The sequence below is a fragment of the Equus przewalskii genome, chromosome 23, assembly GCF_037783145.1.
Source record: "Equus przewalskii isolate Varuska chromosome 23, EquPr2, whole genome shotgun sequence".
Lineage (NCBI taxonomy): Eukaryota > Metazoa > Chordata > Mammalia > Perissodactyla > Equidae > Equus > Equus przewalskii.
The window spans coordinates 23,242,653-24,303,967 of NC_091853.1; the positions used below are offsets into that span (position 1 = coordinate 23,242,653).

Sequence of the window (1,061,315 nt, forward strand, 5' to 3'; positions counted from 1 at the left end):
GCACCCTGAATAGCCACTTCAGGTTTTAGCCCAGGAATGGTGCTCAAATTCACTGTTGTCAGAGGTATAAACCCACTTCTGACAGGCAGCGGGGCACGCCTGAGATGGCAGCTTATTCACCCATCCATCCATCCATCCATCCATTCATCCATCCATCCGTCGTCTATCCATCCATCCATCTGTTCATTCATCTAGTCAGTCAATCATTCACCAAACCCATATTTGAACAGGACCCTGTGGGAGTACGATGATGAGTTAGGGTCTTGCACCGGATGCTCCTTGCACACGTCTCACCTTGTACCAGGGTGGGGTCCTACACCTGTGACACCTTCTCCATCAGTCTGTGTGTCTGAAGCCCACACTCACCCCAAGCCTGCTCTCACCCACAAAGCCTTCTGTGAGCCTTTCATCACCTAGAGTCCCTCCATTTCTCCCCCATCCATACTGACTCTGTGCCTCACCAGTCACCTTTACTTTTTTCTACCACTGTTGTGGTGTTTACTCACGTCCTGTCTCTGCTGGGGAGCAGGGTCCCTTAGGTTCTTTCCCAATTGTGCTCTTCCACAGATGTGTACACAGTGCTTGACTCCTACTTATGAATAAGTGAATGAATGATGGATGAATGAATGGTGGGTAAGTTATATCTTTTGCCAGATAATGTCAACCCCATACAAGTCTAAGCTTCCTCCAGCAACAGGCTGGGGCATTTAGGAACTCAGGGTGTTTTCCTATTAGGCTGACACGGGTTGTATCACCTGTTTCCAATGTGTGCGTGTGTATTTTTTTCTCTTTAACTCCTAGCAATAAGTTTGTGCTCAGCCGTATACAGTCTTTTTCTTGCTTTGTTTGGGGTTAGCAGACATTCAGGAGGCAGTTTCTCTGGGCTCAGTCATCCGGATGCTTTAGGGATCTTTATAACCATGAGAGAATCTTACTTTTATGTGGTGTTCAGAGTGTCCCAAGTTTATTCACAACTGCTTCTCACAACAGCTCTATCTTGTCTTACAGAATTAGAAATGATTGCTCAGAGAGGTTAAGCAACTCACTTGAGGCCACCCAGCTGTGAGGGTGAAGCAGATCTTCCCACTTGGGTCCCAGCTCTCCTCCCTCCCGCTTACTCACCCCACCCTAACTGACAGAGGGGCCCAAGGAAGACACACTCCTGCCCCGTCTCAGCAGGGCCTGGGGGGCAATGTCCCTCATCCCATGGCTCCGATGGAATGAGGCCCCCCCACGGCTGTCGTCCCGGAGCCCGGCGGAGATGGTGCTGGAGACCCTCATGATGGAGCTGGCGGGGCAGATGCGGGAGGCTGAGCGGCAGCAGCGGGAGCGCAGCAATGCGGTCAGAAAGATCTGCACCGGGGTGGACTACAGCTGGCTGGCCAGTGCGCCCCGGCCCGCCTACGACCTCAGCCCTGGGGAGCGGCTGCAGCTAGAGGGTGTCTGCGCCAAGATCCACCCATCCTACTGTGGGCCGGCCATCCTCAGGTACTGGCACGGGGACCAACTGTTGGGCTGCAGGCTCCAGGGAGGGTGGCTGCAATGGCAGGGGCCTGAGGCCACCAGGACTGGAGCCAGGAGGCTGGATGACCCAGTTATCTGTTAGAAGGAGCAAGGCAGGAGCAGGAATCTGAAAGAAGTTGTGGAACACCAGGCGGGCTGGGGGTTCAAAGGGAGGCAGGGGGCGGCTCCTGGAGGCACATGAGTTTCTATAGGAGGGAAGCCAAGGCCTTTGAGCTCCCTGCCTGGGTTGCTGTTCTCCTGGATTTTAACATAGCTGGCTCCTCCTCCATCAGTTCATTTTCCATGTTACCTTCTTAGAGAGGTTTTCCCAGATCACGTCTCCAAAACTGGCTTCTCAATTATTCTATTTCACACTATCTTTCATACTAGCTTGCCTGAGGAGTGTGAGTGTGTGTGTTGTGTGTGTGTGTGTGAGAGAAGAGTTCAGAGCCCTGAGCACTGAACATTTAGAGATTTAGAGCTTGGGTACAACTATGTCCCTGAATATAAATGTAACCTTAATAAAGCTGTGACCCACATGGTCCCGTCTCAGTTGGATTCATGTTTGAAATCAAAGAAGCATAATCCAACATCTGAAAATAATTTCAAAAGTATCTCAAGTTCTTTAACCGTATTTCTCAAACACTAGCAGTGGAATATAAATCCACCAAAAAAGACTTTAAAATCCCCCCTTAGTTTCCCCACATCTTCCCTCACCCATCTCTTTAACCAATGGATGTCACCACTGTTACACATTTTTCTTCGAAATTCCCCTTAAGAACTCCTTCTTCTCCAGTCCTATCTACACTCCTTTAGATTTTGTAGTCTTTTTAACCCGGTTTCCCCTTCTTCCTCCAGGCTGAGAATCTTACCCTCCCCCCATTTTGCTCATTCTATACCATGGAAGGCCCCTATCTAGTTCTAGAAGCATCCTGGGGACAGGGGTGGGGTGAGTCATGGGGGGTGGTGCTGATAAGCGACTCTAAGCTGGCAAACCAAACCTCATAAATGAGGGGGAGGCTGGGAACACACATATGGTAATGATTGTCCTGTCACATTTCCTGTCTCATGTCACTGCTGGAAAGTTTGAGAAATACTGACACTAATATATATGGTGGAGGAAACCAGGTATTAAATGGCCTTGCTAACTGTCGTTCGTTCTTGAGCTCTAAGCAAAGGCATTTTAACGGCAGAGGAAATGGCTTAGGACACACACAGGGACCCAGGAGAACCTGGGCTGTGGGGGACCACATGTGATTCTTCCTGGCTGGAGCGCAGCCTGATGGGGGGGTGGGGCGAGTGGCATGGGACCTGGAGTGCATGGCCATACAGCTCACCCTCACTCAGGAGGTGGTGCAGAGCTACAGTAGGAGTATCACAGGGCGGTGACATAATCAGATCCACATTTCAGAGCGCTCCCTCTGGCCAGTGGGCAGAGGAGTGGGAGAGGGTGAGTCAGAAAGCCTCACGTCTGTAAGGCGGGCGTAGCAGGGGGCTCCCCTTACTACTCTGGCATCATAACCTGAAGCGAACGCCAGGATCTTTACGTTATGTGAGCTCATTAAACCTCACAAAGAGGAAGCTATGACCCCAGTTTACAGATGAGGAAGCGGAGGCTCACGGAGGCCAGAAGCGGCAGAGCTGAGATTTGAACTGAAGATGGGCTGGAGCAATAGGGAGGTGGGGTGGTTCCTGATTCACTTGGGGAGAAGTGGGGAAGTGGAGGAAATGGGAATTGACCACGGGATGCACCGGCCACGTGCCACGTCCGGGTGACTCGCCCCATGGGGCCTCTCCCTCTCTGCGCCCAGGTTCCGGCAACTGATGGCGGAGCTCGAGCCCGAGGTGCAGGAGGTGGCCCGGCTCTTCCGCTCGGTGCTGCAGGAAGTCCTGGAGAGGATGAAGCAGGAGGAGGAGGCCCACAAGTTGACGCGGCAGTGGAGCCTGCGGCCCCGCGGCAGCCTGGGCACCTTCAAGACGCGCGCGCGCATCTCCCCTTTCGCCAGTGACATCCGGACCATCTCGGAGGACGTGGAGCGGGACACGCCGCCGCCGCCCCGGGCCTGGAGCATGCCCGAGTTCCGGGCGCCCAAAGAGGACTGAGCCACCCTCCCCTGCCCAGGAGCCGAGCCACCTGTGGGAGGGCATGATAGGCCGGTGACTGGTCCCCGGTCCTGGAACCTCCCCCCTCGACCCTGATGAGGAGACCACAGAGGCGGCCCCCTCCCACGCCACTTCTGTAAGATGGAGCAACCCCTCTCCACCCACCCTCTCCCACTTGCCACCAGGCCCAGAGTCCGGGCTTGGAGATGCAGTGGGGTCCCCTCCCTCCCCTGCACAGATGGCTGGAGCAGCCCCTTCCCTGCCTCACGGAGATCCAGGGTCTTGGCACACAGACCACAGCCCCATCCCGTCTTCTGCTTCTGTCTGGAAGGGAAAGAGCTGCTCTGCCTCTTTGCCAAGACCTGGGCTCTCATCCCAACTTCCGGGATGTCCCATTCACCCGCTCTCCCTGAGGAATGATGAGGGACCTGTTGAGTAGTGTCCATTCTCTGCAGGTGACTGGCTGTCCCACCCCTGCAGGTGAGTCACAGCTTCATGGGTGGTGGAGCTGTAAGCACCACAGAGATCACTAGGTCCACTATCCTCCACTAGTGAATGAGGAAATTGAGGCTCAGAGAGGGCCAGGCTTCTTCCACCTTAAAATGCAGCCAGATCCCCGTGGGCAGTGAGGCTGTTCCTGTATGCATAGTCTCTGCCCCTGAGTCCTTGAGCCCTGGGCTATGAAGGGACAGGTCCAAGGGCTATGTCTCCAACTGCCTGTAGTCTGACCCACCTCTTGGCATCGGCATGGGGGTCTAAGGTAGCTGGGGGTGGAGGTAGACTGCTCTTAGTGTCCTCACGTGGGAGGTGGTCAGTCCCTAGTAGCTCATTCCAGAGACTAAACTTCAAGGTCTTCTGACTTGCTGCTCTGGAGAGCCCAGCTTTCTGATTTCAGGGTCTCTTCTGCTTCTGATCATGACTGCTGTTTGGTTTTCCACAGAGAAAGGGATGCCCAAATCTCTAACTGACTTCAAGGCACCTGAGTGAAATGTTCGAGAAGAGTCTCCCTACAGTGTTCACTCTCCTTCCATCTCTAACACAGTTCGACCTTGGTGATGGGCATGTGGATTCTCCAATGTGTGCATCACCCATGGCCAATCTGGAAGGCCAGGTGGCCTCCCCACACACTGGGCTGAAGCAGGGTGTGGGGAGGGTAGCATGGGGATAGTGCCCCCAACTATCAATGCAGGCTCAGAAAATACAAGTGGATCTCAATATTAGTCTATATAAGATGCCAGGAGGAGATAAGTCAGCAGGGGGAGAATCATGTATTCTCTGACCAAGTTTGGTGGAAAAAAAAATTTTTTTTAATGATCTCGTTTTGGATTATTTTCACTCAGATCTAGACAGAGAATCATGGAATGGTGGAAAACCTCTTATCCAACACTGTCAAGATAAAGGAGTTGATTGACTCATTAACATAATCGATAAAAGTTGAGAATCACTTAAATAAAAATATACACCTTAAACATCTTATGTACTTTAAGACATAAAAAAGTTCATTTGATTGCCAAACTTTTAATGTAGGTCCAAGCTGTGTTCCCTTTTTCATGACATGTGTGGGTTGTCTGATGGGAGTTCTACACTTAGGTTTGTGTAGAACTCGTGTGTACTTTAATCATAACAGTGAGAACAACCATCCTAAACAAGGTCTGAAACAAACAGAAGCGAGCCTTGGTAAGCAGACAACTCAGTTGGTAGGGGCAAAAGTGTTGGGGAGAGCTAGAAACGATCGACTCTCTGTGAGCTTTCTGGGCACCCTGGGTGTGGTCAGCATGTTTTCTGAGGGAATGGAGTGTCAAGGTCATCCTGGGGGCGTTCAGAGGAGTTCGGTTGAGAGAATGTCTACTGTTTTCCTCCTTCCGCACCACCCTGCATGTACCTATTCTCCCCCAAGAGAAGACCTGAGGCTTTCAACATCATGTTCTTTTTTAAGAACCTGGCCGCCCATGAAAACCTTCGCTGTCCACCTCCGTCAAGGCAGACAGAAGCTGCCAGCCTCAGATGCCGGATGCCCTTTGGCAGCAAATACCAATTGGTGGTGCTAAAACTTTCGAAGGGCCAAGAGTTGCTCCTTTGAATTTCGGTCGTTAAAGAGAGTAATGATGTCCGCCTCAATTTCTAGTTTTAAAAACCCAATAGCAACAAATAAAAGAACAAAAGAGTTTAAGAGCCTCCTGTGAGTGTGTGATAGTGCTGGTGGCAGTTGGAGGGGGCGGATTGGGCACGCTCAAGACTCGCCTGGGCTTCTATTTGCATGCAGCTGGACACCATTAGCCACTAGAGGGAGCCAGTGGGCGTTGGACAACAGGTCACATTTTATTTCACTTTGTGGATTTTTGGGGTTTTTTTTTACTTGTTATGAAAATTTTCAAACACACAGAAAAGTAGAGGGAAAAGTGTAGGGAATCCCCATATGCCCATCCCCAGTGCTTAATAGTTATAACATTTTGCCATATTTGCTTTATTTATTTTTGTGTGAAGTATTTTAAAATAAATCCCAGACATCATGACCTATCACCCCGAATACTTCAGTATGCACTGCAAAGGAATAAGGAAATTTTCCTATGTAACTACAGTACAGTAATATCACTCCCAACAAAATAGCAGTAATTTTTTTTTTTAATACTTGAGGAAGATAAAATATCACCAATTTTTTTTAATGCTTTTTGGTGAGAAAGATTGTCCTCGAGCCAACATCTGTTGCCAATCTTCCCAGTTTTTTTTCTCCCCAAAGCCCCAGCACATAGTTGCATATCCTAGTAGCAGGTCGGACTAGCTCTTCTATGTGGGATGCTGCCACAGCATGGCTTGATGAGCAGTGTGTAGGTCCACGCCCAGGATCCAAACCAGCAAACCCCAGGTCGCCAAAGCAGAGTGTGTGAACTTAACCACTGGGCCACACGGCCAGCCCTCTTAGCAGTAATTTCTTAATATCAGCTAATACCCAGTCCACATTTAAATTTCCCTATTTCCAACAAATGATTTTTGCAGTTTATTTCTTTGAGGATTGAATCAAGCCCCACACATTGACAAGAAAGTTGTAATTTTTTTTGGTACTGGGTCATAGTGTGTTTATTTAATTCCACAATGAAGTATTTGTCAGCCTACAAAAAGAGAAACCAGTTTAAGAGGCGAAGCATTTATCTGGTCAAAGAATTGCAATTCAAGGAGCCCAGAGTCAGGTAGAAACCCAAATAGTGTCCTGCTAGGGGGTAAAAGTCAGTGGCTTTTAAAGGCAAAGAAGGGAAATTGTATTACAAAGAATTTTAACTGGAGTTGGAGGCAGAGAGCTAGTCTTGGCTAAACATTGATTGGCTATTGATTCTCTCTTCAGAAAGTCCGCTATCCCCAGTCTTTGTGATCAGGATGTCGGTTCTCCTGCCGACTTCTCAAACACTTGCTTGTAAAACAATTGTCACTTTGGGCCAGTCCAAGTTTCAAGACAGCAAGGCGGTTTCTCTGGAAAGGTGGCTCCAACTCCATTTTAAAATGGCTCCACTATAGTCGATATTGACGTTTTGTTTAAACTTAGAGTGCTTGTGGAAGGTTAGTGTCAGTACGCAGTAAGTTATGGCTGCACATAAATGATAATAATTCTGCAAATTAGCCTAAAGATGCTCTTTACTCAGATCCTTGTTATGTTTGATTAAAATTCTTCCACAGCCACTAAGATTCTCTAATCCCTTGAAAAGTAACGTTAAAAATCAATAGTGACAATATATCTAATTTGACTTTTCATTTGATGAAAATACTGTCCATGTCTATGTGTTTTATTTTCTGAGATATGCTTGCTAAGAGCAACCTAAAACCTTCTCCTCTTTTCTTGCCATTTAGAAACAAAACATTAAAGTTTGTCAAAATAACTCAGGGGGAATCTCCAGAATTCCGTTAGTAGGTAATGAAAATGTTTATGTCTGTTTTTGATGCCATCGTTCAACATGTAGTGAAATTCAGTCTGTCTTCATATGCATTTGGCTCCCCAACAAAACACAGTATGTTATCTCAAAACGTATTCATTGACAAGACACTTTTAGACAGTTATGTTAAATTAATTTAACACGTGGCATCATTTGTTAAATGGGGAAATGGGCATCTGTTTGTTTTCATATTGTTACATATCGTATTAGATTAGTATTATTTTATTTAGTAGTGCTAATCTAAAAATCAGAACATTTACCAAAAATCATGACTTTATCATATTCAAGTCAAAAGCAGCACAATGATTTTTTGAGGTTTCTAAAGATCTTCAAGAGTTTTTACGTTACTGAGAAGGGAATTCACGAGACGATGGAGGCTGGAGTGTTTTCTAGCACATTTGATTGTTTTTGGTTTGATTCCAGTTACAGTTCCTTTGCTGGAACAGATGCAACGTTCCCACAGCCCCGCAGTCCGGCTTTGAAGTTCTCCAGCCGGGTCTCCCCTCCCAGCTGGGATCTGCTGCGGGGAGAATTCCATTCCAGGAACAAGCCGTTCCTCTCCGTGTCAGCTGAGTGCTGAGGCTAACAGCTTAGAAGCCGCTTCTGGCCCCTGCTGCAGGCTGGGGCCTCTGCTAGGCTCCTCTAAAGGTCTAGGCCCCGGAACCCAGGACAGAGGGCATACAGTGAGGTCAGCCTCTCCGTACTAGAAAAGAAATCAAGCCATGAGGCAGAGAAGCTGCTCCAAAGAGCAAAAGGGACGGGAGAAATACATCTTTCATCCAAATAAGCCAGTCCAACTATGTTGCCGTGGACAGAAATGGCTTTCTCATCAAGAAAATTCCTGTATTAATGGTACTTTACAATTTGACTCCTTAACATTTGTTTGAATGGTACTTTACAATTTACAAAGTGCTTTCACCCACCTTGTTTCATTTGATCTTGACCCTGACGGGAGGTGCATTGTCTTGTCTCAGGTTACAGGCAATGGCCTGCCTCGGAAGCCTGGGCTCCTTCCACCTGCTACACTGCATCTCGGCATTGTAGATCCTTATGCGCCCTCAGAAGAGCCCGAAAAATCCACATCCTGTGCTTACCACACAGTGATGTAAATATACGTGGTTATCTGTTCATTCCCGCCCCCTCCCCACTGTTCACTGCCGCCAGTAGTTTGTGAAATCCTTAAGAGCTTAAGCACGTCTTTCGTCTCTGCATCTCTTTCTTCTGGGCACACAATAGGTACTTTACATTGTGCTTAAGGGATGGGTGCCTGTGGACATCAACTTGGCGCTTACCCCAGCCGGGCAGGGTGCAGCTGTGATTGAACATCGAGACATTCGTGATGTATCTATATCATTCATCAGACTGTAAGCTCTGTGAGACCAGGGTCCATGTCTGGTTTCAGTTTGTATCTCCCAAGATGTGCCTGGCACATGGTGAATGGTCAACACACTCCTTAAGAATTCATTCATTCATTCATTCGTTCATTCATCAAATATTTGCTGAGCACCTGTACGTGTAGTAATCACAGAGGAGATGGGGCAGGGGTGTGGTCACCTGTAAGTGATCCAGCCGGATAAGACAACACTGAGCTTTTGGCTCTTCTCTGAATTACTCTGGAAGGCTTCCTGGAGGCGGTGGGATTTCCCAAGGGCACTTTTGGTAAAAATGACCCTGGTGTGTGTGGTCTCCAAATGAATCCAGATTGCTAGAATCCCTTATTTTGCTGGTGCCTTTCTTTGTTCAATGTGAGCCTTGAGAGAAACACTTCTGATTAGCATTTTGACCTCCCTAGAAACAGCTTCTCTGTGGAGAGAGAGGTGGAACGACTCCAGGGAATACTGTCCTTTCCCTGTGCTCGGGCCTAGACCAACTCCGGTCAGGGCAGATAGTCATAAATGCTTAAATTCACTCTTCCTGGGCCTCAGAACCCAATGACGGGGAACATTTCCCTAAGGGAAGCCCCAGAGGGCCACCTCACCCAATGACTCCATCAGGGTCCATAAATGGGGTGCATGTGTGAGTCACCCTCTTTGGTGAAACCTTGATTTTGTCTGGAGGCGAGGGCTGGGCAGTGTGCAGAGGTCCTGGGGCAGGGCTGGACCCTTGGCGACTGCTGTTAGAGCAGGTGTTTATTGGGGGGACTGAGAACAGGGGGTTAGGTGACAGCTTGCATGTCCCTCACTTTAAGCAAACGGATTTTGGAGAATGTGTACTTTTGAAAGGAACTTTTCTTGACCTGGCAAAATGATTCCCCACAAAGTTCTTCAATGGGTAAGCACTGAAAATAGGATTTAGTTTACAAAACACTAAAGTATACACAAATTCTAGGGGGACATATCTTTTGCCAAAAGACATGTACATCTTGCAGCAAATTCATAGAATCCTAGAACCAGGACAAACCTCCAGAGCTCAGCCTGGCCCTGACTCCTGCCTCCAGGCAAGACCGACTTAATCGACACTTATTGACATCCACTGTATACAGAGCTCCATGCCAGGACTCATAAGCACACTGCAGATTTATTATAATTTCCAAAATCGGAGGGTTTATAATCTCTTTGGCACAGAGTCCAGGGCAATGCTGTTGTATGAATCAGGAGTTTTTAGTTGCTGCTGAGAGAAACTCAGATTGAACTGGCAGAAGCACCAAAGGGCCTTTGTGACCCCCAGGGCCAGCTTCATAAGTGTGATAAATAAATGACAAGCAATAGGATATATTGGATTATATGAGGAAGCCATTTGGTTTAAAACTAATTTGGCCTGAACTTGTTTTTCCAAAAGGGCCTGGTGGGGCCTGTTGAGCATGTACTGTATATCTGCTTTAAACATGTACAATGTCCCAAAGCCAAGAATGATGCCCTTAAAGATAAGGATGTGGCTTCCCCCCATGTTGGAATTTCCTGAAGGATAAGCATCTCTTCCTAGAAACCTAGGATTAATTACTGACGTGCTGTTCTCACCTCTTGACAACCGACCTGCTGGGTCACTAAGGATCTTGTGACAGTAGTAAAAGAGACATTCTTATGTGACATACGCTCTTTGTTCCAAGACAGTATATAACCACTCTGTACACCCCACTTCTTGGGTGTGCTTCCTTCCCCCAGGAAGGAAGCCCCCCCAGGCTATACTCCTCAGAATTTGCTCATAATAAACGCACCCAAATTCTGATTTATAGATTGATTGTGGATTATTTGCATCGACAGGTGTGTGACCTGTGCAGTCACACGGGGCCCCAAGCTCAGAAAGGCCCCAGACTTGGTTTAATGCTTTACTGTTACCATCTTGAAATTTTTAATAACTTTTTAACAAAGGGCTCCAAATTTAATTTTGCACTTTTGTAGCTGCAAATTACGTAGCTGGCTCTGACGGCACCCATAACTGGCAAGTCCAGGGTCATTGCTGACCAAGGACTTCATCCAGTGGAATATGCTCTTTCTCCTCCCCCTCCGCCTCCTCCCCCTCCTTTTTCTCCTTTCCTCCTCCTCCTGTTCCTCTTTTTCCTCTCTCTCTCCTTCTCTCTCCATTTCCTAGCTCTGCTCCCTCTGTGTGGTGGTTTACTTTTCTTCTAGGGTGGTCACAGTCCCCCTTTGCAGCCAGGAAAGATGGCTGCTGGTGCCCCAGGCTGTCAGGACCCCCGTTTAGCACTCCCAACATCCATATACCAATTCCAGAGAAAGGCCTTGGGGCAGAGCCTGGCTAGTTGGTCACCAAACCTGCTTCTTCCTTCTGCATCAGCTGGCATTTCAGCCTCCCTGCCTCGGGAGCGGCCACGTGAGTGAGTTTGGCCGACAGAATCTGAGCAGATGTGAAAGGCTCCCCTTCGGGCTTGGCCCATACAAACCTCCCAAAAGTGACTCTCTCTCCTCTTGCTCCGTTTGCTGGCTTCATAGAGAAGACTCTGAAGTCCAAAAAGAGAGTGGAGCCACAAGATGGAGGGAGCCTGGGCCCCTGAATGACCATATGGAAGGGCACCTTGGACTTATGTGGATAACAAATACACATCTATTTGTTAAACCACAGAGATTTGGGGGGTGACCTTTGCAGATGCTGGGGTTGCAGATCTGTAACCAACATACACCATGAGTGGCCCTGCTTGAAATGCGTGCCACCCCGGACCAGTTATTGCTGGGGGATCGTGAGCCCATCTGAGGGCCCGGGGCACCAGATTGCAGCCCCATTAGGACCACAGGAAGTGAAGGGCAAGGGTGCAGATGCTAAAAGACAGTGGATGGGAAAATACATGTTGGCCCCACAAAATATCAGCTTCCTATTTACTGTAGCTCTGAATAAGAGAGCAACCTAAAATATTCACAGGTCCAAAAGATTTACTCTTTGAAAATCTGTATAGCTTAATATTAAAATGGTTTTCCTTATTACCGACTATCGTACTATCATCTTAGTTCTTTCAAAGAACTTAATATTACCTTCAATCTCATATCAAGGTAATTCACAGAGGCTCCCCCCAACGCCACTTTACTTAACTTCACAGGCCACATATAAGGCTCCAGCTGACAGTCTCATGGATAAGAAAGCTAGAAAGTTCCCTCGTCTGTCTAACCCTCTGTTGCCATATCAACCTCCTGCTCAGGTGTAGACACACATACAAAAATATAAAACAGCTGCTCGTTCTCCCTAGTAGGAAGCTGGCTCACCATTATCTGCTATCTGAAGAACTTTTCATTTTGGTTGGTTTTCTCTCTGCCACTCCACCTTCTCTTAAAGGGTTTCCTATCCTTTACCCATGAACAGATTTTGCTGTGCTTCAGTGGGGAGAAAAGAGTTTAGCAGTGCCGATAAAATTGTTTGGGCTTTTGGGCTGCTGAAAATTCTGGGATATGATTCTCACAAAATGGTTCTCCCACTTATATCTTTCCAAATCATTCAGCTCTCTGAGCTCCTTTTCCTCCTCTATCAAATAAGCATAGCTGTGCTGCCTGCCTCCCAGGCTTGTGGCGAGGTAAAAATAAGATCAAATGCTTTGCAAACCATAAAGGAACTTTCAAATTTAAGATCTGACCGTTGTCTGTGACAGTCTTCCGCTCAATTAGTACAGATAACAGAAAGTCGATGGAACACACAGAAGAGCATTCGTCACCTTCCTCGTCTGGAATATCCAGACCCAGATCTTTAATCATTGCTCTTGAGCCTGATCTTTTAGATCTGTGGTTCTCAAGCTTGGCTGCACACTGGATCATCGGGGAAGCTTTTAAATATTCTGGCGCCCAGCTGCACTCCAGACTCAATAAATCAGAAATGCAGCATGGGATCTAGGCATCAGTTTTTCTAAAAGTCTCCAGGGGATTCCATCGTGCAGCCAAGCCTGAGAACCACTGTTCTGGGTTACTCTTTCTGGGGGACTCGGGAATTCTCTGCTGTCGCATTTGAAACTGTCTGAATCTAATGCATGCCTGTAGGACTTCATCTCAACAGGAGGCAAAGGCACCGTGGAGCTATTGCATTGGCCTAATGTTGTCTCATGTTAGAGACAGATGGTTGTAAGGTGGTTTATCATGTAGATGTTTCCCATCTCTGCTTAGCAGCATTCAGGAGATGCTTGGAGATGAGAGGAAATGTATCTTATAAAGAACGCTGCAAATACCATTTTATAGCAACTGGAAAGATGGAAAAGATGATGGAATCTGAGCTGTTTCTTGTAAACCTGGAAGAATACAATTGTGTAGGATGACAATTATCTGGTGTTTATTGTAGAAACTATTCATGAGGCTGTGTGTGTGTGTATGTGTGTGTGTGAGAGAGAGGGAAAGAGAGAGAGAGGGGCCGGACCCGTGGTGCAGCCGTTAAGTGTGCACATTCCCCTTCTCGGCGGCTGGGGGTTCGCCAGTTCGGATCCTGGGTGTGGACACGGCACCGCTTGGCAAAAGCCATGTTGTGGTAGGCATCCCACGTATAAAGTAGAGGAAGATGGGCATGGATGTTAGCTCAGGGCCAGTGTTCCTCAGCAAAGAAGAGGGAGATTGGCAGCAGATGTTAGCACAGGGCTAATCTTCCTCAAAAAAAAAAAAAAAAAAAAAGAGAGGGAGAGAGTTGGAACACAGTAGGTGAAAGTGACTGTCTGGGAAGGGGCTCTACTGACCCTTTCTTCCCTTCTTAAGACCATGAGGGAGCTGGCAAAGGTGAGTGGGAGGGTGGGGATGCTGTCACTGGGACACACTCTGATCCACAAGGCTTCAAGATGTCTTCAGACACAAGCCAGTCTCGGGAACTGAGCTCCTTCTCATTGGCAGAAGGCGGGTTGAAGACCCCCTGGTGGTCATAGGAGGCTCAGCCAGAGAGTCCATCCTGCTGGCTGTGGGATGAACAGTGCAATGTTCCTCCCCAGGCGGAGGCAGCCAGGCGCCCCCTCAGCAAGTTCACCCAGCAAGCTGAGAGGCCTGGGCAGCAGCTGCTGCAGCACTGCATACTCTCCCAGCTGCAGAAGTGGGACCCCTATGTCACCTATGGGCTGTGTGACCTCGGCCCAGATATTTAACCTTGCTGAGTCTCAGTTTCCTCATTTGAGTAATAATATTTACATGCTGCTGTTGTGGGGGTGAACAGATGAGCCAACCCTGGGAGGTAGGCTAGGCAGTGGCATCATTTCCAGTGTGCCTGGGAGCTAAGTGGCTTGCCCAACTTCTAACAGCAAATCGCTGGCCAGAGCAGCAAGAAACGACCTACCATCACGGGACACCTACTACGTACGTGTGCAGACACATACTGAGCACAGGGCACGCATTACCTCCTTCTATCCTCACAAACAACACGGAGAGCCAGGTATTTTTATCCCCACTTGACAGGTAAGGAGGCAGAGGTTTAGGCAGTTTGTGATTTGCCCAAGGTCGTAAAGAGAGTCACTAGTATACTAGACCCCTCCTCCCCGGCTGCAGAGTCCTCCCTGCCTCTCCGGCAGTGACTTGAACCTAGTTCTCTTGATTCCTGGAAAACTGCTTCTTTCCCAGCACCATCCTACCCACTAGAACAGCTCAGCAAACTCACAGTGGCCAGGAGCACCGTGCCAGGCGTTTCATAACACCTTCTCTGGGCCTGGAGACATTTCCGCTTAGGATAACTTATTGCTGAAGAACCCAGAATTTGTACCTCTCATGACTCACTCCTTTGATGGCCAGAATCGCTTAATCCCCAGAAGAATATCAACCCCAGCCTGTCCGTATAGCAGCACCCCAAGGAAGGAGAACCATAAATTCATCCTTCCTTCCTCTTTCCTGTTCACTGAGGGGTAAGTAGTACTTAGCCCTGGAAATCTGTATTTTTAAAAGCTTTTCAAGTGGTTCTAATGATCACCCAGGATTTTCAGACTTCGGGTCCTGACCTGTGGTTGAGTGGTTTATGAAATCAATGTACTGGACTGCGACTAGGAATTTTTAAAAGAAATGCAATAGAGTAGAAACTAGTGTGTACTACACATAAGAATAAGTATTATTTGTGGAACTTTTGCCTTGGTTATATATGCATAAATGTATATATATATATATATATATATATACGTACACTGGATCACAATGTAAAATGTATTTCTGTGAGTCACAGAAAGCATTTGGAAAATCCCAGCTGTTTGGTGTTTATAAATGGTTTTCCACTAGGATTTATTACATTAACTGTTCTCATATTTTTGGTCTTAGGACACTTTACACTCTTAAAACTTATTAAAGAGCCCCAAGAGCTGTTGTTTATATGGGCTATATCTATCAATATTTACTATATTAGAAACTAAAGTTGAAAAATATAATTCTTTACCAATTCATTTAAAATTGTGGTGGGACACCTACTATGTGTGCAGAAACCCATTACATATTAGCATGAATAACACGCTTTAAATTATATATATTTTTACACAGTGAGAAAAGTGGCATTGTTTTACATTTTGGCACATCTCTTTAATGTCTGGAGTGATGCACACGCCCTAAGGGGACCTCTAAGGAGTTGAGGGAGGGAAGGAGAACACGTGACTTGCTTGTAGCTAAAAGAATCCGGCGAAGCTGACTATATAGTCACTCCCGCGATTGCATTGTGTTATACAGGACTCCATCATAGCAGACTGGAGTGAGATTTTCTTGCTGGCTTTGGAGAAGTAGGCCGCAATGTTGTGACAGCCAAGGACCCACGTTGTCATGTGGCGAGGACTGGTGGCTGGCTTCTGGTCGCTGAAAGCAGTCCTGGCCAACAGGTAGCCAGAAAGTAGGGACTTTGATGCTACAACTCCAAGGCACTGAATTCTGCCAGTGACCATCCAAGCAGTGTGCTTGGATGAGGACCTCTGAGCCTCAGATGAAATTGCTCCCCTGGCTGATATCTTGACTTGAGCCTTGTGAGACCTGAGCAAAGACCCTGGAAAGGCCCTCTGGACCCAGACTCCTGACCGGTGGAAAGTGATGATAAATGGCTATTGTTTTAAGCTGCTATGGTTGCGAGGATTCGTTACACAGTAATAGGAAACTAATATGGATGACTTCTTACATCAGCTTCTGCATTCCATCTATTGTGATAAGTTGTCCTAATTGAAGTATCTGAAGAAAATCCAGCCTCACACAGATGTGTAGTTAGAAAAGAGAAAAGTGTTTTAAAAGATTTTTCAGATCCTTGGGGGAGAGGGGAATGGGGAGTTTTGTTTAATGGACACAGAGTTTCAGCCTGAGACGATGAAAAAGTTCTGGAGATGGATAGTGGTGATGGTTGCACAACAATGTGAATAGACTTAGTCACTCAACTGTACACTTGAAAATGACCAAAATGGTAAATTTCCTGTTACGTATATCTTACCACAATTTAAAAAAATAAACTGTCTATTAAATTAAAAAAAAAACAATGCAAAAAATAAAAAAAAAAAACATAAATTGTCTACAATTCAGAGACCAAAAAAGAGTTGCAGTGTGGAATCTGAAATCATATCAATGATTTTCATGCTCCATTACACTAAAATCCATTAGTTTATCCTGCACTTTAAATGACTCTTTCACCCATGAATGATTTTGTAACATCATGCATTGGTTATCTGAAAAATATTGCTCTATGAATTATGCAGATTTTCCAAAAGTTAACTCGTTTAACGATACGATAAAAAGAATTCCTATTCATTAATATCACTACTAATCTCATCAGAAAAGTCGTTAAGTTTGGGGAAACTATTAAACTCATGATGTAAGAAAAAGAAGGAAAATGACTAGTGGATACAAGTTTTCCAAAATTTGGATTTTTCCTTGAGAGATCGAATTTTATCATGGACAACAAATACAGTCAGATGATTTCCTTGGAGTGACAAGCTCACTTCATTCATTTTAGAGAAAACATGTGCCAAATACTCAAGTCTGGATCCTCACATTTGTCAGTCCCTCCTCCAAGTAAAAATGGTGTTCCGTGAAAAAAAGCAGCTATCTGAGCTTGCAGCTCAAACATGGTGCTTTTCTTTGAGAAAACTGTACTTCGGCACACAAGAGTGCTTTATGTGCATTTTCTGTTTTGTCACACAGAATGTTAAAAAGATGTATATACAAGGATCAAGATTTAATAAGATTAGTATTTTTTACTGCCTCATCAAGAGCATTCTTCTTGAAACTGCTTTTGTTTCCTTTTCTGTTTCTTTGTTTCTTTGTTTCGTTTTACCGCACGTGCGCGGCAGGGGATAATAAAATGACGGTTAGTACAGTCTGATGTCCCTGCCTTGATTCACGCTAGGGTATCAGTAGAAAATTGCTGGTGAGTAAAAACTCACCATTGCTTTCATACCATCAGTGCAAATATTAACACGGTGAAAAAGGAAAATAGCATCTTAGTATTGTTATGAAAATAACTTTGATCTCTCAGACCCCCTGGAAGGGTTTCAGACCCCAGAAGTCCACAGACCACTTTGAGCTTTTCTCCATGAGCCTCCACTGCTCCTCCACTCCAGCACCACTGCCCACCCCGAGAGAAAATCCTCACACCAGCCCACACCTTGTGTTCCTCAGATTGACGTCTGATGTGGCTCTGGCAGCAAGTATTCTGTTTCTATCTCTTACAATCAGTAATCTTTCTAAAACATAGACGTCATTCCTTGCTTCAAAACCTCCAAACAGATCCAAACATAAATAAAATTTAGTATAAGATTAAGAAGACATCTTAAATCAATGGGGAAAGGATAGATTATTAAATAAATAGTGTCAGGACAATTGGGTAAACATTTGGGAAAAATTTTTTGTTATCTTTCAGTATGTATCAAAATAAGTCCAAATGGATTACTGATGTAAACATTACAAATTAAACCATAAAGTAAGTTATGAATAAAGGTAATATGTATTTGAGCACAGAATGGGAAAAGCTTTTCTACTTAAACATACAAAAGCAGAGTCCAACGGGAACACCTGGCTGGCTGTAGGTCTTCCAAAGGCCATGACCAAGGTCCATTAAGAGGAGGGCGAGGAAATAGAAGGGGCAGAGAGGTGCTTTACGTCCTGAAACTCATCCCAAGTCCGTTGGGGCTAAGAGAATTGGGCTGAGGGGGGTACCTCAACCTGACCACGGGCTTCCTTTGATGCCATAGACCCTGGTCCTCAAACACCCTGCTTTGTGGCCTTGGCAGGGTTCAGGCCATTTTTCCCAGTGGTGCTGCCACCGTATGACAGATCAGTCATTGGCTCTCAGCTAAAGTAAAAAAGACCCAGTTCTTCACTGGTTTAGGGCTGTATAATGTCTGAAATGGTGGCTTGTGGTAAAGTTATATTCTAAGCTGTCAACAGTGATTCCCTAGACAGTGGGGTGGCTTTTATTTCCTATGCATTTTTAAGTTTGTTAACCCATAGCACATTTACCCTAATGGGGCAAAGCACTCTGCTGGGTGCACTGTCCCTGCGCCTGTTACAGCACCTGAGATGCTATTAATTCGTTGATGATTCATTCAACGTAAACATATTTGAGTAGTCGTAGGCATCTTGAGTGCTTACTATTTGCTATGTACTCTCAGAGATTTAAAAAATAAAGCAGGAAAAGGGCAGCGGAAGCAGCAGGGCGGAGAGTGGAAATTTTTTGCTAGGGCTCTATGACAGATTGTATTGTCCAAAGGTGCTCACAACCCCATCACCCATCCTGCACGCTCTTTTACAATGTGACCTTGTCACAACCCATCAAGAAATGGAGTCTAATTTCCCTCCCCTTGGAAGTAGGCAACAGGACAAAGCAAAAGTGACATCCTCAAACTTCCAAAGGGAGGTCATGATATCGACCCTGGTATCAGTTTCCCCACATTAAACCCAGCATATATGGGTTAAAACCAAAACACTCATTCCCTGCTTACTCTCTGGCTTCCTGGCTCCAGAATCCACTATCCTCCATGGAGACAGACACCATCAAGGACAAGCACCTGGACTATCTCCTCCCGCAAAGAGATATGGGCTAGTGGGAAAGCTGCTGACCAGCAAGGTCATGAGCTCCCTCCTCTCTGCTAGTGTCTCAAGGCCAAAGACAGGCTGGTGGGAAAGCTCCGACCAGCAAGGCCGTATGCTCCCCCTCCCCTACCTAAAAGCCCAAATAAAAACCCTTCCTTTTAGCTTTTTGGGGAGTTTGGGATTTCAGCGTTAGCTGCCCTCTCTCCTTGCTCAGCGCTGTGCAAAAATAAAGTTCCTACTTTCTTCCACCACCCCCGGTGTCAGAGATTGGCTTGCTGCGCAACGGGTGAGCGAACTCACTTCAGGTTCGGTAACAGTCATGACCAGGCTGGTAGCTTCTCCCTGGAATGCTTGCTCTGGCAACTCTCCCTCCCTCCCTCCCTCTCTCTCTCTCTCTCTCTCTCTCTCTCTCTCTCTCTCTCTCTCTCTCTCTCTCTCTCTCGGAACTCAGCCACCATACTGTGAAAAGCTCAAGTCTCATGGAGAGGGTGCATGTTGGTTGTCAGCCCCAGATGAACTCCCAGCTGACAGCCAGCCACATCTGCCAGGCCTATTAGGGAGCACTCGTGCCTTCAGATGACTACAGCCCCAATCAATATCTGACAGCAGCCACAGGAAAGACCCCAGGTGAGAACTACCCAACCGAGTCCAGTCAACCCACAGAAGTATGGGAGATAAGAAATATCTGCTGCCAATCCTCCTCTTTTTTGCTGAGGAAGACTGGCCCTAAGCTAACATCGGTGCCCATCTTCCTCCACTTTAATGTGGGATGCCTGCCACAGCATGGCATGCCAAGAGGTGCATAGATCCATACCTGGGATCCAAACCGGCGAACCCAGGCTGCTGAAGCAGAATGTGCGAACTTAACCGCTGTGCCACTGGGCCAGCCCCTTGGGTTGGTCTTTTGCACAGCAATAACTAACTAGAACAGTGGCTTGGAAAGGCCTTGTCAAGAAGGTGACATTTGCAGTCTTCCAGCTTGGTTGTTCCATATTTGACATCTTTCCTTCCTGTATTAGTTTCTGTGGCTGCTGTTACAAAGTATCAGAACTTTCTGGAGCCCAGAAGTTCAAAATCAAGGTGTTGGCAGGGCTGTGCTCCTTCTGAAATCTCTAGGGGAGAATACTTCCTTGCCTCCTCCCAGCTCTGGTGATTGACAGCAACCTTTGGCATTCCTTGGCTTGTAGATGACTTGGCTTGTAGATGAGTCACTCCAATCTTGTTTCTATCTTCACGTTGCCTTCTCCTCTGAGTCTCTGTGTGTCCTCTCCTCTTCTTATAAGGACACGGCCATTGGATTTAGGGGCCACCCTAATCTAGTATGATCTCATCTCCATCCTGAGCTAATTATGTCTGCAAAGACACTATTTCTAAATAAGGTCACATTCTGAGGTTTCAAGCAGACATGAATTCGGAAGGATACTATTTAATCCGCTAAACTTCCCTTAGAGGATTTCCTCTCCTCTACTTTGATATAAACTTGCTTTTTTAAACTTCAAAGAGCTAGGCAAATGGAAGGAGCTATTTTTACCCAGCGTGCCTTCAGTGCTTGGGTGTTCCACTTGTACTTGAGATTTGTCTCCATGACACATCACTTTCTGGCTATTTTCTTCTTGTATCTCTGGGGCTGACTTTACAGGAAGATGGAAGAATGAACACCTTACAGAGGTCCTTCTGCTCCATTGTGTAGTTCGATTTTGTGCTATTAATGTACATACATCAAATGCAAATGGCTGGGGCAGGCTGGGAGGCATTCACCTCCACAGAGTAAATCAGATGAAAGGGAGCCTGGAAGGACTGTGACAAAGGTCACTTTGGTCCTTGGGGAATCATGGGGGAGGAGTGCCTGAGCATGAGGGGCACTGAGTGTGAGGGGAGGTGTCAGAGCTCAAAGACAAGGAGCTCCTCTGCTCTGTCCCAGGCGAATTGTTCCTACTGTGCCTCCCTGGAAAGCAGTCGAGTTCCTGGCCCTTTGGTGCTCTCGTTCTTGGCACTAGCACAGAGTTCACCATACAATTTGTCCTTCAATTCTCCTTCTCCTTCTCCCCTCTACCCTCACCCCTTCTCCTTGCCCTGTGTCATTAATCCTCACAGTACCTTCATGAGAGGCAAAGGGCTGGGGTGGGGGTGGGACAGGTAGAAAGAGAAGGAAACTGAAGAATAGAAAGGTCAAGAGTAATGGCCAAAGTCACATAACTCAGGTTTCCCAAGTCCAGAAGGTGGGCCGGGTTGCAGATCATACTCAGCTACGGAGAAGTATGTGCTCTTTCTTAGATGTTGTGGCTGTGCAGGGTAAACAGGCTTGAAACATCTTAAGAAGCAGCCGGGCCACATATATCATCCATCCTCAGGCTTCTTGGACTACTTGGAATTTGTTGGTGGTGATTTTTGTTCATCTCAATGGGTCCATAAAACCCAAAAATTAAACCCAACAGAGTAAGTTGGTTTTAACAGGTTGGAGTGGGGCACTGGTATCTCTGTTTATTCCAAGTTTCCCTGGTGGTTTGATGACTTGGGAATCATTGCTGTAGTCTAGATTCTTGCTACTCGAAGTGCAATCGTCAGATGACTATCAAGGACATCATCTGAGAGCTTGCTAGAAATACAGAATCTTGAGCCCCATCCAAAGACCTACTAAATAAGAGTCTGCATTTAACAAGCTCCCTAGATGAATAATATTTAAAGTTTGAGAAGCACTGACCTAGAGCAAGTTGTTCTCAACTTTGGCTGCACATTGAAATCACCTGAGAGCTCTCAAATATACTGACACCTGGGTCCTGCTGCAGACATTCTGGTTTAATTGGTTTCAGGTATGGCCTGTTGGGGAGGATTTTTTTTTTTTTTAAGTTTCCCAGATGATTCTAATGTTCAGTCAGCACTGGCCAATAAATAGGACCCTAAAAACGCTAGTCCCCTCAAAGCCCAGTGGGGCTGGACTGTTGTAGGAGCCATTGTGATCCAGGAACTGCTGCCTTCAAAGCCCAGATCACAAAACCAGAGAAAGAGAGAGAGAGAGAGAGAGAGAGAGTAAGTGTAAGAGACTCCACCTGGTCCACCCTCCTCCTCTTACAGGTTTCACTCTCTCCATCTATTAGAAACTTGTGAATTCCGTTTAAGAAGAGAGAGGAGCGCCAGATAGTAGTAAAGGTGCTCTGGGTTTTCATTTCCAATATTGCTAGTTCTGATGCCTCACGCAGCCTGAACTCATAACCATTATGAATTCGTTTCTTCAGTTATAAAATGGAGATGATGATATCAACAAATCTTATCAGTGACAAGAATAGTGCTCTTCTAATTTCCTACAAAGCATTTTAAAATCTAATCTATGGGATGGCTTTTTTTTTTATTGGCACCTGGGCTAACAACTGTTGCCAATCTTTTTTTTTTTTTTTCTGCTTTATCTCCCCAAACCCCCCATGTACATAGTTGTATATCTTAGTTGCAGGTCCTTCTAGTTGTGGGATGTGAGATGCCGCCTCAACGTGGCCTGACAAGTGGTGCCATGTCAGCACCCAGGATCTGAACCCTGGGCCGCCACAGCAGAGTGGGCGAACTTAACCACTCGGCCACGGAGCCGACCCCTATGGGATGGCTTTTTAAAATGACCACCTCCATAATGTATTTATAGCACTCTCAATTTAGAAAATGAGAAAGAAAATCTAAAATCCTCAATTTATGGAATATGCCAGTTGCCCAGTTCATGGCATAAATGTAAACATTCTGGGATTCAGAGGGGTTGAGAGTATAAGTGGCTCCCCGTCCATGTATCTCCACAACCCCAAACGCATTTTACACCCACGTTCCAGACAGTCTCTCTCCCCTCCCTATGTTGGTTTCCACTTTCCTGGTTAGCAATTGCCAAAAAAGAAAAATGAGAAAAGCCCAGGACAACAGAACTGTCCAGAGCTTTCTTTGTTCATACAAGAATATTGTGCCCCATTAGTTGGGAAATATAATAGTTTAATTTTGTATTTTAATCAATGTCACCATCAAACTTGTACCTGTGCTAACAAGGAAATATTATCAACTTGAGTTTTATCTCTTTACTTTAAAGCCAGGCATTTGCACCCAGGAACATTAGAAATTCTACTCGGATATTTTAGATCTCAGGGAGAAGTTTCAAATATTACTTTTCAGATGAAGAAACTAAAGCTTAAAGGAGTAAAACAGCTAGTTTGGAGGGCTAAAATGACTTTCACATGTGAAAGGACAGGGTTTTCTCCCTCATTGTCCCCCTCTTTGGAGAAGGTCTTTGGTGAGGCATAGAAAAGACACTGTCAGCATAACAACCCCGTGGAGTTACCACAGCAGAAAGACAAAATTAAGAGAAAAGTTTGCTGGTTTTACAGATATTTCACCCAAACGTGATAGGACTGTCTGTATTAATGATGATTTCAGGAATTAAATCATTTTCATGACTTCCCATTCCATTTTAATTCCTGGGTATAACTTAATCCCTCCACTGTTCAATGAAGAGGGGCAGAGCTAGGTTTTGTGGGGCCTAAAGCTTATACAATTTGGAGGTCCCACTAAGAAAATGAATACAAAAGTAGGTACTACATGTGTGAATATTTGTTTAGAATGATAACAGAAATCACAAATTACAAATTTTATAACTTGGCAAATAGCACAAATATTAAAAAATCCAGAAACATAACGTTCTATTTTTATTAACTGCTTGACATATCTCTATATTATTTTTTGTACTTTTGTGGGGGGGAGGCTGCAATTCTTTTTCACTTCATTGTATAATGATTTTGTAATATATTTTTTTGTACATAGAGAATTGAAAGACAATTCAGTCTTTCCTCTATCATGGTTGATCAAAATTTGTTTTTTTAAATGATAGGATGCAAAATAAACAAATTTGTCTTCACACACAGATACACGAGCTCTAGCACTGCTATAAGTTCTTGCCCTACAAAAAAAGGGATTCTGATAAATTCTATTTTGTATGATTCCCATAAACAAGCAAGTATGGAGCATTTTGTACATGGTGCATTTTCAACTCTATCAAGTTTGTGGAGAGAATCTTTATTTTGATAGCTATTGATGAAAACAGAATCCTCTGCTAATAATTTTGCATATCTGATTATTTGACATTTTCCACAGACTATTCTCTGGCTCCATACATTTTTTTTTTTTTTAAGATTGGCACCTGAGCTAACAACTGTTGCCAATCTTCTTTTTTTTCTTCTTCTTCTCCCCAAAGCCCCCCAGTACATGGTTGTATATTCTAGTTGTGAGTGCCTCTGGTTGTGCTATGTGGGACGCTGCCTGAGCGTGACCTGATGAGCGGTCCCATGTCTGCACCCAGGATCTGAACTGGCGAAATCCCGGGCCACTGAAGCGGAGCATGCCAACTTAACCAGTTGGCCATGGGCCAGCCCCTGGCTCCATATATTTCAAACCTTGTTTCTTCTCTAATACTCACTTAACTTCCAGTGCCAGGCACCCTGGGACACGTTTATATTGTAGTAAGACCTCTGTCCCTGTACCTTAGTGCAACGAAAGCATAAAACCATGTAAGCATAGTGCTAGGGACCCTCCTCAGGCCTTGGCAGGGCCTTGAGGCTTAAGCATCATCAGCTTCCTGGTACATCAGCCTCTGCTGATGAGGAAAACAGCTTCGTGGGGACAAATCAGCATGAGGACTCAGGTCTCCTGATTGCAGTCCACAGTTTTTTCTACTAGAACATATTTAAAAGTCTCTTTTATATTCTCTCCATTAAAGCTATCTCTTGCCTTTCTCAAATTTTTTACATGATTCTTTCGGTAAATTTAATTTTTATCCTGTAAAGCGTTATAGTTCTCAAAAGTGAGGTTTTAAACAATAATGTGGCCCATTATAAACACTATGCATCTGGGTAAAGAGGCTTGAAGTTAGGAAGGAAAGCAGAGAAGGGCTGCACTGCTTCAGACCTCCATCTAGTCCTGCCACTGCTCTTATGCTCTCCTCCAGAGAGCATGCTCACTGTTTTAGTTAATCCGCAAATTAAAACAAAGTTTTGGAATAACTTTAATGTCTAATGCCTATATTTTATTTTGTCCTCTTGAAGAGACCATGGTTATCCCATAATTGTGAATTTTAGTTTTCCTGGAAAAAAGAAAACAGTCCATTTGCAAACTAAAATGCCTTTATTTCTTCAGTAAATCAAAAATGAAAAAAAAAAATACCAAAAAGCAAAAAACCTATGTCCTCTGCTGGTATGTTTTAAAAATGTTATCATTCAAATATAAGGAAATGCTTTCTTGATACACAAATACTAGGAGTCCAACACAATATAGGAGGAAAAATAATGTACAGTTGTGCTAAATCTCTTTATAATCAAAGATAAAGATGCTTAATTTAATTTAACTACAATCCTATTATAATTTTACTTTGAAGGGAAAAAACCCTTCAAGGAATGGCATTCAGTAACACCACCACATTACGGTGATATGAATAACATCTTAAACTCTAACTTCAGCACAAAACAGCATTCAAGATTATTCATTTATTTTTTAATTTTAATTTACTTTTTGGTGAGGAAGATTGTCTCTGAGCTAACATCTGTGCTGATCTTCCTCTATTTTGTACGTGGGTCACCACCACAGCACGGCTGCTGACAAGTGGTGTAGGTCTGCACCCAGGAGCTGAATCTGGGCCACAGAAGAAGAGAGCGCCAAACTTAACCACCGGGCCGTGGGGCCGGCCCCTATTCAAGATTAATTTCAATCTTTTAGTTTTGCCTGAATAACAAAATAATAGTACCTCAACTTCCAGTTCAAAACAATAAACCTAGCCCTGTCGCCATCATTCACTTCTAGCAGGAGCTTCTTTTAAAGGCAACTATCAAGGACATGGTTAGATTGGACACACATTCCCTCACAAACCCAAGCGAGCAAAAGGCCCAACGATGCGTAAAACCGTTAGAGGCAACAGCAAGGGCTGACTGGGGAACTGCTTTCTCCTTTCTTGTTTTATAAACAAAGTGATCATCTTTAGAGATGAAAGCTTTTGGTTGGAAACTTATCATCAGTGTACCTGGAGTAACAAGAGTAAAAAAACATTACATCAGGCTCCAGAACAAACACTGAGATTAAGAAAACTGATAACACTTGTTGAAAGAAGGGGACATTAGTAAAAAACAGAAACATGAAACTTGGGAAGGCTTTAGCTTTTTCATGCCATCTGTAAGTCTTCTGCTTTGTGTAGGACTTTGGTGTAAGTATTTTAGTTGCAATTATTAGGCATACATTTAAGAGAAGTAGGCTCAATCTCCTCCTTCCCTACAGAATATTTGCAAACAGGGTAAGCATCCTAAAATGGCCACAACTGGCTTGTCGTCAGGCTCTCCGGTGTTGGACGTGGATCTTCATAAACACAATGTGATTTCCCAACTTTTTATTGTGTGGTTACAGGGGACGTGAAGATTGGTGTCAGGACGTGGTGTGAAAGACGTGCCGTCCCCAAGCTCCTCCACTGTAGCTTTCACCGTGCTGGGCTCTGCATTCTCGTTTGGCCACCTTACACCAAAGGACTGAGTTTCAGAAATCAACGAGTTTAGCCTGGTTTCAGCCCCTCTGCAGACAAAAATTAAAATTGATTAGAATAAATTCGCTACTTGCTGTATTGTATATACTTATGCTTTTCTTGATGATTCAAGTGAAAACAGAAACTTTAGACATCATTTTGTTAAGAAGAGAGCACATTAAACCTTGAAAAATAAGTCAAACTAACACTGGAGCTTTACTTCAAACTCACAATATATAGTTATTAAAATTTTAATAATACTGTTAATCATCAAATTTTATCATCATATTAAACAAATGTCTTATATACACTAGCGTTATTTCAGCAACTCCATTTCCTGTGGCTTGAAAAATGGGAGAAAAACAAAGTGCAACTATGCAAATCTAAATTTTAAATGATAAGAGTTAGGTTACTCTATCTATGGAAAAAAATCCCACAAATAAGGATTTATAAAGAATGAAATGAATGGCAATGGAAATAACTGATAGTAAATTTCCTGGATTTGCAAATTTTGGATACTTATTTTGAATGTTAGAATGTTCATTAACTTGCAAGCTGAAATTATTTCAGATCAATCAAACATTTAATAATAGTTTTGCATAAATTTTGTGAGGGGTGAAACTTATTAGTGAGTTTCTAATCCCACAAAATTAAAATCCAATGCCAACTACCAGGTGAAATTTTAGAGTTATCTTTTTTTAAATTCTTTTATTTGTTTAACCATATATTGTCTATTTTTTAATTTTTATTGAGATGTATTTGACAGAAGTATCCTGGATTACACAATTGACCACACATTTTAATGAAGAACAATAGTTTATAATGGGATATAATACTTTGGACATATTAAGTGATAATTGCTATTGTCTTTTTATCCTTCCTACTCCTTTTTAGAATTTTAATTTTATTTACTCTTACTGTATTACAGGTCTTTTTTTCAGGAACCGAGAAAACATTACAGTGTGATATTTACTATACAAGCATATTTATTCTTCAGCATAGCTAACATTACCCAGTAGTATTTGTTGCCACCTTGCTGTTAACTCTGCTGCCTGGACTGCCAGACCCAACCTCAGCTGGGCAGGGGGTGAGAGGATGCTTTGCCCTGGTACGCGGTGAGCCTGGTCTTGTGCAACAGGAAAGGGGACGAGATCCTGCCCCTGCAGACTGCCCAGACTAAAGCTGGGGATGGGCAGAAGCTGAGTAAAGTTCAGAGTAAACCCTGAGCAAAGTTCAGAATGTTCACTAATCCAGTCATTAAGAAGAACATTCAAAACTTGGAAACAAAGTTAGTAAGATGACGACTGCGCGACCTTTTAATGTCACACTACAGCACTGTTTAAGAAGGCTGCCTAGCAGTTGTCTAACTCTCTAGGAACTATGACTTTGTTTGATACAGTATTTACTACGGATTAGAGCTTACACATCTACATAACCTATTACTCTATACAGCTAGAAGCTACCTTAAAGAAAATGGATGAAGTGCGATGATTTTCTTTTCCGTCCAGTAGAAAGGATAACCTTGAAGACCATCATTTTATTGCCCTATAGGACTTTAACCAGTTTTATATCTAACTTAGCAATCTTATCTCAGCATTCCTTTTTTCCACCCCACCTCACAATCACTATAAAAAAAACCCAAGTCTTTAATATTATCTTTTAAACCAGCTTTGTCATCCTGCTGGTTCCCTCATTAATGAGCTAAATAAAACTTTGGCGTATGCCCCCAATCTATTTTACAAGAATTATGTTTTTAACATTATAAGCATTTTAGAGATTTTTGCCTTCATACCACTGGCCAAAATCATGCCAAATGGCCATTCCTGGCTGCAAAGGAGGCTGGAAATCAGAAGATTGGCATTTTAGTCTTTAGACTAAGAAGGAAGGAAGGTCTTTCAAGAGAGCAAACCTATAGTAACTGTCACTAATTGAATGTGTGTGGGGCGGTAATGGTAAGGGAGTGGGGAGAGAGAAAGAAGAATCCAGAATGACCTCTAGATCATGCTTGGGTTGTAAATTTACAGAAATGAGGAAGACTGGAGGAGAGGCAGGTTTTCATTTTATCGCTACTAAGCACTGAGAGATTAAAAGCTTTATTTTTTATTTTCTGAGATGACATCCACTGCTTTATCCCTGACATTCTGTGAGATTGTTAGGTGCTGGAGATTTTAAAGGAAGACAAGTCATTTGTAATTATCCAAGTCTTTGTAATAGTTGGTCAACTGGGTAGCAAATTTCAGCCTGTCAACTATATCATGGAGTGCCCCATCCTAATGAAAAAATTTATGACAGAATGCTTGCATTAGACATTAGATTGTGGCCTCTAAGAAAATTTTTCGCCAAATGCTCCACCATGAACCTGATGTTCACAAAATGTTTCTTTTCTAGAAGTTTCTGCCTTCTTGAAGCTGTAGGGGTTCCATAGAAAAGTGTGAACAAATACAAAAAGAAATGTAGGGGAACCAGCCTCGTGGCCGAGGGGTTAAGTCTGTGAGCCCCGCTTTGGTGGCCTGGAGTTTCACTGGTTCAGATCCTGGGTGCAGACATGGCACTGCTCATCAAGCCATGCTGAGGTGGCATCCCACATAGCACAACAGAAGGATCTACAACTAGAATGTACAACTATGTTCTGGGGAGTTTTGGGGAGAAGAAGAAGAAGGAAAAAAAAGATTGGCAACAGTTGTCAGCTCAGGGCCAATCTTAAAAAAAAAAGGAAAAGAAAAGTAGGCACAAATACAGATACGAAGTATTCAAGTTTGGACATCATGTTTAGCACATTAAAATAATTTCTGAATGTATTGTAAGCACCTGATTTGGAAGAGTAACTAGTGTATTAACTATTCCATACAAGATAGAAGACAAGAGGAAAACCAGTTTCGTCATTTTGATCATATTTACTTTGAGAATCATAGGACATTTTTTACTTTCAAGAGATTCCTTTTCTAAGGACTCAAAATCTTGTATGTTAATTATACTAAATGACTCTAATAATATTATATAAAACTATGTTACCATGTATTTTTAAAAAATAAAATTTGAGGGGCTGGCCCCGTGGCCGAGTGGTTAAGTTCGCGCGCTCCGCTGCAGGCGGCCCAGTGTTTCGTTGGTTCGAATCCTGGGCGCGGACATGGCACTGCTCATCAAACCACGGTGAGGCGGCGTCCCACATGCCACAACTAGAAGGACCCACAACGAAGAATATACAGCTATGTACTGGGGGGCTTTGGGGAGAAAAAGGAAAAAAATAAAATCTTTAAAAAAAAATAAAATAAAATAAAATTTGAAAGCAGGCAACTGTGTGCTGAATGTCATCTCTCTCAGGGTACAGAGGTAAAAAGAATCCAATTGGCATTTTTTGATGTTTTGAAGTAGGTGGGTCTGTTCTACTAATCTTGATAGAGATATTTAAGAGAAGATAACATAAATCTAAATTTTAAAGTTATATGTACCTCGTATTTAACCAACAAGCAAAATTATATACACAATTTTTTCCTTAACATATTAGACACTGTAACTGTGACCTTGACAAGCCAACGAAAATGTAAACCAACTACTACAAGGACCATAAAATAAACTCTTTAAACTGAAGTACACAGCACCTTGGAAAGGTGATAGCATGTGGCCATTCCCTCCTTTTTTTCTTCTCTTTCTTTTTCTTGATGTTTCATCTTTTGTCCTAAAAACAAAACAAGACAAAAAACATGTTAATAATTGCTTCAACAAAATAGAGATACATAGACTTTCTGTATTTAAATTTATTTATTTTTCAGTAGTGATTATATTCACAGGGTTCAAAATTTAAAAGGTAAAAAGTCTCCTTTCCACTCCTGTCAACCACCTAATTTTTCCCTAAGGCAATAACAAATCTTACAAATTTCTTGGGTATCTTCACAAACATATTTGTATGCATTTACAGGCTAATAAGTACATACATTCTTCTGTCCACCACCACTATTTCCATAAATGGTAACATATTCCACACACCATTCTTTGTGTATATAACTTGAGGGCCATTCCTAATCAGTGAGCAAAGAACTCCTTAATATTTTTTATGACTGCAATGTATTTCATTGTAAAGATATTCCAGGGTTCCCAAGACCACTTTCACTTCTGACATCAACTGCAAATTGGGGGGTCCCAGGACAGATGATGTGTGACAATATGCATAGAGTATTGCTATCCAGGGAAGCTCATCCAAGCCTTGGTACCCAGAGTTTTTATTAGGGCTGTGTCACATGGGCATGACTGACTACATACATGGCTGATCTCAATCTCTAGCCCCCCTGGGGGTTCAGCTGATACTGAGTGACCCAAAACCCCCACCCTAAATCACATTGTTAGACTATCTCGTGGGGCCAGCCTCACCCTAGATAACATGATCCAAGGCCCCCAAGCAAACAAAGACGCTATCAGGTATGACATTCCAAGGGCTTTGAGATTACCTTGGGAAGTCAAGAGCAAGGGCTCTCTCTCTCTTTGGTCAAGGTTAAATTCTTTACTACACACCTATACTATAATTTATTTATCTGTTCTATTGTTGATTGATACGGGGGCTCTTTCCATTTTTGACTATTATGACCAACACTGCCATGAACATTCCTGCACAGGTATACTGGAGTAAAAGCACATGAGTTTCTCCAGAGAATATATGTAGGAGTAGGACTGCTAGGTCTTTGGGCTCATGCTACGTATGTATTTGATATAATTTATTAATTTTTATTTCATGGCTTTGGGTTTTTAAAAAACGCCTTCTCCTCCCTCTATGATTAAAATTTTAAAAATCTCCCAATGATTTCTTGCAATACTTGTATGGCTTCATTTCTTTGCACTTAAATATTTGATCCATTTGGAATCTATCCTAATATAAGATTGAAGTATGGATCCAGTTTTTTTTTTCCCCCAGATAGCTAGTTATATATATATAACATTGATATAGTTGTATCAATGCTATTTCTTTCTTTCTTTCTTTTTTTTTTTTGGAGGAAGATTAGCCCAGAGCTAACATCTGCTGCCAATCCTCCTCTTTTTGCTGAGGAAGACTGGCCCTGAGCTAACAACATCCGTGCCCATCTTCCTCTACTTTATATGTGGGACGCCTACCACAGTGTGGCTTGCCAAGCGGTGCCATGTCTGCACCTGGGATCCGAACCAGCAAACCCCTGGCCACTGAGGTGGAACGTGTGAACTTAACCACTGTGCCACCAGGCTGGCCCCAATGATATTTCTTAAATAAGCCAATTTTCCCTTACTGATTTGAAGTCACTCCTTTATCATAAATCAAACCCATATGCAATTTTTTCCTGTGCTATTTCACTGATCCGGCCATCTAGCCATATGCCAATATTTTTCTTCAGCATAATAGAGGTATGTAATTGACAAAATCATAAAATATTTAAAGTGTACAACATGATGATTTGATATATCCATGCCTTGTGAAAAGATTCCCAACATAGAGTTAATGAACATTTCCATCATCTCTCAGATTTACCTTTTCATTTTTTTGGTGAGAGCATTTAAGTTATACTCTCTTAGCAAACTTCAATTACAGAATACTGTATCACCAACTATAGTTACATTAGCTGCTTAGACCTTATTCATATTACAACTGAAAGTTTGTATCCTTTTACCAACCTCTCCCTATTTCCCCCTCCTCCCAGTCCCTGGCAACTACTTTTCTACTTTCTGTTTCTATGAGTCTGATTTTTTTTTTTAGATTCCACATATAAATGATAGCATGCAGTCTATGTGTTTCTCTGTCTGGCTTACTTTATTTCACCTAAAGCCCTCCAGGTTCATCCATACTGTCACAAAAGGAAAGATTTCCTTCTTTTTAAAGGCTGAATAGTATTCCATTGTGTGTGTGTGTGTATATCTGTAATTTCTTGAGGAACTTCCATACTGTTTTGCATAGTGGCTGTAGTGGCTCAGTAGTCACATGATCTTCTTCCCTGTTCGTTTCTGTGTGCCCTCTCCTCTTCTTAGAACACCATAGGTCATTGGATTTAAGTATCCCCTGCCACTCCCCCCATTCCAGTATGATAGTATCTTAGCTAATTACATCCACAAAGACTCTATTTCCAAATAAGGTCACATTCTGAGATTCTGGGTTGACATGAATTTTGGGAAGGACGCTATTCAACTCACTACAGTGTGAATACATTTATAGTTGTTATATCTTCCTGATATATTGACCCTTTTATTGTAATGAAATGCCCCTCTTTGTCTCTAGCAATATTTCTCAAAATCTAATTTGTGTTTTATTAGCTTCACAAAATCAACTAAAAGGCCTACTATATCCTCTCACATTCTGAAAGAGAAAACCTTAAAGGAACTAAGTAGAAAATCGACCTAGCAATTTATCTATTTATTAAGGTATACTCTTTGGTGAGGAAGATTAGCCCTGAGCTAACATCTGTTACCAATCTTCCTCTTTTTTTTTTCTTCTCCCCAAAGCCCCAATACATAGTGGCATATCCTAGTTGCAAGTCATTCTAACTTTTCTATATTGGATGCCGTCACAGCATGGCTTCATGAGTGGTGCATAGGTCCATGCCTAGGATCCAAACCAGCGAACCCTGGACCACCAAAGCAGAGAATGCAAACTTAACCACTTGGCCACGGGGCTGGCCCCTCTAGCAATTTATTTTTGGATAATATTTGTAACTTCTTCCACTAAGAGTAGTGTATTTAAACTTTTTATTTTTTTTTTAAGTTTTTTTGAGTCAATCTTGGCAATTTGGAGGTAATATAGTATAGTGTCGGGTTTCTCTATAGTTCTATTTACATTTTGGATGGGCCTGTTCTTTATTGTTCAAAACTATCCCTCACACTATAAGACATTTAACATTTTGGGGCCCTGTCCACTAAATGCCAGTAACTCTCCCTATTCTCGATGAAAACCAGATCCACATCCCCTGTGCAGTTCCAATGTCCTTTGTGAGGGACGTTGGAGAACCCATTACATAGTAGTTAAGAAGGTGGACAACAGAGCCAGCATTCTTGGGTTTGAATACAAGCTCTGCCACTACTGAACAAAACTTAATTAAATTACTTGACCCCTTTGTATCTCAGTTTCCTTATCTGTAAAATCAGAATAGTAATGGTACCTATTTAATTATCATTGTGATGATTAGATTAGTTGATACATGTAAAGTTCTTAGAACAATGTCTGGTACAGAATAAGTGTTTGATAAATATTAGCAAATAATATTCCACAAATTTGTCATCTCGACAAGTTTTTATGTGACAGGATAATATTTTTGAAATGCTAACTTTTTTTCTCCTATTAGTTCATCTTTTCCTTATTCCTCTTTCCATACTCCTTTTAAGCAGCTAGGCAGCTATGAGCTCATTGTTTTGGGGAAGGGATAATCCAGAGTACTAAACACAAAAAAAGAAGTCTTTCTGAACCTGATTTCTGAAAATGTAAGCCATTAGGAAATAGAGAAGGTTCCGTATAGAGAGAAAATATTTGGGAGAACTATAACTGGAAAGAACTGGGCTGAGTCTCTCCCCACAACCTCACCCCAAGCTGCAAGAAGACTAGAAAGAAGTTTCCCAAGACTATGGAAGAAGAGGATATTGTGTGGAGGTAATAAAAGTATAGACATTGATAAATCCCAAAAAGATGGGCCCTGTAACCTGATTCATAGAGCACCAGGGAAGCAGTAACAATCCATACAAATATGAGGATCCTAAAGTGGAGGAAAAGGGAGGCGGTACACTGAGCCTTGGGGAAGTAATATGGTACCAGAAAAGAAATGACTGGGAGGGCAGATTATGCTGACAAGGCTTTAAATAGCCTTGCATTTAGTACCCCAGCACTGCAGTGAGGAAGCAGAAGTAGGCCCTTGCCCCTACATATGATGTGGAATTAATAGAGAGAGAACCACCATACTGAAAGGACTAGGCAGGAGTGAAGACATCTCAGTGGCAAATGGTGTGGATTGATGACTGAGGACCAGGCAGAATGATGTACGTCATGAACAGATAATGTTGAGGACTAGGTGAATATCTCCCCCCACACCCACTCATGCCTTAGAAACACAAAGATCGCCCTCACCTCTTCACCTCCCCACCCACACCCCCCTCCCTGAAATGAGACTCAAAAAGGAAACTCCAGACTGGCTGAGATCAGGTTTCCATCTCTCTCCAATGAGGATGGACTTAAAAAAAAAAAACGAGATGAATTACAGAAAAATAAAATTGGATTTCTTGTATAACTGTGTTGTGGCCAGATTCATACTCACACATTAGCAGAGAGTTGTTCATATTACTCTCTTTGAATTTTTAGAGATATGTATCTGTTGATATATCCTTTTTACTTTTTTTTGTATTTTCTTTTTTTAGTAGGCTTGTCAAAGTTTTGACCAATTTGGGGAGATTTTTTCAAAAATTCAACTCTTGGATTAATCTACAGTCTATTTTTCCTGTCTCTTAAAAGTTTTTATCTTTATATTTCCTTCCTCCTACATTCTTTTAGTCGTATTTTAGTTGTTCTTTTTCTGATTTCTTGATTTGAAAGTTCATTTCATTTCTTTCGTAATATTTCCTCTGTCTCCTCATTTTGTTTGACTTTCTGAGTTTGTGTCTATGAATTAGGCAAAACAGTTACCTCTCCAAGTCTTGAAGGAGTGGCCTTGTGTAGGAGCATCCCTTGTGTAGACTGCACGGGCCAGGCAGCTTTGGCAGGCCAGATGGACCTGTAGCAGGTGCCGGTTAGGGGTGAGGAGGTCCCACAGTGCCATGCCAGGGCCATCTGATGGAACAGTCGGAACTGGACTAGGTGCAGGCCAGAGGGTCCTGGGCACTCAGTGCTGCACCTTCCACCCCCAAGCAAGACCCCTGGAGCTAGAGTGGGTATGGGCCAGGTGATTCCTGTGGTGAAACGTGCCAGGGCCACCTTGGGGTCATGGCTGCATCGGGGGCAAGTGGAAGTCTTGGGAGCATCAAGCTGGGGCTGTCTTGGCAGGACGGCTGGAGCTGGGGCGTGCACAGGTGGGAGGGCTGTGTTGCACCATACTGGGGCCGCCTTGGGGGGAAGGCTGGAGCTGGCATGGGCCAGGGGCCTAAGGCACACTGGGTTGGCCTTCACAGGCCAGCTAGAGCACCTGGACCATACTCCTGCCTGCACTGTTAAGGTGGAGGGAGAATGCAAAAAATGGTGCTTGCAGGTGCCTCCAACCCCAGAGAGAATCCCAGCAGTTCCCCGATCCTTTGGCAAATGCCCTAGGTTTAGTAAATGGATTTCCTTCACACATAGTGTAGTTGTCTTTTAAACTGCTGTTTTTCCCCTGTGCCCCAGGGCAAGCGAGTCTGCACACAGCCCCTCAGTGACACTCTGCCCTACTGCAGGCTGCCTTGTAGAGGGTGGGGTTCCATGGATACAGCGTCTCCCTCTCTCCTACTGGTCTCTGTGTGGTCCCTCTATCATTTGTTGTGCAGAAGCTATTCATTCAGCCCTCAGTTCTTCAGGAGAAATTGCTCTATATGTAGGTATAGATTCAGTGTGTCCATGGGAGGAGGTGAGTTCAGTGTCTTGCTTTGCTGCTATCTTGCCCCGCTCCTTATCAGTATAACTTTTGTATATATTAAAAATATTCTTTTGTATGCATAAACTATTATATTAACTAAATTTAGAGAGGCATGTTGGTGATCTATTTTTATAACATAAAACTATATACATTTATACATACATATCAATTTCATTTATTTCCTCGTGCATAAATAAAGAATCTAAGGATACTTTCCAAATATTTGGGAAGGATAATCCCAGGAAATTGGGATAAAGAGAAAGAGTGTGGCCATTCACCTTTTATTTAATTTATGTACTATTTGCATTTTTTCAAAGTACATATGCTATTTTTTTATATACATATGCATAGGTATATGGACCCTAGTGGTCCATCCTTGAAAAAATGCTGGTCCAAAGATCTATGTCTCAATTGTAATCAACTGGAAAAGAGATTGTCCTTAAAAGCTCTAGGCAAATTCCTCACCATCACCTTAAATGCGCCATATGGGCCCCTCCCAGAGCTGATGAAACTCTGAGGGATTTTTCGTAAACTGCTACGTTATTTCCTTAAACAGCCATGGGGAAATTAAAAACAAAACTAATGAGGTTATTTCATCTGTAAGAAATGTTTACTGTTTGTCCTGGCTGAAACCTGACAAGCTATTTGAAAGGATTTCATAATTTTGTGAACAGAAATTTGGCCAGATTGGAAGGTGATATTCAGACCCTGACAGGAAATTTTTTAGGCTTCCTCCCCTAAGTTAAAATGAAACTAGGCACACAGAAAGAAAGAAACATTCCAAGAATAAGTGGGTGGATATGTCAATTTGCCAATCCCCAAAACTCCCCTGTTATATTGTAAAAGATGAGAACACTAGATATAGAATTGTCCTGTACTAAGAAAAAAAGAGGGAAAGTTTATGAGATCTCTGCATCTGCCTATATGTTGTGTGTGTGTCTACATATTATGTTATAAATTTGTGATGTTTTGCTACTTCCAGACGGTATTGACAAAATTAATTTGTAAAAGAGCTCTATTTAGTTGTTTTGAAGGTTAAGCACTTGTAAGGATGGGCATTCTAAAGTCCTTCGAAACTATAACAGAAATTAACCCAAATGCTTTTCCAGTTCATGTGATCTGGAATAATCTTTGGTAAATAGAAGCTAGTTTAAGTTTATTGGTTTAATTAAAACAGACATGTCTTTAGTGTTATCAGCATTAAATATAATATTTTTATTCTATGTAGGCTTACAAATTTTTCAGCGAGAAAAATAACTTGGTATGATCAAATTTTCCTAAGTAATCTAAACATAATTGTTAAGAACAAGTAAATTAAATAAATGTAAGTAGAATAAAAGGGGCTTTTTTAAGGTGAAACTTTCAAATTAGTTTCCCAAATCTTTCCAGAAATCTGAAACTTTACAGGTTTGCTAAGTTAAGTTAAATGATAAAAGCTTATTGAATATCTAGATTATTTACTAGTAAGATAAAATATCAAATATTAATTACTAATCTGGGTTTATCTACTTTTGGCTTCCTATTGCAGAGAAACTAAAGATAAAATTAGGTCTATTAGTAAAGATGTCTTGTGTCACACTGAGAAGTTTTCTATGAAAAAGCACATTTCTAGAAATTATAAAAAAGTATTTATAAGTCTGCCAATCCATAGAATGCTAATGTAAAAGACAGTTTATAATTGCTTACTTCTTGGTTTCCACTGGAAATTAAAGGTTTTTAAAGACTAAAAATTCTAACATATGTTATTAAAGCTACTGGAAATAAAAAGGGAAAGGAATTTTATATGTGGTCAGGACTGGCTAAGATTGGAATAAATTTAAGTAAATGAATTTTAATACCAAAAGTAAGCTGGTGCATAATTAGAATTTGTTTTTCTCTCTGTTAAAAGAACACAAAGTTTTCCTGGACTGTTGGTCTGCTCCTGATAAGAGATTATGCGATGCTTTATTGAGTCTTTGATTTCTTAAGTAAATCTGCTAAAAGAGCTAAGTTCTGCTCATGATTTGTATTTGCTTTTGAAATCTTTTATTGTCACTTTGGTTAAACAGATAATTAAGTATTGTTCCATATTGATTTGTGATCCTATTTAGTCAAGTGTCCAAATTTTTTGATATCTTTGACAAATTTCCCAAAATCAAATTCTCTTGACCACAAAATAACTGAGATTTTCCAGAGGGCCCCTGAAGCATTTCAAAGAATCTGTTTTCTCTCCTTATAAAATGGAAATATTGAAATTAATTAGGCTTACCTGGTATGTTAAATTACTTGGAAAGCATTGTCAAATAAAAGTAATATTAAGCCTTCTTTATGCTGTGTCTGCACAGGCATATAAGTGTTCTAGAAATTGTGTGAAATTCCTAAAATTCTACTAAGTCTTGCTATAATGTTATCAGTCATAATTCTAGTTATTATCTTAAAATGTTATATGTCACAGAAATAACCAAATTTCTGTGTCAATTGCATTATAATGAACCATTTTTAAAGTGTTTTATCATTTATAGTTACTCTGATGTTTTGGCAAAAAGGCCTCATCTTCAAGAAGATTCATAGAAAGGAAAGTCATAAAACTGAACTGGGTCTCTGTCATCAAAACTGAGGCTCACATTAAAAACACTGAATCTGAATGTCATAGAAATGCCCTAGCTGACTTTCTGGCAAAGGCATCAGCAACAGAATCTATAAGGATTGTGGCACATGTGGATGGAGTCTATTCTGCTCCTGAAAAAAAAAATTGAAAATGATCCCTTTTTGCCAGACTTTTGCCATCTTGATGGCAACAGTCTGCTCCTGAGTCAGAGAACAAAATGGCTGTATATTAAATGAACAGTTCAGGCTATGGGTAACCCAAGACACCTGCTTGGTTCTTCCTGGTTCCCCAGCAAACCTCATTTTTTGTTTTTTGCATTCCTTCAACCACTATAGTGCATTTAAGATGACTCGATTATGAATCAACATTGGTGGAGAGACTTCTACAAAATTTCAAAAACAGTCCACCAGCAATATGTGACCTTCCAGGTCCATAATCCTGGAAAAACTATTTTTGTCCCCAGAGGCCTCAGACCTCCTCTCTCTCTGGACCCTTTGGACACCTGCAGCTGGACTTCATTCAACTGCCATTTAGCATGGGTTATCAATATGTTCTTGTTATTGTATGTATGTTCCCCAGATGGGTTAAAGCCTTCCCCTGTTGTAAGGCTGATGTCCTCACTGTGGCAAAGGAAGTGTTAGAGAATATATCTCCCACTTGGCTTATACCTTCTGAAGTCTTCAGTGATTGAGGCACCTGTTTCACTGGGCAAATTATATGAGCCTTAACAAAAGCCTTGCAAACTTCTTAAAATTATCACTGCCCCTATCAGGTACTGTTGACTAACCCTCTTTTGCTGCCAGACTCTAGGGAGTGGACTTTTGGATTCATGTGTCACACCTAAAGAAAGCACCAAATCCCAACTGGACCTGCACCCCATCTGGTGACCTGAAATTAAAGATTTACAGGAACTGAAGCAGATGGCATCTGAAGGAGACAGCTTTCTCAAGATGACTGGACCATGCTTGTACACCCTTTTCTCACTGTTGCTTCTTCATTTTCTCCCTCTCTTTTTTGGAAGTACAATGCCCTTGTCTGCATTTCCCAATCTATTGCAAAAGGGAGAAACCTCTCTGATTTTTGGATTTGTCACCAGAAACCTCAATCTGTCCAAGACAACAATGACCCCTTAGTTCACCCTGTAAGTATAAGAAACACCTGAGAGTTCTCCATACTACCTTTCCTTGTTATTCAAATGTGGCCTCAAGCAATTTCTGGTCCATGCAATTTCCCTCCAATTTGGGACATGACACCCAGTAAAGGTCCTTCCTGCACCAAGGGACGAAGGCTACTGAATTTGGAAAACCTGATTCTTGATCAGCAATGCTTGCAGAGAAAGATTCTGATCAAAAGGGAAGAACTGTGAAAATTAATAAAGGAAACCTTATGTAAAATTGGAGTTAGGAGGACCTGTAAAAGGAGTTCTCATGCCCTATCACTTGTCATCAAATACCCCAAACAGGAAGACATTAATTACAGACCCCCAACAGTAAGAGATGTACCTTGTATTCCCAAACAGGAAGTGCAACTACTTTACTAATCCAGAAGGAGGAAAGAAGATTTTCTTCTTGCCCAGCAACAAGCCCAGTCAATGGAAATGCCACAGCTCAGCCAATGAGAAGCCATTGTCACCTGAACTCTTACTTTCCTCTAATGAACTATCATTTTTCTCTTGCTCATGACTTCTTGTTCTACCCTCCTTTATATTAAAGCCTTTCATTTTGTATAACACCTCAGAGTATCTCTCTTCTTGCCACAAGAGATACTGCCTGATTCATGAATCATTTAATAAAGCCAATTAGACCTTCAAATTTACTCACTTGAGTATAGAATTGCAAATGTAAGGTTTACCTGTCTGTATAGTTTTCTGAGTATTTGAAAAGAAGGAAAAGGATCCTATTAAGTTAGCTCAGTATTAACTACCATGTTAAACCACTCCTTCCCTTTATATCTCTTCAAATTCCCTGTAGATTTTGTTTTCCTTAATTAATAAGAAAGTGCAGAATACTCTAATTGCTAAATTTTATTCTTATATTATTCACAATTACCTACCTCTCTTTCTTTTTTTTCCATTTACCCCTTTTCTCTTCTCTCTTTCTTTTAATTTTTCCCTGGGGAGCACCTAAAAGTTTTTAAAAGAATTGGAAGTTTAACCTCTATCAGTAAAAGTCATTTTATTGACTAAAGAATTTGAAGAATTAGAATAATTAAGATTGATATTTTCATTAACTTTATTATGCTGGTTGGAAAAATCTTGCAAGACACAAATAACAGACAAAATGAGTTATTTAATTATAACTGTATCCCAATATTATAAATATGTGGCACTTAGGAACTCATCTAGAGGAAAACACACCTAAGAGTCCACTAGAATCCAAGCTCTAGTTAATCTAGAAAACATAAGGTATTATGCTTATTAGCAGGAACTACATAAGTGCAACTGTTAAACACTTTATTGAGCAAATAAAAAATGAATTATTTTAATAAGAAAGTGGAGAAGGAGACTATAACCTGCCACCATATTAACCACTCAATGCTGTAAGAGGCAACCATATTCCTGACTAGAAGTGAAAGTTCTTCACGTGATTTTTTTGTATTATCTAGCTTGTGGTTTTCAAAGTTTCTTGAATCTGTAGTTGATGTTTTTCATGCATTTTGGAAAGTTTTGGCCATTATTCTCTCCAAATATTGTTTCTTCCTCAGTCTCTCTTCCCTCCTTCTTAGATTCCTATTCCATGTTTGACCTCTTCACTGTGTCTCACATGTTTCTGATGCTCTCTTCTGTATCTTCCACTCTTTTTTCTTTCCCCTAACTTAACTTCCAGTTTGCTAATTCTGTCTTTTTGTTGCATTTAATCTGCTGATAAACCTATCTGAATTGTTAATTTTAGATAACGCACATTTTATTCCAAAATTTCCACTTGATTATTTTTAGTTTACAAATCTCTATTTTATTGAACACATTAATCACAACTGTAAAATTCAGTGCCAGTTAACTCCAATATCTGGATTACCTGTAGGGCTGTTATTTATATAATTTTTAAATCTTGTTTTTAGGTCATGTCAGACTGTTTAGCCATTTTTTTATTAAAAGCTAGGTATTTTGTATTACAAAATTCTAGAGGGTGTAGATGATGTTATCTTCCTCCTAAGATGATTCACCCTTCTTCCACTAGGCAAATAAAATGATGGATGATCATATAAACCCAATCAGGGCCTGTGCTGAGAGGAGATTAAAGTCTTGGTAAGGCTCAGTTTACCTCCGATTCATCCATGCCCCTCCTGGATTTTCAACAGAGGGCCTCTTGTATTCTCCAACCCATGGTGAGTCCCAAACACTCATCTTTGTATCATTTCACTTCTCTATAGTTCTTTCCTCTCTAGAATCTTAATCCCTCCAGTCCTCATTGTCTTAACAGCTCTCCACTTCCTTTAAACAATAATTTCTGCTTTTTATCTAGTTGTTTATAGTAGAAGCACTGGTTTCCTGCTAACTACTTATCTCACTGGAAACAGAAGTCAATAAAGGAAATTTATTTACTGGCATAAACCCACAACTACAAACAGAATAGGAATTAACTGTCCCTCTTTTTCCTGAAAGTTACTAGAAGGAGTGCTCCAATAAAATAAGAGAAAAACAAAGAAGGAGGAAAGCATAGAATCCAGAAAACAGGTGATCAAACCCAAAAGAGAGGTAAAGGAAATTCCAGAATGAAGATGAAAAGAGATTCTAATATCACAGCTGTTTAACAAGCCTAGAAAGGAGTAATTCCAGATGGAGCACGGTAACAGGATCCAGGAGAGGATCCCCAAAATGAAATTAACAAAGTACTGATGTATTTGAATATTTCGAAAGGAAATTTAGATTACTATTATATAACACAAACACAGACAATGAAACAAATTTTTTAAAAGATAATTATTAGGTGAAAAGAAAACAAAAAGTTGTGCTAGAAGCAAACCATTATAAGGTTCAGCTGTAAATATGTTTGTAAAGTCATAATAATGAAATTTTTGAATAGTGAAATTATCCAAGTTACAATAATGAAATCCTATTTAGAAAGATGACAGGAAGAAATGAATGTCGGGGGGAAATGGTGATTTTTTTAAAAGGTGGCTAAATTCTTATCTTCTATAGAGACTAACTGAAAAGTGAAAAAATGAACAGGTTATTTTAAGGTTATTTAAAGATTCAGAGACAGATATCAAAACATACTGCTAAAAGAGATTGACGTGACTGCCTCTGGAAACTGAAATTAGGGGAAATCGTTTTGAAACTATCCATCAGTGTGAGAGCAGAATAATGATATTTTGAGATATGCAAAGACTCAGAAAGTTTACCTCCCAAACATATGTTTTGAAAAAGGTATTTGACTGCGTATTCTAACAGTCGAGGCAGAAAACCAAGAGAGAAGAAGACATGGATCTAGTAAACAACAGATCCAACCAACAAGAGCAGTGAGAGGAAATTCTAAGATGACAACTATCTGTCAGGCCTTGAGGGTATAAAGTGGTCTAGTTTACAAGAGTCAGGTAAGAACATCTCCGGGAAAAATAAATGAACTCCATGCGACAGTATGATGAAAAGGATGGAAAATCTTTTTATTATGGTGAAGTTACATTATCTTTCTGTCAATAATTAAAAAAACCAGCAGAACTAGAAACTCTACGAAAAACAAGAACTGTACAAGAAAGTCATGGTTCAAATATGAAGTAATACCAAGACGTGGCATAGTTTTAAGCAACTGATGGAATATGAATGCACTTGATGTTTGTGACTAGAAACATTCTAGAAACATTCTCTTTTGAAAGTCTCAGAAAAAAGGGAAATGTAATCCTAGCGCATGACTTGGCACTGCAATAGCAATATTTATATAGTGATTTAAATGCTGATTATTGGTTTTGAAGCTTTAAAGTGAATCTTTGGACAAAAAAAAATGAAAGAGTTATTTTTCATTGTAGATAAGACTATAAATGTCAACTATTGAAAATGTTAAAAAAAAGACATTAGGAATAAAAGATGCAGGAAAGGATAGAGGTATTTATATAAAAGAGAGTAAAATAATTGACTAAAGTTAATGGAACAAAAAGTATAATTACAAGTAAAATGTTATTGATACCATATTAAAGAATAGAAAAATTAATTACAAGACAACTAACAAACACTGAGAGGATAAAGGTAGGTGAGACAAAGGAGTAATCTGAACTGAGCTAATCAATAGATATTGTCTAGAGTTGAATGGGGAGAATATTTGTTATATTTTGATTGCCCAGGATCTGATTCTCATTCCTATGTTTGGTGACTATTCCTCTGCATGCCTCCCGCCATCAATGCTGAAAAGGCCAATAATTGCTTTCCCAGTTTTCTCTGCAGCTAGGACATGGGCATGTGATTTAGGCTCAGTCGATCGCTGCCCAGGAGACAGCGACACAAAGAAGCAGAGATAGTGAAGAATCCATTGTGCAGGGGTGGCAGCAATACCCAGTGTCTAGTGACAGCAATGGCGGTGATGACAGTGGTGGCATTTAGTGACCATGGCAATGCAAGTTGAGGCATCCAGGTTCAGTGGTGGCAGTGGTGGCAGTGTGCCCTTACCAGACTGGGCCCTGTGGCAGGACTTCCTATGGTTCTAGCTGCCAAATTTCACTTTGTTCCTATTCATATTCAGAGATTAGTTCTCTAGGGTTTTTGGCAATTCCGTGAGTTACTGTGTCCTTTCAATAAATTCTTTTCCCATTTAAATCAGCCAGAGTCAGCTTCCTTTGATTACAATCAAGAACTCTGATTAGTCCACTGATAAATCAAGAAATAGAAGTGTAAGCATATCACTTGGGAAAGAATCAGAAACCCAAATGTCATCAGTAGCTAGTAGGAGTTTTAATGAATTTTCTTTCTAAATCATCTAACTTATAAATGAAAAAACCTTAACAGGGTAATAAACATGCCTTCACTACTTGAATCGGTCTGACTTCCTGAAGATGATGACGAAAAAGAAGGAAACACATTGTCATCTGAAGAATGAGATGCTGATGATCTATGTCGGGATTGGTGGTGTTTTTGGTTTCGCTCTTCTTTTTTCTTTGGTCTATGTTTACCTTAGATTGATATAAAATGCAACACAATTATTCTCTCAAATATTAGCAACAAATGAGAGAGAAACAAATAAAATAATTTATCAAACGTACTTGAATTTACTCAAAAGGTCTTAAAGCAAGTAAGATTCATACCTCCATTTCTGCCGGTCCCGGCATCTTCAGGACTTCTGTGTATGGACTTCTTATCCATGTCTATAAAACTTGCCTGCCATGTCTGTAAAACCAAAATATTGACAACTTATTAGAGAATTTAAAAAAAAAAATGATGCTTTTTGAGGACATGGAAACCATGTTTTAAATTCTGAATGGAAAGAGGGTCGGGTGTTAGTTATTCAGAAAATGGTTCTGTATTTCCACTAAATGGTAACCTTTCATACACTAATTTGAGTGTCTGTCATCAAAACAAAAATCAAATATGTATTTCCATAACCTCGGTAAAAATCTCATTCAGATTCTATCAAAATAAGCACCCTGTTTTAGTTGAACTTTGAGTTATAGCCTAAAAGAACAAGAATTTAGAATTGATGTGGTGATACTCTTGGATCATATGATCAAGCTGGTTGTTGTTAAAGGGAAATACCAATAGACTGAATTGCATCCCTCCAAAATTCATTTATTGAAGTTCTAACCCCCAATGTGACTGTATTTATAAATAGTGTCTTTAGGAAGTAATTAAAGTAAAATGCAATCATAAGGGTGGACCCATAATCTGACAGGACTAGTGACCTTATAAGAAGAAAGAGAGAGAGGAATCTCTCTCTGTCTCCCCATGCACCACAAAGAAAATGCCACGTGGGGGTGCAGCAACAAGGAGGCCATCTGCAAGCCAGGAAGAAAGTTCTCACCAGAAGCCAAACACTGTTAGAATCTTAATCTTGAACTCTGCAGTTTCCAGAACTCTGAGAATATAAATTCCTCTTGTTTAAGCCACACAGTCTGTGGTATTTTGTTATGGCAGCCTGAGTAGACTAATAGACCAGTCAAGGATAGCTGTGATTGTCGCTCCCCTTCATAGCTGAGATGTTCTCCCTGGCACCTGCAGCACATCATGCCTTATCTCATTCTTGGGCTCCATGTTTTCCTCCCACTCTTAAAGAGAGGCCATCTTAGGGCTCAGTCCTGAATCTTTTGATTGTTCCTCTCTATACACTATTCCATTAGCTCCTGAACTTTAGTGCACATAAGAAACACCAAGGAATTTGTTAAAAGGCAGATTCCTGTGCTCCACACCCAGAGATCTTCATTTAGAAGATCTGGAGGGATATCTTAGTGATTCAAGAAGCCTTGAGACTACACTTTAAGAAATGCTGCTTTCTTAGAAATCTCATGTAGTCAAATGATTTCAATGAATATATTCCTCCTCCAGCCCTTTTATTTGTCCAGATCTCCAACTCCTCATCTCTGTTTAATAAACATTTTCCTTGGATCATCTACTATCACCTTGCATTTTAATGTAAAACCAAGCTTTTCCAGAAACTTAGCCATTTCTGTAGGTAAAATCATTTTTCTTCTAGTTCATGCACTCATACAGCAAATTTATGGAGTGACATCAGCAACACGGTGGAATGAGCTGCTCCCATTGTCTCTCCTCCTCTGAACTACAACTAAATGGACATTCATTGACCAACGAAGGATACCCACACAGAACAACAGGACCCTTGAGAGACCCACACAGTTATACATCTGAAGGTGAATGGACTGGATCCCCAGCAAGCAGTGGAGATGGGTGAGTGTACCCCTCCCACTCCACAGCAGCAGCAAGCCAAGTTGTGGGTCCTCACACAGTGGCTGGCATGACACAAGGAGGAGGTGGAGACAGCCCAGCCCAGGCGCGAACACTATCCTGGCCTACAGGAGCACCCACCGTGCTGTGGAGGCCCTGCTAGGGGGAACACTCCCCACCGAGTGGCTGCAGCTTGGCCCCTGCGAAGGAGCCCTGCATGCCAGCACAACAGCTGGCATGACTGTATGAAGAAGCAAGGGCAGGCCAGCCTGCAGGAGTGCCCACTGTGCTCCAGTGGCCCCACCAGTGGGACTCTTCCCATCGAGTAGCCAGGGCTCAGCCCCCATGAAGGTGCCCCACTCATGAAGCATGGTGGCTTAACTAAACCACCAGAAGCACAGCGCCAGCCCACACCTGCACAACCCGTGTGCTAAGCAGAGAGGCACAGTGGCCCTGTCTCCACAAGAGTGAGCCACTGAGTGGCTGTGGCTAGCCTGCACAAACACAGAGCAGCCATACCCACACAACTTCCAGCAGATGAGGTGGGATCAGACACACAGCTCTTGCTTCCCCTAGTGGTGGCAGGTGGACTCTGAGACCTAATACTACCACAAATGCACTAGCAAAAGATCAGTTCATCAAACACCATGAAAAACTACAGCAACACTTCAGAGCAGAAAGAAAATGACAAGTCTCCAGAAACCAACCCTGAACTCACAGAAATCTACAATCTAAATGACAGAGAATTCAAAATAGTTGTCATTTAAAAACTCAATGAGTTACAAGAAAACTCAGAAAAACAGTTCAATGAGTTCAGCAATAAAATTAATGAGCAGAAGGAATACTTCACTAAAGAGACTGAAACTCTACAAAAAAAAAAAAACCAGAAATCCGGGATATGAAGAACACAATTAATAAGATAAAAAATAATCTAGAATCCTTAAAAAATAGAGCTGGCATTATGGAGGACAGAATTAGTGCTTAGAGGATAGAAATATAGAAATGCTTCAAGTGGAGAAGAAGAGAGAACTAAGATATTTTAAAAATGAAGAAACTCTTCAAGAAATATCTGACTCAATTAGGAAAAGCAACATAAGGCTTACAGGTATTCAAGAGGGAGAAGTGAGGGGGAAAGGAGCAGAGAGCTTGTTCAAAGAAATAATAGCTGAGAAGCTCCCAAACCCGGGGAAAGAACTGGACTTACAAGTACATGAAGCCAACAGAACTCCTAATTACATCAATGCAAAAAGACCTTCTCCAAGGCATATAACATTAAAACTGGCAAAAGTCAATGACAAACAAAAAATATTAACGGCAGCAAGGCAGAAGAGAATAATCTACAAAGGAAACCCTAGCAGGCTTTCAGTGGATTTCTCAGCAGAAATCTTACAGGCCAGGAGAGAATGTAACAATATATTCAGAATACAGAAAGACAAAAACTTCCAGAAAAGAATATTCTACTCAGCAAAACTATGCTTCAGATATGATGGAGAAATAAAGCTTTTCCAGATTAAACAAAAGCTGATGGAGTTCATCACCACTAGACCTTCCTTACACAAAATGATGAAGGAAGCCCTCATACCTGAAACAAAAAGGCAAAAGTTTACAAAGCTTTGAGTGAGGAGATAGACAGACAAAATCAGCAAATTGCAGCTCTCTATCAGAACAGCTTAGCAAACAATTATAACATAAAAGATAAAGGGAAGGAAAGCATCAAAAATAACTATAAACACTTCAATTTAGTCACAAAGTCACAACACAAAATAGAATAATTTGTGACAACAATAAATCAGAGGGGGAAGAGGAAAGGGATGGAACCTGCTTAGTCTAATGGAGATAAGAGGTTATCAGAAAATGGACTATGTCATCTGTAAGATCTTTTATACAAACCTCATGGTAACCACTAAACAAAAAATCAGAGCAGAGCTACAATTCATAAATAAAGAGAAAACTGAGAAAACCATCATAGAAAACTACCAAAGTGAAATGGCAGTCAGAGATAGGAGGGAAGAGAAACAATGGATAAACACGACAATTGGAAAACAAGAAATAAAATGGCAGTATTAAGCCCTTATATATTAATCACTCTAAATGTAAATGGATTGACTTCTCCACCAAAAGACACAGAGTAGCGGGATGAATTAAGAAACAAGACACAAAAATATGCTGCTTCAAGGAAATGCATCTCAGCTCTAAAGGCAAACATAAGCTCAGAGTGAAAGGATGGAAGATGATACTCTAAAGCAAATGGCAAATGAAATAAAGCAGTTGTTGTCACACTTAGACAAAGTAGACCTCAAGATGAAAAAGACAATGAGAGACAAAGAGGGACAGTATATACTGATAAAAGGGACATTCCATCAAGAGGACATAATACTTATGAATATATATGCACCTAACATAGGAGCACCAAAGTATATAAAGCAACTATTAACAAAGCTAAATGGAGAAATTAACAGCAACACAATAATAATAGGGAACCTCAACACCCCCCTTACATCAATGGATAGATCATCCAGACAGAAATTCAACAAGGAAATATTGGATTTAAAGGAAACACTAGATCAGACGGACTTAATAGATATGTAGAGAACATTCCACCCAGGAACAGCAGAACACACATTCTTCTCAAGTGCACATGGAACAGTCTCAAAGATAGATCAAATGTTGGGAAACAAGGCAAACCTCAGTATAGTTAAGAACACGGAAATAATATCAAGCACCTTTTCCAACCACAATGCTATGAAACTAGAAATCAACTACAAGAAAAAAGCTGGGAAAGTTACAAATATGTGGAGACTAAGCAACATGCTACTGAACAATCACTGGATTAATGAAGAAATCAAAGAAGAAATTAAAAAATACCTGGAGACCAATGAAAATGAAAATACAACATACCAACTCTTATGGGATACAGCAAAAGTGGTTCTAAGAGGGAAATTTAAGCAATACAGGCCCAACTCAACAAAGAAGAAAAATCTCAAATAAGTAATCTTTTTTTATTTTTTGAAGAAGATTAGCTCTGAGCTAACTGCTGCCAATCCTCCTCTTTTTGATGAGGAAGACTGGCCCTGAGCTAACATCCATGCTCATCTTCCTCCACTTTATATGTGGGACGCCTACCACAGCATGGCTTTTGCAAAGCGGTGCCATGTCCACACCCGGGATCCGAACCAGCAAACCCCAGGCCACTGAGAAACGGAACGTGCGCACTTAACCACTGCACCACTGGGCCAGCCCCTCAAATAAGTAATCTTAAACTATACATAAGTGAACTAGAAAAAGAAGAACAAACAAAGCCCAAAGTCAGCAGAAGGAGGGAAATAATAAAAATTGGAGCAGAAATAAATGAAATAGAGACTAAAAAAACAGTAGAAAGGATTAATGAAACTAAGAGCTGATTCTTTGAGAAGATAAACAAAATTGACAAACCCTTAGGCAGACTCACTAAGAAAAAAAGAGAGAAGGCTCAAGTAAATAAAATTAGAAATGAAAGAGGAGAAATTATAAGAGATACCACAGAAATACAAAGGATGATAAGAGAATACTATGAAAAACTGTATGCCAACAAAATGGATAACCCAGAAGAAATGGATAAATTGTTAGACTCATACAACCTCCCAAAACTGAATCAAGAAGAAATAGAGAGGGCTGGCCCTGTGGCTCAGTGGTTAAGTGGCACATTCTGCTTCGGCAGCCTGGGGTTCACTGGTTCAGATCCTGGGTGTGGACATGGCACTGCTTGGTAAGCCATGCTGTGGCAGGCATCCCACATATAAAGTGGAGGAAGATGGGCAAGGATGTTAGTTCAGGGCCAGTCTTTCTCAGCAAAAAAGAGGAGGATTGGCAGTAGATGTTAGCTCAGGGATAATCTTCCTCAAAAAAAAATAAGAAGAAATAAAGAATCTGAATAGGCCAATCACAAGTAAAGAGATTGAAACAGTAATCAAAAACCTCCCAAAAAGCAAATGTCCAAGACCAGATGGCTTCTCTGGAGAATTTTACCAAACACTCAAAGAAGATTTAATTCCTATCTTTCTCAAACTATTCAAAAAAGTTGAAGAAGACAGAATGCTTCCTAACTCATTCCATGAGGGCAACATTACCCTGATACCAAAACCAGACAAGGACAAGAAAAAGAAGGAAAATTATAGGCCAATATCTCTAATGAACATAGATGCAAAAATCCTCAACAAAATATTGGCAAACTGAATACAGCAATACATTAAAGGATCATACACCATGATGATGTGAGATTTACTCCAGGGACACAGGGATGGTTCAACATCTACAAATCAATCAATGCGATACAGCACATTAACAAAATGAGGAACAAAAATCACATGATCATCTCAATAGATGCAGAGAAAGCATTTGACTAGATCCAACATCCATTTATAATAAAAACTCTCAATAAAATGGGTATAGAATGAAAGTACCTCAACATAATAAAGGCCATATATGACAAACCCACAGCCAACATCATACTTGATGGAGAAAAATAGAAAGCCATCCCTCTGAGAACAGGAACAAGACAAGGGTGCCCACTCTCAGCACTCCTATTCAACATTGTACTGGAGGTTTTGGCCAAAGCAATTAGGCAAGAAAAAGAAATAAAAGGTATTCAAATTGGAAAGGAAGAAGTGAAAGTCTCACTGTTTGTGGAAAACACGATCATATATAGAGAATATTTACTAAGCCCCTGATCCAGTACTGAAAAGATAGTGGTGAATAAACAGACAAGATTTCTACATTCACAGAGCTTACATTCTAGTTTTTGGAAATTAAAAAAACAAAACAATTTCTAATGATGTGTTAAGAAGAAAATAACCAAGTGATATAATTGATAATACCCTGGAAGGAAGCATCTGCCTTCAATGAGGTGACATTTGACCTAAGATTTGAAAGATGAGAAATCAGCCATTCATGTGAAAACTTGTAAGAGAGAACTTTTAAGCAGATGGAACATAAGTTCAAAGGCCCTGACGCAGGAACAAGTGTAGCATTTTTGATGTGCAGAAAGATGGTAGGTAAATTTCAAATACAGTAGTCAAAGGGGGAGTGGTATGTAATGAGGTGATAAATAAGTAAGGACCAGACAGTGTAGAAGTATAAAACCACCTTTATGTTAAGGAATCTGGATTTCATCCTTAGTGGAAAGCAAGTGGAGGGTTTTAAGCAGGGGAGTGTCAAGATGAATTTGTGGTGTTTTTTTTTAAGATTTTATTTTTTTCCTTTTTCTCCCCAAAGCCCCCTGGTACATAGTTGTATGTTCTTCGTTATGGGTCCTTCTAGTTGTGGCATGTGGGATGCTGCCTCAGCGTGGTTCGATGAGCAGTGCCATGTCCACGCCCAGGACTCAAACCAACGAAACACTGGGCCGCCTGCAGTGGAGCGTGCAAACTTAACCACTTGGCCATGGGTTCAGCCCCTGAATTTGTGTTTTCAAAGTATCATATGGCTGTGCTTCATGGGGAAGAGGTTGTATGAGGGTAAAAGTAAAAGAAGGAAATCCAGTTAGATGGTTATTACAGTATTTCAAGTAAGAGATTTTGGTGGTTTAGACTAGGGCAGAGTTTCTCAACCTTGTCACTATTATCATTTAGGGCTGGATTATTCTTTGTTGTGAACGGCTTCCCCGTGCACTGTAGGATATTTAGCTATATCCCTGGCCTCTACCCACTAGATTCCAAGCAGAAACCAAGTTGTGAGAAGGTTTCAAGTTGTAAGAACCAAAAATGGCTCCAGCCATTAAAAAAAAAAAAAAAAATAGGCCAATGAAACAGAATAGAGAGACCAGAAATAAATGCACGCATATGTTGTCAACTAATCTTTGACAAGAATGTCCAGGACACACAATGGGGAAAGTATAGTCTCTTCAATAAACGGCATTGGGAAAACTGGACAGCAACATACAAAAAAAAAATGAAACTGGGCCACTATCAAAAGTCAGCTCAAAATGGATTACAGACTTAAGTGTAAGACACGAAACCACAAAATTTCTATAATAAAACATACAGGGCAACCTCCTTCCTGTTGGTCTTGGCAATGATATTTTGGATTTGACACCAAAAGCAAAAGCAAAAATAAACAAATGGGACAACATCAAACTAAAAAGCTCTGCACAACAAAGGAAGCCATCAACAAAATGAAAAGGCAACCTATGCAATGTAAAAGAATATTTTCAAATCATATATCTGATAAGAGACAAACATTCAATACGTATAAGGAACTCATACAACTCAATAGAAAAAAAACCCAAATAACTCAGTTAAAAAGTGGGCAAAGGACCTGAAGAGACATTTCTCCTAAGAAGACATACAAATGGCCAACAGGTGCATGAAAAGGTGCTCATCACTAGTCATCAGGGAAATGCAAATCAAAACCACAGTGAGATATCACTTCACATCTTTTAGGATGTCTAGTACCAAAAAGACAAGAGATAATAAGTGTTGGTGAGGATGTGAAGAAAATGGAACCCTTGTACATGGTTGGTAGGAATGCAAACCAGTACAGCCACTATGGAAAACAGTATGGAAGTTCCTCAAGAAATTACAGATAGAACTACCATATGATCCAGCAATCCCACTTCTGGGTCTTTATCCTAAGGAAACAAAAGCAGTATCTCAAAGGCATATCTATATTCCCATGTTCATTACAGCATTATTCACAATTGCCAAGATATAGAAACAATCTAAGTGTCCAATAATGGACGAATAATAAAGAAAATGTAGGGTATGTATATATATAATTATGGCATATATATTATATCACATTACATAATTATATAATAATGTCCCATATTAATGGAACTATATATATTTTTATATATATGAAGGACTACTACTTAGCCTTAAAAAAGGAGGAAATCCTGTCATTTGTGACAACATGGATGAAACTAGAGGGCATTATGCTAAGTGAAATAAACCACACAAAGACAAATACTGCATGGTATCACTTATATGTGAAATCTTAAAAATAAATAAATAAATAAAGAGTTGAACTTATCGAAACAGGGAGTAGAAAAGTGGTAGCCAGGGACTGAGGAGGAAGGGAAATAGGGAGAGGGTGGTAAAAGGGTATAAATTTCCAGTTATATGATGAATAAGATCTGAGGATCTAATGTAAAACATGGTGACTATGGCTGATAACACTGTATTGTTGAAATTAGCTAATAGAGTAGAACTTAAATGTTCCCACAAAAAAAAAAAAATAGGTGAGGTGATTGATATTTTCATTAACTTGATGAAGGGAATCATTTTACTATGTATATGTTTATCAAATCATCATATGTACACTTTAAATGTCTTGCAATTTTAGTTGTCAATTATACCCCAATTAAGCTGAAAAAATAAAAATATAGATATACTAACAAAAAGGGCTAAAAGAATTGAAGGGAGCTGCCTGTAGAGAGTTGGATGGAGTATTGTAGCACTATTTTGATTTTTTAAATGTCCAGTAAATATTATTTTGATAAAAATTTAAAATTAAGTAAATCTCCCCCTTCAAAACATACAAAGAGTGAATGAGGCTTCTCATACAAGATGGCCACATTCCTTCATGAAGTCATATTAAAATGATAGTTAAGCAATAAAAATTTATAAATTCAAAACAGGAAAAATAAAAGAGTACCCAAAAGGGAATCATGTGGTTCAACAAATGTCTGAAAACCAGAAAGCAGATGCGAATGTGTCGACATGAGAAACTAAGAGTGGTATAGCCTGGGATACTTGAGAAAGACATTACAGTAGAAGGAGTGATCTGCCTAGCAGAACCTAGAAGACGCACTAAGCGAGAGAGACTACGAGGATGAGAATAAGAAGCAGTGCTGAAAACGGGAGATTGTAGATGATCTGTTTATACCATGATACAACCCAGTGATTACTCTCAAGCAAAAATTCAAAAGGAGCGGTTAAGAAAATGAATGAAACATGGGGAGCTCCAGGGTAGCAAGTACAACTTCTGATGCCTCAGAGTAACACCTTCCCGAGTCTCGTTTTTGGTTGAGTCTCTAATGAAATAGCTAGCTTCCTGCCAGACTACCTTATTTAATAATATTTAACATTAAATAAGTGTTTGCTATATCCCAGGCCCTGTTCTAAGCACTGTACATGCATTACTTCATTTAACACAGCAAAACAATAAAGAACATATCATTATCTCACTTTTTTTCACATGAGACAGAGTGGTTAAGTACTTGCCCAAGGTCCCATAGCTAGTAAATGGCAGAGCCTTAAAAGTGAGGCCTGCAGTTAACAATCTTCATGCATGTACAAAAAATTATGTCATCCTTCTTATTCCCTCATTCTTTGCTATGAATGGACAACCAAAGAGCACCAGATATCTAAAGGAAATCTACAGCATAAAAAAATCTAAGATAAAGTAAAACTAAGATGAAACAAAAGAGAACTGAAAAAAAATATGATCTGTTCCTTCAGAGAGGTTTAGAAGATATTGCACCCATATAAAAGAAAAAAGCAGGGGGCTAAAAAAGAAGTATTCACAGAAAATTAGAGCAGCCTTTGTAGTTAAAAATATTATGCAGAAATAAAAACTTTAAAAAGGGCATAAAACATAAAATCAGTTTAGAAAAATGAGAGAAAAGATAAGAATCGCAGAGTATAAAATTGAAGAGGCCTAACAGAAAAACAATGAGAATTTCAGAAAGAAAGGAGAGAAAATTAAAAATTGGATGATTTCTCAGAGCTAAACAGAAAAAGAACTGTTCAAATGGAAAGACCCATATTAACTGCTAAAGAAAATGAAAGAAAAACACTATACCTAGATACCCCATGGTGAAATTTTCAAGAGACATTCCCAAATGCTTCCAAAGGGAAAAGGTCACAAAAGGGAAAGATTCAGACTAGCATCAGTCTTTTCATCAATGAATGGTAGGACATACTGAAAAACGCTCTTTACAGTTCTGGAGGAAAATTATTTTAAACCTAGAACTCTATATTCAGCTAAGCTATCAAAAAGTAGGCAGGCAAAATCAAGTCATACAAAGATTTGGAAAATTTATCACCCATGTACCCTTTCTGAAAAGTTACTTGAGTATGTGTTCCAGCCAAATAAGAATGAAAACAAAGAAAGCAGAAGGTGAGGGTTACAAAAGCATGGAAAATCCTGGAAGTTCAAAGAAAAGTAAAATCTCAGGAAAAAAGCTGTTCAAAAGACTAAAAAGCAATTGGTCCAATTTAGAACAAAATTGCAATAGGTTCTAATAAAAATTGTTAAGAATTAATTAATGCTAGCAACATTTTTCTAGAAATATGACCGTGGACCTTAAGAGAAATATAATCCAAGCACATTACTAGGACTTGCAGTGAGCAATATTTGCAAAGTCACAATAATATAAATGTTCTTTTTATTGGCTTTCAACTTTTAAATTCAACTTATAGAAGTTACAGAAGACAATGTGGACATTTTAACTAGTTATAGAATAGAAAGTAATTTATCCAATTACAATGCTATAAATGTGAAGTTACAGCTGACAGAATATAAAAGGTAAAGGGAGAGAAAAGATGGAGGGAAAGGTGGGAATATCATCCTACACAGTCAAGAGATACTGACAAAACTTGTTGGAACAAGAAACGTGATTAAATGTCTTGTTTAAGATTAAAAGGGTAAACAAGGCAGGAAATAGTCTTAAAACTGTCAAATCCAGGAAGAAGGCAGCCGGTGAAGTGAAGGATAATATAAGTGAGATAGCTCCTCACCTAACACAGCAGAAAGTCAGGGGATAACATCTAAATTTGATTAATTGAGAAAGAACAGTATAAACATATTATTTAGAGATGTAGCTATAATCACCAAAGAAACTAAACATAGAAAACATTTAAAATGTCTGTCTCTGGGGAGCTTGATGTAGAATGAGAAGAAAGCAAGTAAGATGGAGACTGTTGCTTTTCATTATAAACCCTTCCATATTCCTTGATCTTTTAATCATGTGCATGCATCATGTTGCTGAATGTTTTCAAATAAATTAATTTTTAAAAGAGTGAAAGGTTTGCAAGGAAATAAAGACAATAAACATAAACTATATTTTACCATGACAGCAGAAAAATGGCATAGTGGTTGCAGGGATGGTTAAGGTCAAGTGTAGGATTTTACAGAGATTCTAGGCTAACTAGAGTGCTTTTTTTCTTTTTAACCTAAAAAATTACTTAAAAACTTACATACAGTAAAAATTTGTGTGTTTACACAGTACTATGTGTTTTAAGACATGTATAGGTTCTTGTAACAACCATTAACAGTATACAGAAGAATTCCAATATTCCAAGAATGCCCTCATACTACCCCTTTGCTGTCAGGCCCTCTCCCTACCCTTACCCCTTAGCAATCACTGATGTGTTTTCTGTCCCTTTAGTTTTGTCTCTTCAGACTATCATATAAATGGAATCATACAGTATGCAACCAATTGATACTGGCTTTCTTTGCTTAATATAACACATTTGAGATTCATCCAAGTTATTGAATATATCAATAGCTCATTCTTTTTTATTTCTGAATACTATTCCATTGTATGGATGAACCAGTGTGTTTATCCATTCACTCACTGAAGGACATTTAGTTCATGCAGTTTTTCTACTTTAGTCTGTTAATATGGTGGATTACACTGATTGATTTTCAAATGTTGAACTAGCTTTGATTTGGGACATTTTGGACAATTATGAATAACGATGCTATAAACATTTACGTACAGATTTTTGTGTTAACATGAGTTTTCATTTCTTTGGGATAAACAAGTAGAAGTGGAATTGCTGCGTTATATGGTAAATGTACACTTAACTTATAAGAAATTGCACAATTGTTCTCCAGAGTGGCATTTTGCATTCCCACAGCAATGTATGAATGTTCCAGTTTCTCCACATGCTTGCCAGCATTTGGTATTGTTATTTTTTTTATTTTATCCATTCTAATAGGTGTGTAATGTTTCTTGTGGTTTTAAATGCATTTCCCTAATGATTAATGATGTTGAACATCTTTTCAAGTGCTTATTTGCCATCTGTATATCTTTCTTAGTGAAGTGTCTGTTCAATTTTTGCCCTTTTTTTATTGAATTGTTTTCTTGTTAGGTTTTGAAAATTTTTTATATATTCTGGATACAAGTCCTTTGTTAAGGATGTGATTTGAAAATATTTTCTCCCAATATGTCTTGTCTTTCATCCTCTTTGTAGTGTCCTTCATGTAGCAAAATATTTTAATTTTGATAAGGTCCAACTTACCATTTTTAAAGATAGCGCTTTTGGGGTTCTATCTAAGAACACTTTCCCAATCCAAGGTCACAAAGATTTTCTCCTCTGTTTTCTTCAAGAGCTGTATGTTTTTAGCTCTTAGTTTTATGCCTATCATCCATTTTGTGTTATTTTTTATATATGGTGTGAGATGTAGGTCGAGGTTTACTTCTCACATATGGATATTCAGCCTTCCCAGCACCATCAACTGAAAGGGCTGTCCTTTCTCCATTGAATTGTATTTGCACCTCTGTCAAAAATCAATTGGCCATATTCTGTGAGTCTATTTCTGGACTCTGTTCTGTTCCATTGGTCTATGTATCTATCCTTTCACCATACCACACTGTCTTGATTACTGTAGGTTTATAGTTGTCTTAAAATGAGGTTGTGTGAACTTCAACTTTACTCTTCATTTGCAAAATTGTTTTTGCTATTGTAGTTCCTTTACCTTCCCTTACAACTTCAGAATCAACTAATCTCTATCTACAAAAATCCTGCTAGTATTTTTAGTGCAATTGCATTAAATTCACAGAGCAATTTAGGGAGAAGTGACATTTTAACTATACTAAATCTTTTAACCTATGAACACAGTACGGGTGTTCTTTGATTTCTTTCAAGAGTGCTTTGTGGTCTTCAGCATAAAGATCCTACACATATTTTTGTTAAATTTATACCTAAGTATTTCACCTGCCGGGGAGGGGAGTGGGTCACTCTCCAACTGTTTGTAGCTAGTATAGAAATATGACTGATGTTTGTACATTAACCTTTTATCCCACACCTTGCTAAATTCACTTATTAGTACTAAGAGCTTATTCTTTTCTTTTTTAAAGATTTTATTTTTCCTTCTTTTCCCCAAAGCCCCCTAGTACATAGTTGTATGTTTCTAGTTGTGGGTCCTAGTTGTGGCATGTGGGACGGCAGCTCAGCATGGCTTGATGAGCGGTGCTAGGTCTGCGCCCAGGATCTGAACTGGCCAAACCCTGGGCCGCTAAAGCAGAGTGCACAAACCCAACCACTCGTCCACGGGGCCAGCCCCTATTAAGAGCTTCTTTGCATATTTCTTGAGATTTACTACATAGACATGCTATCTGAAGATAGGGATAATTTTATTTCTTCCTTTCCAAGCTTTTATTTCATGCCTTTTATTTCCTTTTCTTCCTTAAGGCAACTGCCAGGACTTCTAGTAAAATATTGAATAGGAGTAGTGAAAATAAACATCCCTATCTGTTTCCCAATCTTGTGGGTAGTGGACATTCAATCTTTCACCATTAAGAATGATGATGTTAGCTCTAGGTTTTGTAGACATCTTTTATCAGATTTGTTTACATCCCTAGTTCACTGAGTTGTCTTTTTGTTTGTTTTGAACACTAATATGAAGACAGTTACATATTTTCTGAAGCTTATGTACATGTTCTATTTGTTTACTGTCTGTAAAAATGCAAAATTTTTAAAATAGAAAGAAAAACATAGAGAAGTAGTGAATGCCCTCTCTTAGAGAGACTACCAAGACCATGTCAAATGCTACCACCCCTCCTCACTCTTCACCATGTCTCTGCTATTTCGGCAATGTAGCCCCTTTGATGGGGTGGAGGTAGGGGTGCTAATTGCAGGAGCAAGCAGTTTTGCTCGGGAAGCCCAAGTCAGGTCAGGCAAAGCTCGGCTGGTCAGGAGCTCCAGCCACTGTGTCCTCTTGTGAAGCAAGACACACCAGCCAGCCCTCTGGATTACAGATGGTGGTCATTCCTACAGCTATTAAAGAACCAATGACCTCTAGATGGATTAGATTCTGTTTGGGGCTCAAAACAAGATATTTTTCCTCATCTTAGTTGAACTGAATTCTTTTTCTTTACACAGATGAACCTGCCGGGTTCATGGTGCTGAGTTTTTCAAATTATGGATGTTGAATTTTGTCAAGTGCTTTTTTTTTTGCATCTATTGATAGGGTCATGTTGGTTTTCTTCTTTAGTCTGTTAATATGGTGGGTTACACTAATTGACTTTCAAATGTTGAACCAGCTTTGAATTCCTGGGATGTCAAATGACACTCAGTGACAAAGTATTTTTCTCTTTACATGTTGCTGGATTCAACTGCTAATATTTTTTTTGGTATTTTTGCATCTTTATTCATTAGGATAGTTTTCTTTTTTGTATGGCTTTTATCTGGTTTTGGTATCGGGTAATGTTGGCTTCATAAAATGAGTGGGAAAGTTTTCCTTCCTCTTCTGTCTTCTGAAAGAATGGTTATCTTCCATCTTCTTTGTAGAATGGCTTTTATTTTGTCCTTAAATGTTTGATAAGATTCACCAGTGAAACTATATGGGCCTGGAATTTTCCTTTTTTTTAGGTTTTTAAATACAAATTCAATTTCTTTAATAGTTATAGAACTATTCAGCTTATCTGTTTCTTCTTAGGTGAGTTTTGGTAGTTTTGATGGTGGTTCATTTAATCTGAGTTATTGAATTTATAAGTATAGAGTTGTTTGTAAAATTCCCTTATTACGCTTTTTAATGTCCATCATCAATAGTGATCTCTCCTCTTAGAGCACGTATGTTACAGGAATGACCTAGCACCAGAAAAAACCCTGAAGACAAAGCAAAGAAAGGACATTACTGCAGCTATACAGACCTCAAACCTTGTTATTTGCAGTCTCAAAACTTTCAATTCCGTATCCAGTCAGACATCAAGTCCTTTTGATTTGTCCTTACCAACATTTCTTGCAATTTCCCCCCATTCCCAATATTGCTTGGTACAACCCTTTAATGTCTCCTCAACTGTGTACCTAAATTACTCCACCTGCAGCCTAACTCATCTCACTGCCTTTCCCCACTTAAATTCATCCTTCACACTGATGCCAGACTTATCTTCTTCAACCTCCAACGGTTCCACACTCCCTGCCTACAAGATAAAGGCCCTCCACATCTGGCTTAGCCTTGCCTTTTGAATTGCAGTTAATTTTATTTCCCTAAATCAGGGGTTAACATGCATGCTTTAGAGGAGAGGGGTGGATCATCAATCTCCTAAAAATTGAATATAAAATGTTGTATGAACATGAGTTCTATTTCCAGAGCAAGGTCCACAGCCATTATCAGACGTTGAAAGCCCTAAGAGAAGCACTCAACCTGATCCTGGCCTCTATACTCTATCAAGAACACACTATAAAGCCCTTCCAACAGTTCCCACCTCAGTACAGTGATCGCTCTTCTCTGAACTTAAACTGACAAAATTTTAAAGATCTCGCCTCACCCTAACACTTACAGATGAGGAAACAAGACTAGCACTTAACTGTTTTGTCCAAAGTTGCTCCTATAGAATGTACTTTCTGTGCAACTGAGTCAGTGTTTAGCTGCTATATTCTTGGTCTTTTTATGAATAAATGTCACATTTCTCCCTGAGGTCAGAAACTAAACCTCAGAGTTCCTCGAAACTGCAATTATCTTTATTGTCTTACACAAACTACCCACTCAAATGTCTGCTGAGAACAGTGATAATAAGAATGATGGTCAAACTGAGGCAGGGGAGGAGGGCTGATTAATGAGCACTGAGTTGGGAGTATATTTTTAAGGAGACATGAGCGCATTTTGGGGATGAAAAAATATTACTAAGCTCAGCGCTTAGCCATCGATAAAATGGAACACTCAAAGGTATGTGTGAAGCGAGCTCTGAGAAAGTTCGTAGTCAGAGGCCAAATTTCCAGAACCAGGGTCGTTCTGGACAGCATTCAGAAAAAATTCCTCCGGAGAAGCAACTAAAAGGGGGGGGGGGGGGGGGGAGAGGGGTGCCCGGTATCGGGGAAAGAGAAAGGGGTGTGAGTTTTGGAGTGAGTCTTACAATGCATTCAAATTTCAGCTCCATCACATCCAAGCTACATTATAATCTCGGGCAAATCATTTAACTTTTTTGTGCCTCGGTTTTCTGATTTGTATCTATCTAAGGATTGTGGCGACGACTGAACAAAATAATGCGTGCAGAACGCTTAGGTCAGCGTCTTCCTCCTAAGGCATCCTTTCGTTAAGCGTTGCTGTTATTTAAGGAGAGAAGGGTGTTTTCAGGAGGAGAGGAGGGGCGCTGCGCTGAGAGCGGTGATACTTGGTACGGACTTTCAGAAGAGGGAAGATCTGAGGCCGACAGAATGGGCGGCCTCCCAAAGGCAGCCGGGGGAAGCAGCGGGGTGGGAGCTTTTCCACGGGGTGCATCTGCGGGGCCCTCCACGGTAGGAAGAGGAAGAGCTGAGCCGGATGTCAGACCCAGAACGCACCCTCCAGAGCATCTATGAGAAGTCGGCGACCGTTCAACGTGAAGGAAGCGCTTACGAGAAAGGGCACATCTTCTGGGAAGCCCTGAGCGCTGGCAGCGGCCCGATACGGAAGTGGCGGTCCACCGTCCAGGAGTGACCGAGAGCCCGGGCAGAGACTCAAGGGGGGCTGGGGGGAAGGGTGAGGTCGAAGAAGATGCCGGCGCGGCCTCTTTCTAGACACAGATCCGAATGAGACCCTCACTTACTGGAAACTGCAGGAGAAACGACCTTTTTGGGCGGGCTCCCCAGCCCTGTCCCGAAGGTCCCGAAGAACCGAGCTGGCGACCGCCCCACAGCTTGATGCCCGACCACACGATATCGCGGGAGGCGGGAAGGGGGCGGGGCCTCCCGGCGCGTGCGCGTCAGCCGGTTGGAAACGCCCCGCCCACGACACAAAGGTGGGCGGAGCCGACGTGGCTCTTCCGGCCGCGGGGCCATCCAGCGGGGTTGCAGGCGCGTAGTTTTGTTTCGCAACGTGTTGCCGCGCACGTCGGGAACCTCAAAGTGAAGCGCCAGATTCTGTAACAGATTGTCACCAGGTGACAACGCTTCCCCGGGATTTGTTTTTTGGTAGATTAATTTGCCCAGATTTGATACGAGGACGCTGTTGCGACTTCCCATCCAGCGATGTGGTTATTTCTCTAGGAATTCAAGTCTTCCCTTATTCGGGGGAAGTCTTCCAGTTGTCTTGGTGTTTGGCACATTTCTTTTTAGGTTTTCCCCTGGCAGTTTTTATTGCTGTTTTAGTTTGCTTGCTCTTCCTGTTGGACTATTATTGCGCCCTAGGATAGTTTGGTTTTTGGGATGGTGATCTATGTGGTCACTTCGCTAAAGGTCTGTATTCTAATAATTCTCCTGGATTTTGTACGTAAGAATTCATTTGTAAATAACAATTTTGGCTTTTCCCGAGAATCGAGTACTACACTGTATAGTAGCCTCAGGGGTACTTCTTTCCAGAAGTTATTTTAATTGCATCTTACCTTCCGTTCATGATGTTTTCTGAAGATTGCTAGTAGGTAACCTTTTTTAAAAATTAAAGGCACTTCGTTCTTTTCCTAGCTTGCCAAGTCGTTTTATTGTTTCTTAAATTCAGAAATGGGTATTGAGTATTACCAAATACTTTCAGAGATTATCATATAGCTTTTTCTCCGTTACTGTACAATCATTGAGCTACAATGATAGATTTTCTAATGTTGAGTCATCCTTACAGTCCTGGTCTGTATTCTTCCAATACATTGCTGGATGCAATTTGCTGTGTATTTAATTTAGGATTGCTGTGTCTATGTTCATAAGTGAGATTGGCTTATGGTGTTCTTTAGTTGTCCTTGTCTAGTTTTGCTATAAGTTTATGCTAGGTTTCAAAATGAATCAGGCAGATTAACTTCTTTTTATATGACTCAGAACAGACATAGCATGTGAATGATCCGTTGAAGTTTTGAAGAGCTCATCTTTAAAGCTGTCTGGATGTGGTGCCTTCTTAAAGGCTAAATATTTTTTCCTAGAAACGTATCCATTTCATCTACATTTTCAAATTTATTAGTATAAAATTGTCCATGGTGTGAACATTTTTTTATCTCATATTGTTCTTATTCATTGTTATATACTATTGCAGTCTTTTTTTCTTTTTCTTGATCAGATTTATTGAACCAGCTTTTGATTTTATTGATAACCTCTGTCTTAGTTTTTTCTCATTCATTAATGTATGCCTTCATTAACTTCTTCCTTTTTATTTCTTTGGGTTTATTTTGTTCTTTTTGTAGAATCTTGAGTTAAAAGCTCATTTTCTTTAAAATGTTTAATATGAAATATTACAAACATGTATAAAGTTACAGAGAATAACATATTGAATACCTATATACCAACCATTTAACTTTATCACATTTTAGCATTTTTCCATATTTGCTTCAGATTTTCATATTACCTATTCAGTTAAAGCCCCGTGTGACCTCTTCTGCAATCTCACTCTCCCTCTCCTTCTCTGAAGTTAACTCTTCCCCTGGATGTGGTATCTATCATTCCCATGAGAGCTTTTAAACATGCTACATATATTTAGCTATATAAGTAACATACAGTATTGTTTTGTATGCTTTTAAACCTAACATAAGTGATACTATTGGGTAACTTGCTTTAGGTACCTAAAATTATGTTTGTGAATGTTATCCATGTTGATTGATGGAGTTCTAATTTTTTCATCTTAACTGCTGAATAGTATTCCATTGTATGACTATAAAGCAGTTTCTCCATTGTCCTGCTGGTAGTAATGATTCCTGATTTTTGCCATTGCAACAGGAGTTAACGGGCATTCTTATACACATCTGATGGAGCACATGGCAAGAATTTTCGGGTATGTGTCTAGAAATGGAATTGTAAGATGAAAGGGTTTGCACAATTCATCTTTATTTGATATTGCCAAATTGTTCTCCACTGCTTGTACCAGTTTAGCCTTCCACCAGCAGTGTAGGAGTTTCTCTTACTCCACTTCCATGCTATCCCTTGTTTGTTTATTTTTCCCCCAGTTTTTTTGCTAGTATAAACAATGCTGGTAGTAAACTCTCTTGTCTCTCCTGGTATATATGTGCAAGAGTATCTCTGAATATATACCCAGTAATGGAGTTGTTAGCTCTGTTTCCTTTTAGATATGTATTTAAAAAGTATATATGTGTGCCCTCCCCCCCATATTTGAGGCTTGTCCTCTTTTAATACTAAAATGTAACTCGTTCGTATTTATGTGTTTGGATTTAATTCTAACTTGTTTTTTCTATGTATCATCCTTCCTGTTTTTTTCTCTTTTCTAACTTTGGTTTGATAAAGTTTCTTTTTCCAGATTGTTTTTCTCTAGTGGTTTGGAAATTATGCATTCAATTTTTGTTCTAGTGGTTACTCTTATATTTTAACTCATTTAAATTTATATTTTTCTATAAACAAGTAGAGTCAATCAGTACCCATATGAGGCAGTCTTGCACAGTGGTTAAGAGTGGAGCCTCTGAAGCCACACTGCCTGGCCTCAAATCCTGGCTTTACCACTTGTTAGCTGTGTAGCCTAGAGATTATTACATAACTTTGCTGTGCCTCGGTTGCCTCATCTGTAAAATGGGGATAAAATAGCATATATCTCATAAGATTGTTGTGAGAATTAGTGTGTTAATATATAATTAGTCTGTGAAATTCTTAGGACAATGCCTAGCCCATACCACATAGATCTCTCTAATCATCAGTGTTTTCATCTATGAAATGGGCATAATATACCTGCTTAGCAGATTTTCTATAAAGATTCAATGCATTATTCTATAATTGCAGTTCAGTTTAACACACTGAGCACTTTCTATGTGCTTGACTTAGACATGGTTTTTGGCTTCAAAGAGTTTATGATCTAGTAAAGGCTCAGACATGTAAAAACAATTGCAGTATGATGTAACCTTAATACTATTCCCATGGCCTCTCTTGTCCCCTTCTTATCTGTGCTCCACACAGAGCAGTTTTTTAGAACACAATCAGATCGTGCATTCCCCTGTCAAAATCCTGTCAACTTTCATTAAACTTTGCAGAAATCACAAACTCCTCGCCATGACTTCAGCACTAGATTCTGGGCCACACGTCCTTTTCTGACTCAAATTCTGCTCTCCCCTCTTTTGATGGACTCCCACCACACTGGCCTCTTCTCATCTCCTTAAACCAACTTTTATTCCTCAGTGCCTTCTGCCCAGAAGTCTCATCCCACCTGCTCTTCCCATGGCTGACTCATCTTTCAGTCTCAGCTTGATTCAGTCTGGTTCTTAGTTACAAACAGAATCTGCTCTGGCTGAGAAAGGGACTTTATTAATATTATGTAGCCCACAGAATCTCCAGGAAGACCAGAGGCCGGATGTGGGTGCCACACAGCCAGGTACCAGTACAGTAGAGGCTCTAGTGAAAATCCACTGCTGCTGCCACCACTTGACACCAAGACCACAACTTCTACAAACAGAATCTACAAAAATAAGGACTGAGGTGCCAGGAGCTCTGCCTTGGTGCCCTCATCACCCTCACCACTGGGTAGCCAGAGTTTGGCACATTTCTTTCTTGATCTTGCAAATCTTTCTTGCAAAAAAAAAAGTTGATCTTTCCAAGTTCATCTTTCAAGTTGAAGTTTTGCATAACTCTGCCTGATTGGTGGGGCCTGGGTCACATGCCTGTGTTGCAGAGGGGGTCACCGGAGGCAAGTTTTCTCACAGGAAATTCCTCAGATATTACAAAGCTGTTCAGAAGTGCTGGGCATTCTGAAAACATGTCACCTGAGCACTAAATATCATGTTACCTCAGCATGAAGGCCTTCCTTGACAACCCTAAGTGTATACATATTCTCCCCACCCCGGCCACATTATACTTTCACAGTACTCTGTCATTTTCTTCAAGGCATTTATCACAACTTACACTGTTATATATTTATTTGTTCAAATGCTTTATAAATCCTGGAGCCAGAGTCCAGTTTCCATGTGGAGTTTCATTCAAACAAGTGTAACTCAAATAGCCAAAAATAATTTTAAAATGTATTTTAGCCTTTAATTTGGGTCTCTTGGAAGAAAAAGCATCAAAGGGGCTCCAAGTCTCAATTCCTAACAGTCCCACAAGTTCATAACCCCTTTTCTCTTGTCTTTAATTTTCCCCCAATCCTATGTGGATTGGTTTAGCTTTTCTTCATAAATTTTGCCCCTAGTGCTCTCCCTTCAAATGTTTTCTGCCTATTCTCTTATTTTGCATCACCAACATTCAGAACTGGTCTGAGAGAGACATTTTTCTCAGGCCACCGGGGAAAGGAGTCGAGAAGCAAAGCCTTTATCAGACAGAGGTGGCTGGAACATTCACACATTGATCATTTTGGCTCACCACTTGTGGCTGACCTCCAGATTATAAGTTTTATGAGGGCAGGGACATATCTGTTCTATTTGTACCTAACACAAAATCTGACAAACCTATAGTCAATTAACAGTGGCTTTCCGGAAAAAAAGACAAGTCCAGCAATTGAGATGTAGACAAGGAAGTATACAGCCCAGAGCAGGGACTCAGCCTGGTGAAGGATGGGGGTGAGGTATGCAGCGAGTAAGGGCTAGTTTGGGAAGGCATCCTGGAGGAGGTGAGGCCAAAGCAGAATCTTAAAGGGCAAGAGTTCACCAGGCCAAGAGGCAGACCAGGGTAGAGAAGAATATTCCAGGTAGAAGCGTAGCACAAGCACAGACAAATATCAGCGCTTGGTATGCTATTGCTAAATGCAAAGTAGGAGAACTGTCAGGAGGTGAGGCTGGAGGGGCAGAGGCAGGCATGGGGGGCCTTGTATGCCATGCCAGGGAGGCTGGCCTTTGTCCTGTGGGTGACAGAGCCTCAGTGGGTTGGGTGGGCAGTCATTCTAACATATTCATTTTAGAGAGATTACTGGGTGGCAGTGTGCGGTTGGATTTGAAAGAAACAAAAGAAAAAAGAGAACAGTTGTGTAGCAAAAAATGTAGGCTTGCAATAGGGTGGTAGTAGGCAGTAGAGATAAGTAGCAGGAATTGTTTAAAAAAATTATTTGGAGGTCAGATTGGCAGGTCTGGGTAGGTGATTGGATGGGGAAGGTGAGGGAGGAATCTAGAATAGTATCCAGACTTCTGGCTTGGATGATGATGTCATTAACTGGGGTGGAATAAACAGGAGGAGTTAGCCTGGCAGTGCTCAGGAGTGGGGAGATTTCCAGGTGTTATGGTGAAGTGGACTTTAAGGTGCCTGTGGGGCTTCTAAGTTAAGATGATCAGCAGGTACTTGGATATATGAGTGCAGCTTAAGGCAAAGGTGGGGGGCAGAGATACAGCCTGAGGAGGGTGCCACATGGGGTGATGATGAGTTCAAGAGTCAGCTGTGGGGTACCCCGGGAGTGACTGCTGTTCTCAGGGTGGCCTTTGGCCCTGCTGACATTCTTTTCCCTTCCCAATTCCCCTGGTACTTTTCTTTTCTTTTTTTAAAAATATATATATATTTTTAGGAAGATTAGCCCTGAGCTAACTGTTGCCAATCCTCCTCTTATTGCTGAGGAAGATTGGCCCTGAGCTCACATCCGTGCCCATCTTCCTCTACTTTCTATGTGGGATGCCTACCACAGCGTGGCTTTTGCCAAGCGGTGCCATGTCCGCACCCGGGATCCGAACTGGTGAACCCCGGGCCGCTGAGAAGTGGAATGTGTGGACTTAACCGCTGCGCCACTGGGCCGGCCCCCACCTTGTACTTTTCTTCCCTCTTACCATTCCTTCTCCAAATGCAGGCTTCTCTCCCGCCTCCCCTAAAATGTGGGGCTCTCAGGTGATTTCACCACCTGGCACCTACTGTGCATCCATCAAAGCTTTGTCTCCAGCCCAGAATTCTTATGTAAGATTAAGGACCATGACTCCAACCACTTTCTAAGAGAAAAGAGGTAATTGGCAGTGTGGATTGATTGTCCAAGGCACCACACCAAGGGTTTGTGGCTCTCAGTCCCATTTAAGTGCCTTCAAGACTGGCACTGTGAACCGAACCTGGCATGACTATTTCCTGTTTCTCTGAAAACATCCAATTTGGAGATCAGGGGTCAGAATTCAGATCTGTTAGTATGCATTAATATGTACCCTACCTCCCCACCCTACTTTATTCCTGCACATACCTTGCTCAAGGTTAACTCCCCTTTGATGCCTAGTGTACTGTTTTCTTTTCATCACGAATCAAAATCAGACCAAAATGGAAATAAAAATTTAAATCCTACTGAAATAGAATAAAAAAAACTGTTCAGATCATAAAAGAGGAAAACTCATTTACATAGATCCACTTGTTTAAAACAAAAATCACAACTCTTCTTTTGTGCGAAAGGAGTGCTTTTTATTCTAGAATACCTTGTTCTGTGATCACTGTTTCAAGACAAAGGGACTCAACTTGTAATCAAACCATGCCATGACATACTTTTTTTTTTTTTGAGGGCGATTAGCCCTGAGCTAACATGTGCCACCAATCCTCCTCTTTTTTGCTGAGGAAGACTGGCCCTGAGCTAACATCCGTGCCCATCTTCCTCTACTTTATATGTGGGATGCCTACCACAACATGGCTTGACAAGCAGTGCGTAGGTGCACACCCAGGATCTGAACCGGCGAACCCTGGGCCACCAAAGTGGAACGTGTGCACTTAACTGCTGAGCCACTGGGCCAGCCCCATGACATACTTTTTATGTAGAGAAGCTGGTTAAAACACAAAACCAGTATTTTGATAAATTCACTTTAAAATGTTTTTCACATCAACTACTTAAAACTAGTTACAACAATATGATGTTCCACTCCCAAGTACAAAGGATGACCTTGGATTTGATTAGAAACACTGAAACAGAGAAGCACCGGGGTCTGGCTGTGTGGTCTAGAGAAATGCTTCCTGAGTTTGTGTGAGGTGATGTGTTACCCATCAACTGTACCAGTTCACCAGCAGCTACAGTGTCGTTCTTTAGTATACTTCTATTGTGAACTTCTTTCTCTGAATTTAACCCTTTGGGATGGTTTCTGCAATATGAGTCTTTAGCATCTTGAAAAGTTCACAGAAGAGATTAAGAAAGTTCCAATTATTCCAGAAACCACTGGTACAAATCATGCTGCTTCTATCAGGTTAACTGTTCAAAAGTTGTCAGGTGCATGCATGGTGATCACCCAAGTGAGCTGCAGTAAGTGGCCCTCAGCCCATGGCACTTGTCCTTGCACACTCAAGGGAGCCAGTCTGAGTGGAGTAATGCTCAGTTGCATAACAACAAATTAGGCTCAGGAAGACTGGATATTTTTTTGTTAAGCTCAGGCTTATCAAGAGTCAGAAGGGCTCATCTCAACTTATATATACACCCTAAGACCCTTACAGATAGAGGCACAAGAACATAATGATTTCTCTTCTTCACAAAGTACTCAGGACTTCGACAAGAAAAGTCACATGTTTATATAAATGCCCATTTCTTAGCAATTTATGAATTCAAAAGTTCTCTCAAAAAGAATAGGAGATACTGTTTTTGGCAATCAGTTTTGGATGGGAGTATTTCTGACACTCATAGGAAATTGTAATAATTCTCCCTAGGTTTTAAATTCTTCTTATCCATTTATAACAGTTTCTCCTTCATATACTAAATCTTGCCCATCCTCACATTAATTTACTATTACTACCAAAATACCTTTAAACTATCTGTATACATATACATATATATACACACTTATGTGTTGCTTAATGACAGGGACACATTCTGACAAGTGTGTCACTAGGCAATCTCGTTCCTATGTGAACATCATAGAGTGTACTCACACAAACCGAGATGGTGTAGCCTACTACACACCTAGGCTATATGATACCAATCTTATGGGATCACCATGGTGTATGTGGCCTGTTGATGACTGAAATGTCATTATGCAGTGCATGACTATATTTATTAAATTGAACCTTATGAAACTGCTAATATTTGACCATTTTTGACCTATGAAAACAGTTTTTTCACATAGTAAAATCTGAACTTTAGTTGGCTGGCTATATCTCCTTATCTACATCCTATGCAGTAGTTTCTGCTTTACTGCAGCAGGGAGAATGAAAATGCCTACTCCATTCACCAGTTCCTATGCAGCCTTGCAAAACTGTGCTTGCTGACTACTGGGTAAATTTCATGAAACTATTTAGAGATATAATAATTTCCACAAAATTTAGTACTTGACCAAAACAAGTCTGATCCAAACTGAGCATATTAATCTTTTTAAGTATACTACCCATCTACTTAACTGGAACAGCCTACCCTAAATAGTGGCGTTTGCAGGCTTATGGTAAGGTCTAGAATCAGCAGACCAAATAATAAAATACCAAAGCATTTTCATTGGGAATTCTATCTCTGTGTCCTTAATAACATTTAACATTAGAGAATGCCTACCTGGAGACCCCATGCTAAGCACCAGTAAAAAAGAGAGACACCCCAGACTTTGCTTTCAAGAAATTTAACATCTTTTAAGAGATATAAAAATATAAATAACACGAGGATATTCTAAATGTTTTAAGTTTCAAACTGGGACAGAGTAAAATGTAAAAACAAGACGGCACTTGGGAAGTTTTAACTGACTTCAAATATTGAGGGCAAAAAGCCAAATACAAATGTGCACTGAGTCTAAATTCAGTCAATATGATAATAAAAGGTGTCTCCTCCATGGTTCTGGACCCAAGAAGTCCTTTTGTCACCCTAGAAACAGTGGCTAGAGATCCTCCAGGTCAGTTAAATCCACAGCCACTTTCAGGAAGAGGGTGTCATCTTTAATGTAGGTATTCTTGGCATTCTCCAAAGTGGAATGAGCCACAAAGCGGGGACAGCCAGAGGCAATGTTCATCTCCCCATCAGGTCTTTTAAAGCTGCTGCTATTGGGGTCAGCCTTGAAGGTCTCCATAATATGGTTCTTTTTGCCACTCTGGTCCAAAAGCATCAGGGTCACCCTCTGCCTGAATGGCCACTGCAACAGTGAGTCAAACTCCCCTCGCATCACCACAAAGTACAGCGACAGGTGCGTCCCCTTCCCAGACCCGTCCCCATTCAGGTATGCTCTAGCACAGAGCCGGTAGCCACACCGGCTGGTGTAGAAAGGCTGGCTGAAGATGGATACCGTGTGCCCTTCCAGCGCCTCCCTCTTTTTCATCTTGTAGTCTGTCACCTTCCAGATGAGCTTTCCATTATAGCAGGCACCTTCTAGCAGTTTAAATCGTTCTTCATTTTTATTCAGCTGTGCTTTATGAATATTAATGTGGACATCATGTTTGTTAGTCTCTCCTTCCAAAACAACTGCAAAGAAAAAGAAAGTTTCCGTAGGCCTTAAAGTTGTTTTTAGAATTTGCCCAGAGTGGAATTTTTTCTCTGAAGACAACCAATGAAATTCTGACATCCTAAAGATGAACTAAATGCAGTGTCCACCAGTGGACCATTTGTATGAATAATGTCAACTCAGTGAATCTCATATCTCGGCAAGCGTGGCACCCAGAACACCTGAATGCGTCCTCTTGAACTGAAGCCCCCCAAAGTGTAGACAAGACACACTTAGCATTCAACTAGCGTGTATTAGCATGTGAGCCCCACCTCTTTCTAACTAGAATGCTTTTAAACAGCCAAACCCTTTTATATTTTTCTATACTTAAAACAATCTTGCCACGACTTTTCTCCCTTAGTTTTCTCCTTATTTCCCACTCTCCTTAAAAACCATCACTTCCTATTCTTGGAATGTCCTGCCCCATTTCCACCCCTTGCCTGTTCCAGCCCCTGCTTATGGCCCCCTGTCATTTTTGCCTGCATGGCCAGAATCTCATGCTGTTCTGTTTCACAAATACTAGATTCAACCATTGTTTATCCTGGACAGATGTGACTCTCCATTTGGCCAGGAGTTTGCTTGTTTCACGAACACATGCAGACAAACGAGTCACCGAAAGAGAATAATATTCTCTTTTGAGTATATTATTATAAGAGTAAAATATTAGACATACCTATTCTTTGATCATGGGTTTCTAGCAGGGTAATTTTCTGTTTCACTGTGTCAATTGCTTCCATCAAAGCCCTCAGGTCAAATTTAGTTTCTTGCTGGTTAGCCATTTGTAGTAACTGGCGCACTTGAGCTTCTAGCCAAGCGGACTTGTCAAGGTGACTCGCAAGAAGCTTTCAGTACAAAATGGATCGTCATGTCAAAAAAAACTTAGTTAATATTTTAGTAATTCATCGAGACTTAATTTTTTCAACTCAAACATTTCACACTTAATTAACCAATTAATGACATGAAAAATGCAGTCCCGAAGAGAAAACTCAGTGAGGATCATAGAGAGATGAGCCGCCTAATGTCCCGCTCCTCCTGCCTATCCCAGCTCCTGTTCCAAATCTTTGACCCGTTCTTCATCTCATTTTCACTCCTCCCTCAATTTCTCTCCACTTGGTTCTCTAACCTATCTTTATATCTCTATCCTCATGTTGTCTGTCCTCTTGCCTTATCATTTCCTTCTCCTCTTAGCTCTTCTGATTCACTCCTGCTCTGCTAGAAGGCAGAGAATCAGCTGGAAGTAGGCCCACCTGTTCTGGCCTGAGCACCACAGGTGGTACAGAAATATCCTGAGTTGAGGTCTCAACTTCTGATTGTTCTCTTTAGATGGAAAAGATTAAATAAAACAACTACATTTCTCCTCCACTCTTGCCCTCAGTACCTTCACTCTGATTGGTTTTCGTGTTAAAAAAAGGTCAGCCTTGAGATTGTAACATATGATGGATTTCCTTTTTTCTACGCACACACAAACACATAGTTTACGCTGACAAAGTATGGCAATTATATGGCCCGCGTGTTCTGGGATAATCCAAATTTCAAAAATAGTGCCCATACCACATGTCTCAAAGTCTTTTCTGCTATAAATTTTATAATCACAATAAAGAGATTATTCATTAGGAATTTGTTTATGGTTATTTATTCATGATCTACAAAGTAATGTTTGCTGTATTTTAGTGATATTTAAAGCATTTTCTTCCCAAGGGAATGAATAGTTTCACTTTGTTGACTACAAAATGCAGAAATATAGATGCTGTCAATGAATCTGAAATCAAGTGACTAATATCAGTCTAACATTAATTAAAACCTTAATCGCCAAAAATTCTATAAAAGTACAGTACAAACGTTAAATTCACTGACATTGCTAAATGTACTTGGGTTATATAACAGAAGATCTTTAACGAAATACATACTGAAGTATGTAGGGGTAAAGGGCCATGATATATGCAGCTTACTCTCAAATGGTTCAGCAAGAACACACACATACAGAGAGCGAGACAGAGAGAGAAAGAATGAATGATGAAGCAAATGGAACAAAATATTGACAGTGGGTGAATCTGGATGGAGAATATACAGGTGTTTTTTGCACTTATTCTGCAGCTTTTCTGTACATTTGAAATTCTTTCCATTTAAAAAGTTATAAGAAAAACCCTCAGTGCCAGTTGAAGACTAAACCTTGGCTATGAATAGAATGGCCATTTCTCACCTGGATGTTTGAGAGGAAGCTTCCATTTTTGCCAAACAGCTGTGCAAACTGCTTGAACTCCTTTTCGAATTTATTTACCGTTTCCGTTAGCTGCTGAATTTTACTTTCTTTCCGTTCTAGGCTCCTATGTAAGTCAGAAATCTAATAACAGGAATGTGAAAATGCGTGCAGACAAGTTAAAATAATTTAAGCATAGTTCTAGGAAAATATTGCAGGTAAAGTGTTTCTAGGAAAAATATATAAATATATATTTTTCTAGGAAAATATTTACAGGTAGATTCCTATATAATTCTAGGAAAATATGTGCAAATGCTTCCAAAAAATCAGATTCACAGATTTCTCATCAGCCTTTTCTATGCCTAACCCGCTATGATGGTTTATCTAATGATAGTGATATCACTTGACTGAATTTACTGAACTGGTTCTCTTCATTCAGTATGTACTTATTAACTAACGACAGAGTACTGATCACCGTTCCACATTAGATGTTACATGCACCGTATCAATAGCAATAGCTGAAATTTGCTGAATGTCTATCATACCCTTATATTCATTAGTTCTTTTAATCCTTAAAGAACGCTATGAGTTGGGTATGAATATTGGTCCCATTTTACAGATGAGGAAACAGAGGCAGAGAGTTTAAGTAATCTGCCCAGCATACGGCTAGCAAGTGGTAGGCAAAACATGCACCCCTCTCAGAATGTGTAATCTATTTGAGAGAAATAATCACAAACCTAAGAGTGATCCTAGACAACTCTTCTCTCATCCCCACATGCATTCAATCAATAATATTTGCAACTTTAACTCCTAAGACACAACAAAACAAACAAAACAACTCTTACATCTATTTCTCATTTCATCTCATCTCGTTTTAGCCTTCATTATTTCTCACCTGGACTGCTACAACAGTCCTAAACTATCCCTCACACACACACTAGAAGGGAAGCTCGACGGGAGCCAGGACTGGTGCAGATCCCATGAGCCCCTGTCACCCCAGCAGCTGGCCTGGTACCAGGCAGTACCAGGTTAAGTGATAAATATTCGTTAAATGAATGAAGAAATGAATGTTCTCCCTGTCTTTAATCTTGTTTTCCTCCAATTCATACTCCATACTGTGACCAGAATAACATGAAGAGACAGATCTGGTCTTGTCACCCCCCGCCCCGCCACACACACACACCATACCATCTCTAGTGGCCTTCTTTTACACGCTATACAGGGGCCTACAGGATCTACCCCTGGCTACCTTTGCAGCCTCATGCCCATTCGTGTCCCACATATGCCCTGCCCAGCAAGACTACACAACTTCTATTTCCCATCAGGCCTTGCTCTCTCAGACACTTCCCCCTTCATCTAGAAACTACCGCTTTTTAAGACTCCACTCAAGGGCATATCTTCTCAGAAATATTTCCTTACTACTACCACCCACCCAGGTCACCTCTCAAGCTCCAAGATACCCTGACCATACTCTAGGCTGTAACTTTACCCTCATTACTCATTGCTTTTTGGGGGGTTACTTTGGTCGTCTTCCTCCACTAAATTGCTGAGGCTCCATCTCACTTATTTCTTTATCCCCAAAGTCTAGCACAGTGCCTGGCACACGGAGGGCATTTGATCCATGTTTTATGAATGAATGCACAAATGGCTGCAACAACCATGTCTCTCTGGCCCCAGAATCCTCTATTAAGACCCTGAGAGCTGACTTCCACCTATGCACCAGACATATCTTCCGGCCCAAAAGCAAACTCAGTGGTTCCTCTCCCCACCCTCACCTCTAACGCGCTCCTGTTCATGTAGTGCCCGTCTCAGTTAATCGCATTACCACATTCCCTGCCTTCTAAGCTTACAGCATGCCATTGCGCCCTCCCAGCGCCTCCCACTGCCCTCTTTCCATCCCATTGACACAGCCTTGGTTGAACCTTCACCATCAGCATCATCACCACCACCTCCAGCATCCTGCCTCCACCTAATATTGAAATGCTTATTATGTGCCAGGCACTGCACTAAGAACCTAAATATATTATCTCATTTAACCCTCTTCACAAACCCACTTTACAAATGAGGAAATTGGGGAAGAGAGAGATTAAATAGCTTGCCCAAATTCATATGAATAGTGTGGAGCCAGTCCTCGAACCCAGGGATTCTGGCTCCAGAGCCCTCACTCATCAATTGCCAGGCTCTAATGCTACATTGTCTAGTTTATTGCAACATCCTTCTGCCTGGTCTCTCTGTCCTCATTCTCTTCTCTCCATCTATCCATCTTCCATGCTACTACCAGCTGTTTTACTTTTTAAAACCAAGCAAACGATTAGTTGGCCAAGTATTTTCCAATTTAAAAGCCTCCATTAGCTCCCTATTAGTGACAAACATTAATTCAAACTTTGGAGCCTTAAATCCTTTCTGAAACAAGGCAGAATACGAATGAATAAAAAGAATAATTGAATGCACAATGTTCAAAACTTCTTAGCTTACGTGGAAGGCCATTGCAATCGGGATCCAACAGACTGGTCTCCAGTCATCCCGTCTCATGCTTGGATGTCTCTCCATCCCCAAACCCCATTTTCTTGAATCATCAGCCCCTCTCATGCCTCCCTGCCTTGGCACAAACTTTCCCCTCCTGGGATCTCATTTCCACATTTCACCAACAGAACTTCTTTTCCTTCAAGAAGCAACATGGATGTCCTACCTTGAAAAAATTTCCCCAACTCCTCTAGAATAAACCCTACAGCCTCTGTACCCCACGCATGCGGTACCCTCATAGTACGTTCTGGCAGGCACAGAAACTTACTCATTTACATTTTTGTGAATTCTTCAAGGGTAGAGGCTGTGTCTTCCTCAATTCAATGTCCTTAGCAACTAACATTGTACCTGACATACAGCCAGTGTTTGTTGAATGAATGGATGGATGAATGAAGCAACTGATACAGAAAGAACTAGGGAATGGTTACTAGGCAGCGTGCCTTCTATCCAAGTTACAGTGTAATCAGTCTTTCTAATTTTCTCCAGGATCTGACCCAGCATCTCTATAATTTGGAATCAGATCTAACAAAATAATCTGCAGTAGTAAAATTCAGCTCCCTCTGTGCAGATGGATGGTTTTCTTCCCTACATGGGCTTGAAAAGTCTGCTCCTCTGAGAAGTTCTAACAAAATAATTAACTCGTATAATAATTACTCCATAGAATCGGCATTTATTGAGGTCCCCTATGAATATTCCAGGGACGATGGTAGGCATTTGCACACAATTTCACTTGATATTCACAACTCAGTGAAATAAATATGTATGTATGCATTTATCAGGTTGCAAAGCTTCTAAAAGGTAGAAGTTAAGACTTACTACAAAATATAGAAAACCCATAATGCCTAGAACAGATAGTCATGGTAATACTGATTTAATTTAAAAACTTCAAACACCTATTAGGCTCCTGCTAGGTGCCAGGTATTAACCAAAAGGTGTGTGGATAGGCTGCAGAGAGGCAGTACGGTGTACCATGGGGAACACTGGACTGAGAATCAGGGGACATGGGTTTGAGATTGAATTCTGCCACTTACAAGTTACAAACACATCAGCATTTCTTTGAGCTTAGTTACTGCATCTGTTGAATGAGGGGGTTGGACCCAAAGATCTCAATGGCACCTTCTAGTTCTAATGTTCTATAATCCTACGAGTCTTTCTAGGCACTTAGTTGAAAAACTTCTACCTGCGGTCAACTTACACGGATACAGAGGGGACTAGAAAAATACCAATAATGGCAAATCCCAGGAATTCTGCTGCCTCCCATTATAGTTGAACCCTTGAATATTTACCTGTTTTTCTAATTGGAGATTCTTTTCTAAAACCAGGAGCATGTGGTCCCGTAAGGCTGAATGCTCATGCTCCTGAAGGTTCCCCCGCTTATCCTTCAATATGAAGAGAAAAATAAGTTAGGTTGTTGAAGGGCTCCAAAAACGAGGGTGGTGGTGGGATATTCTGCTAACGCGGAACTTTGACATTTTGCTTTCTTGTCTCAAGGTGGGTTGCAGGAAAAATGACCCCCTCCCAGTCTCAGCTTTAGGATTCTACAGTACGCATGAGATAATTTGAAACTTGCAGAGACAGAGAATCAGGTCGCTATCAAAATTCTCAATGCTGATACGCTTTCTCGCCCTGGGAATATATGACTGTGGGTTAAGTGTAGTGATCATCATCTCTCAACTATTCCCATATAAAACCTTTCTCCTTGGTGAGTTAGCTCCAGATCAGTTTGAAGCCTGGGTTAGTTCTCCCTCCTACCAACCGCATTTCTATGCTGCCTTCCACAACTGTCCTGCTATCACAGGCCAAAGTATGCAACCTAGTTTCAGCCCCTGCAAATTTGTTGCCCTCAAAAGCAAATAATATGTTTGCAGGAAGAAAGGGTTACTTCTTCCCTGATCATTAAAATATCAGATTGCAAACTGCCGATATTACTAGTGCAATGTTAGATGTTCTGGGTGATCTGTGGACTCTAAGCAAACATTTATCATTAATTTCCCTTCAGTTTAGGGTTGGCCCCTCTTCCACAGGACAACTCCCATCCCCAGCTCTGGTACTGAGGTAAGTTCTAGAATATAACCCAACTGGACTTTGGGCCTAAGTGTAAAGAAGATTTCTTTCAGAGCCCTCGTCTCTCCATCAGCACACCCAGTTCCCTAGTCTCACTCACCAGAGTCAGTGAAGATATACACACATTTTTAATACAATGAGAACATACTATATTTAATTCTTTAAAATAGAGACCTCATTCTTTTTGTCAGATGCATAGTATTCCAAAATATGAATATATAATTATATAGTTGGCACTTGAGTGATGGACTTATAGGTTATTAGTTTTTTGGGTTTTTTTGCTATCTAAACATCTTTGTGTGTGTATGTGTTTGTATATGTGTGCAATCATTGCATACTTATGGAAAGATATTTAGGAGTGAAACTGAGTGTCTTTCCTTACATCTATTAGCCAACTGAATTTTCTTCTGGAACTGCCCATATATTTCTTTGCTGATTTTTCTATTAAGTTAAATAAGCTATTTACATGTAAGAATTGTTTGTATATTTTGGAAAATAGCCCTTTTTTTCGTCTGGTCATATTTTGTAGATATTTACCTCCCACTTTGTAGTCTGCCAATTGACTTTATTTATGGTATTTTTAAAAACATATAGTTTTTTTTAACTTTTTTTTTTCTTTTACTTGAGGAAGATTAGCCCTCAGCTAACATCTGCTGCCAATCCTCCTCTTTTTGATGAGGAAGACTGGCCCTAACCTAACATCCATGCCCATCTTCCTCCACTTTATATGTGGGACGCCTGCCACAGCATGGCTTAATAAGCAGTACATAGGTCTGCACCCAGGACCCGAACTGGTGAACCCCGGGCCACTGAAGGGGAACATATGAACTTAATTGTTACACCACCAGGCTGGCCCCAAAAACATAGATGTTTTAAACATTTGTGATTAAACTTATCAAAATTACATTTTCCAGTTTTGTGTTAGTCATCTAAGAAAGGCCTTCTTTATTTCATGAACAAGAAGAAAACTCACTCTTTTTTTTTTTCCAGTATTTTTATAATTTTTATAAACTTTTTATTTTGGAGCAATTTTAGATTTACAGAAAATGTGGAACAATGCAGAGCATGATATATTTTAATGCCTAAAACTTTGATCCATCTGGAATCTGTTAAAAAGACTGAGGTGGGGATCAAACTTAATTTACTTTTATTTTTAATTTATTTTACACAATACATCAAATAATACTTTTAAAGGTATTTAAAAAGGTAACAAATACATTTTAAAACATGATTTCAAATCAATTTTGTTTCAAAATACTTGGTGGTAGGGAAGCACCATCAAACCCAGGTTTGTAATCATTGGAAGAGTGACTCCCAACGCTTCCAAAACCTAGTCGAGGCAGCGGGGTCAGAATTAGAAATAATTACTGTGATGGTTAATTTTATGTATCAGCTTGGCTAGGCTATGGTACCCAGTTGTTTGGTCAAAACTAGTGTAGATTTCTCTGCGAAGGTATTTTGTAGATTAACATTTACAGTCAGTTGACTTTAAGTAACCCAGATCACCCTCCATCATGTGGGAGGGCCTCACCCAACCAGCTGACAGCCTTAAGAGCAAAGACTAAGGTTTCCTGAAGAAGCAGCTCCTCTCCTCAAGACTACAGCATAGAAACCCCAGCCTCAGTTTCTAGACTGCCTGCCGGCCCTGCAAATTTCAGACTTGCCAGCTCCCACAGTCGCACAAACTAATTCCTTAAAATCAATCAATCAATCAATCTCTCTCTCTATATATACATCCTATTGGTTCTGTTTCTCTGGATGAACCCTGACTAATTCAACTGCCAGTCTTAAAGTTCTCAGGAGTGAATGTCCTTCTGCCTCCTGAATGGAATCAAAGAGTAAAATGAACTCGCCGTACACAAGAGAACGTAGAGGCAGAAACACAAAGGCATTCCATACCTTGACAGGACAGCCATACTGCTTAAAAGGGCAGTCTTGTTCAGCTTCAGGACACACAGCAAGGTGCTCATCCACCTACGAAAGGGACAGCCTCACGCTATAGAGATTCGTCACCAATCCTCCAACTGCCTGGAATAACTGCAGCAGGAGGGGATGGAGGGGACGGAGGGGACGGAGGGGAAGCAAGGGTGGCTGGGAGGGAGGGAAGGAATAGAAGGAAAAACGCCACGCTAAGGCCTGGCAGAGGGAGAGCTATGGTGGAAACTGAGAAGAACTCTCAGGGAAAAGGGAAAGGGAGACAGAGGCATGGTTATCCTGGGTGTAATTTAAACCTCGGGCCTCTGTCTATGGGACTTTATCAAATACACACCACAATGACTACTAAAACTTTACCTTACATAAAATCTACTGAGAGAATTATTTTCAGTTACCTCAGTTCTTGGAATAATCTGCAAACACTTGTTGGGACAAGATACTGGGTACTCGGGACACATGTTTTCCTCGTGATTCTGAAACAGAGAAAGTGGATGAAACAAAGCCAAACCCTGCTTCCAAGGGTCCCCTTTTGTGGCCTCAGAGTGTTTATACATCTGTCTCTTTGGGGGGGGGGTCTATGTTCCATGGCTTACCCTGTACAGGAACGTATAGCCTAGTTCCAAAAAGGATTAGAGATGGCTGTTTTCTTGGTATAAATCAGTTCAGTTCAATTCAATTTTCTAATTATTCCAAAAGAAGGTCAGAGGGCACGGGACTCACAGAGGGCAGACTGTGGGAGTCATCAGTATGGCTCCTTTGGCACATGTGAAAGGTACCCTACGCTCTCTTTTTATCCCTATATCCTGCCTCTCCCGTTAGACCTCAGCATCCTCAGGACTGACAGTCTCATCACCTTGTGTCCTGGCATCTAGCATCGCTTCTTGCACACTCATACTCAGAGATGCTCAAACAATATTTTTCCCAATGATGAATGGAGTCCTACCAACAAGGTTTTTAGCTTTTTATAGAACTCTCAGATAAAGTTATTCTTTAGACCTGTTTCTGTACAAAAATAAATCTACAAGTATGCTCCTGGGATCCCATCTGATTCACTGTGACCACTCAGGCACAACTGACTCCCATAAAGATGACTGATTTTTTTTTTTACCTGTAGATTGATTACTACCACGTCCTTTTTGCAATAAAGGCATTTTTCCTCTCGAAACTGGCAGTATGCACTCAAATGCTCTTTCAGATTTTTCCGAAGGACTGATTCCTGACAGTGCTCGTTAGAACACTGCACAGCTTGAAATAGGCACTGCTGAAGGTGGTCCTGCAACAGAGAACAACAGGGCGGTGGGACCCACTGACTGGGACACGCGGGAGGGGGAGCCAGCTGGGAGCCCCAGTGAGGGAGGAAGGACAGTGAGGAGAGCTGGGCAGACAGGACTGCAGGACAGGGCGGGTGGGCAGCCTCTGCCTACAGGCTCCCAGTGGAGGCCACCCCTGCCTCTGCTGAGGAGAGGACACGGAGAGGGCCGCTTGGACCGAGGCTGTGAAATCCAGCCTTGCTTGGTGGGAGTTAGGAGGACAGGGGAAGATGTGTGAAGACGGGAGCACGCCGAGTTTATTTGAGATTATGTAGTAACGTGCTCACGTTCTCAGGTTAGTTCTTAAATATTTTCCTGAGGCTTGCCAATTAATTTACCAGTTCTTCAAGGATATCTTTTATTTTTTTTTGTGCACCCTCCAGCCCCACCCCTAGCACAGGTACTCATTGCTGCACAGCAGATGGTAGAAGCCAGGACAGAGGGAAAAGAAGGAAGAAGAGAAGGGCATATCCTAAGTACAGGAAGGAGGGGAAAGGATTAAGGAAGAAGAGGAAGGGAAAGGAAGCTGTTCCCAAAGTGATAAAGATAAGGAGATAGAGGAAAACAGGATGGCTGGCCCAAGAGAAGCTGGGAATGGTCAATCTTGTAAAGTCAGGAAATGTTTTTAACCAAAATATCAGTGAATGATGACATGGACAGTGTTCATTCTCTGGTTCCTCATGTTATAGATTGTTAAAAGCAGGAATGTCTCAATAAAACGTTTGGATCACTGCAAGTTATTGTGATGCTTGAAACAGGGTTGGCAAACTACGGCCCTTACTTGTTTTTGGAAATAAAGTTTTACTGGAGAACAGCCACACCCATTTGTTCACATATTGCCTCTGGCTGCCTTCCCTCGGAAACAGTGGAGTCGAATAGCTGTGACAGACACTGTATCGCCTGCAAAGCCTAAAAAATTTACTGTCTGGCTCCTGACAGAAACAGTTTGCCGACCCCTTCTCTGAAGGAGAAAAGAGCCAACGGTTTTTCTACAGGAGATTAACAAATATTATAGCTATCCTCCTTTGCCTCTAGTAATAAAAAACAAATAGTGACAACTGAAATTCACAATTTCTCCAAAATTCATCAATGCTATCCCTCAACTTTCACCAAAAGAGTCGACATTCATCAAGACGGCTACCTGTGAGATTCTCCACCTTACCACGCAAGGGGGAGTCGGGGAGAGAACAGGGAATGGGGAGAAATACAAAAGAGACCAGCCACTGTTTTCTAGGAACTGAGGATCTGGTCACCAAAGCTGATCAATGGTCCCTTTGAGCCTCATTTCCTTTTCAGGCTTAGTGACAGCAAAGTTGGAGAAGAAGCCCTGCTCTGTCTACCTGACTATCAAAACAAGTGGCCAGGGACTGTCGGAGGAAAACACAAAAAAGCTCTGTGAACCTCCAAAGAAATCCCTGGGTTAACCAGGAAGTCATTTACACATTTATCAACTCAGTGCCTGGGGCCTTTGGAGGCATGATGGAGAAAAAACTGCATCCGCTGCCTTACATTCCAAAATGTGTGGGTGGAAGGGGAAAATTTCAGCATGGCAGGGCCACATTTCCAGCTCCGCATTTAACAACCCACCCCCCAGGTGGATGGAAGAGCAAAGTGGGACAGTTTCACTTGAAAGGAATTTGACTCCCCTTCACTTCCCCTACACCTCATTTGTTTCCATCTCATACCAACACTTCACCTTTAAACTACAGCCTAGCTGGGTTCTGGTCTGTGTTATCTACCTTAGATCAAAAACTCAAGAGGCCAGGGCCCACAGCTGCTGGGAAACACCCACCCCAGCACTGCAAGTGCTTTTGGGCAGGGACCCTTACAATTGTGTCGTTCTGCAGTCATGCCCTGGTTCCCACCCTACGGACTCCAAATCCTTCACAGTTCCCCCCAAATGATATGTCCTTGCCTGATCATTCCTTTGGCCCAGCATGTCCCACATCTACTCTTTTGGATTAATGATCCCTAACCCACAATTTAAGGTCTAGCACATACAGCATGTCCTCCATGCGTTCCGTACAAAACAAACCTTGTCACTCATACCTTAGCCCTTGGTGTGCTGCATTGTAGCCTACTGTACTGCTAGACAGAAATTGTCTGAGGGCAACCCCAGGAGTCCCCCACCATGCTTAGCCTAGTAACTGTCACATCAAGGTGTTCACTACATGTCACTGGAAAAACGGCCAAGGAAAATACTGTTCATGAGTAATACCAACCTGGTATCGTCCCAGAATAATCTTGGCATTACATCCAGGAGCATTTTTGCAATATACATACAAATTGAGGACTTCCCTTTTGCAGCAATTGTCTTTAAACACCTAAAAGATAAACATAATAGGTCTCATACATTCCAAAGCTTTACAGCAACGTGAATGAAGCTATTATTAATTTGGTCTTTAAGGACATCTCAACAATCAGGTGGAAACTTCCAGACAGTGGTTGGGATGGAAATATCAGATTCACCACCATAAAAGAAGAGATTGTCATAGATACATACAGGCCACCAAACCTACAAGACCAGTGCAGTAGGCTGCAGCTGGGAGAATCTCACGGTTAACTGGATCCCACACACTCAAAGGTCAGGAGGTAGAGCTGTGGCTGAAGGTGATGCTTTCAGGTTCCTGTCGCAGCGTCAACATTTGTATTAGTCATCAGGAGATGTCACTGAAACTGTGCTGACCTGCTACTTCAGCACAAACCAGGGGTTGGCAGACTTTCTCCGTAAAAGGTCAGATAGTAAATATTTTTGGCTTTGCAGGCCACATTGCAATGTTCTCTGGAACAACGATTCAACTCTGTAGAACACAATACTTAAATGAATGGGCGTGACTGTCTTCCAATATTTATGGACACTGAAATGCGAATTTCGCATAATTTTCACGTGTTCACAACACATTATTCTTCTTTTCATTTTTACAATAAATTTTCATTTTGAAATAAAGACTCACAAGAGGTTGCAAAAATAGTAGAGTTCCTGTGTATCCTTCTTTTAAAAAAAAAATGGGCACCTAAGCTAATATCTCTTGCCAATCTTCTTCTTCTTTTTTTTTTTTCTTCTTCTCCCCAAATCGCCCCAGTACATAGTTGTATATTCTAGTTGTAGGTCCTTCTGGTTGTGCTATGTGGGACGTTGGCCTGATGAGCAGTACCATGTCCATGCCCAGGATCCGAACCGGCAAATCCCTGGGCTGCTGAAGTGGAGCGTGCAAACACAACCACTCAGCCATGGGGCCAGCCTCCTGTGTACCCTTCTTTTGATTTTTTTCCATGATTTAAAAATATAAAAAACAGCAGGCTGGCTTGGTGGCAGAGTGGTTAAGTTGGCACGCTCTGCTCTGGCAGCCCAGGTTCCGTGGGTTCGGATCCTGGGTATGGACCTACACACTGCTCATCAAGCCATGCTGTGGTGGTGTCCCACACACAAAATAGAGGAAGATTGGCACAGATGTTAGCTTAGGGCCAATATTCCTCACCAAAAAAAAAAAAAATATATATATATATATAAACCATTCTCAGTTCACAGGCTGTACAACAACAGGTATCAGGCTAGATTTGTCCCAACAAACCCCATGTTGCAGCCTGCCAACCCCTGGCCTAGTGGGTGATACAGACACAAGTACACCACTGTCCCCTGCTAGGCATTTGCAAAATGATTCATAAGAGCATAGAGAAGGAGCGTGTACAACAGACTAAGTGCTCAGGGTGCTTCCTGGAGGAGGTGAGAATTGAATGTCCTGTGATGGAATTCTAAAGGAAGAAAACTTAGCTTAAAAAGAAGTTTTAAGGGAGAAAATCTTCATGACCATGGGTCAGGTAGGTAATGGCTTCTTAGATACAATACTAAAAGAACAAGTGACCAAAAGAAACAAACAAAAGATAAATAAGACTTCATCAAAACGAAAAACTTTTCTGCTTCAAAGGATATCATCAAGAAAGTGAAAAAACAATCCATAAAATGGGAGAAAAATATTTGCAAATCACATATCTGATAAGAGACTTGTATCCAAAATATATAAAGACCTCTTAGAATTCAACAATAAAAGACAAATAATCCACTTTAAAAATTGGCAAAGGAATTGAGTAGGCATTTCTACAAAGAAGATGCACAAATGGCCAAGCACATGAAAAGATGCTCATCATTAATCATTAGAGAAATGCAAATCAAAACCACGAGATTCCTTTTCATATCCACCAGGAAGGCAATACTCAAACAGACGGACAATAACAAATTTTGGCGAGGATCCAGAGAAATTAGAACACTCATATCTTGCTGGTTGGAATGTAAAATAGTACAGTGGCTTCGGAACATAGTCTGGCAGTTCCTCAGAAAGTTAAACATAGAAGAATGTTACCACGTTAACACAGTTACCAAATGACCCAGTAATTCCACTCCTAGGTATATACCCAAGAAACATGTACACTTTAAAGGTAAATGCCATGGCATATGAATTATGTCTCAATAAAGCTATTGTTAGACATAATAATAATAAAAAGAAGTTTTAGAGATTAGCCAGATGAGAAAGCGAATTCCAGGAAACAGGATGTTTCATTTCTCCAGGTGCCTCAATGTAACGGGAGCTAATATAGGAAGCGGCTAAGGAGGAAGCAAGAGAAGAAACTTGGGGGGGTTTCAATAAAGACCCAATGAAGCCTCTCTCAAACCGGCGCAGGCAGAGGAATATGGACCCTAAGGAAGGTCCCCCTCTCCCACTCTCCTGCTCCAACCTCTATGTGCAATTCAACCCAGGACACTGGCTTCTCCATCACCCAGAGAGCCGCTAAACCACAACAGTGATTTTCTTACCTCCTGAGATTTGATAACCTCCTTATCTACAGGGCAGAGTGGGACTGCATTTAATTCTCTGGAGAGAAAAACAAAAACAGAGCCAGAATTAAGAGTTGACCTCGACAGCTCTTCCAAGAGTAGCCCCAGCACTCCAGCTGTGCTTGACCCCTTGAGCAGGCCAGGCCCTGTCCTTGCTCATGCTCTTCCCTCCTCCCAGAAGGGCCCCTGGCATCCCAATTTCAGCATCTGCTTAGTCTGCCTGAAAAACTCCCATTCATGCTGCAGGGTGTAAGTCAAATAGCGAGTGCCCCAGAGTTAAATGCCCTCTGCCAGAGCTCCCACGGGAGTCCTTTGCTTATCACACTGTCCCACAACCTGTCTCCATCAGTAGACTGGAACATTCTAGAGGGCAGAGACTGGGTCCTCTGCTACACTGGATCCCTGCACACCAGAGCTTAGTTTAGCAAGCTGCCTGGAGCACACAGGTGCGAATGAACAAACCCAAGAATAAATGAGAATGTGCTGTCATAACCCCCTTTCCACGTTTGATAGCATACAACTTCCTTATTGTCCTAGATAAGCCCCCAAAATCTGCTTCCACGTCTCTCTGGGTCCCCTCCCTCAAAGTGGCATGACCCAGGTTTTACAGCTGCCCAGGCATGGACAGCATCCGTGGCAGTGAGGTCCCCTCTGGATGTGAGACCACCTCTGCCTTAAGGCAGGGAAAGGTCAGGGTGACTACAACACAGACCCCCGTGACATACAGGCCCTCCCACCACAGACTGTGCATCTAGCTTTGCCCTCACATGCAAAGCAGGTGTGGTCTGAATTTTAAGAAAAGGTAAATATCAATACGTGAGTGGCAAAAACATGAAGATTATTTCTCAGGCTCTCAGAGACTGGCCCCAGGAGAGCCTCTCCTCATATTCGTGGTTCTGTGGGCAACCACAGCAATTCCAAAAACCACGATTACAGTCGAGTGGCCACAGAAGACATTTCGATCCCAGGAACAGCCGCGTCTGGTTCTGGCCGGAGCTGCAGGCCCTGCCCACTCACCTCAGGGACAGGATGCAGTGCTGGCAGAAGCGGTGCCCACAGCCCGTCTGGTGGGGGTTGTGAAGCACAGAGTGGCAGAAGGCACATTTGTAGCGCTCTTCTAACTGCTCTACGAACCGATACTCTGTGTTGGGCTCAAAGTCCAAGGAAACGGAGTTGCTGGAATTCTGACGGATGAAACCACAGGGGACACCTCCTTGCTCCTCAGAATAAGCCATTCTGAGGGGTCAAGAGAAGAGAAAGAAAATTAAGTGTGCAAATACCAAAACAACGACAGCCATCAGATGTTTTAACTATTTGTTTCCTAATTAGTGAACATCACCCACACGGTCATTCAGTTATGACTTTGTGACAACAATGACAACCTCCTGCCACTGGAGGGCCCCCACAGAGGGGAGATGGGGTACTCAGGTGGGAGGCTGGACCAAGTGACTTCCAGCACGATTCTATCAGACTTTAGCCCTTTGTCCATTTACCTTTTACAGGATGCTAACTTATCCTGTCAGTTTGCCATATCCTTGAACAAAATATAGACAGATGTTAACTACATTCTATGTAAGCTATTGTTATGGATTTTTCTTCCATTCAGTTGAGAAAATTGAGAAAAATGCTTTGTTAACATTTTTGAGAAGAACATCGCACACCAGTACATTTCTTGCAACATATAGATAGACAGATATATCACCACCACCAAGCCACATCATTTCTCACCTGAACTAAATAAGAGCCCACTAATTGATTCCCCCTCCAACCCATTCTCCATAGTATAGCCAGGGTGATATTTTCAAAATGCAAGTATAATTGAAGGTTATCTCCCCTCATCATTCACTGACTTGCCAGGGCTTAGACGGAAAAGTCCATAACGTGAAGCAGGCTACAAGACTGCATCCTCACCACCCAGCAGCATCCTGGACCTCTCCTCCTCTTGCTTTCTGCACTCTAGCCACACAGGCTTTCTTTTAGTTCTTCTACTATATCATGCTGGCTTCTGCCACAGGGCCTTTGCACAAGCCATTGCCTCTGTCTAGACTGCTTCCACTATCCCCTTCCAGTCCTCTTCACTTAGTTAACTCACATTCATGCTTCAAAATTTCATTTCAAGCATTATATCCTCAGGTAAGATTTCTCTTCTCCCCTAGTCTAATGGCAGGAGGCCCACTCACCAGTCTGTAAAACATGCATGGCTCCAGGGAGTGGCTAGGGGATAAGGAAGGGGGGAGATATTTCACTATATAATCCTTTTGAATTTTTGAACATGAATATATCACCTATTCAAAAATAAATAAATATATAAAAACAAAAACTGAACATCCACTGTCATATATGTCATAGAACCAGGTTCCTTTCCTTCAGAGCAATACTTGATTTAAAATTAGACATACATATACGTGATTATTGAATTTATATCTGGCCCCCCAATGACACACAGATCGCATCTGGTCATGCTCATGGTTGTGTCCCCAGCCCTTAGCACTGAGTCAGGCATGGAGACCAACTCAGCTATTTGTTGAATTAATGCTATTGAATGGACTTTTTGAAAAACCTTGGCCTCTAACATAGAGATTCTTAACCTTTTTTGAGCAAGGACTTCCCCTTGCCTTTGAAGATTTGATGAAAACTCTAGGCCTTCTCCCTATAAAATAGCACACACACTTGACATCTGGAGCTTTAGGGGCCCTCTGAGCCCACTGGTGGTCCCCACGTTAACAACAGCCCTGCCTCCCCAGCAGGAATATTGTTACTTTTGGCACAGTACAAGGAGCAGTGCTTTCAGAGTGTCTGGCAAATGGCTAAAGGATGGGAGGCCATCAAGGGTGGTCCCTTCCACATGGGGGTGATGTCCTTCCACATGGTTAGGGTACAGGAAGCCTTGGCTTTCAGGCTCGCTTGCTTTGGCTTGCTCTTGGGATCCCTCAGGATTCTCCGGCAGCTGATAAGGTCAACTGGACCTGGGAGCAGCTGTGCAGCCTACCATGTAGGCGAGAGACAGGTGGCCCCACGCAACACTCAGCTTTGCTCAAGTCAGCTGCTGGCCTCTCTCACTGCTGGTGTGGTCTGAGACTGGGGCGGGGCCCGGGTGAACAGAGTAGAGTAAGCAACTGGCCTCCTTCAGCAAACACAGCTTTCTCTCTGGAGGAGCCTAGCAGACCAGGGGATTTTTTCTTTTAATCCTGGGGTTAGAGACCAGAGCTCCACATTTTCCTCTCTGAATGTGTTTCCCGCAGGACTCCAAGAGTGGGAGGTAAGCAGTACAAGATGTGACTTTTCCCCTTTTACTCTTGAGATTTAACAAGAGTTTTACTTAGGAAGATAAAGAGGCACAGAACTTGATTTACATGCACAACCCTAATAACCAAGACTCACCCATCTCTCCAAGAAGTGAAAGAACTAATTCCAAACTGCCCTACTCTGCCCTGTGTTCTCTAGTCCCAAGGGAGGTCAACAGTTCACGTCCCACGCCCCTCTAGGGTTCTCTCCTGAAACCAGGCTCATGTCTGTGTCACTCGGCATCTAAATTTGGACTCACAGAGATTTACCCTAAAGCAACAGGCTTGCTCAGCCCCCAGAACGAGGCAGCAGGATGTACAAAACTCAGTTCAGGTTCCCCTCCATTACATTCTACCCTCTTTCCTAGCACAAAAATTTAATGCACTCATCTGTGTGTGTCTGTTTATCTTTCCCTACAACAGTAGTTCTCAAACTTTTTGGTTTCAGGACCCCCTTTTAGAGTCTTAAAAATTGAAGACCCAAAGACTCAGAATAGTCAACACAATATTGAAGGAGTAGAACAAAATGGGAAAATTGACACTATCAGACTTCAAAACTTACTGTAAAGCTATAATATTCAGACAGTGTGGTATTGCTGAAAGAGTAGACAAACAGATCAATAGAACAGAATAGAGAGCCCAGAAATAGACCCACTTAAACATAGTCAACTGATCTTTGACAAAGGAGCAAAGGCAATACAAAGGAATAAAGATAGTCTTTTCACAAATCGTATTGGAACAACTAGACATCCACACGCAAAAAAAATGAATCTAGACACAGACTTTACACCCTTCACACAAATTAACTCAAAATGGATCATGGACCCAAATGTAAAATGCAAAATTATTAAACTCCCAGAAGATAACACAGGAGAAAATCTAGATAACCTCAGGTCTGGCAATGACTTTTTAGATCTAACACCAAAGTCATAACCTGTAAAAGAAAGATAGATAAGCAGGACTTCGTTAAAATCAAAAATTTCTGCTCTGTGAAAGACATTGTCAAGAGAAGGAGAAGACAAGCCACAAACTGAGAGAAAATATTTGCAAAAGGCACATCTGATAAAGGACTGTTATCCAAAACACATCTCAGCACAGAAGATATACAGACGGCAAAGAAGCACATGCAAAGGTGCTCTCCATCATGTGTCATCAGGGAAATGCAAATTAAAACAACAAGGAGATACCACTACACACCTATCAGAATGGCCACAATCCAGAACACTGAGAACATCAAACACTGGTGAGGATGTGGAGCAACAGGTACTCTCATACATTGCTGGCAGTAATGTAACACTTTGGAAGACAATTTGGCAGTTTCCTACAAAACTAAACATACTTTCACCATCTGATCCAGCAATTACGCTCCTTGGTATTTACTCAAGGCAGCTGGAAACTTATGTCCACATAAAACCCTGTACATGGATGCTTATTGGGGCTTTATTCATAATTGCCAACACTTAGAAGCAATCAAGATGTCCTCCAGTAGGTGAACGGATAAACCCTGGTACATCCAGACAATGGAATATTATTCAGTGCTAAAAAGAAACGAGCTATTGAGTCATGAAAAGACGTGGAAGAAGCTTAAATGCATATTACTAAGTGAAAGAAGCCAATGGAAAAGGCTATTTACTATATGATTCAACTATTTGACATTCTGGAAAAGGCAGAATTATGGAGGCAGTAAAAAGATCATTGGTTGCCAGAGATTAGGGTGAAGGGAGAGATGAATAGGTGGATTACAGAGGATTTTTAGGGCAGTGAAAATACTCTGTATGAACTAGAAGGGTGAATACATGTCATTACACATTTGTCCAAATGCATAGAATGCAAGACTGAACCCTAACGTACACTATGGACTTCAGACGATAACGATGTCTTGACTGAAGGGCAGCAGAACATGCCACCCCAAGATATGCTGCTTTGGTATACTGATTATTTTGAGCTGTAGACGCTTGAAAAGCAGCAAATGCAGGGAGAGGCTTTCTCTGAACACCTTCTCTGCCTAAAGACACATCCTCCAAAAGGAACTCAATTGCCATAAATCTCCTCTCAGGGAGTTTCATCAACCAGGGAAGACAGACTCACGTCACCAGGAGAAGAAACTAGAAGTTGACACCCAGACAAACGTTGTCACAAACTATCATATCTCCCACTTATTCTTCTAAGGGCCCATTCACTTTTCCTAAAAATCATTTACTCTCCCCTAAGAGGCCTACATCCCCCTCCTTTTCCCTCTCAAGATGGTATTCAAGCCTGAATTCTAAGCCATCTCAGAGAGTTACTATTTTTCCCTGGGTATCTCCCATATACACATGAGGTATATATGTTAATAAACTTCAGTTTGTTTTTCTCCTGTTAATCTGGCTTTTATTACAAACGTCTCAGCTAAGAGCTCAGAAGGGTAAAGGGAGAATCACTCCCCTACACAATGTGGGTTCATGAACTGTAACAAATGACTCATTCTGGTGGGGGATGTTGCTAATGCAGGAGGCTCTGCGTGTGTGGGGGCAAGGGGTATATGGGAAATCTCTGTACCTTCCACTTACCTTCCACTTTGCTGTGAACTTAAAACCACTCTAAAAAATAAAGTCTCTTAAAAAAAACATTGAACACCCCAAAGAGTTTTTATGTGGGTTACATCTATCGATAGTTACCATATTTGAGATGAAAATTGAGGAATTTTAAAAAATATTTCTTTATTAATTCACTTTAAGATAATAAGCCAATTACGTGTTAACATAACATTTTAATGAAAAATAACCATTTTCCAAAACAAAAAATTTAGTGAGACGAGTAGCACGGTTTGCGTTTTTGCACATCTCTGCGCTTAATAGAAGATAAGTGGATTCTCATATCCACTCCCACATTCAGTCTTTACAGTTTCACATGTCATGCAGCTCCTGGAAAATATCACTGTACACTCATGAAAGAAGGAGAGTAAAAATGGCAAACGATAAGTTAGAATTATTACAAAGATAGTTTTGCCCCTGCAGATCGCCTGAAAGGGTCTCAGGGAGCCCCAGGCAGTGGTGTGGTGATAAATGTTTAACAATCTGCTCTTCTAGGGGAAAAGCTCCAATCTGGAGAATTTTCCAGCTTCTGTGCCTGAACATACCTGAACCAAGTAGGAGCCCATACGCTGCTTTCCCGGGAAGAGCGGCTCCAGCACCCCTGGGACCCCTGAAGCCCACTTTGGGGGCCGCTGCTCTATCAGGCTGCTGGGTGGGCCTGTGTCTTGTCAGTCTTTGTACCACAGGGCCCAGCACATGTGTGACCCTCACCGACAATCTCCTTGTTCCTACTGAATGGCCAGCAGAGACCTGAGGACCAGATGCCCCGTCTTCCCTCTCCCTCTCACTGTGTCTTGCCCAGCCCTAGTGAGCATGCCTTGGGCATCTGCTGACCTTGTTCACTCTCTAATTGGTTGTCTTGTTAGTATTTGTTTTTACAAAATTGAGTTTTTATCTCATGAGACACTTAACACGCACTTTTGTTCTGCTATACAATATAGAGTTTAGATGTTTCAGGGCGGTGTTCTTGCATATAAACCAAGCTGTGATGTCTCCCAGGGCAGGGTCTGTCTCCTTCCTCTGAAGCTTCTTCAGGCCCATGATCTGGCTTCAAAAATGGAATCAGTCCACTGTGCTCACTGACCTGAGAGAGCCCTAATAAGAGAACTAGCAAGACTGACATTTCTTTGTCTAACAAATATATTTCTCTAATTAATTCAGCATTTCCAGCTGGTACTCTGTCATTCCCAGGCACTTATTTAATGAATAAGAGTTCCATTTTATGAAAATCTTTCCCGTTTGAGTATAAGGGCTTATGTAACAGGAACAGCAAAACAGTTCTTGCAAATAAGAAAATAAAGTCATCAAAATTATTATTAGAGCTTGTGTATCTCCTTACTGCAGTTAACAGTTCCATCGACGGGGCATACAGTGTGGTCCCCCTGCTGAAGTTATTAACTCAAACCAATAAGATAAGAGAAAAATCATGTCCCATCCTTTCCCTAAGAACTCTCAGTGAGTTTCTTTTTTTTTTTTTTTAAAGATTTTATTTTTTCCTTTTTCTCCCCAAAGCCCCCCGGTACATAGTTGTGTATTCTTCGTTGTGGGTTCTTCTAGTTGTGGCATGTGGGATGCTGCCTCAGTGTGGTCTGATGAGCAGTGCCATGTCCGTGCCCAGGATTCGAACCAACGAAACACTGGGCCGCCTGCAGCGGAGCGCGCGAACTTAACCACTCGGCCACGGTGCCAGCCCCTCAGTGAGTTTCTTTTAAACACCCTTTTTTAGCTTCATAAATTGATGCATCTCTTCCCTGAGAATTTCCTAGGAATTCCAAAGGAAAGCTGTGCATGTCACGATTTAAATTCTTTACTTACTCATTTCTTCTGATTCATTTCTGGGGAACACTTAATAAATAGTCTAACATTCTGAAACAGCGTGAGTTTAGCTTTTAGTTACAATAAAAAGGACACATATCCAGCAGAATTCAGTCTTACGTTGAACAAAGAAAGGTAAGTCCTTGTCTGTCTGTCCACACTACTTCCACAGCCTCCCAATATCTTGTTTGGATTAATGAAGGTCTGGAAAATTGGGAACATTTTTATAAATTACATTATACTTTGTAAGATATAAGGCCAGGAACTATGTCTCCAGAGTTTTCAAGTTCTGATTTTTTGGAGTTACTGGCTACTACAATCAAATTCCAGAGTAAAAGGGGACAGGGTCAGAGACCTGGGCCCGATGCCCACTCTGCCACTCACCTGCTATGAAACTTTGGGCAAGACACCCCCACAGCTCTGTCACTTGTACATCCCTGCATGGATGCAGCATGTACATGTCCTGGATTGGGTCTCAAGAATGCAGAGACCTGTGATACCATGTCTGTCCTTGAAGCTCTCCAGGTTGAACAGAGGAAATCAAACACAGGAATGACACATTACAATACCCCAGTGGCCAGTACCACAAAGACCGATTTAAACAGAACAGCTAGAGCCCAGATGAGGGGTAGCTGACACTCTCTGAGCTGTCTATGCTGATTTCCACAGAGAAGAAAACATCTCAGCTGGTCCTGAAGAAGGGGGAGGCATTTTCTAGATGAAGGAGGTAAGAGAATTTCCCAGAAGGTATCATAAAACTTCTGAGACAGTTAATAATTAACTGTAGCTGAATGGGAATGAAGGGAACAAGCCAGTCGTTTGCCTCTTTGCTCTCAGATCCACTCTCTGCTCTTCTGCCCTCGTTCTGCATCATGAGGTGGGGTGAGGGTTGACCCCCTACAAACTCTGCTTCCCAGGCTCCTTGGCGTCTGTCTAGGTCCAGCCAATCAGAGGCACTGTCAGGAGACCGAAGGGTAGGAGGAAGGGAGAAGCTAGAGTATTTCTCCCCCACCCCCTGGTGTTGGGCAGTGTCTCAGTAGTGATTGGGTCTCCTCCATGGCTTTAATCACCACCAGATGGCCCCTCTCTCTGTGGTCTAGTTCCCGCCAGGCAGGCCCCGTGTGACCCCCAGCTCCTCAGCTCTGGAAATACCATTTCTTCCTTTGTCCCGTCAGCTCTCCAGGGAGTGGGCAGTTTCTGCTTGGCCTCACTCCCAGTCTCCTGTTTGGTTTCCCAGCTTTGCCATCACCTTTGTAGCTGATTCCTGTGTAACTACATTCCCTGTTGGAAACACCTAAAAAGGTCCCTGTGAGACATAAGGGTGGAGAGAGAGGGGAGGAGCATATCGTGAAGAGCGCTGAATGTATGCCAGTCAGGGATTCCGAATTTTACCCCATGGTTTTGATCTTTTCATGGATGATAAACACAGAGGACAGGCCCACACAGGGATTTAGGGGAAGAGGCTGTGACAACAGACCAAAGGAGGATGACAATGGCCTGATGGAAGGCAGGGCAAAAGGAAGCCGTGTTTGTGAGGCCTTTCTGAGATAAAATGCATTGATTTAGAAATGGGATCAATGGTAGGGCTGAGGGAGTGGACAGTGGAGGCTGATGCCCAGGTTCCAGTTTGGAAGATGGGTGAACGATGGCACCAATGGGAGAGGATGAAGGTGAGAAGCCAAGGATGCGGGCAGGAGGCATATCCAGGCTGGGGTGCCTTATGGACAGTCTTAGGGGAATGAGGGTAAGTCAGACCAGCTGACATCTAACAGATCTTCCAGAATAAACTATGATTTCTAGGAATGGCCACATTCCCTTTGTGGTATCAATAATTGTTTTAAAACTGCCTAGGGCATTAAAATTTTTTTCACTTTCTAAACAATTTGGTTGTCATTTTAGTGATGGCATTTAATATAATAGGTTTAGATCTATGTCAGGAAAATAAGATCTGGAGAGATAGGACATCCCAGAGAGATAGCAATGAGAAAACTCCTTGAAGCTAGTACTGAAGTCCGCTCTCGGGTCCTCCCCATTCACACCCAGTGCTTATGTTACTCCCTATTTGAGATTTAATCGGTGCTGCTTCCCCCAAAGTGACCCCCATCCAGTGACCCTCCACCCCTTACTAGATCTGAGATCCCTACTGCTAATGACCACATTAGACAAGAACTCAAAGGGTCCAGGGACTGCTGTTAAACGTGCCTGGGAGGAGCGTGAGGACTGTGGGCGAGGGCTACAGCCTCTCACCGAGGCCCCTCTGTAAGGAAGGCTACTAAGGGCTGCACAACCAGGAGACCCTGCTGTCTCTGGGAGGTAAACTTACAGGGCCTGACTGATAAGGTGGGACACAAAGCTGGCCAGTGCCCTGGATGGTCCTTGAGCCATGGGCAACTCAAGGGCAGCACCACACTGGCCAGTCATAAGATTGATACCGGGTCAGCACAAGGTTGACATAAGGGAAGCCATACTGTAGAAAAGAACCCATATTGTAACTTTGAATGACCTCCAATTAACTAACCCAGCTGTGATAAGTCAATAACTTTGTTCTTTTGAGTTCCTTAGGAATGTGATGACCCCTGGGGCAGAGAGTCTATGCTGATAGCCATCAATGAGAACTGAAAGATCAAGGTATAAGGCTCTGGTCTCTGATGTATATCCAGTAAAACAAAAGATTTTCAGGACTAGGACCAGATGTCTGCCCCACCAGGAGACCAGATGCCTCCCCAACCTGGAGACCAGCCCCCTGTATAACTGGCCTGTAGTCTTTGTTCTGTAAGATGGTTCTTTGGGACATTAGTCAGCCATCTGCCTCCTTGCTAGCAGGCTATAATAAAGTCCTTTCTCTCCTACCATCTTGCCTCCTGACTACTGGCATGTCTTGAGGCGGACAGATGACCCCCACCTTAGGCGGTAACAGGATGGGCGGCTTAAAGGCAAACTACCTACTTGTCAGCTCTGCTTGGGCCCCGCCAGAAGCACAAGGAGCCAATTCCCTGACGCTGACATTCAGCAATAGGGGGCGGGTGCAAATATGTTACTCCTCAAACCCACCGGAGACCCAACGAAGGGTCCTGGGCTTAAATGAAAGGAGGAGAGGTTGTGGTTAGTGACAAAGAAAAGCTAATAAAATGTCAAATCCCAACACGCAGTGACCCAAGGAGACTGTGGCATCTGTGCCCTGCACAATGTTCTAAAAGAGAAAAGCCCTGGCTCAGAGAGCCAGATGCTCCCCTACTAGAAGGATAGGCAGTTCCCTCTCTCAGAGTCACCTCTGGCCCTTGAATTTGGAGATTCTGCTCTTGCAGGAAGCACAGTTACTACCAGAAAAGTGAAAAAAAAAAAAAAAAGAAGAAGAAAAAGAGGAGGAGGAGGCAGAAGAGGAAGAAGGAAAGCACTTAGCATGTTATCCTTATGGCACAAGGAGAACTGAGATGAGCTCAAAGTTGTTACCACAGCCTCTGGCTGCAAGGGCCCAGAAAGATCTTTCCTCTGAAGATGAAACCCCTCAAGACAACCACTCCCACCCTGGACCTTCTCTTCCTCTCCACTCTTCCCATAGCTTAACAACAACACACTGTGCGACTTCTGGGAGAAACTGGTTTTTATTTTCATTAAGCTTTAACCATGCAAGTTAGACAAAGAGGAAGGAAGGGCCTTGGAGAAACGCAGAAAGAATGTGGCCGTTTTCCATCAGGCCTAATGTGGCACAGAGACCACGCAGAGACCGGGTGACACCACAATGGCCAGAAGATATGCCCACCGACCCAGTGTCTATCCAAGGGTTTGGTGTTTCAGAGGAAGAGGTAGAGTGTGTTTTCTTTTCTTTTCTTTTCCTTACACTTTCACAGAAGAAGGTTTTCTTGGACACAGGATGAAGGATGTGGGTGTGATTTTAATTCTTTAGAAGAGAAGTGTGATTTCTCCCAAGTTGTCAGGAAACCTCTGGTTCCTCATTTTCCTGGGAGTGCAGCAGAGCACTGCTATGGAAGAGACGGAGGTTCAACAGCTGAAAGGGCATCGCGGCCCCCTCCTGGGTGCAGCAGCTGCTGCTGCCTTAACAGGAGTCTCACGCATAGGGAAGCCCGGAACGGAACTCACTCTCTTTCTTGTGCTCAGAACCATCCAGAGTCCACGTGGCTCCAAGTGATGCTGCAGAAAACCCTTCAGATTTGCTCTCAGAACTTAGACCAAGAGAAAAAAAAACAAAAAACACTACTGATCTTCCCACACAAAAGCTTCCTCTTTAGGAAGCTCTGACTCCAAGACTCTCAGCTCCAACTCTATCACAGTCCCCACAGCTGTTGAGGTCAGCTCAGGGTGTTCTTGGAGGGAGGGGCTGTCCTCAGGAGTCTCCAGATCTCAGAGCCAGCCCTGTGCCTGGCACAGAGTACTCAATCAATGTTTGGTAAATAAGAAGGGAAATTGAAGAGGAATGTGAGGCCTCAGTGGAAAAGGGTTGTTAGAAGCACAGCCATGAAGATGGACAAATCTGAATGAAGCAAGGGGATGGGGATGATAGGAAAAGATGTGAACGGAACCTAAGGGCTGGAATTGGATATGGGTCAGGATTACACTTAGTGAGGCTGTGCCCATGCTCAGAGCCAGCAGATTTACCTGAATTGTCTCATTTTAATCCTGAGAGCAAACCCATGATGTGTACATTATTATTATCATCCCATCCCCAGTTTTCAAATGAGGAAACTTGGATGGGGCCGGCCCGGTGGTACAGCGGTTAAGTTCGCACGTTCCGCTTCTCGGTGACCCGGAGTTCGCTGGTTCGGATCCCAGGTGTGGATGTGGCACCTCTTGGCATGCCATGCTGTGGTAGGTGTCCCACATATAATGTAGAGGAAGATGGGCACGGATGTTAGCTCAGGGTCAGCTTTCCTCAGCAAAAAGAGGAGGACTGGCAGTAGTTAGCTGAGGGCTAATCTTCCTCAAAAAAAAAAAACAAACAACCAAACAAACAAAAAAACAAATGAGGAAACTTGGAGAGGTCGTATGTACAGGAAGCAACGAAGGCCCTCAGGGGATAAAGAGGAGATGGGGTTCCTCCCTGCTTCTCCAAGGTCCACCAAGAGACAGTGCCATGGACTCTGGAGTGGACCTGCCTGGCTCAAATCCGGGATCTGTCCCTGAATAGCCATGTGACCTCAAGCAAGTTACTTAGTCTCTATGCTTCTCAGTTTCTTCACCTGTAAAATGGTGATAATGACAATAGATATCACCTCATAGAATTTCTGAAGATCAAATAAGTTAGTACTGTACATTAGGGGGGAGCTGGCCCATCACTTGTTTTTGTAAGTAAAGTTTTATTAGGACACAGTCACACTCATTCGTTTACATATTGTCTATGGTTGTTTTTGTGCTACCACGGCAGAGCAGAGGAGTTGTGCCACAGATCAGATGGCCCAAAACCTAAAATATTTATTCTCTGGTTCTTTACAGAAAAAGTCTGCTGACACGCCTATGCATGAAGAGCTTATAACGGTGGTATACAGTAAGCGCTATAAGGGCTATTATCATCATCATCATTGTTACTATTAAGCATTTGCCCCAGAGCCCCTCCATCAATGTCCCCCACTCTGATGATAACCTGACTGCCTGCCACGCCAGGCACTGCATGAGGCTCTGGGGGCCAGAGAGGGACAAGACAGAGATGGTCCAAGCCTGCTCCTGCGGGGTTTACAAGCTAACGGAGGAGACAAGGGAATAACAAACAAAGGAGGTAATTACAGTCTGCAGTGAGTTCTTTGAAAAACATAACCAGGATGTTGAGATAGAGAAACAGGGGTGGCCACTCTAGGCTGGAAGCCCTCATGGAGGAGGTGATCCTTGAATAACAACCGGAAGGATAAGAATCAAGTGGGAGGAGTGGCAGGAAGGACATTTCAGGCAGAGGGGACAGCAAGGGTAACAATCGGTTCTGGGAAAGGGCTTGCCACGTGTGAGAAACAGAAAGGAGGCCAGTGTTGCATAAGTGTCAGGGACAAGAGGAAGAGCAGTAGGAGATGGGGCAGAAGCCAGATCACGGTTACACTGGACTATCTCCCACCAAATGTCAGTCAGTCATTTTCTGTCAATCATTCCTGTGCTGAGAACCTCCTACCGCAGACACTGACGGGAAACAGAAAGGCAGCACAGAGGGCCCGGATTCCTCACACCATCCCCACCACCCCCACCCAGCAGTGGGCCTCGGTCCACTCACCTGCCTCAGCCTAGCAACACCCCCACCAGCCACTCTCTCCCCCTCCCCTCCCTTCCATTCCTGGCTCCAGACCAGTGCTTGCACTCCTGTGTCCCTCCTCAGATGCCATCGGCACCTCCCTGCAGCGTTCCCCCTTCCCAAGTTCACCTGCCCTTGAACAAGCTGTGGGCTTGAATCCTCTGGGTTTTGGGGGGGTGGGGGGGGAGTGAGGCTCTACATAGTTCAGAAAAGCATATTAGATTAGTCCAATGGTCTAAACCATAATCACATAGTCAGGCTTGCCAATTAGTCTCTCCTAAGTTGTTGCCTCCTGCCCTTTATGTGGCATTTGGCACTTCCTTCTTGAAACCCCCTGATCCCTTGGTCTTGGCGACACTGTACTTTTGGTTCTCCTCCCACCCGTGACCACAGCCCTAGGAGGCTCCTGCAGGGCTCCCCTGAGTCTGGGTCAGTCCTCTGCCCTTGGTTCTTGCCACAAGTCCCACCTTTCCTCGTTTGAAAGGCTCCCTCATCTCCAGCCGGACTGTAGGGTGAGGGATGCAAATGAGGGTGGGGATCCCTACTTCATTGTGTCATGGGGCTATCATCTCAGAGTCACAGTTCCCTGCTCCTGCTCCCTTCCTGACCATCCTATTTTCTCACATAGACAGGCAGATGGAGTACACACTCTTGGACAGTGATGGAGATTCCAGTGGCCCCGCAAGCAGAGTGACGGGGGAGCCTGGATACACGGAGTTAGCTTAGAATTCAGGCTCTGAGAGGGGAGTGGGCCCAGCCTTGCCCAGGCCCCACCCCCCATGGCCTAAGGGTGCTCTGAGGAAAGGGGAGAGATGTGGAGACCATCCTAGATAGGCATCCTGGATAGACAGAACAGATATCCAAGGAGGATTCAGAAACCTTGGCTTGACCTTTGGGTGACTTTTAGCTACCAAAGGTCGACATCATTCTAGCTGGGCCTCCTCTTCCCACAAATGCTCACGTACAGCTGCCTTTGTTTCAGGTTCATATCTCCAAAGCTGACCACAGACATGTGACGTACTGTCGACTGCCCACTGCCCCAGGGCTGGGAGAGTCTGTGGCTGGGGCACAGTCGATGTTGTGTGAGAGGCAGGTGGGGCAATCCCTTCCTGACCAGTGGTGGGCGAGCTCTGGCCCACGCCCAGGGAGAGAGCAGACGGGACCAGAGGTGGCCCTTTCACCCCAGCCCTGAGCAGAGAACTTCCTGAGGTCCACCATCCCAGCACACCCCAGATGCCCATCCCACACATTGGCGGGCATTCTAGAGTTCAGCTCACAGAACACTGTGGCCCCTTGGTACAATGCTGGACATTGGGCTCTCGGGTCTGATGGGCTTGATCAGAACAACAGAAGAGGGAGAGCTGGGGGAGCCCAGAGAGGGGGCCCAAGAGAAGGAGAAAGAATTTGAAAGAGTGGCCTTTTCCCCCACAATTGAGCCAGTCAGTTGTGGAACACTTAAGGGATCAGCCAGCCAAATATTGCAGTTTTTTAAAAACAGTGAAACTCATCAAACCAAATCTCACGCAGGAACATCAGTAAATAAACGAGTGTACAGAGGAACTGTTCTAGCTGAAGCAAGGTCTATGATCAACACCCCTCTGGCCGCTCTTTTAGGTAATCCTAGGGGCTCCACAGTTTGATTTTCAAGATAATAATAATAATAATAATAATAATACCACCTTACACATACTAGTACTTTGCAGTTGGTATTTTATAAACATCATCACATCCAGTCATCACACTAACCCTAAGCAATATTACCATCATCATATCTCCAACAAAGTGCCCGAGGCCCTGAGTTGCCCTAAATCCCACAGCTAGCACATGGTGGGGCAGGAATTCGATTCTAGGCTTTCTGACTCCAAGTCTAGAGCTCTCTGCTCTGTGTCATAGCTAGAAGAAAATGTACAGCATCCTAACTGGAACCAAAAGGAAGGTCTTAATGAGAGGCTGGACAGCCTAGAGACCAGCTCTGGAACCAGACCTCAGGGTCCAATCCCTTCTGCTGTTCAGTCACCTGTGTCATCTTTTCCTCATCTAGAAAATGAGACAACAATAATACCCGCCTCTAAGGCTTGGAGTTAAGATTAAATGTGTTAGCCCATGAAAATGACTGGCACATGGTGCCTGATGGATGCATAAACAAATACTTAATATCCACGCATGTCCATCCTTCACACCTAGCCAGCATTTATTCAGTGCCTGCTGCACGCAGAGGCCTGCGCTTCATTCTCTTGTGGGAGGGGGTGGAGTGGGACAGGATCCCAAGTTCCCAGACAGCTCCCATTCCCAAGGGGTTTTCAGTCCAGGTGGGGAGCATGCCTATGCACAAAGGACAGCAACAGTTCCCAGAGTGGTCGGATCCTAACAATGTGCCCTGGAACATGATAAAAATGCTGGCTCAGAGAACTTAACCAGAGAAACAGATGTCTGTTTTGGGAGCGTATTTGTTACAACAGTCTAGCCTACCCTAATTCATATATTTCAGAATCAGGATCTCTCAGCAGCAGGTACAAGTCTGCTTTTTTTGTTGTTTTTAAAGATTGGTACCTGAGCTACCATCTGTTGCCATTCTTTTTTCTTTTTTCTTCTTCTTCTTCTCCTTAAAGCCCCCCAGTACACAGTTGTATACTTTTAGTTGTGGGTCCTCAGCATGGCTTGATGCACGGTGCTAGGTCCGCGCCCCGGATCCGAACCGGAGAAACCATGGGCCGCCAAAGTGGAGGGCACAGAATTAACCACTTGGCAATGGGGCTGGCCCCTAGAAGTCTGCTTTTTAGACAAGTCCCGGGGCTAGGTTAACCCGTTACATGGTTACAGCCGTTAACCATGTGAGAAGCACTGTGCTAGGGCACGGTGCCAGCTTCTAGGTCACCTTCTCCGCCTTACTGGCCACTCCTCATCTCCCCACCTCTTGGAGCACCCAGGCTGGGACTGGACCTCTTCTCTCGTCTGTCTACACTCGTTCTCTTGGTGAGCTCATCTGGGCTCCTGCATTAAATGCCATCTAAGGCTGACAAGGCCCTTATTTTTATCTGCCTTCTGGACCTCTCCTCATTCCAACTGCCTACTCCATCCCTCCACGTTTGTCTACTAGACATCTCAATGTGACACATCCAATCCCACCCAGCCTGCTCCTCCCACAGCCTTCCTCCCCTGCAGTAAAGAGCACCACCAATCACCCTGTCGCTGGACCAAAAACTCGGGAGTCATCCTTGGCTCCTCTCTCTCTATCCCACAACACCAAATCCTATCGGCTCTTCCTCCAAACACCTCGAACTACTGCTCACCACTTCCAGCAGAACCACCCTGGTCTAAGCCGCCATCACCTCCCCACTGGTTACAGCACTAGCCTCCCAGCTGGTCTCCTGCCTCTGTCCCACCCTTACAGTCTAGTCACAACCCAGCGGCCAGTGCAATCCTTCTCATCACCCCTCTGCTGCTATGGCCCCATCTCACTCAGGGTCAAAGCCGGTGTCCTCAGGGTTCCCAGCGACCTGGCCCTCCGGTCTCCCTGTCCTCGTTTCCCAGTGCTTTCCTCCTGTTCACATACTCCAGACGCACCAGCCTCGCTTTTCCTTGACCAAAAGAGCATTCTGCTTGCTGTCCTCCTACTGGGATGCTCTTCTTTCTCCCTGACACCTGAATGGCTTGTTCCCTCACTTCAGGTGTCTGCTCACGTGCTACCTCACAGGTGAGGCCTTCACCGACCACCCACATGGAAATGTGACATCCCCGGCAGCCCCGTCCCCTGCCACACTTTTCTCCAAAGCACTTATTGCTGTCTAGCATGTGACATGTTTGCTTCTATACTGTCTGTCTTCCTTGCTCTCCATAAGCTCCATGATGGCAGGGATGTACCTTTTGTTTACTGAGGCACCAGCACTTACAAGAGTGCACACGATAGGCGCTCAAGAAATACTTATAGCAAGACTGAACTTCTGGTGTTCTGAAAGCAGGACAGCCTCTCTCCCACTGCGCCTGCTTCCAGGGCCTAAAACTTATCTCAACTATTTCTAAGTCCTACATTCTACCCGTTATGGCGAGAGAAGGCAAAGCTGGCTAATGATGGCTGACCTGAGGAGGGGTGGTCCCTGTAAGGAGGGGAGGATCTAGCCCTATGGGGATGGAAGAGTGCGCTTCGAGCAGGGGTCCTTACTCCTACTAAGGTGAACTAGCTCCTGGTGAGGTGCCACGGCGGGAGCCAGGTACCTGGGAAGAAGGGGAAAATGCTGAGAAGGATTTTCACAGGTTGACAGGCCAACAATTCAATTCAATAAACATGTACGGGGCCCTCAGCCAGCTGACTCACTAGGTGCTAGAGATCTAAAGTCACATTTGCTGGGGTCCTTTTCCAGAGACTTCGTCATGTGAATGGGTACCAGAGCGCAGGGCCAGGTTTTCCCTTTCAGCTCACTCTCTTGTTTTCAATATCAATTTCAAACCTTTCTCTTCTCCACAAACCTTGACCACTCCCCCCAGTCTTATCAGGAAACGTCACTTCCTACTGCACAGAAAAAAACAGAAGTCTTCAGACCAGAACTACCTTCACTTCCTGCCACCAGACCTGTGCATCTCCCTGTATGGGGCCCCTGCTCTGCTCTTTCCCTCCCAGGGCCGGGGCAGAGGTGACCTCTGAATTACGCCAGTCTCTCCAGCTGTCCTGGGCTCCTGCCTCCACAGGGGTCTTTGATGTCGATGATCACTCACCCACCACCACCGCTTCATCGTCAGCCTCTCTTTCATGTGGGCCTTCCATCAGCGCTCAAACAATCACGAGACTCGCTTAAGATTAAAGTAACACAAAAAAATTCTCACTCTCATCTATCTCTAAAATTCAAGCTTTCCTTCCTCTCTCAGCCAAGCTTCCCGACTTAGCCTCACCCTCACACAGTGGAGTCTGTTCAGTCCAACCCTCAGCCCACTCTGGCCTGGCTTACACCCCCGCCAAGACACCTCAACTGCTCTCACCATGGTGACTTTTGGGTCACTAAGGCCAATGGTCCCTTTTCAGTCTTCATCTTACCTGGCCTCTCAGCAGCATCTGACATTATTGACCACCCCCTGCCCCTCAAAAACACACACTTCAAAATACTCTTTCCCTTTAGCTTCCCTGAAACCACACTGTCCAGGCATCAAAGACCATGTGTAAGCTAACAACTCCCAACTCTCTCTCTCCTCTGCGTCTAGACCCACACTGCCTGCCCAGTGTCCCCTTTTGAATGTCTCGAGAGCACTCCAAAGCCAGCACAACCAAAACTGAACCGATTCCCCTCTCCTAACTTGCTCTCTCTCCAGAGCTCCCTCTTGGTGAAGACCCATTATTTATTTTGCTGCTGTCGCCAGACAATTGTCATGGTTCCTGGCAACGCCTTCTCTCTCCCCACCCCACATCCAGTTGGTCAAGTGAGGCCCCCTGAGTGGACCTCATAGACACATCCCACCTACTTGTCCACCCCCACACCCAAACCCCCGATTCAAGCCACCGTCCCCTCTCACCTGGGCCACTGCACAGCCGCCCATAACTGGTCTTCCCTCCTATAGCTGGTCCCCCCTCATTTCCCCGCCTATAACCGGTCTCTCCGCCAAAGCATTGAGTATTTGGGAAAAGCCAAGCTGCTGTCACTCACACAATCTTTTCACAGCCTCTCATTATGCTTACAGTTCCAAATCCCTAAGACAAGCTACAATGGTCCCGCCCACATCTCCAGGGCGTTACCTGGGGCTCCCTCCCTCCCCACACTTTATTCTTCAGCCTCTCTGGTTTTTCTGCCATTCTTCATTTGAGTGGAAAACCTTTCCTCCTTACAGCCTTCGCCCCAAGGCTGGTCTCCCTTTGCTCAAGCTGTTGTGTCTGCTGGAAATATCCTCTCCTCCCTCTCCCCACTTCTCACTGAGCTAAACTCACCCAAGCCCAGCTTAGGCATCACATATCCAGCTAAGCCTTCATATGCCTCCTCCGCCAGCTTACCTTCCGTTTTCCTTAGTATATGCCCTTTTGTCACCCTGTACTTCTCCTCCATAGCACTTATCATGACTAGAATTCATTTTTTATGTAATTATCTGTTCAATATTAGTCTGCACCAGCAAATAGAAAGCAGGGCTGGGACTGTGTCTATCATTTTCAAGGTCCTGGCACAGAGCAAGCACTCAAATATCTGAGTGAATTAACAGGGGCCACTTTGGGTGCCTACAATGTGCTAGACAGTGTTCTAGGAGATTTACATGGGTTGTCCCACTTATTCCACACGGCAACCCAAAGAGGTGTGGGTACTAGTTTTAGTATTCATGTTCACATTTTACAGGTGGGGTCCTGACATCCAGGAGGATTATACAGCGTGTTCAAGGTAACATGGCTGGTAAATGCCAGGTAAGGACTCAATCTCAGGCTTGTTCCCTGCCAAAGTCACTGCACCACCCTTCCTCGGTGCTCCCTATAGTTCTCGCTCACCGCCTTAGACACAGTAGGTGCTCAACAAAGAGGGATGGAGGGGATGACCCACTATGTCATCACAGTCATCCTTGAGGTCTACACACAAGAATTACAATTTCTTTTTTCCAAACGAGGGAGGAAAATGGAGTTTGAGGGGTTCAAAGTGTCCCCCAGCAGCAGGTGGCCATGCTGGGCTGGAACCCAGGTCTTCTGGCTCCCTGTCTAGGGTAATAACTTTCTCTACAGCACAAGCACAGTTAGGCACTGACAGGCGGGACTATGCAGGGAAGCTGTGCAGGCCTCAGACTGCCATCCTTAGACAGGTCTGCTTACAAGGACGGCCCCGGCTGATGTCTGGGAAGGTGGATTTGGGGCAGGTTCCCCTAACTGATTAGGGTGGCTCACTGTGCCTAAGCTGTTCTGCAAACAATGTGGTTTATGCTGAGCACCTGTTTTCCTTCTGGAAGCCTGGAATTTTGTTATATGCTAGGCAGAGGGTGCCTACATGACCAGTCCTCAATAAAAACCCTGGGCACTGCGTCTCTCCTGAGCTTCCCTGGGCGACAACATTTCACACACGTTGTCCCAACTCAGTGTTGGCGAAATTAAGCATGTCCTATGTGATGTCACTGGGGGGAACTCTTGGAAGCTCCTCTTGGATTCCTCAGGACTTTGCCCTGGGTAGCTTTCCCTTTGCTGGTTTTGCTTTGTAAGCTTTCACTGTAATAAATCATAGCCGCAGGACTACACGCTGAGTCCTCTGAGTCCTCCTAGCAAATCACGGAACCTGGGCACGGTCTTAGGGATCCCCAACACAGAAGCCTTCCTAACAAGAGAGGAATTTTGAATTTTCTTTGAAAAGGGTGAGAGGGGCATGAATTAGTCGATTAAAACAGGAGGCATTCTAGGCATTCTAGGCACATCTAGAAATGATGTGAGGAAAGTTAAATATGAGAAATAGATCAGTCACGTGTGGAAGGCCCCAGAGCTGTTGAACGTGGCCTAAACAGAGTCAGTGCTGAGAAAATCCAGCACCACAGTTATGAGGTGGAAGAGGTGGGGACTAGAAGTCACACTTGTCAGAAATATCCAGTGTCAGCAAGATGAACGACCTGAAGTCATACATATGGAATTTTAGTATCAAGCAAGGAGTGAAAGAATTTAGTGTCTGGCTGTCCGCCGCTAGCATGTGGCATAGGACATTCTGAGCAAGGTCCGTGGGAACGCTACTGAGAGGTTGAAGCAACAGTCCAAATTACTGGTTTTTCAGATAAACCACCTCAATATAAGGAAATCAGTCTGCTCCAGAATAATCTACTTCCCATCCATTAAGGGCACCTATTCACTCCTTTCTTTAGCCCCTTGAAATGCCTTTGTCCACAGTCCACTGTGCCCTTCCATCCCTCCTGTCCACCCCTCCTCACTCCTCAGGAGGGCTTCCTGGAATAATCCCACCCAACTGTTTAATCACTTCTTTTATTCTGCATCTACTTAGCACTTAAGCCTTCGTTTTACGTTAAATAATTTTGCCTTTAACCCAGCGAATCATGGTAAATTTTCCTAGGTTGTATCATAAGTTTCTGGCCAGCCTATTCCTCAGCATCCTAATGTCATGAAGGCAGAAGAAGGACCTTCACGACCCGTTTAGCTTCATCCCACTCAGCTGCCTCCATCCTCGAGCATCAAGGGGCCCTCTAAGAGAAGGGTCAGAACACAGCTGGCTGTTCCAAGCCATCCCCCTTAGTAAAGGAACACAGAAAGGGCTCTGGCTGGCAGCTTTGCAGGGAGTCATCCTCACTCATCCTGCTCTGACTCTGTAGATGATCCCACTAAACTAACTGCTCTGCTCCTGGTGATCAGGCCAGTGCCTGTATTTTGCTTCCCAAATCAATTTTATTTCTTCTGCTGGGCCCCTGTGTTACCTCCCTGCCCAGCACTATTATTCTGCCTAGGCTGCACCTGCTCTGTCCACAAGTCCTTCTAAAGACTGGAGTCTTGCCCTGAAACCCATCCCCTGGGGCTGGGCCTCCATTATCTGATGCTGCCTGCCCCCTGCCTGCCGAGGGCTGGTCCCAGCCTATCCCCACCAGGCCCTGCCCCATCCCAGCTCACCTACTCTCGCCCCCAAGGTCTGCCTGGTCTACAGATTGCAAAGTGGCAGCAACAGGCTAGTTTAAATGATGGTCTACCCTGGCACGTGGTAGTTATTTTGCTTGTCTGTTTTTAATTTAAATTTGAATGCTTTAGGCTAAACACACATTTTCCACCACCCCGGAGATCCCACAACTCTCTACTGCTGACAAACACATGGAAGAAGAAAACCAGCCACTGAGTATCCACCAGATGCTGTGCTCTGTGTATACACTGGCTCACTTAATCCTTCCAGCAACCCCAAGTGGGTGACATTACTATCTCGGTTTACCAGAGAAGCTCATGGAATTTGAGCAACTTGCCCAGATCACACAACTACAACTAGCAAGTCACAAACTCAGATTCAAACGCAGGCCTGGTAGATTCTGAAGTCCACACTACTTCCACTATGCCCCTAGTGAAAGTGGTAAGTCTTGATTAGGCTATGGATTAAGAAGGCCCCTCTGCAGCAGTGCGGAAGAGAAAACAGAAGTGCGGGAAAGCAAGTGAATGCACAATTAGGGTAGCACAGGAAAGAGGTCAGGCGGATGCGAACTCAAGTAGCAGTCTTAGGAATAGACAGCACATCAGGACCAGCTGGGGGGACACAGGACAGAGGTGACCAAGGGCAAGCAGTGATCTCTGCAAGAGTTCAGGAGAACGGAGAGGAAGAGGCAGCCTGGGAAGAGTAAAACGTCACGGTGAAGATTTTGTGTGTCACAAATCAAACTGGCCAAGAAGAGAGCTGGGTGAGACACAGAGACTTGATCATCCTTTCCTTAAGAGTGTTGGTTAAGCCTTGGGTGCAGAGAAGAGCTCTAGGGAGAGTAGCATAGAGAACAGTAATGGAGAAGGCCAGCCTGAGGACACAGCCTTGGCCCCCCACTGGCACTTGCAGGGCGGGAAGAGGAGGAGAAGCTCGAGGTCGGGGAAGGGAATGTCAGTGGGGATGGTGTGGCTCCCTCCAAAGAGATGGGCAACAGCTGCAGGGCAGGCTGACGACTGAGGATTACCAGACCCTGGAAGCCTTCAAAGGGCAATCTGAGCAGCACGGCAGGTGCATGGCGCTGAGCGCGCAGAGTGCAAATGTTGGCTTCTCTTTCCAGAAGCTTGTCCGTGAAAGGGAGAGGAGAGGGGCTGGGGAAACAGAGACGGAGCATGTGGGGGAGGGAAGGAGTCAGTGGCCAGGGAGTAATGGAGGGCACTGTTTCCAAGATGGGAGAGAGCTGAATCAGGCATGCAGGTGGAGAAGGCGCTCCCCCATTGGTCAAGAGAGTACCTCTTCCTTGAGAAAAAAGCTGTGGGGGAAATTCCAGGGATGTTCTGAATTGGTGAGGAGGGAAGTTGGTGGAGCTGTGACAAGAAATGAGGCATGGGGATCTGCTGAAAGTAAGTGAGATGGGTCCCCACTCCCTGCTCACAACCCAGGGAGAGGCACTCACTGGCTCTGTCACTTAACGCCAGGGCCACAGAACCTGCAAGGACATTCAGATGGACACCACATTGCTACATTGTGATCTAAGCTGCACCACCGTCTGCCTCCAGATAACAATGTGCAGAATGGGCTCATCGCTTTCACTGCAAATGGACTTGGAGTTTTTCTGTCTAGACTGATGAGTATTTTCACTTTTATTTCCTCCCTGGTCCTCCACCCTACTTCCTCACAAGACAGGGCTTGCCAGGACATATGGGTCCACAGACTGCTGTTTGACCCTCCAAATAAAGCTTTCCTCTGGGCAAAGGAACAAACTCACACGGGCCCCATGCTGGTCTCAGCAGCGGCAGGAGCTCACCAGCCCTGGGGATCGCTTCTGCCCCACAACATGGTCTCCTCTACCCCCAACACACACAGATTCCCACCCGCTACACTCTGCTGGAGTGGGAGCCCCGGTCCCATAGGGACCTCAGAAAAAGCCACCATCTGGGCAGGAAAAGCTCTTCAGAGACTGGGCCTGCCACTGCTCCCCCTTCCCCTGGCCTCTTAGCTCTTAAAGACCCCTGACCAGTGAAAAAGGCGTCAGGCAGCCTTTGAGGAATGCCGTTCTGGTTCCCTCACCCTCCTCCTGCCCAGAACCCTGGCTTCCTCTAGGTGAAATACTATGAGAAGAACACACAAATTGGAGTCTGAAGACTTGGGCTGTGGTTCTGGCTGGTCCCTACGTGCCGTGAGATCTTTCAAGTCCCTTCTGAGCCCCAGCTTGCAACCAGGTAACAGGGAAGGAACAGCACCTGCCTCTCCCTTCTCTCTGGAGGCAGGGACAAGTCCATCAGGTGAGACAGGCTGTTTGTAAACTGCACAGCGCTATTCTGATTTCTGGGATTGGAGCCAAGTCCTGCTGGCAGCTCAACCTCTCTCCAGAGCCCGGCCCAGCACACGTTCCCCGCCCATCGGTCCCTGGCAGCTCAGAGCTCAAGGGTGACACATCTCAAATGAACTCAACGCAAGGTTTTTGTAGGCCTACTCTGTGCCAGATTCCCAGATACAAACAAGAACAGACACAGGTTTTGCCCTGAGTTCGTGCAGCTGGGGAAAGCTAAGAGAGCGGGCGTCTGTTCATGCAGTGGCCAGGAGAACTTCCTCCATGTTGTTGGGAACAGACCATCCAGGCACGATCAGAGCCTGAGTTTCCTTGCTAACCCCTCAGATTCAGCGTTCTGAGAAACCATGGTGAGGGGCCTACAGCAGAGGAACCAGAGACCCAGGCCTGGCCCAGCCATGGAGCCTCAAGGGCTATCATACGCTCAGTGCTTCACCTCATCGAGAAGAATCCTGCTTTGGCCTGACTCACAAGGGCACCACAGAGGACCAAACGAGAACGAAATGACAAGAGCAATAAGAAGACGCTTTGAAAAGGAAAGAGCTTTAGCAACAAGGAATTATTATTTTTTCCGTGGGGTCCTCCCAGGTAAAGCTGAGATAATTACAGAAGGGCTGTTGGTCGAATTGCTGACAAGCCTTTCCCATGGCTAGCCTAGCAGCACTGACTCAGAGGCATCCGGTTCCCTCTCCCTGCAAATCATCTCCATTGAAATGTCCCAATCGCTACAGTTAGTACTTCCAGGGGACGGGGCCTCATCTTCTTTCCACCACCCTGCTGCCCACAGCCAGTGGACACTCAGGTGATGCTTGCTGACAGACAGACACACGGCCCATCCTACCCCCACTGCCACACACCTCGGCCCAGAGGACCTGAGAAAGTCACCTCTCCTCTGGCAGGACTGCTCAGAGTCCTTCAGACAGAAGCCAGCTCAGACAGCTGACTTCCTCCTGCCTATGTCCAGGACCCAGGGACAGAGATTCCAGGATCTGAGAGCCAATCCATTCCACAGAGTTCAAAACAAAACAACAACAACCCTTTATAGAAGCTAGATATTTTCAGCTTCCCTCTCACATCCGTCTTTTCTGCAGCAATTTCTCTCTCTCTCTCTCTCTCTCATTCAAATTAAGAGTAGAGTTGGGGGTGGGAGTGTTCAGATGATAAGGTTTTCACCCTAACCATCAATTGTGCTAAGACCTCGTCTTCGGCTGTGCGTGTATAAGGCAGAGCAGGTAGCTGCCCTCTGGATCTGAGAAGTCCTAGCCCAGCCTTTCTCTGTCTAAAATTCTCTCTCACACACCCAGAACTGTTCTATTCCCAGAAGTACTTCAAGCGATGTCTTTGCATTTTATGTCTTCCAGAGCCCGTGTGAAATGCAAATACCTCTGAAGGAAGGAACCATATTCCACTGGCCCTAGCCCAGTTCTCACGCAGCACCTGTGCCCAATAAATATTTACTGAATTCAACTGGGTACCAGACGCCTGTCCTCACACGACACGGGTCAGCGCCCAGGGCTGTGAAGGGCGGGGTGTGCAGGGGGCAGCCTGGCCGGGGAGCCACGCCTCATTTCACCAACCTCACTGGGTCGGTGGCCTAGAGCAGCCCTGCCAGCCACAGCGAGGTAACTGAGTTCTGATGAAAGTAAATCTGAAATAGCCAAATATGGAAACTCTGCAGGAGGGGGCAGAACCAGCCAGAAAGTCAGCGTAACCGCCCAGCGGGGTTAGCAGCAAGAGTGTGGCCCCTGTATTCACTGAAAATTCTCAGAACTGCGAAAACCCTGACGAGCAGTAAGTAACAAGGAGGAGACAATCTGGTGTGGAGCGCCCAGATTCCACTAATTCACCGGGCGTCCCTGGGCGACTCACTTCGCCTCTCTGAGCCCTGGTCTCCTCCAAGATCCCTTGGAGCTCACCTGGCGGGGGAGGGGGAGGGTTGTGTTTCTCAATGAGCGCGCTCAATTGAACGTTTCTTGGAGGTTTCCATTCATTCCAATGTTGAAGTTGCGTTCTAGAGGGCTCTGGCGGGAAAGTCTTGCACAAGTGCACGGGTGCCTAAGGGTACGGAGCGGGAGCCAGAGGTTTGCAGTGCGGGATTGCGGGGCACCCCATTCTGAACCTGGCCGCTCCAGTCCACCAGCGCGCTCAGGAGCAGCTCCCCGCTCGGGGCCCCCAGCCGCCGCCGCCCTCGCCGCACCTCTCCCCTGCTAAGGCAACGCGCCCCAGGCCCGGAGCCCAGCTGCCCCCACAGCGCGCTCGCTCGCCCGCATCGGCGGCCACCTGTGCCGCCGGCCTCCTGCGGCCCCGGCCCCGCCCGGCCGCCGCCTCGCGCCCTTCCCGCGCCGGGGGGACTCGCCAGACGCGAGGGGCACGGGCGGCCCGGCAGGGTCCCTGCAGGCCGGCGCGGGGCGCGGGGAGGCGGCTTCGGGGCTCGTGCCGCCGCGGCGCTTTCGGTTTCAAAGTCAACGGGACAAGCCGACCTGCGCTCCTGGTCACCTAGCTCCAGCCCGACAGCCGCAGGGCGCCCTCCCCCCTCCCTCCGGGACTCACATGTGGCTCCGCGCGGGACTCCGCTGGCGCGCGGCTACTCCGGGGCAGGGGCCAGCGGCGGCGAGCAGGGGCCGAGGCTCTCGGCCCCGGAGCCCGGAGCGTGCAGCCCGGCCCGGGAGGAAGCAGGGCGGGCCCGGCCGGGAGGGGAGGGGGGGGGGAGGAAGGGAGGGGTGGGGCGGGGCCCCGCGGAGCCGCTGGGGCGAGGGGCGCGGGCACGGGAAGGGCGGACTCGCAGGAGGGAGTGGGGCAGGAGGCTGCGCGACGGTAACCTGAGCAGTTAGAAGTCCAACCACCGTCACTAGAATCCTTGGTACCTACAAGTAGAAGTCGTCTCTGATTTCCCTCAAGTACCTTTAAACTGTGCACAACTTACCCTTCACCCAGGAATAACCAGGCTGGGCCAATCCTGTCATGTTTAGACCTGTTAGCCAAGGCCTGAGGTCTGGCTCAAATCAGTCCTTCCCGACGTTCCTGCAAATCCGCCAGCCCTCCGTCTTGCGGCTGGCCTACCAATCCCTCAGAGGTGTAGAGCTTGCCATGGTACCAAGGGCTTCCCAAGCATCTCTTTCAATCTTCAGATGAACCTTGCGAAGTAGGCCTGGTCATCCCCATTTTAGAGATGAGCTATCTGAAGTCCAGAGAAGTGACAAGAAGTGATGTGCCCAGAGCTTGACACTCAGCAAGTACTATAGCTACAAATTGAAGCCAGGTCTCGCAGGGCTCTTTCTTACAGTACTTCTCTCCATGAGCATATGATGTTCTGAATGATATTTGTATTCTGTATAAATCTCCTCTATGAGGATTGATGGAGCATAAAGAGCGCGAACTTGGAAGGAAATGGACCAGAATTCCAATGCTAGCTCCTTCTCTTTCAGTTAGGCAACCGTGGGAAAGTGACTTAACTGCCCAGAGCTTCAATTACTCATCACTACAAGAGAAGAAGAATAATATGCACAACTCAAATGTGCAGAGGAGCCTGGCAGGAAACACACAGGAGGGAGGCAGAGCTTGCAATCATGGGGGGAGGCGGGGGAAACACTGCTGCACCAAGGAGCATGTGTGGGGTCTAGAGAAGCAGCCAGGCTCGGTGTCAGCCTGGCCTTACCTGTCTCTCATTTTTCAACAAGAGCCAGAAACCAAGATTCAATCCTTTTGGTTGGTGAGAGTCAGATTAACCAATCCATGGGGAGATGGAGCCTGTGGGCATTGCTTTGGGACTCGAGATCCACCTCACAATCTCGTGAGAATTAAATGAGATGACATTCCTGTACTCCTGACACGGAGTGGGTGCTCTGTGAACCTTAGTTTCTCTCCCTGTTCCCTCCTACAATACATCTCTCATGGTTGCCTACTTCCTGCCTCCTTTCTCATTACCCACCCACCATCCCCCCACCCCGCCCATCCTTCTACAAATCAATATGTTTTGTAAAGGTATATCTCCCTTCTCTGGCTAGAAACTCAAATGTCTAGTATGTATATATGCAGGTGTGCTCGGGCCCCTGATACTGTCATTGACTGTGATTCAGTTGTCTCTCCCCACCCTTCTTCCCCAATTTCCCAAAAGCAGCCAATTTGCCCCAAGAATGATATCCAAGCTTTAAATATGATGGACTCAGATGCTGGGTAGATCGTGAGTCCTTTTCTTTTGAGGAAGATTAGCCCTGAGCTAACATCTGTGCCCATCCTCCTCTATTTCATGTGGGACGGTTGCCACAGCATGGCTTGACAAGTGGTGCGTGGGTCCTCACCGGGGATCCGAACTGACAAACCCCAGCCATGGAAGCAGAACGTGTGAACTTAACCCCTGCGCCACCGGGCTGCCCCAATGGTGAGTCTGAAGTGGTGGGAAGTGGGGGCTTCGTGACTCCAGACCTGGGACTCTAAGTGAGGAGGCAGAGGAATTTTAGATGGATGTTAATTGGAACTCAAGGACATGTTTGCAGTTCCCCTTGTTGATCACAGAATCCTGGGCAGGGTGTCTGGGAGAATAGAGAAGGCAGACCCTGGGACCTAGCCCAGTTTGTTGGAGGAGATGTGATCCTTTTCTTCAAGTCCCTTTGAGGATGGATGGGCAGGACAGGACATAAAGGTACATATTAAAAAGCCGTTAAGTATCTGCAGGTGATAGCTAACATTGTCTTATTATACACCAGATACTGTGTTCAGTGCTTCATCCATATTAACTGTCACCCCTGTTAATCATCACCTCTATTTTACAGATGAGAAAACTCCTCTCTTGAACAATTTGCGGAAAATGCAAAATTCTCAGTTCAGGAGTGGTCAAATCTGAACCTGGGAAGTCTGGTTCTGGTGCTCTTAGCCACGACACCACCCTTCCCCTCAAAGAAGTAGCTGATGTGAATTCAAACAGGACAACTTTAATAAGGAGACAAATTTAGCAGTTTTAGTGTCCTGAAAATATTTGCAATGTTAGAATCCAGTCTTCAAACTAAATTCATCTACAAATATAAGGACAGGATTGGACTACACACTAAATTTTTACACAGAAGAAAAGGGCTAAACTTTTTATCTGTTTCTTCGAAACACCCTAAGACTACCCCTAGCCTTCAGAGAGGCATGGCTTTCAGCTGTTTAATTTGCTGGGTAAGTTGACAGGGTAAGAGATTGCAGCCCTGGTCGTCAGTGGAAAGATGATGCTGATGGAGAGGGGAGGGTGCCACCTACTGGAATAGTAGATGGATGCATTGTCTTCCCCAGGCTGCCTTTCTGTGACAAGACTGATGGATATACAGTAGTGGATTAGTTAGAGCAGGGTAAAAGGTCATCCCTTCCATCACCTAGAGATCAATGATAGCAGATGAGGAGGAAAAATCCCCTCCTTGGGCCTTAGATTGCACCTTTAACTTCCATTACAAGTTACAATGGAAAGTCTCTGCCGGTAATGGAACCACACGTGGAAAGTGTGATATAGCAGCAAACCTCCCATGCAAAAAGCAAAACCTCAGGGTCCTGTACACACAGAATGCTCACTTGCTCACTAAGTAGGTCTTGCATTGAGGCAATAAATGAATGAATGTCTGTGGGTTTTCTGTTTTTAATTTCTTGACCGAGTGATATGTGGTCTCTGTTTCAATCAGATAACCTTTACCCCAGCTCTGCCTGTCAGTGTGCTGACCACCACAAGAAGAGAGGCTGGGAGTGCTGTGGGTGGGGGGCTTCTCCCAGGACTGATGTAGTTTAAAAAAAAAGACTCTTTTTCCAAAGGTACATCCATTGTCTGGGTATGTCCATTCACCTACCGAAGGACATCTTAGTTGCTTCCAAGTTTTGGCAATTATGAATAAAGCCACTATAAACATTCATGTGCAGGTTTTGGTGTGGTTGTATGTCTCCTGTGTAAGTGCATCCGGCAGCTGTGCTTTTATCTTAGGAGCTCCAGAAAGACCCATGTTTCTTTTGTTCTACTTGCTTCACTCTATTCTTACCTATTCTGTGTGTAGGGTCAGCTCCACGTTGAAGAAAGCAGACTGATGCTGTACCTGTGGCCATACATTCTGTGTTTGTTCCAGGGGGACCCCTCACTCAACACACACACTCACCCCTCCCCTTCTCTGTTCATAGTTTGATTGCCCGATAGTTAAGCCTTTTTGTTGGAGACATGAGGTTTTTATTGTTTTAAAATTAGACCCTGCTGTCTTCATTGGATGCTTGGCGAAATGTGCATTCTGTCCATTTTGACAGTTCCTTTAATAAGATTCACACATGCAATTCCCATCAATGCTTGGAAAAACATTTTATCATATTAATTCTGCATAGTCACTGTAAGGCATTAAAATATGGATTTTAAGGTTATTATTTAGCCTTAGGAGCTATGAAGTAAGATCATGGGTTTGATTGGCACAGTTTGGTTTTGTTAGACTTTGCAATAGGCTGGTAACAAGGCAGACCACTGATTTGGTGTTTCTTCTTTTTGAGAATGGTGCCCACTCTATATGGAGAAATTTTAAACAATACTCTTGAACTCTAGTTAGCTACATCCTCTATTTCACAGAAAACAGGACAGAAGCATTAAGAAGGAAAGGCGTAAGCTCAGGAAGGGCTTATCCTGGGAAAAACTGACACTGTTCAAATGCCTTTGACTCCAACGACACCTCTGTATTCCACGACCTTGCCCCTCACTTGGAGAAAACACATGCAATCTTCTGTAGGCACAATGAGGGCCTCTCATTATAGTACACCATCTGGGCTGCTGCATCCATTGCACACAATTTTGTTTCATACTTTCTTTTTCCTTTTTAAAACAACTTTACTATTATGCTTTCAATACCACAAAATTCACTCATCGAATAATTTTAGTACAGTCACACCTTGCTTAACAACAGGGATATGTTCTGAGAAATGCATTGTTACGATATTTTCATCGTTGTGCGAACATCATAGAGTGTACTTATACAAACCAGGATGGTATATAGCCTACTACACATCTAGGCTACATGGTATAGCCTATGGTTCCTAAGCTACAAACCTGTACAGTAGGTTACTATACTGAATACCATAGGCAGTTGTAACACAGTGGTATTTGTGTATCTAAACATATCTAGGCATAGAATAGTACAGTAAAAACATGGTATAAAAGATAAAAAATGGTACACGTATATAGGGTACTTGCCACAAGTGGAGCTTACAGGACTGGAAGTTGCTCTGGGTGAGTCACTGAGTGAGTGGTGAGTGAATGCAAAGGCCTAGGACACTGCTGTACACTTCTTTAGACTTTATAAACACTGTACACTTAGGCTACACTAAACGTATAAAAATATCTTTCTTTAATAATAAATTAACCTCAGCTTACTGTAACTTTTCTACTTTATAAACTTAATTTTTTAAGCTTTTTGACTCCTTTATAGTAACATTTAGCTTAAAATACAAACACATTGTACAGCCATGCAAAAATATTTTCTTTCTTTATATGCTTATTCTATAAACTTTTTTATATTAAAAATTTTTTTAATACTTTTTAAAATTTTGTTAAAAACTAAGACACAAACACACACATTAGCCTAGGTCTACACAGGGTCGGGATCATCAATATCACCGTCTTCCACCTCCACATCTTGTCCCACTGGAAGGTCTTCAGGGGTAATAATATGCATGAAGCTGTCATCTCCTATGATAGCAATGCCTCCTCCTAGAAAACCTCCTGAAGGACCTGCCTGAGGCTCTTCTTGACGAGGTGTCACTTTTCAGAAATGTGTCCATGGTGGTTTGCTTGGTTTGTTTCTTTTTTTCGCCATAGATTTGCTTGTAAGCAGATAATGCACCATGAACATTCCTCTCTGTTAATGAAAACCTTTCAGTGTTGGGGTCCTTGTTGTCAAACTTTTTAAGGAGCTTGTTGAGGTCTGCAAAAGCTTCTGCTAAACCCATTATTGTGAATCTTCTTGGGAGTTTTCTTCTTCTTTTCGTCTCCTGCAGTTTGCTTTTCTCTTCTTCAGTTTCCTTCCTCTTTCTTCAGTTGTGTGTTCCTGTACCAGTCCTAACAACTCCTCATTAGTTGGTTCCTCACGAACGACGTCTAGGAGTTTGCCGTCCTCATACACACCCAGGTTAAACTTGTTTAACATATCAGCCACAGCCTTGTTGATTTTTGCAGCCTCTTCATCCTTCCAAATCTTTTGAAGTCACGGAGGAAGCTCTTGAGTGTCTTCTTCCAGAGTCGCTAGGTGACAGGAATTTTTTGGCTCCATTATAATCTTATGGGACTACCGTTGTATATGTGGTCTGTTGTTAACTGAAACGTTTTGCAGTGCATGACTGTAAATGTATACACTTATGCAACTATAACCACAATGAAATCTTAGAACAAATCCATCACCCTTTGTGCCCTTTTGCACTCAACTCTCACCTCCAGCCTTGGACCCAGCCAAGAATGGATCTACTTTCTGTTTCTATAGTTTTGCATTTTATGGAAAATTTATATAAATATATAAATATTTATATAAAAATTATTTTGTTTCAATTAGCAAAATGTTTTTGAAGTTCATCCATTTTGTTGCGTATATTAGTTTGTTCCTTTTTATTGTCGAGTAGTATGCCATTATATGTGTACACTGTATTTCGTTTACCCTTTCACCAAGTGATAGACATTTGGATTATTTCGAGTATTTGGCTATTAGGAATAATGCTGCTCTGAACGTTTGAATACAAGTTTTTGTGTGGACATACATTTTCAATTCTCTTTAGGTAGATCCCTAGGAGTAAAATTTCTGGGTCGTATTGTATGTGTACATTTAATGTTAGAAATTGCCAAACAGTTTTCCAAAGTAGCTATATCACTGTACATCTCTCCCAGCCATGAGAGCATTCCAGTTTCTCCACATCCCAGACAACAACAGTCAGTATTGTCAGTCTTTTTAATGGTAGTCATTCTAGTGGGTGTTATAGGTGTCTTCTTGTGGCTTTACTTTGCATTTCCCTTATGACTAATGATGTGACATCTTTCCAAGCACTCATTTGCTATTTGCATACCTTCTTTGGCAAACATCTATCCAAATCTTCTGCATGTTTTCATTGTTTTTGGGGGGCTTTTGTCCTCTTACTATTGACCAGTAGGAGTTGTTATTTTGATGAAACCCACTTTATCAATTTTTTCTTTTATGGATCATGCTTTTGGTGATATATTTTCTCTTATATTTTCTTCTAGAAGTTTATAGTTTTAGTTTTTACATCTAGGCCTATGATCCATTTCAAGTTAACTTTTGTACATGGTGTGAAGTAGAGATCAAGGTTCTTTTTTGTGTGTACAGATAACCTATTCTTTCTGCCATTGAATTACCTAGTACTTTTATTGAAAATCATATGACCATATAGCTGTGAGTGTATTTCTGGACTCTTTATTCTGTTCCATTGATCTATATGTCCATCCTTAACACCAATATCACACTGTCTTCATTACTGCAGCTTTCTAACAAGTATGGAAATCAGTTAGTGTAAGTCACCCAATTTTGTTCTTTTTCAAAGTTGTTGTGGTTAGTCTAAGTTTCAGGTTGGTGCTTGTTTCTGTAAATAAGGTTTATTGACATATAACCATACCTGTTCATTTATGTATTTTATGACTGTTTTTGAACTGCATTTGTAGAGATGAGTAGTTGCAATAGAGACTGTGTGGACTACAAGCCTAAAATATTTACTGTTTGGCCATTTATAGAAAAAGTTTGCTGGCACTGGTCTAGGTCCTTGGAATTACCATATAAATTTTGGAATTAGCTTGCCAATTTGTACAAAACAAGCCTGCTAAGATTTTGATACAGATTGGGTTGAATCTGTAAATTAGTTTGAGGAGAATTGCCATCTTAAGTCTTCCAATCCATGAAATGGTATATCACCCCATATATTTAGGACTTTGTCTCAGCAATATTTTACAGATTTCAGTGAACAAGTCCTTCACATTTTTGTAAAATTTATTCCTAAATATTTCATTCTGTTTGATACTATTGTGAATAAAATTTTCTTAATTCTATTTTCAGATCATTCATCGCTACTACATAAAAATACAATTGATCTTATATTGATCTTATATCCTGTGACCTTCTTAAACTTATTATTCTAGTGGGTTTTTGGAGTTTTATTAGTATTTTTTACATGCAAGATTATGTCATCTATAAATAAAGATAATTTTTGCTCTTCCTTTCCAACCTGTATGCTTTATTTTTCTGGCCTTATTGCATTGGCTAGAACCTCCAGCAAAATGTCGAATAGCTATGGTGACAGCAGACATCCTTAGCTTGGTTCCAATCCTAGTAGAAGGCATTCAGTAAAGTATGGCATTACTTATAGGCTTCTTGTGGATGCCCTTTATCAGGATGAGGAAGTTCCCTTATATTTCTAGTTTTCTGAGAATTTTTATCATGAATAGGTGTTGGATTTTGTCAAAGGTCTTTTCTGTGTCTATTGACATGATCCTATAACCTTTTCCTTTATTAATATGACATAACTGCAATGATTCTCAGCTGGGGGTGATTTGCTTACTTGGAGGCATTTGATAACGGCTGGGGACATTTTTGATTGTGAACCTGGGGATGGGGGAGAGGATGCTACTGGCTTCTGGGGAATAGAGGCTGAGGATTCTGCTATATACCCTACAATATACAACAAAGAATCATATAGTCCAAAATGTCAGTAGTGCCGAGGTTAAGAAACTCAGATGTATTCATTAATTGATTTTTGAAAGTTAAACCAAACTTGCATTTCTAGGATAAACACCACTGGGTTATGTTGTGCAACCTTTTTTGGATGTTGCTAGATTTTATTTGCTAATATTTTGTTAAGGATTTTTGCATATCTGTTCATTAGGGATATAAGTCTGAAGTTTTCTTTTCTTGTCTTCATTTGGCTTTGAATCAGAGTAATAACACTCTTAAAGATGAGTAAGGAAGTGTTCTTTCCTCCTGTATTTTCTGAAAGAGTTTGTGTAGGCTTGGTATTATTTCTTTAAGGGTTTGATAGAATTCACCAGTAAAGTTATCTGGATTGTGCGTGAAGATTTTAAGTTACAAATTCAATTTCTTTACTTGATTCAGATTTTTAATTTCTTTTTGAGACAGTTTTGGCAAGAGTTTATCCATTTCATAAACATTTCCAACTTTGTTGGCATAAAGTGTTTGTAATATTCCTCTACAAGTTATTTCAATTTCTGTAGGTTACATAACAATGACCTCTTCCAGTCTAGATTTTGATAATTTATGTACTTTTTTCCCTTGATCTAACAAATTTTCAATTTTCTTGATCTTTGTTTCAAGAAGAAATTACTGCTTTTCTTTTTTCTCTATTTTTCCGTTATCTGTTTTATTTATTTCAACTATGATCTTTATTTCTTCTCTTCTGTTTAAGTTGGATTTACTCTTTCTAGCTTTTAAAGAAGAAAGCATAGATTGATTTTACATCTTCTTCCTGTCTAATACAAATGTTTAAAGCTGTAAATTTCCTTCTAGGTGCAGCTTTCCTACATCCAATAGGTTTTTATATACTGTGCTTTCACATATACTCAGTCCAAGATGTTTTCTAATTTCTCTTGCAATTTATTTTCTGACATAGCTTATTTAGAAATAAGATATTTGGGAGCTTTTCAGATTTCTGTTGCTGATTTCTAATTCCATTCTACTCAGAGAACATACTCTAGATGATTTGAATCCTTTTTCATTTATTATAACTTGTTTACGGCACAGAATATGATCTTGGAAATATTTCATGCTTATTCTGCTATTGCTGGGTGGAATAATCTACAAATTTCAATTAGGTAAAGGTGGTTGATAGCGCTGTTCAAGTCTTTTGTATTCTTACTCATCTTTGGTTTTCATGTTCTATCAACTATTGAGAGATGGTTATTGAAATCATGGACTTTAATGGTGGATTTGCCTATTTCTTCTTGCAGTTCTATCAGGGATCCTCTTGATTAATTGGCACCTTCATAATTATTAAATGACCCCATCTTTATCTTTGATAATATCCTTGGCATTGAAATATTTGTCTGACATTAATATAGTCGCTCCAACTTTCTTTTGTCAAGATGGTATACATTTATCCATTGTATTAGTTTTCTATTGCTACATAACAAATTACCCTAAAATGTAGCATTTCTAGGGTAATTAATTCCCTTAAACAAGACACTCATTAATTCCCAGTTAGGAAATCTGGGCACAGTTGAGTTCTCTACTTCATGGTCTCTCATAGGCTGCAATCAAGGCATCAGCTGGGCTCTGGTTATCTTGAGGCCCAAGTGGGGAAGGATCCATTTCCAAGCATACACAGTTGTTCGCAGGATTCCGTTCCTGGCAGGTTGTTATTCTGAGGGCTTGAGTACTTTGCTGGCCTCAGGCCTTGCCACGTTGGCCTCTCCAATATGGTACCTCACTTCTTCAAAGCATGCAAGCAGACAAGGCAATAGAGAGCCTACTAACAAGATAGAAGTCACAATCTTTTAAAGTAACCACAGAGGCGACATCTCATCCCCTTTGCTGTGTTCTGTTGGTCAGAAGAGTCACTCGGTCCAGCCTACACACAAGTGCATGAGTACCAGGAATCACGAATCCTTGGGGGCTACTCTATACCTCCACCTCTAATCTGAGGTTATTATGGGATCCTTATGAGAACTGTTTTCCCGCTCTTTTGCCTTCATGGAGTCGGGAGGTTCCTTAATTCTGAGGTTTCATCATAAATCAGTCTCCTTCTGGTGGCACATCCCCTGACTTTCCAGCACTGCTAAGGATTATTTTGGCTTTGTATTTATCATTTAAGATTCTGGGAGGGAAGAAAAATAAGTAAACTGAGGCTCAGAGAGGTGAAGTAACTTGTTCAGTGGAGTTGGATAAGAGTCATCACGGCAGAGGGCGAACTCTTTTGTATATATAAGCCAAGTGGCAAGCCCTGCAACAATTCTGATTATTTTCATACTCTCTTTTGGAAAGGGCACAACATGTGAACAAAAATGGTCTTGAAGCCAAATCTTGCCAATCATGAAAGCTGTTCTGGGCATAAGCTAGGTACCTCTGGAGACCCCTTGTGTTGTGGTATTGTTCAGGATCTTCTTAGTTACTGTTAATTGTACGTTATGTTTAAGTAAGATTTAAGTATACAGAATAAAAATTTAACCTTTCTTAAAATAATCCAGAGAAAAAGACATTAAATAGGGCATTCTGCCATTTACATTATGAAGGCTGCACCTGGATCTCTCCACTTCACATTCCCAGCATCTTCTCCTTCCAGACTCTGCTCACCCAAATGCCAGCTTTAGGATTCTAAAGTTTAAGTTACCACATCGTAGTTACCATTCCCTCACCAACATACAACAGTCTACTTTAAATCTGGTAATGACAATTTGCAAATACCTCAATCCAACACTAATTTCTGGCCTTCACTGTTTTCCCCTTAAGTGTACAGGATCTCTGAGAGGAGAAAAAGGGCAGATAAAGCCACGTGGCCTTTTAGACACAAATCCACACATCCAGGAGCATTTCTTTTAATATTTTACTCCCTAACTCCATTGTTACTAAAATTTATTGCTGCCAAACATTCTTTCACTAAGGCAGTTATAGTTTTGATAAAGATTTAAATTGCAAGGAATTATAGATGATCTATATTTTCCTAAGAGAAAGCAGTTTATGTACTCCCATAAATGCTGTCAGAAAATGAGGTAGTTTCTTGCATTTTATAATATAGCATAGTTGCTCAACTTTTCTTTCTGTATTCACATATTCTATCTTACAAATGATGTATCTAGAATGAATGTCTAAGTTAAAAAACAAACACATTTTAGTTTCTTTTTCTTATGTTTCCTATAATCAGAATGTATTCATCATTTATTTGGGGGAAGTACAAAGAGAAAGATCCTGCTTTGAGCTGTCAGTCAGATGATTCTTCTTTTTGAGGAGACCCTGATAAAGTGTTAAGCGATGAGCAGTTGTTAATATTTATGGGTACTAAACATTCTTTTGATAGCAGGAAGAAATATTAAAATAATACAACATATTTAATAACTAAACTTGGTATTTTAACCAAAGTAGTTGCAACATTCTTAATATTTTGGAAAATCATGACTGTTACATTGATTGTTCCCTACATCTATTCCTAAAAAGAATGAAGGCTTATATTAAGACAAAATTTTACATTCTTGCATCTTTATTTTAAATTATATTTTACTCAATTGTAAGATTACTGATTAAGAAAAGGTTTTGGTCATAACTTACCTTTACCTCCATCCATATTACACTGGAATTAAATCATATAGAAAAAATATTTTTTCATTAATATTACCAGATGTATCAACAGTGTGATTTATTTTTAATTATGTAATGAAAAAAATACTTGGGTGTAGATTTTCCAAAAATGATAACCTTGAAATTAATGATCATTAAAAGATTTCTAGGTTTCGATTTTTTATAAAAATCAATTTTTAGAATCACAGTGAAGAAGTCCTAAATTCCTCATACAACATAAAATTATATAAAAATAGAAGACATAGACATCTTTAACTCTTTAATCCTTTGATTAAGCAGCAAGCATATCACTCTTCCAGGCCAAACACTGCTTAAACAAAAAAGAAAAATAATGACGTGCAAAATATTTACAAAATATGCAAAGCACACAATAAAGACATCTCACTATATACACGTGTCATATTACTAATGAAGCTAAGATTTTCCCACTGTGTGCTCTAGTGTACGTAAATGAAATTACAGCACATCCCTCAGATACAGCACCTTGGCCCATTGCTGGAATAGAACAGATTTTAAATGAATCACAATATGCTTAGCAGCTGGACAGATGCTGGTGCTGACCAACTTGATTGACATATCCCACATACTGTATACTGAAGGTCTACTGACAAGAGACAAGACAATAAAAGCTGTATAGTATGCACATATGCAAGACAACCCAAGTACTTAAAAATGCTTTAGATACTTTAAGATTTATAACTGTCCCCTGTGGCTTTTAAAGTAAAAATAAGTATAAATTCTTGAATATTGAGAATTTTAAATCAGATTTTATCTTGTTACAGTCCAGGGGCAGGAACTATTTAAGGTGAGCCAATGAGAAAAAACGGATACATCCTGGAAAAAGTTTATGCCAGAATTTAAGGACCTTATGCAAAGAAGTGGTCTAAAGTTCAAAATTAAAACTAATCAATGGATTTAAGTCTATTGCTCTTTAAGGCTTTAGAGCCAACGGTAGGGACTGCTATTCCAGTACTTTGGGAATATATGTCCTCTCAAAACTTATGTTAGGGCCTTAGCTGTTGACGATTTTGTGAAGTAGTTCTACATGTGATGAGAATGTGAATGTGCAAACATTTAGCCTTAAGTTCCACTAGTATAGCAATCTAAGTGATCTGGACCTTTGCACAAGTCATGATTCCAATATGAAATTATTGTATCAAAAATATTAGTAACACATTGTTGATATATACTATCACTCGTAAAATATTCTTTGTAGGCGGTTAATGATTATGTGTTGAATTAAGAAGACTTGAATTTTTTTTGTTTCTTTATAAAAAGGGGTCTCAGCATTTTAAGTTAACAGCACAATTGTGACAATATACTGATACATCTTTAGATAACACAGAACAAATTCTTAAATTTATTTTATGAAATCATGTTGATGATTTAACCCTAAACCAAACCCACGAGTACAGGTCGGCTGCAAGGAATACACAAATGTATCCAAAGAGTACAATAGAGATTTATCAAGAAAACATCCTTTATATTAAATGCAGACCATATTAATAAGTATGAGGGCAATTTTAAGTTCAGAACCTAAACACAAAAAGGGTATCGTAAATAAATGCTTCCATAACCACTATCTCCACATAACTGACAAAATATAATTCTCTTCTAAAGTCCCCAAATATAGGCAACTACTAGTTAAAAGCAGATAGCACTTAGAAACTTTAAAAAAAAATCGAAATTAACTCCATTTTCAAGGAACTTAAAGACATTATACTTCAACAAATTAAGTCCTCATTTGTATGTAAAATTATTATTCCGATCTTATTACTCAAAGATGATGGGTCAATGACCTTTAAGCAAGAAGTTTGCACTAGGACCCTAAACTGTATGTTAAAGGGTTAGTAGGTTCAGTACATTCTTTGTGGTTTCATATAATTGCTTTGCAATTGATTAAATTGCTTTCTTTTAAAGGAACATATTAAAATTCCTTTAGAAAAAAAAGCAAGATTTTTGAAAAAAGGGATATGCAGCTATAATTTCTTAAATATGCATTAAAAGAACATATGTCAAAATCTGAAATGCAGGCTATTTATTCTTGTACTCCTAACATAGGAAAATGTTGCTAAAAAATTAAATTACAGAAAAAAAAGTCAAACATCCTTAACTAAAGAAACTTAAGGAGTTTTCATAATTCCTAAGTCAATATTCCTGTACTAAAAGCCTTGACTATGAAGAGGCAGGAATATAAAGAATTTCAGTAAAATAAATACAGTGAAAACAAAACAAAAAAACCTTGGTATATAGAATACTTAATCTTCTTTTCATTTTATGAGATCATGTCGCTGAACGTACACTCTGGAAAGGAGGCTAACTGTAGGCTTTTTGTTGTATAACATTTCAGTTGCGTGAATTAAAAAATTTCTGAGACATCCACTTATGTTAGCCCACTGCCACAGAACTAGTTCGCAGCCTCAGTATCTAGGAAGGGTCACTCTTTCCTCTTTCGCCTCAGTCAGACGAGCATTGGTATAATGATGGGGTGAAAAGTTACTGCAGCTCTGTCCAATTTAATTTAAGTGCAGTGAGGACTGTGAATCTGTCTGAATTCCGATAAGTGACGGTGGCTGTTGACCACCAACCGTGGACAACACTGGTCTTGGGTTTAGACGGGGTGGCATAGAATTAGCAGGGCGAATGAGAGGTGGTGGAGGCTGATTTAAAGTTGGCCGGGGCTGGATGAACCGAGCCTGCTGCTGCAGCGGAGGAGGCTGCCGGTGAAGAGCAGGGGCAGCAGGCAGTGTTGGACGAAGAAGTGGTGGAGGCTGGTTCAGAGTGGCAATGGGGGCTGTTGGTGTTGGAGTGGATGATGGGGCAGGAGGTGATGGACCCAGAGTCCGAGGAGCCTGTGGGGTCTGTGCCTAGAGGTGAGGAAACAAAAATACACGTATGAGATGATAGTTCCTAATGAACTTAATACAATATAGTTTGGGCTGTCACAGGAAAAACAAAACAAATCAAAACAAAACAAAAACAACACAAGTGTTCTTTTGGAAGCACAAGCTTCTTTTATTTTAAACAAAACAAAACAAAAAACCAAAAACCGAAAAAGCAACGAAGCTACCCAACAGGCATCTTTATTAGTAAACAGCTTAACACTGGAAATAAAAATAAGACTTATGAAAGAGCAATACACTCTCCATTCTTCTAGGATCAGAACTTAGCATGTCATTATGACTTAAGAGTCACGAGAGATGCACCACTGAGTAAGTGTATTGTCAACCTTTCATGCTCATTCAGCTGTCCTCTGACAAATTAACCTTACAGAATACCACACAAAATGCTGATTCCTCAACTCATATTAGCTCAAATTCCATACACAAACACACCTCCTCTTCTTCATCAGTGCTCTTCCCTGATGGCACATTAGAAGCACTTTTTGTCTCCTCCCCTAAAGTAGAAGCATCACCATTAGAAGCCTGGGTTCCTTGTTCTGCTTCCCACTCCTGCAATACCTCCTCTAAGTTAAACCGACGCCTGTAGTTTACAAAGAAGTTCTTCACTTGGCCAACAGTCTTGTTGCCAATTACATCTGCAATAGCTTGAAAATCTTTACCATATTTGCGGACACCTGGAAGGCAAAGTAAATAATACACCTGTGAAGGATCAGTAAGGAGAGCTGTGTGTACTATACATCATGCACACACAAAAGATACCAGCAATGAAAATCCTTTCTGATAAACTCTGCTCATTTCTCAATTCTGAGATAGAGGCTAAGATATCAGGGTCACAGATGAAAACCATCAATTACGTCATTTCATCGAGCCAGCCACTTGCCTTCAACTGAACAATCAGAAACTTACCATTTTTTACATACTCAGTTATTTTCTCCAATCCTCCTTGAACTCTCAAATACAGTCCACTTATTGTAAAGCATTGAATTCTTTGTTCCATCCTCAATTCCACATTCATTTATTTCCCTAGTAGCCAGTCACCTAAATTTGAGCAACACCGTTTGTAAACAAAACTGGATGGGAATGAGCCATCTCTTTTATCCCCTCAATGGACTGAGTGAGTAGTCTTAGGGTTCCCCCATTAAGAAAAGCATTTCAATTTTGGTCTTAATACCAACTTCAGCATGATTACTTGCCTATCTCACCAGGGTACCAATGAACAGAAATGAGATAATAAATTAAATATAAAAGGCAGGAGAATTGTCATAATCTAATGGACAAAAAAAGGGAAGCTATTTTGCAGAGCTGGTTGGATTTTAACTCATCTCATCGTTCCAGAGACTGTATAAAGGAAGGATTCCTGGCTGTGCTCTGTGGCCCAGAGAAGGAGGTTACAGAGGTGACCACTCGGAGCTTGCCTGTACTCATCATCACTGCCTTAAATTTAAGGAGGATTGTACACTCACTTATCAGAGAACCTAACTTTTCATTATGGAAATTTTATTGAAACAAAGGATAACATTTGTTTATGAACTTGAGATAGTCAATTATGCTACAGAATTTTAAATGACTTTATATAATCAGATGGATAATCATTTGCTTTTAAGGAAATTCTAAAAGAAGTTCACTGACTCATTCTAGAAAGAGAAACTTAGCTCAAAATATAAAAGTTGTCAGAAATTTTGATTTTACAATTTGATAAACTGCTTTTTAAAATACCAGAAAACAGTAACATTAATTACAGAGGTGAGAAAGGAGAAAAAAATACTGATGCTTGTGATATGTCTGTAATTTGAGCTAAGCAACCAGAAACATGGAGATTTAAATAAACTTAACATGTCTACAATCACAAACGAGAGAATAATATAAGGATATGCTATTACCCCAGAAGAAATGATAGATATATTCTTACTGATACTTATTGGCACGATACACCCAATTACCTTAAAGCACCATCACGATATGACATAATGCCTGTTTTAAATTCTGCCCTTATTTTACATTGAGAACTTGGGAATAAGCGTCTCTTGCTACCTTCACCCAGCGAGGCTTGACTCTACGGGGAGCTCCTTTATCTTAGAGCATTTTAGGCAGCGGGTCTGATAGTATTACGCTATAACCATATCTACCTTAAATAGAGAGTTTTGGTTTGTAAACTATGCCCATTTGCTGTGTTTTCAAAGGGAAAAACAGGTATGACTATAAAGCAACAATAATACTTCAACATTGTTTACAATATTTTAGCAACATAAACAATTTTATATTCTCTTTAAATCCATGAGGTGATTTCCAGGTTGAACTTCAGAAGTGAGTATAAATTCTAATGGTGACTAGGTTCCAAGTGGGTTTATTTGGCAATAAAAATCCAAGGTTATTTCATATTAGGAACTATTACTATATATTCAAGTGCTTCTCTACTACTCATACTTTGGAAAACAGCAACCAATTTGAGATTGCTGCAATGAGTAATGACTACTAATTAGAAATCAGATACAGTGTTTATCAGAGTGCTAATTTTCATAAGAGATATTTAATTTACATTCTAGAAATGACCAAACCTACTGAATACATGAGTTTAGTAACAAAAACCTTAAATAAATCCAGGATTAGATCTTCTGTATTCCTAGCAAGAAGCCACGTCACACTAAGACTAAATCTGACTCTAAGTCTGAAGAAATTACAACTCTCAGAACACCTATTTGTTTGGCAAAATGTATTCCCAAACCTACTACTAAGTTGTCCCCATGTCTGATTCCATTACATAGCTGTCCCCTCTTCTTCTGACTCTATTCTTTTTGATCCTCCACTTTATTTTCTGTTGCTCAATGGACTTTATCTTGTCATCAATACTGCTGCATTTTCAGAATTACAGAGTCCAAAACCCAAACTACTTCTATAGGACCTTTAGTTTTTCCAGACACTTTGGATGTCAAGGACTTTTTCCAAGTCACCTAGGTTCTGAGTCACCTAGGCATGTTTATTATTAACTCATGTATGCCACTCTTATATCAATGACTTACAAAATCTCAAGGCTCAGACCACACTGCAGGCTTCCATAGTCTGGCTGAGGACCCCATACATATCCTGTGTATAAGTGGGCCCAGACAGTAAGGTCCTTAGCCTGCAGGATGGCTGGGCAGGGTCTGGAATAGCTAGCTCCTTGGCAGTTTCCACTGGACAACAGTAGCCTCCTCTGTTTGCCCCAGTGTGTTTTGACAAATTTCCTAATTTTCTGTGTGCCACGATGTGAAAAAGGTTGGGAAGTACTGTCCTATAGAAAACAAATCAGCACCAGCATTACTACAATGCTGAGTACACAAGAAGTACTCAGGAAATATGATTGATTTTTCTTTGCTATAAGGCTTCATTCTATTTTTCGTCCCCAAACCACAAGTCACATGTGGCCGACTTCTTTCAACAGCATATTTTGGTTAGAAGGTACAATTCTTAAGCTCTATACTGTGGCTGATAACCAGGCAAACTCTAGTCAAACACCAGCTGAAGACTTAATGGGACTGCTCCTTTAGAAGAATCCCCAGTTAGGCTTCTGGAGGACAAACCAGCCGGGGTAGCAATGCGGAGCAGCTAACTTGAACAACATAGGACATCTGAGCTACTTTAGTTCCAGTTTGTACCTGGAGGAGGGTGGTCCATTCTTTTTTCACAGTTTAGAGTAAACTAGGCCATCTGACTGCACTGTCAGCAAGGGAGTTAAACGTTAAAAGCAGTGATTAAATCTCTCTTCCTGAAGGTGCAAAAGGCATGGGTCCATCTGAACCATGGTTTTAAATTAACCTTCTCACCTTTAGGGCAAGAGGTCAGTTTTTAAAGATTAGTGGAATAATACTTTGGAGAATCCTGGAAAAGGTAAATTATAAATTTCCCAGGGAGAGAAAACTTGTTTTCAGTCAAATTTCTAAATTTCATTTGAAAGTTACAATGAAACAACTTGACTTCCTATGCTGGGAGATGATACTTTATAATCTTTAATACACACTTTTGAAGTTATATCTGGGTACTAACATAATATCATTAGGATATTGTTATCATTACATTTTATAAAAGCCCATTTTCCAACCAGTAGTCTATATTACCTAACAAAACAACACATATTCGTATTTTTTTAGCTTTGGCTAGCAACTTCAGGAGCATTTGTAATATGGTGTTTCCCAACTTTGGAAAGGGAATTATAGACTTTTTTTTCTTTTCTTTTTTTTGAGGAAGATCAGCCCTGAGCTAACTGCTGCCAATCTTCCTCATTTTGCTGAGGAAGACTGGCCCTGAGATAACATCTGTGCCCATCTTCCTCTATTTTATATGTGGGACGCCTACCACAGCATGGCGTGCCAAGCGGTGCCATTGTCCACACCCGGTATCCGAACCAGTGAACCCCAGGCCACCGAAGCGGAACGTGCACACTTAACCGCTGTGCCACCCAGCCAGCCCTGACTTTTTTTTCCTTAGACAGAAGTATATCATGAATTTGCTTCTGGTATGTTTAAAAAGTTATCTTTAAAATCTGATTTTGGATTACAAAAAAAAAAAGCCAAAACATTACAGTAGCAAGCTGCTGAAATTTTGGTAGTGAAATTTTGGGGGATATTTTTCCCTGCTTCTTATAGTAAAATTTCTTAAAGTGAACATGTATTTAGTATAATTGAAAAATATTAATTTTTCAAAAATCTATTTTTGAAATAGGAACATAGTGATGTCTAGAAACTCTAGGAATGTGGTTCTTTCCTATCAATAGAGATTAATTTTAAAGTCAAACTATTTGGGAACATGCACTTCTTTCCAACTCCTGTAAATCTCTTCAAGAATTCAAATTAAAGAAGGTAAAAAAGATGTCAACAGCAGTGGGACAGTGATTGGTGCACCTAAGCAAGGGCTAAAAGTCAAAATCATATATTCTCTTTCCAATGGCTGGCCTCTCTCTTCTGAGTCTTGCTTGTATTCCCATCTTCCTTGTTATAAGTTAAATTCTATCACAAAAATGTTGGGAATTTTGAATCATTTATTACCTGAAGCAAGTGCAGCAGAGGGCTGACAATTATACTTTTGGGCCTCCCTTCTTATGATCTCTGTTATCATAGAAGAAATTCTCTACATAAATGAGTACCTTTTAGACGGAAAGCATGAATCTTCTCTCTCCACTTCCTTTTGATCGTTTGTGTACGGGGTTACAATCTTTATTCTTAAACAACTGCCAAATCTCTTTTTTCCTCTACTTTAGGAATCATTCTAGCCTTTTTTTTTAAAAGTATGAGATAAAATTAGAAAGAAGACAATTTCTAGACTTACAACTTCATTCCTCCTAAAAAGGAATGCATGTATGAGCTAGAGGGAGAGACGGCAACATTTAACTGTAAGCAAAACCACTGGCACAGCTCTTCCACTCCTGTTTCATGCGAGAAGGCAGGCAATGCGGACAAAACCTTAAAAATTAAACTTGACATCTTGATAAAACTGAAGATTTTTGTTGTTGTTTATCCTAAAACAGCACAAATATTTTAGATGGAGCACATAGTGTTTTTTAGCACTCATGACTATGAAATGAATACATTTAAGAGACCCAAAATATTGTATACCACGCTTCTGCCCCGATACACTTTAAAGAGTAAATATTTTGCACTATCATTTAAAGGTACTGTTATTTTTTGAAAATAGCTAATAATTGTTCCATTTTACACGAAAAAAATTACACCTAGACTCTAATTCCTTTCTTGATTATTGCTAAATAAGGAACATTTATCATATGAACATCAAGACTGATTTTAGGATAATTTCTAAAAGTACTATAGATTAGAAAAAACGTTTATATATATGACACAAGCTACAAACAGGGGTATTTCATCATTTGTGCAAATATGTAAAGACTATAATTGGTCTCACTGTTAACTAATTTTTTATAATAGAAAATTTAGATACTGAAGGCTGGAACAGATTATAGAAATTGCAGAAATATCATTCTTGGCAAGTATTTTAAGAGGATTATATTATCAGCATTTATAATATCCCACTTGGGGACTCTTAAGAACGTTACTGAAAGTTACATCTAGAACTGAAGCTAACACAATCAAGTGAGAGATTACACGAGTATAAACAGACATTCCTATTTGGTCTGAGCATGACTTTCCCCTTTCCAAATAAGGGAGAAAGAAGAAAAATAGCTTATTAATTATTAGAATAACATCTATTTATTTAAGTACTTATTTTTTAAATGGTTATTTAGTTAATAACAATATGAGTAGATGGGAAATAAAGCAGGAAATATATATTTAAACCCTAGGAAATGATCTTAATATGTTTATTTGGTTTTAAAAGAGTTACAACAGAAAAGTTTATTTAATAGTAGAGTCATAAATCTCACTAGTGACATTAGAGCCAATAGTTCTCTTTCCAGGTCACTGTAATAGTCAACTCTGATTAAAATAAAATAAAGCATTTAATAAATCAGTGTCAAGTTGGAATATATGTAAAATGTCTCGAACATAAAGTACTATATAAATTAAAACATGTTAATATCAAAACATAAATGATTTATTATTACTTTGTAAAAGTGAAATGGCCATAAGAATACCATATAAAGGTTTATCACAAATAAAGATTAAAAAGAAGGGAAAAACCACAATTGCCTGCAAAGATAAGTACTTTTGGAGAGCAAACTACATAATATGTTAAAATAAAACTGCACTTATGTACCTTAACCACACAGACTCAGGTACAGGTGACATTATTATATGATTATACTGTTTATAAGAAACACTTTTGAGCATTATATAAACGTGTGGGCACATGAGGCAAAAATAGTACTTTTTAATTCTCCCTAAAATAACTATTTTGGACACAAATAGCTTTACATTATTTTACGTAACAACAACAACAAAAAGCCCCGAAAAACAAAAACAAAAAACTTAAAAAGCCAAAGGTGAAAACAAAAATTCCACACAGAGTTAAAATAAATAAATAAAAACAAAGACATTAACATATTAAGAAAGTCCTTTCAAAATCCTAAGGACGTGCATATTCCTGTACAAATGGTTGCATTTTATTTAGGGATTGCTTTTTAATCTGTGCATAAGAATATAATACAGAACATACCTCAGTAGAGAGGAAATGTTTGATTATATCTATAAATACTCTATTCTTTTAATATTTATAAATGGAGATAACGTCCACATATATAGCTCAAACTGTATCTGCGAATCTTGCCATTGTCCCTTCCCTCGAATGCAGCCTTGCATCATATCCAAACCAGCCATAAGACTCAATGGACTCTCCCACTTAACGGAGTGCTGTAGACCAGTATCAAATCCTGAGTGCCGTATAGAGAAACATTAGCCCAGATTTTCCTAGGTGCTTCTCTTCAGAAAATTCTTCCACTGGCATAATTCTTACACTAGAGTACAGGATTAATATACTAACCTTTAAGAAACTAACTACTGAAAAGCAGGGTTAAATTCTATAGGCTATATACTATGATGGAGGGAAACACAGGCTTTATATCAATAAGAGTAATGCCTACTCATATTACAATGTTAGAGCTATAAGTCATACTTCGAATATGAAGCAGCCACTGAAAATACTAATTTTTAATAAAAAATTTAAATTGTCAGTTTCTAATTTTAAAACAGCTATTATCGTACATTGTAAACTCATTAAACATCGTTCTGACTCATTCAGAAACTTAGTTTTACAATTATAGATGTGCTCAATGCACATACAGCAGCCTGCCTCCATAGGATCAAGTATTTTTATTTACGAAATGACTGTGTTTTGCTGCATAGGCCAAAGATGAAGCTGACATCATCCTGTCACCCTGCTGTGACATTTTCAAATCATACTGGCTGGGTAATTCTCACTCACTCAAACCCAAACTGCAGAGTCATCTATTAATCAATCTTTAATTTCATTATTCACATCTGAATGATACTTCCACTGCATTCTTGACTTAATTACGTCCTCTATGTTTGAATACCTGGAAACGTTTTTAAAGGTATCCTTATATGTGTCACTGGGGCCCAACTCTCTTATAGTAGCTAAGCTAGATAAAAAAGCTACTAGTACTCCATACAAAAAGGGCTCAGCCAGGAAGAAACAAATTGTAAATCAAACTTAAAATTACACAATCAGTCCTGCAGGTAGTTTATCTTGAAGGGGAAAAAAATCTAAACACCGAATAGAAATATACAATTTGCCCTTCTTTAAGTAATTTTAACCCAAGAAAATCCAAGTTTATAATGATTCCAATTTGCCCATGGATATTCATAATACAAAAAGTGTTCTGCCGTATAATTCAACAAGGCATTCTTAGAAATAGGGCATTTAAAATGCTACTTTACATATTTTTTGATATATCTCAAGTCTCTCTTTTGTAATATACATATATTTTAAAAGTCAGGTTTCTAAACATTCAGTGGCACATCTCTTAAGTAGGTTATAAATACACCAAAAGTTAAGCATAACATTAATATTTTCAGTACCTGATATTTACCAAATAGAGAAACACTATTATACAGAGTAATCAGAGAAACCTGAAACATAAGAGTTTCTTTGTGCTTTTAATGATGAGTTATCAATGACTGACATAGCAAGAATGAACCCAGTTGCAGAATACTGAAGCAGAGGCACAGAGAGACCATATGACTTATTCAAGCTTGTCATCACCATCATTTATTTAGTGCTGAGAATGCTTTACGTGCTGTTCAAGGACCCAAAATGCACACAGTCTCAGTATGTCACATCCACAAGTACAAAACAGAATTCCTGGTCACCAGGACTTCATGGTGAACACAGGCGCCCTTTCTTGATCCATTTCTAAAGGAAGGGAAGAACTATGGTAGTCATCTTTCATGACAAGTTAAATAATTATTAACAACAATAACTGCTTATCTTTAATATACCTTGCACTGCTAGAAGCTGCTCCTCTGTGGTCCAACGGGCATTAATTTTCTGATTTGACTACAAAATTAAAGAGAAGTTTCCTAATGAGGATATGAAGACAAGACATTTTTCCAAAGTGCTTACTTATTTTTTTTAAACTTTTCACCAAACACAGACATGAGATTACTAAAATCCTGATTTATTAAGATTCCATTTTTATAAGGATAAGGATTAAGAAATATACTGAGTTACCTTTTACCCACACAAGAAGATAATGAAAGGGAAATGTACCAATTTGGGAGAAGGAACAACATTCGCGTTTATACTCTAGTCAGAGATATTAAAACTGAGAAAATCTATTAGTCACCCATTTTCCAACTGCAATGTTCCTATCACACATTGCAAATGTTAATTTTAGCCTGTTTTAAACATTTAAGAGACTATTTTCTTTAGAGAGGATCTGTGACTCTAAAATTTCTTCTCCTCATATTTAGATTAATTCTATCCTCATCCCACCAACAACAGTGCTGTATAAATTAACACAGAACTGTAGATGAGGCCTAAGTCCTAAAATATTTCTTTAAATTTATGAAGCAGAAAGCGATCCACTGTAAGAATAGATTCCCCCCCTCCAAAGTCTCCTACATTTCTCCCATTATTTTTGTTTAAATAAAATTCTAAGTTTAGGATTTTTATTATGGCAATATTACAATATTAAACACTCAATCAAATTTCATTAGTGTACTCTCACTGGTTAGTGATTAAGGACCTTTGGCAGTTGATGGAAGGATAGAAATAAATACACTGTGAGCTTATGGAGGGTTGCAGTAGAAACTGCCCAGGTAAAACGCCCTGGAGTACCACATTGACACGCGGAGCAAAAAGAAAGAAAGGCTTCCTTTGAGAAGGGGCTCATTCTTGGTTTAGCAATAAGAGTTTCTGCAGTACACAAAGGTTCTGGGTAACACCAATTTTCTCACCATGTGTGAAGAGATATAAGTAAGCAGTCTGAAGAAAGAATAAAAACGAAAATCCAAAATTAAAAACAAATTCTTGAAGAAAGGAAAAAGTAAAAGGCTGAGTAAAGGAGGGAAAAACACAGACAGCACTAAATTCTAGACGATGAGATTAAAAAGGGATAGCAAGACAGGCCTATCGAAGACAGTGGATAAGCTTCAAGGTTAGGATACTGGTGATGAGGCAAAGGAGTAATAGTAAAAAAGTAGAGAAAGCGGGAGAACAGGACTCCTGAAGCAGTAATAAGAAAAGGGGGAACCAAGGATAAAAAAATGAAAAGGGAGATGATAGAAGAAAAAGTAGAAGTTTTCAACATACATTCCCCAAAAAGAGGAGTAACAAGAATGGAGTAGGAACTAATATTTGAGTTAATACCTGGCAATCTGATGCCACCTTGGCTGAGAAAGGTAGATAAAAGAGGTCCTTGGTACCCAAGGATAATTAGTATTGGAACCTATTTAAAACAAGTCCAAATATTTCAGAGTAAACGGTTAAAAAATAAAGGGCTGACTGCAACTTAATCTGAAATATGAAACTAAAACTTGTGAAAGAAAATTAGTTGATTTAAAAAACAGTGATTTTGCTTATATGCTTTCATTTTATTTTTTGGCATATCTTTTCTGACTAGACAATGGTATAACATTCCCCAGCTTTGAAATTTACAACATGAGCACAGACTGGGTCATTTTTGCTTTAAAGACTTCAACAATTTTCTCAAGGGCCTCTCTTAATTCTTTGTTGCTCAAATTATTCTTTTTTGAAGTGCTTGTCTATGAGTCATCATCCTCTTTTCTTCAGTTGTTAACTCTGCTGGCTACTGATCTGTCAACAACTCTGCAAACGATTAAAGCCATTCTCTTGTACTTTCATAAACTTCATGAAGTTCTGCATCTTTTGCAACGTTTACAATTTCATTTTGGTTTGTGCTATATTTGCATTGTACTAGCACCAGAGTAAGAGAGAAGATGTTGATATGATGGGCCAGACAACAGCTAGAGTTAATTAGGGAGAGTAGTGATAGAGCCTAATTTTTCAGGTGCTCAGTGCAGCAGTGCATATTTTCTTGTTTGACAACTTTTGCTTCTTTATGCATCCCTTGGATTAATGAGCATTTGCATAGTGAGGATCTCCTGTAATACTACACTGCAAGTTGTTCTGAGGATTAAATTTAGAATATATGTAATATATATAAGGATGTATTTAGAATATATGTAAAAAACATCTAGCACAGTGCCTGAGCAAACAGAAATTGAAGTTGATCATTCAATGTTAAACCTGAAAGGTAGAAACTGGAGGAAAAGGTATCACTAATGAAAGGGACCAAAAAAATAAAAGAGCAATAACGTGTACTACGAAAACCTATTTTCACCTTATAAACAAATCAGGAGATGGGATGAACACAAATTATTATTAAAATAAATAAGTACAGAATATACTGGGGATTCAAAGATGAGAGGAAAAAGTCACAATGACTGGAATATGGAAAAAGGAAAAGTTGAAAGGGCCGGAGACTGAGACGCATTTAAGAACAGGAGAAGGTTCTAGAAGACAAAGGTGAGAAGACATACCATGTATAGGGAACAACAGGATTTGTATCAGGAAGAAATGATAAATAAGCCTGGAAAGATGGTGATAGTTAACTAAAATACGGTGAGGACTGCTTCTGGCAGGGCAGTAAATATCAAGGTTGATGAGTTCACGCTAAATTTAATGAGCAATAGTTTTTGGGGGGAGGAAGTAGGGGGAGAAAGGGAGGATTCTAACCAGAATAAGCCTTTAAGCCTAGAAAGCTGGGAGAAGTGGTGATGCTGCTAACGACATAAGAAGCGAAGAAACGTTGATGTGGGAGATGTGGGAGGGCAAGGCTAAAATGATGAATTTAACTTGGGATACACCGAAAATGAGGTATTAGTCAGGACATTGGGGTAGAACTTGGGTTCCACCTGAGGCTAAAATAGATTCATCTATTCAAACACATTTTTTAAGGGTCTGGAAAATGTTTATGAAGGAAAACAATGGAGTCATAGCTTGCTCAGACATGAGGTTCTAAAATTAGCCTATGAATTTAAAAAAAAAGTGGGTTTTTTCCCAAAATTACTCTTGAAATATTCTCACGAAGGCAGCCATGGAGACAGGCACGCAATCTCTCAATAAGTCCACACAGCCACATATTCCTCCAGTATTGGAATGAATCATTAGTTTTTCAGTTAAATCCCAGATGAAGCCTTTGGCTCGAATATAGGGTAGTACTAAGTGAAAAATATAAATACATATTTAAATACTAGAATCTCACTCAGTTCAAGAAGATGCTCACACAGGAGGCATGTGGAAGCTAAAACTGACAAGGAATAGTGGATTCACAGTTCCCTGCTCACTGTGGGGCATGCAGTAGATAAATGGCATTCAGGCAGAACTGCCAGCACTACTACACTTGCTATTACTAAACTTATTTTTTATTTTGCTGAATATCTGTGGTTGAATCTGTGTCATTTAAATGTACATATGATGTGAATTTAATATAGTGAAGTGATGAGACTGTAAGATATTTCTAAAAAGAAGAGAGAGAAATGAGTTCTGAGGATAAAAACTTGGGAGAATGCCTACATTTACGTATAGAAAGGAAAATTATAACTGAGAAGGAACATAATAGTTATAAAAGAGAACACAACCTCTCAAAAGTTAAAGGAAGAAAGAGAGGTCATCATCTACATCCAGGGCTCAGAAAAAGGCAAGGGAAATGAGGCGTTAGAGCTGTGGAGTGTGGTCATTAGCACCACCGTTAACCTTTAAGCATAGGCTTCAATGGAAAAACGCGGTGGGGAGGGTGTTGAAACTGTATGGAATTAAACAGTTCTATGTGTGACAAAATGGAAGCAGTGGAAGAGGGAGAAGACTAAAGGACAAACAGGGCCAAAATTTTCTAAATACATAAGTTACTGATTTATATTCTCTTTTACACCCAAGAATCTGTGGTAGAGATTTGTTTAACTTACAGAAAGGACAACTAAAATATGCCTAGGCATCTAAAATTGCGTGGTAGTTGTGGTTAGCTGTGTAGAACCACTGAGAACATGCTTCTACAGCAAACCCCAGTCTGAAATACTGTTTTAAAAATACTAAAATATTAATAATATAAAACAATCCTATACGTAACAGCAATTATAATTTAAAAGGCCCCAAAGAGCCTTCTAGATCAACCTATGACATCCTTAGTGAATTCAGCATCTTTACGGCATCCTTTCCCTGCTAAATTAATTAGTCTTCACATTTGTCCCATTTTTGTCAGTAGTAGATTCATACTACCTCTGAGTGGGAAGAGTCAGAAAAGGTCACCAACTTAAACCTTCTACCTGATGCTGAAAATTCCATCCAACATCCATAATGAAAGGATGTCACCCATGTATTCATGAAAACATCCATCGAGGGAGAAATTTTTAGCTTCAAAAAGCACTCCTTTTTCAGTTTCTTGCTTCCTAGATTTATTAATCTCCTTGTCCTCACCTACCAACCTCCACCCAAAACAAATCAAAGCAGAAGCAAACATGCCGCCACTCCTCCCAACACTCTCATATACTTTCAAGGAGATACATTAATGACACACACTAATTCCTACTTGGCAATGTTCTTTGGATTTATCACTTGCTGTCCATTCCTACAACTAAGACCCGATCCTACCCAATACTCCTTTGCCATTTACTTTATCAGTCAAATGCATGGTATTTTAGTAGCTGTAAAGTTTCTAATTAATCCTATATAACAGTGCAGCATAACTTCCCTAATTAAAAATTTTCATTATATCCTTCCTTTCCATTTGACTTAATTTAAAAGGCAAACTTCTCTTCCTAGCTTTCACAAAGACTTTATACTCTGGCCCTTGCCTATTGATCTCCAGCACAAAAAAATCCCTGTTCAACTCAACCTTGTTAGTGTCTCTTTCACACACCATGTTCATTCGTCCTCTGCACACAAGTTTGCCTTCCTAAGTAAATAACATACTTCTTGAGAAAATATAGTTTTACACTTCCACTGAATTCTCAATAGTAATCAGCACAATAATGAGCCCATAATAAGTGCTCAGGGAATACCTATTGGGGGTTTTTAAGTGTTTTTATTTTTCCCCACTGGATTTATATTTTGAATGTACTGTCCAACACCAACCATTGTTCATATTATTCCCTCCTCCTGCCCTTTTTGAATGTGCAAAAATCCTACTCATCCTTCACACTTCAGCTGAAACATCCCTCTGCAGGAAGTCTTCCCTGATCATCCTAGTCAGAATGAATAATAACCACTTGTTTTCTTATATCACTTTACTTACAAATCTACCACATAACTTCAATCAGTTTGTCTTATAATAGCTAGACTGTAAGTTCTTTCTTTAAAAGCAGATGGAAAAATCCATCTTTCCTTCATTTTTGTGTCCACTCTTCCCCACATACACTTCCCACAGTGCCTTACATGAAACATATAATCAATACATACTTCTGGAAGTGTACAGACTTTCTTTACCAAATTTTTCCCTAAATGAAAATAAATATAACCAAATGAATAAGTAAAGCATCTTAATAAGTGTTTACTTCCAGGTGAGTTTCATCATACAGTAGCCTATGTATCCAAAGGTTACCGAGATTCTTTCATTAGGTATTAGGTAGAAATTCTTTAGGTTAGATATTACCTAAAGATAAGTGGATACATTACATTTTTCAAGGTCTTTACTATGACTGTTAATCGAGTATTTTGAAATATATCTATTCAGGTTGCTCTCCCCTGCAAAGCAACAGGAATAATATGATAAATATAAATATATCCTGGGCATTTTCTAGATGATAAAACACATATATATTTTTCAGGTCATATGAGTTCAATAAATCAACCTCAAAGTAACATTCAAACTTCAATGTATAGATGGTAGAGTGTTAAGATTCTGGTTCTTTCATTTTGATCATTATCCTTACAATAAGCCAAGGGATGTAATAAATGTTTGATAAATTCTAACCCAATAAGTGAATTTAAATGTGAGAATCTAATACAATTTTGCTATTATATGAAAACTTCCAAAAGTAAGAGGCAGGATGATGTTAATCTAGGATTCCAATCAGACTCTAAGAAGCTGAAATATAGTCAGAGTTTCACTATTTACCAGATGCTTCTTCGGATTTATGTGAGCATCAAATGAGGTAGCACAGAGAAAGGTTATAAATGCTATTGCACTTTCACATCTTACTTTATATAATGCTAGTGAGTAAGAGTGAAACTATCCTGCAATTTTCTGGAAAATCTGAGATTAGAATGATCATTTCTTTGAAAATTTGGTAGACTTTTTCTGTAAAACTATCTGGGCCTGGTACTTTCTTACGAGAAAAATGTTAACGGTTCCTTCATTTTATTTAATGATTATAAATTATTCAGGTTTTCTTTCTTTTTAAGACAATTTTGGTAAGACATATCTTTCTAAGAATTTCTAAGTTTTATTTAAATTTTCAAACTTATTGGCATAAAGTTCTTCATGGTATTCCCATGTTTTCAATATCTGCAGTATTTTTTAATTTAATTTTTAAATTATAGACATTTTAAGTTTTTGCTTTTATGCATCTTAATGCATAATTAAATATGAAATTAAAATAATTTCAATACAAAATTTGAAATAACTCTTTGTTGCAATAATATCACATAAAGTAAAGTAGTATTCTTTGACTTCCACTGTCCTTAAATAAACAAATGTCACTAGACTGTCAATTTACCTGTGGGTTTGGAATGAGATACTGGTCTATGTATATTTCATTCTTTTCCATTACCTAACCTTCTCAAAACAGATGCAGAACAAATCAACAAAAACAACTTCCTTCATAACAATTCCTCCTTTCTGAAAGATTCTAATGAGTGAGATGGCATGTGGTACATTACTTCTGAAGCATTACTCTTCTGCCTCCCCCAGCCCTTTCACACATACTTCATTTGTAGATATTTCAGTCAACCTGTGGTTTGGTGGGGGGCAAACATTCCATTAGGACCAAATGCGATTATCTGATTATTACACACACAGAAAGGCAAGTCCAGGATATGGAGCATAACATAGGAGTGTTAAAAAAGAGAAAAGAGAAAAGAGAAAAGATTTTATAATAAAAGCTTCTGTAAAAGACTTGATTGGACTTTATGGGCAGTGAAGTACTCCTATAACTATCAGAAATATAAAAAACATATTAGGTTTCAGCTGAAGTACAAGTAAGACTTGAGAAAATGGTTAGTATTAATAAGACATGTGACCACTGAACACTGGATAACTCAAAGAACAAGGTTTCACCATTCTCAGTCACATATATTCTTCAATAACATACCTCAGGAGGTTTGAATTCTTCAATTCCACCTTCCATTTTCTGTTTAAGTGCACTGTTTACTTGCTTAGCATTCTGAACCTTCAACAAAATAACCCAAAATATGAATCAGATCACATATTTACGTGAATTTTTTAACATTCAGTAAATGAAAAGGATATATACCAAAATCCTATAAATTTTATTTCAGGAGGATAGACACTTATCACACTTAGGGTGTGATACACCACTCATTCAACTAATATACACATCAACTAATATACAAATATAATAGACTAACAGATACAGTTCACAAATAATAGTATTTGACTATCTTTTAACAATGTCTCTTATAACCTAAGACAACTGGTATCTATAGGAATTAAATTCCATCAATATTTCTCATTACCATAATGTTTTGATCACAGAACAACTATTCCAATAAGAATAATAATGATGAGGGTGGATAATATTTATAAGGTCTTTTTTTTTTTTTTTTTTTGAGGAAGATTAGCCCCGAGCTAACATCTGGCGCCAATCCTCCTCTTTTTGCCGAGGAAGCCTGGCCCTGAGCTAACATCCGTGCCCATCTTCCTCCACTTTATACGTGGGATGCCTACCACAGCATGGCGTGCCAAGCGGTGCCATATCTGCACCCAGGATCCAAACTGGCGAACCCCAGGCTGCCGAAGCTGAATGTGCGCACTTAACCACTGCGCCACCGGGCCGGCCCCTATTAGGTCTTTATTATGATAAGTATCATTGTCGGTGCTTCATATAAAACACATCACTTAATTCTCACAACTACTCTGTGAAGTAAGAACAATCAGTTCTGCTATAACTTGACATATGCATTCTCAAAAGTCACTGTACTAGGCAAAACTGCACAATAAAAACCACAGGGCTTATGGGGAAAGGAGCTTGGGACATAATAATCAAAAACTTTATCAATGACATATAAAAGATAGGAAGCTAATAAAAACGATAGCACAGTTTTACACATTCTAAATGGTAAAGAAATTCACAAATGCTAGATATCACAAATAGAGATGGTACTTTAACATGAAAAAGACCTGAAGGTTGCTTAGGGAAGTGAGTGTCAAAAGAGTTGCAGCTTATGAGTTATTGGGAAGTGGTAGAAGGAGGGTTATTTGAAATTAGATGAAAAGTTTTAACAACAGATGTGGATATGTGTGGCTTCTACTCAGTGAACTAAGGTAGCTGGCACACATTTGAAGGGTCTGGGTATGTACTCAGCTAGATGAAGATTCACTGACAAAAATCACATATAAGCAAATAGAAAATTCACATTATGTTCCAATCGTTCCCAAGTATATCAATTGTGCTGGAACAAATTCATGTTTTCAAGACAAGCATTACCGCAGAGCTGACTCTAGCTTTTTGTGATCATGTTACAGGTGAGAGAGTTATAAGGCACAGAGAAATCAAGAAGCTTTCCCACTGCTACAGAGATAGGATAAAAGACAGAACCTGAACCTGAACCACGCCAAGTTTCCAAGTACCATTTCACTAGAAATATTAAGGGCTAAGATTTTTTTATTTATTGATTTACTTTTTCTTCTGTTTTGTTTTTCTCAGTATGGACAAATCAAATATTTATAAAGTGATTTGCAAAAATTTTTTCATCAGAGATCCTAAAAACACAGCTAAAATGCATAAATCTAGGCTGATTCAAATGTGGTGAGTTGGTCAGCTCCGTTAAATAGACAAACAGAGATAAAATGTAAAGTCTCAGTCTTCAAGGATTTCATAGACTAGCGGGGAGATAAATAAATATAAAAGTATGATAAATGCTAAAACACATAACCCAGACTCAGAGAGAGAGAGAGAACAAGAGAGTACGTGTACGTGTGTGTGTGTGTGTGTGTGTGTGTTTGTGTCTGTGCTAGTGAGTGTGGGTGGTGCGGAAGATTAGGGACCGTTTTCTAGAGGAGATGACATCTAAACTGAGTTTTAAAGGATTAACAAGAATTAAGCAGGTAGACAAGGGTGGGGGAGGAAATGCCTTCTGGGCAGAATAACATTTAGGAAGACAGGAAAGCCTTAAAGCATGAGCCGGCAGTTAGGCTGGGGACAAACCAAAGAATTTGAATTTTGCCTAAAGATGAAGGAAACATAAAGGATTTTTAAGCAAGGGAGCAATATAACCATATTTGCTTTTCAGAAAAATAATTCCAGTAGTAATTTGGAGAACAGAATGGAGTGAAGAAGATGGAAATTAATTTAACAGTCCAGCTGAGAAATACTGAGGACTTCACTTAAAACAGCAGGAATGAAGGAGTGGTAGTGGAGGTATACAGAGACCGTTAAAGAAATAACTTGAAAACAAAATCAAGACATCTTTGTAAACACTTGACTGTGGAGAATTCGGGAGGAGGAATCAAGGATAACCCTGTGGTCATTGGCTGAGTAATTGAGCGTTTGTGGTGCTATTCACTGAGATAAGGAATGCAAAAGGAGGAACTCATGGCTAAGGTGGGTATGGAAGTATTCAGTTTGGACATTGTATATGAGATGTCTGAGATATAAAAATTACAGAATGTGTAAACCCAAGGAAAAGAAGACAGAGAAAGGCCGGAGACCTGAGAACAACCATTAACGTCACACAGGAAGCAGACGCTGTAGCCAGGGTTAGAACTTAGGTTTGCTAACTCTAGATCCTGACTAGTACCCACTACCTGATTATGGCAATGAGACTATTACAATACTACTGCTACACTACTGGTGATGAAGATGATGATGAAGAGAGCTGTTATTCTGCATTGAGCATTCAAAATGTGCCAAACACTGCTAAATAATCTACATGGATCATCTCAAGTAATTCCCAACAAAGTGCAAGAGAAGTATGACTGTTATCCCCAATTTCACAGATGTGAAAGAGATTCTATTATTTCCCAAGATCACAGAGCTAACAGGTAGCAACACTGAGATTCAAACGTAGAATAGACAGAGGCATCTTATAATCTGGAAACAAGGTAAGTTTTAAAGAATGAAGCTTATGTAAATGAGTAGCTGAGAAAATCTGCAAAAAACTGAGTTTACTGAAGGAAAATCAGATAAGCAAAATGAACAGAATCACTACAAATACGATTTTTATAAAATACCTGACGTTTTAAAGAGATCAGCTCCATGTCCAGTTGCCTCAAGATGGTACTGGCTGCATTGGGACTACAGGACACAGCTACCACATCTTCCTGGGTTAAATACATGCCCTTTGGCGGGCGGCACTTAGAGCGCTGGGAGTGATGGCGGTGTTGTAAACTCTGATACTCCCTCCTTCCAAGTCCAATCTTGCTAGTTTGGACCGGTTGTTCAGTATTACCCTACAAGAATAAAGGGAGAATAACAGCTAATTTGGTTTTTACACATGTGTAAATTGAAAACAGTCTATTACTAGTCTATTAACAGTCTATTACTGTAGTAGAAGTTATCTGTTGTACTAAGTACACCTAAAAAATCTTTCTAACCAATTACCTTAGGTATGAGTCCAAACACACACACATACATAGCACTTATCAAGTGGGGGAAATAAGCATACAACATAACATATCCTTGATTAATCCACTCCATAAAATGTATGATTTCTACACCCAGAGGACTACAAACAAACAAAAAAATAAGTCGGACTCTATAAAGTATTCCTGTTTGTGTTGAGATGGGATATATCTTCCCTCAGCAATAAAGGGCAAAAAAAAAAAGAAGAAAAAAGCTATAACTTATTAAGTGCAAAGTTTTTTGGTTTTTTTTGTTGTTGTTGAGGAAAATTTGCCCTCAGCTAACACCTGTTGCCAATCTCCCTCTTCTTTGCTTGAGGAAGATTCACCCTGAACCACCATCTGCGCCAATCCTCCTCTACTTCACATGTGGGTCACCACCACAGTATGACTGATGAGTGGTGTAGGTCTGCACCCAGGATCTGAACCCATGAACCTGGGCCACCAAAGTGGAGTGTGCCAAACTTAACCACTATGCCATGGGGCCAGCCCCGTGCAAAATTTTTTAACAAAGTAACAAAGGGGAAAATTAGGAATTATGACAAGTGGCAGATTAGACCTCTAGTGAAAAAGAGATAACATTTCATCCTCATTTTAGAGTTGTTGAAAGAGAACTATGCCTCTTAAGGTTAAAAAGTACACAGAATTATCTTAATCCTGACAACATTTCTAAACTCTTGTCTATTCATCTTCACATGAATAAAATAAAATGTGAATTTGTGTTTATGATGAGGTAGGAAAGTTTTAATGATGACATGAACTCAAGTAGGATTTCATTATTACTTGCAATATTCTTAAAGTATGACATAAAAATACAATATTATTCTGTGTTTCTGAGACGGGAATCCATTAGAAACTGTGTCTATTACGTTGAAGGCTATTTCACTGAAGAGATTTAATAATCCAGTTCTTTAGAAAAGGAACTCTGACTAAAAGTCATAAAACAATTGTACAACGAAGCATAATCCACTTTCGTTGCTTAAAACCCAACCCAAAGCAACACATGGCACATTCGATGTTCAAGGAAACTCCTCCGAGGATAGAACTCCTAAAATTGCCAGATCAAGTACGTTTTACAAAATCTTTTAAAATTCATTTCTGAGCTAGCAGGGAGGTGAGGAAATTCCTCAGAGACCAGAAATGATGAGAAAGCAGGGCTCCAGACAGACAAGTGAGTATGCAGGAGCTGGCATTTGCCTAAAGCCCAGCTTCAATGGACAGCAGGTACAGGCAGGAGATAAGGCCAGAACTCTGGAAGGGGATGCCATCACTGTGCAAGGCAGAAAAAATGCCCCTGCCCTGCAGAGGGAGAGGATGATTAAAGGGAGTCATGCCTATCTCACCCATGGCTGAATGGAAAGGAAAGAAACCAAAGAAAGTCTCCCCTGAGAATTCCTAACCATAAGCCTACATTCAGGCAGGTTTGGGGACTAAATTTATGACCCGTCTGGCCTGCAAATCCCCAAATCAAAAATTTAGTTCGAAGTGTCTCAGGTTGGCAGAGCCTTCAGACACTTAGTGGAAGCAAATGCAAACTGTCTCTAGAAGAATGCACTTTAAACCGAGGTCTCAAGAATTTTCCACAAGTATGTTCCAAGGAAAATGAGCTCCCAACCACAAACTGCTAAACAATCTCCATAAGTGAGAGACAGCAGAAGCAAACAACAGAATTCTGTCTGCAAAGACTGCAGACACTAGAACTACTGGATAAACAGAATACAATAAATGTGCTATAGTGTATAAAGAAATAAAAGACAGCATTGAAAATAGGGAATATTCTTATAAGGAATCAGCCTATCAAAACTGACCAAGTAGATACGCAAAAGAACCAAAAAGAACATCCAGAAATAAAAAAAAATATTATCAACAAGATTAGAAACTCAATGGATGGGTCACTTAGCAGATTAGATAGAGCTCAAAAGAAATTAATGACTCAGAATGTACATATGAGAAAAATGCCCACAAGGCAGTATAGAAATATGGAAAGACAAAAAGAGGGAAAATATGAGTGCTTAAGAGACATGTGAAAGTCCATTATATTTCTAAAAGGATTCTCAAAGGAAAGGAAAGAAGAGAATGAGGGAGAATCAATATTCAAAGAGGCAACAAATGGAAATTTTACAGAACTTAAGACATACAATTCAGGAAGCAGAATGAATCCAAAGCAAGTTTAAAAAAAGAAATCCATACTCAGATCCATCGAAGTGAAACTATAGAACACTAAAGACAAAGAAGAGATCATAAAAGCAGACAGAGAAAAGGCAAATTACCTCCAAAGGATGACAATTAGCCTGACTGCAAGACTTCTCTACAGCAATGATAGAAATCAGAAGCAGGAGAATAATATCTTCAAATAATAACTACCAAACTAGGAGTCTAACGCCAGTAAAACTAAGGCATCAAGAACAAAGGAGAAACAGGCACTTGGACATACCAAGACTGACTGTGTAAGACTGACTGTGTTTATAACCAAAAGATTTCACTAATCTAATTTGTAAAGAACTTCAGGAAAAAGGAAAATTATTTTCAAAGAAAGGTCTAAGATTCAAGAAAGAATGGTGAGCACAGTAAATTTTAAACACGTGGGTAAATCTAAATAAACACTGAACGTATGTTTAATTTGAGAGATTTAAAAAACCAAGATCTAACTAAAACCAGACAAAAATAGCATTAAATCAGGAGTGTAGTGGTTGAACTCAAAGCATTCTAAGGGCTTTGTATTAACCAGAAAGTCATTAAAAACACCAATATTAGACCTTAAGTTAAATATGTAGGATAAAATTTCCAGAGTAGACAATAAGAATATAGAAAATAGAAACATCCCCAAACTAGTAGAAAGCAAAAAAATGGAATGAGAGATAGATTCTTAATCCAAAAAAAGAAAAAAGGCACAAAGGAGGGAAAAGATAACTAGAAAAATCAAGTCAAATAGAAGGTAAAAATAAGAAAGAACAAAAATACAAAGAGATCAGTGATCATGACCAACATAAAGGGGATAAACTCTCCAGACAAGACGTAAAAGCCCATCTATATGCTCCTTATAAGACACAGACTTAAAACGTGAGGACATAGAAATGTTGAAAATAAATAATAAAGATATACCAGGCAAATGCTTAACAAAAGAAAGGTGGTAAAGTTATATTAGACAAAATAATCTCTAAGGCAGAAGTGCTGTGCACTTCAGGAGAGCTGGCATCCCTTTTCCACTATATGCCAGTGGTGCCCTATAATCACTGTAACAACGAAAGACATCTCCATAATTTCTAAATGCCCCTATGGGGGCAATATTAAACCTAGCTAGAACCACTGTCCCAAAGGAACTCTTACATATGCATATTCAGGATGTGTTCTTATCCATATTGTTCATAACAACCAAAAATTGGAAATGATGTCCACTGATAAGAGAATGGATAAGTTGTGGCATATACATAAAACGGAATACTATAACAATGAAAATGAATTGCAAAAACATGTTGGACAATAAAAAAAATGCAGGTAGCTGAAGAATACATACAATATGATTCCATTTAAATAAAGTTTGAAATGGAAAAAACTAAATGAAAAGTTGCTTAGAGAGACATACATATGTGATAAAACTCTAATAAAGGGAAGTGAATAATGGCTAAATTTCAGAGTAGGGTTCCCTTTTCAAGACAGAAGTTCCCTCTGGTGAGAAGGGAGTGGGCTGCAGTGAAGGAAACATACACACAGGACTTCTGTTTCTTGAGCCCAGTGATGGACACACTGGTGTTTGTTTTATTATTATTATTTAAACTGCACATACTCTGTGGTGTGTATAGTTCACAATTTTTAAAAGTTAAAAAAAACCCTTCTATATAATGTGTCAGTAACATGCAGAGGCAGCTATAAAGATCTGTGTTAAAGGCAATAATACAGTATCATCCTCTGCTTGGTGTCCCTATCTGTTGTGAAGGAGCAGAGAAATGAAAGCTGCTGACAGACCGTGCCAGCCCTGGACCACACCTTGCAGTATCTTTTTAATACTTTTTAACTTATACTCCTCTCATGTTATTTGCCAATAGGACGAGATCACAGGCAAACAAAAGACCAATGCATTTGTATCATCTCAAATAGTTGGACAAAACAGTATTCCAGATACATACACTTTCTAGATAACTAAACTCAAATCTCTAATTTCTCCTATCTGTACAGTAATTAAGAGTTTATAATGCATATTCTCATTCATTATAACAAATCTGACTGAATGCCTGCTATGTACCAGGCCCTGTAGGTAAGACACAATAATGCCTGCTCTTAAAGAGCTTACTACCCAGGGAGAGGCAGGCGGGGGATGGGAGACGGTAAGTAAATAATTACCACTCAGCTCAATGAGTACTGCAATAGATTTAAAGAAAAATAAGGAGGCAGTCAATTCAAGATAAGGCACAGGAGATTTCACAGAAGCTACATCTTGTGGAGTTATGAGGAATTTCCTAGGCAGATTTGGGAAGAAAGGGAATTCCAGAAAAAAGGGACCAATATAACCATAAGACAAAAGCCAGGGAACTAAAAGTCTTATCTAAAACACTGTTAGTAATTTGAAATATGTAGGGAGGGGAGGAGAATGCCTAACTAGAGAGTTGTGTTTTATCCTACAGACAAAGCCATGGAAGGGTTGCAAGCACTAAATCTGGTTTTAAAATGATTGCTCCGTCAACAAAGTGAAGAATGGACTGGAAGGTGTGGTATGGAGAGTCTGCAGGCATGGAGATAAGATAGAAAATTTCAATAATTTAGAGAAGAGATGAGAACATAAAAATAAGCCAGTCACACAGAAGAACAAAGACAAAAAGCACAAAATTTACTGTTATTTAAGAGAGAATTAAAAACAGTAATGAAAAACTGAATAGAGTAATAGAGAAAGAGAAAAGTCAGTCACTAAATTGAGACACAATGGTTAAAAAGGAAGACAGGAATCAGAATGGTGTTACAAAAGTCAAAGAGAGATTTTCAGGAAAAGGGAGGGGCAATAACTTGAAATGATATAGAAAGCGCAAGTAGAAGACAATGAATAATCAATCACTGGCTGTGGTAATTAGGAGGTCACTGGTGACCTCTGCCAGCAGTGTCAGTGAAGTGAAGGGACAGAGGACTGGCCGAAGCAACTCAAGAGTGAAGCAGTGCTAAGGAGTGCAGTTTTTTCCAGGCTGGTTGAGAGAGAGTTATGCTTTTAAATGGAAGACCTGAGTATAGCTTGGGCTGCAATGAAAAGGCTGATAGGCATAGAGAAGGGATAACTGAGGGGAAAAGTCCTAAAGGTGATATGAAGAGATGGCTAGAATCAAACAAGCAGTGAAACTATACAGAACAGGGGAACAGACCTTTCTTATTGAGGCATTCAGCACAACCTGTTCATTCCGTAAACATTATTGAATATCATTTCATATTGCCACATTTGTTACACTTTAAAAGTCTGATCATATAAAGTATTGCAAGGAAGTGGACAATGAGTACTGCGTAAAGTGCAAGGGAATACAAGATGCACAATGTAACTCAGTTCCTGACTGCAAAGAATTTACAGCTTAGTGAGCAAAATACAGTAATTTGAATACAGTGTTCAAAGTGGAAATATACCCAAGTGAAAAGGGTAGGATGGTAGCACAGAGGTTAGGGGAAGGGCTGGAATTTAAGGGAGTTTCTGCTTGCTATCTTCTCTGTAAAGCAGAAGGTAAAGTTACCGGCCAAGTTTTTCGGGGAGTGGAGCAGTGGTAGGCAACGTGTAGAAAGGGATGAATAGTTCAACATAGCTGCTCAGATAAGAAAACAACTTTTATTTAAGATTTACTACATACTGGGTACAGTAATAAGTGCTTCTATACATATTACGTCTTTGATTCTCAAAACAATCCTATTATTTTCATTTTATCAGTGGGAAAACCTGAGGCTTAGACGTTAAAAACTGAAAGGCTCTAACGACTACACTGAGATCAGAAACTCTTTTTTCTAAGTAGCAACAGTTTACATGATTGTGCTATTTTCTCCTGCTGTGCCTCTCAGACCAAGAACAGCAACTGATCCAGCATTGCAGGTTTATGGGGTTAAGGAAAGTATAGCAGAAAGATAAGGGAAATGGCGAGTTAAAAACATCGGGAAAGGAGCAATTTAAGTAGTTGATCATTGGGTCTATGGCTCAAGGAAACGAGGCAGACTTGGAAAAAAATGAAGGAATCGAAGAGTCTGAGAACATTTAGCAGTAGTAAGAAAATTAGTAAAATATCAAGTTGAGATAAGAGTAGGATTTTAAAAATTTCATTGACAAGAGTTTAAGATGATGACAAGGACCAGACTGGGCCACGGCACTGAGTCCCTTAAGAGCAACAGGAGTCATTAAACTGGCTGAGGTCACATTCTGTCTCCAGTGTCAAGGTTATTTTCGCTACTCTATAGCTGCCTATACCTCACAAGCCTTTACCTGGAACTTCTGGTCTATTTTTTACAATTACATAATTCCTTGCATTAATAAATGAGCATGTATATCAATTTAGCCTTTCCTTAATGATTTTAAGTTATTATCATTACCATCATATTGAGGAATATGAGTGCCTTTCTAGTGGGGGATTCTTCCAGCTCTTCCTTTGAGGCAGCTTTCAATTTTCACTGCCGTCAGTATAACCTGTTACTAACTTCTAATTTCCTATAACATGTAACAAAGTATTTTCAAGAAAAATTGGGTAACAAACCCAGAAAGCATAATTTTACACCTAATACTATATAATCTGAGGGTGGTTTTATTTCTTTTCTACGGATTAAAAATTAGGTAGGGATTGTGGCAGAGCTTTTATACTTGTGTGGATGAGATAACCCAAAAATTACTTAAGCCACTGGCTAATCAGAGTTCTCGATAATACTGTTTTTCCAAAAACCTCTAATTAACATTGAAATTTACTGTCTCCTAAAGCATTATATAAAAACATTTTTCTTAATATGAAATATTATTCACTCTTGAGTGGATTTGTAGAACAATTACAAGCACTCTAATGATCATCATTACCTCTTTCTTCGCTTCTTTTTTGGGATCATAATCACTATCGTTTCCATCCATTGGATGTGTTTCTTCCACATCATCATCACTGAGAACAAACAAAGATAGTACACTTAATTCTCTTTTTATTCTAGTCTGGTGCTCTCATCAAACTGTAATATACCTTGCTAATAATTTTACTAAATATTCCCCAACAGAACAGGAGGCGTCCTTGGGAAGGTGAGCTTTTATAATTTAGATTTCTGTAGTGTTTAGAAACATTTATCCTTTGGGGCATATAGAATCATATTAGTAAACATTTCTAGCTGTAAAATAGAGACCCAGTAGGAAAGATATTTAGAAAGAAATATTTGGGAAAGAGAACAGATATATTAACTCGATATAATACTTACTATTTCAGTTCTCCAGTTGGAGGATCAAGGCAGACAAAAACCAGGAAGAAAAATGATTTTATACTACCAGGAATATACATCTACAATAATGCGGACTTCAGTTACTCAGGTAATTGTGGAAAGAGCATCTTCTAGAGAATGTATTTCTCAATATATTGCAAATGTATGTATTGAATATACCAATATTAAAAGGAAGCATTGATTGCAATGTTTGCTGGCTATGATTAACAGTTAAAGAGTTGAGGAGGTCTTACTATTAAGATTTCTGATCACTCAGCTCTTCCTGTCAGAGCAGAAACATGTATGTAAGGATAAGATGTATTTACAATGTGTTGCGATAATTTCTCCACCTTAGGGAATGCAAGCCACCCAATAACAGTGCCCCTAACAATGTAATCATAAAAGGCAGCCAACCCACCTGTCACCCTGATTATGCCTATTGGCTAGTTTACGAGCCTGGCGGTCCATCAAGCTTGTCCTAGATCGAGTTTTTTTCCAGGAATAGTAATATTTTACAAGGCTAGCAATTGTCTTATCTGGAAGCTTGAAAAAAAAGAATCATGTTAATATCAGTAAGTTTAACTCATAAACTCTGATTAACACAATGAACAATATTTCTGATATTATTCTTTGATACTTAGCAAAAGCATAGATGACAAATATTTTCACAGGTACCTTTATGAATTATGGAGCTAAAAACTGTTGGTAGCCCACCACACCTATGTCACTGACATTTCTGAATGAATATTCCTATTTGCTCTGAGGGGGCAGGGGATAGAAAAATGTTACAAACTCACATGGTGAGAATGGCCCCAGGAGTCCCCAGCACAGTCAATGTTACTATCCAATATCTGTTTTCATTAGAGTTATTCAATTCTTTTTTTTCCCTCTATAAATTGAAATTTTTTTATTGATACATAATTCACATACCATAAAATTCACCAGTTTAAAGCATACAATTCAGAAGTTTTTAGTATATTCACTAAGTTGTACAACCATCAGTATTTAATTGCAGATATTTTCATAACCTCAGAAAGAAACTCTATCCCATTAGCAGTCATTCCCTATTCCCCCCTTAACTCAGCCCCTGGCAACTAATCTACTTTCTGTCTCTATGGATTTGCCTATTCTGGATATTTCATATAAATGGAATCATACAATATGTGACCTTTTATGTCTAGCTTCTTTCACTTAGCACAATGTTTTCAAGAAAAGCTATTCAATTCTTAAAAATGAATTTGTGGAATCATTTTATTTTAAATCCAGGTTTTAAAATCATAAATAATGCAAACAGTCTTTAGCTACCAAATAGTTTCTGGGTATTAAAATGACTAATGACCACGCACCAACTTGTCATCCTGCCAAACAAGGATGCACACTCCCAATCAAAAATGTTCCCTTCAATTATGGAAGACACTTAGATATATTTGCAAAAATTATCTAATTTTCATCCATTCAGGTTAGAAGAGTTTAATGCAGCAACTTCTCAGGTTTATATTATTTCAACACAACATTAAAAATTTCAGAACTAGAAATAAAGAGCAGTTTTTCCCCTTAAAAAAAAAAGCAACAGCACCTGAAGAACAATGAATTAATACAGAATTGTCAAAAATTGGTTTTCACATCCAAAGGAATATGAATTAGAAAATAAAATCCTAATGTTAAAAAATGAAACATTTAAAAATAAAATTGAAATTATGACTTTTTTTCCTGGAACAACAAACATATTTAGTAACTCTATTACACATATATGTAAGTGATAATAAAAATTAATGTATTACAGTAAAATAGGACAACTGTCATGCAACAGAATAGTTGTCGAAAATAGGACTGTATGCAAATATACCTATTTCAAACTATTTTTAAAAATTAAAATTAGACTGGAAAACTTTTTTTGTATTTAATAATTAGGAAGTATTTAATAAGAGCATATGATATCATTCAGATATGAATCAGAGTAAGATCAAAATTACCATACCATTTGCTGAATCCTGTGAAAGCTCTTCCCATGAAAACTAAAGGCTTGTTCAAATAGGACTTTATCTTCCACTGTCCACTCATCCGGAAAGGGAGTGAAATTAGGGAGATCAGCAAGGGACTTCTCAATGTTATGTTTATGCCAGAACAACATGCCAAGTGCCTTTGAAGAGAAATCATTCCCCTTTGGTTTTAATGGATTTATGTTCCATCACACTTAAGAGAGTTAAACACAAATTTGGTTAAAATCTGAAGCCCATGACTTTCAACTGAAGATACACTCACAGTTTGGGGCTTTTAACCAGGGTGCCCAGGTAGCAGAGCTCACTTATCTATTTCTTTTAAATCAGGGCCTCAGAACAGTGAATGTTCTTACATACCATATTTGCTGCAGAATCTAGGAAAAACAGTGAGCTGAGGAGAGTGACTATAATTACTAACGCAGGTTTGTAGGCTCATATCAAGACTTTCACCCACATTTACTCATTTGTCAATGTGTTGAGAAAAATACGCTAAAATGAAAAATATCCAGTAAATCAATACTTAAAGGAAACTACCAAGTATAACACAACACTAGAAGTGCTCAGTCGAGACTTAGTAGAGAAATTTTTAAGTTTTAACCTTTTAGAAGTATACCATGTGCTAAATGCTCCCAAGAAATAAGAGAACCTCAAGTGAAACTTTAACAATATTTCACCACATATATTTTTTAAAGTTCTTTATTATCATGATGTACACAAGCAATTATTATAAGGCATATTAATAATTTCAATGACTTTATTACCAAAGCACAAGAAAGCCTGAAACGGACAATTTCCAACAACGCCACGACTTTCCCTTCTATTATAAATAAGCAGTAGGTATTTATCTTTACTATAAGGTACTGAGTATCATTTAGGGAATAAAGTTTTATTTTTTATTTTTCACTTATGAAGAAGATTGGCCCTGAACTAACACCTGTTGCCAATCTTCCTCGTTTTGCTCGAGGAAGACTGTCCCTGAGCTAGCAGCTATGCCAATCTTCCTCTATTTTTTGTATGTAGGATGCTACCACAGCATGGCTTGATGAGTGGTGTGTAGTTCTGCACCCAAGACATGAAACTGCGAACCCCAGGCCACAGAAGCAGAGCACATGAACTTAACCACTATGCCACCAGGACAGCACCAAGTTTTATTTTTTAAGAAGAGATATACCAACTTTTTAAATGATGAGTTTTAAACTTATTTTTTGTACTTCAGTAATACTTCTTTAAAATGAACATGAAAATGAATGTACGCGCAGTCACATTTTAAAAGATTAAGTTTCTCAAACAAATATTAAGTAGAAAGTCAAGGCTTGAAAACAAAATACATAAAGCCTTCAAAATCCACAAAAAAGTTAACTACATTTAAACATCTCAATTTCACAGAAATTATTTTTTATCCAAACAGGTCACTGACTATAAAGTTAGCTCTTAATCCAGGTTACAGATAATTCACTTATTTTACTAATACTTCTGATAAAGGTTGATCTAACACACTGAAATGAGATTTAAGAATTCGTATTTCATTTTCATTTTATGAACCATATGCCATATATATCTCCTTTTAAAGTTATCTAATTGAAAAAAAGTCCTTGGGGAATTATTTCATTCAAAATTTAGAAGTCTTAAAGATTTCTTTAGATAAAAAGTTTAACTGTTATATCTTTTAAATTAAAAAGTCAGAGAGAATTACTTGTACTCAAAAAATTTTTCCCTTTTTGGTAAGGATTTGCCAGAGTAATCCTAAAGGTTTTCAGATACTTTTAGAACTCAAAGCAGAATAAGAAACAGAGGTATTGAGAGACAAATGTTCATGCCCTCGAGATGAACGATGTTTAGAAAAGCAAAATCCCTCATGTTGAAAGGTCAGACTTTGCTAGGACTTTCATGGTATCTGTAAAGTTGGGTGAACTTAGGCACCTGCTTAGGATAGAAACTACCATGAGATGGTCTTTGTATTTGGTAAATACTGAGGCAAGCAGTATTATTAAAATGTTTCTCTACATACCTGTTCCACATTGTAGCCATGTTTCTCCTTTGCAATTGCAATATATTCATCCACTGTAATGAAACAATGTTATATAATTAATTATTCTCATTTACTTCATTTGGCCAGGTCTACCAATTTTTTTAAACAAAGCAAAATAAAAAAACTTATAGCCCAGGGGTAAAAACATAGCCAGTCATTTTCCATGAAATGTTACAAAAAAGACTTTTACTTCTATGAACAGGATCAGAAGGTCACTTGGTTGAAAATTTTGTTTGATATGACTTATCTCTATGACTATATACCATATGCTTATTAAATGCAATGACATTACTATAATTATTTTTGTGTACAAAAAAAATCTAATCTGTGGGCAGCCAAAAGAGCCTAATTACAGCGTAAAATACGAGATAATTTCTTGACTTTTCTGTTGTAGTCTTTATTTGAAGAGACTTAGCTGTTTAAGATTCCATCTCATATTTAGAGTTAGCCCAAAGCCTTTATCATCCTTTACCCTCCTTTCTGATTGCTGTAATAAAGGATGGTTTATCTAGTTTTGCCAGCTATACAGAATAACACCACATCTAAGTAAGCTACAGTATCCCTAAAATTTTCTTCAGCTCTTCCTACTAGCTATACAAAAGATGTCTGAATATTCTATTTGAATACTCCATTTTCATTCATCCTCTATATGCAATCAAGCCAATGGAATTACTAGATAAGCATAGCTTCAATGATGATATACTGGCTATTTTAAGGCCTCAGTGCTGAGAAGTCTACCACTTCACATTTAGCAGGACTCAGTTTTTGTGACGTCCATATAGTCACTCCCTCTTAATCTTTTCTCTTAATCTTTTATACCATATATATATATATATACACACACATATAAATTAATTCTTTAAGCACATTTTTGAGAAACAGTGGTTAAGAATTCTGATCTTAGAACAGCTAGTCTGCCTAGGCTTGATTCTCAGCCTTGTCACTAGTTTTTTGGCTTTGGGTAATTTACTTGACCTGTTTGTACCTTAGCTTGTTCACTCTATTGGTGACAAAAACAGTACTTTCCTCCTAGGATTAAATAAGCTAATATATGTGAAGTGCTTAGGATAGAATCTGCACGTTTTAAGTACTATATGAGAGTTTGCTATTATTATTAGTCAGTACAGTACAGTTTAATATATAAACGTGCTGTTATAACAATACAGTCATGCGCGCATAACGACGTTTCGGTCAACAACAGACTGCACTATATGACGGTGGGCCCATAAGGTTAGTGCCACACAGCCTAGGTGTGCAGCAGGCTGTACCATATGTTTGCGTAAGTGCACTCTATGATGTCCACACAGCGAAATCGCCTGACACACTTCTCAGAACGCATCCCCGTCGTTAAGTGATGCATGACTGTAATGCTGTAAGAGCAAGAACTATTTTTTATGGATGTTATTATGTCTCCCTAAGACTGTAAGCTTTTGATGCAGAAAATCCAAGTATTACATTTTGTTCAGAACCTACAGCATTTAAACATGATAGGTCTAAATATATGCTGATTAACAAAACTGTCTTATAGTCCTATAAATAGAAGGCTAAATTGACCTGTGGTTCTCAACCCTGGCTGTGCAGTAGAATCAGTGGGGGATTTTTTAAGGAGTAAGTCTAGACTCCACCCTTGAAGATTCTGATTTTACTGGTTTGAGACAGAGACCAGACATCAGTAGTGTTTTTTAAAAGTTCCCCCAAGTGATTGCAATGCACAGCCAGGGTTGAAAACCACTGCCCTAGACCTTTGATTGGATATTCCACATGGACACCATGCTACCAGGATACGTTGGCTTTCTGAATTTGTTTTCCACTTTGGTAAGAAATGCACCATTGTATAAAACAGCAAAAGCCAATGACACTCTGATGCTCAGTTTGTGAATGAAAATCTTTGCCTGTAATGAAGACTGAACCAGAGAAACCTGATAGTCTCTTTCAGGTTTCTCAGTATACAGTGCCAGGCCAAATGTACAATTTGTGTTTTCTGTTAAGAATGCCTCAAGGGCATATAATTCCTAGATTACCAGCTAGACCTATTGTTGGCATTCTAAAACTCTTAAATAGGAAGAATTATCAGGTATGCAGAATAATATTCAATTGTCAATTTCTAGTTTTCTCATTGCATCAATATGTATGATTAGACTTAACACTATGCATGTGATTATAGGACATCATTAATTTTCCTGGGACTAAATAAACAATCATGGGACATTTTTAAGATTTAGCAAATATCTGAAAAAGACAAGCTTATTTTACAGCTGCTAGAATAGCTGTTCAGTGATTTCCGTTTGTTTGTTTTAATAAATTCAATGATAACTGAATGGAGGGGCGGGGATCTCAGTTTTGTTACCTGCACGTTTCCTACATCTGATGTGCCGCAAAGGATCAGGTCCGCTACATCACATTGAAGTCTAAAGCCACACCATGATTCAAGAAGTGCATGGTCAATGATCCAGAAGGTCTCCGTCCAGAAATGGAGAGCACAAGATGACCTGATTGATGGCTGCTGAAGTCAGTTCCTTCCCCTTTCCTCTTTAAAATGGTAATGATAGTGGGCTCTCTGAAGTTTGAAGGCATGTCTTTACAGCTCCATATACTGAGGAAAAGCCTGTGCAGATGTCTACATAGTAACTCCCTCCCCTGCTTGAGGATTTAAGCAGCAATGCCATCAGATCCTAGGTTTTTTCAGTCTTCCTGGGCCTGACACAAATTGGAATGATCAACCCCCTATCTTTCAAAAGGAAAAACATTCTAATATAACAACCTCCATCAAAAAACAAAACAAAACAAAGACAAACTATTTTCTTATGAGAATCTAAGAGATTCAAAAACAAATACAAAGTTGCATTTTGAATTGGTTAATAGATCCCTACTGACACAAATATTCAATTTCAGAAAACTTACATTTGGCATCTGGGATACTGTGATATGGAGACCATACAAGCATTCCTCCATTGTCTTTATCTGTGTACTTTGTAGCACCTGAGGGAAAAATTAATTACTTTGAATATGATGGGTTTTATTTACATTTAAAATAAGTGTAAACAAAGTAAGCTTTATTTCTATTTTAGTACAGAAGAGGACAAGGAAACAAAGTACAGGAAAACAAAGAGAAGGAAAACAGACTTACATTAAATATAGTAAATATCCCATTTATGGAAATGAAGGAAATTTCACAAACACTGAAGTTCACCCCCTTTAAAAAGACTTTCTTAAGTACATTATATATCCCTACTTCTTGACAGGTAATAAATCTGATTTAACCTTCTAAATCAGTTAGGAGTCATTAAAAACTCTTGACTTTTAAAACCAGAGAGCACACCTCAGGTGGTAGGTTAACAGCGTTTTGCCCCGTATCTAAACAGGCTAAGATCACTGTAATTTTTAAACACTTGTATCTGCTTTTTATGATTTTTACTTAATCTTATTCCTTGCTAGAAGTCTGTCAGCTATTCCTTTTTAGACTTAATTCTATTTATTAACTTTCACATTTATAAAAGTATGTGCTCTGTGTAAGAGGAAAACAAAGTCAACAAGTGTAAAAGTTAATAATGCCATTTCTTCTTAATGTAATCAGTCTACTTCTAATCTAGAAGCATACTATTGCTTCTATTCTAATTTACTTATAATCTGTTATAAACTAAAAAGTCAGAGAAATCAAGCTCTATTGAAACTGCATGTAGAGAACAGACAGAATGAATGGCAGCCTGACGCAGCTATCCCAGAGCCAAGCAGATGCCCATGGGTTAAGTCTTTTAATTACTCCATGGTCTTCTTCTGGCTTCTTTCTAATTCTCAGGTGCATTCATGTTAATTAAACTATCAACAAATAAACCATTGTTGCCACCTATTTTAAGAAGCTTGTCTATGAATATGTCATAATTGACTTTTATGAGGTATTGATAGCTACCACCAACCAACGGCCAGAATTCCAAAACTATTCACATAAAACATTAACAGAATTCTGAGGTTAAACTGTCATCATTTATAAAGTTACAAAATATTTGGAATAAAGAACATTCATTTCCAGGAGTAAAGGAGCTACTACTATAAATCTCAATCTAGAAAAGTTATCTATCAAGCAATAATATATCATTCAGTAGCTTTTTTATTTTTGGCTAATCATCATACATCACAACTGTATATTCCATCAACAAATTTTATTTAGAGAATGATACAGTGTTAGTGAAAATGAATCTAAAATTATTTTAAAAATTCTATGTGTTTGCTATAGGGAAAAACTAAGAAAGGAGAAAAGAGAAACAAGTGAAGCTATCAAAGTTTCAGAAAAATCATAATTACAGAATAAATCTAAAAGCAAAACCTATTACACTTTCTTATTAGTATCTTTAATAAAAGAGAACAAAAACAGGAGCTGAGAATTTAAGAAAGTGCAAATCAGAAGTACACTATTTAATATTTATACTCAATGACAAGAAATTTTAAGCTGTCTTTTAAAAACTTTAATATTAAGATATATATCTAATTTTTAACCACATAAAACAAAAACACAAAAGCAAAATAGCCAAACCACTCAATGGAAATAAAACAGACATCCTAAGTTGGTCAGAAGCCTTATTAATAAATCTATTGCTATGTCTAGTGAGTACCCTAAATTTCAATCCTTTAACATGGGACTCATTCTTTTTCTCAATGGATTGTGGCAGTAAGATAATTTAAATCCTACTTAACAGAACATGGAATGCAACAAAGAAAGGTTTCCATCAAGTCTCACATCTTAATAGCATACTTAATATTTAAACATATTTCTTTGCATCTGAGTCTTTATTACAGAAAGTCTGAATTAAAATATCTTCATTAAAAGCTCTTCTTAAACAGATATAAACTATTTTTTAGTATTTTTCCCCATGAAGAATAACAGTTAAGTTTCAAAAAAATTCTTAGCACTGTAATTAAGGTCCTGATGTGACAGAAACTGGCATCCAAGCTGTGAGGACTAAGAGCTCTTCTAATACGGGAGTATGGGCTGTGCGTGTAGAGGAATCGCATCTGGTAGCAGAGAATGCCTAATTAGGCATTTGACAACGTTCTTTCCCTAACCCTTGAACTGGACTCCACCATTTTCGATCATGTATGTGTCCATGAGGCCCAAGAGATGACTGATGTTCCCAGGAAATGCGAGATTTTAGTATAACAGTTAAGAGAGTAACCATTACAGAGCCAGACTCCAAGTATGAATCCCAGTCCTGCCACGTCCTAGCTCTGTGACCTTGCGCAAATTTACTTCATCTGTCTGTGCCTCAGTTTAACTCATCTTCAAAAATAGGGATGATGAGAAAACCTACTTCACAGAGTTGTTCAAAAACTAAATGAATTAATATATGTAAAGTACCTGACATATGGTAAGCACTATGTAAGACATTATCATTACTAGTATATGCTTATCAAAGAGTTCTTTCTTAAGTTTCCTTCTTTCTCTACTCTGGAAAGGCTTCTTCTCACCCTATCAATGAAATAAAAATATAAATGAATAAAACCTCACGGGGCTCTAACTCAAATGGCTGATGTCCTCTCTCACCAACCCCTTGAATATGAGACTGAATAGCTGAAATGACCTTTTCGTGTTTCTATTTTCTCAGACCTGATTACTCTCCTATAAAATAACAGGAAAAAGTAACTGGTATTACTGAAAACAATTTACCCCTCAGGATGCTTTGAATCCAAAAAAGTTTTACCCTTTCCATTAAAAAAGTAGAAATGGACTAAAATATTTAAAGGACATAAACCCAATGTGGTTTTTTTTTGCTTCTATCTAATATTTAAAATTATACCTTAAAACTGTTTGATATTCAGAAATAATTCTTACTGAGAATCAAACTTGACTTACCAACAAAATAATAAAGGTTTAGAAATATCCTATCTTCTGAATGGATTAAAAAACCAACCAACCAACCAAAACCTAGATAGCAAGCTACCACAATTTTAGAAGACTATAGTAGCATGACGGTTCTAAAAATAAAATTGTAACAGTTTTTTAAAGTATTAAATGAAACGCTTAAAAGTTTAATCCCTTTGAAATCTTAGATCTCTTAACTGGAGTTGGTGAAGGACATTTATGATACCAATTGGGGAAAACCAACAACTAAACCACAAAAGTATAATTTCGATAAGCTAGGATTTCTACAATAGCAATAGCTGTAGAAATTTCAAAATAAGTACAAAATAAGTACAAAAATAAAAACCTATTACTTTTTAGATTTCCTTTAAGACATTTAAAATAAGGACTTTGATGGAAATCATGGAACAAATATTCTAAATAAGGAACTTAAATACAGAGAATCTTAAGACGCTCCAAATATTTTTTTAGAATTCTACTATTTATAAACTGGGCTCTGAATTACATACTTAATTCACCAACTTCAAACTCGGGTAAACAAAGACTTTCCAAGGGGTACATAAGCATGAATAAGTTCTATGGGAATCAATTTTCAGACCTTCAGTTTCCCCATATTCTCTTTCCCAAGATGATCTGCCTGAGAACTCACCTGCAGTCTAAGCTCTGTGCTCTCTCTACTTCTGACCTCCTTCTTCACAGATGACCTTCTCTTGCTTTAAAAAAAAAGGCAGGTCTCTCACCCACCCCAAATCTTACAAGAGTACGTTGCCCAAAATTTTAAAACCTCTATAGTGCCAAACAAAGGGTATCAGCAAAACCCTCCTTTCCTCAAGGCACCATGACTATTATCATTTTAATCAATTATGCATTAATTGTAATAACTCAAGCCAGAAAAGATTTAAACACTTAGAACACTTGTGTTTATAAGAATACATATTACAGTAGTAGAGAAATTGGAGAGATGATCAATAAAGCACTTCTACGCACAAAAATATATTATAGAATTCTGTGGGGAAAATGCATGCATGGAAATGATTTCAAAGACAAAAAGGAACAATGTAAACTTTCAGACTGTTAGGAGTCTGTTCACATATTTCATAAAATAAATACTATCACAATATTATAGTATTTATATTTAAATGGATGCATTTAAAATGAGAATATAATAGCTTTATTTCAAAGTGTCAATATTTCAAATACACTGGAGATTACATTTTTCAACTATTTAAACCCAGTGACAAATAGCAGATTTCAACTTAAAAATACGTGAAAGAATCTTTTTCAAAATTCTTTTATGGGAATGCAAGCAAAATATTTTGAAGACCACTGCTTTATATACATTAATTTTCACTTAATCTTGTGATAAAGTTAACATTATCTCCCATTTACAAATGAGAAAACTAAGGCCTGGATACGTCAGGTCACTATGCCTTATTAGCTAAAAGGCACATGATAAACGGTGAGATACTCAATCGCCACACAAAACTGTTCCTCCTGATGTAAGCATGGTCAATAGGCACTAAATAAAAGTTGGGAAGACCTTGTAAAGAATCAAGAGAAAAAAAGGCATCTAAAGGAATAATCAGAAATCCAGTTAGCATATTTTTATAAAGCCATTCTTAGCAACGATCCATTAATTAGCATAAACTGTTCCTAATCTCCTAACTTCAGTAATTCCAACTTAAATCTCAATTCTACTCACATTTTCTAAAATACTCATTTCGATAATTCATTCTTTATGTCCTTAATTTCTATCACTATCATCTCCAATAAAAATATCCTCCACAAAAAAATCCTCTCTCAATTTTCCTACACTCGGATCATAATAATCGTGGCACCTAAAATTTTTCTTTCAAATGACTTGGACGGCTATGGGTGAACAATCTCCATGAAGACAGATTGAAGATGGATAGATAGGTTTATGAGACTAACGATAATGGTATGAGAAAGAGAAAGAGAGAGAGGAGCTGACCATTTCTCAATTTCTATCGTTAAATAATAAATATCTCTTTTCCTCTTTTATTTTTTCCAAGGAAATATATTTACATTCTCATCCAGTTATAATGAATTAAGGTGACGTCACACAACAATACAATACTTAGAATAAAACAGAGCAGTGGTACTATGTTGAACGGCATAGAGGCTCAATATTTCCTTCTAAAAAGTGTCTAATGGGGCTGGCCCAGTGGTGCAGTTAAGTCTGCAGGTTCCACTTCGGCGGCCCAGGGTTCGCCGGTTCGGATCCCAGGTGTGGACCTACACACCAGCTGTCAAGCCATGCTGTGGCAGGCATCTCACATATAAAGTATTGGAAGATGGGCACAGCTGTTACCTCAGGGCCAGTCTTCCTCAGCAAAAAGAGGAGGACTGGTGACAGATGTTAGCTCAGGGCTAATCTTCCTCAAAAAAAAAAGTGTCTAACAATTGATAATCTACATTTGCTTGACAAGGTTTGTCTATAATAGCTATAGAAAAGCCCACCTAAGTTTAAATGGTAACTGGTTTTGGCTGTGTCCTTAGGTTCAGTATTCTTCTGCATACGATTATTAAGGAGAAAATAAACAGATGAATTTAAAGAATGTGACATTTATCTTTATTCTAATAAAGAGTATCAATTACAGTCTGAGTAAATTGAAAATATGACTTGAAAAAATAGTATTTCAGTGATTCTTTTTTCCCCACAAATATTCTACTTTGGTTCAAAATAAGCAAAATATGATGATTGAGAGCAAACTGGATAATCCAAATAGTGGCCATGTGAAACTACCTAAATAGTATTTTGCACTTTTAATGAATTATTTTTCAAAATTTGAAATTTGTTCCAGTATTTAGTCTATCATGAAACAAAAAATGCTTTCCAGTGATCAGGCCACGACACATGTAAATTTGTTCCAGCATGAAGACTGGCTCTTAAACACAAGACTCCTAATCAATCTGCTTATAGGCGTCTATGAAATACAAACCTCCCTAATGGCACAAAAAGATGGGTATGTTTATTCACTTATAAAATAATTGTGGCTGGAAGAGTTCTAATTTGGAAACAAGTTTATCAATTCCCAAAAAAGCAGAGCACCTATGAAAGCCCCAAATCAGGTATAAAGGTATGCAGAATCATTCTTCATAATTATGAACTTTAATCTTTACTGAATAACTGCCATATGCCCAGTCATGTAATCCTGGCAAGAATTCCATGAAATATTTTTCATTTCCATTTTACAGCAAGGGAAACCGAGGCTCAGGGAAGGCCAGTGACTTGCTCAGAGCAAAAAAATCAAAGAGCTGGGAACTGAATTCAGTCTATCTTAAGCCAATGTATGCTCTTTCCAAATGTCAAGCTAAAACCTGAGGCAGCACAGTAAACTCAACATGCCATTCCCCTACTAGCTACATCAATAAAGAACATCAGTTTCACAAAACATTTAAAATTACTTGAAGCCCAAGAGTACACACACTGATAGCTTTTGAATAAAATGGAGTAACAGCCTTGTCATTTGGAAGGCAACCCTGATCTAGTGAGCACTCTTGTATCGTTGCTTTACCTACTGAAAAACAGCCTGCACTGACAATCCTTTTAGCACTCCTTATTTTATCCTGTCCCTGGGGACAGGAGGAGATGCTACCTAAAACTCTTTAAATGGTTGGTAAATATCATTTTGCATTGCACTAATGGGCAAAGGAGGAATGAAAATACCCATCTATATACCCTATAATCAAATAAACATGCTATTTCTCCCAAGAAAATACAAGTAAGCCCTATTAATACCTAATACAGAATTCCAGAGTCCGACACAGACACAACGTTATCAGCGAGCAATGGGCAAAAAACTGACCAACTGTAAGAAAACAATAAAAAGCCCCTTCAAAGTCTGTCCAAAGCCTGAACTGAAGGTCTGGGGTGGGGTAAGGAGAAGGAAACACGCTCCACTCCAAGAGGCTCCAGCAAGGGCGCCTCCATATGCGTAACTCTCGCCCAATCCCCGTCCAGGCTGAAATCCCGTGACCGCCAGGGAGCCTGTTTGGAGAAAAGTAGACAGGGAGCCCGCAAGCTGGGTTGGCAGAGGACGCTGGAACCTGGCTGCTCGGGGAGAAAATGTCTCCTTGGCAGCTGCAACCACTGTCCTGTGGTCTGACTTCCTAGGGCTGGCTCGAGAGCGAGGTGTGCCTCTGGCTTCTCCCCACCCCCTTCTCCCATCCCTTTCTGCAGCTCCTACACCCCGCAGAGCTGTCGCGACCAAAGCTACACCACCTAGCCAAAAAGAAAGAAAAGAGAAAATCCCGTGTGCGCGCAGGTCGGGCAGGTCTCGCCCTCGGCTTTGGCCGGTGACAGCAGCCCGGGCATCCGCCGCCCTTGCGGAGCGCGGCCCTCCGCTCCCCGGGGCGGGCGGTGTGGCAACTGACATTTGCAGGGTTCTTCCACACACAGCCCGCACGCCCTCTCCTCCAGCCCTCGGCCCCGGACCCCCGAATCCGCCGAGAGCCATCTCCCTCTGCTCCCCCCGACCTCGCCTCGGGCTCAAGGGGCAGAAGGGCGATGCCACCAGCGGGCAAGTGGCCTCCGAAGGAACCATGTTAACCTTGCAATGCACACATCTGCCCACACGCCCTGTGTCACATCCCTGCCAAGCCTGACAGCCTCCCCGCCAGAGATGCCTGCCCATCCCTGCCCCGCATCCCCTCCCAACCGCACACCCGGACCCCTACCCCGCCTGCCCGCCCGCTCTCTACCCCTTCCACCCTAAACCAACCCCAGAAAAGGGGAGACAGGATTTTACTTAAGGGGAGACAGGATTTTACCTGGATCAAATTCAGGGATCCGAGCTTGGTATTCAGCTCCGACTCTCATCCCAACATCTGCAAAGCAATGCCAAAAAAAGGAAAGGAAAAAAGAAGAAAGAAAAGAAAAAGAAAAAGGAAGAGACACTTAATAAAAAATAAAAATTGCTGGGAGGAGGAAAGAAGCGGCGGGTGGATGGGAAGATATTAACTCCGGGCACTCCGGGAGATGGCAGCGGATGGGGGCGGGGAGCGGGGGGGGGGGCGAGGGCGGAGGATTGGTCGAGGGCGGAGGGACGGGGGTCGCGGGGGGTGCTGCTGCACTGCACCGGGAGTTCGAGGCTACCGCAGCGCCCGGGCTCCGAGGGGAGGGAGGGCGGGAGCGCGGCGAGGGGAGGGGGCTGGGGGAGGGGAGGGGAGGAGGGAGGGGGGCAGGCGGGCTGGCGGGGAGGAGTTCGAGGCTACCACCGTGCTCGTCGTCGCTGCTGCAGCCGCTCTCGGGCTCCGAGTAGTGCAGCCCGCCGTTGGTGGAAGAGGCGCCGCTGCCACCGCCGCCCGCCGGGCTCTTGGCGCTGCCGTTGGCCGATCGGTTCTTCCCCAGTAACTCGGGCCCTTTCTCCATCATGCCGGGCATGGTAGAAGAGGGGAGGGGGAAAGGTGAGGGGAAGAGGTAGGCGTCAGGGTGAAGGGGGAGATGGCTTACGAGTGCGGGCGGGAGGGAAGGGAGGAGGAGGAGGAGACGGCGGTGGCGGCGGAGGAGGAGGAGGGTGTTAATATGGAGCCGCCATAACCGCCCCGGTCCGGCAGTAGCGCAGTCGCCTCACAACAACCCGCCCCGGCCCCGCCTCTCTCCCCTCCTCCCGCCGCCCGCCCCGCGCAGTCCCGGGCGCCCCTCTCGGCCGCGCCGCGCTCTACGCCGCCGCCGGTATCACTCCGCCCCGCAGGGAGGTTCCGGCCGGCGGGCGGGCGGGGGAGGGCGAGGGGGGAGGGGGGAGGGGCGGGGAAGCCCGGCTCGCCGGCAGCTCGGGCAACCCCAACCGAGCGCTAATAAAATCGCCGCAGAGGCGCGGCCGCCTCTCGGGCTTCCTTCCTAGGGGGCGCTCTGGAACGCGGACGGAGGCGCTGGCGAGGGCGCGGGACTCTTTGCCCTCTCAGGGCGGAAGGAACGCAGCCAGCCTGAAAAAGGGCCGGCGCGACCCGAGCGCCCGAGTCCGCGGAGCGGCCCCCCTCTCTCCGAGGGGGTTGCGGGGCCGGGCGGTCCGGCCAGCTTCGGTCGGAGCGTTGTCGTGTCCGGACGCTGCGGCAGGCCGGCTGCTGGGCTTCAGGGCGCCTCCGCGGAGGCGGGCAGGGTAGCAGGGCGGCTTTCGGGTGCCGAGGCCCAGCCGGCCGGAGAAGAGACTCGGGCATCAGTATCCGGACGCTGCACTGTCTGTTTCGGAATCTGTGAACCGGGGCTTGATGCCCTAGGGAGACAGGGTGCCAAAACGAGTTTCCGGTGCTGGGCAATGCAGCTGAAAGGTTTTGCTAAAAGGTTTTTTTTAACCCTTCTTCCCCGTTTTCCTATCATGATTTTTTCTTTTTTTTTTTTTTCGTTTTTGCTATTTTGTTAGGGAGTGGGTGCTGTCAACGGTGAAATAGAATTAGGACGGGGGTCCTTGCCCACTTGGCACCAACTCAGTCCTCTCTGACCTGTGGTCACGGCTGCGAGCAGAGCTGTAGAGAGGGCGGAGTCCTCAAGGAAAGGTGCAGCGAGAGCTGCATTCTGGCAGGGTTTCCAGCCTGGCAGGAGATGTGCTCTGTAATGCTTTTCTGAATCGCGTTAGGCTGAAGGAATAGGGAACTGCGTTTTTCGTTCACCAGATTTGAGGACTTCTGCTGATTTGAGGACTTCTGCTATGTGCCAGGCTGCCTGGCATTGGGGGCTGTTGATGATTTTCTTTCTTTTTTACTCAGGAGGAAGTAGAAATGCAGACTTATGGTGAGCATTTAGTATGCAGGTGTATGCAGAGCAGTATTTAGGGTCAACGGCAAGGTATTTTCCAAACGATTAAAAATAAAGATTGCCCTGCAAGAATCCTATGATAGGTCAATGCAGAGTGGATCAAATCAGTCTCTCCGACCAGAGCAAGGCTCCACTGCATGAAATAACATACCTAAAGCAGGAATGTCTCAATCAGGAATTGAGCCAAGAAAAGCCTGGGAAGTAAATATTTGGCAGGTGCTTGTCTACTGGGGAAAGTCTCCTGGGCAGGTACAAAACCGATCTGGTTCTGGCAGTGGAGATAGCTTCATCTCTTTATCAACGCTTGCTAAGATTCCATTAAAGATTTGAATCGTACAATTAAAACTTTTATTTCTTTTCTCCACAGATACAGTTCTGAATATTATTTTAATTCCTACATAGTTTTTCTACAAGGAGAGAACGTCCTGACCAAGTGAAATGAATAGTCATTTCTCTTGACAGTAATATTTTTCATTGTAAATTAATTTGTTGGTATTTTGGTTGGTAGGCATAAGCTTCCGGTGAACATGATTCAGCATCTCTGGTCCTGTAACAAAAAGGCCAGACCCTGAACTGAGTGAATTCCCAAAGATAAATGTCACTGAGGCCTCTTGGCCAGCCAACTTTGTAACACCCCAGCTTTGCAACACCTTCCAGCTGCTTTTCTACAGAAAGGAATTTCTGCACATAGATCAAGGACCAAAATATTGTGACGATTTGGGGACTTTTGTAACTTATTTCTATTTATTAATAAAACCCATAAAGTGAAAAGATCCCACACTTTTCTTAAATACAGAGAAGGCAGAGCAGGGCAGGCTGCATTGCACTCGGGAGAAGAACCTCAGGGACCGGGTGGGTTATGGCACTTTACAAAAAGAAAGGAAGTTTCTGTTTTGCCCCTGAAAAAAAGGAAAGTGACTGAAGCTGGCCTGTTCTGAAGAATAAAATGGGCCTTAAAATGATTTCCCAAAAGTTAACAGGGACAGTAAAGAAAAAGAAAAGCTAAGGAAAACTTGAGAATGACTATCTATAAGGGGTTGGAGGAAGAGAAGCAGCAGCTGGGCAAAGAAGAAGAAAGCTTTAAGAAAGGATTAATAAACAATGTCCAATGATACAGAGTTGCAAGAAGGATTTAAGAAAAGGCCTTTGGTTATTTTGTTTGCTTACTTTTTTACTGTATTTAATTGTTTTTTCTTTTACTGTTGTATTTCATTGTATTTCATTGTATTTCATTTTTCTTTTACTGTTGTGTTTCATTGTATTTTAAATTTGGAACAGACAATACATTTTCATAGTTCCAAAATCAAAAGGTATAAGAGGATATATTTCACTATTGTACTGGACATCCTAAGGATTGCAAAAAGGCAAGGGAAAAAATGTATAAGAATTGGAAAGAAATATGTGAATCTGTATTAGAAAGTATGATGGTCTATATATAAAATTATAATAATCTATAAGCTTGTAGTATTAAGTGAATTTAGCAAGTTGCTGGATACAGTCAGTATATAAAGATGAATTATGTTTATATACTAGTGCTAAACAAAAGGAATTTTTATAAAAGTGATACCGTATACAAATGCATCAAAAATATCAAATATCTAGTGTATTGATTTCCTATGACTGATATAACAAATTAAAACAAACTCGATGTCTTAAAATAAATTTATTCTCTCACAGTTCTGGAGACCGGAAGTCCAAAATCAAGATGTCAGCAGGGCTGTACTCCTTCCAGAGGCTCCACAGGAGAGTCTGCTCCTTGCTTTTTCCGGTTCCTGGTGTCTGCTGGCATTCCTCGCATTCCTTGGCTTGAAGCCACGTCACTCCAGTATCTGCCTCCATCTTCACAGCGCCCTCTCCTCTGTATGTATCTCGAATTTCCCTCTGCCTCTATCATCTAAAGACACTGCCAGCATTCAGGGCCCACCTAGATAATCCAGGATTATCTTCTCTTCTTGAGAGCCTTAACTTAATCACCTCTACAAAGACCCTTTTTTCAAAGGTAGCATTTACACGTTCCAGGGAGTAGGCCCTGATATCTTTGGGGCACCATCCAGCCCATTGCCCCTATGAATAAATCATAATGAAAGATGTGTAAGAACTCTATACTGAAAATTATATTTTTAGAGCATTTAGAGAAGAGCCAAGGAGATGGACAGATATACTATGTCCTGGCTTGGAAGACTCAATATTATTGTAAAAATGTTAGTTCTCTCCAAATTGACCCGTAGATTTAGTCTAATCCCAGTTAGAATCCCAGCAGGTTGTGTGTGTGTGTGTGTGTGTGTGTGTGTGTGTAAATTAACAAGCTGATTCTAAAACTTGTGTGGAAATTCAAAAGGTCAAGAACAGCCAAGATGATCAAAGAAGAGCAAAGTTGGAGGCTTCACACTACTGGGTACTAGAAAGTAGAACAATGGAACTGAGTAGAGTTACTAAAAAGATGCTTCTGTGAACATTTTATTTATGCAAAGGTAACTGTAGTAATGTGGAGAAAAAAATGGACATTTCAATAAATGGTACTGCGTCAACTGAATATCCATGGGGACAAAAGGGAACCTTGATGCCTACCCCTGCTAAAAAAAAAAAAATTAATTCTAAATAGATTGTGGACCTAAATGTAAAAGATAAAAAAATAGAGCTTCTACTGCTTCTAGAAAATACCTGGATAGTAGTTTATTATCTTTATAACTTTGGGTGGTCAAATACGTCTTAGGATATAAAAGGCACTAATTATAAAGGGAAATATTGAGCATTCCATGTACAGAAAATAGTATGGAAAATGCAAAGAATCTTGAATCATTATATCATGTCAGGGAACTATGAATTGTTTAGCATTCCTGGAGCATGAAGTGAACTCAAAATGAGGCTGGAGAGGTAGGCAAGGGCTGAACCACATAGAGCCCTTTATAACATTCAAAGGCTTAAATATTTACTCTATAGATAATGGAAAAGGATCAGAGGGGTCTACACAAGAGATTCCACCCTCCTGACTTAAGTGCTTCCCAAAGTCCCACTTACTATGCCATCACCTTTGGGAGTCAGCATTTCAACATGTGGATTGGGGGAGACACAAACATTCAGACTACAGTAGTATATAGGTATTTCCTTTGTAACATACACACGTGGAAATAACATAGCTACCTATACATGCTCAGAATATTTCTGAAAAAGTACATAAAACTGTTTACCTCTTGAGGGGGAGGTGTCAGAGTCTAAGAAGGAAGGGAGACTTTATCTTCCTCTGTATTCCGTTGCACAGTTGGACTCTTTTTGCCATATGTATGTATTACTATTTCGACAAATTAAATGTTTAAAGAATCGATAGGCATAAAGCAGATAATTATAGTTTAAAAAACAAAATAATATTAAAATAATGTATAAGTAAAGTTCTAGCTAGTAGAAGTTAGAAAGTAGAATGGAAGAGGAAAGATGGAAAGAGGATGGGGTATTATCCTCATTCTACAAAAGAAAAAGATTTTAAGCGGGGCAGTAACTGGACTGCAGCTTGACTCACCAGCTACACTAGGGCACACAGGAAGGACCTCAACAGAGGTTTGATTCATGTTCACCAGGCTCATAATGATTTTCTTTGTAACACCAAGTTTGCTGAAGAGTTTATTGATTTGCTCTTTGGTTCTCCTTCATTATTACTTTGAAGTGACTGTCTCAGAATAAGTTTAACTCCAAAATGGAGTCAGGCCATGCTGTGCAGCGTGGCCAGGAGACTGCCCAGCATTGAGCCGCTCGTGTTAGGCCCAATCTGGTGGTGACAGCTCAAACGTGTTTATCAATAGGGAGGAGCTTTGTATTTTTGTTTTTGTTTTTTAGAGCCACTGATCCCTAAGGAGGGGAAAATCATATAATCTTAAGAGCTAAAAGGACGTTTAGAGATCTGGTAACCTCCTTTTTCTTCACCTCCTAGAATATTTATTATTTCTAAAGGTAATCTTACAACCTCCATTTAAACAGAGAGAGAGGTAACTCTCCATCACAAAGTAGATCATGTCATTTTTTTTAAGGTGTCTAAGTCTTAGAAAATATCTCTCACTTGTTTTTTTGTATCCAAAGTTCAGCGACATATGAGAAACCCCAAATAACAGTGTCTTGAACAAAATGAAAATTTCTTTCTTTTCATGTAAAAGATATCCGTAAGTGGGCAGTCCTGGGCTGAAATGACAACTGCAATGAAATTGTTGGGGATTCCGGCTCCTTCTATCTCACCCCTCCACCATTCCTAGAGTGTCACTTTTGCCCTTGTGATCCAAGATGGCTGCTAGAGTGCCTGTCCTCATGATCACACTCCATGCAGCAGGGCAGGAAGAAAGGCAGAAGGGCACACCTCTTCTCTTTAAGGAGACTTTCTGGAAGTACCGCATACTGTTTATGCTGATACATCAATGTCCAGAACTGAGTCACATGGCCCACTAACCTCAAAGGAGGCTGGGAAATATCAAAGTGCTCAGCTAAAAGTCAGGGTTCCGTAGGAGGAAATGAGGACTAAAAGGCACCCAGCAATCTCTGTCACACTGGCTCTTTATTTGAAAACAGCAATCATGTCCCTCTTCAGCTTCTTTTTCAGACTAAACATCATTATTCCTGTTGCCAAGTCTTCACTGATATTGTCTTCATATCCTTCACCTTTTTAATTGTCCTATAAATATGCTCTAATTTGTACTCAAGACACGCCTCTCCAACTCTGTGAAATCTAATTGGTGCAAAATCAATTGGAAATATTTTGGCCCCTTTTCTTTGCACCATGTTTTTATTAATCCATCCTAAAATTAGCTTTCTTGGCAACAACTGCACGTGGTTACTAAATCTGGAGTTAACTGCATCCTCTGGGTATTTTTTACATCTGTTATTATTTAGCCTGGTCTTTCCCCGCTTAGACTCCAGTAGGGTTTTTATTTTCCTGTTTTCCCCATCTTGAGTAAGCGAGTATAAATGTATTGCCGTTTAATTTCACTTGGCTTGTTTTAGCTTATGTGAACCTTTTGAGAACTTTTTGAATTCTAATTTTCTTACCCAGCATTTGCACCTATGATAAACTGAATTTGAGTTTGTTTAATGAATGAATTCTGCAGTTAGAAGTAAAGAACATTTTCTAGAAGTTTTTTTTTAAGTCCTGGAATTGTTTATGAAATCTCTCTGTCTTAAAATAATACAGACTTTGTCTGGGAGAATTATATTCGAATGTATATACAGTCTTCTAAAAGCAGGCAGGTGGTTTAAACAGTTTTGCTAAATTTATAAATCATAAAAATATGATTGAATAATGATTTATTTGGCTAAAGAAAAAGACGAGACAGTGAAAACTTTCGTTTCCATCTTAACTCTGCCCCTGAAACAGTGTCCTTTACTAACTCATTCACTTCTTTTTCCCTCAATTTCTCAAATTATAAAATAGAATTCACAAATTATTTTTTTTCTGTTTTAAAAGGCGTTTAAAGAACGCATTCATTAAAATCAGTCTACAGGGAATTCTGGGATTCAAATAATGAGGTAATCTGAAGATTTGAGAATAAGATTAGATATGTCAACCTCTGAAGTGGAAACAAACTAACATTACATTGATTTGTGGACATGATTTTAGAAAGTAACTTGAAAATGTTTCAGGAAAATGTTGCGCATGAGATTAGGGGCTCCTAAAATATTTTCTTGGAGATTGGAGATAGTAATCTAAGTGTAACATGTAGAATAATCTATAAATTTGACACTTAATGCCAAAATACAGTCACTGGCACACAGCAACTGTTCAGATGTTAATTACTTCTATTAAATGTAAAGATTAGAAATAAAATCAAAGAGGGGCTGGCCCGGTGGTGCAGCGGTTAAGTGCACACGTTCCACTTCAGTGGCCCAGGGTTCACCGGTTCAGATCTCGGGTGCAGACATGGCACCACTTGGCAAGCCATGCTGTGGTAGGCGTCCCACATATAAAGTAGAGGAAGATGGGCACGGATGTTAGCTCAGGGCCAGTCTTCCTCAGCAAAAAAGAGGAGGACTGGTGGCAGATGTTAGCTCGGGGCTAATCTTCCTCAAAAAAAAAAAATCAAAGAGCTTCTCCAGAACTGACCAAGGAGATGGCACCCTGAATGTATACAGTGGTCCCTTATTTAGAAATATTCCTAGAGATAATAATACAAAGAAACGGATTCCCTGGAAAATCTCAATTTAGTAGGATATAAATAGGATTTTAAAAAGTAGCCGTTACCAACTGTGCTATGTTTAGCCCCCTTTCCCCCTAGATACAGGGCCTCTTAGCTACATCTAGATCTAATTCCATTATTTTTGGTTATCAGAATAATGCCGTTCTGTTTAGCACAGGCCAGATTTGTGGCTCTCAGGGCTTGCATGGGTATGAGACCCTTCCCCGGCTTTTCCCCCAGCACTTTGAGTGGGTCCAAGGAGGAAGAAGAAGAGAGGCAGACTGTCTTCTTAATTCTCTCTTCACAGCAGGCGGTAGCCTTCATTCTGTTGTTGCTGCTGCTTCTCTGTTTAACACTCACTGGTTATGGCAGACCCAAGTGCTTTGGGTGCTTTCGTTGGTCTTCAGAAGGGCTTTACCCCTTCTCCTGTCCCTCAGCCTGTACTGTCAGTGACTCACCCCACAGCTCTTACTACTGTCACCCTCACCCAGTGGGCAGCCCTCTTAGATGGTGTACCAAAAACATGGTAAGTATACAATTAATAATAATGGGAGTCATTGAGACAGGAGAATTATTGGAGAACTTATTACCTCTCATTACTTATGAGCCATGGATTGCATTTTGAAAATAAGACTTTTTAATCATAAGATACTTGAAACCTCTGTGAAGCAACATTTTATAGATTGAGATGTAAGAGAAATGGGTGTGATAGGAAAGTATTAAGTTGAACTAATTTGTGGAAAAAAATTCCTACCTATGTTTCCAATTTTTAATTTTATATGCTGTTTAAGCTAGGAATACTGCCAGGACATGGATTATAAACTGAATGAATATATGCCAGTGGGAAAATCAGGGCTTAATACTGTTTATATATAATATTGTGTTAGTAAGGACTTGCCACTTAAGTTGCAAGTGACAGAAACCTATCTTGAAATAGATTAAGAAAAGCAGAAGATTTATTGGAAGACACTGGGATAGCTCAAAGAATCAAAAAGCTACAGGAAACAGTCAATTTCGGGGACCTCAGGGTATAAAATAGAGGCTTGTTGCTGTTAAGTCTCTCTCTCTCTCTCTCTCATACACACACAAACGCACCTCATTTCTCATTTCTCAGCTCTATGTTTTCTCTGTTTACCTTCATTCTCTATTATTGCAAGTAGCCACTCCTAGACAGGAACTTCCTTTAAGACTCTTTAAATTACAAGGAATACGGGCCAGCCCAGTGGTGTAGCCGTTAAGTTCATGTGTTCCATTTCGGTGGCCTGGGGTTCACAGTCCCAGATCCTGGGCAGGGACCTACAGACTGCTTATCAAGCCATGCTGTGGCAGAGTCCTACATACAAAATAGAAGAAGATTGGCACAGATGTTAGCTCAGGGACAATCTTCCTCACCAAATAAATAAATAAATAACAAGGAATAATGTGGTGCTTTTCTAGACCAGTGGCTTTCAAACCTTTTGTAAGCCACTGCAATATACATTGTGTTGTCAACCCAATATAGATACATATAAATAAATGCATATCAGCCAGCTATTTCTGCATAATGTAACAATCAGACCATCTTGGACATGCAACAGTAAACATCTATTTTCACTCAGTTGTCTGTTGGTTAGAGTCAGCTGATCTATGCTAGACTCAACTGGGTGGCACGGCTGATCTTGGCAGGGCTTGCTCGTGCATCTGTGGGTTAGCTGAAATAAGCTGATCCTGTCTGGGTGGTTTAACTTCAGTGGCTGTGCTCCATGTGTCTCTCATCCTATCATTGATACTTGCAGAATAGCCTGAGCATATTTTTCTCATGGAAATGGCAGAAGAGCAGAAGAGTAACCCCAGTTGCACAAATATTCTTCAAACCTTTGATCATGTCACATCTGCTAACATTCCGTTGGCTAAAGCAAGTCCAATAGCAAGCCCTAAGTCAAGGTCAGAAATGTATACTCCACCCATGGAGGTGAGGGGAGTGAATATTTTTGAGCAATAATCTAATCTATCAAAAATATATAAATATAACTGAATCAAAAATTCCAGAAAACAATTCTTACCAAACGTTTGGAATGCATGCTGATATTTTCTATTGCATTTCATTTTATTTAGCCAGTTAAGGCTAACTACATTGATTTCATGACCCTTTATTGGGTCGAGATCTGTAGTTTGAAAAACAGTGCTCTAGACAGAAATTGAATCAGACACACATGATCTATGTCTTAGAAGCATAATCTGAACACCAAATGGCGATAATTCTGACAATTCTCTCTCTAGCCTCACTTGCCTGGGGTAGGATGATGGTGTGGGGACATTGGAAGAGTTAGCTTAGTGTTGCTCTAATCAGTGTTACTCAATGTGTTGTCCACAATTAAGCTTTTTCACAGACTGGTGCCAGTCCACAAACTGTTCATTACCAGTCCATAGTGAGATAAGAGGGCTGTGCCAGAATGTAAATGAACACACTGCTTCTTTCATTGAAAAAGCCTTGCTTAAAGAAGAAACAAAAAACCAGCTCAATGAAACTGCACTTTGATGAGGGCTTCTTATCTCAATCTCTGATCAGTAGCAAACAGTTCACAGACTAGCACTTGGAGTAAAATTACCCAAGGAAGACCCAGAATCTTCTAAACAGGAATCTCCATAAAATAGGTAATTTGTGTGTCTGAGACAAAGGAGGGATGCTTTGGAGAAATATATTCTTAAGCATTTCATAAATGTTGGAGAGAGGAAACTAGTAATGAGAAAGCTGAAGAAAGAAGAGCAGAGAGGGACGAACTGATGAGCAAGACTGGAGAATGAAGGAGGGTTGGGACAAGGTGGCTGGGTTGGTCTCCAACAGGAGGCAGTACACCTCATCCTCTGAAACTAGAAAAAACTAAAAGGGGACACGTGCAAATAAATTCATAAGAAAGAGTGTTGGACATTTGGGGTGTTTCATGCCCGAAGGTATCATTCTCTGTGAAGTGGCAAGGTCCGTCTACTGAGAGAGAATGGGGAAAGGTTTTGAGAAGGGTACTTGAAAGTAAGAGTGAAGTTGTAGAAAACCTCACACTTTGCTCTTTCTATTCTTTTCTTGTTACTGCTGTTTTGGAATTGGGGGGATTTGAATTAAACTAAATTTACTTAAAATCCTAGTAAGGTTGTACCACTTTATTCTATTCATTTCATAAACAGTTTCTTATTTAACATAAGGGATTTTTTTTTCTTACAACCTATACATTTCAAATAAATTTCTCAATATTTTGTTATGAAAATTATCAAACATACAGTAAAGTGAAAAGAACTATACAGGGACAGTTAATTTACCTGCCATATGGATTCTGTAGTTTGTTTTTATTCCCTCGTTTTTCTGTGTGAGCCGCCGGCACAGCATGGCAACTGACAGATGGGTGGTGTGGTTCCAGGACCGGAAATGAACCCAGGCCACAGAAACGGTGAGAGTGCCAAACTTTAACCCCTAGACTATCAGAGCTGGTTGTCTTTATTTTTCGTAGGTGACCTTTCTTCTGATCTCAACCCCCAACCCCAATCACAAGCCATCAAATATTCTGCCACCAAATGGAAACCCAAGCCTCTACCTCCCCTTCCCTTGCAGAGGTCAGTGTAGGGACTATGGGGAAGGCTCAGTCTCACATTTCCCTTAAGCTGCCCACTCAGTGTCTCTTCTAGGCAACTGTACTTTCCTCTAGTCAGCTGTGTGTTGCTGTTCTCTGTACTGCTGGTCACTGGGGAAATCTGGGACATAGTGTCCTTCAGGGAAGCGATGGCACTTGGGTAGATTATCACTTCAGTTTACCCAGGATCGCCAGTTAGACTGTGCAGATATATGTGAGTCTCTTTACTGATGGATTGGCCAATTTTAAAAGTGGAATTACAATGGGGGAGAAGAAAGGCTAAAACTCTGCACTGAATGGGCTTCTCCCTGAATCCAGAGGAAAACTATCTGTAGTAAACGCTGTTACTATCCCGCCTCATATCCCTTTGAGTTCGTCATGAAGGTTTCCACACACTGAGGGTTTCTTTCTCAAGCCCCCATGTCTCTCTTCTTTGCCTGAAGGCTTTCTTCAGCCCCACGGAAGCTTGTTCTGCTACAGGCAGGTGCAACACAGAGGTGTAGACGGGGATTACACCCACAGGGGCAGTCTTCAACAAATAGGGGATGGAGCGAGTGGATACATGCCCCAGCCTCCTCACCACCAGTGGGACAATTCAGAACTGTGTTCCACACTGTTTCTCAGAGGATCCTTAGTGGGACTGAGCCCTAGTCACCCACTCATTAACAGTAGAAACCCACTGGCTACTAACCCACTCAGTAAAGCACACTTGCTGGCTTTTCTCTGTTCCCTGTCTCACTTTTCCATTTCCTCATCTGTGTTTTTTAGAATCACCTCACAAATAAACTTTCTGTATCCAAGTCCTTGTGTCAGATTCTGCTTTTTGAAGACTCCCAAACTAAGATATTGAACAACTTAGATTCTTCAAAAAGGAAGTTCCATGAGTGGAGTCACCCCCAGTCCCTACACTGGCTATCCAGCCTTCAGATTTGTTCCTGTGTCAGACACCTGTTGTGAACCACTTCAGAGTGTCCTGGCCTCACTTATCTTTTATTCTAACTACTGCTGTGGCAACCAGTTGTCTGCGTATTCTTTCAAGTTCCTCTAGGTGCAACCTGGCAATACCTCACGTCAAGCTCATGAAGCTTGCCTCTCACTCTCCCCCTGAGGTTTATCTGTTGACTCCGTGGTGAAGAATACTGTGGAAAACCACCGTGGTGCTCATGCTTATGCAACCTAGGAGATTTCTCACGCCCTTGGGGAGAACCTTTGAGCAATGGGGATGGGATCCAACTGATAAATATTGCCCCCCTTCTGTCCTGTCAGTAGTTGACGCTACTGAGATGAATTTTGGGGGCCTCTTTGGCAGTCCCATGGATCCCGCAACCAGTCACTCAAGTGGTGGCCAACTTGACAATGCACCTTTGCATTGGTTCTCCATCTTTCCTGCCTCTCTCACCCATCCCTCACTCCCGCTCCCTGTTTCACACTCCTCAATAAAGAATGTATATTTAAGTCTTTGTTTCAAGCTCTGCTTTCTGATGTACTAGGCTAAAATAGTACCTTTTTCTTCTTTTCAGCCTCTTTCTTTAATTCTCTCCCATGAGAGTCTTACCAACCTTTTGGTAAACCAAGAGAGGCATGAATCCCTGGATTCATTCTTCTTGCCTTGTTAGTGCAATTCTGTAGATTTGCATCATTCAATCTGAGGTCGTGCCTTGTGGTTTTTGAGGCTAGTCAGGAATGCTAAGTCTCACAGATTTTTTTTTTTTTTGGTGTGTAGCAGTGGGAGATTTGACACACCTCGTAGTGGGTCCAAGATAGGTGTAAGACTTCTGACTTTGATATACTTATCAGTGTAAATTGCACAACTGTTGCTCTATTTCTGTACCTGATGTGACAAACATGAACACACACATTGCTATGGGAAGCAGCTTGTAAAATGGCTCCTCATGATCAGCTCTCTTGACATTCACACTCTTGTGTAGTTCCTTCCCCTGGAATGTGGGTCGGACCCAGTGATTTGGTTCTAACAAATAGAATACAGCAAAAATGATGGGCTGTCACTTCCAGATTAGGTTATAAAAGACTGACTTCCATGTTGCTCACACTTTCTCTCTGGCTTTTCTCACTTGTTCACTTTGATGAAGCCAGCTGCCATCTTGTGAGATACCCTCTGGAGAAGCCCACACAGCAAGGAACTGAGCGAGGCCTCTGGCCAACTTCAGAGAACTGAGACCTTCAGTCCAATGTCCCATGAGAAACTAAATCCTGCCAGTAGCCTGGTGAATGAGCTCACGAAGCACGTTCTCCCCAGCTGATCTTTGAGATGACTACTGCCCCAGCCAACACCGTGACTGCAGCCTTGTGAGAGACTCTGACCCAGAAGACCCAGCTAAGCTATGCTCTGATTCCTGACCCACATGAACTGTGAGATAATAAATGTTATATTAATACATTGATCAGAACAAACATTAATTCTCTGGGACAATGAATCTAAAGCTGTAAAGAGGAAAGGCATATTAATGACTACATGAGATTTGAAACAGGCCGCTTTCCACAACGCACTCTCCTTGGAGCCAATTAGTCATTTTAAATTGTAGAGTATTTAGTTTCTTTTATACTTTTTTTTTTTGAGGAAGATTAGCCCTGAGCTAACGTCTGCTGCCCATCCTCCTGTTTTTGCTGAGGAAGACTGGCCCTGAGCTAACATCTGTGCCCATCTTCCTCTACTTTATATGTACTTTATATGGATGCCTACAACAGGATGGCTTGCCAAGTGGTGCCATGTCTGCACCCGGGATCCTAACTGGTGAACCCTTGGCCACCGAAGCAGAACGTGCGCTCTTAACCACTGCGTCACCAGGCTGGCCCCTAAACTTTCTTTTTGGGCCTTCAGATATAATAAAGGAGTTATAAGGGTTCCTACCTTAGTTAAGCTGAGACCACTAAAATGATGGTTTTAAATGTTCTCCTTCAAGAAAAAGAAGACTCCATCGTATTTTTATGTTGCTTGACCACCTCTCCCTCTCCTTAAAGCATTTATTCATTTATTCAGCAAACATTAATTGAGAACCTATTACTGTGTGAACCAAGTCCTCTGCCTGAGGTTGGGATTACAAAGATTAACTAGATCTGGTCTTTAGTAAGGGAATCTGACAAGTCCACAAGGCCATTAAATACAACTGGCAAGGCCCATCCTAGGATGAGCTTGAGTAGCTATGGAAACACAGAAGTGGATCCTGTAAGACTTTCTGTAGGACCTAATCTCTGAATTAAGACCTGAAGAACAAGTCGTAGATGGCCAGATGGCATAAATGGAAGGGAGTCTCTGGCAAGAGTGGAACAGTGTGTGCAAAGGCCTGGAGCCCTAATCTTTGGGTTACCCTACTCCATCTTTTCTGTGTTTTTAACATCTCCCTTTCCATTTGGCCCCTTCTCCATGGCCTATAAACATCTTAATGTTTCTTACATTTAAAAACAAGGCAAAAAAATAATCCATCCCTCAATATTGTGTCTTCCTCAAGCTACTGCCCTATCTCCCTGCTTCTCGTTGTAGTCATGCTCCTTGAAAGAATATAGGGCCTACCTCAAGTCCCTTACCTCCCATTCCGTCTTTAACCTGAGGACCCAGGGGACCTTCATGGGAAAGAGGAGAGTGGTACAAGGAGAAGAACAAATGGTCATTTAGGAAGGTGGAGGGTAATGAGAAAACAAGAATTCATACTGCATGGGTTCAACTGAAGGTTCTGGGAACTTTGAGGGTGAACAAAGAAGAAAGACTTTGAGTAGCTTCAAGATCTATTCAACGCAATAGGGATAAAGAAAGGGGATTTTTATGAAGTTTTAGGTAGGTGTTTCTCTTTGGGGGTTTCTTCAGAGGGTATAGTAAAGATTTGAATTTCTATTTTAGTTACTTCAGGTTGCTGAATGCCAGGACTGAGCTACAAGTCTGCCTTGCATTACGTGGATTACATTTAACTTTTAAGTTAGCAATGCAATGTTTGGTTTAAAAATTCTAGTGTTCCATATACAATGATATCTTAAGGTACTGGAAGACCAGTATTTTTTGTTGGAATAAAACCATTATTCTAAAAAATTATGAAATTTGAATCATTTATGTGTTATACCACATTCCAATTTCTAATCAAACTGTGTTTCACTTTTTTAGATAAAATTCTTCTATGTCTCCATAATTCTTAAAAGGAAGTATAAATGGCAATAGAAAAGAAGAGCTCCTATTGGTAGAATAATACTTATTTGAGTTCCAGGAACTTCTGAGCAAGTAGAATATGAAAATGGGTACTGAAAGGAATCCAAGAAACTCTCTGCCTTGGGATCCCATCATGAAACTAAAGAAGCCAAAGGAGAACTGGAAATATTTTCTTTTGAAGGAATAAGAACAACAGTTTGCTATCAATGAAAAGATTGCAACCCATGGAAAAAAATAGTAATTAAAAGTATGGTCTCAAAGGTAGTGAGAAGAGATGGGGTAAGAGAATTGAAGATGGATGAAGAGATTTGAAGATGGAGTAAAAAGAAAACATCTGAAGTTAGCTAATGACCCATGAGGCCTTCTTCCAGCTGTTGTAGAATTAGAGCTTTTTCAGCAGCTGGAAAAATGCGCACAAAGATTAAATCACTATCTAATAATGATCAATTGACACACTTCGGAAACGTCTTTTTTTAAAAAAGATCATCTATTTCATTTTCTATTTTTCATGATTAATTACTGTTTCTTTATTTCATGTAGTAGTTAGCTTAGTCTGTTTGTAATACTTTATTCATTTTATCTGCCGGCAACTGATATTACACTGATGATTTATATTTAATGTTTAAATTTTTATAATTTTCCATTTTACTTAATGTATAATTTTTTATTTAAAATGTATTAATCTGACGTTTTTATTTTATGAATTAAAAAGCTGCACAAAAGAAAATACAAGTATTTTAGTTATTATTTGAATCAAATACCACACTCTGGTATTATCCGTATCTCCTGGTATTATAATGATTTTTTAAAACATGCAGTTCTCACATAAAATTGTCTCTGATTCTGCTCCAGGGAAACTCTGGGTTGACTCCCCTGAGCAGCTTGTCAGACCCAATGATCGTGATCACAATACTTCACTGAAATTATGTGTTTATCTCTCTCCCTCTATTGTGTCATAAAGTCCTTGAATATTTATAAAACAGGAAGTAATTTGATTAGTTACAGTGAGGGGGATACTCCTTTCAGCCTTGTTGAGTGTTTGTTTAGTATGAGGAAGGAACTGAAAGCTGCATCAACTCTGGATATACAACAAAATTGAGTTGTGGACATTCCCAGGGCCAGACGGCACTTCACCAGGGCACAACCAGTCAGCCAGCTCTGTCTCATCTTCCTTTATCTTCAACCATGTCTGAAATTGAAGACCATCTGTGCTATGTAATAAAATGCCATACACCATAATAATAATTTTGAAATTTAATATATCTGAAGTCTATACTTATAAAAATCATGAAACAAAAATGTGTTTAAATCTTATTTAAAATGCAAAACCTCATTTTTATTATTTTCTTAGTATCTAACCTGTTGAATAAACAGCTTAGTCATGATCACAATGAGACAATGTATATGGAAGCAATGTGTAAATTGTAAAATGCTACACAAAAGAGTCTGCCTAACAGCTACAGTTAGAGACAAGACATTTCCTCTTCTCTTCCCCAGAGGGAATAATCCTAAATTTGTTAACCTTTCTTAATAGGTTTTCGTTTCCAGCCACACAAATTCTTGATACTGTTTTTCAAAACCCCGTTAAACTGCAGGCAGAAGTGTAGCCCCACACTGATCCTTTAGGTGAAACACGTCCTTATACCAGGGCAAGACAGACTTCCCAGGCCTGCCTCAGGCTGCCTTGGGTCTGGCTGAGACTTCCATTTTCGAGAGGTGCAGCATTCTTTGCTCATTTGCTTTTTCCTCAGTGGAGCATTAGACTCAATCAGGCAACCTTTCTCTGTAGCTCTTCTTTGAAAGCACCAAAAAAGTTAGCTTCAAAATTATTTTAAATAAGAGAGAATATTTAGCCCTTTCCTCTCACTACCTAGGAAAATATGGCAAGTTTTAAGTTTGGGAAAAGATACCTTTCCTTCATTTATGTACAAATGTGAATGACTGCCTTACTACTCACCAGCAAAAATTGTTTCCAGTTCTCAGAAACCCACCATCCGCAGACTTCTAAGTGGCTTATTTGTAGTTGGAACTTAAAGAGATTATGTTATACTTACTTAGTTACTTCAAAATTCTTTTTCTGCATAAGTTGCTACTAAATCAGCATAATTATAGCATACAGTCTTTGAGCATCCCGCTTAATAGTGATTTATTCTTGATCCACTCACTCTCGCTACACTATCCTTGAGGATAATACTGTTTATCTGAGTAATGAACAATTGAGGGGAACAGCATTTATAGAAATAATAAACAGCTGAATAAAGAACAGTTGAAGGAAAGTTTTTATCTTTGCATCTTGCTGAATATTGGGGAGGGAGTTTAAGGTGATCAACTTGGGCTCTACACAAATGACTGATTAAATCCCTTGCTAAAAGTTCTTTCCTAATAAATATGGATTGTGCTATACATTGTTCAGTTAATAGCAAATATTCATTGAGTGCTTACCATGTGCCAGGTACTGTACTTAGTAAATATCCCTGTTCTTGTGGAGTTTATATTTTAGAAAGGGGAGACAATGAACAATAAACGATAAATTTAAGAAAAATACATAAAATATTATATATAGTATATATACATTATACTTATATGAACATGTATATGTATCATACTGTATAATATTGTATAATATATAGTGTTGTATTACATTAAATTGTATTATATTAGAAGATGATATGTGCTGTAGAAAAGAAATGAAAATGCAGGGCATGATAAGGGGCACAGAGAGTGCCAATTTTAAAGAGGATGTTCAAAGTGGGTCTTGAGATGTAGTTGGAATTTGAGAAGTTTTCAAGGAGGTAATGGAGTTAGCCATAAAGATAGCAGGGAAAGAACATTCCTGGCAGAGGAAACAGCCTGTGCAAAGGCCCTAGATGGAAGCAAGCCTGGCATTTTCAAGGGAAATCAAGGAAGCCAGGATGGCTGGAGTTGAGTGAGTGAGTGGAAGATGGTAAGAGGGGAGGTCAGAGAACAGGGTGAGGGTAGTAGTGCTGGTGGAACAAGATCCTGTAGAAACATGGGCGGGGGAGTTGATGAAAACTTTGACTTTTTTACCCTGAGTGAAATGGGGAAGACTTGGAAGGTTTTGATCAGAGGAGTAACATATTCTGGCTTATGTTTTAAAGGGGCCACAGTGGCTATGTTGAGAGTAGACCATAAGGAGCAAGGATAAAAGATGTGAGACCTATGGGAAGCTACTGCAATGATCCAGGAAAATTCTGATGGTGGCTCAGATCAGGATGGCAGCAGTGGAGGTGGTAAAAAACCATTGGATGTTGAATATGTTTTGAAAATAGAGCATGATTGGCTGATGGATTGGTTTTGGCACATGAGAGAGGCAGCAGAATCAAAAAGATTCCGAAGTCTGAGCAAGTGGAAACATGAAGATGTTATCAGCTGAGATGGGGGAGGCTAGAGGTAGAGCAGGTTTGGGGAAGGAAATTCAAGAGTTCAGTTTTGGTCTTATCACGTTTGAGTTATCTATTAGACATTTAAGTTGAGATGTGGAGCTGGCAGTTAGATATAGTCGGAAGCGATGGCTAGTCTGGATATATAAATTTGGGAGAAGGATGTACATGTAATTTGTAGGGCCCAATGCAAAATGAAAAGTTATTAATTTCAAGATCATGACAGTAGAGCATTAAAACAAGTGTGGAATCCTGTTGAGGCTGGGGCCCTGTGTGACTGCACAGGTCACATGCTGATGAAGCTGGCCCCGTTTGGGAGTCATTGGCATATACGTGATATTGAAAGCCATGAGATTGGACAAGATCATCAAGGGAGTGAATATAGATGGAGAAGAAGACCAAACGCTGACCCCTGGGCACTCTAGCATTAAGAGATTGAGAAGAAGAGGAGGCAGCAAAGGAAACTGAGAGGTAGGGGGACAACCAGGAGAACATGGTGTCCTGGAGGCCAAGAGAGAACAGGAGGCGTGAGTGATCAACTGCATCAAATGCTGCTGGTCAGTTAAGGCGAGGACAGGGAATGGACCACTGGATTTAGCAATTTATAAACTTTTAGCCACAGTGAATTTTAATTTCTTTATAAGAAGCTAGGCAAAGCTACTGAGGGAGTGATTACAAACCACAAAATTGTAATTATTGAAAACAATTTCTAGGCCAGCCTGGTGGCTCAGCAGTTAAGTGTGCACATTCTGCTTCAGCGGCCCGGGGTTCGCTGGTTTGGATCCTGGGTGTGGACATGACACCACTTGGCAAGCCATGCTGTGCTTTATATGTGGCAAGCCATCCCACATATAAAGTAGAGGAAGATGGGCATGGATGTTAGCTCAGGGCCAGTCTTCCTCAGCAAAAAGAGGAGGGTTGGCAGCAGATGTTAGCTCAGGGCTAATCATCCTCAAAAAAAAGAAAACAATTTCATTCTTTCTTTTGTTTGCTGGGAAAAATTCACCCTGAGCTAACATCTGTTGCCAATCTTCCTCTCTTTTTTTTTTTCTTTTTCCCTCCCCAAAGCCCCAGCAATAGTTATATACTCTAGTTGTGAGTCTGTCCAGTTTTTCTATGTGAGCCACCACCACCACATGGCTACTGAAGACAAGTGGTGTGGTTCTGCACCCAGGAACTGAACCCAGGCCGCCAAAGCAGAGCACACGGAACTTTAACCACTAGGCCATCAGGGTTGGCTCAACAATTTCTTGATATTATGTGGCATCAAAGACAATGGGCCATATTCCACATTTGTACAAACTCTCCTGAAGCACATCCCTAAAATCACTGTTATATGAGTAAATTCACTTTGAAATCTTGGGAGATTTGGGGCATATAAAATAAGAATACATTTTAAATGAGATCAGAAGAGGATTTTCTGAAGTTTTTCCAAAATTTTTTTGGAGAGTAACTTTCTTGGCTAATATCAAGTATTTAGGAGGCCCTAATAACTTGTCTTAAAATAATATTTTCTTTAAAAAAATTTAGGATCCTTGAAAAGAGAAATTGCTTTTGAAATACTGATTATCCCCCCTTTATTAGTTTCTATTACATTTGTCTTATTGTCTCAGGATGCTTTGGCAAGAGGCTGATATGGAAGAGCTTTGAAACAAAAAGAAAGTCTTCCCAACCTCGAACTTAAGGTAATTTTAAGTATCAAATCTACAGGGATCCAGGGGGTTGTTCAAGAACAAAGCTTCAACTATTGCCCATTCTTATGCATTTTAATGCACTGTACATTTAGACTAAAGGAAAAAAGTTTAATAAGCTTCTGAGTTTGATTAAAACTCTTTTGCAGGGTTTTTCACAAAAACATTTTATAATCCAGAGAGTCAAGTAAGGGTTTTTCGTTTGTTTGTTTATAAGAATGAGCTAGGCTTGAAAAGCATTCTTCTAGAAACCTAAAGCTTTGCTGACTGCTTCTAGGTTTTGATGTATTTCTATGGTTAACAAGATACCACAGTAGGAGGCATCAAAGAGATCGTAAGTTAACATCTAGAAAATAATTCTGTTTTTGTACTGAAATTGAATTTGCCTTTATACATAGAATAAATTTACATCTCAAGTAGCAGAGGAAATTCTGTGAAGGACCTCTACCACATCCACACCCAAGTAATCTACAGTCTACCACCCTCAGTGACTTCTTTGCCAATTATTCTGGATCTGCAGAGAAATTCTTCTTTTAGGGTATTTTAAGCACCATGAGGAATAGATGATTAACTTTAAGAGTTAAGCAGTCTAGAATATAAGATCTATGGGTTATATGTCCAAAATATCTTTTTCTGAAGAGCAAAGACTGTGTTCACTGGGATGGACAGAAACCTGGTAAACAGAGATGGGAGCTGCTGGGAGTGACAGGAGCTTGAGTGTGTGAGGGGCCCTCAAAGCCCAAAGAGCTAGATGGTGGCCTGGAGATGCCACCCCCAAGATAGGTGAGCCAGATGCCTTAAAAGGGCTGTCAGGATTAAGTTCCCCATGCTGCTCATCATGTTTTCATTAATCAATGCCTAACTTCTTGTCCTTGACTTAGTCTTAAACTTTACCTCCTACTTCTCCCCAAATCATTTCACTGCATCTTCAGGAACTCCTAGTTCACAAATGAAGCAAGCGCTCCCATTATCTCACGCTATGGCTGGGAACTCAGCTCCTAGTCTTGCTGTAACTGAAAGCTGGCTCTCCTCTTGGAGGTAACCTCCTCGTAGGCATTTCCAGTAATGCCTATACTTATACCCAGTAGAGGAAGACATTTTATCAGCCCGTAAATGGGACCTCCTCCTTCTTGCAGGTATTCGAAGTTCACCTCTTCCCTTTCGGATTCTTAGCAAGAGTGGCCTGCCCCTGCTCAGCACTATTTTGAGGCTCTGCTAGCCTGCCAGAAGGGTATATTCTCTTCTTTTTTTCTTGGTTGCTGAGAAGCATCCAGTTTTTCATGGGTGCATTTGCTTGGTAAAGTTTATAGTAAGTTTAAATGGAAAGTTTAATAGTAAAAGCTCATATTTTGATCTCCACATCACCTTTAATTTTTGACAATATAAATAAGTTTTTCTTTATATTAAACTTTTGAGTATGTAGAAGAAAGCAACCAATTTAAAAAATGTGCCTTTGTGTATGTTAATCAACTACCTTATGGATTTTTCTTGTTTTGGTTTCTATATTATTAACCTGGAGTTGCTTAATTATTTTCTTCAATACTATTCAGTGAAGCTGAATACATTTATTGGTAGATTTAGGCTATCTTTTCCAAGTTTTGCTCCTTAAATTAAACTCTTGAACCCTCTTGAGTTGCCACACTACCATGCTTATGTGACAGTTACTTAAAGAAGTGTTCTCAAATCTTTGGAGGGAATCTGATCAATGCTTTCTCTGAAACTTAGTAAAAGTATTCTATTTCCTTATGCAGCAAAGACACATATTATTGTTTCTAATATTTCTGAAAAGATTACTTGAATGGAGGCTGCCTATTCGTACATTTCCATAAGGAAGGGCCTTGGGGCAGTCATTCCACTAGTGCAGTATTGTAGACCATTACTTTTCCATCCTTATGTAACAATCCTTCTTCCTTTGGAATTCATACTATCTGACTATTGCTGACATCTTCACATCTCGAGGTTACTCCCCTCATTCATTGAAGACTTTGGCTCTTGTCTCGTGATCTTCTCTCTCCAACACCTGCCATTATCCTACATGCTCTTTTCAACATCAGAGAGGCCAAATGGAGGAGAATCAAGGTCCTGGGAAACAGCCCCAGCTCAGCTAATAGCCAAAAACAACTTGCCAGCCATGTGAATGATGTTATTTTGGACCTTCCAGCACTCCAGCACCCCAGGAGACACCAGCAAAATAGAATAACCACCTAGTCAATGCATAGGTTGTGAGAAGTAATAATTTGTTATAGTTTTAAGCTTTTAACATTTTGGAGTAATTTGTTGTGCAGGATTGGATAAAAGTATCTTCCCTCTCCACATTCCCAACTTGGGCCATAGAGGAGGAACATATATGACCTCTCTTCTACTCCTTTGAGTGTAACTCCCCAAGATCAGCCAATATAATTGAGAAAAATTTGACTGTAGTGTGTTGAATAGCATCCTTCCTCCAGATTCATGTCTATCTAACACCTCAGAATGTAACCTATGTGTATATAGGGTAATTAGTTAAGGATCTCGAGATGAAATCATCCTGGATTTAGGGGGGGATCCTAAATCCAATGGCTGAGGTTTTTATAAAAGAAAGGAGAGGGAGATTTGGACACACAGAGCCACAGAGGAGAAGACAATGTGAAGATGGAGACAGAGATTGGAATGATGGGGCTCCAAGCCAAGGGCTGCTAGGAGCCACCAGAAGCTGGAAGAGGCAAGGAAGGATTCTCCCCTAGAGACTTTGGCACCTTGATTTTAAATTTTTGCCCTCTGGAACTGTAAAAGAATAGATTTTTGCTGTGTTAAGCTACCAAGTTTCTGGTAATTTGTTACAGCAACCCTAGGAAATGAATACATTGACATTCACTGTTGGATGAAGTCACTGCATTGAAAGACAATGGGCACCCACAATTATTGGATCCATCTGTATCCAGATGGGTGGGATGGGCCTGAGGTCCTAATCCCTGCAGCTGATTAGAAAAGTGGACTTAGAGTTTACTCTGCAGACCCCCACATGTCTCTGACTCTTAGGAACTTCCTCCTCCTGACCCCCACTTTAGGTGGTTAGGTGTGTTCACTTGGCCTCTGCCAATCCAGGGTCTTCCTCTCTCTCCTGATATAAGGTAGTTCAGTTCAACTGTAGTGTCTCCAACTAGCATCGCAAATTTACAGAAAACAGTCACTAACATGCTTTTCAAAAAAAGTTAGTGCTGCTTTACCAATTACGTCAAGGGACATAATTTAGGAGTTTGGAGGGCAGGTTGCTCAGGATAAACCCAACATAATGTTTGTATTCACCCCACACCATATGACTTGCTTTGCCAATAAGCTATGAGCTGAAGTAATGTGTCCCTTCAGCAGAAGCTTTGAGAGCTACGTGTGGTTCACCACACTTTTCCCTGCTTCTGCATTCATGGACTCATCAGTCTGGGTCCTTGAGTATCTACAATGAGCAATGTGCCATGGGAACCTCCAATCTATAGCCAGTTGGTTGGCAGCACAGGTAACAACCTGGATTTTTGATTGGCATCTGAAGTGGGAGCAGTCTTGTGGGACTCAGCCCTTAATCTGTGGGATCTGGTGCTATCTCCAGGTAGATAGTATCAGAATTGAGTTAAATTTTGGGGACACCCAGTCAGTGTCAGCTTGGAGATGGAAAATTGCTTGGTGTTGCAAAAAATAAAAACATTTCAGCTAGTAAGAGAGATTCAACGGGAGTGGGGATTGCAGGTGCTCCAAATCTTTTTATATACTCCAATTCCAATTATAGGGTCCCAGTCTTTCTTGATCAGTGCCCTTACTTGCACATCAGACAGATACGAAGGCAGTTAAGTTTCATGGCCTTATAATTCAGTAAGTTTGGGGGTCAAACTTTGCATTTATTTTCCAGCTATCTCCATCTTGTGGTTTCAGGAAAGCAGATATGTTAGCAAAATCCTGGAAAGTCCACTGGCTTCGGTCTGTGACATAAGCCAAAAATTTAGGAATCTGAGCAGTCATTCTCTTACTTTAAGTTTTCCAGGACCATTAGAAAAGCGACCCTGTGCCACAGTCCTTGACCTCCTCATAACCTTCCCAGTGCTCTATGGCAATAGCCATGTAGTTGCCAATGGCTTCAAGAAGCACTTTATTCCAGCTCAGTCACCACAGGTGGTTATTTATGAGCTCTTTGGAGACTATGTGCCACAGACTACCGGGTCACGTCACTTAATGCTAACTGGATGTTCTGTGCTTTCGCCTCCAATCAGACAGTATAACTAACCCATGTATCCCCTTTCCATTCCCCTGAGGGTCTACTGCCTGCAACCACATCTTGTCAATATCTGTATCATTGTCCTCAGTTGCAAGTTTCAGAAACTGACAGTTCTAGTAAGGAAAAGAATACATTGAAAATATGTCAGGTGGTTCACAACATCTCTAGGAATGCTAGAGAACCAGAGTAGAAAGATTGGAGCAAGATGTCCCAGGCAGCTGCATCCAGGACTGCATCTGCCATCACTGACCACTGGGTGCTTCAGCTTGTGCTACCACCGAACTTCCAATCTGTGGTCCAAGATGGCCCCTCCAGCTCCTTTTATCACATATGCATTTAGATCAGCAGAAAAGAATACAAGGAAGTGGAGGCATGCCCCCTGTCCATCAGGGTAAGATCTGGAAATGGAACATGGTACTTCTGTCCGTATCCCATTTATCAGAATGTCACATGGCCATACCCAGCTATAACAAAGTCTAGGATAAGTGATTTCTTCTGGGAAGCCATGTATCCAGCTAAAATTTTGAGAAAGAAGGGGAAAATAGATAGCAAGGAACAATTTTCTCTAACACAGGTTTACTTTGTGGAAACAAAATCCTTCAAGGAAATAGTCTAACCAAATGAAATTTGAATCAGAATAAAATCTCAAGATGGGGAAGACATAAAACACAAGAAATAAAGTCTCGTATTTAACACAATAAAATACATGTATAAGTCAAAATAATCCTGGTTATATGGTTAAGAACTATAATGCAATGGTTAAGAAAGGGCTGTTTACATTGAAAAACCATACTTCTGATTATCTTTTATTTAGGTTCATGAATTGTTAATATAAAATACAATTTTTTTAACTTGTAAAAATGTACTAAAGGTCTCATTTCAGAGAATAGGTGAGAGATATAGTAATTGTTGAATTTTGGTATTAACAGAGAAATGCAAATACGAATGCTTATAAAAATTTTAAAGAAACTATTAGGGAATTCTTTGTGGAATTCAATATGGCCAGAAGAGTAAAGAGAACAATAAAAACAGGCAATTCAGCAAAACAAAGAAAAGGGGCCCAGAGGAAAACATTAAGAAAACATAATAAATATAATGAGTTTATTAAGGAATCTCAACTTGTTGGGACAGTAAAGTGAAATGGTTAAGCTTGGGGGTACCGATTTAATGGTTTCACCGCTTACTAGCTGTATGACTAAGGCAAATTGCTGAAACTCTCTGGGCCTGAACTTACTTTTCTTTATAAAAGGAATATTGCCTCATGGAGGGCTGTTGTGAGGTTTAAATGAGTTAATATATATAAAGTGCTTAATACAGTGCCTAGCACTTGTTAAGTGCCCCACAAATGTTAATTATTGCATAGACTGTTATATTGGTAGCCTCTAATTAACCACACCTCCTGGTATTTGAATCCCTGTGTAATCCCCTCCGGCATTGACCCTGGGCTTGGCCATGTGACTTGCTTTGGCCAATGGAAAATTTGCAAGCATGATGTAAGCAGATACTTGTTAACACGTATTTGAGCTCTTGGGCTCCCTCACAGCTAACATGATGTGAGGATGTTCAGGCTGTCTTGCTGGAGAGAAAGGCCACATTCCTGCAGGATGAAACACCACATGAAGGAGAACTAAGGCACCTGGCATAGCCCCTGATGAAAGCCACAACGTGTGACTTCAGGTGACACTGCATGGAGTAGAAGAACAACTCAATTGCCCTTATAGAATCATGAGAAATAAGTAATAACTAATCATTATTATTTTAAGCTACTAAATCTTGGCGTGGTTTGTTTCCCAGCAAGAGATAACTGAAATAGTTACTATTCTAAAGATGGAAACGTTTTTTTCCCTAATAATCCCCAACTGTGTTATCCCCCTGGATGAGGAGGGGAGGCTCTGTACTGGGTGAGATTACAGTTCCCTCTCTGCTGCTGCTGCTTCTCTGGTGATGTGAATTGGCCATGCTTCATGCTGTCTGTTCACAGGTGTCCAAAAGCTGACATTTTTATGGAACATGAGTGATTTCTTCACGGGGTCCAAAGGAAGAGCCCCACATCACACGCCGCTGCATGTTTCCAGGCTCAGGTTTGACCTCTCCTTTTCCCTCCCACATCCCTACAAAGTTGTCCCACAGGCTGCTTCTGCTGAGTTCCAGTAGCCCAGAGATGAGAAAAGGTGCTGGACAGACAGCTCCAGCCCAGCCATCTCTGGCTGCTTCCAAGAAAATCACTATTTATATTTAGGGTATTTTCTTCCAGTGGTTTTTTTTTTTGAGGAAGATGGTCCCTGAGCTAACATCAGTGCGCATCTTCCTCTATTTTGTATATGAGATGCTGCCACAGCATGACCTGATTAGCAGTGTGTAGGTCTGCACCTGGGATCCGAAGCTGTGAACCCCTGGCCACCAAAGCAGAGTGTGCAAACAACCACTACACCACCAGACTGGCCCTGCTTCCAGTGTTTTTTAATGCACAATTTTTATATTTTCCCTTCACCCTCTCTTCCTTCCGTCTTTTTAACATTGTTAAAAAAAAAAAACAAAAAAAAAACTGCCTTTGATCAAGTTCCCCAGAAGTAGACTTTTAGATTAGGATATGTGTCCAAGTGATTTGTGAAGGAAGTCTCCTGGAAGAAATTGATAAGGGAGTGGGGTGAAGAAAGATGGGAAGACGGGAGAAGCCAAACAAATGTATGCATTTGGGCAAAGTCCTAGGCAGGGTAGCTTCAGCCCAACCCCGCAGGGGAACTCTGGAGTGTGACTTAGGTCCCAGCGTTATTCTTGGCCAAGGGAACTGGGCTTTCATGGTCCTTCTCTGGTCAGTTATTGGCTAAAGGTCATCTCAGGGGGACTTGCATTCCCCAGCACTTCTGGCTACTGTGTGCTGGCAAAGTGACCCTAGGGGCTCATGGGCAGGCCTCTGAAGAGAGCCATGGTGTGTGCCATTACAAGAAGAAGCACACAGACGCAAGGGACGGTACACAGAAGTGGTAAAGGGATTCAGGATCCAGGCAGAGGACCAACCGTTTCTGCTGCAAACACTATGTATACAGTTTTGTCACTTTTTTTCCAACTAACATTAGAATATAAGCATTTCCTCTGTTATTATCAACTTATGGAAAAGTAAATTTAATAATTAAATTGTATTGCGTTTAGTAGGTAGACCATAATTTGCTTCATTATGCCTATAATTTTGGAAATTTAATTTGGGAAATGGTCATTTATGAGCCACATACCATATTTTAGGCATTTGTTAGGAAAATAAACGTAAATTAACTGATTGTTTATCACTTAGTGTCTTTACATCTTAGATTATGGATAAACCGTTAAAAATAATACCCTAACATGGATAAATATCACAAACATAATTTTGAGTAAAAGAGGCTAAACAATGTTCCTTCAATGTGACTCCATTTACGTAAAGTTCAAAGTCATCTGTGGTGATAGAAGTCAGGAAAGTGGCTATCTTTCAGGGAGATGAAAGCAAATGTGAGGGTGGGGGGCTTTTGGGGTGCCAGAAATATTCTTTCTTGGTCTGGATGTTTCCTGTGCGTGTTCAGCTTTTGAAAATTTTTTGATCTGTATACTAATGACAGTAAAAAGTTTACATTAAAAATGAAAACAACATGGGGCCGGCCCTGTGGCCGAGTGGTTAAGTTCACGTGCTCCACTTCGGCAACCCAGGGCTTCACCGGTTCGGATCCTAGGTGTGGACATGGCACTGCTCATCAAGCCATGCTGAGGTGATGTCCCAAATAACACAAACAGGACTTACAACTACTACAATATACAACTATGTACCAGGGGGCTTTGGGGAGAAGAAGGAGGGGAAAGAAAAGATTGACAGCAGATGTTAGCTCAGGGCCAATCTTTTAAAAAAACTAATAAAAACCAAAAAAGAAACATATAACCCATCTCTGACCCAGAAAAGGAATAGCTTTGATGAAGCCAATGAGTGTAGAAGAGCAAAACCTGCAAAATCATCGAGAAACAGACTCAGAGACCTGATCAAACCATACCTGAAATTGATCCTATCCTTAAACCGTACAGATATATGAGCAAATAAAACCTCTTTATAGTTTAAGACAAGAACAGACAAACAGAACACAACACAAGTAATGCTCCCACATGAAGCTGCATGCTCTGGCTCCTGCCTACCTCTCCAACCTCATTTTATGCTACCCTCCTCTTCCTTCACTATGTTCCAGCCAACTCTATATTGTTTCTGCTCTAACATTTCAAACTCTTTCCTTGGCGGCTTTCCCTGTTACCTTATCTAAAATAGCTTCCCCACTGCCAATCCCTCCGTTTCGTCACTTTGTAGAGTTCAATCATAGCATGTAACACACTCTGTAGGTGATTTGTATGTTAAAAAACCCCCCCAAAACAAAAAACATTGTTTTCTTAGTCTCGTGCACTAGAATGGGAGCTCTTTGAAGGCAGTGGTCTTGTCTGGATGAAACCCAGCCCCTAAAACACTACGTGACCCTTTAAGACTGGTCAAGAAGTACTTGCTGAATAAGTGAATAATGTTCATTTTACACAATAGTAAGCCCAAGTATTCAGGACTTTAGCATACCTCAACTATAATTTTTGGCTGCCTAAGTCTGCTAAATTTTGAAGAAGAGAACAGTCTCAAATTACTTGCTACTTTGTGTGACTGCTGTGCTATATGATTAACCAAAAGATAAATTTACAAAAATGTGATAAATATTATAGTAAGGGAGATCATAAGAGACAACCATCTTCTTGCTCCTGGCATATTTTTCAGAATATAACATATTTGCTTAGTTGAGATTACTGCCCATGTCTCCATGAGCAGAAGTGCTTTTCCCTGTATTGTTTGATAAGAACTTCATTTCCAAGTTTACAGAGTCTAGTTAGGGATAGGAGATTCTCTGATTATTTCGTGGAGATCTTAAAAATTAATACCACTCAGAGTAGCAGTAGCCTTCTTAGGTTACAGTCACACACCACATAATGATGTTTGGGTTGATGATGGACCTCATATACCACGGTGGCCCCATGAGATTAGTACCATATTGCCTAGTTATGTAGTAGGCTGTACCATCTAGGTTTGCGTAAGTACACTCTACAATGTTCACACAACAAAATCATCTAACAACGCATCGCTCAGAAAGTATCCTTGTTATTAAGTAACGCATTACCATATATTGTTAGCTGGTTTCACAGACGTGGAGAAAATCTAAAAGGTTAACCTGCCAATTGTTACTCTTTCTAAATTCTCTTCATTGTAAACTCATGTGCGGGGGTGGGGTGGTGATAAAAACCTGCTTAAAAATAGTCTACATCCTGGTCCATGGTGTGTAACATAACTAAGATTTTGGTGACAGATGTAAATAAGAACTGATGTGTTTTTATCGATCCAGTGTGAAATTGAAAGGGAGGATGCCTGAATTCACTTTTAGCCCATCCTAGACTCAGTGTACAATCTTCACAAGGTTACCAAGTTTTTGAACCTTAATTTTATTGTCTGTAGTCATGGATCTATAGAAAATATCACATTTGGACCCTATAGGAAATCATTCTACATAAGTAGGATCTTACTATTAACAAAAATAAAAATTAAAAACCCTCAGAATTTATAGTTTATCCTGATTACAAAAATAAAACGCATTCAAGAATAGAAACTTTAAAAAACAAAAAGTACAAGGAAAAATAGATATTAGAATGCTTTAAATTTGAACTACCCTGTTCTTATTTCATGTTGGTTATACCTTGCTTTTATATCTTCTGAAACTAGTGATTTATTGTTATTGTTCCCTCCTCCCTCCCTTCTTTCCTTCCTTTTCTTTCTTTCTTTCTTCTTCCTTTCCTTCCTTCCTTTCTTTCCTTTCTTCTCTCTTTCTTTCCTTTCTTCCCTCTCTCTTTCCTTGTTTCTTTCTTCCCTCCCTTCCTTTCTTCCTTTTCTTCTTCACAGTCAATATCTGTTTAGAGTTACCAAAACGTTTATTAATATATTTGCTTCCACTACTTTTTTTTTTTTTTCGGTGAGAAAGTTTGGCCCTGAGCTAACATCTGTGGTCAATCTTCCTCTTTTTGCTTGAGGAAGATTTTTGCTGAGATTTTTGATTGGCTAACATCTATGCCAATCTTCCTCTCCTTTGTATGTGAGATGCTGCCACAACATGGCTTGATGAGCAATGCGTAGGTCTGTGCCAGGATGGAAACTCATGAACCCTGGGCCGCCAAAGCAGAGCACACAAACTTCAGCACTATGCCACCGGGCTGCCCCCGCCCCCCCCCCCCCCGCCCCCAACTGCTTCTTTCTTGGCTCATTTTCATTTTGCAAAGAACATTCTTTAGGGTTTTTTCACCAAGAGTTTATTAGCGCTGAACTTTCACAGTCCTTTTATAACTGAAAATGCTTTTACCTTACACTTACTCTTGGAAAACATTGTAGTAAACTCTCTTTCTCCCTCGTATCTATTTTTGTCATCAATACCATGTATTTTAATTCTACATATATTTTAACCTCAACAAGATGCCATCATAGTTTAAACTGTCAATATTCATTGAGTTTTAACCACACATCTACCCCTTCTTCCTTCTTTATACCTTGTGTTACTGAGCTTCAAACAGGGATCATTTTCCTTTGCCTGGAGAAGTCTTTTGGTACGTCTTTTGGTGTAGGTCTACTGGCATTAAATTCCCCCTAGTTTTTGTGTCTGAAAATGTCTTTATTTTACTTTCATTTTGGAAGCGTATTTTAACTCGATATAACTTTCTAGAGTGGCTGCTATTCTCTTTTAGCACTTTGAAAATGTTATTCCGTCATCTTCTCCCTTCCACATTTTCTTTCGAAGAGTCAGTCATCAGTTTTATTGCTACTCCTTTAATATTATGCATATCTCCCTCTTCCTCTGCTGATTTTTAGATTTTTTTCCTTTTTCTTTAATTTTTAAGTGTTACTATGATGTGTATAGATATGATTTTCTTTGTGTTTGTTCTACTTGAGGTTTTTAGAGATTTTCTAATCTGAGGCTTAATGTCTTTCACCGATTCTCGAAAATTATCAGACAGTAGCAAATAAAATTTTTACCCATTCTCTTTCTCCTCTCTCTTTGGGACTACATATGTTGATCTTTTTATGTTGATGTCTTACAAGTTCATTTTACAATTTTCTTTATTTTCCTGTCCTTTATATCTCTGCTTTAATCTGTATAATTTCTTCTGACCTACTTTCCAGTTCACTAATCATCTCTTCCATTGTGTCCAATTTATTGTGAATCCTATATTGAGTACTTTATTTCTGAAATTTTATTTTTAATTTCTATGATTTCTATTTGATTTATTTTTTACTTTTTTAAAGATTGGCACCTGAGCTAACATCTGTTGCCAATCTTCTTTTTTTTCCCCATCTTCTTCTCCCCAAAGCCCCCCAGTACATAGTTGTATATTCTAGTTGTAGGTCCTTCTGTTTGTGCTATGTGGGATGCTGCCTCAACATGGTGTGACGAACGGTGCCATGTCCGTGCCCAGGATTCAAACTGGCGAAACCCTGGGCCACTGAAGTGGAGTGCATGAACTTACCCACTCAGCCATGGGACCGGCCACCTGATTTATTTTTATATATCTTAGTTGTCTAATAAAACTTCTCCACATTTTCATGCATTTTCTGTATCATTCTCTTGATATTCTTGAACATATTAATCAAGATATCTTAAATTATGTATCTGATCACTTCAAAATTTGGGTCATCTGAGTATTTCTACTGTCTGTTTTTGTTTTTCAATAGTTTGGTCAAGGACATTTCTTTTTCTTTTTGAGGAAGACTAGCCCTGAGCTAACATCTGCCACCAAGCCTTCTCTTTTTGCTGAGGAAGATTGGCCCTGGGCTAACATCTGTGCCCGTCTTCCTCTAGTTTATATTTGGGACGCCTCCCACAGCATGGCTTGAAAAGTGGTGCATAGGTCTGCACCTGGGATCCGAACCAGCAAATCCCAGGCTGCCAAAGCAGAGCATGTGAACTTTGCTGCGACACTGGGGCAGCCCCATCCAGGACATTTTTGATTGAATGTGGAATTTGTATGTGAAACTATTTAGAGGCACTGGATGATGTTATCTTCCTCTACAGATGATTAAATTTTTTCTTCTTCTTTTCCCCAAAGCTCCCCAGCACATAGCTGTGTACTCCAGCTGCAGTTCCCTCCAGCTCCCCCATGTAGGACACCACCCCAGCATGGCCTGACAAGTGGCCCCAGGCCTACGCCCAGGACCTGAACTGGCAAAACCCCAAGCTGCCAAAGCAGAGTGTGCAAATCCAACCACTTGGCCACAGGGCTGCCCCTAAGGATGATTAAATTTTCTTCATGCTCTCATTTAACTAGAGACAGATTACATTGATTCCTGTCAGACTTTGAGATGGTTGGAGGCTGGGTTTAAAGCTTTGTAAGGGATGATAGATTACTGTTGTAGCCTTTAACCTAGGGACTAGTCAGTCAGTGATCTCTGCTTAAAAATTGGCATATTGTCAAGGATTCCTTCTCCATTTCAGGCTCTGAACTCCTGTTTTTGTCTGTTTAGCCCTCCAAGACTGCCCTAATCTATAGCTATCCTTGAAACACTTTAATAACTTTGAGGTTTTTTGGTGTGTGTGTGTTTTGCTGTTATTATTCCTCCACCTTTCCCCATTGCCCAGAGACTTAGGATTCAGAAAATTCCTTCAGTCAAAATCCTTGCAGAATGTCATACTCATTTCTCTGTGATTCTGTTCTCTCTGGGATCCTGGTTGCTCTACCTATCTTGAATCCCAATTTTTGTCTTCCCATCCCCATGAGATTGCTAAAAGCGCATGGCCACTGCTTTTTGCTGTGTCTCTATCTTCCAGCTATGAAACAGCAAATGCCCTGAGAGGAAAAATTAGTGGCAAGTGTCTAGTTTATTCTAGTTTGTATTCCTTTCCTCTAGGATCTTGACTTCCTTGCCCTGGCTGCTTTGATTGCTCTTGAATATCTTCAAATAACTGACTTTAAAAAAAAAAAAAAATCTTGCGTTATAGTTGTTCTTGATGTGAGTGTTAATTTGATGACTGTCTCTTAAAAAGCTTAACTTTGGACTTAAAAAGTTAAAGTCTAAAGCCTATACAGCCTTTTAATGTTAAATGAACCAGACTTTTTCCAATTGCAACCTTTTAGATTGTCTTGAATTTTTAGCATCCTCTGGTTACACCAAATAGGAGATGGCTTTCAAAGTTGTTCTTAAAACATCTCTTCTGCCCTCTCTACTTGTGAGATAATCATATAATTGTTCATTATGTACCTATTGCTTCTACTACATCCATCCTAACAGAAGAGCCTTTGAATGGCAACAAAACAAAAGCTGCCGAATAGACTAGTTGAGAGGGAGAAATACTGGTCTTCCTTAAGTAAATAATAATGAACCAAATCCTCATTTTAGCCCATTGAGAATCAGGGTAGCAGTCTGCATCAGTGCATTTTTGTTTTTGAAGTAAATAACTCTCTCTGGTCCTACTTTCTGTAGCCCTCACATAGTGACATCATAATAGTGACTTTTCAAAATGCAATTGATAGATCTTTGCATTTGCCACTAGAATATTTTCATCATAATTTTTAACACTTTTTGGGATTTGGTGTCAATGTGGTTGTCCACGATTCATTTATTGAATCTCTGTCTTATTCCAGGCACTGGACATGCAGTGATAAACAAACAGACACATAGCTATTCCGATCTGTGATAAAATGACATGCCTCAGGGGGATGAGGCAGGTAGAACTTAATCACTCTGTTTCCCGAATACTGCCATACTGCTATACTGTCTTGATTCACAGTGGGGCTGTCTTTTCCCTCACTGATGCTTCTGAAATTGTGTGGTTTATAGGGCTGAAATTGTGTGGTTTGTAGGGCTGAGTACTTACTTCCACATTGCATGCTGTTATTCTGCTTTTGGTGGTGATAATGCTGTCTTCTTTCTTGTTGCATCTCTCTTCTTCATGGTAACTTCTTGAAGCTACCAGAATGATGTAACTTTTTTTTCCTCTTCCTTTCTGTTCAGCCACTCCTGCATGGTTGCCAAGGGAAACCAGAGAAGTAAGTATTAAGTGTAATATTAATTTAAATATTCTTTGTCTGGATGGAGATAAAGTGTATGACTTTAATGACATCTATTTCAAACTAGCTGCAAGCTCTTGCTGCATTTACTTTAGGCTTTTTATCAGGCTCACAGGTGTTCCAGAGTTGAGGTTCCTGAAAGTCTAAGTACCAGATAACAGGGTGATGTCTATGAGGAGAAAGTCCAGACAATGTTGTTGGGGAAATCAGAGGGAGGGCAAGCATTATGGCATATTTGAGATGGTCCTAATTAAAAAAAAAAACTGTAATATGAATGAGTATTTTTAACTCATTCTTAGCAGCTCCTGCTCCAAGTTCCCAAATGGTAAAGAACTAAAGGGAAAGAAAGGACACTCACTGGATAAAAGTCAGCAAATTCATCCTGCCCATGCCCGTTCAACGCCCTGGTCATTCTACTCTCAGCTTCTCAAGTTCTCACTGTCTTCAGTTCTGCAGTTTTAATTTGCTCTGTCACATTGTGACAGTTATTAACTAGCTTCTGCAGCAGACACACCTTTCTATTCTCTGCTTTGTGTTGCTGGACCCTGCAAATCACAGTTTTTGCTTTTCCAGCTGCCCCTGCTTAGGCTTCGAGCATAGGGAATGCTAGAGGGAAACTGGAGGTGGAGAAAAAAGGCACTTGCTCCTCCCTGTTTACTGTCATTGTCATCACAGCAATGATTCTTTACCTTGACAGTGACAGGTAAATGCTGTAGCACCAACTGGTTTCTGTCTGCAGTTTTTCCCTATTCCCAGTACCAGCCTTAACGCAAACTCAGAGATATAACACCAGCTGTGCGGTGTCCTTCCTCAAAGGACTAAGTCCCAGCTCCGTGGACTCCTCCTCCAGCCCTCTACATTTTAATAATCCCAATGTCTTCCTTTTGTCCCCTCAGCCCTAAGAGCGGTAGTTCCTTCCTATAGTTACCATCTCTGTGACAGGTTAGCTTCCATGTTTGCCTTTTTAGTTCCCTACAAATGACTAATAATTATTTAGGTTAAATTCTCTCTGTGGAAACAATTTGTGTAGTTTCTCTCTTTTGAACTGGACCCTGAGTGATGCTCATGTGCCATTTTATTTCTTCCATAAGAAGTACCAAAGGTTTATGGCACACTAAAAGCATATACAGGATAGCCAATATTCATATCAAGGAGCCATAGCTCCTGGATTCCAGGGGAGGAGCATATGCTGTAGCATAAGGCTTCCCCATTCAGACAGTAAGAGAGTAGTGTGTAGTCACTGATTTCTAAAACTCGGAAATTTCTAGTAATCAATTCAGGTTAATCCAGAAAACTGATGATAGCATGGGGAATGAGGTTTGTTGCCACTCATTGAGTTTTATTTTTTATTCTACAAGGTAATTAAGTGTTCCAAATGGATGAGTCTTGGCACCTCTGCTGAAGTCATCTACAGCCTGGCTCTCATGGTAACTTATACTTAACAGTTGTCGAAATGGCTATTAAATAATTATTTGGCTAGTTCTTGAATGTTTATTTACCCACTTGGGCTTCTTCTTAAGGACAAGGATTATGTCTATTTTTTTCCTTTCCATATTTCTAATTCATAGCACAGTACTTGGCAGGAAGGTGCTCAAAAAAAGGTGCTCAAATGAGAAACAAAAGAAAAAAAGATAATTTAAAATCTTTAGACTTTAAACATTGGTGCACAACATGTCTCTTTCTGAGAATCACCAATCGGTCTAGACATCCAGGACATCATTTTCCTCTAAACTTCCTCTTCTTCTATTATTTAAGGTTGTCCACCAAGCAGGGATAGGACTTAGGGAATGAGTTGATGTGTACCAATTGCTGTCATTCACTTCCCCTTCCTACCATTCTCACGTAAAAGAGGATGTCAAGATTTCTGGTCCAGAAAAATAATAATCCTGAAAATCTTTCTGCTAAAAAAACCTAGAAATGCTGGATAAAAGTTAACAAGCATTGTTTTAAATATATCTCTGAGTTGGGTCCTGCTTTTTAATCTGTTATGATATTCCCTGCCCCCTTTTTGGAGTGTTTAGTCCATTAACATATAATGTAATGATTGATATGGTTTGATTTAAGTCTGATGTTTTATTATTTATTTCTGTTTGTCTCCTCTGTTTTTTTTGTTGTGTTTTGTTATTTTCTCACTTTCTACCTTCTTTGGATTATTTGAATATTTTTTTGAATTATATTTTTCTTTATCTATTGGCTTTTTAGCTATACTTTTTTGCACTAATTTCTAATTGTTCACTCCATAGGTTGCAATATACATCATTAACTTTTCACAGTCTGCTTGTATTTAATGTATCATGTTACATAAAATGTATAAATCTTCATTTGTATAGGTTCATTTAACCCTCTATTTGCCATCCTGTATGCTCTAGCTATCATGTATATTACATCTATATACATTATAAACTCCAAAAATTATGCTGTAATTTTTGCTTTAAACAATCATGTTTATTCTAAATAAATTAAGAGGAAAATAGTCATGTATATTTATCAGATATTTACCATTCCTGATGGTCCTAATTCATTCCTGAAGATCTGAGCTTCCCTTTGGTGTCATTTCCCTTCAGTTTGATGAGTTCCCTTTAGCATTCCCTGTAGTGTACTTCTGGTGGTAAGGAAATCTCCTAGTTTGCCTTTATTTGAAAACTTGAAAAATTTTAAAGTTTTCTTTAATTCTCATAGGATATTTTTGCTAGATACAGCATGCTGAATTGATATTTTCATTCTTTAAGCACTCGAAAAATATCTCTCACTGTTTTCTGGCCCCCATAACTTTTGGAAAGTTTAAAGTCATTGAATAATTTTTCCTTTTGTATGTAATGTATTGTTTTCTTTGGACTGCATTCACAGTTTTCTCTTTATTTTTGGTTTCAGCAATATATTGGTTATCTGTTGCTGTGTAACAAATTATTTCCAAACTTAGCAACTAAAATAATACATATTTATTATCTTACAGTTTCCGTGAGTCAGGAATTCAGAATCTGGGCAAAGCTTTTGGGGTCCTCTGGTTTTTATCTCTCATAGGTTACAGCCTTCTCAGGCCTGAATGTGAAGAATTTGCACATAGCTCACTCATGTGATTGTTGCCAACATTCAATTCCTGTGGGCTGTCAGCCAGGTGTGTCAGTCTCTCAAGAGCTAATGGCCAGAACCTCCCTCGGTTCTTTGCCACATGGTCCTTTCCATAGAGCATCTTATAACGAAGCAACTTGTTTCAGGAAAGCAAGCAAGAGGGGAGTAGAGAGAGAGAATGAGAAAGAGAATGCACTACCAAGAGGAAAGTCACAATTTTTGTAATCTAATCACAGAAGTTATATCCCATGACTTTTCTGTATTCTATTCATGAAAAGCAAACCACAAGATTGAGACTGTAGTAAGAGGAGGGGATTACACAAGGGCACGAATACCGGGAGTTTAGGGTCACTGGAAGCTACGTCAGAAACTGTCTATCGCAAACAGTTTGACTAGAATATGCCTAGATGTGGTTTTCCTTGTATTTACCCTGATTGGGGTTATTAAGCTTCTTGAATCTGTATATTTGTGTCTTCCACCAAATTTGGGAAGTTTTGTTGCCATCATTTGCTCACATATTTTTTCTACTCCATTTTCTCTCTTCATTCCTGTATGTAAGCCCTTTTGATATTTTCCCTCAGATTTTTAAGACTTTGTTAATTTTTCCAAAAATTTTCTTTCTGTTTTTCAGATTGGACGATTTCTATTGATCTAACTTGAAACTGATTCTTTCTACTCTCAACTTTGTTCTGATGTTAAGTCCATCCAGTGAATTTTTTATTTCAGGTATTGCATTTTTCAGTTCTAAAATTCCCATTTAAAATACACAGCAGTGCTCTAACCCTTATTAGGCATTCCTTCAAATTTTTTAGTATAACAGTAGCCTCGAAAATGGAAGCCGTCGGACCTCTCACAACCTCTGAAAAGATTGTTATTTAGACAGTATTCAACAAATGTTTACTGATTTGAATTTAATTGTAACAAAGCCAGTGAAAGCAACATCAAGGCATAGAAAGTCCAGGAAGGGAGCAAGAAACGTCATGTGTCTTTACTGAGTTGTTTTGTGAAATCTAGCACACTGTTAAATCTGATTAGTAGAGAACCAAGTAAAAGGAGTGTATGTCTTAGTTCACAGACAAAGAAGGTTTTAAATCTGTGTGGCAGCAGATTGTCAGGTGGCTCCCTTGGTCTCTGTCACCTGACGTTCATACCTTTGTGTGATTGCCTCCCCTTGAGTGTAGACAGGACTTGTAACTTGCTTCTAACCAATAGCATATGATGAAGGTGATGACATGCCACTCCTGTGATCCCATTATGCAAGACTCTGTCTTGCTGGCAGACTCACTTTACAGGCTCTCTTTGCTGGCTTGATGAAGTAAACGGCAATGTTGGGGAAAGCTACATAGCTGGGGCCCTCAGTCTTACAACCACCAAGAACTGAATTCTGCCAACAGCCCAAATGAGCTTAGGAGGGGATTTTACCCCCAGTTGAACCTCCAGATAAGAACACAGCCTGGCTAACACCTTGATGTTAGCCTTGCAGCAGACCGAGCTAAGCCATTCCTAGACTCCTGACCCACAGGAACTGTGAAATAATAAATGTCTGTTGTTTTAAACCACTAAACTTGTAGTAATCTGCTATGCAGCAATAGAAAATGGTTATAATCTGCATGGTTATGTAAGTTTGCCACCTTTTATTTTGTTGAGAGTGATTTTCCTAACTGATTTTCATACTCAATATGCTGCTTGAGTTTTAGGAAATGAAATATTTTGAGAGCAGCAATTGTATAGTGTAATAGCAGGAACAAGAGAACTCTGGGGAACCCATAAGAAAAGCATTTCTTTTAATGATCTGGTGCCAACATTTTTACTCTCGGGAATTTGTCCATAGAAATAAAAGCCCATTCAGCAAGGGAAGATAAATGCATGTATATATTTTTAATTGCACTGTTGTAATGGCAAAATAACTGGAAACAAATTTTTAATGACTTGCCAAATTGCTCTCCAAAAAAGCTGCTAAAATTCACATTTCCACCAGAATGTGTAAGTATCCTTTTTCCTTTGTCTTTGTAACGGATCACTCCTATCCATGTGCGTTAGTTTGCTGGGGCTGCCGTACAAAGTACCAGGTGGCTTAAACAACTGAAATTTGTTTTCTCACAGTTTTGGAGGCTAGAGGTCTGAGATGAAGGTGTTGGCAGAGTTGGCTTCTTCTGAGGTCTCTCACCTTGGCTCTCGGCTGGCTGCCTTCTCCCTGCATCTTCACATACTCCTCCTTCTGTGTGTTAGTATCCACACTTTCTCCTCTTAAAAGGACACAAATCATAATGGATTAGGTCCCACCCTCATGACCCCATTTTTACTTCATTGCCTCTTTAATAAGAACTCTATCTCCAAACACAGTCACATCCTGAGGTATTGAGGGTTAGGACATCAACATATGAATTTTGGGGAGGGGATATAATTCAGCTCATAACACCATCCTCATGGCTCAGCTTAAATATCATTGCCTCAGGCAAGCTTTTCCTTATCCTGAGAGAAGTTTGTATCCTTCTGTCATATACTTGTAACAAATATATGACATATATATGTACCTACACTTCTGCTTCATGATATATCATAATAGAAATGTTAACCCATTTTTGTAAAACAAACAATGACGATTCTTCTCTATGTATGTGTTTGTATATTTGTGTATAATTTTATGAAAATGGAGAAAGGTATAGAAAGATACAGCCTAGATTGATAACATTGGTTACATGGGGGTTGGAGGAGAGCGTGTGGTAAGGAGAATGGGGAGATGTAGTATGCAAACAAACAAACCAAAATCAGCAACAAAACCTGAAAAAATATAGTGTTTATGCATGCATAATAATATTACATAACTTATTATCTTAAAAAAGTTTTTCATTGACTCTCTATTGTTGTATAACAAAGAACTGCAAACTCTCAGTGATACAGAGTGATAAGCGTTTATTTATCTTCTACATCTCTGGCTTGGCTGGGCTGGCAGAGAAGGCTTTGCTCAGTGTGAGATCAGTGGCAGGGCTGGGGCAGGCTCTTCTCAGGGAATGGCAGAAGCTCAAGAGGTCAAGAGGAGACATGAGAGGCATCTTTAAGCCTAGGCTTGAAACTGGCACATTGTCATTTATTGACCAAAAGGAGTGACAAAGTCAGGGAATAGGGAAGTGTACTATAACCATGGATATGGGGGTAGGAGAGGGAGTTAATATTTCTGATCGGTAATCTAATCTAAAACAGCTATATAAATATATATTCAGGGGAATGCATTTCCATGTGTACATAGTTTTATGAAAGGATGGATTCCAAATTAAGGGGACTTACCTGAATATGGTAGAGTTTGAAATTATAATTACTTTTCGTTATTTTTACTTTGTGTTTAAAGTTTTGGTCATACATACACTGCTTTGTGTAATCTAACAATAACAGTAAAGATATTTTATTGGGGAATGAAGTAAATTTTTTTCAGATGAAGGGGATGGTGGGGAGAAGGAAGAGCAGCTTAACTGAGAAAGCTCTCCAGAGCCAGGCTAGCTCTATAGACAGCCGTGAATCCATAAAGAATGGAAGTAAAAACTTCCTGACTTTGCCAACATTATTTTGGCCATTATGCAAAATCACTGAGTTGAGTCATGTAGATATTCAGCTCCCATTTAGTATATTATTATCCTAATCTAATTTAATCATTGTTTTATACTATTTAAGAACAGAAATGAAAGCATTGGATCCCAAAAACCTAGCTGATCACTAATCACCCAGGGAGCCTTTTCAAATTACATAAATTTCAAAGCCATCCTGCTGACTCAAATCTGTGAAGTGGGGCTTAGAAATCAGCATTTTCACAAAGCTTCCAGATAATTTTTGTGGTGACCCACATATGAAAACTCTTAGGTAAAGTCAGTTGTGTAGAGTTTTCCAGCGATTCCTCTCCCGCACAGATGATGGAAATGAAAAGAACTAAATTACACGATTGTCCATGGGCCTTTCAGCTGTCTTGATCCAGATCAGCTGTTTACACTGCCCCCACGTCACAACCACAAACAACTAACAATTGCCGTGACCTCACGTTGCTTACTGTGTAGACTCGGATCTTATAACTGGCCATGAAACGTGTGGCCCTGATCTTAGGGGTAAGCTATCTGCTTGCGGGGGAGACTGATTTACTTTGTAAGTGAAGTTTAACAGTTCACAGAAATTCTTTACTGGGCTGACCTCCATGCAGAGGGTTCTCTAATAGGGTTGAGAAACCTCCATATGACAAGAAACACTCTTCCTTCACCTAAAAATGTAAGTTTTCCCTCAGACACCCAGGTATTGGCTCAGTGAACCTGGTGGCCACACATCCCAGATACAGGTATATAGCAATTTTTTAGTTTAATATTTTTAACTTTTTTTTTCCTCCTCAAAGCCCCAATACATAGTTGTACATCATAGTTGTAAGTTCTTCTAGTTCCTGTATGCAGGATGCCGCCACAGCATGTCTTGATGACCCGTTTGCACGTCTATGCCCAGGATCCCAACCAGCAAACCCTGGGCTGCCAAAACAGGGCGCGAGAACTTAACCACTACACCACCTGGCTGACCCCTAGTTTAATTTAAAAAATTATTTGGTTCCGTTAATGCTTTGTTCTTAAAGCCAGGCTTTGAGGCTGCTTTACCTCCAAGTGAGCAGAGCTTAGGCTCCTTGGAGCAAGAGGAGAAAAGCCTGCTCTTTGCACTCTGGCTGAGAAAACAGGGGAAAAACTAATGTTCAGAATTTGGGGCAGAGGGGAGAGGGAAAAAGTTGAGAATGCTTGGATATGCAGGAAGGGAACTTCGTGAGAGAGAAAGTGGAGGAAAACTGAGGAGGCCTCAGGTCCTCTCACAAGCTTGTCAAGTCTGTCTCAATGTGGAGAGCAAAATCAAATTGACAGACAGTTAACAATTTGGACCAGTTTTCAAAATTTCTCTGTATTACAGCCAAAGGAATTTGGAATTTACAAAGATCCAAAGTCAAGTAATTTTCCCTTCATATTTCACATGGGTAAAACGTGCATAGAAAAGTAAATAAATCTAAATTAAAAGTACAAGAATACACATTTCGTGTCCTCTTGCCCTTTTTAAGGGCTGGAAAATTCCATCTCCACCCATTCCATCTTAAACATCTCACTTGCTGAATTTTGGATGGAATCTTATACTCTAGGCTACAAAAGATAAACACGAAGTCCTGTCAGGTACAAGGCATCCCAATTTTAGCCACAAATTTGACTAACTTGTCCCTTGTGTCAATAATTAGGAGTGCCAAAAAGAAAGTGCAGAACAAATAAAAATCTGATTAGAATTACAAATGAAAACACCAGTCACCAAATTCAGACTAGAGTCTGGTTCTGTTGAAATGTGCTGACTCTGGTTTGGGGGAACGCCATCGTGCTGTGTGGCTGGACCCGCAGAGTTCCAGCATGGCCCTTTCTCTCCCTCAATTTTTTCATCCACTGTTCTTCACTTATGGCATACCATTCACCATTGTGTTAAAGGTAGTGAACAAAACAAAAACAAAACAAAACAAATCAAAACTTCCAGTTCTCCCAGAGATGTTCCATAAATGCTCAAGGTAAAAACACTGCCTTTCTTTTCCAAGCGTTAGAAACTTAACCAAACGAATATCCCTTTGCTTCAGGTTGTTCTGGAGAATATTTTTGTGGATCCAATTTACTCAGTAGTTTTATAAAAACAGCTACATATTCATTTCCAACTTGAACCAGTAAAGTACTTTTTAAAATCCTTTAAATTTATTTGAAGAGCAGTTAAATGTAGTACTCGAATTCAGCAAATGTGTGCAATTTGTTTTCAGATTTGGATTGTTTCAGTTTTGTTCCAGTATCAGCCTAGGCTACCACAATTAAATCAGTCTTGGAAATAAAAGGATGAGTCCAGTTAAATAATTTTTTTTTGTATTATATTTGGCCCTCACTAAGAGAAGAACTTTCTCTTCTAAGTAAAGGAAGAGCAGATTGGGAAGTGACATGTCAATGGTGGTTGTGGGCTAAGAAGATGCTAACAGAGCTTATCATCTGATCTTCGTAAAGAGGGGAAGGAAGCAGAACGTTTTAGGCAAGAATTTTTTTCCCTTCTTCCATGATTATTTTAACCATATGGTAAGCCATATTCTTATTCCAACTTATATGACAGTGACCCAGAAAGAGATAAAAGAGTGAAAGGAAAGGTCCAAAGAACCATTCTGGAACATTTGACAACTGTTTAAAATTGTTTCTCCCCTCAGGCTTCCTAAACTCAAGTCCTCAAATGCATCTTGTTTCTCAAGTAAACAAACAAATGAATAAAGTTTATTTTGCCTTAAGAGACATCCAAGGAATTAGTTTTTTTCTTCTTTCTTTCTTTCTTTTTTTTTTTTGCTGAGGAAGCCCTGAGCTAACATCTGCTGCCAATCTTCCCCTTTTTTCTTGTATGTGAGTCTCCACCACTGCATGGCCACTGACAGAGGAGTGGTGTAGGTCTGCACCCGGGAATAGAATCAAGGCCACTGAAGCACAACAAGCCAAGCTCAACAACAAGGCCACTGGGGCTGGTCCAGAGTTTATTTTTTAAATGCTAAAGACTTAACCAAAAATCCAGCAAAAGTAGCAGAACAGATTGTTTTCATTGCTTTAAGAGGACCAATGACAGTGCTAGGGATTTAATGTTTGTGTCCCTCCAAAATACTCAATGTGATGGTATTTGGAGGTGGGACCATTGGGAGGTAATTAGATTTAGGTGAAGTCATGAGAGAGGGGAAGAATGCTGGAATTAGTGTCTTTATAAGAAGAGGAAGACACACTAAACTCTTTTTCTCTCCACCATATGAGCAAGAAGATAGCCATCTACAAGCAGGAAGAGCGCCTTTGCCTGGAACTGAATCTGCCAGCACCTTAATCTTCGACTTACCAGCCTCCAGAACTGTGAGAAATAAATGTCTGTTGTTTAAGTCACTCAGTCCATGGTATTTTGTTATAAGAGCCTGAGCTGACTAATACAGACGAGTTCAAGGGAGTAGTCATAGGATGTACAGAGCAATCCTAAAAGTAAGTGATGGGGCCTGTATTCAGAACATAATAGAAATAAAGGTAGAATGGATACAAGTTAATCAGCTGGTCTTGTGAGAGCCAGACCAAAAGGAATGTAGAGGACATCTACTTCCAACCATTACTGGAGTAGTTGATCTTGAATTTCCTCTCCTTCTACCTAGAATAAGAAAACCAGACAAAATAGGTGTTTTTAAGATTTTTTTCATTATGTTTGGTTTTCAGCAGTTGACTCTGATGTACTAAGTGTGGTTTTCATTTTATTTGTGCTGCTTGGGGTGTGTTGGGCTTATTTGGATCTGCAAGTTAATACTTTCCACCAAATTTGGGAAATTTTCAGCCGCTATTCATCAAATATTTTTCCTGTCCCCTCCTCTCTCTTCTTTTATTCTGAGACTCCAATTACATTGTCCCACAGGTTTTAAAAATGGTCAATCTTTTTTCTCTTAATTCTTAATATTGGATAATTTCTTTTGATCTCTTTAGAGTTCACTAATTGTTTCTTCCACCATCTCAAATGTGATGTTGAGTCCATCTAGTGAACTGTACATTTCTATCATTTTCTTTTCACTCTAGAATTTCTATTTGTTCTTTTTTTTCTGAGGAAGATTCACCCTGTGCTAACATCTGTTGCCAACCTTCCTCTTCTTTTGCTTGAGGAAGATTAGCCCTGAGCTAACATCTGTGCCAATCTTCCTCTGTTTTGTATGTGGGTCACTGCCACAACATGGCTGATGAGTGGTGTAGGTCTGCACTGGGGATGTGAACCTGCAAACCTGGGCCACCAAAGCGGAGAGTGCCGAACTTAACCACTATGCAGAGGGCTGGCCCCTTGTTCTTTTTTAAAAAATAAATTTTCACATGTCTATTGAGATAATCTATCTGTTCACACATTGAGACCACATTTAAAAAAATTCTTTGAACAAATTTTATTTTAATTTTTTATAATAGGTGCTTTGAAATATTTGACTTCTATGTACAACATCTGGGCCCACTTGGAATCACTGTCTATTGACTTCCTTTCTTCCTGAGTGGGTCATACTATCCTGTTTTTTTGTGTGTGGGGCTAGTAATTTTTGGTTAAAAAGAGAATATTATAGGGGCCGGCCCAGTGGCACAGTGGTTAAGTTAGCACATTCCACTTTGGTGGCCTGAGGGTCACTGGTTCGCATCCCAGGTGCAGACATGGCACTGCTTGGCAAGCCATGCTGTGGTAGAGGAAAATGGGCACACGTGTTAGCTCGGGGCCAGTCTTCCTCAGCAAAAAGAGGAGGATTGGCAGCAGAGGTTAGCTCAGGGCTAATCTTCCTCAAAAAAAAAAAAAAAAAAGAGACTATTATAGATAATACATAGTAGCAACACTGGATACTTTTATATTCTTCTAAGGATTGTTATTTTTCTGTTTTAAGAGGCAGTTAATCTAACCAGAGTAAAACTGTTGTCGTCCCATCAGTATCTCCCACGAACTCATATTTTAGTGGATGGGCTGGGATACGGGCATATGTATAAGAGTTTGACATTCTGGCACTTCTAGGATTGTGCTCCTAAATTTATAGCTGCTCTCTCAGGCTTGAATTCTGTCCTCTGTCACAGCGAATGAGTAAGGCTTCAGTTTTCTACTTCTGGATATACTGAGTTTGGGGGAAACTTTTAAGGTCAAAACACCACAAACTCACAATTCTAACCCATTTCGATTGTGGATTTTCAAGTGCAAATTCTCCTTTGGTTTCTTTCGAATGTCTTCAAATACTTGTCTTTTAAAAAATATTTTGGGGGTCCACCCAGCGGTGCAGCGGTTGGGTTCATGCACTCCGCTTCAGTGGCCCGAGGTTCTCCAGTTTGGATCCCGGGCACGGACCTGCACACTGCTTGTCAAGCCATGCTGTGGTAGGCGTCCCATATATAAAGTAGAGGAAGATGGGCATGGATGTTAGCTCAGGGCCAGTCTAAAATATTTTGTCCAGATTTCATAATAGTCATCTGTGGAAGGATTTGCACGAACGCTTTACCCCATAAATACAGGAAAACAAAATTTCACTCTTATTTTTGAAAGATATTTTAGCTGCATTTAGAATTCTATTCTGACAGCTTTTTCCTGTTTCTTTTCAGCACTTTGAGGTGTTCATTGTCTTGTAGCCTCTGTTGTTTCTAATGAGAATTTAGCTGATTCAATGGTTCTTATTGTTTCCTTGTATGTAATGTATCTCTTTTTCTCCAGCTTGGGGTGTGTGTGTTTTGTCTTTGTTCAGCTTGGGTTCACTATGCGTTGTAGATAGATCTGTGTCTAACAACATCTTTTTCACAAAATTTGGGAAATTTTTAGCCATTGTTTCTTCAAATGTATTTTCTTCTCCATTCACTCTTCTTTTCTTCTGGGATTTCAACAACACACATTAGACTGCTAAATCTCTTTTAGAAAGGATATTATTTAAAGCAAAAATAGTAACATTGCATAGTGGGATTTATAACATGTAGCAATAAAATATAACACATATAACACAAAAAAGGCACAAAATATGGAGGGATAGGAATGGAATTGTGTTGTATACTCTCTTACATTTTATGTGTCCCATATTAAACCTAATTAGACTGCAGTAAGTTAAAGGTACGTAGTGTAAGCCCTAGAGCAACCACTGAAAATAATTCAAAGATAGCTAACAAAAAAATTGAAGAATTAACATGGAATATCAAAAATATTTGATTAAGCCAAAAGAAAAAGAAAAAGGGTAAAGAGAGGAAATAATAGATGGGACATAGAGAAAACTAAAAGCAAGATGGTAAACACAATCCCAACCATATCAATCATTATATTCACTATAGATGGATTAAACTCTTGAGTTAAAAGGAAAAGATTGTCACAATGGATTAAAAAAAACCCCCCAGACAACTGTCTACAATAGAATGCACTTCAAAAGTAAAATCTAAACACATAGATAAGTTCGAAGTAAAAGGATGAGGAAAGATATACCATGAAGCAATAAGCATAAGAAAGCAGTTGTGATTATATTAACATCAAGGTAGACTTCAAGATAAAGAATGTCAGCAGAGATAAAGAAGAGCATTTACAATGGCTAAAGGATGAAGTCAACAGGAAGACATAAAAATCCTAAGCTACAAACCTAATAATAGAACTTCAAAATATGGGAAGCAAAACTGAGAGAACAAAAGGGAGACACAGACAAATTCACAATTTTTAACACCCTCTCTTGATAATTAATATAACAAGTAGATTAAACAAGTAGACAAAAACCAACAAGGATGTAACAGATAATTCAACCAACTTGATTGAGATTTATGGAATATTTCACTCAACAGCTGCAGAATATGAATTCTTTCAAAGTAAGTAAGAAGGATTGTCAAGTTAGACCATATGCTGGATCATAAAATAATTCTCAATAAATTTCAAAAGATTTAAATCTTACAGCGTATATTTTCACAACATGATGGAATTAAATTAGAAATTAATTGCAAATAAAATACCTAAAGAAACTCCATATATTTTGAAATTAAACAATGTATTTCTTCTATAACCCAGGTGTCAAAGAAAAAATCAGAGGAAATTAGAAAATACTTCAAACTGAATAATAATAAAAAATAACATCAAAAGTTATGAGAAATCTTTAGAAGGTAATTCATTTTTTTTAATGCTTATGTTAGAAATTGGCAAAGTTCTCAAATCAATGATCTCAATTTCTACCTTAAGAAGTTAGAAAAGAGGAGTGAATTAAAGTCTCCCCCTAAAAAAGTACAGGAAAAAATAATAAAGAGCAGAAATCAATAAAACAGAAAACGGACAAGCAATGGAGACTAACAGTTAAAAGTTAGTTTTTTGAAATAAGTAATAAAATTGACTGACCAAGAAAAGAGGAGAGAAAACACAAATTACTAAAAACAAAGATGAATGGGGGGATATTACTATATAGATCCTACAGAAGTTAATGGATTATCTGGGGTGAGGGAAATATTGTATATCATAACTGATATTTTGTTAGACAGCATGTACATTTGTTAAAAAGCTCATTGAATTGTACACTTAAGATCTATGTACTTCACTGTAGGTAAATTTTACCTTAATGAAAAAAAATTAAATGAATGTATCATGCTCTCAGTTGGTTTCTTTCTTTCCTTTTGTGTACGTTTTTGTGCAAACAAGAGTTTAGGTAAGACGAGTTTATTCAACCCATTCTGTAACTTGCAAATACAGTCTTTGACCTATTCATGTTGTAGTTACTGTAATTGTATGTTCTTATTTCCTCTCTTCTTAGATTATACGCTCTTTGAGATGAGGACTGCCTTCTCTGTACACCGTGTTCCGAGGACCTCATATGGTACTAGGAACTTTGTGGGTGCTTGACAAATATCTGGAAAAATTCTCTGCTCTCAGCTTTTGATCATAATTAAAGCAAGCAGAGCTAAACCCAGATAGGATCAAATATCAGGCATTTAAGAGGGTGAATTGGAGCATGCCTGTGTTTACGGGAGTGTTTGTGCATATGGATCTCCATGTTCCAAAACAGATGAGGAACGATTTGGGTTCATTTCACATTAGCTATTTCTTTTCTCTTCCTTACTGGGCATGGTTAAGACTTATGTTTTTAATGGATCTAGAAAGTCACCTCAAGAATGTTACTTTGTTGTAAAAACATCTTTAACAAAGTTAAAGCTTTCTGTGACTCACTTCCTAGTCGGAAACTTATTTACAAAAATGGAATCATATAGGATGTGTAGGAAAAATTTTCCTAATGTCACTTAAATGGTTAATGTGTATATAACTAGGTACAACACGCCCATGGTAAACATTAATTAAAAGAAAATAAAATAGGAGGAAAAATATCAAATATGCATCGCAGTCTTGAACTAAGAGAATGGATGAGGTTAATGCCTAAGAGTATGCCTTTGGGAGGACAAGAATTAGGAGGGTAGATGGGAGAAAGAGAAAGAGGTGCAGGACAAATTGGGGCGAGGGGGGCTTATTTTTAAGGCTTCAGAAGCTTGAGTTCATCAATTCAGGGGCCATATGCTCTTTTCTTTTCTTTTCAACATTTATTGTGCCTTGATTTTGTACCAGGTGATCTGCAAGGCTCCAGGGCTGTGGAGACAGTCCCCACCCTTGGGGCAGTCTGGGATTCCGAGCGATGCTGTGGGTACATACAAAGAGCTTCATATTTCTGAACATGTGGGCAACTTTCTGTCTTATTGTGTTTGTTCACTTTATGGTACTCTCTCCCTCTCCCTAGTTTGATTTCAAACTCTTATGAAGCAACATGCCATGTCTTATAACTTCATCTCTTATTTTACACAGCACTTCATGCACTATAGACAGCATAACATTACCGTCCTTAGACCCCAGCAAAGGGGCCTTTGCCTTGGGCCTCAGGCCTCAGGGGGCTCCCTTTATCACACAGACACAAATACAAATGTGTTAAGAAACCCATGGACTGTGTGTTGCCTGTGAGACTGTTTCAGCTGAGGCACAGCATGACCTCTAATCTTAAATTCATCTCTTCATCCCTTGCTCCATGTCCTCAAAATAAAAGGTGACCTGTCTAGGTGGGGTGAAGGTTGTAGGCTGCGCCACTGCCAACATCAGAAACAAACGTTATTTCTTTTTTTTTTTTTTCACAAACGTTATTTCTGAGGGAAGGATTTGAGCAGTAGACGTGCTTAAGAGAAAAACCAAACTATTTAACTTGTCAATTTCTTCCTGTCATGTAATATGAATACAGTACATTTTTGCATAGTGAATTACATCCCAATACTGCCCAGCATCCATTTTCTTGCTTGCTCACAACAATTGAATATGGCGTCCGGGAAACGTCTTGTAATATTAAATGATTCATATTACTCTTAAATTGATATACATGTAGGTCTAGACACATGTATGAAGTGTGACACTGATTCTTTACACAAAAGCCTGGGTATCGGTATTGATTTAAGAGATGGTAGAAATTATTATATGGTGAAATTAAAATATTTTGTAATATTTAGCTATTATAATATTTTGTCATATGTGGCTTTATTACAATGTTTGAACATGATGCATAAAATTCACGATTTGTTTCTGAATCTAAATAATGCTTTAGAGATTTTACTTCAGTGGCTGTGGTCTCAGTAGTGTTTCTCCAATTGAAATTAGTAAAAAGCAAACAAAAAAAATGTATATAGAAACTTATCCGGTTCAAGAAAGGTCATCTAATTTGGAATTACAATAGAAATGAATTACGTGAAAACTTTGATTATGACCACATAATTTAGTGATATTGCTAGAATGAAAGCTAGAAAAGTAAATTTCATGGAATAAATGGAATTAATGAATTGCGTACGCCTTTGCTTTATCATTTATCAGTTATCACTGTCTCATCAACAGAACATCCAGACACGTGCAGTAGTAAATTCAGTTGTCTCTGATATTTAGCTGACTTTTGATCATACAAAAAACATACTTTTATACATTTAAACATTTTTGTTATGAAAGGTAATTTGTCAAAGTAAGAAGATAGAACATATTTTATTTGAAAGTTTATTAATGTGTTTTATAACTTTCAAGTATTTTCTCTATTGGTATGTGAGTCTCCATTTGTACCCTTGCCTGGGGCCATGCAAATACTAGGGGAAGTTCCACAAAGTAGTATATAATGAATTCATTTTTGTGTATTGGTTGATATAAGATCTTCATGGGAAATAAACGTTTTCTTCATGATTGGAACTGATTTCATTTTTAAAAACAGTGCTTTGATTTGCTGAAAATCATTTTCTAGCAGTTTTAAACAAAAGCTTCTGGTGATTTCTTTTTCTCCTGAGCAATTTCCATGTTTTAAAATAGCATTTGAAAATGTATCAATCAGGTTCCCTTCCCCTTTCTGAAAAGCTCAGAAGTCAAGTCATGACATGTGTAGAGCAAGGTGGACATGGTGCTGTGAGTGGCATGGCGGGGGCACCAGAGCCCTAGCAGCCAGTGAAGAGCATTGGGTGAGGTTCACCCCGCCTTGGGGAGTCAGAGCCTGGTGGGAAGAAGAGGCCGGTCCATGTTGGAGGTGGTGCAGCATAGGCTGTTAGAGCTGACTGAGTACGAAGGGCATTTGCGTGCAGGGCCACCCCAGAGTGGAGTGTCAGAGCCCAAGATGGGTGAAAAGGACACCCATGTGTGGGGCAGTCTGGCATGAGGTTTCAGAGCTTGAGCAGAGTAAAGAGGGCATCTACACAGGGGAGACATAGGAGGAATACATTGGGAGATGGATTATAAACAGAGGGATCGATCAAAAAAGTAAAGATATCAAGAAAAATAGGAGTCAGGATTTTCACTATCTAATGGAAAGGGAGCAAACTAGAATGAAGTCTGTGGTGTTAGATTGGAATTGGCTGTACCTGTATGAATGCAGGGATTTCAATAAATATAGTAAATTAATAAAATAAATAAATATAGAACGAGATACAGACGTGAATGTGTGTGCGATGGCCTTGCAGTAGCACCCCTCCCCACACCAATAGCAATGAGCACACTTTTCATCCAGGGTTGTAAATGTCATTTTCTACTAAAAAGAATCAGAGCTTTCTGGAGATGATTGATTCCAGGGCTTGGTCAGAACTTTCGGGACATCCTATTGAGCCAGAGAATAAGAGTATTCTAGGAATGAAGGGCTATGTCAGAAGGTCACAGGCACAGCCAAGGAAACCATCAACAAAGTGAAAAGGCAGTCTACTGAATGGGAGAAAAATATTTGCAAATCCTATATCTGATAAGCGGTTAATATCCAAACTGTATAAAGAATTCACAAACTCAAAAGCAAAAAAACAGTCTAATTAAAAAATAAGCAGAAGACCTGCATAGACATTTTTCCAAAGAAGACATACAGATGGCCAACAGGTACTATACCAGTACCGTTGCTCAACGTCACTAATCATCAGGGAAATGCAAATCAAAACCACAATGAGATATCACCTCACACCTGTTAGAATGGCGATTATCAAAGAGAAAAGAAATAAAAAGTGTTAGAGAGAATGTGGAGAAAAGGGAACCCTTGTGCACTATTGGTGGGAGTGTAAGTTGGTGCAGCCACTATGGAAAACAGTATGGAGTTTCCTCAAAAAATTAAAAATAGAACTACCATAGGATCCAGCAATTCTGCTTCTTGGTATTTATCTGAAGAAAATGAAAACACTGGCTTGAAAAGATATATACACCCCTATGTTTATTGCAGCATTATATACAATAGCCAAGATATGGAAACAACTAAGTGTCCATTGATGGATGAATGGATTAAGAATATATAAATATATTCTTGGCAGGAATATTGCTGAGTGTGTGTGTGTGTATACACATACGTGCATATAATGGAATATTATTTGGCCATAAAAAAGAATGAAATCTTGCCATTTACAAGAACATGGATGGACCTTGAGGGCATTATGCTAAGTGAAATAAGTCAAACAGGAAAAGGCAAGTTTTGTGTGATCACAATTATATGCAGAATCTAAGCAAATAAACAAACAAAAATCACAAGCTCATAGATAGAACAGGTTGGTGGTTGCCTGAGGCAGAGGGTGGGAGTGGGCAAAATGGGTGAAAGTGGTCAAAAAGTACAAATTTCCAGTTATAAAATAGATAAGCCAAAGGGATGTAATGTACAGCATGGTGGCTATAGTGAATAATATTGTATTGCTTATTTGAAAGCTGCTAATGTACATCTTTAAAAGTTCTCATCATAAAAAAAAGACTTTTTCTAACTATGTATGGTTACATGGGTTACATATGGTTAACTAGTTATTGTGGTGATCATTTCACAATGTATACAAATATCAAATCATTATGTTGTACACTTGAAACTAATATAATGTAATATGTCAATTATACCTCAATAAAAAAATAAAAAGTAATGTGACAACAACAAAAGGACACAGAAGCCAGCTTGAAGGAAATTCCACTGATCAATTTGAACATGATAAGATAACATCTATTATCTAAGGATGGTAACTCATTGAATATAATAGGAGGTCATGAGGCCATGCTAATATAAATTAATAAATGGAAGATATAATGAAGAATGAGATATTTACATTGTTTCAAAGTGCCTCTACACAAACTATTTATTAATTTCAAAGAGAAGAGTAAGTTTGTGGTGGAGGAATCTGGCAGACACCACCTTAATCACATAGTTAAAGCTGACATTCTCAGTAAAGGAACAAATAAATCAAAATCCTGCACCACTCATAGAATGTGATGAGAAGGTCACAGCATGGTTTCTGCAATACTCCTGCCAAAGATGCATAACTTGAATTTAGTCATGAGAAAACATCAGACAACTCCAAATTAAGAGACATTCTATATGATAACTGGCCTGTAATCTTCAAATGTGTCAAGGCCATGAAAGTCAGGGAAAGACTGAAGAACTGTTCTAGCTGACGGAGACTAGAGACAGGACAACTAAATGCAATAGTGACGTGCTGGCCCCGTGGCCGAGTGGTTAAGTCCGCGCGCTCCTCTTCTGCGGCCCAGGGTTTCACTGGTTCGGATCCTGGGTGCGGACATGGCACCGCTTGTCAGGCCACGCTGAGATGGCATCCCACATGCCACAACTAGAAGGACCCACATCTGAAATATACAACTATGTACTGGGTGGATTTGGGGGAAAAAAACAGAAAAAAAAAGATTGGCAACAGTTGTTAGCTCAGGTGCCAATCTTAAAAAAAAAAAAAAATTTCAATAGTGACTGTGAACTGGACCTATAAAGGACATTAATGGGACAATTGGGGTCTGAGGATTAAATTATAGTGTAGAGTCAGTGTTAACTTTCTGATTGCAGTGATTGTATGACGGATCTGTAGGAGGATATTCTGTTTGTAGGAAATGCATACTAAATATGTGGGAGGTATGGGGCATCAGGTTGGCAAACTGTCCTCAAATGGTTCAGGTAGGAAAGGTCTTTGAATTTTACTTGCAACTTTTCTGTAAGTTTGAGATTATTTCAAGACAAAAAAATTTATACTAAATATAAAAAATTAAAAATAAGCCTTCAAATTGGCTAATCATAATTCTGAAAATGAATAGAAAATAACGAATTAGTTTTAGCCAGCTAACCTAAAGACACGTTAAGAGCACAGTTTAAATAGGACAATCTCGTTTGCTCCACTGAAATGGCAGACAAAATCTAAAACACTGTGTGTCTTATGAGCGACAAATAAGCACAAAGTGCCATACAGCGAGGGAGAGGAGCCCACATCCACATGAATCCTGAGTACTCAGTACCTGGGGCTGAAGTAGCTGGGTTGTTTTTGTTTCTTCTCAGTATCAGCTAACACAGGGACAGGAAGGTATATATGTTCAGTCCAAGGACTGTTTAACACAGGGATAGGAAATTTATTAGTTTCAGTTCTTAGTGATCATAGAATGTCATAGGATTGTTGTATTAAATAGAATACTGTATATGGCGGAGACTGGCACTGAGTACACATACTCATTAAAATGTTAGTTTCTTTTCTCTCCCATCCCAGCTGCTCCCCAACCCTTCCACCTCTGCTTTTTTATATGAGGATCTCATTTTTGTATTAATAGCATCTAAATCAATAGTATACCGTAGCAGTAGTACTCAAAATAGTTTGTTGAATGAGTAAATGAAAACCAAAAGTTAGATTTTAAAAATCAAAATCAAAGTACTTCGCAGAGTTTTAATGCCAGTTTAAGCCCGTGAAACTTAATTTCTTCCAAACATAATTAATTAATTTATTGCCTTACTAAATGCAGCTTTCTCATTAACTCATGGAAGTTCTGGAAACTTGAATAACTAAGGGAAAACACTTAGATTTTAATCCCAAATATTTAGATGAATTATTCAACTTTATTAACTCTTGTGGGAAAAAAGTTATCTAATTTAATTGCGTCATTATCTAAAGATATTCTAAAGATGCTACAGCATCAGAATAAAGTAGAAATTCTGAAGATCAAGTTCCTTTTTAGCAGTTTTTTCCTCTTTGAACTGGTAAGCTTTGGTTTGGTTCATTTTCATTAGAAAACGATTTCAGTAACGGCTCTGTTTGTATCTAATTTTATTGATAAACACTGTTATATCCCATAATGCTCTATTTTCCCGAGTGCTCCCCTACTTTCCCTCTCTCTCTCTCACTCCCCGCTCTCCACTCCCCCTGTCCCAACACACAAAGGGAGGATTCCAAACATCAGATGAGAATGACATTAGATCAGCAGTTCCCTGACCATTAGAGCCTCTCAGAACTTTTAAAGGTGCACATATCAGAATTCCCTTCTCTCCTCACCAACCCCCAGCAGATTCTGATTCAGTTAAGCGTAAGTGGAGCATTGAGGAATCTCTTCTTTTCAAAAGTGCCTCAGGAGATACTGGTGATCAACCAGGTTTGGGAACCACCCTCTGAAAAATATGGTCTTGAGGGCGCTCACAGCCGAGGGCTCCTGCGGTTTCAGAGGAGCCCTGGGCATCCTCTGAGAGTCATTCATGCACCTCCAGTGTGTTGCCTGGGTGTTTTCCTTTCCCGCCACCACTCCAGTTTCAGGGGAGGGAAGCAAGGCACATCTGGTGACAGGCATGCTTCATTAGCTGCAAGGTTAACACAACTGTGACTTTTTTTTCACAGACAGTGGGAAGGTAAGATGAACAGGAAAGGGAAATTGAATAAGTAAAATTCCATTCTTCTTTTAAGAACTGGAACCCCCTTCACTCATTCATGTGCTCTGAGTGTAAGGAGTTGAGGTGTCAGCTGACAATGGGTTATGAAAACTTCACTGAGAAATGTCTGGGTTTCTATAGAATTTAAAGCCTCAGACCGATCTATTTCAGTTTCGAGGCAGGTGCTAATTCTTTGGCTGCTGCAGGCCTCTCTCACTCTTTCATGTGGCGTTGGACTAATAATAGCTACCATTTATCCGCAGCCACCATGTTCTGAAAACAAGTTCAGCACTTTCCCTACTTTGTCTCTTTTAATCCTCATGACATCACTGAGACCTGTTATCCTCACATTACAGAAGAAGAAACTGAGGCTTGGAGAGACTAAATAATGTACCCAAGGTCAGATGCTACATAAGTTGCACAGCCAGCAGTGAGATCCAGGTTTTTTTTTAGCTCTAAAACCTATGTCCTGAAGGCATTACAGAACAGTGATTGGGACTGTGGACTTTGAACCCTCCTGCCTGGGCTCCACCCCAGCTGTGTGCCCTTAGGCAATTTGTTCAACCCCTCTGTGCCTTAGTTCTCTCATCTGAAAATGGAGTTCTTAACCCAGCTAATAAATAGGCAAAAGATCTGGACAGATGGCAGATAAGCATATAGAAAGATGCTCAACATCATACGTCATTAGGGAATTGAAAATCAAAGCAACAATGAGATATCACTACACACTTATTAGAATAATGAAAATCCAAAACACTGACAACACCAAATATTGAGGGGGATGCAGAGCAACAAGAACTCCCATTCCCTGCTGGTGGGAATGCAAAATGGTACAGCCGCTTTGGAAGACAGTTTGGCGGTTTCCTACAAAGCCACGCATACTCTGGTTACCCTACGATCTAGGAATCGCACTCTGACATTTGCTCAATGAGCTGAAAACTTACATCCACACAAAAACCTGCACACAGATATTTATAGCAGCTTTGTTCATAATTGCCAAAACTTGGAAGCAACCAAGATGTCCTTTCAGTAGGTGAATGGGTAAAGAATGTGGCACATCCATACAATAGAATCTTATTCAGCCATATAAAGAAATGAGCTATCAAGCCGCAAGAGACACAGAAGAACCTTAAATGCATATTGCTGATGAAAGAAATCATTCTGAAAAGGCTACGCGTTGTATGATTTCAACCATATGACGTTCTGGAAAAGGCAAACAATGAAGAAAGTAAAAATAGCAGTGGTCGCCAGGGGTTCAGAGACGGGGAGGGAGGGATGAGTAAGCGGGTAGGTGGAACACAAGGGAATTTTAGGGCAGTGACACCGTTCTGTATGATACTGCAATGGTGGATACGTGTCATTACACATTTGTTAAAATCCACACAACTGTACAACACAAAGTGTAAACCCTAATGTAAACTATGGACTTAATAATAATGTGTGAATATTGGCTAATCGATTGTAACAAAAGTCCTACACTAATGCAAGATGTTAATAATCGAGAAAACTGTGTGGATGGTGGGGCGGCGGAGAGAGGGGAGGGGAGGGGATATAGGAACTCCCTGTACTTTCCACACAATTTTTCTGTGAGTTCAAACTGCTCTAAAAAATAAAGTCTATTAATTAAAAAAGAAAGCCTACTTCAACAAAAAAAAAGAGGGTTATTGTGAGGATTTGATGAGTTAATTTAAATAAAACACTGAGAACAAATGCCTGGCACATAGCAAGTACTGAGTAAATATTAATAATAATAATAGTAGTTATTATTATTATTACCTCTGTTGCTTCCTCGGGGGTGATCTAAACATTTGTCTGGAAGCAGCCTGAACTTTTGGTGGGAAATTTACTGTGATCTTGGGCAAATCACATAAACTCTCAGTACTTCTGTTTCCTCCTCTATAAAAGATGGATAATAATTGTACCAACTTCTTAGGTTGTTGTGAAGATTTAATGAGTTGATGCACATAAAATGTTCTGAAAGGTACCTGGCATGAAAGGGTACACTAAATAGAGCTACTTTTACTACTGTTTCTACACTATCTCCCGACCCTTAGTACTTCGTGGAACTCTGCTCAAACACACCAGCTTCTTGTTTTGTCTTTTTTTCTTTGCTTACTCTCGGTTCAGCATAAGGGCCATTGACTATCTTTTAACTCATTATCTCTGGCCTTAGTACAGGGCACAGCGCATTGAAATGCTCAATGTCTGCTGAACAAACAAATGGACGGAGCTACAGAACTGAAACCTGGACGCCTCACCTGTAAGGAGCTCTTTAGCATTCAACGTTGTGAAAGCACTTTAGTCACGGGTCTTACATGCAATATGCAGAATTGCAAATATTCCACCAAAGTTAATTTCTTTTTCTATGTGTGTGCGCACACACGTGTGTATATGTGTGTGTGAAAGATATGTATTGTTTTGTGTTTCTTTATGAATTCTACAGATATTTAATACATAGATATTTAGATACATAGATGCTGAATGTTCTCAAAACAGAATTACTTTTTTTGTGAGTGCATAGAAGATTGAAGTGTTTAGGTACAACTCTTCTAGAAAAAGGTAGAACCAACAGAGACACAGTTTTATCATCAGCAGGAGAATCTATTGCTTTGCAATTTTAGATGTGATAATTATGATTAATATTAATGCATGAAAATTGGAATCAAGTTATTCTAAATTTAAAAAATCTAGGGAAAACACATATACAAGATACAATACCATTAGTGATTATTCTAATAATAGGCTGAAAACACATATATACTTCTTATAAACAAACCCCAAATCATAGTTGTTCACTGGTCCTCTTGATTTATGGATCCTTGGAGTTCTCAAAGATGAATCTTAATCTTTTCATGTGGCCTGGAGGATGCGTTTGGTTTATCAATGTTGATGGTGTGGAAAATCCTCAAAGGAGAGAACGCTCTCTCTCTGGATAGTTTATCAATAAGTGAATATCAGTGAATGCTCAAGAAGTGAATATCAGTGAATGCTCGATGCTATTATTGAGTCAATCGACTGTGCTTGTTGAGTATTCCAGCTCCACAGGGAATCAATAGGTTTATAAGACAATGTTAATGAAGTGCTTTTTGTTCCTTAGAAGAGAGTCACTTCACCAAAATGAAATGGGTATATCTTCAATAACTTAAATTCTTTTTGGAATGCTGGAGGTTTACTCTGTCCCAAGTACCTTGCACATAATAGGCCCTGTATCATTATGATAAGGAGGGGAGGACTGTGCAGGGCCGGGTATGATGCCATTCTCTAAGATGAGAAAATTAGATCCCAGGTGGTCAAGTGACTTTCCCATAGCCTCCATGAAACTTGACTTTCTGCCTGACTTACCCGCTCCCACTCCCCTTCCTGCAAAGGTATAAATATCCCATAACTTCCCTAGTTTTTTATTACCATCAAGTTACTATGAACTGGTCCTTGCCTCCAGGCTTAGTCCATTCCAATATATTCTCTACATTCCAGCTGAAATGATCTTTCTAAAATGCAAATCTAATTCTATGACTGCTCTCTTTAAAATCCTCCAGTGGCTTTCTGTTGCTCCTTGATAGAGTAAACCTCTAACAGGGCTAACGTGATCTGACATGTTTTTCCCATTAACCTCTCCAAACACATCTCTACCCACATCTCCTCTCACAGTCTTAGACTAAACCGCACCACCTCTTGGCCTTCTATTTCCTCAGCCTGAAATGCTCCCCCCACCAACTGATCCTTAGAATGGGTAATTCCATCAGGTCTCAATTTAGATCTCATTTCCTCTCCCCATGCCGTACTTGTCTGCTCTTACTCTTGTCACCCATTCTCCCAATCCTGCGTCATAAAAGATCTGGAACTGTGATGGTAAAGCACATCTACTCCTTTCTTTCTGGGGGTGCTGGGAAGTGGAGGGGCAGGAAGGCACAAGAAGGAACAGTCCGGCATTGGTAAGTTTGTCTCTATCACATAAATGACTAGGATCTCTGTTCCAGTTAAAATCAAAGCTGTTTGCTTCTCTTCCTTAAGATCATGTGTAGCCTCATCGTTCCTGCAGTGAGTGAAAAGCTGGGTTATATGGCGTGCGAGATTGTCTGGGTCTAAGAATCCAGTTTTTCTCCTGGGTAAGCTATCTTTCTGTTTTTTAGGCTCAGTTATCATGTTTCTCCCATGTTTCAAAATGTTTGATCCAAGACAGGTCTAAGAATTGATGAGAAATTTTAAAGGAGTTGAAGAGGCAACTGAATTATTGCCCTCTGTGAGTTTACTATCATTTTTAAGCCAGTAGAATCAGACACATGCTGGTAAATGTGTAACAATTAGCCCTCCGGGACAGAGGGGGAAGCTCTTATTTGCGATATTTGCTTGTTTATATGGTGGAAATACTCCCACCATGGCCCATTTCAAGCTGCCAACATGGAGTAGCACACCATGATGTAGCATTTCCAATGGACAGATAAAATAGGTGCGAATGACTTCAAGAAGTCAGGTAATAGTAAAGTAGTAAAATAGTGTAGTAAAGTAGTAAAATAATTAGGAAGTGATGAGTTTCGAGTATTTGCTATCTTTATTTTTAATACAATTCATTTAATAGTATTCTAATTTAAATTAACACTTAATAATGGCCGTATTTAACAACTGACTTGCAAAATTCCTGAAAATTTCACTATCAGTTCCCGTAAGCTGTTGTGAGCCACTTCAAGCACATCACTGAATGCCACTTTCCCCTCTTAGCATGAAAATTCTGTTCACATTGAGATTCAAAAAACATGAAACTTACCCTCTTAATTCCCTTTAGGAAATTGACTTGTGTAGAAAGTTAGAGTTGTCAGTTAGATCCTAAAACTATTGCCAGTAGGAAGGGTTACGAGATGTTACACTGATCTTTTCTCACTGTCAGGCTATTTTGCATTTGTTTCAGTATGTTTTTCTCCATAAAAGGAACACATACCAACTTAATAATGTGTGGAAGCTTATATCTAATTGTTTACAGTGTTACTCAAATGTTGTCTGCTAACCCATAGCATTATTATCACCTGGGATCTTGTGGAAAATGAAGAATCTCAGATACTATCCAGAGCTCCTGAATCAGAATCTGCATTTTGACAAGATCCTCAGCTGGTCTAAATGCACAATAAATTTTGAGAAGCACTGACGGACTGAGTATAGCCTTGAACTTAGACAAGTCTGGCTCTAGAACAACACTTTCCAATAGAACTTTCTATGCTGATAGAATTCCATATCTCTGCTGCTCAAAACATTAGCCATTAACCACAAATGGCTATTGAGCACATGAAATGTGGCCAGTGCCTAAGGAAGGTCCCCTTGAGTATTCAGCAAGGTACTGATTGGCACATGTGTATGAGGAAGTTATCCAGATTGGAGAAAGAACCATTCAGGGAGATTAAAGAGAATAGTGTCCACCACTGGCAGGGCCAGGAATAGTGCCCATTCTTATAATCCGGGCTGGAAAACCTCATAATTCACGGGGCATTGGGTAGAGTGCTCACAATAGCCTTGCCTTGGTAGTGGAGAATAATGAACTCTAGATTAAATGCCCCTCTGGCCCTACCTAACCAATCTTAAAAGCAAGACCTGAAATAATCACGAGTCAGATCAAATCATTTCCAAGTAAGTTGCCTGCTTTCTAGAACAAAGTTCTAGAATATTTATAGGAATAAAAAAATATCCAACACCCAAAAAGGTAAAATTGACAATGTCTGATATCCAGTGAAAGATTTCTTACAAAGAGACAGGAAAATACCACCCATAATGAGAGAAAAAAAAAGAACAATCAATCAAAATAGCCCAGATGTTAGATACAAAATGACACAGACTTAAAATTAGCAGAAAAGTATATTAAAAGTTATTATAACTTTTAATATAATTATAACTTTTATATAATTATAATTTTTAATTTTAATATAATTATAACTTTAATATAATTATAATTATAACTATAATTATATATATAATTATAATTTTAATATAATTATAACTTTTAATGGTGGCTACTGCATGTTGGCAGCTTGAAATTGGCCATGGTGGGAGTATTTCCACCATATAAACAAGCAAATATTGGAAATAAGAGCTTCTCCCTCTGCCCCAGAGGGCTAAAAGTTATTATAAAACTATTCTATACATTCTAAATAAGACCCAAACCATCTCATTCTAGAGATGAAAACTACAATGTGTGAGATGAAAAATACCCTAGATAGGATTAACTGTAAATTATACATTGTGTAAGAAAAGATAAATGATCTTTAAAACATAGTGATAGAAAGTATTCAAAATGAAAGAGAGAAAAAGAAAAAGAAAAAGAATTTTTTTAAAATGAAAAGAGTGATGAGCTGGACAATTTCAGGTGGCCTAATATATATATAATTAGATTTCCTGAAGTAGGGATGTGGGACAGAAAAAGGATTAGAAAAAATAATGGCCAAATATTTTCCAGATTTGATGAAAGCCATATATCTACAGGTACAAGAAGCTCAATGAACCCCATGCTCGAGAAACATGAAGAAAAGTACATTAAGGCACATTATAATGTCTCAAAACTAAATTCCTCAAAACTAGTAATAAAGAGAAAATCTTAAAAGCAGACAGAGAAAAAAAGAGATATTAGATACAGAGAAACAAAGATAAAGATATCACATTTTTCATTGCAAACAATGGAAATAAGAAAACAGTGGAGTAATATCTTTAAATTACTGAAAGAAAAAACATCTTGTCATGTAGAATTTATACCCAGCAAAAATATCTTCCAAAAATGATGGTAAAATAAAGATCTTATCAGATATACAAAAACTTTAAAGAATTCGTCACCAGCAGACCCTTACTACAAGACATGTTATGGAACACCTTTCTTGTAGAAAGAAAAGGACACCAGATGGAAATACAGATTTACACAAAGGAATGCAGAGCACCATAAATGGTAACTTCAAAGGTAAACATATGAGATTTTAAATTGTTATTTAAAGCTCCTTAAAAGATAATAGACTCTTTAAACAAAAATAATAAGAATGTATTGTGGGGTTTATAACATGCGTATAAGTAAAATATATGACAATGGGAAGAATTAATACCAATTTTACATGAATTCTACCAGAAAATCACATAGGAGGGATCCTTCTTTCATGCTAAACAGACACAGAATAGTAGTTATTGCAGAAGAGGCTGAGAAAAATCTCCCTTCTCCTAGGCCACTAGACAGAGTGCCCAAGGGTGACAGATCATTGCTATGCACTTCTCCCACATAGAAGAGATCATGAGGTGACCTCTCACCCTGACTATCCCACTTGTACACTCTGACCTCAAGCTCACCTCTAATAACATGAACATAATAATAGCTAACATTTATTGATCATGTACTACGTGCCAGTCATTGTGTAGGTATTTTACATGCATTGTTTCATCTGCAAAGTGGGGATAATAACAGTACTTGCCTCATAGAGTTTTATGGAGATAAAAAGTGCATATAAAGTGCCTTATACAGTGTGGCAAATATTAACTGCTTAGCTATCATCATTGTTGTTTAATTCTTTCTTAAGAAAGTTGCTATTGTTAACTCCAACTTATAGATGAAAAAAGAGGCACAGAAAAGTTAAGTAACTTGCCCAAGATCACACAGCCAGTAAGGGGTAGAGTTGGGTCTCAAATTGGTTCTGTTTGACTCCAGAGCTCATATTTTCAACCGTAATGCTGACCTGACTCCAATAGGAGATTATTTTTTTCTCTTTTGCTCCTCAGGACTGAGCTAGTGCTAAATCAACTGGATCTGTTAATGTTCCGGTATAAGTTGATTCTCAAAAAGTTTTGTGGGGGCTGGCCCAGTGGCGCAGCAGTTAAGTTTGCACGTTCGGCTTCTCGGTGGCCTGGGGTTCACCGGTTCAGATCCCGGGTGCGGACATGGCACCACATGGCACGCCATGCTGTGGTAGGCGTCCCATGTATAAAAAAAAAGTAGAGGAAGATGGGCACAGATGTTGGCTCAGGGCCAGCCTTCCTCAGAAAAAAGAGGAGGATTGGCAGTAGTTAGCTCAGGGCTAATCTTCCTCAAAAGAAAAAAAAAAGTGTTTGTGGTTAATAAGAAAGATGATCTTTCCATGAACCATTTCTGGAAAACATTGATACCCCCTAGGTAGCAATTCACACATCATTTCCCATTTCCCCCTGCACGAATGCTAATATAATTTCTTAAATGCTGATAAAATGTGAGAAGCTAATTTTAGACTTTCCCTCTCTGCTAGAAACTAGATGTATGAAACAATGAATTAGTGGTTCAACCAGCAGTCTGGCCTTCCCTCCGTTACTCCATCAATCACAGCATTGCTCTCTGCCCTGGGTTTTATGAGTTTGTTTTTAATGTACCTACGTAAAATAATTTTCCCCTTTCACAAACTAAGATGTTCTGTAATTTGCAACTCTTCTCCAACCCTTCCGGGGTTGCCTTCCCAACCCCGAATGAACACTTAATTGCCTTTTTTCATGAATTTCCTAACCTCTAGTCGCAGCTATTTTGCCACACCAGTCACCTCAGTGGCTCTCTATCTCCAAAACCAAGTAGAAACTCTTTCTTCTTGATTTATGTAACCCACATGTCAGCTGTGGATCTATTACCCATCTACTTCAAATGCTAGGAAATTCAAGTTCCTTTCTAAGATTTCTGTGTCTCTGCATCTTTTGCATGAACACTTCTACTTCTGGGCTTGGGTTTTAGTGGTCGTGCCTCTGCAGCAACTCAGATGTGGAATTCTGCTTCTTTTTAATTTCTACAAATACTTAATGAATCCCTGAGAATTTGGCCATAAAATTAGCAGACACAAAGCTAATTTTGGAAAGGTTTACATTGCATTAGTGAAAATGACTCCAAACTGAACATTAAGCATGCCTCTTTTGAAATGCTTCTAGCTACTCCAAAACCAAGAATTTTTACTGGCCCTTCACCCTACATGGTCTCCGACTGCATGTCATATTCCTGATTCTCCTCTTATCCTCCCTTTTCAGGAGCTGAAACATATTTTTTTCTTTGCTTTAGGAAGATCACTCTAGTCACCTCCTAAAATGTTTACCTTGGTTCCTGTTGGTATCCATGCTCTTGTGGTCTATTACTAAGCAGTAGTCCAAGTATTGGCTCAAAAAATTATAGTAACCTCTCTAAGAGGAATTCTGGCACTGACTGTTAAGATAATACATTTTCATTTCCATTACATCACAAAGCCATTTAAAATGTTTTTTTGCAGAAAAAGATTTGCCCCGAGCTAACATCTACTGCCAATTTTCCTTTTTTTTTTTGCCTGAGGAAGATTAGCCCTGAGCTTACGTCTGTACCAGTTGTCCTCTATTTTGTATGTGGGTTGCTGCCACAGCATGGCTGATGAGTGGTGTAGGTCCACGCCTGGGATCCGGGCCCGTGAACCTGGGTTGCCGAAACAGAGCGTGCTGAACTTAACCACTATGTCATGGGGCTGGCCTGGCCCTCACAAAAACCTTTTTGACCTAACTTTTGCTTACCTTTCCAGCCTCATCTCCCCATCACTCCACATTTCTTTTTTTGCTATCAACACACTATTTTCTTCCTCATTCCCATATTTTAAAAACATGTTATTACTTCTTCTGCCTGGAAGTCACTCCAACCTCCCATAAAAAGACATATATTTTTTGGAAGGGAAAATCATGCCTCTGTGCAAATGTAAAATAAAAACACATCAAAGATTTCATTTAACTCATTAATTATTGAGGGAATGAGTAAGATGCTACAAGTGGTTCAAAGGAGAATCCAAAGAATAGAAAAAAATATAGGCCACATAGGCTGTGGGGAATACTTAAATGAATTTGCTTCAAATGCCAAACTGGCTTATTCCACATTGGGGGAGGAAGATAAATTGACTCTTCATCTGAAAAAATTTCTTTGTATATCTCTGGACAAGAATAATTGGCATTGCCAAAAGTTTTCTACAAAATACAGAGCTGTAAATAGCTCAAAGACCATGAAAAGCACAAAGACCCTATAAATCAGATATCTTGGAAGGAGGTGCTAGCTGCTGCCCAGTTTTCATTGAAGACATCCAGTAATCTTTTTGGTCCATTTCCAAGGCTTTCATAATTTTTCTTCATACTCTTTCTCTCCTTCCACCGTCTCTGCTCTGCTCTTTCCCCATCTGGTTTATCCATTCTGGTCCCCAGTATTTAACTCTTTCCTTTCTAGATACTTCCAACCCATCTGCTTAATAACCTATTTGCAATTTGTTCAGAATCACCATCAAGCTAAACAGTGGTTTTCAAAATAATTCATTTCTTTTCCTTTGTGAACAAAATCAGTAAAACATTTTTTTTTGTGCTTAGGCTTTTGGTGTCTCCAATGTTTTATTCAGCTGGGCTTAGAGACTTGAACTAACTTTAACTAGCTGTACAGTTTCTTAATAGATGTTTTTTCCATATCTTAGACTTCAGTTTCTTCTTTATGATACTGGAAACTTGAGTACAGTTTAAATATTATTCTCTTTAGTAAAAAAGGTAAGAGCCAATGAAACCTCGAGGAATTCCATATGTTCTGTCATTTGTCACATTTCTATGCATGCATATGCTCCAAATGGTGATCCCTTGCTTTGTATTATATTCATTTACTTGTTGTAAGAATAATGGTTTAGGTTGCCTGCAGCATTTTCCACAATTCTCAGAATATTAAGGGAGTTAGTCTCTGGCATCTGGGTCATAGGTTGATATAACTCTGGTCTTTATCTTTTGTCCTTTCTGTATTCTATCCTTCTGAATATGAATTACTTGGAGAACTGTAGGTGCTCTGGTTTCCTTATGTTCCCCTTCGCTTCTTCCTTATTGGGATGATTTCTAACAGTACTTTTAGAATTGTGTTGTAATAGTCAATAGTTACTTAACAGAGATAAATTGAATTAAGTCTCCTGATACTCATTCTATGTACTTCTCACTAAAAGATAATTACTAAGTGACTTACTCAATAGTCACAGAGGGGACCTGTTAATGCTGAGACAGTATTTTGAGAAAAGGCTGGCCACAGTCAGTAAATGAAGTGGCATTTGAAGTGTGGGGGTAAGTAGACCCCATGCAGGTGAAGAGAAATCTTGTGATAACGACAACATGTGGAATGTAAACACACCAAAGCTCTCCAAAGAGGTTTCTAGAGATTCCCCAGTGACTTGAAAGCACAAATAAGAGCCACCATTCACCTGAATTTTCAGTTCTGAATCTTGCCCGATGTTAAGCACAGAGAGGGAGATCCTATGCTGCTCTCCTGGATGCTCTGGCTGCAGGTGGACGATCATTTGTGTGTTTCAGGCTATAAAAACTGCTGCTCACAGGCTATAGGGGACTGAGGATTCCTGGCCTGGGTGGAGGAGAAAGGCACTGAGGCAGGTGCTGCAGTGGGTGGAAAGCTAGGCTCGGGTGGGTAGATCTGGTCTTAAGCGTGTTGTCATGCAACAGGCACCCTCAAGGCCTCTCCCTGTTGCCTCTCTAAGGAGACCTCTGCTACATCTTCTGGGAAAGACTGGGGGAGTGGGAGACCTTAGCTTCAAGGATAAACTCCTGGAATTCATGGTTTTTCTCCCTTCTCTTCTCATGTAGTGTCCCTCCCCTCACAAGCTCCTGAATTACAGGCAGTTTGTTGCAAGAACTGCTTTTAGAACAGTAAAAAGGATGACAGGGCATAAGGTGTACGACCAAAATCAAACAAACAAACAATGGTAGGCCAGACATTGCTCTCATTACTTTACGCTTATTAATTTTATCCTCATCACAACTGAGTAAAGCAGATCATATATTGTCCACATTTTACAGATGTGTAGATTATATAAAATTATTTTATCCTATATTGTTCAGTTATTTTGCCTTGCAAAGTAGTAATCCTTTGAAAAAAAGGACTCTTGTTTTATACAATTTACAGTCATAGCCAATCCCAAACCTTCACGGGTTTAGGGAGAGGAGGGGGAGGAGAGTCCTTGTTTCTGGTTAGTTAACTTCTGCCCTCTAGTCCTAAGCATTCCCCACCCCACCCCCCAACCCTACTCATCTTTTAATTCCTGAGAAAATAAATTCCTTGTGTGAAGGTTGGCCACATCCGTCTCCAGTTGGCTATACCCAGAAATATTGGTTTAACATTTGATATGACTATTGAAATCACATCGAGTCTTCCAACTTCCTGTAGGTCATGATAAACATCTCGATCTGTTTCCTTATTTGTTGATCTATCCATGATCTTCACCAGCAATATGGCCACAGTAGCAGGTCCTCTGATGGCTTTGTCTGCCTTATATTTGATGAAGATCTTTGATTGACATAAGGTGATAATAGGACTTTTTAAAAATATTTTTGTGTTATTTGAAACTGTATACAATAGGGTAATGAGCTTCAACTCTGTTTTTTATGATAACTAAGGATGGTTACTGTACCCCCAAAGAGTGTCAGAAGCTACCACTGTCCTTTTAAGAAAAATAATAGCTAACACTTAGATAGTCCTTGCACTGTGCCAGGTACTGTTCTAATTGCTCTATGTATATTACCAAATTTAATCCTCACAACAACCTATGCAAGCAAAATGAGTTTGACTTGTTTCCTTCCTCCTGTCATTTTCCTTTAATTCTAAGTCTCATGCGGATGCAGTAAGCACTAGGACTTAAGTCACGTGCTTATACTTGATTGCGAGAGAGGCTGGCAAGGCAGGCCCTGGTCTTTGCCTTGGGAGTTGGGACTCAAAATGAAGGAAATAAACACAATATAGAAACATGTTTAAAAGATACCAGGAAACCATAAATAATGGATAATGCCACTACAGAGAGACATAAGGGGAAAATCAGGAATGTGGCATCACAGAAGCCAAGGGAGAAGTATGTTTCAAATGCCACTAAGAGGTCCAGTAATGTGAAGACTAAAAATGTTCATTGGCTTTAGTGATATGCAGGTCATTGGTGACCTCTGAGGGGTCATTTCAGTAGAGTGATGGGAGAGGAATCAGAAGGATTGGAGTGAGGAATGAATAGGATGTAAAGAAGTAGAAATAGTGAATTTAAGCAATTCTTTACAGATCAGCAGTGAAGAAGGGGAGAAATATAGGATAGCAGTTAATAGTCAGAATGGAAAGTGGGATCATGGATTTTCTTTTTCAATCCTGACATGAAGGATTCTGTAGAGAGGAGATGTTGAAGATACGGGATAGAGAAAGTATCCTCAATAATGGTAAGCGTCTGAGAAGGTGGCAGGGGATGGGATTGAGAGCACACTACTGTTTCAAAAGGTGGAAAAGATGAGGGAATGGTAGCAATTGTAAACAGATCTTTGTGGTAGAGGGTTGAATGAACTCCTGTCTTTGGCTTTTGTCTTTTGGGAAATGGGGACAATGAGAGTGTTTTGGTTGAAGGAAGAAGGTTTTAAGTGGTAAAGAGTGGAAAGCAAGGTGACTTGAATGTTGAGGGCTGTGGTTGGGTAGGAAATCATGAAGGTATAGATAGCAAGGCCAATCTTGCCTGTTTCACAACTTCCTCTAGCATGGTTTAGCTGCGTGGATGCAGGCACAGAAGGATCAGGCAATGTGTTCACCCAGAGTTGAGTTTATGAAAAGATAGAGAGGCAAAGGAGCTTAAGATTTGGCAAGAGAGTTACTAAAATGACAGACCATGTAATGTAAGCTGAATAACATGGGAAGTAAAGGCAATGGCGGTGGTAGTGGTGGTGGTGTTAATAACGTGTTCAGTGACCTGAATATTGCAAAGATATAGAAGAATGTTTGTGGTGGACAATGGTTGAATAATCAAACTAGCTATTGAATAATCAAACTGATCAAGCTATTTGATCAAATAATCAAGGAAGTTTAGGGTCAAAAGCAGATGTGGTAAGCAGCCTCTAAGAAACTTCACAATGATCCTCCTCTCCTGGTATTCATGCTGTTGTATAATCCCCTCCCCTTGAGAGTGGATTTGATCTTTAATGAACAGAATATAGCAGAAGCAATGGGGAAGGGATGCCACTTCTGAGATTAGGTCACAAAAAGACTGTGTCTTCCATCTTGGGCACTCACTCTTGTGGTTGCTCACTTGCTCACTCTGAGCTGCCCTATGGCAAGGAGCTGAAGGAAGCTTTTGTTTTAACAGCCTTTTAGGAATGAAATCTTGCCAAACACCATATGAGGGGACTTGCAAGCAGATCCTCTGCCAGTTGAACCTTCAGATGAGACTGAAGTCCCAGCTGACAACTTGGCTGCAATCTCACGAGAAACGTTGTACCAAAGGCAGGCTAAGCTGCCTTAGGATTCCTGATCCAAGTAAGCTATGAGATAATAAATATTGGTTGTATTAAGCTGCTGAATTGTGAGCTAATTTGTTATGCAGCAATAAGTAACTAATACAGCAGGATTACAAAGTATTAATTAGGTACTATAACATTTTCTTAAAAGGCAAAATAAGGTCCTTTTCACAAAAGTCATGTTAGAATTGGATTAGAGTAACATTTTATAGATTCCAATCCCACTGACAGATTGAGAAAGTCAATTGGAAAAGAAAATATCAAGGGTCTTTTGAGAAGGCTAAAAAACAATGAGATATCTTAACATAATAGCACCCATCTCCAAGGTCCCATGCTGTAAAGTAATGCTACTCATATTTCCTATAACGACTACATATGCTCTAAATAATTCTGTTTTAGCTCCCAAAATCAAGTAATTAAAGGTGAGTGAAAAGTGTTTGTTTTAAATATACGGAATAATGTACTTATTATTTTTGCCAATCTTACTCATCTAGAATTTAGCTACTAAGGGCAGAGATATTTATTGTTTTCTTCACTGCTGTATCCCCAAAACCTAGAGCAATTCATGCACCTGATTAAAATTTTATTTCTCCACTTGTTCACAGAATAAAGTTTAAATTCCTCAACACAACAACAAAACTTTTCTTGACCTGGCCTTGATCTGGTTTTCCACCCTCCCCTCCTGACCTTGCTTGGGCGGTGTGTCTGCTGCCAATCCTCCTCTTTTTGCTTGAGGAAGACTGGCCCCGAGCTAACATCCGTGCCAATCTTCCTCTATTTTATATGTGGGATGCTCCCACAGCATGACTTGGTAAGTGTTGTGTTGGTCCACTCCCGGGATCCGAACCAGCGAACCCTGGGGAACTTAACCGCTATACCGCTATACTACTGGGCTGGCCCCTTGATTGCATTTTCTTTATCCTTAGTACCATTTCCTCTGACTAGTTTGGAAGTTATAAAGTTTTCTAAAAAGATCTAAAATTGGATAGTCTTACTATTTCAAGACAAGGACTTTAGAATACTTCCATTTCCAACATTAATTTCACTGTTGTCAAGTATTTTAGTGTCACCATATTTTTAACACTCCTCCAATTTATCTGTTATTGTCCTCATTATTTTTAGGAGCTGATATTTAAATTTACTGACATGTTTTTACCAGTTTCTCTCTTCACTGTTGTGTGTTATACTCCACTCCTCTCTTCCAAGTTCATTTTCTTTTCTACTGTAGTATATTCCTAATTAGTTTTTTCAGCAAATGTCTATCAGTTTTAGCCTTTCTGTGTCAGAAAATGCTTTTACTTCATCCTCCTTCTAAAAAATAATTCAGATGGATATGAAAAAAAGTTCAAACATATACAAAAGTTGAAAGAATTGTACAGTGAACACCTACATATCAACCACCTAGATTCTACAATTGTTAACATAGTGCTTATTTGTTTTATCATGCATCTATTTATCTGTTTGTCTATCTTATTTTTGTTGTTGTTGTCATTGAGGAAGATTCACCTTGAGCTAACATCTGTACCAGTATTCCTCTATTTTGTATGTGGGCCAGTGCCACAGCATGGCTGAAGAATGGTGTAGGTCAATGCCCACGATCTGAACCCACGAACCCAGACCACCGAAGTGGAACATGTTGCACTTAACAAGTATGCCAGGAGGCCAGCCCCTGTCCATCTTATTTTTGGATGCATTTCAAAATAAGTTATAGACATTCATATACTTTATCCCTAAACACTTAGCTTAAATATGGTTGGGTAGGGTTCAACATATATTTAGAGGTCTTTTTTTGAAATAAAATATACACAATGTATAAACTTAAATGTATCATTTTATGAGTTTTGACAACTACATGTGCTTGTATAACCCACTCTCTCATCAAGATATGGAATGTTGCCATCACTCCATAAATTTCCATCATGCTCCTCCCCAGGCAATCCTCAGTATCTCCTTTGCGAGACAAACACTGGTCTGATTTTTTTTTTCACCATAACTTTGTCTTTTTTTCCTAGAACTTCGTATGAATGGAATCATACACCATGTATTCTTTTGTCTAAGGCTTTTTCACTCAGCATAATGTTCTTGTGATTCATCCATGTGGTTTGCGCTTATCTGTAGTTTGCTTCATTTTATTACTGAGTAACATTCTATTGTACGAGCACACCACGGTTTGGTTATTCTTTCTGCTGGTGATGGACACATGCTGTTTTTAGTTTTTGACTATTATGAATGAAGCTGACATGAACAAATCTTTTTGTGGATATATGTGGAAATTCTGGGTTGTAGGGTAGGTAAATGTTTACTTTTATAAGAAACTGCTAGGTTACTTTTCAAAGTTTTTTTTTTAAAAATCATTTTACATCCCCACAACAACATATGAGACTTCTGACAGCTCCACATCCTTGTCAGCTTTTTGTGTTGTCAGTCTTTCTAATTTTAGCCATTCTGTTGGGTATATGTAGGAACTTGTCATGTGTTCCATTGTTTCTGATTCTCTTGTTCATGTTGAGGTCCCTAATGTCAGCATCATTTTCATTTCTTGTAACTAATCTGTTTTTTTCCTATGGTAGCTTTAAAAATTTTCTCTTTTCCTTTTATGTTCTGAAGTTTCACTGCAATATGTCTTGGTCTGGATTTGTTTGTTTTCATTTATCCTGTCTTTCCAATTTAAGAATTCTGGAAAATTCAATTCCTTTAATTCTAGAAATTCTTTCTCATCATCCCTTTGAGTATTGCTTCTTCTGCATCTTATGTTTTTATTCCTTAGGGGATTCCTTTTAGACATATGTTGGAGCCTCTCACTCCATCCACTTATCATTTACATTTCCCATCTATTTATTTCTCTAGGCTATGTTCCAAGTAATTTCCTCTCCAGTTAATTGGGTCTAGATTATTGTTTAAAATTCCTATGCAATTTTTTATTTCCATGAATATTTAAGAAAAGTCTCTAGTTTCTTCTTTGTCTTTTCAAAATCTGCCTGTTTTTTGGTCACAATGTCTTGTTTTCACCCTAAGGATTCTATTTCTTCCTTATCCTCTGAATATTTAAAAATATATTTTAATAGATTGCTCCAGTATGCATTGTTCCTCAGTTGTCATTTTCTTCAATTTGTTATTTAGCCTCATTTATGGTGCTGAATTTTTTTTGCACAATTTGTGTTTATATCTGTACTCTCACTATTGGGGGGGAATTTTTATCAGTCAGACCTTAAGGTGTACTGTTTGGTATAGGTTGTTCCTATGGGGTGTTTGTTATTGCTTTCTGACATGGCTAAGTGAGATTTCTATATAAATTTCTTGGCTCAGGCTTCCCACACTGTGAAAGTAGTTGGCAGAATTCCATTCCAATGTGTGGAATGCTTGGTCTAGGGATTCTGATTTCTGAAAGTTAACTGTTTCCACTCACGTTCTGGACAAGCTGAGAGCCACAGTGCTAGGTCCTATTTTTCCAGGCTCCTGGCTCCATCGGGGGTCTAGATCCAGTTTTCCTGCTATGCACAGGGCCTGTGTCCTCAGCTTATATCATCACACAAATATTAAAACTGCATCCTCTAAGCTGTATTTCTTTTTGGGTTATATCACCTCCCCCCTAACTCTCACTAACTGCTGTAGATTTCTTCCCTTTTTGCTTTTGAGTGTGGCAATATATTAAAGACATGTTTAAAACCAATGTATCTGGCATTTTTATATGTTTGGAGTAGAAAGGCAGTACTTTCTACTCCTCAGTTCAGTCTGCCATCTTGATTGTAACTTTCTACTTACTCTGTTTTATTTTTTCTAAGATTTTATTTTTCCTTTTTCTGCCCAAAGCTCCCCAGCACACAGCTGTATACTTTTAGTTGTGGGTCCTTCTAGTTGTGGCATGTGGGATGCCACCTCAGCATAGCCTGATGAGCGGTGCCTTTGCGTGATCCTGACGCCCAGGATCCGAACTGATGAAACTCTGGGCTGCCGCAGCAGAGCTCATGAACTTAACCACTTGGCCACAGGGCCGGCCCCTCTACTTGCTCTTTAAACTCATAATTTGCCTTCTTCCCCACTATTCCATTGAAGGTATTTCTACTAAGGTCTCAAATGACCAGCTAATCCTTAGACCCAGTGGACATTTTCCGATGTTTATGGTGTACAGTCTATGATGCCCTTCTTCACTCTTCCCATTTAAACACTCTCCCCGCCTGGGCTTGTGCGAAACTGCTTTGCAAAAGTGTTCTCCCCACTTCCAAACTGCTCCTTCTTAGTCTCCTTGGAAGGCTATAAGCTGGTGATTTCCAATCTCTGTCTCCACTGAGATGTTTCTCTTGGGCTCTACACCTATGTATCCAACCGCCTACTTGACAGTTCTCTACAATGTCCCTCAGGCACCTCAACCTTTTTGAAACTGAATATAATTTTCCCTAAATCTATTTTAAGAAGTGAAGGAGAGTAGACTGTTATTTTTATTTATCATGAATTCAAAAGAGAAATTTTAGGTGAATGTAGAAGAGTAGTGGTTTGGCTAGCATAGTGAGGAATTGAATGAATTCTCACCTTGACTTCTGGCTTCTAGGTACGTGGGCCCTGGCAGATGAATATCTTCCAAAGGAGTGGGATCTACAGGACTCCAAGAACTTAGGTGAGAGCCAAGTCTCAGCTAAGAGGAGGCATGAAAGCCTTAGTGAAGTTTTCTGACGAAGATAAACTGTAGCTTATTGACAAAGAAAGGAAGATTTAGAGGGCACAATCGAGAGAAGGAAGTAGCTCAAAAGAGAGAAATCATTAAGAAGCTAAGCACTCACAAATTGTTTATCGAGCTTCTTGAGGGCAGCTGCCAATCATAACCATCTTTTCATCCTTAGAACCTCTCCCAGTGTCTGGTATATGCTAGACTCTGAGTGACAGTTTCTTACAATAAAATTGGACTGTTGTAAATGGCTTTTAGTTATTTTCCATGAGGGAGAACGTGGTAAAAGATCCTATTCTCTTTTGATAAGAGAAAATGAGATAGAAAGATAATAGCTTTGGGCTTTTAGAAGGATATAACCCAATTCTACAAACATTTAAAAATGCCCATTGGGTTAGCCACAGTTGACTGTAACACCCGCATCAGTGCATTCTTTCCCTCCAGTCAATTACATTCACAGACTATGGTTCTCATTGAGGCAGATTCTCTTCCTTCTCCCAACGCTTGGGAGGAGATATCTGTAAGACAGAACAGATCTTTCCAATGGATATGGCCTGCCCAACTCTCTCCCTATACGTCTATCAGAAAAGGAACTGTTAACAGAAATTACATATAATAAATAATAAGTCAGTCATTGGGTTATAGAAGCCGAAATTTCCCTTGCTGAAAAGTTTCCCTTTTCGCTCATGACAGCTGAGTAGGTGAAGTCACCTCTAGGTTCAGTTTCTCCAAGTGATGCCATTTGTTAATGATGAAGCATCCCTGCCTGCTCCTTCCAGCTCCCAGGCCTTCCAGGTCTTACAGGCAACTCTCTTATGGCTGAGAGATTCTTGGCTTTCTGAAATCTGTCACCTACACCTTTGGTCTTCATAAAAGAAAAAAATGTAATTCCCACCTTTGCATGATGCTGTTTGCCCCCTCTGGTGTGTGGCATTGTCTTCCTCTTCAATTTATAGATTTTTTTTGTTTGGCATAGAGATTTTTCTGTCATCTCCTGGACTCTTTTCCAAGCCAGTCTGCAGACCTCCATCGCCATGCTCTCTCTGTAGTGTTGATACCAATCCTGATATCAGTTTCTCTACATTAAATCCAGCATATATGAGGTTAAAACCAAAACACTCATTCCCTGCTTTCTCCCTGGCTTCCTGGCTCCAGAATCCACTATCCTCCATGGAGACAGACACTGCCAAGGACAAGCACCTGGATTCACTATCTCCTCCCCACAAAGAAATACAGGCTGGTGGGAAAGTTGCTCACCAGCAAGGTCACGGGCTCCCTCCTCTTTGCAAGTAGTCTCAAGGGCAAAGACAGGCTGGCGGGAAAGCTCTGATCAGCAAGGCCATATGCTCCCCCTCCCCTACCTAAAACCCCAAATAAAAAACCCTTCCTTTTAGCTTTTTAGGGAGTTTGGGATTTCAGCGTTAGCTGCCCTCTCTCCTTGCTCAGCGCTGTGCAATAATAAAATTCCCACTTTCTTCCACTACCCCAGGTGTCAGAGATTGGCTTGCCATGCAACGTGAGCAAACTCACTTCAGGTTCAATATCAGTGTTATGCCTCCAACACTCTCCATTCCTCTTGTGGACTCACTAATTACCTCATAGCTTAATCACATTTACGAGAACAAAGATTGTCAAAGTTCATCTTTGTTTCAAGGAGCTGGCCATCTATTGTGTGACACAGACACAAACCACATGTTATAACAGGAGTAAACAAAATGAGAGAGGACAGGAGGAGAACCACTCAGAAGGAAGGGAAGGCTAGAACATTCGACTAAAATTTTAGAAGTTTTAACTTCAGACTCTATGTCCTTCTTGGTAGAAGCTCTAGACAGTTGTAGCCCACTTTCTGCAGGGAAGGACAGAGGCAGTTTAATTGGAATTCTGGTCACAGTAATTTAAAGTTGTTCCTTTAAATGACAGATGACTTTGCCTGTTAGTAAAAATACATGGGCTTTCAACTGGTGTATTGCAAATCCTTTATAAATGTGTTACCAAGTTTTGACAAATTTATAAGATTAAAGTTTGCTCTGACTGAGATGCCTACATTACAGCAATAGATCTCAGACAGAACTTTAAGCTGAGCTGGTCTGGAACTGAATGTAGAGAAGGGAACAGAAGGTGGGAAGTAAGAGGTAAGAACCATAGTGTACTGTCAAACGAGCCCCAAGAAAGATGGTGTGTTTACTGAACGTGCCCTGTGAACATCAAAGAGAATGTGGACAGGGCAGAACATGACCCTATTCCTGCTGTCAAGACAGTGTTGAGGGTGGCCAAGAGAATGGGGGAGTGGCTGGACCAGCTTTTGTAGACATTGTGAGATACAGACACAGTGAGTAGCGATGGTGGTTGGAGACTGCTGACTTTTTAGTGTGGTTTTAGGTCTTTTAATCTCTTCAAGGGTGCTCTAAAAGTTATAGTATTCAAAACGGTGTCAACACACACACACGTAGTATGTGCTATGAAACACTGTAGTAGTACATTTAAAATTAAAATGGAAAATAACTCCTTGTTCCTTTTTCTTATCTGATAGTCTACCAAAGCTTTAACATCTCTCACCTCAAATGAATATCATCTGCTTCCTTTTTATCTGAGCCACAGAACATGAGAGCTCATTAAAATCTGAGAAATTTTATTAACTCTGTATGACAGTTTTTCCCTTGTTCTTTTCTTTATCTTCCTTTCACAAGCATTATTATGAGGTTGCTTGATGGGTTTTTAATATTGTCATGAAAAATCTCCTCTTGGGCATGTTTGTACAGTAGATAACATAACCTTAAGAGCTTTATTCAAAAGAATTTATTCAAATGAAGTGGGCAGACACCACTGAACCACCTCAGCACCAAATGCGTTTCAGAATAAGTTCTCTTCAACCACTGTTTGTTATCTCATTTGTAATAGAACAAAGCACCACTAGACGGAGCTAGGGTTTAAGAAATCACATCTCTAAGTTGGTGACTGATGTGATGGATAGAATGTTATCTTATGGAAAAAGTGTATCATTACTTTCATTTCAAAGCCTCTGCAAGCCTTCCTTAGCTCCACTGACAGCCCATCATCTGTTTACTTTGTGTCTACACAAGGTGAGACAAAGGGTGATGTTTGTGATGGCCCAATTTATTTAGTCACTCTAATGATGACATCTAACCTTCGAATAGCACTTTATAATTTAGAGCACTGTCCCCTACATAATTATGTTTGATCTTCACAGCAACTGCGAGAGATTGCTGGGCAAGAATTAGTTTTTCTATTTTTGAGATTAATAAACTGAGACAGGGTATCTGCAACACATTAGGACATGTCAGTGTGGTTAATCCAGACGATTGAGGTTGCAGGATCAGTTTTCCCCTCTTACATTTTTGTGTGGACTGTTGACCCAGCCTGGCACTGAGTAGAAAACTATCAACTCATTCCTTTTGTGGGGCTCAGACTTAGGGTCTGGCCACACCCACAGGGAATATACAGTAAAAAGACATGTAAAGAGTATGTGCAGGTAGAACTTCCCCAAATAAGTGAACAAAGAAGGGTTATCTGAGCTCCTGCCCAGAAACTTTCGTGTACATGATTCTTCGTTATACCAGGAGCCAGGCGTGTAGACCAGCACCTCATCCTGTGCAGTGTGGACACAGGTCCTTCAAGCCAAGATGGCAGTTACTAACGTTAAATGTGCGGGAGGCTTCCCACCCCGCCCTGCTGCCCCACGCATTTGCTCTCAGAGACAAACCCACCCTTTTGATGCGTGTCAGTTTGTTCCTGTTTCCTAACCTTACACACTGATCATAACAGATTGTGCCTCAGCAAAAAAAGTCATGTAAATATATATATTTTTCCTTAGCCTTTAGGTAAAATATTCACTGGAAAAGAGTGGAAATCAGATCAGTCAGCAAATTTACCAAATGTCCAGAGCCGGCATTTGTGCCTTTGGTTATCTTTAAAAACAACCCAAGACAGCTTTTCTGGAGCTCGAGGGGCTAATCATTCTGCAACTCTGACCTTTTACAAAATAACTTCCTTAATTACTGGTGAAACACTGGCTTCAGAATCAAGGTGGGGCAACTCTCACAAATGAGTCTAGGACACTCTAGGGGAAGGCAGGAAGGTGTTCCAAGAACCTCAAAGGTCCCAGGGGCTCCAGCCTGAAACAGAGCAAAGGAAGAGAGAACATCATCATGTTCCCCCAAGTCTCCTGGCGACCTCGTTGGGAGTGCATCCATCAAGAAAGCCGCTCAGAACGCCCTCCGGTCCACGCAGCCCAAGGCGCACCTGGAGCACATTTCCCACGTGTGCCCAGAGGGTGGCGCTGCCAATCCAGCCTTGGCCCGCCGCCGCCCGCTGCTCCTCGGCGGTGCGGGAGCCCTCCGCTCGGTCTCCCGCAGGCCGGCGGGGCGCACGCGCCCGGTAGGGGGCGCCGCCGGCCCGGGCGCAGCGGCTCCCTCCGCCCACCCGGAGGCGGCTGCGGCGAGGCGAGCCCCGCGCGAGTGCGCTGCGAGGCGGGCCGCAGGGAGGGAGGCGCGAAGAGGGCGCGAGGGTGGCAGCCGGAGGGAACCGCCGCCCCTGCCCGCCCAGGTCCCCGCGGGGCGCATGGGGCTCTTCGAGCCGGGATCGCGCGCGCGCCCCGCGCCCAGCTGTCTGCTGTCGTGAGGAGCCGCGCCGGGACGCCCCCCAGACCCTGTGCTGTCGGGAGGATGACCATGGCCGGAGGCAGGAGGGGACTGGTGGCTCCGCAAAACACATTTCTGGAGAATATTGTCCGCCGGTCCAATGGTAAGAGGTGCATTTGGATTTCGGTTCCCCAGGCTTTTTCTCCGTGCCTTTATTTTAGACGCCTCTCGCCGCTCGGCGCCGGCAGATGCAGCAGAACCCCGGAGCTGTGCTGGGAGCCGCGGCGCGGGCGCCCGGGGCTGTCTCCCGGAGGCTGGGAAAGGTGGGCAGGGCGGGGCGGGGTCTGATGGGCCCCCATCCCAACAGGAGAGCTCTCCCGGGGACGTGTTTTGGGCTTTTTCTCGCGCCTTCTCGATCTCATCTCCAGAGAGCGTGACAGCTGATGAGCAAAGTACTGGGAAAAGTGATGGGAAGCTGGACGCAGCAGGAGCGACAGCGCGTACCCCATCGCTGCTGCCCACCCCTCCGCGAGGGCTCTCTGGGCTCTCCGCCTGCTCCCCAAGGCGCCTCCTCTGTCCAGGGAGAGCCAGCAGTAGAGACTGCAACTCCAGGTCCTGGCCCCAAGGGATGGGAGGATGAGGCTGCCTCCACCTTCCATCCTGGCAGCTGAAAAGTCCGAGGTGTAGGGAAGTGGGGACTTAGGGACGTGCTTCAGACGGCCTGATTCCACCTCTTCACCCACCTGCTCACCTCTTTCGAGGTTAACTTAAGGCTCACGAGGGGCAGAGTTTCCTGGACTCAGCTGGGAACTGGAGGGCACAGGTGTAGAGCTGGCCAAGCGGTACAAACCTGTCATAGTTCCTCTCTTCCAAACCGCAGCAGCGGTTTTATGCCGTAAATCTTGCTCACCTATAAATTCCCAAACTCACCAAGCCTGTGAAGCTATTACCCAATAAGCCAATGCTCCCCGCTCCTCTCTTTCCCTCTGGCATTAAGATGGACAGTATCTTGAAGCGCTGGGAGGCGAGAGTCCTAGCAGCGGGGATGGAAAGGGAAACATTTCAAACGCCTTTAGGACCCACAGCGGAGCATCCCGGCTAAAGCGCTTGCAGAGCAAATAGGAGGCGGTTGGAAGGTGCAGTGAACACCGGTTCATCAAACGGCTAAAATGAAAAGGGGCTGAGCCTGGAGATTCTCTATGCAGGCTCCTGGACCCCCTCCTTCCAGAGACAGATGACATTCTTCTATTAGAAGCACTTGAAGAGCTAACTCAGGAAATGGGTTTTAAAAATGTGTAAATATCACAGTTCAGAGCCTTAAGGAGCCTGTGGTCAAACTGAGGGCTTCTATTCAGATTTAGATAAGAATTGAGGGGAAGGGCATGAAAAATCACTTCTGCTACTAAGAAATAGTCTTTAATTAAGAAAGTCATTCAAGTTTATCTTATAATAACATCAACTGGGATAGCAAATCGTCATGTATTATTTAAGTGCTTTGTTTGAAATGATCATTTATTGTGTGCGTCTTAAGAATGAGAGTGTCAAAGAGTTTCTGGTCAGTCACCTTTCTCTTCAAGGTCTTCCTCACTCAAACTAACTAAGGTGGCTTTTAGAACAAGGTCACAGCTATTACCTGGGGATGCAAGGGGATGCTAAATACTACATGAACAGCCATAATGAACTCTTCTGCCATAAAAAAGCTGGAGGTGTTTATAGATTTTTAAATAAAATCACTATGTAAGAATTAATGTGCTGTGATTGCTGTTGTTATGGGCCTGTTAAGGGGTATGGAGGCAGTCTTGCACATTTGGGGATCCCATTGCCAGTGACATCGACTTTTTCACAAATATCAATGACAATTCCATTTTTTGGTGAAGAGGCAGTGTCCTTTAAGTTAGAGGGGAAACCCTGTGTCTAATGCATGCCATATTATGTTTTTGAGAGGAGAGAGCAGCAACAGAATCTTACATGTAACAGTTACAAGGTTCCTTGGGCTTGTAAGAGGACCTTAAGAATCCTGGAGCTGATACTACAATTAAAAAAAAAAATTCCTGGAGCAGAATACCTTCTAGTTTACTGGATCTTCTTAGAACCACTTCCCCTCTGTAAGCATCCGTAGAACGTCAGTCGAATAAGTAGCTGGAAATATTTTTAGCACTGGCATTTTAATTTCAGCACCAATTCCAGTAGCTTGACTTCGGTTAACCAACCAACCAAACAACATCAACAACAAAAACAAGACATCTTGAGAGAGTTGGATGAACTTTTAAAACTATCTATTTTTTCGGAAGAAAAGATTTCTGATCCTGAAATAATGCGATTTAAGTTTTTAGTGATCCTTTCATCCTATTTCCTGAACACAAATAGAAAAAAAAAGTGGACTCTTGGAGGTATCACGATATCTACCTGCATTATGTTATTTTACTGTGATGGAAAGAGTCTATTTAAAAATATTGATTGTCTCCTCCTAAAATCCACCAGCCTTTTTTTAGACATTACAGTATTTAAATAGCATTTTACCTTTAAATAGAAATACTTTTTGGTCATTTTGATAGGTATTTTCTGCCCATGGTCCTATGCAGTATTATTGTTTCTCTTTTACAGATCAGAAAACTGAGTCCTAGGAATATTAAGTGACTTATTCAAAGTGGCAGGGAGACAGTGCCCGAGGCAGGAGTTCTTTAGAGAATATCATTCATCCTTCTTGTAGCATCATTGTTTCTCCAGCCCTTATGACTTAGCCTGTGGAACTGTTTTCATCATCCTTCAAAAAACTACTCTTATTATATGCTAATGGATAATAGAGCTGACTTTTCTGGGGGGCATTTGAATATTTGATGTCTGGAATATCACAGAACTGTAGGATAAGACAGACCTTAGATGCTATCTAGTCTGCCTCTCCTTCCCCATCATTGTGTAGATGAAGAAATTGAAGCAAGCGCATTTCCTCAAATATTTAAGGAAAGAACTGATGAGACCCCAAGCCCCTTGACCCCAGTGTCGTGTTCCTTGTGGTATACCATGCCACGACCTTCCTTGTATTACCGTTATTTTCTCTAGAGAAGCATAATTCCCAGTGGAGATTAAATAAAATGTTATAACAACAAGAACAACATCCATTTTGGCTAACAGCCATGCTAACTACCACATCCAAACAGAATAACAGGGCAAAGGAGAAGCTAATTCTGTTTCAAGGAAGGGCAGTATTTTCACCTTTGTCAATGGTTTAGCTGAAGGCACAGGCAGGAGAACGGGCACAGGCTGGAGAAGGGGCACTTGACCTTCATGTGCCTGTTGCAGAGTATTAAGTCACTTTTCATAGACTATCACCTTTGATCCTCATAAGCCAGCAAAGGAGGTGCGGTGTCCCCATTTTAGAGTTTCAGGAACCAAGAATCCTAAGGTTAAGTAATTTGCCTACAGTTAGTAAAATGCGAAGTTAGAAAAGGCAGTTAGAGGCAGCTGAGGGACTAGCCAGCAGTTGTTATTGGTTTGTTCATTCAACAAAGATTTATTGAACACTGGGATATAGTGGAAAACAAGAAACCCTCCTTACCCTTAGTAAGTTTCATTCTAGTGAATCTTGGGGCAAGGTTCTTACCCTTATTTTACAATGTGTCCTGGATGTCACTCTTATTTACATCTGACATTGTATTTAAAAAATACGTTTTTAAGGTGTTTACTGGTTTTGATGGGACTGAAATCCAGTTTAACTTTCTTTGATACATTCTGAATACCACTTGAAGGCGAGACTTGATATTTATCTGTTTTTTGCATATGTTGTAAGTAGTCACCAGGAATAAATAATGCCCCAGATTTGATTTGATTTTACTTACGGTCTTGTTGGTGATCATTTCAAATCGTTCTATTGACTTCGTTGCCACTTAGGCAGAGCCAGCCTATTTCTCTGTATAGTCATGGTTGGAAAATGTCGTTCCAGAATATTTTTTGATGGTTTCTTAAATCTGCAGGCACTTACTCTCAGAATGCTCGCTGAAGTAAATAGGAGAGCTGTCTTAGGAAGGCTGGCAGACCTTAGTGCCAGGAAACTACGAAAATACTGCCCTAAGTGGTCCCATTCTAGACAGAACATATGTTTTCTTGTTCGGAAACCTATGTCAAACAATTGTAGGTGGCAGTAAGAATCCATGCACATTAGCAGGAGTGAAACGCAGCACATTTCAGTACAGATTTATGTACATGTATAATTTACAGATTGCTAAATCAGCTGTGTTTTTGTATAGTGTTCAGTTGGTTCAGGTTGTTGATATAATTAGTTAGCACACAGGATGAGAGCTGCGGGTAATATTGTGTCTCCTCATAGATGTGTTGAGCCACAGTAATATTTATAAAACAGAGAAGTGGTTAAAATCCATTGTTGCTCTGAAAAGAGAAAGGGTGATAATCTGGATTATTACCAGCTCAGCATAGCTTGTTTTTTCTTCTAGTATTTTCTAAGATAACCTTCAGCCAAGGCTCGGCTGTCATTTTCTGAAAGTGTCAAAAAGGCAAATCTATCGACTGATCTTAGCCGGGGCATGGAGCAGAGGGAGCCTTGTGAGTTAATGTAAGGCAATAAAGTTTCCAAATTCCATGATTTTTATGAAATCCATCTATTTTAACAATCTATCATATAAGAATAGATGCATTTGAGGAACACTGTGGGGAGAGTGAATCTTTGGCTTCATTCTTTCTGACACCAGCTCTTCATTTATGATTGCACTTCATTTGGCAGTGGTTTCTCCAGCGTCACCTTGAAGCTCCTCAATACTTCCTCCTCTTTATTTTTGGTTAGTTAACGGCTTGTAAACAAACATTTAAAATATACCTTAGTTATTTATTCAAAGCAACCCTTTTTGTAAAGTGTGTATCTGCTTTATACATTTAAGATATTTGGATCACAATTTTTTTTTTTCCTTAGTTTTTCTCTTTGAGTGGTCACATTTATAACTGGTGAGACAGAGAAAAAGAAGCATGGAATCTTAGGTCTGAAGGGGCATTCTTTACAATTCCTTTTCCGGTGTTTGAATCCTCTCCAGAACATCCCTTCCAGCTGTTATCCAGCCCGTGCTGAATGGCTTCACAGATGGAACACTCACTTTCTTACAAGGAGTGTTCTGTTTTTGAGCAACTATAGTTGTGAACTAGTTTCTTCTTTTCCTTTCCCTTCCCTTCTCTTCTCTTCTCTTCTCTTCTTTTCTCTTCTCTTCTCTTCCCTCCCAATCTTCCTCCTCCTCATTCTTCTTTTCTTGTTATTGTTATTGTTTTGTCTCACCAAAATCTGTCCTCTTACAGCTACCACTCATTCGAGGCTTCCCCACAGACCACAAAGGACCTAGCCCACTCTCTTTTCCACCTGAAAACCATTTTTTTTTTTTGTAATTTGATAAGCGTTGTCTTTTTGATTCTTCTCCCTTTTTTAAAATCTTTTTTAATTGTTTAATACCACAATAGAAAAGCACCGAAAATAATTTGTACAGCTTAACACATTTGTATAAAGTAAATTCTGTGTTATCACCACTTATGTCAAGAAATTGAATCCTACCAGCTCTCCAGAAGTCCCCTGGGACCCTTCCCCAGCCCAACTCCCTTACTCTCCAAAGGGACCACCTCCTGATTTTATGGTGATCACTTTCTTACTTTTCCCCATAATTTCACCACCTTGCTTTACATTCCTGAACACTACAATTTATTTTTGAGCTCTGTATTCATGGGACCATACAGCACGTATTCCTTTGTCAGCTGGAGATTCATTCATGTAGTTGCATGTACTGTCAGTTCATTTTCACTGCTGTGTAGTACTTCATGGTATGACCATATCACACATTTTATTTGTCCATTCTGCTGTTGATGAACATGTGTTGGTTTGCAAACTGGCTGCCGTACATGAAAGGCAAGGAGAGACCGAAGAAAGAGGACCACTCCAGATTGGTAGGTGGCAGTTTTAACAAGCAAGGGAAGTTATGTATGAGGCTTGTCTTGGGCAGCCACAAGACAAGTAGTTCTCCACACTTGCCCACCAGAATCTTAAAAGTTTATATAGAGGCCTTAACTGGGTTCAGTCCTGTATACTGTCCAGGTGTTCTCATCAACACCTTATTCTCTCTAGTTTGTGACCTTGAAACGGCTCCCACTGTGGGAACAGTGGGCAGAATGTACATTCCAAGGACAGGGGAGTGGGTGAGGAGCCTCTGATTGCTCTGGTCCAGCTCACGGGTCAACCAGTGGTCACATAAGAACTCGATGACCTCCTCCAACAACATGTGAGTTGTTTCCAGTTTTTTGCTCTTACTGATGCTACAAACATTCTTGTACATGTCTTTTGGGACATGTGGGCACATATTTCTCTTGGGTATATACCTAGGATGCATATGTTTAACTGTGGTAGGTGCTGCCAAGCAATTTTCCGAAGGGTTTGTATCAATTTACACTCCCACCTGCAGTGTATGAGAGTTCTTATCACTCCACATCCTTGCCAATCCTTGATATTTTCTCCTTTTTTTCTTTAACAATGACATTGCCCAAACAGTCTAGTAACTAATAAAACAGGGTCATTTAGAGTTATTTTAGTAATGAGCAAGTGAACAGAATGAAATGAAAACAAAACTTGCTCTTGTCCTTTGGGAGGCATTAGTATCTACTGTGTGTTCAAATGTTCTCACAGAGTGAACTCCCTCACACATGATGGCAAATGATGTGAAAGACTTGCTCAGTTAGAATTGTGTGCGAAGGGCACGTGCAAAAGTGCTTTTGTGTGTATGTGTGTTTGCACGAGTTTAGGAGACTCATTTTCTTAAGTTGAGAAGCAGTAAACTCTGAGGACAGACGTTATGTAAGAATTAGGGCTGGAAGTGAGAAGAAACTAGGAAGTGAATGATCTATGTTTATTTTAGTGAAAGAAAGATGACAAAATGACTGAAGGAAGGGCACAGATTTCATGGAGGAATAAAAAATCAAAGACAAGCTAAAATGAAAGTGAAGACCAGCTTATGGTTCAGTTTCATAAATATGGTGGACCTCCTTTGTGCCCAATACCGTGCTAGAGACTGGGAATACCAAAATAAGTGAGACTTTTGGGATGTCGGGTCTCAAATTGAGGAATCCACAATCAAGACAAACATGCATTCTAAACCTCTCCAAAGATTTAAGAGATGTTATACCGACTCAACACTTGCTACACATTTTTCCCTTATAAACACCTCACCCAAAATTATTCCTAGATTTTATAGCCGTTTCTTTTTTTGTGAGATTGGGTGTGGGATGACCGGATCCCGTAAGTCTTTTTAAAGAAGAAGATTGCAGAATGTGTGAAGCTTGGCTTTGATGTGCTGGAAGCTTCCTTAAAAGATGCCATTCCTCTGGGATGTCCCATTGCTCTTTCTTAGACATGCTGTCTTGGGTTGCTCACCCATTGTGGTGAGTTTCCAGCACATCCTGGATACTGGAATCTGTTCGATACTCTGGTTGTTCTCTATGCAAGAGCAGTCTTGCTGAACAGATTGCAGTCTGGCCAACTCTCTGCTCTAACGGTCATGTACTCTTGTTAATGACAAAGTTACTTAAAACTCTTCTGATTGGATGTTACAGAGTTATGTTAATAATCAGAATCTGTTTGCTTACTTATCCTAAGATTGTTCATTATGTAAATTAAAATGACGACTCTTTGTCCTATATTGCATAAAACTGATATTCTGAAATTAACTGTCAATCCTATAATTATTAATGTAATTATTCACCAAGAGTACCTTAAAACCATCGTTTCTCATAGCTTTTTAAAGGTCCTATAATGACATCAGGTGCTTCTGTAAAGAAGAGGAATGGCCTTTCATTACCTCCTTCTTCTCTTAAAGCAATAGCGTGGGCATCCTCCACAGGCATTCTCAGAGTGCCGGCGTCAGCATTTGAAAGATGGCAAATTTTACTGACATTTAATATATTGGAAAATTTTACCGATATTTATCTTCTGATTAACTTTGATTTCTATTGAGAGTAAATTTGGAAAGCATAGTTTAGACTAGAACTTCCCAACTATGGCAAAGAAAATGGAGTTAATTTGAATGATAAGACTATGTTTCATCTAAATGGATTTTTAAGTTTTTAGTTTCTTTACTTTTGTTTCCTCTCAGCATTATTGGGACTGACTTGACTGGAGTTCTACGTTGCAATCATTAAGATTGTGCTTGGAGCCTCTCTGTGGGCCAATGTAGTGCATATCTTCTGTTTGCCTCCCTAGAGCCCTTCTCTTTTCTCCTCCAACCTGCTCTGTGTCCTGGGAGGCTGCACTATATGGATTAGGTCAGTAGCTTCCCTTGCTCTCTGGCTCCTGGCTGGCTTCAGCTTGTGGGGCATACCACCATGAGGTGGGAGGGAGGAGGGGGAGGTTGTGATATTTATTCTCCTGGTCTCCTCCCTGCAATGTCCTCATTACCTATCTGTTTTCCCTTGATTAAATGTTACATCTCCAGCTCACTCCCTTTGGGTTTGGGTAGAGTTGAGCGCCTTAAAGTTCCCCACTCTTACTGACCCTGGGGCCCTGCACCATCCCTGAAGTTTTCCTTGGTGGTGTTCTGGGCCAGGCTGCGGCTGGCTGGTCCCACCTCTCAAGATCTGGTTATGCACATCTCTTCCCGAATCCTGGTTCAGGGACTTTGCCTTGGTAGTTTGAAATCTGCCATGGTGGGAGTATTTACACTTCGGAAATTGGCAAATGCTATAAATCAGGGCTCCCTCCACCCCCTCCTGGAGAGTCGGGGTACCAGCATACCACTGCCTTATACCTCATCCGTGCCTTTGTGAATAGCTCCTTTATTAAACATTCTTCTAATTATCCATTTGAGGTTGCCATTATTTTCTTGACAGGACTGACTGATAGAGCCAGTTACTCATTCTCTGAATGAAGTACCTTCACAACGTTTTGTCTAGATCAGTTTCAGTCATGGGGGTGAACTTGGTGAGGGGATACGTGTTCAGGTACTTCTTTTAACATGACCAAAACCACTTGTGTTCTGCTTGATGAGGGCAGCATACGCCTGCCCTGGCTTTTCAACTCAGTGAGTTGGTCACCTACAGGCTCCACGAGGGCCGTCTAGTTCCTTTTTCATCTTTTTTCACTGTCATAATCTCAGAAGTCAAGAGAGACCGTAAGTAGACTCTTAGTCTATCAGAGACATTAGAACCAGCTAATACTGGCTATAAGCCCCAATTATAACTATTGGTTATAATCATGACCTTGGACAAATTAAATAGCTTTTTTCACATGTATGCCTGGCAGTGTGCCAAAGGTTTTACATGCGACATCTCCTCTCATCTTCACTATAACCATCCTGTGGGTACTTTCATTGTTCCCATTTTATAAGTGCAGAAACTGAGGTTTAAAGAGGTTAAGTAAACTGCCTTTGGTTAATTTCTAATAGTAAAATCTCTAGGAACGTGTCAGGAATGCATATTCTTGGGCCCTACCTTCTACCTGTGAATCAGGAACTCTGGGGCTTGGGGCCCCATTACCTGTGTTTTACTAAGTCTTCCAGGCAATTCTGATGGATGTTGTAGTTGGAGGACTGCTGCTTTTGAGACAACCCCATGCATTTCTTTACCTGAGAGCTAAATGCTTGGCTACCAGGGTGGTGGATGGAGGAGGCGTGTATCAGAAAGTGAGTGGACTTTTTCTCTGTAGACTTCCAATTAGTTTCCCAGTTTTTGCTCACATCTCATTTCTGCCTCATGTAGTAGCAGCATTTCAATGTCCTGAATCTCTTCAGGGACCTGCTGGGCCCATTAGCCCCCTGCTTGGCCAGATCTCTCTGGAATTTTGAAATCGTGGCTTCCTCTGCTGCACATTATCCTCCATCTACTTTTCATCTTCCAGAAGCTGAGCTCATGCCTGCTGGTAACTCCTTTTTCTTTGTTGTTGTGGGTATATTCCATTTAATTTTTCCAGAACAAGGAAATCAATGTGTGTTCAAGCTGCCATTTTGAAATGACTGCTACTTTTTAAAGACAGGGAGGTCCTAAATTCTACTCACATTCTCCTTCTGTCAGATTAAGTTCCACTTTATACTTTTCCCACCTAGTTGGAATGTCCAGGGATTATTTTCCGGCCAACTTCACTGAATTTGTCACTTTTCTCTGTTATTCTCTTCATTTAAAATGCCGCCTCTCTACCCACTTCCGAATCCCTACCTCTCACTTGTCTCTCGTAATGCCTTCCCTTTGAATTTTCTGGTTTTCTTCTCTTTCTCTGTCTCCCTCTGGCTCTTGGTCTGTCTTTCTCCTCAATTTCTCATGCACAGTAGACCCCTCCCCTTATCTGAGGTTTTAGTTGCCAAGGTCAACCGAGGTCTGAAAATATTAAATGGAAAATTCCAAAAATAAACAATTTATAAGTTTTAAATTGCACACCGTTCTGAGTAGCATGATGAAATGTTGGCCTTCCCACTCCATCCCACCCGGGATGGGAATCATTTTGTCCAGCGTACCCACACTGTATACACTGCCCTCCCATTAGTCACTTAGTAGCCATCTCGTTTATCAGATTGACTGTCCAGATCAACTGTCTTGGTATCACAATGCTGGTCTTCAAGCAACCCTTATTTTACTTAATAATGGCCCCAAAGCATAAGAGTAGTGATGCTGGCAATTCAGATATGTCAAAGAGAAGCTATTATTGTTCATCTCTCACTATGCCTAATTTATAAGTTTATCATAGGTAGGTATATATGTATAGGATAAAACATAGTGTGCATAGCCTTCAGTACTATCTTTGGTTTCAGGCATTCACTGGGGATCTTGGAATGTATCCCCCTTTGTTAAGAGGGGACTACTGTACTCTCCCCAATGGTTCTGTGCTCTCTTCTCACACACTGTCTTGGTCTTGCTATGGGTCTCTTGCTCTTGAGTGCCCATCCTTCAGCTCTGGCTCATGCTCTTGCACTCTCTGTTGGCCTGTCCCCTCTCCCCATGTTCCATGTCCCTCCATTCCCTCCCTCTTTCCTCTTCTTTGCCCATCTGTCTGTCTTCCTGCCTATTTCTACATGTTGCTGCCTGCTGCTAATTGTCTCTGTTGTCTGTCTCTGTTGCTGTCTGCCTTTTGTCTGTGTCTCTGTCCTCTGTCTTTGTCTCTATCTCTGTCTGCCATCTCTCTCCACCTGTCCATTTGCTGCCTGTCTTTGTCGTCTCTGCCTCCATCTATCCATTTCTGCCCGTCTGTCTGTCTGTCTGTCTGTCTGAGTCTCTGCATTCCTCCCCTTACATGCCTCTATGACTGCTCTTCTGTCAGGACCACCTTTCTCCATTGGCTTACTAGCATACACATGGTCAAAGATGTCTCCTCATCTCTACAGACCTCTCAGCTTTACTGTCTTAGTTTTTTGGTCTGGAGAAATGATCTAATTGGCTCAGGCTTGACTGGGGGTTGTATGACCAGTTGTCTACTCCTCGTCTAGATTGCTGTGACAGGGGCCTGGGTGGGGGAGCGGGATATGGAATTATGTGATATGTAGAGTAGGGCATATAGAGCTAGATGGGGAAGTTGGGCGTAGCTTTTAAATGGGTGGATGTGTCCCCTGTGATTTGCCATGCCTGGGACAAGGTAGATTTTCAATTATTTTTTGTGTTAAGCTGAGCTGCTCTGAGATTCCTTCTGTCTACCCTACTGCTATACGCTATCCTTACTGAGCCATTTACCAAGAAAGTTTTAAAACAACATAGGAAGCAAATGTAAAACTTAAAAAAATTGTTTTCTAGTACCATTTAATATTTTTATACTGCTTACTTTGAGTCATTTTTTTTTTTTGAGTTCTGGGAGTGAATTTTTTTGTGCTTTTCAATGATGGTTTGAGTTTTGTTGAAAGTGGCTATAATGTGCACAGATGTACATTAAGAAATTATTATGACTATAAAAATGAAAATAAAATACCTCATTGATTAATCTATTGCAGCACTTTTTAGCAATTCATCACATGAATAAATGTTTCTTAGCAGTAATTTAGCATAGCACTGACCTCTTATTTATTAGGTAAATATCACTGAGTGATGAAAAAGTCTATATTTGTAACACAATTTCATATAATTCCCTTCCATACTGCTTGTGAAACTGATTTATCTGTTTTTATTGTTTCAACATCCTTTAATTTAATGCTGAATGAAGATGGAGGTCATGCTTTGAAAGCATGTGCTTTGGGGTAACTACCCAGTAAATGAAATGTTTGAGTTTGCTTTTGAAATTGAAGTCTCTCTCCCCACTGTAATTTACTGACTTTATCTGTGGGATATTAAAATCAGAGACAAAGCAAATAACTATTGAATCTCTTGGGAGTTCAGTTTGTATTGTGCAAAGATCGGGCCCTTGACAATTTAGAAGAGTCTTTTTCATGGAATTTTATTGTTGAAAAACACAGTAGAGTCGCAAAATGACTTTCGCTGATATTAAGATTTTAGATGTTTATTTAAGTCTATCATACTGACTTAGCATCTTGTTTCTCATCCCATCATCTCCGTTCTCCAAATATTACCAAATTTTGATCTTTTTTTTTTTTTTTAGGAAGATTAGCCCTGAGCTAACTACTGCCAATCCTCCTCTTTTTGCTGAGGAAGACTGGCCCTGAGCTAACATCCGTGCCCATCTTCCTCCACTTTATACATGGGACGCCTACCACAGCATGGCTTTTGCTAAGCGGTGCCATGTCCGCACCTGGGATCCAAACCGGCTAACCCTGGGCCGCTGAGAAGCAGAACATGGAAACTTAACTGCTGCACCACCGGGCTGGCTCCCTTTTTTATTTTTTTAAAAAGTAATTTCTGGTATGGCTTTTATTTAGGTTCAGGCAAATCAAATTATTGTTTCCCGGTCTTTGTCAAGTACTTATATACATACCTCTTGTTATCATCATTTATCTCAATCATTTTTCTGTTGTTTTAAAAGAAAGGAAAATAGGGGGCCAGCCCCACGGCTGAGTGGTTAAGTTCACGCGCTCCGCTTCGGCAGCCCAGGGTTTCGCCGGTTCGGATCCTGGGCGCCGACATGGCACTGCTCATCGGGCCATGCTGAGGTGGCATCCCACATGCCACAACTGGAAGGACCCACAACTGAAAATATGCAACTATGTACCGGGGGGCTTTGGGGAGAAAAAGGATAAATAAAATCTTTAAAAGAAAGGAAAGTATATTTTTGCTCAAACTTGCTTTTTGTAAGAGCTGATTTCCTCAGTAATGTATAACAGTGAAGTGTCCTGAGAGCTGTCCTCTTCTGAGAAAATATCTCGAGTTATTAGAAGCATATTGTGAAATATTTACTGTAGCCAGCTAAATAGCCAGTGTTGGCAGGGAACAATAAATTTGTGTGAACTGCTTATTGAATGTGGCTTTTATCTGTGTAATTGCCCAAACTGAGTCACTTTCCTATGTCATTGCTTTAGTTAGTTTCTCCTTTGTTATTTGTGGTAATTATGATGGAAAGCAATTTTCTAATAATTTCTTTTTTACACTATCTCTGTGTTATGCTTTATGGGCAAAGGGTAGGTTTGGAATGACTTTGACACGTCTGACTACTGCAGTGTGGTTTGGCTCATGCCCCATCAGCTGAAGAAACTTTACATGGTGGGGCGAGAGGAGTCTTTCAAATTTTTAGAGAATGTTTGTTTTATTCTACGATAGGAGGAAAACTGTGTGGGCTGAGCAAGGTTGAGCTTAGGAAACCTTACATTTAATTACATGCTCTCTCACAGCTAAAGACCCTCATGGGGTAGAAAGGCGTCAGAGGGAGGCGGTAGAATCTGGCTAATTTGCATCAAAGACCTGGAGACACAGGGAACTTTCGGATGAAAGCCCATGAATAAATCCTGGCAAGGGCAGCCAGGTTGAACCTACACATTTTGCTGAACAATGTGGGAGGGACTTGATCAGTTAGGAAGATATGGATTTGGAGGCAGGCTTGGTGCTTCAGAATGGGCCACGGGCTGATTGGAAGTTACACATTCCACCTGCAAAGGCTACTCCTACAGTCAAGAGTGAGCATATGTCATACCTGGATTTTACAGATTCCAAAGACACATTTAGGCATTTTCTGTATGTATAAACCGACCCACCAATGTGTGATTTATTTCTACTGTAGAATCCTTTGACAATACAATCCTTTGACGATGCTGTAGAATCCTTTGCCCTGTAGTTTACCTTCACTGAGATCCATAGAGCTGAAGAGACTTACCCATATAGCTCGTTAGGGACAACACTGCCACTAGAACCCAATTTGTTGTTGTCGCCATTGTTGTTCTTTCAAATGGTGCTCTATGAGAACCCTAGGCATTTCTGGGGAAGGGGAAGCGTGGATTAATAGGGTGTCTTTTACCACTCATTCTTCCTTTGGTTTTCGTTGTTGACTAGGTTCCTCAGAGCTTCTCCATGTCATCTCAGGCCGTCTTTCTCACTAGGTGGCCTCTACTTGTAGTGTGTCCACGTGACTTCTCCAGTAGTATAGCTGGACTTCTGACATGGCAGCTCAGGGCTCCCAAGAGTACAGAAGCTGCCAGACCTTAATGCTTAGGCCTGGGATTGGCACAGCATCCATTCTACTGCAGTCTGTTGGTTGAAGCAAATCACAGACCCACTCATATTCAAGGGGAGACAACTAAACAAGGGCATGAATGTGAGGAGGCACTGTTTATTGGGGGCTACCAGTGTAATCTCAGCTGTTTATAGTGATGGTTTGACTGTACCAGCTATCGTAGAGTTGAAGGCCTGAGACATGTAAGGGGCTGGTGTCGTCTAAAAAATCTTTTTTGAAAAAAGAAGAGAGAAAGTGAAAAGGACTTACAAAGCACCAGCAGTTTTCTGGAAGGGATCCTATTGCCTCTTCCTCTGTACATATGTCGTGAAGACTGTCACCAGTGTGATTTGGCAGTGCCAGAAGGCAGAAAAGTGTATGACCGCGCCATACAGTTCAGAATCTTGGAGCTTTGATCTTTGTGAATGTGTTGGAGCCCATTTTATCCTCAGTCCTCTAGGTTTTTTCTCAGTTGAAGACTGTCTGAAGGAGCCAGATAAGGGTCAAAATACCGTATGAGCTTTATTACTGTTAAACTGGGTTGGAGAACATGGCAGTACCATCTCTCTCCCTCCTGAAGCCTAGACTTTGGCTTCTAGACCACGTGTTACTGACCTCCTCCTAGGCTGTGAAGCTGGAGCTGACAGAGCAGAGGGCTGGCAAGGCCTGTCCCAAGTGGGTTCTGAGCATCATAAGGAGGCAAGTAGCTCATGCTCTCTTTTCTCCCACCACACTGGGGCACAGGCAAGTCTGAGAGGCCAAGACACACAGAGTGGACCCCTCTTGCTCGAGAGATACCTACTGATAGCTTGATTGATCTGCTTAAGGAGATATAAGTAAGGGGGATGAAGAAAGGGGTCAGAAGTATTCCTTATGGCACTTCTTTCTGGGGGTGAGTGGACACTCCTTCCTTTCAGTGAAAGCCCCAGGTGTGGAAGGATAAGTGTTGTCTTCATAAAAGCTCTGTATCAAAATAGAGCTTTGTAGATATACTGTATTCCACCAAACCTAGAGTCCTGGAGATCTATCAAGGACTTTGCGGGAGTTGCAGAATTTGTGAGCTGTGGTTCTGCTGATTTTGTTAAAGATTATTGCAAACATTATACAGTTAAGAGCATTGGCTTTGGTGTTTCTGATGGTTAATTTTATGTGTCAACTTGACCAGGTTATGGGGCGCCCAGATATTTGGTCAAATATTATTCTGGATGTTTCTGTGAGGGTGTTTTTGGATGAGTTTAGCATTTAAATCAGTAGACTGAGTGAAGCAGATTGCTTTCCCTAATGTAAGTGGGCCTCATCCAGTCAGTTGGAGGCCTGAATAGAACAAAAGGCTGCCCTTCCCCTGAAGAAGAGGGGATTATTCCTGTTTGACTGCTTTTGGGCTGGAACATTGGTTTGTTTTTCCTACCTTTGGGTTTGAACTGAAACATTGGGAAGGGGCTCTTCCTTGGTCTCGAGCCTGTCAGCTTTTGGACTGGAACTTACACCATGGGCTCTCCTGGGTCTCAGGCCTTTGGACTCGAACTGGAACTACACCATCGGCTCTCCTGAGTCTTTCCCTTGCCAACTGCAGATTTTCAGATTTGTCAGCCTACCTAATTATGGGAGCTAATTCCTTGTAATAAAGTAATCTGTCTCTCCATATATTCCTCCTGTTGATTCTGTTTCTCTGGAGAACTCAGACTAATACAGTGTTAGACAGTTTCAGCTCTACTAGATGTGTGACCTAGGAAAAATTCCTTTGGTTTGCCAAGCCTTTTTACAATATCTATAAAAATGGGTTAATGCTAGTGCCTGCCCACCTCATGGGGTAATAATCCAGTGACTATTAATACATGTGGTCTTGATGGTGATGATGCCCTCTTCATCCATGAAGAATGGCAGATATCCTAACGTTTCTCAGTTTAAAATCTCTAATAGACTCTTTTATCCAGATCAGGCCAATTCTGATGCAATCTTAGGAGATTATGGGTTTTTTTTTGATGTTTTGTCCATGCAGTGGGTTACTTTCCTAATTAAGTTTTGCTTGGCTTCAAGATAAGTTTTCATTTGCTGAGTTTGGAAAACAGTAAGTAATTCGAGAGTCATTTATGTTTGGATGTGCAATGCACATCTATCTGGCCAGAAAGTCTGTGTCACTTCACTAGATCTCTCTTATTTGGCATTCTTAACCATCAGGAATAGAGCCAACCACCCGGATGAATTAAGAAGCCTTGGCTAAGCAAAGTTGCTGTCGTGGAGTTCTTGCACCAGAACTTATGTACTTTTTAAGGAGATTCCCACTTTCTGAGCCTGTCTATTCTTAACGCAGAATTACTTCTGGAGGCAAGGTGGCAAACTGACTCAGATCCACAGATCTTATCTCCCTCACAAGCTCCCACCCCGCTGAACAGCAAGGGAGGCTAGTTAGTGGGGACTCTGAACTTCCCATTTGGTGGCATCTCAAGCTCTTCCAGGTTAAGTCATCTTTTTGGGTAACTCAGTCTCTCCTGTGTTCAGATTCCAGTTCCACCCATCCCATTGCTTCTCTCCAAGAAGGTGTGTGGGGTGGAGGTGAGCACTTGCATCACCTCTGGGGCCTCAGGTCCCCGAAAGCAAGGCCTTATTTTCCCCTACTAGTTCCATGGGTCGCTGGCAATGGCCCCCAGTCTTCTGATCATTGGGTGCCGACTGATCTGTGGGGCTCAAGTCCACAGCTGGTGAACTTAGGTTCTGTTCTTTGGATTGAACAGAATTTGGTGCCCTGCCCCAACCCAACACATACTTTCTTTTTCTGTGTGTGTGTGTATATGTGTGTAACTTGATCTAATCTAGGCTCACGCGAGCCCTGCAGCTCACCTCTGCTATTTGCTTGAACCTCCATGTTGATCTTAGACTTGGGGAGTTGGACATGTAACCTTTGGTTACAAGGTCACCTCACTCCACTGTGGCAACGTTCTGCTTATGCAACTTTGGCAGCAATGGGGCAGTAGAGAACTTCTGGATCCTTGCAGACCCCATGGGAGCTGCGGAGACTCAGTACTGCTAACAATGCCAGGTTTGCTATGTAGCACCTCCGAGTCACCAGAGTGGTGTTCTCTCCACCCCTGAGTCTCAAATGGGGCTCCAGGCACAAAGTCTCCTCTCTTCTCCTCCTTTCCTGTCCCTCCTCCTCTTCTATCGTTGAGTGGAAGCAGAACTGTTACAGAAATAGGTCAGCACACTAAGTTTTAAGAAGTTAGGTGATAGTTGGCAAGTGAGGAAAGAGACAAAACATTGAAAAGACTGACAGGAGAGCCTGAGCATTTAGAGGAGGAGCAATTACTTCTACCCATATCGATATTCCATGAAGACATTGTTGTGTGTCACACAGTAGAATCATAATATATGATGACAGTAATGGTAATGTTGACTCATCAATTAAATGTCCCATTATACTTAGTGGAAGGCACATAAATCTAATATGTTACAAAGATTTTCATAGAAATGGTCCAATTTTAGTACCTAATGGAATAAGAAGGAGACTATGTAATATAATGATTAAAAGCATGGATTTTGTTTCCTTTTTAAAGTCAAAGAAGATGCTAGTGGCCTTGATTTTTCCCAGGAATAGAGAGAAGGCTTGAGGGATGATGAATATCTTTAAAGGATGAACAGAATACTTTTATGAGAAGTCACAGTGGTATCTGGAGCTTGAAATGTATTCTGTTCTCATTTTCTGGTAAATGAAAAATTTAACCAATAAATTAATCTTTTCTGATTAAATTCATTAAAAATTAAGACTGTACTTATTTTTATCAAAGTAATATATGCTCATGGTTAAAAAAATCAGACTGAAGAGCTCATAAAGAAAACAACCATCCTAAGCCTTGTCCTTTCACCCATCCCACTCATCAGACGCCACATGTTCTAATTTTAGCTGTTTCTTCTTATAGTTTCTGCCATGTCTCTAAATAACATGCATTATAGCTATTTCTAGATTTGTCAATTTTAGATGTTATCTGTTGACTTCTGTTATTTTAGTTGAGTTTTTGGCTCACTTTATCTACTTCCTACCCCCTCCTCCTAATATAATTATATTACTCTCTTATTGGTTATCTTTGCAACTTTAAGTAAAATATTTATACCTTTCCTTTTTATTATGTCAGCTCCAGACATCATCTCCTAATTGTCTCTCTTGTAGTATTTTTACAGCATCAGAATTGGTGAGGTTATATTCAGGTACTTATGATAATTAAATATTTTGTGCTTCAACTATATGTTTGTTTTAAAAATTAGAAATTTAAAAGGTGTTTCCATTACTATGACAACGACGTGACATAGTCTGATTTGATTTCCCTTCTTGCACAGCTTTTGTTTTCTTTGATGTTTCTAATTTCCTTTCCTGTCCCCCAAATTATATGCCTTTATTGACTTTTTGTGTTGTTCCAAATTATCAAGAATATCATCAGATCTTGACCTTGGTTATTAAAGATTGGCACCTGAGCTAACATCTTGTTTCCAAACTTCTTTTTGTTTTTCCTCCTTCTTCTTCTCCCCCAAGCCCCCCAGTACATAGTTGTATATTCCAGTTGTAGGTCCTTCTGGTTGTGCTATGTGGGATGCCGCCTCAGCATGGCTTTATGAGCGGTGCTAGGTCTGTGCCCAGGATGCAAACCGGTGCAACCCCGGGCGGCTGAAGCAGACCGTGTGAATCCAACCACTTGGCCACAGGGCCGGCCCCAGATCCTGACCTTCTTTGTCCCTTGTTAACCCTCTTCTGGAACTTCTGTTTTCTGAACCTTTCTGGATTGAATGCTTTTTGTTAGCTTCCTTCCCTGCCTTCTGCATGGGGAACCACTTTTCCCCCAGTTCCCCTATTGTCTTCTTTCTTGCTTTACTTCCTCGTTTTGCTGATGCACGTCCTCAAGCAACCTCCTGAGAAAGAATATTTGGGAAAGAAATTTCCCACGTCTTTGCATATCTGAAAATATCTTTATTCTACTTTCACATTTGAATGTTTTAATTTTTAAAAAAATATTTTCTGGCCTTTTCTCATGTTGTTCTTCTTGCTATTCCCATTAGGATGCAAGTTGTTCCTCTTGGATTGATCCTCTATGTCTTATTATTATTATTTCTTTATATTCCTTGTCTCTTTCCCTTTCTGTGCTACTCTCTGTGAGACTTTTATCTTCTGACATATGGTGAATTTTTGTTACTCAGTTTTAATTTATAGGAGCTCTTATTTCTTCTCTTATGGGTTTTCGTTTTTCCTCATAGCATCCTGTTTTTGTTTTATGGATGTACTATCTCTTAAATCGCTCTTAGGATACTAATTAGGGATTTTTAAAAAAAGTTTTTCTCTGTTGCTTATATTATTTCTGCTTCTGTAGTAATTTTTTTTGGTTCGTTTTTTACTCTTTTTTTTTGGTAAGTTTGTACCTTTTTAATTCACTTACTTTTATTTTAGTGGGGACTAGGATAGGAAAGAAAAGAAACACCTGTAGTCAAACGGTGATCTATAACTGGCTATTCTTCCCTCTTAGCACCTAATCTTAGTGGGGCATTAGCCATGAAAAAGCTCACTCAGTTTTCCCCGCCTATTCTAGATCTTCTGAGGGAAATTAATTACAATTTCAGGATAAACAAGAGAGAGAGTTAAACTGACTAGACTTCACATACACTCAGGGGGAATTTAATGAATTTTGTGCTTCTTTTAAGGCTGACTTGCTCAGTTCAAGAAATGTGAGTTTGTTCAGGGAGAGAAGACCTACACGAAGGGTTATTCTGTCTCCAGAATAAAGTCAGAGCTCCTTGACATTCAAGACCCTTCCCAGTCTGGTCTCCAGGCTCATCGATGCCGGTCTTCCCTGCTGCCCTTTGTCTGTCTGCACCAGTCTGCTGTGTGTTTCCTGCTGCCAGACCTTTGCTCATGCTTCCCCTCTGCCTGGAATGTTCCTTTCCTCCCACAACCTCTTGAGTTCACCAAAGGCAGGTATCATATTTCATTTCTCTCTCCATTGTTTTTGTATCTTCTTAGGCATTCATGTGGTTTAAATGAATTTTACTCATCCTCCTAGACCACAGCAAGTTCAAGTGTGAGCCCTCTGAGACCCAGTCCTTTACCTCCCTCAGAGTTAATCATTTTCTTACCTGTTTCTTTAGTTAGTTGTGAACATGTCTGTTTGTCCTGATAAGTTCCTGGAGTGCAAGGATCATATCATTGAGCTGTATATCCCCAGGGTCTTGCATTGTCCTTGGTACCTAATGGGCACTCAAGAAGTATTTATGGATATATGGGAGAGACGGAGGGAAGCACTGGTTGTAGATTTCATTAAAAGCGCATTTATACAATTAGCAGGTTTACAGATTCACTTCATGAAAATCGTGTTTTATGTTCCTTTTCAATAGATCAAAGAATTCTCGAGAATAGATTACTGTATTTAGTTAGCTCTTCTCCTTCTCTTTCCTCTACTCCTTCTTGCATGGTTAGGAAGGGATGGTGATCCGTATTGTGAATAAATTGTAAATGCTGTACTAGAACAAAATTAACCTCCCAATTAAATGAGGACATTGTATGTCACCGTATTTCACTCCATGTAGTGTATATACATATATAAACAAAACCTCTTCCAGGTTAACAAAAGAAGGGTGTGTGTTCTTTCTTTTTTGTTTGGGAAGGGGTGAGTATTCTGTGGAGAGGAGAGAGTCAAGCTAAAATAATGATTACATTTAAGTTCTGGGTGTTATTTGCTTAATTTAAAGTCTTGAAAAGAAAAGAGGGACAGATGATTTCCTGAGCACAAAATGTATCAAAGACTTTAGATGTTCAAAAATGTGGGTAGTGAGAACACACTAAGCTGCCAGGCATGTCTGGCCTACTTAATCCCTGCGTCGGAAGTGAATGGTGGGCTGGAGCTCCGTGAAGGAGCTCTGAAAGATGGCTTCTGTGACTACAAAATCTCAAAATCATAAGGTTTTTGTCATTGCGAGCATCTTGATCAAGTTCTACAAAGCTCTAGTCTTAGGAGGGTCCAGTCACTTTCTTACCAAGAGGAGGGCTGTCTCTGGTGTGTGTGTTCCATGAGGCAATCCTCGGTCCCCCTTCCTCTGCCTCTCTAAGAAGGCCTTCTCCTCCTTAGGAGGAGAAATTTGTAGGTCCATGAGGTCAAATTGTAGCTTCTGGCTCAAAGACTGACAAGGCTAAGGTACTGGATGGAGCCTAGAAGAAATTGCTTTTGGGTTCTCTCTTGCTCCATATTACCAGTATACTTTCATTGAGATGAAAAATTAGGACTCGAATACGCCTTATGGGAATCACTGGATTTCTACAGGTGTCTTGGTTGGGTAGTTAAGCATGGTTCCTTTGCTAACTTCTTGGAGTACAGTAACCTTAGCATTTGCATTCAAGATATTCAGCCCTAGAGCTCTGTTCTTCTGTATTCCTCACAGGGCCTTTCTCCTGTTCAAGAGACTGTGTTTTGGAGGGAAGCAACAGTACCTGGATTGGTTGACATTATTTATGTCCTCATTGAATCTCAACTAATGTCTTGCCTCATGTGCCCTTTTCTTTTCTTTTTCTTCTTCTTCTTCTTTTTTTTTTTTTTTAACAGATACTAATTTTGTGTTGGGGAATGCCCAGATAGTGGACTGGCCTATCGTGTACAGCAATGATGGATTTTGCAAGCTGTCTGGCTATCACAGGGCGGAAGTGATGCAAAAAAGCAGTACCTGCAGGTATTTATGTTGGGGTTGTTCTGTTGAACAATCTGTCATGGTATCTTTCGGAAAAAGAAAATGGCTTACTCAGCTTGGGAATTGCCCTTCTCTCACTCAGTGTTTATTCAGGAATATTTATTGCAATATCGTCTCGAGTTCATGTACTGTCCTGGGAAAATCAAAGAAGACCCAAAACATGGTCCCCACCACTGATGAACTTGCAGTCAGTGAGATGGGGGAAAACCTAGAAAAACTCAGGAAAATCATTTTATCTATTAAATGTGAACTCAAAAGTTTATGAGGTTTTAGATGAAATTATGTGAGAGAAGATTAAATAAAATTAAATGAAATAAAAATTTAGATGATTAAATTAATTTTTAAAAATGTATGACTGCTTTAGAAGAATAACTGCAATGTTGGAGCCAAGGGCCTTGTTCATAGGGCTTTTCATCAGAAAAAGAGAAGAGAACCAATATTTTCTTGTCTTCTAATTCATGCTGTTCCATCTCTCTCTGATGGCTAACTCAAAGGCGAGGCAAATGGTGCTAACAGCCCAGCTTGTGAATTTGACAGGGTCACTAACCAAGCAGTACCTTTGGGCCATGGCATTAGAGCAGTTCTTTTAAAGCGCCTTCAAGGTGTTGAGCAGAGCGTGTAGACCGGACCCTGCAGGACGTTCCCCTGCACTGCCCTGGCAGGGTCTTGGCTCAGCACAGCTGTTGGCTCCTTTCACTCCTAACCTTCTTCAGAGTTCTTCTGTCTTCAGGGATGTTTGCATGACGTGGAATCATTTTCCCAAACCTGCCCGATCAAGAAATAAGCTCATCTCTGAAGAGTGGAAAAACCTGTCTGACCCAGGCATGGTCTTCAGTTTTCAGAAGTTGTGTTTTCATGATATTAAATCAGCCAAGTAACTAGCTTGGTGGAAAGTATTAAATGCTTTGAAAATATTATCGTTTTCTTAAATTTCAGATTTTTGGGACTGGGAAATAGAAAATTTAAGAATCCTCTTCCCTCCCAAAGGCTTAGAAATTATGACTCTTAAGTGATCTGATAGAATTCTCTTACATTCTTGGGGTACTGTTATCCTCTTAGGTTTCTGTCTCTGCATCTACTTCTACATCCATATACACATTTACAATCAGAACAAATTGGGAGACTTAGCTTCACTTTTTAGTGACTTAAGCAGCCTCCCTTTACCTTTCTTGCTTCTTGTTGGCTATAATCGCACACTTTAAGAAAATCAGATAAGACAACTTGCTAATTTAGCCAACTTTGCTTTTATGCACAATTCTAAGAAACTTATTTAATTCCCTGCAGGTGTCCCTTCTCTAGAAATGAAGCAGACATACCTTTGTGCTAGCTATCTTCCTAATAGCTCAGGAGGCTTTTTGCTTATTTCTTGCATTGCAGGCGTCTGAAATCTAATGTTCAGGTAAAGGAAACTTACGTCTACTCTTTTGCTTAAACTAAAGCTTGAAAAAGTACTTAAACCTAATGAAAACTGGGTGTAATTATGGTACATTATGTATTTGAAGACTCCATCTTACAGGGATTTGTTTTACCTTATGAAGGAAATTGCTAGCATATATACTGTCTTGTCACTGAAATAGAGGTGACTTATCTAGAAAATTAGCTCGGAAGGAGAAAGTGGGAGGAAGCTAAAAAGGCCTCTGCACAACTGGCTAAATGAAATGGTCATAGAGCTTAAGTTTGTACCTCCTAGGAGAAATCCTCTTGTTCTCAGCCAGGGATTATTTAGTCTTGATCTGTCCCTCTTTTTAAAGATAATTCCACAAAGTCAGTTATCTGTTTTCCTGGTTTATAGATGAAGAACACAACCCAAAAGCAGAGTGCTCCATGAGATGTGTACAAGCCCCTCAGTGGGCTGGGAAGGGACATAGTAACAAAAGTGGCACAGAATTCATCAAGTCCACAGCTAGGGTGCTTTTCTTATGGGGTGCTGGAAGGCAGAAGGCTGCAGTAAGCACAAGGCTGTTCCAGTATCAAGCTATGCATGGCTCTTGACTTGGTAGTTCAGGAATTGCACTTGACAACCTCTGAGATTCTTTTAAAGTCTGAAATTCTATGATTCTGTGATTTGGGTCATCAAGAAAAAGTTAGATTGCATTTGGTTTGCACAAACTTAGAAGATGGGGAGTGTATTGCTTAGGAACCCATTCCACTGCTTCTACCTTGCCTAAGACCTAAGGGCTGCTGTTGCTGTCCTTCCTTGTCATTGTCGGCTAAAGGCCTGGGGTGGTCAGGAGAGATGCTCGCTGGGTCCACGGGCAGCCTTTGTCAGAGGACCAGCTTTTCCAGCCCCCTTGAGAGATACCTTTTGTCCTCTTGCATTTTGTTAGTGTCCTATGCCATGGTTCACTCTACCTAGTTGGGGGCATATCCTGTTCCCAGAGGGACAAACCTTGATCTTTGGACCTTATGCAGTGTGGGGCCCAGGGAAATGGACGGTCCTGGCAGTTGTCCTGCCTCTGCTGAGGACCAGTGTTAGGAAGGCAGGAGCTTCTACAGTCCAGGGATTTTCTCTAATTTTTTTTCATGCTGCTTATTTACCCGCTTAGTCTACTTTTCTCCAAATGTGAACCGTAGGGAGGTGTATTGGTAAGCATTTGTAGGATTTTATCACGTCAGTTTTTTAACCCAATGCTTTTCTTCTTTTTTGGTGGTGAGTGTAGGAAAAAGAGCTGCACAGACGGTGGCTGAATCTTCTTTCTTTCCTTAGCTCTGTCTTAACACTTAGAACATCAAATTGCACCCTTTTCCTTGTTTGGTTGGTGAATTTTTGTGATTTTTCCTATTCTTTTGTTTATTTTGTTGAGAATCAGAAGAGGAAAAGTCTGTGGTCCAAATATACTCTACCATCTTTCCTAAGAAGTCTCCCAGAGTTGTATTTAACTCTTTTGATTAAAACCCCCCAGTACTTCCTCCCCCGCCCCCATGTTGCTTTCAGGATAAAGTTTGAATGACGTCACATGGCCTATACTACCATGTTCTCCTCCATCGGCTGGCCTGTCCTTACTCCCTATGTTATCTGTTGCAAAATTTCCCCTCATTGTCTATATTCCAGTCATACTGAACTGAACTATATTCAGGTTCCAGAGTTAACCTCCCTCTCACCTCTGTGCCTTTGCACATGCTCATCTTTCACTGCAATATTCTTTTCTCTCCTTTTCTCAGCTAATTTCCATCTGCTCTTTAGATCTCATTTGTCCTTACTTCTGGGAAGCCTTCTCTGATCACTCAGATAGTGTTCTGTACCTGTTCTGTGTTTCTGTGTTCTGTAATTTCTAATGTGTTGGTCATACTGTTTTCTGATCTACTCTTTTCTAGTGTGTCTCTCTTATTAGACAGTGCATTTTTGGAGGGCAGTGATGGAGTTTTGATCACAGTTGAATCAGCAAATCTTTTTTGATGGAATGAATGTTTCCAGTGTGTGTGTGTGTGTGTGTGTTTGTGTGTGTTCATTCCATGTAGCACAGTGCTGGGTATAGAACAGATATTTAACATATGCTGGTAGAATAATAAATACTTGTTAATCTAACTTGAGCTCTTTGGTTGCTTTGCAGTTTTATGTATGGGGAGCTGACCGATAAAGACACAATTGAGAAGGTGCGGCAAACATTTGAGAACTATGAGATGAATTCCTTTGAAATTTTGATGTACAAGAAGAACAGTGAGTATTCAGACCCTTCTGAACCATACCTTTATGTACTTGGAATAGTAAAATATCTCCTCTTCCTCCATTGTTGTCTAGGGTTTTTTTCTCTCCCATCAGCTAAATGTTGTTACTTAAAGCCATTGTGTATGTTGAGATAAATGGATAGATGAGTTACAGTATTCCTCAGAGGAACATCTGAACTTGTTACTAACTAATCAAGAAGGCTTGATCTCTTTTTCTGCCAAGGGTTAGTGTTTTTCCTATTGGTTTACATATGGTAAGTTGCTGGCTTAAGGCACTTGTAGACTTCAAGCTTTCTTGGGGGGAGGGGAAAGGTGGGGCCAAAACTCTGTCCAGCGCATCTTTGCATCAGTCTTCCACAGCACCTAGCACAGCAGGGAACACCAGTAGGTGCACAAATAAGATTCTGAATAACATTTTGTTCTCCTGGTGACCCCAGTTTTCCATTGGAGATAGTATTAACAGCAGTACATTGTTAATTTGTATTTGTTTTGGCTACAATTACTTCCACAAACTATGTAAATAAGGAGGTTAGGTCAGTAGCCATGCACATGTATAATACTTGCTTTTCTCTTAGAGATTTCCTGTTGAATGAAGATTAGTTATATTAGAACTATGGAAAGTGGAGTATAAGGCTGTAGCAGGCTGCAGAGGTGTTGAAGAGTGCTTTGTCTCTGTTTTTAAAAACAGTTTGTTCGTAAAAAAAATTCTGTTCTTTATATGTAGGATTGAATGGTAGGTCATTGGTTCAATAGAACATTTCCAGAGTGGCCCAGGTGGTGCATGAAGATAAATGCTTATTTTGTTGGCATTCACAATGATATGTTTTACTCTGGAAAGCAAACGGCACATGTGGCTTTTATCTGGAAGGAGCTGGGACTTCTTTTCAGTCTGGAGTCTTGGAGCAGGCAACTGAGAGGACTGTTTGCTTGGTGGCCTGTGCAGATGCTGCTCTGAGAGATTAGCTCTGGGCATCAGCAAATCCAAGAAGGTTGGTCCTGCAGCTTTCACGCTAGAGTTGCTGCCCTGCTCCGTCTTGCTCCTTCAGCCCGTAGGTCTAATTCCTTCCTGGCTATTATGCATAAGAGGAATGAGGTGAAAGACTGTAAATGGCTCTGTGCCAGTCCTTCCACTACGGGGAACAGAACTCAGAGCAGCACCTCTTCCTAGGAGCATGCCAGCAGGGGAGGAGATGCTCTGCATGTGCGCCCCGAGCTAATGGAGCAAGCTAAAGGTTTTCCACACTAGCAGCTTTCTGTACTGAACAGTGTGGATTTTCCCACAACGCAGAATACTGATTGGGTAGGTGTATCACAAAAATAATGCCTTGTGTTTATATTTTGCTTCAGAGTTTTCAAGCATCATTAGACTCTGCATTTAACTTGCCCAAATTCAACTCTACATGTTTGGCACAAAAGGGAGACAGAAGAAAACATAATTTAAATTGAGTTAGTGATTTCACTTGCATTCCCTTCAGTGAGCATGTAGTGAGTGAGTACAAGATAGGGGGGCGGGTCTCAGCTGCCTGGGCTGCCTCTGGGGCTGGAGACCTCGTGTTGAGGATCTCATCGGGTTGCAGGTGATTCTGGTATTTGATGTTCTGTACTTTAGGTAGACATGGCCTGTGCAGGTAAGCCAATTAGTTCAACCGATGAATCAGCATCTCTTGCCTGCCTGGAGGTCGCGGTGGCCTACTGAGAGAGGCATGCCCGTCTCCGGAGCAGCATGTCAGCCTGGGCACGAGGTTCTATTTAATGGGTGATGTAAAGGCATTTTCAGGAGTAATTGTGGTCAGATGCAGTTTTCACCTTACCCTCTGGCTTTAGAAAATAAACTCTGTGGAAGGTATGACTTCACTCTATTTTAAAATATTGATTCTCTAAGCCCTGTGAAGTAGGCATGGCTGACGTTATCTCCATTGTATGAGAAGTTAAATAGTTAAATAGTTCACCTGAGGTCACACAGAGGCAGGACCTGGTTTCCAGTGCTTGCTCTGTGGCCGTTCTTCCTTGGCTGGGACAAGTGTAAGTGTGGGTACAAGGTAGGGCCACCACATATGGTGGTGCAGGCTATACCCGGCATAGGGGGCAACTGAAAACCAGCTTGTGATTTGCTTGCTGACTCTTTCATGCACCCAAACCTAGAATTGCGTCATGCGGAAGGAGGAGCTTCTCTTTCTAATTTACACAAAGATGTCTAGTGAGCTAGCAGGGGTCCATACAAGGCTAAGCCTGTACCTAAAACATGAAGCATGGAATTGACGCAGATAGGGCTGGTTTCTTCCTAGGAACCTGTTCACTGCCCCCAGCTCCTCCAAATCCCACCTTCTCCTGAGGAATTTAGAAACTTTAAATTATTTGTTAAGGCTGGGAATTTTGCAGTTGCACCGAATTCTATGCGTTTTTTTAACAGCTTTTCATTGACCTGCTACTCTTTGTCAGACACCAGCCTTGCTGCTAGGGATGCGCTTACAAAAAGACAGACAGCTTCTGCTCTTACAGCATTTGCGGTGGTGGGGGCAGCTCCACAGCACAAAGCCATAAGTGTTTTGATGGTGACAGCACTTGGGGGTGTCACTTAACCCCAACTTAGGAGGACAGGGAAGGAAATCTTCCTAGCAGACAGGAAATCCATGTGAAAGCTGAAGGATAGTTGGGAGTTAGGCAGAGAGAAGGGCAAAGAGTATCACAGGCTGATGAAATGCAGGCGTGGAGGGCAACAAGTGAGAGTAGGCACTGACATTTCAAGGGACTCAAAGCCAGACTTCTCAGATGTTGACATTCACCTGTGAATTGAAATACTATTCTATTCAGTAGGTCTGGGGAAGGATCTGTGATTCTGCTTCCTGGTGATGCTGATGCTGCTGGTCCACGCATCACACTCTGAGCAGCAAGGACAGAAAGCAGCTGTAATGAAGACTGACTTCCATGCCTGCAGGGTGTGTCTCTTTCATAGCTGCATCTCGGTACCAAGCACAGTGCCTGACACATAGAAAGCCGTCCACCAAAACTCATGGAGCAGTTAAATAAATCTATAAATAAATGAGGGGTGACCACTGAGGCTGGAGAAGTTAGGAAGGGCCAGTAACGCAGCCACGTGGAAGAGTTCTGAATTTGTCTTAAGAGCAGCAGTGGTGATGGGGAGAGTGAGGTGAGGAGTGTTGAGGGTTCTAAGTAGGGTTAAGTATCTAATAATCAGTTTCATTTTAGAAAGATGACTCCAGTAGAGCATGGAGGGGGTATGGAGCATATGAGACTAGAGGTTCAGGGCCCATTAAGAATCACTCTGGCCACAAGATGATTGTGGCCTGCCTGCTTGGGGGAAGAGGCAGTTGAGCTGCAGAGATGTCCAGTGCAGAAATGGAAGGAGGCAGAGTGTAGGGACTTTGTCAGTGGTACCCACTGACTGGCCCTTCCCTCAGTTTGCCCTGCCCCAGGCAGTGCCCAGGAAGTGGACAGCATAGCGTTTCCTGTCAGGAACTCCTCCACTGGCCCGAAGTAAAACATGCCAAGTATCTAGCAGAGCCTGGCCTAGAGGAGGTGCTAGGTAAATGTTTGTTGAGTGACTTTGAAAGGAACTTGATCGTAACCAAGAAACAGATGAGTGAAAGAAAAGTATGTAATTCAGAGTGATGGCTTCAGAGCCGAGGAGTGAGCAGTGTGGGGCTGGCCTGACCAGCGATGCCCCGGGAAGAGCAGACTGTGAACAGAAGTGGACGGGAGGAGAGGAAGGAGGAGGCAGTCTGCTTTTACTTCCAGAATTTGTAGTTCAGAAGATGGAATCTTTCAGCATTTTAAAGCAGTGCAGAGTCCCATGGGGGAAAAGTCACCCCTGTTCAGATTTTAAAATATGAAACGTCATCGTCTAAAAGAATGTTTATTTTTTCCTCTGATTTTTAAATTATTGCATTTTTACCATGAATACATGAAGTATAAAGAAGAAAATCAGTCACCCCGAAGGCTCAAACACTCAGAGAAGTATTAGTAGACTATTAACTTTTTGGCGTGGTTTTTTTCCGTTTTTGTCTTGCGTGTGTTAACATAACTGAGATATGTTACATTTTGACATATGTGCAATTTGAAACCACACATTTATTTAATCTTTTATCATAAAAATATCCCCATCATTAAAATTCCTCCTAAATATAATTTAGAAAGAATTTTGTTAACGCTTCCTCGATTGTTGGATATTTATGAGGCTTTAATTTTTTTTTTATTAAACACAATGCTGAGGGGAATATCTTCGTGCAAAGATACTTGTTGATGTTCTGAAATATTTCCTAGAAGTTGAGAATCACTGTGTTAAAGAATGCGAATTAAGGCTCCTGAGACATTTTGCCAAGCAGTGTTGCAGAAGTGAACCCATTTCCAAGTTCACTGCAGACTGTGAGTGTCTGACTCATTGTACTGCGCCAGCATTGAACAGTATAACTTTTAAATGATCGCATTGCCTACAATTAATTTTTTTTTGTTCAATGAGTATTTTAATGCGAGCGAGACTATTTTTTCCTACTTACTCTCCATTTAAAATTATCCTTTTTATGTTAATTGTTCAGATTCTTTGCCTATATGTTTTATTTAATTCTAGTGATATTCTTATTGGTTTTTTTAATAGGCTCCCAATAGATTATTTTGATTCCTTTTTTTCCCGTCTCTCCTATTCTTTAATATTTGCGAGGACAACTTTGTAGAAAGGATCTTCTATTGATAAGCATTAATGTTTGTCCTACCTTTTGGGAAGTCGGTAATAATTAGCAGGGGGCTTCGTGCTGTGTTTTGGAATGAGTGTGGAATATGTATCTTGAAGGATGGATTATTTGAAAGGTTTCTTTCTATCTATGGGCCAGTCTGACCAATAAACTTGGGTGTTTCAGTAGTGCTATATATTTTGTATTGTTGCTTAACTCATTTTTAGTATAATTTTAGATAATTATCTATATTATATATCTATGACATAGATAATTATACAGATATAATATATAATTATATAGATATAAGCTAATAATCATATAATTCTAGATAATTTTCTTCTATCAATGGCAGTGATCATTAACGACTCATTCAGTAAGTATTTAAGTGGTCACTCTTGTGCTAGTCAGTTAGTTTTTCCATTTTTCAAGCAAGAAAATCACAAAGTATCAGCCGTGAGTGAAAGGAGTACACTCTTGGATAATACTCCGCGCTGTGTGACTGACAGCACTACTTGGCGTGACTGGTGGCCCTGTTTTGGGAGCACTGGATCAGCCTCTCCATCAGAGAAGCAGAGGGAAAAGCATCTTACAGTTATGCCAAGTTATGCCAAGCATATGCAGTTATGCCGAGCCAGCAGGGAGAAGCTGCCGGCCAAGTACTTATTGATTACCGACTGGGGGCCTGTGGGTTTGAGCCAAAGAGATCCATGTATAAGAAACTGACTCTGCTTTGAGGAGGTTACGATCTGGTTGTGGAGTCAAATCTAATAGGAAACAATTTTGCCTATTTTTCTAATGGATTGTCTTTTACTTATTCAGTGCTAGGAGCTACTTGTGTGTAAAGGATATTGATCCTAAATCGTGAACATATTGAAAAATATTTTCCCTACTTAGAAAAATTTCTCTTCTTAGAGACTTTTTTTTTATACCATCTAGAAGTAAAAAAAAATTTTATGTCAGTGTTTACCTTTACGGTTCTGAGCTGTATATGATGTTTAGGAATCTCTTCTCTTTGTCTAAATAATAAACATTTTCTCCCACTTTTCCTTCTGGTACTTTTATAGTTGTATTAGAATATTTAGAACATTAAACCATTTGGAATTTATTTTTATATATTATGTCAAGTAGCAGTCTAATTTCTTTTCCTTTTCTTTCTTTCTTTTTTTTTTTGCTGGGAAATATTCGCCATCAGCTAACATCTGTTGCCAATCTTCCTCTTATTTTTTTCTCCCCAAAGCCCCAATACATAGTTGTATATTCTAGTTGTAAGTCTTTCTAGTTCTTCTATGTGAGCCGCTGCCACAGCATGGCTACTGATAGGCAAGTGGTGTGGTTCTATTCCTGGGAACCAAACCAGGGCCACTGAAGTGGAACGTGCCAAACTTAACCACTAGGCCATCAGGGCTGGCTTGAATTTATTTTCCACATTGCTTATTCAGTCGTCTCAGTACTATATGTTAAAGAATCCAGCTCTTGCCTTCTAATTTGAAATACCCCTTTCTTTATATGCTAAATTCTCTACATTCATGGGTTTGTTTCTGTCCTCTCCTTTTCCAGGAATCCTTTTGTAACTTACTAGCTATATGAGTTAGGTTAAAATGCTTTCCCACTTGGGTTCTCATATTTAAAAAGGAGATAATGTCGTCATAGTAGCAATGGCACCTCACAGAATTCTTGTGAGCAGTAAACCATAATGTGTCAGGGCGTGACCCCATTGTAAGTGCTCAGTAAATGATGTTATTATTTTCATTGTTGCTTGTTTTGGGCCCACTGCCAATGGCTGTTAATTGCAGGGCTGTAGGTAGTCTCTGTCATTATTTTCCTTTTCAAAAATTCCTTGGCCATTCTTATGACTTTATTTTTCTATTTGAATTGAATTTCAATTCATCAAGCTCTGAGAAAAACAAATGAAAAAACGACTAATTGGGATTCTGACAGAAATTGCATTAAATTTATATATTAAACGGGAGGTTTGACATCTTACAAAATTGAATCTTCTCATTTACAAATGATGTAACTCTCTCCATTTATGTAGGGTTTGTTTTTATGCTCTTCAATCAAATTTTAATTATGTTGAGGCCTAAACACTGATTTTTCTAGCCTTCCTTTTGTATGGTTGAGACTGGCCTTCTTCCCTCAGAACAGGTGGAGGCAGCTTCAGAGTTTCATTAAGCGCCTTGAGATACAGTCTCTTTTAAAGTCATCCAAACACCCCTTGAGGTGAGATTGAGCATTTCAATCTTACAGCTGAGGGATTTAAAAGGAGGGAAGAAAAGAAAGTAATAGTTTTAAACACCTATGTATCAGATGTGTGTGTATTTTGACTTAATCTAAAGTATGTCTGTTATCCCCATCTTCCAAATGAGGAAACTGATTCTGAGAGAAAGTGATACCACCAAGAAACGCAATAAATGAAGAGGCTTGGGATTCTAAATCAGATTTCTTTTTTTTTTTTTTAAGGTGGGCACCTTAGTTAACATCTGTTGCCAATCTTCTTTTTTGTTTCCTCCTTCTTCTCCCTGAAGCCCCCCAGTACGTAGTTGTATATTCCAGTTGTGGGTTCTCCTAGTTGTGCTATGTGGGACACCACCTCAGCATGGCTTCATGAGCAGTGCTAGGTCCACACCCAGGATCCCAACTGGCAAAACCCTGGGCCTCCAAAGTGGAGCTCACAAACTTGACCACTCAACCATGAGGCCGGCCCCTAATGTACTAATGGCCACTGACCACTGTTTCCCCCGGTGCTGTCTCATCCTCTCTGCATCTGTCATTTGTCTTAAGGAAGTTGACCCCAGACCAAGCAGCCTGTTTCCTGGGGCAGCTGCCATTCCCTAGTCTAGCTTCTGGACCTATCCAAGTGGCCCAGCACCTGCAGCCCTTCCCAGGGCCCAGTCACAGTGACGTGGTCGGTTCTGTTGCTGTTGAACCTGGCCTGGATGCCTGGCTCCCTGGTTACAGAGAGTGCCTGGGAGGAGGCCCAGGGTAGGAGGAAGACCAAAATGATGGAGGCCAAAAGTTCTCTCATTCACCTGAGCCTTGCTGTTTTGTTATCTGGCTGGCAGGGTTGAGGAACCCCATAGCCAGGTTAGGTAGTCAGGTTCATTACTACACGACCCAAGGGGGCTACATAAGGGGTGAGAATCTCAGAGTGACCAGGAAGAGGAGCCTGACCTGGAGCTGCCCTTCCACAGGGCATCCTTAGCCGGGAAAGAGCTGCTCTCAGCAGCAGCAGCCTTTGCCATCAGTAGGATTGTTAGATGCTGTGTTTTTCTTGGATTTGTGCATTGATCTTCCTTTAATAGAAAATTTGTCATTGACCCTTTGTCCTTTTCACAGAAACAGGACATGCTTACTTTTCTCAGTTTTCCCACTGTAGCCACTTGGGTGAGGAGGCAGAATTTTAACCTCCTCTTCCTGATTTTGTGTGTGAATGTTTGTGCATTCATTGCTTCTTTTGCATCTTGATGAAATGGATGCTGCTGCTGAATCTGGGCTCTAGGAGAGATCCCTGGAGGCCAACTGCCCCGGCCTCTGCCTCCGGCCAGGTCTATATCTGAATGGAGCCAAAAGGTTCCTGAAATATCCTTGGGGGCATCCAGAGAGGTCGAAGGGAAACTGGGTGGATGGAGCACCAGGCTCTGGACAGTTCATGTTCACTTGAAGGAATTGTTTCCTACATTGAGATTTTGAATAATATTTCATTAGTTAAAAATGATTTCCTCTTAAGAGGAGAAGGTTGAAATTGCTGGTCGGTGCCACCTAGGAGGGACTCATGTTCTCTTTTGGAAAAATTTCAGAAATGAAAATTTAAACCCATTCTACTTGCTCTCTTAGATTGTTTAGATAGTGATAACTTGGGAGAGAGGCAGGTCTGAGTGACTGTGAAGACAGTAGAAGTAGGATTTATTTCTTTGAAACTCAGCAAGCATTCCTACAGTACGTACTCTATCAAGGTTGTTGAGTTTCACAATGCCAGGATGATGCCTCCTGGAGTTGAGCAATGTGATGGCCTAATGTGACCCTATGCATAACACTACATTAGATGCCATTGGAATAGGGGTGCAAGATGATAAGACAGAGAAAGTAGGTCAGATCTCCTGCCCTTGGAGTGGATTATGATCTAGTCAAAGAAATAGTCCTCAGTTGTTAAGTTTTGAGGGGGGCCAGTACATAGCACTTTCTTTCCCTGCCCGTGATCAGAATCGGTTGAGAGAGATATACGAATCAGGCATATGGAGGTTAAAATATCACCTTTATGACTAGTAAAGCTGATCCTAGAGAATGTAGTTTATATCTGTGGGCAAGTGAGTTTTTAAAAGAGAATCTTCGAGTCAGACAGACTTCCCCACCCAACAGAAGTAGCAGTGGAGAACTGCAGGCTTCTTTTCCTACCAGCCATCCCCCCTGCCCTCTGACTTCTCCTCTAACATTTATAGAATGGGGAAGCAGAGCAGAATGCAGACTTATCTCTAAGAAAGCAGGGGAGGAGAAGGGACTGAGCTACACATGTCCAATTCTTATCCCCCAAATTACCAATCCCGGGAAAAGGCCCAGAGTGTTACATTGAAAGATGTCCCTCTATAGGGAAACGCCAGATCAAGGAAAAGGAGGTTCCTTCCCTCAACAAGCTCACCCCATCAGCTTGAAGTGAACTCTGAAGCAATACATACCAACTATATGAATTTTTGGCACAAGATAGATGTTTAGAAACTGAAAAGGAATGATCAGAGTAGTACGTATTTAACCAGGGAACATTTCTGTAAGGAGGCAGTGGGCCCAATTTGGTGGAGAGAAGCTTTAAATAGATTTACTTGTTGAAATGGGGAGAGCTCATGATGAGCTTGAAGTGTGTTAAATGAACAAGGCCTCCAGTATGACTACTATAATGGTTCTCATGTCTGGGAGACGTGGGTCAATGTTGTTAATCCCAGAAGTCATAAATGGAATATAAAGATTAGATGGCACGGCCCCAACTGGGGCAAGTCCACCAGCATCGGGCCCAGTGGATCCAGCACAGTGGATGGCCCGTAGGCTGTAGCTGAGACGCGGATGGTTTTGAGGATTCCAGTAAGATGAAGCTCCTGGTGTTAGACATCACGAGTGGGGTTCCTCTCATCTAATTTATTACTGACTGGATAAATTAAGAGTGTTTTCTGGTTTACCCTCTGAAAAAATATTGTTTAAAGTTTTCTTTAGAGCAAAAAGAAAAGCTCCTTCGATTTGTTTGCTTTTTCTTACCAGCTAGGATACAACTGAGAGCTGTGGGTGTGTAGGTTTAATTGGTGTGATGCTTGCTTTTGAGTTTTCTGTGTCTTGATTGAAAGTGGTTTAAAATCCCACAGGTTCTGAGGAGGAGACTGCGAGGAATAGTAACACAGATCTTCCAAAAAACAGTGGGTAATTTGGAGGCCGTTCTTTTCTTGATTTTGGAATGCTATGTGTGGTTTTTGTGTGGTGGCTTTTTCTTTCAAAACACATTTTTCTTAGGATGACATTATAATCTGTCGTCTAAGAGCACCTAGAAACTGGCAGCTGAAAATTATGGACAGGGAAAATGGATAGAGGATTAAAATTAACTATTGATGAATACATAAATAATCAAGATTTAAGGAGATCATATCCCATTTGGTCTATTTGCTGCCTGTTGGTACATTTTAGGGTTATTCCTGCTTACATTTGAGTAAGTGGTATAGCCAGATATTTAAGCTAGTTATTAAAATAGATTGGTTAATCCTAATGTTAATCAGAGCTGTCTGTCTGTGTTGTATAGTGTAGAGTTTGGTGTGATTGTAGACAGAGAGACCCACGGGGCCTCTTGAGGCTCTATTTCCATCTCCCAGATTCCATGAGTTGTTTGTTCGCTGTCTCCTAAAATGAAATAATGCATGTAAAATACTGAGCACAGTGCCTGGTACACAGGAAGCTTCTCTAATACTTAACGACATGGTGAAATATTTACTGTATTTTAGTTTTAAAATAGCATGTAAAGTATTGTCCCAGTTACGCAAAATCTGACAAATAGTTGGTAAGTTCTTATGTGCTGGATGCTGTTTTAGGAACTGGGATCCAAGAACTAGATAGAGAGGAACGTACCATTGCTTTGTGTCTCATTTAATTTTGTGTCACAGAATAGATTGGTGCATCTTGCTGTGATGTCCTCAATAGATAGGAAATGCTAATTTCTTTTCTTTAATTTTTTTCTGGAAGCCAGAGACTGACTTTGTACAGATGTTTGGCTGTAGACACTTGAGGGAGTGCCCCCTCTGAGAAGTCAGTCAGATGAGCCCTGCCTACCTCTCCTTCTGTGGATCAGGGCACTGCTTTGGAAGAGCTCATGCATCTCCAGCTTTAGCTCAGGAACAAGAATTGGAAGTTGAAACGTATTTATTGAGCTTCCAAAGGCACTAGTGTAATCCAAGCCCAAACCCACTTGGAATCCTCCCTTTCTGGGGGAGCCTTTGCTGGGAGAATCATTGTGGTTATTCTTTTCCTTCAATGTTTTGTCATTGTCTTGGACCTTTTGGACTTTTGTTTTGGGGAGACAGACTCAGAAATAGTTTCTAGCCCACGCTCAATTGAGAATGTGAGCCAAGTTGATGGATTCCCAAACTGGATTTTGCGGCTGGGGCCCTTTAGCAATGGAAATTTGAATTTGCATGGTCTGCTGGCCATGGTTGGCAGTGCCCATCCTGGCCCCCATTCTTTACTTGTCCACTTCATGGTCTAAGGTAAGTCTTTAGGTTTCTGTACCTTAGTTACTTCCATAAATTCAGGAGGGATTTTCATATCATTTTACAAGGGTTAAGAGATCTGTACTTAGAAAATTATTTTAACAAGAAAAATCGCCACTGAATAGTCACTATGAAAGTTTTTATTCCAACAAGAAGAGAAATTAGTGGTATAATACCCCAGCACCTGAAGGAATGAAACCATTTAAAGAATGAATTAATGTTTGTACCTTGTCGTTCCAAAGTCTTTTGCTTCCATAGCCCCTCAAATGAGAATGCAAATTACTGACCAGCCTTTTGATATTTCTTTCAGGGACACCTGTGTGGTTCTTTGTGAAAATTGCTCCAATTCGAAATGAACAGGATAAAGTGGTTTTATTCCTTTGCACTTTCAGTGACATAACAGCTTTCAAACAGCCAATTGAGGATGATTCATGTAAAGGTTTGTAATTCTGACTTGTGCAAATACATTTATGCTTTTTTTTTTTTGCCTGTAGTGTGACTCTTGTTACAGAGAATTTGAGGTTGCCAAGGCAATCTCTGCCCAAAGATCAAGATGTAAACTTTATTTGTGTTGGGTAAAGCTTTGCATCATTCTGGAATGTTTTGAAGGAGGAGAAGGGGAGAAAAAAACCTTTGTGTAGGAGAGCATTTGAGTCAATGTCGTACCTTTTGGATTAAGCCTTTCCGGTAAAGGTTAGACAGAAGAAGGTAGGTGGGCCTGCCTGGTATCATCAGAACCTTTTCAGGTTTTCACAGATATCGGTCACCCAAATGAGGCAGTCCATGGCCACGTTCATCTTATTCGTATATAAACTTCTTCAGATTTGACTGAGTTGTAGCATTTCAAGATAGTTAAAGTAGATTTTAGCACATCTCTACCTCTGTGGTTGATTAAGTCTGTGGTCCGTTAATTCATTTGAAACATGGTATTGATGAGGCCAGGGTATTGAGTGATATTTCCACGTGGGTCATTGAATCAGCTCTGTGATCACAGATTTTAGTGCTCGCCTCAGCCATATCACATGCATGTGTTGTTCGAACAACATTGGGGACCTAGGAAAGGAGATGGCTCAGGATCTCAGGATTTCTGGAGCAATGGTACTCCTGAAGAGCTCCAGCTCATCAGGATATGCAAAAGATGGTGTGTTATTCCCAGAGGTTTGGGATTATGGGTGTCATAGCATTCTTTTCCATAGTGTGCACTCAATATAACCAAGGTGCTAGGAACTCTTTCATGTTGCAGTGCTTTCTGGCTCTGTGGTTGATTTTCCAGCTGTACATGAGAACTCTGGTCCTTGTGGTTTCCTGAGATGCAGCAGAGACGTGAGAGTAGGGTCCAGGTGAGAGTCTAACTGGGGCATATTATTCTTTTTTTTTAAAACGATTTTATTTTTTTTCCTTTTTTCTCCCCAAAGCCCCCCCGGTACATAGTTGTATATTCTTCGTTGTGGGTCCTTCTAGTTGTGGCATGTGGGACGCTGCCTCAGCGTGGTTTGATGAGCAGTGCCATGTCCACGCCCAGGATTTGAACCAATGAAACATTGGGCCGCCTGCAGCAGAGCGCGCAAACTTAACCAGTCGGCCATGGGGCCAACCCCGGGGATATTATTCTTGATGTGGCAAAATTGTGATTGTTCAATGGGCATTATAGAAGGAAATAAAAAGCATAATGTGGATGCCCTCCTGGGGACTGTGTCCTTTGAGGTATTTAAAATCCTAGCACATTTGTAGAGTTTAGAGCACAATGCTATGTATACCAGTGCCTCCTATTTTTTTTTTTTTTGTTTACTGTCCGACAGCTCAGTAAATCAATTTCAGCTTGCCTTTCTGTTTCAAGACTATAGCAGATGTAAAGTCTCTCAACCAGTGTCTCAGCCTCTTTTTCTCCTGTAGATTTGTGATCCCGATTTCTGGTTTCTGACTTGAAGATTTCTCAGTGCCATAGCTATTACAAGATGATAGACTCACTCATAATTAAGTGTCATCTTGCTACCGTCTAGAAAGACTCCTTTTTTAACCTAATAAACTCATACATAATATTTTAAAGGCAATCAGATATTTTGACACTTCCTTTTGCAAGTTTTCTCTTAAAAATTTAAAATATGTGATGTGATTGAGGCAGAATGTTGTCCTTTCGTCACCACTGGACCCTTGTTAGGTGACGGGCAGGTGTGGTTTAGTAGGAAAGGCATATTCAACAGAGAATGCTCTTCACCTGCTGCCTACGTGTCTGCATTTGATTCTCACGAGAGCTGAAAGAGGAGAGACATCAGAGTGATGTAGTGAGACTGACTTCGGTTCATTTTCCAGGAATAAAATGCTCCGTTTCATTTAACCTGCCTCAGTGATGCCTTTCCTCGTTGATAAGAGTTTTGGAACGCACACACACACACACACACACACACACACACACATTTACCCTGTTTGCTATCAGCCAAGGAAACCAGATATTAATTCCCTTTGTCAGTTAACAAACAGGAGTAACATGTGGCTTGATTTGTAAAAATTTGAAACACACACACACACTCCCTTTAGCCCTCAATATAGGAATGCTGCTGGTGGGTCGTGCTTAATGTCTCCTCCAAGACATGACTATTTCAAATGCCATGCCAGATAAGTTTAGATCCTCCCACTTGTCATGTCACTGTACCCCTGGCCCGCTTTGATTTGGTGATCTGCTTAGGACAAGGTTAAATTTTATATTAGTCTGTGGGTGGTGGAAGAGCACAATAATTCTCCAGGCCTTGTTCATTGTGTGTCTATAAACTGCAGTTCTGGCCGCAAGGATCAAATCTGATGGAAAATATGCTGCTATGTGGCTGGATTGCTCTCCTGACTTGACATTTCTTCTTGGATGTGCTCTCATGTCTTGAGATTCCAGCAGATCCGGCTGGGTTTTCAGTACAGCACCTCAGTCAGTATTAAGAGTCTTAAGAGTCTTGCTGACCCAGGCTTGTTTAGAATTTACTGTTGAGATGGAATGGAAGGGTGGATAATCCAAAACCCCGAGAAATCCCCAGATAATTGCTCTTTGGCTTTGCAGTGTGAGATGTTTTCCCACCATCAGGTTAGTCTTCTTAAAGTCACTTGTGCTCAGATTGTCTTTAAAATGACTTGGTTTTCTCTAATCACGTCCTACCTAACTTTGGGGCTTGGGAGTTGGGTGAGTGCATCCTACTAGTGATGCGAGAAGCCGGTTGGTGCTAATGTTTTCTCATAAAGGGATAAACACATGAGATAATTGGCAGTAGAGTATTTTAGTATCTGACACAAAGTAGCTTCCCTTTGGGCCAGAGCTCCAAGCTCAGGTGATGGGCCCTAGGAATGCTCCCAGAGCCCCCTTATTCATTGTGTGTATCAGTTCTCAATGATCCTTTTTTTTTTTTCAGTGGGGAAGATTGGCCCTGTGCTAACATCTGTTGCCAATCTTCCTGTTTTCGCTTGAGGAATATTGTCGCTGAGCTAACATCTATGCCAGTCTTCCTGTATTTTGTATGTGGGACACTGCCACAGCATAGTTTGATGAACGTTGTATAGGTCCACACCTGGAATCCAAACTGGTGAACTCCGGGCTGCCAAAGCAGGGCACATGAACTTAACCACTTTACCATTGGACCAGCCCCTCAGTGATCCTTTTTATGAATTATCCAGGCTCCTGACTTCCTCATCTTCTCTTTTTTGTCCATTTTTTGACTAATTCTCTTGCTCTCTGACAAAAAGTACCCACAGGTGGCATAGAACAGGGACTGAAAGTCAAGCTACCTTTGCTGTTTGTTAATAGGTCTGGGGTGTGTGTAGGTGTGTGTGTGTGTGTGTGTGTGTGTTTGAAGGCTGAATGAAAGAGTAGATGGGAATTCTCAGCTGAAATGAGAATCTGTGATACTCCAGGGGTTTCGTTTGTGCCTTATCTCTTGCTTTTCTGCTGTTAGGGATAATTAAGAGTAGGCTGCAGGGTATTTTTCTCTGTCCCATTCTCCCTTCTGAGCCAGCAGCCTGGGGCAGGTGGGTAGAGAATTCAAGTGTAAGGCTGAGGATTTTCTCTCTGCGTTGCTCACTGAGGATGAGTCACTCCTTTTTTTTCTCTCCTACGCCATCGAATAGCCTCACGTTAAAGAAGCGAATTTATTTCCAAAGTTCCATGTATTTGCTTCTAAATTCATAGTTAAACTTGAGCCAGATTCAGACAACAAAAGGAATGTAAAACTCCAGAGGAGATTTTTAAGGGCCAAAGATTTAGAATATTCGGGATGAGGGCTCTGGCAAACTGTTGCAACTGCTGACCCTTCTCCATGTGTCTTCATGTGCGATATTTGTGAGGTTCTCTTGCAAAAGAAACAGAATAATGCATAAGAGCCGTGGCCCTCTCTCCCTTCCAGTATTAACATTTTCTCTCTCTGCCCTTAGGGTGACAGAAAGGTGATTATTTAGTGACTGCTACCTGAAGAAGCCATCCTAGATCTTTGGTTATTTGAACATTGATGGGAAAAAGATTGGGGGGGGGGAAGACTTGAGGACACTTAGGCAGTGTCCACGTTGACCGTCCATCCTGGTCCCCTGTGTCCACTGTTCTCTTCTGGTTGTTGGGTCATGGCACCAGCTCCTCTAGGAGAATCCGTGACTCTACAGATTAGGACAAGCCTGGCCTCACAGCCTCCCCATCAGGGTGAGGGTACCTTCCATGAGTCCTCTGCAACTTCTATTCAGAATGACTCAGCTTGACTTCCCAGGGCGGGATCTGTAGGTCATCATTTCTGGTATCCCTGGACTTACACTCAGAGGAGCTGGAGTTCCAGCGCATCCCAGAACCATCTCTTCTAGCCTGGGGAGGATACAGGGCTGTATGGGCTAAAGCAGCCTACTGGGAGGCTCACCCCAGTGGACACCAGCAGCCATTGTGGGGTCAAGGGAGGAGGAAGCAGTTGTCCTTACTGGGAATGGAGGAAGAACTCATTAAGTACTTTTTAGTTGATTGCTAGATTGCACCTTGTGTTCCCCTCCTTTGGTCCTCCTTTTCCTTTCATGCTTCCTCTTCTCCTCCTGCCCACCCCCTCACACCCAATGAGTGTGTGTGCTGAATAAATAGAAGTCCACCTAGGGCAAACAGGGCTACACAGGAGGGAGTGGGCGGTTCTGCTGGGGGTAGGGCAGTATGGGGGAAAGGCTTCCTTGAAGGAGGAGGGTGCGTCAGCTGCTTTAATTTCCTTGTGCAAGATGACCATGTGGCTTCCCCTAAGCAAGATCATCTTGAGCCAGGTTTTCTTTGCGTTGTCATTTGGCCCTTTGAATTTCAGGAGATTCACTTTTTCCAGGAATGTTTCTCCTGATGGCTTTGCTATAAGGGGCATCATCGGTCCAAATTGTACATATTATCTTCCATCAAACCCATTTGCTTCTCTTCCTGTGTTTTTAATCTCATTGCTTGGCTATCACCCCATCCACCCCAACCAGGAACCCAGAGGCCACCTGGATTACCTCTTCTCTCCCTCTACAGCAATAGTTCACCGAGTCCTGTTGATTCTACCTCTAGCTGTTTTCAAGTCTCTCCTTGTGGCCTGGCCTTGGCCACAGCATTGATCCAGGCCCGCATGGTCTCTTGCTTGCAGTCCTGACTGGTCTTTTATCTGTCAACCTTTTTTTTTTTTTTAACTACCATCCATACTACTGTCTGTTCCTTCAAAAATGAAATCAGTGTTCCCTCCTCCCCACCATATTTAAACTCCTTCTGTGATTCCCCATGGGTTTCAGGATGAAGTTCAAATTTATTACTTTGCTGTCTAGGTTCTTACCTCCTAAGTTCTTGATCTGGCCCCTGAAGTGATCAGCATCACTTCAGGCCACCGTCTGCATCCTCCTCCCCTCTACGAGCCATGTCTCATTCATCCAGCCACTTAGAATTTCTTACTTTTCACTGACATATCACACTATTTTATGATTTTCTGCCTTCATAGGTGCTATTCCTTCTGTGTGGAATGTCTGTCTTTTCCTTCTTGAGTTCTTAACTCCTCCTCATCTTTCAAAATTCTTGCTCTAGTGTCACCTCCTCTGGGAAGCCCTCCCTGATTCCCCAGCCTGGATTACATACAACTTTTCTAGACAGTCTTGCCCATAGCATCCTGTACTCATCTCTCTCAGAGAACTTAGCTTACTATATCATGATTTTTTAAAATTTTCAATCTTCTGTACTAGAATGCATGCTCTTGGAAGCCAGAGTCCGTGTCTTATTCATCTTAGCTTCTCCAGTACTAGCACTGTGCCTAGTATATAGTAGTTATGTTTATAGAATTAATGCATGCATGAATGAAGTTCTTTCATCTGGCTAGGCTGTGATTCCTATTAGAAAGTGTCTGTAGTTCAGAAAAGAAAACATAGAGGTGGAACTTGTTGCCTGCCCAGCCTGATCAAGGTGTGATGGAGGTCTCAGACTGCCTGTCCATTTCACCACCCAACACCCACTCACCTTCCCATGCCCTCCACTCAACCAGCTGAGAGCCAGCTCCTTGAAGAGCCACATTCTTGGAAAGTGACTCAGGGCTAGCCCAGAGAGTGAGCGGCTAGCCTGAGCCCAGAGAAATGCCCAGAGGTCCAGGGATCTTTCTTTTCATCCTTTTGTACTATATCAGCTGATGGAGCAGGACCCTGAGCTCCCTGCTAGGCAGAGTCTGGGGTGTCTGCCCTGCCATCTTCCTCTCATCATTGGCCCCTGAGTATGGGTCATGGTGGTGGTAGTGATAGTAGTGGAGGGGTGGGATGGGTTGAGGGGTTTGTAGAACCCTTGCTGAAGTTTGCATGCACAACTATTTTCTACCTGATTGAGAAATATACTTTCTGCTTTTCTTGAAAAGCTTTGTAGAATTCACTTCCAGCTTGCTTTTAAGCTGAAGGAGAGCCTGATTCTGAAGGAGACTTTAAAAAATTCTAGTCCACAGTTCACATAAGCAATTTGCACTGAGCATGTTCATAGATGGCATGTTTGGGGGAGATGTCAAAGACCCCTGCAGAGTCTGGGCTGTCCCCTCCTGTGAACATTAATGGGACCCCCACAGCCTGACCATCATGAGCCTCCTTTCAAGCTGACTCTAGCAGTCCCGTTTCTCTGCTTAATGGCATCAGGATGGATGAATACGCCACTATCTTTTATTAAAGTCCAGAACTTCTGGAATGAGATAAAAAAGAACTGATTTGCTATTCTTGCTATGTTGACAAAAATTTATCCAGATCATGATTCTTAAAGGTTGTGCAAAAAAAGGGCCATTCTTCTGCTTAACTCCATTGTCTTCTGGATTCTAAGTCTGTCTTGGAAAGGTGCTCCAGGGTAAAATTTGGCAGGTGAGATTTCTGCTGCAAGGCGCTGTATACTTGTGAACTATAAAGAACAAAAAGTAAAATTGCCTAGTCTGCTTTTAGCTGTCATGTAACAATAGGTGCAGGCTCTGTTTATTTGCTGTACACCCCACATCCAGGTCTTTGGAGCCCCTCAACCCGAAGCTTGGTTTTGAGAACCCTGGCAGGCTTTCAGGGGTCTCATGAGGCCATTACCATGATCATCACCTTGATGCAGATGGGTTGTTGGCTATTGGAATGGACAGTTGTCTTTGGGGACTTTTAGAAGGTCACATATACATCTTAAATTCTCAGTAGAGATCACTCGGACATCTTAGATTCTGGTGTATAGAGTGGGATGGATTAGAAAAAGACCAGTGTTTTACTTTTCCTGGAGGAACTAGTCCAGAAAGCCAAGGAGGCCTCAAGACAGCCTCTGTTTTAGCCCACGAACCAGAACCCACTAAACTTGGGTTTTACCAGGCAAATGCACCTTTGAGGAGGCTATTTGAATTTTGACTTTACAGATGAGATCATTGAAGCCCAGACAACTTAAACAACTTGTGGGTCATCCCAAAGCAAGCTGGAGGCAGAGATGGGACTTGTATCCAGATTTCTTTACTCCAAGTTCAGGACTAGGCTCTTTGCGGTTCTTGTTTTAAGGGGACCTGTCACCAACCATCCTTCCCCCATCCCAGAGTAGACTAAAATCTGCCAGTGCTTTTTCCCCCACCTACCCAGGGATTAAATTCATTTCTTATTCACCTGGCTTTGGAGAATGTAATGCATGGAATGGCCGCTTGACTAGCTCTTCCATTCAAAACCTGGAACCAACTTGGTCTCTGCCAGACCAGATGACGTGGGATTGGGAACAGCCTGAGCCCAGGCACAAAGTCAGAGAAACATCTTGCTTCCCTGGAATTATCTGGCAGAAAAGCCTTGGGCTAGAATGGAGAGATTGGGTTCTAGACTCTTTTTAGTTGTCTAGGCACTCTGTGCCTTGGTTTCCCTATTTGTAAAACGGTACTAAAACCTGCCCTATATATTTCACAAAGCTGTGATCAGGATAAAGTGAAAGTGCAGGGGAAAAGGAAATTTGCACACAAATTTGAGCATGTCTGCATGCCTTTCTGAGTAGAGATTCCAGATTGCAAGAAATGCAGAGTGACCCATGGGAGCTCAGGAGGGCACTGGGGGTGTCTGCTTCTGACGTTGTAGCTTGTGATATGAATGTCCTTGTGCCTTCAGGACGTGGTTGAACGTGTCTTTTCTCTCTTCCCTGTGCTCCAGGCTGGGGGAAGTTTGCTCGGCTGACCAGAGCACTGACGAGCAGCCGGGGGGTCCTGCAGCAGCTGGCCCCTAGCGTGCAAAAAGGCGAGAACGTCCACAAGCACTCCCGCCTGGCCGAGGTAAGGGCACGGCTTAGCTCGTCTTCAACCTCAGTTCTCTGGGGACTGTGGGCTGAGAAGATGGTACAAAGCAGGTGTGCTGGTTTGGAGGGGACCATCAGGACCCCAGACTCTTGGGGGCTGCACTCCACAGTGTGTAACTTTGGGTAAGTGACCTAAAGTCACAACTCCTTTCAGCTTGTTACTTTCCCATGTGTAAAGAGGACAGCAGACAGCTCTGTTCCAACTTGCTTGAGATTACAAGTTTCAGTTCACTTTTTGGAAGGCGAAGGAGCTAGAAATGCTGTGTACATGGTTTATGTATAAACCGTAAACAATTGGCTATTTGAGCAATACATACTATTATAGGAAAAGAAGATACAGGAAACAAAAAGAAGAAAATAAAAATCACCTATAATGTCACTCACCAGATAACATTATTATAATTTTTGTGTGCATTCCTTAACTCCTTTCTTTGCAGATGTCCCATTTCCTAAAGCCTAAGAAATACATTTTTTCCCATGTTAATGTTTATGAAGTTGAGATGCACCTAAGAGTCCATGTGCACATTTAATGGGGTTGCGTTATCTTATCTTCACTTTATATAATCAGGAATATCTTTCCAGGTTAATAAATGTACTTAAAATTATTGTTGTTTTGATAATCTTTGTAATTAGAAAAATTCATGGTGGCGGTGTTCTCCCTTTTTCTGGGACAAGCGGGAGGCTAGGAAGCCTGGACGAGGTGTTTGACCAGTCTTAATGCATCCACGCTACTATTGTCTGTCTCTGGTGGTTGTGCATCCACATCACTGTCATCTCCCTTTGGTGGTTCATTTTTTCAACTAGACCAAGATAGGACCAATTAAGAGCCTTATACCTTTCACACAGCAAACTTCCATCTTCCCCAAAGATGACAACGTATGCTGTCTCTCTGCCTGGTTATGGCCAGCCGGTTCTCGATCCATGCTTGGATGACAGGGCCCTCTCTGACCTGATTCCTGGCTCCCATACTCCTAAGAGAGGAGCTCCCAGCATGGTGCAGGTCACAGTGGGTGCTCCGGACGTCAAAGGAGTCAACTAGAGAAGATCTCCTGTAGTGGCCAAAAGCTTTTGCCAACAGTGGGGATGGGAACATTCATTTGTGTTGTGTTAGAGAAGGAGACACGTTTGGGTGATGGCAGCATCGTTTTTTGTCATGATGTGGGCTCAGCTTATGATTGAAAGAATGATACAGAAGACCTTGCAGCTCACAGCCTGCACTTTCCCTGTCCCTGCTTCTTCTTTTGGTTAATAAAGTAACCTCTTCTCCTCCTGCTGTCTGCCCTGCTCATTCTTATCCAGCCACGCTCCTTTCTATTCCTCGTACACACCAGGCTTGCTCTCGCTACAGATATCCGTGTGGCAACTCCATCACCAACTCCAAGACTTTGCTCAAATGTCATTTTCTCTATGGGGCTACCTGTATCAGTCGGCATTCTACCAGAGAAACAGAACCAGTAGGATATTTATACATTAAGAGATTTATTGCCAGGAATTGGTTTATGTGGTTTGGGAAGCTGTCTAGGCAAGTCGAAAATTTTTAGGGATGCTTGGCTGGAAACTCTTGGGAGGAGTGGATGGTGAAGTCCACAGATGGAATTTCTTCTTCCTCAGGGAAACCTCAGTTCTGCTCTTAAGAACTTTCAACTGATTAGATGAGGCCCACCCAGTTTATAGAGTATAATCTCCTTTCCTGGAAGTCAGCTGATTGTCGATTTTAATCAAATCTACAAAATACCTTCACGGAAACAATAGATTAGTGTTTGATTGCATAACTGAGTACCATGGCCTAGCCAAGTTGACACGTACAACCGACCATTACAGTTTACCCCTTGTCAACTTGGTACCCATACACAGCTCTGTAAACCATACTGAATATACAAATAAAGACAATAAAAAGTCATACTTGCCCCTAACATGATCCAGTTATCCTGCATACAATAAAAAACATGCCAACCCTTTTCCCAGAAGAGGATGCAATGTCCTTGGGTAATGTTTACTCTTCTCCTTGATATCCTCTAACTTAAATACTGTGATGCAGACTTAACTATTGTGTTAGATGATAAGGGGATAAGAGAGGGAAGAAAATGAAAGTATTTTCTTAATATATATGCATTCATATATAATATATGTATTCAAACATTCATAACAAAATAAGAAAAACTCATAACTCCTAATCCTTTCTTTAACCTGCCCTATGTTACTCTCCACTTAATACCTTCAAATATACTGTACAGTTGACTTCTTTATTGTGTTTGTTGTTCACTGAGACATCCCAAGCACGTAAAACAGTGTCTGGCACATAGAAGATGTTCATCGGTAGTAAGTGCTTTTTGAAAATGGATAGAATGGATGAAAGAAAGGAAATGATATTAGTGTTTTTGTCTACCTCTCTGCCAGAAGTAGTTGCTCATTGATTGGTAATATGAGGCAAACATGTGGATCCCATTCTAGGGGCTAGTAAATTTTAGTTAGCCTGGTTGGAGGCTTATGGGTTCTATTGGTCTTTTCAAAGAACTAGCTTTTGGTTTTGTTGATTTTCTCTAATGGTTTCCTGTTTTCGATTTCATTGATTTCTGCTCTGATTTTTATTTTTTCTTCTGCTCAATTTGGATTTAATTTGCTCTTCTTTTTCTAGTTTCCTAAGGTGGAAGCTTAGTTATTGATTTGGGATCTTCCTTCTTTTCTAATATATGCATTCAATCCTATAAATTTCCCCATAAACACTGCTTTTCCTGCATCCTATAGATTTTGATAGGTTGTGTTTTCATTTTTGTTTAATTCAAAACATTTTTTAAATTTGCTTGAAATTTTTTCTTTGATCCCATGTGTTATTTAGAAGTGTGTTGTTTAATCTCCAGGTGTCTGGAGGATTTTACAGCTATCTTTCTGTTATTGATTTCTTGTTTAATTCTGTTGTGCCCTGAGAGTAGACATTGTGTGATTTCTGTTCTTTTAAATTTGTTAAGGTGTGTTTTATGGCCTAGCATGTGGTCTAGCTCGGTGAATGTTCCATGTGAGCTTGAGAAGAATATATATTCTGCTGTTGTTGGATGAAACAGTCTATAGATGTCCATTATATCCAGTTGATTGATGATGTTGTTGAGTTAAACTAGGTCCTTCCTGATTTTCTGCTTGCTGGATCTGTCCATTTGTGATACAGGGGTGTTGAAGTCTCCAACTGTAATAGTGGGTTCATCTGTTTCTCCTTGTAGTTCTATCAGTTTTTGCCTCATGTATTTTGATGCTCTGTTGTTTGGTGCATACACATTAAGGATTGTTATGTCTTCTTGAAAAATTGACCCCTTTATCATTATGCAATGCCCTTTTTTATCCCTGATAACTTTTCTTGCTCTGAAGTCTGGTCTGTCAGGAATGAATATAGCTACTCCCACTTTCTTTTGATTAGTGTTAACGTGGTATATCTTTCTTCATCCCTTTACTTTAATCTATATATGTCTTTATATGTAAAGTGGGTTTCTTATAGACAACATATAATTGGGTCTTGTTTTTTGATCCACTTTGACAATCTTTGTCTCAATTGACCTATTTAGACCATTGACATTTAAAGTGATTATTGATATAGTTGGATTAATATCTACCACATTTGTTACTGGTGTTTATTTGTTGCCCTTGTTCTGTGTTCTTATTTTGTTTTCCTCTCTTTTTCTGCCTTTTGTGGTTTTAATCAAGCGTTTTATATGATTCTGTTTTCTTTCCTTTCTTAGCATATCAATTATGCTTCTTCTTTCACTTTTTTTTTTAGTGGTTGTCCTAGAGTTTGCTGTATACATTTACAACTGATCCAAGTTCACTTTCAAATAATACTGTCCTGCTTCATGGGTCATGCAAGTACCTTCTAATAAAATATTCCTAATTCCTCTGTCCTGTCCCTTGTATCATTGCTGTCATTCATTTCACTTGTTCATAAGTGTACTTAAGCATATATATGTATACATAATCAAATACATCATTGCTATTATTTTGAACAAACTGTTATCTGTTAGGTTAATTAAGAATGAGAAAAATAAGAGTTTTAATTTTACCTTCTCTCATTTCTTCTCTGGTATTCTTTCTTTCTTTATGTAGATCCAAGTTTCTGAGCTGTATCATTTTCCTTCTCTCTGAAGAACTTTGTTTAACATTTTCTGCAAGGCAGTTCTGCTGGCAACAAAGTTCCTAATTTTTGTCTGAGAAAGTCTTTATTTCTCCTTCACTTTTGAAAGATAACTTCACAGGGTACAGAATTCTGGGTCGGTGTTTTTTTCCCTCAACACTTTAAATATTTCACTTCATTCTCTTCTTGCTTGAATGGGTTCTGAGGAGAAGTAGGATGTAATTCTTATCTTTGCTCCTTATAGGTTAGATTTTTTTTCCCTCTGGCTTCTTTCAAGACTTTTTCTTTGATTTTCTGCAGTTTGAATATGATATGACTAAGTGTAGTGTGCTTTTTTGTTTGATTTTTCATTTATCCTGGTTTGTGTTCTCTGAGCTTCCTGGATCTGTGGTTTTGTGTCTGACATGAATTTGGGGAAATTATCAGTTATTATTGCTTCGAATATTTCTTCCTTCCTTCCTTCTTTCTTTCCTGTATTCCCATTCCATGTATCTTTCTATTATATCTTTTGTAGTTGTCCCACAGTTCTTGGATATTGTGGGGAACTGGAATTGGCCACCCCAAGGTATGTCTCTTTGGGATGAGGATTATTTGGGGTTGGTCACTTTTAAAAAACTGCAGACAGGAAAGAAACTCTGAAAAGTAGAATTTACTTACCCTTTGTTGAGAGACATTTACATTGTAAAGGAAATCTCCATTTGTAAAGGTGTGTCTTCTCTGTACAAGAAGAAGGGGGGATGACCTTATCTCTAGAAACTCTCATCAATGTAGAAGGCAAGGACTTAAATCTGCATAATAATCTTACTCTTGTTTACTGTACTTGTCTGGTCACCTCCTGTAACTGACTCCCCCCACCACCAACATCTTCCTTTGTTTTTAGCTGAAGACGATATTTAAGGTGGTGGCTTCAGACATTATGGCGAGTTGCTCAGTTTGCCTGAGCCTCTCCCATGTATACATGTTATAAAGCTTTGTTTAATTTTCTCCTGTTATTCTGTCTCATGTGAATTTAATTCATTCTCTGGCCAGAAGAACCCAGAGCAGATAGGGGAAATGTCTTCCTCCCCTGCAATATACTCTTCTATTTTTTTTTGGATCTTTTTTCTCTTTGCTTTTCAGTTTTGGAGGTTTCTGTTGACATATCCTCAAGCTCAGGAATTCTTTCCTCTGCTGTGTCAAGTTCACTGATGAGCCCATCGAAGGCATTCTTCATTTCTGTTCCAGTGTTTTTGATCTCTAGCATTTCTTTCTAGTTCTTTCTTAGAATTTTCATCTCTCTGCTTCTATTACCATCCCTTCTTGTATGTTACTTTTTCCATTAGAGCCTTAGTGTATTAATTATAGTTATTTTAAATTCCTGGTCTGATAATTCCAACATCTCTGCTGTATCTAGGTCTGGTTCTGATGCCAGCTCTGTCTCTTCGTACTATGTTATTTGCTTTTTAGTATGCCTTGCAACTTTTTGTTGAAAGCTAGACATGATATACTGGCTAAAAGGAATGCAGGGAAATAGGCTGTGAGTGTTATGGGAAGGTGTCAGGGGAGAGGAGTCTTCTATATAGTTCTGTAATTAGGTGTTAGCATTTCAGTGAGCCTGTGCCCTGGGCTGTGAATTTTACAAGTGCTTCTCAGTTTTTTCCTCCATCTAGACCAGGCAAGATGGGTACAGTGGCTTGGAGTGGCGTATTTCTCTTTCCCTATGCGGTAGACTAGAGCAGGCTGGATTTGGGTATTTCCTTCCCCTAGGTGAGTTAGGCTCTGACAAAACTCAGTAGATTAGTCTCTGATTAACTAGTTTCTCCTGAGGGCAGCCCTTTTTAAGAAGAACAGAATTCTCTGGTATATTTAAAAAGTGGTTATTTTCCCCCTCCTCCTTCCGGAAGCATGGAGGGCCTTTTCTGTGATTTTCACTGTAAGAACCTGGTGAAGCTCCTGGTGGTAAAACTGACAAATGTGTAAGGGCCCACTGCATCCCTCGTATTTGTCCACACTGAGCCTCCATCAATTTGCCAGTTATGGCTTAAGTTTTCCTATCGGTACTAGTTCCTGTGGAAGTTTCTGCTCATGAGTTCCTTCTTTGGCAACTTGTTATTCTCTTTATTCACCATCTGTCTCTCCAATTTTTGGTGCAACAATTTTTCCTCTGACTTCACTTCTCTTGTGACTCTAAGAACGGTTGTTGATTTTTCAGTTTGTTCAGCTTTTTAGGATGGACTTGTTAGGGTGGACTGACAACTTCCAAGCTCCTTACCTCCCAGACCAGAAACTGGAAGTTGGCTAGTAAGTTTTAAACAGAGAAAAATCTGTTCCCTGTTCATAGCTTACAGCTGATATCCTGCTCAGTTTTCTCATTGGTAAGGGCCATTGGTCAAATGGAGATTGAGTAAGAGTATGATACCTTGCTGAAACCTCGCCCACTTCTAGGAAGAAATCAACACAAGGCACAGAGGTCTGGGAATAGCAGCTTTGCTTTTAATTGGGTTCCACATGTTATTTTCAAGGCCAGTTCATCTCCTTGTTAGACTGTTCTCTTCTGAGCTCAGGCCGTCTGGCTTTAGTTCTCACTTTAGTTCTCCTGGACTGATTCTAGAAAAGATGGGAGCACTTACTGTGTGCCAGGTTCTGTCCATCTCATCTTCTCCTTTAATCCTCTGAACAACTTGGAGCAGTTTTACGGAGGGGAAACTGGGGCATGGGGAAGTTCATTAACTTGTTTGCGGTCACTTAGCGGTGAGTGGTGGCCTATGGACTGAGAACCATGTTTATGTGACTCTAAATCCAACTTGTTTCCCACTTGGGGCAATTCCTTCTGGGCGTTATCTCTTCTTCCCAGCCCTCTGTTACTGCTTATACCAGGGTTACCAGATCTTACGGCTTTAGACCTGATGCGTGACTATGATCTCCCTCATTTCAGGATGGGAGACCAAGTCCACTTTGTCTGTCCATTCTTTAGCACCTCAGTCCTCTTTCATCGCCTAGTGTGAGCACCTATTCTTTTAGAGGGCCAGTTTATTTTCACATCTTAAAAATATCTTATATTAGTGCATAGATGAGGCTGGAGGACCCTTGTCATAGGTTGAGTTCCCCAGGATGCAGATGCTGAGTAACATCTGTGAAAGAAAAGGGCGAGGAAGCAGCACTGGGCAGGGGGAGCATCAGACCACGGTGCACATCTGCTGGAGGCTCTGCCAGCCCGACAGAGAGCTCTGCAGCAAAGGTGGCCGAGTAGAGGAGGCCCATACAGGGCAGAAGTGGCCAGGCCCCTCAACCACCTTCTTGCTTAGTCATTGGCAGTTGTCTCACTGGAAAGCTCAGGTTTCAGTCCCTTAGGAAGCTAAAGGAAGGCTGTCAGCTAACTGCACACCCCACACCTGGGCAGAGAATCCTTTCTTGAAGTGAGATCTGAGGAGGCCCATCTCTGAGTCTTCCGCCACCTTTTTCTTCTTTTCTAATAAGGAAGGCCACGGTCGATGTATGAGAGAGCATCACTCCTGCTCTTCACTCTGTGGTCTATGAGCAGGAGTGACTCTGCTGGGGTTTGGTCTCGCTGGGACCACTCTTTGCTGCCAACCTCTCTCTCCATGGGACAGCTGGGGGGAAGATGTGGAGGGGAAAGTATCCTACCTTTTTCTGTCACATCTTCTCATTCTTCTCTGTGAGGGAGCCAGGTCAAGATATAATCTGAGATATGCAGTTCTGATGGCGGAGGCACAGGCAGGTCCATTCAGCCACGTTACGGGGAGTGAGTGGTGCCCAGCTCACAGCTCGTGATGCTCACCATCTCATTATAAAGAGATGCAGTAAATGCCACATGTACCACTGTTTTTCACATAGGTGACAGTAGTGGGCTGAAACAGCATTAAAGGTTACAACCCATTTGACAACTTGCTTAGCTGTGTGATTTTGAGCAAGTCATTTCACTTCTAAGAGCTTCCATTTCCTCCTCTTCCTTCTCTTCAAATGGAGGAAGGAAGTTCAGATGAGAATAATATGTACCCATAGGTTTGTGAAGAGTGAGGGAGATTCTGAATGTAAACACTTTGGCATGTGCTAAATGCTCAACAGATTTCTTTAATATTAAATTTTGATTTTTGGTTCTTCATAGCCCTTTAAAAAAGCTTCTCAAAAGAGGGAAATCTTGTCATTTGCAACAACATGGAGGGGCCTCGAGGGCATTATGCCAAATGAAATAGGCAGAGAAAGACAAATACTGTTATGATCTCACTTTAAGTGGAGTCTAAAAAAAGAAAAGAGAAAAAGAAAAAACCAGGAACTCATGGATACAGAGAACAGATTGGTGGTTGCCAGAGGTCAGGGGTGGAGGGTGGTGAAACGGGTAAAGGTGGTCAAAAGGTACAAGTACCAGTTATAAAATAAGTTCGTTCTGGGGATGTAATGTACAACAGGATGACTATTAGTTACTAATATTGTATATTTGAAAGTTGCTAAGAAAGTAGATCTGAAAAGTGCTCATTGATGCGGGGTCGGTGAGCCGAGGAGTCAAAAGAAAGATTTCTTAGACTCTCAAGATCTGGCAGTAGTGCTCTTTTATTTAGAGAATAGTGTGGAATAGCATGGGGACAGGACCCATGGGCAGGCAGAGCTCCTGCTGCTGCCCTGAGTTGAGGGTTAGGGCTAATTTTATAAGGCATGGGTAGGTGACTTATTTTTACTGGAAAAAAAGAAAAGATGATGTAAAAAGTCATTAAATGATTTCAGTGCAGATGGGGTCTGGTTATTGTGCGGTCATATAACTTTAGATACGAATCTGGCCATATAGATCGGCATGCAGGTGAGGATGCCCCGGGTTTCTCTCCCTGGGGCAGTCCTAATTCATACCATAAAAAAAGTCCACTGGGTCATATAGTTTGGCATGTAGGCCAGGTCACCTTGGGCTTCTCTAGCTGGGGCTGCCTTAATCCACATCATAAACCCCCCCTGAACCCATTTGGCCCTGAAATCTTTTGGGGATATGGATGACGGTCAGTCTTCTGTAACTGCTTCTGGCTGTACAAGGTCGTAGAGCTGTCCCTAAATGGGGCCATAGGTATAGGTAGGAGGTTCAGCGGACCGGAAGACTGCACCCGTGGAGTCCAAGGCTGACAAGGCATCCAGAGCCTCTGGGGACGAGAGAATCATTTGACGAGTGGTGCAGAGCTCCTGCTGCTGCCCTGAGTTGAGGGTTAGGGCTAATTTTATAAGGCATGGGTAGGTGACTTATTTTTACTGGAAAAAAAGAAAAGATGATGTAAAAAGTCATTAAATGATTTCAGTGCAGATGGGGTCTGGTTATTGTGCGGTCATATAACTTTAGATACAAATCTGGCCATATAGATCGGCATGCAGGTGAGGATGCCCCGGGCTTCTCTCCCTGGGGCAGTCCTAATTCATACCATAAAAAAAGTCCACTGGGTCATATAGTTTGGCATGTAGGCCAGGTCACCTTGGGCTTCTCTAGCTGGGGCAGCCTTAATCCACATCACTCATCACAAGAAAAAAAAATTTGTTAACTGTGTGGTGTCAGATGTTAACTAGACTTATTGTGGTAATCATTTTGCAAGATATACAAAAAATGAATCATTATGTTGTACAACTGAAACTAATATAATGTTATATGTCCATTATATCTTAATAAGAAAAGTTCTCAATTTTCAGAAATAAATAGGTTCTTTATCAGATTTTAAAATATAGAGATATATAAAGTAAAAAGTGAAGTACCCACTGTTTCTTAGAAGTAACTATTTTAAACAGTGTATGTTTTTACAAGAAGTGTTCATATATATTTATATTGGTTATTTTTTAACAAAAATGTGGTCATACATACATACATATTGTTTTTTCACTTATAAGTATATTCGAGATATTTTCCTAAGAGCACATATCCCCTTTATTCTTTTTAATGATTTCTTTGTATTCCATTGCATGACTATCTCCAAATTTATTTAGCCATCCCCCAGGTGATGGATATTTAGATTGTTATCAGTCTTTGGTTGTTATAGATAATGCTTCATTGACCCTCTTTGTATGTGTATTTTGGTTTTAATTGAGAAATCTTTCAAACATTCAGAGTAGTAGAAAGTAATTTAGCAAGCATTCATTTATTTATACTGTCTCGATTGTACATGCTGACAATTTCTCACTCCAAATTCTTCTTTAAAAATGAAAATATTACAGGTAGAGTTGAGGTCATCTTAGAACTTAGTCCCAGAGGTAATCACTACCCTGAAGCTCTGTGTCTCCTTGTTTTCGATGTTTTAATGTTTTATTACTTAGGTATTTATCTGTAAAATGCGTATAGTGTGATTGTGTAATTTTTTAAAATATATTTACACAAATGATATCATACTGTGATATTCTACACCTTGCATTTTACTCCCAACATTGATTTTTTTTTTTTTTTTTTTTTGGCTGGGTACAGTGTACTTTATTGATGGTACATGACAAGGTAGGGCTCCCCAAGCCCCTCCCCTTCTTCAGGAGGTCTGAGATGGAAACTGTGGAGGTCAGGAGACTCTCAATATGTTGGGGAGTCAAGTTGGGGCAAGCATTCCCAGCAGCTGAGGGCCTTTCTCCTTCTCTTGCTGGGTGATTGGTGGTCCAGGGGGCTCTTACTCCTTGGAGGCCATGTGGGCCATAAGGTCCACCACCCTATTGCTGTAGCCAAATTCATTGTCATACCAGGAAATGAGCTTGACAAAGTGGTCGTTGAGGGTAATGCCAGCCCCAGCATCGAAGGTGGAAGAGTGGGTGTCACTGTTAAAATCTCAGGAGACAACCTGGTCCTCAGTGTAGCCCAGGATGCCCTTGAGGGGGCCCTCCGATGCCTGCTTCACCACCTTCTTGATCTCATCGTATTTGGCAGCTTTCTCCAGGCGGCAGGTCAGATCCACGACTGACACGTTAGAGGTGGGGACACGGAAGGCCATGCCAGTGAGCTTCCCATTCAGCTCAGGGATGACCTTGCCCACAGCCTTGGCAGCACCAGTAGAAGCAGGGATGATGTTCTGGGCAGCCCCTCGGCCATCGCGCCACAGCTTCCCAGCGGGGCCATCCACGGTCTTCTGGGTGGCAGTGATGGCATGCACTGTGGTCATGAGTCCCTCCACGATGCCAAAGTGGTCATGGATGACCTTGGCCAGGGGGGCCAAGCAATTGGTGGTGCAGGAGGCATTGCTGACAATCTTCAGGGAATTGTCATATTTCTCGTGGTTCACGCCCATCACAAACATTGGGGCATCAGCAGAAGGAGCAGAGATGATGACCCTTTTGGCTCCACCCTTCAAGTGAGCCCCAGCCTTCTCCAAGGTAGTGAAGACACCAGTGGACTCCACAACATATTCAGCACCAGCATCGCCCCATTTGATGTTGGCGGGATCTCACTCCTGGAAGATGGTGATGGCCTTTCCGTTGATGACAAGCTTCCCGTGCTCGGCCTTGACTGTGCCATGGAACTTGCCATGGGTGGAATCATACTGAAACATGTAGACCATGTAGCTGAGGTCAATGAAGGGGTCATTGATGGCGACAATATCCACTTTGCCAGAGTTAAAAGCAGCCCTGGTGACCAGGCGCCCAATACGGCCAAATCCGTTTACTCCGACCTTCACCATTGCGTCGCGGGCACGCGGCTAGCAGTGCGGAAGGGAAGCGGCTGTCTGTCGAACGAGGAGGAGCAGAGATCCCAACATTGATTTTTGAAATCTTTTTATTTTGAAATAATTACAGACTCACAGGAAGTTACAAAACTAGTACAGAGTGTCCTGTCCCCTTTACCCAGCTTCTCCAAATGGTAACATCTTAAATAAGCATAGTATAACAAAACCAGGAAGTTGACATGTGTAGAATATTGTTAATTAAACTAGAGATCATATTTGAATTTCAAGTTTTTATACACTCATTTGTGTATTTTATGCACTCATTTGTGTGTGTGTGTGTGTGTGTCTATGCATATGTGTCTACAGATGCATGTAAGCATATATTTAGTTTTATAAGAAGCTGCCAAACTATTTTCTAATTGCAGTTGGTTGTATCATTTTCCATTCCCACCAGCAATATATGAGATATCCAGTTTCTCCATATCCTCGCCAGCATTTGATATTGCCACTCTTTTTGATTTTAACTATTTCTAATAAGTATGTAGTGATATATCATCGTGGTCTTAATTTGAATTTTAAGAATGGCTAAAGATGTTGAACATCTTTTCCTCCTTGTTTTCCAACTATATTTCCTCTTTGGTGAAATGCTGGTTCACTTCTCTTACCCATTTTCTAATTGAGTCCTGCTAACATTTCTTCCTTTCTTATTGCTTTAAAAATGTGGACATACTTTAAATTCTCTCTCTTGGTCTTTAATTTCCTCTTATGGCGAACTTTTCTACAACTAGAAGTATTTGAGGGGAGTCCAAGCTCCTCAGTTGATGAGGCATCTGGGTGTGGTGATTGGGTTTGCCTGTGCCATATACCATAAAGTTTCATCTGGTTCAGACCAGCTTCTCTGTGAAAGTTTTAACCCTGTGGGACTCCCAACCATGTGATCAGTGTGAATTCTGGTGCCACACTTATATATGGCACACACTTGGGGTTCTGATTTCTCACAGATAACCCTTTTTCTATCCAAAGGCCCAGACAGATGACCAGTTTTCTTTTTACATCTCTGAGATATGGGGTAGAGATTTTCTGTTCCATATTCCTCTGGCAGGGTAGCCCTTTGTCATCCCAGCAAGAGCACATGAGTCCCCTTCTGTCTCCTACAGCACACACCCAGTTGTGATCATCCCTGCTTGTGAAAAACTCCGGGGCTGTTTGGTTTCAACTCCTACTGGCTGCTTTGGTTTTATGTTCATGTTATGTTTCTGGTATCTGAGATTTGGAACTTTCCTATTTCCTTTTAAATGTTTGTTTTAACTTTTAAACACAATGTGTTTGGTATAAATGGACGGCTTACCCTGTTTACTTAGTCTACTCTATTGATTGTTAGCTCTCTAAATACTTGTGCTAGTATAAATACATTACTGGATAGATTACAAGAAGTGGAATTAAGGAGAGAGAGGGTACGAACATTTAAAACTGGGTAGAAACTGCCAAAGTTCACGCAAGGTTGTCCCAGTTTACACTGCCTATCTAATCACAACTGCCAGTTTCTTTCTTCTCTCACCGTTATCAGTATTCATTGCTGTCCGTTGTTTTAGTCAATCTTAAGTTTTGAGATTTTAATTAATTTTTAAAGGAAGAGCATCTATTTTAATCAACTGTGGAAGGATTTGGTCTGATAAATATAGAGGATGCCGTCCTTACACGCGTGAAAGTGCTGCCACGGCCGCCCGTGAGTAGGAGATGCATGAGGAGCATGAGATGGCCCTGAACCAACCATCTCCACAGGCAGCTGGACCGAGATGTAGAGAGCAGGCGTTCACTTATTGAACTAGTGCACGGCCAGGCTTACTGTCCACGTGCCCAGGTGATGCAGGAGCGCTGTCCTCTGCTGAGAGATTGCAGAAGGTGGGTACGTCTAGGCTGAGTCTGTGTAAGGGTCCCCAGTTTTCCAGTCCCACAGGCCAGAATCCTCAGTAGTGGCTGCCAGGATGCATGTGAGCAAAGGTGGTGTTATCCCTTTTCCTAGAAACAGGCTCAGTGTGTGTTGAAATTGAGATTTCCTGCTCCTCTTACTTTGCTTTTTGGGTGTTGACTCCCTCTGGCTCTTCAGACTCAGGGAAAAGTGACAACACTCCAGTGGAACCTCATCACCCCTGTGGTATTCTATTGCTCTGAAGAGGAAAGTAACTTGGGCAAGAGGAGCCTCTTACACAAGTACCTGGGTTTTGAGGTCATTTGCCTTTCATAAAGAGTCTTTTTAAATGCTCAGCACTGTCTCAGTATGGAATAGGCTGTGCCTGTAGTACTTTGTCATTACTGGAGGTGTTTTGGATGACCACTTGATGGCACGTTGAAGGTGAGCTTGGGAAGTGTGGCTGAACTAATGGCCTTCCCATTGCCTTCCAGCCCTGAAGGTCACCTGTACCTGATCACCCCGTATGCACCCAGGAGCCATGGGGTTCCTTCTCACTGTGCTCTCTTACCTGATGGCTGGGTCCTCTGGGGCGATTCTCTGCTTTTTTCATAGGAGGGCTATATTGTGTATGTGTTTATCATATTTTAATAAACTTTGTTTATTCAAGGTAGGCAGGGGAAAACTCAAATATTCAATGATGCCAGGGATCAACTTTGCTCTTGATTTGGTAAAAAAGTTATAAACGATCAGCTGAAATGAGGTTTAAGGATCTTCTGCAGCTTTTTGTTTGTTTGTTTCTTAGAGACAGGATGATGTAGTGGAAAGAGAAGGGGGTTTGGAGTCAGACTGACCTGAATCCTCATCCAAAACTCCACTACATTCCAGCTGTGTGACTTTATAAAAGTTACTTAACTCATCTTTCCCCTCATTTGCATGGTATAAGAATGCTACCTACCCTGAAAGATTGTTGTGGTGCTTTAAAGGACAAGCCTGATCTTATTACTGCCTGCTTCAAAATCCTTTAACGTCTTCTTATTTCTTTGGATAAATTTAAATTTTACACTTGACTTACAAGACCCAACTCTCCTCTCCAGCCTCATCTGGCAGCTTTCCACCCACTCTCCGTGTCAGCCAGGTGGCACTCACACTTGTCAAACTCTCTCTTGCCCCTGGGCCTTGGAACATGCCCTTTCCTCTGCCTGCAAACCCTTGCTCTGTCCCTTGGCTGGACTAGTTCCTACACATTCTTCAAGTCTCACTGTAGACATCTCACATTCCCTTCGAGGCCTTCCCAACTGCCCCTGCCCCACCCGTGGCCAGGTAGGCCTCCCTTTCGGAAGCCCTCCTTGCCATGTGGAATTTCCTTTTTGAGCACTCACGCCCCTGTGAATGCTGTTGTTTAATATTTGCCTGCTCCGATAATGAAAAGTCCATGAAGGCAGAGGTAGTGTCTCTTGTGTTTATTCTACAACCCTACCATCGAACATGGGGCCAACACATATAAAGTGCTTGATAAGTGCTCATTAAATGAATGAACGGAGAAGGAAGCAAGCACCTAGTTCACTGCCTGACACTTAGTAGGTCCTCAGTAAATATTGATTCTCTTTCACATTTAACTCCTTCCCCGCTCATGAAAGTTTTCTGCCGTCATCATGGATCACGGACAACTATTTTTAACTGATTTGATAAGGATGGCAATGTTTCCATGACTCAACCTCATCACTTATTCTCAATACTTGAATTTAAAAAATATAGCTGAAGATTTCAAAATAAAAAGTTAAAAGAATACAACTGAAGTACTTCTCAGCAAAATAGGAAGAAATCGAGATCATTGCCCAATTGCGTTTCAACGTAGGCTTATATTTGTGAAGGTGTCATGTGGGTTGGTACTCGACTTTGACAAAGTATTTGGGTTAATACTTTTAATTGCTTCCCAATGCCTTTATCTTTTCCATAAAGAACAAGTGCATCATGGAAAAAGTTCTAAGAATAGAGCCTGGCTGGTTTATGGGGAAGGGTGTTTATGGCAGGAGTTAAGCAGTTGTTGAGCTCAGGGTGCCTGAAACCCCAAATCAGGCTTTATTTTGTGGCTAGAGCTTCATTCTCAGCCTCGTTAACATCCAGTTCTCCCTTTTTCTTAGAATATGCTTTTTCTGGTGGGGACTGAGTTTCCCCTCGCTTTGTAGTCATAAAGACCCACATTGTTTCTAAACAGGAGGTTTTTGGAGCTGCACTTTGGGAAAGGGAAAGAGATGCACATATAGGTGCCAAGGGAGGGGTTGTGCCCGGAGTATGGGGTTTGGAGGACCAAGATTTCTCTTCACTCACCAAGAGAGAATGTTTGAGGCAGTTGTGGTGGATGATGGTGATGGTGGTGTTTGTGGTGGCTATTCCGTCTGTGTCTTTAAATGGTCAATGAAGCCAGTTTGGTGGGTGAAGCTGAGTACCCTGGGGGCCACTCTCAAAGAGGAAATTCTCAGTATTTGACTCTGGTTTCTTCTGCCATCATCCAAAGAGGTGATGGCTGACACTCCCCATGAGGTGGCGATCTTGAGGCTGCCGGCCCCTCCCACCCTTGTTAGGACCCATCTTGGCTGTGGTGAACTGGCCGTGTCTTCAAGCTCTGAGGGAGATGTTAGAGTTTGCCCACAACTTTGTCCGGTGCTACTCCTCAGTTCCAGCCCACGTCCTCTTTCCTGGAGTTCTGCGGTGTCTCGTAGCAGGCCTCCCTGTGCTTCCAGGCTTGCCTCTTCTGATCCTTCTTCACATGAAGGCAATTACCTTCGCACAGAGCAATTGATTGTGAACCTCCTTTACTTAAAATTCTTACCTTTGCATAAAAGGCACGTCAAGACTTGCCTTGCCTCTCCCTTATGTTTAGTTTCATTTCCCAGTTTTGTCCTCTCTAGACCCCTAACACACAACAACAACAACAACAACAACAAAAAGCCAACAACTCATATGCTTCAGCCACACCAGGCTCCTCCCACACTGAGCTCTTATACCACCTCCTTTACACATCTAAGCCTTGCACACGCTGTCTGCTGAAAATGTCCTGCCTGAGTTTTGTCTGTCTGTGGCCCATCCTTCAAGGAGGATCTTGACAATCACCTCACATCTAAGTCTTTCCTGACTACCTAAGTCAATCTGTTGTCTCCTTTCCTCTTCTCCTAAAGCACTGTATCCAGGCATCTCTTACCACTTGTTGCAGTGTATTTTAGGAGCTTGTTTGCACATCTCTCCTCTGTTCCAAATTGTGGCGTCTTTGGATCCTTCTGGGTAACTTTTGGTGTCCAAGTGTCTGTGGTTATTTTTATTAGGAGACCATAAGAGTCCATAGAATTGATGGAGTCTGTGAGGCCATTTTGTCCATTTCTTTTTGGAAATAAATTTATCTTATCAGTCCTGCTTGCTTTCCAGCCATGTCAATTCTGTCATTCTTGGTCCCCAATCCTTGAGAAAGCTAAGGCCTTTAGGTGAAAAGAATGTATTCCATGAACTGATTGCTAGAGTCTTCCTGATTCTCATCCAGAACCTGCTGAACCAATCTTTTTCTTTATTTGCACAAAAATATGAGTTTTGAATACTGCTTAACTGTTTACAGGAAGAATTTATAGATTTATACATATTGCCACACACATATCTCTGCAAGAGCTCTATCTTGATTGACTTAGTGTGTCTGTAGCCCCCTCTCTAATGGTTTCCCCAGCTATCCCTTCATTTCCTGACATGTCCTCCCTTCTCCCCAGTTTCCCACCTTGCACACATTTACATGTACACATGTGTTTGTGGTTCACATTTTTAATCCATTGTTTGTTGTCTGGTGTGTGGATAGTTTGTCCGTTCCCAATCTGCTTTGGAGAGCAATGCCTACCTTTGTTTAAGTTGGTTCAGGATATTCTTATGGTGCAATATAATGTCATAGTTTAGACTTATGCTGTCCAGTATGGTGGCCACTGGCTGCATGTGGCTGTTGAGCCACTGGGATGTGATTTAGCTGAACTGAGAGGTGTAGTAAGTTACATTATACACATTCGATTTCAAACTTAATATGAAAAAAAGAAAGGAAAATATCTCACTAGTAATTGTATATATTGATATGTCACTTGTTGAAGTGATAATATTTTGGCTATATTGGGTTAAATTATTGGGTTAAAATACTAAAATTAATTTTACTTGTTTCCTTTTACTTCTTTTTACATGGCTACTAGAAAATTTAGAATTATAGAGGAGACTCACATTTGTGGCTTGCCTCATCTCTCTGTTGGTTAGTGCTGGTTTAGACTATGGGTTTTTGAATTAGATTTTGGTTTGAATCTCAGCTTCACCACTTAATTAGCTTTGTGGTTTTGGGCAACTTAGCATCCCTGGAGTCATTTTTCTTATCTATAAAATAAAGACCAATATCTCCCTCACATGGTGGTTGTAAGGATTAAATTGTATTTTGTGTGTAAAGTACTCAGCACAGAACCTGGCATGGGAGCATAGGAGTTAAAAGCATGGACCTTGGTGTTAAACTTGACAAGGTTTTCAACACTGGGCTGTATGGCTTAAAACCTTTGTGGCCTTGGACAAGTTACTTTACTTCCCTGAGCCTCAGTTTCTTCACTGTGAAATAGGGGTGATAATAGTATGCACCTCATAGAGCTGTGATTATGAAATGTATTAACATGCGTAAAGGGCTTACTAGCTCAGGGTAGGCCATACAGTGAGTACTCGATAAATGATACTGATACCGTAATACTTGTGCGAGGGCATATGCTGGAAACTTTCTTCATGTTAAGTGGTATATGTGGACCCTGGTTTTTATTTTTATTTTTCATGACAGTACATATAATTGGAATATGGCCTTAAGATATTACATATTCTCTCTCATCTCTATTATGGTTATTATAATGTTCTATGAACATTCTTGATGTTATATTTTTGTCAAGAATTATATTATTTGGATCTTCTTTTATGGCCTCTTCTTTGATTTTAACTGGTCAACTGGTCATTCATTTATTCAAGTGACTTTTGTTAAGCACTTACTATGTGCTGGGCATTGTGCTAAGGACTGTCTGTGTGGTGGTGAGAAGACAGACAAACACCTTGCCCTAATGAAGCTCACAGTCTAGTGGGGGAGACATCTGTAAAAAAGTAAATATACAGATACATGTATTATTATTATAATTCCTGATGAATGTTATAAAAGGAACAAACCTGGTGATATGATAGAAAGTAACAGAGAAAGGGAAGTAGAGGAGAGTCTATTTCAGATAGGCTGGTCAGGGAAGGCCTCTATGAGGAGATGACACTTTACACCAAGACCTAAAGGTTGAGAAGAACCCATTCATGTAGGAGAGGAGGGTTTGAGCTGCCCCACAGTGGGAGAAGAGCTTTTGTATTATTGCAGAAAGCCAGTGGGATGGAGTGGTTGGTGAGAGGGTGAAGGGCTTAGTTGAGTTGGAAAGATAGATGGCTTGTAGATCACAGCATTAGAATGTAGATCTTGTTTGAAGTTCAATGTAACGAGCTGGAAGGTTTTGACCAGGGAAGTGACATGATTGAATACAAGTTGCTGTATGGTGTATGAATTTGAGGAGGGCCAGAATGGAAGTAGGAAGAGGTTGGGAAGCCACTGCCATGCTGTAGAGAGAGGCGATGGTGCATTGGATGAAGTTGTAGAAGTAAGTTGGAGAATAGTGAAGGGATCCTAAGTTACACATATTTGGTGGTAGAAGCAACAGAACTCCCTGGTGGATTAGTTCCGGAGGTTTTCTTGCAGGGAGATCTGAGCTGCACATCTTTGTGATACCACAACAGGAAAGAGTGGCATTAAGACAGCCCAACAAAGAGAGTGTTTCACGAAGGAAGATGTGTATGAATCTTCTGAGAGGGTGAGTTAGATCAAGATGGAAGAGTCATTGGATTTAGCAGCATTGAGATTGTTGGGTGACCTCGGCAATGGCTATTTCATTAGAGGCTGGAGGCCGTAGTAAGACTGGGGTGTGTGGTACCTGATTGGAGGGGAGAAAGTGGAGACGTATTTAGACTAATCTTTCAAAAAGTCTGGCTATAAAGGGGAATGGCAAAAGGAGTTTAGCAAGAAAGGAGAGTTGATTGATGTCTCAAGATGCTGATGAAATGATTCCATGTCCAAGGAGAGGTTGATGGAATGAAAAGAGAGAGACTCATTGTGGGAGGGAACTGGGTGTAAAGCACTTGAGGAGGGGGAGAAGGATGAGGTTCAGAGCACATGAGACGAAGTGGCCTTTGGTAGGAGGAGGGCCTTCCTCTACTGAAACAGGAAGGAGGTAGGTGGGTGAGGGAAGAAGCCAATTTGTACATATGTGACCACTGGAAGATTCAGGAGCCTCTCTCTGTACCTATGTTTTCAGTGATTCACAAGGCAAAAACATGAGCTAAGAGTGAGCTGTAGCAGAAAATAGCTCTTAAGAACTTAGAGTGAGATATTATGATCTCTGATCCACATTAGCAAAAATCACCTTGCATAGTGACTATTGCTTGACACGGAAGGGTTTCAGGGTAAGTGTAGTTTGGTCCTGCTTCTTTCTTAATCTATTTACAAGTGGTTTGGAGACTGGGGTAGTTACTCTTCAGGGAGATAGGCTCTGGCCAATGTGGCTGGTTTGGGACTTTTTTTTTTTTAAGATTTTATTTTTCCTTTTTCTCCCCAAAGCCCCCTGGTACATAGTTGCATATTTTTAGTTGTGAGTCCTTCTAGTTGTGGCATGTGGGACACCGCCTCAGCATGGCTTGATGAGCAGTGCCATGTCCGTGCCCAGGATCCAAACCGGCAAAACCCTGGGCCGCCAAAGCAGAGCGCGCAAACTTAACCAGTCGGCCACGGGGCTGGCCCCTGGTTTGGGACTTTAATTGAGAAGTCCTGGAGAATGTCCACAATGGAAGATGCTGCCTTTGATTGGAAGCTGGCTTTATAAGATAACAGGATGGCATGTTGCCATCATTCAGAGGTGCTATGCAAAAGCAATAGTTTATCAAGAGTCAGTATACAGTAGAAGAAAAGCATTGAATTAGGAAGCTGGGCTTGGGCTTAAGATCCTGTTTTGTCATCTGCAATATGACTGTGAGCAAACCATTTACCTTCTGGGTTTATTTTCTGAATTTTTGAAATAAGAAAAATACAAGTCTTCCCATCTCATGAGGTCGCATGAGATGTGATGATGTATATCAGTGTGCTGTGAAAGGTATTTTAGGCTATACAAATAGATTAGTGAAAACGCGAAGGCTTAGAGCTGGCAGCCTGGCTTGTATTCCTAGCTCTCTGCTTACTCACCCCTGGTATGACTCAGGGTGAGTCACTTCGCCTCTCTGAACCTCCTTTTTCCCATCTGTAGATCTCCCTTACGAGGTGATTATAAGATTCAAAAATACAATAGAGGACTTTGGAGGTAAAAGTGGTAGGGGAATGTGATATCTGATTTCCCTATTCTTCATCTAGGGAAAAGCCCTAACCCTATTTCCCTTCTAGAATCAGTCTTCAAGATGAGCATTCTTTGGCTTTGTTATTAATGGCCTGTAAGTAGCACTTCCTGGGGGCCTGAGACTGGGTGTTGTAGGAGGAGGGATAGGGAGCGGGTGAACTAGTGACATTGCACTGAAAGTAGTATCTGCCTTAGGAGGACTCCTCGTCTGATTGGGCGTATAGGACAAACACAAGCCCACTCTTAGGAAGTGCATTCTGGAAGGGCTGCCAGCTCTCTGCCGTTGGAAGCTTGCACTGTACAAGGCTAATCAAATGGAAGGAATAGAAGCATATGCTCACACTGATAAGCTCAGAAAAGAGGTGAGGGGGAGGACTGACTGCGGTGGTCACCAGCACCACTACACCAGGTCGTTCTGTCTCCGTGTTTGGTGAAGCTGTTTCTCTGCAAGCTTCTGAAGTGTCACTGAGCATCTAACATTGGGCAAGCTCATTATGGCTGGGCACAAGGTCGGTATCCCATCTCTTTTGACTCTGTACCCAGAGACTTCCTCCCTTTGCAGGACACTAATCCCTTTCCAGGTGATGATATTCTGAATGACCCTGAGAAAGCTTTTTCTCCTGAGGATGGCCATCATGGAGCTCCTCAGAGCGGTACTGTTACCTGTTGTCCTGGTTTGAATCTATTCCCATACACGCTTCTGAGGAGGAAGCTGGGTCAGTCTCGTGGGAATCTTTCTGATCAACATGAATAATTGGTCATTTGTCACTGTACTCTGAAAAGACCATTAGAGTTGGATACCTAACTGGATGCAAAATTCTCTTTTGGTCAGGGAATTTTTCTAAAGAATATTGATTTTGTGTAATGAAGAACTCCATGGAATTTCCACCTTCTGTTTTCCATAGAGTTAATATAAGAGTTATTATGAGAGTGAAATATATAGGATCTCAAGTCAGACTATAAAAGCCTAGCCTTATGGGAATCATTCAGAGTCTTTAATATAAAGATTTGGCAAAGAATGTCTCACATTTATCCCAATCAAATATCGTAGCATCTAAGTCTGCTCTTAGAATGCAGATACTCTATAGTTTCAATGCAAAAGGCTACATCCAGAGGTGGGAAGAGAGAAAGTGGATACAAGGCCCCTGGCTAGCCTATTGCCTCTGTCAATCCCCTTTGAGAACATGTTGTAGGAATAGCAGCAGGAGAAGAGTCTGCAGTCAACCTGGCATTTTGGAAGGTATGAAGACACTCTTGACTCAGGGCTCACTCAAGCAGGGCCTAATAGTGTCCTGGAAAGCATCAGAATGGGAAATCCACTTAGAAATAATTATGGATTATATCAAACTGTCACAGGAACAGCCATTTTTCTCTGAAAGGGCATTTCCTCTTGAGGGCTTGCTACCAAGAACCATGGAGCTCCAGGCGAATTTGGTGTACAATCAGCAGGTGACTGCTTACCTGTGGATTCTTTTGAGTTCTTGCTGAATAGTCTTATCACCCAGACTGTATTTTGCAAATATACAATAAACCCTTAAATATCTCACCTCTCTTACCTCCTGCCTTTCTCTTAGCTGAATGCCCAGGACCCCTTCCTTACAATACTTGTAATTCATCGATATACAGCTGATTTTTTTAAAGTTAAACTTCTTATTTTGAGATAACTTTTAGAAATAATATGAAGAGATCCCATGTGCTCTTTACTCAGTTTCCCCTGGTGGTAACTTCCTGCAAAACTGTACTGCAACATCACAACCAAGATACTGATATTGGTAGAGTCAGGATACAGAACATTTCCACGATCGCGAGAATTCCTCATGTTGCCTTTTTATAGCCACACCCACTTCCTTCCTGCCCTCCCTGCCTCCTTAAACCCTTGGCAACAACTAATTTGTTCTCTGTTTCTATAATTTTGTCATTTCAAGGATGTTATATAAATGGACTCATGCAGTATATTATCTTTGGGGATTGATTTTTTTCAGTCTCTGGTGATTCATCCAGGTTGTTGCATGTACCAGTAGTTTGTACCTTTTTATTGCTGAGTGGTATTCTATGGTATGGATGTACCTCAGTTCGTTCAACCATTCACCTGTTGAAGGACATCTGGGTTGTTTTCAGTTTTTGATGATTAAGAATAAAGTTGCTATGAACATTCACGTACAGGATTATGTGTGAACATAGGTGTTCATTTTTCTGGGATAAATGCCCAGGAGTGCAATTCTTGGGTCATATGGTAGTTAGATATTTAGTTGTTTAGTAAACTGCAAGACTTTCCTGGAGTGGCTGTTCCATTTTATATTTCCACTAGCAATATATGAGTGATCTAGTTTGTCTGCATCCTCACCAGCAGTTAGTGTCATCATATGTTTTATTTTAGCCATTCTGATGGGTGCATAGTGATATCTCATTGTAGTCTTTTTTTTTAATGAGGCAACATTGGTTTATAACATTATATAGATTTTAAGTGTACATCATTATAATTTGACTTTTTTACACATTACATCGTGTTCACCAGCAAAAGTCGAGTTTCCATCCATCACATCCGTCTCATTGTAGTTTTAATTTGCATTTCCCTAATGGCTAATGATGTTGCATGTCTTTTCATGTGCTTATTTGCCATCTGTCTGTATATCCTCTTGAATGAAATGTCCATTCATGCTTTTTCCTCATTTTCTGATTGGATTGTTTGTTTTTTATTGTTGAGTTTTGAGATTATATATTGTAAATTATATAGTCTGGATACTATTTCTTTCTTGGATATGTGGTTTGCAAATATTTTTTCCAAGTCATAGCTTAACTTTTCATCCTTGTAAGAGAGTCTTTGCACAGCAAAAGTTTTGAATTTTGATGAGATATAATTTATCAGTTTTTTTTCTTATGGATTGTGCTTTTGGTGCCAAGTCTAAGAACACTTTGCCTAGCCTTAGAGCCCCAAGATTTTCTCTATGTTTTTTCCTAAATTTTTTTTTTAAAGATTGACACCTGAGCTAACAACTGTTGCTAGTCTTCTTTTTTTTCCCTGCTGTTTTCTCCCGAAATCCCCCCAGTACGTAGTTGTATATTTTAGTTGTAGGTCCTTCTAGTTGTGGCATGTGGGATGCCGCCTCAACATGGCCTAATGAGGAGTGCCTTGTCCGTGCCCAGGATCCGAACCCTGGGCCACTGAAGCGGAGTGTGCGAACTTAACCACTTGGCCACGGGGCTGGTCCCTCCTAAAATTTTTATAGTTTTACATTTTACATTTGAGTCTGTAATCCATTTCAATCTGTTTTGAGATCTATTTTTGACATTTTTGTATAAGATGTGAGACTTATATTTGGGTTCATATTTTTGCCTTTGAATGTCCTTTGCTCCAGCACCATTTGTTAAAAAGGCTGCCTTTCCTCTACTGAATTACTTTTTGCACCACTGTCAAAAATCAGTTGGGCATATTTGTGTGGGTCTATTTTTGGGTTCTCTATTTTGTTCCATTAATCTAAAAGTCTATTTTTCTATCAATACCACACAGTCTTAATTACTGTAGCTATATATCAAGTCTTGAAACTGGCTAGACTGATTCCTCCTATTTATTCTTCATTTTCAGAATTGTTTTAGCTGTTCTAGTTCCTTTGCCTTTCCATATAAATTTTAGAATAATCTTGTGTATATTTTATAGTCACAAAAACTCTTGCTGGCATTTTGATAGGAACTGTGCTAAATCTGCATATCAATTTGGAGATAATGGACATCTCGAGTACACTGTCTTCTAATTTGCAAACACAGTATGTCTCATCATTCATTTATATCTTTTTTGATCACTTGTATCAGTATTTTTTTGTTTTCAGTATAAAAATCCTGTACATGTCTCATTATACTTAAACCTAGGTAGTTTTTGAGTGATTATAAGTGGTATTGTATAATTTTGGTGCTCATTTCTAGTATATAGAAATACAGTGATTTTCGTGCATTTATCTTGTATTGTGTGACACACATAAGTTCATACGTAGATTCCTTGGAATGTTCTGTGTACAACATTATGTCATTTGCAAATAGGGATAGTTTTATTTCTTCCTTCATGATCTGGATACCTTTTCTTTTCTTTTTTTTTTGCCTTATTGAATAAGAGTTCAGTGTTGAATAAGAATAGGGAAAGTTGATATCTTGCCTTGTTCTTGATCTCAGGCGGAAAGCCTTCTGCCTGTCACCATTAAATACGATGTTAGCTGTAGGTTTTTTGTAGATGCTCTTTATCAAGCTGAAAAAATTCCTCTCTATTCCTATTTTTTCTGAATTTTTATCATGAATGGATGTTGAATTTTGTCAAATGCTTTTTCTACATCAATTAATATGATCATGTGATTTTTTCCTCTTTAGCCTGTTAATATGGTGAATTACATTGATTGATTTTAGAATGTTGACTCCGCCTTCCACCCTTGAAATACACCCTACGTAGTCATTCTTCTATATATTGCTGAACTCTGTTTGCTACTATTTGTTAAGGATTTTTGCATCAGTATTTATGGGAGCTATTGGTCTGTAGTTTTCTTCTTTTTGTTCTGTCTTTGTCTGGTTTTGGAATCTGCTTTTTCTGTGGTGTTTGGCTATGGTAGGGTGGTTATTATCTAAAAGTTTTCTGTCCTTTGAGGCTGCCTCTCTCCCAGTTCTTTTGTTAGAGACAGGGAGCATTTGTTGGGACTTTTTTGTCTGCACCCATTGGTGTTTCTAGATTTCTGGCTTCTTGTGCTCCAAGTCAGGGAATATATGAGGCAAAAAGCAAACCCACAGAACTCAACCTTCTGTTGTTCCTAGCCAGTTTTCTTTCCTATCTCTACCTTCCAGAGTCTTCTTATATTTGTTTTATATATAATGTCCAGGGCTATTAGTTGTACTTAGAGGGAGGCATAGGGGAAAGTATGCCTCCTCCATCTTTCTGGAAGCAAAAGTCCTATTCAGCTTAATTTTATTTGCTTTATTCTTACAGGTCAATCCCTTTTCCTGTCTGAAGTCTCAGGGCTCAAGCTTCCTTAATCTCCCTCATATAAATTTCTTTCCATTGGAGAGAAATTAAAATTCCAGGCCTGGAAGAGCCCTGTGCATTGGTGGGAGGGGTGGAAACAGTTCCCAAACCCAAAGAAGCACACCGGACACTCTGGAGTTCTTGCTTTTGTGCACCTTTTAAGGCCTGGGGCAACCATAGGGAACGGATATTCATTCAGATTATTTTATATTCACTAAGAGGTCTTTAACCTCTAGAGGAGAAAAGAAGTTCCCAAGACACAATAGGATATTTCACCTAGAGATTTATAAGAAACTGTAAGAGGCACAGAGGAGCAGCTCGTGGGCTGGGGGTCCCTTCCAGCTTGGGCTGGCTTCTAGAAGCATAGCTTTTTGCCTTTGACTATTGAGGGTGAAACCCATCTGTGATACCTTCTTGGAGCTGAGTTTCTCTGGACTTCATCTTTCACTGAGTCTGCTTCCTTAAAAACCTGTGATTTAGGAAAATGTAACCTTGATGTGGAACAGCATGTGCTTTTACTCCAGATGGATCTAGTTTGGGATCCTGGTTCCATCTTTTGCAAACTGTATGACCTTGGAGTTTAGTCAGTCACTTAAAAACCATCTTGTAGTGCCTACTCTGGACAAACCACTATGCTGGGTTTTTAGAATAAAGTAATGGGTACCTTTCATTGCTCCCTTTTCTTCACTTTCTAGCTATCAGCAAGTCCAGCTGGTTTTACATAAAAAAGATATCCGAAATCAGACTACTTTTCTCCATCACCCCATCTTTGTTCCCAGGCTGTTGTAATAGCTTCTCTCATTCTGTTCTTCCCTCTAACCCTTTGCCTCAATTCATTATCTACACAGCAGCCAGGGTGAACTTTTAAAAACATGTATCGGATTATTATTCTCCTGCTTAAAACCCTCCAGCTGTACTCAGAAATACTGAGAATAAAATGCAACACTTTCCCAGGGTCCACCAGATCCTTTGTGGTCTGGTTTCTCCTTCCCCTTTGAGCTCATCATCTTCCCTTTCCTCTGAATTCAGCATGCTTCAGTCACACCAGAATTCTTCCTTTTCCTGAAACTATCAAGCTTGTCTTACCTGCAGGTCATTAGACCAGTTATGCTCCCTGCCTCAGATAATTTTTCCACATGAGTTTGAATGGCTGGTTCCTTGTTGTCATTCAGGTTTCCCTTCAAACTGTCTCTCTCTCCTATTTGTCAAGTCACATCCTATCAACTCACTGTGTGTCTCTCCCACTTCTTGTTTAGCTCTTATCACAATTTGAAATTATCTTGATTTGTCTGCTAGACTGAGCTCTAGGAAAGAAGGAGTCATGCTGTTTTCTTCATTGCTGTATGTCCAGTGTCTGGAACAGTTCCTTGCACAGAGCAATAAATACTTGTTGAGAAAAGTTGCTTAATTCTCTTGAGCCTCAGTTTGTCTCTTGTCACCTAGAATAATAACTGGCTAATAAAACAAGGTTGTATTTAGAATTAAGTCAGATAATAAATGTAGGTGGAGTATTTAGTACAATGCTTGGCTCACAGTAAGCCAAACAATAGTTTGTCATTGTTTCATTATGATTATTTATATTATAATGTTTACTTCCATTCTCCCATTCTCTTCTAGTACTGCTCCTGTACCTAATGGTCTGTTTGGAGTGTCATGAGTATTTGTCAGTGACAGATGCTGACTGGTTAGGTGCTTGCAATGAAATCCTAACATAGTTCTCTCTTGCCTGTGTTTTTCTGTACAGGTCCTGCAGCTGGGCTCAGACATCCTTCCCCAGTACAAGCAAGAGGCACCAAAGACTCCCCCTCACATCATCTTACATTACTGTGTTTTTAAGACCACGTGGGATTGGATCATCTTGATCTTAACGTTCTATACAGCCATCTTGGTCCCTTACAATGTCTCCTTTAAAACCAGGCAGAACAACGTGGCCTGGCTGGTTGTGGATAGCATCGTGGATGTCATCTTCTTGGTGGACATTGTGCTGAATTTTCACACCACCTTTGTTGGACCAGCTGGGGAGGTGATTTCCGACCCCAAACTCATCCGCATGAACTACCTGAAGACGTGGTTTGTGATTGACCTTCTCTCCTGTTTGCCCTATGATGTCATCAACGCTTTTGAGAACGTGGATGAGGTTAGTGCCTTTATGGGTGATCCAGGGAAGATTGGTTTTGCTGATCAGATTCCACCACCCCTGGAGGGGAGAGAGAGTCAGGTACATCCCTCAAATCTCAGACCTTGTTGTCTTGTCTTTAAAGCTGGATTAAATGTGGGTGGTCAACGGAAGAGTAATTGAATGAGTGGGAACTAGCATGACTGATGTCCGGAACAGAGGGAGCATGCTTGATAAATATCCTTGCCTGCTGTTCTTGTCCTTTGGAGCTGTGGAGGCCCTGCATGTCAGTGATTGGATGTGGAAGAGACCAAAGGCTTCCCTCTTACTCCACATGGAGTGCAAGCTGCTGGCTCAGGGGTGGTGGGGCTGCTGGAGCAGGCATGCACTGTCACTGCATTGGTGAATCTTTTACTCCGTATGCAATTGCTGAATGCCTACCTATTCATTATTCTAATTATGGCGGCTTGTCTATCCTCTGCTGCTGACCTTTGGCTGTTTCATAGCTAATTAACTCCTGGCAACAAAGACACTGTTTTCCTCCATGTTTACTTGCTTGCTTGCTTTTTTTTTTTCTTTTGGTAAATGTTGGAAAAGAATGAGTTGTTTCTCTGCTAAAATGAATTTTGGAGGTGACCGGGCATTCAGTTTTCCACATTCATCCTTTACTAAATTTGCCGCGGGAGTCAGGCTATGGTTAAATCAGGCTCTCGTGACTAAGAGGAGTAGTGTTGTGATTGGATCACACTGTTTGGATTCTTAATCCTGCAGGCCACAGAATTAAAAGACGATAAATGCCCTGTAAATGTGTTGGAATCAGGGCATGCTTAAACAGTCAGTGAATGGGTGCCTGAGACATGTTGCAACAGGAAGGGGCAGGGCCATTAAAGTGATTTTCTCCTTTGAAAAAGCAAGTTCTCAAGTCATTGCACTGTCAAAGTCTTATCTGGTTTAAGTGTTCTATGGGGCTTGTCCTTCTCTTCTCCTACTCCTTAGCTGACGCTCCAGATGGATTAAGATAAGGCAGTTCATCTCGTAAATCTTCAGCCTCTTTAGCAATGGACCCTCGTGGCCTCAGATTACAGGGAGTCCCAGAGGTCTCAGTCTGGCTGGGCTGTTAACTGAGTGGGTAATCCAGGAAGCCATGTGGAGGCTGAGTTGAGGCAAAACACATGCTCAGGGCTAATGGACTGCTGGGACTTAACCTTGAGATAGTTGGAAGGAACAGTCAGCTCCCTGCCAGGATCACAGGACCTGGCCGGTGACTCTGTGTCTTGCTGGTGGCATAACAATGCCTCTCTGCCTTCAGATCAGTATCAGTAGTGGGCAAGGACTCCAGCCTCTCCCTTTGTGAGAACCCAACTGCCTACCGCTGCTCTTTGCAGGGAAGAAGAGATGACGTTCAGATAGATGCTCTAGACTTAGGACAACCCCTGCTTTTACCTGTGTGGTGTGTTTTAACATACTTTAAAATCCCAAGGAAGAGTTCTCTGAGTGGCATGTGTTAATTTTGTGGGGGGATTAAATGAGTCGAGACTGATCATTTACGAGAACAAAATCACCCCTAAAGTGAATGTTGGGATTCTTAAATGTGAATTTTAGTACATGTTGAGAAGGATATTTTTCTCCGTGAACACATTTCTAGAAAATTTTATGTTCGTTAGTGAGGAAAAGATGATCATTTTGGCTTAGATAATTCAAATGAATTATTTCAACCTAAAAGAGCTTCTTATACACACATATGGGAAATGAAATTTAACTTTAAAAAAACCACTCAAGCTTTTAAAATAAACCATTTGCTATTTATAACAATGGCATTGAAATTTTACAGATAAATAGAACAGTTCTTCGTCTTCCCTGGGTTCTTACTAAACATTGGCAGAGCTACAAACACATATGTGAATGTGTCAAGATTACCTTGGAGGTTAGCAGAGCAGACGGCTTCTCCCCAAACACTGTGTCTGCTGTGTTGGAACTCCTTTGCCATTAATTGTAGGGACCCCGACACGGCTTCTGATTTCTAGTTTCACGAAATAGATTGTAGACAGGAAAAGCATCATTTATCTGTAGCTTTCTAGTTGGCAAAGAGTTTAGCATCAAAGCCTTACTACAATCTCTTGATCGTAAGTAATAATATGAATATTAAGGGGCTGTAGCTACGATTTGCTTCCACAAAGACTTGGTTTTGTATCTGGTAATTCCTTCTAAAGCTTTGGTTGACACCCGAAATAATGCCTTTTTGTGACAATTGTGGTGGTGTTGGGGGAGATCAACGTGAGGAACCTGAATATTTGGCTTCTAGTTCTCTTGGTATCACCTATTAGGAGAGCCAGGAACTGTGTGCATGTCATTCAGCCTTTCTGCAGTACAGTTTTCCTATCTACATCTTGGGGAAAATACTGCCTTTCTTGCCTGAAGGCATGGCATTTGGACAGTGGGTTATTTGAATTCTCTGGTAGCTGTAGTTTGGTGAGTTCTGAAATCTCATGTGCATGAGTCTCATCTCCAGAAGCTGATTCTAAAACAGGAGGCCTGGCACCCTGACCTCTTACCTGCAGTGGGGGTGGGAAGAAGGTGGGATGGGATGAGGGCACTTGCAGGGTTAGGATAAGTAGACCTATTGAAGGTCAGAGCCCAGTAGGACCATGGAGGTCACCTAGTTTAACCTTTTTTTTTTTTTGAGATTAGCCCTGAGCTAAAATCTGTCGCCAATCCTCCTCTTTTTGCTGAGGAAGACTGGCCCTCAGCCAACATCGTGCCCGTCTTCCTCTGCTTTATATGTGGAACGTCTGCCACAGCATGGCTTGACAAGTGGTGCACAGGTCCGCACCTGGGATCTGAACTGGCAAACCCCAGGCCGCCGAAGCAGAACGTGTGAACTTAACTGCTGTGCCACTGGGCTGGTCCCTAGTTCAACCCTTTTAGCTCACAAATAAGGAAACAGACTCAGGGGGAGTATGACTCACTCAAGATGGCACAGCAAATCATATGGCCACAGCAATAATGAGTCCCCTTCTGACTCTTCTCTATTCTTAATAGTGACAGTGTTGATAAAATAGGGATAAAATACTGAAGGACACAGTTGAGTCAAAACTGATTGAGAAGTTTCCTGTATGTGGCTCACCCCTTCCCTTGGCTTGGTGATTGTGGTGGGGACATTGGATACAGGGCACAGGGAAGTGGGCAGCTGCATTTTCCCCAAGGCAACTGTGTTGCCATGAGATGGGCAGTTTAAGATGCTTGCAGAGGGACAGACCCAGCTTGATTTTGCAGCACCGGCCTTTTGTTAAAAGGCACCATTGAATTAGTAGGAATGAAGGGCTAGTGGGGCTTAGAGGAGGTTGGGGAGGCCATGAAGAGCACCCCACCCATCAAACCTGGACTAGGCTGGGGAAAATCCCTTTGGTAGGAGAATTCTGATCAATGGCTCACTTTCACCACAGGCTGTCTTGTTACCCATGCTTTTGGGAGTTGCTTATCTAAGATTGCAGCTCCCTCTGCTCGAGCTCCTTTCTCTGGGAGAGTGTGGGGACAAATAAGAAATTATTGACTCATTTCTCATAAAAAATGCATGGAGCTGAGTTCTCTCTGGTGTCCTCCTAATTATGCCAATGGAATTGTGTCCCAGTGGATACCACCAAAGAAGAGGGAAATGAGCGGTGGTGGCTTTGCCATCTGTGTGTATGTGGGGTTGGGGAGTGGGTGTGGGTCTTGGGGAGGGGGGCTCTTGAAATGAAAGGATTGGACCCACCCAAGGCTTGGGTTAAGAAAGAACCAGGCTAAATTGCTAAAGCCAGCAATTGTGAATTCAGCCCTGTGGATGTAGCCCATCTCCATGCTTTAAGCCACACCAATGATCCCTTTTGGCTCCCCTTGTTTCACTTATGTAGATGGCCTACATTTGCGTCATTCTCCAGTCTGTTGGTAATAATCTGTTTTGGAGGCTGTTTGGGAATATGTTTGCACATTCGTTAAACCGGTTAGAGGACAAAAGGTCTGGAAACTGGGTGAACTAAAGCATGGAATGGGTATGCTGAAGCAAAAGCCAAATGAGTTGCTTTCAAGCACTTTGTGGATTACTGACCTGGTGTACCTCACGGATTACAGATGGAATTATTATTCGCAAAACATGTTCCCTCTCCTAAGGAAACCTTATTGCTGATTGCCATTGGTGTGTGGAAATGTAAACAGGAGAATGGAACCGATCATACCATCTTCCAGGTCACAATTCTGGCACCCTGGGGCCTGGAGGAGGCCAGTTATTCCCTTCCATCCCTGGTTCTGTCACCTCAGACAGCAGCATGACCAGCTAGTGCTGGTGACACAGCTGACACTTGCCAAGAGCCCACTCTCACAGGGGATGCTCACCTTGGAGCAGAACAGGACCAAGGTGTGCTGATGAAAGGCAATAGCACTGACAAGAGCTTCCCTTTGTCTAGAGCTTTTACCTTTCCCAAATACTTTCCCACAGATTATCTTTATTCTAGCTCTGTGCCAGTGTAGGAACTGCCCTGAAGTGGAATGTGATTTGTCAGCCACGTGTGACTGCCACCCAGCTGTGCAAACTTATGAAAATCATTTCGTCTCTCTGGACTTTGCTTGCCTCACCTGTAAGATGGGTCCAACTCACTTGGAACCTCCTGTGGCTCTAAGGCAGATATTTTTCTCTCTGCTCTGCACATGTGGGGAAAAGGCCAGGTTGTCCTCCTGCCTGATGGCAGCAGTTTTGCGGTCGTAAAACTAGACTCCAGTCTCTTGACTCCCAGTCCTGCGCTTTTCCCTGTGGGCCATGGTGCCTCATGAAAGATCTGGAGACAGAGTAGACCAGGCTGTGCATTTCATTCTCTAGGTCCCCCTCTCTGAATCATTCTGTGGCATGGCCCCTTCCACATCCCTCTCCCACAGCTGACAGGTGAGAGGTTAGGGTGGTCAGCCTGGGTGACCCTAAGCTGAGGTCGCTGGTGCATGTGTGCAGGGCTGGACGGTGAACATGGAGGTCGGAAGTGACTCCAAGGGCTGGTTGCCCACCTGTTTCTCTCTCCTTGGCAGGTGGGCTCCCCGCTATGTTCTTCTAGGTTCGCTATTCCCAGCTCTTCCATGATTTCCATATCACTGATGCTGAAAGCAATTTGGACCCATGTACACCACTCATCCTGTTAATTTGTGGTTGTCTATCCTCACCTGTGGTATCTATTTAGGTAGATGGACACCATTTCAATTTTCACGCCGGTAACTCTTCTGCTGTCCAGCTGAAAGCTAATAGCAAGCTGTCAGCTAAAAGTCATGAGATGACCAGCACTTTTCTTTCCTAGAATCCCAGCAATAAAGGTAACCTGCTTTGCTTGTAGCAGCAAAATTCTTTTTTATGAATACACTATTTTTCAGAGCAGTTTTAGGTTTATAGAGAAATAGAGCGGAAAGTACAGACCACCTCCACCACCCACAGTTTCCCCTATTATTAACATCTTGCATTAGGGTGATAGATTTGTTACAGCCAACACTGATACATTATTATTAGCTAAAGTCCATTCTTTACATTAGGGTTCACTCTCTGTAGTAAATGTTTTATGGGTTCTGACAAGTGGATAATGACATGTGTCCCCCATTATGTGTCGTACAGAGAAGTTTTGCTGCTCAAACATCCTCCGTGCTTCGCATACTCATCTCTCCCTCCCCTCCAAGCCTTGGCAACCACTGATCTTTTTTCCTGTCTTCGTAGTTTCGCCTTTTCCAGAATGTCATAATGTTGGAATCATATAGTATGTAGCCTTTTTAGATGGGCTTCATTCATTTACTGGGTTCTTAGCATTTAAAGTTCTTCCACGTCTTTTGGGGGGTGTCTGATAGCTCATTTCTTTTCATTGCTGAATATATTCCCTTGTATGAATATACCATAATTTGTTTATCTGTTCAGTAACAGGAATTAAAAAATCTCATTCTTGAATAGCGTAGGTTATGTAAACCTGATCAGTGCAGGCCTTGTTCTGGGATTTCCTCTTCTCATAGGTCCCTTGGACATGGAGAGGGGAGAGGAACTGAGACACTGGCCTGCAGAATGGCCTGGCTTGGCAGCCTGTGCTATCTCCTGTATAAAAACCGACAATGTGTAATGCAAGTTGTTGTGTCTGATAATACAAATGGACAGGAAAACAAAATTGTATTATAATATCCTCACATTTCACTCTCTTTTACTTGGTATTTCTATCTTTTATGTTTGTGCTGAGTATTTCCAATGTCCAAGGATGTTGGCAAAAAGGGGATAAAACCAGACATATCGTAGTTTCCATCCACGTGTCTTGTTAGCGGCAGGAGGTGCTGCTGATGGGCGTATTTCTCTTGATGATGCTGACTTGCCAGCAGTGGTCAGTGGCCAAGATCTGAGATGTTATCAATGTTGTTGCTGTCCCCATGCTGCCAATATTGTCATCTCCTTGCTTTCACTGACAAGGAGAATCCAGCATATTCCTCTTTATTTCATTTATTTACTTATTTCATTTATTTCCTCTTATTTTCATTTTTTTTTTTTTGAGGAAGATTAGCCCTGAGCTAACTGCTGCCAATCTTCCTCTTCTTGCTGAGGAAGACTGGCCCTGAGATAACATCCATGCCCATCTTCCTCTACTTTATATGTGGGACGCCTACCACAGCATGGCGTGCCAAGTGGTGCCATGTCCGCACCCGAGATCTGAACTGGCGAACCCCAGGCTGCCCAAGTGGAACACGTGAATTTAACCGCTGCGCCACAGGGCCCGCCCCGGAGTGGGAGCATTTTTAACAGCAGGAAGTTGATCCAGGGTGGGCTCCCAGAAGCAGTGACTTACAGCAGTGAAACTGTGATTCCAGAATTTTAAAAAATGTAGAAGTTAATGATGCTCTGAGGCAATGCAAGAGTATTGCATTTTGGAGCAAAATAGACTCAGCCGCTGTGCCTGATTGCCCTCTGCTCTCACACTGTCCGTTCTCGCCCAGGCTCCTTTCTGGCCAACCCAAGTTCTACTTTTCTTTTAATTCTCTAGCAACTTTTCTTGGTACCTCTTTAAGGTTGTTCCTTCTTTAAAGAAATCTTATTGACTTAGGTTGATAGGGGATGGGACTACAACTTCTCAAGGAGGCCCTGTCTAACAGGGGCCACAGAAAATAGACACTGGCAGAGGATGTGAGCTGTGCTGCTCCAGGGGTCAGCCCCGGATGTTATGGCTTACTAACAACGGGGAGCACTCAGCCTAGCGAGAGAATCCAGGAAGGCTTCCTGGAGGAGATGACTGGTTAGTCTGACATGGAATAAGGAGGACATTCTTGGAAGAGGAGAGAGCATGTGCAGGGGGGTGTGCTCTTAGGGATGAGCAAGGCATTCATTCATCCAAAGCAGAGTCAGCAGTGGGGAAGGGAGGAGTGGTGAGAGAGAGAGGCAAAATCCAGTGGTAGAGTCCCAGAGTCTTGCCAAGGAGTTTGTGTTGTGTCATGTGGTCAAAAGGCAACCATCAGGGTTTTTCACTGGGAGTGTGACATGGTTTGACTTTGATTTTGAAGTTGTAGCCAGGCAGCAGTGGTGAGAATGAGAGGGAAGTGACGTGTGTCTCCACTTCCCCTCTTCTTGTTCCCTTAAACCCACTGCTGTTACCTCCCCAGCTGCGCTGAAGCCACCCCCCTCCCCCCAGCCCTAAATCTCTTGTTCCTCTGGCCCTCAGTCCTAATGCCTGGCCAAGCTCCCAGCCTGAATGCCAGTTGGACCCAGCTCTCTGGCTCCTCTGGGCTGTGCTGCAGAGCCTCTCTGTGTCTGGAGGACCCCTTCACTACCTAGATCCACCCTCGGTGTGCTTGGAATGCCCTCCGTGTCCCCCAGGCAGTGCCCTGCAAGGGAAGTGCACAGTTCCCCTGAACCTGCTGCAGTTAGGCCGTTGCCTCCACCACCGCACTACCCCTGGTCATAAATCAAGTGACTGTGCATGTGGGGGTTTATTTTTGGACTCTGCTATGTTCCACTGGTTTGTCTATTCTTATGTGAGGACCGCACTGTCTTAATGAGCATAGCTTGATAGTAAGAATTAGAATCAGTTACCTTTGTTCTTTCTCTTCAAGATGGCCATGTCTATTCCAGGTCCTTTGCACATCCATATAAATTTTAGGGTTAGCTTGCCAATTTCCACCCAAACCTAAGAAACCTGTTGAGATTTTGATTGGCATCACATTAAATCTAAAAACCAAATTTGGAGAGAATGGAAGTCTAATACTGAGTTCTTCGAATTGTGACCATTCACTCTTCATTTATTTAGGTCTTTAATTTATCTTAGCAATATTGTCTAGTTTTCAGTGTCAAGGGTTGATACATCTTTTTCATTGTTGTTGTTAAACTTATTGCTAGATACCTGGTGTTTTTGGTGTTCTGTAAATGGGATTTTTAACAATTTCATTTCCTAGTTTATTGTTAGTATAGTCATATGCTGCATAATGACATTTTGGTCAACGACAGACGGCATATACAACAGTGGCCCCATAAGATTAGTACCATATAGCCTAGGTGTGTAGCAGGCTGCACCATCTAGGTTTGTAAAGTACATTCTATGATGTTCGCACAACGATGAAATTGCCTAACGAGGCATTTCTCAGAACATGTCCTCATTATTAAGCGATGCACGACTGTCTAAAGTTTTTTTATTGACTTTGTTTGCAGCAAAGTGGCCAGATTTGCTTATTAACTTGAATATTTTGTAGGTTCTTTTGCATTTTTTATATGCACAATCATGGCTTTGTGAATAAAAACTATTCCACTTTTTTTCTTTCCAAAATTTATACCTCTTGTTTCGTTTTCTTGACTTAGTCCTGGCTAGAATCTCCACTGTAATGTTGAATGGAAGTGGAGAGAGTAGATATCCTTGTCTTATTTTTAATCTCAGGAGGAATATGTTCAGTATTTTACCGTTAAATATGTTGTTGACTTTAGTTGTTTGTGGCTTGTAAATACTCCTTATTAGATTAAGGAGTGTCTCTTATATGCCTAGTTTTCTGAGAGTTTTTATTATTAACATGTTTTGAATTTTACTGAATACCTTTTCTGCATTTATTGAAATAATATGTTTTTTCTCCTTTATTTTGTTAATGTGGTGAATTGTTTTGATTAACTTTTGAATGTTGAATTAACCCTGCATTCCTGGAATAAACCCTAGTTGGTCATGATGTATTGCCTTTGCTACATAACTGTAAATTTTCTAATACTTTATTTAGGAATTTAGCATTTATGTTCATGAGAGACACTGGCCTTTAATCTCTTTTCCCTTGTTATATCCTTCTCAGGTTTATACAGGGAAGTATATACTCTTCCACTGGTCTCTGAAAGAATTTGTGTAAGATTGGTATTATTTCATCCTTAAATAATTCATCAGTGAAGCTATGTGGGTCTGAAATTTTGTGGGGGGATGGGAAGATTTTAAATTATGATTTCAATTTCTTTAGCAGATATAGGACTATTCAGAAATCAATATTTTTCTTGTGTCCTTATTTTTAAAGAGTATCCCTTGTAAATAAATTGCAAAGCGTTGATTCGTTTTAAGTTTTTGGAAATCTGGTTCATCAACATTTGTCTTGTAATTGGAATATTTTGTCCACATGTTTGTCTTATAATTGTTGCTATCATTAGGTCTTACTGTACCATCTTGCTATTTGTTTTCTGTTTCTCATACTTATTTTTTGGTTCTTTTATTCCTCCTTTCCTACCTTCTTTGGATTAATAAATATTTGTTTATTATTCCCTTTAATTTCCTCTCTTAGCTTTTTTGTTGTATATTTTTGTTTTATTCTTTTAGTGCTTACCCTAGAGATTACAGTTGCATTCTCCACACGTTAAAAGCTATTGAAATGAGTACTTTTACCACTTTTCAAACAACAGAAGATCTTTACGAACAGTTTAATTCTATTTACCCTCCTTTTTGCCCTTTGTGCTATTTTTGTTATAAACCTACAATACTTTGTTATCATTATTGCTTTCAATTGCCATTATTCTTTTATATTTATCCATATGTTTTTCACTCTTCTCTTTAGTTTCATATTTCCTTCTGGGATCAATATCTTTTAGCCTGAAGATCTCCTTTAGTTTTTTTCACAGCACAGTTCTTTTGGTAATGAAGTTTTCTTATCATTTGTTTAATAATGTCTTTATTTTCTCTTGGTATAAAATTATAGGTTTGCTTTTTTCGTTTTGAATCGTTTAGCAGGTTAAATATGCTATTGCTTCTGTTGAGAATTCAGGTGCCATCCTATTGTTGTTCTGCTCAATGTAATGTGTCTTTTTTTCCTCAGGTTCTTGTAAAATTTCCTCTTTATTTTTTGTTTTCAACATTTTGACTGTTGAGTCCCTTGGTGTTTTTTTATGTTTTGTATTCATCTTGCTTTGTATTTGCTGAGCTTCTTGAATTTGTGGATTGATGACTGATAATTTTTGGAAAAATCTTGGCTCCTATTTCTTCATATAATACTTCGACTCCATTCTCTCTCTTCTGTCCTTGTAGGACTCCAGTTACATAAATGTTAGACTGTTTGACTATATTCCACATATCTCTTCTGTTCTGTTCTTCATTTTCTTTTCCATCTATTAATTCAGGTTGACTAATTTTTATTGACCTATTTTCTAATTTACTAATTCTCTCTTCTGCTGTAACCAGTCTGCTGTTAGACCTTTCCAAATAGTTCTTAGTTTAAAATACAGTTTTCATTTCTAGAATGCATATTTGATTCCTTTTTTTCCTTTTGTAACAGATTCATTGAGATATAATTCGCACATCATACAATCCACCCATTTAAAGTGTACAATTCGGTGGTTTTAGTATATTTACAGTTGTACAATCATCACCAAAATCAATTTTAGAATATTTAAAAAAATTTTTAATTGTGGTAAAATACACATAAGATGTGCCATCTTGGGAACAACCCCATGGCTGAGTGGTTAAGTTCGCATGCTCCACTTCATCGGCCCAGGGTTTCACTGGTTGGGATCCTGGGCGTGGGCCTAACACCACTCATCAAGCCATGCTGAGGCGGCGTCCCACACAGCACAACCAGAAGGACCTACGACGAGAATATACACTATGTACTGGGGGGCTTTGGGGAGAAGAAGAAGAAGAAGAAGAAGAAGAAGAAGAAGAAGAAGAAAGATTGGTAATAGATTGAAGCTCAGGGCCCATCTTTAAAAAAAAAAAAGATTTACCATCTTAACCATTTTTAAGTGTACAGTTCAGTGGCATCAGTACGTTCACATTGTTGTGCTACCATCACTACCGTTCATCCACAGAACTCTTTTCACCTTGCAAGACTGAAACTCTGTGCCTATTAAACAATAACTCCCCATTCCTCCTCCCCACAGGCCCTGGAAACCACCATTCTTCTTTCTGTCTCTATGAGCTTGGCTATTTTAGGTACCTCATAATAGGAATCATACAGTATTTTTCTGTTTGGGACTGGCTTATTTCACTTCACATAGTGTCCTCAAGGTCCATCCGTGTTGTAGCATGTTTCTGAATTTCCCCTGAATAATATTCCATTATCTGGATATACCGCATTTTCTTTATGCATTCCTCTGTTGTTGGACACTTGGGTTGCTTTCACTTTTTGGCTATTGTGAATAATGCTGCTATGAATACGGGTGTACATGTATCTATTCAAGCTCCTGCTTTTATTCTTTGGCTATGCCCAGAAGTGGGATTGCTGGATCATATGGTAATTCTGTGTTTAATTTTTTTGAGGGACTGCTATACTGTCTTCACAGTGGCTGTACCATCGTTACATTCCCACCCGCAATGCACAAGGGTTCCGATTTCTCCACGTCCTCACCAACACTTGTTTTCCATATATAGTCATCCTAGTGAACGTGAGTAGACATCCTAATAGGTGTGATGTGGCCTTTGATTCCTTTTATAAAAAATAGATTCCAAGACCTTTGAGATCATTTTTTTTCACTGGTTTTTGTTCTTCCTCATGCATCTAAATACAGGCAGAGGGAAGTATTCAGAGAGGTAGGAGAAAGAGAACACTGAAAGTTATAGAAGCCACTGGAAGATAAAGTTATAGCAATGAAGGAGTGATCTTCCAAAAGGCCCTACAGGACTCCTACATGCTGAGAAAACTTATGAGCAGATTTGGGTTAGACGGATTATAGAAGGCTTCCCAGAAAAAAAAAAAAAGCCTGTTTAGGAAGATATTGGAAGAGGGGTGGACCTCTGATGGGTGGGGAAACAAAAAGGACCAATGAGAGCAGAAAGGGATAAAGGGGCACATTTGTACGGTGACGGATGGAAACTAGACTTTTGGTGGTGAACGTGATGCAGTCTATACAGAAGCCGAAATATAATGATGTCCACCTGAAATTTACACAATGTTATAAACTAATGTGACCTCAATAAAATAATTTTTTAAAAAAGAAAAAAAACTAAGGCACAAGGCATTGCATGTGAGGCAGAGGGAAAGAGGGCATTTTCTTTGGTTTGTTCTTTATTTCTGAAGTAAGACAAATGCTAATGAAAAATTAGCCAGTCATTTGTTAGTGAATCTCTTAACTCAATTGAAACTCTAAAAGGGCAATAGGAGGCCCATGGTTTAGCTCTAATTGATGAGGACACTGATTGGCAGTCTGTGTCAGAGCCCTACAGACATCATAAAATTTCCTCCTACATTATCATGTGATATTTAACTCTGGAGTCCACATGTGGTAGCTTATAAGAGTGCTTCAGGCTTCAGAGGAGAAATATTCTGCTTCAAGGATGCACTTCCAAGTGAAGTCTGACCATTGAGAGCCTCTGGACAATCTTTAGAAAAAGAATTTTTTCATTTCTTATGAAATATAAGAATAAGAATATACTTATATGTTAGCTGTATAAAGGTAGAAAATATGGATGAAGAAATAAAGATTGCCTATGATTTTATTTCACAGCTAAATTTTGGCCTATGTTGTTTCAAGTTTTATTTTTCTTGTAATATATGCATACATATTTGACATGTATTTTATTAAAATGGAATTATACTGTATGCAGTGAATTGAACTCTACTGTCTAAACAATAGGTTTTATCTTTCTATGACATTATTCTTTTACAGCATGAATTTAAATGATTATATAATAGTCCATTGTATGGATGTATCATTAGTTTGTGCTCAACACTTAGGTAATTTCCTTTTTTTTTTAAACTTTTCTAATCATCACAAACAGTGCCACAGAGAATATCTTTGTAAATAAACCTGTGTCACATTCCTGATTATTTCTTTTCTTTTTCTTTTTTATTGTGCAGTACAACATAAAAAAGAAAATACTCAAAACAGAAATGTATCATCTATGGTGGCCATCATCTAGGTCAAGAAATAGAACGTTACGAACCCCTCAGACATCACTCATCCCCCCTCGTCACTCTCTTTCCTCCTCCTCAAAAGCAGCCACTATTTTAACACTGTTTCACTCGTAGCTGTTTCTGAACTTTATAGAAATGAAATGAGACAATAATGCATTCTTTTATGTTGTCTTATTTTGTTCGGCACGACTTCAGAGAGATTCAGGCATGTTTTTGAGTGTATCAGCAGTTAGTTCATTGTCATTGTTGCCTGTAACCTATTATATGAGTATACGTCAATTTGTTAATCCAATCTACTTGTGACGTTCATTTAGGTTATTTATGTTTTTATTTAATGAACATTCTTATTCATACCAGTACACTCATTTCTATTGGAAAGAGTGGAATTGTTGGGCCGTAGGTGTGTAGGTGTTAGGTGTATTATTTAGTAAATACTGCCAAACACTTGTTCTCAGTGGTTGCATAAAGTGGTTGCAATATATGAGAATGCCACTGCTTTGCTTTCTCCCTAATACTGGTACATTCAGTTTGTTTAATTCCAGCTAATCTAATGAGTTTGCAGTGGTTTCTCATTGTAGTTTTGATTTGTGTGTCTCTAATGACTAAATAGGTTTAACACCTTTGCATAAATTTTTGTTAGGGGTGGTCATTTTGGTTATCCTCTTTTATGAGGTGCCTGTGCAGTCTCTTTTTCCATATACAATAGATTTTCTTTTCAGAAAAGTGATTCGTAAGTCCTTTATGAGGTCTGGATATGAGCCCTTTGTGGGTTATATATGCTGTAAATATTTTTTCCACTATGTGGCCTCCCTATTTTCTCTCTTAATGGTGCCTTTTGATGAGCAAAAGTTCTTAACTTTATCAGAGCAATTTCCCAATTTTTTTTTTTTTTTTTTTTGGTGAGGAAGATTGGCCCTGAGCTAACATCCATGCCAGTCTTCCTCTATTTTGTATGTGGGATGCTTCCACACCATGGCTTGATGAGTGGTGCCAAGTCTGTGCCCAGGACCCAAACCAGCAAACCCCAGGCCACCAAAGCGGAGTGTGTGAATCTAACTGTTACATCACCAGGCTGGCCCCTTATCAATCTTTTTATGGGTCTTTGTGTCTTGTTTAAATTTCCCACTCCCAAGTTCATGAAGATATTTTCCTATATTATCTTCTACAAGTTTTATCATTCTCATTCACATTTAGATCTGCAATCCACTTGGAACTGATTATTATGTATGGTGTAAGATAGAGATCAAGTTTAATTTTTTTCTCCATATGGATATCTGGTTGACCTAGGACCATTCATTTGAAAATAACATTCTACCTTCACTTGTCTGCAGTTCAGCCTTTCAGATATCAAAGGTCTGTATAGGCGTGGGTCTTTTTCTGGATTCAGTTCTCTACCATTGGTTTGTCTGTCTATTCTTGCACAAATATCACAGTGTGTTAATTAATGTAATTTTGTATAACATTGGTTTTCTTTCTTTCTTAAATGTTTGTTAGAATTTACTAATGAGGCAATCTGGGCCTGAAATTTTCTTTTATGAGGATGTTTTCAATTATGGATTTCATGATTTTAATAATCAAAGACTCATTCAAATTGTCTATTATTTCTGGAATTCATCTTTGTAAACTGTATTTTTCTAGGAATTTTTCTATTGCATTTAAAATTTCAAGTTATGAGTGTACAGTTGTTCATAAATAATAATATCCTTTTATCTTTTAATGTCCACAGGATATGTAGTGGTGGTGTCCCTTTTTGCATTTCTGATTCCTGATATTGATTATATTCTCTCATTCTCTTTTTCTCTTTCTTTCTTCCTAATCAATATTGCCAGGGGTTTATTAACTTTGTTATGAAATGTCTTCAAAGAAACAACTTTTGTTTTAGAACTTTGGGATTTTTATATCTTTCTGGTGATTTGAGTCTTTTAGATTACGGAAGGTGTATGTCTAGCAATAATTTTCCTGTAAAGTCTACTTTGTGCAATATTAATGGTGCTACACCATCTTTTTTGTCTATTTTGACTGTTTATGTGGTATATTTTTTCCATCTTTTAACAGAAACCTTGCTATATTCTTATATTTTAGATATATTTCTTCTAAGTAGCCTATTTTGCAATCCAGTCTGACACATTTGCCTTGAATTTGAAGGATTTAATTCATTGCCTTTAATTAATGTGATATTTTGGTTTATATATTCTGTCTTGGTATTCACTCTTTTTTGTCCCACCTGTTCCTTGTTTCTTTTTTCATTTCATTTCTTACCTTCCTTTGGGATTGATAATTTTGTATTATTCCAACTCCCTATTAACCCTTTATTTTCTTTTACTGTTCTTTTGGTGGGTACCCTGAAAAATACAACATGATTTGTCCAGTTCTATTATAGATTAGCATGGTGCCTCTTCGCAGATGTTGCAAGGGTTTTAGAACACTTTAGATTCTTTTGCCGTCTTCTTCACTTAGGAGCGATTGTTGTCAATTATATATATTTTATATGTACTTTCATTGTTGTTTTAAGCAGGCAATACTCATTCATATCTATCCTCCCTTTCATTTTTCCTTATCCTTTTCACCTAGCTTCCATCTGGTCAAGTTTTCCTTCTGCCTTTAGTATTTAATTTAATCTACTGGTGATGAATTCTCTTGATGTCGCTTTAATTCTTGAAAGATGTTTGCACTAGATATTGAATTCTAGATTGAAAATTGTTTTCTTTTGGTTATTTGGATATATTTTTCCATAATCATCTGCCTTCTATTATTTCTTTGAGAATTCAGCTCTTAGTACAATTGTTGTCTATTGTCAGGCATTCCATCTTTTTTCCTGTGGCTGCTTTTAAGATACTTTCTTTTTCTTCCATTTTTTTTCCCTTCTCTTCTCCTTCTTCTGTCAATTTAATTGTGATATACCTAGGTGTGGCCACCATCTGTCAGGGGCCTTATGGGTAAGAGACTGTTACTGAAGTGATGATTTACAAAGGCATTGAACAACATAAGGCAACACAGCGAGGGACAGCGCAGACCTGGGGCTAGTAACAGCAGGAGGCTGGACGAGGATTAGAGTTAGGAGTCTTTACTACCTCTAGCATGAAGGAGTGAGAGGAGCTTTTACTAAAAGCTGGAAGCAGACAGACAGTATGGAGAAAGCCACTTTACGGGAACTATCACCTTTGGTTGAGGGATGCAGACAGCGTGTGGTGACCTGTAGGGAGACAGCTGGGGAAATGAATACCCTGATTTCACTTTCCTTTTTTCTCCTTCCGATCTCTATTAGTTCTCCTCATTGGCAACCTGGGACACTGAGCAGGAGAGTGGATTTAGAGGAGCGTACAGGGTTCAAAAGGATTCTTAAATCTGTGGCTCAGGTATCATGAACATTTTCCATAAAGGGGCAGATACGTATTTTAGGTAGCGTGGACCACATATGGTCTCTCCTCCTTCTCTTCTTTTTTTATGACCCTTGCAAATGCAAAAACCATTCTTAACTCACAGGCCCTCTCAAAACGAGCAGCTGGCTGGATTTGGCTGTTACGGATTGAAGCCTTTTGGGGGAGGTCAGTTTTAGAGAATTCTCAGCCACTACCTCTCTATAACTTTACTTCTCTTTTTTCTTTTCTCTGCTCTGGAATTCCCAGGACGTATATTTTAACTCTCCTCACTGAATCCCCTGTGTCTCATATTCGCTTTTGTATTTTGTAACCTCTGTCTTTCCATGCATTGTTCTGCATACTTTTTTTCTGACTCATCTCCCAGTTTCCTAATTTACTCTTTAGCTTTGCCTAATTACTTTTAACCCCTTCTATTGCATTCTTAATTTTGGTTGTTGTGTTTTTCAGTGTCAGAATTGCTATTTGCCTCATTTTATAGTTTCTAATTTTCTTCTGAAATTCTTGATCTTACCTTTTATGTTGTCAAATACATTAAGGATAATTATTTTAATGTCTATTTTCAATAAATCCATAATCTGAAATCTCGATGGGTCTCATCCTATTGCATTCTGTTGTTTCTCTTAGTTTTCTTTTATGTTGTTTTATCTCTTCAGGTGCCTAATTATTTTTGATTGTGTGCTGGACATTCTATGTGAAAAACTGTAAAATATTGTGGGGCCTAGGATGGTGCTATTTCCTCCAGAGAATATTTAAATTTGTTTCTTTAAGCTCGCTAAGAGCATTAGCAACCAGACTCACCTAAATACAGTTTCAAGGACTGAGGAGATTTGAAGCTGTATTTCAGAACTTTTTCTAGTTTGCTCTGCTCTAAGGAATAGTCATTGAGGTTCCAGCTGAAAGCAGGATTACCAGGGCCCCTTTCTTTGGTAGCCTCCATACTTTTCCTTTTGCCCTCTTAAATCCAAGAGGCTGTCAAAAGGCAATGTTCAGATCTTCAGCCTCTTAGTTGCCTCTACAGAATTGGCAAATACTCTAGGAGAAAAGCTGTTCCAAATGCTGGACTTGCTCTTTGGGTTTCTATCATCTTCCGGATTTGACCCCACAATTCTTCACTGCCTTACTAGCTTACTGATACATTCTGCTGATGCTAAAAAACAGTTTTTCCAGGGTTTGTAGTTGTTTTTGATGCGAGAGATCATCTGAATTTCTTAGTCCACTATTACCAGAAGCTCTTGAGTATTTCTCTGGGAAAATTATTAAAAAAGAATTATTAGGACAGTGGGAATGCACAATTTAAAGGCTTTTGATACATACTACCAGCTTGCCTATCAATAAGATTGTACAAGTTTCCAAAGGTTCCTGCTAGTCTTCTCATGCCTCACCAACACCAGATATTAATTTTTAAAACTGCTAATTAGATAGGTCAAAATTGGAATCTCATTGAGTTTTTATTAGAACTATCATTTAGACTGTCTAGATTTGAATCCAGCTTCTGCCTTTTATTAGCCGTGTGACTTGGAGCAATTATATTTAACTTCTCTGTGCTCAGTTGCTCACCTGAAATATTGGGATAATTATTATACCCACTTTATGGGATTGTGGTGAGAATTAAATGAGTTAATTCAGGTGAAGTGAGTAGAGCAGTGCTTGGTATATCAAAACCTCAGAGTGAATGTTAGCTTTATTGTTATTTTAATTATTAATATTTATATGTTCTTGATCACTGGTCAGAATACAATGCTATTGAGGTCTTGCTCATGCATTTTTTCCTGATTTGCATATCTGTTTCTCAAAATCTTAATCACCCTTTATGGCTTAGCTTAGATGTTCCTTTACTTGTGACACCATTTCTGATTTCTTTGAGCCAGGTGTGATATAGTTTTAAATTTGCAATGGATTTTATGTTTGTGTCCCCCTCCCCAAATTCGTGTGTTGAAACTCTAATCCTGATGTGATGGTTTTGGAGGTGAGACCTTTGGGAGTTAATTAGATGACGAGGGTGGAGCCCTTGTGCATGGGATTAGTATCCTTATAAGAAGTGGCCAGAGAGCCAGCTACTTCTCTTCCCACCATATGAGGATGCAATGAGAAATCAGTTGTCTGCAACCCAGAAGAGGGTCCTCACTAGAACTCCACCATGCTGGCAACCTGAGCTTGGACTTCCAGCCTCTAGAACTGTGGGAAATAAATTTCTGTTGTTGATAAGCCACCCAGTCTATGGTGCTTTGTTACGGCAGCCCAGACTGACTGAGACACTATTCAACCCCCATGGAATATTATTTACACTTGGATTATAGCTACATTCTATCTTGTACTACAGATCCACAGTGCGTTATCTGTAACTCCAAAATCCAAACAGCTGTGAAAATTGAGTTTTCATAACCTATTTCATGGCAAAATCTCCACTGACCTGAATGTATTTGGAGAAATGTGACCTGAACTGATGTGTACTACTTATGGTTTCATATAGCCCACTTAATTCAAACATTCAGACATTTCTCTGCAGAAATATAAATGTGCTTGAGGATAGGGTGCTGCCAACTCTGCTTAGAGGTATTTGGTCATATATAGCATATGGATGGTTTTGTCTTTCTGACTTCTGCGACCTATCTGGGTGTAAGGAGTTTGTGTAAAGCATCTTATCCAATGTTTAGATATTTGTGTGAACTGTAAGTTCAGGAAACATGTCTTAATCCTCATAGAACTTAGTTCAGTTTTGTATTCTTTGAAGGTGTTTATATATATGTATGTATGTGTGTGTGTGTATATATATATATACATATATAGGTATATATATGTGTGTGTATATATATTTAATTTGGCTAACAGTAACAGAAAACCCAAACAACAGGGCCTGGAAATAGGGGTTTATTTTTTTCTCTCTCTATTAGAAATCCATTGGTAGGCAATTGCTAATATTGATGTAGTGACTTAATTTTGTCTGGGCTGATACATCTGTGATTCTTTTGCTCTTTCCATGTGGTCACAGATGACTGCTCCAGCTTGAGCCATCTAGTCCGTGTTCCAAGTAGGAAGAAGGAAGAATGGCAAAAGGCTAGAAAAGCATGTGCTGCCTGAACCTTTTCCCCTTTTAAGAATTCTTTTGGAAGTCTATTCAATGACTTCTGCTTATATCTCATGCTCAGAATTGTGTCATATTGTTACCCCTCTCTGTAAGAGAATGAAGTGTAGTCTTTAGCTTATGCGCTAACAAAATAGAGAGTCCCTAGTAAGAAGGAAGAGGAAATGGATATTTGATAGACATTTCACAGCCTTGGCTACAATAACAAACTTTTTTTGAGAACTTAATAAATGCTTGATAAGTGCTAAATATTTTACACTTATCTCTTCAACTCCTCACAAGAATCTTACGAATTTGGCATATCATCATCCCATTTTACATATAAGGAAAGTGAGGCTCAGAGAGGTTGGTCGTTAGTCCAAGGTAGCACTGCTAGTAATCTTAGCGAGGGATTTGAACATAGACTTGTTTGAGTCTAGAAAACACTTTCAACCAGTGTACTGTACATCTACTAGGGTCTGACACTGAAAGATTGGGTGGAAGCCAGATTGTGAAGGGCTTTGATGGTGAAAAATAAAGGAGCTTAGACTGTCCTCAGGCCTGCATCATTGTTTCTAAGTGGTTTGGATTGCGTGTCTGTGCTAGCCAGATTCACTGACTTCATGCTATGCATTTCTTCTCCCTTTTGTTGAACTTTGTGCTTTTCCATAGCAAGAACTTGGAAAGGGGCCCATCCTTTAAGGCCCTGCAGAGATGGCACCTTCTCCATGAAGACTTTTCAGGGCTGACATGGTCACTTCCTTTTCTGCATTCCTATGATATTGTATGCACACACAAATCAAAATATCTTTATGTTATGTAATCTTCTTACATGATTAATTATGGTCAAACTCAGTTTGACTGGAGAAAAGGGATTGTGTCTTGTTCTTTCCGATTGGTGGCACTTACCATGGTTTCTGGCACATAGTAGGCACTCAAATAGTGGCAGAATGAGGAAAACAATGAGAGAGTGAATCAAGATCACACGTTTCAAGATAGTAAGAAAAAAAGTCTGCAGAAACTATGTTTTCATATTAACTAAGATGCTGAACAATTGGTGGTATCATCGTTTGGATGTGACTAAGACCAGCTGTTCCTGCACGGCTGTCTGGTTTGTTTACAGGAGAATATTGGCAATTCTGTGTCTTGAGTTAATTATAATTTGCTTTTAATTATTTTATTGCCTTTTAAAGTTTAGAAATTTTTTTTCCCTAATACTTTAGAAGAGACTTTCTTCCTTAATACTAAGGTAATTATTGAATAGTTACATAGTGTTCTATACTGTTTATTTTTGTTTCTCTTCTTTACATCTCATAAAACCCCTATAAATACAGGGTTTGTATGCATTACCTTCTGAGTAATGATGGAGTCTGGGCACAGAGAGGTTGGTGCCCTTATTGGAAAGCACATAGCTAATGAGTGACAGAACAAATCATGTGTTCTCAGTTGAGGTCCCAGAATTATTCTATGTTTGGATGATGACTTGTTTAACCCTGAGTTCACTGCAGAGTAGGGGCCCAATTTAGCTTAGATGATTGTGGCTTCTATGGCAATTATCCAGCCAGTACCAACAACAGGAAGCCATGGCCGCCATATATAGAAAAGGGAGTCCAAAGACTGTGGAAACTATACTAAAGGGTTTTGAGAATTAAAAATTCTTGAGGAATTAGTGTCAAGTGTATTCCTCCAAGCACAGGAAAGCCCTGTGAATAAGACATAAGGTGTGAGGATTAGCTCAAGTGTATCTCAGTGTGTTGATTAGGAGATAAGAGAGCATTGACTGATGGCAGAGGCTTTTGTAAGAACTAAAAATTAAGCCTTCCTTTAGGATATAGTAGTTTCTGTGTGTGTGCTGTTACCTTCTTAATATATTGAAAGTTTCTGAATGGTACTTGGTGCTTATTGATTGACTACGCGAATGTCACTGTACACATATTGGAAATTAGAGTGTATGAGAAGCACTCCTCTTAGGCTGAATGAGAAACTCCCTAGTAGAGTGATATGAGCTGGTCAAGAAAAGTCCCTTACAAATATCATCTCTCCCACTAGACTACTTAAAATTCTTTGACTTTTTTTTGCTCTTTGTTATTTGTTGTACATTTTCATATGAAGCAAAGTAACAAATCAAAATAGTGCATGAGTTTCTAATTGTCATAATTATAAGAGTAGCAGTGGGGGGCTGATCTCTTATAAACTTCGGTGAGCAAGAGAGAAGAGTGTGTGCCCCTAGGTCAGACCATGGCCATGTGAGGGGAGGGCCTAGCGTGGAGTTTCTGAAAGCACGGCCTGCCTCTGAGATATGGCTGGCGGTGCTGGAGCTGAGCTGTCTGCTTCCCAATGGTCCAAAGGTGGACCCCTGAAGGTAGTGCAAATAATGAGTGTAGATTTAGGTGTGTTATTAAACAAATTGCCAGATCCATTTGGGGCTATTTAGAAAAGAGAGATGAAACCTCATTAAGGGGAAGAATAAAGAAAAAGATAGAAAATAAAGAGTGTTAAGCCATAGAGGACACTTCCCTTTTTCAGTTACATTTTTATATAACCAGATTTCTTTGAAATGGATGTACAAAAGTGGAAAGATTCTATTTGAATAGAAAAAGCAACAAAGAGCATGGCAACACTTAGAGGAAAGAATGGGACCTTGTAGATAATGTCATTTTAAATGTTTTACAGAGTCCCTTATTTATGTCTCAATCCAATAAAAGAGAGAGAGTGTGTGTGTGTGTGCGCGTGCGTTTAAAGGAACCACTACAACAGATGAGATAGTAAATATGAATGTGTTTTGTGCTCTTCGGGAAAAGATATGACAGAAGCATACTACCTCACCTCTATTTATCCTCTGGTTATCGATTGAACAGCATCAGAAATAGTGCTCTGTGTTCGGTGCTTTGGGAGTTTTAGAGGAAATAGAATTTTTTCAGGTTAAGAGTTTTGAGCCAGGTCTGCAGGAAGGGTGTCGCCAGAGATTGGCAGATAAAAATTGTCAGTCAGGCAAATGGCAGCACCTTTTCTGATAAAATAACTGACTGCCTGTTTGACTTTGTTTCTTACTAGCTATGTGACCTTGCGCACATTAATTATCCTCTCTCAACCTCGTTTCTCTCATCTGTAATGAGGGCAGTTTCTATCTTGCAGGTTATTGTGGAGATAAAATTAGACAACATATGTAGACGAGTGCAATGCCTGGCACATTGTTAGCACTTAGTAACCAGTACTGCTATCATTATTGTTGTTGTTGTCGTTAGCCCAGGAAATGATCTGAAAGAGCAGTTACGAACCTCACATAGACACTTGGCCCTGGGAAGTATTGCTATTGGGAAGCTCATCTTTATTCCTGAGGATATAGGCTTGAAGCACCTGAGGACCACTCTCCCTCCACCCCTCATGAAGCCAGAGGCCCCAGTCCCAGGAGAGATTTTGCACAGCGCCAGCACCAAAGGCTGGACCAGAATGGCAGTGCTGAGGGCTCGTTCTGCCTTCTGGTTCTGGATACAGCCTGGCTGCATGTTAAAATCACCTCGGCTGCCTGTTGAAAATACATATTCTCAGGCTCCATCCCCGTCCACTGAAACTGAGTTCTGAAACTTGCATTTTTAACGTTCTCCCCAGATGGTTCTTCTGTGGCCAGGCCAGCTCCTGACTAGCATTGGAATCACCTCAGACCATTGGGAAGCTTTCTTGTGGGGCTGGATGTGGCCTCACTAGCATTCCAGGCCTTGTCTGCTTATGCCCTGTGTTCCTGGATCTTGGGATGTCCTTGAATGTTGACTTCCCGGCTACCTTGCTCTCCTCCTCTCTCACAGCCATGCCTTCTCTGAGTTCTTAAAGCCTACACCATCCCCCCAGTTTGAATCAGCAAACATGTACTGAGCTCCAGAGAGGCAAGGTGTGCAAACAAAGTGATATGCGTTCTTGCTCCCTGTGCTCTTTGAGCATCGCTCTGTTCTACACATCTCTTTATACTGTAGTGGTGATAATAATAATCATACCACGAAAAACAGCTACTACTTATTGGGCACTTACCACGTCCAAGGCGTGTATTGGGCTAAGTGCCTTATCTTATGATCTGATTTTGTTTTATCTTCACAACTCAATGAAGGAGACTTACTCCTATTTTATAGGAGAGAAGATTGAGGCTTAGAGGGACACTTTGCTAAGGAGTGGAGCTGACATTCTTGCTGTTGGCCTTCAAAGTCCTGCTCTTCACCACTTTGTTGATCCAGTGGTTGGTTTTTGCATTCAACCTCTGCTGATAGATCACGGGGGACTTGAACCTTTGGTTCCCCCAGAACCTCTTACATGTGCTAAGTGCGCCCTAAATGTTGGGTAAGTGAATGAATGGATGCAGAGGTACTTGCAAAGTGCTCTGAGAGCACAGAGGAGGGAGTTGTCAAATGGGCACTTCGGGAGATTTCATGGAGGAGGTGACACAGGGGCTATGCCTTGAGGGAGAAGTCCTGTTTTAACAGATGACACTGTGACCAACCAGATTTTTTTCCAGTGCCATAGCTGGGATGATTCTGAATTAGGATACCAAAAATCCACTGAGGATTTTAATGTCATATCATGTCTGGGTGGGGCTTAGCCTTCTTTGATATCTGTTGATGTGATTTAGCTAATATTAATAACAGACTTCCTTGAGGCATAGTTTATGAAATGGAGTTCAAAATGTGGAAAGCATATGCAGGTGTTTAGATTTTTAGACTTTTCAGAGGAAACAGAGGTGTCCCAGTGTAAAAGATAGCTATAGTAAAAGGCTGCCTGTGTTTGTTGAGGATTTCCTGACGAAGCGTATCTTGAGGCTGGTCCTTCTCAGAGAGGAGTCAGGAATGCCAAGGGTTAAGAAGTTTTAACCAGGGGGAAAGTAGTATCAGGAGGTAGGAGTGAAGAGGGACTCCCTAGGCTGAGCAAATAGTATAGCCAAGGCTTGGAGATGTGAACACATTTGATGTGTCCAGGGCATGGGAAGCTGCCCTGTGGGGTCCTGGAGCATAGTGTGTGAGGAAGGAAGTGGAGATGAGGCTTGAAAGGTAGGATGGGGCTGGATTCTGGAGGGCTCTGAATTCTGGGTACCCTTTTGATGATGATGTACACAGTACTCATCCTAGACTTCAACTCCAGCATGGGAGATTGCTTTTATATCATCTTATCTAGTAGGGGCCAAAGTAGGCGCCTTTGGGGAGCATCCTACATAGTTACGTTGCCTGTTTTTCCATAATCCATGTTGGTATAACAAAATACAGGTTGTCCAGGTTATTGTGGAGTTCTAACTAAACTTTGTATTATAATGGTTTAGTACTTTAAATTTTTCCGTAGCTTTTTTCCAGATGAAATCTCATTTTTGATTCTTATAATCAAAGTAGATGGAATATCAATCTTGGAACCAATAGCAGTTATCAATTATTGAGTTCCTAACATGTGTTGGGCCTTGTGCCAGTGCTCCATAAACATTGTCACTTTGAATCCACACAATTGTACAACGTAGTTGTCATCATTTCTGTTTTGCTGATGAGGAGACCAAGACTTAGAAAGGTTAAGTAACTTACTCTCTCAGAGAGCTGCCAGGGATGGAACTGGGTTTAGAAACCACATTTGCCTGACTGCTGAGTCCACGTTCTTTCCACCAAGCTCTGTGGCTGCCCCCATTTTACTGATGGGGACCTAAAGTCTAGAGGGTACCTTGCCCAGGGTCCCACTTGGAATGGCAAAACAGTAGCTCGTCCCAGGTTATTGTGAGTCTTTTCTTGACCTGTGAGCACCCTGCTGGCTGCCAGATTTCCCTAGTGTAACACTTAGTATAACGTGAGCAAATGGCCAGCTGACCCCTCTGGAATGTCGCCATATTCATTCTTCCACAGTCTTCCCTCCCCCAATAGGTAGGACTCAAAGCTCCTAGTGTTGGCAGCTTAGTCATTATACTCTCTTCTCATATTTACAGTTGAATTCACCCATACTTGCTACGTAAAGCTCCAGAAACAGGCTGTTTATAAAAGGTCCTTTGACAAGGCTGTAACTCCAACCTGATTTGAGGATGTTGTTGTAATTAGTTATAGGTTGGCAATAGCTAAATTGAATATAATCCATCATGCTTATTAGATGTGGTGGAGGGAGATTTACACCCTGAAGGATCAGCAGGAAAGACACATTAAATATAGATGAGCTGAGCATTTACCCAGACAGCTGGATATGCAGAGCAAGGACCTTGTGTTCATAACACAACAGCTCTTCTGCAGTGGCACAGGAGAAATAATAGGGACTGGGGAAGAGAAAGCACTTAGAAGGTTTAAAAATAAATTGGGCTAATTACAAAGTGCCCCTTATAAAAATCAAACGGTAAAATGTGAGAGTGGAAAACAGAGTGAGTGACTCTTGAGGTCATTATCAAAGATTTTTCAGGTAGGATGGAGTTTTCTCGAGGCACAGGTATCTTGACACCTCTAGACTCTCCTAGTAGTGGTTTTCATAGTTTCGGGAACTTTGACTGTTTTCAGTCTCCCGAAGTGCTACATATAAGATACTCTAGATGATGATTACCTTGCAGCCTTTTTCATTTTTGTTCCTCAAAATCAAAACAACCCTTTATTAATAGCCTGATTTTAAGAGGCACTAGGGCATATGAGGTCTATGGTTCTGTTTACTCGCTATTTTGGAGGATGTGCCTTTGGAGACAGCACTGTCGTGGCTGGCTATATAGATGTCAGAATAAACCCAATATTTAAGTACCAAAATGGTTAGACTCTAATACTGGGTTGGTTTGTATATATCCCAACTGGGGAGCAACTCTCAGCTCATGGCTATCACAAGGAAACTCACAGACTGGTTTTGACTCCTATTTCTGTTTACCAAATTAGTATTTGGAAGCTTTTACCTTTATTTTTGCTTCCTAAACACATTGGAAATGTCAGAAGTTTCACCTATGGCACAAGTCAACACATCTAAGAGTCCTGAGCTTGGTAGAGTGTGGCCTATTTGTGGGATAGATGCATTGAAAAAACACAAAGCTTGGCCCCACTGGGCTTTCTTTTACCCCTGGTGGGCTGGCCCATCATCGCAGGAGCACTTACAGAGGATGTGAAAATGCCACTGTTTGGCCCAACTCATTCCTGGAAAAGCAATCTAAAATGTATGACAGTAGCACCGTTCTTGTGAAAAAAGAGAAAAAGAAGAAGAAAAGAAACGAGAAACAGAGCTTCTTGGTTTTCATGTCTGTTAGACACCTTGTCATATTTATTCTGCATCTCCTCTGGTTGTAGCTAAACCTAAGGAGACACATTGACCATCTCTTATTTTCATGCTACTAAGCCTGTCAGTCTGCAAGGTGTGATAGACACACACAGCCAGTCGCACAGCACTGTCATTGCTGTGAGTGAAATTTACTTGCTTTATTGACTGTTGCAAGTCTAATCTCAAGCAGGCAGCACAACATAAAGCATAGCTTCCATTTCATTTTGGTTTTTTTTCTAGGGTAAGAATCTGGTTTTCCTTGTTTTCACTCTACTAGAACATGGGCACTGCTTCCCCGCTGAGCTTCATATATTAAACAGAAATATTTGTGCAGAGTGCTTATAGGTTTTCGGTTCTCACAGAATCCAATTCCAAGTTGTGGTTCCCAAAATTAATCATTATGATCATTTATTATGTCTTGGGGCAACACTTTCAAATGTGTTACTTCCAAATATTTACCCTGCTATCAGGAGATGGATTTCCCAGGTGATGGCTTATTACCATGGAGCTGGCTTGTATTGTTGTGCTTAGTTTATTTTAGGTTCATCTGAACTTTTAAACAGTTCTCAGCCTATCTTGCAATAATAAAGCTTTTATTACTTTTCACATCCTTTTCCTATCTGTTGTTTAACTCTTTTCTCAACATCCCTATGTGGACGCTGAGAATTTTAAGAAAAAGGAAGATGGAGGTTAGGAGAGATTGACTTGTTCAAAATCTTCCTGCTGTGGGACTAAAGATCAGATTTCTTGACTCGTAGAGCAATTTTCTGATTCTTGTCTGGTTGGTTCCTGGGCTTTTCTTTGTGACCGATAGGAACTTTATTTTTGACATCTTCTTTCAAACTATACCTCCTCCCCAACCTACACACCAGACTTATACACACACGTTTGCACATGCGTGTGTCCCTACATAAGGATTCGCCTTCCCCTTGGCCCCCCATCAAACCTTGAAAATTTTAGCTCCTTACTCTGTCCCCAGACAACCTTTACTTCTAGAACTTAAGTGGGAAGTGAAGGCAGTTGGAGCAAAGGGAACAATTCTGGTGTGGGGAAAAAAAATCTCAGAAGTTTCCCAGGAAGTTTTGCTTAAGTCGCTGGAATGCTGACCCCATTTCTGCTTCGCTTTGACAGTACAGATGGATTTTGGGCAATTTGAACATAATTATAGAGAAGGAGAACCTAGGTTCAGATTATGTCATTCCTAATTGAGATAGTATTTCTTGCTAGCAAACTAACAGATTTTTATATTGGAAAAAGTTTCCTCTATATTAATGACCTGATTCGCTTGGGACAGCCACACAGTCGCTCCTACTCAATCATTAAGAGAGCCAAACACTTGCCCTGCGTTTTTCATGTTGGTGATTTTCTTCATATAGCCAAGGGATGATTCATTTTTTGTTTCTTCTGTGACTCATTCATGGACTGAGGAGTCCCTTGGACTAGATGGATTTCCTGCAGCAATCATATCTCTAACGGTCAGCTTTCTTTTGGTAATCAGTTACCTGGCATATCAGTCCAACACGGTCGATGTGTAGAATAAGCCATGGGTTAGACTCCCTGCCTGTTTCCATCTGGCCTAAATGTGCTGTGAGCACTGTCTGCCTGGACTGGGAAAAGTTTTGAGTAGCCTTATCTGAGTGACTTTAGCACATGTTACCCGATTCATGAAAAGGATTACTTAGAGAGAAGGGTGTGAGTTCTTATTATGGGGTAGTCATGAAAACTTCTCCCTAGTTTCAAGTAGCCTAATGAAGATTTTAAAAGTTGTCATTGCAGAAAATACATAGGCTCTGGAGCTAAAAGACCAGGGTAACATCTGTAATGAAGCCTCCATATCTGTATATGTAAATGAAAGTAGCAATAGCTGCCTTGTCATATATATATATATATATACACACACACACGCACACGTATACACACACTCTCTCTCTTTCTCACACACACAGACACACACATTGCCTAATACATTGTGACGCCTGTTCTCATGGCTTCTTATCTTGTTGCTTTGCAGTATATATTGGGTACGATCTCCTTATGGAGAGCCTAGGATGAGAACAGAGAACTGGAGGGCCTCTCTCAGCCTCTTACTGCTTATACCTTTCTCATGACCAGATAATTCAGCTGCAACAGACCGACTCTCTTTCAGCCTTGGATTGTATCATAAAACAGTGCACATTGTTCTTTCCTTTTCTCTGGGCTTCCTGCTGACTCACCTGTTTACACATGCCATTTCTATATTATCTTTCGTCAATACGCTTTTGTAATGTTACAGTTTCTTAGTTTACAAGACATTTACCCCAATAACCTCCCACGTTGATTGCTTCCTGATAGCGCATTGGATGTTAGGGACATCGGGCTCTCAACAACATGCTGCCTGTAAATCTCAGGTTAGGGTGAGTTAGTTATGGAAAGATCACTTGAGGCAGCGAGCCTTGGTATCTGTGTGTGAGCACCCGTTATAGAAGGTGATCTTTTCTGACCTACGGGCCCCACTGCGTCCCCTCTGTTATGCCTGCCTTGGCCTGCATCTGGGGATCAGGCTTACATCTGACCTCAAGTACCTTGTCCAGCTTCCAATTTCATGTTGTACACTTGGCGATTGTTTCAGACAAAGCCTGGACTAAAAGCTTGTCAACCATGAAGGAAACCATTTCAAGGGTAAATGAGATGGAAGAAGTGGACAGAGGAGGACAGAATATATTTAATCCAAATTTCTGAAATAATTTAGTGTTTTGTGATATATTAATAATATTACCAAATACAAATGTTCTTGTTTATTAATAAATATTCTGCCGGAGCCTCTTTGTGTTATTTTGTCAGAAGCTAAAGATAGTACAGTAAATATAATAAAATTGCATTATATTCTTTAATTTGGATTTCACAAATTAATATTGCCTCCTGTTAGTATTAATTTCCCCTTAGAAATAATTGATTCATTAAATGCTGAATAAATGTCTTGTTTGTATAAGAAAAGTACTGTGTAGAGTGGGCTGGAGGTGGGAAATTGGGGAGTTAGTTGAGAAGCCACTGTAACTGGTTTTAGTAGAGTGTAACTGGGAAACTTTCTCATTCTTAAAGCAACAGAAAACACTAAAGCTTGAAATAAAAACCTTCTGAGGAAAAATTATAACAATAATATAAGAAAAATAATTGAGGTTAATACATCAAATATGTAAGCAAAGATTTAATATCTATAATATGTTCACCGAAATGAGAAAAATATCAGGATGAGTAGGAGCAAAACAGCATGGAAAATTCACTCAATGGGAAATAGAAATAAACAAGAAAATGTTCACTCTTTCTAATAACTAAAAATGCTAAATGCAACAATAATGAGAAGTTTAAAATATGGGCTAGATATTGCTGAATGGGGAAGTTGGCAAATGCTCTCCCTAAAAAGTAACTTAAAAGCTTGACAAAATTGGCAAAAATAACAATTTAAGTGCTTTAGAAATTGATTGAAGTTATACAATAATCTGAGAAGCATTTATACCTAGAAAAGCACAGAACTTCGGTTAAGAATAGTGAAAGTATGTGGCCTTTTTGTTTGGGGTTTTTCTCATATCTCCTCCTTCCCCCATAGCTCTGTTGGCATAGAGATTCTGCCAGGGCAGCACAGGCTCTGGGGACCAGCAGCTGTACTGCTGCAGTCAAAGGGGATTCATTTGATTTGGAGTGGCTGGTGATGCCCGCAACCACCGGCACTGTCAGTGGAAGTGACAATCTCAGTGGTAGAGTGAATGGGGAAGGCCACCATCTCTTGTAGCTTGAGGTTGCGTTTGTGATTAGGGCAAGCATATTCCTGACTGAGGCGCAGCAAATACCAGAGAGGGCCCAAACTATCCACATAGTCTCAGACAAACTTGAGGCTGTTTGCATGTGCACAGGAGACACCAAAAGGCTCAGAAAAGCAAATACTAGGCAGACTTAAAACAGCTTGAACTTTGAATGCACTCACCTACCTACATATAGATTCATTGGCAGAGGATGGAAGCATTATGGGCTTGAAGTGTTTGATCACATCTTCTGTCTAGTCATTGACTGACTGCCAAGCTATGTGGACATAGGGGTGAACCCTAAGAGTCCAGGCTTACAAATAAAAACAAGAATAATAATAGTTAAAAAAAAAAACACAACACAGCAGAGACATGATGACCACACACAATGAGGGAAACAGAGTTCACAGATTTACCTGAGGCAAGTTACTAAACAAACAACAACAATATCATTCAGGGGGTGAGGCATGGGGTGGGGGGTTGGGAATCAGCATCCAGAGTTACCATGATTACGTTATCTCTAATGTCTACCTTTCAACAAAGCATGGTGAGGCCTACAAAGAAACAGTAAAGTGTGACCCATACTCAGGAAAAAAAGCAGCCAAACAAAACTGCCGCTCAGTGTCCTCAGATATTGGGTTCAACAGACCAGGACTTCAAAAAAGTTATATACATGTTCAAAAAGCTAAATGAAACTTTATTTAAAGAATTAAAGGGAAGTATGACAATAATGACTTAACAAATAAGGAGCCAGAAATTATAAAACAGAATTAAATCAGAATTCTGAAGTTGAAAAGTATAATAACTGAAATAAAAAATTCACTGGAAGGGCTAAATGGCAGATTTAAGATGGCAGAAGAAACAATAAGTGAATTTGAAGATCAATCAATAGAAATGATCTAATTTGAACAGCAGAGAGAAAAGATTAAGGAAAAATGAATGTAGCAAAAAACAAAATGAAAATCATGAAAGCTGTAAGAGAAAATTACTAATGGGCTTATTGATACAATTAAAGTCTGACTTCTCAGTGGAAACAATGGAGGCCAGAAAATAATGGAATGACCTAGTCAAAGTGCTAAAGTTAAAAACAAAAAAATTCTATTCAACCAATTTCAACCAAGAATCCTATATCCATCAAAACTATCCTTCATAAATGAAAGTAAGATAAAGACATTTCCAATAAACAAAGACTGGGAGAATTTGTTGCTAGCAGACATGCCTTACAAAACATACTAAATGAAGTCTTTCAGCATGAAAGGAAATGATGCTAGATTTAACTTGAATCCCCAGGAAGAAAAGAAGGGCATCAAAAATGGTAAATATGTGTGTTAAAAAAGACTCTTAGGGGCTGGCCCCGTGGCCGAGTGGTTAAATTCGCACACTCCACTGCAGGCGGCCCAGTGTTTCGTCGGTTTGAATCCTGGGCACGGACATGGCACTGCTCATCAAACCACGCTGAGGCAGTGTCCCACATGCCACAACTAGAAGGACCCCCAATGAAGAATATACAACTATGTACTGGGGGGCTTTGGGGGGAAAAAGGAAAAAAATAAAATCTTTAAAAAAAAAAGACTCTTAAATATATCTTTTTATCATTTCTTCACCTAACTTCCTTAAAAGACATAAGATTATATAAAGCAATAATTACAATAACGTATTGTTGAGTGTATAACATATATAGATGTGATATGTATGATGATAATCTGTTTTAATAGTAGAGGAAGAGGCAACATCAAACAGATAGAGAACACTGTATCTGTGAGATTAGCAGTACTCTGATAGCAAAGATAGACAAAGGTATAAGATAGGAAAATAACAGACCAATATTTCGTATGACCATAGACCCAAAACTGCTCAGCAAAATATTAGCAAACCAAATCTGGCAACATATAAAAAGAACTATTCACCATGACCAAAAGGGATTTACCCCAGGAATGTATGGTTGTTTTAACATCCAAAAATTAATTAATGTAATACATGTATTAATAGAGTAAAGGACAAAGTCCACATGGTCATGTTAATAGATGTAGAAAAAGAATTTAAAAAAATCTAACACCCATCTGTGATAAAAACTCTCACCAAACTAGAAGAAGAAAGAAACTCCCTCAACCTGATAAAGGGCATCTATGAAATGCCTACAGCTAGCGTCATAATAGTGAAAAACTGGATGCTTTATCCCTAAGATTTGGAAGAAAGAAGTGAAGGAAGGGAGGGAGGCAGGGAAGGAGAGAGGCATCCAGATTGGAGGGAGGGAAGTAACGTGGTCTTTATTAACAGATGAGATGATTCTGCGTGTAGAGTATTCCAAGGAGGCTACAAGTGACCAGAACCAATAAACAAATGTAACAAGATAACAGGATAAAAGATAAATATACAAAAACCAACTCTATTCCTATATACTAGTAACAAAAAGTCCAAAAAATGAAATTAGGAAAACAATTCTATATACAATAGCATCAAAAAGAATAAAAGCTGGAGGACTTACACTAATCGATTTCAGAACTTAGTATAATCCCACAGTAATTAAGAAATATGGAATTAGCACAAGGATAGACATTTAGATCAATAGAACAGAACTGGGAATTTAGAAATGTACCCCTACATTTATGAGCAGCTGATTTTCCACAAAGATGCTAAAACAATTCACTGGGGGAAAGGATAGTCTTTTCCACATACAGTGCTGAGCCTATTAGGTATCCTTATTCCTTCCTCACACCACACACCAAAATTAACTCAAAATGAATCATAGATCTAAATATAAGAGCTAAAACTATAAAAGTTCTGGAAGAAAACATAGGAGAAAATTTGTGTCGCCTTGAGTTAGATAAAGAATTCTTAGATACAACACCAAAAGCACGATACATAAAAGAAGAAAAGGGATACATTTAGCTTTATCAAAATTAAACACATTTGTGTTTCAAAAGACACTATTAAGAGCACAAAAATACAAGCGACAGACTGGGAGAAAATATTCTCAGATTATATAATCAATAAACCACTTGTATCTAGAATATATAAAGAACTCTTACAATTCAATAATAAATAAGCCAATTAAAAATGAGCAAAAGATTTGAAAAGACTTTTCACCAGGGAACGTATACACATGGATATTAAGCATGACTAAAGATCCTTAACATCCTGGGGCCGGCCGGGTGGCTCTGCGGTTAAGTTCACATTCTGCTTCAGCGGCCTGGGGTTCGCTGGTTCAGATCCCGGGTGCAGACATGGCACCACTTGGCAAGCCATGCTGTGGTGGGCGTCCCACATATAAAGTAGAGGAAGATGGACACAGATGTTAGCTCAGGGCTAGTCTTCCTCAGGGAAAAGAGGAGGATTGGCAGCAGTTAGCTCAGGGCTAATCTTCCTCAAAAAAAAAAAAAAAAAAATTAAAGATCCTTAACATCCTAATCATTAGGGAAATACAAATTAAAACAAAAATAAGATTTGTCTACTCACCCACCGTGATAAAAAAGACAATATCAACTGTTGATGAAGATGTGATGAAATTGAAACTCTCATACATTGCTGGTAGGAATGTAAAATGGTACAGCCACTTTAAAAAATAGTTGGGCAATTTCTAAAAAGTTAAACATAAATTTGCCACACAGTTGAGAAATTCTATTCCTAGATATCTACCCATGGTATGTGAAAGCATATGTCCACACAAAAATGTGGATGCAAATGTTCATAACAGCATTTTTCATATTAACCGAAAACCTGGAAATGTGCAAATGTCCATCTGGTGAATGAATACATTTTTGGAGGATATTGGAAATGTACTAAAGCTAGATTGTGGTGATGGTTGCACTGCTTTATAAATTTACTAGTAATCATTAAACTGCACACTTACCCCCAAATGGTGCTCATTTCTTGGGAGCTTGTGCTGAAACTGACCAACTCATACTTTGAAAATTATTGTGAACTTTTGGGAAAATAATGCAGCAATAGATGGCAAGAAAAAATGTATTAATATATTAATGTAAACTTTTGGACTTACTCTTAAAAATATTCATTTGGAAATAATTCAAAGGAAGAAAAAAAATCCTATGTGCGTGGAATATTCCTTGCAGTATTACCTCTAAACATGTAACACTGGAAACTACCTCATAGTATCATGATAGTGAAATGGTTAATACATCATTTGGATGAAATATGATGTTTTCATTTAAAAATAGCTACGAAGACTGACATGGATAAGTATGTACAGTATTCTCATAATCAAAGAAAACAGGCTTTAAAATTATATGTTTGCTATAATTAAATTGTGTAAAATTATGTATACTGGGCCTAAGCTCGAAGGGAATGTTACCTGTATTGTTGACTTTTTTAACCTTTTTAAAAAAGTCCATTACTCTTGCTATAAAATTGTCAAGATAAAACAAATATGGCACTCTGAGAAAAAAATTATGACAAACAGCATTGGAGACATTTACATTTAAATAGAAAAGAAGGGATGGATGGATGGATGGATGGATGGATGGATGGATGAATAGGAGTTCTGTTTTGCAGGTTCAATTGACATGATTTAGTGGTTGATTAGGATATGGAGTTGAGAGAGAGGAAAGAGTCTCCGTTGGCAATGAATTTCTATCTATCTCAGAAGATGGGGATTCCATTGATAGAAAAAAAAGTATAGATAAAACATGAATAAGTCTAGGGGCCACAGGCAAAGAAAGAGATCTGACTTTTTGTTGTGTTATTGAGCATGCACTCGAGATAAGGGTATTCAGGTTATGTTATTTCCCATTTGGATATGTCGTGTTTGAAGTGCCACTGTGATTTCCAGTTTGAGATATCCAAAGATCAGAATGAAACTGGGGCATAGAAGTTTGGAGAGAAGCTAAACGAGAAGGATAGATATGGAAATCATATGCATGTGGCTGCTAGAGAATGAGGAAAAGTCATTGAAGTTGATGATTCGGTGTCATTGTAACATGTGAGAGAGTGATGAAGTAGATGGTGGACACCAGATGTCAAGGGTAGAAGACCAAGCGGGTGGGAGGCAGATGGCCAGTTTACCTGTTCTTTTGAGACATGCGGGAGTGAATGGAAGGACAAAGGTGAGAGAAAACTCAAGTCAGTGGCAAGACTGTAGAAAGTATTTGTTATAGAGATTTTCCTTAAGATTTTTGGGCTGAAATTTTCCTGTTATTGAAGAACCAGCTAGACACATTACTGCTTGAATGTACTTCAGCCCTCCTTTGACTTTAATGCATACTTGCCTGGCAGACATAGACCTTTTCCAATGAAGCAGACACACTTTCATTGTGTTCCGTAACTGAAGTGATAGTTGCCCTAATGATAATTTTCTACTGCAGTGAGAAAAGAATTTTAAAAATCAATTTCTCATTTTACTGCCTCTTACAATGACTGTCTTCATCAGAAAACAAACTAGCTTGCCAATTTTGACAGCTTCTTTGTTAAAAAGCAGGGTTTTTTCTTTTCTCCCAGCATATAAATAAACCTTTTTAAAAGTAACTTGAGGTCACCTGAAAATCATTGAAGAGATATAGAGGTTTCCAGATGAGGACCGACAAAAAGATGAGAAGTCCTTAGACTGAAATCACAAAGGTGGAACAGGACAGAATTGAAGTCTAAATTGACAAAAGTGGTGGGGAAACAGAGTCTGGTCCGCCAGTCTCACACACCAAAATGGGAAGGGGTCTTTTAGATGATAATACTACCTCGCAGGCTCTTTGCAAGTATTAAGAGATACTGTATATAAAAGTGCCTTGTATCCATCAAGCACTATTCAAATGTATGATATTATTATTAGAACTTGGTGGGTGGTGTTTTGGGAAAAATAATAGGAAAAAAAGCTGCTTTACAGTTGGGTAGGGAACATGAGCCAATAGAGCATAAATAGAACTATGAGAGCCTACATGAGGTCACAGGCTGCGCACCTGAGTAGGTTTTTAAGGACCAGTGGGTCTTTTCTGTATCTTCCCTTGACTCTGCAGGTAAACTCATCTCATTCACTTGTTAAAGATCCAATAATGAGTTGGATGGACACCAAACCCACTATTTCTCTCGGTATATAGCATTTTTAAAGCTCCTTGAAGTTACACAATACTATATTCTAGAAAATAAATTCAGATAATATAAAAATGTGTAAATATTTAATAACTCACTCACTAGAAGAAAAAAAAAATACCCTGATTTGTAGAGTTTACTAATTCCCATGGTATAAACACTTCCTCCATAGCTGATTTCAGGCTGCCAATATGAGGGCACTGAATATCATTTGGGAAGAGATGTACACATCATTATATAATATTTTCATCCTATCCCAACACAAGTAGAAGTAAATGATCTTGAGAGCAAGGATAATAATAGTACAGTGGAGCAAAATATTGAAAGTAATGTGTTTTGAGTGTTTATTACTTTTGCTTTTAATATAACTCATTTAATTGAAGTTTATACAATTTTATTTTTAGTAATAGCTGTGTTTAACAACCAGCTCTCAAAGTTCTTGGAAAATTGAACAATTGCTTACTTGAACCGGTGTGAGCCAGCTCAAGTACATGATGCTCTGAATAACCTATGGGTCACACAAGAACTAATAATGTAGATCAGAAAATATTTAGACCTATAAGATGATGAAAATGCTACATATCAAAACTTGTAGGATGAGCTAAGATATTCCTTAGATGGCAAGTTAAAATATTAAATGCTTCTATAAATAAAGAAGAAAGATTAAAAAAATAATGAGATAAGCCCTCAAGATAGTAAAAAGACAACTGAGTAAATCTTTAAAAAGTAAAAGGAAGATAATAAATATGAAAGCAGAAATTAAAGAAATATAAAAATATACAAAGGCAAGATCATCAACGTGTGTGAGTTCTTTGAAGAGACTCGCAAAATTGACAAAACTCTGCTGAGATTAATCTAGAAAAAAAGAGAAGGCACAAGCAAAAGAGAAAAAATAAGACATTTCTACAGATATAGGAGAGATTTAGGGAATAATATGAGAAAATTAAGAACTTACAGCTGTATGTTGAAAACTTAGATAAAATAATAAAATTCCTGGGGGAGAGGATTCAAAATTGATTTAATAAATATAGAAACCTTGACTTGTCCTATAACCACTAATAATTGAAATGGTATTTAATAAACTCTAATAAAGAAACACCAGACTAGGTGATTTTATAGATTAATCCTACCATATTTTCAAGATACATGTCATTGTAGTCTTATATAAAGTTTTTCACAAAATAGGAAAAGGAAGAATACTCTTAATTCTTTCTGTAAGGCCAGTAAAAGCACAATACCAAAACACACAAGGATGGGATGGGAAAGTAAAATTACAGGTCAAACTCATTCATGAATATGGATACAAAATTCATAACCAAACAAGAGTAAGTAGAATGCTGTTCTGTGCAGAAAAGGCAATATGTCATAACTAAGGTGGGTTTGTTCCAAGAATGCAAAGGTAGTGTAATGTTAGAAAACTTATAAATCTAATTTATTAAATTAACAGATGAATGGAGATAACCTACATAATATAATTATCTTAAAAATGCAGAAGAGGCAATTTATTAAAGGTTAACAATCAGTCATGATCAAAACTCTTAGCAAATGTGGTAAAAACCTCTGAAAACATCATTCTAAGAGGGACATTTTAAAAGCATTTTCTTTAAAATCAGGCACGAGACAATGATGCTCACTATCACAGCTTCAAATCAACATTGTACTAGAAGTCCTTACCAGTTCAGTATGAGAGAAAGAAGAAAGAAAGTGTAATGGTTGGGAAGAAACAAAAGAAGAAAAATTAGTTGGAAGATATTCTCTAACAAATATCAAGTCTTTTTTATAACAACATAGTAAATGGAACAATGTAATATTGATGCAGGATAGACAAACAGGCTGATGGGACTGAATGGAAACAGGCTCACATATATGGAAATAAGATAATGAACAAGATAGCATTGCAAATCACTCGGGAATAAGTGGTTCTTGGACATTTGATTATTTGTATGCGTAAAATGATATTGGTTCTTTTCCTCAGACAACACGTACAAGTAAACTCCAGATAAATAGTTCACATAAATGTGAAAAGCAAAACTTGAAAACTTTTAGAAGAAAACGTAGAAAAACCCCTGTGACCTTTGGATAGCAAAGGGTTTCTTAAAGCAGTACCAAAATGTTAACCATAAAAGTTTGATGTGTTTGACGACATTAAAGTTAAGAATTTCTATTCAGCAAAGACAGCATGAGGAAAATGAAAAGACAAGTTATCAGTTGAGAGAAGATATTTGCAAAACTATAATCATTTAAAGTATAAGTACCCAGAGTATATTTTTTAAAAAGTTCAACAAAACAATAAGAGAAAGGCAAATACCCGGTAAATTAATAGGGGAAACAAATGAACAGGGGCCTGGCCCAGTGGCGCGGTGGTTAAGTTCGGGTGCTCTGCTTCGGCAGCCTGGGGTTCGCCGGTTCAGATCCCAGGAATGGACCTCAGCACCGCTTATCAAGCCATGCTGCAGTGGGTGTCCCACATATAAAGTAGAGGGAGATTGGCATGGAGGTTAGCTCAGGGCCAATCTTCCTCAGCCAAAAGAGGAGGATTGGCAGTGGATATTAGCTCAGGGCTAATCTTCCTCAAAAAGAAAGAAATGAACAGGTGTCATGTGGAAGAGGAAGCACAAATGGTCAAGAATATAGGAAATGATGCTCTACTTCATTTGTAACAAGAGGGATAGAAAAAAGACTGTAACAAGATACTGTTACATGCTCCATAGATCATAAAATTTAAGACGTTTTACAAGTCTTAAGAATTCCATTATATCACAAGATATACAAGGCAAGAATGTGATGGGACAGTATATAATCCAGCAATCCTCCTCCTAGAGGGCTAGAATCCCTAGAATCTCATCCAAAGATGCATCAAGGGACATGTTCAAGGATGTTCATGGCAACATTGTTTATAAGAGTACAAACCTAGAAACAACCCAAATCGCCATCATTGGGAAAATAAATAAATATATTGTGGCATGGTTACCTGATGGAATGTTATTTAGTGATAAAAATGAATAAACTTCAGTTATCTGCAGCAACATGGCTGAATGTTAAAATATAATGTTTAGTAAAATCAAATAAAAACTCAGGAGAATACGTAAGGTATATCTGTTGTGTTCATAAAGCTCAAGGAAAAGCAAAACTCAATAACGTTATTTAGGGAGCCACATACTTGTTAAAAGCGGGGAGAGAGAAAGACAGAGACAGAGAAAATTAGCCCCAAACTAAACACTGCTGTGGACCTGCCTAATAAATCTTAAAAGCAAGACCTGGAGGATCGAAGTATGTCCAAGTAACTTAATAGTGTGTCAGAACAAAGCTCAGTAATAATTACAGGAATACAAAAATAGCCAGCACCCAATGGGGTAAATTCACACTGTCTTGCACCAAATAAAAAATTACCAGTTATGGAAAGAAACAGGAACATATAATGCATAATGAAGAGAAAATCCAATCAAGCAAAATCGACCCAGAAATGATACCAATGCAAAAATTAGCAGACATGTCATTAAAACAATTATAATTGTGTTATATGTTTAAGAAAGAAAAGACTGAGCATGTTAAGTGGAGTCACGAAAGATATAAAAAGACCTGCATCAAACTTCTAGAAATGAAAACTACTCTCTCTGAAGTGAAAAATATGCTGAATGAGTTTACTAGTAGATTAGAAATTGTAGAAGAAAAGATTAGTAATCTTGAGGGCATTCTAATAGAACTATCTGTAATGAAAGACAGAGAGGAAAAAAATTCCTAAAAAACTTCTGCTTTTTGAAAGATGCTGTTAAGAGAATAAAAAGGCAAGCCACACACTGGAAAAAACTTTTGCAAGTCACATATTCAATAAAGGATTTACACCAAAATATTGAAAGAACTCTTAAAAATCAATAATAAAAAACAACACCCAATAAAAATGGACAAAAGATTTTAACAGATACGTGATCAAAACAGATATAAAGGTGGCAGATTTGCACATAAAAAGATGCTCAACATCATCATCAGGAAATCAACCTAAAACTACGAGATACCACTACACACCTGTGGAATGACTAAAATGAAAGACCGACCATACCAAGTGTTGACGAAGATATGGAGGAAGTGGAACTCTTATACACTGCTGGTAGGAATGTAAAATAGAACAATCATTTTGGAAAACAGTTTTGAAGTTTCTTAAAAAGTTAAATATATACCTATTATATGATCTAGCTATTCAACTTTCATTTGCCAAGGAGAAAAGACAGCATATGACCGTATAAAGATTTGCACACAAATATTTTTGGCAGCTTTATATTTTATTTAATTGAGCAATCCAAAAGTCCTTCAATAGGTAATGGATAAGCAAACTGTGGTACATTCAGGCAATGGAATTCCACCCAGCGATAGAATGGAATGAACTGTTGATATATGCAACAACATAGATGGATTTCAAATACTTTTGTTGAGTAAAAAAAGCCAGAGTATATACTGTATGAGTCCATTATATAAAATTCTAGAAAATGCAAAGTAATCTATAGTGGGAGAAAGCAGATCGGTGGTTGCCTGAGGGAAGGGCTGGAGAGAGTGGTTTGTAGGATGGAAGATTACAAAGGGGCAAAAGAAAACTTTTAGGGTGATGAGTATGTTCGTTATTTTGATTGTGGTGATGGTTTGATGGATACTCAGAAATTATCAATTATTCCTTGGTAAATTCTTGTGTAAAGCCAGAAAATAAATAATCTAAAATTTATGACAGTAATTACCTCAGGAGAAGGTCGGGAAGGACCCCATAGGTAGATGCAATGGAATTGGTAATATTCTAGCTCTTAGATTGGGTAGTGGGTTTGTTGTTTTTATATAACATATATATTTTAAAAATTCTTTTGTGTATGTGAAAATTAAATATTAGATTTAATCAAAAGCTGGTGGTGATGAAGAACATTCCTGACAGAGAGAGCCTCTTGTACTAAGTTATGAAGGTAAGAGAAAGCAAGACCCATAAGGGAACCTGCAAGCATTCCAGTGTATCTGGAGCTGGGAGCAGAAGAGGTCAGTAGAAAGAGAGAAGACGTAGGAGGTTGGCCGGTGCCAGGTAAGAGAGGGCCTTGAATGCCGTGCTGAGGGACTTGAGCTTTCCTTGTAGACACTGGGAAGCCACTGAAGTATTTCATGAAGGGAGGAGGTAGGATAGGATTAGAATTTTAGAAAGAATCCTAAATTTCTCCTTGTGAAGACTAGATTGAAGGGAGTTACACCTGAGCCAGGGAGACCAGCTGAAATCTGTTGGAGTAACCCATGCAAGAGAAGAGGGCTGTAGAAATGAAGAGAAAGGGATGGATTCAAAAGATTTCCAGAAAAATAGAAAACCCAAGAGAGAGTTGTCATTGAAGCCCGGGAGGGGGAGAATTTTAAGAAAGACGTAATCATCAACAATAGTACAAACTGTGGAGAGATCAAATACCCAGGACTGAAAAGCTCCCCTCAGTAGATCTGATAAAGGTCCTATGGTGAGAACAGCCTCAGAGGGGTGCTGAGGATGGATGCCAGCTCACCCTGGATTCAACTTGAGAGGTGAGAAAGGGGAGAGCTTGTGTGAGAAGGTCCATTTCCAGAAACTGGTCTGTGCCCGGAGGGAGGGAAAGACTTGTTTGTATACAGAGGAAGTGGGAGAGGTTGAAGACACCAAAAAGAGGGAAGTGATGGAGTTCCCTGTCTTGGGAATCCAGTGCAGAGTGGGAGGGCTCAGCCTTGAGATGGAGAAGCTTCACCTCTTCCTCTCACCTCTAGAGAAGAGGCAAAGGTGGCTCCAGGTACAGATATAATTACAGGTGTGGGAGAAGGAATTTCAGGAAATTGATATTTTTGATCATCTAGGTCAAATAAGAGCTGGGTTAACTTTTGAAATTGGGTATGAAATTTTGTAATAGCCATAATACATGTTAGAGAAGGAGCTGACCAAAAAATAGACAAATATAAAAAAACCACATAAAATTATGGCTATGGTTAGGGCTATTGCATATGGTTGTCTGGCTTACATACTGCACAAGACTAGAGGCACCAGTATTCTCCTAGTAGTCTATGTGAATGGTACCCTGGAAGGTTGTGAAATATGCAACCTAAACAACCGTACATGGCAGTCTTAGCTACAGGCTAGACTGAGATGAGAAACCATAAGTTTTCAGTAAGAACAATCAGCAGGTTTGTGTGTTTTTTCTCTAGGAGTAAATCTTTGGGTTGATCCCAAATATCCAAGGTTAGTGGACTTTTGGGAGCGTGGAGTAGAAAGACAAAGGGGCTAGCTGTTGAAGATTATTGTTCAAGGGCAATGGAAGTGCCAAATGAACTTCATCTCTGTTCAGGTTCAGATGTCTGTATGTTCTCATCTCCTGCCTGTACTATGAGTGTTATTAGTTTGTCTGTCTCTTCCACAAAGCTGTGAGCTCCATAAAGAGACCAGACTTCCTGTCTGCTGTCTTTCCCTGCCTAGGTCAGGGTCTGCCCGTAGTAAAGACTCCATAAGTATCTGTTGGATGGACTGACAGGTGAATGAGGGCTAGGCTGCATGGGGAAGGAAGTTACATCATCAAAAGGTTATGGACCAAGGGAAAAGTGGAGAGGTGGGGGTATTTGCTGTGCTTCTAGGACTGGTGAAGTAGAATAAAGGTGTCAAGGAGCTGGAAGGGGTTTGTGGCTGGAGATGACTACAGCAGTCTTTGAGATTTTAGAATCAGTACAGCCCTGTGAGTAAGGATCCTCAAATAGGGCCCTGGGAGTGGGTGCTGGGGGAGAGAGGAGGCAAAGAGACGAGGAGGAAGACCAAGCACTCAGGCGCTGGGTGGCTTGTCTATGTGAGTGAAAAAATGTCAGACGGGAAGATGTGGGCGCTTGGAGAACTATGAACCCCAAGCAAGTGTCCTTGGCGGGGTGACAGAGAGTGGCCACAGGTAGAGAGCTAATAGCAACCCCGAGGGCTGGGAGCAGGGGAGTCGAAACTGACGGCTTAAATCTCAAAGGAAAAAGGACTTTTGCAAGAGGGAGGAGGGGCAGTGTTCTAGAAAAGGCAACAATGTATGGCATGTAGCTGATTTCATTGAAAAGGGTGCAGGGGAGGTGGCCCGAGTTCAGTTAGGGAGTTACTCTGCTTGTGCTGAGGTAGCTGTGTGCTGAACAGCCTCTCTCTTTTTATATACAATAACTAGTTAGTAATTACAATAGCACTTTGATATTTTAATAAGATTACACCATTACGGAAAGCAATCTACAGGATTTTATCCCATTACCAATACATTTTTCTGTGTCCGAGGAAAGCTTATCCCATCAACCTCTATAACCGTGACCAGCAGAATATCTGGAAAGAAACTGCTTTTGTCAGGCAGCTTAGACTCAAACCAAGTTACAACAAACATTAGCACTGCCACAGCAGCCCTGCCCTGTTATGTAAATTACATGTGCAGCAAGTTCAAATGCTCCTAAAGCATCAAGAACAATCTCTGTGAGATACATTAACATGTGTCTGCATTTCACTTTTTCCACTGGATCCTATGCTTTACAAACCCTATCTGTATTTTCTTTCTTTTTTTCTTTTTTGTTTTGTGAGGAAGATTGGCCCTAAGCTAACATCTGTGCCAATCTTCCTCTATGTTATGTGGGATGCCGCCACAGCATGGCTTGATGAGTGGTGCTAGGTTCACGCCTGGGATCCGAACCTCGAACCCGGGGCCACGAAAGCTGAGCGAACCTAACCTCTACGCCACCAGCCGGCACCTGCCATCTGTATTTTCATGTGTGTGTTTTTCCAGTTTTCCTGGATGCACACTGGCTTCCGTTTTCCCCCCTTTTCACACTACACACCTGTAGGAGCAGATCCCCTCCTTGGGTTTCTGTAATAACCCTTAGAACAGCGCACCAGCCTAGGTCCCAGACCCTCTGAACGTGCTGTTGAATCTTGCTGCATGTATAGGCTGAGGCTGTCTGGGGAAACTCCTCTTGCTCCCCTTTTCATTAAAAATGGTTCTCTACCCATTTAAGCAATTTATGTACATATTTAGATATTCTCTTGCTAAACTTTGGTTTTTCTGGCTTATTTTTCATCTTTCCCACTAGAAGGTAAGTTCTACCTGATTTGTTTCACATTGACTCTCCAGGGCCTAGCACAATGCCTGGCACCTCGGGGCCACTGAATAAGTGGATCTCTCATACCTGTGTTTGTCAGTTGTTTTTACCTCTTTATTAAAAGGAGGATAAAAGTGCCTACCTCGGAGAGTTATCGTGAAGATGAAATGAGAGGATGCGTGTAAAGCATTTAGCGCAGGATTTGGCGTGCCAGTTATTAGTTCCCATCAGTGGCAGCCTGGACGAGGAAGTGGACACTTTTTGGGGCACTTGCTCAGGGCCCGCCCTTGAGACGTCTGAACCTCTGAGAAGTGAGGAACCGCCACTGTCTGCTTCCCACTTGCCCTCCCCCTGCGGAGCAGTAAGTGGCGCTCTGGAGGGAGAAGCACAAGGGGGTCTGTCACCTGGAGCCAGGAGTTCATAGACGGGGGAAGAATCTCACCTCTTACTTTTACATCTGTTTTTATTCTTGTTCTTTTGTGTCTGTGTGGCTTGATAATCTTTTCCTCACTGACTTCTGGTTTCAGAAGAATACTGCGTTTGATTAAAGCAGGCTTCACATGGTTGATTCACCATTCTTCCTTTTAAAAATCCTCTGTATACCCGGCTGATTGATTCGCGGCATCTTTATACAATGTTATCTCAGAATGTTGTTGCTAAGGCCCGTAAATGGGGTGACTGGCTCTTTGCACAGAATATAATTACTTTTGCAGCAGCTTGGAATGTGCCAAAATAATGACCAGATGAACAATTATAATGGGCGATACGGCTCATTGTGGCAGATCTGCAGAGAGCACTAATCATATCATTACTAAAATCAACAGCAGAAACCTGGGCCATCTGCTCGTGCACCCTGTTCACTGACTGGGTTCTCTTCTCACCACTTACTCAACCAGCATCTGTGAAGTCCTCCTGTGTACCGTCCTCTAGGAGGTGCTGTGGGAGGTGGAAAAGTAGCAGAAGGCACGGATCCTGCCCTTGATCTTGCTGTCTTGTTGGGAGAGAGAGCATGTATTGGGATGTAACAATTGGGAATGGTGTAGAAAATATCTATATTTAAATTAATCAATAAAGCAAAAGAGTGATCTATTTGGATTGTGGTCACTTAGGAAGGACTCCTTGGAGAAGGTGAGCCGAGAGTTTGGTCCTGAAATTGGTCAAATTCAGGCAGTCAGGGTTAAGACATTAGAAGGGAACGCGAAATGCCAAAGCTGAGGAGTCAGTAAGTCACGTACTGGGCTCTCCAAGGAAAGATGAGGCTAGACTTCTGGGGCTGTGATGGCTTGTTATGGGACGTGAGTTTGCAGGGGGAGTGAGGGCCAGCTGACTTGTGTTTGCATGTGAGCGTGGTCATTTTCGAATGGCTCTGGCAGACCCCAGTGAATTCATCGTATTCCTTTATTCCCTTTAAATATAAAGATCATGTAATATTAAAGAAAATTATAGTAAAGAAAATAGTTCACTACATATCACCCTCACCAGGGGTCAGCAAACTGTGGTCTGTTAGCCAAGTCCGGCCTACCACCTGTTTTTGAATGACCCGTGAGCTGAGAGTGGCTTTTATATTTTTAAAGATTGAAGAATGTCAAAAGAGAAGAATAATATTTTGCGACATGTGAAAATGATATGAAATTCGAATTTCAGTGTCCATAAATAAAGTTTTATTGGAACACAACCATGCTCATTCATTAATATATTGTCTATAGCTGCTTTGGGCTACAGTGAGCAGGGTTGAATCGTTGTGACAGAGGCTATATGGCCCGCAAAGCCTGAAATATTTACTATGTGGCCCTTTACAGAAAATGTTTGCTGGCTCCTGCCCCAACCCAATAATTCTTCATTTCTGCCTGTTTCCTTCCAGTCTTTATCTAAATGTACACATAATTTACATAGTTGTACACATTTTTGTATACAGGTTTTCTCAATTTGTATCATAAACATTTCTTTTTTTTGAGCAAGTTTAGCCTGAGCTAACATCTGCTGCCAGTCCTCCTCTTTTTGCTGAGGAAGACTGGCCCTGAGCTAACATCCGTGCCCATCTTCCTCTACTTTACATGTGGGACGCCTCCCACAGCACGGCTTGCCATGTCTGTACCCGGGATCTGAACTGGAAAACCCCAGGCCACCGAAGCAGAACGTGTGAGCTTAACCGCTGCCCCACTGGGCCAGCCCTGTATCATGAACATTTTTTGTGATACTCATCATAAATATAACTTGAATTTGTATCGAACTTTAAAGTGTAAAAATTGCCTTATATCCATTGTCTTATTTTATTATCACAACAACCTCTGTGATAAGAGGGAGTGCTCCCATTTCAGAGAGCTGTCAAAGTGATTACGTGATGTGCTCAAGGTCATGCATACGGCAAGCAGGTAAAGGCAGCATTTCTGACCCCAAATCCCTTATTCATTTTAACTTACAATATTGTCTACTGATAATTATATAACTTTCCCCAAGTTAATGTAAATTATTTTTAATGAACAATTCTGCTATTTTTGGATCTGTGGGTTGTCCCCAGTTCTTCCCTGTTACTGGTAGTGTCTCACTGGACATCATATATAGGGCTTATTTTGCCTCATTTATTTCAAGGGGAAGAATTGAGATTTGTTTTAATATCTGCTTTTCAGCAGAGAGCCCAGTGGAATGCTTGAGGGACTGAGCTGTAAGTAGGGGGATGACAGGTGGCCTCTCCCTTGTTTAGAAGCTGCCTCCTCAGAGGCTGATCTAATTTCCAGAGTCATTTAATAGTTATATGTGGGGTTCCTGTTAGCGCCAGGCCCAGGGCCAGGTAGGTTCTGGGGACTTGGTGTTGAAATTGACAGAGTCCCTGCCCTCAAGATGCCAACAGTTGTGTGTTGGTCGGCGAGGGGACAGGTAAGCTGGCCGTGATACTGCACAATGAGAGTATAGCTGGGATGCCAGCTGGATGCTTGGGAGCCGGCCACCTTGGCTGGGAGCTCAGAGAAGAGGCTTAAAATGGAGGATAAGTAGGGAGTTGGCCAGGTGAAAAAGGGGAAGAGGAGGACAGTGGGAGGAGATGTCCTTTCAGGCAGGGGTGCAGCCTATGTGAAGGACAGGTGGTAAGATAGATTTGGTCAGATCATGAGGGCCCTGTGGGCCTGCTGGAGAGCATGGACTGTATCGTGAGGGCGTTGAAGAGCCTGAACAGGGGAGGAGTGTGATCAGAATTGCCTTTCAGAGAGAATAATTGAGCTGCAGCACAGAGAGTAAGTCAGATAGAGTAAGCGTGGAGGCAGGGGACACTGGTGCCCCCATCCAGGTGAGAGAGGATTGTGTCATTGTGGATGGGAAAAGGTTTACTGGTTCCAGAAACCAACAGAGGCAGAATTAATAGAACTCCATGTCTGCCTGTATATGGGAGATGAGAGAGAAGGAGGAAGCAAACCAAAGATGACATCCAGGGTTCTGGAATGGGTGTTTTGTCTTTTAGATATTTTCCATCTACTAATGTCCAGTAAAAGGATTATTGGGACAAAGGATATGAACCTTTGAAGACTCTTGATTTGATTTGAGGGTATTATAGTCTCAAAGAGGCAGTCAGTTTACAATACCGAAAAACGGGTGTTTGTGCAGGAGAGTAATTTGATAAAAATAGTGTATGATGATGGAAACTTGTAGGTCAGATTCAGAGAGCTCTGGATGGATGGCTGTGGTAGGAATCCAGGAAGGGGAGGGTATTACCCATATCGTCATGTTCTTCTCAATAGTTGATCATTTGTTCGTTCATTCAGAAATCAACTACTGAGTGCCTGCCATGTGCTAGGACTGCACTGAATGCCGTGAGGACATATTGAGGAGAAAGAATCATATTCTCTTGCTTAGAAAGGGTTCATGTATGTAGGAGGAGATCAAGATACACAGCAAAAACTTTAGTAAAAGGCAGGACACGATGAATGTAATAGTAATGGTGGGAATTTGAGGAGAAGAGATTAATTCTAGAAAGAGAATGGGAGGGTGGGGTAGAGGACAGAGTAGATTCAGACCAGGCTTCATTGAAGGGATATTGTTTGAGCTGGTTTTATTGACTGCAGGGGGAAGTGTCGGACAGGTGGGCGAGAACAGTCCAGGTGGAGAAGAGAGCCCAAACTTGGGGACACGATGCTCCCCTGTTTATTGTGAGATCTGTCCTTTGGGCTGTAGCTGATGCCCAGAGAAGGCAGAGCAGTGTATTTCTGCATCTAAAGCTGGATGAGTAATACAGGAGTTTTTAAAACCAGGAGTGTCTCAGGGATTGTCTGCCTCACAAAACAGTGCCCTAATTTTGGTTGTAGAGTGGAGCAAATGGAAATGGATTTCCAATTCTGAAACATGGGTTTCCCTCCGGGCTTTCCCTAGGGAGGGGTGGGGCATCTTGCCTGCTTATGCGCTCCTGGGCTTCCAGGACTGACCAGGTATCCTGGGGCTGTTTTCTGGCACAGTGCTCGCTAATTCCCCCTGGAAAGTACAAGCCACGCCTCAGGCCACCAGGAAGATGCTCCCAGACCAGTGGCTCATATAAAGTTCGACCTCATGGTACAATTCCTCTAAGACATTGTCTGTTATTTTATGAAAACCAAGTGAGATAATATCCATGGAAGAGCTTTGTTAATTGCTGGGTGGATGCTGTGTGTTCATTCATTCAGCTAATTCTTACTGAGGGTCTGCTACAATGTTCTAGGTGTTGAGGGTACAGCAATGCCCCTCCGCATGGTGTTTACTGGTACGTGGGGCAGTCAACAGATAAATGTAAAGCCTATCGTATCTTAAATGGTGATAACAGTTCTGGAGAAAAATGAACAGGGAAGGGGGATAGGGACTGTTGGGTTGTGATTTTGAATGGGGTCTCGGGGAAGGCCTCATTTGAGAAGGTAACATTTGAGAAGCAACCCCAAGGAGATGAGTAAGTGAGGGATATTGAGGGTGTTGGGGTATAAGTGTTCCAGGCAGAGGAAAAGTGAGTGCAAAGGCCCTGAGGGGGGAAGCTACCTGACATTTCTGAGGAACGACCAAAGTTCTCTGTGACTGCAGGGCAGTGAGTGAGTGGGGCGATGGTAGACATGAGGTTGAGACATCCTGAAGGGAGAGAGAGTGAGCAGTGCAGGATATATGGGCCGTGGGGACCACTGTCAGGACTTCGGCTTTTATCCTGAGAGGAAGCCATTAGAAGGCCTGTTTATTACAACTATGGTTCTTCTCGTCCCTGCTCTGGCCTCCTAGCCGCCCTGACCCAGATGGCCTGGGTTTGAATCCAGTTTTGACAACTCACTTTGTAATCTTGGGCAAGTTACTTAACTTTCTGTGCCTCTGTTTCCTTCTCTGGAAAACGAGGATAATGATAGTTCCTCCCTCACCCGTGAGAATTACATGGGGTCGTGCTTGTAACGGGCAGTGCCTGGCACATGGTAAATGCTGTGTAAGTGTTTAAAAATTTTTTTTAAATACTGCAGCCTGGGGACTCAAACAGGTATTTATGCATCAGTTCATAGCAGCATTATTCACACTGGCTAGGGGGAAACTTCTCAAGTATCCATCAACAGGTGAATGGATAAACAAAATGTGATATAAAATGGGTACAGCTACTATGGAAAACAGTAGAGAAGTTCCTCAAAAAATTAAAAATAGAACTACCATATGATCCAGCAATCCTGCTTCTGAGAATATATCCAAAGGAAACGAAAACTCTATATTGAAGAGATATATGCACCCCCATGGTCATTGCAGTATTATTTAAACTAGCCAAGACGCTGAAACAACCTAAGTGTGCGTAGACAGACGAATGGATAAAAAAGTGTGGTAGTATATATATACACACACAATGGAATATTATTCAGCCATAAAGGAAATCCTGCCACTTGCAACAACATGGATGGACCTTGAGGGTATTAAGCTAAGTGAAATCAGTCAAAATAAATACTGTATGACATCACTTATATATGGAATCTAAGAAAAGAAAACAAACTGAGAAAAAGAGATCAGATTTGTGGTTACCAGAGGCAGTGGGTGGAGGGAGGGGGAATGGGATGAAGGTGTTCAAAAGGCGCAAACTTCCAGTTATAAGATGAATAAGCGCTCAGATGTAATGTACAACATGATGTAACATGTAATGGACAACATGATGACTATAGCTAACACTGCTGTCTGATATGCAGGAAAGTTGCTAACAGAGTACATCCTAAGAGTTCTCAGCATAGGGAAAAAAAATTTCTTTGTATCTATATGAGATGATGGATATTAACTAAACTTATTGTGGTAATCATTTCACAATATATGTAAATGAAGCCATTATGCTGTATACCTTAAACTTATACAGTGCTATATGTCAATTATGTCTCAGTTAAACTGGAACAAATGTGGTATATATACACAATGGAATGTTATTCGTCCATGAAAAGGAATAAAATTCTGAAACATGCTACAACGTGGATGAATCTTGAAGACATGCTAAGTGAAGGGATCTAGACACAAAAGGAGAAATATTTTATGATTCCACTACTATGAGGTACCTGGAATAGGCAGCTTCCTGGAGAGAGAGGTAGATTAGAGGTTACTGGGGGCTGGGGATGGGAGAATGGAGTATCCTTGTTTCCTGGGTACTGTGAGTCCTTCCTGCACCTTTGTTTCCTTATCTGCAGGATGAGGGACATGAGTTCCATGATCCCTGGGGTCCCCTCCTGATCCAAAGTTCTGTGATCCCAGGACCTCCGGCCAAGGCTTCTGTCCTCAGTCCTCTATTTAGATCTGGGCTATTTAGCCATCCTACCCTTTGGTAGCCTCCCGGGGCCATATGCTTTCTGGTCTGGGGAACCGTGGCTCTCTTTGCTTGCCTGGAAGGCCTGAGCAGCTGAGAGCTCTGTTCTGTAAAGATGTGGGATTGTGTCCTAGTATCACCAGGAAGGGATTTAAGTTACTGTCTATAAATACATCATGCCTTTAAAAAACCATTTCCAAATCATATCACCAGCACTCATTTGTAGAGCTTTTGACTATAACTTTCCGAGAGATGTCCCTGTGAATTATTTTGCTGTAGCCTCTTTGTAGTTCTGTGAGCCAGCTGAGAGTTGGGAGACCTGCAGAGTGGCCCCAGCTTGGCCACTGGCCTTTGGGTCAGTCTCTTCCCCTCTCTGGGCATCAGTGGCCTTGTCTGGGGGTGGGGCTGAGAGTCTTTGGAGTCTTTTAGTGCCCATTTTGTTTCATTTCTGAGTGAAGTGGTTTGGATGATGAACGGCACTAAGGAACTGAAGCCAGCTTCCTATCACTGGGCGTGGTGTCTATGGGAAAGCCATATCCACAAGTCCCCGTGGAACATACACAAGGCTCTGCCCTGGGTAGTCCTAGGATGCAATGCCATCCTGCCTGTCTGCGGGTCACCTTTTAAGAGCGCAGAGTCCTCAGTCTGTACAAATACAGCATGGTCCGAGTCTAAGCTGTTTCATGGCATTAGTATTTAGGTGATGGAAGGAGCATCAACACATAACTCATCATCCTTCATGGCTGCTTGTACATCACTTAATTCATAAAAAATCCATGCATTCATATAAAATGGGGAGAATTATGCTATTTATCCTATAGGATAGTTATAAGAATTAAGTGAATTAATACAGGTAAGACTAAGAGTTAGGACAGTTTGGCATTTTGCCAGTGATTGCAATATGCAATCACTTAATAAATGATTGATGCTATTGTTTGCTGTTACTTAGCAGGATGGGATTGACAAGTTGCCATCTATAGACAGCTTTTCCATTAAAATAAACTTCTAGGTGGCATGTTTGTTATTTTAGTAGTTTCTAGGCATCGTAGTTGAAGTCCTAGATCTTTTAAAGCGAGTTTAGAAGTGTAAATACCTAGGTATAAATTGTATTCTATGAGTTTTCCAGGCGTCCTTGACCTTTCGTATCCTTGTCAGGTGAGACTGACTTTCACTCAGCCCTGGGGCCCTACGTGTCCAGAAGCTCCAGGCCAGCATCCTGCCTACTTCCTTCAACTTACACAGCTATTTCGGTCAAATACCCTTGACTGCTTCTTTGCAACTTTTCAGAGAGGGGGCGTTGTTTTCCCTCTTTATAAATCCTCACCTAGAGGTGACTTCTTTCTGACATTCAGATCCTTTCTCTCCTTTTCGCTGAGGGCAAATAATTACTTCCCTTTGTGACTCTTTTTTGAGGGGATTTTTACAGTTGGAGGAGAACAAGGTGACTACCTCTTGTGTAACAACAACTGATACTTTTGTGAGTATTAACCCTGTGTAAATGCATTTTCCCCCCTTATAGGTGAAGGAGTGAAGCTCAAAGAGGTTGGGTGACCTACTAGGGTCACAGAGGCAGGGCCTGTCCCCAAGCCTGACTCCCAATGTGGCTTTGGGTCTCCTCATGGTGACCTTTTTTTCTAACAAGAAGACAGTTTCTTTTCTCTATGGCTTCTCTTATTCCCAAAAGTTGGAGTTACTTATTATTTTAACCACACAGAATGGTGACTATCCTTATTTACTTCTGCCTTCCAGAAAGGACTCTATATTTATCAGAAGCCTCTTAAAGGCGCTGTAATTTTTCCTTAGAACATTCCTACAGAGATGATCCTCAATTGGCAGCAGAGCTCTGGGTATGTCAGTTGCTTCATGGAATGGAAGAGTCTAGAATGATTAGTGGTCCCATCACCGTTCACTGCTGAGGCTGCAAGGAGGAATAGTCCCTCAAGGGCTGTAAATCTATTTGTGAAGATGGGACAGAGTTAAACGCATAAACAATATTAAAGGCGAAACCCTCACCTTCCTTCTAGCTGGAAGGGGTCCTTTTTACGTCAAACCTAGCCATCCCTGAAGTATGGCCATGCTGTCTTCTGAGAGTCTTTTATTTCTCCGTGTCCCTTTCTCGATATCCCGTGTGTCAGTCACAACAAGAAGTGTCCTGGGGCTAAGCCCACCCCAATGGCCTGCTCCAGGGACCCAGCTTTGAATTCCTCTGTGGTCCCTCAGAAGTGTGCCCAGCAGCTTGCCTAGCTCTTGTCCTGGGGCTGCTCTGCCCTCCAGGGCATTTGTTTGCCCAACCCAGGGGAGCTAGTCCCTGAGCAGTGGGAATGCTTGGCACCGCACCAGTTCTCACAGACAACCCAGGTGTCTGGGCTACCGGCCTGCAATTTGCTAGGCCAGGCTCCCCAAATTCAGGGGAACCTTTCACACATCCCAAGTTGCTGCTTGTGCCTTCTCTCCTCACCACCCCAGTGGAGGCCTCAAGGCCATCCACAAATTCCTTGTCAGGAGCCCACGTATTTGGGGGCTTCTTATAGGTTCTAGGGGCTTCCACCTTCTTACTTGACACTGGGGTAGGGGTGAGAATGAGACTGAAGTGGATTATGTTTGCGAAGGGAGGGGGTGCATTGTTTAAGGCTAAATTAGACTGCATGGGGAATGATCTGTGCCTCTCCTCTGGGTTAAGCAGAGAGCATTATCACATGTGGTCAGGAGGCCCCAGCTGTGTCCTCACATGTTACTAGTTGAGATGATGCTTTCATAACGTCAGTGCTGTTTCATTCAAGAGCTCTGGCCTGGCAATGATAAGTGGATCATTGCCTTACTCAGGCCCCAGTGCCAAAAACTCCAGCAGACACTACCCTCATGAGAGTCACTGGGGTTTTCACCTATACCAGACCCTGACTTGCTGTCATCTCTGAGAATTTAAATCAAATTAGCCTAAAGCAAATTAAGGGCATGGCTAATTCTGTGTCAATGTCAGAGCTGCAGACACTTGATTTTATTGCTTCCTGCAGTCTGAGAGAAGGTACAGTCTAGGCTACTTGCATTCATTTCACTTCTCTGGAAGAAGAAAACCTGAATTTAGTATTCTAAGAAAGACAGAGACATGGCTTGAGAAAACCAGATTCTCTATTCTGTATCCTTTGGGTTTTGTTTGGCCAATGATAAAGGTTTCAATTTTCGGTGCCTCTAGAAAAAGAGCCTGATGATATAATATCACCACTGAATACACAGTTTGTTTCATGGTTTGAATTGTAAACAGAAGGAAAGTAGATGGTTTTGAGCAATATTTCTAAACTTCCTTCGTGATTGTTTTCTATGGAGACTGCAGGTATGCCTTTTGGATATGTTATTGGATTAAACAGATGGAAGGTTGCAAGCTGTCCCATTTCTGGTTAAAAGCTCCCCTTTTAAAACCACATCCTTTCCCTGAATATAGTCAACAGACCTGTTAAAAGAACTAGAAAAAAATTCCCTTTATGCACAGCCGCAGGACTTGTGCTAACTCAGTCTTTATCGTTGCAGCTAACTTGTGTTTCCTGCAGCGTCAGGGTCCCGTGCAGGCTGTGTTTTCTCTGTGGCCTGATTGTAGGCAACGTGAGGGCAGGGATTGCGTCTTCCTTGTTTTTGTATCACCGGCAACTCTTGGCCATGTCTTTCTGTACTAGATTTTCAGGAAATGATTGCTGAATTGAATTAACCAAGCCTAAAGTAAAATATTGATGAGATGGAAGGGAAGCAAATTATATTTAAGCTTCAGTGAGTAACTTCCCATAAGATATGGTAAGCCAATTTATTCCATTATGCAGCTGAAATGGATCTGCAGTTCTCAGAGCGGTGGGATCATCATGGAACATTTACTCTTGAAGTCATCTCTTTTAAAAACAACAAACAAACCAATCTCTGTTAATAAGGTAGTAAATCCTTATAACAGACCACAAGATTTACTACTGTCACAACTTCTCCTTGTGAGTAAGTCTCTGTAGGTTTCCATTCAACAAACATTTATTGAGCCTCTGCGAGGAGCTAGAACTCTAAAGATGGGAAATTAAAGGTAGAGTCTTTAGAGCAAGAAGTTAAGAGCACACACTTGGGAGGTGGTTGATCAGGTTCAAATTCCAGCTCTGCCACTTTCTACCTGTGTGATACTAGACAAAGGTTACTATCAGTTTCTTCATCTGTGAATTGGGTCTATAATATACCTCACAAGGTTATGAGGATTAAGTGCAATAATGCTTGTAATTATTATTCTCACTGCAAATATTCTTCTTGATCTCCAGGGCCTGTCAGCCTAATGTAAAGACCATGTGACATTCCTATCTCAGGACATTTTGTACTTGCTGATTCCAATCCCTCTGTCTGGACCGTGCTTCCCTTGGATACGGTCATGGTTCACACGCTCATCTCCCTGGAGCCTTTACTTAGATGCCAAGATCTCAGTCAAATTTTCTTTCACAACTCTGTTTAACACTGACCATCACCCTCTTCCTCCTGGCACTCCTTATTTCATCTTATTGTCTTATCACACACCATTTATTTTACTTATTTATTCCATCTATTGTCTATCTCTCCCAACTGAATGAATGTTCCACAAGGGTGAGGATTTTGATCTAGTTCGTCACTGGTCTATTATCAGCGCTGAAACCATGTGTGCCTCATGTTAGGTGCTCAGTAGGTATTTGTGGAAAGAATGAATCAAGGAGTCCTCAGGGCAGTCTAGCAGAGGGCATGTTGAACTCTGCCTGTGGGTGTCAGGGGAGGTGTCACAGAGAGATGGCTTGGTGTTGAATCTTAGACTAGCAGTGCTCGACCTTTCTCTGTTAAGACACTGTGTTAGTCAGGGTTCTGCAGAGAAACAGAACTAGCAGGATTTATCTATATCTATATATCTATATCTATATCTGTCACATGATTATGGAGGCTGAGATGTTCCATAATCCTCCATCTGCAAGCTGGAGAGCCAGGAAAGGTGGTGGTGTAATTTCTAGTCTGAGTGCAGAAGACCTATGTCCTAGCTTGAAAACAGTCAGGCAGAGAGAGCGAAGTCTCCCTTACCCCACTTTTTGTTCTATTTAGGCCTCTAGTGGATTAGATGAGGCCCACCCACATGGGAGGGCAATCTGCTTTGCAGAGTCTACTCATTTACATGTTAATGCCACTTCAGAAGCACCCTCACAGACACACCCAGAATAATGTTTAGCCAGATCTCTGGGTACCCTGTGTCCCAGTCAAGTTGACACATAAAATTAACCATCCTGGACACACATGGCGGGTTATGTTCCTGTGTGTGACATCTGATTCGCAGTTTCTAAGTAGCTACCATATCTACACTCCTTTCTCTACAGGTTAAGAAAGCAAATTGGCATTCAAATGAGAAAGTAATACTCTTATTGGGATAAGCTCAAATTCAGTCTAATATTTACTTTAAAAGGCAAACTCCTTATAAACTTGATACATTCACAATTTTAGTAATAAATATGTGACTTGTCCTATCACTGGGGTATTGAGAAATGTCTTTTAGGATGGATAGGGTTTGCCAGGCAGACAACCAGGGGAATAGTGTTTGAGGCAGAAGGAACAGCATATGTGAAGGCGTCAAGGCCCAATGTGATTGGGGAACCATAAATAATTTGATATGACTAAAGCAGAGGATTCCTGGGAGGGAAGCAGTGAGATATGAGGCTGTTGGAGACCAAATTATAAAGGACTTTGTTTGCTAAACTAATGGAATTTTATCTAGAAGACAACGGAAGCCATTGAATGGTTCTAAGCAGAGTGGTGTTGTATTTTTAAACTTATAGTTGATTATTTTCATAATTTAATATTTTAAAAATTTGGATTGAACAATAATTCACACAGTACAATATTCAAAAGGGTGTATGCAGTGAAGATCTCTCTCCCAGGAACAATCTGTGTTTCTAGTATCTTATGTATACTTGCAGAGATAAATGCATAGACAAGAAAATGTTTGTTTTCTGTTTTTACCCAAATGGCAGTGAAATTACACATAGGAATACTGATATGCCTGAACATCATCCTTCTGAAAAGAATATTCAGTTAAGACAGGTTTGCATCGTTAACTAAGGTGATGACACCTAGTTTTTCACTTGGGCGACTGTAGACCTGGGGCACATTCTCCAAGTTGGGGAATAGGAGGTGGGCTGAGGGTGAGACATGTCAAACTGAGGAACCAGTGGGGTATCCCAGTGACATGCCCATAAGCGTCTTAAAGTCAGGAGAAGTGTCTGGTTTGGAAAGATAGATTTACAGGTTATTGATGTATAGATGTTTGTTAAAGCCACATTAATGGATGCAGTGGCCTAGGAAAGGAGGTATATTGAGAAGAGAAAAAGGCCAAGAACATTCCACATTGTTGTAGTAGTCAGGATTCAAGTCTGGCTAATGTAAAGAGGAAAAGGTTATTAAAAGTACATTAGTTACCCACAGAATTTATGGAAAGCCCAGGAAAATGTCTGGAGGCTATACAGCCAGGAACAATGCCCAAAATCATATGGCAGAGCTGGTCCCATGAATATACCACTGCTGCTGCTACTGGACATGGATTTGCAATGTTATGCATCAGTGGACTCTGGGTACCAATTCCAGAACCACCTACTGCTGCCTCTGGGAACTGGATGATGCTGTCATGCTCTTGCAAAAGGGGTCCTGCACAGTTCCTCCATTAGACAGCAGTCAGTGACTGGGATGGGTGTCTCTGATGGGCAGATTCTAGGTCATATGCTTACCCTTCAGCTACAAGGGAGGTTGGAGAAAGAAGATTTGTGGTATCTTCAGCTTCTGGGGTGAGAGACAAGCTCTACTTTGCAAGGTGGTGATTCCCCCAACACAGGAAGACAATTTAGACACTGTGTGGCCATGAAGAATGTCAACTTCCATTACAGGAGTCAAGCGCTGAAGGTATAACAATTAGAAGGTAATTGGTGACTTTTGAGAAAGAAAATTCTGGAAAGTGTTGGGAATGGATATCTGATTGCAGTGGGTTGAGAAATGAGTGGGAAATGAGGAAATTGAACGATTGCTTGTACATTATGGTTTCAGGAAGGAACACTAGGAAGAGGAGGAGAGTTAATAGACCCAGAGAGGTACATAGGAGCTGAAACAGTAGTAAGATTATAGTCTAAGAGAAATTAGTCTGTGAAAGAGAGATCTGAGGACAAAGGAGGGAATAGAGAGGAGGGTGGATAGTTGATGGAATGGTATCCCTGAGCAAGTAGAGGAATGGGTTTCAGTGTAGTATGGAAGGATGGTGTAAATGCACTTGCTTGTATTTGTGGAGGTGAAATGTAGAGCAAGAGTGGATACTAATGGCCTCTACTTTCTGTGTGAGTGGGGAGATGATGTTGACTGAGAATGAGAAGGGCACAGGTCAGGTGGGATCTTGAAAGGAGTAGTGAAGATTTGGAATATCTGTGGATGGGGAGGGGAGAGAGTTGTTCAAGGAAGAGGAAAAGGATTGGTGAGAAGCATCGAGGGACTCAGCTAAGGATGGAAATGATAGCCCAGCCCCTGCTGTTGGAACTATGCAGTGCTGGGTTTGGCAGGACAAGTGTGGTGGGAGGACAAGGAGAGAGGTGGTTAGGGTGGTGGGGAGAGAGTACTTGAACTGATGTAACAGGGTCTAGTATGATGGGAAAGCAAGTGAAATCTGGAGAGAGTTGATGGTTGAAAGAAAAGATGAGGGTGGAGATATAACCAAAGAGTAGGTTGGATCGAGATAAAAGAGAGAAAAGGAGGCGTGGAAGTGTATAATCATTGTGTCAAATGCTAGTGGGTAGGATTCCAAAGATGGAACAACTTCCAATGATGACAAGGCCTAGGATATGGAGAAGAGGTGAAGGTCCCTGGGGATAAAGAGGCTGGAGTGTGGAATAATTTTTCCCTATGGATGTTAATGTTTCCTGTGCTGATAGCAGGAGATGAGCTGGAAAGCCAGGTGCAAAGATTTAAGGTATGAAAGGGAGGGGCCAAGTTGATAAATGGGATAATTAATGAAAGATAAGCCCAAGTTCTGACGTATTTGTAAACATTCAGTAGATGTTAGCTATCAATAATCAGATGGTAGTAATGAGGAGGTGGTATTGCTGGATGGCATGAATCTTAAAGGAGGGGAGTATTTTGGGGGGCAAGAGGGGGACACCAAACAGGTCTTGTTTGTAAGATGAATGTGTGGGGATTGGAAATTCCCTACACCTAACTCCAGGATGTAAGGGAGAGCATGAGGAAGAGCAGGGTGCTCCAGGAGAACCGATTTCAACTAAAGAAAGAAGGTGGTGGGAACAATGCATGAAGATGTTGAGGCTGGGAATTTCTCTGTGCACAAAGACAGGGTCCAGAGTACTCAGAGGGAAGCATGTGAAGGAGGCCTTTAGCTGGAGAAGGATGCAGGAGAAGAGTAATCATGAGTAAAGTGAGGTTGAAAGCAACAAAAAAAATAAAGTTTACCTGCAGAATTTGCTATGGATGCCATCATGTCACCACACAGACCTGGGAGCCTGGGGAATGAAACTATTCAAGAACCTGAAAGACTGAGTAGTTCTTTTCAATAACACATTGCCATCAATCTGTGACAATGTTATTTGCATGCATATGACAGAAAATAAGATGAGCAGAAAATGGGTGAATCTGGCTAGTTGAGAAGGCAAGTTATAGCCCAAATTAAGGGAATTATTTATTTAGTCTGGGTGAAAAGGTAAAACTTGATAGGTCACACACAAACATTGTCACTGTCCCTTCATCCATGTTGACTCAACTTGAAATTCTTGGTTCTTCCTAATTTCAAGGTTGTGTTAAAGAACTCTCTGGAACTATTTGGAATGTGAGATGGATTTTCTGATACAAGAAGTCCCCGGGGAAATGTGATTCTCCTACCATATGGTGCTGTCATGTTTTTAGCATACTAAAATTAAAGGAAAAAGTTTGGAGTATTCTGTTTTATTTATCGCCTCTCCTGAACTTCAGGCAAATAAGAAAAAATCCAAATTAATATCTTGAAATGCTTTTAAACAGCTAGAATTCCAGCTGCCAGTGCAATAAGAGGGAACTTATGCAAAACTGTGTAATAGAGTATCAGTGTAAACACAGAAAAATAGCACAGTGAGGAAATGCTTATTTTATATTGTTCCAGAGGCTTCTTAAAATGAGAAAGAATTCTCTAATAATCAAAACTCTTCAATTCAGTTTAGGAAATATTTGAGACCCTTTCTGAGAAGGTGCTGGCTGTAGACCCTGTGTAGATGTATTTGTTTTCTAGGGCTGTGTGACAAATTACCACAAGCTGAGTGGTTTAATACAACAAAACTTAATTCTTTCACATTCTGGGAGGCTAGACGTCTGAAATCAAGGTGCTGGCAGGGCCACGCTCTCTCTGAAGGCTCTAGGAGAGAATCTGTTCTGTGCCCTTCTTTTAGCTTCTGGTATTGCTGGTAGACCTTGGTGTTCCTTGGCTTGAAGACATGTCACTCCAGTCTCTGCATCAGTAGTCACATGGTGTTCTCTCTGTGTCTGTCTTAGTCTCCTCTTCTTACAAGCACACCGGTCATACTGGATTAAGGGCCCACCATACTCCAGTATGACCTCATCTTAACTAACCGAACCTGCAATGACTCTATTTCCAAGTAAGGTCACATCCGAAGGTTCTGGGAAAGACATGAATTTTTGGGGGGACACTACTCAACCCGATACAAGAGGCTTCTAAAATGAATAACAGATGGCTTCTGTCTTCAGGAAGGTATAGTTTCTGATATAGTTGGAGAAATGGCCACAGGAAACTATAATGCAAAGCAATGTGTTCAGTGGTAACGGATACAGAATACCGTGGACACGTGGAGGGGCAAGGATTGGTTGTGACTATGGGGTAGTCATGGAAGGCTTTAGGGTGGAGGTAGTGGCAGGCCTGAAGGATGGCTAGTATTGTAGTGTCATGCCTGAAGGATAACACCAGCTGGCAGAAACAGGGAAGCTGGGCATTCTGGGCTGAGGGACTAGTCTGAGCAGGCACAGACATGCAAGTGTGCTTCCACTGTCTGGGATGCTCAAGGTGTCTGGAGTGTATGGCTAGAGGATGGCACGGCCTTTGGGTAGTGGTTGCATGTGTTGGGGTGGCCACTGGGAAGGGCTGGAGAAGGGAGGAGGGATGAAGTGCAGATGGAGCGGAAGGGAGATAAGAAAGGTAATGGGCACCCAATCGTTCATCTCCATGAATGCCTGCCACAGAATGGGATCTTCGAGAGGTAGTGGCTAAGGGCAGAGTTCAAGGAGAGGCTGAATGACTGTTCCTTAAGGGAGCTCTGGATGACGTTGCTGGACTCAGGGCAGCAGGACTAGGTGATTTCTGTGCTCCTTCTCAGCTCTCAAGTTCTGTGACTATCAGGTAGATATGTCTTTTTGCTCACCATATTTTACCTCTCTCACTAGCTATTAAGCTTTGCTTCCTCCCTTCTTTCTCCCTATCAAGCATCTTCTACATGCCAGGCACTGAAGATGCCATCGTGAACAAGAAAACAAGGACAGCGTCATTTTAATCTCTTCCCTGTAGCATCAGCACAAGGAGGCCATGGGAGGTTCTCCATAAATGTTGCTTTGAATTGAATGAGTGATGAAAAATGACAAGGCAGTTTTTCCCTGGGTGAGAAGTTCTGCTTCAGAGTAGAGCTGCTTTGAGCGATGATTCCAGGAACCTCCTTATGAGGAGGTGGCGAGGAGGTGGCTGCTTACATGTGTTTGAATTCTGAGTCATCAAAAAGGCTCCTTTGTCTCCCAAAATACCTCCTTCATCCAGGCTGTGGGTGCATTTAATTCCACTATTGGAAGTTGAGTTAAAATGCAGATGCCCTATGAAGAGAGGATGTCCATTTAGCCTCACCAGTCTTTTGCACTTCAATATGAGGAATTTTCTCAGCCTTTTCTGCATGGCAAGTTTCTGAGAAAAGTGCACAGAGGGAAGAGGGACCCAGGGTAGGAGTACTGGACATGCCGAGGGTCAACTTTGTCAAAGTTAGCAGTTTGGATGACCTTATCTTGGGGATGTAGTCTTTTGGCCTAGAAAAATCTGTTATTATCCATTTGCTGGTGTACACTGGACAAGAAATGAATATTTCTATTGTTAAGTTTTATGGCTACAAAACTGTTGTTTGTTTTGTTTTTTAAAATGGCAATAAATCCCACCTCCCTTACCCTCACCCCAACAGAAGTAATTTGTGTGGCAACCTGATCTGTGGTCTTTACTGACAAGGCTATGCTACATATGGTTTGTGTGTTCATGTGACAGAAGGGCTCTATATTTGTCAGGGAAGGCTAATGATAGCTAATGCAACAAATATCTCCCAAAATATCAATGGCTTATTTTAGAGGGTTTTCTTCTTCTTTTTTTTAGCTGAGGAAGATTTGCTCTGAGCTAACATCTGTGCCAATTTTCCTCTATTTTATATATTTTTGCTGTCACCACAGCATGGCTGACAAGTGGTGGGGGTCCACACCCGGGATCCAAACCCGCAAACCCGGGCCACCAAAGTGAAGCATGCCAAACTTAACCACTAGGCCACTGGGCTGGTCCCCAGAGTTTTTTTTTTTTCATTCACGTCACAATACGCTCTGAGTTGATTGTGTGGGGAGAGGGCACTCCACATAGTCTTTCAGGGACCCAGGCTCTTTCCATCCGTACATCCATTATTTTCACCACGTGGCTTGGAGGTCACACTAGCCTCATCTGGAAGACACGTCAGGGGGAAGAGAAAGAACACTTACTTGGCTTGGGAGGGACACACATTTCACCTCACAATCCCTTGGCGAGAACTAGTCCCAGAGACCCACCTGGGTGGAAAGAGGCTGGGAAATGTAGTTTAGCTGTGTGCCTAGGAAGAGGAAGCAGCCTTGGTGAGTCTCTGACCCAGGCTTATCAGAAAGCATTTACACATTTTTCTTTTGTCTGTGACATACCTGACCCTTGGGGGTTGTCACTAAGGGCACAGGGGACAAGAGAGGATAGCAGTGACCTGGAAAATGTCCAGTGCTTAGAATAGTGAAAAGTTCCTCACTGTGCTTGGTGAAGGGCATCATCCTGTTGTTGGGTTTTTGCTATGTAGGGAGATTGAAGTCTTGATTCAGAGAAATGGCTCTATTTTGTTTGCTTATTTATTTGCTCTTTAATGGAAGTAGGAAAAGCTAATGGAAATCTCCCTTCCTTACATGTTGGCATCACTTTGGAATAGGAGTTTTGGGGTTTTGAATGGTATAGCTTCTGTAATATGTTTCCCTTCCCTTTGGAGATAAGAGTACATTATTTTTTGGAGAAGATTTACTGATCCTCTCGTCTACCTCCCTCAGTGTCTAGACAAGGAAACTGAGAGGTAAAAGAAATTGTCCAAATTCACGTAGCAAGTTAGTGGCTTATGTGGGTCTCAAACCCCGTTTTCCAGATTTCTCCGGTGGTGTTCCTTCCACCACCACACAGCTGTTCCCTAGAGCACTTCTATTTGGAGAATCGACCTGTCCTGGTGGGATTGGCAGACACCAGCTGCAAGGGAGCAGGCTTGACCAGGTGAAATAGGAAGGTTCCTTCTAGCTCTGAGAGTCCTGGACTGACGGTGTTCAAGTACATGGTGTCTGTGTAATCCCTGGCCTGACAGAAGTGATGGAGCTATCCAAGAATTTGTGACTTTACTGAGAAAACAGAATCTCAATTCTTCATTCTTCTCACTTGTTTCTTTCATTTTTATCTTTTTTTAAAACTATGTTTGTTTTTTAAATATAATTTTTCTAATGGTTAAAGTAAAACTTTAACTATAGAAATTAAGTAAATATATACAAATGTAACAAAATATGTACGAATATAACAAAAAGTTGCCTGTAATGCCGTAACTTGACAATGCAGTGATAACTACTGCTGTTACTGTTTTACGTCTTTCCGTGTGTTTCCTGACCACTTTTCAACACATAAATATTTGTATAGTTATGCACAATATAATTAGAATGAAATATTATATAATATGAAATAAATATTCTGCAACTCTGAAATATTTCATATTACCTAATATGAAATATTGCAAAACCCTTAAAAATTGTTTTAAAATAAGTCATGATATAGAAAAATGCTCATATATATTTGTGTACTTATGCACAATATAATTAGAATAAAATTCTAATTTTATTTGTCTTCTTTGTTTCCTTATTTGCTTTTTAATGAAAGTAGGAAAAAGCTAATGGAAATCTCTCTGCCATACACCTGGGAATAAAATTCTAATTATATTGTGCATAGGTATACAAATATATATGAGCATTTCTCCACATCATGACTTATTTTAAAACAATTTTTTAAGGGTTGCGTAATATTGCATCTTGGAGTATTGCTATGGAAATGCGCTATGCTGAAGGCAACAGCTTGGGCGAGGAGGAGGGAAGAAGTTGTGTCTTTGATTCTTGGCCCTGATGCTGTGCTTCTCTTCTCCCAGGGCATCAGCAGCCTGTTCAGTTCTCTGAAAGTTGTCCGGCTGCTTCGTCTGGGACGAGTAGCCCGTAAGCTGGACCACTACATTGAATATGGAGCTGCCGTCCTGGTCCTGCTGGTGTGTGTGTTTGGACTGGCTGCTCATTGGATGGCCTGCATTTGGTACAGCATCGGGGACTATGAGATCTTCGACGAGGACACCAAGACCATCCGCAACAATAGCTGGCTTTACCAATTGGCAATGGACATTGGCACCCCTTACCAGTTTAATGGGTCCGGCTCAGGGAAGTGGGAAGGTGGTCCCAGCAAGAATTCTGTCTATATCTCCTCGTTGTATTTCACCATGACCAGCCTCACCAGCGTGGGCTTTGGGAACATTGCCCCGTCCACAGACATCGAGAAGATCTTTGCAGTGGCCATAATGATGATTGGCTGTAAGTATGGCAGTTGCTTGGGTGGGGTGGGGCAGGGCAAATACGGTTTGGCCATCCCTTCTATTAGCTGAAAATAGGGCAATGGCTACAGTGCCAGCAGGGTCAGAGTGTAATAAATTAAAATACAGGAGGGATTTATTTTTAAAGACTATTTTTATAGTTTTCCTGATAATTAAAGCAGTACAAGTTTACTGCAAAGAAATTTAGAAAATACAAAAGAACACAAAGTAGAAAATAAAGACCAATCATAATTCTACCTCTCAGAAATAGCTACTGTTACCTTTTGGTCTCTGCTTTACAGATTATTTTCTATCCATTTCTGAACACATAGGTATAGATATTTATAAAGTTAAAATGAAATCATGCTATACATACAACTTGGTAAACTGCTTGTTCATAGAGCAGTGAATTGTGGAAATCTCTCCATGTCCATTTAAACAGAGCTCTAGATCTGCGTGCTCCAATATGGTACCAGAAAAAGAAGGTATGAAAAAAGAATTTGAAGTATCTCATTAATTATCTTTTATGTTGATTCTATCTATGTTGAATTGATAATATTTTTGATATAATGGGTTAAATAAAATATCCTATTATAATTAGTTTCATGTTTCTTTTGCTTTTTTGATGCTCCTAGGAAAATTTTCAATCTTGTTCCTATTGGACAGCGCTGATCTAGATCGTTTTTCATATTTGCTTGATGGTTGAGAAACTTTTCAAATTCCCCCCAAAAAATCCCCCAGAAATAAACAGCCTCTTGTTCAGTTGAGAAGTAATGGGTTATAGGATTACCTTGACTGGACTGAAGTAAAACGACCCTTGTTCTGGAGGAAGATACTTAAATCTCCATCACTTACCCGTTGACCATCGTGTGGCTGTTGTGTTGCTACGTCTGGAAACAACAATGAACTCCCTTCACTAAAGGGAGTCTTAGAGTGGTGTAGACCTTACTGAGCTGGGAAAGCACATGAACTTAAGTGCATTGGACTCACGTGAACCTGCCAAGTGCACCCTGTTGGCGCTTCAATGACAAGTTGTGACATGGGAGAGGACAGTCCTCTGGTCTGGTAAAGCATCTGGTTGGACAGGGGTCTGGTCATCCATGATGAAGTTGGGCTCTGGTTCCAGTAGGCAGAAACCATTTTGTTTGTTGTGCTCCTTTAGGGTGGAGTTGACGCATTAATTTTCACACCTAGCAGAGAATTCTAAGACCAGGGAAACCTGAGGCTTCAATTTGTGTTGCTTTGTCCAAACCACCAAAAGTCCAATGTCCTGCTCAGCCAGTGGATTTTGTTACCCTAAGTTGTCGTTTTGCTGCTTGCCTCCTCCTTTTTCATGGCCACCTCATCATGTCTGATGCAGTCCTTTCATAAAAGCCCTCTGCAGGCGTAGAACTTCCTTCTGAATATTTACCGAATGTGTCTAAGGGGGCAATTGATTTGTGGGAAGTGTGTGCTGATGGCACTTTGGGTTTGCTCCTTACTTTAAAAAGGGTTTTAATCTAGATGATTGCCTGACCATGGGAAGCAGCATTAAGTATCTGTGGGTGGCTAATTGCTTTAGCTTAATTAGAACTTGTGGTGTTTTCTCTTGTCGTGTAAAAGAATTTAAGACCTTTGCTATTCTAGAACGATTTCAACAATGTCAACTGTTTCAAGCTTAACAGCACCAGTTTTCTAGGCAGTGCTGTTTTGTGAGCCTTGGGGTACTGGGAAAATAACCAGATGCTTCTGTGTCTTAGAGGGAGAGATGAGACACTGTCAGTTGAAATACTGCATTATATCTATTACAGAAAATTTGCTAACAGTGGTCAGTTAGAAAATGGGCTCCATTTCATGGGCTCCCCAAAGGCTTTCAAATACCAGGAGACATTCTCGCAACTTTTTACCTGGAAGAAAAGAAAAAACGAAATAGTTCTGGTGGCAATATAATAAGCATAAGCAGTTTATTTTTGCAAAACTATTCTTCTGCGGAAAGCGTAATTTCTTGGGTATAGTCTCCTAGGAAAACCTCAATTGTTATCACCTCTTTTCTCTCCCCACCTTCTCAGAACTTGTGATGTTTCCATTTCTTTTTTAAAAAAGTGTAATACACAGGCTGTCCCCTCTGCATTATGCAGCCACGTATGATGTTTAGTAGACAAATCTACTTAATAGTAACCCTGTTTCCCGAACACCTGTTATTTGCCGGATGCTATGCTAAGTGCTCTACACACGATTTCTACTGCTCACAGCTCTATACCTTAGAGAGTCTTATCTCCGTCCTGTAGTGAAATGGAAGCTCAAAGAACTTAACTCACTTTCCCAGCAATGTGGGGCTGGTAAGCAGGAGAGACAGGATTCAGATCCAGGCCTCCCTGAATTAACAGCCCAGTTCCTCCCATGGAGCCCACCTGCCCTGGTGTGGTCTGAGAACAGACTCCGCCCGCCTCTGAACTGACACGCCGACACCCTGAAAATTCTCTCCGTAAACTTTAACAAGCCCGCAGTTTCTGCAGTGGAAAGTTTTTGTGTGCTTGTTTGTTGTTGTTGTTTTAATTTAAGACCAAGATTACGGTACAGACTCAGGGGACCAGGTGCTTCGGAAACCAGCTATTTTTCAGCAACTGTCACTTATGGTTACAGCTGTTCCACTTTCCGTGTGACACATCTGACAAATTCTTGTGCTAACAACAAAGTTATTGCTCTCCGTGTAATGTGCTGGTAATTATACTTGTAAACTCATGTTCCAAACAACCTTTGTTCAGGACAACTGCTGATGTCTTATTAGATTTACAGGGCTCTCTTTCATCCTGCTTCGCCTGTGCATGCACGTGTACACACTTAGGTCCTTACTGCACGGCTCATGGAATTCAACTGACCCCAGAATTGGAATCTCTGGCGATGGGGAGCGTTGACCACAGCCTGAATTTATGTCAGGGGGTCAGTGTTCCTCTCTCCCCGGCAGTGAGGCCCAGCATTCCTTTGGGGGTCAAGAGAGACACAAAGCCAGTAGGCTTTTGAAGTAGTGGTTACACTGTGATTTTTTCCTCTTGGTATTGAATTTTACATGTGTCGGTAATAGTGTTTCTTGGCTATTCTGTTGCAGTGTATTAGCCATAATATAGATTCTCCAGAAGCCTTCTGTTGCTTCTCCTCTCGGCTCTCTGGCACTGAATACCTCATTTTAACTTGGCTAATTTCCCAGGGGATTACAGGAAGCAGGAAAACTACATATTTTCAAGCTTGCCCACCTTTCTCAGTTCTGATAAAAAAAATTACAATAGGAAGAGGGGAAAGCCGTTGGCTAAAATGAGTGTTTGCGATTAGCTGTGGGTGTAGCTGATCTACGATGTCCCTCACTGCCTGGTTTTATGTCTGACTTCCATACTGGCGTCTTGGCCTGGGCCGGGGGCGAGCCAGCCCGTGCCCTGATCTCCCTGCCCTCCTCATATGGGTCTTTGGTGGTTTTCTGCAAGGGCTCACCCCAAGGTGTAGTGAGTGACCTCCCTTTTTTGCACATCTCCTGTGTATTGATGACGCTGAGGAGCACAGGACCAATCTAGCCATCTGTGTGACACCTGGGAGAGGAGGTCCCCCAATCAACAGGCACATTCTGAGCGCCTCCCTGAGAGCCCCCCCGGCTGGGTGCTGAGGATTGGGAGACTACGGCTGTGGGTGGTGCTCTCAGGGAGTCAGGGCCGACGGTGGCTGGGCTGTGAGAAGGACAGAGACAGGCCCTCTTGCCCACCAGCCAGTGACTAAGGCTTGGAGATGGAGCCTTCACTATGGGCTGAGCCTAGCCTTGGCCTCTGAGGGATCCTTCAGAGAAGGAGGGATTGTTAGGGGAACTGGCCCCTTTATCTGGGAAGTCTCAGTCTCAGGTTAGGGACATGACCCTGTCTTGGGAAGCTCTCCTGGGGGAATTTGATGGTGAAGATACAGTTCCCATTTTCTTAATATGGGTTTTGCACTTTTCTGATCCTCTCCTGGTAATGTCATTGCTGTCATCCTGTCATTATAATGAAGCCACATTCGTTTCCTTTCTCTCTGATAATGGCAGGGGTCTAGACACTGCACTCCTACACCACACACTCTCCACCCCCAAGCTGAACATTTGGTCTCCTACCTCAGCACTGCACAACACCTGTCTCTTTGAATTCATTTCTTTCTTCCCAGTCCTCCCCCACCTCAGCTCCTTAAGATCAGAGCAGAATATCAGTGCCGAAGGGACCCTTGTGTGCATCTATTTAGTCCTCCTCCCAGTTCTTCTGCTGGGTCAGATCCTATCCTGGTCAGTGCTTCAGTCAACCTCACTCCATGCCTCAGAGATCCCAGACAGGACCTGAGTTCACCCCTAGTGGTTTCCTTCTGTCACCTTCTCTCCTGGGGGGCGGAGACACTAGCAACCTGCACCCCTGGACGTTTGACCCACTACCTCACCCATGCCTTGTGTATGCCTTGTGGCCTCCTTTCAGCTTAAATTATTTGCAGGCAAATATGGACTTTTCCCTGCCTCCTTCATGATCTTATTTAAACAGTTCTTATTTCTTTCTATTTCATATGCCTTTTTGCATTCTATACCAATATACTAGTTTTTCAAAAATGATATGGGGCACATCTCCCAGGAGGCTATAAAGATACTCTTAGCAGACTTCAAACACATAGTAGACTCTTAATAAATATTTATGGGCTTGTTAAATCTGAACAGTTGAGAAGGCTCTGGAGTTTCGGGAGTGGTCTTCAGTGGCATTGGCAAAACATCTTTATTAGTTAGGATATGGGTTCTGCTGTTGGACAGAGACACAGCGTAGAAGTAGCATCAACAGGTATATGTTTCCTAAAAGTTCAGGGTCGGCCTGGCTGCTCTGCAGTCATCAGAGACCCAGGCTTCTGTGCTCTCTTAAACACATCACTTCCATATTGGAATCCCATATGGCTGTTCCAGCTTCAGCCATGTGTTCTTTTTCCAGAAACTAGAAAGAAGGGGAAGGGAAGGCTGGTTAAACTCTTTCCCTTTGAGAACAAGACTGGGAAGTTGTCCATATTACCTTGGTTTATATTGCGTTGGCTGGAACTTGGGAGCCTGGCCACACCTAGCTGCAAAGGAGGCTGGGAAATGTAGTCATTATTCTAGTTGGTCATGTGCCCAGGTAGAAATGCAGTAGTATAGACAAGGAGAACAGCTAGTGGGGGCCAACCAGCAGGGTCTGTATGCCTCAGCTTTCCTCCTTCTTCTCATCTCCCCTCACTTGGTACCAGCAAACATTAGCCCTCCATGACAGGCAGACCCTTTTGGAGCTTCATCCTTGATTTGCAAGTTGAGAGACTTTGGTTCAAGTCTTAGATCTGCTCTGTGCTTTGGGTTGTACCCTTTAATTTCTGTGGCCTAGGAGTAAGAGGCCCCCTGACACTCTCACTTAGTGGAAGTGAGAACTAAATGAGATAATGGTGTATGGTAGCTCTTTGAAAAAGCTGAAAATTTTTCATTCAGATGTCATGATTTTATTGTTGTTAATAACAGCAATTGTTTGTTGCTCTTCCTAGTTAATCTTTTCCTTCCTGCTCTTAGAAAAAGGAAAATAATAGTTGCTGCTCCCTTCTCAGGAGCATGAGGAGGCTGTTTAATTTCATTTTTGGTTTATATTTATTTTGGGAAATGGGGCAGTGTCCAGAATGCTAAGGGAGAAATAACTATTCATTTCTCATTTATTCCTAGAGGTTTTTTCCCAGCCAGCAAATCAGCTTATTTTTCTCTAGAACCTGATTTTTTTTAAGTTCTGCCCGCCACTGTGCATTTCAGATGGGTAGCCCATCTTTGATACAATCTCAGGCTATTTTCTGTCTTCTACATCCCTCTCCCCTCCTCCAGGAACTATGTCTGCTCACTCCCACCTGGTTCTCAACCCTTAGTTGTTTTTGTACTCTGAAGGCTGATGGACCCTGCTTTGGGTTTATTCACTTGCATTTGGACTTTACATTGCTCTTTAAACATTCTTATGACCTCATAGTTCTCTTTCTTGCCTTGTATATTGTGCCTAGCTCCCGTGAAACTCTAGGCTGCGGAGGGCAAGGCCTGTGGGTCTCCCTGCCCTTCTTCCTCTCCTTTGTGTCTGGGCATGTGCTGTTGGAACCTGGAAAGGAGCATGAACTTTGGCCAGTTCTGGCTTCCAGGCCCACTTCTGCTCTTGATTAATACTTTGACATTTAGCAGTTTCCTCAACTGAAAATAGAGATATCAGGCCTTCCCTGACCAGAGTTTTAGGCATGAAACAATAAAATGATGCAATGTACCTCGCACCATGCTTCACATATTATGTGTTCAAACAATGGTAGGTCTCTCCCTGCGTCCCCCTCTTATAGCATGTGTCTAGGACTCATCGAACAATGATGTTTCTCAGCCGTTTGCTAGTCCCTTGGGTGTGTTCTACTTTAGAAGAATTTGAACTTGCATAAAATGTCAGGTGCATCGCAATGTTTATTGTACAGGTCATTAAATACAGGTATATCTGGATGTAAGATCCCCCAAATACAAAGCTTCTTTTTAAAGAACAATTGGCCTGACTGCAGAACAAGTTAGGGGAAGCTCTTAAAGAAGGAGAAAGTCATTTTGTGTGGTTGGGAGGCCTCCCAGGCATCACTGTCCAGGCCTGACTGGCAGGATCTTCACTGGGCAGGAATGGTACCAAGAGGAGAGTGCTGCCTCTGGAGAAGGAGAGAAGGGAATAGACCCAAGACATGCCAGATGTCATGTTGGGAACTTTTCCTCACCCAACAACCCCATAAATAGGCCTTATTATCACTGTTTTGCAGATAAGAAAACTGAAGTTCAGGGACATGAAGTAACTTATCCAAGGTCACAGCGTGAGAGGTGGTCAAACTGGGTTTTGAACCAACTTTATCTGAGATCAAAGTTTCACTTTGTTTTGTTGCTTCCCTTGCTAATTATTTTGGGATGTAGAAGGGGAAAATGTTCTCTGAGGGGTGTGTGGTGTTGAGGGGCAGGGAAAAGAGTCACTTAGAGGAGAGGACAGTGAAGGATTGCAGAGAGGGGGCGCTTTCCCTGGAAGCCTTCTCTATTATTTTCAATTATAATTATAGTGACGAAATATCTGATTATGTGTGTGGTGGGAAGACATTATCCTTGTTCATAGCTGGATTACTGCACTGGGCCGAAGAATTTACAACAGTCTTAGAAGTTAGGAAGCTCTGCCAGTGGGAAGCCAACTGGATGAGGGGTATTGTCTCTGACCTTACAGATACCCATAGTCATTTGCAAAAGTCTTTTCTGTCTTTTTAAAAATATAATTTCCAGCCAATTGGAAATTACCACGTGGAGATGTTACCGTAATCAAGTCTTTTGCTTCTATGTCTGTCGTCTCCTTTGAAACTGTCAATACTCCATGTGACCGGGAGTATCCTTCCCATGTTGTAGATGAGGAAATTGAGGAGTAACTTGCTGAAGGTCACAGTTAGTTAGAAGCAGAGCTGGGCTCAAGCTCCTGTCATCACTCTCAGCTCAGTGCTTTCCCTCCACTTCCTGATCACCATGACAGCAGTTGGTACTGGTAGCCACAGATCACAAGTTGTGCCTGTTGATTGTGGCAGCTGGTCCCTTCATGGGATGTCCTCAAAGCTTGATGAGAAGAGGTGAAAGTGGATGAAGAGTGGTTAGGGCCTCCATTCTATTTTCAGCAAAGGAACTTGATTAATCAAATTTCACACCTCTTCAGCTGCTTTTTATCAAGCCTTTCTGTGGCTCTCAACCACTAAGCTGACAACTACAGACGGCTAGAGAGAAGTCACCCAGAGGAGAAAGTAATTTTCCTTTCCTTCTTTAAAATTGGTGAGAGGAAGAAAGCCCATTAAGGAAATATTTTCTAAAAATACTTCAATAAGTATGGTCCCCGAGAAAACAAATGTTAGATTTACCTGCCAATTCCCCAGAACCTCAATCAATCAATAGTTTACCTGGGTACCTCTTCATTTAATAAACATTTTTGGAGTGTCTGCCATGAGCTAGGCACTGTGTGACTACTGAGAATGGAGCAGTGAATGAGATAGACACAAGCTCTGCCCTCACATTGCTTATGGTCTGCAGGGGGAATCAGATGAATCAATGAGAAATTACTGTGAAGTAAGGTGAATCTCTACTAAGGAAAGGCCAAGTTGTTAGGGGAACATGTGCAGGACCCCTCACCCAGTCAGGGGTCAAAGAGGGTCAGGGGTCAGGGAGTACACACCCTGTTTATTTGGGAAGAGCCCTGGGCCAGGCACTGAGGGCCTTCCCATGATTTATCTCATGGCATCTGTTTCCAGGTGTCTCCCCAACCGGACTTCGAAGTGCCTTAGGTCAGGGGCTGTATGTGCCAACACCTGGTCCACAGTGGGCTCAATAAGCACTGAATGGATGGAGGAAGCGAGAAGAAAGTAAGACCTCATCCCTTCCTCGATTTGCTTACAGTCTAGTTTGGGAAATACAAATACAAACAGGAGAAACCATGTGAAGCTGGCAAGCAGTAGAGTCAGTCTCTGCTTTCAGACTTCTGGGAAGACGGTGATCATTTCTGTAAAGTAGAGGCAAGAGTGGCATTAACAAAGAGATATTTTACTTGGCCAGTGAATAATGGGTAGGCTTTTCATGACTTATAAGATGGACAGGTAAAAATAGTACTAATAATGATGAGTTAGTGAGCGTATGCTGTGTGTAGAACACTTTATACACATTCTTCATTAACTCTCCTAACACTCCTGTGTCCCAGGTGTTATTATTCCAGTATTTCAGGTGAGGAACTGAAGGTCAGAGGTCAATCATCCTCTGGGTGAACTTTTTTGTGATTGGTGAAGTCAGAATTCAGACCCAGATCTCTGATCCCTCAGCTCATTGTCTCTCCACTGGTTTGCACTGCCACCCCATAAGAATGGCCCTGGAGCAGAAGGCTGCAGAGAAGGCCACCACCTCTTCCTGCCAAACAGGACAGGGGAAAGAAAGAAAGAAAAATGTGCTGATGTGAGAGGAATTGAGTGCCTGGTCTGTGCCTCCTGGCATGTCAGCATCCCAGACTCCTTCCTTCAGTAGGTTAGTGATTGGTGATCACCTCTGACAATCCATCCCATGCCAAGAGACACGGGTTGCAAAATGTTGCAGTAGGACTCATTTGCTGAATTTTTTGGACACTCAGATCTCAACTATTTAGTTTGCTGTTTAGAAAAATCACTTGGATGCAGACTTTATTTTTTACTTGAAGGATACCACCAGTGATTCTGGATTACATTGCTCAGTTCATTAGACTAAAGATGCCACAGCCACGATTTTGGTGAGCTTGTTTCCATCAAAGACTGCTCCTTCTCCTGGACAGCTCCCTTTTGAATCAATTCTATCTGAAGAAGAGACTAACTAGATAATGAGGATGATTTCTGCAAGCCATCTCCACTGCGGACGAACCCAGTCAAGCTGCATGAGCAACTGACATTAGGTCAGGAACATAATTTTAATTTCTGAAATCATTATAACATAGACAGTCCATGGGCTCAAAAGAGATAAGCATGAGTATGAATTCTGGCTCCATTATTTAATAGTCAAGAGAACAAGCTACTTAATTCCTGAACCTGTTTCTTCATCTGTAAAATGGGGATGATGCAAATTCAAGAGCATAAATGAAAGTAATGGTTCTTTCCTTTCAGAACCTTCATTTCTGCCTGGTGCCCAGCCCAGAGCACAGATGGCCTGTTAGTTGATGATGATGCCATCCTTCCAGCATCCTTGGTCTGTGTTGTTTGTTCAGCAGTTCAGCAAGGGACTCTGGTAGGCAATGGCTGGGAGTTTAGAGGCAGGAGGAGGTATCGTGTGCAAAGGTGGTAATGGAATACGGACAGCACAGTGCTTTGCATACAGAAGAGCTTGATAAGGATTTGCTTGTGGAACTAAATATTAAGATGAAAATCTTGTGGGGAGGATGCTACAAAAGGAGGAGCTGTCAGGGTCGACTCTATAAATCCTCACCTGATAGTGACTTTGCAGACTTGAAAAATGTTTCCATTTTCACTTTTCCCTATTGTGGTCCTCTGTGCTTGTGTGAGAGGGAATAATTTTAGCTCTCATCAGCTAGAGGTCTGGCTCTGAATCATAGCTGCGTGGTGATAAAAACCCACTGTCACCGCAAGAAAGCTTGGCAAGGAGAGAGGTCTTGGTAGGAAGAGCAAAATGAAAGAGCAGGAGCCTTAGAAAGAGAATCAAATATGTGAAAAATCGCCAGTGAGTTCTGCAGAGCTGCAGGTGCCCTGCTTGTAGGGCAAACACTTTGTTCCTCCTTGGGGATGGGAAGAGGAGCCAGGCTGCGCTGGAATGGGGTGGCAGAGCTAGAGCAGGGGAGGGGTCCCTTTTCCTGATCATAAGCAAGTAACTGTGGGCCAGGCCCCCTTGTTAGAGTTCCCTGGGATAGGTATGAGGGAAGCAGAATGTATCCATTGGAGAAACAACAACAGTAAACTCTAAAGAGTCCCTACAAAGCAAGGCACAAATGTGCAGCTTAACAGAGAACAGCAGGCTGACTGCAGCTCTGCAGAGACAACACTGCGAGGGGCGCTCTCCAGCTGTGAGACTGCCTACCAGGCCGAGCCTTGCCAAGAAGCAAGTGGGAAGGCAGGGAAGAGGCAGAAGCCACAGGTTCTTGCCTGGTTGTCTTTTTCATTGCATCCGTCCTGGGAAACTCAGGTGTTTAATTACACAGAGCTGTACTCGCTGGAGGCCTTGGCTGGAATCCGGGACCTTAACAAGTGGGAGGGAGGCAGTATTTCTGAGCAGAGGGCTTTCTAGACACACGGTGGAATGTGTGATTTGACCTTCCACCTTTGCTTCTCTCTCCCTCCCTTCCACAAATATTTATTAAACCCCTACTGTGTGCCAACCATTTAGAAATGGTGTGAAGACAGGATAATCTGCCATTCTTTTTCTGTGTTAATGAACCAGATCTCCAGTTATGTCATGGGCACTCACAGAATTTTGGAATTGAGAAGGACCTCAGATGTCATCAAGGTCACCTACTGATTAGATCCTTGAATCTCTTGCCTGAAGTTTGAAGGGCCCAGGAATGGGTCCATTCTGCTTCCAGATAAGCTCAAGGGTGAGAATTTCCCCTTAGATAAAGCTAAAATTACCTCCCTATGGATTTTACCCCTTGTTCTTGGCTCTTTACTCCTGGGACTTCATGGGACAAATTTAGCTTTTCTTTTACCCAGCACTGCTTCAAATATTTGACAACCATTACATCTGCCCTGAGCATTCACGTCTCCAAGATGGATAAAGCCAGTTGCTCTCATGAGGTTCTGAGAACTTTCTCCATCCTGGATGATGATGATCTCTTTGCTCTCCCCTTTGTTCATGCCTCTCTTATGAGGGGCCCAGGACTAAACCCAGCTGTCTGCCTGTGGTTTGGCCAGAACAAAACTGAGCAGGACCATCACTTCCCTCATTTTGAAATCACATTCATAGATTGAAAGAACATGAGAACTAGAAAGAGTGGAGGAGACCATCTGTCCTAACAGCATCATTGTGCAGATGAAAAGTCGAGGCCCAGAGAGAAGAAGTGATGCAGCTAGTTAGTGGCAGAGCAAGGAAAGGACTTACAATTCCCCAAACCCCGATCCTCCTAGGTTTGAGCGCTTTCCACCACTCCTCACCATAGAGTAGTCTATAAATCTCTCTAGACTTCTCATGGTTCAAGTTTGTATTTTTGACAACTACATCATAGTGTTGACTAAAATTCAACTGACACCCAGCCAGAAGTCCTAAGTTATTTTATAGGTTCTACTGTGAACCGTGTTTCTACCATTTTCTGCTTTTCCAATTGGCTTTTTGGATCCAAATCCATTATTTGACATTTATCCAAATGTGCCTCCCATTTTCCTTGCCCATACCAGTCTGAGAATATATTCCGGAACAAAGTCACAGTAGTTGGAACAAAACAATGATTCATTTTTCTGTTGCTTCTCAGCAAGATCATTAGAACCTAGCTTATGGTTTAAGGGGTATTAGTGACGTCTCATGTTGACTTGGGAGTAATCTTAACTGCCCTCTTCTTTGACCTGGTAGAATCTGCTTTCCTTCTGTGGCCACTCCTGTCACACACCACATGGTTCCTCACTCATGGCCTCCGCCCTACTGGGCTATGGATCTTTTTCTCTACCAATGTGCTGATGTTGCTCCTTCCATGTCACCCACAATGACATGCAGAAGCTCTGTGCTCTGCTTCAGTGTGGGGGACATGCCCTCTTCTCACCTGTGCTAAACTCTGGCACCAGGACACAACAGGATCACATCTTGCTGTCAGAATTAGAACACTTTCATTTGACTTGCTTTTTTTTTAAAGAGTGGCACCGGAGCTAACATCTGTTGCCAATCTTCCTCTTATTTTCCTTCTTCTCCCCAAAGCCCCCCAGTACATAGTCGTATATTCTAATTGTAGGTCCTTCTGGTTGTGCTGTGTGGGATGCCGCCTCAGCATGGCCTGACGAGCAGTGCCATATCTGCACCCAGGATCCGAACCAGCGAAACCCTGGCCTGCTGAAGCGGAGCGCAAGAATTTAACCACTTGGCCGCAGGGCCAGCCCCTCATTGCTTTTTTTAAAAAAAATTCGATGTTTCTTTTCTTAGGCCCTGATTTAGATTTCCTTGAATTTGAGCTAGAAGACACCAAGTAGTACTGTACTCTCGTTTTCCTGCTTCTCTTACAGAATCTCACTTTATCCCAATGTTCCTAGACGAAACTTGTTCTTCACAAGCATCTGTACATGGAGAAACCACATTTCTACCATTCTTTGCTTTTGCAATTGGCTTTTTGGACCCAACTCCATGACTACCAGTAGGGCAAACCCTTCCCCACTGGGTATAACTTCTTGGCACTTAAGGAGGGTCATTGTTCCTGGCTACTTGGAGGTATTAGCCCTGGAAAGCAGCTGTTAGTTCCTTGCACTGCTCTCATCTGAGCTGCTCCTAGGGCCTCACATGTAAGTAAATTCCGGCCTTTATGCCCCTATGTGCTTGGATGCAGCTTTGGCCAAGTTACAATTTTAGATTTATTCTTAATTATTTGGCTGTCTGTCAGATATGTGATTTGCAAATATTTTCTTCCATTCTGTGGGTCGCCTTTTGACTTTCTTGATGATATCCTTTTCACACAGTATTTAATTTTGATGAAGTCTAGTTTTTCTGTTTTTGTTGTTTGTTCCTCCTGATTTTGCCATATTTAAGGTTGGTGATCTTTAACCTACTCTCTTGATTAATACCTCCCTAGTCATAAGTCAGCCATGAATTTGATCAACATGTCATCGGTTTGAGGGTGCTCTGGCCCATTTAATCATTCCTTCACCTTCCATCCTGTAAAAGCAGTGCGCGCTCTCGAACCACTCCTCTTCTCCCATCTCTTCAAAACTTTTCAGGGGAGCTTCCCAAGTTTATCAGTGAGACAATCGGTGAATGTGAGAGAAAGCACAAATAGCAAGACATGCAGTTCATAAATCCACAGCTATATTATGGAGAGGATACTTGGAAACACAGTTTTGTGAATTTTACCCACTGAATATCTCTTATTTCCATGTAGTGAAAGGTGGTATGGGAAATGGTTATGAAAATCTCTTAATTTTTCTGGGATACTGCTGAGAGCTGGAGTCAAGACTGTCATCAGATGGAATGACAATCAGCACTGCTCTCCTGAATGGGTGCTCCTGAGTGTTAGTCGGGTCTGAGAGGAGGTGTGTGGTGTTGAACAATGATATCTGATCCGGCAGCATCTTGTCCTCCTGTCCCCTGGCATTGTGTCTGCCGTGATGCTCTGGCAGCCAAAAATGGCTAATGCTCACCCCATATTAAACCACAGAGCTGCTTTTCACAGTCAGCTCAGCCCTGGAGACTTGGCTGTTTCTAATTCTCAGGCTTAGAAGCTGAGCATGAGGCTTGGGACAGGGAGAGGACGCACATGAGGTCACATGCTGACCTTTCCACAACCAGCCCAGCTGAAAATAGCACCCATGACTCCTGTCTCCGGGAGTTCAGACCTGACTGTCATTTGCTACCCACATTGCCTCTTCAACCAGGTGCTCCCCTGAGGCCGTGAAACCAGCTGAGAGAGAGAGAAACAGAGAAAGCATGCAGGTACAGGTGAGATCTGATTTGAGGGAAGTAAAAGCTTACACTGGAACAAGTAGATTTGATTTAGGGAGAGTGGAAATATTAAGTCTAGTTCCCTAGATTGGTGTACTGCTTTGCAGCAAAGAGACTATTGTACACATTATGCCACATAATCCTTATAGAACCACAGTTGAGGAAGTAAGGTTCAGGGTGGCTGACCAATTTTCCTAACATAACACAGCTACTGAGTGGAAGAACCAGAGCTTACATCTAAGTCTTCTGAGAGGTTCCCTCAGCACCCCACAGCTGTGGCTTTGAGAACCCCACTGAGAACAAGGATAGGCTGGGCCAGTTCCACCTTATTCTTTCTGCACTGAGATCAAAGATGTGAGGCTCACACAGAGCTCTCTTGCTCTTAACTCTCAATGTGAATAGTTTGTTATTGACAATAGTCTCAGTTCACTGGACTTAGCCACATATCAGGAAGTGAAGGCTGAATTACTCACTGTGGAGGAGAGCCAATGCTGTGCTTTGGGGAGGCGTCCACACTGGCCACTTGAATCGTGGTCAGTCAAGGCAGTAGTCAGTCTAATGGTGCTCTGTGTATAGAAGCACAGCAGTACCAGAATGTCTTGCTTTTCTGTGTTTGGATCAATCAGGATAATGACAATATTGATGATGATATTAAGAGCTAAGATTTAATGAACACTTACTATGGGCCAGGTACTCTTGACCCATGTTGACTCCTTTAATCCTCACAACCCTATGAGATGGGGCTAGTATCATCATTCCCATTTTACAGATAAGAAAGCAGAGGCACAGGAAAGTGCTAAGTCATTTGCCTCAAATCAACTAGGAAGTGGAGGAGCTGGGATTCCCAGATTCCAATTGCAGACGCTCACTAACTCAGTGTGTGTTGAAGACTACGCTATGCCCAGATCTCTGGGTACAGTCAGCTTTCAGGGGATGGCTCTTTCTCCCCTCTGGGCTGATTCTTTGCCTCTGCTTCCCCCTCTCTAAGGGGCTGAAGGTGTGGGGAGTTGTGCGTGAAGAGAAGGTGCGGTAGACCCTATGATGAAAATAGGCAGTAGTGGGGCCCGCCCGGTGGCGCAGTGGTTAAATTAGCACGTTTCGCTTCTCCGCAGCCCGGGGTTCGCCGGTTCAGATCCTGGGTGTGGACATGGCACCACTTGGCACACCATGCTGTGGTAGGCATCCCACATAGAAAGTAGAGGAAGATGGGCACATATGTTAACTCAGGACCAGTCTTCCTCAGCAAAAAAGAGGAGGATTGGCAGCAGTTAGCTCAGGGCTGATCTTCCTCAAAAAAAAAAAAAAAAAAGGCAGTAGAGATGCTCTTCTGTCCTCCTTGCCTTCCTTTAGCTACTCACTCTGTGTGGCTCTGTGAAGTTCTCAAAGCCAAGCCTTCTGAGCTTCAGTTTCCTCATCTGTAAAATGGAGATGATGATGTCTACCTGGCAGGGTGGTTGCGAGGCTTAGACATAACGTCTGTGAAATCCCTGACATGGGGCCTGGCCCATGGTAAGGACCATATAATTAAGTACTGGAGTTATTATTTGCTATTATTCTTCCTCCTCTTCCTCCTCTTTTCTACCCCCACCCCAGAGAGAGATGTGGGTGTTGCTTAGTGAGCCCTCTCTGGAAGTCGTCTGACCCCAGTCCCTCTTTCAAAATTGGCATAGAGGCCCATGAAGTGTGGGCCCATGAGAAGGTGGCCTGCCCCTATGCAGCCTGGCTCCAGAGCTGTCCCCTCTTTGTTATGAAATGGCAGGCATGATTCACTTATTCATACCCCTGGCCTTTGGGATAAATTAAAGAACAGTGCCCGAAAGAAAATTTCCATCTTCTACTGAGTTTATTGACATCCCCTCCCCAGCTGTGGGTTCAGGAGAGATGGAGGTCCTGAATGCTGGGAATGGGGAGAGAGGAGACCTGATGAGAGGCTGGTGGGATGGGCGGGGGCAGAAGCCTGAGAAGGATGCTTTCCTTCTGCACTGCGTGGAGGTTCCGTGAGGTTACCACTTTGCAGGGCTCACTCAGCGGCTGCTTTCCCCTTTAATCAAGCTTCTTGCAAAGTAGTTATCTCATTATTTAAATATTCTCCAGTCGAATGTTCTCACTTTCATAACTTAATGACCTTAATCATGCATATTTGTGAGGAAAGTACTTGGCATTGCTTTGCTATTGCCTGCTGACATTCCACGGTTCCTCAGAGGCCATAAGATGGGCTTATGAGTGCATGTGTCTTGGTCAGGTACATAAAGAGATCACAGAACAAGAGAACTGCTGGCATGCCGTGGCCCTTTCCATGCTCACTGTCCTCTGCTCCCTCTTAGTGGTGAGGATGAGGAGAGAACAAATGTTTGGAGGGGGCCTAGTTCTGTGTCTGCCCCCAAGAAGCAGTTTTTCTTTTCTGTGCCTGTGTTTCACCACCTAGGGACAGGAAAAGTAACCCTCCTCTCTCCCTTCTTGAGAGGCAGATTCATGGGGTAAATTTGAGATCTGATCTGTAACTTTGGGCCAGAAATTTCCAGAGAGGAGTCCAGAGGAGAAAACCTTGAGGGTTGACTTGAAGTATGTTATTCCAATGGGGAGGTGAACAGGGACATAATCTCTTAGTTCTGCCATTCCATTTTTTCTAAACTTTTATTGAATGCCTACTGTGTGCAAGGCACATCATAGGTATTTCCAGGTAGCAAGTAGACCTTTCTTTACTCTGAACCTACATATCAATGAAATATTTTTGCTATTTGCTAATGTACTGAAGTACAAACATGTCCACCATCGTGCATAGAGTGGGTGGTGGCAATATGGCTGAGCCGTCTGAGTAAAGACGAGCCCTTTTGCCTAATTGTGCTTCCAGGGGCTTAATGTCGTCACATGGTGCCGTCAGCCCTTTCTGAATCCTCCCAAAGAGGTTGCCAATTGATTTACTACCTGTGATTGACGAGCATATTTTATTCATTCATTTAACAAAAGATTGAGCAGCTAGATGCTGAGATTAAATAAAACAGTAAACCAAGTTGCAAGGAGGTGACAGCAGAAGGGAGACAGACAAGTACACAGACAATTTTAATTCAGTGTGAGAAGTCCCATGATGGTAGTTAAGTACAGTCTTCCAAAGGAAGACATGGTAGAGGTTACCTAAACCAGTCTTAGGGATCAAGGAGTAATGAATGTTTACTGTGACCTGAAGGCTGGCTGGAAGTTAGGTGACAAAAATGAGAGATGGGAAGGCATGGAGAGAGTCCAAAGAAGAGAGCACGTTTGAAGAGGATGAAATGAGCTCACATAGCTGAAACATAGGGGGACAAAGAGCAGCTAGCAAGCACCAAAGCTCCAATGACAGTAGGGGTTAATTTTGAAGGGCCTCGTGTGGTAAAGAGATTGCACTTTCTCCTGAGGGCAGGAGGGGCAAGCCAAAGATTTTCCGTAGGGAGTGTTACCATTAGCAAATGGATTGGAAGGGAGCTAGACAAGAAGTGGAAATGACAGTTAGGAAGTTTTTGTATTATATTTCAGTGGAGAAATGTTGACCGTCTGAGCTAAGGTAGTGGTTGCTAGGATGGAGAGAGATGGAGGGATTCTAGATATATTAAGGAAGTAGATAGATAGCTCTTGGCAATGTCCCCACCTGGGTTGGGGACAGAGTGTGCCATTGCACTGCATCTTCACCATGGGCTTCCTTCCCAGCCAAGTAGGTGGATGCAACATTTTAACCATGCCCAAAAGTACCACTTTCAGCCATATGGAGGGTCTGTGGGTGGCTGGGCAGCGACAGTGGGGAACAGACGGGCTGGCCAGCAGTGATGATGACTGAGCACGTCTCTGAAGCCAAGACTTCCCTCTCAACCTCCCTCCCACCACTGCCATTTGTGAAGGCCCCAGGGTCACCTGGTGGCAGAGAGACACTATGGTCCACAGCAGAGCAGCATCTCTATTTGTCCCCTTTTTCCTGTGGTGCCCTTTGCTCAAGCTCCTCTGGGACAAAACTGCAGAACTGCTCTGTCTTTATGGGATTATTTTGCTAAAGGAACAATTGGTCCGATCTTAAGATTCACTCCACAGCCAAGCACCACATGTAGATTTTGTCTGCTCTGCAGAGCTGGTGACCACCCACTCCTGGTGAGGGGTTTGTGGGCAGGGTGGGTGCTCACTCTCCTCCCTGCCCCTCCCCTCCCTGGTTCATTTGCTCCTTGTTCATGTTTCCTCAGGGTCTGTTCATCACAGTCTTCCCAGGGCTCCCCACCTCTCCCCAGGCCACCCATGTGTACACCTTGGAAGGTACCCAGCATCCTTGGGAGGCCAGCCCTCAGCACTGGCTGAGAGATGGTGATGTCTAGAAAAGGGAAGGCTCCCTTCTGTCCTTCAAATGCCTGAAGGTTGGAGGTCTAAGTGCTTAGATGTTTGGTCTACTGAAATCATGATGTATTTATTTTTCCCATTTGGGACCATAAAGACCACAGGCCCCATGATCAAGGTTCAACCGACGTTTGTTTTCCTTACCCACATTGCCCCCATTCTCCTCCTCTCAGGTGGGCCTCCTCTCCTTCTTCCTGAGGGGATGGTTGCAGTCATCACCTGCTCCCACCCATCCCTTCTGGCTCTTCAACTTTCTTTCTGGACTTCGATTCTGAGCCGCAGAGGTGTTTCCCAGCAGCTTCCCTGGATTTTGAAGGAGAGACTCTCACTTTCCCCTCAGCCAGGTTTTGGGCCCTGCTGCTTTGCTCGGAGCTCACAAGGGTGCCGGGGTAGTTGGCCGCAAGCTCAGGGACCACCACAGGAGCTCGAAGCCTCTCACCTGGGAAGCTTCTCCTAGCAGTGTTCAAATCCTTGGCTCTGAAGCCAGCCTGTCAGTGGGGCCCCTTCCCCTTTGCTAGTTGTGGGAACTGCTTCAGGACAGGGGGTCTCTCCCTTCTTGATCTTCTTTATGCAGCACAGGGTCTGCTGTTGACATGGATAAATGTATAGTAGATGCATTTTTTCTAAAACTCTTCACTTGCCTCTCCCCACCCTATCCCACCCCCAACCCCGTGCCCCAAACTGGGGGCTTCCTTGACATCCCTAGAAATAGACATGGTTAAATCTACTTTGGGACTGTCTTTTCGAACCTGAGGAGAAGGGAAGAAGGGGACACTGGGGTGGGGTCCGTGTGTCGGTCTGCTCCTGTTAAACTCAGCAGCCATGGTGAAATGTCCTGCCAGCACTTCAAGGCAGGGGAACCCTCAGAGGGGAGGGCTAATTTGATTTGTTCATTCCGGCTTCGGCTGCATCCCTTGGGCTGCTGAGACCCAGCTGCTGTGAGCCAGCTAGGAGCAGAGGTGCCCTCTGACCTGTGAACTCACAGGTGGTAGAAGCAACAGCTCCTGAGGGCCTGGTGTGGCTCCCTGGCTCCTCTGGCTGCAAACTTTCTGCTCTCTCCCTTCCTCTTTGTTTCTTCTTTCCAGGTCCTTGTTGGTGTTTGTCTTGGAGTTGGTTCCACTCCAATGTATAAGAAGTCAAATTAGTGCCCTGCTCTCCATGGATTGGGGTAGGGGGAGAGAACCCTGGCTCCAGGAGGACTTCGCATCCTCCTCTGTGCAGCCACCCAGCCGTTGGCACCATCGGCAGGGGTGTTAGCGGAACCCTTGAGTGATTAGTTGCCCTGTGTTGTGCTCCTCTTAACTACTTTTATTAATATTATGAGATCATTTTGTCTTTATCTGGCAGCATTGGTTTCAACCCTCTAAGCATTACTCAGATTTTAAGATTTCTATGAGAGCTGTCTGTGTGGACTGTGCTTTCTTCATTTCTTCGTTGATCACCTGTGTATGGAGTCCTGTGTTCCAGGCACTGAGCCAGGCTGTGGGGATCCTGGCGATGAATCATTCTCAGAGCCTGCCCTCAAGGAGTTTATAATCTGGTGGTCCAGCAGATAACTCTAAATCAAAGTGGATGTGACAAATGCTGTAAAAAGGCCTCTGGATACAGACGTGTGGGTTTAGAGAATGAGAAATGACTTTCAGGAAGAAATACCTTCTACAATTATGAGAGCAGGACCACAGAATCCTGTGTTAATGGTCGTGAGGTCCTCAAAGGTTAGTTATTATCATTACTGGGGAAGCAGAGATTGATTCGTGGACCATGTAGTATTTGATATGGTGTTGAAGAAGGCTCTGTATAATTCAGATATGGGAATGGGCATTTCTCTGTCTGTCCTGCCAGCCAATGGAGATGTACCATGGACCTTAAGCAGCTAGAAGGGGAAAAGTCAGGAGTCCTGTCTGCTTGGGAAGACCCCACATAGTGACCTAGAAGAACTAGCAAATGTTAATAACTCACAGCCAAGGAATGACAGTATAGAGGATGAGTGGGTCCAGGAGAGCGGGGCTGGAATGGTGCAATGAATGAAGCTGTGCAGAAGAGGCAGGAAAGGTGTTCTAAAGGTGAGGACTGACCTTCAGGAGTCAGGGATTCCAAGTCATAGGAGATGTGATCCTAGCTCCAAGCAGCTCAGTATCCAAGTGACCATTAGATCCCTGCATGGAAAACAGATAAGTGGGCATAAGGCACTGTGTGAAAGTCTTCTCCACTGTCTCAGAGTCAGCAGGGTTGACCTGAACCCCTAAAGAGGTCTTCCTCCTGACTTCCTCGGTTGCACCTCAATAGCACTTCCTTAATAGCACCGCCATACTCACAGCCAACAAGCCCCAACCTCAGCCCCTGGGCCTCTTCCCTCCTTTTCTGCATCATCTGCTCCTTGGAGAACTTGTAAAGTCACTTCCACAAGAACTCCATTCCCATCCACTCCCTTAGGTCCTCATTACCACATCCTGATCTTGACCCCCATCAGTCTTCATAGGAGTACCTCAAGAGCCTCATGATTTGACTCCCTCCTTCTTGCTTTTCCCTCTTCCAACCATCCCACACTTGGCCACCACACCCGACCACCCGCTGCCATGTGGAGACTGAACCGTATGTCAAGGGTGGAATGCGTGCAGAGTCCTGTAAGGAGGGTATTCTGTTGTCCACATGAGAGCTGAGGTGGGCTCTGACGATGGCGGTGGCAGTGGAGATGGAGGGAAATAGGAAGATCCTGGGTAGACTTTGGAGGTGGAACCAATGGGACCAGATGATGGATTGGCTGTGAAAGTGTTGAAGAGGGGGTGATACTGGGGGGGGGGGGGATGTAAGGGCTAGTACCTTACATTGGGCTGGGTTAATGGAGATGGGACAAGTGTGGAAGAGGGGTTGGGGGCACTATTTAGGGGTAGATCATGAGTTTGGGTTCAAGCACACTGGGTTTGAGTTATCCAAGAAATGCAAGTAGACAATTGGGACTGGGGCTAGGGAGAAAGTTTTGGCCTGGAGATATGAATCTGGGAGCCAATGGCATATAACATCCCAGTTAGATAGCATATTAATTGAGTATGTACTGTTACATGCAGCTTCCCTCCCAAGGGTCTTGGCGGCAGTGTGGTGTTTTATTTTTACTCGGGTAGTGTGAGCGCTGCGTGCCTGTCACAGGGTGCTACAGCTGGGCCTCCCTCTATCCGGCTAGGCTGAGGAGGAGGAGGATGGGAAGAGTGGAGAACAAGGCACCATCTGCAGTTAAAAAAAAGAAGCCCGTCAGTGAGGGAGCCCTCTTGTTCCTTTAATCGCCGTCTGTGAAGATGACCATGGCCCTCCTGTTACTCCCATGGAGAGGCAGTTTGTATGAAGCCTTCATATACCCTCTCACTCCATCATGACCTTGACCCAGTGTTTGCACACCAGAGCTCCGAGTGTGGCTAATTGCATCCAACCCACCTCAGTACCCCCCACCAGCCTAGTTATTATTCCTTCCTCTGCCCGGAGTCGTGTTCCAGAAATTCTCTAAACAGACCAAACATACCAAGTGCTTCACACCTCCCACAGCCTTCCCTAGCCCACCAGGCCTCACAAAGCATATTTGTCCTTTCAAATGGAACAGTCATCTCGGCTTATCGAGGTTCAATAGTCCAGGGATGTCTGTAGCTGAAAAATAAAGAGAGAAGCAGAAGAACTTGAAAGAGTCGTCTGCTCAGGGAGTCTCAACAGCCCCAGCCAGGCTGGGACAGGAGCGTGGGGATGATCTTTGTCAGACGTGCTTGTGCCTTCCCAGCTCTCTTGGTATATGAATGGGGACTGCTGAGCAAGCTCCATTCCCATCCAGACGTCACTGTATTTTTGAACTGCTTCGTGTTTGTGTGATCATTTGTTTACAGTCTGTCTCTGCTCTTCCACTCCCCCACTGTAAGCTCCTTAAAGGGAAGGAAAAATGTCAATCTTGTTTACTGCTGTATTCTCAGGGCACAGGACAGTGTCTGGCAGGCCTCAGGTGTTTAGGGTTAAAGAATTATACTCATTTACTACCCCTTTACCCTGAAGTTTTCTCCACAGTGGGTCTTTTCTATTTCTACTATTGTGGGTTTGGTTTTTCAAAAAATCTGACTTTAATATGTAATGCTTTTTTGTTTTTCCGAGGAAGATTAGCCCTGAGCTAACATCTGCCAATCCTCCTCTTTTTTTCTGAGACTGGCTCTGAGGTAACATCCATGCCCATCTTCCTCTACTTTATACATGGGACGCCTGCCACAGCATGGCTTGCCACACGATGCCATGACCACACCCGGGATCCGAACTGGTGAACCCCAGGCCAGTGAAGCAGAACGTGCGCACTTAACCACTGCGCCACCAGGTCGGCCCCTAATGTGTAATGCTTTTGCAGAATTGGTTTTGTAAGAACAAGTAGCAGTTAACAGCCTGGGCCTTAGCATTTGGCAGATATGAGTTTGAGTTCTGTTTTGCTCACCTGATAGCTGTGTGACCTTGGGCAAGCTGCTCAACCTCTCTAGGTCTCATTTTCCTCATCTGCAAAATGGGGACAAGTTTCTTACTTTACGGTGTTGTTGCAAAGATCAAATGAGGTCATAAATGTAAACTGCCTCGTGCGATGCCTGGCCCATCAATTAGTGGTAGTTAAATACAAGTACATTTTGAGAGTTTGTCTTCAATATTGTTCTTTTACATCAGTGATTATCAAACTTTTTGGTTTCAAGACCCCTTTATGCTCTTAAAAATTATCAAAAGCCCCAAAGAGCTTTTGTTTGTCTGAGTTATATCTATTAAAAGCTTATTGTTTTAGAAATTAAAACTGAGAAATTAAAAGATTTATTTATTAATTCATTTAAAAATAAGAATAATAAACCCATTGCATGCTACTATATTTTCCAAAACAAACAAAAAAATTTAGTGTCAAGAGTGGTGGTGTTTTCCATCTTTGCAAATCTCTTTAATTCTGCCTTAATAGATGATAACCGAAATCTCATATCTGCCTCTGCATTTGGCCCCTTGCATTATCTATCACATACCGGTAGCCTCTGCAAACTCCAGTCACGGTACACTTGTGAGAGAATGAGAGTGAGAAAGGAAATAATGTTTTAGTGTTATTATGAAAATAATTTTGAACTTAAGGATCCTCTGAAAGGGACTCAGGGACTTTAAGGGCTCCTGGGCACATTGTGAGAACTGCTATTCCAGGTATTGGGTTCCAAAAATTAGGATCATAGTCATATATTTGGGGCTCATCTGAGCGAGGAAATCAAAGAAACTGAATAGCTTCGTGGGCTGAGCCCTGTAAGACGCTGTAAGAATCTCAAAGCCTGAGCATCTTCAGTTCATTCTTTCCTCCTCCACCCTCCAGTAGGTGGACAGCTCTCTGAAGAGTCTTTTTTCACCTTTATCTTCTCCATTCTTTCTGTGTCCACCTGAGTCCAGGCTCTAAGTAACCTACTCCTGAATGTGAATCCTAAGATTCTCTCTTGGGCACGACAATGTGAGGTAGGAGAAAGAGGATGAATTCCGGTGTCCTCCAGACTTGACTACCAATTCTAGCCTCATTTACTATGGGGCATTAGGTTGCCCCATCTTTAAAACGTGGTTGCCAGGACTCTCCTTGGGGGTCTCGTAGTTCTAAATGAGATTACAAATGCCACACACCTGGCACAGGGCCTGGCTCACCGTGGGTGCTCAGTGAGTTCTGCCAGCTCACTCCCAAGGCGGCACTGAACCCCCTCCTCTGAATCCCCATGGTACTTAAAGCCAATACCATCTGCCTTTACCACTCACTTGTAGGTTAGGTTGTTTCTTAACAAGTTTCTGAAGATTGTAAGGCATGAGAGGCAAAACCATGCCACTTAATGTTTCTGTACTTTCCATGGGGGAGGTTTATACATATTTATTGTTTTGTGTAAAAGAAGTAGAGGATGCATTTTCTGCCCTTGTCAGATGAACAGTTTAGTGGGATGTCATATTCCATTTGTACAGGGGAGTATAGTTGTACTTAGAAAGTGATATTGTCAACAAGTGACAATCAGCAGGCAGGTCAGACCCATGGACGAGAGACAGCTGCTCCAAACACATCTGTTTAACAAAGGAGATGTTCAAGCCTTTGCCAATGGTGGACGTGTTTTGAGTATTTTTCAATATAATGCAATTCACAGAGAGAAAAAAAGAATGTGGTGGCCTAGAGGTATTTAGAAAGGCATTAGACTAAGCCAGATGTTACTGGAAGAGGCAGCTGACAGGTGGTCCCTGCCAGTCACTACGCAGCCATTCCCACCAGCCCCTCCAGGGGCCTTGTCATGTCCCCAGGCCTGTAAGGAAACTCTCCTCTTACAGCCTGCAGATTTGTGTCCCCTTCTGGTCTGGGAGCATTGTCTCTCTCTCCTTGCTTCTGCCTCTTAACTTCCTCTGTAACATGACCCCCTAAAAGTACTCAGAATGGCAGGAAACCAAAAGCCCAGGAAAAGAAGGAGTTTGAAGGTAGGTTTTGCTTTTTGCTCTTCCAGTACACTGCCCCTCCCCCACACACCTGCAGAGGCAGGTGAGCATGCGGGCCATACCACCTTGGAGCAGGAGAGAGAAAACCATAGAAAGAACAATACAAAATCCAAATTAGTATCTCAGTAAAGTGTCTTGTCTCATTAGAAAATTGGAGTGGGGCTCTTGTCTGATTTTCTACTCCACAGGTGCCTGCAGGAGTCCTGGGACCGAGTCATCATCACATGTCTGGGAGAGAACAATTCATTTTCTTGCCCACTCTTTTTCGAGATGGAGGCAGTCTCTATAGTGGATCCTATTGTCTAATCTCCTGCCTCCTGATGAGATTATAACCAACCCAGTCAGAATGGGTAATTACTTGACTCGGTTTTAAAGATTTTTAAGCCAGGTACTCCAGTCTTTCTTGCCTACCCAGTTTTGTGTTCAGTCTGTTCAGCTTCATCTCCCACTCCCCATGAGAGGATTTTCACTTCTATTTTCCACTGAGGGAAGCACAACTGGCTGACGCCTTTCTCATAATGACCTTTTACTGGCTTGATGACTCGTCTGTCTGTCTTCGGGTTCACTGCGGTCAGGTTGCCCTTGAGTCACCTAGGTGTTAGTCCAAGCGCTGGCTTACTGAAAGCTCATTTCTGATCCCATTGTGATGGGGCAAATGCCCTGGGCCATGGAATGGTCCTTCCTGAAGAAGATTGTCCCATTTAAAGGTGTAGACCAGTCACAGGCAAGGCTTTGTTTGCCAAAACCAAATAAACTTGTTTAAAAATGCTGCAGGGACGTGCTATTGGGGGATCCTACACTACTGCTGATTGTTTGCTGGAAGAACCCAGAAAAAGATGGGATTTTGTGATTGTGCAGTTATCCACAACCCCCTGCAAGGGGTTATAGGAAAGCCAGACCTACCTTCTTTCTTATTTTCCTTTCGCTTCCTCTTTCATTCCTATTCTTTCCTCCTCCCTTCTTCTCTGCCTTCTTCATCCCCTCTGTCCTTCCTTCTTTGTGTGTTAGGTTGGCATGAATTCTCCTAGAGAAAGCTGAACTTTGTCCTTGGATGCTGGACCTCAGGAACCCAGAAAGTCTCTATATCAGGTTTCTAGGCGGGTTCCACCTAGCTTTCTAGAAAAGGCCTCCATTTTTTGCCATATGTCCTTGGTTCATATGTAAAATAAATTCAGTTCTTCAGATATTTAGCTGAGGTCTAAGGTCCAGGACCCTATTCTTTCCTCATTCTGTCTGCTTCCTGGCCAGATTCTATTCCTCAGCCATTCTATCCCAGGTAGAGACAGGAAAGACAAAAGGAGAAATACCTCTGCTCTTTTGGGGGGCACGCTTTGAGCTTATGTCTATCACAACTCTACCCTCAACTGCTTTAGAGGGGTTAACTCCCCACAGCCCAGTACCTGGTCAGGTTTTCTCTAGGGCTTATGTTTTTGATGGCAAGGGTTTGTCAGCTAACATTTTAGAAAGATCCCATACATTGATGACATCAACTTCATCTGTTACCTATGATCTGGGGTGGTTGAGGCTAAGATCTTTGAATTAAGGACTGGGAAAACCAGTTCTAGACTTATCATTTAATCGTTTTGGATTTTAGTTCCTATATTTAAAGTGAGGGAGCATCATCCTAACTTAGCTAAGGTCCAGGGTTGGGGAGGGTTCACAGAGATCGTTGGTATAAAGGCTCCTTGTTGTGGCTCACATTAAGCTTCTTCTCACACACCCTACTCATGATAAGCAATACCAATAACAGTTGTTGACATCCTACATTACGCAGAATCTCTGGTGGCTGTCTGCAGTGTTGCTGTGGGATTGCTTGTCTACTGATCTGTCTATGTTAATTTCAGCCACACAATGTAGTTTAGCAGGTGTGTGCATGCATGCATGTGCCTCGATGTAATTTGGCTCTGTTGGAAAAATGAAGGCAGAGAGATGGTTCTGCTAAGTTAGAACAATGTGAGAAGCAAGGAGGAATATGAAGAAGCCAGGGAAACGAGGGGTCCCTTTCCTTCTTCCTTTTTAATAGCCTCCTCCAAAGAGCCTTTTTCTTTGGTTTGGGCCATATCTCTTCTCTGATACCATCCCTACCCTGTCCTCTGCTCTCAGCTTTTATCCCTTCCCTGTGTTTGGTGGTCCTAATATCTTTGTCTCCAGACCCCTGTTGGTAATGGGTATGTGTTGGGGAGATAATTATGAGCCAGAGAGGCCTTCTATTGCAAAGCATCCTACATACAGGGGAGACATACTATCTCGTCTCTCAACTTCCTTCCCCACCTAAACACCATATCAGCTTCTGACGCCTTGTTAGGGATGTATTAGAGGACTTTATGGTTCATGAAGGGATGAAATGGAAGGCCTGTGTGGTTTCTTTCAACTCTGAGATGCTATAAGCATCCAGTGAATCACTCTTGCCAGCGCCCCCCCCCCCATTGTGGTTGAAGCAATGGCAAAAGGCAGCATACATCTATGATACTGAATTAACCTTTGTCAATTATCATTGTGTCTACACTGTGTGCCAGGCATATGTGAAGATGCGAAGATGATAGAGCATAGACCCTACCTTTAAGGAGCTGAATCCAGTGGGAAGATAGATGTATAAACCCAGTGTTAAAGTACCATGTGATTGATTGGGCCAAGATTAAGTAATAGAGACTGGATTTATCCTCCTGCCTGAAAACAAAACAAAACAGAAAACCAGACAGAACATACGAAACAATGCTTTTCAAAATACTGGGCATCAAGCAACACAGGACAGGGGTTCCTGAGACATAGGAAATAAATGAGGTTAGCCCTATGATTGCCCCAGCTTACTGCTCTGGGAGAATTTCCAGGTTGTGGGTGCAGGGAGGGGGCACCCAGGCAGAGACAGAGCCTGAGGAGGTGGAGCTAAGAGTCTGGGGCAGACCAAGGCAATGAGATTTCACAGAATGGAAATCAAACATAAGAGGGCTACACAAGAGAGAATTCTGGGGGCGTGCAGTCTCCCTTTGAGTCTTCAGTGTATGTGAATGAAAAAACTATGCAACTCTAGGGAAAGGACCACTCAAAAGGATTAAAAAAAAAAGCAGTGCTTGGTTTTCACATGGGGCTGAGAATAGTGACTATTCCCACCAGCCAGACTGGATTCATAGGTATTGAGTTGAGTTGTCAGGAGGGTCTTTCCTCAACAGTGGAGAATAAGTAGAGATTTAGACTAAACACTGCTCTGGCCCCACCTAACAAATCTCAAAAGCATGATTGTAAGGATCAACCTGTTCCCAAGTAACTGTGTACCAGAACAAAGCTCCAGAATACTTACGGGAATACAAAAATATCCAGCACCTAAAAAGGTCAATTCACAAAGTCTGGCATCCAATGAAAAACTACCAGTTATACAAAGAAGATGGGAAATTCCATGCATGATGAAGAGAAAAATCAGTCAATTAAATTTGACTCAGAACTGATACAGATATTAGAATTAGCAGACAAAGGCATTAAATCAGTTATTATAACTATATTCCATATGTTCCAAAAGTTAAGTAGAGACATGGAAGATTTTTTTTGATCCAAATCAAGCTTCTAGAGATGAAAAGTACAATGTCTGAGGTTAAAAAAAATTCAGTGGATAGGGTTAATGGCAGAAATAGACACTAGACATGCAGAAGAAAATATTAACAAACTTGAAGACATCACAATAAAAACTAACCAAAATGAAACTCAGAGAGAGAAAAAAATTTTAAAAAATGGCAGAGCATCAGTGAGCTATGGCACAACTTCAAGGGGCTAATATACATGTAATTGGAGTCCTTGAAAGAGAGGAGGGGACAGAAACAACATTTGGAGAAATAATAGCTGAAAAATTTCCAAACTTGATGCAAACAATGAATTCTCAGATTCAAGAAGCCAGCAAATCCCCAGCACAAGGAAGACTGGGGGAAAAGGAAATCTATACCAAAGCATGTCATAAGCAAATTGCTCAAAATCTGTGATAAAAAGAAAATCTTAAAATTGACCAGAGAAAGAAACATGTTACATATCAAGGAACAAAGATACCAGATTTCTCACTGGAAACAATGCAGGTAGAAGACAATGGAGCACCATCTTTAAAGTACTGAAAGAAAGAAAACAACCCTCCCAACCTAGAATTCTATATCTAGCAAAAATATCTTTCAAAAAAAGGTGAAATGAAGACATTTCAGATATACAAAATCTGAAAAAAATGATCACCAATAGACCAGCAGTATAAAAAAGGTAAACAGAAGTCCTTCAGACAAAAAGAAAATGATACTGGATGGAAATATGGGCCTATGTAAAGAAAGGAAGGCCAACAGAAATGGTTGCCTCTCTGCCTGAACTTCTCTTCTTTTGCTTGCTAACTCCTACCAGTCCTTCAATACTCAGCTCAGATGACCATGATTTTTCCTCAACCTCCTAGGTGGGAGTCTGTGTGCCTCCCAAAGCACTCTGTGAAGACCTCTTACATTGCATTCATCAGGCTGTGTTATAATGGTCTGTTCACTTATATAGCTCCTCCAGGAATTTATGAGCTCTGCGAGGGCGGGAACTATGTGCTGATAACTGACAGAGTCAGTGATCAACAGATGCTTATTGAGTGGATCAGCATTCTGAATTAAGGCATGGCAGTGGTCATAAGACAGAAAGGGCTCTTCATGGAGACATTTCTGAGCAAAACCAATAAGACAACATTGGTGATCAGGGGGTGGTAGAATCTACTTCATTGTTTCCCAAACGTTAGTCTTTTGTGGATCCCTTTTTGTCAGATTCAAGTTCAAACACATATTATTATTTACTCAACATTATTTTTAAATTGACTCATACATTTTTACATAAATAAATGTATTTTTTAAAGAAAAAAATAGAGTGTGACCAGTGCAAGGATGGAGGCATGACTAGGGGAGCCATTGGTGAGGTGGTGACTGTCTCTGAGAGCTAAGGAGGCTTGACTATCGTATGCACAAGTGGGTGACTGAAAGAAGGAAGGCAGTGTCATTGAACAGCTCTGAAAGGAGGAATGGGTATTTCCTCAGGCAGAAGGGCTGTACCTGGCAGAGGGGTATTCAGGGAATGCTAAGTGTGGGGTAGGGTGGGGCCAGGGTTTATGGTGAGAGTTTATTCTTGGCCTCAGTCCTCATCTACCTCTGCTCAGTAGTACCTCCTGAAGGCAGGCAGGAAACGGTGTGGCTTCAGATACTTAGTTAAACTGAAGAAACTGCCCTTGAAAGGTTTGAGTAACTGTCTGTGGCCAAGTAAATGAACTTTTGCCCCAAGCTGGTCCCTGAACAGTGAAGCTCACTCTCAGTCACAGACATGACTGACCTCTTCCCCTCTGCTCTAGAAGGGATGGAAGACACTCATCTGAAAATGCCGTTAAGCCTCAGCTCAGAAATTGTGGTACAAATTGGCATGAAAGCCTGGCAGAGAGCAGGGCAATTTGTGAACAGATATCCAGCAGCTCTTCCTGGCACAGAGCTGGTGGGGGTGTGACTGCCTCCTGGAGGCAATCGTAGCTCCAGGCCAGACCTGCAGAGTGTAAGGACCGGGTTGGAGGGTGCAGGCAGGCTTTTTGGCTGCTGCTGTCCTTATCCCACCAGCAGCGGGAGTGACCCTGAGGTTCAGGAGAGATCAGTTCAGGATCTGATGGCAGGCCTGGTTTTGAGGGCCTAACTCCATGACTTAGAAGTTTTGTACTCTTGGGCAAGGACACTTAGTCTCTCTGAACTTTGAGGTCTTCATCTATAAAAAAGAACTGAAAAGAACTCCTCTGCCTACTTCATGGGATTCTTGTAGCTCAATGAGGTAATAGATGCAGGAGTGCCTGGTAAACCCTCAGATGCCCTACAGGTGCTACCAATGCTCTACAGTTGTTCATGTGGAGAAGAGGGGCCCTCTCAAGTAACTTTCGGGAAGGAGGCTGCCTGTGGTGTAGATACCATATTGTTGGACTTTATGCTGCTGGAGCTGAAGATGGCTGTGGCCAGGCATTGTCCTTGCTGGCCTTAGAGTGAGGCTTGTTGAGGGCTCTGTCCTTTTCAAAGGGTAGTGGTCCTGGCTCTATGCATGCATGTGCCTGCAGGTGCAACAATTTCTCTGACGCTTCCTGGTTCTTTTTCTGTCCATGCCTTTCCGTAGATCTGACATGGGCATCCAAGAGCATGGCTTAGAGCTATTAGTGGCTGCAGAACTGAGGAGGCTGATGAATCATTGTCCAGAGCATGGGCTGGGAGGAGGAGGTGTGCATCCGACCAGATCTAACCTAGGCCTTTGGTTTAATCATCTTTGTTTTGTCCTTTGATGGACTTGTTCAGCAGTCATTTATCAGTGTGATAAATTTCTATTGAACATCTTGCATTTCAGACTCAGTCCTAGGTTCTATCTGTTCCTTTTTCTGAATAGTCCAACCTCCACCAAACTTGGTGGCCAAAGTTGATGAAACTGGGCATCCTCAAACAGAATATCATAATCCTGTGTATTTGTATAGTTCTTTCTTTGTGTATTACAAAGCCTTTTGCATGGCCTTCCTCAATTCTCTCAACAACAGTATGAAGTATGCAACATAATTTATGTGCACTTGAAGTCAGGTTGGCTAGGATGAAAAGAGATTAAGCAGCTTGCTCAAGGTTTCACAGTTTGTAAACAGTGAGCTCAGGATTCAAACTCAGCTTCTGATTCTAGAATCCCAGTGCCATCCATAACAGGACATAAAGCACATTGTGCCTTGTCCATGAGGAGGGCCAACAATTGTTAGGATGTGCTTTGTGTTGTTCTAGTGCTGAAAAGGGATTTGTAGAGAAACTCCTTTGCCCCCAAATCTGGTCTGGTCTCTGTGGTAGTCAGGTGCCAACACAGATGAGACAGGCTGACTAGGTTAACCTCACACGTGTCAGCCAGGAAAGAAGAGTTTTCTCTATCGGAAGCAAATCCCTGATGGCATCCTTTGTCTTCATTAGCACAAAGTCACTGCTCTAAGATGCTGAGCTTACCGCCTGTGACCGAATTCATTTACATTCATTTCTCTGAAAAGGCTCAGACACTGATTGAGTTTTTCTAAAGGCTCCCTCCCCCCAACTTCATACCTAGCGCTAGTTTCTGGTCTATTGGATTTGTAATTTAGGTAGAAAATTACATGATTTCATTTTTTTAGGGCAGGATTTATTTGTTTTAACCCCCACCACTGCTACTGGAGCTTATTACTCATTCTTCCATAATGCATTCCTGCTAAATGCTGGTGGCTGCGTGCTTCACAGTCTTTTTCACAGTTTCTATGTTTTACTGGGTATTAATGACTCCATTTTGCAGAGTGATAATGTGGTGATGCTTTTTCTTTTCAGGGCTGAAAAGGTTTAGAGATTCTGCCTGATGTGGCTTCTAATTAGGATGGAGTTTACATGCAAGCATCGATTTCTTCTTTCCAAACAAAGAGAAACACCTCAGCAGTCCTCCAGCAAGCACGTTCAGCCTGAAATGGGAAGGATTTTTCCCTCCTACTCCTCATCCTCCTTATGTTTCTGTTTTCTTCCCCCTCTTGGCTGCTCACAAGTACGCCAAAAGATTCTCTGACTCACAGCAAAGGAGTTAGCAAGTTACTCTTCTAATCTTGCATGTTCCATGCTTTGGAATAGCAGAGGGGCGCATGGGTGTGCCATTTGAATCTGTTCTGGCATCTGCAAGCCTAGGTATGAGCACTCGAGATTCTTGAGGGCTATTTTTGATTTTGAGATCTAAGGAATGAGGTTAGATGTGTTCACAGGTGGTGGGGTGAGATAATTCCTCCAGAGCTAACTTTCTCTGAATCTGTCCTGAGGTTTTCTCCTCCCTTGATCAGAAGTTGACTTCTTTTCTCTCATACACACATGGGAGTGAGATTCCCCTAATCACTGTTTTCTACGAATATTGCTTACCTGCTTGATATGTGCACCCATGGCTACACATGTCTGTAAAGACCACCTCTTTTGGGCACCTCTTTTTAACAATATCTAGAGGAATTCTTTTAGCTGGGTAGATGCCCTTTATAGGTTAAAGCAGTGCTGTTCTAATCTTCGCCTCTTAAGAGTAATTCATGCTGTGTTAGTGAATGTTTCTTCTGTATCTCTTGAGAAGAATATGCTTTATTCAATCTATTAATGTGGTGAATTACATTAACAGGTGTCTTTTCCCCTTCCTTCCTTCATTCCTTTCTTCCTCTGTTCTTCCCTCTCCTCCTTCTCCTTGTCTCAGGTATAGACACTTGAGTTACTCATGCTCCCCAGTGTATGGAGCACTCACTGCCTCGATCTGTCAAGCCCCCTCTTTTTTACCATTATTTTTCCCCTTTAACTCACCATTTTACTTTCTATTTGTCTATCTAGAGATGTGTGCATCCTTGAGAAATATGCAGTGAGGTCTTGTATGTTTGGAGGGATGCGTGTGTTTAATTTACATAAAAATTGTGCCGTGAATATAATGGTTTCTTTTTGTTTCATTCAACATTATGATCTTTGACGTTATAGCTATGCTGCTATATATAAATATAGGGAAATCTATCATATTACTTCTGCTGTGATTCTGCACAGTATGCAAAGTTATGCAAAAGTACATTTTACTTATCTAAACCCCTAGTGATGTACTTAGGTTACCTCCCATGTCTTGGTACCACAAACAGTACTGTGATGAATATCCTTCTTTGTGTTTTCATGGGACCTTTGAGAGAGTTTTTCTGGAGTATATATAGAGGAAAATGTGGCATGTTTGCTAGTTTTTCTAGTATTGACCAATTCTTACATTTCTAGGATAAATCCTACTTGGTCATCAGTTAGGATGCTTTCAGCTATAAATAGAAGTCTCTAACTCGAATTGGCTTAAACATTAGAAACACTTATTATCTTACATTATCCAGCGCCCTAATGTAGGACTTCAGCACTGCTTAATTCAGAGGCTCAAAGGCACCATGATTTTCCTCCCATCTTTCTGCTCTGTCGTCTTCCACACTCACATTACCCTCTGCCAGAGTTCCAGGGCTCACATGCAGATACGATGGGACCTTGCAGAAGTAGAAGACAACTTTTTTTCTTGACTCCTTTTAAAAGTGAAGAAACTTTTCCCAAGCTTCCACCTCCATCTTCAGCAGACTTTCTTTTGTGCCTCATCGGCCAGAATTATATCACATGCTGAGGCCTAAGCCACTCCCCAGCCATCATAAAACCAGGAATAAAACCATCACAGGTGGTTCAGCCCAGTGGTTCTTAAACCTGGCTGCACGCGAGAATCACTTGGAAGCTTTGAAAAATGAATCAGAGGCTATCAATTCCGCCTATCTGAATTATATTCACTAAATTTCATCTAAACTTTTTTACTACTATCTCAATGTCTTTTGTATTTAGTGGTCTATTTGAATTTTTTACATTCTTCGATTTAAATCTTTACGATCATAGATCTCTTTATGATTATTTGCTATCTGCTGTACCTGGAGTAATTTCTCCTTATTTTATCTATTATTTTTGTATTCTCTTTTTGAGTACAATACACTCTTGAAACAGTGGCATATTCTTATCATGGCAAAAGGCAGGGGCACAAGAGGGAAATTCTGCAAGCGCATTTAAAACCTTTGTTCACAGTACACTTTCTAATATCTCAATTTTCAAATAATGTCCCATGGTCAAGTCAAAAGTCAAGGAGTAGGCAATTTTATTCCACCCACCATAAGGCCATTTCAGGGTGTGGAATAATAATATTGCTCAGGAGAATGAAGGAGTATGACCAATGATTCAATCTACCCCAGGTAAAAAGTGAAAAAGGACTATTTAGTGATAATGGTAGCTCCAAAATGAGAGAATGGGCAATTCTGTCAAAAGCTGCAGAGAGGCCAAGGACTAATAAGACTTAAAAGGCCGCTTAATGTGACTCGGAGGTCATTGGTGATTCTTAGAGAAGATTAAAGTGTTGGGGATAAAAGCTGGATTAAAGAGAGTTAAGAATAAGGTGGTAGAAGAGTCATAGAATTGATACCATGTTTGTGAAGAGCTGGGAAGGGAAGAAAACAACATACTTCCTTTTTTTTTTTTTTTTTTGGTAAAATAAGGGAGATCTGGGAATGTCCAGAAACAAAAACGAAGAGAGATTGCAGCTTCTTGACCTGGTACTTAGGGAATAATTGTAATGGTCAGATCAGGCAGAGGAGTGGTATATAGAGCACATGGAAGGGCTAGTTTAATCATCACCATTGTCATCATAGCCACATTTATCAAGCATTTACTGTGGTCTGGGTATAGTACTTTACATGGATTATCTTGCATAATCCTTAAAATAACCCTAAGAGTGATATTAGACCAGGGTGATATTTGAAAGGGTCACTCTGTAATGGACCTGTTCTCCATCCCCTCCGTCAGAGATCTTCAACTCGACAAAAAAAAGATAAGGAACTGAGATTTGAGACTTGATCAGTAATGAGGTATGACTAGTAAGATGCTGGGACCAGGATAAGAACGTTGAAGAAAAGCTACCTGACCAACAAAGGCTGCAGCTGTTAGCAGAGTTGTGAGTGTATTTAAAAGAGGGATTGGGGGAGGGCAGCTGGGTGACATTGCTCACAATGAGCAAAGGGAGGTGGGAATCTCGGCTGACAGAGCACCCTGGGCTTTTTTATCCCAACTCCAGTGCTGGAAAGCCCACAGTGTTCTGAGTTCAGAGAAAACCATCAGACCTTAATCAAGTCATGGATTTTTGAAGACCACAGAGACAGTTTTAGGGGTAGGGTGTGGCAAAGGAGGGGAAACACTGGATCTATTCATGGCATGAGTTACTTCTACTTCCATATATGAGCGAGGAACTGGGACTGAACTTGCTCTCCTATGTAAACAACTCAAAAACCAGACAAAGTCTATGAAACAGCTCTTTTCATATACTAGACAAGAGGCAGTGCAGTTCTGTGACCCCTCAGAGAAGGGAAACAAATAAGGTGAAGCCCTGTGATAGTACCAACTTTCTGTCTGGGGACAATTTCTAGACCACAACACAGACCCAAGCAGAGTATGGTAGTATCACTGAGTTGGAGAGATAGAGACTGGAATTTGGAGAGGCTGAGGTGACTGGACTGTGCTGTATAGAAAGTGCTCAGGAGCCTCTTGCAACTACATCTGAGTACTAACCTCAGGGTGAAACTAGGTGGGGCAGGTAAAGGATGACCAGGTGCCTGTAAGCAGAATAATTCCCAGAGGTAATATAGAGCTAGGAGACATTTGAGTCCTAACCAGCCAGAACGGAGGATCCTTGGTGAACGTCAAGGCATTCCAAAAGAGACCCAAAAAGAGTCACAGCTTAATGAAAGGACTAAACGAGCCCTAGAATAAACTCCACTTAATAAAGTTTTGATAACCCTTAAAAAAGGATCAAGCTGATATGCAAGTAAATTAACTGCCTAACAGAACATAGTGCAGCACTCATTAAAGGAGACAAGAAAATCCTACATTCAACAGCATAAAAGGCACAGTTTCCAGCATTCAATCCAAAATTACTAGGCCTGCATTAAAGCCAAAAAAATGTGGCCCATAATTAGGAGAAAAATTAGTTAATAGAAACAGACCCAAAATGGCAGAGAAGATAGAATTAACAGACAAAGCCTTTAAAGCAGCTATTATAAGTATGCCTGTAATTGGAGTTTCAGAAAGAGAGGAGGGCAAAAAAATCAAAGAAATAATAGCTAAAAACTTTCCACATTTTTTGAAAATTATAAACTCATGTATCCAAGCAGGTCAGCAATCCCCAAACAGTATAAACACAAAAGAAAATCAGACCAAAGAAATTCATGATCAAATTACAGAAAGCAATGTATAAAGAGAAAATTTTAAGAACAGAAGAAAAATGTTACATGCAGACACAGACACATTACATACAGTGGAATGAAGATAACGATTTGCACATACTTCTTGTCAGAAACTTTAAGCCAGAAGAAAATGAAATGATATCTTTAAAGTACTGAAACAGAAACAACAAAATAAACTATTAATCTAGAATTCAATATACAGTAAAAATATCGTTCAAGAATAAATATGAAATTAAAACTTTTCCAGAGAAACAAAAGCTAACAGAATTCTTTACCGGCAGACTTGAGATACAAGTTCTTAAGATGCAAGAACTTATATCAATGAAACTTAGATCTACACAAATGAAGGCTGAAATTCATGTGTAGGTAAATACAAAAGAATAAAAGCTAACCCAAAAAGGTTAACTTTATGGTTCCATTTACATATAACAGTCTTGAAATGACACAATCATAGAAATGGAGAACAGACTAATGGTTGCCAGGGGTTAAGGAAGGGAGGAGGGAGGAGAGTGGAGGGAAGTGAGGGTGGCTACAGAAAGGAAACATGAGGAATCCTTGTGGCTTTGGAAAGGTGATAAGAAAGTATTTCAATGGGGAAATCGTGTTTTCAATAAATGGTGCTAGAAAACTTGATAATCAGAAATGAATCTCAACACTTGCTTCACACTAGATACCAAAATTCACTTGAAATAGATAAAAATTAAAACTATAAACCTTTAGAAATCTGTAGGAAATCTTTGCGACCTTGGGCTAGGCAAAGATTTCTTAGGACATAAAAGAAAAAGTGGGTACATTGGACTTCATAAAAAATACTGTTAAGAAAGACACCATTAAGAAAAAGAAATTTCTAGCCACAGAGTAGGATAAAAGAGCTGATAAAAGATTTGAATCCAGAAAATATGAAGAACTCATACAACTCAGTAATAAAAAATCAATTCAACTTTTTAAATAGGCAAAAGATTTGGACAGATGCTTCACAAAAGAAGTTGTATGAATGGCTAAAACGTATATGAAAAGATGCTCAATTTAATTAGTCACCAAGGAAATGCAATTTAAAAACCCACGCTTATACAGTCAATTAATCTACGACAAAGAAGGCAAGAATATACAATGGGAAGAGACAGTCTTGTCAATAAATGATGCTGGGAAAACTGGACAGCCACATGCAAAAGAATGAAACTGGACCACTTTCTTATACCATATACAAAGATAAACTCAAAATAGATTAAAGACTAAAATGTAAGACTTGAAACCATAAAACTCCTGGAAGAAACATAGGCAGTCAGCTCTTTGACACTGGTCTTAGAGATATTTTTTTAGATCTGTCTCCTCAGGCAAAGGCATCGAAAGCAAAAATAAACAAATGGGACTACATCAAACTAAAAAGATTTTCACAGTGAGGGAAACCATGAACAAAATGAAAAGGCAACCTATTGAATGGGGAAAGATATTTGCAAATGATATATCCAATAGGAGATTAGTATTACAAAATATATGAAGAACTCATACAACTCTATATCGAAAAAACAAATAATCCAATTAAAAAATTGGCAGAGGACCTGAATAGACATTTTCCAAAGAAGACATACAAATGGCCAGGAGACTCACGAAAAGATGCTCAACATCACTAATCATCAGGGAAATGTAAATCAAAACCACAATGGTATATTATCTGACACCTGTCAGAATGGCTATTATCAGAAAACAATAAATAACAAGTGTTGGCAAGGATGTGGAGAAAAGGAAACCCTTGTGCACTGCTGATGGGAATGTAAATTGGTGCAGCCACTATGGAAAACAGTATGGAGCTTTCTCAAAAAATTAAAAATAGAACTACCATACAATCCAGCAATTCCACTTCTGGGTATTTATCTGAAGAAAACAAAAACACTAATTTGAAAAGATATGTGCACCACCATGTTCATTGCAGCATTATTTACAATAGCCAAGATGTGGAAGCAACCTAAGTGTCATCAGTGGATGAATGGATAAAGAATATGTGGTGTATATATATATATATATACACACACACTACTCAGCCATAAAAAGAAGGAAATCTTGCCATTTCCAACAACATGGATGGACATAGAAAGTATTATGCCAAGTGAAATAAGTCAAACAGAGAAAGACAAATGTCATATGATCTCACTTACATGTGGAATCTAAAAAACAAACAAATGAACAAAAAAACCAAAACAGAAACAGACTCATAGATACAGAGAACAAACTGGTAGTTTCCAGAGGGCAGGGGAGTGGGAGGATGGGTGAAATAGGTGAAAGGGATTAAGAGGTACCAACTTTCAGGTATAAAATCAATAACTCACAGGGATGTAATGTACATCCTATGGAATATAGTCAATAATACTGTAATAACTTTGTACGGTGACAGGTGGTTATAGACTTGCTGTGGTGATCGTTTTGTGATGTATATAAATATCAAATCACTATATTGTACACCTGAAACTCATTTAATATTGTATATCAACTATACTTCAATTTAGAAAAAGCACAATGAAGTACCTACTAGGATGGCTAAAATTAAAAAAATTTAAACGCTCATGTATTGCTGGCGGCTCTGTAAAATGATATTGACATTTTGGAAATCAGTTGGAGTTTCTTATAAAGTTAAGCATGCACTTACCATGAGACCCTGTGTTTCCACTTCTATCATTTACCAAAGAGCAATGACTACCTATGTCGACATAAAAACTTATGCATTACTGTTCGTAATAATCCAAATCAGGTAAATCCCAAATGTTCATAAGTAGATGAATGGATAGACAAATTGTATTATATTCACATGAAGTAATGCTATCAGCAATAGAAAAGCAATGAACTACTGATACACATAACAACGTGGTTAAATATCAAATATATTAGGCTGAGGTTTTGAAAAAGCCAGACTCAAAATAGTACACACTGTGTGATTTTAATTTATATGAAATTATAGAAAAGACAAAACTAACTTATAATGACGCATAGCAGATCAGTGGTTGCCTGGGGCTGGGCATTGGGGCACAGATAAAGATGAATGAGGGAAATGTTGGGGTAAATAAAAATGTTCTGTATCTTGATTTTGTTGGTGGTTATATTTGTCAAAACTCATCAGACTGTGAACTTCAAATGGGAACATTTTGTCACCTGTAAATTATACCTCAATAAGTTGTTTTAAAAAAGTCAGGGTCTGCCAAGTGGCATAATGGTTAAGTTCTCACATTCTGCTTCGGCGGCCCAGGGTTCACAGATTTGGATCCTGGGTGCAGACCTACACACTGCTCATCAAGCCATGCTGTGGCACTGTCCCACATACAAAATAGAGGAAGATTGGCAGATATGATAGCTCAGCAACAGTCTTCCTCAAGCAAAAAAAAAATAGAGAAAGGTTGGCAACACATTAGCTCAGAGCCAATCTTCCTCACCAAAAAAAAAAGAAAAAAGTCAGCATCATCTAGTTGCTTTTCAGTCTACCTCTGGGTACACAGTCCCATATGCCAGGCCTGCGGGTGGTTCATTCCATTCTTGACAATGCCTGGGCTTTATATGAAATTTATACACACACACACACACACACGTATATGGATACAGATATATATGTATTATGTATACATAGGTATATTATATATACACAAATGTGTATGCATGCTTTATTGAAATAAAACTCACACACCATAGAATTCACACATTTAAAGTGTACAGTTCAATGGTTTTTATTATGTTCACTGATTGTGAAACCATCACCACTATCAATTTTAGAAGATTTTCATAATCCCAAAAAGAAACCCCATACCAATTTTCAGTCACTTCCCATTTCTCCCCACATCCCCTAGCCTTAATTAGATTAATAAGGCTACCACTAATGTAGCCCTATTTCTATACATATGTAGATTTGGCTATTCTGGACCTATTCTCTCTCTATATAGGTTTGCCTATTCTGGACCTAAATATTTATCCTATTTCATATGAATTAAATCATATAATATGTGATCTTTCCTGATTGGTTTGTTTCACTTCAAATAATGTTTACAAGGTTCTTCTATGTTGTAGCATTTATCAGTACTTCATTCCTTTTATCGCTGAATAATATTCTTTTGTATGGATATACCACATCTTATTTATCCATTCATCAGTTGATGGACATAGGAGCTGTTTCCACCTTTTTTGGGCTATTATGGATAATGCTGCTATGAACATTCATTTACAAATGTTTGAGTGGACATATGTTTCCCTTTCTTTGGGGTATATACCTAGCAGTGGAATTGGTGGGTCATATGATAACTCTGTGTTTAACATTTGAGAAACTGCCAAACTGTTTCCCAAGACATTTGCACCATTTTACATTCCTACCACTGATTTATGAGGTTTCCAATGTCTCCACATCAACACTAACACTTATCTTTTTGATTATCACCATCCCAGTGGTGTGAAGTAGTATCTCATTTTGGTTTTGGTTTACATTTCCCTGATGACTAATGATGTCAAGCAACTTTCCGTGTGTTTATTGACCATTTGTGTATCTTCTACAGAAAAATGTCTATTGAGATCCTTTACCTATGTCGATGAAAATAATCCATAACCAATCTATAAATGAAAATTTGGTTGAGTTTATTCTGAGCTTAAATCTGAGGATTATAAGCCGGGAGAGTCTTTCCACAAAGGAACAGAGCACTCCACAGAAGTGGGGGTATACAGGGTGGTTATATACCTTCAAAGAGTATGTTTCACATATGATTGAAATGTCCCTTTTACAATAGTCACAAGGCTGCTCTGTCAGCACAGTGACTGATGGAAACAGTAGATAGGCTTGCTGTCTCAGTGAACCCCTCAGGGTGGCAGGTTCATTGCCTCAAGCTGGGCAGTCACAGATGAGCACTGCAATCAGTTCCCAGCCTAAAGAAAGATGCTTAATCTTTAAGGAGATGCCAACGTTGGGAGGGGGAGGGAAGTTACACCTTTATCTCAAAATGTCTAAGCAGATATACAATGCATGCTCAATGGCCACAGTCAGGCCCTTTTGGAAAAACAAAGTCAGGCCAAATTAGGTTTATACCAAATGGCTTCCTCATATACTCCAATATATCCTATTGCTTGCCATTTTTATTTGTCACCTATTTTGTAACTAGGTTGTCTGTTTATTATTTATTTGTAAGAGTTCTTGAGAGAGCTTGTGCAGAGAAACAATAGCTGAGAACTCGCCAAACCTAGGGAAAGAACTGGATTTAGAAATACGTGAAGCTACTAGAACGCCTAATTACATCAATGCTACAAGACCTTCTCCAAGGCATATAATAGTAAAACTGGCAAAAGTCAACAACAAAGAAAAAATATTAAGGGCAGAAAGACATAGGAAAATAACCTACAAAGGAAACTCTATCAGGCTTTCAGTGGATTTCTTGGCAGAAACCCTGCAGGCTAGAGAGAATGGAATGATATATTCAAGATACTGAAAGACAAAAACTTTCAGCCAAGAATACTCTATCCAGTAAACTTTCCTTCAGATGCGATAGAGAAATAAGAGCTTTCCCAGATAAACAAAAGCTGAGGGAGTTCATCACTACTAGACCCTATAAGAAATAGTTAAAGATGCCCTCACACTGGAAACAAAAAGGCAAAGATCTAAAAAGCTTTGAGCAAAGAGATAAATAGACAGAGAAAATCAGAAAACTTCAGCTCTCTGTCAGAACAGGGAGGCAGATACTCAGTTATAACTTAAAAGATAAAGGGAAAGAAAGCATCAAAAGTAACTATAAACACTTCAAATTAGTCACAAACTTAAAACATTGAAAACAGAATAATTTGTAACACAATAACTCAGAAGGGGAAGAGAAAACAGATGGAACCTACATAGGTTAATGGAGATAAAAGGCTATGAGAAAATGGACTATTTCGCCTATGAGATCTTTTATACAAACCTCCTGGTAACCACTAAACAAAAAAATCAGAGCAGAGCCACAGTTCACAAAAAGAGAGAAAACTGAAAAAACCTCCTCAGAAGACCACCAAAATGAAATGGCAGTCAGAATTACAAAGGAAGAGAAACAATGGAAACATAGAACAACCAGAAAATGAGTTAAAATGGCAGTATTAAGCTCACATGTATCAATAATAACTCTAAATGTATATAGATTGAATTCTCCAGTCAAAAGACACAAAGCAGCTGGATCTTTTAAAACACAAGACCCAACAATGTGCTGCCTCTAGAAAACACATCTCAGCTCTAAAGACAATCATAGGCTCAGAGGGAAGCGATGGAAGACAATAATACAAGTTAATGGCAAACAAAAGAAATCAGGTATTGCCATAATTCTATCAGACAAAGCAGACTTCAAGTTAAAAAAGATAATGAGAGGCAAAGAGGCACAGTATATAATGATAAAAGGAACATTCTGCCAAGAGGACATAACACTTATTAATATATATGCACCTAACACAGGGGCACCAAAGTACATAAAGCAATTATTGACAGACCTAAAGAGAGAAATTAGCAGCAACACAATAATAGTAGGGGATCTCAACTCCCCGCTTATATCATTGGACAGATCATCCAGACAAAAAGTCAACAAGGAAATAGTATATTTAAACAAAACACTTGATCAGATGGACTTAATAGATATATAGGGAGCATTCCATCCAAAAACAGTAGAATACAGTCTTCTCAAGTGCACATGGATCATTCTCAAAGATAAACCATATGTTGGGAAACAAGGCAAGCCTCAATAAATTTAAGAAGATTGAAATCATTTCAACCATCTTCTCTGACCACAATGCTATGAAACTAGAAATCAACTACAAGAAAAAAACTGGGAAAGTCACAAATATGTGGAGACTAAAAATATGCTACTGAACAACCATTAGATCAATGAAGAAGTCAAAGGGGAAATTAAAAAATACCTGGAGACAATGAAAATACAACATACCAACCTTTATGGGATGTAGCAAAAGTGGTTATAAGAGGCAAATTCATAGCAATACAAGCCCACCTCAGCTAACAAGAAAAATCTCAAATAAAGAATCTTACTGCACCTAACAGATTAGAAAAAGAAGAACAAACCAAGCCCAAAGTCAGCAGAAAAAGAGAAATAATAAAATCAGAGCAGAAATAAATGAAATATAGACTAAAAAAACAGTAGAAAGGATTAATGAAACCAAGAGCTGGTTCTTTGAGAAGATAAACCAAACTGACAAAACCTTAGCCAAACTCACCAAGAAAAAAAGAGAGAAGGCTCAAATAAGTAAAATTAGAAATGAAAGAGGAGAAATTACAACAGATACTGCAGAAATACAAAGTATAAGAGAATAATATGAAAAACTATATGCCCACAAATTGGATAACCTAGAAGAAATGGATAAATTCTTTGACTCATACTACCTCCCAAAACTGAATCAAGAAGAAATAGAGAATCTAAATAGACTAATCTCAAGTAAAGAGTTTGAAACAGTAATGGAAAACCTCCCAAGAAACAGAAGTCCAAGACCAGGTGGCTTATGTGGAGAATTCTGCCAAAATTCAAAGAAGATTTAATACTTATCCTTCTCAAGTGATTCCAAAAACACTGAAGAAGACAGAATGCTTTCTAACTCATTCTATGAGGCCAACATTACCCTGATACCAAAACCAGACAAGGACAACACAAAGAAGGAAAATTACAGGCCAATATAGCTGATGAACATAGATGCAAACATCTTCAACAAAATATTGGAAACCAAATACACCAATACATTAAAAGGATCATACAACATGATGAAGTGAGATTTACTCCAGGGATGCAGGTATGGCTCAACATCTGCAAATCAATCAATGTGATACACCACATTAACAAAATGAGAAATAAGAATCACATGATCATCTCAATAGGTGCAGAGAAAGCATTTGACAAGATCCAACATCCATGTATGATAAAAATTCTCAATAAAATGCATATAGAAGGAAAGAACCTCAACAAAATAAAAGCCATATATGACAAACCCACAGCCAACATCATACATAATGGTGAAAAACTGTAAGCCATCCCTCTGAGAACAGGAACAAAACAAGGGTGCCCACTCTCACCACTCCTATTCAACATAGTACTGGATGTTTTGGCCAGAGCAATTAATCAAGGAGAAGAAATAAAAGGAATCCAAACTGGAAAGGAAGATGTGAAACTCTTGCTGTTTGCAGATGACATGATTCTAAATGTAGAAAATCCTGAAGAATCCATCAGAAAACTATTAGAAATAATCAACAACTACAGCAAAGACGCAGGGTACAAATCAATTTAAAAAAATTAGTTGCATTTCTATACACTAAAAACAAACTAGCAGAAGGAGAAATCAAGAATACAATCCCACTTACAACTGCAACAAAAGAATAAAATATCTAGGCATAAACTTAACTGAAAGCTGAAAGACCTGTACCCTGGAAACTATAAGACATTATTGAAAGAAATTGAAGAAGACATAAAGAAATGGAAAGCTGTTCCATGCTCATGGGTGGGAAGAATAAACATAGTTAAAATGTCTATGCTACCTAAAGCAATCTACAGATTCAGTGCAATCCCAATCGGAATCCTAGTGACATTCTTTGCAGAAATAGAACAAAGAATCTTAAAATTTATATGGAACAACAAAAGATCACGAATAGCCAAAGCAATCCTGAAAAAAGAGCAAAGCTGGAGAGGCCAGCCCAGCGGCTCAGCGGTTAAGTTCTCACGTTCTGCTTTAGCAGCCCAGGGTTCACCAGTTCAGATCCCGGGTGCAGACCTATGCACAGCTTGTCAAGCCATGCTGTGGCAGGCATCCCACATATAAAGTAGAGGAAAATGGCATGGATGTTAGCTCAGGGCCAGTCTACCTCAGCAAAAGAAGAAGAAGATTGGCAGCGGATGTTAGCTCAGGGCTAATGTTCCTCAAAAAAAAAAATAAAAAATAAAAAAGAACAAATCTGGAGGCATTGCAATCCCTGACTTCAAAATATACTACAAAGCTATAGTAATGAAAACACTGTGGTACTGGCACAAAAACAGACACAGAGATCAATGGAACAGAATTGAAAGCCCAGAAATAAAACCACATATCTTTGGACAGTTAATCTTCAACAAAGGAGCCAATGACATACAATAGAGAAAGGAAAGTCTCCTCAATAAATGGTGTTGGGAGAACTGGACAGCCACAGGCAAAAGAATGAAAGTAGATCATTATCTTCCACCATACACAAAAATTAACTCAAAATGAATTAAAGACTTGAATGTAAGACCTGAAACCATAAAACTCTGAGAAGAAAATATAGGCAGTACATTATTTAACATTGGTCTTAGCAGCATATTTTCAAATACCGTGTCTACTTGGGCAAGGGAAACACAAGAAAAAGTTAACAAATGGTACTATGTCAGACTAAAAACTTCTGCAAAGCAAAGGAAACCATGAACAAAACTAAAAGACAACCTACCAACTGGAAGGAAATATTTGCAAATAATTTATCCAACAAGTGGTTGATCTCCAAAATATATAAAGAACTCATACAACTCAACAACAGCAACAAAGCAATCCAATCAAAAAATGGGCAGAGGATATGAACAGATATTTTTCCGAAGAAGATATAGAGATGGCCAACAGGCATAGGAAACGATATTCAACATCACTAATCATCAGGGAAATACAAATCAAAACTACAATGAATTGTCACTTTACACTAGTCAGAATGGCTGTAATTACCAAGACCAAAAACAACAAATGTTGGAGAGGATGTGGAGAAAAGGGAACCTTCATACACTGCTGGTGGGAATGTAAACTGGTGCAGCTACTATGGAAAACAGTATGGAGATTTCTCAAAAAATTAAAAACAGAAATACCATATGACCCAGCTATCTCACTACTGGGTATTTATCCAAAGAACTTGAAATCAGTGATCCAAAGAGATTTATGCACCCCTAAGTTCATGGCAGCATTATTCATAATAGCCAAGACGTGGAAGCAACCCAAGTCCCCTTCTCTGGATGAATGGGTAAAGAAGACGTGGTGTATATACATGCAATGGAATACTACTCAGCCGTAAAAAAGACAAAATCATTCCATTTGCTACAACATAGATGGACCTTGAGAGTGTGATGTTAAGCAAAATAAGCCAGACAGAGAAAGACAAACACGGTATCATTTCACTCATATGTGGAAGATAACAAATATATGGATAAAGAGAACAGATTAGTGGTTACCAGAGGGGAAGGGGGTTGGGGGTGGGCAAAAGGGGTAAAGGGGCACATATGTATGGTGATGGACAAAACTTAGACTACTGGTGGGAGCACAGTGAAGTCTATTCAGAAATTGATAAATAAGCATGTACACCCGAAATTACACAATGTTATAAATCATTATGATCTCAATCAAATTACTGGAAACAAAAAGAGTTCTTTATATATTCTGGATACAAATCTCTTATCAGATATATGATTTGCAAACATTTTCTTTCATTCTGTGGATTGTGTTTTCACTTGCTTGAGGGTATCTTTTACAGCACAGAAGTTTTTAATTTTCATGTAATCCAATTTATCTATTTTTTTCTTACTTGTGCTTTTGGTGTCATAACTAAGAAGGTTTTGCCTAACCTAAGCTCATAAAGATATACTCCTATATTTTTATCCATGTTATTCTTTTGCGTGTGGATATCTAGTGGTCCCAGTACCATTTGTTGAAAAGACTATTCTTTCCCCACTGAATTTTATTGATATAAATGCATTTTTTAAAAAAACTGAAGAGGCCTGTTACCTACTTTTTGACCAATATTTAGCTTCTCCATCCATCAGTTGCCTGAGACACAGAATAACAATAGGATCAAAATGGGAATCCACCCATCTTATTTGATTGTGCTTTGCCCCACAGTCTAGGCTAAATTTTAAAATAAAAAAAGTATCTTTCTTAAGGTGTTGGGGAAAAGTAAGAGAGGGGCCCCATTCCACTTTGAAAAACAGAGATTCTGAGCTGTGCCTTCTTCTCCCCATTCTGGGAAATGTGATGGGGCAGACCGGGCCAGCGGGGGCCCAGCAGGGCAGTCCACACACAGAGCTTCCATCCCATCTGGTGATACCGCTTTCCAAAGTCTTTCTTTGTCACAAAAAATGCATTTATTAGTGAGAGATATAGGATTTATGAGTTTTGAGGCTTAGCTGTGGCATTGTATGTACACTGTGAACATTTAGGCATCAAATGAACAATTTCTGATGAATAAGAGGTTGCCTTTCTTTTTTTTGTTAACCTTGTTCCCACTACCCTAGAACTCAAGATCATTTAGTTTGCAGCACAATGTGCTGGAAAGACTATTGAGTGTAAATTGTTAACAGATTTAGATCTGGATTTGATACTGCTTCTGTGCATAAAAACTGCGTGACCTTAGGCAAGTTGTTTAAACTCTTTGAGATCGATTTCAGGCATAAAATGGGATAATGATAAACTACCTTGCAGTGTTATTCTGAGGACTAAATTAATGAGCTGTCATATGAAAATACTTGGTCCAGACCTGGCACCTAACAGCTCTGCACTTGGGAGAGTATAAGCCCAGGACTCTGCTAGGTAAAGAGCATGCACTCAGTGGACGCATTGACAGGCTCACCAGGTAAATCAGACCAGGCCTCTCTGCTCCTTGGCAGATCTGAACTTAGAATTTCCTTTTTTGGAAGCCCTCCATGGAGCCATATTTTACTTTCGTGGGAAATAACTAATGTTGGCTGCTCCCTTTGTGAACTTTCCAACATAAGTCCTTGAAGCCTAACTCAACACACATGCCCTGAAATTCCCTTCGCCCACCTTCCAGGACAGGGCAGATTCTAGTTAGTGTTTGGTTTTCTTGCCAGACAGCCCGTTGGCTCCATGGATCTGTGTGGAGGAAGGGTCTTCTCCCATTAGGTTACATGGTTTTGAGGTTCAGCCAATGAACAGTGAGCTGCGGCCTCCACAGGCTGGGTTAAGGACCTCTCTTCCGCGTTCCATGAGCGTTTCTTTAATGTTGCCTTTCCACAAGAGCAGGGACAGGGCCTTATTTCTATTTGTATGTCCAACGTCTAGCACAGTACCTGTCATGTGAGTGGATGCTCATGAATGTTTGTTTTGAGTAAAGCACGAGGGAACACTCATCAATCCTGTCTCTAACTTGAAGATATCCAGGCCAACCTTCTTGATCTTAGGGTCAAATCTTTGGGTGGCATGACTAGGTTTCATCCGCAGATCTGGACTTATGCATAAACAAAATAGGCATCCACTCTCATGGCATGATTTCTAGAGTGCTGGTAAGGCCTCAGCCACCTCATCTAGTCCCTTTTTTCTGCTCCTAGGTACTAGAAATTTTTTTACCACGGGTTAAGCCTTTAATTATAAAAAATATTAAGTGTAGTTACTGGTGTGAAATATTCACCCTAATGTGCTCTAAGCCAGTGCTTCTCAGACATTAATGTATATACAGATCACCCAGGGAGCTTGTTAACGTGCAGATTCTAATGCAGGAGGTCTGGCCTGGGGCTCATGGCTCTGTATTTCTACAGTGTTTCCAGGCGATGCAGCTGCTCCTGGCCTGTGGATCATACTTTGAATGGAAGGCTTTGTTATGGGCTGAATTGTGTTCCCTCAAAATTCATGTGTCGAATCCTAACCCCCAGTATCTCAGAATGTGACTATATTTGTAGATAGGGTCTTTTAAAGAGGTAATTAAGTTAAAATGAGGTCATTAGGGTGCATCCTAATCTGACACCTGTCTTTATAAGAAGAGGAGACTAAGACACAGACACACACAGAGGGACAACCGTGTGAAGACGTGGACATCCACTCACAAGCCGAGGAGAGAAGCCTCAGTAGAAACCAACCCTACCGTGCCTTGATCTCAGACTTCCAACTTGCAGAACTGTGAAGAAATACATGTCTGTTGCATAAAGCAGCCAGTCTCTGGTTCTTTGTCATGGCAGCCCTAACAAACTAATGCAAGCTCTTATCTGGGACGTCTCAACTGAGAGTGCATCCAGATGATCCCGATGGTATTGCAAAGTTTACACTGAAGACCTTCGCTATTAGACCTGCTAGATGAACATCTGCAAGGGAACACCAGGCATAAGTATGAGTATTTTTAAAAAACCCCACCCAAGATTCTGATGTGCTCCCCTGGGTAAGAACCATTCCAAAGAATTTCTCTTGGTGGGAAGTTCCAGCAGGGGGTTGGGGGTAAGGGGCAACTGTCGGCTGATCACTGCAAAAGTTTGAACAATGAGAAGTTAGATTTCTACAGTGAGAATGTGCCCAAGTGGATGATTTGTCCACAAGGCTGATAGACTAGGGAAAGAGGAAGAGGGCAGGCAGAGATCCTTGCCCCATCTGTGTCCACTGGCTTCAGTATTTCATCCTGCTCAGCTTTCTCATCACCTCACCCCCATGTAGGCTGCCTCAGAGGTCGGTAGGGGAAACAGGTCGGGGAAGGGGATGGGCAGCAGAAATCTTCCCTGAATACTCATTCAAAGAGCAAAGAGGTTGTTGACTTTCACTTCCTTTGAGGGGATGCTTCTGCTCTCCTGGAGGCATAGGAGTGGGGATTACTCCAGCCAGGCTCTGGTTTCTGAGATCTATGTGAAACATCCTTCACAGCAAGTCTCTCTAAAGAGTGTTTGGTACTCATGCTAAGAATGAGCTCAATGAAAAATTTCGACTCTAGCTAAATGTGGAAAGTAGAGGTTTTAGATGTCGGCTGCCCAAGGATTTGCAGCTCTTGCTGTCTAACAAGCTCAATTGAGAACTCAAGGTTCAGTAAACAGGAATGTTTGAAAGGGTCTTAGTGACGAGAGGGAAATGACATGTAGAGAAAGAGGCAAAGATGGCTCCAGAATATCAGTACCATTGCCTGGAGCATCAGATCACCTGCCAGCCTAGTTGCATATTAGATTAAGAGTAAGCTAATTGCCTGATTTTTTTTTTAATGCTTGTGGAGTTATTCTTTGAAAATAAATGAGCTGTCCAAGTACAGTTCAAGTACTGGCAGGTGGAATGAATCACTGAAGGAGAAAGTACTAAGGAGAAAAGTAAATTACAGCAGGGTCCAGTCCCCTAGACCGTGTGTGAAAGCATCACCAGCACTCCCCGAGGAGCCATGAGGCTCTGCTACAGAAAAACAGCAGGTGGGTGGGGAGGGCAGCACACCCTGAGTATCCCGTGAGGCTTACTCAGACTGGGCTTGCTCTCCATGGTGCTAATGGAGCACCTTCAAGGCCTCTGCCTACACAATATTCTTGATACTCTTACCTGCTCTATGTCTTATGTTTAGTTCCCAGCCTAAAAAGAGAGAATATGGTCAAGGTCATGTCTTTAAAAATCTAGAGACCTCTAGAGCCTGGACTTCCTCTTCTCCCCAGGTGCTGCCTTTAGCCATGGCTATAGCACTTAGACCTTTGGTGGAGCCATTGGCCACCACAGGGGAAGGGTTATTTTAGGGGGGGAGTCAGCTCTGCTTGGAAGGTCACAGTAGATAGTGCGAGGTTTGAGACAGCCTGGGTTCATGTCCCTTTTTTTTAAAAAAAAAATCTTTGTTTAAAGCATTGTGTGAGAGGGGCTGGCCCCATGGCCGAGTGGTTAAGTTTGCGTGCTCCACTTAGGTGGCCCAGGGTTTCGCTGGTTTGGATTCTGGGCGTGGATGTGGCACCACTCATCAGGCCATGCTGAGGCAGCGTGCCACACAGCACAGATTGGCAACAGATATTAGCCCAGGTGCCACTCTTTAAAAAAAAATGTGTGAGAGAGTTGAAGTCTTGGTTACATTCCTGCGATTTCTACTCCTGCTTACTCTCTGGCTCTCAATGGGTGCCTTTGCCGGTGGCTGGTGATGTCAATGGCCAGGGCTGTGGACCACTTTGGAGGTGGATAAAGTTCTAGCTGGTGCTCTTGAGAGGAGACCCCCAGAATGTCCCCACATTGGTACCCTTACTCTCCTTCTCTTTCATCACTAAACATTTGTATCCAGGAACAGTCAGGTCAAAATGAATAAGGAGTGCAGCTTTTTCAAGAGAAAAAATTGCAAAGGGTAGACTGAGGGGTGAGCACCAGGCATTTTTAGCATCAGCTAAAAGTCTATTGTCTGAGTTACCCCTTCCTCTCCTCGGTTGTCATGATACTAAGACCAGGGCTAAGAACAATTACCTGATTTCCAGTACCCATCACGTATAGCCTGATACGAGGTGCAACATGCACCTTGATGGGCTGGCCTCAGGTGGATGATACGCTTGGTTGTCACTGGTTATGACTGGTGGACAGCCACCAGTTGCTAGCCTAGTCTCCAGTCCTCCCAAACATAAGCTCTGCCATATTCCTTATCGTTCTGCAATGGTTGTAGATTGTCCAGGTCCTTTGCCTTGTCGTTGTTTTTGATGGTACAGGAATCCGACACTGACCTCCTCCTCTTGGACTAGATGAGTTATCTGAGGCAAGTCGTTCTCTGAGCTTTGAGTTCCTCATTTGTAAATTGAGGTGCTCTTCCTTCTATTTTTGTTATTTTGTGAAATGAGGTAAAAACTTTCTTATTGTAACTCGATAATAAATCGAGAATGGGAGGAGAATTCATCATCGTATTGTAAGTTAATTTGTGGATTCCAAATATCAAGGCTCCTTTCTTCTGATAATTGATCATTTGCTGAATTTTTTCTACTTAACATAGAATCATATAAATGAGAAGCAGTATGTTTCTGGAATAATGTGATTTTTTATCCTTGTTTATTTTATCTATGTAGTAAGACTTATCAAGAATATCAAACACATTGTACCAATAGATAAGACTTTGGTCTCATTTCTTTACTAGAGAAACCCTTTTATTACTAGGGATATTAAATTGTTACCTGATTTAGGCTAGTCAGTCTCCTAGAAGAAGAATTGACATGCTAGCTAAGAATTCACAAGAAGCAAAAGAGAATTGGGCTGACTTTTACCAGGATGGTTTGGGTCTGTAGACAGAATTTACACAAGGATATTGATCAGAAAGTCAGGAATAACAAACAATGGATCCATCTGGCAAAAAAGATGTGAGCCAGGATGGCAGCAAGGCCTGAGAAATCTCTTCAAAATTGTGTTTCTCTGAAACAGGGCTAGGAGAATTTGTATTTCTAATCTCTTGAAGGTAAATACTTCTCTGGGTAGGTCTGCCCAGTCAGACTGAGTCTGGGCTCCGTGGAGCGCCCTGGTCCCTGGGGAGGACTGACAGTGTCCTCGTTCACCCAGGATCCCTTGGGTCCTCTTGTTCTCCTCTAGGATGGAGTCCCCTGGGGAATTTGAGGTCCATGGGAGAGTTTCTCACACTACTGAGCTTGACAGAGTTGGTCAATCCTAGTGAGCCCTAGCTCTCTCTATTCATCTCTCTCGGTGGCCAGGCCTCTGGGGAGCAGTCCTGCCAACGAGGGCTTTGCTACATCTCAAACATGGGCCCCCTTCCACACCTAGCTTTTTGTTATTTTGTGCCTATTATGCTCCATATACTGGAATTGGGTCTTTAGATGTGATCTCTTTTAAGCCACAGAGACCCTGCCAGTTAGGTGTTATCTCTGTTTGACAGAAAAGGAAACCAAGACTCAGAAAGGAACAAAAGCTCATGTGGCCAGTAAGTGGCAGAGCTGGGTGTTGTATCTAGCTCTGTCTTGCTCCAAATGCCTTGCTCTTTCTATCTCAACTGACAAATGTGACCCTGGCAAAATGAACATTTTATTGGTGTTTAATCTGGCTTTTTCCTTGGCTCTGCAGTCATGCTTGATTGCTGCTGGAAGAGGCACCACATGATGGAAATGTTAGAACTAGAGAAAAAAGAGAAGATATGGGTCCCAAAAGGGATGTGTCACTCAGATAAGATATGGCTATGAAACCTGATTCTTTTGAGCATAAAAAAAGGCATAGTGGTGCCTAGAATGTTCTAAACTGCCTTTGACTGTATGGGTCTTTTTAATGAGATACCTAAGAAATTCTACCATGTTTTCTTGATGTTTGAGGCCAGTGTTTATTCATGAAAGAAAGGGGACCATGAAATGATTTTAACCTTACAGAATGTTTGTAGTTGTAGAAGCATTTATTGATTCCCTTGGGTCAAGCATGTTTGCTTAAACAGCATTTAAAAAGCTCATCCTTATCTTGGGTACTTGGGTCAGGGGCTCTAAGGGTGGAATTCCTGTTCCGTGAATTTTGTGGTTTGCAAAGAACAAAGGACTCTTTCAGACTTTTTTCCTCAGCATTTTGTGGGCTAGAATCATGAAGTAGAAGGGTTCTTAGAAATCACTTAGATTATAAATTAAAATTTACTCTACTGGTCAAACAAGGCATTCATATGGAGCCCCTATTAACTGAGGTCCTACTTTGTGATCAGCGCAATGCTGGAGCTTTCCAGGAGTTACCTCATGTTGCCAGCCACCTCTCCAGCTTTCTGTCTCACAGAGTCCTCTTCTTCCACAAACCCTCAGCTCCAAATACCTGAGCTTTATTGAGTTCTTGAACATGCTAACCCCTTCCTTCCCTCTGGGCCTTTGACAATGGTGTTCCTTTAGCCTGGAACCTCCCTTCTACACTGTTTCCTTAGCCTTCTTTTTCTCACCCCTGTACATGCCTTCCCCAGTCGGAAGAAAGCCCACTCCTACTCCATTTTGCTTCCTTTCTAAGCACATTTTTTTTGTAATTCTTCTGAACATTTCAAATTTATAACTATATATTTACTTACTGATTTAGTTTCTTTCTCCCTCACTAGTCGTTAAGCTGTGTGAGGGCAAAGGCCAAGTCTGATTTGTTCACCAAAATATCCCTAGCATTTAGCAAGATTCCTGGCACATAGTAGGCAGGCACTGAAGAAATATTTATTGATTTTGGAGTGGGTATCTTAAGCCCCAGCTGATGCACCTGGAGGTCAGAGAGGTAATGTGACTTATCGAAACCATCTGCATAGTGAATGGCAGAGCTGGACTCAGTCTAGGTCCTGACTCGCAAATCCACTGCTCACCTCACTTTACAATGCTGTGTGACTTTTATTTAGTGAACATAGCTATCTTGCCTTATTGTTGGGCAGATAGAAACAGATTCTTTTAGCTCTTATACTTATGTCTCAGCTCAGGATTAGAGAAAGTACCAAATGGGCTACCTGGAAACTTCAGACTGAGAACATGTTGAGGGAGGAGACAGCATATCCTCTGTTAACTGGGAGCTCCTTGGGCTCAAGAGTCACAACTGTCCAAAGGCTGGCAGTGCTGTGAACAGAGAGAGGGCTGGCTTAACTCCGTTCTCTGTGTCCCAGAGCAGACAGCACATGGCTTTGTCTTATGGGAATAAGTGGGCCAGGAAGACTGATTTCAAAGAGCCCTTCAGGTGAGCAAGAAGGTCAATTTGGCAAGCGTTAGAAAGCAGAGAGCTGGCTCTCAGTTCCTGGGTCTGAAATGACCTCTTTGTGCATGAAAGGAAAGAGGCTGAACGGGGCTATTGGAGGCCAGTAGGCTCTAAAGAGATGGAAGAGACATCTGGAACAAGCTCTAGAAAGTGGGCTTTTGATCTGTCCCTTTCCTCCCATGAAAGCCTGTTATTGTGGTTTTGACTCATGGTAAATCACTGATATTAGAGGAGCATTGTTCTGCCTCTTGGCTTGCTGTTGGGGCTGCTGTGTCAGGCCTGAGCTGGTGCCCTGAAGTCCCTCAGGAGTCCCTGCTTTGCCAAGGCTGAGCTAGCAGAGGTGTAGAAGGGGTGATCTACCTGCCCGTCTCTGGAGCCCACGTTGGATTCAGCAGTTCATCTCTGGGTTCTGCATTCAGCACTGATCCACCAGCTTTTAGAGAAAAACAAATTACTTGCTTTGCACCCTTGCTGCTGATCCGTATCTTTCCTAACTCATGTTCTGTGACCTCTTCCTCGACTTCTCTACCTTTTCTGAAAGCCTTTCTTCCTGGGACGGACACTTAAGCAAATGCCTTGCTTACTTTCTTCTCACGTGTTCAGCTTCCTTCCTCAACTACAGGGAGCGCTCCCAGGGAGGACTCCAAATCTCATACAAACTATTGTTCCTTCTAGACCATGTAGTGCTGTGGAATACCAGGTGCTCCCAATAGAGACTGAGACTTGAATCACAGACAGTGACAGCAGGAAGGGACTTGGCGATCATCTCAAGGGGTTTCCACCCTGGGTTCTGTGGAGCCCAGGGTCTTTAGCAAGTGGGAGGAAGGAGCAGAGCAGATGGAGCTGCCTCCGCCTCCCCTCTAAGCAGCCATTCCTTATTTGTTTTACATATTGAACTTCTATCAACATGTAGCTTGATCAAAGGGCTCATGGCTTAAAATCATGGTTGGACAAACTCTGGTCTAGCTCCAATCCTCCATGGAGGCAATGGTGATCTGAATGAGTCTTCATAGAAATTCTTCACCTAAATGGAGATGTTGAGCTTTTGGTAGATGCCCTATTATTTTTTATTCTATCTGAATTGTATCCATGTAGTAGAATGTTTACAGGACTCTGTACAAGTATATGTGTATTTTAATATGTGCACATAATACGCATGCACACAGTACACACACATGTGTAAGTATATGTATAAGACCTGGTTCCAATATCCACATCTTTAAAGAAGCAGTTGGTATCCTCCCATCTGGAGGTAATCTTGCATTGCCTTTTGACACGCTACTTTAACATTTTTTTCTCTTAGAGTTATTTCACTCTGCCTTGAATTGCAATTACTTGTCTGTATTGCCCTCCCTTGCTAAACTCTAAGTTCTCTAAGGTTCGAGACTCTTAACTGTTTATCTTTGTAACTTCTGTAACAGCCAGCACTGTGCTCTACACCTGCAATTAGGAAATCAGTACTTTATCTGAGAAGAATCATAGAATAGAAAAAAATGTTGACTAGGGAGCCCAGTTGGTAAGAATATAGTATGCTATTAAGAAGCCAAAATTTCATGCTTGGGCCTCATAAAGACCTAATTAATTTTTCACAGAGAAAAATGCTACATGGCTACAGACTGTACCCTGGCCATCCATCTCACAGGTGTATGCTATTATTCACAAGGTGGGGCAGAGAAGATGGTCCCGACTGCTGGTGCGAATTAATTTCCATCACTGGAAAAACAACTCTGGCTATGGGGCTTATTATAGAAGGCCAAGAATATTGGTTTTATAAGGGAATTTATAGAAGTGGGTGCCATGGTTAATTTTATGCATCAACTTCACTGGGCACTGGTTGACTAGATATTTGACAAAATATTATTCTGGGTGTGTCTGTGGGGGTGTTTTTGGGTGAAACTAACCTTTGAAATCAGTAGACCAAGTACGGTAGATTGCCCTCCCCCTGTGAGTGGCCCTCCAATCAATTGAAGGCCTGAATAGAACGAAAAGGCTGACCCTCACACAAATAAGACGGAATTCCTCTCTGCTTGACTGCTTGAGCTGGGACATTGGTCTTTTCCTGCCTTTGGATTAGAACTGAAAAATCAACTTTTCTTGGGTCTCTAGTCTGCCAGCTTTTGGACTGGACTTTATACCATTGGCTCTCCTGGTTCTCAGGCCTTCGGACTCAGATTGGAACTCTATGTTGGTTCTCATGGGTCTCCAGCTTGCTAACTGCAGATTTTGGGACTTCTCAGACTTGATAATCATGTGAGCCAATTCTTTATAATAAACCTTTCTCTGAATATATATATACATCCTATTGGTTCTGTTTCTCTTGAGAACCTGGACCAATACAGATTTCAGTACTGAGAAATGGGTAGAGGCTGGAAGAGTTTTGAGGTACATGCTTAGAAATATGGACGTTAGAGACAATTCTGGTGAGGTCTCAGACGGAAATGAGGAAGAAGTTATTAGAAACTGGAGGAAAGGCACTCCTTGTCATAAAATGGCAAAAACTTGACTGAACTGTGCTCTAGTGTTTTGTGGAAGATAAAACTTGCAAGCGATGAAATTGGATAGTCAGATGAGGAGATTTCTAGCAAAGTGTTGAAGAAATGTTTTGTTCCTCCTGACTACTTATGGTAAAATGCCAAAGGAGAATGATGAATTGAGGAAGGAATTGTTAAGCAAAAAGGAACTATGAGTTGAAGATTTTGAAAATTCTCAGTCTATCCATAGTGTAAAAAATGAGAAAGCATGTTCTGAAGAAAACATCAAGGGTGTGACTGGACTATCACTCAATAGTTTATGGGATTATACAAGCAGAAACACTGCCAGTTTGAACCAAAGGGGACAGAGATGGGGCAAAATGAAGGAAGGCTATTGCACTTCTTGGATTTGAAAAGACAGGATGATAGAGCTATTTGGCTACTAATGCGTGCTGTTCTTCAAGAAGGAAAATTACCTTGAAGCCAGTTCACAGATCATTAGGGCCACCACCTGTTTCCTCAGGCCAGATGGCCTCTACCTAATACTTTTGGGAGTGGGACAATCCTGCAGAACCATGGGAGCAAGGCCTCCCAGAAACTTGGGGGCAGGACCCTGGCTTTACGGAGCCTCACGGGTAGGACCACTGTCTAGAGCTGTGGGGGTGACAGTGCCACCCCAGTGGGCCTGAAGGGCAGAGTATCAAACCACAGAGGATTACTCTTTCGCCTTAAAAGCTAATAGAATTTGGAGCTAGCCCCATGGCCGAGTGGTTAAGTTCGCGCGCTCCACTGCAGGCGGCCCAGTGTTTCGTCAGTTCGAATCCTGGGTGCGGACATGGCACTGCTCATCAAACCACGCTGAGGCAGCGTCCCACATGCCACAACTAGAAGGATCCACAACGAAGAATATACAACTGTGTACTGGGGGGCTTTGGGGAGAAAAAGGAAAGAAAAAAAAGCTAATAGAATTTGTCTTGCTAGGTTTTGGACTTGCTTAGGACCTGTCACCTTTTTCTTCTTTCTGATTTCTCCCTTTTGGAATGGGAATGTCTATGGTATGCCTGTCCCATCATTGTGTTAGGAAACACATAACTTGTCTAATGTCACAGATTCAAAGCTGGAGACAAGTTTTCCTTAGGATGAATCGTACCTCTAGTCTCATTCATATCTGATTTAGATGATGTTTTGATCAGACCTTGGACTTCAGACTTTAGAGTGGATGCTGGAATGAGTTTAGATTTTGGGGACTATTAAGATGGAATTAATGTATTTTGCATGCAAGAAGGACATGAATTTTGGGGAGCCAGAGGTGGAATGCTGTGGACTGAATTGTGTACCCCTGAAATTCATATGCTGAAACCCTAACACCCCAACTTGACTGTATTGGTAGACAGAACTTTTAGGAGGTAATTAGGGTTAGATGAGGTCATAAGGATGGGATCCTAATCTGATAGAATTGGTGGCCTTATAAAAAGAGGATAAGAGATCATTCTGCCTCTCCACATGCAAGCACTGAGGAAAGGCCATGTGAGCACACAGGAAGAAGGTGGCCATCTACAAGCCAGGAAGAGAGGCTTCACTGGAAACTGAACCCTGCTGGACCTTTTTCTTGGACTTTCCAGCCTCCATAACTGTGAAAAATACATTTCTGTTGTTTAAGCCACCCAGTCTTTGGTATTTGTTTTGGCAGCCTGAGCTGACTAATACAGTGGGATGCCTGGAGATCACTCTTGCACTAATGGGTGGTTAGTATGGACTGTTGAGTCTTGACAGAACTCAACTTGAATGCTTATTGTATTGAACTGAATTTATTAAGACAAAGGTCAGGAGAAAGTAGCCATATGACCAACCAGCCAATGAGACATGAGCCCTGGAAGATTTGTTGCCCTAAATTCTCTATGTCAAATCATTTTCTAAAGTGTAAGATGATAGGAAGGAGAAATCATGTGTGATTAATGCAATTCAACAAACATTTATTGAATGCCTACTATCTACAAGGTACCTTGCTGAGCTTGAGTAGAGGGTATTAAGGTTCACAAGATATGGCTTCTGTCTTCCAAGAACCTCTACACTGTGACATTCCTGCCTCCCAAATTCTTAACCACATAGGTGTACATTATCAACTTTTGATGTATTTCAGGTTGAGATTAACTAGCAGTTATAACTGTTGTTCATCTTAAAGGACAACTGCCTTCCAGGATCTGGCCCAGCCTGTCATTTGGTCTTCCACTCTTCATCCAGTGAAGTTTCATTACAGTCATTAGTGCCAGGCTTGGGGACTGGCTATGTTCTATCTAGCTTTGTTCCTGGTCATCTTGAACACCAGGGAGATGCTGAAAACATTCTAAAAAACAAAAAAAAAAGGAGGGATAGGTTCATGTGTTGTAAGAACTATTACATGAAAAGCTGACTTAATTTAGGTCCCTGTGGGAGGTGTTAGAAGATAAAATTTTAAGTTAAGTAAATTATAATTTCCTGACAGGCACTAATGATTATAATGAAACTTCCCTTCTAACCACTGATTATGATTTGTAGAGGGAGTAACTTGACCCTAATTAATGGAGGCATTCATTGCACTTCTTTGCTTTGCCCACATTTGCTCTTTGGCCTTTATGTGAACAACAGGCCATTTTAGCTTTTGGATTGGGTGTTACTCTGCATGTAAATGACAAACTTCTGTCACCTTGTTTGAAATTTAGTACTTATCTCATATGGGGATTTCAAGAGGCAAGGATATCTTTTGATCTCCCCATAAAAAATATGGAAAGATCTTACCTTGTTGATACTGCCTTTGCCTTCCTTCAATAGTAGAAAACGCTGTCATTTTAAATTTGTGGGAAAATTGGACATTTGTGGGTTAATTGGCAATATTTTCATGCTACAATTAGTCTCATTATGCTTTGATTATATTAATTAAACTCTTGTCCCGGAGAGTAGGCATTCACTAATTTTTGTTCTCCGCATCCCTCCAAATGTGCATCTGGAAGCTGCTTCCCTGTGGTTTTGTGAGCACATGGGGTAGGGTCCATGTTTTTTTCATCCTTATATCCCCAGCACAGTTCTGGCATATCATAAGTGCTTGTAAACGTTTGTTGAATTGAATCAAACAGGTAGGGACATAGTTTGGAAAATCCATAATATTAACTCCAGGCACTTCTAAGCTTATTCTCCACGCATAACAAATGCCTAAATTTGCTAGCCTGCACAAATGCTTTGCAAGTCTTCCCATTCCCATCCATTTTACTGCATTAGTAAAATAAGTAAAAGAACAATCTACATGCAAGGTGAGAGATGGGAGACAAGAGGAAACATATTTCAATGCCAATTTTATGCCGCACGCAAGGTTAGGAACTTTCACATACATTATCCTATATTATCATCAAAATGTTTTTTCCCTTGCCCCAGCAGGTTGTTGTTAACAAAAAGCCAGCTGCAGCAAAAAGCGAGCTTCAGCTGGGCTTGCTGGAAATCCAGAAAGGCATCAGATGCTTCTGAAGGGGACTAATAAAAATGAGTTCAGCAGAAGTCCTTCTTTGTGGTCTCATTGCTAAATTATCACCTGCTGGGAAAATATTTGCCAGATGCTATACTGACAGTAAGCCATATTGAACTACCAAAGCTTTATTATTTCTTACTCACTCATGTCTGTTGCTGTTCACCTGGAAAAGGCAGCTCACTGTTTCTGAAGCATGGCTGTATGTGAAGTAGAATTGCCTCCTTAGCATGTCTCTGCATTAAGAGGAGACAAAAGAGGTGACGCTGTGGTAGATGTGCTCCTAAAGCAAAGTGTGATTACAGATAGTAACCAGGTGCCTTCCATCCCTGACGGTAAATGCAAATATTAATGCTGTACTCATTCAGACACAAACATGCATTAAATGAATGTGGTCCTGTGACGCCCTGGTAAACGCTATCTGTTGTTCGGTTATTTTTAATTAGCCTTGGCCTCCCCAGGCCTCCTTAGAGTGGGCTCAGTAATGTCCACTTAACAGCAATTCATCCCCATTATGTCACGTGCTGGGAGGTTTGATCTCAGAGACAAATGAATTCCAACCCAAAGACCAGCTGGTAACACATACTCGACTAGAGTTAGAGAGTAGAAAAATTAGCATTCAGCAAAAATGGGGCGGGTGGGGCATAAATATTTGTCAAATGGTCAGCTTGGTTCATCCACCTTCTAAAGAGGTAAGCATGTTGGTGGTTGGTTTCCTAATAAATTATACAACAGGATACTCCGGGGGGTCCATTTCCTGAAGGTGATTGCTCAGCATCACGGAGCGTGGAGCACTGTTCGCACCATTAATGGTCTATCAGAGTCTAGTGGTCTAGAAATGCCACTTCTGTATTTCTTGAAAGCACATTAATTCAACCTGAGAAGAAGCAGTGCTATGCGCCAGACAGTTGATGCACTGTAATGTCATCCCTTTTTCTCGCATCTTCTAGGAGAGCTCTCCTTGCCTTCTGCAGATCTGTTGATGGGTCCATATGGATGATTTTGAATATTTTAGAGGCACATTCCTTATTTGTTTCACTTGTGGCATTTTCAGAGGAAAAACTACTTTCTCCTTAACTCTGGCTTTATTGGCCTGTTAATATATGAAGTGAATGAGGGAACGGGGGTGGTGGGCCACCCATTCCCAGCTGGGAAACATCAGCTCCTTAGAGTGCTTGCAGTCTATCAGGGTTGTCAACCTCATCATCACTGAGGGGTTTTTCAGCCTATTTCACTTAAACTCTGGCTATTTTGTCACCTGAAATCTGAAAATAGTAACACCACATAGCGGTGGTATGAGTAATAAAACGTTATGATTAAAGAAGCTAGCCCTGTACCTGACACCTAGTAGCCACTCAGTAAATGTTAGTTAAATTTGAATTCCTCAACCATCCCTGGATCGTCACCTCATTAAAGCATCGTACCTTTGGCTAGTGTATAATAGGTATTTTTCATCATGTCCATTTGTTAGCTCAGTCCCTTGCCATCTGTGTTCCTTGTTCATCTGCCAACCTAGAAAAATCTCTTGATGTTTCTAAATGAAGAGTTCCATTTTTTTTAGATAACGCTTTTTATATTTGGGGTTTTATTAAGGTGGAGTGTTGTAGAGTATTATTGTTTCCAAGAAATAATTTAGTGTCTTATTAAGATAATTAAGACCTCTGTGTTCCGTAGGTGAGCTTCCCTCATCCTGGTAGGGGAGAAAGCAGTGTACTCTTGTGCCCCCATGCTATTTTTGGGTAACAGAGCAAATGGAAACTCCAGAGCTGGTGGGGACAAAGCCAAATTTGCAAGTGTGTTAGATTTACTAGGTAGGCGCGTGTTGGGTCAGTGTCCATAGCCAGCCTGCAGCAGGGCAGTGAGTGGGGTATTTCTTAATCCCCACCAGAGTGTGCATGGCATTTGAAGACGTCAAGTCCCTGTCCCTGCACCTCCCCCTGCCCCCACCCCTGCCATGGTGCTTATGTTCCAGTAGTACTTACAATCCACTAGGGTCACTTGCACTTGTAGATTCATTGGCTCTTGGGAAAAAAGACAGCCTCTTGATATATACTGGGGAAGAAGCCAATTAGTGACAGTTTCCCCTATATTAAAATAAGAGAAGAGACTGCAGAAGCCTGGGGGTATAATATGTTAGCAGCTATTATTCCAACATAGATTCAAGATTCTGGATCCTCATGGCCCTATTACCTTTTCCGCTTGTCCAAGAAGGTTGGTTAAGTTGTCACAGTGGGTGCTGGAAAGAAACATGTAACTTTCTTAAGTGGTCTTAAGAGCATCTACGATTAATCTAGCTTTATAGGGGATTAAAAGTTTACCATCTCACAATTAATTATTATTTTTCCCAGCCTGACTCATATTCTAAAATTCAGCCTTTACTGTACAGGGAGTAAAATAAATTTCCCTTTCCCTGATGGCTGTCTTTACAATGCAGAGGATCCCAGCAGCCTGTGGCTGGAAGGAACTAGCTGAGAGCTTATGGTTACTGGGTCTGTTTGATATTGAACCCCCAGGCGCTTTTTAGAAGAGGACAGATATCAGTGCATTGAACTAACTGAGGTGAGAGGAGCTGGGAGGATGGTGAGGCATACGCTGATGAATCTCTTAAATGCTTAAATGGTATTTAACAGGACGCAGCCCCTTGTGTGATCCCATCGATGACTGCCCATTTTGGGGGCTCACATTTTGAATTGTTTTTTAAGTAGCAGGGACAGACTTTCACAGATGCTAATGCTCTGTTTTGCCTGATCACCTTTCTGTTTGCTGGCCCACATTTGCAGGACAGCTGGCCTGATGTCCACGTATGGGGAGAAAGGTAACAGGCCAACGTAAGATTCAAAAGCACGAGTGACCTCATTAGCAGTGTGCTTACCCTTGGTGTAAACCATGGCATCATTCCTCCTGATGGTTTTGGTGAGCTGGTGACTTGTTTGAGTTTTGTTATTTAAACAGTAGCAGGGAGGCAGCTGTAGCTTAGGAGACCTGAGGGGCCTTTTGTGTCGGAAACGATACCTCCACAGAAAACTTTGTATATCGACCCAGACTATCTCCTTGCCTTTAGACCATCCCTTGAAAATAGACTTTAACTTTCTCTTCGGTATCTCCAGAGGAGACTCCAAACTCGCTTTTGCAGTCTTGCTTTGCAAAATGCTAGAAGCAAGTTCTTCCAAATGTCTCATCCCAGATATTTGGAAGACATGAATGACATCCCAGACATGAAATGACCCATCTCACCTGGTGTGATGTAATGATTTCACTTCGTCCTTTCCTGATGGGATGCAGAGGAGAGCCTCGTCGCACCTGAGTGCCCCTCCTGCCTTGCCCCAGCCCTGTGTGCAGGAACCGTGAGAAGCAGCCCCAGTCAGTTCTGGTTTTCATGGTGGTGCTTTTCTTATTTTTCTTGTTTCCTTCTTTCTTTTCCCTCATGATCTATATTTTTTTCCTGGACTTTCCTTTCAACCTCTCAAAGACTGGAAACACTCAAGAGGATGGCTGCTGTGTTTTTGTTTTCTCAGATCTAGGCTGCTTTTTTGGAAGAAAAACAACTCCAGAGCCAAACCTTATCTAAGGTGTGTACATTGCCTTTACCAAAAGAAAAGTGCCCTCATGTGGTTGATGCTGTGGATCATGTCTCTGATCCATGTTCTGTGATCTGTGATCCATGTTGTCCCAGGCTGAGCAAAATAAATTTGTGATCAGGTATTTCCAGGAGAAACCTTTAAGAAAACATCAGAGCATGCGCACATGCGCACGCGCGCACACAACACACACACACACACACACCCCCCCAACACACTCCTTACTCTCCCAGCCCTGGTTAGCTTGCTCATGGGTCCTGGGCCATTCCCTCCTTCCAGATAGATCCCCCTGTAGACAGACAGTCAGGAGATTCTTCCTTTGTACTGGAGAAGACAGAATCCAGGCTAAGAGTGCTAAAACAATTCCTCCTGCTGTGAATACAAAATTTCTTCTTCAAAGTCTGTCTTTTGAGTTTTAAAAGATGCACAGAATATTTCTAAATGAAATTGAGTAGAATATCACTTTAAAACTGGAGTCTAATTTGATATGAAGTTATTCTGTCCTATAGCCCTCAGGGGATTTTCTTTACTGTAAACTTGAAAAGATTTCATGAAAATGCTATTTTGTTTATAAGATAAACATTCGTTCAGCTCTTTACAAAGCGTTTTCACCAAGTAATAACAGCAATAACAAAATCTGGTGTTTATTAATTGCTGACATTTGTGACAGACATTGTTCTAAATGCTTTCCAGGCTCATTTAATCCCCTCAGTAACTCTATCAGGTATACACTATTATCATCCCCATTTTCAGATGTGGAAACTGAGGCATCAAGGGGCTAAGTGACTTTCTCCAAATCACACAACCAGTAAGTGCTAAGGCAAAGGATTCAACTCTGGGAATGGCTGATTCTAAGATTTTTGTACTTCTCATGACCCCATGTGCCCTCTTAGTCATCAGTATTGAGAATCCTGAGTTTCAGAGCAATTAAGTGACTTGATTCTGGTTCTCCAGCCAGAAGTGACAGAAAAAGATTTAACATTTTTTCCTTTCACTTTTCCTGATTTTCCCTCCTGTATCATGGGCCTCTAGGTCAATATTTTATTGAATTTAAAACATTCATTGAGTCTCTATTGTATGCCAGGTGCTGCAGTAACCTTTGGTGATACAAAGATTATGAACTTCCTGCCCTTGAGGGATTCACAGTCTGGGTTTGGGGAGTTATACAGATCAAAACACAGTGACAAATGAAAGCGATGTGATAAATGCCCTAATAGAGCTTAGTAAAAGGTGTTCTGGTAACCCTGAGGATGCATCGCTAGCCCAGGCTATGGACTGTCCAGAAAAGCTTTCTAGGGGAACTGAGTCTCCAGGAATGAATGGGAGTTAGCCAGATTGAGACAAGGAAGATGTTCTAGACAGAAGAAACACCTTATACAAAGGCCCAGATATATTTGAGAGCACAGAGCCTTTGGAGATCTCCAAGAACTTCTCTGTGACCTTGGGTTTAGAAGAAAAGAAGTCAAAGAGATGAGCAGGGCTTAGATCATGAAGAACACAGTAAGTCGTGGTAAGCAGTGTTGGCTTCTGCACTTGGCTTGGTGTCATTGAAGGATTTTAAACAGGTACTGTAGAGAATGGGCTAGAATAGAAAAAGTAAGCTTGGAGGCAGGGAGACCCATTACGAGGCTGTTAGAATGGTCTGGATAAGAAATGATGAGAGTCCAGACCTAATGTGGAGGCAGTGAGTCAAGCCTTTCCTGCCTCCCCAGGATATGCTTAATTGATTTATCTGTTGCTTTCAGTAGCCAGGACGTCTGCCTTGCTGTCTGTGTTGCCACTGAATCTTCATCCCTTGTCTTTATAGTATTTGCCTTTCTTTGTCTTTCTGTACCACAGTTCATGTGCCTATCTCTCCTACTAGACCTTAGCTGCTTGAGGGCAGCAGTATATCTTTTTTATCGTTGTTTTCACTGTACAAGTATTGTGCCTGGTACATGTTTTTCAAGTTCATCATGGGGGTAGTATCAGATTAGCATGGCTGTAGTCTAGAGTCCTTTTTGAGAAGTACTAGGAAGAAGAGGTTTTTGGAAAGGAAGGGTGAGGGAGGAGAATCCTTTTGCTCTACAATAAATGGAGGGGTGTTGACAAATGAGAATTTCATATGACTCCACTTGGACTCTGCCAGAGTGCATCAGTGTTCTTCTGGGACTTAAGGTAATTTCCTGGCAGCCTTATTGTTTACTCTCAGTCATGTTATTCAACCTTGGTGCCATCTCTTAAAAATAAATTAGACTTCAACACAAACAATTAGAGATAGGAATAGCATCAGCTGGTTGTATTACCCGTGTCCCTAAGTACAGATCTACCCTGTACACTGTTAGTGAAACCCTGCTGTCTTCCTTGAGAATTCTGTGGAGGATGTCCATTTAGCTGAAGGGCTTGCAAAATTTCTTTACCTTATTAAATACAAAAGCCTACATGGAAGCCAGATATAGAAATCAAATTTTTACAGGAGCGTTCTTGTTGAAGCCAGAGTTTTGGGAGCCCCAAACCTTGTCCAATTGTCCTCTTCTCCATCCCACCCCACTTCCAAATAAAAGAACTGCAAAAATCACTGATTAAGACCATCACCATCTTCCCCCTAACTATTCACTTTGATCCAGTTTCCCTTAAGTTTCAAACTATTATTACATATCGTTCTTCACAGGCACTCACTCTATTTTTGTTTTTATGGTCTCAAACGCTCCACCATGTTTTCGGCATTGAAGTCATCCAAGAAGGAGGGTATTGGGTTCCTCTTCTGCGTCCCTCCCTCCCAGGTTCTCATATACCATTCTCCAGGACTGACTGGAAGACATTCTAGCACCTAGCAGTAAATGCCTGCAAAGACCCTAAATCAGAGGTTATCATCATTTAGATAAAAGATTTCTTTGAAAGGGTAAATGTTAAGAAGGTAATATTTCCCTTGAATTCACATAGTTTACTGTTCTGGTTAAAATTTAATTATACCTCATGGAGTTCTGGCTCACAGGAGTACATTTAATGGGCTTTGTGCTTTTACCAAATGTGTTAAAATTAATACTTGGCCTTACAGAATAAGAGGCTGAACTCTGTGCCTGAAGATTTTTCAGGATTACTAAGAGGCTTAGAGAGATCAGAGAGACCTCAGCTTGTTTGCACCTACATGTGAAAATGTAGTCATTTATTTTTCTTGAGCGCCAGAAAAAGGATTTGTGTACATAAAATGTAATAAAGGATTACCTATTAGAAGGAACAAAGGGAAACTATGGGCATCAGTTTTTAGAACTCTGGTGAAGGTAACCAACCCATTTCTCCCCTTCTGTTTTCACCAGCTTTACCATTCATGCACAGAAGCTCACCAAGGGTTGGGGCAAGGGGCTCTCTTGTCAGCCATGCAAGGTGGCTTTGTAATGAATTCTTTCCATTCAGTAAAGTAATTCTGAGGTTGTGCCCCACTTTGGAAATCTGATTTATAAGCACAATGTATTCAGAAATTCTCAGCTCTGTTAAGGGTGATCACTCAATTGAGAAAGGTCTTTGCAAGTAAGTGTATTTACCCAAATTCCTGAAAGGAGCCCTCATTTAGTGCTTCCCAAGGATTGTTTACAGATCCATTAGCTGTCTACAGTAAGAAGAGAAACTTAGAGCTAAGATCGTCAGAGATCTGCTGGCCCTTTGAAGAATAATCTGCAAAGATGGTCAAGTATCCCTGAAATGATTTAAATTCCTCAACTTCAACTTATATATATATATATATATATATTTGAGAAATGCAATACCCATGTAACGATTTGTCCAGAAGAGTATAGCAATTGAAATTGGCTGATATTTGATTTATTGTACATTATATAGGATATTTCAGTGAATAGAGTGATACCTACAACCCCTTCTGAGGTGGCTTCTAGGGCTGAGTGATTGAGAAGGAAGGGTCTGTCTTTCCAGGCACAGAGAAGTTAACTTTCTCTCACTTTGGTGAATGTCACCTGTGATCTCTGAAGGGTGGTATTTACCTAGAAATTTTATTCTCCTCCAGATAACATTTGCTATCTTTTAAGAAAGTTACTTTTCGTTATTTACTTCTAGAGGGAGACCAAATAACCCTGGTTTCCCCTAAAAATATTTATGTTAGAGTTTTTAATGTGTTTTTATGTAACTTTAATATAGGAATATCTGATGTTCTTGAGAGTCACAAATCCTCAAAGCCAGCAAAACAAATCAGAATGGAGGTAGAAAAAAATGTAGAAGATCTAAGAAGAAGACTCTGGAGAATTGGGAAAATGGGTTCATCAAATATACCAAGATACCTGGAATATTCATTTGAGCATCAAATATTTATTGAGTGCTCATTATATGTCAATATATGTCAAACATTGACTGGCTAGGTTAGGTTTAAGGAGGGGATTATGAAACATCTCAGCAGGCTCAGATAAGAGGCCAGGGTCTTTTCTGGCAGACCTCACCAGGAGTTCTCTTTTTTAGTACATTCCAGGAATTTGGCAAATTGGGACATATCCAGAGAGGACTGACTGCATGGGAAAGTTCTGGAAGCCATTTTGTATGAGGAACTTTTCAAGAAACAAGGGCTGTTTACCTAGAAAAGGGAAGATTTTTTGGCAAAGAGGTCATGAGATATGCCTCTAAAGCTTCACTAGTCAATATGATAGCCACTAACTATATGTGGCTATTTGAATTTAAATTAATTAAAATTAAATGAAATTTTAAAAATTAGTTCCTCAGTTGCACCAGCACATTTCAAGGGCTCAGTAGCTGCATGTAGTTCGTAGTTACCATATGGGACAGCTCACAGATATAGCACTTTTCTATCACTGCAGAAAGTTCTCTTAGACAGCGCTGCTCTAAATACATGAAGAATCTCATGTAAGAGAAAGAATAGATTCATCCTGCATATCTCCAGAAGGTACGGTTTTGCCTAATGGAAGAGAAGTAGAGGAGAAGTTTTTCCAACACTTGAGATGGTCAGTAACAGAAGAAGCAGGATAAGAAGCTCCCTAAGAGAGGAAGTGTTGACTCTTGGTGACCCTTGTCAAGGATACTGTAGGAGGACGTATAAGTAGACGACTTCTGCAGCTTCCTAGCTGTCAGGTTTGTCTGCCTGTCCATGTCATGCCCTGAGCCACGGCCCAACCAGCTCACTCAGGCATCTGTTCAGAGCTCTCTACAACTTCCGGCATTGTTTGTGATCGAAAGTACCTGGTGGCCTGACTGAGACTAATCTCAACTCCCTCTCAGTTCTGTCTTAATGTGATTTGAACCCTCCTTGGGAGGCTGGTAATTTACAAAGCTCTTTAAAAGCTTTCAGTGAAGTTATGCCTAGGAAGAATTTATTTCTGGAAATCTAAAAATGGGGATATCTTTTCTGAATATAAATTTGGGTGGATGATGGATGAAGATGATGAAAAGGCCTCCTTTTCTAATCCTACATTGGCTTGAGTTCAATCCAATATCCTGTATATTGAAACACTGGAACTTAAGCAGAATAAAATATCAATTAAAAGTTAGCAACAGTATTTTCCTTGGGTAAGCCACCAAGTAAAGAGTTGGCCTATGTGTCTGGAGAAGTCTGTGTTTGCAGGGTATCTTTATGGCAAACTCATGCTTTCTCAAATACTTGGTCAAACTTACGGAGAATTGAGGGGCCATAATTAATAGGTATTATAAAGCTCTTTGGTAGCTTTTAAAGAGACTGTGGCTGAGAACTCAAAGAATTATTTCTGGAAATTTAAAACCAGGGTTGGTTACCTGAGCACATTCCTTGATTGAAGCTTGATGGTGTTGCCTTGCATAAGAATCTCAACTCTGGTCAAGCCTGGGCAGTTTTATTGGTCCTTTGGAGTTCTGAAATGACACTCTGAAACTGTCTGAGAGTGCCAGAGAAGGAAAATGACACACATTAAATACATTTGGATTGTCTCTCCCAGAGATGAAGAAAGAAAAAGAGATGCAGTTCTTTAGAGTCACTGGAGACATACTGTGGTCTGAACACCTCAGTTATCTCAGGTTGACCTTGTCATTTTCCAAACTCTCCATGAGAAGTCATTGTCTACTTTTTTTTACTTATTTATTTTTTTTGTCTTTTAATTTGGTCCTTTGGATGATGTAAACAGCTAGTTTCTCTTCTTCCTTCTCTCTCCTCTCCTATTCAACACAGAATCTAGTTTACTCCTATGCAATGGATGGGGGTAAAATATACTCTTGGCAAATGTTTTATCACTGATGTATTTCAACCCACCCTATGCTTGAAGTTCAAGTATCAGTTCTGCGTCCTGACCCTCCAAGGAAATGTCTCCTCAAGGCAAAAACAGATGCATTTACTTGCCAGAACTAGGTTTCTTCAGGAAAGCATCTGGCTACACTGGGGAAGGAGCTCTTGACTATGACTGTACATAGTCAAGAGAAAGTTCTCAAGGGCAGTGATCTTAAATGAGGTCAAAGGATGAGTAGGAGTTTTTGGCATGGATGAGAGGGGAAAACATTACAGGGAGCAGGAGTGGCTTGTACAAAGGGAGAGAAACATCAGCACTTGACACATTTAAAGGAAACTCAAGGATGGTTGTATGAAACGAACTAGTGGGAGAATCATTCATTTATTAGCAAATATTTATTAAGTACCCATGATGTGGTAGGTACTGTTCTAGGCGCCAGAGATACATTAGTGAATAAGAAAAATATTCCTGCCCTTATGGAAGGGGGAGGAGTCATAAAACAATCAATACTCATAATAAAAATATTAGGTTAGTTATTTCTAAAGAGCTTAAAACAATCTGTGGAACCTTTAAGGGCTACATGAGTGTTTGATAAACTGAATAATTTTATGTATTTGTTAGAAGACAATAAATGCTGTAAGGGGTAGGGGGTGGGGATCATAGGGTTTGGTAAAGGAAATTGAAGCGCCAAAGGGAGGCGTGGGTTGGGAGTGGGTTGTAATGTTACAACCTCTTTGAGAAGCCTTTTTGAAAATGTACCATTGAGCAGACTTAAAAGAGGTACGGAGTTAACAATACAGTTATTCCTGAGCAGGTAATAACCAGTGCAAAGGCCATAAGGCAAGAGAGTGTCTTCAGGAAACAGCAAGGATGCCAGGGTGGAAGAATGAGGTTGGAGAAATGGAGGGGACAGATAGAAGGTCATCTTAAAGATTTCTAGGTTGTCATAAGGACTTCAGCTTTCATTCTGAGTAAAATGGACAGTTGTAAGGATGTGATCTGACTTAGGTTTTAAGAGGTCAGCATGGCTGGTCTATTGAGAATAGACTTCAGGGGGACAACATTAATGGGCACATGAAGAGGCAGCCAACTGGACAGCCACACAAGGTGCCAACTTGGAAAGGGCACTGAAAATACCACTAGGGATTTAATAAGAAAGAGATTGTTCCTATTAGGACTCACCTTCAGAAAAGTACTATGCATAGGGTGTCAAACTTAACCTTGGTTGGATAACAAAGATATCCACTGAATGCCTCCTGAGGAGGATGGGTCTAGTTAACTGTAGGCCTTTTGTTTTACTGAGTGAGAACTGCAGTTTGGGGACACAGCTGAATTGTCAGAACCATAGAGGAGCGGCTAAGTGAGTCCTCCTTCCGAACTTACCTCCACTTAGAACTCAGCCCTTCCTTAGACCAGGGTTCTTATGTAATCAGAGCATCCAGAGAGGCTGTGTTTCAGTCCCACTACCCTAAAGACAAATGCAGGGGTCAGATCCTGAATGACCTTGAATGCCCTTTGAAACACACCTAGTTACATAAACCATACACACTTCCATAATGACCTTCTTTTTCCTCCTCCAGACCCTATAGTAGAATGTTCTATTCCTTCATCCTGGGAGCAGTTTTATTCTAATCTTCGGTAATAATGATACATTGTTATTCAGAAAGTCATTGAAAATCATTTCTGGAGGCACCTGCTCTTGAATGATGGGGTTTAGCTAAGGATGGCTCAGAGGATTAGCTGCTGCTCTCCTAAAGATGTATACCCTACTCAGGAGTAGAGCCCTAGGGATCTTTGACATGGATGAGTAGTTTCCAAAATCACATTTCAGAAAGGACAATCTTGGGCATTAAATAATGGTAAAGGGGTCAATTCTCCAAGAAGGCATAATAATCATTAATATGCATGTGCCTAACAACAAAGCATCAAACTACATGAGGCAAAAACTGATAGAACTGCAAGGATAAATAGATGAATCCACTCTCATAATTGGGGATTTCAACACCCCTCTATCAGAAATGGACAGATCCAGTCAGGAGAAAATCAGTGAGGACCTAATTGAACTCAACACCACCATCAATCAACTGGATATAATTGACATCTATAGGCTACTTCGTCCAACAACAGCAGAATACACCTTCTTCTCAAGCTCATGTGGAACATCCACCAAGATAGACCACATTCTGAACCATAAAACACACCTTAAAAAATTTAAAAGAATACAAATCATGCGGTTTCTGCTTTCACACTACAATGGAGTTAAACTAGAAATCAATAAAAGAAAGATAACTGGAAAAACCCAGAAAGAGCCATCTAGTCATCGACAACCTGCTTTAATTCAGCATGCTTTTGTTGAGTGCCTGTGACATGGCAGGTCCCTAAGGGTGAGAACCATGACTGTGTCCTTGTTCCACTCATTCCCTGACTCCATGAACTCCATCAGGACTTATACAGTAAATAAGTACCGTATAAAGCAATAACAAAACAGTAAAACTTTCCTGGAGTTCGTAGTCTACTGGAGAAGGGTGGGGGTAGGGTGGCCGGAAACCCTGACAATGATAACATATTTCCTAAGTGTTATGAGGTCTAGATGTTACTATGGGACCATTGAAGAGGCAGCCCTTATCAGTGCCTGATTGGTCACTTTTGCTTTGTTAGGTTACACCCTTTGCCTCTTTCTCCCTATATTACACCGTGACTTCCTGTGTCTATGTTATTTTCCACTTTTGCTGTGCATGTAAGTGGGCGTTTAGTAAAGGACGCTTGATGAAGTAATCATAGCTACCATCACTTATTGAGTTCCTCCCATCTTCCCAAACATTTTCTCAATTAATACTCCAATAGCCTGTTGGGGCAGGTGTTCTATTGATAAGAAAATGGAAGCACAAAGGAGCTAATATGGCCAAAATAACCAGCCAAGATGATGACTGTTGGAGCTGGTTTGTGAACCCAGATCCATCTGACCCCAAAGCCATGCTCTTAGCCACCACTGTGTTCTAGATCTGCTTCTTGTGGTGTGAACATAAGAAGATGATTTAATATCGCCTATTCTGCAGTTTTTCTTTGGGAAAATGGCCGTAATCCTTCCCTGCCTATTTCATTGGGATGGGGGTAGTTGTGATGTTCAAATTTAAACTGTAATGTACAAATATAAGGTATTAAAATAATTACTTGTTTACTATGGAGCCAAAGCTCCTTTAGCATAGAAATTATCTAATTTGCCTTTGTTCTTGCCAATATTCCACCAAGATCCTTGAAAATTAGTAATACTTGTTAATGTTTGTTGCATGATAAAATTATGAGACACTACATAGTCATGAAGGGTTTTGCAAGCTGATATTTTTACAAGGTTGGAATTGTATTTATGAAATTGAAAAAGGTAAATTTATATTCCATCCAAGTTTAAGAAACTAGCTCTTTGATGGTGAATGTGTCTCGGACTGGACTCTGAGTTACCATGCGCCAACTCTGCAGGCCCTGGGCAGACATGACGAAGGTGCTGCGCAGGCTCTGTGCCTAAACAGCTTGGTGAGGAGGGATAGCTGATTGCACCCTGGGCTCTGCACATAAAGGCACATTTTGCAAAGCTGCTTTTTGCACCTCGTTGTTTGGAAATGTAACTTTCAGAGTATAAGTCATTTTAGTTTGTACGTATTCAGAGTGACTGCAGAATTGCTTTAGCAGATAATTTTCATAGTGAGAAGAAAAATACTTCTTAGATGTTCTCAGCTGTTGAAAGCTGAACTGGAGGTTGTCAGCTTTCTTCTTTCAATAGCTGTTTTCCCTTTAAAAAGAAGGAAAAGGAAAAATAACCTTAAACTTCTCCTTCCCGTGAGGAGTAAGATGCCGTGCCCCCTACAGTGTTTGACCTTTTCGATGAACTCTTTTATAGTTGATTTGATCATCTAAAATGATCTGGGCTGATGTGAGGTTCCATCTTTATTATTTTCACTTTATTCTTTGTGGGCAGCATTACTAACTCCATAGGGAACCACTTTGTGAAGTCATTAGTGTTAGGGATAGGAGAAAATGGGAGAATGGGTGTAGCTGGTTCCCCATAAACCCAACGTTACAGGTAGAAAAGAGCTCACAGCACACCTACCGATGATGAGTCTGGAGGGTCCTCACAAATAAAAATAATAATAGTGAGATATGCCTCCATCTCAGTTCTCTAGTTCACTGCTTCTCAAGCTATCTATATAAAGAACTAATTTTTGATGTTTTAAAATATCCAATCCATCTTAGACTAATACTTTTATCAAAATATAATAAGAATAAATTAAATTTAGAAAAGTTAGATTTAAAAAAGGTGAATAAAATATAAGCCTCAACTTTTTATTAGATTCAACAGACAAGTTTTATTTTAGTGAACATATTTAGAACAAATATAGGGAAAAAGGAAAGAATTATAAACACTGTACATCTTTTTTATTTGACATGTACACACAAGTGATTAATATAGAGAATTCCCATTATATTTGTACTTTTGTCATTCCTCTATCATAATCAAACAAAGTTACGAGTGAAATAGCAATTCCTCATATTAGACGCCTATATGCACACTTTGAATGAACACCATGCGTATATGAGTTTGCTTCTTGCTTGCTAATTTATCTAATCCAGGTTGGATTGACAAAAATGCTGTTCTCAGGGGACAGATGATGGAGCCTGAACCGAGTGCATCAAGGACACAAGCCATGGGTCAGGCACTCAACAAAAGCACGCTGAATTAAAGTAGGTTGTTGGCAAGTAGATTTTCTTTCTGAAATGTGGTCCTGAGAACTACTCATCCATGTCAAAGATCCCTAGGGCTCCACTCCCAGGTAGAGTCCATATCTTTTAGGACAGCAGCAGCTAATCCTCTGAGCCATCCTCAACTAAATCCTATTGTTCAAGAGCAGGCACTTTCAGAAATGATTTGCAATGACTTTCTGAATAACAATGAACAAGAATCGTTATTACTGAAAAGTGGAATAGAACTGCTCCCAGGAGGAAGGAACAGAACATTCTCCTACAGGGGCTGGAGACAGGAAGGAAAGACCATCATGGAAGTGTGTGTGGCTTATGTTACTAGGTATGTTTTGGAGGGCATTCAAGGTCATTCAGGATCTGGCCCCTGCATTTCTCCTTAGGGCGGTGGAATTGACATACAGGGTCTCTGGGTGGTCTAATACCATGTTGGTAAGAATGAAAAAAGAGTCTGATTAATTTAACATTGCTCAGAATATTTATTTGTAATTTTTGTCTAAAATCAGAGGTGCTATGTTTTCAAAATTCATCTTCAGTTCTTCATCAGTAGCCATTTGCAATAATATTAAATTTAAATTATCTTTTGATGAGAAAATGAATCCATAGAATTTTCTATGCATGAATCTAGAAAAATAAATTTAAAACATTCTATCAAATGAAAAAAAATTTGGTGATAACTTTTTGCACATGTGCTGTGTCAATATCATCACCTCCTTCATTGATAATTGTTAAATTCTGGGACATGTCATAAACTATGCCGACTGTTCTTGTAAGCATCTAGCTTTTGTTTTTGGTCTTCAGTGTTATCTGTTGTTGAAAAACATGTCGCTCCCTTACATGGAAGTATTAAAATTATTAAAATAGCAAGGACAGGCAAATAAATAAGTCTGGCTGTTTAATTCATATCTTTATTAAGTTGGGACCAAGCTGATTTCTTATCTTGCAAAATACTGAGTTCATTCTATACTTCAGACATTCTTTAGAACTTTTCCTCTCAGTAACCATCAAATATTAACATGCAATACTGTTGTTTATGATTGACTTCCTTCTCATTATTCATTCAGAATAATCATGAATGTAACTCATTTACCTTTACATAATTCACAATTTTACTACATCACTGAATACGATGTTTAATGTAACTGACTTATTTTTGAATCAAGCCTTTCTCAAAGGCAGCAAAGCATTAATTTACATTCTGGTGCAAGTTTATTAATCTGGGTAATCACTCCAGAATGTTTTCCTATCATTGCAGCTGTGCTATCAGAACATACTCCTACGCAAAATTTACTAAACCACATCTGTTGACAATGTAATTCTTCTTAGCTTGATACATGTGAGAGCTACTTGTCTTTTGGCAATGAACATGAAAAAAAAAGATTCTTCCTTCATGTCACCATCATGTTCAAATCACGTACGTACTGAAAGATTGCCATATTAATAGTATCGGTGCACTTGTCAAGCTGCAATGAAAAATACTTTGCTTGCTTTATTTGGTCGATGAGTCGGTCTTCCATACCATTAGCCTGATATGTTAATCTGTGGTGTCGTTTGGAAATGATACTGGAGCTAGCTTCTTTGCCACAGATTCACCCAACGTTTCCAAGAGAACACCTCTGATGCAGATTTTCACTGAGGTCTCATTGACTGCATATAGTTTTTTGTCTTAGCAACCCAAAGTGCTGTTTTATTAGAAGCCTGAAAAATGTGAATATGTAAAATGTTGAACATTTGCTTCTGTGGCTTTCTATGGCACTACTCTTTTATTTCAAAGAATTCTTTGGTTTTGAGCTTATTTTCTTTTTTTTTTTTTTTTTTAACATTTTGTAAGTAAATGCTGCCCAAGAAGTTTTGAAGGTAGTATTAGTTAGAACGTCTCTGCCAATAACATGCTTTTGGGTTTAGCATGTTGCCCTCAAACATGGCTACAAACCCAAACATAGTATATGAGGGATGGACTTCCAAATAAAATGAGCACCAACTCTTTGGTCTCCCTTTCTTTGGAATCATTTCCATTGCCATCATTTGGTTTACTTCTACTGATGCATTCAAGCAAAGTATGTCTTTTCTTAAAACAAACAAAAGTCCTCTGAAATTTCTTTTACAGTTTTAAAATTAGAACTAAAAATACATATTACAGTGTTTTCTTTCTTACTTTAGCTAATAATGTTAAGCTATAAATTAAGCAGGGTTAATTAAAAATTGAGATGATCATAGAAATAACAAGTTATAAAAATAAATAGATGTCAACATTTTCTCTGCCTGCCTTGTCTTCTGTGGTCTCCCTCATCTGTCTTCCTAATTGGCTATCTTACACTTCTCGTCTGAGCTAGTGAGGAGGTGGATAGGAAGACAGCTCCATAATAATTGTTTATATTCCCTCTGTAGCCTAATTCATGGGGAAAAAATAGGGAGACTGGGGTTTTATGGCTTGTGTTTTACATTTTATGTCATTACCTAATGGGTGTGATAGTATCTAATTGTGTCCTGGGGGAATGAGATATTTTCCCCATTCCATGTGTGAGATCCATGATCATATTGATTATATTTAACTGGATATGTGGCTTCAAAAAAAGTGCTGACTTCAGGTCAACAAATATATTTTGAGCACTTACAATGTGCAAGGCCCTGTCCTAGATGGGAGGGAATACTGGGGTAAGTCAACCATAGTTTCTGTCTTCTGTGATTTGAGAGTTTGGTAACGAGTAGAAGTCAAATATAAGGTGTATTAATTATCTATTGCTACGTAACAAATTACCCCAAATCTTAGTGATTTAAAACAATAACCATTTTTTATTTAGCTCATAAATCCGCAGCTGGGCAGTGGTTCATCATGGTGTCTCATTTTTGTTCCACTTGTTGTCAGTAGGCTCAACTCAACTGGGAACTGGATGGTCCTCTTTCAAAATGGCTCAGTCACGTGGGTGGCAAATTGGTCCCTGGATATAGGCTGGGAACCCAGCTGGGGCTGGAGCCAGGGACCTAGGTTCCTTTCCATATAAGCCTCTCTACAGGCTGCTTGGACTTCCTCATAGTGTAATGGCTGGATTCCAAGTGTGAATGTCCCAAGAGATCAAGGCAGAAATGCATGGCACTTTAAAGACCTAGCCTTAAAAGTCACGTAGCATCTCTTCTACCGTACTCTGTAGGTTGATGAAGTCATAAAGGCCTGTCAGGTTAAAAGAGGGAACAGACCTGTTGATGGGTATGTGGCAAGATTGTAGAAGAGCCTGTATGATGGGACATATTGTTGTAACCATCTTTAGAAAATACAATCTACCATACAAGTTATTCATTCATTCAACAAATATTTATCAAGCACTTACTATGTGCTTGGCCTGGTAAAAGCTGGGTATTCAAAGATAAATAAGAAATGGTTTCTGCCTAAAAAAACTAATAGTTGTAGGAGAGAAAGATGACTTAATTAGCTCTCTATAATAAGATATCTTAAGTACTATGCTGGAAGTTTGTACAAATTACAGTGGTGACACATAAGAAGGGGAGGTGGTAAAATTCCTCAGTGAAGTAACATTTGAGTTGGCTCTTAAAAAGCGTGTAGGGCAACAGTTCTCAAAGTGTAATCTCTGTACCTATGGGGGACCTTTGGAGGGAGTCTGTGAGGTCAAAACTATTTACATAATAATATTAAGACATTATTTGCCCGTTTTGCTGCATTGATAGGTGCACTGGTGGGACAAAAGCAATGGTGTGTAAAACAGCTGGCACTTTAGTATGCATAAAGATGTCCCAAACTGTATTAGTAGTCATTGTATTCTTCACTGCCATGTACTTGTTAAAAGAAAAAAATCTGGTTTCACTTAAGGATATGCTTGATGAAGCAAGAAGAAAACGGCCATGCACCACGTGATGACGTTTTAGTCAACAGCCTACCTCACATACAAGAATGGTCCCCTGAGATTAGTACCATATAGTCTGTGTAGTAGGAGGCTATACCATCTAGGTTTGTGTAAAAACACTCTGTCATGTTTGCACAATGATGAAATCGCCTAAAGATGCATTTCTCAGAACATGTTCCCATTGTTAAGCAACACATTAACAATTAAATCTATTAAATTTATTTATTTAAATTTATTAAATTTATTAAATCTCGACCCTTGATATTTTAATATTCTAAATTTAATATTATATTATTTATTATTCTATAGAATATTATTATATATTGTATATAATAAAATAATGGTATATATTATAATATTATAATATTTTAATATACTGTGTGACAAAATGAGAAGCATACCATAAAGCACCTTGATTGTTTTGAGGAAATGCATTTGTGCAATTGAATTCCAAGCTGAAATAGCTGTTGTTTTCTTTCATGCTGTTTTCAGTACCATTTTTACTTGAAAGAACAACTGACAGACAAACTGGTTATCTAGGCTTGAGTATTTGGCAGACATTTTCTTGAAAATCAGTGAGGTGAGCCATCACTTGAAGGAAAACTGACAGTATTTGTTGCCAATTATAAAATTAAAGCTTTCAAGCAAAAATTAGAATTATGAAAAAGTGGTATCTGCCACCATGAGTTTGACAGTTTCCAATACTAAAGATTGATCAGATTGATGGTGATATTAACAAATATGATTTTTTTGATATTGTTTAATGAAATGTGTTGACTTTTGGAAGATCTGCATAACTCAATGAACCCATATTTTTCAAAGACTAATGTATGATGTTACAAAATCATATATGGGTAAAAGATCCATTCAAAGTGCAAGATAGACCAATGTGTTAATGTAACAGATGATGAAAAGTTGATTGATATGGTGTCAGATTCCACATTAAACTGTAAGAAACTAGCACTTGTTGAATTTTAGGATAGTATCAAAGAAGAATGTCCTTGGTTATCTGAAAAGGCTATTAAAATATTCTTCCCTTTCCAACTACATACATATTAGTATAAGACTGAATTTTCTTCATATAATTCAACCAAAAGAGCATATCACTTCAGATTGAGCATAGAAGCAGGTATAAAAATCTAGCTGTCATCAATTAAGCCAGACATTAAAAAGATTTGGAAAAATGTAAATCAATAACACTCTTCTTTCTAATTTTTTTAATGTTTTGGGCAATATTGCTATTTTCATAAAATGTGTTTTCTATGTTAATATGTAATGAGTTTATTGTTATTTTTAAGTGAATAAATAAATATTTTTAAGTTTTCTCAGATTTAATTTCTAATATGGAAAATAGTGATAGTATATAATCCACATAAATGGAAGCTGTTTGCTGTCCTCAACTTTTTAAGAGTGGAAAGAAGTCCTAAGGCCCAAATTTGAAACCCAAATTTAAGGGGATCACATTCACCAGACTAATGGGCATTTTGGGCTCAAAGGCTCAGAAGCCTGAGTGAGAAAACTAGGCCCCTTTGGAGCGCTGTACGAAGCTAAGATGGGCTTCAGCGAGGGGCCAAAGACAGAGGAGAGCTGTGAGAGATGAGGCTGGCCAGGTGGGCAAGGGCCAGTGCAGTGATAAAGTGCTCAGACCTCAGACTGCCTGGTTCAACTCTTAGTTCTACCACTTGGTTCCTATGTGATCTGGGGCAAGTTACTTAACCTCTCTGTATCTCAGTTTTCAAGTATTTAAAATAGGGATAATAATAATGCTTATTATCTAAGTCTGTGAGGATTTGATGAAATAATCTCTGTAAAATACTTGACACAGCGTTTGGCACAAAGAAAACACCCAATAAATGTTGGCTATTTTTTACTAAGGTGTTTGGACTCTGTTCTCTAGTAAGGAGAGTGTTGGGAGGATTTTAAGCAAGAAAAAGACATGACTGGATTAAGATGTGCTGTAAGAAAAATACAGGGAGAGTGAGTGTTGTGGTTGGGACTTTTCTTACGCAATATGGTCCTCAGGGGAAAACAGTTATGGCTGAGTTCCACTGACGACTTTTGTGGTCTTCGACCTCAGGAAGTCTCCTGGGTGTCCCAGTGCACCACTTACTTTAGGAACAATTTTATATACAACTGGGAATCAGTTCTCTTTTGTGGAAAATTATGCGGGCCTATTAACTTTGAAATTTGGGTTGACTTTTTCTCCTTTTCACTCAGACAGCTCTTCCTGTGCATTACTAGTTACAAAATCATTTCGCTTTCCTCAAGTAATTGGCTGCCTGGTGCCCATTCTTACATTACCATAGTTTCTGAGGTGGCCAAAGGTTACCATGGCACAGTCAGCAGAACTGGGCTGGGCCAGGAGCAGCTCATGGGGAGAAGAGGCACTGGTGGCCAAGAAATCACAGGGTGATTACAGAGAGTGAAAGTCATTCATCAATAACGTATTGAGAATTTACTCTGTGCCAAACACTGAGGAGCAACAGAAGTGAAAGAATATCCCCCTCCACCCCTGCCCCCCTTTGTAGAGAAGCTGGCCTTTCCTTTTGGTGGAGGGATGAGGCATGTTTTCAAATAACTACATTGTGAATTATTTATGGGTGACAAGTGCTAAGACAGAAGTAAAAGCAGAGTGCTTTGGGAGCCCAGAGGAGAGCCTGCTTCAGGCTTGGGGAGGCTGGCAAAGACTTGATGGCATTTGAGCTGGGCCTTGAAAGAGGGGTCATGTTCTAGCAGGTAGGAATAGGCAGATAAAGATTTTTCTATGGAGAGAACAACATGAGTAAAGATAGGGGTGCAAATCAGGCAGAATCAACAACATAATTTGTGGGAGCCAGTGCAAAATGAAAATGCTAGGCCTCTTGTTCAAAAATCATTAAGAATTTTAAGACAGAAGTAGCAGAGCATTCAAGGAAAACTGAGACCTTCTAAGGGCAGAGGCCATGGGACTGCACAAGTTGCATGTCCCTGGAGCCAATCCTGAATGCAGGGTGCATACAAGGAAAAGGAGGCCTCAGCCTTGTCTGAAGCATAGCTGTGTGAGTGAGTAGCGGAAGACAAGTGTGCAAAGGCAAGTTGGAGCCACCATGCTTAGGAGAATGGACTGGGTGCAGAGTTCAGTGGGGAACCTCTGAAGTGTGAGCTGGGAATGACATGATCAAAAGAGTGTTTTGGGAAGATGGGTCCTGCAGTGTAGAGGCAAGATCGGGGTGGTTTGGGAGAAGCTGAAGAGAGGACGTGGGCTTGGGAAGCAGTTGAAATGTGGACCTTTGAGAAGGAATGGTTCTAACACTAAAAGCAGCAGGAATGGAATGGAGAAAATGGACACCAGAGACATATCAGAAGTAGAGATTTTGGGTAACTGAATTGAGAAGGGTGAGGAAGGGGATATGCAGAAATGATACCAAAATGTTTAGCCTGCATGATAGGACTGACAAGAGAAGTCAAGGGAGCTTGTGGGTGAGGGAGTTGGACATTCAATCCATGTGCTTTGACTGACTGACTGGCTGATTATCTGCAGTGATTTCATTACTCTGCTAGGATTTAACCACAGCAATAAGAGTTAAATGGTGGAAATAACTGAGGATGTGTAAATTCTTCAGCAAAGGGCTGTCCCCATACCCTCATTATATTTAATGAAGCTCTGAAAATGTCCTTGGGTTCATAGCACACGCTAGTGGTTTGGTGAGCAAGTCTTGATTAAGTGTAAACCCAAGCCTGGCATAAGGCTTCAGGCCCAGCCCCTGCCCACCTGTTCAGCCTCCTCTCTCATCACTCCGCATCCATACCTGATGCCCCAGGGCTGAACCAGTTCCTTTTGCCTGGGAGTCTTCCTTCCCCACTCCACTGCCATACCCCTAACTCCCATCTATCTTTCAAAAGTCTTCTCTGGGCATGCTGCACACCCTGTCCACCTCCACCAACCCCAGTCTGGATTGCATCCTGACCTCGCCGGGTCTTGTTTGTTTATTCATATGGGACCAGGTCTTATCAGACATGGTATATGAGTGCTAGCACAGCACCTAGCACAAGGGGGATGCTCGGTAAATGTTTGTGGAGTAAATGAGTGAATGAAGAGACCAAGTCCATTAGACTGAAGTGATTGAAACCTCGGTCCATTTCGGATAGTTGTACTGCTTTTAGTTCCAAAGGGGGCACGTGATCTGCAATTTCTAAGCAGCAGAACATATACTGCTGCTGATTCAACAACCAAGTGCCAAATGGTGCTCAGTTTTATCCTTCTGGCGTCTCAGCCCACCTGCTGTAACCAGAGACGAGGGAGGAGCAAGGCCATCCCAAGTGCGAGATGGGGGTGGGAGTGGTCCATGCTGGGGGATTGTCTGCAGAAAATTGAAAAATATTGAGTGAAAGTTGGACTATTTCTATTACTACCATGAGCAGGCAATTCTAAATGATGTCAGTGATAAAATACTCCTCCCCCTCAGAGACTGTTCTCACTGCCTTCCCCCAGTGGTCCCCCAGAGAGCCCCTAGGGGCACCACTGGGAAGCAGCACTGGGTTTCACTCATGCCTCTCAGGGCAGAATGCAGACTATTTATCTGCTCTTTCTATAAGCTTGGGCCCCTAAGAACTTCCTTTTTCCTCCTCGTATTGGTGGCAATGTCATAGCAACCTTCCCAGGGCCTAGCCTGTCACTTCTTGGATTCTCTGCATCCTTCCTTTCAGATTCAGGAAGGCATCCAGAGGGTCAGTCAGCTCAAAAGAGCCTTTCTGGGTGGAGTTGAAATCTAAGGTTTAGGAGAGAAGTGGAGTGCTGTCTTGGAACCAGGATCTCTGCTTCTGTGTATATGCCTGAGGGGAGCGATGTCTAAGGGAGGGGAGGGGTGTCTACTTCTGGTCTTCCATTTACTAGCACGTGTATGACTTCTAGACCTCACTCAGCGAACACATCTTTCTGAAACTCCTCCCCCTGTGCTGAATTAAGTTGGAAAATATTTCAAATGCTACAGAAGATGTGCCAATTTGAAAACATTTACTATCAGAATTAGCACATGACAAGTTAATTCTATAACGTATATTGATAACCCTGTCACAGCAAACCAAATTAGCAGTTTGAAAGATATGGTGATACCAGTGGATCACTCATAAACTCCGAGATGGTTAGTCTCCCTTGGCCTTAAGTGAGCTGTTAGAATGAGCTCACAATTGATGGGCTGCTCTGCCTCTTCCCCTGGAACCCGAAAGTGGAGCAGCATCCGCATCCCAGGATGCTGGCTAGGGTTTGTCATTTCTGTGCTCAGTCCAAGGACAGAGATATCATGTATAGATAAGGAGCTCCACTGCCTTCAGGATAAAACCCGAAGATGCACTTCATGATGTGGGTCTTGTCTTACCCCAGCCTCCTCTCTGAGGATCGCCCCGCCACCATCCTTGAATTCGAGGCACCAGCCGTACTGAGAAACTTGCAGTTACTCAGACAAGATTTGTTCTCTCAACCTTCCCAGCTTGGCCATACTCTTGCCTTTGCCTGGAACTTTCCATTTACTCCCTCTCCCTTATTTACCAGAATAATTCAAGTCTAAGTTTTGGCATCTTCTCATGCAGGAGGGCTTTCTCCACTCATTTCCCTGAATGGGGTCAGTTAACGCAGACTTGGTTTCCATATATTTATGTTGTAGCTCAATAACCTCACCTGTCTTCTAGCCCATGTTGTCCTCGTTCCTGCCTCCTGCACCTTAGCACACGTTATTTCTGTTGTCTAGAACACCTTCCCATGTGCTTCCTTCTAACTTCAGCTTTGCCCTCCAGCAGAATTCTCTGGGGGTTGTTTCTTCTGCTTATCTCTAGGCTGATTATATTTTCCTAAGCACTAGGCTTCCACTCCCTGATGGCTCCCACCAAGTCAACTGTTCAATGAAGATGCTGCAGTGAAACTGAATCAGAATCCAGAGAAATTCACCACTCAGGACTTTTCTATGAGCAACAACACTATCAGCAAAAGAATAGAATCCAGTGATTTCTGATTGCTATTTTTTTGGACAGATTTATCAAGCTGTGTAAATACCTTATCATCAGCTAAAAAGACGTTGAATGTTGTTTTGTTTTGTTTTTCCTCCCAAAGTCAAGATATCCGCCACTGCTTAGCTTAATTTTTATTTTTCTCTCCACCCTCAGGGTAACCTTGACTGTCTTGCAGCCCCCGGGATTCAGGACAGGAAGTCCAGGACCCTCAGCCTATCCAAGGTGTCATGGCACACGCTCAAAGCTTGGCTGTTCGTAGGCCTGCTGTAGGCTGTGTTTCCTCCCCCTGACACTTGGCCAGCCCCCCTTAGCCATGTCTCTTCGTGAAAAATAATAACCTTGCTAATTTCAAGGCCTAAAATTACCTTTTTCTCCATACACTATTTGTTAGTCTTTCCTCTTTCAAGTGAGGAGAGAGAGGAAAAAATAAGGACTGTGATATTTCCCTAGTTTCTGTAAAATCTGAATCTAGCCTATGATTATTTCCTCTCAACTAGGAAAAAGTTCACTTATCAACTTAGTTACTAATTTCTTCAATTAACTACTTCCCCTCTTTTATTTTTTTAATCATCGGTGCCTAATTAGCATTAAGTAATTCTTGACTAAGCCTGGTGTTTTATAATCTGTTTCATAAAGACACCACACTCTTTTCCTTAAACAGTTTAAAATAGTTGAGCTTAACCGACATTTTCGAAACAAGGCATCCACTGGTTACTCGCAGACTCATTTAGAGGCTCACAGATGGGGACAAGATAATGGTGCCTATAGGAATCATGGGGAGTTTTAAAAAATCTATTTGCTCATCATCTTCTCACCCCACTTCACCCCTGGGTATAACTAAACTGAGAAAAATGTAATTTTTAAAAACCTCTTTTGATGATTCTAATTCCCCCTGGTTGAGAATCATGATCGTGGTGGTTCCCGGTAAGTAGGGCCCATCTGAGTATTGCTGATTTCACTCATGAGTTACACTGGGGAGCAGAGTAGGGAAGGAAGTTAGATGTGATGGTTCTAGGAGGCTTCTGGAAGAGTTATGTTTTGAGTTGGATCTTGAATAATAATAATATAGCAACCACTGACATGTGTTGAGCTTGTACTGCATAGAGCACTTCATGTACATCATCAGATTTAATCCTCCCCAGAATCCTACTGTAAGGCAGATGGTATTATCCCCTTGTTACAGATGAGGAAGATGGAGCTCAGAGAGATCAAGTGCTTTGCCCAAAGTCACACAGCATGTAAGTAGCAGAGCTGGTATTTAACCCTTTAGTCACTGTCACTCCAAAGCTCTGATGGCTATGGGCTGTCAGATTTAGTGGAGGGGAAGCAGCAGAGACTCATGGTGTGGGTAATGGTGAGAGAATTATCTCCCACCTGATCAAAATCTTTGTGGAAGACAGATATCTGGGCTTATAAGAAGTCCTCAAGTCAATTACAGACAGCACCGTTAGGTTGGGAATTGTCTCTGTCTCTGAGAAGATGAGAAAGGCCAAGTTTTTATCATCACAATAGATGTGGTCTATTATCATCCACTTCAATTTTTATTTCTAATTCCATAATCGTGATTCATCATCATAGTCATTTATTGGAGATCAGAGAGACTTTAAGTCCCTTGCAGTGCTGTTTCTTGTGTGACTTCCTCATTTGGCAGGTTTATTTATTCAAGGAAAGGAGCAGTGGTTCTCAACGGGGGGTGAATTTGCTCGCCACAGGACATATGGCAATGTCTGGAGACATTTTTCATTGTCACAACTGGGAGGTGCTACTGGCATCAATGGGAAGAGGCCAGAGATTCTGCTAAACATCCTACAACACACAGGACAGCTCCCAGGTGGTGGAGCAGCTGTCAGCGCCACCGTGACACCGTTTGGGCACAGCGTAGAGCTGCGCCCCAGCCCCCTTTTCTCTGCTTGGTTTCTCTCTATGCCTGTGGGTAACTTTGTTGTGAGCCAACCCCCTCTGACCACCCTCGCTGCGCAGGCCGGCACCCTCTCCCTGTCTCCGCCTCCGCCGTGGAAAATTAAGTTTGAAGAGCAAGGACGAGGGAAACTTGGGCATGAAGGGCAGGATCCACCTGGAGCTGCGAAAAGGGACCATGGCAGCTGCTCAAGAACTTGTCCTAGACAATTGCAAATCAAATGATGGGAAAATTGAGGACCTAGCTGAATTAGTGAATTTGTGAACTGAGTTCCTCAGTTTAATAAATGTAGGCTTGATTTCAGTTTCAGATTTCCTCAAACTCCCTAAATAGGGAAAGCTTGAGCTCAGTGACAATAGAATGTTTAGAAGTCTAGACGTGTTCACAGAAAAACTTCCAAATCTCACCCATCAAAACGTTAAGTGGACATAAATTGAAAGATATAAGCACCTTGGAACCTTTGAAAAAGTTGGAATATTTGAAAAGCCTGGATCTGTTTAAGTGTGAGTTTACTAAACTGAATGGCTACCGAGAATGTCTTCAAGCTCCTGTCCCAGCTGACCTGTCTGGATGGAGAAGCCTCTGACTCATACCGAGGTGGATGCTGGGAAGGAAGAAGAAGAGGATGAGGATGGTGAGGAGGAAGAGTTTGATGTGAACGAGGATGAAGAGGTAGAAGGGAAAGAAGATGAAGATGAAGTTAGCGGGGAACTAGAAGAATTTGGACATGCAGATGAAGATGATGAGGACGAGGATGAAGAGGGAGGAAGAAAGCAGAAAAGGTGAAAAGAGGAAGAGAGAACCAGGTGATGAAGGCAAGGATGATCAAGACCCCAAATAACCGGCAAGAAAAGAACTGTTCAGTATTGATTGGACTGCTCATTTGGATTTGTTAGCTGTTTAAAAGGGAAAGGTAGCTGTGATACAAACCCCAGGACACCTACCCACCCCAAGAGCCAAAGAATAGTTCCTGTGACATTCTACCTTCCTCGGTTTAGTTCCTCTTGGAAATCCACCACCAAGCTTGGGGACTTCACCCCACAAAACTGTAAGCGTTGTTAGGTTTTCATGTAAGACTCTTGCTGTAGCCTGGATAGCTGTGATTGGTGAGTCAACCGTCTGTGGCTACCAGTTGCACTGAGATTCTAACAGCATTTTTACTTTCTGTACAATAAAGAAGCTTTGTAAATCTTAACATTCGAAAGTTAAAAACAAAAATTAAAAAAACAGAGCTTCCCACAGCAAAGATGTAGCTGGCCCAAAAATCAGTTGTGCTGAGTCTAGAAACCCTGGTGTAAAGGTTCAGCGCATGGCCTTTGTAGCCAGACTGTCTGGGTTTGAATCCAGCTCCATTCTTACTAGCTATGTGACCTTGGCCAAGTTGCTTAACCTCTCTGTGGCCCATCTGCAAATAAGGCAAATGATGTTCCCTACTGCATAGTGTTATTGAGAGATTTAAGTGAGTCAGTATATTTGAAGCATTGGAACCATATCTGGCACACAGTAGACACGTGTTTAGAGAGGCAACTGATGCAGTGGTGGAGTGGGTTGACGAGCTAGCCTGTGTGGATGTGAATCCTCCGTCTGCCACTTACCAGGTGTGTGGCTTTGGGCAGTCACTTAAACATACTTGACTCAGATTCTTTATCAGTAAAATGAAGATAATAACAGTATCTACCATTAAGATAACTCTTGTATGCAAAGTGGTTAGAACAATGACTCACATCATGAAAGCTGTGTAAGTACCAGTTGTTATTATTATTGTTATTATTCACTTATTCAAGCATTAAACAAATATTTGGACATCCTGTGTCCAAAGAAGTGAAGTCACTGCCTTAAAGCTGTTAGACAGCAGAATCAGGATTAGGACCACTGACTTATGAAAGGATAGCTCTTTCCAGTATCAGTTTACAACTCTCCTCACTTCTTGGCATCCTGTGTGGTAGAAAGTGAGGGGTCTATCATTCTGGGTAATTATCACTTTGGAGGCAATGTGAAGAGTGACACTATGACCTGCAGTGTCACTTAGCAGCTAAGTAACTCCAGCGCTGCCTTTGAAAACTAAGAGACTGATGGTTGTTTGGTGAGAAAAATCAACAGATGTTGGAGGTGCTAAGCTTGAGTTGTCAACAGTGGAGAAAGTGATTTTAATTTCTTTCTATTATTTTTATTGGAAGAGGTATTTCTTTCTTCTTTTTCTTTTTGCTGAGGAAGATTAGCCCTGAGCTAACATCTGTGCCAATCTTCCTCTGCTTTATATGTGGGTCGCCGCCACAGCATGGCTGGTGATTGGTGTAGGTCTACACCTGAGATCCAAACCCACGAACCTGGGCTGCCAAAGTCAAGCATGCTGAACTTAACCATTAGGCCATGGGGCTGGCCCCTGGAAGAGGTATTTCTTTATTTGAGCATCTTTTTAAAAATTATTTTATTGCGATCATATTGGCTTCTAACATTGTGTACATTTCAGGTGTACATTATCACATTTCAGTTTCTGTGTAGACTGCATTCTGTTCACCACCAATAGTCTAGTTGTCATTCATCACCATATGTATGTGCCACTTTACCCCTTTCACCCTACCCCTACTCTCTTCCCCTCTGGCAACCACTAACCTGTTCTCTTTATCCATGTGTTTGTTTATCTTCTACATATGGGTGAAGTTATACAGTATTTGTCTTTGTTTGGCTTATTTTGCTTAGCATAATACCCTCAAGGTCCATCCACGTTGTTCCACATGGCACGATTTTGTCTTTTTTATGGCTGAGTAGTATTCCATTGTGATATACACCACATCTTCTTTATCCGTTCATCCTTTTATGGGCACTTGGGTTGCTTCCAAGTTGGCTGTGGAAGAGGTATTTCTTTAAAAGGCACTCTGTGCAATCATTGTGCTGTTCCAATTTACCTCATCATGATGATAGTAGTGCCTTCTGAAAAGGTTTTCTTTTTTGTTTTCTTTTTTTTTATTTTGAGATGTAGAAGACAAATAAAGTTTGAGCTTTGTGAGAGCTTATAACTTTTGGAGTAGACATAACCGCTGTTGGAAAATGAGCCCAGTTAAGGTTAACACACTTGTTTAAATGACTTTAAAAATTATGTGTTCTTTTAAATGGCTTTGTTAATTAGGTTCTCTTCAATGAGTCATATTGGAGAAATATAATCTTAGGGCTCTCATTATGAAGTGAAGCAAGACCTGGGTTTGCAGACCTGCAAGCCCGTCTACCTTCAGCCAGGCAGAACTGTAAGCAAGTGACCCTCCCTTTCCAACCAAGATCTCAGTAAGCACAAAATAAATAAAAGTAGAAAATTATTTGGAGACCTTTCCAACCTGGGTCTGACCTTTTTGATTCATTTGCAGAAGTAATTGCCTGTGGAAATTGCTCTGTTTTTATCTGTGGTGCTATTAAAACACTGGTTGAAATAAGGTGGCACAAACTGCATTGTTAATGGGTGACCATGGAGTGGGAGCTGCTGTTTTATTCGACAGATGAGAAGTAGCTGAAAATAACCTTCTGTCTCCCCCGTAAGAATTTTGCTTGTTAAGTGACATTCACCAACGTGGCAGAGTTTCAGTGTGGTATAGGAATTCGTGCTATTCTTAGCAAGATATTAAATGAGTTTTCAGGCTTTTCTTGTTATAAAATAGGGAATGTATGAGTGTTTTATATTCTCTGATTTGGGGAGCATTTTCTGTGCCCAGGGCAGTAGCTGTCCAGCTTGAGGAGGAATGAGGGCATAGTGCTGGCAGGAAATTAGGCCTGAGAATTTGCATTTCTACCAAATGCCCAGGTGGTGTGATGCTACTGGTCCCAGAGCAAACTTTGAGAAGCCCTTGTGTGATATTGTGATTTATAATAAGAAATATATATTTGGTCTTCATTTCTATTTCTGTCACAGTGCTCCTAAAACCCTTGGAATCTCCTGTGATAAGAGAAATAAAGGTGTCTCTTGTGATGTTAATGAGGCGACTTTTGGCACTCACCCAACATCCAACATCTGGGGCACTTTGCCAGGAGAACCAACCATGTGATTAGAGAGTTGGGACTTTCAGTCCCACTCCCCTGACCCCGGGGGAGAGGAGGGTGGCTAGAGATTGAATCAGTCCCCAGTGGCCAGTGATTTAATCAATCATGCCTGTGTAATGAAGCCTCCACAAAACCCCAAAGGGACGGGATTCAGAGACCTTCCAGGTTGGTGAACCAGAATGCTTCCATGTGCCACCATGCCTGGCCCCAAACTCCACGGGGACAGAATCTCCTTTGTTTGGAGCCTCACCTTCTATATCTCTTCATCTGGCTGTTGACTCTTGTCCCTTAATATCTTTTGTAATAAACCAGTAATCTAGTGAGTAAATGGGTTTCCTGAGTTCTGTGAGTTGCTCTAGCAAATTAATCGAACCCAAGGAAGGGGTCGTGGGAACCTCTGATTCATAGCCAGGCAGTCAGAAGCACAGGTAACAGCCTAGACTTGTGATTGGCATCTGAAGTGGAGGGCAGTCTGTGGGACTCAGCCATTAGCTTAGGGACTCTGAAGCTATCAGAATTGAGTTGAACTGTAGGACACCCAGCTGGTGTCAGAGAATTGGTGATGGTGTGTGGAAAAACCCCACCCACATTGTATTTGGGTCCAGAACCCATACCTTGTATAATTGAACCTGAGCAAACTCACCTTTTTGGGACAGTCTCTTCAAAAGTTAGTCAAATTCAGCATTTACTGGGCACCCACGGAATGCAAAGGAATATGCCCCTGAAATGACCCCACCGCAATTCCTGCACTCCAGAAATTCTTCTATTTAAGGAAAAGCACAAGCCTATGTATCACAGTAGGATGTACCCACTCAAAGCCAATGGCTGAGGGGACTAGAATCCAAGGCTGATTGATGGAGGGATGTTAACACTGGGGTGGTTCAAGAAAGAAAACTAAGATTTATTTTGGATCTACCCCATACCAGCCAGCATTGTAATTGGCATTTGTCGTGTTAATTCATTAAATCTTCACAGAAACCCTGAGAGGTGGAGATTAGCATCTCCTTTTCATAAAGGAGGAAACTGAGGCTCTTATGATGTAAATTAGTGGCAGGGCCCATACTTCATGGCCACGGTTCCTTCTCTTCAGAACTCAAGTTATTTTCACTATATCATTTTGCTTCCCAGCATAGCACATGACTCACCTGAGTATTCAGCTAATGTTTGTTGAATTAAGACATCTGATGGTTGGGTTAGTGAGGGAATGTTTCCAGAAAACGATAACCTAGAGATGGTCCTTAATCATCTTATTAATTATTGTTATTATTTACTGAGCATTTATTATGCACCAGGTACTGTGATAAGCATTTTATATACATTATCCTACTTCTTAAAAAATAAACTATAAGGTAATTATTAATTCTATTATATACAATGAAATTTACAGAGGGTGAATGATTATCGTGAGGTTGGTAGTGGACCCAGGATTCCAAATTGCAGCTTTTTGTCTCCAAAGCACAGACTCGTTGCATTCTCTTATGTTGGGTTGATCTGCTAACAGGGCAATGAGTAGTTACTTCCTTTTTTCCCATTGTTACTGCTCATTTCTTCCCAGACAACGAGATTTATAGCTATGGATTTCAAGTCACAGGAAATAAGATTTTAAAAGTTAGTTACCAGTTACCATGCCAATATAAACATTATCCTCTCACCCACTCCATCATTATCACATTAGAATAAGCAAAAGCAATAATAGCAGCAAAGACCAAAAATACTACATTAACAAAATTAGACATGTTGCTGTCATGTGTGCTGGAGGAAATGGAAAAAGGACTAATTCTAGTTCCCAGGCCTTCCCTGCCCCCTCTCTCTTCCCCCATGCTTACACTTAGTCTTCTGTCCTTCCTAATTCATGAATAGGTTCATTCAAAGTCATGAAATAATCAATATTTTGGCTGATGTGTCAAGTTCTTAGCATTTATGGATTTTAGAGATTCCTTTGAAGGCCTCTGTTTTTGGATGATGAGCTTGGTTTAAAACATCTCTCTCTGGACTCCAATATTTTCCTGCAATGATAAAATTTGCGTCCAATTATGCAATTCAAAGACAATAGTCCCCATTCAGGCTAGTGTTCCAGGTTACTGTCTTAACAAACTGCTCTCTCACGTGTGTGTTCTTGACAGTTGACTCCAGGGTAACTAACTGAAAGAGAAGATAACATGGAGGGTCTCTGTGTTCCACCTCAGGACTCTGGGTACTTTCTCACAGTATCTTGTTCACCCGACAACCCAGGGAAGTGAGCAGGTGTTTTTCCTTTTGTCAGACTGACAAAAACAGAGAGGGGGAAAAAAAGTAATTTGCCTCTGGCCACACAGCTCTAAGTGGCTGAGCTGGAATTTGAACCCAGGAGGGTATAACTCTGAAGACTCTATCTTTTTTTCCTTATCCAATAATATTGTGGGTGCAGAAGTCACTGGGTTCACCTATTGGGATTTGCTGGACTGCTCTTAACTTAGAAAGCAGAAGATCAACTTCCAAGCTCCTTCTCTGCCTTTTTACTCTATTTGTTGTGTCTCGTTAATGTCTTACAAGTGAAAGGGTGTCTCTGGACTGCTTGGAGCTCTCAGTGCTATTGTTGTGTCTGTTAACGACCTTCCCCTCAAACCCACCAGGGCAGCTACCTGACGTAATGAGCAGTTCACCCTAATCAGATGGCTGGCTAATGGGGAATTGAGGATCATAAGACTGGTGATTTCATTTTAAGGGAAATTCATATAACAAGAGTCTTTTTCTTTTTTTTTCCCCAAAAATAAAGAAAGTCAGTCTCATTAAAATAAGTAGAAGCATGGCATAATCTTAATGGAGATTGAATTTCAGGCACTAGCTTGTTTAAAAGCAGGGATGGAGAGGGCTTTTGCTTCCTCACTTTTTCCTGGTGGTACCTGTGAGATCTGGGGCTGGCAGTGTAGCAAGGGTGGGAGTAGAGTTGAAGGACAGAGAGGGGGAGGGAGAGGGAGGAAGAGAGAGAGAGAGAGAGAATGTTATAGTCTACATTCAGAAAATGGGCTTTTTATAGATAAGCAACTCTTTCCTTTTGATCTACCCTACTCTAAAAAAAGAAATTGGTGAGTAATCCAATGAGCCTTGACCACGAAGAACAAATCAAAACCAACGTTTATGCCCATAGGGTTTGACAACATATTCTGAGATATAACATGAGTTGAAATAGAAGATAGACAGTCATAGTACCATGCTTCTCAAAGTTATCAGCAGAAACAGCATCACCTGGGAACTTGGTAGCAATATAAATTCTCTAGGGCCCATCCAAGACCTACTGAATCAGAAACTGGAGATGAGGTCCAAAAACTGTTTTAAATGCCCCCCATGTGATTCTGATACCCACTGAAGGTTGAGATGGATGACTTAGTGAGTGTGTGGCCTTGGAGTCAGCGAGACCTTGGATTCTGGCCTCTCTGCCTACTGTTTCTCTGATATTGGACTTCAGTTTCCTTATCTGCTAAATATTGGTAATACCCACCTTGAAGTAGTGTTGTGATTTATTACTACATTGCTCTGCGCTCTTGGCTTTGAAGATTTGGAAACTATTTTTCACTTCCAAAAGGGTCACGTTGGGCCAAAACCAGCCATTCCTAACTGCCTTTGCAAACTCTTAATATTGCTGTTGTTAAACACAGCTGACTGAACATACGTTTACATCTAATCACTCCTGAAACCCCACTAAACCAACAACAAAGGAAAGGTTTTTTTAGGGCACAAATCCATAAGGGCAAAGAGGATGAGAGGAGAGTAACAAAAATTTGAAAACTGGAAAGCAATGATTGACTTGGCCGACTCAAGAAAGCTGAACCTTGAGGTGACGGGGGAAATCTAAAAAATAATTTGATTTACAGCAGAACCCCCAAAAGACTGAGGCATTAGTGGCAATAAGTGCCTTTAGGACTGAAAGTGAAGGAGAGCTAAGGAAAGGAGGGCTGCTTGAAAATTTGTCTAAGAAGCATTTAGCCCCCCAGATGTCCTTCTTCTTTGATGAAGCTGGGTCAACTCCCCTCCTCCACCCACTCAGAAGCCTGGTTTGTTCTCAAGAGAGAGTCACCGTGGGGGACACCGTGCACAATGGAAGGCAGAGGTACCATATGAACACAGGATTAGGGGGAGAGTTTGTACGTGGAATGTTGAGACCTTCAACCTCCCTACTTAACTGCTGAATGCTGCTAACATTTTCCAGACAGCAGATTGAGAGGGTTTTCTCGGGGGACTCTGAGAAGTCCAAAGGGACACTCCTAAAGTTAATGACACCATGAGTTCTTCAACACAAACCCCAGCCAGGTCCCCCTACAGTGAATTCTCACAGTTAACAGTCTCCATTCGTACATACAAAGCTTTTAATCAGTTTTCTAGGGCCCCACTTTTTTTTTTTTTTTTTTTTTTTGTGTAGCCAGGATTCCAACCCATAGTCTGGCTTCCTTTTCTGTGTTTGTGTGAGGAAGATTGGCCCTGAGCTAACATCTGTTATCAATCTTTCTTTTTTTTCTTTCCAAAGCCCCAGTTGTACGTCATTAGTGGTAGATCATTCTAGTTCTTCTACGTGGGATGCCACCACAGCATGGCTTGATGAGCAGTGTGTAGGTCCACACTCAGGATCTGAACCAGCAAACCCCAGGCCACCAAAGTGGAGTGTGCAAACTTAGTCACTTGGCCACAGGGCCGGCCCTTAGGGCCCCACTCTTAAATATGAGCAGATATCTAAGGATTACCACATATTTCTAATATGAAAGGCAGACAAATATAAATAAATTAGGAAACAAAGACCAAGCAGGGAGAAGAAAACTTAAAAGTATATCTATCATTGATATCCTAAGAAAATAAGAGAAGATACTACGTTAATGAAACAGAGCAGAGTGCTATTAAAAAGAAACAATTAGAGGACAAAAAAACTCATGGGAATCAGAGATATGAGAGTAAATGAAAATTAAATAAAGGGATAGAAGACAAAAGTTGAAGAAATCTCCCATAAAGTGATAGAAAACAGGAGAGAAAATTAGATTAATCCATGAGTCCAACACCTAAATAGGAGATTTTGGAAAAGAGAATAGAAAATGAAAGAAAAGAAACCATCAAAGAAATAACCCAATAACTGTGTGAGGTGATGTATGTTAACTAAACTATTGTGGTAATCATTTCTCAATAGATACATATGTCAAGTCATCATGTTATACACCTTAAACTAATACAAGGTTATATGTCAATTATATCGCAATAAAACTAGAACAAAAAAATGGACCAAGAGAATCTTTTATCAACATGCCTTTGAAAACCTACTCCATTTTGAATTATTTTGTTTTCCCCTGATTTATCTCTTTCATCAGGAGTTATTCCCTCTATGTATTCATTCAGCCCATGCTTTTTTAGTCTTTTCTTTTCTGCATTTGGCATAAAAAGGGGGAAAAAAGATGTCAGAGAGTCAGTGTGGCTCTACCCATGTCAATTCATCTTCCATGACCAGCTGTCCCCATCATTGCCAAATGAAGTTGTCAGATGATGAGAAGGGCTGACAAAAGAATAATGGCATGTTGCTGGGGACTAAGAATACAGGAATGAGCATAGGTTTGAGGGTAGAGTGTTCTTTAAATTCTGTTTTAATATATTATCAGGAATTCTGCATAGAACAAAGTCAGTTTGGATAGACTTATAAATGACAACAGAAGACAATGATTTTTTAATTATTGCACAATGGAAAAAGATTCATATTAACTCTTTCTTTATCTCTAAGCTTTGATACATTTGCAAAAGTGGCAACTTATTATTATTTTTACATCCTTCTTGAGTTTATGAGTAAATTATGTTCTGCAAAATTGTTTATTAGAACTTGTGCCTTTTCCAATAGAAGTAATTTTATGAACAGTGACCAACTTCCTAGAGAAGCCCACAAGTCCGTTTGACCCACTGATTAGTAAAAGTCTGCTGGTGAGGTTCTAATAGCTCTGCAGAAGCTGGTCACCCAGAATGCCAGAGATGCCCTGCTCACCCAGGGTCAGGCTCTCCTCCTCTTCACTTCCCTTCAGTAGCAGGCAGATTAGGTGCCCCTCCAGCTTCTGGTACCTAGAGTAGATGTCCCAAAGAGACAGAGATGGGAGAAGGGAGAGGAGTGTGGCTGATGGCTCTAGAGACTGGTGTGCTAAGGAGAATGGGGAGCTGGGGAACCGGTTAAATGTAGCAGAGAATAGCCAAGGGCTTAGGATGTGTGACCTGCTAAGCTTCTTATTTCCAACTCACTCCTTGACCATTTCTTTTCTGTCCCACCAAAGGAACTAGGGGTTGAGCTATCTACTTCCTTTTCCATTGCCCTTAGTTTGTAAATTCTGACTAGGATTTCCCCCCATCTTGGGTTCATAGAACAGTCTCTCAATTTCCCTTTGCCCTTGGCTTTTGAGAAAGTGTGAGGGATTTTATTTCAAGCGAAAATAGAAAGCTGACTAGGTACGAAAAGTGTCTATTATATTTATTCTTCCCTCACCCCATCCCACGACTATTATCACCACCCTGCTCATCTGCTCTTTCTCTCCTCTCCTTTTCCTTATCCTTTGATCTGCTGGAGGTAAGTTTGAAAAAAAAAATGAAAGAAAGAAAAGAAAAAGAATTAACCAGAGAAAATTTCCATGAAATGAAGGGCATACATTTCTGGATTGAAAGGGCTTATTGAAAGCCTAGCACAATGGATGAAAACTGAGCATACTTAATTATGAATTTTCAGAGCATCGTGGAAAAAGTTTCTAGAGAGAAAAAACTGGTTCAATATGAAGGATGAGGGATCTGAATGCTTTTGACTTCTCAACATCAAGAGAAGAAAATGGAGAAATATTTCTAAAATTCTGAGAAAAATCATTTCTACTCTATACTCTTACAGCCAGCTAAGCTATTGAGTATAAAAGTGAGCATTTTAGATCTCAAAAATTTTGCTCCCATGTACCTTTTCTCAGAAAGCTATTAGAAATGTCTTCTACTGACAAAAAGGAGTAAACCAGAAATTGTAGGGAAGATGATGGTGTAGGAGGACTCTCATCTCCTCCCATGGACGTAACAAATTTACAGCTACCCTTGAAACAGTTACCCCTGAGAGAGAACTGGAAACTGGATAAAAAAAATCTCCACAACAAGGAACAGTGCTGTCTGAGGTGGAAGAAGCAGAAAGTCCTTTCCAGAGAGGAAAAAGCCACATTCTAGGCATGGTGCTTCACAGCAGGGAGCAATCTTAAGCCACATAGGGGAGCAGCCCTATCTTCCAACACCTGAAACAATTGTGTACTGCCACACCTGGGGCTGGCCCCACGCAGCTGCACTACTGGGAGAGCTAACAACATCCTTGCAGGCCAGAGACGTACAGCAACTGTAAGCCCCTGAGCCTGGCAACCAGCTATGCTGGGGGTCTATTCACTTAACAGAAAAACTTCAGCAGGAATAGGCTGTTAGACCTTGCAGCCAACTGTGTTGGGGCTCCCCATGCCCAATATAGTGACTGAAGGAACCATATAGCATCTACACATAGCTGAGCATTACAATGAACCAGCCAGGGGATCAGCCTAGTCTCCCTGGGCACCTGCAGCAAGAGCAAACCTGCCACAACAGAAGGATACACGTAGCCCACACAGGGCCACACAGGGGACACTCCTGGAACATTTGGAGCTAGTGAAGAGGGAGAAGCATACTGTTGAGCCTCATAAGGCATCTCTTACATAAGATCACTTCTCAAAGATTGGGAGATGAGGCTGACCTACCTCATACATAGATATAAGCACAGAGAAAGAGGTAAAATGAGGAGGCAAAGGAATATGTTCCAAACAAGGGAACAGGACAAATCCTCAGAAAAAGAACTAAGCAAAACAGATATAAATAATCTATCTGATAAAGAGTACAAACTAATAGTCATAAGGATGGTCACTGATCTTGGGAGAAGAATGGATGAATACAGTTAAAACTTTAACAAAGAATTGAAAAATATAAAAAAAGAACCAATCAGAACTGAAGAATACAATAACGGAAATGAAAAATTCACTAGAGGGACTCAATAGCAGAGTAGATGATGCAGAAGAACAGATCAGTGAGCTGGACAAAAAACTAGAGGAAATCACCCAAGCTGAACAGAAAAAATAATCAAAAAGAATGAGAAAAATCTAAGGGACCTTTGAAAGAACATCAAGCACACTAGCATCTGTATTATAGGTGTCCCAGAAGGAAAAGAGAGAGACAAAGGGGCAGAGAATCTATTTGAAGAAATACTAGCTAAAAACTTTCCTAACCTAAGGAAGGAAACAGACATCCAGGTACAGGAAGCACAGAGAGCACCAAACAAGATGAACCGAAAGAGGCTCACACCAAGACATATTATAATTAAAATGTCAAGAATTAAAGATAAAGAGAGAATCCAAAAAGTTGCAAGAGAAAGGCAACAAGTTACATACAATGGAAAGCCCAGAAGGCTATTGGCAGACTCCTCAGCAGAAGTCTAGAGGGCAGTGGCATGGTATATTTAAAGTGCTGAAAGGAAAAAAACTACAGCCAAGAATGCTCTAATTGGCAAGGTAATCATCAGAATGGAAGGAGAGATAAAGAGTTCCCCAGACAAGCAAAAACTAAAGGAGTTTATCACCAAGAAACCAACCTTACAAGAAATGCTAAAGGGACTTATTTAAGTGGAAAAGAAAACGCAAATAAGAATAAGAAAATTATCAAAAAAACAAAACAATAAAATCACTGGTAAAGGCAAATATAAAGTAAAGGTAGCAGATCAACCATCTATAAAGGTCAAAAGACAAAAGTGCTAAAATTATCTATTTCCATGATAAGAGGGTTATGAGCACACACTAAAAAGAGGTTAAGTATGATATCAAAACCAGAAAATGTGGGAGAAGAGGAGTAAAAGAGTAGAGCTTTTAGCAAAAATTCAAACTTAAGAGAGCATCCATTTAATATAGATTGCTATATATGTAGGTTATTATGTATGAACCTCACGGTAATCAAAAATGAGAAATCCATAATAAATATACAAAAAATTAAGAGAAAGGAAGCCAAACATAATATTAAAGAAAGCCATTAAACCACAAGGGAAGAGAGCAAGAGAAGAAGAAAGGAACAGAGAAGAACCACTAAAACACCCAGAAAAAAAGTAACAAAATGGCAATAAGTACATACTTATCAATAGCTACTTTAAATGTCAATGACTAAATGATCCAATCAAAAGACATAAGGTGTCTGTTTGGATAAAAAAACAAGACCCATATATATGTTGCATACAAAAGACATGCCTCAGACCTAAAGACATACAAACTGAAAGTGAAGGGATGGAAAAAGATACTCCATGAAAATGGCAATGAAAAAAAAGTTGGAGTAGCAATACTTAGACAAAATAGACTTTAAAACAAAAACTATAACAAGAGACAAAGAAGGACACTACGTAACGATCAAGGGAACAATCCGACAAGAGGATATAACACTTGTAAATATTTGTGCACCCAACATAAGAGCACCTAAATATATAAAGCAATTAACAGACATAAAAGGAGACATAGACAGAACACAGTAATAGTAGGAGACTTTAGCACTCCACTTACACTAATGGATGGATCACCCAAACAGAAGATCAATAAGGAAACATTGGCCTTAAATGACACATCAAACCAGATGGGCTTAGTAGATATATACAGAACATTCCATTGAAAAAACACAGAATACACATTTTTTTCAAATACACATGGAACATCCTCCAGGATAGACCACATATTAGGCCACAAAACATGTCTCAATAAATTTAAGAAGATTGAAATAATACCAAGCATCTTTCCTGACCACTATGGTATGAAACTAGAAATCTACTACAGGAAGAAAATTGGAAAAGCCACAAATATGTAGAGATTAAACAAAATGTTACTAAACAACTATTGGGTCAATGGAGAAATCAAAGAGAAACAAAAAAAAAATACCTGGAGACAAATGAAAATGAAAATATGACATGCCAAAATTTATGAGATGCAGCAAAAGCAGTTCTAAGATGGAAGTTTATAGCAATACAGTCTTACCTCAACAGACAAGAAAAACTCAAATAAACAACCTAACAGAGCACCTAAAGGAACTGGAAAAATAATAACAAACAAAGCCCAAAATCAATAGAAGGAAGGAACTTATAAAAATCAGAGTAGAAGTGAATGAAATAGAGACTAAAAACAATAGAAAAAAGTGAATGGAAGTAAGAGCTTGTTCTTTGAAAAGATAAACAAAATTGACAAACATTTAGCTAAACTCACCAAGAAAAAAAGAGAGAAGGCTCAAATAGGATCAGAAATGAAAGAGGAGAAATTACAATGGACATCTCAGAAATAAAAAGATTATAAGAGAATACTATGAAAAGCTATACACAAACAAATTGGGTAATCTAGAGGAAATGGATGAATTCTTAGAATCATACAACCTTCCAAAATTGAGTCAAGAAGAAATAGAGAATTGGAATGAACCAATCACCAGTAAGGAGATTGAAAGAGTAATAAAAAGCCTCCCCCAAAATAAAAGTCCAGGACCAGACAGCTTCCCTGCAAATTCTACCAAACATTCAAGGAAGACTTAATACCTATCCTTCTTAAACTCTTCCAAAAAATTGAAGAGGAGGGGAAGCTTCCTAACTCATTCTATGAAGCCAACATTACTCTGATACCAAAACCAGACAAGAACAACACAAAAAAAGAAAATTATAGGCCAGTATAACTGATGAACATCAATGCAAAAATCCTCAACAAAATACTAGCAAATGGAATACAATAATACATTAAAAAGATCATACACCATGATCAAGTGAGATTTATTCCAGGGATGCAGGGAGGTTCAACATGCACAAATCAATCAACATGAGACATCACATTAACAAAATGAAGAATAAAAATCACAGGATCATCTCAATAGATGCAGAGAAAGCATTTGACAAGATACAGCATCCATTTATGATAAAACTCTGAATAAAATGGGTACAGAAGGAAAATACCTCAACATAATAAAAGCCATATATGACAAACCCACAACTAATATCATCCTCAGTGGAGAAAAACTGAAAGCTATCCGTCTAAGAACAGGAACCAGACAAGGATGCCCACTTTTGCCACTCTTATTTAACATAGTATTGGAATTCCTAGCCAGAGCAATCAGGCAAGAAAAAGAAATAAAAAGGATGCAAATTGGAAAGGAAGAAGTGAAACTGTCACTATTTGCAGATGACATGATTTTATATATAGAAAACCCTAAAGAATCCACCCAAAAAACTTTTAGAAATAATAAGTGAATACAGTCAAGTTGCAGGATACAAAATCAGCATACAAAAATCAGTTGCCTCTATATACTAACAATGAAGTAGCAGAAAGAGGAATTAAGACTATAATTCCATTTACAATTACAACAAAAAGAATAAAATACCTAGGAATAAATTTAACCGAAGATGTGATAGACCTGTACACTGCAAACCATAAAACATTGGTGAAAGAAATTGAAGAAGACTCAAAAAAGTGGAAAGATATTCCATGCTCTTGGATTGGAAGAATTCACATAGTTAAAATGTCCATACTTCCTAAAGCATTCTACAGATTCAATGCAATCCCTATCAAAGTTCCAATGACATTTTTCACAGAAATAGAACAAAGAATCCTAAAACTTATATGGAACAAAAAAAGACCCGGAATAGCCAAAGGAATCCTGAGGAAAAAAAACAAAGCTGGAGGCATCACACTCCCTGATTTCAAAATATACTACAAAGCTATAGTAACCAAAACAGCATGGTACTGGCACAAAAACAGACACACAGATCATGGAACAGAATCAAGAGCCCAGAAATAAACCCACACATCTACAGACAGCTAATTTTTGACAAAGTAGCCAAGAACATAAAATGGAGAAAGGAAAGTCTCTTTAATAAATGGTGTTGAGAAAACTGGACAGCCATATGCAAAAGAATGAAAGTAGACCATTATCTTACACCACACACAAAAATTAACTAAAATGGATTAAAGACTTGAATGTAAGTCCTGAAACCATGAAACTTCTAGAGGAAAACATAGGCAGTATGCTCTTCATCATCAGTCTTAGCAGCATTATTTTCAAATACTGTGTCTCACTTGGCAAGGGAAACAATAGAAAAAATAAACAAATGGGAATACATCAAACTAAAAAACTTCTGCACAGCAAAGGAAACCATCAACAAAATGAAGACAACATAACAATTGGGAGAAAATATTTGCAAACCATATATGATAAGAGGTTAGTATCCAAAATATATGATGAACTCATACATCTCAACAACAAAAAAACAAAGAATTAAAAAATGGGCAAAAGATCTGAACAGACGTTTTTCCAAAGAAGATATACAGATGGCCAACAGGCACATGAAAAGATGTTCAGCATCACTAATTATTAGGGAAATGCAAATCAAAACTACAATGAGATATCACCTCACACCTGTCAGAATGGCTATAATTAAGAAGACAAGAAATAACAAGTCTTGGAGAGGATATGGAGAAAAGGGAACTCTCACACACTGTCAGTGGGAATTCAAACTGGTACAGCCACTGTGGAAAAGAGTATGGAGATTCCTCAAAAAATTAAGAATAGAACTACCATATGATCCACGTATTCCACTGCTGGGTATTTATCCAAAGAACATGAAAACTCGAATGTGTAAAGACATATGCACCCCTATGTTCATTGTGGCATTATTCATAATATCCGAGACTTGGAAAGAACCCAAGTTCCCATCAAGTGGCGAATGGATAAATAAGATGTGGTCTGTATACACAATGGAATACTACTCAGCCATAAAAAAGATGAAATCTTGCCATTTGTGATAACATGGATGGACCTTGAGGGTATTATGCTAAGTGAAATAAGTCAGAGGGAGAAAGTCAAATACCATATGATCTCACTCATAAATATAAGATAAAAACAATAACGACAAACAAACACATAGAGACAGAGATTAGGCTGGAGATGACAGAGGGGAAGCGGGGAGAAAGGAAGGCAAAAGGAGTAACGGGGCGCATGTATATGATGATGGATGGTAATCAGTCTTTGGGTGGTGACCATGATGTAATCTACACAGAAATTGAAATATAATGATGTACACCTGAACTTTATATATGGTAGAAACCAGTGTTACCTCAATAAAAAAAAAACTTTGGGATCATAAAAAAGAAAAAATAAAAGGAGTAAATCAACAGGGCAGACAACGTGAGGTGCAGAAATTGGGAGATCTAACCTGAATAAGTGAAGTGGCTTCTCAAGATGACGGAGCAGAGACCTCCACATGGCTGGTGATGGAACAGTTCAAAGCCAGTAGAGATTTCTTTATGAAAATGAAATGGATGGTCTAACTGATGTGTTTAATATATTAAGAACAAACTTATTTATCTGTGGGAGAGGTTGGAGTCAAATTAGTGATAAGTAAACTAAACCAATGGAAAGTTGAAGACCTAATATTATTAGCTACAGGGAAAAGAAAACATTGCAGAAAAGGAAAAGTAACTATAGATACTACATGGCTTAGCTGTGGATAGCATTCACCTAGTTATAATAATATAATGCAGATAATTATGTAACCAAATGATTACATGACTATATTGGGAGAGTGGAGCAGTGGGAAAAGGTGTGAGAGATGAGTGTGACATTGGAGGTGAGGAGAGAAAAGAGCTAAATTCTCAGAGGTCGAGGGATAATGCCGGTAATTGAAATATCAAGGCATAACGATTTGAGCATGACATTCAAATATGGAGATTAGTAGCAAAGCAATCAGCTAGTACAATTGAAAGTGGGTACTTCTGAAGAACAGGAAATTGGGTGAAAAGAAAGAAGTCTTAGGGGACAAAGGACTTTTTAAATGTCTTGGCCATTTAACTCTTTAAACTGTGTATATGTACAATGTATACAGAAATAAACACTACATTTTTAAAAGAGAAACAGAACCAAAAAGTTTTGCAACTCATCCCCTAAATTCCATATGGCAATTTCTAATTAAGGGCCAGGGAATGCATCTTGTTTTTCTTTGGATGGGACCCAGAGCTCTTTCTATGACACAATATTAACTGTAAACCACTCAGATAAGGAAAGAAATCTCCTCTTATCCAAATCAGCATTTTGCCTTGCGCTTGGGAGAGGCCTCCTGACTTCTTTCCCAAAATGAAGGGACACCACTAATCCACATTTAGAGTCATCCAGAGCATCCTCGGCACTGTGAGGTCCAGTCATGGAAGTGACATTACAGTCTCCCTCTCTTCCTCCCCACGTCACACTCAAATATCTATTCAAGTGATAGCTGGACTTAGATATCTTCTCTCTCAGTGAGGTTGTGTGTATTTTAGGACATATGCTTTATATATAGGTATCAATAAAGAAAATGTGTACATAAAAACATATAACTCAACCATGTAAAACTAAAGAAGGGGCACTGAGAGCAGGATTATCCATTTTTAATAATAATAATATTTCATAATAGTGATAATAATTGAATAAGGCTCTCCTGAGGACCCTTAACCTTCTAGAATACCTCAGAAGCAGGGGGACAGGAGCAGCCCTGGACCATAAATGACAGGCACTGCATCACTGCCTTAGCTGTCTGATCAGCACACCAGTGTCTCAGACCTGTGCCTGGTTCTCAGGTCATGGACAAGAGAGCCATTCTTACTGTATTGATTTGGTGTTACTATTTCCTTTTTTGTTTTGTTTTGTTTTGTTTTGGTGGGAAGATTGGCCCTGAACTAACATCTGTGCTAATTCTCCTCTATTTTGTATGTGGGACACTGCCACAGCATGGCTTGATGAGTGGTGTGTAGGTCTGTGCCAGGGATTTGAACCAGCCATCCCAAGGCTGCTGAAGTGGAGTGCACAAACTTAACCACTATGGCACCAGGCCAGCCCCCAGTGGTACTATTTCTTTAAGCTCAAGATTAAATTAATTTTCTGACAGCCTTCTGAGAAAGGCACCTCTACTCTTCACGTATGACCTCTGGTTCGCTGTGGACCAGAAAACAGAGCTGAGGCAGGACTGCTATGCAGGCTTGTTGAGTTAGGGTCAGACTCACTGGGAACTGGGCAGCCAGCCCAGACTCTGGGAGGTTGGTTCTGAGCATGTTCAGTGACTTTGCTGGGATGGAGGAAGTAGGAGCTTTGACCCTGTGATATATGAGGTTATTTATGAGCTTAGAAGAGCTGGTGTCTGCATTATTCAGGCTTTTGACTACTTCTGCTTTTCATCTGACTGCTCTGTTCAGATTGACAGCACTCCCTGGTACATTTCTGGAGCCAGCAGCAAGCGCTCCCATCCTCATTCAAAATTCTCTTCAGGTGGATTTGTGTCCTCAGTTTTTCAGGCAGCCATGTCCAGCACTAGCACTGCTGGACAGATTCAGGTGAAGATTTCCTTCCCTTACTTCTAGATCCATGCCTTTCTCTCTTATTTTTTCCCCTCCCTTATAGTCTGTCACCTAACCCTGAGTAAGATTATTAGAAAGAAATTATTGTGGCATATCTATCCAATAGGATAGTATTCATCAATAAAAAAGAATGACCTATTGATACACACAAGAATTCATCTCAAGGCGTCTTGCTAATTGGAAAAAGCCAATCTCAAAAGGTCACATACTGTATGATTCCATTTATATAATGTTCTTGAAATGACATAATTATAAAAAAAGGAGAAGAGATTAGTGGTCGCTAGGGGGAATGTGAGTAGAAAGGAGTAGTGCAGGGTAATCTCTGTGGTGATGGACCAGTTCTGTATTTTGAATGTGGTGCTGGTTACATGAATCTACACGTGTGACAAAATGACACAGAATTACACGCATCCTTGAAGCAGTGTAAATCTTCTGGTTTTGATAGTGTGCTCTGCTTATGCAACATGAAACCACTGGGTGGAAACTGGGGGAAAGGTACATACATGGACTCTCTCTCTACTATCTTTACAGCTCCCTGTGACTTATGGTTAATTCGAAATAAAACATTTTTTTTCTTAAAAAGAAGAATGCACTATTTTTACATTTAATAACATCGTTGGATCTCAAAGTAATTATGCTGAATGAAAGAAGCCAGTCAAAAGAGTACAAAAGAGAAATATGGATAAATTGGACTACATCAAAACTAAAAACTTTCAGGTTGCAAATGATACCACATAGAGAGTGAAAAGATGGGGCCAGCGTGGTGGTGTAGTGGTTAAGTTCCCATGCTACGGTTCTGTGGCCTGGGGTTTGCAGGTTCGGATCCCGAGCGTGGACCTAGCACAGCTCATCAGGCCATGCTGTGGCAGCATCCCACATAAAATAGAGGAAGATTGGCACAGATGTTAGCTCAGCGACAATCCTCCTCAAACAAAAAGAGGGAGATTGGCCACAGATATTAGCTCAGGGCCAATCTTCCTCACGCACACAAAAAAAGAAACTGAAAAGACAACCCATAAAATGAGAGAAAGTATTTGCAAATCATATAACTGATAAAAGATTTGTATCCAGAACATATAAAGAATACATAATTCAATAATAAAAGGGCAAACAACCCAACTGAAAAATGGGCAAAATATTTGAGTGGATGTTTCTCCAAAGAAGATACCTGAATGGCCAATAAGCACATGAAAAGATGCTCCACATCATTAGCCATCAGGGAAATACAAATCAAAACCACAATGAGGTAGCAGTTCACACTCTCTAGGATGGCGCTAATCAACAAGACAGATAGAAACAAGTACTGATAAGTATATGGAGACCTTTGGAGCCCAATACATCATTGATGGGAATGCAAAATGGTGCAGTTACTGTGGAAAACAGTTTGGCCGTTCCTCAAATGTTAAACATAGTCATCATATGACCCAGTAGCTCCACTCCTAGGTATATATCCAAGAGAATTGAAAACATGTTCTTACAAAAACTTGTTCATGAGTGTTCATAACAGCATTATTCATAATAGCCAAAAACTGAAAATGACTCAAAGGCCCACAAACTGATGACTGGATAAATGAAATGTGGCATATCCATACGATGGTATATTCTTCAACAATAAAAAGGAATGAAGTGTTGATACATGCTACACCGTGGATGAACCTTGAAAACATTGTGCTAAATGAAAGAAGCCCACATATTGTATGATTTAACTTATGTGGAATGTCCAGGATAGGCACATCTATAGAGACAAGAAGTAGATTAATGGCTGCCCAGGGCTGGGGGATGCAGAGGGTAGGGGAGAAGGGCAATGACGAATAATGGGTATGGGGTTTCTCTTGGGGGGCATGAAAACATTCTAAACTTAGACTGTAGTGATGGTTGCACAGCTCTATAAATATGCTAAAAGCCATTGAATTGTATACTTTAAATGGATGTATTTTGTGGTATATGAATTATATCTTAATAAAGATGTTTAAAAAGAGAGTATACTGTATGATTCCATTTATATAAAATTCTTGAAAATGCAAGCTAACCTTTGGTGATAGAAAACATCAGCAGTTGCTTGGGGAGTGGAAGATGGGGAGCGGGGAGGGGTGGGAAGAAGGGATTATCAAAGGACATGAGTAAACTTTTGGGAGTGATGAGATGTTCACTATCTTGACTGTGGTGGTGATTTTATGGGTGTTTACATATGTCAAAACTTATCAAAATTGTATACTTTAAACATATGCAGTTTATTATATATCAATAATCCAAATTTTTAAAAAAGTTTTTTTCAAAAAGCTAGAGCAAAAACATGTGAAATTTACTAATTTCACAAATATTTGTTGAGTACTGGTATAGTGTTAGATACTGGGGTTACAAGGAAAAGAGGGAAAAGGAAAAGATGGGTCCAGCTCTAGGCCATTCAAACCCTGTTAGGGCGCAGGCAAAGAAAGAGGCATATGCTTGTAAACTGGTACATATAACATGAGCTCTGTAGAAATATGCCTGGGGAGTCCTGGTCACTCTCATGGGGACAGATGGAGGGGAAGAGTGTTGGGATGGTTTCCAGGAAGTGGTGGCACTTGAGCTCAGCATTCAAGAGCAACTGGGAGCTGTGATTACATATTCGAGCTCTGTCCTTCGGCTGCACTGTTAGCTGCATGAGGGCCAGGACTGAGTTTTCATTCACCATCCTTCCTCAGCAGGTAGGGGAGTGCTTGGCACATAGCAAGGCTTGATGATGATCACTTGCTGACAGGTTTGGATTTGGGCTGGTATGAAACACATAGGAACATGTTTGACTGGTGGCCTCAGGCATGGTGCAAACTTTTTGTGACAAGAAGTATAAAGTGAAGAAGTCCAACTGCCCCCACCCCTCTCCCTCCACTGCCATCTGTCTCCTAGCTCTGGCCCCAGCCCTGTCAGCTCCCATCTACCCCAGCCCTGTCCTAGTGGCCTGGGGTTAAGAGGCTCTCTCTTTGGGTCCACTCCCTGAGGCTCTGGGGTCAGGTTCTCCTGAGGAGGGTCAGGACAGTCTGCACTTGGGGGGACAGCTCTGGCCATTGACCTGCTCTGGGCAAGTTGGGCATTCTTGGGTCTGGCCCAGGGACCACTCATGTCTTGTTTCTTCTCCTCCTCCTGCCTCTAGCCCTTCTGTATGCCACAATCTTCGGGAATGTGACGACCATTTTCCAACAAATGTACGCCAACACCAACAGGTACCATGAGATGCTCAACAGCGTTAGAGACTTCCTGAAGCTCTACCAGGTCCCAAAGGGGCTGAGCGAGCGAGTCATGGATTACATCGTGTCCACCTGGTCCATGTCCAGAGGCATCGACACAGAGAAGGTAAGGAGGGCGACAAGCTCAGGTAAACTGCTTGTCTCTCGGCTTTCCCAGCGAGACCTGAGGCTCTCGTAGGACAGTGATTCTCAATCCTGGCCATCCATCAGAATTCACCTGGGTAGCTTTGGGTTCCCAGGTCCTACCTCCAGAAGTTTTGATTGCTTCCACATCAGCCTTGCTCAAGAACCAGCAATTAAGAGCCTTCATTTAAGATATTGGAAAGGCAGGTGTGTCTCCTGGAGAAGACAGGGACTGGAAGTTGATCCGTCTAGGGCAGAATTTCCCACACTTGTATGATGATAAGACTCAGGGCCAGCCGGGGTGAGGTGATCGGTATTACTGGTCTTCCTTTCACCTCAGGGTCCAAGATGGCACAGCACTGCTACTGATCTTGTCTTTATTCACACTTCGATATTTTGTTCATCATGGATTTTTTGCATGAATTTTAATTTTTAAAAATATTGCATTAAGCTATGATTTATCTTGATTACTGCGTTTTTAGCATCCCCTTCAATTTTGTGCCCAAGGCTCTTGCCTCACTCTGGGCTTGGCCCTGATAAGAATCCCATGGTGTGATCCTTAAAAACATTCCCAGGGGCTGACCCAGTGTCACAGCGTTTAAGTTTGCACGTTCCACTTCTCGGCGGCCTGGGGTTCACCGGTTCATATCCTGGGTGTGGACACGGCACTGCTTGGCACGTCATGCTGTGCTAGGCGTCCCACATAGAAAGTAGAGGAAGATGGGCACGGATGTTAGCTCAGGGCCAGTCTCCCTCAGCGAAGAGAGGAGGATTGGCTGCAGTTAGCTCAGGGCTAATCTTCCTCAAAAAAAAAAAAACCATTCCCAGCGTCCATCCCAGATCTAAAGAATCAGGATTTGGGGGTAGGGTATGAGGGAACTGGAAATCTGCATTTTTGGCAATGCCCGGGTGACCCTATTCATCACACAAGTCTGGGAAATACCCTTCAAGGGCTTGTGCCTTAATCATCAGTTGACTTGAGCAGAGCATGGGTCAGACACATCTCTAGCCATCAGTCTTCCCACCTGTAAAATGGAAATGGCAATAAATCCCTATCATTCCCTAAGAGTTTCATTATTGTAGATGCATCTCGGCAAACTGAAGAAAATTTCGCGGTACTGGAAGGAATAAAGGAAAGATACAGTGGACTTCCTATTTCTATTATTCATTTATGAATTATCTCCTTTGTATATTTTCTATAAGCAAAAATGTAACATCAGATTTTAAGGGATTGCTAAGTTTTTCTCTGCTTCTCAGACTTTTGAACCGCCCTTCTTTTATTGCTAACCTGTAAGTACTGATTCCTTTCATTGTTAGAATGAGGAAAAGAGAAAGACAACACTATGGCAGAAATACCTTATGACAAAGTCAAAGCCAAATTCAACTGGCTTTGGACCAGCTCTCCATGTTCCTAGTCTTTCTCCATTAGAATCGTCAGTTGAGAGTTGATAGTTTAAAAGGAAAACTTGAACTAAATTTAACTGATCACAACTTAAAAGGAAGGATACTTTGGTTTTGTTGAATATCTGCCATAGTAACAACAATAACATAAAATGACACCACCCCAGCACCAGCTCCCATTCCTTGAATGTGCGCTGAGAACAAATATTTACTGCACTCCTGCACGCGCCTGGCCCTGCATTCATGCTTCATTTAGGCTCCACAACAACTCCGGGAGGGAGCTGCTATTATTTCTACGGAAGGTATGAAGTTACAGAGGCTCAATTAATTAACTGCCCCTGGTCACGGAGTTAAGAATGGCAAAGTCAGGATTTGAATGCAGTTTTGTCTGAGTCCAAAGCTTGTGCTTTTCCTACTATTACTTTTTTTTTTTTAGTACATTTAAAACATGTACTGGAGGGAAAGACAAGTCCAGATGGAGTTGCCCTCATTTCTCAGATGGGCAGGGCATGGAGCGGGCGGAACTTAGTCCTTGGCTTTGCCAACCACCTGCCCTGACTGTGCCTGTTGTTTCTGCTCTGCTTTCTCAACAAGGCGCGTAGGTTCTGTGGGTGCCTGGCAGCTGATGGAGCAGAAAGGAACTTTGATCTCCCAGCCCTGGGGCTCCTTTTCCCAGGGTCCCGGATGCCTTTGTAAATCTGGTTGTGGGAAAAAAGCCCTTCCTGCCCTCACGGCAGAGCTGGACTGGGCAGCTACCCTGGGAGACAGCATTGTCAGCATTTGCGCTCCCTTCCCCTCCTGCCGTCTCACTTTCCTGGAGGGCTTTGGGATTAGCCCCAGGCCTTGATACGGATTGAAAAGGGTATACTGTGGCAACTCATGGCAGAGCTCAGCCTAGCCTGGGGTGGCTGTTCTTCCTGGCAGGGGCTTGTGGCCAGCAACTGCTCGGGTAAGAACCAGTCCATGATCCCATGCCTCTCCCGGCTTCCTGTCCCCTCCATTCTAGATCAGAATGGTCAGTGATGACCAGAGGGCTAAGGTGCATGTGTGAGGCAGGAGGGTGGTAGTTCTGGCAACTCCAGTTTTACCAGTAATGAGGTGACGACCTTGAGTACATCACTTGTCCCTCTGAGGCTCTGTTTCCGTGTCTGTAACACATGGAAACTAGATGACTTTTAAGACTAAGGCCGACCTCTAAGGCTGTCTTGGCTTTGACCTGGACTTCAAAGCCTCCTTCTGGCCTGCTATGATAACGGCATCAGAAATGAGAGCTCACATGCGTTGAGCAATGGGGTGTGCTGGGCATTGTACCAGGGAGTTCCCACACAGCATCTGTGGAAGAATTCTATACTCAGGTTCAAAACTGAAGACTTGGGGAAAGAACCTAAGTGTTGCTTCAAATTCCCACAGCTAGTAAATGTTGAAGCTGGGAATTGAATCCACATCTGCCTGATCCTCAAGCCTGTTCTCCCAACCACGCTTCTGTCCTGCCCAGCCTGGGGAGCCTCCATGAGCCTCCATGATGTCATCTCCCTGTGGCCTTCAAGGCCTCAAGTACCAGCAAGGATGGTCTCTCCTCAAACCAAGCAGAAGGGAAGGTGGCCCAGGAAGGCTACAGGGTCTTGAACTGACACCCTCCCTCATAGAGAGGAGTTCAGGACCCCCTACCCTGCCCAGTGTGGAACCAACAGAAGAATGATCTGAGATGCCTGATGGCCATGAAAGTCTGTAATTTCTCCACTCCAGGTTCCCTCTCCTCCTCACGTGTGCTTTCCAGTGTCTCTGGGATCAGTGCCCATGAATAAAACATTGTCTCCAGGCCAAGGCCTCGTTCACTAGCAGCCTCTCTGCCAGCAAAGCCCAGTCCAGGGGAAGCCAGGTATTTAAAGATAAACTCACCTGGAGACTAAATCTTGGTTTCAAACCGCTGGGCACAGTTTTGACATGACTTGCAAGGGTTCCCCTCTCCTTGGTTTTCTGCTTGGGGAGAAGAGGACCCAAATTAAATCTGTGTTTCTACAGGAGTCTTGTTTCCAGTGAGCCTTAGGGAGGGAAGTACTTAGCAAGCACTCTGCCTAAGCATTGGCAGTCTCAGTTTTCCTCTGCATTGGTCAGTCCTCCATCCCCACTTCTAGAAAACATGCTCAGTTCCTTGGCATCCTGCAACCTCAGAGCAAAAATTCAGAGACACAGAGGGAGGGGACCAGGGTTCACCGAGTCCTTTACTGGGGCCAGGCACTGTCCCAGGGGAAATGTACTGGCAGATGTAATTTCACTTAATCCTTACAAACCAGGGTTAGCAGTGTGCATTTTACAGGACAAACTGAAGTGTAGAGCAGTTAAGTCACTTGGAGGGGATGGAGCTGGAATTTCAACTGTTCGACCTCCTCTTTCCACGGCCACACCTCAATGCAGAGCACAGGGGGCACCTGAGAGGGTGGGATAGGAGCAAAGCTGGCATGGGCAAGGTGAGCTCTGAGCCAGGCTGAAGGACTTCCGAATTCCAGGGTGAGCTCCAGGCACAGAAGCAAATGGCCTGTGCGAAGGCAGAGAAGCAGGAGTGGGGACGTCGCCAGCACCTCAAGGAAATGTCTTCAGGGATACGTTTGATTTTATGCCTCCAGCTTTGTTCACAGGCTACCATGGGAGAAAGGGTTATGTTAGGAGCACTCCTGATTTCTCTGGAAAAGTCCACTTGAAGGTGTCCTGTTGTGTTACTCAGTGCTTGCCACTTAAGGGGTCATGCAATGGTTTCTTGCTAAAATTTAGACCAGAGAAATACTTCTCCCCCTAGAAAAGGCTAAGGAATTTTTATTTCTTTGGAAGATGAGACCCGCATGGCCTCTTATGGTTCTGATTTTGCCCTGAGTTCCTAGATGCTGGGAGTCAAATTACAAGCCCATTTGTTCTGGGCGGCCGCATAATCTAGGCAGTGGTTCGTATGTCAACTAGGCTCTGGAGTCACACTGCCTAGTTTGGGAACCCAGCTCTGCCATTTCCTGGCTGTGCAACTTTGGGCAAGTTATTTCTCTTCCCTGTGCCTCAGTTTTCTCGTCTGTAAAATGGTACAATAATTGCGCTTATGTCCTAGGGTTTAGGTGAGGCTTAAATTAGCTAATGCGTGTAACGTTGAAAATGTAAAACTCACAGTTCTCCTTGACTTTCCCTCTCCTTCTTTCCTTTTTCATTATTCTCCTTAGCACTTATTGCTAAATTTTACCCGTTTTGCTTATTATTTGTCTCCTCCCGCTAGATGGTAGGTTACACGAGGTGGAGATTTTTGTCCATTTTGTTCACTGCTGCATCTTCAGAGCCTAGAATGATTCCTGGCATCTAATAAAGTGCTCGATAGGTAAATATGAAATCAATGAATGAATGACTCTAAAGTACTTAGCGATGCCTGGTGCATAATATGTGATCAGTAGGTATTACTTTATATCTCTCTTTAAATCACACCCATATTCAGTCCATCAGCAGATCATGGCAGCTCTATCTTCAAAATATATCCTGAATTTGGTCCCTTCTCACCTGCTCAGCTACCAGCATCCCAGTCTGAGTCCCCTCTCACCTGGGCACCTGCAGGAGTGACCTAATTTGGTTCCTTGGTTCCCCTCCCGCATCGTATGATCAGGGCGCTCGAACCCTGCTCTGTAGCTGCGATGATCCTTTTAGAATACAGGTCAGGTCTTGTCACTCCCCTGCTTGAAATCCTTCAATGTGTCCCCAACACACTCAGAATAAAATGCAAGTCTTCTCCTAACCTAAAAGTCTCTACCCGCTTTCCTGCTTGGCGTTCTCCCGAAACCTCGTCTCTTAACCCTTTCTCCTCATTCCCGTTGGCTATTGCTCAGGTTGCCTCACAACTTTGGCTGTTCTGCTGGAATGTCCTTCTTTTACATGGCGCCCTCTGGCCCATTATGCAGCTGTCAGTTTAATTGTCACCTCCTGCGAGAGGCCTTCCTTGACCACCTATCTGAAGAGTCCCACATACTCCCAGCCCCTAGATTGTTGGGCCCCTGTCCTAAGCATTTACACAGATTTTTGTGGTCACTACCTGTCTCTCCCACAAGAAAGTAAGCCCCATGAGGACAAGGACTGTGGCTGTCTTTTTTTTTTTTTTTTTTTGAGGAAGATTAGCCCTGAGCTAATGTCTGCTACCAATCCTCCTTTTTTTGCTGAGGAAGACTGGCCCTGAGCTAACATTCATGCCCATCTTCCTCAACTTTATACGTGGGATGCGTGCCACAGCATGGCTTGCCAAGCGGTGCCATGTCTGTACCCAGGATCCGAATCGACAAACCCTGGGCCGCCGAAGCGGAAGCTGAGAATTTAACCACTGCACCACTGGGCCGACCCTGACTGTGGCTGTCTTGTCCACCACCGCCTTGAAGAGTACAATCCAGCCTAGTAGGGTGTTGGGGGTGCCGAGGGGCTATGGGCTGGAGGCCAAAGGGAGGGCCCTGACACTGTTTCTTCCTGTGCCCGGCCAGGTCCTGCAGATCTGCCCCAAGGACATGAGAGCCGACATCTGCGTGCACCTGAACCGCAAGGTGTTCAAGGAGCACCCAGCTTTCCGACTGGCCAGCGACGGCTGCCTGCGCGCGCTAGCCATGGAGTTCCAGACGGTGCACTGCGCCCCGGGGGACCTCATCTACCATGCAGGGGAGAGTGTGGACAGCCTCTGCTTTGTGGTCTCCGGCTCCCTGGAGGTGATCCAGGATGACGAGGTGGTGGCCATCCTGGGTAAGTGTTGCCTTTGCTGGACGGAATACATTCTGGTGCCCCGGGGTTGGCTTAGCTACTGGGCAGCTCTACACCAGAAACTGCTCCACAGGGCATCCACCCTTCTGTCCATCAAACAAATATTTGAATGCCTGTTTTGTATCAGTCATTGTTTGAGGCACTTGGGGTGTTTCAATGACAAAATTGGGCTTTGTCCTTAAAGGGTTCCCAATCTAGTGGGGTAGATAAACAAATAAGCAGCTATTACAGTGAAAGGGGCATCTGACTTAGAAAGGCATCTAAGCCTTCAAGTGTGGGAGAAGGCTTCCTGGAAGAAATGACACCTAAGCTGAAACCTGAAGATTGAGAATGAGTTAGCATGAGAAGGGAAGGGACCGAGCATGTGTGAAATCCTTACAGAGAGAGAGAGAAAGAGAGAGCATGATTCATTTGGAGAACTGCAAGTACTTTGGTGTGGCTGGGGCGCACAGAACAAGAAGAGACATGCTGAGGGATGAGGCTGCGGAGGGAGCTTAGCACTGCGCAGATCATGGCAGGTTCTGGAAGCCCTGTTAAGGGACTTGGATTTTATTTTGGGAGCCAATGAAGGGTTTAAAGCAGGAGAGAGGCATGATCAGATTTGTACTTTAGGAAGATGACTGTAGTTGCAGCTTGGAAAGTGGACTGAAGGAGGAAGGCTGGAGCAGGGAGGTGAGGTTAGAGACAGGTTATCTAGTTGACGATACCTTGAAATAATACTTGTGGTGGGCAGATGGAGAGAAGCAAATGGATTTGACATATTTAAGTAGAATCAGGGGCTGGGCTGGTGGCATAGTGGTTAAGTTCACGTGCTCCACTTCTGGAGCCTGGGGTTCACGGGTTCAGATCCCAGGTACAGACCTACACACTGCTCATCAAGCCATGCATCCCGCATACAAAACAGACGAAGACTGGCACAGATGTTAGCTCAGGACCAATCTTCTTCACCAAAAAAAAAAGGAAGTAGTAGAATCAAAAGAACCCAATGACTGATCTGCTGTAGGGGGAGAGAGAAGAGTCAATGATGACTGCAGGGTTTCTTTTTTTTTTTTTTTTTAAAGATTTTATTTTTTCCTTTTTCTCCCCAAAGCCCCCCAGTACATAGTTGTGTATTCTTCATTGTGGGTTCTTCTAGTTGTGGCACGTGGGACGCTGCCTCAGCGTGGTCTGATGAGCAGTGCCATGTCCGCGCCCAGGATTCGAACCAACGAAACACTGGGCCGCCTGCAGCGGAGCGCGCGAACTTAACCACTCGGCCACGGTGCCAGCCCCAACTGCAGGGTTTCTTATTTGGATAACAGGGAAGCTGGTGTGCCATACACTATAATAGGGAACATGAGAGGAGGAGCAGGAGCATGGGGGAACATACGGTATTTGGCATGTTAAGCATCAGTAACCTTTGAGAGATTCATCTGATTGCTTGAGGTAGCTACAGGTCAGTCCTTTACTGGGGGCAAGTCTACCTCTGAGGGAGCAAGCCATCAGAATAGTGCCCAACATTTATGGAGATCTTACATTTATGTAAGGCGTTTAACATACAGATTCTCATTTAATACTTACAGTCACCCTATGAAGTGATTGGATTGTCTCGCTTTTGTAGATAAGACAATGCAAGCTCAGAGAGGTTAGAGAACTTTCCCAAGGCGTCACAGCTGCTGAGGTCCATGGAGCCAGCATCCTGGAGTCCTTCTGACTCCAAAACCTCTGCTGTGATCCATTTTGCAATACTACAATCCTAACGATAATATGTGTTGTTTGCTGGCCCATTAAGTTGCCAGGCACTGCTAGACATTGCGTTTTATCTTTTACATATGATTTCTTAGGAAACTGAGGCCAGGAGAGATTAAGTTACACTGAAGTTAGAATTGAGATTCAAACTAAGTATCTAGATGTCTATAGTATTAAAAACAAAAAAGCCCAGACTTCGTTCCCGCTTGACCTTGGAGTGCATGATACCCATCCCTCCTCTTGCGCCAATGGCCCCAGCCAACCTGCCCTCTTGATTACATTCTGCTCAAGTGAACCCAAGGCAGATGTACATTCCTTCAGTGTGTGCTGGCAGATGGTCAGACGGAGACTGGGCTAAACCTTGGGTCGGGGTTGGAGGCTGAGACTGTTTGCTAAAAGAAGTGTTCTGGCTTCTTGGTATCCACTGAACTTCGCAGACAGGGTTGTTCTATTCCTTGCCCTCCTCACGCACAGAGACATGAGATTTGACTGCAGAAGGAACAGAATACACGAAGGGTAAAGTGGTTACTTTAGCACAACTGTAGGGATCAAACATTTATCTCTGCTGTTGATACTCATCAGTGTCCTTGATCAAGAGGACTTTTAGTTGGTAATAGCAATCAGGGTGTTTGCCTGGCTGAGAAGAAGAGTAACTAGTGACTAGTGGGCTCTCCTTTGAATTTGAATTTGAATTGATCCTTTGGGGTAGGGCGTCCCTCACCCGTCCTTCCGCTGATAACCCACCATACGCCTTTCCAAGGAATCCAGCCTGGTGAGCAGCACCACACTCATGCTCAAGGCATCCTTGTCGACTCACCCTAATCAGCTGTCCTCTTAGGAGTTGGGTTTGGACACCTGGCCTGGAGGAGTGACAGAGCTGCAGAAGGGTGAAAAAGGCAGGTGACCACTTCCCAGCAGGTCTCATCTCCTCTCAGCCTGGGCTTCTTGCGGACAAGCAACCAGGGCTTGATTCCTTGTTGACTCGCTTGGTCAGTGGACTGCTTCTCCAATCCAGCCCTCTGCTCAGGCCCTCCTGGGCATCCTGCCCACTCCAGTTAGCAGTGTGGACAGGGCCTCTGAAACAGCTCAGCAGCTTCAGCTTCCAGGTGCTTCTTGCCCTCCAGCTGTCCAGACTAGAAGGAGCATCTTCTGTGTGTCCCCAGAAGACAGATTGGGTCCAAAAGGCAGGTCCAAGCTTGATGTCCTAAAGAGCTTGTGACATTTCAAGAGGATGAGATAAGTCCTTTGAGCCAGCCTGACCCCTGGGGCAAGACACATAAGAGATTCCAAGCTATCTGTTCCCTGAAAACTTAAATTCAGAGTTTTGTTGTTGTTGGTTTTCTCTGATTGCAATATCTTTTGCTCAATTAACTGACATCAGTTTGTTCTTGCAAAGGGAGTTCAAGCATTAAATGGTTATTAGAACTAGATCTTTATTGCTCTCTGATGCCTTGCAAGTCAATCCACCCAAAATCTATTGAACACCTACTATCTGACAGGCACTGTCACGGAGGTGGGGATACAGCAGTGGACCAAACATTAGCCCAGCCTTCAGGGAGCTTCTACAAGTGAAGGAGACTAACATTATTTTTTATACTTATAGTTTGTTTATTTATTTTCACTGAGGTAACATTGGTCTATAACTTTATATAAATTTCAGGTATACATCGTTATATTTTGATTTCTGTGTAGACTATATCATGTTCACCACCCAAAGGCTAGTTACCATCCGTCACCGTACACACATCCCCATCATCCCTTTCCACCTCCTCCTTCCCCACCTCCCCTCTGGTAACCACCAATGTAATCTCTGTATCTATATGTTTGAGACTGACCTTATTAAAAAGGCCACAATCACGTTGCTTGATAAGTGTTACCATAGAGATGATACAGGTGCTCCTAGAGTGTCATTGGACAAGTAATTTTTGAGCAAGTACTGTGTAACTAGTGTTCCAACGCGGAAGGAGACTAGCTAGGGGATCTTCAGTTATCAACAAGCAGGAGGCTTTAGAAAAAAGCTCAGAGCTCATCTGTCTCCTTTGTTTGATCTGTAGTCTCTTGTCATCAGTTCACTCGTTTACATTCTGCTAATTTGTTTCCTCCTTCTAGTTCTAATATTTCTCTCCCATTCTCTGTTTAATTTTAGCATAAACTACAAGATTGAGAAAAAGTGTCAGCACTCATAACTGAATGTGTTTAGTACGTATTAAAAAGAGAACCCTGGAGCCGGCTCGGTGGCTCAGTGGTTAAGTGCGCATGTTCCGCTTGGGCGGCCCGTGGTTCACCGGTTCAGATCCCAGGTGCGGACAGGGCACTGCTTGGCAAGCCATGCTGTGGCAGGCATCCCACGTATAAAGTAGAGGAAGATGGGCACGGATGTTCACTCAGGGCCAGTCTTGCTCAGCAAAAAGAGGAGGATTGGCGGCAGATATTAGCTCAGGGCTAATCTTCCTCAAAAAATAGAGAACCCTTTCTAATAAAAGTTTTCTAGAAGAGTGTTTTTCAAACTTTCTTGACTGCAACTCACTGTCTGAAATGTATATTACATCGTGAACTAATCAACACGTGTGCACACAGTTATACATCAAACTCAGTACTTTTGCTACATCAAATGCAACTTGATGTTTTCTATTAGATTTTGTTCTCTTTCATTTAAAAGGAAATTGACCGTCATGACCCACTAAATTGCTTTCTTGACCTGCTCACAGCGCACAGTTTAAAAACATGGTCCCACAAATGTAGACGGTATCTCTCTTGGATTGAAAGCTTTGCTATCTCCTGAGGACAGAGAATATACTAGATAATCTCTTCTGATCTCTTTTTCCTCTGATGTTTTTGCGTTATTTTTCAGATGACTCCCTCCCAGTCTCCTTTTGGAATTCTCTTAGAAGTCACTTAATGTCTTCTCAAATTTAGTTTCTTGGCCCTTTGAAATAGATGCAAGCCTTTAGCATGTACATTTTATTCATTACATTTTTAAAAGTAGTTTTCTTCTGGGGCCAGCCAGTGGTGCAGTGGTTAAGTTCACAAGTTCCGCTTTGGCGGCCCGGGGGGTTCACCAGTTCGGATCTCGGGTGTGGACCTACGCACTGCTTGGCAAGCCACACTGTGGTAGGCATCCCATATATAAAGTAGAGGAAGATGGGCACGGATGTTAGCTCAGGGCCAGTCTTCCTCAGCAAAAAAAGAGGAAGCTTGGTGGCAGATGTTAGCTCAGGGCTAAACTTCCTAAAAAAAAAGTAGTTTTCTTCTAATTTTTCATAGCAGAATAAAAAGGCACAGGTACCCATTTTGCCCCTGCCCAAGTGGTACTATTAGCCTCTGCAGGTAAGTCGTTATCTCAGTTCTGTGTTACCTGAGCACGGCAGATGAGTCATGGGCTTCCATCAGGGCTGTGCTTGACAGCAATCCTTCTCCCTGTGTTTCCATCTTAGAAATGCAGTACTTACAGGATCTTGTTTCACTGTGATTAGTGTCTCTGTAATAACTTTCATGGGTTTTACATTTTAATACTTAAATATATTATTTAATCATGTATCATCTTGTATCTTTTCTTTTTGTTTTGTTTTCATTCTATTGGGCAAGACAGAAGTCTTTTTGGCCAGACTACATCAAGTGTTGGAAAGAGCCCTGGAGCTGGAGCTGGAGATCTAACTATAGCTTTGGTTCTGCACTAACTCCTGCAGGAGTGACTACTAACTGGTTAAGTCTCTAAGGCCTCCCATGGGTCTACTAAGCCCATCATGCTACATCAATTGCATGTTTACTCATCTGTCTCCCCTATGAGCTGAGACCCTTTGGTTTCCTATCTCTGGCTTGGCCCAGCGTGTGAAAGGCACCAGGGTCTATTTTCTGAATTGAATTGAATTGAATTGAAAGGCAGGCAGGGCTATGAAGGGCCCCATGGTCCCGAATAAGGGTCTGGACTTTATCTTGTGGAGTTGAGGGGCCCAGAGGTTGTTTTAAACATTAGAGTAGCATCTTCCACAAAGATGGCAGCTTGGAGCCTAGCTAGGAGATTCAGGTGAGAAATAATGAGGGCATACATAAGGTGGTAGGAGGGAAATGAAGAAGAAGAGCCGGAGTCCAGAGATGTCAGGGGAGGGAGAACCTCCAGAATGAGGGAGGTGAGGAGAGGGGATAGTTTCCAGCAGTGACTGGACAGGCAGTAGAGCCAGAGGTAGAGGAGGATAGGACGATGAAAGATGATGGCTTTATTCTGTTGGGTTCACAGTGTCTTTTTGGAATAGTTCTAGGCGTGGCTCTCAACTAGAGGAAACTTTTCTCTACTCGTGGACAGGCCAGAGCCTGTTCAAGGAAGAGGGGCAGCCCCATGGGGAGGGTTGATGGGCAGGCTCTGGCTCATCAGAAAGTCTGAGTTAACTTCCTACATGCAGTCCTGTTACTATTGACCTAGGATTTACCTGTGCATTCCTCTTAAATGTACATGTAAAGTTGCAAATGCTTGTTCACCGATAGAGTCTTTTTCTTTTTAAATGAGCACCCGCCTCACAGTTCCTAGTTTGGAAGCCACTCTCATCTATGCTGAGATAGTTTCTTTGGGTCCATTGACCTTGTTTGGATATTAATGTAGCATCTATTTATTTAGTAACTATCACAGCATAACATAATGTTAGTCTCCTTGGGGGGGGTGCAGAAAAAATCTTTGTCTCGGATGAATATTCTATCCCCTTTGGGGAGACAAATGCGTGATTAGTGACAATAAGTAACACAGGTATTTCTTTCTAGAGACTTCCTGGAGTGAATGGGAAGATGTTCACGGAGGGGGTAGGAGTTGACTGGGCTTGGGAGGAACAGGAGGAGTGTTTGATGGGCTGGGTCTTGAAGTGGGAAGAGCAGCCTGAGCCTTGAGAGTCATGAGAGGTAGACATACGTGTAGGTGTATTCAGGGACCAGTGTGAGTAGACTTTCATGTGGGCCAGTGGTTCTCAACTTTAGTGAGCATAAGGCACAGCTGGAAAGCTTGTTCACAAGGCAGATTCCCAGGCCCCTCCACCATAGATTCTGATTCTGCAGCTCTCGGATGGAGTCTTGGAATCTGCATTGTTCACAAGCCCTCCTTTCCCTTGGATGATTCCGTTGCCCGTGGTTAGAGGACTATACCTTGAGAAATATTGCTTTAGGTTATCGCTACTTGATGTTTTTTTGTGGAATGGGGTGAGATGATGACCTGTGGAAAGTAGGAAGGCAAGGAAGCACCAGGTAGGGGACCTTTTATCACATTAACCTAAACCATATGGAATTGCCAATTTTCAACTTTTTTTTTTTTTTTGGTGAGGAAGAATGGCCCTGAGCTAACATTTGTTGCCAATCTTCCTCTTTTTGCTTGAGGAAGATTGTCACTGAACTAACATCTGTCCCACTCCTCCTCCATTTTGTATGTGGGATGCTACTACAGTATGGCTTGATGAGCGGTGTCTAGGTCTGTGCCCAGGATCCAAACCCATGAACCCCAGGCCACAGAAGCAGATCCTATGAACTTAACCACTATGCCGCCCACCAGGCTGGCCCCTCAACTCTTTTTGACCTGCCCAAATGGTAGGATAAACATCTAGTGATATATAAGCAAGGAGAGGAAGGCCTAGCTTGGGGGGAGCTCTGTGAAGATGGCATCAGGATTTGGACACATGAGGTAGGGCCTTCTGGATGGAAAGAATGGTGCGAGCTGAGGCCTAAGGAAGGAGAGTGTGGGGTGTGTTTTGCAACCACAAGACTAGCACTTTAGCTGGAGCTGAGAGCCCTAAGGGGCAGCAGAGGGCCATGGGGCTGGAGAGGCCGGTCAGGGCTAGTCTGTGGCTGTTTCTAAATGTCAGCATGAGGAACTAGGCAGTGGGGAACCACCGAAGGTGGTGAGTAAAGTATGACACCGTTAGAGCTGTGGTTTGTGAAGATGAATGAACTAGACATGGAGACAGTGAGGCCATTAGGTGACTATGGCTTCTAGTAGAGATGAGAGGTGTTAAGATGTGCGAAGTAGAAACTGAGACAGAAGTAGGGTTCCCAAATAAAATACAAGCATCCAGCTAAATTTGAATTTCCTATAAACAATGAGTAATTTTTAGCTTATTTCCCAAATATTGAATGGGTCATATGTATGCTAAAAAATTATCCACTTATTTTGAAATTCAGATTTTACTGGGCATCCTGTATTTTTACTTGCTAAATCTGGCAACCTTAGACGGGAGGGACGGGTGGATGAGATGTTCTGGAAGGAGAGTCTGAAAGGTTGTAAATAATAGGATGTGAGGAACAGATAGAGGGAGGTGAGAGAGATGATTGTGGTGTCCAGATGAGTGGGGAGATGGAGGCACTGGCAACGGAACAAGGCTGAGGCGGGAGGGACGGTGAGACACAAAGGCAAGGAACTCGGTTTTGACTTGTTGCATTTGAAGACCAGTGGAGTAACCAAGTGGCATGTTCAACAGTGACTCAGAGAAGGGATCTGGAATTGGGACAAGAAGCGAGGGTTCAAGATAGAGATTTAGGATTCAAGAAGGAATAGGAAATAGGAAAAAAAATCGGAGAGGACATATGAATGTTCGTCTAAGTGACCAAGTATTTTAGAGCATTTTAAAAGAAATGGGAGAGTAGCCATTCCAAATGCTCACAAGGAATTTTAAATGTTAGAAACTCTTATGATAAGTAAAGTAAGTAAAATATAATTTTTAAATGTAACGTGATCTCGCCTGTGTGGGGAGAAACATTCGTAGATAAAGGCCCACAACATGTCACGGTGGATGACTTTGGTTTGTGAGGCTGTAGGAGATTTTTCTTTTCTTTTTTTTATATTTGTCAGTCTTTCAAGTCTTCTTTAAAAGAGCGTATGCTACTTTCAAAATCAGGAAAAATATTTTTAAAATTTTCAAGTCGATCTTGAGAAAGCATCATTCCCAGTTTCACATGTCATTTTTCTTTCTTTTATTTTTAAGATTTTGTTTTTCCTTCTTCTCTCCAAAGACCCCGGGTACATAGTTGTGTATTTTTAGTTGTGGGTCCTTCTAGCTGTGGCATGTGTGACGCCGCCTCACCATGGCTTGATGAGTGGTGCTAGATCCACGCCCAGGATGCGAACGGGTGAAACCCTGGGCCACTGAAGCTGAGTGCACGAACTTAACTGCTCAGCCACGGGGCCGGCCCCTCACAGGTCCGTTTGGTTATCAGGATACAATTTGAAAGAATAACAATTTTTTTTCCAAAAAGAAGTCTTGACAGCATTTCGTTTGTTATTTACTGATCCAATAAAAAAAAAAAATGACGTTTATTTTAGTAGGTACTACACAACCCCTCCGTCAAACAGTTCTTGAAAAAGAGGATGGCTAGACAGTGAAGACAGAGTGGCTGTCTAACAAGGATTTTAAAAACAGCAACAGCTTCATGTAAACCCTCATTATTTTTGAGATGGAGAAGCTAAATCGTTCACAGAAATGCTTCCCCAAATTCCTGTGACCTGGAGGGCACTTCTGCATTGCCATCTTCTGTGATGTGTTGCTCCCCCTTGCCCTGGGGGCTTGGTGAAGCTGCTGGGTGACTATTAGTGCTGTGTGCCGTGTAGCAATGTCACTTGTTCATGCTCAGCACAAGGAGAGGAAGCTACGTTTAAGTCTCTCTTTAAATATTCCAACCATTAATTGCAAATTAATGGTTGGAAATAATATGCAAATAGCATTAATATGCAAACAGCTGTTCCATCAACCAAAGCAGTTATATTAAATCCACATTCCCAGTGGGGAACTATAGTATGAATAATCCAGAACTTCAGAAATGCAAAAACATTTGTATCAGGTAATACATGCATTACCTGATTGAGAGGAGGTGGGAGTGGGAACCAGGTCGTCTTTCCTAATTCAGTTTTTGCTTAAGCAGTTTAAAAAATTGGCTTGCGGTCCCTGAAGACACTGATACTTACGATCAGTTAATAGATCTTTTTAAAGGAAATTCTCTTAACTGTAGTGCCAGATAGAGGGGATTGGTTACAGCAAAAATTATGGTAAATCAAGGCGGTTGTTAATGACGATGTTAGAAGAAGTTTTGTTGGCATGCAAAATATTTCAAATATCATGTTAAGTGGGGAAAAAAGCAGAATGTATAACTATATATGCAGTACTCAACTACATAAAAATGCATATACGAGTAGGAGAAAGACAGAAAATGTACCAAAACGTTAACCGAAGTTTTCTGGATGGTGGCCTTAAGAGCTAATATTTTCTATTTTTCACCATATTTCAATTATTTTCTACAAGGCACATATATTCTTTTATAAACAGGAGGGGAAAAAAATCAAGTCAATTTTCCATTATTATCTGTAGCGAGCTTGGAAAATTATCACCTGCTTTCAGCTGGAGATTTGTGATCTGTTTACTTAGGAGAGAAACATTCAGCTAATTTAATTTTATCTGTTGCAGTTGTGAAGAAGAGAAGGAGAATTGTCATGATGTTTCCAAGCTGTTGCTCTAATTTAAACATTTATGAGTGGGTCCCCATTCGGACAGAGATGCCTCCATTGTTCGTTCCCGCTCTCTATGGGCTCCACAAGGAAGGCTGGTGATCCATATTTGGATGAGATTTTGATTCCTTTAAGGAGAGCCTTTGTATCCCAGGGTAATTTCCATTCATCATCTTTATTTCTTTTTTTAAATTTGTCTGTAAACTTGCAGTTTAGCGTTAAGCTGGATCAAGTGAATTACAAGAGTGTTTCTGAGCAGGTCAGCAAATTCCTTGAGTCGGGTTGACGTTGTAGCTACCTGAGGATACCCAGGTTCTTGCACTTGGACTGGGAACCAGTTCTCTACTTGAAGGCATCCGTCCTAAGGCTTTCTAAGTCTTTCATACCTTGGCCCACCTTAAATTGTTCTACTCACACCCATCTTTTCATTGATGTATTGATTTGTTCATCCCATGAACATGCCAGGTATAGTGCTAGGAATTGGAGCTACAATAGTGAACCAAGCAGATACACCTGGCATAGAGCTGACAGTCTCATCAGGGAGACAGACAAATAAATAGGCAGTTTTATAATATAATACTAGGAGTTGCAATAGGAGTAAGAACAGGGTACTGTGAGAGCTTATAAAACAGGCATCTAATCCAGTCCAGCCAGAAGAAATCAAGGAAGCCTTCCTGACAGAGGTGGTATCTGAGCTGAGACTTGGATGATAGACTGAATTACCCCTGATGCAGCAGTGGTGGTGGGGGTTGGTATAGGGGATTAAAGAGAGTGTTTCAGACAGAGGGATAGCATGTGCAAAGACTTTAAAGCAGAAGAGTGACAGAGTCACATTTGTGTTTAGAAAGATCACCCTGGCTGCTGTGAAGAGAATGGACAGCAGGCAGGGAGACCAGCAAGGAAGATGCTGAGAGATGAGAGTGGCCTGAACTGACTTCACAGCAGTAGAAATGGAGAAGGATAGATCCAAGAGATATTTGATGAAATTATCAGAGCTTGGTCATTTATTGGCTACGGAGACAAGCAAGAGGGAGGAGTCTGGAATGACTCAGATAACTTTCACTGTGATGGGGACACTGGAGGATGGGCAGCTTTACGTGGGAGGAGGATCATTTTTGGATCTGTGGGTTTGAGTTAAGTGTCTAGGGGGAGATTCTAGACTCAGAAGAGAGATCTAAGCTCAAGGCATAAACCTGGGGCTCATCATGATCCAGGCGGCAATTGAAGCCAGAGGAGAGGCTGAGAAAACCCAAAGAGAGAGGGGAGGATACAAAGCAATGCATTCCAGAGCAGAACCCCGAGGAATACTAGTTTATATGGAACATGTATGGGAGCCTGAGATGGACTGCCAGAAGAGGGGGAGAGTCCAGAAGAGTGGGATATCACGAGACAAGGAGAGGGTGAATGGGCATTTTCAAATGTCACAGAACCATCTTCCACTGACTAGAAGATGCTATGGACTGTAAGACACGCCAATATTTTATGGCCCACTGAGAAACAATGCTGCCAATGAAATGGTGACATAGCATTGACTGTTAGACAGATTCTGACTCCAGAGGAAAAAAATGCTAAGCAACTTAACTATGTATTAGAATCAAAGAGCCATAATAAATTGAAGACTAAAAAATATCTTTTACATTTATCAGGAAAAGAGTTGTTATTGACTAGAGTGAGAGTAGTGTTAGTGGAGTGTGGGGGGCAGAGGCAAATTAGGGTAGGTTGAGAAATGAAAAGAGGTGGATGTTGGGGTCAGTGGTACTTAATAAATTGCACAGATCTCCCCAGAGTTCCAAACCAAGAGAGATGATAGGTACAAGTCAACATATCACCTTTTATTTCTCTGAAAAGCTAATATTGGAGAATGTGCTTTATATCTTTGTCCAAGAAAGCTTCTCAGTACTGAGCCCCAGAATTAGACCTACCCTGGAGGTGCTGACCAGCACAAGCCACCCCCCTGAGGGTCTGCTCTGAAGATCTCATGGCTTGGAGCGACAGAGGGAACATGCTTCCTGCGGGCAGACGGATCCCGAGGAGAGGGCAAGGGGCTGGCCCACACACGTGGCAGTTCTCCTTCCAAACTCATCAGTCAGATGAAGGGAAGAGAGAGGCCAAGAGTGTGATGCAACTGGGGCTGCCTACACATGGAAGGAAACATCCGGAACAGGGATAGATCATTCCTCCTTAATAGTAAGAAGGTAGAGACAATGTCAATAACACTACCAAGAAATTGAGCTGTAAAAGAAAGGAGAACATGTCTCAAACCCGCTATCTTCATTCCCAACCACCCAGCTTTTTCCCTCTGCTGTTTGGAAAAATTATCCATCTCTTTCATGTATCTAAATTCTCTTGCCTCTCCACAGAAGGCTAGTTCCATTTCCATTTTCTCTGTGAAATCTCCATAGTCCTGCCTAGCCTAACCTCCCACGTATCTTGGTATTACATTTTTGTTTGTTTTATACTTCATTGTTACGCACGTCTAAGTTTTGTCTCCTTACGTTGTAAGCCACATGAATGTAGAGTCGATGTCATATCCTTTTGTTATATCCCCCTTAATTGCTGGAACACTGCCTGATCTGTACTAGGTGAGGCCACATTGTTGAACGGGATTGAATTGTGTGCAAAGAGATGATGAGACATAACCTCACCTTTGAGAACTCTCAGTCTAATAGCTGCCTGAGAGAGAGAGTCAAATTCAGTTCACGTTAAACCTGGCATGTGACATTACAGGTTCTTGTGTGGGGTTCATTGATCAGATATGTGGCTGACCCACACCAGTGCCCCATCTCTAATACAGAGATGGTTTGCAGAAGAGCATAACAATGGCTCTCTTTTATACGGACCTCAAAAGAAAATATTTGTTGATCATCTCTGAGCCCTCTTATAAAACCTAAACGAGAGCAAACCTTTCTAGAAGGAGATACCTTATGAAATGTGTGGTGAAATATACACCTGTCCCTGGAACCAAGGCCTCCTCAGCATCTCCAGTCCTCCCTTTTTTTGTTGGCAAAAGAAATCCAATAAAACATGTTGGCTCAGCAGCCGACACCACAACGCAATCAGATAAGACCTGGCACTTAAAGCTAAGGCTTTATTCCTATATTTTCACGACTTGGACAGAAAGGCAAATTGATGATATTTCCACTATGTCTGCCTGTCTTTGACATACATTCCCACTTCTCTAAACTGTAGCATATGAAGCAGAGGTCACGGATGCATAGCCAGCAGCATTTATTTTTTCAGTAAGAACAAGAAGAGGGGCTTTGTAGCTTCATTATGGAAAAGAGAAGGCAAAATTTACATGGTGTTGAAACTTTGTTCACCTACTCTCCCCTATGATCTCAGACAATCCAAGGGAAGTAGCCATAAATGCAGTAAGAGAGTTATTAGATATTCCAAAATAAGCTTGAAAGCCTGGACCTCAGCACCTTTGGGGTGAAACACATATGGGTGCCCAGAGCAAGGTCCCTGACCAGTACTTGGCCTGATGCATGGTGAGTCCTTAGTGAATCCTGGCTCCTCCCACAATCAGGGCTGAGCTGGGAACTGAGTGGATATCACCAAGGTATTTAGCTCAGGTTCATGGAGGTTTTGCTCTGAATGTGCTGCCAACGCCTCCATGATGCTCAGTCCTTCAGACGCATGAAGGCTGCTGCTCTTTCCCGGAGCAGGTGCAGAAAGCATGTGTGTGTACGCCTGCCCCATGGAGCCCAGCACCCTGTACTGCCCCGCTGGACCACGGACTCCTGAATTGCCTAGGATGCAGGTTCAGCTGCTCCAACAAAAACCCAGAATAGTAGAAGCTTAGACAAGACAGAATCTTGTTTTTCTCTCACGTAGCCATCCAGGTCTAAGAGGGCTGGTACGGCAACTTCATGATGTTGGGCACCCAGCTTTCTTCTAGCCTATTGCTTCATCCTAACTAGGGTGTCATCTCTGCCTCATGGTTCAGGATAGCTCACATCCTTCTTCCAGCCAGGAGGAATGTGGGAGAGGGAAAGGGCAGAGCATGACCCCAGAAGTTGCACATATCCCTCCTGCACCCCTCCCCTTAGCCAGCAGTGGGACGAATGTCCACGCCTCACTGCTTTATTCTGGTCATCTTTGTGCCCAGCTAAAAGTCATGGGTTCCGCGACCATAAAAGGTGAGAGCTGGTTTGGGGGCTACCTGGACTCCTAGGCCCTAGCTCCTTATGGTCAAAGCTGTCTCTGATTTATCCTTTTCCCATCACTTACCAAGGTACCCACCCAAGGTAGATCTCCCTGAATGTTGACTGAAGAGGAGGGCTTCTCAAGGGAGGGGATTCAGAGGGCAGCCCACTCGGAGCGTTGGTAGCCTCTCCCAGTATGGAGGCCAAAGGGCAGTGGCGGGAAAGCCTGTGGGGTCACAGACCATCACTTAACCTCTCCAGAGCACACTTTCCTCTCTTTAAAATGGGGCTGATGATCGCTGTGGACATTTGCTTCACAGGGCAGTTAAGAGGATTCTTCTTTTATCGCAGCCACTGTTTATTGAGCACCTACTGTGTTCCCAGCATGGGGCTAAGTGCTTTGTTCACATGATTTCATGTAAACTTATAACAGCCCTGTGAACTGGGTATGGTTATCCCCATTTTATAGCTGAGTGAATCAGGACTGGGAGAGGCTTAGCAAGATGCCAGGAGCCCTTGGTTTATTTGTGCATTCGACAACCATTGAGTGCCTGCTGTGTGCCCAAGACTGTGCTGGGAATGCAGCAGCAAGAGATGTAAGGAGTGTTTCCGGAGTCAAGAGGGCACACACGGTGGGGAGCTGCCCTGGTCAAGGAGTCAAGGAGGCAGCATGGGGATATTTTGAAGGATGAGCAGGAGCTATCCAGGCCAAGGAGAAGAGTGGAACGTCTGAGGCAGTGCCGGGACGGCCCTAAGGTGAGGGGGAGCTGGACTTGGAGGGACTGTAAGAACCCCAGGGTGACTGGAGGGCAGAGAGTGAGGGGAGGGGCTGGCAGCGGCCAGTTCCAGGGTGGACCTGAGCTTGAAGCCAGCTTGTTTGGCCCTGAAGCTCATGTTGAGAGAGTGGATAATAAAGCATTTGGAAAACGTGCTGGGGGCGGTACCAAGCCCCCAGGAGGAGGAGATTTGGCAAATTCTCTTTCTGTCTCAGACATGTTTCTAAGGACCAGGGAGAGGACCTGGGTTTAACATGCCTGACACGTACGATGAATCCAGGAGGTCTGAGAATTGTCTGTGTCCTTTTCATTGTCCTCCTGAACGACGGAGTTCAGTGGGTGTGCTCACAGTCTGCTCAGGGCTTGCCTGGGAAGATTAATCCAGCCCCTTTTCTATGTCTCATAAGCAGAATTATTCCTAGCACCAGGAGAGTGGCTCTCCTCAGAGTCTCTCTCAGCTACACTGCATCTCTGCAGTCACGTTTCACCATCTTGATTAGTAGGTGACAAAGCCCCTCTAGTCCTGAAATGGTTTCACAGCAAAGAACTTCCTGATACCCCAGAGAGGAGGAATAAAGGCAGTAGGGTGGGTTGAGGTCCTGGTATATCTCTCATCACCCCCAGAGGAGCCCTGAATAGCATAGTGAATGCAGGTATTTATATAGCGACTCAGTAAGTTGATGTTGCACATTCAGTATACAAAGTATGGAAGGTGCTTAGGTGAGTTTGCAGCCGAGTGAGGAGACCAGGCACTTTCCTCCACGGAATACAGAATATACTGGCAACACTCATCTCTATGGGTGAGTGAAGGAACAGATGATCAAAACATGGCATCATCCAGAGGCTTCTGAATGGCTTTCAGTCCTGCTAAAGAGCCATAGCCTGTGCCTCAGGGCCTTTGCACATGCTGTTCCCTCACCCTGTAATCATTTCTGTGCTATGTCTTTATGTTGGTTAACTGGAACTCATCCTTCAGGTCTCGGTTCAGACATCACATCTTCCTGAAAACCTTCCCTTACCCCTTGAGCTTGAGCTAGATCCCCTCCTGCACTCTCCCCATTGTAGTCCCTAATATGCTGTAATCTCCCGGATCTCTACCTCTCACTGCATCATGTCTGTCATTCCACTGCTGTGCCTCAGCCCCTAGAACAGTGCCTGCCAAAAGCTGCATGAGTGACTGAATGAGTCCTTTCTGATTGGTTTGGGATAGAAATGATTGATGATTTTAGCAATAGACAGTGACTTTAACTGCAGAATTATGTTTTTCTTAGTACAAAATACCACTGCAAGTGGTCCTTATAAGAGCACGGAATAGAGAATAGTGAAGAGAAGCAGTTGGAAATTTCATTTTTGCTCTAACCCCTCTGGCCTGCCAAGCTCGCTCAGAGCTTGTCTTTGAATAAACAGGGCCTTTTCTGGAGGGTTCCAAACTCCGTTGTCAGGTTCAGAGCACAATTGCTTCCCTAAAACCCTAACATTCTGGTAGGCTGTTTGATCTTCCCAGGGCTCCAGTTCCAGCACCTCTCGAATTTGCCCTGATCTCCCCTCTTAACCTTCCCAAACCCCCGACTCCCAACTTCCACCCCCTTCAGCATCCTCGAGTGGCTGTTCCAGCCTCTGCCCTTCGTTAAACCAAATTGTCTACAGCGTCCTGGTTTTCTCCCATGCTGTGCTCCCTGCAGAGATCTCCCCTCCCTCTCCCTGTGCCACCTCCCTCCACCCCGTGTCCCACCTCCCACTTATGTTTTGTGAATGTTCTTCAGTCGTCCCACGTTTGTACCCCACGGTTGTTTATGTCCACTGCAAAAGTGGAGGTGCAGTCAAGACAGCTGCATATAATTGGGGGGTGGGAGGGCAGGAGGATTAATTATTACAGGGATGTTTGCTTGGAGGTTTAATTAGACTGCCTTTCCTTACTTCCCCTTTTTTCTTCCCAGCTAAGGAACATCCACTCAGAATGTATTTTAGAAACTCGGAACGTTAGGTTTTAACATTCTGCACCCAGCTCCTCAGTGTCATAAATAAATCAATAAGCTGATTGCCTCAAGTAGTTTGATTGCCGAGTGCATTGGGGTAGCTTTTGTTCTTTGGTGAATGATCGTTTCACACTAGGGAACAAGAGATGAATGTGGATGTGGGGCTGGTCCTGGCCTCTGATTCGTAACCCTGACCTGGGAAGCCATGATTCCCAGAGATGTGTATAACTTACAGGCGGTCTGCCAAATGCTCTGTCTCCTTCCTTCTGACAGTTTCCCCAACTTACGTGTGTCGTAAATACATTTCTCATTTGCCAGAAGAGTCTTGGGTTTGTTTTGAATCTGACAGGTCCTCCGACACCACATTCTTCAATCTCACAAACAGATCATTTATATCAAAAATGCTGCCTTGACAGGAAGAAAGACTGTATGATTTTCCATTTGGGTTGAAAATCAGATCTGAGTTATGACAACATCAAGACTTCCTAGACCCTACAGATTAATCATGATTATCTTACCATGAAATCCTTTTTGTAGTAGGAACTACTCTTCATTTATTGTTTCTGTCAAAACCTTTGACTGGAAAACTTTTTAGAATGGAAACATTGTCATTTCTAAAGATACATTTATTTATTTTATGGTGTGTTTCAACCACAGTATGGTTGCCCTTTGTCTTATGCCCCTGAAGAGTTGTTTATAAACTGAACTTTTACAGATAAATTCATATGTTAAATATGTATAAGGAGCTATTATTTTACTTTCTGGGTTCTTTCGTAATTAGAAAAACTACTCCCAAATTTGTTGGAGAAGTAGAATGCTCATATATTGGGTTTTGTTTAAATGGCATAATCTTAATAAGAATCAGACAAGTTTACCAATGGTCTTCTACTCTGAAAGTTCTGCCTTAGTTATACCACATTTCATCCCAATGGGAGACTGCAAGATTTGTCAATTTTCCGTTTTCTCACGGATATTCAAAAAACTCACTCAGGACAATCTGCCCCTTGCAGAACAACTCCCAGTTCTTTCTTGTCTCATTCTTTCAGGGAGGGAAGTGGGGTGCCAGCTCAGAGCTGGGATGATGAGAGATGTTCTGCTGGAATGTTAGGTAACCCATTGAGTAATCTCTCGTGGGTCTTTCAGCCTAGAGTTCCATGAATCTGTGTGTTCTGGTTATCAATTTCTGCATAACAAACCACCCCTACATTTAGTGGCTTACAAAATTTATTATTGTTTCTCACCATTCTGTGGGCTGTTTAGCTCAGCTGGTTAGTTCTCACTTGGGCTTCCCACATGTGGTTGCAGTCCATCATCTGAAGGCTCGACTGGGCTGGATGGCCAGATGGCTCATTTACAGGACTGGTGGCAGCTGGCTGTCAGCTGAGAGCTCAGCTGGGCTGTCCATCAGAGCACTTATATGTGAGCTCTTGTGTAGTGAGTTCTTCTCAAAACATGGTGGCTGGATTCCGAGAGGGAGTATCTTAAGAGTAAGTATTCTAAGAGACCCAGGGAGAAGCTGCAAGGCTTCTTATGACCTTGCCTCAAAATCCCAGAACATCACTTCTGCCACATTCTCTTGGTCAAAGCAGGGATTAAGGTGAGTCCAGATTCAAGGGGAAGGGAATTAGGCTTCCTCTCTTGATAAAAGTTGCAGCTTACAGATGGAGTCCAGTTTTTGTCTACCATATTGCATGTGAGAAGAAGAGCTTCTTTAGGAGAATAAGATTACATAAATATGAGAGGCAGTGCAGTGCAGTGTAGGGGGTTATGGAGCTTAATTTGTGTGAACGAATTGGCCAGCCTTGTTGGTTAGAACTCAGAATTAGGGAGCACACGTTTAATGAGCCTATCTTCATGGAAGCCAGGTAACATCCCACAGAAAGAAACATTCCCATCCGTGGGCCCCAGCCCTAAATTAGCCCACTCATATTACAGACAATTGAAAAACACCTGATAATGGAATTTAAATAGCACAGTTATAAAGGCATATTTACCTAAAAGCTACCCCAAGCATGTACCCTACTCATATTGAGTCGGTAAAACCATGTTCATAAATTATTTCACACACAGAGAACTGTGAAGTAATGTGTCTAGTACACCTGTTTTTCAGCTCACATTGTGGGGGTGCTTAGAGAATGCTGTACCCCTGAGGTACATTATATACTTAGAGTGGACATTGTTTTGGTGTTGGAGAAAAAGTCAGGTTCTGTCCAGGTGCTTGAAGGTCTAATTGCCTCTTTAGCCTGCATCAGGAGAACAGCTGCCCTGTTGATCCTTCTGAGTCACGAGTACCTGGGTCCCAGCTGTGGAGTGTGTCTGATCTGGATGCATGAGCTGACAACTCTCTTCAGGGTTGTCAGGGTTACTTCTCAACCTTGTAGCATTGTTTCCTTCCCCTGCGTACTTCTCTCCAGCTCCCTGGGGATCCAAATTTGTGTTTATCTGTGTTGAAAATTTAGAGGCAAGATAAACAACGTTGCAAGCTATTTATAACCAGAGGCTGTGCCAGGAATGAATTAGGCTCTGCGTAGACATATGTTGAAATGTTGGTCTCTGGGAAAGGTTGGAATAATATCCCTAGGTGTGAAAAGCAGATATTTAGAGGAGATTGATAAAAGTTTGATCCAGAATATGGCTATGTGGGCTTAGTACTCTATAGACTTATTAAATGTACTTTTGTGAAATGCTAGGCATAGAGGATCTTGGAGATGCCATTTATCTCGGGCCCACATTTTTATACTCCCAGGAGGGCATTTGGTAAGGATGAGGAACATGGAAGGAGGTATGGAAGAGAGGGGAGGAATGAGGGACCATACAAACCTAAGCCTTAGGGCAGGACAGAGTGTGGGAGAGGATGAACTCCACTCTCGCCTGACTTCCTCAGTGGAGATCATGGTACACAGAGGAGACCTCCCCTCTTCTTCAGCTCCTGATGAAGAGTCCACGCCCTCTCCATAACAGCCTAATATTCAGCACTCACTTAGTCACACTAATGTAGAACCACGGTTCGCCTTCCTTCCTCATTTCTCTTTTGCCTGCAAATGTTCACAGAACTCCTACCACGTGCCGGACACTGTGTTACGTGGAGGGATGAGACCCGTGGACTCTCACGTTGGGAGGTAGACAATAAACAAATAATATAATTACAGCTCATAATTGGTGTTTTGGAAAAATGGGAATGTGATAACAACCAACAGGGAGTTCCCATTTTGGATAGGATGTTCAGGAGGCAACATTAATGATCCCCAAAGTCATTGGTTAAACTTTGACATGTATTATATGGTATTTTAAAGTTTCTTAAATTGCAGGTTATGAAGGTTCAAATTAAAATCATCTTTACCTTTTCTGAGCCCAAGCTGCAGAATGCCGAAGGGACAGCAATTCTGGGAGACAGAGGGAAGCTTGCCTGGATGGCCAGACCCCATCCTGGCTGACACGTTCCTCATCACCACTTTCTCTCTTTAGGGAAAGGAGACGTGTTTGGAGATGTGTTCTGGAAGGAAGCCACCCTTGCCCAGTCCTGTGCCAACGTTAGGGCCCTGACCTACTGTGACCTGCATGTGATCAAACGGGACGCCCTGCAGAAAGTGCTGGAATTCTACACGGCCTTCTCCCATTCCTTCTCCCGGAACCTCATTCTCACCTACAACTTGAGGAAGAGGGTGAGCTGGCAGTTTCCGTTTCTTTTCTACCAAGAACAGTGCCTGCACACTTAGGATAACCACGTGGACCGGGAAAATCCTTGCGTTGTTTATTTAAGTGGAGCGCTTGGCTCTATAGAGGTGCTGTTCATTGCTCGCTCTTCAGAGCTTCTGCTCTAAGGAGGGAGAGAGGAATGTGGCTAAATTAAAAGATGGGTCACTTCTGGAGCAGAAGCGATTCACTCGTGAGTGTGTCTGTGGGCTTTTCCCCAGCAATATCTAGACCTTTCTGCATTTTGAAAAGATGAGTAAAAAATGAGCTTGTTAGTCAATAAAATGGCTAGTGGGCCCACTTAATTAATTTAAACTGAAGTCTCCCTGGTGACTAGGACCCACCAAATGGTGTGAGGCCATTAGCCAGCTGGTAATAATAATTTTTTTAAAGATATGAAAATGATTCATTTGGGTCCAGAAAATAAGACAGAATCTGATTGTCTAGAGAATATTTTATATACAACTGGCCATGGAACTGGTTGAGAAATGATTGGTAGTTTTAAGAACCAGAACATTTCTCATCTGAAGTTGTTTTGTTGCCCTCAAATCATCAGAATTGCTCCATCTGTCTCTGTGAGGATTAAAATATTGGTCTTGTACTCTTTAGGTTTTCATGATTGATTTCCTTGCACTTCTTCTATCTCTTTTAGTTAACAAGGTAGCTCTGGACCTATAGAAATCATCTGGAAAGATTGTCATAGGAATCGTTCCAAAAATGACCTCCTAATCTTTCCCCCCAAACTGCTCCTCTTCTTATGGTCCCTGTCTCTATTAACACTGTCTGTTTCGCCCGGAGTTCCAAGTTAGAAACCCTTGCATCGTTGTTGATGCTTCTTCCGCCTCTCCCACGCCTCAGGTTACTCATCCAGTCCCATTGGCATCACCTAAGCTCTCAAACCTGAGTCCACGCTTCACTTCTGCTCTTTGGGCTCTCCCTGAGTTCTCGGGACACAACGCCCCTGATACAGACCCTCCCTATGTCCTGGATCATACAGTAGGTGCCAAACACACCCTCCTGCCTTGTGTCTGTCCTCAGTGAAGTGCTTTCTCCTTTGGCCACTGGTGTGACCTCAAAAACAGATTGCATCATGTCACTCCCCTCTGTAAAGACGTTTCTGCCCCCACTCTAACTACAGGATAATGTCTGTGCACTTTTCCACATCTGGGCCAAACGTAACTCCCAAATCCCAAACTCAGTCACTCTTCCCACAGCCACCTCTGCCACCCTGAATGCTCCCACCACGAGAACCCCACACAGCTCTGCAAGCACGCCACACCCTTTCAGAGTACTGTGTCTCTACATGCGGCTTCCTTGGCCTGGAATTCTTTTCTCTCCTGTGTGACAAACTCCTGTTAACCCATAAGACTCTGCTGATATGTTTATTTGTTCCTTCATCAAACCCAGTACATGCCAACTGAACTAGATTAGACGTATAAGCTGAATAATACGCAGTTCCCTAACTCCAGGATCTAAAGTCTAACGGAGAAGATTGACACAGGAGGGATGAGGGGAGTACCTGATGCTAAGTACAATGAGTGTGATTTGTACAAGGTATGGTGGAGCATAAAGGGGGAGGACAGCTAAAGGGGGAGTCAGGGAGAGAGTGTTGGGGGAGGGGGTGATACCTGAGCTGAGTCTTCAAGGAGGAGTTTGCCAAACAAAGAGGAGGAATAGGTGTTCCAGTGGGTGGGGCAATTTGAGCCAAGACACAGAGAAAGGAGACGGCCTTTTGTCTTCCAAGTCCTTTGTACAAGTTTCCAAATGCCTCTCATCGTGTTATCCAACAGTTTGCTTCCACATATTTTAAATCCCTTGAACTGCGTTGCCTTGCAAGTCCCTGCTGAGAGACCTGGGAGAGCAACGGTTTGGTCCCTTGGTACCCCCGGTGCTTGATGCCTTGGTACCGCCAGTGCCTAAATCAGTGCAGAAAATTAGTAAACATTTGGGGAAGGCAAGGAGAAAGAGATGGGATCTCTGGGCCTCCGTTTCCACATCATAAAATGTGAGGATGTGGCTAGACGACTTTGATGGTTCTGTAATTTGAAAGCTGGGCATTTAACTTGCAGTGGGGCATGGGCAGTGCTGGAGAAGTGTGCATTCACAGTTCTTCCTTGATTATCTGGGAATATGATGCTTGCTGGTGATACTTTTAGCCAAGTGGATTCTCATAAAGTCTATTTTTTGATTTATTCCTTCTTGTTATGAAAGCAAGTTGATTATAATCAGCTTTCAGTGTTACTGATAATATAGGTTGAAAAAAAATGCACAGTTTGGGTTATTTGAGGAGTAATCATCTTGGAATAATTGTGGATCAAGTAAATCTGTCTTAAAAAAACAAGGACGACAACAAAAACAATCTCAGCGGTCAGACTGTTTTTATAAGTCCAGAATGATTGACACCTCTGCAGAAGAGAAGACTTGGGGGCCCCATTTTTGAAGGGCTGCTGTGGAGGAGCATTAGGCATGGTCTGTATGGCCACAAGGTACAGAGGAAGAACCGAATCTGTAGACAGTATAAAAAAGACCTTGGAAAAGCTTAGAGCTTCCCATTGAATGCGATAGGTTTCATTGTTCTTAAGGCATTTAGGCATTTCCTCAATCCCCCTGTGAGACATTGTGGATGGGACTTAGGCACCCAACGGAGAGTCGAATCAGTTGACCTTCAAATTTCCTTCCAATCTCAAATGCCTTTGGGTCTGGTGTGGATCCAAGATAATTTTAGTGAGCTCCTTTATATAAAGAGGTAGCCATTCTTTTTCTTGGAAAAAAGAGGCTTGTCATTTTGGTATTGCCATTGTCGTCTCTCATTGTGTCCTTCTGAGAATTAATTCATAGTTACATAGGGCATAGAAGACGAGAACGTTACATGCATGAATTATTCTTGCAGCTATTTTTTTTTCTGGCAAAGTGAAGTGTATTCTTGTGGCTGTTTCTATCTTGGCAAAAGCGAGTGTGTTATTTGCAGAGATTCCTGAGAACACGGTGGCTTTGACATCTGTTTGGGGAGTTATTTGGTCTTGCAGACTTCCTCCAGTGCACAGCAAAAACTCTGAGCTGGAAGGTGCCTCAGTGGCCATTCAGTCTCTCCTCCATTTCCCCACCACCCTCATTTCACAAGTATGACATTTTATAGAAAGCTCACAGTAAGGAAAGGGTTAGTAATGAAAGAATGGAGCCAAAAATAACTTGTTGACCACGCCTCTTCCTGCTTCTCACGGCTTCATGGCCTCCGCTGGCCTCTATTGTAAGCCCCATCCCTTTATCACTAAGCCCGTGTATATGAGCACTGCCCAACTCTCAGCACTGCTCTTGTAACCCAACTCAGGAAGGGACCTGTCGCCTTCCTCTATTCCTCCAAAGACACCTGAGGTCATAGGCAAGGATGAAGGAGGCAGAACCTGGAGTCCAATCCAGCATTTTGACTTTTGGTTTTCCTTGCCTGTGGGCTTTGAGCCACATGAGATCTCAGTCTGCATCCTGTCGAACCTGCAGTGCCTCTGCAAGTTCTAAACACTTCCTCATCTGTAAAATGGGGATGATGAAAAGTTCTACCTTGCAGGATAATTGTGAGGCTTAAATAGGATAATACTTGCAAAGCTCTTACACATAAGGTCTAGCACATAGTACATGCTCAATTAAATTGTGAGTTATTATTATTATTTTGTTTTGTCTACTTGACACCCTACTCCACTCTACTTTTTCTTATCTTGTGCCTTTTGGAAAATAAAAAGAAGGCAGATTCTCTGCCTTTGCTTATACAGGGTACTCGCTCTGCAGAGAGTTCAGTGGGGTGGGTGTTATCCCAGGATTCTCTGCACCTCTTGCAGCAAAGGAGGGGCCAGCTGCTCTGGAAAGTGGATGTGGTTTGCCCTCACTGCCAGTGGAGAGGTCAGCATTCACCCTCTGTTTTGGCCAGTTCTATTCATGGAGGGAAAAATTAGGCTGCTCTGACATCTTAGGCCGATCACTAGGGAGTCAGGGTTTTGTCAGGAGGAAAGCACAGCATCCTTGTTTCTTCTGAAGGAGGTGGAATGTAGTTGTCCATGAAAAGAGGGGAAGTGGAGCCTTCCTCATCCCAGACTCTTGGCTCCCTAGGAGGCCAGGCTCTCCTTGCATTTTGCTCTGGACCCTGCATTGTCTTCTGTCTGTAATCAGAGCTTAGGATACCAATAGTAACAGTATTACCAATTCAAGGTATTGTGCAAGCTACATCACAATGTCAGTATGTGTTTTATGTCAGCTTATTAAATCCTCAGAACAGCCACTTGATATTACAGTTTCAACCCCATTTCTCAGGGAATAAACTAAGACTCTGTGGAGAAGAGAACTGCTTTTTCAAGGTCACCCAGCTAATAAGTGGCAGATTCACAAACCCTGTGTGTGCCCGTCCTGCTAAGGAGCACTGCATCCTGTGGGAGGCCTCCATTACATATGGCTCTTAGCTTTTCCTGTGCTGGCATTCTATGGCTTCTGCTTTCTCCCAGTCTTGTGACTTTTCAGGGGTTCCACAGGTTGTCTCCAAGTTGTCTCCAATGGCCTTCTCTCCCCCAGCACCCTCAGAAACGTGTACAGTCGTCACCGGAATAGCCCAGGTTGGGAGACATGCCCCTCGTAGGGACAGCCACACCATTGCTGGGTGTGCTGGGAAAGCATGCACACTTCACTTCACTTAAGCAGCAGGCTGGCGTGGCCATGACGTTAGTAACTTACTTAAAAAAGCACCAGCTTAGAGGCTAAGGACCTAGGTTTGAATCCCGGTTTGACTACTGACTAGCTGTGTGCCCTTGGGCAAGTTACTGACCTATTCTAAGCCTGAGTTTCCTCACTTGTAAAAAGAGTTGAATAAAAGTCCCTCCTAATTAGGTTTGTTGAGAAGATCACATACATTAAAACAGCAAAAATTAAAAGTGACATAGTACCTGTAGGAAGCATTCTGTATGTATTTCTTCCCTTCTTCTCCCCACTGTCTGTCCCTTCCTTCCACCTTCAGCCTCCTTCACCCTTGGAGGTTCTGAGTTCATGCTTTGCTCCTCTTCATTTATAACCAGACCCTGTCTTTAATCAGTGTTTCATTTGGGCTGTACTCTTCTTTCAACCTAGGATGAGATTTCACTTCCCAGATACTAGTTAGGGCATTGGTTCCTCCTGCTCATCATTAGGACAGTAGAGGAAATGTACCACAGTTAAACAATGTATTGCAGGCAAGCAATTGGGTAATTAACAGCAGTCAGTGCATAGCGGTAGGTAAATTGGTAGGGTGGTTCTCATTCTCTGTGTGGGGAGCTTTATTTTTAAAGCAAATATTGTTGTGTTCTTGAGTATGCATCGCATAGTGTTTGCTTATAGTAATTTATTCCAGGATGGATTTTCCTTCACTGGATAAGGCCCCAACCTCATGAGTCTGAGAGGGAGCTGGGGCTATAGTCACCCGTGGTTTCAAAGCAGGGGCCCCCTAACGCTGTTTTCTAAAACTGAGGTTGCCATAGTGAACTGATTTGAATACTCTACGTACATTTCTAGCCCATTTTAACCAAAGGGCATTTTATTCTGGAGAAGAGAAGTTTGAAGCATTGGAGGTTTGGAGAGAGCTCTGCTCGTTAAGTGGCATTGGAAAGACTTTCAATTTTCTCTCTGAACAAATTCTTGCAGAAGGTTGGTAAGATGGAAAGAAAGACCACAAAGCTAGGTGCTTAGAAATACATCCTCTTCCCCACTGAGTCATCACAGCCTAAGTTTCTTAAATGATCTCCACATAGCCGGTATTTTCTTTATTATCCCTCTGTAGTGAGGGCTTCTGTGGAATTAAAATCATCTATTAGACTGTTCAAGCCATAAAGATGATTAAATCAGGGTCTTGGAATTAGGGGTAGAATCTGCTCCTTGGAAAGACGGTGTGAGCGATATGTCCATAGTTCTTTCAGGACAACAAGATGTAAATTAAAGCCATGCCCCTTTTTCCTCAAGAGGATCAGGGAGTGATGTTAGGGACCTGTGTGGCCTTCCATGGATCCTCCCTAATACCCACCAAAACACATAGCAGAACCCCATCATGATCTCAGGGGTGGGAGATAATGGAAGTGTTCCATCCTCCATCATGTATAAATCAGCCTAAACTGCAGGTGATCAGGCTACATCTGGCCATTCCCAGGGAAGCAATAAAGTTCTGGAATGAGTATAGGCTTTAAAGCTGGATCTTCACATCTGTGCTTGGCCACGTGCTAGTACGGGTGTTAGGGTGGGGGGGAGTTTGACCAATTATGGTTATTCTTCTTCTCTGGATTCATACTGTCTACCCCAAAGGCTGGCTGTGGGGAGGGATGGTCAAGTGCCAGGCACAGTGCCTTATATGTAGCAGGTGCACAGTCAAGTTAGTTTCCTTCCATTATCTGTAGGAATGAGGGCAGCAGAGCAAAGAAGGAGAACAGGAGCCATAATAGTCTGGCTCATAGAATAATCCTATAAAGGCAGTAGGGAGTGATGGTTAAAAATGTGGACTCTAGAGTCAAAGTACTTGGGTTCAAATCCTGGCTCTCCTTAGTGACCTGGGACCAATTACCTCAACTCGCTGGTCCAAAATCCATTCATTTATAAAATAGGAGCAGTAATAGTACCTTAGAAGGGTGCTTTGATGTAGCAACTTCTCAATGTAAGTGTCGCTATCACTATTATTATTGGTGAGCTTAGCTTTTTTGGAAATACAGAGAACCCACCAGGTGCTAAAAGTTTTAAAAGAGGAGTAGGGGCTGAATTTTAACACCTAGAAATCTCCCATCCAGAGGATTCCAAGATCTGTGCCTGGACTCCTCAGGTGGCACCAGAGAACCAGGTCATTTCTCAGTGAGGGTTGGTAAAGAATGGCGCTGTTGGGCTCATCATGGGTCTCATTTCCTCCTACAGCAGAATGGACAGAGGGAATGGTGGAGTCCAACGTTGGGGAAGTCCTGGGGGAGGGAGGTTCTAATTTATCTTAACACTTATCAACCTTATGGACTGTTTCATAGTATGTTTGCCACAAATGAGAAAAGATTTGGCCTACTTTAGAGGGCCAGAGGCCAGTGTAGTCCTTTGGAGAGTTGCGTACCTTCCTAATATTTTCTTAGTAGTGTGTGCTAGACTCAATAAATATGGTTGTGCTAATGAGTCCCAGATCATGGGTTCAGTCCCCAGATGAGCAAGTTGTCTTCTTAATGTCCCAGGTGTTTAGCCCAACATTTCTCACTTTTGGCCTCTGCACACTCTTTTGAATTATACTGAGAAGTATCTGTTATCTATTATAATATGCTTATTAACATCTATCAGAATTAGAGTTTTGCAGAACATCTTTATTTTTAATTTATTTTATTGAAGTCACGTTAGTTTATAACATTATATAAATTTCAAGTGTACATCATTTTATTTCGCTTTTGTATAGACTCACCATGTACTCCACCAAGAGTCTAGTTCCCACCCATCACTGTACACGCGATGTTTTACCCCTTTTGCCCTCCACCTACCCCTTTCCTCTCTAGTAACCACCCATCTGTTCCCCATATCTTTGTGTTTGTTTGTTTGTTTATCTTCCACATATAAGTGAAGGCATATGGTAATTGTCTTTCTCTGTCTGGCATATTTTGCTTAGCTTCGTACCCTCAAGGTTCACCCGTTTTGTCACAAATGGCATGATTTTGTCTTTTTATGGCTGAGTAGTATTCCAGTGTGTGTGTGTGTGTGTGTGTGTGTGTGTGTGTATACACCACATCTTTTTTATCCATTCATCTGTTGATGGACACTTAGGTTGCTTCCAAGACTTGCTTATTGTGAATAATGCTTCAGTGAACATAGGGGTGCACATGTCTTTTCAAGTTAGTGTTTTTATGTTCTTTGGATAAATACCCAGAAATGGAATAGCTGGATCATATGGTATTTCTATTTTTAATTTTTTGAGAAATCTCCACACTGTTTTCCATAGTGGCTGCACCAATTTACATTCCCAGCTGCAATGTACGAGGCTTCCTTTTTCCATATCCTCTCCAACACTTGTTATTTTTCATCTTTTTAATAATAACCATTCTGATGGGTGTAAGGTGATACCTTGTTGCAATTTTGACTTGCATTTCCCTAATAATTAGCAATATTGAACATCTTTTCATGTGCCTGTTGGCCATCTCTATATCTTCTTTGGAAAAATATCTATTCATATCCTCTGCCTAATTTTTGATTGAGTGGTTCTTTTTTTGTTGTTGAGTTGCATAAGTTCTTTAGATATTTTGGATATTAACTGCTTATTGGATATATAATTTGCAAATATTTTCTCCCAGTTGGTGGGTTGTCTTTTCGTGTTGTTGATGGTTTCCTTTGCTGTGCAGAAGCTTTGTAGTCTGATATAGTCCCAATTGTTAATTTTTCTTTTGTTTCCCTTACCTGGGAAGACATGATATTCAAAAAGATACTGCTAAGACTGATGTCAAAGAGCATACTACCTATGTTTTCTTATAAGAGTTTATGGTTTCAGGTCTTACATTCAAGTCTTCAATCCATTTTGACTTAATTTTTGTGTATAGTGCAAGATAATGGTCTACTTTTATTCTTTTGCATGTGGCTGTCCAGTTTTCCCACCACAATTTACTAAGGAGACTTTCCTTTCTCCATTGTATGTTCTTGACTCCTTTGTCAATAATTAGCTGTCCATACAGGGTTTATTTCTGGGCTCTCAGTTTTGTTCCATTGATCTGTGTGTGTGTTTGTGCCAGTACCTTGCTGTTTTAATTACTATAGCTTTGTAGTATAGTTTGAAATCAGGGGGTATGATACTCCAGCTTTGTTGTTTTTTCTCAGGATTGCTTTGGCAGAATATCTTTAGAAAACAGGGACTAGATACTCTTTAATGTCTCTTCTGGCTCAAATGGTTAGTGATCCATAGAATGGACAGGTCTTGTCTGTGAAACATCAAAAACCCAGAGATATTCCAGCAGTGGCATCTCACTCACTCAGTCCTCAGTGAAATCCCAGAGATTGCTAGGAGAGTCTTCAAGCTTTCCGAACATCCGCCTGAACTCAGCTTTCCCCACTCTCTGCCCACTTCCCCAGTATCCCACTCATTTTCTAAGAAGCAGTGAGCCTTATGTCGTCAAGAGCATTTTGACCTCATTTTGGCAGCACATGTGCTACTGGAAGGCTGCTAAAGGATGTTTTCTCCTTGGCTTTTACGTTCCTCCTTGCAAATTACATTCTCAGTCTTTTATTTGTTCAGTGAAATTTCATGTTCCCTCCTCATCTGCTATGTTTCTGTGCTTCCTTGTTCCCATTCAAGTCCTTCTTCCACTCTTAAAAATTTGCTCTTTGGTTTTGAGCATGTCCTTATAAATTTTGCCAGTGAGTCATTGAGGTTTTATTCCAGCTCCTGCTTTTAGTAAGTAGAGTCAGGATTTGAACCCAGGCTGCCTGTCATAATAACTACCTTCTAAGGTGTTAGATTAATGGAAGTCAATGGTAGTTCAACCCCTCCAAGGGGGAATTGAACACCTGGATCAGGAGCTCACACATGAAATCTATTCCAGCCCAGATGTCCATGCAGACAATTTCTGGTATAATGTGCGTCACTGGTTCACACAGTTTTGGTGCTTCTCACTGCAAACTTTGTTGGTTGCAATTTACTTGTGAAATTCTGAATCCACAATGGGGCCCTGACTCCATATAACTTCTCTTTAATCTCTCTAGTGTCGAGCCCCCCTGTCTGTTGATCCAATAAGCTCTGGTCACCTTCTTTTTGTAGTTCTCATGATACTTCCGATTGACTGTTCACTGTGTGTCTTTCTTGCGATCTAGGAGCTCCACAGGGGCTGGGCCTTGTCTGCCTGATTCACTTCTCTGTCCTGATCAGGTCTCTTAGAACTTGGTACAAAGTAAGCATTTAATAATTGAATGAATGAATGAATGAATGAACAAACGAACAGATCAGCTGATCAACCAACCAACCAACAACTGAAAATACAAGTCTACCAACGGATATTGTGCATGTGTCTCTCTCTTGTTATAAATTTTTAAAGCCTTGACTATAAGATAGATCTGTAGAGATGCTTCTCCTTCTTTCTCCCTCTGAAGCTTTGCCTACATATCCCATATCATCCCTTTCCTCTTTTCTCTTCCCCAGGCCCTGGGTATAGAGGTCTCTCAGCCTCGGTAGGTACCACTGATGCCAGCATAAAGTAATAATAATCACCCTCACATATTGAGTGTCTCCCTAGCCAAGTGCACGCTAAAGCCTTTATATGCATTATTATTTCGTGTAGATGCTGAGGAAACTGAGGCCTAATTACGTTAAATAATTTGCCCAGGCCCAATGAGCTAACTGGAGCTAGAATTTGAGCCCAAGTCTGGTGATCACCAAGACCATATTCTTGCTTTGTGCCCCTCCTCTGATTGGGGACCCTATTTCACTGATCCAGGGATAGCAGCCCTGGCTCAGGCATCCTCGGTTCTCTGGAGGGGGCTGTCAGCCAAATGATGGCTTTGGAGGCTGCAGCCTGCCCTGCCTGTCTCCTGCGTTATTCCATTAGAGAGCAGGCCCTCAGCCTCCGCCTCAGGGCATCTGAGCCTCATGGAGGCACCAAGGCTAGATGGCAGATAGTATTTGCATATTTGGTTTGTGGCAGGAATATTCAGAGCTGCAATTTGTTTCAGTCCATCACGAGAGGCCAGAGGAATGACCTTCAGCTCTCAGTTGGGTGGGCAGCTTGACTGGAGATTTGCAGCTAGGCAGGCCCCTGAACAGTCAGGCTGTGGCCCAGAACAGGGCCAGGCCTGGAAAGAGGCCTTAACGTCAGGGTAGGAATATGATAACCATGAATCTAAGGGCTTTTCCAGCCCAGGTATAATTAGCAAAGGCTTTAAGGAGGTAACTTTTGAGTAGATCTTGATGGAGGGGTGAGAGTTTACCTGACCAGGAGAGAAATTCAGTCCTTTGCGGGTACCTCTTTGCCTCATGGAAGGCACGTCTATGCCTTCTGGAGGGTACCCCTGTGCTTCATGGTGGACAGGGCACAGAGATGCTGGGGGTTAAATGGCTGATATTTAATCAGGAAAGTGTGTGCATGAATGATGGTAGCGCAGTGAATCTGATCACCAATCAGTAAGAATCTGAGAAGACAGGGCCTACTGATGCAAACCACGAGCCCGTTTCCCCACTGCGTAATTTTTTTCTTGCTCTTCCCCCACCTGATTTTACCTAAGAGGAGATTACCTGAAGACTCCAGATGGGAATTTGTCTCAGACTTACAGGACAGGGCAGCTTCAGGATCACCTTTTCTATAGGTATCTAGAGACTCAAGGAGAGGTGGATCAACATGGACTAGGACATGACACTCTCAGGGGGCCAGAGTGAGCTTGATGTCTCTCTACCCTCATTCGCACTGGACCTGGCGATGTGATAGGGACCCAGCAACTTCTCAAACCTTTCACTTTCCAGGCTTTTGCATCTACCTGATTGTCTGTGGGATGCCCCTTGACTGCCCCCTGGACTGTCCCTTGCTGTAGTAAGAGCTGGCATATTTTCCATGACAGATTTAACTTTTAAAAAGCCCCTTGCTACAGACAGCCTGCCGAGATGGTGCCCACTGCTTGGAGATCTATCTGTGACAGCTCCTGCATTCTGCTGCATTTCCCAGCACACTACTTGCAAATGCTTAAACCAGACACGAGAATAGCTTCTGGTCTGCAGAGTATGAATTTTTAAGAGGGATACTTGTTCTTATTACAGCGCCTAAACTCCTGCACTCTTCAGGCTGGAGCATGTGTCCCTTTGGCACTTCCTGTTGGTGAGATGCCATCGTGCATCCTAACCCTGTGGGACCTCTCGAACCATCTGGATGAATCGAGAAGTGAAGCTGGGCCCAGTGACTGGAAGCAGGGAGAGGGCTTCCCCAGGCATGAGACAAATCCTGTGGCAGATGGCAGGGGTTGGAAGAATAACATGGAAAAAGAAGAGAACACTGGCAGAGTTAGGAAATGGCAGACAATACGAGAAATCCTTGGTGATGGATGTTAACTGGACTTATTATAGTGATCATTTCACAATATATACAAATATTGAAACATGTTGTATACCTGGAACTAATTGAATGTCATATGTCAATTACATCTCAATTTAACAAAATACTGAAAATCCTGACAAAGAAAAGGGTGCTACTAAGAGCTCCGCAGGGAGCAGCACACCCGGTAGTAAATTGGCAAATTTCCTTCCCGAAAGTCCCTCACTCAAGCACTTGGAGGGTTTTTGACGTAGGAATTTGATTTCATAGAAGAAGTGATGGAATGATCATGTGAGGCTCAGGAAGCGTGAAGGGCGCTGCTTTTCTCTGACATCTTCTCTATTTGGTTTACGCCTGGCTCTGGGGAGGACTCAGAACATTCACTGGGAGCGGAAGCCACCATCTCTTGCCCTGGGACACTGAGGATGTGGGGAAAGAACTGGGCTAAGGGAGAGAAAGGGGCCTGAGAGATACAGGCAAAGGTACCCTGAGCCTTGGAGGGCTTCAGGAGGACAAGTGGAGTTTGCAGACATTCTTTATTGAAGAGAGAAACCTGGTGCCTGCTCCGCTCAGCTGAATGTCTTGCCTGGAGAGGCAGAAGCCTTTGCTAACCCCAGACTGTGAGCTGGGTTGGAGGAAAAACCCACGGATGGGCTTGCATGCCAAATCCAATTTTCTCCATCCTTCCACTACGGGCCAGGGGAGCCGAGCAGCAGAGTGGCTTTGGTTCGCTATTAGGCTGCATGTTGAGGCAGCTGGGAAGCTGCCAGGATTTTCATGCTGTGCTTTGTGCTTAAGCACTTCCTAATTCCACTCTGACGTTTCTCTCAGGTTAGAACCTGAACTGGGCTGGTTTCCGCTCAAGCTTGTTGACGAGTACTAGAGGCAGCGCCTAAATACTTGTGGCCACAAGCGATAAAACTCCTTGGAATCTATAACCAATCATTTCAAGCAGCACTTCCATGTCCCAGCCCACCTCTTAGCAGAGCTGCATACCATGCCCTGCGCAGGGCAGCACGCCCTGTGCTCTGTGCTTCCTTCTTCCCTCTCGCCCACTGCTGGTGACTGCTCTGTGTGCTCAGGGGTCTCAGAGGGGGCCAGAACATAAGCAGCTGCCCCTTTGTCACTGCACGGGTTTTGGCTACTACCGTCTCCTCCTGCAGAGCCAGGCACTGCTTGCACCTGTGCGTGCACACCCCTCTCACACTTGTGGCTGGAAGTTTGCAGGCTTTCCAATGGACTGATCCATCTGCCAGCAGCGTTCAGTGTTTTGTGTGTGTGTATGTGTGTGTGTTGTGTGTGTGTGTGAGCAGCATTTCCTCCTGTCGCTGATTAGTCCTGAAGGAGGCAGCCAGGGACGAGAGGGCTGGACAATCCACCAACCATCCCCTGGATCCAGTCACCCCAAGCATCGTGCTCCTTTACCAGCCGGTGTTTGGAGTCAGCTTTGCTTGGCTAGGGAAGTACTTTTTTCTTCCTTTGTGTCAGAGGTAAAGATTAGCTTGACATCTCTAAGCTTGAAAACCCTGGAATGTGCCATGTGGTGGTCACTTGTTATTTGTGTACGTGTGGTATGTACTTAATGGAGAATAAATGCCCCCATTTGGGGCTGCTTGCTTGAACCCCAAATCCTTAGTCATCACAGTGGGCTGAGAACAGGGGTATGGAAGGACCTGGGGAGAACAGAAACTGTACCTGTAAAGTACTCTGGGTGCAGGGCCTTTTAGGCCAGGGACCCTTCATGGAGTTTACGAATAATTCATTGCTACAACCCCCTAGTGAGTGTACTATGGATTATTTATGATCCTGGGGCTTTGGTTCAGGAGACAAAAGACATTCTCTCACTGAAACAGTGGGAAGCGGTGCATCCAGGGCCCTGGCCCTGAGCTTGGAACAAATGTCCAGGGCAGGTCTTGCTTCCTCCCCTCAGTGAGGCCAAGGACAGCCCTGTGGAGGAGCCTGGCCTCTGGCTTTCTTATGCTGTCAATGGCATCCAGACTCCAAGTTTCAATTGTTGTTGACTTAGTTTCTGCTTTGTTTGTGTGTCTTTTCTATTATTTGCATATGTCCTGGATGGTCTAGCAGTCTTAAATTTCCCTTATCAGTCTGGAGCTTCCCAAAGAAAAGAAAACCATCAGACTGGAAGCTTCTTAAGAGTGGTACTGTGCTGTCTCCCCACCACCTCCCAGCACACACTCACATGGGGGATCCCCAAGTGGCTGCTGTATCAAATTGCCATAGACTGGGTGGCTTAAAGCAACAGAAATGTATTCTCTCACACTTTTGGAGGCCAGAGGTCTGAAATCAAAGTGTCGGTAGGGCCATGCTCCCTCCAAAGGCTCTAGGGCAAATATTTCCTTGCCTCTTCCAGCTTCTGGTGGCTTCTAGTGATCCTTGGCTTGTGGAAGCATAACTCCAATCTCTGCCTCCGTATGCAGATGGTCTTCATCCCTTGTCTCTGTGTATCAAATCGCCCTCTCATTTCCCTCATAAAGACACCAGTCATCAGATTCAGGGCCCACCCTAAATCCAGGATGATTACATCTTGAGATCCTGAAATTAATTACATCTGCCAAGACCCTATTTCCAAATACGGTCACGTTCACGGATACTGGGGCTCAGGGCTTGGACATATCTTTTGTAGGGATGCAGTTTGACTCAGGACACCACCCTTTTCCTCTGCCTCCTCTTCTTTTTCTTCTTCCTCTTTCTCCTCTTCCGCCTCCTTATCCTTCACTTCTCCTTTCTCCTCCTCTGCTCCCTTTTTCTCCTCTCTCTTCTCCTCCTTGAGCACCTTCCCAGCACAGGAATTTTTTTTTCTCACAAGGAATATTCTTGTGTAAGTTGTGTTTCTTCTCCTGGATGGTTCTTGGAATAAGGTCCAAGTATTTGATTAATTCTTTGAATCTCAGAGTAAAAATCGTTTTCCTTTGCTTTTTCATGAGCAGTGTCTACTTAGAACCCAGTGGAAGTCTCTGCTTGACAGAAAGATTCACAAAGCACAGAGAGCATCAGGATCTCAGAAAAGAGCTTTGTGTTAGACATTAGAGAGAACTTCCAGCTGGTAGAGGTCATAAGGTGACGGGAAGTCATACCTAAGGGGGTTGTGGACTCTCCCCTTCACTGCGGATGGTCAAGAAGAAACTTTTGTTGACTTTCTAACTCTGATCTCTGTCATTTTCTTGTTCTAAAACCTTTGATGGTTCCTAACAGCCTCAGAATAAAGTCCAGACCCAGGGATGTCAGGTAAACTTGTAGGTCCAGCTACAAGGCAGATGGCAACTTCATGCTGTTGTCTGACACTGGGCCCTCTGTGCGACAGTTACAGAACACGCTATGCACTTATTTCTGTGTGTGTCCTCTCCCTTGGAATGTCCTTCAGCCTGCCTCACCTCCTCCCATCAAGACCCAATCCAGCCTCGAAACCCAGCTCAGATTCTTCTTCCCACTTCCTCTTTCAGTCTATGTCCAGCTAGAATCTCTTTCTTTAATTTTTCTTTCATGGTATTATGTTTGTTCTTTAGCAGGGGTATCACCCTTGGTTCACTATATGATTAAGCACGTGTCAAATTTTTCCTTTGGATTTTGGGGCCTTCTTCATTTTTTATTCCTTGCGTTTCTTCATACAGTGCCTGGTACTTAGAAGACAATAATTTGATCTACTGGAATCACAGCTAAGTTGCCACTCTCTCTGCCTTTGCGGTTCAAGTCCAAGGGTCGCAGGTGAAGATGCCAGTGCCATGTATTTGACCAGCCTTTTCTTTCGCCTCCCTCCAGCAGTCACCCTCAGGCCCAGCCAGACTGCTCCTCCAGGGTGATGAGCTATCTCAGGTCTCCTGGGACTGTCCTGGTTTCAGCATTTAAGGCTCCACATCCTGAGAGATACCTCAGTCCCAGGCAAACTGGTCACCCTACTCCACACTCCCCCTCTCCTGACTCTTGCTGAACGTCTCTGTGAATTGAATTGTATGTCAGCCTCCATCTTTCTCTACTCATTTGTCATATAAGCACTAAAACTGCTTCCTTCATCTGCAGGTAGGAGTCTGGCCTTGGCCCTGCACAGCCCTCCCAACGCTTCCCCTACATGCAGTCTCATAAATCTGACTGAGCTTTCTGAACTTTCTACCAGCTCATCAGCCTCCTGGCCTCCTCTCTCTTCTGCTCCACTTCAGCCCAAACTCTAACCTGATCCCTGTAGCTGACCCTCCCAGGCAACCTTTCCCCTCCTGTTTTCCTTCCCAATTCCCTACCTTTATCATGTCAATGAGGACCTGGGAGGGTTGGATCCCAGACAAAACTCTCCCCTCTGTAGAGCCACAGCTCAAAGATCCCTCCTCCATAAAGCTCTCCCCAGGAAACTTTCCTACCAGCTCATCACCATCCTCACTCTTCCTCTGGGGCTCCTAAGTGATTGAATGGAGCAGAACCCCTTCGGGGAAGTACCTGGTGCCCTGGACTAGTTGTGGGGACCTTGGTTTACCATTATAAGAAGTTCTTAATCTCAACTTAGTTAATTGTAAAATGAGAAAGTTAGGTGAGCTCTAAGCTTGGATTCTAATCTACCCACCCTGTCTGCTCTGGAGAGCATATGATACAAATGTCTTAAGCAAGAAGGCATTGAGAAGAGGCCTCTGAAATCTTGGCACATCCCTTACCACCTGTCCCTGCTTGATTTGTAATTCCTATCTTTATCCTTTGATTCGCTATAATCCCATCCTGATCGAGGAGGTATGAATAGGACAAAAAAGCCACCACCTACAGCTTAAGAGATTTTAAAGTACAATTAAAAGACCCTGATTCCTTTCCCATGACTTGGCTTACAACACTGAAGATTTGGGAGGAGAGGTTAAATTCTTGAGTCCTGTCCCTGGCTCGGTTTTCACCAGAGCCAAAGCTATGTCTCATGTTTCCCTCTGTGCCCCAGATGAACTTGTCAGGACCTACTTGTTGCTGCCCTTGGGTGTTTTCAGTGTAGCTGAGTCTGTTGAAGTCATGGACTGGGTGACCTCCTGGCTTCAGACTCTGTAACATGTGCACATCTTTGAGTGAGTGCACACATGCTTTTAACATCTGCACGCCCCTTTACTTTGGACAAGGCATTTCATGTGTTTTATCTGATCTGGTCCTTGCAATGACTTTGTGAGGTTGATGCTATTAATTAGTCCTATTTTCCATATGGGGAACCTGAGGCTCAGAGAAGTGAAATGTGGGCGTATGTGGTAAAACTAGAACTTGAACGCATAGCCTCCAACTCCAAATCCCACATCCTTTCTACTAGCCCGCCCCACCTGTGTGTGCCAGCAGTGGGATGTGAATGCCCTTGGATCCCCCCACACAAGGGTCCTGAGAACATGCTACTGACAGAGGTGGCCAAGGGGAGCTGCCTCGTCCCCGGCTTAGTTCTGTAAACCAATGTCTCAATCTCTCATGTGCATGCAAATCAGCTTCAATCTTGTTAAAATGTGGATTCTAATTCAGTAGGTCTGGGGAGGAGTCAAAATCATGTTTCTAACGAGCGCCCAGCTGATGCTAGCATTGCTGGTTGGCAACACTTTGAGGAGCACAGGCGAGCGGCAAGGCTGTACACAGCTCTGGTCAACACATGGGGAGGAAAAAGGGCGGGGAATCTCTGTCTCCCCAGGCCTCGACCCAGGAGTCCACTGTTCTTCTCCGTGTGGCAAAGGCTGTGGGGAGGCCCAAGGATGCTGATCCCTGGAGTGTAGAGGGAGTGTTCCTGTGTGGAAACATGCTCACAGTTGTCATCACCCAGGGCTCAGATGATGAAAACAAGGCAATCTCTCAGGAGCCACAGTCAAGGTGGGAGGTGAGGACCTGTAGGAGCAGGTGACGTTCAAGGCCCTGACACTGAGATTCTGAGCATAATACAGAGATGACTCTCACTGTTAGGGCTCCCTGAGTATGGCCAATGCTATCCTTTCTTTGCTCTTCTGGTCTCCCACACCAGCTATTTTCTCTCCCCCAGGTGCAAATCTACCCATCCACCATCATCCCTGCTTACTTAAAGGCCCGGTTGAAAACACTCCTGAAAGCCGTCCCTGGTAATATGCATCCCGTGAGCCTCTCTGTGTGCAGGTGATGGACCTGCCTGGGCTCTGAGGTTGCTGTGGGTAACGTTCCTGCCCAGCCAGGTGAACTGGAGACCCGTCCTCTTTGGGTTCTTCTGAGGGCCTGGGTGAACCTAGTGGGAACCCTAGGGGCATTTGTGTGGGATGGGAGACCAGAGGGTGTCAAGGGCTGAGCCTCCAGATCCAGACAAGATATGGCTGCCAAAAGGAGTAGAGCCAGGGGGAGAATTCAGTGTGGGGTGGAACAGGGAGGCCAAAGGTGGAAGGCAGAGCAGCTGAAGGCTGAAGCCAGGGGCAGGGGGCGCAGGTGGGACAGTGTGAGGGGTTCAGGCCCGAGGCTTTGAAGAAAGCTGGAGAGGGGCAGGCCAGGCTCTAGGGGGCTAGTACAGGGAGGCCTTGGGGTGACAGGAGCCAAATGGGGTCAGACAGCCCAGCGAGGAGGGGTAGGCAGGTCTCCACAAAGCCAAATCCGCCTTCCAGTTGGAAAACCACCTCAGAATCGATGCCCACCTAGGGTGGGCCAGGGGGGGTCTTCAGTGTAAGGGTTTAGATGTCCTCTGAAAGGCCCTGTGCCTGTTGATGTTGGCCTGGCACCTCCTAGTGGAGCACCATATCTTGGTAGGGCTATGGTTATGATTATATAATTTATATAGTACATAACATTTTGCTTTTGCTGGTTCTTTTTATTACCATTTCCCAGTAATGAGTTTCTCCCTAATGTGCAGCCCTGCTCTAGGCACTGTGCTGTCTCTAAAACAAATCTAAGGATTTCAGGGTCGGGATTATGGGCGGGGGATTATATGTACTTCTGCACATAATAGTTGCTCAATAAATGCTCCATTAACTAAGGACTTCTTTCTCCTTCTGATCTCTTAAAAGTGGCTGTCTCTGAGGAAGATCGAGTGTGATATATATGTTTTGTTTTTGATGGTCAAGATTGGGCATGAAGGAGTGGAGATCATGGGTTAAAAGAACCCTGAATACTCATCCTACCACTTCATCCCCACAGAGTCTGCCTGGACTCAGGAGCATGGCGTGTTGGTTCCTGTTGGCCTCCTGTATGTTACACACAATGCATCACCCCGGGACCTGGCCTTTATGCCTTGCAGCTGTGGTTCCCCTGGCAGCATGAAATCAGCTCTGCCCTGGAGCAGAGCCAAGGCACGCAATGACATAACTCCTGCCTTGTATCACGTTATAACAGATGGATGGCTTTTAAGTCTGGTGACCATAGTTTCTCAGCTGGCGTATGTAGTCTAGAAAAGGTCTTTTCACCTGCTTTCAGGAGCAGATGGACATCTGGAACTATAATTTTGGATATACCAAATACCAGAATTTCCAGGTTAAAAAAATGGAGCAGAATATTCAAATCCTGCCTGCTCTAGAAAATGGAGGGGATGCAGTGCACCCATAAAGCATTTCCTCGCAGAGATCTTCCTTGACCCTCTTGATCCCAATCCAAGTTAGTTCCCCCATCGGTTTTTACTCCGAGCACCGTTTTCTTCCTTCCTAGCACTTAAAAAATGTATAATGTTAAGTATACAATCTTTGTTTGATATTTGCTTCTCAGAGTAGTTTTGTCCTCTGCTGTATGCTCAGTAATTAATGGTACCTGTGTCTTGCAGGCTGGGTCCCTGTGATCTTCACCTCTCAGGCACTAGGCATGGTTTCCAAGCTGTGGTCCCTGGTTAGAAAGGCAAGTTCTTGGCCCACCCTAGACCTGTTGATTTCGGATCTCTGGAGCTAGACCCAGAAAACTTATTTTGTCAAACCTTGCAGGTGATTCTAATGCCCCCTAAGTCTTGAGAACCATCTCATTAGGGTTTGGGACAAATTCTACAGTGTCACTCAGCATAGGTTAGGGAACAGCCTTACATGAGCTGAAGGTCACTAAGAGAAGAGAGACATGGGTTCCTCAGCTCCTCTCATCATCTCAGAGACAGGTGCTGGGGCCCATTCTGGGTCTGCATTCCAGTGGAGGGACTCACCCCCTTGCCCATCTTCCCTCTTGTAGAAAGCATGAGAGAGGAAGCTGGTAGTGAAGGGACATAGAAAGGCCTTGGCACAGGCAGGCTGATCTGGGGAGCCAGCTGATCTCAGGAGTAGTCTGATGGTAGACCCCACCCACTCTGACAGAGTGGAAGCCCCCAGCCCCTGGGAAGCGGAGCGTGGGTATAATGCCTCCCCCAGGGAGAAGGAGAAGCTCCCAGTTAGCTCACTGCCCAAATAATGCCGAATGAGATCCCAGGACCATTGTGGGACAGTTTGGCTCTCAACCCTGGCACGTCGTAGGCATTTGATACTTTGGGAATGAATGATAGAGTCACTTCTAACTCTGAAGCTGATTTTGCTTTTCTGAGGTTTGGGTTGGTCACCAGCAGACTTTGTCTGCCCAAATATTTAAACAGTAATGATCTCTCTTGATGGGCAGGCCAGAGGCTGTGTTAAAACAGGTGCCTGAGGGCCCAGCCCCGTGGCCGAGTGGTTAAGTTCGTGTGCTCTGCTTTGGGGGCCGAGGGTTTCACTGGTTCGGATCCCAGGTGTGGACATGGCACTGCTCATCAGGCCATGCTGAGCCTGTGTCCCACATAGCACAGCCAGAGGGACCTACAACCAGAATATACAACTATGTACTGGGGGCTTTGGGGAGAAGAAAAAAAAAAGAAACAATTGGCAACAGATGTTAGCTCAGGTACCAATCTTAAAAAAACAAAAAAAAGAGGTGTCTGAGCTGGACTTGCAGATTCCCCATTCCCATGCAGTCAGCCTGGCTTCCGGGGGAGCCTTGAGGGTTCCTCAGCTCCACTGCTCTGATTGTAACTAGCACCCCAAGACTGCCAGGCCTTCTCAGAGACTCCCAGTCGCTCTGCCCCAGGACCCCTCAGGTGGTGGTCAGTGGGAGTATTTCTTTCTACTCGAATGCAAGAGCTGACCCCACAGGTTTTTCATGAGGCAAGCCAGCCCTCCTGGGAAAGCAGATCTTGCCTTGATCCCACTGTCTCACCCAGGGCGCTCTGAGTGACTTTATTGTTTAATTAGCAGCCTCTGAACAACTGTAGGGAAACCAATTACATGTGCCTTCCCTGACACCTATAGGAACAATAGGGCTGTCCTATGGGCAAGTCCTCAACCCTGGGCTCTCATCTCTTTCTGCTAATCTCCACGCCCTTTGCTTTGGCCAGAAGCTTGCATTTCTCCCCCATCTTTTGTGAAGTAATCTCTGATTAATTTATCACATGAAACATTTACAAACGGCCTCCTTCCTTGACTCTTTTTTCTCAGTGCTTTAATCTCTATCTTCTTTCTCTATTTCCTTCCTGCTGAAATACATGTTCTGGACCTATAAATAATGCCACTGACAATGCTTTGAAGTATTTTTGTAGTGTTCTCCACCCCTGAAAACATGCAGACACACAGATACACACAGGCACAGGACCCCCCTACACCAATGAACTGAGTCTCCTTGATCTGTTTTCATAACGTGAATCTCTCAGATTCTTTAGTCTTCCTCTCGCTCTGCCTTAGGCTCCCACAGCTCATTAAACCTGCTCCCGGGTATGATTACCCTCCAGACTGCTTCTCCAGGAGCTCTCCTCCAGAGATGACAGCTGGTAAGGTGGGGGCATTAGGGACACAATCAGGGCCTTTATTTACTGTCCTTTACTGGGAAAGTGCCTGAGGCAGCAGGCTGGGACCTGAACTACAGTGCTCTCACTCTGATTCAGCCCCTCCCTCAGGCCCTGCTGTGTGTCCAGAACTGTGCTAGGAGAAATACAAGCGATGCAGGGGTCCGGGTGCTGCTTCCTCGAGCTTATAGGAAATTGAGGGCTGTGAAACTCTCAAACCAAGACTCCCACTTCCCATCTGCTGTGCCCCAGCATGGTTCCCCTGGCGACTCAGAGGTAAAAGTCGTGGGTACTAGTGCATCAGGACTTCTTGTGGAATGAAGGGAATCCTTTTATGACGACTCTTTGGTCAGACGTCACCTTGAACCAATGGTCCCCTTTTGCTAAGATTTACTCCAGCTTAATTTTCAGAAACAAAATAAGATTTGTTCTAGCCAAACTCCCAGAAATAGAATAATTCCTTTGGAATTCATGGTGACTAGATTAGATGTGTTGTCCTTTTCTACATTGTTTTAGTTTTCTTGGCCTTTCTTTAACCAACTTGGCACTTCTGAGAAGGCCTGCGTTCGTGCAGTGCCATCCCATCTTGCCCTCGGCTCCAGCAGGTGACTCCCTGTCTGAGCCCTGGCAGCTCACCCACTTGTGTTCCTTCCAGGAGGTATGAGAGCACTATCTCTAATCAATTTACTTTAGGCAAATTGAGCAGGATCTTGCCCGCCAGGAATCCTGTCTAGGGCTTTTAATCTAGCTGTGCTCGTCTGCCCACCTGCAACACAGTTCCTTTATGTAGTTCTTTAGAATACTCTCACACTAATGTCAAGTGAATTAATGCAGACCATCATTGCAGGGATAAGCGGGTGCCCCGGGCTACCCCTTTAGGTTGGTGGGCTGTTGACTCTTCCTACTCGGTAGCTGAGGTGGATCCCCAGCGCACTGAACATTGGTTGTCCCTGCCATTTGGGACGCATCCTCTCTGGTGTAGAGCTCTCTGGGGTGGCCTTCCGTTCCCCACCTGTGCCTCCATCCTCCTTGTGCCTGATTCCTTGCAGCAGGGCCGCCGTAGAACTTGCTCAAGTGCAGCTGGGTGTCAAGATCCCAGGGCTGGGAGCCCCAGGAAGGAAGATGGCCTGCGTCTTTGCTTCTGCCTGGCCCCATCTTTTATAGCCATTGTGATTCCCATCTCTTTATTCTATTCCTTCCTTCTTTTTTTTTTTTTTTTAAAGATTTTATTATTTCCTTTTTCTCCCCAAAGCCCCCCAGTACATAGTTGTGTATTCTTCGTTGTGGGTCCTTCTAGTTGTGGCATGTGGGACGCTGCCTCAGTGTGGTCTGATGAGCAGTGCCATGTCCGCGCCCAGGATTCGAACCAACGAAACACTGGGATGCCTGCAGCGGAGCGCGCGAACTTAACCACTCGGCCACGGGGCCAGCCCCTATTCCTTCCTCCTTTTGCCTTTCCCTCCTGTATAAGCAGGAGGACTGGAACAAGACTGTCGAGGAGGAATCAGTTTGGCATGGGTCCCTCTGTGCTCCCCTTGCCTTTTGGCATTTTCTTGCACTGTTTATATGGAGCACATTGTATTTACCAGCGTGTTTCAGTTTAGTAATATGAATTCATTCATTCATCCCATTGTTGGTAAACTCTACGTTTACAGAAGCCAAAATGAAGAGGAAGCTTTGCAATATTCTTTTACTTTTTATGTCTTCGTTTTCATGGATCATGTGGGGATGGGATTCAGAAAGCCCTTCTGCTCACACTTAACAACACATACCCCAGCCATTGGAAGGCTCCCAGTGGCCAGTTTGTCAAAGCTTGCAATGTGCCAATTTAAAAGAGCATGTGTCCCCTCAGGTGGAAGTTATTTAGTCTTTTTAGAAATATTTTTATATCAGGAGAAAGCAGGCACCTTGATCACCATGATTAGAATGATTGAAGGGATTGCCTTCAATTCTGGTTTCAAGACAGCTTACCTGTCCCATATCTCAGCCTCTGGAATGGGCTTTGCCTGATGGTCTGTGATCCCTCCATCGTGTGGATTGTTGCAGAGATGCTCACCATTTCTCCCTCCTTCCCTCCTCACTCCCTGTCCTTACCGTGTAAAAGAGACGGGCAGAGTGTGTTTTGGCTCTCCCTAGCCTGAGTTTGGTTCCTCAAAAGGCTCTTTAGTAAAGAAGTATATTTTTTATTCGCAAAATTTCATCAGAGACTTTTTCCCAACGTAGGGAGAAAGAGCAAGAAAAGACAGCGAACCTAAGGAGAAGATCATTTCACATTCACCTAATTAAATCTCAGCAAGGGCCAGGGAAATAAGACAGTGTCAGCCTGTAAGTAAAATTCTGAACACTTCACAGAAGAGAACAGCTTCTGGGGGAGGGTAAGACTGAGGATCTAGGAATAAAAGGAGGAAAAATACACCCAGTAACAATATAATTGGGTAATCAGGAGAGGAAGAGAGCACCGGGTGTGAGAAGCCTCATATCGTGGCTAACGTTTCATCAGGCCTAAATATAGTCACCATTGTTAGAAGGTAAAAAGTCCATTTTTTTTACAAAAAGATAGGAGAGAATGTAAAGAGCTTTATCAGAGAGTTGATTTTGCCACTCTATTTAAAGAATATATTTGAATATAATTTAAAGAAGACAGGGTGGGACATTCTTTTCATAGATGGTATTTCCTGGTGTGGCGGGGAACACTTTGAATGTACTGATGGAAGTGAGGGTGTTGAACTTGGTTGTCTTGTTCGTCTGTACCTGTCTGTGCTCCCCTACCTTGTGTACCCTTCTTGCTATCACATCAAGTCTTCCCTTCCTTAAAATCCCTGGGTGGGCCTCACTTTTCCCAGGAAGCTTTACTATCTTTACTCAGCTCTTATCCCTCCAGCAGCCACATATTTACTCTGTGCCATTGCTGCAGATTTTTTGTTTGTTGTTTATGTTCGTGTGTTTTCTTTTTCTCCTGGTACCCTGGGATGATCTTTAGGACAGAGACTAAGATGGAACAGCTGGGCTTTTCCACCTGTAGGTCCTGGTGTCCTGGAGCTGGGTTCAGGTTGCACTCAGAGGTCCATCCTCCTGGGGCTCACAGAGGATACTCTGTCCAGAGTGCTGATTGGCTGTCTGTCATGCACTTAAGATGACTTCCAAACTTGAGATGTCTTAGACTGAAAATTTGTTTTTGCTAAAGCCCTGTGGCCAATTTCCAAACAAAACTACAAGCATTTTTAGTTAGAGTTGAGAAAAGCTATCAGTGGGCACTCATGTCAGACTGTTAAGGAGCTTTTATCAACATTTCTTTCTCCCTGACCCCTGCTAGTCTCCTTTCAGCAAAAACAAGCCTGGTGATGTCAGAGAAATTGTGCAAAATCAGCCCAACGGATTAGACTCATGGTGAGTTTGGATCCTGCCAGGTTGGCATCATCCGGGGATTTTCCCTGGCCAGACGTGGCCTTGCAAAGTCAAGAAAGCCAACCGTGCAGTCTAGGTTTGGCCTCCAGCTGTTGCTTGGGTGCCTGTCTTATTCCAGCAACTTTGATCCAGGATGAAGGGTTCAGTCCTAGACACCATGTAGGAGGACAACTGACCCCACTGTTCTAACCCTTGGCAGGACAGAGCATTTTTGAGCACACAATTGGCCAATCATCCTCCGAATTCTGTATTCTTTCTTTGGCAATCAAGCTTTAAATTTTGGACAATTTTCACACAATCTCCCACTTCAACTTCTTGAGCTTCCATTTCCTTTTCAGTAAAATGAGCTAACTCACATTTTAGAGCTATAAAGGAATATGGGAGCCTGTCAGAGTTATTTTCGGTAGGATTGTGGAATTTTAGAGTGAGAGGAGAGTTCTTAGAACGTCAGCAGCAAGATGACTAAACTAGTCTGATGAGAACTCATGGAGCACGTAACACTTTTGCCGAGGGGCCGGGGAACCAAGAACAGAGAGGAAAGGAATTGGGAAATGAAGTGGCCCATCAGTTAGAGTTACTGAATTTCAAACAACAGAAAATGACACTGGCTAGTTTGAGGAAAAGAATTTATTGGAAGGACCTAGAGTAGTTCATAGAAATGACGGTGTAGCTGAAGAATCAGGCTGAGAAAAACAGGACCCAGGACAGACCAGGTATCCATGCACAGGACTGTCAGGGCTCCACTGTGAGATGGATCCATTCCAACTGTTTTTCCCTCTTCTCATCCCTCCGGATTCACAGACCCAGGAGAGAAAGCCCAGTTGTCCTAACTTGGGTCATATGCCCAGCTTTAGCTAGATTTCCTCCTTGTTCAAAAATATATAATTCATGTCTCTGATGTGTCTATGACTATGTTGTGTATCAGAGATACATCAGTGAACAAAATTGGTGCCTTCATGGGTCACTTGATATAGAGTGGTCAGCGAATCTGCCTTCATAGATTAGGACACATTTGAGCAAAGACTCGTATTATGTGAGAGAGCAGCCCATGTAGATATGTGGGGAAGAGGGTCCACATAGAGGCAACAGCAAGTGCAAAAGCCCTGAGGTAGCCATGAGAAATCAAGGAGGCCAATAGGTTAGAGTGGAATGAATGAGGGGAAAAAAGTGGTAGGAGATGAAATCAGAGAGGTGGAGGTGGGAGACTCACCTTTGTAGGACAATATGTGGATGTTGACGTTTACTCTAAGGCAGGTAGAACCATTAGAGGATTTTGAGCAGGAGAGCAATGTGCTGTGACTTAGATTTTGAAAAGATCAATCTGGTAGCTGTGTGGAGAACAGAGTGGAGTGGGGCAAGGTGGAAACACTGTAATAATCCAAATAAGGAATAGTGGTGACTTGGTCCAGGATGGTAGCCATGGAGGTGTGGGGGAAAGTGGTCAGATGCTACAACAGAATTTCCTGTGATAGTGTGAGAAAGAGTGGAGGACAATTGCAAAGTCTCTGGGCTGACTAAATGGAAGGATGGAGTTGTTACTAAGTTGACGAAGACTTTTACAGATCAAGTTTGAGGGATGTGTGTATGGGAGAAGGGCAGGTAGGAGTCAGGAACTCAGAATCGAAGATCAAAGAGAAATTCTGGGCTGGCTATATAAATTTGGGAGTCATCAGTATATATATAGACATGGTATCGATAGATAGATAGATAGATAGATAGATAGATAGATAGATAGATAGATAGATGTTATTAGATAGGTGGATACTATTTAAAGCCACAAGACTGGATGAGATGACCTGGAGAGTAAATACTAATAGAAAAAGGAAGAAGTCAGAGGTCTGAACTCTGAGTAGAGGAGTATAAATGTTAATTGACCTAAGGATATTAATTGAGTGAAGGAGTAATGTGCATAATTCTAAATGCCAACAGTAAGATAGCAGACAAGCATATAGTCTTTTGTTCCTGAAGAAAAAGGATGAAAGCACACACCCAACCTACAAAAGCCCACCTTGTCATTATGCACCTGATGACTTTCTTTTCTTTCCCTCAGTCTCTTACCTTTGGTTATCTCCCCTCATCATTGCCCTCCCCGTGACTGAAATACTTAACTGAGACCACTTCCCATCACATCTTAATCACAGGTGCTTGTTGGCATGTCCTCTGGCTGCCCAGTGACCACCCTTCCTCTCTCCTGACTTTCCATTGGAGATTCTCTGCTGGAAATGCAGGTGTTAGGGCATGGAGAAGCTGAAAATAAAAGATATGATCACCTCTCAGCTTTGGGCACTCTTGGAATTTCTTTTCTTCTTTGCTTTGGGCCTATACTGGAAAGCGGCTGCAGCCTCCTTTAGGAAGAGCCAAATTGTGTAATTCAGGATAAATGGTGATGTTGCCTGGGGGGAGGGGCCAGGGAGAGTGGTGGAGGCTCTTGAGTGAGCAAGCAGCTCAGGCAGCCAGCGTCGTAATCATGCCAAGTGGTTGTCCATGCTGTGTCGAAAACCCAGGCAGGAGGTATGAGAGCTTTGAGAATTACAGCCTAGCCAATCTGGGAGGTGGTCATGACCTCATGAGAAGCTGCTCCCCTGAGTCTCCCCAGCCCTTCTAACCCCCTTTCACCCCCCTGAAACCTGGTATTGAGGTGCTTGAGACTATTTAGGGCCCATTTTTGTGTGCTTTTTAAGAATATTCTTTTTCAGAGTTTGTTTCCTGTCTTTACTATTAATCTGGCAATTCCCAAGAGCAGGGACTATAGGCAGCCTCTATGTCCTGGTCATGGACAATCTTCATAGCTGCTCCCCTTCCCTGGGAGAACCCCATTTTTAAAGATCTAAAGGTTAAAAAATAGATAAAATAATGCAAAAAAACCCCAATAAGTTAAAAAGCAGCCTGCAGAAAGCAAAATGGATAAGATAATGAAAATGACTATAATGAAAAAATATAAAGTCTTGAGTAAACCACCCACTCAAGAGTAAAGAAACAGTTTTGGCAAAACCAAAGTGGCAGGAAATAGCTGAAGTGCCTTTTCTTTGTATGTGTGGAGGAGTCAGGGCACAATATCCTGGACCTGTGCACTCAGCTGTGGGGAGAGGATGGTATAGTTTGACTCATAGGCAAGTAAATGCCCTATACCCATTGTGGTCAAGATAAAGAAATCATTGTGGCTGTCCTCTTGTCTTGAAGCACTGGGTTGAAGACTGACAAGCAAACTTTTGTAGATGGGATCCCTGCCCTCTGGGGCATGAGAGTCCATTTTTACAGGCTCTAATGCTGGGCAAGTATATCCTCCATCTTCCGTGACACTCATCACCCCTTCTCCCATGTTATACACATTCCCACCTACACACTCACATACATGCATTTCTTCATCAGACATTTGTTGAGTGTCTTCTGTGTGTGGGCAAGACATACAGAGATGAGGTCTCACTCCCAAAGGAGCTACACATCTGAAAGATGAGAGGGACAAATGTCAAATAATGGAAACAGAGCACAATGGGTGCTGCCTCAGGGGCACACACTAGGTCCATGGAGGCAGGAGGGGCTGAGAAGCCTCACAGACAAAGTGGTGCCTTTGTCTGGGTCTCATCAGGTGAGGAGGGGTTTGCTGGTGGAATGGGAGGCTGTGCGGCAGGCATTCCAGGTAGAGCGGTCAGTACGCACAAAGGCCCTGAGGTGTGAAAGGACGTGGAAAGTGTGGGAACTAAATCATTCCGGATCAAATGGCAGAATCTGAGGCATGAGCGACTAGGGGGAAGAAGCAGAAAATGAAGCTAGAGAGTTAGGCGGTGGCTGGTTGTGGAGGACCTTCTAGCCTTGAGCAGCCTCCAGAGGGCTGTAAATAGGGGAAGAATATAGTCATTTTTTTAATCTAGATAGGAGGAGAAGAAATATTAATATTAATAGCTAACATTTCTTGAGTTCCTGACAAGGAGCATTTCAAATTTATTATTTCCTTTGATCCTTCAAACAACCTTGGGGAGTGGGTATTATTAAGGCTTTGTGTTTAAATGGACACCCTCTCCAGGTCCTAAGAAGCCCCATGAGCAGGTGGGCCATCACAGAGTCAGGGCCTGTGGCTCTCACTGTTGTCCAGCTGCCATGGGGCTTGGCATCTGCCCACACATGATTCAGATGGCAGAAGAGAAGCCAAGCCACCCGGGGAGGTCCCTGCCTCTGTTCCAAAAGCTGCTTCCTGGATCATTCACTGTACCCCAAATAACATAAGAATAAAAGCAGATACTTTATGGAGTAGAATGCAAACTCTGCTAATTATAAGATAACTGTGAGACTTAAAGAAATGTTGCATTTTTGATGGGCTTGAGCTGGGCCCCTATTTTCCCTCCGGCTCCCTGCTCTTTCTGGGAGACTCTTTCTGGGAGATTTTGGTGGGAAAGCTTAAGAAGCTCAGTAAACCAGTGTTCTTATGCCCAAAGAACAAACAGCTTCCAGTGAGGTCTCTGCCGGTGGGGGCTGTTTGAGAGTTGAGGACTGGCTGAGGAGTGGGCGGTCCTACTTAAAGGGGCTCAACAGGAAATCTTTTCATTTGATCAGTTGCCACAACTCCCCCAGTTAATCTACTTTGTAAGTTCATCATCCTTTGGAACTTGGTGCAGTATAAATAATGACAGACACGTAAATTTGGAGGGTTTTTGGGTGTTTTTCATGTCTTTGATTCCTTGTCAGAAGACTTCAGAACCTTGTCTAGTAGCACCATGGACAGAGCCACCTGAGCCGGGACTGATTTTTTTATCCACTCTAGGGGAACTGAGTGTGACTTTTTAAAATGTGAGAAATAGAAGGACTGGTTGAAAATGCTCCAGGCATTAACTTGTTGGGGATAAAAGGTAAAAGAGTACTTATGACCAGACCTTTCGCAGGGCAGAACAATGAAGCAGAAGCAGCTAAGACTTGTCCTCCTATCCTGTCCTCCCATGATCTTCCCCTCTTTGTTGCGCATCTCAAATGAATATGTGTCCCCTGCCCCAGCCTCTCCTGTCACAGCCCTTCCCGGACCTGCTCTCTTCAGAAGCATCTGTGTCTCCTCCTCTGACTGTAAGCCATGTGAAGTCTTCCTCTTAACCAACAAAGTTTAAAATCCCAGGAATACCCTGATACATGACCACAGCTGGTGTGGCTTACCCTTCTCAGCAGGAAATGCCATTTTAATAACTGTAGTGGTATGTTGAATTCACTCAAATGAAAACATAAATGTTAATGCAGGATGTTATCAACTAATTGTTAATAGTGTAAGTTTAGGCTTTGTGACAGGCAGTATGGAAAGTAACTGAGGCAAAAGGGGCTTCCTGGGGGGGGGGGGGGCTTGTAGACCCCCTGCTTCATGTGCACCTAACCAGACAAGCATTGTGCTGCTTTGTAGCCATCCATGATAGTCTGGACTAACCCTCAGGTGAACTCCAACCCTTAACCAAATTTCCATGAGCTTTGCTTCCTCTTTCTCAAATCAGAACATTTTCCAAACTTAAGCTCATTTGAGTTCAATTCCACTCAAAAAGTCTCTACACAATTTGTACAGCTTTCAGAGAACCGAAAGAAGTCATTCTCTTTAAGAACTTGAGATAAGAGAGAAAAAAATTATACCCTGCCAAATGATACTTTGTTTTCCATTTTGCTTGCTTCATTTAATTGATAATTTGTTCTCCTGGCTCTTCTGTCACCAAAAGCAAGGAGAAAGAGCTTGTCTCTTCAATTCTGACAGATTGAAGGGCCCTGGGCTTCTGAAGGGTTCAGCTCAGAGAGCTGCTGCACCTGGGCTCTGAAGGACCCATCACCTAAACCAGAATGCATTGGGGCCTCCTGTGTGCTTGAGACTGAACGAGGTTCTGTCCTAGAAGGAGGCAGAGGGAGGACTCTGCCCTTGAGCCATGGACACACAATAGGTGAGATGGCCAGGCCTGTGGCACAGTGCAGAGCAAGGATGCTCTGCTGGAGATGCTCTTCAAGGGCAGGAGTCAGTGTAGACTCCAGGAGCTGGGAAGAGCTCTGGAGCTTGTGGACAAATTGTGCCTCTTTCTTGTCTGACCTATTATCTCTCCAAGGACCTCTGCTGACCTGTTCATGGTGTCTTCATGGGCCACTTGTTTCCTGAATGTGAGGCTGCTGAGTTGATACCTGACCTGGCAACACCTCCCAGAGGAGCCCACATGGGGTTACCTGGTTCTGCCTGATGGAGGTGAAACTTGGGAGTCAGTTCCTGGAGGGGAATTCATCCTCAGCCAGCTAGCTCCTCTCTGGCCTGATGGTGGGGGCTGCAGCCACCACTATTTTGGATATTCCCTGGGTCCGCTCTGATCTGATGAGCCCCTAAATGACTTCTGAGATGCTCAGGGGCTGCTAGCCTCTGGCACTCTGGACCTCAGGCTACCAGAGAGCACTTATATACTTCATTTGCTCCAACCTGGCACAAGTCAGCTCTGCACAGAAAACCACAAGTGGTTGAGAAAAAAGCCTGATCTCTCCTCGGCGTGGGAGGTGAAGCACCCTGCTGAACCGGGAGGAGGAACCAGGCAGAGCAGACTTCATATATTGCTTCTCTCACTTGCTCAGTGTTTGCTCAGGTAATGATATGTGAGTTTCATAAATGTCCCTAGAGCTCTGTTACTGTACCTGAGAACTCCATCAGAGCCTTTTAAAACAAATCTATGTTTTTAAAGAAATAATTTAATCTGAATTTACACTATTCATTGTTTTTCAAAGGGCTTCTGACATTTCCTTTTCATGAAATTTCCCCCAGTAACTGGAAAGAAGACCTTGAGTTCCTCTCTTTCCTGTAACATGCCCCTTTCTACTCTCTTACACTCACTTATGTAAGCCTCTGTAAAGAAATTGTCTATGGAGAGAGAGGGTCTTGTGACAGAGTAAAAAGAGAAGTGGGCCCACCATTGTGAGGGGCTGTACAGTGGTGGTTAGGGGTGCAGGCCCTGAAGCCATACTGTGTGGGTCCAGATCCTGCCTCTGTCTCTCCTATCTAGTAGTTTGGGCAAGTTTCTCAGCATCTCTTGGGTAAGGGGTAGACCCAGGATTTTTACCCCAAGTGTCAGACAGTTTTATAAAAGACAAAGAGCTATGTGCATATTATTACTGTACCTATAAATAAAATTTCATAGGAAGTTAGGGAAGGTGATGGGAGAGCCAGAAATATTTCAGCATCATTTCTGCTCTTCAAAAGCTTGCAGTCTAGCTGGGGAGATAAAACACAAGAAAACAGCAGAGTGGAGACAACTCTCAAATCTTCTCTCCCTATTCCCTAATCAGTTGGCCTCTTCTATGTCATAGATTCAGCTGTCTTGTAAACAACAGAATCCTCATCTTTAATAAGGAAGAGGAGAGTTTAAAAGACAGGAAAAGTACGGTAAATGCCCAGGTGCCTGCCTGGATGGTGTCCAGAGGAGAGGGTCATGATGGCCATTGAGTATATTGCAGATTACAATTGAAAACAGAATAGCTGCTTGGTTTGATTAAAACTGGATGTGAGTAAGCAACATGAGTATCCCAAATTGTTTTAAGTGTCATTTGAAAAGGATGAAGCTAAAACGTGAGGGTTTGCTGGGCTCTAGCCTGGGGAAGAGGCTTTCTGCAGGGCCAGGCAGCCTTTGAGGCAAGGTCAGGGATCCAGATTGTTTCTATTCACTTTTGCTGGCTACCACGGCGGACCTCCTCCCCTCTCAGAAAGTTCTCTCCATCCTCATTGACCCTTGACTCTCCCTTGAAGTAATAAGACACCAGAAGAACTGCACTGGGAAAAGTTAGAAAAGCATGGGAAAATGGCAAGTTTCATCCCTGATTACTAGATGTACTCAAAATTGGAGGGGGTCAGAGGTGGGGAATGAGACTGGGCTATCACCCAAATGCTTCTCAGCTCAAAATCACTTGCTGCCCTTAAATAGGTGATTTGTGAAGAAGCTGCTGTGGTGCCAGGTGAGGGCTCAGGCTGTATCACTCCTTTTTTCCCACTTCCCTGTCAAAGGCTCTTTCTGCCTTAGATGAGCTGTGCTTTGACACCCAGGGCATTAGCCCTGACACTGTCCCTTTGGAAACTGGTACCACATGCCTTTTAGAAAGAAAGGAATTTGGACATTGTGTCTGATTTTCCTGCCTAGCCTTAGGCATTGCACATTCTCAGCTGCAGCTTAGAGATGTCATCATCATCATAACAGCAAACACTTCTGCAGCATTCACTTTGGGTCAGGTACTGTCCTTAGCACTTGCAGATGTAACTACTTTAATCTTACCCCTGAGTCACTATTGCTCTGGAAAACAAGACCACTGACCCTTATTTTAGAGTAAGACTTTTGGCTTTACTGAGAACTGCCTTCAGGAATGAATAGGTAGAACGGAGCCAGAAGCTGGTGCACTTTCCAGTCTCTGTTCCTTGACTGACCTCACCATGCCTGGGTGGTTTATATCCATAGAAGAGGGTGGGGTGGGCAAAAAAGACAATGGATATTCTTTAGATACAGTAAATCTCAAAGCAAGCCGATATGGCAAAGCTACAGAATTACGTGGCTCTAGTGTTGCTTAACTCTGCAGTTGCAATTTGAGAGCTATTTGTGGAGCACTGATAATGCGTTTTTGAAAGGAGTCACCATCTTCATCCAGGGGGAAGGGTCTTATCAGTTTGCTAGGACTTTCCATTTTTTCCTAACTGATGGCCTGAGGAACAAGTACTCCATCTATTATTGAGTAAGATAGATTGATTTCTTTTTCACAATAAGTTGTGGGGTGTTTTATGAGTAATTTATTACTAATGAAATCAACTGCAGTATTTTCAGATGATTTACTTTAAAAAATTATACAGCATTCAAAGTTATGCCTTTAATATTGCCATTCTCATTGTGTTTCAGTACACTGTCTTGAGTGGAGAGCAATGTGGAGTTACAGCTTGCAAGCTGGGAGGGTCACATGACAACACACAGTATGTTTAAACCTCCCCTGCCACGTGTCAGGGTAACACTATTGCCCTCCATATTTAATGCTGGACCTGGAGTTTTTCCACCAGAAGCTTCTCTTTGATTTTGAAGCATGGAGGAAGGATGGCTGAATTTTTTCTTTGTATTCTCTTAACCAAAGTTCAGGCTAGCAGCAGGAGGAATAAGGAAATAGGAAATGAAAGAAAACCTAAAGAAGAAGCCACTTACTGTGATTGATTTGGTCTCTTGATTCATAAATGCATCCCATGTTGTAAATTCCCTTCCTTTCTCTAACTGCATGCTGGGGAATTTTAAAATGCAGAGTGGGTTGAAGGGAGATGATTACTTCTCCTAATCCTTTTCTGCCCAAATGGAAGCCTAGCTTCAGAGTCTCGTCTATAATCCAACCTCAGCCACATTATAATCTACTTCGAGCTTTCTTTTTTCTTTGGTAGCCATTGACTTCTTACCTGACAGTATTTGCCTTGGCTTATGAGTCTCCAAGGGGCAGGGACCATATCTGAATTGCTTCTAGGCAGTGCCTTGAACAGGAAGTGCCCAATGAAGGCTCTGTGGTTGGTTGGGGAGCAGATGGCTAGGGATCAGAGAAGAACAGCAGCCCAGCCCAGCCGATTTCCAGCAAGACATTTGCTGGCTCTATCTACGCCCCCTTGGTTAAGTGGCAAAGCCATCAAAACGTGGAGCTGCACTTTCTAACTAGGAGGCTATCTATCCAAGGCTGAGCCTTTCCTTTGTTAAATACATTTGAAGCTGGCTGATCAATATTGAATGTGACAGTTGGATCCCTGGGTGGCTTTGTGTGTGTGTTACATGCCCATTGCACATGCCTACACACATACCTTAAACCAGTGGTCTCCACTATTTCTTTCCCTATTTCAAGTGCATGATGTGGAATGACCACAGAGAAATTTATTTATGATTTCCATGTCATCAAGGCAAAAAATTCGTTCCAAGTTCATGTTTGGTAGTTGCTATATTGAAATCTACTATTTCTCCATTAGCCTCTATTGTTCTTTATTTCATCCATTCAATCATCTGTACTTCTGTGTGATATCTCCATATAGTCTGTTCACCTATTCCACCATCCACCATTCATTAAGAATTTGTTATATGCCAGGCACTGGAAAGGAAAGAGACTCACAGTCTCTTTCACATGAACTCAGGTTCTGAGGTTATCACTAAGGAGGGCACAAAGACAGTCTGGAAACACAGAGCTCTTCAGAACTAGGGCAAAGGGGCCAAGAGTCTTCAGACTCCTAGGCCGCTGTTCATTATATCTTAGAGCAGCTGTCTGCCAACTTCACTTCCTGAAGAGTTTATTTAAAAGTGTAGGCTCTGGTACCAACCCCCAAATGTTAAGATTCAGTAGATATTGAGCGTTCACCAAGAGTGTGCATTTTAACAGGTACAAGGTGATTCTGGCACAGGTGATCTGCTACCTACAGAGAACACACATTTAGAACCCCCAAGTCTCATCCCTGTGGGATTAGCTGTGCAAACCTCTGGAGACAGGAGACAGGCTTCAGAGGGATTTTGTTTTAAAATGTTTTCCCGCTTCCTATCTTATGACAGTCTTCTGGACTGTTTTAAATATAGGAAGGAGGATGAAAATGTACCTGACTCTTGCATGTTAGCAGAAGCTGGACTCCAGAGAAGGCTTATCAAATCATTTATAAAGAACCAGACTCTCGTACCTTGATTGGAAGGAGCTTGTTTTGTTTGAGGTAAAGATAATTTACTGTGTATCTGATGGTAGAACATCTAGATACATTTTTTTGAGATTATCAATGTCTCTTCTTGCTCCTGTGCCTAGAGTTGTACACACCCCTTGCACCGTTTCCTCCTGGACAATGAAAAGTTAACCAGAGGCCTCGCTCCTGTGTCCTATGGGCTTCTTGAGTAAGGGAAGCCTCTGTGTGCCCATTGGAACTGTCACATACTTACCATCAAGCAGACCCCATGGGATTCTGCATTGGTCTCTCTGATAAAAAAACAGGGTTTCAGTATTAAAGTACATACTTTTCTTTTGTTCCCTTTGAAATACACATCTCTCTCTGCCCTGGTGGCCAGAATGTTTTTTTCTGCAGTATGAGGAACTCACAATAGAGTACAAAAAGACTTTGTGCTCTTCCTAATCCCACACAGCATCAAGACATAAATAATCATTCATCATCATTAACAATTGTTGACCCCACACATGCTGAGTAGTGGCTGGGCCAGACTGGGTGTGGTGACAAAGGCATGACCTCAGCCTCCCTGTTCTCCTTCTGGTTTCTCACTGCATTCATAGTGAAAAACATGGGAAGGAGTTGCATACCCACCTCTTTCTACTAGTTAGAACCCACACTTTGGAATGAAAAGAGAGAATAGTCAGACCCGTTCCTGGGCACTGTCCATGGTCCTGAAACATTGGGCCTATTTATCACTTCAGTTCACCTTGTTTGGGAGTTCACTGCAGTACATGAGCAGGAGAAATTTTTGTCAAATCCATCTCCTTAGTCACCTCATCATGTATCTGAAGGTTCTGCCCTTCAAATGAGATAAATGCTGAGGTTACTGACTTGGATAATGGGATAGAGGCTTTGGTCACAGAATTGTATGCTTCATTGTACTACAAACTGGCCCAAGAGGACTTGAACCTGACCTTGGTCCTGTCAGCATTGGGTCTAAGGAGTTGAGCTGACCTGCACGAGATGATTCACCACACACTGGCCCAAGCTCCCTGACACTTCAAGGTCCAGATGCCAATCTGGCAAGGTTCCCTCTGTCCTCTGCATGAATTATTACAGACATTTGAGAGGGGCCTTTCTTGAACTGCTAGTTGTAATTGGATTCATGAATAATCAATTTGCTCCCAAGTCTCCCCATTCTTTTCTGCTTGCTTATGTGTAATTGTGCATGTGCAAATCACCAAATGAGCCTTCCTTTTGGAAGTTAGACAAGTTCTGCTGCCTGGCTTGTCAGGAGCTGGTATCAGGATCCTATTCATTTATCCTTATTTGTAGCCTGCACTGGGGAGACTCTGTCTTGTGCATTGAAATGGATGAAAACAATTCATGTGAATTTTGATGAGTTACTTTGTTCCTTTATTCCTTTGTCAAAAAGAAGGCATAGAATATGTCTCCTATATATTAACGTGGGGAATGTGAGGATGATTAAGAGGCAGTTCCTGTCTTCCAGAAGCTTACAGCCTAGAGAGCAAACAGACAACTATAATATATGTAACAAGTGCTGTGATTCTCCAGAGGTAGGGAAATCCTCAGAGAGAAGGTGGCATTTGTACTGGACCTTGAAGGGTGAGTAGGAGCTCAATGGACAGAGAGGGAGGGGGTGATGGGCATTCCTGACAGAAAGCATAGGCCCAGCAAGAATGAAAATACATGGACGTGCAAGGCCTGGTTGGGGAACAGTAAGCAGTGGTGTGGGGCTCAGCACAGGGGACTGGGAAGGAGAAGGGACCAGAAGGCCATCTGTGAAGAGCCTTCAGGGAGACATAAAACTTTTGAATGAGGAAAATCCAGTCCTGGCTGCCCTGCAGAAATGAGCTTCTATAGCTTGTCATTAAGCTCCCGATGCCCCGGATGCCTCTGTGCAGAGTTCCTTCATTCATTTCTCCTTTTGTCCACAAGACCTTCCCTGTCCACTCTCCACCCTCTCCTCCCAGGCTGCGGTAAGTGCTCCATGGGCAGGCCCATCATTTAGCCACCACATTGGATTATACTTACCTTTTATGTATCAAGCTTCCCAACCAGACTGGAAGCTTCCTCAGGTTGGGAGCTGGACTTTCCTTGGCGTATTTGTCCAGTGTCTAGGGTAGTGCCTAGAATAGAGAAGATGCTCGGTATGTGTGTCTTGGATGAATGTATGAACAATTGAATGAAAGCCCTAAAATTCCCTGTAAGATGGAGCCTAACATGTTAGCAGTTCAAAAATATTTTTATAAGTAATCCAGACACTAAAATATCTGTGCAGGGAGTGCTGCTATGGGCTATGGGCAGTGGAAAGCCATTGGGAACAGAAGTTTCATGATAGGGACTGTTAGCCAGGGGGGCCTTAAGTCAATTATAAGCTATAATGTGGCCTGGAGGGAAGGGTTAATTGGATAGCAGTGACAGGCTGATGGCTCTGATTAGCCAAGCCTTTATTATCCAACCCAACCTAGATGTCTCAGCTAAAGTGGCTGTGGTGGCTCTCATCCTAGGAAAGCAGACATTTTAATATAGAAAATTATTTTCCATCATTTCCTCATGACAGGAAAAGTCGGGGATATGGGATGTTCTGTTCCACGTGGCAGTCAGTGGAAGATGTTTCAATCCTGATGATTTTGCCCTAGGAAATGAGGACTATTAACTGAAGCATTCACTGGAATTGGCAGGCGGGACCATCTGTCTGAACAGATGAGGTATGAGAGTGACGTTGGCCATGGATGCCCTTCGTGAGTCAGTACATTCACTGTGGGCCCCAGAAAGTAGCATGAGATCCTGAGGTCAAACTCAACTCAGCTCTCCAGCACATGGCTGGAAGTGGTTGATAAAATAAAAAGACTTTGTATGTCTAAAAATCCTGTTCACAAAGCCCATGCTCTCTGCTCTATGGAAAAGACTCTTAGCCCTCAGTATCTTTCTTAGCCTATTTACAAGGAAAGTGAACATTATGCCAAATGGCTTTCCTTTTTCTAAACCTCAAGTCTACCAATATGTCCAGTGGGAAATCCATTTGATGAATATTTCTTTAAATCTCTGAATTGTTCTTTTGTGATTGGCAATATCGCAGAGAAAAATGAGCAGAGGCCTGGAATCTGATTCAGATCTCAGCTCTTTGCTGGATCAGTGGTTATTCAGCCTTGACTGCACATTGGAGTCATCCAGGAAACCTTAAAAATACTCCACCCCAGAGATTCTCATTTAACGCACATGTGGTGCAGCCTGGGCTCTGTGATGTGGGGTTCTAAGGTGCAGCCATGATGAAGAACTACTGTATTAAGAGAATCACCTTGGAGAATTTGGACCCATCCTCTCTGGGTCTTATTTTTCTCTTGCCTGTAAATTGGGAATTAAATTATGAACCTCACAGAATCATGAGGATGAAATCAGGTAAGGTCTGTTCAGTAAGAGATGACTACTGTTATAATTACATTGCTAAAGATAGGATCACAGGTGGCTCATATAAACTGATGACCTTGAGTCTCTCACGTGAACAACACAGGCCACATTCCTTCCTAGCCATGATGGGGACCACACGAGAGTCTGTAGATGGCTTAGTGAAGTCCGTGTCTGATGTGTGGTGAGGCACACTCAGCTTAGTGCAAGGACAGTTCACAGGCCTTCTTCCCACGTGAGGACATCCAAGGCTGCGCAGCCAACTCTGCTTCAACTCACAAGTGCCCCTCTGTTAACCTTCCAAGGGCTGGACTTTTCCACTCCAATGGTTAACTTGTCTTCTTTGTTCTAGAATTATTGATTTCTTGTTTGTTTTTTCTTTTCAATCTTAAAGAAATCAGGCGCTGAAGCCAGAGGAACCAAGGGAACAAAAACACCTTGCTTTTATTTTTCGTTTTGTTGCTCAGCGTGCTGGCTGACAATCCCCAGACAGTCATCAGAAGGCCTTTCTTTGTTTTGATGAGGTCATCAAGTTACCAATTTAGCTTTATTTTAAAGGAAACGTACATTAGGAAAGAGTTTCTTCTCAGTTTTTCCCTGGGGAGGGCTTCCTGGGAGTCAGGGGGGACCCTTCTCCCCTTCGTCTCCTCCACCTCCGAGGGGTGGCTGGACCCACAAGGGGGGGCTCCTCTCCCCAGGAACCACAGTCACTCCTAGGGCGGAGATGATCGACCCTGACCGCCATGATTAACCATGACCACCATGTCCCTCTTAACAAAAGAGCATTTTTCTGATGGCTAAAGGACAAGAGAGGCCCAATTTTACTCTATATAACATAATTTTTAAAATTTAAGTTTAAAAATATAGAGGTTTTTTTTTTCAAGAAACAAAGGGATTTGGGAGATTTTCAGGGACACTAATATGGGTGAGGTCAGATGGGTTTCCTGTCTGGGTTTTCTGTCTGATCTGCCCTGCTTATTTAAGTACTTCGGTCAAACATCTTTACTGATTAATTTTCCCCTTCCAGTTGCTTGCCCTTCAGAAGTCTGTTTGCGTTTCCATAAATTGGTGTTGATTTTATCAGGTTATCTCCTCGGAGGCCTGTCAGGAACAGGAAGCACATTAACCCCAGCAAGACAACTGTGGGATTTTTTCCAGGAATGCCTTGGTTCCCCTACACACATGGGGTTAAAATAAACAGTGAAATTTCCGGGAGGCTCTCCTCTGCTCATTATGTAAACTGAATCTCTCTTCTTCCATCTCTTAGGCTTTAGATTGCTATATTTTATTGGACCCAATTCTAGGGTATCTCAGAAACTCATAGAGAAGGACAGTCATTCATTCCATCAACTTTTATTGAATCCATACAGTGTGCCAAGTCAAGGGATGGAAGGTGAATCAGACCCCAAGGAGCTCAAGTGGCTATAAGAGGAGACAGACGTGTAAATTACGATCGTAATTCCAAAGGATAAGGGCAATGAACTTGGGGCAGAGGCACCTAGAGGCAGGAATGATGGAGCGCAGAATTCATCTGTGCTATCAACACCACCGGGCACTCCTCTGCCGCCTGCTCCATGGGTCAGAGGAGAACTGATTCCTTCTCAAGGAGCTCTGCCTCTTCTTCATTCCCTGGCTATTCAGTGCGCTCCTGCTATGTGTCAGGCACTGGTCTCAGCACTAATGATACAGCAGTTAACAAGACAGCCACGGTCTATCTGGGAGGGCCACAGAATAATGGGGGGAGGTGGCCCCTCTCTGAAAAATGGGAGAGGAAAATATGAACATGTGTGACTGTGTATAAGCACACATAACAACAATTACTAAAGCCGAAAGAGGCCTTGGAGCCCCAGGAAACCTTTTGGGAGTGAATCAACAGTCCTTTCTACCTGTCGAACTTCATCTTTTGCGTGTGTGTTCCCATCCTCATCTTTGAGCTCCATTCCAGCCCCCCGAAGCAGCGCAGCCTAGATAATTATCCCTATTCACAAAGGACAGGATGGGGATGCTTAAGTCTGAAATGCAATCTCTTGGCCTTAGAGCAGGTTTTCTTTTTCATGTCTGTGTGAGGCTTATGGTTTCTCGTGAGGCTCCAGCTCAGGATCTTGGCCTCCTTACGGAGTCTGGGGCTGGAAGCCACCAGAACTTGCTCAGTGCTCGGTCATGGTTTGATGGGCACCGAGGGAAGTGTGAGGGTATGTGGAGGAGAGGCACAATTTCAGCAGACAGCGAGTCAGTTTAAAAACATAAGGACAAAAAGCTGGGCCACGTCTGTGGTCCCTTCCTGGAGCCACAGGGAAAAGGACAGCTCAGACTTAGTAATTGGCTTCTGACAGCTTCTTTCTGTCGCTTCTGACATGTCTCAAAAAAGCAATGAGGCGCTGAGACAGAGTCTACTTTGTGCCTTGTTGCCTGGGAACAATTACATCCCTCCGATGAGGGAGAATTTAAATTTTATTCCAGCTATTCGCTTTTACGTGGTCTTCCGTTAAGTCTTGGGGTCATATCAGGGATTTCATTATTCTAAAAGCAACACAAAACTACCTCAAGAAAAAGTGCATTTTATAAGATCTAAAAATTTTATTAACCCAAACCACCAAGTGCTTATACAGCTGGTGGCAGCCTTTGTAAGCCAGAGTTCTTGCATTCAAGAATTTTCATTAGATTTAAAAACCACTCTGATCATCGGGCTGAGGGTGGCTAGGAGCCAGGGCAGCAGGGCCTGGGTCATGCAGGTTAAATTTAGATGCTTTTAGTCACCAGAGCGTCAGGCACCTATTGTGTGTGCAAATCCACTGCCAAGTGGAGAGGTCATAAGATACAGTGGAGAAAGCTCTGAACTGAAGCAAGAAGCCTGGCCTGGGTTCCCCACCTTGGCTCCCAGTTACTCAGGGCTCCTGTTCATGGCCCTTCCCTCCTGCTCTCTGGGTGACTGAGTCCCAGCTTTAAAAAATGAGGAGGTTGAACCTGGTCTCTTAGGGTCCTCCGAGCTCCAAAGCTCCAGGGGAAGTGGTATGAGTTGCAAAAATTATAAAGGAAGGAGAAGCAGAAGGGCGAAATGACATCAGTGTCAGAGCTTACCCGCAGATTATGACGTAGAGTTTTTGTTGACTCTCTGTTCTCCTCCCACTCTCTCCTGAGGAGGCCCAACATTCCTGGACAACGGTGAGGAGCAGGGAGCACAATCCAAGCTGCTCTAATTGCTCCTATCCCTGTTCAGGAGAGAGATCTGCCACCATGTCCCAGGCCAGAGTCCCTCCAGGCAGGGTTTCAGCCAAGGAGAACAGGTGAGACAATGTGGAGATGCCACTACATGATTTATTACACACACCATTTTTGGCCAGAGTTTGTGAGAAAAAAAATAGGTTTCCAGTTCTTTTGAGCAATCAGGTTCAAGTTAACCCATTTGGGTATAATTCAAATTCTGTCCCTTATGACTCTACCCTTTGTCTTTGGCACAAATCATTCCACATTCTTCCCCAGACCCACCCCAAGCTAACCTGACCTTGAGTGACTCTGCCTTATCTACTGTTTACTTTAATTGCATGTGGTTATTCTCACTTTGATATAATTGCTGTAAGATGGAGGTTCCATGGCCTGGACAAGCCAGTGCAATGTCAGCCTTCGTGAAATTCTATTTAGTTAAACCCTCCTGTCTTCTTGGCTCACTTCATTTTTTTTGGTTGAAAGAATGCAAAGAATTACCTCAATTCTCTCCCCACCACCTCTTGCTTCCCACACACCTTTGTTCTCTTTTTCTCTCTCTGTAAGTTCTAGCTGACCATACTAATTTTATTGCTCCTACAAATCCTGATGCTCTTTTTAGCTTCTGTGTTAGCAATTTTGCCCACTCAGCAGTTTACAACCTGCCTTTTCACAAGTCCCGTTTGGCCATGGCAGATCCTTCCTGCTGTGGGGGAGGGAGTTTCCAGTGTAGCGCATAATGTGGCCCTTGTTTTCAGAGAGGTGAAAATCTGCCTGCTCCCTGATTCAAGAGGAATGGAGGAAAGAGCAGAGGTACACAGAGACACACAGTCCTAGAGCAGGGAGGGCAGGGAGCCCAAGGTGCCAGGCCTTGGGTTGGCTGTTTGACCTTCTTTGTCTGTTTTAATCCTCATACCCCCTAGTGAGGTAGCATGGATTGTTTTCCAAATTTACAAGTGGAGCAACATGCTCTGAGAGTTAAAAAGAATGTCTATTAAAAGTTAAAATAAATTATTCATCTCATTCCACAAATTCAGTTATGCTAAAAAAATGACCTTATTTTTCTGTAAATCAATTTAGGTTTCCTTACAAGCCCCCATGCCTACAAGTGACAGAACCTTCATCTCAGGAAATTTGCTGCTACTCTGCATTTCTCAGGGGTTGATCCAAGTTCTGGCCAGTGCTATCCAATAGAACTTTCTGTGATGATGGAAATATTTTTCTACTGTCCCATACAGTAGCCTCTAGCCATATGTGGCTATTGAGCATTTGAAATGCGGCTAATGCAATTGAGCTAATGATTTTAAAATTTTATTTAATTTAAATTAATTTAAAGAGCCACGTGTAACTAATGACTATCATGTTGGGCAATGCAGTTGTGGGCAAACTTACATGATGCAAAGACATTTGGTGGGTCTTGGTTGGGACCTCATCCTGGCAATCATTATTTACCACAATGGGAACTCTGAAAATGATTTTATTCCCATCGATATGTCTAGATCATTGGTCCCTGAAGGCTCCTGGGTCCCCTCTATTGCTGACCCCATGCCTCTTTAGGACTGGCTCCCTCTTAGCCACCTCTTCACACTTCATTGGCTCTAACCTGTCTGACATGGAAGCCATTAGCCACACGCACCTATTGAGCACTTGCAATGTGGCTAGTGAGGATTGAGATGTACTGTAAGTATAAAATATACAATGGATTTTGAAGACTCAGTATAAAAAACAGAATATAACATATTTTCTAAATAGTTTTTTTATGGTGATTACATATTGAAATGATCATAGTTTGAATATGTTGGGTTAAATAAAACATATTATTAAAATTAAATTTCATCTATTTCTTTTTACTTTTTTTAATGTAGTACTAGGAAATTCACATATGGGACTCCCCTTCATGGCGTATGTTATATATTTTTGTTGGACAGCACTGCCCAAGGGAGTCACTCTGCTGTTCCTGAGTCCCCCACAGGGAGATGTAAATCTGTTTCCTGAGCTTCTGGCCTACAGGATGGGGGTAGTGTCAGTGGGTAACAGGAAATACCAGAGAGGGGTATTTCAAAATGTTTCTTCACCATCCCAGCAACTGGAAGTGAATTCTGGAAGAGGAGAGGGTTCCCAGCCTCTTGGATCTATGAACTGGAAACTGGGCCTCTTCATAGGCTAAGGGTCTACTCAGGAGTGAGGTGAGGCCCAGGGAGGGAAGGAGACAGCACAAATCAGTTTCAGCCTTAGGGCAAGACCTGCTTCATTGGTCAAAAGCTGAATCCCTGAGGATTACAGAGTGACCGTGGTGTGTTGAGGTGCAGTCTGGGGACTAAAGGACATTCATACACTGATCCATCAGGATTTGACTGATGGATCCCATCACAGCCTCTAGCTGTGCAGCACTGGGTGTGAGCACCAGCCAATGCATTCAGGCCCCAAGTCAGGAACCGGATTCTCCTTCTGTCACCCCAGATCCTAGCTGAGGGCCTGGCCCTTCAAAACCCATCAAGGAATGCTTGTTTGATTAAAGTTGAGCAAATGAGGGCAGCTTTATCTTCCCACAGTGTCTCACCTGGTCCCAGAAGCTCTCTGGGAGGCAAAGAGGAGCCAGTTATAAAGAACATGTTTTTAGAAATTAATCAGTATGTCGTCAAATAGAAGATATAACTCAAACAGAAGATGTAAACTCATCCTCTTTGTTGGTCACTCAACTGCATGCCCATCACCTACTCTTTGCAGAGCCCTAAAGATCTGCATAGCTGGAATAGAGAGAACAGGAGTCCTTAGGGAGCCTGGTTGGAGAGGCAGGACATGCAACTAAAGACAACTGGTCACCATGCTCAATGCAGCATTCCAACAACCAAAGATGAGCAAAGGAGGCCTCAGTGGATGTAGTAGACATGTCGGTAAAGTTCCATACAAGTTGAAGTTCATAAATCAAATTCTATTCCAAATGCCTGTACAGGAGACCCCACTCTTTGAAGAATCCTGCAGCAAATCCTTCTGCAAGGTAAATCCTTTAATAACAGCATACAGTTGCTGGAAGATTTTCAGAAAGGTCTAGATTCTTGTGTCACACACTTCCTTAAAGCAAACCCACCTGAGTGTTGCAAATGAGACATCTTTGAGCAGAGATAGGGGGTGCTTAGAAAAGGGGATGCCAGGAAAAGTGGCCTAGAAACTTGCTGGTTGCTTTCGCTAAGGGACCATTCCCATTGTTTGAGCATCTGCTTCCCTTGGAGCCCTGAGGCCAGGGAGGCTGGGCCCCTGCAGCTTCTCCTGAAGTTTCTGTTCTTCCGTCTGAAGAAGTGCCCTGCTGTCTTAGTCTCAGAGCCTGTGCTGAGGCCAGAAAGATCCCACCAAGGACTCCTTCTATCCCAGGCCCCCCAAAGGCTGTGTTGGTTCAGCTACGTACCTCAGAGAGCCTTTCTCCTTCAGGCCCTACAGAGGGTCACACATGGGCTTGTTTTTATGATTACTGCTGCTGACATTGGGGTAGAACACAAGCCCCACCTTCTCACCCCTGAAAAATCACAGCAACTCATGGTTGTCTAAAACAATTAGCTCTTGACAGAAAAATCATGCCCTAGTGATAACGATGCAAAATCCTGGAGAGGTTCTTATGCAGGAGATTGATAATGCAAAGTTGAACCAAACCAAACTAATTCCATTAAGATTTCCATTATGTGTTGTATAAGTCTGGCTGTTGACTACTGAAGCTCCTTGTCCTTGGAAATTGGGCTCCTTGTCCTTCCTGTCCTCATCCCATCCTCGTCCTCATGCAAGGAGTGGCATACTCAGTGCCTGGGTGTGAATCATCTGTGCAGGCAGCACGTAGTTTCTTCCAGAAATGGTCCAGAGGCCTGTCAGAGTGGGTGGAGGCCTGTCCTTGCCCCTCATGGAGGAGAGCTGGGAGTTTCTATTCCTAGAACCTTCGCTGAGTCATCACCTGTCTTTGCTGCTTCGGGCCTCCTCATTGACGCAGATCCTTCCCGCTGACTTGACCTGAAGACTTCTGTGAGGTCTGGCTGCCCCATGCCCTTCCTCCAGGACCGACAGACACCTCTGACAGAGAGTCTGTGCTGGTCAGACATCTCCAAGGTTTGTCCCTTTGGGAACCAGCTGTCTCTCTGAGGAGATAGTCTGCACCCTAGAGCATTCCAGGGGACTCCTCTCAGAGCAACAGCCAGAGACAAGTAGGCTTATATACCACCTCACATAGGCACTGCGTAAATCAGGTACCCAAGCTCGTTTCTTACCTTCTGGGTTGTTCTCTCCAGAGGAGACAACACTGGAGAGACAAAGGGCATCCAGAGGAGTGTGCAATGCACAAAAGATAAAGACAAAAAGTTTACAGGCCACACCCCCTTTGAGGGCACGGATGGTGTTGTCATCCTCTGTGTCTCTAGCACATAGCACAATGTCTACACACAGGAGCCATGGGCTACGTGTCTGTGTCTGAGTGAATGAATGAGTGATGGACGAATTAAGACCACACTTCATGAATGATGCTGCACAGGTATGTTGAGTCCCCGTGATAAACCTATATTCTGACCCCTTGTGCAAATGAAACAAGCTCATTACACGTAACAAGACATTTAATCCTCAACGGCCCATTTCACTGCTGAGGATGCTGAGTTTCAGGTTGAGCAATTTGCCTAAAGTCATGTGGTGAGTAAGCAGCAGAGGCCCCCAACCCTAAAGACAGAAAAAAACCAGGAAGGAAGGAATAAATATTTAACATGCACAATCCCAAACCAGGTTTCATAATAAGCCCTTTCATCTACCTTATAACACTGATGTTTTATAAAACTCCACGAAGTAGATTTTACTCTCCTTAATGATATATGCAGAAACTGAGGTCCCAAGAGGTTAAGTGGTGTGCCCTAGGCACACACACGGCCATTAGCCATCACCAGAGAAGCTGCATTGCAGTCCACTTGCAGTTCCACAGCCCGGAGCTCTTTCTGTGCTTGCCATGCCTCCCTACCGCACCGAGACAAGACAAGGCCTCTTTTTCACTTCCTTCTCACAGTGGGAGCAGTGAAGGCAGCATATTGGTCTGCGGGTTGGGGAAAAATATCGATATTCACACCCTTTTGTTTAGGACAATCATGAGAAGACACTTTCCTGAGTGGCAGGAGAATGTGTGAGCCCTTCTAGGTCACACGGGTCTGGTTTGTTGGTGTCGAATTCCTGCCAGCTCCACTCAGAGCCACCTTGGTCCTGAATGAAATTAACTTCTGTGTCTTTCACCTCTGAATTTCCCACTTTATGAAAATAGATTATCTTTAATACCACACAAGCAGATGTGTATTGATTACTGTGTGCCTGGCACTGGGCTGTGTCCTGAAAATACAGACAGAATAAGGCAGGCCAGAGGGAAAGGCAGAAAAGTCTATACCAGAAGGAAGAATAAAATAAATGCTAAGTTGAAGCACCTGTCATGTGCTGTGGGAACAATTAATTCAGCCTGGATATTTATAGGAAGGCTTCCTGGGGGAGGTGGCATTTGAGTGGGACTGTGAAGGATGAGGATTTCTCTAGGCAGAGAATGAAGAGTTGGGTGTTGCAGGCTGAGAAGAGAGGAAAGCTAAGACAGAGGTCTGTTCTTCCCCACAACCACTTCCCTAACCGTCAGACCTCTGGGCAAAAACACCCCACCCAAAGCCAAGCACAATTAGGGAGGCAAATCTATTTCTTTATGGAGAGCAGGGGAAGGGATCATATGTTGATGTGTAGTTTACCTCAGAGCCTACATGCCTGGCAGTTAGAAGATGCTCACTTAATATTTATGGAAGAATGGAGAGAACAGACCACATTCCCCAAAGCCAGAGCAGAGCTGCATCTTCAGTGCTGAAAACATGATTTGGGCACTCAAATGATCTCTTTGTGAGTTAAGGACCGGATACTCCCAATCTTGTGTCTGGTCATATTGCCATCTTTGCTTTGGCCTCCACGAGGCTCAGAACTAGATTCGTGGCATCTGTTAGAACCTTGCGGTTGGGTTTTGGCTGTATGTTATCTACTACCTTTCTTTCCCTTTGTCCTCATTTTCTTGCTGATGTTATCATTTATCTTGTTATGTTCTATGCACCTGAAAAAGCACCTTTGAATCTGTTGGTTTTTGAACTGAGGTGGAGAAAAAAAATTTTAAAGGTGAATAAAATAAATTGGCAAACACAGGAGCAAACCCAAGTAAAAGAAATATTGCTTACATAACAGCACTCCTCCTGGTGGAGAAGGTGGGGTGAGAAGGATGCACAAGAGCTATCTGAACAAGTGTCAGGGGAGCCAGGCAGAGGCGGAGGGCGCCTGCTCTGCTCCTGGGGCTCAGAGGAAGGAGCTAACTATTCACAGCTTCTCCAAGGCCTTGCCACTGGGCCTGGGGCTCACAGGCTAGAATTCCAGGACTCGCAGGCAGGCACAGGTTCCTGTTAATGTGGATATGCAGCTCTTGGGACCCTTAAATGAACTTAAGACAGGAACACGAGGGCGACAGCCATCAGGAGCGAATGCTTCAGGAAAGCAAAGATGAGTTGTCTGAAGAGATGTGAGCCAGACTGTCTTTGACAGCAGCAGCTGGTTTCAGCATGGCCTCCTGCCTCCTTCAGCATTGTTTTTGGAGAAATGGACAGCCAAGCCAACTGAAGGAAAAGTCAAAACAAAGTAAGTCCAGCACTGAAGCTTTGCTCAACGTACTGCAAAGGACAGACTCTGGGCCAAGCAGATCTGGAAGGAGCAGGAAGACGTATTCTCATTTATTCTCTCCCTCTGTGTGTCTCTGTCTCTGTCTGTCTGTCTCTCTCCCTCCTTCCTCCTGCTGCGAGGTTCCAGGCAGTCCTGGGCTCCCTCTTCCCGCTCTTTCTCGCAGCCCTGAGCCAGTCAAACTTCTGCCTTCAAGTGTCAGGAAGTGTCAGGAAGCAGGCCTCAAGGTATTGATTCGATATGAAAACTTCACTTGGGGTGAACGCCCCTTGCCTTGGTTTTACATTTAGCTCACTGAGTTCTGTTTTTATTGGTGGGTCATATTTTGAAGACAGGTGAATATCACTCATGGTTGATGTAGCACGACCATGCTCCTTTCATGGATTCTAGAGACTTAAGGTCACTGGTTTGAATGGTAGAGGTTTCTTTGTGGCCGCTTCATGCTTGTCTGTGCTCTTTGCTGCACTTGACAGTGTTTGTGGGCTGAGTGTTGAGCTCAGAGAGTAGACTCCTGGCTTACTCTCAGCAGTGGGCACTGTAGGCTATAAATCCAATTGGGGACAAGGTGAGCAGCTACCCTTCGGCTGTGATGGACAACAACATATGTGGGACTGTGGCTGTCCAGGTGAGGGGACACCGTCCAGGCCTGGGGCCCAGGGCTTTCCTCTGGAGAAACTTAACCTGCCTCTGAAAGTCACAAATTCTTCCCCGGGGCCTCAGGTGCACACTCCTTCACCAGTTGTTTATCCTGCCCCGACTGTGTGCCGGCCCTTGAGGTATAGTGTGAGCAGGGCAGGCAAAGTCCCTGCCTGTCCAGATCACAAGCTGGCAAGGACCTCAGAGGAGTAAACGACCACAGAGCTTAAGGGGTGCTATGATGAGTACTTCGTTGTTAGTGCCATCCAGTCGATTCCACCTCCTAGTAGCCCTGTGGACAGCAGAGCGGAACCCTGCCCTGTCTTTTGGTGCCATCCTCTCATCTTCCAGTGCTGTATTGGACAATGCTCCACTGCTGTTCATAGGGTTTTCATGGCCAATTTTTTCAGAAGTGGGTGGCCAAGTCCCTCTTTGTGGTCTGTCCTAGTCTGGAAACTCTGCTGAAACCTGTCCACCATGGGTGACCCTGGGGATATTTGAAATAACCAATGGCCTAGCTTTCAGCATCACAGCAACATGCAGCTGCCACAGTATGACAACCAACAGATGGGTTGTATGGTTCTCTAACTGGGAAATGAACCCGGGCTGTGGTGGTGAGAGCCCCGAATCTTAACCACCAGACTACCAGGGCTGGCTCATGATGAGTACTACTGGATGATAAAGAGGCGTAAGAGAGGGATACCCAACCCAGGTGTAGGGTGAGTCCAGAGGAGATGATAGTCTGAGCTAGGACCTGAAGGAAGAGTAGGGGCTGGCTAGGCACAGAAGAGGAGGAGAGGCAACTCAGGCCAAAGGAACAGCATGTGAGGCATCTCAGAAGCTACAGAGAGTCCGGCATGGTTGGGAATCTCTAAGAAGAGCAGCATAGAAAGAGCAAGTGTGATATGAGCCAGGTTCTGCAGGCCCAGGGCTGTAGCTAGTGTGCCCCTAACAGGCCACGGTCTGGGAATAGGAGTGCAATTTAGGGAGTTGAAGGGGAACCAGGCTTGAGCCCCTAAAGAGGGTACCTCCACCAGCCCCCAAGCTCCCCAAGACTTTAAGATTTACACACAGAGGCCCAGGTAAAAACCCCCAGTGTGACTGCCCAGCAAGATTTCTGACATGCCAGTATGATGGCATTTGTATCAGCCATGGTGTCTGGCCTCCTGTTTCTCCTCTATGGAGGGGCTGGGGCTGACCAGAGAGAGGCTGGCTTGACTAGGAGTTGACCAGGGATGAGTTCCATGGGCCAGGCACTGGAGCATCTAAAACAAGGTTAGACTCAGGGGCCAGAGAGGGAGACTGAGCCAGAACGTTTGTGGGAGAGCAGAATCTAGGATAAGCCAGATGAGCAGCATGAGGCCGGTGTTTAGAGCCAGCACTTTGAAGGGAAGCAGGTTTGAATTGTGGAGCAGAGGGCAGGGTCCTTGTGGTGACCTCTGATTGTCCTCGGGTCTCTGCAGAGGTGAGGATGGGCTTGCCTGGATGCCAGGGAGTGAAGATGCTACACTTCCCCTTCTACGTCAGTCTGGATCCCTGGTCGGGTCTGTTGACTCCCTTATTTGAACATGGCATCCTTGAAGGCAGAGTTTGTGCAAAGCAGCAGTTGTGACAAAAGGAGCCTATGTTCAAAGCTAGACAGATTTGAGTATGCATCCCAGAGCTGCCACTTATTAGCCCTGTGGTGTAGGCAAATGGTTCATCCTCTCTGAGCTTCATCTTCCTATTCTCTAAAATAGAGATAAGAATATCTATCCCACAGTGTGTTCAGGAGGACTAACCCACACAGTGATTGGACAGTGTAGATCCCATTATCTCCTTGTGTGCTGCTTCCCCAATGCTTGGCCACCCGGACAGGCAGTCTCTCTCCAGCCCTGTGTGGGAGGACTGCTGGGCTGGAGAGAGCCCAGGCACAATGTCTGCACAGCAGTCGGATCCATCTATCTATCTATCCATTAGCTCTGTCTATCTATCTATCTGTCCATCCATCCATCTGTCTATCCATCCATTTATCCATGCATCCGTCCTTTCGTCATTTATCTATCCCTCCACTCGTCTATCATCTGTCTGTCCATCTATCTATCTACCCATCCACCCATCTATCATCTATTTATCTACCCATCCATCCATCTATCCACCTCTAGCTTTCTGTGTCTATGTTTTTTAAACTAATAGGATTCTGAGTCGGACCCTTAGTTAACTTAGCTTCATGATGGTACCATCAGCACAAGTGATCTGTCTTATAAGTCTCTGTTTTAATTTGCTGGGGCTGCCACAACAAGGTGCCCCAGAGAGGCTGGCTTAAATAACAGAACTTTATAATCTCCCAGTCCCAGAGGCTAGAAATCTGAGATTAGTCAGCAGGGCTGTGAGGGAGAATTTGTTCCAGGCCTCTCCTCCAGCTTCTGCTGGTTGGTGGAATTCTTTGGCATTCCTTGGCTTCTACCGCATCACCCTGATCTCTGCCTTCGTATTCACATGGCGTTCTCCCTGTGCGCTTGTCTGTCTCTGTGTCCAAATTTCCCATTTTTATAAGGATACTTGTCATATTGGATTAGGGGCCCACTCTACTCCAGTGTGACCTCATCTTAACTAATTACATCTGCAACTATCCAGTTTCCAAATAAAGCCACATTCTGAGGTACTAGGGGTTAGAGTTTCAACAGATGAATTTTTGAGGACACAATTCAACTCATAATGGTCTCCCTCTCTTTTACCCAGCTGCCTGTACATTTGTGACATGGCTGTGTAGGGTCATGGCCACAGAGTGAGGTGGCGCTTGCAGAATTTGTGTCAAATGAGTACCTAGAGCTTAAATGCACAACCTTGACTTGCTAGGACTTAAAAAGTGAGTGGTTAATGTTATCTACTGGATCTCATCATTTTGAGTTGTTTGTGGCTTTCTCCCCCATGTATGAAAGAAGGAAGAGTACCAGGATACCCTTAGTCTACACACCCCTCCCAGGCACTACTCCAGCTCCTGGTCTTGGGCCTAAAACACAAGTACCTCCCTGACTTTTGTCCTCCCTCCCAGGGAAATGAGAATCGTGCTGGTGAGAGGAGCTTGGAGACTGTTAAAGTAACCAGATAGAGACTTTTCATTTTGGAATTGGGACTCTGAATGTTGTAAGGTGAACAAATGTTCTAGCCTTGCAGGAAACCTTTCCAGAAACTAACCTAACCCTGTTCAAATCACTCCTTATTTCACCCTGCAGCCTGTCAACTTAAAAAGCAAATTTACTTGTTATTTTATCCTCAAAATGAGTTTATTCTGGAATAGCCAAAAGAATTGCAACTCAGGATGTGCATGCTATGGCAAACCATGGGCGAATCCAGAAAAGAAAGGAGGGGAGCTGCTTTTACAGGGAAAAAGGGAGAGTAGGGATGGGCTGTTCTAAAAGGAAAGTCCATTGGGGGAAAGTAACAGTTCAGGCAGCAATGGCTTCTCATGGCTGAGCTGTGGCGTTTCTCATTGGCTGGACTGTTACCAGGTGGGGAGAGAAATCTTCCTTCAGTAGTAAAGTAGTTGTACTTGTGGTGGGAGATGCAAGCCTCCCTCTCTTCCTATTTGGTGTAATTGATGATGTATGATAGGGCATGAGAGCTCCCCCTACAGGCTATCCCCACTCCAATTTAGCTGAGGTTTCTTTTATTAATTTCCACAAGCCTCAGCACCTGCGCCTGAATCGGTAAGTGCATTGAGAACGAGTGAGGTAATCCTTCCTCCTTTGGTCTTTCAGTCCAATAACTCTGCAAGAGTAAAGGAACTGAATATAATCCGAAAATGATCAGTAAGTTTAAAGGGTCAAATCATGGAGACTGTAAATATGAAAGCTGTTTATTAACTGTAACAGGGTAAATGGAAGATGTAGTGATGTTACTGTTTCATTCAACATCCAGGTACAGAAGGATATGTTCTACTTCAGAGGCTCAGGATTCCTGGACGGTGCGTTTCCGTGAGTGGAGGAAACCTCAGGTCCCACGTGTGATGTGTGTGCTGGGCTTTGGTGCTGCTGGGTGCAGAGGCCTCTGTGCTGTCCCTCACAGCAGGGGCAGCTCCTGTCCACTCCAGGATAAGTGTGGTCTTAGTGTCAGACTCTTAGGAGCACACAGGAGCCCGAGCACCTTCCTACTTCCCCATCGCTGTGCACGCAGAGCTCACCTCGGGAGAGCTCCATTGGTTGGGAAGTCCCTTCTCTTGGCCTCCACAGCTCCCAACCCCCAGCCTTTTCCAACCCCACCCTCCTCTCAAGAGTCCTGGCTCTTTCCCCAAAGAGCCACAGTGGACCTTTTAGTCCTTCCGAGGGAGCAGATGCCTGACTTTTCAAGGCTTGAGAAGGGAATATCTAACTGACTCTCAGACAACAACCTTTCTTTTTGCTAATGACAGCTATCACTCACTGCACACATTTGATATAAAATTAATGATTCGTTGCAAGAAGGAAAAATCCTTCCACCGGGGTGGGCAGGAAAAGGAGTGAAGCAGGCAAGGACCACTGAGAAAGCCTTTCTGCCACCCTTGTGTGCACTTCCGTGTGTCCGTGCAGGAATGCTGTGTTCCTTTGTTCAGGAGACACTTACTGGGCTCCTGCCACATGCTCAGACTTGTAGGGATGCTGAAATGAATCAGACACAAATCTTGCCCCGGGATTTGATAAATTAGTGGGGAGCTCTGATATATACATTGAAGACAAATTTAGAGCAGAAAGCGTTGTTTGTTACTAGCGCAGAATCAAGATTGTGCTGTGTTCAGGAAAGAGTTGAGCACCTCTGGCTGGGAGGCTCTAAGAAGGCTTTCTGGAAGAAGCGGCATTCTTCAGGCTTTGCCAAATGGGCATAAGGGAAGGGAGAGCAGTCCACTTTGAAGGAAGCATGAATGGCTCTGGAGTGGGAGTGGAGGGTGGGCACAAGGTGTGCAGAGTCCTTCTCTGCCTGGAGAGTCAGGGCTGTGGCAAACACGCATGATGCTCCAGGCACTGTGCTGTGTTTATGCATCTGTGCTACATGCTCTTGTGTCCGTGTTTACGTGATCGTGTCCAGTCTCATCATGGACCTGAATCACACACCTGTTTAGCTTGAGCTCACTTCACAGCGGTTGGTGGACAAAAAAGCAGGCCCCGTTTGCAGTTCTGTGAAAATCGTGTCTGCCTGAATACATTCATGTGACATTTCAAAGGAGCCCAGGGAAGGCCACTTTTATTTGTTCTGTCCTAGGATGAGAGGCATTGATAGCCCTTTTATAGGCTCCGAAGGGGAGGGAATGGCCTGGCTGTAGGAGTTTTATCTTTATTAGCACTGAGGGGCTTTTTAGAAAATGCTCCTGCAGACAGGCCACATCTGGATCCCTGGGCTCCAGCAGCTCAGTGAAGACAGTCAATTTTCCCCCGTGCAGCCTGCTGGCTTCCCAGCCGAATGCTCACACTGAAGCTTTGCTGCCAGGAACTCGGATCGGGCAGCCACTTTATTGACCATGTGAAAAAGAGCATGGGGGAGTGCAGCAGAGCTGGGCTTGTGTTTTACTGCCAGTAATTGCTTGTGCTGGCCCTGTCCTTGAACAGTTCTTGATGTAAATAGCTCTCTATGGGAGCAGAGTCTGGGTCAAGCCAGGGTGAATGCCCGCCTGCCTCATTATGGGCAAAGGCCTTGTGCTTCTCAGTGCCAGGGGCACGGGGACAGACACCTCACTTCGGAGATGGGGTAGGGGGCCTGGCTCAGCCATGGATTACCTAGCACCCACTCCCACCTCTCCTGGGCATGGCTGCTCTTGCCCACCTACCAGACTCCTCTCAGATATTGGTCAAGCAACAATGTATGTGGAAAGCCGACCTCGGTTCCTTTTCGTACCTGTCCCTGCACATGTGACCTCCTCCCCCTGCAGCTCTTGCTCTTTTCTGGGACCATGACTTCCCAGAGAGTAAGTACTATGTTTTCTCCTCACACGCATCCTTCTATGAGGTGCCTGACTTAACTCGGGTTCAGTATGTGTTTGTCAAACGTGAGATGAGAGAAGGAAAGCAGGAAATGCCAATCAGGGACCTCCCCAGGGCTCTGGTTCTGTCACTTAGCACTGCCATTCCTTGAGCCTCAGCGTTCTCATCTGTGAAATGAAAATAATAGCATCTACCTGGCTGGTGTGTGAGGATTAGCCACCATGCTTAGCATAAATGGCTCATATGTGTTTTTTCTGCCCTCCATCTACTTGATAAGAGGAATGGCCTAAGACTTACGAGAGCTGGCTGGGTCCCAGTTTAGGCTGCCATCCTGGCTGTGGGGCCTGGCGGACACTCCTACCCCACTCTAGGCCTCGGTTTCCTCATCTGTAATACAGAGAAGTTGACAAGTGACATGTGAAGCCCTTTCCAGCCCTGACAGTTGTGGTTCTAACTAAATCATTAGGTATCCATCACCCAGGTTCTGAGTCACCAGCCATGGCTCCCATAATCCCAAATAATGGCTAAAGCAAATGTCATTTTCCTTTGACTGTCAAATGCTCTGCTTATTTTGTGGTAGATTGTATTTTCCACACTGCATTTTGCTCCTGCAAATACTAAAGGTTTTTTGCATCCCCTGAGCACATCGATGACTATGGGTAGGGCAGGGGCGACAGCAAGCTCCCCACCCGACACAGTCCTGGTTGTGAGTGCTGGTGTCTGAAGTCTGTGGAGCTGATGGCAGCGAAGGCCAAGTGAGTCTGGAAGAGGCACTTCCCCTCCTCCTGTTTGCTACAGAAGGCTTTGTGGAAGAGGGGAGATTTCGGGATGAATGGAAATAGTGACAAGGAGGAGTAGAATTAATTGGCAAAGGGACAAGATCCGGAGCCCAGCTGTCTTGATTTAAATCTCAGGTTTACCACGTAACCTCTCCAAGTCTCAGTTTCTTCATCTGTGAAAAGGGGCTAGTGATAGTACTTACCTTAGGGTTATTGTAAGGACTAAATAAAATACAACATGCAAGGAGTAGAGGGTGCATCACCTGGCTCTTAGTAAATGTTCAGTAATGTCTTGCTGGAGCAAGACACAGTATAGCCTGGGAGGGAGGAAGTAAGGAGGTATGGCTGACCATAAGGGGGTGAGTGCTGGCAGGATGGAGGACCCTGACTCAGAACTGTGGGGCAAGGGTATCCCTGGGGGGAGGGTGACCAAGGAGAGGAAAAATGATGAGGGCTGAGTTGACAGCCCTGTGATCTCTCTTCTGAGCACTTTCCGTCTATTATGTCTTCAGAGCAATCCTATCAGTTGGGTTTAGCTTTTTCTGTTGTTGTTATGGAAACTGCTGCCAAATTGGTTCTGTGTCTGGGCCAGGGTCCCCGGCGGACACCTCTGGCTTAAGTGGAACTAGAACTCAGCTCTCCAGCATCCAGCCGCCAGCTCCAGACACTGTCACTGTCACTCTGATGGATGCTGCTTGGTTAGCCAATCATACACCTCAGGAAGTTCATTGTCTTTGCCTGGCCTTAGACCTCCATGCATTTCTGGAGGTGAAGGTTAAACCCCCAGAGAAGAGGGACTTGAGAGGCTTGCAATTCTTCTCTGCCAACTTTGTCAACTCCTCAGGTGCTCGGGCAGAGAGTCTGCCAGCTGCAGGAGAGTTCAGATCTGAAGACTTAGAAGAAAGAGTCTTTGCACCCAGGACCTGAGCTGACTATACCTTTCCCCTGGAGAGGCTGGCAGGTCTCACCTATTTCAGGTACTTCTCAGCAGGTGCCCTCTACTTTTCCCTCCTCCCAGGCCTGGCAGGAGATGACATCTGTGGCTTTCTGCAACATTCTCAATGCAATGAGATAAATTCCCAAGTCCAGAGCTGGCACCGCCCCGCTTCCCAGCCTTCCCTCTCCTCTCACTCCTGCCTGGGAAGACTCAGACCAAGCCCCTCCTGACCTACTTTCAACCCCCCAGACCTCTGCCTACTGGGGAGGGAAAGAGAGTTGGAGTTTTCAGCCTGGCAAAGAGAAGGCTTCTGAATGAATCATTTGCTGTCCTTGACTTCGCAAAGTATGTATAGGGAGAAAGGGCACTGACCACTTGCTCTCCATGTCTGTGAAGGAATGAGCAAGTGGAACTGGGTTTAAATAACAGCAGCCAAAACTGTGTGTGTATAAAATTGACCACTGGATGATTAAATACAGAATTGACTCTGTGGACCTTCAAGAAAGAGAATAGCATTTAGGGTTGGAAGAGCCAGAGACCTTGCTTGTCCCAGTCTCTCTCCGCATCTGTACAGAATAAGAATACTTGCCCCACATATGCTGCAGGGGCACTGCGATCTCAAAGGAGAGAGTGTGTGCGCCAGCTTTCTGTCAGCCACAAACAGGGAACAAATGTCAGTTGTCATATTGTTAATAATGGCTGGCGTCATGGCCGCTTGCACTGAATGGTTTAGAAGGTCACTGGCCTGAAGACAGGACTGGACCAGGTGACCTCCTGAAGTCCCTCTGATTCTAGCATCACTCTCCTGGCTCCTCTGCCTTTGTTATCAGAGAAGCCCCGGCTACTGGGAAACAAAGGAGGAGAAATGGGAGTGAGTCTGGCGGAAATGCTGTGTTGGGGCCTGAGGTCTCTAATCTTTGAGGCTTAGAGATTGTTATTAGAAATAAGGTTGATAACTTAAACATTGAAATGGCCAGGAAGTCAAGAATCTTCCTATTGAAACATCAGGCATTGTGCTGCTCCTGGCCCCTCCCTTCCCTTAGGCTTCCCCGAAGGGGGCAGGAAGGGCCCTTGCCATTGAGACTTGTTCTCAGGTGGCACCAGAAGCTTCCCCTACCCATGACCCAAGGAGATTGCATTGTAGTGTCTGCCCTGGTCCGGGGCATCTCTCCCCACCGGGTGTTGCTTCCTTAAGCTGACAGCTGGGCGTCAGTTATTGGCAGTCTTGGCAATCACAGCGTGATGCGCCTCGTCTCTCATAGGGATGTCTGCTGACTGGGTGCACTCTGCACTTCAACCCTGGAGCACATCTCTGAACACTGACCACCCCTGCCTGGAGCTTGGATTCCTGTTGCTCATCTGAGCTGCTGGCCTGTGCCCTCCTGCTTTGGGACTGGGCCGTTTCACAGCAAAATGAGAAACTAAGAACACAAGCCCAAGATTGCAGGTTTAGCCCAAGAATACACCCTTATCCTTCAAAATTAGGTGTTTAATGAGCACATGCTCTGTGTCCTGCCCTAGGCCTGGAACTGAGAGGGACACAAATGTGAGACGTGGTCTCTGTCCTCAGAGATCTCGTGGGAGAACTGGGGTGGCAGCATTTAATCTTGTCTTTTGTAGAAGCATCAGTGAAGAAAAACATAATGACGTGATCAAATATATGTTAATAATATTAATAGATAATATTTATTAATGCATACTATGTATGTGTTAGGCACTATATGTGCATTATGTCTTTTAATCCTTGTAATAATCCTATAAAGCAGGTAAGCACTATTATTAGCTCCATTTTACAGATGAGGAAACGGATATTCAAAGACATTACAAAAATTTGCCAGAGATGTATGAGAACCCTTGTTTCCCCACACCCTTACCAACAAAGTGGCTTGTCAAACTTCTGGAGTTTTACCTATCTGATAGTGGGAAAAAATGGTATCACAGAGTCGTTTAATTTGCACTTCCCTTATTATGAGTGAATGTGGCTTTTTTCATATGCTTAACAGTCATTTAAATTTCCTTTTCTGTGACCTCTCTTCATATCCTTGTCCATTCTAAAAATTGGAATGTTGGGGTTTTTTTCTTATCAATTTCTAGAAGCTAGTTTTTATAATAATATAAATACAAATATTTTCCCATTTTATCATTTGTCTTTTAATTTTGCACATTTTGTCTTTTGTCCTGCAGAAGGGATTTTTATATAACCAAGTCATTATTTTAATTTTGTAGCTTCTGGATTCCAAGTTGGTTATAAAGGGCTTCTGGTGGTCTCTTTAAAAATTAAAGTAATAAAATTGTATTAAACATGGGGCATTAGACCTAGGCATCTATTTCTTCTTTCTCCTGAAAACCCTATGAAATGATACTAAAGAATTTTTTTAAAGAGCTAGAAACCCATAAGGACAAAAAAATTGAGAAAAGAGAAAATAGCAGATGAGTGATTTCAACGAATTTTTAGCAGATGGAAAGTGGATGGAGGAATGGAAACTGACTTAGCGAAGTGGAGGAAGATGCATCTGAGATGCAAAGAGGGGCTAAAGATGAGAAAGGAGCCATTTTTTTTCTCTTGTAAAACCCAAGAAAAGCTCTGATCTTAGAAGCACAAATCAGCATAGGCTGGGAGGAAGGTGATCTGCTCCACTGAAAACCAGGGAGTTGCTGTAAAGTCTTCATCCGGATGCGGAGACCTCGAGCTCCGCATCTCCACCTCATGCAACCGGTGACTGCAGAGATAATGCGGGGATCAAAAGAAAAATGCCTCAAATAAAGACATAAAATATATGCATCCATGAAACAAAACAGGATGCTATAACAAAGAAATAATCAGAAGATAAGCAAGAGCTCTTGAGTCTTAAAAAGTAGGCTAGGAGAAAATTTAAAACAATAAAAAGCCTGGAAGATAAAGTCAAGGAAATCTTTCAGAAGGTAAAAGAAAAAAGAGGGGGAAAGGTGACAAAATTGAAACATCAATCCTGCATTTCAACCTATAAGAGTTCCAGAAAGAAAGAAGATAAAAATTGGAGTGGAGGGGTTGGCCCAGTGGCATAGCAGTAAAGTTCACGTGCTCTGCTTTGGCGGCCTGGGGTTCACAGGTTGGGATCCTGAGCACTGACCTATACACCGCTTGTCAAGCCATGCTGTGGCAGGCATCCCACATATAAAACAGAGGAAGATGGGCACAGGTGTTAGTTTAGCACCAATCTTCCTCAGTAAAAAGAGGAGGCTTGGTTGCAGATGTAAACTCAGGGCTAATCTTCCTGAAAAAAAAAAAAAAGAAAATTGGAGTGGAGAAAAAAGAAATATAATATAAGAACACTTTTCAAACTGGAGAACGAGAACTCTTAGGTTGCAGGTCGTCAGGTGTTCAGCTCTTTGAGTAAAAAAGACCCACACCAAAGCATGTTGTTGTGAATTCCTAGAACTTCAGGGGTTTAAAAAAAAACCCTAAAAACTTCCACAGGGATGTTAGACTCAAAAGATTAGTAATCAGAGTGCATCTCTCAATGGTAATGCTGACATATAGAAATTAGTGGAGCAATACTTTCAAAATTCTGATGGAAAAATATTTCATCCCAGAATTCTGTACCCAAACTGTTAGTCAAGGGTGAAGATAAAGACATTTTTAGGAAAGCAGGGATTCAAATGGCTTTAAGGACATCTTTTTCTGGGGAGCCACTAGAGGATTTGCTCCTACAAAATGAAGAGGAAACTAAGAAAGAGAAAATAGTAGCTATAGGACAGCAGTGGAGGGAGATCCTAGGCCTGGAAAGGAGCCAGACCAGATTGGAGCAAGGGGACGGAGGGTTCGAGGAGGAAAAAATGAAACTAATGTACTTATATTATTAATGGGCATATTATAGAGGTATTAGAACATATCAAATAAATTAGTGATGGTTTCATGGACAATCAGGCCAATAAAGAAAAGATGAGATAATGATTAACTCCAGGAAAAAGAAAAGGTTGTATATATATAAAAAAAATCCTGTCCAAGCATAAGTGACAGTGCCAAAATTCAAAGCTGAGGCTGCCTGATCCCGAAGTTGGGTCTTGGGAGCTTATAGGAGAAAAAACCTCCTGCTACAGAGTAAGTCTGTGACCTTAGTAAGCCACTCTCCCTTCTGGGCCTCAGTGTCCTCACCCATAGAGTAAATGGGCTATGCAGAAAAGCACAAACCATGATGAAAAGATAGAAAAATTTGATCATGTCAAAGTGAAAAATGTTGGCATGACAAAAGAGACCATAAAAAACTATTAAAAGGCAAAGCTATGGACTAGGACAGCAGTTAGCAAACCAGCACGACCCAAATCCAGCCCACCACTTGCTTTCATAGCTAAAGTTTTATTGGACCGTACCCACTCCCATTCATTTACGTTTTGTCTGGCTGCTTTTGCACCACCAAGGTAGAGTTGAGTAGTTGTGACAGATGTGTGTCCTGCAAAGTAGAAAATATTTACTATTTGGCCCTTTACAGAAAAGATTTGCCAACTGCTGGACAAGGAGAAGATTTTTACAATGTATGCAAACAGCAACAAATTAAGACCTAAAATGTATAAGGAAAGCCAACAAATCAGTAAGAAAGAGACAAAGAGAGAACACAATTAAGGTGGGATGAAAGGCACGAGGTGGTGATGTTGAAACCCAGGCAGAGTGCCTTTGAAGGAGTATGGGGCGTTCCTGGGCCCAGGTGTGCTCCAGACCCCAGCCTGGGACCTCCCACACTTGTAGCCAGAGGGGCCCGGGTGAAAGCATAAGGCTGACTCTGGACACCCCACACCTGCTACAGGGAATGTGGCAGGAATTTGTGAGTTCTGCCAGTGGGCAGTGAAGTGTCTGTTTCTCATGCCAAGGACAGCCGTGCTTCGTCCCCCGCTCAAAGCTTCTGTAAGCCTCTGATTTGTTGTTCTGGTGGCCTTAGGGGAGAGTCTAATTGTTGCAACCATTGCATATAAAAATATGTGTCCTGTGAGCATTATCTTTGGTGGCTTGTCACTTCCCGACTTGCCTTAATTGGCCCACGTGTTAGATGGTTGATTTTCAAAGGGCAGCAAGTAGGGATGGGGACTCTTCTAGGTGGGAGGGGGACCCGGGACCATCAGCTCCCTGCTCATGCTATTCCAGCCAATTTAACTTAATCCTGGGAGTCACCACTGAGGAGTGGCCGAGTCCTTGGCAGCTGGGCAGAAGGAAAGCCAATTAAGTCTGGGTTTGTGGGCTCACACTTAGGTTCAATTCCCAGCTCCACCAATTATCAGCCAAATAACCTCTGAGCCTCAGTGTCCACACTCGTGAAATAAATGATAATTGCAACTCAGCTGCCAACTCTACTCATCTGGTAAGGTTGATTTTTTTTTAATCCAGGGAAAAAAGCCTGTGTAGGATGTGGTCCATTGGTGAAGTAATTTTGAAATATCACTGAAAACTGGGCATGGGTGAGAGGAGCAGAGGAAGGCACGCAGGAACTCGTGGGTCCTGCCAGTGGTGGGCAGTAAAACTCTTCAGCCACCTCTCATCCAACCCTCTCATTCCCACTTTTTTCCTTTGATTATGCAGAGTGACTTTCCCCTCTGCCTGGGGATCAGCCTATCCAGGCCTGAGGGGCTCCATTCCAGCCCCAAAGACAGCTTATTGAAGCTTCTCCTCCACAGAGCGGGGCTCTCTCTTGGCCGTTCTTGTACTCACGTTACAAAGGCATTCCTCTGCCAGTCTTGATCTGAGCGGCTCTGTGTCTGCAACTTGCCGTCGTCTGCCCCTTTGGCAGGTGGCAGGACTGCCCCTCCCACTGAACCAGTGGCACGTGAGGGCCACATTCGCAGTTTGAGGAAGGTGAGACCTCCAATCCAGGATGGGGTGGGGCAGAAACTGCATTTACTAAGCGTCAGGGAGTGCCACGTGTTGTATATACATTAAATCTCATGTAATCCGCACCCCATCAAAGGGAGCACATTGTTCTCTTTATACTGGTTACAAGAAGGGCACAGAGACAGACCCACTTTGGGGAGGAGAAGGTCCAAAATAGGCAGAGAGTGCAGGTAGAGATCTGGCCTGGAGACTTAAGTTTCTATTGCATGGTTCTGTTATACAGTAGGCTGGGAGGTGAGAATGGGGAAAAGGAAAGTGAATCCTATTTTCAAATAAAGGTGGAAATCCTAGTTTTCTGCTTCTGGTGAGAATCAAGGAGGAAGGCATGCAGGTGCTACAGCCCACGGGCTTTGGTGTCAGACAAGCCTGAACTCAGGCCGTCACTCACTGTGTACGCTGTCTTGCCTCAGCTTGTTCACCTGTGTAATGGGATGACAATAATGGCTACCCCATAGGGTTCATATTCATTGAAAGAACATATGACAAGTGTTTAGAACAGTGCCTGACACACAGGGAGAGCACGGCACCTGGTAGCCACTATCATCATTCTGGGCTCCCTCTGAGTGCAACCCCTGTTTCTCCCCTTCCATGGTCTGGGTTCATGAGGGCTCATTTCTCTGCCATCCTGACATCTCTGTGCCCTCTCTTCTCTACCCTTTCTCTTGCAGTTTCTATTTCACCCTCCCTGTGAGGTTCTACTGCAAGGGCTTCTTCTCTTTCTCTTCTACCTTCTCTCCATTTTGTTATGTTCTCTTCTGTGTATCCCTCTCTCTGGACCTCTGTCCCTCTCAGATGCCCAGTTCCCCCAGAGCTGGAACAAGCATCCTCCAGGCTCACTTCTCCTGCTTCCCTCCGACCTCATGGCTCCTTTCTTGCTTACTGGGGATTTCCCACAGAGCAACCTGCGGGAGGCCCCAGCCTTGGTGGTCAGAACAGACAATTGGGGTCAGTTTACCCTTGTGTTCCCCCTGCCTGTTCTCCCCCAAGAAAACCAAGGATGCTGCAGCCTTCCCGCTTCAAGTCTGTGGGCTGAGTATAGGCGTAGGATGGGAAGGACAGATTGTCCAGACATTCAGCTTCTGGGTCAACTCAAACGCCAAAAGTTGTTCCTGGAGTGACGGGTTTGTCAGAGAAATGTTGAGAAACCGAAGGCCAGATTATATGGCCACCAAACCAGCCTTCCTATTCTCTGTTGGATTCACGACCAACTTCTGCCGTCTGTACATCGAAAGAAGAGAGAAATGCAATCTGTGAACTGCTATCTGTTCACCGTTTGCTTACAAGGATATCGTGTGAAAACAATACTGGGTAAAGGAGATGGAAGTGATACAGCCTCTTGATATGTACCACAAGCCCCCTATTTTTGCATCAGCTGCTTCCTGAAAATTAAAATGTCACTTTCCCAGATGCATTGATGGGGTTTACTCTACCGGGAACAGGCTTCCCTGGTGTAGGGGTGTGGCTGATGGGAACGAGAAGAGGGCCCTTGGCTTTTGGCAGATTGCCTGGCCAGGCCCCTATAGTGAGGAGCTGGTCCCTGAGCCCAGCACTGATCCACCAGCCAGAGGGAGGGCACACTCTCTCCCTCTGTGACAGCAAGTGGCAGTAGCATGAGTGTGCAGTCTGCTCGGTCAGTCTGGGATTTTGTGTGGATGTGCAGTTTGGGAGACAAATTACTGCACTTGCTCCCTAGGAATGAAGAGTTGTCTGGGATTGGAATAAACATATCCTATGTCTACACTTGGCAAAAGGGCCTTAGCGGGCTGCAAGAGAGGCAGGTGGACACTCTTGAGGACTGAATTGACTTCTCAGCCCCCAGGCCTGGTGCCTGGTCCCTGGTCCCAGTGCAGGAGGCAGCACTGGATCTGAGTAATTGCATTGGTCATACTGTATCATTGTCCCATTAATCCTCAAGGGCATCCAGTGCTTATCCCAGGACAAGCTCAAAGCCTGGTGCTGGTAAGTGTCCCACCTATGTTTCTTTTGTCCGTTCACCCAGGGAAGTCCTCTTAGCCCCCAGGTGCTCAGCTCTCTCCAGGGCCCTGGAGACCTTCCCAGGGCAGCTTCCCAAGCAGAGAAGCATGAACCTCTCCTCTTCCCAAGGCCCCTTCGCTCTGGAATCTGCAGGGATCCCAGCCCTAGGGGCAGAGCTTGGGTATCAGCCATCTTGGGCTGTGGTCACAGTTCTGTAGACTAATTGACTGAGTAAACCATCAGCAAAGGACTTAACCTCTCTGAGCCTGAGTCCCTCACCTTTGAAAGAGAGATAATAATAGTTCTAATTTCATGGGCTTGTAGCTGAGAGTTAAGATAAGGCACTTATCATTGTAATGGGCCCAGCCCAGTAGACGGCTGTGAACTATACTACTTCACCCAAGACCACAGCCGGGCAGGGGATGATTCATCCCAAGACGGAGTATGTCTAAGACAGACTTGGGTAAAAAAATCTGCCTCCCCTCCCCCACACAGGCCTCTGTGCACGCTGTTCTCTGAAAGCTTTAGGAACAACAGATCCTCTGAATGACGGCAATAGGCCAAGCACAGAGGAAGAAGGAAGGGGACCCCAGTCCTTGTAGCCAAGAGAACCAAGAGAAAGTCAGGGCCTGACTGTAGCCCTCACTGGCTCCAGAGAGAGAAACTAAGGTGCTAATGACAGTGGCAAAGGTGACATTAGTTGAGGCCCCACAGGCAGCCTGTGGTGAATAAAACAAGGGCTGTGGGTCACCAGGTGGGGGTTCAAGTTCCTCCCCTTCTCATGCAGCTGCTAGATTTCAACTTGAACTGTTTCCCCTCAGGGCTCCCCATCAGTGAGGGTCCAATCAGGAAAAGAGAAATTGAAACTACACTAACTTTTAAAGAGAGGATATAAATCAGGGCATTGGTGTTGGAAGGCTGTAAGAGCAAAAAAGAGGATGCCCAGAGATTAATAACTAAAAGATAATTTTCTGGGAGGGGTGCAGACCTCTGAGTAGGGACGCTGTCTATCTGGTACTGGGACTTCTGAGGAGGAGGCACCCTGGGGCTTGTCCCCAGTGCTCTGGGAAAGAATGGAGCTTGACTTGGGGCTGTTCAGGGGTGAGGTGAGCCATGGAGCTGTGCTCCGCCTGCCAATGTGCATGGCTGGGCTGCTGTGGGTGCTTCAGAGGGAGCATGGCAAAGCTTGTGCAGGGAGCAGCAAAAGAAGCTGCTGGAAGCTGGGGCTGAAGCAGACCACCGCCGCTGGCGCCGTAACTATAGGAGCTGAAAGCAGACAGGAAGGCTCTTCTCTCCTCCTGCCTTTCAGTCCTGTCAGGACCTGCCATTGGCAGAACCTGAGTGGAAGCCAGCTGGCCAGGGAGCCTGGGACAAGTGGTTGGCCAGCTCTCAGCACCAGCATCTGCAAGCAGAGTATGGAGGGTGGATTTGCTGCTGATAGGCAGTTAGTAAATAACTGATGCACACACACACAGCCTGGGATGCACTGTCTCATTTCATACTCATGGCATTGCTCTAGAGATTGTATTTAAGAGTATTATTTCTAAGTTATAAAGACAAAACCAAAGACCAGAGAAGTTCATTGATTTGGCCAAGTCAGTCAGTCAGTTATCGGTCATTGAAGGCCTGATGTGTGCCAGGCATTGTTCTAGCTTTGGGGACACCACAGTGAATAAGACAGAGCTTATCCCAGCAAGGATGTGTGTATTCGTATAATTGGGGGAGTGGGGACAGCAGGAGTGGGGAAATAAAGCACACATAGAGACAGGTAAATACATTGAGAATCTCGAGTACCAAAAGCAAATACTGAACAGTGTAAGGTGCTATGGGAGGTGAGAAAAGGTCCAGGCCCCAGGGGACAGAGATGTCAGCAACTAAATACCAAGCACTAAAGTGACTGGCCAGTGGCCATTCTGAGTCACCCTCACCTCTATGTCCTGAGAGCCTTGTTCTCATGAGTGGAGAAGTTCTTCACCAAAGCACATTCTGCAGAGCAGCAAGTCTGCTGGCATCTCACAGAGTGGCCATCATGGTGAAGCTGGGTACCGTAAGCTATGGGCTTGAGCAGTCAGCAGCAGGGACAAAGCACTGCTCAGGAACTGTTGGTTGGCCCCTCTCAAAAAGAGAGTGGTGTCATGGCCTGTGGCCCAATCCACAGCTGAGGAATGGAGCAGGGTTGACTAACCCAACCTCAGCATCATGAAAAAGTTGGCTGTTCTGCATCATGGGAGAATGATAAAGGCACAGATGGGCTGAACTACCTCACAGACCTAGAAGAAGCACACACCGCGAGGGCCTGCCTTCCTCCCACTCTTTCTCATTCTCCTTGGGGCGTTCAATAAAGCACACCTTTTTCAGATCAGCTCAGGCCAGGAAAGCCATTGGATCGCCAGCTCCCAAGGGGAAGGCTCTTTTTGCTTTCTTTAAATGTGGACTAACCATCTCACACATCTTGTATACCCCTCTGTATTCAATAGGCATTGCAGAAAGACTTTTTGAATGGCTGATCAGAGCTGCTACCTTGTGGAATGAGGTTCTGTAGAGAGTGTCATCTCTCCCTAAACCAGAACATGAGGTTTAAAACCACAGCGATGAATTCAAGTTGGGTCTAAGAAAGGAAGCAGTGAGCATGGACGGCCTCAGGTGGCTCTTCTGACAGGGCCTGGGATAGGCGTATGGGCTGCCCACCTCCAGGGATGGTTCACTGGGGACTGTGTCGTGTCAGAGGAATGGGCCCCTCTCCATCGCTGGAATCCCAGGGGGCCTACAGCTGCAGACCCCTGGCTGAGTTCCTCCCCACACAGGGGACAGGGTATGGCTCTGCTCCCCACCTGCACTCACTCTGCAGGCAGAGGGCTCAGGCGGTACAGACATAAATAACCTGAGGCCCAGGCAGAGCTATTTTGGTCTTCAGATCCTGTGCCTCAGGCTCTGCCCAGGATGGGACTCAGGACTGGGAAGTGGGGATAGCTAGCAATGCCTGGTGCCCACAAGGGAAACACAGAGCAAGAGAGGGCTGGTGTGCCTGGTGAGGGGCTGTGTGTGCAGCTAGTACACTGGTACTGAGCAGGGGCATCTTGTCTCCTGAGCATGTGCATGTCCTCTAAACATGAGTGTTAAATATGTGCCTATGTGTCCATCTTGATGATGCATAGATTCTGCGCATCAGGTGATTCTGTCCCTCTCCTGGCTTGACAGCCACTGCTGTAATGTACTGCCAAAGTGAGGGTGCCCTGAGTCACACATGGACATGAGCTTCAGGATGGAGCTCTTGATGAGAAGTGGGAAGAGGTTAAAAGATCTCCAGTCTCGAAGAGGTGCCATTTAGGATTGGTCTCCCCAAGATTTCTTTTTCTCTAATGATTTCCCTCTGTGCCTCTCTCCCCAGAACACCAGGGGGACGAGAGTAGGGCTCCCTGGGAGTGGAGGCACGGCCAGGCAGGCTACTAAAACTGCCTCTGGAAGGACTAAGGGCAGCCTCTTGGTCTGCAGATGTTCCAGATTCCTAGGGTGGGAGACAACATAGGGGCAAAGCCTTATAGGACCGTTGGACACGTACGTTTCCCAGAGATGCCCACAGTGCTGCAAATGCCCCTTGGTAACCTGGCACAGGTGAGGCCCCAGGTTGAGGTTCATTGTTTTCAGATCCTGTCCATTTCTCTTATACCGTATCCCAGTGTGCATGTCTAGAATCAGGCCATGTTGCATTTCATCTGTCCACTCCTCTGCTCCTCTCGGTCACCCACTCCGTAGCTATCACTAGCTACAATTACAGCCTTCGGCCTGGCCTCCCTCCCTTCAGTTGCAGCCCCCACCCCGATGCCCACCCCAATCGGTCCTCAAACCTTGCTGCTCTTCGTGCTTTGTGTGGATAGAAAGGCTCTTCTGGGCCCTGGAGTGGGGGCAAAGCTGGGCAATGCCTCCCTCCTCTGGAAGGTTACATGGGAATTACCGTGATGTAGCTCATGTATACAGCAATCTACCTTGCACCAGCACTGCCTGAGAGCCAAAACAAGTATTAGTGTCCCCGCTTCCAGATGAGGAAAACAAAGCTCAGAGAGGCAAAGTGATTGGCTGATGACTCAGAGAGTTGTGGCTGGGGTATGATGCAAACATGGTTAGCTGGCCGTAGGTACAGTGCTGAAAGAGCATTCTGGGATACAACAGAAGGCAGACCCAAGCTCTGGCCTTCTCTGCCTCTGGTGGTGTTTGCAGAGAAGGCTGCTTGAGCCTGCCAGTGGGCTAGGGCCTCTCCCCTCCTCCTGGCCCATACCTTTCTATGCAGCCTGGGGCTGCTCACTCCTCTGCATCCCTCCTGCGTGCAGCCCTGAGTCTCAGTGGTCAGTGTGGGGCCAGGCGTGACTCTGGAGCTGGGGTAAGGTGCCTATGCTTTAGCACGGACAGGGAGACCTCTGCCCTAGGCCGGGAAGGCAGTGAAGCTACTGAGTCAAGCAACTGATAATCTGACAACTTGTACATTACTGGAGAGCTTCCCTAGACAGGAAGGAAGCATCGTTAAGAGTAGGTTGGAGGCTGAACGCTGGTCCACCTGTCTTAGCCCTGGAGTATCTCTGATGGAGGCGAGAGGTCACTAGCTCCGGGTTCGGCCCCATTTCCTCTTGCCCAACTGGCGACTTGGCTCACACTGAGGAAGTCCTGGTAGAAAGAGGGACTGCTCTGGCTAGGACAGTGGAGGCCTGAGGGGTCTACAAGACATTGATGTAGCAGTGCTCAGCATGGGAAGTTTCAGGTTCTGTTGCTGGGGCTGGAGAGAAAAGCAGCATTGGTTTATAACTGCGAAGGGTAGGGCTTCTCACAAATGCCATTTCATTGCATCACCACAGCAAGGCTGGAAGTAGAAATTTTGTAGATGAGACAGCTGAGGCTTAGACAAATCAAGAAATAGCCTCAGTGTCTGCAACCAGCACACAGCAGGGTGGGCATTTGCACCAGGTCTTGTCAGCACCTCTGCTGGCTCTTAGCTGCCTGAAGGGGAGCACTGGACCCTGCAGAGCACAGAGAGCAAAGGGCATCCTTTGGGGAGGGCCACGCTTAGCAGATGGGAAGAAGAAGAAGCAAGAAAGGAAACCCAGTTCTAGTCGCGAAGGGCTGCTGTAACAAATTGCCACAAACTGAATGGCTTAAAACAACAGGAGCTTATTCTCACAGTTCTGGAGGGCAGAAGTCTGAAATCAAGGAGTCTGTAGGGTTGGTTCCTTCTAGAAACTCTGAGAGAGAATCTATGCCTCTCTCCCAGCTTCTCGTCGCTGTCAGCAGTCCTTGGCATTTCTTGACCTGTAGCTGCCTAACTCCAATATCAATCTCCATCTTCACATGGCCTTTTGCTCTGTGCTTCATGTTTCTCTTTCCCGTCTCTTATAAAGACACTCATCTTTGGATTTAGGGCCCACTGTAATGCAGAATGATCTTGTCTCACGATCCTTACCTTACTACATCTGCAAAGACCCTGTTCCAAATAAGGTCACATTTTGAGGTTCTGGGTAGACATACATTTTTGTGTCCATAATTCAATCCACTACACTCAGGGAGCACAAAGCAAGGAGGAGAGTGACAAATATGGCCCTAGTGAAATGCCAGAGGCCAGCGACTCCCACACAATAATGCCGTCTATTCCCTGAGCAGCAAACAAGGTATGCATCTCCTTCTTGGGATGGCATTGAGAAGGAAGCATCCTCACCCCTCTTGGGTTGGAATCTTCCTAAAGATGGAGGAACAGGTGCATCTGCAGGAGTTTTTCAGGGCTCAGCTTAGTCTGTCAAAAGAAGACCTTGCTGATCCACTTGCTGTCAGTGGGGGCCCTTGCAACAGTGAATGAGATGATGCCAGTCCCTGTGGGATGTCATTAAGGGGTCTGACAAGGTTGGTCTTGATTGATGCCAGAAGAAAGAGCAGATGTTGCGCGGTGGTGGGAGAGACCAGCCTGTGAACAGAACCCTGAGAGCCACTAGACCAGGCCACCTGACAGCACAGCATCTCTAGCCTCTAGATTCTTCCTGGATGAAGGCCACTGGGACCTCTGTGCATTCCTGCTCCTCTTACCAGTGCCAAGCCCTGAGGGTAACTGGTAACCTCAGCACTCTCCAGGGAGGCAAGATTTTTCCAATAACCAAGACTTGGCTCCTGTGATAAACAGCTCCTCTTTCCTGGTCTTGGCCAATCAAAGTCTGGATCTCATGCCCCGCCTCCTAATGAATTAACAGACCACCAGTCGGATGTTCCTAGTGTGTCATTCTCTCCTTAAATACTGTGGGGCCCTCAACTTCTGGGAGCCTCTCTCCTCCCCTTGGCCAGATATTCTCTCTACTTCACAATTGTGTCTCTGAATTCTGTAGAGAAGTTGCTGATGAACAGGGGGTAAAAGAAACTAGTGGAAGTAGTAGTGGGGCAGAGAGAGAGACTACCAACATATACTGAGAGAGAATCTTCCTTTCCCCTAAAACCAAGGCACTTTCCCTAGCAGAATGGCTTAGGACATGGGGGTGGATGGGGATTCAGGTGGCCTGGGGTGAGTCTTAGCTCCACTATCTGCGTGTCCTTACATAGTGACTTAGCCTTTCTAAGCTCAATTTTTTCATTTGAGAAATGAGGATAATGATTGTACTCCCCTGCTGGGGCTGCTGTAAGAAGGGCATGAGATGGCACACATCAAACATTTGACAACAGTGCCTGGCACACTGGAGGTTCTCCATCAGTGTCAGCCCCTCCCACCAGGACTGCTACCAAAAGACATTTTTCTACGTTGGGTGGCATTTCTGCCTTGTGTCATTACATGTGCTGTTCCCTGTATGAACACCTTCACCCAAATCTTTCACCTTTTATAACTGACTAATTCCAGTCATCCTTCTGGAATCATCTCAAGAGTAGCCCTCACAAAGAATGATACATAATACATCACTCAGCAACTGTTAAATGTTGAGCACTCTTCTGAAGGATTTACTTATATTGTCCACCTTAATCTTCATAGTGGCTCTCTGAAATCAGCAGTATTATCTGCTTTTACAGATGAGGAAACTGAGGCTTGGAGAGCATGATCCCAAGTCTGTCTGATTTCCAGAGCTTGTGCCCATGCTGTCTATCACTCCACACTGACTCCACCCACTCCCGCCCTCCCACTCCCGACCCTGGACCTTGTTAACCCCTTGTGCTTAAGCTGTGAGTTCCTCCATGTGTCTCCCTGGAGGGCAGAGCTGTACTTATTCCCTTCTAGCTTCAGGTGCTAGCAACACCTGGTCTTAGCTCAAGGAGTGGTTACTGACCTTGACTGGCCTCAGTCCCTCTGGGAGCCCCCATGAGGTTCAGGGCCACCCATGTTCTTGGTGGTCCACATGTTCATGAGGCTGTTAGCATTTGATTCCATAATGAACAGAAGTGGCCATTCTGAGGGGGTTACGAAGTGGCCTTTTCAAGAAGAAAAATCCAACCACCTACCTTATGGTATCTATCCATCTCCAGTTTGTCTTTCCATGTTTTCAGTTTTTTTAAATGGTCTAGTTTGTTAATCTTCATGTTTTATGCTCTTCCATCAAACCAGGTAGGGATACTGGTGGAGGAGGCTGATAGGTGGGGAAACTAGGGGAAGGCAATGTCACCAGGGCCTTTAGGGACATTAGGGTGGGGCCCTGCGCTCCTGATGCTGCTCTGTCCTCCAAAGTGGCTTCCGTCAGCATCAGCATGGGTCCCAGCTCCGGGAGGAGAAGAGGCCTGGCCTTCCCCTGTCATGGAGCGGCAATATGTATGCTCCCTGCATGCAGTAGGTGCTCAATAAATGTTTTTTTGGCTTTGTGTCCTCCACTCCAGACAGTGAGCCAGCTTTCTGTCAGATTAAAGGAAGAAGGAGTCAAAAGTGCTTGCAGGGCCTACCAGTCCGCTTTCATCATCCTTCACACACAGAGGACAGCAGAGTGGCAGTGATCTCACCACTCGTCAATCCTGGGGTTCTGAGACCCTGCTCAGCACATCTGGGTCAGGCTGCCTGCGTCAGAGTCACCTGGGAGCTTGTTGCAAATGGTGCTTTCTGACCCTGCCACGGGGAAATTCTCACTCAGTAGATAACAACCTCTCCAGGTGGTTCTGAAGTGCAGCCGGATTTGAGAACTGCTGATCTGGTCCAGCCAAAGAAGGCTATGACTTGCCCAGGGTCACACAGTGGCTCATCAGTGGCAGAGTTGGGACCACTCCAAGTCTGTGCTCTTTCCACTGTTCTCTGCCTGTTTCAGATTTGGGACATATGTCTGAATCCAATAAAAACCAAAATAAATCCCTTTTGGTTTATCTGTGGTTTTCTATGATTCATACCTCAGTCTCTGTTCATTTATGCAAACCCCTGAGAATTGACATTATGTGTATATTTTTACTCCTCAATCTGAGCTCTTTTAAGCAACTGGACTCGCACTTGGGCACCCTCCCTGCATCCTCTGGGCTGTCAGGACTCTAAGTGGCCTATTCCCCTCCCAGGCCTATCTTTCCCCTATATGTGCGTCTGGGACCCTCTTGCTCAGTGACTCTGGGGAACTCCTCCTCCCCTTGGCCTGGTCTTGGTTGGGGCTTGAGAGGGGCCTGACCCTCCTTGAATATAATCCAGAAGAGGTGGTTGATTGTCCTGACTCACCTCAGATCCCAGGAGGATTGCTTTTTCAAACAAACTTGAAAATAGCTGCTCAGAAAGCACCGCAGCTAGAGGAGCTGAGTATCCGTCCAATTCAGCTCAACAACTATTTATTAAAGGCCTCCCAGATCAGAGTTGTTGCTGGTGAGCCCCTAGAGGGACATGGAGATGGATGAGCAGGTGCAGTGGCCACCCCTGCCTCTATCTCCCCAGATTGCAGTAAGTCATGAGCTGCTCAGCATTCTGCATGGCCTCCCATGCCTGACAGGTCAGGCAAGGGAAATTACATACCCCTTTGGGCTGGCAGGACTCTGGCTGGCCAGGAAGGATCTAGACTTATCCCATCACTGGTGCCTAGACCCATGCCAGCCCATCTCCAGGGCTGGACCTTTCCAGTGGTGATTAGATGGTCCTTGTAACAACCCCACAGAGAGAATCTCGTCCCACTCTGGTGTGGCCCTGTCTATGGATCGCCCATGTGAAGAAGACTGATGTCAAGGGAAGAGCACCAGCCCACACCCTGAAGTTCTGTTTCTACTTAGCTGTGTGACCTTGAGCAGGTCACTCTCCCAGTCAAGCCTCGGTCTCCTCAACTGTCAAATTGTGGTGGAGGCCTCTGCATGCCTCCTGGGAATTTTGGCTTAAATGCGATAAAGCACTTGAGTATGTGGAATAAGCTGTAAAGCACAGTCCAAAGTACTGTATTATTAAAATCATTCATTGTTTGTTCTCTAAAGGACTTGAGTGATGATCTCATCCAGTAGTTTTCACAATGATCTTTTAGGCCACAGAACCCTTTTCCAAAATGAAATCTTATAACGAAGCCCAATGAAGAAAACAGGAAAATGGAAAGAAAGAAGACCTGGCACGGGTCTGATAAGAGCTGGGGGAGGAGGCTGTCTAGCTGGCGAGGGCAGATGTCCAGCCCTGAAACAAGCACCTCAGTCTTCAGATTCCCAGTCCAGGCTCTTCCCATGACATCAGACTGCCTTCCACAGAAAGATTCAAATTTATACAAGAGAAAAATTCAAGAGCAGTTGTCCTCCTTGCAGAAAAGTTCATCTCAGGGCTACTTCTAAATAGCAGCTGTCTTAGCTCATGCAAGACATTGAAAAAATAAAAATTGGTCAGGCAGAGATGATGAAATCAGTATGAAGTCAGTCTAAAATGAAGAAGAATGAAAATGGAAGTCCTTTGGGATTTTATTCATATACTGCTCTTCAGGAGCATATCTGCTGTGCATGGAGAAGTCCACCCGTAATCTCTCTTTTTCTCTCTCCCCGTTAGACCACAAACATCAGAAACAGATTTGGAGGCCAGGGGGCATACACATCGCTTCTTTCACCCTAGCATGGAATGGCCATAATTTATCCCCTGCCATATTCATTGATTCACTGATTGTCGATTGAGCGCTATATATGCAGGCATGATACTAAAGATGAAAAAAAAAAATAACTGAAGAATGCATTTTGCCTGCCTTCAGAGAGCTTTGCCTAAATGAAAAGACAAACAGGCAAATGCTTCTTCTCACGTTGGTTGCAATGATCTGTGATGAAGGTATGTGCAGCCGCTCCATGCTTTGTACCACCAGGAAGGGTCTTCTGACCCCAGGGGTGGGGGAAAGTCAAGGAAGCTGGTTGGAGTAGGTGACTCCTAAGCTGAATCCTGGGGGTCACATAGGAGTTGTTGAAGGGATGGGGCAGGAGATGAGATTGAAGGGAGCTTTAGGCACAGAGCACGTAGAGTGACTGAGGGGTAGGAGGCAGGAGAGTTGATCCTGCAGCTGCATCATCATCTCACAGAGTTTGGATTGATCCAGGTCCATCCACTAGGGGGCAATGCATCTACAGTGGAGAGCGCAAATCCCAAACTCCAGGGGCTCAGCAGGAGGGTTAGAGATAGAAGGCACCATTTAGCTGGAACATGGAATAGGAAATGGCCTTCCCATCCGTTAGGGCTATGTGCAAATGCAGAGGGCATCCCACCCCCACACTGATATAATTTCAGTGTTTTCCAGAGGGGTTTCTGGGGAATACCACCCTTTCCCAAGAGAGGATCTAATGCTGTATGTGATATTTTCCTCTTAGACATTCATAAGGCACGTTAGCATGCTAAAACACTGAGAAGTCCTGCAGTAAAGCAACCAATTTACCATTGTCGTGTGGCTCAAATTTATTTCATCTTAAAAGGTTTCCCCCTTCACAGTACCTGTTAAAACCTCATAGAACACTTTGGAAAAGGTGGATGGACTTTTCCCCAGGCATCTAGCTAGGGCGTCTTCTGGGCAGAGAGGATCTTGGGTTATGGGGCTTAGGGTCTTGCCCATCATTCCTAGGGCACACTCCCACATGCAAACCATGGGGCATCTCTGAGCAGACTGAGAGCTGCTGTGGTTGGGGTTGGCAGCACAGACCTCATTGTCATGAGTGGTCTGGCCATCCCTGCCCATTTGGATCTAAAATACTTGGCCAAATGCCTTGTCATGGCTGCCTCTGAGATGAAGACACCATGAGCAGCTTCTCCAAAAAAGCAGGTGAAGTTAGTAAGCAGAGCGCTAGACCACGTCAGCTCTGTGTCCCCTGGGGAGTTGCTGGTTTCCCTCTCTGATTCTCAGAGGAGGGCTCAGGTGTTTCTTCAGAGCGGGAAGCTCTTCCCTGGTTCACCTGCCCACTGCTAGTGATGTTCAGGTGGGGCTGCCTCTGGTACACAAGATATTTTTGGAAAAGCCAAGAAGCTTTAGAAGAGTCAGCACAGACCCAGACACCCATATCTTCTCCTGAGGAGAGCCCTAGACCATGAGTGCTGAACTGCCAGCGCTGATGATGTGGCCACAACATCTGAATATGCTGCCTGGGTCAGGCCAGGATTCTGACCCATGGGACATTTGGTTGAAGAGCACAGTATATTCAGGCACTCAAGGAGGAGTTACCACTTCCGCTCACAGATGTTCACCATGAACGCATATTATGCCTTTGGAAACCTACTGGTCTATTCCACTGCACAACTTCTTGGTATAAGTTTTTTGTTGACTCTTCGATATCTGAAGAAATACTTCCTTTTCTTTAATCCTAAAACATCTCATTTAAAGTCTCAAGAGCTGCCCCTGACCTTTGATTGAGAGACTTGCGAAGAGTACCGTGTGTGTTCCGAGCCAGTTCCCTTTATAACATTGATTATGACCTCTGTGATTGCATCTTTTCAGGCAGAAGACATTCTCCCATTGATTCATTAGCTCCTATTTATCTGTTCTTCACTTATTCATTTATTCATTCATTCCACAAATATTTTCTGAAGGTTTTCTAGGTACCAGCCACATTCTAAGTGAGGGAAATCGTGAATAGACCATACTGGCTCTCTCCGGGTAGGCAATAAATAAATTTTTTAAAAACTAAAAGATACAATGTGACTAGGTGCTCAGGACAGTTTCAGAGGGGATAAGATATAGATGTAAATAACTGCTATCTTGTTCTGGAATTGTTACTTACAAGGAAGGGAACCCCACCCAAACTAGCTCCGTGAAAAAGAGGGGATACTGACAAGAGTCGATGTCCCACAGAATGAAGGGCAGGAACCAGAGCAATCCTTCCCCCTCCATTTTTTAAGAAGGGATGTGAGTGGGGGAGGAAATAGTTTGTATCTGTACTACAAATGGACACAAGATCGAGAGTAATTGGGCCACAGGAGTGGTGTGAGCATAGCAAGGGCTGTTAGAGTTGGGAGGAGGGAGGACACCTTAGAACTCTGTGGAATCAGGGAAGGCTTTCTGGAGGAGGTGCTGTTTGAGCAGGGCCTTGGTGTGAGGAAGATCTGCATATCCTATGGACAGCAGGGGCCATTCCCAGAACAGAAAACAGCATGAGCAGAGGGAGGCACGGAGGTGGAAGGCTGCCAACTGAGAGCACTGGGGGAACAGGCAGAGAGGGTCGTAATCATTCTATTTGTCACCATCCCTCCATCCCAGTGATGCCCTCAGTTGGGTTTCTCTCCAGAGTGGACAGGATTCTCCTGAGCCCCCTGGCTGGGATCTGCAGGCTAGACTAAGGAGCAGATGGAGCATGGCTGAAGAGGACCAGTGGGGACAGAGTTATAATATCACAGCTGGGCAGGGTGGGGATGGGAGAAATGCTGCCCAGTGGAGGTCAGAAAGCCACACACTGCATCCCAAATAATGTGGCTTGAAGATTTAACCAGGTGGCAAGAGGGGTGGCAGCTGCATCCCCCCACCTGTTAGTGACCCGAGTGTAGAGTCACCCAGTGACAGGAACTTTGATGGGGAAGTCAGATGACAGGTGTGAGCCTTCTGTCTGCCACCCATTTGCTGATTGATCGCTGGCATCAAGCAGTTCAATGTTTCCTGGGTTCCTATGTATTTATTGGCACTACAAAATGACCATATTGTCAGTCATACCTGAGAACATAATGAGTGGTGCCACCCCTCTCTGGGCAGGGGGGACTTCCTGGAGGAGGCAGGGTGAGTTATGTATCATCTGTACCTAGAGGCAAAAAAGGCAGATGCCTTGAAGGGGCGGGGGCAGGAGGATTCATTTTAGGCACCTACAGTGGGCCCGAGCTTTACAAATAAGGAATTTTGTGCCGTCCTTATACCAAGTTGGAAAAGTAGGGATTTTCCCCACTTTTTAAGGAGGAAACTGGGGCACAGAAGTTAAGATACCTGTCTGAGGTCACAAGGCTAGGTAGCAGAGCTGGGGCTTAATTCTGTCTGACTCCAAAGCCCACATTCCTGGCATCCTACCATATGCACCTCCCCAAACCCTAGGGTCCTAGGGCAGCTTCTGGGTTGGTCCGAGGCTGCCTGCACAGGGCACAGGGGATTGCAGATTGTGAGGATGGAAAACCTGCCACTCTCCCTTACACAGGCCTCTCCTCTGCTTCTCAACGATCTCAATATCTCTGGTCCTCAAACCAGTGATTTATGTAAAAAAGACAACCTATTGCAGGTTGCTTCCCCCAAGTTCAGATAAGGGATGAGTCAAACACGTCCCTGAGTGTACCTGCCACTTGCAATATAAGCCAGAAATTACAGGACTTTCCCATAATCCGACGTTGGCCCTGTAAGATGTGGCTTATGCTGCACGCAGAGCCAGACCCACGAGACTGTGTTGCTGACTGTCCATGCCCCGCAGGAAGTGTGGTCATCGTCAGGAAGTACCTGTTGGACATCTAATGGATCTGGGGTTTGATGGCTTGGGTACAAGTCCCTTATAGGAAACTTGTCTGTTATGTGACATTTAGCTACTCTGAGCTTTGATTTCCTCTTCTCTAAAATGGAGACAATATGTGTCCCAGTGACCTTATAGTGCTGTGTAAGGAGTACATGAAGTAATATTAAAGTGCCTTACAAACTCTAAAGCATTGTCCAAGTGTTTGTTATTGTTGGGATGAGCTTGTGCGCAAGGTCACGGGCCTTTCTTCCCTGTAAGCTCCCCGAGGGCAAGAAGGTCTTCCGTGGGAGACTAGCTTTTACTTTTCACAGCCAACCGCATTCACTTAGGGTCCTGATCTGCAGGTGGCAATGGCATTCTTCCCTGTGGCCCTGCCTGGGGACTCAGCTGAACTTTCTTGCCCTGGAATGTGGTGTAGACCAGAGGTGCTTGAACTTTCATGCATCAGAGTCACCTGGGGAGCTTTTCAAGTTACAGATTGAAGGGCTTCCCGTCTGGAGATTCTAATGCAGTAGGTCAGAGTTGGGGTCAGAAGAACGATTTTTAAGAAGCTCACCAGGTGATTCAGAATTGCAGGCAAGGATGGGTTAAAGGGGGCTCAGGCTCAGAGGCCAGGACAGTCCCCACCTCCTGGCAGGTGGGGATGGAGAGGTGGGGGGTTTGTTCCTTTTGAATAGAACGACAGTAAAAGTAAATTCCTTGCTGTTGGAAAGCTAAGAGTGAATGTCAAGAAAAGGAAAGTGATGGTAGTCACTGAGTAAAGCCCTGGGAGGCCTCGTAGGGATGTGAACATACTGTGAGCCTCAGCCCCTGGGGGGTCTGGAAGCAGAGAGCTGTGATAGGCAGAGGGGCTGGGCTTTGCTGCTGGCGCCACCACGCACTTAACACAGCGTGTCCTTCTGTCTCCCTCCAGATCGTGTTCCGGAAGATCAGCGATGTGAAACGAGAGGAAGAAGAGCGCATGAAACGGAAGAACGAGGCTCCGCTGATCTTGCCCCCGGACCACCCAGTCCGGCGACTCTTCCAGAGGTTCCGACAGCAGAAGGAGGCCAGGCTGGCCGCGGAGAGAGGGGGCCGGGACCTGGAAGACCTGGACGTGGAGAAGGGCAATGTCCTCATGGAGCACGCCTCGGCCAACCACAGCCTCGTGAAGGCCAGCGTCGTCACCGTCCGCGAGAGCCCCGCCACGCCCGTGTCCTTCCAGGCGGCCTCCGCCTCTGGGGTGTCCGACCACGCCAAGCTGCACGCGCCCGGGTCCGACTGCCTGGGCCCCAAGGGGGGCGGGGGCGACTGCGCCAAGCGCAAAGGCTGGACCCGCTTCAAGGATGCTTGCGGGAAGGGTGAGGACTGGAACAAGGTGTCCAAGGCCGAATCCATGGAGACGCTCCCCGAGAGGACAAAGGCGTCAGGCGAGGCCACGTTGAAGAAGACAGACTCGTGTGACAGCGGCATCACCAAGAGCGACTTACGTCTGGACAACGTCGGTGAGGCCAGGAGCCCTCAGGACCGGAGCCCCATCTTGGCAGAGGTCAAGCATTCTTTCTACCCCATCCCTGAGCAGACGCTGCAGGCCACCGTCCTAGAGGTGAAACATGAGCTGAAGGAGGACATCAAGGCCTTGAATACCAAAATGACAAATATTGAGAAACAGCTCTCTGAGATACTCAGGATATTAACTTCCAGAAGATCCTCTCAGTCTCCCCAGGAGCTGTTTGAAATATCGAGGCCCCAGTCCCCAGAATCAGAGAGAGACATTTTTGGAGCGAGCTGAGAGGTCTGGTTAAAAAAAAAAAAAAAAGATATCCAACATGAAAACATATAGCCCTGCCCTAGACACCACCCCACCACACACCCCTACACGACCAACAACTTTCCAAGTAAGCTTTTCCTGACAGAAAATCAAAGTGGGACCATCGCTTGGGCACGCTGTCTCTCTTTTTCTATATCTGGGAAAAGATAAAGAAAGAGGAGTGTGCCACCACCCTGCAAGATGGCAGCTGTGTCTGAACTGTCTCTGCACAATTTTGGAAGAGGGGGCGTGCTGTCTAAAGGGTATTTTCCTTCATTTTTAATTTTTTACTGCCATGATGTTTGTAAAAGATGAAAACTACCAGAAAAGAATAGCAGCCATTTTGGGATTGGTGGGAGGGCACCGGAGAACCCCTCGTATATATACCCTGCTGGGCTCCTCCGCCAAGAACCCCAAAGACTGCGGTGGGCACAGGATTTCCCAGCATTCCCACTCCTTGGACAGCCTGTGTCTGACATCACTGTATATTTTCCTACAGTAGTCATTTGTAACAAGCTCAGGACAAGGGGAGCTCGAGGGACACGGAGGGTAGAGCCCTTCAACTTTCTGTCTCTAATGGTTAAGGCCAAAAAGCAGCTGAGGTGCTGTGAGTGCCTCCCATAGACACTTAGAGCCGGGAATCCTCAGGTCTCATTTCCCAAAAAGAGGTGAGTCAAGTGTAAGAGCTGGAGAGGGGCCCTCGGGATCCAGAGATTCTCTGGGCTGTGGTCTGCAGCCCACTCCTGTGGGATAGCCGATGGGGAGGGCTCCGGAGGTCCCGGATGTCTCTCTGGCCCTGCTCCATGCCATTGGCCTCATGGCACAGGCCCCTTTCCTTCTTTTCCTTCTCAACCTCCTCCCAAGTGTTCCTGTGGCATTCCTCAGGGTATGGGGCATCGGCAGGAAGGGTGATGAGCCCAGAGTTGCTTTTTTAGCAAAGCAGACACACACATACAACCTCAGAAAAACGACTGTAGCAAGTGCTATGTTTATATTATGATTCTCATTGGGATTGTTCTTCAGAAGTTTATACTTTGTCCACTGCATGGAGTCATTACAGGATACTTGGGAGCCATGCTTGGCCTTATTATAAAGCTAATCCCTTCATCTCCTACTAAAGTCAGTAGGACTTCAAGAGAAACCATGAAAAGACACATGAAAAGACACAGGGCCATGATTGTACTTACTTCAGGAGCTGGAGAAAGAGAATGGGGCAGTGGGTTTTTAAATGGTCTCTGTAAGGTGACAGAGAGAGGTGGCCATGGAGCTGAGGTCCCAGGGAAGCTCCAAGCTCAGAACGATGATCATGGAGCCACCTATGGGCCATTCAAATTTGGGCACACTCCACTGCCTGGTAGTCACCTAGGGTCAGGTTATTCGTGTACTTGGGCTTCTTTTAATGCCATCTGAAAAAGAGAAAAAGAAGTGCTCTCTCCCAAGTGTAGTGGAGCTAGCCCAGTGTGTGCCCTGCAGAGAGAGGTCAGGACCCTAAAAATTGACAAGCAAGGTTGGAAGTTCAGCTCTCAAACCTCAGCTTTGAGAGAGTGAAACCAGGAGAGCAGGTGACCTGCACAATAGTGACAGCGTGGAATCATCCAGGGCGCTGACCTTCTGTGTTACTGCATTGCTTTGTTGCAGAGACTCTGGACCCCAGCGTTGAGTTCCCTCAGTAGTGAAGGGACCCTAACAGGTCGGGACCTGCCCAACCAAAGACATCCAGCATTTCTGAACGCCTCCTGTCCGGGCCCACCTGTCCTTTTAGTACTGCTTCGTGGCCATGGCATGACCAGGTCTTGCCCTGAGTGGTCTGTGCAGAGTTGGGGGTGTCCTCTCCTGGCTCCCAGGGTTGGCACAGAGCAGAGTCTGGAGGTCAAGGGCAGGTCCTTCCCCTGAGGGCCTGCACACTCATGCAGCTTCTCACGTGAGGATTACTGGGTTGGCCCCTGGCTTCTGGAGGCTGCGACATTATTAGACTCAGCCTCAGGTGGCAGCAAAGAAGAGGAAGTGAAATTTCCCAAGGCCGAGTCATGACTGTGACTCTAGATAAAGCCATGGGGCTTTCAGCCTCTTTAACTTGAGAAGCTGCCAACTAGTCCTCGGGATAGAGGCTGTGGAATATCTGGAACCCCATCTGCCAGCTGCACCTGAACCGTTCTAGTTTGCCATTCCTTAAACATGCTCCTTAACCTGCCTCTAAAGTTTAGGGCCCACTACTTTTAAGGCAGGCAAGGGCCGTAATAACTCCAACATCCAGCTTCAGAAGCACCTGCCCCACTCTCCGGGGACTTGATGACAGGCTCCCATCCAGCATCCTGCAGGCCAGTGTAGAGAGGCCCTTCTCCTCCCCACCAGCTCTGCCTGAGGGGTACCGGTGTCTATTAAGAATGACTCCCTGTCTGTGTCGGAGGGGCCAAGATTCAATGAATGAGGCTTTGAAGTCCAGACTTGTTTGGGGGGAAAAATAAAGCTTCACGGCTGTACTTCTGGATTGACTGCCAGGGTTTGAACTGGGCTCATGACTGGAAGCCCAGATCTGCTCATCTCGGGGTCGCAGAGCCCACAACACGTGCTCCTGTGGGTGACGGTGAGAGCACACAAGTGTGGCTGTATATGCTTTTATTCTTCTCTGTTTAAGGATTTTAGGGATTTTTGTTATCCTTGTTTTCTCTGAAAGAACATTTTTTAAATGAGCCAAATCTTCTCTCCTTCCATTTTTGTGACATGCACTTAGCCCCCGTCTGCTTTGTGCCGACTACCTACTCTTGCCCAGGCATTGCTCTGGGTTCCCGAGCAAGGACCGTGAGCTTCAGATACCTCTGACTGAACCTTCCACTCTAAACCGATATCTGGTGGCTGAAGAGAGATTAGGGAAACACAAAATTATTAGGTATTGGACCCAAGATTTAGACTTTGGAAAAGTTATGCTGAGAGATCTAGATTTACCTGAGCTAATTTTTTCTTTTTGAGGGAAGGGGAAGTGATGTGTTTATACCATTGCCCAGTAATTGCTGGTTACTTGATCTCTTGCTTAAACTCCTTACTTTGAGTGGCCTTCATAGGGAGGCTGCATTTCCCCGAGAGTATCCTGACAGGCTGCTTTGAAGTCGGAGGTCCTGCTGCTTGTTGAACATGCTCTCCCCTAGTGATGGAGGTGTGGGAGTCAGGGTTGAGTCTACCGAATAAGATGGTCAACAAGGTGGTGTGCTTGGTCTGGGTGGAGGGCACTGTTTCCAGCAATGAGTGCCGCCTTTCCATATACACACAAGGGCTCCTCCCCTGGGTATGACAAGATTCCCGTAGGAAGGAAAGGGAGGCAGCCATCTGGTTGAGTGCACAATTTTGATGTCTCCACCGTCAACCATCTCCTTCCCTCACACTCATACCCGCTGGCTTGGTTCTTTATAAGACCGTTCTTTATATTCTGGACTACAGATTAAATCTGTGTGCAAAGAGTTTATAGCTAGTAGTAGGCAACCAGTGGCTTTAAAAAACTCTGATGTGTTAATAGTGAGGGGCCCAAGTGTTTCAAAGCTGTTTCCATTTCTTGTTATCAGTTCCCGGGTCTGTTTTACCCTCAACCTTCTAGATCCCATGTGCTGTTGCTGGCCAGACATCAGGCCAATTCCTGGAATCCTCTTTGAGAAGTGGAGATAGCACAGCTCAGAGTAAAAATGCACTCCACCACACCACCTCATCCAGCAAGCTGCTTCTCCTGAATCCTCAGGTGGAAGGTGAAAGTATTAAGCCAACTGTCAAACTTTTTGTCCCAGTCTGTGAGGGGACTAAATGAATGCCTTAGGAATACCAGGTGTAGGAAGAGCCTCATGTCCCTGTTGCATTGACCACCATATAGCACATGCACCCCCTGGAAAATTTTGGGAGCCCTGGTGGAGAGACAAGTTGATGTGCATTTGATGAGTAGATTGTATGGTGTTTTGCAATAAAGATGTTTAGCCTTAAGACCCTTGAATGGAACTCCAAATGTGATGGAGCTGCCAACACTCTTTCTCCTCTCCTCCTGCCTCACATGGTGTTGCTTAAAGAGGAGGCCCGCTGAGGGCACACTCAGGGCCCCAGCGACTCTTCTGTCACTAAATCATCGTACTGCCTTCTTGCTCGCTTCAATAAAAATGACCTTCACCAGCTCTTGTGCCCTCCAACTGGAGGAGATTTCACTGTCATCTCAGCACTGACTTCAGCCATCAGAGAAAGCGCCATTTTCTCATCCAAGGTGTTCACGTGGACAAGTTTTAATTTCCACCCACCGTTCAAGAGAATCGATGTGAATTTGCCTGCAGCTTAGTTTCAAATGAAACTTCATTCTCATGCAAGCATATCAGACTTCTTCTGGAACCTCTAGAACTGGACTTGAACACCCCACAGGTGCCGGACCTGGTGGGTGCCCTCCCTGCCCACCATTAAACTTTTCTTCGAGCCATTGTCTCTTTATCTGTGACATCCGAGTCAGCCAACAGGTCCATTAGTTGTTCATCGAGAAGTTCACGGATCTTGTATCAGGATATAAACTGCTTTTGTGTTAAGAAAGAATGCAACCCCCCAATGAATGTATTCTCTTAATATTCAGACGCTGTATTTGTGCATCAGTTGGAGACTGTCCACATCTGACATTTTGCCAACACCGCAAGGACACTTCTACTCATGAGTAGTTCATCATTCTGGGGCTTCTCCTTATATTAACACTCTTTCCGCTAAGTCCCACCAAATCCTTCTTTTTCCTTTGCATCTGTCACTTTGTCCAAATGAGCATGAATAAACAGAAGTGCAAATGAGCTGATGCTATTTCTGTGGTCAGCTGAGGATGCTGCCAGGAACTCCACTGTATGTCTGCAGCTTGGGAATGTTAAGAGGAACATGTGGACCCCTCCATTGATGATATTTCCTTCTCAACATTTTTAAACAAGCACAAATGATATTTGTAAAAAAAAAGTTTAATTTTATTTATTATGGTAATAAACTATTTTATACACGATACTTGCTTTCGCCTTTCCTTACATAATTTCAAGGCATTGAAGTGGGTGTTCTAACCTGAGATGACAGAGCAAGGATGGTACTTTCTTTTCCTTTTCCAGAGCTTGGGAGGTCTAATTTGGATAGAACCTATAACTGTGGTTTTTGGAAAGCTAAAATTCTAGAGACACCAAGATTGTGTGTCCAAGTACTGCATAGTGAGAGTATGGCTGTGAAGGTGCTTTGCCATATGATCTTGAAATAGAGCTGTATCTGCTATACAAATGTCCAGAGATCCCTTCAAAAACTGGCATCACCGGAAAATTGTGGTATGACACGTTCACTTAATACATTTCTGAAACTGACCTCTTGCTTAGAAGTGATCATTTTTATTTTGAACAATTTGGATTGAAATTTGCATAAGATATATTAATGCTTCCCTGCCTTTTAAAATATAGTGTAAAAACATAACTGAATCTTTTTGGAATGACTCACTGTCAACAATACGAGTTCTGATCAGCACTGTTTCAGTTCTGTTATGGTTTTAATAGGTATTGCTTCCTGCTCATGGCAAGCTTCTCCAGAGTACCGCTAACTTGAGTTTTTATTTAACACCAATGGACCACGTTTCAAAAATGGAACTCTTGACAGACAGTAGAACTTCATTCACGGATGAGGAACCTGTGATCTGCAAGCCATGCTTGATCTCAGAGGGCCACAGTTTTTTCAATGATGTTCTCCCCATATGCTGTTATTTAATTACATTGCAGAAAACCATAATAAAAATAATTTAAGGGTGATATTGTTTAAAATTCCAAATGATTGATATTCATTTCAAAAGTATTACCTAATAAAGCACTAGATGTTACATTCTTTAGATATCCTCAATGTCGAAAAAGATCTTTTTGTTAATATTTTTATAATTAGTCAAAAGGACTAGTAATACAGACCCAAGTAATAGAGTATACATTTTGGGTGCCAAATGGGTTTCAACTTTTAAAAAAGAGGGATTCTGTTGGTTTGTTTTAAAATAAAACAATTTTCCTGAAGAAAGGCCCCAGAGAGGCTTCTCATCATGCAGTAAAAAAAGGCCAGGGCTATCAAGATAATCTGGCTTCTCAGTAGTTGGCCCTCGTGTATGACACGTTCTGGTACCTTTGCTAGAAAACAAAGTCTTTATATTATGGTTGATTTCTTATACTTAGTCAACAATTATTATTTTAAATAAGCAACTGAGCAGTCTCAATTTCTCTAAAGGGAACACCCCTCCCACTAAATTACTATCCTCTCAATATATAGATCATTATATGATTATATATATGATTGATATATTTCCTTTCTAGGTCGGCAGTCTTTAATAGAACAAAAGGTTTTCTGCTGTCACTTCAAACAAATTAATCTGAAGAAATACTAAAATATTTTTAAGTCTTCTTGGATGGTCCCAAGAATTAGTCAAAATGATGGGGACTTGGCTGTCCTTCAGACGTCCTGCTTGCCTCCGTGGGGACTGTCTTGGCAATCATGCTTGGAGATCTTCGGCTTGCCTACATAGCTAGGTTGGGGTCAGAAGATCCTCGGGCAGGAAGTGACCTTGGGCCCCTGTCTAGTTGATTCCTGGCCCCATGCCTGAAGTTGCCCAGAGCTAATGACTAGGGGAAGTGACATGTCAGATGTTCCTCAGCTGGAACTGTTCTGTCTGCGAGGCACCTCAAGAGTCTTTCACTTAAAGCAACTCTACGATTTTAGTTCATATGCAGGAAGGGAGATGCTATCATTTTCATATTACAGTTGGGGAATAGCAAGAGGTTCAAGGAAGAAAACAACAGTTCTGGATAATCCACATGTTGGTTAATCAGGCCTCAAATATATAGCTAAACACAGGAATCAATTACTAATTCCTGAGAACCACTCTAAATCATTTAACGGCTTAAAAGAAATTCAGAATTATCACTTTCAAATATATTCACTGACATTTCCAATACAGTTTAATGAACGAATAAGCCTGTTTGTTTTTATATAAATGGTATCTCTGAAGAGTTCAAAATCCTTTGCATTATTTATATAAGTATGTACATTAGAGACTTCCCTACAATCATCTTCATGCTCCCTTTTTTCTTGAGCAAGCCCTTTCCTTCCACGTAAACTTCAGCCAAACTCCCTCTGGTTGACCCCGAATCCTGAATTAGTGTTAGTCCATGAAGCTTCACTGTATTCATTTGAGTGCTCTCTCTTCCCCAGCCTCATCCCCTCCTTAAAACTTCCCAGCACCTTAAAACTCCCAAATCACCTGCCTGTGTCTCCACCTTTACCAAGCCTGTTGCTGAGGCAACCGCTGCCCCCATTTGCCTGTCCCCTTCTGGCCTCTGTCCTTTGCTGCAGTTAACACAGTATGTGCCCTCCTGATATCATCCACATCTGATCCCATCCCCTCTCTTCCAAGAAGAGTGGCTAGGAAGAAAGGATGTCAGCAAAATGACTGGTCCTGCACTCTAAGAGTTTATAGCTCATTGAGTTAATAACCACATCCAAGACACAAGGACAATACCAAGTAATATTGGACAGGGTGGCACAGACCAGGGCCACTTAACAACAATTTAATTCATGTGCTTGAGATGTTCTAAGTTCTCTAATAATTTGGTACACCATGGATTCAAATTTTAAAGCTTCTTTACTTACCCTTTGCCCTCTCAAAAAAACTCCAAAGCCAAAGAGAAGTATTCTAAATTATCTACTACTTGAGGCCATTAGTGGGCTGTCAGCATCTTTTCAGAGTAGTGAATAATTAAGAGTTAAGTGTGTTCAGATTTTAGACATTTTCCTCAAAAAGTATTCAAAATAATTCTACAAAAATGTGAATTATCTATGATAGAAAAGGCTCCATTTTATTTGAAACAAAACAACATAAACCACTGAGTGGGAAGATGACCGTTGGGACTTGCGTGGAGAGAGAAGACCTCAGGAAACCATCCTTCCCCTTTGTGACTTGCCTGGTAGCACCTGTCTGTGGATACACCATTCCCTGGTTTTTTCAATTCTGTTTCTTTTTGTTTTTTTGAGGAAGATTAGCCCTGAGCTAACATCTGCCACCAATCCTCCTCTATTTTGCTGAGGAAGACTGGCCCTGAGCTAACATCTGTGCCCATCTTCCTCTACTTTCTATGTGGGACGCCTACCAGAGCATGGCTTGCCAAGTGGTGCCATGTCCGCACCCGGGATCTGAACCAGCGAACCCTGGGCTCCCAAAGCGGAACATGCAAACTTAACTGCTGTGCTACTGGGCCGGCCCTTCAATTCTGTTTCTTTATTGACAAATGATTAACTGTCAGGTAGAGGAACTGCCATGTTTATACTTCTCTGCAAATCTAGGAAACAAGCAGCCGAATGTAGACCACCCTGTTGAAGTTCAGAGAACAGGTCTCCTTGGGTACTGACTGCTGGCTCCTTGGAATGCCACACAACACAGTCTATCTTCTTTGGATAACTAGAAACACAGCTGTGGCTTTGTCACGTCCTTGCTAAGCAGCTGAAGTGTGAAGCTCAAACCCCAGTACTGATTATAGAGACTACACTGCTGGACCTGTGGAAGGGGTCACTTAAATGTCACCAAAATGTTTCAGAAATACTGCCCAGTGGGAGAGAGGCCTATTACTAATCAGGATTTCTGTGCCTCAATTAAGAAATATCCATTACATTTAATTCTTGGTAAAGGAGAAAGAATCTGAAGGGCCCTTGGGACTAGGTTCTAGACCACAACGTCACCATGTGCAGCTGGGCAAGACACTCTACTGCTCTGGGCCCCAGCTTACTCAACAGGAAATGATGGGGCTGGGGGAGTGATCTGTAAGTCCCCAAAGTTAGAAGACTCTCTGGTTGTCAATTTTCTATGAGAGCTCAAGCTTCCAGTCTTGGAGTGAGGTAACTTCAACAAAAGATGAGCAGATCAAGCACTGGTCCCTTGGAGGTTATCTTGGGGTCCGAGGTCAGGGTGAAGCACCATTTGCTTTGGAGACCGGCAGCCAAGGCTGGCCTGGCCTGGTGGCATTAGTCCATGGAGTACGTCTGGGCCCAGGCAATGCCCACGTGGGAGTAGCAGTACAGGAATCCCAGGACAGAGAGGGTCACCCACGGCCAGCCTGCAGGGTAAGGACAGAGATGAAAGAATGGTTAGAAATGCCTTGGGTGGGACCTCCCACAGGTGAAAGCTTTCCCCCTTTGGAGAAACACCATGGGCCTCAGTTTACGCACTGACACATGCCTCCCGGAAAGCTTGTTCTGCCTGGAACATCAGCAGGTTGAACTCTACATTCCCACTGGGGTCAGCATAAAATGAGGGCTGTGCTAACACAAATGCAAATTATGTTTAGAAATAGGAAAAGCTTTTAAAGAATTCATATTTAGAAGACTAAAGCAGTTAATAATCAAAAAAGAAGAAAAGGGGCTGACCCAGGGGCATAGTGGTTAAGTTTGTGTGCTTGCTTCAGTGGCCCAGGGTTCACAGATTTGGATCCCAGGCACGGATCTAGCACCACTTGTCAAGCCATGTTGGGGTGGCATCTCACATAAAATAGAGGCAGATTGGCACAGGTGTTAGCTCAGTGACAATCTTCCTCAAGCAAAAAGAGGAAGATTGGCAACATATGTTAGCTCAGGACCAATTTTCTTCACAAGAAAAAATTAAAAAAAAAAAAAGAACAAGTCCATGAGACCCATAGTAAATCTCAAAATATAGATTGACTGTGATATTGAATTGAGTGCCATCTGTAAGCACACAGAAGGGAAAGCCTAAATTTAACATTTGCTTTCAAAACTCTAAGCTTTTAGTGGCTCCTTCTATAAGTACTTGTCTTAGAATATCTGATGTTCTTTTCTTTCTTCTTCTTTTTTTAATATTTGTTACATAATGATCTCCATCTCTTCTCCATGTTTCACTTATTCAAACATTTATTGGAGGCTTTGGAGAGCCAGAGGTGCTGTGGAAGGTAGTAGCTGCCAAAATAAAAACATCTAGTCCTGTGTCAAAGGTGCTCCCACTCCAGCTTGGAAAAGACAAACACACATCACTGGGATTTATGAGCCATGGAACACGTGCTAGATAATGAAGTGACCAGAGCACATTTAAACTGGGCCATGCGGGATGAGTAAGAGTTTGTCACATGGAAAGAGACAAGGACAAGTTACCAGAGACCACCTCAAGAGTGCACATCACTGGCCATCCAAGAAAGAGGGATCAAGTGATGTGGTTACCACACAGCGGGGGACAGGCAGGGTAGGGACAGAAGTAGGGAGGGGGAAGTGGGGAGCCAATGAAGGTTATGATGCTGGCAGGCTCTCGTATTGCTATGCCAACCATTAGCTGCTGTAATTATTAATATGACATAGGTTCAATCAGTATAGCAGAGTGGGAAAGTGTGCAGGCTCTGAAGTGGGATTAGACCCAAGTTCAAATCCTGGCTCTGCCACTTGCCAGCTGTGTAACCTTGAGCAACTTAATGAATTCAAATGTAAAACTAGGTGGGATAGAGTAACTCACTTAATAGTGTCCTTAGAAGGTGCCATGGACTGAATGGTGTCCCCCCGCAACCAAATTCCTATGTTGAAGTCCTAATCCCAAATGTGGAGGGGGGCCCTCCGGGAGGTAAATAGGTTGAGATGAGGTCATGAGGGTGGGGCTCTCATCATGGGACTAGTGCCCTCATAAGAAGAGACACCAGAGACCCTGCGTCCTCTCTTTCTCTCTCTCTCTCGGTCATATATGGACACAGTGAGAAGATGGTCATCTCCAAGTTAGCAAGAGGGTCCTCACCAGGAACCAGATCAGCCAGCACCTTGATCTTGGACTTTCCAGCCTCCAGAACTAGGAGAAATAAATGCCTGTTGTTTAAGCCACCCAGTGTATGGTATTTTTTACAGCGGCCTGAGCTAAGACATAAGGCTTGTGTGAAATGATGTAAAGACCTGCACAGTGCCTGGCCTATGGTGGGCCCTAAAGAAAGGTGGTAATAATGGTGGTGAGCGGGCTCAGACGTCATCCACCAAGATCAGAGTGACGACAGGGCAGGTCAAGCCCTGGTCTTCCTCCTAACTCCTGTTTCCAACTTGCTCCTGAGACCGGCTTGGCACAAGAATTCTCCCAGGCCCTGAAGCCCAAAGACATGAGGGGCACAGAGGACCCCCAACAGCCGGCTCCGGGACCAGCCCTACAGTCCCACCTCCTGTCTGCTAGTCAGCCAGTATATTAGCTTCCCGTGGCTGCTGGATCAAATCACCACAAACGCAGTGGCTTCAAACAACAGAAATTTATTCTCTCACACTTCTGGAGACCGGAAGTCTGAAATCAATGTGTCAGCAAGGCCATGCTCCCTCCAAAGTCTCCAGGGGAGAATCCTTCTTTGCCTCTTCCAGCTTCTGGTGACCCCAGGCATTCCTGGGCTTATGGCAGCATAACTCCAGTCTCTGCCTCCGTCTTCACATGGCCTTCTTCCCTGCGTATCCCTGTGTCCTCTCCTCTTATAAAGACACCAGTCATTGGATTTAGGATCTACCCTAAATCCAGGATGACTTCCTCTCAAGATCCTTGACTAATCACATCTGCAAAGACCCTATTTCCAAATGAAGTCACATTCTGACGTTCCAGGTACACGAGAATTCTGAGGGCACTATTCAGGCCAGTACAACCAGGTACTTTTTCAAGCTTCAAGATGGACCCATCCTGCCTGGAGGCCCTTAAATCTCTCACCTCTGTGGCTCAGACACAGATGCCAGAGGACCTGTCAACACCTCTCCTCAGTGGGCTCAGGGAGCAGGAATAGGGAAGGGGGCTTCAGGCACAGGAAGCAGTGCCAGACTTCAGCTGTGTTTAGGGTGAGGCATCAGCAGGTGTTTGGTCAACACAGAACCCAGAGGCTGGCTGCGGAAGTGGGAGAATGGGGATGTTTCATTTACACAAAGCTGGGCCTCGGGCATTGCACAGCTGTGCTTGGCCCTGTGGCTGTCAAGGGACATCTCTCTGAAAGCTTCTGCCGAGCACATAGAACTATAAAGGAGAATGTCCCCAATGTTGCCCAGAGGTGAGACATATACATGCTCAGTTTGGACCACAGCTGGGCCCTGAAAATTCTCCCTAATGTTACTGTACGCCACGCAGAAAGGCAGCTAGGCAACAGTTAGGAGACTTGTAATCCTGACTCTACTATGAGGCTCTACTAGGGTCTCAGTTTCTCCAGCTACATGATGGGAGGCCAAAAATAAATAAAGGCACGTGAAATAAAAGAAGACAACAGATTTGGTAGTGCTTTTAAAAAGCGTCTCAGAAATGCAAAGGATTACTATAGGGCCACCTCAGATTTCCTGCTGGCCTTTTTAATGCACAAGTATTCCTAGAGATAGTAACCCCAGGGTATATGAGATGGCCGCCAAGGGCCCCTTCTCCTTTCCTCAGGATTAAGATATGTGATGACAAGGAAAAACAGATTCCACAAGTCACCCTTCCACAGTATTCAACCAATGCTTCACGAGCATTTGCCGCGTGCCTGGCCCTGTCCTAGACTTTGACATCATCCTAGACGTTGACATCACCCTCTGGAGGTTGCCTGTAGGCACCAGGTCTGTGACTGTGGCAGCTGCTAACCAAGCACTGAGGTGGCAAACATGTGTGTGCAGGGTGCTTGGGGCAGAGCCTCCTCTTCATCGGGGCTCAGATGGACACAGGACCATAAAACTGAAAAGAAACTGGGATGAGCTGTCGTTCTGGCAACTTTCTGAGGGTTGCTATGATGCACGGTCATCCAGGCTCGTCTGCCATTAACAAAAATGATGACATCAAAAAGGTTCTGTCCTGCCAATGAGCACTGACCTCATCCTGCAGTCCTCTTTCCCCCGGGGCCTTTCCCCACTCTGTCTTGTCTTTTGTGCTCTCCCTTCTCACCAGGTTTTCCAATCCCCAGAGTCCAAACAATGCCCATAGCCCCACATCCCTGACGCCATGCATGCATGCATACGTGTGCACACACACACACACTCCATTTATGTGGCTCATAGAGCCTGATGGGCAGTCTGCTACTGGGCAAAGTAAAAGATCCTGGGAGCCGGCTCCGTGGCTGAGTTGTTAAGTTCCCATGCTCCACTTCAGCAACCCAGGTTTCACCAATTCAGATTCTGGGCACAGACCTACGCACTGCTCATCAGGCCATGCTGTCGCAGCATCCCACGTAGAAGAACTACTATGATTTACAACTAGGATATACAACTATGTACTGGGTCTTTGGGGAGAAAAAAGTAAAAAAAGAGGAAGATTGGCAACAGATGTTCGCTCAGGGCCAATCTTACTTACCAAAAAGAAAAGTAGCAGCTGCTTCTTAAGAGGGTACTTTAGGGCCAAAGCCCCCTGTACACCCTGAACATTCACAGCTGGGCCCCCAGAGTCAATAATGTGTGTAGCTTCCTGGTGGGCTTTTTTTTTCTTCTCCCCCCAAATCCCAGTTCATAGTTGTATATTCTAGTTGTAGGTCCTTCTAGTTCTGCTATGTGGGATGCCGCCTCAGCATGGCCTGATGAGCAGTGCTAGGTCCGTGCCCAGCATCCGAACTGGCAAAACCCTGGGCCACTGAAGCAGAGTGCGCAAACTTAACCACTTGGCCGTGAGTCCAGCCTCCCTAGTCGGCTTTTGATATCTGGACCTAACAAGATCAAAATAGGTGAACAGTTTTAACAGATGACAGCTAGGCAGCATTGAAGATATTATGAACAGAATGCTAGCAAGTTAGACAGCAATTGCAAAAGATTGGGTAACATAGTGAATAGGACAGACTATTCGACAGATAAAGCTAAATGCAGAGAAGTAGGATGTATAGCACAATAGATTCAATTAAAAGGACCAATGTAGGTGGTATACTACATGGCGTTACTGGATGTAGGTGGTTGTACCATGATACTGTTAACAGGATATTGGTGAGTTGTATAATAACTACAGCTAATGAGAAACAAGTAGGACACTGAGGAAAATGACTATTGCTAATAGAAAGCAAGCAGTGTAATTTTACTTGAGGTTATTATGGTTGAGCAAGTCTCTGAGCAATTACATCAGTCTGAAAGGACTGAAAAGGCAGAGGCTCAGGACAGTGATGGAAGAGACCATCATCACACAGGGCCATGCAAAGTCAAAGGATATGTCGAATCAGTTTTCTGGAAAGTGAAGGGATAATCAGAACAAGAAGCAGGTGTAATGAAAAATGTTGTTTAAAAGGTAATGTTGTAGGGCCAGCCTAGTGGCATAGTGGTTAAGCCATGCTGTGGCAGGCGTCCCACACATAAAGTAGAGGAAGATGGGCACAGATGTTAGCTCAGGGCCAGTCTTCCTCAGCAAAAAGGAGGAGGATTGGCAGCAGATGTTACCTCAGGGCTAATCTTCCTCAAAAACAAAAAGGTAATGCTATAAAATGGTGCAGCCACTGTAGAAACCAGTATGAAGCTTCCTCAAAAAATTAAATATAGAATTGCCACATATACACCCAAAAGAATTGAAAGCAAGAACTAGAAGAGAGATCTGTATCCCATGTAGCAAAAGATTGGGTGATGTGTACACCCATGTGCACAGCAGCATCACTTAACAATAGCCAAAAGGTGGAAGCAACCCAAGTGTCCATTGACAGATGAATGGATAACCAAAATGTGGTATATACATATAATGGAATATTATTTAGCCTTAAAAAGCATATTCTGATACATGCTACAATATGGATGAACCTTGGAGACATTATGCTAAATGAAATAAGCCATCATGAAAGAACAAATACTGTATAATTTCTACTTATATGAGGTACCTAGAATAATCAAATTCATGGAGACAGAAAGTAGAATGGTGGTTGCCAGGGGCTGGGGGGAGTGGGGAGTTAGTGTTTAATGGGTATAGAGTTTCAGTTTTGCATGAAGAAAAAGTTCTGGAGATGGATGGTGGTGATGGTTGCATAGCAATGTGAACGTACTTAATACCACTGAACCGTACACTCAAAAATGGTTAAAATGGTAAATTTTATGTTACGTATAATTTACCATAATAAAAAAAAAATTGTGCCTGAGTGAAAGAAGCCATTGACAAAATAATGCAAACTGTATTATTCCATTTATATAAAATGCAAGCTGATTTATAGGAACAAAAAGCACGTCAGCAGAGGCCAGCCCAGTGATGCAGCAGTTAAGTGCACACATTCCGCTTTGGCGGCCTGCAGTCCGCCGGTTCAGATCCCGGGTGCGAACATGGCACCACTCATCAAGCCATGCTGTGACAGGCATCCCACATGTAAAGTAGAGGAAGATGGGCATGGATGTTAGCTCAGGGCCAGTCTTCCTCAGCAAAAAGAAGAGGATTGGCAGATGTTAGCTCAGGGCTGATCTTCCTCAAAAAAAGGCTGGAGCAGAGGGAGGGACAGATTACAAAGCGGCACTAGGAATCTTTGTAGACGATGAAAATGTTTTGCACATCTTGATTATGGGAACTTTATAAGGGTGTATACAACTGGTAAAATACTTTAAATGGATCCATTTTATTGTGCATAAATTATTTCTCAATAAAGTTGTCATAAAATTTATTTTTTGAAAAAAATATATCATTGGAACATTAGCAAATCACAGACTTGCAGTATTCTCCTGCAATGTCCTAGGCTATATAAGCCCCAAGGTATTCAAACAAAGGATGCAGAAAAATATGATTCCTTTTTTAAGTAACGATGAGTCTTCAGTCCTTCGTCTCCCTGGGGGCAGGAGGACTTGCGTGTGTGGGACTAACACTGGGCTCCCCTAATCATGCTTTCTCGCACCGGGGCCTCTGAGGAGGACAACAGTTGGAGCTCTTAACCATGCAGATGCATTCAGCAGCTGAATCAGCACAAATGCCTATCCCGGGGAAGAAATCAATCCTTCCTAATGGGAGAGGAGTTAATTGAGTTGCTGAACTGTGTACGAGCCATCAATTACCCCATCAAAGGCTCACTCGCTGTCAGGCTGGGCAACGCTTCCGAGGCTGTGGCTGCCATCTTGGCTCTAACAGGGCTTTTTCAAAGGCCATATCCTACTGTTAAAAATGGCTGGCAACCATCAGGTGAATAAACTTTGCAGGGAAGACGTCTTCCTGCTCTTCCTCCCATTCAGCCAGCACCATAGTCTCTGTCCACATGACATAGTTTACTATGAATATACAATCTCCTATACAGTTTACAAAGAATACACAATCTTAGTGAGTCCTCACAACACTCTGAGATAAAAATTACTAACCTATACCAATATTCTTGCTTGAAGCTGCACCGCCTCAAAAGGGCCCAGAGTCCACATCCCAAGCCCAGGGTGTCAGGTTGAATTCTATTTGGAGAACAGTTTGAAGGTCTTCAGCCTGTCCTTTACTTTTTATCTACAATAATCTATCATTTATCTACCATTAACAATGCCCTGGCTTCCTCCCTCCATTAACTCAGGCGAGTTTTCTAGCCGGAGGCTCTGCCGCCCTGTTGCCTGTTGTTCCTCCTGATCAACCACCGCTGAGTCGTCACCTTGCTGGGTCACAGCTCTCCTGAGGGCTGAGGAACACTGTGACCCTCTCTGCTTGGCTTTTAGGTCCCTACAACTGGATGGACGGACTCACTTTCTGGTCTCATGGAGCAACAATGTCACTCAGTGACTTAAAAGTATTCTAAGAAAGGGAAAAAGGAGCTTCTCACTACCCCTTGTGCCCATCAGGCTACAAAGGAAACAAGTCTCACCTCCCCAGACAAATGCTCTTTGGCTGGAGCCTAAGTCTGCAAATGTGAAGGATATATTATGATTATGGAACACCACCAACATATCCATCCATATCCCTGAGGATGCAGGTGCATCTACAGCGGCCCACATCACCACCCTGGTGAAGATCAATGAGAAACTGATGAATTTTGACCTTCCCAGAGGGCCTTTGCAAACGGACAGGCTGGGAGAAGGATATCCAAAGGGGAAATGGAATGAAAAAGTGATTCTAGGAGACGCTGCGGAAGAGTCATAGGACTTGATGGATTTAGGGGCCAAAGAATATATTTCCTCTCATCGACCCTGACCACTGCCTTAGACAGTACCCTCAGGACTAACACTCAGCTGGTACACATCAGAGAGGCTATACCTGATATTAACAGATGGATACACTACCCTATTAGTTACTGAAAGCCACGGTCCCAGCCCCTCCCTCATGACCTGTCTTCTGATATAACATCGAAAGGGCTAACATCTGGTTCTACAGGGGCCTCGAGGACCTGCTCCAGCACCTGGCCGCCACCTCTTTGGATTGACTGGTCTGTGCCCATGCCTTACCATTTGTTAGATATTTTGAATACCAGCCCCCCACCCTATGCATATATAGCTCTGCTTTGGTGGCATTTTTGACTCTGAGGCCACTGGAGGTTGAGAGTTGCTTTCCTTAGAGAACTAGCTTATGCATCGGACTCTAGTCCCAGGGTGCTGGCTCAGGATCTGAGAAATGCCACTACCCTTGTCCTGACACTCTCTGCACCATCCCACCAGCTTCACTCCTGTCATTTCATTAATTATTCAGAATGACTTTATGCACTGCTGCCTTCTTAAAAGAGCTGGCTCCAGACGGCACTTTATTTTTTAACAATATTCAGATCTGATGGGGGGAAATGATAAGGTGCCTTGGTAACTTTATTTAAAGTTTATTTACTCTGAGAGTCCCAGCCTGGAGATACGGTGGAGCCATTCAGCAAACAGCCCAGAGCCTGCAGACCTTCCTTCAGAGCTGAATTTAGAGCTTTAACCTTAAGAAAGCTATCAGACAGGAGCCTTTGCCGTCAGAGGATTATCTTATCGAAGGAAACACAGCAAGAGCAAAGCTGCCCAGGCTTCTAAGCCTATATGCTGCTGGGTCTATTTTCAAACACATGAGAATATGGACATAAGAACAGGCCCCTACTACTTAGGGTTACCATAACAATTTCTTACCTCCACACAGTTAACACACCTGAGCCTCAGCGTTTTTGAAGATGTTCAGCTGCCTCTTTCACATCGTTTCATGAGAAAGAAGAACTAGGTGGTTCTAACTTGTTCAAAATTGGAGCATGAAATTCTAGGGCACTGATTCTCAGACATGAGCCCATTTCAGAATCACCTGGAAGACATGTTAAAACACGATGCAGGGCCCCATCCCACAGAGTTTCTGATCCAGTAGGTCTGGGATGGACCTAAGAATCTGCATTTTTAATGCATTCCCAGGGGATGGAGCTGCTGGTCCAAGAATCACACTTTGGGAACCACCGTTCTAGGGGAACTCTGCAGAAAGCTGAGGGAAGAGCTTTCGACTCACAGAGTTGTTCCTAAAAGGATTGGGCTCTCTCAGGGAGCAGAGGGGAGAGACAATTACAGAGCATTACACATTGCCAGGTACTTTGCTGGGCGCATTCCATATTCTCACAACCACCTTATCAGGGAGGTATTATTAGCCCAATTTTGGAGTCAGACACGCTACCATTGAGGCACAAGGTCACTTATTAGCTCCATTTTGTAGAAAAGGAAACTAAAGCTCAGAGAAGTAAAGTAACTTTCCAAGGTCTAACAGCTAATTGGTCATCAGGCCCCACTTGGAACTCAGGGCTGTGTGACTCCAAGTACACTGGCCACCTAAGTTCCCAAAGCAGTAAGTGGCCTCAGGCCACATGCAGGAAAGACTCACACCAGATCCCTGCCTCCTAGCTTGGTCCCTTTCCTTAAATCCTCTGTCTCCAAATCTCGTTTCATCCCTCTACTCATGGTGCCAAAGGTAACGGGGTCGGGGAGCAGCAGATTCATATTTTCAGGCATCATCCATCACTATCTTACTCAGTCACCTCATCTCCAGAGGTCTCAGTTTCTCCATCTTCGTAAAGGGGGACAAAGAAAGCATCAATGAGCGTGTTTATACCCTTTGTCTTGGTGAGTGCCTAATTCAGACTGTGGCCATTGAAAAGCATGTTCCCAATGCCCAGATGATCTTTAATTAAAACTGCCAGAGACACTGTTATTTGGCCCCTGCCACCAGCTGAGCCTCCACAGTGCATCCAGCAGGGAGACACAGAGGATGGGGTGGTTCTGACTGCCCTCAGGGAGCTTCCTGCCATCCCCGGCAAGAGTCGTTTGCTAGGCGCTGTGGGCAGATTTCACTGGCACAAACAGTGGTCTTTAATCAATCACGTTGTTCACAGTCAATTTCACAGCGTGATGAAGCCAACCTAGGCTGCATTTTTCATCCTTTCCCACCTCCCAGTACAAGCCCTGCAGGCAGATGCTTACTGAAGCACTCACTGCCATAAAGTAAAATCACCCCACGTGAAATTGAGGAAGCGGGGAGAACAAGCCAGAGCCACTTTTTCTTATTCTGACAAGTAGAAGATGATGCTGAGAAAACATATATTTTCTCTCTCTGGGGCCAAATGGGTGGGACACTTGCTTCCCAGAAAACTGACCTCGCAGTTGATGCCACAGCCCCAACTCTGGCCATTGGGGCAGACGCGGCACAGTCAGAACACACTTCCCCAGTCTTCCTTAACCTGTGTTTTTAAAACAGCCTAGTTAGGACTGTTCATTGCTCCTTCTTGACCAGACTATATAATACAGTGGATGCTGCCTAGCAAATGAGCTCATGAGAGCCACTTCCTTCCAACAAAGGGATGTGCACAGTGTGCGTTGGATCCCTCTCACACAGCCCTGACAACCACTCACACACGCTGGTATTTATGAGGCACCTACTGTGTGCCTAGCATTTAGACAGGCAGCCTTGACACTTATCATACGAACAGTCTGCATCTTTATCTGAGGCCTATGAGAAGGCATCACTGAAGGCTAAGAGCATGCTCTGGGGCCCCCGAACTCTCCATCTACACCTTTAGCTTCCATTCCACAGCTCCATTATCCAAATATGCAGATAACGAAAGGCTCAGAGAAAACAGAGATGAGAGAGACAAGATTCTCAAGCAACTGGATAGGCTGGGATGATGGGCTGACACTAATAAGGTGAAATTTCACTATGATAAAAATAGCTGAGCTTAACAGTTTTTGTTTTGTTTTCTAATCCAATTATACTAATATGGGATGGCAGAGGTCTGGGAACCACGTCACAGAAGGAGTGGTTGATGGACTTGGCAATATTGACCCGGAAACATGAAGACTCTGGAGAAAACAACTGACTGCAAATACATAAAAGTCTGCTCTTGAGAAGAAGGATGAGAAGGCAACGTGCACCCCAGAGGGTGGGGCTGGGAGGAGGGAGGAGACACTCTGGGAGGCAGAGGAAGACGTCAGCAGCTGGAACCCTCCAATGCTGAACAGGCTCAGGAGACACTGAGCTTCCTCTTACGGGAGAATGCAGCAGAGGCAGGACGGGCAGCAGCCAGAACACTATGGAGGAGATTCCCTTTCAGATCAGAGGCAGAACCAGGTCTGAGAGTCTATGAATCTGCTTCTTCCTTCCCAGGTCACTAGGACAAGGGTGTGCATGGGAAAATGGTCAACGAATAAATAAAGATGAGACTGAAGATACAGGTTGTTGACTTTTGAGTACTCATTCACAAGACTCCCAAAGCCCTACTGCGAGTAATTAAAAATAACTGTTGTTGCAACACCGCTGAACAAGAAACCATATGTGTATACATTTGCCCCCATTTCCCTAGCCCGTGGGACATGAAGCAAATTAACAGAAGTGCCCATAGTCTAGGCATCATCTACACTTCTGGGTGCACCTGGGAGAAGAGGCACCTGGCATGTACTGGCCGTGAACACCTAGACTTTACCAAGGGACAGCAGGGCAGGAATGCCACTCCAGTCATCTGCCTTCCTACCACCTCCAAATGAATATATATAAGGGAGCTGGAAAGGAAGAGACCAAGAGTGATGCCTAAACCTTGTGAATATCTGAAGAGGGGATGTCAGCAGATGTGTCTGACATGTTCTTTTCCTAAAGCAGTTGTTAGATAAAGGACTCCAAATTACTTGACTTAAATTTCTTAGCAGAGAACAGAACGATAAAACCAAGCTCCCGGTGGCAGTGGCAGCAGTGGCAGCAGCAGCTCTTCCTGGAGCTCTCAGAAGCGACAGTGGCTGTGAACGCCAGACGCCGCTCGGGAAGAGGAAGGAAATGTTCCTGCCTGTCAAAGACAGCTTTGTTCTCACCTCGCTGCTCCCACTCATTATGTCTGCAGTTTATCTTGCCCATCTCCACGCTGAGGAATGGGATGGGTTCGAGAGCTGGAGGTACTGTGGAGCAAAAAGCTTGTCTACCCGCCATCTTCCAGCGGCTGCTGCTCTTAAGCCAGGGCCGTCCCCACTCTCTCCCCTGCTCCTGCTCCCTGGTCAAAGGCAGGCTGGCTGTACCTGGGGTACAGTTGGTGGCCATGGAGCAGTTTCTAAGGGGACTAAGCCCGTAGGTTTGATCTCATTAGTGTGACTTTAACCACCTAAGCTGCCTGTTGCCTTCCTGAAAAGGAACTTGACAGACAGAAGCACAAAATGGCACTGAGATTAGTTCAGAAAAATGTGGCTCCAACATCTACAAATGGCATTTGGAAAAGGCATCTCACCGCGTAGGTGCTGGTGTAACAGAAACAGAGGTAAGAGGAACGTCCAAGCTCAAGAGATGCTGCTCTGGCAGTAGCAGAGTATAGTAGTAAGCCAGTAGCAGCTGGTTTGAGGGGGGGAAGCAGCTTGCTCATCCCACAGTAGCTCAGAGCACCTAGGCAGTCCTGGACACCAGGAGAAGGCAGCCCAGGGAGCCGCTGACTACGGTCTCAGAGAGCCTGGAGCCCTTCTCTGCTAAAGAAGCATCAAGCTTCCCTCGGATGGGGAAAAGGCTCTTACATCAGTGCTCAGAGGAGGGAAAAGGAACACAAGACCCCACGGGGCTCTCCCATGAAACCCACATACCCTGGAGACCCAGGGCTCTGTTGAGAGTGAGCAGAGAGGCACAGAGCTGCCCCACACCAGCTGCTCTTCCCCTGCAGGAGCATAATGCACTGGGGCCATGTGGGAGCATGGGGCAAGCACAGCCACCCAGCCCTGGACAGTAGCCATGGTCCCTGCTGCTGTCATCTCAAGCCACATGGTAAGCAGGGGTTAGTGAGGGGGATGTGTGTTCAGCCGGAGAGGAAGAGAGAGCACATGGACATGAGTGTAGACTGAAGGAGGCTGACCGATTCCAGGCACCATGTTTTACAAGGGACACTGTCACACAGAAGCCACTTCAAGGAGGGTCTAGAAGGGCTCCACAGTGTGGTCATGCTGATAAGCCAAAGTTTAGCCTGGGAAAAGGCCACGAGCTCATATGCAAAGGGAATTCCACGTATCCTATGTCACTCCAGAAGACGGAACTGGGGCCAACAGACGGAGGTTAGAGGAGGCAGATTTTGGCTACTACTGAGAGGAGGCTGTAGCATTTAGAACCTCCTCACAAGGCTGGCCATCCTGGGTTCCCATCCCTGTCCGCATTCTAGCAGAGTTCTGGAAGACATCTATTAAGAACGGCTGCCTCTAATGGGAGTGGGACCCCATGACCCTTGCTAGGTCCCTTCCAACTCTTAGAAATTACAGTCCTATAAAATTTAAGTCTTCAAATCATCTTCCCCTCCCCCTGCCCCAGGAAAGGTACAAAGACTGAGGTTAGACTAAAAGACCACTGCATCAGGAGCAGGGAGAAGAGGAGCATCCTGTCTGTATCGGGAACAGAAGGCTGTGGAAATGTCACAAGATACAGCATATTTTTAGTGAAGTGCTTATGAGGATATTTCCCTGATGAGTAGGGTGACTCAGGCACTTTTTTGGTCTCGGGTTACAGAGAAAGACGTTTCTGTACCTTAAAGATCCCACTAGGAAGAAATACTGTGTTCCCCCCAGGCTCCTGACTCTGGCTGATGGCCCTGATGATGGATCTACTGGGACAGCAGGCCAGTACTGCCAGAGGCTCTGAGCCCAGACTGGAATCTCTCCCCCTCTGCCACGGTCCCTTCTGGTGACCCTGCTCCCTTGGGCAGCCTGGATGCCCTGACCCTGTCCAGCAATCTGACAGGGAAGGTCTCCTCCTCACCTGCCCATCTGCTCAGAATCAAACACCTTGAACCACTTTTCTCCAGGGGCAGAGAAGACCGGACAGGGCACTGTTGAAGTGGAGCTAGTGAGGAGCAAATCAAAGGCAGCCTGGGTCTCTTGGGGATGTTAAGAATTAATTAAAGTTAGCTCTAGTTACTAGGAAGATGTTAGCACCCTTCCCTGCCTCCGCTGGGCTTCCTGCTCAGCCAGCAGGAGTGGCAGGAAGGCTGCGATCCTTTGGGAAACTCATCCCAGTTTACTCTCTTCCTGGTAGTCTTTATGTGGGGTTAATTCTTGGTCTCCAGGGGACGGTTCTCAGCTGCTGCAGTTTCTGTCTTGGTTTTGTTTTTAACCTTAGAGCACAATATTTACACTCTGGACTCCTTGTAGAGTTCTCAGATGCTCCCTCAGTGTGGGTCAACTCAGGGCATGAAACCAGGCTTCAATATGCTTTCTTGGACTCTTCTAAAGTGAGAGGGCAGTGTCTACAAGAGTCAGCTCTATGGCTTGGATCTGCACTTCCCCCCATCAGGCCGGTCACAGTTATCCAGTTCTTCCTAACTTGTGTCCCAGCTTCACGGAGCTTGAGGTGGTTATGAAAGAAGGCATTGTGACAGCCCCCTCTCCCCATGCCTGCTGGTTCTGATGACGCCCGGGAGTGGCGTACTGACCTAGGCTGTTGGCATCTTTCACACTGGAGAGTCTCCCACCTTCCTTTCCCAGGGGGCTGCTGTGTGTTCCATTCAGGAAGATTTGGCTCCATTCTTGCTGTAAAAGCTGGGAAGGATCTGGTCTGAACTAAACTAGTCATTCTTGTGATTCTCATCATTCAATACTTACTGAGCTCCTACTACATACAGGGCACTGGGCTAAGTGTTGGGGATACCAGAGAGATTAAAAGGCTGACTTGTGGTTAGGGAGACAGGAATTATATGTAAAAAGATGTATCACGACCTCAGGGTGTTTCCTGATGTGAACGAATAAGTCAGCATCCATTCAACATTTATTAAGCTTTTTCTGTGCGCTAGACATAATGTCAAGGGCTGGGGAAAATGAAATAGGAAAGGACTGGCCCCTGACCTCAAAGAGGTCCACTCTGGAGAAGGAGGGAGGCATTTGTGGCGCAGGATCCAGAGCACTGAAAGCCTGGCCACGGAGGATGCAGGAGCAGACAGGGCTAAGGAAATGGAGCCAGAAGGGCCACCCATGCCCAATGCTTTCCACTCTCCTAGGCACACACCTTTCATTGGTTTCCAACCTCTGGGTAAACCCTCCCTCAATGGATGAAGGCCTGCCCTCCAGTAAGATTGTCCATCTCATGTGCCCTCCAACAAAACAGGATTTTTTTCAAAAAATTGTAATCTGTTTTTGATCAGGTAACGGACAATATCAAATTCAAATGTACCAAAGCGTACCACAGGGTTAGCAGGGAAAAGTAAATCTCCATGTCCCCAACCCCATTTCCCATCCACCCAATTCCCCTCCCTAGAGGCATCTACTCCCAGCTCCTTGGTTATACTCCTAGAGATATTGTAAGCACACAGAAGCATAAACATATATACACACACGCACATACACGTACGTATATTTTTTAACAGTTTTTAACTTTTCAGTCTGAAATATATATTGTTTGAACAGAAATAATACACCCGCTATTTATTTCCTTATTTTTTAAGGTTTTATATCTTGGGGATTATAATGCTTCTTTGTCTTTTCTAATGGCTGTGAAAATTTCCGCTGAATTTATGGACCATAATTTATTTACCTGGCTCCCTCTGATGGGCATTTATGTCCATTCCAATCTTTTCCTATTACAGACAGTATCACAATGAATATCCTTGTATATATTTCATTTCACATGTATGAAAGTGAATCTGAATGACAAATTCCTAGAAGTGGAATTCCTGGGTCAGTTTTGATAGATATTGCCAAACTGCTCCCTATGGAGGCATTACCACTTCGTACCCCACGTCAGACATATGAGGTACATTCTTTTTTTTTTGAGGACAGTTAGCCCTGAGCTAACATCTGCCGCCAATCTTCCTCTTTTGGCTGAGGAAGATTGGCCCTGAGCTAACATCTGTGTCCATCTTCCTCTACTTTATATGTGGGATGCCTGCCACAGCATGGCTTGATGAGTGGAGTGTAGGTCTGCACCTGGGATCCAAACTGGCAAACCCTCGGCCGCCAAAGCAGAGTACTTCAACTTAACCACTGTGCCACCAGGCTGGCCCCAAAACTTTATGATCTATGCAATCTGGTGCAGTACCTTGTCAAACTTGTAATCTGCATTTCTCTTAAGAGTGAGGCTGAGCACCTTTTGTTTCAGAGCCATCTGTATTTCCTTTTCCTGTGAACTGTCTATTCACATTCTTTCCCCATTTTTCTACTAGGTTGGTGCTTCTTTCTTCAGATTTTAGAAGTGAGAGCCCTTATTACTATATCTAGCCTGAAGGGTGCTCCACAACCATCAACAGGAAAGTGAGCCCAAGGGTGCCGGGTAGCCGGCCACAAGCAGGGACAGGCCTGGGGACAACCTACTCAGTCGGGAGCAGTCCCCCGAGCACTCCAGGAGCTCACATGCTGGGATCTGGGCCCAAAGATCACGCAGGCACTGGTTCTGCCCTCCATAGCAGCTCAGTGTTTCACTGTTACTGAATCTTCAATAATTAAAGAAGTCAGATCAAACTTCTTTACTACTGGCATCATAATCTCTGCATCTTCAATAATTAAAGAAGTCAGATCAAACTTCTTTACTACTGGCATCATAATCTCTGCAAGGAGTTTGCAGTGAGCCAGACAGGAGAGGCCGTACACGTCCATTTCCACTCCATATGACCCTTCAGCTGGAAAGCTAGGGGCAAGTCTTTATTTGCTTTGATTCCCCTCCCTCCCTTCCCTCCCTATTCCCTCCCCTTCATTCCTCTTCCCTCCCCTCCCCTCTCCTCTCTTTCATCGATCTATCCCACCCACCTGCCCATTTAATATTGATTGGTGGGCCAGGCAAGGCTTTACTCTCTAAGGCCTCTCTCATGGAAATCTCCCAGTGTGGTTGAGTCACTCATAGGTATCTAGCATCTGTTCCAATTACCTCCCCCAGCTCTTGACAGTTAGGTCTTCCTTCAGTTCTGAGCCAACCATGATGGATGAAAGCAAGGATTATGTTAATTAGCCTCAGCCATGCCTTGTAATGGGCCTTGGGTCAGGGCTCAGAGCTGTTGGGAGCCTCTCATCTCCTGCTCCACCAGCCCCTTCTCTGGGTTTCCCTCACTGCCCACCAAGCCCTGGCCTAGAGGCCACCAGCGGCAAGTCCAGGTGCCTGCTTTATTACTGAAGCCCAGGTTTTCTATGCTCCACTCCAGGATGGTCCAGGCCCTATCACTAAGCTTAGTTTACTCCTCAAGTCTGAGCAACTCTATCAGAAAAGAGGAGGCGGCGGAACAGGAGGGGAAGAATGCGCTCCTTCCCCTTTCCGGCTCTTGTCAGTATCTCTCCAGAACCAGAAGGCAACAGTGGCTCCCAACTCCAGCTTCTATCACTCTCAATCTTAGCAGTACTTGCCTCCCTTGAAGCCTGAAAACTAGTCGGGCAGTACCCCAAGGTCTGAGGTTCAGGTATAAGCCAGACAGCACCCCTCAGAGGTGTGAGCACCAGCCACCAGAGGCCTCTTCTCTGAGCTCCCAGAGTCTAGCGATCCCGCCTCTTCCTTTGTGTCCCCTCAGCCCTAGGGCGAATAACTGCTTACTACAGTTACTAAGTTACTAATATCTGGGTTACCTCAGTGTCCCCTTTTGCCCTTTCAGCTTTCTAATACATGTGTAATTCCCTGTACTAAGTCCCTTCCGTTTGAAATACCTAGCACAATCTCTGTTTGCTCAACTAGACCTCAACAGATGCATCGCCTAATTCCCAATTTTAGCCCACAGCGTGAGGAGTGGCCCCTGTGGAAGCAGGAGGCTTGGGGAAGGAGAAGCAATAATCATGTCGAGCCTGGAGAGATGAGTGGGGGATCTGCCATGCACAGAGGAGGGACCCAAGATTTTGGTGATTTACCTGTTACAGAGAATCACCTGGAGGGGTTCTCACCAAAGTGTTCTCTTTCTCTCATGGTCAGAATCATGATCTGTTCTTTAAAAATTACTCAAGGCTCCATTCTGAGCTGGTTCTTCTCTCCCCATGAGACTGTAAAGCTCCCAGGAGATAGTTATCTAGGCCTTCCCAACATGACATTCAACTAGTAAAATCTCACATAGTGGAATTTTCTGAATTTATTATATATATACATATAATATAAAATATATATGACTTTTTCTTTTTGAAATTTATAATATGAAAACATGACCCAAAAACTCCCTATATTTGGCCCTTCTGGACAAACTAGGGAAGGAGTGTGCCATGAAGCAAATAAGTTAATAAAGGATAGGCTTGCCCAGTGCCCACATGCCTCCAGCTCATTCCCTGCCTTTCCCATCACCTTATAAGGAGAGAAGGATTCAATGGGGTATCTTGTCTAAATTAGTAGCTACACAGGGATACCCAGCTGATCTAGAAAGAGATCAAAAATGCCTTCTAGTCAAAAGCTTCCAAATGTTCTGAAGAGATTGGGTTGTAGCTGAATCCCCTTAAATGTGTTTACAGTTGGCTAAATTACAAAGCTGCAAATAAAAGGCCCTTGTATTACGTTTGCCCTTGTATAATCAGACTATGCTCCCTTTTGTTAAGCCAAGAATACACCTATAGTCCAATCCTTTTAATGGAAGCTTTAAAAATAAATTTTAAGAAATCCTCTCTACTTCAGCACTCTCTCTAGGATAAGGAACCACAAAGCAGAAACGAATAATATGACCTACCTCCACGGTTGGGGCCAGTTTCAGGAGCCAGAACTCTCAGCCCCAGAAAAGAGCCCTGCCCTTGGACTCAGGAGTCTTGAGTTCTACCACTTCTTAGCTATGTATACTAACTTCTCTGAATCTCTTGTTTTCTTTAATACCAGGACCATTGACCACTCACATAATCATTATGAGAAGTGGACCCATCTGATTCTCCATTCATTCAGCAGGATGCCTGAATAAGGCAGAACTCTGGCAAGAATGTACTTGGACATCTCACAACTCTAAGTCCAAAAACATTTCCTTAGGCCTAAAAGTTGCCATTGAACAAGCCCATTTCTGGCTTGTAAAGGTATGCAGACACAAACCCTGAATGTACTCTGTCTGCATAAACATCTTGCTATTTTTGTTGTTTCTAACCCCAAACTTGCTGCTATTTAAACCTACCATCTTTCCGGTATTGCTGGTTGTCAGTAGCATGATTTCTGTAACATCAGCTTGGATCCCCATGCCCAACATTCTGCTTTCCCATTCCCCATAAGCCAGATAAGCTGGTTGACTCCACATACGACAGGTCAAGGTCATACGTGACTCTGACTCCCATGGGCTCACTATCAAAGACAACGTGGCACCTGAGGCAGCCATCTCTCAGACACAGCATGGATGGCTCCAAGCAGCCAAGCAGCCATACTCACAAGTGGAAAACTACTGCATTACCTGTATCCCACCACCTGAGGGTCACATTTGTGCACAAAGGTCTACCACAGCCATGATGAGGTTTGCCTCCAGCACTACCAATCATTGCTGTATTCCGTGTGACTAGCACCGTGCAGGAGCTATCTTGGTCTGACCCACTCAGACCTATCTAGATTACTCTTTGGGAGCTGCTGTGGGCTCATGTCTTGTTTTGTGAATCCCTATGCAATTACGCTATGCTTAGACTCCTGAAAATGAGTCTATACTCCTGAGTTCACTTAGATATGGGGAGAAAAGAGGCTCCTGCATATGCTAGGTGGTCAGAGGGGACCCAGAATGTGATTCCAAAGACTATCTGAAGACAGCCATGTTTATGAGGATAATCCCCATGTTTTAGGTACTAGAGTTGACTATATAGCCTAATATATTTTAAATATCCCTTCTCCCCACCTCAAGTATTTGGCTGAGGTCAAGATTATACAGTTGGGCTAATTCCAAGGATTTGAATTCCTGGAAGGTGTTTTCATATACAACAATTGTGTTATTAAACACAAAATTCAATGGTGCTAGATATCTACGTCTAAATAAATTATACAATCATTATGCTGGGAATGGTCTGTTTTTAAAAGGCTCAATTCTGGTGTCACTTTAAACTGAACCACAAATTCTCTGAACATTTCTGCATGCAGGCATGTTCATTCAAACCCTCGTAATATAAACAGTTTTTGCATTTTGCATAATGCACATTCAGACCTCCGTGCAATTTTACAATTAATCCTGCATTTTGTATTAACACACGTGGAATACATACAACCACTAATTTCACTACAGAACAAATAAATTCTCACTTGGAGAAAAAAACTGCTGGAGAACGCATATGGTATTATGCATAATCAATCAGCTGGTGGGGCTTTAACGCTAAGTGTATATGGATTTAGAGTCTTGGGATAATAACCAAATAGCACTGAATAAGCAGATTGGATATTGAGGGCAAGATTGAAGACCTCTATCGATGAGTAATGAACCTAGAGCAGTGCAATTGCAGAAGAAAAAACCCAAATGCTGCCCAGATGGGGGGAAGCTGTTCCTCACCCCCAGCCCCACCAAGTACACTGCCAGGGTAGGAAGGGCCTGATTAATAAATGCATGGCTTCAAGTCTCCTTCAGCCAAACCCTACGTTGACTATACGTTCATTGTAGTCCTCTGAGGAAGCCTGGCAGCACTCAATTCACATGAATATTTTTATCCTCCCCATGCAAACGTGGTTCAGATGCTGAAAGTGACAATGCCACACAGGTGCCAAGAGGGTATGAAGTTTTATCACTCACGTAATGAGGATTTCTGGGGAGGGCAGACACCCAAGCCATTCTGCAATGGCTTCAGCTAAGGGAGGGGCAAGTGGCTTTGGTTTGTACGGTGGTTGGGGGTAGGTCCAGGGCGAGCAGCGGCTGGATTTGCATGGTCTGAACTTCCTGGGAGCACCCAGAGAAGGATTGAGTCCGTTTTCTTGTTGGCTTGCCCAGAGATGGGACACAAGAGGATGAAGGAGGGTGAGGCTTAGATGCTGTCAGCAGTCAAACATCAAAAATGGAGACACACTGTTTATTACAATTTTCCTACCTTCGAGCTGCCATCTAGGGATTTAAAATCCTACTCTGAAATTTACCTACTGTGTGACTCAACCTAAGTAAATCTCTCTCCTTATCAGTAACAGTCATATAACATTTTAAATAAATGATATCACATATATCAAAGGAAACTGGCCTGCACATAACAGATGCTCAATAATTGTTGCTGAATCTCAATCTGGAAATTCAAGGGAAAAAAGTCTGTTTCCTCCACATAGTTCCACCTTTACCCTTAGTTTGAGTTCTTACGAAAACCAGAGGCCACCAGCTCTGGTAAGACTCTTGAAAGTATTTATCAGAGACATTGAGACAAAGGGCAGGAAAAGAAAAGTAGAAGGAGTTATAAGGCTGGTAGTCAGGGGGTTGAGGGGAGCAGGGAGGGCAGTGGTCAGGGCACTGCAGAGGACAACTCCCCCAAGATGGGGCACAGAATATGTCTGTCTGAGGCAAATCTGCTGGTCAGAGTGGACAGGTAGGTATCCTGGCTAGAGAAAGGATGGCTCCAGTTGGGTGGAGTAAAGCACAGGAAACTATTAAGCGTTATGGGTTGGATTGTGTCCCCCCAAAAGACACATTTAAGTCTTAACTCCCACTACCTCAGAATGTGATCTTATTTGGAAATACAGTCACATGTCACTTAGTGACAGGGGTATATTCTGAGAAATCTGTTATTAGGCAATTTTGTTGTTGGCAAACATCACAGAGTGTACTTACACAAACCTAGATGGTACAGCCTGCTACGAACTTAGGCTATATGACACTAATCTTACGGGACCACTGCCGCTATGTGATCCATGGTTGACCAAAACGTCGTTATGCAGCACATGACTGTGCATTCTTTGCAGATGTTACCGAGTTAAGATGAGGTCACAATCAATTATAGTGGGCCCTAAACCCAATATGACTGATATCCTTATAAGAAGAGGAAAGACAGCCACAGAGACAGACGGTCAGGGAGCATGTCACATGATGACAGCAGCAGAGATCACAGGGATGCAGCTGCAAGGCAAGGAGCACCAAGGAATGCCAGCCACCACCAGAAGCTGGAAGAGGCAAGGAAGGATTCTCCTCAGAGTCTCAGGGGAACACGGCCCTGCTGACATCTTGATTTCAGACTTCTGGCCTCCAGAATAGTGAGAGGATGAATAATGTTGTTTAAGCTGCCCAACTTGTGGTATCCCATTACAGCAGCTCTAGGGAACTAACAGAGTAGAGAAGAGATTATCCATTACTTTCTTTTTTTTTCCTCCTTGAAGATTTGAGTGTATAATTTTACTCAAAACTGTAACAATTTGGGATGCTAAAGGTTTTTGTTTTAGAATGCTGAACAAATCGCGGAACTTCACATATTGCCGATTAGCTCTTAATCCCTTAAAATTATTTTAAATATACGAGAAGATATTTTATATAAAATATCTAGAGTTTTGGCTCATAATAATTTTTATACTCCATGTTTAATATTATAACAAATTCGTGAACAGAAGAGAAAGATGCATTTCTGTGAGATCTCCAGGCAAAGATGAAACATTCACAGTGATGATCTCTGGTTTATGGGATTATAGGTAATTTTTCTTTTTTTGGTTAGCTTTCAAATTTTTTGGTAACTTTTATTACAACATCCTCATGGTAATAAAAAACATTTTCAAAAGAAACACATCTTTACTTTCTAAGAGACATTATTATTTTCATAAAAGCAAGAAACAGGATTCAATAGCTGGTCTTATGGGCTTTTCTCTTGACTTTTGATCCTGGGGCTCAGAGATGTGTTCATTGTGTCCTGATTTGGCCTAAAAGGATTAGAATAGGGCACACAGTTGCGGGAACAAATTTGTTCCTTTAGAAACTGGAAAAAAATGAACTCAGCCTGCCAGCGCAAGAGGCTCAGCCCAGGAGCTTGTGGAGAACTTTTTCTGATTTAGTGTAACATGGAGAGTCCCCTTATTCTCAGGAGTTTTCACAGATAGGCCTTAAAGTCCTGCTGCTGATAAGTCTCTCTGTAACCAAAAGCAAACATATTTCAAAGTAAATGGAGAGCTCTGGCCTGCTATGACTGCACAAATCTAATATAGCCTCTGTCTCTTGCTACTTACAACTAAAAATTGCAAAAGTACATAAAGAAACTGAGAACTCAAAATAAATAAATAAACAAAAGCAGCAGATTTTGGAGGGGTTAAAATTTGGTGAAGCGCGGGGGCAAGATTCCCACCGTTTTTTTCTCTTTTATCTCTTGGCTGTGCCCAGAGAGCGGGTCGAGTGTGGAGCTCCAGGGTGCAGCAGCAATATGGGAGGAGAAAACCCTGATAGAAATCTTGTCTTTCTGGACAGAGCAACAAAAACAGGGGCCCCTCTAGGCTGGAGAGTGTGAGAGGAATCCTGGAAAGGAGCAAGCTGGAGAAGATGCTCCTTGTGTACCAACCCCCAAAGTCTCAGACTCACAGCTGGACCACACAAGCAAAGACGCCCAAACCACTGCTAGGAAGCTTGGACACTGACCTTCCATTTCAGCCACAGCCAAGTCCCTGACTGAACCCTGAGCAGCAAAGCGGACCCAAAGCAACACAGCCAGGGCTTTGAAAGTTGAACTGAGAATGGAAGCACAGAACTTGCCGTTAGAACCTAACCAGGTTAATTGTTCTCTATCTCGATGGCGGCAGTGACGACACAGGTGTATCCACTTGTCAAAATTTATTGACTACCATACAGTACTTAAAATGGCTACATTTTATTGTATGTAAATTACACCTAAATAAAGTTGATTTAAAAAGAAAAAAGAAAAGTGATAAATGGTAGTGTCTCCATAATAATGAGGGTAGGATCTGGTAAGGAGGCAGCCAAGTGTGATGGAAAGCCATCCTATTTGCAAAGCTGGATGGCCATGAACAAGTTTAACCTCTCGGATTCTCTCTTTATCTGTAAAATAGGGATTAGAATAACTACCCTTCTAAAGAATTTTGTGAGGACTAAATGGGATACTATAAGCAAAGGCCTAGCCAAGTGTGACATAAATGTTAGAGGATGTTTACTTTCAGATGCCCACTCAGAGGGCATGGTGACGGGCAACCAGTGAAACTTATGAGAAGAGGCCTAGGCAGCGGCAAAGGCTGTTAGACAGCTCCATACAGCCCAGTGCAGGTTTCCCGCACTGCCCCATGCCTTAGAACAAGAGGTCCTAAGCAAAAAGTCTTCCATGCTTAAATGTCAAGGAAATGCTGAATTAAACAAACATCCTTACTATATGGCGAAAGTGCCAATGTATATGGTAAATTTTCAAGAGGATATGCTGTGCAAAAGTTTCCAAACCCATTTTGCCAAGGATCCCTTGCTAGATGGAACATGTCAGTCTCCCAAGAGTATTATTTCATGGATTATGCTTTGGGAAACGCTGACCTCTTGAAATGAGCATAGGACTGAGAGTCATGAGAGCTGGCCTCTAGTTCTGGCTCTACACAAGTAACTTGACCTCTCTTGGCTTCAATGTCCCCATCTCCAAAATGGGAGGGTGAGGCCAGAATCTCTCCTCCAAGATCTTTTTGCACCTAAATTTCCATAATTCTACGGCTTTTGTAAAGTATACTAAATTGTCTTGCATCGGAGGGAGGATAAACCAGAGGACCTTGAAATTTCCAAATAATTCTTCAAAAATGCCCAAAATTTCAGTTCAAATCTCAAAAAAAGAAAAAATAATAATTTCCCCATGGCATGAAAATTTCTAGAAGTATTACAATTCAATTCTTGGCATATGAATATATCATTTTCCACTAGCTCTAAACACCACTGGCTATTCTGTGTAATGTTTCCAGATGCTTCTGCAATTAGCTCTGTTATATTCAAATTCTGCCCACTAAATTGAATAAAATGTTCCCCCTTCTCTTTGAACAAAGCCGTCTGGTGGCAAAAAATAATGGAGCTAATGAGGAACCATAGGAAAGCTGCAATCTGCAGGCACGTGGTTCACGCAAAAGCATTAAGTGATTGATTTCCCAGTGCTAAATCGTGATCCCCACCCCCCCACCTCTGCATCTCCAATTCAACTAGCCTGGTTACAGTGATGCCTTACAAAAGATGAAGGAATGATTCACCTGCCATATGAGTAGTATGTTCCAAAACGTTTTGGAATATATTAGGTATTTCCCCATCTACATAAATAGTGATTTCATTTGTGATTGATCAAAGAGCACCACTGACTATTAGATGTATATTTGTTTCCTAAATAAATCAAGAGATATAGCAATATTGTAGAGATGTCAATTTTTCGCCAAATTTATATACATATTTAATGCAATTCTGATCAGAAACTAACCAACTTTTTTTTCCCGCCAGAAATTAGCAAAATGTTTCTAAATTTTGTATGGAAAGTCAAAGGTCCAAGACAATCTCAAAGAACAAAAGTGGAGGAAATACATTATCAACAACAAGAATTATAAAACTTCACTAATTAAGACATTACAGTATTGGCTCAAGGGACAAATTAATAATTGGACATCTGATTTATTACAAAGATTGCACTACATCAGTGAGAAAATGACAATCATTCAATGAATGTTGCTGGGTCAATTAGATATTTACATAGACAAAAAAATCCTGATCCCTATTTCATATCATACACAAAAATTAATTCCAAATGGAGTGTAGATATAAATGGAAAAGGTAAAAAAATAAAGCTTCTAGAAGACAATATAGAGTGATATCTTAATGACCTTGGGGTAAACAAACATTTCTTAATGAGGACACAGAAACCGCTAATGATGAAGGCAAGACTGATAAACAGGACTTCATGAAAATTAAAAATTTCTGTTCATCAAAAAACACCATTTAAAAAGCAAAATATGGGACCAGACAGCTGGTGTAGTGGTTAAGTTTGTGTGCTCCACTTCAGTGGCCTGGGGTTTGCGGGTTTGGATCCCAGGCGTGGACCTACACACTGCTCGTCAAGCCACACTGTGGCAGCATCCCACATACAAAATATAGAAAGATTGGCACAGACGTCTGCTCAGCGACAATCTTCCTCAAGCAAAAAGAGGGAGATTGGCAACAGATTTTAGCTCAAGGCCAATCTTCCTCACACACACACACACACACACAAAGTAAAATATGGCAGCCACAGAGTGGAAAAACATATTTGCAATACATAAAACCAACAAAAGACTCTTACCTAGAATATATATAAAGAATGCTTATAAATGAAGAAGAAAAAGGCAATCAATTCCATTTTTTTAAGTGGCCAAAAGACTTCTAAAGGCATTTCACAAAAGAGAGTAAACAAGTGGCCAATAAACATATGCAAAGATACTTCAACTTCAGTCATCAGGGAAACACAAATTAAAATCATGATGAAATACCGTACACACACACACACACAGAGGAAGAGCTCAAGTTAAGAATGTGGATAATTCTAAGTTGTGGAGAGGATACAGAGCCACTGGAATCCTCATGCACACCTAGTTAGAGAATAAATTGTTGCAACCACATTAGAAAACTCATGACTTCTACTGAAACTGATCATCCACATATCCTAAAACCCAGCAATCCCACTCTTGGGTTTGTACCCAATAGAAGTGTGTACATATGTGTGCTAAAAGACATGCACAAGATTTTTCAAAGCAGCACTATTTGTAATAGCCTCAATCTAAAAACAATCTAAAAAGCCAGTCAACAGTTGAGTAGACATACGAATTGTGGTATATTCATACAATGAAATACTATACAGCAATGAAAATGAATAAACTTGCTATACATAATGATGTTGCTGAATCTCTCAAATATAAGGTTGGAAGAAGACACAAAAGAGAAACAAATATAGTCAGTTCTGCTATAACGTGATATATGTGTTCCTAATAATCACCACACTACAGAAAATCATGCAGTTAAAAACCATAGGGCTTAAAGGAATAAACAGGAGCATAACATTCAGAAACTTTGCCAGTGACACATGAAAGAAAACAAGATAGAAACCTAATAACAGTGGTAGCACAGTTTTATGTATGTAAAATGGTCAAGAAATGAATAAGTACGAAAATAAATAGTACTTTATGATTACAAAGATTTGAAGTTTGCTTATAGGAACGGGATTCAGAAGGGTTGCAGTTGGGGTCGGCCCTGTGACCTAGTGGCTAGGTTTGGCACGCTCTGCTTCAGTGGCCCAGCTTTGGTTCCCAGCCTGGACCTACACCACTCCTCAGTATAGGTTGACATACATACAAAATAGAAGAAGATTGGCACAGATGTTAGCTCAGAACGAATCTTCCTCAGGAAAAAAAGAAAAAAAAGATGGGTTGTAGCTTTCAAGTTACTGTGAAGTGATGGAAGGGCAGTTATCTGAAATTGGATGAAGAGTGACACTAGATGTGGTGGGTGTGGCTCACCAGTTCCATGCTGGATGAACTGAGGTAGCTGGTAGTCATTTGAGGTGTGTGCATGTGTACGTGTTGCGCATTCCTACCGGGCTTAGTTCAGCTGGGGGCAGTTTTCTGCATTCACTTAGAGTTTCTTAAGGACAAAACTGCGCATAAACAAACACTAAATTGCATTATGCTCAAATTGTTCCCTAACGTATCAATCATGATGGAAATTTGCATTTTCATAACAAGCATTATGGCAGAACTGATAGCACCTTATTATTCTATTTAAATAAAGTTCAAACACAGGCAAAATTTATCTATGTCATTAGATATCAGGTGTCAGCCACCCTAGAAGGGGTTGTGACTAGAATGGATCACAAGAAGAAACTTCTAGAGTGCTGGGTACTGGCTAAACAGGTATGTCCAGTTTATGAAAATTCATGCTGCACACTTAAGATTTGTGCACTTTATGTATATTATAAAATAAAAGTTCAGAAACGGAATGTTACTTTCAAGATTGAAAAACAAAATCTCCATCTTTTTGGAAGCCTTCCTAGACTTTTAGGATAAGTACTGAGATTTTCCTGCCCCCCATATGGAAATTCAGTTCCTCCCAAAACATACACTAATCACTGATATCCACGTCACAAACATTTATATGGCTCTTTTCACGCAGCGTTCAGTAGTTCATCGTTCACACCCTAAAAAATAACAAAGCAGGATTCCTAAATTATCAACTCCAGATAGACACTTAGCAGAAACCCCAGCATTTTCTTAGCAGTGTGATGGAGTGCAAATAGCACTGAAGAAGGAATTAGATGACATGGGTTCAAATCTCAGCTCTGTCATTTACTAGGTAAGTGGGTTTGGCAGGTCATTTGACTTAAGCCCTAGTTTTCTCACCCACTTAAATAAGAATAACAATTCTGTTCCATCTATATTACAGGACTGTAACGCAAATGAAAGTGCTTTGCAAAATGTAACGGGATATCTATGTGTCAGATGCTATTACAGTATTTTCTCTTTCATGATCAACTAAAATTTAGTTTAAGTCTCCTCCTTCCTTGTTGGTATTCATCAATGATGTCTTAGACATCAAAATCCCAAATAACAAGGACGCTTGGCATTAGCCTAAAGTCTTTTTTGTTTGTTTTTTTCAATACAGCCCCCTGTGTAACTAGCGCTTCCACAAAGGCATTTTGATGGTGACGATGGTAAGGAATTTGGTGCTCTGATAGATTTACATCTTCATGAGGAAAACATGTGTCCACACAAAATTTTGAAGTATGTGCAGATTTAGAGGCATTTTAAGACTTCCTATCCACCTTATTGGAGTCAGTGCTCAGTTACCTGCATTCAGAGAAAAATTTTCACTATAGCTAACATTGTCCCTATTCCACTCCCTCTGGCCCCGGTCATCCTCTTCCCAAGGCCCCTCCATCTTATCTCCTAAAATTCAAGTTTATTTTTCCTACCAAATCAAGCAAATTGAAGAGGGTGCAAACATCTGATATCTAACAGTATGCCTCTAAACCCAGATGCTGATTATTTGGATATGTTACAGTTTGGATTATCTATATCACTGGACATATGGAAGTTGCCTAGAGCTGTTGGGTTCATGTCTCCCTCAAGAATCTCAACACATATTCTAGATTCTGCTCATTCAACTTAGTGGGAGAGGTTCACACAGAGTATAATGCTTGCTCCTTCTTAGCCATGGAGCAAATCTTCCAAGCTTGAAGAGATGGGCACTGGAAGGGCACTAGAAATTTCCCAGAGTGTTAACTATGCTGGTATTAACAGATCAACTATAATAGAGTATCTCAGGAGTGACACAGGGAGTATTTCAATCAGAATCACTAGGAGTGTTCATTAAAATACAGATTCCTGGGGACTACCCAAGACCTACCGAATCAGAATCTCTTCAGAGGTAGGGGCTCAGGATTCTGCATTTTAAATAAGCTTTTCAGGTGATTCTGACGGGCAGTAAAGTTAGGAAACAACTGTACTGGAAGTTGGGCAAGAGAATAGCTGACATCATACTGATTAATGATGACACAAAGGGGAGAAATCTCATTAGGAGAGCTGTGTTAGACCATGTCAACCCTGAAATCACTCAACACTGTGTTAATAATGAGAAATGCTGCTACCAGGCATCAAACCTGCACTGAACCACAGACAGGAGGCAGGAGAGAATGTCATACATGTTTAATATTGAGTTGTCACAGCAGATAAACAAAACCAGAAAAACACCTACACAGCATTCTGAGGACTCATCAGAGGTGAGATGTGCCCCAGGTGTTCCTGTCACTTCAGCATGCCCCTGGCTATGAATCAAACTACTCTCCCCACTTCTATGCATCCATCTGTTTCCTGGATGGACTGAAAAAGCATTTCCTCTGGAGAGTTTGGAAAAGTCACCTTTGCTAGGCAGTTGCAAAGCATAAGGATATCAGAAGTGTCAAATTAACATGATGAAAGGCAAGGACTAGCATGGTTCCTAGACTTTAGAAGATGACCAATAAGTGTTTTCTGGATTTATAGAATGAGGAAGGAAGGAAAAAATGTGATGAGATGAGATGGGAGGATGGAGGGAAGAGTAAACTGATAGAAAGAAGGGCAGATGGATGGATGGATGGACAGACAGACAGATGGATTGAGGAACAGATAGAACTACCATGACAGACCAATTATCTTTTAGCTCCAAACTAATTTTTAACATTTTTATTGAGATACAATTAACATATCATACAATTAACCCATGTAAAGTATACAATTCAATGGCTTTCAGTATACTCATAGGGTTGTACAACCATCTCCACAATCAATTATAGAACATTTTATCACCCCAAAAAAGGAATCCCATGCTCATTAGTCATTACTCTGTAAACCCCCATCCCTTCCAGCCCTAAGCAACCACTAATATACTTTTTGTCTTCATGGATTTGCCTAATCTGGACATTTCATAGAAATGGAATCATACAATATGTGGTCCTTTGTGACTGGCTTCTTTCACTTATAATAACGTTTTCAAGGTTCATCTACAGTGTAGCATGTATCTGTACTTCATTCCTTTTTATTGCTGAATGATAATCCATTATATAGATATACCATATCTTACCTATTCATTGACTAATGGACATTTGGGCTGTTTCCACGTTTTTTACTACTATGAATAATGCTGCTATGAACATTTGCGTACAAGTTTTTGTGTGGTCATATATCTTCATTTTTCATGGGTATATACCTAAGAGTGGAATTGCTGGTCATACAGTAACCCTTTTAACCCGTTTCACTTTTTGGAGAACTGCCAGGCTATATTCCAAAGTGTCTGTTTTCTATTTTACATTTCCACAGGCAGTATATGAAGGTTCAAATTTCTCCACATCCTTACCAACGCTCATTTGCCATTTTGAGCTTGTTTGTTTGTTTGTTATTACAGCAATCCTAGTGGTTGTGAAGTGTATCTTATGGGGTTTTGATTTGCATTTCCTGATGGCCAATGATGTTGCTTATCTTTTCCTGTGCTTATTGGTCATTTGTATATCATCTTTGGACAAATGTCTATTCAGATCCTTTGCCCATGTTAAATTGAGTTATGTCATTTTATTATTGAGTTGTAATAATTCTTTATATTGTCTAGATACAAATTTATTATCAGATAAATGGTTTGTAAAATTTTCTCACATTCTAGTTACATTTTCACTTTCTTGATTATGTCCTTTGATCACAAAAATTTCTCATTTTGATGAATATAAGGTGCTAAACTGTTCCATATCTTACCTGTAAACCTGCCACCTGACATGACCGTGGCAGTGGCCACCTGGGATAGATCAGAGAACAGACACACAGGCGTCCATCCCAGTTTATAGAACAGATTGTTAAATATTTTGATGTTTGCCAGCCAGTTCTTGACTGCAGTTGGTCAGGGTGGGAAATATTTACACCATGAAAATCATGCAAACAATAAAAAGTAGGGCTTTTTTTCTTTTAAGAGCCAATTTACCAGCACACTATTGCCAATACCTGCTTCCCCGCTAGCTGAAAGTAGAGTGTTCCTACAAAACCTTTCCTAAATCCGAATGGCATAAAGCGAAGAAGCAACTATGGGAAAAGTTTTTGAGCATTCCAAGACCCCTCAAAATAACACACCAAATAATACCAAAGAACACATAAATCTGATATGACACTAACATATAGTAAAAGCAGGAATAAAATGATAAATACACAGCCTACATAAAGTAGAAAAAAAATTTCACTTTGATAATGTCCAACTGATCTTTTTTTCCTTTAGTTGCTTGTGTTTTTGGTGTCATATATAACAAACCATTGGCTAACCAAGGTCACAAAGATTTACCCCCGTATTTTCTTCCAAGAGTTTTAATTTTTACACTTAGGTCTTTGATACATTTTGAGTTGGTTTTTATACATGGTGTCAGGTAGGAGTCCAACTTCATTCTCTTGCTTGTGGATATCCATGAAACTATTTTTGATAGAAGAAAAATAGGCCACGTGAGTGGAATAATGTTAATATAATATTACCAATAATAAGCTACCATTAGTAAGGGCTTACCATGTGCCAGAGACTGTGCAAGATTTGATATTCATACTTTATTTCATCTCCACAGTCACCTATGAGGTAGGTGTTAATCTCAATATACAGGTGAGAAGCTGAGTGTTAGACAGGTTAGGTACCTTGTCCATGGTCTCATAGCTAGTAAATGGCTCAAATGTATCTGATTTCAGAGTTCTTTACCACCATTCTGCACTATCACTGAAACACAGCCCTCAGAAATTAGCAGAGTCCTCAAACACACTTAACTTCTGTTAGCAATCCAATATGAACTCACTAATTGAGAATTTATGTGACGCTTCCTATTTATATTTGAAGCATCTTAGCAACTCTTGGATGTTTCAAATGCCATGTTTGACTCAAAGGAAAATCAGGATTTCTACAGAATCTAAGAAAGACTTCTGTTTTTGGCAATGGCAGGTAAATTACTTGGATCAATTCTCTCATTGGAAGAGGAAAAAACCCATTAAAATTGCTAGATAAATATTTTAATTTTTTTCAAAAAGCTGGCAATGCTCTGCCATGACAGTGAGGAATTTCCAGGCCAAAATTTGAGAGAAAATGAGAACCCAGGGAGACAAGGGAAGTTCTTAAAGATATTTTTGTCATGAGAACATTTGTCTGTCTAGACTATGCTGCAATATTTGGGGTAAAATAACAGAAATAAAATCCCAGGGCCTGCTAAAACCAATGAGTCTAAAAGGCAAACCACAAAAGCACATGAAGCTGGGACCTAGAAAGGAATCATAATCACCTGCAGGTTAAGGGTGAACCAGAAGTAAACAGAGCCCCTTTCTTCTGGAGAAAAGGGAGAAGGAAGTGAATCTCTCCCCAGGGGGATATAACCATGGACCAGTCCTAGGTATCTGTCAGACAGAAGCGCAAGTTTTGTCTGGAGGAAGACACCTTCGTACTAGGCCTCAGAAAAACCTCACATATAAGTATGTAAGAAAATGAGCAGAATATAGTCAAAGATAACCAAGCATATAAAGAACGAGGTGCTATCGGTAAGACCCAGCACAAAAGAAGACAGTGCTTAAATTCAAGGGGCAAACATAAAGAAACAGAGGAGACATCTGTAGTGGCCATTTTGTTGCTGTTAGTGCTGCAGAGTTGATACCAACTCCTAGCGACCCTGTGTACAGCAGAGCGGAATCCTGCCTGGTTTTCTTGCACCATCCTCTCACTGCCAGGGCTATATCAGACAATGCTCCACTGCTATTCATAAAGTTTTCATGGCCAATTTTTTGCAAGTGGGTGGCCAGGTCCTTCTTCCTAGTCTCTCTTAGTCTAGGTCTACTGAAACCTGTCCATCATGGACAACCCTTCCGATATGTGAAATATCAATGGCATAGCTTTCAGCATCACAACAACATGCAGCCACCACAGTGTGACAACTAACAGATGGGTGGTGTGGTTCCCTGACCGGGAAATGAACCTGGGCCATAGCAGTGAGAGTGCTGAATCTTAACCACTAGACCATCAGGGCTGGCATAGTAGCCATTCTTTCTCTAAAATTCAGAAATTAATTTATGTGAGCTACAAAACAGTGGATAAACCTCAAGTAGTTTTGCCCCTGTCTCAGGGACCAAAACCACTAAACTGTATATATGGATCTTTCAAAAATGAGATTTGTGTCACTCTCTTGCAAAGTTCTTTCTGTGACCCATGCCTCCCCCAGCCTATTAAGGATGAAGTCTACGCTCCATAGCAAGGCATGTATGGCCTTCATTATCTTGTCTTGAACTTACCTTTTCGGTGTCCTCTGGTGCAACCAGCCCATTCACCAACATCACACCTTGCATCCTTTCCTGGTATGATCCTGACAAGCTTGCAGTTTCCTGACTGTGCAATTGTATGCCTCCATGCCTTTGTGCATGCTGTGCTCATCCCCCAATTCTGATACTTACTCATCCTTTAAGCCCACCTCTGACGTCACCTCCTCCATGATGACTTTCTCACCCAGAAGATAAAGTTAACCATTCACCTCTTTGTCCCCAAAGCACTTAACTATCAAAGCACTATGTCCCAAAGCACTATGGCACATTTTGCCACGTTTGATTATCACTGTATCCCAAGCATCGAGTATAATGACCACCAGGAATACAGGATGGCCCTCTCTTTCAAGCAATTTTCTCCATAAAAAAGATCTTAGCCTCAGTGAGGCTCACCTGACCATTGGGCCTCTTTTCCTGAACCAGACAGGCTGAGATGCTTCCCCATTTCTTATTGTCTTACTGTGTACTTTTGCACCTTTTAGTAAAATCCATGCTGATGATAGCAATTTTTTACAGTAATGCAAAAGATATGACCCAACCCTCCAGCAATCTTGTCGGGGTAGCCGTGAAGTGAGTAAAGTAATCAAGAAGCAAGCTTCAAATACGAGAAAAGTCAGTGATAGGTAACTGTGGATACAATCAGAATATTAAAACAGCACCAGAAACAATTTTGTTATGTTAAAAGTTATCTGGTTTCTTCTAGTTTAGTGAAAAACAATGAATTTCCGAGAAAAGGCATGGTTCCCAAGACAGAACCGTGTGATCATGGTTTGGCTATCTGTCACTTGAAAGTCAGCAAATAATACCACCATTACATTGTCTGACATCTTTTAGATTTTCTGTGATGGACAGCCCTCAGGATGCAAATGGTCCCTTCTTGTTCACTACAACCAATGTGCTCAAAGACCTTCTCACCTGGAGACACAATTTGGAATCAAAACAAATGAGAGTGGTCTCATCCACCTAAGGTATAAACAAACAATGTGGAAAGGGGGAACGAGGTTTATCAGCAAAATCCCATGTTCCTGTGTCAAAAACTGGGTGGCTTGGCCTCCCCCAAGCAGACCAGAGACATCTTCCTAATGGTCTCTGGGCACAGTGTTATATCCCCTGGCTCGGCCCTCACTTGTCTGTTCTCCTCTCCTTCTAAAAGCCACAGGTTACAGATAGCTCCCTTTGGTACAAACCCCTGGCCCCTGGGAGACTTCTAACATCAAAGGAATGCAATCACTTTTTAAAACAAAATATTAGATTTCCCCTTTTATTTTACTGATAGCAGGTGAGTCCTCAGGTTTTTTTTTTTCCCTCCCAAGATCACATAAAAATGCCACCAGAAAAATAAAGAAAAGTCCTAAGATGTGCTGCTTGGAGACCTAAATATGGCTAAAATTAGCAGCTGCCTCTTTCTCTGGGCAAGAGCTGGTAGCAGCTGGAGTGTGACAATACCCAGAGGAGAACAGAGGGGAGCAGAGAGATGCTGCGGGCACTCTGCTCAGGCTGGCACCGGAGACAAAGGCTTTGAGCCTCGGGTCGGCTGGATGCTGGGCAGCTCCCAGGTGGAGCATCAGCTTTGCCTGCCCTCTCAGGAAGCCTCCATCTGCCAGCCTGACACGGGGAGACATACTTCCAGACCAGCTATTTCTATCTGCTGCTTCCTGTATAATCAACATCATGCATGAGAGAAGGACACACGAGGAGAAGACGAACAGGAAAGCAGGTGGTAGCTGGAAGTTTGGCTTTGTTTTAAAACTCGCTTATTAGTGCATCCCTGGATGGTCACTGCGGGCCCCTGCTTCTGCTCACCCACCTTCACCAACCACATCAACACTCTTTAAACTGACCTGGATCAGCCATGAAAGACAAGCGTTCTCCAGCAATAAGAAGGCCAGCTTTCCTTCCTCCTCACCTTCACTGGGCCTCAGGCCTGGAATACCCTGCTCTGGATGACTACGTCCACCATGTGACGTTGTTGTGGCTGGGCGTGTGACTGTTCCCACCTTCGTTTCACACCATGGAGATGCCTGTCCTAAGGCCCATACCCTCAGAGCAAAGTCTAACTAGTCTAAGGCGTGATCTTCAACACTTGAAGAGGGTGTTTCTGACCCTCCAGCTCTGGACTGATGCTCCGCACTGCATTTCTTACAGTGGGGAGTCACTGCCAGCCCATCTCAGTACCATGTCCCACCACCCCACCTTCCCATACCACACTGCCTGCTTTAGTTTCCTAAGAAACAAATGTTTGTTATGTGGCCATAACAAAGTACCACAAACTGAATGGCTTAAAACAACAGAAACCTATCGTCTCACAGTTCTGGAGGCTGGAAGTCTGAGGTCAAGGTGTTGGCAGGGCCATGTTCCCTCTGAACCTCTAGGGGAGGTTCCTTTCTGGCCCCTTCCAGCTTCTGGTGGCCCCAGGACTTTCATGGCAGCATCACTCCAATCTCTGTCTCTGTCACCTTCTCCCTGTGGCTTCACATTGCCTTCCCATGTCTTCGCATGTCTGTCTCTGTATTCCAGTTCCCCCTTTTTATAAGGATACCAGTCATATGCATTAGGGCCTACCCTAATGCCCTCATTTTAACTTAATTCCCTCTGTAAAGACCCTATTTCCAAATAAGGTTACATTTTGAGATAATAGGGTTAGGACTTCAATGTATCTCTCTGGGCAACACGATTCAATCCATAGCACCCCCCTCACCATGCTTTACTCTTAGTAGGTACCTCCTTTGCAAAGAATACCCCACAGCAGCAGATAGTGTGAACAGGGCAGCAGCTGGCATGCTGCAAGAATCTCAAGCCAGTGCAGAGAAAATGGTCCAGATGAGGCTCAAATGCCTGTCCATGCAAAGCTCTGACCCCTTGAACAATCCTGTATGGCACTCAACAAGTGCTCACAAATAAGGACTAATTTTTCTCTGTCTTCATTTCAAGACGATGAAAAGTTTTTCTCCATGGTTTTCATTCTCTTTTACTGAATATTCACTGAAATACTTGACTGCCTTAATTACACTCAAGACAGGTGACCATGGTGCCGAACAAAATTCCTGAGGCAAGGAAAAGTCCCCCTGGATTCCACTTTCTGATCTTCACAGCAAGGAGAAAAACCACAATTGTCTTCCCAGCACTGCGCAATGTAACACGCTGCGATTGCAGGTCTTCAGCTTTTACCACAGCCATCCTGAGACTATTTTGTTTTCTGGTAATTCAGAGAGCACAGCCAAACAAAATGATCTTCCCCTTCCACTGCTTTCTCGGTCTGAGTAAGGGGGATTATATGAGAAACAAGTCTTGTGAGCAAGCTAACACAATGCCTAAGTCCAAGAGAGGGAAAACCAACACCCTGAATGCTGATTTGTCAGGTGAGCAAGTCTCTCACCAACTGAGCAGGTTCAGAATACAAATAGTTGCAGGGGTGCAGGCTAGCCTGTGGCCAATCCAGCTAGCTGTGCAGGCTGGACCCTCAGTCCCAGAACTGGGAAGGTCTGATTCCTGTCAACCCCCACCCCACCACAACCCCTACTTATAAGTACCAGGAATAGAATAAATCAGGTGTCTTAGACTTTGTCTCTGACAGTGACAATCACAAATGTTTTGTGGTGAAAACAGTGATTGCTTGTGATTTAGGCCTCACAGAGCAGAGAGGACAGAATGGTGCAATGTAAAGGATATGGGATTTGGGGTCAAAAGACTTGTAATTTTACCTTGTTTCCCTGCTTACGAGCTGTGTAACTATGAACGAACTTCCTAACCTCTCTGAGCCTCAGAGCTATTAGTAACACTGCGATAATATCTGATTCAACTATCTCCCCGGGTTGATGAGAAGACCAACTGTACTAGTGAAGTAGAAATTATTTAACAAACAATAAAGAGTTAAAATAGTAACAATGGATGCTAAGAGGCATTAAGGTATATTTAGTCAGAGGACTCAGCAAAATCTGAATGCTGGTAGCCTAGACGTCTATGCAAAGCAAAGGAAAGGAACATTTGATTATTAGCTGGGCTAGGGCCCCACACGCTGTGCAGAACTCCACCTGGCCAGGCTGGACCACAGGGAAGTTCCTTTAAGGCAGATCAGCCTGAATGTTCCAATGTCCACATTTTAACAGTACGGATAATACAGACACACACACATGCACACACACCAGTGTTTGTGATCCTTTCACTGCAAGGTGTAGAGTTGGCCCAGACCCTTTCCTGGCCTTCCCCGGGCTAAACAACAAAAGGATATGAGTTACGACATGGGAGGGAGAGAAAGCCTCTGCGGGGAGAAGAGGGAGAGAGAGCTACACGAGCAGAAGAGGCCAAGGGGAGAGATGGCAAAATGGGACCAGTGTGACTCTTGTTACCTCTCCAGCCTCATGGGATCATCTAAACAGCCACACTCTTGTGCCAGCTCTTTTGCCCCCTCTGAACAGGCAACTAAGACAGATTGCAAAAATGGTCACACTCCTTCAGTCCCACCTGTATCAACACTCTTTGAAATATGATCGTGCAGCTTATCAGGAGATGGAATCTAGTTCCCCTCCCCTTAAATTTGGACTAGCTTTATGACATGCTTTGGCCAAAAGAATGCAGTAGAAGTGGTCATATGCCAGTTCTGAGCCTAAGCTTAAAAAGGCCTTGAATAATTTTCTGCTCTCTCCTTTCATCTGCTATGACTGCCATGTGAACAAGCCTGGACAAGTCTGCTGAAGGAGAAGAAATCAACATGGAGCAGACCTGACTTACGCAGTTCACCCCAGCTAACGTCCTAGAAATGTGAGAGCCCAGCTAGGATCAGCAAATCCAACCCACAGCTGACCCATGGATATACGCATGAGGCTGTCCTAGAGTAGCAAGACCCCAGTTGACACAGAGACTCATGAACTAAATAAATGCTTATTCTTTTAAGCCATTAAGTTTTGGAGTGATTTGTCTTGCAGCAGTGACTAACTGATACACACTAACCCAACCATGGTCCAGTCTAGATCAATACTTCTTTTCTCTGGGGCTAGAATAAAGATGATGATGTGAGACATAAAGGACAGAATGATCTTCTTTCCCCTATAGAGCAGCAGTCTTCAAACTGGCTTGTGCATATCACTAGGGTTATAGCAGGACTTTCCAAAGTATAAACAACATGGATAACTTGAGAAGAATTGATTTCCAAATCCTCAACTTCTCTCTCTCTCTCTCTCTCATATATATATATCCTTCTCTAAAAATGCATCTGTCTAAGGTTAATGTTCTCCTTTCTCCTCCTCCTCTCATAAAATATCCTGTACCTCACTTTACAAAGGAAAGGCAAGCCTCTTACGCCAGCCTTATAAACCCTCAAGGGAATCGGCACAACACTTTGAGAAGCAGTTTGACAGTGTTTATAAAAGCTGAATATATGCATGCCCTGTGATGCAGCAATCCCTCCCAGGAATGTAACCAACAAAAATGCACACATATCTTCACCACAGGTCATATAGACTGCTCATAGGACCTGATAGCTATTATGCTCATCAACAGAAGAATGGATAAATAAACTGTGTCACGTTCACACAACAGAATACTTCACAGTAATAAGCAGGAAAAATCTATAACCACATTCAAAAGTATGGATGACTCTCTCAATATGATATTGAGCAAAAGAAGCAGGACACAAAAAAATACATACTATGTGATTCTATTTATAGATATATTTAAAAAAAAACTCGTTGTAAAAAGCTATTCATTTAGAAGTCAGAATAGTGGTGACTCTTCAGGGCAGGTAGCAACATGAAGGAGTCATGAGAAGGGGCCTCTAGGTGCTGGCTAAACATGTGTGTTCACCTAGAGAAAATTCTTATGTGTACTTTTCCAGGCTATATTACATTTCAATACAAAACTTTAAAACAGTCAGGAGAACAAAATAAAGCGACAATTAGATAACTCCTTTAATCAAACAACCATAAATTCCTACTTGATTCATCTCAAGAGAAATGTATTTCCAATAAAATTTTGCTTTTTGTGTTTAATCATTATTTATCATATGGTATCATTTTTGGGTATTTTGAATTATTTACTACTAATAATCGTAATGATAACTCAATCTAGGAGAAAAATGTTTACATTTCTGGCCTTATGGTAATAGAAAAACAAATGAACAAACAAAAACAACAATGCTGCAGAGAAGTATGATAACTGATAAAGGAAATAACTTTTAGACAAGACAAAATTCTGTGAGGGAAATGAAACAGAAATAAGTGATCAAGGAAATATCACTGTGAAAGAAGACCTTGCTCATATATTTTTGAAAGGATATGGTGTATATCAAATCACTAAGTTATTTGTAATTTATATTATTAAAAAGTGTCAGTTTTATTTTTAAATGTCAATATTTATAATATGGCAAAAATAGATCTGTTTAATTATTTAAATTTAGAATAGAAGAATTTAAAAAGCATAACAGGGTACATAATTTTTCAAAGTTGCTGTATTTGGAGGTATATAAGCAAAAAAAAAAGTTATACAAAAAAATGATTCAGTATAAAAGAATCTCCCCAAACATCCGTCCCTTACAAACCTGTCACAGTGGTATATTCCACCTACATTAGATAGGATGCTTTTGGTTACAAGTGACAGAAATTCAACCAAACCAGATTGTTAATAAGTGACGGCTCTGAGATTTTACCTTACTTGCAAGCAAGAGATTAGCCTGTCAATTTCATGGATGCTGGCAGAAGACACAAGACTCTTGGGTCAGAGACAAAGGGCTTTGTTATTCACAGCAACAACAGTAACCAGAGCATTTCCCTGAGCCCCAGATCCCACAATGCAATGTGAAGAGAACCAGGTGATGCCTGCACATGCAGTGTGTTATGTTATAGGAGATAAACGCCGGGCTCAGGGAATCCGAATATTTTATAATGGGCAGTAAGCCTGCCTGACTTTTTCCCCAGGAAGAATTATTTATTATACTGGACAGTAAACAAATACTCTACTTTGGAGGAGGACAGTATCTCCACCTTCCAAAGATGTTTGCTGTACAAATATTCTTGGAAAGATAGTCTGGAACAAAGGCAGTCTGTCTCTGCTCAAAAGACATGCAGAAACACAAAAGAGCCCTGGGGAATTGTCTCCCAATATGAATTGAGTAAACAAAACAAAACAAAACAAAACAAAGTTCCTGTAACTGAAAAGTACACAGATATGTTGGTTTCAAGAATTCCTTGATTTGGGGGCTTAAAAATACGTGGCAGGGCATTGTCTCGAAAACAGTGTCTAAGATGCAGCTCTGCTTTCCTTGGAGTTGGCTTCCCTCTCTATTTGGCTCTACACTGGTGATGTCCAGAGGGCTGCCAGCAGCTCGAGCCCAATATTCTGACACTTCTGCAACAACAAAAGAAAGAGAGCTTCTCCTTCCCGACAGTTCCAACAAAAACTCTGGAATTGCGCCACATGGGGAGACGAGCCATACTGACTGGCCAGTCCTGGTCACGTATTGACCCCTAGGTCTTAGACGCGGGGTGTGTCCCACCAGAATGACACTGATTGAGAGTGGAGTAGGTGAGGTTTGTTCCCAAAGAATGCGGAACAAATGTTGATCGAGCAAAACTGCAGCTTTCCCCTATAGTACTCTCTAAACCCCTCAGGATAACAAATCTCACATGTGTACTTTTGTGAAATTCAAATATCATTTCTTATTGCAGGCAGATTCTCATTTTAATAAAGGTAGTAGCATATCCAAATTGCTATTTTATAATCAAATCTCTTGCTATTGCAGTGGTGCCGTAGAAGGGATGTTCTGCGTGATGACAATTGCTGCCTTATCACTCTGTGGTAGCTAAATAATGGCTCCTCCAAAGATGACTGGGTTTTAATGTCTAGAACCTGTGAATGTTACCTTATCTGGCAAAAGGGACTTCAGAGACATGATCAAGGTAAGGATCTTGAGATGGGAAGATTATCCTGGATTGTCCAGGCTGGCTTGATGTAATCACAAGGGTCCTTATAGGAGAGACACAGGTGGAGTCGGATAGAAGACATTGTGATGACAAAAGCAGAGGGACAGAGAAAGAGCTGAAGATGATACACTCTTGGCTCTGAAGAGGAGGAAGGCAAGTCATGAGCCAAGGGATACAGCCAGTCTCCAGAAGCTGGAAAAGGCCAAGAAAGAGATTCTCCCCTAGAGGTTCTAGAAGGAGCCAGTCTTGCCAACACCGTGCCTTTAGTTCAGCAAGACTAATTTTAGATTTCTGGCCTCCAGAACAGTAAGAGATAAACTGCTATTGTTTTCAGCCACCAAATTTGTAATAATTTGTTACAGCAGCCATAGGAAATGAATACACGTGGCAACATAAAGCAAGTGGTCAGTGCCCACTGTACTGGCAAACAGAAATAAACTCAACGATGGGTCCTGCAGCCCAAAAGAATTTGCCTCCAAAGCTGAGACACTTGATGGTGATGACTCTTGCTAGATTTTCTTTTCTGTTACAAAAACGTTCCTGAACTCCATATTAACTCTTCTTAATTTTTAATGCTTTAAAAAATGTTCAGTACTAATTTGAGGACACAATATGGTAAAAAGGGTCTCCTGGCTACTGGTGCATGTGAGAAAAACTAGAATATAGTTACCATTTCAGACTTTATCCTGGTCATCAGGCACCAGTCCCATAACCAGGGCGTAAAGGCCAGGGTCCTCCCCTTTTATAACCAGCTGGCATGCACTGGCACAGCTGGTGCTGAGCTACCTCTGCACCCATTGGTAGAAAATATAATAGTAACTGTAATAAGCAGTCTAATAAAATTAATAATATAAATTCCAGGATGTGTGTTTCATTTCAGAAAGCATGCATGCACTGTAATCCCAAGTGATTTCCTAGTTAGGGCCTTAGAGTACAGACTTGGGAATCCTATTGCAAATAGCCTTTTATATACTGAATACATATCATGTGGTATGCAGCTTTATTATATATATAGTTTAGTTAGAGAATAAAGGAGACCTTTAAATTTTGAAAATTATTTTCATTTGATTTTAATATCTATTATCATATTTGTAATATACTTACTTCTTTTTTTCCTTAGTTTTATTGAGATATAATTGACATATAACATTGTCATAGTTAAGGTGTATAACATAATGATTTGATTGTAACATACTTTTGAATATTACCCTGTAAATATATGACTAGGGGCAGGCAGACTGGGGGCCAACAAGAGGTAGAGACTTCAAATATTATATGCTAATAAATCAGTGAAAATCAAAATTATTTTATTTTTATTTGATTGTGTCTAAGCTATGCAAGTCTTTGCTTGATATTCTATTGAAAGACACTTTAAAATGTTCCTATATTCCATGAAACTCTTTTCAAATAAATTTGTGGAAACTCCTGGTTAACAGGAAAAAATTTCACACAACCTCGCAGCAAGTAGGATTTAAGTGCACTATGATTCATACTCCTCTCTAGATATTTTAGAAATTCTCTCAGCTTTAACATTACCCCAGGCGCACTGCTGGATGAGAACTCCCACTCACTATTTCTCATGCCCTATGCCTAGTTACTTGGTCTGAAATGCTTTTAGGAGAACCAGTGCCTAAGACATCTGAAAGCTTTGAAATTCAAGTGCCAAGAATGGCCATAAATGGACCAATGTGTAACCATGGGTCAATCGCTTAACCGATATCTATGTAACAACTTCACCGCCAGTACAACATATGGGAAGCTCCTCTTCCTCAATCCTAGAACTTGCAGAGGATCCAGCAAGGCAGAAACAAAGTCAATCAGAGCAACGAAAACTCCATTTAAAGGTAAGGGCTGGTGAAGATGGTGAAACAAAGTAATCACAAAGGAAGGCTCCCAAGACCTTGACATCTGCCCTCTGTCTTCTCTCATCAAAAATGAAATTTTAATCCCAAGAATTAAAGATGTGAGGGGAATGAATTTCTACTTAACCACAGCCTTCCAGAATTTCCAGTGCAACACCCCAGTTCAGCTTTAAATAAAATGCCTGTCCAGAGCCATTTGAGTCAGGAGACAAATAAACTGCTGGACAAGCTAGTAAGCAGGGAGAAAATATACTTTCTTCTTTCTCAGCTAGAAATAGCAAGCAAATACGGAGAGTGCAAAGGTTCTGACTTACATAAGAAAATTACTAGTTCCTCTCTCATTGCCATCTGGAGGGAAAAGAATCAAATTCTCCTCGTCCTGGCTCAGGGCCACTTTAGCAGCTGAGTGTTGAGATGGAGATTGCCAAACTAGATCAGGCAACAAGGCGGGAAAACAAACGTGTGTGTGAGTGTGTATGTGTTGATGAGAAGTCAGGCAGGAGAATGTTTGGTGGATGTCACGTCTTTACCAAGCTCTCATCACCATAAAACCCTAGATGCAGCATCTGGGGCCCCGTCTCTTAGGAAACGATTAGGTCTGTTTTTTACAAACTTCATGACTTATGTTGACAGAAGTAGGATGGACTTTTCAAAAGGAACACTACCCTGTACCCAGACAAACACTATAAGCTCTTAGCCCCCTCAAGGCCAGACATGTTCCCACTGGCTGCCTTGACTCCCCACTGTCTAGGACTACAGAGCTATGCAAGGATGCTTAAGACACACTTGGTTTATAGACACTGGTCTCACAGACTTGGAGTTCTAACTCACTCATATTTTTTAGTTATAGAGCGGTCATCAACTGCTTGTTCAAGAAACTAACACACATTTCAATGCTGAGGATTTAAGGCAGACATGAGAAAGCTCCTTCCATCAACAAATGCTTTTGAGAGCCAAAGAGTTATGTAAGAAGCAACCTGTGTTTGCCTCTGCAAAGCATGACACAGCAGGGTCCCTCCTAGAGCAAGCTTGGGGACCAAATCCCCAGCCACATCCCTCTCAGATCCCTGGACCCAGTTAAGTTCCTTAAAAATACATAAAGAGAGGGCTAAACATTCACATTCCTCAAGCTGCTTGATGCAGATTTCAAAGTAAAAGCTTGGGGATTTTTTTTCAAGGGAAAAATATAGATTCCTTACTTGTCACTAAATTAATTGAACATTACTTCTCCAACCTCTGCAGCAGAGAGAATACTTGTTGATAAAAATGGTTTGTTTGCGACATGTACCAGAGCCCTAGGGGGCCACTCAGTGTTTTGATCCTTTGGCTGGCTTTGTCCACTCTTCTGGACAGCAGGGCATGACAGAAAGGGAAGGGCCTGGTTTTACAGCCTCATATCACCAACCCCATAGAGACCAGAGCAGAGATTTTTACATAAGCCACTAAAATAAGCTTTGTAGCTTAAAGCAAACAAGTCCATATTTAAATTCAGTGAAGGAGAGACAGAGAGACACTGACCTTAATACAGCTTCTGCAGGCCAATCATGAGATAGTTCTAGAAACATCTGTAATGCTGGGAAAGGCTCCCTGGGAATTAGGGAAGGTGTGTCTCCTGAAACATATGTGTAACTACATCACATTCACTGTGGGGAATTTGCAAACTCCTCCAGACACCTGTCTGTCCCCTTCCTGCTCTTCCAGGACTCAGAGAGGTGAGATCTGTTAGAGGGATGTGGTGCCACCAGCTCCACCCTGTCGCTGCAGCAGCCCCAGCCCATGAAGGCACAGAGGGCCAAGGGGAGTCATCCCTAGGGAAGGGTCATCTTCCTGTTAAACCTGGAAATATAGACATGGAGCTTAAATGTTCTCCATCACCTACAGACAGACTTCCTCACTCTTCGTTGCATTTTCTTCAGTGTGTAGAAATGGGTCTTGGAACAATAGGTACTGATTATCTGGCAGAAAGAAGAGGCCAGAGACAACCAGGATGCCAAATTCCTGGCTCTTTAATCAGCAGCTACATGTGTAGGTCAACCACCCCTAATCTGAAGTCTTTGGGGCCAGATGAGTTTCAAAATAAACTCAAAATAAATTTTAGAAAGCTAATATAACACACCCAGCAGAATTTAAGGAAGCGTCCTATCAACCCTTTAATACTTTTTTGGTGCCAAAACATGAATATTCATACTAACCTTCTATCAGGTCAATCAAATTGCTTATGAAAAGAAAAGCAGAGTTCTCAAGGATGGCACTATCTGGTTCACTTTCCTCCAAGAGATATCTAAATTCAATCACTCGGGGATAAAGACCACAGCAGGGAACAGAGAAATGGGGTAACTGCCAAAACCCCATTAGACATTCCCTGACTCAGGAAGCCCATGGGACAGACCAGCTAAGATGGGACCAGGTTGATCTGAAGAATCTCTGACAAGAAAATGCCTTCTAAGTTCAGCTTCCCTGGCCTCAGAAACCAGAGGGAAACAATTCCCTAGAGCCCTCCATACTCTGAGAATCAGTCCCCGGGACTCTGGACCCTAGTTCCAAGGATACAAACATATACATCCAATCATAGACCATAGTAAGACCCACGGGGCAGCAGCAGACCCGATTTTTCAGAGCCCTGACCTGGTGTGACGGCTGTTAGCTCTACAGGGTGCAGGACAAATTGTGCTTTGATCCTTCTGCCTTTGAGAAGCAGAAAGAACATCTTATAGCTGCTGCGCTGCCAGCATCCCCAGGTTCCACCTCCCTCCTTGCTCTCTTCTCACTCTGTGCATGCTCCCTGGCTAATCATGTCCACTCTCATGGTCCCACCTACAGCCTTTCTGCCATTGGCTCCCACATCTCAGTCATTTAGCCCCACCCGCCTCCCCAACTCCAAGTCATATTTTCAACTGCCTCTTGGGCACTGCCCGCTGGTCGCCTCATGTACTCTCTCGCTGTGCCATAGTCTGCCAGTATCTGGGTACTTCCCCACATCTCCCTGCCCTGTACTTAGGTTGGCCACCTGACTGGAATGCGAGCAGAAATGGCACATGTCACTTCTGGCAGGCGTATTTAGTACCTGGGGCTCCATCCCCACATTCTCTTCCCCTATGATGCCAGGACAAGTCAGTGGAGAATCAAAACAGAAACATCCTAGGTCCTGGAGCCACGGCTAAGAAAAAGCCACTGGACCCACATTGAACTGTAAGAGGAATAAACTTAAATGGGGAAAAATTCTTGAGAGTTTGGAATTATTTGACATGGCAGCTAGTGTTAATAACCCCTATGCACCTGCCCTCTCCACCTGGCAAGTTCTTACTCATTGCTCAAAACTCCAATTCAAATGCCACCTCCTCTGTGAAGTCCACCTTCCACGGGAAGGTCAGCCACTCCATCCTGTGACTTCCAGCCCTTCACTCATGCGTCTGGCACGGCAATTATCTGAATCTATTGATGTGGTTCTGTTGGCACGTGTGGCTCCCATATTTGTGTGTGCTTCTTTTTCCACCCCTGTGTTCTCAGTGCCTTGGAAGTAACAAACACCTGATATGTTTGATTTACTGAAGCAAAGGTCAGCACCTTCTCGCTCACATGACCAGCAAACCCTAATCAGCACTTTCCTCTGAGCCATAGTGTTCTTGGTGTGATGCTAGGTACTGTGGTAGGAGGCAAGAGAAGTAAGCCACTGTCGCCCACCTCCAGGAGCAGTTTTTCATCATTAGATCCTCTGCACCCCATTAGCTCCCATCTTTATTAACGGACAGCTTCCACTTAAAAAGTACATGGTCTTTTCAGGAACTATCAGCTAAAACATTTTTCAGTAAGCAAGATCAAAGAGGGATATTGTAGTGACGAGATGAAAGCAGCATAGGGCTTTCTCATGGCTCCTTGGAGCCTGGCTCACCCAAGCCTGCCACAGTTTAGATCTGTGACCTGGCATTCTAGGATCACACAGCTGTGCCAGGGTTATTTCTGATGTGAAAAGTGCTGTAGAGAAAGCATTGCTAGGTCCTCAGGGACCCAGTTGTGGAGATGAAAGCCTAGCCATGCAGAGTCACAATATCACCACTTGGCAAATCTTCCCAAGCCAAAAGCACAAAACCATGTCACTGGTCAGCGAGACAGAACTGGGGATCTTTGCTTTTAACACATAGTGAATTGGCTGGAGTAACGTGCACTGTGAGTGCTCCCATTCTCCCATTTCTCTTAAGGACATGATGGAGCTCTTAGTTCCAGCCCAGGGGAAATGGTGACCATAAATAAATGATGACCAATTATTAATGCAGTGTTTTCAAAATAATTCGCATAGGCTAGCATTTTACTTGCTGCGGGTGTGGCTTTGCTGTGAACACTGAGAGAGCCACTTAATGTACATTAAACATAAGGTCAGCTGCTAGTGCTGGCATCCAATGTTCAGACAAAAACACCCACAACAAAGAGCTGTGGCAAATCCAGGTGCCGTGCCCACAGCCACAGGACAGCAGAGTGGGGCTTCCAGGACATATTCCTAGTAGGACTTTCAGAGTGGCAAATGGATCAAGGTTAAACTTTGCAATATACTGAAGGCTGGGGTCTTAGTAAGGAAGATTAAGAAAAATTAAAAAATCAGAGAGGTAACCTAGTAGAAGGGAATAGGAGAGTTTGAGAGAGTTGGCACAGTACCTATTGATGTTAAGTGTCACATGATAGACAAGAGGTACATCAAAATAGGGGACACTTAAAGTCACAGCTAAATCCATAAAATTGTTCCCGGTTGGTATTTTATAGGTCACATACCATGAGTAGAACAATGAATGCCTCCCCTAAATCCCATTCAAGATACCAACTGTGTACGTGGAAAACAAGAAATTGACTGAAAACAGCATTGCCAGGCAACTTACCTTGTATGAAGATCCTATTCCAGTAGATTTTCCCAACTTGATTGCCCCCAAGAAACACCAGGTTGGACAGGATCAGTATGGAGGTGGAACAAGATGCAAGGGCGGCATGGAATCGACGGCGAGCTTGTGGAGAGAAGAACTGGGCCTATGGGGAAGACAGCAAGAGATGTCCCCATCACAAGGGTGGAAAAATAGGGCTGAGACATCACGCAGACTTTCCCTGTTACCAGCCCAGGATGCCTCTCCCCAGAGCCTGAGCTAGGCTGTTATTTAAACAGGTCTCAAAATATTCCTGCAACATGTTCATTCTGGTCTGAGGAAAGAAGTGACGCACCCCTAAGTTGTTACTTCCTATTGCCAAAGTGGGCTTCTCTCTGACATGTGTAACACAAGTACTGAGGCTGGTTAAGATGTAGTTGAAACATGTCCACACACTTTCTGCATGTAAATCTTTAAGGTACGAGAACTGTTTAAACTGCTCTCCAGGATAACAAGCACAACTCCATTTAATAAAGTCAAGATCAAGGAGATTTCTGGGCTAGTTAACCTGACCCTGGGAAGCCACCCCACAAATCTGACCATTAGCAGGAATCCCATTAAGAGGGTGCAGGACAATCAGCACAGGCCAACCCCACTGCAGCAGCATCAGAGAGTGGCAGCTTATCACAGCGCCTGAAATACGTAGGAACTGGAGAGAGGTTTTCCAGCAATGAGGATAAAGAATTCTGCTCATCTATCCGAGGTCTTCATTGCACCTTTTCTCCCCTTTTAATGTCTTCCTGGGGATTTCATAGAGTAAACAAGTCCTTTATTTCTCAGCATTGACAGTTCTGGTGGCCCTACTGAGTGTGTTCACAGTGCCGTGTCTGGAGTGTGTGGGCCCCAACAGCACGTCCACGGGGAAGTCCTCCAGGACTGCGTATTCACCGTGAGAACCAGGTACAGCACCACAACCAGACACACAGGGCTGACAACACCTCAGCCTAATCCAAAGACATAGAAGAGACCAAAGGGTCTGCAGATGGTTCCTGAAGATCCTCCTGACACTTACACATCTCAGGGGTCACTTGCATCCTGACTTCAGCTGTGCTCCAATTACAAATAGAATTACCCAAATTCATGACAGGCAAAAAGGATTAAGCTAGAGGATGAGTCTCCAGCAGGAGGATTACTTACTTCCAGAGACCCTGCTATGGATCATCTGTGGCCACTGGGTAAGTCTTGGTGAGTGTCCTCTGAAAATCTAGAGAAATGAGTTCCTGACCCCTCCCCTTTTCTCTCCTGCCAGCCCTCATGTCTGTTCTGTATGCTCAGATAGAACTGCTACCATCTATCCCCCCATCCACGGCTCTCTCTTCCAGCCTCACTTTGGAGCGTGGCTTTACTGCCGCCATATGTGAAAGTGTGGCCTTCTCATGGATAAGCCGTGTAGTAGGTACTGCCCGAGTTATCTGCCTGGACATGATTGTTCTGGAAAGCTCTCAGGTGCTGCTGACATGTCCCTGGTTAAAGGCCACCAGACAAGATGACCTCTAGTTTCTCCCCTGCTCTAAGAGGCCACAAGCATGCACAGGGGATGCTGCCAAACAAGACCAAATAAAAGATGACTACACGGTATAAAAACCAGTAATGAAAGAGAAATGAGGACAAAGTAGGCTTGTAATTCAGCACTCTTCACCTCTGAGAATAAGGAGACATTAATCTACCAGTTTCTGCATTTTACAGCAGAGGAAGATACTTTTGGGGTATTACTGACTCAATTAGCAGTAACTAGGGAGGCAGGGTGAGAAGAAGCAGAGAGATGGGGGAAAATCCAGAACAATAAATCAAGAAAATACAAATTGTTGTAAGTGGCATAAATGTGTCCAAATAATTCTCTCCAGGTGCAAGGCCACTGATAACACATTCGATTTCTAAAGGACCCGATGAGTCAGCCATTCTGCCACTTCTGATCTAACCCTGTCTGTCTCCCGCAACCTTACATCCTGTTAGGGGAATTCAAAGCCCCATGTAATCTTTCCCTTAACAATGTCAACTACAGAGAGCGCACATAGCTTGCTTAAGCTCAAAGTGGCTCTCCTTTTATGGGAAATGATTACAATTATTAAATAATCAACTGAGAGATAACTGCGCGAGGAAAATGCTCTTTGCACTGGGTTTCTCGGCAGGGCTGCGGGGCCAGGTTACCTGGTACAAGGCAAAGGCCAAGCTATAGCAGGAGGCAGAGCTGAGGGGCAAGGGCAGAGCAAGGGAGGAGGCGAAGGGGAGAGTGGGTGCTGGAGGCACAGGGTCCTTCTTTCCACCTGAGGCCCTGGTTCCTGCGGCTCTTCCTTTGAGTCTGTAATTACCCCAGTATCTCTCTCAGCTACAGGATTCAATCAATCCCTATTTTGCTTAGGAAAAAAAAAGTCAAAATAATAGCAAATGTGAAAGAACCTCTGATCTCAGAGACAGGAGGGAGGGCATCTAAAATCTGAAATGACTGACTACAATTCAATTTTTAGAAGTAGTTAATTTTTTTTTTTTAAAAAAAGAAGCAAGAATGTTAAAGGCACAGGCTGCTGGAATTAATAGGCTAGAAAGATTTAAAGGAGAAATCAAGACGCTCCTAGGCAATTCCTGATTATCCTCCAGAGTGAGTGGGTGGGAGACAAAATAGAAGATGATAAAGAAAATCCAAAAACTTAATTTTAACTAATTAAATTTAACTAACTAACTAATTTGCCTATAAGCAGCAAAATTGACAGAGCATTACTTCTCTTCACCAATGGGAGAGCAGAATGGTGGACCACAAGGAATGAAAAAGAGGGCCTATGTGGATAATCCACAGGAGGGTAATAATTATTATCAAAGGAATATAAATCTCAGCTGTGACCCGTCTCTCCTCCTCAGATTCCCTGGACACATTGTAGAAGGTGACCACTTTGACATTAGGGATCTCTCTCTACCTTGGGGACATCTGGCCTTAGCCATTGGTTTACAGGAATTCTAGAAGTAAGTTCAATACTTAGGGGTCTCAGGAGGAAAAATGCCATATGGACAAGGCTGGAAGGGTATACTCCCTTGGCCTAGCCAGCTCCATCAATAAATAAGACTTTCTGAATCTCCACGGCTGTAGAACAAAGGTTTTCACTTCAAAGTCTTTGTTTCTTTTACACTCTCTCTTCTAAAGTCCTATAGCAATTTTGTCATCACTCCTGTGGTCCTTCACATCTAGGAAGCAGGCTGCCCATGTGCAGGGGCCATGCCATATATGTTAGTCACCCATCCTCATGGCACAGGTGCTTGAAATCCCCTTTGATGGGAAAACTCACATTGAGGAATTGTGCAACAAACGAGGAAATATATCAGTGAAAAGCCATGAAACAATGAAAACAATGAAAAGCCACCAGGTATGAAAATAAGAATTGCCAACTTGATCAGATAAGGCCACGTTGTAAAGAGAATTAGACCTTCATTAACATGACGACATGAGGATAAAAACCAGCTCTGGTCATGGCCTCTTCCCAGAGGATCGATGAGTCTGTGCAATCCAGTATCCTGGTGGCAAAAATCTAGGAGTGGCACTGTTCCCCAGGGGATGTTTGGAAATTTGCTGAGTGTTTTTGGATGCCCCAAGGACAACACAATTGCCAAGAGGCAATTGTGGCACTTGACGGGCAGAGTCCACAGATAATAAATGTACCCCAGCGTGTGGGACAGAACTGTCCTGCCCCAAATGTGAACAGGGCCCTCTTGAGAACGGGTGAAATGTTCTCTTTTATGTTCATTATAGAGTCAATTTCTCTCTCAGCATGAGGGCACAGAGCCTCCCTTCCTCCCTCACTAGGATCAATGCCAAAAACGTGCCCCCTTTCCCCTGACCCAAAGAAATGCATCTGGGGCAGGGAAAGTTTCCTTCACAGTCCTAGGTCCCTCCCACTCACCCTTATACCTAGCATCAAATTTGAGAGAGGAGGTGCCTCCTGTGGCCCGGCCATGGGCAGGCAAGGTGGACCACCAGTTCCTAGCCTCCTCACCCCTACACCCCTGAAGTCTGGAGGAAAGAGGAAGAATGGGAGGTGGAGCAGGTTAGAAAGCACCACTTTGTTCCCGTGCTCAGGTGACCAGTTCTCCCGCATGGACTCTGACTTAAATGACAGGTTGGGGCAGTTTCTCTCCACGTTAATGTCTACATAACCCACTCTCCAGGCCCACAGGCAGGTACTGTGCTTTGGGCCTGGATACAGCAAGCCCCTCAGAAGACCCAAAGGTGCAGGCCCGGGGCAGACCTCCAATTCCTCTGTGCAAGTTCACTGTCTCTGATGGAAGAAACAAGGGCTGGGGTGTGGGAATGTTTTATAACGACAGTTTAGCAGTGCTTCAAACTTCTCTCTAAGACATGACTTCCAAAGGGGAGGAACTAACCCAAACAAAGTAAACCATAGGGCTGAACCAAACTTCTGTCAAACTAGTTTGCATTTCCTTCAGTGAGGTAGCAGCTCAGCTCGTGTTTATTCATATCTCTATGGCAACTCCTCTATCTTTTCCAGTCAACATCCTGTCCCTGGAAGTCATAGAACTTGGTGGGGCAAACAAGCTGGGGCCAGAGGGGTGCGGTCTGCAGAATCTGGGTCAGAAGTGATGCTCAGAAAGACCACGGGGGTGGGAGGCAGATGGTGCCGCGGGGCTGCAGGCTGCTGTGCTCCATGGGCCCCACACTTGATGGGAGGATGGGATGGGCTGAGCATCTGGGGGAGCAGATGGGCTGGAGGAATGGCTGCTGGAGATGGTGACAAAGGCTTGGCAAGTGGGACCTGACGCTGTTTATTTTTAAGTGGGGGAGAAGCTAAAAAAAGAAAGTGGGTGGGTTTGAGCAGCTGGACACAGTTCTGCCATATAATCACTGAAGTTTTCATTTTCTAATAAAAATGCTATCCAGAGGGTAAGAGAGGATGAACAAGGAAACGGCAAGTGGGGAGACTGGTGGAGAGCAAACAAGGGGTGGACACCCCAGACTGTGAGGATAAGACCATAGACAACAAACTAAACAATCATAGCTCTAGTGACAGGGAAGGGTGGCCAGGGCGAAACACTCAGGATCAGGACTCAAACTCCTAAGTCATTCCAGGGCCCCTGGTCCCATCTCTGTACCAACCTTCCAGGCCACGGTTCCCCTTGCTTCCTTTCTCAAGGTACTTTGGTCATTTCCATTTAGAAGTCTGTGTTTTACCAGTTATCCCTCCTCTTTCTCATGTTCCTACCAGCATGGGTAAGTTTCTGAAGGATGGGGAGGCCTCTTCTTCAATCTGCATCACCCAAGATCCATGCATACTCTGTTTGTGCTCCATAATTATCTAACACCTTCTCTCTCTTTGCCCTAAATAAGTTACTGAATCTCCTGACTTCCTTAATCTTCCATTCCATCCTATATTCAAACCAAATGAATACATGAAGGCACTTAGAAAGCAACACTTCTTTCTTGTAAGTGTACGGGAGCTTCAAAAAATATTTGGTCGCTGAAGTTACATTTTCCAATCTCTGTTTGCTACTGAGCCCTAAGCAATGCATGCTCCTGAGAGAGAATCAAATACCTGCAGTGATGAAGGCAAAGCCTTTTGCTTAAATGGATGAGTTACCTGCCCCATAGTTTAGATATCTGGCTTAGTCAAAAACAGCAGAGACCATAATTTAGCATCCAAATCTGTGCAGCATATGAAGGAATTTCAGAGGATTTTCAAATAACTAAGCAAACAACTGGCTCTTGGTACAATCAGAGAACTTAAGCCCTATTTTAGGTGCTTAGGATCCTGCTAGAAGTTCTAGGATGGCCGACAGTACGGTCTCACCCTGTGTTCTTACTCTTCTACTGCCATGGCCTCACCTCTAATCCTCATGTCTCTGCTCCGGGTTTTGCAGAAGCCTCTTTCCTTTTTTTTTTTTTTTTTAAAGATTTTATTTTTTCCTTTTTCTCCCCAAAGCCCCCCGGTACATAGTTGTGTTTTCTTCGTTGTGGGTTCTTCTAGTTGTGGCATGTGGGACGCTGCCTCAGCGTGGTCTGATGAGCAGTGCCATGTCCGCGCCCAGGATTCGAACTAACGAAACACTGGGCCGCCTGCAGTGGAGCGCACGAACTTAACCACTCGGCCACGGGGCCAGCCCAGAAGCCTCTTTCTTAACTGACACATTATACTCTGGCCTTTCTCCCTCTAGTTCACCAAGCACACTGACTATGTTTCTCCAGTATGCAAAGTACTTTGATGGTTCTTCATTGCTTGCAGACTAAAATCCAAACTGGGAAGGCACTTTACAATCAGACCCTGTGTCACTTTCCAACCTTTTCTAACTACCACCACTCTTGACTAAGGACACAGCTCCATTTACTGTTCTCCAGATATGCCAGGCACTTTTATATCTCTGTGCCTATGCACAGCTGTTTTCTCCACTTCAAATGTGTCCTCCTTATTCTTTCTTCAAGTTCCAGCTCAATGTCAGCTCAGGAGAGCAATGGCTTTGGACCAGCCCAAAGGGATTCGGGTTCTGGCTTTCCACTTTGTAACTGTGCTGCCCAGGGCAAGCTCAGCCTCCTCATCTACCTAGTTCACAGTTCATATTTGATAAACATAGGCCACATGAATCCTGGCAGAGTCAGTCACCCATTTTCTGTGTTTCTATAACCCACGGGATAGACAGCATCAATCCATATGTTTTAGATAACTACAATTTTTGATGCAAAAAACCCCCCATTATGTGAGGAGCTTTACCTATACTGAAAGTAGGTAAAATTATTCCCATTTTACAAAGGGGGAACGAGAAGAGCAGAGACATTAAGTAACTGGTCCTAGGTTATATGGTAGTCCCCCTTTATCCATGGGGGCACATTCTAAGACCCCCAGTAGAAGCCTGAAACTGAGGATGGTACTGAACCCTAACTATGCTTTTTACTATTCATACATACCTATGATAAAGTTTAGTTTATAAATTAGCCGCAGTAAGAGATTAACAATAAATAATAAAACAATTATAGCAATATACTGTAACAAAAGTTACCATAGATCTTAGCAACCTCAGCATACAATTTTTTTCTTTCCTTACTAAGTCAGGAACTTTCACTTTTTCACTTAAAGTAAGCACTTTACCCCTTCTCTTGGGCATATCTGAATCACCAGCCTCACTACTCTTGCACTTTGGAGCCATTATTAAGTAAAATAAGGGTTACTTAAACACAACCACTGCAATTCCAAAAGTAAATTATGGAACGAGAGAAAATATTTGCAAACCACATATCCAATAAGGGGTTGATATCCTCTTGTCTAATATGTATGTACACAAGCACACACAATGAAATGTCATTAAGCCTTAAAAAAAAAAAGGAAATCTTGTCATTTGCAACAACATGGATGAACCTGGAGGATATTATGCTAAGTGAAATAAGCCAGACATAGAACCACATAGAACCACAAATAAGGTGTGGTATCACTTATATGCGGAATCTAAAAAAAAAAAAAAAAAAAATCACACTCATAGAAACAGTAGAAAAGTGGTTTGTAGGGCCTGGGTGGTAGGGAAAACAGGGAGAGTTGGTAAAAGGGTACCAAAAAAAAAAAAAAAAGGAACAACAATAAAGTTGAAGGACTTAGATTTCTGGATTTCAAAACTTACTACAAAGCTAAAAGAATCAAACTGTGTGGTACTGGCATAAAGACAGACATATTGATCAATAGAATTCAACAGAGAGCCCAGAAATAAACCCTCGTATACATGGTCAAATGATTTTCAACAAGGGTCTGAGAACGTTCAATGAGGAAAGGACAGTCTTTTCAACAAATGATGCCGGATATCCACATGCAAAATAATGAATCTGGACCCTCACCTTACCCCAAATACAAAAATCAACTCAAAATGGATCAAAGATCTAAACATAAGAGCTAAAACTACAAAACTGTTAGAAGAAAACAAAGGGGAAATTATGATGATATTGGATTTACCAATGATTTCCTGAATAGGACACCAAAAGCACAGCCAGTAAAAGTAAAAATAGATAAATTAGACTTCACCAAAATTAAAAACTTTTATGCATCAAAGGACACTATCAACAAAGTGGAAAGGCAGCCCATGGAAAGAGATAAAATATCTGCAATCACATATCAATAAAAGATTAATCTAGAATATATAAAGAACTCCTACAACTCAACAACCAAAAAGCAAACATCCCAATTCAAAAATGAGCAAAAGACTTGAACATTTATCCAAAGAAGATATACAATGGTCAATAAGTGCATGAAAAGATGTTCAATATCATTATTCATTAAGGAAATGCAAATCAAAACCACAGTGAGCCATACAAACCACACCTTCACACCTACTAAGATGGCTATAATCCAAAAACAGAAAATAAGTGTTGGCAAGGATGTGGAGAAATTGGAACCTTTGTGCATTGCTAGTAAGAATGTAAAATGGCGCAGCCACTGTGGAAAACAGTATGGCAGTTCCTCAAAAATTAAAAGCAGAATTACCATATGATCCAGCAAAGAACTTCTAGGCATATATCCAAAAGAAATGAAAGCAGGGGCAGAACAGACATTTGTATAGCCATGTTCACAGCAGCACTAATCACAATTATGTAAAAATGGAAACAACCCAAATGTCCATCAATGGATCAATGGCTAAGCAAAATGTCGGAGAGAGAGAGAGAGAGAGAGAGAGAGAGAGAGAGAGAGAGAATGGAGTATTATTCAGCCTTAAAAAGGAAGGAAATTCTAGCACATACTACAGCATGGATGAATCACGAAGATATCATGCTAAATGAAATAAGCCAAACACAAAAGGACAAATATTGTATAATTCCACTTATATGTGGTACCTAGAATAGTCAAATTCACAGAGACAGAAAGTAAAATAGTGGTTGTCAGGGCCTGGGGGAAGGGGCTGATAGGGAGTTATTGTTTAACAGGTACTGTTTCAGTTTGGGATGATAAAAAAGTTCTGGGGATTGATGGATGTGAAAGTGTGTAATGCTTCTGAATCTTACATAAAAATGGTTAAAATGGTAAATTTTATGTTATGTATATTTTACCACGAAGAATTATTAGGCTTTGTCTAATAGACAGATATACAGAACAGTGAAAACATGTAATTTTCATACACATGTGGACCATAATCAAACTGAACATGTACTAAGCCAAGAAAGAAACATAAGTAAATTCTAAAAAGTTATCATGAAAGCTAGGATCACCACCAACAATGAAATAAAATAAGAAATCAGCAACTTGTAAAACTTAACACACCAGTAAGTTATTTTAAATTTCATTCATTTAAACTAAGTTTTTATTTTATTTTTTATTTTTACTTTTTTAAAGATTGGCATCTGGGCTAACAACTGTTGCCAATCTTCCTTTTTTTTTTTTTTTAAGGATTGGCACCTGGGCTATCAACTGTTCCCAATCTTTTTTTTTTTTTTCTGCTTTATCTCCCCAAACCCCCCCTGTACACAGTTGTATATCTTAGTTGCACATCCTTCTAGTTGTGGGATGTGGGACGCGGCCTCAACGTGGCCTGACGAGCGGTGCCATGTCCGCGCCCAGGATCCGAACCCTGCGCCGCCGCAGCGGAGTGCGTGAACTTAACCACTCGGCCACGGAGCAGGCCCCCTAAAAGTTTTTATTGAAGGAACAATAAAATGGATAAACTTTGGCAAGTAAGATCAAGTAAGAAAACAAGACAAAATAAACAACAAGAGGAAATGGTATCTAGGAGATTTAAAACTCTTTGGTGATTACATAAGGAACATATTTGGAAACCTAGCTGAAGAAGATAAATTATCTAGAAAATACAAATTACCTAAAATTCTCACAGAAAAAGAATAAAGCCTGAAAAAAGCATAACCACCAAAGAATTGAAACAATGGTCAAAGCTCTATGCTCAAAGAAAAAGTGCCCAGATGATCTTAATCAGTAAGTTCTATCAGACAGTCAAGGAAAAGATAATTTCCGTCTCAAAGGAACTGTTCCAGAGGGGAGAACAGCATGGGAAACTTCCAGTCATTGCATGATGCTAGCATAACCATGATCTCAAAGTCATAAAAAGCCAACATAAGGAAAGATAACCAGAAGCTAATTTTCTTCCACACATTGCCATAAAAATTTGAAATTAAATAGCAGCAAATCCAATACAGGAGTGATTAAAAGAATACTCTCAACTGAGTAAGATTTATCCCAGGAATGGTAGAATCATTCAATATTAAAAACATTAGAAATCCATGTAATTCATGAGATTAAATAATTAAAGGAGAAAAAATCTTATGATCACTTAATAGATCTCAATAAAGTATTAGGTAAAACTGTACACTCATTCATGATAAAAAAAAAAGCCTAGCAGACTAGGAAAAGAGGAAGCTTCTTTAAGTTGATAAAGAGGGTATGTCAAGAACTCAGAGCAAATATTCCCACCAGCTTCAAGAAAAAGATTGGGCCAGCCCCGTGGCCGAGTGGTTAAGTTTGTTCGCTCCACATCGGCAGCCCAGGGTTTCGCCGGTTTGGACATGGCACCGCTCGTCAGACCATGCTGAGGCAGCGTCCCACATGCCACAACTAGAAGGACCCACAACTAAAAAAAATACACAACTATGTACCAGGGGGCTTTGGGAGATAAAGGAAAAATAAAATCTTTAAAAAAAAAAAAGAAAAAGATATTATCTCCTCTATCATTCAAAACTGTTCAAAGGACCCAGTCAGTACAAAAAGACAATTAAATGCAGCAAGAGTTAAAATTGTTGACAAGGACAAAACTGTCATTATTTGTAGATAATGTGGCCACCAATCTAGAAAACTCAAAAGAAACAACTGATAAATTCCTAGAGCTAATGAAAGATTTAAAAAAGATAGATGCAAAATGATCAATTCAAAAGAAAAATCAATATCTTTCCTATCTAACAGCAGTAATCAAAAAAGAGATGTGCAAGACTTCTAGGAAGAAATGATTAAAAACTTTATGTAAGAACATAAGGGAAGACTTGAATGAATAGCTACTCACGGCTGGGAAGACTTAGCATCATAGACATGTTAACTCTACCCAGATTAATCTACTATTCAATGCAAATCTAAGAAATTCCAATATAAATACCAAAGAGAGTTTTGAGCAACTTCAGCAATTCTAAGATTCATATGGAAGAGTCAATGTGCAAAAATAGCCAACGTAATTCTGGAAAAGAACCAAAAGAGGCATGGGACTTCCCCTACCAGGAACCAAGACATATTATAAAACTCTAGTATTTGAAATAAGAATAATAGAATGGATCGATGCAACAGAATAGAGAGCCCAAAAGTGAGCTACGTATATTTGGACATTTACTATATATTAAAGGCGATCTTCCAAATCATTGGGCAAGGTATGGACCATTGAATAAAACTGTAAAATGTAAAAAGCATTCATAGCTGCAGGCCATACAAAAACAGGCTGTAGACCAGCTTTGGTCCCTCGGCCATAGTTTGCCAATGCCTGCTCTATTCTGTTCTTGGCATCCACTCTAAAGAAACACTTACACATACAAACAAGGAGGCATGAACAGGCATCTTCATTGCAGCTGCATTAGCAAAGCAAAAAATTCCAAACAAACTAAATTTTCAAAAATAGAAGAAAGGCTAACTAAATTATGATATACCCAGACCATGTCCAATTATGCAGATCTATCTACATACAGTACTACAGAAATATCTTCAAAACACAATATGAGGAGGAAAAAAAGCACAAATTTTAGAATATTTATACATTTCTTAAACCACATATACACACACAAAGTAGTAAAGGTGTGGAAGGCTATACTCCAATCTGATAACAATGGTTACCTCTCGGGGGAGGAAAGTGAGCAAGGTGTTTGGGGGATGTCTTAGAGGACTCTAGTCTTATCTGTACTTTTTTCAAGAGTATATGATCATGAATGACTCCATAAAGTAAAAAAAATAAAAGAATACAAAAAGGAAATCTAGCAATCTTTCCACTATGAGACCTTAGACCCTGGCCACCTCCCCTGAGTATAAAGAGTCAAGCATATGGGTGGGAAGATGGAATCCAGATGACCATCGCACCTAGGCTATGGCTGTTCATGGCACTGGGGGCCTCCCTCTCCAGGCAGCATTGAGGTCTCTTGAGACTACTAAATAAGCTTAGGATGCCACAGCTGTGGCCTCAGCTATATCCTGTTCAAACATAAGAACAGCAGCTTAGGGCAAGGCCTGCTTTTTAAGCAAACTTGATATTTAAAAATCTAAAACTGACAAACAGGGAAAGCATTCCACAATGATTTACCAAGTGATAGCACAGAAAACTCTTCCAGTGACATCCAGTGAAACACAGTAGATGAGACATCTCTATTCCCTTCACAAACTCCATTAAAATGAAAGCAAACATTTGAAAGGTATAAATTCACAGACAAGGAATGAAAGCAAAATGAATAGCAGGTGAGCAAAGTTAACCCATTTTTATATGATAGAAAGAAGATGGAGGAATTAGCAGAGCTGAGATACCTCAATACTAGATGCCGAAGAGAAGAAAGCCATTCATACACCAGATCCCCAGAAGGCCCAGGCATTAGAAGCACCATAAACCACAGATGGCAACAGTAAACCATGGAGGAAAAAAACAGGGAGGTTGTTTAAAAAGCTGGGTAATGAGCATATAGACCCCAGGATTTCCCTCTTTCTCTGCCTCCATGATGAAGGGTTTTTTTCATGAATCAATTGCATCAGAGAGACTCCAAAACTCAGGGACAACAAGTATAGTGACATTTCAGAATGCCAATGATATCTGCATTAAGCTTCTAGAGAGAAAAACAGATTACATACAAAGAATCGAGAATCAAAATGGCATTTCTCAACAGTAAAGCTAAAAACTAAAGACAATGTCTTCAAAATTTTCAGGATTAATTATTTTTCAACCTAAAATTCAGTGCTCAGATAATCAAATGAGGGTAGAAAAAAGAGAGCGTGGGAAATGCAAGGTCTCAAAAAATTTATCACCCATGGTCCTTTTCTAAGGAAGCTACTAAAGGATGTGCTCCACCAAATCAAAGGGAGGAGGAAAAAACAAGAAGGAGATCTGGGGCCCAAGAAACAGGGATTCAGCACAGGAGAGAGGAGAAGGGAAGTGTAAGGACAACAGCTGTACAGTAGATTAAAGAGATATGATGCAGATGGGAAAGGAGGATGGGAGGGCTTCAAGAGAGATTTTCCAGGAAAAGAAGAGAGCTGAAGGATTACCAAATATGTCTGACCACATGGAAATTACTATTCTGAGGGATTTTTCAATTTTATTGGGGAATTTGGAAGGAAGTGGTAACAGTAACTACTAATCAAACAAAAAAGGCAAGGTAATTCTTAACCTGGGGTAGGTAGCAAAAGTTGACTAAGAAAGAAAATGTAATTATAGTATGATAACTGGTATGGCAGCGAGCCACTCTTAACATCATGATCATAATGTAAGCATTGAGTGTGGAGCAGGTCTAAGATGCTAAAACCTCTGGCAGACAGTGGTTAATATGTTTATAATTCCTACATGAAGAAATAATGTATACTTTAGAAAGACAGAGGTAAATATCAGAAACGACTATGAGAATCGGAAGTTGTTGCTGATGGAGAGAAGGACACAGGAGCAGGAGGAATGGAGACTGCTCTTCTCTTTACTGATCCAAATGAAGCCTTGTGGTAAGATTTGACTTCTGAACCATGAACATATATTTCTTAAACTTCCTGAGTTTCAGTTGTTCCCATCATAAAACAGGGATAATGATGATAGTTACCTATAAAGCTACTATTGAAATCTCATGAAATAATGTGGTAAAAATGCTTCTGTGAACATTCCCACTTCACTTGGACCAATTTTTCTGAAGAGTTCTTTCATAGATAGGTTGCGTGGAACCACAATTAAAACACAAGTTGTCCAACAAGTGAGGGCTGGAGTGTCAATTAATCTAATGCCGTATGTGTCCAAGCAGCAAGCAGACGTGAAGAGAATGAGTAATTCAGTGCCCAGAGTTTATCAAGGAAGACTTCTAATCTGAAACCAAGGAAGCTTAGAACAAATCACATGGAAACAGATTTGACTCCCTTTCTAATTGAACTAACCACGTGTTCTAAGACTACACTTATCTTCCCCAGTCTCTCTTTTCCTCACCTGTAAAATTGGAGGTAGTAACACATGCCCGGAAGGATTGTTGTGATGGTTCAATAATGTGACAGATCTTTCTTCTCTGGCAAAAGATGGCACCTACAACAGCCCCACGTTAGTTTGCTCCTGAGAATGACAACTCTAACCTTCAGTTCTAACATAAATCAAGCATCCAGGGTCAGCTAAGCACAGCCTCCTGAGAGTCAGTGCATCCTGTACTCTTTTTCTCTCAATAACCTTAAATTACACAACAGTATGCATTCACTGTAGAAAAGGTTGAAAATACAAAGGAGCAAAAAAACAAAATATGTATCACAAATAATCCCAGCAGTAAAGAGTTAATCACTACGAACATTTAAGTGTATAACCTTCTATACATTTTTCTGTTTGTATTTTTAAATAAAAATACATTTTTATTATATCTATTATTCTTCATTCTTCATTGTCATCTTTCCTCACAGTGAAATTACTTCAACATCATCACTTTCAGTAGCTGCACAGTTAGCTTGATAGATGTCCTGCACCTTTTATATTATTATACTCTTTCCTGCTACCCTCTGAGGAGAGACAGTGGTCCTTCCAGCAATTACTCCAGCCAATTGGGTGGACCACACAGTTGACACCACACGAAAAAGCAAGAGCCACTTTAAATTGTGTGTTTCAATACATGTTGGTAATCACCAGTACACTGATACCAAACCCAGCTCATCTCAAACAAGGCCAGCAGCTGCTCAATATACTTTTTTAAGCAGCATTCATTTCTAGGTTGGGAGGAATGTGAGATATTTTGGAAGACCTGCACATATCTGCCTTCTCAGAGCTTTAAAAAATAAAAATACACATACACATAGACACACGTACATATATATATGCTACACACAGTCACACACATATACATAATACACACTGTACATAATACATATGTACATAATTTATAAATACATTGCAAAAATATATTGCACTAAGTATATGCATATTATTTTGGGAAGCAGGGGCTATTTCATCCTTCCATTGCTCAAAGAAAACTGGAAACTCAAGCTCTGCTACCTCCGGTGGGTGATATGGATTTTCCAGGAGGAAAAGAGGCCCAGATTTGGAAACACACATCCAAAGCTTCAACATGTTCATAATAAGATTTTGCTTCTTCCTAAGTACATCATCACTGCGAGGCATTAGGCTGTGATTAGGGTAACCACCACTTATCTGTGCTGTAGAAGCAGAAATCAGAGACTCAGTCAAGAATCTAATCCCACAAGCCACCTAGGAAAGCCAGTTCAACCATTTACATTCAAGCCATGGATCTCATCTTTGGCTTAGTATTCTTTCCCAAGATTACAATTCCCCAGGGTGAGAGGCTGTGCTGTGCACTCAGCAAGGAGAACGGACAAGAGCGCCGTGGCAGCAGCAAATGATGAGAGAGTGACCCCTGCCTTGCTCAGTCTACACTGAGAGGGACAGGAAAGGCAGCAGAAGTCCACCTGCAAGCTGGCCAGACCCAGGGGCTCGTCAGTCCATGAATAACTGGAAATGGACTCTATTTCAAAGCCGCCTCTCTGTCAGATAGCGAACTCAATAATGGAAAGTTAAAAAGAACCTTTGAAAGTGCTTTTGCCATACTAAACATATTTGAACTAAAAGGTGGAATTATTTGCAGAATCCTACCTCTCAAATCAGAGGAAGTTAAGGCTCGGGTTCAGATTCCCACAGAGAAGAAAATGTATAACCAGTGAGATGCGCAGAGTGTTTCCTGCATCGTTAATGATCCTTTGGAGGGGGAGACTATGGAGGGGGGCACCAACACGTCGTCATCCCCCGAGGAACACACTGTTCATAACAGTGCTCCACACATTGCTTTTTCCAGATCCAGAGGCCTGGGTGAGTGCTAACAAGCTGGTACAACAGGCTAATTTGATGTGTGGGATTAATACGTTAATTTGATGCTCTCCTGTTTGGTTAAGCGGTTTCATTTCTCTCTTTCTAAGTTTGGCATTCAGTCTCTTTATATGAGGGACCATTTGGCTTCTCTAACCTCTTTTCCTCCATGCTCTGAGTGATAGCCCCTCATCTGTCATGTCAGCTTCCTCATCTGAACATAGAATGCTCATTCTTGACTTCACGCTGTGTGTGTGCCATTCTCCTGGCCTGGAATCCTGTCTTCTCCTCTCTACTGACCTATCCAAATTGTACACAAGGCCCAACTCTTTAAACAAATCATTCTAAAAGCTTAGCTCATACTGACCACCACCCCTCAGGAACATCAGCTGCCTCTATGACTCATTCTTGTCCCTCTGTACATTAATGCCTGATGCTGGTCCTCAACTGGTTTGCATGGATCATAAGGTCCTGGTGCATAGTGGATGATGACTCATAGTTCTTTCCTCTCACTGTTAGCACTCTGACGTGGAGCCATAACCATGCTTCAATCTCACCTTACTTGACCCCTTAATAGCATCAACACCACTGACCAGTCCCTCCACGAAATACCCTCTTTTTCTTGGTTTCTCTAGATTTTCCTCCCACTTCTAGGCCTCTCCTCCTCCATCCTACTTTTAAATGTTGGTGTTCCTTAGGTTGAGTCCCCAGCTGCTGCCTTTTCTTCTCTTTCTACACGCTCTCTCTCTCAAGTCTCAAACATTTCCATGGCTCCAAATACCATCCACATGCTCCCAAACGTTGATCTCTAGCCTGGACCTTTCTTCTGAGCAATGCCTGGGAAGACTAGGCCAATCGGTATTTTATGATGTTTATGAAGACAAGGTCCATTTTTTATATAGATCCTTTAGCTCTTCACAGAGAAAAGCTCTCATTCCATGGTTTTATTGCCTCTTTAATCCAAAGCAGCCACCACAAAGACGATCATTCTGATAGGAGACCAAGCAAGATACCATTATGGAGGGAGGAAACTGATTAATAATAGCCTACAGTTACACACCGACAGACCAGTACACTATCTGCTTTGACGCACTGAAGAAGGATGCAAAAAAAGGAATTAGGAGGAAGGGGTAATGCCTTTCACTCAGAGTTCTCCAGTCTTCTGCAAAGTGTCATCGACATAGGGTGCTGAAAACTTTTTTTTCCCTAAATGAGCAAATTAAGAAATGAAGGACTAGGTTGACCATGCCTAGGTGTGCTCAGGCTAGGAAGGGGTCCAGCCTGGAGAAAATGACTTATCTACAGTAAACACTCGATCTCTATTGTTGACATGAATCCAGGTGGCAGAGGAATGGAAGATCATGAGCCATTGTCAAATGGAACAACGCTTGTCAGACCAGTTTGCTTTATTGTCCTTCAGAGAGTATGTTGGGGCTGTGATCACTGACCTCTAGCAAAAAGGTTTTCTAAACAGGCCAACTGACATGTACATCTTGCCAAGTGGTGAGTTAGAATTCCACAGAACTAAGCAACCATTGGTTGGATCATGTCGATAATTTCACTATCAATCATCCTTTTAAACTGACTGATCTCTCAAATTCATTGGATTTCAGTATCTAGATCTTCAAAACCAAACTGAATGGACATCATCACAGAGCCATGGTCTTTGGGTTCTTCCTGACACACCAGAGTATCAGATCCCGCCCAGGACCATTAGACTGACCCTCTGTGATTTGTACTGGAGATACGTCTCTCATCTCCTCAATTAAGTCTACAAATAGAACTTTTCCTGCTTCAGAGGCTAGAAATCAGCTTAGCAGGACACTCTTGGGGCAAAGAAGAGGGGCAGAGGGCTGGGGGAGGAGGACATATTTATTCAATGAAATGGAAAACAGGGTGGGCGTGGGGGAACTGCTTGAGATGTAGATTCTTCTTCGTGAAGGAATAACTGACAAGCAGCCTGAAGATGTCTTCCTTCAAAGGAGAGATCAAATTAAGAATTGGCAAGTACTGTCACTCTACTGACGCTTCAAAATGTTTCCGTTTATTAAAAGATTTCAATGCTGAATACAAATTCTAGCTCCCCGGGAGAGCACTTACATAGAGAAAACGCGTGCTGCTTCCTCAGTAACTCCCCTTCGTCTCCCAGCTCGGGTGCTTTGTGAAAATGCTTTTGTCAGCTTCCAACAGCTCTGTGTCTCAGTGAGTCACAACCAATCATCCCCCGTCTCCTAAGCAGCAGGGTACCAGGAAGGCTGATTCCTCCATACCCCTTTCTTTTCTATATACATTTTGTGCACTGAGCATTAAAATAGCATTTTGCCATCACTAGACCAATTAGCATCTACTCTGCTGCAAAATAAAATAATCTCCTTGTATAATGCTTAATAAGCCTCAGCCTTAGTAAGTTCTTCCAGCATCCAATTTATATTCTTCATGCTGCTGCATACACGTATTTTCTCTTATACTACCCTAGTGAAGTCAGAAAATATCACTCACTCATGTAACAAATATTTACCACATGCTTACTCTGTGCCAGACATTGTGACAGTGTCAAGGATACAGATCTCTGACTTCTCTGAGGCTCACAGTTCAGTGAGGGAGATAAGGATTAAACAAGTTATTGGATAAAAATATTTCATCATAACTGTGATAAGTACAAGAGAAGAGACCATGTACAAGGCACCCAGAATGAAATATTAAATGAGACTCGATTGACTTGGGAGGGTCAGCAAAGGCTATGCAAACAACGTATCAGTCAAGCTGAACTCTGAAGGATGAACAGGGATGGAGGGAAAGGAGAGAGAGCATCCTAGGAGACGGAAGAGCCTGTGTGGGGGAGCCAAGGCTGGAGGGGCCAGGATTGTAAACATACAGAAGGAAGAACAGAGCGTGAGGGCAGAGGGGCTGAGAGGATGGGGAGAGGTAGCAAGATCAAGATCAGGCAAGGCCTCACAGGCCATCTTAAATATTGTGGCCTCAGTCCCAAGAATACGAGATGCCACTACGTATTTTAAGAAAAATAACAAAGTTAGGTTTTTATTGAGAAGCATCACTTAGCACTAGGAGGATAAAGAAGTGAAGAAGGCAAAAGTGGAAGCAGGGAGGCTAGTTAGAAGCTATTTGGTAGACCAGGCAAGAAATGAGAATAGTTGGACTAGGAGGATGCGGTGGAAATGGAAACAATTTAAAAAATTAAGATTTACCTAGGAGGTAGAATGTACAGGTAGAACTGAGGGAGAGGGAGGTACAAAGGATAACTTGATGGTTTTGGCCTTGAGTAACTGCATAGATGATGGTGCCTTTTGCCGAAATAGAGTGTTATAGGGAAAGGAGCCAGGTGGAATTATTGAGGGACGGGGTTACATGAGTTCAGTGTTACACGTGCTCAGTCTGAGATATCTGTGAGCTATTCAAGTGGAGAGTTCAATAGCCTGCTGGATAAATGAGGTACTATATCATTAATGAAGATCATTCTAAATTATAGCAGAGTCAAACATTCTACATTCTTTAGTTTTTTTCTAGAAAGGGGATATGCTGTAGAACTGCACTGCTCAAAATGGAAGCCACTAGCCAAATGGGGGCTACTTAGATTCAAATTAATAAAAATTTAAAAATTAGTCTCTCAGTGATGCTAGCCACATTTCCAGGGCTCAGTGTGGCTAGTGACTACTGTATGGGACAGCACAATGGACATTTCCATTATTGCAGCACTGCCTAGAATATCAAAGAGTTTCTCATTTACAACATTCAGCCCTGACTAGTCTTAGTGAGTGTTCACTGTCATTCTAGCGACACTGAGGAATAGAATCCTACTGTATGTTGTGCCCCAGACAAAGCTTTGAGGTTGAAGATGAAGATATGGGAAAAGAAGAAATGATAATCCTTATTATTCAGATATCTTTCAATCCATCTTTAAAAACAGATGAAGGACGAATGCCATGGAGCGAGTACATGAGGAGTACTGGGAGTGAAGTCACATTGTAAAAATACTATCAGATCAATGTGGGAGACTAAAGTCAGATGAAATTAGGTGCCAAGGAGGCATGAAGTCTTTATTTGGAATTTGACAAGAGAACAGGAAATGGACTCATGAGAAGAGAGGGAAGGAGGGTAACTCAAGTGGGGAAACAGTTTACTGAGAAACTCAAAAAGTTGTGTACATTTGGGGTACAAGGAAAACAGAATCTATGCTGAACTACAGAAGAAACAGGGTAGTGGAGGAAGAGTCCTTGGGTAGACAAGTGGGAGAATAACTGAAAAATCAACCCAACTTACAAGCCTTAATCACGCACTGACTTACCACTGAGGCTCATTCAGACACTGAACTAACCAGTGGGGATATAAACAGTGCTGGGAACCTGACCCCGTCCTCAAGGAGCTCCTAGTCTAAATAGCCATAACCAACCACCATAGACAGGTGATAAAAACAGGTTTTACAAAATATATTCCTGCTCAATAAATATGTAAACTAAACACGTCATCTGGAACATACAAGACACATATCTCACCCCCCAAAATGCATATTTATTACTATACACCTAGGTACCTGAATTGTGGATGGAAGCTCAAATGAGGTAAACATGTGAGGGTCCTGGAATGAGCTGTCGGGGCAGAGTGGACATTCAAGTGCTTCATCCTGTAAGTGTTTTCACTGTCTTCATTCTTTTTTTTTTTGGTGAGGAAGATTGTCCCTTAGCTAACATCCATTGCCAATCTTCCTCTTTTCGCTTGAGGAAGATTGTCCCTGAGCCAATATCTGTGCCAATCTTCCTCCATTTTGTATGTGGGACCTTACCACAGTGTGACTTGATGAGCTGTGTATAGGTCCACACCTAGGATCCGAACCTGTGAACCCCCGGCCGCCAAAGTGGTGCACATGAACTTAACCACTATGCCACCAGCCCAGCCCCTCTTCATTGATTTTTAACCAAAATTAACAAGCCATTGGCTACACAGCATAGTTTAGGTTACTCCTTTAACATTTTGTATTTTTAAAATTTATTAATAACGCAAGCCCTGGCTCAAAGGCATCAGAGTACTACTCAACATTAAGTTCAAGGTTAATGTTAGACCCTTCATGAAAGAACATGAAAATGTATTACAGGGCTTCAGCCTGGGCTGAAAAGAATTCTCTGGTTTTCACAGGTGATGACTGGGTCTCAGGCTTTGCGGAAGACTATTTGGATTTGAGGATGAAGAGTAAAACCTTTGTAGTACCATCTTTTATGGTTTCTCTTGGTGTTGTACGACCATGACTTTCATTGAAATTCCATTTCCCATTAGAATTCACTGACATTTCTTTCCTGCTGATTGCTGGGTACCACTACTGAATAAAATATTTCTCTTTAAACATACATGAGCATATTTAAATTCCTTCTAATGGGTTATTTTGCTATGTGCATTGTATCAGTTTTTATTGAAATAACTGTCCACCTGTACTATGGCTATCTTTATAGAAAAACACTCAAATATATTCCATTTTGGTGGTGTTTTTTAAAAAAACATATTTGTTCTAGTTGCATATACTAGAGGAATTCAGCCACATTAATCATCCGCCAGTAAGTTTTTTATGTTTTATTGCCTACCGTGAACACCGATGCCGGCATATTTCTTTTTAGCTACTTTTGTCAGGATTATCAGAATATTGCTGTATATTCAGAAGTGATGATTTCCTACAAGATTCTAATACATCATATACCACATTTAACATGATAAAATGTTTGCTCATAGTTTAAAATCACTCAAAGCTTGTGTGTGAAGGAAAGTGCTTAATTAATTTTCCCAAATCATTTTCCCGTAGAGGTGAAACGTGTCTTAAACCCTTAGCTATTTTTTATGCTGCTATAACAGTACCTATCAAATTAGCAAAGGTTAAAAATATCAATAGTACTTAGTACTGGCACAGCATTCTCATGCACCGTTGGCAGAAATGCAGATTAACACACTGTCTATAGGACAGTTAAGAATTAAGCAGGAGCCGACTCTGTGGGCGAGTGGTTAAGTTCGTGTGCTCCACTTTGGCAGCCCAGGTTTTTACTGGTTCAGATCCTGGGCACGGACATGGCACCGCTCATCAAGCCATGTTGAGGCGGCATCACACATAGCAGAGACAGAAGGACCTACAACTAAGAATATCAATACAGCTATGTATTAGGGGTCTTTGGGAAGAAAAAAAAAAGAAGAAGATTGGCAACAGATGTTAGCTCAGGTGACAATCTTAAAAAAAAAGAAAAAGAATGAAGCAGTATGCATGGTAAATCTTAACAATGAGAAAAACCTTTAACTTAGCAACTTTATAAACAAGAATTCATCTTGGTTATGATATTCATCTCAATGCAATTGATAATTGCAAAACATTTGAAATAATACGACTGTTAATAATAGGAGACTAATGGAATAAATTATGGTGTATCTGCATAATGAATTCCATGTAACCATTAAAAAGAGTTGTTAGAAATGGATTTTGTGACAAAAAGGTGGTCCTGATAAACCATATCTCTGGAATACCAGCATTTGTTTTAAATGTTATATATGTGTGCGTATATACACAGAAAAAAATTTAGAAGGATGAGTATTAACAGTGTTTTCTGTTAAGAAGGTATTTTTCTTTTATTCTTGTTGGAATTATCTATTTTTATATAATAAACATGTATTGCTTTTATGGTTAAAATGTGGGGCTTTTTAATGGCTACAGAAGCCTCTCTTAGCTGTCCCATCTCTGGGCACTTGGACTTTGAACCAGTGTAGCAAGAATGGCCCATGATGGGGTGAATCTGATGACTGCATTCCCCCCCAGACCTAGTCCATGTGGCTCAGCTGTCCCCTACCACACGAGCAAGGATCCTGCTCACCAAGCTGTGCTGGATGCACGGGGTCTCCACAAGCCTCCGGACTCCATTCTCCACGGTGACTCCCAGCCAGTTGAGTGCTGCCCAGCACCAGAGGTAGTCGTACCCACCATGCCAGTAGCTCACAAACGCAAACGTCATTGCAGTGGAAAACAGCGTCCCCAGCAGGCCATGCTGGGACCCGCCCACTGGAATGTACACATACCTAGAGAAAGAAGAGGCTGTTAGGAGCCACACACCATGCAGAGGGCCGCCCCTGCACTACGACCCGCTCCTGGGCTTGATTCTCCTGTCACACATTGCTGTTCACTGTGTGAAGGTCCTTCCCAACTTCCAGGAGGCCACACAGCAGTCCCCAAGTTCTCCATCTCACAAGAAGTTGGCAAAAAACACCAGCCCCAGGTCTGCAGGCCTTTAGGTTAAATGAACACACAGGCTAAAGAGCTCTCATTACGAGACTAAAACAGCTCTTACAAGAGGCAGGGTGAGGAGTAACGAACTTAGAGTTTCTAAAAGGGATGCGCACAACCCTGAAAGCCCAATCACAAAATGGCAATTAAGCTTCTGGCTACATGGGGGCACCAACCTTCAAAGCAGGTCTGTACTTTACCACTCAAACTATTAAGTTTATGGGAAACCCAGTATTTAAGTACAATTGCTAAAATCAGGCCCCTGAACAGCAGGAGCTGGGTGCAGAAGAGGGGTGCCAAGGCCAGTTCCCCCAGCTTTCCAGGCAAGTTGCCCAGAAGCAGTAGTGAATTTGCAAGTGAAGACAAGAGCTCTGTGCTCACAGGGCAGCCAAATTATCACCCAAACGGCACAGCTCCTCCCTGCGTATGTTCTCTGCTGCTGAGACAGCTGTCTGACTACATATAAGCAGGACCATGTTCTTCAATCAGTATTTTCCTACTAGTGTTGGACAAAATTCACATCCAGGGTTATTGGGATCTGGAGAGCGAGGAGCATACCCTCCTTACAGTAGCCTTTTAAGAAAGCTCATAGGCCTTTGTTTATTGCTGGTCAGTGCTTCTCTGTCCAACCTTCTTCCAGGAAGGAAAAGTCAATCATCATTTCCTGAAGACATAGCGTCTTCCAGGCATAGCACTAGACCCTCTACCTGTATTACTTGGTTTGATTCTTTGAAACACCATATGGTTTACACCCGCTGTTCCAGCATGTCACCTGGTTTACAATTTGTCCTGTTTATACTCTGTTTTAATATCCTTTAGGAAACGTCATTTTGAAAATCATTTTTGAATAGAACAATTTTATAGGCAAACCAAAAAAGAAAAATAAAAACCATTCCTCAGTCAATGAATACTGCAAAGGACTAGACTATTATAAGCATTTTTAAATGTCCTCCTTCACTCTCCAATGTGCTCCAGTTTAGATAACAAATTACATGATCAGCTTGGATAGCCTCCCTTTTTTTTTTTTTTAAGATTGGCACCTGAGCTAACAACTGTTGCCAATCTTCTTTTTTTTTTCTTTCTGCTTTTTCTTCCCAAAGCCCCCCAGTACATAGTTGTATATTTTAGTTGTAGGTCCTTCTAGTTGTGGCATGTGGGACGCCGCCTCAACATGGTCTCCTGAGTAGTGCCAGGTCTGCGCCCAGGATCTGAACCAGCGAAACTCTGGGCCGCTGAAGCAGAGCATGCAAACTTAACCACTCGGCCACAGGGCCAGACCCGTATAGCCCCATTTTACGGGTGAGAGAACCGAGGCTGAGAAGTTAATTTGACCAAGGCACACAGCTGGGAAGGAAGGGGAAGAGCCTAGAGGCAAATTTGCATCTATGATACCAAAGTTAATGTTTTCCATTATACCCCTGGGGTTAAGCCTTCTATCTTACACTCCACCTCTATCTTACCTGGTTTTGGAAAGAAACCAGAAAGCATGCGAGAATGCAGCCCTTTCAGAAACAAGTGAAGCAAAGAAAATACTTTCTCTTGTGCAAAATAAGACCATCTTGACAATTAAATTAGCAAACATGTATCAAGAACAGACTACAGATTAAGGAATCTTCATCAGCTGTCAAGCATTTATATAGGCCTCCAGGGTCATCCTGGCATTATGGGAAACAGAGACATAGACATGGTTCCTGCCAAAAAGACAGGTATAGCTGATTAAAAAACAAAAGCAAACAAACCCCACCACTAAGCCACATGATATGGTACAAAGTAAACCAAGAGGGTTTGAGAGTGTGGAGGAGAAGGGGTGATGGAGGCAAGTGGGTATGGGAGGCTTGACAGCAAAGGTCCCCATCTTGGCAAGTTCTACAGGGCGAGTTTTGCTGGGCAATGGCGAGAAAGGTGGGTGCTGCATCATGGCCCTAGAATGGCTGGGCGATGAGCCAGAAGAGCCTGACAGCCCCAGGCACATGGCTTTATTTGGTGTTCTGCTGCCTCCTAGAGGCTGCGTGGTTATTGATGTAGAAGACTCCTCCGCAGAGGCAAAAAATGGGCCACAATTCTCTGCAGCCGCCTACCTGCATGGAGGGAACCGCACTCCATCACAGCGCTCCAGGAGGCTGCTCCTCACTTATACCATCCGTGTTGTGTGTAAGAAGGTTTCATGTAAAAACACATGGGGTGGTCAAACCAATTGCAAAAGTGTGAGGAATGATGGCCGTTTACAGAAACTTTGCAGATAAGCGATTTATAAAACAAGTTAATACTAATACTCTTCTCACCCAACGTAACTGTTTCATGTTGAGATTTTTATTGTATCTCACTATATTAAAATGAGCTGCACTGTATATGTCAGAAAACCCAGTATAGAATAAACACCTCTCACCATCTACACCAATGGTCCTTAGTATTGGATTCAACTCCTTTGGACACGTTTTCAAGCGTGTGATGAGCAGGTATCTAGCCCCATAATTATGTGCACAGCTATTTTAGGTGTCTCTTGGCACTATGGCTTTGTTACTTTGCCTTCGAAACGACAGCCAACAAAAATCTCTGAGAATTCCTTTTATTCCAGAATTCATACACAGCAGGTCTCCAAGGACATGAGGATGCTTGTTTAAAAACAGAAGAGGGTATGGTTTCCAGATTGGAAGATAAAAATCCCTTCTCACTCTTAATTTCTGGAAGTCAGTAGGTACGGCCAGGAGGAGAGTGAACAGGTTATTTTCTTTTACAAATGTCAGTTCCATGATTAATAAAAATAGAAATATATCTCTCTTTTAGAAGAGCAGCAGGATGACCCCACTTACTGAGATCTGCTGCACAGTGAAATTGATTTCCCAATGGAAGGAAGCATTCAGCACCATCTTCTCAGCAAAGCAAAAACAAAAAGATTTCTTCTTGTCAGTGACTGTGTGAGCTTGAGTCTGCTCAAGGCCTGCCCCTGCCAGGTCAGCTTTGTGCGGTCAGTGCTTGAGGAAGCTGGCATCCATCTGCAGTCACCTTCTTAATTTAAACCCATCTCATGGAATCAATGCAACATAGAGAACCTCCAACTCAGGAGGAGGAACTTAAAATGTAGATGCTATTAATACCGTCTACCCTTTACTGAATGTGTGTGAGCCAGATGCTTTATGTATACAATTTCCAATCATTAAAAAGCCTTGCAAATAACTAATGACTAGGCCTATTTATACAGGAGAGATGAAATCTGAACCTAGAACGTTCTGGTTTCAGAACTCCCAGACCTTTGTTCTACTATGCCATTTATTGTAACGGGAGCATTTCTTGGTGATACGCTCCTCTTATTTAACCAGATCTTCAAAGCAGTCGCCACTGAAACATCCACTAGTATTTTATTAACTGAAGAAATGTCCTTTGTAGGAAAGGAGCCTTGGTTGGGAGAAAGACGCTCATTATTTATAATGGAGTTTTGGCCAAGGAGCTCTGTGCCAGAAGGCCAGAGATGCAAGTTCAATTCTTTAAACAAACTAAATCGTTTCCTCTGTCCCACAAGCAGAGATTACACCTGCTATCTTGACCAGGCTGGCATCCCGCAGATATCTGACCATATAAGAAGTGGGTCATAAGAAGTTGATGGTTAGGGGTTGTTCCTGAGTAAGTGTATGTGAAGGGAGAAGAAAATATCTATTTCTCTCATATCCACTATGAAGAAAAATTCAAGAATATGCCCTACAGTTGGGGACAGGGGTGGTGGGAAACCATGTGGTAAATACATTAATCTTAAAACCACAATGCTCCCTTTTTCCAGGACCTACACAATAGCTCCCCAGCTTGCCACATCATCTCCAAATTCTTTGCCGAGGACTGATCCCAGACCCCTTCAAGGTAAGAGGATGAGGCTTTAAGACACTGAAAGACGTGGTTTTTACTGTCCTACAGATGGAGTCGAGCTGTGCTCGTAGGTTCCAAGTCTTTAACTACCTATTGCTTGGCAGGGCTGGGGCAGGCAGTGGCTGACATCCTATTCCAGTTCTGCCTTATCTTGCCACCCTTATTTCCCACTAATTCTCTTGACAAATCCTAAAAGCCTGAACTAATGGGGCCTTCACACCTCCATGCCTTAGGTCAGACCCTTTTCACATCCTCCATCCTCTTTGATTTTCCAGCTCCTGTTCATGCTACAAAATCCTGCTGATTTTCCACCTCCTCCAGGAAGTCTCTTTTGAATATCCCAACTCTCTATTTAAGCCAGAACCTACTGTTTGTATCACTCATTGAATTATATTCATCAAAGGATGTCTTTTCTATTACGGTTGTAATTCCAACTAAATTGTTCAATTCTTTCAGCCAGTACTAGATATGTGATGTGATGTGTGTATGTATGCATGCACACGTGTTGTTATATATTTACCAGTCAATAGTATTTATATACCTAACAACATAATTTTCGTAGCCTCTAATAGCTTTTAAACTTGTGACAAATTGTCACCATTGTCACAGACTCACCATAAGCAATTAGGAACCAAGGGATGATGATAAGGTCCTGCCCCAGTAATTGGGAGGGACTTCAGAAGATATTGTTTCTAAAGAATGTATGCATTTGAAGGACCTGAAGTCTCCCCACACTTTGTAATCCTACTTCCCCTATTAAAGTCAAAAGCATGTGGCCCCAAAACTCTAGACCTCCTCCAATATCAAAGGATTTAAAAACTGAAAAGTATTAGCCTTTTAAAGACTAGAGGCTTTAGTAGCTGGGAAGGGCAAGCCTTCTGGCTGGAGTACCTTGGTGGTAAGGTGACCTCACCTTGGCTCCACCTGGGTTCTGAGATGAGCTCCTGCTCAGAGTTCTTCGCAGAGCTGGTCAGGCCCCTAAACCGACCTCTCACAGGCAGTGGCTCCCCCACCGGACGCTAGCTCCAGTTTTGGCCTTCGCCCACATTTGCTTTCTCTTTCTCACAGCCCAATGATAACCCACCAGTCAAAACCCTAACCTCCGGGTAATGGACAGAGGCCTGGTGCTTAGTTCTCATAAGGGAAGCTCTAGATCTACTTATAAAAAGTTTTCAAAGGAAGATGCATGCATGAAAAAATATAATTTACTTTTAATATCTTTCTGTCCAGTACAGATCATAATGGAATTTTAATAAGTAAAAGTCAGCAGTTGGTTAATGGGCAACTACAGACTTTATCATCTCCAGAAGGCTAAGAGGTCTACTTTCAAAGCAGAGGGCACATTTTGAGCTGTGCTTATTCTCGGCTCCTTTACCGAGGGATGCTAGCTGTAAGTCTCATATGCAACTCCGGAAAATTACCTATTAAAAATTCTATGTCCTATTTGGCAACAGAACATTGTGGAATTTATAAAATAGAGATTAAACTCAGGCTATATTTAGTCTACATTTAAACTTCTAGGTTCATGTAATTAGATGCCAACATTTAAAAAATTAATCTTTCTTTTCATTCCACAAAGCCAGTAGCTCAGTGAGTTGAAGTTCTGTGCTGATGAACCCAAGTCCATAACTTCCATCCTAGAGAAGGACTCAACCCGACTTTCACAGACCAAAACGCCAACCCTAGCTCCCCCAAAGCTCTCTCTCCCTCACTGCGGAAGAGGCTGAAAGAGTATGAATGGCTCAGCCCAGCCCTCCTCCCCACTAGAACACAGCCCAAGTAGCAACAACTGCAAAGCACAGGACGAGCAGGAGGGCAGTGCTGGAGAGCTGGAGTGCTGCCTTGGTCCTGCTCTGCCACTCACCAATCTCTGTAACCTTGAGCTTGTCAATTAAGCCTGCTGCTCAGTTTAAGTGGAGACACTGAGCATAGACGGGGAGCACTGAACCTTCTTTGGGTATGAGTTTCTGTGAAGATCAGATGAGACAATATACGTGTAAGGAATTTGGAGATTTTAACACTCCATATAAGTGAAAGGATGCATACTTACTAATAATGGGCCAGCAGCAGCACATTTACCTTTAGGAGAAAGCAACATCCATTATCATAATGATTAGCATTCCTAAATCTTTCATAAGCATATGAAGGAACCAAGACTTCTGGCCTGCTTGCTCAGGAATGCTCTTTACTTAAAACCATTAGCCTTAAATATGCCACCATCAGAACCAGGTCGCTTAGTGCTAAGGGGTCTAAACTATGGATTCAACACCCACCCATGTGGACCTGTTGATTATGCTTAATCCAGGTGGCAGTCAGCTGTTCTCCAAACACCTGATACTGGCTGTGGAGGGGCCTGAGGAGGGCATACAGGTGGATCCAGGTAAAGCAGTCCCTACCACAACGTGGTCCCATTTCACCTTCAAATCACTGCAGCCCTTCCACTCAGGTTCCCTCTTATCCACCTACCAAGCACAAAAGTCACCTGACCAGGTCCTTTCCTTATAACGGGTGACTGCTGTGTGGGCAGGGCCTAAAGAAAGTGCTCATTCAGGTTTACTCATTTAACCAGTTTAAAGCAGCCTAATAATGCTCCAGAAGGTTAGTCTTGGTGATACATGGGTCTTTGCAGCATCACAATCTTCATACTACGGACTGAAAAATCAAACAAATAACTCTTTAAGATGCAATACTTCAGAACTAGCTTCCAGTCACCCATGGGGGATGGGGAGGCTCGGAGGGCAGTGATGACAGAAAGGGGTACGCACTATTTCCCCCCACAGGGTTGCTAATCCTCTTCTGCTTGACAGCACGTTGAAGCTCAGCAATGCCAGGGCTCCTGGGCCCACGTCTATTTTGAGTTATAAATAAACACCATATAAAACAGATTCTTTGGAGGTCTGAGCAAAGGAGACAGAGCAGGAGTTTATACTCTTTAGTGCTGTGGAGCTGAGTCTAATCGCTAATAAAAAGGTCCTCGAAGCCTCAGTTTAATAACCACCAAGATTTCCTGACTGCCTGCCTGTCTTCCCACCTTCCTCCCAAGAGGATGCTAAAAGCATTTATAAGCTGCCAGAAGCATTTATGAAAAGCCAGACAAAAAGGGGCAAACCCGGATGTACGTATGATGTAGGTATACATGATTCCCCTCTCAGAGTCAGATAGAGAGGGGTGAGGGGAAAGATCCCGTCCTCCACGCTTCTAACACACTTCCAACCTTAGCTCCATCAACAGATCCCAAACCCAGGGTCCAAATTACCACCGTCCTGGGCACATACCTCCTCTCATTAGTAACTGTACTGTCTGTTTCTCCTGGATGCTCCCTTTTGATCGCTGTCTCTCACTCACATCCTATTCAGTGCCACCCCTGCTGGTCCTAATCCTCTAACCCACTTATCATGGTTGTTAGGAAAATGGTCACTATAAAATGAACTTGTCCAACTCAAAAGTTACTGTGTTCATACAACGCCTTGAGAGGTCTCTAGAAGAAAGTGCTCTGAAGACAAGCACAGTAAAGAAATGCCTAACTGACTAATGGAGCATTTCACTCTCCATCTGGGTTTAGAGTACAATGGTTTTGAGACAGCCTCACTGTGGCAGGGCCCATGGCCTTGAGACGTGTATACTCTACGTTCCCATGGTGACACAGTACCTCGCATACAGAGTCCAGTTGGTTGGTCATTCAGGTCAAAACAAAAATTAACAGCTGAAGAAAAGAAGAGGCAAATTCTTTGCTCTCAGGAAGCATCTAGTTTGGCAATGGTAGCCAAGTCCTTACCCTCAGCAGGTCCCACCTAAGTGGATTTCCATTGCGTTATATCATAAATTAAAACCCATTAGCCTGCCTCTTTCAAAGTCATTCTTCAACTGGCTCTCTCCTATGCCACCAACTCCATCTTATTAGTCTCCAAAACAGACTCCACTTCAGCAAATGAACTTCATTCTGGCACAAGTCTGGGTCCTACCATCATGCCAGCCCAGCCCCCAGCCATGGAAGACCCCGGCTGTCTTTCCTACCATTTGATCTTTCAAAGCAGGCTCAACATTCACTTCAAGGGAAATTTCCCCAGCCAATCTCACTGAATGCTGGTGGCCCTTTGATTCTTTATCTCTTCAGAATTCACATGCTCATCTCAGCCTGAGTTGTTTGTTCAGACTTATCGATGTGTTGCTCTCTAGCACTTCTGAGCTACTTGATCAGGTCTGAGAGTGTGTAGGATTCCCCATCTCACAATCAAGATGTGGAACAGAGAATTGTAACACTTCTCTTTTTATTTCTCCCAGAGTCTAAACTAGACTCTGAATTCAAGGGGTGCTCAGTAAATCCTGATCAACTTTCTTCTTTTCCTATTATTTCCCTCATCTTCTTCATTTCCCTGCTTCATTTTCCTTTCCCTTCCCCTTTTCTTTGACTGTCACTCTCTGTAAACAAAAGATAATTCTCCAGCTAGAAAGCGTGGCCTGGTAAGTAAATGTCATCATTCACATCTGCTGCCACCACATTCGTCTCTCAAGGGCTGTGGGATTTGGGGGTAGTATTTACACAGTCAAACTAAATCACAGACACCAACAGGAGGTGCCCTGAGAGAGGTGACAGCTGGCAGGGACTAAGAGGTGGGACACGTGCCAACTCCAACTTCCCCTGGAAGCTGCCAGAACTACTCAGAAGAAAAGGGAGATTTAATCAAAAAGCAAAACTTCAGTGTTAAATGTTTTTAAAATTAAAGCACCCAAGTTAGGAGGTTTAAGATTTGTGATGTTAACTTTAAAAGCCTCAAATAAAATCATAGATGTAGGGCCAGCCCGGTGGCACAGCGGTTAAGGGCGCACATTCCACTTTGGCAGCCCGGGGTTCACCGGTTCGGATTCTGGGTGCAGACATGGTACCGCTTGGCACGCCATGCTGCGGTAGGCGTCCCACATATAAAGTGGAGGAAGATGGGCACGATGTTAGCTCAGGGCCAGTCTTCCTCAGCAAAAAGAGGAGGATTGGCAGCAGTTAGCTCAGGGCTAATCTTCCTCAAAAAAAAATAGATGTGCCCATCAGTATTAGATGCGTGTGAGGGGAGGGTGTTCCTGAAGCCAACAGGGGAGTGCCTTTGACCTTTTGCTGGATCACTTGGCTCAACTTTTCTGACAAAATCTCTCCCTCTTCCATGAATGTCACTTCCAAATCCAGTGTGGTTTTTGGCCACAAGAGAAGTAGTAAGGGGCCAGGACATTGTTGGACATGAATGAACGAACTCACACAAACACACAAAGTGCCTTAGAGTATAGAGGGTGGGAAAGTGGATGGGTAAGCCAGGGTCACAGATTTCAGTGATGGTCCCCTCTCCAGGCCTTGGTTTACAGCTGGGGAAGCTCAAGGGCTAGGGGAAAACTAGGGGGTGAGGTTGTCATAGTATGGAACATATAAGACACAAGCAAGAATGTTCTTGAAGAGTTATGATCCATCACAACGGCATGCTGCTTTGCTACTAGTTTCTGCTAAAATAGAATCCATCTTCTCTAATGGATTTTCAGGACTTGGAGCTCCTAAAAGGTTAGCTTATGCTTCTGAGATCTCCCTTTCCCCACTCCTCTGCTGCCTTGGAGCTAACTCATGAATTAATGTGAAATGCATGAGGAGGGGGTTGTCTGAAGGAAGTCTGTGGTGAATCTTGACTCAAGGTGACTAATCTTTTCCTAATAACAAATTCCCCCCTCCACCCTCCCAATTATCTGCTTTGTCAGTTCAGACATTCGTATTCTGAACTGTATTGTATTAAAGAGTGACAGCCTATTGGTTATAAATATGCTCATCTGCGGTGGCCATAGAGGGGGTTCAATGCCCAGAAAGAGAGAAAATGCCAGTGGGTATCATACGGGTACCACTTCCAAAACGCTGCCATTCAAGACTGTTTTCAGGAGGAAGAAAAACAAAGGCCTCAGGGGCCGAAGTGATTTTCAAAAAATAATCAAAGTGAAATGGTTGCTGCTGGTAATAATGAGGCTGCTCCCTCCCTAGACTGAAATCAGCACTCTGACAAATCAGCTTTGACAGAACTGTTTCAACTGCCTCTCGTTTATCATAATTATGACCCACAGTCCCTATCAGACACATGATACCTTTTAAGGCTGGGCACTGGAAGAGAAAACTGATAATGCTTGAGTTTGGCCGTGAATGACAATCAATCTGCAGCAGTGTCCAACACGACCACGTGCACCATTTACAGAAACAAAGCAAGAACATCATCTCATGCCCGGGAAACTACGCCCTGGTAAGATCGTTCCCTTAATGCAGTGAGAGCCGCCTGGACGACGCTGCTTATTCGAAAGATCCCATGGTAATTGACTGAACTCTTGAGTGCACATTAGAGATTAATATTTTAAAAGCTGATATTTTATACAGACAGTTGAAGGATGACATTCAATGTGTGTCACAAAAGACAGAGTCTTCTGTAGATTAAAAATGCCATCGCTCATGCAATAAAATCACATGAAATCTAAAGACGTCAGCTGTGGAACTGGATAATGGTAATCCATGCCGGGAAACAGTCACTTGCCAAGGTTGGGGAAAGAAGTGGACCACAAGAATGGCACTTTACTTGCTTCCTAAGCTCCCTCTCAAGGGGGGTCAAGATGAGGAAAGAAGTTTCATGAGCTGGAGAGTACTGCTTGACTTTTACCTTATCCGCAAGAAAGGCAAGCAGAATGGATGAGGGGTAATCCAATATTTCCTAGATACAGGTGGCTAACATGGCTGCAGAGAGAGACCAGGTCTTGAGTGTGGGGAAGCAGAGACGCAGCTGAGGTTCAAATGAAAAAAGCGCTATTCCCACCCCTTCCCTCCCACACCATCATCCTGCCTTCCAAGACTATGGCCAATAAAACTACAGACAAGGAGAAGCTCCCAAATGGAGCCATTTCATGGAGGCCAACAAACAACAACATCCCCTCAGAACTCCTGTGTGCCTGTGGAGTCTCACTGGCCCAGGCTACATCCAGTAACACAAACCTAAGGTCCAGTAACCAACCCAGCAGGTCTGGGCCTCCAACACCATCAGCTTCCTGGAGGAGAAAGGAAAGGGCATGGAGGAAATGCGATCTATCTGAGTCATGTGCCCCAACACAAGGTGCAGGGCAGGAAGCAGCTGACTCTGAGTTTACCTTAGGTGGCACAGATGAGAAATTTACTTTGAGAGCTCAATAAACAGACCCTTCTTCCCAGGGCTAGGAGATAGGGAGCCTCCTTCCAGAACATTCCCTCTTCTCCTTGCATAAGTCTCTGGAACTTCCCAGGAGAGACAGGTGGCTGCAAAGCCTGGGAGTGCTAAGGTGCAGCCATGGGCTTTAAACACCAACTCCTCTTAGGGAGTTTGTAGCCAAGAACCATCCAGGGGGATGCTAGAATGGGCCAGATAGAGGGGGCAATCAATCTATTCTTCAGAGTTCAACTGTGGAGCCAACATTCCCAACCTATCTAGTTATTATCATATCTGTGACAATTTCCTGCTGCATCAAGGTCAAGACAAGACCCCTGAGGCCTCAGGTTGGACTCCAGGGCACTGTCTTAAGTGACCTCTTCTGGGAGTCCCAGAACTACAATTCTCAGTCACTTCAGTTCCCAGCGTCCTAGCTCCTCAGTGAGGCATTTGCTGGGAGAATGGAAATCTTTACACTCCACCGGATGTCAAGGGTGACTCCCAACTCATATTGGAAAAAAGTCTCCCCAGCCTGATGCCCCTTCTGCTGCTTCCCTCAACACATAGGGAATGTGGGTGGTGGGTCTATGGGTTGTTCTCTTCCTCAACAGTTCCAGCACCTGCACACATGGCTGCCTCTGGCACAGCTTAAGAATCCTCAGTGTTCTCTCCAGTATTTCCCACACTCTCTGGGAACGCCCCGTTCTCAGGGGCTATACTGCGCAATGTTATGTGCCCAATACCACTCCTAAAGGGAATTCACATCAGGGTCTCTGATGAGCCCCACAGGGCTTCCCAGCTCTTTGGAGGATCCTAGTTCAAAGTTCCCTCAGGAGTGAGACACCACAGCACCACACTCTGAACAGGGCACAGGACTCTGCAAAGCACTAGACTCCTTCCCGTGGCTCTGGGTGAGCTCAAATGCTTCTGACGGGTGTCCTCCCAGGGCAGCATGCAGTGCTCAAGGTAAAATGTCACCTTTTAAGGGCACAGGTTTCCAAAAACAAAGCACATCAAACCGCAATGGTGACTCCGAGCTACACCTGTATGACCTGGTTATTGCTTAACTGATATCTGGTGACTGTCCGCTAGAATCAGACCAAGTCACTCCTTGCTCCCGAATCATACATGTGTGCATTTGTGTCTGTGAACGGACTGTGTCCTTTAAAAAATATGCTGAGTACCAACTATGGGCTAGGCGCTGTGATAGACACTGAAATAAGAAGGTGAATAGAAATGTCCCATGCTTGCCCAGAGTGGACAATCTAGCGGTAGAGTTAAACATCTAGAAGGACAGTTAAAAACTACAAATCGAAGCAGAAGGAAATAAACACAGCCTAGAGATAGAAACAACACGCACGTCTTGGGGGTGTGCAGGGGAAGAGGGGTTGATCCTGTAGTGTGGCCCCCAGGGAAGGATTCATAGAGAAGGCCATATCTGAGATGGAGAAAGAAAGGAATCCAGAGAGAACAGGAGCACTCTATTTTGTCTTTATTGGCTGGTTGACATCAGTTCCAATTTAACCCTAATAACATTGACAAACTCTTACCAAAGCCAATGTCAGAGAAAGAAGGTTATCTTTCAAGGGAAAAAAATACTAAAACTTGACAAATTTTTTTTAAAATGTAATCTTACATTTCACTTTGGAAAATCTAAATGGTAGGCGACAAAGAGACATTTGGGCACACGAAATGAAATGAGGCTTTCTTAACGAGTTATCTGGGAACCAAGGGCACCTAGGCATCACACTTGGATGTTAATGAAGCTGCCCCAGGAATGAGCCTGGCTCAGCACCCTAGGTACCCGCCAGGCTCTGTGTCCACCTCCACAACCCTGAACAGCTGTGAGCCATGCAGGGCTACAGTCTTCACCTAGGAGATAATATTGATAATCCATGGCTGGCTCACGTCACAGGATCATATGATGATCAAATAAGGCAAAAGGGATTGAAAGGAACTGGAAAACAAATGATTATTATAATAATAGTGCATAGATAGTAGTAATATTAGGATTACTATTATCCATAATCATCAAAGAAGAAATTTCCATTGAATTAAATATTTTTCTTAATCAGGAAGAGAGGGAAATAAGATTGACCGCTGCTCACCGTAAGTGAGGCAGCGTGCTAAACATTTAACAGATGTTATTCAATTTTCAAAATTACCCTGGGAGTTTTTCCCCATAATTTACAGATGAGGAAAATAAAGCTCAGGGAGGCTATTTACTTCCCCAATCAAAGAGCCGGCAGACTTGTTCCATGTTGCATCAGACAGCAGAATCTGGACCAACTGGTGAAAATTACACGGAAGCAGGTTCTCTTCGATCTGAGCTGTCTAAAAGTAGAAAAGCTAATGGCGGAGGAGAGTTGGGATTCAGGTCTGATTCCAAGATGCATGCTCTTTTCACTAGACCAAGTGGTTTCCCCATGATAACTATGGATATCGGGCAAAGATAATCTATATGCTTAACATTAAAAAGATAGTTAATATTGAATCTAAGATTTATTAGCTTTTTAAAAATATCTATTGTATCCCTAGTGTGTCAATCACCATGCTCCGTGGTTTATACAGTATTTCATTTGATTTAGATGGCACTTTAGCATTTTTTAGCACCTCAGACTTATTTTCGAGAACCTACATTCTCAGTGCAGCAGCAAGGCATGTCAGGGCTAGATAACACTGTAAGATGACCCAAAATCCAATGTATTTACACTCGAATAAATCTGGCGGAAACTTATTATAACCCCTCAAAGACCAGAGGTCGAATGATCCCCTATTGTTGGCACAAAGGACCCTAGAGATAGAAGGGATGTGAGAGGCCATCTTGTGTATGGACCTCCTGTACTATACCCACGGCCAGAAGTCACCCAGCCTATGCCTCAACACTCTCAGTGACCAAGAATGATCGACTTACTAAAACTGTCTTTTTATACCTCTTTTAAACAATTTAGACTGTAGAGAATGTGCTTCTCCCTACTTTTCACCGGTTGATTCTGGTTCTCCTTTCTGAAGCAACATGGAACAAGTATACCAAGGTCTTCAATTGGTGGCCTGTCAAATATCTGATGAAGGTTCCCATCCCTCTCCAAAGGCTTAATTTTGCATGCAATGTGTCCTTAGTTTCTTCATCCATTCTTTTACATCTGGTTCCAAATCTCCTATCATAGTTTCCCTTTTTCTGTATATTCCCTCATTTGTCTGTGTTCCTCTGGGATTGTGGCACCTGAAATAGAATTGAACATTTATGGTATGACATGGATAATGAAGACTAGGAATACCACATTCTTTTTCTACCCATATATTCATATCATCAACAGATATTTTCTAAGCATCTACTATGTGCCAGGTACTATGATCAGCACATTAGGAATATGCCATGTAAGACTGCCCTTATAGAGCTTACATTCAACTTCTTATATTGATGAAGCCTATGGTGACATTTGTTTTAGGGCAGCCTTATCTCATACCAATGTTTGCACCTACCATTTTTCTGAGAAAGTCGAGACCATCATATAAGAACAACCTCATCTTCTTTCCTAACCACATACATATTTGTCTCCACTGGCACCTATCCACTCACTCATTTATGTTCCTATAGTGGAAGAGATGTCTTTTTCACGACTAAGGCTAACTGTGCTCTTTGGTTCTATCCTCTTCTGCCTCCTGAGGGATCATGCTACATCAGTTATCTCTCTCTTACCCTATATCCTTATCCAGGTTCTCTCCTTAGCACAAAGATACACTCCAGTCCCTCCCATTTTATAAACACCTTTTTTTTCATCCCACAACTTCTACTTCTTCAGCTTTGATCCTAACTACTTTTCTTCACAGCCAAATATTTCAAGATCCTTGAAAGAGCAGTCGACACCTAATCTCTAAGTCCTCCCCTGACATTCACTCCTTAACCTTGTGCAATCTGACTTCTGCTCCTCCCCAGTCCACTTAAACAACTTTTGTCAAGGTCATTTGTGGCCTCCAGATTGCCAAAGCCAATGGATATATTTATATCTTTTTCTCATTTGTCTTGTCTGTTATATTTGGCATTGACTGCGCTTTCCATTTTCCTCTTTTAACAATTTCTGCTTTGTCTTACCACTATATTCATTATAGAAAATTTAGAAATAGACATATAAAAAAATCCAGAAACAACTACCAATAACCTTTTTGTGTATGTCCTCTCTGACACTTTTCTATAAATACACAAAGATACATACTTCTAAGAATAGCATCACATATGTATCACTTTAGGAAATTGCTCTGTTCACCTAATCTATCACGAGCATCCTTCCATATCTCCACCTTCCTTAGTCACCTCCGTTGGCTCCACTGAAAGCATTCTCTTTGTGTTCCTTTTACCTCTAGAGCCATCGCTTCTCAGTTTCCATCACAGGCTTCTCATTGTCTGCCTAGTTCTAAAAATGTCAGCAACTTCTCAGGGCTCTCTCCCTAGACCTCTGTGTGCTCACACTGGGAGACAGCATTGGCACATTAACAAAGCTATTACTGCAGCATTAGCCAGCGAGTCTGCCGCATACAGCACACTGATGCTAATATACAGAAGGTGCTCAAGGAATATCTGCTAAACTAATCAGAAAGCAAGAGGAAGGGGGAGAAGAGGTCTAGTGAGGGGTACTGCTGGGGAAGTGACTTTGCACAGGTGAAGACCATTATGAGGGCAAGGAGAAGCAGAAAGGAGTGAAGGAAAAACGACAAAGGAGCATCAAAACCAAACTCTCCTTCACACCTTTGCTGGGAGCTGGGTCTGTCACGCCATCACTGAAATGCACTACTGTTTGGGCAAGAAGTAGCTCCCACTCCCCACTCTGGAGGTCGGCCCCCAGCAATCACCATGCACAATAGCCTTGGGAGGTGACCCTGAAGAGGCTCTCCCATGAGTTCACTCTGCAGCAGAGTTGAAGAACTCTCCCCGCCACACTTCCCACCTTCACACCTACTATCTCATCAACTGCCATCCACTCCCCCACCCATTGCAACTTGACCTTTCAGCCCCTTTCCAGATTAACATCATTCATTTGCCAGACCCAAATGATGACCCCTGACCTCTAACACAATCTCTTCTGCTTTTCTTAAAATTCTTACAGTTTTTGTAACTATGTAAGTTTTCAGTAGCTTCATTTTCTTGACTACACTGAAATGTCACAGAGCTGAGACCTGGTCTGTTACCGTTCTCCCCTCTTACCCACGGTTTTGTTTTCTGTGGTTTCAGTTACCTGCGGCCACCTGCAGTCTGAAAATGATGCTATGTCACAATGCCTATGTCATTCACCTCACTTCATCTCATATCATCACAAAAAGAAGAGTGAGTCCAGTACAAGAACTTAAGAGAAAGAGGCCACATTTACATGACTTTTATTATAGTCCATTGTTATAACTGTTCTACATTTTTTTTAAGATTTTATTTTTTTCCTTTTTCTTCCCAAAGCCCCCTGGTACATAGTTGTATATTCTTAGTTGTGGGTCCTTCTAGTTGTGGCATGTGGGACGCCACCTCAGCGTGGTTTGATGAGTGGTGCCATGTCCGTGCCCAGGATTCGAACCGACGAAACACTGGGCTGCCTGCAGCGGAGTGTGCGAACTTAACCTCTCGGCCAAGGAACCAGCCCCCCTATAATTGTTCTATTTTTATTATTATTGCTGTTAATCTATTACAGTGCCAAATTTTACATTAAACTTTATCACAGGTACGTGTGCATACGAAGAAATATAGTATAGTTAGGTTTTGGTACTATCTGTGGTTTCAGGCATCCACTAGGGGCCTTGGAATGTATCCCCCATGGATAAGGGGGGGGCTACTGAACTTGAATCTACACCCCTAAATGCCCAGTACAACTCTTTATTCCCTCTGGGTGCTCACCACAGGCAGAATCACCTGAGCCAGGGGCATTAAAATAAGGAGAGGCCTTAAAGTACAGTGGTTAAGAGCCTGGATTTTGCTCCAGGTTCTAATCCCACATCTACTTACTAGTTGTGAGTCTCTGAGCCCCAGGTTCTTGATAGCAAAGTGGAGGTAATAAAACCCACCTCATAGAGATGTCATAAAGAGTAATGGAGATATTGAATGTAGAGAGCTTAGAACAGGGCCTGGCATCCAGCAAGCACTCAATAGATGCCAGATGTCAGCTGTGATCAAGAAAACACACCTGAGAAGAAGCCAAGTGAAGAGAAAGCACGAGATCCTGCTCCTCTCCCCAAAGCATTAATGTCCTCATACCCACAGCAACCTCAGAATTCTTCACCCAGCCCCACCCCTTGGCCCTTGGTGACTCGATTAAAAAGAACTTCTACAAAGCACTCTTCTCTTTATGATCACTGCATTCCTTAATAAGCTGGGTAAGTGAAAGCCCCTAACATCAACATTTTAGATTAGAAAAATACACATTATTCCCAAGTACCCTCTCTAATTAGTGTTTGTATGATTTGTACAGCTAATAGATTTTACACTAAAGGGTGTTCTAGAAATAGCAGTAAATTCCCTTTCTCCTAAGTGTTCATCAGCCACCTAAAATTGAACTGGCTTATTGCATGATATTTGTGCGTTGTAATCCTGTAATTAAGGCTTCATTAGTCCCTGCAATGCCAGTGCTCTGTAATGGTTGATATGATAGGGTGAAGTCTGTGTCATATTCAGTTAACCTCTGTTGTGTTCATCCATTCATTTATTAATTCAGTACCTACCATGGGCACCCACTGGCACCAGGCACTGGGCTAAGCGCTGGGGATACACACCCTTCAAAGATGTCTCTATGAACATTTCACGGCATTGGATAGCTCATTTCACCATCTTCAAATGAACCTTCATTACGGATTTATTAAGTGGGCTTTAGGTAACAGGCACTGCGCTGGGCACAAGGAGGAACACAAAGATGCTAGAGACAAAATCCCTACCTTCGGTGAGTTTATAGTCTGGTTGACAGACAAAACAAACATTGAAAGAGCACTGCAAGGCAGAGTGAGTAGCACTGAAACAGGGACATGAATTAACATTTATCCAGCACCTTCTGTATGCCAGCCACTTGGCTGGGCGCTTGCACATTTAAACCTATAAAGTAAGTTAAAAACCTCCTGATTTTCCATATGAGAAAACTGACTCAGGGAGTTTAGACTTGGACTCAGATCTGAGTTCTTAGTCTTTTAATCCTACAAATTCTTTATAATTGAGCCAAAAGTTCCCCTATCCGCCTAAAGAAGTAGTCCATGATCGCCCAAAGGCCATGATGAAAGTCAACAGCATAGACCAGAAAAGAAATTATCTGGTGCCACAGGACTCACCCCAAATCACAGCTAGAGACTGGAACGTGGCAAAGGATTCTGTATTTAAACCAGGAAAGGAGGTGGCCATTATTACCACCTCTCTCAATACTTTCTTTGAGAAAAAGGTATATGAAAAAACCTGGTAGAGTACCTGGCCTTCAGTAATCATTAACTTCTGCAACGGACTGAACTGTGTCTCCCCCAAATTAATGTGTTGAATCCTAACCTCTAATTGATGGTATTAGGAGGTGAGGTCTTGGGAGGTAATTAGGTCATGAGAGTGGAGCCCTCAGGAATGGGATTAGTGCACTTATAAAAGGGACCCCAGAGAGCTAGCTCACCCTTTCCACCATGTAAGGATACAATGAGAAGTCAGTAGTCTGCAACCGGAAGAGAGTTCTCTCCAGAACTTGACCATGCTGGCACCCAAATCTTGGACTTCCAGCCTCCAGAACAAGGAGAAATAAATTTCTGTTGTTTATAATCCACTCAGTCTGTGACATTCTCTTATAGCAGCCCCAATGGACTAAGACAGCTTCCTTCTGTCTCCTTGGTCAGTGCAACTCAGGGTTTGGCATTTCTTAATCTGGAAAGCCTTCAAAGTCAAAAAGACACAAGAAAAAGTGGATCCACCAAGCTCTCCTCTGCTCATCCTGACTGATGATGTCACTGTCATCTCCTTTCCAATGGTTCTTTCTAACCTGTGGTTAAGCGCTCTGCACTACAAACATGTCTCAGGATAATCTGATTTTGGGAAAACCAACAAAGCATGAGAGAGGCAAGATATATGCATTCCTAGTTTTTACTTTAAATAAAAAAACTTTGACTCTGAGGAAGTCAGATACGCTCCCATCCTGTTCTATTTCTTCCTGTGTTCACAATTTTTTTTTTTAAAGACTGGGGACCTGAGCTAACATCTGTTGCCAATCTTCTTTTCTTTTTTCCTTCTTCTTCTCCCCAAAGCCCCCCAGTACCTAGTTGTATATTCTAGCTGTAGGTCCTTCTGGTTGTGCTATGTGGGAGGCCGCCTCAGCATGGCCTGATGAGTAGTGCCATGTCCGTGCCCAGGATCCAAACGGGCAAAACCCTGGGCCACCAAAGCGGAGCATGAACTTAACCACTTGGCCATGGGGCTGGATCCCGTTGACAATTTGGAAAGAGAATAAGCAAAGAAATAAAGGACTATCTTCAGGAACTAAATACCAACTTGAAGGTGGGGCCCTGGTTCTTAGAATGGTGCAAAAGAGAAACTGGAGGACTGAGAACCTCAGTACTAAGGGTTTTCACATGATTCTAAGAGTATGTGGGAAAGGAAAGCATAGGAAAACTTTACAGAGTGACAGAGCCACGAGGCGGTCAAACCAAGAAGAACAAACATTGGATCCCAGGCTAGAGAGGCTTGAAGAGCCTTCCAACATCATCATGGATCAAAGCCCTCACTCCCCTGACCACCATAGAGAGGGCTACTCCAAAATTACTTCAGACTGATCAAGTTTTTGGCCTCACTAGAAATACCTCTGGGTGGAGATGCTATAATTTTTCAGGTAATAAGTTATGGAGTCTGGTACACATTGTTTCACTAATGTCACAAAAAATTTTTTTCCCTAAAAATCCATTTTTTTAACAAAAAATTCATTTTCCTGGATAGCACAATGACCGGATGGCTGAAAGAAGGGATCACATCTACATTAAGTCACTGCAGAGCTGCCAGCACAGCATCACATCAAATTAAATCCTAGTCAAGCACATGCAGACCAGATCTGGATCTCTGTCTCTCACCTGTGGTCCCAGGACATTTGGCTCGCGGGAAGACCTCGTCATTTTTGTGGACGGCAGCATTGCGTAGTGGAAAGATGTGGGTTTAGGAGCCAGAGAGGCCTGGGTCCAAATCCTAGCTCCACTACTTCAATCATCAACGTGACTCCGCAAAATGAGCTAAAATCTATATATAATAGGTGCTGAACAACATACACTGAATGGAATTAAAAATCAGACCTTATTACTAAATCCTGCTTCACATTAGCCTTTCCTGACAAAGTTCGCCTCTAGCACTTAGAATCCACTCCACTGATTCAACAGATACTTACCGAGCACCAAATATGGGCCAAGCAGACAGAGATTGAATTGTTTATTTAAAATCGTGAACAGAACAGACAAGGTCCCTGTTCTCATGAAGCATGCTAGTGGAGGAGAATTAAATAGGTAAACAAACGAATAGGTAATATACTTTGATTAATAATTTCTATGAAAAAATACAGCAAGATAAGAGGCTAGAGTCTCATCACATAATTTAGAATCTCACCAGAAATGACGCTGTGTTATTCACTACCCTTTCCTGTATTTTAATCCATATCCTGAACTAGGATATAAACTTCTTAGGCACACAAATCATGCCTTACAGGTCTTTATTCTCTATGACATCTATTAGAGTGCTAAGTACACAGCCAATGCTCAGCAAATTCCTATCAATTGACTAAGAATGAACTGACTAAAGAGGATTCTGCCAAGTTAGACATCATCTAATTCCATGAGTCACTACTTGACATTATCATGTAATATACAGAAACTTTTGAAATGCAGTCTCCTCAAGACCCATCTTGCAACTAATCTGACCCTAAGACAGACCAAGCCTTCCCTTTCAATTTCTTTGGGCACCTCTTCCAAGGATGCTCCATCACACCACATATCAGCCATCTGACCCCAGTCTATGGATGCCTGGCCCCAAGAATAACTGGCAAAATTCTGACTGGATCAACAGCTTCTTTCATATCGAGCTGTTCTGGAGGTAGGATGAAAAAGGCAGAGAGTTTACTCATTTGGAAATGGAAGTATTTTCCTTGCTCGCTTTGTAAGCCCAGGAACACCTTGAAACTGACCAGAAAGCAGCAAGAAAGAAAGTTACCAAATCCATCTTCTAACACTGGAAAGCTTATTTTTCCTTCCCTGTCCCTCCTCTCTAGCAATTCTCCCACTAGATTCACTAAACACTACAAACCACTAAAGCAAATAAAACAGATATATGAGACCCAAAGGCAAGTCCTGGCAGGGGGCAAGTGTCTGACCTTTGGGACAACTGCATCCCTTGTTTCCAGTATAGTAACAAGAGAGAGCAAGCACAGAGTCAGGCAGGTAGAGGACTCTGCTGCAGCCATGTGCAAAGCAAAGTCACCAGCCTTCGGTTAAATCTCCCACCATCCTGATTCCTTCTGTAATACTAGGCACCACCATGCTTCGTGAAGCACATGTTATATTCATTGAGCTTTCATCCACCTATCATTTGTTGGATACCTTCTAATAGAAGACCCTATGGCAGGAGCTATAGGAAATTCAAACTTGAGTAAGAAGAAAAATCTCTGCCACCAAGTAACTTGCAATATAGTATCACCCCCAAATACAAGGTGGAATCAACCACTGTCACTACCCAAGCTGAAGAAAAGATCCCAAGGGATCCAGGTCTGTGTAAAGGAGCTACTTGCCCAAGACACAGTTGAAGGCCCAGGAGAAAAAGCTCTTCTGGCCCTCTAGGAAATTTTCCCGAATGCTCAGGTGAACAGTGTCATCTAGTCTGCTCCACACATACTCCTGGCCACCTGGATAATCAGCCAACACCTTGCTCATTTCTTCACTGACAGTAGCCAACAAATAACTGGCCCTGAGTATCTACTACCCAGGCAGGAGACATTCATGCAGAAATGTGACTTGGTTATGATCTTCTGACTGGGAAGATTCCAACGTTTCAACTCTCTACAGAGAGTTTTGGTATAGGGGTTTGTGGAGTTGGAAAGGTAGGGACAGAAGGTTGGCTCGCCTGGGATTCATCCGTTATCCAAGAAACTTTGACATTTATGGGGGTATTTACTATAATGACTCAGTTCTTGATTCATAATAAAGATCTTCTTTCTGTATCATTTATCCAGCAATTTACCAAAAGTCAGTTAATAACATAATGCATTTCATTCCTTAAATAAACTATATTCTCAAAGTTGGTCCCAGCAACATGTCATTTTTCTTCCCGAGATCTCTTTCTCATCCACAAGTCTTTGTTCCCACTGGGCTTTCTCCATGCTCCTTCAACATACTGGAGGATAAGGACTAAGAGTGGGTGACAACCAGCACAGTCTGCAGGAAGCTTTGTGTATATTTGGGTCCCATGCCACGACATCCATAATGCTACGCCCTCTTTCAGGTAAAAGGATGAAATGCCTATCTGGCTCTTCAGGATGTCATTGGCTTTGAGCTGTTTTTCCAGTGGCATTGAATTATGTGAATCTCATATGCTTACTCTCCCAGAACAAATCACACTCGTCTGTGAGTGCCTAGACAGGTTAAAGGTGAAATCTGTGGTCAACAAATTGTTATTCTTGGGCAAATTATATGAAGTTAAATTCCACAATCTTGATCTCATCAGGACCAGTCTCCAACTCAAAGAGCTAATCAACAACATCTGCCAAACTGCAATCAATCAAAAGTGGGAGAAAGCAAAGCTGTCATGTCAGGCTTCCCATTGCTTCTGGGCCTGCGGGGTGGCGTATATGGGTGCCAGTGAAAGGAAGGGATGTTCAGGGGTAGGAAGGCAATGAGAGAAAAGCAGGACGACGTGTTGGCAAGACAGCAGGGAGAGCAGCCCCCAGTGTCCCAGTGAGCTGCAGGGAGTAGAGGGAAAGAGAATGGGCGTGCATGCTTTTATGTATTAATGCACTCAACAAATGACTGGGGGTTGACCAGAGCGAAGGCATATAGTGATCAGCAAAAGGGACAGACTACTTGCCCTAGCAGAACTGACATTTTAGAAAGGGTGGAGTCAGATTACAGAAGGTTTTGGTTTTTTGCTTCTTTAAGACAACCAGGTGAAAGATATCACTTAAGAGGAAACTCTCTCCAAAGACCAGGCGACATGAGACAGTAACGGAGGTGGCCGGTGGGATTGTGATGTGGAACCACCACCACCAGCACAGCCACACCACCACATCCTCACATGCTGGAGACCAGCTGAGAAAAGACAGGACAGGGGGAGAGGGAAGAGGAGCAAGAGAGTAGAGTAGACCAAAGCCTCTGCAAACCACAGTTCTGACTCTTCGACAAATACTTTTTCAAATGAAAATTGTCATTGAGAAAAAAAAAAAATCAGGGGGAAGGAAGGGTGAAAGAGAAAAGAGCAAAGATGACTGCTCTTATGAAAACAGGGAGGCCAAACATCGACATTAATAAGTAAATTTATTGGTCGGAAGAAATTCCAATCAATACTAATCAGGCTCAGCTGGCCCGCTTCTCCTTGCCAGGTTTAATAACACTTCCCAGCCCTTATCTGATTGGAGTCCACACACATGCATACTAATGAGGCCACCAGCACAGAATTTACTGCTAGGTTTCCAAGGGAGCCCAGTGGGCACCATTTCGGTTCCTGAGTGTCTGTCAACCAATATAAGAGGCTCGGGCCATTAGCTCAGTCGGTTTGTTGGTTGGCCCTCAAAGGTTTTAACCCACATATTTGATCGCTACACACTGCTGAATCCCGTTACCTAATGGTTGTGAGGCATAGCATGTGAAAGACTGGCTGGTATGAAATATCACAAACTCCCCTCTGAAAATGGAAAATCAGAGAATTCCTTCTTCCAACAGTGATCTAATGACGGCCTCTTCTGACATTCCCCTAACTGCCCCACCTACTCCATGTCATCTCTATCCTCCCATGGACTCTCATTGATGGATGGTTACTCCCTTAACAGGACCTCAGCTCAATTCCAGGACTTCTCAGGCCATTTGTCCCACAACTCCAGTCTCATCCATGAGTTAAAACTCTTCCCCTTCCTGTCCCCTCAGCAGGAACTGCTGTATGTTCTACCAGCTTGGAGAGAAGGGGAAACAAGTTCTATAGGCATACATTTCTCCCTCCCTGATGTGTGCTGCACTTCTCCTGTCAGGGTGGGGCTGGGGAGGGACAGGCAGAGAGGTCCTCTCAGGTGAGTGCTTATGACAAGGAAGCAATCTTCTTTCTGTGGGCTGTCGCTGTTTCTTCACACTGGCTGGTGGTTAGTTTTCCCTTGTGGCAGTGTGTCCAAATGCCAGTCTTTTGCAGAAAGCTTTTTTTTTGGGGGGGGGGGGGGGTTGAGGAAGATTGGCCCTAAGCCAACATCGTGTCAATCTTCCTCTATTTTGTATGTGGGACACCACCATAGCATGGCCTGATGATGAGTGGTGTGCAGGTCCACACCCGGGATCAAACCCGTGAACCCTGGGCTGCCAAAGCGGAGCACACAAACTGAACCACTATGCCACCAGGCTAGCCCCTATAGGAAGCTTTTACTGGTTCCTTGGAGTGACCCCTTCCTCTAGCTCCTGGGTGTGAGATATCCACCTCAAGTTCACCATAGTCCTCCCACCCTCTGGTCTCTCTCTGAGGAGACCCAATCCACATCCTCTTGCCTCTGGGACCCCTTACCTGGTGGGTGGCATTCTTGGCAGGTGGGGAAGATGGGCAGAAGAGAAGATGCCAGCAGGATGGCTCAAGCCCAGCCACCTTCTGAGCCCCATTCAACAGACATGAACCTCATGTACTCTAGCCTTACCAAATGGCCGGACAGCAGACTGCTTGATGGCGCCCCCTTTCAGACCCTCCATCTCTCTCCTGACCCTGTCTCTAAATCACAGCAGCTTTGGGCATTTTGCAAACCTGGTGGCTCAACAACTTTCAGAGGTGAGATAATCACTAGTCCTTCTTTAACTGAGGAGGAGTTTTGGGCACCTCCAAATTTTATGAGTTCTTCCCTTAGGGTCTTCCTCTCTCAGCTTCAGAGAGGGGAAAAGCTTCTTCTCCTTCTCCCAAGGGATGGGGAATGGAGGAAATGAATAACCTCTGTTTATAAACACCTCACTTCCCCTAAATGCCCTTCCTCTGCTCCAGTTCTTCAATATTGGCAGTTCGGTGGCGGAAGGGGGCTCGTAGGTCTGCTTCTCTGATTTAGGACTTTCAGTAAGCTCTGGCAGCACACTCTGAACTTAGAATGTGGGGTTAACTGCCTCTTGTCCAAGCTTTGGGTCTTCATCAACTTCCCAAAAAGAAAAATCTCTCTTGGCATCACGTTCCAACAGTTACCACCCTTAGCTCACATCGCCACTGACCACATGGGGCACCTTGAGAAACCCTGGATGGTTCCATACAAATCCATCCCTAAAGACAAGTCCAGGAAAACCCACTCTCCTAGCCATGGTTTCAGGATGGCATCTTCGCGTTTAAAGGACCTCAGCACCTTGATGGCTTTAAGCTGAAACCTACCCCCTCCCTCCCCAGCATCTCCTCCCCAACACACCTGATGTGCACTCACACACATGCTCACAGCACCTCCACAGACTCACACACACCCATGACACACACAGGGAGGGTGGCCTGGTCTCTGGGCAGAGAATGGTGCCTTTGTCCAAAAACCCAAATCTCAACCTTCAAGACCCACACTCTACACTGAGCTCTGGTGGACACTTCAGTGAATGGTGAAATACCTCGCTCGGCCCTCAGAGTGACAGCACCATCGCAGCATAATACCAAACCAAAGCTCATCTTCCAAAGCCAGGAGGACAAAACAGCACACTGAGGCTATGCCCGTGGTTGAATTAGGGTAGAGAGCTATGGTTTTCCTGGAAGTAATTAATTAGCAAGTATTTTTGAACCCCTACAGTATCATAGACACTTCAGAGATCACTGAGGAGAGAGCAGTGAACAAATCTCCAATTACACAATTATAACAGTGGGTGCCCCCATCCTAAAATTATTAACCTGTTTTATTATTATTATCATTACTACTATTACTATTATTCTGAAAACACCAGCTAGAAAAATCATGGGCATTCACTGCCCCTTCCCTCCCCCTCCACACACATCATTCATAAACCCCATCAGCCCTTGGTTCCGCTCGCTCACTGCAAGGCTTTGCACGCCCATGATGTATGACAACATAAACGGAACCTGCTCCACTTGAAATTTTCAATAAAAATATAGATCTAAGTGATGAATATTTTATCCAGGGAAGAAAATAATTTCAGGGCCATTTCTAATAACACGTCAACCCCAGACAGGAGTGGGAGGGAGATGGAGAGTAATGAGGTGGATAAGCACCAGCACCGGGAGAAGTCAGGGCCCCAGATGACACAGAGAGAGAGAGAGAGACAGACAGGAGGCAGAGTGTGGACTAAATAGCTTGGAGCCCAGCCCCATTTGCAGAGCAAGAAACTGAGCCCCACAGGGAAGTGATTTGCGAAGCTCACACTGCAGGGGACTAAGCCAGTTCTGAATGTCAAGATGTTTAACTCTGGCCTCAGAGAAAAGTACTGTAGGATGCTGTGTGAGCATTTCGCAGAGGTAGGGATAAAACCTGAAGGAGACTGTGAAACCCTGCAGATAAGCGAGCTGCGACTCCAAAATGCAGATGGATTTGAGCCTTATTTACTCTGCATGGACTCACGTTTCTGAAATCTCTCTTTTGCCTTCATAACTGTGTGTCTATCTTCTCCATGATTCTGGAAGTTTCTCAACAGAAGAAATAATGTTCCTCCCCTCCATCTGGAAGGTTCCCGAGGAAAGGGAAGCTGTGTAGCCTCTGTCAGCCCCAGCCTCTGTGGGAGCCTCTAAAAGCAGAGTAAGAAGAAGGGCCCAAGCTGAGAGCGAAGAACAAGTGGCAGGGGCTGCCATGCCCTGAAAATTCAGTGTGGGGTCCAACATCACAGAACCTGGCCATTCTTGCTGTGGGCCAAGAAGCCACCCAGGTCCTCTCCTTCTGTGCAGCACTGGAGCCACTGGGCAAGAAGCTTCCATAGCTGCCTCTGGAAACCTATCTTCCTCTTCCCTCCTCAGTCCCTCAGTCCGCCACGGCAACAGAAAGATGTCGTGGAACAAGCAAAGCCAGTTTACAGTCACTTGAATGAGGGAGGAACCACATTTAATTCCTTACTCAACCCGTGCTTACTGAACCCAAGTACTGCACTAAATGCTAGGGATGCAAGATGAAGGAGACTTCTCCCTGCCCTCATGGAGCTCACCATCCAGCAGAGAGACAGAGACAGCCACAGCCTCTGTTAATACGGAGGCAAAGCACAGAGGAGAGCAAGAATCATCCTGCAAGGAGAGAAAGTCAAGGAAGCCTTCTCAAAGGGAATGAAGAGGGCGATAAGTAGACGATCACCATATCCATTTGTCTTCCTGGTTGATAGCAGGTAGCTGAGTCCCTCTTCAGGAACTGCCCTCCATCAAGGAGAACTGCCTCACCAGGCCCAGCCCCTTCCTGGAGGCAGCAGCATCCAAAAACTGGTCAAGAGGGAGAAGTTACTAAGGTCTAGCCTCCCTGTCTCAAGGCGGGACAACTGTGAAGGGCATCCCAGCTGCAGAGCCACCCGTGGAGCCCACTAAGGGAGGCCTCTTTGCAACCGACAGCAGTTCAACCTTCTCTTTGCTTAATCTTGCTTCTCTCACTCCCTCAAAGGTGTTCATCCCAAGAGCACTTCCCAGTAAAGAATCTGCACACAAGCCTCTGTGTCAGAGTCTGTTTCCCAGATACTCCACTACCTCAGGCAGGGACAGGGCACAGGCTGGGGTTTTCGAGAAAGACATCTCGGAAGAAGATATATCTGATGCATAAGTTACTTACATTTTAAGCAAGCAAAGCAGTGATTATTTCCCAAAGATGCAAACTTTCTCCCAAGGCCCTCTGAAAGTTCTGAGAGGTCGGGAAGAATCTATATAAAATTCCAATGCCCTAAGGAGTTCTCAAAACTTATTCTTGCCACCTGCTGCCCTGTGCATCGTCCTCGTTCTTCACAACTCTGTTTATCCACAGAAACTGAATGTTAGAACCATCAACAGGAATACAAACGGGGAGAAAGCTCCTCTCAAGGCAATCCATAATGCTGAGGGAACAATGTGAGTGCAAATGTTTGGGTTTTTTTAACTGCTGGTCATGGATTATGAAGCAGAAAGAAAGGAAATTCAACTCTCCACATTATAGTTGACAGTAAGAATAGCTTGTTTCCCTGTCAGAGTCTATTTTAGCCACTTTGCAGAAAATCATAGCTCAGGCATAAGCGGAATGGCCTTGACAGCGAATAAAAATATTAGGCTCACTTTCCACAACTTCACCATCACAAAACTCTTAGGAGCTGCCCCATTCTGCAAAGCTTGCACGTCTGTTTACAAAGGCCAGTGCTTCTCCGGAGTACCTTGGTTACCAAAGCAGCCTGGGAGCCGATAAACCAATTTGTTTTCCCCTCAATAAATCGTTCATTAACGTTGCTATGACATTTAAAGTTTAAAATGGTTTTATGACTCGAGATTAAAAAAGAATCATTCCAATAAATTTCTTATAACCGAGAGGATTTCTGGCATTTTGATTAAGTAGTTCCTTGTGATGATAAAGTTTTATCTTGAATAATGAAGGAGGAAAGCATTAATCACTTTAAAGTCACTGGTGGCTGATCTTGGGAGCCAACAGCCCAGCTGCTGCTCCTAGGGGATTACTCAGAAACACAATTTTTTTAAAAAACCACAAACTACCAATCTTCTAGCAGGGTAAGAATGTTCAGAATAATGACTAAATCTGAGCGGCCTCTAAAATGGTACAGAATCATCAGAATCATGACAAACAGCGCTGGGTCCCCTCCTTCCAGCTGCTCATGGAGTAGGGTTGGGGGAGGGCTAAGGATCTGGCTTTTGTTTTACTGCTGGCACTTCCACTGGGTGTTGCGGTGGGGCGGCACGAAGATCCTCTGCAGAAACTTAACCTTGGTTGCTGGAGTGCGCATCACATCACACAAGGAACCCAAGACTTCTGAGAAGAGCTGGGATGTTACTGCTGAAACCCAAACTCTGGCTAATGTCAGGATTCTTAACACCACCTGTGCATGTTAGTTCCACAGATGCATCTATCTGTGGAAAATGTTCTCATTCTTGTTTGAGAAATCATCGCTTCTGAAGGTTAGACAAACCAATGCGAATGAACTGTTGGGTTTTAGCAGGGTTAAAAATCTCCCTTTCCTACCTCTCCTCTCCAACCCCTAGCCTTCCCCTGCAAGGGGGGAAGAGAATCGAAACATTTACTGAATTCCCACCACCAGTGCATCACTGTGCTCATAGCTTTATATCATCTAAGCTGCACGACAATCCTGAAGTAGGTAGTAATATCACCACTCTAAAGTTGAGAACATTGAGGTTAAGAGAGATTAAATGACTTACCCAAGAACACACAGATTGTAAACAGCAGAGATGAGATTCCATTCTCAAGCTCCAAAGTGCTTTTCTACTGTATAGACAGATCTCTTTCCGACAATGTCCTGCTGGATATACACATATTAACCGTGGCTCTTACACTCAAGTGGCCTGTGAGGTAGTTAGAAACCCAAGCCAGCTGAAGAATAAATCAATGCTGATCTGTAGATTTCAGAAAAGAGAGAACTCCATGTGGCTGGAATAATCAAACAGTATTTCTTGGGGAAAAGGTAAGACACAAACTCGGCTTGAAGGGACAGTGATGTTTAGATAACGGGAGGTAGGAAGAAGGGAACACTTGAGGCACCAGCACCAAGGCCTGCAGGTGGGAATCAGCATGCTGTGGGGGAAGGGTGGGGGATGGGGGATGGGTGCAAACAGCAAATTTCCTCATCATTTGCCCTGATGAAGTACCTGCATCCCAGGACAGATAATGACTCATTATGTTATGTTATTTTATTTCATTTTTTTGGTAAGGAAGATAGTCCCTGAGCTAACATCTGTCCCAATCTTACTCTTTTGGCTTGACGAAGATTGTCCCTGAACTCACATCTGTGCCAATCTGCCTGTTTTGTATATCGGACACTGCCACAACATGGCTTGATGTGTGGTGTGTAAGTCCGTGCCCAGGATCCGAACCTGCGAACCCTTGCCCGCCAAAGGGGATTGTACAAACTTAACCACTACACCACCAGGCAAGCCCCTCATTAGGTTATCTTTAAAGACAGAATGAAGTGAGTAGTGGGATCCAATTTAACAATAATAATTTATTGCATTTACAGATAGCTTAATTTTTTCAGATTATTTCGTTCTTCATTTTTATCCCATAATAATGCCATCAGGTAAAGAGGCCATGTATTATTCTGCTCACTTTTAGGAGAGGAAAAATGAGGTCTAACTTGCCCACAACTCCCCCAAGTTAAAGGTGAACCTAAAACTCAGGTCTTCTGACTGCCAGACTCTCCAGGGGGAGGATGGCTTCCCATGAAATGGCCTTGGAGAACTGACTAGAGCTATGCATTCCTGCCCCTCCTCACCCTCTGCTTCATACAATTTCAGGAGTTCAGGGAGCCCTGCCAAATGACCCTGGACTTCCTAGAGGACCAGGGACTCAATATAAACCCCTACACAAGACCACACCCTGCCAGTCCATCATCCTTCACATATAACCAACAAAACGCATTCCCCAAAAGGCCTCACTGGCAATGGCTCAGTACCAACCCCCGTTCATTCTAAGAACCTAAGCCAGGGTGAAAATGAAGAGAGACAATGTCTGATCCTTCCTCCTTCACCCTACTTCCAATAATAAAAAGATCAGTGACAAGAAAGCAACGATAATAATACCTAACTTAGCACTTTAAATGTTTATGCCACTTGATCCTCACAACAACCCTATGGGGTAGGTACTACTATAATCCCTATCTTACAGATAAGCAAACTGAGGCATAGAGAGATTAGAGGACCTGTCCAAGGTAGTAAGTGGCAGAGTCAAGACTGAAACCTGGGAGTCGGGCTTCAGAATCCGTATGCTTAACCACTGCCCTGCACAGCCATCTACCGTCTGGGAAGCCCTGTCTAGGCACTGAACCAAAGAGACCCTAGCAGTAAAGTTCAAAATGCCTTCTCACTAGTGACTGGAGTCTAGAACAGCCTGTTGCCAGATCCCCAATGCACCAAGGGGGACCAGAGCCCTGGATATGGCATGAGCATCCGGCTACAGCTGGGCCCTGTCCCCAACCTTCTCTACCCACCTGCCTTACTAGTTCCTCCAAGTCCCGTGGTTCCTACTTTAGGTTTTTGGCTTGGACTCTGGTTCATCCATTCATCCACTTGCTCTTCTTTCATTCACTCATTCATTCCTTCACTCCTTCATTCATTCAACTTACAAATAATTTGTAAAGATTTACTACTTTCCAGGCCTTGTTGTAGGTGCTGGGGATACAGCCTTTCAAAGCAGCTACTGTCTCTGTTAACCCTTGCATCACCTCAAATAGAGCCCCCCTGAAGCGCCATGCCTCCTTCCATCTGCCACAGCAGCCAGCTCCAGGACACCAAAACAGGCCACCATCAGGCCTGAGTTCACAGTTGCTCGCTTGGCCTTTTAAGTGGGTCATGCCCCCATCCTGGGTGTTTCTGATAACTTTCCCCAAGTTCCCTTTGCCTTGGTGCCCATGACTGAGCACTGAGAGCAGAACGGAAATGGTCAATAAGACCATAGTGACTCCCAAGGAGGGTCCATCCCTTCTGGTGACAGTGAGAATAGTAGGATATGAAGTGAGACAGCAAACACAGCTGTCTTATAGCGTCTTCCCCAAAACCTTCTTGGAGTCTGTTTCTTGTAAACACCACTTTGTCGCACGGTTGTTGATATGCACCTGACATGAATAGTTTCATGTTTTGACGTTTTAAAGCCTTCAGCACTTCAAAACCAATCTGCTGTGCTCTCTAAACACACTTGGGAACTACTACCTGCGAGGGGTGACATGCGTGCTCAGACAGCCCAGCGTCAGTACAGGCAGGGGGAAACGGGTCCTTGATGAGGTTCTGGAGTCACTGGGGGACTTAGCCGGATTTACAAATTAAAACTGTTTGAGGGAAACTTGGGAGTCTGAATCACCAGAGAAGTTAGAAGAAATAAGATCTTCATGACTCACTTAATCGTAATCCTCACAGCTCCCACCTCAAGGTTATGCACACAGTGGGTCTCTAATAAGTTTTAGAGAATAAAAATAGTAACTAGATTATTGGAGTATTGCCAAATGGAGGCCCTTCGGGACTTGCCTTAAGGAGCAGATAAAACAAATGTGCCCTCATCACAACTGGGAGAGTGCCACTCAGGGACCAGGGATCTATTTTCTTAATGGGATCACACATACCCCTGCAATTTTCTGCTAATACTATTAACAAGTCCCGTGATTTACTTTTTCATAGAGAACCAATTCAAATTTCTGCTCAGGCTCTACTCAAATTATGAATCAAACTTTTTTTTCATATAATCTATTGAATTTAATTCTCTATACTACATTTCAACACACCCTGCCATCTACCGACCACTAAAGCCACCTGGGATCATTTGAACAGGTCCAGAGACCTTGGTGACTGCCTCGGTTCAAAGCATCATTATCTATCACTTCGCTCTAACTAAAAACCCCAAGCCATCCTTGACTCCACTCGTCCTTCATCCTTTCCCATCAAAGATTCATCCTCAAGTCCTGTCTCTTCCACTTTCATGATGTCTCTCAGATCATTCCATCTCCCCCACCCCGCTTTCATGGTGAAGATTCAAGCCTTTCTCATTCATTGCCCAGATCACTGCAACAACTCCTTACCTATGCCTCCGTCCTTGCCACCACCAGCGGCCATACACTCTCCACACTGATATTGGGTTATTGTTTTAAAAATACAAATCTGATCCTGTTAGTCCTATGTTTAAAGCCATGCAGAGGCTCCTCATTGCCTGAGTAGGCTTAAATCTCAGCTCCCTGGCCTGTCCCTCAATGCTGTCCTCTCATCACAGTCACCTGCATGGGCCTGACACCTCTGCTCCAGCCATGCTGGACTTCATTCGTTCCACACAAACACTCATTTTCCCACCTCTGCACCTCTGCTCCTGCTGCTTCCTCTCCACCACGCCTAGTGAAATCACACACAAATCTTCAAGTCCAGCCCCTGTGTCACATTCTCTGAAACATCCTCTGGCTTCCCCAGGCTGAGTTGATGTCCCCTCTCTTCTGTATTTCCTATGCCTTTATTCATAGCTCTAGTTCACACACAATCATATCACAGTCTGATAAGCTATGGGTCACTCCGTGTCAGGGACCATGTCTTTTCCATCTTTATATCCCCAAGGTGCACTGTGTTGCCTGGCACAGCAGACACTGAGAGAATGTTAGCTGAATTGATCAGTTGAATTACAGAGTAATTTAGACTACTGAAGATCAAGATAGTGTAATCTAAGATGAGGCATCTAGACTGAACCTTAAGTAAGAGGAAGAAAAGAGGAGGAGATTAAGCGAGAAAGCAGCATGAACTAAATGTATGGTAAATGCCCTTCCTCGTGCCATTTAACAAATATTTAAGAGATCCTATTATGTACGAGGTACTGAGCTAAGGGTTGGTGATACAATATTGAATAAAAACAGACATGATCCTTGCTTTAATGGAGCTCACAGACCAACAGGGGAAAAAAAGCAACCAGATCATTTCACAAATAAATGAAAAGCTATAATGAGGCCCCAACAAGGTAGAATCTACTTTTTAGGGAGAAATATTAGGAGGATTTGACTTGGAGATCAGGGAAGGCTCTCCTGAGGAAGTGATGACTAAATTGAATTCTGAAGGGAAAGTTTATTACGCAAGTGAGAGAGGAATAGTATTCTAAGCAGATGGAATAGCTTGTGCAAATGCCCTGTGGTAAGAAGGGAAAATGCGCATGCAAGGAACAAAAGGAAATTCATGAGGTTGAAGTGCAGAGACTGGGGGCTGCACAATACTAGATGAGGCAGGAGAGGAAACAGGCCAGACCAAAGAGACTCTTACAGGTCAGTTCAAGAATTTTGTCTTGGGGCCAGCCCGGTGGTGCAGCAGTTAAGTGCCCACGGTCCGCTTCAGTGGCCTCGGGTTCGCCAGCCCGGATCCTGGGTGCAGACATGGCACCGCTTGGCACGCCATGCCGTGGCAGGTGTCCCACATATAGTGGAGGAAGATGGGCATGGATGTGAGCTCAGGGCCAGTCTTCCTCAGCAAAAAGAGGAGGATTGGCAGCAGATGTTAAGTCAGGGCTAATCTTCCTCAAAAAAAAAAAAGAATTTTGTCTTCATCCTCAAAGCAATGCAAACCACTGGAGTGTTTTAAGCAAAGTGTTCCATGATTAGAATTGTGTTTCAAAATAGTCTTTGTCCTTACAATATGGAGAATGGATTGGGGTATGACTGGGAGAATGAATGAAGATTGAACAGATGGAAACTGTCTTAGTTGTCCAAATAAGACATGAGAATAGTGATGATGATTTAAAGACAGTAGGCAAATTTGGGAGATATTAGGTACGTAGAATCAACAGACTTGGTGGTAGGTGGTGAGGACAAGAATATCAGAGATCACTCCTGTAGTCTGGTACACATAGCAGGAGAGGTGATGGCACCATCTGCTGAGATAACAACTCCTGAAAAGATCAGATCTTGGGGAAAGATATGAGTTGACAAATATGTTTTGGATGAATTGGGAGGAGGGCTACACCTGAAAGAAAACTGAACCCGGATAAAAGCTGGATTATACATAGTTGGGCTAGTCTTCTTTGGAAAACACCCTAGAATCTTATGAGATCCTTCTGATTTTCCCTAAGGATATTTGACAAGGTCACCTGACAGGAATCCACATAATCAAAAGTCACTAAGACTGTATGCATTGCCAGCTACATCCATGCCAGTGGAGATGCCTAGAGCTTAAGAGAATCCTGCCCCAGGATGAGGGATGGGAGAGCAGAGGGGACAGACAGTGCATTTCCTTGACTGTCCTTTTATCAGGGTCCGGTGTTTGAGGGTCAAAGACCATGGAACAGACCTATCTTGGATCTTACAGACAGTTCGCAGGCCATCTGCAACCCAAAGGCACAGAAGGAAGGGACACCAACAATGCATTCTGGAACTAACAACCATTTCAGCTGCCTAAGTTAAGCAGAAGGTGGAGAAAGCAAATGTAGAAAAATAAGGTTGGAAAGGTGAGCTGGTGTCCGATATGGAGGCCGCTGATGGGAATGTCTCTGAACTTTACCCTGTGAGCAGAGAGGAGCTTTCAAAGTTTCTGAGGAGGTCAGAAGACTCTGATCAATGATCTAAGAAGGTAATGAGGCCGTGGAAGGGATGGAATAAAAGGGCAAAAGAACATAAGCAACAATATGGAACACAGTGAGAGGATATTGGAAGGGTCCTATGAAGAAATGATGAGAGCCTAATGATGAATTAAAAGAAAGAAAAAAAATACAAAAGATAGAGATTCATAAAATGTGAGTTTAGAAGTGCCAAGAGAGAGTATGCAAACAACTCCTGCAATTTTCCAGAGAAAGCATGCAGAACCACCCCACTCATGAAGTTAACCATTCCTGTCATCTTCTCCCCCCGACTCCCAGTTAGCCTACATTTATGAAATTTGCTGAATTTCTTTTCCTTCAAAAAAACACCTGCTTTTTAAAAAGCTTCTCTACCATTTCCTCGTCATGTACTCACTAAGCACGCCTTCCCTTTCCCAGCAGGACTGAGGTCCCATAGAGGCTTCGGAATGGGAAGATTAAAACCTTTGCTTAACTCTGGTCAATACAGTGAAGTAAACGTAATTTTCCCAATGATGCTTGCCCGTGAGCAACAGTGCCATATTAACCCACCTCTGTTGGCAACCAGTTCTGAGAACAGCCCCTAAACCTTTTGCAAATGTAGAAGAGAATGAAAATATATATACACACATACACATAAATATATATAAACAATATATATACAATATGTATACTCAATATGATTTAGGATAATGTCAATTCTTTTAAATAAAGCAGTGAAGCAGCAAAAACAGTTTCAGAATTTATTAATTTCCTAAACCTAACACTGAAATGGCAAAAACGGGAAAAGAAACTAATGCATTTGCTGGACTAAAGAGGAAAGATGTGCTTTTCAAATACAACAACACCAGTGGGATATCCATCACTCTGGTAATCCAGGGGTAAGATGTTTAGTGATAGCAAGAAGTCTAGGCATTTGGAGGCCAACCTCCAACTCCCATCTGTTTATTCCCCACCTGGAGGTGGGGAGAGGCTGGCAGATAGGTAAGCAGAATAACTGAGGTCTCAGGATGTAAAGGTATCACTTCTTCAATAGTGACAACTTCCCCCTTACTCATCTTGAAACAGTTTGAATTTTACCTTCCTTTGCCACCTGAAAAGCAGGACTGGAAGCAGAGAAAACAGCCAGGGGGATGTCAAAGAGGAGGAGAAAGAGAAAGCAAGGGGAGGAGGGAGATGAATCCACTAAGTGGTCAGTTATCCCCATTTCAACACGTGGGCTCCATAGGCATCTGCTGGAATAAGCCCAGACAGACTCCCCTGGTCAGCCTAGAATACACTCACCAAGGGAGAGTCACATGGCTGGCTTGGACCCTGGGCTGAGCAGTTCAGACCAAGATGTAGATAATTCCACCTAAGCCCTCTGAAATTCCCTGTGGAAGTGATATTCTTTTCTAGGATAGTCAGCTTTTATGCATAATGTATATTTTTTCAGAGGATGGCTTCACTGATTTTGCATAAACACCAATTTTACGGGATCACCCTAAGCCATCTTCAGAGGCACAGACCCACCCCTGCGGCTCTTCACCCCCAGCCACGTATGCACTGCTATCCAGGGGCCCTTCCGCTTCCCCAGTGTGGATTCAATATTAACACAATGGTCAAGAATTCAGGCCCCAGAGTTGAACTGACTGAGTGAATATTTGGCTGTTCAACCATGGACAGTTACTTAACACTCTCTGAGCTTTCTAACTTAAATGGAGTGATAATAGTACTTTTCAACTTCAAAAGGTTGACCTAAGGTTGACTGAAGTCATACATACAACACACTTAGAAAGTACCTGAAATTTAATTAAGTTCATAATAAAGGCTGGCTCTTATTGTCATCTTTTCTGTTTGTCAGTCAAGAAGAGTCAAGAACTTTTAAAAAGTGAAGGAAAAATAGTCTTTAACTACAGCATCGAGTGTTGCAATAGACATAGTTCAACTCATTTTATAGATGAGAAAACTAAAGTACAGGGGTGCAGTGACTTGGCCAGTTTTATACAGATTGGTAGGGGCACCTCCTGGCTCCTAGCCCATCCTTCTCTTGAATACACACATGGAACATGACATGTTCAAGTACAAAAATAGAAAGAAATTAAGATATTCAGTTAAGGTCAGGGTTAATTGACTCATTCCCAATTATAGTGTGAAAATGTCTATAACTTGTGTCATTAAGGAAAGTACTAAGCCATGCCTTATCATTATAGATTAGAATAAAAAAATAAAATTTTCCATGAAAATGCACAACTCAGATAAAAAAGTAATCCTTGTTTCCAAATCATTGTTCAACCCATATTTTGTATTGCATCCGTATTACTGCTGTCTGAGACTTTAACCACAATGCTCTCTAATTGGGCTCGACTGTGCTTTACAACTTTGCTCATCAGTTTTTCATTCCCATCTCAAATTCTACTAAAGCAAAAACAAAAAAACAACAACAAAGATACAAGCCTCTTTCCAGCTGGCTTGCTTGCTTAGCTGCTCAGAGCCCAAGAACATAAGAGTGACAAGATGCTAGGACAGGGTAGCTAAAGCCCAGAGTTTCACACAGAAACTAAAGCTTAAAAGCGGGGAGAATGGATGACTTGCTCCATCCATATCCTATAACTTGTGGTTTCTCTAATCTTTCTTCAAACATATAAAGAAAATCTCTGCATTCTCCCTCATGTCTGCTCTTCTTCATAGCAATTATGAAGACACAACCTTGCTGTGACACAAACCTGCCAGGTCCCATCTCAGTCTCTGGTTTATTCAGAAGAGGCAAGGCAGTGGGGTAGACAGAGGACTCTTGGGAGTAAAACATCCTGGATTCAAATCCCCAGATCTGCTACTTACTGCCTATGAGACCTTGTCAAGTCTGTAACCTCAAACAGCTTGAGTTTCCTCATTTAGAAAATGGTAATAACACACTTTCTTTACTGGATTTACAAAAAGATTTGGAGAGACAATGCCTGTAAAGAGCCTGAGCATAGTAGCCAACATATAGTAAGTTCTTAGTAAGCCATTACTATGATTTTTGGGGGGAATGATGCTCAGTATTGTCTCTAATTTTTCTTTCAATATGAAGTTTATCTTTCCATTTAAAAATCAATACTTACTCACTGAAGCAAACATACACTCACACATATACTGTATGTGTGTGTGAGAGAGAGAAAGCAAGAGAGAGGGCAAGAGCGAGAGTGAGAGCAAGAGCGAGGGAGAGAGAGAAATCACCTCTCATCCCACCATCAAGAAAACTACGTCAATATTTTGGTATACTTTTCCCCAGTTGTCTTCCTAGGCAACATTGTGGATGTTTACATGTTTGCCATATTGTTGTAGTTATATTTAAATGCAATTATAATTTCTGATGATAAATGCTACCTGGGAGAAAGGCTGTTCCAGACCATTTTTCATGTCAGATTACAGGATTATTGCCTAAATTAGGAATAATGATCCCTAACAACATTCTCTCTACTTTTAAGTTTCATCCAGATGCCATTGTGAAAAGAAACACCAAATGCTCTGCCAACTTCTATGCCATGAGAGTGGCCAAAATGTCAGGGTAATTCACTAGATAATGAGTCTCCTCAAGATTTTAGTGAGACAGATCCAGTGTTAAGATGAGGGCATGGGCGGACTCTGAATTTACCTACTCCAATAGACACAACAAATTTACAACTACACTTGGAACAATTACCCCTGAGAGAGAACTGGAAACTGGATAAAAAGAACCCCTACAATAAGGGACAGTACTGACTGAGGTGGAAGAGGCAGAAATTCCTTTCTGGAGAGAAAAAACACTGCCTTCTAGCCATGGTGCTTCATGGACAGCCAGGAGCAATCTTTTTTTTTTTTAATTTTTGTTTTGTTCGGATGTACATCATATTTCAAATTCTGGATACATTACATCATGTTCACCACCCGAACACTAATTATAGTGCATCCCCTCACATGTGACCCTAATCACCCCTTTTGCCCTTCCCCATCCCCCCTTCCCCAATGGTAACCACCAGTCCGATCTCCAATGCTATGTGTTTTTTTTCTGTCGTTTTTATTTTCTACTTATGAGTGAGATCATACGGTATTTGACTTTCTCCCTCTGACTTATTTCACTCAGCATAATACCCTCAAGGTCCATCCATGTTGTCACAAATTCCTGGATTTCATCATTTCTTATGGCTGAGTAGTAGTCCATCGTGTATAAATACCACATCTTCTTCATCCATTCGTCTCTTGATGGGCACCTAGGTTGCTTCCAAGTGTTGGCTATTGTGTATAATGCCGCAATGAACATAGGGGTGCAAGTATCTTTATGCCTTTGTGTTTTCAAGTTCTTTGGATAAATACCCAGCAGTGGAATAGCTGGATCATATGCTACCATCTATCCTTAATTTTCTGAGGATACTCCAAACTGCTTTCCATAGTGGCTGCACCAGTTTGCACTGCCACCAGCAGTGAACAAGTGTTCCCTTCTCTCCACATCGTCTCCAACATTTGTTGTTTCCTGTCTTGTTAATTACAGCCATTCTGACCGGAGTGAGGTGATACCTCATGGTAGTTTTGATTTGCATTTGCCAGGAGCAATCTTAAGGTACACAGCCTTCCCTGGAGGGGTGGGGGATCTGAATGGGGGAATGTTATCAAACAAGCAACTTGTGGACTCAGCATAACCGAGACAAGTGTCATAATATCTGGCTTTGCTGGCTATTAACAACAATGGGGAATGCCAGGAGAAAAGCTATCAGACATAAGTAGGAAGAAAAGCCTGCTCTTAAAGTGCCTACGCACAAATTCACCCATTTCAGAAAGCAACCTAAAATCACCAGAAAGAAAGGTGCACAGCCCTTTGGTTAAAACAGACTTACTTAGGCTCTGGGTACATCTCAGTGAGAGGTGAGACCTCCCCAGTCTGGAACCACCTCCCCAGGGACTGAGACATTGGCAGCAGCCATTATTGTGACCTAGTACAGGCATGGTGACACAGACCCTGGCAGATGCCATGGGAGTCCTTCCTCGGGCTGATTAGCACACCAGTCGGCCCCACCCACTAGAGCACCAATTTAATCCAGATCAGCTAGAGCAAGTAGCCCACCCTAGGGACCAGCCCCACCCAACAGCAAGCCCGCAGGCAACTTGTGGGCTGACACAGACAGGGTACCTGGGACCTCTGCAGCAGGGCATGTGCGAGGGGTGGGCCTGTGTTGGTGGAGTGTGTGGGGCCTATGCAGCAGGGCGAATAGGTCCACTTCAGTGGGTCAGGGCATGCACGGGGCAGCACTGTGTTGACTGGGTGTGTGGGCCCGTGGGAAGTGGGGCTTGTCAGCTGCAGAAGACTTGTGCTTCTCAAACAGCCACACAGGGGATCAGCCCCACCTTCCAAAGCCTGAAAACATTGTGTGCTCCCATGCCTGGGGTTGGCCCCACTCAGTTGCACACCTGAGAGAGCTAACAACAGTCTTGCAGGCTGGAGGCCTACAGCAATTGTAAGCCCCTGATCCTAGCAATCAGCCATGATGGAGGCCTGCTCACTTAACAGAAAAACTGCAACATGAATGTACTATTAGACCTTGCAGCCAACTGTGCTGGAGCTCCCCAGGCCCAATAAGGTGACCGAATGGGCCACAGCAGCCACATGCAGCTGAGTATTACAACCAATCGACCAAGGGGATGGCCTAGCCTCCCCCGGTACCTGCAGCAAGAGAACCCTGCCACAATAGAAGGACACAAGCAGCCCACACAGGAGATGCTCCTAGAACATTTGGAAGTGGTAATGAGAGTGAAGCACACTGCTGGGCCTCATAAGGCATCTCTTATATAAGGCCACCTCTCCAAGATCAGGAGACAAAGTTGATCTACTTAATACATAGACATAAGCACAGAGAAAGAGGCAAAATGGGAAGACAAAGGAGTATGTTCCAAATAAGGGAACAGGACAAATGCTCAGAAAAAGAACTAAATTAAACAGAGATAAACAATCTACCTGATAAAGAGCACAAACTAATAGTTATAAGGATGCTCAATGATCTTGGGAGAAGAATGGATGAACTCAGTGAGAACTTCGACAAAGAATTGGAAAATAGAAAAAGAACTAATCAGAAATGAAGAATAATAATGTAAATGAAAAATACACTAGAAGGACTCAACAGCAGAGTAGATGATACAGAAGAATGGATCAGCAAGCTGGAAGACTAGACGAAATCACCCAAGCTGAAATGATAAAAGAAAAAAGAATTTTAAAAAATGAGGACAATTTAAGGGACCTCTGGGACAACATCAAGCACAATAACATCCATATTACAGGTGTCTCACAGGAAAAGAGAGAGACAAAGGAGCAGAGAATCTATCTGAAGAAATAATAGCTGAAAACTTCCCTAATCTAAGGAAGGATACAGATATCCAGGTACAGGAAGCATAGAGAACACCACACAAGATAAACCCAAGGAGGCCCACACCAAGACACATTGTAATTAAAATGTCAAGAATTAAAGATAAAGAGAGAATCAAGTTACATAAAAGGAAACCCCAGAAGGTTATCAGCTAACTTCTCAGCAGAAACCTTACAGGCTAGAAGGGAGTGGTACAATATACTTAAAGTGCTAAAAGGAAAAAATCCACAGCCAAGAATGCTCTACTGGTGAGGTATCATTCAGAATGGAAGGAGAGATAAAGAGTTTCCCAGAGAAGCCAAAAATAAAGAAGTTTATCATCAAAAAACCAGCCATACAAGAAATGCTAAAGGGACTTATTTAAGTGGAAAAGAAAAGATGACAAGTAGGAATAAGAAAATTATTTAAAAAACAACAACAACAACAATAAAATCACTGGTAAAGGAAAATATACAGTAAAGGTAGAAGAACAGCCACCTATTAAGCTAATATGAAAGTCAAAAGACAAAAGTACTGAAGTTATCTATTTCCATGATAAGGGGGTAACGGATACACACACACAGAAAAAAGGTTACATGTGATATCAAAAATATAAAATGAGAGAGGAGGTGAGTAAAAGAGTAAAGCTTTTAGCAAGAGGTCAAACTTAAGAAACCATCAATTTAAGATAAATTGCTATAAACGTAGGTTATTATATACAAACCTCATAGTAATCACAAATCAGAAACCTATAATAAATACACAAAAATTTAAGAGAAAGGAACCCAAACATAGCCATCAAACGTGAAGGGAAGAGAGCAAGAGAAAAAGAAATAAACAGAGAAGAATCATTAAAACACCCAGAAAAAAAGTAGCAAAAGGTCAATAAGCACATTCTTATCAATAGCTACTTTAAATGTCAATGGACTAAATGCTCCAACCAAAAAGCATAGGGTGGCCAATTGGATAAAACAATAAGACCCATACATATGCTGCATACAAGAGACACACTTCAGACCCAAAAGCACTCACAAACTGAAAGTCAAAGGATGGAAAAAGATACTGCGTGCAAATGGCAATGAAAAGAAAGCTGAGGTAGCAATACTTATATCAGACAAAATAGACTTTAAAACAAAAACTGTAATAAGAGACAAAGAAGGGCACTACATAATGATAAAGGAAACAATCCAACAAGAGGATATAACACTTGTAAATATCTATGCACTCAACATAGGAGCACGTAAATATATAAAGCAATTATTAACGGACACAAAAGGAGAAACAGACAGCAACACAATAATAATAGGGGACTTTAACACTTCACTTACACCAATGGATAGATCATCCAAACAAAAGATCTATAAGGGAACACTGGCCTTAAATGACAGTTTAGACAAGATGGACTCAGTAGATATATACAGAACATTCCACCCAAAAACTGCAGAATACACATTCTTTTTGAATGTACATGGAACATTCTCCAGGATTGATCACATATAAGGCCACAAAACAGGACAATAAATTTAAGAAGACTGAAATAATATTAAGTATCTTTTCTGACCCCAACGGTATGAAACTAGAAATCAACTACAGGAAGAAAGCTGGAAGAGACAAATACGTGGAGATTAAACAAAATGCTACTGAACAATGATTGGATCAACGAAGAAATCAAAGAAGAAATCAAAAAGTACCTGGAGACAAATAAAAATGAGAATACGACATGCCAAAATTTATGGGATACAGCAAAAGCAGTTCTAAGAGGGAAGTTTATAGCAATGTAAGCCTACTTAAACAAACAAGAAAAATCTCAAATAAACAATCTAACAGTACATCTAAAGGAATTGGAAAAGGAAGAGCAAACAAAGCCCAAAATCAGTAGAAGGAAGGAAATAATAAAAATCAGAGGAGAAATAAAAGAGAGACTGAAAAAATAATTTTAAAAAAATCAATGAAACTAAAAGCTGGTTCTTTGAAAAGATAAACAAAATTGACAAACCTTTAGCTAGACTCACCAAGAAAAAAGGGAGAAGGCTCAAATAAACAAAATCAGAAATGAAAGAGGAGAAATTACAACAGACACCTCAGAAATAAAAAAAAGATTATAAGGGAATACTACAAAAAGCTACATGCCAACCAATTGGATAATCTAGAAGGAATGGATAAATTCTTAGAATCATACAACCTTCCAAAACTGAATCAAGAAGAAAAAGAGAATTTCAGTAGACCAATCACCAGTAAGGAGATTGAAACAGTAATCAAAAACCTCCCCCAAAAATAAGAGTCCAGGACCAGATGTATTCCCTTGTAAATTCTACCAAACATTGCAAGAAGACTTAATACCTATCCTTCTCAAACTCTTCAAAAAAATTGAAGAGGAGGGAAGCTTCCTAACCAATCTATGAGGCCAACATTATCCTGATACCAAAACCAGACAAGGACAAACACAAAAAAAGAAAATTACAGGCCAATGTCACTGATGAACATTGATGCAAAAATCCTCAACAAAATACTAGCAAATGGAATACAACAATACATTAAAAAGATCATACACTATGATCAAGTGGGATTTATTCCAGGGATGGTGCAATATCCACAAGTCAATCAACATGAGACATCACATTAACAAAATGAAGAATAAAAACCACATGATCATCTCAATACATGCAGAGAAAGCATTTGATAAGATACAGCATCCATTTATGACAAAAACTCTGAATAAAATAGGTAGGGAAGGAAAGTACTTCAACATAATAAAGCCCATATACGACAAACCCACAGCTAATATCATTCTCAATGGAGAAAAACTGAAAGTTATCCCTCTAAGAACAGGAACCAGACAAGATCCCCACTTTTGGCACTTTTATTTAACATAGTATTGGAAGTCCTAGCCAGAGCAATCAGGTAAGAAAAAGAAATAAAAGGGATCCAAATTGGAAAGGAAGAAGTGAAACTGTCACTATTTGCAGATGACATGATTATATATACACAAAACCCTAAAGAACCCACAAAAAAAGTTTTCGAAATAATAAATGAATACAGTAAAGTTGCAGGATATGAAACCAACATATAAAAATCAGTTGCATTTCTATACATTAACAATGAAGTAGCAGAAAGAGAAATTAAGAATACAATCCCATTTACAATTGTAACAAAAATATTAAAATACCTAGGAACAAACTTAACCAAAGAGGTGAAAGATCTGTACACTGCGAACTATAAAACCTTGTTGAAAGAAATTGAAGAAGACACAAAGAAATGGAAAGATATTCTGTGCTCTTGGATTGGAAGAATTCACATAATTAAAATGTCCATACTTCCTAAAGCAATCCCTATCTAGTTCCAATGGCATTTTTCACAGAAATAAAACAAAGAATCCTAAAACTTATATGGAACAACAAAAGACCACAAATAGCCAAAGGAATCCTGAGAAAAAAGAACAAAGCTGGAGGTACCACACTCCCTGATTACAAAATATACTCCAAAGCTATAGTAACCAAAACAGCATGGTACTGGCACAAAAAACAGACACACAGATCAATAGGAGAGAAGTGAGCCCAGAAATAAACCCACACATCTATGGACAGCTAATGTTCAACAAGGGAGCCAAGAACATACAATGGAGAAAGGAAAGTCTCTTCAATAAATAGTGTTGGGAAAACGACAGCCACATGCAAAAGAATGAAAGTAGACGATCATCTTATACCATACACAAAAAATAACTCAAAATGGATTAAAGACATGAATGTAAGATCAGAAACCATAAAACTTCTAGAAGAAAACATAGGCAGTACGCTCTTCAACATTGGTCTTAGCAGCATATTTTCAAGTACCATGTCTGACTGGGCAAGGGAAACAATAAAAAAAATAAACAAATGGGACTACCTCAAACTAAAACGCTTCTGCACAGCAAAGGAAACCATCAACAAAATGAAAAGACAACCTAACAATTGGGAGAAGATATTTGCAAACCATATATCTGATAAGGGGTTAATATCCAAAATATATAAAGAAGTCATACATCTCAACAACAAAAAAACAAACACCACAATTAAAAAATGGGCAAAAGATCTGAACAGACATTTCCCCAAAGAAGATATACAGATGCTCAGCAGGCACATGAAAGGATGTTCTACATCGCTAATCATTAGGGAAACGCAAATCAAAACTACAATGAGATATCACCTCACTTCCATTAGAATGGCTACAATTAACAAGACAAGAAATAACAAGTGTTGGAGAGGATGTGGAGAAAAGAAAACTCTCATACACTGCTGGTGGGAGTGCAAACTGGTGCAGCCACTATGGAAACAGTATGGAGATTCCTCAAAAAATTAAGAGTAGAACTACCATACCATCCAGCAATTCTACTGCTGGGTATTTATGCAAAGAACATGAAAACATGAATGTGTAAAGATACATGCATCCCTATGTCCATTGCAGCATTATTCACAATAGCAAAGACTGGGAAGCAATCTAGGTACCCATGAAGGGACATATGGATAAAGAAGATGTGGTATATATACACAACGGCCATAAAAAAGGATGAAATCTTGCCATTTGCTACAACATGGATGGACCTTGAGGGTCTTGTGCTAAGCAATATGAGTCAGAGGAAGAAAGTCAAATACCGTATGATCTCACACGTAAGTATAAGATAAAAACAACAAACAAACACATAGAGACAGAGATTGGATTGGCGGTTATCAGAGGGGAAGGGGGGAGGTAAGACGGTGAAAGGGGTGATTAGGTACATGTGTGTGCCGATTGACTGTCATTAGTCTTCGGGTGGTGAACATGATGTAAACTACACAGAAAACGAAATACAATGACGTACGCCTGAAATTTATGTAATGTTATAAACCAATGTTACCGCAATGAAAAAAAGACAAACATATATCTACAAAATAAATAAAAATTAAAAATCATTAAATAAAAATAAGATTTTAGGGATAAATTGAGTATTAAGCCTGATAGGAGCCCCACAGAGCAATCCAATCTCTTCATGCTTCTTCATTATTTGATTTATAATTTTTATTCTACTTGAAGCAACTTTTTAAATTAAAGATTGCAAGCCTGTATACTTAATAAGTCCTTGATTATCTGAAAATGCCCTTGTAGTAAGAACTCTTTTTGACTGGAAGGAATGGATGCGTGCTCATGTCCAACATGATTTATTATAAGGACACAGGACAAAATTCAAAGGATGAAAGGGCTTCACAGAAACAAGAAAGGAATTGAGACAGTTACTCTGTCTCCTTTCATGGCTTCTCTACTTCTCTCTGACCCTGCTCTCTTCTCCTTTCTCTCTCCCCTAGTCAGCTTCTAGTTCCCCTAGCCTCCTCAGTTTCTGCTTCTCCCAAAAAGTTAGCTTGCAGATGGTTTGACTTGCCATGGTGCTAACAATACCCTCATCTCTGTGAGTTCCCAGCTCCACTTCTGGAAACCAACTGCAACATTTTCTCTATTCCAAAATCCTTGAAGAACAATCTAGTTGGCCCAGCTCATCCCTACTGGCCAGATCTTAAGTCACAGTTTACTCCTGAGAGATGTCCACTTCTAGTCCAATCAGGTTAGCTAGAGATGGCAAGGCACATGGGTCAGAGGGTCGAAGAGTCCTTTCAGGTGACGGTGATTCTATGAGAAGAGGGCTTGACCACAGCAGGCATCCCTAAAGCATTTTTAGAGCAGTTCTTCTCCTGCCTTCATACAATGTAACAATTCCACTGGATACAAAATTCTTGAATCATCCTCTTTTCCTCTCAGTAGACACTGTTTCACTGCGTCTGGCATGAAGTATTACCAAGCAGACATTGAAGATCTTTTATTCCTTATAAGCAACCCTATTTTCTGCTTGGATCTTTGTATAGTTTCTTCCTTTGTTCAGTAATTTTAAAATTATGGCATAAGGTGCCTCCATATGGCTCCCTTTCTGCGTATTTTGTCTGTAATATGGTTAGTCCTTTTAAGCCCAGAAAAGTTTTCTTATTTTCTTATTTAATTTCTTCTGCTCTCATTGTTCTGGTTGCATCTTCAGGAACCTCAATAATTCTATAGTTATTCTTCATATTTATTATTTTCTCTCATCTTCCCCTCTCTGTTTTTTCCAGTGTGGACAAACATCTCAAGACTGCCTTCCACATATGAGTTAATACTCTAAAGTGTCGATTCTGATCTTTACACTCTCCAAAGTGGATTTTAATTATGTGACTGCATCCTTATTTTTCCTGTAATCTTTTCTTATTTCACACAACTCCATTTTCTTCCCTTCTTACTCTGTATTTATGGCTGGTCACTCCTATTTCTTATATGCCACATTTTCTTATACTGAGGAGGGTAAAGAATTTTTTAAATATTTCACTGGCTTTTTACAATAAATCCCCTCACCTCCTCATCTACTCTTCCTCTCAGACTTGGGGTGATGTGCCCTTTATAATGGAATTTTTTTCCCATGACTACATATTATTTTTTTTCTCTACCTAAATCCCTAGATGAAGTAAAATGTATTCAGACTCAGTATTAATCGACAACTTGAGATCCATCAACTAAGAGTATATTACCCTTTTTTAAAATATATTGCACTGGGCATTATATTTCAGTGATGGAAATAACTCATTTTCACAATGATAACAGCAAATTATGGTACATAATAAATCCATTCTCATTAAAGTCTATATGGGGAAAAGCAAAGAATACAAGATATATACAACTGTTTAAAGGAAAAATGCCATGTAACATAAAAGATAGTCTAATCACTATTTCTAATTATGAAGAAAAGAGAATCACTAAAAAATTTTTACAGGATCTAATTACCAAAAAATACAAAACCACAAAGTAACTCTCTATAAAATTAATAATGAAGAACGGTTCACATGACTCTTGTTTCTTAAAATTGTTGTTCAACTGAAAAAGGTAAAGGGAACAGCTTACTGCCTTTCTCTTTGTTCTCTGCCTTCTCAAGCAACAGTCAAATCTCCTTCTCAGACAACTCATATGCAGAACAAAATGAGGTGCCAGCACCCAGTGCAATTCCAAGTTTCTAACAGGTATTCTCCACTGTGGCTCATCTTTCCTCAGGGGGAATTTTTTTTTACGCCTTTTCCTTGTTCATCTGATCACTTAACCAAAGGACGCATTAACATGACAATTTGTGACATGTTGGCAGGGCCCTTTCTGCCTGCACTTTCACCTCCAGCAGCGACTTGCGGAGGACGGAGTGTAGAAACGCACCACTGACGGTGCATCCCATGGCCCCACTTCCCCTCTACTTATTTTGTCACTACTGGAAGAGTCTCCCAATCAATGCAGAAAGCGGGGTGCTTATGAAGAGAGGAGGAAGACAACAGCTACACTGGGACAAAATACAACTATGTACTAGGGGAGGGCAGTTCACTATTCTGATGGGAACAGACCCCGATTTCTGAACTGGTGGGACAGACATCAGGAGAGGGCGGAGGGTGCTTCAAGCACAGTATGCACGGGCCACCAATTTCCTTTTGCAGACCATTCCATGTGCCATGTTAAAAGAAATTTCTCGTTGATTCTGACAACAGGCTGAATTCCAGTCCTACTTTCCAGTGTTTATTTTGTTCATCGTTTTCCATGTTCTCTAGACAATATCATGGACAATTGGGTGAGGCTGTATCAGAGGCCATACACAGAACATCATTTTAAACTTGAAGCCCTGTAGCCACCTTTTCTGCATCCTCTTTTATGTACAGTTCAAAACCAGACAAGATACTGTATTTTATAGCAATGGTTCTCAACCAAGAGCAATTCTCCTCTCCCCATCCCACCTGCTAGAGACATTTTGCACTGTCTGGAGACAGTTTTGGCTGCCACAAGTGAGGGTACTACTGGCATTCAGTGAGTAGAGGTCAGAGATGCCACTAAGCATCTATGGTGCACAGGGCAGCCTTCCTCAACAAAGTATTATCTGGTCCAAAATGTCAATACTACCAAGCTTGAGAAATCCTGCCTAATGGCAAAGGTCCAACTCAAACACCAGCCCATGGGGGAATTATTTGACAAGTGTCTTTGCTACTCTCCTGATCACCTATATTAGCATCATATTCATTATCTGAATGCCCCAGTTACACTAACTCTCTGTTGATTAGGATACACAAGTACTTCTCCAACTCAAATGAGAAAGGACAGCTCTTGCCGTCTTGAGTCTTCCCACCAGATGATGCAGTGCAGGAGAGACACAATCAGTAACAGGGAGACGCTGAAAAGCCCTAGTCCACCAGCAGTAATGTGCTGAACAAGCATGACTGCGACAGCCACACACAAAAACAACAGAGAGCTGGGTTCCCCAGTGGGAAACTGGAGAGAACTGGACACATTCTCTCTGATCAAACAAACAGAGTTGAAAGAGCACCAGAAGGATGCTCTGAAACTCATCCTCAAAATACCAGCAGTGGCTATGAAACCCCAGGAATCAACAGGAGTCAGAGACTCTGGGATGGGGGCGGGGGGAGCGGGTAGCGGTGAGGGTCCGTGTGCTAGAATGGGCTAAATTTACACAAATGTCTCAAAGCGTTCATATAGCTATTTATACATTTCATAGAAGTGGCTTCAGTGATTAGCTCACTAAAGCTCTAAAAGAGTTTTCCTCAATTAAAAAGAAGAAAACATTTTTAAAAGAAATTCCACCACTTGAAGACAGTCAAACCAGTTGGCCAGCACCCTGATGGCCAGGGACAGGCAGTGGTTGGACCTGACACGCATATGCTTCGAGCCCCTCTGGAGCAGCTCTCTGAGTTAGGGAGCTGGCTGCGGGCTGAGTAATTGCTGGAATTACCCTGGATCACCCCCAAGCTGCTCTTCTGGGCTCTGTAATTCAGAACTGAGGGGGTCATGCACTGGTTGTGATGCTTTTAGCATATTTGAGTGTTTTCTGTTGTTGTTGGTTTGGTTTGGTCTGGAACGTTGTTTATTTTGCCTGTTTCTTGACTCTTGGAAGTGCACTCATGGGTGTGCTATACATAGGGATTTCCTCCACTTCAAAAAAATTTTCAACCAAAATCTTTGCTATCTTTCCATGCAGCTACAGCATAAGCAGGGACACACATGCACATAAAATAGCAAGAGTATCTCTCAAAGTAGCTTCTGTTATAAAAGACCAGGTCGTGGAGGACATCTGATGTGTGGACCAAGCTATCTGTACACCAAGACGACTGGCCTTTCTATCCTCCCTCCCCAACCACAGGGATTCCAGCCAATGTCCACAGAATCATCAGCTATGAAAAATAGATTACCTTTTATATATCCATTACATTTCTCTTACATCCTTGAAAACAGGGGACACTCTTTTTCTACTTTATAAAACAGCAAGAAGGGACTGTCATGTTTCCCAGTCCCCTGCCCCCACAGGATTACAACCCAAAGGATTAGCGCAACAGGCTGGTAGTTAACTTTACAACATTTCACAATGGCATCAAGTTCTTTCACATAGATCATCTAACCCAATCCTCACACATCCCTGTGATTAAGGCACTGTCTTCCCTTGGCAGATGAGGAGTAGAGACTGACATAGGCACATTCACATGGCCGGGTAGCAGAGGCACTGGCATCTGAGGCCAAGTCCTATAACCCAGAGCTCTATGCACAGCCACATCCATCCTCAGGGCTAGGACTCCATCTCTCCATTGGTTCTGCCCCAGAGAGGCCACTATGCCCCTCCAGGGCACCCCAACAGAGCTGGGCAATCCTAAAAAAAGCAGGAAGCTGATCAGGAAGACTAGTTAAGAACCTGCGGATGCAAAGCCAACCCCAACAATAAGTTCCAAGAGTGAAAGCAAAGAGGGTTCAACTCACTCTAGAGAGTCCTCATAGATGGCCAGAAAGTTAGACATGGGAGGGACAGTTCCACGAGTACGTTACCCTGATGTGGTCAGTTAATCTAGACCCCATATATCTGGGCTTTCTCTGGGAATTCTATTATGGCTTATATGCACAGGAAGTAGGCGATTTATGAAGTAGGGTGGAGTATTGTTTTATAAAAAGAGCATGCAATGAAATAATAAATAAATAAAACAAAACCCTACGGAAAAAATGTACACATCTCTACTCCGTGTGGTATGAATAATCATCACCCCATGTCCTCAGGTAACCACGTTAAACAACAGGAGTGCACAGATCCACTAGGGCACCAGTGCAGAGACACAGCATGAAGTCTGCAAAGAAAAATCATTAGGCTCTACATGAGCCATGGAGGCCAGGAAGGAGTTGGATGCCTCTCTGGGCCCGCAGGTGCCTGCTCAGCAGCACCAAGAGAAACACCTAGGAGAGCACATAGGAGACAAAGGTGTAATTAGCCCAGTGCTGGGGCAGCCAGCAGGTGTGGACAGATGTTCTTCCACTTTATACCAAAGCCTGACACTCCCAGTTCCCCCAGTGCCTCTATGGGGTGGACAGGCAGTGACAGCTTTCCCATCTTCCCTCTCCCCCAGCCTCTTCCCAGCCCCATCTCCCACAGTGACCTTAGGAACCAGTGTGTTCCACGTCGTGACGCCATGCTGAGCTGCCAGGTGCCAACACAGACTCATTTAAGCCATGCCTTTTCCTGCTCTAATAGCCAGGATTGATTTCTCAGAAATTAAACAAAGTTTAGGGAAACCCAATTACCAAACTCTTGATTTTCTTATTAGAGAAAGTCAGGGATATCAAAATCATAGAAAATCCCTAAACCTCATTTTATTCAGTAGCTTCCTTAGTAAGACTACAGAACCCTTTTAAAGACCCCCAATTTAAAGTAGCGATGGCATAGCTGGATTTCACTGCCCTTGAAAACATACCTATGGGTATACTATATACACATGGTGAGAAAGCTGCCACTCACCTGCCTGCCCCAGCAAGAGGCATCAATAGGACAGCAAAGCTCTTAGCAGGTGAAAGCTCTAGGTTGACTATCAATCTCAGAGGTAATTACAAACAGTTAAACATTGCAAGGACTATCTCCAGACACAAGCCAAAGAGCAGCCCCCAGTGATGCTGTGGTTCCAATCATATCCACCTCCCTGGGGTTGACCTTTAGCAGAGATGCTATATCTTCTGAAGCAGCCGCCAGTGCCTGTACTGCTAACACAGCAGGGCTTCCGGCAAGAGAGGAAAGCTCTTCTGTGCCACTCACCTCCATCTCATCCATCTACCGCTGTTGATCATCCTCAAGTTCAGGTGCCAATGAACAATGATAGGGCCAAAAGGTGAGGGTCGAGGGGGTCCACCATTCAAGACACTTATATCAAACGAAGTGCTGCACTAGATGCCATGAGGTTTATAAACACAAAGGAAAAAGAGGAGGCTTCAAGGTACTCCTAAATTGAGTAAAGGAGAAAGACCCACCCAATCACACTCCAAAAAAAAAAAAAAAAACGGGATGGAAAGAAAATAGTCTAGATTTGGCTCAGCAAATAGAGTATAAACCAAGTCCCATTATTCAGTTATAAGCATTGTCCTTCAGAATTCATCCTGTTCTCCAGATCCTCGCTAGGACTCTTTCTTCCTTCCATATTCCACAACAATTACAGAAAGCTTGAGCTCTCGCATTTCAAACTGGTTTTACCTTTCTGATTATGTCATGAATGTTTGCTTTCCCTCACCAACTAGACCACAGAAAAATTAAGCATTTGCTTAATTTTCTGTCCCCTCATGGACTTAATACGTTCTGCGTTTAGTAGGAGCTCTCTCTGTACATGGTGCTGAGTGAAACAGAAGATTTAGTACCTTCAACTCCAGTATGGGGCCTCAGGAAACCAGGGTTCTTGGGTTGCTCAAGTGCTTCTAGGAATTTCTCCACTTTCATCAAGTCACAGAATCCTACAGTTATATAGGGTCAGAGCCAGAAGAGACCTTTCACATCATAAAGTGTTTTACAGATGAGTCACTGGTGCCCAGAAACTTCAAGTGACTTTCTCAAGGCCATGAAAAGAGTAGAAAAGCCAGGACCAGAATTGTGGGCTTCTGAAGTATCAGAAGGGAGTGAAGAATGTCACAAAACCTTGAGATAAAATGAGGAACCTCCCCCAAGTAGAGCAAAAGGAGACAAATATATTTGCATCTCATCCCAACTGAATAATTCGCTTGTATAATCAGATGCACTTCCCCAGCTAAATGCTTTCCAGTTCATTATTTTGCTTAAAAAATGATTAAAAGGTTCAACAATAATTATCTATTCTCATTTCCAAAATGGATTTCACTGCAATAGACTCAGTGTATTAATAAACACATACAAATGTCACTCTATAAAAAACACATTGTCTACAAATAACCTTTCAATTAGAAACAGATGCTGTGGGCTTTCAGATTGTAAAGCGTTTTTATTTTAAATGGCCTGGTCACAACTGAAACCAGGCTGGCAGCGAACTGCTCTTCTTTTCTCCTCAGGATCTGCTGTGAAGGTCCGACCTTCCCTTGGGATTTCACATTACTCCAAAACACCCAGGATTTACAGCCTGCCAGGCCAGAATGTGCTCCTGAATCTGTCCTCTCAATAAAGATCATCCCACCATTGCCACAAAGCAGTTTCCACACTGACTTAGGAGGAGGAAAGGAAACAGTTTTGGTTGCACGTGGATATTTCTCATCAGATTCAAATTCAATAAATATGGACTGAATGCCTATTATGTGTTAGATCCCATAAGAAGCACTTCATGTGAGTTTTCTCTCCTTATCCTTAAAGCAGATAGTATTGTAGACAGATGGATGAGAAGTCAACAGCAACAGCCATCACTTAGGGAACTGTCCTAAGTATTTTATGTGCATTAACAAATCTAAGGTATCATAATTATCTTCATTTTACAAATGATAAAACCAGGGCTCAGACCTAGTATGCGGTAGAGTAGGGGTCCAAACCCAGGTGGTCTGCTCCACAGCCTGTGCCTCTCACTGCTATGCTATTCCACCTCTCTGTAGCCTACAGCGATAAGAGAGTCTACGCTTCTATTGGGGTTCCTCCTCTTAAACAACACTGGGGACCAGCTGAAGACCACAATCCCTTTATCTACCAGCCAAGAGTCTGCCACTGTTTCAGGTTTGCAGAACACTTTCAAATACAGTCTAGTCTACTACAATACATGTTTCTCCAAACACCATAGTTCATATGTAATTGGTGAACAGGAGAACAATGTCCTTATAAAACAGAAATTGTATCAGCTTATATGTTTTCCTTAGCATGTTAATACTTAGCCCCCAAATAAAACATCCAAAGTTCATGAACTGAGCTGATTATGTTACTGTACCAGATACCCATTCGTCCTGCCCCTTTTTCCTCCTGGCCTAGCTGAGCCACACTCTCTGTCTTAGAAGCTGAGAGGGCACAGTTCTCCAAGGTCCTGTGTAAAAGCACACCACAAAACAAGGATCCAGAACCATCCATCTCAGTCATCACTCAAGTCTGTGCAAAGCCTGCAAGTGCTTTCCTCCACCTCCCTCTGCCCTCGTCTCCAGAACTCAGCAGCCTCGACCCCTCCTTACAGCCCCTTTCATCAAGGTACCATTCCTCTAAGTTAAAGGCTGATACTTACTAGAAGAGTTATTTCTTAGGAACTCAGTATGACTTTCCAATTATGCTAATATTTTTATTAGGATTTTTATTATTTTTCTTAGTGCTCTGGACAGAGTTGCATAGGTTTTGAATAATCTACCCAACTCGATTTTTTCATAAGTCCTGTTATCTTTTTTCTGCAATTTTATATGACCTGAGGTTTTTCAAGTTTATATGCCTCACATTACAGCAAAACACCTGAATTGGCAGCACCGAAAGGATTGAACTTTATCCAATTACTTCCAGATTCCCGTGGTCCCTCTTCAGCGCTGAGTCGCTGTGAGAACAGAGCTGGCTACTGCCTTGGCCAAGCTCACTTACATAGTCTGCTATATCATTCAGAGTTTTTAGTTGCAAAGAATGGAAACCACAAGCTAATTTAAGCAGAAAAGGAATTTCTTAAAGGACATTAGGTCACAGAATATCTGGGTGGGCCTGTGAATCAGGCTGGTGATTATTCCACGAAATTGCTCGGCAGACCCTCCTGTGGGTGCCACTGCCAGCACAGCTGTGGCTTGTATCACAGATGCCGGGAACCCCTGTCCGGGCTGCATCTGAAAGCTGCGTGTCTCTCCACCAACCTTGTCAGAAACACTTCTGTGGGATGCCCTCCTCTTCTCCTAACCCTCTTCTGAATCAAAGTCACCCCTTTAATGCATCTGAGTGGCAGAGCCGGGCACACATTCTGGCACTAGTTGTGAGGGAGAACCAGAAAGTGGCTTTTGACTTGTATTTTGAGGAGGTAGAGTTCATAAGGCCAGAAATTCCCCAAAAGCCAGAAGGGTGTTCAAAAGGTACTGAGTCACCTGAATACGGAGCAAATGTCCACTACACTTAGGAAGCAAATTTTACACAACTCTCATCAAATACCAGTCTCTTGGTACTAGGCTGGTGCCCTAGCATCTCCTGCCCCAGAGCAAGTCGACCCCATTCTTCATAGCCTGCTTCCTTCAGTGTCCTGTCTGATGTACACCAGCTTATCAGCACATATCCTCATTGCAACAGAACTTCATCTTTTACGCTGACCAGCATTTGGAACCATCTCCAAGGTTCTGAGGCTGAACTTACTAATAGGTGATGTTCAAAGGGTTAACACAGGGGCCAGCCCCATGGCCGACTGGTTAAGTTCACATGTTCCACTTCAGTGGCCCAGAGTTTCACCAGTTCGGATCCTGGGCGCGGACATGGAACTGTTCATCAAGCCATGCTGAGCTGGCGTCCCACATAGCACAACCAAAAGGACCTACAACTAGAATATACAATTATGTATTGTACTGAGGGGCTTTGGGGAGAAGAAGAAAAAGAAGAAAAAAAAGAAGATTGGCAACAGATGTTAGCTCAGGTGCCAATCTCTAAAAAAAAAAAGGGTAACATATTTCCATGAGCACACTGGGATTTTAACAATCCCCAAAACAAATGAAGGAGAAGCAAATCACTACACTGACTCCTAGCATCACACCCATTCTCCGGTATATCACTAACTCCTCATTCCCACAGTCCAGTGTGCCCGGTTCCCAGCTCACTGATGGTACTGTAAAACATTTTTCTCATTCAGAAAAGGGTATCTGGATGCAAATGAATCTGCTCTAATTAATACAGAAGTGTACATAATTGCAAATGTTGGTATTATTATTGACATATTAGTGATAGTGTTCCTCACAAGGGATCCTTCCACTCTAGTATATTAATAGGCTACACTATGCATTTTCTATTGAAAGTTTCTTCCCTTCAATATGTCAGCTCCATTGTCTAAGCAGGGACTTTAGACATGCTAGGATACCTAAACATATATAACTTTTAACTACAGCTTCACCTCCCCAGAAAACTCCTTAGTCACCCATTTCCAAGTTACTGCTTAGAATCTAAGCCTAACTTTGATTCTTAAAATGGAATTCAAGGCCTTGCATGGCCTGGCCTGAGACAATCTCCTAGTCTCACTGTGACCCCCTCACTCTGTACTGCAACCACAAGGACCTTATTCCTATCCTTCCTCCTGGAATGTACTCTGTTCCTCCACCACAGGGCTCTGAGTATGCTTCTCTACCTTCCACCCCAAGCATTGCCTCCTGGGGGAACCTTCCCCATGGCCAGCTCCTGCCTCACCCCTGGGTCAGGTGACAAACACTTGCAGAACCACGGGTCTCTCCTTGGCACTACTGGCTGCTATACTTTTCCAGATATGTGTATGATCTCTGACAAACACCTCTCTGCTCCTAAACCATAAGCTCCACAGGAGTAGGAACTATGTCTCTCTTTTGCTCACTACTATCTGAGTAGGGCTTCTGGCCCATAGTAGACTCTAAAACTACCTGATGAATAAACTAATGGATTCATGCATTTAGAATGATTGATCTCATCCAGTTGGTATTTATGTGCTTGATTTAACTCATATTTTTGAAGTGCGTGACTTTCCTCCTAAAGGCAGCATTTCACAGATGGGGAAACTGAAGCAGTGATATTAAATAATTTGCTGGTAAAATCACACAGCAAGTAAATGGCGAGCTGGCTTGGGTGTGGGCTACAGCCAACTCTACCCATTCATGTCCATCCTATGGACACACGGTCCGCTGCCAGGTGCTCAAAGGAAAATGCAGAAGAAAGCAAGCTCATGGTTCTGGTTCTCAGGAAACTTGCATGTAAATCACCAAACCCAAGGGAAAATAGAATCCTGCATTTTCTCTATTAAAAAAAAAAACAACTGGTGTTGCCATTCAGTCTGTTAACATCCCAGAGAATGAACAAGGTACCAAGTGAAAGTATAATAATTGTGACAACTAACAATTATTAAGTGTTTATGCTGAGCACTTTAAGTATATTATGTCATTTAACTCTCAAAAAACAAAACCCACCATGAAGAAGATATTCTTACTAATACCCATTTTACAAATGAGGAAAGTAAAGCACAGAGCTTTAAGTTGGTCATATAGTCAATAGTTATGCAACCAGCCTTCAAATCCAGGCAATGCAATGCCAGAGCCCGAGCCCAAAGCCACTGATTGTGGCCTATAAGACATCAGAACACACTATGGTGGGGGTGGGGGACACAGAACTCTTCCAGGAAGTCAGCCAGGGCTTTGCAAAAGAGGTGAACACTGAACTGGTGCTGAGAAGGTGCAGGAAGAGGGAAGCAAGCAAACAAAAGGAAAGAAGAAAATGAGTAAGAGAGGCTTGTTTACGGAACAGAAAAGTTTAAGGAGATTGCTCATGGGGGTAAAAGTTGTTGAGTCTGGAAAAAGGCACTGAACATACAATGGAAAGGGAGGAGAATGGCTAATTAAAACTGCCTTTTGTTGGTTTGTTTGTAAACTGTGTTTTGATTCAATACCCATGAGGGTGGATTGAGGAGACAGACTGGAATGAGAAAGCAAGTAAAGATGAGATTCACAATAAAAAAGCAAGTGAAAGATGAGGGGCTGTGCAGCACAGAAATGAGGAAAAATGGCACGTTCAGTTAATATTTAATAGGAGGAAATGATGAAATTTCAGGGACCAAAATGGGTGCGGGGCATGAGGAAGAAAGACATTTCCAGAATAACCCCAAAGTTCCTCCCTTGGTTGGTATGGGTGGGGTACCACTCCCTAAGATGGGGGGAAGAGTAGGGTTGGAGCAATGGGGAAAAATGGTAGATAAGGAGTTCCTTTGGGGCAAGCAGAATGGCTAATAAGGTGGCTGCTGATCATTCAAGTAGGCAGGTAGAAATACAACAGAACACCAGCATGTCCACAAAGGAAGCAGACAAATGACATTATCATCTTGACTAGTGTTAGCCCAGAGAATGTTCTGTAATGATGGAAATGTTCTATGTCTGCACCGTCCAATATGATAGCCAGCAGCTACATGTGGCTATTGAGCACTTAAAACGTGGCTAGTGCTATTATTCACAATAGACAAGACCTGGAAGCAACCTAAGTGCACATCAACGGAAGAATGGATAAAGAAGATGTGGTGTGTGGATATATATACAGAAATACTACTTGGCCATAAAAAAGATGAAATCTTGCCATTTACAACAACATGGATGGACCTTGAGGGTGTTGTCCTAAGTAAATAAGTCAGATGGAGAAAGACAAATACCGTATGATTTTACTCATATGTGGAAGATAAACAAACACATAGATACAGAGAGCAGATGGGTGGTTACAAAAAGGGAAGGGGGCAGGCGGAGGGCGAAAGGGGTAAAGAGGCACATGTGTACGGTGACAGACGGCAAGTAGATTTTTGGCGGTGAACACAATTCAGTCTATACAGAAGTCGAAATATAATGATGTACACTTGAAATTTACACAATGTTAGAAACGAACGTTACCTCAAAAAAAAATGTGGCTAGTGCAACTAAGGAATTGATTTGTAATTTTATTGAATTTTAATCAACTTAAATTTAAAGACCCACATGTGGCTAGTAGCTACTGGATTAGACAGCACAGACTGGACAACAAAAGCTGCTCTCTAATATTAAAAACACCCAAGCTGCTCATAAGAGGCTGCCGAGATTGAGAAGGACCTCAGAGTTGAACTGGTACAATTCTCTCATTTCACTAATAAGAAAACTAAGGCCTAAACAGGAGAAGTGACATTGCAGCAGGAAAGAGGTAAGGCAGACCAGAGTCATGGTCTTCTGTATCTGATCCAGTGTCCTTTCCATTTTACAGGCTTTTCTGTTACTGATGCAAAAACAGCTGCAAGTCTGTTGAATCCTGGTGTGGTGTGGCATCCATGCAGCTCATGGGCAAAGCCAACTACAGATCGTGTGCTCCCCCTGCTGAGCTTGACACCCCAAACAACATCAGATAAGTAACTATCTCAGGTGTTCTAGTTGCAAATAACAGAACCCACTCTAGTTAGTTTTAATACGAAAGGAATGTATTAAAGAAGGATCAGCAGCTTGCACAATCTCTGAGAGAGGGTCTTGGAGCCATGCAGTCAGGAACTGTTGACAAATTATACCACCGCTGCTCCAATGGGGATCCTGCTATGCCTGCCACCGGGCTCAGGGCAAGGGGCTCCCAATCACTAGTGCTGGGCGAGGGGCTCCACCCTAGGACCTCTGCCTCTCAAAGCTGGATGTTACTGCTGCCAGGCTCACCACAATGCATTCCAGGTCCCACCTCCACACACACATCATTCTCAGTAGAATCTAAACTGAGGGAAAGGGGGATCTGAGACTCTTCAAGGAAGGAAAGGAAGTTTCTGGCTTTCACTTGGTGTGGCAGCCCCATAAGGCGGAAAGAACCCCAGGGCTTAAGAAGATAATTCAAAAAGAAAAGGCAAAACCACCACCACTACTTAACAAATGTCCTGTCTAGTAAATGACCCATCTGTACTGGTTTAGATCATGGATCTTACAGCCTGTCCTGCTTTGCAGCAGCCCTGACTCAAAGCTTTTTACACTTACAATTATGTCTCTACACTGCAAATTTTCTCCATTAATTTACCAGCGGCTCTTTTTAATTTTTTAAACGATACATTTATTCACTGGAACATCTTTAGTGATAGAAGCTATACATGGTGGAAAGTGACTTACGCATTTCAACTCTCAGAGCGTGGAGGGTTTCTTTTAGTTTTGGGGGTTTTTTAAATCTGGATTTTCTAATTAACAAACCCAATATAGCACAGTCACAAAGATGAGTAATTCTAAAAAGTTTTTCCTCAAAGGTAGTAGCACTAAGATTGCAGCAAGAGTGAAACTGAGAAATCTAAGAACTGAAAATTAATGTAATGTGGGGCATAATCATCAAAGCCTTTCCATTCTAAAATTCTACAAAGGTAAGAAAAGGACTACAAATCACTCCAAGTGTCTGAGTCTGGGGGACAAGAAATGCTGTCTTGGACAGTGAGTGTGATGGGGGAAGCTCGGAAGGGGGACTCAGTTTTTGACGAGAAAGGGGAGCATACACCCACACATTAGGCCACAGCTTTCATGAGTGCACCGGATGGAGTTCCACTTCACACAGCCCCAGCGAGGGAACCAGCACTGCGGGGTTAAGAGGCCTCCTGTCCTAAGGATGGGTGACATCCAAGGGGAACAGCACCAAGTCAGAGCACTGAGGACTGAGGACTGGGCCTTCAGAGACCCCACAGATGAAGCGCCAGTGAAGGAGCGAGAGCCTGGGTTTACAGAGAGCTCAAAGACAAGATGGTTACTTGTCACCATAAGATGCAAACCTCCAGCCCGAGTGAACTTCCCAGTGCTAACCCGAACTCTCTCCAGCTGCCTCAGCTTCTAGAAAGAGCCTACTGCCATGTTCCACCATCATTTAACTGCCTCCAAGTTAATGTACACACACATAATCACATTTTTACAATACAGTAAGCAAACATAAACAGAAGGAAATTAAAGGATAGTTTAGGGCTATTGTTACTCAATCCAGAATAGCTTTCATGGCAGCTGATTGTCAAAGAAATTTCCCTGCATGGCAAGGACTGGCCTGAGGTTCAAAAGTCCTAATTTCACTAAATTCCCAGCGAAGGCTGTCAGAGTGAGTTTTCAAAAATATAAATCAGATCATGTCACTCCCCTACTTAAAACACTCCAATGGCTCCTATTCCATTTAAAATAGAATCCAGTCTTCTTCACAGACTGGCTGTCTCCTCCTCTTCCAGACTCATCATGGACTCCTTGCTCCACCACCCTCCAGCCCCACAGGTTTCCTTCCCTCCACTCCTCAGACATGTCCTTCCCCATCTCAGGGCCTTGGTGCTTGCCCTTCCCTTGGCCACAGAAGTCTAGCCCCAGATATTCTTCTGGCTGCCTTGTCCCCCTCACTCACCTCTCAGCTCAGTGCCACTTACTCCCTCAAAGAGGCCCTTCTTGCCCACGCTATCAAAAGTGGCTGTCCCACTTTGCCCCGTCCATCACATCATGGAAGTTACGGTGCTGGCTTACTTGCTTGCTTGTTTACACTCTGTCTTCAACCACTGGAACGCCAGCCAAGCAAGGGCAAGGACCTCGTCTACCCTGTTACTGCTTTCATCCCAGCTCTTGGAATAGTGCTGAGGCCACTTAATTGGTTGCATAAATAAATGGATTAAATGAAAAGGAGATGACTAAGCCCTTTTACATTTTGGAAATTTAAAATGTATTCATTCAAACGTTTTTAAGGGCCCTCTAGACATGAGACACTACAGGGTACTATGGGGAATACAGAGATGAAGCAGACCCTACCCTCAAAAAGCTCACTGTCTAGGAGGGATGTATGACACGTGCAAAATGAACTCTGTTCAAAGCTATGGGTTCCAAACTTCCCTGAGCATCAGCGTCACCTGGGGTGAGTGGTAATTATACTGATTCCTGGGGTCCACTCAAAACCACTACATCTCCAGGAGTACAGCTTGGGGTCTAAAACATCCTGGCAGATTCCTCTGATCCAGGAAGTTTGGGAGGCAAAGAGGAAGACTGCATGGAGGAGGCAGCATCTGAGAAGGACTTGAGAGGGGTAAGATTTGGATATTGGGAAAGAGCAGGCACTTTAGGCATGAGCAAAGGAAAGAAGCCAGGAAATGGGGGGAGGGACAGAAAGCAGCACCTGGTCCCATCTGGCAGGGCCACAAAGGGGAATGATGGTAAGATAAGATGGAAAGGCAGCCTGAAGACCCAATGTGGTGGGCTGAGGACATGAGGGTACAGTCTGGTTTTGACCGAAGGGAAAGGAATTCACTGACTGGTTCTGAGTAGGGAGTGACAGCATCAGAGAAGCAGTCGATTTACAGATAAGTAGCAAGGGCTCAGAAAGGGTTAGTGAGTTCCCTAAAGTCACATAGGTGGGAGAGAGGCCAGGACTCAAACCCCGTTACTCTGATTCCAGAGGTGAAGTGGGGGAGGGGAGGGACAAAATTAGCCCTTATTGATCCCCTCTGTTTCCAGGCACAGAGCTGAGTGATTTGCATATGTTATTAAACCTTAGTACAGCTCTGTGAGGTAAGAAGCCCAAATTACAGACAAAGGTGCTTATCCTTTCTCCAGAAACAGAAAGGAAAGGGTGATGTGAAAGATGTTAAGGAGACAGACTCAAGGGGATTTGGAAACTGACTATGCGCGGGGCAAGGAGGGGAACGGAAGCAGCCCCGTGGGCGCACGCGCATTAGCCTCTCCTCAGCGCCCTGCCCTCTTTTCCATTCGCTGCCTCTGTGGGCCTGCTTTGGAATCTGGCTTTCTTCACTTTTTATTTAAAACACTCTGTTACCGGAACACCACACAGATCATTAGCTACTGGTTTTCATATATCACAGGTGGAATGGAAGGAGGGTTTACAAAAGAATGCTGTGATACCGCAGTCGCTTCAAAGGATGTGAGTTTGCAGCAGGCAGGGACAAAAGAGACTGGGTGGCCCCCCCACGCCAGGTGCCACTTCTCTCTGGTCACCACTAAGAGATAATCATCAGCGCCTAACTAGGACTGCAAACATGCAGAGTTTAGGCTCATTTCAGGTAGGAGCAGCTTTTTAATCATCTCAGTTGGTTTTTACAACACTATTAGAAATTACTTACTTACACAAACAAACATTGACTTCCAACCTATACTTACAAAATAAAAAGTTCAACATCTTATGTAACAAATCAGGTGTTTTGCCTTGGAGTTATCACCTCTGTGTGTGTGTGATTTTAGAAATATATACACAACAGTTTTATCTTTCTTTTGTATTTATTTATAAAAATATACAGAATGGCTTCATGCATGTATTTTAGATGTTTCTAAGCTGCTAGACTGAATATAGATGCTAATTATCTTCTTATACCCATCTGGTTCCTACTCCCTGAACCAAATGCCCAGCTTCTGGTTAACTTCTGTTTCCAGAGCCGCTCAGAGCCTAAACAGGTCTCAATGGTCCTAATGAGATATGGGAAAGAGACAGGCTTATCGCTAGCTCTCCTCCTTCTCGTTGTCAGGAGGAGTCCCTTAGCCCAAATTAATCCTTCATTTGACTACTTGGCTTCTTAAAGATACAAGGTGGATTCTTTTGAACATTTCAGACATCACACAATCTAAGACAAACTTCGAATGATGGTGAGCAGACCTCTTTATCAACGCCATGAATGCTACAATTAACTATAGCAAATGTGCTGGTAGACTTTGTGGTTCTCAAAACAAAGGTGAGTAAAAGCTACCTTGTAATTCATGAAGCTCAAAACACCATTTTTTAGCCCAAACAACACTTCTATCCTGCTGTAGGGCTAGTTTTATGAATGGGTCAGGTATGGTGTGTCTCCAAGGGAAAGCCAAAAAGAATCTTGCTCATTTCAGAATTCAGTGAACCATTAATTCACACATTACTGAAATTCGCTGCCCTCTGGCAATTCAAAGACACTCCTGACCCCGTGGAATCCAAGGATCGGACTCCAGAAGATGCACAAAAGACTCTACAAGAGTGAACGGCTGTCCCATTCTACCTTCTCTCTGCCCAGAACAAAATCATCCTTCAAAAGGGTACATGCTGCTTCATACAAACATTAGCATTTGTAGGAGACTCAATCTGCAGTATACTGAACACCATTCTACAAGGAGCATCTGTTTACTTTTGGAAAGGAATTTATCTTCTCATGACCATATTAACTCCAGAGATCTTCTCAAACAGCTTTAGGGCCTTTGCCAGGGGCCCACTGCCTTTTTCTGTTTGCCTAAGAAGTGTCACTGGCATGCTCTCCATTTCTCCTAGTCCTGACAGGGTATCAAGACATTTTCCTTAGGACAAAAGTAGAGGCTCTGATGCGCTCACATATGGTCTTTACAATAAAATGGAGTGATGGTAAAGAACATTTATTTCGCTATTGAGAAAAAAAGGTTAGGATCTTTATTTGAAATAGATTAAATAGCTAAATATAACATATAGAAAAGAAGAAAATACAGGTGAATATTTTTCTGATTTTTAAATGTATAAGTGCAAGTGCAATGAAAACTTGCAAAAAAAAAAAGTTGACAAATTTAATCTTTCAGACATGGAAAAAAGAAAGTTGACAAACTTAATCTTTCAGACATGGCTCCAGGTTTTCTTTTAAAAGTCATGATGGCATCCCGCATCACTTAAAGCTATTCCCAACCTGAGGAACTTAAAAGAGGACAGAGGGGCAGGTAAAGCAATTACATTATACTTTCATAAAACAGGTGGGGCTGCCTACATTTCTGGGTAAAATGAAAAATGCCTCAGTCAGCAAGAATCAAAACAAACATCACTAATCATTTTTACTTTCTTGCCAAAACTAAACTAAGCTAAATTTAAACAGGCCGCCCTATTATCTAAAATGAAATAGAGCTGTTTTCCTCTTTAATCTCTTTTCCCAGATTGGTCACTTTTTCCTTTTTCTTTTGCAGCGAGTGTCACATTAACAACTCCAGCCACTGGTCTTCCTCTGAAGCTATTCATAAGTGAGTTGCGATTACTGTTTCCTGAAAGTCATTCCTTTGATTTCTATGAGATGCGCAAGGATTGGGCTCACTGAATTTTCCCACAGTCATGATAAAACACCAATACCAAAAATGCTCACATTTCATCAAACGTGACAGCTCCTTCCTGCCCCACAGCTCAGTGAAACACTCCAACAATTTAAAAGGAAATATGTCCCTCCTTGCAGTTGCCTATGTTGAGATCACAGATAGGGCTCTGGGCTTCGTGGAAATTTATGTCATTCCAGAGAAGTCTATATTACTTCCATTAATGTGAAAGATGCAGCTGATTAATTTCAGGCATGCTGCAGCTTCTTTTACACCAAATACTAAGCACTCCATACAGCCTGACAAACCAGAGTACCTGTTAAGAGCTTCTTGGAGCCGATAAAGGTAGTTAATTAAAAAAAAACTATGCCAATTTCTCCAACATCTCCTCTTTTACAAAGGGAAATATATTTTCTTCTCTTGGCCATCCCAGAGTAAGGAGGATTCCTCAAGCACAACCCCCCTCGCTCTTCCAACCTCTAAGGTTTTCTCTAACGACAGATTCACAGGAGAATACCATTGCTCTCCAGGGTTACTAAGGCAGCACTCACTGCCTTTGCTTCCTCACTCCCCGGGCAATCATACTCTGCTTCTCTCCACCTAACTGAAACCACTTTCTCTAAGTCTAAAGGGCACTCAAGACCTTCTGGTGGCTAAGTACGAGTTCATCCAATTAAAAGAAAAACAAAAATACCCACTCAAACCATCCTCTCCACCAGTTGCCTAGGCTGTCTTTCCTCCTTTCACAGCTTAACTTCTTCAAAGAGTTGTGGCTGCCATTTCCTCACCTCCCACTGTCACCTCATGCCCTCTTCAACCTGGCTTCAGGATCATTGTTCAGATGAAACAGTTCTCACTAAGGTGCCAGTGAGAAACGGCGCACAGTCTCCCCCAGGCTTGACCTCCCAAAGTGGGAGCAGAAAGGACTCATTTTCTAAAGGAATCTGCAAATAAAGGGGTGACACCCCACAACCCCGTCCTGGGAACACTAGGAGATGGAGCACTGACTGCTCCCACCAACCACCTCCCCCACCCCACACCCCACCCAACGCCCAAGCTGGGACGATGAAAGAGGAAGGGACCCCGTGGAGTCTTTAAGTTCTCGGCTTTGTGGGGAGGGCTGTCACATGAGGAGAGATGAAGAGACTTCATCACAGAGACTGGGCATGTCTGCAAGAAGGGTAGACTAACCTCTCATTCCCCAAGTGGACAAGCTATGGACATGTTGATCTGTTCTGCCCCTACCAGAGCAAGAGAAAGGAAAAGTGCAGAGAGATGGCAGGGCAGAAAGAAGCCTTACTCTCCCAGTTCTGCTTGGTTCACTGAACACTGAGTAAGGTGACTAGTTGGAGCATCTTACCAGTACCCATTGGAATGGCCTTCTGCCAGGACAAGGAGATCCCAGCACCAGTTACATCAGAGGAGCATAACCACTCCCTCGCCCTCCTCCCCACCCAACACAGGAGACATGGTTGGAGCCCAGAAGAAGGAAAGGGAGGCAGGGGTCCCAGAGGCAGACCAACTCTCCTCCTCACTCCAAGTAGCTCAAACCACAAATCTGGCAAGTGACAAGCTCAGGAACAGCTTTAAATCAAGTATCTTTTTTTCTCATGGTGGTATTCCCAGACATACCCAAATAAGTGGCACATGGTAGGCTTAACAATTATTTGTTGAATAAAGGACCAAATAGCTTCTCCTTAATCCTCTCCCTCCTTGTCCTTTCTGCCTCATTTCATTCATTCACTCATTCATTCACTCCTACCACAAATGTTTGTTGAAGGTTGATTCTATACAGTTTAGTCATAGAAAGGTGATTAAGACATGCTCCCTGCCTTCCAGAAAGTTACTAGCAAAAATAAAAGTACAGGGGCTGGCCCCGTGGCCGAGTGGTTAAGTTCGCGCGCTCCGCTGCAGGCGGCCCAGTGTTTCGTTGGTTCGAATCCTGGGCGTGGACATGGCACTGTTCATCAGACCACGCTGAGGCAGCGTCCCACATACCACAACTAGAAGGATCCACAACGAAGAATATACAACTATGTACCGGGGGGCTTTGGGGAGAAAAAGGAAAAAATAAAATCTTTAAAAAAAAATAAAAGTACAAACTTGCATCTACTCCAAGGAATTATGTGAACAGTAGCATGGGAGTAGTACAAAGTACCAAGACATCAACTCAAAAATCCAAACTACTCCCTGAAGTATGCCCAGACAGCTTTTTCTGATCAGCTTAGATATGGAATTCTCAGGCCTGCCTTTCCCATGACCGCTGGTCCTTTATCCCTCCTGCTAAAATGCATTTACCCTCCATGTGTCAAGGGCAGCGGTTTCCACATGACAAATAGAAATGGCAAGCAATAGGATATATGGGAGTATATGAGGAAGCCATTTGGTGTAACCCTAATTCGGCCTGACTTTGTTTTTTCCCAAAGGGCCTGATGTGGCTGTTGAGCATGCATTATATATCTGCTTTAAACATTTACTATGGCAAGAACAAACACCCTTAAGATAAAGGTGCATCTTCCCCCACATTGGCATTTCCTTAAGGATAAGCATCTTTCCTTAGTCTAGGAACTGATTGTTGCACTCACCTTTGACCACCCAGCTCACCTATGACCACCCAGCTCGAGACAGCAGACCCACTACCTGCTGTGTCCATCAATCACTGTGCCGACAAAGCAGTCTCTCAACTATTGTAAAAGGGACATTTCAATCATATGTGAAACATCCTCTTTGGGGTTATGTAACCACTCTGTACACTCCACTTCTTTGGTGCTCTTTTTTCCTTCGGGAAGAAAGGCCCCGGGCCATGGTCCTCACATTTTAGCTCAGAATAAACTCACCCAAATTTTCATTTATAGATTGGTTATGGATTATTTCCATCGACACACACTACCATCTATGTGTGATATCCTGGAGAAAGCCAGGACAATCCATATTCCTTGGGTCTGGAGTAGACCAAGGAGATTTCAATGCACAGCCTTGGGTCAAGCCTTGGAGAAAGGACAAGGTACGCGTGGTCTTTCTTGGAACACCACCGTACGCAATCCAGCACCAAGGGAATGCTCTGGGTTTAGGATAAAGGTGAAGTCAGTAATGTACACTTCCCCTCAGAGAGCATCTTACCCACAGGGAGACGGTCATGCATTGTGGAGAACTGAGCCACAGTAACACCTATCCAGAAATCACATGTGATTTACAGATTGTTTATTAGCAGATTCTTAGTCAGAATTAATTAGCATTTAAAGCCACATATTTGCAGAAAGCAAATCATTCTACATGATTTCTGGTTTCCTTGTAATCTTTAGCTTACAGTCCTTCAGCAATCATTATTGCTTTCCATATATATTTTTGACAGGCATTTTTAATGATCATTTTTCACTCTGAGAATAACACCTGCTCAATATAAAAAAATCTAGAAAATACAGCAAAGTTGATAGCATAAAAAATATCATGCATTTTCTTACCAACACTGCTAATGTTCTGGCATATTTCCATTTAACCTCTGTTTGATTTAATAGCTATTTGGAATTAATATGCCCCATACGCCAACTCGGGTAAAATAATCACCAATAAACTAGGACATAAACTGTCCTCTGTAATCTCTTTCAATTATGAAAAAGGTTGTATCTTCACAACTGTAAAACAACCAGTAAATTCAGTTTAAAAAGCTTAAAGTCAATGGAGGGGAAACTGGTTAAGTGGGTTTTTCAATGTATGAAAGCAAGCTGGCACTCTTCACTTTTCTACTTGTCTTTCCAGCAGCCCAGCAGTTGGAATTAAGCTTGTCCAAGCTCTTGGGCAACTATCACTTCAGATCTAAACCCGTTTAAACATAAATTCCTTTGTTCAAAAAGGATAATTTCATGGGTGATTCTGGGAGGGACAAAAAAAATACAGTGCTAGTGGTATTTTCTTGACAAGTATACAATTGCCATTATTGATCAAGGTATTTAACAAAGATTTTATTTTCATCTCAGTCTTCCATAAATAGACAAGCTAGTCAATGATATCTAAAATAAAAATTACTGGCTTACCTGATTAAGAAATTATGCAGTCCAACGTCAAAATACCTGTTCAAATGAGACATAGACAAGCATATCAACAGAAGATATTTATGGCAATGATGGACTTGGCAAAAAACATGTAATTTCCATTCAGAGCATACTGAATAAATGGATTACCCTTTGACAGTAGTTCTCAAAGTATGGCCCCTGCAGCAGCCACAGCAGCATTACCTGGGAACTTGCTGGAAACACAAATTCTCAGGTCCCACCTCAGACAAACTGATTCAGAAATTCTAGGGATGGGCCCCAGCAGTTAGATTTAACAAATCTCCCAGATGATTCTGATGCAGAACCACTGCTCTAGGATAGCAAAAGTGTTTCAGCCAGTCTAAGCTCTCTCTCTGAACTATAGGGTGGATTTCCCCACTTTTCCAATAGGTGAGTCTTTTTATAACACTAGTTGTCTCAGATGTTCATTTACTCAAAAATAAACAAAATGTTTTAAAAGCACAAAACCACACTGGCCAAAGGGCTGAAGAGGGGTGAGGAAGGGTCAGCTCTCATTTTCCATACACCTCCCAGCCGTAGTCCCTAGAGCTTTTCACCAGAGTGACCCTGTCCATATCTGGGTCTGCCCTAGCAGGGTCGGGAGAAGAGCAGTGCTCCGTGCACTTGCTGGTGGGCCTGTCATTATGCTTGGGCCTCACACCAGGCATCCAGGGAGCCCTGAGCAGTGGTGGGCCCTGTCAGTCACATCCTTTCCCTGACACCACCAAACTGGCTCAGTCCATATTAATGGCACTGCCTCGGTTTCCCTAGTATGCACGCTTGTTCCCCCTCAACCTCCAACCACTTAGCCAGTGTCCTTCTCTCACCTATGAGTCTGGCTGTGAGTAAAAATACTGGGTGGCTGGAATCATGATGCTGCTGCCCGCCAGGCAAAATCGCTACTCCTAACACGTCCATGGTGGTGGTTGTGTCCCACCCATCCGACTGGCTTCCCAGGTTAGCGATGTGCCTGTAATTCTGTCCCTACAGACAATGAGCAACAGACACAGAAATTCACCCTGGAGTGGACTCTGACTGCCCAGGCCCTGACTGTCCTTAACTCCCAGCTCCATCCCTGGCCCTGGCCCTCAAACATCCTGGCATGCCGGGCACCTCACACCACCTTATATACATCAGGTGATCACTGAGGTATCTCATTTACTATCTCACTTACCTGAAACAGTTATTTAATTCAGGGAAAATCAAATTCAAGATACATAAATTCCATTTAATCATAAGTCTTTGGAATAAAGTTCCAAAAGGTGAAGGAAGTAAAGCTCAGAGGCTAAGTAACTTGCACAGAGCTCACAACTAGCAGAGGACAAAGCTGGGTGTCAAATTCAGCCCTAAAAGTCATGAATTACTTGCTCTTCCCACTAAACACATGGACTGTCAATGCCTCTCATTATTACTAATTGAAAATGGCTGCTCCTTTTAAAGAGCGATCCCTTTCCATTTCCACCTGATTTCTGCTTCTTCCAGCGTGGCCACCCTGCCCCAACCAAGCTCACTTGCTCAGCTCCCCTGAGCACACCTGCTCTGCAGACACCATCTACCTCCTTGGGTCTTAGAGTAAGCCAGGCTCTGGAAGTTATGTAACTTCTCTAGGCTTCAGCTTCCCCATTGGGAAGATGGGGATGCTCTCTTCAGAGGGGGTTATGAGAATTAGGTGATATAATATGGATAGAAGGCTTATCTTAATATAGATACAAAGAAGAGGGTAGTACAACTGGAAAGCCGAGGGACAGGGACAGAGCTCAGGAAACAGGCAGGAGAGCAGGAAGACCAATTGCTCCACGGAGCCTCATGGAGAGCCTTGAAGCTGAATGTGAAAGAGGGCTGGGAGCACAGGGGAGTGCGACCTGGCTGCTGGCCAGGGAAGACTTCATCCTGCCTGCCCTGGTCCTGACTGGCATCTCACTAAGATGCACAGCAGTGCATGGCTAGCTTCACCTGTAGCTATGATGTCTCCTAAAATTTAGGGTCTAACTGTACAGAAGTGAGCAATTGTGACAGATGCTGTGTTTCAGACCTTCTCTTCTCATGCACGTGTGATTGGTTGTGGATGGAATTTGGGGCTGGGACAAGCAGGGGGCTTTAAGCATCCTTGTGACAGGGAAGGTTATCGGGATGGAGAATAACAAAGAGTGGACAATCACTTGGAAACAAGTGGAATGGAGAAGGTCAAGGATGGGGATTAGCAAACGAAAATGTGACAGAAAAAATGTAAGGGGAGGGAAACAGAGCTTCCTCACAGGTATTCTCGTCTGACTCCTTTGCTGCATGAACTCATCTGTGCTGATGTTCACTCACTCATTGAAGAGGTATTTTGTAAGGGCCTTCTCTGTGCCAGGCACTGATCCAGCCCTGTGGATGCAGTGAGAGCAACACAACAAGCCCTCTCCTTCTCATGGAACTCACATTCTAGGTGGAAGAGACAAACAGCAAATAAGACTTTCATAAATAAGACAACATCAGAGAGCAGAGAACACACACAGGGTGACGGGACAGAGGGACAGGCCACACAGGGGCTCAGGGAAGGCCTCTCTGAAGAGGTGACATCTGGGTTGAGATCTGCAAGGTCAGAAAGGGCCAGCTATGCAAAGACCAGAGGAAGAGTGTTCCAGACAGCAGGACATCTGGAGAAAGGACGTAAGCTGGGAAGGAATGTCGCAGGTTGGAGGAGCAGAAAGAAGGCCAGCATTGCTGGAGTATGTGAGTGAGGGGAGACCAGGATAAGCTGAGGTTGGAGAGGGGCATAGGGACAGATCTAAAGAGCTGTGCATGATAAGGAGTTTGGGTTTTATTTTAACATTGATAGGAAGTACTAGAGAGCTTTCAACAGGGAAGCGGATTTGTTTCTTCATTTGTTCAAATTTCATTTGTTTAGGGGGTGGGGAGTCATATGCTTTATGTCCTGGAAACTGTCCTGAAGAGAATGGATGGTAAGAGAAGCAGGGCAGGGAGACCACTGAAAAGGCCATTGCAGTCCAGGTGAGAGACAATGGCGGCTCAGCACTGGATGGAAATACTAGAAATGAGAGAGGAGAGACAGGTATGGAATCACGCAGGATTTTGCAGGATTTTGCGGTAGAGTCAAAAGGACTTGCTGACAGATTCAGGTGGGGCGGGGCAAAAAGAGGAGAAAGAATAACCTTCAACATAGCTATGAGTGCCTGTTATCACTCAGTTTCAACCTGAGCAACCTGAAGGCTCCAGCCAGGCCTCGGGGTCTCACGGAAGCTGCAGTCACATCCACTTGCTGACCCACATCCGGACTGAGGGAATGAGAATGGTCCGGACTGGCAATGGCTCACCTGCTGGGAGAGGCAGCCATGTAAATCATGGCAGTGGTTTCGTTTTTTGGTTTTTGGTTTGTTTTTTTTAAAGACTGGCACCTGAGCCAACATCTGTTGACAGTCTTTTCCTCCTTCTCCCCCTCCTCCTCCTCATCTTCCTCCTTCTTCTTCTCAAAGCCCCCAGTACATAGTTGTATATTCTGGTTGTAGGCCCCTCTGGTTGTGCTATGTGGAATGCCACCTCAACATGGCTTGATGAGCAGTGCCCTTTCTGCACTCAGGATCCAAACCAGCAAAACCCTGGGCCACCAAAGCAGAGCACGTGAACTTAACCACTCAGCCATGTGGCCAGCCCCCTAGTTTTTTTTTTTTTATTAATTTATTGTGGTAAAATACACATAAAATTTACAGTTTTAACCTTTTTTTTGGTGAGGAAGATTGTCACTGAGGTAACATCTGTGCCAATCTTCCTCCATTTTTGTGTGTGGGTTGCCACCACAGCACGGCTTGACAAGCAGTATGTAGGTCTGCTCCCGGGGATCAAACCTGCAAATCCTGGGCTGTGGAAGTGGAGTATGCAAACTCAACCCCTACACCACTGGGCCAGCTCCCCATTTTAACCATTTTTAAGTGTACGGTTCAGTGGTATTATGTACATTGACATTCTTGTGCAACCATCACAACCTTCCACCTCTAGAACTTTGGCATCTTCCTCAAATGAAAATGGGCTTCCTCTTTACCATGGTAAAGCTGATCTGGGCTGCTATCAAAGGGCTCAGAGGTGCCCCTGCCCCCATAGGGCAGTGTTTTCAATTTCAAAACATAAGCAAACCAATGAAGTGTGGAAATATCTTCTCACTTAGCTTTCCTGTATAGATGTAAAAGGCTTAGGGAGCTAGAGTAGGAAGGGAACATGCTTTTTTAAATTTAGAACTGTATGCCAGGCACTGTTGCTAGGTGCTCTGTGTATAATCTCTTTTAATCCTCACAACCACCCTGCAAAATAGGTCCCTATTTTATAAAGCCTCATGTCCTTATCCTCAGTCACAGAGCTAGTAAACTGCCGAGTCGGGATCTAGCTCAGAGAACAAAATGCCAAAGTCTGTGCTTCTTTCCTTCATGTAATCAGCCACTGACTCATTTAACAAATATTCACCAGGTGCCTACAATGTGCCCGTAGTGGGAATTCAGTAATGCACAGCATATAACCCCTGCTTCAAGGAGAGTAAAGCCCAGTAAAGAGATGGCAAGTATTACATAAAAACAATAATTTCAATACAGTGTGATCAATATCAAACATTCTCCCCCTTAATGGATTGCAAACTCCATGAGAGCAAGAACCAGAGCCAGCTGCCCTGCAGATTCGCAATAAACATCTGCTGAGTGAATCAACGTGTGAATGACGTGCTGCAATAAGGCACTGACGCCTCTGCCTGCTCTGGTGCTCACCACAGTCCACTGCAGGCAGAAGATGCTCAAAGCAGTTATTTAATACCTCCATTATTATATGTAAATACATAAAATAAATACCCACTGATAGAAATGGGGCTTCTTTTCCGAAACAAGATAGCTATCAAGCTACAGCACAATTTTTCCTATCACTTTTTAAGAAAATAATCTGTCATGGCCACCAGCCCACAGTAAGCCAGGATTTCCTTATGAGGAGACAGAAGAAACAGTGATCCTCTGCATATTATTCTTGATTCCTTCCAGAAATTAAAAATAGGAAATCTTTTCTGTGTGTCTGTGATATGAAAGTTTTTGTTGGATGAACATCAACTGATAGCAGCAAGGGAAAGTGGCTTACAGCTTGATATGTAAAAAGGAACTTTCGAACAAGCTGCAACTTCCTAACGTGGCAGTGAACTTCCCATCACGAGATGAGTTCCTGCATGGGTTAAAAGGGTGTTTAGAGAAGATTGAACCGTCAGATAGAAAACTGGAATGGATGCCCTTAAAAGTTCTGCCTAGCCTCAGGCTTCCGAGTCCCTCTTAGTCACTTTCAGGAAGCATCTCTAAATATGCATGCTTACTTCCACAGCAGCAGCTCTTGTCTGATAACCATCAGCAAATTAGTAGACTGTGCCTGGGCTAATGCTTCCGTCCCAGCCCTGATGGTTTATTTATTATGGTTCTGACTGCTGTTCTTGCTAGAGCCTCACAGCGCATCAAAACTAGGCTTGTTGTGCCTGACAAAGTGGGGCTGCACATAGGTTTACTCATAGACCACAGAGACAAATATCCTTGAGTGTAGCCACCCCCTCTTTGACAGAGGAACAGTCAGGCCCACACAGTACACCCACAGCAGAATTTGGACCAGAATCCACAGTTGGGTCCAGGACTTGTTCTACTCTGCCAGGCTGCCTGCCTTTTGGGGTCTTGGTCCTTCCTCCCAGGCTGATCTCGGCTGTTTGGGAGCTAGGGGCAAAACGGCAGTGAACTGTGGCCAGAAGTTGTAAACGGCATACAACTAGCGAGACATGGTTTAGAACCACAGCTGTTATGGCCGCTTAGCATGACACACGCAAGGCAGTATTGGTAAGAAGTACCTTCAGATCTCAACCCTTGCTTCTACTTCTACAACTTACAACCTTCACAGTTTTTCATCTCCAGACTTGTTTATGGCATTAGTGGGCTGCCAAAGTTTAGCTCTCATATTCCTGCCTGGGAAGTTTGAAAACAGACTTAAAGAGTTGGAGGTAAAAACCAAATCAAATCACTACAAGAATAAAGTTTATATCTAGACTCAAGAAGCCCTGATGGGTTCTGGCTGGGCTACCTAACTTAATTTCAGAGAGCAGAAAAGACCTTAAAGTTTATCTGCTCTAACCTCCTCACTTTACAGATTAGGAAATAGAGGATAAGGAAGATGAAATAATTTGAAATGTAACTACACAACTAGTGGCAAAGCTGAGGCTAACAGTCCAGGTCCCCCAGACCTCAGTTCTTTCTTCAAAGTGTCACAACACTGCCCTCCTCTCAGTCTCAATGTCTTATTTTCTAAGAATGCCGCAGACACAACACCTGGAATAGGCTCCCTGATGATATCATATAATAGCTGGTATCACGTCATACCATCTCCATCTCCATCTGTAACAGTCATGTGAATACAGAGTCTGTAGGATGCCATTCCCTCACTTCCTTACATTCCTTCCACAGTCTGGTCACGGCTGGATCTAACCTGCATATCAATTTGAGATTCAACCTGCTGACAGTCAAGAATAAAAAGTGATGCTGGAAAAAAATGAAAGTGAACTTAAGCCAGTGAGACCCCAGTTGACAGTCAAACTATATTTGGTGAGAAACCAAAGTCTGATGGGAAAGTAGAAAATGAAAATTGTAGGCCTAGGAGGACAAATTCTAAAGAGCAAACATGGTGAAAACAGTGCTGGGATTTCACATGGAACGCTCTTCACCGCATCAGATAAGCGGGGCTGCCAGCAGATTATTAGGGAGCAAACTCTGGGAAAACAGCCCAAAGGCCTGGAGATCTGGACATCTCACAGTGCTGGAGAAAGACAAGGAGAGAAGATGCCAGTGCCAGGCATAAATAGCTTGGAAGTGAAGAGCTTTCCTAAACTACAGTAGAAACCACGTCACACTAGACGTGGAATTGGAAATTCCAAGTTTGAGCTCCAGCTCTCCCACACGTGTTTGACCACGAGCCAAGAAAAATCACCCCTCCATGTCTCAGTTTTCTTTACTGTAGCATGGAGACAGTGATGCCTACAGAGCAAAATGGAACAAATGGAATGTGTACAAGCACTTCATAAACATTCTATCAAACGTTCAAGATTATGTTCTCTCCCCAGACTTTATTAACTTCCTGAAGGCTCTTCTCCAAACTGCACTAATGCTGTATTCATTCACTTATCCAACAAATACTTACTGAGCATCTTCAAGATGTTTGGCACTGCAATAGCTGCTTAGGATACAAGAGTGAACAAGAGAAGTAAGTTCCTACCATTGTGTAAATTCTTGAAACAAGTACTTTACCAGATACACAATTTGCAAGTATTTTCTCTCAGTCTGCAGCTTATCTTTTTATTTTCTTAAAAGTGTCTTCTGAAGCAGAAAAGTTTTAAATTTTTAAAAACCCAATATATCAATTTTTCTATGATGGATCATACTTTTGGTGCCCTAAGATATCTTTGCCTAACCCATGGTCTTAAAGATTTTTCTCCTATGTTTCCTTCCAAAAGTTTTAAGTTTAGCTCTTATATTTAAGTCTCTAGTCTATTTTAAGTTAACTTTTGTGCATGGTGTGAGGTAAGGGTCTAAGTTCATCTTGCTTTTCATTTTTTCATGTAAAAATGTCCACTGGACATATTTGCCAACGTGGAGGTCATTGGCAGCCTTGACAAGTGCAGTCTCCTGAGTGGCAGAAATGGAAACCAGACCAGTGCCAAATGAAGAGTGAATGAGAAGGAGAGGAAGCAGAGACAGTGCGTATAAACAACTCTTATGACGAATTTGGTTCTGAAGGGGAGGAGGTAGGGTAGTAGCTGCAAAAAGATGAGACAAACAAGGTTGTTTTTGTTTATTTGGGGGGAAATCTTCCACTGTTACAGGTGATGGGTCAGAAGATGTTACCAAAGATGAGTACAGAAGTCAGCAGATTTGGTGGAGGGAAGAATTGTCACAGACTACGAGGCAAAGGCATCAGTTGAGAGAAAAACGGATAAGAGTTACAAGGTAGACGTTGCTGTTTTTGTTTGCTTGCTTGTTTGAAGGGAGACCTGACATCCTTCTGGGGACTTATGTCTCACCCATTGTGTGAAGTTCTAGTTGGACAGTCAATCCCCATCCCCTGCCTTCCTTAGGAGCGTGAGAAAGGTACCCAGGCAAGCCAATGGGATTCTTGTTCTCAGGCGTAAATTTCGAGTGTAGAGATAGCAAGGAAGAAAGAAATAATTGAGGATGATTCACCCTAGAATTTGCACCAGGGTGTGACCATAACACTTTTCTGATGTGGCTATAATAAATTCTGTTAAAGAAGCAATTCTATGCTTCTTTATTCTGTTCTTGGATGCACAAGTCCTTGTCCACTGAAATAACAATAAATAAATAATGTTTCACTAGAGCTTCACATTTACAAAGCACTGTCACAAACATTTCTAACAAACTGTAAGGAAAGCAGGGCTCGAGTATTATGACCACTTGCCAGCTAAGGAAGCCAATGCAGGATGGCTGACAGGGCCTGGTCCATAGCACTTGGTACAGGCTCAATAAATATGTGAATGAATGAATGAATGAAGAGTAAATGATTTGCTCACAATTACGTAGCTAATAAGTGACTCAACTTCAACGAACTCAGGTCTCAGTAAAAATCCAGGGCTTTTAAAGTGACTTCTATATTACAAATCAAATGAGATATTCTTATCAGAAGATTGTGTTTGCAATTTCTGGACGAGGAGAGATTTTCTTTTCATTCTTAGGAAGAATGCACTGGCTTTGTGGACCTAAAATATAGTAATAGGGGATATTAATTGTTGGAGCAGGACCATGGAAGAGGGGTCCCCTCACATTAATAAATTAAAGCACCTACTAATGGGATGCACGTGGTTTTATAAAAAAAAAAAATCCAAACAAACAAACAAAAAAACCCAAGAACCAAAAAATCAAACACAGTGTCCAGCAGCTCACAGAGAAGATCTCGGATCAAGCAAGGCAGCACAATGGATACGCCCAATAATTCTTTGTGGCTATTCCATCCTTCTAAGCACTGTCCTAAACCTCAGGGGTGAAAGCCTGTAAACTACACTTCCTGGATTCCCTTTTCACCTGGTTTCTGATTAAGTTCTACCAATAAGAGACACTCTGGCAAGAACTGAAATGCAAACAAAAAGGAAAGCCATTTCTCCTCTGGGCAAAGAGGCAGGCCTGGGGCCAGGCTGAGGACATCAGTAGATAGCAGACATGGGTTTTGTCCCCTGATTCTGGAGTGGAGTCCTCTGAGACCCCACTAGGGTGCTACAGACAGCCAAGATCAGCAGTGGAAGCTTCCAAAAGCTTCCTAACCTTTACTCCACCAGCCCCTCCAGAGACTACGTGTGCTTCCGGTTCCCTGTATTTATTTCTTGCCACTCAAAATATGGACAGAGCGGTTTCTGTTTTCCTGACCAAACTCCAGTGCGGTAGAGAAAAATGGATAAGAGTTATATGGTAGACATTGCTGTTTTGTTTGCTTACTCGGTTTTTCTTTTTTTTTTTTTGAGGAAGATTAGCCCTGAATTAACATCTGCTGCCAATACTCTTCTTTTTGCTGAGGAAGAATGGCCCTGAGCTCACATCCATGCCCATCTTCCTCTACTTTATATGTGGGATGCCTACCACAGCATGGCTTGCCAAGCAGTGCCATGTCCACACCCTGGATCCGAACCAGCGAACCCCAGGCCACCAAAGCAGGACGTGCGCACTTAACCACTGCACCACCGGGCTGGCCCCCAAAAGATTCTTTACCATAACTGGAATTCAAAAAGCAATGATCATTAGGGGCTGGCCCCGTGGCCGAGCGGTTAAGTTGGCGCGCTCCGCTGCAGGTGGCCCAGTGTTTCGTTGGTTCGAATCCTGGGTGCGGACATGACACTGCTCATCAAGCCACGCTGAGGCAGCGTCCCACATGCCACAACTAGAAGGACCCACAACAAAGAATATACAACTATGTACCGGGGGGCTTTGGGGAGAAAAAGGAAAAAATAAAATCTTTAAAGAAAAAAAAAAAAGCAATGATCATTATATCTAAAAATGATACCTAGCAAATTTTAAAACATATTCACTATTAGATTCACTATTAGAGTCATATTCACTAAATTGTACCCTTTCCCTCCTCAGTTTTATTTTCATACCAATTACATATAGGAGCCTCAATAAGAATGCCCCTTCGGTATTTATTCCCTACTTGACTGTCTAAGATATCAGCAGAGTTCCAGAGTTTTAGAACAACGAAGCCCCCAGATCTTTGCAGCCCCTCCTACACTCACTGATTACTAGCAAAGTTTCTTAATCTCTCCTTGGACATCTCTTTCACCTAGATGGTGCCAACTAATAGAAATGAATATGAACTATTTTTCCTTCTATAACTTTCTACCAAATTCTCTTTATTGAAATTAAGAAAAAAATAATAAAGGAAGTTATGTAGCAACAATTTGTCAATGGGAGAATAACCCCCATCACAATCCAGCAGATACAGGCGGAGGGAAGGAAGAGCAGAGGCCCGAAGGATGCAGATAAGGATGAAGATCTGCAGGGCTGTATCCCGGTGCAAGACTTGAGGCTTGAAGCAGCATGACACAGATGGTTTCACCAGGACTAGACAGGACATACTGCACAAGGCTGATCAGTGCAGCAGAGCCAGCAAGGAAAAATCAAGAGACTGCAAGGCAGGGAGCTAGTACACACAAAAGCTCTTGGCTTTTCATAAACCACCATGCAAATCATATATCCGTTGAGGGGTTAACATCCAAACTATATAAAGAACTCATACAATTCAATAACAAGAAAATGAACCACTCAATCAAAAACTGGGCAGAGGATGTGAACGGACATTTCTCCAAAGGAGATATACAGATGGCCAACAGGCACATAAAAGATGTTCAACCTCACTAATTATCAGGGCAATGCAAATCAACACTATAATTAGATATCACCTCCCACCCGTCAGAATGACTATTATTAGAAAGATGAGAAACAAGTATTGGAGAGGATATGGAGAAAAAGGAATGCTTATACACGCTGGTGGGAATGTAAATTAGGGCAGCCACTATGGAAAACAGTACGGAGATTTCTCAAAAAATTAAAAATAGAAATACCATAAGATCTAGCTACTCCACTTCTGGGTATTTATCCAAACACTAATTCAAAAAGATAGATGCACCCCTATGTTCACCGCAGCATTATTCACAATAGCTAAGACATAGAAGCAACCTAGGTGCCCATCAATGGATGAATGGATAAATAAGATGTGGTATACATACATACATATATATATATATATATATATATACACACACACACACACAATGGAACACTACTCAGCGCCATAAACAAAAAAATGAAATCGTGCCATTTGTGACAACATGGATGGACCTTGGGGGTATTATGCTAAGAAAAATAAGTCAGACAAAGACAATTACTGTATGACTTCACTCATACATGGAAGATAAACAAACATGTTCTCCTTATCTATAGATAAGGAGAACAGCTTAGTGGTTACCAGAGGGGAAGGGGGTAGGGGGAGGGCGAAAGGGGTAAAGGGGCACATGTGTATGGTGACAGATGGAAACTAGACTTCTGGTGGTGAATACAATGCAGTCTATACAGAAGTCGAAATATAATGACGTACACCTGGAATTTATATAACATTATAAACAAATGTGACCTCAACAAAATAAAAAAATAAAATAAATCACCATGCAAACACTCATTTTTGTTTTTCATAGTTACAATACCAAAGCCAGGTCAGTGGGCCAAGCCTACAGAAACTTCATTAGTAGTCCTTTGTTCAGACAGCGTTCTGGAGAGAGAGGAAGTTATTTCATACAGCTAACTGATGCTGCTGCCTGGTCTATGGGGAACCTGGCCTTCAGGGATGTGTGCAGGTGTGAACTAAAGAGACCGTCCAAGTTCTCCAGCTCAGCAGTCCTCAACCTGCTTCACTCAAGCTGTCAGTGCTCCACATCCGCATTATAAAAATTAAGTCCCTCTCCTTTTAGATGTTACCAAAAATGAGACAGGCTTCAAAGGAAAAAGAGATCTTACTCCAAGAAACAGGAATGATATTGTAAATAGTCTCCAACATTTTAAAATTCATATATTTCAAGGAAAATTAAAAATTTACATTTAATAGAAACACTGAGAAAAAGTGGCATCATATGCAAATTATACCAAAAACCTTGCTCTTCTGAACATAAATCCATTTAAGAGAATAAAGAATTTCATTTCTTCCTCTCTTCAATAAATACATTTCTAGCCCCTACCTTGGACCAGATACTGTCAGGTTCTGGGAATGGTCTCTGTGTGCAGCAGTTTACAGCTTAGGGAGAGAACCGATACAAAAAAGACCTGCGGCTGCAGGGCTGACAAGCAGTATGAGCAATTTAAAGTGCAAACAGTAAACACCAAACAGGAGGCTTCTTGGAAAACAGCTGCTTTCCAATTAATTGGTAGCACTCACTTTATCCCAAGAAACGACTCCATTTTGAAACTCCCGCAGTTTGAAGTTAAAAGCCAGTAGCTATCTGTTTTTACTTAGTGTTGTGCTTTCTACTCATCTCTTAACCCTTTAACTGGAAGCCTCTAGCCTACTTAGACTCTATTAACTCTTCAAAGATAATTTGTTCTTTTTCAGTTACACTAGTAAAAAAAACCCCACAAAATATCACCTAGGAAAACTAAAACAGATTTGTTTTTCACAGCAGGGTCTATCAAATTATATTAAAAGTCATGTCTGTGATTTTTCTGTAAGATTCCTTTAAGTAGGGCACACCTTTATGTATCTAAAACCCATCTTCACAAAATATAAAAGTTTAATTGTCCCCTCTTTATCTACAGGTAGAATTTCCTACAAGCTCATTACTCAGACCACACTCACTATTCAATAAGCAACAGAACAAAAGGCAGAAGGTACAACTAATATCACAAGCCCAGGTATTATATTCTACAAGAAACTTGAATCAAGCCCACAGTCATGCATAATATATGTCCCCAGATTTAAAGTGAGATCCACAAACAGTAGATATACTTGGCAGATGACCAGATAGGATGAGGCAGGATTTGAAAGCATACCACCTGAGGGGCTAAAACAGGGAACCAAATAAGTTTAATATGGACAACTAATGGATCAGAAAACACGAGGGCATGATTGCGTCTTCAGGTGGATTTAGTGCAGTTTTGACTATAGCCAAATGGGGTGCCTTGGTAAGTTTCCTGTCACTAGATCAGATTCCCTTGGTAACTTCCATCCATCCATCCACCCATCCATCCATTCATGCATCCAGCATTTATGAGCACCAGTTGGTAAACAGTGAGTATGTAGAAATGACCAAGATATTCCCTCTTTCACACAGGTAAGGGGAATGAGGAAAGACCTACAAGTAAACCGGCTATTACTGTATTGTGTGATAAATCGTAAGAGAGAAGGAAGAACTGGAACTGTGGGAGCCTATAAGATGAAGAGAGTGACATCTGGGTAGGCTGCTCAGAGTAAAGGAGCCTTGACCTGAGCTGAGCTTTGCAGGCTGAAGAAGAGTTAGTCAGAGGATGTAGTAGGTGAACATAGAGGATGTAGGTAGATGAGTGTAAGAGTGTGAGACTGTGTGTGTGATGACATTCCAGACAAAGGAAGCAGCTTATAAGAAGTAGAGACAAAAGGAAATGCATTCCATTAGCTGAATGGTGTGGGGAAGGTATCTGCAAATAGTTTGGTATGACTGAAGCAAGAGTACAGGGGCAGAGGCAAATTGAGAGCAAAATATAGATAATCATAATAATAGTGAATGTTTATTGGGTATTTAGTATGTGCTAGGACTCATTTAATCCTCACAACAACCCTGTCAGGACTCTATTAATTATCGTCTCCATTTTGCAGTTGAGGCAGCTGAAGCCCAGAGGTGTAAATAACCTGCCTAAGGATTCTCAGCTGGCAAGTGGGGGAGGCACCATCCCAAACCAGGAGGTGCGGCTCCAGAGCCCACAGTGGTGAGCTCTGCCTTCACACAGCCTTCCTGAACATGCTCCTACATCAACAGGAGTTTGAGGGCACTAGGGAGCCATTAAACAATTTTTAGCACAGGAATGACTGGATAGAGATTTGCCTTCTCAAAAGATCCCATCTGGCTTCAGTGAAGGGATGGAGGAGGAGGGGGCAAGAGGGAGGTGGGGAGGCCATTTCTGAGAGATAGTGGTGGTCCTGCTGAGATGGGCATGAGGGGCCTGAACCAGGCTTGATCCAGTGTGGACTAAGGTCACGAGGATTTAATGGCACATAAAGAAATCACTACCCTCCTCATTTCTTCCCACTTTCAATCAAGGACTATATTTATCCTCATAAAAATGGTGTCTTTGGGCAGGTTACGTGAGATGGCTGCACAATGAAGATGCTTAAACGCATTTTGGCTGTTTTCAACTTTTTCTATCTGGAAACTTTTTTTTTTTTTTTGCCTAGTGAGCCTTACAATGTGTTATTTTTGTCTTCTGGTGTGAAAAAAATAGTTTTGTAATTTCATATTTTAAGTATTTTCCTAGATTGAAAGTAAAAATCTCTACTATGGAACATTTTTCTTAGTTGATAAAAATCTTCACAATCTTCCCCTATTACTGTGTCTACACTTGACAAAAATTAAGACATGACACCCAGGATAAATGCCACAGACCTCAATTTAAATTTCTAGTATAATACCACCATTAGGTCAGAGGGTCCTTGTTTCACTCCCTTTGTGAGAACATTAGTTTTGACTAATAGTCTCATTAAGGGTTTTTGCCTGAGGACACACGGAGATGTCAAACCTGAGAAGTTTTCTGAGGTGTTTGATTTGGTCTGAATACCACCTCTTGGGTGAATATGAAAATTTTTAGGTTTGGTATTTCCACCTCAGTTTTCATGTCCAGAGGGCTCTCCCCTACAAGATTCTCCTGGGAACCAAGTCTATGTAAGAGTGTTTCAACTCCAAATGGAGACATCCAAGAACTCAGTAAAGACATGTCTCCACTCATTTCAAATTGTCATTATTTCTGGGAGAGTACCTGCTGGTGGCTGAAATTTCTCTGAGATGCTCAGAGTTACCTTTTGTTTCTTTAGAACGTGTTGAATGACAGAGCTTTCGCCTGACTTAGCAAGTCTCTGTTTCTCTCCTCTTCTAAACCATTACTTGGTCCACCACTCCATTCAGGCCCAATGTAATTTGAAGGCCTTGTGGCCTATGAGCCTGGAGTCCAGTCCTCTTTATCAGACATCAGAGAGCAAAGCTCAGATGCCAAACCTGGGCTGATGCAGGGGCCATAGAACTGGTTACCAGATCTCAAAACAGCGTGTTGCAGAGACGTAGCAGACTTCTGTAGAGTTACTACTCTTACTAAAATGGGATCATAAGATTCTTTGCTTCCTTCTAGATCTCAGTGGTTAGCAGAGGCTCTACGTTAGGACATGGAAAAATCTTTAAGGACTGTGCCCCCTACAGATAAGCCCACTCAGCTGATTTGAAATAACAGTGAGTGATGTAATGCCCTTCCCAAGGGAATGGCACCATAAACCACTGGGGACAAAGACTTGGAAATGACACGGGATGAGCATCTAGAATTTTCTTCCGAGCCCCTCTTTAACAAAAGGCATACATTCAAGAGGTGTTATGGTTAATATGATCATGGGCAGTTTTCCTGGATTTCCAGATAATCAGCATGTAAGAAGCCTGACCTACAATCTCAGCTTTACAAGCTCCAAATAAATCGAAACTCTGGAGTTGACAGCTACCAAGACTCCAGTGAATGCCAGTTACCATGGAGTAGAAAAAGAACATTACAAAAAGAGGCCCTGGTCAAGAGGAACTGACAAAATACTTGGGGGAGGCTGAAAACAGACAAAATAATGATATGGGCACAATTACAAACACCATGCAGTCAAGGAGCACAAAATAAGATCCTCAAATCAGGCCTGCTTGTCTCTCAGGAAGGCTTTAATGGGTGTTTACTCAACATTTACGTATTTAATTATGTAGACTAATTATGCAGTTAAATTGACAGGGTCACAGAGTGCCTTTTCAGTCACTCCTAAAGAATCCCAGTTTAGCATTCACCCCGGTTTACGTTCTCCTCCTCTTCCGCTCTCTTCCCTCTGCTTGGCTAATCTCCCCACTTCCCACCCTTAGCTCCTCAGGGCCAGCATAACACTATTTACCCACAATAACACAACCTCTGTAAAACTGACACATCTTAAAGAAATAACTTAAACTGCATTCAAATTCAGTTGCACCTGAAATGAATAATATCAACATAATGACTTTTTTATCAAGGAGATTGAATCTTGAATGAACAAGCACCAGTGGAAAACGAGTTACTTAGGACTTTTCAATGGACAGAATTTATTGTAAACCATTCAGGAAAGCACTGCTTCTGCTGTCCCCCTTTTAGTGTGGAAATTTCCTTTTTCTCTTACACCAAACTTGATAATGGGACTCCTCCAGGACCCTATTTTGGTTCCTTTGCTGTCTGTGAATGTTTTACCTCTTATTTCATTATCCATTGAACAAATAATAATTGAACACCTACTGAGTGCCAGGCTTTGTTTTAACTCTTGGAAAACATCAGTCAACAAAACAGACAAACGTGGAGCTTCTGTTCCAACAGGGAGAGAAACAATACACATGACACAATACACATGACAGGTAAATAGACCATACACTGTCTTAGCAGATGCTAAGTACTGGAACAAAAAGAAAAAGTAGAGCAGACTAAGGGAGATGGGGGCAGGGGTAGCAATTTTAAACAGAATGGTTAGGTTAAGCCTCATTTTGAAGGTGGCATCTGATTGAAAGAGATGAGGGAATTTTTGATACAGATATGCGGTGGAAGGGCATCCACCCAGAAGAAAGGAAGGACAGGTGTCCCTTGTGTATTACGAATTACTGTGCTGATCCATCAAGTTCTCCAGCAACTCTGGACCTCTCTTCCAAGCTGTTCACTATCCATTCACTATCCATCCCTCGCATCTCATCACAATGAAACACACATGTCCTTCCTGGTTGTCAAAACAAATGTGGAAGAGGAGGGTGTTCTTTGGTGACCAGCATGAACCTCCCTTCAAACACTCCTGATCCTTGTCTTTCAACTGGGTACCCCGAAGTCCAGTAAAGAATTCAATAGATGTTGTGTGACTCTGCAGGAAACTCCGATTATTCTCTTCCATTGCTAGAAGGCTCTCTTGGTTGCTTTTCATTATTTTTAAGTATTAACTAATTCTCAGCAGAGCTCCCACTCCTCACAGTTCTGTAACTCTGTTCTCATCCTTGGTTCTGAGCCCCTCCCTCTGCCCACAGACCTGCTGCTTTGCCATGTGAGTTGACTTCTCTAGCTATTCCCCAGCCACACAGATGCATGGCATGGCAGCCCCCATTCTCTTCTGTCTTCTCCCACCCTCCGCCCCTCTCCACCAGGATCTGGACTTCATAGGAGTAAAACCTGAAAAATCACACCATATGTATGAAGAATAGTCAATGAAAACAGTTTCAAATAATTATATGGCTTTAGGTTGTGAGAGACTGGGGACTTCATTATCCCTCCTTTCACATTCTTCAGAGGCAGATTTTTCACTCTTTGTTGAAGAGAGCTGAAGAGGCTTTCAAAGTCATAGTATAATCAGCAAATCAAGCTTTCCTTTAGGCTAGCAGCCTGTGCAGGATTTAATGACTTGGGGGAGGGGACACTTGCCTGCCTGTCACTGAAGCCAAAAAGAAGAGATCTAAGAGGCTTGACCTTAGATGACAGTGATTCCTGAGCTGAATGCTCTTGACTCTTGAGTTTGCAGAAGCCCTTAACGTTCTAAGTACACAAACGACTATGATTACATATGAAGTGTAAATACTGGGGCCAAATCCTCTATAATTAACAACCTCAGAAGTTGGCATGATGTATAGGGAACACTGTTCTCTCCCCACACGGAAGGTCTGTGTGTGGTCCCTGACTGTCCAGTCAAATGGACACACACTCAATCCGGCCTACCCTTGGCTAGCAGATAAGGACACAGGGCTGCAGACAGTCAGAATACTTAGAAGAGCACCCAGTCTCTAGATAAAATCTCTAATTATTAATAATGTGATTAGCACTTTCAGCATGTCCAGAACTATCCTTCAAAATGAGTGAAGAAGAAATGAGAAGCTGATTGGAGTGGCTTCATTATGGGTAAGCATTAATTTAATGTAGTCTTAGGACGAATTCAGAAAAATGCCCTTTAACAGGCTGTTATAGAAATTTATTTCCCTTATTATGAGAATTCTTTGTGTCTACACATCTCTATGTTACAGCTAGCAAATGTATTAATTAACATCCTGATTACACTTCTTTCATTAGGAATAATTTGGAGGGATAAGAAATTCTTAAAGAAGATAACCGATGCAAAGTGCCTATTTTGCCCGACACAAGAGCAGAATCTTAGGGCTGATGGGTTAGGACAAATATGTGAGAAGACTTAATTCAAGCACATAAAATTCCTACCTCAGTTCTCAGAATTAGAGAATTTTAAAGCTGAAGAGGATCTTAACGATCGTAATTCTATTCCCTCTTTTAGCATTAAAGGAAACTGAGGCCCAATACTACAGCTTATCAGATGCCCTCTGAAAACAGGAAAACACAGGGCATGTAGTCTGAGATCCCATGGTCGAAGTGGCCCCAGAACCTGAAGAGTTGCTAGTGGAAGAGGTCCACATGTCAGCTCTGCTGGGAGTATCCAAGGAGGGATGAAATGGGCCTCACCCTTGTCTCATCTGTGAAGACAAGGATGGGACCACAGGTCTGACTAGAGGCAGACTGGTGAACAAGTCTGTGGAGCCTGACCCTGAGCCTACAGAGAGAAGGACCTGCCTCAGAGTGGTGGGGATCTGGGACTCTGACTGTGCGATGTGTCCTAGAGGGAAGAGTTGCTGTGTTAAAAAGTCACACACACGTGTGTTCTTCACTCACACTCCCGTCTAGGTCCTGGGACCACTCCTGCAAGGGAGGAGGTCTGGCCTCTTTGTTCTTTCTTCTTCCTCATTCATATTTTCATGTACTCTCGTCTCTCTCTTGTTCTTCTGGTAGCCACTTGACATGAGGCAAGATACTGAGGTTCAAGTTTGGGCTTAATGAGAAACAAAGTGATCCCCAAAACCTCCTCTTAATGCTACTCTGCACACAGCCAGCCATGACCCTGAACTTATTTACAGACACTTCAGGGACCACAGTGGAGAGACAAGCAGTTGGCAGGGCAGGGTTTGCACATAGGTATCTTTCCCAAATACCATTTGAGTATGTCCAAGTCAGGTTGACGGGGCTCCCATTGGCTAAGACTGGGACAGTGTGAGCACTAAAAAATTATGTAATGAATTATAAATTTCTGAAAAATAGGAAGTGGTGCAGCCATACAGATAATGAACAGATAGACAAACAAATGGGGGAGAGGCTGTTGTTTACAAGAGAATGCCAAGAGCCAACTGGTAAGTGCCAAAGTTGGAAAATCATCATTTTGAAACCATTATAATAAAGACTGGTTCAGGCAAGGATCATCCATATGCTAAATCTAGGGGAAAATTTTGACAAAGAGCAGGATATTTGTATGGTTCTAAAGTGGCTCCCATAGAACGCTTATTAGTTGTAATGCAAATGAATGTAGTAACCACACAGTCAGATTACAAAGAAGGGTATTCAATATACTCTTCCAGGATGATGAAAATTAACATCACCAATGAGAACAGTTGGACCTGGTGTGCCTCCAAATGTGATTCCCTAAAAAGGACACATTTCTTACGTAGTATTCCTACTCAGAATGCATAATCTAAATCTAATAATGAGAGAACATCAGACAAACTCAAAATAGAGAATGTTCTATTAAATAAGAGAGAACCATATTCTTCAATGTCATAAAAGACAGAGAAAGGCTGTGGAAATGTTCCAGATTAGAGGAACCCCTACAACTCCATGGCAGTCTAGCACTTTCCCACTCTCTCCTCTGGAAGAATTCAGGCCTAGGGTTAATAACAGGGTTTACCATTCCTTATATGAATAATGCACAGGTGGAAAATCAGAAGTTTCTTTAAAATTCACAGACCTCTTCCATAACTTAGCCCATGCTGAGGCTCACAAAAACAAATAAAATTAGCCCTCTCCTGGCAGATGCGCCTGCCAATCAGCCACAATCCCATTTTGCCTCTGGGCTTTGCTTCTTAACTAATATTTTTTTCTGAATTGTGAACTCACAGCTTTCTGAACACAGCTTTTGCTTTGTGACAAAAATGGATTTATCCTTACAATATAGAAATAGATTTATATTCTAGAAATGGATTTATACCTGTATCATTCTGCTTTGGCTGGTGTGTCTCTAATCCCATTTCCAACTCAACTTTCAAAATGCAATATATTTACAGATACACAGTACATATAATAAAAATAACTTCCTTCATTGAGCTGGCCACAGCCAACTTTAATCTGTGGTTCTAGTTCATTAAGAAATTAAAAATACACCAGATAATATCAATTCTTCTACTTTGTATTATAGACATTATTTATCTAGATCATGGTTATTAAACATAAACAGAAATTGATCTTTTCTTCACACCACTTCTCCTTGCCCCCAACACACACAGTCAAGCACACACATAGCCTAAAGCTGAAGGGAACTTGATTTCCCTTAGAAATCAAGACAACCTCTCTGCTGCCCTAGGATGAGAACATATCAGGAGCCCCACTTCACAGATGAGGCCATCATGGTCCAGAGGTCCAAGAGCTGACTTAAGTTCACACAGCTAGGGAACAATTACATGGGGTTAGGATCCTCCAGCAGCTCAGAGAAGCATTCTCTCTACTGTTCTAAACAAATGTGGAACATCACTAAATTACGGAATTTTTATGGTCTAGCTTTCTAGCTCATCTTGAGAATCACTAATATGGTTTGATTCATTACATTTAATTTCCCACCATTTGAATAGTCCCAATGCTCGCCTCATCGCAGTAGAAATAAAGATTTGTGGATTTTGTGCCAAAACAGTAGAAAGATTCACAGTGACCAAGTGCCACTAAAACTGAAGACAGTGCAACAGTTGTGCTTTAGTTAAATTTACTGATGGTAAATCCACAAGAGGTGTATTCATGTCAGACAACATGGATAAAAAATAACCCTCCCCATGGCCCCAGTGTCTCTAAGCACAAAAGAGTGTACGGGGTGGCTTCTCAACTCAAATCCCTTCCGTATCTCCCTATCTGTGATGGTTAATTTTATGTCAACTTGGCTGGGCAAAGGGACGCCCAGGTTGCTGGTAAAACATTATTTCTGGGTGTGTCTGGGTGAGGGTGTTTCCAGAAGAGATTAGCATTTGAATCAGTAAACTGAGGAAAGAAGATCCGCCCTCACCAATGAGAGTGGGCATCATCCAATCCTTCTCCTGCCCTCGGACATAGGAGCTCCTAGTTCTCAGGCCTTTGGACTCAGACCAGGACTTACACCATCAGCCCCTGGATTCTCGGGCCTTTGGACTGGGACTTACACCATCAGCTCCCCTGGTTCTCAGGCCTTCAGACTCAGACCGAATTAGACCACTGGCTTTCCTGGGTCTCCAGCTTGCAGAGAGCAGATCGTGGGACTTCTCGGTCTCCATAATCACATGAGCCAATTCCTATAAAAAAATCTCCATATATATACATACACATACACACACGCATATATATACACACACCTACACACACATATATGTGTGTGTGTATATTACGCATATTTTATTGGTTCTGTTTCTCTGGAGAACCCTAATAAACCATCTAATTCAGATAAAAAACAAAGAATGCACGTGGCTTACAAAGCCCTACCTGACCTACCATCCCTCCTACCCTCTCCTCCAGTCACTCCACACTCCACTGCAGCCACACTGGCCTCCTTGCTATTCCTTGAGCACTTCAGGCACACTTCTGGCCCAGGGCCTTTGCACTGGCTGCACCCTTTTCCTGGAACATTTCTCCAGATACCCATGTGACTCACATCCTCTCTTCCAAGTCTTCACCAAATGTCACCTTCTCAATGAGGCCTACCCTGATCACTCCATTTATAATCAGTCTTTGTTATTTGCTGATTCTGTGTTTGTGAATTTGCCTACTCACTAAAATTTATTTGTAACCCGAAAATCAATACTTGACGCACTTTTATAGTCATTCATAGACAAGCTGAGAAGCAAAAACTGTGAACCCCCCAACGCCTGTGTGCCCAGCTGACGTGGAACAAGGCAGCCCTCTACCTTCTTGCGGCAGCTCTTATACTGTAAACAAGGGTCCTTTTCGTGGTCTATCTAGTGCCACTTTTGTGCTTTTTGTTGGTGATTTCACTGTTTGGAATGGCCCCCAAGCACAGTGCTGAAGTGCTGTCTACGGTTCCTAAGTGTGAAAAGGCTGTGATGTGCCTTACAGAGAAAACATAGATGTTAGATAAGCTTCCAGGCCTCAGTTATAGTGTTGTTGACCATGAGCTCAATGTTAACGAATCAACAATATATATTAATTATGTTACTTTAAACAGAAACACATATTAAAATAAAGTTAGGCATTGATTGATTGACAAAAATGTTGTGACTAAAGGCTCACCGGAACCTAACGCTGTATGTTCTCCAGGAGCAATGGTTCAGTATTTGCTAATTCAGTGTTTGCAGAAACTTTATTGACTGAATACGGCAACCCTTGCCCCAGAACTGCAGATGCCCCTTACCTGGCTCTATTTTTGCCACAGCATTTATTGTGTCCTAACACACCATATGACTTACGTATTTATTATGCCTATTATTATCTGTCTCACCAGCTAGACAGCAAACTCTGTGAGAGGGCGTGCTTGTACTTATTTTGTTCACTACTCGATCCCCAGCACCGTCTCTGGCATATAATAGGCACTCAGCAAATATTTGTCGGATCAATGAAGGAAGGAACAGATGGATGGAGAGTCAGAACTTTCCCCGAAGCAATGGTCTGGACAAGTACATTCCTGAAGGATAAGTCACACACGAGGGTAGCCAGGGAAACAAGGAACAAGGTGGGGATTCTGGCCTGGAGAGTGTCTATAGGCGGGAGGTGACAGAAACAGTTCAGGATCAGCTGGGACTAAAGGAAGTGGAGGCTGGATGGGACAAAAGGAATGTCCACAGGCTCTGAAGCTGAATCCAGGTGGATAGTTACCAGGTTTCTAGAGGTAGGCTGTACAGTTGGAAAGGTACAACCCACTAAGGGGCACTGAATCCAAAGGGCTCCAAAGAGAGAGAAATGGGGGTACCAAGAGCCATCATATTTCCTATCTCTCTACATGGCACTGCAGAACTATTAGAGGCAATCATTAATCCTTGATAAATAAAATCCCTGACGTTGGTCCCCTGGAATAAGCTCCACAGAGTTGCCCATGTAAGAAGCAGCTGTATCACGAATCAATAGCTTCAGGTCAGTGTCTGCCTGTGTAACTTTTGACTTGCGACTCAACTTTGATCCTCAGCTTGTGTTCTGTCCATGGGGTCTTAATACAAAGGTCGGATCTCTCCCAATCCTCATTCACTGGGTGTCAGCACCCCTGGAGGTGACTGCACCTCATTCTGCCTCAAATGAACTTCTGATATGCTACGTAGCTTATATTTCAGGTCAGCTACCCTAAATATACACATCTTTAATACCTGCCTGATTCAGTAACAACCAGAACATGAAACCTATTTAATTTATAAAGAAAGATTAAATTGAGACCGGCCCGGCGGCCAAGTGGTTAAGTTTGCGCACTCTGCTTCGGCGGCCCAGGGTTTCACCAGTTTGGATCCTGGGCGTGGACATGGCACTGCTCGTCAAGCCATGCTGAGGTGGTGTCCCACATGCCACTACAAGGACCCACAACTAGAGTATACAACTATGTATGGGGGGGCTCGAAGAGAAAAAGAAAAAAATGAAGATTGGCAACAGATGTTAGCTCAGGTGCCAATCTTTAAAAAAAAAAAAGGAAAGGTTAAATTCTCATCTCACCCCAGCAGGAAGGCATCATTAGCCCATTAACAGGTGCAGAAAGTAAGGCTTAGAGAAGTTGAGTAATTTGACCTAATTACTCACACTATATTATTCACACTATATTCTCTATACAATGTAATTCCATAACTCCCTTTTATTTCTTAAATAAATAGATATAAAATATTGCTCTATTTTCCCAACAACTTTATGTCAATGGTCACACTATTATTCAAACAAAACAATTTATTTCACATATTTTCAGGGTCAATTTTTCATGGTGTCCATTGACTCTGCAATGTTTATACTTTAAAGAGATGACGGTTTAAACCTAATTGTTGCTAAAATGTTAAAAGAGCTAATACTAAGTAAATCAAGACATTATTGAGAGATGACATGGTGATGCCCCAGCTCTGCCACTTACGTCTTCAGGAAATCATTTAACCTCTCTGGCTCTTATTTTCCTCACCAATAAAATGAGGATAATAAAAATGAGACCTGCCCTGACTAACCCATTGAACCAACAAATGAGACAACAGATGTGGAAGTGATTTTAAATGCTGAAGTAGTATACAGGTTCAAGGATGCTCATGCCTGTCTTGGGATACATTACTTGTTGGCATTAATTCCCTGAGGGCAGAGAGTCCCCTATGTAGCTCTGCATCCATAAATCAGTGACTGGCACCTAGTAAGTGTTCAAGAAATACTCACTGAACAGAGAATTTGGACTTTTAGGTATAATCCATTAAGACGGTGTTTATGATTTACCTATTCTGTAAGTGGAAGAGTAATAATAAAAACAATCTAAACTATTTGAGAGTCAAACAGGAAGCTGCAGAATAGTTTGGGAAAAGGCCATACAGCAGGGACACTGCTCGGAGAGATGCTGACAAAACTCGCCCTAGAAAAGCAGACCTGCTTTTCGCTACCCCTGCTGCTGGACACCTCCACCAACTGCTCCGTGGTCAGAGCACAGAGGCATCAGGCGTGGGTTTAACCCCACAGAGGGCAGGTGGCTTGACACAGAGACTGCCCCCACCCTGATAATACTCTCACAAATGCCTGCCTCTCATTGTGGAGGGGAGGGCTCCAGACGACTATTCCCCATACCAGGAAAACATCTTAAGGCACATTTCCTGCTGACAACAGTTCAAGTATCCATCTGTGTTCAGAGAAGTAGCATGATTGAGTTACATACATGAGAAACTCATACAAGGACAAGCTGTGTGGATTTCTTGAGGGAAGCTCCTGTACCTTCTTGTCATAGGAAGAACCCATCCTACTTACGTTGTGCTGGAACAACGCTGAGTCCCCTGTGACACTCAAGGCTCCATTGGGAAGCACTTTTATAGAGTGGGAGAAAACCCTCTCCCCACTTCACCTCATACCTTCCCCTCTCCTCTGACCCAGCAGCCAGAAGACCTGGAACCATCAAGATACTAAGGATTTTACCAGATTTTGGGAGGTGGCCCTAACCCTCCTCTTTTGCCATCCCAAGAGTCAAGATCACAGCCAAATCCCACAGGTAACTCAAGTTGATGTCTCCACTTATACCCACAAGAGGTGCTGGCACAGTTTCTTGGCTTTAGTGATAGGACTTAAGTGATAACCTTGAGGAAGAGAAGCTCACAGACCACATTTTAGTTGCTAATAATTTTGAGTCAAAAGCAAAATTTTGGCAGACAATCTTGTTAGTGACTTTTGGGAAATCGAACCTGCTGTCAAGTCAGAAATGAAACACAGAAAACATATCCTACAAAACCAGTCCCTCAGATTTCTCGATGGACCAGTCTCATAGGATTGAGTGACCACACAACTATTCAGAGGAAGTACACCCTGTCTCAGATATACCACCTCTCTCCCTGTTGTAGAAACTCTCTTGGGAAATCCTGGGGAACCTAAGATTCTAGCCCTCAATTTTTACAGTAAAAACACAGACTGCAAGAAGGGTACCTAACCCCAACTGCAACAAAAATATAAGTAGTCTGGGAAATATATTGCTTGACAATTACTGCTACCCATTAAATCAGATGCCAAGCAGACAAGCAATATTCTTCCAGGCAGATTTACATTATGATGACAATGTGTCATAATGGGATTTGGGCTACTACCGCCACCAAGCCTCTGTGAGTCCATTTTCCTCAGTCCCCTGCTAACAACGCTGCTCCCCATCCCCGGCTCAATGACCTCGACTATAATAACACAGCAAGCAAGCTCAGCTGACTGCCGCTAACACACTCACTAATCACAACCCTGTTGGCACCTATAGGATACCCATGATGTATATTTTAATTAACTTCTTAGCAAATCTTCTATGTACTTGCAGCTAGCACCATTTCCCAGAAATGGAATGATGACTTGTATCTATCATCTCTACTTTAACAGTAAGGTCATGTTCTAAGGCATTGCTTTCCAGAGTCTGGTGGGCCAGGTCTCCTGTGTATATAGCTTCACAGGGAACCATAACCCTCCCTGCAATGGGGAGCAGGAGGGCAGCCCTCCAAAATCCAAGGAGGGTGGTCTTCAGGACACAGTCAGAGGATGGGTATTTCTTGGGTATTTCTTCCTAGATGGCAGAATCCCTCATCTGTGGGCTTCTTGCACACAAGGAGCAATTCTAGGGGAACAGAGGGAAGATGGCAGAGAAGGGGAGAAGTCCACATGGTGGAAAACAAGTTGGAGGACAAATGCCTCCTGGGGACAACAGGGAAATTCATTTTTCCTAGGTTTCTGTGACTGTAGACTAGTGGCTTCCATCTGGTTTGGGTGCCTCGAACTAAGTCTGGCTCGCCTCATTGCTTATCTCCTCATCAAAAAGCCACCCTCCAGCCCCTTCCGTGTCTTGGAGCTGGTTGAGTTCATTCTCCCCTATCTCTTCAATCCCTCTGTGGCCCCAACCCCTGGGAACATCAGTAAAAACTCCCAATGAAGCTCTTCTGGGGCCCAGTCCCTGTGACCCAGGTGAATGTAAGATACGGAATCCTCAAGCATACAGTCACTCACGGCCACCATCCACGTAGTCTGCAGAGTCACGGCATGTCAAGGAGGAGGAGTTCTTAGGAGCCATCTAGCCCAATCCAGTGCCTCTCAAATTCTAATGTACATGCAGTGCTCCTAGGAGATCTTGTTAAAAGCAGATTCCGATTCAGTAGGTCTTGAGTGGGACCCAAGATCCTGCATTCCTAACAAGGTCCCAGGAAAGGCCGATGCTCTTGTTCCTTAGACCACACTCTGCATAACAAGGCTCTTGCTAAATGCAGACATTTGCTCTATTAAAACCAAATACCAAATACAAAATAAGTACGGTATGGTAGTCCCTGGCCTCCAAAAGCTCAGTGAGTGAGACACAATGACTGCACACTAACATGTATAAGTGCTAAAATACACGAACATACAAATTACCACAGAGCAAAGAGGAATGGGCAATCCCACCGCCTGGGGCGTGAAGCACGGCTTGAGAGGAAGGGTGACATGAAAGCTGGGACTGCCTTGAAGAGTAAGTGGTACTTTGCCTGATAGAAGAGGAATGAGTCCTGCAGGACTAGAAAGCCAGCACCGACACCATGGAGGTCTGTGAGAGAACTGGACGGGCTGCACTGAGGAACCAGGACTAGTTCTGTACCATTCTAACGCAAGGTGAGGGAGGAGAACCTGAAATGGTAGGTGGGAGTGACCAGGTTTTCACGACCAGCTTTGTATGTCATGCTTAAGAATAAAACATTATGGGGCCAGCCTGGTGGCGCAGTGGTTAAGTTCACACACTCCACTTTGGTGGCCCAGGGTTCACGGGTTCAGATCCTGGGCGCGGACCTACACACTGCTCATCAAGCCATGCTGTGGTAGCATCCCACATACAAAATAGAGGAGGATTGGCACAGATGTTAGCTCAGGGACAATCTTCCTCAAGCAAAAAGAGGCAGACTGGCAACAGATGTTAGTTGAGGGCCAAGCTTCCTCACCAAAAGAAAAAAAGAATAAAACGTAATTTCCAAGCATGACAGGCAGAGAATTAGTCTCACCTTCTACCTTGCAGGTTAACTAGAGTTTACAGCACTTAGTACAAGATAGAGTATTCATCTTGTTCACTAGGTAAGCAATCGGATAGTATCAGAGAATTCCATTAGCATACCCAGAGAAAAACCTTTGAAAGTCTACTACAGACAGGCAGATCAGAATAAACACAGCACATAATGTGCCTGCAGCTAAAGTAGTCTGAAATATCAGGACCCACAAAGTGGATACCAAATATTTTTGCCTTTATTCTTGGCATAAGAGGAAAAGGAAGCCTATTCACTCATGGAGCTATTGAATACAGGAATGTTTACATACTCATCTACAAGCAAATGCATTTACGCATCTAAAACTTTCTTGCTAAGAGAATTAGTATTTAGATTTTAATGCAGTTAGAATGTGCTATGTGACCTTCTACACATTATTTACCTCTGTGGTCCTGAGACAGTGATAATATTTTAATCCTTACTCTACAATACTATTATAGGAATAAGTTAGTTAATACTAACAGGGAATTTTTAAAAACTAAAATAGTGTATTCTGTTCTAAGCAATCTCTACTTCCTGGTAGTTGGACTGCTCACAAATTCAGAACTAAGTCTAACTGAGTCAGATCTTAGAGTATTTTTCTCTTCTACCTACAAGAGCTCAACCACAAGGCTTCCTGCCCTGGAGAAGAAGAATATGTCAAAAGAGAAGATAGAAGAGAAAGTAGAAAACCTGTCCCTTGTGACACAGTGAACGATGGGAAAGGAAAGGAAGAGATGGAAGAGGGTGAAAGAATTTAGAAGCATGTCCTTGTGCCCCTCCCCATCAGCCCATCCCATGACATCCTAAGAGGGAAGGCTATTACAGTCATGTGTTGCTTAATGACAGGGTTACGTTCAGGGAAATGTGTCGTTAAGTGCTTCCTCTGTTGTGTGAACATCACAGAGTGTACTCACACGAATCAGATGGTATAGCCTTCTAGGCTTACGGGACTAATTCTCTGGGACCATCATCATACGCGCAGTCTGTCGTTGACCATTATGCAGCGCATGACGGTATACAGGTGGAGGTAAAACCCAAGCAGAGCAGCTCTGGCTTTACTTTCTGGTTGGAACTCTGACAGACCACCTTGCAGGACTGCTCTCTACAAAGAGTCGCCACATTGGAATAAATAGTTAGGCAGAGGGAAGGAGAGAGCCTAGTTGGCACTGCCAAGCCTCTGTCAGCAACCTCATGGTAAGAAGAAATCCAGAAGGTCCCTTGATGGAAGGCAGTAAGATGAGGGCCAGTAAACCTGCTTCAAGGACACCTGTGGGGAATGGCAAGGTAAGCCCACTGCAAAGTAGTGCACAGCCTTGCCAGAGCCTGGCCAAGACTCAAAGGGGTCCACCTAGTCAATAAGAATGGGGATGAGGCTGAGTCAGGAAGAGAGGAAGTCTGGGCCCTAACCACGCCACGTTCACCAGCTGCCCCTCATTAAGGCCCTACACAGGTTCCTGGGGAGAAGATCAGATCCACGTTCTCCTTTGAGCCCACTTTAATGGAGATTTTGTCCCCACCACTTCACTGAGACTGCTGTCATCAAGGTCACTAATGACCTCCATGGAGCCCAACTCCAATGTCAATCCTCATCTTCCTTTACTACTCCAGGTTGGGATCTGGAAGAAGGGACACAATAGAAGAAAATAGCAATGAACTTAAAGATAAGCCAATAGAAAATATCCAAATTGAAACACAAAGAGAAAAAAAGAGTCAGGGGGCAAAAACCAGAACCAAGCATCAAAGATCTGTGGGGATAATATCAGACAGCATAACACATGTGTAATTGGAGTCCCAGAAGGAAAAGAGAGAATGGTAGGAAAGAAATATTTGAAGAGAAGATGCCCATGAATTTTCCAAAATTAATGAAAGAAAATAAACCACAGATCCAAGAAGCTTAGATAACTCCAAACAGAATACAAAAAGAAAAAAGAAAAAATACACCTAGGCACATCATAGTCAAACTGCTGAAACCAAAGGTAAAGAGAAAATGTTGAAGGCAGCCAGAGAAAAAACAGAAACATAGCATACAGAAGAATTACATGAGGCTTCTTGTCAGACACTATGCAAGCCAGAAGACAATGGAGAGACACCTTTAAGATACTGAAAGAAAAAAGTAACTGTCAAGGAAGAATGCCATATTCAGCAAAAATATCTTCCAAAATTGAAGGCAAAATAATGACATTGTCAGAAAAAAAAATAAAAGTTTAGATAATTCATTGCCAGCAGACCAGAAAGCTAAGGACATTCTTCAGGCAGAAGAGATTATAATACCAAAAGGAATATTTGCGTCTACACAAAGAAATTAATAGTACCAGAAATGGACTTGGGGGAAGAGGGAATGGGGAATATTGTTTAACTTGACAATGGCTAAAATGGTAAATTTTATATTATGTGTGTGTCATCTCTCTCTCTCTATATATATATGTATGTGTGTGTGTGTGTGTTATATATATATATATATATGAGGGCATGAAGAAAAGAACAAATAACAGACAAGATAAAAAGAAAACCACCACCAAGATGGTAGATATAAATGCAACCATACCAATAATTACATTAACTGTAAATTATGATACGCCATGCCAACACATCAAAAGAAAGCTGGAGTGGCTATATCAGTATTAGAGAAAATAAGCCTCAGAACAAGGAATATTAACAACAATAGAGTCACTATAAAATGATAAAGTGGTTACTTCACCAAGAAGGTACAACACTGCTAAATGAGCATGCACCCAATAGGAGAGCTTAAAATTCGTAAAGCAAAAGTAAAAGCCAAAGGCCTGAAAACGGTGTCAGGTTCTGACGCTCACTCTTGCTCATTCCACCCCACCACACTGGCAGCCTTGCTGTTCCTTAAACCTCCCAGGCTCACTCTCCTGCCTCAGCGCGTTTGCACTCAGTGTACTTTCTGCTGGGAGCGCTCTTCACTCGGCCACCAATATGGCCACTCCCCAAGCTCATTCAACTTTTTGCTCAGACGACAACTTCTCAGCGAAACTTCCTTGTCTGCTCGATTTGAAACTGCAACTCATGCCACTCCCTATCCCCTTCACCTGATTTATTTTTCTCTAGAGAAGTTATGAATTTCTAACACACTATGTAGTTTACTTATTTTGCTTATTGTCTTCCTCTTATTATTATTACACAAGTTTCATGGAGGTAGGACGTTTTTCTGCTTTTTTCTCACTACTAGGACCTAAAGCATTGCCTGGCACACAGGCATCAATATATATTTACTGATTGGTTTTTAAAATTGAAATGCCCCCTTCCAGCCCCATTCCCAGATATCCCAATGAGGAAGTGTAGATCAGCTGTTTGAAATAGAGAAAATACATTTATTTGGAACATCAGAACAAGAGTGCATGAACTGCACTCCATGCATGACGTATACAAAAACGACTAGCAGAGTCCCCAGCACATGCGGTCACTTGCTGAGTGCTCTTGCTCCACTCCCTTCCCATTCCTCATTAGAGCTCTGCGATTTTATCACAGACACTTCTGTACTGCCAAAACCTAACAGCGCCTGGTTCAGAGGAGACACTACGGTAAATGAAGAAATGACTCTAGCTCTTAACGCCGACTCACTCAGAACATCTTGCTTGATGAGCCCAGCTGGAAGTAGTCTCCCCTGCCTCGGAACCTGGCTTACACTTAACTGCCTAAATACGTCACTTGAGCCTTGTCATATCTGCCATGTGTTCGATATTTAAGTACATGTCTCCTAAGGACAAACAAAACTAACATTTCTATATTTCCTTCTGTTCTTAGCACATGGAACGTACTCAGCAGTTATATGTTAAGTGAATGACCTCAGGAATGGAGAGAGTATTGGAAAGATAGGAACAGTGATATGTTTTATCTCTACAAAGAAGAATCCTGTATGGCTAAGGGCATGCGTAGCAGATCGGGGTATTACCAGGTATATAACAATGGTATATTTTCAGATAGTCAGTAACAATGAATGACATATGTGATAGGGGTATAAATGACAATGGTCCTACCACAGACATCATTATAGCCATCACTGAGTTATATGCTCATTCAGTCATTCATTGTTCATTCGACAAATATTTACTGAATGCCTACTATCTGCTCAGCAATGCGAAAGGCACACATGATGCAACAGGAACACGGTGCTGGCCCTGCCTTCGAGGAGCTCACAGTGCAGCAGAAGAGACAGGTAAGGTGACAAGTGATTACAATGCCAATTTGTACACATCATGGTAATAGTGAAAAGTATAGAGGGCACCATGGAAGCATAGCAAAAGGTATCTAAGTCAACCTGAGGGAGCCAGGGTGGGCCCGCCAGAAAAGATGCAATGTGAGGTGACAGTAGAAGATGCAGAAGTAGGAGTGAACAGAGAATGGGAGGAAGAGGAGCAGAATGGGCAAAGGCTCTCAGTGAAGAGGCAGCTGCCGTCCTTGGAGGACAGCAGACAGTCCACTATAGCTGGAACACCGCGTTGAGGGAAGGAACGTAAGGAAATAAGGATTTCCTCACCTCACATTAAAACCCCTCCCATCTAGCCCCCAGCCCCTTTACTCCACTGAAACAAGCTCTCTTGATAAGGTTAGTGATAACCTCCAGTTGAGTAAACCCAAAAGGCACTTTCCAGTCTTCCTCTCCCTTGACCTCTCAGAAGCATTTTCCTCCTTTCTTGAAATACTCTCTTTGTTCTTGTGTAAAATATCCTCTCAACTTTTCCTTTTGCCTGCTCTAGCCAACCCTTCTTTTTTATCTCCTTTACAGGCTCAAACCCCTCCACCCAGGCTGAAATTGTTGGAATCCTCAAATCTCAGTCTTTGTATAAAGACTAAACCCCCTCCTGGGCCTACAAGGTCATCCTTGGTCAGAAGACCTCACCTGTATCCAGCCTTATCTCAAATCACCCCCACACATGTGCTCTCTGCACTCTACCCACAATGGCCTTCTTCAGTCCAGAGACTTGCCATGTGCTAGTCTACCACAGGGCCTTTGTACATGCTGTTCCCTCTGCCTAGAATACTCTTTACCCTCAGTCTTCAGATCTCATGTCAATCCACATCTCAGCAAAGGAGCTTTTCTGTGACTAGAATAAATCTCTCTATATAGGTTCTAATAGCGTTTTGTATCTCTCCTTCACAGAGTCTGTCTCACTGCAATTCTACCTTAGTCTGTAATTAGTCTTTAAATTAGTATCTCTCTTCCTCATCACATGGCAAGTGTTCAAAACACAGAGAATGAAAGAAAGTAGCAGAGGCCAGATCATGAAGGCCTTGCAGGCTATGTCAAGGAATAGGGACTCCTACCTGAGGCCAATAGTGATGGTTGCAAATGCTTACCAAAATGTGGTCTGTGGACCCCAGAATCATCTAGTTCCCTGAAAAAAGTTCAAATTACTGGGCCCTATCCCAACCTACTCAATCAGAATCTAGAAGTGGGCTCACATTTTGCCACTTAATAAGCTTTTCCGATGATTCTCATGCACACTATTGTTTGAGTCCTAGTCCTCAATCCACTAGTAATAGTAATATGGAATCTGACCAGGGTTTAGACCAACTTTCCTGGGCACATGCACTGAGAGTGGCAATCTGGGACACCAGGAGCATTCTTCACTGAAGGCAACAGACACAAGGGCCTCCCTTCCCCTCCACTGATGAGTAATGGAGCTGGTCCTGCTCCTCCCAATACCAGGCCAAAATGACTTCCGTGGCCAGGGCTGGAGACATTAGATAGCATGAAACAGAGAGGGAACGGAGAGGAGAGCAAAGGATGGGAAGCTCCAGGAGGTTCAAGGACGAGACTCTGTGGGGTTCAGTTATTCAGAATCCCCTTGGGCATAATTTCCCATTCCAGATGATGTCCTTTTATTTTCTTCAGTAGGCTCCGGATTTTAGCCTTCTTATTTCCCTTTGCATAAGCACCACTGATTGTCCAGGATTAGGGTTTCACTCCTTCCCAGCTCACTGCACAACAGAGGGCAGCCTCTCCCTTATTTTCTAGTCCCTGAAACAAGGAAGGTCCTTCAAAGTTTTCTCTGTTTTTTGTTATTGTGGTGGTGGTTCTGGTTGGTTGGTTGGTTGACTGGTTGGCTGGTTTTTAGCCTCTAATGAAGAAAATAAAGAATTATATTCTTTACTCACTCCCTTCTCTTTTTTTTCACCAGACCCAATGAAGAAACACAAATTTTCTCTTGGATTCTAATGGTAAGACATTCAATACAGAAGAGAATGAAACATTTACATTTTCAAGAAACCCAGAACCTAGAGTGCATACTGTCAGAGGGTGGGCCCAGAAAGAGTCTCAGGTGCAACATAGGAAATAGATAATATGGCAAAAGGTGGCATTTTATGTCACCATAAATTTAGTTAGGATTAAGCATTGGAAATAAGTTAAGTTAGACCCATGCTCCCTTGTAAGTCAATGTTTCTCTTATCTCTTCTCCAAGGGCGTAGGGGGTATGAGGATCATTCATCTTTGACTCAGGAAATATCTGTTTGTTGAGTGCCTACCATGTGCCAGGCACCGAGCTAGATGATGGGGAGTCTGTGAAAAACAGATTTTTGAGAATGTGCAGAAAACTGTCTCAGTAGCTTGTGGATCCCCAGATTAGATATTCCTACCTTATACAAAAACAAATAAATTTCAAATGGATTTCCTTAGCTTATCACCAAAAGCAGAAACCATACAGGAAAAGAAAAAGAGATACAACTGCACACAAATGTAAAACTGAAACATCAAAATCTCTATAATCATTTAAGAGAAACAGCAAGTTGCACTTCGTATTTAATGCTCAGAACTAGGGTGGGGCAAAAAGCAACACTAGTCTGCTGAAGGGAGGGCATGACTTAGAAATAGGATAGTACCGGGGGCCCAGAAGTTTAAAGACTCGCAGACATGGGGCAACTCTCCATCCTTGCTGGCAAAGAGGCTCTGACCCAGCCTGAAGTGAGAGGAAGGACAGAGGAGGAGGAGGCGGACAGCCATCAAGGTGGCCATGGGCAAGGGGACACAGGAGGGGCCATGGGCAAGGGCAGGAGAAAGAAAGTCAAGTTTCTATGTGGGCACAAGGGGAAGCCCCTTTCCTACCTGCATTGGAGGAGCTCTTTCCAGACTGCTGTTTGTAGCAGAAGAGACGTAACATAAGAACAGAAGCCCCACTGACCCAGCCCCACTCACTCACTCAGTTACTCAGGGTGAAGTGATGACTCCCTTTCTCCTCATCCCTCGGTGCATAGAGGCCAACCCCCTTCCCACCTCACCCCTCCCCTATCACCCCCTGCACCACCTCCCCTTGTAGAGAGTCAGTACAAAAGCCACCATCATTCATCATTCAAGTACCCCAAGTTCCAGATCCTGTCACACAGCCTCACACCCCAGACTACAGAAGAAGAATTCACTTCAGTTCCGTTTTACCAGAGAAACAGTAAAAGGTAGTCATTATGAGCACAGAATCCAGCCCTACGTGCTTGGGTTCAAATCCCAGCTCCACCACTTACTAGCTGTGTGACTTAAGGAGAGTTACTCGACTTCCCTACATCTCAGTTTCATTGTTTGTAAAGTGCAGATAACAGTACTTACATCATAAGAGTGTTGTGAGGATTAAATAAGTTAAATACGTAAAGCCCCGAGATATGTTCCTGGCACTACATATGCACTATGTGTTCGCTGCTACAGCTACCAGTGCTGCTGTTACGATAATTACTATTATTCCTCTTACTATTATTAGTTGTGAGGATATGTTTTAGAAGGGCTCCACTCCCAGTCCTGCATCCAGGTTCCTCATCTTCCACTGTAAGAGGTTAGGATATCTTCTTTCAGCACCTCCCTCAGAAAAACCCTATCCCCAAAGACAAACAGTTGTCAAACTCCTCTCTCATATCAAAGTCTGAATGGAATCTCTTTTCTTCCTTTACATCGGGAGCTTTCTCCCTCATCTGATATCAGGGATGTTGTACAATGTCTGATAAAATAATGATAGTAATTAAGTAAGAAAGGTGTACATTCCTCATTCCTTACAAGGCAGATGCATTCTCAAGAAAATTGCAGGCAGACGCAATATTTTGGCGCACCGCGTACTAACACTTAATGAGGAAAATGGGGAGATTAAGAAGGTGGAGCATCAACAGTGGTAACAGCATGGTGCACCGAGAGCAGTGACACGCCAGCTCATGCGACAGAGAGAAACCACTCAGCTGAGATCACGATATTCGAAAATTTTGCTCTGAAGACCTGGTGGTCAAATTTTCAGAGAAGAGTGGCCATTTGCCCACTCAGCACAGATTACCTGAGTGCCCAGTAAATGCTGGGCACTGAGGAGGGTGCTGGGGACACAGTGTTACAAGAACAAGATCTAAGCATTGCCCTCAAAGAGCTTATAGTCTGGTGGGGTGTGAGCAAGTAGAGATAGTTACTGTGCAGTGTGACTGTTGCCATGACAAGCAAAGGGTGTTAGTTCCAAGAGCTGTGTATTTTAACATCTCCATTTTCCAGAGAAGGAAACTGAGGCACAGAGAGGTTGCTGGGTAATGAACAGTGGAGCCAGGATTCAAACCCAGGCAGTTGGGGGCCAGATCTTGGCTCTTGTGACTGGTGACCACCACAAAAGCCCCTAAAGTTGAAGGTTCCCTTGTGTTCCTTGCATCAAAGTGCCTCTTATTCTAAAATCCTTCAGTCTCAGAGTTCTCTCAGTAACATGTGAACTGAAGACATCCTCCACACAGGGAGAAAATGGAGAGTAGGGCAGAGGAACTGTCTTTGAAGCAAAAATAAATCCAGGAAGCAAAACATAATGATGGTTCATAAAATTTGCCTTAACTCGATATTCTCTTTCTGCTTTGATTTATGGAAGTCTGTTTGGAGGAAAAGGTAAGGGGATTCTGAAATATGAATGTTACAAGAAAGAAAATGTTTTCTGAGCCTGTTGAGATGGGATCATAAGAGAGAAGGGTGGACTAAGAGAGATTCAAAACTGTGAGGTAATGGAAATGTCCAGTAGCTAGAAACTGTGAGCAGACAGAACTCCCCTAGCGGTGAGGGAGGGTCACACTGGTGCAGATTGTGGGGACCCCCTTGCTTCCATTTTGAAATCCATGCCTTCCACATATCATCCACCCTACCACCTTCTACTACCCACCCTATCAGGCCTTTCTTTTCTGGGAAATTAAAAAACAAACAATGTCCAGTTGACTTTCATATCCGTAATTATGATTTTCAAATAACATTTTGGTGTCTACAGTGTGCATGCTCTGTGTTCACTGCTTTCGCATCTGATCTCACTTAACCCTCACAACAACCCAGTGAGCCAAATACTATGATTAGCCCTATTTTAACACCTCAGAAAACTGAGGCCTAAGGGATAAAACAACTTGCCCAAGTACATGGGGGTGGGGGTGGGAGTCCTTTAGCACCAGGACACTGGTGGTCATCCCCATCCAATGTGACTGGAGCTAATATCAAGACAGAACCGGAAGGGAGCACGGACTTCATCTAATGACAAGAGTCTGTCTTGCACTCAACAGATGAGGAAACTGAGGCAACAGAAACTTGATCAAGCTCCTTCCTCTGAGGACAGTCAGTGACTTTTCCACCATAGTCTTTATCTCTGAATTGTCACATCTCAGACTCAGAGCTCAACTGGAGCCTTTACTCAGCCAGTGTCATCACTGCCCACTGCTTCCCCAACTCGGACCATCCACCGGTGGATTCTCAGTCACTTCTGGCTTTGTTACATTTCCAACTGCAAACAAAGTAAGAAGCTATGCTTCCTGAGGACCTACCATCCACCAGGCTCAATCAACCTTAAATCACTCTGTGAGGCAAAGTCCATTATTATCTCCATTTTAGAGATGAGGAGATTGGCCCAGAGCATTTTAATTATTTGCCTAAGTCACACAATTAGTAAGTAGCAAGCTCTTAGTTACTAGGCTGCCTCCAAAATAAAGGAAACTCTTCTTAACAGCACCTGCTCCATCTCTACTCCTTTATGTTCATGTTGCTCCTGCCTTCCATCGAGCAATGCTGGGAGATATGGTGTGTATTTCACCAACTCCATGCTTGCTATTCTGTCCTGCAACTTGAGGTTAAACATGATTCAAAGGCAGGACTCATGCAAAGCCAGCAGTTTGTATAGCTGGTTTTTATCATCTACCACAGGCCTGGACCAACTCTCCACCTAGAAACCTAAATTTTTCTATTGATCTAACAGCTCATGAATTGATGCCCACTGAAAGAAGGAGCTCAGCCTCCTCCCCATCCCCAGCCCAAAGATGTCCCCATATATTAAGGTCCGCAGCCACCAACAGCAACCAGATCCCTCTGGGATAAGCAGTGATGCCTGCGTTTGTCTGTGAAGACCTGAGAGGATCATAATTCAAGAAATGCAGAGGGCAAGCTGTGTGAGATTCATGAGATAATTGAAATTGACCCATAACTCACCAGCCACCATGGGAAATTCTATCACTTTGCATACTTTGCTTCCAGAGATAGAAATCAAAACAGGAGAACAGGATCAGATTTTTAATTTGGAACCTCGGACATGCAATGTCATCTTTAATGACTCCTGGCAAAAGATGCTCATTATAGATCTCGGCCTACCTAAATTAAAACAGGAAACCTAAAAATTAAGCAGAAATTTTTCAATTTCTCTGGTCTGTACAACCACAGAAAAATCATGCAAGTGGGAATACACATCTTCCTTAGGGTTTTATTATACCTCCAAATATTTGAGCAGGAATTATACAAAAGAGAAGAACTAGAAGGAAAAAAGAATAAACAAACCCATCAGATTCTAACTTTCAGGTTTGGGCCATCTGGGTGAATAGTAATTTTTTATGATCAATTTGAACTACAGGGAACATTATCTCTCTGCTGATAGCCAATTTCATCTGTTCTATGATGTAAAGCCCAGGTTCCTCTGATACAGTAGGCGCTGGCTTCAAGTCTTAGCAGTCTTACTGCTAAGTGGACCGAAAGACAGAGCAATCAGTCAGCACAGTGTTCAGGTGTGTAAGGCTCCTTCAAAAAGGAAACTAAAAATTCATCTCTCACCATCAGTTCTCATCCCATTCAGCGTGGATTTTCTATAAATTCAGGTAACCATTAAACAATCTCCAGAGATTGTTTTTAAATCTCTTCCTGTCACTTCCCATCCACTCTGCCCTTTGTGTCACCATGAGAGTGGCTGCCAAGGCCAGGCAGAATGATTTACATTGCCAGCTTTCACATCTGCTCATGACTCAATTCATCTCAGACCTAAATCCAGGAAGAGGGAGCAATTCCCTGTGTGCAGCAATGCCTCAGTAGATGGCCCAGAAATATTAGCATAAAATTAGATGTAAATAGAAACTACAAATTCAAAACTTATTTTCCCTTGGCATGCATTCTTACAGAGAAAAACCAGAGAAATGGGGACCAGAACTAGTGTAGGCTACCAGACCCTGAAAATGAACATGGTAAACCCCCCTAAGGGTGAAGGAGCATCTGCAAATAGTGCAAAAACAGACCTATAATTTTTATCCCTTTTTCAGTTAAAAAACTACGTCTGAGCATTAAATTGTGCACTATAGCTCAGAGGGAGTTAATCTTCCTTCCTAAATTCAACTACTTAATGTGGAATGGTCATTGCGTACAAAGAATGAAGGCCCAGATGTTTCTAAGTATAATTGGCAAACCAGAAAACCCTTAAAGAGACTAAAAATAAATGTGAAGGGGAAAATCTACGCCATGCATGTTAAAGGATTCGAAGATAAAAGTCTTGGTCACTCCCAAGAAAGAGCATGTATGTTATTTCATCACATGCCCTTGTAAGCATCTCCCTTTAGAACCACATCACTCCAAGGGGTCACCCCAGAGCTTCCTCCTCAGAGTAACTTTTCACTATTACTCTCTTGCCCACATGGTAACTGAGAGGGAGGAGAGAGTGTTTCAACAACCCAGAGTCTAGACTATTTGAGTCTAGTTCTAATTAAGAAGGACAAAGGTCTTAGCAGACATGCTCTCTCCACCTCTGTGGTTTGTATACAACTGAGGGTCTTGGACAAAAATAATGAATTAATTAATTAGTTAAAATAATAAAGAATAAGAAGACAACCAATTTTAATGTGAAATAGATTCAACTGTCTAAACTGCCTCTTGTGATAATCAAGGGTTGGTAGTTATGGACAAGGAGCCAGGAGCCTGGAGCGAGCATGGTTTTTATGATGCCAACTGACAATGGAGAGGCCCTTTAGGAGAATGTGCTTCCCAAGAAATGCATTAGTGCAAGCATTCACGCCAAGGAGTGTGCAGGCGGAGGAACCGTGCCAGGTCCACACCATGCACTTGTGACAAGCTGAGTCCCGACTCATTTATTGAGTAAATTACTTTTATGAGTAGGTCAAAAGTTATCAGAGCCCTCCAACCAGGCTCACCTTTTAAATAAGAACCACTCCCTGGCCCCCTAGCTAGAGAGAGTCCCTTTGCTAACCTTGCCATTATAACCGGAAATATATGATATTTGATGAAGTAATTAAGGACAAATCAAAGCAATTACTTGACATTCCTTGCAATAACCAGATGATATTTCTAATCCCAAGAAGCAAACGGGACCAAAAATAAAATGTATTTATGGAGGCTTAGATAAATTCAGCATCTATAATAAGTTACTATGGAAAACCAGGATGCCATGTGCTATCTACCCCCTTTTTAATACCAACATTAGACATGGTAATATTCACTGAGCTCTTCCTCTATCACGTCTTGGCTCTTCTGCCTACAGGGATGAAATACAAGACTGAATAGGCCACATGAATGAGCCAGAATGGCGATTCTGAGCAGGGCCAAGACCACGCTGTGGTAAATGGAGGCATGTAAAGAGCAAAATTTAAGGAAGCACTGACTCTCTGGGATGTGCCAGTCCCCACCCTGAGGTTCCTACATTAGGCTTGCAATTGCAAAAGCAAGCCTGTCACTTGTTACATGCTGGGAGTAACAAGAAAAACACAGCAGCAAGCAAGCCCATCTGGAGAACAACAGTCAGAAATGGCATGGGGCCTGAGGGATCTTTTGGGGCAAAGACTCCAAGCCAATCACACAGTTATGGGGAAAAATCAAGAGGAGGAAGAAAAAGAAAAAGCATCTGTCTATCCATATGCACCAAGTATAGGAATAATATAAGGACAAAAGCTAACATTTGTAAACATCTACTATGTGCCACCGCTTTCAATGCATTAGCTTTCTCAATCTGCAAAACAACTCTTAGAGGTGGGTATTATTATCATTATTATTATTATTATTATTACTACCATTTAAGAGATAAGAAAACTGAAACTTGGAGAGATTTAGCAATTTACCCTAGATCTGAGAGTTAGTAAATGCCAACACTGGCATATGCTATTATCCTATTTTTTTAATTGACAGTCCGACATATACAGATGTCACTTTCAAGAAAAACAGACAGCAATAAAATAATCAGTATATAGTAGCATGTCTCAGATTAGTAAGAAACCACCTTCGACAAACTTTTATGCATTTGTACACAGACTTGATGAGAAACTTTCTTCTCTCACATATCTTCATAGCCTGACAATGTTTTGGGGAGGTTCGGAAAGCATGGATTGTGATCCTATTAGATGAAGAAACTGAAGTGCCAAATGCGGCTTGAATAAAGGGCAGAGAAAGGATGGTGGCCCCTGCCCTTTGAAGCTGGCCAAACCATGGGTCCTCCCACAGGACACCCCTGAAGGGCTTTAACAAACCAAGCCACTGACCTCCACATGCCCGTGAAACTGAACATGGTGCTCACACAGCGAGGCAGGGGTGGGGGCGTGAGTCCATCCAGGCGCATGAGCAGAGCTGGGACGCCAAAGAGCACCAAGTACTTCACATAGAAAAAGAGCACTTGAGCCAACGCCAGTCCTCCTAAAAGACAGAGGGACTATTAGACACAGTGATGAGAAGTGGAGCAACCTCCTGCAAAAGATGCAACATTCCAGGAAATACACCGCCCGGCCCCACTTCTCCACCCTCTCCCTTTCGTCCCCTCAACTCACGTGCTAAAAAAAGTCTCCCATATTGATTTCAATCAATGACATTTTTGGATTAACAAATACTGAAATTTCCTCTATTCTTGACAGACAACAGAAACTCTTAGCAGTCATGCTTTGTGGATACTAGGAAAAGGAGCACAAATATATATATATATATATATATATATATATATATATATATATTGTGTTAAAAAACTACTAGAAAGGGAAAATCTTTCCCAAATCCTTTCAAAATTTCATGAATTCACACCGACTAGGATGGCTAGAATCAAAAATCAGATCAAGAAGGGCTGGTGAAGATGTGGAGAAATTGGAACCATTATACATTGTTGGCGGGAATGCAGAATGGTGCAGCCACTTCAGAAAACAGTTTGCCAGTTCCTCAAACAATTAAACAGAGTTACCATACGACCCAGCAATTCCACTCTTTCATGTATACCCAAGAGAAATGAAAACGGATGTCTACACAGAAACTTATACTAGAATGTTCATAGCAGCATTATTCACAATAGCCAAAAGATGGAAACAATCCAAATGTCCATTAACAGATGAATGGATAAACAAAACATTGTATATCCACACAATGGAATGTTGTTCTGCCATAAAAAGGAATGAAGTACTGATCCATGCTATGACATGGATGAATCTTGAAAACATCATGCTAAGTGAAAGAAGCCAGGCACAAAAGACCACATATTATATGATTCCATTCATATGAAAGTCCAGAATAAGGAATAGACCGAAATAGAGACAGAAAGTTGATTAGTGGCTCCTTAGCACTGGGGGGCTGATGGGGCTGGGATTATGATGAGTGAGAGCTAAAAGGTAGAGTTTCTTTTTGAGGTGATGAAAATATTCTAAAATTGGCAGTGGTGATAGTTACACACATCTGTGAATACACTAAAAGCTATTGAATTATATACTTAAATGGGTGAATTGTATGGTATGTGAACTATATCACAAAAAGGCTACTTTTTAAAAAACATGAGGGCCCCAAGCTGTAACAACCATCAGCTTCTTGGCCCAAATGTGCCTTTCTGGGGTAAGAGGAATGCAGGGTGCAGGCACTGGGTGACATGCAAGATCTGAAGCACCCACTATGGCCCCCACAGGCCTCTGTGTCACAGTGACCCGTATCTCCAGCTGGGGCTCAGGATGCTCTACTGACTACCACCTTCCCTTAGGCTTCTGGGCCAGCCACTTTGACCTCTTCACCCTGGGAAGAGGGTGAGGGACCCGGGCTACAGGCTGACAAGGTACCACAGACCTGGACTGGCTGCTGGCCTCATCTATAGTGGCCTTGGCAACAGGGTGAGGAGGTGAGATAAGTCTGCTAGAGCAGTACCCGCAAGAACAAGGCTAAGGGCAAAGCGCATGAGGAAGCCCTGGAGAAGACGACCAGTGGCCATGTGCTGTCCAGCCTCACACCCACCTTCCCCAGTGTGCGAGGAAAGAGTGCAGGGCAGCTTGGTGCAGCTGATCATGTTATCTATGGGGTATTCTGAAGGAAATAGCTAAGGCTTAAAGAAGCACCAGCAGAAAGTATTACTGTCGGGGGCTCTTGATGTTACGTGAGGGTCTTTGAAAGAATGTCACTGCCATGGAATGACTGTAAATGTGGCTATGTGGCTGTAAATGGTCACTCTGTGCCAGAAGAAACACATAAGCCATTTTCTGAATATACAATTTGGGTGGAGGCAAGTGGTGGTTCAAATTCGAAAGCCACATGTGCTATGAGGAGAAAATCCCAGGAATCACTATATCTTGTTCCCATTCAGGAGTAGTCAAATAGGTTCTTTGGATTTTTGAAATCAGACTATAATCGTACCTGCTGGAAGGGCTGGGTATAAAATTCCAGCACTCTTGGATTTGTGTGGTAAGAGTCAAGGAAAAAAGCTGACGTGTGTGTGTATGAATGCATATGTAAGTGTGTGTACATACACGTTCATCAGGAAGTGGGATATATTTGCAAGCAACACCGTCTTAAAAGCATTTGGGGGGCTCATGAATGCCCTGAATGGTGAAGAAATCAGTTCCACTGGCTGAGATCACAATGAGGGGACCCTGAAATATTCCAAAATTAACCACTAGGTTTTGGTGAGAAAAATCCCAGAGCTGTAAAAAGCAGGACATAAGTAAGGACGACTAATTAAAGAGCACGAAGCTTCCAGAACTGAAAATGATCAGCATGAAGAACTGAAGGTGTCAAAGAACCCATGGAAGACCGTGCATGGTTAAGGCCACCGGGAACACTTCTGTATACGAAGCATCAGAGATTTCTTTTCCCTCTTAACAGGATGCAAGATCAGGGAGAACGGGTTGCTTCCTGTCTCAAATACTGCCCTTCTGTACAATTGTCATCTACGAAGCATATGAATTAAAATGCAAGCTGAGTCTACATTTTTGTACCATTTGCACACTATTGTCATCATTCCTTCATACTTTCACATGGAACTGGGCTATAGAAAGGACTCATTTTGTGTAGGTGCTTAATATAACTCTATGGCTAGATCTAATTGAAGATGAAGTAACTGGGAATTTTTACTCCAATATGGATGGAAAGCACAAGAAGCCTCACATATATTAATACATAACAAGCGTTCTATTTACCTGTTACTTAATATTTCTTATGGATTAAGACACAAAGGCTTAAATTTATTTTTTTCCTTGATATTTTAATAACTGGTCATATTTTAATAACAAGCTCACGGAAAACAATGATGCATAATGGTTTTTAAAATATTATAATTTCTGTATTGTTTAATTTTTCAGAAAATTGTGTTTATACTCATGAGTTTAACAATTCTGCTGTCTTACTGTGAATTTTCATCATCCTTATGAAAGATGCATGGCTCATTCTTCTCTCCTCTTGACCTAAAGATTAGTCTTTCCCTTGTAAGATTTGGTCTAAGGTTTCAGGGTTAACCATAAGGATTTTCCTACATTCTCTCACTAGGCAAACAATATGCTAGACAGTAACATAAGAATATAAATGACTCTACTCTGATTGAAAGTTATTTGACATGCATAAATTGAATTAGCTTTCATTATATTCAAAAATACAAAAGTTGGCTATTTTTCGATATTTTAAAAAAAATTTGCTGGGTTTGTATTTAAAAGAGCCTCTCATTAGCAAGAATTATTCTTGATTACCAAACCTAAACCTTTCCTCCCAAAAAAGTCATAGATGAGTTCACATATTATACTCTCCCTTGACATTCATTCATCCAACAAGCATGGGCTGCATGCCTGACTACTGCATCACCAGGTAGCTAGTGTGAGAAATAGACCAGAGGTCAAATCAGGTGGGGACTCAGCCGTCAGGGGGCTAACAGGTCAGTTTCAGTAGTCCCATTTATCCTTCCCTTTTGGCTCATGGTGTTTTTTTCTGCCTTTACGCCCTATCGCTCCTTGTCCTCCTTGGCAAGTCCCATTTATCCTTCAGATCTCAGTTCAAATACAGTCTCTTCTTCATAACTTCTCTATGCTCCAAGCAGAATTAATGACTTATTTTTGCATTCATTTAATATATAGTTATTGAGCAGTGACTGCTTGCCAGATACTGAGCAATGTGGTGGTTAATAACCAGGCATGACCCCTGCCCTTACAGAGTCTACAGTCTGTTAAAAGACAGAAAAGAATGTAAATCAGGAGTGTGATAAAAACTCACACCACCAGGACAGGCAACAGTCTGAACACAGCGACTTAGACATATTTGTTAGAACATTTAACAAATAATCATTGTGTACTTATTAAGTGCCAAACATGGGTGTAGGTCCTTGGTGTACATCAGTGGATACTCCTGCTTCCATGGGGCTGATATCCTAGCAGGAGTCAACAAAAACTGGCATAAAAATAAATACTATAAGGGGGCTGGCCCCGTGGCCAAGTGGTTAAGTTCGCGCGCTCCGCTGCAGGCGGCCCAGTGTTTCGTCGGTTCGAATCCTGGGCGCGGACATGGCACTGCTCATCGGACCACGCTGAGGCAGTGTCCCACATGCCACAACTAGAAGAACCCACAACGAAGAATACACAACTATGTACCGGGGGGCTTTGGGGAGAAAAAGGAAAAAAAATAAATAAATTCTATAAGGATACTAAGAAAGTATGGCAGAAGGTATTTCCCAAGAACAGCTCCAACAATATTTTCCATCCCACATGCTCTTCTGCAATATACTCTTGCCCCAACAAAAGTAAATCTGGGCAGGTCCTAGGACCAACAGATACAGAAGAAATGGTACTGTTCCACTTCCAAGTGTAGTTTATCACTGGCCTGGCAGCTTCTACCTCCTGCCTCTTGGAACGCTTACTCTTGGTGCACTCCTTCTTGGATCCAACTGCCACATTGTGAGATGCCCAAGTGACATGGAGAGGCCATATGAAGATGCTCTGGTGGACAGCACCAGCTGAGCTCCCAGCCAACAGCCACACTCAACTGTCAGTCATGAGAGAAGCCTCCTTAGATGTCATGCCCCGTTGAACATTTGGATGACCAAAACCCCAGCTGATATCTCACTGCAACTGCAGGAGAGACCCCAAGCAAGAACTAGCCAACCAAGTTCAATTAACCAACAGAACAGTGAAAGAGAGGAAATCATTGTTTTACACTAAGTTTTGGGATGGCTTATTACTCAGCAACAGCCAACTGAGACAGGGAGCAATAAATACAATGGAAAAAGAAAAATTGTTGAGCAGAGTAAGGGAATCCAGAAATGAGGAGGTGGTGGGTACTGCTATTTTTAAAAGGCGAGTCAGGCTGGTCTTCATCGAAAAGAGGACATTTGAACAAAACCTTGAAGGAGGTGAAGGAGTGAGCTATGCAGGCACCCTGCTCTCTCTAGGGATCTCATCATACTTTGTTCTATGGTTTGTGCCGTGGTTATCACACCAGACCATAACTGTACGATGTGTACCTAGCCTAAGGACCACAACCTCCTTAAGACCAGGAACAGAATCTTCTGCCTCTTGTATTCCCAGCACCTGGGAATATAGGTGATGCTTAATAAATGTTGCCTTGAAAAGTAACTAAATTAGTAATTTACCTTGTAGGATGAAGACTACTTCTATCATGGTTTTTCTGGGAGGGATACTGATATTCTGTCATCAACTCTGACGACTGTTAAGTCACTAGCGAAGGTCAGATCTGCCACCAAATAAAAGAATCTGCTGCAGGTTTGGGACCTCTCATTCCCAGTGTCAAGAACAAAGGCCGGAAGAGGAAAAAGAAAGAGAAGTCCTAGCTCTATTCTTGCTACTGCCTTAAAATTACTGAATGCATGGTGAATTCTACCAACCCACTGGCCACCTCCAGTTGGAAGGGCTTCAAACTCAACTTGCCCAAAGGAGAATCAGGCTTTCTCCTCCTCAAAACTAGAAACAGAACAGACTTTCACAACAGGAGGAGATTAATTCTATAAAGATTCTAGCAGGAAGTGGACTGAGAAAAGGCCCCAAATGTGGGTGTTCCCTGGCATTCAGACCTTCCTTCAGCCCTTGTAGAGAGTAACTCTACTTTAATATTACCTCACCATACCGTGAATTGACATAAAGCAGCTGGTGATTGGCTCCCATTTGGCTTTCACGCTCCTCTCAACTCTGGTCCTCAAACGAGTAGCTAAAGATCTCATATTTGGGGGGACAGGTGTGAAAGGGAAAGAGAGGCCAGGCTCAACTCAGTTTTCTCACTGGAACTACTCATTTTACCCAATTATTCCCTTCACTGTCTCTTTGTCACCCTCATTCCTCTGCCTAAGGGTCCCCCTTCTCCATTTTGTCTGCCAAAACTCTACCCTTCTTTAAGGCCCCACCTAATGCCATTATTTCACAAAGCTTTTCCAAAAGCTCCAGCCAAAATAGTCACATGGTACCTTGCAAGTACATAACATGGCACAGCTTTCTGTGAAGTCCAGTCATGTATAAGCTCGGTGGGGCAGGGACCATGGCTGTCTTCTTTACCTCCATCCCCTTAGCACCAAGCAGTGCCTGGCATGTAGCGGACATGACCAATGGGTATTTGCTGAATAAATAAATGGACTGAAAAAATGAACGCACTTTCATGTATATTATCCCACTGCTAATTTTTACCCAATCCTGTACTATAAGTATTACTCCTATATGTCAGGTTAAAAAACAAAGATTTGTAAGAATTAAGTGACCTTTATAAGCCTCCAGATTAAATCAACAGTTCAGTCTTGAACTCAGATCTCTTGACTCCAAAATCAATAACCTCTTCCCCTCCCAACGACATGCTTCCAAAGTGACCTCTCTCTGAATATACTCACAAATGTGTAAGTTTTTCTTTCTGTAATATATAAGGCTATTTTATATAAATTCTTAGATTTCAAAAATTGTTTATTTCATTTAAATATTTTATAATTTCAATTCTAAGTATCCTATCATCTACATCATGCATGAGGAAGTGGCACTGCCACCTCTATTACACATTACCTCATAGGTATTTTTGTACTTGCTTATATTGTCTCCCAGATTACAGGATGCTCAAAGCCCATCCCCACATGGCTGAACATGAGGGCCTTCAAGTAGCAGGTGCTCAATACAGAGTTGTTTATCCAATGAATGCTGCTAATCATTGGAAGTTCTTCCTGAGGTTAAACACAAAGATCCGGATTGTATTAGATGCCCTTTTGAATTGTTAGGTTCCCTACAGATTTAAAGAGCAATTTAGCATTTGCCTAATGAAAACTCTTGGAGAATCATAGAATGGGTCAAGTTGTGTCTTATGCCAGAGTTTGCCAAGGACTGGAAAGAGAGGCCCTCAGCTCTGTTGGCTGGCTGCAGAGCTGCCATCTTTATGTTTGAGCCCTGCCCTTGGGATTTCCATAATTAGTGTAAGGTACTGGTTACAGCTTCCTTCCGTTTTAAGAGGCAGGTTGTCTCTGCACTGTCCCCGCCAGCTTGTGCCACCCTGACTCACTGCTACCCTCCCATCTCCAGCCTGTCCTAGCTCCCGACTTCACCTCTGGACCTTTCCTGCTCCAAAGCAAATGACTCCACTCACTTTCCCCTTGCCTACATCTAACATATTCTAGATTTTGCTTAAGTGATCTGTTATCAAGTCTGTTCAGATTCAGGAAGCTTGGATATCTTATAAAAGTTTCTTCTCAGATAAAGTTCTTTATAAGAACATCTCATGACTATGGTTAATGATACCGTATCTTGCACTTAAAAATTTAAGAGGGTAGATCTCATGTTAAGAGTTCTTACCACAATAAAAAAAAAGAATCTTTCACATATGAGATCCAGGATACCTACTAGCAGTATAAAGATTAATCAAGAAAAATATAGACCAGGAAGCACAATATAAGGTAGAAGAAGTACCAAGACAGACTTGGAGATGTTGCTTACAGCTGGGGTATCAGGAGGAAGGGAAACTCTCGAGCTAAGAAGGCCTACACCAGAGATACTCACAGGTTCCTGTAGTGACACTGAAGAAAAGATGGCTATTGCCTTGCAGTAGTTATGTAATGTTCTTTGTCAGGAGGAGGAGATGATCAGTGCCAAGAAAACCAAGTCAGTAAATGTAACTGATGGGGAAGGGAGTGAGGTAATGGGCAGAACTGAGAAACTGCTGCCAGGGCTCCAGAGGAACAAGTACTGCGTCAAGAAGGGAAGAAGGGTGTGCTGGTGAGAGATGCAGGCAATGGCTTTTGTGAAGCCTGCCCAGCCTGAAGAGGCCAAGAAGGTAAAGGAATTCAGTCATTTCTAGTCACAGTTCTGGGAATAAACAACCATAGCAGATGCTGTAATTTCAACCTAAACTTAAGAATTTGGAAGTTGAACCTGTAGTCCCACCAGGTAGGAGCTAGCATCCTCACCTACTGGTCTCAGTAGGGTAACTGACCCGCTGAAGGAGAAACTGGTTGGAACCCAGCAGTTAGTTCAGATTCATCCACCTCACCATCCCAAGCTGAATCTCTGACTAAGGTGAACCCCCGTAATTCACCACCCTGGGCATGGACTGTATCACAAGATTCCCTGCTCATTCTGTAGTAATAATGTGCTCTAAACAACTGACTCTATGTTGATGATAAGGCCACCCAGACCCAACAGATGGCCTTCCAGGGCTTAAAAAGGAGAGTGGTCCCAGGAACCCAGGCTGCATCCACCCCACGAGCAGGTCACAGCAGAAGGTTCCAAGGCTGCTTCTAAGAAATGAAAATACTGAGCACTCAGTGCAAATAATGCCAAACCAAGGAGTGAGGGGAGACAAGGAGACAAAAAGACCATGAGCCAGAGAGGCTGCAGGAGTGGTAATCAAAGACCTCAAAGCCTCAAACTGGAGATGAGCAAAGAGGGAGGATGGCAAATGATGCAAGAACAGATTCAGGTTGGTTCAGGAGTGATCTCGGGCATGTAAAATTCTGGCCACAAAATTTCTTTCGAGTGACAGTAAAGAGGAGGACAAAGAGGCCAGGCTGTAGTCCTCAGGTGGGTCTCAATCCAGGAGGGGGAGCAGCCAACCAGGAGGTATGTCAGAGCTCCACCCTTTCTCCTTGCCTTATGATTGTGAGGGTGGGATCTACCACAACCTTCACGTGTGGCTCCTTAAACAGCTCTATGTCATCTCCCACTTGTCTTACTAGTTACCAGTAGCCATTTAGAGCAATAGTCACAGATGCAGTAAAAGTGTAAAGAAATGCATGAGAGCAAAAATAACCAAATTCGAGATAGTGGGAACTATTTAGGGAGAGGGTGGGAAATGCAATCAGGAGCACTATCCGAGGGGCCTTCAACTATGTTGGTAATAATTTCTTAAACTAAATGATGAATAAACATGTGTTCACTATATTTTCTTTATGACTTTTTATTTATTTATTCACTTTAAAGTATGCTTTTTGGTGAGGAAGATTGGCCCTGAGCTCACATCTGTTGCCAATCTTCCTCTTTTTTTTTTTCTCCCCAAAGCCCCAGTACATAGTTGTATACACGAGTTGTAGGTCATTCTAGTTAGTTCTTCTACATGGGACGCCACCACAGCATGGCCTGATGGCCAGTGTGTAAGTCCACGCCCAAGATCCAAACCAGCATACCCCAGGCCGCCAAAGCAGAGTGTGCAAACTTAACTACTACACCACTGGGCTGGCCCCTCTTTATGACTTTTTAAATGTCTCAAGTGTGTGTATGTGTGTGTGTGTGTGTGTGTGTGTAAAATATATAGTCTCGACTGCCAGGGCAAGTTCACCAACAACCTAGTCTCTGAGAATGCATCATGGGATGATAATAACAGCTACTGATTATGGAGCACTTACTATCTGTCTACCCCACGCACTATGCATCATCATATTTAATTCTCATATCACCTCTCTGTGGATATTATTATTACCCACATTTCACAGATAGGAACCTGGGCACAGAAAGGTTACAAAATTTGCCTAAGATCACACACCAATAAGTAGCAGAGTTGGGACTTGAATTTGGGTCTGCTGCCCCAAAGTTACCACGTCTGCTGGATTCACACATAACCCTGAGACCAGACTTGGAACAGAGTCAGTGTGAAGTAGACTAGATGACAGGACAACCAGGGAGCTGTTAAAGGGAGCTGCAGGGGGTAGTGCAAGCAGTAGAAACCTGCAGAGACAGAGCTCTAAAGATGCTCAGGAAAGCCAGCCTCAAAAAGCACATGGTAAGCAAAGACATCCAAGAAACCAATGCACAATGGGGGTGGACTGCCGTGAGCACTTTCAGGTTCACAGATTTGAGAATTCTGATCCTCTCAGCATCCAAACGAGTAGTTACCAACTCAGAAACCCAAAGGAGAGTTTACCTCCAAAAATGCTTAATCTTTGGACATATTAGTTATTGGAAAATAAATCACCACAATGCTTCTTTTCAAAGAAAGAGTATGTTGCTAGGGGAAAAAAAAGTTACCTGGATAGAGTATTAAATCCTGTTTGTCCATCCTTTTTAATTATAAATTGTTAACATCATGGGGGAAAGGCTATAAGCTACAATAGTCACACTTAAGATCAAAATTATCATTATCCAATAAAAATATTGAAGACTTCACAAAATATATCTTGAAGTAAAATCAAGGTGTTCCAGAAGCTTTTTTGTTTGTTTGTTTGTTTCGGTGAGGAAGACTGGCCTTGAGCTAACATCATTGCCAATCTTCCTCTTTTTGCTTAAGGAAGATTGTCTCTGAGCTAAGATCCATGCCAATCTTCCTCCATTTTGCATGTGGGATGTCACCACAGCATGGCTTGATAAGCGGTATGTAGGTCTGCTCCTGGGATCTGAACCTGTGAACCCCGGGCCACCAAAGCAGAATGCGTGAACTTAACCACTATGCCACCAGGCCAGCCCCCGGAAGCATTTTTATATGGCAAAATGAATTTAAAATCTTTAAAAAAAGAAACAAAACTGGTTCTAGTAGTATAACAGAACAGATATGCTGAAATAAGAGTTTACGTATGCCCAAAATGCTCTTCCCATCCAAAAACCATGAGGGAAGAGACCCCACAGAAGAGAAGCACAGTAATACTACACACACATAGCTATAGAAGACAATGAAATAATGTGGGGAAAAGAGGGAGATTTACACAGGGCCAAAGGACTTGAAAATTCTGAAAAGCAAATTTGCAGGTGGAGACCAGGTAAAGATTACTGTTTGAATTTTGATGCTTTGATGTGACTCACTTTGCCCACTAGAAGAGTTCTGTAAAGTCTATGTGCAAAGACAATGGGAAATTAACTACTAATTAAAGTATTCTATTGCAAATCCTTCCAGGAGCGAAGAATCCCTTTAGAAAGCAAATAATTGCCTCCCTAAAGTATTCAACAAATTCAGATTTCCATATATCAACTTTGCTTAAAAGAAAGATACATCTATTTTACGTGATCTAAGAAGCTACCGGTACCCTAAGTTACCTGGGCACAACAATGAGTTAGATAGGGATCGACAAAGATTGCAGTATTCTGAGGGATACTGAGGATGGGCAGGGAATAGCTAGTGTTTTAAATAACTCTGGTGCAGCTTGCTGCCCTTTATAATGCCACATCAAGCAGGCATGTCTTCCATTCTGCAAGCAGGCACCATGAAATTACCCTCACACCACATGGAACATCTGTAATTGAACAGTCAGGTTCCACAGTAGTAAATCCCACAGAAGCTTCCGGTTCACACTGCATTAATTTTAAATAAGCTCAGGATTCTAATCCAAGGAGACAACTTATAAAAATTAATTTTTTTCTACTGTATCTTAACAAACCTCAGAGCATTTGATGCCTCCACAGGGTGGAAAAAGAAGAGATTCTTATGCTATCAGACACATGCTTGTGCCCCTAATTTTCAAAACAAACATCAGATGCCAAATGTCTTATCCCTCTCCTCTCATTGTGATGCTGTAGAATGAGAAAAAGCAAATGGATGACTGTGTTAGCATTTCATTACCATTTAGATAGGTGCACAGACATTATTTCAACAACAGCTGGCGCTGAGACCCACAGTTCAAAAAACCCTCTGACTACATGCATTTAGGAGATGGGTCTCTAAACGCCAACCAGTGAGCAGTTAAGATTTCAAAAAGAACTCTAATGTACATTCCACAGAGCTTTATTGTATCTTTACCACGTAAGAACTAACTTTCAATAATTTTCACCTCCCCACTTCTTCACTCACTCTCGAACCCCTTGTCAAAGCTCTCTTGTATCCCCATAAACTCATATACCTGGATTTACCACAGATTTGCCATAGTGAAACACCGTTCGATAATGAAGTCAAGAAATGTAATCTTTTTGAGCTCTTTTAAAGAAAAAACACAAATTACCACCTTTGCCCCCCCCCAATCTGAGGCTTTGTCCAGTTGGGGTATAGTTCCAGTCTGCCATATTTTGTCTTCTTATAAGATCCTGAAGTTCAAAAGAAAACGAGTGGATACATGTCATGGTACATGTGTCCAAACTCATAGAATGCACAACACCAAGAGTGAACCCTATCGTAAACTATGGACTTCGGGTGATGATGTATCAATGCGAGTTCTTCAATTGTAACTAATGTACCCCCTCTGATGGGGGATGTTGATAGCGAGGGAGGCTGTGGGTGAGTGGGGGCAGGGAATATGGGAAATCTCTGTCCCTTCCTCTCAATTTTGCTGTGAACCTCTTAAACTGCTCTAAAAAAATTAAATTAAAAAAAAAAGAAAGAAAAGAAAGTGACAGTTATTATCTCTTAGAGATGCTACTAAAATATTCATGGATAACAATAAGACGTCTGGAATTTGCTTCAAAAGAATATGGGAGAGAGTACAGATGAAAGAAAATTGGCCATGAGTTGATAATTGTTGAACCTGGGTGATGCACACCTGGGGGTTAATTATATATTCATGCTTTTAATCTTCCAAAATACAAGGTTTTAAAGGGGGAGGCATTAAGAACCCCCACTTGACCCCTGAATTTTGGATGGGAATATTTAACTCCCGCCTCATCCACCAACCGAAGTCATCTTCAGGGGACAATGAGCAAAATTGACTTACGTCAGCACAATTCTACCTCCTTGCTCACCCTGTGAGCACAGAAAATCTGAAAAGGGTAAAATGGAGAGGCAAATTATAGGAAGGAGAAAGGGGAGAATGCCACGAGACAGAATAATGAACTCACCATCAGGCCTTGAATCACTGGGAACGGGCAGTCTATGGAGAAGCATGTCTCCCCACAGGAAGATGCCCCACCATGACCTTCATCAATTACAACAGTGCTTCCCAAGTTTACCTGGTCCTAAGAATCACCTGGGATAATACGTAATCACAGAGATTCCTGGGCCTCTCCTTGACAGATTCTGATTTAGTAGGTTTGGGTCAGAGTCCTCAAATCTGAATGCAAAAGACTGGGAAGTTATGTTCAGTCAAGTCTGAGAAATTCTGTGTTAAACAATCCACACCCTATGCCCTTTCCCCATGTTTAAAAATCTACATCAAAGTGTAAATAGTAATTTTCTTGGGGAAAGTGAGGTGACCTTTCTGTTGCTGTTCATTCTTATTTTCTGATTTTCATGGACAGAAAAGAAAAAAGACACCTCTCGCTCAGTCTGTTGGTTATATGACAGAACTTCACAGGCAGTGTTCCAAACCCATTCTGATACTCATCACGGATTCTTCCAAAAAGAGAACATCCAGGGAATTTCAAAGGAAAATCCTGTGCCACAGGATTCACCTTTAATTTTATTAAAGACTGCCATAATTTTGACGATCACAACTTAATTGTGAAGAAATAACACCTTGCTGGCTTGAGGGGGAAGATCAGGGGTCTCCCAGGCCCAATCGAATGCTCTGCAGTAGAGAAATGAGGGCCCAGGCTTCTCTGGAAAGAGTTCTGCTAAAATAAATACCTCCACAAAACGTCATGCTACAAATGACTCTTAGCAAAACTTAACACCACTCCATTCCATAATGGAAGGAGTGGGAAAAGAGAAAAAACAAAAGTCACTGCCAGTTGTCAAAACCCCTCTAAGGGTAACTCCTCAGGCAATTCTCAAATCTGCTAGCATTTCAGAATAAAAAAATGTCACAGTAATTAGGCTATGTTTATAGATTTTGTTCATGTATTTATTTAACCTGTAAATTCATTACAATATGTTCCCTCTGCTATTGTAAGTCCTTGAGGTATGTGAAAATGATTTAAAATGTATCAATTATAAAAGATATAAAATGATTTCTTTGAATCCTTCAGAATAAGAAAGTTTCACTCTAACGACTTTCTCTTTAGCAGGAGGAGAAATATTTCAAAAGCAAGATGTGGCTCTTCTACACATTTTCCCCACTCGGTGTCATCTGATCCAAGAGCTTTAATGGCCACCCATTCACGATGAATCCCAAATACATATTGCTAACACTAGTATTTCTCCTGAATTCCAAAACCATGCATGCAATCAGCCCTGGACATCTTCACTTCATCTCCGTACCTCTCGTCCCCACACAGTATCTGGCACTCGACGAGTACTCAATGAAGATTTGAAGAAAGAATGAGTGAGTAGTGACTTCCTTCTGGAGGCTTAACGAAAATTTGTTGAATTGATTTGAACTAAATGACCATCACTTTTCCATTGATCACAATTTGATTTGAGGAGGGTTCACCCTTAAATAACACTTCATAATCATTGAGCCCATCTAAATTCCCTTAATATGCCCAGCGTTACAAAGTTGGTGACAATTCCGGACTAGAACACTCAACTTCTCTCTCCTAATCAAAAGTAATTCATTACAGTCATGGGGGGTGGAGGGAAGCATCATCCAGATCTGAGGAATCAGAGGAAGTAGCCCAGAAGTGAGCACTTCCGAAGGAGGAGTTAGCTAGATAAAGGAACATTCGGGTAACGACAAGGATGAAGTTTGAGGATAGGATATGGCCCAGGACACTGTGGAGAAAAGCATTTGCAGGAATAGTGATGTGGCTACACCGACAGGAGAGGCACGATCTGAAAGGGTCATGCTGCTCATCTAAGCACAACTTTATAGTTAAAAGACCTAAGAAACGAAGCAAAAAAGTGAGATGACTGGTTTTGCATTTTAGAAAAATTACCCTGGGGGCTGGCCCAGTGGTGCAGCAGTTAAGTTCACGCACTCTGCTTCTGTGGCCTGGGTTCACCGGTTCAGATCCCGGGGACAGACTCACGCACTACTCATTAAGCCATGCTGTGGCAGGCGTCCCACATATAAAATTGAGGAAAATGGGCACAGATGTTAGCTCAGGGACAGTCTTCCTCAGCAAAAAGAGGAGGATTGGCAGCAGATGTTAGCTCAAGGCAAATCTTGCTCCAAAAAGAAAAAAGAAAGATCAGTTTGTAAGAAAACAGAGGGTGGGTTTTGTTCCTGAGAGGAGAAGGGCACGAGGAGGAGGAGGAGAGAGGAGAGACGAGAACAGCATGGCCAGAGACCAGAGCTGAGTTTCAGACAGGGCAGAGGAACTAGGGAGCTCCAACTGTCAATTTTAAGTTGTTTGTATGACTGTCTTCCAAACCTTTATTAAAGTCCTCTAACACATAAATGCTTTATCTGAACAGATTTTTGTTGAAGGGAGGGGGTACAAATCAAGAAAAAGAACCAAGTACCGTGTGCTAATCAGGGCAATGCACACCGGGAATGCAAGATGATCCCTAAACAGAACTAATTCCACAAAAGCAGGAGATGAGAGACAGGAGGCCATGAAGTGGAAGTCTCAGGAGAGCGCTAGGTTCTGCTCAGTCCAGGGAATGAGGAGTCAAGGGCAACTTATCTAGAAATTAAGGGGCTGGGAAACACTCGTTGTTGAAATCCACTGACAAGCTGAGCTACAGCCTATATATAAAAACACATTCCACACAAAATCTGAAAACAAGAGTAAATTAAGAATTTTTTTTTTAATTTTACAGGGGAATTTCATGAAAAGAACTTAAAGTAATAAGACTTATGGACTGACAACTAGGATGAGAATGGATGCTTTGGTATACCCCTACCCCCAATCAAGAAGCAACACCACCACCCCACCCCTACCTCAATACTTTGTAAATTGCCCAGGAGAGGCTGAAAACTAATAAAATTCTGTCTAATTCGAATTGCTCAAATGACTACCTAGCTTTTCCTGCCACCTCCTGGCTCTCTCTGGTATGTCCACCCTGAACTGCTGATGCTGCCAACCACACACACAAAATCAACTACATTCAAGATCCCCAGCCAGATAAAGCGTCAAATTAAACCATAATCACATGCAAACAGAAAGCTGTGATACCCAGTCGGAGCCCCTGGACAAGGCAGCTGCACACTGATAAAGTCATCCCAGTCAGGCTGCTCTCCCCAGGGCTGATCTGTCAACACCCAGAGGGCAGATCTGTGTCTGGGGGCAGACGCATACTAGCCAGGCTCACAGAGACAGATCTACAAGACCAGCATGCCAACTCACCAAATTAGAATGAGAGTTACCCCCTCCAAGGTAACTGGGGCCTCATATTTTCCTATAAGAGCCCTTTTCTCTTTAGGTCAGCCACATAGGAAATCAAATTATGGACTCAGAGAGTTGCTTAGTGAGGAAGAAATCAGGGCCAGCGCATTAAACAGAGAAAACAAACATTTAGTGACATCCAGCTCTGAGAAATGGAAGCATCTGCTCCACAACAGGGATGTTCTGTCACTGGACGTGACAAAGCAAAACGCTGGAACGGGGTATCCCTGCCCAGTCAATGCCTGAATGGGAATTATCAGGACTTGTCTTTTGGATCTTTCTTGTCTAGTTCTGACTGAAGCATCTCCCTTACTGGTTGGCAGAGTCTTTCCATGAGTATGATAAAGCCTCCAATGAAGCTATCATCAGTCAAGTGCTGACCACAACCCACACCTCTGATCCATCATGCACTGGTGTAATAGTCTGCTCTCAGTAATGGGCTGTATTTGCCCTATTTCCAAGATTTTGGAGGGACACCATGGTAGTCCCACTACTTCCAATAAACAGGTACTAATAACTTCCATTTGTTGAATGATCTGAAATTCACAAAGAGCTTGTACATCCTTTATCACAACAACTCCTCTCAAGCACTCTCTGGAGTTCTTGGGTAAATATCATGATTCTCATTTGACAGATAATGACACTGAGATTCAGAGATGGTAAGTGGTTTTTCCAAGGGCAGAGAATTAGTGAATGGAAGGTTAAGACTAAAACTCAGATCTTCAGACCCCAAGTCTACTGAGGACACCTGCTCTTAACAGTAAACATCGTTCTTAACAGTAAACATCACTCTTGACAGTAAACATTGCTCTTAACAGTAAACATGAAAGAACTTTGTCCGACCAACTGCATTATTCATATATAATAAATATTTATGGAGTGTCAATTATTAGCTGTCTCCTCTTCTAGGCACAGAGGACACCATGATGACCAAATTAAATAAGGTTCCTACTTCCACAGAAGATATAATCATTCAGTTGTGAGAGACAAACAGGGAAAAATTCAGACGGTGATGAGCCCTGCGCAGAGAATAAAATAGGGTGACGTAAAATGCCGGTTGGCTATTTCTATTTGGGTCACCAGGGGAAGCTTCTCTTAGGAAACGACATTTAAGCTGAGATGGGGATGACAAGAAGAAGTCACACAATGATGAAAGGGAAGAGCATTCCAGCCTGAAGGGAGAGCTAATAAAATGTCGTGAGGTGGGAATGTGCTTGCTGTGTCTGAAGGGGAAGAAGCCGGCGTGGTGGAGAGCAGAGGGGAAACAGAAGGTGGTACGAGACAAGGCGGGGAGGCGGGTAGGAGCCAAACAAGGCATTTTATGAAGGAGGATCAGTCTGGTTTTATTCAGAGCACAACAGAAAGCCATCACATTGCTACAGAAATGTGCTGCTTCTCAATGAAGTCACGCCATTCCAGAACAAGTTTTACATCCCCAAATTCTGAAATCTCAGTCTGCCCACTTCTGGTGCACAATGATTCAACCCTTTTACGCATATACAAGGCTTTCCATAAACAGACAAGAGGTATTTGGAAAAGTCAGAACACAATTTATCTCATGAGAAGGAGAAAAGTGTGTCCCATCCGAAAACCCCTATTTATGGGGGGTTTGTACCTCAACACTCAGGCAAATCGAGCTCCAAGAAACCAGCAAGGCTCCCAGGAGGTGCTGGCTGTCTTTTAGAAGAGCTGAGTTCAAAAACGTCGGGAGAAACAGCCAGACGACACGCCTCACCCACCCTGACAGCAGCAGCTCCCTCAGGCTCCAGCCCATCCTGCTCTCCCACAGTTCACTGCTCACATGGCAGCCTGACAGCTGCTTCCTCCGGAACTCCAAGATGAAACCTGTAATCGTCCTATAGCAAAGGGATGTTCAAAAACACCCCAAGACGGGGAGCAGGGAAGGAGAATCAGTTAAAAAGAGAGAGACAGACGGGAGGAGGATGTGTGCTTTCCAAATAGAAACTCATTGCATAAAAACCCACAGTCCTCCACACGCAAACACTCCTGACGCTGGGAAAGAAAAATGGCCCTACGTTTCTAAAGACTGGTTTGGCAAAGAGCAGCCAAAGCCTTTGACCCAGGAAATCACTCTCAGGAAATCATCAGGGATGAGTTCAAAAAGGCTTATGCAAATATGTTTGCTGAAACACTATTTATAACAGGGCAAAATTTTAAACAACAATCAACAAGAATCAGTTAACTAAATCACAGTAAAGCCAGAGGAAAGAATGTCATAAAACTAGTAAAAATCATACTCTAAAAGAATAGAATCTAAAAGAATATTTCATCACGTGAGGAAAAGTTCCTTCTGCATTAAGCTTAAGAAGTAAGCTGCAAGGAAAACAGGGCAATGAGCAAATCCTTGTAAATAATGTGGTCGAGAAATGAAAGGTAAATGAGAAAGGTGGTGGGCGAGTGGCTGGGGAAACTCTCATAGTTCTATTTTAACTCTGCAACGCTACTGTGGTCACTGGTGAGCATGTGACTGTTATTAAAAACTCATTGAGGTCACAGTTTGGCATCAGGAGGGTACAGAGAAAGATTGATCAGAAAAGTGAGCAAGGTCCTTCTTGGCAAAGTCGTTGGGCTGCACCTCTGTAAAAACAATCACTGAGCTTCCTGCCTGCGGAGGGTGCAGCAGGCTTCAGATTTCCTGTTTAACCCCCAGGGGGCCTCCCTTGCAACTCTTAGATTCTCAGGCCTTTCAACAACAAGCTACTGTCGTCGAAAATCAACACTGCACTTGCCAAACTTGACTAGTCTTCCTCCTAGTCCTCATTCCTTACCATCCATCCACATCACACACACTCCTGCCTCCCTGAGCTATCAATGGTTTTCGTTTGTACCCATGTCACAGGAGGCAGCCCACATCGGCCCTGACTGGCAACACTCATGCACCCAGTGATGCACCAGAGCCAAAGGAGAGGGAGTGAAGGCAGCAGAAAGAACAAGAGCCTGGAAATCAGCACACTTGGCTCCCACCTCGGCGTGGCCACCAACCAGCTGTGACACTGGAAAGGCCACTGAGCCTCTCGAGGCTCCACTTCTTAATCTGTAAAATAAGAGTGTTAGACAATCGGTGAGGTCTAATTTGGCTCTAAAATTCCAGAGTTTGAAATCTCCCAAATATCACACCTCCAAAGAAATCCCCGGGCCGTGGGGAGAAGATAGCCCAACGTACCTGGAGCCCAGAGGACCTTCTCAAACTGTTTTCATTCTACAATAACTCTCACTGTACAAGTCTGGACCCTGCAAAACAATTTAGGCATCTTGGGGAAGCCATGCTTTATAACACCCCTCTTAAGCATTAACTTGATCTTGCAAAAAGCACCACTTCCATCTGCTCTATACTCAATTCCGAGTTCTCATATAGGCTGACCAATTATCCCAGTTTCTCCAGGACTGGGGAGTTTCCCAGGACAAGACTTCAGTGCCAAACCCAAGACAGTCCCTGGCAAATAAGGTCAGTTGGTCACTCTATCTCTCAATATACTCTCTGTTTGGTTTGCTTCTCCCAACACACCCTCTATAGTCCACATCAAAACAAAATATAACACCTTTTTGATCTGTACACACATTGCTGCTCAGATCAACACCACCTGCACATCATCAACAAAGGATTCCCCAGGTTGCCTCAAGGATCTCTCCTCAGGTAAGAGCCTTCATTCATCTCCATCCATTGAGTGCTCTCAGATTGGCAGGGTTTTTTGTAACCAATAAAACAAAAAAACACAAAGGAACTTTTGTAAATGTTCAACAAAAACCACACGAATAAGACAAATCCCTTATTTCAGCACTGAACCATCACCATACATTATTTCACTGCATCGCTAATGCCCTAAAGAAAACAGCAACTAAAAAACAAAGCAAACATATGGCTGACAACAGGATAGTCAACAAAAGAATCCATTTATTCACTGGTGGATTCTTTTGACAAATATGGATGAAGCAGTGATTCTGCACCAGCCAAACGACGATGAAAGAGAGACACAGACAAGGGGAGTTTACAATCTACATGTCTGCTGATCATTAATAGATATTAATCAAAGCATTTAACAAACGCATTTCCCAAACTGGCTCCATTCTGGCTATCTATATTAAAAGTTAAAATATCAACTATTTCACCCTTAAGATCACAGGGAAACAGGAGTATTAACAGAATATCCACCTGTTTGTCTCTTCTAAAACGTTGCATATTCATAGAAGATAGACATTGTGTTTTCTTTTCTTGTAACCCTGGAGAGCATCTAACAAAATTTATGACATTGACCTGAAAATTTCGAAAAAAAGGAGTCAAAGAGCAAACGAGGAGACTGTTCAAAGCAAGAAAACAGAAAGGAAGCTGTTCCACTGCCTGTGATTGTACCCAGTCACCGCCTAGAATCGGCGTGCCAGAACTCAGAAGCACCGGGGTGACTGAAAGCTCACACCCCAATCTCAAGTGCAGAGAAATGTCAGAACAAGCAGGGAAAGAACACCAAGTGTCACGTACATAATTTTCAGAAGTTCTCTACATACTCAAGAGAAAGAGGATGACAAGGCAAGGCTAGTTAAAGTCTCAGGTATTTACACTTAATAATTCTAAGACTTTAATAAGACTTTAGAAACCAACACGTACATTCACGTAGTGGGGCAGCTCAAGATAAGCTGACAGTGGTTGCTTTCAATCATTGACTGGTCACAGGAGTGTTGGGAGGACATGTTTAGTTGCAAGGATGCCTGGGCAGAGAGCTTTAAAAACTGTGAATCAGAAGGCTGATGGTATCTCACCCACCACGTGCCCAAGGCCGAACCTCGGTCTTTGTCTCTGATTTCAGCTTCTCCCCCTCAACCTCCACAGCCAACTGTTCAGCAATACCAGTCAATTATACCTCATGAACGTCCCAGATTCACTTTTCTGTCCATTCCCATAGATCTGGAAACACAAATTACCCTGGTTCACGTCTCCATCACCTCGTCTGCCCTCCTTCACTTCAGTCTTACTTTCCATCAAAGCAAACAGACACAGACACACACACACACACACACACACACACACACACACACATCACAGAAGCTTCTAACCATGCTGAATTTCTTTCATTTCACTAAATATGCCTTAGATCTCTCATCCTAGGGCACCCTTCCCCAATCCTCATTCCCTCATCTATCTGCTAGCTGTTTCCTTTCTAATCTTACTCTTTCAGGTTTCCTCTTAGGCATTACTTCCTCTGAGAAGCCTTTCCAGACTCTCCTAGACTGAGCTAGGTGCTTTTCTTCTATGCTGCCACAGCACCCTGGACTTCTGCCATCACAGGACCTGCTGCCCTCTGTTGTAACTGATTTTTTGTCTAAACAATGCTTTAGACCATGCATTCTGCAAGGACAAAGGGTGGACTTGCCTTGCTCACCTGTACATCTTGGTCAGCTAAACCAAATCAGTTTACTCAAACCAACCAGTTCATTTATGAATGAAGAGAGCACAGTTCTTTAACTGTCAGTGTCTGGACTGCCCACGTTGCCACTAGGTTCCATCTGCTGGTCAGACTCTCTGACCCAAGGTAGGCTGTGACCTGCTTTCCATCTGTCTCCCATGCTAGATCTATCCAGAGGACCAATGCCCTGAAAGCCACTATCTTGAGAGGAGGCAGTATTATATAAATGAGCCAAAGATCACCTCTGGATATTGGCTCCCAGGTTGTTTATTTCTTTACACCAGGCTGAGATCCATTAGTTCAAAAGTCTACAAGTGCAAAACTCAAACTTTTATATATCCAATTGTTTTAAATATAGCCCAACTCAGCAGTCTTTTTGCCATCTAGAGGCCACCTCCTTTGCATACCCTGTGAAACTGTGCCCAACATCTGCTACTCATAGATAAGACAAACCTCAGGGCTCTAAAGACCCTAAGTCATTGCTGCCCTTCACAGATGTCTAACCCAGAGACTCCCCACCATGCTACCAAGTGATGTCACCTAGCCCCCCACCCTCTGATCCCATTCTCCCTGGGGAGTGCCCTTGCCCTCCTCCCCTTCTGAGTGGGAGGGCCCCACAATGTAGCGTCTGGAGAGACTCTTATTGTGAGGCACTTCCCGCAACTGCAAACCTGTCAGAGCATCACCCAAAGCTTGTATGTGCTCCTGCCACCTTGTGCTCATGTCTTTTTCCTTGATCAGCCATACAACCCTTCCAACCTCCTACAGGCAGAAATCTGGAGAATTTTGTGCATTGATAATTCCTGTGTAGTCTCAGTTTGATAACTTTTAATCTGTCTCATAACCTTAGCTTTAAATTTAGCACCTGGCTTAGTCAGTATTGCTTCTAAAACCTAATCTTCACCTGCAGAGCTCTGTCCCAACAATTCAGGACGGCCTCCTAGCACACCTGACCCTGGCTACTCATCTATATCTTATTGATCTGACTGGACTTCCGAGCCCCTATTCTCCTGGCTTGGACACCAATTTGGGGCACTAGCTTTGTCGGTCCAAATCTGTATTTCTAGCCCATGCTCCTGGCAAACAGCCCTGAACTATTACTTTACCCGTGGATGCTGTTAGAGGAGGGTCTTGAACCGAGGGCTCTACGAAATTTCTAGTTTCCATTCCTAAGATTGAATGGTTCATAATATTTGCAACAGAGCTTACATGAATGTGCCTGGAGATAGACTTGAGGACAATGAGCACCACAGCAAATGGCATTTATGGTCTCATTTGTAGATCCACAGAAAAGGAAAGAGATTTGTTAGCATAACAGGATTTTATGTCTTGATTTCTTTTAAGTTGTTATGACATTGAGTGAGCCTGAGATCTGGAAGGAAATAATTCATACATGCTTCTGAAGGCCAAATACACTTTCTCAGTGACGTTCTAATGATCCAAAAATAAGGTCTCACTCCACACAATCAAATAGTGCAGTGGATAAGAAGTGTTAACATACCCTAACTAAAATTTTTTCCCCTTATTAACTCAAGTTCAGGCTTCAACCACTACAGGAGAACGATCAAGAATCTGAAGAGAATGCCACAGAAGATGGGATTATCAGAGGCAAGTGAGACCAGTTGATTTGAGTGATTCTGTCTGCCTGTCCTCCAGGCTACATAATAACCTTTTGTAGAAGAAGGTCCTCTAATCTTTACATCTTCCTCTGCCTTCAGAAGCATCAACATCTGACAAATATGTGCACAGAAGTGTTTGCTGCTGAGGGAAAATTCTCAGTGCTGTCTATGGTGTCTCTCTGAGGAAAAAGACGCCCAGCTATAACTTGACAATGAAAATCTGGCCTCCATTTTTCAGTAGGCACTCACTTCTCTTTTCTCAAATGTCTGGGACCTAAAAGAAAGTACAGCCCAGAACAAAGGGGATGCCACAAACAAATAGCCTCAGAATCAGAGGAGATCTTTTAACACCGTTAACCTCACTGTCATCTCTCCTGTCTCTGACAGAAAGCCTCAGGTAGACACTCAGTTCGCATAGCACTACATTCGGGACACAAAGAAGATGTTCTCAGCTTCTCACAGATCTGATCACAACAGATACCCTGGGACAAGCATACAAGTACGAGATATACAAACAGCCTATATACACACATACATACAAACACAACACACATGCACACACCCCAACTTATAAGAAAGCAATGGGCCAGAACATCATGGATAAGTTAGGTCTGGCAGTGGAAAATGGGCAAGAAAGTACATAATTGGGAATGAGGATCTGGGAAAATGAATGAGAACAAGAGAGTCACATAAGGACAGGCTCTTAGTCTGGAGAAAGTCAATAGTTCTCCCATTTTAGTTACTGGGACAGAACTGTGTATCTTAGCAATGCCAGATTACCTGACTAAGTTAGGGACTTCTGACTTAAGGAACAAAACTGGCCCTTGATTTATTTTTCTTCAGTCTATGGCATTTTCCAAGAGAATACACTCTAATTTATATTTATAGTTGCAAAAATACAAAGAATTTTGAATTTCCCATGGTGTTGTCTCACAATTAATCCCACGTTTATTTTTTCCAGCCTTATTGAGATATAATTGACATATAACTCTGTGTAAATTTAAGGTGTACAACATGTTAATTTGACAGATTTACACATATAGCATCAGCTAACATCTCCATCCTGTCACATAATTACCATTTCTTTTTTGTGGTAAGAACATTTAAGATCTACTTTCTTAGCAACTTTCAAGTATATAATATGGTACTATTAGCTATAATCACCATGATGTACAATAGATTCCCAGAACTTGTTTATCTTGTAACTGGAAGTTTGTAACATTTGACCAATATCTCCCCATTCCCCCACCCACTGGTAACCACCACTCTGTTTCTCTGCATTTGGCTTTTTTAGATTCCACATATAAGTGAGATCATACAGTATTTGTCTTTCTCTGACTGATTTCACTTAGCATAATGCCCTCAAGTTTTATCCAAGTTGTAGCAAAGTGCAGGATTTCCTTCTTTCTCATGGCTGAAAATAATCCAGTGTGTGTATGTGTAAGTACACGTGCGTGTGTGTGTATGTATATTATGTATATATATATATATATATATATATACACACACATATATATCACATTTTCTTTATCCATTCATCTATTGAAGGACATGTAGGTTTTTTCCATTTCTTGGCTGTTGTGAATAATGCTGCAATGAACATGGAGGGGCAGCTATCTCTCTGAGATCCTGTTTTCATTTCCTCTGGATATATACCCAGAAGTGGGATTATTAGAACACATGGTAATTCTATTTTTAATTTTTTGAGGAACTTTCATACTGTTTTCCATAGTGGCTGCACCCATTTACATTCCCACCAACAGTGCACAAGGGTTCCCTTTTCTCCACACCATGTTATCTCCAACACACTCTCTCTTCTTTTTGATGAGAGCCATTCTAACAGGGGTGAGGGGATATCTCATTGTGGTTTTGATTTGCATTTCCCCGATAATTAGTGATCTGAAGCACCACATGTTTACTTTTAAATGTCTGTTTCTTGGCTTATGAATATCCATGCTCTGTAAATTTGCCCCATTCTCCATTTGTCAGATATTTATGTGCCAGATATTATGCTTGGTGTGGCAGACACTGCCACTTGCCTATCCAACATCCATTTGTCTTTTTTTCCTAATAAAATCTTGATTTTGCTCAAGTAGCAATGTGCCCTCTTAAAAATAGTGACCTTCCCAGAATGCTTTGCACCTAGGTACAGCCATGACCCATATTTGTCCAGTAAGAATGTAAGCAATTTTCTATTTCATGGGGCTTCTGAAAAAACTATTGTTTTTCCAACAAAAGATAAAGAATGATTTGAAACTTGTCTTTAACCTTTTCGTCTTCCTACTTTTTCCTCCCTGGAATGCAAACGTCATGCCTAAAGGTGAAGCCAGCTTGAGACCACAAGCTACAGAAAGCTGGAAGGAGCCTGGGTCACTGATAACTTCCTAGGGCAGCTACACCAACACTGACCTGCTCACCCTTTCGCTTATTCTTCCGTGAGAAAAATAAATGCTTATGTGGTTGTGCTACTGTAGTCAGGCTTCTACTATATGCAGCTTAACTGGGGATACAACAGTCAGTAGAAAGAAACTCTACTCCACCCTTTAAGAGCCTCACTCCCAAAAATGAATGACCAGGGGCCGGCCCAGTGGCGCAGTGGTTAAGTGCGCACGTTCCACTTCAGCGGCCCGGGGTTCGCCGGTTTGGATCCCGGGTGCGGACACGGCGCCGCTTGGTACACCATGTTGTGGTAGGTGTCCCACATATAAAGTAGAGGAAGACGGGCACGGATGTTAACTCAGGGCCAGTCTTCCTCAGCAAAAAGAGGAGGATTGGCAGCAGTTAGCTCAGGGCTAATCTTCCTCAAAAAAAAAGAAAAAGAATGACCAAGGGTCACCAGTCATTATTAATATGAAAGACAGAGACCAAGGAAACAAAGGAGAAAACAGGAACCTGGGGAAAAAGGCAAAGCAAAGAGAAGAAATGCTCCCTCCAAACACCTAATTAACATCATCAGTGAAATAAGAGAAAATACCACAAGCCATGATAATACAACACTATAAAAGATCAGCATTTGAAGAACAAAAAAGAGATCATGAAAATTAAAACTATCAAAGCCAAAATGTTTTTTTTGGGGAAGATTAGCCCTGAGCTAACATCTGCTGCCAATCCTCTTTTTTTTTTTTTAAGATTTTATTTTTTTCCTTTTTCTCCCCAAAGGCCCGCCGGTACATAGTTGTATATTCTTCGTTGTGGGTCCTTCTTGTTGTGGTATGTGGGACGCTGCCTCAGCGTGGTTTGATGAGCAGTGCCATGTCCGCGCCCAGGATTCGAACCAATGAAACACTGGGCCACCTGCAGCAGAGCGCACGAACTTAACCACTTGGCCACGCGGCCAGCCCCAATCCTCCTCTTTTTGCTGAGGAAGACCAGCCCTGAGCTAACATCTGTGCCCATCTTCCTGTATTTTATATGTGGGATGCCTGCCACAGCATGGCTCGCCAAGTGGTGCCACGTTTGCACCCAGGATCAGAACCAGTGAACCCCGGGCCACCAAAGCGGAACGTGTGAACTTAACTGCTGTACCACCAGCCCAGCATAAAGCCAAAATTTTAAAAATACATTAATAGGTTAGAAAAGAAAGTTGAAAAATTAGCCCAGAAAACAGATGAAACCCAAACAGAAAAAAAAAATAAAAAGATGAAAAATAGGAGAGAAAGCATTAGAAAATTAGAGCTCCTATCCAGGATATCCGACAACTCAGTGAAAGGCATCAGAGAAAGAGAACTTTAAAAAAAAATGGAAATGAGGAAATTATTAGCAAAATAATTCAAGAATATTACTCAAAATTAAAGAAAATCACTTTCTTTTTTGAAAGGGCCTCTGAGTGTGCAGTTCAAGGGATGAAAATAGTCCCAAACCAAGATATAGCATTATGAAATTTTAGAACATTTTGGACAAAGAGAAGACTTTAAAAGCTTACAGAAAGGAGAATCTCAAGAAAAAGAATGACATCGGACACAACTGGAACACCATAAGCTAGAAGATAATGCAGCAATGTTCTCAAAAATCTGTTGAGGAAAAATGATTTCCAACTCTGAATGCTATAGCTACAGCTATAGAGGATCAGGAGGGCAGAAAAGAGAATTTCAGACACACAGGGTATCAAAAATTGACCTCCTACACATCCTTTTTCAGAAAGCTACTGGAGGATGTGCTTTGCTACAATAGGGGAGTAACTCAAAGAACGCATTTGCTCTAGGAAACAAGGTTCCAGCACAAGAAAGAGGCAAAGAGAATCCTCAGGATAATGAAGAAAGGAATTTTCCTTCTCAATGGTTATGTAGCAAGGCTTGGAAATCAACAGATCCAGAAGGAAACAGGATGAAGGCCCCAGACAAAACTTAAAGATAAAATTAATAGAATACCCAGTCTCTGTTAACACACTCAAAGGAGATGTACACAGCTGGGGGGAAATGAAGGGATTGATTAATGATGAATATATAGAAAACCAAACAAAAAAGTCAATTATCAGCTTCATGGAAACTAAAAAATTCTGCAGTAAAAAAAGAGTAACCATGGTAAATACATAACTCAGACTGTCATATAATGTAAGTACTACATACTAATCTAACCAGAATTGAAAATATTAGAAGGATGGGAGGATGAGAAGTATGCCTATGCATAGTGGAGATGAGGTATAAAAAAGTTAAATTATCATCTTCTAGAGTGAAAATGTAAGCAATAGCTTAGTACTGTTGGATTGGAGAAAAAAGATAGGATGGTGACTAGGTAAGGAGCAAGTGGTCAAGTTGGTTTGCTGTTGTTGTTTTAATGATATACTGAATATTTGTAATTACTTTTGGCTGCCCAGCATCTAAATCCCCTCCTGTGTTCAGGGAATTCCCCTTCTTATGAGTCTCTGTAGTCGGTGCAGGCTTCTTTCTACCGTAGAAGTGGAAAATATCAGATACTTGCTTCCCAAGACTCCCTAGTAATTCATCTAGACTCTGCCAATCAGATAGGGACACTCTGGTGGCAGTGGTACTAATGGTGTTAATGGTGGCACCCAGTGGCCAGTAGTGGTGTTGACAGTGTAGGCTACAGAGACCAGCCAAAACACTGGCTGCAGTAGGAGCAGGGGCATCCTCATAGAATCAGTTCTGTGGCGTAAGTAGGGGTTTGATTCCTGGCTGCATAGCTCTGAATTCGATTCTCCAGCCCTCCCTGCGATTCTCTGAGCTACCCATTTTCTCTTTACTGCATTTGGTTTTCTGCATAAATCATCCAAAGTTGGTTTCTGCTACTTCCAAGAAAGAAACTCATTAAGAAATTGATACTAGAGTAGCTGTAGGCATCACACCCTTGGGGAAATCTCAGGAAACTAGATTTGTTTATCTGGGTTTTTTGGGGCTTAAGACTAGAAATAAACAGGGAAACTGGAAGTTCTAGGCACACAGTGTTGAAACTGTTAATGATTATTGCCTGTGGTCACCTAGAAAGAAGCAGCCATTAAAGGCAAGGCTCTTGGTCACCCGACCAAGTGGACACTTCCACAGAACACTATTGTGGTGGATGCTATGATATACTGCTCAGATCTTCCTCCAGGAATGAAACGTTTATAATCCAGCTGGTGAAAGTATGACCACTTGCAACCCTCAGCTGTTAGCCTCTTTGGGGACTGCCTTAGCTCAAGAAAGCTGCCTTGCCCAAGGCCACACCCCTTTCTTGGGCAGCCCAAATCCAATGACTAATTTACCCCTGAGTATAAAAGCTTGTCCCCTTCATTCTAGTTGAGACAATTCTGAGAATCACTCCACCTTCAGAACTCCCTACAGGATCGACTGAAGCTTCCATTAAGACTGCCTCACAGCTCAATTTTCCCTCTGCCCAATCCTGCTTCCTTCCTTTTCCTTCCACAGGTGTTAATCCCAAGAGAACTGCCTAATCACCACCTGCAAGCTAGCCTCCCGGGGGAACCCAAACCACAACTAAGAGCACGGTGTCCTTTAACTGCAAGAAATATGGTGTAGGCTACTTGCTTTCCACTGCCATGGAGAGCTTTAACAGCAAAGTAAGAAGAGAAGGACAGGCTCAGATTCCTAAATTCTCAGCTTATGCAATGGACTGAAATCCAGGGACATTCTATTACTCTGCCAAAAAAAAAAAAAAAAAAAAAAAATCTTCTACCTCTCGCAGTCATAGAGGTGAGAAAGCCAAAACCAACCAAAAAGTTTGATCCTTAAATTTATCAAATTATCATGTCGACTGAATTCTCACCCTTGCAAGCTTATCTAATGCAAAGGTTAGGGTACCAATCTATAAAGAGTGGGATTCCTGAGAACTAAAATGGAGATTTATGATGACTTGGAATATTCTGAACCCCCAAACATTAGTGAGCATCCTGTGTCAGAAGCAGCAGCCCCTCTTCCCTGTGAGATAAAGCTGATCTGGTCTTGCCTGAAGACTCTGTTAATGAAGTCACTTGAGGGAATTACTATGCAAAAGAAGCCAATTTTCCTCATCCCTTCTTCCTACTGCTCCTCACTATCTTAGATGGACCCTAGGGTGCCCCAACGAGCCTATTACAAGGCTTTCACTCCAAAAGAACTACAAGATTTTGCTACTTTATGTTGACAGAAATCTGATCAGTATGTGGGAGAATGGATTCTGAGGACTCTAGACAGAGGAGAAAAGAACAAATGCTACATTGGGTGGGTGGATTTATCGGTATGGGTACACTTACTAGCAATTCAGGATTTCATATGCCAGCTATAGCAGCTGGGAATGGTGTTAATTGTTTGAGAATTTGGAAACCCAGCCACTGCAAGTCCCCATACTTATGGGGCTGACATGCCAGAAATTCTTCAGGAAATCATAAAGGAAGTAATAGAATCATTTCAGGAGATAAGAATGTCAGGGTAGATTTATCACGTGTGACCTGCTAACCCATCCCCTAACTATGTCCCCAAGAAAGCCCAGAAGACACGCCCTTCACCAAGACTTTGAGAAATACATTAGTGAGATGAGTGCAAGCATCTCTGAAATGTGCTGCCAGGGCCATTCTCTGTGAGCTGGGGATGCTGTTAGGAGACAATGAGATTCTTTATTTCAATGTGCAGACCAGATCCCTGCAGTGATAAAGACTAAATAGTGGCACTAACCCCCAAGGCAAAGTGGGCATAATTACCACGGTAAGCCATGTGGCCAGCTCAATAGTCACAATGCTCTGATCCACAGGAATCTCTGATGAAGTGTAACTGATCTTGAGGTCCTCAGAGCTTAGGCAGATAGAGATTTACACCACTTACCTTGGACAAGTTTCTGTCCATGGGACACCTGTAACATAGGGAAAAAACTACCACCTCTCATAAGGTTGCTGTGAGAATTATATGTTGATATATGTAAAGGTCTTAAGGTAACGTCTGGTAGAGAATAAGTACTCAATAAATGTTAACTATCACCATTACTACTACTGTTATAATTATATTTATAGCTGGAAAAAAATCAAGCCTTAGTGATCAGAGACCTGACAAGCGACCACAATAGTTACAACCCTTCACTCAAATCCATGAGCTGAGTCAATTGACAGATCTAAAGCCCCTTGAATGAAGGAAAGGCCAACTTACCATAAGAAAAACTACAACAATACCACAGTACATAATATGAGTCCTTTTCTTCCTAAGGTTCCCCAAAGAGACTTAAGTTATTTACTAGGATAACTGTGTTCCTAGAGAAAGTAATATATCCAGAACTTGGGCAGTCATTGAATATTGTCTCTAAGTTAACATTAACATGTAGGAACCCCAAATGTCATTCTGGTCCATGAGTCTGAGTGGGAGCAAATGAGGGCAATTGGTAGATGGGCTTTTGACCTGAGCTTGTTTCACAGTAGGTCCAGTAGGACCCCAAATCCATCTGTGGTTATTTTCAGAGTCCTTGAGGAAAGAACTAGAAGAATCCCCACCCTTCCTCCCACATCTTACTGTAGGAAGTAGAAGATACAGGCATTACTCTCCCTATCAAAATAGTAACCCAAGAGCAATATGGCATCTCTGGTGAAACTACAGACTAACATCAAAAGACCCAAAGGAAGTAAGTAAAATGATTCTAATCACATCCCCATTTAAACTGCCAGTCTGGCAGGCGCAAGAGATGAATGGGCCTCGGAGAATGACTATGCAATATTGTATACGTAATACAGTTAGGGACTCCAATTACAGATGCTCTTCTAGATGTGATATATTGGGGCAAATTCACACAGCCCCTGGCACTTGATTTTCAGCTCTGAAACTGGAAAATTTTTTTCTTTCCTAATAACCAGAGAATATCCAAAGGAGTATACTTTAACTTGGTTGAGATAGAAGTACACCCCTATAGTGTTGGCTCAGGGTAATATTACGCTCTCCAGTTCTGTGTCCCTAATTCATCTATAGGAAACAAGTTTGGCCTACCTTCACAGAAGACCTGAAGTTGGTTTGGTACATTAGTAGAATCACGCTCATAGGACCTATAAAACCAGAAGTTCCAGGTATACCAGAAGTCTTAGTAAGATACAAGCATACCAGAAATAAAAGAGAATATAGGGTTGAGTCACCTTAGAGAAGTTTCTCTGGGGTCAAGATCCAAATAAAGGACAAACAGATCCACCTTGTGCCACTTAGCCCTAAGAAAGAGGCCCAATTTTTGTAAGTGTCTTTGGAATTTGGAGGCAATGTATACACAGCTGGGCACGCTGCTTTGACTCATCATTTAGCAGATAAGCTATGCCTAACCACAGGGCACCAGAGACCATGCTACCTGAGTTATCCTTTATACACTGGGAGTTATTGGATCTAGTCATAAAAGCAGGTGTGCCCGATAGCACTCCATCAATGGAATCATACACATACACACACACACACACACATATACATACATACACACACACACAGAGAGCATCCTGAAGTCATAAATACATTGCAGGAAAAGAGATCTCATCTTCCCAGTATGCTGATTACTGCTAATTGCCATCCTTCTCCCATCCCACACCTAAGGCGCCAAGAGGATTTGATAAAGGAGGAAAAAACAAGCTCTGCTCACTGATGGCTCTCCACGGTAAGCTTGGAGGAGTGTTGATAAGGGGATTTTGAGGAAGAGGATGAATCCAATGAGAACATTTGTGACCCATGTAAATACTCAAAGAGCCCTGCTGCTGTCAATAAAAAGTGACGTGCTCTGTGCATATCAGCCAGCCTCTTTCCACAGCCATTCCAATAATTTTCAAAGGCTTATGACCAAAGTGGCCACAGTGGCAGCATTAAAGCCTTTGCATTGGATCAACAACATGGACTGCCCTTCACCAAAATTAACCTGGCTATCACCACTACTGAGTGTCTAACCTGCCAGCCTCCACTCTGGTGTCAGACCCTTCCATCTTGGAGGGGCCAGAGAGTTATCCTTATTCTGGGTGTATATTTGCTTTCTATACCCACATGCTTCTTCCTACACTGCCATCTACGGACTTATTAACTGTCTTATTCACTGTCATGTTACCAGACATAACATCATTTCTGTCTAGTGACCTCACTTTGTAGTAAATGGAATAACACAATGGGCTATACTATGGGATTCACTGGCCTTACGCCATCATCCAGAAGCAGCTGGCCTTACAGACTAGTCAGTCTATCAACAGTTTCAATATGGCACCAGATGAAAAATACTGTCTTATGACGTTTGGATGCTGCCCTTGCCTGTGATGTTCAGGTGCTGTCCCACAGCATGTCGAAAGTGCTCTGAACCAGCAAACTACATATGGTGCTCTTGCCCATAGCTTAAATATGTAGAGTCAGTATCTAGGGCATGGAAATGGGAGTGGCCCTTCTCACTATTACACCTATTAATCGACTTCTACAATAGCTGCTTCCCATCCCTGCAACTCTGATCTACTTGTTCAGAGGCATTACCACCCAGCAAAGAAACACTTCCATCTAGGGACACACAACGATCCCACTGAATCAAAAGCTACTACTACCCAGCCATTTGGGGTTCCTCATGGAACTAGGCGAACAAGTAAAGAGGGGTAATGGTAGTTATCTGGGAAGATTAACCCTCACTATCAAAGGGAAAATGAGTTATTCCTACACAATGCAAGGCAGGAAGGAGTACGGATGGAACTTAGGGACCATATGGGGTACCTCTTACTATTGCTGTGTGTACTGGTGAGTTAATGGAGGACCACAGCAGCCAAACAGACATAGAACCAAGGGCTCAGAGCCCTTGGGAATGGCAATTTGGATCACATCACTGGGTAAAGAACCCCAAATAACTGAGGTACCGACTGAAGGCAAGAAGGGGAAGTAGAGGAGAAAAGTCTTAAGTCCTCTGATCAGAACTAGCTCTAAAACATTTACCCATTTTCCTTATTTGCCATGTAATGCATTTACATATAAGTTTTAACTAATATTCCCCTTCATTCCCATACCATTCCACTACTCTTTAACACAAAGTGTGTTGGTGGTGGCTAACTCTACAACTGAGCCCACAGTTACAGAATGTTAACATTATGACAGAACTCAAGGAGGCATGGACGCCCTGCTGCGAGCCTGGACTTGGACTCGCAGGCAGTTACTGATGAGTCATTCCTCTCTGGGGAAGGAGATATGCATGTTTGAGCTCCATGAGGGACAGTTGTGTATCTTCTTGAAGATAATCAGTCTGTGGTATACCACTTACCACTTGAGGACTATCTCTACTAAGGTCTCCTTGCTTTAATTTAAATCTTGTTTGAACTCAACAAACATGGAAAGTTGCTGCTCAGCATGCTCTTCCTATAAATTTCTGCATGGGAATAGAATTCACCCTCATTCAGCCTCCAGAAAGCTATAGTTCCTGTTGCCTTTCCCACTATCTTTCTGATTGCTTTTAGGTGGTTTCAGCAGACACGTTTAAAGTTTCCCTGAAACCCCTTCTGTTTTCTCACTGCTGCCTTATTCTAACAATGCTGGTTTATATTCCTCAAAATGATTCACGTCAACAGTGACTTCTCATTTGCCACATGAAATAGAGCCTCTTCAGTCCCTCCGACTTGGCCTCTCTCCAAATTCTGATAAACTCAGCATTACTGCCTTCTCAAAATCTTCATAAAACCACTTGTTTCCTCCTTCATTTATTAATATCTCGGCTCCTCCTTTTCTGTCTGCCTCTTAAATGCTAGTGTTCTCTAAAGTTCTATCCTCTCAGAAAGATATGTCAAATGGAGGTGCTGAAAGGGTCTCAGAGTGGGCAGAGGTGGCCCCATTCAGGGCTGGCACAACCTGGCATGGGCACCACCCACAGTCCCTAAAGCTCAGAGCACTCATGCTCATGTGGCAAACCTTCCTGGAGCCTGGCATCCACCTGAGAAGCTGATTATAACAGCTCTAAACCTCACTGGAAATTGATGTAGTAGGGAAAAGAAACCAACATCTCCCTGAGAAGGGATAAAATAAAAGGGAACGAAATTTTATTTGGACATCTCCAGGAGAGTATTAAAGGAAATGAAAGAAAATCAAATGTCACCCGTTGCCATGGAGTTCCTAATGTCCTCTTAATTACAGTGAGTACCACTTGAGCTCTGACAGCCAACCCAGCCACCACTGCTTTTTCCATCCCTGCCAGGAGAGGACTTAATACCTTCCACAGTTTGTGAATATCCTCATTGTTTGATTAACCACATCAAATGAATCCCACAGTAAACAACCTCTATTTATATCCCTATTCCTGTTAACTCTGCAATCATCACTTTTTGGAAAAATAACAAAGTACATTATTTCCCTTTGGCACCTTACGCAAAATCTTGGATCAATCACGGGCTTGGATATCTAGTCACTCACGTTAACATCACCCTAATGGCATTCGATAGGCAGAGTCCCCATAAAATTTATTTTCTTCACCCGAACGTGCATATGAAGTGCTCATTAGGCACCTCTGCAGGGCACTGTTCTGTGCTGAGCTCGGAAGGAGACAGACACCAAGGGCGGTGGCATAGTTCCTTCTCTAAAGCAGCTTTCACTCCACCTGGGAGTGTTCAGAAGGCATCATTTCTGGGCAGGGTAGAACGTCACTCAGTCCTGAGATGCTGGGAGATGAAAGCCCAGTTGTATATCTTCTTGCACATGAGACAAAGAGGCCTCTTTTACTCTATCAGTGCTGCTGCCTCACACTCATCTGCAACTTCAGGATGGAAAAAAAGGCCATCGTGGAAAAAGAAAGAACTCTACAACTGAGAGAACAAAAGTGGCAGAATAAAAGGATCTCTTTACTATTTCAGAAGGAAAACAGAAACTACAGACCAGGGCTCAAGGCCCCCATGGCCTTTGCAAGCCTTATAACTCCCTGATATTTATTTTCGTTATCTCTATGAATGTCCCAAGAAGGATTAGCCCAAAACCCTACCGCTGGGGAAAGCCTGTGCACTAGAAAGAAAGGGGATGCTTGTCAGGCTGTACCCCAATCCCATGGCAGCCCTGGAGGAAAGGAAACCATGAGGAAGGCAGGGGGATGGTCAGTCTGCCAGAAGGAAAGAGGGAAGTAGGCGAGACTGATTGGGCTGTGCCAGAGCAAGGCCATCTGAGCTTCCTGAACACTCCAGGCATGACCAGTTAACACAACTGAAGCAGCGTATCAGCTGCTGCCTCTATTTTCTCACTTCTGACTATTCTACAACCCTGGTTTACACTCCCCAAAATGACCAAGTCAACCATGGCCAAAGTCAACAATGACTTCCAAAATGAAACAGACTCTCTTCAGTCCCCTCTGACTTGGCCTCTCTTCGACTTCTGATAAAGTGAGCATTTCTTTCTTCTTGAAACTTTCACAAAACCATTTGTTTCCTCCCTCATTTATTAATATTCCTTCTTACTCATTGCTGGCTCCTCCTTTCCTGCTTCCCTCTTAAACATTTGCATTCCCTCAAATTCTATACTTGGTCCTCCCTTATTCTCACTCTACACATTTTTCTAGGAAATCCCTTCGATCTCATGGCCCCAACTATTACGTGCATGTGATGGCTTTCAAATGTCTCTCTCCATCCCCAATCCCCCTCCTGAGCTCCAGTCACATATATCTAACTTAGCAGAGATGTCTCCACTCAATGTTCTATTTTAAATTTGACTTGTCAAAAACTGGACTCTTTTTTTCTTCCCTAAAATCTGCTCCTAGTCCTCTTATATTCCCTGCTCTTGGTAAATAAAAGTGTCTGTCATCACCTAAACTCTAAACCTGAAAATTCCCTAGACTCTGCCCTCTCTGTCATCCCCCATATCTCACAGGTGAGCAGATACTATTGACTATACCTCCATCTCTCTCATCATTCCCTTCTTCTCCAACCCCCTACTTCCTTCCAGTCCTCTTCATCCTGCTTCTAATTTATTCAAACAGTCAAGCATGTAAGAACTGTCTTGCTCTTTAATGTTTGCTGAATGAAGAGATGAACCATTTTCTAACAGAGTTTCCTATTTCCAGTCTCATTCTACTCTGATTCACAATTTGCACTACAATTAGAATGATATTTCTAAACCACAAATCTAATCTTATTTCCTCTCTGCTTAAACACTTCCATGGGTCCCTATAACCTAAAAGGTAGAGTAAATCCTCCTTAGCATGATCCAGAAGCTCTCCATAATAAAACCCCTTCTTGTTTTCCTTGGCAGAACCTCTCACTATATCCTAGACTCTGCATCCAGCCCTATTTACAACTCACAGCTCCCTGAATGCAGTAAAGTAACCCATACCAAGAAGGACCTTTGTTCATGTTGCAGCCTCAACCTTGTCCCCAAGCCCCTCCAAGCCCTGTCCACCTATTTAACGAATCAACTAAAGCATTAACTCCTCTATAAAACCTTTGTGACTCACTCCTCTTTCCAGAATTAGCAGGAAGGTGAGGAGTAACCTCATCCTCTTTTGTGCCCTCTGCCCACTGAATCTTTACAGACATCTGTCTTGGTACTATAAAACTATATATGAAAGAAAGCTAATGTTCTTCACGTATGACTTCTCTAGAATGAGCTTCTTGAGAACAAAGACTGTTTCTCATTCATCTTTACTTCCCTCGGTCCAAGTCCAATGCCTGGTACTCAATCAACAAATGAAGCAATGAATATGACATCACACAGTTCAAATGCTAAATACTCAAGTGCAAAAGGAATTCAAAGTAAAGGAACTTTCAAATTTGGAAAGGGTTAATATGAAAGGTTTCCTCTTTTAAGTCAGGATTTGAATCAGAATAGAGTAAGGATATAGTTTGACAAAGAAAAGGCTATTCCTAAAGTGACTGTATAATGACACTTTTGAGAATGAAAGAGGTTGCTCTTAATAATTATGCCAAGAGGAAAAAAAAACTCAGCTAACTTATAGAGTAACAAAGACAAGAATTACATCCAACTTCTCCTTAGAAACCATGCAGCTCTCTTCTATATTAAGAAGAGAGTAGAGTGAAATATTTAAAGCATTCAGAGGAAAAACAACAACCACCACCTAGAATTCCATATCCTGCAAAATTATCCCTCAAAAATGAATGAGAAATAAAGACTTCCTCCAACAAACAAAAGTGGTGGAATTTGTTTCCAGTAGATTTGCCTTGCAAGAAATGCTAAAAAAAAAAAAGTTCTTCAGAGACAAGGAAATAATATAGGTCAGAAACCCACTCAGATCTACATAAAGAAAAGAAGAGCATCAGAGAAGGAATAAGTAAAGGTAAAATAAAACCTTTTCTTATTCTTACTTGGTCTAACAGATTACAGTTTGTTCAAAATAATAAAAGCAACACTGTATTTACAACTCCAGTTTTATTTACAACTACAGCAAAATGAATGACACCAATAATACAAGTGATGGGAGAGAGGAATTAGCAATTAGCACTATTTTGTTATAAGGTATTTGCATTACCTGTGAAGCAGTATAGTGTTAACTGAAAGTGGACTTGGATTGTTGCAAATGTATATTGCAAACTCTAGGATAACTATTATAAAGTTAAAAAAAGATATATACATGAAATGCTAAGAGAAAATATAATGACATAAAATTCCCAATTAAAACCACAAAAGACAAAGAATGAAAGACAAAAATAGGAACAAAAACAAGAGCAATGAATAGAAAACAATAACAAGCATAACATATATTGCTCCAATTATATCAATAATTACTTTAAATGTCAACGATCTAAATACACCAATTAAAAGACAGAGATTGTCAGAGTGGATCAAAAACAAGACTCAACTATACATTGTCTAAAAGAAACCCACTTAAAATATGAAGACACATTTAGATTAAAAGTAAAGGGATAGAAAAAGATATACCATGCTAACATTAATCAAAAGGCTGGAGTAAACATATTAATTTCAGACACAGTAGACCTCCAAGAAAGGAAAATTGTCAGGGATAAAGAGGGGCATTACATAATGATAAAAGGAGGCACTTCTCTAAGAAGACAATAATCATTAATGTGTATGCGCCTAACAACAGAGGGTCAAAATACATGTGGCAAAACCTGATAGAACTGGAAGGAGAAACAGATGAATCCACTATTATAGCTGGAGACTTCAACACCCCTCTATCAGAAATGGGCAGATCTAGCAGACAGATAGTCATTTAGGACCTAGTCAAATTCAACAACACCATCAATCAACTGAATATAATCGACATCTATAGACTACTTCATCCAACAAGAGCAGAATACACATTCTTCTCAAGCTCACATGGAATATTCACCAAGATAGACCATATTCTGAGCCATAAAACACATCTAAACAAATTTAAAAGAATAGAAATCATACAATGTCTGCTCTCAAACCATAACGGAATAAATTAGAAATTAATAATAGATGGACAACTAGAAAAATCTCAAAATACTTGGAGATTAAACAACACACTTCTAAATAATACACAGTTCAAAGAAGAAATCAAGAAAATTAAAATATATTTTGAACTAAATAAAAACGAAAATACAGCTTATTAAAATTTATGGCATACAGCAAAAGCAGTGCTTAAAGAGAAATTTGTAACATTGAATGCATATATTAGAAAAGAAGAAAGAGCTAAAATCAATAATCTAAGCTTCCACCCTAGGAAACTAGAAAAAGCAGAACAAACTAAATCCAAAGTAAGCAGAGGAAAAGAAATAATAAAAATTAGAGCAGAAATCAACAAAATTAAAAACAGGAAATCAATACAAAAAACCAATGAAACCAAAAGCTGTTTCTTTGAAAAGACCAATAAAATAAATAAATCTCTAGCCAAGTTAACTAAGAAAAAAGAGAGAAGACATACATTACTACCACAGAATGAAAGAGGGGACATCACTACAGATCCCACCAACATGAAAAGGTTAATAAAGGAACACTACGAACAACTCTATGCCCACATATTTGATAACTTAGATGAAATGGAGCAATTCCTTGAAAGATACAACCTGCCAACTCACAAAAGAAAAAATAGACAATCTGAATAGATCCATATCTATTAAAGAAATCGAATCAATAATAAATAACCTTCCCAAACTGAAAAAATTTAAGGGAGAAATTATACCAATACTCTATAGTCTCTTTCAGAAGAGAGAAACAGAGCGATTACTTCCTAACTCATTCTATGAGGCCAGCATTACCCTAATACCAAAATCTGACATGGACATTGCAAGAAAACTACAGACCAACATCTCTCATAAACATAGATGCAAAAATTCTCAACAATATATTAGCAAATCAAATCCAACAATGTATAAAAAGAATTGTACACCATGACAAGTGAGATTTATCCCAAGTATGTAAGGCTGGTTAAACATCTGAAAATCAATTAATGTAATCCATCATTTCAACGGGCTAAAGAAGAAAAATCGCATGATCATATCCACAGATGCAAAAAAAAATTTGACAAAATCCAATACTCATTCTTGATTTAAAAAAAAAACAAACTCCCAAACTATGAATACAAGGGAACTGCCTCAATCTGACAAAAAGCAGCTACAAACAACCTATAGCTAACATCATACTTAATGGTGAGAAACTAGAAGCTTTCCCATTAAGATCAGGAAAAAAGGCAAGGATGTTCCTTCTCATCATTCCTTTTCAGTATCATACTGGAAGTCCTAGATAATTCAATAAGAGAAGAAAATGAAACAAAATGTATACACTTTGGGAAGGAAGAAATGATTTTTATTTGCAGATGACATAATTGTCTGTATAGAAAATCCCAAAGAATCAACAAAAAAAGACCTGTTGGAACTAATAAGCAATTGTAGCAAGGTTGCAAAATACAAAGTTAATATACAAAAGTCAATCACCTTCCTATATATCAGCAATGAACAAGTGGAAGTTGAAATTAAAAACACAATACCATTTACTTTAGCACCTAAAAATAAATATTTATGTAAATATCTAACAAAATATGTACAAGGTATATAAGAGGAACAGCTAAAAACTCTGATGAAAGAAATCAAGGAACTAAATAAATGGAGAGATATTCCATGCTCATGGATAGGAAGATTCAATATTGTCAAGACGTCACTTCTTCCCTGATTGATCTATAGATTCAATGCAATCCAAAGCAAAATCCTACCAAGTTATTTTGTGGATGTCAACAAACTGATTCTAAAGTTTATATGGAAAGACAAAAGATCCAGAAGAGCCAACACAATACTGAAGGAGAACAAAGTTGGAGGACTGACACTATTTGACTTCAAGACTTACTATAAGCTACAGTGACCAAGACAGTGGATATTGGCAAAAGAATATACCAAAAATCAATGGAACAGAATAGAGAGCCCAGAAACAGACTCCCATAAATGTGGTCAACTGATCTTTGCCAAAGTAGCAAAGATAACACAATGGAGCAAATATAGTCTCTTGAACAAATGGTGCAGCAACAAGTGGATACCAACATGCAAAAAAATGAATCCAGACACATGCTTGACACTCTTCATGAAAATTAACTCAAAATGATCATAGATCTAAATGTAAAATGCAAAACTACAAAACTCCTGGGAGATAATACAGGAGAAAACCTAGATGACCTTGGATGTGGCGATGACTTTTAGATACAAGACCAAAGGCACAATCCATAAAAGGAATAATTGATAAGCTGGACTTATTAAAATTGAAAATTTCTACTCTGTGAAAGACACTGTCAAGAGAATGAGGAGACAAGCCACAGATTGGGAGAAAATATTTCCAAAAGACACATCTGATAAAGGAGTATTATCCAAAACATACAAAGAACCATTAAAATTGAACAATAAGAAAATTAACAATCCAATTTAAAAATAAAGAAAAAACCTGAACAGACACCTCACCAAAGAAGATATATAGTTGGTAGATAAGCATATGAAAAGATGCTCCACATCATATGTCATCAGGGAACTGCAAATTAAAACAACAACCAGATACTACCATACACCCATCAGAATGGCCAAAATCCAGGACACTGAAAACACTAAATACTAGCAAGGATGGGGAGCAACAGGAACTCATTCACTGCTGGTAGGAATACAAAATGATACATTGGAAAACAGCCTGGCAGTTTCTTACAAAAATAAACATACTCTTAACCATACAATCCAGCAATTGCATTCCTTGGTATTTACTCAAACGAGTGAGAACTTATGTCCAGACAAAAAATAGCACATGACTGTTTGCAGCATTCTTATTCATAGTTGCAAAACTCAGAACCAACTAAGATGTCCTTCAATGGGTGAATGGATAAATAAAGTGTGGTACATCCAGACCATGGAATATTATTCAGTGCTAAAAAGAAACGAGCTATCAAGCCATTAAAAGACATGAAAAAACTTTAAATGCATGCTATGAAGTGAAAGAAGTCAATCTGAAAAAGCTGCACACTGCATGATTTCACCTATAAGACATTCTGCAAAAGGCAAAACTATGGAGACAGTAAAACGTTCAGTGGTTGCTAGGCGTTAGGGCAAGAAGATCAGGGAGGAAAGCCTGAATAGACAGAGCACAGAGGATTTTTAGGGCTGTGAAACTATTAAGTATATTATAATGTCAGATACATGTCATCACACATCTGTCAAAACCCACAGTCTGTACCACACTAAGTGTGCATCCTAAGGCAAACCACGGACTTTGGTGATAACGATGTGTCAAGTCATCGATTGTAACAAATGTACCCTTCTGGTGGGGATGTTGATAGCGGGGGAAGTCGTGCATGTGTGTGGGTCAGGGGATACATGGGAATTCTCTGTACCTTCTTCTCAGTATTGCTGTAAACCTAAAACTGCTCTAAAAATGAAGTCAATGTAAAGAAAAAAAAGGGGAATCATAAACCCAAAAATCAGGTTATCTTTGTGCAGAGGCTGAGAGAATGTGATGGGATTGGAGGTGCACACAGACGGCTCCTTGGATTCCAGTTAGTTCTCAATCCGAATGTAGATATGCAAATGGGTCACTGACGACTTTCTGAGTCACTGGATTTACCGCCCCTCGTGTTGACCTTAGAGCTTTTCCTTACTGTTTAATCCCCATTTTGAGTTGTGTTTTCCATTACTCATTGTTAAGATCACCCCAGTTGATACAGTCTCTTAACTTGGATGCAGTACAACTGGGATTCAATTTAGCACAAGCCATCATTTAATCCTATTGCATTTTGTCTAACTACATCGTTAAAACCTCAGAATATTAGTTACCCTAACTATAAAAAAGATCTGTTTGGAAAGAGACCGTCATTAAAACAGCCTGACATTTTTTCAATCCTAAAAGGAATCTTCCTTAAAAACATTCTGATGAAGGCTGTGTGATACCAAGGACAATCAAGATTTTTTAAATCTATTAGAAATCCACACAGATCAGGAGACAGGTTTGTACTCCTGCCCTCAGCAAGGAGCAGCTTAATCTGGCCGAGAGACCACACATTGCCCATTGGAGCTACAGGCTGGAGGTCACACCACGGGGCTGAATTCAGCTACCACAGGAGTTCTTGAAAGGAGCACCAACAAAGAAATGAGATTTACTTCACAAAGGGGCCTGTCCTCTGCTGCTTTGGCCAGATGAAAAAAGACAATGGTTTCTCCACAGACAAGTCCTAGACTGCAGGCTGTGCCCTGCTGAGGAAATGGCTTCGACCTCACCTACTTGCAGATATAAAGAAATGGGTAGACAAGAAGGGACCAACAGAGGGACATACACACACACATACCACTTATTCTACCTACCAGATTCTTAATGAGGTAAGCCCTTCACCTTCATGGTTTCAATGAATCCTCAAAATAACCCTGCAAAGTCTGCTCCTTTTACAGATGAAGATGCAGAGTTTTATCCAGCTGCCAAAGGTTGCCCACCAGTGGTTGGTGGCACTCAGATTCAAACCTACATCCGTCTGACTTTAAAGCTCATCTTGACTTTCTGTTGTTTATATTGTATACAAGAACAACAAGGAAAACTGCAGAACTCAGTCTTGGAGCATTGCCGCTTAGCAGGGACTCAAAGGCTGCCCCTAGCATCTCTTGCCCTTTCCTGTCCAGGGCAGTGCTGGCCACCCCAGAAAGATGCAGACCCAGCTAAGCTTTGTAGGATTCCGTTATGAAATGGGATTGCCACCATCTTTGGTTCCCAGACTACAAAGCCCAGCCTTCACCTCTGTCAGCCACCTCACACATGCATCACCTTGGCCACAAGGGGAATGGGATTGAAAAAAAGAGGGTTTGCTCAAGGCAACTGCACCCTTCTGGCCCCAGTGCAGCCTCACTCTGAAGCTACGTCTTGAAGCTTGCTGTACTGACAGTCATTTCCACAATTACCTAAGGTCCAAGAGGAGACAGCGCCCAGGAGCGGGGTGCTGCTGTAGATGGCGTGCAGGTACATGAGGTGGACCATCAGCTCCGCCAACCACCAAGAGCAGAGGAGGCGGCCCAGCCCCAGCACGAGGACGGGAAGGTTGGCCTTCAGCGAGCAGTGCTCTTGCTGCTGCATCTAAAGTGGAAACAAAGAAGTCATTAGATTGTGCCTTGATGTCTTGAATCGTTCAAACAGTCCCCTAGACAATGTTTTTAATAAACTTCCAATCGATACCATGGCTGAATCTACGAAAAGCAGGTTGGTTTAGTTTGCCTTGGGAACACTCAATGTTCTTGGGTGAAAAAGTCATGTCCAAGCTTGAAAACTCTGTCCCAGAGTAAGAATAGGATGGAGTCAACAAGCTAGCTTAGTGCCAAGGACTGAGATGGGTTCTGCACCCCTCGGGACGCTGGGGTCACTTTGGGCTCAGATGTCACCCTGCCTGTCTTCATCCATCACCCACTCACATCTCAGGCTGGTATAAGTAGAGCCAAGTCAGGAAGGGGCACAGGACCAGAAAGAGAAAGGGAGAATGAGAGACAGAGCCTGAGAACAAGGGAAAAACTCTGTGTGAGTGTGTCAACTTACCTTAAATTGTTTCTGAAACAAGGCAGAGTAAACAGAAACAGGGACAGCATACAGGACAAGTCTCTTGCTTAGCAAGCGGCACAGTGTAATAGTTAAGAACACGGACTTTAGAGTCAGACAGAATTGGGATCAGATTCTAGCAGAAACCACACATCTGTGTGATCCGGAGCAAGTTCCTTAACCTCTCTGAGACTTGGTTTCCTCACACATAAAGTGAAAAAGATTGTTGTGATAATATATATAATAAAGTATATGAAGTACCAGGTACAGCCCTGGCATATAAAAAGCACTGGATAACCGGTAGTCAATATCTGATAATTACATGCCTCCTATTGCACCCTCACATTCTTCCCGCGTGACATCCCAGGCTACCAGCTACAGGGCAGAATTAGCAGACGGTTCAGAGCCAAACACCAAAGGTGAGAGAGGGATGTTTGGATGATTCATAGATATAGACAAACTACTCAGAGTATACTCAATACGCATGGACAAAACAGACCAAAAACATAAAAAGTTCCACCCACAGTAGGCTGGTTCTGTAGTCTCGCCTCGTTGCCTGTTGTTCAGGGATGCACAACAGTTTAGAACCCATAGATTCGGAAATGCATGAGCATGCTATAAAATTTGAAGTGAATTCAATTTCAGCCTTACACCACTAGACGAACACAGAAAAACAAGAGGGAGTGGGTAAGTTTTCTGGGTCTTGCACAGACAAGATTTTATTAGGCTGCCTTGCAATGCAGAGGTGAAGCTAATGCGTAAATGATGAGGCTGAATCTGCAAACGTGAGCTGGCAGAGGAAATGGACTTGATTTAGCATTTGACAATTAGGGCTCATATATTACATAAACCAGAATGGCCCACTCTTAGGGGGAGAGTGATCCTGAGGAACTTATCTTCCACTTTCCTCTGTCATCAAGGCACAGCGGGTCCCACTGCAGCCAGGAGTAACAGGCACTGCCCTTAAAGGAGAAGGGAGATCTGTATGCCAGGGGATTTATTTTTACTCCATTTTCGACTGTGCATAGTACCACTTTCTCAAACTGTCCTCTTACAGCAAGAAGCCAGGCTAAGAAATTCTGGCTGTTTCAGCGGCATTACAATAATCTGCACAAATGGCTTTCCCCTTTTGCCATCTGCTTGATTAGCTATGGCAAGGAAAGCTCGCTGGTTTAATTTTTTTAATGTTAATAGATCAAACTAACAGGAACTTCCTTTTTCCTTTAGTTTTCTGCCATTCACCTCAGGAAGATAATTTGCCCAGCCACAGCAGCCTCCATTGTCATGAAGCAACAGTAACTGCTTTGAAGGACTCATCAAGCCAGTTTGGACAGAAGTGCTGGCTGGGAAGGGTTATCAGGAAGGAAGACTGGGAATATGAGCATTCACAGACTTGTATGGATCACAGCTGACTGCCATCATAGCTGCACTAGATAACCCAATGCAGACCCCTTTCTGAGCACAAACTGAGCGCGGTTTTCATTTGAATCTTTACCTCAAGCACGCACGCTCTGCAAGACCCTACAGAGTCTTCAGCAGTGGAGCTACAAGCCAAAATCCTCAGTGCAGAGACACCTACCTGCCCGATCATTCGTGTCTGTGTTGTTTAAATGAGAAGAAAAAGGAAATAACCCAAATGTCCACCAGTAGGGGATTAGTGAAACGCATGAGTGCACCTCAGTATTACGTAGCCATGAAAATTGTTTTTGATCAATGTCCATAAATAATGAAAGGCTGGAAAGATACACACCAAATTGGCGACAGTGAGTATAATCTTTGGATGGTTGTTTTTAACAATTGGTTATTTTCTAATCAGGGGAAAAAGTAATGCAACTTTACAATATTGTGAAGACTTTGGTCCTCTCTGCAAGTGAGGCAAGGCCTTCTATTTCTTCACCCTTCTTCTAAACACATGCCTAGCTTCAGGATCTCCCCGGGAAGCCCAGCAACCTCTATGGCAAGTGTTCTTCTCTCCCTCTCATGCGAGCCCTGTTCTTTATTTCTCCTTACATTCCCACCACACTCATATGTTGATTTTCTTAGCTATGTACTGAGTTCCTCTTTGCTAATTCTCAACCCTTTTCCAGCTCTCTAAAGCAAATTCAGTTTGACCTAATGACAATCAGCAAATGAGGAAATGATTATGAACACAGTGTCCATCAGTCTCTGGAGGCTGGAAGAGTTCACACCAAAGCAATCAAGGAGTCTAAGACATGAAGAGGCACCAAAACCATTCCAGACCAATGGACAGGCCTTTCTTGGTGCCAGACTCTCAGAGGGAAGCAAGTCCCCTGACTGAATGTGTGAAATGGACTCCAAAGCAGCATTGACAGAAGACAATCTTCCCACAAGTGAATGCCTCCAGTTTCTACATAAGCAACTCTGCACGTGGTCTGTAGGCCCCTAAGTAGAAGCCTACCCCAAGCTCAAGTCCCCCGAAGACCAGACCTGCCCCTGAGGCCTCAGAGCATCACTCGGTGTGCAGCCCCATGCGAGGGAGCAGAGAAGCAGCTGGATGGGAGGGGAGCCCCTCCAGGCAATCAGGAAAATACATCTACCCAATCACCTATGAGCTCCAGGCAATCACATTTTAAGGTCAGTTCAGAGGCCCTCCCTTCCTTCCCCAAACAATGTGCAGTCTAAAACAACACAAATATCTGTGATTAAGAAGAAACAGGGGGTGCCATTTTGTGGCTGATTGGCTTCCCAGTAATGACCCACCTACTCTCCTCGGGGCAAAACTTCCCTACCAGGTTGAGTAAGGCATAATTATGCGCCACCCCTGGACCAGAAGGGCTGCACTTTTCTCTGCAATGCTCCCTTTTTGATGCTGGCTGCCTCCTTATTCAGAGTAACAGAAATGTCTATTCCTTAACAGTACAAGTAAACACAGCATAAGGAAACCAATCCAATTTTTCATTCTATTTGCTTTTACTTTAAAAAACGGTTATTCATCTTTCTTTAGAGTTGAGTCATTATTACAGTCCATTTATACCTTCAATTTGGTTGACTCTCTTTTATTTAAAAAATTCAGCATTTGTCCCTTGTCGATCCAGCAGGAAGAAAAGACAAGCTGTACACTGCTCACCTAATGAGCAAGGATGCTCTCTCATCCACATGCAAAGCATTTCATTTGAGATCTTCCAAACCTAGGGGAGTGCCAACCTGAAGACCATTGGAAACCGCCATCAATGGGAATTTTTAGTTAAGGCTCCACTAAAAAATACGCATTAACTCATCTGCAAAGTGCATTTTAAAACATTATATTTTAAAACCTCATTTCATGCAAATTGCATAAAAAGGAATAGCGAAGGCTTTCAAAGATACTCTGATGATTAAAGATGACAGTTCTCAAAGATGAAAGGTTCTTTTCCTTCACACACTAATAATACCTATGTTTGAGAGCACCCAATAAAAGCCTTCCCCGGAGCCAACTGTTCAACTCTGCCATCTCTGCTCCAACCTCCGTGCGCAGGTCAAGGGCATCGTAGCCGGAGTCCTACTCCTTTGTGGTGGGGGAGCTTCGCTCCAGCCTGTGGTCACAGACCACACCCCTCCTGCCAAAGATCATTCCCTAATCAGACCCTCACTGCCCCCTCCCCAGGCATCCAGACCAAGGCCGGTGGTAGACAGTGGACTCTGCCAGAACAGCCACTGGGACCTGCAGTTGATGCTGCTGCCACAGGACTGGGACCTGGTCTGGCCAGCTTGAGCCTCCAGACCCGCATGTCCACCAGACCACACCGCATCTTCTCTCTTCACCAAGTCAGTGCGACAAGGCTCAAGTCTTTATTCCTTCCACCCCAATCTGTATCCTATTAGCCTCTCTTTGCCTCCATATTACCATCTGTAAAGTGGTGGTAACCACAGTTTCTCTCTCCAAGGTTGTTGTGAGGATGAAATGAGTTAGAACACATAAAGCCTAGTTCAGAGTAAGTGCTCAGTCAGTATTATTTGTTACGATTAGTATAATTCGAGGTGCCTTCTAGAACCAGAGCCTAGCTCAAACCCTGAACGGTTGATCTGGGACACTGCCTGCCTGCCCAGCTCTTGCCAGCCCCAGCCACTCAGGGGCTGGGCCCACCCCTGGACCTGCAGCAACTGCTTGGGTCTCTCTTCCAAAGAGATGAAACCAGCACACCGGTCTCTTCTGAGGCCAAGGATGGCCACTGCCCAGAATCCCCTGCTCAGAATCCCCTGCTCCTCTGCCCACCTACCAGACTGGACACCCAGGGTCTCAGCTCTGGCCTAAACTTATATTAGTTCACATCCTCTGGAGCTTTCTTGGTGAAATCTGAAACAGCCTGGCATAAACAGAGAGCAAGGAGAGACCGAAGAAAGAGCCAGACCACTCCAGATTGGTAGGTAGCAGTTTTAATAAGCAAGGGAAGCTACATACGAGGCTTGTCTTAGCAGCTACAAGATGAGTAGGTCTCTGCACCCACCTGCCAGAATCTTAAAAGTTTATATAGAGGCCTTAACTGGGTTTGGTCACTTATTCAGTCCAGATGGTCTCAACAACACCTTACTCTCTCAAGGCTGCATCCTTGAAACAGCTCTAGTGTGGGAATGCTGGACGTGGGCAACACGTACTTTCCAAGGTCAGGTGGCGGGGGGAGTACAGAGCCTCCAATTGCCCAGGTCCAGCTCATGGGTCAACTGGTGGTCATATCCTCTCAACAACCTCCTCCAACTTACCCCAGAATTGCCGCACGCTTTTTGGCTAACAATAACAACAGTAATAGTAATAGTTAACACTTCATAGTGTTTATGTGTCAAGCCACATTACCTACGTAAAATCATTTAATCTGTTTAACAATCCTCTGAGGAGGGTACTATGATTCACTGGCAAGGAAACTGAGTCACAAATAAGATAAGTAACTCACTAAGTGCTCTCAAGCCAAAGCACAGCAGGAATTCAAATTCTTTTAACGACAGGGTTGGCCTCCAGAGTCCTTGCTCATCACCACCATGCAAGTTCCCTATTCGAGCACTGGCACTTCCCCTCGGGATAGGGGCACAGCCCTCAGGAAGGAAAAGCCCCCTGGTCCTACCACACTCAGCCTCCCCACCCTCCCACGCCAGCCCTCCCTGCACAATTCAACCTGTTCAGAGGAAGACGTGGTGGGCCCAGGCTCCAACCTGAGCAAATAAACACTATGTCCTGCCTTTCCCTAGAACTCAGTCCCCCTGCCTCGCCCCGGCTCAAGATCTGAGTTCCACAGAAACATGGGAGAAAAATAAACGGGGTCTAGATTTCCGAAACTCCAAATGCCATCAGAGATGGCCGTCAAGTTAAGGCACTGAGGCCTTTTAACAGGTAAACTTTTACCTGTTCATGACTGACGTGTGCAAATTTCCATGCCTTATATTACAGAGAACATCTCTTCTGTCTACACGTCCCTCACCTTGTGTGTGTAAATTTACATGCTAAAAAAATTAGGTGAAAGATACATTTTCCCAGGCGCGTGCCTAATACTGTCATCTTATCAGAGTTTGCCCTGTTGGGTTGGTTTCCACGACGAGGCTCTGCTGCCCCCTGGTGGCACAGCCCCATTCTCCTGCTCTGCGTAGTTTGAGCATTGACTTGAGAATCTAAGAACCAGGAATTTCAATAATACCATTTCATATAACATTTATTCATTCACTCAAGCACTTGTTCAGAGAAAATCTTGCTTACAAGCTCTTCTAGTTAGCTTTCTTCCTCCCTCTCCCATCCTTGCCTTTCTTGGCCTCTCTGAAAGAATCTTTTCACTACTCGATTAGCTTTCTGATTTCACTGCTCCCCATTCAGGGCCATTTTTCTCATGGGGATATGGGCCCCATAGGCACCATCAGCAACTGCAGAAATCTCCTGGCTGTTTTTATCTGCCCTGTAGCTTACGAAACATTTTGCCCTTTCTAGACTGACTTTTCTATGAATCTTCCCATAGCATAGAGAAAGGTTTCAATTTGCCTTTCTGAGTTGCCTGCTTTCAGCGATTGCTATCATTGTGAAAGGGGTGAAAAACAGAAGGCTAAGATGTAGTTGCAACCCAGAGTCTCCATACCTGAGCCCCTATAGGAATAAATCAGCCCTTTTCTTCCCGAGACTGGAGCTTAAGAGAATGAGACCCCTCGGCTGAGAATTCAGGTGAACAATAATCTCAAAGCTTGCCTCTCTGTAACAGACACAGGACCCTGCCCTGGGCCCCTAACGTTCCCGATAGAGCCCACCGGGCACAGTTTAAAAGGAGGAGACGTGAGAAATAAAAAGAATGATGACTTGCATGATAACAAAGTGCAGATGCCATAGCACAAAGCTCCCGAAGGATAAGAGGCAGTTATGAAAATAGCTTGTTTCCTCTTAATGGATTTAGTCTATGTTTCTCTGAGAATTACTATCTGTCTTCAAGAGAGGGGACGGTGGCTGTGTGTGGATGTTTAGTCCAAACGTTATTAGCTGGAATGTTGAAAGAATTGAAAACTCACAATGGTAAGGAGATTGTAAAAGAGACAAAACTTGGAGGGCCTGAACCCACCCTACACTGTGCCTACCCCACCCGATGCCCCCCATCCCACCCCCAACCCCTACTCTTCTGAGGAACTTAGGATAGTGGCTCTCAGTCCAGCGTTCATCACAATCACCCAGATGGCCTGTTAAACACTATTCCTGGGCCCCACACTCCAAGTGTCTGATCCAGTAGGTCCTAGGCAGAGCCTGAGAATGTGCATTTCTGACTCTTTCCTTGGTGACGCCCATGCTGCTAGTGCAGGGACCACACTTTGAGAATGACTGAGTTAGATCAGCTACCAATACTAACTACCTCTGTCTTTCACACAATAATTTTAAACGTAATTGTCAAACATAGATGTTTAAACAACTTCATGACAAAAGAATGATTCTATGTAACCCAAACTAAGGTATGAGAAACCATATGCCAAATATCTATCTGCCCAGCATATCAATTTCATTTAAATATTTGTGAAGGGAAAAAAGTTAAATAATTTAACTGGCAATTTTAAAACATTATTGCTATAATGCAGAAATATACCTTTGAGTACAATGCATGACTTGGTCGAATTTTGAAGACAGAATAAGGGATTTCTAAGAACTCCCCTATTTTTCCAGGCGGTACCTTTCACGTTGCCTCCTGGAAACGGGCTGTAGGCCCTGCACTTTGATCCACGCTTCCACACCTCTGTGTGTGTGTACACGCGTGTGCACTTGCACGTGTGTGTGCTGTGTGTTCTTTGTGTACGTACGTGTGCTGAGTGTACGTGTGCACACTGTGTGTGCATTCCTGTTATTATTCTCACCTCCATCAGGATTGTTTTGTTTGGAGGAGTATTGAATGACCCTTGAGAAACACCGTTTTAGGTATTATCAATTACTAATACCTTAGGTGAATTAATTTCATAAATATGTTCCATGAGGCTAACTGTGCAACTAGAAGAATAAAACTCTAAATAGGAGGAAAAGTAAGGTGGGAATGATGAAGGTAGCTTGACATGAGCTTCAGAAAAGGCTGCTGTCCAAAGAAGGCAGGCAGGTTCCTGGGCAGAAACAGGCACCCAGACCCGAAAACAGACTATTGCCTTCAAACTCTCTTCCACTCCATTCGGTTTTCTCATCTAGGTCACCCTGAACAATTAGCAGGCTACAGCAGAGTCACTTGATAAGCATTTCGTGAAAAAAAAGAGAACATACAACTTACCAACCAACAGCTTAGACAGTTTCTCTTTCTACTTTCCAAGTAATACCATGAGAATCCAATTTTTCCTTTCCCTGGGACTGCCCAGCAGTGGATAACCAATTCGAGGTTCCTCACTGTGCCGAGCAATTAATCCTGGTAGCCACAGTCCACCGAGAATCAGGGCGGGGGCTCCTGGAGCTAAGATGCACAAGTTCCAGGTCAACCTATATTTTGAAGTTTATTTCCCTGAAGCATTTGACTTACGTAAAAAAATTATCAAGACAATAATATGCATTTTAAATTTATGCGCACCCTTGAATGAAAAGACTCAGGACTCACATGGGTGACCATGGCAACAAGGACAGAAGCTTAATCTACAGAATACCAGTTTAATCCCCAATGGCCTCTACCTGTCTGATGAACTCCGGGAAGCTGAGGATGGGCCCGTTGTGGAAGACGGGGTAATAGAAGACATAGGCCACCATCCAGGGAAAGGAGTAGGAGGTGTGCTCAGCGGGCAGCTGCCGCCAGCAGAACTCGAGGCTGAAGCTGGTGTAGTACAGGCAGCGAACGGTCAGCGTGAACTGCAGCAAGTAGTACTCGTTTTCTGTCTGGTACCACCCTCTCTGCAAAGTCACAAGGAGAGAATGACCCGTGAGTGGCAAGGAGGGACACCATCCAGTCTCCTGGGAAGGCGATCTCTCCCAAAGGTAGAGCAGCTGTACCATAGAGGGAGCCAAGAACCACTGGACAGGTAAATCTCATTGGTAATCAAAACAAGCAGTTAATGAGCAGAGGGGAAAAGATTGTCTCTGATATCAACCATCAACTTAGCACTAGCCCTGATGCAACATAACGAAGGTTTTCCTGGATACGCATCTGTCAGATACAGTAGTGGATAACAAGAAGATTAGCTACTTTCAGTGGATACTTTGACAGCTCCTTCAACAATTCCCAAGACAAACAGAGGCTTATAAACATCACATGGGATTTCTGTCGTCAACACATTTTTTCCTTTGCTCCTCTGGTATGAATTTGACTCCACCTGTAGTTGGGTACTATTTGCCAAATAAGCTTTAGTGACACATAGTTAAAAGAAACACTCCCTGCCCTCCATGTGGATAAATTCTCATACAAGATATAGGTTTGTAAAAATGTAATTACAATGCTGCATGAAATAAGAAATAAGCATGTACAAAAAGATGTTTGGAACAAAAGACTAGAAGCAAATATGGTAAAATCTTAGCCATATGGAGGGAGTAAAATTACAGATCATTTTATAATCTTTATATTTTTCTATATTTTCCATAGTTTCTATAATCCATATGTATTGCTTTTTTAACAAGAAAAACAATTTATGGAATATATTCAAGATATAGAATTGGGACAAAGGAAGGAGAAGTTAACTTGATCCATGAGAGTCTTTTAAGGCGTTACACAGAGAAACTAAGCACGGAAGAGTTTCCACTCCTTATCTAGGACTTCAGAACCATCAAGAAAGATCAAGAGAAATTCATGTGCAAAAACATGAAAACCCAAATCAACTAGTTTCTGCTCATTTACTCCCCTCCAGCAATATTTTTCAAACCTCCAGTCTGCATAATAAATGGAATATTTATTCACCACCAACATCTATAACTGAGGCTAACTGTGCCCAAACAAATGATAAATATAAATGGAGTCTGCTTGGCACATTTGCCAGGTCCCCAAAAACTTACCTGTGAATTCGTTTTTATTTTTATTACAAATCTATGTTTAAGAACAATTATTTCAATGATCACCTAGTTAATCATTCTGGGAAGTTACGTATCTTTTGTTAAGACAGAGCTGCGACCTTATTTACTCTCATCAGACCAGATTTTGACAGATCTGCTTAAAGTATCAGCCACAGTCCATTGGTGAGTGAAGAAGAACTCAGGTAGGCTAACAACATAAAAAATACTTGAATTTTCAAAATACTACAATTTTTACAAAATCGCTTAACATATATTATCTTGTCAGCCCCTCAGAACAACCCCATGAGGAAGGCAGAGCAGCTATTACTTCCATTTTCCAAATGATGAAATTGAGGCTCAGAGGTGAAATGATGCCTCTGGTTTCAAGAGTTGGAAACACAACGAAAAAACTTAGAAACCAGGTTTCTGCTGGCTCATCTTTCCCGTCATCCTCTTTCCCATCACTGTGCCAATGCAGGGCACACCAGATCCAAGTGCAGTCCCTTGAATCAATGAATGAGTGAATGAATGAATCAACAAATGGACAAAAATGACAGCATCACAGGAGTTCCACTTCCACTATGATTGAATAAAGGATGGCAAAAACTTCCCAAGATTTTCTGTGCAAGGAATGTTTGTGGGGTAAAGATAAGAAATAAAACAGGGCTCCAGAGATACAGATCAGTTGGCATCACATACCATTCAGAGATTGCTGGCTCTTACAAACTGGGAGACAGGAGCAGCAGCACCTAAGTGACAGGCACCACAGGGAGCTCTGTGAGACAGGCACACGCCTATCCCTTCCTCTAACCCCTTACAATCCCCGCAGACACAGTCACTCTGTCAGCAGCATCTGCCTGGATGGAGCCCTGAGCTCGGGGGCATGGAAACACTGCCCTTACCCTCTAGTCTGCGAGACCAGACGCACGGATTTCTAAATCATGCCAAGTACACAGCCGTGTCACATTATATCAACAGGAAAAATGCTCAGCTAGCACGGAGCCCAGCACCAATGAAGTGGTCAATAACTATTCACTGATTTCATCTGAGAACTCGCGAAAAAGGAAGCCAATGAAACTGGGAGTCAGAGAGGGCTTTTATATAGAGATAGGAACGGCTTTAGAGACCGCGGTCTAAGTGGACTTTGAAGGAGACAAGAGAATCGGGTGGTGGGGCTCAGGGGGAGGTTGGTTTGTATAAAAATGTTTAATTGGAAAGGTAAGTAGATTAGCCTGACTCAAACAACAACTCCGATCCGACTCAGGCAGTGTCTGAGAAGCAGCTATGGGAGAAGGGGATGAAGATGGACAGCAGCAGTGGTCCTGCCCTGGGCACATGGCCCCTGATGTTTTCAGAGCTGTGGGTCTCTTGGGCTGGCTGTTTCCAAGTTGACTGACCAGGAGGCTGAAGGGCTCTAACACCAGGAGTCCAGGACCACAGACCCTGAAGCTGGGCCCTGAACTTGCATTCCTCTTGCTGTGCATTTCCCCCTCAGAGGAAAGCTCCCACGTCTGAATGGTTGAGAGCTCCACGCAGACTAACACTCCCCTTTCCTGCAGTGACAGGTCTGGTGGCTTCCCTGTCGCCTGTCTTTGATGACAAGCCTGACTCTCCAACCTAAAAATGTAAAGGGTACATTCAACAGGTCAGGAAGAGAGGAAAGCTACACAGACAGCCCGAGTGGTCCCACCCAGACTCAAGCTTGGCTTGCACAAGCAGGGCTGAGTCATCAAAGTTACCAAAGTCAGAACCAGGTGGCTGGGAGCTGTCCAGGGGATGCTGGGAACGGCCCAGGAGATGATCCGAGAACACACAACAGGAACCAGAAAACTCGGTGCAGGAAGGGTTCATGGATGGGTCCATCAGCTCAGCCACGCACATCAAACACCTAAATTCAGGACATCCTAAACTCTCTGTCATTCAGCATCCCCTGGGCCAAATCTGGTGTCTGCTCACAAAATACAAATGCTCTATTATTGTGACTAAGAAAAAAATAAAGCTAAGAAGGTAAACGCCTGTATAAGAAAAATTCACTAATGCAAACATGTGTCATACAGAAGTGGGGTTTGGGCCCAACATCCTCCTCCATTAGCACAAACAATTGTAGCTGTGTCTGTCAGGATGCCTTTGGGTTTGCAAAAACGAAGCCTTGGTCAAAAGGGACAAAACACATTCTTTTAAGCTTCTAAATTCATAGAGCTTCCAGTGGGGTACATGAATAAAGACTAAATGCATCTGTTTCATCAACTAAGAAGTAAAATGCTTGCCTTACTGTGATGAGAAAATAGCTACTTTGAGTTGCTGCCCAGGCATCTTACAGTATGACAACCCTGCTCACACCCAGCGTCTGGACAGTTAGATAAGAACCTGAGCTTAGGATTCCCGCCCCAAGTTCCTGCCTCGCTCTTCCCAGGGCACCTTTTAAAATAACCACTTAGAGTCAAGCCTGCAAAGAGCTAGTGGCCTCCATCCCAACCAACTTATAAGGAATAGGTGCCTGCTACATGCTCTCTATCTCCAGCTCGCTGGTGACTGGGACCGAGGACTGCCCTTCCCCTGGCTTATCATGTGTGCCCACCCCCCCCATTTCTGGAATCTGTGAGTAATAAATCTCGTGACTTTACTCTCTTTGTGTGAATGTATTGAAACTGCGCCTTCAATCAAAATGACCCCGGGGTTTTCACTTCCCCAAGGTGGGGGGAGCTCAGATGCTGAGGGAGCTACCTGCTGACACCATGGGGGTGGCTTGTGCCTCCTCATTCAGCAGGTTATAACCTGCATATCCTTGATTCAATAATCAGCTACAGGCCCCCCCAACATGATTACCTGTCCCAGGAGCTATCACGATAAGGAATGTGAGAGTTCCCTATAAATGGTAGAGTACTCTACAGACGACTTTTATTAAACGCATAGGGGACTCTTGCCTTCTTTTCCCTTTGTTTTCAACCCTCTGTTCCTATGACATCTGGTACCATCCATGTCTACCCAAACTAGGAAAAAAGGTACAGGGTCAACCCTGGGCAACTTCAGAGGGCTAAGTCATAGTAAGACACAAAAGACAAGACGGCAGAAAGCAACACCCAGGTTCACATGCATCAACCCCATATGACCACTAGGAGGAGCCCCACCATGGTTCTTCAATTGACTCTTGTCTGAAAAACCAAGGCATCTACCAGGATGGGGGCACCTTCCCAGTGGTAAGACAGAGACACTTACCTTAACTTCCTCCATGTCTTGCAGCCTCAGTGTGGAGAGCAGGAGGAGAGAACAGAGCCACGATAGGAGCAGTGACCGGAACTGGGCTACACAGAAGGAGATGATGGTGTGGAGAAAAACCATGGCCACACCTGGGGCCCCCAGCACACACCAGCAGGCCCACATTCCATACGCTGTGAGGATCCAGGGTCTGTGCTGCAGACAGGGAGGGACCCAGTGAGAGAGACACAGAGGGAGGCGGGGGGCAGGGGAGGAAAAGAGAGAAGGGTGAGCTCATGGGCATTGCTACTGAAGGTTCTACATATAAGAGGATAATGCATAGTGACCCATTAACCAAGCTGTTCTCACTGCCCTGGGGTTTAATGCAATACAGACAAACAGGATTCAGAGGAACCTTTCACATTAACCCCAGAACAAGGATTGACTATCCCCAGGCCCCCAGAACTCCACCAGATCCACTCAGAAGCAAGGAGCCACTTTCCTGCCTTCAGCCAAAGCCACTCAGACCACCAGATCCCAGAACAACAAGATATTTAGATGACGTTTCAACAGACACTATGGAAGCCAGAAGACAGCCGGAAACACTTGCCACCCTGGAACACTACCCATTGCATACGTTATCCTGCAAAAGTGGAAGTGAAAGAAAGTATCGATAAACATTTCTACAGTCTTATTGAGAAAACTGGGCCATCCAAACCACAAAAGGCTTTCTAAAGTCTAAACTAGAGATTTAAGATTAAATATCTAATTACATTTTTATTTTATTAGCATATTATTTACAGACAAATTTATGTCACAGAAAAAGTATATCTTACCTGCTTTATGTGATATTGAGGCCTTTGCATAATCAAGTGGATTGATACATTTATTCCCATTTTAGGAGAATCAGAGAATATTTTTCTATTTAATTATCAAGATTTATAGTTATCGACATTGAATAACCACAAGATAAATTAACGTGTCTTTGCTTCTGTGATATACTCTTGGTCATATCTGGCTGGTAAATCCTTACTTAAAAACCACAATAATGTTTCAATGTTGTTTGAGAGACATATAATGATTTAATTACTCAAGCTTTGAAGTCCAACTGCCTAAATAAGTCCTGATGTCCCCATTAACTAGCTGTGGGACCCTAGGCAAGTTATGTAATCTCTCTGTGCCTCGGTTTTTTTCGTACATAAAATTGAGATGATGACAGTATCTACTTCATGAGGCTGTTGTGAGGATTCAGTAGTTAATGTGAGTACAATACTTACAACAGTGTCTGTGCACATAGTTAAGACTCCACAAACACTAACTGTTATTCCTATAGGGAAATATGATGAGTCTTTGGGGGATGCGTGTTAAAAAGACGGTTTCCAGGAAGACACCAAGTTGAAAAGTGGGGACTGCCTGTGAAAACAGAGAGACTTCTTTCCAGGAAAGACAGATGTGGAGTGTAACCTGTAACTGCCACCCTCACATGCTAACGCTTCTGAAATATCGCCGAAGTACAATTCTTTCCCAAACCTATCCTCCAGCCCGAGAGAGAACATTTTAAATGCGAGGCTAGGTCAGCCACTTTTAAGTTCCAAGAAAATCAGAGAAATCTGCAGCTCATTTTTACTATTTTTCCATTCTACTACCCACAGAAAACAGCCACAGAAATTTGCTTCCAACTTTCCCCACGCTCACCTCTGGGCAGAGCCCAGTTAGAAGGAACAAGGTTGCCAAAGACCATCTTAAGAAGCAGTTTTAACAAATGCAAAAAAAAAAATATAATGTTCTTTTTCAACACGACCTACAGCACTTACCACTTAGAATTCGTCTCCATGCATGCGTGGTTACATACATGTACACACACACGGCTACAATTTATTAAGTGCTATTTGATCCATTTGGAAAAAGCCTGCTTGCTGGGATTCATTTGGGAAATTAACCACAGACTTAAGCTGCTTCGACTTGGAAAAAGCTGAGTGAACCTTCAGGAAATACTTAACAGTGCTGTGCAAACCCCATCTGCTTGAGAGATTGATGAATTGAACCGTGCTCACAAAAGCCACCTTGGAGGCAGATGAGTTTGTCCCACATTCGCATCCCCCACCATCTTCCCCCTGCCACACAGTACAGACAGACAACACTTAATACCGAACGCTCTTAGACATCACATCTAAGAAAGCTCACAGTAACCTCACGTCATCTACTAACCCACATAGCATCCACTCATTCTCCCCAATGGCTAAAGGCAACTCTATACAAACATTCACAGCGGACAGGTGATAAAAAGGAAAAGATGAGAATAACGAAAAAAGAATCACCTATTTAAAAAATCATTGTATAAATTTGAACCCCACTAAGATACTGATTTTCATACTTTGTCTATAAAAATGCAATTGAAATTCCATCCCCCAAGTGCCACTAAAATCCTGATATAGCATGATTAGCCTTCCAAGCCTTGTTTTCTGACTGGCATGAGGGCCGGACAGTCCCCATGGCCAATGCAGCCCTTAGGGCACATTTCCTCCAACCACTGTCCCTCCCACACATGTGCCAAGAACTGGAAGAAGCAGTACAGAGAGTAGGCTAGGAATGGAAGAGCGGCATTGCCTAGCAGTGCAAGCAGCATCAGGGATGGGCGGATGGGTGGGTGGATAGATGGGTACGTGGGTAGATAGATATGCTTCCCCGAGTCTTGGGATTTAACCTGGTAGTTATGACTAAGAAATTAGCACCAAAATTTGGGGCTTTTTAGTCCACTAATGTGAAAACCTGCTGTTTTCCAAAGTCTCTTGTTGTACCATTTAACCCCTTATAAACAAAGGCTTCTTTGCCAATGCAGATGGAATAGAAGGGAATCATTTCACATCTCACCATCTTCTGCCTGTTTTCCACTTACAGGGGTCTCTTACAACTGTGCCTGTGTTGGGAGAAATCTCAAATAGTTCACAACTGATAGGACATAGGCACCAACCTATAAAAGCCGACATCTGTGATAGAACCAGCTGCCCATCACCCCAGGGAAGTCTTCAGGAAGACTAACCAATTGAGCTGGCACTTTTCCAGGCTGAAATTAGCACCTCTGAGAACATCTGCCCTCTTTTCTTTTGCAAACCTATATTCTTCGAATCTTCTTCATAGGGAGTCAGGACCCGGCCACAGGAAGAGCTGGCTGACAATGCCCCTGCTCACACCATCTCTACTTCTCTTCTACTTTGCTTGTTCTGTGCTGTGGGCACCGAGTGATAATAGGATGTGCCTGAGTGGTTTCCCTCATTAGCTTACCTCTGTAGGGAAGAGCAAAAGTGTAAAGCCTTGGTGAGGATTCCTGTTGGCAACAGTACCAGACTTTGCTGTGTATTAATTCTTTTTGTACATCTGCCCAGAAACCACTCAGTGGGGACATTGTTGGGAAATAAATAAAAGGAGTCAATCAATAATCCTCATGCACGGCATAATTTATTACATACTACATAATCAATTGTGGCTGCTACTTAAAAATATATATATACATCTCCCCAAACAGGGAAAAAACAAAACCATCCCAGAGTTCAAACAACTCATTCTAGCCTGCTTTTCCTGGGAGCAGAGGCCAGTGGGTGCATACAAAGCAAATGTCATCCCTCCTTAGATATGCATTGATGGAGGCGAAAGAGTCTGGTGCCAGGAACACTATTAGTGCCTGAGATTCCTATTAGGTATGTGGTTTCGATAATATGCTGGAAGGGAGCGCCTGTTCACCACAGCCTTCCAGAGGTTAGTTTACTCATCTCAGTCAGTGCCACAGGACCATGCTTTTCAGCCCAGTGGCCAATGAGCTCAGCTGGTCAGGCCTGGTGCTAATGATGTGGGTTCTCCCAGCCAGAGGTACAGTGGAAACTCTGCTCCGTGGTTAGCAACAGCACCCACCCCCTGCCCCCACACCAGGCCCCAGCCTTCTCAAAAAGCTCATGCAGGGGTATTTTTAGTTCTGAGGGCAGGGAACACAATGTCTCAGGTGGAGGTGAGGCCACAGGAGTGTTCAAGAAAGGAGGCAACTGTCTGACCCACCCAACATGCAATCCAATCATAACAAACCCCCAGTCAGAGCTCAGAGCTTCTCTCCCAGGGCACTAGCCCCTGACGCATTCTCGCCAAAACCCAAGAGAGGCCTACCCAGAGAAAAGGCATTTAACCTCAGCCAAGGAGCTCGATGGAAAGTTTTAATACTTGTCATGGCAAAAAGAAAAAAGAAAGAGAAAGAAAATCATGCTTTTGAAAATAACCTGCCTTTCTCTGGGAGGAGGTGGGGCTAGCAAAGGAAAAGATAAGATTAGATGGTAGACGGAGATGTGAAGTATCCTTCGGGGTGAAAGGGTTGTAGCAGCAAGAATTGCTAATGCCTGTCCCTGCACAGCATTGTCCATAGCTCACGATGCTTAAGAGAATGGGGAAATAAAAGACAAATGCAGCCCAAATCTTCCACCCGCAATAAGTACCAAAACATCCTCCCGAATTAACGCCATCTGGAACACATAGTCCAGGTGGTGAAAGCACGGAGCGCACAGGGCCAAAGTTGTGGTTCATACTTATATAAGGGCCAAGCAGACTCAGACAAAGAAAGCACTGTGCCCCAGCCACAACCAGAACCCTGCCCACCAGCTGTCGCACAAGTCAAACCTACGGTCACAAAGGGGATGAGAGAGACACACAGAGAGATGACTCAGGGTGAACGCTGCCTCATTCCAAGAAAAACGCAAAGAACACCTCCTACTGACTTTGGATAAGATGTGCCCTGCAGATATAAAGACAGGTTCAACTGTCCACCCATGCCGATAACGAGATGCAGGAAGCTGAAATAAGCCAACAACTCCACTTCCTCCAACCACAGCTCAAAAGTCACCTCCTTGGGGGCCTTCCCTGACACCCCAAGGCAGATGTGGCCCACTCTTTATCCCAAGCACCCAACCCACCTCATCAGGTCCAGGATCCAGATGGGTATTTGGTTTCCTCTGTAACATCTCATTCAACTCCCCGGTGAAAGGGGCTCTCTCTCTCCCAATCCTTTCCCCTAAGACCCAGCACAAGCTTGAAATACAGCCAGAGAAAGACATTCACGAGAGGAAGGTGGGTATGGCTGAACAGACAGCCTCTGCCCTTGGAGGTTTTGGGATCTCAAGACAGTTGCCTCTTTTCTTGAACACTATGGAGGGGACTCTTCCTAGGAGCACACCCAGACCACAGCCACAACCCACTGCAAATGCCACCAGACTACAGCAGCAGCCACCACTGACTTGGCCTGCATCACACACAAGCATGACCCTGAAAAACATCAGGCCCTCCCCACTACCCCAGGAAGCGAGCGGTACCCTCCCTACCGCACAAATGATGAAAAAGGCTCAAATATATTAAGTAACTCGCTTAACACCGCACAGCTTGAAAGTGGTAAATCTGGGATCCACCCAAGTGCTCTAAACGACTCTGAACACCATCTCCTAAGATGGAAAGAGCCTTAACTCAAAGTCATAAGCAAATTAAACGGAGGAACATCTATATCCTCATCTAGATAGATTTCTGATGTTAGTAGGAGTATAACAGGCATCGAAAACGGAGGAAGTTTGGAAAGAGGGAGGAGCATCAAGAACAGAAAGTTCGTCTACATTACACGTTCTCAGCAGGGGCTATACCTCCTCCATGGGATGGGGGAGTGGTTATCGGAGACAAGAAAAGCTCACTCTTTATGCATAAAGCACAGGCATGCATACAGTACATAAACAGATATTCACTATACCTGTGCTATTAAAATTTCACAGAGAGGAAGTGACGATTGGGGGGAAGAAAAAGCTAAAAAGGCTGGGGGAGGGGGGCGATAATGAAAAAAAGCTAGAGGAACACTGATCTATAGGAAGCAAACAAGTAGCAAGAGCAAGAGTGGGAGGCAAAGGAGACCAGTCGGCTGGGGCCACATTGGTCCTGATGTACACGGCAGTCGGGGGGAGGGAAGGAGATGAAAAACTCAGTGTGCCCATGGCAACCTCACCTTTCCTTCTGCCTGTCACTTCATTCTTCCACGTGTTCAGCTAAAAATATAGCAAATACCAAACCCAGAGAGAGGAATATTGATAAAGCTCGTAAGGTATAAAGAACAGTGAAATAGCACCTGCATAACCACCATCAGCTGAAGAGAGACCAGACTGTAGGGCTTTAAAGGGCCCTGGGCATCCACCCCCAATTCTATCGACTTCCCCAACCAACCAGACGTAACCACTATCCTGAATTTTATTTTAATGGTTATCTCATCTTTCTTTGTAGTTTTGCACATGTGAACATATGCACATTTGTTTGCCCACTTCTGAGCTTTATATACACAGGATCATATCTGATAGATTCCTCTGCAACTTGCCTTATTAGTTCAACATTGTGATCTAAAAGTTCATCCACATTGACAATTATAGCTCTAATTCAGAATTCACTCCTTTCCACGGAATAAATTCACTACAGTTCATCCATTTCCCGGTAATCAATGTTTGCTTCTGGCTCTTCTTATTACAAACACCACTGCATGAATGTCCTGGCTCATGCCCCATGGCTGGCGGAAAAGAGCTCCTCCATGGAACATGTGGGCTATGTGCCTCTTTGACTTTACTAGGTAATGTATTGCAAAGAGGCTGTTTCAATACATATTTACAATCTCTCCGTGTGAGTTCAAGTAGCCAATGCTTGATATTATCAGGAGATTTTGTTCTTTGTCTTTGCCAAATTAGAAAGTATCAAATGATATCTTGTAGTTTCAAGATGCATCTGCTTGAGTACTAATGAAGTTGAACATGTTTTCATAAGTTTATTGATCACTTGTATTTCCTCTTCTGCAAATTCCTTTTCACATCTTGTGCTGTTTTTTCTACCGGGTGACTTGTCTTTTTCTTAGGAAATTTCTTTATCTATTCAAAATACTAATCCTTTGTCAGGTTGCAAATAACTTTTCAATTAGTGACTTGCTTTTTCACTTTCTTCATTGTGTCTTTGGATATATCCAAAATGTACATTGATTATTATATATTATTATATATTGGGAAGTTCTTATTTTTAATATAGTCAAACATCAATTTTTTTCCTTTAAAATTTGTACATTTTATGTCTTGTTTAAGAAACCTTTCTCCAATCTAACATCAATAGATGTTCTCCTAAATCATGCTTTCTAAAAGTTTTATACTTCTGTTTTTCTTTCTTTTCTTTTTATTTTTTTGGTGAGGAAGCTTGTCCCTGAGCTAACATCTGTGCCAATCTTCCTCTACTTTGTAGGCAGGACACTGCCACAGCATGGCTTGATGAGCAGTGTGTAGGTCCGCATCCGGGATCCGAACCCAGGAACCCCAGGCTGCCAAAGCAGAGTGCGCAAACTTAACCACATCTTCACCACCGGGCCAACCCCTCTTTTTCATTTTAAGTCCTTAATTCACCTTGAAAATGATTATGTATGGCATGAAGTAAGTATTCAATTCACTTCTTTACAATATGACTCAACAATTGTGTCAGCACTGTTTACTGAATAGTTCATCTTTTATAAATCAAGTTCCCATCTATGTACAGGTATTTTCTAAACTCTATTCTGTTCTGTGAGTCTATTTGTCTATCCTGGTGTCAATAGAACAATGTCCTAATTATTAATCTTTATAAGTTATAATATCTGGTAGGGCATATCCTCTGATTTTGGTATCAATTTTATACTATCTTCATAAAATAAAAGTTCCTTCTTTTTCTCTTTCCTGAAAAAGCCTAAGAAAGATTTAAATAGTTTTTGCCTTGAATGTTTGGCAGAAGTGGTGTATTAGACTATTGTTTTCTTTACAAATCAATTTTCTAACTACTGATTCAATTTCTTTTCATGGTTATCATACTATTTGGTCTTTCTATGTCTTCATGAGTCAGTTTTGGTAAGTCAAATTTTCTAGAAATTTGCCTGCTTTGCCAAAGTTTACAAAATTATTGTTAAAGTTGTGCAAAATATCCTCCTACTATATTTTTCCATCTATTTTTCCACACCTATTATTGGTTATTTGTCCATTTTCTTTGTTTTCTTGACCAATCCTGCCATTGATTATCTCATTAATTCCTGCTCTTATTTTCGTTCTTGCCATTCTTTTTGGTTTGTTTGTTTCTTTTTTCTGCTGTTCTTTCCTAAATTCTGAAGCTGTATGCTTAGCTCATTAATTTTCAGCCTTTCTTCTCTTTTAATATGAGCATATAGGGTTACGGTTTCCAGTTAAGTACACTCTAGCTGCACCCTGCCAGTTTTAACATGTAATATATTTTTCATTCATTTCTAACTGTTTTCTAATTTCCAGCATGATCTCTTTTTTGACCTATGAGTTATTTAAAAGTATGCTTTCATTTTTAATTTCTAAATGGATTAGAATTTTCAGGTCATCTTGTTGCTATTTGTTTTCAACTGATTGCACCGGGATTAGAGAAGGCAACCTATTTAAACACATAATTTGAAATTTGTTGAAAATTACTTTATGGTCCAGTACGTGGTCAATTTTTACAAATATTCTATGCGTTCTTTAAAAGAATATGAATTATCCAGTTGTTAGATGCAATAATTTACATGTTTCTTATATTAAGCTTATTAATTACATTGTTCCTTATTGGTTTTTTCTATATATCAATTAGTGATGAAGTTATGCTAAAATCTCTCCCTACAATCATTGATTTATCTATTTACTTTACATATTCTGAAGCAAACAAATTTAGCATTGTAATATCTTCCTAATGAAATGAACTCTTTATCATTAAAGAATAACTCTCTTTGTCATTAATAATGCTCTTTGTCGGGGCCAGCCCAGCGGCGCAGTGGTTAAGTGCGCACATTACGCTTTGGTGGCCTGGGGTTCGCTGGTTCGGATCCCGGGTGTGGACATGGCACCACTTGGCATGCCATGCTGTGGTAGGCGTCCCACATATAAAGCGGAGGAAGATGGGCATGGATGTTAGCTCAGGGCCAAGTCTTTCTCAGCAAAAAGAGGAGGATTGGCGGCAGATGTTAGCTCGGCTAATCTTCCTCAAAAAACAAAAAAGCTCTTTGCCAGCTGTTAATAAAACTGCACCAGTACTTGGGAGGGTTGGGGAGAGGTGAGTCTTATATCTGCCTGGAACATCTTTTCCCATCCTTTCACTTTCTTCTTTTTTTTTTTTTTAAGATTGGCACCTGAGCTAACATCTGTTATGAATCTTCCTCTGTTTTTTTCTTCTTCTTCTCCCCAAAGCCCCCCAGTACATAGTTGTATATTCTAGTCGTAGGTCTTTCTAGTTGTGGTATGTGGGACACCGCCTCAGCATGGTCTGACGAGCAGTGCCACGTCCACACCCAGGATCCAAATGGGCAAAACCCTGGGCCAGGGAAGCAAAGCATGCAAACTTAACCCCTCGGCCATGGGGCCAGCCCCCATCCTTTCACTTTCAAACTTTCTGTGTCCTTCTGTTTTAAGTCTATCTTGCTAAGAAGCACAAATCTGGACTCTGTTTTATTTCTTTGTTTATTTTCCTTTATCTGTTTATTTTTCTTTTATCTAGTCCGACAATCTTTTTCTAGGAGCATGGGTAGAAACTGGGTCCATTTACATCGATGGTGATTACTGACACATTTGCACTTATTTCTGCCATTTCTTTTTGTTCTGCCTTTTCCACCTTTTACCCTTACTTTTTAACGAAATTTCTAACAAATGAAGCTCACCCTTTTTTAAGGGAGGAAAAAAAGAATAACACTGGTTCATCACCCCTACTTTACGGAAAATGATGGATTAAGATTCAGTGGGGAAAGCTTTCCTAAGGTTTAGAAAGTGAGAAAGCCTAGGACCGACCATGAGTAGTACAACACCTAGCGCTCTCCTGCTACACTGCAATGGGCCCCCAGGCATAGCAGTAGCATGAGACTGGAGGCAGTTCACAGATCCTCCTCAAAGTATTTCCTCTTCCCCTCACAGGGGTAAAAAAGACAAGTATTAAGCTATTCATGTTACAGATGGGAAAACTGACAGCTAAGGGTAGTACGTCATTTACCTATGGGCAGAAAAACTTTGTGTTAGAAATTAAAATGTTAAATTTCTAGAAATTTCAAAGTCTTAAAAAATACCAAAGCGGAAGAAAAGAAACCCATGAATGAAAGCTGAGGTAGATACATTCATTACTAATTTAGGAATACAAAAAACATATTATTTATTATTAGGTCTGCTCAGAAAGTTACATGAAATTGGATGAAGATAGTCAAAAGGTACAAACTCCCAGATATAAGATAAATAAGTACTGGGGATGCATTGTACAACATGATGACTATAGTTAACACTGCTGCATGGTGTGTTTGAAAACTGCTGAGAAAGTAGATCCTAAAAGTTCTAATCACAAGGAAAACAAACTTTTTCTTTTTTTCTCTTTTTTTTCTTGCATCTATATGAGATGACAGATGTTACCTAAACTTACTGTGGTAATCATTACACAATATATAATAGTCAACTCATTATGCTGTACACCTTAAACTTATGCAGTGCCATATGTCAATTACATCTCAATAAAACTGAAAAAAAAGTTATGTGAAATTTTTAAATATATTCAGATCTGACAGCATCTAACATTTTAGTTTTTACCACTTTAGAAGATGGAAACCACTTGAGAACAAAAAGTAATCAATATCATATTTAACACAAAGAAAGTGAGTGTGTTGTTGGGATTTCCCCTATTCCAGGATGAGAAGCAAGCCCAGAAAGTACTGATTTTCAGGAAACAGCTGAAAAACAGCCCCAGTGCAGTCCACATCTCTAACCACATGGCGCCCTGTTCTCTCAGCATCACGTTCTGTCCCTCTCGCCCACAGGCTCCTGCTGCTCCTGTCCCTTCAGTTTCTTCACCTCTAAGAATTAAACATTTTTTCTGGGTGGACTTCCAAGTCAGTTTTTGGTTGTGCTTTGTTTTTACTGGGTAGATTTCCAAGCACATTTTTTTCAGATTAGGAATCTACAAAGGCAAGAAGCATGTATCAGAGGCCGCTGGACAAATCCTGGCCCCGACACTACAGAAAAATCCTCCTGGCTTGGTAGCTAAACACATGAAGAGGTTCTCAATTCTGCTTCATGCAAAAGCACTTTTCAAACATCCACTTTGAAGACTCTCCTGTTCTCTATTCCAGGCCAAGGCAAGAGTGAAATACAACTGGAATTCTGACGTACAACAGCTACTATAGCATAAATTACTTGACATTAAAATTATTCCCTCTTCGTAATGAAATCATTCACTTTACTTTCTTCTGAACTTGAAGTGAAATTGCATAGATTCTCAACAAGTGGGTTTATTTATAAGATTATTTAATTAGGAATGATCTTAAAGAACATCACCTGAAGTTATTTTTACTCTAAAACCTTCCAAATTCATTGGTTTGAAAAATAACTTGGAGGAAGTAAGTGCAGGATAAGAAACGCATGAAACCTTTATTTTAAATGTCTTATTGGTCATTAACAATTTATTTCTCATCTTTTCCAGACTTCCAAGGCTTATATCCACGTCTCCTGATTCCTAGCTCAGCACTCATACTTCACAGAAAGCAAAGGAGAAAGAGGCTTAGAAGGAAATGATGCACATAATCATACCTTCCTTGCAAGCAGGTGGGCCATCTGAGACACAGCCACATGGCCGAGGAGAAGCCACACCAGCCGCTGCTTCCCCCACTCCATCCAGAAGCTCCACTCGAAGTCAGTCGGGTCCTAAATAGGCCAGAAAAGGAGTTTATCAGAGAGATTCTAGTACATGCCTGAGACAGAACACAAACTCCAGTTAATAAAACAACTGGGAAGAAGGCCATTGTGAGTCCAAACTCTATAAAATGGCATTTAAACAACACTTCCAGCTTTTACCCCACCACAACTCCCACCACTTGAACTCCTCTCCAGCTTGGCTGGTCTCATTGCCACTCTCCAAATAAGTGTCTTTGTTAAAGCTGATCCCCCAGGACCCTCTGTGGGATAGAAACTACTATTATCCCCATTTTATAAAAGAGGAAACAGAGGCTTAAACAATTCCATTCATTGACCCAGCGTCAAATAGATAAAGAATTGGGGTTATATGCGTTTAGTCACCTAGATGCTTTCACTAACAAGAGAAATGTAAATTAGATGCTAATAAAATTGCTTAAGGTCAGTCATGTTAAATCATGCTGTCATTTACAGGCAGGAGGATAATTTGATAGAGAAATTAACTAATTCCCTGTAAGATTATAATGGAAGAATGTAAGGTATACTCCCCTTTCCCTCAGGAAGTTCTGTGTCCATGGGCATCTTGTGCCTGTGTCTGTACCAGGCTCTGTAGGTATGTGGCTCCCTGGCAAGGGCAGGTGAAAACCACTGGCAAGATTGGACACGTGGATGCCTGGGGGCTAACATCTAAAAGTCTTGGCCTCAGGAGCCCTGGTGAGATCATGGTGGCCACATTGAGCATGGAGGGAATAGCAACAGTGATTGCCACTCTCACATGGGCAGTGCAGGCTCGGCCAATGAGCATCTCCGCACCATCACGATAGAGTGAGGATTTGAGGCCCTCGAAATTTTCTAGCAGGGACCAGCCCCATGGCCAAGTGGTTAAGTTCACACATTCCACTTCGGCGGCCCAGATCCTGGGCGTGGACCTATACACTGCTCATCAAGCCATGCTGTGGTGGCATCCCACATAGAAGAACTAGAATGACTTATAACTAGGATATACAACTATGTACTGGAGCTTTGGGGAGAAAAAAAAAAAAAAGAATTTTCTAGCCAAATTGCATGAGTAGTGAAGGAATCCTCCAGTGACTATTGCTACCGAATAACTCACCAGTCTCTGTAAGTGAAACTCTCAGCCAAATTTAATTGGATTTAGAGGAAAATATGCGGTTGGTTTTTTTTGTACCTGAGGATTGAGGGGCAATTTCATACCACTTACATATATTATAAAACATCCTTTTTTCAGAAAGTAAAATATAGATAACATTGATCTTGATAAATATCAGACCATGAATGCAGAGGTAGCAAACCTAGCAGCCAAGTTTGCAGGCTCAGCTGGATTTGGATCCTAGATCTACCCACATACTGGCTGTGATGACCTTGAGTGAGATACTTCACTCTTCTGCTCTGTCTGTTCAAATGATGACAGTACCCATCTTCTAGGAACTGTGAGCGCATCAGTATACCAAAAGTTTTAAACAGTGCTTGGCACGCAACCTCACTAAAAATTATCTGCAACTAACGGCTAGCCCCATGTGCTTCCCATCCTGTGTTAACCAGCTAAGATAGTATGATGCTTTACACGGTGCCACTTCTTTAAAAAAAATTTTTAAAAAAAAGATTTCTTTTCCATTTTCCAAATAAAGCAATACAGTACTCTGCATTCTCAAATAACACATACTCCCCACACCCAAGATCCTGACACACAAGCAATCTTCTCATAGAGCCCCGATCCCCATGAAAATCATGGATCTGGTCCCCTTCCTTCCATCTAGAAATGACTATGTCAGGGCCCAAGACATGCCCACGCCACACAGCCAGGCAGGAGCAGAGCAGAGAACTCAAACCTTTAGTCTGGCTCTTGATCTCTGATCCAGAGTTCATTTCCTCATCTCAAAAATTCCAAATTAATGGAGAGTCAGTTAACTGAATAAAGGTAAACAAGTTCAAAGGTCATGTGATGAGGCCATGCTAGAAAAATGCCACTATTGTAATAGGGATACAGGTAAAAAAAAGACACTAAAAGCCAAGATTGAATTTGTTTTAATGCCCTCCTCAAAAATGTTCCAACACTTTAGTTTTTTTAATAATATTTTTGAACACTAAGAATTACATTTAGAATTCATGACCCCAGCCTTACTTATGCTTCAAAACTTTTCCAGTTTTAATTTGTTAGGGGGAAAAAATGACATACTATTTCATAAAACATAAGAAACCAAAAAAATCTTTATGTTTTACCAGAAGGCCCAAGACTACTGAAAACTGTGCTAGTAAACTCCCACCCACAAAAATTACAGTCTTTCATCACTAATTCTTGCAGAAAATATCCATTTAAAGGAAAGAAAAACATTTCTCTCATGTCTATCCTTCTCCATTTAAAATATTTACCTAAAGAAAATGACTGGACAGAAAAGTTGAACCAAGGAATAGGACAAGATGGCCAAGAACTAGTGGCTAATGATTTGGGTAAGAAAAATGTTGGCTCTCCTGCTTCCATAAGCAAAAGCTTTCTAGAGTCCGAACTCCATCACACACTTCAAGGCAAATGTTAAAGTCTCAAATTAAGAACAACTTTTCATATTCTGTTCCTTCCCCATTTCCTTTCTTTTTTTTAAAAAAAAGATTTCATTTTTCCTTTTTCTCCCCAAAGCCCCCTGGTACATAATTGTATATTTTAGTTGTAGGTGCTTCTAGCTGTGGCATGTAGGATGCCACTTCAGCGTGGCCTGATGAGTAGTGCCATGTCTGCGCCCAAGATTCGAACCGGCAAAACCCTGGGCTGCCAAAGCCGAGTGTGCGAACTTGACCACTCAGCCACAGGGCCGGCCCCATCCTTTCTTTTCTTTTTTAAGATTTTCTTTTATTTTTTTATTTTTCCTTCTTTTGCCCAAACCCCCCCAGTACATAGTTGTATATTCTAGTTGTGGGTCCTTCTAGTTGTGGCATGTGGGACGCTGCCTCAGCGTGGCTTGATGAGCAGTGCCATGTCTGCACCCAGGATCTGAACCAGCGAAACACCAGGCCACGGAAGCACAGCACATGAACCCAACCACTCAGGCACGGGGCCAGCCCCCCCATTTCCTTTCTTGACCCTACAGTTCTTAGTCAATTAGAAACCTCTTCTTCAGTTCTGTAAGGGAGTCAGACATAAACTGGGGGTAAATTCTAACCAGACAGAAACAGGAAGGCTCCTCCATGGAGAAAAGGGAAACTGAGCTCCAAGGAAAGTAAGCCACACTCAAGCTGGGACATCAGTGCTTCTCAAACTTCAGTGTGCGCACAAAGCACCTACAGATCTTGCTAAAATGCAGATTCTGCTCCGGGAAGTCTGGAGTAGAGCCCGGGAATCTGCATTTCTAACAAGCTCCCAGGCAAGGTCATGTGATGTGATGCTGCTGGCCGGGGGACCATATTTCAAGTAGCAAAGATCTACATCACTAATTACACCTCCCTACAGCGGAATGTTCACAAGCCCAGAGAACCCTTAACAGCTCACCATACCCCAGACCATTCCCAGTCAAGGACACGCTAAAGCTGACCACCTGATATTCACAAACACAGCAACAACCATCCTGTTCACCATGGAAAGCTGTGAGCACCCAGAGTTAAGAACCTACTGGGCTTGGGGCCGGCCCAGTGGCGCAGCGGTTAAGTTCACAAGTTCCACTTCGGTGGCCCGGGGTTCACCGGTTCGGGTCCTGGGTGTGGACATGGCACCACTTGTCAAGCCATGCTGTGGCAGGTGTCCCACATATAAAGTAGAGGAAGATGGGCACAGATATTAGCTCAGGACTAATGTTCTTCAAAAAAAAGAATCTGCTGGGCTGAATAAGTTAACAGGCACAGTTATTCATTCTGAGGCTTTCAATCTGTAGCCTGGCAATCCTGAGAACTCTGGAGGATGCAATAGTTCTGGGTCTGTTAGGTACTGACTCCACCTTCCTGGCGAAACACTGTTTTTCCTACTTTTAACAAAAGAACGGGTCTGGGCCTGGTGTTCTTAACTGCAGAGTTCTACACTAGGCATTGTGGGAAAATCTAGAACTCCTCACCCATCCTGTGAGCTCACAGCACCAACACGGACACCCCACAATCAAGACACTCTGAAAACCAACAGAAAAGCAGGAGAGATAACAATGGAGTAAGCGCACCACATATATTCGTGTAACTGAGACCTTTCCTTCTCATCCACATCACCGATTGACATTCTGGGTATGAGTTCTCTAATGACAGCCTCACAACTATCTTTAAAGTAGCTTTTGTTTGTTCGCTTGTTTACACTCCATGTTACAGATGAGTTCATGGAAGTCAGAGTAAGCAAATTTTTTGCCCAAAACTAGTAGGGGGCAGAGCTGGGTTTCAAACCCAGGGCTGTTGGATACCAAGGAGGAAACCCTTTTCCAAGATGTTTCTACTGCTGACCTCTCTACATGGACTCCTCTGTGACACCCAGACACACACCACCCCCCAACTATCTGACCGAATTGTCTCCAACCCAGAGATGCCTCTTTAATGCCCTCACAACCACAAAGATATCAGTTCAGGTGTGAAGCCTTCTCTGCCCCCCAGGTGGACCTCACTGCACCCCCTTCTCTGCCATTCACCCTTCAATTCTACGCTTTCATTATAGCACATTTTACTACAGCATATTTATTACAGCACTTTCATTATAGCTAATTCATGCCTTTTCTCTCTATGGGGGAAAAAATGGTAAGTTCCCGAGAGCAAGAACCTTGACTTAACCACAAATTTGTATCACAAATGCCCAACATTCAGGAAGCTTTCAAAGTGGTGGGGGAGTGAAATCAGGCAGCCTAAGGTCTCATCACATTTCTTCCCCCGGAAAAACTTGAACAAGTCCCTCAACTCTCTGGACCTGAGCCTTCCTGTGTGTACAATGAAGGGCTGAACTAGCCAAATGGCTAAGATTTCTTTCAGTGCTTTCAAGGTCTGAGATTTTCAGTGGAACACAGTTATTTTCCAGGCTAAAGGAAAGAAATACTGAGTGCTGGTCATCAGCCCACAGACTGAGTCCTTACTGTGTGCCCACCAGTCAGAAGAGGGGGTGCGATCTCTCTGCTCATACCACCACGTGACCAATCCAGGCCTCCACATCCCATACCCACGCCATCAGCCTGCTCTGTTCCAGAAAGTTCCCCACTCATCCAACCTGCCCTCTTGCCCAGAATGGGAAGAAACCACTACAGTGTGCGGATTCACTATGTGGTATGATTCTGCCCACGGCATAAGAAAACGACCCTTAGAGAAGTTAACCATCTTTCTCAAGGTCCCACAGCCAGTACATGACAAAACCTGACTGTGAAGCCCAGGTCCTCAGGCTGCAAAGGCTGTCTTTCATGTGATAAAATATATAGAACATAAAATCTAATGGTTAAGAACCATCTTAACCATTTTTAACTGTACAGCTCAGTGGCATTAAGTACATTCACATTGTTATGCAACCGTCACCATCCGCCTTAAGAACTCTTTTCATCTTGTAAAACTGAAACTGTGCTCATTAAACAATAACTCCCCCAACCCCCCCATCATCTCAGCCCCTGGCAACCACGTTCTACTTTCTTTCTCTATAGATTTGACTATTCTAGGCACCTCAGGTAAGTGGAATCATACAGTATTTGTCCTTTTGTAACTGGCTTATTTCACTTAGCATAATGTCTTCAAGGTTCATGCATGTTGTAGCACGTGTCAGAATTTCCTTCCTTTTTATGGCTGAATAATATTCCCTTATATGGATATACCACCTTTTGCTTATCCATTCATCTGTTGATGGACACTTGGGTTGCTTCTACCTCTTAGCTGTTATGAATAATGCTGCTATGAACATGGGTGTACTAAATGTTTAATTTTTAATGTTTTGAATTTTAACTTATTTCCTAATGTTGCCAAATGACCTTTTTTTACCCTGTGCACTGATATCTGGAGGCTCAAATCTTTTCCAAAATCATCTAGTAGTTCAAGCAGAGAAAGTTAAAAAGATATTCCTAGCAAATGAGGATCTCATGTTGTCAGCTCACCACTGAGTAAATCTTCCCTTGTTCTGGCCTTGAATTTTCATCACGCCTAAACCTCACTAGATTACTGCACTCTCACGCATGGCCCCCTAGCTGGGGTACTGCACTCTTATCCCAGGGGGATGGCCAAGACTCTCCTCCTGTGCTGTTTCTTGCATTCCTCAGACAATGCTAAATTAAGCCACAGGCTTAAAACCATTTTCCAGCTGAAGATAACACAAACCCATGGCTAACAAGACAAACTAGTGAACTGAGATGTCATTAAAGTACTGAGTGCCAAGTAAAACCCTAAGGTCCCCACCAAGACACCTTAGGTGAAGCCAAGAAATTCATCCTGCAGCTACTGGGTTACACCGAGCCCACTGGTTCTTCATCCTAGAGTCTCCCACGGCCTAGCCGACCTTTCAGTAAATCACTGCTCTTACCAGAAGTTAAATCTTTAATGCAAATTTCAGGCTATTTGCCAGCATTTAACAGAACTAAAATTTCGCATCTTAGGGATTCTGAAAAAGCTTGAGTTTTTTGTTGTTTTGCGGTAAAATTCACATGACATAGAATTAACCATATTAAAGTCAATTCAGTGGTATTTAGTATACTCACAAGGTCGTGCAACCACAACATCTAGTTCCAAACTATTTTCATCATCCCAAAAGGAAACCCTGTACCCATTAATCAATCACTCCCTCCTCCCCCAGCCTCTGGAAACCACCAATCTGCTTTCTGTCTCTATGGCTTGACCTATTCTTTCTATTTCAGATAAATGGAATCATACAATATGTGACTTGGCTTTTTTCACTAGCATGTTTTTGAGGTTTGTCCACATTGTAACATGCATGAATATGCCATTCTCTTAGCTGAATAATATTTCATTGTGGGAATATACCACATTTTGTTTATCTATTCATCAATTAATAGACATTTGAGAAGCTCCCACCTTTTGGCTATTGTGAATAAGCCACGGACATCTAGAAACATTTGTTTGAATACCCATTTTCAATTCTTTTGGGTGTATACCTAGGAGTGGAATTGCTGAGTCATATGGTAGTTCTAAGTTTAACCTTTTGAGCAACCACCAAACTGTTTTCCACAGTGGCTGCACCATTTTACATTCCAAACTTGAGTTTCTGAGGCAAAACGAGGTCTTCCTCAACTAACCCTTCATCCACAGGGGGCTACTGGCATCACAGAGAACTCTCCCAGCTCTGACCCCTCCTGCCTCCTTGGGCAGATGCTTTAGGAAATCTGCTGTTGTAACATTCCATTTCATCCTGGAGGCAAATGTCAGCAACGGCTGGAAATAAGAGGGTAAAAAATGGCTTTGGAGAATATCTTATTGTATAAAGTACTCCCTGAAAAGTTAATCCTGTCAGTCTGCAGGATTCTGCATCTGAATTTTTTTTAATTCTTTCGGTTTGTATGAATTCATCTTTCTGTTAAGATTGACACAGAGGCCAAAATGGTTATTTACTTAGTGATGAAATCTGCTCTGACCAGCAAATCTATTACCATCCATAAACATGATCTGGAACGGAAGGAACTTGATAGAGATCTCCTTGGTGCAGCCGATCTTGGCTCAGTACCCACCAGAAGGAGGGTTCAGGACCTTAGAATTGCAAAGTCAAATTTCTCAGGGTTCAGGAAGAGCTGCAGCCTAACTAGAATGTTCACCTACTTCCGCTGACTCAATAGACCAAACTCTGACACTCATTTCTACACTTCTCTGGGGCCTTGAAGGGAGGATGGGTGGAGATTCCCACAGAGTTAATGGACAGACTTAACGTCACTAACACAGAGATAGGGGGCTTTAAAATCCATCCGAGAAAAGGACACCAAGAACAGAGGAAAGTGGTTAAGATGGATGGCAACAGAGGAAGTCTTGCCTGTTTCCAGTCGACACTATCTTCACCCATCACAATGCAGGGAAAGCGACCTTGTTCCTATGAGGCTGACGGAGCCAGTGGTGTGCTGTGTGTGGCAGAAACCAGAAGGTGCTCACACTCAGGAGACCCACGCTTAGTTCAGTTCTGTGACCTACTGTTATGTGACCTTGGGCTGGGAAGTCCTCCTTTATATAATCAGAATTAAATATGATCATGAAAGCTAAAGGGATTGACAAATGAAGCCCAAAGTCTAATGTTAGAAAAGTTAATGCATCTAAAATTGAACTCATCCCTCCAAATCCATCCTGCTTATTGCTGTCAAAATACTCCCCCTTAAACAATGGTTAGCAAACTTTTACAAAAGGGCCAAATGGTAAATACTTTCAGCTTTGGGAGCCATACAGTCTCTGTGGCAACTACTCAGCTCTCATGGTGTAGTCTGAAATAAGTCGCAGACAACACATAAACGAACAGGTGTAGCTGTGTTCCAACAAAACTCTGCTTACAAAAACAGGTGGAGGGCCAGATTTGGTCCACAGGCCACAGTTTGCCGACCCCTGTTTTAAGGGATCACCATGTCTCCCAGCCCCACCACTCATCTCCTAGCGAGAGCAGGTCAGCAGCCCTGGTTTATTACACACCTGGATGGCACTTTCAGGTAATTTGCTACTAGCTCTGAAGTCTGCATCGACACCCAGGAAGCAGATTCTCTGAAGACCATGGAAGGGTCTCAGTAGCAGCATGTCAATTAGCGCTCGTCATCCAGGAAAAAGTTGGGGTTACTGCACGTCTTTTTCCTCCTTGTGCTCTGCTGGACTTACATCATCCTGGGGACTATTCTCTGCACATTTAGGCTTGTTCCCTCCACTCTGTCCCCTCTTCACAGCACCAAAGAAATATTTTCAAGACCACACCTGATCATGTCACTCCTCCACTTAATATTCTTCACGTTTTCTCCTTAGCATTCCAGAGAAACATTCTCAGCAAGACTCATGCCGCTCTTCACACTGGCCCTGCCCACCCCTTCATCATCCTCACTAACCTTTTTCCCCAGGTCTAATACAGCCGTACTGACCTCTCTGACATTCACCCAAACATGCCGTGTCCACACAGCTGGAACGTCCACCCTTTGTTCCCACTTCTTGGAGAAACCTATCCTTCACACATCACGATAATGACGACCTACCTCTCAGGTCTCAGCTCAGGCAAACCCTCTCCCCGGAAGCCTTCCTAATCCATCTGTTTACAGTCTGGACTCTGTCCCTAGTCTGTGCTCCCACAATGCCCTATGCTTAACTTTATCATGGCAACTTACCACATTGTGCTTTAATTGTAGGTTACCGAGCTGCCTCCCCTCTAAACCGTGAACTCCTTCCTGACAGAGACTACATATATATTCAGCACTGTGCCCCCCAAGAAACCAGCAGATACTGGATGCTCAATAAAAGCTTGTTGAATAAATTGAATGATTATACGATGGGTCAAATTATTTTAGGAACCTGGTGTAAGCACAGTCTACTGGGACAGACGAATAAGAGATACAAAAAGTGGAGAGGGGCTGGCCCAGTGGCATAGTGGTTAAGTTCACCTGCTCCGGTTCAGCAGCCCGGGGTTCATGGGTTTGGGTCCCGGATGTGGACCTACACACTGCTCATCAAGACATGTGTATGGCATCCCACATACAAAGCGGAGGAACACTGGCACAGATGTTAGCTCAGAGACAATGTTCCTCACCAACAAAAAAAGAAGAAAAAGTGGAGAACCTGGCACCTGTCCTGGAATGCCTTTATAATCACAGTTAGGGAGCACAAACTCATAGAATATTTCTGGTGGATGATCTCCTCCACCTACTCCAGCCCTATTGTCCGGTAGATCAATTACTCACTCTAATAACAGAGACGGACAAAATAGAGGACTATTATAATAGAGGACCTATTTCATGATTTAATTACAAGATTTAAATAAATCAAAATATGGAAAACACTTGGAATAGTGCCTGATACTTATTAAGTTCTATGTATGTATTTGTTAAATAAATAAACAAACAGAAAAAAACAACACATTCTATTTCACTCTGATAGCCCCAGAAACATAAATCCAAGAGTCTTCAAGTTGCACATCCTGAAACAGATAGAGATTCTCATAGGTAAAATCTGAGAGAGTTGATCTGCTCAAGATCCCCCAAACCCAGTCAAAAGAAAGGAAAGAAGGAAGGTTCTAGAAACTGGACTGAAAAGGAGGGAATCCATGGTTAACAAAATGGGAACATCAGCAATCAGAAAAGCTGCAACATCTAAAATGCCATGATAAAGTGACCATCTTTACTTTCTCCTCAAAATAAAACATCTGCTCCGTATGGCAGATACTGCCATTTGGCTCAATCAACACTCCTGCAGCTCCCCTCTAGCATGACCTCTATACATTAGAGGTCAGAAGGCAAAAAACTACATTTCCCAGAATTCCCTGCAGCTTGCATGCCCATATATACGACCTAGCTTCTGATGAACAAATACATACACGAAGACTTTGAAGGTGAAAGAACATAAAGATGTAGGGGCTGTGAGACTCTTCGGAAAGAACGGTGGCAGAAGCGCTTGTTTTTCTTCAGTAACCAAGGTGGACACTCCCGAGTCCACTCAGTCCCAAGGTGTTGCAGCTTCCTGGTGTGGCAGTTTTGACTGGTGTACCACAGCACTATGCTCTCAAGCCAGGAGCTATGCAGCAGCCACAGTTTTGCAGAGTCGCTCTGGGAATTGCTCCTGGAAGCTTACTTAGTGCCCATCTCTACAGTCCTTTCAACTAATCTGAAATTCCTGCAATAACTTCCTTTCTGCTTAAACTCACTGGAGTGGATTCTGTTGTCTGCAATGGAACCTTGATCAACACACTTTGGAAGGAACGTTTCTTCTGATTGCAATCCAGCTCTAGCTTTATTATAGAAGCATTATGAAAATAATTCACTTTGAAGGATGCTACTCTGAAATAAGTCTACTCAGTGGAGGAAAATAAAATGGATAAAAACTTTAGGTCAGCCCAAGGAGTGTTCTAGAACTGGATAATGAAGATAGTGAGTGTTTTACACTCACAAGAGTATCTATTTACATATTTCAAAACCAAATAGAAAATGATCTACCTAACCCACCAGTCTACATTTTTCATTACCATGACTCTTTTCTCCTCAGATAGAGAAAACAATGGAGAACTGAATATATTTGGTGTTTTCCTTATCCTCATAGCCAGCATTTTGCAAAAAAGAAATACAATCGAAATACTAGCTATTTTTGTGTATCTATTTCTTAAATAGCTTTATGTGCATATTATTTACTTTGAGACCATACCTAATTCCTAACCACACTGAGCAAAAGTTATCTGTGAACAGAGGAAACTTTTATAAGATATTTGAATCCAGAAATGTTCCCCCACACATTCAAATGCAGCAAGCTCACCTTAATGGCCTATAAATCTCCAAAGGAGAAAGAAAAAAAGAGGATTAATTTGTAGGAATTCTGCACAGAAGTAGAACTGCTCTCTGGATGAACTCACACTAATGATTCATTAGCAATTATTGGGAGAATTTTCTTTATCTTTCAACAGGAGCTTTGCTATTTCCAAAATAATTTGAAACACATTATTTTACTGCTCACAATTTCCAGAGACAACATTCTTTCCCCAACCACTATTTCCTCAAAGATAAAATGTTTTCACTAACAAAACTTGTTTTTCTGTAAATAACAAAGTCTCTGCTTAAATGTCTTTACTATCCTACACAGGTGAAGAAGATGCTCACAAGGGTGGGGCTGTCATCAACAGGACTAGGACAAAATGCACTGTTCGAATGCATTGTGCCCAGTCTCTCAATTGACTCTCATGATCTAAGTCTGGCAGATTGGTCCAGGGTATAATGGGGGCAGGGAAGTACCTTGCAGAAGAAGAAAAGAGAAAAGCTCTCAAGACAACTTAATTAATCAAGAGGACCCAATTGGAGCCAGCCCTGATGGCCTAGTGGTTAAAGTTTGGCACGCTCTGCTTTGGCAGCCCGGGTTGGGTTCCCAGGCTTGAAACCACACCACTCACCTGTCAGTAGCCATGCTGTGGCGACAGCTCACATATAAGAACTAGAAGGACTTACAACTAGAATATACAACTATATATTTGGACTTTGGGGAGGAAAAAAAAAGAGCAAGATTAGCAATGTATGTTAGCTCAGCCTGAATCTTTCTAGCAAAAAAAAAGGGGGGGAGGGGACCCAATTAATGTGTGTAAATTCTCTGGATCTCATCAACCCAACTGCCAACCTAAACTCAGTAACATCCTCTAGCTACACCTCTACCTATCTACTTCCTAGAAGTCACTCCAGATTATTCAAGACTTCTGCAGATACTTGGTTAAACATGTATAGATTCTATCTTGCTGCTTCATCTGTTCCATATTTCTTCCTTTCTTCCTAATGCCAACAACCAAATTTCTAAAAAGAAATATTAAATTCTAGTATGAAGTCAAAGGCACAAAAACTATCTAATTTTCCCCACATCTCTCAAACTGAAAAAACACTAACCATATTTTCTACAAGGTATATGGAGAAGTGAGCTGTAAATAATTAATAAGGCTGATAAATAAGTTAAGGATCATGACAAAAAGAAAATGTAATAGGATGGGATGGCTAGACAGCAAATTACACAAGCTCTTAAGATTCCCCAGCTACAAACTATGCTAATTAAATCATGCATCTCATTAGTGTCACTTCTCCAGGATACCAAAAGACAAAATCAGTCACAGTAACCTGGAGAAAAAAAATGGTACCCCGCCCTGTGGGGGTCATGGCCCTCACACTCAGAGAATTTGCTTTCTGCTTAGGAAGTCTTCGTGCATTCAAGAAAACTAGTTAATACATAACATAACATCTATGCGATGGGCAAACGCTAGCAAACTAGAACTCCAGATGGAATTCCAAAATGTTGAAGGTCACCATGGCAGAAGGCCAATGAATTCTTCTAAGAGTGATAAAAGAGAGAAAAAGGAAAAATTAACATTTTTTCCACCCATCCAGGGGGAGAGGAGGAGAATCCTTCATAATTCCAGATGCCATTTTTCTCCTTGAATTTTACACATTGTGTAAAAGACCAGGAAACATAGGCAATCGGGGTATGGAAGGATTCTCCCACACATTTTTCAATCTGTCCCCTTTGCCCATTACCTAGGTGGCCAAGCTCTCAAAGAAAGACCTTCCTGTGAAATAACAGAAAATATATAAATTGGTCTCTGTACCTTGTGCCTCACACAGAGCTCCTAAAAACCTTGTAATTTTCTAAGTGATAAGAGCACTAGGAGCATCTTCTGTTCTAATATTTGGTCTTTGACTGCAGTTTCTGATTCAGAGCTCCTAAATCCCTTAGAATTTCCTGGGTGATAGGAGTATCTTTTGTTCTAATGAGGTGACTCTGGGTGGGCTCCTGGATGGGGGCTGGACACCAGAAAAACCAAAACATGATTAGCAGCTTGGGATTTTTCAGCCCACCCCCTATTCTCCAAGGAGGAAAGAGAAGCTGAAAATGAAGTTAATAATTGATCATGCCTATGTGCTGAAGCCTCCACAGAAATCTCAAAAGTACAGGGTTCAGAGAGCTTCCAGGTCAGTGAACACGTGGAGGTGCTGGGAGAGTGGTGCTCCCAGAGAGAGCACGGAAACTTGGTGCCCCTTCCCACATACCTTGCTGTATGCATCTCTTCCATCCAAACGACAGCTGTATTCTTTGTCACATCCTTTTGTAATAAACCAGTAAACAGAAAGTAAACTGTTTTCCTAAATTCTATGAGCGACTCTAGCTCAATCAATCAAACCTGAGGGAGGGGTCATGGGAAGCTCCGATTTATAGTCAATCAGTCAGAAGCACAGATAACAACCTGGACTTGCAATTGGCAACTGAAAGGGGAGCGGGGGAAGCAGTCTTGTGGGACTGGGCTCTTAACCTGTGGGGTCTGAGACTATCTCCATGTAGACGTATCAGAATTGAGTTAAACTGTAGGACACCAGCTGGTGTCATAGAATTGCTTGGTGTGGGGAAAACCCCTCACACAACTGGTGTCAGAAGTGTTGTAAGTGTGGTAGCAGTATGAGAGAAAAGGAGAAAAACACAAGAAAAGAAGTGAGGTTTTCTATATACTTCTCTCTCAGAGCTCCCCTTAGGATGGTCAGCCACCACAGTAGCTGAGGTGCCTCCAAGGCTAAGGACAAAGGCAAATAAGAACAAAAACCAAGGCTCACCACATCCTCAGGGCATGCCTCCACCATCCATTCCCCCACAGTGCATTGCCTCAGCCATCTCTCTGCAGAAACTTATTTATTCATTAATAAAATGAAATCTTTTTTATGATGTCTGAAACTTACTTTAAAATATTTCAACACAGAGACTTCTAGTTCCAGGCAAGATGCAATAAACACATTTCTCCCTAACCCTGCCAACTAAGGACAGCTAAATTATAATTCCCTGGATGTACGATAAAACAAACATAAGAGACTCTGAAAGATGGAAAAATGACAGACTGGCTAAGGACCTCAGGACTTGGGGAATGACAATGAACAAAATAAAATAAGTAAAACAAAATAACTCACTGGATGAGCTTAATAGCAGAGGTAGATGACACTGAAATGAATCATTGAACCTAAAGATAGGTCAGTAAAAATTAAACAATCTGAATAACAGAGGGGAAAAAAAAGGCTGAAAAATAAACACACAGAGCCTCAAGGATCTGTGGTACAATGACAAAGATCTAACGTTCATGTCATTGGAATCTTAGAAGGAAAGGAGAAAAAATGTGGGGCTGAAAAAATATTTAAAGAAGTAATGGCTAAAAAACTCAGGAATTTGGCAAAAAGCAGAAACCTACAGATTGAAGAAGCTGAATGAACCCCAATCAAATATAATATACCAATCAAAAACAGAGAATAAATCTGTTTCTTAAAAATTTATTCTGCCAGATTTATTGATAATAAATGATCCGACGCTATGCTGTCTACAAGAAATTCACTTCAAATATAACAATATAGGTAGGTTGAAAGTAAAAGGATGGAAAAGGTTATGCTATACAAATGTCAATCAAAAGAAAGCAGCAGTGGCTATATTAATATTAGATAAACTAGACTTCAGTGAAAGAAAATCACCAGGATCAAAAAGGATCATTAAATAATGATAAAAGGGTCAATCTGCCAGGAAGACATAGCAATCCTAAATGTCTATGCGCCAAACAACAGAGCCATAAAATACATGAAGCAAATACTGATAGACCTGAAAGGAGCAACAGACAAATCCACAACTACAGTTGGAGACTTGAACACTTCATTCTCAACAATTGATAAAACTACTAGAGAGAAAATCATTAAGGATACAGAAAAACCTACCACCAACAACCAACAGGATCTTATCAATATTTACAGACCAATCCATCGAACAACAGCAGAATACACACTCTTTTCACGTGCCCATGGAACAATCACTAAGATAGACTATCTCCTGGGCTATAAATCTCAACAAATTTTAAAAAATTTCATCAGAAACAGTGTATCCTCTGACCACAATGGACTTAAACTAGAAATCAGTACCAGAAAGATAACAGGAAAATCTTCAAACACTTACAAATTAAGCAACATACTTCTAAATAATCCATGAGTCAAAGAGGAAGTCTTAAAGGAAATAAAAATTAAATAGAACTGAATAAAAATGAAAATACAATCTTACAAAATGTGTAGGATGCAGCAAAAGCAGTGCTGGAGAAAAATGTATTTGTTGTTAATTTATAACACTAAATATTAGAAAGGGTAAAAATCTCAAAACTCTAAGCTATCACCTCAAGAAACTAGAAAATAAGGAGCAAAGTAAACCCCGAGGAAGCAGAAAGAAGGAAATAAAGAGCAGAAATCAATGAAATAGAAAACCAAAAAACAGAGAAAACCAATGGAAAAAAAAGCTGGTCGTCTGTAAAAATCAATGAAGTTCACAAATATCTAGCAAATGGACAAAGAATAAAAGAGAAGACAACCTAAATTACCAATATCAGGAAAGAAATAGGGGATATCATCACAAACTCCATAGACATGAGGATAATAAGGGATACTATGAACAACTCTATATACATAAATCTGACAACTTAGATAAAATGGACTAATTCCTCAAAAAGCACAAACTACCAAAACTCATCCAATACAAAATATAAAATTTTAACCATGGAACAAATTGAATTCATAGTTCAAAATTCTTGAACGAAGAAATCTCCAGTCCCAAGTGATTTCTCCAGAGTATTCTACCACACATCGAAAGATGTTCTCTTTGAGAAAAGAGAGAGGGAAAAACATGCCCCAACTTATTTTATAAGTCTAGCAATGAACAGGTGACATCTGAAATTAAAAATGTAAGATCATTTATAATCACTCAAAAAATAAAATACATAGGCGTAAATCGAACAAAACATGTATAAGTTTGTATGTTAAAGACTTCAAAACACTAATGAAAGAAATCAAAAAAGATGTAACTAGAAAGACATACTGTGTTCATGGATTGGAAGATTCAACATTGTGAAGACATCAATTTTCCCCAAATTGATCTACAAGTTTAACAGAATTCCTGTCAAAATCCCAGCAAAACATTTTGTAGTTATAGAAAAGCTTATTCTAAAACTTATATGGAAAGGGAAAGGAACTAAGTGAACTAAACCAATTTTGAAAAAGAATAGAGTTAAAGAGATTACATTACCTGATTTTAAGACTTACCAGTAATCAAGAGAATGCGGTATTTGTAGAAAGACAGACACATAGATCAATGGACCAGAAATAGAGCCACCCATGTCCAGCCAATTGATTTTTGACAAAGGTGCAAAAACAACCCAATGGAGGAAGAATGGTCTTTTCAACAAATGGTACTATAGCAGCTGGATATCTACAAGCAAAAAAAATACTTTACCTAAACTAACACAAAAATTAACTCAAAATGGATCATGGATTTAAATGGAAAATGGAAAACTATGAAACTTTTGGGAAAAAAATAGGAGAAAATCTTTGGGCCATACAACTAGGCCAAGAGTTCTTAGACATGCCACCAAAAGCACAATCTGTAAGAGCTAAAATAAATCAGTCAACCGGACTTCTGTGAAAGACTCTACCAAGAGGATGAAAAGTCAAGACACTAAGAAAAAATATTTTAAACCACCTACCTGACAAAGGACTAGTATCCAGACTACACAAAGAACTCTCTAAACCCAACAGTAAAACAAACAATGCAAGTAGAAAAGGGGCAAAAGACATGAATGAAATTTCACCAAAGAGAATATACAGATGACAGATAAGCACATGAAAAGATCATCATTCAACATCATTAAGCATTAGGAAGATGCAAATTAAAACCATGATGAGATATCACTGCACACGTATCAGAACAGCTAAAATTTAAAATGTTAATAATATGAGATGCTGGCAAGTATGCAGAGAAACTGAGTATCTCATACCTCGCTGGTGGCGATATAAAACGGTAGAGCCATTCTGGAAACCAGCTTAGGCAGTTTCTTATAAAACTAAACATATGTTCATCATACAATCCAGCAATCAAACTCCTAGGTATTTATCCCTGAGAAATTAAAACTTATGTCCACATGAAAACCTGTACACGAATATTCACATCAGATTTACTCACAACAGCCAAAAACTAGAAACAACCGAAATGTCCTCCAGTGGTTGAATGGTTAAACAGACTGTGATCCATCCACATCATGGACCAGTACCCTGCAGTGGGAACGAATGAACTACTGACACATGCAACTTGGATGGATCTCAAGGACATTATGCTGAGTGGCAAAAAAAAAAAAAAAAAAAAAAAAAGCCAGACTCAAAAGGCTATTGACTATATGATTCCATTTATATAACATTTTCAAAATGACAAAATTACAAGATGGAAAACAATGGCTTCCATGGGTTAAGGACGGGGAGAGCAGGATGCATGTGACTAGAAAGAGGCAGCAAGAGGGAGTTCTTCGTGGTTCTGTGTCTTAATTGTGTTGATGCTTAGACAAAAGAAAAGGAATGGAACGGTACTCGAAGTCCCAGTACACAAAATGGATAAAACTGGAGTTTGTATGGTTGAACCAGGACTGGGTTTAGAGTCCAGCCAGACGGACTTCTGCTTCGCCCCCTAATGGTGGCACGAGAGGCACGCTGTGAATACAGTATACTAAGGTATTTGCAGAATCTCAAAGCTGATGACTCAGAGTTCTCATTTGCATACCCATAGTACCCTGCACAGCATACAATTCTTTCAAGTTTAAAAGGATATTTATTTCAACTCGGTTTTTCTAACTATGAGATGCTGACTTAAAAATCCTTTGTACATACTTTAGGCAGGAACTAGCTCCTGGGGATAAAGAGTCACCATCGCTGAACTAGGAGCTGCAGTTACTAGAGGAGTGAGTTTGGTAATTCTCAAGCATACTCTAGTTTCTCTTCAGATCGTATAAATCTTTCGCCTTTTACTAAAGATTTCCGTGGAGAGGAACAATTCTGAGTTTTTAACCAATTTTTTGAAGCCTTGCTTTGGCAGGGCTGATCTTGCTGTAAAACAAAAGGCATTGCTTTCTAAAACAAGACATTCTAGTGTAGTTTACAGTGTTTTATTATTCAATGTAGTCTAGGTAGCTAGATTTGTTGTAAGCGACCAGTTAGGTAGAGGTTTTTCTTTCCAGTGTTTTCTAACTGTAGACTATCATGAATGTCACGTGAACTTTGGTAAAATGTGGAGCTTGCTAATTAGCATGATTTGCATTAGAAACAGCTGAAACAATGAACAGACACTCCCTGTCTGATCATGGGTAAGGAGCCCAAGAATGTTAAAAACACATGCCCTTGGCGACAGCCTTGAGGCTCATCCCAAAGGTCCCATATTCGGCCACAGGCTTGGAGAATTTCTGGTGCCTGATGCCACACACAGAGCTCAGAATCCCCATCTGCATAATACCTAAACCCAGGAAGAAACCTTCCCTCCAAGGCAGTGGGACAAGCCCCTAAAGGACAAAGATCCTCCTGAAAGGACTTCATCAGGCCCACAGGACACGTTGGTATGAACTGGGTTCTACCACTTGCCTAATAAATGTCTACATGTGTGATAGAATTTGCTCTGAGATTTGCTTTTCATGAAAACTGGGAGCAAAATTATGCTAGATAACTAACCCTCACCCACCTCGAACTTCTCAGCAGCTACTTGTTCTCTTGCAAGTGGCTTCAGTCAGTTCCCCACACAAAGACGCAACCCTTCACACCTTCTCCCACCGGGCCCCATGAGCTCACTCTCACCCTGCAGCTGCTTCTAATTCCTTTTTAAACAGAGACGTATCAACTGTCATGTCATGATTTTAAAAGGTAATAACCTTTTGAAGATGTTGACAGGCACCACTTTTAGGGAATGTACTGAGAGAAGGAAGTGTTCCCCCGCCCCCCATATCTCTCCCCAAATTTCAGCTCCTAGCCATTGTTCAGTCTGCCCTAGGCTGGAACAATCTGTCTTTCTTCTCTCCGAATCCTATCTGTTAGAGCACTTATGTAGGATACATTATGGTTCTTAACATTAAATGTGCACAAATGCAGAATCTACACTCCAGAAGGAGTGAGTTAGCATTTGAAGGGTCCTCATCAGAAATTCAGCCCCAGACATGGCTACAACTCAAATAATTCCAATATTGTTGCACCTGAGAGTTTATTAATAAAAGGAATATTAGAAATGAATAATTTACAAATGAAAGGAGTGATGTTCAACATACGAGGTGGGTTAGAAACTCTCAGGATCCAATACCCTTGTGAGGACGGGGGATAAGAACCCCTGGAGCTGGCACCCAGAGCTTCACGGAGAACCGCCCCAGATCCAGCTCCTTTGGTTCTGTGTCCCTTCGCTTCACAAGATTCTGTCCCCCGATTAGACCAGGAGGGTGTCTGCTCCAGCCCACAGAGTAGAACTGCCTCAGCCTCAGACGACTCCTTCCTCAAGGTGCTTGTGGGAGGCCCTGAAGACAGAGAACAGAGGCTTCACGAGCATTCAGGAACAGGTTCAAGGGCGGGTTTGGTACCTGCCTACTAATAAATGTTTGCACATGCGGCAGAATTCAGATCTCGACTCTTTCCATGTACCATACCACTTGGCAGTGAGGTTGTGGAACAGGAAGACATTTAACTCCTACCCACCTCCAAGTGCCAGAACCTACCAAGAGTAAAACCGAGAATATGATTTGTGTTGAACGACCAAACCGGCTTCGGTCACGATCCTCCTGTTCAAGGCGCAGCTCAAATCCACCTCCTCCAGGGAGCCTTCTCTGGTCATTCCAAGGCTAGAAACTCTCCCAGCAACTTTTGGCTAGACCAACCAGGACGCTCATGCACATGGGAACACTTTGTTAAATGTAATGCCAGGGCTGATTTTCAGGTGGGACACACAAACAGGGCCAATGGTCCCGGCTGTACACAGCTGGTATCTGTTCAGCTTGATTGACGCCTCTGCCCTTTGTAAAATACTTAGAGCATCATCCCTATTAAAGCCAGGTGTCAGCCTGGCATTCTCAGATGGAGCATAAGCTTCTTGAGGAGAGAAACCACACTTCTTGCTCCCTTGACCCTCGGCACCTATGGCAGCCTGGGCTGCGAAGCAGTTGGTAAGTACACCGTTACCTATAAATTGACTGGTTTATGGCTGAGAAATTTCTCACCATTCCAAACCTATACCACCACCTCAAGATTTTACTAAGTATTCACGGGGACCCTCTCTCTCAATCTCCTTCTCTCCTCTCTCCCTCCCTCCCTCTCGTATTCACAGACACACACGCATATTTGATCTTTTAGTTTTGCAGAGTTAAACCCTTGGTTCTAACTTCACTTTATTTCCCTTGGCTTCTTCAAGGACCTTTATAATGAAACAAATAACATTTTCCCTGAACTAGTAGATATGAAAGAGAGAGGAGGGCAGAGCAGGGACTTGGTGGCTAAGAGTTAATAAGCAAATCTGATGGGTATGCATTTGCATTGCAGATCCTATTTTTGCATAAGGCAGAGAGCTACGCTTCCCCTCCTAGCCTCACCAGGAAATCGCTACCCCCTCACTTTTCTCCTGCCTGGCTGCAAATCTTCTACATACCAACAAGGAAATCCAGCAGGGAGGAGACCAGACAAGAGACAAGGTACTGACAGGTAAAGAGCAGGAGTTCTTTGTGTTAACAAGAGGGAATCCAGCCCAACGTGTGCTCATGAACCTTCCTTCCATCACTAGTCTGTGGGTCTCCTGCCCCTACCGTTTGGAGATGCCTTAGTCAAATTCTCTTCGCCTGGAGGGGCTGGCACGGGGCACAAGAATCTGCCTCTGCCGAGCAGCCTCCTCTGTGAAGGCACAAAGCTGCATAAAATCCAATTTTCTGTTAATAAGGACAGGCTGAAAACTCACACGCACAGCCAAACTGCTTATTAATCTGCTCCCATCAGATGGAGGGAGGCAGAGATATGACAGGAACACTGCAGTCATCTTTGAGGGGCTGCAGCTTAATGAAAGTGGGGTAAGGCCTAAACTCTAAACACGCCAGAGTGCAGACATGTTGCCAAGGGACCAACAATCCTTCACAATAAGTCCCCCACCAGACAGGTATGTTCACCTTAATCCAGCAAACGCTACTGAGCACCTACTGTGTGTCAGCAGGGGAGACAGAGATGAAGGATCCTCTTACATCTAAAACTAATTGTTAGATGACACGAGTTCGGGAAAGAGTCCTGGGAATGGAGCTCATAGACGGGGGAAATTAATGCCCATAGGTGGAGGAGCAAGGGGTGAAGGGTCAGGGAAGTTCCATGTGGGTGTTCCTTGAGCAGCAGAGAAGGGCACACCGTGTGGGAGTCACATGTAGGATGCTGTGACTTAGAAGCATAAGGTGACTACCAGGAGCTGAGGCTGCTAAAACGAGGTAGCGCCAGTGGACAAGTGGGGCTGAATGTCAGCTACGGAGTCTGCACTTCATACTGTAAGAAATGGAGCACCATTAATAAGTTTTGAGCAACATTATGAGATGTACATTCCAGGACATTAATTAACTCCAGGGAGGCACAAATATTGAGGTGGGAGGTAGGGGAAGGCTCCCAAAAAAGTCCACAGAAGAAATGGCAAAGGCCTGGAGCCCCTCAGTAACTGTCCACTGCCTTCTCAATAAAGTCCAGACTCCAAAGAGAGCACCCAACGGCCTTTATGACCCAGCCTCTGTCTATCTTGTGTCATCCCCCTCCTCACACTCAACCTCCCAGTCGAGGTGAATTACGCTCTCTCAGATCCAGGTCCTTATGCGTGCTATTTCCTTCACCCATCTTTCCCCAATATCTCAGCTTCAATTCCTGAGAGTCTGGGTTATACGCACTTTCTGTTTCTGCATGCCCCATGGATGGTTGCATTACTCACCTCACTGTCTCATCAACACCTTCTACCAAATTCAGAGCCCGGTGTGGACAGAGACTGAGCCCGGAATGTCACAGCCTCCCAGCACCCAGCACACTGACTGGAAGCCTCTTACACAGGGGGCCAATGAATATTTGTTAAATGAATCAAAACAGAGCTTGTCGTTTTTCGAAAGTATTAAAATGCAGAGGAATTTATAAATAAGCTGAATCTTAAAACCTTTATGGGCAAAACTCAAGCAGCTAACACTGTCTTTACTTTCAAAAAGCACCTCTTTGCTCTTCATATTCAAAGACATAAGTGATCAAGCTGCCCTTCTCTGATCTTGTCTTTTCTTCCTAACCCTTCTGACAGGCACTGTAAAGTCCTCTCTGATTACACTTCTGAAAGAACTTCTTATTTACAAATATCCCCAATTTCAGAAACCTGCCACAGGAAGAGGTGTCCTCAGGAAAGAAATGAGGAATTGATGACATGTGAAACACTTCATAATACATTAGACTTTTTTTTTTTCCTTCTTCTCCCCAAAGCCCCCCAGTACGTAGTTGTATATTCTAGTTGTAAGTGCCTCTGGTTGTGCTACCTTAGACTTTTGAGAGCTTTCAGTAGCAATCCCCTTCTAGATTTAAATGTTTCTCTGTAGAACATTACCTCCTTGCCAGAGAGGGAAAATTAGCAAATCTTAACTCTAAAACAGGAAGTCATCATCTATGGAAGGAAAAAAATAACAACCACAACGACATGTACTGGGCATCCATTCTGCACCAAGGACATACATGCTGGCTGTGTTTATATCCATCATCTCTTTCCCCACAACCTCCCAGGCCATCATTCCAGATACTAAAACTAAGGCTCAGAGAAGGTAAATGATTTTCCAAAATGCAGAAAACTGCATTTTGAACTCAAGTCCATCCAACTCCAAACCTGTGCTCTTTCCGTTATGCCAACTACCTTGAATCAGAAACTTCAAAAAAAAGGAAAATAAAAAATTCATGACAACACAACCCAACGCAGAGCTTCATTTGTATCAGTTTGATTCAGACCCTGTCTAGAAGCAAGTTTACTATATCAAGCAAGAAATATAAGCAGTAAGCAGTTTCCTTTATCTCCTTGGGACCACTAGCAATAAGACTAGCACAGAAAAGGAGAAGAGGACGACCAAACACCAAGACAGATAATGACCAGAACTGGAGAGGCACCGGGCTGGACCCATCCCTGGCCACACACAGGTGCCAACACAACTGCTCCAGGAGGCCCGTGGAGCCCACAAGGTGAGGCACTTCTGCGCCTGGAAGGGTGCACATTGCAAAACAGGATGCAAATGTCACAGCATCTGGAATTTGAGCAGTCCTTGATGGCTGCACCTACACAAGCTCGCCCATCACGTCTGGAGTCTCAGCACATATAATCAGGCTTACACCAAAGAAATTATAAGGCCCAAAGACATTCCTGATTTGGGTTATAATCCTCCAAACTCTAACATCATCAAAAATTAGAGAAATGTGGGCAGGCCCAGCTCCCTTTCACTGTCCTAAATGAAGTTTCACCTTGAGTCACCATCTTCCTAATACTGCCTTCCCTTTTCCAATCACAACGAGCCTCTCTGGAACAGCATCCCCTCTACCGATAATCTTGCCAAATCCCACCCATGCTGTGGAGCTCAGCTGAAGGTCAACCTCCTCCCTCAGAGGTGGCTGGTGATTGTCTGTACCCACAATGGTCTCCCCCTGCTCTGACTACAAACACTGTCCCACTTAGCATTTACCTACACGTCTATCTAGATACACTTAGGACTAATGCACCTGACTCCAATGTTGCAACCTGGCATAGTGTTATTCACTCTTTGCTGCAGTTAAATTCAATAAAATACTCACCTACTCTGTTCAAGGCACTGAAGATACAGGAATGATTAAATCCCAGCCCTGTCCTTGTGGGACTCAGTCTAGTGGATGATAGACAATACAAAATAAAGCTGTACAAATATCATAATAGAGTACAAGATGCGATCCGAAGCATTAGTATCATATCACCCTGTTTATTTCCTTCATATCATTTAGCTCACTCTCTCACTGTTCGGTTTGTTCATTTATTTACTGTCGGTCTGTCCCCACTAAGAGACACAAGGACAGTAACCTTATCTGTCTGGTTCACTACTGTGTCCCCAGCACTCAATACAGACTTGGGCAAAGGAACACACTCACTGAAAGCAGTATCTGTGGAACGAGATAAACAGGCAGGGAAGTGTCAGGAACTATGAGCACTAAGTCCAACTGAGAGGTCCAGGCGATGCTTCAGTGACAAGGAGACCCCTGGGCTGGGATGTGAGAGTAAGGACCACACAGGGAAGGAGTGAGGCCAATCGAGAAGGGGCGAGAGGATGAGCAAAGGTAAGAAATGGCATCAGCGTGACAAAGGCAGTGGGGGCAAAGCCCCTAAATATTACTGCAGACCAGTTGTTCTCAAAGAGGGGTGATTTTGCGCCCTAGGGGGCATGCAGGAATGCCTGGAGACATTTTTGATTGTCCTGACTTGGGGTAGCAGCTGCTCCTGGCAACTACGAGAGGCTAGGGATGCTGCTAAACAGCCTACAACGTACAGAACAGCCCCCACCCCCACAACAGAGAATTATCTGACCTACAATGTCAGTAGTGCTGAGGTTTAGCAACCCTACTGCAGCCTAACATTCAAGGATGGACTGGTCAGAGAACATTACAGCTTTCTTCCAAAGTTCACGATTTCTAATCGTGCCAAATATCTTCTTTCGATTAGAATTTGGATCAGAGTAGCATTTGCTTGCCATCTCCCATAAGCTCTAAGAAAAGAACTATTCAGCAAGGAGTGTCCAGAACCTATCTGCCTTCTATTTTAGCCAAAATAAGACTTTCAACAGACATCAGTGAGCTCCCTAGTGCTACATATGGCCCCTGGGCCTGTATGATCTTCACCAAATATCACACAGTATCAATTTCCTTCATCTGTGGGCTATCCACCAGGATGCAGTTTTCCCTCTAAATTCCAGGACTCCAAACTACCCATCCCATATGCAAGGCAATGAGACAGAGAAAGATGAGGACAGGGGCTGGCCCGGTGGTGCAGCAGTTAAGTGCACATGTTCCGCTTCAGCGGCCCAGGGCTCACCAGTAGGGATCCCAGGTGCAGACATGGCACCGCTTGGCAAGCCACGCTGTGGTAGGCGTCCCACATATAAAGTGGAGGAAGATGGGCACGGATGTTAGCTCAGGGCCAGTATTCCTCAGCAAAAAGAGGAGGATTGGCAGCAGATGTTAGCTCAGGGTTAATCTTCCTCAAAAAAAAAGAAAAAGAAAGATGAGGACAACAGGAGGTAGCCCCCAATAGATGGATGGATGGTCAGACAGACAACGGATGAGCAGAGACAGATTTTTCAAGTTGCCAAAAGAGTGGAGTAACAGGAGCTGGGAAGTCAGCAAAGACAAAGCCCCTTTGTCTAGAAGTAGCAACACTGGGCAGGGCTGAGCCCACCCCTTGATAATGAAATCTGTGGTAGCTCCAAAACTTGTCGGGGCCTGACCCTCTGTTCAGCTTCTCACACTGCCTCACAGTTTCTTCTCTACAAGAGCTAAAAGTCTCAGGCTAAAATGGGTTTGCTTATTTTTGCCCTTGGCAAACAATTCAGTACTATCTGAAATGCCTGTGACTCTAAAAGAAAGAAGGATCACTATTTTCTTCTGCTGTAAGAGATCCAATGATGGTATATTTCAAAAAAGTAGATCCCAGACACTCAAAAAGGCTATCTCCTGCTCCATCTCAAATTCCACTGTCACATGAAGCTTCCCAAATTTCCTCATCTCTGAAGACAGCACAATACCACCCACCTTATAAGTCTTACTAATAATCCTAAAAAGAGCTTATTTAAATCAGAAACACTTACAAATGCCTCAGAAAATGGAAATTCAATTTACATCCATCTTTTCATGGAAACATCTGGTGGGCAGAGCAACAAAAGCCAGCAGTGGTGCCCCACACAGGGCAGGACACTCCTCCCAGTCCCAGACAAACATGGGACTTCTATCTAACATCGTAGCTCTATACAAAGCCAGAGCTGGAAACAAAGGACAGGTTACCCTAGAAAATCAAAACAGAAGTTGAAGTCAATGCTACAATTCTAAGCAAGATCTGCAACTCTCAAAGGAGAAAAATATCAGTATAGGCAGTGCCCAGCTTGGAAATGAATTGTCTTCCCAAAGTTCCTTTGTAAGTCGGTAAGTTTGTAAGTCCAAGTTCAGAACTTGGAATGCAAGCATTATTTTAAGTCCCAAACCAGCCCACAAAAGCTGACTGAATTTATAATATATCTGGTACACTACACACTTAGAGTGAAAATAGTAAAAAGCAATGTTCTGATATCATTTTTAAAATATATCAAAACGCTTAGAAAAACCAATAGACCACTCATCACTAGCCTTGACCTGGACCCAGAACCATGAGCTGGAGCCTGGACATCCTTTGATGCAAGACCTTACTGAAATGGGGTCCTGGGAAACTGAAAGGGGAAGAATGAGATGAACCCCAGCCTCAAGAGGAAAGAGGTTCTGGTGGAAGAAAAAAGTAGTCTAGCATCTTGCATCTGGAAAAGGAGGACCTGGTACCTACCCACGACATACTCTAAAGAACAGCAGTGCTAATTGTCACATCTAGAAGGGCACAAGGTACATGACAGAACAGCAGCCACCCTGCCTGCTACCTCAGCAGACACAATGGGCTGCCCAGAAAATAAATGAGCCAGCCTACTGCCACCACAGAACCAGGGAGGGGATTCCCAGAATGCTCTGCAGTGGTACGGATGGCCAGGGGCACTTAGAGGCAGGAAGGAAGTGGTTCCTATAGTTGCCAACAGTTGGTATAGGGAGTGCCCAGGGGCCACATTTGATTCTAGTAGATATGGTTAGGTCAGGAAGGAACTTCCTGAACTTTACAAAAGTGAAATACGTATGAAGTGATAAGGTTACATAATCAGATTTCTGGCGTCTTGAGAAGAGAACAGGGGGCAACAAGATAAAGAGCATGGGGAATGCCTTACTCAACAGGCACACTTACATACCTTTACCACAAGAAAGGTCCTTCATCCTCACTTGTTGCTGAATACTATACCTGGGTCAATGCCAAATACAAAAGTGATGCAAACTATTGAAACCAGGTTTGAAACTTGAGAAGGGTTATCATTTATCCACTTTGTACCTTCTTTAATCCTCCAAATAAAGTGTCAGTCTCCAGCTCAAATTCTTGGTCCAGTTCCTCTTCATGTTCTGACAAGAGAAACAGTGTCCATTAGTCACAAATCTAAATAAAACTGGGTTGGTTTAATAGCAGAGGCACTAAAAGGAATTGGAATACGTCCTGGAAAAGCTGCCTGTGGACTGAGCTCCAGCCATGGAAACATGTCACACTCCTTGACCTTCTGCTCCAGTTTTCTGTGATCTAAATTCCTGGAAACTTGTGGTGGGGCTGATGGAAATGTCCCCTTCAATTTGTAATAAGGGTCACAAAAGCAGACCAGTCAAGAGAAAAAGCCTCCAGCACAGGGAATCATGGGAGGCATTAGTGCAAATGCCCCACTAGTACAGGTGGTGAAAAGCTTTTTAAATAGACCATGCCAAAAGATGATGGTGATCACAGCCCCATGATATGACATAATGCTAACAAGATTATAAGATGGAGTCATATAATGGTAATGAGAATGTTTATAAGTAAACAATACAATTGATTTAAAACAAAAGATAGAACAAAATGTTCATTCAAATACTTCTTGAGGGTCTACAATAACCAGGCATGGTGTGAGATATTAGGAATGAAACGCAGCAAGATGGGGATGGCGTTTGTCCTGCTAGAACTTACTGAACACTGCAAAAGATAGATGAGCAAATAATAAGAAAGTATGATAGTGCTGAGGAGTGCCATGCTGTGGGAACTAAGGAGTGCTATGGGGGCTGAATTTTGGAGTGTCTACATGATGCCCAGTAGGCAGCTGGATGGGTATAGATGTAGCTCAAGAGAGTGTCCTAAGTTGGAGATAAAGATTTAGGAGTCTTCAGTATAAGGGTAATAATGAAGCCTCCAGAATAGCTGGGATCACTAAGGGCATAGACAAGAAAAGGGAAAATCAGCGTTGATCAGACCAACAAATATATAAGAAGACCACAGAAGACCAAAAGGGAGCTACCCAGAAGGACCCAAGGAAAACCAGGAGAGTATGCTGTCACTCCAACATAATCATGAAATGATGCTGGGTTCAGAGTAGAATCAAGGGGCAGATTCACACACGCTAGATGCAAACAGCAGCCCCAGCCTCAAAACACAGGCGACACTGCCCCCAAGGAACAACAGAGAGGGGAGCACTGGCCTGGGGTACCACACAGCACAACTCCGGGACACATTCCCATTGCACTCCACACGGTCCAGGAGGTGCCGTGCAGGTGTGTGACTGCAGCAGAGCCCTGGTCCTGTCTGTTACAACTGCACACAGGCCACATCCTGTATGTGTGTGCATGCTGTGTTGTGCACAGACTCAAGTGCCAGGGTACAGCCCACAAACAAAGCAAGCTACTGCAATCCAACCAAGAAGTGACAGGAACCCCTCGTGCACTAAAGCAGAGAGGGTAGGAGACTTCTCTGCCTTCTGCCTCTTCTGTTTTGGCTTCACTTTCATACAAAGTACAACCTCCAGAAACATCATGATGCAGAATTGAAACAAAGCAGAAACCTGAATTATTTTTTTTTCTTCTTTTTGAAGAGTACATTCGGAAGCCATAAAGTTTATATGCTAAGCTCCAGACTTCCTGAAGCTGGAACATATCTCCCTCTAGTGGGAAAAAGCAATCCTATGCAGACAGGAGAATTATGATGAAATCCTGTCCATCACTGTCTAATCAAAACACTATGAGACACATTTATAATTTTAAAGTTACTAGTAGCCACATTTTAGAAAGTAAAAAAAAAGTTTTATTAATTTTAGTATTTTATTTATTTTGATATATCCAAAACAATGTTTTAACATGGAATCAATATTAAATTATGAATAAGTTATTTTACATTCCTTTCTTCTAATTCTTCAAAATCCAATGTACATATTATCTTTACTGTACATCTCAATTTGAACTGACCACATTTCAAGGGCTCATAAGCCACATGTGGCCGATGGCTACAGTCACAGACGGCACAGCTCTAGACCAAAAATCCTCCCTCATGTTTTGGAAAATTTCTACAAATCATCCTTGTCTGATTTCTTGACACAAACAAACGCTGTACGGCATACAGTTTAAACTACAACTTAAACCCATTCACGGCCCCTTTGGAAATCACTGTTGAAGTTAACTGAAAAGGCACGGCTACAGAATTTGGTTGACATAGGAGAAAGGAAGCTAGGAAGGTAAGAACCTGTGGCAGGAGATCTTTCCCTGAAGAGCAGCCCTCAGAACTTCCCCTTCGAGGCAGGGTTCTCATATCCTCAGCCTTTGGGCAAGATGAGTTTTCATCATTAACTCCCATACACTCAAGAGGATGCTGCAGGAGAGAAGCCTTCTCTGCCTGAGCAATTCGTCCACACCACCCAGGCCTGACTGTCGGGCAGAGCCAGCTCTTTCTTCAAGGTGCCCTGGTTCCATTTCCCAAAATTCAGTGCTTCCTCCACAGACCTGCCTGAGGGCACAGAAATGAAGCAATTTCTGCGGATGAGCCCTCATTACTAAATCAGCTGTTGATTCTGCCCCTCCAACCACCACCCAACAGAAGGATATATCAAAGCCCCATTCTACCTACTGAGTGAGAGGATTTGCATTTTAATCGCTGCCAATGAGCTGTGGTGATAAACCGTTTACTTGAAAGCTCTAACTAACCTACCCCTTTCACCCTCAACATTTTGAGGGGAAATCAATTCTGGGGTGGCACAGGGCTAATTAGAGGGCAATAATCAGGAAGAGGGGAAAGCACGCACGCAAGCACACACCCTTGTCTGATACAAGCCACTGCCAGGGACGAGCACACCCAATCACGGCTTAACGCGTCCTGCTGTTTCCATGCATTTGAAAAATTCCAATCAGCTCCTACTGATTCTTTATTTCTCTAGGAAGCCTGTGGGTATAGCAGACTGTGGTTGAAAATGAGAGGAGGGAAAGGGAGCAGAAAAGATGGGCTTCTAAAGATAAGAGAACTTAATGGTAAGCAAATCTCAAGTATTCAAATGAAATATCATCTAGAAGAAGGATGATAAGGTGCTGGGTTTTCCATGATATTCTTGAGGCGTGGGGTGCCTTCTCTCCGCCTCTCTCCCAACTCCCACTCAGGGAATGAAAGAGTGATTTAGAAATAGCCCAAGCAAAAGCAAGTTATGTATGTAAATAGGATGCAAAGCGATAAAGGACATAAATGGCCCTCAAATCTCCCTAATAGGCTGTTCATCTGCTACTCACCTAAGGAATCCGGGGTCCTATCAAGGCAGACCACCAGGTGTGCAATTTGCATGGGAATCTTCAGGGCTCCCAGGAGAGGCAGAAGAAGCCCGAGACTGAGATGGAAACTCTCAAAGAGGAAGCCATAAATTCTGTGCATGTGCTTTGTGCTTGATCCAACAAGCACTGGCTGGGGGAGCAGGAGGAGTGAGGAGCTGTGGAGTCTAACACTGAGATTGCCTTCAAATGCTCCTCTAGCCCAGGCCCCGTTCCAAGTCATTGAGAGAGGTTTATTACCAGCCTTAAGAAAGCAGCCTCGGTGTCAACATAAGGGGAAAATGCCAGTGCAAACCTGAGAGGAAGGGATGGACCAAGAGACCCAGAATCCCAGGAGGAAGGCAGTGACTCAACTGTTTCTTGTGACCCTGGCCACGAGTAACAAGGGAAACGAGAGTGAAATATAACATGAAGCCCTGCCAGACAGAACACTGTGAGCCTCAGCTGCGCCTCACACCCACTATTGATGCTGGCCATCAAGACACCCTGTCTGGCACGGGCCCAGTTAAGTTGGCACATTCCACTTCAGCGGCCCGGGGTTCGCTGGTTTGGCTCCCAGCTGTGGGCCTATGCACAGCTTGTCAAGCCATGCTGTGGCAGGCGTCCCACATATAAAGTAGAGGAAGATGGGCACGGATGTTAGCTCAGGGCCAGTCTTCCTCAGCAAAAAGAGGAGGATTGGCAGCAGATGTTAGCTCAAGGCCAAAAAAAAAGACATCCTGTCTAGTTCTTGGCTCCTGCATTCTGCAGGGGACATGCACTTGGGTCCTTTCACAAATGATGTGTTAACTGAAGGCTCCCTGGTGACCCCATGGTTCCAAGGGCAAGGCCACCTATTCAAGAACAGGACTAGTGGCCTTTGTTTCCCCACTCTGAACTGGGCCCTCCAGAGTTACCAGTCATCTTGCAACCAAGTTCCTCTAATCACAAAAGCAAGTGGGAAAAATTACCTCTTGATTAACAAAGCCCATCCCCATAAAGGTTAGTGTGTTGCATGAACGATATAAAAGAATTAATCTATAGATGAGCTGCTTTATCCTTTTCTCATAAACTGAGATTAGTGATAAGTGATAAGAACAGGCATGTACAGGAATAAACAAAACGTAAAAGGTAAATATGCTCAATTATATTTGTATCCCACTTTAAGAACACCTATTACATAAAAACAAAGATACTGGAGGCAGCAATTCAAATAAATAATTTGCTCCATATTTGTTTAAACATCAGGGCTCCCTGGTGTCACAGAGTTTATTTAGAGACACATAAACTACTGATCATTGAAGATTAAAGAAAAGAAAATAAAGAGCCTGTGAAATGAAAATGCAAATCAACGGAGAGCATAATTCCATTTATAAAAATGTCACTAATATGCAACTTTTCAGAAAGACAGTTACTACATAAAAAGAAGGTGAGCCTGGGTCCTGCAAAGCTAAAAGAATCTAGGATACCTGTTTATTAGAAAGTAATCTTCCGAGAAAACAGAAAAACAGTAGAATTTATAAATGAATCCAAGAGCTTGTTCTTTGAAAAAGTGAATAAACTTGCTAAATAGACAAATCCTTTGGTAAATTTCCTAAAACAGGAGAAATGAGACACAAGTGGGATTTAAAACATTGTAAGAATATGATATACAACTGTATGGTAATATTTTTGAATCTTCAATGAAATGGAAAAATATAAATTATTCAAACTGATTTAAAAAGAAAACCTAAATATATCAATAACCCTGAAAGAGACTGAAAAGTTTTCAGTGACCCATACCTAGACAAACTTAAAAGTGAATGATCCCAAACTTTGATGCAGACATTACATATTCTACTTAAACAGTTCCATAACATGAAAAAATCAAACGAAAAGCTTCCCCATTCATTTTATACAGTTAACAGAACGCTAATACTGAACTCTGAGTATGAAACAAAAAAATAAAACTACAGGTCAACCAATCTCACTTAGAAATTATTAATATTTTTTTTAAATTTGGAAACAAGCAGCATATTTAAAAACACCAAGGTCAAAGATTTGTTGTAGGATTCCATGTAAACCACATTGGAAAACTGGTTACTTCAAAATATCAATCAATAGCTTGAAAAAGGAAAACTCTGTAATCATCTGAATAGGTACATTAAAAATGGGTAAAATTCAACATTTATTGCTGATTTTTAACATTTAGTAAAAAGGGCTAGAAGGATTCCCTTAATGTGATTTGTAAAAAAGGGGAAAAAAAGCAAAGCTTCTTCAACTTTTCACTAAGATTAAAAACAATCCAGAGATTTCCACTGAAGATATGAGTAAAATAAGGACGGCATTCTTTCCCAATTTATATTGTTCTAGAAGTCCTAACTAAGCAATAAGAGATGAAGCAAAGCCATTATCATTACTTGTAGATGATATTGTCTAAATCCAAAACCAGGACAAGCAAATGATAAGCCAATGGAACATTAAGAGAATTCAATAAATTGTTGGAATATGAAATAGATAAACTAAAACATACCTTTACTATAGACCAGAAATAATCAGCTAGAAAATATAATTGGAAAATATCCCAATCCCAAAGGGGAAAAAAGACAGAAATAATCTCAAGAGGAATCTTAGCAGGGCCTGTTATGAAGACGACCATGAGTCTTTATTAAAAGAAGTAACAGAAGACCTTAAGTAAATAAAGGAAAAATACCATCTTCCTGTTTGGAAAGATACAATATTATAAGAATGCCAATTATTTACAAATTAATTTCTAGGGTTACTGTAATTCTAATTAAAACCCTAATGAGATTTTTTTAGAACTTGTCATTTCAAATACGTATGTGGAAGAATAAACCAATAAGAATAACTAAGAAAAGTGTGGAAATGAAGAATGATGAGTGGTAACGTACTCCACCAAATGCTCAAACATTTTATAAAACAAAAATAATTAAAACAGTACAGTACTCATGTAAGAATTGATTGAGAAATGAACGAAATAGAAAAGACAGCTCCCTCATAACGGTCTGGAATATGGATACAAATTTAGTACATGATCAAGATTGCATCATAATTCAATATGGAAAGAAATATTTAATAAACAGTGTTTGGTTATCTATTTGGGGAAAAAATTAAAAAATAACTTAACTCTTCATATCATATACCAAATACACGTGAGATGGATTAAAGAATAAAGGTTCAACTTGCTGAGAATACAGTAAGGTGGACCATCTCCAACAGAAGTGTGAATTGGCACAGCCTTCCTGGAGAACAGTCTGGGTATATCCATCAAAAACCTTAAAAACATTCATGTGGTTTGACTCTATAATTCCTCTTCTAGAAATCCTCCAGAGAAAAACAATCAGATACAATTCAGCAATACAAATAGATTCCTTAGAAAATAAATGAGCTCAGCATTCAATTCATGAAGCTGGAATAAAAAGGAGCAGAGCAAACCCAAAGAAACATGAACGAAGGAAATAATAAGGGCAGAAATCAATGAATTGGAGAACAAAAAGAAACCAGTGAGAAACTGAGCAAAGTCAAAAGCTTAAAAGAATAATAAGGTCTCTGGCACAATTAATCAAAAAAAAGCAAAATAGGAGGGAAGAGAGGAGAAGTGGAGAGAAAAACAAGGGAAGTTAGGGAGGGAGTGAAGGAGGAGATATAAATAAACAAAATATACAATAAGAAAGAAAAGCCAACAACAACTTTTAAAATAAGAGTATTAAGGGCCACAATATACCAATCAAATGGAAAACCCACATAAAATGCATAGATCCCTAGAAAGCTACAAAATGTCAAAATAGGTACAAGAAGAAATAGAAAATCTGAACATAAACCAATAGGTAGTAAACTGAAACACCAGTCTTAAGACTTCCCCTCCCAGATGCTTTTGCAGGTTACCTCCTAGCACCAATGGTTTCCACCGATGAGAATTCAATTGTTTTCATTCCAAGAACTGCATTAAACTGATAGGAACCACAAAAATACATGGCCCTCTTTTAGGCAGAGGCATTAATTCTTTCAAGGTTACTGCATGGCACATTGTATCTTTCCTCATTAATCAGACAACATAAAACATAAAGTGTTTTAACATCTACTGAACCATAAGGCACAAACCTAATGCAGTAGGTCTGGATTAGCCACAACAATGCAGAGCACCAGGGGAGGGGTCACCAAGCATAGCAAACCCCCCCAAAGTATTTCCACATGACTTTGAGGCACTGTATGCTCAGTAGAGTTGGGAGGAAGAAGGGGTATTCGCTTCAGTCCTGGCTGTGATTTACCAAGAGATTCCCTTTGACTAAGGCTGGTAAAATCAGTCTGCAGTCTCTAATGGCCTGACAACTCTGCCACTGCGGACGAGAGAGAGCAGTGAACAAGATGCCTGCTCCGTGCCCAGAGAAAGCAGGCATGCAGATACCACCGCTCGCACTTCACTTAACAAGTAAGTTTTCAGCCTCTAGTATGTTCGAGGCACAATATTTACTCCAGATACAAATGTCCCAAAAAACTTCACAGAAGAGACAGTTTTCCCAGCGACGGTTTTCCCAGTGACCTACTTCTATAACGCAGGTAAATAGCACTTTTTGCTGAATTAGAAAGTTAGACATAGAGCCAAGAAGGTTCAACATCATACCAGTTAAACACACTTTGGCAAGACAGGGGGATCCGGCTTCCACGAGCTGAACTGGCAAAAGCATTAGAGAAAGAAGATATTTCTTGGAAGTGGCCTGAGAAACACTTTGGCACTGACACTAAAAGGAAAAGCACAGAAGGGGCCAGCCCTGTGGTCAAGTGGTTAAGTTTGTGTGCTCCACTTCAGCGGTCCAGGATTTCGCCACTTCGGATCCTGGGTGTGAACCTAGCACCGCTCATCAAGCCAGGCTGAGGCGGCATCCCACACAGCAGAACTAGAAGGACCTACAACTAGAATATACAACTATGTACTGGGGGGCTTTGGGGAGAAGATGGAAAAAAAAGAAAAGAAGACTAGCAACAGATGTATGCTCAGTTGCCAATCTTTAAAAAAAAAAAAAAAAGGAAAGCATAGAAGATAAAAGAAGCTTCAGGCTAGGGAGTGGTCAGTAAGTCAAACAGCAGGACGGCCTCTGGATCAGCGGAGGTGCAGAAAAGTTTTGTACTGTCCACAGAAGGATCCTCTCCTGTTCCCATCCCTGCAGCTACCATACACAGAAAGGAAAAATGCTGTTCCAGTGGAATAAAACTTTAAATTTCAAAGTTTAATAATAGAATAAATGAAAGGGCTTCCCCTTTAAAACAAGCTGCTTTAGGAAATTAAATCATCAGTAAATATGAGTGGCAGAATAGAAAAAGTTGGGGGTCTAGAGTTGGACAGACCTAGGGTTAAACCCAATTCCATTATTTATCATATGTGACCTTGGACAAGTTGTATTTTTCAGCCTCAGTATTCTCATCTGGGTAAAGAAGTATAACACCCATTGTGGTAGAGAGACTCCAAAGACGGCTGTCATCCATTCCTTATCTCCCTGTACATGCATACTGCTCCAGTGTAGTCTTTCCTCCTCTTGAATCTGGACTGGGCCTGTGATTTGCTTTGACCAATATATGAGGTGGAAGTGATCTATACAACTTTTGTGCACTTGCAACACTCCCTCTTGGAACCCAGCTGCCCTGTTAATGAGAAGAGAAGGCCATGTCGAGAGCAACAGAGAGAGAACCACAGCACTCCAGTCCACAGCCCCCAGCTGAGCTCGTGGCTCACAGCCAGCCATGTGACCGAGCCATCTTGGACATCCCAGCCCAGCTGAGCCACCAGAAGACTGCAGCCCCAACTAACTGCACAAAGCAGAAGAACTGCTCAGCTGAGTCCAGTCTAGATTTACTAAAAACAAAGTATCTCAGAACATGAAAATCAATCAATGTAATTCATCACATCAAGAGGCTAAAACAGAAAAACCACATGTTCATACCAACAGATGCACAAAAAGCATTTGACAAAATCCAACACCCATTCATGATTAAAAACTCTCAGCAAACTAGAAATAGAGGGGAACTGCCTCAACTAGATAAAGAGCATCTACAAAAAACCTACAGCTAACATCATACTTAATGGTGAGAAACTAGAAGTTTTCCCTCTAAGATCAGGAAAAAGGCAAAGATATCCCCTTTCACCACACCTTTTCAACTTTGTACTGGAAGTCCTAGCTAATGCAACAAGACAAGAAAACGAAATAAAAGGTATACGCTTTGGGAAGGAAGAAAGAAAACTGTCTTTGCATGCAGATAACATGATTGTCTATGTAGAAAATCCAAAGAATTGACAAAATAACTCCTGAGATTAATAAGTGATTATAGCAAAAATACAAGATACAAGGTTAATACACAAGTCAATCACTTTCCCATATATCAGCAACAAACAAGTGGAATTTGAAATTTAAAACAATACCATTTACAATTAGCACCCCCAAAAATGAAATACTTAGGTATAAATCTTAAAAAATATGGCTAAGATATACAAGCATACCTCATTTTATTTTGCTTTGCAAATACAGCATTTTTTACAAGACCCTCCACCAGCAAATAGATTATGAATCACTGAAGGCTCAGATGATGGTTAGCATTTTTTAGCAATAAAGTATTTTTTAACTAAGGTATGTACATTTTTTTAGACATAATGCTATTGTACACTTAATAGGATACAGTATAGTGTAAACATAATTTTCCTATGCACTGGGAAACCAAAAAATTTGTGTTACTCACTTTATTTCAATATTCACTTTATTGTGGTGGTCTGGAATCAAACTTGCAATATCTCCTGTATATGAGGCAAACTATAAAAACTATGACAAAAGAAATCAAGGAAGAATTAAATAAATGGAGAGATAATACATGTTCTTGGAGAGGACAACTCAGTATTGTCAAGACATCAGTTCTTCCCAGCTTGATCTGTAGATTCACTGAAATTCCAATCAAAATCCTGACAGGTTATCTTGTGGATATCGATAAACTGATTCTAAAGCTTATATGGAGATGCAAAAGATACAGAACAACCAACACACTACTGAAGGAGAAGAGCAAAGTCGGACTAAAACTACCCAACTGCAAGACTTTTACTGTAAAGCTACAGAACTCAAGAGAGTGTGGTATTGGTGAAAGAACAGACAACGAGATACATGGAACAGAATAGAGAGCCCAGAAATAGATCCACATAAATATAGTCAACTGATTTTGACAAAGGATCAAAGGTAATACAATGGAGGAAAGATAGTCTTTTCAAAAAATGATGCTAGAACTAGACATCCATGTGCACGAAAATGAATCTAGAAACAAACTTTGCACCCTTCACAAAAATTAACTCAAATGGATCATAGATCTAAATATAAAACTCAACACTACAGAACTCCTAGAAGATAACATAAGGAAAATCTAGATGACCTTGGCTATGGCAATGACTTCTTAGATACGACACCATAGCCACAATCCATGAAAAAAAGAATTGATGAGCTGAACTTATTAAAATTTAAAACTTGTGGGGCCAGCCCCATGGCCAAGTGGTTAAGTTTGAGTGCTCCGCTGTGGTGGGCCAGGGTTTCGCCGGTTCGAGTCCTGGGCACGGACATGGCACCGCTCATGGGGCCATGCTGGGACAGCATCCCACATGCCACAACTAGAAGGACCCACAACTAAAAATACACAACTATGTATGGGGGGGCTTTGGGGAGAAAAAGAAAAAAAAATTCTTTTAATTTAAAAATTTAAAACTTGTGCTCTGTGAAGAGACACTGTCAAGAGAATGAGAAGACAAGCCACAGACTGGAAGAAAAGATTTGGAAAAGACACACTTGATAAGGACATCAGCTAAAATATATAAAGAACTATTAAAGCTAAAGAAGGGAATGAACAACCCAGTTAAAAAATGGACAAAAGACCTAAGCAGACACCTCACCAAAAAAGATATATAGATGGCAAATAAGCCTATGAAAAGATGCTCAACATCGTATGTCATCAGGGAAATGCAAATTAAAACATCAATGAGATATCACTACTCAACTATTAGAGAGGCCAAAATTCAAAACACTGACAACAACAAATGCTGGCAAGCATGTGAAGCAACAGGAGCTCTTTCATTGTTTGTGGGAATCGAAAATGGTACAGTCACTTTGGAGGACAGTGGTGATTTCTTACAAAAATAAGCATACTCTTGGGGCTGGCCCTGTGGCCGAGTGGTTAAGTTCACGCACTCCGCTGCAGGCGGCCCAGTGTTTCGTCGGTTCGAATCCTGGGTGCGACATGGCACTGCTCATCAAGCCACGCTGAGGCAGCATCCCACATGCCACAACTAGAAAGACCCACAACTAAGAATATACAACTATGTACCGGGGAGCTTTGGGGAGAAAAAGGAAAAAAATAAAATCTTTAAAAAAAAAAAAGAAGCATACTATTACCATAACGATCCAGTCATCACTCCTTGATATTTACTCAAAGGAGTTGAAAACTTATGTCCACACAAAAACCTGCAAGCAGAGGTTTATATTATCTTTCTTCATAACTGCCAAAACTTGGAGGCAACCTAGATGTCCATCAACAGGTGAAGGTATGAATAAATTGTGGTACACCCAGACAATGGAATACTATTCATCACTAAGAAGAAATGAGCTATCAAGCCATGAAAAGTCATGGAGGAACCATAAATGCATATGACCACAGAACTCCTAGAAGATAACATAAGAGAAACGAAATGAAAGCAGCCAACCTGAAAATGCTACATTGTCTGATTCCAACTATACAACACTCCGGAAAAGGAAAAACTATGGAGATGGTAAAAAGATTAAGTTGTCAGGAGTTTGGGGAAAGGGAGGAATGAATAGGCAGAGCACAGAAGATTTTTAGGGCAGTGAAACTACTCTGTATGATACTATAATGATACACACGGAATTATACATTTCTCAAAACCCATAGACTGAACACCACCAAGAGTGAACCCTTACTGTAAACTATAGACTTTGAGTGATAATGATGTATCAACACAGGGTCATCAATTGTAACAAATGTACCACTCCAGTGCAGGATGTTAATAGTAGGAGAAGCTGTGCATGTGTATGTAGGTGGGAACTCAGCATTTTCTGGTTAATTTTGCTGTGAACCTAAAACTGCTCTTAAAAATAGTCTATTTAAAAAGGGGAAAAAATCTCACAGAATAGTGAGAAATAATAAATGGTAGTTATTTTAAATCACAAAGCTTCAGGGTGGTTTGTTATGCAGAAATGGATAATTAAGATGACTACGTATGGAAAAGACTGTCGATTAACTGCTAATATCCATTCTTTCTTCCTCTATAATAAAACCCTTGAGTTTAGCTAGATAAATGTCCTCCCAACCAAAGATTACACTTACTAGCTTCCCTCAAGGTTGATGTGACCACAGGACTAGGTTCTAGCAAGCAGTACGTGAACACATAAAATATAAGCAACTTTCAGGTCATGCTCTAAAAAGCAGAGGGCCTGTCCCCCCTTCCCTTCCATCCTTACTGCTGGGAAGAAAGTGAACATGACAGCTAGAGCTGGAGCAGCCACCTCATATCATGAGGTGCAACCACATGTTGAGGACAGCAGAGGAATATGGCAGAAACAGCCAGGGTCTCTCATGCTATCTAGACATCCATACCAGCCCTGGACTACAGTTATTTTGGAGGCTGTGTTTCTGCAGCCAAGTTTGTCTTCTAAAGATTACATTAGACAAGGTGCACAAAGTGCCTACTATGGTGTCTGACACAGAACAGGTCAGCTCCTTCTACGTGGGCCCTGAGAGCTCAGAGACTCCAGCAGGGAATGTGGCTACTGGGCATCCTTGACCAAAAGACGGCCCTCACCTCCTTTAGATGGTCAGTCTCTAAAACCGAGCCATGGTGTTGAGTGGGACATATTAGAATGGGAGAAAAGTCAATCCCGGTGATGCAGACCCAAATCAATGCCTGTGATCCATAAGGAGGTAGATGCCGAGGGCAGAGCACTCTCCGCTGTGCTTCCCCAAACTGACCTTTGCCATTTTAAGTGACCAAAACTACTTTCTGCATACTCCCCTGCCTTCAAGATAAAGTCCAAACTCCTCAGCTGAATATACAATGTCTTTCACAATCTATCCCTGTTTTTTGATCTAAGCTCCACTCCTGCTACTCTCCCCTCACTCTCTACACGGCAGTCCTACTGAGTTGTTTGTAGTTCCCAGATCATGCTACAATCTGGGATGCCATCTCCCAATGGCATTGCACAAGCTTGTCTATTTGCCTGCAAACTCATCTCTGTCCACAGATCCTCTGCCGTCTTCTCTACCTGGCTGACTCCTATTCTTCCATAAGTCAAGGCTCACCATCACCTCTAAGAAACTGTCCTCGACTATGGAAGAGACCACCTATGGTCCCTCCAAAATTCTTTCTCCCATTCTTTCACAGTACGAGAAGTCTGAAGCAGCACATGGCCACCAAGCTGCAGACAATATTTCCCAGTCTCTCTGCTATGACCATGGAACTTGGTGCTGGCCAACTGGGTGTGAGCAGAAGTGACAAGGGTAACTTGCCAAGCTGCCCTTAAAGAAAAGGTTGGTTCCCATCCCCCTTCCTATGGGCTGGAATATGGACTTGGTGATGATTCCTCTACAACACGCACATAAAAAACAGCAGAACAAGAAAAGGAAAGGAGTCTGGGCCTCCAACACCACAAGCTGCCTCCATATGTCTGAGAGGAGTGATGGCAAGAATAGGTTACTGCCGATTCTGAATGCATATCCCCTCCATGGCCTTCAATAGCCATTGAATCAAACTCTCCTATTACAGAAGACCAGCCATGGGATCACCAAAAGGATCCAGAATTCCAGGATTAGGGTGGAAAACTACACTGACTCAGGTCATTGATTCAAACTGTCCAAGACGAGGGGAAAGCAAAGCGGGGACCAAGTCATCCCAAGCCCATTAGATCATCTTCCTGAATCTTCCACATCTGACCACTCCCTCCCCTCCTCCTTTCTTGACACAAGTTCAGAAAAGTGGGGGCCTTACCTCTGGAGACTTTGTAAACTTCATAGAAAGAATAGAAGTGGAAGCCGAGTGAGGCAAGCAGGTAAAGAGCCAGTTCCCAACGGGGCAGCATTGCTCCTTGTGACAAAGGGTCCCGATGCGCACGCTGAGAGTTTCTAGGAAGAGAAACAGAAGTAAAAACATTAAGACATGGACATGACACTAGAGAACAGCATCTTATCACCAGTCAGTTCGCTCACTCTCCCAGGGACCCATCGCTATTCAAGATAAACCCTCAGTCACACCGCCCACCTGTGTCCCACACACACACACATGCCCTGCCTGCCTGGGGTGGGCAGGTCTTTCCCTATGAGCTCCCACAGCCTCCCATCACAGTGTACACCAGACAGTTCTGTCCTCATTGCCTGACATACATGTCTGCCCCGTGAAGTGGACCTTTAGAGAGCAGGGTGCGTGATCTCTGAGTCCTCAGTACCTGGCACACGGCGTAGAATGCAGCAAGAAGGGATACTAAGTACTCCATGAATAATAAATGGCTTCAAAATCTTGAACAAAAGAAAAGCTCAAATCATCTCCCAACCTCTTCAAAACCAACGGCCTTAGCCTTCTCATTCTATCCTTCAAATGTCATCCCGTAGTTGTTCATAAGAATGGCTTAATAAAAACTCCTCCGTCTTCCATCTTCCGTGCACTTCTTAAAGGGAAGCTAATGACATAACCCCAGGCAGCCGTGGCAGACGCTGCTCGTTGCCCACCCTGCAATATTCAGTCTCCTTTCTTACAGAGTAATTGAATTTTTATCTGAACACATGGATGCTGAGCTCAACTTTATAGCATAGACAAGTGTGGATACTTGAATAGTTCTGGCTGTGTAGCTGTGGTCATCCTCTTCCTACTGGATAGAGTTGAACAGCCACCTTGGAGCAAAAGCTGAAAGCTATACAGAAAAACAAGACAGAGGTGCCTCAGTTCCTGACTCCATATACCACCCCAGCCCCAAACTGCCCTGGACCACTGATACCTGGACTACTACATGAAAGAAAAATGTACTTCTAGGTTATTTAACCTCTGCTAATCTAGATCTCTCTGTTATGGGAGCCATGTCTATATTCTTTTTCTTTTCGCTGGAGGAATTGTCCCTGAGCTAACGTCTGTACCAGTCTTCCTCTATTTTGTATGTGGGATGTCGCCTCAGCATGGCTTGATGAGCAGTGTGTAGGTCCACACCTGGGATCTGAACCTGTGAACCCCAGGCCACCAAAGCACACAAACCTAACCATTATGCCATCAGGCCAGCCCCCCATCACATCTATATTCTAAGCAACAGGGCAGGTGATGGAAAGTTAGGTCCTAAACTTCCATCTGCAAATTAAATAATCAGTTCCCAAGCAACAAAGAGTTAGCTAAATGTGAGCCCTTTTATGATTCTCATTGCTTCTCAAATACGCGTCATTGTGGATGCCCAATTAAATTAAGAGCAAAAATTTAAGCCCTGAGTAAGCACTTCTAATATGTGATGGTAATGCCAAAAAATCAGAATTCACACGTTATCTCATTTTATTTTCACAACAGCCTAGCGAGGTAGGTGTTTTACAGACGACAAATGTGAACTCCCTTCTTCAGGCTAGGAGGGGACAGAGCAGGAAGGGAAAGAAACTTCGGCTTCCATAAAGTATGAGGTCAGAAGTCAGTGGACTAGAGAGCCTAAAAGTCAGTTTGGTCTGGGTTTCTCCTGCAACCTAAGAGATCCAGAGCAGACACTCAAGCTTTCCATCCCTAGCTCTAAGCCCTATAGTACTTCCACAACGCCTTCTCAGTTTCCCCCACTACTTTTCAGAACCACTTCTAGCTTCATACATTTCTAGTCACACTTTATTTTTAAATACCTGGCATCTCCTAGAATATTTTAAGGTTTCTTTCTGGAATTTTGTAGGAATGTGCTAGTGTTCTCCTAGTGGGAAGTTAACTTTAACCTCTGGGTTTTATGTTTCTACTTTCAAAGCATGTTAGTATTATATTGGATGACCTCCTCACCTCATTAAGAATCTTTGATCAGCAAAGAGCTGAACTGCTAAACGTGCTACTGAAATTTGAACATGAATAATCTTGGAGATTAAATGAAAGTTCTAGAAGCTCTGCTCTTTAGAAGCTTTTCAGGGACATTCTCTTCTAGGTCAATTCCCCTGCATTAATGATTTAACTGTCAGGGAACTAGAAAGCTCAGCGTTATAATATTTCCCTTTTTGATGCTGCTCTTAGCTACACTGTATATGTTCTGTAGACACATATACAAAGATACATGGGAGTGAGGAACAAAGCAGCAGGGCTGTGTCCTCACATGTAAAACTTGGGGATGGGACCAAATAGCCTTCCCCTGACAGCACAGTGGTGAATTCCACATCAAGCAGACCTGAGTGGAGTCTAGGCTCTGCCCTTTACTGGCGGAGGAACTTAAGCGGATCACAACCTAGCAGATACGTCTCCTCATAGGGTTTTTGAATGGATTAAAAGTAAAATGCTCATCCAGGACCTGGCACAGACTAAGCACTCAATAAACATTAGCTATGATCTGTCCAGCAATACCAGTTGGTGGATTTAATTCACCAGGAGCCTACCTAGCTAGAGCCCTGGTTCTCTTCCCAAATTGATGAAATCTATCTGACCTCCCACGGGGGGTTACCCGCTGCTTGCTCAGCAGATCAGCACCCCCAGCCCAGCGCTCTCTCTGATGTCCTACTCCTCTTCTTCGCCCGACACCAACCCAAGGACACCCCAGTGGGGGCCACCTGCAGAGCTTTCTGCCCAGCATCTTTTCCCCACCACCTCTCTTCTTATCCCCAAAGGAATGACATGTAGTACTCTCACTTCTCTTGCCCCATCACTCACAATTCCAGGAATGCCATCTCAAAACGCTATCACTACATGGACACTCACCTGTCTTTCTCAATAGATCTTTCTTCCTTACACCTCTCTTCAACTCTTCCCCACTTACCTCAAGGAAATTTTACTCCCCCACTGTTCTTTTCTCTTTTCATTTCAGCTGTGCACCCAGAAAGCCAATCAGAGTAGATATGTTTTAAAGGATTTAATGACACTACAGTATCAGAGAAAATAAAGTAATGCACTTGGGAATACAACTAGAGCTTTTAAAAAATGTCCAAACCCATAATGGTTTCCAAAAACTCTGTCACAAATTCTCAAGTTTCTATTTCTCATTCTCTAAACAAGCATGCTATTCGTCAGGCATACGCTATCATGATGAAATCAAAGAGGTCTCTACTCAAATGTGTGAGTAATGCTTCTTTTCCATTTTCATGCAAAGATTCGGTCCCGTAGCAACATTATCAGCTAAGTGAGCATCCGTGAGAGCCTAGAAACTCATCACCATTTATAACATGATTTCTATAGGAAACAACCAGTCTATAGCAACACAGCCTGTTTTTAAGTAAGAATCTACCTGATAAACCTACATAACCGATGTACCATTTGTATGTGAGAGCTAAGGAAGGTTGCTGGGACGTCAAATGGTGAAGACAAAGAGAGAGAAAATGCATTTATTTAAATTAGGTGTTGGAGGGAAACCGGAGCAGAGGTTTCCCTGGGATCAACGGGAAAGAACTCAGACTGGAGTACCAGGGAGCTTTCTCTACCTCCATATTGAGTATAAGAGGCCCCCAAGGCTGGATATTTCCAAAAAGTGTTTATCTGAGAACTACAGAACTCAAGAGGCCCACAGAGTAAAATCTTAGCTGTAAAATGGCAAACATTCCTCAGCTACCAGAGCTTTCTTTATACTGAAGCGACTTACATTTGCATTTACTTTGTAATTTAACACTCCACCTGCTTTGAAAGATGTCATCTACTCTAATCCTCACCAGGAGGGCTAACTGTTAGCTCTTTTTCAGGAATCAGAATCCAGCTCAGGGAAAAAAAAAAAAAGCGATCCGCCCAAAGATCCAGAGAAGCCAGTGATGGAATAAAACCTGGAGCCCCAGTTCCCAACTCCCACTCTCTTACAGGCACAAATCCTGTTCCTTAATCTTGGCAGAAAAGCATAGCTCACTGTGCCAAAGCCTGAAATGTGCATAAACATAACTTCTGTAAGATGCTTTTCCCACAGCAATTTCCAGTATCATTTCAAAAGTTCTTTATTTTTGACGCATGCAACGAATGGATTCCAACACTTCCCTTTTTCATTTTTTCTGCTCCTCAGTCTTGATATCTAGTGTAGGGGAGGAGGATATTTCCTCTCCCCAAATGTGGGTTCGTCTGGCCGGAGAACGAATTAAATTCACATGAGAGAGAATAGCAAGAGAAAATTAAACAAAGCTTTATGAGGAACCATGGCCCGGGGCCTTTCTTCCCGAAGGAAGAAAGGGCACCGAAGAAGTGGGGTACACATAGTGGTTATATACCCCCAAACAGGGTGTTTCACATGTGATTGAAATGTCCCTCCCACAATAGTCACAAGATTGCCCTGTGGGCACAGCGCTTGATGGACACAGCAGGTAGTGGTCTGCTATCTCAGTGGGCGGAGCCGGAGGCAAGTCGATTGTCTGGAGCTGGGCGGTCACAGGTGAGCGCAGCAATCAGTTCCTAGCCTAAAGAAAGATGCTTAATCCTTAAAGAAATGCTAAAGTTGGGAGGGGGAGGGAAGTCAGTTACAGGAGGTTACCAGACAAGCACAATAAAATGCAGATTTAAGTCCTTGCCTTTGGTATTGATTAAGAGTTTTTGGAGAGAAGGCCATCTCCTTTCTTCTTCCTGGTACAGAGAGGGAGGCAGCTTTTACAGATAGAGATTTACCTTACAAATGTAAATGTGTCCTAAGGAAGGGCAAGTTCCATTCCTCAGAGCCTCCTTCTCTGTCCCAGTTTATCAAAAGCAATGAGCCTCAAATAATCCTGATGCCAAAGAGACATATCTTTGGGTGGCCAATTCCAGGTCCCCACACTAGCACTAACTGCTCTATAATCAAATACCCACAGGCAGTAAAGGACTTTCAAATGGCACCCTCAGCATTATGCGAACAGTCCTTCAGGATCAGCATCACCGTCATCACTTAAACCAACTACCTGTTGCTCAATGTCCTAAACTGAAATTTCCCTCTACTGAGTTTTACTGTAGTTTACTAAGAGCTGTACTATAATAAGTACTATTTACAGATTACCTACGCTGAGAAAGCACTTTTCAAGTGTTATTCATTTAATCTTCATAACGACTCTTTGAAGTTAGGACCCCTGGTATCATTTAACATAAAAGAAAACCAAGCCTCAGAAAGGTCAAGAAGCCTGCCCCAAATCAGCTAGCAAGCAGTGGAATTTAGACTCATCCCCACCAAGTCTAATGCCAGAGCCTTCTCTTAGCCACCTCCCTATTCTTACAGTGTGCTCCGGATTCTTTTTTTTTTTATTTCCCCCAAATCTATGATGAAATCTATCCATCAGGTAAGCTAGAAGGTAACAGAAGCTATGTAAATGCAAAATAATTTTTTAAAGCCATGTGATATTTAGACACTCCCTAGGAAGAAAATTTGAAAATCAACTAGATGTAATCAAAATACACATGAAACATCTAACTCATACATTTCTTAAAAGATTTACTGAAGAAGGCAGGCTAAACCAAACCAATTTACCTCAAATATACGAAGAGAAAGTCAGCAGTAACCTAGAGATCAGGGCTGACTAAAATTGAAATAGTTCTAAATTTAGGAACAAATGAGCACTCTAGAAACCACAAGCTAATAAAAGTGAAAAGAGCACATGCCCACTGAAATGACTGTGGCTTTGAGGAAAATGAAATAGTAGGGAAATATTCCAGCACATTCAGAAAAATTGGTGTGAGACTTTTGCTCTTTTCCAGGGCCCAATTTGATGAAATAGAAACCTATTTTGCAGAATATAAGTTACATGACATCCCCCAGGAAACCCAAATGCAGATTCGTCTCATCCTCTCACATCACAGTTTTCTCCAAACCCTTCTTAAGAGTCTTACACAGACTTTTATTCTTCCATCCACATAACACTAAGGGGAAACACTTCTCCAAACCCAAAAAAGGCTTCACCAACACAGAGGAATGATCAGATAGATTACAGGAGGTCCGGTGAACTGGCAAAAATTCTAACTACGGAATATTTTAAAATATGTACTACTTCCAAAAATGCACCAAAATACTATGTATGTTTGCATAATAAACCATCCCAACACATAGTGGCTTAAAACAACAAAGATCTCTTCTTCCTCATGATTCTGTGGGATGGCAACCCGGCCGGTTCTTCTGCTGCCCTCACCTGGCATCACTCCTATGACTAAGTCACTGCCCGGCTCAATGGGGGCTGGAGGGGCCAAGATGGGCTCACGCACATGTCTGGCATGTTGTGCTCGCTGTCAGCCAGGTGCCTCGCTTCTCCTGCCTGTGGGCACTCATCCTGTAGCAGGTCAGACCCTCAGACCGTGGTGGCTTCAGGGTTTCAAAAGAACAAAGGCAAGAGGTGCCTGGTCTTAAGGACCAGACTCCGGAATTCACAGCACATTTTATGGGCCAAAGCAAGTCAAAAAGCCAGCCCAGATTCAAGCAGGAGGAGAGAACAGATTCCATCTCTGTGGAAGGAGTAGTAATGGCACCTTAAAAAGGGTGGGGACATGGCCTACCACACCAGTATGTTAGAGTTCCCAATAGATAAAATCTGGAAAGTTAATGGAAAAACTGCATTTCACAATGGATCTTTATTACATCAAATGTCACAAAGGTTGTTTTTTATATATATATATTATACATATATTTTATATATTTTTTATTTATATATATTTCTACATATATTTTATTTATTTATATATATTTCATATATATATTATATATATGTATGTATGTACACATATAAAATGTACATATATACACTATATATAAATAATACGAAAAAAATAATGTTCCCAAATCAGAATTTCAAAATCATTAGGGACCTTATCGTCACCTGGTCTAATCTCCAGCCAGTTTGGTTATTCCTTTTACAATAACCTACCCGACCATTTCCATTCCAAGGCAGAGAAACTGTTCGTAAGTAGTTCTGATTGTTATCCTGTTTTTTCCTTAAACTTAATCAATATCTGTCCCTCTATTTCTGAAAACACTTCTGCCACTAGTCCTAGTCTACCTTCTGGAACAAAAAGGCATAAAGATGGGATAATGTGATAGTTTAGAAGATGGCTCTCAAGTCAGAATGCCAAAGTTTGAATCCCAACTTTGCTACTTTCTAGCTGTGTGCCCTAGGACAAGTTGTATAACCTCTCTGTGCCTCAATTTCCTTATCTGTAAAATAGGGATAATAGAAACCCTCACAGAGTTGCTGTGAGGATTAAATGAGTTTAACAAGTGATAAAACAGTGCCTTCGACACAGTAAGCTCTAAAATGCTTATTCTTGTTGTTTTTAATGTTATTGCTGTTATTATTAAGTACACTAAAAGGATTAATTGCTCATTCCAATAATACTCCTTCAAACAGTTAAAGAAAATTCATGCCACCCACTCCATCCCAAGCCCTATCCCAGGACAAACAACCATGATTCCTTCAACCATTTCTTCAATGGCTTGGTTCCCAGACCTTTTACCATTCTGTCAGTTGTCTCTTTACACTGTAGGTACCTAGAGCCAAACCCCAAACTCCAGATGTGGCAGAGTGAGAGTAGGGCAAGACCATCACTTCTCTGCTTTCAGAAACTATACTTCTAATAGGGAAATCTTAGACCCATTTCTTCATTCAACAAACATCAATGGGCTCCTTCTGACAACCGGGAACTGCACTATTAGTGAAGACAAAATATAAAGATCCTATCTGTAAGATCCCCCAAATATGGTTCCCCAGAGGTGTCCATGTCCTAATCCCCAGAAATTGTAAATATGTTACCTTACATGGCAAAGGGTCTTGGCAGATATGATTAAGTTACAGATCCTGAGATGGGGAACACAATCCCTGATTATCCCTGTGGGCCCAATGTAATCACACAGGTCCTCCTAAGAGGGAAGACGGAGGGGCAGAGACAGAGAGGAGACAGATGATGGAGGCAGAGGCTGGAGTGACCTGCTTTGAAAGTGGAGGAAGGGGCCACAAACAAAGGAATGTGGGAGGCATTGAACAGCCATAACAACGAAAGACCCTCCCCTTTCCCCACCCCGAGCCTCCAGAGGAAACGCAGCCCTGCCAAGCCATTGTAAACTTCCGACCTACAAAACTATAAGATAATAAACTTACGTTCTTTAAGCCACTAAGTTTGTGGTGATTTCTCACAGAAGCAACAGGAAACTAACATGCCATCCTGCCCACAATTCATTCATGGCCCCGTGGGAGGAAAGCACCTACCTCAAAGGATTTATATAAAACATCAGAATATTTTAATCTAATCGTTATAAACTTTAAAAACTTACATTGCAAGAAAATTAAATCTGAAAACAAAATTTTGCATTCAGTTCTCCTTAGCATTTTTTAGCTCCCGTCCCACGCTGATATCAATCTTAACATCAAACATAACTCCAAGTCTTTTATATGAACTGCCCTTAAGGCAGATCTCCGCTGTTAAAGACTGGCAAAAAGGAGTCAATTTTATAAGCCCCTAAATTCAAAAAAGCTCCTGAGGTGATAGTGTACTCTTTCCCCTGAAAATTCTCAACCTATTTTAAGCCTTTTTAGTCACCAAGAATCACGACCACCACATTTTACCCTCCCCAGATTAGGCGCATCTGAATGAACCATATTTTTAGGATATAGTCTTTTAAGTAAACTTTGTATTAAAATATACTTAAATAAAGAATTTAAGACTTTCAAAAAGCAGACTCACTCCAGTAATTCCCACTCAGATAAAAAACTGACTGCCTCTGAAGCCCCTCTGTCTTCTCTTAAAACTCCCCTGAAGGTGACCACGAGTCTGATTTCTATCATCATAGTTTGGTTAGCTTCGCCTGTTTTTGAACTTCACATAAACAGAATCACACAGCACTTACTCTGTTGTGTCTAACTTCTTTTGGCTCAGCTTTATGCTTGTGAGGCTCATCCATGTTGTGTGTGAGGCAAGAATTTGCTGAGTACTCTATTATTGTAAACTACTCGGCAATAGTAATTCTCATTACGACAGAGTATTCCATTGTATCAACAATTTATTTCTGCATTTTTCCATTCTACTATTGATGAACATGTGGGTTGTTTCCAACTTGGGGCTCTTATGAGTAATACTGCTGTGCATATTCTTTTACACGTCTGCTGGTGCACATACGTATGCCTTACTGTTGAGTATCTAAGGATGAAGAAGCTGGTCATAGGGATGCGCATGCCCAGCTTTAGTAAATGATACCACAAAACAATTTCCAAGTTATACTAATTTTCATACCCATCAGCAATGTATGAGAGTTCCAGTTTGTCCATATCCCAACTAGTTCTTAGCACTGACAGTTTTTTTAATTTTAGCCACTCTGGTGCATATATAGTGATAGCCCATTGTAGTTTTAATTTGCATTTCCGTAATTACCGATGAGGTTGACCACCTTTTCATAGGTATATTGGGATAAACATCTGAAAGTTTATCCCAATAAACATGTTTATTGGAGATCCTCTTTATGAAGTGACTCTTGCTCATTTTTCTATTGGGCTGTCCATCTTTTTCTTTGATTAGTACAAGTTCTTTCTACGCTCTGGGCATGAGTTCTTTATTAGATATATGAATTACAAATACCTTCACCCATTCTGTAGCTTGCCTTCTCACTCTCTGTATGCAATCTTTAGATGAACAGAAGTTCTTACCAATATTTTCCTTTATAATTAGTGCTTTTTGTGTCCTATTCACTAAGTCTTTGACTGTACCTAGGTCATAAAGATATTTTGCTCTGCTTTCTTCCAGAAGCTTTATTGTTTTAGTTTTCACATGTAGGTGCACAATGTACCTTGGTTAAATTTTTTTTTTATTGAACTTTATTTTGCTGGGAAAGATTCACCCTGAGCTAACATCTGTTGCCAATCTTCCTCTTTTTTTTTCCTTCCCAAAGCCCCAGTGCATGGCTGGATGGATATCCTAGTTGTAAGTCCTTGTAGTTCTTCTATGTGAGCTGCCACCACAGCATGGCAGCTGACAGACGGGTGGTGTGCTTCCACAACTGGGAAGCAAACCAGGGCCACCAAAGCAGTGAGAGTGCCAAACTTTAACCACTAGACCACCAGGGCTGGCTCTTGATTAATTTTTACATATGACATGAGGTATGATCAAGATTCATTTTGTCTAGCTGGAAAGACAATTGGCCCAGCATCATTTACTGAAAAAACTAACCTTTCTTCATTGCACTGCAGTGTCACCTCTGCCATAAATCAAGCGACCACATATGCGTGAGGCTGGTCATGGACTCTCTACTCAGTTCCATGGTCTGTCTAGCATTGTCAAAACCATAGTGACCTTAAACGTATCGATCTAGTAGCTTGAGTCATCCAACTTTGCTTTTTCTCAAATTTTCTAGAACTTCCAAATAAATTTCAAAATGGTTTATCAACTCCTATCTTGAAAAACATCTGTTGAGATTTTGATTGGGATTGTACTGAATCTATAGATTTATTCGCAGAGCAATGACATACGCTCCATTATTTTAAATCTTTAAATTCTCTCAGTAATGTCGCAGCTTGCAAATCATGAACGGGTGTTGAATTTTATCAAGTAAATTTTCTCCTTTACTCTGTGTATGTGGTTAAACCACACTCATCGACTTTCTAACATTAGACAAAGTTTAAATTTACAGTTTGGTATTGGCTTAGTATCCTTTTTATAGATTGTTAAATTTGATTTACCAATACCTTGTGTAAGACTTTTGCATCTTTTTTTGAGTGTTTGGCCTTATCTAGCTTCAGTAACAGATTACACCGGCCTCATAAAAGCAGCTGGGGGGTGTTCCCTCTTTTTCATTTTCTTTAAATGTTCAGAATATTTCACTAGTGAAGCCATCTGGGCCAAGAAATTTTTCTATGGAAAGGTCTTTAACTACAAATTGAATTTTTTCAATAGATATAGGACTACTCATATTTTCTAGTTCTTATCTCTTAGGCAAGGCATTTTATTTTTAAAAAACTTGCCTATTTCATCTGAATTTTCAAATGTATTACCATAAAATTGATCACAGTAACATCTTAAGATCTTTTAAATGTCTGTGGGAAATATACTGCTAACTCCTTTTTCTTCCTTGACACTGGTAATACTGTACACCATTAAAGTTCATTTTCACTCTCACAGAAGAAAAGAAAGGCTGTCATGTACCACATGACACACATCCACTATGGCAGGAAGATTCTCCAGCAGAACGGCCCACAGAAGGAGCAGGTAGCTATGTAAACAGTCCAGCAATTCCCTCTCAAGAGCTTTTGTCTCCAGAAACAACTGTGAATCGGCACAGAAAGAGACACCAACTGAAGGAGAAAGAAACAGCTACCAGTAATGCACTAGGCTGGCCGGTAAGAACTCCAAAGACAACCAACCACTAAGCAGGGCCTGTAATCTAGGAGATCCAGCCCTCCACCCACAAGGTGTCCATAGTAGAATTCAAGGGACCATGAACTTAAAGTTTTCTTCTTATCCATCCTTATTTTCATGAACCTCTAATTGAAACTCAGGATTTCATCTGATTATAAATGTGGACAACAAACCATACCAGTAAGGGCAACTCTGGTGACTTTGTCACCCATAAGAGTCACAGATACTTTCATACCACTGTGCAGCTGTTGCAATACTGCAAAATATTGTTTCCATGAGCATCACGACTTTGAAATTATGAGTTCTTTGACACTGCACTGAATTTTGTGACAATGTACTAATAAACACATAAAATACTCTCATAGTTTTTTATGCTATTTTGATAACTTTGTTTCAATATAATTTTAACCCTATGTATTTTTTTTAAAAAAACTGGCCTCTGCAGACTCCAAAGAAGTCCCCGGCACAAAAAAAGGTAAAGAATCTCTTACAAGGAACCCAGGATTTCACCCAAGCCAGGGAACTCCAACACAACAATTAAGGGGCGCTTCCCCTTGGGCCAGGCCCTGAACTGGGAGCAGGAGACACACACGTGAGTGAAGCCGGCGCTGACTAGTTCCTGATGTCACCTACAGAGTTCCCACCAACATTTAACCACCCACAAAAATGACTGCTCTCTCCAGAAACTTGGCCTTTCACTCGAAGTTAGTCTAGATAACCTGCTTCCCAAGAAGAGGGCAAAGGAAACAGGGGACAAAGCACAGGCTTGGATCCAGAAAGAGCAGTGCAAAACCGACCCCAACATTTACCACTCTGTGGCTTTGAGATCTCCTCTAAGCCTTTCTTTATTCTGCAGCAAAAAGGGATAACCCTACTATCCTTCCCAGTTACTGTAAAGTTTAGAAATAACGGATGTAATAGATTTACTTGGCAAGCACATTGTCCTCATTAAGTTAATATTAGTTGAATCTTTCAGGTCAGAACTCACTGTCCTTATTCACCACTTAAATATAGGGACTGCCACCGAGAAAAGAGGAAGAAAAATTATAAGAAAGACACAACATGGAGAATGGAAGGAAAAAATCATGCTTATTCTTCAAATTCCAGTGTAACAACCAGCACCTCAAGTGAAGCCTTCCCTCTCTTTCTGTTCCCATAGCACTTAATCACATTAAAGTAGGCGCCTAGTTCTGCGAATGAATGAGGAACGCAAAACAAAGGGACAGAAACAATAAGTCTCACCTCCACATAATGCAACCACCGAGGATGCCAACCCCCTAGCGGGACTGCCCTGATCCGAGAGCCGTGAACCAAAGCAACAACACATTTAACACCAGTGCCATCACAGTACCTCTCCGCCCACCTTGGTAGGGACTGAGGGGAGGAGGGCTTTCCCACATAAAGACCAGTGCTGAAGGCTGGACTCAGAAGAGATGAGGGAAACTGAGTCCCAAGAGTAGACAGCAAAAGAAATGAGTTTGGCGGCCACTGAAGCCACAACAATCAGGCGCGCTTCACTTCTGCCCTGGGGACCAGAGTCTGCAACTCCCCGCAACAGTGCCGGAAACTGGGCACCAAGCCGAGAGAGGACGCTGGCAAGGGCGTGCGTGGACTCGACCCGGCCGGTGGGGACCCCAGCCTCCGCGCAGGGAGACCAGCATGACCCGGGCACACGGTCCCCGCCGCCTTTGTCTCCCCTGCGGGACCGGGCGCTTCCTCTGTCCCGCCCTCGGGTGCGCACGCAGGAACTCGGGGAGGAAACGGAAAGCGTCTCGTGCATTTCTTTTTTCCACCGAGTAAACCGAAGCAAAAAAGTCCACACCTAACCTCCCCAGGATCCGCTACGTCTCCAGCTACCAACCTCCGGGCTGTCCCGGGCGGCGGCGGCGGCCACGCGCGCCACGGGTTCCCAACACCCCTCTCAGCGTTTCCGAGGCCGGCGGCGGCGGCGGGCTTCCCCGGGAAGCCGCCGTCCTTCCCGGGAGCGGCCGCCGGAGGACCAGCCGCGCGCGTCCTCGGAGCACGTCCCCGCTGCCGTGCCCGCGCGCCCTCCGCTCCCGGCGCGCGGCTCGGGACCAGGCGGCACTCCCGGGGCGGCGGCGAGCAGGCCGCGCCGCGGCCCGGGGATCTGCAGGAGGCCGGCCTTCCTCTCCGCACCGCACCCCAGACCTCGCCCACCCGCGGGCTCCCGGCTCCTGCGCCGAGCGGCGCGCGGACCTCTCCCCACCCCCGTTTGTTAATTGCAGGCCTGGGGCCGCCGGCAAGTTTGGGAGCGGAAGTCACCTGAAACTCGAGGTGGGCTCTAACTCCAACCCTGGTGGTCCCCACGTATGTTCTGTAGGCTGAAGGAGGGAGGTTGGTGGGGTGGAAGAGGGGCGGGCTTTGCAGCTCGGGCTGCTTCCCGAGCTTGCTGGGTGCACTTGGCCCCTCTGAGCCTCCCTGTCCTCCTTTGTAAAGAGGAAATAAGACCAGATGGGATGGACTTTATGAACTGTAGAGTAACTTGCAAAGATTAGCACCACTGCAAAATGTATACCAATGATTTTGAATAAGTTATAGAAAACCTGAAGCTGCCTCAACAGGATCTAACTAGGACAGTGACTTTATGCTGGGTGGTGTTACCCAGAGGCCTCCAACCCAAGCCTGCCGGAGTCCACAGACTTACCTGAGCAGGAGAATCACCTGGGCACTTGATAAAACCGCGAGCGTCTGCATCCCTCTTCACGCCGAAGGAATCAGGCTCCCCAGGGGAGGGGTGTCTCGGGTGGTTCTATGACAGGGTAAATGTGGATAACTCTGCCTTGGGCAGCAGGAAAACACAGAGGCTGTGCCCTAAGAAGTTTAATCTAGCAGCCATTGAAATAGGCCAGGAGATTATTTTTTTGATTGCAAAATTCTCTGGGACACCAGAGTCTAAACTGTCGGAGAACTGAAACTATCTTTTCTTTCAGCTACCCCTTCCCCTCCCACCCCCAACACCTAGTACAGGGTGCTGTTCAGAAAGCAGGTGTTAGTAAACTAGCCCCAAGTAGGAGTGCCAGGTGTAGCAAATAAAAATACAGGATGACCAATTAAAATCGAATTTCAGGTGAACAATGAATAACTTTTTATGTCCCATGCAATATTTGGGACATACTTATAATAAAAAAAAATTGTTATCTAAAACTGAAGTTTAACAGGGCATCCTGTATTTTGTCTGGCAACCCTGGCCCCAAGGTTTTGGCAGAGGGAGTGATAAAGAACTCAGCTCAGATAGTGTCACATTTGGGGACAGGGATGATAACAGCTCCTACGTTATTTCTAAATGATACTGTTGGACAATAATGTAAGTTTATTGTCATTTATCCTTAACCCCCATTTTACACACACACAATAGTCACCAAAAACACGTAGGAAAATAAAGGCAGATTTAACTATAGGTAAATTGGGAACATCAGTTAAATAAAAATAGCCCAAATTTAAAGTTAGGGGATAGACTAGGGAAAGTATTTATAGGAACTATGATACAAAGTATTATTTTTTATTACCTCTAGATTTAACACAATAGGAAAATGTTAGAAGTCAATTGTAAATGAGCAAGACACACTAATAAACAATCCACTAAAAAGAAAAAAGGTAGGAAATACAATTAGAAAACAAATGTATTGGGGCCGGCCCTGTGGCCCAGTCGTTAAATTCCCACGCTGCGCTTCGGCAGCCCAGGGTTTCGCTGATTGGGATTCTGGGTGTGGACATGGCACCACTCATCAGGCGATGCTGAGGCAGCGTCCCACATGCCACACCAGAAGGACCTACAACTAGAATATACGACTAAGTACTGGGAGCTTTGGAGAGAAGAAGGAAAGAAAAAAGAAAAAAGACTGGCAACAGATGTTAGCTCAGGTGCCAATCTTTAAAAAAAAAAGAAAACAAAACAAATATATTGCAAAAAGTTCAAAGAAATGCAAAGCAAAATAACAATTTTTTTGCATATAAAGTTGGCAAAAATTAATAAATGACGTTAAAGGCTGGCAAGGATGCTGTGTGATAGCACTTGCACACAATTTTTTAGGTAAGTAAGCAATTTGGCAATATCAGAACCTTTAAAAGGTATCAAAACCCTTAATAATTAAACTCTTTGATTGTGAATTCTATTATGGGAGTAAATCCAAAGGAAATAAGCCATAATATAGAAAATGCTCTTTACGAACAAAGATTTTAATTTTAACATATCATTTTAATTTATACCATAATAGAGAAAATAAACTATAATGTACCAAATTTTACCACATAGGAAAAACACCCTGGAAATTCTCTACTTTCTCAAAAATAAAGTAGAAATTAAACTAAAACTTATGTACTCTGTGATATATGTGCAACCTTTTGAAATAATGGTTACTGTTCATATATAGTATGACCATAACTATATATTGTAAACCTGTGTGTGGAAAAATGACTGGAAAGGACGGGAAAGGAAATAAGGTTGAATTTGGGTGGTAGAGCTTGCTTTATTCTTAATTTTTCCACATGTTTATTAAGCATAAATTAGGGGTTTTTTTCATTTTTTTTTTAAAAGATTGGCACCTGAGCTAGCAACTGTGGCCAATCTTTTTTTTTTTTTTTCTGCTTTATCTCCCCAAATCCCTCCTGGTACATAATTGTATCTTAGTTGCAGGTCCTTCTAGATGTGGCATATGGGACACCGCCTCAACGTGGCCTGATGAGCAGTGCCATGTCCGCGCCCAGGATCCAAACTAGCAAAACCCTGGGCCGCCGCAGTGGAGTGGGTGAACTTAACCACTTGGCCATGGGGCCAGCCCCATAAATTAGTTTTATAATAGAATAAAATTAATGTGGTACCCCCCATACACCATACACACACAAAAGACTTTTCTTACCATAAAGTTAGTTTTATGGACTCTAGAATCTCATTCTTGCATGATGATGTATTGAATGTTTAGACTATCTAAATATTAAAAGCTTCTTTAAACATTTTCCCTAAATATAAACACCTTTCCAAACTCTGCCTGTTATCTGTTAACCTCGGGATTATCTTTAGCAACTTCTTAGTTCCACACTGAATTTATCAACTTGTCATTTACATCTATATACTAATTAAAGTGGCTTAAATATTTTTTTTTTAATTCAGCAAATCACATGAAGCCTTGGTCTTTTCTCCCTTTGGATTAAACTCTAAAAGGAGACAAGCTTAATGGCATAGACTTTTTTTTTAATGTGTAGTGAACTATAAGATAATATTTACCATCTCAACCATTTTCAAGTGTACAGTTCAGCAGGGTTAAGTACATTCACATTGTTGTACAGCTCCAGAATCGTTTCATCTTGCAAAACTGAAACTCTATACCCATTAAAGCTCCTCATTCCCCTCCTCCCCCCCAAGGCCCCGGCAACCACTATTCTACTTTCTGTCTCTATAGATTTGACTACTCTAGGTACCTCATTCAAGTGGAATCATACGGTGTTTGTTCTTTTGTGAATGGCTTATTTCACTTAGCCTAATGCCCTCAGGGCTTAACCTTGTTGTAGCATGTGTCAGAATTTCCTTCCTTTTTAAGGCTGATTAATATTCCACTGTATAGATATACCACATTTTTATTCATTCATCCGTCAATGGACACTTGGGTTGCTTCTGTCTTTTGGCTGTTATGAATAATGCCATATGAACATGGGTATACAAATGTCTCTTGAAGACTCTGCTTCCAATTCTTTTGAGTATGTACCCAGAAATGGAATTGTTGGATCATACAGTAATTCTATTTTTAATTTTTTTCTTTTTTTTTAAAGATTCTCACCTGAGCTAACATCTGTTACCAATCTTCTTTTTTTTCTTCTTCTACTCCCCAAAGGCCCCCAGCACATAGTTGTATATTCTAGTTGTAGGTCCTTCTGGTTGTGCTATGTGGGATGCCACATCAGCATGGCTCGATGAGCAGTGCTGTGTCCGCGCCAGGATCCAAACCACCAAAACTCTGGGCTGCCGAAGCGGAGTATGCAAACTTAGCCACGGAGCCACAGGGCCAGGCCCCTATTTTTAATTTTCTGAGGAACCGCCATACTGTTTTCCATAGCAGCTGCACCATTTTATACTCCCACCAACAGTGCAGAAGGATTCCACTTTCTCCACATCCTCACCAACATTGGTTATTTTGGATTTTGTTTGTGTGTTTGTTTTTGATAGCAGCCATCCCCAGAGGTGTGAGCTGATATCTCATTGTGATTTTCATTTGCATTTCTCTAATGATTAGTGATGTTGACCATCTTTTCATGTGCTTATTGACCATTTGCATGTCTTCTTTGGAGAAATGTGTATTCAAGTCCTTTGCTCATTTTTTAATCAGGTTATCTCCTGAATTGTAGGAGTTCTTTATATATTCTGGATCTTAATCTGTTATCAGGTACGCGATTTGCAAATATTTTCTCCCCTTCCATGGGTTACCCTTTGACTTTGTGGCTGTGTCCCTTGATGCACGGAAGTTTTTGATTTTGATGAAGTCTGATTTCTCTTTTTTTTTTCTTTCTTTTTTTTTTTTTAAAGATTTTATTTTATTTTTTTTTTCCTTTTTCTCCCCAAAGCCCCCCGGTACATAGTTGTGTATTCTTCGTTGTGGGTTCTTCTAGTTGTGGCATGTGGGACGCTGCCTCAGCGTGGTCTGATGAGCAGTGCCATGTCCGCGCCCAGGATTCGAACTAACGATACACTGGGCCGCCTGCAGCGGAGCGCGCGAACTTAACCACTCGGCCATGGGGCCAGCCCCTTTTTTTCCTTTCTTGCCTGTGCTTTTGGTATCACATCCAAGAAAGAATTGCCAACTCCCATGTCATGAAGCTTTTCCCCTATGTTTTCTTCTAAGAGTTTTATAGTTTTAGTTCTTACATTTAGGTGTTCGGTCCATTTTGAGTTAATTTTTGTATATGATGGAAGGTAAGGGTCCAACTTCATTCTTTTGCACATGGATATCTAATTTTCCCAACACCATTTGTTGAAAACATAGACATCTTTTTTGTTATTGAGGTAACCTTGGTCTATAACATTATTTAAATTTCAGGTGTATATCGTCATATTTCAGTTTCTTTGCAAGCTACATCATGTACCCATATCTGTCCACAGCTAATTTTTGACAAAGGAGCCAAGAACATACAATGGAGAAAGCAAATTCTCTTCAGTAAGTGGTATTGGGAAAACTGGATGGCCATATGCAAAAAAATGAAAGCAGATCATTATTCTACACCATACACAAAAATTAACTCAAAATGGATTAACGACTTGAATGTAAGACCGGAAACCATAAAACTCCTAGAAGAAAACATAGGCAATACACTCTTCAACACCAGTCTTAGCAGTGCCTTTTTGAATATTATGTCTCCCAAGGCAAGGGAAATAAAAGAAAAAATAAACAAAGGGGACTACATCAAACTAAAAATCTTCTGCACAGTGAAGGAAACCGTCAACAAAACAAAAAGACAACCTAACAATTGGGAGAAGATATTTGCAAATCATATATCTGATAAGGAGTTAATATCCGAAATATATAAAGATCTCAGACAACTCAACAACAAAGAAACAAACAACCCAATTAAAAAATAGGCAGAGGATCTGAACTGACGTTTTTCCAAAGATATCTATCTTTGAAAGGCCAGAGTTTAGAGTGGAAGGAATGGATGGTGGGAGCCTAAGTTGCTCTTGGAAGTGAGAGGTAAGATAATTGGAAAAAACCAATGTCAGAGTCTAAGCACCAGGAGAAAAGTTGAGGGTTTCTTTGGGGGGCAGAGAAGAAGGGAGAATTTTCCCCCTCTCTTCAAAGCTTCATACATAAGCAGAAGTGTCTGACCTTCAAAGATCTGTGCCTGTCTTAGAGCAGAAGTATCAGGGCTCTGGGACTCCCTGACTTGACGTGGGAGCGGCCAACCCCCAGGGCCAGACTTAGCTGGGGCTGCCTTGACTTGGAAGTCTTCTGTTCTGACTCTACAAGTAAAGGCAGAGAGAATCCTCCATGCAGTTGAAAAGCAAACCAACGTGTGAGTAAATTGAGCAAAATTGACGATAATTAAGGTTTAAACGAGGAAACCAATTTGTGCCTTGGTATTGTGTTTCTTTAAAAGCAAAAATATCAAAATTAGTATGTAAATGTGGGTAATTAACGGTCAGTCATTCTTTACACGCATTATTTTAATCCCAAGTCATCAAACCAGCGCCTGGACTGGGCGTGTTTTCTGTCTGGCCCTCTCGGTTAGTGGGGCCTGAGTATCCTGGCAGGGCCTCCTGTCCAGACAGGCAGCCCTTAGCACCTGGTAGCCACCCTCCCAACTGCAGGACTGGTGCTTAGGAGGGATTAGCCAGGCCAACTCTCCTTTGTAACTTCAACCCTGACTCAGTCGTAGAAATTATACTCATTCAGCGGAGGCACAAATGGTTGTTAAGACTTAATTGATAAAGGCTTAAAGACAAAGGAGTGAATTTCTAATTATGAAATTTCAGGCACCAGCAATAATGGGAGCTATTTGGAAGCACTCAAGGGCCTTCCCCTACCCCACCACCTGGCGCAGGCTCTCATCTCCACCTACGAGGATGCAGGCCCTGGTTTATGGTGATTCTCAACAGTCAGGGTTGAACTAGCATTTGTCAAGCATCTGCTTTACACACAGCACAAAACTGAATGCTGGGGGTGTTTTTTTTTTTTTTTTTTTAAAGATTTATTTTTTTCCCTTTTTCTCCCCAAAGCCCCCCGGTACATAGTTGTATATTCTTCATTGTGGGTCCTTCTAGTTGTGGTATGTGGGACGCTGCCTCAGCGTGGCTTAATGAGCAGTGCCATGTCCGCACCCAGGATTCAAACTGACGAAACACCAGGCCGCCTGCAGCGGAGTGCACGAACTTAACCACTCGGCCACGGGGCCAGCCCCGGGGCGGTTTATTTTTAAATGAAAAAAACAAAGCCTTTTCCTGCAGGAAGTTGCAGTCTAGCTAAGGACTCACCAAATATAACTAGCAAATATTAAGCACATTTCAAACAAGATAGTTCAAACTACCCATAAACTTGGAAAAGTGGATTCATATCAGTAGCCTAAACTATGGAGAGCACAATTCAGTGCCACCTCCTCCAAGATGCCTTCCCTGACCACCCTGGCAAAATTAACCCTGGCCCGGTCCCTTCTTTATCCCATTACGTTATTCTTGTATGTTTTCCTATAGCGCTACCACTCTCGGAACTTCTCTTATTTGTTTACATACATATCCTCTATGTGAGCATTATTCAGTCTGCTCGAAAGACATAAGACATTAGTAAATTGTAAAATAAAGCTAATGGGTCACAACCAGACTTAGTTTTTGAACGAGAAATAGAGTAGAGGAGAATAGAGAATAGAATAAAACAGAAAATGTGAGAACACATCATTGGATTTTTAGTAAGAATTATGACTCTTGTCAGAAATCTCACTATGAACAGAATTGAGAGAGATAATGGAAAGTTATGACAAATATCAGTTGACTAATACGAGTCATTCTACATTCTGCTAACAAGCATCTCATTCGATTTTCTGGTATATGATATGAGTATGACCATCACTGTTACAGGACAATTAGGAGAGTTTATATTTTATATTAACATTATTCAGACTTCATTGTAAAGCACTTTTCTGAAAGGACATTTTCAAGTGGGATGTGTTTCAGGTTTGCATCAAATGTATATTTAATTAAATTAGCATGAATTTCCCGTTAATGGGATTTCTCCTCACTATTAGAAGTGAAAAGAATGAAGAAGTAAAAAGTAGAATGCCCAAGTTCAAGCTCCAGACATCTTCAACTGTAAATAGAGACAATGTTGAGAAAAACACTGACTCTAAGGGTAAGTCTCAACTTCATTTGAGGTGCATTGTAAGGAGAAAAAAAGAATGCAAGACTTTATAAGGCAGATTATGTAAAATATTTTCACTGTGTAAAATCCCACAAAAATGACAAACTCCAATATATCATTTGTAATGACTCCTTCAAAACTAGTAGGATATTTAGAAACACAACATGCAGGACTTGTCAACAAGCCCCTCCAACTTTTTTTTTTTTGGTGAGGAAGATTGGCCCTGAGCTAACATCCTTTGCCAATCTTCCTCTTTTGGCTTGAGGAAGATTGTCACTGAGCTACATCTGTGCCAATCTTCGTCTATTTTATGTGGCATGCCTCCACAGAAGGGCTTGATGAGCTGTGCTAGATCCACACCCGGGATCCGAACTTGTGAACCCCAAACCACCTAAGTGGAGCACACAGACTTAACCACTATGCCACCAGGCCAGCCCCCATCCCCTCCAACATCTTTAAATGAAAACAAAGGATGAAAAATTATTGGCACAATTTCTTAGTTGCTCTACAGACTATTAATGAGATTTAGTTGCATATGGTTCAGCAAAAGAGAAAATGGCTCACACAGATGTTGAAAAAATGCTCTTCTAACATAAATAGATACGCATATGATTTAAGGTTAAATCAGCTGATGAAATTTACAACTCTCTGGGATAGTGCTCTCTCTAGTCAAATCTGCACTAATGCGGAACCTTCCAAAGCCGTGCTTCTCAGGTGGTTAAAAATCCAGTAAAGAGCTTGAGATCCATGCCAGAAAGAGCGTGGGTGCTGTAAGTTATTCAGCTCCTCTAGTTTATGCAAGATGACAAGAGGGGTGTGTGTGTGTTTAAGTTTAACCTCGCACACACTTGACCAGATGTTTACAAAACTAGAAAAAGTGCCTCATTCGTCAATATCTATTACACTGGAAAAATAATAAAGGTGTTATAAGGAATGGAGCCAGCAGATATGGCTAAAAAACATTACAAAGCTATCAAAATATTGTTAAAAGTTACTAATAACTCTTGCCCTTGGAAGTCAACATCAGAAGTAATTCTACTTGGCATCTCTAGAAATAATTCTGCTGTATCTCATGGAAGTGTTTAAACAAAAAGAAAACATGGGGAAGGTTGCTAAGTTTATTAAAGAGAGCTCACTGAATAGCCAAAATATTGCTGTGTTTTGTTCAGATGGGAGCTAATGAGACCCTCATGCTGAAGCATACTGAAATTCATCGATTGCCCTGAGGGAACCGAAGGGAAAGAACTAAGCAGGGTGAATAAACTCAGAAATGGCAGTCATATTTTTCTAGTTGAAAAGCGCCTCATTTGGCAAGCAACCTCATTTTCGAAGATGATGTTTGGGATTTAAAATTAGTATATTTAGAAGGGCCAGCCCCGGTGGCCTGGTGGTTAAGTTTGGCACAGTCTGCTTTGGCAGCCCAGGTTCGGTTCCCAGGCACAGACCTACACCACTTCTCTATCAGTGGCCATGATGTGGTGATGGCTCACATACAAAACAGAGGAAGATTGGCAACACAAGTTGGCTCAGGGCAAGTGTTCCTCAGCCCAAAAGAGGAAGATTGGCAACAGATGTTAGCTCAGGATGAAACTTCCTCAGGAAAAAAAAAAAGAAAAATTGTATATTTAACTGATGATATTTTTAATGAAGTTAAATTTATAACTTCGGGGAGAAAACAGCAATATAATTCAGCAAGTCAAACATAGCCAGGATTCCAAAAGGCATTTTGTTATGGCAAGTTAAGACTTAAAAGCAATCACCCTAACCCCTATTTGTTCCCAATATTGTTACAACATATCGAAGAGGACATTATTAGTCAAGACAGGGACTGAAATAAAACTAGGGATGCTGTTACATTTCAGTTCGCAGTTTCAAACTTGTAATCACTCTTCTCTAGAAGAGAAAGTGTAAGTATTTGGGAACAATTTTCAGATGAAAGAACCATTTTCTTTTTGAAGTACTAAATCAATGATTAACCTAAACCTGGTGCCCAAAAGAGGCAAATGAATTATTGCAGCTTAGTTCTTTGTTTGCACTAAAGAATGATCACAAGACATTAAATTCAGCGTTATTTTAGAGTAAGATTAAAGAACTTCCATTGCTAGGTAAAAAGAATGCATTGATATTATCGCCATTCACAATGACCTATTTGTATGAACCAGGATTTTCAACCTTTGAAACTTTAAAACAAAGGAGATAAACAGGCTCATGAGTTTATGCACAAGTGTTATCCCAGTATGTTCTGGACTGGAATAAACTGAGAAGCACACAAGCACACCTAATGCATTAAATAACATCTTGCCTAATTCTTGTTTTTGTATTGCTTATTTGGGAATTTTTCTGTGCTTCATTCAAGTATCAATAAGATTAATAACAAAAATAATAATAGTGTGTTTTTAGGTTTTTCATGTATAATAAGAGTACGTGTTATCCTACAAAACTTTTGATTCCTGTGTGGAGCAGGAGAGGGGAGAAGGAGGGTGCTTCATTGCTGTGCAAAACGTATTTCTTACTGGGAGGTGTGATTTAAAAGAAGGTTGAGGGGCCAGCCCTGTGGTGCAGCAGTAAAGTTCACACATTCCACTTTGGGGCCCCGGGGTTCGCTGGTTCGGATCCCAGGTGTGGCCCTATGTACCACTTGTCAAGCCATACTGTGGCAGGCATCCCACATTTAAAGTAAGGAAGATGGGCATGGATGTTAGCTCAGGGCCAGTCTTCCTCAGCAAAAAGAGGAGGATTGGCAGCAGATGTTAGCTCAGGGCTAATCTTCCTCAAAAAAAAAAAAAGTAGAAAAGCACTGGTCACTGTCTGCCCTCCCGCAAAACCAGCCTCTATAGAATGTAAACTCCAGAAGGGCAAGAGTTTGATCTGTCTCATTCACCATCAAATCTCCCATAGCCTGTAGAACAGTTCCTAGTACCTATTCAATAAATATTTGCTGAATAAATGAACTAACCAAATTGGAGGGGGGAAAATCAATAGTTTGTAATTATCTTTTGTTTGCATTATCCAGGCATCTTTTTCCCTTTTATAGATGTGGGTTTTAGAAAAGGTCAAGAGAAGGTACTACAGTCATTTCCTATAAGGGCCTGAAGGTTGCTAAAAACCAGAAAGGACTCCAGTCCCTTCTAAGTTGGGAAAAGATTGCGGATGACCTTGAGTTCTGGGCCATAGGGAGCCCTGGATGAGGAGAGACTGCGAGCAGCGGGAGGGCTGATGGGCAGGTCAAATTGCAGGCTTACGATAGACCGTTACTTTTCCAACCCAGTAGGAAGCAGAGGTGCCTGTGATAAGGTTGTTGAGCTCTTTGGGAGCTGAAAGAGATAGTCTAGTCCCCATCCCTTATTTTACAGAGGTGGGGTAAGCACAAGGAAGAAATGGACATGACAAGGGGTCTTTAGATGTGGAGGGAGGGGACAGAGGCAAATTTAGATTAGCCTTAGTTTCCTTTTTATACAATGGGGCTAATATTAGTACCATATCATAGGAATGTCATGATTAACTGAAATAATAAACGTGAAATGCTAAACGCAGTGCCTGACCCATAATATGCACTCAATCATTATTAGCTATTATTATTGCTATTAGCAATAGAACATAAAATGTTTGGAAATATTAACTGAGGTTTTATTTCTTTGTGCTTCTTCCCACTACTCTTTCCTCTACCATTCTGTCATACCCTATACACATTCTTCTCAGACAGAAAGCAGATAAAGCTGAGAATAAAAAGTTTGTTGAATGTCTGAATGGGTTTATTTTAAACTCGTAGTGGAGACAACATCTTGAAAGGCAGGACTTTCTTTTATTCCAAAAGCTGTGCATTTTGAGAAAGAACAAAACAAGCGTGGGACTGTTTCCTGATTTTTGCTATGGCGCCCAGCACCCACCCCATGAACCCAAATCCCAGGGGAAATGACAAATAGAATCCCACTATTAGGGCATTGTTTTTCCAACTGTGGGTTGAGACCTACTGTTGGATCACCAAATTGATTTATTGGGTTAAAACCAGCATTAAAAGAAATGAAATGGAATAGAATAGAAAATAGCAGAGTACATTGCAGGGAGTAATGGTAAACATTGTTTCATGAAGCTGTTTCATTTTGTTGTGTGCATGTACTCAGCCATGATGTAAAATGTGTTTCCTATTGTTGTCACAGTCAGTGAAATTTGTACATCACCAGGGATGCCATAGCAGAGGGCACATGTGTCTCTTCTCTCAGAATGTCCCAGAGAGAAAACAGCTCCTGGGAGAATTGCTGCAAACAGAATGGTGTTGTCATAGTAGGGGAGCCATGGTCTGGGGTGGCAGGACAGAACCCCAGGCACCTTGGCAAGGTGGGAAAGACCTGAAAAGTTTCTGTGGCCACCAAGAAGGATGCTTAACATGTCCTGAGCCAGCCAAATAGACCTGAAGGAGCTGAAGTCTGGACCCTGAGGATAAAGGCAAGGGGAGGTAGTGGTGGAAACTTGACATCAGGAAGTGATGCTGGCTCAGGACAATGAGATCACATGGGAAGAGTTGCCCACCAGTGGAAGCTGGTATGGACAGACCATCACAATGGGCTGGACATTGCTTTCCTCCTCACACCAGGGTATACACAAGCTCCACCCTCCAGACACATGTCCTCTGCAGCTACAGAGACTGAAAGAAGTAGAGGGCATAAGGAGAAGGAAACTCCTGAATAGCTACCCAACAGAGACCATGTTTTAATCCTGTTTTAAAACAGAATTGGGGGCTGGCCCGGTGGCACAGTGGTTAAGTGCACACATTCCACTTTGGTGGCCCAGGGTTCGCTGGTTCGGATCCTGGGTGCAGACATGGCACCGCTTGGCAAGCCATGCTGTGGTAGGCATCCCACGTATAAAGTAGAGGAAGATGGGCACGGATGTTAGCTCAGGGCCAGTCTTCCTCAGCAAAAAGAGGAGGATTGGCGGCAGATGTTAGCTCAGGGCTAATCTTCCTCAAAAAACAAAAAACAAAAAATCCAGAATTGGAAAACAGTATAGAGCTTCCTCAAAAGATTAAAAATAGAACTACAATATGATCCAGCAGTTCCACTTCTGGGTATTTATCTGGAAAAAATGAAAACCCTATCAAAAATATATCTGCACTCCCATGTTCATTGCAGGGTTATTTACAAGAGCCAAGATATGTAAATAACCTAAGTGCCCATTGATGGATAAATTGATAAAGCAAATGTGGTACACACACACACACACACACACACACACACACACTGGAATATTATTCAGCCATAAAAAAGAATGAAATCTTGCCAGTTGCAACAACATGGATGGAACTTGAGGGCATTATGCTAAGTGAAATGTCAGACAGAGAAAGACAAATACTATGTGATCTCATTTATATGTGGAATCTAAAAAGAACAAAAACTAAGCTCATAGACACAGAGAACAGATTGGTGGTTGCCAGAGGTGGGGAGGGGGTGGGGGGTGAAATGGGTGAAGGGGTCAAGATGCACAAACTTCCAGTTATAAAATGTCATGCGGATGTAATGTACAGCATGCACTATAGTTAATGATACTGTATTGCATATTTGAAAGTGGCTAGGAGAGTAAATCTCAAAAGTTCCCATCGCAAGAAAAAAGAAATTGTAACTGTGTATGGTGGCAGATGTTAACTAGACTTGTGACCATTTCACAATATGTACAAACATCAAATCATTATGTTGTACACCTGAAACTAATGTTATACGTCAATTATACCTCAATTAAAAAATCACATGCTTTTATGTTATGTTGTTATAACCGTAATATAAATGACAAAGTGATATACAATTATGTAGAAAACAGACCTGCCCAGAGAACCAGAAAATAAAGCTAATGTTATGTTTGAATCATAATCCCCCACATTAGTGCTTGTAAATGGATCAAAAAAATAAAACAACAATTGGCTGAGTTTATCTTGAATTAGGGAAGACTACATTTCCTGCTGCCAAGCGGACCTTGGAGGTTGAGTTGATGGTCTGAGATCAGTTCTGGGAAAATAAAGTTACGTCCTTGAACACCAGGGGCTGTGACTGTATAAAATATCAAACCTGACACGTTATTATTCATGACGCCTTTGGATTTGACAATGAGAAAGTCATGAGCAGTCCCTCAAAGGGCAGTTGCCGTGGAATGGTTAGGACAGAAGCCAGATGGGAACCGAGTAAGGACAGAGTGGTCAGAATAAACTGCTCTTTGGAGCCACTGGCAAGGGGAGTGGGCGTGGATGAGCACGGACAGCGGGCTTGAGGACAAGTTCTGTTTATTCTAAATAGAGAAACCTCAGGACTGATGGGCAGGATTTGTAGATACATGAGAAAGGCTTTCACAGAGCTGTCCTGGGTAAAGGCTGGAGCCGGGGCTAAAGGTAATTTTCAACGTGGTGCACATCAGATCCATCGTTATTCAGGGGAAAACTGATAAAATTAGCAAAGGAAAGGTGAGGTCACAGAATGGTGCCATTCACTGTGGCACCTGCAGGACGGTGTGTGAGGGAAGGTGTTAGGAATGGTGTGTATCTGATCAGTGCTGATCTTCTGCTTCCATCTCTCATGCTACCTGCTTTTTGGGGCCCAACACTCAGAGACCTATGCAGATGGGGGACCCTGTGGGAAGGTACCAGAGTGCCTCCTCCTGGGAACCTTATTCGATGCTGTGGCTCAGACTCTTCCTCATCTAAACTCCACTGCCCAGTGGCTGCTGAGGTCTGCTGGCCCCTGTTCTCTGATCACCACATTGCTGCTCCTTTTCTGTGTCCTCCACAGTCACTCTGGTTTCTCTGTTCCAAGGGACAGTTCTCTAAAGGAACTTGAATGGAGAGTTCAAAATTGAGGCAAGTGATCTTCACTAAGCAAGTCTTTCAAAGCCTGCCTTTTCCCTGGACACAAAGACTGTCTGTCTCACCCTGGCACTCCTTCCACTCTCCCCACCCCAACCCAACCCTCCATGTCAAAGGCATCTCTGAGAAGGAGGCCATGACATCACTTCCTTGGGCTGGATCAGGGTTGGCCAGCCTCACACACGGCAGCCTTTGGCCACCTATTCCTGCAGAAGTGGGACAGCAACCAGAGCTGGGCACGCCCTCAAGCTCAGCCTCTTGTCTCCTCTGGCTTCTTTTCAGACATCTTAAGGAAGAGGGCAATCTTCAGAGCACCGCCTGCGTGCAGCTTCCCTCAGCTCCTTCATAAGCTATGAGGACCTGCAGGGATGAAGAGACTCCACTAGGTGGCGACCCAAGACCTCGTTTGTTTCTGTAGGGAAGGATCTGGTGGCGAAGAGAACAGACCCTCCCCAGCCACTTGTGGAGGGGTGTGTGTGTGTGTGTGTGTGTCTGAGTTTGGGGGGGTGCCCAGAGGGGAGAATGGGGAGACGAAGACAGACATTTAAGAAAAACCAACATCAAAATACCTAAATTTATAAAACAGGTAGGTAGAAGGTTATTTTTCTTAATGCCTATTAATGGAAGGAACTCAGAGCTAATAAGGAGAAACCCCTTAACACCTTTATTCATTTTTAGATCATCAGTTATTTAGTACAGAAAGTGTTAGCCTGCTACCATTTCTGCCTACTGAAAATGAACCAGAAATGGGGACGTTGCATGAGATCTGCACTCCTCCAAGAATCGGACTCAGACATTCATTTTCACTCATAATCAGAAATTTAATGAGAGCCTACTATGTGTCTCATCCTGAGCTAGGTGCTGAGGACAGAGCCATGAACAAGACTGACAAGACCCCTGTACTCTCATGGAACTTAGGTTTTTGAAAAATGCGTCCACATAGAAAAGATTGCATGCGATTTCTCCAGGTCTTTTATGCTCTGATTCCATGACTCTGCCCTTCCTTTGCCCAGCCCTTACATGTAGAAGTAGGGGACAATAAGATCTAGTTAATCTACCTAAATTAGATGCACACATGTTTTCTGGAATAAGATTACAGTATAATGTCCAGTACTTGGTCATTGTGCCATCAGGAGTTCCATGAAGAAAGAATGCTGTGGAATTTCCAAACCTCTCTTTTTTATCCATCACCCCCTTTTAAGTAATCTGCCAGAGCCAGGACACACCATCTGAGATGTGGACCACTCCTGGGGCAGAATGAGCAGTGGGCACGCTGAAGACCAGAGACTGACATACTCACTTGGAAAATAAGAAAGAAAAGTGTTCCAAAATCCAAGATACCAAGAAGATTGTGGAAAAACTCAGGATAGGAAGGTGTGGCATTTTTAAGCACTGCCAAATTTATTTCTCCAACCAAGTCAAACATGACACAGTGGAAGCTAGCTTCCAGACTCCCCATGTGGGAAAGTATAAATTCTAGACTCAGTGTGGAAATCACGCTCAGGTCTGGGAGTTGTCTGGCTTGATCTCCTGGAGGGCGGGGTATGCTTTGCATGCGTGTGTGTGTGCATGAGCACATGTGAGAGCTAGTTAGAGGAAAGGCTGTTCCTGTGGAATCAGAGCAGCAGAGCTGGAAGAGCTCATTTAATCCATTTTCTCATTTTAGAGATGCAGAAATGCATCTCCACAAATGGGAGGATCTTGCCCAAGTGACAGAATCACTATTATTGACAGAACGAAGACTATAACCCAATATCTTGACTCCCAGTTCACAACTCCAGTCTACTTTATCTGTTCCACAAGTGCTATAGAGGTGTTGGTTGCCTTTGTTATTTGGATTCACTTGATTTTCCTTTACATGTTGTATTGGTTAAATGATGGTCTCCCTCCTCCCCCAAAAGATATGTCGACCTATAACCTGTGAATGTGAACTTATTTGGAGAAAAAAAAAAAGTCTTTGCAGATGTAATTAAGTTAAGGATTTTGAGATGAGATTATCCTTAATTAGGGTGCACCCTGAATCCAGTGACAAGTGTCTTTATAGACATTTAGGGGAGAAGACACACAGAGAAGGTGCTGTGAAGACAGAGGCAGAGATTGGAGTGATGCGTCTATGAGCCAAGGAATGCCGAGGATTGCCAGTAGCCACTAGAAGCTAGGAGAGGGGCATGGAATGGATTCTCCCTCAGAGCTCCCAGGGGGAACCAACTTTACTAACACCTTGATTTTGGACTTCCGACCTCCAGAACTGTGAGAGAAGATGTTTCTGTTGTTTTAAGCCATGAAGTTGGGTGTAATTTGTTACAGCAGATGTAGAAAACTAAAATCCATGTATTTCTCAGTTCCCTTTACTGCCTTTGTGCTGGGAAAGGAGTTCTTTTAGCACAGTAACACATCCCAGTTATGAGAGGCCATCAGTATAGGCAGGAGAAAGATTGCTCAGGGAATCTTGGGAGAATCTGAAAATGTTAGACTCTAAGGAGCCACTAACTGAAACCAGCCCAGACACATCCTCAAGAAGGGCTTCTCAGATGCCCCGAAGCTGTCTCCAGTACGCACAAAAGGAGAGCCAATGGGAAAAGAAAACAATAGGTTTTCCCCATCCTAGATGCTGAGGGTGGTCATGACTGGCTTTCATTCGAATTGTGTTCTCTCTGGTAATAGCCTATATCAATGTCTCTCTCCAGCTGTGGGGAGCTTGGCTTATCCACCAGCATTACGGACTGAATGTCTCTGCCCCCCCAAAATTCATATGTTGAAACCCTAATCCCCAACATGATGGTATTAGGAGATGGGGCCTTTGGGAAGTAATTAGGTTTAGACCAGATCATGAGGGTAGAGCCCCATGATGGGGTTAGTGTCCTTATAAGAAGAGAAAGAGACCTACGTCGACTTTCTCTCTGTCATGTGAGGGCACAGCAAGAGAGCAGCCATCAGAAAGCAAGAGACTCTCACGAGAACCCAACCATGCTGGCACCCTGATTTTGGACTGTGAGAAATATATGTCTGTTTTTTGAGCCACCCAGCCTATGGTATTTTGTTATGGCAGCTCATGCTGACTGAGATGGACCAGAGATAGATGTATAGTGGCCTCAGCACTTTTCTACAGATACACATAAGGGCCAGAAACTGACAAGTTGGTCTTAGCAGTCGGTGTCTAGGAAACAGCAGAGCAGCCTGTCCAGTCTGGTGAGCAGAATGAGGCAAGGAAGGAACTTTGATCCTTTGAGAAAATGCCTCAGGTCAACTATGAGCATGAACATACTAGAGAGAGACAACCAGTGGTGGTGACCCTGAGGGCTTAGGGAGGATGGACGTGGGCTGCCTAGGCATCCTAGGCCAGCAGCCTCACATTCAGCGGAGACACTGACAGATGCAGAGCCAGGTCCTTGTCCCTGTTCTGTCCCTGATTTTCTCACTTTGGACCAGAAAGAGTTGCATTTCTGCCCCAGCTCTCTGAGGTCTGCTCCCAAGGCAGATGTGATCACTTAAAAACCAGTCATAGAGCTGAAGAGAACTTTCAGGGTCATTCCAACTTTCTTCCCACCCCAGGAAACTGACCCTTAAGTCCTTCCAGCCCAATTGGGCTGGCTGCCTTCAGAGCTCCAATGCTCTCTTGCTCTGTCCTTTCATCCAAGGAGATCTTATCCTGAGCTCTGGGCTGGGCCGGTGCACACTGATTGGGGGCTGGGATCTCCTTCTGGGGAAACATGTGGGTTAAGTGGTTTCTTTTACCATCCGGGCTATGATCAATCCCCTGGAAATCTCAGAGGCCACCCACCAGGAAAAATAGGGCAGGAGCCTGCAACTGGGTGGCACAGGAAAGGCTCAAAGACCCACGGTATGGATAGCCCAGGCTTGTTGATTCTTATCCCGTCACACAATCCAGCCTCCAGACCTCAGGAGCAGGGGCTAAGTAGGAGACCCTTATCAACTGAAGGAAGTCTATGCATCTGGCCTGGGTTAGATCAGGCAAGGAGGCCGTGGCCAAGCATCTGTCCTTGACAGCTAGTGTGTGATAACATCTCAGTTCAATCTGTATCATACATAGTCTCAGGGAGACTGGGGAGACCATGACAGCGGTGGAGTACAAGTTGTCACAAAAAATCCCTAAGGTTTGGGTTGAATTAGGTGGACATCAAGGAAAAACTCAGATAGCCCCACTTTGAGAAACGCCAGAATGGGAGCTTCCACATAACAGATATACTAGGTAAACAGTGATTGTTCACTTTATCACCTGGGTGTTTTTTTTTAGGGGGATAACTTTTGGGGCCGGGCGGGTGGGGAGGGTCATACCTCCAGTGAATTTAAAATAGAAGTGGAATTATAAGTGATATTGAAGAGCAAATCTATTGCATAATGCAATGCCTTCAAGTTTATTTTTCCTTTTCATGTGGTTGTTGGCAAATATCTGCAATGAGAAAGAGGATCATCCTTTTGGGAGGCTTCCCTTTGTGTTTCTCAATGTTGCAGAAATAAACACACAACTTTAATTTGTTCCCCAAAGGAAAAGATAATAAAAAAAAAACACTCAAAACTAGCCAGAGTTGCTGGAAGAGCCAGGAAATAGCTTTTGTGGTTGGTTAGTTTGTTTTTCTTCGTAGTTTTCCGGGAAATATAATCAAGACAGTAGCTGCCCTTTGGGGTAGCACGTTCATTCCGAGGGCCAAAGAGTTTGATGTATTTGCTGAAACTGGCTCATATTCTGAGCACATCTCTCTGTCGGAGCTCATGGCACCCCCCAGGGCTGAGCTCAGAGCCATGGCTTGAACAAGTCAAGGGCGTCATTCTAAGGAAAGCAGGACAGCTGATATCAAACTTGGTTAGAAGTAACATAGTCTGCTGAATTCTACCTTGAGCCCAAACAGATTCCCAGACATCAGAGAATGTACCTAAACTGCTGAGTGGACAAGAAGAGTCAATTTGCAGTTTTGTTGTGTGGGGCTGAAAGAGAAGGGAGGAAGTTTAGTGACCACTGGTGAGGTGAAAATGAAAAGCCAGCATGGGATTTGTTCCCTACCTGGCACCTTAGCTTGGTGTTTGAGCCCTACAGGAAAGAGCCTGAGCCAAAGCTGTAGGATTGGTCTTCATAAAGGACTCTGGGAGACCTGAGGGAGGAATAGCATGCTTATGTCTCCAAGGGACCAGTGTGACACAGGCTGCTGGACAGATATGCCAGAACCTAGCACCCCTCTGGCCCTCCTGGATTGGCAGCTATAGCCCCTAGATATAGTTGCCTTGGCTTGAATGTTGGAATTCTGACTGTAGTGGCCAGAAGTTGGGGGAATGGGGAAGCACCCTCAAGAGGCTTTGTGGACAGAGGACATTGGATGGGGCTGGGGCCAGAGAAAGGCGAATGAACCAAGGGGAATCTGTGGGTTGACTGTAATAACTTGGTCACCATTCATAAGGACATGTGAGACATCTCCATGGGGTCCAGGTGGGTCTTTGTTAAAACAGGTGAAAGGTCCTCACTGAGCATGTGGCAAGAGGAGTCAGTAAAATTTGGATTACAACATTTAGGTGAACCCCTCTGTACCCAAGAAAATCTAGAGTTGAAATTACACCTCACCTATCAGGCTGTGGTTTTCAAACTGTGCCCCATAGCAGCCTAAGTGTTCTGAGACGACCCCTGGGAGAGACTTTGAGATTGGGGGAGTAGCTCATGGCAGGTTCTGGGCCTTCCACCACCAGCTCAACCACAATAGTCACTATTTCATCGATTTTGCCTATGGTGAGAAAGTTTTCATAACTTAACAAAAAGGTCTTCATAGCTTCTTAGAAAGGTCTTGAACAGCCCTACTCTAGGGTGCTCTTGACTAAGTCTGGTGACTTGAACACAGTAGATTTTCAGTGGATTCTATATTTATTTGTATATGCAGACTAACCAAAAGGGAATTGAAAGTAATAATTTTTCATTAATGGATGAGACCGGAGTAAGTGATTTATTTCTAAAATATATTGAAAAGAACAAACCAATTAAAATATTAAGTGTTGGGACTACTGTTTTATTTCTTTTGCACACACCAGAAATGAACTAACACAAATCTTAATGTGAGACATTTATATTGATTCTTATCATTGGAAGTAAGGAAGATAGCAAAAAATCATGAATACATTTGGTGTTAACTGTATTTCAGAGTTATTGCTGGTGGTATGTGTCTGTGGAACAGTTGTTGGCTAATTTTCCATAGCAACAAAGAATAACAACTGACTCATAAATTGTGTTTCTGTATGCCTTTTGCTTAATAGAGATGATTATTGATTTTAAAAAGGGAGTTTGAAAAGATTAAAACTCCATTAATAAATAAAAACTGTCTGAATGTTAACAGCTTTGAATGTCACTAGCCTGACCCTTCATAACACTCAGACTTAACAAGTATTTTCCTCCAGGCAGAAGGTCTCAATGAAAATAGCTTTGAAAATAGCAGTACACTTTGAGGCACAACTAAAGACTTGGCTAATTGTTTTTCTCTATGGTAAGTTGATGGACCGTTTGCAAGAAGCTACCCATTTGTGTAACTGTGTCTGACCAGATGGGCCTGCTCCAGGGCACAGCATTCTTTTGAGGGCCAGTCAAAGCTAGCCAGATCAACACATTTCTAAAAGGCCTAGTCATAAATCTATCAAATCACCTCTGACTTGAGTTCAGCTGCTGAGCACATAAAAGCATATGATCTTCTAGAATGTTCTTGGGAACTTTACTTGGAAGACTTTGAAAGGTAGATAAAATTCACTTTTCGTCTCCTCACTTGATAAGATTTCTTCATTTCGTTTAACACAGGTCATAGCTCTAAGGAACTGTTCTGAAAGGGGGGTTAGCATTACCTAGAATTCCAGATTAGAGCCAGTGACACCACAAGCTGGGGGGACAGGGGGTAACTTGAATCAGAATATATGGACCAGACGCAGCCTTCCCTGTGCAGCGATAGGCCAGTCCAAGAGACGTGGCACAACCACCGTCTGTTTCCAAGCAAGTGAGGTGATCCAGCAGGGGCTGATCAGAAGGGGCCAAATGGGAATCCAGTTTCATGAGTTCTTGGCAGCCGCGAAGCTCACTGTTAGAGGTAGACTGAAATGCTAACAGGAACCAGCCAGCTCCATGTGAGGCGTGAGACTGGGATCAGACCCAAGTCCTGGGAAACTGAACTGGCAGCAACCAGCTAGGCGGCTGGAACACAGGCTAGGCCTACCTCGATGCCAAAGACCAGGGCAGAAGGGACCAAGCAGACAGCCTGGCTAATCATAGGCTTCTCTTTTTTCTATTTTACAGCCAGCTTCAAGGCTTTGCTCGCAGTGCTCTGGTCACAGGCAAAAGGCAGCCCCAGAGGGTCTTCACATCCCTGTCTTGAGGGGAGAGAAATGCAGCCTCTAGGTTGGGCTTCCAGGGGCTGTAGCCAGGACCGAGTGGGATGGGGCCGGGGGTCATTGCAAAACGTAGTGCCCAGCGCCCGGCCCAGAAAGTCTTGATTTTAGATTGGCCAAACTTGGGCAGGGCAATTCACAAATTAGGTGTACTTCCTGGTATACCCCCACCAAATCTGCTTCTATATCTTAAAAATGTGCTTTTAGCAGCGGTTAAGTTTGCACGTTCCGCTTCGGCGGCCTGGGGTTCACCGGTTCGGATCCCGGGTGCGGACATGGCACAGCTCAGCACACCATGCTGTGGCAGGCGTCCCACATATAAAGTAGAGGAAGATGGGCATGGATGTTAGCTCAGGGCCAGTCTTCCTCAGCGAAAAGAGGAGGATTGGCAGCAGTTAGCTCAGGGCTGATCTTCCTCAAAAAAAAAAAAAAGTGCTTTTATTGAGAAACCAAGATCAACTTTTCTCTAGCTGAATGCATGCAGGTGAATTCTGTATTCAGCACAGAGAAACAACCAAATCCCCTGAAAAAGTTCTGAATCCTCTGGAGAAGCTTGAGGATGTCGCGTCAGTTTTCCCATTTCCCTCCATAAGCGGACCACATCTTTGCTTTTGCGCATTTTCCCAGAGGCTGGGAACCAGGCCCAAAAAATGTTGAAAAGAAGGGGTTTCCTAATGTAAAACAAATTCAGGTTCATGTTTAGATGATACTTAATGTAAATGTGCAAAATCACGTCCCACTCTCACTCTTAATTTTTATCAGTCCAAAAAAACAAGTATCCAGAAGCTGCTCCAAGTTGTGAGTCTAAAAGCAAGGACCTTGGGCTGTCTGGAACCAGTTTCCACCATGCCACATAGCCCCCTGGAAGATTAGCCAAAATCACTTCCAACTACTACTTGCAGCTGTTTGGAATTCCACACCAATGCTCTGCTGAGCAGCAGAGCCTGACTGGGCGAGCCGTGCAGTAAACACATGAATCCCTGCCAGCGCTGGCATCTAACAGCACCATGATTTGCAAACATGTTGAATTGCTATTTTATTCAATAAACGGAACTTACAATAGAAACTAGATTTGGAAGTTACATCAAACTTGTTTATCCTGTTACAGGGGGCTGGGTAAAGCTATTGTGCTTTGGTTATGAAGAAGCAGGCGGAGTTTCTGCCATTCTTTCCTAGCCTAATATTAAGCATTCAGAGTACATCCAGGCCACACCCTCTCACTTTAAGACCTCTTCCTCCAGCACTAACTCCATAGTTTAGGTCAACTAATGTTAATTACACCCTATTTCCAAGGCCTGGTGTTATTCATCAATGTCACTTTTCTATGTGTTCTAAGAAAGATACATTTATATGTTAATATATACAATATTTAGTGAAAAATATACAATGCGTGTATATATTTGCACATATGTACATATGTATGTGTTTATATGTATATATGTAAGTTTCCTCATTGTCAGAGCTGTGCCTTCTCCATCAGCTAGGAGTCTCCAAGGGCAGGTGGCTGGGTCTCCTCCCTCAGTCTCAGAGGTTCCTGGAACCAAGCTCTGCCTCTCTCATCAGTCAAGAGGCACCCTCTGTCCTAGGACTGGGAGCCCCCCAAGCCTTGTCAGGAAGGGCTCAGGGGAGAAGAGCACTTTCTGCACGGGACTGAACGAAGAGCAGGCCGCAGAGCACACGGGAGGAGGAAGAAATTCTCAAAGATTTGCCCACACAATAGTGACACTTACTTTGCCAGCTTTTTCTCTCTGAGCGAATGGGTGTGGTCATTATAAGAAGGTGACTATTTTCCCAAGTAAATAGGGTCTGCTATTTGGTGGGAAAGGAAATTGTAAGAGAAAGTGTCTCATTTCTGCAGTTTGAAAGCAGGTAATCTCTGTAGTCTGGGTGTCTATTTACCCTGCTTTTCAGCAATAAAGGGTAACATTACCTTAATAGCCCGCTCATCTGAGGCAGGTAGGGTACTTAAGGCATCAGAGAAAGAGGCATTTACTCTGATGAGCCACTTTCCCCAAACAGCATAAGATCGACACCATTCGCCCAGGAGATTTTTTTTTTTTTTTGAATTTCTAAAAATATTTCCTGCTTATGACATGTGATCTAAAGCACAGGCACCCTCAGCTTACTCTCTGGGATGGCTAATGACACCTTGATTCCCACCCCTGTCAGAGAGGGGCCAAAAGGGGAAAATAAATGTAGCAGTAGACCTTGAAAGAAGAAAGTTTTGCAAGTTAAAAACCCAACTAAGTAATTGTGAGGCAGAAAATGGCTTAGTAATTTGATCTCGGTGCTTCCAGAAACCCCTGCGAAGGAGAGTGCTCAGTCAATGGGAGAATGTCGTCTCTGCTCCCCAGACACAGAGGAGCTGGAAAGTTGGTCTTCTCACATTTTTCTCTTCAAGAAGACCTCTGGGCATTTCTGACCCCAGCACTGCTCTCTTTTAGGCAACAGGAACATTTATTTCAAAATGGCCTTTTTTTGACACCTGTTCAAAAGCCGTACCCACTCCCACACCCACAGCCACAGGGCATTGTTCTTGGTTCCAGCCGGCTTGGAAAACCTCGTCTCAACTTGCACTTTTAAAAGGATGTGAGGACACATCCAAGGGAAGATTTTTTTTTTTTCATAGATGTGGCCTGAGGCATACAGTTTTTTTTATTTTTTATTTTTGGTCGTCAACAACTAGTACTTACAATGCAACCAAATGCCTTTTCTTTGGCTGAATAAGCTTCGCTGGGTGTTATAGCAGTGATGTGGACGGGGGTATGTACACCCAGCGAACTCATTGATTCAGACACAACTAAATCAAAATCTGATCATTTTAACCCTTGAAGAAAGGGTTGGGTCTTCTTATTTTTTCTTTTTTTAAACCTGTTTGAAAAGGTAAATTGATGGGCGCCAGCTCCGTGGCCAAGTGGTTAAGTTCACATGCTCCACTTCAGCGGCCAGGGGTCTGCTGGTTCGGATCCTGGGCACGGACATACACACCACTCATCAAGCCATGCTGTGGCAGCGTCCCACATAAAGGAACTAGAATGACCTCCAACTAGGATATACAACTATGTACTGGGGCTTTGGGGAGAAAAAAAAAAGATGAAGACTGGCAACAGATGTTAGCTCAGGGCCAATCTTCCTCACCAAAAAAAAAAAGTCAAGATCCAGAGAAGGCACATTCAATCTTTTTGGCATGCTTCTAAGTACCATAGGATATTGCTAGCATGGAAATGAATGCTGCTCAGTACAAAACAGTCTTATCTGTTCATTAACCAGGCTCCACAGGACCATAACACCACCTCTGGGAAACCCTATGAACAGTTGACTCACGTACAATCCATGAAACCAAAAATACTTGAAATGGACTCAACTGTCTTCAAAATGATTATGCAATGCAGGTTGAGATGAGGTGGGAAAGTATAGGCTGTGGCTTTGGAATTCCTGGGTTCAAATCCTGGCTTCCTCTCTGGCTGTCTAAGAAACATTAGCTAAATCACATAACCTCTCAGAGCCTGGGCTGCCTCATCCTTTGTAGGAAGGTTCTCCTTCACAGAGTAAGTGGAATATTGATTGTCAAAACGCCTTGTAAAGTGTTAGACAAATGTACTTTGTTCTAACCCTCTTGTTAGATTATAAGATGTTTAAATTTGGATTTCCTTGAGTGGGGCCCAGGAATCTGTATTTTTAAACATGATTCCTTAAATGTTGCACCATTCAGCCTGGGAACCACCTTGGTGTGGTCCCTGGTCCCTGATGCAGCAGCTGCTTCACCCTCGAACTTAGAAATGCAAATTCTCAGCCACTCCAGACCTCCGGGATCAGAAACTCTGAGGGTACAGTCCGCATCCAGGGTTTTAATGAGTCCTCCAGGCAATTCTGAGCCAAGCAAAAGACTGAGAACCACGGGTCTGGGGCATTGCTTCTCAAGCTTTAGTGTTCGTACAGATCACCTTCAGGTCTTGTTAAAACGCCTGTGGTGGGGGTAGGGCGGCGAGATGAAGAGATTCTGCTTTTAAAGGAGCTCCCAAGTGACATTAATGCTGCCCATCACACTTTAAGTAGTAAGGACCTGGAAGACACCAGCCCCTTCCGCAGAAGGGGTTCCCACTCTGCAGGGCCACGACAAGCCTACACCTGACCAGACTTCAGAGAGAGAATTTCTGCTCCTGCACACACTGTCATGCCTGGGGAGCACGATAGGATGGGGGTGGGGTTGGGGGGGAGCGTCTTCTAAGTTGCCCAAAGGTCACTGTGCCCGGTGAAGAATGAGGAGGTGGGGATTAGAAGGACGATAGGATGCTGTGACCTTGTCTGGGTTGCCCCTTTATGTGGGTGGAAAGGAGGGTGCCAACAGCCCCTGAACCCTGCTCAGATCCTGAGATCACAATGATAGCTTTGTGGAGTCCCCCCAGCCCTGGAAGAATCTGACTCAGTGTCTTCCCTGGAATCTTTTTACCAGGATGAGTTTTTGATAGGGGAGGAAGAGAAACTGCGAGCTGGTTCAGAATTCTCCCAAGATAATTTTTTAAACCCCACAACCCAGCAGCACCCCCCTGCTGACTGTCTCCCCCACGAGCCCCTGCCTCTGGGGAAAATGTGGTCAGAGGAGACTTTGATTTCAGACTCATGAGGATATTTCCAGAGATGGAAAAAATAGATATTGTATTCAAACAAGGAAAAGCATTGGGCTGCGCCTGCGCCCCTCCCGTCCCGGTTGCCTGGGCCCCAGTGCCAGCCTCCCTGACACGGCCCTCGTCAGAGAACGGGGTGTGGAGAGGAGGTCCTTCTTGATGGGGAGAAGCATCTTTCTGGGTTTTAATGAGATCATTTATTGTCTCTTTGCTCTGACGAAGATTGTAAATGTGACGGGTGAAATATAAAGAATAATTAGTCCCAGAGGTGACTCCATCCCCTACAATATGTCTTTTCTTCCTCTCAGCCTGTTGAAAAGTTTACTGCTTCCAGATGCGCCTGATTTCAACAGTTAAGAGGAGCCGGCTCCCTTTGAGCTGCAAACTTGTCAGGGAAAAGCTTGTTTCTGAGAAAAGGCTTAAGCTGGAGAGATGATTCCTGAAGAAACAGCTGACGTAGGGAGGAAATATGGCCATAGGAAAGCACTGCTGGCCTCCCCGGGGTCTTGACCCCTAGGAGGAGGTGGAGGAAGGCCCAGGGCAGCCCCCCATCACAGTAGCGACTTCTCCCTAATTAGCTGTTAAGGAATACGGCAGCTCTGAAGGAGACATTTGTGAGGAATGCTTGCCTCAGATCCTGCCAGTGCTCCAGCAAAGCCAGCAAGCCCCAGCCCAGCGGGGAACTTCCTGCTTCCACTGAGCTCGGGACAGGCCCCAGCCAAGTCTGGAGAGGCCGCTGGAGCCCACACATCAGTCTTTGATAAACACCAACCACTCCTACGTTAGAAACCTAAGATCTTGAGTCCCTGCCTGTTGGTTGCCTGGTAGCTTGGAGAGAATCATAAGAGCTATGAGCCCCCAGGGACCGCACGATCCAGCCTTGTGACTTCAGACAGGAGAAAAGCTAATAGCACTCGTGAGAGCTGCTTTTCCTCTCATGTCCACTCTCTTCCCGAAGCTCTCTGAAGCTGAAGGGCTCCCCTGAGGGGGCCTGCCCTGAGGAGGAAAGGGGGCGGGGAGGGCATGGCCAGAAATTCCAGATGTGGGCCTCAGGAGGCTGGGGCAAAGGGGGAGCCTGGCTGAGGAGCCTCAGGGCCTGCGATCTCCCCTGGCAGGACAGAACAGCAGGAGGCAGAATAGCTGGCTGTCTGTGAAGAGGGACTGAGGAGAGGGAGCTCCAGGGGTAAGGGGGGCTCACTCTACTTGTGGGTTTGAGCAGAGGGAGTGGAAATGAAGGAAGGAGTGGTGGTGCAGAAACCCACCTAAGGTGGAGGACGCACAGCCAGTCGGACAGATCCCGCAGGGTGCAGGGGAGTCTAGCACGGCAACCCCCATGGGGCAGCAAGTGGATGGGGCGGGAGGACCGAGTGGATGCTGAGTTTGTGAAAGCTGTTACTCTCTTCTTCTTCTCTCCACCCTCGCTCATCACACTCTCCTCTCAATAGTCCTCTGCTGGGGGTTCCTCAAACATAATGGGCCCACCCCCCGTATGTCTTAGTTTGGATGACCCCAAAAGCAGATGCAGAGTGGGGGGGTGAGGTACAAGCAGAGCCGACTCATGCATTGGGATTATCCTTGCCAAGGGCCCACGAAAATGTTTCCTTTGTCGAAACAGAAGAAAAAGCAAAATTTTAGATAAAAAATGTTTTAATACATATTTGTATATTCATCTTTATACCAATGGAGTCAGAAAATATTTTGTGTGTGTGTTTTTATGCATGTATTTATTTCTGAGGAAAGGGGCCCATGGCCACAAAGGCGAAAGTGCTTTGGACCCACGAAAGTCACAGTGCGACCCTGAGTACAGTCCTATTGTTCCCCCTTATAACAAGGAGAGAAACTGAGGCTGGGAGAGGTTAAGTCCCTTGCTCAAGGCCCCAGCTAATTAATGGGTCGTGGAGTCAGGATTCCCCCTCCCATGTGTGTCTGACTCCAGAGTTCTTGCTCTTCCCCAAGGTCTGTAGAAACTTGAAGGACCTGGGTGGGTGGCAGAGAGGGGAAGTTTGATGGGGAAGACGTGCTTTCTCTCTTGGCTGCTCTCATTTCTCAGGAACAGGACCAGTGAGAGTACTGGGGCCCTCTGGCAGCCCAACATCTGCAAACAGCCGTCACGGTGCATCTCTGCAGACTCTTGGAGCTGCTTCGTCTGCTGTGGCCAGATGTGTGTTTGTGGCTTTCCTCCTTGGCTTCTTTCCCCAGGTTTTCATTCCTTTTATTCTGAGATGGAGCTGAAATTTTTCCAACAGGGCCCATGGTGGACCCCCAGAAGTCAGCAGGGACTCCAAAAGGAAGTTAAGCCCGGGAAAGGGGGCCAAGAAGAGGGGGACCAGCCTAAAGTACATAACACTCAATCCTTTATTACTCACATGTGGCCTGACCACTGATGGACTGGCTCCAGGAAAATCTGAACCCGGGACTAAGCGTCACTCCAGGCTGTCCAGGGCAGGCCTGGATGTCTCCCCCATCTCCCCTAGAGCCAAGCTTATTTTTTTCATCTCATAGCTGCAGAAAGCACTGAGCTGAGGTTCAATAGACTTGGTCCTTCTAGTCCCAGCAGCACCACAAACTTGAGCTGTGTGACTTTGGCAAAATGCAAACTCTCTCTGGTTTTCACTTCCCTCTGCTGGGAAAGGAGAAAGCTGTTGAACTTGATGACCTTTGAGGTTCTCACAACTAAACAAACAGAAAACCTGTGTCTCTAAGCTGGTAAATCTAAAAAAGTACGTCTGTTGTTTTAAAAGACGGTCCCTCAAATCCCAAAGGCCACTAAGACCCCTCTTGGTGAGTGTTCTGTTGAGGACCATCTGGGCGCTGCCCCCATTCCAGCGGGACAACTGAGGACAGCGGGCTTTAGCACACGTTCCTCGAGCAGGGCATCTCCGACCTTGACGCCCTGGCTTTTCTGGGGAGACCACGGCAGAGCCGGAGGCTGTCAGCGCCGGGGGTCAGGTTCCCCGCCCGCCGTGGCCAGGGCGGCCCTTCCTGGACTCCTGCGCCCGGCCCAGTCCTCAGGCCGAGCCCCGAGCCTCGGTCCCCTCCCGCCCGGTGAGTCCCCGGGGCCCCACGCGGCTCCGGCTCGCGGAAGTCGCGCGTTCTTTCTTTCTTTCCCTCTCGTTAGTCGAGCTGAAATCCGATCGTGGAAAGTCTGGGGCGGGTGTCAGACCCGGGCGGCTCGGGCTCCCAGCGCCTGGGGCGATTCCTGCCGGAGGAACCGGGGCTGGGCCCGCCGAGGGGGCGGCAGGTCGGACACCTCGGGAACAGGCCGCTTTGTCTGTGCGCAAAGCAGGAGTGGGAATTAATTGCAGGGGCGGGGCGGGGCGGGGGCGGGGGCCCGGCTAAGCCGAATGACACCTGACAGCTCTGCGAGCGTCCCCCGCCCCGCCCCCGCCGACCCCTGCCGCTGGGGGGTGGTCCTGCTAATCCCCTTCACGAGAGGAAGCTAATTGCTGGAGCCAGAGAAGGCAGGATAAAAGCAAGCGAGGACCCACACCCACCAGGCCTGGAGTCATGCTATTTGCTGCTAAATTAATATAATTATATTACCTAATGCAAAAACCACGTTAAGAACTCCGGCTTTTGGCTCCAACTAGGAGCTTCTGATGGGTTAAAGGCAACATCTTGCTTTAATTCCCCCTTTTTTCCCATCCTCCCCCCTCACCCCCACCAACTACAAATGTCAGAAATAAATTATCGAAACCAGATGTAAGGTTTTGGGTGCACATTTTCGGGCAGTTCTGCGCTAACAGATGCCTTGTATTAATAATGTACAGTTGTGACAGGAAATATGGTTTAGAGTCCTGGAAAAACATGAAAGCTAATTCCATTACCCCTTTTCATGGTACCTACTTCTTCTCAAATGCTCAACTGGTTTGGATTACAGCGAAACTTTAGAGGAAAAATGATTTGGTCGGAAATGGTGAGTTAACTCTGCTTTCCAGCCTCTCCCCTTAAGTGGCACCCACCCCACCTTCCCAGCCACCTGCAAACCTACATCCTATGTGCAGATCACCAGATGAGAACATCTGGACCTGGCCACTCCTCAGGGGAGACGCTTCCAAAGATTCTCTACTTTCCTGTTCCTGAGGGCTGAGTAGACAGGAAAGCTGGGCCGAGAATCCCAGCTTCACACTCTTGCCTGGGACAGTCCCTTTAAACCTGGCCTACCCCCTCACGCTTCACTTGGAGCAAAAGTAAAAACAATAAAACACTTTTATGCTCGAGGAACCAGATAAATCCCGGTAATTGATCTCGGGAGAGGGATTATTAAGGGGCTAAGTGCAATGCTTTCCAGAACCGGGGGTGTAATAAGCATGAAGCCAAACAAATGCACAATTTGTTATCTGTATTTCATCACTTGATGCATTGCAAGCAACTGGCTTGAAAATGGCTTTTCTCCAGGAGGGGAGAAGGCACTCAAATAGCTGTAACACATCCATTGACAGCTACGCTCTGTTGCTGAAAAATGTCTGCAGTCTCCCTGTGTCGCACACGCAGGCACACTCAGGAGGCCAGAATGTTCCTACTGTACTCATTTAAGGAACAGAGTCCCCTCTAGTTTGTGCCACTGTTTTTCGATGCAAAAAGAGAAAACTCTTTCGAGGTCTTCCCCTCTCTTACCTTCCGCCTATGAAGAAACAAGGCAGCCAACAAGAACGCCCTAACTGTCCTGGACCCATGGATGAGGAAAGCTTTTCCTCTGCCAGACAAAGACCAGTTAAGAGGGAAAAGATACCTACCAGTTCGCTTGTAACAGCTAATAGTTATTGAGAGCTCATTATGTGCTAGGCAGTGTCCTATCTGCTCACACACCTTGTGGCACCTGATCCTAACAGTGCCCAAGAATGTAGGTGCAGTACAATTCTATCCCGAGTTTAGGGATGAGGAAACCGGGCTTTAGGGGTGCTGAGTCATCTGCCGAAAGTCACAGAGTTAGCGGCAGAGCCAGCACTCAAAATTAATTCTGTCTGATTCCAAAGACTGTTTTTAACAACCTCAACTGTGGTTCACCCTGATGGGTAAGGAATATCCTGAATTATGGGCAAATCTGAATTGTGTCATTGTTTCAGCCAAACTTTGTTCACTCCAGGTGCACAGTTCATGTCCAGAATAAGTTAACAAAAGGCTGCCCTGTAGAAGTTTTGTGTTAATGCGCCGATAAAACCAGGAGTGGAAGAAGCTACTGAGGATGGGGAATCAAAAGTTCTGGCTATAAGCCCCGGCTGGAGCCCTCACTGGCTGTGAATCAAGGCAATTAGTCTCTTTGGCTTTAGTTTCTGTACCTTTAAGGTTGACGTAATAATGCTTGCCCTGCTGGTGAAGATAATGTGAAATATGGCTACTCAGATTTTTGTCAAGTACTAAGTAAATAGCGGTGTGATCTTGGGCACCTTCCTTTACCTTTCTAAACCTCATTGTCTCAACTGTCTGGGATTGAATGAAACAACATGCAACCTCACCTCCTGCTCTGAAACTGTGCATTTCAAGGATGGGTGTTGGCGTAGTTCAAAGGAGCAAAAGCCAGCAAACTGAGGGAATGCCTTCCAAGAAGGAATCGTTGAATAAATTACTGCACATCCACACCGTGGAGTAGTATGTAACCAATGAACACAAAAAATCAGAGCTATGCCAGATAACTTGGAGGAATTTCTATAAGCTGTTGTTGAGGGAGAAAAGTGAGATGCGGGAAAAGGTGTATAAATTATCCCATATTTGTAAAACAATGAACAGCACTCCCTCCGGTACTTACATATGTATATATTCTACATAGAATTATATGAGCAAAGAGAAAAATATGGAAAAGTAGACTCTTTATTAAAAGCATTAAGGGGGACAGAAAATAGGGCGAGGGCTGATCGTAAAAAAGGAAATGGAAAAAGAGACTGCATTAAAAAATAATAAAAGAGCATGTATAGGCTCAACACATGCATTTGTGTAAAGTGTGTGTGGATATATGCTCTTTTTAGAAGAAGATCAATCGTAAGCTATTTAAAATAAATAAATTTAAATATTTAAAATAGATAAAATTTTTCATTTAGACCTGTGTCTAGATGCAAGAGATTGCTGGAATACCCAAGTACCAACCTAATGGTGCTCCCGTCACAAGTTGGCTGTAGGACAATGGGTATTTAAAATAGAAAGTTCTCTAAGGTAGTTTGAATATTCCGCCTGCTCTTTAATCAAGTTTACACTATATATTTGCATGTGACACTCTTTTCTCATAGGAAGAAAATCTTCCCAGCTCCTACCCAAGCACTTCATTTGTGTTCAACAGAGACCTGTTGGGGTCTGTTTGCAGGCACTGGCCTGGGGGCCAGTGATACAGCAGTGAGCAAAACCAAGCCCCTGCCCTCAGGCAGCTTGCTTTCTAGTGTGGGAGACAGATGATGAATTCAAGTAAATAAAATATAGAAAAGGGAGTGATACTGATGAAGAAAAACGAAGCAGGAAAAGGGAATGAGAGAGAAGAGGATATCTGGCCCCAAATTCAAGCAGGTGTTGAGAGAGACCTTGGAGGAGGTGATCTATGGGCGGAGACCCGAATGCAGTGGGCTAGGGCCTGAAGTGTGGTCCAGCCAGCGGAAACAGATGAGGAGGAGGGAGGGAGTTTGGTGTGTTGGAGAAGGAGCACGTTTTCAAGCGGGGGGCAGACACAATCTGATTTGTCTCATCCCCACACAGCCACCAACCTGGTCCAAGCTGCCACTGTCTCCCACCTGGTCCACCACTACAACCTCTAGCTGATCTCCCAGTTTCTGTTTCTTATTTTCTGTGGTCAATTTTCCGCACTTGCAGCCTGAGTGATCCTTTTAAAATGCAAATCAGATCATGTTACAACACTGTGCAAAACCCTCCAAGAGCTTCCCATCACTTAGAACAACATGCAAAGTCTTTGCTTTGGCTGACTAGCTCCCCAGAATCTGGTTCCAGCTACTCCTCTGACCTCAGCTCACCACATTCCCCTTTGTACACTCACTTGCCTCCTTGCTCTTCCTGAACAGGCCAAGCATACACTTGCCTAGGCCTGGAGTTCCTGTAAATGGACCATGATTCATCCAACCGCTCCGGCCATGGACTTAAGAGTCATTCTTGACTGCTTTCTTTTCTTACACGCCACAGCTGCTCTGTTAGCAAGTCCTGACAGGTTTACATGGTAAGTCCCAAATCACAGACTAGATCCCAGTTCAGACTAGTTATCACCACCTCCATCAGCAACCCTAATCCAAACCACCACCGCCTCTCCCCTGTATTAGCGTAGCAGCCTGCTAAACAGCAGCCTGGCTTCCCTTTGCCCCCCACATCCTATTCTTTACCCAGGAGCCAGAAGGATCCTTTTAAAACATTTATTCAACATTCAAAAAAATATTTATTGAGGCCAGCTATGTGCTCAGGTCTATTTTAGTTCCTGGAGATTCAGCACTGAAAAAAATAGCAAAGGTCCCTGCTCTCTGGGAGGAAAGGTTTGGGGAAAAAAATGAAGAAGAGCTTTGTTTTGTACATGTTAAAATAAGCAATCGGTTTAGTTGGTCAGTATGATCAAAAATGTTCGGGTATGGGGCCGGCCCGGTGGCACAGTGGTTAAGTTCATGCACTACGCTTGGGCAGCCTGGAGTTCACGGGTTTGGATCCTGGGCACGGACCTAGCACCCCTCATCAAGTCGTGGTGTGGCAGCATCCCATATACAAAATAGAGGAAAATGGGCATAGATGTTAGCTCAGGGTTAATCTTCCTCAGCAAAAAGAGGAAGATTGGCAATGGGTGTTCGCTTAGGGCCAGTCTTCCTCACCAAAAAAAAAAAAAAAAAAAAAAAATCTTTGGGTATATAGATACAGCATTAGCCAGTGGCACTGTATTGTTGTCCCTTTGAAACTTCAGTTTTACACATTCAGTACTCAGGATGCTCTGTTTTTCTCAGAATTGGAATGTTCTGCACCCATCTGGTGGTAGATGCCTTGATATTGCATTCCAAACTACAGTGTATGTATTGTACCTAAGATCTAGTTTGGAATGATAAAATTTTCAGACGTTTTAAACATGAAAAATGTAATTCTTTGCTAAGGCATATGAACCCAAGCACTCCATTTGGGTAAGATGCTCAGGAAGTAAGCTTTTCAATAAGATACATAGGCAACAATATCTACTGACTCATGTCAGTTCCAAAAAGGATTTGAGGGAACCACAATACAAAATTGGTTAATTCTAACTGTCATCAATCACAATGTCAGCTTGGTCTTATTCCCAAGCTTTGATTAAAATGGTTCTTCTGACTTACAGCTCACTGTTCTTACTTTGGATGTTTGCCCCAAGCACCTGGAGGGCAAAGATTATGGTTTAGTCATCGTTTGACCCCAGTGTCTGATATAATCCCTGGCACAAAAATAAATGTTTGTTGAATGAATTACTTAAACTTTCCTAGGGCAAGCTGTAAATCTAAGTCCTCTCTGCAAAATGGAATAAATACTGGCATAAAGAAATACTTTTCTAGGGGTCGGCCCGGTGGCCTAGTGGTTAAGTTCAGCATGGTTCACTTCGGCGGCCCGGGGTTCAATTCCTGTCCACAGACCTATACCACTCGTCAGTGGTCATGCTGTGGCAGTGACCCACTTACAAAATAGAGGAAGATTGACAACACATGTTAGCTCAGGGCAAATCTTCCTCAGCAGAAAAATGAATAGAAATACTTTTTTAGCTTTTTATGGGCATTTCAACAAGAAGAATATTATGACTGCCACTTTCCTCAGGCAAATACTAAAAAATGTTTTCCATGGTTCTCAGCTCTTTTTTCTTCCCAAATCCCCTATTTCGAAAGAGTTCAGGTGGGAAACAGAAACCATTATACCTATGTCAAACAGAAATATTGCTTACTCTCAGGAGTTAAGCCCCTGAAAAACTGTTGGAGGGATGAATTAACAAACCCATATGGTCAAGGCCATAGATGGACACAGGGATCAGGAATCTGTCCCCACCACCACCACAGCCACGGCCTCATAACACATGCGAGGCTGGTGACAGAACACTGGAAGGCTGCTGTGGAAAAACACAGTGTCTGCACAGTCATGGTTGTTGCTGGTTCCAGGATTACTCTGGGCAAGACCCTGAGGGAGGACAAGCTCGGATGCTTGGTTCTCAGGTGCAGGCTCAACAGCCAAAGCTACAGGGGGCGGGCCTTTGCCAACTTGCGTCAAGTGCTTCTAATTGGCAGAACTGAATCCTCATCCGGAACCCTAGCTGCAAGGGAGTCAGAGAAACACAGAGTTTAGTTTACCTACCTCTGTAATTCAGGAAATCACGCTTGGGAAGGTGGAATTGATGCTGAGTGCCAATCAACCATAACCACTGCAGCCCTTTCACCCATCTAGCAGAACAACAATAATACAGCTAACATATAGCATTGCCTCTAAGCCAGTTTAAAAGAAAAAAACTATCTGTGCATCCCTCATATGAGAGCATTAAATTCCCCCATGAACAAACAACTACCCACTTTAATGGGAGGAGGAATTAAAACTCAATTAACCTGAGGGCACACACCATCCTTGCTGACTCTGGAAGTGGGGGGCAAGGAACAGAGAGACATTTTAGGTGTACAAAGAAGGAGGAGAGAGGGAGAAGAAGTTTCCATTTGAAGAGGCATCTTTCACTTCAGTTTGGTTTCTCTGTGGCCATACTGAGTGTCTTTCAGCTGGTCAGTATGTGGGGTAGGAAGAGACACAGCTGTGGGGAGAGACCCAGTTCCTCCTCCTGGGGCCCGCTGGGGGTCTGGCTTAGTGAGCTGCTCTCTGCTATAATGTGGTTCTAATTAAAAACAAAGCTTGACAAAGAAAAAGAGTTAAATAAAATGGAGAGGGCCTGAGGGTAGGAATTGGAGGATTCTGAGAGGGCCAGTGGCTAGAACGCCGTTTAAAAGAACCATGGAACTGTGTGTGTTTGGGAGCTAGGGGGAACACGCAGTGCAGGGCGGGCAGTGTGTAAATGACAACCGAACCCTGACGGGAGTTAAGCAGTGTCTTGAGGGCCAGAGGTGCAGGAGGAGGCCTCAAAGCCACTCAGCTTGTCTTCACACCTCAATTAGGGTTCCACCCAGAGCCATCCGTGGCACTGGTACAAGGTAGGCTCTGAATGCCCACCCCAAGATAGGGTTAGTGAATCAACGGCAGGACTGCTTCCCTGCCAAGGTAAGACCCACTCAAGGACGCTGGTCAAAGACTGGTCCATGGGAAGAATGACTGATGACTAAATGAGGTCTAGCCAGGAGCGATGGAGATGGTGATGAGAGGGAGAGGTGGGAGTGGGGAAAGATGGAATTACATGTTTAGGAAAGTCTGCCTAAGGAATCCCGTCAGCTTGTCCTCTGAAGCTCGACAGCCTGAATAACAAGGAGGAGCTGACTCCAACAGGGGTCTGCTCTTTTACTGTAAGCTGCTCACCTGGGGTGACCTGGACAAGAAGAGGCTGCCCTCCGCAGGTGGGGTTTGGGGCCATCAGGAAGAGCCAGCAGCTGCCCCTGGGACCTCCCTAGTCATAAATAGCCTGGCTCTCCTATTCTACAGTGACCTCGAGGACTTCTCTGTCCCTGCTTGTCTCTGTTTGGGATTCCTAGAGTCAAGATCCCTGTCAGATAAGTGGTAAGGGCATTCCCTCATCTCTCTGTGCTTCAGACTCCTCATCTCCAAGATAGAGGGAATAAAACTACTTACCTCGAAGGTTGTTGAAAGGTTAAAATGAGAAGTAATTTGTTTAGACATTACCTTACTATGTAATTAGAACAGAACCTGGCACACGATAGTTGCTGAAGAAACATTGTCAGCATTTGTTGTTTTATTTTTATGGGTTCTTTTCAGAGTTGGAGATCACAGATTGTCTAGCAACAGGCTGTGGTGGAGAATTGAGAATGGGATGGGGAGGCGAGTTAGATGGGGGAGTGATATAAGCTGCAGTAAGGGAGAGTGACTGGGGAAACTTTGACAGTGGATCATGGTGGTAAAATGTCAGAGGTTGACCAGCCAGATGGAATGGAGCTTAGAACAGGATAGAAGTAACTAGGAGCAGGAAAAAAGATGGCTGGGATCAATATGGGTTGGAATACAGATTTGGCTACTATACTAAAGGCCAAAATAATGGTGTTTCTAACAAAGTGTACTTCTCTTACATAAATATCAAAGTAGATTGTTCAGGGCTGGGAGGTTGGTTCTGTGGTTTTGGAAATCCAGGCTTCTTCTGTCTCGTTGGAGAGCCAGATTTCTTCCATCTTGCTGCATGTGATTCCACCTCCTGCTCTAAAATGGCTGCTTCAGCTCCTGCCATAATTTTACCTTCCAGCCAGTGGGAAGGGGAGAAGAGGTGATGGTGGGCACATCCTGTTCCTGAAGGAATGATCTAGAAGATAAACACATCACTTCTGTTTATATCTCATTGGCCAAGACTCAGTCACAGGTCCATACTGAGCTGCAAAAGAGGCTGGAAATGTGGTGTTTAGCTGAGTAGTCGTGTGCTCAGCTGAATCTTGGTGAATTTTCTCCTAAAGAAAGGAAGGAAAAATGGATATTGGGAGCAACCAATAGTGTCTGTGATAGACTAATGCGTATTTTGGGATCTAAATGGAATTTTTATTCTTAATGATTTCTGAAAACACCTGGCAAAGTCGTACCATATTGTTTGCGATCAATATTCAAAAGGCCACATTGCACACAGAGTTGGAAGCTTGAAGCTTCCTACAACGACCCCGCTACTACCTGAGTACCAGTGCTACTTCTCTTATGATTGTTGGTGGGAAAAGACTTGAAGTGTCCCATTCCTCTCCAGGAAAATATTTTGAAGACTCATTAAATCAAACGACTATTAAATAAACTTTCTCCCTCTTGACTGATTCCATCCATTACCACTGAGATTTATTAAGCAGCTTGCGTATACTGAAAAAGTGTTACTAAAGGACAGAACATGCCTAGCTTTTTAAGTTTGACAAAAATACTCACTTAGATTATTATTAGATTCTGAGCTATGCTCTCAAGGTGATGAAGGAGTTTTCTGGAATAGAGCCAAATGCCGAAACTGATTTTAACAGCTGAGCAAGGTCTGTGCAAGCACCCCAGGATCCCTCCCTTGTTCTCTATCCTGTTGTTAAATGCCTAAGACATAGGTTTGCAAACGTTGAAATGTTTTTATTTGCCCCAAGCTCTTTCTGGAGGGAACTGGAGTACAAATAAACCGCAGGGTAGGTACCTTCCCCACTGGGAAGTGAGAATGTGGTCAGCTCCTTTGTTTTCCCCCACTTCTCTCCTGATAGCAATGTATAATTTTTTTTTTTTAAGATTTTATTTTTTTCCTTTTTCTCCCCAAAGCCCCCCGGTACATAGTTGTATATTCTTCGTTGTGGGTCCTTCTAGTTGTGGCATGTGGGACGCTGCCTCAGCGTGGTTTTGATGAGCAGTGCCATGTCCGCGCCCAGGATTCGAACCAACGAAACACTTGGCCGCCTGCAGCGGAGTGCACGAACTTAACCGCTCGGCCACGGGGCCAGCCCCGAGCAATGTATAATTTTTTAACAAACATACCAAGAGTATTCTATGAAAAAGGATCAGTATTAGGAGTAGAGGGCTTTTTCAGTCTTGTGATTTCCCTGCTATGAGAGCTGAGAAAGGACATAGGGAGGAGAGAAGGAAAAACAAAGGAGAGAGGAGAGTCATTGGGTCCTCAACCTTTTGGTCTGTTTTGGGATCAGAGAGCACTTTGACAGACTAGTGAAGCCTACAGACTCCTTCTCCAAATAGCGTTTTCAAATATATACAATAACTACATGGGATTACCCAGGAAACCAATTCTATTGAGCTAGAGCTCTACTCATGGCCTCCGGGCAGTCTCTGGACCTCAAATGCAGAATTCTCTTGGTTGCCTCTCATGCATGCCTAGATTATCAACTCCCTTAAAACCACACCCAAGTTCTAGGCTTCTTTAGCTGAGAGTTTGATAAGCACAGTCCCTCACATGAAGTTGCTGCAAAATGTGCGCAAACACCTTCTCAGACACAGTCACTGTGTTCTGTAGCCAGGTATCTAGCATTAGAAGCCTGTTGCTATAGAGCTCAAAGGTACAGGCGTCCTTACTGCAGGTCAGGCTGGTCCCATAGTGGTAGATCTCTAAGGGATCTGCCTGGATGCCACTTCCTTTCCTTAGTACTGAGCTGAGGGGACATTGAATATTGGGATCCATTCCCCAAAAGTAAAAACCTCATGTTAAATGTATGAGTTCGTCTCTTGATGAAATATCCGGTGAGAGGAGGCTATTTTCATGTAGTGGAAGCTCTTGGCCTTTGAAAGGAGCCTTTGTTTTGGCAAAGAGAGGCAAAGGAGAGATAGGCTGATGGGGAAAATGGGGAAAGAGTCACTGTTCCATGACTTGTTTAATTCTCTCTCAGCAGTGGATCTGGACTGAGGGGCCTACAAAGGTCAGATACTACCTCAACTTTGGTCCTTGGATGCCTCCACACTCAGACAAGTTTGGAATTGGAAAGATGGTACCAGGCAGGGCCCCAAGACTGCTGTCAGTCCAGCATCTCACCAAGCCTTACTAACTAGCATGGTACCTTATCCTGTGTCCTCCCTCAGGAATCCCCAGGGGATAACCCTTCTCTAGGTTGCCTTCACTGAGACTTCATATCTGAAAGGAAGCATTTTACTGGTTCAAAGAGACATAGCTGATGAAAGTCTTAAGAACTCAGGCCCTTCCCTACCCATCACGATGGGACTCTGGTGGAGGGAGAGCCATGAACTAATTCCACCCAAAGCGGGAGGACCCCCTCTGAACTGCCAATCAGAACACGTTGTTTTAACTACTTCCTCTGTAGATAGAACCAAGAGGATCCCTATCTATGTTTAAGCCCCGTAACAGACCCCACCGTTGGACTGCACTTAGCCTACCTTTAGCTACTGCCCACAAAGTGCTTGGGCCACTTTTCCAAGGAGAATGCTACTGTCTCCCTACCTCTAGGAACACTACTCAGCTGGACCCCTGTCCCACAAAGAGAGAGGAGAGAACTCATCTAGGAGTGTAATGCTTTCTAGAATTCACTTGTTGCGGTTCTCATGTTCTCATAGGACTGTACACTAAAAAAGTTAATTTTATTATGTGTACATTGAAATAATAATAATTATTACTATTTATTATTGTCATAAATTACCATAAAACAAAATTAGAGGCCAGTATTAATAGTGATCTCTTTCTGAGCAATGTGATTGCTGGTGACTTTTAGTTTCTTCTTTAGGCTTGAACGTATTTTCAAAATTGTCTTCTATAAGTTAATATTGCTACTGCATTCAGAAAACAGAACAAAACATATTTTGTAAGCAACTACTGCATTGAAACCAGAGACAGTTATTGAGTCTTATCCAGTTCAAAGGCAAAAGCAAACAGAATGAAGTTTGTGTTTGTTCAAACAAGGAGTCTGGGGCCGGCTCGCTGGCCTAGTGGTTAAGTTCATATGCTCCACTTCAGCAGCCCAGGGTTCGCGGGTTGGAATCCAAGGTACAGACCTAGCGCCGCTCATCAAGCCAAACGGTGGCAGCATCCTACATAAAAGAGAGGAACATTTGCATGGATCTTAACTCAGTGACAATCTTCCTTAAGCAAAAAGAGGAAGATTCACAACAGATGTCAACTTGAGGCCAATCTTCCTCACCAAAAAAACCCCAAGGAGTCTGCAACAATTTAGGTGAAATGGACAAAATTCCTTGAAAGACACAAATTACAAAAGTAGACACAACAAGGTATGGAAAAACCTTAGTAGTCTTATCTCTGTTGAAGAATTCAAATTTGTAATTAAAAATCTTCCAAAGAAGAAAACTATAGGCCCACATAGCTTCCCTAGTAAATGCTGTAAAGAACCTAAGGAAGAAATAATGCCAATCTTAGAAAAACTCTTTCACAAAATAAAAGAAGGACGACTATTTCCCGGCTGATATTATGAGGCCACTTTAAACCCAATACCAAAATTGTACAAAGATAAGGACATTACAAGAAAAAAATTATAGACCAACATCTCTCATAAACCTAGATGCAAAAATCCTTAATACAATGTTAGCAAGTGGAATCCAAGAAAACATACAAAAAGAAAAGATTTTTGTCAAGATTATTTTAGCTATTCTAGGTTCTTGGCATTTTCATATACATTTTAGAATCAGCTTTTCTAGTTCTATAAAAACAACTTGTTAACCAGAGACTAGTCAAGAAAATGAACAGGCAAGCCATGGGTTAGGAGAAATATTTGATATGAAACACACACACACACACACACACACACACACACATATGCACTGTGGTAGGCTGAGTAATGGCTCACCCAAAGATGTTCATGCCTTAATCCCCAGAACCTGCGAATTTGTTACTTGAAATGGCAGAAGGAAATTGGCAGGCATGATTAAACTAAGGCTCTTGAGATGAGGAGGTTACCTTGGATAATTCAGATGAGCTCAATGTAGTCACAATGGCCCTTATAAGAGAAAGGCAGGAAGGTCAGAGTCACAAAGAGGAGACGTGAGGACGGAAGCAGAAGATGGGGTACCGCTCTTTGAACACGTAGAAACTGACCATGCACTTGGTCTCTAGAAGCCGGGAAAGGCAAGGAATCAGACTCTCCCTCAGAGCCTGTGGAGGGAGCAGGGCCCTGCCAACACCTTGATTTCAGCCCCGTGAAACCATTTTGGATTTCTGACCTCCAGGACCGTAAGATAATAACTTTGTGTTGTTTTAAGCCACTGAGTTTGTGGTAATTTGTTCCAGCAGCAAAAGGAAACTAATACAGACACACACATGCAAACCTACATCCCTATGCCAACAAAGGATTATTATTTTTAATAGTGTTGTTGAGGTATAATTCACCTACCATATAATTCAGCCATTTAAATATACAATTAAGTGCTTTCTAGTATATTCGCAGATATGTATAACCATCACCACAGTCAATTTCAAAACATTTTGATCACCTCAAAAGAAACCTGTATTCTTTAGCTATCACCTCCTATCCACAAATCTCGCAGCCCTAAGCAAATAAGATTTCTCTATTTTGGATTATTTCATAATAACAGAATAGTATAAATTATGATATTTTGTATCTGGCTTCTTTCACCCAGTATAACGTTTTCAAGTTTCATCCATGTTGTACCATATCAGTACAGTGGTCTCCCCTTGTCCTCGGTTTCACTTTCTGAGGTTTCAATTACCCGTGGTCAACAGTGGTTCAAAAACATAAAATGGAAAATTCCAGAAATAAACAATTCATAAGTTTAAATTGCAAGCCATTCTGAGTAGTGTGATGAAATCTCGTGCTGTCCTGCTCCGTCCTGCCAGGGATATGAATCATCACTTTGTCCAGCGTATCTACGCTGTATATACCACCTGCCACTTAGTAGCTGTCTCAGTTATCAGGTTGACTGTCGCAGTATCACAGTACTTGTGTTCAAGTAACCCTTATTTTACTTAATAATGACCCCAAAGCACAAGAGTAGTGTTGCTGGCAATTCAGATATGCCAAAGAGAAGCCATAAAGAGCTTTAAGTGAAAAGGTAAAAATTCTCGACTTAATAAGAAAAGAAAAAAATCATATCCGAGGTTGCTAAGCTCTACGGTATCTTTTATTACAGTACATTGTTATAATTGGTCTATTTTATTATTAGTTATTGTTGCTAATCTTTTACAGTGCCTAATTCATAAATAAAGCTCATCATAGGTATGTATGTGTAGGCAAAACATAGTATACGTAGAGGACAGTGCTATTGTCAGTTTCAGGCTTCCACTGGGGGTCTTGGAATGTACCCCCCACGGGTGAGGGGGACTACTGTACTTCATTCCTTTTTATGGCCAAATAATATTCCCTTGTATGGATGTACCACCTTTTGTTTATCCATTTCAGTTGATGGACATTTGGGTTGTTTCAATCTTTTGGCAATTATGAGTAATGCTGCTATAAGCATTTGCATACAAGTTTTTGTGTGGGCATATGTTGTCATTTCTCTTTGCTATATTCTTAAGAGTGGAAATCCTGGGTCATACATGGTACTCTATGTCTAATCATTTGAGGAACTGCCAGACTATTTTCCAAAGTGTTGCTTTCCCACCAGCAATGTCTGAGGGTTCCAATTTCTCCACGTCTTCACCAAGACTTGTTATTATATGATTCTGGCCATTCTAGTGGGCGTGAAGTAATGTCTTATTGCGGTCTTGATTTATATTTCCCTGATGACTAATGATGTCAAGCAACTTTTCATGTGCTTATTGGCCATTTGATTATCTTTTGGAGAAATGTCTGTTCACATCCATTGGCAATTTTCAAATTGAGTTACTTGTGTTACTTTTGAGCTGTAAGAATTCTTTTTATGTTCTGGATACAAGTCCATTTCCAGATACATGATTTACAAATATTTTTTCCCGTTTCTATGGGTTGTCATTTCACTTTCTTGGTGGTATCATTTGAAGCGGACAAATTTTTCATTTTGATGAAGTCCAAATTATCTATTTTTTCTTTAGCTGCTGGTGCTTTTGGTGTCATATTTAGGAATCCTTTGCCAAATCCAAGGTTATAAAGATTTACTTCTATGTCTTTTTCTAAGTTTTATACCTTTAGGTCTTACATATAGATCTTTGATCCGTTGTATATGATATGCGGTAAGAATCCAGCTTCATTCTTTTGCATGTATGTATTCACATTTCAACTATTTGTTGAAAAGACTATTTTTTCCTTCTTGAGTAGTCTTGGCACCTTTGTTGAAAATGAGTTGACCATAGACAGATGGTCTTATTTCTGGACTCTCATTTGTGTTCCATTGATTATATGTCCTTCCTGTGCTAGTATGACAATATTTACTATTGCTTTATAGTAAGTTTTTAAATTGGGAAATATGAGTCCTACTTTCTTCTTTTTTTTTTTCAAGATTGCTTTGATTATTCTGGATCCCTTGCAAATCCCTATGAATTTTAGAATCAGTTTGTCAATTTCTACAAAGAAGTTGTAGTTCAAATACCACAAGCTATCACTTTTCTTACTGAATATTTGTAGATCTTCTTTAATAGATGTTTATTTGCTGTATGCCCTTATGCTCATTTCAAGAGCCTTTCAAATTGTTGTTCTTCACCAAGTGTACTGGGGCATGGTTCTGCAGAGCTCCTCACACTGTCATGCCGGAAGTTAATCACCTGAACAAAACTCCTACAACTCGGTAACAAAGAGACAAACAACCACATGTTGATGAGGCTATAGAACAACCAGAACTCCCATCCATTGCTGATGGGAGTATAAAATAGTACAAACACTTTGGAAAACAGTCTGGCAGTTTCTTATAAAGTTAAACATTCCACCTACCCTATTACCCAGCAATTCTCCTCCTGGGTATTTAGCTAAGAGGAATTGAAGCTGATGTCTGCAAAAAAGACTTATATAAGAATGCTCAGAGTGGCTTTATTCATGATAGCCTGGAAACACACAAATGTCTATCAATGAAAAAATGGATAGGAAATCAGTGATATGTGCATTCAATGGAATACCACACAAGATTAGAAAGGAATAAAATACTGGTGCATGCATTAACATGGATGAATCTCAAAAACATTAGGCTGAGCCAAAGAAACCAGACAAACAAACGTATACTCTATATTACTTTCATTTGAAGTTCTAAAACAGGGAAAACTAATCATTGGTGAAAAATTGGGACAGTGGTTGCCTGGGGGTGGAGGTGGGGATGGGAAAAGGGATTGACTGGGAAGGGGTGTGAGAGAACTTTCTACGGTAATGGAATTTGTCTGTATCTTGATAGAGGTGTGGCTTATACTAGTGTATGTCAAAAGTCATAGAACGTTAATTCTGAAGATCTGTGCATTTCACGGAATATACATTATGCCAAGATTTTAAAAATTAAGGAAAAACCAAACAAAATACATAATGCAAGGGCAGAGAAGAGCCAGTCTGGATCGTTCTAAAGGAAGATACTAGGACAGACAGCAGTGTCAGTGGGATAAATATATACTAACAGCACAGGTAAACAAAGGACATGGATTTAGAAGGAAAAAACACCAAGATAAGAGGAAGTGTATTATTTTTGGAGGGAGGAGGAGAATCTGAGCAAGGTATCTGAAGATTGGATGGGATAGAGAGAACTCCAAAGGATCTTCTGGAAAACTTAATGGAAGTCAAGGAGTTGTGAGTGATTCATACTCATTTGAGAAATATGTTCAGCCCAACAACTTCTTGTTTACTTACATCGATGGCTAAAACTGTGGCCACTGCAGACCTACAACATGGTGGTCACTTGGTGAAGCTCGGTCTTGGGCTTCATGGGCAGGGTCTGTCCCTGTAGGGCTATGGTTAAAGTGGTCCTGGGAAAGCCCTCATCTGTCTCAGGGGTTGTACTCCTGGGACCTCGTGCCTTTTCTCAGACCCTTAGGATGAAATCTGTACCCATGGAGGGATGTTTAGGTGAGGGAGGGGGCAGAACAAGGAAGGGGTGAGAGGGCGAGGAAGAGGCGAAAGAAGGAGGTGTTGTGCAATGGGCTATAGGACAATTCCTAATGGGAAGGGAGTCAGTGGAGGAGAAGCTTGCTTCTTTTGGAAGTGATCGCATGTCTAGTGTTACACATGGCCAAGTTGGTGTTTGATTGTCACTTTAAGGGTTCTCCATAGACAAGTTTTCAATTATAAAGCTCTCTGAAACTCTGGTTTTCAAATATGCTGTGATTTTCCTATGAACCAACTACCTTCAAGAGAGAAAGAACATGGATTTTGGAGTAAGGCATTCAAATTACTCTCTGACCTTGGGCAGATTCCCTGGCCCCTTAGAGTCTCTCTTGTCTTTTCTGTAGATGGGGATTGTTGTGAGCTGAGTGAAAACCTCCTGCCCCAGAAATACACGTGTTGGACTCCTGACCCCTAGCACCTCAGAATGACAATTTGGAGATAGGGTCTTTAAAGAGGTAATTAGGGTAAAACGAGGTCATAATGGTGGGCCTTAATCCAATATGACTGGTGTCCTTATAAGAAGAGGAGACTAGGACAGAGATAGGCACAGAGACAACCATGGGAAGACACAGGAAGAAAGCGCGGCCATCTATAAGCCAAGGAGAGAGGCCTCAGAAGAAACCAATGCTGCCAACACCTTGGTCCTGGAGTTTTAGCCTCCAGACTGTGAAAAAATAAATTTCTGTTGTTTACGCCACCCAGTCAGTGATACGTTGTCGTGGCAGCCCTAACAAACTAACACAGGGGTCGTAATTCCTATCGATGGACTTGTTGAGAGGACGAATTAAGGTAATGTTTGAAAAGCTCTGAGCGCAGAGCCTGGAACGTAGCGAATACTCAGGAAATGGCAGTTTAGTGGGACTCCCTCTGGAAGTGTGAACTGCCAAACCATGTGTCAAAGAGACCTTTGGCTTGTACAAATGGGCTCACGGGCTGGGGAGCACAGTGTGCGTGTGTGTGTGTGTGTGTGTGCGTGTGTTTCCACACATGTATCTAGTTTTGCATGTTAACAAATGGAATCGGTGAGTCACACCCATGCATCCCACGATGAAGCCGAGAGCAGAGTGTAAGCAGGACCCCTGACTGAGTGATCAGATTTCTTATACAGCAAACCTGGCCAGGGGGCCAAATCCAGCCCTCTGCCTGTTTGGTTAAATAAAGTTTTATTGAAATACAACTACACTCATTGATTCACACATCGGCTATGGCTGCTTTCATGCTATAAAAAGTGGAGCTGAGGGGCTGGCCCCGTGGCTGAGTGGTTAAGTTCGCGCGCTCCGCTGCAGGCGGCCCAGTGTTTCGTCAGTTCGAATCCTGGGCGCGGACATGGCACTGCTCATCAAGCCACGCTGAGGCAGCGTCCCACATGCCACAACTACAAGGACCCACAATGAAGAATATACAACTGTGTACTGGGGGGCTTTGGGGAGAAAAAATAAAATAAAATCTTTAAAAAAAAAAAAAAGTGGAGCTGAGTAGTTGTGACAACAGAGGACAAAGACTGTACGGACCTCAAAGCCTAAACATTTATTATCTGGCTCTTTACGACACGGTTTACCAACTCCGTTATAGGACCCAATGTAGTGAGGACTCGATAAATTCTTCTTTCTCCTTTTCCTCCTCTTTATAAAAAGAGACCAACAAAGAGAAAAAAAAAATTGGAGATGAAAGTTACTTTAGATTCATCTCACCCGAACCCTCTTTGTAGTTATGAGGAAATGACAGTTCAAAATGGGGGTGTCAATGTCCTGAAGGTCATACAGTTCTGCCTCAGTTTTCTCATCTGTAAAATGGGGATATTTTGGGAATCAAATGTGCTAATATATGTAAAGCAATTAGATCAGTGCCTGGCACATAGTTTTATTATTACTATCATTGTTAACCTCTGTTCTCCTACGAATATCTGAAAAACCCCTATCTTTTTTAGTTTATATATACACAATCCACGTCCTTGCCTGCAGAGAGTATGAGAGATGGGGAGAGGGGCAGTCGAAGCTGAAAAAAAAGAGACAAGCAACCGAAGGCGCCGGCTTGGCACCAAAGGTCCCTGGATGGCTCCCCCCTTTGCCCCTATCCCCATCCCAGCCGGCCTGTGCTAATAGAATTCAGGAGGTAACACAATCCCCGGGCTCTGAACTCCTAGAGGATCCTGGCTGGAGGCTACTGGGAGCTGGCAGGAGGCCGGGAGGCAGAGAGGGCTCTGATAAAGATCAAGTACCCACAGCCCTCCCATTTCACCCTCGCTGCTTCCCTAAGCCTGGCCTCAGCACAGGTTTGCAGATTTTCTCCAATTGGCTGCCTGGGGAGAAAGTGTTCAGGCCCGGAGAGCCTCAGGAATGGGAGTCTAATCAGATCCAGGTGCAGAGAAAACGTCTTGTCCCTTCCCATTTTCTTGCTGCTCCCCCCGTCCCCGCCCCCTGCCCCCACCACCTGGGAGGAGACAGATGTGGCCCTGGAGAGGACCTTCGGAGAGGTCTCCCTATGGGGGGAGACCTGGTGGCCAGGACCCCTCCAGCCTTCTCCATGCATCCGGTCCCATGGCTGGAGCTTAGAAACCTCCTCTCTGTCACCCTGCCAGGGAGCCTGGATCTAGACAAGGCTTGTGTTCCTTTTTTCTTCCTCCAGCATCAACAAAAGTGGAAGCAACAAATACAAGATAGTTGGGACAGAGAGAGAAATAGGGCAGAAAACACGCAGAGGGGAAGAGACAGCCCCGTCGAACCCCCGAGGCTGTAAGGAGACTCAGTCCCTGCTACAACCCTACGTATGGGGGCAGAAGCGTGAGGTACCCACAGGATAGAAGAGGAACAAGACAAAGACTCATTAACAGGAACATAATTAGGAGCAGCTGCCCAGCTGTAAGAGGTGGTTACAACCTATGGTTGCAACACTGTCCCTGACAGGAGAGAATGGTGTGGGGATGTGGGAAAATTCCTTTCGACTCTTTTAGGAACCAAATTCCTGGCAGAGCATGAACAACTGTGGCAATAAACTGCCTGGCATGCTTCCTGCCTTCTCACTGAGATCTGGAGTCAACGCTTCCTGAATGCTTGTCTCCTTCAGGCACCATATCGGTGCTGCTACATAGAGTCCACTCTCATTATTCATGGTCATGTTCTGTCAAGTCGCTGACAACCCTGAATTGGCGAATACTGAGCCATTGCTCCGAGGGGTAATAAAGGGGTAGGTTCCTGTGAGACTCTGATTATGACATTTTTGCCATCCAATCAATACACAACTTGGTTTTATGTGTGTTTCTGTTTATTTAATCTATATCAAACTCACGGCCAACAGCATGGAACTCAAGGCCTCAACTTGGGGCGCTGAAACTCACAGCCGCCAAGAGCACTATGACTCATGTCTCAACAAAGCTCATCTAACACACGCATTTTCTCTGTAAGGCACATCACAGCTTTCTCGTGCTTAGAACAGTAGACAGTGCTTCAGCACCAGGCTTGGGGGCCATTTTAAATAGTGAAATCATCAACAAAAAGCACAAAAATGCCAAAAACATGGCATTAAATAGCCCACGAAAAGACCCTTGTTTACAATTTAAAAGTTGAAACAAGAGAGTAGAGCATGTCTTGTTCGACCTCAGCTGGAAACGTGCGCGTCAGGTGACTCAAACTTTCTGCCGCTTTGCGCATGTCTAAGAAGGATCCCTAAAACCCTGCAAACATTGATTTTAGCTTGACAAGTAAATTTTGGTGAGTAGGTGGATTAAAAAATGTGGAGCTCTGCAGATGATGAGGATTGACTGGACATTATCTCACTCACTTTTTCTCACAATCCCGTGTGGTGGGAATTATTATTCCCATCTTAAAAAACTGGAAAACGGAAGCTCAGAGGGGTTATGCAACTTGCACAAGGTGATACAGCTAACAAGTGATGCTTTGGATTTCTCATGCATCAAATTTAAGACATTTCATTTGGAAAAAAATGCTACCAGAGAGGACCATCCTGCCTCAGTGGATCCTTTATTCTATATCTATTCACCGTAACTAAAGGGACTTGTTTGGCTGGTGCTGTGAGTTGGAGTGTCCTGCTTACCTGATTTGTGGATGCTTCTGGGGATGAGGAACCAGCTCCTGCTTCCCTCATCCACATATTGAAGCTTCCTGAGTATAGAGAGGGTCTCTCCTGCTGTTTATTTCCCAGGAGCTCTGCAAGGATTCTTGAAAAATTGGCCCCATCCCTTTCCTGCATACAGCTATTACTACAAGCTCGTAGGACATGTATTCTAGGACAAGGGTGGGAGGCCACAAGTAGGCTCTGCATGGATTCATTTGATGGATGCAGCAAATATTGGTCCCTTGCTCTTTGCTTAGCCCAATGCTGCACTCTGCTCAGGGCACTGTGAAGACATAGGAAACATCTCAATCCTGGTCCTCTTTCAAGGAGGTTATGTGTGGTATGGGAAGACTAATAAGACACACAGATCTTGGGCCAGTCGGAACCATGCCAAGTGCAGGGCCAAGCTTGGGACAGGACTTCAGTGGATAAGGAGATCCATGATGGCTGGAGTGGGTGCTTCTTCATGGAGGAGTCTTGAAGCAGGACTTAAATGGTGAGTGGGATAGATGGAAGAAAAGGAGGGAAAGAAGGAGGGAAAGGAAAGAAAGAAGAGAAAGAAGGAAGGAAGGAAGTCTAGGCATCAAGAAGGTAGGAACAGGCATAGCCTGTGAGGAGATCAATACGGCTGAGTTTGGAGGCTGGGGCTGCACAAGGCAGCACATTCTTTCAGTTCCCTTCCAAACAACATTGAATGCAGCCCAGGAAAAATTCATCCAGGTTCCTTGCCAGCTACATTGGGGCTTCAGCCCCTTCCAACTTCTGAGCCCCTGGGTATGAAGAGTCATTGCAGTTACCCAGCCTGACAATAGGACATGCCACAGAGAAGATGAAATGCCCTGACTGGGCTTCTCTGGCAGCCATTTTTATCTTCAGAAACCCAGAGCTATCTTTATCTCCCCATTCCATTTGTTATATTCATTCCTCAACCCACTCCAATCTGGCTTCTGCCCCACCACTCTAAATGAAGCCATTTTCATGAGGGTCACCAATGACTTTTTGTCCCTAAATCTGAGACACATTTTTTCAGTCCTCAACTAATTGGATATTTCTTTCCTAGAATGTAATCATCATGAAGTCAGGGAATTATTTTCCCAGGATCTAGAACAGTCTGGCGTAGAAGATGCTTGATGAATGAATAAATGAATGAACTTGCTTCCACTGGCTTCTTCACACCATACTCTCCAGTTTTCCTCCTACCTCTTTGCTCCTTCTCCGACTTCTTTCTAGACTCATCTTCATCCTGCCATGTGGGATCACTCCAGGCTTCCATTCTAGGCTCTTTTCTCTTCTCATCTATATTCTTTTTACTTGGAAGATCTTATCTGTTACCTTCAATTATCATCTGTGGCGGATTGTATTGCCCAAGGATGGCCAAAACTATATATTTATCCCATCCCACATACTCTCCCTACAATGCAACTGACACTCTTCTACTGAAAACTCGAGTCTCAGTTCCCTCTCCTTGAATCTGGGTGGCAGCTTATGGCTTCCTTAGCCAACGAAACATGGTAGAAGTGACACCATATTACTTCTGACGTTAGGTCATGTAAAGGACACAGTTTCTACCTGGCGCTCTCTCTTTCTTAGGATTTTCACTTTTGGAACCAATCCATCCTGTTGTGAGGAAGCCCAGGCCACATGGAGAGGCCACATGTGGGTGTTGCAGCCAACAGCTAAGCAAACAAGCTAAGATCTCAGCCAAGAGCCAACATCAACATCAGATAATTTCAGCTCCCAGCCATTGAGTCTTCCAGTGGAGACCTCAGACATTGCAAAGCAGAGTTGTCATCCTCCCCTCTGTACTCTGTCCAGAGTCCCAACATACCAAAACCATAAGAGATAATAAATGATCGTTGTTTTAAGTCACTAAATATTGAACTAATTTGTTACTCAGCAATAGACAACCACTACCCCATCTGTATGCTGATATCTCCTACATTCATATTTCCACCCTAGTCTTCTCCTTTGATCTCTAGATCCATGTATCCAAATGCCTACTCATCTTCTCCACTTGGATGTCTCAAAGGAACTGCAATCTCACCATGTCCAAAACTAAACTCTAATTTTCCCATAAGCCTGCTCCTTTTCCACTGTTTTCTTTCTCAGTAAATGGCTCTGCCTTCCTACCCTTTCACAATCCAGAAACTTAGGACTCATCCTTAACCTTTTCTTCTCTCTCCTGATCCCCAACAAATCCATCAACAAATCCTGTCAATTTTCTCTCTTAAATATCTCTCAAATCTAACACCCTCTCTTCATCCTCACTACCATCCTGGTCCAAACCACCGTCACTCCTCACCTGCCTCCACCCCTGCAGCAGCTCCCTGTCTTCCCAAATCTCACTTAATTCTCTCCAATTCATTCTTCACACTGCAATCAAAGTGATCCTTGAGTAGAACACTTGAATGACTTTTCCTTGCTCTTAAGATCAAGTCCAAAATCCTTAGCATGCACTACAAGGTGCTAGGAGATCTAGCCCTTGCCCAACTTCTCAAAATCCCTGCCATCCTCCCCTGGATCTCTACTCTGCACTACACTGCCCTTAGTCTTTACTGGATTGAGCTGTGCTCCTCCCAACAGATGGGTATGCACGTGTTGTCACCCTCCCAGGAAAATCTCCTCTGTCCTCCATCTTTCACATAGCTAATTTTCTTTTTCTTGCTGAGGAAGATTTTCCCTGAGCTAACATCTGTGCCAATCTTCCCCCACTTTATATGCAGGTCACTGCCACAGCATGGCTGATGACTTGTGTAGGCCCACACCTGGGATCCGAACCCACAAACCTGGGCCCCTGAAGCAGAGTGCCCTAAATTTAACCATTATGGCATGGGGCTTGCCCCCTCATGTAGCTAATTTTTATGCAATCTTCAGATCTTAATGCAACCAAGGAAGCCTCTCCTGACTCTCCCCCAGCTGCTATGTAAGGTTTCCTATTATACACTGTTATAGCTCTATGTACTGTTTAATCACAGCATATCTCTGTCTATAACTGCATATCATCCGTGAGATTATTTGATTAATATCTCTGCTGCAACAGTGACAGATGGCAACTAGACTTTTGGTGGTGAACATAATGTAGTCTATACAGAAGTCAAAATATAATGACGTACACCTGAAATTTATGTAATGTTATAAACCAAGGTGACTTCAATAAAAAAAAAGATAGTGATCATCCATTACCCACCCTCCCCTCCCCACCCCGCAAATATCTCTCCTGCAAGACCAAAAGCTCCAGGCTGGCAGCAACCATGTTTGTTTTGCCCCAGCATAGTGAGAAGGCATCTGTAAATATCTATTGCTTGTGGAATAAATGGCTTAGGGGGTGGATCCAAAGTGGATAACTGAGCAGCAAGCTCCAGCCTTGAGGGCAGGAGCTCATTTCTCAGTTTTATGAGCCCAGTAAGCCATGGAGACTTTGTCATGAACTACACAGCGCCCTTTCCCCTCTCCAGGAGACACATTTTCTTTCTAACAGAATATAAATTTTCTTCAGGTTTCAGACTCCAGCACCAGTGGGGTTCTGAAATCTCAGTTAGTTTAAAGCGATCATGGTAATCCCCTTGCCCAGGACTGACTAGGGAATAGACATCGGATGCAAGGCTAGTGAGACAGGAAGGGAAGCAGAGTTTTAAAAAGGGACGGGAGGATGCTCTTAAGTGAAGATGTGATACTTGGAGCCATCGTAGTCTCTTGCTGCCCTGAGGGAACACAGGCCCCATAAATGGCAGAGGTAAAACCTATTGATGGAGAGAACCCAGCTTTTCAATGAGAAAATAAAATAACCAACCCTGAAACTGCTTGTGATATGGGACAATAAATTGTTCCTTATTGGTTTAAGCCAGGATTTCTCAAAAACATCGCTACTGACATTTGGGGCTGCATAATTCTTTGTTGTGGGTGGCTGTCGTATGCACTGCAGGATACTGAGCAGCATTCCTGGCCTCTACCCTCTAGACGCCAGTAGCACCCACCATACTACTTGTGACAACCCAAAGTGTCTCAAAATATTGCCAGACATTCCCTGGGGGAAAGATCATCCATAGTTGAGAACCGCTGGTATAAGCCAATTGAACTAAACTTTCTAACTACTTGCAGCCAAAAGCATCTTAACTGATACAGCACCCCCTTGAAATTTGTTTACCCATAACAGACAAATCTCTTTTTACCTTTCCAGACCTACATTTGCTTCCAGCCCCAGACCTGCTCATAGACCCGTTTGCATAATTACCCCTTCCCACCAACTCCATACAATCCTAGCCCTCCTTACCACTGCTTTACATGAGCTCTTGATACTCACGGCCACAGCCACATCCCCAACCATCTCTGCCTTCACCATCTCCGCCACCTGCTGTGGGAGCTGATGACAATGCTCTCAGTTACATGCTCTTTCTCTGACACACATTTCTGCTGCTTCTCCCACTCATGAGGGTGAGGCCACTAGAAGTTTCCTTCAAACTCCCCTATCAAGGCTCATTCCTCATCCCTCCATTCCTGCCTCAATAGTTTCATCAATCTATCAATCCATCCATCTATCCATCCATCCATCCATCCATCCATCCACTATTCAACATATATTTTGCACACTTACTATGAGCTAGGAGCTACAAAAGGCACTGGATAGCAAATTGATTAAGAGACAAAACTTGTCCTTAAAGAGTATATAGCCTGGCCAAGAAGACAGTTTGCTAAGACAATGAGAAGAGCTACTATTGTTGAAGACATCTGACCTACTAAGAAAAATTGTGTTCACACCCTGAGTAGCACTCACATTTAATTATATATTCAAGACAATGCTCATAATGATCGTCGTCTACACAGACAGCTGATCTGGCAGAACCCTATCTGCCAATGTGATTAGTCCAGTTAGTCTGCATGAACTTGGGAGAAATAAGAAGGCCTAAGTTTAAATGTATTCTTTTAAGTCAGTCTTTTTTTTTCTTCCCCTCTGGACTTTTCTCCAACTGGTCTGAATTAGTGAGGTCCAGCTGTTTCTATTTAAAGAAAAAGGCAACAAAATCTTCAGGGTGTGCCTCTAAAAATCATGCCAGAAGACACACACACACACACACACACACACACACACCACCACTACCACCACCACCACCAGTTCCATCATCCATACATTCTGCCCCAGGGAGAGAGACACACTGACACATCCTATCAGGCAGTTAAGGAAAAAAACAGAAATTGGGCATCAGCTCAAACAGCTTGAAGCTAAAGGGATGGAAGGACGGCAGTGGGAGGGCAGGGCAAGAAGGAGGTTGGTGAAGAAATTGTTCCAAGCACAACAGAAAAGGTCTCGCCTGAAGATTCTGGATTTCCTCTTTGGTTCTTTCAAAGAATAAGTCTCTGGTTCTATTTGGCTGGGGGACCAGCACTTGTGGGGTGTGGCCTTGGGCTCCTTCTGCCCCTTCACAGTAACTCTATTGTTCAGAAACTGCGGCCAATTTATGGAAAGAGGTGGAATGTTTATGTAACTGACTCTGCTTTAGACAAGACGTTTGAAAGGGGAAAAAAATGACAGATGGAAGGAAGCCAGTCCAAACAGGGTTTTTCTTCCTTTCTGGACACAGATGTTGGAAAAAGGAGGCGAGGGAAGGAGGGAGGGAGAGAAGAAAGTCAGGGACTGAGAAGGAATGCCAAAGTCCGAGCTGGCCAAAGACAGCCAGAGTCTGTCTTTGTGGCCAGGGGCAGAGCCTTGGAGCAGAACCTCCATTTTTGGAAGCTGCTGTTTTAATTAAATAGGTCGATCCAGTCAGAGCAGCTCTGGTGTGGGGTCTGGATCTCATTAGCCTAAAATGGGTGGGGTAGGGCTGGCCATGGGGGAGTGGATCCCCCCATGTGTATGTGGGGGGTGGGGGCCAGGGATGAGGGAATTTCTTTACTGCTTTCCCCAAAGCCAGGCCCCAGGCAGCTGGAGCTGCCAGGAGGGCCAGACCACAGATGGAGAATGCGCTTCATTAAGCACGGAGGCTCTGCAGCCTGGAGGCCCAGGCAGACTGGAAAAATCAGAACTGCTTTGAGGGGGAGTAGCAGGGAGAAATCTCACCCCTCCACCCAGCCCAAGTGAGTGGGGAGTTAGGAGAACAAGCCTCATGCCTATATCTGTCCTTGAACCTTGGCAGCTGATTTCAGGCACAGAAGGCAAAGGAGGAGGTGAAATCTTTGTTTTCCAGGTTACAGGATTCTCATCCTTGGCAGCTCCAATCTGATAGCAGAGACAGTTCCTCGCACTTAGGTATCCCTAGTAAATAGCTCCTGGGGTCTCTAGTCTGATGGGGGAGACAGGACTGTAATAAATGAAACAGATATCAACTCATACAAAATGAACATGAAAGAGGCTCCAGTGGATTCCATGCAAAGTGAGGACATGGTATTCTAAAGGACTTACATTTACAGTGAAATGGGGTTAGGGATGATTCCTAAAGGAGGGCAGTTTTGAGCAGCAGAGTGGCCATGGCTTGGCAAGGACAATAGGACAATAGCCTGAGTGTGAGAGTCTCTGTGTTGCATATTCTTAGCTCTCAGGGAGCAGGACTCAGGAGCCCACGTCCCCAGAGGTCTGGGTTTGACTGGTTAGGGGCAGTAAGGCAGGGTCTGGATGTCCAACATCTGGCCGTAGGAGAATAAAGACAAATCAACTGACTGCCAAGTTTTCCCCAAGGGATCCAACCCCAGCCACTGGAATTACTGGGTCACACTGCAATGACATCTCTGTCAGCACATCCTAGAGGCCAGAGACCTGTCAGGTGTCCCCCAAGAGTAAGATGACCATGTTATTTATCAGCTACATGGGGACACTTTGGAGAGAGAAAGGGATGTTATTAATAATTGTGCAGGGCCCATAGGCCTAAACCAGGACTGTTCCAGATAAACCAGGACATTTCGCAACCCTCTCTTCCTAAAATCTTTAAGGGCCTAGATGTGTGTGTAGCTGAGGTTTTAAGAAAACAAAGGGTTAGCTTCAAATATCCTCCTTGGCACCTCGATTCTACGTGAAGATTTTTTGAGAAACATAATTGCTATGCTACATAAAACATGTGCAGATGTAGTATGTGTGTCTACTTAATAATAGTATATTGTGTGTTTGTAGACATTTATCTATATAGCTATATACACATATAATACGGAAGTCTCATGAATTTTCAAAAATTATTTAAATTAAAATGAGAGACCTCAAAAGACTTAGTTCTTGTAGCAAACCTTTTGGGACTATGTTCCCAGCATCCCAAGGGGCACTATCATAGATTTACGTTAAGCACAGTTGACCAAATCTTTTAGATGCCCTCTCAATATTTTAATAGCTCTTCAGAGTATGCATCTCACCTTCCCAAGAAAAAGTAAAATAGAATTTTCCAGTTTCCCCTGCTGTGAGGGGGCAAGTGAGTGATGTCGGTTCCACCAGTCAGATGCACCTTGGGCTCAGGACAGAATTACCTGGGGACAGGGACGTGGCAGGAGTCCTCCTCTTTGCTGGCACCGGCTCACAGCAGGCACAGTGTGGATTGGAGCTGGCAGCTTCCTTCTCCTGACAGAGGCAGCAGCTCCCTTGGCAGCCAGACCCGCAGTGTGGCTCTGGGAACCGTCCTGGAAACTCAGCCTGGAGTCTGTTTTTTCAGTCTTCCCAATATCCTTAATCCTTAATGAATCTCTTTATGCTTAAACCAGATGGAGAAGATTCCAGCTTTGTCATTTTGTTTTACAAAGAAGGCCTTTGATTGATTCAGATGATTTGGGGGCAAAGTTTGAGGAACCTTTCGTTCCCCACGGTGTGAGGGATGTGGCTCACTCCAAGGGAAATTTAGCCCCAGGGGATGAAATGGACCCTAAGACAAACCCATCCCATTTATCCGCTGACCAGCCCCTCTTTCAACCTGAGTTTGCATCCACTTGTTCCCTCTGTCCTCCTCCTCTCCCCTCCTCTGCCCTGTCTCTGGAGCTCCGTCACATTTCCTGCCGTTGTATTATCACACTGTTCCTCAGAAGCAGGAGTCAGGGGGTACTTCTCTCTATTGTTCAGGAAGGTAAAATGAGGTCCAGAGAGGGCCAGGTCTTGGCCGTTGCTGTGCAGCTGGCTAAGAGTAGAGCGGGGAAGACACATCCATTCTTAGCCTTCATCCCTATTCAGGAGCCTGGAGCTTCCCAAGCCCGGACTTCCTGGATCCATGAGCAGCTCAGGCATCTGTGGACCTCACTGAAAAGAGCAGTCAGACTCAGATTTCAAGTCTCCCCTCTGCTTGAGGCAGAGTAATCCTGGATAAATCATTGACTGTCTTTGGGCTTCAGTCTCCTTATCTGTTAAATGAAGGAATTGGACCAGCTCATTAATTCTTAGCCTTTTGGATGCCATAGGCTCTGTTAACAATCTGATCCTCTTTCTCCTCATCCCTACTCCCTAACCCCTCAAAATGCACACACAGTATTTTCTGTAAAATTTCAAAGGGGTTGTGGACCCTTTAAAGCCCATTTCTTTGGTGAGAGCAGTCAAAGTTCTAATCAGACTCCCAAAGAGATCCCTGCTCTAAGGTGTCCACAGGCAATGGTTTTGGAGAACTCTATGCAGGAAAGCCCTGCCTGCCTGCTTATCTTGGCTCTGCCCCTTGAAAGAGTCTTTCGCTTCATTGAGCCAGTTTTCTCACCTGTAAAATAAGGATAATAACACCTGCCCTGGTAGCCTTATAGGATTGTTGGGAGAATCATACCATAATAGAAGTGAAAGGGTTTTGTAAGCTATAAAGTGTTTTATAAATGTGAGAGATCAATTAGCCATCTTACTTTTCTCTCTTCTAAAATCTTGGGGATGGTGGTGACATCAGGCCAGAGTTCTCATTTTCTGGCATGAGAACTAGACCCCACCGATGTTCTCTTACCAATGAGTGGCCCTCTCCCCCCTTATCGGGCCTTGTTGTGGTGGCATCATGTTCCATAGTCCAGGCCCATGAATGTCACTTCCCTCAAAGCTGTCTGCTCCTTGTAGCCCTCTCATCCCTCCACCCAACACACTGAGCATGGCTGCCTGGGGGCATCTCTTAGATTCTGCCCCTTCAGGGACAGTCACTTGGTTATTCCCGTTACCATTCCTGTTCCCATTCCACAAGGTGACAGAGAGCAGTCAGGGAGGAAGGACAGACTTGGTGAGGCAGAGCCATCTATCCAAGCCTTGTGATCCTCTCCGTCACAGTCCTGTTTCTCAGACCTCATGTTTAAATTTGGAGCTCAGAACATGTGAACCCAGGACTCATTCCCTCTTGGGACATGCTCAGATGCAGAGGAGGAAGATGCAGACACAGGCATGTGCAGCCTGATTAGGAGCCAGGACACACACACACATACCCAGTCACACTTGTCTGGGGAGGACTACGTCTGTCACAGGCCTGACCTGACCTGCATGGCACCATGGCACCACATCAAAGGAGGGGAGTGGCGGAGTCCATTGTTACTTGGGAATATGGCTCACCTTCCTGCCAGTATTTTCCCCGACAAGACTTTACTTGCCACCCACATCCTCTCTCTCTGGTAGTAGAGAGGATTAAAGGCTTCTCTACTCCCGACAAAGGCCCGTGCCACCCTGGGAACACCACCGTCTGCAGCCCCTCCCCACCACCTGCCTGCCCAGTCTTGGCTCTACACATTCCCTCCTGGGGAGTGTGGACGATGTGAGGAGGGAGTGGACCATAGCCAGGCTACTCCAAAATGTTGACCCACCGGTGCCTGGGAGTTTTTACTGGACAGTCGCTGGGAACGGCAGCAACTTCCAACGCCTTTCTGTGTTCCCAAGGCCTTGAAACAGAGGGCTGGGCCTGCAGGTCCTCAAGAAGCAAGAACATGGTACCCAGACAGCAGGGAGGAGAAAGGATGTGGTTGTGAGCAAGGCAGGAGCTGCAGGTCTCCCTGCACAAGGGATCATGGGGGTCCAGGCTTAGCCCCATGCCACGCCTTGGCATGGACCAAGGATCTCAGACAACATTGTCCTCATATGGTAGCCACCAGACACACATGGCTATTGAGCACTTAAAATGTGTCTTGTCTGAATTGATACGTGTTATATAAAATACATGCCAGACTTCAAAGACTTAATACAAAACAAAAAAGAATATAAAATATTTTTCATAATTCTTATATTGATTACATGTTGAAGTGATAATATTTTGTATGTATTGGGTTAAATAAAATAGAATATTAAAATTAATGTCACCTGTTTTTTGAATTTATTATTTTTTTAATGTGGCTACTAGAAAATTTAAAATCACACATATGGTTCACATTATATTTCTACTGAACAGTGCTTGTCCAGTAAAAGCAAAGGAAAGAGTCCACCCAGAGCAGTCAGTTTTGGAGACAGGCAAGTAAGTGTCCATGCAAATAATCCATAACAATCTATAAATCAAAATCAGGATGAGTTTATTATGATCCAAATCTGAGGACGTGCACCAAAGAAGTGGAGTGACAGAGTGGTTATATACAGTCTTGGAACAATGAGCATACATCACATATGTTAGGAATGTCCCTTTTACAATTGTCACAACTTGCTTAGCTGACACAGCAGATCGGTGGTCAGCAGGTCAGTGGTCACAAGGTAAGTGGTCACAAGGTGAGCACAGCAGGTCAGTAATTAATCCTTAGTTTAGGGAGAGATGCTTATCATAAAGGAAATGCCGATATGGGGGGAAGTTACATCCTTCTCTTTAGGAGAATCATTCTTGTTTTTGGGATGCAGTAAATACTCAAAGCAGATACACAATGCATGCTCAACAGGCCACATCAGGCCCTTTTAGAAAAAGAAGATCAGGCTGAATTAGTTTTAACCCAAATGGCTTCCTCATATACTGCAATATGTCTTATTGCTTGTCATTTATTTATCATACGGGAGGCCCTGCTATGCCCACGGCACTGTCCTCACCAAGGGCTTCAGCCGGGATCAGGAGCTTCCGAAGAGCTTACCCGAGAAGGACCCAGACCTGGAACTAGAAGCAGAGCTCTTGACACACATTCCAGTATTCTATTCCCTCAAGATAAGCCCGCCTCATCCCCTCACTCTCAGGGCTGGGCTGATGAACTTGTGGCTCCTGGTGGAGGGGAGGGAGAGGTGCCTGAGGACTCTGGGGCATCTGTCTAGAGGAGCTTCCCTGCTGAACCCACTGAGGTTTCAGAAACCAGGGGGATGGGCTGAGGAGGGTAGGGAGGGTGGTGGTGTTAGTACACGTTTCTTCCCGCTGGGAGGGCTTGTCACAGCCGCGAAGCTCAGAGAAGAGAGATACCCCTTGCAATGTAGGGCATGTTCGATTATTTATGAAGCCCGAGGAGGGCTGCCCATGCTGGCCTTCCAGCTGCTTAATTGGATTTCATGACAACTTTTTTAAAGGGAATTTTCCAAGGAGCAGTGTTGTGTCCTGCCCCAGGGGTCCTGTGAGGTTTCCCCTCTCCTTGAAAACACAGTCACTGCTGTATAACATGGAGCTTTAATCATACATATCAGGGCAGTCCCAGCCCCATTGGAAGTGGTGGTGGGGCTAACACAGCCACTGATGCTCCAGGATGGGAAATAAGTCCCTTTCTCAGCTCAGATGAAGAAAATATACACTGTGTCTGATATGTGAGGGACTGCTGGTTAATTTGTGTGCCACTTCTGCTTTGATTACAGCCCCTGGTAGGTAAAAGTGTGCTGTTTATCAGAATCAGAATGTCATAGGTTTGCATTTCCTTCTGGTGAGGAGACTCTAATAAATACAAGGTCTTGTGATAACAGTTATTATCAAGGCAGAGGCCCCCACTTAAACAATTACTTTGAGAATAGGCAGCTAAACACTAGTATGTCGAGGATCTGTTCCTTGTCCTTCCTCTGGGGTCAGTTCTGCTGTGGTTAAGCCTTCCTCCAGAGAATGCTCAAGGGTGGACAACAGGAGAGGCCCCTGCTGACTCATGACCACTCACCATCCCACGGCCTAAGCAACAGATAAGGAAATGTACAAGTCTTGCTGTGCAAAATCTACATACGCCCCAAGTGACGTTTTCAAGGACAGGCAAGAATTCTTGCCGTTACGATAGAATTTACCGGGGAGCTTTTCACACTGTTAAATTCCTGCCAGAATGGGTTCATTTAGAGGGAGAGTTCCTGAGGATGGAGGTTGAGAAACTTAAAGCAAGAGGAGAAGGAGCTGACCCTGTCCAGCATCTTGTGCTACGTTCTGATGCTAGACACTTATAGTAAGTATGGGCCCATAAACCACTGCCCTGTGGACCCCAGAGAAGGGTCCTGTCCTAGGGTTTAGAAGGGACCCTGGAGAGAAGGGATGGAGACCCTGATGCAATGAAACCCCTAGAGATGAGGTTGGTGGGAGTTGAGGCAGCCAGGGAATCTCTTTGATTGCGGGTCCTTTCTTCCTGGTAGACTTGCTCATACCCCTGAATGTGCCCCACATCAACAGGGACAGTGAGCACACAGCTGTTAGTATTATATGCCTATGTTGTGTAAAGTGACTTACCTTTACGCACCTCAATAACCTGGTGATGTAGGTACTGTCACTAGCCTCCTTTTACTCATGGGGAAAACAGAGCTTAGGGAAGTCAAGTCATTTGCTAGACATGAGACATGTATAGCAAGTATGTGTCCATAAACCACTGTCCCATAGTCATAAAGTTATGTGAAGCCAGGATTGTAACTAAGGTCTGTGATTCCAAAATCCATGTTTAATTCCTACTTTATAATGCCTTTCTTAAACAACAGCAACCAAAAAATACACATATATGATTCTGGTTGAAAAGTCATTACAGATTGAGGAGATAGTTATCACATTTTATATATCATGGAACAGCCTGTAATAGCCCGGGAAGGCTTCTTACAAAATGTGGACCTTGAACTGGCCTTAAAGGGAAGCTACTCTTTGCATAAGCAGGGACAGGGTGAGGCTATCCAGGTTAAGGGAAAAGCAAGGGTGAAGGCTGGGAGATGGGGAAGAGCGGGTCAGCAGAAAGGACACTGGAGGACAGATGTAGCTGTAGCAAACCTTCTCTGCAGGGAGCAGAAGCTTGGGTTGGGCAAATGCCCTGGGCTGAGCTCTGGAGGGCATTGAAAGTCAGGCCCGGGAGGAGAAAAAAATGCCTGTTAGGCTAGGGGTTTAGGATAATCATCCACAGGATGGATGAGCAGGAAATGCCTGGGGACCGATAGAGAGCTTCCTGGAAGGAGTGAGACCTGGGGGTAAGTCAAGGCGGCAATGGTAGTGCATTTTCAATCTAAAGATAACTAGAGGGAGAGAACTGACCAATTATGGGAGCAGAGGGACAAGTTTGAGTGACTAAGACTCCAGGTGGAGAATGCAGACAGAGGATCCCTCCCGTGCAGCTGGGCCCCGGCATGGTATGAGTCTGCACACAAATCTGAGGGCTCTTCCCACTACTGGGCACTCCTACCCTGCAGGCCTGGCTGGGGGTAGGGTCTCCCTTCCCGGCTCCTTCCTGCCCCCTCTGCAGAAAGGCTGAGACATTCCCTATTTCTCCAGCCTCTTGTTTCTCTAATTTTATGATTGTATGAAAATAAGGTTCCCAAATTGCCTTTAATTAGCTTTAATAAGACAGCCTTTTTTTGCTAATTAAAATGATTATTAAGAAACCATTTATTGAGAATGAACACAGTTGTTAGAACCTAGGAGAATTCTGAACTCTTAATAATAATAACAGCAGCCACCACCAGCCTCTTTGGGCCACCAGTTCACCTGCCCCACTCCTGAACTCAGAAGGGGTGGCACTTAGGTTAGGGGCTCAGGATTTCAACCCTGTCCTTCGCCAGGGACACGCCAGGACCGTGTGCTGCCTGCATTCCTAGGGCTGCTCTTTCCCCCAGCACCAGGGGTCTTACTGTAGAATACGGCCCCGGTAAGCAGGCCCCGGTAAGCAACCCCCGGAGTTTGCCTACCAAGGAGCCTGGTGCGGCCCAGCAAAGCTGGGCAGATAATCAGAGGGCTGTGAAACCTCCAGAGTCATTTCAACTCCCTGGTCCTCAGTCTCCCAGACTGTGAGAAGGGTGTGGGTGGGCCTGGGTGACCTCAGAGGCCCCTTGCTTGTCTGGAACCGGGCGATTGAAGGCGCCTGATGGAGCCTGCAGTGGTAGAAACGCATCCCTTTGGGTAATGGGGAAGCTTGGGACTGGCAGAGCCCGGCAGCTCATTTCAGTTCTCTCCTCCCTCTCCGGGAGGGCTGCTCAGGAAGCCGAGACAAGGAACTCCTGTCACAAAACGCGTGAGGGGCTTCAAAGACGCCCAGCTCCCGCAGGGACGAAGCGGGCGCGGTGCAGCGAGGCGAAACCCAGGCGCTGGGCCCGAGGAGCGGAGGTGGAGCCCCCCAGTGCCCGGACCCCGGTCCCCGAGTCCCCGGTCGCGGCGCTCCTCCTGCCCGCTCCCCACCCAGCCCCCGGCTGCGCAGCTGCCAACAGCTCCCGGGTGATGGCGAAGGGCTGGTGCCGTCATCATCCTTCCTGCAGGAAGGGCTCTGGGAGCCGGAGTCTGGAGGGGCTGGATCAGGACATTTTCGCTATCCCCGGGGTAGGGGAGGGAGGAGGGGCGACTCAAGTCAAAGATGGGCACAGAAGTCGGGGCTGGAGGAAAGACCCCGGGCATTTTCTAGGGTCGTCTTCTGGGCCGTATCTGTTTTCTCAGGCCGTGGGTTCAGCTGCGCCCTGACCCCCTTTCCCTCCAGTGTCCTTCCAGGGACCTGGTCGGCTTGAGGTCTGGCAGCGCATTAAAAAGCGGTGGCTTTTTTATTTTAAAATATTACAGTGGAAAGAACGTGGGCTCCAATTCGGTTGGCCGAATTACTAGCTTTGTGACCTTCTGTGACACTTAGCTGAGCCTTAGTTTCCGGACAGTTTCTTCCCACGGGGCAGCTCTAAGGATTATACAAGAACGGAGGTGGAGTTGCCCAGTTGGAGGCTCGAAACAGAAGCGCTACTGTCGGAAGAATGCGCAGTTGACCTCAGCCAAGGAAGGACAAGGAAAAGCTCCAAGGCCCGGCGGCCTCTCCTTGGGTCTTCCTTGGGCGCTAGCGGCTGCTGGTCAGCACCCGGCGCCGCGGTTCTCGCCTCCGCCGCAGGTCGGAATCAGCGCGGGCGGCTAAGAAATACGGCGCTGGAGAGCCCAGCAGGCGCCAATTACTCGCGAGTCTCTGGGGTGGGGCCGGGGCCTGGGTGCTTTCTAAAAGCTCCTCAGGTGTTCCGCAAAGCAGCCAGAGTTGAGAACCGGTGGAAGGAATAAACAAAGAGACCTTGATGAGGACAGAGGGAAATGAGCTGGTGGGTCCCCTCCCATTTGCAGGTGGCCCCGTCACACCACACTCACATGCCCACGGCCAGTTACATGCACGCCCATGCACACACTCACCCATACACACAGACACGCCCACTCACGCTGTCACGGACACACACCCACTGTTTTCTCCGGGCGAGCCCGGCGGCTGGGACCCAAGCAGACCCGGTGCTGGTGCGGACGCCCACGATGGGGGCCGGCCCCGCAGCTCCAGGGTCTCCGGCCGGGCGGCCTGGGGCGTGCTGCTGTCGGTGACAGCGCGGCTTCTCCGAGCCCGGGGCGCTCCGCAGAGCCCCCGCCGGGCCGCGCGGCGCTCGCTCCGGCTCTTTGTTATGCTAATTCCCCTTCCCAGCTGGTGCCAGCTGCCTGCACAATGAGCGCCCCGAGCCCTCGCCAGCCAGGGAGTGGGGGCGGGGCGGGGGGGTTGCTCCGCGCCCTGCGCCTGGGATCCCAGTCTGGCCCAGTCTGGCCGGGTGGAGAGCCGCCCAATGGGCAGCCTTCCCCTGGTCTTCCCCTCCCCCTGCTTGCAGGGCCGCGCCCCCCGGGGCCTGCAGGGCATCCACTGATTCATTCCAGTCGCCCCGGCTGCCCGCCCTCCAGGTGCCAGGGCTTGATGAAAAGTAAAAGGCTCCTCCGCGGCTCGAGAGCCGTGCGGATGAAAGAGAAGCAGCCGCCTCCCAGACCACACAGCTAATCCTCCCATAAACCTCGAGCAAATAAGGGGAGAGGAAGAACAGGCCGGCTACAGATGTGGAGTGCAGCCTCCGGGGATCCCCAAATTAAAACTCGTACAGGGGAAGCACTTGGACCACCACCAAATGACACTAATTGGGTTATGGGACCATAATCTTGGCTCGTATGAAAAAACACCCAACAACAGTTATAGTCACAGCTGCAAGGACTGTCTTCATAAAAAGAAGGGGGAAAGTCCGCTATTTTATTACTCATAAACACGAGAGAGAAGGGGGCTGTGGGCTCTCCTGCCTGCGTGGTGCAGGCAGGCTGGTTGCTTGAAGGGGAGGACAATCTTGTGCCAGGAGGAGCAGCGCTGTGCCTGGCTGGCTCCGGATGTGTGGAGCTAATGGGCTAAGGGGGGTGGGGGGAAACTCTCTGGGGAAGAGGCGGGTAACAGTACTGAGACACCGCAGGGGAGCATGGCCTATCCGGAGGAATGTATTTCAGACAATAGGTTAGCAGCCATATGCAGAAAACAATCCTTCTGGACAGGAATACTCAGAGATTTATCCTTTAGGAAACATTCAGAAGCAGTTTCTCGGTTTTACGGGGACGGAAAAAAAGGCATCCTGGGGAAGGAAAAGTAGGGGTGACAAGTGCAGAAAATTCTAGTGAAAATCTTCAGAAAGATGCAGATTGTTAGACTCACCAATGTTAGGGCCAGAAAGCACCAGTCTTTGAGTGCAGCCTTATCATTTGACAGATGGGAAATTAAGACCCAAAGAAGTTAAGGGCTTGTTGATGGTTAGCTAGTGGGTGGTGGTAGAGCTAGTAGATGGTAGAGCTGGGCGGGTAGCTGTCTCCTAACTCTTAATCTAGTGCTTTCCACATTAACTTGGTTACAATTTTGTTGTTCAGAAACAGTAGTCATTTGATCAGAAACAAATACAATAGACTATTAGAAAAATAAAAGTTAGAAAATTTTAGAATGATTGGGTTAAATCTGTCTGATCCATAATGAGAATAAGAGTTGGAAATCAATCAATTCTCGCAAATTCCATCTCAGGGTTCTTCCTAGCACACATCTATTTATTCATTCATTACAACGTCCAGATAGACAGATGGCCCCAGGATTTCTTCACGGATCCTTTCTGTGCGGGGACCAATACTGTTTCCAGACTGAGAGATGTCCACACCCCCATCCCTCAAGGCCCATGTACATTAAGTCATTTTGGCTAAAACCAGCTAGGTAAGGCTGGACTGGTTGAGAATTCTAATTGATCATCCTTACTGGTTGGAATCCTACCCACTGGAAAATAAAAAAATCTACTCCAGCTGCATAATTTCCACACACAGAGAAGACAAAGGTCTGGAGATGGCCAGCCTGAATCTCCCTGGGCAGGTTGAGGTGTCCTGGCCTCCCAGTGCCTCTCTCAGCTGGCTCAAATGGCAACTAATGGCGCCAATCATGAGATCCAGTAGGTAGGAGGTGACCCTGTTTCAGAGAAGTCCTGGAACCATCATGGTGCAACACTGCATTTTCTTTCCTTACACTCTAGTACCTATTTCTCATTCTCAAACCATATGGGTCAGTTTTGTTCTCATTTCAGACCCACCAATCAGCAAGCATCACTACAGGTGTACCTCGCCTTATGGAAAAATATATACTCTTGAAAAATTGAGATGGAAATGTACTTTTGTAAGTGGAATCCTATTTTGAAGCCATCAGTTGGGCTCTGAGTTTAAAGGCAACATAGAAAGGGGTGGGATTTTGAAGTAGGCATAGCCACCCCCTAGCTGATCTGCTTTTTAAAACTTAGATCTTATAGGTAAAAACTATATCCTATTTTTTTTTTGATAGGCAACATCCTCAAAGTTATGATTATCCTGAAAAGACTGCATCGGCCTCCGTTATCTGACAAAGGAGTACTGGAAATAATGCTTTGTCTAAATTATCCAAATTTATTTACTCAATACTGTATTTCTTCCGAGTGAAAAATAAATCTAAGAGAATCATTTAAGACAGTAATTGAATAAACTTGAACTTTGGCAAATCCTGGTGATGAGTCAGAGGTTAGTGGTTTTTAACCTTTTCACTAATAAGGGACACCTCTCATTCCCTTGACATAGCCAATGTTCTGAAAGATTCTGTCTACGAAATAAATTGCATTTATTAAGGATACTGCCTTCATTTTCGCAGTCAGAGTTTCTTCTCAGTCTCTGCTAACTGTGTTAACCTGGAGCTGATTTAATTCCAAACAAAGGTAAAGAAATCTGGCATGGTGCAACTGCTTTTAAGAAATTTAAAATTTTCTGATTTCCAGTAAATTTTTTGGAATATTAAAATGACCAATGACTACTCTTATAGCTGTCGAAGGGTCCTGGGTCCTCAGGTTTGACACCACCCCCCTATTTAGTTTCAAGGTCACTGTACAGATCCTGGAGGCAGAAGAATTTCCATGAAAAGGAGGATGTGGGACTGTCAGGTCCAGCCTTCGGGCATCCAGGGACATTAGTGGAGAAGTCATAGAGGCTCACTGGTATTGCACACACTTAATGTGCCCCGAGGCAAGGTGGAGACACTTTCCCAATATGAAAGCCTTTAATCCTGACATCCTCTCCAGGTGGGTACAGTATGCCACCCCATTTCACAGACAAGGAAATCGAGGCACCAGGAAGTCAAGTGGTTTTCTGGCCAGGGCCAAGGTTGTACAGCTACAGTGGCAGAGCTGGGATTTTCGTCCAGGAAGTGTAACTTCACATCCCACACACTCAACCCTCTGCTATATTCCAGTCTCACCAGAAACCCACCAACGCTGTGCCTGAACTGAACAGGAGAGAGGGGCCTTGGGTTAATGCCGATACCTAGTGACAAAGACAGTTCCGTGGATTTAGTGAAAAGCACAGCATCCAAGGACTTGGAGAACAACCATGAGAAACCCTCCCAACTCCCATAAAGGGCAGACAAGCATTTCTCTCTCCTGCAAAAACACGAAGGAAATCCTTTAGTCTCTGAAATGGTTTTTCCTGTCTTCAGACAGTTTGACCAAAAAAAGAAAATCTGTCAACTTTCCTTTTTAATCTTCAGACTTTTCCTTAAAGAAAGTGAATTCACTCTGCAGTGCATGTGGAGCACTGTATTTCTCAGACTTCTTCCACTCTACTACATGAAAGATCAACTCCTAACCTTTTGCTGAAATCCCTTGCCTCGTAGCCTGTCATTCTCCATCTTTTGCTTATCATGCACACTGGAGTTTTTTGAGTTTTGAGGATGGTATAGATGCCTGAGTGCTGTGCTAGAGGCATTGCAAAGAGATCTGCTCACTGCTTGATTGCCAGCATACAAGGGTTATGTCACATGTGAGCTTAGCTCATCACAGTCACCTCAGAAGGCATCTGCAGAAAGAGGACCCTGTCTCTAGTATCTGGGCTAGGCTCCTGTGTGATCTGACCAATCAGAGGGGGAGTAGAGGATCACATGCCTGAGGCCTGGCCTCAGCTGCTCCCACGGAATGACCAGGATGGCGGCGGTGCCTGCTGAAGGCCAAGCCAGTTTAGGCAGCACAGGCCTTGGGGGGAGTCGGGCCCCTCCTCTCCCAAATTTTGCTGCTTGTCCACTGTCTTGGGATCTTGGCAGGAAGCAAGATCAGAATTTATGTCTCTGCAAGTTCTTTTCTATGTGTGCTCTTCCCTCAAGATACGGCATTTTATAAGATTTTATTATTTTAAATCAAGGGAACAGTTATAAAAATGGGGTTGAGAAACATGGGAAATTACACGAGAAATGACTAATTCATCTCCATACGTTCTATCAGTTTCACTGTGGTCAAAAACAGGTGTTTCCAGGCTATGAATAAGTAGTTTGCATTTTCAAAATTAACAAATTGGAGCAACACCAAGGGAAAAAAAACCAGCCATACACAGCCCACCAGAGAATTGTTTACCAAAGAAGATGAAGTTCATGGCGATGGTTTGCAAACACCACCAGACTAGCTTGTGTAAATTCCCTTCGTTTAGTCATCGTTCTTCAGCCTGTCACAGATACTGAGGGGAAATGCAGAAACAGGAAATTACAGACTATTTTAAACAACATGTTTTATTAAACTCACTTGCTGATGCACTTTATGGCAGGATGCGAGATTCAAGTGTTCATAACTTACATCTTTGAAGGGCTTTTCCTAAGTGAGTTCTCCCAGCTAAAATATGGCATGTACACAGGGCTGGAAGCAATCTCTAAACCAGTAACTGTTTCACCCCAGGTCATGTAGCTACATCACATAAAATGGGGAAGTTTTAGCCATGTGAAGAGAATATAGCTTGCTTACACATTATAGCTCTAAGAAAGCAATGGAGGCATCATGTAGTAACTTAAAAGATCCTTAATGCATTTATTTTAAATCACAGAATCAAAACGCAGCAATCTCACAATGAATTACTAGAAACCATACAATGTCTCTTTTATTATTTAAATATTGATTTTGTTCTCTTCGTGGGACCATTCTGCATCTAGTTTAAATTATCATTGTTAATGCCATGCTGGATCCTTGTTTTTGAAAAGGTCTAGCAAAATTGTCAGGAATGTGATAACCTCAACCATGGACAAAATGACTTCAAATTTAAGGGGCTGTCATAAAAACAGATTTGAATAACTAATTATTTTCAAAAATATTTCCTGTTCACAATTTGTCTGAGGGATATAAAAGTCTAGCTGCCTCCCATATGAATCCCTATATCCTTGTCTGATATTTGTTGTGGTGTTGGCATCTCTCAGCGCCCATGAGCTCTGCAAGTTCCTCTCGGCTCTCTTCTTGACATACAGAAAGGAAGCAATCACATGGAGCTGTGATACAAGCTCATGGTTGGAGGGTGGGGAGCCACACTTTGACGGAGGTAACTATGATCTCTGAAAATAAGTATGTTCATTCAGTTGCTTCAGCATTTATTTAACAAAGCTGTATGTAAATGTTCTAAATTTCTATTGTCTTAAAAGACCATGCCAAAGATGCTTTACCCTAATTATTGATTTGTTGTCGTATAGTCACTTCTACCAGTTTTGAGTGGTTCTACCTTCCTCCTCGTCCTCAGGCCTGCAACCTTGTCCCTTCAAGGTGAAGTATAGAGTAATAGGATTTTAAGAGTGGCAACACATGATGATAACACTGTTGCTCTTTTTAAGTGCCTTTGCCAGACAATCTTCTACAATCACCCACTTTTAGAAAGGAAAGACCAGAGGCAAAGGTTAATGACTTGGTTAATGATATGTACCAAGATGCCTAGGGGAATAGCAATTAAAAGTACTCTTGGGGAGCTGGGCCATTTACCTAAGTGAAGACTTCCCCTCATTTAACTTGTAAAAGTCTGGATTCTGCTGTATCAGGTTTTCCTTAAAGCCAAGCACAGCAATGGGAAAAGGTGTTACTTCCAGGTGGGTAGACAGCAGTGTGAGGTGGAGGGTGTCTTAGTTTTTCCAATCTCTGAGGATATAACTACAGAACCCAGTTATAGATTTAACTTACAATGAAGGGGATGCCTTGACCACTCTGGAAAAATCTTAGTATCTCCTAAGTAGAAATGACAAGGCAGGCACATGGGAGGTCCCAATGCTCTCATGCCAACAACAGAAAAATTTTTGTTATTGGATAGGTGTTTAGGGATTTTTTTTTTCGGTTGGGGGAGAAAAGTTATTTTTTTAAGTATTTCTTTAGCAGGAAATGTCCTAGAAACAAAAACTTGATGACTGACATCTACAAATTTTAGTGCTGCTGGATTCAAAGGCCCCACTCAACCTACAGAAACGCTTTTGAGGGTTCTACTGAGCAGATGCCCGAGCTGCAGCTCAGGTGAATGCCGTGGAGAATCACCAACTCCATCATGGCACGACTTTGCCCATCAAGAAAAACATTATCTGGGAATGCTGGGGGCTGTTAAGAAGCGAAAGGATCAGTCCTTTCTTTCATATTTAAATCTCCATGATATATTACACTCATAATAAGAATGCTACATTTAACAAATTAATTAGTTTCCAACTAGCTTTCCCCTCTTATCAAATAAAATATTAGCCACTAAGGATAACATTAATACAGAACTGTAGGGAACACTACTAGCAATGATCTGTGGCTGTTTGAGCCATTTACATAAGGGTCACTTGACAATTAGACATTTCCTAAAGGAATTGACTAGGATTCGGTGTTGATGGCTTCATATTATGCTATTTTTTTCAGAAATTTTGCAAAGTCTAAAATTTTCAGATTCTTTCAGATAAAAGCTTATCGATCCCCAACCACATCATTTACTAACATTATGCTCTTAATCCACAGAAATCTAAACCTACAAACTAGGACCATTCTGAAACACCTGTCAGATTGGCCTCTTCAAGGGTTTTATTGGCCTCTTGCATATTGAAAACTAATGTGTGGCCACGGCCCACCACAGTTTCTAGACATCTTGAGTTTTTTAAAGGAGAAAGAGCAATGGAAAAGAGAAACATAAGCCGATAATCATTAAAATAAGAAAATCAATGAATTTTGATCATTTTAATAAATATATATATCAAGAAAACCTCACTTTATTACAACAACACATTCATATACAAGCATCTATCATCTAAGTTTTCAACATCAAATATTTATCAAATATTGAAAATAAAGGACAAAACATTACTAGACTATTTAGCCATAACACAAGAACATGTTTTAAAAATTGGTCCTTGTGGACATTGTCCAAATGATGATCCTACTCATACACTGTATGAATGAGACCTATATTTAATATTAATAGCAATAATAAAAAAAGCTTTATCTTGGAGAAACTGGGAGGACTTACTTATTTCCTCCTTTTGGCATTTGGTTCCTGTGAAGCATTGTTTAAGTAGGCTCAAGTCAATTAGTAACCTTGGAAATTGGAATACGGTTTAGCAGGAGGAGTTGGCCGGAGTGGAAGGAAGGATGGTCAGAGTGGCACTCTGAACACTCTTGCAAATGTACAAATTAAAGAAATTATTGAGAAAAACATTGACCAAATACATAGTAGCGATTGCCGACTGAGTCCCATTTCTCCAAAATAACTCTCCAAAAACTCAAATCTTTACATTCTTTAAGATAAAACCTTATTGATCACCACATCATTTATTAACATTGTGCTTCTTAATTAACAGCAAAAGTCATATATAAAAAACCACATGCGTTTATAATCTAAACGAGTGAAATGATGCAAAACAGATTAAAGTATAATGCATGCCACTGGTTCATGAACTTCATCGGACAAGAAAACAAAACAAAACAAAACAACCCAAAACCCAAAAAACCCAGACCCCAGCAACAGACTGTTGCCATAGAAAAGCTCAAGCAGCTAGTGCTGGTTTCTAACAGCTCTCTCTATTGTTTCCTCCATCCCTTTCTAAAAATGCCGAATCCAAAAGCAATTGGGCATCAAAAATAAAGGAAGAATAGAGATGTCGAATCAAAAGTTGAACGCAACAGCTCGAAGTTAACAGTTTCCAAACAATATTGATCCACCCTGTGTTTTTGTTTTTTTCCTGTTTGTTGAATCCCTGCTGTAACTCTGATTTATCCTTAATTTTCACACTGGCAAAAATTAAGATAAAGTAAGGCACCAAAAATCGCCCTGTATCACCTCTCTAAAAGCCTCATCACCCATCACAGGCAAGCCAAGAACTTGCCAAGAACTTGCAGGGGTCACCCTCCACGTGTGTTGTTCGTTGCCGCCCCTAGACAGGTGGGTTTCATTACGTTACATCCTATTTCCATCTGTCACACAAGACTGTTAAATACAAATACTTAACAGCACCATGAAGCCATTTCATCCAGCTCCCTGTCTTCAGTCTTTTGTTCAGCAAAAATACCGCATCATATAGAAAAAGCAGACATCCTTAGCTGGTTATATTGATTTGCTTACCAAATAACTACCTAATTAATTGGCAAACATGTTGAAGTTTCTTAGCTAGTGACAGGCTCCTTGGGGGTAAAGGAAATATCACAAGGAGACATCGTCCCCCAGTCTAATCTACCGATCTCTTCTGTAGGAAAACTAAGGTGTAGTTTTAAGCATTAAGTCAACTGTTTTCTTGGTAAAATCACCACATTGATCAGTAGCTTGCTGATGCCGACTATACAGATGTTTTATGCAATCTGCTCTCCAGGCATTAAAACGACACGGCATGTTCATGGCATAATTTTATCAGTTGTACAAAACTATAAAATCCATTCAAAATAAAATTTATGAGAGCTAATTGATCATGCTGTGCATGCTTCAAAGTTTCGGTGAAAAGATGGCTCATATGTTACTTCCTTCGCCGCAGCACAGTTTGTTACTTGGTGAAGGCTCCTTTTTCCTTAAGGACTTTTTCCAAGACTCACTCACATTGTTTTTGTCATTATATCCAGTCTCAAAATAATCATAAAATTGGCCTTTGCACTCAAAAGCCAGGTCATTTCCCACAGGTTCATGGCTTAGGGGGCCGCCATCCCTGTTGGTGTCATTATTTGCTTTCTCATCATTTAATTTGGCCTTTTCCTGAACACCAAGGGACCTGATATTGGTAACAAAGATTTCATTGGCAGGTATCTGGTCATCACCCTTGTAAATAGGTGCGCTGCCTACATCAAAATCCACCTGGTGGGAACAACTCGGTAAAGGCAGAGGGGGAGAGGAAGAGGAAGATGAGGAGGAAGCGGAGGAGGGGGAAGAGGAGGCAGTGGTGGAGGCACTTCCGACATTAGCATTGACAGAAAGGGGTAAATTTAGGTAGTGACCACCACATTCTTGGTAAAAGCAGCAGGCATGAAATTTTTCACACTCCTCTTTGGCCATCCTCGGTCGTTTTCGATAAGGACAGTCTTGAGCCATAAACCACTCTTGGGCAGAGGTGCCATTGAAAGAGCAGGCAGGAAAGCACCAGTTATTCTGCATGATAATCTCTCCATGGATCCTTTTCATCAAATTGTTTATAAGGACAGATCTTCGGAGGTACACTTCAGGATCATCGATAAACTTTAGCTTTTCTAAGGACATGTAAAGGATGTGGGCTCGCTCCTCAAAAATCGAGATGGTCTAAAAATCAAAAAAGGAAGAGAAAACTTAGAAAATGGACTATAGACAAATATTATCACAGCACATTTCTTTCTTGGCAGTTTTCCAGGTCTGGGAATGTGGTGGTCTTGTTTCCCCCAGGTTCATTTAGCATGCCGTCCCCCGTTCCTGATTCATTGGTGTGGTCAAGCACCAGGGAATCCAGCCACAATGCAGACCTCAGCAGGGACAGGTCAGGTTGTTCACTCTTTCACGGCCCGTGAAGGGAATCCCAAAACACGCAAAACTAATCTGTGCTGTTAGAAGTCAGGAGAGCAGTTTCCCTGGAGGGCACAGAGGTAGTGACTAGAAGGGGACACATGGAAAGGCTCTGGGTTGCTAGTTCTGTTGCTTCTTGATCTGGATGCTAGTGACATGGATATGTTCCCTTTGTGAAATGCATCAAGCTGTACTCTTATGATACTTGTGCTTACATGTGTGTGTATACCAACCACATGCACACATACATATACACTGCACATCAATAAATGTTCTTAAAAAGATGCCAAGATGCAGGTCATAATGAGTGTACTTCAAACCCTGGCCTAGCCATCAAGGAGCCATGAGATCTGCCTTTCAGTGCTGTCCCTCTGCGTTTCATACTTGCAATTATCCGTGCTTGACAGAGGACAAGAATAATTAGTGAGGCTCAGACCCTACAAGGACCTGTCAGTTGAAGGACCAAAGCAGGTTTCCTTCTGGGGCCGGGCAGAAGAAGAGATAGAGAGAGGAAATTAGAGGACTCCCTCCTGAGCTGTGTGATACCATCACTGTGTGATGGGACAAATCCAGTAGCAACTGGAAAATGGCTACAACCACAGCACAGAAACTAAAAAGGAAATAAACTGCTGTGTCCTGGGGTCCAGCTCTTCTAGGTCATAAAAAAAACCAACTGGTAGCAGAACCCGAGGAGCTGTAAACTAAACCAGCCCAGGCTGACCAAAGGTAGGAACTACCCATGCAGGGGAAAGCCCAGCACCTGCCGATGCACCACGCTGATGTCGTTTTATGAGCGGGGTCAAAGCAACATTGAAAGGACGGGGATAGGGGAGAGGAAGATGTATTAAAAAATTAAAAATCCTCTCTGTATTTCAGATAACCATGGTCTAGGTTATACCCTCCTTGATTAAATCAGCAGATAGTTTTTGAAGGAAGATAACCATAAGGAAAACGAACTGGTATTGCAAAAGCTTAGATGGCCAGTTTCATACTTCTGTGCACTTTCCCGATCCCATTATTTTCTTCTTATACATGCAAAAAAGTTAGCTTTGGTCTTTTCTTGGGAATGAATTATATATTTTAACAAACTAAACATATGTAATGAATGCACAATGAAGTGTCTCTTTCTACTTTTGTGCCCACATTCACAGTCCACTCCTAAGAGGTCAGGAAAAGCCCTGAGTAACGACCCCAATGTGAGCACACACAGAAGTGGCACCAGCCAGAGGAGCTCGAGCTCAGAAAGGGGAAGCATGTCAGGAAAGAAGAAGTGCATTTCTGCGTATGTGAAAGTGCAGAATCACCACAACCCTTAATGCCATTTGAGAAAAATTAAATCATTAGTAAAAAAGACGTTCCATGGATTATATAATTTTGTTATTTCTGAGCAGAGGAGCTCTTGCTAGCTCTTTCTTCAAATACTCGTGAAAAATAACACAGGACCCAAAAAAGTGACAACGATTAATATTGCTCTGCTTGAGAAGTGGCTCATTTTCATTGCTTGGGTGGAACAATTTAATTTCTGGAAATGGATCAAGCGACTGTTACTTAGTATCTTAAACTCTTAATAAAAATAATGACTATTAAAAAAACATACTTTATGGCTACAGCTGCTGAGTGGTGGGTGAAAATCCTCTTCTTCCACATACTTCCTCTTAAAGTATGTGATCTTGGATGTTGTTATAGGATTTGAAATTCCCCTGTAATGTGATCCTGTGGTAATAAATCAGATATGACAAATGACATGCGGTTTGCCAGAGGTTCTCCAAACAAAATACTTTCCTTTCCTTCTAGAAGATAACTTGGCTACGTATTTGTCTGTACATGTGGTGATTAAAAATAAACATTTGTCTTAATAGTTGCTATCATTCGGAATCCTGTGACCCAGGCCAGGCAAGGATTTCTAGACAATTATACAGGAAAATGACATATTTCAGCATTTACTAAATACTCAGAATCTTAATTCTATGCACAGGCAAACAGCAAAATTCACAAAGGGGAGGAGTGTAACAACTCTGAGATAATATTAGTATTTATTCAATTGTTTAATTAAATCCATGATAACATAACACCACTGTTCAAATGTATACATATTTACCTGTAGGCACTCATAACCAAATGACTTTAAAATATTTTTGGCTCTAGGTAAGTAAACACATCATTACCTACACCTTGGATTTATAACACTGCCTCTTTCAAAAGATGAAATTCAAATTTTTAAAATTGTAAATTAAAATTTGGGGTAACAAAACCCTTTTTGCTCTCAAAAATTTAACATGTCAACCATGAATAAAAGTAGGGTCTAATTTTTAAAAACCACAGCTTTGAATCCTTTTCAGCAAAAACAGACTTCAACGAATACCTTTTTTGGCCAAAAAATAGTTGTTGTTTTTTTTAATTGCTAGTACTACACAAAAATCCAAAGGAACCTACCTTAGAATATAAGAATAAAGAAAATCAGGAAGAACATATTTCTGTTTTCTGGGCTTTGAAAAATATTTTTTCCTACAATACCAAAGCCAATTGCGTGTTTAATAAAAAGAAGAGACACATAGCTGCTGGCCCCAAGTGCAGATTCCTCTCTGTCTCTTGGGATAAAGATTTCACTGTCAAGGCCACTAGGGCTTGTGTAGCTCTGAGAGAACCATACAGGGTAGAAAACCAAAATCCAAGAGTTTCAAAATCTGGTTTGGTTCTCTTAAAAATATAGACACATGACATACAGGAAGCAGAAGCATATGTAGACTCGGATTTGAATGCAATTTAAATACCACCTCTGGTCCTCTCCCTGGAGCCCTGGGCTCTCTTACACACAAGAGGTGTACAGGCAGCCTGGGAAGTCCCTGGAGCAGGCGCTCTCTCAGCTCAGGAGGGCGCCATAGACACCACCCCCGCCCACCAGTCTGGCCTCAGAGGGCAGCAGAGGAAGGTCAAGGGCAGTACCTGCCAGCGGGGGACCAGCTCCCCGGTCTCCTTGCAGAGGAGCCTGTGCTGGCCCCTGGGGGCTCGGGCCTCCGTAGCTGTCAGCCTCCCATAGTGTCTGGTACCCGGCAATTTCAGCAGCTCCTTCTGAGACAATGGGCTCGCAGAATCTATTCATGGACAGAACCAGAGTCATCTCTGACAGCCTCAGACCTGAAAAAAAAGAAAACAGCCCTAATCAAGAGCAAGCCAGGGGACGGCCTTGGCATCTTCATTCCTTTGCTTTGGGAAACTTTTACTGCTCAGTCCTCCCCTTCACCCTGAAACATTTTATTATTTTTTCAAAGAAAACCTCAGCAAACTCTCTTGCTGCGATTAGCTCAGCCTCTGTGTTCAGCAATCTGCATTTCATGGGCGGATCTTTAAAACCCCATTTCTTATTGTTCTCAGATTCCCCTCAGCCCTCTTCGAGACAGCTGCTTCGCCTCCCGAACACATTTTCCTCCTGACCTTCCTGCAGAAAATGTACCGCTAAGAGGCAAGGCCAAAACCCTTGCGCTTCCTTTCTATTAACAAGGCAAAATCAATTTTCTAGTCAATCCCCGGAGAGTCTCCTTTGATGAAATCCGCTAATCAATCAAAAGAAAAGGGTGGGGGAGGCAGAAATCTCCACCGTAATCCCTACTGATGCTCTCGAGTTCTGTCTGTTCCGCTGCCCCTTGCCCCCTCCTCCTCTCGTTTCCGCAGGGCCAGTTCCTCTACAACATTCTGGGGCTCCCTCCACTTTCTTCTCCCAAAGCAAAGCAGACAGAGACACACTTGGTAGTTGTTTCCACCAGCCCTGATCGGCCTGAACTGGATCTGCCTCCAGTCAAAACACTGAGAGATGAAGACAGAAAATTGGCTCCAGTTTCAAGCCGTGAGTTGCAGTCCCACAGGAGCCAAGCACAACATCAGCGGAGCAGGCAGAATATTAAACAGGAGCCAGGGCTTCAGGGCCAGAGGCAGCCGACAACTCCTTACACTGCAAAGCCCAGACACAAGGCAGGAACTTTCCAAGAGGCAACACACCATTGCCCTTCTCTCCAGTTCACGTCCTCCCCCAGGGCCTGCACGGGGACTGGGAGCCTCCCTGGTCTGTGATGCGACCTGGGCTCCTCCCTAACACAGGTGGTGGTGGCCATTTCCATGTGGGCTCCGTGTCTTCACTTGGTCCTAAGTAGGGCTCAAGCTAGGGTCAAGAGTGAGTTCAAGGGAGATGAGGCTCTGAAACTAAAGTAAAAAGACCTGGGGCCATAGATCAGTGGTGACAGCAGAGCAGCCTCGGTGCCTATTAACCACGATTCCTTTAGGAGACCCAAACCTCGGCTCTCTCACTTTGCCGTTTAAAGAACTGTCACAAAGAGTGGTGTCAGGCCTGCCTTCTGAAGATTGATTGTCTTTCAGATATACACTACGGGTCTAGTTCTTGCTTTCTTCTCCAACTTATACAGCTCGTAATGTTTGGGGGAAAGGTTGAATCTACCATTTTCTCAGGGGAGATTAGTATTACCTACATGTTAGAACAAGAGTCCACTTCCAGGTAAAAGCGAGGAAAAACACCAGGGAAAGCGAAATGGCTTCATTAAAGTGCCAATGTCCTTCTGGCTAACAGGGCAGCTCTTGGCAGCAATGATTTCATCCTTCACCCAGGCTTCTCTCTGGATCCTGAATTCTGTCCCAACCGCATTGAAGAATGAAGCAAGCCCTTCTGACAGACAGGGGAGGTGTCCAGGTCAGCGGCTGGAGTTCAGAGCCAGCTGATTTGGGCTGCTAAAACATCTAGGCCTTCTTTTGTAAAATGCCCTCCATAGAGGCAGCAGCAAACACTTATTAGAAAATCTTGTTACAAGAGAAAAAAAAAAGAGGTTCAATTCATTCTCTAAAAAGAAGTGGTGGGGCAAGCCATTTATTTTATTCCTTGAGTCATGAACCAAGAAATTTAGACGACTGATTTAACAAAGTAAGCCATTCTGTCTATCACCCTTCAAACTCAGCATCCAAACAAGGTATCAAACCTCATGATAATTTATTCCCTGGAAGACTCCCATGAAATGGTCCAATTTCTTAACCTATTCTAAGAGACAATTGTATCAGGAAGTGCTATTGCCAGAAGCACATGAATTATAGCTTTTTCTGAGTCAGTAGCCCTCTCTTATGGACTGCCAACAGTATTTTCCAGCTTGAAATTTACACTCACTTTTGTGCTGGATTCTGGGAATAAGATCCAAGCTTTGTGCCTGTGTCGAACTTTTATTACACATAAACCTAACCAGGTTGACAAATCCATGCCACTTAAGAGAGTAAAGCATTTGCAGGCCCCTCGCAGCAATTACCTCTGTTTAATAGAACATTATATGGGGCCTGTGCTGTTTCATGTTACTAAGAGTTTGTTTACATTTTAATGACTTATTGTTGTAACTTTTTTGGTTGTTAAGGATTTCAGTGTTTCTATTTGTTAGTATTGTTTCCAGCACGTAAAATTCTATCATTATGCATTTGAACTTGAAACATGGCATAATCGTTTTTAATCTTGGCTGCTGCTTCCTTTAGGATATCTAATTTCAGTAAGCTTTTCTTTTTTGAATTGGAAACTTTTACACACAAAATCCTAAACTGGAGAGGCTGAGTTCCACAAGTGATTTATGTAAGTCTGAATAAAATATAAATGAGAGGGGATTATTCAGGAGCGGGGAGGAGAATTTGCAACTGAGTCTTCCTAGTCTATTTACAATGGAATGTTAACAAATTAAGAAGGCAAGTTTAACAGAAATGAAAAATTGGAGTATGTGGCGCTAAGCACCAATTTCACAGGATTCTTTATTTGTATTATACATATGGATCCAAACTGTCATTATTCTCTGCATGATGGGATTTACATTATAATTCTGCTACTGAATTCACAAGTTGAAATCCACAAATTTATGTGCTATTAATATTAAATATAGTGACAAAGATGTACTTTTACGGCAAAATTTGTTTTTTTAACATCAGAGGTCAGTGGATTCAAAAGAAGGGCGTTAAAGTGTGTTTTGTCTATACATGGGTTTAAAAAACAAAAAATGAAAAGGCCCTAACCTGTTATTCTCAGGCTCCTGCCTGTCTTGTTTTGTCAGCCAAGTGCATGTAGTGGAATGACACCTCAAGCATTCCCAGAAGGCTGAGGGCTAAAATGTCAAGCTTTTCCGGCAAATGTTTGTAGTACAGTTACCAGGCATTTCTATACAATTTGGTTTTTCCAGATTAGTTCAGCTTGTCCTTTCCTGGGAGCCATGATGGTGCTAATAGGAGTGGCTGGTACATGGAACAAGGTAGCTACAGATTCAGTGGCACCTTGAATCTGACAGGGGCTCCTGGTCATTCTTTGCCCACCCCTACCCCCATCCATCATTGGAAACTGGAGAACATTTGATTAAGAGCATTATAGCAATTAGAGGTCTGATCCCAATACTGAAAAGCAGAGAGGTAAAGGCCTGATATTTTCAATGCACCTTTGACACTGCCAGTCTTAAATGTCCTGCCCAGGTGGAATCAAGCCCTTGACCTCGTTGTCCCTCACCGGATCTTCACAGCTTGTCCAGTAGTGGAAGGGGCTGGGTGAGCAGAATAAAATCCTGCGACCCTTCTAAATAGACAGATGTTGCTTTTCTGCCAGTCCCTGCAGCACACCTGTCTGCCCTGGGAAGTACATTTCTCAGCTGCAGCTCCAAAAGGCCAAGAGCTTTAGGCCGGGTCCCGCGGCGCTGGGAATGCGGCTTCTGGGCCTGAGGGGGCCAAAGGGGTGCCTGGGCTCCGAGCCCCGGCGTCAGATCTCCCCATCCCAGGTCCAAGACTGGGGTCCGAAGTTTGGAGAACCCGACAGCAGCCACCTCGTCCATGCTCCCACACATGACACACCCCCAGGGATCGGTGCCACAGCCCCTGATACCCTCCCCAGGGCAGCCAGCCCAGCTCTGCTGGCCGCCGGCCGCAGGAGAAAGTAAACAACACCCCAAGTGTCTGGGAACAAAGGCAAGTTGTCTTTCCACTGTGCCAGAGCCGTGCGCCTCTCCTGAAGAATAAGAGCTATTATTACTCTTTCTTTCTTTTCTTCTTCTTCTTCTGTTTTTTTTTTTAAACCAAGTTTCCTTCTAAGGGAAATAAACACCTAAGGTAGGATTCCAAGGAAATGACTCACGGCGGTTGGCAGGGCTCTGGCGAGGCTGGCCCCGGCCCCGCGCTCCAGCCCGCAGCAGATGCCTGCCCGGCCCTCCCTCGCCGGCCAAACCCACTCGGAGCCCGCGGCTGCGGGAGCGCCCTGCGCAACCGTTGGACGCGGGCGGCGGGGACACGGCCGGCGCTTCCCGCAGGCGTCCGCCCTGTCCGCGCCCCCCTCAGCCGCGGGGCTGCCTCTCCCCCCGCCTTGGCGGCCCCAGCCGGGCACTCCGGAAAGTTGCTAGGGCCGAGGAGGCGGGAGGGGAGGAAGGGAGGAGAGAGGCGGAGGCGTGGACCAGGCGGGCAGCAGCCGAGCCCGCCGGGGAGGTGAGCTGAGGACAGGGGAGCCGCCGCCGCCCGCAGCGCGGCTCGGCTGCCGGGGAGGAGGGTGCGGGGGCGGAGGTGGCAGGGGGGACAGAAGGTGTCAGCTCCTGCAGCTATTCCCTTTTCTTGCAAACGCGCGCTCCTGACATCCACAATCCCTTCCTCCCCACCTGCCAAGCGCCGCGGCGATCAGACCGGGGGCATCCCTCCTACTGACCCCCGTCCCCTAGGGCAAAGGAATAAGCGACCACCGAGGACCCTGAGGTCTCACCAGAGCTGCCGTCGCCACTCGCCCCTTGAGTCGGCTCGGTGCGCGCTGGCGGCAGCCGGAGTAGCCCTAGAGGCGGCGGCGGTTCCCGCCCGGGTAGAGGCGCCACGGCGCACGCCAGCCCCGGGAAAAGCCCGCGCCGCCTCTGCGCCCAGCTGTGCCCTGGCCCTCGCGCCGCCCCCGATCCCGCGGCGGCCGGTGCGCGTCTAGTCGGTGACCCCGGCGTAGGCCTGGTGCCAGGAGGGCGCGCGGGAGGCCGCGTGGGTGCAGGTCCGCGCGAGCAGACGCCCGGGGGACCGGCCTCGCCCCCCACCAGCCTTGGCCCTCCGCCCCGCCGCCCGCGCCCGGCCCGGCTCTTACCGCGGGGTCAGCCGGGAGGCGGCGGCCGCAGCGCTCGGGCTGCCGCTTGTCCGCTCTGGGATCGGCGCCAGCCCGGCCGCTGGTGCACGCTCGCGCCGGTCCCGGCCCGGCAGTCCGATCGGAGGTGACCGCTGGTGCGCGGCGGGCGAGGGTCCCGGCAGGTCCCGCCGCCGCGACTGGGGCGCTGCGCCGCCGTCGCTGCAGACGGTTATGGTAATGAGCGGCTCTGTCTAGCGAGGAGCGTGTGAAACCCGTCAATCCTGTTTGCCATTTCCCCGTGGATTTCCGAGGAGAGGTTCTGCAGGATGCCCCCAGGGTGAGAGAGGCAACATGACAAGCGCGCCCGCTCTCCCTCCCTCCCTCTGCTCCCGCCGCCGCCGCCGCTCCTCAGGCAGCACACGGGGCGCCTTCCCCTCACCCCCACCCCAGCCCGCCCCCTGCCTCCTTCCCTCCTTCCCGCCCGCCCTCCTCGCTCTCCTCCCCTCCCCTCCCGGTGCCCGGGGACACGCGGGCCCCGCTCCAGCCCGCAGCCCAGACCCCACGCGCTCCCGGGCTCCCGCCCCAGCCCTGGCGGCTTGGTTCCAGCCGAATAATGTATTCGCTCTGCAACCTTCTGAGATGTCTCCTCGTTTTTTATTTGGTTTAGTTTTGTTGTTGTTGTGTGTGCGTGTGATTAAAAAAAAATCTGTGCCTTTCCCACCCTTTGCAAGAGACTTTCTTCTCCTTTGCTACAGCAAACGGAGATGAGAAACAGATGTCTTTGCAGGACCGAGTGGTTAGTTATTCTCCCCTCGCCGCCCGCCCCCGCCCCTTCCCCTCCGGAGCTGCACATGTACAAAAACGCAACCTTGGTCCTGCTGCAACTTGAGTTGGCAACACTTTCTGGGTGGGGAGCCTCCAGGGAAAACCTCCAGGAAATAAAAAAGTAATAAAAGAGGTTGTTCTTGGTCAAGAGAATGTAATTTAAGCCCTGGAATCACATTATTTTGCAAATAGTAATTTTCCCCTATATTGGGCTCACTTGGAGTTTGTTTTTTGAAACATTAATTCATAACTTCTGTCTAGGGACCCCTCCATCGTCGAGATGGGTCATTTCAGGTGTAATGAACGCGCTGGCTTGGAAGGCACAGACCTAATAAAATCGAGAGAAGGCACCTGCGCAAAAGTGTTACAAAGACTATAATATTTGTTTACTGCTACTATGCCAGATGTGCTAAATATAACGCTTCTTTAAAACAGTGATCCTCCGACTGTGAAAAACCAAACCTCTCGCTGCCTGGCTCCCTAGGAACCAAGGAGAGGCACAGACTGAAAATCGGGGAGAAGAGGAACAAGATCAAGGACGAGGATTAGCATCTGCAAATTGAACTCCATCTAATTTGCATGTTTATTTCTTAGAATTGTAATTAAATTTGTGTAATAAATGTTTTCCATTTCATTTGTACACTTAAAATTTGGGTGACTGACATGCAGTTAAGTGAATTTCTTTTTTTTTTTAAGCAAATGTAGTTTATTGAATAAATCAGCAAACAAATATTAAACACAATTAGAACTAATCTGCTTTGAAGGTATTTTTGTTGAACTTTGTCCATTAAAGACTCTCGGAGGTTTTAAGGGTATTAGGAAGCTGAGAGAAGGCAATTATGCTGAAAACAGACTAACTCCACAGACTTCCAGGAGCATTATTTCATTTTTTCCAAAAGACATTTTGGGTTGCATGTCTAAAATTGGGAATTGGGCCTCGATCTTGGTTTTATTCTGAACCATATTAAATTTCATTGGTTCATGCACGATATAGGCCATTATGATGACAGTTTAGGAATTGTAAAGATGCCATTTTGTGCAATCAATGGGTGTTGCATGCCCATCTTATGAGTGGAATAAATTTTCTTTCAGGTGGAAGAGGTGGGTAAGGAAAGGCATAAGGGCATTTAAAAGCAGTGCAAGTACTTGAAAATCTAAATCAGTATCTAAAACTGGTTAGTGTCTAACTGAAATAAAGAACTAAATGTGAAGGCTTGGAGGCATGGCTTATTGTTGTTTTTATCTCCCTATATTAAAGTTTTATAGCATTTAAAGGACTTTGGGGAAATCCCCACATACACTTGGCTCTGTCAAAATACATAAAACCAAAAGGAGCAAATTAAGCATAAAATTGGGAAATAACATGAGACTAAGTATCAGCATGGGTTGCATTGGCATCTTTGGAGCTTTGGCTCTGAGAAATGAGCCTTCTGGGAAACTGGCATTGCCCTTGGGTGGGGAGGATTCTTGGCTTTAATGTTACAAGACAATGACATCACAACACCAGTAAGAAATCACCGTACTTCACAGCACCCATGTGGTTCTGAGTATGAACTTGACCCTGTCCTGTTCAGATACCATGTGTTAGCATGTGTTACTGACGGCTTTCCCTGCCCTACTTTTAATCTCAAGCTTAGTGTTTTCTGAGGTTCAGTGCCCAACTGTTGACAACATGGACCGATGTCTACAAGTAGAAAAGGCAGTCAAACGTCCACAGAGTGAGAACCAGCATTTAAAAATTAAAGTGAATAAGTGGTGGCTATGGCACAAGAAAAGAACTAACTGTAAATCAGTAAGGAAATATTTGGAATGAGTGAATGTAATTTATTATGAGTTGCAATATTCAACCTGAGAACTATGATGTCATCATTTTTGGAGACGTGTGTGTGGATGAAGTTCCAAGATAGAAATTAGATTATAAAACTTAAAATACCCTGAACTGCAAGTTAACTGAAGGAAGTGACTGTTTTTCTTCAATTAACAGAGGGGCAGATGCAAAACTGCTGAAACCCATTTCACAAAAGCTTGGTGTCATTGGAAAGGGGATTTCTCAAGGAAAATTTGGCTTATGCAGATTGCTCTGGACACAATGCTCATTTGGATTAATAAAAAGTCTGAATTACCAGCATTAAAAAAAAGTACAACATTTTCACAGCAAAAAGAGGTGTCTATATTCAATCTCTTCAATTCCTCTGTTCCCATTCTTGAACCTTCTCCAATTAGGCTTCCTTATCCCATCCCTCCACTGAAACTGTTATTGTCACTGTCACCAAAGACCTCCGTGTTGCTAAGTCCAAAAGTCTTTTCCTTGTTCTCATCTTCCTTGACCTGTAAGCAGCATTGGACCAAGTTGATCACTCTCTTGAAACACCTTTTGTCCAGCTTCTAGAGCAACATATACTCACCTGGCGTGACTCCTTCCTCACTGGTTCTTCCTTCTCAGTCTCCTTGACAGGTTCCTCCCCTTCTCTATGACCTCTGAATGTCAGAGGGCCTCAAACTCAGTCCTTGAACCTTGTCTTTTCCTGTTAGCCACTCTCTTGTGGTTCTCACCCAGTTTCACGGCTTCACATACCATCTGTATTCTGATGACTCCCAAATTTAGATCTCCAGACCATTCTTCTGACTTCCAGTCCCCCCTTAGAAGTTTACACACAAGCTTTACAGATCCAAAACCGAACCCCTGATGGTCTTTGCTCCCCCAACGACACCACCCTTAATATTCTCCATTCCAGTGAATAAACCACACTGGTTTTTTTAGTTGCTCATGCAGAAAACTTTGGAGTCATCCTCGACTCTTTTTTTTCCTTTACCCCCTACATCTAATACATCAGAAAATCCTTAAGGCTCTACTTTTAACATTTTTCTAGACTCTGATCACTTATCATCATCTCTACTGCCACCACCCTGGTCCAAGCCACCATTATCACCTCTTGCCTGGGATATTGCAGTAGCCTCCCTGATTCGTCTGTTCTCCCTGATTCAGTCTTTGCCTCTTTCTACAGTTCAGTCTCAGCTCAGCAGCGAGTGATGTCAATTTTTGCTAAGACTCTTCCTAAGGGTCGCATTTCACTCATTGTAAAAGCCAAATACTTAGAATGGTCTACAAAGGGTGGAAGTCTCCCTTTACTTCTCTAATCTGACTCTGTCTCCAGCTGCTCTGGCTCCAGTGTATCAGGCCTGTGCTTACCTCAGGACATTTGCACTGGAATGCTCTTTCCCCAGATAGCTGCACATATCAGTGCTTCACTTTTTCCAAGTCTTTGCTCAAATACCACCTTCTTAACAAGGTGATATTTCTAACTCTTAAAATCCTAACACTTCACCTCCATATCTTATTTTATTTTTATCCAGAGGATTTTTGCTTTCTAATAAGCTCTATATTTTACTTATTTATTCTATTTATCACTGATCTCCTCCCACTGGAAACTAAGGTCCATGAGGGCAGGGATTTTTGTCTTTTTTTTTTAATGAGAAATATTTATTGTGGGTAAAGTCTTTCTTTTTTCTTTTTCTTTTTTTTTTTTTTTGGTGAGGGAGATTGGCCCTGAGCTACCAACTGTTGCCAATCTTCCTCTTTTTGCTTGAGAAAGATTGTCCTTGAGCTGACATCCATGCTAATCTTCCTTTATTTTGTATGTGAGATACCACCACAGCATGGCTTGATGAGCAGTGTGTAGGTGAAGGCCCAGGATCCAAACCTGTGAACCCCAGGCTGCTGAAGTGGAGCACGCAAACTTAACCACTATGCCACTGGGCCAGTCCCAAATTTTGTCTCTTTTACTCACTCCAGTATCTCCAGCATCTGGTACAGAGCCCGGCACACTGAAAGCACTCAATAAATATGTGTTGATTGATTGACAACTGACTGACATCTCACATCCATACAGAAACCCAAACAAGGCTACTAGAGCTGCTCTAGTCTAGTCTGATGAATGTAGTAGACGTAGCTCATCTGGTATAGTGTATGTAGAATAGTGAAATAAGCAGTTCATTTTATCACCAACTCATTTGCCTCTTGTAGCATTCTCTGGCCCAGGGCTCTTACCTGCTCTGCAGCATTCCAGGACCTGAAGACATTCCCAAAATCCCAAGGTACCAAACGATTTCATGCTGCCCTACTTGAAAGTCCCCAATACAATATTTCATCCAAGTGGATGCTGGTGCTCTGGACCAGCCCTCCTTTCCCCCAACACAGATTTTCATTCATTGCCAAGATGCTTGTCCTAAGCTAGAGTCTTATAAAATGACAAAGTGTGTAAAGCTGCTCTCCAGGACCCTGTAATGACACTTCTTGGCAAAGCCACCCGTTCAGAAGCCAGGAAATCCTCTACTGTCTTTCTCATCGTCCTTCAAAACTTGCTCAGAAACACTTCAATAATTATGCTCATTTTATATACAAGCATTGAATTAGGCACTACAGGTGAAGTGGAGATGAATAAGACACTGTTCCTGGACTTATGGAATTGTCAATATAGCAAGTAGCATAAGACAAGCATAGAAATCATGGTACTGTTAAGTAATCTGAGGCATAGTAGATGCCATGGGTGTTCAGCAATGGGACAGATCACATCCAGCTAGGGGGAGTCAGAAAAACTTATTTAAGAAAATAAAATCTGAAGTTGACTTTGAAGGAGAGGTAGGCTCTTTATGGGCTGAAATGAGGAATGGATGAAAAGTATTTCAAGTAGAGGAAACCATTTGAGGCACAGAGGTTGGAAAGCAAAAGGCATCTTTAGACAATAGTGAATATTCCAGTTGTACTAGAGGGGTAAGGTATGTGAATGTAGACGGGAGGTGAAGCCATATGATAATAAATTTTGAAAAACAAGATGAGTCTGATTTTAACGTATAAGCAATGGGGAGCATTAAAGATTTTTGAACTGGAGAATAACATGATCAAAGCCCAGCTTCAGGAAGAGTAACATGTGGTGGAGAGTGGTGTTGGGGAGCTCGTTCAGCAGTCCAAGTGAGGGGAATGCGGGTCTGTGTTAGAGTGGTGGCCCCTGAACCGGAAGAAGGAGACAGGTGTGAGATATTACAGAGCTGGAATATTTAGGACCTAATCATTGACTGGTTGTGGGGAAGGGAAGAGTGAAAGATAACTTCTATTCGAGTTACCGTGTGGCTAAGTGAACCCATGACAAATGAGAAGAGGCAAATTTGAAGGGAATATAATGTGTGGATTCCGGTTATGTTGAGTACGAGATGTTCATGGAATAGACAGGTGGAGATATGCAATAGACAGCTAAATAGTCTGGTCTACTGAGGATAAAATTTAAGAGCAAAGTATAAAAATTTAGGATTATTTCCGTAACTATTGAGGTTGAAGTCTTAGGACTTAATGAAATAACTGAAGACATTACAGAATTTAATAGCAAAGGACTTAAGTCAGCACTTTGATGAATCCGATAAATGCATTTATTCGGAGGTGAAAATAATGCTTTGGCTTAACGTGTGACCTCTTTCAGGGGTATTTGTATTTACAAATGGTGTACAAAGATGTACAAAGACCCTTTATGCTTAAATTTAAAGGAAGAAATTTGGGATGATGTGATGGACTTTGGGTAACGGGCCGTCTGCTAGCTCTCCCAACGTGACGATGGAGACATGGTTATACGCTGTGCTTCCTCGTGTGGCTGAACCTACTGATTTACCATCACAGGAAAGGGATTTGACGTGTCATCAGAGAATCCTGAAATAATCCTTGAAAAGATGTAAATCATTGATAATGAGCTTGGAGTGTTCTCTCTCTCAGGAATATTTGTATTTTAATAAGAGTCTCCTAAATGCCACAAAAACTTTAATCAAAGCAATTAATAATTGATGACACGATTTCAGATGTAATATAATCCAATAAGTATTATTTCTGAATGGAAATCACACAACATATATATAGTCCTTTGCTCAGGGTATTATTCTGGGGGACTTATATTAATGAATAGGTAGGAACATTTACAGTAAACAAAGCAATTATTTGTAAAGAGATGTTCTTCTAACATACTTGGTAATTTTTGCTATTAAACAATTTCCATTGAAAAACTTTTTTTATTACATGTTTTATTTATTTATTGAGGAAGATTAGCCCTGAGCTAACATCTGCTGCCAATCCTCCTCTTTTTGCTGAGGAAGCCTGGCCCTGAGCTAACATCCGTGCCCATCTCCCTCTACTTTATATGTGGGACGCCTGCCACAGCATGGCGTGCCAAGCAGTGCCATGTCCGCACCCGGGATCCGAACCGGCGAACCCCAGGCCGCGGAAGCGGAAGGTGCGCACTTAACCACTGTGCCACCTGGCCGGCCCTGAAATACTTTTAATGCTATTAATATTGTATTAGCTAAAAGAGTGTGGTAATTGGATGTGCTGATGTAACCCCAACATTCATCCCAAGTCTTCAGGGAAAAGACAGATCATAAATTAGTCATGAAAGTTGGGTGGGACCTGGATAACTGGAGAGGAGGTGGGAAGAACCTTCTCGAGGGATAAGGGATGACAATCCTTGGTCGTACATTTGGGGAAGAGGATGGCGTGGTCAAAGGATGAGGGACTGGATGAATCCAAGCTGACTCTAACGTTTAAATCGTCCTATTTGGAAAGAAGGCAGTGCCGTTCTCAGAAGCACAGAAAGTAGAAGGAAGAACTATCTGAGCAAAAGATGGTGAAAGTGGATGTGTGTATATGTGTGTGTATGGGGGTGGGGTGGGTTTAAACTTTTTACAGAGTGAACTGAGATAACAAACAAATAAATAAGAAAAATGGTGATATGAATATTTTCTGAAAATAATCACCTTTTTCTGTTCTATTTTCCTTTTCTTCTTCCAACAAGATTTTCCCACCCGTATTCTTTTCCTTTTTGGGGGAGGAAGGGCCTACGTAGCTTTTTCTTGACCAAAAACTAAACACATAGGTCCATACTGTGCCAGAGCACTAGCTCAGAAGGATGAATTCCGGAATAAAGAGGGGCAGAATTTCATCTGAAACCCGAAGACTGATGTTGGTGAGGCCAGAGGGAGGCTCTGCAGGGGCCTGTGAGGGGCTCCAGAGCTAGACAGCAGAAGGCACCCCAGCTAATCTTAAGCTTAAACATAAATCTTACCATGTGATGGGTAGGCTCCAAAATTCATAGTTTTGTCATCCTGTTAAGAAAGACATAAGCAAGGGGAAAGAAACCCCAAAGAGGGGCAGTCTGTGGAGTAATGTAACCACCTGTAATTTGATTTCAAAATCCTTTTCCTTCCCAATTTGCCTTATCGGTACATTGTTATAAAACAGGTAGCTAAATGTTTTATGAGGATTAATATTAGAACAGAGGATATATTTATGATACTGACTATGTTATCACAATCAAGAAGCATTTGTTAAGTGACTAAGAGTTGCATCGGCACATAGAGAATTAATCCAACATGGTTCTTTCAGGAGCTGAAAGGTTTGTACATATCAGCTAACCCTTTGCCTTATATGTATGTAATTTCTAGAAGTCTTTTGATCTTGGTGTGTGGCTGTTCTATTCTTGTTTTTAGAATTTTTACAAAGGATTAGAGCCTCAGAGAAGACATTTGGTAGCTGACAAGGCAAGAATATAATCTGATTAAGTAAAAATTTAAGCTATATAAAAATTATAGAGATTTAAGTGTGATTCTCATATTTGTTAAATATTATTCAATTTGTTTTAAGTAGTATGCTCTCTCTTTGCTAAAATAATTGACAGTGAGTTTAAGTGAAATGTGTGCACTTTTCACAAGCATGTTTGATTTTCATAGGTTGGATGTTTTATAGTAGAGAACTTGGAAAAGTAAGTCAGTAATACGAAGGCATAAAGCTCTAATTAGGAAGAAAATATAAGGGAAATATAGCATGTAATAGTCATTCTTCCCATCTGTAGGCGTTAGCCTCGACTCGATTGAAAGCTATGTCATATGCTGTCCACGTACACAACGCCAATAGAGTAAACTGACTGTATCACTAACTCGTGTCAGGAAAGGAGAATAGGGAATTGTGTTCTGGCAGGGGCATACTGAAGACAAATTCATCTTTGAGCATTTCATTTTGTATTCCTATCTTCTGAGTGGGATAAAATGTGTAGGCATATCAAAGTCCGTAACAAAAACTGCTTATGTCATCAGGAAGATGTATTTATTTTCAACAATGTAAAGAGAAAAGCATACGATTGGGGTGGGGAGAGAGAGAGATGGAGAGAGAGAGGGAGAGAGAGAGAGACCTGCAGCAGACATCACCTGAGTGGGAAATTACACATCCTGCACACACACGCACACCCTGCACACACATGCACAGAATTCATCTCTGACAATTTAATTGTTTAATGGTAGGACTAACAAGGAATCCTTTCTAAAGTAATGGCATATAAAGGCTTCCTAGTGAAGTTAATATTCCTGCTGCATTTGATGGGTGTTTCCCATTTGTACAGTTCTGCCCTAACAGACTCCTTGCTTTTGATGGGGGGGAGATAGGAGGGGCGGTGGTGTCTGCGTTCAATAGCAGAATCTGGAGAATGCCTTAGCCCATGAGCTTAGCATTAAAGCAATAAATCTGAGACAATGATTGGCACCAGAGCAATTGCTCACATTGGTGTAATGTCTTGGCTTGCGGTCCAGGGATCTGGTCTTCCTGGACCGAAGACTGGGCATTTTGAGCATAGAGTCCTTCCTGGCATATAGTTATCTGTTTCCTCTTAGTTCACTAGAACTAGGGTTTGGCAGCCATTTGTGCTGAGGTTTCAGGACTTCAGTTTGACCAGTCAAACTGACAATGAAATGAATGATGTCTCAGATGCAAGGGTTTGAATTCTCATCCTGAGCTGCAGTCACTTCTCCTCATATTTCCTTACGGCTCAGCCTTGCTCATTTCTTTGCTTTAATTGGATCCCTGGGTGGCCTGTACAGCAGTGTACATAGCAATGGATGCTCTGCGGAAGAATGTGTCTCAAGAAACCTAAAGTTCTCAAAGCAGACCCTGAAGTGTTCTCCTTTTGTAGTGTCCATTCTTAAATCAATACCTTTTACAGTTATTACTGCGGTTACTTGGCTTTGAAAAAAAAGTTTCATCGCCTGCATCAGAGAAACCCAGTGGTGGGGGTGGCAGCGATAGAGCTTGACCACAACAGAGAAGAGGGTTTGCTCTGGAGTGTGATTTCCCTTTGGTTGTAGAATGGCTTGCATGCTGTCTCTCCTCTCACTGAAGCACCGTCTGTGTCTTTCAGTCTACGAAAAGGCTTAGTAGGCAGAGTTGAAAATGACAGACTATTTTTAACACAAGCTTTATATCCCACAGTTCTGGTTCTTACTTCTATTATCATTACTTATTCATAGACTTTTATTCCCAAATATCATTACCCTTTACAGTAATAGGATCAGCAAATCAACCACTTAAAACAAAACAAACAAACGCAGAACCCAAGTCCCCCTCACAGAGCCATCTCCCCCACTCTCTCCAGCTCTCTGCCAGTCTCTCATTACCTGGGGGAGAAGGAGTTCTTATCAGTCACTGAGAAGCTCTGATGCTTCAGAAACACCGTGTGACAGAGGGGCTTGCAGGTGGGGAATGATAGGAAGGCACTGGCGATCCAAGGAAACAAGAAGGAGGTAATGAAATCTAGGGGGGCAAAAAACAAGGGAGAAAGAGAGAGTGGAGGAAGGCGGGAAGCAAGAAGAAAATTAAGAAGAATACACAGTGTGCATTCCCTAAGCTCAGTTTCAGCAGAAGGAAACCCATCTGAAGCAGACCCCTTTAATCTACAGTGACTCTGAAGTGGGATTCTGTAATTATTCCCAGTATAGTTACAACAGCTACAAGGTCCTAAAGGTCTACTGCGTGTCAGATGTTTTCTGTATGTTATTTGATTTGAACAACTTCTAACAGTGGGTGTACTTACCCCCTCTATACAGCTGAGGAAACTGAGGCTTAGAAAGGCTAAGTGGCTTGTGTAAAGTTGGATGCCTCAATTGGGTGGACCTGGAATATAAATTTAGATCTTATGAGTCCAAAATCTCTCATAACCACTGCAGTATTTTTCATCCTGACACCCACTGTGTTATATTGCCTTGTATTTTATTCAGTCATTTGTCTCTCCACTCATATATTTATTTATGTCTACACCACCTTGTTCCAGAAATGATTTACGATGGTGTAAATACCTCGAAGCTACACACATATCTAAGCAGCTTGCCCATGGTTAGGACATTCTGTTCATTTGTTGATTGAGCTGTAGAAAATCAAGAGTTCAGAATTCTTTCACTGTGGAATCCCCTTCATTTTTAGCTTTAAAAGCAGGCCACCCAGAAACTCATTTGTGCACGACGGCTTGGACACAGGAACTGGAGACTGGACTAACTAATCTCCCAAGATCTCTTCTAGACTTATGCTTCTTTATTACTACACTCTATGGGAATTATTTTCTCCTTGGTAGTTAATTATGGAAATGTAAACAGTGAGTTGGCAGGAGGAAAATAAGTAACTTTGCCATAGGGTAACTGACAAACACTAACTCAGCCGGGTGATCAAGGTCAACATCAACAACGATAAGTCAAGTTGATAGCATGTACTCTTGATATGATGTTTTGAAAATGGAACTTTACCCCACTGGTCTTCCTCCCCAAAATTTATAACTTCAGTCCAATCTTGAGAAAAACATCACACAAATCCCAATTGAGGGACAGTCTACAAAATACCTCACTAATACTCCTCAAAACCATTAAGGTCTTCAAAAACAAGGAAAGTCTGAGAAACTGTCACAGTCAAGAGGAACCTAAGGAGACAGGATGACTAAATGTAATGTGGTATCCTGGAACAGAAAAAGGACATCAAGTGGAAAGTAAGGAAATCTGAATAAAGTATGGACTTTAGTTAATTATAACATATCAATATTGGTCCATTAATCGTAACAAATGTACCATACTAATGTAAGATGTTAATAATTGGGGAAATTGAGTGCAGGGCATATGGGAACTCTCTGTACTATCTTCTTAATTTTTCTGTAAATCTAAAACTGTTCTAAAAAATAAAGTCTATAAAAGTATTTACACACACACACGCGCGAATTGACTAAGATTATTGAGAGAACCAATGGTATGACTAGAAGTAGAACATTGAAAGCCTAATCTAGCAATCAAGATGAATAGCTTTTTCTTGAATTAGTCAATTTTGTTTCCTGGTGATCTCTGGATTTTTATGACTGGCTTTTGACTGTCTGAAGATAGGATCAAGCTGCTGGCGAAGGGTCCACCCAGTTCCTGGTTCCCAGCAGATAATCCTTGTTGAATGAATAAATGCCATTGCAACATACACCTATGGAGCTTTTCTGGCCTTATGATGCATATAACTCAGCTTGGGTTCTAGATCTTTCAATGATGGCACCCTCCACCCAGGTCCAATATTGAGCTACTCCAAGGTCTTTGTCCTGTTCTTCAGAACCCAACAAGAGTTCCTGAATCATTCCATAAACCGACCAAATAATTATTTTGACTCAAAACTCTAATGCACTTCCTGTTTGGCTTACTATTTATTGAGAACTCCCAATGTCTTACGTGTAACAGTACCAATGACTGTGTCACCAGTAGAAATCACAGATATTTGCATATCACGTTACAATTGTTGTAGATATCTCAAAGTATCATTTGTACTCATCACTACTTTGAAATTATGGTAGTTATTAGATTTGCTACTGTATTTTTGCTACTTAATGCATTAATAATCACATATATTACTATATAAAACATTTAAAAATATTTTGATAATTGTATTTTAATATAGCTGATTTCCTTTGTAATCCTATGGTGCTTTTAAAATACAATTGAAAACATTTTTCTGAGAAGGGATCTGAAGGATTCTGCAGATTCCCAAAGAAGCTCATGGCACAAAAAAGGTTAAGAATCCTTAATGTAGTGGAAAGAACACTGAACCAGGACTCATGAATCCTAAACTGTGTAATCTCCATCAAATCCCTTGACCTCTGAGTTCTTCATTTTTCTCACCAGTGCCTACCTCAAAAAAAGGAAAAGAAAAGAAAAGAAAAGCTGAGCAGATGAAGTCAGATAATACATAGGTAAATGCCTGTAAATTGCAAAACCATGTAAGTGTTAGGAATCACTGTTATTATTTGTTATGCCATTAGATAAAAATGACTTTTTACCAAGGTTTTGAACGCAATTCATTGCTAGGAATATTTCTTACCCAATGATTTAGACCATGCTTACATGAGAAAAATGAAATGGAAAACAATGAACTCTCTGAATAATAATTTATCCTGATGGGTTTCTACATTTGCCCACAACATCCAGATAATAATAGAAAATGTGTTTTTAACTTGAATTATCAGCATAGCTATATTACAATTCCCAACTCTACTTTGAATGTATAGATTCAAGTGCCAGAATTGAAATTCTTAATGCTAAGAGGAATAGAATTTTTTTCAGGCCTCTGTTCTAGAGAGACTCTAAATGTGTGCTTGAGATGGCTCATATGTTCTAGAGACATCCACGGTTGACTGTGCATCAAGACATGTTCATACCGTTAATTAGAAATTACTTCTGTGTGAACATTTTCAATTCCATTTGTATTCACAGATCCCTAAAACACTTGAACTTCTGGGTAATCCATATGTCTTAGGATGATGTTGTCTAGATAGACCCTCAGTAGTTTGCCAGTGGGGAACATTTAAAATGGAAAGGCAGGCTTACTCTTGCCTTACAGTGTATAGATCCCAAGCAATCTATACATAACTATGCGCATTCATCTTGTAAGAAAACTTACCTACCAAATGTAAACTGAAAGGACTTGAATTCGTTAGAAAATCAAATAAGGAGTGCCACTGGGAGGTCGTAGGGCGTCTGATCCCTTCCATCCTCTGATATAAAAGTAAATTTATTCATTCAGTCTAAAGAAATCAGTAATTACGTTTTCTTTCTCTGCTATCTCCCCTCACAACTTTTCTCTTTTTTTTTTATTGAGGTAACAGTGGTTTATAACATTATATAAATTTTAAGTGTATGTGATTATATTTCTATTTCTGTGTAGATTACATCAAGTTCCACCCAAAGACAAATTACCATCCATCACCATACACACGTGCCACATCACCCCTTCTGCCCTTCTCCCTCCTCTGTAACCACCAATCTAATCTCTGTCGCTGTGTTTGTTTGTTGTTGTTTTTGTCTTCTATTTATAAGTGAGATGATACAGTATTTGACTTTCTCCCTCTGACTTATTTCACTTAGCATTAATCCATCCATGTTGTCACAAATGGCAAGATTTCATCCTTTTTCATGGCTGAGTAGTATTCTATTGTGTATATGTTACCACATCTTCTTTATCCCTTCATCCCTTGATGGGCACCTACAAGGTTGCTTACAAGTTGTGGCTATTGTGAATAATGCTGCAATGAACATAGGGGTACATGTATCTTTATGCAGTCACGTTTTCTTGTTCTCTGGATAAATACCCAGCAGTGGAATAGCTGGACTGTATAGTAGTTCTCTTCTTAATTTTTCGAGTTTGCAGTCCCACCAGCAGTGTATGAGAGTTCCCTTTTCTCCACATCCTCTCTAACACTTGTTATTTCCTGTACTGTTATTTATAGCCATTCTTATGGGCAAGAGGTAATATCTCATCGTAGTTTTGATTTGCATTTCCCTGGTAATTAGTGATGCTGAACATCTTTCGACGTGCCTGTTGGCCATCTGTGTATCTTCTTTGGGGAAATGTCTGATCAGATCTTTTGCCCATTTTCTAATTGTGTTGTTAGGGTTTTTTTGTTTTGTTTTGTTTTGTTTTTAAAGACTGGCCCTGAGCTAACATCTGCTGCTAATCTTCTATTTTTTTTTCTTCTTCTCCCCAAAGTCCCCCAGTACGTAGTTGTATACTCTAGTTGTAGGTCCTTCTAGTTCTGCTATGTGGGATGTCACCTTAGCATGGCTTAATAAGCAGTGGTAGGTCCACACCCAGGATCCAAACTTAACCACTCAGCCACGGGGCTGGCTCCTAAGTTCTTAGTTTTTTTGTTGTTGAGATATATGTGTTCTTTATATATTTTGGATATTAACCGCTTATCAGATATATGGTTTGCAAATATCTTCTCCCAATTGTTAGGTTGTCATTTCTTTTTGTTGAGAGTTTCCTTTGCTGCACAGAAGCTTTTTAGTTTGATGTAGTCCCATTTGTTTATTTTTCCTATTGTTTCCCTTGCCCACTCAGACATGGTACTTGGAGATATGCTGCTAAGACTGATGTCGAAGAGTGTATTGCCTATGTTTTCTTCCAGAAGTTTCATGGTTTCAGGCCTCACATTCAATTCTTTAATCCATTTTGAGTTAATTTTTGTGGATGGTGTAAGATAATGGTCTATTTTTATTCTTTTGCATGTGGCTTTTCAGTTTTCCCAACACCGTTTGTTGAAGGGAGTTTCCTTTCTCCATTGTATATTCTTGGCTCGTTTGACAAAAATTAGCTGTCCATAGATGTGTGGGTTTATTTCTGGGCTCTTGATTCTGTTCCATTGATCTGTGTGTCTGTTTTTCTGCCAGTACCGTGCTGTTTTGGTTACTATAGTTTTGTAATGTATTTTGAAATTGGGAGTGTCATACCTCCAGCTTTGTTCTTTTTTCTCAAGATTTCTTTGGCTATTTGGGGTCTTTCGTCGTTCCATATAAATTTTAGGATTCTTTGTTCTATTTCTGTGACAAATGTTGTTGGAACTTTGATAGAGATTGCATTGAATCTGTAGATTGCTTTAGGAAGTATGGACATTTTAACTATGTGAATTCTTCCAATCCAAGAGCATAGAATATCTTTCCACTTCTTTGTGTCTTCTTCAATTTCTTTCAACAGTGTTTTATCGTTTTCAGTGTACAGATCTTCCACCTCTTTGGCTAAATTTATTCCTAGGTATTTTATTCTTCTTGTTGCAACTGTAAATGGGATTGTATGCTTAATTTCTCTTTCTGCTACTTCATTGTTAGTGTATAGAAAGGCAACTGATTTTTGTATGTTGATTTTGTATCCTGTAACTTTATCATATTAACTTATTACTTCTGGAAGTTTTTTGGTGGATTCTTTAGGGTTTTCTATATATAAAATGATGTAATCTGCAAATAGTGACAGTTTCATTTCTTACTTTTCAATTTGGATCTCTTTTATTTCTTTTTCTTGACACATTGCTCTGGCTAGGACTTCCAATACTATGTTAAATAATAGTGGTGGAAGTGGGCATCCTTGTCTGGTTCCTGTTCTTAGAGGGATAGCTTTCAGTTTTTCTCCATTGAGCATGATATTAGCTATTGGTTTGTCATATATGGCCTTTATTATGTTGAGGTACTTTCCTTCCATACCAATTTTATTCAGAGTTATTTTTATCATAAATGGATGCTGTATCTTGTCAAATGCTTTCTCTACAACTGTTGAGAAGTTCATGTGACTTTTATTCTTCATTTTGTTAATGTGGTGTATCATGTTGATTGATTTGTGGATGTTAAACCATCCCTGCATCCCTGGAATAAATGCCCCTTGATGATGCTGTATGATCTTTTTAATGTATTGTATTCAATTTGCTAGTATTTTGTCAAGGATTTTGGCATTGATGTTCATTAGTGATCTTGGCCTGTAGTTTTCTTTTTTTGTTGTTGTCCTTGTCTGGTTTTGGTATTGGTAATGTTGGCTTCATAGAATGAGTTAGGAAGCTTCCCTGCTCTTCAATTTTTTGGAAGAGTTTGCGAAGGATAGGTACTAAGTCTTCTTTGAATGTTTGGTAGAATTCACCAGAGAAGCAGTCTGGTCCTGGACTTTTATTTTTGGGGAGGTTTTTGATTACTGTTTCAATCTCCTTGCTGGTAATTGGTCTATTCAAATTTTCTATTTCTTCTTTATTCAGTTTTGGAAGGCTGTATGAGTCTAAGAATGTATCCATTTCTTCTAGATTATCCAATTTGTTGGCATATAGCTTTTAACAATATTCTCTATAATCGTTTGTATTTCTAAGGTGTCTGTTGTAATTTCCTTTCTTTCATTTCTGATTTATTTATTTATTTGAGCCTTCTCTCTCTTTTTCTTGGTGAGTCTAGCTAAAGGTTTGTTACTTTTGTTTATCTTTTCAAAGGACCAGCTCTTAGGTTCATTGATTTTTTTTTCTATTTTTTAGTCTCTATTTCATTTATTTCTGCTCTGATTTTTATTATTTCCTTCCTTCTACTGATTTTTGGATTTGTTCCTTTCCTACTTCCTTTAGGTGCTCAGTTAGACTGTTTATTTGAGATCTTTCTTGTTTGTTTAGGTAGCCCTGGATTGCTATAAACTTCCCTCAGAACAATTTTCACTATATTCTATAAATTTTGGCATATTGTATTTTCATTTGTCTCCAGGTAGTTTTTTGATATCTCCTTTGATTTCTTCATTGACCTAAAAGTTGTTCAGTAGCATTTTGTTTAATCTCCACATATTTGTGGCTTTTCCAGTTTTCTTCCTGTATTTGATTTCTAGTTTCATAGGGTTGTGGTCAGAAAAGATGCTTGATATCATTTCATTCTTCTTAAATTTATTGAGACTTGTTTTGTGGCCTAATATGTGATCTATCCTGGAGAATGTTCCATGGGCATTTGAATAGAATAGGTATACTGTGGTTTTTGGATGGAATGTTCTGTATATATCCACTAACCATCTGGTCTAATGTGTCACTTAAGGCCAGTGTTTCCTTATTGATCTTCTGTTTGAATGTTCTATCCATTGATAAAATGGAGTGTTAAAGTCCCCTACTATTATTGTTATTGTCTATTTCTCCTGTTATGTCTGTTAATAATTGCTTTATATATTTAGGTGCTCCTACATTGGGTGCATAGATATTTACAAGTGTTATATCCTCTTGTTGGAGTGTTCCCTTTATCATTATGTAGTGTCCTTCCTTGCGTCTTGCTACAGTTTTTGTTTTAAAGTCTGTTTTGTCTGATATAAGTATTGCTATCCCAGCTTTCTTTTCATTGCCATTCGCATGGAGTATCTTTTTCCATCCCTTCGTTTTTAGTTTGTGAGTGTTTTTAGGTCTGAGTTGTGTCTCTTGTATGCAGGATATAAATGTTTTGTTTTTTATCCAATCAGCCACCCTATGTCTTTTGATTGGAGCATTTAGTCCATTGAAATTTAAAGTAGCTCTTAATGAGTATGTATTTATTGTCATTTTGTTACTTTTTTCCTGGTGTTATAGTAGTTCTTCTCTGTTTCCTTTCTTCTTCTCTTGTGGTTAGATGGCTTTCCTTAGTGTTATGTTTGGATTCCTTTCTCTTATTTTTTTTTTTTTTTTGTATTTAATATAGGTTTCTGGTTTGTAACTACCGTGAAGTTCATATATAATAACCTACATAAATAGCAATCTATATTAAGTGATGATCTCTTAAGTTTGGTCTCTTGCTAAAAGCTCTACTCTTTTACTCCCCTCCTCCCATATTTTATGTTTTTGATATCATATTTAACCTCTTTTTTTGTGTATGTATCCATTAACCTGTTATCTTGAAAATCAATAATTTTTGTACTCTTGTCTTTTGACCTTCATATTAGCTTCATCGGTGGCTATTCTGCTACCTTTACTGTATATTTGCCTTTACCAGTGATTTTATTATCTTTTTTTGGATAATTTTCTTATTCCTATTTGTGGTCTTTTCTTTTCCACTTAAATAATTCCCTTTAGCATTTCTTGTAAGGCTGATCTATTGGTGATAAACTCCTTTTGTTTCTGCTTGTCTGGAAAACTCTATGTCTTCTTCCATTCTTAATGATAACTTGGCTGAATAGAGTATTCTTGGCTGTAGGTTTTTTTCCTTTCAGCACTTTAAATATATTGTGCCACTCCCTTCTAGCCTGTAAGGTTTCTTCTGAGAAGTCAGCTGATAGCCTTATGGGGTTTCCTTTGTATGTAACTTCTTGCCTTTCTCTTACAGCTTTTAGGATTCTCTCTTTAACTTTAACTCTTGACATTTTAGTTATAATGTGTCTAGGTGTGGGCCTCTTTGGGTTCATCTTGTTTGGAACTCTCTGTGCTTCATGTACCTGGATGTCTGTTTCCTTCCTCAGGTTAGGAAAATTTTCAGCTATTATTTCTTGAGATGGGTTCTCTGCCCCTTTGTCTCTCTCTTCTCCTTCGGGAACACCTATAATATGGGTGTTAATGTGCTTTATATTATCCCAGATGTTCCTTAGACTGTCCTTGCTCTTTTTAATTCTTTTTCCTTTTTTCTGTCCAGCTTGGGTGATATCCTCTAATCTTTTGTCCAGCTTGCTGATCCGCTCTTCTGTAACATCTATTCTGCTATTGATTCCCTCTAGTGAATTTTTTATTTCCAGTATTGTATTCTTCAGTTCTGATTGGTTCTTTTTTGTATTTTCCAGTTCTTTGTTGAAGTTCTCCTTGTATTAATCTATTCTTCTCCCAAGATCAGTGAGCATCCTTACAACAATTAGTTTGTGCTCTTTATCATGTAGATTCTTTTTCTCTCTTTTATTTAGTTCTTTTTCTGAGGATTTGTCCTGTTCTCTCATTTGGAACATATTCCTTTGTCTCCTCATTTTTCCTTATTCATTGTGCTTATTTCTATGTTTTAGGTAGATCAGGTGTGTCTCCCAATCTTGGAGAAGTGGTCTTATGTGAGAGATGCCCTATGAGTTCCAGCAGTGTGCTTCCCTCTCATCACCAGTTCAAGATGTTCCAGGAGTGTCCCCTGTATGAGCTAGATGTGTCCTTCTGTTGTTGCAGGGTTGCTCTTACTGCATGTGCATGGGAAGGCTAGGCTGTCCCCCTGGCTGGGTGGTTGTAAGGCTCAGCTGTGTGTAGCTGCTTCCCATCCCTTCAGTCACTTTATTGGTCAGGGAGAGCACCAGCACAGTTGGCTGCAAGGTCTAATAGCACATTCCTGCTGCAATTTTTCTGTTAAGTGAGTAGGTCCCCAGCATGGCTGGTTGCTAGGCTCAGGGGCTTACAATTGCTGTAGACCTCTGGCCTGTGAGGCTGTTTTCAGCTCTCTCAGTAGTGCAGCTGAGTGGGGCTGGCACCAGGCATAGCAGCACACAATTGTTTCAAGTGTTGGAAGCTGGGGCAGATCCCCTATATGGCAGTTTGAGGAGCACAAGTCTGCTGCAACTGATGAGCCCTACTGTCCCCAGGCCCACACACCCCATTCAAGCAGTCTTGCCTTGTGTGCACGCCCCACTGAAGCAAACCAGCTTGCCTTCTGAGAGGCCCGATACACTCCACCATTGCAGACTCACCCCTCACACACACCCTGCCATGCAAAGGCAACCCACTCACTCTGCTACAAAGGTCCCACAAACCCCACCTTTGTGGGCCCACAAGTTGCCTAAGGGCTTGCTGGTGGGTGGAGCCTGTCCCTAGGGAAGGCTGCCTGCCCTGGCTGAGCTGGATTAAATTGGTGCTCTAGTAGGTGGGGCAAACCCCTGCACTAACAAGTCAGGGGAAGAACTTCAATGGTGTCTGCCAGCGTGTATCAGCAGCCCTGTACTGGGTCACAATAATGGCTGCTGCCAATGTCTCAGTCCTTGGGGAGGTGGTCCCCATCAACTTCTGACTCCCTGAGATACTTCCAGAACCTATCAAGTGAGTCTCTTTTCACCAAAGGACTGTGCACTTTTCTTTCTGGTGATTTTGTGTTGCTTTCCAAAATGGGTGAATTTATGCATGGGCCTTTTAAGATCAGGCTTTTCTTTCCCTTATGTCTGGTAACTTTTCTGGGAGTATTCTCCATTGTTGTTAATAGCAAGCAAAGCCAGATATTACGACACTTGTCTTGGTTGTGCTGAGTTCAGAACCTGTTTATTGTGGCACAGCTCTCTTGTTCAGATTCCCTGCTCCTCCAGGGAAAGCTTCCTACCTTAAGATTGCCCCTGGCCATGAAGTACTGCCCCTAGAATGTGACTTTTTTCCTCTCTAGAAAGGTATTTCTGCCTCTTCCACCTGAGTCAACACTGTCCCTTTTTGTGGGGGTTCTCTTTATCCAGTTTCTGGCTCTCTCTCTCTGGGGTAATTGTTCCAACAGTAGTTGTAAATTTGTTGTGTCCATGGGAGGAGTTGAGTTCAGAGTCCTCCTATGTCACCATCTTCCCAGCAATCTCCCCTCACAACTTTCCATATACTACTATACAAATGTAACTCTTAAGAGAAATTTGATTCAACTGGTGATGCAATTATGTTGAAAAGATACACTATAACTATATTGGCTCTCTGGAAAAATTTGCAACAAAAAGGAAATCATCTGAGGAATAGAGCATTGCTTAATAGCAAAAGCACATTACACACTGTGTTAGTTTGCCTGGGCTGCAGAAGGAAGCACCACCAACTAGGTGGATTAAGCAACAGAAATTTATTTTCTTACAGTTCTGAGGGCTAGAAGTCTGAGATCAAGGTATTGGCAGGATTGGTTCCTTCTGTGAGCTGTGAGGGAGAAGCAGTTCCATACCAAGCCCTTAGCTTGTGGTGGTGGCTGGCAGACACTGGCATTCCTTGGCTTGTAGAAGAATCACTCAGATCTCTGCCTTCATCTTCACAAGGAGTTCTTCCTCTGTGTGTGTGTGTGTGTGTGAATTTCCCCTTTTTATAAGGACACCAGTTATACTGCATTAGGGCCCACTCTAATGCCCTCATCTTAACTAATTATATCTGCAACAGTCCTATTTCCAAATAAGGTCACATTCTGAGATACTGTGGCTAGGACTTCAACATATGAATTTTGGGGGGACACAATTCAACCCATAACACACACATTAAGTATTCAATATATATTTGACACACTGAATTGGAAGATAATATACTTGTGAAGAGCTAGAAGGGCATGTACTTCTTGAGAGGAGACATGTCCCAAAAGCTCTGATGACAGTGTAACCGTGTATATAACTCAGTAGCTAAATTAATCCAAATCTCTATCCATCCTTAAAGTAATTTCCAGCAGCAGTTCTTAATTTTTAGCTGAAGTGTCTCTAACAGCAAAGAATGAACACATCTCCTGGGATTTTATCTAAAAATGTATTTGAATGCTCTGCCATCCTCTCTAACATAGGTATGTTTTCTAAGACATAAAAAGGAGCTTGACGTGGAGTTGCCCTTGGGTAAACTTGACTCTCTACTGTAAAGATGGGTCTTGCTCACACTGTAGTTTCTCCTTCCCTCTGGGACATGTTGGTTTTGCTTATCACACAATTTGAGGAGGGTGTCCTTACTGCCTAAGGACTTTACACTTCTGAGAATATGTCCAAAGCAGAGAGATAGACTTGGGGTCAGTCTTTGATTGAAATACATTGAGGGAATGTGTTTAACCCAGACCTAAGTTCCAATTCAAACTTAAGAAAGAATTTTCCCTTTACTGCTTATCCCCCCTCATACCTTTTACTGAAGATATCCATATACGTAGTTTAAAATGTCAAAGTTCTGTAAGTCTCTTAACTAAAACCAGCAATTTCTATCCCACCTGTCCCAATCTCCAATTATTGCTACCTAGAGACAACCACTAATGACACTTTTAGGTCTTTCTCTTGGTGTTTACCTTCATATTTTTAAATAACATTTTTATAATGTTCCTTCCTTACATTTTTCATTTTAGCTATCATCTCTTATTAGCTTCCTACTATGTAAGGTGAGGCTTTAGTTCCCTCATATCTCTCCTTACTCATTCCTCTCCTTATTTCATCTTCCTAATAGAGTTATATCACGATTTTTGGTTAGTTGAATATTTGTTTAGATTCTTATGACAGTGTAAATACTTTTCACAACTAGCCATGTTGTGAACTAAAATTACATTTCCTTTTTTGTAAAACCATTTTTTGCCTTTGAATTAATAATTGTCAGATTTTTTTTTTGCTTCATTTTCGACGTATCTATCATTAATTCACCTGCAAACTCACTACCAGAGTATAAATCTCCTTTCAGTATGTTCAAATATATCCTCTTTTCTTTCTTTTTTTTCTGTTCTTTTCTTCCTTCCTTCCTCCTCTGTCTACTCCCTCCCCCCATGACTCCCCACCCCTCGCTTTAAGCTTTCTCTCACACACACATGCTTTCTCTCTTTTGAGGGTCCCTCCTGGAGCACTCTATCTTCCTGCTCCAATCAGACATCTTGGTTGCTCCCTAGGCCTGTTGCCTCTGGCTGTCATCCTGGGTCTTCCATCATCATCATCCTGGGATTCACCTTACCTTATCCCTGTGATCAATCCCTTGTCTCTTGCTGCTTGGATTCCGTATTTTCTTCTTTCTATTACTTCCTTTTGGTAGGTCACATTTTATGAGTAGCTTCCCAAGAAAAGGCACACAGGAGGTAAATTTTCTGAAATTTTTCATGCCTGTTGTCAATTATTGCCTCTCAACTCCATTGTCCTTCTTTAGGATACTGGAGATGGACCCTGCAAACGTTTCTCCTTTGCCAGTTGGAGCAGTGTTAGTTTTAGGCAATAGAAGGCTCTGGAAGGACATTGCAAGGCATGGCAAAGAAAGGGACTTGTCTTACTAGTTTCCATTTGCAGCTGCCAACAGGTGTGCTGGGAACTGAATGGTACTTGCTTTCCAGTGGGTTTCTCCACTCACCTCCAGTGAAGTCCTCCAGTTCTCCAGCAAGTGACTTCTAGGGAGCCAGCTCCAGCTCCCTGAAGTAGATGGCCTCCTGCACGCTGGCTCCAGTCAACCACACTCGAGTGGGAGCTTCCTGAGGACCAGCTTTGGCCCACAGTGCCCCACTGAACTTCTCTACCATATTATGGGTCTCAGCCACAGCCTCTGTGCTGAGGTCTGAATCTCAGCTTTCGGAGAGGAGGCTCTTCTGAGTTCATTTTCTCGTTGGTTTGTACTACTCTGCCTCAGCCCTACCAGAAATAGATGCTTCCTATACGTGGTATTTCTGTATTCTCTTTTTACCATATTTAGTAGTTAATCGTCTTATACTAATCAATAATTCTTCATATTAAATTTTCCCTGTCTCAGTCAGAATGTTGACTAGATTCTGACTGATACACTTTGCACACCTGAAAATGTCTTTATCCTCTTATTTGAGTGAATGCTTGGCTACGTAGAGAATTATGGGTGGAAAATAATTTCCCTCAGGATTTTTAATACTATTACTTTTTTTCTGGTTTCCATTGTTATTATTCAGATGTTTGATGCTATTCTGCTTCCTGATCTGTTGTATACGATATTTTAAAAAATCTTTGGAAGCTTTTAGGATCTTCTCTTTATTACCAGGGTTCTGAAATTTCATGATGTGTCTTGGAATAGGTAAAGTGTTGGGTGTAATCTGGAAACTCATGTCATCGAGTTCTAGGACATTCTCTTGGATTATTTCTATAATAACATCCTCCTCTTCATTTTCACTACTCAGTCTTTCAGGAATTCCTGTTACATGGATGTTTGGCATTCTACACTGATGCTTTAATTTTTAAAATTTTCTCTTCAATTTTCTGTCTCTAGCTCTTTTTTTTTCCTGGGAGATTAAGTCAACTCCATTTCACAATCTTTCTCTGCTATTGTGTACTTAATGTGAGAGTGAGGCACTAAGAAGCTGTATGGAATCATTCGTGTGAGTGGTGGTGGGGTTTTGGAATTGTAGCCTTCATCACAGGGTGGCAGGGGTGGACAGCGTCATATGTGCCCTCAGCAGACAGTATCTATGAGTCTCTTTGGTTGGTCAACTTTCCCAGAGAATACTCTTACAATCATCTGCTGGGGGTATCTTCCTGGATGCCAGCGTTTTGGGAGCTAGATTAAAGAAGGGCAATGAGTTTCTCACCTTTCTTATGTAGACTTTCATTTTTAGCACAGCATCCTTCCTGATGTCCTGTGTCCTGAGCTACTTGGTGCAGCTTCTTCAGAGAGCAAACCAGTCTTCTACTGGGGTGGGGAAAAGGCAGTCACTATGTGGGGTTGGGGGGGCGGGATCTGAGAGTTTTTACTGCTTCCTATCGAGACTTACCCTATCCTTCCGTTTTTGGCCCCACCTGACCAGTACTTTGAGGGATATGATACTGCTCATGTCTGAGCCTTTCTGGGGTTCTGTGGAGTTAATTGTCTTGCTTCTAGGTTACCCTGCTTAGCCTCACTACTGGTGTAAGTTTCAGCGTTCTCTTATCTAGTAAGTAACGTACCACTCATCTACTTACTTTCTAAATTCTAACACATTATGCTGTCATCTCCTTTCTCTTTCTCATTGCCTTTATGGGTTTATGCCTTTTAGGATATCTCTTTATTTCATATTGTGAGGTTCTGGAGGGGGTGGAGGTAAACATATGTGTTCAATCTATCATGTTTGATCAGAAGTCTCTTTTGCTTCTTAAAGTTTCATTCTAAGAGATATGGGATAGGAAAAATTTCTGCGGGGTTGATCTAGATGGAAGTGCCACATTTTCCAAATGCAAAGCTTACTGCTGGGAGAATGGAAAACTTGAGTCAAGATCTCCTTTTTGAATATAGACCTCTAAGACTTCAAGCATCAGGGCCGGCCCCGTGGCTGAGTGGTTAAGTTCGTGCACTCCACTTTGGCAGCACATGGTTTTGGGTGGTTCGGGTCCTGGGCGCGGACATGGGACTGCTCATTAGGCCATGTTGAGGCAGCGTCCCACATACCACAACTACAAGGACCCACAACTAAAAAGTATACAACTATGTACTGGAGGGATTTGGGGAGAAAAAGCAGAAAAAACAAAAAAGAAGCTTGGCAACAGTTGTTAGCTCAGGTGCCAATCTTTAAAAAGACTTCAAGCATCAACATTTACAGCAGATTAGAAATTCACTGAATTAATAGATAAGGAAAAATACAGTCAAGATTGCCAAAATTAGAAGGAATCTGTACCTTTCACAATAACATGCTTCTTGATGTGGATGGACTAGATAATCTATCCCAGATCTTGAAAGATAATAGTTAGAAACAGAAGGTTATGCCCTTGATTATCTAAATTGATTTGCAATCTAAATTATTTATAAATGAGAAAATTGGTTCATTAATTTCTTTCTTTTTTGATAGTATCCATGTTTGGAGATTTCCTATCTATTGTCACTTCTCTTAATTTTCACAGAAAGAGAGAAGGGGTTTAGGACGAGATGAGTGGAGGGAAAGAGATTACAAGCTGTAGCAGACATCCACTTGGACCTTTAGATTTACTCATGAGTAAATTGATACAGCCACCAGCAAGGTGTGAAAATAATGTGTGAAAATGTCCATTTCTCTTCAGTCTCACCAATAATCTAAAAGTAATTTTATATTCCTTAATCTTTTTTATTTAAAATGGCTTTTTTCTTTGTGTATTTGTAACAGATAGAATAATTTTGAAAATTTTAAACCAACGTAGTTTTAAATTTCTCTTAAAAATGTGAAGCTCACTGAATGATATCTTTACTCACTGAATTAATATTTCATTGCTTTAGAGAGAGGGCAGATACCAGGTAGAAAAACAATGTTATTGCTCATTTCTGACTGTCCATTCTTTTGTATCCTGAATGAGAGAAAAGTCTTAAAAGCCAGACTTGGCCAGGAGAGAAAATGTCAAGGCTCCCTTCACTTATGAAAACCAAAGCTTGGAGATCCAAAAGTGAAGTTCTGTGTAAGAGAACTTGGAATATGAAAGAAAGCCATATCTCCTGGCCTGGAGAGGAAGTGGATGGCACTTGCAGCTGAAGGATGGAGTGGGAGAAAGAAGATTCATGAGGTGCGAGATGAGGATGGAGACACCACCAGACCCCTGAGAAACAATCCAGCAATGAAGATCCTCTACTTTGGTTAAAGGCGACGGTGCGCTAGCGAGATCACAGAAACCCCCAGAGAAACTTCCGATACATTGAAGGAGACTGATGGCATTCAGGCTTGCCCTTTAAGTTATAAAGGATAGATTAGTTTCCTCCTAGTTGAGAGTAAATAACGAACACCATCTGCAGATTAGTGGCAACCTTGCAGTTTTGTCTTCTATTCACAAACTATTTTAAATAATAATAATAGGTAATTTTTTTGCTGAGGAAGATTGGCCCTGAGTGAACACCTGTGCGCTCTTCCTCCATTTATATGTGGGACGCCTGCCACAGCATGGCTTGCTGATCGGTTCCTACTTTGGCGCCTGGGATCTGCCCATGAACCTCTGGCTGCCAAAGAGGAGCCCGAGAACTTAATCGCTACCAGCTGGCCCCAATAATAGGTAATTTTAAAAGCTCTTTTTATGGGCTGGGCACTATGCTAAGTACTTTACATGGATTATCTCATTGTTTTTTCGAAGAAGTCCTATAAGAGACACTATTTCACGGAAGGGCAATGGAGATTTAAAGTAAACCAATGCTTTGCCCATGATGACTTGTTGGTAAGTGGTGGGACCAGGATGGGAACCAAGATCCAGCTGTCCAAGCTCTTAACCCTTCTGTAGCGCTGCCTTTCTCCGGTGCCCTCCTCTTCTCCTCTCCCCTCACTCACAGCCTTTCTGCTATCCACATCCTCTCCCCCAAATAAAGAGGGTAAGTTCTACAACTACCCTTCTATACTAGTTCAGAGTTCAACTAATTGCAGTGTACGTGAAACTCATTCACGCTGAACTGTTACCTCAAGCAGGTACTCAAATATTTTTTAACTTTATTAAGGTATAATCTACATATCATAAAATTCACCCATCTTAAAAAGTGTCCATTTTGGCAATTTTTAGTAAGTTTACTGATTCGTGCAACCAAACCCATAATCCAGTTTTAGAACAGTTTCATCACCCTCTAAATTCTCTCATGTCCATTTACAGCATATCCCTGTAGCCACCCTCAACCTCAGACAACCACAAATCTACGTTCTGTCTATAAATTTGCCTTTTCAAGATGTTTCACATAAACGAAATCACACAGAATGTAGTCTTGTGTGTCTGGCTTCTTTCACTTAGCACAACATTTTTGAGATGTTGTAGCATGCATCAATTCGTTCTTTTTTATTGCTAAATAGTATTCCACTGTATGGATGTACCACATTGTGTTTATCCATTAACTAGTTGGTGGGCATTTGGGCTCTTTCCATTTTTTGGTTATTATGAACGATGCTGCTGTTCACATTCACCAGCTAGTCTTTGTGTGGACATCTGTTTTCATTTCTCTTGAATAGATATCTAGGAGTAGAATTTCTGGGTCATATGGTAAGTTAATATTTAACTTTTTAAGAAACAGCTACTTGCATTTTAAGTCTCATCTTTGAATGTGAACTTAAAATCTTTTTCCTCAGTTAAAGGAATTCCAACCACCAGTAAGCAATGGGAACTCTTCATTCCTTAGGGATGATTTGTAGAGTGCCTGCGGCCCTCACGGAAGATGGGCCATGTGCTCTCTGTGTCACACAGTGCCTTTTTTTTTCTGGATAAATTGGTAAATTCTGCTGAGAGCAAGCCCTGGTTGCTGTGAAGGCTGAAGGAGACTTCTGCAAGGGCTAGCATTCCGTAAGAGATCCATCAGGAAGTTTTCTCCTTCTAGACAAACCGGCAGTCTACAGATTAAATTCAGTCAGTGTTTATATTTTGGTCATGCAGTCTCCATTTTACCCACATTTCTCACTTCTCTCTATTGACTGCCATAAGAAGAAAGTTGGAGGACTCACACCACCAAAGATTTCAAGACTTACCATTAAGTTATAGTAATCAAGACAGTATAGTATTTGGTGAAAGAATGGACATATGGATCATTGGAACAGAATAGAGAGTCCAGAAACAGACCCACTCTTACGCGGTCAATTGATTTTTGACAAAGGTGCAAAGGCAGTTCAAGGAGAAAAGACAGTCTTTTCAAGAAACAGTGGTAGAACAGTTGGACATCATATGCAAAAAACCTACAAAGGCTAAGCAAAACAAAAACTAAGTACCTCTGACCCTCAAAAACACTGTTAAGAAAATGAAAAGAAAGCCACAGACTGGGAGAAAATATTTGCAAAACACATATCTCCTAGAGGACTCGCAACCACATTACATACATAAAGAGCTTAAAAAAAATAAAAGGCCTCAGGGACTAGCCTGGTAGCATAGTGGTTAAGTTCATGTGCTCCACTTTGGCAGCTCGGGGTTCACGAGTTCAGATCCTGGGTGCAGACCTACACACCGCTCACCAAGCCAAGCTGTGGTGGTGTCCCACATACAAAATAGAGGAAGATTGGTACAAAGGTTAGCTCAGGGACAATCTTCCTTAAGCAAAAAGAGGAGGATTGGCAACAGATGATAACTCAAGACCAATCTTTCTCACCAAAAAAAAAAAAAAAAAAAAAAAATCTGCCGCAATAATAAAGAAACAAATAACCCAATAAGAAAATGGGCAAAAGATTTGAACATACACCACACCAAAGAAGATATACAAATGGCACATAAGCACATTAAAAGATGCTCAACATTATTAATCATTAGGAAAATGCAAATTAAAATCACAATGTTACCGCTACATACCTACTAGAATGGCTAACATTAAAAAACAAAACAAACACATCTTTCGATATCAAGTGCTAGCAAGGATGCAAAGCAACTTGACGTTTCATACATTGCTGGTGGGAATGCAAAATGTTATAACCCTTTGGAAAACAGTTTGGTAGTTTCTAATAAAGTTAACATATACTTAGCATATGATTTAGCAACCGCACTTCGAGGTGTTTACCCAAGAGAAATAAAAACTTACATTCACACACACAAAAGATTGTATGTGAATGCTTATAGCTATTTTATCTATAATCATCAAAAACTGGGAACAAAAGAAATGTCCATCAACTGGTGGGTGGGTACACAGACCAGAAGGTCCACGTCATGGAACACTACTCAGTGATGGAAAGGAATGGACTGCTGAAAAACTAGACAGCATGGATGAGTCTTGAGTACTTTATGCTAAATGAAAGAAACCAGACTCAAAGGTTAAATGCTGGATGATTCCATTAAGTGACAATCTCAAAAAGGCAAAACCACAGAAAAAATATTAGTGGTACAGAGGTACTGGAAGTGGCAGAAGAGGGTTGAATATAAAGAAGTGTGAGGAAACTTCTGGGGAGAGGAAGATGCTCTGTGTCTTGATGATAGTGGTGGTTATGTGACTGTAAGTTTTTCTTGAAACTCGCAGGACTGTACTCTGTACACTAAAAATGATGAATTCTACTGTATGTAAATTATTCATCAATGAACCTGAAAGAAAAGCCTGTGGGACTACTTGCAACCTTAGCATTTATCAGATAGTAACCTAATGGTTCCAGGTAACCTTACAAAACACAGAAAGTATCTTTTTTTGACTAATTATTAAGTATTCAATGTGAGAAAAGAAGCATCATCAAACTTAGCTTGTATACAAGATCCAACTGTAGAGCATCTCCTTAGCATAAAACTAAATAAAGCTTTCCTGGTCGTATTTATAAGTGTGCTCACATTTTTACCTTCCTAATAGAGCTGTTGAGAAAATGAAGTCTTTCCGGTTTCCACTCCAACCATGAGTATTTTTCATTTAAGTTTGCTGGTGTGTGTATAGTACATATTCTGTTGCTTCACTTTAAGCCTTTTGTTTTTTCTGACTGCAGGGTTGTAAATCAGGTTTAATTTTGTTTGCCAAGAATAACAATCAAATGCTAAAATATACATCTATATATTCTATTCACACTTCACACTCTTATAGTAACAGCACTTCCGTCTTAATGCACTTCTGTCCTCTGAGGAAGCTTGTGGTAAAACAGGAGAAACATTATGAATAATTAAAAATGTGATATTTACTCCAGTAGAAAGATAAATCTTTGAAAAACCTCTGCTGGCAGAATGCTTCACAATCAGGTACCATATCCTTATAAATAAATTGTAGTCTTTTCAGGTGTCAAGGGATTTCACAGTCAGATATTAATGAGATAAAGATGCTCAAATTGATCATTAAGGGGGAGAAGAATGAGGATTGAGTTACTTCTTGTTAATTCTTGGTTTTTTAAAAGATGTTACTTTTATTTTATTTTTTTGTTGAGAAAGATTGACCCTGTTGCCAATCTTCCTTTCTTGTTTTGTATGTGGGACACCACCACAGCATGGCTTGAGGAGCGGTCTGTAGGTCCGTGCCTGGATCTGAATCTGTGAACCCTGGACCACAGCAGCAGAGCACGTGAACTTAACCCCTACACCACCAGCCAGTCCCACTTCTTGTTAATTCTTATTGCTCTTCATTGTTAGCTAACAAGTAGATACCAGATGCTTAGGGTCATGCCAAAACTAGAATTATAATAAGATAAGGAGGATCCTAGGCTGAAGAGTTAATTCTGAGTGATTCCATTTCAAATTTGAGACGTTAGGAAATTAACTTTTCTTCATCATAGAGATCTGCTATCTTTTATGTGATTGGCCGTTTGACCTATCATTCTTTTACACACTACTACAGAAAGACCTCTCTATTCTCTAGGTAAGGAATTATGCTCAACTGAAGAAAGAAGTGGTTAGTTGGTCAATCTGGCCAATTGATGGACACAGTAATTGGCTGGGGTTCAATAGACTTGGGGTCCAGCTCCTCTGTGACGTTAACTAGCTGTGTGACTTTGGACACGTGACTTAACCTGTCAGTTTTCTTATGTGTACTATGTTGCGGTTGAATTTGATAATCTCTAAAATCAACTATGGTTCTAAAATCGTTGCTGATTCTGCATGCATCATCAATTTTCAAATTATTTGAATATGACGTATAAACATATATTGAATATGATTAAGTCCTCGATAGTTCGGAATGCATTTTAAAACATTGCATACTTTAGTCATCGCTATGAACAGTGTAGTTCTGGTTAAACAGAAGTTTCAGACTAATGGAATCCTCATTATTAGCTTTTACAAGTGTTTTACACATATATAAAATTTTAATTGTAATGAAAGTTTTACCCTTATTTTAATAAAATAAAACCTAATTTGGCAATTAACCAGGAAAGAAAGAGATGCAAATCCCTTATACATGGTTTGAGGTAGTTCACATATAACATTCTGACAATTGTCAACCAGACCCTTTCATTAATGTGAAATGAAGATTATCAGCTGGTGTTTATAAAAAATTTAGTCAAGAGAGAATTTTCTGATGGGTTCTAGGTAGGTATGCTCCTGCAGTGCATTCTACGTGGATTTTATTACAGTTGATTGATTTAGAAACCAACGAATTAATTTTTAAAAAGGAATACAATGAACCTTTTTTAATAAGATTGATTATGCTAATTGAAATTTGTGACACTGTGGATAAGGACCAAGTTGAAGTTTCTATCTTCTTCCAGATTTCTTCCTTTGTTGCAGCCTTTCTTTACCAAACATTTATCAAATGGTCACTATATGACTGTATTTGCAAGACACCCAAAAACATATACAGCAAAAATCTCTGTCCTTAAGGAGGGTCACAATATATCAAGAAAAACGTATAATTGGATAACTATAAAATGATGTGACAATTTAGTGATAGAGATATACATAGGCTAGGAGGGGAGAATTTACTTATCTTGACCATGTCTCACATACATACACACACACACACACACACACACACGTTTGTTTGAAATAACCATTGTGCATCAAATTTTAAAGAAAACCTTTGAACCACTCTTAAGCATTTTGAAGCACTAGGTTTACAGGCAAATAGAATGACTGTTTTTGAAAGAAGACGCAAGAATTCATACTTAAAAAAAATCTCTATGCTATGGTTGTTGCTGTTAGTAGGAGAAATTGAAAGTAACAAAACCATATGTAAAAACTATTTTAGATGGAATGGTCATCTGGTTTTGGAAAAATGAAGAGAGGCAGGCAATTTCATAATTTTCTGGCTAGGAGTAAAAACTGGTACAACCTTTCTAGAGTGCAATATGGCATGATTTATAAAGGTTTAGAAATGTTACATACTTGGATCCAGCAAATTTATCCTAAGAAAATCACTGAGCATGAAGGCAAATATTCAGCTATTAGTGCATACACATTTAGGATTGGTATGTCTTTTTGGTGAACTAATCCTTTTATCATTATGTAATGTTCAGCTTTATTCCCAGGTAGAGTAATAGTCCAACTGTCAGTCAATGGAGGGATACAAATAAATAAAATACTGTTAGAAGAAGTGGAAATCTGGAAAGATATATTCTTTAACTTATTATTGAAAACAGTTGCTTGGATTCCACTTGAGCCCGAGCAGGTACATGTTAGCGACAATATATTTGTAGAAATAGCTTTCTATTATTAATAGTCTGAGATGCATGACTTCTAATTAGGCATGAAACAAACAACAGTAAACTATACACATTGTTCATAATCATATGAGAGGTTTATTACCATGTAAATTGTTTCTGTAAAATCTATATGATTTATTATGTGATTCCATTGGATAAATTTTATTGCCTTCCTATGGCTTGCTTTGTCTTAATATTATTTTTGAGCACCCCTTTGAGTTTGTATTACAGCATTTAAAAATCCTCACTACTAAATAACTAAGCAGAGTGTTAGGACACAAAATAGAGAAACTAAGCTACATTGCCATCTTTAGACCACATCTTCCCTACCTAATTATCTGGATATTTTAATGAGAATTAGTGAGCTCAAGGTTGTGCTGACACCTTGTGTCTAAATATATTTGAGAAAAGTTTTGCAAAGTTAAAAGAATCTGAGTATGAGTCCTAATGTGTAGCCATATTGGCTTCACCATTCCTATGGTTTGAGTTTTTTCTTGATTATATTCAATCGCCCATTTCACTTTCCCTTTACTCCCACACTATGTGCTATTGTTTGGTGTTGCAATATAGAAAAATGTCCACGTTCCAAGTAATGAAATCATATTATAAAAGTAGAGCTCTTTAAAACAAAAGGTGTTACAAACACCTGTCACTTTTCTTTTTCTCTTAAACTCACTAATTATTTGAGAAATAACCATTTTAAATTTTTATCTGTTGGGTTAGAAGCTGATTGAGAGTGGGAGCCACACCTTTTACTGTAATTCTGTACAAAATTTAGCAAATTTTCATATGTATGTAGTTACTTTCGTAGAAAGGATTCAGAGAACTACATTTACTGAGAACTAAGCCCTTCCCATATGCCAGGCACTGTCCAGTGCACTTTACAGACTTTATCATTTAATAAACAAGATTCTGATCAGATAGAATCATCGTGTGTAGGTCCATTCATCAATCCTCCACCAGGCACCAGAACCTGTCTGTACATTTTTCCACATTTTGAGCTAATCCAGAAGCAACAAATAGACCTTATCTATCTCTGTTTGAGGTCTTTGACACCACTAGATCTTTAATGAGGGTTTCATTCTCTAAGCATTCTTGAGAATCCTTAAGCGTGATTATATGTACATATCAGCAACATAGTCTTGCTTGTCTCTTATCCGTGTGTCCAGGGGGAATGCTGACATCCTTCTGGAAGCCTAATTTTACATCTACTACCCAACTGATGTCCTCTTCCAAGTTCCCTGGTGGTTGAAAGAATTCAATAGAATCCGCAAATGTCCTAGTGTCACTGAATCCATTGTCATCATTACAAGTTGTCTCTGAGTCATCTGGGCATTAATAGTTCCATGGGATGAAAGAAAGGCTGCTCTCTGTTTTGTTATATTGAGACAGTTCTGCAACAAAGTGGCTTGTGCCCTGAAGTATTCTTTCAATTTATAAATACATAGACACATTTGCCCCCAGGTGGGATCAAATGCCAAGAAAAATTGGTTTGGGATGAAATCCTTTACCAGTCACAGGAACGAGCATCCCTTACATTGTACTTTAGGTCTTGATGCTGAGTATGGCTTATAGGTTCAAACAATGTTATATTAGTCAAATACAGAAAACAGACTCCACTCTTGCTTCTGGAACTCTTGGAAGAACTGAAAAAACACTAGGCTGGCTTTCAGGAATGACTCCCAAATCCACTGCAAAACTAGTTGCCAAGGGACTGCCAGCCTCCGCCGTGATGAAGAAGTTGTAGAATCAGGAACATTCCGTGCTACATCTTTTGGCTGTAGAATCACTCCACCTTGTGACAATCAAGAAGCTTTCTGCCGAACTGCAATGCTGCCTAGATTAGGTTTCTGTTGTTGTGGAACAAAGTACCTCAAACCCAGTGGCTTAAAAGAACATCCATTTACTATCTTACAGTTCCATGATCAGAAGTCAGGTAGCTCCAGTGGGTTCTCTGCTCAGAGTCTAGGTGTTGCTGTGGTAGCCATCTCATCTGAGGCTCAATGTTCTCTTCCAAGCTCTCGGTTGTTGGAAGAATTTAGCTCCATTTGTAGGACTGAGGTCCCTGCCTCCCTGCTGGCTGTCAACCTGGGCTGTCCTCAGCTCTAGAAGCTGCCTGCTATTTCCTGTCACGACATGGCAGTTGGTTCCTTCAAGGTCAAGAGGAGAGTGTCTGTCTGACTTCTTTTAAAGACTCACCTGATTATCACTTCAGGTCCAACTAGGATAATCCCTATAACAAAGTCAACTGGAGAGGGATTTTAATTACATCTGCAAAATCCCTTCACAACAGCACCTAGATTAGTGTTTTATTAAATAACCAAGATAAGGTGTGTACACCAGGGGGAGAGGATCTTAGGGGCTATCTTAGAATTCTGCCTACCCACTGCCACTTTAGCTGACGACTGTAGAACTTCACTGCCTCTGCATGTGTACACCAGTAAAATGGATGCCTTATTCCTTGTCTCTCCGTTTACTAGACTTAGTTTCATATCTTTAAACCCAACTGCAAGAGAGTGGGAGAAATGTAGCTTTTAGCTTTTCAGTCTCTGCAATAATGATAAAATGAAGTTGAAATGTATGTTGAGTGAACCAATTCTTGATATCTATAATATCTCTTATGATGGATTAAAGATGGCTGCAAATTCTTTGCTACTTCATTATGAGAGGAGTCTAATTTCACTCCCTTGAACCTAGGCTGGCTATAGTGACTTGCCTGACAACAGAATGTGTCAGCAGTGACATTCTAGGACTTCTGAGGCTATATCATAAGAAGCTCTGCAGTTTCTGCCTTGGCCCCTGTAGATTCATTCTTGGAGCCCTGAGCTACTAGTTAAAAAAGTCTGTCTACCTTGAGGCCACCATGCTGTAAGGACACCAAGCAAGCTCCTCCCTGTTCTAGCCTCAAACTGTTCAAGTCTTACCAGCTGACACCCCAGACATCATGGAGTACAGATGAACCATTCCCATGGTGCTTCGTCTGAATTCCAGACCCACAGATTTGTGAGCCAAACAAACGATTGTTGTTTCGGGTAGTTACAGAGCATAAGTGACAGGAACAGAATTTGGTACCAAGAGTGCAGTGCTGCCTTTACAAAACCTAAACCATGACATTGGTTTGGGACTGGCTGGTAGGTATTAACTGGAAGGGCCCTGAGGAGGCTGCTTATGAAAACTGGAAGAGCCTCATGAAACTCTTAGTAAGGCCTTGAAGGATGGTGAGGAAAATGTTATCAGAGGCAAGAGGAAAGGGCATGCAAGTTGTGTCCCAGCAGAACAGTTAGCCAAACTGTTGCCTGTGGTCATGTGGGAAAAAGAAAAGTCTTGATGATCTGGCTAAATAGATTTCTGGGCAGAATGCTGAAAGTACTACTTGGCCCTTTCTAGTTGCTTATTACAAAATATGAGAAGTGAGGAAAAATTGAAGATGGAATTGTTCTATTTTTGAGAATTCAGAGGACATATTAAGGAGTCATAACTTTTTTGTGTTTGAAAATGAAATTGTGTCTTATCCCCAGTCTCTCTCAGCAAAAGAGTCTCAATGTAAGAAATAGCTTCAGAGTGAAGAAACCCTTGATACAGGTCTAGATAGATTTCATAAACATTTTGGACCAGTGACTGTTATGACCCTTGTATTCCATCCTCCCCTTTTTTGAATGGCAGTGTTTATTGCAGTTACCTTAGTCCTGTGTCACCACTCGGTATTGGGTGTGTGGGGGAGGCAGCTAACTTGTATTTATTTCACAGGTCTTCAGATCAAAAGGAAACGCATTTAAGAAACTGCATTGAGGAGTCTCATTCTGATTTACATGATGAGATGCTGCACTTTGGGTCAATGCTAAAATGGGATGAGACTTTTGGAAGCCTTGGGAGGGGATACGTGTATTTTGCACATGGGATGAGTGTAGATAATTGTGGCCAGAGGATAAACTACAGACGATTGAAGATGGCTATAAATTCCTTGCTACTGCTCCCATTGATAGGTGGAGTCTGTTTCCTTCTCCTTGAATCTGGGCTGGTCTTAGTGACTTACTCGACTAACAGAATGTGGCAGAAGTCATATTCTGGGACTTCTGAAGCTAGACCATAAGAAGATTTGCAGCTTCCACCCAGGCCTCTTAGGACACTTGCCTTGGAGCCCTGATGCCATGTAAGAAGTCTGACAACAAGGAGGCTGCCATGTTTTGGGGATGCTCAAGCTAGCCATGTGGAGAGGCTGTGTGCCGAGAGACAGACAAGAGGGTGGGGGCTGGGCAGCCATGTGTTCCAGCTCCAAAACTTTGGGATCATCCCAGCTGAGACCTCAGACATCATGGAGCATAGGTGAGCCAGTCCCTCTGTTCCTTGCTCCAATTCCTGTTGTTATGAGGCATTCCCAAATTTGAGGTTGTTTATTATTTAGCAATAGATAATTAAAACATCCCTTTCACTGTTAAGGATCCCTTTGCCGTTTCCTGTGATCCAGACTTGGTTTGGTCCTACCCCAGTTCATCAGAAATATTATTGCATTCTTAAGCCTTACTGGATGGCAGTTGTATTCTTGCCTGGTCTCCCATTAAGGAGACTGCTCAGTTCCTATGTATGTCAGTGGATGCAAAGCACTTCAATGTAAGTTAAGCTGACTGAATCCACATTTGACTACCTATTCACCTGGCTCAGCCCAAAAAGATGCCAGCAGTGACAGGGTAAAGAGACATTCCTGCCCAAACAAACTGTCCTGCTAGGAACAAACATATCCCCTCAACACATAAATTGCTGAAGCAATTTTAAAACAATGTTCAATGTATAATAAATGTGTTTTAGATCTACAATAAACATTAAAGCCAGTTAACAATCTTTGGACCTTGAGAGACCACACATTCATTCAAAACCTGAAGATGCTGGCGAGTAGATTCTGCATCTGAAGTTTCTAGGTTACGTCAGGATTTAGCCCCAGGTTCAGGCTACTTCAGAAGAAGCATTTAAAGTGTTTTCAGAGGACGGAACTAGGAAGGGCAACTCTACAAAGTTGAGAGGAACTGATGCATAGATCCAGTCCAGAGGTACCCAGTTGGCCCCAGGGGTAAAACTAACTGATCTTTGGGGAGCCTCAGGATGCATCTGTGAGGTAGAGGCCTGAAAACCCACATTTTTAACATGCCTCCCTCCCCAGTTGATTCTTAAGCACATGAAAGTTTGAGAACCACTGATAAAAGAACGGAGAAGCCTGTCTTTTTTCCTCTCCCTCCCTCCACCACCTAACCTCCCAAATGCCCTTCAAGACATTGCACTCTCTTACTGTCAAAGAAGGATCCATTTAGAACAAAATCAAAATCAAGGAGAGACTAAAAAATAACTTTATTGGGAACAAAGTGACTGTGTTTGCACTGGCGATGAATAGGTAATGATGACAATTCACTAATGGGTTTCAAGAAATAAATTCTAAAAAGCCTTGGATAATCCCAATGATTTTTCTTTTTCTTCTATGCCTCAAGCTCTAGACACTTTTCTATAGTTTCTAGTGGATTTGGCATTTCATTTTCATATCGTGACCCCCACTTTAGCATCTTGGAGTATAGCCCTGTGACTCATATATTATTTCACCCAAAGATTTTCGTGGAAGATATCTTCTTCACTTAATATTAATATTGCTGCATTCAGAGCCCCAATCAATCCAATTTGACAGGCATTTTATTTCAAACTATTATGTGGAACAATTTCCCCTTCAAGACATTTCACTCTGTTGCTGTCAAAGAGAGACCCATTTAGAACAAAATAAAAAAACAAGAGAGAACCAGAAATAACTTTATTGGGAGCGAAGTGATTGTGTTTGTAGTGGCAATGAGAAGGCAATGACAACCATCCACTAGAGGTTTTCGAGAAATAAAGACAAAAAACTTTGAATAATTTGTTGTTAGTGCCATCAGGTTGATTCCGACTCCTAGTGACCCTGTACACGGCGCAGCAGAACCCTGCCCCGTCTTTTTGCACCATCCTCTCATCTTCTGGCGCTATATCAGACAATGCTGTGCTACTATTCACGAAGTTTTCATGGCCAGTTTTTTTCGGAAATGAATGGCCAGGTCCTTCTTCCTAGTCTGTCTTAGTCTGGAAGCTTGGCTGAAACCTGTCCACGATGGGTGACCCTGCTGGTATTTGAAATACAAGTAGCATAGCTTTCAGCATCACAGCAACACACAGCCACCACAGTATGACAAATGACAGACAGGTGTGTGATTCCACGATAGGGAAAAGAACCTGAGCCACGGCGGAAACAGCCCAAAATCTTAACCACTAGACCACCAGGGCTGGCTATCTTAAGCAATATGAATAACCAAATTTATTTTCACCTTTTAAGATCTCCTAAAGCCTGCTGATAATCTACACAGTGCTAAAGATTTATTATCTAGAAAATATTCTTAATAACAAAATAGTCAACCGAAGAATCTCTGAAAAGAGACCATATAACTTAGAAAAATAGGTTAATGCATAAAGAGAGGAAAGAAAGCTGAGGAGCTCACATACTGTAAATAATATATATTACATATTAGGTAGTACTCACAGGCAGTATATGGTAGGAAAATCTTCTGTCAGTTTTTCTCTAAGATCATACTTAAACTATTTTCTAAAACAATATTTCCCATGAAGCTTTCTATCACATATTTGCTCTGGAATATCTGGATCCTCTGCAAGCAGCTACCTCTCTGTGCTTGTTTTTCTTCTGTAGCCAGTGTGGCTGTCACTCAGTAAGTGAGATTCTTCTTCTCCAACTGGTCCCAACTAAAAAGACTAAACGATTATCACTGACATTTCCATATATTCTTTTCTTCTTACCTTTCTCCCAATAAATGGCAGAGGGGTAACAGGAGTGTATAGACTCAGAATTGATGGTTTATTTATAAGCAGAAGTTTTCAAGAGAAGAGGCACCCTCCCTATACCTATAGAATAGTCTCCCTGCAGTTGGGTGTCTCAAATCTAGCAGACAGGATTATATATTAAATACTTCTCGGGGATTTCCCTAAAAGTCTGTATCAATTATATCTTCCTTTGGATACAGAGTTTAGCAAAAGAGATCCTACAACCAACTTTTAAAAGGCTACCCCTTGGAAGAACATACAATTACACTGTTGTATACTCTTGGGTTATATTTACAGAAAGTATATGGTAATTGATTTTCTTTTTAAAAATGTGCTAGTGGGAAAGAAGAATCAAGCATGCTAGTAATTAACAACACCAAACTGCCCATGAAATTATTGGCAGGTGTTGGGGTGGGGCTTGAGAAATTAGCTAGTCTGCCTCTTGCCAGCAAAATTTAATTCTCTTCTTGATAGTGATAATCTAACCATTGTAACTGATAGTCAGAGTAGACAATGCATTCAGTTGCGCATATGAATAAACAATCTATTTTAAAGGACGTAGAATTATGGACATAGAGTTAGAATTATTTATGGATCCAAAAAGTCTTTCCAATGATGATGCCTTTGTTCAAAATATTTTAAAAACTTTTGGAATTTGAAAGCTTCTACTACATTCTTCCCAATATCTCAATTATACTTCCTTGATAATGGGTTTGATCTTCAGAAATACAAAAATATCATTTAGAACCCAGACTTGTAAAAAACAAGTTAAAAGTACAGGTTAAAGCTAAGTAATATCCCTCATTGGTAGTGTATAGGATTTTATTTCCCAAAGATGGCGTCCGCCTCACATCACATCTCCCGCATTCCTTCCACTGGTACCTGGCTAGACCATTGGAACTGTGTCAATAGAGAACAAAAGACAATGGTGGAAGTGACACTCTGTGACTTCTGAGGCTAGGTCATACAAATGCCACACACTTCTACCTTGCTCTTGTGGGACACTTGTTCTTAGAACCCAGGCACTATGTTGTTAGGAAACTAACAAGGAGCGTTCATGCGCAGGTGTCTCAGCGGACAGCCCAGTATCGACCACCCAACACGCGAGTGAGCCTTCACAGGATTTCAGCCCATTCCCATGGAGTCATTTCCAGTCTGCAGGTTATCCCAGTTGATGCTGTGCAGAGCAGACATGAGGTGTCTCTGCCAAGCTCTGCGCAAATTGCAAATTCATGAGCAAAATAAATGATTGTTGGTCTTTTAAGCCACTAGGTGTGGGGCGGTTGGTTACTCAGCAATGGAGAACTGGGACAGATCAAGGTGCCTGGAGGTGGAATGCTGCAGAAACAGAATCTTAAAAGGTGTGGCACTGGTTTGGGGACCGGGTAGTGGGCAGCAGCTGGAAGGGCCTCCAGGAGAGCATCAGCAGGAGCCCTGAGGAGGCTGTCAGGGAGGGCCGAAACGAAATCAGAGAAAACCTTATTGGAAGCTGGGGGGAAAGACCTTTATTAAAGAAGCTGGACATGAAGAGCACATATTGTAGGATCCCTTTTATTTGAAATCCTAGAACAGGCAAAATTAATGTAAGATGAATACATGGAAGAGTGGCTGCTTTTGGGCGCAAGTGACTAAGAAGGGACACAAGGAAACATTCTTGGTAGATGGAAACGGTCTATATCGTGATAGAGTGTGGGTTACAAAGGTGTATCCATTTGTCAAAACTGTACAGCTAACATTTGTGCATTTCAATGTATGTGAAATTTACCTTAAAAATGAAAAAATAATGAATAAAAACTAAGTCGGAATGGGGAGTTTGTGAAGATAAAGATGATATAAGAATGACAAAATGTTGCTATTAGTTTTGGGTGAGCAGTACATAAAACTTCACTTTTCTATTCTGTTTACTTTGTATATTTTTTAAATTACCCATAATGAAAAGTTAAAAAAGAGAAAGAACAGTACTGAATTCTGTCAACATTGAGATTTGACTGGAAAGCAGTTTTTTTCTTATATGGCTGTTACGGAGGCTCTGATAATAATACCAAAAGAACATGTCTCTAAAATGTTTTGAATAAGGCAGTATTGTTTAAATGAATGAGTCGCATACCTTTTTTTTTTTTTTTTTTTTTTTTGGTGACGAAGATTGGCCCTGAACTAACATCTGTGGCCAATCTTCCTTTTTTGAGGAAAATTAGCCCTGAGCTAACATCCACCACCAATCCTCCTCTTTTTTTTTCCTAGCTGAGGGAGAGTGGCTAACATCCGTGTCCATCTTCCTCTAGTTTATATATGGAATGCCTGTCACTGCATGGCTTAATAAGTGGGGCATAGGTTTGTGCCCAGGATCCGAACCAGTGAACCCCAGGATGCTGAAGTGGAGTGTGCAAACTTAACCACTATGCCACTGGGCCAGCCCAGCATACCATGTTTTAAGACCACCAAAGCACAATGCTCATTGCAACGTGTATATATTTATTTTTAAAATCAGTTTTCTTATTTTACATGGTTCAACCTTTCACTTTCAGCAGCTAATAAAACTTTCATTATTTATTTAGTAGTTACTGTCCATCTACCGAACATTTATAGGACATTAATGGTAGAAACTAGTTCCAAACAAAATCAAAAACACAAATAAAACAAAACACCAAAAAATAAGGAAAGAAAGAAAAAGAACTAGTTTCTAATAATGATCTAATTGGCAGAGGGACAGCAGCAACTTAAGTAAGCATAACGCTAATTATGGTGGCTCTTTACATTCTAGAGAGAACTTTTTAGGTGTCATTTGTTTGAAATCTCTTCTCATTATTTTATAATAATCCTTTTTTAATGAGTGGTAGGAGTGTCGGATAACCCCTGTGCCATCTTCCCTTTGGGTTGAGTATTGCCTAAATGATATTTTAACGTTCACCTAGGTAACATATAGTGGTCATACTATATACTATGGGCATATAACAAACCCCATTTAGACAGACTCCAAATGATTTGAAATTTTATGAACCACAAATTCAGCTCAGATTTTTCTTCTGAGCTTCAGACCTGCAGATGCAACAATCTATTAGAAATCTTCTCTGGGATAGCCCCACAGGCATCTGAAACAAACTTCCTCAGGATCTCTTCCTTCAGAGGGGCTCACCCGGTTCTCCCTTCTCCCTTAGTGGACAGCAACATCCTCTATCCAACTCTCCAAACCAGAACTATCTTCCCAGACGTCTCCCTCTCTCTAGTCCTCCAAGTCTAGCTAGTTACCAAGGCGTGTTCTGTCTCCTTGAGTATTTCCTCTTTTTCTTTTTCTGCATTCCCTCTGCTACTGCCTTAGTTCAAGCTCCCAACATTTCTCACCTTGATTACTGCAATGGCCTATTTATAGGAGGTTCTGCTTCTAGTTTTTCCCTTTACTTGAATTCATCCTCCAAATTTCTGTGAGAATGGTCTTAAAAAAATGAAAATCTCGGTGTTACCGTCTAGGTTAAAATTCTTCTGGGATTCTCCAGTGTCCTGATAAATGTGAAACTCTTAGCAAGGCAAACAAAGCCCTCTATGATCCATTCCTTGCCTACCTCGCCAGCATTATCTTTCATCCTACTGTCCTCACATGTTATGCTCCAGCCACAATAAATGACTCGTAGAGAAGCATGCTGCCTAAGTGTTCACGCCTGTGTTCAGTCTCTTCATCCCAGTTCCCTAGAATTGTATACTTATGTACACATGTACTTCTCTTGCCATGTTGCACTCATGTATTAGATCCGTGTTGAATCCTTTCTGATGTGCCCCCATCCTAAAGAAGAACAAACCATGATAGCATTTGTGAGTCTTAGTCCATTTACAGACTTCTATCATTGCACTTTTTGTTTTGAGGAAGATTAGCCCTGAGCTAACATCTGCTGCCAATCCTCCTCTTTTTGCTGAGGAAGACTGGCCCTGAGCTCACATTCGTGCCCATCTTACTCTACTTTATACGTGAGACGCCTACCACAGCATGGCTTGCCAAGCAGTGCCGTGTCCGCACCCGGGACCTGAACGAGCGAACCCCCCGGCTTCCGAAGGTGAACGTGCGAACTTAACGCTGTGCCACTGGGCCAGCTCCTATCATCACACTTTTAATAATTTTTTGCCTAATTTTGTTTGCAGGTCTGTTTCCCTCAACCAGACCACATGCTTCATTTGGGAAAGAACTATATCTTATTTGTATTTATATCCCTGAGATGAATACAGCCCCTGACACATAGTAAGTGTTTAATAATTAAATGAATCAAAGCCCAAGTAAAACTGGTTTTCTTCGATATTCTACTTTTATCAAATAATAAGAAAAAATTCTTATCACAAAATCTATAGTATAGATTCAAATTATAAATGATTAAAGTCCTCTGAAAAGTGTGAAGATTCCCCCAAATTTTACACACACACGCACACATACTCACACACACACACTCTCTCTCTCTCCCATATTCACACATCTAGTCCGAAATCCTGTCACTGTAAAGCTGGTATTCGTAGTAAGTATTCTAAAGTACTGTTTCTGATCCATTTAAAAAATATCTCCACTGCAGTTTAACACATTTTTTGTTGCCTTCAAATTCTCTGGATATCTACAAGCATATATGGTATGCAGTACATGGCAACTTACAGTTAACAAAATGTGAAAGTAGTTTGGGTGAACATCTGTATTGTATGGTTTAAGAACAACTATGGCAAAGTTACCTAGTGGTTAAAAATATTCTCAAAATTTTTGTTTTATTTCAATAAAACTTTTGCTTAATTAAAAATTGAATCTTCATGGTCATTTTATGATTCAAAAATAAAGAAAAAGTAGGATAAGAGATATAAAACATACAGTCATAAAGTAAGCCCTTATCATGTTCTGACCCTCAATAGATAATTGGGTAGAGGCTCAGATTTCACAGATTAAGAGAATATTAAGATAGTTCAAAAGGATCTAGAAGATAGAAAAGCTTGGAAATAGGATTCATTGAAGGTATTATTATTATTTAGAATAAAGTTGACTGATTTAATAATGTCCCTCAAGCATATGAAGTTACTATGCTAAAGCTCATGAGGTTCCTTTCATTAAGTGTGAAAAGATGGAAATAAAGAAATAAAACTACACAAACACTTATTAAATGTTAGATAACCCCAGTCAAGCCACTTAAAACTCTGTAACTCTGTGCTAAGTCATATCTCCAGATGAGAAAATAAGCTCAGTGGTTGAAAACTTTTCCAAGGACTTCTGGTTTGAGCTCCAACAAGGTGGTCTTGAGAATCGTCACTCACATCCTTAAAACAAGAAAAAGCTGAATAAGCTGAAAATCAACTACTTTTCTTGATTTGGAAATTAAATGACATGTTTCTAAATAACACATGGGCTAAAGAAGAAGTCTCAAGAGAAATTAGAAAAATATTTAAGCTGAATGAAAATGAAAAATACAAATTATCAAAATTCGTGGGATATGGCAAAAGCAGTGCTTAAAGGGAAATTTACAGCTTTAAATGCAAATACTAGAAAATAAAGAAGATCTAAAATCAGTCATCTAAGTTTTCACCTTAGGAAATTAGAGAAAGAAGACCAACCTAAACCTAAAGCAAGTAGAATACAGGAAATAATAAAAATTGAGCTGAAATCAATGAAATTGAAAACAGGAAATCAATAGAGAAAATCAATAAAAACCAAAAGATGCTCCTAGAAAATACCAGTAAAACTGAGAAACTTCTAGCCAGGCTAGCATAGGAACAAAAAGAAAAGAAAAGAAAAGAAAGATGATGCAAAATACCAACATCAAAAACTAAAAGAAGAGACATCACTACAGATCCCATGCACATTAACATGATAATAATGGAGGGGCCAGTCCCATGGTGTAGTGGTTAAGTTTGGCATGCTCTTCTTTGGCAGCCTAGGTTACAGGTTCAGATCCCAGGCATGGACCTATATCACTCATCAGCCATGCTGTGGCAGCAACCCTCATATAAAATGGAAGAAGACTGTCACAGATGTTAGTGCAGGACTAATCTTCCTCAAGCGAAAAAAAAAAAAAAAAGAGGAAGACTGGCAACAGATGTTAGCTCAAGGCTAGTCTTTCCCAGAAAAAAAAAAAGGTAATAATGGAATATCATTAACAACTCTGTGCCCACAAATTTGGTAACTTAGATGAAATGGACAAATTCCTTGAAAGACACAAAGTACCAAAACTCATACAAAAAAGAAACAGGTAATCTGAGTAGGTCTTAATCTATTAAAAATTAAATCAATAATTAATAACCTTCAGAAAAAGGAAAGCATCAGGCCCAGATGGTTTTACAGATGAATTTTACCAAACGTTTATGAGGCCAAAATTACCCCAATACCAAAACCACATAAAGATGTTACAAAGAAGGAAACTACAGACCTATATTTCTCATAACATAGATGCAAAAATCTGCAACAAAATATTATTAGCAAATTGAATACAACAATATATAACAAGAATTATATACCATGACCAACTGAGATTTGTTCCACATATGCCAGGCATAGACATAAATGTAAAATGAAAAACTATAAAACTTCTGGAAGACAATAAAGAGAAAAGCTAGGTGACCATGGGTTTGGTGATGAGTTTTTAGACACAAAACCAAAAGCACAATCCATGAAAGAAAAAAACTGTTAAGTTGAACTTTATTAAAACTAAACACTTCTGCTCCGTGAAAGACACTGTTAAGAGAATGAAAAGACATACCACAGACTGGGAGAAAATATTTGCAAAGCACATATCTGAAAAAGGATCTATGTCCAAAATATACAAAGAACACACATTTCAGCAGTGAGAAAACTAAAAAACGGGCAAAGATCTGAACAGATACCTCATCAAAGAAAATATACAGATGGACACTGTCTATTCCATCTGTAGTGAACTGCAAATTAAAACAGCAGTGAGGTCCCACTACATACCTATTAGAATGACTAAAATCCAAAAAACTACCAATTGTTTGCAATGACGTCGAGCAACAGGAATTTTCTTTCATTGCTGGTGGGAAGGCAAAATGCTACAGCCACTTTGGAAGACAGTTTGGCAGTTTCTTACAAAGCTAAACATAGTGTTACCATATAATCCAGCAATTTTACTCCTAGGAATTTACCCAAATGGTTTGAAAACTTATGTCCGCACGAAAACCTGCACATAAATGTTTATATTCAAAATTACCAAAAACTGAAAGCAACCAAGATGTGTTTCAACAGGTGAATGGATAAACAATGGATAAACTGTGGTATGACCATACAATGAAATATTATTCAATGATACAAAGAAATGAGCTATCAAGTCATGACAAGACATGGATGAATCTTAAATGCATATTGCTAAGTGAAACAAGCCAGTTTGAACAGGCTATATACAATATTATTCCAATTATATGATATTCTAAAAAAAAAAAAAACCAAAAAAACGATGGTAAAAAATCAGTGATTTCCTGGGGCTTAAGGGGAGAAGGGGAGGGTTGAATAGTTAAACACAGAATTTTCTTTTTTTTAGGGTGGGTGAAACTATTCTGTGTGATACCGTAATGGTGGATACATGACAGTATGTATTTGTTAAAACCTATAGATGTTTGTAACACAAAGAATGAATCTTAACATACGAAAAATTTAAAAAATTATTTAGGAGGTCAAGGAATCCTAGGATGGAACACAGAATGTTACAAAAAAATGTAAGTGTATTAGAAATGTATAAAACAACCTCACTGAAGGGAGCAGGGAAAAGGTGCTCACCTAAGTAACTTTGAAAATGAGCGGAATTTGTGAGACTAAAGGCAGAAGAAACCGTACCATTCCCTAGTTGATAAAGTTGTTTCTTATGGGGTATGGGTTAACAATTGTGATATTGCTATACTTGTATCCTGGAATTGAACAGTTCCAGTAAAGGGAGGGCAGATGGCGGATGGCGAGGCCAAGTTTCTATTGTTGGAGTGGGATTTTACAGATAAGCAAGGAGGGGAGACTAGAATGATCCATGTGTTAATGGATTAGAGTTGAAGATATTAGTATGAACTCATGTTTAGCTTAATATACAGATTGTTAGATATACATATTTGTAGATACGTGTATACACATGGGTTACTATACATTCTATGTATTTCCTGCCTGTGGGCTGAGGGGGCCTAGAACCAATAGCAACGAGCATACCTAGTGCCCAGATATTGGTTTCTAAGACCTTTCCCCAATAATAGGAACCATGACTTCTTGGGGAAATGGTTGATTCTAGGCCTGGGGCCAGAAATATACAAGATGAGCTGAGCCTGGAGAATCTTATAGTGCCATAAAATAAGGAAGTGCTAAAAAATAGAAAGAAAGCAAAGCAAAGTAAGTAAGAAAGAAAAGCAAAGCAAATAATCCACCCACAATGATGGAGGTATGTCAAAAGGACATAGGAGCCAAATGAGAGCTCCCAATTGCCAAAGCTGGCACTTCACCTCTGTGGTCTTCCTCCTAAAACCCATAACCTCAGTCTAATCATTAAAAAAAATCAGAAAAATTCCAGGGGAGGGACATTCTACAAAATGCCTGACCAGTACTCCTCAAAACTGTCAAGGTCATCAAAGGCAAGGAAAGTCTGGGAAACTGTCAATCAAGAGGAGCCTAAGCACACGGGATGACTAAATGTAATGTGCTGTCTTGGAAGAGAAAACCTACATTAGTAAAAACTAAGGAAATCTGATTACAAACATGATGGGCTTTAATTATATCAATATTGCTTTATTAACTAAAATAAAGGTACCACACTAACGTTAAGATGTTAACAATAGGGGAAACTGGGTGCAGGTGTATGGGAACTCTGTATGATCGTCTCATTTTTTCTGTAAATTGAAAACTGTGCTAAAACAAAGTTTATTTTAAAAATTAAGCCTAATATCAGCTTAATATTGTTTTCCTATTAACAATTCTAAAAATGTTAGAAATAGAGTTTTTATTAATTACTGAATCAGAACTCACAGAGGCTATCAGGTTTCATAAATCAAATTTCATGGTTAAACAAGGAATCTTTTCATTTCAGGTGTTATGCAAATGTTTCTAAAATGTATTTGCCTATTTTTCTTGCCTTGGTAAATAATGCAAATTAAAGATAACCTTTCTTGAACGATTCTGTTCAACTAAATAACTACAAAAAAAGGGACAAAAACCAAAAACCAAAAAAATTCCCCTGTTCAAACTTCCCAAGGTCCCAAACTCAGTCAGAAACAAAGATTCATTAATACCTGTTATGCTGTAGACACTGTTCTAGGCACTGGGAATGCTGCTGTGAACAAAACAAATAGTTTCTGCCGTCAGAGAACTCAAATTCCGGAGGGAGGATGCATCAGCTGCGGCTCCTGTGACTGAGTCATTCCAGTGCTTTGCATGAGTCCCAAAACTCTTTCCAGTCTTTGCCTCCCTCCTAAATTCCAGTTCTTCATTTCCAATTCATGGACATTTTCCACAAAATGTCATTTGAAAGTCAACACACCTAAAATCAACCCTTAAAAACCCAACTTCTTCTCTGGACTCTTTTATTGGGTGGCCCCATTCCTCACTCACCTGCTACTCAAAACCACTCTATTAATTCCATCCTCTCTCATGCACTTCTGCCCCCTGCCCAAGCCCATTCAATTAGTAATCAAATCCCAGAAACTCTTCCTTTACAATGTCTCATCAGAAACTCTTCCTTTACAATGTCTCATCAATCTCATTTTTTAAGAACGTTCTCCACTCACCTAATCTAGGATGCTGGTATTACCTCATGTCTAGTTACCTAACCTTTAAAAATTATCTGGATTTTAAAAATAGCTTCCTAATTGATCCCCTATTAGACGACCATTCTTAAACTCACTTGTCTACTCTAAACCTTACAGGGTTAAGTCCAAAAGTCTCTACCTTGGATTCAAAGTTTTTTAACAGTCTGGCGCTCATCTTGTCCCTCGTAATGGTTCTGGTGTCTGTGCCTTAACTCTGCTATCTCTTCTCTGCTTGATTTCCTCCTCTCTTCGTCTAGTATTTCCCCAATGTTGTTATTGATTCACTTCTGTCTCTAGGTTTGATGCCTAGGTTTTAGTTGCTTCTCTGGCTTTCAACCCATCAGTTCATCTCATCTCTTGGGTCACAGAACTCACTTCTCTTAGTTTGGTCAAGTTGGAGAGACAAGTATTTTGAATCTCTCTAATAGCCTCAAAACATGTTTCTAAAAATAGCTCCTTCAGGTAGTGCTGGCAGGCAGTGTTCCTGAGACTGACTCCATTCTTTGGTTTTGGTCCCCAAACAATCAGGTGTCAGAACTTGTCCTTCCTCATGCTGTATTGAAGCTTTGTCCTTTTGGCTATTGTGCCATCCAGGCTTCTCTCAGTTGCTAGCCTGGAGCTTACCTACTAGTGTAAGGTAGGTGCTGCAGGAACAAAATAGGCCTGAAACGTATTAGCTAAAACACGCAGGAGTTTATTTCTTGCTCATGTAACATGCTGAAGAAGATATTATTGGCTGGTGAGAAGATGATCTCCAAGCATGATTCAAGGACCTAAACTCCTTTCATCTTATGGCTCCACCATCCTCCTGGGCACCCATCATCATCTGTAATCTAATGGATGGGGAAAGAGATCGTGAAGGAGGCATTGGTCTAGAAATGATGTTTATCACTTCCACTCACATTCCAGTTGACTAGAACTTGGTCACACAGCCATAAATATTTACAAGAGAGGCTGGGAAATGTAGTCTAGTGTGTGTCCAGGAGGAGGAGAATAAAGATTTTGCTAAATAGCTTACATTCTTCCTGAGGAAGACAACCTCAAGTCCCAACCAGTTATTGCAATCTTTTCAAAGTCCCATATCTCTGGTGATTCACTCTCCTTTCCATCAAGTCCAGTGACCTAGGAATTTAAACACAAGTTACCTGCCCCCCAACCCCCAGCTTCCACCAAATTTATAGTGGAGAGTAGGAAGTGGAGAGCTGCAATTTAAATTCTCATTTGAAAAGGAGGAGAATGAGAAACACAGAGCAGTCATGGATTCATAGCAGTGAAAACCCCTACTTCCCTCTTGGTAGAGGAGTTTTTGATTTACTGTGGATCTATTGTCTAAGAGGAACTCCCTTATCCGTTATTCTCGGTGGTGCCCAGCTCTGACTTCTGGGAAGGTTTTCCTTTTCCATTACATGCTATGGTTTCCTTTGAAGTAGGCGTTGAGAATTATTTCCTTCGTGGGAGTAAGAGAACTTTCATAGCTTGCTTCACGAGCATGCAAGTCTACCACGAGTTCCTCTGAAACAACAGGCAACACTTTAGAAACTCTGATCTTTGCCACATGGCTGAGTCCCTTTGTTTAGCTGTGCAGTCTTAATAAGCCTTTCTTACTCGAGACCTTTTAAAGATTAAAATCTGTAATCTTAATATTTGGGGTTCAGAAGCAGTAGACTTTTCAAACCCATAAGGCACTTAATCTCTGCTCCATTAATCTTTGCTCCATTCCCTTCAGTCTCCGCTTGAAAACCATTTATTTCTTGTCCAAGCTTGCTGCTTTCTCATAATATCTTTTAGCAAAAAATCTCTCAAATACACTGTCCTCTGGCTCTTTCCATCCATTTCCCCTAAACTATTGGTTCAGGAGTTACATGGACCCTCTTCCAAGTAAAACAGGCAACTGTTTTAGCAAATGTTTTGCCAAATGTTTTGCCACTGCATAATGTGGGTTACAGTTTCTCAGCCTGCTGTATCTGTTTCCCCACTGCTGGCTGCTCGGCTGCTAAGCCAATGTAACACATTGCAGGTTTTCATTCTCACAGAATCGCATCGGAAGGTCTCAATATTTGTTTTCGTTTCAATCTTTTGCAGTAACAAATGGACTCTAAAACGTGTAATGGTTCAAAGACAATAGAAGTTTTTGTTCTCACTTATGTTAACATTCCAAAGCAAATAAATCCGGTTTTTTCTGTGAGGTGACTCAGTGACCCAGAACTTTCCAACTTGTGGCTCTGCCGTTGCCTTGGCTTTCACTTTCCTCCCTACACAGACAATGGAAGGTGAAGCAAGGCATGAAGGCGTATTTGTTTTTAAAGAGCCTCCCGGAAATTGGTGCACAACATCTCTGCTCAAATCCCATTAGCTAGAACTGTCATATGGCCATATCTAATCTCAAGGGACGCCGATAAACATAAGCTAGCCAGGTGACCAAGAAAAAGAGAAAAACATGGATTTTTGTGAAGAGTGGGCAGCTGCTACCACATATTAAAAGTATTGTTTGGAAAACTTTCCCTTAGATATATTTTCCTTATGCTAACAGAGAATATGCTTTCATTTTTTTCTTATTAATAAGTTTAGGAAATCCTTATATAAATTGTCCCCATTTATTTGGCGTTTTATTATGTAGAAGCATTTTTTATGTATTATTATACTATCATAATTCATTATAAAATACTAATCAAAATATTTTACATATTTTACTGAGACCTTTTATTTTTAAATTGGGGATGATTTTATTTTCAAATGGGAAACATCATGGAATATCTTGATAATCTATGGAAAGAAAAGTTGACTTAAATATTATTTTGCATACTGGAGATCAAAGGAGTTACAATCAATCAATTTTTAATTAAAACGTAATCTTAAGTATATAACAAGGTATGGTGATTAAATTCCTGAATCCCTAACGATAAAAAAACCTATAATTTCATGATTTGGTAGTTAGAATGCAGATGTGCCCATGTTCTGCTGAAATTTCACTTTTTATCAACAGCAATTCTGTGAAAGACAATAAGCCACCACCCAGGGCTGGCCCCATGGCCGAGTGGTTAAGTTTGCGCGCCCCGCTGCAGGCGGCCCAGTGTTTCGTTGGTTTGAATCCTGGGCGCGGACATGGCACTGCTCATCAGACCACGCTGAGGCAGCGTCCCACATGCCACAACTAGAAGGACCCACAACGAAGAATATACAACTATGTACCAGGGGGCTTTGGAGAGAAAAAATAAAATCTTTAAAAAAAAAAA

The 1,061,315-nt window shown here is 42.3% G+C and overlaps 8 protein-coding genes, 7 long non-coding RNA genes, 1 other non-coding gene and 2 pseudogenes across 43 annotated transcripts in view; 12 read left to right on the forward strand and 6 right to left on the reverse strand.

The window, feature by feature from the left end:
• Nucleotides 1-5,776, forward strand: part of RD3 (RD3 regulator of GUCY2D) — a 14,749-nt gene extending 8,973 nt beyond the window's left edge. The window contains exons 2-4 of one of the 2 annotated variants that reach the window (XR_011532025.1): nt 1,009-1,488; nt 3,315-4,086; nt 4,547-5,776. Coding sequence is in view for 1 of the 2 variants with exons in the window: in XM_070591028.1 (XP_070447129.1) it covers nt 1,193-1,488; nt 3,315-3,606 (588 nt within the window). In the remaining variant the exon portion in view is untranslated. Of the gene's footprint in view, nt 1-1,008; nt 1,489-3,314 lie in introns of both variants that reach the window. The other variant, XM_070591028.1, reaches the window with a different exon arrangement.
• Nucleotides 5,777-62,291: 56,515 nt separating this feature from the next.
• Nucleotides 62,292-99,968, forward strand: LOC139078930 (uncharacterized). The gene is made up of 4 exons (XR_011532122.1): nt 62,292-62,422; nt 64,173-64,227; nt 78,424-78,479; nt 99,685-99,968. It is a non-coding gene; the product is annotated as an uncharacterized lncRNA (long non-coding RNA).
• Nucleotides 70,840-114,237, reverse strand: TRAF5 (TNF receptor associated factor 5). 2 transcript variants are annotated; one of them, XM_070591250.1, is made up of 12 exons: nt 113,894-114,112; nt 113,260-113,398; nt 87,582-87,800; nt 86,544-86,601; nt 83,956-84,057; nt 81,532-81,696; nt 80,819-80,896; nt 80,388-80,462; nt 77,711-77,803; nt 73,905-74,045; nt 72,378-72,546; nt 70,840-71,685 (listed from the first exon to the last, which is right to left on the reverse strand). In XM_070591250.1, exons 3-12 carry the CDS (start codon nt 87,797-87,799, stop codon nt 71,108-71,110), a joined length of 1,677 nt encoding a protein of 558 aa, XP_070447351.1. In that variant the 5' UTR covers nt 87,800; nt 113,260-113,398; nt 113,894-114,112; the 3' UTR covers nt 70,840-71,107. The 2 variants fall into 2 exon arrangements, with proteins under 2 accessions (XP_070447351.1, XP_070447350.1); XM_070591249.1 differs by lacking the exon at nt 113,260-113,398 and having other exon boundaries at nt 113,894-114,237.
• LOC139078929 (uncharacterized) lies at nt 112,915-161,990 on the forward strand. The gene is made up of 4 exons (XR_011532121.1): nt 112,915-113,134; nt 115,610-115,721; nt 155,652-155,752; nt 158,664-161,990. It is a non-coding gene; the product is annotated as an uncharacterized lncRNA (long non-coding RNA).
• RCOR3 (REST corepressor 3) lies at nt 125,869-171,202 on the reverse strand. Of its 4 annotated transcripts, none has more exons than XM_070591251.1 (12): nt 170,768-171,202; nt 170,321-170,377; nt 162,574-162,651; nt 159,652-159,704; nt 157,622-157,783; nt 156,062-156,186; nt 155,261-155,339; nt 147,859-148,077; nt 144,758-144,835; nt 137,426-137,483; nt 128,958-129,199; nt 125,869-128,489 (listed from the first exon to the last, which is right to left on the reverse strand). In XM_070591251.1, the coding sequence occupies exons 1-12, from the start codon at nt 170,931-170,933 to the stop codon at nt 128,139-128,141; spliced, it is 1,668 nt and encodes a 555-aa protein (XP_070447352.1). In that variant the 5' UTR covers nt 170,934-171,202; the 3' UTR covers nt 125,869-128,138. The 4 variants fall into 4 exon arrangements, with proteins under 4 accessions (XP_070447352.1, XP_070447353.1, XP_070447355.1 ...); XM_070591252.1 differs by having other exon boundaries at nt 170,765-171,191; XM_070591254.1 differs by lacking the exon at nt 128,958-129,199 and having other exon boundaries at nt 170,768-171,196.
• LOC139078852 (collagen alpha-2(I) chain-like) lies at nt 170,994-211,302 on the forward strand. Its single transcript, XM_070590980.1, has 6 exons — nt 170,994-171,068; nt 171,394-171,817; nt 173,979-174,161; nt 205,565-205,599; nt 206,979-207,047; nt 209,321-211,302. The coding sequence occupies exons 1-6, from the start codon at nt 170,994-170,996 to the stop codon at nt 209,342-209,344; spliced, it is 810 nt and encodes a 269-aa protein (XP_070447081.1). The 3' UTR covers nt 209,345-211,302.
• On the forward strand, nt 178,758-186,929 carry LOC139078928 (uncharacterized). Of its 2 annotated transcripts, none has more exons than XR_011532119.1 (3): nt 178,758-181,869; nt 184,140-184,419; nt 186,161-186,929. It is a non-coding gene; the product is annotated as an uncharacterized lncRNA (long non-coding RNA). The 2 variants fall into 2 exon arrangements; XR_011532120.1 differs by having other exon boundaries at nt 181,692-181,869; nt 184,144-184,419.
• A 39,382-nt stretch (nt 211,303-250,684) lies between the features above and the next one.
• On the forward strand, nt 250,685-613,456 carry KCNH1 (potassium voltage-gated channel subfamily H member 1). Of its 5 annotated transcripts, XM_070591291.1 has the most exons (12): nt 250,713-251,015; nt 272,960-273,083; nt 276,653-276,759; nt 288,497-288,625; nt 296,797-296,915; nt 324,748-325,221; nt 390,204-390,633; nt 500,526-500,725; nt 506,634-506,886; nt 527,462-527,658; nt 581,292-581,337; nt 607,591-613,456. In XM_070591291.1, exons 1-12 carry the CDS (start codon nt 250,937-250,939, stop codon nt 608,019-608,021), a joined length of 2,589 nt encoding a protein of 862 aa, XP_070447392.1. In that variant the 5' UTR covers nt 250,713-250,936; the 3' UTR covers nt 608,022-613,456. The 5 variants fall into 5 exon arrangements, with proteins under 5 accessions (XP_070447390.1, XP_070447394.1, XP_070447391.1 ...); XM_070591289.1 differs by lacking the exon at nt 581,292-581,337 and having other exon boundaries at nt 250,685-251,015; nt 324,748-325,140; XM_070591290.1 differs by lacking the exon at nt 581,292-581,337 and having other exon boundaries at nt 250,708-251,015.
• LOC103548774 (glyceraldehyde-3-phosphate dehydrogenase pseudogene) lies at nt 307,434-308,286 on the reverse strand (annotated as a pseudogene).
• LOC139078940 (glyceraldehyde-3-phosphate dehydrogenase-like) lies at nt 308,179-308,662 on the reverse strand. Its single transcript, XM_070591306.1, has one exon. The coding sequence runs from the start codon at nt 308,660-308,662 to the stop codon at nt 308,429-308,431; it is 234 nt and encodes a 77-aa protein (XP_070447407.1). The 3' UTR covers nt 308,179-308,428.
• LOC103548780 (acidic leucine-rich nuclear phosphoprotein 32 family member B pseudogene) lies at nt 475,384-478,800 on the forward strand (annotated as a pseudogene).
• Nucleotides 613,457-616,286: 2,830 nt separating the features above from the next.
• Nucleotides 616,287-925,787, reverse strand: HHAT (hedgehog acyltransferase). Of its 14 annotated transcripts, none has more exons than XM_070591295.1 (12): nt 925,585-925,787; nt 911,451-911,584; nt 897,192-897,259; nt 869,511-869,624; nt 857,920-858,114; nt 853,399-853,614; nt 844,688-844,859; nt 800,742-800,892; nt 758,975-759,010; nt 688,861-689,062; nt 665,996-666,140; nt 616,287-617,567 (listed from the first exon to the last, which is right to left on the reverse strand). In XM_070591295.1, exons 1-12 carry the CDS (start codon nt 925,632-925,634, stop codon nt 617,476-617,478), a joined length of 1,575 nt encoding a protein of 524 aa, XP_070447396.1. In that variant the 5' UTR covers nt 925,635-925,787; the 3' UTR covers nt 616,287-617,475. The 14 variants fall into 14 exon arrangements, with proteins under 14 accessions (XP_070447396.1, XP_008514900.1, XP_070447404.1 ...); XM_008516678.2 differs by lacking the exon at nt 925,585-925,787 and adding an exon at nt 925,203-925,372; XM_070591303.1 differs by lacking the exon at nt 925,585-925,787 and adding an exon at nt 924,781-925,064.
• On the forward strand, nt 873,670-878,993 carry LOC139078942 (uncharacterized). Its single transcript, XR_011532142.1, has 2 exons — nt 873,670-873,827; nt 878,864-878,993. It is a non-coding gene; the product is annotated as an uncharacterized lncRNA (long non-coding RNA).
• LOC139079031 (U5 spliceosomal RNA) lies at nt 887,993-888,108 on the forward strand. Its single transcript, XR_011532293.1, has one exon. It is a non-coding gene; the product is annotated as a U5 spliceosomal RNA (small nuclear RNA).
• LOC139078941 (uncharacterized) lies at nt 924,969-945,943 on the forward strand. Its single transcript, XR_011532141.1, has 2 exons — nt 924,969-925,214; nt 939,897-945,943. It is a non-coding gene; the product is annotated as an uncharacterized lncRNA (long non-coding RNA).
• A 41,290-nt stretch (nt 945,944-987,233) lies between these two features.
• LOC139078843 (uncharacterized) lies at nt 987,234-993,198 on the forward strand. Its single transcript, XR_011531994.1, has 2 exons — nt 987,234-987,372; nt 993,001-993,198. It is a non-coding gene; the product is annotated as an uncharacterized lncRNA (long non-coding RNA).
• A 4,459-nt stretch (nt 993,199-997,657) lies between these two features.
• SERTAD4 (SERTA domain containing 4) lies at nt 997,658-1,008,922 on the reverse strand. 5 transcript variants are annotated; one of them, XM_070591307.1, is made up of 4 exons: nt 1,008,553-1,008,922; nt 1,003,389-1,003,580; nt 1,002,043-1,002,158; nt 997,658-1,000,208 (listed from the first exon to the last, which is right to left on the reverse strand). In XM_070591307.1, exons 2-4 carry the CDS (start codon nt 1,003,561-1,003,563, stop codon nt 999,432-999,434), a joined length of 1,068 nt encoding a protein of 355 aa, XP_070447408.1. In that variant the 5' UTR covers nt 1,003,564-1,003,580; nt 1,008,553-1,008,922; the 3' UTR covers nt 997,658-999,431. The 5 variants fall into 5 exon arrangements, with proteins under 5 accessions (XP_070447408.1, XP_070447409.1, XP_008514886.2 ...); XM_070591308.1 differs by lacking the exon at nt 1,008,553-1,008,922 and adding an exon at nt 1,008,196-1,008,335; XM_008516664.2 differs by lacking the exon at nt 1,008,553-1,008,922 and adding an exon at nt 1,004,924-1,005,248.
• LOC139078943 (uncharacterized) lies at nt 1,007,640-1,010,575 on the forward strand. The gene is made up of 3 exons (XR_011532144.1): nt 1,007,640-1,007,927; nt 1,008,155-1,008,868; nt 1,009,792-1,010,575. It is a non-coding gene; the product is annotated as an uncharacterized lncRNA (long non-coding RNA).
• Nucleotides 1,010,576-1,061,315: the final 50,740 nt, after the last annotated feature.

Coding starts and splice junctions, on each gene's coding strand:
- TRAF5 (XM_070591249.1), bottom strand. CDS start 87,799: ATGGCTTATTCTGAGGAGCAAGGAGGTGTCCCCTGTGGTTTCATCCGT. Junction 84,058..86,543: donor AGGTTATCAAATCTCAGGAG/GTAAGAAAATCA, acceptor TTTATCTTTTAG/GTGTTTAAAGACAATTGCTG. Junction 72,547..73,904: donor GCTTCCTCTCAAACATCCAG/GTGAGAAATGGC, acceptor TTGTACTGAAAG/CTTCTTGCGAGTCACCTTGA.
- RCOR3 (XM_070591252.1), bottom strand. CDS start 170,933: ATGCCCGGCATGATGGAGAAAGGGCCCGAGTTACTGGGGAAGAACCGA. Junction 157,784..159,651: donor ATGGCTACAATGTGGAACAG/GTATGTAGAGAA, acceptor TTCTCTTCAAAG/GCACTTGGCATGTTGTTCTG. Junction 137,484..144,757: donor AAGAATTCAAACCTCCTGAG/GTATGTTATTGA, acceptor TTAATTTTGTAG/TCAAATCAGAAAATTAATGC.
- LOC139078852 (XM_070590980.1), top strand. CDS start 170,994: ATGGCTTACGAGTGCGGGCGGGAGGGAAGGGAGGAGGAGGAGGAGACG. Junction 171,818..173,978: donor CTGGGCAATGCAGCTGAAAG/GTTTTGCTAAAA, acceptor ATTCTCTCACAG/TTCTGGAGACCGGAAGTCCA. Junction 207,048..209,320: donor TCTACAGCCTGGCTCTCATG/GTAACTTATACT, acceptor TCTGTTTTTCAG/ATTGGACGATTTCTATTGAT.
- KCNH1 (XM_070591290.1), top strand. CDS start 250,937: ATGACCATGGCCGGAGGCAGGAGGGGACTGGTGGCTCCGCAAAACACA. Junction 325,222..390,203: donor TGGAGGGGAGAGAGAGTCAG/GTACATCCCTCA, acceptor CTCTTCTCCCAG/GGCATCAGCAGCCTGTTCAG. Junction 506,887..527,461: donor CGAGGTGGTGGCCATCCTGG/GTAAGTGTTGCC, acceptor TTCTCTCTTTAG/GGAAAGGAGACGTGTTTGGA.
- LOC139078940 (XM_070591306.1), bottom strand. CDS start 308,662: ATGGTGAAGGTCGGAGTAAACGGATTTGGCCGTATTGGGCGCCTGGTC.
- HHAT (XM_070591294.1), bottom strand. CDS start 900,677: ATGACTTGGAACGGGGCCTGGGCTAGAGGAGCATTTGAAGGCAATCTC. Junction 869,625..897,191: donor TATTTGGAGGATTAAAGAAG/GTACAAAGTGGA, acceptor TGGCCTATTTAG/GACCCGACTGACTTCGAGTG. Junction 858,115..869,510: donor CCCACCTGCTTGCAAGGAAG/GTATGATTATGT, acceptor CCCTGTCTGCAG/CACAGACCCTGGATCCTCAC.
- SERTAD4 (XM_070591307.1), bottom strand. CDS start 1,003,563: ATGACTCTGGTTCTGTCCATGAATAGATTCTGCGAGCCCATTGTCTCA. Junction 1,002,159..1,003,388: donor AGCTGGTCCCCCGCTGGCAG/GTACTGCCCTTG, acceptor TTATTACCACAG/GATCACATTACAGGGGAATT. Junction 1,000,209..1,002,042: donor TCAGCAGCTGTAGCCATAAA/GTATGTTTTTTT, acceptor TTTGATTTTTAG/ACCATCTCGATTTTTGAGGA.